The sequence below is a fragment of the Xenopus laevis genome, chromosome 5L, assembly GCF_017654675.1.
Source record: "Xenopus laevis strain J_2021 chromosome 5L, Xenopus_laevis_v10.1, whole genome shotgun sequence".
In the NCBI taxonomy this organism is placed as follows: domain Eukaryota; kingdom Metazoa; phylum Chordata; class Amphibia; order Anura; family Pipidae; genus Xenopus; species Xenopus laevis.
This window is the reverse complement of record NC_054379.1, coordinates 47878969-48998908: the sequence shown is the minus strand read 5'-3', so window position 1 is coordinate 48998908 and position 1119940 is coordinate 47878969. Positions and strand designations below refer to the sequence as shown.

General features: G+C 38.2%; 3 protein-coding genes across 5 annotated transcripts; 1 reads left to right on the top strand and 2 right to left on the bottom strand.

Moving 5' to 3' along the window:
* Positions 1–29651: 29651 nt before the first annotated feature.
* Positions 29652–34448, bottom strand: LOC108716686 (protein CEBPZOS). Its single transcript, XM_018263025.2, has 6 exons — positions 34313–34448; positions 34090–34115; positions 32113–32227; positions 31539–31583; positions 30358–30439; positions 29652–30274 (listed from the first exon to the last, which is right to left on the bottom strand). Coding segments are annotated over exons 1-6 (405 nt in total). The 3' UTR covers positions 29652–30273.
* On the top strand, positions 34393–53341 carry gpatch11.L (G-patch domain containing 11 L homeolog). The gene is made up of 8 exons (XM_018263023.2): positions 34393–34608; positions 35732–35958; positions 41385–41426; positions 41729–41849; positions 45815–45905; positions 47448–47561; positions 49765–49846; positions 51089–53341. Exons 1-8 carry the CDS (start codon positions 34559–34561, stop codon positions 51142–51144), a joined length of 783 nt encoding a protein of 260 aa, XP_018118512.1. The 5' UTR covers positions 34393–34558; the 3' UTR covers positions 51145–53341.
* Positions 53342–191072: 137731 nt separating this feature from the next.
* On the bottom strand, positions 191073–687299 carry crim1.L (cysteine rich transmembrane BMP regulator 1 (chordin-like) L homeolog). Of its 3 annotated transcripts, none has more exons than XM_041562044.1 (17): positions 686077–687299; positions 608002–608175; positions 448067–448309; positions 441984–442104; positions 416129–416250; positions 343593–343775; positions 337188–337385; positions 295013–295141; positions 279010–279166; positions 261827–261948; positions 253603–253812; positions 244916–245131; positions 232715–232936; positions 196733–196927; positions 195191–195313; positions 194833–195020; positions 191073–191342 (listed from the first exon to the last, which is right to left on the bottom strand). In XM_041562044.1, the coding sequence occupies exons 1-17, from the start codon at positions 686384–686386 to the stop codon at positions 191187–191189; spliced, it is 3069 nt and encodes a 1022-aa protein (XP_041417978.1). In that variant the 5' UTR covers positions 686387–687299; the 3' UTR covers positions 191073–191186. The 3 variants fall into 3 exon arrangements, with proteins under 3 accessions (XP_041417978.1, XP_018117077.1, NP_001163917.1); NM_001170446.1 differs by having other exon boundaries at positions 191187–191363; positions 686077–686386; XM_018261588.2 differs by lacking the exon at positions 343593–343775 and having other exon boundaries at positions 191073–191363; positions 686077–687296.
* Positions 687300–1119940: the final 432641 nt, after the last annotated feature.

The following is a 1119940-nucleotide window of genomic DNA, read 5'->3' as shown; positions in this document are numbered from 1 at the left end:
AGCATTTCTCTCCTGAAGTGCAGGCACAAGTCACATGACCAGGGGCAGCTGGGAAATTGACAAAATGTCTAGCCCCATGTCAGATTTCAAATTTGAAAATAAAAAAATCTGTTTGCTCTTTTGAGAAATGGATTTCAGTGCAGAATTCTGCTGGAGCAGCGCTATTAACCGATTCATTTTGAAAAAAATGTTTTTTTCCATGACAGTATCCCTTTAAGAAAAATCATATGATAGGTTGTAACTACAGAAGAAGCAGACCCTGTGGCTGCAGGGGGCCTAGGAGTGACAGCGGCCCCACCAGGCCCTAATTCATATACAATTTCAATAAGTATTGATAAAACAGGTCAACCTCTAGACATTTTGGGGGCCTGAATAATAATTTGCAGTTACCTAGTTACCTTCATGGAAACATTTGAAAAATGGGTAGTTCCTATCCTAGTTAAGGACCTGATGTCACAGTCATGTGATCCTACCATGTGACCGCTCCACTGTGTCTTACCTATTCGTGAGCGGCAAATTCAAACATGGGAAAGTGGTAATGGGTTCTATTGTCGGGCTGCGGACTCTTGACTGGACCTGCAACTAAATTCCCAGGGTTGCCAACTTGTATTGTAGGTTTAATACAGGTTGCAACCTCTACCTCGTGTTTCGGGGCAGTTAATTGTGTTGCTGGATGTTTGTAGGGATTGAAGGGATCACTGCCTCTGAATTTCTGTGGGGTGAGGGGGGATCACAGTGAATTAATGTCAGGTAGACTGTATTCAATATTTAGACACCCAAATGCAGCTACAAGATTGTTGTTGGAGCTGGGGTTTTTTACCATTACTCTCGCACAATTACGGTGCAAGATAAAAATGAAAGGCAAGACATACTGACACAGCTATAATAATATTATATTCATTAACCATAACCAGGTTTGCTTTTCTGCCATGCACTGAAAGTCTCCCTTAATGGAGAATAATGGACAACTTGGGAACAATAAATTGTATAGAAACGTTTGCCTTGGTGTTTCATGAGCTGACGGAAAATGTGGAGCGCCCAGTCAAGTAATAGAACATGGGATAACGGTTATGAGAGGGACTTCTATTTAAGGAGAGGATCATTGCCCCTAAACCTTTTTAAAGGACCAGTAGCACCAAGTTAGCTTAACACTTAATTCCCCCCAAACTTCTATATAAATCAGGCTTACTCTCCCCTTTGTTTTTCTTCTTAAATCTTGAGCTTCAATCTGACTTCCAAAGCGCTTCATAACAGAATGTGAAAAGGTGACGGTCGCTTGAATTCCTCTGTGTGCTGAACTAGAAGTCCACTTCACATGGATGACCTAAAGCACCTGAGCTTTTTTTTTTTTAAGCATCTGCAGTTCAAATGTCTTTTTCTTTTCCTTCAGACAGCTTTGGGGGTAATATTGTGAGCATATATATTAAAGGAACAGTTCAGTGTAAAATTAAAACACTGGGTAAATAGATAGACTGTACAAAATAAAAATATGTTTTCAATATAGTTATCCAAAAATGTAATTTATAAAGGCTGGAGTGATTGGATGTCGAACAGAATAGAACAGAATCCAACTTCCTGCTTTTCAGCTCTCCAACTCTGAGTTAAGGTGGCCAAACACGCCAGATTAAAGCTGCTGATACGGGTCCTTTAGACCGATTCGGTATTTTATCTGCCCGTGTGTGGGGACTCCCAACGGGTCCCCCCAATCAATATCAGGCCAAAAACCGGGCAGATATAGAGCAAGCAAGTTTGATTTTTCTCTTTGATCCAGGATCGCATCGGCTAGTTGATGCGGTCCTGTGACCCGTCGGCGCCCATTCATAGCATTGTAATCTGCTCGTTTGGCCCCAGGGCCGAATATTCGGATTAACCTATCGCCCAGCCCTTAGTTGGCATATCTGGTTAAGATTCGCTCATTTGGCGACCTCTAATAGTGTATGGCCACCTTTAGTCAGTGACTCTCTCTGGACATGAGTAACTAAGTGCTTCAGTGAGTACTTCAGAACAGACCCTTGCAGCTTTCACTGTGAGCAGAAAAACCTCTGTACCTATGTGTCTCTCAAAAGCTCACTGACAGCTGCTAACACTGGGGGGGGGGGTACGGCAGGGGCAGGGCCCTGAGACAGTAATCCCAGTGGGCCCTGAACCCCCAGCCCGACCCTGACAACATATGTAAGGGCACATCCTGCCGCTAGACATGTAAAGTCAAATGTGGTGATAACTAAGCTGGTATGCAAGAATATGATAGAAATGTTATTTCAGATACTGGAGCATACAACTACCAGCATCCTCCCTGCTAGTGCAGGAATATGTGGAAGTGGCACAACAGGATCAAACTTTTTGTTTTATATGTGACATTTGGTACTAAAGTTACACTTCCTATGCTAAATGCAGAACCCCCTGTGTCAGTGGGGGCCCCTGTTACTGCCTCAGAGATCTCTGTATGTCTCTAGCCATTGCTTAACTACCCAGCTGTCCCCGTGATAACTAGTAACTGAGCTGTAGTTCAGTTACAGACAGAGATCTAAGCAGGGCCGTCATTTAATGGGGACAGGGGGGGTCCAGTCAGGGGTCCCAGGAGATCTGATGGGGGCCCTGGTTCTAAAGCTGCTTATGTTTATAGTTTATTAGTGTTGTTTCAGAATGTGCAAGTTTGATATGTATGCGATTGGCTGTCAGTTACTGGGATATCATGCCTTATCTCTGTGGCATCACTCCCAGCTCAGCTCTGATTGGCTGAAAGCTGCAAGGAAGTTGATTTAAGGGCTCAGGTACAGATGACCGTTATTTCATTTCTGGATTCAGAGGAAAGTGCAGCAGATCCATACACGGGGAACAGGGGGGCATATTTAGATGATACAAAGGGCAATTTCGGGTGTTTTGTCACTCAACATTTATAGTAGCTTGGGTAGTGGGGCCATCGCTCTCAAAATTGCCCCCAGTCTAATTGCTTGGGGAGCTGCTTGTCATGAAACTGTTCCAAATGGCATGTGTGACAAGCAGGAATGAGGGGGGTAATTTAAAGCAACTTGGCATTACATTCCTGCAATAAATACATTATGATTGTATAAGATACATTGTGCTCTCTGGGTATTACTTTCTAAACATGTGACATTTCTGCAATTGTACACGGGAACTGCAGCCTGTTGAGAGGCACTGAATATATATTCAAATAGGGTTTCTGATGGCAGCCCTGAACCCCAATCAACACATGTGGGTGTCAAAGGGCCTAAAATCTCTCCATATGCCATCTCTAATGGGAGTGAGACCATAAAAACTTATAGTTCTAAGGCAATGGGTGTTTGGTTTACTTGTTGTTGCATTTGACGCATTAAAAAAAAATTCTGCCTCTGCTGTAAATGCCAATGGTCACTTGCCAACTGTCATTTTCCAATGGTCGCACTCATCCTAGCAACAGTCAGTGGCCTCAGCACTTGAGTGGGTGACAGTTCAGAGAGGCTTAAGTAGAAAGACAAGTAGCACAAATCAGAAGAATAAATGTCTGCCCTTAAGATTCCTGGCATTATGGGTGCAGGGGCACTGATCAAAACACTGCTGGTTATGGGAAGCATCCACACTAGGTACATTCAGGGGGAAAGGGAAACCAATAGAAATATGGAGATGACCCCTGTATTAATATAACCAAGGATTCATAGAGCATGATGGGATCTGTAGTGCTGTTACAAGCCCACCCTGATCATGACTTTATAAGCAATACAAATGCTACCTACCTCTTATGGTCAACCCTTATAGTGCATCGTGGGAGATGATAAAGGCCCTTTCCACATGCCAGTGATAAAAGCCTACATCCTGATTGCCCAACATTTTTGTTATCTAAATAGCACACGCAACAGCAGTCAGGCTCCCTCACTTCCAATTACAGTCTTATAGTGAGTGCATTATGGGATCTGTAGTTTATGCATTGGCATACTATTTTTAATCACAGTGTAGAAGGATAAAGAGCTGACTGTCATTTAGGGCATCTGGGGCTCTAGAAGTGTCAGAGTCCAACGAGCCCCATTATGCTCCTGCTAACAATCTCTTTATTTCTCCATAAAAAGTGAAATATTCTGAGCGATTTGCGAGAGACCGATTTGAGAGAGAAAGTGATTGTTAGAGACAGCAAAAGAAGAAGAGAGAGAGAAGCAAAGAGAAGAGAGAAGACAAAGAAGATAGAAGACCTTGAGTGACCCCCTGCCAGAGATTGATAACATCTTCTCATTTGGGATCCTCTGGACAAAGGTACTGGTCCTGAATTTCCCCCTCTATAATGTGCTTGCAACAGTAAGGTTAGCTTATCCCTTGACTGTTGGAGTTGCCATGCTGCTCATTATAGATATAGCTATAGCTGTTCTTCTTTAGTCTCACCTTTGTGAGTTGGGGGATTTATCTTTAGTCTGTCCCTGCATTCCCCCTTGGTTGGTCCCAACCCACTATTGTCCCTGAAATTCAATGTACAGTCCCCACCCCAGCAATGTACTTTATCCCACTAGTATAAACTGGACCGTATGCTTTTCTATTCCAGGGCACCCCTAACATGGCTCTCCCTTGGAAAATTTCCAGGATGGGGCAAATTATGTATTATGTAATTTAAGGCAGGTGGGAAGCTAATCGGAGCATTTGAATAGTTCCAGTTTAACAGGTTCAGTAGAAGCACAAAAAAAGGGGCATAATATCATGGCAGATAAATCATATAAGTAAACGTGCTTGTTCCTATGTGCTGTCCCTATACATATGGCACCTCTCCACATTAACTCTAACCTTCCCAAATCTCTATTTTATATTGCAGGGCTGTCGGAGATGGGCTTGTGTTCAAGCAAGTACCGCCTTTACATAAAAGGCTATCACCAGGTAAGGCTGCTCTCTAAAGTGGCTGCTGTCAAAGGAACCCAAGGGGTTAAAGGGAATACTAACCCAATTATTAACATTGTGTATCTTTCATGTAAATGTCATTAAATAGAAATATAACAGGGGTTTAGTGTTTGTCCTGAGCGTTACATTTCCCATATTTAGAGTTAGAATCTATTAGTGAGAGTTGCCATGTTATTTGCTCTATCTGTAGAGATCATAGTTACATAGTATACATAGTTACATAGTTAAATCTGGTTAAAAAAAGACAAAGTCCATCAAGTTCAACCCCTCCAAATGAAAACCCAGCATCCATAAACACACCTCCATACTTTCACATACATTATATATACCCATATCTATACTAACTATAGAGTTTAGTATCACAATAGCCTTTGATATTATGTCTGTCCAAAACATCATCCAAGCCACTCTTGGCATTAACTGAATCAGCCATCACATCACCCAGCAGTGCATTCCACAACCTCACTGTCCTGACTGTGAAGAACCACCTACGTTGCTTCAAATTAAAGTTCTTTTCTTCTAGTCTAAAGGGGTGGTGTAATAAAATCCACTTACCCTGGTGGTTTAGTGGTGTGCCCCTGGCATGCGGGGGCGTCCGCCGTGTCTCTGGCAGGGACGCCCGCCGCCTGTGTCCAGTCTGTTCCTGTGCCGGCTTCCCTTAGGGCGCGCACGCGGCGTGCGTACATTGTTTAAAGGCACATGCGCGCTGGCGTGTGGCGTCAGCACGCAGTGGTGCGAAATTCAAAAGTATAAGAAGGGAATTTAGTGAGCAACACACTGCCCATTGTTAGGTTCAATTTGCCTTGTTCCTGGGTGCTTTATTCTACTATTCTGATTGATCTATTGTGTTTTGACCCTTGCCTGCCTGAATTACTACTCTGAACACTCCAATCCTGATCCTGCCTGTCTGTGACTATTCTGACCTCTCCAATCCGACCTTAGCCTGTTCATCGACTATTCTACGCTCTCTATCCTGATTCAGGCCTGTCTGACCATTCTATCTGCTTGTGCTTGCCGGGCCCGCCTGTTCCTGGTGGTGTTCTTCCTTTCAGTATCCTGGTGAGACGATCGTGCCCCTTTGCTCGTCCAGAACCATTTGCTTTGCTCCTCTCTCTGTTAAGACCTGGTGGCATCCAATTACCCGAGGGCTCCGCCCGAGGTGAAAGGCGGTGGTTAAAAGCAGAAGTAAGAGCCAAGACCAGGGAGCTTAGCTTGGGTTCTGGATATAGGGTGCCGGACGTGACAGGTGGCCTCTGGTACGGTGATCCACTTAATGGGTAAAAAGGTCCCCTGCAATTTTTCTATATATATGTCCTCTAATGTACTTGTAAAGTGTAATCATGTCCCCTCGCAAGCACCTTTTTTTCGAGAGAAAACAACCCCAACCTTGACAGTCTACCTTCATAATTTAAGTCTTCCATCCCTCTAACCAATTTAGTTGCGTGTCTCTGCACTCTCTCCAGCTCATTTATATCTTTCTTAAGGACTGGAGTCCAAAACTGCACTGCATACTTCAGATGAGGCCTCACCAGGGACCTATAAAGAGGCATAATTATGTTTTCATCCATTGCGTTTTTTTGGCAAAACAGAACTTTTTTTGCTTTAGTAGACACAGAATGAAACTGCCCAGAATTAGAGAACTTGTTAGCTACAAAAACCCCTAGATCCTTCTCATTTATAGAAACTCCCAACATACTGCCATTTAGTGTATAACTTGCATTTATATTATTTTGCATAACCTTGCAATTATTAACATTGAACCTCATTTTCGAGTTTGCTGCCGAGTTTCACAACATAGACAAATCACTCTGCAAAGTGGCAGCATCCTGCATGGAACCTATAGTTCGGCACAATTTAGTATCATCAAAAATAAAAAAGTACTTTCAATGCCCACCTCCAGGTCATTAATAAACAAGTTGAAAAGCAAGGGACCTAGTACAGAGCCCTGCGGTACTCCACTAACAACACTGGTCCAATCAGAAAATGTTCCATTTACCACCACTCTTTGTAGTCTATCTTTTAGAAAGTTATCTATCCAGGTACAAATACTGTGTTCCAGGCCAACATTCCTTTATTTAACCAGTAACCTTTTGTGTGGCACTGTATCAAATGCTTTAGTAAAGCCTAAGTAAATCATATATATTGCCATCCCAGAATCGAGGTCCCTGCTTACCTTCTCACAAAAAGAAATTAAGTTAGTCTGGCAAGATCTATAATGCATAAAACCATGCTGGCACACACTCATAGTATTATGATTTGTTATAAAGTCCATCCTTTATTAAGCCTTCGAAAAGCTTTCCTACCACTGAGGTCAGTATAACTGGCCTATAGTTTTGAGGCTGATAACGGGATCCATTTTTGAATAGAGGCACCACATTAGCAATTCGCCAGTCTCTCAGCACTATGCCAGACCTCAATGAATCCTGAAAAATTATGTAGAGGTTTGGCAATCACAGAGCTAAGCTCGCTAAGTACCCTGGGATGAATACCATCTGGGCCCGGACCTTTGTTAATCTTAACATGTTCTAGTCTCTTTTGAATTTCCTCATGTGTGAACCATGCATCATTAGTTGTATTACTAAAATTGGGACTATTAAGAAGGAAACCTTCATTAACTAGTTCCTCATTTGTGTAGACAGATGAAAAATATGAGTTCAGAATCTGTGCATTTATTTTTTTTCATCAACCAGCTGACCACCCTCTGATACTAAAGGTCCCACCCCTTCCTGCTTCATTTTTTTACTATTAACATATTTAAAAAAAAATATCCCTTTCCATATCAATTTTAGCTTGCCTTATAGCATTCTTTGCATGATTTATTGGCCTCCTTGTACCTTATAAATGATTTGGGTGTCCCAGCTAACTTGAAAGACTCAAAAGCATGTATTTTCTTATCCACCTCAACACCAACACTTCTATTGAACTAAAAAGCTTTTGCTTTGCAACGACGATCAATGTAACAGCTCCCCTAGTGGTAATAAATACATATTGTTTTGCTTATGGGAAGAAATTGTCACTTTCATTTTACTGGGGATTAAACACAAACTGCTGGAAACCTTAATGTCTTCTTGTTTCGTACATTTCTCTAGGGCTCACAGTGGATCTACAGGAAGGAGGAGAGGATCTGTAAGATCACTGATTTGGAGAGCATGAGGAAGGACATCATTAGCAAAATAAAATGGACAAGCTATGATTATTGTATAGCTAGAGACAGCCTGGAATTAAGGAGGTGGTGGAAAATCAGATTTATGGCTGTGGTCCTGCAGGACAAGATGAAGGCCAAAGCCCAACTGAAATCCCTCTACAAACAACTAGAGGAGATAAACTGGGCAATTTTCAGGAAGTACATGGAAACATATCCAGGTACAGTATTTAATGAATATATTTGTTCAATTATTACTATTTTGTAATAGGGCTGATGTATTGAAAGCCATTGCAATGCTGTGATTTTGTGAAAAACTACCACAAAAAGAACATATAAATCCTGCGCAGCTGAAACCTATTGAGATGCCATAGAAAATAATAGGAAGTGTATCTTCATCATTTTGGGAAGGAATGGGGATTGGGATCAAATGGCTTTAAAATGCAGAGAAACCTGTGATTTGCAACTTGTCCCATAATCACAGAGGGAAATGGTACATTCACATTTAGTAATGTTAATGTCATATTTCTAATTAAAATCCCCCAAAATGTTATAGAATTTCTACAGAGATATCACTTGCTAAGGTAAAACCCTTGGGTACAAGTTTAATGTTATTTTGTTTGGTTTTGCAGCGAGCCCACCAGCCACCAGCACCATCGCAGTTTACACGGTACCATGTATCGATGCACCTCTGTGTAAGTGATCTTCATGACACAGAGGTGAGTGAGCCATTCTCAATTCCACCAGTGGTGCCTCCCCTCCAATACACCATGATTCCACCAGTGGTGCTCCCCCCTTACACCTAAAATATGGTTCTATAGACAGGAGCTCCCTTACGCCACTTGGTAGACCCTGCATTCCATTTCAAGCCATCCCTCGAACTACAGAAGCCGGGTCTGCAGGCTGCCTGGGGTCCAATGGAATGACGAAGAATGCGGGGTTCACTTTGTAGCTTAATGGTGCTCATGTATATGCAGCCATATTCCCTTCTATTTTAGTTCCCTCCACCGCAATTCCAACCACAGTGTCCCTTATTTCCCCAAATATTTCTACCGTAATTCCACCAGCGGTGCCGCACTTACACCTAAAATATGGTTCCATAAACAGGAGCACCCTCAAGCCACTCGGTAGACCCTGCATTCCTTTTCACTCCATCCCTCAGACTGCAGAAGCTGGGTCTGCAGGCTGCCTGGGGTCCAATGGAATGGAGAGGAATGCAGTGTTCACCTAGCAGTTTAAAGGCGCTCCCATGTATATGTAGCCATATTCCTCTGTTTCAATTCCCTCCACCGTAATTTCACCAGCGCTGCCCCCTTTACACATAAAATATGGTTTCATAGACAAGAGCATCCTTAAGCCACTCAGTAGACCCTGCATTCCTTTCCATTCCATCCCTCAAGACTGCTGAAGCTGGGTTCTGCAGGCTGCCTGGGGTATAATAGAATGGAGAGGAATGCAGTGTTCACCTTGTAGCTTAAAGGTGCTGCCATATTACCTTCTATTTCCATTCCCTCCATCGCAATTCCAACCACAGTGTCCCTTCTTTCCCCCTAAATATGGTTCCATAGACAGGAGCACCTTTAAGCCACTCGGTAGAACCTGCATTCCTGTCCACTCCATCCCTCAGACTGCAGAAGCCGGGTCTACAGGCTGCTTGGGGTCCAATAGAATGGAATGTAGTGTTCAACTTGTAGCTTAAAGGCACTCATATGTATGCTGCCATATTCCCTTCTGTTTCCCTCACCTTGCTTCCTTTGATTTAATTTGGGGCATTGATCCTGGGAGCAAATCCGATCGTCGTTAAGGCGTCAGGAAGGAATGTTTCCCTCTAGTAAGCAGATTTTCCCATGCTTGCCAGAGGTTTTTTGCCTTCCTCTGGATCAAATAGCGCAGTTTATCTAATCATAGCAATAAAACTGTGACTTACACAGATTTAACATCAAGTTGCTTTGTGTGTGTCTTTATTCTGGGTATTGGTCTCATTTGGGAGGGGAAACATATAGATGGGGTAGGTGGGTGAGAATGGAACAAATAAGAAACACTAAAAAGTTAAAGAAGAATGAAATTGAAATCTACTCATGTTCTTGTTTTATAAGAAACCCAATCAGTGGAAACCAAGTGAGCTTCAAAGCAGGAAGTAGTTTTCTGTTCTGTTAAACATGCAGTCACTCCAGTCTTTATACATTACATATATTTGGCTAACTAACCATATTAGAAACATGTTTTTTTGCACAGCTTATCTATTTACCCAGTTTTTATTTTTATACTGAACAATTCCTTTAAGCTCAGCATAGCAGAGGAATTCAAGCTGCCGTCACCTTTCTGCTATGGAGCACCTTGGAAGTCAGATTCAAGCTCAAGATTTTTTTTTAAAAAATAGAGTAAACCTGACCTAGTACTATAGCTATTTGAGGATGAATTAAGTGTTAAAAAATGTTGGTGTTACTGTTCCTTTAAAGCTAAGTTCTGTCATCCCAATGTCTTTACTATAGAGACTTGTCAGGGCTGGTAAACACTTGTAGGCTACATGTAGCTACATTTATATGCAAAATGTATTTCAATAAGTGGGGAGAAGTTATTGTGGAAAGGGTTATTACACAGGACAGGATATGGTTAAAACTTAGCTGCACAAGGGAGATGAAGGCAAATTATAGACTAAGAAAACTGAAGGGGAAAGGATAAAGTGAATGTATGTGTGCACTTTGTGGAGAACGTGAGATAACATGATATATTTCCCTCCTATAAGTGTAATGGAACACCAAAGGTTTTGTTGAGCAAAATGTTTGTCAATTCATTCTGATGGGAACAGCTTGCAAGTGCTAGCTAATGCAATAATGTATTTACATGCACAAGCAATTTGTCAGGCTCTTTTGGAGACTTAAGTAGCAAGAGCAGTTAGAACTGCTGTTAGTGTACAGCTCGCAGGACTTGACACGATGAGACGAGTGCAAGTTGCAAAAAGCGTGGTCGAATATCAGGCAGAGGGTCGGTAGGCAGGCAGCAAGTAATGCGTAGTCAGGGACAGTCCGAGGTCAGAGGCAGGCAGAAGATAATCGTATCGATAATCAGGCAGAGGGTTGGTAGGCAGGCAGAAGAGAATCGAAGTCCAAAGTCAGGCCGAGGTCGGTAACAAGAAAAGCAAATCCAAGAGTTATCAGGAAAACACAGGAACGAGTACTAGCAAGGGAAATCACCAAGCACTGTTTGCTCTTGCTGACGTCTATTTACAGGGACAAGTTTGGCGCCAAAACGTAACGACGCAGTGTCAACGCGCCCGCGTCCATCGCGACGCACGCGCGCCCGAATGAACGGACGCGCGCCCGCGCAAGTACGTGCGCGCGGACGGCAGACGCCGAGGACAAGCTGCAGCTACAGGTACCTTACATAATTTCTACACAAATGAATTGGGTGGGGGTGGCAATTTGGAGTGGTTTGGTGTATGTTCACAGCACTGAAAACACTCAAGTGGCAAAATGCTGGGTCCATAAAGAGGGTACACATCAATGACTGTTCCATTAAAAGAGGCTAGTATGTGTATAGGATATATTTCATTCTTTAGGCTAATCAAAAGGCTGAAGAATTTGTTGCAATTTCCCATTGACTTAAATTGGAAGCTTGTGGTCTAGGGCACTACCAGACGTGTTCTTCACACTGCTGCTACTTCATCTACTTACCTAAGAGAGCTGCAAAAATTGGAAAGTGGCTCATCTTTTAGGCCAAACTGCTTGGCAACTTCCTGCATTAGAAACTGATTGGTGGTCAAATTCTTCCCATTCCAACTGAGTTTGAGGGCATGGGAGCTGTAGTATGAAGGGATGTTACAGAGGGTTTACTCAGAGTCATGAGCAATTAGTCCATGAAATAGCTAGTATAGGTAAATCTAAAAAAAAAAAAAACAACTGGACTTGCTGAGTAATCAATGAAGACGTTTCACTACTCATCCGAGCAGCTTCTTCAGTTCAACTGACTGGTGTGGGAAATTCTCGTCATATAAACTCTTCCACTAATCCAATCACAATGGCACATTGTAACTCTTCAAAGGTGACATCTGAAGAAATTCACAGAGGTGTAGATTCTGTGTAGTTACTGTGATAGGATTATCCAATGTGTCATGCAACTCCTAGAAAGAGATGTTACTTGTGAGAGTTGCATGAATGGATGTGTGAAGTGTTCTGAAACCGCCGGGGTACAGATGTTAGAATAGCATTGTATGTAGCAGACAGGTGGTGTCGAAGGCCCCCGCCTCTGTTCAGGGATGGTTTCTCCACCTTGACATGAATCGCCTCTTTCACGCCTCGTTCAAACCACCTGTCTGCTACATACAATGCTGTTCTAACATCTGTACCCCGGCGACTAGAAAGTAGTCACTGACCCTCTCCCCACTCAAGACATAAGCCTTCATGCACATGATTGACACATTTTCCAGAAAGCACCAGCGGCCCTGTACAAGGGGAGAATGTGGAGCTCGGGTGGCACCAAGGAACCAAGGAAAAGGCGGGTCAAGATAAGACATATGGAGCTTCACAAGGAAACATGGGCCTTTACTGCATTAGGGCTGCTGTGTATCTGAACTGGTAACATCACCCCTAGCACAAGAAACATTATTTCTATTCCAACACAGCTTTAAAATGTATCAGTACTGAGATTAACTGGCCACTGCATAGATTACACTTCAAATTCAGATTGTAAAATCCTGTTTAGTTCACACCTCTAATCCCCCCTGCACTGCTCACACCTGTTACCCCTCTATTGTTCACACCCCTAAAGCCCTTTACTGTTTACATCTCAGACTGAAAGTGCCCACACTGCCCCTTCCTTTGTGTACATGCGGAAATTTTCAGCACCAGGTCTGGAGTACTGGTGATTGGTGCACATGGCATTTTAAAAACTATTGTATCTACTGCAAATTCCTAGTGCTTCCAAACCAATGTGGGCGTGGTTGGGCGGCATGCCCAAGCCTTTCTGGTCTTTCCACAAATCCGGACCTGTGAACTGCTCATATTAGGGTCCTCCTGATAGGTTTCCCTGTCTCCAGCGGTAGTCTACCTTCCCTATGCTCCCTGTATGTGCCATACTCTGCCTGCCCTATGCCTCCTGTGTGTGCAATTCTCTGCTTTCCCTGTGCTCCCTGTGTGTGCCATACACTGCCTGCCCTATGCTCCCTGTATGTGCCATACTCTGCCTGCCCTATGCTCCTTGTGTGTGCCATACTCTGCCCATATGTTCCCTGTGTGTGCCATACTTTGCCTGCTCTATGCCTCCTGTGTGTGCCATACTCTGCCTGCCCTATGCGTGTTGGAGCTGTGTGTCATACTCTTCTTGTAATGTTCCCACCATAAAACCCAACTACAACTGCCACAGATATGGAGAAATGTTTTGTGCAACAAAGTATGCCCTTGTATTTCAAACTCTTGTAAGTCTAGTGATTGTGAATCTCACTTGGGGTTGTTTGCCTTAAAGGGGTTGTTCACCTTTAAGTTAACTTTTAGTATATTATAGAATGGCTTATTCTAAGCAACTTTTCAACTGGCCTTTATTTTTTATAGTTTTTGAATTATTTGCCTTCTTCTTCTGACCCTTTACAGCTTTCAAATTTGGTCACTGACCCCACGTAAAAACAAATGCTCTGCAAGACTACACATTTATAGTTATTGCCACTTTTTATTACTCATCTTTCTTTTCAGGTCGCTCCTATGCATATTCCAGTCTCTTCTCTCCAGGACCGAGAGTTTTCCTGATAATTGATCTTTCTGTAATTTGGATCTTCATACCTTAAGTCTACTAGAAAATCATGTAAACATTGATTAAACACAATAGGCTGGTTTTGCTTCAAATAAGGATTCATTATATCTTTGTTTGGATCAAGTACAAGGTACTTTTATTATTACAGAGAAAAAGGAAATTATATTTAAAAATGTGGATTATTTGGATAAAATGGAGCCTATGGGAGAAAGTCATTCGAAATTTGGAACTTTCAGAATAATGGGTTCCCGGATAACGGATCCAATACCTGTACAAGTTTCTGCTATAGGTTGTTTCCCATCACCCAGTATATTTACATCCAATTAGTAGTTAGCCAATCATAGCCATGCAGTCACACAAGACTGGCCTTAGTCCCCTACCCCTCAGCCCAGCTGCTGATCCCCCAGTATCTGTCTATATTGCACTTGAATACTAGTATTATACTTGTAAAGAAGAATTATATCTTCTCGCAAATGTCTTTCCCCCCCCAAGATAAAACCGCCACCATAATAGTCTGCCCTCATAATTTAAATCTTCCACCAGTTTACTTACACATCTTTGCATTTTCTCCAATTATTTATATCCTTCTTTTAAGGGGTGGTTCATCTTTAACTTTTGGTGTGTTATAGAATGGCTAATTCTAAGCAACTTCTCAATGGGTTTTCATTGTTTTTTTGTTTTTTTTTTTTAACTTATTTGCCTTCTCACAGCTTTCAAATATGGGTCACTGACCCCATCTAAAATCAAATGCTCTGTAACGCTACAAATGTATTGTTATTGCTACTTTTTATTACGGGTATGGGATCCGTTATCTGGAAACCTATCATCTAGAAAGCTCTAAATTATGGAAAGGCCATCTCCCATAGACTCCATTTTATCCAAATAATCCAAATTTTTAAAATGATTTCCTTTTTCTCTGTAATAATAAAACAGTACCTTGTACTTGACCCCAACTAAGATATAATTAATCCTTATTGGACACAAAACAGCCTATTGGGTTTATTTAATGTTTACACGATTTTCTAGTAGACAAAATATTAAGTCTTATTAAAGCATAAGCTTATGCAGGGACGGAACTAGGGGTAGGCAGAGTAGGCACGTGCCTAGGGCGCAAAGCTGGGGGGGCGTCAGGCACGTACCGCCTCTGTCACCTACCTCTAGTCCGGTTCCCTTCTCTATCCGACTATCTGTGGCATTTTAGGATTTTTTCCCTTGTGCGCATGCGCAAGAACTCTAACCAGCGCATGCGCACGCGAGAGTGGTAATTTGCGCATGCGCACGCGAGATCGGTAATTCGCGCATGCCATCGGCCATTCGCGCATGCGCAGGCTAAGCCAGTGCCGCGACTGGCCGGCTTGCCTAGGGCGCCTGGCCAGCGCGGCCCGGCTCTGAGCTTATGGGAACATCAGACATTTATACTGCAGTTTTCATGGGGTTCCAGGTCACCTTGTGCAACAGAAAATTATAGCCACTTTAAATCAGGATGTACAGGTATGGGATCAGTTATCCAGAAACCCATTATCCAGAAAGCTATGAATTACAGAAAGGTTGTCTCCCACAGACTCCATTTTATCCAAATCACCCAAAAACTATTTCCTTTTTCTCTGTAGTAATAATAAAACAGTAAACGTATGGGATCCATTATCCAGAAACCCATGATCCAGAATGCTCCGAATAACAGAGAGGCCATCTATCATAGACTTCACTTTATCCAAATAATCCACGTTTTAAAAAGGGAGTTCCTTTTTTTCTGTAATAATAAAACAGTAGATTATACTTGATACAATTAATCCTTATTGGAAGCAAACCCAGTCTATTGAGTTTATTTAATGTTTACATGATTTTCTTCTAGACCTAATGTATGAAGATTCAAATTAAGAAAAGATCCGTTATCCGGAAAACATCAGGTCTCAACCTGTCACGGTCGGCACCCAACACCAGAACAAACACCAGGCACCCTGGTCTCGGCTCGTGCTTCACCAGTAGTGTTACATAGTTACATAGTTAGTTACATAGTTACATAGTTAAATTGGGTTGAAAAAAGACAAAGTCCATCAAGTTCAACCCCTCCAAATGAAAACCCAGCATCCATACACACACCCCTCCCTACTTTTAATTAAAATTCTATATACCCATACCTATATTAACTATAGAGTTTAGTATCACAATAGCCTTTAATATTATGTCTGTCCAAAAAATCATCCAAGCCATTCTTAAAGGCATTAACTGAATCAGCCATCACAACATCACCCGGCAGTGCATTCCACAACCTCACTGTCCTGACTGTGAAGAACCCTCTACGTTGCTTCAAATGAAAGTTCTTTTCTTCTAGTCTAAAGGGGTGGCCTCTGGTACGGTGATCCACTTTATGGGTAAAAAGGTCCCCTGCCATTTGTCTATAATGTCCTCTAATGTACTTGTAAAGTGTAATCATGTCCCCTCGCAAGCGCCTTTTTTCCAGAGAAAACAACCCCAACCTTGACAGTCTACCCTCATAATTTAAGTCTTCCGTCCCTCTAACCAATTTAGTTGCACGTCTCTGCACTCTCTCCAGCTCATTTATATCCCTCTTAAGGACTGGAGTCCAAAACTGAACTGCATACTCCAGATGAGGCCTTACCAGGGACCTATAAAGAGGCATAATTATGTTTTCATCCCTTGAGTTAATGCCCTTTTTTATGCAAGACAGAACTTTATTTGCTTTAGTAGCCACAGAATGACACTGCCCAGAATTAGACAACGTGTTATCTACAAAGACCCCTAGATCCTTTTCATTTAAGGAAACTCCCAACACATTGCCATTTAGTGTATAACTTGCATTTATATTATTTTTGCCAAAGTGCATAACCTTGCATTTATCAACATTGAACCTCATTTTCCAGTTTGCTGCCCAGTTTTCCAGTTTAGACAGATCACTTTGCAAAGTGGCAGCATCCTGCATGGAACCTATAGTTCTGCACAATTTAGTATCATCTGCAAAAATAGAAACAGTACTTTCAATGCCCACCTCCAGGTCATTAATAAACAAGTTGAAAAGCAAGGGACCTAGTACAGAGCCCTGCGGTACTCCACTAACAACACTGGTCCAATTAGAAAATGTTCCATTTACCACCACTCTTTGTAGTCTATCTTTTAGCCAGTTCGCTATCCAGGTACAAATACTATGTTCCAGGCCAACATTCCTTAATTTAACCAGTAACCTTTTGTGTGGCACTGTATCAAATGCTTTAGCAAAGTCTAAGTAAATCACATCCACTGCCATCCCAGAATCGAGGTCTCTACTTACATTCTCGTAAAAAGAAATTAAGTTAGTCTGGCAAGATCTATTACGCATAAAACCATGCTGGCACAAACTCATAGTATTATGATTTGCTATGAAGTCCAGTATCTTATCCTTTATTAACCCTTCGAAAAGCTTTCCTAATACTGACGTCAGACTAACTGGCCTATAGTTTTGAGGCTGAGAACGGGATCCTTTTTTGAATAGAGGCACCACATTAGCAATTCGCCAGTCTCTTGGCACAATACCAGATCTCGATGAATCCTGAAAAATTAAGTAAAGAGGTTTGGCAATCACAGAGCTAAGCTCGCTAATTACCCTGGGATGAATACCATCTGGCCCTGGACCTTTGTTAATCTTAACCTGTTCAAGTCTCTTTTGAATTTCTTCTTGTGTGAACCATGCATCATTAGTTGTATTACTAGAATTGGGAGTGTTAAGAAGGAAACCTTCACTTACTGGTTCTTCATTTGTGTAAACAGATGAAAAATACGAGTTCAGAATCTGCGCTTTTATTTTGTTTTCATCAACCAGCTGATCCCCCTCTGATAGTAAGGGTCCCACCCCTTCCTGCTTCATTTTTTTACTATTGACATATTTAAAAAATAATTTGGGATTTTTTTTACTGCTTGCTGCAATATCCTTTTCTATAGCAATTTTAGCTTGCCTTATAGCTTCTTTGCATGATTTATTGGCCTCCTTGTACCTTATAAATGTTTCGGCTGTACCAGCTAACTTGAAAGCCTTAAAAGCACGTCTTTTCTTACCCACCTCAACACCAACGCTTCTATTGAACCAAAAAGGTTTTGCTTTGCAACGACGTTCCTTGCTTACAAGTGGAATATACTGACAAGTATATTTATTAAGCAGCATTTTAAAGACTTCCCATTTTTGTTCTGTGTTTAACCCTGTGAAAAGCATTTCCCACTTAACAAACAAAGGAAAGTTGTGCTCACCACTATTTTTTAAAACCATTAGGCGGGGGTGCAATGAGGCTGTGACCACAAAATACATATAGTCAAACACAAGAGTCCTCTGCACTCAACCCATTATCAATATATTTAAGACAGCGTCATTTTGTCCATACTGCTACTAAAAAATGCCTTACCCTTTAAACAAAACAGGGATTGTTTGTCCATATATTGCAATTTATTTAAGCTGGCCAACTACGTCAAAGTCATCCCATATCTGGCACCAGTAGTGTGACCACCTTTGGGCCTCGGGAGGAGCCCTCGGCTAACTCGGATACTTGACTTAAACGAGAGGTGCAAGATGAGGGTTCTGGATAGGCAGAGGGGCACGACAGTAAAGCAAAGTCTTTGGACAGAAGATCGTAGTACAAGGCATTTAGGCAAAAGAGTAGTCAGATCAGGCCGGGTCGAGGCAGGCAGAGAATAAACGTTATCAGGCAGGCAAGGGTCAAACCAGGAAGTCAATCAGAGGGTTAATCAGAGGAGGTAGTCGGTAATCAGGCAAGGGTCAGAATCCAGAAGTCAGAATAGTCAAAATAGCCAGGCAGGGGTCAAAAACAGGAATCAAACAGGTTCAGAATATAGCACAAGGCTCAGAAGCACCAGGAAACAATATCCTATCACGGGCAAGGTCCCACAGCCCTAATGGGCTTTAAATAGGGTTTGAATTGCGCGCCATTGCGCGCTGACGTCGCTACATCAGCGCGCCTGCGCCTTTAAATTACACCAGAGCGTGCCGCGCGCGCCCTAAGACGCCGGCGCCAGCGGCCTACAGGAAGCTGCTCTTCGTGGCGGGCGTCCCCGCCGAGGGGAAGGCAGGCGTCCCCGCCGAGGGGAAGGCAGGCGTCCCTGCCGTCCCCCCACTAGACCACCAGGTACGTTCATTACAAAACCATTCTGGAAAACAGGTCCCATACCTGTACCTTGCACTTGATCCAAACTAAGATATAATTCATCCTTATTGGAAGCAACACCAGCCTACTGGGTTTATTTAATGTTTACGTGATTTTCTTGTAGACTTAAGGTATGAAGACCCAAATTAGGGAAAGATCCTAATCCGGAACACCCCAGGTCCTGAGCATTCTGGATAACAGGTCCCATACCTATACTTTCCCTTTAGAACACCAACACAATGAATTGTGAAACTATAAATATTGTATGTAGGGGGAACCACTCGCTCTGCGGGTATAGTTTTTAAAAAAAATATGCATAGGGCCCTGCAGGAATACAGAGGGTTGTACCGGGTATTCTACTCGGGAGGCCGTATTCATGGTTACAAGGGACAGCTGCTAGTGCCAGTCTGATAAGAGACTCATCAGAAAACTCATATGAAACAGAATATCTATATTTTACCTTTAGCACAAAGCAGCACTCAGGTGCGGGATTTGTGGTAGTCTCTGAGGCATGAAACTGGCCCATAAAACATGTATTATTGCCTAAATCTATAAGCTGGTCACAATAATGTGCTTTAAGGGGCAGAATTTCGAAGTGTAAAATACTTCGAAATTAGACCATCGAATTAAAATACTTCGAATATCGAAGTCGAAGTATTTTTCACCGAATTTGGCCATCAAACGATCGAACGATCCAAACAATTTCAGCGATCGATCGAAGGATTTTACTTCGACCTCTAAAAATGTTGTAGAAGGTTAACATAGCATTTCGGCAGGTTTAATTTAGTATTGAAGCCAAAGTTTTTTTAAAGAGACAGTACTTTGATTATCGAATGGTCGAATATTCGAACGATTTTTACTTCAAAACGAAGTCAAAGTAAATTCAAAGTCATAGTATCCTATTCGATGGTCGAAGTATCCAAAAAATTACTTCGAATTTCGAATCTTTTTACTTTGAAAATTCCCTCTAATTCACTTCAACCCTTGATAAATCTGCCCCTAATAGTTTTTTTATATGACCGATGTAGGATAAGTTGAGCTGCAGGGTGCTGGCCTGGTTAGAAAAAGCACTCAGCAGTGATTATGAAATGAATAAAGGGGGAATAAAATATAATATAAAATATGTGGAGCAGAGCACATTTCATTTCATTTGGGGGCTTATTGAAAAAATAAGTGTTAGCAAATAGATCCGCTACACAAGCCAAGGGCAACAGCACATACATAACAATGCCAAGTGCATATTGGTCACTAAGAGGTTAAATAAATAAATTTTAAAAAATTATGATTGCCACTCAGATTAACCCTTCCCCAATCAACTCTTACGGTACTACAACTCAAACTGAAGAGGGTTGCAACAAGGCTGACAGGCCCCAACTTTGAGTCTCTGCAGAGCATGAGGACAGCAACAACAGAATAAGAGGTTACCAGATCAATTACAAGCAGGCCTTACTAGCACCCAGTATGCCCTGCCGTGGTTATAATCGGTGCACAGAATTGATATGGCAGCCCATTTCTGGCTCCAGCATTTAAAGGTGTTGTTCACCTTTAAATGAATTATTAGTGTGATGAAGAGAGATATTCTGAGACAATTTGCATTTGGTTTTCATTTTTTATGATTTATGGGGTTTTTTATTTAGTTATTTTGATTTTTCAATTTTGATTGAAAAAAAAAAGATAGAGGCAAATAAATCAAAAACTATATAAAAGAATAAATGAAAGCCAAATGAAAAGTTGCTTAGAATTAGCCATTCTATTATATACTAAAAGTTAATTTAAAGGTGAACCACCCATTGGAAGACACCACTGTGCAGAAGTTGCTTGCTCCTCACAGATGATCCTGTGAGATTTGTCAATACAATATGACAGCCAGGGCCTGGCATCAGTCAGTCTCATGACAGGGGGCAGATCTAGGGATTTGTCCCATTCCCCTACAGACCTATTTCTTTCCCATGAGCCCCTACATGTTACCCAGCACGGCCTCCCTCTATAATGAAGGGCTAATGAGTCGTACTCCGGTAACATCCAGGGCTCATGGTTACCAGTAAAGGCACCTATGGGGAGGCTGGTGTTGGGTACTACAGAGTGAGGGCCCTGTGTGAGGGTGGGTTTGGGGCACTGTGTGAGGGCAAGTTTGGGGCCCTGTGTGAGGGCAGGTATTAGAGAGTGAGGGCCCTGTGTGAGGGCGGTACTAGAGAGTAAGGGCCCTGTGTGAGGGTGGGTTTGGGGCCCTGTGTGAGGGCAGGTTTGGCATCTTGTGTGAGGGCGGGGTTGGGGTCCTGTGTGAGTGGCGAGGCCACAAAGGCCCGGGCCTAGGGCAGCAGAATATTAGGGGCGGCAGTGCTCCAGGGGGCTTGCATGTGCGCTCGCACTAGAGGGGGGTATGTGGGCGCAAGGACTGCGCGGCCAGGCACCAGGACCGCCCGCCAACTAAATCCAGTGCTAGGGAACCCCTGGGCCCTGTGCTGTTGCCTGGCTATGGTACTGGCCAACTTCAACAAGTCCACGGGCACCACAGCCCCAGGGCAAAACTTCTCCAGGAACTCCTGGAAGCCCTGCACCCCCATGGTGCTGCTGGGCAGAACGGCGCTGAGGCGGTGGAGAGAAACACTGAGGCAGCTTGGGGGGGGGGACAAGAGGAAACCACTCCTCAAAGTGTCCCGGGCTGTCAGATGCAGATAATGTACGGAAGAGGCGAGGTTCTGCTATGGACTCGGGGATCCTTCCTCACAGTAGTCTGACAGTAGGTGAGGGTCCCTGCGCGTCATCTTAATCGCCTTCTTTTTCAGTAGCGGCTAGTTCCTATCCTCGGAAAGGACCTGACGTCACGGTCATGTGATCCTACCATGTGACCGCTCCACTGCTGATTACCTATTAGTGAGCGGCAAATTCAAACATGGGAAAGCGGTAATGGGGATCATTGTACCTCTGAATTTCTGTAGGGTGAGGGGGATCACTGTGCCTCTAAATTTCTGTGGGGTGAGGGGGGGGATCACTGTGCCTATGAATTTCTGTACATCATGGGTGTTCAGTAACCAAGCCTCGGCAGAATAACTGCGCAAAGCAAAATTTTACCACTTTGACACTTTTCGGCACTTGACTAATGCTTTGGCAGGAAGGTTTTACAAGCCGCAGTGATCTCTTCCACATAGGACCTCTTGCCCACCCTACGTTGGGGACAGCTTTGGTATTCCCCACTGTTTCCTGTGTCACTGAAACAGACAATGGAGATTTTGTGGACTGTTAAATCTCTTTCTCTTCAGTCGCTTGGGGGACACAGGATTTACCTCCCTGGTTGGAGGCCCATAGTTTTCATTAGACATGGTTTGGCATTAGCCAACAGGTTTGTTCATCAAGAAATGTCTCTACAGAAACTACATCAATCGTATCTAACACCACTTCGGAGACATCATATAGGTACTACTACTACAGAAAAATGCCTGAGATGCCAACAACCTAGAGCTGACCTCGTACACTGTCTATGGCTTCGCCCTAGTATCCAAAAATTATGGGGAGAAGTTCAGGGATATTGGAAATCTCTAACACAACAAACTGCACCCTTTAGATTAACATGAGCAATTTTTGGAATACCCCCCCCCCCACAATTAAAACTTACACGTTCTGAGAGACTCTTAGCAGAAAGATTAACTGCTGCAACCAGGAAAACTATTTTACATCACTGGCTTTCTTCATCTGCCCCCCCGCTCTCATTAGTCAAACAAAAACTCCATCACATTTTTTATGTGGATTGGCTATGACAAATAAAGAACAGCATACAGAAAAATTTTTCTTAACTTGGATGAGTTACATAGCCTTCCTTTCCACACACATTAAACACCTAACTATTTACTCATTTAGACACACTACCTGGTTTGACACAGAATTACTATCTAACAATCCCACTGTACAGGAAACAGATCTATACATCCAGAACCTTTCTCATTCACGGGAACAGAGCCATCGATCATCCCCCAGGAGTCGCCAGATAAACCGGATGTTACATTCAAATTTTTAATTATTTTCAGACTATGATGTAAGGAAATATTGTTGTTTTAATTCATCCCATATTCAAGCTATCTACATTAACTCACAATTTGACAGGTTTTCAGATAAATCGCTAAACTTGTATTGACAATGGAATCTTTTCTCTTTGTATAATTTATGTACCTCCAAATTTCCATTTTGTTACTTTGTTATTTATTTGATTTGGAAAATAATCTGAGGCAAATTGAAAGGCTTCGATCAAAAGGGTTTTTCGCCTTCCTCTGGATCAACTGGCAGTTAGGCAGGTTATATATTATTATTATATATATGTTATATATAGACTTAAAAGGTTGAACTTTATGGACGTGTGCCTTTATTCAGCCTAACTTACTATACTATATTATACCATGCTACTGTATCAAAGATTTGTTGTCTGATCCTGCTACATGTTTATTTTTCAATAAAATTATAAATGAAATTACCTTTTTCAGTTAATTTTTAGAAGTTTAAAGGTAACTTTACCTACTTGGCTTGAAATAGACTCTGCACAATGTTACACTTGTCAAAGTCAGCCTTAGTTGATAGTACAGGTATGGGACCTGGTATCCATGCTCTGAACCTGGGATTTTCTGGATAATGGATCTTTCTGTAATTTGGATCTTCATACCTTAAGTCTACTAGAAAATCATGTAAAAATTAAATAGCCAGACTAATGGCTTCCAGTGAGCACCTTTGGCCAGGTAAGGTACAGGGGAAACAGGCCATACCTACTTGCAAATTCAGGGATAGCAATATAAGTGAACCAGTACCATAGATGTCTGTTCATTTAGAGTAGCGTTTATGGAAACAACATAAAAACACCAGATCAATGTCAGGATGTTATGTTACCCCCAAAGGGCTGCCTCTGGACCCTATAGTTGGTGTCTTGGAGCAACTTAAAGAAATGTGAATCACAGTATTCATCCATTGGCAGCTCTAAACAAACCTTGACAGACTTGGAATTTCAAGGATTTTGTATGGACCAATACATTTAGGTCATAACTGGACAGAGGGAACCTGGAATTGGATATTTTTTAGTAAACTGCTAAACCTTGGTACCTAGGAGCAGTCCTATGATGTATGTCAATGGCTCTGTTAGAGAAGGTTCTTAGACAGGATAGGAATTACCTAGAATTACTCTAGTTTCTATCCCTTTCCTGGACCTGTCCGGTATTTGCCTAATACAAATGGTTCCTGTACTATTAGAGAAGGTCCTTAGACAGGATAGGAATTAGCTTGTTCTTATATGAACTGACTAGTTTCTATCTCTTTACTGGACCTTTCAGGTAATTTCCCATTACAGATGGTTCTTGTACTGTTAGAGAAGGTCAGACAGGATAGGCCTTAGACAGGATAGGAAAATCACGGTGGTAAGTAATCTGCGCATCTAGAGGGGTGGGGGAGGGGCCCGGGTGCACATTCTGCACCTTGGCCTGGAAGACTCTAGTTACGTTACTGCTAGTTTCTCTCCATTTGCTGGACCTGTCAGGTTTTTGCCTAATACAGATGGTCCCTGTACTGTTAGAGAAGGTCCTTAGACAGGATGGGAATTATCTTGTTCATATATGAGCTGACTAGTTTCTATCCATTTACTGGACCAAGTGTCAGGTAATTTCCTAATACAGATGGTCCTTGTACTGTTAGAGAAGGTCCTTACATAGGATAGGAATTAGCTTGTTCATATATAAACTGACTAGTTTCTATCCCTTTACTGGACCTGTCAGGTATTTGCCTAATACAGATGGTCCCTGTACTGCTATAGAAGGTCCATAGACAGGATGGGAATTAGCTTGTATGAACTGACTAGTTTCTATCCCTTTACTGGACCTCATATGAAATAGCAGTAAAACAGTCCAACACAGATGATGGATTTCACACATCTTATATATGAATAACTAAGTACTATCTCTAAAAATGGCAGAAATATGTCCTTTAATGAGTTGCAAATAGTCTATTTGACATACCATAAGGTTAATATATTGTGAGGGCCTTTATAAGGATGAGAAATAGCTAGCTCTATTAGAACAGACTAGAGTCTATCCTTATTTGGGACCTTACTTTGAAGGTCCTTGTACTGGATGGCATTTAGCTTTGTCATTATAGACTGGTCTAATTCCTATACTTTCTGGTACCTCACCACTAGAGGCATTAGGTCCTTTCTAGGGATAGAAACTAGCTCACTGCCATATGAATCATCTATTTCCTATCCACTAGAGCAGGGGTCCCCAACCTTTTTTACCCGCGAGCCACATTCAAATGTAAAAAGAGTTGGGGAGCAACACAAGCATGAAAGTCCCTTGGGTGCCAAAAAAAGGGCTGTGGTTGGCTATTTAGTAGCCCCTATGTGGACTGACAGTCTACAGGAGGCTCTACTTGGCACCATACTTAGTTTTATGCAATTAAAACTTGCTTCTAAGCCTGGAATTCAAATATAATCACCTATTTTTAGGACACTGGGAGCAACATCCAAAGGGTTGGAAAGTAACATGTTGCTCACGAGCTACTGGTTGGGGATCACTGCACTAGAGGGACGGTCCTTTCCAGGGATAGGAACTAGTCGCTACCTTGAAAAATGTGTGCACAAATATTTGAGGTTCTCCATTTTTATTTGGCTTGTGTGTAGGGTTGCCACCCAGCCGGTAAAACACCGGCCAAGGCCGGTAATGCAAATTTACCGGCACTTTAGCTGCCGGTAAACTTGTAATACCCATAACAAAAGCCCTTAGCCCACCCCCAATCTGCTCGAAACGTACTTTTTTGCCTCCTTCTGGCTATCGCACGCTGTGGCCCGCCCCTTTTTACATCACATCCCACCCCTTTTACGCCACAGCCCGCACTTTTTTTCCTGCCCCCACCACCGGCCTGTGAAAATTTTATTAAAATGTGGCAACCCTACTTGTGTGTAATTTGTTTTTTCATTTTCCAGTAAAGCGACATTTACAATTATCCCTCCTGTAACAAAAACACTTGTGTCAAGTGTCAGGCAGTTAAAGGGGTGGGTCTCTTTTGATTTAACCTTTAGTACATTATAGAATTGCTATTTATAAGCAACTTTCCAATTCATTCATTTTTTATAGTTTTTTTTATTTGCCTTCACTCTCTTTCCATCGTTCAGATTGGGTAACTGACCCCATCTAAAAAACAAATGTATTATACTTTTTTGCTCATATTTCTATTTAGGCCCTCTCCCATTCATATTCAAGTCTCTCCTTAAAATCAATGTTTAGTTGCCAGGGTAATTTGGAATCTAGCAACTGAAGAGCAGCTGCTTATGAAGCTAAATAACTCAAAATCCACAAATAATAAAAAAATGAAAACAAATTGCAAATTGATTCAAAATATTACACCCTTCATGATACTAAAAGTTAGCTCAAAGGCGAACAAACCCTGTAATGGCAGCCCAGACCTGATTGTTCAAGCAGGGACCTAAAGCTTGATAAGTGCATTATCTTTTAATTGTTCCTAACCCTTGTTGCTGGAAATAGTACTATCCTTATATGTAGGCACCCAGGGGCATGTGCATAGGGCAACAGCTTTGGGGGGGGGACCCACTGGTGCCTATAGAGATTACATTTTTAATAATGAAAATTTTACCAGCCACCGCTGAAGACTTGCTGTATTAATCAGGTCACGAAGCTGGGGGAGGCTGAGGAGTATTAGGCACATTGTAGGATGCTGCAGGGCAGAATTGACCATGTGTAAACGCAAGCTGGGGGTATTTATGGTGGTACCAGACCTAAATACATCAATGTCTGGAACCCTGCACAGGAGCCTAAAATGGAACTTCAGGCAGATTTGGGGAGTTCAGGAATAACTCGTACAGGTATAAAATCTATTATCCAGGCTGTTCAGTGTCCGAGTTTTTGCATAAGGGATCTATTCATAATTAGAATCACCAGACCTTTAGTCTGCTAGAAATCAAAGAACCAAATAGGATTGTTGTGCTGGCAATATGGATGCATACAGCTTTTGTTGGGATCAAATACAAGGTATTATTTTAATTCAGAGAAATAGGAAAGAATTTTTAGAAATTAGAATTATTTGCTTAAAATGTTTTCTATGGGAGAAGGCCTTCCTGAAATTTGGAGCTTTCTGCTTAATGTGTTTCCAGATAATGGATCAGGTGTGGGCCCCCCTTGAAAATTTGGAGTCATGTAGCTGTCTACTACATCCAAATGAATAGGCTTCTTTGGTAAGGTCATATAGTTTGCACTTACCTTAATACACAGCTCCAAAGAAACGCTATTAAAGCTAGAAGTATCTGCTTTGTACCTTGTATTTGTCATGATATCATAACAGCAGCATCTAATATTGCTCATTATAGAAGTATACATTGGCATCCCATTGAAGGAATTTGCAGTTAAAGTAGTGCACACTTCTCCTGTAGCTTGTACATGCACCACTGCTATTTGAGTTCATTTTCCGAAATGAAATGCCTTTTTTCTTTGCACTCATAGAATGGAACAAAGTAATTGCTTCTCACTTTCAATACAATGCATCCTATCTGGCCACACTGGGAGGCTGCATATGAGCATCGCAGATAACACATCATTCAGATGCACAAGTAGTGGAGCCATGTGCGTAAAGGAATTAAGTAGAACACTTCATTGCTGTGCATTGCACCTGAACCAACCACTTCCACAGGCTTCAAGCATGGTCACAACTTTGCACCCCTTATTACTCAAGTACTTGCACCAGTGGCAATGATAAATTGCTTAAAGACAAGGAAAGGCAAAAAAATAAAATCCCATTTTTACTTTCTTTAATGAAAGTATCGCAAGGCCCTTGACCAATTTTCATTTTTCTCAATGAAGAAATCCTACACAAAAATGTTGTTCTCTGTATTTATATATAAGCACAAATGTGTGTTTTTTTATGTAACTTTATGTGTTTAATCAAATTTACTATGTTATGTGTGTAAGTATTCAATCCTTGCCCCTTATAGGGTAACTCCAACCAGAAATTAATTAAAGACAAAAGAATTCTAAGGAACTTCCAGTACACATTGTTTAAAAATGTTCAGTGGTTTTAACGTTATTTTGTTACTGCAACTGAACAGTATTTGTTAATTCCATTCTGCAGAGCTAGTTCTAGATCTTGTAGCAGAAGCCAATTTGCATTCAGTCAAGACTCCAGTTCCCACAAAAAAAAGTAATCTTTCGCCCAAGATTTAGTACCAGACTGACATGTATTCCGCACAAGATCCCTGTATATAGCATCATTCATTCTTCTGTCTATATTATTAACATGGATAATTTCTGCTGCAGAAAAGAAGCCCCACAGCCTCATGTTTTACCAACATCAACATTCCTTCAGCTAAATAGATTTGGGTACTGAGACTATAGTGTTTATATAATACATAAAAACGTTGCTGTGCCAGGGAAAACCCTAATGGCAAACATTCTTCATTCTGCTTTTGCATGATATAATTGCTCTGTCTGGGAGTCATATTTTTTTCTTGCTGCTATTAAAAAAATCTAAGATCGAGGAAGAAGTCTATAAAAAAAAAAATAGGGGTCCAAATCTGTCCCACCTTCTCGAACAAGTAGATATTTGCCCAATTTTGGCACCCATGTGCAGTGGCAAAGCAGGCTCATCCAATTGGATGTCAGGAGATGGCAGGCTACTTGGGCTGATAAACTGCCGACAGTTTTGTTCTGCTCGTGTATGGCCAACTTACAGCACTAACTTACAACAGTAACGTTTTTGAAGTTGACGATCTTTCTGTGTGAGAAAAAAGTACCCATCACTTAGACACCATATGGTATAATTGAACCAGTTAAAGGGGTTGTTCACCTTCCATACACTTTTTTTCAATTCGGTTACTTTCAGAATGTTCACCATAAACAAAATATGTTTTCCCAAATTTTCAATTTAAAGTTTAATGTTCCTGTATGTAGTGTCTCAGTCTGGCAGCTCAGTGATCCAGGAGCATTCTGAACTGTTACAATTTGCTACATTTAGTTGATACAGATCTCAGCAGCATCTTTGGAATATTAGCAACTATTATATCAATTCTAACAGCTGCCTTTAATGAAGCTCAGGGATATATCAGCAGGAACAAAGATAAGAAATGTATCAATTAAACGTATCAATTTAGAAAAGTAAAAGAGTTGGCGGCCACCCCCCCCAGAGCAGTTTATTGAAATTTACACTTCAATATTAGAAAAACGGTCACAAATTGAAAGCACATGGGAAAAGTCTTTATTTCTGGTGAACTACCTGAAACCAACTAAACTGAAAAAAAGTGTCTGAAGGTGAAAAACCCTTTAAATAAAAAATGGGGTCATCTACGCAAAAACTATTTTCTGCATAGTGAAAGAAAATGTAATTCTAAGAAACTTTTTAATATACAGTGAAACAATTGAACATTTGTAAATGTTATTTCTTTTACAGGGAACCAGTCACCTTAAAACTGTTTCTCTGCTTGGGATAACAAAGTTTTCATTTAAAAAAATTCCCCCTCTGAGAGCAAGGCCACCCGTACCGGAAGGGAGCTCCTTTTGCAGGCGGCCATTTGTGTCTCTGAGAATTTTGCAATACTCAAAGCAGGAAGGCTCTAGGAAACCCTTGTTATATGGTACTTAGTATGCTTGTTAACAAAACATTGTCTGCTTCCGTTGTCTGGTGGTTAAAAATCATATTACATTAAAAACTCTGATTCAGTTTGCCTGAATATTTAAGGGGTGGTTTGCGATTTTTCAATGGTCAATTATTAGGCTTCCACTGAATAAAATAAACATTTTTTATTTATGATGTAGGGTTTCTCCTCACTGAGCCTAGACTGGCAAACACTCTTTCACATGCACACACATCATTGGAATCTTTGGCTAATGTGCATGCATGAAGAGTCTACAGAAGCTCTTTATACATCAGCTGCCTAAGATTACAACTGTGTATGCATATTGTGGAGCACTGCCCATGTTCATAAGCAAAGCTGCTCGCCTAGGCTCAGCAAAGAGCAGGAAAGCACATAAAATGAATATCCGATTATACACAAAAAAAAAAAAACACATATTAGAAAAAAAAAAATTATTCAGTAGAATCCCATGACATAATTCTATGAAGCAAACCACCTCTATATAAACCTTTGCAAATCTTGAGTTTTTAAACAGTTCTGGATTTCATCTGATTATTTAACCAAATCCTGGATTCTGTGCATAACAAATAGCCTAGAAATTGACAAAAACTTTTCAATGACGTATACATGTATACAAGAAACATATATTTTAATGCATCTGTCTCTTAACAGAATAGCTAGATACTAGCCAAATATTCCCAGTATATGTTTCTAAAGAGTAGATCTTGCAATTTGAAAGCAATCATGGAAGCACCAGCGTTGGAGGCTTTACATCTACAATAAAAGCAGATTCATATTTAGCTCTACAGCATATTCAAAAAAACATAATTGCAAATTGCCGGTTATAGGGCACTCACCAATCTTTCTTTATAGTCCATGCTTCAGCATCTTGTTCCCGAATGCCATATATGCCTGCCCATTCATTTGATTTATAGTATACTGTTAATAACAAATGGTTTTATGTATGAAAATGTATATTTTAGATTTATTATATCTATATATATATATATATATATAAATAAATCTACCAAGTCATCAGAGCCTTTTTTATTCTTTTACTCAGTGCAACATGCTGGGTAACAGTGTCTTGCTCTCAGGTCTGACCAGATGAAAAGTAGCATGCCTAAAACATCATAATTTCGAACCAATCATTTAATTTTGCTCAGTTCATATACTTTGGTACAGAGTGGTGGCCACAACAGTGCCTGGAAGTAACAAAGTAAAGGGATATACTTCTATATCAGTGACCAGTGGCTTGCGAGCATCATGTTGCTGACCAACCCCTTGGATGTTTCTCTGTGTATTCAAAGCAGGTGCTTATTTTTGAATTCCTGGCTTAGAGGCAAGCTTTAATTGCATAAAAACTAGGTGTACTGACATGTAGAGCCTCCTATAGGCTGCCAGTTCATATAGGGGCTACTAAATAGCCAATTACAGCCCTTATTTGGAATCTACAGGGACTTTTTCATGCTTGTATTCCCCCTGGCTTTTTTTACATTTCATGGGTTAAAAAAAGTTGGGGATCCCTGATCTATATTGTGTGCCACCCCTCTATTCACCTGTATCTCACATCGCCTGCATCAAGAATTGTAAATTAGCCCCCGCAGGACTTTTACTTTAGTAATATATAAAGTTACTTATGACACCCTGGAAAAAAATGCTTACTACATACAGTAGATATTTTATCTCCTACAGCAGGGATCCCCAACCTTTACAGCCATTGAGCAACATTCAGAAGTAAAAGGAGTTGGGGAGCAACACTAGCATGAAAAATGTTCTACGGATGCCAAATAAGTGCTGTGATTGGTCATTTGGTGGCCTCTATGTGGTTGACAACCTACATTGAGACTCCGTTTGGAAGTTCATCTGGTTTTTATACAACAAAAACTTGCCTCCAAGCCAGGAATTGAAAAATAAGCACCTGCTTTGAGGCCTCTGGGAGCAACACCCAAGGGGTTGGAGAGCAACATGTTGCTCATGAGCTACTGGTTGGGGATCACTGCCCTACAGGATAGGGCAGACATGATCGAATACTTACTTTCCAAAACTGAGGGGAATTTTCTATTCATTGTATGCCTGAAATCTTAAGAAAGATAAAGGGATCAATCAAATACAGACATATTGTAATTACAGTATGAACACATGAGGATGTTACTTTATTGGAAGTATTAATTGATGTCAAAAGATGCAAATTTCACACAAATATCTTTTATACAAGTCCATACAGGGTAGTGCAAATGTCGCAGAAAGGAGAAAGTCGATTATATTTATGGGGGTTCCCTTATATTATTAAAATTAGTAACTTTATCACTTTCCTGGTCACCCTGAAATACTAACCAATGCCATCTTAAGTCTCTGGTTGAATACCTAAAGATTTTATTTAGATTTTAAGTAAAAATCTGTTACTTCTATCCAGACACAAAAAAGTTCAGCAAGCAGCATTTAGCAGAATTCATAGATTGCCAATCTGGGCATGGCAATAATTTCTAGTATGAGATGACAGTCAGCTTTAACACTAATATGAGGTTTAAATGTAAGCTCTTATGTACTATTTTGAAGTGCTGCATGAAGAGAACATATACTATAAGAAAGAAAGCTTCCAAAAGACCTACCTTGGCTTGCATTCATTTTATGGAATAAAGTATAGGCTCCAAAAACACCGGCCACCTCCAGAAATATAACTCCCTTGAATATCTTTTTGGCAAGGGGTTCCATGATGGGAGACACCTGGGTAAAAGGAAAATATTTATCTTAAATTTAAAGATGTACTAAAACCGAAAAAGAATATGGCTAGAAACACTGTGTTTTATATAATGAACTTACTATAGAAGCCTTAAAGTTCAGCACCTTTTTAATAGTTATGATCCATGCTTCAAAATTGTCCCCATCGTGAAAGGCTATTTTTTAGCCAGTGAGACCTTTGGAAATCAGCAAGCACATGGGAACCACCACATGTCTGCTGTGACTCTGCTTACTGACCCCAAACCCTACCATCTGGGGTGACATTGCTTCCCTCTATCCATGCCTGTGGCCCTCCTGCATTTTCAGCCTGCCAGCACCCAATTAAATGACCCAAGTTACAAGTTCACACACATTTATTAAGAATTTTTTGCCATAAAGTATTTTATCACACTGTATGATCAATCATAAAAAATCACTGTATTTTTTATTTTTTCACGCTTTTATTGAATTCTCAGTTCTACATTGCTTCAGAGATTAGCTTTTTTTCAGCCAGCTTCATGTAGAATGAAGAAAGTACATATCTGATTAGTTGCTGTCCAGGAGCAAATTTGCCCAGTGTTTATAAATGACCCCCACACACTTGGATGTTTTGTCTTTTAAGAGAATATGAAATAGTAACAATGTCGTTGGTAGATATATATCCAAGATCTAAGTAAACTATGCATGAAGAATATATACTGGTAATAAAAACACAATGCTAAATGAGGACAATGGAACCCAATTATCAGTCATGACAAATAACTAAGGTAAGCCAATTAGTAGGCTGAGTGCTGACCCCATTTATTTTAATTACCTGGAGAGATATATATATATATAATACACAAAAGACATGAATATCTTGTAAATTATATCCTTATAAACGGTGAGTTCTGATGTCATCAGTTATAAACGGTGAGTTCTGATGTCATTTCTGTCACATGACTCACTGAAACTTGTGTATTATAATAAATAAAGTACCCCCAGTTGTAAAATATGAGGATATTAGAAGTTACCTCGGAGTTCCATGACCTGTATAAAAACAGAAACTCCTCGGTAACTTATAATATCCATATATTTTACAAGAGGGGGTACTTTATTCACTATATATTTCTGGTATGAGATGACAGTCCACTATATATATATATATATATATATATATATATATATATATATATATATTGTGGATAATGTACCCCCTACTGTAATTTATAAAGCTATTATATCACTGAGGCGTTATGTGACCATATAAAAGCACAAGTCCAAAGGCCGAGTGCTTTTATACAGGTCACATAACTCCGAGGTGACTTCTAATATCTTCATAAATTTCAGTAGGGTGTACATTATGCATTATAATCTACATTTTGTGTGAAATGTTGGGAGGGGGGGTCGGCATCCAATTCTGGTCACCAGCGTCCAATTTGGGAGCGCCTGCGTTCAATTCAAACGTGGGAGTGTCAAATTCCAACACACGGCGTCAAATTCAGCAGCCGGGGACCCGTTATAAACAGCGCATTCTGACTAATTTACAGTCTGGTCCCATAGGGAAATGACCAGACTGTAGATTATATATATATATATATATATATCTACTTATAGGTCATCTAAAGGCAAAGGCTTAATCAGAAGTTGAGGAGTTAAGTTTTATCATATACCTAGAGGTCATCTAAAGACAAAGGCGCAATCTGAAGGTGAGTCGTCGCGTCACGAATCACCCGAATGTGAGCGTGTATCTCTCTGCCCTTAGCAGAAAATACTCTCCTGCATATCGCTCACCTTTGCCTTTGTTTACTGAAAAGTATCCAACCGACCCTGCAGAAAGCTCTGTAAACCTCGCAATGCTAAACTCTTCATACAGTACTCATTCTTACCAAGCACAGAGCGCTCAAGCGTGGGACTGTTCAACGTCACGTGACCACTAAACGCCTATAGGATGCAAATCATCCACTGCAGCCATTCTTATTAATGGCATTCCGCAATACCAAACAGTTGTATAACCCATTACTATATTTATAGATGTGATTTTTCATAAAGTTTATTGCATAAGAAAGCTGAGTAATACGTAGTAAACCTAATTGAAATAGTCCAGGATACGTTTGCCCATAAGTAAAATGGCCGCATTTAGCGAGCTCAGTTTGTAATTGGTGCCTAGATGACGTCTTGCTGATGAGGTGCGAATGGGCGTGGCGGGAAGAGAACTCAGAGGAGACTTTGTGTTTGGTCGATGCATGTGCAGCCTGGATAAGTGTCCGTGTGACTTCCTGTGAGCTGGTATAGTATTGTGTTAGCGGGCAGCGCCAAGGCATTATCTATATAGCCGGGTAACAAGTACGCGCTGCCATGGCAGAAGAGGAGGACGACTATATGTCTGATGCTTTTATCAACTCTCTGTAAGATGTCATAATTCGTTATATAATGTCTTTCTATTTACGTAGTAAATGTCAGAGCTGGTATTATTGTAGGATAGTAGATAGAGAATTTCCCCCTGCCCACGAGTGTCAGAGGTAAAGGGGATGTGCAGCCTTCCAGTAGAACTGCAACTCTCTGAGGGATGATGGAGTTGCATAATGTTGTACACTCATTCTTTTTGTACATTTTGTATTTTTTATTATAATTAAAGTGTCACCATATTCCATAGCACAGTAACATAAATGGGTGAATAAATTGAAAGTACAGATTACATACAAAAAACTACAGATACAAGAGGTAGAGAAGGCCCTGCCAAAAATACCTGTTAATGTAAGAGTTGTTGACTAATGAATTTGTTTGTGCTTTATTTTGTTCATCTCCAACCAGTGGCTTGTGAGCAACATGTCGTTCAGTGTCGGGCTGGCCCACTGGGCTACCAGGAAAACTCCCGGTGGGCCCAGGTGTCAGTGGGCCCTCATGCTGCTAAACATTTGGCCTATTTTATGGCCATTCCCTATTTCTATAAGAACAAAGAAGCTAAATAGATGGAATAATAGATTGTAGTATGTAAAGAAAAGACACTAGGAGAATAGAGGTTGAGCGAGGAGAGAGGAAAAATAATAGTAATGAGAGTGGGCCCCTGGTGTCCCAGTCCGACACTTTGGATGTTGCTCCCAGTGGCCTCAAAGCAGGTGCTTATTTTTAAGTTCCTGGTTTGGAGGCAAGTTTTTATTGCATTTAAAACATTTGTACTGCCAAACAGACCCTCCTGTAGACTGCCAGTCCACATATGGGCTGCTAAATGGGCCAATCACAGCACTCATTTTGCTCCACTTGCTTGCATTGCTCCCCAACTCTATTTATATCTGAATGTGACATATATATATATATATATATATATATATATATATATATATATATATATATATATATATATATATATATATATATAAAATATATTTACATACTCCTTTAATTTAACCCAACTTAATGTCCTTTTTCTACAGGCCCCTTTGTAGTGCTCTGTTTGATCATAAGAAATCATATTTGTAAACAATTGTATGTATATATAATATTTTGTGTGTGTATCTATTTTTCTTTTAGACAGGATGTGAGGCCAGGCATGCCTATGCCAAGGAGGGTGAAAGACGACTATGAGAAAGAGGAAAAACACAAGGAAGCGAATATAAAAAACAGGCAACGAAAAATAAAAGAGGTGGAAAAAGAACAAAGAGATACAAAGCTTAATGAGGCTCTGGGAAATGAAAACAAGGGGTTTGCCTTACTTCAAAAAATGGGCTATAAAAAGGGCCAAGCACTTGGAAAAAAAGGTAGGGTAAAATACTATCTGTGTCCGTATATGTATTTTTACTGCTCATGTGGTAATATCAGATGGGACCTTTTCATCATGAGTGGTTATGTGACTGTTAAGGATCAGCAAGGAAGAATTTCCCCTCCAAATCATTGCAACTTTACAATGTATACCTCCAACTGCAGAACTTCACCTGGGTTGCTGTGGTAGTTCAAAAAACAATTTTTGGGGGCATAGTCACACAATTATCTACAGCACAAGAACAACAGCTGTGACAACTATGTCCTATATTTATCCCACATGCCATTTTTCATAATTGTTACATTAATCTCTGCTTTAAAAAATATTGAGATCTCTTATCCAGAAAGCTCCAAAATCTGGCAGTCGTGTCACTAGTAATTGCTCTTAGTCTGATTTTTCTTTGTAGTAAAAGACTTTGTATGAAAATTGCCTGACAAGCTATTGTAAGGTGATGGTAGCATGGAAATGCTCATTAAAGCTTTTTCATTATTGCCCGGCAAGTGCTGGCTTGAGCACTTGGCAGATGAGTTACATTAAAGTCTATGGCACCACCTTTTCAGGCTATAAAAAAAAAAAGTATTGCTGAAGTAGCTTGAACTGTGTGCCTTTGCCCTTAAGCAATACATTGACTCTTTAGATTTATTAAGTTTAGTTTCCATCATGTAATAGGGACCAGGAGCATACCTTTATGGGCCAGTACCCCCTACAAAAAAAATTCCAGGTCCCACCTCCATGAAATTGTGGATACCTTGTGATTTTGCTTGTGTTGCTGATCACCCACAACATCTCTCTCGTGGGTTATGTCACTAAAAGGAAATTTTATTTCAGAGAAAAAGAAAATTGGTCAAAAATTAAGAATTGCTTGTAAAAATAGAACTGCCCTATACATTGTAAACCTTTGATCCCATTTTATTTTACCTTTTTAAAATTTGTGTAAGACTCATATTCATTAATGTTATTTGCTTAACTTGCTGGTGCTTTATAAATAAATTATGATGATGTGCTGGTAAATTAAAATTGTCTGTGCCTGTAATGTTGCCTTCTGTGGAATCACTTATGGTATGTGGAATATACCCATTAATTATATATTCTGTCTTTTTTTTGTACATGTATAAACAGGATGATGTGAGAGCTTTTTAAATGAAAATGTTTCTTCTGCTATAGCCAATCTCAACCTACTTTGTTTTGAACATAGTTTACTCAATCTGTAAAACAAGAATTACAATTTACTAAATAATTGTTTGGGCTCAAATTCTATTATACAATTACAACTCTCAATTTTAAAGAAAGTTGTGTCTTTGAAACGGTTCCAATTTGATACATTTGTTGCATTATGTTGTTTGCTTGCACCGCTAAGCATGCTTCCTGAATTAAAAGCATTGCCAGTAACTACTGTATCTAAGGAGCTGATTTATCAAAGTTTGAATTAAAATTTTTTACCGCGGTTTGAATTTTTTGGAGCTTTTTTGTGCATTAAGAGCAAAATTTTTGAAAAAATGGCGAATGTAGAATTTCTACATCTAAAACATTTCAAGTTCATGTAAAAGTTTATGTGAGTTGTCTCAGAAATAGTAAATAATCTCCTATATGTGTTTTGGCAGAGGCAATTCTCAGTATTGTCTATGGCAGGGTATTTTGTAGCCACAAGAATAAAGAAAAAAACAGTGTGTTGGGTGCAAAAGAAGCTTACCACTGTATATGCTGGGCCCGGGTGCAGACACCCCAGACCTTTAGCAAAGGGAATAAACACCAGCAAACATCAAAAGGAGGCTGGCACAAAAGTAAAAAATAACATTTTATTTTCCATAATAAAAAACAAGGGCCTGACGTGTTTCGTGTCCCCAAGTGCACTAAATCATAGGCTGAACACAGAGTACAACATAGATCATATTTAAAAGGAAAGCAGCCAATGGGAAAAGTGTGGGTGGAGCTACCAATGGACCAATCATAAGATAGCCATTAAAGTCCAATGGAGCATATTAGAATATATTTGGGCACACCCCAAGGCTAACAAAGTGAAAAAAAGAAAAAGAGTGACTATTTAACATAACAATAAACATCAAAATTTAACCCTAGTGGCTGTCTCGTACCTAAATAGAATATCCATTTGGTTTCCATTTTTAGTAGTTCTGAATGAATGTTCCCACGCCTTATATTAGGGACTACTTTATCTATGCCTATAACTTTCAAAAAGGAGGGGGTCCTATTATTACATTCTTCAAAATGTCTGGCAATGGGTGTTTGGGTTTCCTTATTATTAATGCTAAGAATGTGCTCTCTAATCCTATCCTTTAACTTGTGACTTGTTTGACCCACATATTGTTTTTTACATTTTTCGCAAGTATGGAGATAAATTACATTCTTAGTATTACAGTTAATATCATGCTACTAGTAGAGCAGCTACTTATTGTGGCTACAAAATGCCAAAAATACCCTGCCATAGACAATACTGAGAATTGCTTCTGCCATTAACACACATAGTGTCTTAACAAAGCCAATTATCCCTACTGTCTATTTTGTAGCTGTGACAAGTAGCTGCTACTAGTAGCTCTGTGTGTCTTCACCCTAATGGTGCACATGGCAAGTATGGGAAAACACCACAAGTGCCAATAGTCTAAATGAAATGAGACTAAGGGCCGATTTCTTTTCTGGGTCGCATTTTTAAAATATTTTATATAACTGAAATATTGTTTGTTCTAGGTAAATGGCATTTGGATTTTAGAAAAACAGGTTTCCTATAAAAGCTTTCAGTTTGTTCTAAGCGAAGCTTTTAAGATATTATGAGTAACTTCAATAAATTGATAGTTCTGAGCCCAGGTTTTTACCTTTGTTAGGCTCATAAACACTTATCAAGGTTTTTGTTTGTGCCATTGGCAATCTATGACAATCTGTTAAAACACAGAGTGTACGAATATATTTCACCCTTAAAGAAAAACTGCTTTATAAACTACTAAAAGCCCAGCATACCTTTTTTTTTTGTACTAAGACATGGCAGTGTAGTGAAACACTTGTGTATGTGTAAGGTCTGACCATATATAATTTAAAAAAGTTGTTGAACACGCCCATTTATGCATGCACTTTGGGTATCTCCACACATGCACCTGCTTTTCTGGAGCAGAATGGGGGTTTGGATTCGGTTTCGTATTTGACCAAATCCATACCCCTGGATTCGTCCAAACCCTGAAAAGCAGAGTTTGGTGCATCCCTAATTGAAATTGCAAATGAGTTGCTTATCTAAGTTTCTGACAGATTTCATGTGTTCTGACTGGTTCATTGGAATGTGCCACTCACAAACTGCATTGTTGTTATTTACAAAAGGAAAAAACTTTTGGTTTGAGGAAGCATGCTAAGAAACTATTTATATCTCAAAACTATAAGAAGAAAAATCATGAAAAATAATTATAGGCATCCACTATAGTTGGGTTACATGAATATATTGGTTACCCTTTAAATATTAATATGTGACCGTAAGATAATGAGAGATTATTAGCAAAAATTCACACATTTAATAGACTCATGTGAAGCTTGTAATGCAAGTTTTTATTAATATAGGAAATCTAAATCATTTGGCTGCTAGTCTGAGCTCTAGAATCTATTGTGAAAAACATCAATAGGGTTAACAAATGCAGCATGCCAAATCTTCAGCCCATTTCAGTTGTTCTGCATATACTGTGTTGTTTAAAGCTGATTGTTTGTGCAAGTGTGTTTTTGATCATTACATGTGGTATATCTGCTTCTTCTTGATCAAAACACAATTGTCTGGACAAACTTGCTAACGTAACAGTTGCCGTTAAGACCCCGCAGACCCTGACTGCCAGTAGCTTCTTTGAGGGAGCCAAAGGGATTCTATTGTTTACAGTTTTGTGGTGAAATAAGGCCTTCAGAGATTTAATTAGTGGAGTTGTACAGCTACAAAAGTAAGGAAAGTGACAAGCAGAGGAGAAAAATACTGCAAAACTGAAAAATGTTGTCTCAATATTATTCATGTTTTGTTAAAAGTTGTACCGTAGTTTGAAAATTAAAGTTATGACCACAGTGAAATAAAGTCTTATTTATGGTCATTATAATAAACCTGCATCACTTCTGAGAGCTAGTTTGGGGAATTGCCAGACTTCTCAGTCCTCCGTTTTCCTAATTTTCATCTAAGATGTTTAAATTTAAAGGGGACATGTCACCCAAACATAAAAAGCTTTATAATAAAAGTCCTTTTCAAATTAAACATGAAACCCAAATTATTTTTTTTAATTAAAACTTGTTTAAAGGTCTCAGCTGTCAATCATATATCATCTGCTCCTCTTCTATGCCTTAGGCATAGATGTGGGGCAGGCAATTACTTTCACTTTCTATTTTGCACTTCCTAGATGTCAATGCACACTCGCATTCCCCTCCCGCCTCACCATCTATTTGTGAAGCCAGTGCATGGATATCCAATGCTCAGTTTTGGCGTATAAAAAAAACTTTGGCATAAAGCAAAGCTTGCCTTAATAACAGTGTTCACATAATGGCACCTGCCTGTTTGATGTGATTGTGAATTCCAAGACTAAAATAAATTGCATTTAATCACTTTATTTAGTTTAAGTGAAGTTTACTATGCTTGACTAACATCATAAAATAGGATTTTGAATGATTTCTTAGGGTGACAGGTCCCCTTTAAATCCATCTTAGTCATAGTAAAAAAAAAAATAACATGGCAATTAAAAGTCTTGGTGTCATGTGTAAAAACAAATTACTGTGATTGTCATAAGGGGTAATTCAGAATTATTAACATGTATTTGTAAGGCATCAACATACTCCAGGTCGCTGTACAAAAAATAAGCGAATATGCTGAACATACAGATTTACATGAAAATCAGCCAATAACTGATAAAAGAGCTAAATTGATCACTGCCCAAGAGCGCTTACAATCTAAAATAAAGATGAATACACCACTCACAATCCATCTCTTTCTGTTCACACCTTTTTATTCTATTCATCTTCCATTCTTTCATTTAAACTACTGACTGAATGCTATGGTACATTGTACCCTAAAAAACCCGATTGCTGAAATTCCAAACTGGAAAGCAGTCTTCATCATACTAAAAGTAAATTTAGAGGTGAATAACCCTTTTAAATGATGTAGAAACAGCCTTGACTTTGTAGAAATTGTCCTCCTCAAGATGCGTTAAGAATTTGTGATTAATCTGTATGTTTGTCTGCATGTTATCTATCAATGCATTTAATAATTTGCTTTTATCGTAGCAATAAAAACTCATTTATTCTTGATGGACATGGAGACTGTGATCTTTTTATCAGCATATTTGGAATATACAGCATTACATATTGTACATCGTTGAGTGTGCGTTTAGTAGTGTATTCTTATCATGTGATTCTTTATATTTTTGCAAATTTGTATTACAAAATAAGTATTTTTCTCTCTTTCTCCAGGTGATGGCATTGTTGAACCAATCCCTCTGAACATCAAAACAGGTGAGTTAATTACATTCCGTCAGCATGAAAATTCACGAACAAGTATTCTTTTGAAATCAATAAACCAAAACATTGTCACCAATTTAAAATGCAATGATACTACAGGTATGGGAAACCCATTATGCAGAAAGCTCTGAAATACAGGATGGCCATCTCCCATAGACTCAATTTTAATGAAATAATCCAAATATTTAAATGTGATTTCTTTTTTCTGTGTAATTTTAAACAGTACCTTTTTTACTTGATCCCACCTGGGATATAACTAACTCTAATGTTAAACTCTGTGCTATATTTACCCAAAGGCCGCAGTGGCATTGGCCATGAAGAAATGAAAAAAAGGAAAGCAGAGGAGAACCTTGAAAATTATAGGAGGAAAATACAGATGAGGAAACATGCTGAAGAACAGGCAACTGATGATTTCAGGTAATGAGCTCTTTATCCTTTCTAAATTGTGGTGCGAACCGTTATCCGGAAACCCGTTATCCAGAAAGCTCCAATAGACTAAATTTTTTCCAAATAATTGAAATTTTTAAAAATGATTTCATTTTTCTCTGTAATAATAAAACTGTACTTTGTACTTGATCCAAACTAAGATAACAATTAATCCTTATTGGAAGCAAAACCAGACTATTGGGTTATTTAATAGTTACATGATTTCTAGTAAAATTAAGATATAAACCGGTCCCATACCTGTATTAAGCATTTGCATTGTGTTTATTTTAATTTATCAGTTTCAGAGATATTCAAAACCCCTGTCAATGATACATTTTATCTTACAATTATGTACATTTTCTGTGTTATTTCATTACTTTTATTTGCACAGAAAGAAAAGCAAAATTGCCAATAAAACATTCTTGACTTTTTTTTTTTTTAACAGTATGTGCATTATTTATTTACAGAAGTGCCTCTTTAGTAAATTGTATTGCATGTCTGATCTCCGGACCGTTGAAGTCAAATGCCCTTGAAACTGTAGAAGTATTAGAAAAAGAGAGAGATCAAAATATTACATCTCCCTTGCCAGCAATATTGGGTTTTGACATAATGTCAGCATCTTCAATTTTAGGCAATGCAGACTATTCTTTAGTGCAGGTTAAAGGTAAAAACAGCCTTATTCTTTTTTACATGAAAGTGCTGAGATAATGGAAAGAGAAGACTGAGCCAATTGTTTGTCTTGCACATTACAGCTAACTATATTTTAACGGCAGGTTTTTAACTATTTATGAGCCTTGGCTCTCAGCAGTTTCACTATGGGAGCTGGAGGACTATTCTATTATTTATTAGCTTAGCTTTATTAGCTTACCTTTAGGCCACTCTAGGTGGTTCAGGTGCACCTGCTGTCCCCCTGTTACAATGGGGAGCAACAACCACAAAATGTAAGCGTTTTTGACAATCACAAAACTTAAATCACACACAGGTATGCCATTTGCTTCTGTGGAAAAAGTACACCCTTGCTTTCTTTGGCAGAAATAACCTCAGGAACTGTCTACCAGTCTCTGGCATTGTTTCTCGCTCCTTCAAGCATAATTTTTCCATCTGTAGCTTATTTTAGGAGTGCACAAATCCCCAGCAGCATCTCAATGCGACTTATATCTGGACTTTGTTTTGTCCCCATTTCTTTTTTTTGTTTTTTTGCCATTCCTTTCTGATTTACTGCATTGTTTAGGTTCATTGTCATGTTGCAAGGTTTACATTTGGTTGAGCTTCACTCTTCTTATACGAATAGTCAGCCAGCACTCACCACTTTGATTTTTGGTTATAACGACCGGGTGCACGTCTATTGACGTTCACCCGGTCGTTATAACCAAAAATCAAAGTGGTGAGTGCTGGCTGACTATTCGTATAAGAAGAGTGAAGCTCAACCAAATGTAAACCTTGCAACATGACAATGAACCTAAACAATGCAGTAAATCAGAAAGGTGTCCACTTCCACCAGCTTCAATATCCCACAATCACAATAGACAGCACCAGTCTTGAAGATTTGTTAAAAAAGCCTTTATTGGAACTTCATGGCTTTATTTGAACAAGCGCAACAACGTTTCAAGCCGCATGGCCCTTTATCAAGTTGATAAAGGGCCATGCGGCTTGAAACGTTGTTGCGCTTGTTCAGATAAAGCCATGAAGTTCCAATAAAGGCTTTTTTAACAAATCTTCAAGACTGGTGCTGTCTATTGTGATTGTGAGCTTCACTCTTCTGACAGATAGTTTCACATTATCCTCAAGCACCTTGTGGTACAATGAGGAGTGCAGCAAAACAACCCCCAAACCATAATATTTCCATCACCATGTTTAACAGTTGAAATCCAGTCTTTGGTTTTCATTAAATATTTGTTTAGATACTGTGGCCTAATAACTTTTTACCTGATCTGTCCAGAGTACATTATTCTAGAAGTCCTTGCCTTTGGTGAGCCAAGCTTGTTCTTTAGTCTTGCCCTGATGTTTTTTTTCTGGGCAGCAAATTTTTTCCTCCTGGCAAATCTCCCATGTAGATCTACGGTAAGTTATTTAGCCTCTTTGTAATACAGGTATGGGATCCAAATAATCCACATTTTTAAGAATGATTTCCTTTTTCTCTGTAATAATAAAACAGTACCTTGTACTTGATCCCAACTAAGATATAATTAATCCTTATACCAGCCTATTCGGTTTATTTAATGTTTACATGATTTTCTAGTAGACTTAAGGAAAGATCCTTTATCCTGAAAAACCCCAGGTCGCCAGCATTCTGGATAAGAGGTCCCATACCTGTAGTAGGCTTTGACACATTGACAGTGGTGGTGAGAGCTACCTGTAGGTTCCATGATGCAATTCTGCGGTTCTTAGAGACTTCTTTCAGTATCTTGCGTTGTGTGATTATTCTGAAATTCCATATGTTCATTTAAATTACATAATGGACTACAAAACAGTGGTGCATGCTATTTGTTCTATCATCTTTTTTAACAATATTGTTGAAATGTAGGTCAAATATCTGTATGGTAAAATATGATGGAAACAAATTGCAGCGGGGTTTAATTGCTTTAATTGATTTGCTTCACATAAGGATAGATTTATGGATCAGTTTTACCACATTAATGCCAACATATTCTGATTGATATAGCATCATACAACTAATTGGCAAAATCTGAACATTAACATGTGCCAAACGAATCTTGTGGCCTTAATTTTAGCTGTATTTATGTTAATCTGTCAGATCCAAATATATTCTTGCAGGATAACCTAAGCAGGGTGTCCATCACAAAGTGAAACATGAGGAAACTATTCTACTTCTTCATGATATGGGTTACACAAACTTCAGATAATGAAATACATGATCTAATAGTGTTTTGATTGCAATGGGCCTTAAGTTTTTGCAATCAAATGCTCGTTCTCTGCCATAATAAGCAAGGACCTTAATGTAAGTTATGTGTCAAGGAAGATTAAAAGAAAATACTACTTTATGGTATGCCAAATCTAACCATCATGGTAATCCTGTCTGCTTCTGTTTGTAAATATCATGAGCAAATATCGCTGTTTAAAACTATATGTATAGTAAACATTGGTAAGCTAATGAAGAAGAAATTTCTTTGACTTTTTTTGTTCATTTTCTTGTCTAAGAAAGAATGACCAAAGTTACTCAATAACAACAATTACTGCTAATGCCAATAAACGTTGTTATGTTGTTAATCAAATTATGTCTGTGAATCGGTTATCGACTGCATATTTTGTTACCAGTTGGGGGAAGTAGATTTATTCCCTGATCCCTCTTCTCTTTATGCAGCCTTCCCTGTCACAGAATAAATTTGCCTGTTGGAAATTAAGAATTTAAAATAAAATACTAATGAAATATTCAGGATATTTCTGGTGAAAATATTCAGGAAAATATTTCTGGTTAGATGTCAGATTTCATGTACAGTATTTCTATAGTACAGTGCATCTGGACCTTTGTTGTCCCTTTTCTAAGGGTAATGGCACAGAGGGCTTTCTGACTACTGTAGCTGTTTGGCAGAAAACATCCACAGGGGTGTACCTACAGTATAGAGAGAGCAGACCCTGCGAGTGCTGGGAGGCCCATAAATTATAGGGGACCAACTGAGGCACTGACTTGCTGTTTTTTGCAGTGGTCAAAACTCTGCCATTACACCAGATTCAACCCATACAAACATCAGTGTAGTAATTCTAGCAGTGAAAAAGCTGCATTGTAAGAAAAACAGTGAACTGCACTTATTTTTAACATTTAGACTTTTACTAACATGCTCCGTACAAACTGGTTCTTGCGTGATGTTTGGAGTGATATTCAGCAACTGCTTCAGAGCCACAAGGCAATTTATATATAAGCAGTTAGAATTTTGATTTAAAAACCTGAAAATGTTATTTCTAATGCTTTTATTTTTTTTACCTGTTTTGTTTGTTAGAATGAGGATGAAGAATAAAAAAGAAGAAATCAGACTGCGAGCTGATCTTAGCAAGAGCCAGAGAGCATGCGTGTTGTTAGATGGACAGAAGGTGAGCTACTTCCACTAATAATGTAACCATTGCTTAACTTAAAGGGGTTGTTCACCTTTAGGGCAGAGACGCACGAAGCAATTCGGGGAGATTAGTTGCCCGGCGACAAATCTCTTCTTTGGGATGACTAATCTCCCTGAACTGCCTTCCCGCCAGCTAGAATCTAAATCGTGGGCAGGGTGGCACTCGGAGCGATTCATTTTCCGAAGTTTCCATGTGAGGCCACTTCCGGCGACTTTGAAAAATGAATCGCTCCGAGTTCCACCCCGCCCGCGATTTTCATTCTAGCCAGCTAGAATTCAGGGGAGGCAGTTCTGGGAGATTAGTCACCCCAAAGAAGAGGAGATTTGTCACCGGGCGACTATTCTCCCGAATCGCCGCTTGTGTCTCTGCCCTTAAATGAGCTTTTAGTATGATGTAGAGAGTGATATCCTGAGACAATTTACAACTGGTTTTCATTTTTTATTATTTGTGGCTTTTGAGTTATTTATTTTTTTATTCAGCAGCTCTCCAGTTTGCAGTTTCAGCAATCTGGTTACTATGGTCCAAATTATCCTAGCAACCATGCACTGATTTAAATAAGAGGGTGTACTACGAATAGGAGAGGCATGAGTAAAAAGATGAGTAATAAAAAGTAGTACATTTGTAGCCTTACAGAGTATTTGTTTTTTAGATGGGTCAGTGACCCCCAATTCGAAAGCTGAAAAGAGTCAGAAGAAAAAGGCAAATAATTCAAAAACGATAAAAAAATTGAAAATGAAGACCAATTGAAAAGTTGCTTGGAACTGACCATTCTATAACATACTAAAAGTTAACTTAAAGGTGACCAACCCCTTTAAGATATGGGTGCCTAGTCCTGAAGGGAGTATGGCAGCAATAAAATTATCTTGTTTTTAAAGAGGTTGTTCACCTTCCAACCACTTTTTTTCAATTACTTTCCATTATTTATTTTTTACTGTTTTTCCATATATTAGAAAACCGGTGACAAAGAAAATAGAAAGTAATTGTAAAAAGTCGTTATTTCTGGTGCTCTATCTGAAAAAAACTAGTTGTTTGAAGGTGAACAACCCGTTTAAGAGAAATCTAGATCAAATCTAGAGAATAGATTGTTAGATCTGCTTATTATTGCTAGATGGTTGTAACTGTCATATTTCACAAGAGGTTTGCGGCAATTACTTTCACATAGTTAAAAAAAAGTGTAAGTTATGTAGATGGGCTTGTACAAAAACTGGCATGCTATAGGTGCCTATATTAATATTAACATGTATTTATAAAGCACCAACATATTGTCACAGCGCTATACAATGAATAGGTGCATGCATTGAGCATACAGCTTTACATACAAATCAGACAATAACTTGGGTAAAAAGGCCTTCACATTACTTTAAATGCCAGCTCATTTTTCAAATCTTTCTGCATATTGGAAGAGCCCTGCAATTAAAGGCAGTAACTACTGATCTACTAAGCTGTTCAAAAACTGAAAGCATCAACATATTTGATGTGAGAATGCTGTCTGAAGGAATAATGTTTGTTTGTTCTTAGAGTATAAGCACACCCAGAGAAGCTTGGTATTGGCCCAAACTGAATGAGCAGGAAGAAGAAGAAGAAGATGATGAAACGGAAGAGGATGAGGATTTGGTAAAAGAAGAGCTAAGCGTAAGTTCCGTCACTGTGCGCCTAATATACATTTACTGGAAAAAGAGGTGCATTTGCATTCAGATCTAAAAATGATTGTAAATTAGTTGGGGAGTCCTATTTATCAAAGGTTGAATTTAGAATTCATGTGAATTTTTGAACTGTAATAACTTTTTAATGAAAAATAGAATATCTAAAACTCGAACGAATGTTACGACCTGAAAACTCGAATCAAATTCAATTTGACTTAACTCGAATCGAGTGTTTTCTCTGAAAAAAAAAAAAACTCGAATGTCAGGAATAATGTCTTCAAATAGGTCACTGGACCTTAAACATTGATTTATACTTGAACTCGGCAGGTTTTAGTTGGCGAATAGTCAAATTAGAATTATTCCCAGGGTAAAGGTTTGATAAATTTAAAAATTCGAATACAGTTTGGATTATTTCCCATTCGAATTAGTGAGGTTTGATCAAAAAAAAAATTTCTAATTTCTTATTTGCCCTTGATAAATCTACCCCTTAGTATCCAATGTTTCTTATATCATCATTTAAAGGCAGACTCGTCCAGGATTATTCCAGTTTTTTTTTACAAAATTTTTTTTTAGTAATATGAGCTAAAAATTTTTACATTTTTTTATTTCGTTTTTTCAACTTAATCAACAGGGTTCACACAATACTTTTTTATATTGTGTATCCAACTGCCATAAACTTTCACATGCATAGCAAATCGACTTATAAACTAGAATTTACAGGTGTTGCCATTACCTTTAAATTATAGGAACAGTAACAACAAAAAATTAAAGTAATCCAAACTAATTAAAATATAATGTACTATTCCCTGCATTGGTAAAACTGGTGTGTTTGCTTCAGAAAGCCTATTATTCTTTAGATAAACACGGAGCTTTGTAGCCATGGTTGAAGCCATTAAAGGCTCAGGTTACATAGCAGATAACAGATGCACTCTGTACAATACCATTGTATTCTATTACAGAGCTCATCAGTTATCTGTTAAGTAACCTGTGCCTTTTCTAATTTTTCAGCTTAAATGGCTGCCCCATGGCTATACAGCAGCTTGTTTATATAAACTATAGTAGTCTTTCTTAAGCAAACACATAACTTTTACTAATGCAGGGCAACAGTAAATTATATTTTAATTATTTTAAAATGCTTTAATTATTTGGTGTTACTGTTCCTTTTTTATAGAATGGCCAATTCTAAGCAACTTTTCAAATAGTCTTCATTATATATATTTTGTATAGTTTTTGAATTATTTGCCTTCTTCTGACTCTTTCCAGCGTTCAATTGGTCAATGACCCCATCTAAAAATAAATGCTCTGTAAGGCTACAAATGTATTGTTGTTGCTACTTTTTATTCCTCATCTTTCTATTCAGACCCCTTTCTATTCATATTCCTGTCTCTTATTCTAACCAATGCATGGTTGCTAGGGGTATTTAGAACATAGCAACCAGGTTGCTGCAATTGCAAACTGGAGAGCTGCTGAATAAAAAGCTAAATAATTTGAAAAATTGAAAAAATGAAAACCAATTGCAAATTGTTTAAGAATATCACTCTCTACATCATACTAAAAGTTAACTCAAAGGTGAACAACCCCTTTAAGACAACTTTGCAAAGGGATTTTATTTTGAAACTTTTCAGTTAGAATTTTTGCCTGCTTCTCCTATTCTACAATGTAAAGTGTCATCTGGTAACAAGGGTCAATTACCCCCAGCAACTGGAAAGAGGATGGATGTAGAGGCAAGATTATTTTTTATTTTTGCATTGTCGTATTTATATTACTTCTGGTTTGACACTTTTTTTCTTTCATTGTTTAATTTACATTATTTCCGGTTAGACTCTTATGCGCTCAAGTCAGATTTCAGCACTTTGAATTAACTTGGAAAAGTTTCCAAAGGTACAGAGTGTATTTATTTACTTAGTTGGAGATTTACTTACTGTACATCAGCACATTTGGTGTTACTGTATGCAAGGCTGATGTTTAAAGTAGCTGTGCAAGGGTAGTTATAGATTTCATATTTGACAAATTCACTATAAAATGGAGTCCTAAATGTTACAAGAATTTTGTACTTTTGTGCATTTATATATTTTGTATGCCGGAGCCTTAAATCCTAGGAGTGCTATATGTATGTAATTATTATTAATGAATTAATTATGCAAGTGCAAAACTTTACAAATTGTCACCTAAAACACATTTTTATCTTCTAGACATTAGAAAAACTTCAAATCTTGACAAGCTATTTGAGAGGAAAACATCTATTTTGCATCTGGTGTGGGACAACGTATCAAGGTAAAAAGTTTTCGGTGTGCCTAACTATTTTCTAAATTAATAGTAAGGAACAGAAGGCTGCTTTTAACATATAGGGTATCTGCCATCACTACTTTAAAAATTCAACCACTATTAGTGGAACTCCACGATGCGTCCGGAGCCGACACGTCGCCATGTGACGAAACGCATGTGACGTGTCGAATGTTATGAAGAAACAGGAAGTGAAGGAAAAATCGCAGGTAAAAACTACATTTATCCGACTGTCGGATAAAAACACAGCTCGCTGCATTTCAGTCAGATAAATATAGTTTTTATATTGGCCCTTTATATTGGTGGGGGGGGGGGGCGCTCCACTGCAAAAGAAGCCTAGCTTCAATATAGCAGAAGATTTGTCAGTATTTAGTTTCAGCAAAACAGAATTGGCTTATAAAGAGCTTTCTCTTGGAGGTGGGAAGGATGTATAATCTGAGAGATATGCCTTCCATCGATTATGTTCCACCTTTGTGTTTAATAAAGTTTTCTTTGTGTATTGAATTTCTTCTTCAGATGAAAAGGTGAGGATGTATAGTGTTGTAACACGGAAACCTTCTCTTTAGCAGAACATCTTCACCTTCTATTTCTAAAAAATAAATTATACACATGCAATCTTCTTTGAAACATGGCACACAGTCTTTATAATTACAGTTAGGATAATTAGTTATCATTTGTATGTGGTTATGATACTTGCCTCAGGAAAGCAGGACAACTAAATTGAAATTAATAACACCTATTGGGTTTTATAGAACAGTCTACCTTGACCCCCAGTCCCTGTAGCTTGTAATTCTATGCTGAACTTCTGCTACATCTATGTTTAACAAAGCTGCCCTTGTTATAGGTTGGGTACAACTAAGGCCTGCAGTCCTAATGTGAACTCAATGAAGTGCTATATGCATGGTTTTCCCCCTAATGTGAATTAGGAATAAATGCATTCGGAGTACCTAGCCTTAAAACAGTGGCAGCATGGTTGGGTTCAGGAGGAGCAGCAGCAGTTGGATAGAAAATTAAAAGCAACATGGACTGTTGTGTAAAAAACATAACCTTATATGACCAATAGGGATTCCTAATTCTACTTTAAGCAACGTAAAAAAAACAGTTTTACTTTTTATTTTACATATTTTGGCATTTAAAGCTACAGCCTGCTGCTTAAAGTATTAATGTACTATATGAATTATTAATTTACTAAAAACGATATTATTATTAAATTCTGTTCTCACCGCATTGCAGATGAAGACGACATGGAATCAAACTGCCCAGGGGATACCGCAGACGATCACGACTGATTATGAGGCAACAATAAGAGAGATTTGGCAAATGTATAATCCAGGACTGTTGAGGAAAAAGCTTAATGACCATAAACATTGCTCACTTATGAAATAGATAAAGGTGTCCCATAGGCCACTGTTACTATTTTTATAGGAAATTGTTTTTTTTCCGGCTACACCGACAACAGATGCTAGGTTTGTTATGTATTAGAAAGAAAAAGTTCATACATAGCAAGACGTGGATACTGCTGTACAATGAATCTGTTGCACCAGTGTAACTTAAATTACTTAAAGAGCCACAACAAGCTATATGGTGCATGATGCTTTCAGAGACTCTCAGTGATGTTTACATACATTATATTCAAATGTGTATATATATATTTGCATACATACATACATACATACACAGCAGGGAAAATAATTATTGAACACGCCAACGGTTTACTCAGTAAATATATTTCTTCTTGTGCTATTGACATGAAATTTACACCAGACATCGGTAACAACCTAAGTTATCCACACATACAAAGAAATCAAAACAAAAAAATCCATAGATTAAGTTGTGGAATGACACAAAGGATAAGTATTCAACATGCTTACTGAAATGTATTTAATAGTTAGTATAAAAGTCTTTGTTGGTAATGACCGCTTTAAGTTGCCTCCTGTATGGCAAAACTAGTCGCATGCATTGCTCAGGTGTGATTTTGGCCTATTCTTCCACACAAACTGTCTTCAAATCTTGAAAGCTCCAGAGGCCTCTTCTATGAACTATGTCTACCCTTGTTTCATCTTCAACATTCTGGTAGATGACTGCAGATTCTTTTCAAGAATGTCCCTGGTACATTTGTCCATTCATCCTTCATTCAATTATAAGTCTGCCAGTACCATATGCAGAAAAACAGCCCCACACAATGATGTTCCCACCTCCAAACTTCACTGTTGTTTTTGGGGTGATGTGCAGTGTCATTTCTCCTCTAAACATGGTGTGCAGAGACATCCAAAGAGTTCAATTTTGGTCTCATCTGACCAGACTATATTCTCCCAGAATTTTTGGCTTGTCCATACGTTGTGTTTCTTCAGCAGTGGAGTCTTGTGCGGTGACCGTGCATAGAGTGCATTACTTATTGTTTTCTGTACTGAACTGCTACCTGCTAATTCAAGGTATTTCTGAAGCTCTCTGCAAGTGACCATTGGCTCTTAGACAACTCTTCTGATTATTCTTTTGACTCCTTAGTAAGAAATCTTGTGAGGAGCACCTGGTCATGGCCAATTTAGGGTGAAATGATGTTCCTTCCACTTCCAGATTATGGCCCCAACGGTGCGCACTTGAACATTCAGAAGCTTAGAAATACTTATGTAACCAATGCCATCAGTATTTTTGTAACAATAAGGTTGCAAATATCTTGAGAGAGCTCTTTGCGTTTACCCATCATGAGATGCTTCTCGTGTGATACCTTGGTAATGAGAGAACTTTTTACTAGGCCATCAATTAGGACTAAACCAGCTGATATTAATTTGCACTGATAGGGGCAGGATTGATAAATACTGACAGATTTCAGCAGGTTTCTTGGCTTTCCATGCATTTTCTTCATGTATTCAATACTTATTCCCTGTGTAATTCCACTTTATTACACACAACTTAATTTATTGATTTATTTGTTTGGATTTCTTTGTATGTGTGGATTATTTGGATTGTTACCGACATCTGGTGTAAATTGCAGATCAATAGCCCCATTAGAAATAGATTTACTGAGAAAAACATTGACGTGTTCAATAGTTATTTTCACTGCTGTATATAGTCACTGTAGATACCGGCTCTCACCATATCATGAACACTTTCCGGGTGCTTTCTCAAACCAAATCAAACAGTATCAAAAACTGGAAGCACCCACTGGCATAGAAAGATTAATGAATTTATTGAAACTTCACATAGTCCCCATATCAAAGCGTTTCGGTTCACCTTCAACTGTTTGGACCATTTGAAGTTTCAATAATGCATTAATCTTTCTGTGCGTGTGTATTTTTTAATTAAAATCTAAAGTGTGTAAGCCTTGTAGTAGTTTAGTACTTTTTCGTTCATTGGTTCTTTGCTACCACCAAATGTTTGTGTCAGCTACTGTAAAAATTATGTGTATTTGGGTCTTGTTATTCTGATTTATATATATTATACAAGAGTGCTACTTTTTGTTTCTTTTAAATTAAAAGTGCTTATGTACATGTTGTTTTTTATTTATAATTTTCATCTCTTTTTAACTAGAAGTCTTCTAGTTCAATCCTTCTTTTCTTTTGATAAATGTATCTATTACTATCTAATATATTAGATTTATGAATGCAGTGTAGTGTGCAAAGTGAAACTTTCAGAGCAGTTTCTCGTGTTTTATTTTATAAAAAATCTGCATATATATATATATAAATATATATGTCTGTGTACACAGTCATATGAAAAAGTTTGGGAACCCCTCTCAGCCTGCATAATTATTTACTCCACTTTCAACAAAAAGATAACAGTGGTATGTCTTTCATTTCCCAGGAACATCTGAGTACTGGGGTGTTTTCTGAACAAATAAGCTGTATTCAGTTGTATGAAATTAAATCAAATGTGGAAAACTGTGGGTACCCTTGTAATTTTGCTAATTTGAATGCATGTAACTGCTCAATACGGATTACTGGCAACACCAAATTGTTTGGATTAGCTATTTAAGCCTTGAACTTCATAGGCAGGTGTGTCCAATCATGAGAAAAGGTATTTAAGGTGGCCAATTGCAAGTTGTGCTTCTGTTTGACTCTCCTCTGAAGAGTGACAGCATGGGTTCCTCAAAGCAACTCTCAAAAGATCAGAAAACAAAGATTGTTCAGTATCATGGCTTAGGGGAAGGCTATAAAGAAGCTATCTCAGAGGTTTAAACTTTCAGTTTGAACTGTAAGGAATGTAATCAAGAAATGAAAGGCCACAGGGACAGTTGCAGAAAACCCAGGTCTGGCATGCCAAGAAAAATACATGAGCAGTTACAGACAACCCAAAGATCACCTCCAAAGACCTGCAAGAACATCTTGCTGCAGATGGTGTATCTGTACATCGTTCTACAATTCAGAGCAATTTGCACAAAGAACATCTGTATGGCAGGAGGATGAGACAGAAGCCCGTTCTGCACTCACGCCACAAACAGTAGCTTGTTGTATGCAAAAGCTCATTTAGACAAGCCAGTCACAAAGTGAATTGGACTGAAGAGACAAAAATTGAGTTATTTGGTCATAACAAAAACGCTTTGCATGGTGGAAGAAGAACACCACATTCCAAGTAAAAAACCTGCTACCTGATGTCAAATTTGGTGGAGGTTCCATCATGCTGTGGGGCTGTGTGGCAAGTTCAGGGACTGGGGCCCTTGGTAAAGTCGAGGGTCGGATCAATTCAACCCAATATCAACAAATTCTTCAGGATAATGTTTCAAGTATCAAAGTTGAAGTTACACAGGGGTTAGATATTCCAACAAGACCTTGATCCTAAGCAAACTTCAAAATCTACAAAGGCATTTATGCAGAGGGAGAAGTACAATATTCTTGAATGGCCATAACAGTCCCACGACTTGAAAATCTATGGGATGATTTGAAGCACGCTGTCCATGCTCACCAGCCATCAAATTTAACTAAACTGGAAAGATTTTGTATAGACGAATGGTCAAAATACCACCATCCTTAATCCAGACACTCATCAAAGGCTATAGGAGGCATCTAAAGGCTGTTACATTTGCAAAGGAGGCTCAACTAAGTATTGATACAATATCTCTCTTGGGGTGCCCACATTTATGCACCTGTCTAATTTTGTTATGATGCATATTTTTTCTTAATCCAATAAACTATATGTTTCCATAAGGCATGTTGTATATTAAAATGAAGTTGCTACTTTGAAAGCTCAACCGATGATAAACAAAACTCCAAAGAGGGGTTCGGAAGGTACCCCAATTTTGTCTCCAAAGTCCACTTAGCGGGTGGTTGATCAAGTAATCATATATCACTGTTTAAGAGGGACCAGCACATCATTTATTGCAACATCACTGTGCATCCAACGTGGAGGCATCCAACGTGGGGCTTTTATCAAGGATGTTTCATTTCAGCCCCAAAGTGAAGCGGCCCGAAATGTTAGATGTACAGATGCACATAATAAAAAAAATTGATTTGCAACAATTTGAAATGCGGGTCTTCTTTTGGTGTGTATATGTATATATGTATATATATATATATATATATATATATATATATATATATATATATATATATATATATATATATATATATATATATATATATATGTGGTTTTTTTTTTGCCAGAGCTATTTGAAATTTAACAAGGCCTCTACTATAAATATGTGATGTGATCTTGCAATTTTCTGTCCATTTTATATACCGTAACTGTACATTTTTGCTGAGCTTGCAGTAAAAAAAAGGACATGTTATTAATCTTTATGAATTTGTGATGTGTGGTTGCCAAGACACACTAAGATATTTATAAGGCTCATTATTATATAAGAGAAGATGAGCAGAACTGCCCGTTTGGTTCCCGTTTCCTCTTATTAGGAAAAGTTGGAGGTAAAAAACAGAAAAGACGAGATATACATTTATCCATATAAAGCTAGATTCAGCATTGCAATGTCTTGTACATTGTCCTGTTAGCCTGCACGTCCCTCATACTAAAATAGTTTTATAGACACAAGGTTGTTTGAATATGATATTCCTCCTGTATAACGAGCAGTAAAAACACAGCTGTACTCATAAAGTGAATGGCGAGTATTTTTATAGCTTTTTTTTTTTCTTAACAGGATTTACATTGATGAAGACCACAATATACGCACAATACTCATGCCAGGACTTTCAAAGCAGCCGCTTATCCAAGGTCACATATAGTTACCACTGGCCAGCCAGGACCAAAATACAATGTCATCTCCAGAACAGAACCTGCATGTCATTGGTTCTTAAAGGTTCTTAAAATTTGATTTCTAAAGTTTTCGAGTTTAAAACCACCAATTCGAATCCGAGATTTATCATTCCCCTACCCTAGAAGTAACTAAAATTCGATAGCAGAGGTCTACTGACCTATTTGAAGCAGTTAATAACCTTCCTGACATTAAAGTTTTTTTCAGAAAAAAACCTCAATTCGAATTGCGAATTTGGGTCGGTAACATTCAATCGAATTTTAGAGGTTTTAGTTGTTTCTTAAATAAGATACCATTTGAGTTTCTAGGTCATTCGTGTTCATTCATGGTAATAAAAAAACTCGACCTTTGATAAATATAACCCCCAATATTACTATTTGAGTCTAGAAGAATTATAAGATATATAAGTTTCTCTATTTAATACATTGAAACCTCTATTGTAAGTACCCTGATTTGTGGTCCCACCAATTTATAATGCATTTCAATGGGTGCATTTCCCTGATTTTAAGTAATGTTTTCCCAGATTTTACATCAAAATTTTGTCCTGATTTACCAAAAAACTGCTATGAATGTAATTATTTGTTAAGAGGTTTAAAATACTAACCAGAAGTTTATTTTGCCATGGTTCTGCCTGTAAATGGTCAATTCCAATTAGTCTGCCCATTATACAGTCCTGCACCAATCACTTATTGCTTTAAGTTGTGTATGTGACAGAGAGGCATTTCACATGCCCCCATAGTGTAACATTAAGGGGCATATTTATCAAGGGTCGAATTATGTAATTTGAAAAACTTCGAAATTCGAATTCAGAAAGACTAACCGAAAAAAAGTTTTTCTTTGGTCGAATAGGTCCATTTTCGATCAAATTAGATTCAAATTTTTTCCCAAAAAAAACTTCGTTTTTTTTTCATAGTCCACCAATTGACTCCAAATAGGTTCTAGGAGGTCCCCCATAGGCTAAAACAGCAATGCGGCAGGTTTTAGATGGCGAATGGTCAAAGTCCAATTTTTAAAGAGACAGTACATGATAAATTTTGATATTCAAATTTTTGAATATTTTTCAAGTTCGAATCGAATTAGGACTATTCCCAGCCTAGATGAAGTACACAAAAAATAGCTCAAAATTCGAATTTTTTGAATTCGAAAATTCACCTCGATCTTTGATAAATCTGCCCATAACACTGCAATACTTAACCCTTGTTATTAACACAGTAAATACTGTATTTCCTGTACTTATATCCTTTCAGTATTTGGAGGAAAAAGTTACTTTAAAGGGATACTGTCATGTGAAAACGTGTTTTTCAATGAATTCTGCTGTCAAAATCATTTTTAAAAAGAGCAGACAGATTTTTTTATGTTCAATTTTAAAATCTGACATGGGGTTAGACATATTGTCAGTTTCCCAGCTGCCCACAGTCATGTGACTTGTTCTCTGATAAACTTCAGTCACTATTAGCACTATTAACTGAAAAAAACTTGTTTTCCCATGACAGTATCACATTTCCCTGATTTTACATTTTCCCAGATTTTATATAATTTTTTCCTGGTCCCCTGTAAATGGGGGTTCTACTGTATGTTATAAACGCAGTACAATGCATTAAAAACACACACATTCCCCCCAAAAAAGGATTCTTCTCTCAGCAGATTTACAAAAAAGAAAGGCGAGTATTGCATTCATACAAGAGACGCACTTTAAAGAGGGGAGCACCCCTAAATGGAATAATAAACATTTTCCGGACATATATTGTAGCAGGCCTCAACCCACAAAGGTCAAGGGAGTCGCTATATTATTAGCTAGCAACTTTGAATTTACATTGACAGATAGAAAAAGCGACCCCAGTGGCCGCTATATCTTTATAAAAGGTACATTTCTCGGGAAAATGTATACACTGGCGAATATTTATCTTCCTAATTCAGATCAAGCAACGGAACTTTCTCGCATTACTGACCAACTCCTCTCCTTCGCTGAAGGCATTCTCATTCTAGGAGGTGATTTCAACCTCCCCATGGAACCAATACTAGACTGCTCAGCAAGTCATACCAGTTTCCCCAGGTCGCTTATAACTAAAGTCAAAAAACTCCTTCACCAACTGCAGTTAGCGGACCCTTGGCGCATACTCTTCCCAACCACAAAAGACTACACATTCTATTCCCATAGACACCACACTTATTCCAAGATCGATCATCTATTTCTCTCACATAATGCTTTACAGGACGTCGCATATCACGTTACTCATGAAACCGAGTAAAGACGCAACAGACCCAAGTAATTATCGACCCATCTCTCTGATAAACACAGATATAAAATTATAAGCGAAAATCCTGTCCCATAGACTACAATCCCTCCTTCCTAACCTAATACACCCAGACCAAGTGGGGTTTGTCCCTGGACGGGAAGGCAGAGATAATACGAACAAACTGATTAACCTGCAATTCTGGGCTAAAAAACATAAAATTGAGAACCTGCTTTTATCTACTGACGCGGAAAAAGCCTTCGACAGGGTTAGCTGGAAGTTCATGTTCTCGTGCCTAAAACACCTGGGAATAGGACCTAACATGCTGGCATGGATTATGTCTCTATACAACAAACCGACAGCACGCTTAAAAATTAATGGCTACCTGTCAGAATCCTTTGATATTTGTAATGGCACAAGACAAGGTTGCCCGTTATCCCCCACACTTTTCATCCTAGCTTTAGAGCCCCTACTTAGCCACATCAGACTTAATCCGCGTATATCTGGCATCCCCGTACGCAACACGCAACACAAAATAGCTGCATATGCTGATGATCTGCTGTTTTTCCTTACTAAGCCTGTCACATTCATACCAGCACTGAACAGAGAGTTTCAGACGTATGGAACTCTCAGTAACTTCGGGATTAACTTCTCCAAATCCACAGCACTGAACGTCTCCATTTCAGACCTAACCACTCCTGCCTTATCCACGGGTTTCCCCTACAAATGGGCGCAGAAATCGTTTACGTACCTAGGCCTTCAAATAACCAAGGACTTTTCAGATTGGGCCGAGCTTAATTTGAGACACGTTATATCGAAAATAAAGAAAGACCTGATCACTTGGAAGGACAAACCTATTTCGTGGTTTTGGAGAATGAACGTAGTAAAAATGAACATTATGCCCAGAATTTTATATGTCTTCCAAACTCTCCCACTGCAGGTAGGGGAGACGCAACTGACTCATCTGCAAAAAATAATAACAAACTTTGTGTGGCAAGACAAAAAAGCTAGAATCAGTTATAATATGCTGACCAAATCCAAGCGGCAAGGTGGCGTGGCCTTGCCAGATTGCCGTTTGTATTACTTCGCGTTGGTCTTGTTAAGAATAATCGACTGGTCCCATTATGCAAACACAAAGTTATGGGTGGAAATAGAGCAACAATCTGTTTATACATATATAATACACAAAAGCCATGAATATCCTGTAAATTATATCCTTATAAACGGTGAGTAGTGATGTCATCAGTTATAAACGGTGAGTAGTGATGTAATTTCTGTCACATGACTCACTAAAATTTGTGTATTATAATAAATAAAGTACCCCCAATTGTAAAATATGAGGATATTATAAGTTACCTCGGAGTTCCATGACCTGTATAAAAACACTCGGCCTTCGGCCTCGTGTTTTTATATGGTCATGAAACTCCTCGGTAACTTATAATATCCTTATATTTTACAAGAGGGGGTACTTTATTCACTATTTATTACATCTACCATGGATAGAACGCTCCTATAGACGGTTGAAACATGCAGACCATCCTCTCCTATCTAACACAATGATGATTTGGGATAAATGCCGTACAAAATATTCCCTCACTAGCTACCCATCGCCTCTGCTGCCGCTGATAAATAACCCTGCCTTCCCCCCAGGTTTACAACCTAATTACTTCCAGGACTGGTTAATAGAGGGAAATCTCCAATTAGTACATTTCATGGAGAATAAAACATTTATTCCCAAAGAAAAATTACAAAATGCGACACAATTTCAGAGAATGGACGACCTAAAATACGCACAAATTTCCCATTATTTCCATAGTTTGGGAGGAGCACAAACCTTAGGCTGAGACTTAACAAAATTTGAAACAGCTTGCTCACTTCAAGATCCACCGCGACATACTATTTCTCTTTTATATAAACTGCTGCTGCCGACCACCAACTGGGGCTCGGTCTCATATATAAATAGATGGTCCAGAGATTTAGCAGTCCAATTAGAAGAGGCACAGATTGAAAATATGTTATCCAAATTACTGAAATGCTCAAAATGCAGCCGGATACAAGAATTAAACTACAAGATAGTTACTAGATGGTATTATACACCATCCAAATTACAATATATATATAAAAATTCGAACGGCTTCTGCTGGCGATGTTCTAGAGAAAAAGGTACCTTGCTCCATGTTTTCTGGTCCTGCGACCTCCTGAGACCGTTCTGGGAAGAGATATGCTCACTGTCCAGCCAGATCCTCGGCGAGGCCGTACCGGCGGACCCCTCACGGGTACTGCTATTTCTTAATACACAACCAGTAGCTTCTTTCAATTCTGGCCTTGAACCACAATTGCTAAATGCAGCCAAACTTCTCATACCGCTACACTGGAAAACTACTTATATTCCTACCATAAAGGATTAAATTACTAAAATTTCTGAAATTTATAAATTTGAAGAAATGTCGTCTTACAACGCAGATCAGTTTGCTAAGTTTTCAGCGGTCTGGACGAGGTGGCTTATGTTTAAAGAAACAGACGTGTACAAATCTTACCTATAAGAGGAGCGAGTAATACATCTCCCTGCTGCACCCCCTTTCCCCCCCCTTTTTTTTTTTTTTTCTTTCGTATCTTCCTCCTTTCCTATCTTTTTCCTACTTTAACCACATTACACAAACTTCTTTTGGTGAGAGTAACAACAACATTAAAGCAGGTTATAGGATACGATTACGGTGTTATAATGTTTTATTGACTGAACTGTTATGCTGTTGGTCAATGTACATGTGGATGATACCGTGTAAGAAACTATGTGCTATACGTATTCATTCTTTTTGACTCTGTATTGATGGAAGTTCTTAATAAAGCTTTGAAAAAAAAAAAAAAAAAATTCCCCAAAATCTGTAAAAAAAAAAAAAAAAAAACCACACACATTTAAAGGGGTTGTTCACCTTCCAAACACTTTTTTCAATTTAGTTGTTTTTAGATTGTTCCCTAGAAATAATGACTTTTTCCAATTACTTTCCATTATTTATTTTTTACGTTTTTTCCAAAATCTAAGTTTAAAGTTGAATGTTCGTGTCTGTGGTGTTTCAGTCTGACAGCTCAGTAATCCAGGTGCAGACTCTAAACTGGTACAATTTTGCAACATTTAGTTGATACATTTCTCAGCAGCATCTCTGGAGTATTAGCAACTATTGTATCAATTCTAACAGCTGCCTGTAATGAAACCCAGAGATTCTGCTCAGCAGGGACAAAGATAAGAAATGTATCAACTAAATGTATCAATTTAGAACAGTTTACAGGATCGGCGACCCCCCCTCCCAGAGCTGCTTCAGAAGGAGAGAAATTACACTTTATACTTCAATATTAGAAAAACCGTGACACATAGAAAATACAAAGTCATTGGAAAAAGTCGTTATTTCTGGTGATCTATCTGATAACAACTAGTTGTTTGAAGGTGAACAACCCCTTTAACCACAGCTATGCTAAAATGCAGATGTGTATGCTCATGGCTACAATACCAGGCACATGAATCAATTAACTCACACAGTTAAAACTGTGCATGAGTATCCTTGTAGCAATATCTAAAGTTATACATACATATATTTAGGGGCACACCTGCTTCTACACATAAGACACAACAAAAACTCACCTTGTGTAAAGGCCTTGAGGATGAAATTTGGAGAAATTATGTTTCGGACTTCTGTACCAGACCAAGACATCCTGAGCCCTTTAGCAGGGGAAATCTGTGCATCTGAAGATGCCCCAGTGGCTCCCCATTTTATTTTCTTCTGATTCCCTGCACATGCTCTGTGCTGGTGTCAATTACTGAGCTTAGGGACCGACACAAAATATACAGTAACCAGAATATAAATGTTACAATATAAGGCTGATTAGTAATTAATACAGATAATTACTACTTGACAGCACAGACACCAGTGCAACTAGCATCAGACTTTAATAATCAGCCTTGTAGCATCATCTTATATTACAGACCAGCCTCATTTTCTGCTTGATAATTTGCAATTAGGGATGCACCGAATCCAGGATTCGGTTCGGGATTCGGCCAGGATTCGGCCTTTTTCAGCAGGATTCGGATTCGGCCGAATCCTTCTGCCCGGCCGAACCGAATCCGAATCCTAATTTGCATATGCAAATTAGGGGTGGGAGGGAAATTGCGTGACTTTTTGTCAGAAAACAAGGAAGTAAAAACTGTTTTCCCCTTCCCACCCCTAATTTGCATATGCAAATTAGGGTTCGGATTCGGTTCGGTATTCGGCCGAATCCTTCGTGAAGGATTCGGGGGTTCGGCCGAATCCAAAAAAGTGGATTCGGTGCATCCCTATTTGCAATGACCCCTAAATTTAGCTTCTCAACAGCTGCTCAGAGCCCACTGAGCATGTGAGTGTTGCAGACTTTCTTGCATCTTGTTTGAGTGGATTGATGTGCAGGTGTACCCACTGCCCTCCCTACAAGTAATGCTGTTAATTTTGGGATATTGAGTCCCTATATACATATATGTATAAAAGACTTCTAAAAGTCTTTTTAAGTGTGCTGTGGAAAAGAGCCCTGTTCTGCTTTATTGACTGCAGTCTGGTGATCCCACAAGCATTACTGTGCTGCTGAATTCTGTCTTTTTCATTGAGTAACAAAAGCAAAATCAATACCAGCTACCAGATAAGATAAAAAGAACATCACACCAAAATCGTCTTTCGAATATGTTATTTACAGGAGAAAAGCTTCTTTACAAAATCATAGCGATCAAAGCAATGTTAGCTGCATTTTTAAAATTACATCAACATTGACTTTTAAGGGATATTGTAAAAACTGTAGACATTACATTCATAATGCAAGATTGGTGGCTATCCTTTGTGGTGAGTTTAGCTTTTTCTCCAACAGAGGGCACTGCGTACAAGCTAAAGTCCTCCCTGTTCTTTAATGACACATTACAAATGTACATTAGTGCTAAAAGCATTGGTATATGGGTTTTTGTACAACTCTAGAGCTGAACAGACAAACAATGTTCCAAAAATGCTTCCATCATCCATTCATTTTATTTGATATAATAAGGTGATGCTTTTATGCAACCTGCTTTTATACAGGTAGAAAAGGATCTTTGATATTTGTCAGCTGTTTCATCATTCCTTTTATACAATCCACGGAGATGTTATTAAAAGAGGGTTATTTGTTTATTATTTCTATTGCAAATAAAATCTTACTACCTTTCAAACAGGGCTGTGCAACTGGAGGGACATAGGCTGTAGGGGGCCTTCCACCTGCCCTGCTTATGGGTGACATACACTGTACATGAAATTGACTATATATAAAATTATTTTGACATAATAAGGCCCAGTGCATGAAACAGTGCTTATTTAGAGCAATGCCACACTAGGCATTTTAATTTCTGCTACTTTTAGCAATGATCAAAATAGCTGCTACTTTCCATTTGTTTGCCTGAGACATCGACCTTCTGGCATGTATTTAATAATATTAGAATAACCATAAAACATTAAAAAGTTATACATAGAATACGTATTCAAATGCCCAGAGAAAAGTCTAATGCTTCCTGTAGGCTTTAGTTTATCAAATTGAATCTCTTTTAAGGTTGGTAAGGTAATTACACCAACAGTTGTCTCCAGCATAATAGCAGGATCTGTATCCAGCCTACTTTAGGTTTCAGGTTTCTCATTGTTGAGGCCTCCTGCTTCAGAAATACCTATTGGATCCTTTTTTTTTATATAGACTAAGGAATACCCATAACACCCCTAGGCAAATCCCTCCCACAGGGCACAGATTACTCTATAGAGCAGGGGTCCCCAACCTTTTTCAACCGTGAGCAACATTCAGATGTAAAAAGAGTTGGGGAGCAACACAAGCATGGAAAATGTTCCTGGGAGGTGTCAAATAAGGGCTGTGATTTAAGGGAGTTTCCATGTTTTTTTCCAAACATGTCACGCTAGATGTACATAAGCATTTATCGGACTCGAATGGCAGATATCAGGTGGTGATCTGCTCGCTCAATGGTCAGTTATATACCTTGCTAAATTTGTACGCCCCTAATGAACATCAAGACACATTTGTGCGTAAGGTGCTGAATTTGGTTCATGACATGAAAAGGGGACGCCTTGTGGTAGCAGGAGATTTCAACATGGCCTTAAACCAATCGCTTGATACCCAACGACCATTGGGGAAATCCCCCCCTCCGCTTTCCTTGCGTATAGCCCATAAACTGGAAGAATGTATCTCAGAAAATGCTCTGTTTGATGTCTGGAGGGCATACAATCATAATGCTAGAGACTATACATACTATTCTCCGAGGCATGACTCCTACTCTCGGATTGACCTGATTTTAGCTGACTCCCAAACCACTAACGCATTATTGAATGCATTCATTACGACTCGCTCCTGGTCAGACCACGCGCCTGTCATTGCCGATTTTACGGCTCACCAAGATCAGGTCCGATCCGGAGTTTGGAGAATCAATGACTCTCTGCTGGCCAATCTAGATCACAGACAAAAGATAACTGATCATCTGACTGACTACTTTAAACTTAATGAAGCCCCAGAACTGACTCCGCAAGCAGTGTGGCTGGCCCACAAAGCTGTACTTAGGGGTGACTTAATTAATCTTAGCAAACAAGTGAAGCGTTCTAGAGAAGCTCAACAGGTGATGCTAGAGGATCAATTAAAAAACGTTGAAAACTCCCGACTCTCTGCTTCCCCCCCTACTAAGCAAAAACTTTTGCAACAACAGGCAGATGATCTTAGGATACAACTCCATAAGGTGCAACTAGCTAGGACGGAATATAGGCTCAAACTTCTCAACTAAAATATTACACTAGAGGTAACAAAGCAAACAAATTGCTGACCCATAGACTCAAAGGTATGCAAGCCCAGGCCCGAATTAAATCTATTACTCATAAGGGGGTACTTCTAACTAGTCCAAAAGACATAGCTGAATCCTTTGTGGAATACTATAGGGGGCTCTATAACCTGACCCGAAACTCCCATGATCATATCCCCACGCGACAGGAGATTGCTTCCTTTTTAGATTCGGTCCCACTACCCTCGCTCACTAGTCAACAGATAGAGACCCTTAATGATCCCTTTACTGAAGAAGAAGTTTCGGCTACGATTAAGACCCTGAAAAACGGCAAGTCCCCTGGTCCAGATGGATACTCGAACGATTATTATAAGACATTCGCACATATTTTGGTACCTAAACTCACTAAACTTTTTAACTATTGGGTCGAAACCAACAACATTTGCTCGGAATTTCTCGCTGCCCATATTGTCACCATCCCGAAGCCGGGCAAAGCCCCAGATAAATGCACTAACTACAGGCCAATTGCACTTCTTAATACAGACATCAAGATTTACGCCAAAATTTTGGCATCGAGATTCGCGCCACTACTTCCAACCTTAATTGACAATGATCAAGTGGGATTTATTCTTGGTAGACAGGCCCCCGACAATACTAGGAAACTATTAAATCTGATCCATATTGCTGACCGGGAGTCTACTCCATTCCTGGCTCTGTCGTTGGATGCGGAGAAGGCATTTGACAGGGTAAATTGGTCTTACATGAATATGGTCCTGGAAAAAATTGGACTCCAAGGTAACTTCTTAAAAGCCATATTGCTTCTCTATACTAAGCCGTCTGCTAGGGTCAGAATTCCGGGTGCTCTGTCGGATGCCTTCGACATAACCAACGGCACGAGACAGGGATGTCCCCTGTCGCCCCTCATCTTTGCCTTAATGGTGGAGCCTTTAGCGGCCAAAATACGACTACACCCGGGGATAGAGGGACTTAGGGTGGCAGCTTCTCATCACAAGTTAGGGTTATTCGCGGACGATATTGTCTTGACCATCTCCAACCCGACTTCGTCATTGCCCTTCCTTATGACTGAACTCCAGACTTTCCAGCGCATTTCTTATTATAAGATCAATCAGGATAAAACGCAAGCCCTCTCCATAGGCCTGCCTCATTCAGTTGTAACCCAGGTTAAATTGCAATATCAGTTTGATTGGAGAACCACTTATTTTACCTACCTCGGTATTAAGATTCCTAAAACCCTGCACCAGGTGTTCAAGATAAACTACTTGCCCTTGCTGCAATCGATCAAGGCTGACTGCAGTAAATGGCAAAAGTTGGAAATTTCATGGTTAGGTAGAATTGTTACCACTAAAATGACTATTCTGCCACGCATTCTCTACCTATTTCGAACCTTACAAGTACAGATACCCCAGTCTTTTTTAGCAGATCTTCAGAAAACTATTAGGCACTTTATCTGGGATGGCAAGAAGCCCAGAATTGCTCTACGAACGCTTCAGCTCCCCTCATCCTCAGGAGGCCTGGGAATCCCCAATATCTCTCTCTATCACAAGGCGTCTCTCCTTGAAAATGTGGTTAGACTACACAGTGCTCTGGGCCGCAGGAAATGGGTGGACATCGAGCTATCTTATATAGCGGGGTATAGCATAGCAGAATTATTATGGATACCACTCAAGGCTAGGCCGCCCCTTCCTGACATACTTCGGACCACGGACCTTCTTTTGAAATGTTGGGATAGACTTCACAAACATTATGGCTTTGGGGAATTCCCGTCCACTCTTACACCAATCTCTGCAATTAGATTGCTGATTCCAGATATACATTTATCAGAGTTTACTACTAAGGGCATCACATCACTTGGGGACCTTTACTTTGCTAATACACAGCGGCCTTTTGAAGACCTCCAGAGAAAGTTTTTATTATCAGACAATGCGAGATTCCCACTGATGCAAATTAACCATCTACTGCAGTCGCATCTCAATAGCCCTAAATCCTTTAGGAGGTCTACGCTCATGGAACTTCTCTGTAGGGAGAGTGTTTACGGAAAAGGGGTGTTATCCGATTGTTATAAGTTGCTCCTGCAGAAAGATCCTGAACTTAAACTTCTTTACCAAATGAGATGGGAACAAGACCTCAATCTTCATCTCACCCCTCAACAATGGGACAGAGTATTTTTAGCATCCCAGGGGGCCACGAGATGCACTAATCATATAGAAATAAATAAAAAAGTGTTGTTCCGATGGCACCTTACTCCTGTGAAAATTCACAATATTAACCCTAGTTACAGCGACAAATGTTGGAGAGGCTGCGATACCCCTGGTACTTTCTACCATATGTGGTGGGAATGCCCTCAGGTATTGTTGTTCTGGCAATCGATATTTGCATTCCTGCAAGCTGAATTACACTGGACTTTACCTCTTGAGCCTCAAATAGCCTTACTCAATGCCCTTCCTTCTTCTGTGAAGCCGCCTCAACGGAAGTTATTGTTCCAAATTTTTACTGCTGCTGCCACAATCATTTCGAGAAAGTGGAAACTGAACTCTACCTATTCTCTTCAGGAGCTATTTACACTAATTTCCACTCATGAACAGATGGAGGAGATGGCGTCTACCAACGAGAACAAGAGGGAAGCTCATGAGGTCATTTGGTCACCTTGGAAGCTCTTTAGGGCGACTAACCCCACCGCACTGCAAACCCTACGTTAGACCCACTCTACGCCCCTATTCCAACTTAGTGCAACTGCTATATCACCTTGATAGAGAGAGTACCCCTTAGGTCCGCATATGTTTTCTCCTGGATCATTAAAAGAGCATAACAGTTCAGAGCATAACAGTTAACCGTTTTCTTTTTTCTGTTCTTTCCTCTGTTTTCTTTTATGTGTTTTCATGCTTATCCTTTATTGTGATTTCACTGTAACCGGAATAATGACTTATGATTCTGTGGTAAATTGCATTTTTCTATTTAATTGCACTCGGAGCATTGTGTTCCAGACATACAGCCTTTCTTTTGTTATCGCTGTTTGTGAAATTCAATAAAGCATTTCTCTGGTAAAAAAAAAAAATAAGGGCTGTGATTGGCTATTGGTAGCCCCCAAATGGACTGGCAGCCTACAGGAGGCCCCATTTGGCAGTACATCTGTTTTTTATGCAACCAAAACTTGCCTCAAGCCTGGAATTAAAAAATAATCACCTGCTTTGAGGCCACTGAGAGCAACATTCAAGGGGTTGGGGAGTAACATGTTTCTCACAAGCTACTGGTTGGGGACCACTGCTATAGAGAATGTTCCACGCAGTAATGGAGGTTATCTCTTTACATCCTATTTCATCCTCTACAGCAGTGCTGTTAAACTGTTTACATGTAGCAGGTTGATTATTTTTCATACAGCATGTTCAAATGCCCGGTTAAATAAAACTGAAATACAATGAAGTTTATAGAGCCTTTGTGCAGTATGGGGGCCATAAAAATTCTTTGGAGGACCACATCTGGCCTGTGCACCTCAAATTGGACAGCTCTGCTTTACAGTAATATGTTGGAAATGCTAGATTTGTAGTTTTCCAATATTTGGGTTTAGGTCCATTTTAGGTCCATTTCAATGCTTCCTGTACCGTTTGCAGGTAATCAGAAATCTGATTTATATCACTGTATTCTGATCATCTTTTATTTACCAGAGTACTAGTCAAAGTGAGCTGATGAAAACCTTTGCTTAAAAAGGGATTCTGTCATGAGATTTACGGTATAGTTTTTACTACAATATTACACTGTGTACATTAAATAATTCAATCTACCTTTCAAAATTTTATTCTTGAACCAATAAATGTATTTTTTGTATTGTAATATTGGTGCGTAGGTGGCCACCACAGGTCTTTGTGTCTGATCCCAAGCTTTTAGAAAGACCATGATTGAACTGCTTTCAGATATGCTATGGTTTCATGAATAACTGAAGGAGTCATGATTTAGGTGATCCAGATTTGGATTTTTGCTGTTGAGTGCTATTTTAACATCTACTACTAGATGGGGCATAGGAGCATTTTTTTTTAGCAATGTAGGTGTTTTCTTATTACCCTCCCTTTAGTCTGTTGATAGGCTGCTGGGAAGGGGGGTGATATTACTCCAACATGCATTACAGCAGTAAAGAGTGAAAGAAGTTTATCCAAACACAAGTCACATAGCTGAGGGCACCTGAGAAACTAAGAACATGTCTAGTTCCACATCAAATTTCAAAATTAAATATAAACAAATCTGTTTGCCCTTCAGTTTGTATGTAAGGATGTGAGAGATAAGATGCTATGAGGTGCATGCCTTGATAGGATATATATTTGACAATTTTAGATTCATCAAATTTGATGAGGTAAACTTACTGTTAGGGTCATAGCTGGCCTTAAAGTATGCTGGTTTCTGGTGCAGTTATTGGAAAATGTAGAATTGTTCTGCTGTGGACTTTTAGAGGCAGATTAATCAAGGTTCAAAGTAAAAATTAGAATTTTTGAATTCGAATTTTCAAGTTTTTTTATGGCCAAAACTGTCAAATTCGAATAGGGAACTATTAAAATTTGATTTGAGTTTTTAAAAATTCAAATTCGATTTTCGTAATTTACCATACACTGGCCCTTGAACTTGAATTAGACTATTTGCCACCTTAAACCTGGCGAATTGCTGTTTTAGCCTATGGAAGATGTCCTGGGATCAATTTGGAGTTGTCCTGACATTCAAGTTTTTTTTTCGGAGAAAAAACTCTAATCGAGTTTTTTAAAATTCGACTTCAATTTGAGTTTGCGGATCAATCCTATTTACTTGACTTTGAAAAATTTATTTTTTTTAATAAATTTCGATTGGTCGAATTTCAAGTTCATGGGAGTTTATGGGAGTCTTATAAATAACTATGGGAGTCTATAAATTCAACCCTTGATAAATCTGCCCCCAGGAATATTTATACATTTATATATATTTGATACTGGCATGCTTGCATCACATTATTTCATTACTAAGATGCATTCCTGATATATTACTTTGTATTATTAAAATATGTACTTTTATTAGGAATTTAGAGTTCTATTGTTACCAAGTGGAATTACACAAAAATCAGGAATAGTTAGAAAACATAGGTTGTCCTGAAAAAATAAAAATATAGTATACCTAAAAAATAAAATATCCCCATGGTAAAAGCTCTAAAAATAAACAGTACAAAATGTTCAAAAGGGTTATCTTACATAAATGCCCCATCATATAATATATTTCCCTCTTGCCAAAAATTAAGTTTAGTATTTTAAAACAACACAGTCAGAAAGCCTTTGGTTTTTAGAGGAAAGAATCCTTTAAATAAAATAAATTTTAAAACTTAGAGGAAACCTAAACCCTTCACACAATGAAGGTCTCTATAAAAATTTGTCTTGGTGGGTTTTTTTTCTATGTATACTAAAAAAAAATATTGCATAAAACAGCTCATATGTAAAAACCTGCTTCATGTAAATAAACCATTTTCATAATAATATACTTTTTTAGTAGTATGTGCCATTGGGTAATCCTAAATAGAAGACTGCCATTTTAAAAAATAAGGACAGCCCCCTGGGATTGTATGATTCACGGTGCACACAAACATACCAAACAAACTATACATGTTAGGTCACATGAGCTAATTAACAGACTAAGTTCTGTCTTTTGCTTCCAAACTTCTTCCAGTTAGAGCTGCAGTATTTCTGGTGAGGTGATCTCTAAGGCAGCACACAGACCATCACAAAATGGTGATTCAAGGCAAGAGATGTAAAAGGGCAATATTAACTTAAATATATATTCCAGTATGGTAAGATTCTTTAATATGCCACTTAATATCATATAAACTATCTGTTGTTCAAATATTCATTTTGGGGGTATAGTTTTCCTGTAACATTGTGAAGGTTATTCTTTGTACAGTTTTGGTTGTCATATAGTCTGTTTAACCTTTAAAAAAAAAAACTCCTCCTACAGTACATAGGAAATATGTATTAAATCTTAGGAAAGTCTGGAGAATGAATAATGATATTTTTTGGGGGGGAATAACATTACATAGACTTTTCTCTGTAGTTTTACAGTCCAGAAGTGTTGACATTACCTTCCATCTAAAATGGATATAGAGAATGGCACATAACATATAACAACAAATTGCTCTACTTTACACTGTCTCCTTTCTCTTGTCATTTATCTATGCCTGTGACACATTTACCAGTAGCAGAGCCTGACCCTTCATTTGTAAAGAATCTGCGAGACTGTAGAAAAGTTGGAATTCAGCAATATCTATAAAGCACAAACATGTGGGTGCAATAAAATCTATGACAGCTTGTCCAATGCACTCCTGACATCAATAATGACACACATTCTCTAAGCCTATTCTTCCCCACTCACCAGTCGCCACACCATCAATCTTCTCCTGCTCTCCACGCCCTATGACATTGCAGTAACTGCAGTTACAATGTCTGTAGGGGAGAACTAACTAGTCAGCTTGTCTGCAGCTCATCCTCTATCACGCATCCAATTTCTTTGTTTTTTACCAGTTTTTCTTTCTGCTAAAAGAAACTAGCTCTATTTATTCGAAAATGAATGAAGGATGCAAACTGATTCTTTGTTGAGAATCATCACTACCAATATAAGCTTCAGAAGTGTTGTACAGGTATTAAACATTTTTTTTTTTTTTTAAAGTTTCTTTTATTCAGCAAAAGGCAAAGTGACATATCAATACACATCAAACAGACACGTGTGATCAAACATGTACAATCCACACAATAGAAGACAGTAGGCATTACAATAAGACAGTACGGTCATCAAGGACAGGTTTAAAGACAAAGCAATCACTGAACATTAGGGTTAGGATATACCTCAAGCCATCTCTCCCAAATCTTCTCAAATTTAGTTGAGGAGCCACGCGCTTCATAAGTGAGTTTAATAAGTGGTAAGGTGCGGTTAACCAAGGCAATCCAATATTGGACTGAGGGAGGTGCAGGCTGAAGCCAATGAAGTATAATGGCCTTTTTAGCATAAAACAGCAAAGTACGGTACAAAAGTTTAACGTGATTCTGTGGAACCATATCTCCCACTACCCCCAAAAGACAGGCTTCAGGAGAGAGGACCTGAGGCAGCTCCAAGTCATCACTCATACATTTAACCACCGCACGCCAAAATCGAGCAATCTTGGGGCAGGACCACAAAATATGTAAGAAATCTGCGGATGGGTCTTGGCATCTGGGACATGCTGGAGATTTGTCGGGGAATATACTATGCAATCTGAGGGGTTAAAAGTAATAGAGGTGGAGAACTTTAAAATTAATTAACCTATCCCTAGTAGAAATAAGGAACCCATAGCTAGAAGCGGTGGCTTCATCCCAAATATCATCATCAATCACTGGTAGTATTGATTGCCATTTACGACGGGCAGAGTCAAATGGAGAAGGTCCTAGGTCTTGTAAAGCTCTGTATAAGTGAGTAACTAGCTGTCTCGTACTCTCCACTCTAAGAATATCTTCAAACCGAAAAGTATGATAAGTAATTGGACCCGGACCAAACTGGGCTCTACAAGCATGCTGCAACTGCAGAAATCGGAACACATTCAAACTCATAGGAGCCACAGAATCTTGCAGCTGCTGAAATGTTGGAAATGACCCATGTTGTAACAGGTCTCCAAGAGTTTTAATTTTACGAATGGGCCAGTATATAAAATCAGGCAGATGCCGAAGGTGGGGAAGATGGGAATTGCCCCACAAAGGGGTGTATGGAGTAAGCAAGGGATTCGACAGGCGCTGCAACCTCCTTGCAGTCTGCCAGGCATCATAGGGGGCCCTCAATACAGGAGGCAAAATAGCAGAGTCCTTTAACTTCCTTTTAGGGCAGTGGCAGAGGGATTCGACCGAACCTAGGATAAGGGAGTGAAATAACATATTGGGGTCGTCCGGATTAGGGACCAGCCATTCATGCACATGTGACAGTTGTGCTGCTACATAGTAAAACCAGAGATGCGGGAGTCCCAGGCCCCCATTCGGGACAGTAGCTGTAAGAGACTTCCAGGAGATCCTAGGGCGTTTATCCGCCCATATAAATGAGATCAAAGCACTATTGACTCTGCTAAAGAATGATTTAGGTATCTTCGCGGGAGCATTTCGAAAGAAATACAGAAATTTCGGTAGGAAAATCATTTTAAACAGATTAATTTTCCCCCCATAAAGTCAAAGGGAGACCCTTCCAGGAGGTTGCCGTTTTGAGGAAGGTACCAAGCAATGGCAGCAAATTATCCTCAAGGAAGGAGGAATCCTTGGCAGTTACAATAATTCCCAGATATTTAATTTGGTCAGACCACTGTGATTGAAGAGACGGGGGTCGAAGGACAACAGGGACAGGATCCACCGGCAAAATGGAGGATTTATCCCAGTTGACCTTCAAGCCCGAATACGTCCCATATTCTTGGATAAGGGAAAGGGCATTATGAAGGGAAGGGCCTGGGTCTGCAAGAAATAGCAAAATATCATCCGCATACAAAGCAATGCGCTCTTCACAGGTTTTGTAGCGGAGTCCAGAGATATTGGTAGCCTGTCGAATCATTATGGCCAGAGGTTCAATTGCCAATGCAAACAATAAAGGAGACAGTGGGCAGCCCTGGCGGGTGCCACGATGCAATGAGAAAGGTAGAGAATTGGAGTTATTAACCCTAATCTGAGCCTCTGTGCATAAAGTAACTGGACCCAAGCCATAAATTTAGGACCAAAGCCAAATGACCTGAGCGTCTCCCACAGAAAGGACCATTCTACCGTATCAAACGCCTTAGCAGAGTCAAGAGATACTATGATTCGGGAGCCAGAGTTGTCATGGAGCATTTGCAGATTGGTATAGAGACGTCTAAGATTAACAGAGGTGGACTTAGCGGGCATAAAACCGGATTGGTCCGGGTGAATGATAGAAGTGATAACCTTAATCAACCGGGTGGCCAAAATTTTCACCAATATCTTGGCATCCGTGTTAATAAGTGATATAGGGCGATAGGAATCACAGGATTCAGGGTGCTTGCCCGATTTATGTATCAAAATTATCAAGGCCGAATATAAAGAGGGAGGGAGACGGTGGTCAGCCAAGGAAGCATTGTACATAAGGAGTAACTTGGGAATTAGGTCTTTAGCTACGGTTTTATACCACTCAGCTGGGAGACCGTCAACTCCTGGTGTTTTATTATTCGGAAGGGAATGTATAGCCTCCGAAATTTCTTGGACAGTTATATCTGCTTCTAGGAATGCGACCTGAGGGAAATCCAAACTGGGGATAGGGAAGTGACTCAAGTAAAGACTAATGGACGCCGGGGATTTAGTTATATGAGATTGGTATAGAGAGGTATAATCGTGGAAACGATTTCTTCAGGAGAGGAAGTAACATCTCCATTCAGTTTCTTAATTCGAGGGATCATGGTAGTGGGCGTGGAAGTCTTAGCCAAATATGCGAGTGTTTTCCCACTCTTCTCACCTTGATCAAATAGACGCTGGGTAGCATATAATAATTTCTTTTGGGTTAAGGAGGTACGGGTGAGTTCCAGGGCTTTTTGGGCCTTACACAAATTATTGTGAAAGAACTCCGAAGGCCGATCTACAAATTCTCGCTCAGCAGCTTGAAGCTCCCTTTCGGCCAACTGAATCTCCTGTTTAGCGTGGTTTCTAGCCTGTTTAATTGCAAATGCTATGGACCCACGTGCTACCGCTTTAGAAGCCTCCCAAGTTACAGCAGGGGTGGACGAGTCCCCATTATTGGTCCAATACTCAGTATATTCCAATACCACTTTCTCTTGAACTATCGAGTTTTTCAACCACAGAGGGCTAAGGTGCCACAGCTTGTCAATGGGTTGACTATTAATACATATGGTTAAAAGAAGTGGGGCATGGTCAGAGAATGCCCTGGGAAGGTAGGAAATCTCAGATACCCAGGGTAGGAAGTCTTGTGAAGCCAGAGCCAAATCAATCCTAGAGAGTGACTGATGCGTGGCTGAATGACAGGAAAATTGTCTCGTCTGCGGATGTTTCCAACGCCACACTTCAGTCAATAACATTCCCTCTGCCCAATTCGCTAGAGGAGTAGAGGAGTGGGTAGTATGGGACAGCTTATCCAATTGGGGAATAAGGGGAGAATTGAAGTCGCCCAATAGGCAGAAGGGGGCCGGGGGAAATTCCAATACCTTCTTAAAAATTAAATCCAGGAGATCCATAGACATAGGAGGAGGGAGATATATATTACCCAATATCAATGGTGCAGAGTTGATGTTACAGTGTATTAGGATGAATCTCCCATACATATCAGTTTTTATCGATAACAATTCAAATAATAGGTGCTTCCGAACTAAAATAGCTACCCCTCTGGCGTACGTAGAGAACGTGGCATGATAATGGTGAGCCACCCAGGCCTTTTTGAGCGCCAAAATCTTTTGCCCAGTAAGATGGGTTTCTTGTAACAATAATAGCGAAGGAGAGTAGGATTTAAGGTATTGAAACAGTTGCGCCCGTTTAAACTTAGAGTTAAGGCCCCTTACATTCCATGAGCAAATATTAACCATAGCCATATGACCAGAATAAACATAGAGATGTGGAGTGACCATTCAACATGCATATATCACACAAATTGTCAACCATAGCCTTTGCAATAAAAAAATAAAAAGAGAAAAAATCAAAAATAACCCCAAAGACCCAACCAACCCCTTCCCACCCCTGCTCAGACATAAACATAGTTGAGCCTATACCCGTAACTTGTCAACACTGGAGGAAAAGGTAAGTATGCAACGTTCGTAGCGGGTAGTGTTCCAGTCCCTGGAGTGTACTAGCCATAAGTCATGAAAAAGTAAAAGTAAAAGTCACACCCAGTATAGCATAGCCATAGCGTCACAAAGTAGGCCCAATAACTAATAATGTAGACAAGGTGATAAAATTTGGGCTCAGATATTCCACAGACAGTAAACGCTGAAAGCTACAATCACCGCCCGTTAAAACAGGAAAATGAGAAATGTGGCCTTATTCCATGAGAGACATACTCACGACCAGCAGACATAGAAAACTGAAAACAGAAGGCCTCATGGATCAGCATTACCACGACGTGGAGAACGATGGCGCAAAGCATCAGGGATATTAGCCTCTATCCATTGCATGACGGCTTCAGGTTGGTCAAAAAATACAGAAGAGTCACCAGTGGTGATGCGGAGCTTCGCTGGGAACATCAGAGCATACTGAACCTTATGCTCACGGAGTATCCGACGAACTTCTGTGAAGGAGTTGCGCTTCTTCTGAACAATCGAGGAGAAGTCAGGAAACAGTAGAATCTTGGCATTGCCTTGCATAATATCACCCTTGGAGCGCGCCTCCCGAAGAACAGCATCTCTATCCTTAAAATTAAGCATTTTCAGGACAACCGCCCTGGCTGGGGCCCCTGGAGGAGGCTTGCGCGCTGGGACGCGGTGGGCCCTTTCAATAGCAAATTGCGGAGAGAATATGTTAGGGCCAAGCTTATCTTTGAACCACGACTCCAGGAACAGCTCCATATGCGCGCCCTCTGTTCCTTCTGGTAGGCCAATAATCCGGAGATTAGATCTGCGTTGTCTATTCTCCAAGTCGTCAACATGTGCTATCAGTAACTTCTGATCATGTTGAAGTCGTTGTATTTGGTGCTGGAGAGGATGGACCCCATCCTCTAAATCACTAATGCGACGTTCAGCCTCACCTGTGCGCTCACGCAGCTTCTGCATATCATGGCGGATAAGGGAGAGATCCACTCTGATCTCTTCGATCTTGGACGTAACCGTGGCCGTGTTTTCTGTAAGTTTAGCGGATAGAGAAGCTTTCGATTCGGATATCGCCAACATCAGCGAATGGAGAGAGGGCTCCGCCGACGGCCCCGCAGGGCACTCAGCCTCCGAGGGCTCAGTCGCGGCGTGTGACGCAGATTCTGGCACAGGATCCAAGGCCGCGTCGCCATCTTGAGAAACGGCTTTGGCAAAAAACTTCTGGACACTGTCCGCCTTAGGTTTCGTGGCACTTTTAGGAGGCATGATGCGGTGGCAATGCAGTAAACTTACAGTCCAGGTAAGTAGAAAGGTATATGGCAGCAAATAACAGCACAGGATCAGTGAAGGTACGAGAGCTCTTGCTACCCACGTCTGCTCTCGATCACATCCAAGCTCCGCCGGTATTAAACATTTTAATGCCTTCATTGAAATACATACAAAAGCGATAGTTGAAAGCAAAGCAGACATAATGACTTCAGGATGCCTTCGCATCGGTTGAGACACTGTCCTTGAAGGACCAGTGTTACCCATGTAGATGATAGGGGATTTTCACTCTCCACACTCGCCATACAGGTATGGAATCTGTTATGCAGAAAGGCTGTCTCCAGTAGACTCCATTTTAAACAAATAATCTACATTTTTAAAAATGTCCTTTTTCTCTGTGACAATAGAACAATACCTTGCACTTAAAGGAATTGTTCAGTGTGAAAATAAAAACTGGGTAAATAGATAGGCTGTGCAAAATAAAAAATGTTTTGAATATACTTAGTTAGCCAAAAATGTAATGTGTAAAGGCTGTCGTGATTTTATGTATAACAAGTCAGTCAGAGCACTACTTCCTGCTTTTCAGCTCTCTTGGATTACACAGACTGGTTACCCTGGTTACTAGACAGTAACCAATCAGAGACTTGGGGGGGGCCACATGGGTCATTTCTGTTGCTTTTGAATCTGAGCTGAATGCTGAGGATCAATTACAAACTCACTGAACAGAAATGTACCATGTGGCCCCCCTTCAAGTCGCTGACTAGCTCAGAGTTATAGAGCTGAAAAGCAGGAAGTTGGATTCTGGCTGTTTTATTAGACATCTGTTCACTCTAGCCTTTATACATTACATTTTTTCCTAACTAACTATATTAGAAACATTTTTTATTTTGCACAGCCTATTTATTTACCCAGTTTTTATTTTCACACTGAACTATTCCTTTAATCCAATATTGGGTTTATTTAATGTTTACATGATTTTCTAGTAGATTTAAGGTATAAAGATCCAAATTATGGAAAGATCTGTTATCTGGAAAAGAACTGGTGGATGTACTTGTGGACAACGTTAATTTTAAGCTCTGTTTTAAACATCTATTGAGTAGCCTGTATATATTTGCCTGTCTGCCTAGCTATCTATATTAAAGGAACAGTAATTTAGGAAACATTCACAGCAGCATATTTTATTTTAAAAATAAAAAAGCCCAGACACGTGTATCAAACTATTCACATACACCTGTATCCAACAGAGCTCACTTGCTATGTGAGCCTTTCCTCTTTTGAATGGCTCCTCCCATAGCTACACAGAAGCTTATGTATAGAAACTATAGTAGTGTTTCTAAAACAAACCAGTTTTACCAGTGCAGAGCAAAAATGCATTCTATTTTAGTTACATTTTTTGGTGTTACTATTCCTTTAAAGGCAGTGTACGCAGTTTTATACATGTTAAAGGACCAGTAACATCAAAAAATGTTTTTAAAAATAATTTGTTAGTATACATAGAAAAAAAACCCACCAAGACAAATTAAACTTTAAAATCGCAAAGCCTTTATTAAGAAATAACTTACCAAAACTCCGCTTCCGCTCCTCTTCAGAAAAGGCGACATGGCGACGATCCATAGTGCGGCGCACGATTTCTCCTCCCTCCCTATCTCCTATAAGGAAGGCAGGCAGGAGAAATCAAGCGCCGCATGATGGATTCGCTTTCTGAAGAGGAGCAAACGGAATTTCGGTAAGTTATTTCTTAATAAAGACTTTGCAATTTTAAAGTTTAATTTGTCTTGGTGGTTAAAAAATATGCTATTGTGTGAACATTTTCTAAAAATGATCTCTTTAAAGGAAAAATTAACCCCCCCATGTTTAAACTTTTAGACCCCCCAGCTTCAGCCAATAGGATCCGTTATATAGAAACTCATTATCCAGAAAGCTCTAAATTCTGGAAATATTCCACATTTTTAAAAATGATTTCCTTTTTCTCTGTAATAATAAAACACATCCTTGTACTTTTTGATAATTCATCCTTATTGATAGAAAAACCAGCCTATTGGGTTTATGTTAATGTTTACATGATTTTATAGTAGATACAAGGTATGACGATCCAAATTACGGAAAACCCCAGGTCCCAAGCATTCTGGATAAGAGGTTCCATACCCTGTATAAGTAATCAATTGCATACTTCATGATAGTTTAAATAATTTGGACTGCATCTCCCATTGTGAAAGAGTTGTTTGACATGGTAGCTGATTCTAAATAGGGTTTTTATAAAATGAAATTACATCTGTTAAAGCAATTGGCAGTAACAGTCACAGTATAAGCATCATGTGTTGGTTTAGTTAACAAGCCCTGTGACACCAAATGCATCCTGCACCCCCCCCCCCCCGACTCATTCCTTTCGTTATTTAGTGACAGTCATGTTCTGTGGTCAGCGAGGTCTATACAGGCCTCCAATGTGTTCCCAACATTTCTCAAGAGCCTAACCATAAAGTCTGCCGAATTTAAGTCACTACTTGGGTGCCTCAATTGGAAAAATATTGGATATTTTGGCAACCTGGCCAAACAAGCAAAAGTAGCAGTGTATGGGCAGCTTTGAAAAAAAAAAAAAAAAGCTTCTAATTGTGTTGAAATGCTTTTACAGTATCTTACATCAATGCCACATATATGTAGGTGCTTTGAAAGAGTTTCTCTACATTTAGCAAGTTATGTTGGGAGCCATCTGAGCTGCCAGTAACGGTACAGACTGCCAAAACTGTGCAGACTAACCTACATCATTGATAGACTGCACTATGTCTTTGAGGATTAATTAATAAATGGCAGGTTAACTTCATCATTTAAGTACAGCTTGATAAATGACTTCCCACTTTGCTCTTAATTGGGGTTGTAGTTTACTAAGTACAGCTGTCCAGCTAAATAATTCATATTTAGATACCTTGTCACTTATTCAGCAGGACCTGTCATGCTCAAATTTATAGTGGTGTTTCAGCAATGTTAAATGACTTTAACACATTTATATAAGCATAACCTCTCATTCTCACCCTTTATAATTTCACAAAGTATTTTTACGCAGATAATGAGTTTTACTAACCAGATCATTGCGTCTTAATGTTTTTTTTTTTTACAGATCCTTAGAGAAATGATGATGAAAGGATACATAAAGCATCCATATATACTGTAACTCCCTTTGATCCCCGTATATACCCTCTTGTCATTCCAAACTGGTGCGTATTATTGAGAAAGCAGACAAGTATTTTTTAGAGGGGCAGATTTATCAAGGGTCGAAAGGTAAAATAGAATTCAAACCTCGACCATGGAAAAAGTCCTAATTCGAATATTCACCACCTAAAACCTGCCGGGTTCATGTACAAGTCAATGGCAGAGGTCCGTTGAGCCATTTGGAGTTGTTAATAGCCTTCCTGCCATTCAAGTTTTTTTTTTCGGAGAAAAACTCGATTTGCACAAATTGAATACAAATTAAAAATGATTCGAATTTTCGGGTTGGAACCATTTGATCAAATATTAGACATTCTAATTTTTTTTTAAATAACCTCCCAGTCGAATTGCGAGTATATTCGAATGAAAAAAAAAATCACATGAAGTACATTTGAATTAAAAAAAATTCATATGAATTTGAAATTCAACCTTTAATAAATGGGCCTCCCCTATGGTGTTGAAGCAGTGGCGTAACTACCAGGGGTGCAGAAGGTGCGATGGCACCTGGGCCCGCACCCTCTTGGGGCCCACTGGAGCCACGATAATAGATATCGTGGGTGGTTGGGCAGGGGGAGATCTTACAGCGCACGTGATTCATAGGGGGGAGGGCCCGACAGGGTGGCCTAGGTGCTCATCCTATACCAGGGCCTGCCTGTGAGTAGTTACGCCACTGTGTTGAAGAAAATTGTCTTTAAAGGGGATATATACAGGACTACCAGAATAATCTAGCATATTATCAAGGTTAAGGTATGCTGGGATCTGCACAACAATATTGCCCAATAAACCACTTTTCCTCTAATTGACGAAACTATGTAAATATGTTTGTCTGACCAAACATGGCTGCCCTTACTGGGGGCTCCCTTCAAATGTAGGCAGAATAGAGCTTCCTAGAAGCACACAGCATCTTTGGAAGAAACAATTTAGACATGATAAGTGTCCTTTAAATAAGAATAAGTTCAGTGACAGTGGTTTAGCCCTTAACTATTTCTTTAATAAACCAAAAGGCATGCTCTACATGTTTTGGTGCATGCACCTTGATACTAGTTAAGTTGCTTCTCCACTCAGTATAAACCAATTATCACAGTGAAATGTATGTGTTTTTTAAGACACTTATAAGCACTATATGCTTATTCCTTCTGTATAACCCCCCAGAGTGCCTTTAAATTGTAAGCTCTAACTACAAAGCAAGGCCTCTTGCCATCAGTGTCACTGTTTGTAATTGTATTTCGCTGTTATTAAATACTCCTGTAGGAAAGTATTTCCATATAAATACCCGGCTCATTTCCTCTATAGAAACAGATAATTATTCTCTAATGTACCTGTAAATTCTCCAGACTATGTTAATGGAATGTAAGGCTTTGATTCGAAGGTTTCACTCTATCCCAATTTAAGCTGGTACGTTCCATTTTGTACTTTTGAACTTTCTGCTTCTATTGTACTGTACAAAAAGCCTTTCAATCAATGTAATAAAATATAGTTAATAATGAGAAATAATACATGCCACCATACTAATTTAGTAAAAAGCAAGCTGGCGACTGGGGAGCCTGTGGAAAAAGCATTTTCTGAAATGAATGGTTTAGCTGTGGAGTATGAAGGACATTTTGGTTTTCTTCCAAGAAACAGCAAAAATACATGTTAGAAGCTCAGCTAAAACAGAGCAATGGTCAGCGAACTTTAGCTGATCTGATAGAGAGTCTTATTGACAGTTTCCAGTTCTAGATACAAGTTAAAGGGATACTGTGATCACAAAATGATCTGCCTGTCCTGTTAGAAGTATACATAGCATGTATTTTTTATTATCACTAAATTAGAATGAAATATTTCTATTCAGAGTCAGGGATGCTATAATAAAAATAATTAAGCACTACCACTTTATAAAAACAACAGCTATACATAGTGTTCTATTGGATGAATGAATATATATATGTATTTTAGGTGGAAGTCATTCTTGATGGAGTCACACTATAGTACAACACTGTTGAAATGATTGTTTTTTTACACACTTCCTATTTTTGTTTTGAAATGGCAGGGGTGTCTTGATTGGCCCCCTATGCCCCCTGCATAGTTGGAGCTTACCTTTTATGTCAATAGAGAAAATGGTACAGTATGTGTGAAATCAGACAAAGCAGGCGAGTGATATATTATATTGATACATTCTCTGAAGTACTTTAACCTGGCCCTGTTACCCTTTTACTGTCACTACTGGTGACATCCATTGATTCAGTCCAAGAACTTGAGGTAAACCTTGACCCTTCCCTTTGCTTTTCTAGTCATAGCAACACCCTCTTATTTCACAAGTTTTCCAAACTGTCTTTCTCTTGCTCTCTATTTTAAGCAGGTGCTAAAACATCTATCAAGCCCAAATCCTGTACCACCTAAACTACCCCAAAACCCTAAAGCCTTTCCACCTTTTTTCAGACTATCTATAACAATCTCATTATTGGGAACCTTTCGTAGGGATGGCTACACTCCGAATGCACAGGGGATTCCTGCAAATTCCGGTGTTCACCGACGCCCTTTTGGGGCCCCTGGGCTTTCTGCTGCGGAAAACACAAGGGAAAGTGTGTAATAAAACAACCAGTCCATCAACAAGGTACTGGCAAGGATTTAGAAGAGACGTGGTCGAGAATCAGGCAAAAAGTTCAAGGCAGGCAGGAGAAATTGAAGTCAGAAGTCAAGCAGGAGTCAAAACCAGGAAAACAATCTCAGAATAAACTCTTCAGCTGGAACAGTAAACTGGAACCTATTTGGGCATTTTCAAAATGGAGACTTGGCCCTTTAAGGAGGATTTGGCGCCATGTCATGATGCTCTTGGAGAGCCTTCGAGAGAAGCGCCGGGAGGTAAGCAATCTCCCGGTGCATCTTACACTATCTTAAACTTCTGATTCTTCTGCTCTTACCTGCAAGAGAAATGGTTTCTTTACATTTGAGATCTTTAATGTGGCACTCCATTTAAGTAAAGAATCCCTCACAATTTTTTCTACTGTCTTTCAATCCCTTGTACTGTGCTGTACCTTAATATATTTTTTCACTTACATGTCTCTCTTTATTTCCCCATTTACATCAGAACCACTTTCTACTGTTTTTTCCTGCCTAAAGCTGGCCATAGAAGCAAAGATATTGTCGTACGAAAAGATTAGTGTGATTTCTGTACTGTATGGAGATTGTCCCAACATTTTTAGTACCATGCCAACCGGTTGTTTAGTATATTGGATAGGTTAGAAAATTTCTGTTGCTTATCTGATGATATCCATGGGTGCTGGACATAACTTTCGTACGATTGCTGTTGTCAATTAATGGCCAGAACATTGTCTGATTTGTTATTTTTAGTACTTTATTTAATCTGAATGGTTAGTAGCAGGTCGGTCCATTGGAACGAACGAGCATCCATCGTTCATGGAAACTAAATCTACACATCTATGGCTGCCAGACTCAGATTTGTGACGAGGCCACAAGGGTGGCAATATTTTAGAGGCGGCATGCCGCCCAACTGCATTCTAGTAAGCACTGGGGAGCCGCAGGTCCCCAGCGATTTGGCGCATGCATGCACGCTCGCATGGGGAGTGGAACGCTTGTAAAAACAAGCAGGCACTAGGTAGGACCTGGTGGCCTATGGGCGCCAATTACTGAAATCCGGCCCTGATGGCTGCCCTCTTTCCTTGCTGCACTTTATCTCAGGAGTTCCAGCCCTGAATAACTCAGATCTACTGATCTTGTTTTTACACTAATTATTCATGCCCCAAACATTGTTCATAACGGCACTTATTATCCTCCATTTTGTGTCTCTAAGTAAAGCTTCTAATTATTTCCCCCTCGTGTTTCATAACACTTAGCTATTAATTGTGTTCATGGTATTTTTTTGGATTTTCTATAGTTTTTGCTTCCCTGTTCTGTACATTAAGGGGCCTATTTATAATTCTGTGATATTTGCTTTTGTCTTCTAACTTGTAGGTGACTGTTGAAATCTAATTTCTGATTGGTTGCTATGGGCAACATCACCAGTGATGTTTGTCTCCAATGTTTTACACATATGATAAATAGGACCCTAAGGAAATGTGTAGTGTTACATATACATTATCTCCATATAAATATACATGAATATACAGGAATATACTCTGGAAACCCTTTACACAGAAAGCTGTGTTATGGGAAGGTGATTTCCCATAGACTATTTTAATCAAATAATTTAAAATGTTAAAAATTATTTCCTTTTTCTCTGCACCTTGTACTTTATCCTGATGAAAATAATTAATCCTCATTGGAGACAAAATCTTACTGGGTTTACTTGATGATTAAATGATTTATTAGTAGACTTACCGTTTTATGGAAAATTATGGAAAGACCTCTTATGCAGAATACCCCAAGCCCTAAGCATTCTGGTCATCAGACCCCATACCTGTATAGGTATATCTATAGGTTATAAAATGAAAAGATTTTCTCTGAATTAAGTAATCTTAAAGGAGAAGGAAAGGTTAAAACTAAGTAAGCCTTATCAGAAAGGTCCATCTAAATATACCAGTAAACCCCCAAAGTAATGTTGCTCTGAGTCCCCTGTCAAAAGAAACACTGCATTTCTTTCCTTCTATTGTGTACACATGGACTTCTGTATCAGACTTCCTGCCTTCAGCTTAAACCTCATTGCCCTGGGCAAGAGCATGCTCAGTTTGCTCCTCTCCCCCCACCCCTCCCTTCTCTGCTGTAATCTGAGCCCAGAGCAGGGAGAGACTCAGGCAGGAAGTGATGTCACACCCCATTAATACTGCAGCTCCTATTCTAAACAAACAGAGAGTTTCTAGAGCTTTTTACTGAGGTATGGTAAAACATTCTACAGAATAAATATAGCATTCTAGCTTGCACTATTGCAGCTAATCTATTGGCAATAAAATGCCTCCGTAGCTTTCCTTCTCCTTTAATATACTATGCCATGTGCTGAAAACAAGTCATTTATTTTCTGGAGAGGCATTTTACCCATTTCTTGTTTGATTTAGAATTTTTAGTACCTCTGCTGCTTTTGTTGGTATATATTCCCTTACTAGATCCAATCTGCCAACGATTAGTTTATATTCTCAAGAGAGTGTATACAGGCTGCACAATGACTGACAAGCCTTCTGTAGTTGACTGAATTCAATTCTTAGCATAGTAAGTTCTGTGCATTTATTTCTTCACCTAAAAAGAAGACACTACCCTATCAATTGAGAATTATGGTACAAGTATGGGACCTGTTATCCAGAATGCTTAGACCCTGAGGTTTTCCAGATAAGTTGTCTTTCTAGAAGTCTACTAGAAATTCATTTAAGCATTCATTTAACCCAATAAGATTGTTTTGCCTCCTGTGAGGAGTAATTATATCTTAACTGGGATCAACACAATGTACTGTTTTAGTATTATAGAGAGAAGGAAATAATTTTAAAAATGTTCATTATTTGATTAAAATGAGAGAATCAGAGCTTTCTGGATAAAGGGGTTACGGAATAATGGAGCACATACCTGTACCATTGTGGCTGGATGGCACTTCACAGCTCTGTGGGTTTCACACCAAACTTAATAGTTGAATGGAACCATTGTGATTGGACTGTATTCCCTAAAGGTTTTAATGCTGGCATATTCCGTACCACTCAGTTGAGCTGAAGAAGCTGCTTGGATGAGTGGTGAAACGTTTTCAAGATTACTCAGAAAGTCCAGTTGCTTATTTTAACTAAACGCTGTCATGACCTAGATGAATACAAATGTCCATAGTCATACCATATCAAAATTCAACCAAGCCTTTTCCCACAATAGAACAGATATATGTTGTTCAAGTGGAACATTCTCCTTGATGTACAGTATAGATGGCCAGATCCAAGCAATTACATACGGGCACCCAACACTGGTCATTGAATATGCTTAATAAAATAAATTGGCACATTTTAGAAAGATACCAAGACAGTGAAGAATAAATAGCTGCTCTAGACTGACGGCGCTAGTGAGGAAAGGATGCCTTCCATGAGGAAAGGGATGCCTTCCATCTGACAACACTGCTTGTCTTCCATCCAAAGAAGATAAACCTCCGGCTTAAGCTTTTCTTGGTCATGCTTCACATGTAATCCTCTCCTCGGAGCAGATGCAGCCTGACACATTATCCAATAATACGTTACAATCAATGATGTGCTAATGTAACAGAGCCTTTACGCATACTTTTTTTACATTAACTTCCTAAGTCTTAAGATCCTTCTGTTTGCTTCAATCAACTGTAAATATTTGGGTTGCCTAATTCAGCACTTTAAGTAGAGACAGAAATGGCTCAAGTGGTTATAATATATCCTATACAATGGTGATCACATATTCATACAAAATGTTTATCCTACAAGGATAATAGAAGTTTAAGGCCATGGGCTAAATAATTATTCATCAGGACCTGGAAGAATAAACACCTTCAGCGGCATATTTCTAATCTCAATTTTATTTACAGATAAATTTACAGTTACAAGTGATATTTAATCTCTTTTTACCAGTGTAATCTTACTAAAAATGTTATCTTGACATTGATTCTATGTAGTTGCTAGAAGGACCCTGAGGAAGTGCCTGGTATAGAGGCACGAAACGCATAGGATTTGTCTGCACACCCACTGCATGTAAAGCACTGTATGCTGTAATAAAGCCGAAATTCATAATATATAAGGTGTCCTTTGAAATCATTCGGTCAGCACTCAGAACATGAGTACATTGTCTTTCCTGATAGAAACTTCGGGCGAGTTGCTGAAATCTCGCGAGAGCTTGCGACCAGCATTGAGACGCCGCGCCGGAGTGGGCTCCGCCATCGGTGCCACGGATTACTGAGAACAGGGCCGGATTTACATAGTGGGCACGACTAGGCCCACTTCCGTTCGTCACCCCTGTCCCCTCCAGGGGGACAGGAGCAATGGGTATTGGCGCACTGGAAATTAAAAATATTAATGTATCTCCAGCGCATCCCCACTGTTTTTGAACCAATGTGGGTGTGGTTGGGCAGCATGCCGCCCCCCTAAAATCCTGCTGCCCTAGGCCCGGGCCTAGGTGGCCTTTCCACAAATCCGGGCCTGACTGAGAAGTGCAGCTAAGAAGGAAATAGAGTATTCAGGTAGAAAACTATTTCCTGATGGATTCACAGTGCTGAAGATTAAAGGACACTGGCTAGAGGAATCAATCTTTTACAATATAAAGTAAAACATATATACATTAGAACAAATTAATACATTGCAAACTTATTGGAACATGAATAATGAATTTTCAGCAAGTTTTGTTACATATGCTAAGCACTTGTAGAAATTAAATAGTGCACTATATTCTATGCTCTTCATATACCAACATTTTCTATGCGCCACAGGCCTTTTTAAATGCACTTCAATCTATACTTAGTTGTTAGTTAAAATGATACTGGACTCCTTTACTTTCCTAGAACAAGTTTGTATTATTTAGATATTCATTTTTCTTATTATTAATTTCTTACTCTTTGTTCAAACATTAAAGGGGAAAGAGATGAAATTCAGGCATATGGATTGTTAGTTGGTTGTGATTTAGACAGAGCACCGCTAGAGGCTGAACTGACACAGCTAATCCATTTCACTCAAAGGCAAAACCCCATGATCTATAGAAAAACAAAACATTTCTCTCAGCTAAGTTTGATTTAGCACTTTCTCTTTCCCTGTCATGCCTATACCCAGAAATGTGCGTGCAATCTGACATTGACAGGGGCACAATTTACTCTCACATTTCTTTTTACTGCTGCAATTTATTACAGAACTGCAAACAAAATTGCTTACACTTTTTTTTTTTTAAATATTTTTAGTGATGCCAAAACCAATTGAATCATTTTATAGATACTTTTAAAAGATACTTAACATAGCATACTAATGCATCCAAGGGTGCCTGAGAGACATACATTTTGGCTTGAATTGCATCTTGGTATTTCTTGCCTGGTGGATTCTTTTCACTGTCAGCCAAGGTGAGTATGAAAGGAATCAGTGTTTACACGAAAAGCAGCAAAGTATTTTTCCCTAATGAGAAATTGATTCTGCTGGCTTCATTTAAAAAAAAGACTTCATTAGCTTTAAGCTCTGTTTGTTATGTGCTATGCAGATTTCATGCAGGACTTGGCCTTTTTCCTTCCAAAGATAAATATAAAACGAGATTTAACTTAAGACATAGGTATGATATTGGCTGATTATTTTCTTTGCCAATCAAGAAAAACTATTGACTCACATAGATGATTATAGATTATTATTTTAAATTCTGTTAGAAAACCTCAGGCAATATCTGGAGATATTCTGCATCTAACAGACAGTGGCATAACTACTGGGGGAGCAGTGGGTGCAACTGCCAGGCCCATCTCCCCAGTTGGGCACCTGCCAGAGTCACCACAGTGCCGCAAAAACACAACAGGGAGGCAAGAAAGTAAGATTATGCTTCTGGCACACGTCTCATAGGCAGTGTTGGACTGGCCCACCGGGATACCAGGAAAACTCCCAGTGGACCCAGTTGTCAGTGGGCTTCTTGCTTCTAAAAATTTTGCCTATTTCATGGCCATTCCTTATTTCCTTAAAAGACAGGCTAAATAGATGGAATAATAGATTATTGTATGTAAAGAAAAGAGAGTAGTAGAATAGACGTTGAGTGAGGAGAGGAAGAAAATAGTACTAAGAGTGGGCCCCAGGTCTAAAGTTTTTTGGTGGGCCCTTGGTGTCCCAGTCCGACACTGCTCATAGGGGGAAGACTGGGGGGACCGGGTGCAGGTTTTGCACCCATACCCATGGTTTCTGCAACAGGAAAAGCAGTCCTCATGACCTCTGGGGGTGAGGCAGGAGGTACCCTGTTTGATGAAGAATCTCAGTATTTGTAAAGAAAGGTTTTAAGAGGTCAAAACCTCACTGTTTAAGAGCAAACAGCAAGGAATTACGATCTGGCTTAATTGCAGGAAAATGCAGAAGTTATTTTTCCCATAATCAAGCCAGATTGCATCAAAATGTACTTTTGGATATTTTTATCCATGGGGGTGATCTGTCACAGGTGACATAGAAGAATGAATGTCTAGTATAAAATACAGTAATAATGGAGAGGCCTCCCAAAACACACCAGTGCCACCCCTAATACTGCCCTGTTTGTCCTAACTGTTACCGAAATGCACAGTAGCATAGTAAGGCTGGTGGACACCGTCTTGTGCCACTTGTTTTTTACTCCAGTGACAGCTCATACTGAGAAACAGGGATTCGTCCACTTTTCTACCCCTAGGTCCAGTAAATTAATCTGTAAATCCATCAGCACAGCAAGCACACTCAGTTTAATCTACTCTGGACCTGACTTCAACTGTGTATGCTTAGTGTTGGTGATCACTTTAGGGCACAAAAAGGCTGAGATGGACATTGGTGCAGTATGGGATGAAGGCCTCAATAGACTTCCATCCAGGGCTAGTGCATGCTTTCATTCTCCTATTACTCTTGCTTTTTACTTCCTTCCTATGTTCAGTAAACATGTATTATTCATTTTATTTAAATTTTGGACCAGACCAGAGAGGGTGAATAAACCAAAAATTATTAAGGGCTTAAGGGGAAAAATGTGTGTTTCTGTCCTTTATGTGAGGTGACTCCTGTTCATAGGACCGTAGTTCTGTTTACAAGGTTGCTGATGCCACAAATCAGCGAGAGGAATAGAAAATGAGAGTGAAAGAGCTGACAGCACTATGATTTGCTTTGTCTGCATTTTGAATCCCAGAGCTTGGTATATTCTTGTACTGGTTTCCTTGCCTACATGCTATCATGTTTGTTACTAAATATTTTTCAGACATTCAGGTGAAGAGGACTGAAATAGATGAACAAGTTTAGATTTACTGACAGCCAGTGGAATGCCCCCTCTAAATATAATTTCTGGCATTCTCGATGCAATCCTTTGCATAGTGTGATTTTCTGCTTATGGAAAACACGCCTGATATTTGTTTACAGAGCAAAGTTAAATATAATATTAACCACTTTAAAGGAAGATATGTGGTGCCAGTTGAATCATACTTCTGTAATGTTTTTCTTGGATGCAAAAAGCAGGGCAGTTTTGATGGGAACATTGTAATTGCTCTATTTAACACAAATTGGAATTTTTCTTTGGCCAGTGTTTTATGTCTGCAAAATTTGATACATAATTTAGTGATGCTCAAATGTAAAATCCATTTATTTCCCATATTGATATCATGCCCAAAAGCACAGTGGTCTGTATGGAGTACTTAAAATTTCTTGAATACAGTGCATATCTAACTCCGTCCAATTATATCAGAGTTGCAGTTCATATGCATTTTATCAATGGGCTGCAGGAGCAGCTTATCAATAGCTTCCTATATTGTTTTTTTTAACAAATCAGTCCCTTCTGTTGCTTCAAGTCATCCTTCTCAGGAAAGAAGTATTACATTAACTCTATACTGAGAACCAAGGGGCACAGTTTGCTAATACATTTGTTGAGTAGCACTAGATCTGCTTATAATAAGCTGTACAACCACTGAAACACACATACTCTTCAAAGGCAGCATCTTCTACAAGTTGAGTTATGGTATAGGACCTGTTAACCAGAATGCTCAGGACCTCAAGGTTATCTATATAAGGGACCTGTCGGTAATTCTGAACACCATACCTTTTCTCACCAATAAGGATTAATTATATCTGAGTTAGCATCAAGTACAAGGTACTGTTTTGAGAAAATTGAAATAGGTTTTACATTTTTAAATTTTTTAATGATCATGGAGTGTATAGATGACAATGACAACCTTCTTGTAACACGGAGCTTTCTGCATAAGTAGTTTCCTGACAATGGTTCCTATACAGTATGACATTACATTTTAAATCTTGTCATAATCTATGAAAATATAATAAACCCAACCTATTTTTCAGTTATCAGTAAATATGGTTGAATTGGAATCTGTTCTTTGGGGTGCTTTCTCATTCATAGCTACACAATAATTATTTTTTACTCTGGGTACAGTTTTTCTCGCATCTGAGAGACGAATACCTTGATTGACCCTTTGCTCAATGTTTCCTGCTCTCTCCAACCATGAAAAGATTTCAAAACAATGTTTCTGATTGAAGGAAACAATGGCAGAGTCTATAAGGTTTCTATGGGCAGAGATGGTAGAAAAGGACTCCACGCTTGAGGTGCCACATACAGTAACATTAATAACTGCATAAAATAATATTACACAGTGCAGCAGATTCAGACAGGGCTTGTAACAGGCTGTAAATAGATATCATACTCCTAAAAAGGAAGTGTATTTGTCCTTACTTTGCAACGTGTCAAAGACTTGATTCTGACAATTTATTTGCCAAGTCAGGAAAATAAACAGCTAAAACAGTTACTTTTTACTATATATTGGAGATATATATATATATATATATATATATATATATATATATATATATATATATATATACATATACACTGTATGTGGAGACACATCATTTTGATTCTAAACTAACTATCTTGTTCTCATTCTCTGTTGTCCCCTGTCTTTGGGAAAAATTACCCATTCATTTGACCTTAAATGTAAAAAAAAAACATGTAAATATATATCCACCCCTTCATGGAACCCTAACATTCAGACTTGTATCTATGTCAACAAGTTATCTGCTCCTGGATGACTCAATCCCATATCAGACTGAACCTAACAAAAACTGATTACTAATTATCTTCCACCTAAGGGCTAGTCCACACGGGGAGATAGTGACGCGTTTGCGGTCGCGGCGACAAAGCGCCGCGACAGTCGCCGCGACCGGCGCAGGCGACAGTTTTGTATGGGCGCCTATGTAAAAACGCCTGTGCTAACCACACGAGGCGATGCGCTTTTCAACAGTCGCCTGAAAAAGCCTGGCGAGGCATTTTCAGGCGACTGTTGAAAAGCGCATCGCCTCGTGTGGTTAGCACAGGCGTTTTTACATAGGCGCCCATACAAAACTGTCACCTGCGCATGTCGCGGCGACTGTCGCGGCGCTTTGTCGCCGCGACCGCAAACGCGTCGCTATCTCCCCGTGTGGACTAGCCCTAAACCTGGGCCTGCTCCTGACCACTGATTCAGCATGTGGCCTTGGGGTAAAATATAAATCTTCTCTTTCTAGTTACATTAAAACCACAAGAAGTAGGGCTGGATAACAATTACTGTCACTGGAGTAATGAGGAACCCGTGCCCAACCCCCGTGATTCTCCCAGCCACAAAAACCCATGATTTTTTAAAACACCTTAATTGCAATCAATGAGCAATCATGATAGCCCACAATTTTTTCATCATCACATGATCTTTCAGCTTATGGTAGATGTTTCTTAGCATGAGGTAGCAATGAAGGTACAACTTCTAGTATGTCAGCTGTCAAAACTGAGCACAAATTATGTTTTACTCATAGGAATAGCTATTTTAATATATGTAAAAATGTGTTAATACATTTTTAAAGGGATTCTGGGTTTCTTTACAAAATACATCATTTGATAGTACTCCTCCAGCTGAATCATTGAAACCTGATTTCTAAAAAGAGCAAATAGATTTTTTTTTATTATTTAATTTTGAAATCTAACAAAAGCATATGCATGTTGTTAGTTTCTCAGGTGCCATTGGCCATGTGACTTGTGCTCTGGTAAACTTTAGTCACTCTTTATGGCTGCACTGCAAGTTGGAGTGATATCACCACTTTTTTTTACCCCTAGCAGCCCATCAGCAGAACTATAGGAAGATAACCAGATAACAGCTCCCTGACATCAACATTGTTAAAAATGCTCCCCCCTAGTTGTAGATATGAGAACAGCACTCAGTAGTAAAAATCCAACTTTGGGGTATATTTAGCAAAGAGTGAAGTTAAAACTGAAATTGCGCCAATCTCCATTTATTTCTATGGGATTTTTATAGGGGTATTTATCAAAGGGTGAACTTTCACTTTCACCCATTGATAAATACGCCTTTCAAAATCCCATAGAAATGAATTGAGAGCTGCGGAATTTCACTCTAGTGGCGGAACTTCACTCTTTGATAAATTTACCCCTATGTCTAACCCAAGTGGTGAATTCTTCAGTTACATTGAGCAGGAGAAACAGTAGCTTATCTGAAAGAAGTTTCATTGTGAAGTGTTGGCTCTTTCTGAAAGCAAAGGATCAGGCAAAATTACCTGAGATGGCTGATTAAACACCAATATTACAACTAATTAAAATCCATTTATTGGTTCAAGAAAATAAATTAAATGATAGAATGAATTACTTGCAATCTACACAGTGTAATTTAGTAGTAAAAACTATACCATAAAAATCATGACAGAATCCCTTTAAAATTACATATGTTTAGTCAAGGAGACTTGAATCAGTTTATAATATATTCCATTTTTCCCCCCCAACCCAATAAGTCAGCCTAAAATTTTAAGGATTACTAGGAACCTTGGAGGCAGATCTTACATCTGTGAAGGATAAATATGCTCAAAGGAATTACCTCTGACAGTCTTTGGCTAGGATTCATTCTCCGGTATGTAATACGTTTACACGGAAGCCAGTAGACAAGAGAATCTTGCTAACTTGCTAGATTTGTTAGGCAATACACCAATTTATCTGAGAAATGTAGCATATCATAAGTAAACAGTTCTACCTCTTAAAAGGGAATATCATAGCTGAGGCATTACAATCATCACCCTTGGCAACTTACTACAGTAAGCTGCTACATGATGAATCATTTTTTACTAAACCGAAGCAGAAATTTTTGGGACACCCAAAGAGGGGGGTTGTATCATACCAGTCTCCTCTGACAAGGGATTGCATTTACAGTAGAAGCAAATGGGGTTGATTTTGAGGCTTTTGTCAATTACCCAATGACTGTTATTCACCATGGTGGAAATTGTTCCATGTGATTTTGCTTATGTGTCCATTCCTCCAACATTGTATTGTAATATTGATTTGAAAGTTGTTAACAAAAATTCCTATATCATTTTCAACCTAAAACAGACACCTTCCAGGAAAACTGTGAGTATTTACAAGCGGAATCATTTTTTTATTGGCAAGTCATTAATTGTACATAATTCAGATTTCTATGTAACTAATTGGGATGCACCGAATCCACTATTTTGAATTTGGCTGAACCCCAGAATCCTTCGTGAAAGATTTGAACCCTTATTTGCCTATTCAAATTAGGGGCGGGGAAGGGAAATCACATGACTTTTTGTCACAAAACAAGGAAGTATTTTACTTTCTTGTTTTTTGACAAAAAATCACGCGATTTCCCTCCCGCCCCTAATTTGCATATGCAAATTCGGATTCGGTTCGGCCGGGCAGAAGAATTCGGCCGAATCCTGCTGAAAAAGGCTGAATCCTGGCAGAATCCCGAACCGAATCCTGGATTCGATGCATCCCTAGTAACTAATGCAGTAACAATTGCCAAAGTTATTAAATTGAACCATTGGTGCCTCTGCGAAACCCTCCTGCTGCTTTACATTTAATATGTTTTGATATGTATTATCTAACTAAACCTAAGTCTCTCACTTATCCATTATGTCTCCTGCTTAGCACTGTGATATCTGAATTATCAGGGATGCATGAACAATGAATTACCTAGAAATTATGCCAGCTAGCTGTAGGTTTGTGGTGCTGAAATTAAAGCACTGAAACAGTCCAGGGGGCAAATTAATAAAGGGTGAAGTGGCGAAAATTCGCCATCATGACGTCATTTCAGCACTTTGCCGATTTACTAATGGTCGCTGGCATAATTTCGCTAGCGAAGGAGATAGACTCTGGCGCAATTTTGCACTCTAGCGCCAGACGAATTTTCGCTTTGGCGAAAGAGCGTTACTATGCAAATTCACTTAGTTTTTGATTTTAATGAACGTTAGCTCTTGCGCCAGAATTTACTTCACCAGCTCAGACCAGGCGAAGTGCAATAGAGTAGATAGAAGTTTATCAAATAAAAGTTGAAATTTTTTCCAAGTCCCAAAAAAATCGCTGGCGTCTTTTACTTTTTACAGGATGATAGGCTGAAATAGATCAAAAATTTTTTTGGGGTACCCTCCGTCCCCCCTACATTTGATAACATATGGCACCTAAACTAAACTGTGGGCACATGTGTAGGGCATTATAACAACTCTATATAACTTTATTAAGGTTCCCTGGCCTTGTGTAGTGTAATATATTTGCTCCAGCATATACGGCCATTGTACTTTAACTGCACGCCGTATGCAAATTAGCCAACTCTAGCGTAACTTCGAGCTGCTGATCGTATTGTCGCTATCGTAACTTCGTCAGCATTCGGTACCCTGAAGCCTCTCCAATTTGCCTCAGAGGGGGAAAAAATTCCTTCCTGACTTCAAAATGGACTAGTCCCTGGATCTACTTGTACTATGTTCTATCTTCTGTACCCCTGTATTCCCTCACTTGCTAAAAAGCCAGCCAACCCCTTCTTAAAGCTATTTAATGTATCAACCAGTATGACTGATTCAGGGAAAGAATTCCACATCTTCACAACTCTCACTGTAAAAAAACCCTTCTGAATATTTAGGTGGAACTTCTTTTCTTCTAATCGGAATGTGTGACCTCGTGTCAGCTGGAAAGACCTACTGGTAAATAAAGCAGAGAGATTATTATATGATCCCCTTATATATTTATACATAGTTATCATATCACCCCTTAAGCGCGTGAACATCCCCAATTTGGCCAGTCTTTCCTCATAGCTAAGATTTTCCATACCTTTTACCAGCTTAGTTGCCATTCTCTGGACCCTCTCTAATTCAACAGTGCCCTGTTTGAGTGATGGAGTCCAAAACTGCAATGCATATTCTAGATGGGGCCTTACCAGTGCTCTATACAGTGGAAGAATGACTCCCTCCCCCCCTAGGCCCAGATTTGTGAAAAGGCCACCAAGGCCCTGGATTTTAGGCGGCTGCATGCTGCCCAACCACATTGGTTTAAAAACACTGGGGATGCACAGTAGATACAATCAGTATTTTAATTTCCTGCTCGTCAATCCCCATTGCTCCGGTACTGATGATGAAAATTTGCTTGAATATAGGGGAGGGGCCGGGGGCAACGAATGGCAGTGGGCCTAGGGGTGCCCACTATGTAAAACCGGCCCTGCCCCTCCCATGAATCAATGCCCCTTTTAATACAACTCAAGACCTTATTTGCCCTTGATGCTGCTGACTGGTATCGCTTGCTACAACCAAGTTTATCTACAAGGACTCCAAGTTTCTCTCACATTAATTAGTCAGCGCAAGCATTTCATAGCGAACTTTCCTTAATGTTTATTTCTGCCTAGCAAAACTTAGTTAGTACACTTGCACTTAAGTCAATTTAAATAAGGTGGGTACATATCGGCCGTATATATGTCTTTATTAGAGATGTTGGTGCAATTGCTTAAAGTGGCCACTTATTATTATAAATGTTCAAGGAAGCAAAATGAAGACAAAAAAGACCCTCTAATGCCCTAGACATGAGCCCACCCTAAAACAAATGTTAAAAAAAAAAGTTTTTAATAGTTACAACTTTTAAAGACAATCCCGCTTTAAAATATGTGTAAGCGCCCCGGGAGTCCGGCTGCATTCTTATCTTCAGACGCACCGGTCCCTGGGTTCCTCTAGCCACAATCGGTGCAAAGATGCGCATGTGCTCTGACGTCATTGGTGCACATGCACAATGATGCTGCGTTATGACGTCGGCGGATGTGCTGACTTCACGTATTGGCGCCAAATTCAAATTCAAATTTTCTTTTTGTTTGTATTCAGTTTGTATTCAGTTGCCCAAGCTGGTTTTCAGTATTCTGACACCGCTTAAGCTATTCCTGCAATCCTTATTGGTTTTTTGACTTCTGCCTGGTTATTGGCTCTTGCCACCTGCCATTGACCCTTCCCTGGACCTTGCCTGAAACTTTTGTACCGCACTTCTGACCACCTTGGCCATGGGTAGGACCGCTGCCTGCTCCGCAGCAGAAAGCCCGGGGCCCCAAAAGGGTGTCGGTGAACACCGGAGTTAGTAGGGCTCTCTTACTTCACCTAAGGTGTAGGTCCTGGCAGTTATGGGCTTGAAAAAACGTCAGCAGTTTTTTTTTTATAATTTTTATGACACTTCGGTATACAGGATATGATGTCACTGACATAAGAGTGAGGAGGATGTAGCTTCATTTTATCAGTTTGCCAGATCTAAGCTGGTGAAGGAAACACCGGCGAAAAAGGTAACGTCTTGTATAATTCGCACTTTAGTGAATTTGGGGAGTAATCTGAAATTCGCCTGCCAATAGGGCACAAAAATTTGCTAGTGATGTACTCTAATGCTAGCGAATTGTCCTCTACGCCTGTTAGAAAATTGGCAATTGCATTTTGGATTTCTGGGGAATTTACACTAGCGATGTCCATTTAGCCCTTTAGTAAATCTGCCCCTAAGACAAAAGAAGCAAGAACCTTTTTGGGAATTAAGTCAAATGGCATGTACAGTATCCAGGTTTGGGCTGCACACAATGTAATCTAACATAACAGCCAGAACACCACTTCCTGCTTTGCAGCTCTCTTGGTTTCCACTGATTGGTTACCAGGCAGTAACCAATCAGTGACTTGGGGGGGGGCACATGGGTCATAACTAGTGATGGGCGGGTAAATTCGGAAGGGGCAAATTCGCTGCAAATTTCTGCATTTTGCCAGCAAATTTGAACACGCGTCAGTATAGTGGCGCGGATAAAAATTGTCGCGCGTCAAAATGATTTGCATGCCCATTGACTTTAATGCATTTGGACAAAATAGGCATGTATAAAGATAATTGTGGGTGCTGAAATTTACGTGCGTCAAAATAATCTTTGACGCCCATTGACTTCAATGCGTTTCGCGAATTCCGCTGAAGCAAAACGAGACAAATTCGCCCATCACTAGTCATAACTATCTGGTTTTGAATCTGGCTTGCATGCTGAGGATCAATTGCAAACTCACTCAACATGTATGTCCCATTTGGCCCCCTTTATACTGTAGTCATTGACTAAAGGTGGCCATACACGGATAGATCCGCTCGTTTGGCGATGTCGCCAAACGAGCGGATCTCCCTCCGATATGCCCACCTTGAGGTGGGCAATATCGGCTGATCCGATCGTGGGCCTAGGGCCCAACGATCGGATCCTTCACGTTCGCAAACGGGCGGTCGGATCGCGGGGGCCGCATCAACGAACAGATGCGGCCGCGATCCGACGGGATTTTTAACCCCATCCGATCGAGATCTGGCCGACTTTCGGCCAGATCTCGATCGGGGAAGCCCGTCGGGGGCCCCCAAACACGGGCCAATAAGCTGCCGACTCGGTCTGTCGGCAGCTTTTATCGGCCTGTGTATGGCCACCTTTACTCAGCGTTAGAGATCTGAAAGCAAGCGAGCTGTGTCCTGTTCTGTTATGTTAGACATCCACTCACTCCAGTCTTTAAAAATTTAATTTTTGGCTAACTAACTATATTAGAAACATTTCTTTATGTTGCACATTTATTGAACCAATTTTTATTTTTACACTAAACTGTTCCTTTAAATACAAAAAGTAGAGGGTGTAGTATTTAATAGGGCTTGATAAAGGGCAAACATATTGCCGAAACGTCACAATTGTGATGTGATTCAATTAATACAATCTTTTGCATTCGATTGTGTGTGCTGCTTCTTATTTGAAAAAGATTGTGTCCAAGATTATGGGGATGAGGTGGTTTCCCTAAAGTAACTGAGCACCAGAACAATTATTGTTGGTGAGAGTTCTGAGGCGCTAATTTATATTAGAAATATTCAATATATGGAAAAAGGGACAATGATCATCTATTCAGCTTTAGATAACAAAGAGAAAGGATGAAGAGTGCATTATTGATACGCAGATGTTGATTTCTAAGGATACATTTCTAAGAGACAGTGTTCATTTAAAGCTTGTCACTGCTGCTGCTGCTGCCCGTGCAAATTATATCAAGTTCTCATAAAATCAATGACATCTAAAACACTGAGCTGCCAAATGTGTTACTTTTAAAATGCCTCTCACTTTAACCCTACTTATTTGTTGTACATATTTGACTTTTTATGAATTAATGAGGTGAACTTGCTAAGGTGCATTTATGTAATTGCATCCAGTGAAAGGCATGTTACTGACCTTTCTGCGCAACTAAATCTATACATATGCAGATGAATGCTATTACTTTAAATGCTTGCTTTACATTCAAGCTGACCTTTTCCTACTGTCAGCTCCTGCCATTATACAAGGGAAATAATTATATTTCTCCTTTTTTTATTAAAAACTAAATACAGAAAAAGTGCTGTTCACTTGGAAATTGTCAGAAAACATGTTTTGAACAATACGCTCTTTCCCCCTTTACTATGGAAACCAAATTCCATTTCCAGAGAATCACACACTATTGCTAGCATGTAGAGATAGCTGAAATAGCAAGACTAAAGTGGAGCACAAGATAAAAGGTTTCACTTCTTTCCCCCTACTAGCACTTATTGCACTACTCTATAATTGCTCGCTAAGGCAACATTTCCGCTTTATATGTAACAAAAGATGGGGGGGGTCATGCACTGGATCTTTTCTCATCCTATGCCTGGAGTTGGGATCCAGACTGTGCCCCTCCTTATTACGCTATGTAGTCTTGGTTGAGGGCTTAAAAAATTAAAACTGCCTAGGTGCTTCCTTTTGCCATCTTGTGCAGGGGATCTAGGAATTAGTGATGTGCGGGTTGGATAAAACCCAACCCTCACCCGACCCAAACCTGCCTTCTCTCCACCCGCACCCGACTTCCGGGTTCCTTTTATAGACCCGTGCCAAACTGTCCCACCAATGACATCACAAATGGGGCAGGGTGAGCAGACGCGAGTCTATAAAACCGGAGGCCGGAAGCCGGCAGTGCAAGGTGGCAGGCGGGGAGAGCAGGAAGAAGAGCTTTACCCATAAATGGGGGTACGAGGTTGGCCCGAACCTGACCGACCCGCAGGTAAACAGGCCGGCCCGCACATCACTACTAGGAATATAATATTTGGGGTGATTATGTTTATCTGACCTTTATTTTCCTCCCAGTCAAACATATTAGTGGAATAAGTCAAAGTTTGTGGGGGTCATTAAATATCCCCTGATGCCTTGCCATTAACTAGAAGGGCAGGGGTCAGTAGCCAGTACTACAGTACAACAATTTTTCAACCACACCAAATAAAGACTAGATTCCAGTAGGTCCCAAGTATGTCAGAATAGTAATTGACCATGTGCAACAAAAACATAAAATATAATATACATTTTATTTATACTCCACTTAAGTTACAATACCATATCCCATAAAAACAAACAACCGTAGCACAGCACTTTATGGGACCCGGCAGGTGAATAAATATATCATGTACTTATAGGTGCTTAGTTCTCTCTGGGGAAAACTACCATAAAACAGTTTAATAGTTGCAGCTAGCAGTTGCGTAACTATATATTACTGGGCCCCACAGGCCTCCAAAATGTCTACGGTTGACCTGTTTTACCAATGGTTATGGGAATATGAATTAGGGGATCATGTGACCCTTATACCTCCTGGGCCAGCCTGCAGCTGCAGGGTCTGCTTCCTGCCCTTGGTAGCTAGTAATGCAGAGTTATTAGTTGATGTTAGATCTCATGTTTTTTAGTATAATTAGGTCCTTTTAGGAGTAGTACCCAGGGGTACAGACAAATTGGCATCAAAGCCACACTGTATGATATGGTATTAAATACATTTTTAAAACTTTACAGTGTCTCTATACCCCAAGCTAAATTGTTAGGCACAAAAACATCCCAAGTTAGTGTTATTTAGCTAAATTTCATTATAGGGCGAATCTGCATCCACAGCTTGCTCCAATCATTGTAATACCAAGCTCAGTCCGTAGCAATGTGCAATCAAACATGTCCAGCACAAACAGACAGACACAGCTGTGTCTATGCCTTTTCCATTTCTGTGCCGGAAAAAAAATATTTTGGACTAGGATTGGCCTCTTCCTGAATCAGTGGGCACGTTGTGGTGTATTTATTCCAGCCTATTAGGTGTTAGGTACCATTTTATCTCAAATTTATGTACTTTTTGTTGTGTGCATGCCATTGTTTTCCTTGCATTGTCCTGTATTTTAGCCCAAACTGTTGGTGACATATCTAATTCCCATTATTGCATATAAGCACATTAGCTTATAAAACAGGGTGATCAGTGCCATATGTGGGTATGGGATTCCTAATTTGTTATAAAATATTTAATTTGGAGATGTTACTGTTTCTTATCTGTGTCCTGCTAACATGTCTTTGCATATTTTTTATCAGTGGGTCAATAAAGTTAATAGGGGTAATTTACAATGACCTGAGACAGAAATGCAAGTGCTCATGCAGAGAGCACCTCTATATAGGGGTTGGCTGCCCTCTGTGCACCAGATTTTTTTTGTCTTTACCATCAGATGGCAGTGTTCCCTAATTTGCAAATATAAATGATGTGTAAGTTAGTGGGTGAGAAGGGGAATATTCCCCATGAATCCAGGCAATGCTGCATTAATGGGAGCAGCTGAAGGTCTATGTGCTCCAAAACAGAGTGTAATTCAAGTAGAGCAGAAGGCAGGTACAAAAAAAAATGACGGAATTGCTGTTGTCGTACACACTGTGGTGTTTATACAAATGGCCTGCAGGTGTCACTGTGCACATGAGTTATACTGTGTATACATCGTACTATCAATACTGCTTAAGAGTGATAGCGTTGGAAGTTACTGTTGTGTAATGGCTGCATGAGTCTGCTTAATAAAGCACTGTTATACTCTACTAATCCTCGGCTACCAAAACATAACAAATTGCATATGGAATGCAAGTCGTCTTGCTCCTGTTAGGAATGATTTTGCAGAAGCTCCATTTGATGAAGGACATTTTCCTACCCTTGATGCCAACTGCAATAGGCCTGAAGAAAGTGAACCTATAAGGCGTACTGAGAGAATCAGAAAACTACCTGCATGGACCCAGGACTATGTGATGTGAATGATGCATAATATTGCTTTAAGATGCATACTGTTTAACTGTTGTTGTTTATTACATCTGCCCAAATGCTTTCCTACTATAGGGGGAATATGTGGTGTTTATACAAATGGCCTGCAGGTGTCACTGTGCACATGAGTTATACTTTGTATTCATAGTACTATCAATACTGCTTAGGAGTGATATAGTTGGATGTTACTGTTGTGTAATGGCTGCATGAGTCTGTTAATAAAGCACTGTTATACTCTACTCATCCTCGGCTACCAAAACATAACACACACCACACACACAATCACTTTGGTCAAAGGGGATATCATGTCATGAATCACTTTGGTCAAATGGGAAATCCTGTAACCTGACATTATTATTATGCAAGTTATGCATGTTGCTCCAGTCAGCCAAACAAAAGCTTTTTTTTTTTTTTTTAAATTATAACATACCCTATAATTATTCATCTTCCCCAAATAACTTCCATCTTCTATATTCAGCTTGTGACCCTAAAGCTTTTGCTAAAGTGCAATTTCTGTTCTATCTGGCTACTGTATGAGATGGAATGGAAGCTGACCCAAACAGGTCTTCTTATAATAGTAACACATTTTTGGAGAGTAATGTAATTAAAATTGCAAAGTTTGCTCCAGTTCTCTTAACCCATAGCATCAGCAGTTAGCATTTATTGGTCTGTTGTTGGTTGCTACGCATAGAACAAACTCCACTTCTTACTAATGTACCTCTATTTAGGGTTACAGCAGTGTGGGAACCATAAAACAAAAACAGTAATTAAAACCTTTATCTAGAATTTATTTTTTTTTTTCAAAAATGTTTAATTTTTTTTATTTTTATTATATTTATATGGGTAACAGAGTATGGGGCAGGTTTACCAAAGGGCTAAGTGAGTAACGCTGGCAACGAGGACGCTGGCATAACTTCGCTAGCGAAAGAGACAGACGCTAGTGGTCATTTGCACTCTATCGCTAGGCGAATTTTCAGTCTGGCAAATGGATGTTAGTCCGCAAATTCACTAATATGCAGATTTTATTGAATGTTAACTTTTTCGCCAGACTTGCCTTCGCCAGCTCAGACCAGGCGAAGTGCATTGGAGTACATAGATCTTCCTCATTCTTCTGTTACTTACGTAATATTTTTAGTTGAAAAAGTTTCTAAGTCCCAAAAAACGTTGGTGCTTTTCCTTTCTTCAGAGTGATAGCCTGCAAAAGTCCTTAAAATTATTTTTGGGTAACCGGGTTCCCCCCTCCATTATATATGGAGGGGTAACCCGTATATGGAACATAAACTATACAGTGGGCTCATGTGTAGGGCATTATAACAACTCTAGTGTCTTTATTAAGGTTCCCTGGACTTGTGTAATGTAATGTATTTGCTGCAACATATCCGTCCATTCTACTTCATAATTTCCCGCCGAATGCAAATTAGTGTAAAGCTTTCTTGGCCTATTCTGCCAATTAGGAGTTAAGGGTGACCAGCTACGTAGTGAGCATGGGTTACATTGCGAATCCTCACCCAGGGCAGGGCCTTCGCCAAATGGAAGCTTCCCCTTTAAACTGTAGTTGAACTACAACTCACAGGCATATAAATGTAAAAATAGAATAATGGACGCCAGGAGGTTCTTAAAATGTAAAACAGGAGCACAGATTTATTATGCCAGAGGCAAATGACCACAGGTTTACTTACAAAGATGTGTAGGACACAGCAGATGGAATCACTTTGGACAATACAAGGTTCACAGTCAGACAGAAGCGACTCCCAAAGGATATTGCAGATAGGTGTACATCAATTCCCATTTAACCGACGTTGCAAGTGAGGGGATCCGGATTGATCAGGTAGGGTACAGGTAGTCCTTTGCTAACCTAGATGCCTATCAACTGAGTTCCCTGCTCTAAAGGCAAACAGGCCTTATGGGAAGCTACTTCCTCCTACAATCCTCGTTGGAGCGACAACTGCTCTTTCTGCTACGCCTCTCTGTCTTACTCTCCTAGAGAGTCTATAACAAAATCTTACTATATTAGCTGTTCCTCGTTCACGGGGTTACCTGGTCCCCGACTTAGCACCAAAGGTGTCAGGTCCCTCTGGGGTAAATGCTTACTGGGGCCTATGGTGATCCCAGGCTCAATGGGGATTCACCTAGCAGCAGCACCAGGAGCCAAAGAGGAAGAGGACACTCCTTGCACAACACTATATAGCAGTGTGGCAGGGGAGTGTCATTGCACTCTTTGTCCAATAGGTGTGGGTGTTACACTTTACCAGTTAGAAGGGCTTGGCCCAATAACAAGGGAAAAGAGAACTACATACAAAAGGTAGGTGATTAACTCTATAGGGATAGGATATCCTGTAGGTCCCTACATTAGCCTGAGCGAAGACCTCTAACGAAGTTGTGCTAGGCATTATTAAACGCTATTGCATCTTTGCTTTGATTGCTGAAGTAACGCTAGCGAGTTTGACGCACTGGACGCAACTTCGCATTTTAGTAAATTAGTGTCGTCTGAGTGAATTTTCACCTGCCGCTTAGTAAATTTACCCCTAATGTGCTTATCGATATCAATGTATTTCTTATTACTTTCTGGCACTGAATACGCTCTTTTCTTGACTTGGAATGTAAACTTCACAGCCAAATTTAGGATATGTTCCGCTGAGAGCTTGTTAAACTGTGTACCGGTGCTGAGCACCAGGGATATCATTATGAAAAAGCTGAAGGAGCAGCAGTGAAATACAAACACACTGAATAATCATACTGGGTGGCATGTGCAAATGAAAGTCATGAGACTTTAGCACTCGGCTGCCCTGGAAGAGATTGGCTCAGTGATGTTCTGGCACCTTTTCCAGGCCTGAAATGCTGCACAGCACAATATCTAAAAGGAGTGCCTTTCTGCTTCAACTCTCCATAGGGAGTAAAACAAAACACTGTGGTCTTATACTTTAGTGGATTAATTTGTTATCACTTACACTTTGGATCAGTATGTGCTACATAAGCATTAAAAACAGATCAGGCCTTTGAGTTTAATTGCCGCCTGCTTGTATTTTTTCCCTCTGTAGAATTTCTGCAAGCCTATTTCAAAAGCTGGCTTCAAATGTCCTGTGGCAGCAGTTTTATTTAAACAAAATGAAAACATAAAATGTGTATCTGGAATGTATTTTAAATGGTAAGTTGCCGTTTAGAAAATAAAAAGTGAATTATCTTGCCAGTTTGTAATGTTCCTTTTTTTAACCCCGTGCGCCGGTTACAAAGCTGGCTACTGTTCTTGACAAAAAGCCTCTTGCAAAACACTAGTTAATTTTGGTAGATGGAGTGTGAAGGTCTAAGACTTACGATATTACACCTTGTGAAAAAAGGACATGATTTCAATTATTATCTTCACTTTCTGTTATCTGGATGAGAGTCTAGAATAGAACCAATCTATGTTAGTAACATGCACTTATTGCACCTTTTTCCCTTTGTGCTGTGTCCTTCCTAATGATGTTCTGTGACATCAACCAGAGGTGAAAGCCACTGATTTTTCTAGGTCGTTGCAAATAACATGTCTACAGAAGCACAGATCTGGAAATGACTAAGCTTAATATAGTTCTTTCCTATACCCTGCTTCCTATGTACCACCTGTGTTTTCTATGTAAATGGATCTAACTGAGCAATTATTCCAAACACAGAGGGGGGTATAATCAGTCCAAATTGATCTTGATGGCAGGGAAATTTTACTCATTTTATCAGTGTTCTAACGCTGAAAATTCAAGTTCAAGAATGTGTTTAATATTTCCAGTCTCATTCATTCTGGGGGTTTGCAAGACTGTTACCACAGCAACGCTTCTTTAACCCTTAGCCGCTAATATAACTCTAGAAATCATTATTGTAAAATGACCAAAGGCTATTTAATTTAAAGGAGAAGGAAAGCTACCGGAGCATTTTATTGTCAATAGATTAGCCACAATAGTGCAAGCTGTAAGACTATATTTAGCAGAATGCTTTATCATACCTAAGTAAACATCTCTAGAAGTTCTCTCTGTTTATTTAGGATAGCAGCTGCCATATTAGCTTGGTGTGACATCACTTCCTGCCTTAGTCTCTCCCTGCTCACTCATAGCTCTGGGCTCAGATTACAGCAGGGAGGGGGTAAAGGGGAGAGAGGAGCAAACTGAGCATGCTCAAGCCCTAGCCCTGGAGGTTTATGCTGAAAACAGGAAGTCTGATACAGAAGCCCATGTGTACACAATAGAAGGAAAGAAATGTTGTCTTTCTTTTGACAGAGGATGCATTACTTTGAGGGTTTACTGGTGTATTTATATAGACCGTTCTGATAAAGCTTACTTAATGTTAGCCTTTCCGTCTCCTTTAATTACCCTTACCCACATCTATAAATGTTCGTGCTTTTGTGCATCATCTATAAACTGTCACCAAACACAGTTGTAAACTCACCAACAAAAGTCATATAGAAAAATGCATGCTTGTATTCTATATAGTCAGATAATTAATTGCACTTTTCCATATGTGTTATGTTGCATATGCTTCTATAATTTCAGACACCTTAGGGTACCTGTACTACACAGGCTAATGCAAAGTAATTATAAATGTATTTAATTCAGTTGTGGAGCTACAGGTATGGGACCTGTTATCCAGAATGTTTGGGTCCTGGGGTTTTCCGAATAATGGATATTTCTGTAATTTGGAGCTTCATACCTTAAGTCTACTAACAAATCATATAAACATTAAATAAACCCAATAGGCTCTTAGTTTGAATCATGTGCAAGGGACTGTTTTATTATTACTATTATTGTTACAGAGAAAAAAATAATAATTTTTAAAATTTTTGAAAAAATAGAGTTCACGGGAGAATGCCTTTCCGTAACTCTGTACTTTCTGGATAATGGGGTTCCAGATAAAGGATCCCATACCTGTACCACAAACTCTTCCAGTAAAGTTACCCCAGGAAACTCTCATACTACAGCTCGATTTTTGGCTTTACTCATCCTTTAATGGGCACAAATAAAGGCACAAACTGAAACATTTTGAGGAATGTCACTATGTCAAACACTTACAAATATACACAATATACACAAAGGATCTTCTGGCAAATTATATTTAATCATGATTACCTGGAAACTTTTAGAAATTGGTACTGTACTACTTGCTTTTGGAATATGACATTTTGTGTTTAACCTTGCAAAGTTCGCTGCAACTTAGAAGACCATTAAAGATCATTCTTGGTGGGTGAATGACCTCTACATATAATGCAGGTAATAACATATTGTAAGTATATGCACCTCTTTTTATATAGCTCAACTATTTGCAGTTCTTCACATTGGCATAAAACAAGATGCTCAGCTCCAACTGACTTAACTACCTAGCACCTACTCAGTGTATCCAAGAGTAAGTTGATATGACACTGGTATTCTCTTCATGATCAAAGACCCTGGGAGAAAGGCTATTGTGGATAACATCCAATAAGGTGTTAATATATTGAAGTTCCCAATGGCCTTACAAGCCATATTTTTCTGCCTATATCTTTCAGGTGTCACAGAGAGCATACTTACATTCCCATTGTTCTGTTGATGGGCTGCTAGGGGGTGGGGAAGGGAGGGGTGAAATCACTCCTACTTGCAAAACAGCAATAAAGAGTGACTGAAGTTTATCAGAGCACAATCACATGACTGAGGGCACCTGGGAAACCAACAACATGTCTAGCCCCATGTCAGATTTCAAAATGAAATATGAAAAAAACTGTTTGCTCTTTTAAAAATGGATTTCAGTGCAGAAGTCTGTTGGAGCAGCACTATTAACTGATGCAAACACGTTTTCCTGTGACAATCCCTTTAAGTGCTCATCCATTAGATAAGGCATTACGCACCGTCAGCATATACTGAATCCTCCCCTAGCCCTTTGTCAGTACAACAAAATTCCTACCATCGCAAAACCTTTATTCTTTACTGATATGTTGAGGATGTTTTTAAAGAAGTTAGATCCCTCAATAGACAACAGAAAAGAATCTAGCAAGACTAGACTGGAATAGGAAGATTTAAATTTTATATTTAAATAAAACCTGCAATGGAGTCTAATGCCCCAAGCGCTTACACAGACGCCACTGTAGACTTCCAAGTAAAAATGTATGTAATATATTGTCCTAGCCTTTTTGTCCACCCTTTCTTAAACTTCGTTAGCCATTCACTCCTTAGCAGGATCTATTTCCTCTATTATGGAATGAAAAGGTTTTTACTTCTCTGTATTTTTCTTTTGATTAATACAGTACCTTTACTCACAGCCGTATCCAGACTTCCTGTTTATTAGATCATTTTTTGCATTCTTTCCCAGCTATGTTTCACACAGATTTATGAATGTGTGTGTATATAATCTGCCTACTTCTATATCTATCTAACATCCCACGGTGTACTAACAAGCGGCTTTTCAAAACGAAGGTATGCAAGGTCTGCCAGCACTGAGCTGCAGGATTAAGGAACTCATAAAATATAAAGAAAGCTGTGGCAAAGCATTCAAAAATGAATTTATACCATTGCTGTGTGTGTGGCAAAGAATTCCTTTATGAAGTCTATTTAACAGGCCTTTTTTTATTCTCATTAATAATGGCAGTTAAACTTTAATATACAATTTACAGATGTACATGATAAATTCTAAGAAGGTGTTAATCCATTGGGACTCGTTTTCGAAAGGTACTTCCTTTGTAAAAATATCAGCAATGAGCAAAATATTTCCCAGCTTGCCAAGTGCTTTACCCAGTGTACCTCAAATTTGCCATTCCTGTGCCAACTGCAACCGGTGTGGCATAACCTGGTGTGTATTTAGTAATTATATGACAGGTGGTGCAAGTGGAGAGGCTTAAGGAGCAAAGTGAGCCTAGAGATGGCACTGGGCTCAGCCAGAACTTTGTAATTACTGTACCTAATAAATATATGGATTTTTGCTGTGACGATTCCCCTTCTTATGTGTCTTTTTTTTAACTTTATTGACTACGTAATTATTTATCAATGATCACTAAACAGAATAAGTGCAGCCATTCACATAAACAGAGGTACTGAACCTTCAATAATGTTAATGCTCCAAGAGTTAAGATCTGATTTTAGTTACATATAGAGGAAGAGATATTTTACAGATGATGGCTGCCTGGGATTATAGCAAAGAAGTATTTTCATCTATGAGGTCAAAGGAAACATTCTGAACATTTGGAGAGCACATGAAGGTGCAGGAAGATGAAGGCTTTAAACATTGACTTCACAACTTTTTCACATAAAAGTTGTGAAAAGTTGTGATAAGTATATACATAAGTATAAAAGTACAAACAATGTTTTTTTTTTCATCTACTTGTCTTTAAAATGTGTTATGTGTTAATTGTTTTGCAAAATTATTGTGTTCTGCCCCCTTGCATGTAGTGTTGGGCTTGGCACCCAAACCCAATGTTTTTACTGGTGAGCACTCATAAGGGTATATTTATCAAAGAGTGAAGTTAATAGTGAAGTTCCGCCACTAGAGTGAAATTCCGCCACTTTCCATTCATTTCTATGGGATTTTTAAAGGCGTATTTATCAAAGGGTGAACTTTCACTTTCACCCATTGATAAATATGCCTTTCAAAATCCCATAGAAATGAATTGTGAGCTGCAGAATTTCACTCTGTCCTAGTGGGATACTAGGCCTGCTGCATTTCTTGTTGTAGGACCCTTAATCATAGGTTGTTCACCTTGTCAACTCCTGATTTTTTAGCTATGGATAGGCGCGTTTCAGCCCTAAATACCACCTGAGGCGACTTTGGAAACGCCGCCCCCCCCCCATCCCAGCATGCTTACCTTAATATTCGCTGACAGGGGTCCGGGGGGCGCATCGCTAGCGCAGGGAGCTAAATTGTGCTCTCTGCGCAAGAAAAGCTGAATTTCCGGTTTAAAAAACTGAAATTTGGCTCTTAAATTTACCAGGAGCAGCTTTTTGCCATCCCTGGTAACTTCTGGGCAGCTGCCGCCAGAGGCTCACCTTGCCTCATGGCAGAAACGCCCCTGGCTTTCTTTGGAGAATAGTCAATGGTTCTTGGGAATTGATGAAACATTTGGTAAAGATTACTAAATATTACAGGCGGATATCACAATCGCCCTTTCCTCCATACATGATTTTAGTTTAAGGTAAATTTGCTGTTGGTTCAGCCAGAATGACTTGATGCTAATTCATACTGTATTCTATGGGGCAAATTTATCAACATTCAAATTCAACTTTATACAGTTTGAATCTTAAATGTTCAAAATTTATTAAGCGCTAAAAAAGCTGGCAAGTTAATGTAGAAATCAATTGGAGTTGTATTAGCAAAATTCAAGCTATTTTACAATTTAGTTTTCAAGACTCATTGAAAATGATGGGTAGAATATGATTTTGCTGTTTTTTTAATGTTCTTTCACAATTAAGTTTTTGAGTTTTAAGGATTTTAATAAATAAGCTCACGTTCGAGTTTGGTGAGTTTAGGAGCTTTTGTTAATGAATAAAAAAATCTTAAAAATTCAAAATTGGATTTTTAGTAAATTGCTGGTTATTTGGTTGTTTAACTTTGAGTTAACTTTTAGTATGATGTAGAAAGTTATATTCGGAGGCAGTTTGCAATTGCTTTTAATTTTTTGATTATTTGAGCTTTTTATTCAGGCTTAGAAATCAGTTGTTTTTAGATGGTGGTCAGTGACCCCCATATAAAAGTCGAAAAGAGTCAGAAGAATAAGGCAAATAATTAATAACTATAATAAATAAATAATGATAACCAAATGTAAAGTTACTTTTATATTGGCCATTCTATAACATACTAATAGTTAACTTAAAGGTGAACCACCCCTTTATTGGCGTAGATGGCAACCACAGATTGAGATAAGAAACTGGTACCATTATGGTGCAGCAAGAAGGAATTATAGAAGATGATAGGTGCAAAACTGGTTTTCAATGCCAACTCAACGACCTTGTTGACAATAACAATGGGCCATACTATTGGAGCCCTGTATAGAATTATTCTAGCAATCAGTGCTCTGTTTGTGGTTATTTAGCTTGTTTTAATTATTGTGAGTGGAAAGACTTTTATACCAGTTTAGGACGCTATTTGGATAAATAAATGATGATGATATAGGGGAGAATGCAAGCATTAATAGTGCTATGTACTCGCATAAGGACCTAATTTATTTTGCACATTCATCTGGAATGGTGGTTGTTATAATGCATACACTTTACATGAACTTATGTGCATAGAGATCATCTTCTTTTCAAGTCTTGCTTTCATGTAACAGATTTAGATGTTTTTCTCTCTTTTTATACAGATACACATTGACACTTTATTTTTTCTTATTTTTTTGTGTCTCTTTTCTATTTTCTCGGATAGATGGAGCTGAATGTCCAAGCTTATTGACAGAACAGACCCAAGAGACTTTCTGCCCAATCCTGCTCTGAAAAATGTCCCTGGCCAGTGGCCAATGCAATCAGAGTCTTCCACAAACCAGTAAACAGCAGGAGGGAGACTTTAGGATGCACCACAGCCTAAAGTAGGCAAACAGGAGTAACATTACAGAACCATAATTATTCCGTATGTTGTTAACTTCACACTGTTCTATCTTTTGCTTTCTATATCCCCATAGAACAATTAGTATTGGTGTTTGTGGTCCAGATGTATACAGTGACTTACTCGTTTTTATTTAAGACCCCATTTTGCTTCCTCTTGTTTTCCCCGATGTTCTTTAATCATCACAAGGGCCAAGACACACTGGGGGTCATTTGTAAACACTTGGCAAATTTGCACCTGGGCAGTAACCCATGGCAAATAATTAAATGCTAGCTTTCATTGTTCTACCTGCAGCTGCCTGAAAAACAGCTAATCGCTGATTGGTTTCTATGGGTTACTGTTCAGGTGCAAAATTGTCCAGTGTTTATAAATAAGCTCCATTGTATTACTGTTGCCTTTAACCACCATTTTCAGATTTTTCTTTCCTTTCATCACATTATAAAATCCACCAGGACATTCATTAGTTGGTGCGCTCCAAGATTCAGTATTTGTGTTGCAGATGGTTCTATGTGCTTCTGTGTCATGTGCTCAGGGCATCACTTCCATTGTTCTCTAACGGATTTAGGAGAAGAGACAATTGCTTCATGTTGGCAGTTATCTCTGCGAGCGGTCTTTTGTTTTTCAGCTTGCTGTATCTGAAGTTACACAGATATATACTGAGATATCACCTTATAGGGAAACAATAGCTCTACATGGATACAAGAATTCTTTTCTTCAATTCACTTTTCTCTTGACTCCAATTTCACCCCAACATCTTTGAACTCTCGCTTACTATCTGTTACTAGCTCACTTTTTACAGGAGATGTCTTAGTTGTGTTGCTACTTGTTCTGAGTGACTTTAAAGAGCTGCTTTAATATGTTTCAAGGGTCAACATACACCTATGTTCAACAGATGCCAAGAAACTAGAATGTGTTCTGTTTTTAATAAAAAGTACTGAGTTTCTGTATTATTTTAAAAAAGGGAACATGGGTAACAGTTTTGATATTTTTTTTCCTTCCCACCCAGTAAGCAGATTTAGTTAAAAAGAGTAGGAGATTCTGAATACTTCATCATTGCAGAATATACATTGACCGCAGATCATAGTGATAATTAATTAATTTCTACAAAAAAAAAAATAATCATCATTTACCAAGAACCCAAACAGAAATGCAACAGCATTAAGGGGCATAAAAGCACTCCTCTTAATGCTTATTTGAGGAGCACTTCTGTCTTGGGTCTGACTGTGGTTTGCACCTCACAGCGGATAATCCATCACAAAGTGCAGAGCAAAGCATCGACAGTCACAGGCCTTCTGTGTTTGCACTATGGAAGTGAGTACAGTGCCATTTTGTAGCCTACTTCTGGCCCTGTAGAGGAGGCCAAACATAAACAGTGCTGTAATTAAAGGGGTGGCTATAGGTCTCTTTCTTCAAAACAGAGTGCAGAAACCGGTGTAAATTTAACTAGCATGAAAAGCACGGTGCAAAGTGCAAAAAAAGGTGGCTTTCCCCTTCCGTTTGCACTTTTCACCCTGCTGTCCACTTTGTAATTTAACTCTAATGTATTACTCCTGTAATTTGTAGTAGAAACCTTAAAGGGATACTGTCATGGGAAAAATGTATTTTTCAAAACATTCAATTAATAGTGCTGCTGCAGCAGAATTCTGCACTGAATCTGTTTCTAAATTTTTATATTTATTTTTGAATTTTGACATGGGGCTAGACATACTGTCACTTTCCCAGCTGCCCCAAGTCATGTGACTTGTGCTCTGATAAGCTTCAGTCACTCTTTACTGCTGTACTGCAAGTTGGAATGATATCACCCCCTCACTCCCCCCCAGCAGCCTAACAACAGAACGATAGGAAGGTAACCAGATAGCAGCTCTCTAACACAAGATAACAGCTGCCTGGTAGATCTAAGAACAGCACTCAGTAGTAAAATCCAGGTCCCACTGGGACACATTCAGTTACATTGCGTTGGAAAAACAACAGTCTGCCAGAAAGCAGTTCCATTCTAAAGTGTTGGCTCTGAAAGCACATGACCAGGCAAATTGACCTGAGATGGCTGCCTACACACCAATATAACAACTAAAAAAAGTTCACTTGCTGGTTCAGGAATTAAATGTTATATTGTAGAGTGAATTATTTGCAATGTAAACAGTGTAATTTGGAAATAAAAAAATAATATAATAATAATATAATAAAAAAATCATAATAATAATCATAAAAATCATAATAATAATAATAATAATAAAAATCATGATAGAATCCTTTTAATTACCCAGGATTCAAGGTCAGCAGGAGCTTACCTTGTGCTCAAGTGTTCCAATAGTGGCATATTTGCAGAATACTACTCTGTCTTATCTATGTGAACCAGGCAAAATCAGAGCTTATCACTAAGTGCATCAGCTGGCAAGAGCGTGTCCTTTGATATTCTGTTAAAACCAAAGAGTAGAGAACTAAGTGGAAAAAAAACCCCATTTCAATGGAAAAAGGAATTAGAATGAAAAAACAAAACAAAGAAGTTAAAATAAATGTAGATAAGTTTTTGTGGTATAGCATGTGACATAGGGCATAATAACATTTAAATAATAGTAAAAATAGTGTGCAAAGAAAGTCAGTGGCAGGTGTAAAGAAAATGGTTCAATGCACTACTTTCAGCTCCTGTGAAATAAGGCATTTTATAAGGAAGTATAAGGAAATAAACCATTGCCCACCCACAAGTATTCCCTCGAATGGCGTATGCAACTTGTATGCCACTTACAAATTGCACAAGTCTGTACCTATTTTGCTGACAGAGAAAATCACAATGAGCTTGGAACCGCCTGTATGTGCACTCACTGGGTGGGATTCAACCCAAAAATGCTTCTTTGTGTGCTGTCTAACAGGCGATGCAATTGATGTCGGTGTATAGTAACAACATGCGCTTCATAGTCAATTAACATTTTCTCCTCTGGTGGAGAAAAAGCCACATGTGACAGTAGCATGATGCTCACATTCTTGGAGGATTGCTGCATTGTGGGAAAAAAAATTGGTAAATCAGCTAATTTTTTTTGTGCCTAGAAGATTACCTACATTTTAAAGGCAAAATGCTGCATTTATGCAAAACTAGATTTTACGGATGCTTTAGTGCATTTTTTATAAAATATGCGTTTTGGTAAACAAATTAAATAAATCAACTTTGCAATATTATATCTTTCAAGATCTGTAACTTCAAAATTCTCAGTCAACTGCATTTGACTTGCTCTGCCTTGTATAATATCATATAGAGATTACATAGAGAAAAGCCGTCCATATGCAGTGGAGACAGGGCCAGAACTAGCGGTCGGCAGAAGTGCCACATCCCTAGGGTGCAATAGGAGTGGGCACGAGGACCCAGGGCATATATTATTTTGCCTTCTGTAACTTTGGCATTGGAAGCAAGCAAGTGGAGGTAGCAAAAGAGGGAGTGAAGAACAGAGGCAAGTGGGATTTAGGAGACTGAGCTGATTATGTAGCAAGCGGAGGAGCAGAGGTGGTCCAAATTAATATCATATGGGCCAACAATTGGATCATAAATGAAGCCTACAGAGATCTGTTGGCAGAGGACCATGTCAATGCTATTGTTCCCAAATGAAATTTTTCAGAGCTACTCAGGTATCCAGAGGGCTCCATACATGACCTGTTAAGTTGCTGAATTAGTCTGGAGGGGCTAAGAAGGCAGCTTTTATCACCCTGTGTATGGGTAACTTAAATCAGTTGGTGGCTGCACCAGGTCAGGTACACGCGGATACCTGCAAATTGGACGATTTCCTGGCGGAGAGGGCAGTGCATGTGTAACCTGTCTGGGTACCAGGCTAAGGTGTGGTACTGATCCTTCCCACCCTACACTGTGATTTTGACAATTTTGTGCTTCCCCTGCACTGCAGATTCGGTGCTGGAGTGACCTCACTCCAGTCTACAGCAATGTCACTTCTGGTTTTGTGGGTTCCAAGTCAGAAGGTAAGTTTACTCTTTGTGGTCTGAATTGGGTAGCGGATCTAGGTAGGGATCATATTGGGTGGCAGGCGTGGGTCAGGTTACAGGTCAGTGGGTCTGGGTCAGGCGTGGGTATGTCCGACTGGACTCGTGCAGGACTCTAGTTGGCATATATATATCACATTATATTTCAGTAATACATTTTTTACCTTGAGTCCTGGCAAAAAATCCTGTTATTCTGGGTTTATTTACTGGCAGAAGTCATGCACGTACATTTAAATGTATCATTATCATAGTCAAACAGGGCACACAAAAAAACATAACAAAGAAATCTCCATGTCTGTACAGAGAGATACCATGTAATTATGCCAGCTTTGTTATTCTGTAAGAACAATTTTGCATGCATCCTTAAGGCACATGGCACAAGGAGAAGGTACCATGAGCCTAAGGGCACACTGGCCCTTTGAAAAAGCTAATCTACAGCATCATAATAAATGGGAAGCTAACGGATGTGTTCTTTGAGCAAATGATAGGGTGACTCTTTATTAAATAGGCCCATTGTTGCCAAAATTTCATGGTCTGAGAGGTCAGCATCACATAATGGCAAAATATAAAAGAGATACAATACTTGAAAAATGTGCTCCACTAGAAACCACAGGAGTGCTCTACAGAATAAAATACATACTGAGGTTTTTTTTTATGAACTGATAAATTTAAAGTGAAGTCAGTTCTACTGAAAATTTCTAAAAAGGGCTTTTTACTTCAGTTTTCTTTTCTGAACATTTATGGCATCGCTGAATAGGGTAAAAGCAGAAAAGACTTCCTCAGCCAGACACCTTGATTTTTTTTCCTTTTTATAAGCCTTTCTATTCAGAAAGATAGGTCTGAAAATCATGTTCTTGTAGAAATGTAATTGGTCAGTGTATATACATAAAAGACAACAGCTTATAAACGAAGGATATTACTAGTCACCCCAGGTTGCTTGCAATGCAGGTTTGATTATACAGTAAATCAATCGATCAAAGGTCTCTTTACTACCCACAGTCCAAAATTTTGTGGCGCCTGACTGAATTAACCCTACTTTGCCTTTGGTAGGAAAATAAGAAGATGATGTAAATAACTAAACATTCTTGAAGCATTATATATTATCATATCAGAGCTGTGTTATAACAGTATCTTTGGCCCTAAATTAATAGATCACCAGGACCCAAGTTCAATGCCCACTTGTAGGTCTTATTTTGGTAAGATGCTTGTAACATGGTGTCACGTGGGAATATAGCTTTGATATGTGGAGTAAGGCTGAATTAACCCTTAAGCTCACATCATCATACAGTGAGGCTCTGGATAAACACTTAATAAAGAGTAAACTAGAGGTCCACACAGATTTTGCAGGTGACCTTATGAACATATTTTGATAACAGTCTAAGCTTTACAGTAGTCCTTTTGTTGTTCACAGTACGGGGTTCACTGGATGCTCCCACTACTGATCTTCCTTGGGGCCCTCTTGGAGCATAAATGTCTAGCCGAGGACAAAGCAAGTTACACGGGGTAGAAGTTTATTCAGGATCAAGTACCTTTTCCCTTTTTTACTGTGTCCCTGACTGGCAAAGTACCATCAGGTTACTTGATCCTTCCTTCTTGGTGGAGCCTCAGCTGCTGAGGTAGCTGTTCCATTCCTTAAGGTGGCCATAGACTTAAAGATCCGCTCGTTTGGCAACATCGCCAAACGAGCGGATCTTTCCCCGATATGCCACTAAACTGCGTGGCTATATCGGGGGTAATTGGAGCGTTCGGCCGTATGGCCGAACGATCGAATTACGATGCGCCAAGCGGCTCCGACGGGTCGGTCGGGTAAAAATCCAACCTTCCCGATCGATATCGTTGCCAGATATCGATCGGGATGACCCGTCGGAAGCCCCCATACACGGGCAGATAAGCTGTCAAATCGGTCCAAACGACCGATATCGGCAGCTTTATCTGCCCGTGTATGGCCACCTTAACTCTCACCGACTAAGGTGAGAACTACAGAAGCTGTCCAATTGTTCCCAAATCTGGTACTGGTTGTAAAGACTCTCACCATGGGGACTTCTTGGAGGAACTGTAATTGTGCTTAGACCATTGGTGTCATGTGTTGGTGTCATGTTCTCCCCATCATTATCAAAAGATTCATTTTTCTTCAGTCCCTTCTTCCTGAGGTCATTAGTGATCATATAAGGATCATTTATATATCAATAAAGACCTTACAAAGTTTGTAAGGTTCATTGCTACCTTTCAGTCTAAAGGTGGCCAAACAGAATCAGATACACTCATCTGGGTCACATATTGAGCAAACCAGGGCCTTATTAGGCCATCCATATGTTTGTTCAAATAAAGCTGATAGGCTGAATGGTCAGATGATACAGTGGTGTCTACTGCCTCCTGTTATACAAAGACCACCTGTACCCACCCATTCATTTCTCATCTGATGTAATTGTCAAGCCTGCCCGATTAATATCTGCCCAATGCTTGGCTAGATTTCAGAAGGACAGGCTGTTTGTGGGCCAGTAAGCTGCTGACTTGTTTTGGGGGGGACTGTAGCTTTTATTGTCCCTTGTATGGTCATCTTTACTTTAAAAACAATAGTTCCAGTCCAGGTGATTTTGGTAAGTTGTTTTTATTAATTGTAAATACAGGTCTTAGTTTTCAAAAGGTTGGATGGACTTGTCATTTCTGTGATGTTGATGTGATGCTTAGTTACTAAAATATCAAAAGACCAATTACATTAAAACATTAATTTAAATAGATTGCATCACTCCTTCAGCATTTGACCATTAGTATTGTCATCTTCCTTAGGTGTATATATATGTCAGGGTCTCAAGGCTGTCAGGACCAGCTCAGGCAGTATGGGCAGTCTGTCACAGAGCCTTTACAATCTACCTGCTGCTTTGGGTGTAATGTGTTTATGAGGAAAAAACCATACATTTCTTATGCTATACCTAAAGTATTGTGAGACTTGGCTATATTTATGTATGGGATCTGCCATCCAAAAACCCAATGTCCAGGATGCTCCCAATTAAGGGATGGCCATCTCCTATAGAGGACATTTTTAACAAATAATTATATTTTTCAAATAATGTAACAAAATCTGAATTTATCGAGTTTTCACTGCAAAAACTCAGCTTTTTCTAATTATCCCCTGAAACCCCTGGATTATCCAGCGCAGATCACAATGTCAAGAAACAACTTCTGCAATTGAATTCTACATGACCTCGACAGGTTGGAGTATTTTCGGATTCTGATTTTTAGCAGCTTTGGGGTATAATAAATCTCTAAAAATGTTAATGTTTTTTTTTCCACGAAAAATGCTAGTTTCTCCTCTAAAAACCTCTACCAGAAAAAATGAAGGTTTAATAAATGGGCCCTTTTTCTGGGCAGGGATTTTGGGATAAAATGTATTTTGGTGGAAAAAAAACTAGAATTTTTCAAGATTTATATAGATTTATTGATTTTCTCCCAAATCACATGATTTTTTCGTGTTTTTGCCTGAAAATCCCAAATTTATCGGATTATTGGGCTAAACCCAGCACAGACCACAATATCTTCAAATTGGGATAGGGACATCTCCCACTGACTTATATATGACCTCCACCGGTCTGAGATGGCAGATCTGCAAAAATTCTGAATGTGAAAATCTGCCATCTCAGACCGGTGGAGGTCATATATAAGTCAGTGGGAGATGTCCCTATCCCAATTTGAAAAAACACGAAAAAAAATGTTAATGTTTTTTTTTCCACGAAAAATGCTAGTTTCTCCCCTAAAAACCTCTACCAGAAAAAATGAAGGTTTAATAAATGGGCCCTTTTTCTGGGCAGGGATTTTGGGATAAAATGTATTTTGGTGGAAAAAAAAATAGAATTTTTCAAGATTTATATAGATTTATTGATTTTCTCCCAAATCACATGATTTTTTCGTGTTTTTGCCTGAAAATCCCAAATTTATCGGATTATTGGGCTAAACCCAGCACAGACCACAATATCTTCAAATTGGGATAGGGACATCTCCCACTGACTTATATATGACCTCCACCGGTCTGAGATGGCAGATTTTCACATTCAGAATTTTTGCAGATCTGCCATCTCAGACCGGTGGAGGTCATATATAAGTCAGTGGGAGATGTCCCTATCCCAATTTGAAGATATTGTGGTCTGTGCTGGGTTTAGCCCAATAATCCGATAAATTTGGGGTTTTCAGGCAAAAACACGAAAAAATCATGTGATTTGGGAGAAAAGTCAAATAAAACTGTACAATTTTGGGTTTCTCTTGATTTTAATTGAGTTTTAATTGATACAATGAATTCAAGTTATTTTATTAATAAATAGGATGTCAGGGATGGGAGTTTTGTCAAGCTTTTTTAACTGAAACAATGAGAAAAAATAGATTTTAGTAAATAACCCCCTTGAAGTATGGGTGATCCAAATTATGGAATAAAACTCCCAGGCCCTAAGCATTCTAGATAATATATCCCATATAGTGATGGGCGAATTTGCGTTTCGCGAAACGGCGCCGGCGTCTCGTTTTTGACGCCGGTGCCCGTTTTTTGACGCCGTTATTTCGGAAAAATTTATTCACTGCCGGCGAATCGCGCAAATTCGCCGCAAATTCGCGCCTGGCAAATAAATTCGCCCATCACTAATCCCATACCAATATGGCAGAGATCTCTTCTTACAACAATATTTGAAAAAACAAAACCCATGTGACTGCTATGTACTGCATGTTATTTTTAGTAAGTACAAGAACAACAGAATCGTAATGACAATGGCACTTTTAACATTATTCACATTCTTGGAAATTCAGCTCCAAACCATTTGAGATTCATCTAAATTAAGTGAAAATAACATAAAGATGCTATTTACGCCCTCAGTTTTATAAAAACACAAAATGCTTAATGAGACTTGCTCCCTGAGCCCCTAGGCACTTAAGCCTCACACTAGCAAATCCAAAATGCCTCACATGGGAGGAGAAATTGAAAGTGTGAAATTCTTCCTCTTTTGGGAACTGCTTCCAAGATCTGGATAAATAAGTGCATTTTCCAAAAAAGAAAGGTGGGGTCTGAAATTTGCTTCCCACATGACAAGGCATTCCTCTGCTCCAAATTCTCTTTTAGGGATATTTGGAAGCTTGAAAGTGTCTTGTGGTCCTAATAAAAAAATTTCATTTTTGTTGTCTGCCAACAATTAGGGGCACATTTATTTGCTCGAGTGAAGGAATAGAATAAAAAAACTTTGAATTTCAAATTTTTTTTTGGCTACTTCGACCTTCGACTATGACTTCGAATCGAACGATTCAAACTAAAAATTGTTCGAATATTCGACCATTCGATAGTCGAAGTACTGTCTCTTTAAATATAAACTTTGACCCCCTACTTCGCCACCTAAAACCTACCGAACCTCAATGTTAGCCTATGGGGAAGGTCCCCATAGGCTTTCTAAGGTTTATATGATCATAGAAAAATCGTTCGATCGATTGATTAAAATCCTTCGAATCGTTCGATTTGAAGGATTTAATCGTTCGATCAAACTAATTGCGGTAAATCCTTCAACTTCGATATTCGAAGTCGAAAGGATTTACATTCACCAGTCGAATATTGAGGGTTAATTAACCCTCGATATTCGACCATATGTAAATCTGCCCCTTAATCAGTTTGTAAAAATGAAAATGTGTATAATATTTAAATGTCTTTGTCGTTGTTGTGCATACCTTGTAGTATTATTTTTACACAGTTATTCAACAACACTGGCTTTTACTTTGGGAAATTTGGACTTCACAAACATGTGAAACATAAATGAGGGACTATTCAATCAATATAGAAAAGTAAAGAACTCATTTGCAGGGGGGTAAAAGGCTATGCTGAGATATTGTTTTTATATGCATTTATCTATAGCAAGCAAAGACTGTCTTTTAATATGGTGTAAAGCGTGATATTCTGAGACAATTTGCAATTGTTTTTCTTTTTTTTTTCTTTGTTTTTTATTCAGCTTTTTATTCAGCAGCTCTCCAGTTTGCAATTTCAGCAATCTGAAACTGGAACATGAATATGAGAGAACCTGAATAGAAAGGAGAGTAATAAAAAGTAGCACTAACATTACATTTAGGGGGTTATTTATTAAAGTCTAAATACCAAAAAAAAAATGTGTTTTTTTAACTGTAAGACCCAAATTTGTTTGGGTTTTTTCCCGCACAGAAAATTTTCGGGAAAATTGATTGATAAATACGGGGAAAAAACCCACGTGGATTGTTTTCAGAAAATAATGAGATGAATTCAGACTTTGATTAATGGGCCTCTCCTAGTCTTACAGAGCATTTGTTTTTTTAGATGACCCCAATTTAAAAGCTGGAAAGACTCAGAAGAACGTAAATTTTAAAAAAGTATACAAAATAAATAATGAAGATGAATTGAAAATTAGCTTAGAAGTGTCCATTATATATCATACTAAAAGTTAACTGAAATGTGAACCACCCCTTTAAAAGAATTCTGTCATGCTTTTTATGTTGTAGCTTTTATTTCTAAATTACACTGTTTGCATTACAAATAATTTACTGTACTATATACAATTTTACCAAGTGTTTTTTTTATATTCTTTATTTATTCAGTGTTTTGTAGGGGTACAGAAACGAAAAAAAAGATGGGGGGGGGGAGAACAGCATTTTAAGGTACAGTTTTATCCAACAATAACAGTAAAGGTGGGCTGACAGCAGATTGTATTCAACAAGTATATTTTTTTTTAGTTGTTATATTGGTGTGAAGGCAGCCATCTTAGGTCATTGTGCCTGGTGATGTGCCTACAGAAAGAGCCAGTGCTGCACTATGAAACTGCTTTCTGGTAGGCTATTGTTTTTACTATGTAACTGAATGGGGTCGCAGTGGGACTTGGATTTTTACTATTGAGTGCTATTCTCATGTCTACAAGGGAGCTGTTATCTGGTTACATTCCCATTGTTCTGTTGATAGGCTGCTGTGAGGGAAAGGGAGGGAGTGATACCACTCCAACTTGCAGTGCAGCAGTAATGAGTATCCAGGAAAATGAGGTTTGTACACTCCAAGTAAAAATCAACAAGATTTTATTAAGATTAAAACAATGGCCATTATTTTAATCTTTGTATTAAATAAAACCTTGTTCATTTTTTCTTGGAGAGTGCAAACCTCATTTTTCACAGATATTCATTATGTTTTGGTGATTCTGTTGGGGAGTCCCTGTGGGCTTGCACCTCATATTTATTTGCCTGGGTGTGCACCTTCTAACCCCTCTTGCAGCAGTAGAGTGACTGAAGTTTATCAGAGCAAAAGTCACATGACTGAGGGCACTGGGAAACTAACAACATGTCTAACCCCATGTCAAAATTATGCTTTTTAGCAGGCTTCAGGTATGGTAATCTAAATTACAGAAAGATCCCTTATCTGGAAAACCTCAGGTTCCAAGGGTTTCAGATTAGGCCAGTACTACACTGCTATCAGCACAATTTTGTGGTTCTTAGCACTCCTGCATTTTTGTGACCCCCTAAGAATCTGCAAGCAATTCCAGATGTGCAGCCAGCTTCATTAGTCATCCTGCCATCTCTAACAGCACTGGTGGCGTATTGGGGATACATTGTGACCAGCTAACAGGATAAATAGTTGTTGCCCACACTCAGGACACTAACGTGTTTAGGAATAATTAGTTGCAGAAGAACTAAATTACCAAACAGAAACATCTATAATCTTTATGTGGCAGGTGCTTATAAATTGCCAGATATCAACAAGTAGCTGTGACTCTAATCTATTTTTAGTCTGCCGAGAGATTTTATATGTGGAATCTAATATTTTTGATCTGTTTCTAGTCACTATCCATAACAAGACTGTAATCTCCTTCGAGTATGATTTAGCCCACACTGTGTTCCTTAAGCTTGTCAGGAAAGCCCATTAGAAAAGCCTCCAGGGGATCATTAGAAGCATACAGGTTTGCTAGGGTACATAGGATCTGATTAATTGTTACTGAATGGATGATATATGTGCTATGAGGGCTTTCTAAATCACTTTCTGCCGAAGGCAGTTTATATTGATAAAAATCACAGCTGAGGTCTTGGTTTTTTTTCCTCTAGAATTAATGATTTTATAGTGCTGATTTGGTGTAATAATTTTTTTTACTATGTCTGTGTTTATTTCATCATAAATGCATTTAGATGAAAATCAATAATAAGTTCAGCATCTGTGTGTAGGGGACCTCTTATCCAGAATGCTCGGGACCTGGGGTTTTTGGGATAAGGAATCTTTCTGTATTTTAGATATCCATACCTTAAAGTGATACTGACACTAAGGGGCAGATTTATCAAGGGTCGAATTTCGAAGTAAAAAATACTTCGACATTCGACCATCGAATGAAAATACTTCGACTTCGAACATCGAAGTCGAAAGATTTTTCAATGAATTTTTGCAATCGAACGATCAAAGTAAAATTGTTCGAAACGAACGATTCAAACGATTTTAGCATACCATCTAACGATTTCACTTCGATGTGTAAAGACTTATAAAATGATTGTAGAAGGTCCCCATAGGCTAACATAGTACTTTGGTAGGTTTAAGTTTAGAAGTATTGAAGTCGAAGTTTTTTTAAAGAGACAGTACATAGATTATCGAATATTCGAATATTCAAATTATTTTTACTTGAATTGAAGTTGAAGTAAATTCGAAGTCGTGGTCGAAGTATCCAAAAAATGACTTCGAATTTCAAATTTTTAAAATATAAAAATTCCATCGAATTCACTTCGACCCTTGATAAATCTGCCCCTTAAAAACTACTTTTTAAAATATAAATGTACATTAAAAGTTACCTATAGGTCAAAAAGGCAATGTTAAAGCATTGGGCAAATATTTTATGGCAACATTATAAGTAGCTTTCAAAGGCAATATTATGATAGATGTAAAAAAGAGTTTAATTTCTGGTGTCTGTATCTATTTAAGTCTACTAAAAAATCATGTAAACATTAAATAAACCCAATAGGCTGGTTTTGCTTTCAATAAGGATTCATTATATCTTGGTTTGGATCAAGTACAAGGTGCTGTTATATTATTACAGAGAAAAAGAAAATAATTTTAAAAAATTTGAATTAATTGCTTAAAATGAAGTCTATGGGAGACGGCCTTTCTGTAATTTGGAGCTTTCTGGATAATAGGTTTCCAGATAATGCATCCCATACCTGTACCAGGATACATGTATAAGCATTAATATGTCTGTCACTAAAAATAAAAAAATAAATAATTGCAAAAGAGTAATTAATTTTTACTATGAAGCAAGCAGCAAGGCTCCACAAAGCTACAGAAACATTTAGGTCATTAGTTGTGCATTTGTTAATGTTATCGGCCAGAGACAGAACTGAGAACAAAGAAGCAGCAGAACTCTGTAATGCCTAAACAGAAACTGTTTCTCTAGGGGAAGAAAAAGCCAAGCCATAATAGGCAAAGTATCCCTGCATACTTTCATGTAGAACAAGCTATTCCCATCTGTGTCTTGGGAAAAAATGAAAATGCCCTCGGATCTCGTCTCTGACAAGTACCCAGAGATAGAAAGTACACTTTCCTTCATTTCTCATTTCTTCGTTAACCTTAGAGCTCAAGCCTGAATGCAAAATTTCAATGCAACTACCAAGTCAAGTATATCTTACAATTATTAATAGCAAGAACGTATCCAGTTTAGCTGTGGGACAGCCTGTGGGAAAAACATGCTAGCGGTAGCTAAAACTGCACTTACTGATGTTCTATAAAGCATAGGCAAGCCACTTTATTTCACAGCACCCAAAAGGTGCAAGTCCCTTGGCATCCCTATATGAATAAATATTGTATATATGCAGTGTCAGACTGATCCACTTGGATACTAGGAAAACTCCTGATGGGCCCAGGTGGCAGTGGGCCTCTTGCTTCTAACCATTTGGCCTATTTCATGGTCATTCCCTAATTCTTTATGGGAACAAAGAGGTTTAATAATGAAAGAATAGAGTATAGTATGTAGAGAAAAAAGACTAAGGGGCAGATTTATCAAGGGTCGAATTTCGAGGGTTTAAATCCCTCGAAATTCGACTGGGGAATAGAATCGAATAGGGAATTTGGGCGAATATACGCGCTGGCGAATAGTCGAATGGGCGAATATTCGCCTGGTGAATAGTCGAGCGATCGGATATTTGATTGAAGGATTTTCATTCGATCATTTGATCGATCGAATGCCTTTTTATTCGATAAAAAACTTAGAAAAAAGCCCATGGGACTTTCCCATAGGCTTTTAAAGCAATTCGGTAGGTTTAATCTGGCGAAGTAGGCAGTCGAATGATTTTTAAAAGAGACAGTACTTCGACTATCGAATGGGCGAATAGTCGCAGTATTTTTTTGCTCGATCTATTCGAATCATTCTACTCAGACGAATTTACGCCAATTCGATAGTCGAGGAGCACAAAAAACTCCTCGAAATTCGAGTTTTTTTTCCCTCTATTCATTCACCCGAGCTTAGTAAATGTGCCCCTATGAGAATAAAGAGGTTGAGTGAGGAGAAGACGTATAATAGTTTGGAAAGTGGGCCCTCGGCCTAAGGTTTTCTGGTGGGCACCTGGAATCCCAGTCCGACACTGTATAAAGACTGGACACTTTCCCATGCATAAAGCTTGCATGCACCATATATGCTTTTCTGTATTTCACCTTCTGTTACATATTTACACCCTCTTCTCTGTGTCCTGTTTTATGGCTGCTGTTCCTGTTTTTGGTATGCAGGTTTTGATCATTTCTTACATACACACACCTTAGAATTATGTCTGAGATAATCATAATATATGAAAATGATGGCTTCAGCAATTACAAAAGGTGCATTGTTTTACACTCCACCCTTTGTTTCATATAGTTTAACATTTTGGTCTAATTAGCGGTGATGGGCAAATTTGCCGCCAGCGACAGTTTTGCCACCGGCAACAGTTGACGCACATTAAAGGCAATGGCAAAGGCAACTGTCGATGGCGTCAGAAAAAAATTCACGTCAATTTCAGGAATTTATTCACGGCGACGAAACACAGAAATTCACAGCGAAATCGTGCCTGGTGAATAAATTCGCCCATCACTACTCATTACACCACCACTACTCATTCTCTTTCACTACTGGAGAACTATTAAATTATACTTTACATTCCAGATAGTTTCTGGATGATTTCACAACCCACATGGTGAATGAGGTGAAAATTTGACTGCTATGTGAGGCTTTGAATTTCCATAAAACGACATTTGTGGTCCTTAGCAGTCTCAGATTTCTTATCAATATCTAACTGAGGCCCAATCAGATATTGGGCATTGGAAATAAAATAGGGCTAGTCAAGAATGACCAAACTGACTTCAATGAAGTACAGGTATGGGACCTGTTATCTAGAATGCTCGGGACCTGGGGATAACAGATCTTTCCATAATTTGGATCTTCAAACCTTAAATCTACTAGAAAATCATTAAATAAACCCAACAGTCTGGTTTTGTTTCCAATGGGGATTAATTATATCTTAGTTTATAGCAAATACAGGGTACTGTTTTATTATTACAGTAAGAAGGAGAAGGCCTTTCCATAATTCAGATCTTTCTGGATAACGGGCTTCCAGATAACTGATCCTATACCTGTACCAGTGAGGGATCCATTATGCCTGGGGATTTACACAGAAGAGGTATTTCTGTAATTTGGATCACCATACTTAAATTCTACTAAAATAAATGCAAACATTAAATAAAGCAAATAGGTTTGTTTTGCCACCAATATGGATTCATGCAGCTAAGTTATCAGGAAGTACAAGCTGCTGTTTTATTGTTATGATTATTATTATTATTGAGAAAAGGCAGTGATTAAAAAAACGTGTAACTATTTGCTTAAAATAGACTTTGTGGGAGATGGCCTATATTATATTATACAGTTGCCTGTAGTAGGATTACTGGTTTTGTGCTTTTTATTGATGGAGATTGTGTGTATTATGGTGTTCTGGTTATTATTTCTTGTGTTGTCTACCTGCATCTGGTAATTATTTTGCATACAGTAAATTATTCACACTGTTGAACTGCTGGTAGTGGACCTCTTCTTTGCTGTGCTTTTTGGGGTTCATACTTGATACATGTGCGTAGCATTTGAAAAAGGTCCCTTCTTGACATTTTTTTTCATAAAAAATATACTTGCAGCAATATTTATTTCCTGCCGGGCATTTGCATTTTCCATATAAAGCTCAAATATTGATTTTTTTTTATAAGGATCCTGTTATGCAGTTATTTAGGCTGCTAAGTAAATTGTTCTTTTCACTGGATTTTTTTTGCTTATAAGATTACTGTGATTGTGGGATAAGACAAACTGATAAACTGAAATGCTCACTTTGTAATTTACATAGTAATATAAATCATATTCACTAGAATAAATGCATGTTTGAACTGTAACTGCAAGTTTAATGGAAACATTGAAACAGAGATAATAGCATAGTCTATTTGCCAGTTGAAAGGCTTTGACCAACTACATAGATATAATGGTGCATAACCATATTTACTCTATAAGACAGGATAGAAAACCATCATATAGAATGCTCAAAAGATATAAGAGATTACAGTGAAACATGATAGATTTATTAAAGATGATTTTGTGTTTTGCTGTCCTCACCAGAAGCAATGAACATATAATTTTAGTAGCACAATAAATCCCTACCTGACTTCTCTCGCAGACATTTTATTATGACTTGAATGTGTTATAGGACACAAAGAAATAGGTACTTCTAGTTTTCTTTACATTTTAATAAATACATTAATATGCTTGTAAGGAGTGGGAACATTGTAATTATTGTTATGTTTGGTTCGGGAAGGGGAATACCCCAGGGGAAGCTATATAAGGGAAAGTATAGTGAGCCACCTCTTCTTGGGCATTTGGCCAATGATAGCATATGAGGCCAGGGAGCCTGAGGAAGGCATGTAAGTGGCAGAAAATAATAGGTGAGATAGTGACAGAGTAGATTTAGTTGGTGCTCAGTGCAACTGGTGGGAGTTGAACTTGTAGAGAGATGAGCAGCTGAGGCTTCAATGAGGAGGAAGTGAGGGACCAGTGTCCCAGTGGTTCTCATCCAGTTAGGCACCCAGAGATGAAGGGACTAGGGCAAGTAGGGCCTAGAGGACCTCTAACGTAAGGCAGAACCCTCTGCTGAAAGTCTGTAATACAACGCAGCGCCCCTGGTAGGCAAAGAAGGCCTGGTAAGTAAGCAGGAGCTTAACTTTCAAAGAGTGTGTGGTGAAGAGAATATATGTTTGATAATTGTGCTGAAACACATCCCCCATGCCCTCAAGTACAGGATTTAATGTTTTGATCCCTATTGCAATGCAGCAATACTAGGTAGAAACTGCCTGAGCTCCTCAGACTTGTTACTCCACCTTAAAATGTGAATTTGTCTTACATGGACTGTGAAACAAAGAAGAACTAGATAAAATGGTCTAAAGGCACTCAATAAAGGCAATCTTCCAACCAGGCAGTTGAATCAAAGTGAAATATTCTATTGTGTCCACAGTGTTACGCGTTTCATGTTACAAACACTTAGTCATAGGCTAAATAAAATGGTCCCCAAACTGTGGGCCTGTCCCCCTATGGTGGTCCAAAATGGAAGGTATGGGACCTGTTATCCATAATGCTCAGGACCTGGGCATTTCAGGATAAGGGATCTTTCCAAAATTTGAATCCTCATACCTTTAGTCTCCAATAAGAATTATTTATATCTTAGTTGGAATCAAGTTCAAACTACTGTTTTATTATTACAGAGAAAAAGGAAATCATTTTGAAAATTTTTAATTATTTCATTAAAATTGAGTCTATGGGGCAAATGTACTAAAGGGTTAAGTATGCAAATTCACTAAGATGCGGATTTTAATGAATGTTACCTGTTGCGCCAGACTTGCCTTCACCACCTCAGACCAGATGAAGTGCAATAGAGTAGATAGGAGTTCGTCAAGTCCCAAAAAACGCTGGCAACTTTTCAGTTTTTCAGGGTGATAGGCTGCAAAAGATCGTAAATTCTTTTTAGTGTACCCGGCTTCCCCCTACATTTCCTTACATGTGGCACATAAACTATACACTGGGCTCATGTGTAGGGCATTATAACAACTCTATTTTATTTTATTAAGGTTGCCTGGGCTTGTGTAGTGTAATGTATTTGCTGCAACATATACGTCCATTAAAATTTAACTTCCCGCCGTATGCAAATTTGCCAACTCTTGCGCAACTTCGCTTTGCTTGCCGAATTAACGATAGCGAAACTTCCCATCGTTCAGCACCCTGGACGCAACATCGCATTTAAGTGAATTAACAAATTTTCGCCTGGCGAAGTGTGGCGATGTGAGCAAAGCCGTTGCTGGTGAATTTCCGGTGGTAAGTGAATTTGCCCCTATGGGAGATGGCCTTCCTGTAATTCGGAGTTTCGGGTAACTGTTTCTGAATAGCGGATCCTTTATCTGTCCATGAAATCCAGTTAGAAAAAAAATCTGGGGATGAATGCTTATATGTTGTCTTGGAACTACAGAAGAACTAACAGCTACAAGATAATACTATTCTATTCGGTGAACAGTAGGTGTATTTGGTAGGCAAATGTTGGGAAAGTAACAATATTATTGAGATCATGTAATCACAGGCTAAACGTTTGCTCCAGCTTTAGTAACCCAAAGTAACAGGCAACATCTACAAAGTAAGGAGGGCAATTTGGTGTCGTTTAGGGTCCAGGCACTTGCGTCTATGGGACTGGTAAACAAGGCCTGTATTTGCTTTTGTCTCTATAGTATAAAGTGAGCTACAGCACTGAATAAAACCGTAGTTGCATTGTGAGACTATTTCATTAAAGAAATATAACTAGCACTTATAAATACCGACGTTCTTTCAAAGCTTGGGAGATTTAAATTATTATTTTTTTCTATTTAGGGATAAAAAGACAAACGTGCAAAGAACACAGTACATTGACTTCATTACATTTTTATTTTGTAGTGTAACATTTCCTTGAAGCCCAGTTCGGCAGAGGTTGCTACAGATAAATATATCTGAAAGCTGGTAAACTCATTTAACGTATTTCTTTTCCTAAAGAAATTTGAAACAATTCCAACGAATCCGTCAGTACTGTTTGTCTCACAGATGGAAATAGATGCAGAGCTTCTGAGATACTGCTCGGAGCTGCAGCTGTGGAGGCTCTCACTGAAAAAAACTCATAGATTTTCTACGATCCTTCTCTGGTCTTGGTGTTATGGATTCTTGCTTCAACCGAACAGAAAATCTTTGCAGAAAAAGGCTTTTCCACTTCATGGTATCAAGAATGCAACGCTTGAAAAAGCTGATTTGCTGTACTTTCTGATAGCAGAACCTATATCATAGGTGTTTCATGATCTTCAGCCACTCTCATTACAAATGTAATCATTTACAATGGGATTACCAGCCTATTTCATTATGTGTGTGGCCATATAATAGCTATGCAGGCTAAATCAATAACCACTATTTGTTCATTTAAGGCCAAAGTTAGGTCTGCCATTCTATACAAAATGAACAAATCATGGGGCAAATAGGCCAGATCTGTTCAATTTGGCCGCAATGACTTATGCAAAAAAAATTAATTCATTGGTTTCTTGTTTAAAAAAGTGCTCTTTGCATTGCCCATGGTGCCGTTGCCTGCCTTGTGCCTCCTACGAACAGAGGGGAACCCTGGAGCTGGTAGTTCTAGATTTGTAACAGAGATTCCCACATGCACACCCAGGTCTCTATAGCTTACAATTGTAACCTTGCTTGGGAGTGTTATCTGCGTTGTGAGTTCATTGGAATGATAAAGCATAGGGGCTATTCCGTGTTTGGATGAGCCTTGTGTGCCAGCTGCCTTTAATTCTGTTGTAGTTCCAGACTTTCCCAGTGTAGGCTTGGTCAATAGGCCATTGCACTTGCATCTAAGGAATTGTGTAGAGCTGTCATTTTGATGGCGAGCACCGGAAGTGTCACCATCCGGATGTAGACAATTATCACAATTGTGTCAGGCGCAACTCCTCTGGCAACTGTAATGACACTGGAAATATATATGGGGGATAACCTACATTGTGGGTAAAAACCATGACAATTACATTCCAAATTGCACTTTGAACCCCTTATGTATGGTAAAGTCATGGGTAATCGGATCAGATAAGGGATTTGGGTTAGTAAAGCTGATAATGCTATAGGTATGCTCCATTAACTCCAAACAAGTGTTGAACTATGTACCATAAGCCTGAAGTTTGGAGCTTTCACTCCAAAATAGTTAGGGTAAAAAAAATCAAAAAATCAAAAATCTCCTAGTAGACTGCTTCAAAAGTAAATCCTTTGTGAATATGGAAAATTAAGACCGAATACATAAGGCAAGAATATAAGTTATTGTAGTGTATGTATTAAGCCATAAAAATCATAAAATGCCCACCGTAAAAGTAACTGAAGTCTTGCTGGCAAATGTTAGCATGCACTTTTAGTGTACAAACAATAAGGAGCAGATTTATCAAGTTCTATTCATTCAAATTCAAATCCCATAGGAATGAATTGAACATGGGTGAGTTTTTATTTATTGAGCTCACATTTTGATAAATCTGCCCCTTAGCTTGCTCCCACTCCTAGATGCAGATCTGCTTCATAACCTGACCTCCATGGTCTCCAGTAGGCAGCATTTGTATATCTAAATCCATCCATTTTCCACACAGCACATCGCTAGAAGCCCACATACATTTAGACCTCAGGAGGATTAGCAGACACTCAAAGAGGATCCTCCATTCCCAACTGACACTGAGCTTCCTCTAGGTACATTTCATAATAAGCATGACTTTCTCAAGAAGTTGCTGTATTTTATTTATCTTAACATATTCGAGTCTCTGTTGAACTTCCTCATATGTAAACCATGCGTCATTAGTTGTATTACTAGAATTTGGACTATTAAGAAGGGAACCTTCATTAACTTGTTTTCCCATTTGTGTAGACTAAAAATATGATTTCAGAATCTCAGCTTTTTTTTGTTCTCATTAACCAGCTTACCCCCCTCTGATATTAAGGGTCCCATACATATTTAAAAAATAAATTCATGTAATAAAATAAAAAGTGTATGGACCCTGCGTGTTTAGCTGTATTTCGTTCAGGCAGTTTCCCCTATGGTTTGGACACTTACGGTGGTCCTCAGTAATCCCTGGGTACGTCCCTTGTCAGGGTCAAAGTCATGTAAAAAAACAAAAAAGACTGCTCAAGCTCACCGTTGTTTCCCCTGGCCAGGTGCTCAGTCCTCAGTGTCCCCACTGTTCCCAAAAGACAAAACTCAACAAATACACGGCACTTCTGGACAGAATTTATTTCAGCAAAACTGCTGGAAAAGGCCTAACGTGTTTCAGGATCAAATCCCTTTTTTGAAAGCAGTTTTGCTGAAATAAATTCTGTCCAGAAGTGCCGTGTATTTGTTGAGTTTTGTCGTCAAAGTCATGTACTACAATTCGGTGTTTTGCCCAGTAGGTGGTAGTGTTTAAAGAGAGCACACACATCTTGTCCTGTATCCTACCTAGTGGGGAGGTGGGTACAGGATTGGGTCTGGGCAGGATGCCAGCCCAGTTGGGAAAGTTAGTGATAGCTTTGCTATAATCACTCCAGAAACAAGATACAGGTAGGATTTCAGTTAACTGAGCAACTGAGCTCAAGGTTCCAATAGAAGAATAGCGAGATTAGTACCCTCAAGTGATCAGACCACCAGTTTTAATGATCCAAGTGGTTGATTTTCAGGGACAGTGTGGCTCTTTTATAAACACTGGGCACATTTGCCCATGGGCAGTAACCTGTAGCAACCAACAGCCAGCTGCAGTTGGAACAATGAAAGCAAACATTTGATTGGTTGCCATGGGTTATTGCTCAGATGCAAATTTGCCCACTGTTTATAAATGAAACCCAGTGTGTGAGATTTCTGGAGCAAGGAACCACACTGGGACCAGACTATACTGGGGACTGGCACTAAGGCTGGCACTACCACATCCAGAGAGGACAGATCATGAGTGTGAGTCAAGTTGTGAAGTTATATTCTTATTGAGAAGAAGATTTATGCTGTATTGATGTTCTATTCCTCTAAGATCAAAGTTCTGATGCCACCAGAAGTAACATACCTGGGATCAATATGTGCTAGTTTGTTAAGAGCACAGTTCTGATATCACCAGAAGTAATATAGTAATAAAGAAGTTTATTGGTTTTGAAGAATTCTCTAGCCCTCTACTTATTTGCCTAAACTGCTAGAGGACAGGTACTTAAAGGGGAACTAAAGTAGAATAATGCTAGAAATGCTGTATTTTGTATACTAAATATAAACAAGAACTTACTGCACCAGAAGCCTAATTAAACAAATCATTTATGCTTTCAAAGTTGGCCGCAGGGGGTCATCATCTTGTGACTTTGATAAACATCTTTGCAAGACTATGCACATGCTCAGTGTGGTCTGGGCTTCAGTTGGGAGGTTAAGCTTAGGGATTGTCATAAATTATCAAAACAGCACAAGTCAATAATATCTGCCATAGAAGCCAATACAGCAAGACTGATTAATAATCAGAATAAGCAGACTGCACTGGGCCTGTGGATACAAATCTCTACTACTGCCGGCTGCTGTACAGGGAAACAAACAAAGCTGCTCGAGGTCAGGGAAGTAAGGTGCCCCTGCCATTTGAAAGTATGATTGTTTCCCTGCAGGGCAGTAAGGGACTGTCTGAATTGTCCTATCTGCAGCAGTCAGAGCAAGTAAAATGAAGGGGGAATTTCACTGCATACAGTCAGGTTTCTTATAAAAACGGCAGACATTTGTTAATTGAAGTATAATGTAGAGAGATTTATTTTTCATTAAAGTAAAGTAAAAATGGCCTTTACATCCCCTTTAAGGTGGCTGGCCTTTCCAGAGGATAACCACCAGATTGAGAAATTCACCGCTGGCGAAATGTCGCCAACGCCCATTTATGTCTTTTTTTTGACACACTACGCCATACAAGTCCATGGGTGTCATTTTTGCTGCGAAACAAGGCGAAAAAATTTGCCCATCCATTGGGAGTTGTCTCTTAACTACAGGACTCAGAAGACCGACTGTAAGCAGTACACTTGTAACCTGCTTTTACAGCATACCCACAGGTGGGCTATATATATATTATAGACAGCTCCCCTCATTCCCCTAGCAATCCAAGAAGAAAAGAAGAGAAGCTAAGTTCAGTGCTTTATCTTGAACACATTTAAGTTAAGTACTTAATCATACACTTGCCTTCTAGGTTCTGAATCAGATGGAAATCTACCTGCAGACATTGCATTATTGATTATGCAAAAATGATGCCCTATAAAGGATAAAAAGGTAGAGAATTATAAATGTTTGCCTTCTTTATCTTCTGTGACAGATTTTATATTTTCTTTTGGCCTACTCTTTATGTTTTAATCCACCTAGCTGAACATACTGTAGCTTTTATAGACACTCATCCTGTTAACAAAGCCTTTGCAGCCCCAAAATCCGCAAATCATCAAATGTCATCTTTTACACAGTTAATTTCTGATGACCTTAAAATGTGTTGAAGAAAGCGCACATGCTTTCAAATTTGCACCTTTTAATTAGGCCCCAGCGCACCAAAGGGAAGCCGAGATAATGCAGAACTTGGCACATATAAACAAGCATGCTTTCTACAAAAATAAGGGTATAGCAGGAATGAACAGCTTAAAGGTGTTTGCCAAGTTTCGCTGATTAACTTTTTTTCTTAAGAAATAATCTTCTCCTGTTTGTGCAATTTAAATGTCATGCTGTTTTTATAGAATGAAAATTAACTGCCTGGAAGAAGGAAATAACGGAATATAATCGAATGTGTTAGATGCTAAGCTTTGTTAGGATAATTATATGAAGATGTATATGCTATCTTAACCACGTGAAACTCAGCACACCAAATTACAATTTCTCCTTGATGAACAGTTTTTTTTAATCATTTTGCCCTCTAGCTTCTGATGTTTCCAATATTTTTGCTATTCTTGTAGTGTGAACTAATAGTGTGAGTTATGTCTGGTACAGTGGATTCAAACCAGGTTTTTCTTCATCAGCAGCCACCCACTAAATACAATATGAAAACAAGGTTTAATTGGAAAATTATGCTAAAATGCAACTTGCTGCTCAGAAACACAACACATTTTTTAGTGTTAAGCATTCTATGCCCTAACTGCCCTGCAATGCCTTATTAACATGAATATATTATTTATAAAGAAAATGTACCACCTACTGTGACATAATAGAATATTAGTCACCAAAGGGGTTAATGCCCATTTAAAGGTACATGGCTTTTCTAAAGGTCACAAAATAAAGGGATTCTCCTTAATAATGCAATTTCACAGTAGAGTAAGATGACAGTTGATCCATTTGTGGCTCTGCTTATTAGTTCTTTATGAGTTTACACATGGTATGACTGCATGCAACGAAACCTTCCAGGGATCATGTTCTCATCCAGAAGGAGGCCAACAACAACTTTTTCTTCCACAAAAACATCCACCCTCCCAAAATTTACTGTGTCAAATGTCAGTCGGACTACAAGTCCGCCAATCTATTAAAATCACTCCAATCCAGAGTAGTGTAGAACGACTCAGCAAAGCATTATTGCAAATGAAAAACCATGTACCAAGGGGTTTTCAAAGGTGATGAACATTAATTTGCTGTCCGTTTACATCAAAATAACAGGGTTTTCTATTTGACCAGTGACATAAAATTTCACTGGCAATGGTGATTATCACAGTTTCTTCAGTTAACATTCATAATTTATTGTTTCCTGTTGTAGGATTTTTTTGGGAAAGAGAAGGACTGTAAGGACTGTTAGTAAAAGCAGGTGGACAGTGGCCCATAACATAGTACTGATTCACTCAATGTAAGAAATTCTTGTGATCTAGTGCAGGCATATGACATTTAGAGCCCATGTTGGTGCCATGTCACTAAATTCTCTGGCAACACATCATAGGGGCCCATTTATTAAACCTCAATTTTTTCCAGGCAAGGTTTTCAGGGGGGAAACTCAAATTTTTCTGGAAAAAAAACCTAAAATTTTTAGAGATTTATCAAACCCCAATCTGAAATCCAAAAATATGCCATCTCAAACCTGTCAAGGTCATTTAGAAGTCAATGGCAGAGGTCCCTGAAGTTGTTTCTTGACATGGGGATCTTCTCAGGGTTTTCTAAAAAAAACAGGGTTTTCTTTCGATAATCCGAAAAAGTTTTAGGAAAGTCAACCACATGATTCGAAACTGACGCTTGATTCTGTCGTGACGTTTTTGTCGTTCCAATTTTTCAGAGAAAACTATTAATAAATGAGTTAAAATCATGGAAGGGAGTTTGATTGAATTTCATAAATCAATGCGATTAATTGATGAATGGTAAATGTGCCCCATAATGTCACTGTAGCAAGTGAGCAGCTAGAGTAGCAAGTGTTTTTCCACCAAATTCCAAGGACTGCCTTATCCCTTGTTCAGTGTCTGATTGTTGTTTTTGCATTCCCATGTTCCTGGGTGCAGTCCTGATCTGCTTGATGTTCTAGTATACAGTATGTACAGAACTTCCAGTACTTGATAGGGCCCACCACCATCAGCTGCCAGATTTTACAATTCTATTTTGTAGGGTATTTTTATTTCTCTCAGCCATCTCCTATTGATGCTTAGTATCTATGTACATTTCACAGTTAAAATCCATTTCTAATATGTATTTCTAAAAGGTATTTGCTTGTGTACTCCACTAATATTAACTCTGTGGACTACATGTATAAATATTTAAGAAAATGGGGACAAAGCAAGCTATTTCAAATGGAAAAATCTCAAATCTTTCATTCATGTAGAGTACACTGGCACATAAAAACTGGCAAGTTTATAGAGAAGTCAATGGGAAGAAAAACTGCTGAATAAACCATGAAACATTTAAGAAAGTTGACATTTGATGGGAGAAGACACCAATATGCACAGTGTGCAGAAGGTTAAGGTTACTAGCTTTTCAGAGGATGGATAAATACATTTTATTTAGAATGCCCCCAAACATTTGTTGTATGTATTATTCCCCCAGAAGACAAACACGTTGCAGGCATAAAACAAGCAAGAGCACTGGCTCACACCCTGCAAATTACAAATGTAAATAAAATGCACTAACACCTACTCACCTTCTTTGTTTTTCTGTACTTCCTGCTCTTTCTTCTATTTTTTGTTCCCTTTCACTCTTGCTTTTCATATCCCTTTGTACCTTTTCTCCCTCTTACAGGAATTTCTACTTTTATGTGCTACTCTTGACAGTTTTAACTATACAGGAAGCATTCTTTGCAAATGCAAGAGGCCCAAGAGGTGTAGCGGCCCAATGGGGCACCAATAAATATGAATTTTCAATATATATTTATGAAAAATGTCTTATTTCAAAAGCTTAGGGCATCATAAAATGCTATTGGTGTGGGGCCCAGTAGCTTTTCTATTCTATTATTGTTGTTTTTATTATTTATAAACATATATTTGTAAAGTGTCATATAAAACATGTTCAGCAATGCTATACAATTTCCCAAATCACTGTTTTCTGTGATACTAAGCAAAATGTGCTGTACAACCAAAACAACTACATAGTAACTAAGCTATAACTGTGCAATATGAATCCAAAGCAGAAATAAAGACAATAATACCTGTAATTTTGCAGTAGGGTGTTACCAATAAAGACACAAAGGATAGGACCAAATGTTTCTGGGCAGTAGTATGCCCTTACTCATCAGAGTGTGGTAGAATGCAATCCCCTGGCAAGTAGTAATTCTTATCGGATTAGGGTTACCCATTCACTAAAATGCTTGATCAGGATGTCATTCTTTTGGAATTTTAATTGCTATTTAATTCTAAGGTTTAAATACCCCAGGAACAGTAGTGAAGGGAAAATGGAAGGATAGAAACCAAAGACAAGCAATAAGAATAAGAAAACAAATAATACTGAAGTCCTAGTTTCTTTTTTTTTTTTGGTTGTCAGGGTCAGTGTCTGTGAAGAAAAATAAAAAGGTTAATAACTCAAAATACTGTACATATAAAATAAATAATGAGTACCAAGCTGCTTAGGTCCATCTATAACATATTAAAAGTTCATTTTAAGGTGCCTGTCCCCTTTAACTATCTGCTAAACATTAAGAATCTGTATTAGCTCTGGCTAATGCAAATTTTCTTTGCCTCCTTCAAAGCATCCTGCCCACCATCCTGTGTAAGTAAATCTTACAAAGTGAAAAAAAAAAAACAGTTGGAAATGAGGGCTGAATGAGATGTTTCTATTGGGCCTTCTTGTGCAATGGTGTGGTTAATATAAACATGTGTAATGCACGTTTGCTCTGTTCATTCATTTCATGTCATCCTTTATCGGTTATAAAGCTTCCTTGGGGAACTTTTAGCATCTCTATTAAACAGAAGGAAAATATGCTCTAAGCAAGCAATGCAGTTCTTTTATACAGTCCTTATCCATTACAAATGCATAACAGATCACACGTGGTTTAGTTCAATCAAATAGTACTTTAAAAGTCCAGTTTATACATTCCTAGCAGAAGATAGAAATTCCCCTTTCAACTATATTATATATTCGTGCAGACAATTACAGGGGTGCATCCTCAAAATGTACCTGTCTGGATTCTTTTTTCTCAGTGTATTTGTTTCTTTGCAATCTCATCTTCACGTGGTGAGGATTTACGTTGCTTAGGGTGATCAGTGCTCCACCCAGAGATCCAGGGAGCTTCTTGATTTGTTTTCTTCAAGTTCAGTATATTATTATTATGTACCATAAATATATTTTGTGCAGCATCAGACCTAAACCAGAAAAAGAAGAGAAATTCCCAATTAAGTGTTGTTTTTTCGGTTTTCTGTTCCAAGGGAAGAGGCCCAAGAGAGTCTGGGAAAGTGGAGATGGCACTAGAAGAATGAGGATTTGGTTCACAGATTCAGCTTCCATGCCCATAGCCCTGCATTAACTCCTGGTCAGCAATTAGTGAAGTGGACGTTGTTGTCTGTAAATAGGTGCTAGACAGATTGCATATACAGCCATCTGCCATTTAGATGGAGTAAAGATTGAGAATCAGAGACCTTTTTGACTATATTGAGGTTACCAGGTAAACAGTCATGAGAGTTCAAAAATAATTACAGTCAAATTAAGAATAATTACTTTTCCTTTATATTATTAACAGCTGGCAATTACTACCTTTGCTGGCATCAGTGAAAAGAAGGACAACTAAATCCCCCAAATATTTTTTGTTAGGTGCATAAGGCATCTACCTATTTACATCAACCCTATGTACTCATATGGGTCCTCCAACATTAATGAAGCCCCACTCCTAACGGGATAATTGGAGATACAGAAGTGTGGTGCATTTACTGCATCTGCAGTTGTATGCAATTTTACAAGCACATCTACATCATTTTTCAATAGAAGTTTAGTTCCCAATTCATTTAAAATCCAAATGAGATTTTCAGCATGGATGGACACAAATAAACAAACTTTGAATATTTCTTGAGGATGGATATATAATTCACACGAAGACACAAGTATATTAATATATACTGTATATTAGCTCTTTTGAAAGAATATCAGTAGCTTTGCCTGTGAAGAATATTTATTATTCAGTTCAAATGAACTGGACTGAAGTCACACAGAGAACAAGATTGCATTTTTATTAAATAACTATTCCACTGTCATTTTGGTAAATTGATGCATATTGATTGTAAGGAATGGCAAAAGCATGCAGGATGCAGATGTTACACATTGTCATAGCATAACATAAAAACGAGGATTTATTTGAAAATAAAATGGCTGATTTGCAAATACAGAGAAGCTAACATGGATGCAAAGTTGCACATTGACGCTATTCATAAAGATACTTGCATCCATACATGTTCCTTAGCAATTTGCAAGGAGTACCAATACACCAGTCCAGCCTGTAAATTGATAAATTACCCATGAATTTCCAATATATGCTCACCCAACTTAGACTGCAACAGCAGAAGGGTTCTGTTAATGTGTTCTAGAAGAACTTATTTAAAGGGGACCTGTCACCCAGACATAAAAATCTGTATAATAAAAGTCCCTTTCAATTTAAACATGAAGCACAATTTCTATATTTTATAAAAAACCCCATTACTGTTATAAACTCATTTAAAAGTCTCAGATGTTCATTATATATTTCTGCCCCTTCTCTGTGCCTTAGGCACTGCCCTCCTCACATTCATCCTCCCTCCTCACCATCTAATTGTGCAGCCAGTGCATGGGCATCAAGTGCCCCATTCTGGCTCATAAACAAAAATGGCTGCTGATACTTGTTGTGATTGTGAATTCCAAGACCAAAAGAAACAAGATTTAAATAATTTATATAGTGTAAGTGAAGTTTATTTTGCTTGACTAACCCCATAAAATAAGATTTGGATTTCTTAGGGCGAAAGGTCCCCTTTAATGAAATGATCATATGAAATTAGGAAGAGATAATGAATTGTTTACAGAGCAGTTGGTATTCTAATTGGGGAATACCCTTCAATCAACTGGGGTGGTAGCCCTGGAGGACCTGTTATTTAAAGTAGTGCTCTAATATTTCTAAATTCCAAAAACTCTATGATTTCACATAAAAATAATTTTTTCAGTTCAATCAATAGAAGAAAATATAGGTATTCTCTTCCTGCTTTCTTGATCACAGCGGGGACACCCGCTGCACCGTGTTGCTTCTCCTAGGCCGCAGGTTCTAGAGCTGTACCTTAAAGGCACAGGCGCGCTGGTGTGATGATGTCAGCGCGCAAGGGCGCAAAGTTTAAATGTATAAATAGTTTGTTTTGGCGTTCTGACTTTGCCCGTTATAGGATTTGTTCCTGGTGCTGTTAGCTTTGCTATTCTGTTCTTGATCTTGATCCTGACTACCTGTTGTGACCCCTGCCTGTTCCTGACGATTCTGACCTTTGTTTCCTGATCCATTGCCTGAAATCCGACTATCTCTTCTGCTTTATCCATCTATTTGATCTCTCGGTTTTGACCCTTGCCTGCCTGACCACGCTTTGAACTCTGCCTGGCCAGACCCGCCCTGATTTGTTTATGCTCACTTTCTGCCTGCCTCGACCCGGCCTGTTCCGACTACGACTCTGTCTAAACACCTTGCACCACGACCTTCTGCCCAAAGACTTACAGTTGTGCCCCTTCGCTTGTTTATAACCTTTCGCCTTGCACCTCTTGTTTTAAGACCTGGTGGCATCTGAGTAGCTGAGGGCTCCTCCCGAGGCCAAAGGCGGCTGCTACAGGCGGAAGCACGAGCCAAGACCAGGGTGCTTGGCATTGGTTCTAAATTCTGGGTGCCAACCATTACAACTTCTTAAAAAGTAAACGTGTTGATACTGCCAAGACTAAAAGCTCCATGGAATGTGGAGCCTCCATTTGTGGAACACTCTATGCTTTGCAACCTCTGACTCTCCAGCTGTCACTGAAGTCAACAAATCCATAGACCCATGAGACCACTCTATGTGACACTTCCTTACTTGGTCAATAAGCAGCCCTTGAATGTGTTATTGCAGACATTTGCTTTATAAATGAGGCAGCATATGCAAATGTAGCCATTGCTATACAATAGTATAGACATCATGGGTAGACATTTAGTCTTCTATTTATAACAGAGACTGGTTTAAACAACATGGTTCCATCTCAAACCATGCTATATCAATATGCCATTCAATTCTTGCCCATTCAGATAACAAGATTTATAAATAAACTAAGATTGACACAACCTCCATATTTCAATTTGCCATGCAGTTCTTGCCCATTCAGATAACAAGATTTATAAATAAGCTAAGATTGACACAACCTCTATTTTCCTTGAAGCGTCAATTACTGGAATGATGACCTAATATAAGTGCAGACGAAGCAGGAGAAATTACAACTACAGCAGTCGAAAAATACAAAGCAACCTGTCATTTGGATATTCCTTTCATCAACATCATTTCCATTCCCTTTATGACTTCTGACCACACTCCTGTTTCTATTATTTCTCAATATAAAGATTTTTATAACCAACCAGCCAGCACACCCCAAAGCTACACAGGTCTAACATTTTTAACATCTTTTTTTCCAGTACATTAATGTTCAGGTTAATGGTGTGAAATCCTTATTAAGGTATATTTTGTAAGCCAAACTGACTCTTTAGATGCTTGGGAAGCGTTTAGTGCAATACTTCAAGAAGGTCCCACACTGCGTGTACTTCTGGCAAGCAGAGTTACATCTGTAAAAATTATTGACAAAACATTTTAAAAGATCTGTTTTCCCCTGTTCCTTGTTTTATAGACAGCTCACTCACAAGAGCATAGAATACTTTAATGCCAAGCCAGAAAATTAGTAAAAATGAGCCAGTAACCATAGAAAAACATCTTTTAGTAAAGTACAAGTTAATTCCAACTTAAATTCTTTTTCCAGCTGGATGTCGGCTTATGATATTCAATATACACATTCATTACTATATGAAGCTTTCTGTCTGTAACTTACTGGACCCTAGCTTTTTGCAGACACAGTACCAGAAGAGAGTCTGCATGCCAGATAGTTCTTAAGCAAAGCAAAAGGAGCTTGTTTCTGCGAAAGAAGAGTAATCACCAAATAGTTGTATTAAAAACATAATGGCATGATATATAAACATAAAAAAATTAAGCATATGGAACATTCACAAATAGATACAATATAAAGCAAAATATATAGTATGCCCAATTGGCGGAATTTGATGTAAAATGTAAATTGCAACCTCTATGGTTGAGTTATCTTACATGAGAAACAAACCCTTTACCAAAAAAATCCTACCCCCTACCCCACGTAGACCACCTCCCCCCCAACCTAGCTGCCCCCCCCCAGGGAAATGCCCCTAACTTTTTAGTTACCCCTTGGTGCAGAGTCACAGCATCAGAGTTCACAGCAGCCATCTTCCAGATCTTCAGTAAGCTGAAACGGAGACCGGCAAAGCAGCGCATGTGCAGTAGGAGCAATTTACCGGTTTGCGACAACTGCGCATGCGCCAAAATGGACGGTAATTGCCAAAGCGTCAGAAGAAGACGTGTAGACTCTGCACTGAGGGGTAAGTAAAAAGTTAGGGATATTTCCCCAGGGGGGCAGCTAGGCTGGGGGGGAGGAGGGAGGGGGTCTACGGGGGGGTGGGGTAGGGTTTTTTTTTTGTAAAGGTTTTGTTTCTCCTTTAAAGTGAAGACCAAAGGCTTATAGCCAAACGGTTATATAGTAATGGTATCGGTTGTTTAGTTTCTACCATGTACAAGTCCGAGCACTCCTTACTGCACTGCATACACAATGTTTCTCTTCTTATGCTTTATTATTGGGTCTTTTGGATGAACCAGTTGTTGTGTCAGTGTATTTCTGTTCAACTGGTTCAAATTAAAAAACAAATACCAAAGCAAAAGAAGAGTAACATTGTGTATGCAGTGCAGTGAGCAATGCTCAGACTTGTATATGGGAGAAACTAAACAACCGTTACACAAATGTATGGAGCAGCACAGATGAGCCATCTCCTCTGGGCAGGACTCAGCTGTGTACCTACATCTAAAGAAAAAAGGACACATATTTGAAGACTGTCAAGTTCTGGACAGGGAGGAGGATTGGTTCAAAAGAGGGGCCAAAGAAGGCATATATGTGAAAACAGAAAAAACAAGTTTGAAGGGGGGGGGGGGTAAACGGTGTGACACCAATCTGCCACATACAATGCTGAAACAGATTATGCTGATTGGAGTACGATTACAGGGAATATAACCACAGATATTTTTACAGGTCATTTTGAATTGAGAAAGCCAGTTGGAAACATCTTCAAGGAAAAAGGAAAATGCAGCAAGTCCATTTGATTTGACTTATTGCTATAGATACACCATGGCCCTGATAAATGAGAGCCTTCACAGACATTACTTGGATTAAGTATGTATTAACCTGATGTGCAGATACTATGTATGCAAGGGTAATTAGGCAATGGGTAATTTTCCCATATGGATCCCGTGGCCCTTTAAGGATGGACTTGCCACTTTTTTTTCAAAAGAAATGTAGGCACTGAAAGTCTGCATAGACAAAATAATTGTATAGCCCCCTAGATCACTTGAAACAGTGACACTTCTAAAAAAAAGCTGATGCATGTATATTTTACAATTGTTCTGAATTTTTCATCCTGTAACCTAAATAAGAAAAATATAAGCAAAATACGCCCCCCCCCTTACCCCAGTCCCTCTTCTAAATGGGGCACCACCAAAAAAAATGTCTTTGCTAAGGAAGGTGGCATTTAAGAAGAATCAATAATTGTTCCAATTAAAAGGAATAAATAAAGTAAAATAAAGCTATAGAACTTTTTGGGTTCATTGACATGAGGAGTCTTCTCTTTCTGGGGGAATGCTCAATTCAAAAGGTGTTGGAGTTGAAAGCTGTGGGGAAGCCCATTGTCTTTTTGGGAACTGCTCAACTACCCAATAAAATCCAGTTTTTACCTGACAAATATCTTTCTTACACTTGTTAACCCCAAAGCCTGGGAACAACTGGTTAGAAGCATGTGTAGCTTAAAACATGTCATACATTATTCAATATTCAATTATTCAATATTCATTTGGATTCATCTGAATTCATGCAACCAACGCTTTATCACATCTCTAAACACTGCCAGCACCATTTCTGCAGAAGTCTTCTAATTAGGAAATTTGCGGATACATTCCTCACCCCCATTTCTTGGCTTACGTTACAGGAAGAAGACAAAAAAAATCAGGAAACCAAATTGAAAGGAGAGAGAAACAAGCTTGGGAGAAATTACCTATAGGGTGCCATATACCCGACAAAATAGTGTTGGACTGAGATGCCAGGGGCCCACTGGAAAACTTTAGACCAAAGGCCCACTCTCTGCATTATTTTTCTTCTTCTCCTCACTTAGCATCTTTATGCTACTAGTCTCTTCTCCTTATCATACTTCTCTAGACTATCATCTAGCCTTCACTCGTTACTCCTCTTTGTTCTCATACTGAATGGAGGGATGAGCAAGGTGTAGGCATACAACGCACAATGGAGCAGGATGATCTATGGCATCTTGGCCCACCAGGAGTTTTCCTTGTATCCTGCTGGGCCAGTCCAACTTTGCAACAGAATCAAATAGTAAGACGTTTTGGCTGCATTTCAAAACAAATGTTTATTGTGACATAGTAAACTTTTTTTTTCATAAAAAGCAACCCTTTGACATTATGTTATTCAGTATTTTTGCAAAACTAAATACGTTTGTTCATATTTTGCACACACTTTTTTTCTAGATCTCTTACCCCACCCCTTGCTAATGAGGTTTTTTTTCTAATAAAATTCTTATCCAGTTCGTTAAGTCTGTAAGTAGTTAAATACAAGGAAAGACAAACTCTTCAGAATCTTGAATACTTGAACTTTCTTTCCAAGAAAACTCTCTGTTTCAGTTGGAATAACAGCTTGTATGAAAATGAAGGCTTAGAAGGCTGAGAGATCTGATTTCGGCTCATGTCCTGTGTCAGCGACTTTTTCCACAATTTCTCTTAAAAATGTCTGTGTGCTGCTGTGCTGCTGTTTTTATCAAGAACTAAACCTCAAGCATCTATTTAGAGTTTCTAATAGCTAATTGCTGCCTGTGGACTACTTACCACGCTCTATAAAACTTACCATGCCCTTTTCTCTTGGTACGATACTATAGGCAGCAATTTGGATTCCAGCAAGATCTGTAACTGTAATATCCTTCCTTCAATCAACAGCAAAGTTTGCTGGCAATTGTAGCTCTAGCTCTACAGTGTAAGCCAAGACAGCAGTACAAAGCAGTATTTTTGCTACTTCCTTCCTGACTTTGGATGACTTTGTATGAGTTGGTTTCCTCAGTCATAGCCCCGGCTACAATTACAGTTTGCGTATGTCTTCTGTTCTTGCATTCAGGAAAAGAGACTTGTTTTACAGCAGTGCTAATGATAAATCTAAGAACTTCCAAGAATTACATTCATGGAAGCGGAATCATAGAAAGCTATATTATCTTTCATCCCGTGCTCTCAAAAAGATTTTGAACTGAACAATTGAACACAAGTCTTAGTTCCAAACCTTCCATAAGGCTAACTACCTTAAACCCCATAGCTCTTTAAATTAGAAATCCTAAACATAACTACAGATAAAAGATGGTTCTCCAATGGGAATCATTCCTACTAGCATTAACGTCATTAAGTTGGTTGTACCTAACACAGTGCTGTCCAAATGTTCCATGCGGTGGGCCAGTTATCTAGTACTTCGCATATTTAAGTTCATACAAAGAGGTCTATCAAGATCTTGAGTTACGTGGGGGCCAAGAAATCTCTTGGAGGTCCACATCCATAACAGAAGGGATTGTTTAGTTGTATAAGATAGAAATAAATGTTTAATTCCAAACAAAACAAAACATGTGCAAACATGCAGGATTAGACAGAACAACACAGTTAGGAAAGATTTTTGCCACCTTTAAGCAATTGTTATATGTTATAAATTTACCATAAATTTCCTCCACATGTGGAGGCCTTTTTCTCAAAGGTCGGATTAATACATTTCGAATTTTTAGAGCTTTTGAAAAAAATGGGAAAACCACACATTTTTAGAGATTTGTGGAAACATTGAAATTCAATTAGTAAATGGCCCCATAGTTGCACCCTTTTGGCACAAAATTCCCTGTTCCATTTGAGCCAGCTTCACTTTTTATTTGTAATTGGTGATCTCAAATATCATAAGTGGGGGAAAATGTTACCATTGTTCATTTCTTTGTCTACAACCTCCTAGATTTTGTGAGATGGGTCACTCTAGAGAGTCCAAGTTAATAGGGGAGGACATGCTGAAGGCTGTCAGGGTGAGATATAAGGAGAATACTTGGTTGCAGTCCTACATTCTCCTGGAAAGCTAATTAGATTTGGAGTGAGTTCTTATTTACTTTTCTAGATATCCTTGAAACTATTGCAGGTAAGTAGGTGAATCCATGTGAAACATTAATATCCATTAGGCTTTCAAAGAACATACTGTAGGTTGATGAGCTTTATCTGGAAAATACTCAGTGTTACAGACAAACAGCCATTTCGGGTAATGTAATGAAAAAATAAGTCTTCTCAACATTAAAAAATGTTGATATGGTACACTGTGAGATAGATGATTAAATCAACAGAGCCGTGTTCTTTGCGTAAGGAAATTTGCACATTTTGGAAACTGTGTCTGGAATGGAACTTTCCTTTGACCAGCAGGTACTGTATATTTATTAGGTAGAGTATGTGGTTTATTTCAACAAAAACTGCTTGTTTAAATCCTTTTCACAGCTTGTTCTTTATTCCTGTAGTTTGGAATGAGTGTGCTAGTCCAGCAAAAGCTCATCTGAAATGTCCCACCTGGGTCAATATGTGGACGGAAAAACTAATATTTTACTGAGGAAAGATGACAGTTTTCCTGGATAAATTTGACTACAAAAATATTTCAAATACAATTTATTTTACAGTGGCAAGAAATAGTCCTTTTTACCTGTACTTTCCACTCATGTGAGGCTTGGTGTCAGGAGCCAAAACCAATACAGGCCCAGTAGATGGATAAATTTTATAATTCCCCCACAAACACCAGCCAATAGCGAGTAGATCACAAGGGAAGTGGGAGGAATGCGTGGCCCAACTACTTCTGGTTCTGAGTCTCTCTCAAAGGGCAACATATCTATTCTTATGCAGGATATCAGGATCATGTATTAAATCTGCTTCCATATAGTCGGTTATAGTTTTGAAAAAGATGGGACAAAATGCTGCATATTGCAGAGTTACAGCAGTGAATAGGGATTTATATACAGGAAAAAGGCATGGAGGGAAATGTAATAGAAAAAAATTTGAATAAAGAAGAACAAAATTTAGCATTTTGCAATGAAACAGTTATCACAATCAAATTTTTATTTTGCACAGTGCATTTTTAAGGGTTGGCATTTTAATGCCAAAATAGCATTTTCTGTAAGAAGATGTAGTATATACTCTACTCACTACTGACTCACTGGTGCAATCTGAGATTTGCAATCCTTCTTTTAGTGGTGGATCAGGTCACTAAATACCTTTGGGGTCTGCAAAAGCTATATTAAATTCACACAAAGGTAAAAAAGTTTGCTCAGATAATTATTCACAATTATTTGAATTGCAAATATTTTGGTAAAGACTCATATTTCATCTGGGTCTTGATTTGCTTTTGTTTCTCACTTTTTGCTAGATATTCAGATGCAAGTAAACATATTTATTATTGCTTATTGTGGGAGTTATAAACAAGAAATGTTTGTGAACTGAGTGTTTTGATCAATTTATAAAGAGCCCTGAAGTGAGGTCAACCAACAGTTGTAGTTGTATTTCAGTGAAATTTGTAGGGAAAATATCTAATTTATATCTAATCTAATAGCTAAAGGGAGCCACTAAATTCTATTTAGTGATATAAATAAGCAGATAGGGAATGAGTAAAGAAATGGCAAAACAGGGGGACTGGGGCCCTCATATGAGTGGGTTAATAACTATGTAAACTAGGGATGTTAACCCCGATCCTCCAACTGTTGTTGCATTACATATCCCCCGAACAGTCTAGGATACTTGCACATTGACATTCAACAGCTGGAGGACTTCAGAATGGACATCCCTGATATTCAGAAAATGTTATATTATTAGATAATTTAATACTGTTTGTGCCATTCTGTTTCTTCATGTGTCCCAGAGCAAATAGCCTTTTTTGTCAGACCCTAAAATGGATCCTTTTTTCCCATATAATTTACATGTAATGTATAGGTCACATTTATCTAGGTTTGTCAACCAATGATAAAAATAAGCAGTCAAATGTCAATACAGGTGAGATAATCCAAATCAAGTTAATTATACAGGATGTTGGAGCTAATTTGGAGCCTTTAGAATATCAGGTTTCTCACACATGCTATGCTGAATGTATAAGTCATGCTATTGTGGTGTTTATACAAATGGCCTGTAGATGTCCCTGTGCTCAATACTTATACTGTGCATACTTCCTATACAGCTTGTGGTGTTAGAGTTGCTTACTGTTGTGTAATGGCTGCATGAACCTGCTAATAAAGCTGTACTCTACTCATCCTCGGCTACCAAAACATAACACTATTTAACAGGTTAGTATTTTTCCTGCGGAAGCGTCACAGCTGAGTGGCAACTAGTGAGTGTAACCATTTTGTCATTGCTTATTCAGCATAATATATCTAAGCACTGCAACAATTGGGGTTTGTTATAATGATTTTAGAGTTCTCTTAAATCAGAAATGCTTAACCTATCGGTTGGGACTCAAAAATTGATCTCCATACTGTCTAGGGTATGTCCCCATGATTCCAGCAATAGAAAATCAGAATTGCAATAAGGTGCATGGTTGGTTCAAAAAGATGTTTTGGTTTGTAAAGCAGATTCAGTGGCCTTATCAATACTGTTTTAAACTGTGTCTTTGGTTTTAAGAGGTTGGAGGACATCACTTTTGCAGAATCTAACTGTTGCCGACCTGTGCTTGGGCTTAGCGTGTCTGCACAATATGCTCGGCCAGCACATGCACAGTTAACAAGAATTTTCACAATGTGGTTGGTTACCTTTGGGTGGTGCTAGACAGGCATGCAGCCAAGGTGAAGATCAGGGAAGGAGAGGAAAATAATATTGCAATTAAATTGCAAACACATTTTTTGTTGTTCCATTTATTTATTAATACCAATATATACACTGGTGCATACTGACACAAGCATTTCCATTAAGGTTTATTGTTTTAAACTGAGAAAAATGAACTCAACAAGTAAAAAAAAACACCTTTGTGGTTTTATTTCTGCTATTACGCTTTCTTCAAGACATTTCATCTTACAGCTATCTGTAATGTCTGTCACCAAAGAGCATTCTGACAGGTAATAATACTAGTTTTCTGAAATGTTGTTCTGGAAATAGCTTGTTTCGTAGAAAGGCACAATTTCCTTGTTCCACACCAGGAGAAGTTTCCTTTAACAGAAACTTATTCTTGTCCTTGCCTTGTATTACCCACATTTATGCAGTGGGAAGAGGTATATGGTCCCTGTGGGTTTCCGTAGCAATATTACACCCTCTACCCCATAACCCTTGACAGCTACAATGAATCTTTAGGAATTAAAGAAATGTCTTGAAAAAGAGAAGGGGCATTTATATACAGTAGCTAGTTATAGATTAATTCCTATCCTGACATTACAAGTAAATAACTAAGAAAATAAGAAATAAGAAAAAAAAGAGATGGATGAAAATACCTCTTAGTTAATAGGAAAAAATATGCAATACTATCATAAAAAGTACATTTTTTTTGTCTGTATTGATACAAATTGCACAATAAAAGAATTGTTAAAAAAAAAGAAAATTCCTCTTAGTGTTATAAAGATGTTGGTAACCATAAGCTTAAAATACCAGGAAATGGAATTACAGCCTGGGACATACTATAGAATGCCTGAAGCTAACAGGACAAAAGAATAGATATTATTAACATGGTGTTAGAAATGCATTATTTCTCCTCATTGATTGTTATTTTATGTCATAGGAAATTGTTCGTCCAGTCCGCTAAACCACAGAAAACAAATCATAAAGAAAATAAATACTGTTTATGGTGGTTGCTACAGATTCCTGTCAATGTTATTACAGAAGCACCAAGGTCTAATGCTTTGGTTTAAGCCACTTGAGCTGCCAGTGAGATAGTAAAATAACAAATAGGATAATAGATACACAGCAAGATGTACCCACAGACAGTTTAGTTCATGCAGGACTCTGCATAACTTTATATGCATAAAGAAAGCAAAATAACCTAGACACATCTAGTACAGGTATTGGTCCTAATATCCGGAATCATCGGGACACAGGGCTTTCTGTATAACGGTTCTTTCCGTAATTTGGATGTTCACACCTTAAGTCTACTAGAGATTCATGTAAACATTAAATAAACCCAATAGGCTGGTTTTACTTCCAATAAGGATTAATTATATCGTAGTTGGGATCAAGTACAAGCTACTGTTTTATTATTACAGAGAAAAAGGAAATGATTTTTAAAATTTTGGATTATTTGATTATAATGGAGTCTATGGGAGACGGCCTTTCCGTAATTCGGAACTTTCTGGATAACGGGTTTCCCGATAACGGATCCCATACCTGTATAGGTAAATCTAAAAACAACTGGACTTGCTGAGTAATCAATGAAGACGTTTCACTACTCATCCGAGCAGCTTCTTCAGTTCATCTGACTGGTGTGGGAAGTTCTCGGCATATAGACTCTTCCACTAACCCAATCACATTGTAACTCTTCAAAGAGGTGACATCTGAAATTTATAGAGGTGTTGATTCTGTGTAGTTACTGTGATAGGATTATCCAATGTGTCATGCAACTCCTAGAAACAGGTGTTACTTGCGAGAGTTGCATGAATGAACGTGTGAAGTGTTCTGAAACCCACCGGGGTACAGATGTTAGAACAGCATTGTATGTAGCAGACAGGTGGTATCGAAAGCCGCCGCCTCTGTTCACAGATGGTTTTGAAGAAGCTGCTCAGATGAGTAGTGAAACGTCTTCATTGATTACTCAGCAATGAGTAGTCAATGAGTTACTCGGATGAGTAGTGAAAAATGTCTTCATTGATTACTCAGCAAGTCCAGTTGTTTTTCGATTTACCTATACTAGATATACCATGACCTGGATGAATGAAAATCTTCATAGTCAACCTAGACACACTTGGGAAATGAAGCTTAATTATCTTTAAAATAAGTCACTCCTCTACAGCTTTTTTCTTAAGACTTTATGTTAAGAAAGAGACTGTAGACATCTTGATATGATAACTTATATTAGTAATAATTACAATAATTTCCAAAGGTGGAGTTGTTGTACTTTCAATATTTAAAGAACCAGATGTAGTGTTTGAAAGTGCAGAGGCTCCTATTCTCATATGAAAGCATACAATGGAATACTTAAATTAATTATTTCATATTATGAATATGAATTGGGCATTTCATACTTAAATTAATTAATTAACTCACAAATAATACATATCAGGGCCACAGTTACTCATTACACCAGCACTTAGTTGTTAATTATATTAAGAAAAGAAAACTCTGCACCAAACTTTATAGTTTTAAGATTGGCTCCTCAAATAATTTTTTATTTTTTTTTACAAATTAAATTATCTTTTTATTTGCATCACATTAAATTTGGCACTTTTGTGTCACAAGACACACTACAAGATGATCCCAGAAAACAAATTTAAAAGAAAATGTTTTGCTACTCCAAACTACCAAACTGAAAAATGTTCTTTAATGTGGCAGGTTAATGATGATATTTATGGAAATTGGATCAAGATTTGCAATTTACAGCATCGTGTGATTCATACACAGAAGGATAAAACATAATACATATAATGGCAAGGGTCTTCTGAACCAATATGCATGGAATTATAAAACTATGTGGGGGGATACAGAGGGTCAAAAAAGGAAATATTGCACACAGAATGTTTACAGGCAAACACAAGCAATTAAGAATAATGTAAAATGTGACTATATGACTAAATTCCAAAACAACTAGTCAAAACAATACATTTTTTTGTCTAGTGAGATAATTTAAAACAAACAATCAACAGCCATGCTGAACTGAAAAGGCAAAAAAAATGGCTAAAAATGCTATACAATCGCCCAAATAAAATACATATGTAATTAAACAGCGAGATTAGCACTGGAAAAACAAGAAGTAAAAAGAATTCAATAACTGTGTGGAAAAAACATGAGATAATTTTTGTGTGTGTGTGTTGACTGTGTCCCAAAAAGCCACTTGTTCCCCTGCCTACTCTTGTCTATTAACAGATAGTATATTTTCCCATCTGTAGTACTAACAGGGTTAAACCCCTAGGTGTGGTTAGGATTCCAATCTTTCTTTCCAAAAATTTCTGCCCAGTTTGCTAGGAGAGTAGGTGTGTCCATGATAGGGACGGATCGATGCTGCAAATGGGATGGGGTGATGACAAAAAAGGTTGTAGGACAGGACACATTGGGTCAAGGAGCAATTTGGTGAGTTTTATATATATATATATATATATATATATATATATATATATATATATATATATATATATATATATATATATATATATATATATATAATTATATATGATTTTGCCTTCATTTAAGAAAAACTGACTATACATTATCAACCTATTGCCTATATGTACATGTATGTGTATGTATATATTATATAGAAATATATATGTATATATATATATATATATACAGGTATATATATATATATATACAGTCTAAGAGAATGTGATTACAAAATCAGATAGAAACATAATGTTCTGCATTCCTTATATTTAAAGGGGGAGTATTATGTAGAGACTGATATTCTGAGATAGTTTGCAGTTGGATTTAATGTTTTATCATTTGTGGTTTTTGAGTTATTTAGCTTTTTATTCAGCAGCTCTCCAGTTTGTTGTTTCAGCAATCTGGTTTCTAGGGTCCAAATTACTCTACCAACCATGTATTAAGGGGCAGATTTATCAAGGGTCGAATTTCTAAGTGAAAAAAACTTTGAAATTCGACCATCGAATAGGGTAGTCGAAGGATTTTTAAGACCAGGGGCGATCCGTCAATGAGGCGAGCTGAGGCGCTCGCCTCAGGCGGCATCGCCAGCTAGGTTTCCAGGGGCGGCAAAAAGCCGCTCCTGGTGCCTTTAAAGGTTTTTGAACCGGAAATTCGGCTTTACTAGGGCGAGAGAGCGCAATTGCGCTCTCCGCACTAGCGTTGCTGCCTCCCCCCCGGAAATCGAATCGGGCTGGGGGGCCGGCATTACTGGAGCCGCCTCAGGCGGTAATGCATACAGAAACGGCGCTGTTTAAGACTGTTTGTTCGTACTTCGAAACGTTCGATTCGTACGATTTAATTGTACGATCATACTATTTTACAAAAAATCCTTCAACTTCTCAAAACTTAGCCAAATACTGGCTATAGGTTCTAGGAGGTCCCCATAGGCTAACGTAGCAATTCGGCAGGTTTAAGGTGGTGAAGTTTTTTTAAAGAGACAGTACTTCGATTTTGGAATGATCGAATATTCAAAGTATTTGAATCGAAGTTGAAGTCAAATTTGGCCTATTCGATGGTCGACGTACCCAAAAATTACTTCGAAATTCAAAGTTTTTTAATTCGAAAATGCAATTCGACCTTTGATAAATCTTCCCCTGTGACTGGAATATGAATAGGAGAGGCCTCAATAGAAAGATATTTATAAAAAGTAGCAATAACAATACATTTGTAGCTTTACAGGGCATTTTTTTTCTAGATGGGGTGATCCCCATTAGAAAGTTGGAAAGAGTCAGAACAGTAAGGCAATGAAAAGTTGCTTAGAATTGGCCATTCTATAACATACAAAAAGTTAACTTAAAGGTGAACTATCCCTTTAACAATATCTATTTGTTGCTCAGTTTTTGTATTTCACAGAACTCATATTTTAAAGTGAAGGATTAATTATATCTTATAATGTATACTATATACAATACATTAGAAAGCACTTACCATTAACTGATGACACTATGCACTGTTTCTGATGATATATTTTCTAATTTATTTCAGGGCCACTCCTGCCATGAGGCAGGGTGAGAACCTTCCCTCAGGTGGCAGTTACAAGGGGCGGCAAAAAGCTTGAAACTTTAAGAGCCGAATTTCGGCGATGCTGCACCCTTTTGACTCGCTCCGAAACAAATTTTTAAGTGCGGAGTGGGAAAAGGGGTGGCATCTGGGCTGCTGCAGCTTATATATATATATATATATCGGATTTCATTCCCCAGGATATTGTCACCAGAGGACTGAATTAATTCCACCAGGCAGTGCAACTATATAGTCCTGTAATATTTTCCAAAGTTATTCCTTTTTTACATTTCATTACTAAATAACCTCAAGTTAACAACCAAGTTGCAAGACATGAAATGAATATTGTGTTAGTTTTTAATGTCTCATGTTTGCACTGCAGGGATGTCTGAACATTTATCAAATAATAACAAAATAAAATTGCTCTTGGAAACGGTTTGGCTTATACAAAACAGTAGGTTCAGGAGCCCTGGTGAAAAAAAAGACGAGAAAGGCAGGACAAACACAGGCAGCGAGTATCAAGTAATGTATTTCAAAGGAAACATCAGGGTTTCAGAGTCTTGAAGAAAATGTATACAGAAATCACTGTCATTTCCCCGTGTTTCATGTATATCAGTGTGGGATTAACAAGAGCAGCATGGAGTTGCAAATGTGAACATATCCTCCAACCTAATATATGTCTCTATGCCTTACTTGCTGCTCAGGAAACCTTTTGTTTAAATTAGGATGAAAGGGTTAATAACTAGGGGGGCAATTTGTTAGGTACCCAACCAATGATTGATTATAATTACTTGTATGAGAACTTGACCTTGGCCATCACATTCAGTTTTATGGGCATTATTTTTTGCATATAGTTGCCACACTTTCCAGTTCATATTTGATGTGTTCATAATGTAATCATGCATATTTTAGTTTTCTTTGTATATGTCACAAATACGCTATGCACCTTGATCCATCATCTGCCCTTCTTCTATTATTAAAGAAGAAGGAAAGCTACCAAAGCAGTTTATTGCCAATAGATTAGCCACAATAGTACAGGCTATACCACTATGGTATATTTATTCTGTAGAATGTTTTACCATACTTGAGTAAACAGCTCTAGAAGTTCTCTGTTTGTTTAGGAGAGCAGCAGCCATATTAGTTTGGTGTGACATCACTTCTTGTCTGAGTCTCTTCCTGCTGCTCATAGCTCTGGGCTCAGATTACAGCAGGGAGGGGAGGAGTGAGAAGGGAGGTAGAAAGGTAGAGAGGAGCAAACTGAGCATGCTCAAGCCCAAGCCCTGGAGGTTTAAGCTGAAAGAAGGAAATCTGATACAGAAGCCCATGTGTACACAAAAGAAGGAAAGAAATGCAGTGTTTCTTTTGATATATGACTCAGAGCAGCATTACTTTGAGGGGTTACTAATGTATTTATATAGACCTGATAAAGCTGACTTAGTTTTAACTTTTCCTTCTCCTTTAATAATTTCAGTAAGCCAAATGAGTCTTGATTGGTGCAGGCATCCACGGTACATCGACAAAAAAAAATGGTGTCCTGAGGTGGAAAAATAATTATAATAATATTTATAGGCAAATAAGTTATGCATCATATACAGCATAATGTGAGAATGATTACTAATATACGTACTTACTGAGCCCTTCCTTTAATGAGGTCAATAGATACGATGTTGTCTAAACATCTGACTTCCCTTAATTTTTGGATGTTTTTATCATAGCTCTGATCCAACCCATGAATCACAGCCTTGACTAGATAGGGACATCTGGCACATAGGATATGTAGGGGAAGTGGAGGGCAAGTTAACTAGAAACAATTCCCTTTTACCCTTCCCATATGTCCTGCGGCATGATGGGTGGATTTTTAACATTGCAGAAATATAGTGTTTGTTTTACAAATAAGAGATATCATCCAGTATTGGAATTATGGCACAGGTTTTTTGTTTATTACCAAGGCCCCACTTACATATCATACACCCAAGCCTTATTTATCTGAAAGATTATACAGGTAAGGGACCTATTATTCAGAATGTTTAGAACCTGGAGTTTTCCAGATAAGGGATCTTTCCATAATTTAAAACTCAATACCTTTAGTCTACTAAAAGATCATTGAAACATTTATTAAACCCAATAGGACTAACTATCATTAGACCCCAATAATTAGATAGATAGATTATGAGAGGACCTCATAAGTAAGACTGGCCCCAGAGTTTGAGAAATTGTAGATCAGGGTAACTGATTTGTTGTCCAACACATGTCCCCCTAAGATTCAATACTGTATGGCAATTTATTACCCTTGGTGCTTTCTAGCTCCTTGTTTGTGTGACTGAGATATAAGCTCATATAAGTTCTATTGATAATACAATAATGTCACACCAAATACACACAAACACACAAATACATACACAAACATCAACACAAAAAAGAATGAAAAGCTCCATAATTCCTTGTGTTAAATAAGCAAGTCCTTTTATCAGGGTGTGACCACTTCTTTTTGGACAGTTTTCTAGATAAGGGGTTTTTCATAGAACAGTATTAAATCATTGGCAGAGCTAGTGAAATACTGCCAACTACATAATACTTACATTTCTGGGTTTATGGTTACACTACGGGTAAAGCAAACATTATAGAAAACTATTACAAGACAAAGCAAAGACTATGATCTGTATATGTCAGAACAGAGGGCTAAACTGGGGCAAAATGGCATGTTTTTACCCACAATGCATCATACTTATGCCCATCACTATCCAAAAAAAATGTTGCGCCTAATTTCATAAGTGCAAACGTTTGTACCAGATATTTACTTTTCAATTGGTCTTCATTGTTTATTTTGTATAGCTTTTTAATGATTTTCCTTCGTCTTCTGACTCTTTCCAGTTTTCAAATGATCTGTAAAAGCTACAAATGTATTGTTGTTGCTTTTTATTACTCATCTTTCTATTCAGGCCCTCTCCTATTCATATTCCAGTCCCTTCTTCACATCTTTGCATGGATGCTAAGTTACTTTGGACTCTAGCAAACAGATAGCTTAAATCAGTGGTGTCCAAACTTTTTACAACAAGGGCCAGATTTGGTGAGGTGAAAATGTGTAGGGGCTGACCATTCTAATTGTTCCATTATCTGGGAGCACAACAGAATGGGAGGCCCAAAAATGGACAGGGCAACTTTAATGTACAATAGTTTGTTCCAGGTTATACTTGAGGGGATAATATAGTGAATAAAGTACCCCCTCTTGTAAAATATAAGGATATTATTAGTTACCGAGGAGTTTCATGACCATATAAAAACACGAGGCCGAAGGCCGAGTGTTTTTATACAGGTCATGGAAATCCGAGGTAACTAATAATATCCTTATATTTTACAACTGGGGGTACTTTATTTATTATAATACACAAATTTTAGTGAGTCATGTGACAGAAATGACATCACTATTCACCGTTTATAACTGATGACATCACTACTCACCGTTTATTAGGATATAATTTACAGGATATTCATGGCTTTTGTGTATTATAAATAATTATTTACCACACTAATCAGCCCTGACAAGCTTCCTGCATCTCTTTCTCTCTAAGAGTCAACCCCTTAATTGCCTAGGGTCTCATTCTGGGCATATTAAATGAGTGTCACCTCCGCGGGCCAGGGATTTTCTGATAAGCCAAGAAGTGCTGTGTCTGGGTGGATAGGGGGTGCGAGTCTGCAGTGCTGAGGCAACATAAAGGGGTGTCAGTACCAGGTAAATGTGAGAAGCGCCGCTGTTGCCTGTGTAGGCAACTGTGGGTGGTCAAACTGGTCAAACTGGTCAAACCTGGACCAAAAGGGGTCTCTGCTGCTCCTCTGTAGCGGCTCTAGGATTTGGGGGGGGGGCTGCAGATCACCACCCAGCAGAACGCCCTGGTACCTTGTGATTTTGCCCCCCCCCCCAGGGATGATGCCATCGGGAAGTTGCCACAAATAATAAAAACTGAAAACCAATTGCAAATTGTCTCAGAATATCGCTCTCTACATAATACAAAAAGTAAAAATGTGAAAATCCCTTGAATGGGTTCAATAATGCACCAATGAATGTGCTTGGAATTTGTGCCTAGCAAATGAGCCCTCCCATTCCAACTTCATAAATGCCAGAGGAGTGAGCAAAGCTAATGTGTTCACTGGGTTTCATGCACCTCTGGCATATAAAGGGTTAGAGGGCTGGATGCAGTGAAAGCAATAAACCAGGAATGATAAACCATACCTCGCCTTTGCTGCCTTTCCTGTATATAATTTTTTTTTTTCGCTGACCTGTCTGTAAAGCTGTTTGAGGTTTTTTGAATCCGCTGGCTCTGCTCTTTCCGCACATCTTTATGGCCATGGCTCTGCAAAGGGAATGAAGCCAGCCTGCTATTCCTGGCATTATTTTTGTGGAAATTGGGGGATAAACATAAGATGCTGTTCACAGGCTTCCAGTGCCAGGAAAAAAATATAATTGTGTCAAAGGGTTTTTTTTTTATGGAGGAATTCAGGGAGCAGCAAATGTACATTCCTACCAAGATTGTCGTGAAGATTCCAAATCCCTTGTTTCCTACAGCTAGTTAACATTCCATCGCCACTTATTATTTGGTATGTAGGGACAATACAAACCAAAGCTCAAAAATATAATATTTATGTGTGTGTGTGTGTTTGTGTGAGCATGTGCATGTAGTGTATGGTGTACGTTTCACATGCATGTTCCTAAAAGATCCAAAATATTGCCATTAGAAAAGTTGTTCACCTTTGAGTTAACTTTTAGTACGATGTATAGTGTGATATTTGGAGACAATTCATAGTTGGTTTTCATTTTTTGTTACTATTTGCATTTTTTTATCCAGCAGCTCTCCAGGCTGCAATTGCAGCAATCTGATTGCTAGCGTCCAAATTACCCTAGCAACCATGCACTGATTTAAATACGGGACTGGAATATGAATAGGAGAGGTCCTGAATAGAAAGATGAGCAATAAAGAGTAGCAATAACAATACATTTGTAACGTTACAGAGCATTTGTTTTTTTGATGGGGTCAATGACCCCCATTTGAAAGTTGGAAAGTGTCAGAAGAAGGCAAATAATTAAAAACTATAGAAAATAAAAAATATAAGACCAATTGAAACATTGCTTGGAATTGGCCATTCTATAACATACTAAAAGTCAACTGAAAGATGAACCACCCCTTTAAAGAATGTACCTATGTTATATCGCATGTGCTTGTTTTATTAAGACTACATGCCTACGTTCTTTCTCCCCTGCTGACCTTCATGAATACAGCATTGTATTCACACATTTAATGAAGGTTTCAAAGCTCCACCTTGGATCAGAGAGACCTGCGGCCATTTTTCTTTGGGCAGGGCAAGATGCAAAGTGCAAAAAACATGGACCACTTTGCACCCTGCAAGTAGTAAATGAAACCTAAAGTCTCTTGTATAATACTGTAGATACTGTTATAATTTCTTTATATTCCCTTAAAGCTCATATATATGGTGTTGTGTGAGTTTGCATTTATTATTTTAAATCAGTTCCTTGAAATGCTATTTTTGTAATTTACATTTTCTATTTTTGCCTCCCATGCTGGTCATGTAATAACTAGTGGCAAGTGTTGGTGGGAGTATGTATTCATTGTCCCCGCAGGGACTGTATACACTTTGTGATGGGAAATCATAGGAAATGTTGTTATTTAATAGATGCAACAATAAATATAAAGGTCCTTAGTTGCTTACTTTTACAAAGCAGTGTTTAAAAAAACCCAAAAAAACCCCCTTAAAATATACATGCACTATTGAATAGATATATTTATAAGTGTATTTAACAACTAGATCAAAACAGAAACTAAGGGGAGATTTATCTAAGTGGGGAATTGTTCTGGATTCCCATCAGTTAGAATTTTATCATAGTTATTTACATGCTCCTATCAAAAAACTGTTTTATTACTGCTTGGTTAAAAATTTCAAAAGGAAGATAAATTTATTTTCGTCATAAGGTCTTACTCAGAGCTGTTGAATACTGTTATGATATAAAACCAGCTGTTGTCTCTTGCCATGGTTTCTTACTATGGGGGCATATTTATCAATGAGTGAAATGATTTTATTACAATGGTGAGGCTGTAGTGACACATTTCTGTCATTTCACCCTTGATATACCCCATGTGTTCTGCCCTGGCATTTTGTCAATGTGACAAGTGTTGCATCAGAAGAATGATTTCTTTCACCACTTAAAGGAATACTGTAATGGGAATTTTTTTTTTCAAAACATATCAGTTAATAGTGCTGCTCCAGCAGAATTCTGCACTGAAATCCGTTTCTCAAAAGAGCAAACTGATTTTTTTAATTTTGAAATCTGACATGGGGCTAGATATATTGTCAGTTTCCCAGCTGCCCCCAGTCATGTGGCCTGTTCTCTGATAACCTTTAGTCACTCTTTACTGCTGTAGTGCCTGTAAAGGTAAGCCCTGGAGCTATAAATGCATGACAAAGGATCCAAATGGACAGTAGCCAGATTACACTGGTTTATATTTAAAGATTGGAAGAATCAGATGCAGCTGTGATTGGATGAGAAGGAATACGTTAAGGCGTGGGTGGAGAAAGACAGGGATGTGATGTCAGGGGAAGAAGTAGTCACTTCCTTATCTTCTGAGCAGGTAGAAACATCCCACCCACCCTCCACTTTTTTGCGAGATTTCAGGAGTTTCTCTTTATGTTCTTATATTACATATTGATAAGCAAATGTGTATGTATTCCTGCATGTACTGTTATATTGTGTTTTCGGTATTGTTATTCATTATAAACAAGAGAGAGTTTGCATGTTATTATTCATATTAAATGAATGTCAAGTGCTTGATCCAGGGAATGTTTCCGATCGCCATTGGGGTCAGGAAGGATATGTTTCCCTCTTGAGGCATATTTGGCAGTGGCTTCAGGCTGGGGTTTTTGCCTTCCTCTTGATAAAAACAGTGGATATATGATAATGCATTTAAGTTTTTATTCATCACAGCAGCGGTAGGACCTTGCCAGAGTACTGCACAGGTAAATTTAGAAGAGGGAGAAGACAGGGAAAGGCGGTTCTCTCTGTGACTGCACAGTGGGTTGATTGATACCGATGCTACTACTGCTTGTGCTAGGTGACAGCCTGCTTGGATTTCCTATCATGGACACACAGCAGATTCCAGACTGACAGCAGGGCTGCTAAACTTTTCTCATGGTGGGAGATGCAGCTCCTGCTCGTAGCAGAGTTCGGGGTCATCCTCTCTGTAGGTAGAGGCAGCCTAATATAATGGATATAATGACATAGTGCTGATCTCAATTCAGGAGCGGCAGAACATAGTAGCAATCCCTTATGGAATTCTGGCTTTGAATATTGCCTTGGGGTGAGGCTGGCAATGTCCAATTTAAATAAAGTGTTACTAAATGCTGTAGCCATTTTACACCATTTCTGGCTCCTGGTGTTTTCATTACGGTATGTAACAATGGGGTTCAATGGCAAGGCTGAAGGCAAAGGTTTAATTGAGGAGTCCCCTTGTCAAGTAATATCACCCTAGCAGCCTAACAACAGAACAATGGGAAAGTAACCAGATAGCAGCTCACTAACACAAGATAACAGCTGCCTGGTAGATCTAAAAACAGTACTCAATAGAAAAATCCAGGCCACACTGCATCACATTCAGTTACATTGAGTAGGAGAAACAACAGCCTGCCAGAAAGCAGTTCCATCCTAAAGTGCTGGCTCTTTCTAAAAGCAAATCTCAGACTAAATGACCTGAGATGGCTGCCTACACACCAATATTACAACTAAAAAAATACTCTTGTTGGTTCAGGAATGAAATTTTATATTGTAGAGGGAATTATTATTATTATTTGCAGTGGTGTAATTTAGAGATAAAAACTACATCATAAAAATCATGAAAGAATCCCTTTAAACTGATAAACTGATACACCATGCTGCTTTTACCACCATTTGCACGTGCTTTGGCTAGGACTTCTATATACTCCCATAAAATTTGTGACACTTGATTCCAAATTAACATCTCTGCCTCCAATCAAAGCCACAGAGGGCAGGCGAATAGAAATAGTTTCTTATGCTAAACTAAAAATGCACATCTAGATAGCTTACTGCTGTTATACATAGTGCAACAATAGAAACCAACCAACCATAACCTATGATATGTTCTACTTCCTTTGATCCCAGTCTTGTGTCATAACAAGGGACCCCATACCTGTAATGTATGTATTGTGTGACATACAATCCCATAGCAGATATATTTACAATATGCCAACCCTCTTCTCCTTAGTATCATAATTCCAACTTTTACATTTTTCTCAGCACATCTCCCTTGTGAGAAATGCAGCAGAGCTTTTATTTTATTCCCCTGAGATATTTATCATTTTATTTTTCACTTTGACTTTTGATAAATCAACTCTTTAGAAGTCAATGGAAGATCTGACATTTTCCAGCAGATTCAAGACAGAGCATGTATCAGAAGTTATATAAATCTTTGGGGAGATCTCCACTACTTTAAAAGTGTATAAATGAAATGCTTTTTGTATGGAATCTATTATCCAGAAACCTGTTATCCAAACATCTCCAAATCACAAAAAGGCCATAGACTCCATTGTAATCAAATAATTCAAAATGTTAAAAACATTTTTAAGATACAATTAATCCTTATTGGAGACAAAACAATTCTATTGGATTTATTTTATGTTTAAATATTTTCAGTGGAGATGTGGAGATCCAAATTACAGAAATATCCCTTCTGTGAAACCCCAGGTTCCAAGCATTCTGGATAATAGATTCCATACCTATAACCATCATTCCATTCAATGATCCATACCACCACAACTATTTGTCCAGTAATATGTACCAACTAATCATTTAAAGGATACATAAAGCATATATATTCTGTATATATATTAGGATATTGTCACTTTTTCTAGTTTATATGGAAATTGGATTTTTATCATGAATATCTAGCTGTTTGTACAGCAGTAATTAGGTGTATTAGCGATTATCTACATCCCCAACAGTTGACTTAATGTCATTATTGATATTGACACACAGTAATATTAGAGCACAATCGACCACTCTTTTGAACTAAATATAGGCAAAATCAAACAATTTATATTTCCAGGATAGTCTCTTTTTAAATGGTAAACCTACTGAACTGTTCACAGCACATTTTCCCAACCTTGAGCAAATTCGAGTGGTAGTCTTCTTGTCCAGCTCAGACGCTAGGAAGACAAAACAATAAGATTATCCACACCAACCATCTCTTATACCAAGCTTTTGTTTGGACAAACTGTGCTAAATCATGCAGGAGAAATGTCCAGGCAGCCAGAGAAGTATTTTAATGAAGCATTGGCTTGTTTATATCTGAAATCCCCTTGTACTTTGCCATCACATGGATATTTCCATTCCCTGTGCCATCACTCAGAGCTTTCCAAGGGACACAGGAAATACCAAGGATGTTTGTGTCTGTCAGAAATTCATGCAGCATACTGTACTTTGTTACAACCAAAAGGAGCTCTGAGAAGAGAATTTCCAGGTTGACTGACTTGAAGAAGCTGTGTGAAACCACGATAAAGGTGCAGAGAACCAGAAAAAAATGGTTAAATTAGCAAAAATCTCTTGGTGAACTTGACCTTAAACAATTTCTAAATATATTACATCTAGAAAATGAAACAATATTTAGCCATTTCTCATTCTGTTTTAATATAATTCTAGGTCATATAGGAGATATGATTATCCTTCCAGCTCTTTGCAAACATTGAGGTGATGGTTAGAAGTGTTGCAGTCAGTGGGGCTCATTTATAACCATTGGGCAGTATCCCATAGCAACCAATCAGTGATTAGCTTCTTTCAGCCAGCTGTAGGTTAAACACTGAAAGCAATCATCTGATTGGTTTCCATGGGTTACTACCCAGGTGCAAATTTGCTCAGTGTTTATAAATAACCCCCACTGTGTTATAAAAAGAAACAATGTAAAAGTTAGAATATTTTTTTCATTGCATTCTGTGCAATACTCCATTAGTGAATCTTAAAGAAGACGGAAACCCTTTCGGCGCAAAACCCCTCCCCCCTTTAGGCCACCTCCCCCCCGGCCTACCTCCCCCGGGCAAATGCCCCTAAGTTGCTACTTATCCCTTGGCGCAGGTCCTCTCTCATGGAGTTCACAGGCGTCCATCTTCTTCCATGCGATCTTCGTCCTGGATTCCCCGGCGTTTGGCAGCACATGCGCAGTAGGAGCATTTGCTGAAAGTCACAAAGTTTTCTGATTTATTTTTTTCTGCAACTTCGTGACTTTCGGCGCATGCGCAGTAGAGCTGAACCGGCAAATGCTCCTACTGCGCATGCTGGGGAATTCAGGAAGAAAACCGCATGGGAGAAGATGGCACCTGTGAACTTCACGGGAAAGGAGCTGCGCCGAGGGATAAGTAGCAACTTAGGGGCATTTGCCCGGGGGATGGAAGGTAGGCCGGGGGGAGGAGGGAGGGGGGAAGGAGGGGGACCTACGGGGGGAGGGGTTTTGCGCCAAAAGGGTTTCCTTCTCCTTTAAAGGGATTGTGTCATGGAAAAACGTTTTTTTTTAAATCGCATCAGTTAATAGGGCTGCGCCAGCAGAATCCTGCACTGAAACAGATTTTTTTATATCCAATTTTGAAATCTGACATGGGGCTAGACACATTGCCAATTTCCCAGGTGCCCACAGTCATGTGACTTGTGCTTTGATAAAGTTCAGCCCATATTACATTATTACAGCTGCATTGTAATAGCTACAGCTATTACAACACTTGTTGGTTCAGGAATAAAATTTTATATGGTAGAGTAAATTATTTGCAGCTTGAACAATGTGATTTAGAATTAAAAAAAACACAATAAAAACCATGACAGTATGGTAAAATTTGTCACAGACAAAAACTGCACTATATTAAATTATAAACTGTCACCCACATTCTAGAAGTCTGGGGGGGGGGAAACCCCTTTAAATTGACGTGCATGGCTACAGACCAGGGCTTATGTGAGCTATTTTTGGCCCACCATCATGGCTTTGGAATATGAAGGTAATGATTAATTGATGGTTCAAATCCGTGTTGGGGCAAGCTGGCCATCGCTCTAGGCAACCCAGACAACTACGTCGCCCCCTCCTAAACAGCGTGAGCACACAAGCGCAGAAGTGCACGCCGAGGATACCAGAGTTGCTAGCAGTGGGGGGGGGGACACATAAGTCCAAGCACAAGAATGTGTGTGCGTGCATATGCGTGGAAGAACGCAAGCACCTGCTGAAGAGACAAGAGGAGTTGTCAGAGGTGGGAGACACAAGGGTCTGAGCTAGGGGAAGTTGGTAGAAGAGTTACCTGTCTGCAACCCCTCCACCTTTGCGCCCTAGGCATGTGCCTTTTCTGCCTACCCCTAGTTCTGGCCCTGGTTTTAGACAACAAAGGGGCCCATTGGTTTTCTATGTTCCTATGGCTTTAAACCCTACCATTTTTTTCTTTTCCTTAGTTACTAGGCAAAACCCTATGTATCCATTTATGTATTTACATCAGTGTTATTGGCCAAAGGGTGTAATGACCACTTCCTGCCAGACTTGCATATAGTGTTTGGAAAGGGGTGGATCTTCCTCTTTGGCTGCTGGTGTCCTAACCATCTGGATGTGCCCATTGAGCCTGGGTACACCAAGGACCAGTGAAGCCACCACCTTAAAGGGACCTGTACCTTTAAAGATTAAGTCTGGGACCAGGGAACCCCATGAATGAGGTCAGCTAGAATTAAGTTAGGTCTATAATAGACTCTCTAGGAGAGTGTATATAGAAAGAGCAGCTGAAGCTCCAACGAGGATCTGTAGCAGGGATTAGCTTCCCAAGGCTTCTTGATTGCCTTTAGTCAAGGGACCACAGTGGATAGGGATCAGGCTTAGACTTCTTCTTCCTGACCATTCCACTGGGTGGGATCCAGAACACTTTGAGTTATATCTGCCTGACAAAATCGATGTACTCTTTGACAACAATGCCTTATGGGAGTCACATTCTCTATGCTGTGTCATCTGCCTGTTCTGCCGTATGTGATGTACATCTGCTAATACCTCCTCATATGTGAGTAAAACCTGGGGTTATTGTCTTGGACTAACAAACCATCCTTTTTATTTTACTATAAGAACCTCCAGGCGTCCAATCATTCCTATTTTAATGTACAGTAGACTGAGTGTTGTAGTTCAACTACACCTTTATGGGAAACTTCCACTTAGCGAAGGCCCTGATCCTGATGTGTGAGTCGCAATGTAACCCATGCTCATATCACTAGCTGGACATTTAACTACCTGTGGTCTGGATAGCCCAGATTAGCGTTACACTTATGTCAAGAGAGGGGGTGGGCATAATATGAAAGAACCAATTTCTTTTTTTTTAACATGCATCCCTCCAATCAAGTTAATTACTATGATTCCGCAGGCTTGCCACTGTATCTGTATTTGAAAGTACTGTCCTTGTCCATTTGTAAAATTGCAAAGTGAAAAAGCATGGCACACGAGTCCACTCAAAATTGCTCTCCCAAGTAGTCTAGCTGGGAACTGCATCAGTATGTTAACGGTTCAGGATTATAGTTTTTACTCTTTTTTTGGGGATTCCCACAGGAATTGTTCCTCATTTCTCTTTCTGCCTTGATTATTTTGATCTTGATATCTCTACTCACAACATGTTCCTTCAAACGTATAACCTTTTTTATTATTCACTTATCAAGTCAGGAGCGCTCTGGCACAGAGAGGGGTTAAACCTACCTGAAGTCTTCCACCAATCAACTGCTAGAGGAAGTTTTTTAGAGCCCTTGCCTGTGTTCACTCTTTGCCTGAGAAAAACAGGTTTTGTGTGTTGAAGTGGGGTGGTGTGGAAAGCTTATTTAATTCCAGCTATTTGTTTGTGTTTGTCCTTAGCATGTCTGACTTTGAATTTGTGTTGATCCTTTGTTACCTTCTAATTTATTGGTTTTGACCCAGCTCTTATCTACTTTCTGCATTTATTTAACCCCAGGTAGTGCACTTATGATCCAGCTAGCTTCCTGACTATGCTCCTGTCTCACCCCTTAGTACTGTGCCTCCCCCCTTGTGTATGAACCAGCATGTCTGACCATTCCTTTGCTCCCAGTGTTCTCGGTTATGTCACTCACTCTTTGCTTCGGCATTTTTGTGAGTTATAGCTCAGCATCCAGCTATACTCGCATTCAAGAAGTTGGGGGCTAGTTAATATAATTCCTGGTAGTGTTGTGGGAATCTAGTTTAATAAGAACCCTGAGTCTCCCATTCTGTACTGGTATTACAGGCTTAGCTACTGGGACCTGGCTTATTCATCAAAAATTTAATTTGTGAGCTCAAAAAAACAAGGAAAACTAGAATTTTGTGAATTTTTTAAAAAACTGCAAAAATCTAAAATTAAAGAAATCGCTTGAATTTTGATAGGGCAACTCCCATTGGCTTCTCCATGAACTCGAAAGATTTTAGATGACAGTTTTACAATTCGAGTTTTTTGTGCTTAGTAAATACCAAACATTTGAGTTTCTAAAAATATTCTAATTTGAATCATGGCAAAAATTCAAATTTGAACATCACCCCCTTAGGGGCAGATTTACTAAGCTTGAGTGAATTTTTGAAGTTAAAAAAGTTAGAATTTCGAAGTAATTTTTGGGTACTTCGTCCATCGAATAGGCTACTACGACCTTTGACTTGGATTCGAACGATTCGAAGTAAAAATTGTTCGACTATTCGACCATTCGATAATCGAAGTACTGTCTCTTTAAAAAAACTTCGACTTCAATACTTCGCCAATCTAAACCTGCTGAAGTGCTATGTTAGCCTATGGGGACCTTCCAGAGCAATTTTCTGGTTTTGAAGGAAACTCGTAGGATAAAATCGTTCGAATCGTACGATTCGAAGTACGATCGGAGTACTGTTTTCACCCAAAAAATCCGGGGTATTACACGAAACCCAGCGCACATCAATAAATCCTTGGGACTTCTCCTATTGACTTATATGCAACCTCGACAGGTCTGAGATGCCGGATTTTCAGATTCTGACTTTTCCATCCTCAGGTTTAATAAATTCCAAAAAATTTGTTGATTTTATTAAACACTGAACACTTCACATATATTAACAAATATCAACATTAATGCTCACAGCTAGACTGCACATGGAGAGGGTTGGGGCATTTTCTAAGCCTATGGACACAAAGTGACACATGAGCACGCCTCTTAGTTCTCATACACAGAGCACTGTTGCCTGGGGTAATGAATAAACTCTGCACCTCATGTCAGATGAGCATTGGGGGGCAGTAAAGATACTGTATGTACCCATTATGGCCTGCATCTCTTGACGCTCCTTAACTTGTGCGCCTAAATGATACACAGATTAGAAGGCGGGTAGGGGCAGGAGGGGGGATGAGTTTTGTAGCTCCCCCTCCTGTTAATGATAAAAACAGAGCTGTGCAGCGCTGTATTCATTGGGGCAGCCTCAGGTCTCTGCAGCAGTTTTAGTAACAAGGGAGATAGTGTGCAAAGAAATATGGCGCCCATTTTTTTCCACTTTCACATTACCTTCAATCCTGTAAATGACGCCTACTGAAACTAAAGGAGAGCTAAATCCTAAAAGCAAATAGAAATTCCATATTTAATTTAATGAACTTACTGCAACAGCCTAAAGTTTCAGAATCACTACAACAGTGAGGATTTTTAAGTGTTGAAAAGCTAAGCTTAGGGGTCACTGCCAATCATCAAACAGAAAATATGGTTCACTTATTATGGAAGCTGCTGCTACAGGGCTGATTTTTACATTTTGATCCAGAATGCTCTGCTTTCTGTAATGTGAATCTGAATTAATTGCTACTAAGCATTGTGGCGTTTATATTTTCTTTATACATTATATTATTAGTCTGTACCGAAATTCAGGTAACTGACAGCAGCACAGAGCATGTGCAGTGAATCAGCAGTAGATGGGGAGCTACTGGGGGGAATCTTCAGGGGTACAGATCTTCACTACGCCTTAATTGCTTTGGTTTAGTACAGAAGACCAAAACATAATATGCAGCATTTCTAGCCTACTTCTTTGTTAAACTTTAGTTCTCATTTAATATGTAAGCTGTATGAATGTGAACTGAATTGTGTGTCTGTTATTTGCATTATATTTTCTCCACTAATATGCTAGCATACACTCTCACAAGAGTCTGTTTCAAGAAGCTAAAGTATTATTTTTGGCACTTTTTTGCAATTGGCTAAATCATGTTCTGACTCTTATGGTCCCTCTAACAGAACTGAGTAGATGGCCAAGTCATTTAGCAAGAAGAGGATAACGTCAATAACAGCATTAAAACACAGAAAACACATTGTATGATCTTAGATTAACATATTAAGTGTCCTTGCTGAAATTGTCTCGGTGACCTACATTTCCGTAATTATATCCCAGACCATTGCCGTATAACTTAACACCAAATATATTTTCCATAGCTACAATAAAGGGAAATTGTTATCCTATACATTTGCAAAAGTTTCATTATTTTAGATGCAGTAATTAATTTTGTGCCACAGACTCATTAGCCTGATGGATCACTCCCATTACCTTCATTTACGGTATGTAATCCTTCACTTGCAGAATTGCGTCTGGCTAAAATGTTTTGTAAAGGACAGAAATATATGAATTGTATTTGCTTAAATGCATTTTCAGAACTCTATACAAAGACAATGCCTTGCTCCACTAACTGTTTATTTAAATAGATATATACTTACTATTGATAACAGTGACCTTGATTTCATTGTTCTTTTTCATATTTATAGTCAAATTAATAAAAAGTAAATTGCTTTTGAGGAACAAAACTTGGCCCTCCTGTGAACTAACATTGTTCACTTTAAGTTTTTTAATTTTCTTTTTTATATACATAAGTATATATTATACAGTGCTACTTGTATATGCTCCACTGTACATTTATATAATACAATAATACAGATATGGGATTGTTATACGCCAGACACAAATTTGTGTTTAATTTCTGCGGTTGACTTTAATGCATTTGGACCAAATAGTCACACATAAAAAAATTGTCGATCGCGTCAAAATTATTTAGACATCCATTTACTTCAATGCGTTTCGCGAATTTTTTGTCTGCGAAGCAAAACGGCACAGATACGCCCTTCACTAACCAATATGGATTCATGCAGCTTAGTTTGGATCAAGTACAAGCTCCTGCTTTATTATTACAGAGAAAAAGGAAATCATTTTTAAAAATTTGAATTATTTGCTTAAAATGAACTTTGAAGGGAGAAATTTAAATATATATATTTTTCTACAGAAACCTGATTCCACAGATTGAAACAAAATCATGGTACTTGTACAATTTCCCAACATCCCTTGGACACACAATGCAATGTAATCCCACCCTTAACCTTGTTTTATTGTGAAGTGATGGATTTTGGGAATTGAAGTTCCTCTGTAGTGATGGGCGAATTTATTCGCCAGGCACAAATTCACGGCAAATTTCTGCGTTTTGATTTTAGTGGTGGCTTATAAATTGTCCCCAAATCTATAATAAACATATCTCACTTTTAATAGAACAACACGTGACAGGTTTTTTCCCTTAAAAAACTATAGAAGATGAGAAAGTTGGCTTTTGATTGTGTATGCTGAAAAAATGTCATCAATGATGGATTCAGTGAATTGGGCCATTATATCTCTTCCTACTCTAAATTCCATTTTATCCAACAGTTGGAAGAAAGATCTGGAAGTGATTTTGCTTTCTCATCGAATTAGTGTTTGAATCAAGGGTTCTTGGCCTCCAACGGTGAATAAATGCGAGTCTCCATCGTGAAATCTTTTAATTGTCTGAAATAATCTTTATATTTCTCTTTTACCTTAAAGAAAGAATCCTACAGATTATCATTCTCTGGAACAATGTACATTAGCTGCAGTGATGAGTACCCCTAATTTTAAACTGAAATGCCCTTTAAAAAATCAAAAATCTATATCCATATTTAGCAAGGATTTTTTTTATCTAGAGCCACATGCATTTTTGGGACTTTGGGACAGCCTGTATTTTCTTTGGCCAGATAACTCACTCAATTTTTTTCATACCCATGCCATAACTGTAATTTTTATCTGTTTCCTCTGGGGTTTAAAAAAAATCCTGCAGTTTAGTTCCTAGCTAATAAAACAAAACAGTCCCATGAAGACTGTAATATAAAATGTAAATCCTTCCCAATTTTGTGTTTTATGATCCCCAGATGCATCAACCGGTCCAGTTGCAGTGATGCTGAGAAATGTCATCAACCTATACTTGTAGATGACACAGTTCACAAAGCCCAGAATATTTTTGTCCCTTATTAATTTTATTTGTAGCCTGTAGAACAGGTGATCCAAAGGATTCTATTATTTAAAAAGAAACATATGGGAATGGGACATTGGAAAAGGTTTTGTGGACAGATGAGGACCAATACAGAACTTCTTGACCAAATCAAAAGCAATATTTGTGGTGCAAATCTAACACTGCCCACATCTTTAAAAATATACCTATAGGGGCCAATTTACAAAAATTCTGAGTTACTTTTTTTTCACGAATCATATTTTTCTCTAAAAATTCATGTTTTTTTATTTCTATAAAACCCTAAAAATTTGATATATATTAAATGTAAAAACCACAAAAACTCTAATACAAAATGTCACCAAGTAAAAGAAGTTGAGGTCCCATAGAAGTCAATGGGAGCTGCTCTGATCCTATTGGACCTTCTTCTTAACCATTTAGACTTTTAGAGCTTTTTAGATTTTTTTTGATAGTGATTGTCGTTGTCCTACACTTTTTTATATTCGGATCTTTAGATAACTTTCATGGCATTCGAGGTTTTTTTGAGATTTTTTTTTTCAGTTTAATCGTAGTTAAACCTAATACCACTCAAATTTGGCCTTTAATAAATGAACCTCATAGAGTGTAAAATGTGCATACTATGACATGATAAAATATAAAATGAATGTCCTACAATGTCCCAGTCAAAGAGCAGATCCCAGTCCACACTGACATTTCAGGCTGTAGAATTTGTTATTCAGTAAATTGAGAGACTTGTTCTAGGGTCTGAATACTTTTGTAAGGCATTGTATTTCCCAAACCCCTTCTTTTATGTCTGTTAATTCAAATGATTATCAAGCTATGCATGTTCGGGTGATCGAAGAGTTGTCTTGTAGCTGGTCAGAGTGTCTGGACATGATATGTGACAGCATAATGATAGTTGCAATCTTAAACTTTCACATCTAAACCCCTCAATGACAAAAATCTTCACTCCATTGTTTAGGGCAGTGATCGACAACTAGTGGCTTAAGAGCAACATGTTGTTCACCAACCTCTTGGATGTTGCTCCCAGTGGCCTCAAAGCAGATGCTTATTTTTTAATTCCTTGGAGGCAAGTTTTGGTTGAAGAAAAACCAGGTGTACTGCCTAACAGAACCTGTAGGCTGCCAGTCTACATAGGGACTGTCTTGTCACATGTATGTGGTGTTGGAGCAGCAGTTCCATGCAGTATTTACATGTGAGAGATGTCGGTGGGTTTTCATCTTGGAATCTGAACTGCAGACTCTAACGGGTGAACTTGCAGCACTGAGAGCAGCGGCAAACGAGGGGGAGGAAAGGAGGCTCGCAGATCAAACACTGGCAGGGGCTAGTGCAGTGGGGGAAGGAGAAGGGGCAGTGGAGGCTAATGAGGGAGGAAGGTTTGTGACAGTCAGGAGGGGAAGTAGGGGACAGAAGGGTAGGGGGGCTGGTCCACAGCTTGTCCAAAACAGCAAATTTGCCGTTTTGGCTGAAGATGCTGGGGAGGAAAATTCTGAACTGGCGTGTATGGAGCAGACTGACTCTCAGAGCACCCTGGGAGGCAGTGGTTCTAATACGGGTGGTGGGGGAAGTGCAAGGAAGGAAAGGCAGGTTTTAGTTATTGGGGATTCAATTATTAGAAAGGTGGATAGGGTAATCTGACTTAAGGCAGAGGGGCTGGGGAAGACCCAGTGGTCTTGGTACACAATGACAAAGTTAGAGGAGGTGGTGAAGTCCTCAAGAACAATTTTAAAAAACTAGGTGTAAAGTTGAGGGCGAGGACTTCCAAGATAATTTTCTCAGAGATATTACCTGAGCCACGAGCAACGCTAAAGAGACAGTGGGAGCGTAGGGAGATTAATGCGTGGCTGAGAGATTGGTGTAGGGAGGAGGGTTTTTGGAGAACTGGGCAGATTTCTCAGTTGGCTACAGGCTCTTTGCTAGGTATGGGCTGCACCTCAATGATGATGGTGCAGCTGTTTTGGGAGAGAAGATGGCTAAAGGGTTGGAGGAGATTTTAAATTAGGCATGGGGGCAGGGTTCAGTAAAAGATTCAGTGGAAAACAGGTTAGATGCGATAGTGGGCAAAGAAAGGGAAAATGGGGGAGAAGATTTGGCTGGGGGAACTGTTAAGGATAGGGATAGGGAGGAACACATGTCATATGTTCAATATGGTACCAGTATTAAATGCATGTTTGCAAATGCAAGGAGTCTGACTAGTAAAATGGGAGAGCTGGAGGGAAAATATGATGTGATTGGTGTGGCCGAAACATGGCTGAATGAGTCACATGACTGGGCAGTTAATATCAGTGGCTATACTTTGTTTCGGAGGAACAAAGGCAATAGAAAAGGAGGAGGGGTATGTCTGTTTGTTAGGCAGGATTTAAAAGCTTATATAAAGGAGGAGGTTATGTTAGAAAATGAGGGGGCAGAAGTCTTATGGGTGGAGTTCTTCACCAATTGTAAAGAGTCCAGCAAATTAATTGTAGGTGTATGCTATAGACCCCCTAATGTAAGTGACGAGGAGGAGGCTAAGCTCCTGTTGCAAATAGAAAAGGCTGCTAGTATGGGCAAAGTAATGATAATGGTGGATTTTTATTACCCAGATATTGACTGAAGCAACAGTACTAATTAGTTAATGAGAACAAGTTTATAAACTTCTTGCATGACAATTTTATGGCACAGGAAAAAATGCTATTCTGGATCTAGTGATCTCAAATGACTCAGAACTTATAGCAAATGTGCAAGTCATTGAACCCCTGGGTAATAATGACCATAATGTTATATCATTAGGGGGCTGATTCACTAAATTCGAGTGAAGGATTCGAAGTAAAAAAAGTTCGAATTTCGAAGTATTTTTTGGGCTACTTCGACCATCGAATGGGCTACTTCGACGTTCGACTATTCGACCATTCGATAGTCAAAGTACTGTCTCTTTAAAAAAAACTTCGACCCCCTACTTCGGCAGCTAAAAGCTACCGAAGTCAATGTTAGCCTATGGGGAAGGTCCCCATAGGCTTGCCTGACTTTTTTTGATCGAAGGATATTCCTTCGATCGTTGGATTTATATCCATCGAAGGATTTAATCGCTCGATCGAAGGAATAATCCTTCGATCGTACGATCGTAGCATTTGCGCTAAATTATTCGACCCATAGTGAATCAGCCCCTTAATGTCTGGTGCAAAAAACAAATATATACTGGGGCAACAAAAACCATGAATTTTGGAAAAGCTAATTTTAGTGCCTTGAGGGCTGCCCTACAGAGCATTGATTGGGGCATTAAGTTTTCAACTAAAAACACAGAACAGAAATGGTTGTCATTTAAAATGATATTAAATCATTACTGTTCTCAATTTATTCCCTTAAGGAGTAAATGTAGAAGTTCTAAGAATCATCCTATGTGGCTTAATACAGAAGTAAGAAGTTAATGGGAAAGAAGAGAAAGGCATTTAAAAACTACAAATCTGTTGGGACAGAAGCTGCATTTAATGAATAAAAACACTGTAATAAATGTTGTAAATCAGCAATCCCGAAGGCAAAATAAGGAAAGGAAGAGTTAATTGCGGTGGAGGTGAAAACTAACCCTTAAAAATTTTCAAATATATTAATAATAAAAAGATGCAGGATGAGAGTGTTGCTCCATTAAATAACGGTACCAGTATGGTTGTAACAGATACAGAAAAGGCAAATGTGCTAGTATCATCAGTATATACAATAGAGGAGTCTGAGTTCCCAGGCTCACTTTATAGCTGAAATAATGGCTCAGCTCAATCTAGTCAGTGGCTGACTCAGGATATGATTCATAAAGCTTTAATAAAAATTAATGTAAACAAGGCTCCAGGGCCTGAGGGCATACACCCCTGGGTTCTAAGAGAGCTTAGTTCAGTTAGTTCAGTTTTAGATCAGCCCTTATTTCTGATTTTCTCAGATTCACTTTCATCTGGTATGGTGCTTATGGATTGGAGAAAAGCTGATGTTATTCCAATATTTAAAAAGGGACTACGATCTCAGCCTGGCAATTATAGGCAAGTAAGTTTGACTGTGGTGGGTAAATTATTTGAAGGCTTGTTAAGGGATCACATTCAAAATTTTGTCCTAATGGCCTAATGCCAATTGTCAATGGCATTATGAGCAGCATGGCTTTATGAAGGATAGGTCATGTCATACAAATTAGATTGCTTTTTATGATGAGGTAAGTAAGATGCTGGACAGTGGGGGGGGGGGGCAGTAGATGTGATCTATTTGGATTTTGCCAAGGCGTTTGATACTGTGCCCCACAAACGACTGTCTGTTGGGCTTAATGAAGTCGTTTGCACATGGATAGGAAACTGGCTACAGGATTGGGTACAGAGGGTGTTTGTTAATTATACATTCTCTACTTGGAGTAAGGTTCTTAGCGTGGTCCCTCAGGGCTCGGTATTGGGTCCACTTTTATTTAACTTGTTCATTAATGACTTAGGGGAAGGTATTGTTAGTAATATATCAGTGTTTGCAGTTGAGACAAAATTATCCAGCCCAATTAATTCCATCCAGGATGTGGCATCCTTGCAACATGATCTTGACAAACTGGCAATCTGAGCAGCTAAGTGGCAAATGAGATTCAATGCTGATAAATGTAAAGTCATGCACCTGGGATGTAAGAATATCCAAGCCACTTATACCCTTAATGGGACTGCACTAGGCAAATCCATTATGGAAAAGGACCTTGGAGTCCTTGTAGATGATAAACTTGGCTGTAGCAAGCAATACCAGTCAGCAGCAACAAGGGCAAATAAGGTCTTGAGCTGTAGTAAAAGGGGCATCGAGTCACCGGAGGAGGGGGTCATTCTTGCACTGTATAGAGCACTTGTAAGGCCCCATCTAGAATATGCCGTACAGTTTTGGTCTCCATCACTCAAACAGGACATTATTGTATTAGAGAGAAGGGCAACTAAGCTGGTAAAAGGTATGGAAAATCTTAGCTATGAGGAAAGACTGGCCAAATTGGGGATGTTCATGCTGGAGAAGAGGCGCTTAAGGGGTGATATGATAACTATGTATAAATATATAAGGGGATCATATAATAATCTCTCTAATGCTTTATTTACCAGTAGGTCTTTCCAGCTGACACAAGGTCACCCATTCCGATTAGAAGAAAAGAGGTTCCACCTAAATATTCGGAAGGGGTTTTTTACAGTGAGAGCTGTGAAGATATGGAATTCTCTCCCTGAATCAGTTGTACATGCTGATACATTAGATAGCTTTAAAAAGGGGTTGGATGGCAAGTGAGGGAATACAGGGTTATGGGAGATAGCTCATAGTACAAGTTGATCCAGGGACTAGCCCGGAAGGAATTTTTCCCCATCTGAGGCAAATTGGAGAGGCTTCAGATGGGTTTTTTTGCCTTCCTCTGGATCAACTAGCAGTAAGGCAGATAAAAAAAAACTAAAAGGTTGAACTTGATGGACGTGTGTCTTTTTTCAACCTTACTTACTATGTTACTAAGTAGCCAATCACAACCCCTATTTGGTACACACAAAAAAACTTTTTTCATTCTTGTGCTGCTCCCCAACTCTTTTAACATTTGAATTTGGCTCACAAATAAAAAATGGTTGGGGACCCCGGGTTTAGGGTATCAGTACTGATATCTGCCTGATCCTGCTTTAGGCTGCCCCCCCCACATGGGACTGAATCAAGAGCACTTTCTAGCAGAGATGTAGAAAGCATTCATAGCAGATAGTATTTCTAGTGAAAATAATGTTTTTTTTTCATGGCAAAACTTTGGGCCTGGGTTGATTTAATCTGAGAGTAGTGGCCTGGTGGGAGCTTGCAAACAGAAACAAGATCTTTAACTTTCAAAAAAGACCACCAGGGAATGGTCATGATTAGCCCAGAATGAATTGAGCTCTGCTTGCAGATGCTTCATGTTTGTAATTTCTTTTAAAACTAAAATCAGCCAAGTATTAGTGTCAGATGATTTACACTAAAGACATACAAAGCAAAGTATTACACACATATTAGCTGCTTCTCACAAATGCTTTATATAACAGATGTAAATATTGACTCCGACTTTGTTGCCACCAACACAAGTTTTGATGCATTTCCCTAATTATCTCTTGTTGCTTTAAGTACCACAAATGAGCCTAAGGTTTGTGGGTGAGATAATATGCTCATGGCTCTGGGTTCATTCAGAGTTCTAGAGAAGAATGAAACATTATTAATAGACATCTGTACCACGAATATCAAGGGAACTGAGAAAAATGACAACAACACAGAATTATTACATTTAATGAGGTTGAATAGGATGAGCTCAGTGTGTTCAGGGAAGCTATCAGGAAGCATTATATTTTGTTCTAAAACTCATTTGTAACTATTCTAATATTAATAAATTACACTAATCTCTCTGCTGCTTTTGCCAAGACTGTAAAAAGAGCATAGCCGGTAAAATAAAAACGATTACATAGAGTACAAATTGATAACTGGATGATAGAACCTTAAGTTTAAAAAAAATTTTAATTTGCTCTAATGGCTGTTCAGTTTCTAACATTCGTTGTGTGCTGATATTTTTTTATTGTGGATGTCAAGTACTCCAGGGCTATTTTGGTTGCCTTTATCTTTCAGCTTCCGCTGACATAGATTTAACATCTTGCATTCAAGTACCCCCTCTGAGATCCACATTGTTTCCTTACACATCTTCTGCTCTACAAATATTGTCCATCAAAATCATTTCAGAGCTTCTTGTATCAGACTGGCTATACACATGCAGATAATGGCTGTGGCCACATTTATTCTTGAGCTAAAGAAGCTTTTTTAGCCATTGTAATGGGCAACAAAGACAAAATCTCCAACAGGTATTTGATGGGGCTCAGTAAGATGTCAATTAGGATGGCTGGAAAATCCTTTCATACAAAAACAACACTGAGCTATAGATATGGTCTTCTTTTGATGTGTCTGCATGAACTCCTCCCCCCATGCAATCCTATTCTTGTTCCAATAAAATTATTTCATACAAAAAAACTACACTGAGCTGTAGATATGGTCTTCTTTTGATATGTTTCTTGTTTATCCCCCATGTAGTCCTATTCTTATTACAAAAAAAAATCCTTTCATACAAAAACTACAAGCTGAAGATATGTTTTTTTTTTCATGTCTGCATGAACCCCCATGTAATCCTATTCTTGTTCTAGGGCCAACAATTGGATTGGCCCAATTTGGTACATTATTTGGTAGTGGTCACTTGGGCAAATATCTGTTCATCTGATCACCTCGTAGAAGGCTCTGCCTATGTGTGGTCAACTTAATTTTATAAAATAAGTATATTTGTATACACAGTATGCCAAAAACATGTACAGTCAAAGTCGATTTGTCCCTGACTTAAATTGCATATGTTCCTTGAATGGTGATCACTGGAAGAAAGTAGGAAGAAGAATATCAAGCATTCAGAGATGGCTGCCATCAACCCTTTCCTTTAAATTGCATTAAAAGGAAAACAGTTCAGGATTGGGTGTAATTTGAGTGGAAAGCCTCTGGGGGGAGGGGAGGTTATATAGATGATTTTTTTCCTTTTAGTATTGTTATAACTAAGCATGGCTGCTATTTGGAGGAATGGCACCAGTGAACAAATAAAAAATAATCTACAGAAATCTACAGACTGACTATGGTTTAATATGACATGGCCTACAACACGGCTCACCATATGCCATCAGCCACTTAAATAGAGTGACATAGTGACCCATTGACTACAAAGGTATATATAATGGTTGCTCCATCTATACACTGCAATTTTTGCTCAGAAAAAAAAAATGTGCAATGTAAATAAATCAGGAAGAAAATGTAAGACTGGGTTGAACATCTTTGAATTTTTTATTGTGCTGCAATGAGCCAAATTACAAGAAACCGCTTTACATTTTAAACAAGCAAATTGCAAATCTGCAGATAAATTCCCAGTGCTATGTAAGATCATATTTTATTTCTTCAGGAAATGAAATGTGTTTTCTTGTTGTTTCTTCTTCTTCGTCTTTTTTTTGTTTTAACAAGAGCACAACAGGAACCAGAGTAAAAGTGTGTTGTGGGTACAGCACAAAGCAGAGAATGGCATTTGCAAAAGAATGTTAAAAGTAAAATAAAAAAATCATTCCCCTATTACACGACTTGCCTAATGAAATACACAAAATATAGGATTTACATAGGTTTATTATGAGGAATGAATAATATTTCACTTGACAGAACTGAAATGGCAAAAAAAAGTCACATATAATGACAAAAAAATGCAATTACACAAGAGTTTTTACCCACTGTCAATGAAGGTGCTTGAAATCTCTATCGATATCTATGTCTTTTTAATTTCTGTAATAAAGTGGGTTTTTATTCAATCCAAACAAAAAGAATGTTATTATGTTTACATTTAGGATCAAAGGGATTTTTTCAGATTAATAAATTATGTTGAAACAATAAATTATATTTTTAATTTTTTTAAAAAAGATTTTTAGCAAGCAACATTCAAATATTTATAACAATACTTGAAGGCCCTTTTACAAAAAAAAATTTTTTTAGAATGATTCTTTCACATTAGGTATGTTGGGTATCTGTGTTGGCAAACCCTGATAATATGTGATCAGAAGAAAAAGTTCTGTGTTTTGAAATAGAGAGAAAAATATTTATACTTCAACACACAAACCTAACTTTATTGGTAAACTCCAAAACATTGTCATTAACAATCTACTACACATCATGCTTACTTTGAATGATCTGAAGAGTGATTTTATATGGAGGGAAACTATAAAATGACCACATGTTCAATTTAAATTTGTAGTATGTTGAAAAAGATCTATAGCGTAGGCCAGTTTAATAATGAAGACCGTCAATTGGAGGTTTAATCAAGCAGAAAATGAGCCTAACTACTTATGGGCTTATCACTTTAGTGGACAATCACTTCTACTCCAAGTATAGATTTCTTTCCATGCACGAGTGAAATTTAAAATAAAAAAACACACCCCAATGAAAAATATGCCCTCCTTATTAATGGTATTTACCCTTCTCTAAAACATTTCTTAAAGGTGGTCTAAAGTCTCAATCTAACAGCCCCCATACTGCCACTAGTTCTCTCCCTGATCTTGCTGAATAGTATGTTGGCATTGATGGGATTGGTAGTCCAGCAGCATTTGAACAATAGTGTTTAGTTTTAGAGAAAGTTATGGGAACTCAGAAAGATCATTTATTCTCTGCATATTTGCCTTCATAGATATGAGAGGCAGCTGGTAGAAATGATTAATTTTCCAGGCCAACGTGAAGCAAATCTCCTTCCCTTATCCATATAAAGTACATAGATGGAAGGGCCTCTGTAAAACAGTATTTTCTGGTTCAGCGTTGGTCATTACTTTCTTTGAGTCTTCCATTGTCCAGTGACATATCGTATGCCCAGGACTGCGCCTCAGCACACCAGTATTATAAATGAACCCCACTATGTGCATCTTCTGTTCAATTGCACTGAACATCTGAACATTCCATTTGGATAGGCTGGGAAAATGTGGAGGTGCAACTTTGCAACTACATCGTATGTGGCACCCAAAACATTTTATAAGGCTATTTTTCCATCCATTTTGCATCAAAGTATAATGAAAGACATTACACTGAGGCTTTCTGATCTTAAAATATAATGTTAGATAATAACTTGCCATGAAAGAATAAACTATCAGTTACATACAATGTGAAGCAACTGCTATCAAGGGCTGGATGGTTTTCATATTCGAGAACAAGCTAAGCAAAATGCATTTTTACAGGAATTTATATATTCGATTCTGACAATATTAAAGTAACAGGATTTATTTGGACATTTTACAATATAATCCAGCAGTAGAAACCTATACACTTCTAGATAATTCCAGGTGGAACACTTTATAGAAATATTTCAATTTACTGTAAGAGAATAAGGCTGTTTAGACATGTTAAAGTATACATACTTTTTTTTTTAGGAGAATCCTATATGTTATATACTACCCATAATTGGATTAGAACTTAACCTATACACGGGGCCCTGAACTTGCCCCTGTGCAAAAGAGACATCCTAGAATGGCAATGCTCCTCATTCCTGTCCATGGCTTTCTGACAGCAATCACCAATCAGAAGCATGAGCAGATTGGGTTCAAATACATAGGAAGTCAGCTCCATGTAGAGTAAGTGAAGCAGTGAAACATGGCAGCTGAGAACCCTGTTGCCATTTTGATCCAGGTATAGGGGAGGGGTATAATTAAATTAAAGACTTACTTCTCCTATATTTCAATTTCTGTTTTTTGCAATTCATTAATTATGCAAAACATGACCTCCCATGACACATCTATGAAACTATATGTCTTGGTTTAATAATTCCAAGAATGCATTTCAAGCAGTGTGCATTAGCTGTTATTCTTTCTTACTGTTAGGTTTGTAGCAGCTGGCTGAGAAACATGAATTACTGATTGGTTGATGTAGATCATTGTGTAGGTGCTAATTTGTCCAGTGTTGGTAAATGTGAGTATCTCTTTAGACAAAAATTGGCATCCAACTTTTTCCTGTAGGTTACAGTTCACCTTACATACTTACGAAAAGACCAAAGCTGCAGAGAGATGACAATAGACATGTAGCCAGAGCACTTCATTTATGAAAATGAAAATGGGCAAATTTAATGAAAATATAATAGGTTCTTTATACAGCAATGTATCCATCTAGCCTGTTATTTTTTAAACCTTATTTTAACATTATTTACACAAAATAAGCTAATAAGTGCAAACAATAATCTTAGTGTTTGTTTATTTGTGAAATGATGTTAGTTGGATCTTCATGAATATCTAGTCACCATGTATTTTTTTATTAGACATTTAGGGGGCTATTTATTAAAGGTTGAGTTGTTTTTCTTTTGAAGAATTTTAGTTTTTCTAGGGTAGTTTTGCTAAAATCGAAAATCTTTCTACAAAAAATAAAACGCAATTTTTTGAGATTTATTTTGCCCGAAGCTGCTAAAAGGCCGAATTTGAAAATACTCCAGCTAAAACCTGTTGAGCTCATGTAGAAGTCAATGGTGGAGGTCACTTTACACTGGTTTGTGCTCTAAAACTCAATGTTTGAGGTATTCAAGCTTTTTAAGCCTATAAACTCGATAATTTCGAGGTATTCAAGTTTTTCCCCAGAATCAATCGAGTTTTTTACATTTTAATTTTTTCATAAATAAGCAAACATTCGAGTTGTGAGTTTATTTGCGATAGAAAAAAAACTCACAAACTTGACCTTTGATAAATAACCCCCTTAAATGTGTTTTGCAAAGACATGAAACAGCTGTAATCAATTCATCTGGTTGTATCATATTATAAATCAATGAACGCAAAACATATATTGATCTTAGGAAATGCTTATTTTACCTGCTCATGTTCCCACATATTCATATTACACACTGTTACGATTTTTTTGTTGTTTTTCATTTTTTAAACTTGTGTTGATGATCAATTCTTTTGAAAGTAACAGAAGGGTAGTTGTGGTGGCTGAGATTCTATCTTAACTAATTGAACATTGATTCAGAGAAGCCTGCAAGCAAGCAATATGAACAAGGACATACCGTCTGAAAAATGTATGTAAAGCAATGCTTTTTATTAGTAGTAGTTAACAGCAAAATTATTTTGCCAGGTCTCAGATGAGGTGCCAGTCTAAAGCAATCCACCTATCTGGGCAGTAGCAGTATGGCATGTTGTTGGAGGATGATATTTGTGTGACAACAACACACTACAGGTATAGGACCTGTTATCCAGAATGCTCGGGACCTGGGGTTTTCCGGATAATGGATCTTTCCGTAATTTGGGTCTTCATGCCTTAAGTGTACTAGAAATTTATTTAAACATTAAATAACCCCAATAGGCTGGTTTTTCTTTCAATAAGGATTAATTATATCTTAGTTGGGATCAAGTACAAGCTACTGTTTTATTATTACAGAGAAAAAGGAAATAATTTTTAAAAATTTGGATTATTTGGATAAAATGGAGTCTATAGGAGACAGCCATTCCGTAATTCGGAGCTTTCTGGATATCAGGTTTCCAGATAAGGGATTCTATACCTGTACTAGCAAGTAAGAAAGGACTGCCAATCTACCTACAGTATGTATCTGCAACTGAATGGCTAATTACAACATCATTTATGATGTGGATGGAGCACTTGGGACACTTTACTGCTAATGACAATGTGTGGGAAATCAGGGTCAAACAGCAAATAGAATTCTGCAAAACCAACAACCTGCCTATTTCAAACACCTTTTTCTCAGCAGCACAAGCATTACCGAAACTTTACCCATTGGACAAAAAAAAATTAAAACATCTGTGTAGGTCATCAACTGAGATGCTTCAAAACATTGTGAATAAAGCCCAGAGTCAACCGTAGTAAAGTTCACCTGCTATCAGTACGCAAAATGAAATTACAGCTAAAAAGCTAGTAATAAGTCATAAGTCATAAGTGTACCAAAGTCTTATCTTGAAAATAAAATCACTGAAATAAAAGATTTTAGTTGTTCTGAAAACGAATATTAACAAGAGGACATCCATTTATGAGAAGTCATCAAGAAAGTTGTATTCAGGAAAGTAAACAGCTCCTGTAAAAGCTAAACTCCACTTCCAAAAGTGATCAAATATAGACAACTAAGAATTATACATAATGAATTACCCAAGAGGTTCTAAAAGCAGAGGAGAAATTTACAGGTATTCCCTGTGTGCCAAGGAGACGAGTCAGAAAATGTCATCCTTCATTGGAATACTTAAACATGCTCAATGAATAATATTAACTGGTCCTAAAAAGATCAAGAAAATGTGAAAAGCATGCTGTTTATTCTATAAGGTGGATCCTAAATGTGTCCCTTAAAATCAGAAACTGTGAGTGATGACTGAAGAATAGTGATGGGCGAATTTCCCGCAAAACGGACGAAAAATGCATGAAGCGTGAATTTTGCATTGAAGTCAATGGCCAGCCATCTTTCACTGGCAAATTTTTGTGGCAAATCTGCAAATTTCATGCCTGGCTAATAAATTCACCCTTCATTACTGAAGTATTCAAAGCAGACGTTGACGGTACATATTCATCTGTGGGCGTCATTAAGAATTGTGGGAATCTCATAACACTTATATATGAAAAAGGAGCAACCTAAACAGAACTAGGACAGCGAATCAGAACAGATTGATACAGACCAAATCATCCAAAAAAATCAGGACTGCATAAAAAAAATCAAGGTGCAAGAATTGGTGGAAGACTCCTCAACAGCCCTTGCTATGGTGATGATATCAAATCACTGCCGACGTGTGAAAATCAACCCAAGAGGCAAGACATGACTGTCTGCAGAAAGAACACATTTTAGAATATCTATCAGAGCTTAACTTGAAGTCACTGTCCAATATTACACAGGTCTCCTTACTGACCATCAATTAGTTGATTTATCCTTGCTTGCTGAATCCTTGCTTCCAAAGTGTATGGCAAGTGTATAATAAAGAAAGATACTACGATGTCAGTATCAATGTAGCCATTGATAGAAGTTTACAGAGCTGATTTATCAATGTTTAAATTTAAAATTTTGCCACAATTACATTTTTTTTGCACTGAATCTCACAAATTCGAATTATACTTTCAAAAACTCAAATGGTTGGTATTTATTAAGCACAAAATCTTTAAAAAAACTTGAATGCAAAACGTTGGCATTTACAAGCTTGCAAGTTTATGTAGAAGTCAAAAGGAGTCAGTTGGAGTTGATTTGATGCATTCTTTTTTTTAAGTTTTAGTCAATCGAGTTTTTTAAATTAGAATGTTTACATAAATAAGCAAACATTCAAGTTTGTACTCCCATTATTAAAAATAAAATCAAAATTAAATTTTGATAAAAATAGTTTCAGTCCAAAATTTGGTATTTGGAACCCAATTCTAACCTATTTTTCAACACAGGTTTTTTTTTATTGTATTCCAATTATTTTTATTCAACATGTTCCTCAAATCCTGTACATGGGATTTTGTGTTGGCCCCTCAAGCTGTAAGTTTATTTTCCCTCTGTGGAGTAGAATGGAATTCATTTGCGATGTGGACTTGGAGCCCCTTTGTATCGCAGAAATCTTTAATGGCCAGGACTCACATAAACAATTTTTCGTACACAACAGGGATGAATAGTGATTAGCCTTTGCTATGATCATAAGTCCTTACATGAAGTGCTTTCATTTTTGCACGCCATAACTCAACTAGAACTGAACCTTTCTTTTGTTTCTACTACAGTCCAAAAGGTTGTCATTTATGAATAAAACTTTATGCTTTTACAATAATTTTTATTAAATATGACAAGGGCAATTCCATTCACTTGACCACTCTTGAGCGATAAATAAATACTATTATCGTGTTTTGCAAAACAAGTCCCTTTCGCTATGCTTTGCACATGCCAATGCTTAATATCAATATGGCACTTCCTTTAGTTAAAAATGCAGTTTCTTAGAATGCTAAATAAAATAATTTCTATAGAATGAAGCCTTCAGATTACAACAAAATGTGTATCATGAATTAAGTCAGCAATTATTGTAGGTTACATACATTCAGTAGATCACTGTGAAAGTTACGGTGCTGGAGTGCTGTATTAAAGTACTTTGTGCAGGAAGTTAGCAAGTTGGCTGCATATTATAAGTTGACCAAATGAAAGCCAATAGCAAACAGGACAGGAAACTGCAATAATCCAACAAGGGTAACAATGATAGATTGCTTCCATGTTCTGTCAATAATTGATGCTTGATCTGTGTCTTATGGGATGAGGCAGATATCCATAATAACACATGCACTCATGTGAGCTACAAACCTACTGTCAACAACTGGAGGAGATCTGTGTGTTCTCTCTCCATGTGTGCCATTGACCTTATTTAGTGCCTTAAGGCAAACAACAAAGGCGATAAGGTATTAAGGGTTTATTCCTAAAATTATATAGTTAAAATATTATGATGAAATACACCTGAGAAAAAAGACACAGCCCCCCCCAAAGCATTTTGTGATATTACACTATAGAATAAACCAAGCATTCATTGCTGTTGTATGTATCAAAGATGCTTTGAATGGCCTACTGAATTCTCTGCAGCACTGGACGCCATTCAGCAACTGTTTATAAGGCGTTGTATTAACTTGCCGACATTTTCATGAACTACAAACCAAACAAAGGCAAACATGGCAACGATAGATTTGAACTGAAACAGAAAGAAAGCTCAGTTCTACCAGCACATGGAATCTGCTAGTATTATACATCCAGTTTGATCGATGTCTTAATATGACATTGACACACGTCTTATTCAGGAAAAACAATATAAAATGAAAATTGGTTGACATCAAAAGGATGCTAAGCTTAAAATAACACAGGGTTGATCGTGTTTACCAAATTTCGAAAGTTGCTCCTGTGGCTGATTTAATTGACCTTGTCAGCCATGCTTGACTCACCATGATATCAAACCAGACATTGCTTCCACTATGTCACCCCTCAACATTGGGTTCTTGAAAGGGATTTATGAGACAGAAGAGATTTAATATGAGATAATGATTATGGGAAGGAGAAACAGACACACAATTAAATAAGGCAAGGTAGAACTTGCAAGCAGTCAACAACACCATTAATAGGAGCTGTTCAATGTAAATATTATCATAAAGTGATTGCTTAAAATTTCCAATGGACAAATACTGGGGGAAATTTTACAAACAAAAAGATTTGGTATCCCTTTCATTAACAGAAATATCTGTAATACTTGTCCCCTCTTAGCATGTCCCCTTACACAATCTAATTATTGAACAAAACCTGCTTCATTGACCTGCTTGTAACATGACACATGATTTGTAGATATGATTTGCTATCCCCAGCTTCTGTAGTAGAATAAAGGGGCAATAATAATTACATAATGAGCTCTTAAAAACATATTACAGCTTTGCTTAGAAATCATATTAGCTGGCAAAAGCAACTGCGACCCAGTTCTAGATTTTAGGACACTTGAATAAAATATTTATTTGTATGTTTGAGAATATAACTCAAAAATAAAACTATCTTTGATTTACATTTGAACTGGATCCTCAAAGAATGTTTGCCTCCATCCTTTACAGGCATCCGTGCTGATGCTATAGGTGCCAAATTGCTCCATTTCAGTTACCCACAGCAACCAGTTCTTTACGTTTTATAACTTGTAGTGAATCAATCAAAACTATTTGTTGATTGCTTCCTATGGGCAACGACACTGGTGAAATTAAAGGACAAGGCTGGTCAAGACTGTTCACATGGGCAGTTGAGTAACATTGAAAATGTTACTATACTGCTCATTTGAAAGGTCCTGGAGCGCCAACAAGGGATCCCTGGGAAATCAATGAAGATCGCACTTCAAGAAAATTTTCCCAGGCCATTACATTTTTTTACAGAAAAGAAACACCAGCCTGGGGTAAAAAATAGACAGTTCTATTTACTGTGGGTAGCTAACAAGCATCTACCATCAATTTTTGTGAATAGCATCTATTTTAGTGAATAAGCCCCATCATCCTTAGAAAATGTATTTACCTTAACATGTATGGGACTAACATGACTAAATAATAATTGTCCTGTTTATTTTTTTTTTCCTTCCAAGATTCTTGTGTAGGAAAACACAAGACATCAGCCTGTTCCATGAGTCAAGCAAAAACAAAAAAAAAAAAAAATTAAATATTCCTCCCCCACTCAGTTTAGCAATTGCTGAAGTCACTGGGGTAGTCATCTTCACGCACCCTCCGCTCTAGACCCACATCGTTTCACGCACACATGAACCAAGGCAAAACATACAATGCAAATTAACTGTAGGTAGACTAAGAAATGTCTGCTTCCTTCTCTGACAAGCTGTTGAGCTCTTGATATGGAATGCTGGTTTTTAATGTTTCCATTGTGGGTAAAATTTCTCTTTCTTGGATAAAAATACATTCAACAAGAAAAAAAAAACAAACAAAATTATATATATATATATATATATATATATATATATATATATATATATATATATATATATATATATATATATATATATATATACACACACAGACACAAATACTTTTTGTTTTTTTTAGCATAATATACATTTACATAAATATTCCTATAATTATATGGTTTAAAGACGCGTAATCTCCTTTTTGACTTTTTTCTTATTTATTTATTTTTTTTAGCTCAGCTCAGAAAAAAAGGTGCTTGAATACTACAAATTTAAGCGGCTCCCTATCAGGGTAGCAGTTTTTTAATCTGCGCAACCAGTAAATGGAAAAAATATCAACCAAAAGAACAATAATGAACAAAACAGGAAAACATATGGGTCTCCACTGTCTCCTTTTCATTGAAGCATCAGCTTTCTCCAGCAAGCTAACCATGGTGACAGTGTCAGACATGTTGAACCTCTGCGTTTCATGCGAGCTAGCCTATCCGGTAGCAAAGAAGTTAACAGAATTATTGTTCTTTCTGGGTAGCGCAATAAAAAAAAAATAACAAAAGATCACGCACACACACACTCACAAAAAAGAAAGAAATACATATTCAACAATACCGCCATTATAAGAAAGCCTGTTGAACAGTAAGGTGATGATTTAAACATTTTCTACTTTAAATACTGCTCTCAGGGAAAAAAAAAATAAAAATCCAGTGCTCAGATATAGATATATATTCATATATGAAAAAAAAACTAAGCCCTCTGTATTTTTGCCTGAATCCAACAAGGACTGACCAATCAGCATTGAAGAAAAAAAAATCCAAATAAAAAGAAAAAAAAAAGCAGCACATTGTATATCATTCCAGAACCTTAACCAACATTCTCTGCTATTGCTATTTGTTTGCAGATGGTTATCACTAATGATATTATTTGCATTCTAAATGAAGATAGATCAGCTATGGATTTGGTAGCTTCTTTGCTAATTGATAAGTTGTAACAAGAGCTGTATGATCACACAGGAATTTGATTCCTCTTTCTGTGATGTATTCAGGATCGGAGATGCAGGAGAAGCCATTGTCTGTGATTCAGAAGCATTACGGGATTTGCATGGATGAGCCCATTTGACCAGCCTCTCTGAACCAATTTATTCACCCCAAACTTCTCCAATTTTATCATGTTTCGTCACTGCTTTCGCGACCTCTCCTTTGTCGAATCCCCCAATTTTCTCCCCAGCAACCGAAAAAAAAAGAAAAAATGTTTCTACAGCTATGTTACAAGCATATATGCATCAGCCAGTTCTCCATACTTTGGTTCTAAGAAAACACTTGGTCAGCTATTACAAAGGGAAAGTGGGAATGTTTGTTTTGGCACGTTGCATGAGACAGAGTTTGTCTCAATAAGGTCTCGATTGTACATGTCACACATCCAATATAATCCAATAAGCAAGTGCATGGTTCTATGTTTTTTAATAGCAGAATTTTGTCTTTCTCCAAACCTATCATCTTTTATTTCCCCCTTTTTTTCAGTTTAAAGGGAAATCCTTGTAACAGTCGCATGGGTACTCCTCACACAGTTTGGTAAAAATTATCTGCCTGGAGGTTATTTTGTTTTTGCATACTGTAGAATCCGCTGTATCTTGAGTCCGGGTCTGCCATTCTCAACATTCTCTGGGAGCTGTCCACTTGAACCATGGTTCCTTTTTTGCAGTCCACATACACAAGCTGATTGTTCAGACAGGTCGGCTGTTTGAAATATAAGTGTAGAAAATTTTAGTAAAAATTTGAGCATAAGGATCAATCTTTTTTGAATTGCAGGAATTACAGGGGAAAAATATCCCCCTTTTTAACATAAGCACTATTAGGTGGGTCTATGTAAAAATGGGTGAATAAACATTTTGTGAACTTCCAGAAATACATATAAAGGTATGAGACCTGAATGCTCCAGTCTGGAGTTTTCCAGCAAGGGAGGCATTCCGTAATTTGGATCTATATACCTTAAGTCTAATACAAAATTATTTAAACATCATTTAAATCCAATAAGACTGTTTGGCCTCCAATAAGGACAAGGGAGATGACTTTCCCATAATTTGGAGCTTTCTGGATAAAGGTATCCCATACCTGTATTATTTTATTTTACACACCCACATACATAATTTCTTAGATTGAGAGGACACCATAACAGTCTGCCTCTGACTCTACACCCTCTTTGTTTGGGTCATCAAAGTACTTCTTCATCTTGTTCCTTTTTGAAGTGAAGGATAATAGTTTTGAAGTCCCTCTGCTTTCCAGGGTGGGCAGTGCACAGATTCTCTGGAAAGATGAGCAACTTTAAGTCCCAGAATAATTCACTTCACCATGTAACAAGGCGAGCTTTCCTCAATCTGAGAAAGCTTGTATTTTTGTTAAAAGTAAAGCAGAATTTCTAAAGACACCCACATTCTTTTCCGAATGGTCATGCTGTGCTAATAATATAATGTAAAGTCAACTTTAACTTGAAGAAAACTTTTAATTATATAGTTCTAATTTTGGTAGAACCACTAAGTGTCCTGTATGTTAGTGTTTCCTTACTTAGTTTAATGAATAACAGAATTATTCTGCTTACTCACTAAAAGGAAATGTTAAAGCGGAGCAGTGTTATTGAGAAGGCATCTTACTGTATTTACAATTATGCTTTAAACAATGAACCTACATATGAATGCAATAAAATATATCCTTGACTGTAAAGTGTGTGTGTGTATATATATATATATATATATATATATATATATATATATATATATATATATATATATATATATATATCACGGTCCAATGAGTATCCGCACTCCAAGGCACACTGTTGTAGCTTATCCAGCTGGGGTGCACGGTTAGGATATATATATCGAAATTTTCAAAAAGAGCCAGCACTCTCGTATATAAAATATTTGCTTTTATTTCTGTTGCATCAATGTCCAACGTTTCGGTCCCTGTTGGGACCTTTCTCAAGGATGATACAAAAACATTTAGCCAGTCATAAATAGCCCTACAAATTCAATTCTCCAATCAGTGCTTGTTATCCAAACTTAGTTAATTTGGTGATTTAACCCATTGTGACTCTCTTTACCTTGGTGTCATAAAAAAAGAAAAAAAATTAAAAAATAAAAAAGGCCTTGGAGGAGGCCGAAACGTTGGTCATATATTTTTAAATAAATCAATTTTTTATTTTTTAAGTCCTGTGAGTGCGGCTCATCTTTTGTTCTATATATATAATATATATATATATCTATATCTATATATCTATCTATATATATATATATATATATATATATATATATATATATATATATATATATATATATATATATATATATATATATATATATATATATATATACACAAAAAATAAAGCCTTTGCTCTGAAATTCTTTTATTGCTTACATAAATGAATATCATAATCAAATAGAATCTATTTGAAATGATTGCTAATGAAGCATGGGTTCAGGGAAAGATGGTGTTGTGTTTTATACTATATTAGCATTAAACTTACGGTGAAACAGATGTTTCCAAGGAAGTAAGTACAGGGGGTAAATAAAGGAAACATTAGTGCATATTATGGATATAAAGAAATTTAAAAATAACGCCCAACAATATCGGTTTCTTTCCTGATAATAAAGTAATTAGCATTACATTGCTTACTAACTGTCAGACTTGCTTATGTAATAGGTTAGCAGTCCATAGAAACATTATTTAAGGGCTACCATGGAAAAAAGTGTAATTCTCATGAACAAGGGTTATCAAGCATTGATTGTATATACAAGGAGACAGCATATGATCCATTGTCTACATATACCCACTAGGGCATAGTAATGAAGTGGCATTATCTACAGTAAATCAAAAATCACTGGTGGTTTATATCAACAAAAGGGGGGACATTTCCAAAAGGTCATTCATATTGAATAATGTTTTACTCCTAGAAATGATAGGCCCTCATTTTTTTTTTTAACTTTAAAAAAATGCTGTCATGGATACTATCATGGGAAAAAAATTTAATAGTGCTACTCCAGCAGACTTCTGCACTGAAATCCGTTTTTTAAAAGAGCTAACATATTTTTTATATTTAATTTTGAAATCTGACATGGGGCTAGGCATATTGTCAATTTCCCAGCTGCCCCCAGTCATGTGATTTGTGCTCTGATAAACTTAAATCACTCTTTACTGCTGTACTGCAAGTTGCAGTGATATCACCCCCTCCCTTTCCCCCCAAGCAGCCCATCAGCAGAACAATGGGAAGGTAACAAGATAACAGCTGCCTGGTAGATCTAAGAACAGCACTCAATAATAAAAATACAGGTTACATTGGAGAAACAACCGCCTGCCAGAAAGCAGTTCCATCCGAAAGTGCTGGCTCTTTCTGAAAGCACATGACCAGGCAAAATGGCCTGAGATGGATGCCTACACGCTAATATAACAACTAAAAACAAATACACTTGCGGGCTCAGGAATGCAATTTTATATTGTTGAGTGGATTATTTGCAGTGTAAACTGTGTAACTTAGAAATAAAAACAACATCATAAAAATCATGACAGAATCCCTTTAACTTCTGCAGGAAAAAATCTAAAAACTGGATCTCCTGCCATATTCCTCTTTAGCACACAGCCCCTGCAGGCTAGAAAGCATTAATAAACTCTTAGCCATAGAAAATGCACATATAAGGCACATTTTGCGTATGCTCTTCTCACCATGCATGAACATGGTGGTTTGCAACTATGGGTGTAATGAAGGTACTAAAACAGTACTGATCCTAAAGGAATCATATTCCATTTAGTCATAAGAATAAAGAAGAGAGTTCTGGTGCCATTGCAATTCATTGTGGGTTATGTCGTTTAAGGATCACCGGAGTTAACGTTACAATTATTACTGCCACTGGTGTTTTTGAAAGTATTAGAATTTCACTGCCAAGATTTTCAGTGATGCCAAAAGAGGATAACTTTTTGCAGCTGCAATATAACATATGAAAAGCTTTTTATTTTTCTTAACAGATTGGTTACCATGGAAAAGTATTTTAGGGGTTTCTTAACTGAGTACAGTAGAACCCTAATTTTACATTTGCCAGGGGACTGCGTAAAACAATGAAAATTCTGAGAAAACATAAGATCTGACAGTACCAATAAACTCTGGGAAAAGTAATATCTGCTATACAGAATAAAACAACCTGTAGAATGTTTTTTTTACCTTGTTAGGCGTTCTATAACAGGGTACTGGTATCCACTGTTTTTTCTGATTAATCATAAAAAGAACAATTAGGATAACCAACGCAATCATGATAGGGACCGCAACCCATGCCACAGAATGAAGAGAGTCTTCTTCGGTCAAACGGGGTCTTTCCACTTCTCTGTAGTTTGCCTGAAGGTGACCCATGTCTGTAAAAGAACAGTTATCAACATTTTGTAACAAATCTCTCAGCAAACAAAGCCCAAGTCCCTAGATGTTTAACAGATTCAGGATGTCACCACATTTGTTCTAAAAAAGATATGACTGAAAATATACATCTTAACAAACAATACAGTAAGTGGAGGCAGAATGGACTCACCTCTGTGGTGATGAACGATGTCATTCTCGCTAGGAGTTGCCCAGTGAGGCATGTCTAGCTCATTCTTTCCTCTGTGGTTTGTCTTCTCAATAGGGATATTTGTGGGTTCCGGTATATACATTTCTACAGAACAATATGAGAACAATATAAAAACAGTTTTTCATGATGTGTCACTTCTACTCTGAAGACAAGCATAAGTTCTAACCAGTGTTGTCCAACTGGCGGCCATGCGCCACATGTGGCCCGTGACCACCCCCTGAATGGCCCCCACATGAAAGTCTGCCGGCTTTGTCTACTTACCTTGTGTAAGATTTAAAAGGTATCAGTACAGAGATCAACTGGCCACTGCATTGTTTACACTTTAAATTCAGACTATAACATCCCGCATTGTTTACACATGTAACATCTCTATTGTTCATTCCCCTAAAGCCATGTACTGTTCACACCTGAGACCCAGATTGAAACTGTCCACATGGTTCACCTGTTCACACCTCAAACAAAATGCTTATGGGGCACCAGTACTGTGACACTGCATGTAGTACATCTTAGATTGGTCCTGATCTCCTGCTCCCGTTTGTGCCAAACTATGTCTGTCCTATGCTCTCTGTGTGTGCCATACTCTGCCTGCCCTATGCTCCCTGTGTTTGTCATACTCTGCCTGCCCTTTGCTCTCTGTGTGTGCCATACTCTGCCTGCCCTGTGTGCCATACTCTGCCTGCCCTATGTACCCTATGTGCCATACTCTGCCTGCCCTATGTTCCTTGTGTGCATCATTCTCTGCCTGCCATATGCTCCCTGTGTGTGCCATACTCTGCCTGCCCTACTCTGCCTGCCCTACTCTACCTATGTGTGCCCTATTCTGCCTACCCTATGCTCCCTGTGTGTGCCCCGTTCTGCCTGTGGAATTTGAAAATTTTCCCTGTGTGTACCATACTCTGCCTGCCCCATGCTCCCTGTGTGTGCCATACTCTGCCTGCCCTATGCTCCCTGTGTGTGCCATACTCTACCTGCCCTATGCTCCCTGTGTGTGCCATACTCTGCCTGCTCTACTCTGCCTTTGTGTGCCCTACTCTTAATATGACAACTTTTTTCACATATGAGTGATACGTGATTTCCCTCATATCACTGCAGTGAGCACCAACCATTTGATTTTTGGTGTGCTACCACAATTATGTGGACATAATCTTGTGGTAACATGGGTGTGAGTTAAAGTGGGTGTGGTTTAAAAACAGGGAGTGGCTCACACTGGCTTCTATTATCAGCCCTCCACCATGTAGGCCAGAAAAATTCCGGCCCTCTGTACCACAGAAGTTGGACAGTACTGTTGCAGCTACATGCTAACCTTCCTATTAATACAACTTTGTGTTGTTAGATACTTGTTCTGTGTGGTGCCATGGTATATAAAAAAAAGACATTTAGGCAAAGTTGTCTACATTATATAAAAATTCTACTTGGAAAAAAAAATACTGGTCACCATTCCCATGGTGCAAATGATAGACTAAACTTTTAGGAACAAAGTCAACAGAAATAATTAAATGTTACCTGGACACATAGGACAACAGCTACTTTCAACATTCATTGGCTCCACACAGGGAAGAGGGGGGCAGCTCACAGTAGAGCAGAGGGTCTGTCCTTGAAGGCAATAGCAATGTGTGCAGCTGTCAATGTCCCACCGCTCCTCATCCGCATATGTTTTGCCATTGAAATGGCACACCACCTTCTTTGGAATTGTGTCTTCTGCAGAAAACAAGAAAGTACATATACAAACACATTCAAAAGACTTTTCTATTCATTAAAAACCTGCTCATATACCCCCTTTGTATTTGTCTTTATTTGAAGAAAGTGTATTTATTTGATTGAAAACAAAATGGATTTCATTCAGAATTCAATGTATTGTTACTTTTTTTTTTGTATGCAGTGGGCAAGTAATTCTTGATTGTCTTATGACTTTAGCTACCAGTCAAAAGTAACATTTTTTTAATGTATGCACCATTCTATACGGCAGAATATGTTGCCACTTAGTAAATATCTGATAATAATAGTATAGGACCTGTTATCCAGAATGCTCGGACCTGGGGTTTTCCATATAAGGGGTTGTTCCATAACTGGATCTCCATACTTTAAGTCTACTTAAACATGAAATAAATAAATAAATAAATAATTTAAACACTAAATAAACCCATTAAGCTGTTTTACCTTCAATAAAGATTAATTATATCTTAGTTTGGATCAATTACAAGGTACTGTATTATTACACCGAAAAAGGACATCGTGGGGGACGGCCTTCGCATAATTCAGAACTTTTTGGATAATGGGTTTCTGGATAATGGATAATAATCAGCAACAAATCTTCCCCAAATCATACACTCAGATCAGAATATACACTTACATGGACACAAACACACAGAGCTCCAAATTGCTTTGTTTTGCTTTATTTCCTTGAATGCTCTGTAACTATTCACCATTAAATTGTTATTACTGTACTTTCAACTTTCATTTCAGAACTGTAAAAGCACTGTAATTCTACTGTCAAGTTATGGAATTATAGGCAAATTCGTAGCAGGAGAATGCATATCTAAACCATACAGGTAAATGGCTAAATAAAACTGACTTGGAAGTGCCTTAATGCATTCCAAGCATTGGATTCCAATCCATGTAGTTATCAGTGGGTAATAACACTGTCTGCTCCCAGATCAGAGGCCAGACCCATATCTAGCAGAGAAGTTTTAAGTTTCTATTGCCAGACAAATAGCTATATATATATATATATATATATATATATATATATATATATATATATATATATATATATATATATATATATATATATATATATATATATTTGGATATGTTATTTGGTGAGGGTATGGGGGTACTATCCGCTGACAGTTTTCTTGTCAAGTTATCTAGAATGCTCAGGACCTGGGGTTTTTTTTAAGGATAAAGGGTCTTTTTGTAATTTAGATCTTCAGACCTTAAATCTACTAGAAAGTCAAGTAAACATTACATAATCCCAATTATGCTTTGCTTAAGTACAAGGAAATCATTTTTAAAAATTTGGATTATTTGGATAAAATAGAGTGTATGGGAGATGGTTTTCCGTAATTCAGAGCTTTCTGGATACGGTTTCCGGATCCCTATTCTGTACTTTCCATACAAATACTGTATAACAGTTGACTCTCACTGTGCATATTATACTTTCCGGTGATTTATTTTCAAAGTGGACTAAACTGATAATTGTATTCATTATAAAACATGTATTTTGTGGTGATTGTGTTAAGGGTAATGGTACAACGGGTGCTTTAAACACTGCTGGTCCCTCTCTCAGGAAGGAACAATGCAATCTAAATAGCATCATCATAGCCAATCATTTTACTGTTAGGTTGAACTGGAAGCCCCACTGTTTGTTAGACACCAATATCGCTCAAGACTGCCAATGTCTCATGCCACTGACTTCAATGGCATCAGTCTGTCACTGCACGCACAAGGTAGATTTCAGCCCAAAACTATCAAATGTGGATTTACGGGCCATTAACCTTAAATGTCTTGAAGCCTCATGTTTGACACCCGTGAAATAGATATTGCCCAGAACAAATTTACTGTTAGCGTTAACAAAGGGAAAGAGCATCAAATCTGCTCAAAAAAAAAAAACCCCCGATAACGTATTAAAGGAACTAAAAAGCTTTTAATATCCTAGGAAAGTCTGGAGAAAGTGATGTATGTGTATCAGTGTGGACAAATGACATATTTTTAAATTGACTGGGAAATTAGATATTGGCGGTTTAGAATATTCTACACTGCAGTTTCTTATTTACCTGACATTTATCAAAATAAAAAACAAAACACATCAATTTTGTTTAATAATATTTTGACATTGAATTATGTAGTAATTATTTGGCGTAAAAGAAAAGATGTACAGGAATACTGTAACTGTCACCCAGCCTTGGCAGACCGGAGCTGCACCACATTGTACATCAATAGGCTCTAAACAAGGGAAACAATGGGCACTTCTAGTGTTTATTCTTGATTGTGATAAACATTCCCTAGAAATTGTCCCGCTTTACTGATTGCTCCAATTAGCATATGTTTTATTCAGGAATTCGAAAAGTTTGTCTATTGCCCTTTGCAAATAACAGGACAGATTTAGTGATGGGCGAATTTATTTGCGCCGAATTTGCCCGTTTCATCACCAGCGCATACATTTGCGAATTTGCAAAAATTTGCCGGCATAGGAAAAACTTTAGCTTTCCCAACGAACTGCCGGCTGGCGGCAAAATCGACGTTTCGGGAATTTTTCGCCAGTTTCATGGCGAAGCGAAACGGGACAAATTCGCCCCTCACTAGACAGAATAGATCGGGCTTATCATTTTACAAATTTCAAAACAGTGAGACATATAATAAATTGTTCAGCACAGGTATGGGACCTGTTATGCAGAAAGCTCAGGACCTGGGGTTTTCCAAATAACGGATCTTTCCATCAGTTGGACCTTCAAACCTTAGGTATACTAGAAAATCATGTATTAAACCCAATAGGGTGGTTTTGCTTCCAATAAGGATTCATTATATTTTAATTTGGATCAAGTATAAAGTACTGTTTTAATATTACAGAGAAAAAGGAAATCATTTGTAAAAAAATTGAATTATTTCATTAAAATGGAGTCTATGGGAGATGGCCTTTCCGCAATTCGGAACTTTCTGGATAACAGGTTTCCGGATAATGGATCCTTTACAATAGTTATAGAGTGACAAGTCTGAACTAAGCAAAATGTGCAACATGTGGATGGAAATATGCGAGGAAGGCAATGGATGCAGCAGCCATTTTGGATTTCAAATCTAGCATACAGAGGATTCTACTTAATATAAAGGCTTGAATTTAAAAAAATGGGCAATGTCACATTGTCCTTATATTTCGTTCACTGAGAGGGAAAAATGTTATCACAGATGAGAGCTGCTTCAGTCAGGAAAATGCAGCCTAATGTGTTTTAATCCACGTGGATTTACTCACAGACCTTTATGCAATAATCCTGGTTAAATAAAACATGATAAACCCAAATTGAAAGGACTTCAATAAGCATATATATATATATATATATTAAATATGTTAGGACAGCCCTAATATGCACCTGAGGGATGAGACCTTACAGCCGTATTATGTTCTCAACACGCCAGTGAACATGTTTAATTAGTACAGATTACAAATGAAAAACATTAGCTCAGGTTTTTAATTTCCAGTGTCAGTAGGCATATTTTCCCTGTGAGCATTACCTTAAAATAGCCCCAGATTATGATAGCTAAATTGAGACATGCACGTGGGTGAAGTTTCAAAGTGTCCTGAAGTGATGACAGAGGATTGTTCCAATGGAAACAATGACCCAGAACAAAGCTCTCATACAGGTGATGATGTCAGGAATGGAGGTGGGCTCCTTGGAAAACAGCGCAGGGTATTCTGCAGGGACTGGAAATCTATACTTGGATACTTGTTAGACTAGGGATGTGATACAGAATGTCATATAGATGATTCGCACAGTGACAAGCCTGATAGTGTTAAGTACACAAGTTCAGTATTAGAAGAAAGGATTATGTTATTGAAAGTGTAGTAGATACCGCAACACACCAGTTCTCAGACATCCTCCCCACTCACTTTTCTATAATTCCTTTAAAGGCTTGTTGGTGCTCCCCAAGGTAATTGATAATTTAATCTGCAATTAAGGATTTCATATCACTAATATGATGGGACAGATTTACTAAAGGGCGAATTGTCGCCAGCAACTGCTTCACACCCATCGCTACAGTTCGCCAGGTGCAAATGTGCTCATACAACGCTAATTCACTTAAATGTGGAGTTTCGTTGTGGGCTCCGTACGTTGGCGACTTTCGCTAGCCTTACTTCGGCAATGTGAGCATTTGATAGTGAAGATGCACTAGCGTTCATTTCTGCCTACCGAAACTTCACTAGGGATCTTGCACTCAGGTTGATTTGTATAGGGCGGGAAATTTAAAGTTGTATGGACGTCTTTATGTTAAATGTTGGTGCATATACTTACAAATTACACTTTCAAAAACACATGTCCAGGGAACCTTACTAAAGACTAGTGATGGGCGAATTTATTCGCCAGGCGCAAATTCGCGGCGAATTTGTGCGGTTCGCCGCCAGCGAATAAATTCGCGAAACGCCCGCGAAAATTCGCGGCAAAAATTCGCCGGTGTCAAATTTTTTTTTCCGAAAAAACGGGCGCCGGCATCAAAAACAGGCTCCAGCATCGAAAAAACGGGCGCCGGCGTCAAAACGAGACGCCGGCGCAGTTTCGCGGATTTTTCGCTGTTTCGCGAATTTCGCGGCGAAGCGAAACGGCGCAAATTCGCCCATCACTACTGCGCCTGAGTTATTTTAATGCTCTACACTGTGCCCTCTGTAAAGTTAATGTTCCATATATTAGCAAATGTATGAGGAAAACAGGTTACCCGAAAAAAGTTTGTTAGGTCTTTTGCAGGCAATCAGGCTGAAAAAAGGAAAAGGCACCAGAGTTTTTTGGACTTTGGTGCATTTTTTGGCTCATAGAATATAATGTAAGTGACAGAAGATTGAGGAAGATCTAGCTACTTTATTGCACTTCATCTGGTCTGAGGGGGCCTAGGCAACTCTGGCGAAAAAGGTAACGTTCAGTAAAATCCGCATTTTAGTGAATTTGCATAGTAGTGTCCGTTCGCCAGAGTTAAAAGTCGCCTGCCAATAGAGTGTGAATGACTGCTAGCACCAGTCTCTTTTTGCTAGCGAATTGGCGCCTGCTCCCGTTAGTAAATCGGCGATGTCTTTGCGGGTGGCAATGCTGTTGAAAAGTCGCTTGCGTTAGCCACTTGGCCCTTTAGTAAATCTGTCCCCTTGTCTTAAACTCCCATTAACATAATGCTAATATTTTTATTTCATAACTATACCATCAGCAGGGGCTGAATCCAACCCTTCCTCCCCCTAATACAATATTTGTTCCAGTTGATAACTGTTTATTCATCACTAATTACTACCCTTTGCTATTTCCAAACATGCCCCAACCCTAAATACAGGTACGGAATCTTTTATCCGGACACCTGTTATCCAGAAAGCTTCAAATTACCGAAAGGACATCTCCCATAGACTCCATTTTGATCAAATAATTCATATTTTTCAAAATGATTTCCTTTTTCTCTGTAATAATAAAACAGTAGCTTGTACTTGATCCCAACTAAAATAAAATGAATCCTTATTAAAAGCAAAACAATCCAATTAAGTTTAATTAAAATGATTTTTAGCAGACTTAAGGTATGGAGATCCATATTCTGATTAATATCTATCATTTAATTTTGTACTTTTAACAACACTGGAATCAGCTATACAGATATACTGTAAACGAAGCAACGAAATGAATCCTGAAATGGCTCATCGGCTGTTGTGTAACAAAGCAAGCTCTGCTCACTCCTAATAGTATTAATATATCTGTATATCTAAAGTAATCTGATTCATTATAGCAGCCAACTATCCCAATTAATCACAGAGATGTAAGAGAAAACCATGCAGTGCTGCTTTAATAAATGAGCAAGATGGGCATTTGTCCAGGACCCAACACAACAGGGGGGAACCATGATCAGCCATTCCATCATCTGCAAGAACTACTGATTAAAGCATCATAGGACATGGCAGACCTCCTATTTTAATAAGTTGGTGGACCTCTACCATATTACAATTTCAATGTATTTGTTATTTAAGACATTCTGAATTGAGAAGACTTCTACAAGAATATATCTATTTTAAAGCATTAAACATTTCATTTTTCTAGCATTGAACAGCTAATCAGCAGTATGTCCATCCTCCTGTTTAATTAAAGTAGTCACTGTCTCTTCACAGGTAAGCATACATACTAGCTAGCAAATCCCCAAGCCTATTTGTCTTCTTCCTTAAAAATCTACAGCCACTGCTGGACCTTTGCTCATGTCTCACTGCTGTCATCTGTCGTGTCGTGTTGAGCCTCAAGCAGACTGTGTGACTTTCCTCTCCACCTTGTAATGAGAACAAGTGTTGAACTTTCTCTGTACTCTCTTCTGCTCTTATTGTCCTGAATCTAGCTGCAGAATACAGATAATGCGAAGGCATGTTGAATTGGAGTCTGTTGCACATCTGGATCTGTTATCCAGAATGCTTGGGACTTTCCCTGATAAGGGATCTTTCTGTAATCAGGATCTCCATACCATAAGTCTGCTACAAAATAATTTAAATATTAATTAAACCCAATAGGATTTTGCCTCCAGTAAGGATTAATTATCTCTCATTTGAGATCAAGTACAAGCTACTGTTATTACAGAAAAAATAATTATTATTGTAAAAATTGGAATTATTTGATTAAAGATGGAGTTTGATTAAAGATGGCCTTTCCGTAAAGTGCAGCATTCTGGATAAGGGGTTTCCGGGTAAAGGATCATATATATGCATGCTCTTGCATGTTTAACAGTAATGTTGTATCGAGTAGAGTTTTACTGTACAGTAGTTTCCTATCTTTAGGTCAGGATGGATGTCCATTTGCACTGCATATTCCAAATTTTACTAAAACCTTATATAGTAAACTTAACAGTACCCAGCTTTATCAATAAAAATCATGTCTAACTCATGTATAAGTCAATGGGAGATGTTCCTTTTACAATTTGAATACAGTATATTAACATCGGTGCTGGGTTTCATCCGATAATCCAAAAAATTCCGGGTTTTTGGGTGATAATCCAATAAAATTGGGCAATTGAGGCAAAAAATCTGTTCTGGGTTTTCACTCTATTTTATCAAATTGTTTCCCGAACTCACTTTTTCGAGTTTGTTTAGTGATAAATAAAATGAAATTGTGGATGGGAGTTTGGTCAAGCTTGGTTTAATGAAAATATGACATACATTTGCGTTTTAGTAAATAACCCCCTTAATGAAGAGAAAAAAGACCAGTTCCAAGAGCACAGGTAGCACATCTGTTCAAGTAGATTAAAAACTAAAGAATTTTATATTTTAGGCTTTGAGTATACTTTAAGGGGCATCTGTTTAATACAAGTAGATCTGAAGGGGGCAGTAGCATCATTTTAAGGTTATTAGCTTCCATTTATATTTTGGCAATGCATTGTAAAATGTTTATCCTAATACAATGATAACTTTGAGGCTGTTTTATTTGTGTTATCACTGGGGAGATGTTCTCGACATTGCACACACAGGCTCAATTTCCCTTGCATTATCTTAAGTCTTTTAAAGCTGAATTTAAAGTGCTTATAACCATCAATACCTTCCTCGGAAACTGGGCCTTTGGCCCCTCCGTATTACAGGTTTATCAGACTGTAGATTTAGGGACTGAAATGAATGATGTATAAGCTCTATAAATGCTGCCTAAATTTGCCAGCACTTCATGAATAACAGATAATGCTAATAATATATTTTACCTAAATGTTGGTAGGAATGATGCTACAGGGCTTCCCTCTAATGGAAGAAATCCATTTCATCATTATCATCCCCATTTATCTTATTGTAAATCCATATAAATGAACACTGGCTCACAGTTCACTATGATTTTTAATAGCATCTCAGTCATAGATAATGGTATTTAACAAAGTGAATGGCAAGGCCAGAGGCCATCAGGACTGGTTGGTAGGGAGTTGGATAGAAGGAAGCTAACACTTCTGAACAGCAGAACAACCAAGTCTGCTATGTGAGGGGCAAACAAGGCAGACAAATTCCAGTAGAAGTAGTAAAGAAGTAATATAGAATCAAAGTCCTCATTCTGATCCAGGTTATGGCACACTGAATTCAGGAATTGTCAGATGAATCAGTCCTAATATAGCAGCTCTTATAATCAATGCTGGAAGTGCATGTTAAACTACTGCACCTGGATTGGTGTTGGCAATCCAACAGGGGCAGGATGACAACAGCTTTATGGATTCATATTGGCCCCCAGTCCTGGCGCATGCCCTTTGTTGTAATCTCAACACTGTTGTGGATCCTTATAGCAAAAGGAAGCACAAATGAGAGGGGCCCAGAGAATGTAAAGGACAAAGCGCACATTGTAACAGTATATTAACACTTTGCACCAGCCAACGTCAGTATCAGTGCCTCGTTTCCAGCAAGGACACCACTAGATGGTGCTAATGGCATTTCAAAAAACCAGTTCAAATTAATTGCATCTTAAAATTTCTGGTATAACACCCGTAAGAACAGCCTTCATTGGAATCACTCACTATATGATACCTGATGTTTATAATAAACTGAATTGTATTGCTTATGGCTAACTGTCCATTAGCATCTGATTTGCAGCAACTACCCCTGGATAAGCTTCCACTGAATTAATATCTCTACTCCATACTATCAATACAGCTATGGCTGCAATCCTTGTCCTAGATTAAACGCATCTAATTCTTATGAAGCATAAAAGGACTAATGATTTCTGGCACTAATAAACCAAAAAGAAAATTATTCTTCAAAATACTTATGTTTAAATTGATCTTTGCTGTGCTCAAGCCAGCCTTGAGATTTTAAAGGTGCCAATAATATGCCATATTTACAGATAATTGATGTTTGTGTTATATTGTTGCTGATGAAGGAGCTGACATTAGTAAAACTCAACATAAAAAGTATTGATTCATAGGTTAGTAATTATAAAAGCTGATGTCCTAGAATCACCTCATAAACAATCTGCAGTAGATTCAGTTAACACATGAAATTCCTACTCCCATTTGTGTGCAAAGGGTTAGGATACACAAAACACAACCAAACATCTGTACTGCTTTATAATAAAGTGGCCAGATTGTGCAAGCTGAAAAAGCTACAAATACTTACAGGGGAATGTAATAAAAGTCGCAAAGAGCAAAACAATTCGCACCAATAAGACTAAAAATCCACATCTCGCAATGTAATATTGTTCCTTAAACTGTTATTGCATTGCGAATTTTAATTGCGCATTGCGAATTTTAATTGCGCACTCATAAGAAGTGCTTGAAGGTGTCGTAATCTTTTGGAGCAAACATAACGACTTTTTCAGTAAGAAGTTTTATTACATTGACAGCGCATTGGCGCAAACTATAAAATTCGCAAACGGTCTTTCACTGTTGGAAGTGGTTGCTAAACAGTTTCCGGGCTCGCAAAAGCTATATTAAATTCGCACAAAGCAAAATTTGTTCGCGCAAAGGCATAACTTTTCGCATTGCGAATATTTTTTCCGTTAGCGATTTTTATTACATTCCCCCGTAAGTGTCCTAGAATTTACTAGTGCACTGCACAATATTAAAGCTGCAGTCATCTGACTACAGGTATACTTTATTTTTTATTGTATTCTTCAAAACTGAATATATAATTCAAACTTGGTAAAATATTGCCATCATAAAACCTATGAGCCTAGTTTAGCATGTTCCACATTTCATTAAAGACTTATTCTAGTTTATCTAGATTTGCCCCACATTCATGCCCCTTGCCACCCATACTTAAACAGTGAACACTAGTATTATATTATTTGGCATACCAGTGCATGCTGACATATACATCAGTCTGTTATCGTACATGAATTGACATCACATACACAATCAGTGCAGAACTGGGTTGCTTGAGGCACACCCAAGGACCCAGGAAAGCGTGGGCCTGGAGCGGCAAGACCCTTCGGGATTTCTCCCAGTACCCCACTTGCAAAGTCTAACCCTGTACAAGATAATTGACTTTTTTTTTAAACAAAGATTTATGGCCGTGTTTATTAAAATTTGAGATATATAGCACCAGGGATGTTGCCCATAGCAATCAATAACTTGTAGGTGACTGTTCAAATCTGGTTGCTATGGAAAACATCACCACATCTAGACAAAATAAATGTTAAGACAACCATGGAACTAGGTGTAGGCAGAAGAGGCCTGTGCCTAGGGAGCAACGAAGTGTGGGCACCAAGCACGTACATCTTCTTTCACCTACCCCTGGTCCGGACCCTTGTTTGCCCACCTGCCCTTCTCAGTTTGCCTTGGGTGGCCGCATTGTCTTCGGTGCCCGACTGACTTGGCCCAGGTCTTTTCTAAGCTCACAGCTGCCTAAGGAAATCAGTATAAATTGGCCATCCTACTATATAAAGCAAAGCTTTTTGCCCATAACGTTCATGTGTCCAGCGTTATCAGATCAAGGAATATGTGCAAGAATGTAAAAACATGGAAAAATGGTATTTTAGAAGAAAGTACCCCAGTCTGCATCATTTTTTAAAAGAGGGGCAAACTGGTGGAGGTAAATCATGAACAATTTTAGATATTGGGGGTGTCAAATAAATTGGCATTCTCATTTATTATTTTATTTTATTTTACGCACATATGTAAGAATTTATTTGCTTGCTGTTCATCTGTACATATACAAATGTATTCCACAAATTCTCTTTTCCCCTTCACACTCATGAATATATTAAAATGTGTTCTTTTTGCCTTCCTTGAGGCTGAGAGTTAAGTATATCGTACTCCCCCTTCGTAGTTGCCACCTCATTATAACTCACAACTGTCAGCGTCCACTGATCCCAATGAATGACATTTCAGCCAAACAGCAATTAGCTTTCAGTGGATTAATTCTAAGTTCATTGCCTCAGAAACAATAGCACGCCATGAGATTGTTGCTGCCTTAAAGCAAGAAAATCAAGACTGCACTGAAAAATATGATTAATATTTTCTAACATATCTAGACATAAAGGTTAAAGCAGAATTTCAGGAGTAATGTTATAAAAGTCAGAAAGTCGAAAACCAAGTCTAAGTAACCCATAGCAACCAATAAGATGTTTGCATTTAAAGATGTGTCCAGTAAATGCTACCACTGACCAGTTGCTACAGGTTACTTTACCCGGTGCAAACATAAACAGGGAAAACAATTGTATAAATAAGAACTAAAATTGTAATATTTGTCAATTGACATTTATTACATTCCAAATTTTGGTCGATTTTCACCGATTACAGACCTCAACGACTTCCACGCAAAGTTTGCATTTAAATGGCTTTTGCGAACATTCGCAGTGTATGTAATAAAATTTCACAATCACAAATCGTATTTTGTGACAAAACTGCTGAGCAGATGTTTACGCTAACCTTTGCTCTACAGGTAATATTCGCCAGCTAATTTTTTACATTGCAAGCACAGCTAAAAATTTGCGTTTTAAACAACGCTTGTGATTTTACATTCCCCCTATAGATTGTAAACTCTACTGGGCAGTTCTCTGTATTTATTATTGTAATGACCCCCTGTTTTCCATTAATGTATTGTTCTGCTGCACAGCACTGCATATGGTAGGGCTATATAAATAAAAATATATAAAATTAATATATTACCGTATATACTCGAGTATAAGTCGAGTTTTTCAGCATCCAAAATGTTTTGTAAAAGTCTGCCTCAGCTTATATTCGAGATTGCAGTCACTTTTAATCATTCCTATACCAACAGTTCGCTTGGGGAGAGACTGCAATATCACACAGCGCCCTCTGTTGGTTATATGAAAGAATAACAGGGAATATGGTATGGCTATATAAATAAAAATATATTAAATTAATATATTACCGTATATACTCGAGTATAAGCCGAGTTTTTCAGCATCCAAAATGTGCTGAAAAAGTCTACCTTGGCTTATACTGAGATTGCAGTCACTTTTAATCATTCCTATACCAACAGTTCGCTTGGGGAGAGACTGCAATATCACACAGCGCCCTCTGTTGGTTATATGAAAGAATAACAGTGCGCCCTCTGTTGGTTATATGAAAGAATAACAGTGACTGCAATATCACACAGTGCCCTCTGTTGGTTATATGAAAGATTAACAGTGACTGCAATATCACACAGCGCCCTCTGTTGGTTATATGAAAGACTAACAGTGAGTCCTCTGTAGGTTATATGAAAGAATAACAGTGACTGCAATATCACACAGCGCCATCTGTTGGTTATATGAAAGAATAACAGTGACGGCAATATCACACAGCGCCCTCTGTTGGTTATACGAAAGATTAACAGTGATGGCAATATCACACACACCCTCTGCACATGGTAGTGGGACAATGCACACAGTAATCCGTTTGGCAATTCTCTGTCACCATCAACTTTGCAAAGAAGTCCGGTTGATCGCTGGGGGGGTCGATTTGGCGGAAGACAGGGCTGTAGTTGTGTCTAGGCTTATACTCGAGTTAATACGTTTTCCCAGTTTTCGTAGGTAAAATTAGGTACCTCGGCTTATACTCGGGTCGGCTTATACTCTAGTATATACTAGAATCCCAGCTACATTCCCATATACAACTGTAAGCTGAAATTTCTGCCAGTGTAACCGGGAAATGAAAGTTCATGTGGCACTAGTGTAAATGGAATATCCGGGCTACACTGGAAACTCAGTCTTACAGTTGCAGTCCTAGATAATGGAAACTGACAGTTACATTCACAGCTGGCAGATAATGAGTATATATAACTAAAGTTATATTTGTAGTCAGTATTAAATGAAAATTGCATGCATAATCACCATAATTCATGTGATAGAAGCAGGGATAAGGGTGAAATAATGGCGCATTTGGTACACAGTATAGTGGCACTCGAAGGGAACAAAACTGCATATTTTTTCATTAAATTGGCCAAATTCTTCATTTGCCTGTATATACCTCCTCCACAATCAGGGTCTCATTTTCTGAAATGAAAACCTATAAGACATGCTATATACCATATACTCTATAACAAAACCACAGCCTTATTCAGTAACTCTGAAAGATCTTGACAGGGTGGAGGAGGAAAAGGGGAGATAAGTTCAGATACCTACAGCAAGATGCACACTCCAGACATACACTGAGCATTATGAAATACTCCCGGGAGCTCCTGCGGCTCAAGAAGAAATAGGCCACAGCAGACCTCAGTAATCTGTGTGGATACTATTTTGGGATTCCTAGGCAGGAAGCAGAAGTGAATCCGTTTTCAAAAGAAAGCCACAGACCTGCATCGTCAAATTGTATTAATATACAATTAATGCAAATTCTAGTGATTTGTGCTAGTGATAGAATCCAAACGCAATATAATCAACTAAGAGCATCACTTACATGCAATTCACAAGTTTTTCTCTTTCATACAGTTCAGACAGTTGGTAATTGGAATATATATCTATCTCCATTTAACCTACTTGTCTCAGAACTCCTTTAGTCTTTTTCCTTGCTTCTTATTAGTTAGGGTTGATATAGTTTAGCTGAACCTCCTCTGATTTCTCTTATCAATTTAACTATTGCTTCATTGGGACCTAAGCAACCCCTTTGCCTTTATATGGCACTGAGATGGTTATTGATAACAATTGTATATGTTGTATTAACATGTTAGCCTCAAGAAGAACACAATCAATAAGACAGGCCAGTTCTGTTCAACATTTATAGTAGTGGGCTGATTAATCAATGTAAAAAATGTCTATGCTGGCGGATCGCTGAGTTGGCTGAGGGACACGAGCCCTGTGGAGGTCTGCATGCAACCTTCAAGTGTCTAGCTGCAGAGCCCAGAGACTTTGAAGCATCAATATAAATACTGGGCCTATATTTAATGTCTGTATTGAGGATACAAAGTCAACTTATGTGCTTCTGTTTATTTTCAGATGACAGTCGCAGATCTGGTTCTCCTTTGCTGTTAGGTGCATATGGCCTGCAGTGATCAACAGCATTTTTATAACTACTACAGGCATGGGATTTGTTATGCAAAATGCATCGGACCTGGGGTTTTCCGTATAATGGATCTTTCCTTAATTTGGATCTTCATACCTTAAGTCTACTAAAAAAAATCAGTTAAACATTAAACCCAATAGGCTTGTTGTGCCTCCAATAAGGACAAATTATGTGTTAGTTTTACTACAGATAAAAAGGAAATCATTTTTTAAAATTGAGTCTATGGAAGACTGCCTTCCCGTTATTCGGAGCTTTCTGGATAAGGGTTTTCAGGATAACAGATCCAATACCTAGCTAAATGTGCTATAGAATCAGTCATGTATACCTGGTTTCCTGAGCAGTGTAATGCGTGCTTGCTTAGCTCACCGCTGTCATTAAGGGCAGGTTTGCATTAATACCAAGAGGGCAGCTGCAAATTAATGTGGGTACTATGTAACCACATACGGGTTCCAGTCTCCCAAATTGTGCTTGTAAAACTTGCCCCATCTGCCCCTGCTGAGTTATTAAAATATATACACCATACGCTGTCAGGTCTGTATGAAATCTCTTCTAATGTAATTTCTTTTTTTTTTGGTGAAAGCAGAACTGCAAACCAATGGTTAATTGCTCTTTTAATATGTACATGCACAAATCTCTGGTCCTTTCAATAGGAAGCACACACGCCACATAAAGAGAGGATTTGCCATGGCTTTTCACACAAGACTGTGGGGAAAGAGTTTAATTATGCTGAAATATGCTGATAGTTTTTGCATGATAGCGGCTTCCCTTGTCTTTTACATAATAGATCGTCAATCTTGCTGTGATTCTTTCCTACTGAAGGCTGTCTTACAAACTTATCCAGAATTTTATTAAAGGAGACATATAGGATAAATGAAAAAAAACTAATTTTGTAGGCAGTTATGAGTAATATATGGTGATGCTTTTACATGGAAGTAAAAATTAATATTATCTTTAAAAATAGCCCCTTTATTGGGGCTATTTTATAGATGTTCATTGGTCCCTGTCCGTGTTTCAAATGAGGGTGGGTGTGTTCTAACAGTCCCTGCCAGAAGCACAGTAGGAGGATCAGCCAATCACAGCCCTGCAGTCACACAAGCGAAGACAGGCTTCAGTTCCCTATCAGGTCCTGCTAGCTGCTTGTCCTACAGTGCATTGAGCTAAGAGCCTCCGGCTCACCTGCCCAGCCTGGGAATTCAGGGAGCAGGAAGTGGAAGAGAAGGGAGAGATAATTAGGGTTTTTGCATAAATATTCAATAAATCAGCATGAAACACTACTTTTTTTGCACAATTCTATATCTAAATGAAAGCACTGGTATGTTCTTATTTTTTTAAACAAAATGTCTCCTTTAATAAGAAAATGAGATTTGTATTAGATAAAACAGGTTAGATGACTAACAGGAGATACAGGTAGACAGTAACGTAACTGGAGGGGGGCGGGCCCTGGTGCGGGACGTGACGCCGGGCCCCCGCCCCCCTCTGTACCAGATTATCTTCCCCGAAATCGGCCGATGCGGCTGGAAATCAGCAGTGTGCGAGCTGCCGGGGGCCCTGAGGGGGTGCGGACCCTGGCCCAATTGCACCCCCTGCTCCCCCGGTAGTTCCACCACTGCAGGTAGGTTTTTCTATGAGAGGAGTGAAAGTAGACTGGCAGACTTGTCTTTACTATATCAAAAGGTAAAAATGTGTAATTCAAGTCTAAAAAATCATCTATGATTTAAAATTCACCAAATCAGCAAACTCCCATAGGGATGCACAGAATCCAGGATTTGGTTCGGGATTCGCCCATGATTCTGCCTTTTTCAGCAGGATTCGGATTCAGCCGAATCCATCTGCCCGACCAAACTGAATCGGAATCCTAATTTGCATATGCAAATTAGGGACGGGGAGGGAAATTGCGTGCAAAAAAATTTTCACTTTCCCACCCCTAATTTGTATATACAAATTAGGATTCGGATTCAGTTTGGTATTTGTCCGAATCTTTTGTGAAAGATTTGTGGGTTCGGCTGAATCCAAAATAGTGGATTCGGTGCATCCCTAGCTATAAATGAGATCTTATGTTATTAAGAGTCACTGTAAGATCGCCAACAACTCTTTTTCTGTCTGTATGTGATTAATCAATAATAACACCCTTCTGCTAACTCTCCTATCATTGGATCAACTCCTCTGTATTCTCATGCTCAACACATTCATCTATTATTCCTTCTCTTGCACCTACCATCTTCTCTCTTTTTTAGATCTTCTCTCTTTTTAGATGCATAGGCATCATTCCCTCCTGCATCTCACCTTACAACAGCCTGTTTCCTACACTTTTAAGTATGGTCAGCCAGCACTTGGGGTTCAATCTGTCATTTCAAGCCTTGGTTTCAAGAGGTAGCCTGTGAGCAGACTGTCAAATGCCCTTGCTCTGGGAACATTTTTACAGAATTTATTTGAAGTTGTAGAGTTTTTTTTGACAAGCTTTAAAATCACAAACACAATATTCTTGCTGATGACAACGTGCAAATTCTGCCTGATGCCATCACAGACATCAAATAATGCTCTTTCTTGCTGGAACAACTAACTAGAAATAGAGAAAAAATCAATGCATTCAGAGCATTTCTAAAGAAGATAAAGCAGTTAATTAAGCATATTGATTTACCATTTCGATTCATACAGGATCATCTTCTACTAGCTCAAAGACAATCAAATATGTTTTAAATGTTCTACTAATATAACAAATGCACTATATTATATTCTTAATAAATGTAGCAAGTATCAACATGTAGTCGCCACACAATAGTAAGGCTGAAGTGTCCTGAATAACATGCAAACATATAGAGGGTTATTTACTAAAATCCAGATTTATCTCATAATTTAAAAAGAAAAAGCTTGACAAACTCCCATCCCTGAGTTTGCCTTATTTATTAATAAAATAACTTTGAAAAGTCGGATCTGGAAATAACCTGATAAAATCGACAAAAAACAGAATAGTACAATTCGATTTCTTTTCAGGTTTTTGGCCAAAAACCCCAAAAATATCGGATTATCGGGCTCAAACCAGAGCAAACCACAATAACTTCCAATTGGGATAGGGACAACTCCCATTGACTTATACAGGACCTTGACAGGTCTGAGATGGTTTTTCAGATTTTTGCAGCAAAAAAAAAGTTTTTGCCACAAACAGCCCAACCAGATAAGTTCTAGGTTTAGTAAATAGCCCCCTTAATGTACACTCAGAAAGGCCTTGCAAATGCAGATACAGGTGGAATTCTAACAAATGTCTTCCCCATTATCACTTAATTACAACAAGTTATAGATAGGCGGAACCTGTAATAGATAAGACCCTTGCCTCGGGCTACACTTTACTGGGAATGTGAAAGTCACCCCCAGTAAGAGCCACATTCAGATACATTCATGCATACATACATACAAGTAGATATTTAGACACCATAATAACAAACACAAATAATGCTGCTAGTGAAAAAATAAAATGAATTAAACATTTCCCATATAGCCTACAGTGAATAGAGAAGAAGAACAGATTTTTGGGATGCATTTGGCACCGTGTCTTGATTACAGGACAGTCTCACAAGCATCTCTCAAGGGCACATGCACTAGTTCCATTACAGATGCTGCCGACATCTGCCATGCTTCTGCATTCAAAATATCATTACATCTTACCCTGCTCTCAAGATCTGTGTGAAGTTTTGTTAAACCCTTAAGTGTCAAATGTTTTTCAAAAACTTGTATGACATCTAGGCAAGTTATCCAGGCTAAGTGAGCCTAAGGCACTTACATGTGGATTATAGGTATAGGATTGTTATCTGGAAACCCATAATCCAGAAAGCGCTGAATTATGGGAAGGCCATCTCCCATAGGGGTATATTTATCAAAGAGTGAAGTTAGAGATCTCCACAGTCCGCAGAATGAAATATTGCCTCTCTCCATTCATTTCTATGGGATTTTTAAAGGTGTATTCATCAAAGGGTGATCATTTGATAAATGCGCCATTAAAAATCCCATAGAAATGAATGGAGAGAGGGGGTATTTCACTCTGCGGACTGTGGAGATCTCTAACTTCACTCTTTGATAAATCTACCCCATAGACTCCATGTTAATCAAATAATTAAAAATGTTTTTACCTTGTACTTGATCCTAACTAAGATATTAATCCTTATTGGAGGTAAAACAATTCTATTGGGTTTATTAAATGTTTAAATTATTTTTTAGCCCACGTAAGGTATGGCGATCCAAGTTGTGGAAAGATCCCTTATCTGGAAAACCCCAGGTCCCAAGCATTCTGGATAACAGGTCCCATACCTGTACAGATGAAGCAACTTTGGTTTGTGTGTTTGATACAGAATAACTAAACCCAGATAATCCATGTATCCCATTTAAAGGGGTTGTTCACCTTTGAGATGCATTTTAGTATGATGTAGAGAGTGATATTCTCAAACAATTTGCAATTTGTTTTCATTTTTTATTATTGAAGGTTTTTGAGTTATTTAGCTTTTTACTCATCAGCTCTTCAATTTGCATTTTAAGCAATCTGGCAACTAGGGTCCAAATTACCCAAGCAACCATGCATTGATTTCAATAAAAGACTGGAATATGAATAGGAGAGGGCCTGAAAGAAGGATCAGTAATAAAAAGTAACAATAACAATACAGTTGTAGCCTTACAGAGCATTTGTTTTTTAGAAGCAAGTCAGCAACGCCCTTTTGAAAGCTGCAAAGAGTCAGAAGAAAAAGGCAAATAACTATAAAAAATAAATAATGAAAACCAATTGAAAAGTTGCTTAGAATTGCCCGTTCTATAACATAATAAAAGTTACCTTAAAGGTGAACCACCCCTTTAACACAGAAAAATGCGTCACAGCATCCCATCTAATTAAAGAGTTCACCATTTGTGAACAATGGTGCTTTTGTATGCTAATGCATCTGTATAAATTGCAACAGATTATATACTGTATTATATTGAGTTTGTGCAGTCATTGATTGAAAATGATTAGTGAAAAAATGGGTGGCTTGTGTATTACTATTTACTATTATTTAATTCCTAAATTGTGTACATTCATTTAACACTCCTCATACATTAACTGATTGTACCTCGGCCAACTTGCTCTAAAAGGTGCTGGTGGGCCAAGGGCAAAGATTCTATTGCTGGGCAACAACACTTTACCAACTACCCTAATGTGCCTTCATAGTGGACCTGTCGCCCAGACACAAAATTCTGTATAATAAAAGTCGTTTTCAAATTAAACATGAAATCCAATTTCTATTTTTTATTAAAGCATTCATAGCTGTTGCAAACTCATTTAAAAAATCTCAGCTGTCAATCAAATATTGTCTGCCCCTCCTCTATGCCTTAGGCATAGAGGCGGTGCAAGTAATTACTTTCACTTTCCATTCAGCACTTCCTAGATGTCACTGCTCTCCCAACATTCCCCCGTTTTCTTCACCATTTAATTGTGTAGCCAGGGCATGTGGATGAACATCAGTCCCCCATTCTGGAGCAAAACAAGATTCTGAGATGATGCAAGACTTGTCTTAATAACAATGTCCACAAAATGGCTCCTGCCTGCTTGCTATATTTATGAATTCCCAGACTGAAGGAAACAAGATTCAAATAATTTATATAGTGTAATTAAAGTTCATTTTACTTGACTAATGTGATAAAATAGGATTTTGACGGGTCCCCTTTTAGATTGATGACTTTACTGAATAAAACATCCAAATATCCTTTCAGAACCAGTTTTGTTTTTTTAGCACTTGTGTTATTATGAGACTTGTCAACTCACCTGTATTTTTGGTTGGCATCGCTGTATTATTAATGGGCCCCCTAATCACTATGCAAGAATATGTTAGTGGTGGAGAAAAGCGTAAATAAAGAAGTTAAAAATAAACCATCTCATTAAATCACTCCATTCTGCCTTGCAGGTACATTTTCTAGCACTAAGAATATATTAAAGTGACACTCACACTTTCCTATAAAAATTAGGATTTCTCCGTATTACTAGGACAGAGGGCTTATTTCTATAGCAAGTTACCTCCCAAGACACCAGTTGCCCAAATCTTTCTACAGGCTAGTAGACAAATGAAAACAGTCTTGGCTGCAGGACCGTTGGCATGGAGGAGGCTTAGGTAGGGTTTCTATAGAAATAAGTTTGCTTTGCTACTTTGTGACATAGTAAATAACTTTTAATGTGTACAGCTGCCCTTACTTTACTACTAGGCTTCTCATTTTTGTTATAGGAGACATTATTTTCTTCAGTTCATTTTTCATTCTATCCATTTCTTCCAAACTACTATTTAAAAATGCAAAGTCTAACTAGCATCTAGCACACAATTTGGCACATATCATTACGCAATATGAAATGACGAGCAAGCACATTTATGATATTTACTTATTTAACAAGGTCTCCAAGCACATTTGTTTAACATTACTGAGCATGTAAATGGTGTTATTTAATCTGCAGTTACAGTCATATGAAAAAGTTTGGGAACCCTCTTAATTCTTTGGAGTTGTGTTTATCATTGGCTGAGCTTTCAAAGTAGCAACTTCCTTTTAATATATAACATGCCTTATGGAAACAGTAGTATTTCAGCAGTGACATAAAGTTTATTGGATTAACAGAAAATATGCAATATGCATCATAACAAAATTAGACAGGTGCATAAATTTGGCCACCCCAACAGAGATATTACATCAGTACCTAGTTGAGCCTCCTTTTGCAAATGTTACAGCCTCTAGACGCCTCCTATAGCCTTCGAAGAGTGTCTGGATTCTGGATGGTGGTATTTTTGACCATTCTTCCATACAAAATTTGATGGCTGCCGAGCATGGACAGCCTGCTTCAAATCATCCCATAGATTTTCGATGATATTGCAGTCGGGGGACTGTGATGGCCATTCCAGAATATTGTACTTCTCCATCTGCATAAATGCCTTTGTAGATTTCAAAATGTGTTTAGGGTCATTGTCTTGTTGGAATATGCAACCCCTGCGTAACTTCAACTTTGTGGCTGATGCTTGAACATTATCTTGAAGAATTTGTTGACATTGGGTTGAATTCATCCGACCCTCAACTTTAACAAGGGCCCAGTCCCTGAACTAGCCACACAGCTCCACAGCATGATGGAACCTCCACCAAATTTGACAGTAGGTAGCAGGTGTTTTTCTTGGAATGTGGTTTTCTTCTTCCTCCATGCAAAGGGCTTTTTGTTATAACTTTGTCTCATCAGTCCATATCACTTTGTTCCAAAATGACTGTGGCTTGTCTTAATGAGCTTTTTCATAGAACAAACGACTCTGTTTGTGGCATGAGTGCAGAAATGGCTTCGTTCTCATCACCCTGCCATACAGATGTTCTTTTTGCAAATTGTGCTGAATTGTAGAACAATGTACAGATACACCATTTGCAGCAAGATGTTCTTGCAGGTCTTTGGAGGTGATCTTTGGGTTGTCTGTAACCATTCTCACAATCCTCCGCATATGCCGCTCCTGTATTTTTCTTGGCCTGCCAGCAAATGTGCCTGTGGCCTTTCATTTACTGATTACATTCCTTACAGTTGAAATTGACAGTTTAAACTTCTGAGATAGCTTTTTGTAGCCTTCCCTTAAGCTCCCCATAGACGCGACGATTTTTCTTGCCGAACGACTGATTTTAGGGAAGTCCGACCAATCCTTCGAAATTATCGTGCGGTTAGTGGGATTCGAACGATCGTACATCTTACGATTTTTAGGCCGACATCTGTCAGGAAATTGATTGGCCAGGTCAAAAAATCTTTGTTGGTCCCAGTGCAATCTATCTTTGTTTGCAGGGCCAAGCAGGCAGCTCCCCTTTGTTTTCCTGGCAAATTGGTCTTTTTAGTTGATGGTCAATTCGTACGATCGTTCCAAGAAAATCGTGGTCTCACGATGAGGATCGGATCTTTTAAAAATCTTAACATCTATGGCCATCTTAAAACCATGATACTGAGCAATCTTTGTTTTCAAATCTTTTGAGAGTTGCTTTGAGGATCCCATGCTGTCACTCTTCAGAGGAGAGTCAAACAGAATCACAACTTGCAATTGGCCACCTTAAATACCTTTTATCATGATTGGACACCCCTGCCTGTGGAGTTCAAGTCTTAACAAGCTAATCCAACCAATTTGGTGTTGCCAGTAATCAGTATTGAGCAGTCACATGCATTCATGTTAGCAAATCTTTTTACCTAAATTTTCGCACAGCCAGTTTTTTTACATTTGATTTAATATCATACAGTTGAATACTGCTTCACTAAAAATATTTGTTCAGAAAGCCCCCCAGTATTCAGATGTTCCTGGGAAATGAAAGACATACCACTGTTTTTTTTTTTGTTGAAAGTGGAGTCAATTATTATGCAGGCTGAGAGGGGTTCCCAAACTTTTTCATATGACTGTAACTGTTAGATTGTTAATATAAAAGGAGGGAGATAGTAATGTCAGGCACATGCTGCACAGGCTTAAATAAATACTGCAAAAGGGTGAATGCAGATCTGTGAACCCATTATTCAGAAAGGCACTGCAAATTCCCATAGTGTCCTATTTAAACAAACATCTTTTTCACTGATTTTTCTCTAATAACAAGACAGTACCAGGTGTACTTGATGTTAATGGAGCTAAGATAAATCCTTATTTATAGCAGTCCTGTAAAGGAGTCCTTTTGCAATATATATATATATATATATATATATATATATATATATATATATATATATATATATATATATATATATATATATATATACACAGTGGTGTGAAAAACTATTTGCCCCCTTCCTGATTTCTTATTCTTTTGCATGTTTGTCACACTTAAATGTTTCTGCTCATCAAAAACCGTTAACTATTAGTCAAAGATAACACAATTGAACACAAAATGCAGTTTTTAAATGAAGGTTTACGTTATTAAGGGAGAAAAAAAACTCCAAATCTACATGGGCCTGTGTGAAAAAGTGATTGTTAAAAAATAACTTAACTGTGGTTTATCACACCTGAGTTCAATTTCAAAGGTTATAAAGCCATTTCTAAAGCTTTGGGACTCCAGCGAACCACAGTGAGAGCCATTATCCACAAATGGCAAAAACATGGAACAGTGGTGAACCTTCCCAGGAGTGGCCGGCCGACCAAAATTACCCCAAGAGTGCAGAGACAACTCATCCGAGAGGCCACAAAAGACCCCAGGACAACATCTAAAGAACTGCAGGCCTCACTTGCCTCAATTAAGGTCAGTGTTCACGACTAGGGATGTAGCGAACGTCGGAAAAAAAGTTCGCGAACATATTCGCGAACTTGCGCAAAAACGCGAGCGGTTCGCGAACGGTTCGCGAACCCCATAGACTTCAATGGGAAGGCGAACTTTAACATCTAAAAAAGACATTTCTGGCCAGAAAAATGATTTTAAAGTTGTTTAAAGGGTGCAACGACCTGGACAGTGGCATGCCAGAGGGGGATCAAGGGCAAAAATGTATCTGAAAAATCTGCCTGTGTGTGCTTGGAAGAGATAGTGTAGGGGGAGAGCTGTTAGTGATTTCAGGGACAGATGATAGTAAGTTTGCTGGCTAGTAATCTGCTTGATACTGCTCTGTATTGGAGGGACAGAAGTCTGCAGGGATTTGAGGGACATTTTAGCTTAGGTAGCTTTGCTGGCTAGTAATCTACTGTTCTCTTTAAACAACTGCCATACGTTGACCTTGTAGGCATTGTTTGCCCAGTTTTTTTGGACGCAGCCACTGAAGCACAGTTGCCAGAAAAAATATGCCATATAAATGCTGAAAATAGTCATTTTTCGCCATTACGTAAAATATATTATGGCTGCTTGAAAAAAGTGACTCCGGTGTTTTTTCTGGAGACGGTAATATTATGGATATTTAGACAGAATGGGAACAAGGTCACACAGCTCGATGGCGGGTTGAAGAAAACAGTGTGCAAATAATGCCTACAAGGCCAACGTATACACTACTACAGCGGTGGATACGGATTACGTAAAATATATTATGGCTGCTTGAAAAAAGTGACTCCGGTGTTTTTTCTGGAGACGGTAATATTATGGATATTTAGACAGAATGTGAACAAGGTCACACAGCTCGATGGCGGGTTGAAGAAAACAGTGTGCAAATAATGCCTACAGGGCAAATAATGCCTAAAAGGTCAACTTATACACTACTACAGCGGTAGTAAAATAAAAAAAAGTAAAATAAAAAAAAAATGAATATTAAAAAAAAAAATTAAAGTTGGTGCTGCTGAACTACTAGGAGCAGCAGATTAGCACACCAGTCCCACTCCCCAACACTGCTAGACTAATAGCACTGGGCTCTTATAGTAGTAGTAGTAGTAGTAGTAGTAAAACAACAAAAAAATAAATAAAAGCAGTCCTTACAAGGACTACTGTTATTGCAGCAGTCAGCAGATGAGATCAGAAGCAGGACAGCTGCCCACTGCAGCTACATACAGAGCACTGCAGTAGAAGGTAGATTACTAGCCAGCAAAGCTACCTAAGCTTAAATGTCCCTCAAACCCCTGCAGACTTCTGTCCCTCCAATAACAGAGCAGTATCAAAACGATTACTAGCCAGCAAACTTTCAACTGTCCCTGAAATCACTAACAGGCAGCAGCTCTCTCCCTACACTATCTCTTCAGCACACACAGGCAGAGTGAAAAAACGCTGCAGGGCTTCGGTTTTTATAGGGAAGGGGAGTGGTCCAGGGGAGAGCTTCCTGATTGGCTGCCATGTACCTGCTGGTCTGGGGTGAGAGGGCAAAAAAAAGCGCCAACAATGGCGAACCCAAAATGGCGAACGTCGCGCGACGTTCGCGAACTTCCGGCGAGCGCGAACACCCGATGTTCGCGCGAACAAGTTCGCCGGCGAACAGTTCGCGACATCTCTATTCACGACTCCACCATAAGAAAGAGACTGGGCAAAAACGGCCTGCATGGCAGATTTCCAAGGCGCAAACCACTTTTAAGCAAAAAGAACATTAAGGCTCGTCTCAATTTTGCTAAAAAACATCTCAATGATTGCCAAGACTTTTGGGAAAATACCTTGTGGACCGACGAGACAAAAGTTGAACTTTTTGGAAGGTGCGCGTCCCGTTACATCTGGCGTAAAAGTAACACAGCATTTCAGAAAAAGAACATCATACCAACAGTAAAATATGGTGGTGGTAGTGTGATGGTCTGGGGTTGTTTTGCTGCTTCAGGACCTGGAAGACTTGCTGTGATAGATGGAACCATGAATTCTACTGTCTACCAAAAAATCCTGAAGGAGAATGTCCAGCCATCTGTTCGTCAACTCAAGCTGAAGCGATCTTGGGTGCTGCAGCAGGACAATGACCCAAAACACACCAGCAAATCCACCTCTGAATGGCTGAAGAAAAACAAAATGAAGACTTTGGAGTGGCCTAGTCAAAGTCCTGACCTGAATCCTATTGAGATGTTGTGGCATGACCTTAAAAAGGCGGTTCATGCTAGAAAACCCTCAAATAAAGCTGAATTACAACAATTCTGCAAAGATGAGTGGGCCAAAATTCCTCCAGAGCACTGTAAAAAGACTCGTTGCAAGTTATCGCAAACGCTTGATTGCAGTTATTGCTGCTATGGGTGGCCCAACCAGTTATTAGGTTCAGGGGGCAATTACTTTTTCACACAGGTTTGGATTTCTTATATCCCTAAATAATAAAAACCCTCATTTAAAAACTGCATTTTGTGTTTACTTGTGTTATCTTTGACTAATAGTTAAATGTGTTTGATGATCAGAAACATTTTGTGTGACAAACATGCAAAAGAATAAGAAATCAGGAAGGGGGCAAATAGTTTTTCACACCACTGTATATATATATATATATATATATATATATATATATATATATATATTGTATGTAACAATTACATACAATCTAACAATACAAGCTTTTTTTCACTATAAGATCCTTGGTGCTGTTTTTTTGTTCTCTTTGTATATGAATCCTATTCTGGGCACAAGGGCAGCTACAAGGTGCTGTCCATCTATGTATATATATATATATATATATATATATATATAGAATAGATAGATAGATATAGATATATATAGATATAGAATATATATATAATAGATATATATAGAATAACATGGAGGAGCACACCCTAAACAGTCCAGTGAAAGCACTCACGGCATTGACTCTTCAAATATATATCAAAGGGCTTTTATTAGTGCATGGTGCATCAACGCGTTTCGACTCACATGGAGCCATCATCAGAATGAATAAACAGGAAGTGAAGCAAACCATTAAATCAACCACATATCCAATCAACTTGTCAGTGTTTAAAACACCACACATGTGAACTAAAAGTTATCCGCCTATTAGCATATATTAATCTTAAAAGATCCACTCAGTTCTATTAAATATCTACTAAGACCAATATGCTAAAAAGTAACTATTAAAACCATTATGTTATAAGACCCTACATAGGCTATATACCAAACACAAATAGAATAAAAATAGGTATATTTTTTCAGAGTGTATGTAACTGTCAGTGAAACCCTTCAGTGAACATGTATCATTTTGGTGTATCAAATGTGACATCTAAAAACAGTTAAAACCAATGAGACTCGGAAAATATGTATCTATGAGGCAACAATTTCAAATAAACATCATTGTAACAACTTGGCCTATTTTCTAATTATTTATGTTAGAAGCAGCTATATCACATATATCTACTCAGAGATAGCTAGCTAGAGACTACATTTCATTTAGTCCTCTGGGTGCTACTGTATCAAGGGTCTGCATCCACTTGGCTTCTAGTTGCAATAGAAGTTTCGATCGATCACCCCCTCTATTTAGAGGTGGAATGTGGTCAATCAAAATTGCCCGTAAAGAGGGTAGTGGATGTTTGCACCCCAGAAAGTGTCTGGCTAAAGGAGTATCCACTTTACCTGTGGCTAAAGCCGCACGTATCGCTGAGCGATAATTGTTCATTCGCATCCGGAATGTCGTTACACACTTTCCAACATAGTAGAAGCCACATGGGCATACTATACAATATACAACAAACTCAGAAGTACAGGTCAACCTGTGACGAATTTCGTATCGTTTTCCACTGTGTGGGTGAGAAAAAGTTCCACCTGTTAATAAACAACCACATGTCTTACATCCCACGCATATATATATATGTGTGTGTGTGTGTAATGAGTGTTGCAGTTCAATAACTTTGACGATTTTACAGTACATGAGCTTGTTCTCTGCTGCTGGAGAGTCACTTTGATCCTTGCACTAGAGGGCTGGTGCAGGGGCATTTCTGGGGTTGTTAACACCCTGAGGTGGCCTTTCAGAAGCCACCCCCCTCGACCCACTCCGACGCTCGGAACAGTAAGCTCCGGATGCAAGCGGGGTGACATCTCAAAGGCCGCCTCAGGCCTACAAGGACCTCAGAAATGCTGACTGCCCCCACGCTTATCTTACATCGCCGGAGCGCAACGCAAGTGCAGAGAGTGATGTCTGCACTAGAAGAGCCAAAATTACAATTTTTAAATCAGAATTTAGATTCTTAAAAGTTACCAGGAGCAGCTTTTTGCCAACCCTCATAACTCACGGGCTGCTGCTGCCTGAAGCAAGTTTCTCAACAACCTCATGGCAGCAGTGGTCCCTGGGCTGGAGGTACTCTTGTTTACTAAGCACAACAGCAGCCAATGGGAAATGAGCAGATATCTGACAAAAAAAAACCAACACCTGCTCATTGCCAATTGGCTGCCACTATGCTCTCTAGACAGAAAGCTGCCTTCCTTCAAGCAGATAGATCAGTAGGGTGCTTTTGTTTATTGCCCAGCAGAAGAGAACAAGCTCTTGTATTTAAAACCAAAGGATCGATTTTTTTTCCTTTTCAACCCAAATTAACGAAGTTAATATAAAACAGTGCTGCTGCTGAGCATCAGGTTGTTTGAAAGTGTGGGGGCCTGACAACAACAACAACACCCCTATCTTCAAAAATATTTGTTCAATATGAATACCTCAAGAGGGGGATATTGTATTAATGATGGCAATAGTTTGCAAAAACAAACAGTACTTGATTATTTTTTTCATAGTAATGTTGTCAACGAAAGTGTTAGCTCCCATTGAAGCTGTGCCTTATGATATCATATTTTCCACAGCTAAGCATAAAACACCCTCTCTGGCATAAGTACGAAATTCTACCTCTGAGATTTCTTCATGCAAATTAGATTTAAGCCATTAGATATCTCAGCTTCGTTTGAACATTTACAACCAAATGTCTAAGGAGTTTGCTGTGTAACCACTTGCCAATTAAACCCTTAGTAAACTCTGCTTTATGTACCACTGAGAGTCACTGCAATCTGTATTGTGGATTATGGGATGAGCCTCATTATCTAACAACCTAATATACAGAATCGTGGGCAAAAACAAATCTCTCAACCTATTTCCAGCGAATTAGTGCAGCCAAAGGAGAGAATACAAATGACCATCAACTTTCTATGACTCCTCTTTCCAAATTAGAATTCTGTAAAATGAATTTTCTTCAGTAAAAATTACAATGTCAGCAAGCCGAAGAAAATGGGGACAAAATCTGGAATTTTAGACTCTCCAACGTCTGTGAGAATGCAAATACACAAAGACACATGGCTACATTTTCAAACTAATGGAACTCTTGGGTGGGCCATGCCTAAAAATACAATATATATATATATATATATATATATATATATATATATATATATATATATATATATATATATATATATATATATATATATATATATATATATATATATACATATATATATATATACATATATATATATATATACACATATATATATATATACACACATATATATATATATATACACACATATATATATATATATACACACATATATATATATATACACATATATATATATATACACATATATATATATATATATATATATATATATATATATATATATATATATATATATAGTATATCAACAATGCAGATTTCAGTCATTTTAAAGGTCCAGTAAAACCTGAACCTGGAATGAAAAGTGCCATAAAATAATTTACGAAATAGGGGGGAGAAAATTAGAAAGAACTGGCCCTCACAGTTGCACCTTCCCATATGTAACCTCCGAAGCATTTAGAAGTGTTGAAATTAAAACGTAACTTTTAATATATATGTGTTAAAATGTCCAGATCAAAGAAAATATTAAAAAACCAGCGAGAAACAGGACGTTGATTGACTGATAAAGGAGGGTTATCACTGATCGTGCTAAGCATCCATTTAACCCAGCGACGGTTGATCTTAATGGGTATTGGTATAGACTGAGGGCTTGATTAGACAAATAGCCAGCTTGCCTTGCTGATGAATATCAGTTCTAGCACTAATAATAAATTCTAGCCCACAGTTCAAAAGCCGTTTCCAACCCCTTCACCCTCCGATTCACCACCCGCTGCAAGAAGCCATTCAGTATTGTATAGGTGCTTAATTTCTACATAGAGTTAGAGTCCAGACCCGCGGATCCGTATGCCAAAGCCAACCCCTTCACCCTTGTAGCACCCCTCCCGATCCGTTTTACAAACAAAGGCGCCTTTGACAACTGTGAGGGCCAGTTCTTTCTAATTTTCTCCCCCCTATTTCGTATATAATTGCTATTTGGCCTTGCACACCATATACTGTGATTGATGGTTGGTGCTCCCTAACACCATATACTTTTCCCATAAAATAATTTGCATATAATATGCAATTTGTCTGCAGCTTTTTTTAAAAAGATTCTATTTATTTTTTAAATGTATTATAAAACCTGAACCTGGAATGAAAAATGCCATAAACTAATTTGCATATAATATGCAATATGTCTGCAGCTTTTTTAAAAAGCATTCTATTTATTTTTTAAATGTATTATAATTATTATTTAATTATATAATTATTTATTTTGAAATAGCCCTTTAATATCAATGACAAAGCACAATGGAGTAGGAGGGCCCTCTGACACTTAGGGGTATATTTATCAAAGAGTGAATTTAGAGATCACAACAGTCCGCTAGAGTGAAATACCACCTCTCTCTATTCATTTCTATGGGATTTTATAAAGGTGTATTAATCAAAGGGTGAAAATGAAAGTGATAAATACACCTTTAAAAAAACAATAGAAATAAGTGGAGAGAGGCAGTATTTCACTTTAGTGGACTGTTGTGATCTCTAACTTCACTCTTTGATAAATATACCCATTAGGCCCACCAGGTGTTTTCCTGGTATCCTGATGGGTCCTGTTTTGTACCTCTCATTTTGCTATAAGAAAGGTTTTAGTTTCAGTGGAATGTAAGCACCTTCTATAGCAGCACCGGTATTACAGCAATGTGCAGCCACAGAAAAGATACAAAATATATGTGAAAGGAATATGAAATCAAGTTGATAAACTGACAAAGTACATTCTGACTATTTTTTCATCTTATTGCATATGACAAACACATAATTTAGGTCAGAGGGTCTGGGTTTATTACTGCACTTTTGGGCCTGAGGCATGCCACACACTCTCCCTGAACCTCAGGCATAATGCTTAAATATTTCTGTACTGACAGCAGAGCTTTTGAATACAGTGTTGGTAAAATTAAACAGTGAGATGCTGACTTTAGATTATGGCATTCTATATTTGCAACTGCTTTATGTATGAATAAGGCTGTTGGTATACAGGCGCTTTGCTGCTTGTGGTGGCCTTCTGACCTCCATGAATTGCTTCTCATTAAAACTAATGGGAAGTACACTGGTTCACCTTGCACTTGTAATTATGGCTGGAAAGTAAGCACTGGCAGTAATCAAATTGCCTTAGTGTTAGACATGGCACAAGTGAAACTCAACCTGAATGCCTTCATGCAGCAGCCATTTCCAGCTCAATAGCTATTAAACAATGTACAACAAAGTACTGCGACCCAATAACTGTAAACTGTAGATTGTCTGCAAGTCTGTCCCAGTGCTGCTTTAACATTTCTATTTATGTTTGTATTCAGTCATTTAATAACCAAAGGCAAAATCCCCCCACAAATGTGATCTCTTCTTGCCCCATAAACAATCAAGCATTTTGTAGAGTAATTACTGATCAGTTAATTAGCGGAAGTGCCGTATAAATTTAGTACAAATACAATGGCCATAAACAGGTCATGCACAGGTTTTCCGCTCCTGGATGGAAGCTTTATCTGCCAAGATTCTCCCATTAAGTTGATGACTGAAACCTTTGTCAAAGCTCATGACATGCCTTGCCATCTCTTCATGGGCTCCTGTAATGTATTGGAAGCTGCTGTATGACCTCAAACATCCTGTTCTGCAAAAAAGAAAATCTACGGAAGGCATTTCCTTTGCAGAGCCATTTTATTGTATTCCTTTGTTTTCTCACATATCCCATTGTTGCCTTTTTATCCCCATGGAACCTTGAATATAAGATTCTTCCTCTTCGCTAACAATGTTTCTTTCACAGCCTCCGTGCATAGGATGTTTGCTGACGTACCAGGATAGCAGTTGCACACAAAGTAGTGCCACAAATGATATCCTGGAATTAAAGTATTGCCACCAAACTGTACACCCATACTGGTCTGATACTTATGTGTATATATATATATATATATATATATATATATATATATATATATATATATATATATATATATATATGTATATATATAGTGTACAGTGGACCAGCATCCAACGTTTCGGTCCTCGTTGGGGCCTTTATCAAGGATAAGGTGCAAGTGACAAAATTGTAATATATAGAGAGTGCGGGTACTTTTGGACTCATATATATATATATATATATATATATATATATATATATATATATATATATATATATATATATATATATATATATACACACACACACACATACATAAAATGCAGAAGGTTATTTTTCTCAATTGCCATCCAATTAAATATTCCTATTTGTCTTATATTACAATTTTATAGTGTTAAAATTGTCAGGGTTTAAGGCCAACAAAAAATAAATTAGATGAATTCGAGTTTTAGTAAATACCCTCCTAAAAGTCAATGCGAAAGTGAACTTCCTTTCTAGATATTTACTTTGATGAAACCAGAAGAAAATATTCTATAAAGCTATTTTTAGTTTATGAAAGGGAGAAAAAACTGAATGCAGTACGACTTGGAGAATCAACTGATGTCTGAGTTTTCAAGCAACTCAAACATATTTCTGACAGAATATTAAACAGGATGTTATGCTGCAAAAAATATATTGGTTCCACAATCTGCAGGTAATGAAATCACCTCAATTTCTGAGCCTGAGTCATTCCACTGTGCGATCTGCTGGATTGTAAATGTTCCCAGTTCTGTGCATCGTTCCATGCAATGGATTAAGAGCAATTTGCCATATCTATCCAGAAGTAAGCACAGAGCCGCTTAGGATATCTTGCTGATAATATAACAGCTAGAAACATTAGTACTTCTATTTTTCTGCTGCTGGGTTCTTATTGAGAAAAAAACAAGTCAGTTCAAAATACAAAAACTATTTAGTCTAATGTTGCCTTGACATATAGTGCTATATCGCATTACTAGAGCTTTCTCTCTTTCTAAAAGAATTTGTGCAATGGAAAAATGGAAACATAAAAAAAAACTGCTTTTTTCCTCTAGAACTGTGACCGAATTCTAATGCCAAAGATAGTTTCTTGTAATAAATGCTCTCAATGTTCCTTTATTGGAAAAATAGGTACATTTTAATAAAAAATGCTTTGCTCTAGAGGTGTCCAAAAAAAGGTAGATCGGCATCTATTAGTAGATCTTGAGCTGGTGATCATCTCTCAAAAAATGGTTTTTGACAAAGGGCGTTGTTAGCATGAAACTTTACACTATAGTGTTTAAGGAGCATATTTATTATGCTGTATAAACCGAAATTTGCCAGAAAAATGAATGATGTAAAAAGCTGTGTAAACTAAATGTCAAATTAATCAAGGTGTGTATAATTTTACGCCATGCAACGCCAGATTTGCTGCAGTTATTTTACATTGCTTCTGGAGGAAGTCACTCTAAAACGAGTAAAAATTTTACGCCGGTTTGTAGGCCGTTTTTTACATAGCGAAGTCTGCCGATGTTTGGTGTATTATCCAGCTGTTTTCTGCACAGCATAATAAATATGCCCCTTAGTGTAATGTAATTAGTGATATTAAGGACATTTTTTATAACAGTGAAACACATGAGGATGCCCTAAGTTCACTTAAAGTAGACCGGAGAATTGAATAGTCTGGACACCCCTTGCATTTCTTTGTACCTATACCAGTAATTAGTCTGAAAATATTAAAGTTTCATAACAAATAGCTATATAAACTCTGGCTCTAGTTGCTAGGAGTGGGCCGAGGAGGCTACCTATGTAACATTATTGCTGGTGATAGGAGCCTTTAAGAAGACCGTCTGATCCATGAAGTATGAAGTTACAGTCAAAAGTAGAAAATGCTGCCTGTTGGGCCCAGGTATGGTTTTCTGCAGACACAGCAGTCAGGCTGCAACCAGATGGAAGCACTGTGGGACATTTCTATCAATGCTCATCACATCTGCCTTCAGCCCAGTGCTGTATTTAGGTCAGGTGCTAACCCTAGCCACTTGACCTATGTGCACCCCAGAGTTTGCGTAAGTGACGTCACAGGCACGACTGCACGTGATATCACTTCCATCACATCTGACGTTAGATCCACACAAAACAAAAATCCCTGACGGCGGATGGGGAGATTTTTTATTCTTTTAAGAAGTAATATAGCTATTATATAGCCACCTGAGGGCCTCCCCTTTTAAAGCTGCCGCCCTAGGCATAGGGCCTCTGGTGGCTATATATAAATACGGCCCTACTTCAGCCTAAGCAATGCATGTGAAAAGAAAGAGAGTTAAATAAGGAAGTTGCATCCCATCATGCCTGGAATTGTGTAAAAAAAAGTGCACATTTCTGTGCAATACTGTTCTTTAAAAAACAAAAACACACTTTTCCATTTTTCTGGACTAAATTTGCTCAATTCCCCATTTTCTCAATACTGTAATCTTTCCATAACAAAATCAGTACCATAGCAGTCATTCTGATATAATTCCAATAGTACCCAGAAAGACAATAAGCATTCACTCAAAACTGGCTTCTAGTCTTTGCACCACACTCACTACTATTCACTACTATGTGTTGGATTGGATGTTCACACCTAAACAGATGTTTATAAGGACGTTACTCCCTTGATATAAATGAGGAATCTATGTTATATCAACATGCATCTGTTTTGGTTTACAAGGCATTTTGGTATGCTTTGCATAGGGATTTTTACCTGGATTTAAATGAACCAAAGTTGGCAATCTCTTTGCATAAACACATACAGAAATGCATGGATTTTGAGAAAATATATAAATAATATATAAACAAGTACAAAAAAAAGCACCAGGGCTAATGCATTGGATTGACACAAAGTTCACTGTAACTCTGATGCGATATATAGTGAATAAAATATCGGTATTGGATCCATTATCTGGATACCATTATCCAGAAAGCTCCAAATTCAGGAAAGGCCATTACTCATAGACTCCATTTTAATCAAATAATTAATTTTTTTTTCAAAATGATTTCCTTTTTCTCTGTAATAATAAAACAGTACCTTGTACTTCATTCAGACTAGAAGAAAATAACTTTCATTTGAAGCAACGTAGGTGGTTCTTCACAGTGAGGTCAGTGAGGTTGTGGAATGCACTGCCGGGTGATGATGTGATGGCTGATTCAGTTAATGCTTTTAAGAATGGTTTGGATGATTTCTTGGACAGACATAATATTAAACTCTATAGCAGGGGTCCCCAACCTTTTTTACCTGTGAGCCACATTCAAATGTAAAAAGAGTTGGGGAGCAACACAAGCATGAAAAAATCCCTTGGGGTACCAAATAAGGGCTGTGATTGGCTATTTGGTAGCCCCTATGCGGACTGGCAGCCTACAAGAGGCTTTACTTGGCACTATACTTCGTTTTTATGCAATTAAAACTTGCTTTCAAGCTCGGAATTCAAAAATAAGCACCTCCTTTGAGGACCCTGAGAGCAACATCCAAGTGGTTGGAGAGCAACATGTTGCTCGCGAGCTACTGGTTGGGGATCACTGCTCTATAGTTAGTATAGATATGGCTATATATAATTTATGTGAAAGTAGGGAGGGGTGTGTGTATGGATGCTGGGTTTTCATTTGGAGGAGTTGAATTTGATGGACTTTGTCTTTTGTCAACCCAATGTAACTATGTAACTATCCCAACTAAGATCATTAATATTCGTTGAAGGCAAAACAATCCTATTGGGTTTATTTAATGTTTCAATGTTTTTTTAGTTGACTTAAGATACAGAGATCCAAATTACAGAGAGATCCCTTATCCAGAAAATCCCAGGTCCCAAGCATTCTGGATAACAGGTCCCATATCTCTGCCTCCAATCATAACATATAATGGGCTCCTTGACATAACTCCTCAGTAACTTATAATATCTTTATAAATCACAGTAGGGGGCACATTATCCACTATATAAACACATTTGCAGTACTACTCATGTGGCCCATGTTTTTTGATTTTCGGAAGTGCTGGATATGAACACTTAATGAGAGAGCTGCTACTGTATCAAAATAGAATTGTGTGTTCCTCTGTGACTATCCTGCTTTGCTATTACAGCAGCAAGATAGCCGTGGAATATAAAATATCTATGCAGAAGAATCTCTTCATTCCTTCTCAGTACACTCCTCATAAACCCTGTACTATATTATTACTGTACCATCATATTAGGATGACCTCATCACTCAATATTGACCTGAAAGATATACTGCTGTCCTCCCATTTGGCAATCGCTGCCAATATGAACAGTGTTTACTGCTCAAAAATTTGTCACAGCCCATTGAACTCACCTATGCAATATGGACAGCACTGACCCTTCCTTAAAACCGGTCTCTCACAGGTTACAGGGGGGCAGGATTCAGAGTAGCAGCTGATAATCCCGTCCATGCAGACGCAGCTTGTACAGACATTAGGTTTCCAAGACTCAGCAGCCAGGAAAATGTCGCCCTCGTCATTTTTGCAGTAGCTGGGGACACTGTCGTTGCTTGGGACAGAAGGCTGCAGGGAATCATCTGGAAGAGCAAATGGAGACATTTATCAGCAGGAAGTCACAGCTCTCATTACCTGCATGTTGAAAGGCCAGGGATATGTTGTGTAATGTGTATTTTTCCTGGCATGATCTAATATCCTCTGTGATCACATTCTCTTTGGTGTACTGGATACCAAATATATTTTGATGTTACCGTTAATATAAGTAAACAATTGGCCTTCTAAAAAAAAGCAGATAGAGTGCTGTTTTTATCCAAAAAGCTCAGAATTACAGAAAGGCTGTTTCCTATAGTCTCAATTTTATCCACATAATCCACATTATTAAACATTATTTCCTTTTTCAAGTAATTACAAAATAGTACTTTGCACTTGATCCAAACTAAGATATACAGTACATAATCCTTATTGGAAGCAATTATTATTATTATTATTTAATATTTAAATGATTTTCTATTATAAAAAGATCCATTATCGGGAATACCCCAGGTCCCAAGCATTCTGGATAACAGGTCCCATACCTGTACTGTAATTTTTAGGGACACTAATAAAACATGTTCATTTAAAGGGGTAGTTAACTTTTATTATGTTATAGAATGGCTAATTCTAAGCACCTTTTGAAATAGTCTTTATTCTGGTTAGTTCTAGCATACAAATGGGGGTCAGTGACCCTATTTAAAAAACAAATGCTCTGTAAAGCTACAAATTGCTGCTTTTTATTATGCATCTTTCTATTGAGGCCGCTCCTATTCATATTCCAGTCTATTATTCAAATCAATGCATCACTACGCATATTTTGACCCTAGCAACCCCATTGCTGAAACTGCAAATACCTCCTATATATTTAATCACACACTAGTTCTGAGCCCTTTTTAACAATGACAAAAGCCATTTAGTCGAATTGTAATTCTCAGAAGTGTAGTTCTGCAGGCACAGAGATTGCAGATGGATAGTGATGATAATCTTGATCATTTCAGAAACAATGCAGATTATTTAACTGATTGTATTTATAAAGTTTCTCATTTCAGTATGATGAAGCTTGTATTAAATTTTCCTTTTCGCGATAGTTCCCATTTAAAGTTTAAAGGGTTGCCACCAGTTTGGACAGCATGTTTTTCAGAAGGACTGCCCAGACTGCTTAAAACTGCCTGCCTGGTTTTCGGGATTAGGAAATCCAGACTCCTTGATTGATGCAGTGATCAACTAATTAGCGATTGCAGCATTTTAGCTCAGAGCCCTGACATGGCCCATGGGTTTGGGTTGTGATCTTCTTCCACTCTCCCCACACGTGACCATGTCGGATTATGGCTCCATTTATAGGTGCATGCCTGCCCCGCACCTTTCGTATGTTAGAGATGGGTGGGTCCAGCGTACGTCTATAAATGGACAGACCAGCCTGGTTTAGGTCGGTTGCCTGTTGGCTACGCGCACGTTAGGGTCGAGTGCAGGTTGAATTTTTGTTGACCCGCACATCACCATGGCCCACTCCCAATGACACCCGGCCTGCCCCATTATGTCACTGTCCTGCCCTGTGACATCACCACTTGCCCCCAGCCCTGCCTGTAGTGGGGCAAGCAAACAGTGGTGAGCAGAGGGACCTAGAATTCATCACTTCACAATGGCACAAATGGAGGGAGAAGCTGTATCACTCTGCGACACTAAGGAGGGGGTAAAGCACAGGCAAGCTGACTTACTTTCCTTTCAGTGTCTGGATTCAGATATTCAATAGCAATTCCATATAAACATAACTTTAAAATCATTGCAAATGTAAATTTGTGTATACCAGAAAGTTGCGGTTTTTGGTGGCGGTGCACATTTGCAATTGCTGCTGTTAATAACTGGGGCCCAAAAGCTGCTTCGACATTGCACTGGCTCAGTTCTGCCCTATCCATTTCTGTCTAAATAAAACAGAACTCAGCTGGATGCCTCAGCCTCTCAATTTCCACTGACAATACTCCACAGCATCTGTCTCTCCATGTGTATGCTGGCTGCCATCAGCTAAGGACTGCAGTACATTGGGGAATCCAAACAGAAACAAGATAAACATGGCACTGTGGAAAGGCAGGGTCTGTCACTGATAGTCTCCCAATGCTTACTTACAAATCTGCTCTAATTATACGAAGAAATCTGCACAGAGAATACAGGAGGTAGCACCAATAAAACATAAACATAGGCAGCATCTCCCTTACAGGTCCTGACCTGCTCTGGCAGTTTTGCTATTATTTCAGGAATAAGCCACCACATAATTATTTCAGACGGGTACAAGGTCAAAACTGCCATCCACTGTGCATTCAATTACTAGACATCATATTCAGAACCTGCATGGTGCCAACGGTATCCCCCTCATTTGCTTGCACATGTCGGACCTAATGCAGCCTCCGTACAGTTTTGATGTTTCAAGATGAATGAAAATCACTGCTGTACAGAGACAGACAGAGAATGCACATTTAAAATAATACATATTCTCATAATAATGTGCCTTACCCAATTATTCAATGTCTGTGAAAATCAATGTTTAATCTGTTTTATGTTTGTACCATGAACAAAGATAATAATAAGCTGGGATATTAAATAGATATTAAGTAGTGGAAGGGATTGTAATTGAATCTGTATATTTTTCATTAAAACATCTTATAAAATTTTATTGCTATGTAAGCCTCTTGCCCCTTTTCATACACAAGATGTGTATGATGATAATGATGAGGATGAATATTCATTTATAATACAGGTATAGGATCCATTATCTGGAAACCCGTGGGGGAGGGGCATCTCCCATAGACTCCACTTTTATAAAATAATTCAAATTGTACTTGATCCCAACTGAGATATAATTAATCGTTATCAGAGGCAAAACAATCCTCTTGGGTTTAATTAATGCTTAAATAATTTTTTAGTAAAGTAGAGAGATCCAAAATTACAGGAAAATCCCTTATACAGAAAACCCCAGGTCCCAAGAATTCTGGACAAAAGGTCCCATACCTGTAATTATTATTGTGGCTATATATCACCATTAGATCCACATGTAATTTACTATTTAATTGTGATGACTATGGTGGTGCAATTGTTAGCCCTGCTGCCTTGCAGTTCTTGGGTGATGGGTTCAAACCCAGCTAGGGTGCTGTCTGCAAAGAGTTTATATTCATACTCAGGTTCTTCCCCACACTACAAATACATAGAGGAAAATTAACTTGCGCCTGATAAAACTGACCAGTATGGGGGCAGAATTATAGAAGGTTGAGGTGAATTTTCTAATGAAAAAAATTCTGATTTCAAGCTATTTTTTGTGTACTTCGACTAGGGAATAGTCCAAATTCAATTCGAATTTGAAAAAAAAATCGAATATCAAAATTGTACTGTCTCTTTAAAAATTTGACTTCGACTATTCGCCATCTAAAACCTGCCGAATTGCTGTTTTAGCCCATGGGGGACCTCCTAGAACCTATTTGGAGTCAAAAATTTCGAAAAACTTCTAATCGAATTTGATCGAATTCGCTATTCCTTTGATTCATACGATTCAAATTTGGCCGATTACGGACCTATTCGATTGAAAACTGAACTATTCGAACAAAAAAAACTTCAACTTAATTTCGGTTGGCCTTTTTGAATTCAAATTTAGACGTTTTTTCAATTCGAAATTCGACCCTTGATAAATATGCCCCTATGTGTTATAATTCGATAATGATTTACAATTCAAGCATCACTGGGGCAGGGTCTGATATAATGATGTATAATGTATGGAAATAGCTGTAGAATATGTCGGTTAGAAAAATAAATAAAACTCATATCCATGACAGCAGAATGGGTCAAACAGTGACACAAAAAGAACCAGAAGGGATTAGGGTCCCAGAAATAAAACTGAATTCATGTTTATTAAAAGGGAAGTTCACCTTTACGTTAACTTTTGGTATGTTATAGAATGGCCAATTCTAAGCAACTTTTTAAATAATCTTCCTTATTTATTTTTTTAATGTTTTTTTAATTATTAGCCTTTTTCTTCTGACTCTTTCCAGATTTCAAATGAAAAAAATACAAATTTTCCAATTTTTTCGAGATTTTCACCCGAAAACTCAGATTTTTGCCAGAAAACCCCAAAAACTTTGCATTATTGCACGAAACCTAGCGTAGATCAAAAAAACTTTGGGACATTTCCCATTGACTTATTTGCAACCTCGGCAGGTCTGAGATGCTAGATTCAGACTTTTTCCATTCTCGGGGTATAATAAATTCCAAAAAAAATCTTGATTTTTTTTTCCACTAAAAATTCTGATTTTATACTAAAAAAACTTTCGGAGTTTAGTAAATAATCCCCTAAATGTCTTGTGCCTACACTGATTCAGTTGTACTATGGAAGAATGTACTACATAAGTCTGCTGTACAAGAACCCATAGGCAACATGGTGGAACAACTGATCACAACAGGTGGTTTGGAAAATCTCTTCCGAAATGTACATGACATTTCATGATGGCATAGTATAGTGTTTGCAGTGTTCGAGCTTATAAACCAGAATGTCTTTGTCTGTTTTACTTGAATAAAGGCCAAGGTATCTCTGGCAGAGTGTGCCACACAATTTGGAAGAAGAAGCCATAAGTAATTGCCCCCTATGACCTTGGACTGCAAGACAGCTAATATAAAAGCAATGAGGCTCAGAATAAAATCATTAGTTCAGAAGTGTCCTTGGAAACATACAGCATGTTGCTCCATTTTGGCTGCGACAAGTAATTGTGCAGAGAGAAGGACTGCACAGTCATTGTGCCTCTGTAATCTATATATATATATATATATATATATATACATATATAAAAGTAAGCATCCCGCAACGCTCAGCTATCATGGGGAAATCCTTACATTGTTCCATTGCTTCCTCAGCTTTATGGATAAAGTATTCCAGGGAAGTGCTGCTTTAACACTAAAGGTGGCCATACACAGGCAGATAAAGCTGCCGATATCGGTCGTTTGGACCGATTTGACAGCTTATCTGCCCGTATATGGGGGCTTCCGACGGGTCTTCCCGATCGATATCTGGCCATGATATCGATCGGGAAGGTTGGATTTTTACCCGAAAGACCCGCCGGAGCCCCTTGGCGAACGTTCAAATTACCGCCGAAAGTTCGAATTACCCCCGATATAGCCATGCAGTTAGTGGCATATTGGGGAAAGATCCGCTCGTTTGGCGATGTCGCCAAACGAGCGGATCTTTGAGTCTATGGCCACCTTAATTTACAAATACAAATTGTCTATGATCTGTGGCTGTACCATCTCTACAACATGATTTCACACATGAAAGGCAACTAGCATTAAGGGTAGCTCTGAATATGTAAATCCGAGTCTCCAGAAATCAGGATTGTGTACAATTTTCTACCTTCCCCAGAATCATATTTGTGTCATGAACCAGAGCATGTATCAGCTTGAGACGGTATCTTGCAACATTGAGTACCCCTAGGCTACAAATTCAGTACAGATACTTGTCCATGCGTCTTTCCTTTCAGCATTTCTTCTGTTTGGCAACTTATATGTGTTGTTGTTTCAATAAAAAATGTAGAAAATGGGTAAAATGTTAAAGTATGCTTATTCTAACGCTTTATTAGCAGTTAATATACTTTGCAGTTTTATGAACCAGCTTCTCAGTGCATTCTGAGTATTTGAAAACAATGCTGATAGGCAGACATTCTGCTCCATTAATAACTAGTAAAAGTTACATTTATAAAGCTTTTACTTCAGTTGACATGTATCCAACTGCCAAGTAGGTATTATCTTCTTGAATAGATAGCAGTGTATTGTGTGTGGGTAAGGCTGAATACAATCTCTCTGTATTTTAATTTAAGGTCCATCAACAGAGACAGCACCACTAGAAGCCACAAAGGGATGAGATGTCATTTTGGCTATTAATATTTATTGCCATGTCCTCGGCTTGAGCAAGCAACTTACCGGCTCCTGTTTGTATGTATAAAGACAAGCACACAGAAAAGTAACATTCCATGTACACGACACAGTGCCTTGTGCAAAGTGCAATTTTTCTGACACATATTGCCATGTTTTGTCTCAACAGTTAAAGGGGTTGTTCACCTCTAAGTTAACTTTTAGTATGATATAGAGAGGTTTTTTTTTTGTGAGTTATTTAGTTTTGCATTCAGCAGCTCTCCAGTTTGTAAATTCATAAATTTGGTTGCTAAGGTCTGACTTACCCTAGCAGCCATGAACTGATTCGATTAATAGAATGGAATATGAATAGGAGAGGCCTGAATAAAAACATGAGTGATAAATAGTAGCAATAACAATTTCTTTTTAGATGGGGGTCAGTGACCCCCCCCCATTTGAAAACTGGGCCCTCTTGCAACTGCAGGGTCTGCTTCCTCTGCCATAGTATTTGTGTTAGAATGTTATTAACATCCACTGCACTTGGCACAAATCAGTTTCTACTACTGGCTGAAATTACTGATAGCTCCAGGTATCAATGAAACCAATTAAGCTTGGTGCTTAAATCCTTAAAGGAAAAGAAAAGGTAAAAAAATGATATATTATATTATTGTTATTATATTGCTATATGAAAGAATAGTGTAACTCAAATACCTTCAACTTAAAAAAAGTTCTATAGCTAGGAAAAAGCCTCAAAGAAACACTTGTTGACTTCAATGTGTTTCTAGAATTTTCATTGTTCCATGAATTTTTTTCGGCAAGGCTAAAGGGGACAGATTTGCCCATCACTAACAATAACTCAAGTCTAAGGGCTGTGGATGCCTTTTCCTTGTTGGTATTTGTTCTGCAATTATGCATGGGTTATGGGAATACCTGTGGGTCATTGCTATATTGTTAGTGGGAAAACCATAGATTTGCTAAAGGGCGAAGTGACTAACGCTTGCGAAAATTCGACAGCGTGACATCATTCGGGCACTTTGCCAATTTACTTACGGCTGCAGGAGTAGCTTCACTAGCGAAAGAGACAGGTGCTAGCGATCATTCGCACTCTATCGCTGACAAATTTTTGCAGGTTAGGGAATTTGCCCCATAATTACTACTTTAAAGGAGTATTTGTACCCAAAAGTACTTTCTATGGAGCGGCAATGTAGGCACAATTTTGCAACCCCAATATCGCTTGTGGTGGTAAATGAGGCTTATTTTCTGATATTTGTTATTTAGCTATCATTTCCCAAGGCAAAGAGAACATAATTACCATATTTATATACATTTTAAAATGTTTTGCTGTATTAACTAAAATATTAATATACAGTAAACTATAATATTAACATACAGTATTCTGTAATTTAAACATTTTGTGTCTATTTCCCATCACTGAAATAACTACTTTAGCACATTCCCCTCTAGAAGGATGTTCTGTTGTGTTCTAATGAAGACTGGGCTCAATGGAATGCAGATGAGGCATAAATCAATATTTTTATTTGCAAGATGTTTTATCTTTATTTGCTCATCTTCACTAGGAGGATCCATATATGGAAAGCACCTGCATACCACTTACATGCCGATTCCTTTCAACTTTCTAAATCAAGGTCTCTGCTGAAATGACCTTTTAAACATCTTGCAGAGAAAAATCATAGACTTAATCAAGACCAAGAACATGGGGGATGCAGGGCTTCTTTCTGATTCTTGACATTTGTCAAGGTTAACACAGTGATTTATTGACCCACTGGGAAAACATATCTTTGGAGCTACAACCAAGCCAGTGTTTCTTCATATGAAACAATAACTTCTTGTGTCTGGTTCTAGCAATGTCAGTTCAAGCCCGTTTGTCATAACTGTGCAGTTTGACTTAGAAGACTCAAATACAGACAGCTAGGACAAAGTGAAGATTAAAATTACATAGTAAATGATGTTGATCTTTTTTTTGTCTTGCTAAGATTTCTTAGAAGGGCTAAGGGTCAGGGCACCACGCTCAGATTCGGGGAGATTAGTCAACTGGTAACAAATCTCCTCTTCTTCAGGGGCGACTAATCTCCCCGAACTGCCTCCCGCCGGCTAGAATGTAAAACGCTGGCGGGATGGCACTTGGAGTGCTTTCTGTTTTCTGAAGTCATGTGGCAACTTCGGGGCGACTTTGGAAAATTAAGCGTTCTGAGTGCCATCCCGCCTGCAATTTACATTCTAGCCAGCGGGAGGCAGTTTGGGGATATTAGTTGCCCTGAAGAAGAGTAGATTTTTCACCGGGCGACTAATCTCCCGAATCTGAGCTTGTGCCCTGACCCTAAAACTGTTGCAGGGATGTAAACAATAGGTTTAAGATACACAGGCTAATTTATGACTGATTAATTTGCAAGTGCTAGAACACCTTAGGGGCCATGCTCAGAGCAGGGTGCGGCATGCAGCTCACACAGGCAAAGTGGAGCTCTGGTCTTATCACCTGCCATTAAATAGTCATTGTTCACCTTTGAGTAACTTTTAGGGGCACATTTACTAAGCTCGAGTGAAGGATTCGAAGTAAAAAAACTTTATAGTACTGTCTCTTTAAAAAAACTTTGACTACATACTTCGGTAGTTTAAACCTACCGCGGTACAATGTTAGCCTATGGGGACCTTCACCATTACTTTTTACTTTTCTAAGTGAAATCGATGAGATTTTAATCCATCGATCAAAGCATTTTCCTTCGATCGATGGATAAAATCTCATCGATTTCATCGTTCGATCTAACGATTTTTCCTTCGATCGTAGGATTTGCAGTAAATCCTACGAATTCGATATTCGAATTAGTAGGATTTTACCTCGAGGGTCGAATTCGAGGGTTTATTAACCCTCTATATTCGACCCTTAGTAAATGTGCCCCATAGTATGATGTAGAGAGTGATAGTTTAAGACAATTTGCAATTGGTTTTCATTTTTTATTTTTTGTGGATTTTGAGTTATTTAGCTTTTTATTCAGCAGCTCTCCAGTTTGCAGCTTCAGCAATCTGGGTGCTAGGGTCCAAATTACCCTAGCAACCATGCATTGATTTGAATAAGAGACTGGAATATAAATAGGAAAGGACCTGAATCGAAAGATGAGCAATAAAAAGTAGCAAAAACAATAAATTTTTAGCCTTACAGAGCATTTGTTTTTTTAGATGGGGGCAGTGACCTCCATTTGAAAGCTGACATGCAAATAATTAAAAATATAAAAAAATAAATAATGAAGACCAATTAAAAAGTTGCTTAGAATTGCCCATTCTATAACATAAGTTATAAGTAAAAGTTAAAGGGATTCTGTCGTGATTTTTAGGGTGTAGTTTTTATTTCTAAATTACACTGCTGACACTGCAAACAATTCACTCTACCATGTAAAAATTAATTTCTGAAACAAGTATATTTCTTTGTTAGTTGTTATATTGGGGTGTAGGCAGCCATCTCAGTTCATTTTGCCTGGTCATGTGCTTTCAGAAAGAGCCAGTCCTGCACTATGGAATGGCTTTCTTTTTCCTATTCAATGTAACTGAAGGAGTTGCAGTGGGACATGGATTTTTACTATTGCGTGCTGTTCTTATATCTACCAGCGAGCTGTTATCTGGTTACGTTCCCTTGCTGATACGCTGCTGGGGGAGAAGGGAGGGGGTGATATCATTCCAACTTGCAGTATAGAAGTGACTGAAGTTTATCAGAGTACAAGTCACATGACTGGGGGCACCTGGGAAACTGGCCCCATGTCAGATTTCAAAATTAAATATAAAAAAATCTGTTTGCTTTTTTGAAAAACAGATTTCAGTGCAGAATTCTGCTGGAGCAGCACTATTAACTGATGTATTTTGAAAAAAAACAGTATCCCTTTAAAGTTGAACCACCCCTTTAAATATAGAGCTCCAAAGCGGCTTGGATCCCTAGTAGATATGAGCATTTTCCTTCAGATGATACAGATCTGCAACTACATTTGTGTTTTCTCAGGTTGCAACATTTTCTTGAATCTGCATTAAAGATTTTTTTTGCATGGGAATAAATGCCCATTGACATTTGGCACAAGAACAAGCTCATTGACTCCAATACATTTTACATGCAAGAAAAAACAAGCCCATTGACTCCTATATGTTTGGCAAAATGTTGCCATGTTGTGTGTTTTTCTGTGGTTTTGCAGATTATCTGGAGAAACTGGCCAGTTTTGCTCATCACTAGCCCCCAGTGTCCCCCCCAGCTTTGTTCTTTCGAAATGAGGAGCAAGCTAGTGGAGTTCCAGGAGACACCCATGACCAGCTTCTGTGTGCTGTGCTGCATACTTTATATTCTATTACACGGGAAAGGAAATTTCCCTCCTTAACGTTAAAAATATCCATTTGATCCATCATTTTGTACATAGCTCAAGTGGAAATCAAGGGGCGTGTCTTTAGAGAAATGCCAGTGCATCTTTGAAATAACCAGAGAATCATACATGATACGAGTACCACCATCCATCAAGCCTAACACCTTACGGTTAAACTGAGGAGGTGCTGTAAGAGAAGAATAAATCAATATACATGGAAAAGAGACAAAATAAATCACAAGAAATCATTATAAAATAATCCATCTTTGTAGTAAAGCTCACAGCAATTACGTAACAGTGAATAGTGCATGTATGAGTGTGCTTAGACAGGGCTATTTATTAGATAACAATATACAATGAACTATAATACCATACACATACATACAGCTTCCACCCTAGACACAGACAGAAACTCTCAGCAAGTATCTTTTTTTAAACTGTGTACATTTTAGTAAATACCTCCAGAAGATGCTAATTTCGATTTATTAATATGTGATTCATTAAGGGGCAGATTTACAAAAATGTATTTTTCTCCCTATGAATTAACGGTGGTAACCACTGAACAGTAATTTGAGATCTAAGAATCTGTTTCCAGGGTTTTTTCACAATGGAGAAAAAAAATTAATTAAGGATTTTACTGATTTGTTCAGTCACTCATAGACTTGAATGGCATTCTTTTATTTCAAAGAGAAAAAGACTGATAACATTCTGCACAGCCTTTAAACATGTTTGCCAACAGAAAACAATAGAATTTGACTGCTTTAAAGGGGACTCGAAAATAAAACTTTGCCTACTGAAAGAAAATCGAATTCTTACAATACACATTTATAAAGAACTGTCATTGGTTTTAAGTGTAAAGCAGTGAACTTCTGTGGCTTTTTGCACTGCTGGTTCTGTCTCATGAAACAATGTACTAATAGTCAGCCTTACAGGCTTTTTCTTCCACTTGATAAAGGAGACCATCCCTGAGACAGTCGTATTGGAGAGTTCAAGTTACCTTTGATTTGTCAATAATTCTAGACCCAGGCAGCGGTTGCCTTTTGTAGTGATGAGCAAAGTTTTTTTTTCATGTTTTGCAGAGAACATGACGCCCATAGATTCCAATGGGTGAAAAAATGTGTTGCACAATTTGTCATGCGTCAAAAATTTTTTTGCCCCCCAGAGACTTCAATGCATTTTGGTGAATTTTTGCAGTATCACGGATTTATGGCAAAGTGAAACAGGTCAGATTCAACCATTACTAACAACACTTAGAGGCCCATTTATCCGAATTTATCTCAGTATTATCTGAAAAAAACTCAGACCAAATCCGTACGGGTTTTTTCTCTGTATTTATCAATAGACTTTCCCGAAAATGTTGTTTTTGGGAAAAAAATCCTAATTTTACGAATTTTTCAGAATTTCCACCCAAAAACTTTTTTAGAATTTTTGACAGAAAACCCAGAAAACTTCAGATTATTTCACGAAACCCAGCAGAGATCAAAAAATCTTTGGGACTTCTCCCATTGACTTATAGACTTATAAGCAGGTTGCCGGAATTTCGGATCGGACGTTTTCCATCCTCGGGGTATAATAAATTCCGAAATTTTTTTTTTTTTTTTAAAATTCTGATTTATACTAAAAAAACACAATTTTTTCAGATTTTTCTGCATTGGGAGTTTAGTAAATAACCCCCTTTGCTCTTCCACTCTATAAATTATGCAGTAAGATAGGGACGTTTGCATAGACTTTAGGGTTGTCGGACTGCTACATGTTTGATTTATACAGGTGAAAAGCATTGTATTCTACACAGCATACCTGGGCATTGAGGACAGCAAGAATCCTGGGAACGTGTTGGGTTCTGGCAAAGAAGAGGTGGGCAGACCTCAGTTTCACAAAGCACCCGCCCACTATGGCAAGTGCACTGGGTGCATGTGTCAATATTCCAGGTTTCCCCTTCAACAAAGTACTCCCCTCCAGGAGCATGGCAAATGGATGGGTCTGTAAGTTCTGGATTCTGTGCATTGGAATCATCTGCCAAAAGAATGATATTAATCAATACATTAATCAATACACAATACAAATACCTAAAGGGTTTAATACATTATACATGGCCTGGTAATCATAAATCAAAATCTTCCCATAACACAAGTCGACTCAGATCAAACAGTTGGGCGTTCTCCAAACTATCAGCTACTTGGTACAGACCAGCAATTTATTTGGCACCCCATTCATTTTAGTGGGAAAAGAGTAAAGGTTTGTGCTACATTTTTGAGTAAGTTCTGCTCTGTCTATAAGACTCCAGTGCAATGATCACTTTTGGAATAAGCAATATCCATTATCAATAATACAGTTCTGCCAACTTATGTCGCTGTCTTTATGTATACTGTTGGTAACTGTGCCACAGCACGTGTAATACAGCTGCCCGTGTCTTAGTCTGAGCAGTAGGTTGAAAAACATTTTTTCAGAGCCACAGCGCCTGAAATCTGTACAGCGTTTAATGGATGCCAGGTCAATGAACATTGGAAAGTATTAGCATCTCAAAATATATAATTGCAGGCTGTTATAGCAATCTCATATATTCCTGCAAAACAAGATTGTAATTAAAGCCATCTGGGATCTCTAACGCTACAATATTTGGAATATATACATGTATTTGCCTACACTTCTGCCTAGAAGAAGAACTTTATGTCCTATAAAAGAGCTACAAAGTAGTACTGAAACTCATATGGGGACATGACTAAGAGGGAAGATAAAAACATTGTGTTATCCTAGTTAAGCAATTCATCATCCAAGAAACATTGATTTCTAAGGCTGTCCTTGTGACCTTCCACCTGTATAGATTTGGATCCCTATGGTACTAATTATTCCAATTGTAATTTTGTTTAAATATTCCAAAAACCTGTATAGCTGGTGGGACCGTTGATCAGGTTTATTATTCAACTCCCCACAGACCGGCATGAAATAAAGGCATTTTTGGAACCAAGGCAGAAGTAAGCTGGCCATACATACTAGAATTTGGTCAGGCACATTGCTGATTGTGACCATTTGGCAATAGGCTGGGTAACCCAACAGCTGTCCTATATGGCCACCATAAGACCAGGTTTTTGTGGCTCTTCAGATACAATTTGTGTAAAACTGTGCTTATATACAATTTTTCTTGGTGTATTATGTCAAAACCTGTGCTTCAGTCTCCCCTTGTGTACTACCCTTGGCTCATGAGTTTTTCACCCTTCACTATAAAACATTTCGAACTCTATAGCACCATCTTATCTCTCATTATCAGGGTCAGACTGGGAAAAACCCGGTGGGTCCCGTCGGCCCAGACCCATTCCCTGCATGAAGCCTTTTTCTGCAGCTTCTGACCTCCATCCCTGGTCCACGGCAAGTCTACAAGAGGAAGAAGGTAGGTCCGGGGGGCTGGAGGGGGGTTGCGGCTCAGCTGGAGGGCGAGAGGGAGCTGAGGCAGGGTTCATCTGATGCTGCTCATTATCCTAAGGCCATGGGCACACACTGTTGGCTGAGAGCAGGGGAGCCAACACTCATCTACATATGTATGCGACCATTCTTCATTACCAATATTGCAATAAAAATACACCAGAATCAAGGGCTACTTGCTAAATATTTGGGGAAATTGTGTGGTCTTTTTTTGGGTATACAAATATTCAAATAGGGGACTTTATTTGTGCATGCTGTTTTACTTAACTGATATTTGAATTTTGTGAATTTTCAACATAATTTTAGTGTTCTGGTTTATGATATACTTGTTTTTTGTGAATGATGTTATCTGAACAGGTTTTTGAGCCATGTTCTCATGGGTCCTGCATCCTCCACATAAATACAATGCTCCCTGCATTCAGCAGAGTGGTGGGTGGTGGGAAGCATGTAGGTATCCCCTTCCAGCTCTTTCTCATCACTAAACTTTAGACACGCAAGTTAGGGATGGCGGCTAGTGATGGGCGAATTTATTCGCCAGGCGCGAATTCGCGAAACGCCCGCGAAAATTCGCTGAAAAAATTCGCCGGTGTCAAAAAATGTTTTTTCAGAAAAAACGGACGCTGGCGTCAAAAACGGGCGCCGGCGTCGAAAAAACGGGCGCCAGCGTCAAAAACGAGACGCCGGCGCCGTTTCGCGAATTATTCGCCGTTTCGCGAATTTCGCGCTAAATTTGCGAATTTTTCGGCGAAACGGCGCAAATTCGCCCATCACTAATGGCGGCCCCACCATCTGCTGACAATCTGCCCATCGTGCTCAATCTACAAGTGCTCTCTAAGGGGAACTTTGCACTTCTGCCCTGGGTTGTCATAAATTACCTCTAATGACAGTGCCCATGATTTAGTGTCTGATGACAATGTATGAGCCATGGCAATGCTTTATTATATAATATATAATATATAGAACATTTTCTGATTGCTTAAATATTACATTTCTTGTTTTCCATCTAACTTGGTTGATGCTGTGTATTATGTCTTGGTCATTTGGAGGAGTTCAGGCCAAGCATAACAGATAACACGACCTTCTGTTGTTTCAGACCTCAGTCTCTGCGTGAGATAACTATTAGCATTTGGTCCTGGAGTACAGAGCAGCATGCAAATCTAACAGCCCAATGGTAGTATAACAACAGCTTATTAATAATAATTAGGTCAAACGTTTATGTTGATGATTTTATTATGAAGCTACAGATGGTCTTTATTTATCTCTGTTAGGATGGGGGCCTGAAGACACAAACTACATTATATGCAATCTCACGCTGCATGATAATTCTGCAGGCATTCGCCTGTTATCTACCAATAAAGATTCCTTATGGTCCGAGCTTACTTATTTACAAGCAACGTACCCTCTCGTTTGAACAGACTATGTGCACAATCATTTTCTTTGTACTTTTTAAAAACAGAATTTAAAGTGTGTGCAGTGAGGTGAGCGGTACAATATTATAACTATAACTGTTATTGTGATACTTATATTTTAAAGATGAGGGCACATTATTTCTTACAATATTCAGGTTGCAGAAAGTCATAGGACACGTGATATCTCTAAGAACCATTAATAAGAATATATTTTGCATTACTCACTGTAAAAAATGTTTATGTATATATAGATATAGAGGGATTATAGACAGACTGTCAGGGACGCCCTGGTTTCAAGGCAAGGACCTGTTGTATTACTGCCACTGCTCCTCACACTTGAGCCACAGGAGACAGTGTGGAAGCAGCCTGACCCTGACATAATATCTTCTGTGACACTGCCTCCATCTTCCAGGATCCATGCCCCTTGTCCAGCTGGGGGCAATAACTCATTAAAGGGCTACTTAAGCCTGCTTCCCAGACTAACCCAAGCTGGATCATTTCTGCCGACTCCAAACCTAGTGTAGTGACGATCTAGCTTCAGTTATCTTTCTCCTGATCTGGTAATCCTGTTCCTGTCCTGTTCCTATCCTGTCCCTATTCTTTTTGGTATTTGACCTTCCAGTTTTGACCTCAGCCCATTAACTGACTCCGCAAGTCCTCTCCCTGTCCTAACATTTGGCCTGTTCCTGGTTATGGTTGTCTGCCGCCCGCCCTTGATCCTTGGCCTGAACTTGGACTTGTTTTTTGCCTGCCCTCATTTGTGCTTTCTGCAGAGGTCTGTACCTTTTTTTCTTTATAAAAACAGTTGTAACACAACACATGGACCCCTATCTGTTTAATTACCAGCAATATTCCTAACACAGATAAGTCAGTCCCTCCTCTCTTTAACTGCCAATGGATACCATGTTAATCTTATATAGTATACTTAAGAGGATGAATCAGATTTTATTTTTTGAAGTGTCTTTCTCAAGTATGTCTGTCTGTTACTTAGTCTCAGATATTAAATATTATTGTGGCATAACTACTGCAATCTCATTGTTTAAAGTTACAGTTTGTCCCTTTGCCAGGTTTATTCTTTATAAGGCAATCATAACTAAAAGCACTAGTTCAGATCGTGTTGAGCAGTCTGCCGCTAAAGAGGCTGTAAAAAGGTTTTTTTTCTTGCTGCCACAAGGATTAGGCTAAGATCTCCAAGGAATCAGACCACTCATTGACGTAGATAATGCTAAGTTAGGAAGGGTATCCAGTGAAGCAACATTAATCAGTCTATCATTGTTCTCATACTTGTGGTTTTTCCTGAAGTCAAACCACATTTTAACTGATCATCAACAGAGATGAATGTTAGGAGCAAACAAAACATTCTCTACCCCTTCCTCTTCTCTTTGGCAGCCGATCCAGGATATATCAGCACCATGCCCTTTAGAGAAAAGGGGAAATAGAATGCTTGCAGTATTGAATCTCAAATATAATCTCTTAAGGTCAACAATAAACAGGCTTAGTAAATTCAAAGGCACATTAAATAATCATCATATTCATCAAGCTTCTGGAATAAAATAGTGAGGATACAGGTGTTGATATCTACATCTTCTCATAGCAAATTATTTTGCTGCGAGAAAACGACATTGAAGGCTCATACCTGTACTAGGCTTGTAATATCATGGTTCTACACAGAAATTGTGGGTCAGTTATTTTATATAATATATGACTGTTTCTTATGTCTAGTTAAACTGCAGAAGCTACTAGTTTATATCAATGCAAGCAGGGTGAAAGAAGAAAGGGCCCAAACTGCAGTATGAGTGGCCTTTGAGTTTTCTCTGTGATACGGGGATAATGTTTGAAGGGTTGTTTACCTTTGAATTTACTTTTAATATTATGTAGAGAGTGATAATTTAAGACAATTTGCAATTAGTTTTCCTTTTTTTTTTTTAAATAATTTTTGGTATTTGAGTTATTTAGCAATTTAATTCAGCAGTTTCAGCAATCTGAGTGCTGAGTCCAAATTACCCCAGCAACCAGGTATTAATTTAAATAAGAGGAGAGGGCGTGAGTAGAAAGAGGGATGTTATATAAATTCCAGCTATTAGGCTGTGTTGGGAGTTTTAGGAGAAAAATAGGTAGAGGCTATGGGCTGGAACTCCTCATTGTAAACATATCATTTAAAAACATCATATAAATCAATAAAACAGTACATATAAATTATACGTTTCCCAATAACATTCTCTGGCCACTAACACCTCCCAAAGGGTAGAGGGCCAAGACAAATGCCTTCTCTGATAAGTCCAAAAACAATCTCTTTAGTGACAACAGTTTGGTGTCTGCTTAATGCCAGAGTAACTTGACATAATGAGCTATAATATGACATATTTCTACCAACGCAGATGGCTGAGAGAAACCTTGCTTAAAGCAACCAGTGATCCTTACAAGGAGACACATAAAACCTTTTCCACAGAAACTGTCGGAAAGAAGGTGATAGATACTTATACTAACAGTTATGTTTGATTTCACTTTCAGACATGTCATTCAAGGTAAGTCAACCTACCTCTTGGGCATTAAAATAAAACAGTTATCTCAGCTGGACAACTGGGTTTTAGGCAGGGAAAGTTTAGTAAGCAGCAATAAGCAAGAATGACATTATTATTTATTTATTTATTTTTTTTAAATAATTCTAGTCTTCATAGATCAAGTGAGTTAACATTCCTGCTAGGAAAACATCTGCTATCCAAGAAGGTTAAAAGATATTTTACTCCTTACCACCACCAGCTTGCCACTATCTGTAAAGCAATCATTATATGCAATTAAGGAGAAAAATAAAAGGCAATTACTAGCGCTGGAAACTTCCTGCTTCATCAAATTTATCTTCATCACTTCTCTGTATGCTGTTCGTATGCTGTACCATTCAGAGTAACATAACCCTCAACATTTGCCAAATACTCTAATGGGCAACAGTTCAGTACACTGTGAAAGTTAAATCAGTTTTCTCACTGCTTAGCAGATGCATGTTGACAATCCATTCATTTTCTAACCATTATTATGGTAAAGGTATGGGACGAAGTGATCCAGAATGCTCAGGACCTTGGATTTTCTACTAAAAAATTATTTGAACATTAAATAAACCCAAAAGGATTATTTTGCCTCAAATAAGGATTATTTAAATCTTAGTTTGGATCAAGTACAAGTATTTTAGAGAAAAATAATTTTTTAAAAATGTAATTATTTGGATAAAATGGAGTCTATGGGAAATGGCCTTCCTATAATTCAGAGCTTTCTGTATAATGGTTTTCTGGATAATGGATCCCATACCTATAATAGAATTTGCCTTCAAAGCTGGTCATACACTTAATGGGCACCAAAGTGCTGGGCCAAATTAGGATAATCTAATTATCAGGCCCCCTAGGCCAATAATCAGATCATAACTGAAACCTACGGCCATTCATGAGGAGAGGACCACTTCAATGGGATTTTTAAACCTGCCCAGTAGATATATTCCAGATATTTGTTGACAGGTTGTTGTAGGGGTCCCAATAAGATACTCTATTTTAAATGGCTATGGATATATAGGGGGTTATTTACTAAGCTCCGAAAGCCCAAAATTCCCTTGAAATCCAAAAAATTCCTGATTTTTTGTGTTATAATAGGCTTAAAAAATATCACACGTTTTTCAGAATTTATTTAACCCCGAGGGATAAAAAGCCCGAATATAAAACCACGGAATCTCAAACATGTTGAGGTTGCATAAAAGTCAATGGGAACAGTCCCATTGATTTTTGGTTGTGTCGGGAGTTTTGGGCACAATGTTTTCGGAGCTTGCGGAGGAAAACTCTGAAAAATTCTGAGTTTTCAGGGGAAAACTAACGAAAAAACTGTGAAATTCTGAGCTTTTCCGCAAAGGTAATTTTAGGGAAACGTAATGATATATAAGCGTGGAAAAGCCGAGCGGGTTAGAAGCCGATATTGATATAAATTCGGACCTTGATAAATAACCCTCCTACTGTGAATCAGCATAACATAATTAATAATTCTCACTGCACTATACAGGCTTCTAATGAGGCATCCTGAACATAAATACTGATACAACAGGATGCTCCAGTTAGACTTTTCGCTTCTAGCACAACATTGCTTATCTTGCTGTTATTTAACATAGGGAGATGAATGCACATTTACAGCTTGCAGTAGTCAAACATCTAGAGGGAAGAAGGATTGCTGTGTAGGAGTTCTGCTTTAACTATAAGGTTTTAAATAAAGAATAGGAAAACAAAAATGTATACTTTTTGTACATGCATATAAAAATGTCATGTGTTGGAAGTGACAGGCACACCCTGTTTGTAACATCACCCACGGGGTTGCATCAGGCAGAATTGGTCGTGCCTAGTGTGACATTAGTCAGCTTGGATAAATAAATAAATAAAATAACAAAACAATAATCAAGAAAAACTTTAAGTAACAGTGTCCCTCCACGATGGTATCAGTATGGAGCTCTCAGCATGCTATAACCACTGATATTATATTATTAAGTATAGTTGTAGTTCAGCAACATTTGGGTAGACCAACACTGTTTTGGAAGCCATTTTTTTTGCAGAGGACACAGACCGCAATGTGGATCCATAGGTCCCCCTGACTCTACATCTAGCCCTGGATTTTCAGTCTGGCACAAGATGCACAGTACAGTATTCCCCAGGGGTTGGTGGTGGGGTAATGCTTGTTAAGTGATCACTAGGTGCTCTAGCACATGCATCCCTGGGATGTGCTACAGTTATTCTAGGCATTAGTTATCTCTCACTAACCACACTGCTGAATAATATCACACTGACCCATTGGTCACTAGGCCCTTATTTTTTGAGAGTTTTTCTGGACAACAATATATTATAAGGACTATAGAAGGTTATAAGAAAGGCGGTGGCCAGCTATCATGGGTTGATAAGTGAAATATACCAGTAGGAAAACAATTATACATTAAACTCCTAATATTATCATCAGGCAAATACAAAAAAAATCAGGCTCTGAAGAAAGAGAGAGAGGAAGACGCTTGAAGAGCGAATTAATAACATGAGTAAGTAATTGCACAGTTCTATCAGACGTGAATTTAGCCCCAGTGTACATGAGGCTCGCCAGTTGGTATCTGTGCCTCCAGATGGAAAATGAGTAAGTTTAAATTAGGACTGGGAATTAAGCAGATAAATGACTTACTCCCACATCTCTACATAGATCATACTGTTCCTTATAAAATTTATGGAGATGACTGATGCTGCATAGATCTTGAACAGACATAAAGCTCTGTCCTACCCCAGTTCCCAATTTGATGCTGATATAACATTACTGCGGCAAAGAAATACATCATGCATCACTTCAGTCAGCATGGGGTGGGATATTTAAAGCTCCAATTCATGCCAATTTTTTTTTGAAGCTTTCTGAATTGAAGAGTGTTATGTCCTTTCTGGACTACACGGCTGATAAGTCAAAGCAAAAATGTGATTTAAAAAAAAAAACGCCTTCACTTATAGGTGCTCCCTTTACCAAATCTGTCATGAGAACAAGAAAGATGCCAACCAGGCAATGCAATCCAATATCTATTTAACATGCTTAGTAAATAAAAAGTTGTGTTTATGTACAGTTTACTAGTGAGAGAGAGGAGAATATATTTAGCAATATGTGGGTTTATACCTGGACATGAAGGGCAGCATTGTCCTGGGTATATAGTGGGGTTCACACAATCAGGAACAGGACATGTAATGAGTCCACACATTTCTTTGCCATTGTGACAATAGCACTCACGACATCCATCATGCCAACTCTCTTCATTTTCATGGCGTCGACCATCCATTGACAAGCATGAGCCTGTTTTGACTGGGGGTACCACAGATGTCATTGTTTCTGAAAATGAATCAGATTTTATGGTTACTATACTATAACAAAACAAACATTATTACTGTTTTATATTTCCCATACAATACACTGTAAAATATATAGAAGGTCCTTTACTCTTCATCTTCGATCTCTGTGTGTAAATAAATGGCCATTAACATAAAATATCGAAAAGACGCGTATGAGGGCTCATTTATTCAGCAGATGCTGCTTATAAATGGTGTAAATGCCATGCCCTTAATTCCTGCATAACTGAGCCCCCTGCAAACTAACAAATACTTTAGCATCTATTGTTCCGTAGTGCACAGATCACAGTTTGGACAAGTTGCAACTGTCATATATGGAGCTACATAGGGTGGGGACATGAGGCCCACTTGCCTGCCTCTCACATACATGCTATAGGTGTAAGCCATACTCAAGTAAAACACTCCCTTGTTCGGTGCCTTGCACTAAGTTATGGCTCAAGGAGCACAATGGTACAATATAAAGACCATCTGAATAAATTCATTGAGCGTTTTGTTCTTTATTTTTCATAAAAAGTCCATTTAAACAAAATAGAATTTATAATTTACTTACAATATGTTAAATCCAACCATTGAACATTAATGATTTTGTGAGGTTTACAAGATTTAAAGGGGCAATGTACATCCGTGTTCAATGTGAGCATAGGTATTTTCTTGGAAATATATTCTGCCTGTTGTTTTGATTGAAATAAAAAATGGTTTCATTCAGGGTTGGAGTAGGCCAGTGGTACACTAGGAAAAACCCGGTGGGCCCCACTGGCTCAGATCCACGCCTAGCCTGAAACTAACAACACGCCCCCCTGGCCTCCCTGATCATAGCCACTAAGGAATAAGTACAAGGTAAGGTACGCATGGGGAAGGGCAGTTGCAGTGTCAGCGCATGGAGGACCTCAACAAATGGGGCAGGGGGCCTGGTGGGTGTGTAGGGGGCTCTGAAATGGCAGCTCCGGTGGGCCCGGACCCTGTCCCCAGTCCAACACTGGTTTTAAAGAGAGAGTGGTGAAAGAGAGTGTGTGTGTATATATATATATGTATATATATATATATATATATATATATATATATATATATATATATATATATATATATATATATATATATGTATATATATATATATATATATGTGTATATATATATATATATATATATATATATAAACTACTTCTAAACTACTCCTTCTGATTGAGCTACAGGGAAATATTTATTAGAGGGTGAAGAGACAGTTCACAAGTGGAGAACGGTAATGTTAGCAAAGCTGGTGAATTCTCCTATGGAAAAGTGTGGAGAACTGTCTGTTCTTTGTTCTTTGCAAAATAGGCCTGTTAATAACAGGAGGTAGCAGCTCACAATGCAGACTACATTATTACTCCTTGTACAAGCTCTGATGATTCCATAGGTCGGCCTGGGGACTGAGTATGGATTAAAATTAAAGTTTTCCATGGGTCAAACTTTAGTTTTACACCAAGAGAACAGTTTTGAAAAAGAATTAGAACAAAATGTACATCATAACATTTCTGTACTTGGAATAAAGAGTTTGGCATTGCTTCTCTGGCTTTATAGTCTTTGCCCCAAATTTAAAATGCAAATCTTAATTAGAGCAGCAACTCTGCCACTATTATGGAACATCTTCTCTGCACGCATATCTGAATTCTGCCAAAATGAGATTTGGAAAGGTATGCTCTTCTGTCTTTCAGAACAGGGCAAGAAGGAGAAATCAGACGAAAAGAGCAGGTGCAAGAGGGGCTTTACCTGCTAAACAACAGGAGCAGATATATACAAACACATTGTCCATTGTCTGGCAAGTGTCTAACTGCTTTTAGTCTTTCTCTCTGTTTACTTGCCACAAGGACGTTTCAGAACTAATTGTAAATAATAACATTCCATCACTTGCACTTGTTCCCAGTGAGTCCTTGCCGCTATATAAATTATGGGCTGCAAAGCCAAGCTGAGCAGTCACATTTGTTTTTAAAATGCCTGCCTGTTTCTGGGTAGTGCTGTCATTTCAGTTAATAAGAATTATCTTCCGACCATTAAGATAATTCATTCCACAGGAAATCGATAGCCACCTAATTCTTCATAATGGACAATAGCACACAGTAATGAATTGATCCCCTTCTGTATATAAAATGATTATCATCCATTGTATAAAACACTTTTATTAATAAAGCCTGCGCAATGGATTTTAATATGGTCTGAATCTGTGTAGAGGAAAGAGAGACTGACTCTAATTTGGTTTGGGATAATATATTAGAATTCATTTTCTGTAATGTGATAATTCATTATTAAACGGAAAGCGCTGCATTATACAAGGTTCATTTACATTTAAAAATAAACTGCTTGCCATCCCTGTCACTCTGTTTTAAAAGGCGTGAGGCTGCAGACTCTTAATAACATGTCTTCTGTTTGCTCCTTCTTCCTGCAACAGTTTCTGAAAAATGCATCTTAAAACTAATATGATGGGGTTGTGGAAATATAAGCATTAGAGAAGTCCTTACACTTCCTTGTCAACCAAGCCAAGAGGTACTCCAGTTAACATGCTTAGTTCCTCAGTAGGAATGGGGGCTCAAACTAGAAATAGTAAGGGGGGAAGAACCCTATACTATATTCAGATGTGGAAGCCCACAGAGTGGAAGGATTAGGAGAGGCAATAGAGGCAAGGAACGAGCAGTATCACACTTGTTCTATAGTGATGAGTTATGTCTGGGCCAAGGTTGTTGGGAAGAAATTCTTGTCAAGGGTGGGGGTCTATGTCTCGTTTTTGAAGCACAAGTAAGCTAAGGTTGGTTGGTCTCTTAGGACAAGGGTCCCAGGCAGGATGTCATTTGGTTAATTGCTCTCACTTGCCAACCTATCACTCTTGTGGGAGGCGGCCGGAATGTCAGGTAGTGCTCTGTAAACAAGCACTACATGTGGGGATTTAGGTTATATGATATGACATGTTATACTGTATAGTTTCTTTAATTAGATCTTTGTTATTTAACTTAAAGGGATACTGTCATGGGGAAAACCTTTTCAAAACGCATCAGTTAATAGTGCTGCTCAAGCAGAATTCTGCACTGAAATCCATTTTTCAAAAGAGCAAACAGATTTTTTTACATTTCATTTTGAAATCTGACATGGGGCTAGACATATTGTCAGTTTCCCAGCTGCTACCAGTCATGTGACTTGTACTCTGATAAACTTCAGTCACTCATTACTGCTGTACTGCAAGTTAGAGTGATTTCACCCCTCCCCCCCCAGCAGCCTAACAACAGAGCAATGGGAAAGTAACCAGATAGCAGCTTCCTAATAAAAGAAAACAGCTCCCTTGTGGATCAAAGAACAGCACTCAATAGTAAAATCCAGGTCCCACTTAGACACATTCAGTTACAGTGATTTGGAGAAACAACAGCCTGCCAGAAAGCAGTTCCATCCTAAAGTGCTGGCTCTTTCTGAAAGCACATGAACAGGCAAAATGACTTGAGATGGCTGCCTACATACCAATATTACAACAAATACACTTGCCGGTTCAGGAATGAAATTTTATATTGTAGAGTGAATTATTTGCAGTGTAATTTAGAAATAAAAACTACATCATAAAAATCATGTCAGAATCCCTTTAATTTTTGTTTATTAACAGTCAATAAACTGTGGTGTTATGTATTGACTGTTCATGTAAGATCAGTAGATGGCGCTTTTACATGTTAAACTGATATGATAGTCTGTTCTGCTGGTAATTGATTTAAAAACCCCAATCCAGCGATCCTCGGTAAACTGACTGGGAGATCGGTATGTCGGCACATCCGCAGTTGGAGCAATTTGCCGGTTTTCGACGAAATTGACGGAGATTGACGATTTCCCAGTCAACTTACCGAGGACCCGGAAGATGGATGCCGCTGCAAGAATCTGCGATGAGGGGTCAGTATAAAGTATGGGGCATTTCCCCGGGGGGGAAGTTAGCCTGGGGGAGGAGGGAGGGGGATCTATATGGGGTGGAGGGTACAGGGTTTTTTTCTACAGAATTTCCTTCTCCTTTAATGCTGCACAATTAGGGAACTATGAAATGGTAAGCATGGCGTGTCCTGTGATTTGCTGCATGTTTTAAAACCCACTGGCATCCAGTTACAGACTGAGTATGTCGGTGGCTTTTTCATCTTTTAAACTGTAACCTAATAATACAGGATTAATTACTGTTTAAATCTGAACCCCTCTCCCCAACCATCATGATTTGTATTTATACTCCAACTTGGGATCTCCACAAACCTGTTATCCAGAAAGCTAAGAATTACAGAAAGGCCGTCTCCCATTTTATCCAAATAATCTGAATTTTTAAAAATTATTTTCTTTATACTCTGTATTAATAAAACTTAAAAATACTTGATCCTTATTGGACAAAACCAGCCTATTGGATGTATGTAATGTTTAGCACATTTTCTAGTACAATTAAGGTATGAAGATCCAAATTACGTTAAGATCCATTATCTGGAAAACCCCAGGTCCCGAGCATTCTGGAGAACACGTTTCATTCCTGTAACTTCTAACTCATTCCATTTCTGTGGTTGATGCAATATTGCTACTACATTTTGTCAATATTTGTTACAGGTTTTTCTACAGGCAACCTTGAAATATGAAAACATCCAAAACAACTGAGAAAAACACATTTTATTAGCAGTTTCTTTCAGAGAAACAAAATTTGTTTATGCCTAGCTCCTCATGTGTATAGTGCTCCCCAATGCATTTCAAGCACAATTTATGAATTTTTTTTTACTGCTTTGATAATAATCTTCTGACATTGTTCTCTATGGAGATATATTGATCTATGAGAATGCACATGATACTGATTATTATTTGAAAAAATAAATCTATTGCATAGTTATTAGAAAATGCATCTAAGCACCATTTCCCCTTAAGGAAACATTACTCTGCAGAAGACTTATTATACACTAATAAGAGTCGTGGCTTCTTAAAGGGCCACTTTACATTCATTTATTATTTGAGGATATAACCTAATGACCCCAAATGTCTTATTTGACATAACTGCCATCAGGTCAGCTAAACAGGGCCACAAATGGGTCCCCCAATAGTGCAGGAATTTACTAAAATTACAAAACTATGCCAGAGTTGAAACTTGCTTTACTAAGCACAATACAGCAGGACAATTTCAGGGTACAGTGGTCAGTGTATGGAAGAAATCAAATCTGACCGATCAAGCTGAAACTCCCCGATTTCTCAGACATCTCTAATAAAGGCAGTAAGTTGCAACATTTAAAGATTTTCAGTCTTTTAGATCAGTCTTTTAGATCAGTCTTAGTCTTTATTTAAAGACTTGCATACGAACAAATATGATTGGGTATGTTAGTATATAATAGTATGTGAACAGTATGCCATTTGTTGTGTTTCACCCCAGAAAACAATGAAATATGTTTACAAAGTCATAACAACTATAATGAGCATCATACAATTGTTTTGTGTTAAAACTGAATTATATGTTAGAGTCTACCATATATGATTTTGGGGGTTATGCAGTTTCTCAAGCCACTGTTAGATAATGACAAATTTGGACACTCTGTTGGAAGGGAATATTACACTAGTTGCCTGTTTGGGCCCTTGTATGATAAGTGGGAAGGAAATGTGGCTCCAGTGACAAGCTCTTCAATCCCTTAAATAAGAAGGAAAGCTACAGAGACAGTTTATTGCCAATAGATTAGCCACAATAATGCAAGCTATAACACTGTATTTATTCTGTAGAATGCTTTACCACACCCGAGTAAATATCTCTAAACACTGTATGTGTTTGTTTAGGATAGCAGCTGCAGTATTAGCTTGGTTGACATCAATTCCTGCCTGAGTCTCTCCCTGCTCACTTATAGCTCTGGGCTCAGATTACAGCAGAGAAGGGAGGGGGGAAGAGGAGCAAAGGAGATTTAAGCTTAAAGCAAGAAGTTTGATACAGAAGCCCATGTGTACACAATAGAAGGAAAGAAATGCAGTGTTTCTTTTGACAGAGGACTCTGAGCAGCATTACTTTGAGAATTTACTAGTGTATTTATATAGACCTTTCTGATAAAACTCACTGGGGGTCATTTATCAAAACTGGGCAAATTTGCCCATGGGCAGTAACCCATGTTAACCAATCAGATTTCTGCATTTATTGTTTTACTTGCAGCTGGCTTTAAAAAGCTAATCACTGATTGGTTGCTATAGGTAACTGCCCAAGTGCAAATTTGCCCAGATTTGATAAATGAGCCCCACTACTTAGTTTTAACCTTTCCTTCCCCTTTAAAACTAAAAATGGGGACATCATCAGATTTTCTGTCCAGACCAACTCACTGTGATACCACTGGCTATCGGGATTGCCTGTCATAACTGATTCTGAATAGGCCATGCATTGTCAGTCAGTGCTCCTGGATGGACTATTCATTTAGACTTCAATGAGAGTCACATTGAAAGCCTTATTCTTGTTTTGCAGCCAATTGCCTGAAACATGGTGTTACAAGTAGTATCCTGAAAAAAAAAATCACTTTCTCTGGAAAGTGCTAAGCTACACAGGAGAAGTTGGACAGATTTTGTAGGTTAGATTTTATCTGATCTTGCCACGCAACACCATGCAACAGCACCATATTGTGTTGGATTCTACAAAATCTGATCCCCCATAGCTACAAGATTAAGTCAGATCAGATGTAGGATGGTGTAGTTTAGTTTCTGACATTCCGTGTGTTTCAAAGAGACACCATCAGATTTTATCTTGACGGATGAAGGCACAGCAGGCTTTTCCCATCCAACAGGCGTGTTGGGTTGGATGGCAAATCTTCCATGTAGTTTACACATCAAATTTTTCTATCAGTCCCATTACATTTTAATCCATGTAAATCTGTCGATCCAACACCATCCTACAAAATCTCCCGTGTAGTTTAACCCTAATTCTGCCTCTCACTGATTAGTGTAACGGTGTAAAGTGCTAGAACACACACATTACCCCTGTTATTGCTCATTTAATAAGCATGTGTGTCCAGTGACCTACCTGCTTGGCCCACCTCTGCTCACCACCATCAGTAAATGATCTCTTAAGAGTTACTTCCTAGTTATGCATTGTTCTGAACATGGTTCTCTTTCATTGGGTAGAGGAAAAGTACATAGTTACATAGTTAGTTAGTTACATAGTTAAATTGGGTTGAAAAAAGACAAAGTCCATCAAGTTCAACCCCTCCAAATGAAAACCCAGCATCCATACACACACCCCTCTATACTTTCTCATAAATTCTATATACCTATACCTATACTAACTATAGAGCTTAGTATCACAATAGCCTTTGATATGATGTCTGTCCAAAAATCATCCAAGCCATTCTTAAAGGCATTAACTGAATCAGCCATCACAACATCACCCGGCAGTGCATTCCACAACCTCACTGTCCTGACTGTGAAGAACCAACTACGTTGCTTCAAATGAAAGTTCTTTTCTTCTAGTCTAAAGGGGTGGCCTCTGGTACGGTGATCCACTTTATGGGTATTAATTAAAATGTAAACACGCTTTCCCATTTAGATAAAAAAGAATTAGGCAATGTTTCTATGGCACTTCCCATTCAGACTTCTGAATGGATTTTTAACAATAGAGAAACTGATAGTGTACATGCAAAACAATGTATGCACGTTTTTTTTCTAATTGTGAGCAGTACAACCGCAAAGAGCCAAATGGCAAGAAAAACACACACAGAGACAATTCGTCCATCTGGCTACAGTGTCTGCTCATTAAAAAGTCATTCCCAGCTCCATGATGGGTTACTTCATTAGAATGTGGTAATTAAGAATGAAATTACTGCAAAAGTGAAACAAAGCTCTACTGAACAGAGGAACACTGTCAGAATATGACATTTATGTTCACTGAAGGAGCCATAATCATCAGGCAGCAACGTCTCAAGTTTATTATTTAACATTTAAAACATATTCATACGCTTTTTTTTTTCATTTTTTATAAAAGAAAGGATAGAGAGACGGCTCACTAAATATTGTGTGGCACTTACCCCTGCATTTGCAGATGCGGCATCCGTGATTGTCCTGTTCAAATCCCATTGGGCAGATTTTGCTGCAAGGGGCATCAGGGCACTTCTTACAGCGACATGTTTCACAGCCATGCTTGTTCTTCCTGCAATGCATAAATGAATATAGTGAGCAAGATTAGATCTAAATGGTTATTTAGACACAGGTCTGGACCCTCTAAACATTAGACAATTACAGTCTAGATTCAACAAGTCAGAATGAATCTGTTAATTACTTCTATCTGCACTTGGTGAGAATAATGCATGATAATTCCCCATATGTAACCAGTAGATACTAACTGCTGATCGGGTACTATAGGTTAGAGGAACTATAGCAAACTTTGCACCCCCATAGTGCTTAATCACCGCTTGTTACAACTTCAAGACCATTATTAATGTATAGTAAAGTTGATTGCTTTAAGTTAGGGATATTATATTGGTATGACTAGTGAGGGGTGGTTGAGGATATGTCGGTAAATACATGCTTATGAAAGAAAAAGGTATAGAAGTGATTGCAAATGGAGCAGGTTCCAACTAATCTCTACCGCAAAGCCACCTTTTACCAGGTGTTCAGGATGACATTTTTCTTGAATTTTCTTTATGAATATTTACAGGGAAAACACTCTGTGGGACATTCACTAAGATTCGTAGTTGCGCCAGGCGTAACTTCGCCGCACTTCACCAGGCGTAGTTTCGCCAGCACTCCGCAAATTCAGGGGTAGCGTAAGGTTGCGAAGTTGCGCTAGCGTTGATTCGCTAAGCAAATCGAAGTTACGCTAGCGATGGTTGATAAATAAATAAAAATTTTATTTTGCGCTACACATGTGCCCACTGTATAGTTAAGTTGCCATGAGTTAGGAAATGTAGGGGGGAAGGAGGGGAGCCCCAAAAAAATTTCGATCTTTTTCGGCCTATCACCCATAATATAGAAAAAACGCCAGCGTTTTTTGGGACTTAGAAAAAATTTTAACTTTTTTTGAAGAAATCCCTATCTACTCTATTGCGCTTCGCCTGGTCTGAGGTGGCTAAGGAAGTCTGGCGTAAAAGGTAGCGTTCAGTACACTGTGCGCATTAGTGAATTTGCGTAGTTACGTCCGTTGCGCAAATTCGCCAGGCGTAAGGGTGCGAAGTTACACTAGCAAAGTTACGCCAGTGTCCGTTAGTGAATTTGCGAAGTAACGGAAATGCCCAACGCTAGTGAATTGACGCTAGCGTTAGGCGCTTCGGCGCATAGTGAATTTGCCCCTCTCTCTCAACCTTCCTAAATTCTGAAACTTGACAATGAATAATTATTTTTTGCAATTTTTTCTTGCATCTTACAGTAAAGCAGTTTCCCTTCATACTAGAAAGGCCTGGGCATCTGGACCCTCCTGGCTAAACCAACAAGCAGATGCAGGGTTCTTAGCCCAAAATAATAGTCATCTTTGTTAAAAGAGAAGGAAAGCTACCAAGGCAGTTGCCAATAGATGAGCCACAACAGTGCAAGCTAGAACGCCATTTTTATTCTTTAGAATGTTTTTCCATACTTGAGTAAACAGCTCTAGACCCTGACTCTGTTTGTTAAGGATAGCGGCTGCCATATTAGCTTACTATGACATCACTTCCTGCCTGAGTCTCTCCCTGAATGCTCATAGCTCTGAGTTCAGATTACAGCAGGGAGGGGGAGAGGAGCAAACTGAGCATGCTCAAGCCCTAGCCCTGGAGGTTTAAGATGAAAAGAGGAAGTCTGATACAGAAGCCCATGTGTACACAATAGAAGGAAAGAAATACTTTGTTTCTCAGGTGCCCATTTAAACACATGAATTCCCTTACATTTTGGAGAGGAAAGAAAGGGTTACAGATGCTAGTGGACCAGATTCCTACATAATAATGATCCAAAGAAATCCTTTATGAAAGCAGTTAAGTAGCAATGGCAGCTTTTAATTCCTTGGTTCCAGGTTTAGAGGAAATTATCAGTATGGGAGTTTAGCAGCAAAACAACAACTACATTATTGTGGCAAGTTCCAGACAAGAGCTCCTTACATAAGCAATGCATGTTTTAACAAGTATAAAACATTTCTCTCATTTCTAAAAATACAGAAGAATCTGAAAACAGACATATTCAGTTTGTCTGCAGGCAACCTACAGCAGCTACTGTGGCAGTGCCACCAGCACCTTAGGCTTCAAGATAATGTGCCAGTAAACTTAATGTATATAAATATAACCCACAGTATACAAATCCTACTGTAAATGATATCCTTATAAAAGTTAAAAATATAATTTATAAGATATACCTGTAAATATATCCTTATAAATGGTGCATTCTGATGTCATAACACACTGTTTATAAATTAAACAGTAAATGCTGTTGTCTAACTAGAAACCATTGCAATGCTGACATGCCCTGGCATCATTCCTGCATAGATGAAATAGGAAGAGCCACAAGGAGATCCTTACAACATAGCAGAGAAGAGAACAGTAAAACGCATGCAACCTGTCTGGAATAGGTGCTATGCCATTTACACATACCCAAATGCAAGAGTAATATCGGTGCAATATCCCCTTAGTGATTATTTACCGAACCCTTATGTCTGGGAAGTAGCTGTGCTGTGCACCTTTCCCTGGATTAAATAAGAGGTGTGAGGTGTAGAGTGCAGCTCTGATGGGTGCATGGCTGCACTGTCCTTACCACCCTACCTTTCCCCTCATCTACACCTAATGAATAGACTGCTTCTGAACTGCAGATGTTGTATTCATTGAGGGAAAACAGGTTGTGCTCCATTCTTGAGCTCAAAAACATGTGAACTTCAGGACAGAGAGCGGCTGGACTGGGCCCTGGGGAAACCGGGGAAATACAAGGTGGGCCCGGCCAACCCAAACCCGTTTCATGCCCAATTGCTGCTTCTATGCTCTCCCTTATCTCTCCTCAATTGCAGCTGCAAGGGAACAGGTGCGCGCACGGGAAGGGGGGTTGCATCGCCAAAAGTAGGACTCTAGGACTCAGGCAGGTGACCCCAGGGGTAAGTGGGCCGCTTAGGTGGCAGCCCCAGTCGGCCCTAGTCCGACACTGGAGTAGAGTGCATTAGTACAAAAAACACAATTTCTGCCCATTTTTTTGCACTTTGTACCCTGCTCTGAACTTTGCTAATGCCTTCTCTTACCTTTCACAATAAATTGTGTGAAAGGCAAGATCTAACGGCCTACATTCAGCTGCTCCACTATCAAATATCATTTCTAATCAGATCACTGTGGCAGCCACAGGTATGCTGTGAGGTGCCAACATGAAAATAGCTTTTAATATCTGTATAACTTCAGATTTTACCGAGCTTATAAAACAGAAATTTAGTTTTTAGTATGAACCGCATAAAAATGTATTGCTAGTTATCGGGATTTCTGCTCTCATGTATTTCAAACATTTTGCATTTTACCTGATCGCCTAGTTTGTGTTCTGTACGTAAGCCTGTCACTTGTAAATAATAATTACAGTAATATAATGATCATTTTGACTCTATAACTGTAATCAGGTCTGGAAACACTAAAGCAAATGGTTTGTAATTAAGGTGAACGTGTCAGGCAGCAAAGTATTAAAGGGGTTAACACATTGTGACACTAAAACATCAGAACATTTTAGCAGCCCTTTCTTGGATAAGGTGCTGCCATAAAACCACTGGGATGTGACAGCCAGAAGAGTGATAAAGAACTTTACACTGCATTGAGCTGACAATATAACTCGATCATCCATGCCAGTTCTTGAACTGAAATATAGTACACAGCGCATTTGATTCATATAAATACTCACATTCCAAAGGAACACTCAATAAAAGACATCAAGACAACATCAAAGCATCATATCTTTCTTTGAGATCTCACCTTCTTCAAAATGATAGCTACTATCTCATCTTGGAAGTGCAGACCAAACTTGCTATAGAAATCCATATTACTAAAGCACAGCCTCCTTTCAGATATTCCCTGTGCATAATGCTTTATTTCTTCAAAAGTAAAAGAACATATTCTATTCTCAACGCTCTATCTCAAATTCATTCCCTATGGAAAACACATAAATGAAACTTATTAGTCATCTAATCAATTTTTCTAACTCAACACAAATAATGCAATATATAAACCACCTCTGAATACTCACTGAAACACCCTTTAAAAGCGTGTTCTGTTTTGCAAGGTTGTAATTATTACAGGTATGGGATCTATTGTCCAGAAATCAATTATCTAGAAATCTTCTACTAGAATGTCATTTACCATGCAGTCTGATTTAAGCAACCAATGCCTAATGTTTTCCTTTTTCTCTGTAATGAGGACCTTATAATTCATATCTAAGCCAGCAAATTAAATTCTTGTGGCAAAACAATTGCGTTTGGTATTTTCATTAGTGATAAATTTGCCTGGCATGTATTTGCAGCAAATTTCCGTGTTTCGCCACCGGCAAAAAAATTCACAAATCTCCAGCGAAAATTCGCCGGCATCAAATTTTTTTTTTTCGACGCGTGTCCAAAAAGTCGTTCACATCAAAATCGCCACGACAACACTATTCAGACGCCCATTGACTTTAACGCCAACATCAGCTTGGACGCGACCGTCAATTTCCAATTTTCACTATTTTTCATGAAAATGTCTGAATTTTTCGTGAAACTTTCCGGTTTCACAATTCGCCCATCACTAATTTTCATTTAAAAATGTCATAGTGTGGCAAAATACAGAAAAAGTCACATATTCAGAAAACCCAGGACCCAAGCATTTCAGATAAAAAAGATTCCTGGCCTTAAAGGGGGTTGTTCACCTTTAAATTAACTTGTAGTAACATATAGACAGCAATATTCTGAGACAATCTGCAATTGGTTTTCATTTTATTATTTGTGGTTTTTGAGTTAATGCGCTTTTTATTCAGCAGTTCTCCAGTTTGCAATTTCAGCAATCTGGTTGCTTGGCTCCAAAGTACCCTAGCAACCATGCGCTGATTTGAATAAGAGACAGGAATATGATTAGGAAAGGCCTGATTAAAAAGATGAATGATAAAAAGTAGCAATAATAATAATACATTTGTAGCCTTACAGAGTATGTGTTTTTTTAGATGGGTCGGTGACCCCCATTTGAAAGCTGGAAAGGGTCAGAAAAAGAAGGCAAATAATTCAATCTCTATAAGAAAAAAAAAATGAAAGTCAATTGAAAAAGTTTCTTAGAATTAGCCATTCTATAACATACTAAATGTTAACTTAAAAGTGAATAACCCCTATAAAGGCTACCATGAAGACTAGTTCAATGTTCCACCAGAACCATCTCCTATCAAAGTATTTTTTCTTGCCTCTAACTCCATAATTATATCCTGTATCTCTTAAGAAATACATTTAATGTATACATTGCTGGCTACAGAATCACTAGGGGATCTATCAATTTAAAATTTGAGATAAGATTTTCTTAATAAGCGGAAATCTTTTCAAATTCCAGCTTTCAAAACTTTTTTCAGATTTATCAATTGAAAAAAAAATATCAAAAATTCAAGTGAAAATATCTAGTGCCTTTTAAAGAAGCCAATAGTAGGTGTATTAGAAAAAAGTTCTGAATTACGTGAAGGCCATCTCCCACAGGGTTGATTTTAAGCATATCATTCTAGTTTTTCAAAATGATTTCCTTTTTTCTATGTAGTAATAAAACAGTACCTTGTACTTGGTAATAACTAAGATTAATGCGCCCATATTGGTGGCAAAACAATCATATTGGGTTTATAGCTATATATGTATTGGGTTTATAGTTATATTATGTATTGGGTTTATAGTTATATATGTATACCGTATATACTTGCCGACCCGATTATGAGCCAAGGTTAATAATTTTACCTACGAAAACTGGGAAAATGTATTGACTCGATTACAAGCCTAGGTGAGAGCTATTGACAAGGCTTTTGCTTTAGGGCCTCTGTTTCACTGTTGGCGACGCCGAGTCACAAAATGTCACCTAGCGCTGAAGCGCAAGCAGCATCGGGCAAACCTAGTCCCCGTGCAGGTGAGAGCACATAAGTGCTGGCTTCCTAGGCTGGGCTCACTCTGCCCAGGGCTGCCTGTTCCATGCACTTACAACATGTAGTGCGGAGGAGGAAGAGGGAGAACATTGCAGCACACGTTTTAAATCTCGTTCATTCTTCCGCACTATGGAGGAGCCAGACATGCAGCCACCCAGAGCATCCAGCTCCACAGCGCACACGCAAGAGCAAGCCAATCACCATAGGAAATCCTCCATCTTTCACCTATAGCTTCGTGAGTACCCCCTCCTGTTGCCACATGGTCCTAGCGCCAGGTCCCTTAGACGCGAAACCCCTATGCGCTCGCGAGCACCCGGCACTGACTCGAGTATAAGCTGACGTAGACTTTTTCAGCACATTTTGGGTGGTGAAAAACTCGGCTTATACTCGAGTATAGATTATGAAGTGACATCAGAGAGTGAAAACTAAGCAGTATGACCAGAAAGATATAGACATTCGTAGGTGCAGTTGGACAAAAAGATAAAACAACAGCCATTTCCTGGACAGTTGGGTAATTTAGAAATAGATGAAAAAAATCACAGAAGCTATTTTATGCAATCAACTGTTGAAGGGACAATGTCCCCCCAGAGATGAACTTAGTCTTGCCCTTTTCAACTGCATAGCTGAAGTTGGGTGTGCCTGCTGATAACATAATACTGTAAACAGAAGTGAAGTAACTGAACTGAGATTATGATGAAATGAACATATTAGAAGCAGATGGTGCTATGGGTGTTGCACTTGTTTACAATAACACGGAAACAAATCAGGTACAGGAAATGAGATGTGACAACTAGAAAACCGTGAGATAATTCCATTCAATTAAACGATCAGTAATTTCTGTAAGTACCCACATCCCTCAAAACATCTGCAGGATGTTCATACACAGGCTAGCAGTCCATAGTGATAGAATGCTTTACAAACAACTGAAAAGCATGTTTGCCTTTATATTTTGATGTCTGCTTATGGACAAACTTCATATTCCTTGATAAAAAGTAAAGCAATCAAACTCCAGGTGTTTATCTAGAAACTGGTCTCTACCAGTGGGTTACAACAAATTATTTACAAATGTCTTTGTATGTAAATGTTTATTTTTACAGTGTTAATATGCAATGATAAACCATCTCAATACAGAAAAGGAATTAAGTAATATCACCAAAAGGGTAATAAAATTACATTTCAGTTTCAAGGATTAACCAAAGACAACAAGTAGGAACAATCTTATAGGCTGATTTTTAGACACAATAATAGTACGACTAGATTTGCCATCTTTTCAAATATAACTTATCGGCCATGGAGGGCAGCCTAGTTATTAGGGGTAAGTCAGTGATGTCTGTGGGCAGAACAATTACATTAATATGTAGAGCAATGAAATCTGTAGGAGTGTTGCTGCCGTATTCTCCACCAATTGGCAGAGAAATGGGTAAGTATTTAGGCAGATCAGAGATTAACGGGTAGCCAGAGGTGGAATAAGATAATATTAATCCTTATCGAAAGCAAAATAAGCCTATTGGGTTTATTTAGGGGCACATTTACTAAAACTCAAATCAATCTCATTGTTTTATGAAAACAAATCCAAGCAAACTCCTTTCCACGATTTTAACTCATTTATCAATACTTTTTCTTGAAAAAATTGGAGCGTCAAAACGTCATGACAAAACCCAGCGTCAATTCAAATCGTGCATTTGACACTCCGAAATTTTTTTATGGTCATCAGACAAAAAACCCAAATTTTTCGGATTATCCAGCGCAAATCACAATGTCAAGAGACAACTTCAGGGACATCTGCCATTGACTTCTATATGACCTTGACAGTTTTGAGATTGAGTATTTTTGGATCCAGATTTTTAGCAGCTTTGGTGGCATAAGTAAATTCACCTAAGAGATTCAGATTGAGACTGTTTATAAAATAAAGCAATGAAGCACAAATGCCACAATACATGATCTTTGTCTTGTTTCATAGTTGTAATTTCCTCCACTTTCCTTATGTCCTTAATCTGGTTAAACCACTCACGTACTCTAGGAAAGTCTCTTAATTTCCATTTTCTGTAGCAAAATGTAGTATGACTAAAGGGATGGGATTGGCATTTACTTGAGACACTTGTCCAATAATTGAAAATACCTAATCCCACAAGTGTTTCAACCTTTGCAAAAAGAAGTACAAAAAATATAATTTGTGGTGAAAATGTATTCGGAATAATTTCATTATTTTTACATTATAAATACTTATAAAGGAACTTTGGTTTTTTACCAAAGTCATTCCTCCATCTCGCCCTATAAACAGCATAATTTGTTTAACGGGAAATAATGAGTTATATATAAACAATGCTTAAGATGCAGCCTTTGTTTTGACATAAGAAGCAGCTCATTATACAGAGTGTGGACTAGTAATTTATTTTACCAACTTCTCCTTTGCTCAGCAGAACTAGGACTTCTCAGAAACTGGTTGTCAAGATCGGTACCCTAAATCCAGAACCAATGCTAGGCTCCCTGGTCTCGGCTCTTGCTTCCTCCTTTAACAGCTGCCTTTCACCTCGGGAGGAGCCCTCGGCTAATGGGATGCCCCAGGTCTTATTAAGAGACGAACCAAGATAAGGGTTCTGGATGAGCAGAGGGACACGATCGTTAGCAAAGTCTTTTAGGGCAGAAGGTCAAGGAACAGACAAAAGCGTAGTCAAATCAGACCAGAATACAAGCAAAGTCGGACAGGCAAGGGTCAAAACCAGAAGACCAAATCAGAAGAGTCAAGCCAGGCACGGGTCGGATAACAGATTTCGGAATAGTCGATTACCGGGCAGGGTCAGGATCACGGAAGTCAGATTAGTCAGGCAGGGGTCAAAACAGGAATGAGAGAAACAGAATGCACACAGGAACTCAGAAATGGAACCTAACAAACGGGCAATAAGTTTGGATCAGAGGCCCCTTTAAATATTTGAATTTTGCACTGCTTGCGTGATGACGTCACAAGTGACCGGCCATAGTGACCTGGCACAGGAACTGGAAGGACTAGGGCTGAGGGCGTCCCCGCGGTGGGCGTCCCTGCTGGGCCCTAGTCCCCGCTAGACCACCGGGTTAAGCACTTACACTGGTTTTATTTTCTTAATTATAATTAAAAATACAAAACATTTATTGAGAACAAGCTTTAGCATTAAAGGGGTGATTAACCTTTAAAGGAACGGTTCAGTGTGAAAATAAAAACGGGGTATTTAGATAGGCTGTGCAAAATAAGGGGTTATTTATCAATGGTCGAATTGTTGTTGTTTTCCCAAAAATTTCTAGTTTTCGAGTGTAGTTTCAGTAAAATCTCGAATTTTTCTTGTTAAAAAAAAACCTTGATATTTATTATGTCCTGAACCTGGAAATAGACTGAATCTAAAAAATACTCCAGCTAAAACATTTTGAGGTCACATAGAAGTCAATGGCAGAGGTCTCTTCAACCATTTGAAGAAGTTTGTAGCCTTCATGATGTTCAGGCTTTCTTCCAGTGGTTTGAGCTTGAAAACTAAATTTGAGCGATTCAAGGGTTTTTTTTTAAAGAAAACTCGATAAATTTGAATATTCGGGTCCCCCTCAAAAGCACTGATTCAAGTTTTTTCATACGTTTTCATAAGTTTTTTATTCAATATATAAAAAAACCTCACAAACTTGACCTTTGATAAATAACACCCTTAGTATGTTATAGAATTAATATATAATTCCTCAGCAACTTTTCTATTGGTCTCCATTTTCTTCTTCTGACCCTTTCCAGCTTTCAAATGGGGGGGTCACTTACCCCATCTAAAAAACAAATGCTCTGCAAGGCTACAAATGTATTGTTATTGCTACTTTTAATTAGTTCTATCCAGATACTCTCCTATTTATATTCCAGTCTTTTATTCAAATTAATGCATGGTTGCTAGGGTAATTTGTACCCTAGCAGCCTAATTGCTGAACTTGAAAAGAGGAGAGCTACAGAATAAAAAGTTTAATAATGCAAAGACCACACATAAGAAATGAAAAACAATTGCAAATTGCCTTATATTAACACTCTGTACATCATACTTAAAGTTAATTTAAAGGTGAACAACCCTTTTAAGGTCCTGCTTAAAAAAAACTATTTTCCAAACTCAAATTCTTAAGATTTATCAATCACAAATGCTTCTATATAAGTCAACAGGAGGTGCATTTTAAATTTTTCTCGTGTCTGTAATTTTGTAAAAATTAATGGAACAATGCAAATTTGTTGTAATTTCTTTTTTCTGCAATAAACTTAATTAAGTTTAACCACTATTTTTGTCTGCAATCGAATATCAAAAAAACGTACATTACAAAAACAAATAAATCCGTATATAGGGTCAACCTATGGAGAAAAAAGATCTAGATCTCTTGGGTACAACTTAATTTAAAACAGTGATGACAACCGTGAAGAAAGAGCTTGGAACTCATTGAAAACCCAATTTTGAATTTCTGTTTCTAGGGTGGTGGCACAGGCTTTAATTTGCAGGGCCGGATTTACATATCAGGCGCCCCCTAGTCCTACTGTCATTCGTCTGCCCTTCCGCTCTCTTTTATTCAATCAAATTTTCATCATCGGGACCAGAGCAATAGGTATTGAAGTACAGTGTTTCAGTGTTTCTGAACCAATGTGGATGTGGTTGGGCAGTATGCAGCCCCCTACAATCCTGCCACCCTAGGCCCGGGCCTTGGTGGCCTCTCCACAAATCCGGGCCCGTCTACTTTGGAAGATTAGTAGCCCAGCGACTAATCAACTCTTCTTTGGGCAACTAATCTCCCCCAAATGCCATCCCGCCAGCTAGAATGTGAATCACTGGCGGGATGGCACTCGGATCGCTTCGGCTTTCAGAAGTCGCCCCAACTTTCCTCGTGAGGCAACTGCGGGCGACTTTGGAAAAACTAAGCGTTCTGAGTACCATCCCGCCGGCGATTTACATTCTAGCCAGCGGGAAGGCATTAGTCGCCCAAAGAAGAGGCAATTTGTTGCTGGGCAACTAATCTCCCCAAGTAACATTGTGTGCCACCACCCTCAGTGTGGAGTTATATACGTTGATTTGGCTGTTGTGTATTTGCCTACAGGTGACAACTGACCTTAACTACTGGATAATATTTTTCATTTTGCTCACAGGGAAGATGTCAACTAACTTAAAACATCTTATCTAAAACACTAAAAGTGGGGCATTTGTAGAAGCAAACAGCAGTATAATGATAATTTGAAACAGAGAGTAGAATATCAAGATCAGCAGTATTAATACATTGAATTATTAATCTCAGTGTGTAAGGGTGGTTATTTATGTGCATTATGCGCTCTATAAGTAGCTGATTCCAGCAACTCTCTAATTGCTCTTGAGTTGCCATCCCCAGCATCCTTATGTGCAAGTAAACAAAAGATAAAAGTGTAGTCAAGCAGGGCCCATCTGTGAAAAATGGCACGTGACACGGAGATGAAAGTTTAAGATGCACACATCTGTTTTTGAACACATGTGAAATAATCTGCATGCTTCATATATATTCCAAGCATCATTTTGCATGAAGGAACAAATAAAATGTAACCAAAATCACACTGCAAAACATGTCACCTAGTAGAAAATGGAGGAAGGAAGGATGCCTTATCATATCCTTGATTTGGTTATTGGCACACTAAATGCTTAATATACTGTACATTTCCATGGAATTCATTGATGGCATTGCCAGATGGAATAAGTAAATATTTTTTTTCCACATATATTTTAACTTTCTTCATCTGGTGAACAGAGGTGTGTCATTACAAAATACTGTTGTTGTTATTATTAACACATGTTTCTATATAGCACAAAGCATTGGAAAAAAAAACCTGTATACATCAAACATGGATTAAATACAAGAAAAAAAAACAGCTACCTATATAACAGGTCATGGGTCAAAAAGCTTACAATCTTATATTCATCTCATTGTTCGCTCTGCAAATCTCCTCTTAAGCTCAGACCTGTTTGTGATGGAACAGTCATTGGGCCAAATAGGGTTGTCTGGTTTTGCCCGGTTTTTCATGAGACTGCCTTGTTCAAAACATCCTGTCTGGGTCTTATTGTTGTGAAAAAAACACTTGACCGTGACTATGTAATGCCTTAGTCCTGCCCCCATTTCAATGGCCTGCCCCTCCTAATTGACCCTGGCAAAGATGGCAACCCTAGGGCCAAGTAGCATAATACTGCCAGACTTGGCTATTATTTCATGCTAGGAGGGAGAGGAAGCAAGATATGCCATTGAGTTATTCACAGAGATCAACGCATGATCATGTAGGAAAATATGAAAGTTCTGGTGATATTATTACATTTTAAAATGGTTATTTTTTTTTAATATATCCTTTTTATTTTTAAAGACAAATATTAATTACAAAATAAAAACAAGTTATTCTAACATTCCAGACCTGAGCAGTTATAGCCTAACGTTCTTGAATAAAAATCGCAATTAGTTGAACGGAAGGAAATGAGCTCTCCCTGGAAAGGCTACATTTTTTTTTTTATTTTCCTTTTTCCCCAAAGAAAATGAACACATAGCTTATAAAACAAGGAAGAAACAATGCTTGATCCTATTATAGAAAAAGAATGCTCTCGCAACATGAAACCACCAGGCAGCAAGGGAATTAATCACCAGCCTCTGGCATGTTAAAAAGTGAATAATTCATTAATTGCATAATTATTATAATCAACATTTCAGAACTCTTTAGGAAGTATTATACAAAAGGTTGCAAATAATTTGCTGTTAATTTGTCTTGATTTTCTTCCTCTTTGTAAATTGTAAGGATTATAATTTGGACCATATCACCAGTGTCCAACTCTGACTCCTATGGGAATATATCACGACAACATGTAAGCATTTAAGGATATGGAAAATCAGGATAATACTATTTTTCTGGCATGCTGAAGGAATTAAAACCTTGCTCAAAGTGCAATTCTTTTTATTTTACAGCAAACTAAACCACTGACGTACTTTGTTACATCATACTTTTTTTCAGGCATTATAAAACCAACACTAAAATATATTTTTTGTATGTAGGGTTGCCATCTTTCAGGGTCATGCAGCCTGGACGGAGGGGGTGGGCATATGTTGGTGATGTCATGGGCTGGACTGCTGACATCATGAGGCAGTCCTGTAGTGTGGCGAACAGCAATTGGTCCAGGTCAAACACATACAAGTGTCAACCCTATTAGTATGTATAATTTACTACAGGTATGGGATCCTGAAACCTATGGGGCCATCCTCATAAGCAAATTCTATTTTTTTAACTTTTTATTTTAATAAAAAAACAATATCTTGTACTTGATCCTAGCTGAGGTGCATTTTTATTTATTGCTTAAATGATATTAAAGGGATACTGTCATGGGAAAAAAAAAATTCAAAATTAATCAGTTAATAGTGCTGCTCCAGCAGAATTCTGCACTGAAATCCATTTCTCAAAAGAGCAAACAGATTTTTTTTATATTCAATTCTGAAATCTGACATGGGGCTAGACATTTTGTCAATTTCCCAGCTGCCCCAAGTCATGTGACTTGTGCTCTGATAAACTTCAATCACTCTTTACTGCTGTACTGCAAGTTGGAGTGATATCACCCCCTCCCTTTTCCCCCCCAGCAGCCAAACAAAAGAACAATGGGAAGGTAACCAGATAGCAGCTCCCTAACACAAGATAACAGCTGCCTGGTAGATCTAAGAACAACACTCAATAGTAAAAACCCATGTCTCACCGAGACACATTCAGTTACATTGAGAAGGAAAAACAGCAGCCTGCCAGAAAGCATTTGTCTCCTAAAGTGCAGGCACAAGTCACATGACCAGGGGCATCTGGGAAATTGACAAAATGTCTAGCCCGTGTCAGATTTCAAAATTGAATATAAAAAAATCTGTTTGCTCTTTTGAAAAATGGATTTCAGTGCAGAATTCTGCTGGAGTGTTTTAACTGATGTGTTTTGAAAAAAAACATGTTTTCCGATGACAGGATCCCTTTAAGCAGACTTAAGATCCCTTATAAGGAAAATCCCAGGTTTCAAGCATTGTGGATAAAACATCACATCCCTGTATTTGGAGGAGCAGTTGGAGCCAATACCTTTGCAAAATAGCATTACTGCAATGTTATTCCTTTGCATTATTTTATTATTTATAAAAAAGGGATAGCCTCCTCTTAAATCTGATTCTAAATCTGGACATTTACAGGTTTAGTGGCATATGATTTTTGTCATCGTAAATCAGTCCCATCAACAGAAACAAGGATAGCAATGATTGGTTATATAACAGGCATTTACTAGTGATTGTTTCACCTGTACTACAGCAGAATTATTTTTCAGCTCCATTAAATGATGGTCCTAGGGCAAATGGAACGGGCAAGTCCAACACTAAAGGATACTATAAAATTCAATACTATAAAATTCATACGCAACAACCCGTTGGATTTCCCCATTTTCTTCCTCTTCTTCATCATCTACTTTACAACCTTTTGTGTTGTATTTTCATAAAACCCTTATTTAACCAATATTCTCAAAAAGCTTGACACCAATTATTCCCAGAGGGCTAAACCATTTCTCAGAACACGCCTGACCTATTTCTGATTCCAGCTCCTTGCTCTTCAAAGATGAGTGAAACAATTTGGCTGTTTAAAAAGTCACAAAATGTTGATGTTTTAGCATGTTTGCATTCTTTTCTAAACCTGTGTTTTCCTAACAAGAAATAAGTATTTGCAAAACAGTGAAAGAGCTGTTTTCTCTGTCTAGCTGGTAAGTCTATTTCTATCTTTGTGTAATGGCATTCCTTGAAATAGTCTTCTGTCATTTAAAAAAAATGGAATTGTTTAAAAATATTATTCAGCTATATAAACTGACATATCTTAACCGCAGTTGAAACACAAGGCTTGTTTTTTTTTTTTTTTTTTACACATATAGGGACTCATTTACTAAGAGAGATAAATTGCCAATAGCAAACAATCAGCAGTTATGATCAGCGTGCTACAAATAAAATCTAATTCTATGCCTGATTGGTTTCTATGTGTAACTGTCCAGTAACATTGCAAGTCCCTGGACTATATCCAGCTTTTCCTATTCTTTCATAGGCATGCAGAAAAAAAGAATCAATCCTGAGAAGTGCAAGAAACACTTAAATTCAGCACGCTAATCTATCCTCAGCACAGAAAAACAAAGTTTATATAAGGACTAGTGTGCCCGTGCCAACTTTCTACCCTTTCACTATCTCTTGTTTCATTTTGCAATGCTAGATAAGTGTTTGACTGATAAAGCAAGTATTTACTTCTCATTAATCTATTCAGCTCAATCTTTTTCCTTGGTAATGACCCTGTTACCAAGACATAAACTCAATTATTTTCTAACTTTACAAGAATACTAACACTGAATTTTACATCCAATGCACACTGCATAAAATCCTTTATTTGACGGAATTAACAGCAAACAAACAAAGTTAAATGCATGCTAAGCAATTTGTATTCCTTTGGGAGGGGTAATTCGGCAGGTTCATGTGTGCAAATGTATTCACTAATTTGAGATATTTAAGAAGAAAGACTACAGGCACATATTTAATTCATATATACATGCAGCCTGTACAATGGATAGATAAACCATGGGCGATTTAGGACTAAATTAACTAATTGTAAGAGTTATCGCCTGATCAGTATAACTGCAAGGTGAATCTGAACCTCTAGAAATCAATATAAATGTTTTTATTTACATAGACATACCTGATTCCACATATAGAAAGGAAACCATGATCTTTGACTAAACCATTTCTCAACACCCCTTAGGCTGTAACACAATCCTTCCCTCAACTTGTTCCACTGTGATGAACGATGGGACTTGAGGTCCCTCTGCTTTCTAAAGTGGGTGATACACAGATTCTTCACAGAGATTTTTCCAGTCCCTGAATTTTACATTTAACAATGGAACAAGGTAAGGGAGGGTTGAATTACACTGTGAGTGTATGGGGTGGAAACTGCTTTTAAAGAGCACAGCGGCAGGGTATCATGGTTTCCTTAAATCTGAGGTATGTCTATATAGAAATTTGGCAATTCAGTAATTATGCTATTTTTTAGAAGCCCAACTGCATGAGTTAATGTAAAAAAAGGGGGTATATTTTCCCTTTAACAGTATTCATACTGCCAAACAAGATGTTGAGAGGACCCAAGCATGACCTGGACAAAGTAGACAAATGGGTCATGAGTTTTACATAATTAACTGATATGCAAATATTAAACATAATTGGTATGACATAAACAGATCAAGACCCTACTGCTATAAACTGTGAAGCCTGACCTTTATGTTTCCAGACTGGATATTGAAATTCCGTTATTTGTAAAGTAGACACGCCCTGAATCCACTATTTTGAGATTCGGATGAATCGTCAACTGAATCTGACTGCTAATTGAAATATGCAAATTAGCACCAGCAAGGGATAAAGAGAAGTGCAGGGTTAAAAAAAATGTTCACTTCTTTATTTGTGTTACAAAAAGTCACATTATTTTTAAGGATTCAGTTCTGTTGGGCCAAATCAGATTCCTGCTGAAAAAGGCTGAATTCTGGTTGAATCCCAAACCGAATCCTGTATTCAGTGTATCCCTACTGTAAAGTATATTTTTCTGTTGGCTAGGGGGTAAGTAGGGGCAAAAAGAATGCTTACCATTTTCACAGAGCTGGTTAGTTGAATTATAAAGCTTTGCAATGCATCAATTTACTTTTTATGTTTAGTGCTTCTTTAATAAATGGAAGGTAAATACCACTAATACACATAAGTGTACCTTTTCCTTCCTAAAAAACCTCCAACCACTTAGCGCTTCTGTTTATAATATAGCATCCACCTCAGTTAGATTGGATCCAATGTAAAAATGCTTAACATTTCATTTTTTATGCTTTTACGTTGTGATAAAAGGAATTAGATGTATTGCCAATATAATGCCTGTAACACAAAATAGCTTTTATCCCCTTTGCATTAGCCTACAGTGCCGGCAGTGGTTTAACGTTAATAAATGATGCTGTTCTAGCAAAAATATGCACCTAGTAAGGTTGCAGGTGATTCTCTCAGACTGCACATTTATTTCATGTTTTAAGGCATTGGGGAGATATAACCCAGAGTTTTATAGAAGGTTTTACTGAGAATAACATTTCCAGAACAATGATTTAGCACAGTGGATACTTACAGGTAGCCAAACGGACAGTATTTGTCACACACTAAAGGTTTGCACTTCTTGGGCCGAGGTCGACACTGGCAGATCTCACAGTTGTGTAGATGAGTCTGAAATCCAAAAGGGCAGTCCAATGCACAGCCTGATATGAGACCAGTACAGAGCTCCTCTCCTGCAAAAACATGCACAGTGTTGCTTAATACTGATTTATACACTAATGTTAACAAGAAACATTGCATCACAGGCAGCTGGTATACCGTGAAATTCATACAAATGGTGCATCTCTAAATTAGGCCTATAGTAGTACCTTCACATTGCTTTATTCTTAAATGTTAGTGAATGCTAAGGCTATACATATACTGCAATAAACAAGACCACTAACAACCTAAATAATGGTTAGCAGCCATACTGAATACTACATCCATTAGAAAATATATACACATCTGGGTTTGTTCTCGAATTGTTATAAAACGATGATGGCTCTGTTCTTATATTGTTTTGGAGCCCCTTTACTCCCAGATCATCTCTGCCAGCAATACCTTCAAGTTCCATTTTATTTGAGTAATGATTAGGCCCCAGTACCTGACTACTATACGTTTAGTATGTTATGGAATTGCTAATTCTAAGCAACTTTTTTTTATAGTTTCTGAGTTATTTGCCTTCTTTTTCTTCTTTTGTCTCTTTCCAGCTTTCAGATGGGGGACCCCATCTATAACAAGTGCTTTTCAAGGCTACAAAAGTATTGTTACTTGTTATTACCATCATCTTTCAATTAAGGTCCTCTCTTATGCATATTTCATTATGATATTTCCCTAGATTTCTATGGTAATTTGGACCCTGGCAATCAGATTACTGACATTGCAAACTGGAGAGCTGCAGAATAAAAAGCTAAATAACTAAAAAAACAGAAATACTGAAAACAAAAAACCAATTGCAAATTCTCTACATCATACTAAAAGTTAATTTAAAGGGGAACAACCCCTTTAAGTTTAGGATTTTAGTACCACAGTGGACTAAGGGTACAATATACCAAAAATATAATAAAGGTTTGAACAAGGTCTGGAAATCCATTATCAGCCAATAAGATGCTTGCTTTGTGGATTACTAGACTTGTTGCATATTTATTACTCTAGGCTCTAGGTCTTCACCTGGTCTGTATGCCTCTCTCCACACTAGTGACTAGTAACTCTGTGTACAATCTTTTGCTACAGACTATATAAAGTATCTGGGAAATATGAATGGTATGATCTACACTGTACAGGCAAACCGTAGTTGCTTTCATTATGCAACCCTCGGTTTTTGCCAGTTACGCAACTGATACATGAAGACATCTGTTGGCACCCAGATGACCTCCTTCTCTTCAACCGCAATTGCCGGAATGTTTAGGATTTCTATAATGACAAGTCTGAGTGCCTGTAAGATAATGCTCTTGTCAGGCACGTGGAAGCAACCAAAAATTTGTTGAGTGACTCTTGACAACACATATACCAGTAATCCATATGATGTATTATCTTCCCTGGAGATAACCTTCCTGACTGTATAGTGTCAGCTTCACTTTAGTACTCATATCTTTGTGTAACGCAATGTGGCATGCAGGATGAACACATTAAGGTGAAAAGCCTTGCACAATACAGTGGGAATCATGGTCACATTTTCAAAACATCTACAATCGTTCATGGAAGTTTTTACATATTTATATTTATTTATTTATTTATGCTATTTTATATCCTTTATATCCTGAGTGAGTACTGCTTGAAATGGGCAATATGGCAAAAATGAAATCACCAAGTACAAATAGATGTACAGGTATGGGATCTGTTATCCAGAATGCTCGGGTCTCACGTCTACTAAAAAAATAGTTTAAACATGAATTAAAACCAATTAGACTGTTTTGCCTCCAATAAGGATTAATTATATCTTTTTTTTTAAAGGTTATTATTTTGCATTTTAAACATAAACAAAACAACTATTCTTGTCACTTACTTAACTATTGTTTGCAATTATTTTGTGTGTACAGTAACAGTTTCAAGGTATAAATGAGCATGTCATATAATAAGTAATTATTATCGTATATTTCGGATCAAACCTACAGTTCAATCTTCTGGAAAAGATGCATGAGGGTTGGCATCCAACCAGGGTTCCCATATTTTCTCAAATTTCCCGGGTATTCCCCTAGCATTGTACGTCAGCTTAATTAGGGGTAATGTACCATTTATTAATTCAATCCATTGCTGGAGTGTAGGAGGACTGGGGCTCATCCATTTCATTATTAAGGATTAATTATATCTTAGTTAGGATCAAAACAAGGTATTGTTTTCTAAGTAAAGAGAAAAAGTAATTTGAAAAAAAATTGGATTATTTGGATAAAATGGAATCTATGGAAATGGCCTTTCTGTAATTCAGAGCTTTCTGGATAACAGGTTTCCGTATAATGGATCCCAAACCTGTACGTTATTCCTCCCTGTAACAGATAACATCATTCACATACAAGTCTCCCCATTTTTATTTCCATTTTAAAGTCATTTATCAAACCCACACTAGTCATGTCGGACAAAACTGGTGTATTTGCTGTGTTTTTCCCATTATTTGGGCCTTACAAAACATCCCAACTGGGATTTGACCTTTAACCCAGTAAAACACCATTAAAAAGAATCCGATGCCCAACCATGAAAACTGGATTTAGAGATTGGATTTATTATCTGCAGCTGTTAAACAACTAGAAGAAATCACAGCATACCACTACATTATGCATTGCCTCTTATAAGGTAATGTCAGCCAAGGTCATACACAGTACACAAGGCCCATGCAGGAACTGAACTCACAGACCTATATTTTAAAGCTTAACATTTTAACCGCTAATATATACATCTGAGTTAAAATTATGACCATACAATAAGACCTTTAGCCAATGTATAACCCATAAAGCATATCTTGTTTAGTACGTAAAGCTCTGAACATGGATGTGGACAAGCTTATTAGTAGTATTGGGTTTCAGGCAGCTTCTCCGTACAGGAGAAAAAAAAATTCTGCTTACTTAGCAATCCAATAGCAAGACACACCTACAAAATTCAAGCTCCAAAGTACTTAACCCTAATTATTGTTCTTATCTATACAACTGCCACCATGTTTATTATATTTATTATGTGTTAAGCTGCTAATGAAATTTACTATCCGTAGCTCTGATGTTTTCAACAAATAAAGATGTGACTCTTATACTCTAAATAATTATTATTATTAGTGAGAATATAACAGAAACAATATCTTTTCTGTAATTTTCCATAACGTTCCTTGCAGGCCCTGCGGCAGGAAGGGGGAGGAGGTGAGCAATATGGCAAGAAGTATTGCCATGGGCACCAGAAATCATTGCCCTGACTCTGTTATTATGTGTCTGGTCAAATCATATTCAATCAGAACATACAGGAATTGGCCTGTGTGTGCCCAGTTGCAACCACCTTTAAGCACAACACACAACTAATTTGGTGCCACAGACTTGTCAATTCCCCAATATTTGTCAGCAGTCTCCCTGATTTAAGTCACTCTCACCCGGTCACCTGCAGTAACATCTGTCTTCCTCTGCCAGTAATTTGCACACAGAACCTAATTTACCTGCCCAATTGAAATTTATAGAATCATCACATGAAGTCTTCCAATATTGTCGAAGGAGTGTGATGTGGAGAACAATGTGGGTGTGTAACAGGGCCATGGCCAGGGTTTGACTGTGTAGCCAATATCACCACTTCAGAACAGCGTTGGTATGTTTCGTGCTTTGTACATACATTACTCAAGGAATACCCCACAATATCAAATCTATATCTTACACAGAAGGAGAGAGAGAGAGAGATAGAGAGAGGCACTCTAGCCACTGTTCTCTTATGATTAAGGACGGAAGTGCCCGAAATGCGTCAAGCCAAGTATGCTGCGTGTCTTTCAACACTGACAAATAAAAATATTGGTTTATAAAGTTGCTGCAGAACTCTGTCTTTTTTTCCTCCATGTCATCTGCATAAAGAGCAGGGTTGCCACCTTTTCTGGAAAAAATACCGTCCTTCCTATATTTCTTAATGGTTTTTCCCTATTAATAACATTGGCATCAAGCAACATTTTTACCAGCTAGGCCAGTAAAATACTGGCCAGGTGGCAAGAGCAAGTTGCAGCATTTGCTCATTATATGCATACGTGTGCCTCAACATAGCTGTCTACACTGGGAGCTCCCTGTTAGTGTGTGCAGCCTATTGCTGGGGGGGGGGCAATTATTTGGAAAAAAGACTATTGTATCCCCCAGCTGGAGTGCGGGTACTATTAGCCAACACCTCTGGTGGGGTAAAAAAAGCCTGCCCTCCAGTTGGGGGATATAATAGTATAATTATAGCTTATAATAAAATAGTTTATTATGCACATGCGCACTATGCAAGATGGCAAAAGCCTATTGTAACCCCAACTGGGCTCTATTAGCCCACACCTTTGGCGGGGCAAAAAAAAAGGGGACTGGTGCCCTCTGTGGAGTAATAACTGTGGTTCACTTTACATAAAGGTATAGGGTACAGACTATAACGATGTCTCTACACACACAAAAAAAACCCCGTAATCTCTGACCGCATAGCTCACCTAAATGCATCAGATAATTGATACCATTATATTCTGCCTCTTTCTTTCTTCTAATGTGCACTTAGATTTCAGTTTTATTGCATCTGCATTTCATTATGTTTTTTAAATGTTACATTTTTGTCCCATAAAATACACAATGTATGAATTTTGACATGCTCAATGTGCAGTTTTAGTAAAAAAAAAATCCCTATGTAAGAGCCCCAAACAGTTTTATTGAGAATGCACCTACGAATACTGCAAACAACCTGGATTTAGAAAGATAAGAGAAAATAGATTTCAGTCTTTAGGTGAATGTAATAATTCCAACCCCCCCGTAAAGCAGAAGGAAAGAATTGCCTTGCAACAGCAGAATAATACGTGTAAAGTGTCAACATGCGCCGTATCCAAAAGTCACTGGCAAGCTTACTATCACAGATAAAAATGCACTTTAGCAGTAATGTTTTAAGACAATACTTAAACATCATGATCCTACTATTTTCTATCCTGAAATTTGATTGTAGTAAATGGAAGTGAATTCTACTATTTTTACCAAGGTGTGTGTGTGTGTGCACTAGTAATGGCACTAGAGGGAACAATAGTACATATCCTATGCACTAACCTGCACTCAATGCTTAATACATCTGTGTTACTCAGATTTCACCTGCTCTAAAGGCTAGTATACGTCCAGGGCACTACTGAAAATAGTCTATTTTAAAAGACAAGGAAAGACCCAAGATAAAACCTTAGCAAAACATTGTCCACTTGACTTCTACATTGCTTCATAACTATATACATTCCTCTAACTTTGTGGCCTCTATCTACCTCTGTTGATGTCTAGATTTTGTAGTAGACTTAATAAATGCAGATCCAAATTATGGAAAGATCCGTTATCTGGAAAATGGAAGGTCCCAAGCATTCTGGATAACAGGTCCCATACAAAACGACGACTAAACTCACTTTCTCTACAACTACAAATATCGTGACATTTATTAAAAGATCCAAATTAAAAAAGTATGAACAGAAAATAAAGCAGAATGATGCGCTAAAAAAATCCAAATACCTCTAAAACCTCTAAAGATTTAAGCTTTTCAGACAATTCCTAGTGGAAAAAATCCAAAAACGCAGCGCAGATCCTATTGACTTCTATAGGACCTTGACAACTTTTACTTGGTGAAGTTTTGTAGTAGTGGTTTTGTGGTTTTTACACTTGAAGGGGCTGTTCACCTTCCAAACACTTTTTTCATTGCAGTTGTTTTCAGATTGTTCCCCAGAAATAGACTTTTTTCAACTACTTTCCATTATTTATTTTTTACTGTTTTTCCAAAATCTAAGTTTAAAGTTGAATGTTCCTGTCTCTGGTGTTTGAGTCTGGCAGCTCAGTAATTCAGGTGCAGACTCTAAACTGCTACAATTTTGCAACATTTAGTTGATACATTTCTCAGCAGCATCTCTGGAGTATTAGCAACGATTGTATCAATTCTAACAGCTGCCTGTAATGAAACCCAGAGATTCTGCTCAGCTGGGACAAAACTAAGAAATGTATCAACTAAATGTATCCATTTAGAAAAGTTTAGGGGGTCGGTAACCCCTCCACTAAGACCTGCTTTAGAAGGTGAAAAATGACACTTGGAAAAAATTTCTGGTGATCTATTGCAAAACAAGTTGCTTGAAGGTGAACAAAAAAAAAATAGGAGAACCATGAACTTTTAGAGATTCATAGGAAAAAAACATAATTCCATTGTTAGTAAATGGGCCACATAGTTTATATCATATTAAGTGGCCTACTGAAGAATCTTACCACGCTGGAATATAGCTATCAGTAAATATTGTCCTTTTACATCTTTTCCCTTGAGCCACAATTTTAAATTATTCTCTGTGCTCCCTCGAAGATCACCTGACCAGATATACTGCAGCTCTAACTATACCAGGAAAAAGTTTGGATACATTTTACCATTTATTGGCTAATGTGACCTAACATGTATGTGTGCAATTGGTTTGCTTGGGTGCACTGTGAATGGCACAATCCCAGGAGGCGGACCTTAAAACATATAATATACGTAATATATTGTTATAGAGCCCTACATTGTTAGGGTTTATAGTTTTCCTTTAATAGGGGAGCACAGCAAGAAAAGGATATGACATAGACATGTTTACATTTAGATGTGATGAGTCTGGGATATTGGGCAACAATTGGGAGGTATAATAGGTGTGATTACACAGATTCACATTATTTTCTTCTTCTCTGTAAGGATAAGACAGTTCTTGATCCTAACTAAATTGCATGAAGCCTCATTGGTGGCAAAACAATGCTAATGGGTTTTTTAATGATTTAATGGTTTCAGGCAGACTTAAGCGGTGATCCAAATTGCAGAAAGACCCCTTATCTGGAAAAACTTCAGATACTAAACATTCCTGCATCCCATACCTGTATATTCATACCAATGACTGTTCCCCTATAAATGATCAGTGATCAATTCAATCCACGCTGTGCTTAATGCCATGCATATATGCTAGACAGAAATCAGTGTATTATGTATTCCATGACCTTACACTTCAGGAACTGCACTGATATGTTCAATGCACCTTTTCAGCCATTACATATTTAACTCGTCTAAAGATTCAGGGAAATAAAAGCACTTAACCTCCCCAGCAAAGGGCTCTAAGTGGCTGTGTTAATCTCACTGCGCTGAGTAGCATGTAAATGCTGGACTTGGTAACCTGCTGCTTATGTGCCATGTCTGCATGGATAACACCCTGTTAGATACGGCCGTAATCAGTGATTTATTTACACTCTGCTGTGCTTTGTCTAATGGGAGCAGCCCCCCGCCGATGCGGCACAGTGGTACAGGTGTTCTTGCTCGCTTCCCAGATAAGCCTTTAGCAGGCAAGGTCGTATTGATTGAAAGTTTTCCAATCGGAGAGACTTAGTACTTGTAAACCTAAAGGGATGTTCCTTATTCTGAGTCATTTAATATCCTTTAATTAAGATTCCCCTACAGTACATAGTGGTCCCCATTAATCTCTGTTTCAGACTAGCACAATGCTCATGAGATGTGTCAAAGGAGGGAACTGCTGATTAAATCAAATAATTCATCTGATTGCTAGCGAGCACCTTTAGCAGCAGCATCCATTTACATTTTCATCTCAAAATAGCCAGCGGCTAGAGGACTGATATTCAATATATAGTACAAATTACAGTGTGAAAGGTGCAAAGATCGAGACTGCATTTATTCTTTGCAGTGATGCCTGTTTAATTGCAAGCTTTTGTGAGCTACCATCCATCTGTGCCAGTTAACACATCCTTTTTTGAAATAACATAAGACGCTGCAAGAAGTCACTTTTCAAAAAAAAAAACAAAAACAAAATAAAACGAATGAGGGAATCTTATTGGACACCGGTTTTCCAGAATTCCACTGATTTATAAGTTTCCTCGTTTGTAATAACAGAATTTGCCTACTAAAATTTGGCAAAGCAAGAAGTGTGTTTCAGAGGTAGCTATGGCCTATGCCTAGCAACTTTGCAATTGGTTTTCATTATTTATCTTGTATAGTTTTTGAACTTTTTCCTTCCTCTTCTGACTCTTTCCAGATTTCATATGGGGGTCACTGACCCCGTCAGTCAAAAACTATTGCTCTTTGAGGCTACAATTTTATTTTATTTTTACATTTTTTTTATTACTTATCTTTCAGTGCAGGCCCTCTCCTATTCATACTCCCGTCTCTTGTTCATCATGTTCAAACCACTGCCAGGTTACTAGGGTAAATATGACCCTAGCAACCAAATAGCTGCTGAAATACCAAACTGGAGAGCTGCGTAACAAAAGGTTAAACAACTGAAAACCATAAAAAATAAAAAGCAATGTAGCTACATCCGCTAGATAAATATGAAGCATCAAGTAGGCAAAATGTTCATTGTTTTTGAATATTTCACAGAATTTGTAAGTGGTGCAAATATGAATATGTGTCATCTCCTTCAACACCTACTGGTAAACCACCATGAGTTTTTACACAATTTGTGAAAAGCAAGTCTAGCAACATTGCCTAATGGCGTTTCTTTGCATTTACATCCTCCTGTTTAATCAACATGCATGAAGAAGAGCAATGTTTCTTTTCACTTTCGGTTTACAGTTCCTCCATCAAAATGAGTGAAGCAGATGTGTAAATGCCCAAGGCAAATGATATTATGTAGCATGAATAACTGGTAAAATATATCCTTGCATACTGCGCTTAGGGATGTCATTGGTTATAATCTGTGCTGCTGAAGTCACATTATTAAGTTGTGTATCAGGCCAAACAATATTACAGGTATAGGACCTGTTATCCAGAATTTGGATCTCCATACCTTAAAGAAGAAGGAAAGGCTAAAATTAAGTAAGCTTTATCAGAAAGGTCTATATAAATACACCAGTAAATCCTCAAAGAAATGCTGCTCTGAGTCCTCTTTCAAAAGAAACATAGCATTTCTTTCCTTTTATTGTGTATACATGGACTTCCTGTTTTCAGCTTTAACCTCCAGGGCTAGGGCTTGAGCATGCTCAGTTTGCTCCTCTCTCCCTCTCCCCTTCCATTTCCCCCCTTCCCCTCCCTGCTGTAATCTGAGCCCAGAACTATGAGTGAGCAGGGAGAGACTAAGACAGGAAGTGATGTCACACCAAGCTAATATGGCAGCTGCTATCCCAAACAAACAGAGAGAGCTTCTAGAACTATTTACTCATGGCATGGTAAAGCATTCTGCAGAATAAATATAGTCTTATAGCTTGCACTATTGTGGCTAATCTATTGGCAATCAACTGCTTCGTTATCTTTCCTTCTCCTTCTCTATTTCAGCAAAAATGACGGCCATAGACTCCAATGAGAGAAAAAAAATGTTGCACGTCAAAATAAATTCACAGAGCGTCAAAAAAGTTCCACCATGACTAGTTATTCACCTTCCAGACACTTTTTAAATTAAGTTGGTTTCAGATAATACACCAGAAATAAAGATTTTTCCAACTACTTTCTATTTTTTATTTATGCCAGTTTTTTTTTTTTATATAAATGTAACATTTAGGGGGAAATGTAATAAAAATTTTAAAAACAAATTTGCGCACAAATAAGAATAAAAATGCGCATGTTGCAATGTAATAGTCTTCATTAGGCTTTTATTGCATTGCAAATCTTTATTGCCCATAGTAAACTTTCAAGACCTGCTTGAAGGTGGCATAGACTTTTGGAGCAAACAACTTTTTCATTAAGAAGTTTCATTACATACACTGTGACCTATCTCAAACTACAGTATATTACAATTATTGTATCAAGTATAACAGCTGCCTTTATTGAAAGTCAGCGATACTGCTCAGCAGGGCCCAAGACAAGAAATAAAAAGCAACTGAAAATGTTTTTATTTCTGGCAAACAGTCTGAAACCAACTAAACTGAAAAAAGTGTTTGGACACTGAACAACCCCTTTAAGTGTACTAAAATTAATTTAAACATTAAATAAACCCAATAGGATTGTTTTTCCTCCAATAAGGATTAATTATATCTTAATCTGGATCAAATACAAGATACTGTTTTATTAATAAAGAATTCAGAGCTTTCTGCATGACAGTTTCCTGATAATGGATCCCTTACCAGTACTGTCAAAATAGAAGTCTTCAGAGAGAGATTCATGATCTGCATACTAAGACTTGGTTGGGCAGCCTCGTACCTTTACATATAAATGGACCTCAGAGGGGACCAATGCTTCTTTTGAAATATAAAATCATTCTGTTGTGTTCAGCTTGCATTTCAATAGACGCCTATGTATAAGAGCCCTTACATGCATTTCTCGAATATATACCGGTATGTGACCTGTAATCCCGAATGCTTGAAACCTGAGGTTTTCCGGATAATGGATCTTTCCGTAATTTGGATCTTAATACCTTAAATCTACTGGAAAATCATGTAAAAATTAAATAAACCTGGTTTTGCTTCCAATAAGGATTAAAAGTAAATTATTTTAAAAAATTAGCATTATTTGGGTAATATGAAGTCTCTGGGACAAATTTACTAACATCCGAAAATTCACCAGCAACGGCTTCGCTCACAACGCAACACTTCGCCAGCCAGCAGATTCGCCAGGACAACGCTAATTCATTAAAATCCGAAGTTCCATCCAGGGCACCGAACGCTGGCGAAGTTGCGCTAGCATTTCTGCGCCAGGCAAAGCAAGGTTGCGCTAGCATTGCCAAATTTGCAAACGCCGGGAAGTTAAAGTTGAATGGACGTATATGTTGCAACAAATACATTACACTACACAAGCCCGGGAAACCTTAATAAAAGAAAATAGAGTTGCTATATTGCCCTACACATGAGCCCAGTGTATAGTTTATGTGCCATATGTTAGGAAATGTAGGGGGAAAACGGTTACCCCCAAAAAATGTTACGCTCTTTTGCAGCTTATCACCCTGAAAAAGGGAAAAGACGCCAGCGTTTTTTTGAGAACATTTTTCAACTAAATTTTGAGGAAGACCTATCTACTCTATTGCACTTCGCCTGGTCTGAGGTGGCGAAGGCAAGTCTGGCGCAAGAGATAAAGTTCAGTAAAATCCGCATCTTAGTGAATTTGCATAGTTACGTCCATTCACCAGATTGCAAATTCGCCAGGCGTTAGGGAACGAAGTACCACTAGAGTCTATATCCTTCGCTAGCGAAGTTACGTCAGCGTTAGTCACTTTGCCCTTTAGTAAATTTGCCCCTATGGGAGAAGGCCTTTCTGTAATTCAGAGCTTTCTTGAGCGATGGGTTTTCAGATAACGGATCCTATACCTGTACAATAAAAATGTACCAAAAACATAAAAATACAGAATGATGCATTTACAAATCACTAAAAATTGCAACTGTGCTAAAACACAGTTTTCAAACATTTTCAAAACTGTTGCGCCATCGTTCATCAAGGTTGGGCTAAGTCTCAGGGCAGCCTAGGCAATCCCGCCAACTGTCCATTTTTGCACGGCCACCAACTGTGGTTGCTGCCATAAATTAGACATAATATGTTAATAGCTTTTTCAATAAATATAACTCTATTTCTTTATTATGTGTCTATTACAGGGAAATATTTATTGCTTCTGTTATAATTAACAGCCTCTATTCATGCTCCATGCATATTCTGGGAAACATCAGAACTGCACTTGGAGACACAAGATTTGAAAAAGCAGATTTTCTACTGCACAACCAAGAGGCACCAAGCTGTGCACCTCAGAAAACAGGTTTCCGAGATTCCCATGGAAACAACCATGCATACTACATTCTAAGCATGTGTCTGTCCCTCTCACTACTAGTTGTGGAGAACAGAAAAGATGATGGCAATTAAATATAGCGTAAACTTTATTAGTTTGAATGAAACTGATAAAGAGACTTTCTGCCACAGACTACTGTATGACATCTTGACTGCAAGTGCAAGGCTGATGCCCTGGTAGTCTCATTTTGCCTAATAGCACACAGAATGATTTGTTCCCCTCATTTAAATCTGCACTGCCATGGGCAACACATCTCCCCCAAATGCTTTCCCTGAATGCTTTCCCAAACAAGTAAATTGCCAGTCGGTGAGGAAAACTTCAGGTGACTTCAGAAACCGAAGAGCTGTGTATGTTTTCCAGTGTCAATTTACTTTATTGTCATTGGGAAAGTATTTTGGGGAGATTTAAACAATCTATGTCTGCCATTAGCATTATACTTTTGGACTAGGGGCCCACTGGGACCCACACACACAGCCAGGCTTCCACCCCACTTCTGTCATCCCCATGGGCCCACCACCCCAGCAGCAACTCCTCTCTGCCCCCGCCAGCGCATACCTTCTCATCTCTCTTCATGTGATCAGGATGGGGGGGGGGTCAGGGAGCTCGCTCTCACAGACAACCATAAGGAGTAGATTTGGGCTGGTGGCACCCACCGGGCACCCAGTCCGACCCTGTTCTTTCCTGTTTACTTTGCTTTTGTTAAAAAAACAATTCAGCTGCAGAATTCTGCATGCCATGATGCAACTATCATAAGGTGGCTAGATGTTTTTCTCATTTTCTTCATTTTATATAATGAACTTATTGCACCGGCATAAAGTTTCAGCTTCTCAATAGCAGCAATGATCCAGGATTTCTGTGCAGTCATGTAGTAATTATCTGTATTAATTACTAATCAGCCTTATATTGTGACATTTCTATTCTATGTGTACTGTATATTGTGAGTTGGTCCCTAAGCTCAGTAAAGCTGGCCATAGACGCAAAGATCTGATCGTAAGAATCGAGGATGCGTACGATTTTCGAACCGTGTGAGGAGAGTCCCGTCAATTTTCGTCCGGCGGAAATCGGTCGTTTGGTCGATCGGACAGGTTAGAAAATTTCTGTCGGCTGCCGATAATATCTCTGCGTGTATTGCCGATCGTATGATTTTCAGTGGGAGACTGTCACTAGCTTTGGTTGGACATAGATATCGTACGATTGCTGTCAGGGGCAGAACATTGCTGATCTGTTCTTTAACTAATCTGACTGGTAAGACTTTGATCTGAATGGTTAGTGGCGGGTCGGGAGATGGGAAAGTCCGATCGTACGATGATTCGTACGATCGGATCTTTGCATCTATGGCCAGCTTTAGTGACAGCAGCACAGAGCATGTGCAGTGAATCAGCAGAAAAGTAGATGGGGAGCTACTGGGGCATCTTTGGAGACACAGATCTTCACTGCTAAAGGGCTGTGGTTGCCACAATATAATGTACAACATTTCTAACCAACTTCTTTAGTTAAGCTTTAGTTCTCCTTTAAATTAGTGGAGACTTAATATACTGATTATTCAACAATCTGTATATGTTCTTATGTGCAAGTTGTTCTACAACCACAAACCCAGTAATACCCTTTGACAACCAAAGCAGGAACATCCCAGGTAGGATCTCTGTAATCTTTTGACTTTGTACATAATGTAGCTACATTGTATTCTAGCTAGAAATGCATGAATGTTATATAAAAAAAAATTACATTTTATTGAAAAAGTGCATGTATTCAGTGGCAACAAACTAGTCAGCACTCATCAGAAACCTATAAGGGTCTCCTTCTTATTTCATTACAAAGACCTAAGATTTATTTTAGTGATAATGACTGGCCTCTGAATTGTATAACTGGCAAACCACTGCACAGCCCCAAATCAGGTGGCCCAGTATGTCTATGTCATTACTACAATAATACAAACATGCTGCATAGCAACACATTCTGCCTCGTGGTCCTTTGTTTCTTTGCTATGAGAGGTTTTCTGAACAGACTACACTCCAAAGCCTGTCATTGCTGGCTGTCTGTGTTTGCTTGCTCTGTCTTTAAGATAAACTACCTTTTCTATTCGTCGGCACATAACAGGGGCACATGTCCCCTAAGGAGCATTCTATCCTTTGCCTGGAGCTCCATATAAGAAATTAAATTGAGCTTTTTAAGTGCTTTCTGGAAAAACCTTTTTGGGAGGCTGGAGACTTCCCCTCAAACCCTTGGAAGTTTCAGATCTTATTAAAGGTGTTTTGAGATGTCATGTTTAATAGAAATGACAATAGTGATTGCTTTGTTCGTTTTAAAATCAACCAACACATTGGGAAAATGTTACTGAACACAGTCAGTGAGATTATGCTTAACAATTAAAGGATAACTTATGTACAACCACCCTAAAGTAAGGACCAAATTCCTCTTGTCCCCCCCCCCCTGGCAGCATGCTGAAATTTGGGCTCTGGCCTACGCTTTCTAAATGAGCTACTTAGTTGACGTTGCTAGATACTCCCCTTCTTTTTCTATCTCCTGGTCATCCATTAATAGTTTCTTATAAAGGATGCACTATGAGCCACCAATGATCTCTGTCTTTTCCCACAGCTGCCAATGCCGTATCTGAAAAGGTTATATTGCAAAATGGCTGCCAATTAGAACCCATTGCTGAATACTTTATATGCTTCCTCCGGTCTTCAGAATAATGTTTTGGTTCATTAAATATAGAGGTTCAGGTTGGGGTCATCTGGGATGTGGAATGTTAAATAGTTGACGTAGTGGCTTCCTTTCCCTTTAAATTAGCCATCAGCTAGTGCAGGATAGCACATTCTAAGGGTAAGGGTATTAAGACGATTTGTCAACTGCAAGAGATGTATGCTACCAGCAGCAACAAATCATGTGAAAATATCATAGTACTGGTGCTACAGTGAATCGCAGGGGCAAAACATTTGAATTGCTTAACCACTGATAATGGCCTTCTCTTCCTTTTTCAGTGGTTACACGATTCATATGTTTTCACAGTCAGCGATGCACAAATACTAAAATACTGAGATATTTTCAAGAGATCTGGCATCACAGGTAGTACAGATTCCTCAAGGGCAACAAATCTTCTTGTCTGCCATTTGCCTGATCTGTGATTTCATATTCCATTCCTCAACAGTATCAGAGCATGATAATTGTGAGAACAAAAATATGCTAAAAATATACCAAACTCAAAATGTTTATAAAGCTTTCCCAAAGTCACTCACAGTCCTCACCAGTTCTTTGTCACTTTGAGTTAAGGAACAATCAATTCCTCCGCTTGCAGGATGTGACCCTCCCAAAGATTTTTATGGCCCCCACACTGCTATAAAGCTCCAATGACCTCCACTACGGTTGACACAATCATTTTATAATGATCTGGCCTTTGCACATCTATAGTGAATAAACAGAGCAGCACATTGACAACTGTCTTTGGCTGATCCATATCTAGTTGGCTCTTTAGTAAGCATGTAGAACAAAGAGACCTTCACAACAAGCCTTTTTAGGTATAGCTAGGAGGCATACTCCCCAAATCTCACCCTAAATGGGCTTCAGATTGAGATCAATGCCATTGAATCAGGCCCTCCAAGGAGGCCAGCCCACCTGTGGGTTCCATTGCTCAAAATGTATTGTATTCCTCAGCTGTAAATATCTACTTGATTGCAGAACAATGATTGATTCTTTCTTGATATACGTTCTGCAATCCTTCTATAGATTAAATTCAAGGTGGTGATCTCCTGATCATTTAACCAAGAGGGTTTCATGTTACTTAAAGAGCAATATCTGTTGATTTTCCTTAATTAATTATCGAGGTTATGTAGAAACTGTGTCAAAATAATTTCTTAAGACATAATAGAAAGCGCTTTCAATTTTAAAATGTCTTGGTAGACCCATGTTTTATGTTTACGAATATATGCAAGAGTAACAAGCAATGCAATAAGTACCATAAAGCAATGAGGCAATAACTATGTAATGATATAGTAATATCATTATGTATTTTCGCATGTAAAACTGGGCAACTGGAAGTTAGGAAGCTTGAAATGGCCTTTTAAGATATTGCTATTGGTTACAGCCTTTATATATTTACATTTTTTTTTTTTGCATTTGGGGCCCTGAATATTGGAGAGTAAGTTAGTGATCTTCTAAAATCCTTTAAGTTAAGACTTACTTGTTTTGCATTGGCATGTGCGGCATCCATTTTGATCTAATCGGAAACCATAGCTGCAGTCCTTTTCAGTCAACGTGCAGTTGATCAGCAGGTCGCAGATGGGTGGAGCCATAGTGATATATGTAGGCTCTGTATGAAATAAAGACACAGTGGTAAATGTTTCATTATGACACATAATCATCGGGATAACTGCTGACATTTATTCCTGGTCCCATTAATGATTGGCTCAAATATACAGAAGGGAAAGGTGTATGTTTAGAAGCAAATATCTTAAGAATGGTGTTAAAAAGTACAATATTTGTATCTATTTTGCAGTGCAGCAGTGCAGCAGTGGCTACCAACAGTGCAACATGTACAGGAATACCGTTGGCTAGTAACATGTAGATGCAAAGTGAGTTTCCAGAAAGAACTGAGCAAAATAAAGGGGCCTCATTTACAAAGAGCAGGACAGGGTGCAAAAACAAAAAAACGTATTTTGCACTCTGCCCCAATGGTTGAGTGCTTAGGTGCAGGCCTCTGTTCTGCAGAATGGAATAAATAGATCTGTTAATTTTCCAAGAATACAGATGTACCTGTGTTTCTTAGTGCTGTATTCATTAGGGGTTTTCTGGGGGTGGTATAAAGATGCCCTCTTGGATGCCCCTGATTTGTTCTTCATTCAGATATTTTAATTCATAACTTTTTTAAATATTAATCATGCTGCTACCATCTGTTCTTCTCCACATTGTCTTAGTAATAGCCCAGTACACAGGACTTAGACATGAAAGGATAATTATTTAATATGTTTATTATAAAAATGAGCATACATGAAGGAATGATGGCAGAATACTCTCATTTACACTCAAGCCAGCCATGACCCTATGAAATCCATTTTGAGTTTCCGAGTGCAGTGTCTGCCTATTTAGCATTTTATTAGCATCCATGGTAACCATGACAATACCTGTTAGCCAAATAGTGAAGTGTAACATAAATAAGTGTGCATTTCTATGGGCGATCTACAGAAATCTCAACATGCAGAGAGATCAAAAGGCAGGAAATAATTTTGCAGCAGCATAATGTGAGAAAGGCGTTTTCTTAAGTTGAAAGGAAATTGATCTTTATCAGACAGTCTTAACCTGCATCCCTGAGTAGTGATCTTCAAGGCCTAGTAGTTACTGTAAGTGGCTGATTGTGAGAAAGGATCACGGCAGGGGCTCTAAGGCACAGAAGGGAGGCTTAAATAAACTGCTTGGTTTGCAGAGCTTGCAACATACTGCTTTAGCCTGCAATGCACAGAGGAACATCTTAGATAAGACACTGAATCCTGTGTGTACATATATTTATTGCTGTTATCTGCCGGGTATCCTAAAATATCAGGGTAACTAAATTTAGTAACAACAAATGTAACATTTATGATATGATATTATTAACAAAAATACCAAAATATTATACAGAGCAGGGACAGCAAACCTTAGTGAAAAATTGGTTCACTAAGATATGGTACTTAAGGCAGCACAGATACTATACCTTCAGTCAGGAGGAGCAATCTGCATTCAATATTGTTCTATTCTAATTAGACCATAGGTATGTAGATATAAAAGTCCCAGAATTTCAAAGGAACGCTCAGTGGCTGAACTATCGGGTAGTGAAATTGCACCAGGGCCTGCACAGCGGTTCGACCAAAGGCAAATCCACCGGAAAAAATCTCTTCTGGAGGGGGGGGAGGGCGGCTGCATGGTCTGCACCCGGGCTCCGCGCTCCCCTAGTTACATTACTGGGTACACTCATTCCAATAGGCTACTGTAATGGTCGGCACCCAACACCAGAACAAACACCAGGCACCCTGGTCTCTGCTTGTGCTTCACCAGTAGTGTGACCGCCTTTGGGCCTCGGGACGAGCCCTCGGCTTACTTGGATGCCACCTGGACTTAAACGAGAGGTGCAAGATGAGAGTTTTGGATAGGCAGAGGGGCACCACTGTAGAGCAAAGTCTTTGGACAGAAGGTCGTAGTACAAGGTGTAAGGCAATAGAGTAGTCAGATCAGGCCGGGTCGAGGCAGGCAGAAAATAAACGTAGTCAGGCAGGCAAGGGTCAAACCAGGAAGTCAATCAGAGGGTTAAGCAGAAGAGGTAGTCGGTATACAGGCAAAGGTCAGGATCCAGAAGTCAGAATAGTCAAAAGCCAGGCAGGGGTCACAACAGGTTCAGACAGAATAGCTTAAAGCTCAGAAGCACCAGGAAACAAATCCTATCACGGGCAAGGTCCTGTAGCTGTAAGGAGCCTTAAATACTTTCAAATTTGGCGCCACTGCGCCAGGGCACATGCGCCTTTAAATGACGAGGAGGCGCGCGCCCTAAGGATCCAAGATGCCGCTGGACAAGGAGCGGTGTGGCGGGCGTCCCCGCCGCACCACTGGACCACCAGGGCAAGTTTTATTTTTCATTACAGCTACATGCAAACACTTACATTGTTGCCCATTTTTCTATGAAGATTTTCATTCATCTAGGTCATGGTATATCTAGTAGAAGTAAATCTAGAGCAAGTAGACTCAGTTGCTCCAGATTTACTTCTACTAGATTCATTGTTGTCCCTTTGTTAGCTAATGTGCAGTGCTGCCTTTAAGCACAATTTCCAGTAAGGGCTTCAGCAAATACTTTTTCAGGGTCGGACTGGGTTGGCAGGACACTGGGGGAAAACATGGTGGGCCCCAGCCCTCATGGGCCCTGCCGACCCAGACCTGTTCCCCCATCAGAGTTTAGAAAGAAGCAGGTAAAAGCTGTTGTGCGTGACCATACTCTCTCTCTTTGGGGGGGCAGATGTCGGGAGGAGGGTCCGGGGCCCTTGAAATCGCACCCCTCTGATGCACAAGTCCGAGGCTGGTCTTTTTCCATTTGTCATCTGTATTTATAATATGTACATGAAACGTTGCAGAGAACATACTCATATGTGCAATGAAATAGTAGTTCAAATACTCATGATGTCTTGCATGCCCTGTCTCTAGTTCCTTTCATCTCCTAATGTTCTGATGCCCCCCCCCCTCTTCAACAAAGGCAGATTATCATATAGATGAGCACAAACCTTTGAGCTCCTGTCCAGGGAAGCAAAAGTAGGATTTGACAGAGGTAGATGCAACTCTCAGAATAAGGCTCAGTAAACCCCTAAATTTTCATAATCCACATAAATATAGTTGGTGGTGCATTATTACTTTTAACATACAAATGGTTATGTCATAACTTAAAATGATCTAGGAAATGTAGACTAATAAAATATGGATGTTGGAATTTACCAATAAACTCCTTGATGATAAACTGGTCATGTACTAATTGATGAGGTGAACCCCGGAGCCATGGCCAGAGATCCCACTAAAGCCAACTCAAAACACAAACTCAAACTGTTCTTAAAGAGTTGGGTTCAGATGCCATTTTGACACTAAACACTGGAAATGAAGAAATCCCAACTTCAAAAATGTTAAATGTTGATAGGTCAAAGCACACACTACACATGTTTGACACATTGGAGTCAACAATGACTACTTCTGGTGGATGCAATGATGCTGGAAAATGCATTGTACTTTGCACACTGCAGACTAGTAAAATCAGAGGTTCTTTCCTTAGCTAATCACCTACTAAAATAATATATATAGTGTCAGATTTCTTACAATCAGCAAACAGAACCCTTCAAATATCGGTGTAAATGTCCCAGCATGCCCTTCCACACAAAAAAAACTTTTATCTCGGCTATATTTAACTTTTAACAAACCTGAAATCATATGAAGCCAGCGATGTTTGAACAGAGCCCTCTAATTCTTATAGAAAAGGTCATTTCTTTTCTAGCGGCAGCGCCAATAAAAGACAGTCGGCAGCAGTGAGGATACAGGCCCGGTTTAATCACTTTATGCCAATTGCAGTGATTAACTCATTTCTTATAAGCAAAGGATTTCTTTCTGAGCAGGAAGAAAAGTTTTTCTAAGCCACCCAATTTTAATCAGATCTGACTCCATAATGAAATTGGATTTAATTCTTTCCTTCCAATTACAGATTGTAATCCTTTCCCTTTTTTCTACAAAGGTAATACCAGTGTTGTAGAAAGCACTGCCCTAATTTCACAGCACTTGCTGTCTTGGTTTAATGAATGGAATATCACCCAGGTGAAAGCCGGCGATAAGCAATGAGTCCAAAATACGTGGGTTAATGAATAATTCTCTGGTGTCGTCTGGGATTAACCTTTTACTTCCATTGCAAGATACCACCACACAAAGGACTAACAACAGGGCTTTAAAGAAGCTGAGGCATTTCAGTTTTCGCTGCAAGTTTAATATACTTTAATTAAAGCAGTATTAGTTACACAGCAAATTTGTGTTAGAACGGTTCTAGGTTTGCCAGCTCCATCTCTGGACTGGCAAACATTCATCTCAAGCTTGATGTTAAGCTCCCCATAGATGCGATGATTCTTCTTGCTGAACGACCGATTTTAGCAAAGTCCAACCAATCCTTTGAAATTATTGTGCGGTTAGTGGGATTCGAACGATCGGTCATCTTACAATTTTTCGGCCAACATCTGTCAGGAAATTGATCGGCCAGGTCAAAAAATCTTTGTCGGTCCCAGTGCAATCTATCTATGTTTGCAGGGCCAAGCAGGCAGCTCCCCTTTGTTTTTCTGGCAAATTGGTCTTTTTAGTTGATGGTCAATTCGAATGATCCTTCCGAGAAAATCGTCTCACGATGAGGATTGGATCTTTTAAAAATCTCAACATCTATGACCAGCTTTACTCAAGCAACCTCATTGCTCTCCAGCATCCAGAATTAGAATCATTTACAAACATCTCATCTGGTTAGACTTTCCATTTCCATTAACTAACAGACTAGAAAGAGGAGCACCTCCTGAACCATAGCACAAGTTCAAAACATCCCATTCCATTCTGTTTCACATATATTCTCACTCCCATATGGCAGCTTTAGACTCCTGCTAGATATCATTGCAAACACTTGAGCAAGTTTGGCAAAGTTGGTGCTACTTGCAGGATCTATGCGGGCTGCATCAGTAATAGGACTTCCCGTATAAACATGGTGGAGGGAGGAAAGCTTTGACCGGGTTAGACAGGCCTTAGTCTGTGAAAGGGGCAGGATTGGTGGAGGGAGAAAAAGGAGGGGTTACCAGGCAGGGTGAATCCAGCAGGAACCAGTGGCATCCATCTTAAAGGGAGCAGCAAGGTGGAAGCAGCATCCCACCCTCCACCACTTATGACAATTCTAATGGTGGTACATCAGCATGTGGGGGATTACTTGCCAGTGTGGGTAATGGGGCTGTAGTCCCCTATCTGTGGCTTGTTTGGTGCCTCTCCGGGTAAGGGCCCTGGGAGGTAAAGTCGCGTGAGGCCATTTGCTACTTGCCCATCCAGGGCAGCGCCTGGGTGGCCAGCATGGCAGTGGTCCAATCACTCTGTGGAGCAACCGGATAGGCAAGTATTCCAGTGGAATTACTGTTATGTTACAGTTATGTGTGGTTAATATATCTATATATTAATGTTTAATAAAGCTGCATCCTTTAAATTCCAGCCTGGGCTTCAAGTGTCCATGGGGTCCATATGATATAAAGGGGAAGAGGTCAAGTGGAATGAAGGTAAGACAGTGGCCTTAATGCTGCCTTGGTATAGAATCTGCATATCATTCAGGTGGCACAAGAAAGAAAGTCTATGGGCACAGAACACAAAACAAATCCCATAATAACCACTTACTCAAGGCTTGTGTAAAGTTTGGGTCTCCCCAAAATTGTAGAGTTAAGTCTAAAGAAACTGGACAGTAAAGTCACAGACATCCAATCACAATAGTTCCATTTAACTTGTTCAATTTGGTGTTGGTGATTAAGTTCAATGAAACCATTGTGATCGGATGTCTGTGACTTTAATATCCTGAAGGGTATAAATGGCAGGGAAATCTCTATCACATAGTTGAACTGAAAAAGCCTCGGATTAGTGAAGTTGCATTAGACTTAAAGTGATACTGACGCTAAAAAAACTAAGTTTTAAAATATGAATGTACATAAAGTTACCTATAAATCATGTTGATCGTTTTTTGCTGAGAGGTCTGTTTTTGTAAATCATTTTTAGTTGATGTTCCTAAACCTGACTGTTTTGCCAACCTGACTGTCCCTTCTCAGCCTGTCAGTTAAAGTTTCTAATTCTAACAGACTCCTGCTGCACAAATATGACAGCCCCCTCATAGACGAGCACGGGGAGTCAGATGAGTAATGTAAAAGCTTTGAGCAAATACTTTATGGCAAAATTATAAGTAGCAAAGAAAGCCAATACTATAATAGATGTAATAATGGTTTAATTTCTGGTGTCAGTATCTGTTTAACTCTACTAGGCACTGTATATTATGGCTAAATGAGAATCTCCATAGATTTAGGCCTGCCCTGTGCCAAAGTGTCACCTCTTGGCCAATCCCATTGTACATATGTGCATCATAATTAAACTTCAGTTCGCTCACACTTTGCTCACTAGACCAGGACCAAAATCGGCAACTTTATTTGTATTGCTATATAAGGTTTATGAGAACTACTAGGAAAATTATACAATGAACATGTATAGAGCAGATATTTTTTAGCACAGCTGGTGCACCTATTTTGGCAGGGGTTATTCATATTGAGGTGCACCAAGTCTTTCAATAAACTCAGTCCCAGAAGTTTTGGCAAAAAGTTTCCCTGCCTAATAAAAATTAATACCCTTTAGGCAATTGCAACATACTACAGGGCATCCAAGGATTGATTTAACTGGGTTTATTCATGCTTACATTCCTCTCTTTATGTGAAAGCTATTGGACATTGAACAAACACATCTAGCCTGGCTCTAGCTTAATCGGTTCAGACACCGTAAGCTGAAGTCTTCATCCTCTAAAGAAATAGTGCACAAAATGATAACTACGCAAGCCTCCTGTATTTACTGTCTGCAAAGATGAGACAAGGAGCGACAAACTGTACTTCACATGTTACTCAACAACCTGAATGGCCCATTTTAGATGCCATGACCTATTATGAGCTTGAAATTACTTTACAAGTCAAGGGGAAGGGAGGGTGCATTGTACATTCATCATCTAAAACATTTGTAGCCAGAGCAGGCAAAAATAGACTCCTGCCATGCTGGTTTTTAATGTCAATGCAATGATATTGTTTATTTGAGCATCAGATACACTTCTATATAAGAAGTTATATCAATCCCAAGTTTTAAAATAATTCTGTTTTTCCCCCACATCTTAGGATTCAATAAAAAGGCCAAGTGCACTTCTTAGTGATCCTGAAGAAGATGCATTTATGTTTTTTTTTTAAATAGAGAATGAAGCTAGATATTACTGGGCCTCACAGCAAATTACTTTTCAGGCCCCCAAAAAGTCTAAAGGTCGACTTGTTTTTACCAATATTCATTGAAATTGTGTATGAATTAGGGCCTCATGGGGCCCCTATACCTCCTGGACCCCCTGCAACTGCAGGGTCTGCTTCCTATGTAGTTATGCCCCTGTGTATACTGTATTATCCATAAAAATGGGGTTTATCAACAATGTATTCAGTGGTGTTTTGAGGACATAGATTTGTTTGACCATACTGTACTACACAGTTATATTCTAAAACCCATCTCCCATATATTTTAAAATGTTTCCCAACAAATAAATATTTAATCATAATTGGCTGCAAAACATTCCGATTAGGATTACTTAATATTTACATACTTTTTTAGTAGGCTTGAAGTAGGGAGATCCAAATTACTGAAAGATCCCTTATTAAGAAAACCATAGTTCCTAAGTATGCTATTGTTCTAGTACAATTTAAAAAGTGTACAATACACTGATGCCTCCTCTGCTGAGTTGTTTTTATCTGACATAATGTGGGTAAGAGTAGTGATGGGCGAATTTCTCCTGTTTCGCAGAAAAATTAGCAAAGTGGCAAAAAAAATTGTGAAACTCGAATACGCCCACGTCAATTCACGTCAATTTTGAAGCCGGCGTTAAAGTCAATAGGCGTCTGAATAGTGTCCTGCCACCGAATCTTCGCGGGAGTTTCACAAATTTATTTGCCTGCAACGAAATGCGGAAATTCGCCGCAAATTCACCGCCTGGCAAATTTATTCCCCATCACTAGGTAAGACTGGTTTTAATAGGTTGGAGGTACCCTTTACATGACCATTCCAGCCTACCAGAGCTGTACAAATGACCAGCAATGAGCAATAAGGTATGTGAGATTGGGAAGCAAGTAAAACAGTTTTATTAATATTCAGAGCATCATTTTAAAGTGCACAACCAGGCACAGAAATTTGTCAGTATCACTCACATAAATAAGGAGCAATTTATTATCTGAGGAAACTGTACAAGAAATTGCACAGGATAAAATCATTCTCCAACCTCCCACAGTGAGCAAGCGTACTAAAGAAACTTTAGAGTTCAAAAACACAAACTAATGAATTTTTAACCGCGACAATAAGTGGATATATTTTTCAACAATGCTCCTATTATTTTGTTGAACGAGAGTGTACTGCCCTTTTCAGTAAATGGTAAGTTTCATGAAAAATACAAGACAAAGATGAATCCATAAACTACCACTCACACACATATAAGAAGGTATAAAAATCATTTACAATTCTTCTGGTTTATGTTTCCTAGGATAATACATAATAGCCCTTAGATCTATTGAACATTTACAAGTGGTGGCTTGTTATATGGATGCAAGGAGCTAGGTGATCTACACTAAATTCCGTTCTCCAAATTGACCTTGAAGCTGGGCTTTTATTTCCTTGTGCGATGGTAAAATCCTACTTCTAGGGGCTCAGGATATTCTCTGCAGATTGTTTGTGATTTCCTTTTAAAACTTACACTTAAATGACGAAAATAGAAAACCGATGTTTGCCATTGCCCTTTTAATAGCAAATGTAGTTTCAGGTCATTACAAACATCTGTGATTGATGCCCTTCTCAACACATGAATTGCAAGCCCAAGCTGATAGATATAGTTAGTGCTCGCTTTATTGTGGAAAAGGAAATTTTATTATCCGACTGGCAGCTACAGATAAAGTCATCAATATGTCAAGCTGACATCCATGCAATCAAGGCTTCTGGATGGTCTGCTGACATGATGACACAATGACCTTGTTTATGGAATTCTTTATGAAGTGTTTTTGCATATGGAGTCAATTATGTCTGATTGTTTTAAATACTGGTTGGTAGACTTGTCCACTATCATATCTTCCCATCCAGTTGCAGGTCCAAATGATCTTTATGTGGAATACATACCCCCCAATATTTGAAAAGATCTGGCGCATGTAACAAGCCAGAATTTTTTTGACCATGCCCATTTTTTGGCCTAATTACCACATCCATTTTGCAAAATTTGTCAAGTCATAGAAAGTTTGAACACATTTGGTTTTATGTGTTATTACACATGAATTGCTCTGTAAGGGTCACAGTTTTCCCAAGAGACCTGCTTATATTAAATAGTTACAATTGCTTCTTTGCTTTGCTTAAATTGTTACAAATGCATCTAAGTGCAGCTGGCGAGTATTCTGGGCTTTCTACCAACAGCCTCTTATTTAATGACTTTTCTTTTTTCTGGCCGTTACAATCCAGGAACTGCGGGGTTTAGCTGTCAAAATCATGACTGTCCCGGGAAAAACAAGACAGTTGGCATATAATCTTAAAGGGGAACTCCACACAAATATAACTTCAGCTTTTTGAAAAGTAAACATAATTTCATGCAACTTTGCAATATACATTAATTAAAAAATGCAGACTTTTCATGATTTTTGATGGTTCCCTAAACCTAGCCCCCTGCTCTCCTGCTGATCTGTCTGACTACTTTGCTGAGCTGGCCGACTACTGTTACTTTGTATCAACAGCCAGCTGTCCTCAGCCTGCCTCCTCCAAACCCCATAATTCCCTGCACATGTGATTTCAATAATGAACAGAACATCACAGTGCAATGCATTGTGGGTTATGTAGTTCCATGCATGCTGTCTGTAAGCTGTGGAGAATTTGTAACATCAGTGTTTAGTCCCTCCTTCCCTGCCAAGATTTCAAATGATGCAGAAAGAGAAGAACTATTAAACAGCTGGATTTCAGCATAGAAAATGGCATCTATTGATACTTTTTGAAGAAACAGGTAACTGTGATGGGTATATTAGGGGTTTCTGTGTTGTGTGGGCCTCAAATTTTGGTTTGGAAGCCTGAGTTCCCCTTTAACTAGGTAAAATAAGTACAAGACTCCCAAAAATATCTTTGAGCTTTCAACAGGATAACATTATATTTCTGAGTGATAATGACATCAAGAAACCAGTCCACAGATAATTCCCCTGCATAATGGACACCCATTTACAAAACAACCACAACAAAGAGTGAAGGTAGTGAGGTGTATACTAATAATCGAATTATCTTCCTCCCAAGGACCAAACATGCTTCTTTATTCCCTGTTTGGCTTAAGGCTAATGGTCATTTTCTCAGCTGCCAGTGATTTATAATCCTAACATGGGTAGTAATAATAAAATGCAATCAAATAAATCATATGAATACATTTACTGTGTACATCTGATTATAATTAAGATCATTATTAAACATTTAAAACATGCCAAAATATGTAGCATTAATTAGTACTATAAAATACTTTGTTAGGTGGCATGTTCTCAAGACCTGAGTTTGCCATTGTGCTGTGTAACCATCAACAGCCATTCCTAACAGAACAGCTGATCATATATCCAAAACATCCCTTGCAACTTCCTTAACTAACTAGAAATTTGACCTTGTGCCCTTGAATTAACAGTTACAACAGAGGAAAACTATCTTATCCGGAACCCTATCCCTGCAGAAAGTGCTGACATTGGTATATCCTTCAGCTCCCATCTCTCACCTGCTGCTAACCAGCTTCAAGAGCCAAGAAGGCTGATTCGGTAGGGGAGCCCAAATCTGCCTAGCAGCAGGGGATTTCACTTGCATTACTGACCAAAATGGAAACTTGGAGTTATATGAGGCTTGTGTTTAACACATAGGCTCAACTTAAAAGGTCAGTAACACAAGACAATGACAACACTTTTAATTACATCTAAAGATTATATCTGTTTGTCCAGCATTTAAAAAAAAATGTTTTCTCAGCAGGAGTCCTATTTTATAAATGTACGGTTTTTATCCTATAGGTCTGCAGAGAGCTATGACATTTGACCATTATATTTTAGGGATCCCCATTTAGCAAAGGATAACACAATCTTCCTCTTAACTTTCAAAGTCCTATGTAGATCATTGCATTTCTTCACTAGTGTCTCATAATGTTCCTGGCTGTCTACTCTTTCCTCTAATAGTCAAATGCGTTTCACCCACTATTTACATTCACCTTCTACATGAAATCTTTCTCTTGCTCTTTCCACAGGGAAAATCATTACAACCTACCTCTTGGTGTACTAACTTGGTGAACTCACAGTTGCTTTCTATAAAGTACCACAAGAGATGTGGTGCTACAAAAAAAAAAAAAAAAAAAAAATATATATATATATATATATATATATACTGTATATATAAGTTATAATGGCATCAGTGCAGGAGATCAAAGGGAAACTCGGGACATTTCAGTAACAAGTCGGGACTGCAGGCTGAGCTGTCTAAATCGGGACAGTTGGGAGGTATGCAACAGGTTGAAGATGGCTTTATTTGAGGTAAGTAGGTTTTAATTTAGAAGGTTGCAGGTAACTGCTGAATGAATGTTCTGCAAAGCACAGTTGATTACTCTAGAAAAGGGGTCCTCAACCTTTTTTACCCCGTGAGCCACATTCAGAAATAAAAAGTTGGGGAGCAACACAGGCATGCAAAATGTTCTTGGGGTGCCAAAATGTGGACTATGTAGACTGGCAGACTACAGGAGGCTCTGTTTGGCAGTAAACCTGTTTTTTTTTATGCAACGAAAACTTGTACACAAGCCTGGAATTCAAAAATAAGCAGCTGCTTTGAGGCCACTGAGAGCAACATCCAAGGGGTTGGTGAGCAACATGTTGCTCACGAGCTACTGGTTGGGGATCACTGCTCTAGAACAAAGTAATAAAGGCATAGATGCGTAGACATGCTGTGATACACAGTGGGAAGCAATATGAGAAACATGACTTCCATAGCTGGGGCAATACTCTATGTGACTGCAGTCAGTGGGAATTCTGCTAATCCTCCATGTGTTGGTTTTAGTCATTCCGTCTCCCTTCCTCCACACACATACACACTTTTGTGTCTACTCTGAATGCATCCAGCCAGCATTGCAAATCTGCTTTTCTGTCTCTCCCTATACATAGAGAGTGAAATACAGTTATTTATTATGCATGCCTGACTTTCAATGAACTGAAAGGAGCGGATAAAGGAAATTATTACAGCCACATCCCAGAAAAATTTGTGAGCTGAAAAACAAAATGTATATGCTCTTTTCACTTCACTAGGCAAGACTCTACTAATAAAATCAGCAGCACTGTTCCCAGCCCTGTGCGTGTATAAGCAGGAATTCTGATAACTAAAGGTGCCGTGCCACTTAGCATCAGTCACTGAAACTTCAATTCAGATAAATGAACCGTCTCCAGGCCTATTTACCAGCTGCTCAGGCATTCTATTACTACTGTATTCTCTCACGTGTAGAATATATTCTACTGGTTAATATTAGATGAATATCACTGCAAAATGATGTGTGTAACACAAATACAGTCCTCCTGTGCTTTTTCTGTTCCATACACATTCACATATGAACACATACAGTATGTAAAATATCTTACTCTCTCCTAGCAATACAAGGCAATGAAGGACCTAGAACACTAGAACAGAAGCCCTTTGTAGTGGGTCCAGGACAGGTAGAGTGAAAAAAAGTCATGACTGAGGTATGGATAGGGACATTAAATGGGGTGGTAGATTGGGAAGTATGGGATTTATAGTTGTGGGGAAGAATAGGTAGGAGAAGGGCTTAGCCTTTAAATAGAGGGAAAATAGAAGAAAGTGTGGGGTCTCTTTTAAGACCAGGCAGCTTTCCCCCTCCTGTCGTAGATGGGAGATCTAGGAAATGACATGTTGCAGCTTATGATGTAGTGATGCTGCCCTACTGGGTAGCCGGCAAGGGGGCAGTGGATAGGCCTGGGGCTAAGCTTAGGGGTAATGAGACATGGTAGGTGATGAAGTTAGACGGCAGAGGCTTAGCTCATGCCTGAGACAATTTTGGACAATGGGGTTAATGCTTATTTATTGTAAGCTATTTTTAACTGTTTTTTGCACATATGTATATCACCATGCTATTCAAATGTTATAATAATGTAGAATTGTTTTTGGTTGGATAATGTATCATATTTTAGATGTATCCAATTTTAGATGTATTCATGTCAACTACTACCATTTTGGTGATGGTAGAAGGACAGTAGAAGAACATGAACAGACAAAAAAGTTCCTTCACTTTGGTTTCTTACCTTTCCTCCCTGCCAAAATAAGAAAACAATGAATGCTGAGGTCAGTTTTTGACTCATTCGTGCAACATGATTTAAGGTTAAGAAGATCCTTTTTTTAAAGGTTTTCTGATTCCTGCCACATAAGAGAGCCAATTTTTATACATTTATGTACTTTAAAAGTTGAGTGATCTTTCTGCACTAACCTTCCCCAATCACTTAAATCTTCAAAGGACACTCCAAGCTGCAATGGCAAAAATATCCATTCAGGTAAGATGATTATGGCCTTGCCATGGGTCTCGTGAGAATATTGCTGTGATTGTATATCTAGAATCCTTGCCATAAAGCAAGACAGGACTGCTTTTTCTGGGCCAGGAAACAAATAGTACTTTAGACAATGTTAAATACAGTTTTTGGAGTTGTTTTTATTGATGAGATTATCTCTTTAGGTGCTTTGACATTCATTGAAATGCTCAACAGAAGTGACAAAGCAAGCAATCGAATCCCATTTTCCCAGGGCACTCTGAATTTTTAGCTTCATCAGTTCATCTGCTTCAGACAGCCATGGAACATTCAGTGGCACAAATCCCTCATGACTCCTAAAATCCTATACAAATTCTGCTGAAGCTGGTGATGTCACAGTTTTTGTTCGCACAAGCTGTTATATTTGACCTTGCATACAGGACCACTAATCTGTCTTGGGAATTTCTCAGGACAAAAGCATTCAAGTGGATTTTCACTCAAAAAATAATAAGGAACCAACTGTTTGTTGCAATGGAAACTAAAATATAAGCATGCTTACAGTTTGTCAAGCATAAACCTTTTAAAATGTAAATGATACAGAGAATGGCAACATATAATCAAGCTTTGAGGCCTTGTCAAGACTGCTATTGTACATATTTTTTTGTGAAACTTTAGTGCCCTTTACACTTTATAAGGTTGTTAAGCCAATGCGATTTCTGGGTAGAATCCGCATTACACAGCATTGGGCAGGCACCAATCCGGAACATCCAACAAAAATTGAATCACTGAGCCAAAAATTAATTATAAAAATATGATACTTTATTTTACACTACATCTAAAAGGATAAAGCCTTTATCGCATTATCTTTATGCAGTTTGCATATGATTTATATCTCTTGGGTCTTGAAAAAGCCTGACTCACTAAAAGTCAACATGAATGATATATGACAGTCACCCACATCTGCTCTCCTCAGACTAGTCAGGTTTTGCCTTCCTTAAGGAGTGTAATACAGGGAAAGTGAAATGGCTATTAAAAGTGATTAAAATTAATATTGCAAGAAATGCCCTAATATATATATATTGAACTGACCGAACTAGCCTAAAGGTTGAGTATCTAGTAGTACTGATTCAGGCCATCAAAGTTGTCACAGGAGTTCCTTATCTCAAATTTTGTTAGGAGTATCAATGACACCAAGCACCAGGCCAGGCAGGTGCCCTAGGTAACCTTGCCGGTCACAGCACCCAATAGGCAAGAGCAGTGAGAGAGGACACCGGAGGACACTCACATGCTCAGTGGGCTCTGGGAAGTTATTGAGAAGCTAAGCTTAGGGGTCATCACAAATCATCAAGTAGAAAATGAGGTTTGCCTGTTCAATATGCTGATGTTACAGGGTTGATTATTTAATTATGATGCTAATTGTTCTGGTTTCTCAGCTGCCATGTATGTGATATCTCTATATTAATTACTAATCAGCCTTGTATTGTGACATTTATATTATATATTTTAAGTATATCGTACATTAGACAAAAGAAAAACCCAAAACATAAAGTACAACATTTCTGCGATTCTTTAGTTAAGCTCTAGATCTCCTTTAATCAACAACCTGGAAAACAATGGAGGAGGATCTGGAAGAAGATACATGTGCTATTCATGGGTTCTAAGATAAAAAGCTTATGAATTTTAGGCTGTTTTTTACACAGGGAAGTCTTGTGATATGGGGTGTATTATCCTGCTGTTTTTTTACACAGCATAATGAATACAACCCTTAGACTATGCTTGCTATCCCTGTGTAACCGCTAAGGTGACACCATTTGTTTTCATTCATTGTAGACCTTTCTTAATGGTTCAGAGGCCTCAGAAATACAAAGAACACCGTTCAGCACCAGATCTTTTAAAAATGGCAAAATAAATTCTACCTTTCACTGGTGCATTTCATTGTGAAATAGAATTACTTAACTTTCAAATACAGTGAAAGTTATTCATTTCTGCAATCATAGCCAGCTTGAAGGGTCAAGGCACCAGTCGTCCCAGTGCCTTTAAAATAAATCACAGCTCATATTCCATGTCAGTTTCTGACTTCTGTGTTCACAAAACAACCGCTATATATATATTTTTAGCTGTTCCGGCTGACATCCAGCAATGGGGTCATTTTGCCATTGTTAGGTTTTCAAATATTCAGCTCTTAACCTTATGTCACACTTGGCAGTTTTATTGCTGCTACTTTTTCCAGGAAAAGTCTTGGCATCACAGTGCCAAGGATAACCACCAATAACAGGCAATGGATATTGCAAGTTTCTTGGAATACACTGGCAACTATCTGCTGAAAATGTTGCCAGAACAACAAGATGCAGATCCAGAAACCTTACAGAATATAAGTTTTCATATGAAGTTGCGGCATCCGTCACTTTGACTGAGACATCTACAGTCAGGCATGTTTAGTCTGTCATGCAAAGTTTTAATAAGACATTTTTTGTTGAGTACTGTATATTTATGCAGTGCTTTAAGGACAATATATTCTCATTTAAGAATCATAATCTCACTTGCCCAGCGTCACAAGTAATTGAAGGATGATTTGAATCAAAATTTGAAGCCTGCATTGCATACTAGTACCCTAGTTCTTTGACTAAAGATTATTGAATGCCTAGTTGTGGCTTAAACTTGTCTAGGCACCCTAAAAGACTGCAGTCTACTAACATGTGGAATTAATTTCTTCCCAAGATGAAAACAGGACAAGTGATACAGTGTTCCACTTCTTCCCTTGATAAATATTCTTTATGTTAAAGGTATTCAATGATCTATATGGGTATCTTTTAAAGCAGTGATCATTGCCATGGGGAATAATATCAGGAACAAAAGCATATGCAAAAGAGAGGGGGAGAGGTGTTGCCAGAAATGAGACCATGTTGTTCCAAGGTTTAAAAAAGGTAATGGGCTCTGTTACCTGTTTAGATACCTTATTTGTGTTGTAATTACTGGTTATGTCTTGTTTAGTTATCCAAAAACTTATCAGGCTATGGGATAAAGTCTTGTAAAAAGATCTTTTATATAACTACAGTTAAAAAAGGGATTTAGTAATAGGAGTCACAACATGAAGTAAAGGAATGCCTCATACGATAGGAATAGCCTTGGGCTTACATAAAATGTAATTGCTATACTCTGATACCTAGTGAACTGTACAATGGAAATGATCCTTTAAATAAGACAATAAAGTAAATTGTTTACTTGGTCAAATGTACACAACCTGCCAAAATGTATTTTACATAAAATAATAATGGTTTGTACTCCACACAGTATATCCACAACCTAAAATGTGCAGTCTTTTTCTTTAATCTGTATAGTGAGCTAATATATAATGGTGCCAAATTTGGAATCAATTTACAAGTAAGTTTTGCGATGCGAAACTGGGTATTACTGGATTTTTTCCATCATTTTCAGCATCCGCCAAATGAAATCCCTTGCATACAAGTACTCAAATACAAAGCCTCATATTTATAAAGTCAGAGATTATTTGCTTCTGTCATTTGTCATATACCATTAAGAAACGCTATTTCACACATCTCATAAAAGGCCAAAAAACGAAAATGGAAAAACTATTTGCAAAAGATCTGATTACAAATGCCGTCTGGCCCAGTTCATAATGGATATCAGTGTAACTTTATATGGATAAAAAGCAAAATGGCATATGTGGTAGGCAAATGACCGGAAGAGAGAGAATGTGAGATCTATCTGAATCATCAGCTTGACTGGGCTAAGCCTTGTGATGTACTGTGTAGCTAATTAGCCTCACATCATAGGCGCATCCAGCTGGACAAGTCCAAACTTTTGTCAAATTCTGCTCATCGAAGTGAAATGCCCTAGCTGTCTGTAATGTCTGATCTTTTATGTATTCTTGCTGACAGTCTGTCTACCGTTCTTCCCTGCCTGGAACACACTGGAATCAGATTCTTTCATAATCTATTAATATTTTAGTTCTATTCAATATCTCTCTTGGGTGAATGAATGAATGAGGCAAAGGAGTAAAAATCCTTGTCACTGTTCCAAATTACTATATTCCTATTCAGAAACACCTTTTTCCCTGTCAATATCTCCTGCCTCATGTGTATAGCTTTTTTACAACTCCTTTTGATCATCTTTCCAAGAAACCACACACTAGGACTCTTTGACCTTGAAGACAGCAGAAATGTTTGTCTTTCTCCTTTTCAGATCTTTGTAATTGCCTTTGAGGGACAACCTAGGCATATGCTATCACCTGCTGTTAGTAAATGGGCTGTGACACTCCTGCGAGTGAGCTTTATGGAAGCCTCAGGGGCTGTGAGGATGTTGCTGACACTGTCCTCCTTCTTAGTTCTTTACCTTGAGTTTAAATGCTCCCTCAATAACCCTCAGTATCAAATTAACCTCAGTGTTAAAATAGCGTTAAAATAAGTAGTTAAGTGGCGAGTGCACAGACATAAATGAAATGATCCAGTGTCTCACTATAATGATAAAAACCTAATCATTTACTTTGATAGAATTGGATAAAAAAAGTTAGTACAAAACAATAAAGTGAATTTATTAGAAATTATTTTAAAATAATCATAAATTATCACAAAAATAATTACATACATTGTGCCATAGTTAATTTGGATTGATAAACCAAGTTCAAACAGTAGTCTACAAGTTCAACCAATCTGAATGGTCCCAATGCATATATATACACATATCTATACACTCACATGTATAAACTATATATAACAATATCTATACTAATTGTAGATTATAGTATCACAATAACCTTGGATATTATACAAGCCACTCTTAAAAGCATTAACAGAATCAGCCATCGCAAAATCATCCAGCAGGGCATTCTCCAACCACACTGGCCTCGCTGTGAAGAACCACCGACGTTGCTTCAAATGAAAGTTCTTTTCCTCTAGTCTAAAGGGGTCTGGCTCTCTATCAGGGGCGTAACTACAGAGGAAGCAGACCCTGCGGCTGCAGGGGGGCCCAGGAGGTACAGGGGGCCCCATGAGGCTCTCATTGATGAGCAATTTGAACATATATTGGTAAAACAGGACAAACACTTGATATGTTGGGGGCCCTAAAATTAATTTGCTGTGGGGCCCAGCAACATCTAGTTACGCCACTGCTCTCTATAACATCCTGTATTGTATTATACGTTCTACTGAATACGGAACCAAATCCTAAGGGAGGGGGGGGTTTACTGCACAGAAAAATTTTATTTCCTTAATCACATGACCTAACATTAAACACAGGAACTTGGACTCAGTTGAGTCCAAAACCTGCTAGAAAATCTAGGATCTAGCCAAATTATAAACTGAAACACTGATTTGGTGCATCCCTAACAGTTTCAGATAGACATGGCAGGGTAATTACTATTCTCTCTTCTTTCATTGCTAATTTGTTTGAATTGGTAAAGACGAAAGCATGTGGTGTGCAGTCAATAAGTGTACAAAATATTATGGAAGACTGTTGCAGGATATACAGTAACAGGCTAATTTCAAATCATTATATGTGTCAGGTTCCCATAAGTGAGGCCGCTATATTACCTAATTTACTGTGTAATGGGACTTTGCCAATGGCAACAAATGTAAAAGGCCTTTTTGAGTGTAATTGACTGTTGTTTTTGACAACTACAATTAAAACCAATGCTGTTTTTAAATGCATTGCTTGTGTTTTAATTACCTATCACGTCACATTGCTGTGCAATATGTTGGTGCTCTAAAAATAATATTAATAATAATAATAATTATACAGTATATGTCTCTTTTACCTATGAGAACAATGGTAATTCATAATGGTATTACTATTTTGCCTTGCTTTTCTTATCAGTATTAGATGAGTAGTAAGCCAGTGGGAGGCATAAGTCTGGGGAAGGGTGTAAGTTTCATTAAGTGAAATGAGAGGCATTCATATATAAATGTTATTTTTAAATGACTTCCCTAGAGTCACAAAGATCTGAATCTCAGGCCCTGGGAAGCATTCAGAGCAATTTAATAGCTATGAGTAGATCGCTTAGTCTTATAAAGTCTATACGCTTCAAAGTTAATGATAATGAACTTGGCTCTTGGAGTAGGAATTATAGTGGGAAGGCACAATAATAGCCACTAAAAAAGTTGGTTATCTTTTTTTACTAAGCTCATTTCCACTTTTTACTTGTATGCCATAAACCAGCACCAATAAACAGTTCAAAGATAAAGGCTATGTTTAGATACAGGGTTTAGATTGAGCCTTTTAATTCTTCTACATCCGTTTTTGGAAGGCTAACTGCTTGGCTAGCCAAGTGACTTGATGAAATATTTAAATTTTTTGAATTTAGCAAATAAACATTGTAATAATTAGGCCATAAATGCATTGTCATTCCAATAAAGTAATCCTAGAATGACCCAAAGTAATTTTGAAGTAAAACACTTGAACAGGATGGAAATCTAACCATATTTATAATTGCAGTTTATCCCTTCATTTCTTTTTTTTCTTTTCCATTTATTTTTATTTTTCTTGTACTCATTTTGCAATTTATAGCTACACTACATGATCAAAAATATCCAGGCACTCCTTCTAAAATGGCATGTCCTACGCTTTAACACTCACTGCTAAGTTCCAAAATGTTTCCAGAATGCCAGCAAAAGAGCAGTTTTTATTAAGTTAACTAACCCTCGATATTCGACCGTCGAAGTTAAATTCTTCGACTTCGAATATCGAAGTCGAACGATTTAGCGCTATTCGTTCGATCAAACAATTAAATCCTTCGATTCTAAGGATTTTAATCCATCGATCGAACGATTTTCTTTCGATCAGAAATTGGCTAGAAAGCCTATGTAGGTAGGTTTTAGGTGGCAAAGTAGGTGGTCGAAGTTTTTTTTAAAGAGACAGTACTGCAACTATTGAATGGTCGAATAGTCGAACGATTTTTAGTCGTAGTCGAAGGTCGAAGTAGCCAATTCGATGGTCGAAGTAGCCCAAAAAATACTTCGAAATTCAGAGTATTTTTTATTCTATTCCTTCACTCGAGCTAAGTAAATGTGCCCCTAAGTGTGGGGTTTCTATGGGTGATCATTTTGGCCATGGGTTGTATAGGAGTGGGCTGTTGTGGTTCTTGGTTCAACTCGGATGACGATGGCACCATTATTAGCACTGGGGGTGCTGTTAATGCAATCTGTGTTTTAAAAAAAAACTCAATTGGTCCAACCATTATGGCAGTTTCTGCAAAGCTATATAGAAAAGTAAACATACTGAAAAGGAGTGTTTGTAAATAGGCTAAAGCTTACATATATACTGTATAGTGGGTATGCAATTCCTTTACACACGATCAACACTAAAATACATAACGCTTGTCTATCCTGTCTTGTTTTATGCATAGCCCTGCTTAAAATCGGATTCTTTTTAAAGCTTCCATTGATTTTAGCATATGCCAGCTGTGGAATATAGTAATATAAATTGGTTTTGGCTTGTTTTAAACATCAAAATGTACCAATTAACATTACTTATCTTTACTATAATGAGTACTAAAGCACTGAAACGTTCATCATTTCTTTTGCCTTTGCTGAGCAGTTGATTTGCAGCATGCATGCACTTGTTCCAATAAATTCCCCATACTGGCACACAGTCCAGAGATGAAAGGATTACTGTTTATACGTGGAGGGGTGTCTGCGTTTGCAAAGCCCAGCGGAAAGGAGGGAGGAGAACAAGTTAATGATTAGCTGGAATAATGTTCATTCTGCATGGTCAAGACTACTGTAATAGCCGGAAAATTAGCCAACGAATAGGGCCCAGAGGTGTAATTTAAAGGCATTTCACAAAAGTACATCAATCTCTGCAGAGGTTTGTGCACATGAAGCTGGCTGCAATGTTCTCTCTAAGACAAGATGCTCCCAGCATACTGAGGTTTCAGCTAAATTGCCAACCTTCTACAGACAAAGACTCATTTCCAGATCACACAAGTGCTTACTTACACACCAGATTATTAGGCCTGAACAGTTAAAAGCCGCAACACAACATCATTTGAGAAGTCAGGCAGGAATGAGTTACCGATGGAGACAGATGAGATTTACCTAAAGCATAAATTTAATATAGAATATTCTCTTTATGCGGAAACGTAAGCATTCAACCTTTGAGATGCATTAAAATAAATGGGATAATATTTCTCCTTTTATGCATTAGTATAAACAAGTTGAGAATACATTTAGCAAAGAGAAAGCTATGGCTTTTAAGCATTGTGAGCACAGCCATAAATAAGCAGCAATCTCCTTTATAAGTGTCACAGACTGCATAAAGCACCATAAAGAGTCTGTAATCACTGTATCTGTCATTTGGTATGTTGTGATATTACTGTCTCAGCCATTAACAAAGTACAAATCACTGCAGATTTCTCCATGACAGCAGAACTGTGAATGTGCAACCGAGCACCTAAGAAGAAGAAAGATTGTTAATAATCTTATCGTTGTCAACTTAGGCCAAATTTACCCCTCTAAATCAAGTAGTCGAAGATGAAATTCATTTTGTTTTTCTAGGCAGGCACATAAAGTATAGTATGAAGAATATATGAAGTCAACTTTCTTACCCAAGAATTTGGGAGCCATTACCAATACTGGACCAAAACTGTCAGTGATGCTTTGCTGTCACTGGTTCTTTGAGCCATATGGGATTCACAATGAAACAGGAGCATGATGTGCCACGCCTTTCATAAAATACATGTTTAAAAGGGTTGTTCACCTTTGAGTTAGAGGGATACTGTCATGGGAAAAAAAGATTTTTTCAAAATGCATCAGTTAATAGTGCTGCTCCAACAGAATTCTGCATTGAAATCCATTTCTCAAAAGAGCAAACAGATTTTTTTATATTTAATTTTGAAATATGACATGGGGCTAGACATATTGTCAGTTTACCAGCTGCACCAAGTCACGTGACTTGTGCTCTGATAAACTGCAGTCACTTATAGAAAATCAGATGGCACACACAGAAGCATTCGTGCTAAATGGTTGAAGTTTTATAGAGATCCCCACAACGTTTCGGAGGCACAGCCTCCTTTCTCAAGTGCTCTCAAGAAACTTTGTGGGGATCTCAATAAAACTGATACCAAGGATTGCAGCAAGGTTCACAGATAGAGCACCACCCATAAATCTGAGCAGATTCTGCAATACTATATTCATTATATAAACTGCAGTCACTCTTTACTGCTGTACTGCTGTACACCCCCCAGCAGCCAATAGGAAGGTAACCAGATAGTAGCTCTCTAACACAAGATCACAGCTGCCTGATAGATCTAAGAACAGCAATCAATAGTAAAAATCCAGGTTCCACTGCGACACATTCAGTTACATTGAGTAGGAGAAACAACAGCCTGCCAGAAAGCAGTTCCATCCTAAAGTGCTGGCTCTATCTGAAAGCACATGACCAGGCAAAGAGACCTAAGATGGCTGTCTACACACCAATATTACAATAAAAAAATAATATATTTGTTGGTTCAGGAAAAGTTTTTATATTGTAGAGTGAATAATTTGCAGTGTAAACAGTGTAATTTAGAAATAAAAACGACACCATAAAAATCAAGACAGTATCCCTTTAACACTTAGTATGATGTAGATAGCGAAATTCTGGGACAATTTACAATTGGTTTTCATTTTTTATTATTTCTGGTTTGTGAATTTTTTAGCTTTTTATTCAGCAGCTCTCCAGTTTGCAGTTTCAACAATCTAGTTGCTAGGGTTCAAATTACCATAGCAACCATGCATTTATTTGAATAGGAGACTGGAATAAGACTGCATAATAAAGTACCAGTAACAGTAAATGTGTAGCCTTACAGACCATTTGTTTTTTAGATATTTGAAAATTGAAAAGAGTCATGAGAAAAAAGCAAAAAATTTAAAAAACTATACAAAACATGAAGACCAATTGAAAAGTTGCTTAGAATTGGTCATTCTATAACATATTAAAAGTGATGTAGACTATTATGGCTTCCTCGCAGGAGGAATAATGTATGGCTGTGTAAAAAACAAATATCCTGTATATTTATTCTAGACAGATCAGATGGTGTTTGTGCACCTATTTTCTGTAAGCCCAATTGAATGATTTCATGTCAAAAGAAGGCATTTTCCCCTTAAATATTCATACTTAGAAACACAGTAAATATAATGGTTCCTTTAAATTACCACTTAACACTGCAGTTACACACAAATATATAGATATAATCAATATAATACTATACTTCCCAGCTTGCTTGATTGACTCAATTACCAGCTTGTAACTTCAAAACTGCTATGGAGCTATTACATTATGGCCCATGATGCAGTCAAGTGTTGCCATTTTTACCAACACCCCTCCGAGAGAAATATGAAGAACGCCTGTCTCAATGCAATTTCAGCAACACACAGAACTACAAACAAACCTAGCTCATATCTGGGGGTCGACCAAAATAAAGTTTACAGGCATAAAGTAATATGAGTTTTGCTTTCACACATCTGACTAGTAAGCACTGCCTGCAGACTGGTTGCCAAGGGTTACAAGAACTGGAGTAAACACTGCCTGCAGACCTGTCACTATGGGTTACAAAAACGAAAGAAAACTTTTTATCCAATATTTCATTACCGCCAAATATCAAAGATCTCTAACCAACTTTGCATTTGTTCCTTAATGTTTACCCTTTTTTGTTTCAAATGAAATCATACATTTGTATTTTGTTTTTTAAGATCAGTGACCCTGGAAACCAAAAAGCTAATTTATTTGTAGAGTACATTGTTTTCATTTTTGCTTAGACTTAATGGGCAGGCCTGTTTGGATACAAACCCGACAACTGCAGGCTTTAGGAGCTTCTACACCTGCTCTAACCTCTGCCCTGTGTACTGAACTATTTCTCTATTTACTGCCTGCCCTGACCTCTGAACTTTGTACTGGACTCTTCCTCTATTTACTGCCTTCCTTGACCTCTGGCCTGACAACTGAACTCTGCTTCTGCCTGTGTCCATTTTGTCCATCATTGTTCATGGAACCATCTACTGGCTTTACCCAGCAATACATACCCCAGCTTGCGTACACTTAGCCTATCCTGACACTCCTGTTCACATTTCAGTGTACCCTCAGCTTAGCAAACATAAAGGAACTGCAATTCCAAGCTTGACACCCAAAACACAGACCTTCAAAAAACTGAAAATCGAATTGCAGTTTATTTTAGTATACTGCTACCTCACTTCAGTTCATTTTAATTTTCAATTTGACAAATTTTAGCAAAACATTACATTAATGTATGGCCTTTGCATCCTTGCTTGAATTGAAAAGCCTTTACATACGATTTGGCTAGGGGAGCACTCCAACATGCAACTGTTTGTCTTCATATCCCATGTTTATTACCTCTGTTTCAAATAGAAGTAATACAAGTTAGCCATACATATAGTATGGCAGTGGCAACAGATTAGATTTCGATTAAAATATGTGAAAAAAATTCCTTTGGAACATGCTTATCCAATAATAACCCCAAACACTTTGATTAGCAAGACTCACCCAATACATTTGTATTCCTACTTGGATATATATAAACATATGTTTATTTGTAGTGGCTTTTAGACCTATTAAAAAGCAATGTCAGTACTGTGAACTTTTAACGAGCCATTAAACAATTTGAATCTCGCTTGATTCCAATCTTAGACTAATAGATTGACTACAAGTCCCTTAGGCCTGACAAAATAATAAGGAGCCATTAACATAATTGGTACCTTCAAGGAAAAGGCTTCACAAACTGGTTACTGTTCGTTATGGCTCACTTTGCTTTAACACTCACAGAACAATCTTAAATTGTGAGGAAATGTTTCATTGGTATCCCTTTATACAGAGAATCATATATTGCAATTTAAAATAAATTATCTCTTGCTAGCAAAAGGATAAGCCAACTGTTGTAATAAGGTGAGAAGGACTAAAAGGCAGCAATCTCTCTTTATATGATTACAACTATAAGTTTGCCTTAGTTAACCCTTTCCATAGAAATTAAAGTGTGCAGAGTACGAGAATAGGAATAAGGAGGATTTTACAGGAAAACATGAAGGCCAAGGTTCAAGGCCTGCTCTGGGTGACACCGTATGACTCTATTTATCCCCTGGTGTCAGAGGTACCAGAATGAAAAGGCTTTTTCAGGGCATGGATTGTCTGTTCACAATGAATCTAATTCTGTATCAAAAGCACAGGGAGATAAAGCAGCTGGCTCCAGGTCACACGTCAAACAGAGCCATTACTTTTCCCTCTGTGATAAGAATAATGTCACAGTGGCTCTGCAGATACGCTCCACATTCCCTACAGTCCTAGCACCAACTCAATTATTTCAATGATTTCAAAGTGGCGAATAGAGGAATTTCCTAACTAGTGAGTGAAATTAACCCTCGTATTTCAGACAAAAGTGCAGCAAGTTATTGTTTTCATATATGTTACCTTTTACCTCGTATCGCCAGATGTCCAGATTGATCCCGATTAGGAATGCATTCAACTGTATAATGCTGGACAAACAATAAATCACACCAGGCAAGCTGTCAGAATAGTCATAGGCTACATCCTAATACTGTAAACCCCCCATTTTACGTTTTACAGGGGACCTTGAAAAAAGTTTGTAAAATTCGGGAAAATATAAAATCAGGGAAATGTGTTAAAGTAACTTTTTCTTCAAGTACTGAAAGGATATAAGCACAGCACAGGAGTCCCTTTACTTTGAGATACAATATTCACTATGTTAATAACAAGGGTTAAGCATTGCAGTGTTAATGTTACACTATTTGGGGCATGTGCAAGGCCTCTTTGTCAGTCAACTACACAACCTAAAGCAATAAGTGATTGGTGCAGGACTGTATAAGGGACAGACTAATTGGAATTGACCATTTACAGGAAGAACCATGGCAAAATATACATCTGGTTAGTATTTTAAACCTCTTTATTTCACAAATAATAACATTCATAGAGGAAAAAAATCAGGACCAAATTTTGATGTAAAATCCGAGAAAACATTACTTAAAATCAGGGAAATGTGCCCATTGAAATGCATTATAAATTGGTGGGACCACAAATAAAAAAATGTAAAATGCTGGAAAACTTTAAATCGGGGTAGTTAAAATCGAGGTTTCACCGTATTTCATATAAGAAAAGCAAAGGCCACCATGATGCAAAATAAGGTATAAAAAGCAATGCTACAAAGCATTTTATTATATTTAAGAGAAGTCCACACAATGACACAATAAGGTTTTTACTTTGTATAGTAGCTGGAGTTTACACATATATTGCTCAGAAAGTAAGTCGTAGGTTTAAGCATTTTATGAATTGACCACAGGATTATCAGTCTGAAGGGCCCCCCGACTGTCCATATAAATTGTACAGATTGTTGGGTGGTAAGGGTGAACTAGGGCAAATGGCCTATATATACAGCTTTAAATTTGTAACTGAATTGTGAGATACATTTTACTCATTCATTGGAATCTGGTTCTACTTGTTTATTATATACTACTGGTAGTCTTTTGCTATGTGACCTTTAACCTGTGGCTAAAACAGTTATATTTCCTGTTCTCTGATGCAAACCACTTTTTACCGCAGCAGCCAATCTCTTTCAGAATCTTTCCAAATTCATCTTGATAAAATACTGAAATAATAAAATACACCACCTTCCTATCAGCAACAAAATGTTAATATATATAATAATCAAAGATATATGGCTGTACCTTGACAGAACTTTAAGTGAGACTGACACCTGAAATATTGGCACCAACTATCAGCAGTTGGTGTGGTCCCCATATGAGTGGATCATTGGCTGATTTGTCCACCCACTCGGTAAGATAAATTGGTAAGATCAAATCCTATGAGGTTTATATGGAGGGTCAGATCATCTTGTTAATGTAGTCCTCGCCCAACTGGATTTTCAAACCTCCCGAAATATGTCTGGGTGATTTTCAACCTGACATTGGAAAAGCAGGAAGATGCACGGGCATCATACACAGACTGATAAGCTGCCATCTCAGTCTGGAGGGGCTGAGTCTGCAACTCTTATAGTCCAGTGTATCCCCAGCTTAATTTTTACCCTTAGCATCACAATTAATGGATATAAAGCACAGATTCCACAAATATGGGTGACCTACACAGAGCTTTGGGACCAATCTGAATGATATTTTGGGCTAAATTTGGAACCAAATAATGGAATAATATTTGCTTTCCTACACACCTAATCAACTGTAAAACTGTTATTTTAACATACATTAAGGGGCCAATTCACCAAGCTCGAGTGAAGGATTCGAAGTAAAAAAACTTCGAATTTTGAGTGTTTTTTTGTGCCCCTTGACTATCGAATTGGCGTAAATTCGCCTGAGTAGAATGATTCGAATAGATCGAGCGCAAATACGCTGTAACTATTCGCCATTCGATAGTCGAAGTACTGGATCGAGCGCAAAAACGCTGCGACTATTCGCCCATTCGATAGTCGAAGTACTGTCTCTTTTAAAAATACTTCGACTGCCTGTTCGATTCTATTCCCCAGTCGAATTTCGAGGGATTTAACCCTCGAAATTCGACCCTTGGTGAATTTGCCCCCAAAATACTTTATACTTTTACATACTTTTACAGTTAACAGTTCTGTGAATTGTGGGAGCCTGATCTAATTGATAATAAAAATCTATTTTTATAAAAATCTATTATCTATAATTCACAATAACTAGTGCCAGCTGTTGGTAGCCTGAATCCTGAAAGTGTAGAACTGACATTTTTGAACTACTGTTTGATCTACATCGTCAGTGTCCGACTGGCCCACTGGGATAACTGCAAAATTCCTGATGGGCCCAAGTGTCCGTGAACCTTCCTGCTTCTAAATATTTGGCATATTTCATGTCCATTCCTTATTTTTGTACCGGAACAAAGAGGCTAAAAGATGAAATAATGGATTAAAGAATGTAAAGAAAAGAGAATAAAAGACTAAAGAGATTGAGCTAGATGAGGAAGAAGTGTGTGTAAAGTTGGCCATAGACGGAACGATCCGATCGTACGTATCGTGGAGTTGTACGATTTTTGGACCGTGTGTGGAGAGTCCCGACATTTTTCGTCCGGCGGAGATCAGTCGTTTGGTCGATCGGACAGGTTAGAAAATTTCTGTCGCTTGCCGATAATATCTCTGCGAGTATTGCCGATCGTACGATTTTCAGTGGGAGACTGTCACTGGCTTTGTCAGACATAACTATCGTACGATTGCTGTCAGAGGTAGAACATTGGCTGATCTGTTCTTTTACTACTTTATTTGATCGGAATGGTAAGACTTTGATCTGAATGGTTAGTGGCGGGTCGGGAGATGGGAAAGTCCGATCGTATGTTGATTCGTACGATTCGATCTTTGCGTCTATGGCCAGCTTTAGTGTGTTTCAGGATTACACATAAGATGGAGTTCTGTATACAGTGTCTTTAACTGGGAGTATAAATTGATAGATTTCCAACTGCTCTGGAGAATAAGGAAGTTGGAAAATTTAAGTACTTTCAATTGCACTGTTTTGCACTGTTTTGTAAATGTTTGATTACAATAATTCTTTTAATTCATACTAATCAAGGTCAGGAGGGTACAGTATGTAGCCCCTTTAAGAGATGTAGCTTAAACATAGGTTGGTTGAAGCAAATAGGCCCTAAAACCTTAAGTCTAACCTGAGCTTCATTAATTAAACCTGATTACAGTGTCTGAAAAAATTCTAAATATTATCAATAGCAGTGTAGTGTACACTTTCTCTCTGCTTTATTTTATTTATTGTTTCAGCCTCAGCTTTAGTAGCTTTAGAAGCCGCTGATATCGTCCATGACCCAGTCAGGAACATTTCAGTCAGTGACTTGAAAAGTTCATCTCACCACATCAACTGCATTTAACAGCATCCAGCCAAGTCAACCAGAACGACAAATGTTAGGGTTGAGTGTGTGGGATGCATGGAGGATTAAAGAAGGGTATAATTGTGCTAAATCATGTGTGCCTGTGACACCAATGACCTTAAAGTTAACCGACACCCTCTTTAGCCAGACTCCATTGTCAAACAACTTCTGCTCAACTAGTTCAATGGCTTCACAATTGGAGATTGGCTTTCAGGCCAGGAAAGATCAAATCTTCTTGTGCTGTCATTTTGTTTCCTCTATTGTTGACTGATTCGTATTTCACATAAGGAATTTAAGAAATGAATAGAAAAAGGAAACATAGAAAACAATTTTGCCTGGAAGAACATTCTAAGCGACTTCTGGCTACTCCTGAAATGTCACTTGCATAAACAAGTGTACTCTTTACAGTAATATGCTGTTATAATTGCCTATTTTCTTTCTTATGTTGTGACATTTTTATGGAACAACTCTAGACTTAGTACCAAACTATAGCAAAAACTTAACTGCCATACTAAATACTGTATATAATTTTAAGTGTACATTTTACATAAGTACACTACAAAGTCTTAGCTACTGTATTAGAATAAATGCACACCAATTAATTTTTGGTGACTGTAATCTACATCTCCCAGGGCCAGAACTATGGGTAGGCAGAAGAAGCACTTGTTTACAATGCAACAACAGGGGGGCGCTGGGCAGGTACCTCTTAAATTGTCTTCTGCCTACCCCTAGTCTGTGTTTGCTCCCTTCTTTCATTCTCTCCTCCACTGCTCTCCCTTCCCTCCATCACTCTCCCAACCCTTCCCTCTATCACTCTCCCCTTGCTCCCCATCTGTTTGATAGGCGCATGCGCACACAGTCGTGGTCGGGTGGTTGGGTGCACGGGCACGGGGTTAGGAGACGGGTGGCCAGGTGGGTTGCCTAGGGAGCCCGACCGGCTTGGCCTAGCCCTGACATCTCCAATTCTAGACCATGTATAGCAAAATCACTTTTACAACAGAAAACTGTGTTCAGGGCAGAGAAATGCTGAGTATGCATTACATACATAGCATCTTAAACTTCCTAGGACCTCAGCAGTGGTATTCTGGTGGGTTTAGATAGCTGGCTGTGCCCTGTAGGGTTTGAAAAATTCTGAGCTTCTTATATCTATTATCTTTATATGCAATAACATTAGCATCAAGTATAATTTTTACCAGTTGCGCCAGTGAAATACCCCTAGTTCTGGCCCTGATGGGCAAATTCTACATTTAGACTAGAGCAACAATGAAGGATTATGGCACATCACTGCCACCTTGCAACTTACAGTAGGTTCTATTCCAGCCAGGGCACTATGTTCTTTCTGTGCCTGTATTTCCTTCCTACCCCAGTTTCTCCCTACTATCCAAAACCATAGGTTAGGTTGGTTAATTGGCTCCTACAAAAATTTACCATAATGTGTATAAATATGACTTCGACTGTAAGGCCCACTGGGGCAAGGATGGATGCCAAAGATATATAATCTATATAAAGAGCAGTAGAATACATCATCACTAAATCAACCAAACATAATAATGATAATAATTAAATTATACAAATAAATGACCGCTTGAGTAAATGAGTTTAGAAAGTATACTGAAATCAGGTGCATTTATATTATGTAGGTGCTGATAGATGTTTAGGTGTTACAGCTTCATAAATGCATTACTTGCAGAGGGGTGGTTCACCTTTACGTTAAATTTTAGTATTTTATAGATTGGCTAATTCTAAGAAAGTTTTCATTTGCCTTTCATTTTGTCTTTTTTTTATAGTTTTTAAATTATTTGCCTTCTTCTTCTTACTCTTTCCGGCTTTCAAATGAGGGTCACTGACCCCATCTAAAAAACAAATGTTCTATAAGGAACAATATGTATTGTTATCGCTAATTTTGATTATCATCCTTCTATTCAGGCCCTCTCCTATTCATATTCCAGTCTCTTATTCAAATCAGTGATAGGGTACTTTGGACCCAAGCAACCAGATTGCTGAAATTGCAAACTGGAGAACTGCTGAATAAAAAACCTACATAACTCAAAAACAACAAATAATAAAAAATGAAAGCCAACTGCAAATTGTTTCAGAATATCACTCTTCTCATCATAATAAAATTAATTTAAAGATGAACAACCTCTTTAAGATCATACTGACATAGAAACCTGAGAGAAAGACACTATGGGGGTTATCAAGGTCTGAATTTTTCCCGAAAATTACCTTTGCAGGAAAAGCTCAGAATTTCACATTTTTTCGTGAATTTTTCCCAAAAACTCCTCCGAAAGCTCAGAAAACATCATGAAATTGCCTGACACCCCCAAAAATCATTGGGACTGTTCCCATTGACTTTTATGCAACATCGACAGGTTTGAGATGCCGTGGTTTTATATTCGGACTTTTTAGCCCTCGGGGTTTAATAAAATCCGAACAATTCGTGATTTTTTTTAGCCAATTATAACACAAAAATTTACGAATTTTTCGGATTTCGGGGCATTTCGGGCATTCGGAGCTTAGTAAATAACCCCCTATATGTTCACATGCAAAGCTAACCAATAATTCTCAGTTGACTTGGATTTAGCAGGTCCCTCCATGAAAAATGATTGAGTTACAAAGCACCTGCCACCTTTTGTGAAAGCAAACGGTAATAGTTCCTACTTGATATCTTGCTAACGTTAAGTACATCACTCCAAAAGTCAATATTTCTTCTGTTTTAGTAGCTTTTTGTAGGTAAGAATTTTCCCATAGAGAATTTGTTTCAGGTATGGGACCTGTTATTCAGAATGCTTGGAACCTGGGGGTTTCCGGACAAGGGGCCTACTAAAAAAAATCATTTAAACATTAATCATTTTAAACCCAATATGATTGTTTTGCTTCCAATAAGGATTAATTATATCTCAGTTGGTATCAAGTGCAAGGTACTTTTTTATTATTACAGAGAAAAAGTAAATCATTTTTTAAAATGTGAATTATTTGTTTAAAATGGAGTCTATTGGAGATGGCTTTAAGTCAGAGCTTTCGAGATAACAGGGTTTCCGGATAACTGATCCAATATCTGTATCTATAAATGCACCATGTTAACCAATATATATTAATATGATTTTTTTTCAAGATTGTAAGCTCTCATGAGCAAGACCCTTTCTTCCATTTGGACCAGTTTGTGCTTCTGTGTTTTTGTATTTCCAAAATTGTACAGCCCTATTTGAAACAACATAAAAAAAAGTTAATAATACTATTATTTTCTCTTTGGAGGTATTGCGAAGCTCAATAACAGGATCATAACCTTGCATTCATTTTGTAAAGTACTTGGCTAAGTTCTGTCTGCTATCCAAAAAAATGTTAACCCTGCCCTCTAAGCCATTGAATGCATGTTTACTTAAGCTCCCTAGAAAAACATTCATATCATTCCAAGAGTGACTAAATGTTTTCCACCCTCATACTTCACATACTGTAGCTGGATTTCTTTCCTTCTCATTAAACAAAATACCACAAAAATAGATTATCATAAGTCTAATCGTTTTAAAGTCGATATAGCTTCTCCATTACACCTTGTACACTTTCAGATTAAAAACATACAAGATGTTCTAAAGGGTAAACATGGCCTTTTTATGTGCTTACTTACAGATTTAATTTATTTCCCTTTAAATGGACATTTAATTTGGAGGATATTGTTTATACTGTGTACATATTAGGACATATTATATCCAGAATGCTCCGAATTACGAAAAGGCTGTCTCCAATAGAATCCATTTTATCCAAATAATCCAAATTTTTAAAAAAACGATTTCCTTTCTCTCTGTAATAATAAAACAGTACCTTGTACTTGATCCCAACTAAGATATAGTTTATGTAGTGTTTAAATGATTCCCGAACATTCTGGATACTGGGTCCCATTCTTGTATATGATCTACTATTCATGCTTGGGACCAGTGGTGTTCCAAATGTTTTTTCTTTCATTTGGATCACCATATCTACTCAAAAACATTTACAGTTTCTGGATAATGGATGCCATACCTGTGTATCATAAAGTGTTAATGATCATGAGACTAGCGCTAGTATAGTTCACAAATACCATGCTTTAATTATTGGCTTTCTTTAAGTTCAGAATCCTGCAAACAATTTTGAGATTTGGGCTAATCCTCATCTAAAGCCTTTTAAAGCCCATTTATTGTGTAACCTGACAATTTCTGGCCTAATAGTTTACTTACTTTGCAAGGAAATACACAACATAAACTATTGTTATATGGTAGATAGATAAATAGTGCCAATTTGGCACTACCCAATGTTTTAATGTCTATGTTTCAATTTGACCAGGAGCACAAGTTCCCTGGGGCAAGTGAGAAGATGGGTGCTCAATGCTTGCAAGAATGATGCTCTGGGCTGTTATGGTTTCCAGCAAAGAGAAGAATTGGCCTTGGGTCTGAAGTGAGCAATTTTAATAACTGGAGAGTGCCTAGAAAACTGGAACCACCCCAATCAGTGGCAGGCTAAGCCAACTCAGCACCCTAGGGTGATGACCGAGGCAACTTGAGCAGGCGGTGGAAGGACACTAGCTAGAAAGAAGGGGTATGTGCCTAGCAAACCCACCTTTGCTCCCCAAGGTACATACCTCTTCTGCCTACTCCTCATTTCAGCCCTGCCCCCAACGATTAACCGTTAACATTACCTTTAACAGAGTTAAGGAAACACATCAAATGCAGGCCCAAGGTATTAAAAATAGCAGTTTCCTCTGGAAATCTGCAGGCTGATACAAAATGCACGCAGGTGAAATACATATTTAGTATATTTGCTAAAACAAGCACTGCTCGTAAGACCCAGTCACGGGGTTTCCATTTCTTGACAGAAGCTAAAATACAGAAAGCAGAGTGCTGTTTATCAGCAAGTCTGGGGAAATAGTTTTATCAGTGCTGATTTTTTTTCCTGCTGTCAGAGAATGTTAAAATGTGTGACTGTTACAATATGCTTCTGGAAATAAGTGTAAGTTTTTATTTCTATCTGCCAACAGTCACTGCTGCTTGTTAAAAAATAAAAACTGTTCTTCAAAGGCTTGCTGAACGTTGCACATTTATTAGTCTATCAACATCAGTTTAGCAACAAAGTTTTGCAGGCAGAATTGTTCACGGGTTTGCTGAAAGACAGCACAGGTTATTCTATACATATCTTAAAGAAGCAGTAACCCCCCCCCCCTCCCATAAACATACTTTTTATCTATGGTTTTAATAAAGAAATATCTATATCTTTTGTCATTTCAATATACAAGAAAAAAATTAAAACAAACCCAACTTAATTTATTGGCTCAGACAAGTAACTGTTTGCAAAGGACTGTGTATACAAATAACCAGTCTACCAATAAGACCTCTGCGGAAACATATCTCAAAACATAACGAAGGCTGCATCTCGGGGGTGATGATCAACCATAACCTGCTTACTTTGGGTAAGTCCGTCCATTTATGGCTGCAAATAAAAAAAAAGTCCCATTGAATGTTTCCAGTTGGGATTATACACTAGCTATTAAGGTCGGTTAATTAGGTACCAGCAAGGTTTAGTAGTCAGGTATAGCTATTTAATTGATTGATAATCTTGGTCCAAGAATGGGCAAAGAAAATGAAAAAGACATGTCAGAGATTATTTTCCATCCAAATATTTCATTTTATATCCATAAAATGTTATGACTTGTATAAGACATCTGTCTAAGAGACTAGGAAAATCAAACCCATGGTTGCCTATGAATATTGCTGAAGGATGCTGAGGTTTGTAGTTCAACAATAGCTGGATGGCCCCAAATTGGACACACTGACTCATGAGCCTGTGAGTAAGTGCTCCAATAGGCACAAAGCACATTAGCCCCCTTCTTTATGTCCTAATAAATGATGTTTTATTTTTAATATACTTTTGTTTGATTACTACATACTTTTATTTTTCAATTGATAGCACGCACCCATAGACTGAGGTAGACAGGGAAATTTACCCTTCATTCCTACTTAGGTGTGTGTAAAAAGTGGAGTGAAACATCACCAGTGATGTTGATTATATCAACCAATCAGACCTTTGCTTTTGTTTTCTAACTCTGAGCAACATCACCGGTAATCCTTCACTCCACTTTTTACACAGCATGATAAATAGACCCCTTAGTGTTTACATTTTTGAATATACTGTACTTGGTGCGGTGCCCCAATTCTTATTTTTAACGTGGGCACTGTACACTGCTAATTTTCTTTAGTTTCTATGCAAAAACAGGACAAAGGGTGCCCCAATGACATTGGGAGGGAAGGGCTGTAAATTCGGAGGTGGGTATTGGCCAGATTTTTTTTAGTGTTTTACAATGCTGAAACCTAAATATACAGTTTTAAACAAAACAGTCCCAATGTAAACCAAACTGTTTGGTTCAGATAGCAACCATATGCAGTGGCCTTAAAAACTATTAGCAGGCATATTGCTAGGGGCAAAACAAGTGCAAATTTGCCTGTCTTATACTACCAAATAGAAAGGGTTTCTGCTCTGTTTATTAATTGTGGCCTATGCATAAGATAACATGGCCAGTGTACAAGGGGACACTACTTTATACCTTCCATTGACTAGGCATAAAAACAAAGGCTTTGGTCCATTCAGACTCAGAGTCAGCAGCTTATTGGTCAGTCAGTCAAACCGATATCTACCAGACAGGTTAAAAAATCCCATTGGCTCAAGGCAACATCTGCATGTTAATGTCGTCATTGTTTAAAGGGTGTCAATGGGTACTCAGAAGAGACTAGAACTGAAATGGAAATATTGCTGAAACAATAGTATACCTATATTACTTGAAAAGGGATAGTTCCAAGCATATATATATATAGATTGATGTTTATGCGTTACGTCACAGTTAGAATCTAATACACAAAATTATATCCTTATAACTGGTGACTAGTGAAGTCATAAGTTAAAAATTGGGTATTATAATAAATAAAGTACCCCTTGTTGGAAAATATAAGAATATTAGAAGTAACCTTGAGTTCCATGACCTGTATATAAGCACTCGGCCTCCTGTTTTTATATGGTCATAGAGCTCCTTGGTGACTTATAATATCCTTATAGGCTACTTTATTCAATATATATAAAAATCCCTGAACCCCTGAATCCTTTGCAAAAGATTTGGGCAAATACAGATTCAAATCCAAATCCTAATTGGCATATGCAAATTAGGAGTTGGAAGGGGAAACATTTTTTACTTCCTTGTTTTGTGACAAAAAGTCACGCAATTTCCCTCCCGCCCCTAATTTGCATATGCAAATTAGGATTCAGAATCGGTTCGGCCGGCAGAAGGATTCGGCCGAATCTTGCTGAAAAAGGCCGAATCCCGAACCGAATCCTATATTTGGTGCATCCCGAATATATACAGTATATATAACCTTGGGCAATAGAATTACAAGTTTACCACCCCAGGGAAACATTATATGTCACCATTTAGAGACTCTACTGCTCAGCTAAAATGCACACAGAAATATGTGATGTTAGAAATAGTCTTCAGCCACATGAACTACTTGATTTATTTTACCTCCAGAGATGTTTAACTTTGTACTGTATATACAGCATGAAGTTAATATCCCTTACTATTTGTCAATTACAAAAGCTCTAAAATACTACTATTTTAATTTTAAACCCTGGTTTTATATTTCAGACTAAAATCTTAAAAATTTTCACAGATAGATAGATAGAGTTTATTCCCATCATCTCCAAAGAGTTATTGCCATATATAATGAAGATTTCTATATGCAATATGTTCTATCACAGCATTGAAACATGTATTTTGCCTGTTTTGATTCCAACATGCTTGCTTGGATATTGAAAGTGCTAAAATGTCATTTAATCCGTGCATGGCATATGTTAGCTTCTGTTTGTAATTACAATACATAACAACAGAGGTATACAAACACAAGTGCTTTAAAGGGAAAACATTCACATTTACTCTTTCCTTGCAGATTTCTAGCAAATTTGCCAATATCAACAGACCTATGTGCTTATTATTCTTCCATCCCTTTATCTGCCTATCTACAGTAAATTCCCTGGGCATAGCAAAATGAACACAATTACATTTGCAACAAAGAAAGAATGGCATTGCACTCTAATTAAAGCCAGAATCGACCCTGCCAGGCTTAATTTATTTGTTTCTTTTATTGTATTTGAACTAGAAGGTCTCTTGATAACATGCCATTACATCGGCCATTAAGAAGCTTTCATCCATGGGAAGTTTTCAAACCTTATTGTTTCAGTCTCTTTAACTGTTGTTATGTCTATTACTTGGTTTATTCCCATGGTCATTCTGCACAGCTCTACAGAATCTATTGGAACTACATAAATGAATTACAACAGAGTGATAGCAAGAATGGATAAAGAAATGCCTTCATCCTTAATATGTGCTTATTTAATGATAAATGACACTCATTTCATACTTGCACTCCATATGCCATAAAAAAAAACCCTTGAACAGTTATATTAAGAAAAGGTCAGTGCTAATTTCTAGACTAGAAGCTACCTTCTAGAAAGGGGATTAACCACAGTTTATTGGGATCATGAATGACTGTAATTTTAATTACAATGCTACATGTTCAAAAAGAACAGAATACCTATTAGGGTTAATTCACACGAGGAGATTTTGTAGCCTGGCGACTAATCGCTTCTTATTCTGGGCTACTATCTCCCCGAACTGCCTCCTTGTGTCTTCCCATCCGGTATAATGAAAAGTCGCCTGCGCTAAAGCACACGTGGCGCTGCGTTTTCCGAAATCGCCCAAAGTTTCCTTGTGAGGCAACTTCGGGCAACTTCTGAAAACGCAGCGCCATTATAATGGATGGGAAGACACGAGGAGGCAGTTCGGGGAGATTGTTGCCCAGAAGAAGTGGAAGAAATCTCCCCGAATCTCCTCGTGTGAACTAACCCTTAGGTGGGATAGGAACAGAGATATATGAAACTAACTGAGTTTTCTTGAAACTTGCCAAAAAGGTTCTTCTTTCCATTAAAGCAATGGTCCCCAACAAGTGGCTCGCAAGCAACATGTTGCTCACCAACCTCATGGATGTTGATCCCAGTGCCCTCAAAGCAGGTGCTTATATTTCAATTCCTAACTTGGAGGCAAGTTTTTGTTGCATAAAAAACATGCCAGTGCAAATAGGAGCAACCAATCATAGCCCTTATTTGGCACCTCCAGGAACTTTTTCATGCTTGTGTTTCCCCCAACTCTTTCTACATTTGAGTGTGGCTCAGGTAGAATAGGTTGGGGACCACTGCAATAGAGTGTTGAGTAGTAAGGAAAACCATATATATGCTACTATACATTTCCATTACTCAAGTAAGAAAACACCCAACAGCCCCGCACTGATGTATATAATTTCCAGAGGGGAGTTGCACAGGATTAGCCACCATAGTTAGCCTCTTTATTTATTTGTGGAGATTTACAAAACCAAAATTGAAAAAAAATATGTACAGTTTTTCACCAAAACAATTCATAGATCAATTATGGAGAAGTAGCAGTTCATCAATATAAAAAAGACGTACATACTGAGAGTGGACAACAGATGGTACTACACTGTGGAAACTAATCAGTGTCACCTATTTTTGTCGAAATTAGAATATGTTAAATTCTAAAGTCTGATACTGCATGAGAAGTTTTTGCCCTGCCACTCACAGCTCAGCTAATAGAACGTGGTCATGCAGAGGTGAGTTGGGGTAAACTGATGGAATGGAATTAATAAATTATCCTCACACGGTACACTGAGAGCAAACACATTTCAGCAGACAGTATGATGTATCTTACAGCCGTCATATAGTCTGAGTCAAAGATATAAATAGCTCTTAGCAACTTGTAAGATCTTCAATCATTGTTAAATGACTCTTTCAACACTTGGTATCTCCAATATCTTTCAGCAAGATTTGAGAAAGTCTAAGTAGTTTAGAAACATTGCTGTTTTAGCATAATGTATTATCATCTTAAGCAGACTTGATTAATGCCATGCAGCTCTCCAAAAGCTATTACATTTTATAAGATGTGTCATTCCCCCTTACTAAACGTGCAATGCAGGACCCGTTCAACAGTAATGCATTACTGATATTAACTTGTAGAAAAAAGAAACTTTCAGGGAGATATTTGTCTATATTATAAACAAATATCTGCTGATGATTTCCTAACACTATTAAGAGGTAGTAGAATGCTGGATTAAGAGTTACATCTACAGCCCTGCAGTCATGCTTTTATTTTCAAGTCCTTACTTTTCAGCAATGGCAAAACACAAAACAACATCATAAAGATGCTTGCAGCACTCTTTAAAAGACAGCATTAGCTGCACTGACTGGTCCAATGCAGTCCAATCTTTCTCTACATACAATATGTGTGCATATTTCTGTATTGGGGTTCTCCTTGTTGTCTACCCACAAGCTGACTTCCTGAATTTGAGACAGCCACATTGTATAAGGTGACTACTGAAGGACTGAAATCATTACTGCTTTAGCATTTAGTAAAATAGAAAGCAGAGAATTACAAACAAACTTCAGTGCAACCCCTCACCGGCTGCAGTTCTGAATTTATATGAAAAAGACGTTGTAGCTAAGTGAGTAGTTGAAAATAGGGTGGGAGCAGCTGAATACAACTCAATTAACAGAACAAAAAGTCAACACTGAACAGCTTGCTTGGCGGCAACATTCAACATTCTGCTAGACTTGCTTGCCAGGTATCTCTAACAGCCACTAGGCTATGAATGGAGAGCAATTCTAGAAACAGAAAAACTGCTGTGAGATGAAAGGTTTAAGATGTCTTGATCGCCATTTTTAAACTAGAACATACTGTATACTGTAACCAAACTCGCATCACATGTATTATTCCAGAACACAAGCAGTGTTTTAACTATGCAAATAATTATAGTACAGAAGGAAAGTTCACCTAAGCCATTATGAAATCCTTATTATTTAAGTACATAGATATTAAGAGTTTATTTTTAGGGAATGCCGCCTAGTTCCCTTCATCATTATCCCTCCATGAAATTTCACCAATGCACATCTTTCAATATAACAATATTTGCTTAGGAAACCCAATAAAAATTTGGAACTAATCTGAATATGAAAACTTTGAAATCCTCAGATTTTTTTTGTGCAAATGCAAAAAACTTGAAAACCTTCAAAAAGCTTGAAAATAAGATTTTACAATGGAAAAAAGGCAAATACCATTGAATCTACATGACCTCAATAGCTTTTAGATGGCAACATTTTGTATTAGTGTTTTGCATGTTTTTTCGTTTACTAAATTATTATATTTCCATGGTTTAAAGTAATTAATATAATCCACAATGTGATTATAAGAATAGAGTTTTTAGTAATAACCCTGGTCCGACCAGTTAAATTCTAACCTTTTGATAACAACATGGGTCTGACACACGTCAGTGCATAAATTACTTGAAAGTACTTTTAGAACAAAAGAACCCAAATTATATCAAACTACCACTTAATACAATAATCAACAATATTTAACTTTAAAAAATACAATTCGGGAAAAATAAAAAAAAATTTATTAAATTAGCCACTTAAATATACTCATTTAAAAGGGATTTCAAAGCAATTGTATGTAAAATTGTATGTTTTAAATTCTTGGCTTGTTTCCCCCCAAATGTCATGAACAATATTTCATAGCAAATCTTAAAATCTGCTAAAATATTGTATTTACAGTAACACAATGCTCCTACAGAGCACAGAAAAACACAAGCAACACTGGGTTAAAGGGTCGACATTCATTTCACACTTTGTTAAAGTATTTGCCACTTATGGTAACAGAGGACTTTTTTTTCTTCTTTCCCTCTCACAAAAGCCAATCTCTCCTTAATAAGGTGTGAAAATAAGAATTGTCATGTGTCATGTGCTTTCTAGTTGCAAACATATTATGGAATAAGGATGTTTTCCCATTCTAATAATTATATAGTCACAAGACTAATTAAGGGCACTATCATTCCCAAAAAAAGCAGACGTGACTTTGAATTGATTAATGCAATTTATTTTACACCAGTGGCTATCCTTACAAAATGTCAAATCTTTGCTATGGATGTCAAGAGAATTCCAACTGTGAAATGAAAAACACCACTTAATGGAATTAAGCATATCATCTGGTACCTTGTGCAATGTTCACATCAATGAAACTTGCTGTCCGTTAAATGAAATGAAAATTAATAGTTAGTAATTTACCAATTATTAAAAAATTAGAAAATATATGTGCATGTGGGTAAGTGTAACACACCAAGTCTGCACCAAGTGTTTCAGGTGTGTTAACAATATGTGCGTTACTTATTTCTGATTGGGTGACCGAGGTCCTTAAATAATAAAGAACTTGTATTTAACATATAGTAGAACCCCCACTTTTTAGGGGACCAGAAAAAAAATGGTGAAAAATCAAGGAAAATTTTAAATTAGGGAAATGAAGTGTGCCTGATATATAGCTGGGGGCCACAAAACAGATGTAAGATGAAAACTTGAAATCATGCAATGTAAAATTGTGGTTTCACTGTAATAAAAGGTGCAACAAATGCACTAGCACTAGGTTTCAATGGACCTGGGTGCAATTCTCCATCAAAGAATAGAAAATCTCAACATGAATATTCAACATAAGAAGACTTTGAACATTGCTTAAAAAAGTGATGTTTTGTTTAGTAAATATGGTATACATCATACCTTCACACACAGGACAACATTCTCCAGGCACTTTAACTGGTTTCAAGCAACTCTGGCCACAAGCTGTTGCAACACAGTGAGGCTCTCCATTGATACACTGGCAGAAGGTGCAGTCATCTTCTCTCCAGCGGTCCCCGTGACTTCTTATTTGTCCATTGGCGTAGCAACCTGCTGGGTCATGGACTGGGTACACAGGATCTATATGAAGAAGCAAATCAGAAGAGATGAGGGATATACCACTGGCTGAAGTTCACTGAGATGCCATATCCATCTTGCCTGTTGTCATTTCTAAAGGCTAATGGATATTTATAATACTTAGGACAGTTCTAATTCTAATGCTATGTAGGAACTCCACAAAAATACCATTTTGTAACACAAAGGATTGAAAAAATATACGTTTTGTAGACATCTATTTATTATCTGTACTTCTAAATATGTTCTATCTAGGTCAGGTACGAATTTCATTCTTTAATGCATTTTGCTCTTTATAAGGAAAATCATCTTCTAAACAGTAAAAATAATTTATTCTAAACAATAAAAAGGAACTATTGGACAATTTAACGCTCATTTAAATAGCACGCTGAGTGCCAGATGCTTGGAGTGGTATAAAGTTTAATAGATACAATATGTTGAAGCTTTTCAGTACATAAAGAAATGACAACCATCTTCCAAGAAGCATACACCTTTTATATTATACTTCATGTACTGCGTGGATATTTACTATTCACTTAATTTTTTAACTAGAGTCAATCGCTTTACACAATTAATGCTTTCATTTAGTCATTATAGAAATATCTGTGACTTAGACAAAAATGTATGAAATACACAGAAAAGTTGAATTAAACTTCCTGTTATGTTTGGATGCATCGGGCAAACACACCCTAACCATCTTCCTTTTGAAATGAAAAATATGTATTTTTAACTGTAACTCAGGGCCGGAACTAGGGGTAGGCAAAAGAGGCAACTGCCTAGGGCACAACGCTGTAGGGGCGCTGGACAGGTGCCTGTTCAAGATTCTTTTGCCTACCCCTAGTCCGGATTCACTCCCCTCTGCAGGTCTCACCTACCCCTTTTGTTGCTTGCTCCTCCCTCTCTCCCCTGTCCATCGTTCTCTCCCCTGTCCATCCCTCCCCTGTCCATCCCTCCCCTGTCCATCCCTCTCTCAACCGTCCATCCCTCTCTCCCCTGTCTGTTCCTCCCCTGCCCAAAACTGCCTCTCTGCTTCCCTGTTGCCTAGGGCGACCGGTTAGGTTGGCCCGGCCCTGGTGTGACTTCTAGACTTTCTTCTCATACTGGTCACAGTCTAACCCTAAATATATTATCCTGAGTGTGTCCGTGCCCCCTGCCAAGCAATTTGGCCAAACAGATTCATTCTCAGCCAAGCTGAACACCAATCTAACCAGTTACTCAATATGGTTCAGGCCACCAACTTATTATAAATATATATATAAAAATATAATTAAGCATTTTAGTATAACTAGGTTGGTGTGCTTCTGAATCCATATTTAAGGGTTTTCTTCTGCCTTTTCTATAGTGTTTAGGCAATGGAACCTGTTCATATTAATTACCTGTTCTGAGATATTAGGGGTCATTTATGAACCTTAGTGCAGTGAGCAAAGCAAATTTTGAGTGCAATCGCCATGTTTTTCCCCCAGAATTCCACTGTGCAGTCCCTAGAGGGCATTGAACCTGACACAATTTTGATTAAAACGTAATTGCTCTGGTTGACATCATTTGTGATGATCAGCGTGCAAGTGACCCTATACTTTAGGCACAAGTGCACTGTGCTCACTGACAGGGTGCTGAGGGAACCCTGGAGATACCACCTGGTCCCAACTGTGGTACCTCCAGGTTTTCTCTACTTTAATAGGTGCAACTGCGTTTGATTTCAAACAGGAAGTGCGAGGAACACATTTTGATGCAAATACCTTTAATTAATGGTGTTTTGCGAACAATTAACTGAAGGGAAATTTGCAGGGACACAATTGCGCTCAGAATTCTAAATGAGCCCTATTGTCTTGGTTGCTTAGTGGGAATAGGAAAAGATGTGCTCAGCAGGTGGGTGTTGCTCAACTCAAATAAAAAGAAGGAATCAGCAAACCAATTAACAACAAATTCTCCCTTAAAAATAAATAAATAAACAGAAGGAGGGTGGTGGTTTGCTGATTATGTTCAACCTGGTTGTCAGTAATATTTTGTACCTTTTTGAGTTTACAAAAGAAGTTATAGAGGAAGGAACCCCTAAAATAATCCAATAACCGGGCAGGCCAATATCTCTCTGGAAAGATATATATTTATTATTACTTTCAAGATCCTGTTATGTCATTTTCTAACTTGTGTTTGTCTAGATGTGCCCTGCCGTGAAGGACATATTCTGTGTTGCTTTTCAAGAGTAATACTTTTATTTTGGTTTTTCAAGTGACACACTTTTATTTTTGCTTCCTATTTGTAAAGCAGAGAGCCAAGCAAGCCCCCTCGCAAAGGCTTTATGTATTCCCTAAAGGTGTGAAGAATTCTCCTGTAACATTTACTTTCAACAATACTTCTTAATGACCTTTCAGTGATTTATTTTTATCCTCCAAGACATTCAGTCTCTCAGGCATCTATAACAATCACTGGAACTATTAATGCAGTGTAATGGTATAGATACCACTGTTGCAATGGTTTTTCTGGCCAGTATTGCTTTCACCTGTGCCAATATGTTAACAGATTGCAAACTCCTATTGAACCAAACACAATGGAAAATGGCCAGGCAAGATTGCAAAGGGTCATTTTTTTAGGTAGCCAACAGCCAGTAGTAAGCTAAGCACACACTGGTTAAACCCTTTGTTTCTGATTTATCCAATGGCACAGCTGGAGTAAATATGGTGTAATTTGTTATCTCTATAGGGAAACCTGAAGAAGACTTGGAGGCTGTTCGTTTTTTTAATTTTTAATTAACTTATAGTATCATTTAGACAGATGTAAATGTATATAGCATCTGCCAGATTGTTATCTCCTCATTACGATCATAAAAAACATTAAGGCTTGTATCAGCAGGAAAACCTAGTCATTGCAGTGCTGCGATTCTATATACATAGGATGAACAACACACTTCTTGTAATGACCCTTCCATTTTCATTTAAATGCGTGGTTCGCTTACTAAATGGTAGCGGGTTTATCAGATGTTGAAAGCAGCTGTTGCAGGCAGATGAGCAGCTTCTCCAGCTTGAGGAAGGAAGTGAGCTTCTATGTAATCAGACAGATATGCACACTGAAGGCAGATGTTAGAGGTGAATGAATAATGGAGCCAATTCCATCGCCCATGTGTTACAAAAGCCCATACAGTGTAATTAGCAATGACCATTTTTAGATTTCCCACTGGCTACTGCACTTGGCCCTCACTGGACCGAATATGTTTACTTGCTTCCCACTATTCTTTCTTGTTAATTTCTTTACTCTCTCAACTGTCTCATCCTTTATGTTGCTCCAACTGTTCAATTTTGTGGCGACAGATGGATGCCAGCCCTTTTTATTTCTCCCTCTATCCTACATCTATATTGGTTCATCTTAAAGGGAAACACATCCTATTTATAGGTAGTGTACCACCTCTATTAATAAACTGCAACATATGGGGTATAGCAGAATTATGGTAGGTTGCTCTGACACAGGAATTGATCAATAATTGATTGGGATTCAGCCAGGATTCAGACTTTTTCAGCAGGATTCGGCCAAATCCTTCTGCCTGGCCGAACCAAACCTGAATCCTTGCGTGACTTTTTTAGGAAGTAAAAAATGTTTTCCCTTCCCACCCCTAATTTGCATATGCAAATTAGGGTTCAGTATTCAGCCAAATCTTTCACAAAGGCTTCGGGGGTTTCGTCCGAATCCAAAATAGTGGATTCCTAATCCCTTATAAGAAGACGAGCACATTATGCATATAGGACCAAACAAGCAGAAAAGGCTATTTTAAACATATTTTCTTTAATGCCTAAAGTGGCTTTTTTAAAATTTATTATATAAAGAAGATGTAATTAAATATAAGATAACCACTATATAGGGGCTCATTTATCAACACTGGGCAATAGATTTTTTTTATGATTGACTGTATCAATTTATGTGCTCTCTTGCTCTATGATGTACATATATAATATAGGTGAACATAGAAGGACAATAACCATCAAATATGATAGGAGCCTAGTCTTTTGGTATACATACTGAGGTTGTCTAGTGGGACTTAAGCCTAAGGAACTGAGCACATTTAATACCCCAGCAAATTGATATTACAGAGAGAGACCAGGTGGATTACCACCATGGGATCTTGCTCCCCAGAGGGCCTTAATGATGGTATATAGATGTTCTTCTGCTTAGGAAATATTTGAGAAAGGTTTCTAATTGTTTTCCTAAGCAGAACATCAGAGCAGCCTCTTTCTTTCTCCTGACAACTTCCTTGACTACTTGGTAGTCAGACTGGTCACAAAATGACCAGCAGGTGGCACTGTTGGAACACAATTCATTCATATTAACAGTACATGTATCCCTTAATATCTTGGGGGAAAAAAATAAATAAATAATGAATGTAAATGACAAAAGTGCTTAGAATAACACTTTCATCAATAAAGGTTTACTTATCCTTTAAAGCTATTCTACAGTCAGTATGTGCAAAAGGGTGACATTTTTCTTCATGCAAGCATTATCTTTATTTAGCTGTCTCTTGCTTTAACATTTTTCCACATTGATGCAAAATAACACAAGGACATCGGCAAACAGCTCATTAAATCATTATTAAATTAACAACTATCTGTGGAGAATAGAACCCATTACATGTCATATACAAAGTACTAGGGTGTTCTTGCACTCTGTTGATACTATAATTTTTGCCAATTCTACTTTGATGCATGAGAACCAAGAGCTGCAGTGTCTTTGGCTTGACTAGTTGGTTTTATCATGGCCAGACATGCAGTAACTATCTTGGGTAAGAGTGATGAGAGTGCCTGTGCTTTGACTGGGCAATGTTTGTTGGGGTTAGATGTGCTGTGACAGTGTGACTGGAGTGTGGGGGGGGGGTGCGCCAAATGAAGCACTTACCTAGGGTGCCAAAATAACTTTGCCCAGCCCTTCAAATATTTGCAATCGTACTCTTGTGCTAAAATTTTGCCTGGCAAATACATCTATGTAAAGATTGCTGTGTTTCTGCAGACAGAGCTAAAAAATCTGTGTCTGAAATTGTCTTACATTTGTATTGTTGTTTGGGAAAATACTGATTTACTTTTTGAAAAAAATGTGTAACCCATTTTTGCTTGCATAGGGAAATGTAATCACTTGCCTCATAACTGATATTTTATTTTTATAACACAACATGTAGAGCATTGTTTTTTTCTGCAGCTTTCAGACATGACGTTTCCATTGCTGTCTGCTTGCTAGGGCATGTTAACCTTAGCAACAGGCACCAGTTGGGTTGTCAGAATGAAAGATATATAGATGAGTTAAGATACATAATTAGATTTACTCGTTAGGCTGCTTGTCAAACAAGCAGATCTTTACCTGATTTGGTCACCTACCCCAAGGTCAATGATCAGATCATGACATGCACTTATGCAGTACCATTTTTAATCTGAGCTGCATGCTAAGGATCAACTGCAAACTCACTGGCTAACGCAGAGTTAGAGAGCTGAAAACAGGAAGTTGAGCTCTGTTCTATAAACTATAATACCGAGATGCCAACCCATATCTAAAGGAATTTGGGTGTGCTGGCCACACCCACTCTGCCCCACCCATGTCCTAATCCACCCAGGCCACACTGCAAATGATGCACCCTGCTCTGGCACCCTGCTGCGGTTGCTTCTTTTATGCCTTTTAGAAAGTAAGGATTTGGATACAAATTACCGACAGTGACTGGGCTAATATTGTGGTTGACCAGGTGAGGGGTAGTTAAATCACCATTAACCATTTAAGTTTTAAAATTCACAGAAGTAGCCAGAGCAGGGGGCATCAATAGCAGCAGGGTAGTGTTGTGCTGGCCCGATACCTGCGGGATCCAGGGGTTGGGTGGGTTTGGGTCAAAAACTGCTGCTCCTCTTGCAAGTCTGTAATGGGTCACCTTATTCTGCCGGCTTCCTGTTTTATAGACTTGTGCCTGCCCCACCCCTTTTGTGATGTAATTGGTGGGGCGGGTCTATAAATTAAGGGGGGAAGGCAGGTACGAGTCAGACTCGCACATCACTACAGCATAGCTTGGGTGGATTTAGGGTGTGGCTTGAGTAAAGTGGGACTATTCCCCACTAAAGGAATCGTGTACAAAAATTTAAATCAATAAAAAAATAACTTGGAATTGGTACATCATGTAAAAATAAAGTTCCCCTTTCGAAATAGAAAATTTTGCTGCCTGTTTAGTGAACCTAAAGTCAATAGAATTTGACTGCTCACCTTCACACACTGGACAGCACTCCCCTTCTGGCACATAGTAGCGATCGCAGTGAAGCTCTCCACACTGGGCTGAGAAACAGATGGAAACGCCACCCTGACAGCGGCAAAATCGACACGCATCCATACGGAACATGTCCCCATCATAGTACTCCACGTTATTAAAAATGCACGCAGGCTTGGTTTCTACAACAAAAGAAAAGTTTTTTTTCTCCATTAAAAGGGGTATACGGCACATGATTTATTAGGCAGTTGTAAACATATCAGTAAAACATAAGTAGAGAAGGGAAATACTTGATGTTCTATTCTTTGTCCTCTAACAAGATTTCAGCATTCATAGACTACAGGGTCTAGTGAGCACTATGAGTGGGGTAATTTGTCCTTCTGGTTTTGCCACTGAAGGAAATGAAATATTGTATTTGATGCCACAATCAGTCTGAGGCAGTAGTGGAACCTGTAGTGCTACAGCAAATGGCAGCATCCCTTCATTCTATAACTGTGTAATCCTCTGCTGAAGGTGTGAAATTACAATGGCAGCTGTGGATGTCTCATTCAGAATTTATCATGATTATCGGGGACCAGGGTGCTTCAAAATGCAACTACTGGTGAAAGGCAAAGTGGCTTATTCAGTAAACAAATTTTTTTCTTTATTATAAAAATTATAACTGTAGCAGCAATGGTTAACTATTGATTGATGATTTGGTTATCATAGGGTCAAACTTTGGCAGTTATAACCCTAAATATATGGACGCAGGTAGGATCCTGTAAATATTCATCCAAAACTTAATGGTAACAAGGACTAAAAAAAGGCATGTGATGCAAATAGTGATGGGCGAATTTGCGCCGTTTCGCTTCGCCGAAAAATTCGCGAATTTCGCGCGAAATTCGCGAAACGGTGAAAAATTTGCGAAACGGCGCCGGCGTCTCGTTTTCGACGCCGGCGCCCGTTTTTGACGCCGGCGCCCGTTTTCCCGACGCCGGCGCCCGTTTTTGGCGCCGGCGTCCGTTTTTCTAAAAAAAAAATTTTTGACGCCGGCGAATTTTTACCGCGAATTTTCGCGGGCGTTTCGCGAATTTATTCGCTCGGCGCGAATCGCGCAAATTCGCCGCGAATTCGCGCCTGCCGAATAAATTCGCCCATCACTAGATGCAAACTGAATAACTTAGCATCATCTAAGAAATAAACGAGCGCCACCAGAAATTACAACCACAGCTTCTACATTGATATTTGAAAAGCATTGCTTGTTTTAACAATTACTGGTATTCTTTACATTAATCATTATAAGAAATACATCTAAAACTATTATGCTGAGCAGCACACTATTTTATAAAACAGGACTAGAACTATAACCCATTTTATACTTAGTATACTGAATTAAAGTAAGAATATAACACATGGAATGCATCAGGGGTCATTTACACCACGTGTGGTGGTCATTTCGACCACACATACCACTCTGTTCTCCCTTCTCATTTGTATTCTTCAAACAAGCTACTCTCTTCTTCTCTCTCCTGTCTACTTCAGCTACTCAATTATTAAGAAGACCCGCGACCCAACCGCGACGCGCAAACCAGGAGAACCACTGACCCGCGTCTATACCCGCTGCAGGACTCTAGGTACAGGTATAGGACAATTTATTCACAATGCTAGGGACCTGGGATTTTCCCCATTAGGGATCTTTCCTTAATTTGGATCAACCTACCTCAAGTTTACTAAAAAAATATTTAAATATTATTTAAATCCAATAGGAATGTTTTGCTATCAATACGGATTAATAATGTCTTAGTTGGGATCAAGTACAAGGTCCTGTTTTATTATTACAGAGAAAAAGGAGATCATTTTTAAATTATTTGATTATAATGGAGTCTATGAGAGATGGCTTTCCTGTAATTCTGAGCTATCTGGATAACAGATCCTATACCTGTATTTTCCTTTCACTTTTGAACTTTTCTCATGAGCCATTTACTTTTGCTTTTCCCTTTCTCCACTCAATACACTGTACAATCCCTTCCCCTTTCTACTTTCCCTATAAACTATTCTCTTTTTTTATTTCTCTTTCTCCTGTCCCCATACAAGGAAGGGATTGTAGAGATAACAAGAGATGGTTCTAAGAAGGGCAGAGAAGAATTGTCACCTTAGGTAAGACGATAAGAAAAGAAGCCATTTATTTGTTTAATGACCTGGAGGTGGACATTGTAAGAATTGTCTCTATTTTTGCTGATCATACTAAGTTGTACAAAAAAGTTTAATGCAGGTTGCTGCCACTTTGTAGAGTGATTTTACTAACTACCCATGCTACGTTGGCACAGAACAATGCACAATGAACTGAGATGGCTGTCTACACACCACTATTAATTTTATTAAGATTATTGGCTCAAGAATAACATATTAAATGGTAGAATGAATTATTTGCAAAGCGCACAGTGCAAATATAGTATTAACAACTACTCCTTAAAATCATGATTGATAGAGTTGAAGGGATGGTACAAAAAGGGCAAACTTAACCATGAAACATTATATAATGTTAGCAATGTCTATACCAAATCTAAACATAGTTTAACACACAATTCTTATGTAACACAGCATTTTTAAAAAGGAATAGTGAGCTTTAGCTAAGGTTCCCTATACATAGCATGTTGTATTGCCTATATACTGGTATTGGACCTGTTATCCAGAATTCTCGGGAGTTAGGGTTAGGGATGCCACCTGTCTGGATTTCACCTGGACAGCCTGGCTTTTGGAAGGGCTGCCTGGGTGAAAATTTCATTGACATTGAAGTGAATGACATGGTGATCAGCCAATTGTTCATCGGTACGTCATCAGTCCCGCCCCTGACGTTGCCCACTTTGCCAACCAATGTCATCCGTCCCACTTCTCTACATCACTGACCCACCCCCATACATTACCGGCCAGCCCCCATTTTCACACAAAGAAAAAGGTGGCAACTCTATCGGGAACTGAGTTTTTCCAGATAAGGGGTCTTTCTGTAATTTGGATCTCCGCACCTTAAGGTGGCCATAGATGCATCGATAATATAGTACACAACAATTTTTTGTATGCTATTCAGCGTGTGAGCGACTGATATTGGCAGAAGACTTGGAAATAGGGCTGCCACCTATCCTGCGATTGGCCAATTTAGAAAAATGTGCAGGCGGTTTAGACCCGGACAACCCGTCCCGGAATTAGTCGGGAGTAAAGGTGGCAACTCTACTTGGATATCGGTCAGCTCATCAATCCGGCAGGCCTAAACATTTGGCCACTGTTAGTGCTGAATCGTCAGGTACAGGTACCGTATATACTCGAGTATAAGCCGACCCGAGTATAAGCCGAGGTACCTAATTTTACCTACGAAAACTGGGAATACTTATTGACTCTAGTATAAGCCTAGACACAACTACAGCCCTGTCTTCCAGCAGCGCACATTCTGCCAAAGCGACCCCCCCCCAGCGATCAACCGGACTTCTTTGCAAAAATGATGGTGACAGAGAATTGCCAAACGGATTACTGTGTGCATTGTCCCACTGTCCCACTACCATGTGCAGAGGGTGCTGTGTGATATTGCCATCACTGTTGATCTTTCGTATAACCAACAGAGGGCGCTGTGTGATATTGACATCACTGTTAATCCTTCATATAACCAACAGAGGGCGCTGTGTGATATTGCAGTCACTGTTATTCTTTCATATAAACAACAGAGGGCGCTGTGTGATATTGCCATCACTGTTAATCCTTCATATAACCAACAGAGGGCGCTGTGTGATATTGCAGTCACTGTTATTCTTTAATATAACCAACAGAGGGTGCTGTGTGATATTGCAGTCACTGTTATTCTTTCATATAACCAACAGAGGGCATTGTGGGATTTTGCAGTCTCTCCCCAAGTGAACTGTTGGTATAGGAATGATTAAAAGTGACTGCAATCTCAGCTATTCGGGTCGGGTACCGCTGACCCGAGTATAAGCCGAGGTAGACTTTTTCATCACATTTTGGATGCTGAAAAACTCGGCTTATACTCGAGTATATACGGTAGTAGGAATGCACCAAATCCAGGATTCGGTTTGGATTTCGGCCAGGATTTGGCCTTTTTCAGCATGATTCGAATTCGGCCAAATCCTTCTGACCAGCTGAACCGAATCCAAATCACAATTTGCATATGCAAATTATGGGCAGGGAGGGAAATCTTGTGAATTTTTGTCACAAAACAAGGAAGTAAAAATGTTTTCCCCCTTCCCACCCCTAATTTGCATATGCAAATTCGGTGAATCCCTAACAGGTAGATTTCTATTGTTTCTACCTGTATATCTGACAATTCAGCTCAAACACGAAAAATCTTTCCTGCGGCTAGTGATGGACGAATCTGTGGCGCTTCGCTGAAAATTTATTTTGACGTGAGCGACAATTTTTATACGCGTGACTATTTTGTCCCAATGCATTAAAGTCAATGGGCGTCCAAATAATTTTGATGCGCAACAATTCTTTTGTTGCGGCGGATTTTTTGCCAGCGAATTTTCACAAATGTATTCACTGGCGGCGAAATATGGAAATTCACCGCAAATCCATGCCTGTCGAATTTATTCGCCCATCACGACCTGCAGCCAATGGCTGTTACATCTATGACCACCTTTACATTTTCTAAATTTAAACAATAAAAAACCAATAGGATTGTAATGTCTCCATTAAGGATTAATTATATCTTAGTTGGGATCAAGTACAAGCTACTGTTTTATTACTACAGAGAAAAATGTAATCATTTTTGACAATTTGAATTATTTGGATAGAGTCTATGGGAGACGGCCTTTACGTAATCCAGAGCTCTCTATATAATAGATCCCATATCTGTACCTTCAGTCACAGTTTGTCCATTGCACATGTCTAATGGGCTGTGTATGAATCCCCAAGCATTTGGCTACTGAATGGTAAAAGTGGATTGATATTTTTTAAATACAAGATTTTTCAGTGTTTCTTAAAATAGAAAAATCCAAGAAAAACTAATTAAACAGTTGATAAAGGGCGTGTGTGGCCTGAAACATGTTGTGTTTGTAGTTGCAAATAAATCACATTGTAGCAGGTATTCTGCTGTTTGGATTGCTCTCCTCATTCATCTGATTGAACCAAAAACTAATTAAAGTTGCAATTCAAATGAAAGAAGGAATCAGTGTGGCACAGTGTGTCCTATTTCTTCATCAAGTTTTATTTAAACTATTTTGATCTACTATACGCTGTGTTTGTCTTCCTGTTGCTAAGATTGTCACTCAGCTTTTGGCTCACTACATTCAGACTGCTATCAATTAGACCTCTTGCACAGGTAAAGGATCTGTTATCCGGAAACCCATTATCCAGAATGCTCCAAATTACGGGAGGGCCTTCACCCACAGATTGCATTTTAATCAAATCATTCAAAATGTTAAAACATACAGTATTTCCTTTTTATCTGTAATAATAAAACAGTACCTTGTACTTGATAAAAACTAAGATGTAATTAATCCTATTGGAAGTAGAACATGATTTCTAGGTTAAATGATATTTAATTAGATTTATAAAGTATGCAAATCCAAGATAACAGGTCTCTTACCTGTATATGTATTCCCAGTAATATCAATGGCACGCACACTGATTCCAGGCATTGTATGTACAGAGTTCTCTGCATATCTGCTGATTATTTTTATACCTATCAATGGGAGCTGCCATACCTAAGTCATTCTTCATATGCTTCAAGGGCAGCAGCATCCACTCAAATCATAAAAGGAGGACATCTCTTGCATGCCAATATACAAATAAGGGATTTTCTATGAATATCACAGTAAGTAACTCAAAGCAACAACTCTTTATATTTATATTAGATGGAACCTGCATATATACATAGCATTTTAAATATTATCACTGATTCTGATCGTATAAATGTATACCACTATTGTTTTTTAACTGTTTCTGTTATCAGTTCATAGGTAAAAGAAAATCCTTAATGTTTTCCTAATATCCTTTCCCAATAAAAATCTCCCGGGGATGACAAAATAAAGTAGGAAATGAGAAGGAACCATGGAGAATGAAGTCAATTTGTACAAGTGCAACATAGCTATCCCCCAGTGATGTGATTTGATACGATGAACAACAAAAGGAAGAAGAATTCAAGATAAAAAAAATGTTCCTTGCCTAGAACGATGCACATTAATTTAGATTTAAGGCTACGCAGAGACAAAGAGAAAACATAGTGCCAATAAATATATGCAGAATAAAAAGCTGCGTTTGTGCTGCCTTAAAGAACATCTTTAGCAAAACGCATTTATATATGATAACAAGCCAGCTCATGGGAGAATTCCAGGCTGCATTTCCCTACAGCTTTCATTGTGGTACTGCTTCATATGTATGTTTTTAACGAACCTTAATTAAAATTGTATTACAAAATTCTCCTAACATTACAATATTGGCTCGGTGGCTTATTTTATAGATCTTACTCAGACTCCTAAAGGCTTTTACACAACAAGCCTTGGAGCACTGGGGACTTTTTTTTCAAGAATGCTGGCAAATGTATTGTATCTTGCAGCTTTGGAAGTGGCACTTTCTAAAAAGGGGCAGGATGAGTAAAGACAATGCTATTAGATACTCTAGTCCAGCAGCATTTACAGTATAGGAGTTCCATATTGCAGCCACCACAGCGGTGAAGAGATCATGTACACTGGGATTCATAATCCAGAAACTGGTTATCCAGAAAGCTCCAAATTATGGAAAGGCCATGGGGCAGATTCACTAAGCACTGTATTTGCGCTAGCGTCAGGCGTAAATTCGTCAGGACAACGCTAATTCACTAAAATCCGAAGTTGCATCCAGGGCGCCGAACGCTGGCGAAGTAGCACTAGCGTTACTGTGGCAAGTGAAGTGAAGTTGTGCTAGTGTTGGCTAATTTGCATACAGTGGAAAGTTAAAGTTGAATGGACGTATATGTTGCAGCAAATACATTACACTCGGGAAACCTTAATAATATAAAATTGAGTTATTATATTGCCCTACACATGAGCCCAGTGTATAGTTTATGTGCCATATGTTAGGAAATGTAGGGGGGAAACCGGTTACCCCAAAAAAATTACGATCTTTTGCAGCCTATAACCCTGAAAAATGAAAAGTCGAAAGCGTTTTTGGGACATTTTCAACTATTTTTTGAGGAAGTCCTATCTATACTATTGCACTTCACCTGGTCTGAGGTGGCGAAGGCGAGTCTGGCGCAAGAGGTAACATTCAGTAAAATCAGCATCTTAGTATTTCCGTAGTTACGACCCTTAGCCAGAGCTCAACTTCACCGGTGTAAGGGAGCAAATTACCGCTAGCGAAGCTACGCCTGCGCCTGTTAGTAAATCTATGAAGTAATGAAATGACATCACGCTGGCGAATTTTCGCTAACGTTAGTCACTTTGTCCTTTAGTAAATCTGACCCATCTCCCATAGATTATTTTATTCAAATAATCCAAATCTTTAAGAATGATTACCCTTTTCTATGTAATAGTACCTTGTACTTGATCCAAACTAAGATATAATTAATCTCTATTTGAAGCAAAACCAGCCTATTGGGTTTATTTAATGTTTACATGATTTTCTAGTAGACTTAGGGGGTTATTTACTAAATTTCGAATTTATCTGGTCAGGCTTTTTGGGTCAAAAACTAATTTTTCGTGGAAAAAAATGTATTACACCCAATGCTGTAAAAAGCCTCAATCTAAAAATCCACCAATTCAGACCTCTCAAGGTCCTGTATAAGTCAATGGGTGCAGCATCTACCTTAATTTGAAGTTGTCATGGTCTGCTCTGAGTTTAGCCCGAAAACGTAACTTCTTCGCGGTTTTCAGGCAAAAAAATCGAGTGATTCGGGAAAAAAGACCAAAAAATTCAAGTGATTCAGTTTTCCGCACGATAGAGGCGGGGCAGACAATTACTTTTCCATTTCATTCCATTCATTTCCATTCAGAGCTTCCTAGATGTCACTGCTCTCCACACATTCCCCAGTTCTCTTCACCATTTAATTGTGTAACCAGGGCATGGGGATGGACACCGGGTCCCCCATTCTGGTGATTATGAGATGATGCAAGGCTTGTCTTAATAACAGTGTCCACAAAATGGCTCCTGCCTGCTTGCTATCATTATGAATTCCCAGACTGGTGGAAACAAAATTCAAATAATTTATATAGTGTAATTAAAGTTTCTTTGCTTGACTAATGTGATTAAATAGGATTTTGAATGATTTGTTTGGGTGATGGGTCCCCTTTATGGCATGAAGATCCAAATTGAGGAAAGATCTGTTATCTGGAAAACTCCATCATTCCTGATTATAGGTCCCATACCTGTAAAAGAATTCAGCTAAAAACCAAATCCGGTCATTCTTTGAGCTGGAGTGAAAAATTACAGTTCCATAAACTGAACCAATGAAATACTAACAGTTCCACAATGTCCATTTAAGGCGAGAGAAAAGTGTCTGAATCTTAAATCAATATCAATGATGGGCAAGAATCAGCAGAGAGAAACTATAGGCCTGGACCCTGGTCTGCAGCAACCAGCTGTAAAGAACTTGGAGTCACAACTGCAACCCCGAACTGACGAGCACCAGGGGAGACAAATAGAATACAAGTCACATTATTTACTCGTGAAACATATCCATTTCTGTAGACAGTTTTCAGTAACTGGGCCAATCAGTAAAATGAACTTGGCAGCCCACAGGAAGATTTAGGGAGTACAGAACAAAGTTATCCTGCTATGCTGCTTTCTAAAATCATTTGTCTAGCACTTGTTTCGCCATTAATCATGCGAGGAATCCAAGCACAGCCGCATCCAGTCAAAATGCAGCGAAATTACATTTTGAATGTACATTAAAATGACTGCAATTTGCTATGAGACAAATATGATAGCAACTGAAAGTCCCGCAAGCTGCAGTTAAGCACTTTTGTGCGCACCCCTCCAAAATAAAAAGCAGGCGCTTGAAAAGATTCAGCAGCAAAGACAAATTATATTTGTCAAGCTCATTTATCTTTCATTCTTTCCTACCTCGTGTACGGGACTAAGTAGCACTTGTCAACCACCCGTTCAATTCTACAGAATAAATGTAGCTCTGAGTTTAAAATATTCGGCCCCCATCTTTAAGTTTTAACATGTATCCTTTATTTTAAATTGTTTACATACCATGAATATCAATGCTTGAAGTGAGAGACATTTGTATTCATGAAATATGTTCTTATGCACTGAAATTGGCCCTTTTTCTGCAGCTGTTCGGGATCAAACTCCAATGAAAAGACTTGTCAGAGATAATACAGACAGCTAGAGGTTGGACCCGCTTATTCTAGATACTCTAATATTGGTTGGAAATGAGTAATACTGGTTACAGTATTAATAATTCAATATATGTTTATATAAAAAAAAAGAATAAACATATACAGGCATGAGACATGTTATTCAGAATGCTCTGGACCTTAAGTCTACCTTAATTCTACTAGAAAATCATGTAAACATTAAGGGGCAGATTAATCAAGGGTCGAAGTGAATTCGAGGGAATTTTCGAAGTAAAAAAATTCAAAATTCGAAGTAATTTTTTGGATACTTCGACCATCAAATAGGATACAACGACTTAGACTCCGAATCGAAGTAAAATCGTTCGAATATTCGCCCATTCAATAATCAAAGTACTGTCTCTTTAAAAAAACTTCGACTTCAATACTTAGCCAAATGAAACCTGCCGAAGCGCTATGTTAGTCTATGGGGACCGTCTAGTGCAGTTTTCTACGTTTTTTGAAGTCGAAGAAAAATCGTTCGATCAATGGACTTTAATTAGACCGCAAAACGGTAAAATTCTGTGAAAAAAAACTTTGACATCGATATTCGAAGTAAAGCCATTCGATGGTCGAATTTCGAAGTATTTATCACTTCGAAATTCGATCCTTGATAAATCTGCCCCTAAATAAACTTAATAGGGTTATTTAGCTTCCAATAAGGATTTGTTATATCTTAGTCTGGATTAATTTTATCTTAGTCTGGATCAAGTATAAAGTACTGTTTTATTATTGCAGAGAAAAAGGAAATTGTTTTAAAAAAAATTGGATTATTTGGGTAAAATGGAGTCTATGGGATATGGCCTTCCTGTTATTCAGAGCTTTCTGGATAATGGGTTTCCAGATAACGGATCCCATGCCTGTACTGTACAAATTTTCATGTTGATGTATGTTTCCTCACTGCATCACAAACAGTGCAGAATGTTATCAAAGACATAGCCTCCTGTTAACTTGAAAATAACTGTAAAAAGAGAAATTGTTTTACAGGTATGCACACGCATTATGGCATAATTGTCCTAGCCCTGTGCACTATAGCAACTAATATCTAATAGGAACTAATTATTATTCCAGTCGCACAAACAACAAAATCTAACGGCTGATTGGTTGCGATGGGTCACAACCACGAATGTTATAAATAAATTAAAAAACATCTAAAGGGTTATTCTAACACCAGGAACAGACAGCTTCACTACACACAGCACCATTCTGTTCCTTTATAGCTCTAGGCGGTATTTATTGAAGTCCGAATACCAAAAACTCGAAAAATTTTATTTATTTTTACTATAAAATCCGAATTGTTAGTGGGAAAAAAAAAAGAATTTTTCGGGAGAATGGAAAAAATCTGAATCTGAATATCCAGCATCTCAGGCCAGCTGAGGTTGTATATTAGTCAGTGGGAGAGGTCCCTATCCTATTTGGAAGTTTCAGTGGTCTGTGCTGGAATTAGCCCAAAAATCCAAAAAAAACTATTCCGGTTTTCGCTTAATTTTATCAAGTTTGCCCCTGAACGCAGAAAAATGGAACACAGGGGAGCTCAGCTACACCGCTCGTCAGTAAGAGCACTGCTAAAGCTTTCAGGTTCCTGCATTTAGCTAATAAAAACATGCAAAACGTTTCTAAACCTCACATGGATTTTTCATTCGAATACATTGGCTTTTTTCCCCCCTAAATGCATTTTTTAAAATAAATTAAAAGCTTGTCACCCAAAACCTGCCAAGCTTTTTATTTTTTTTTGGTCAGGGGAAAAAACTGTTTTTAACATTCTTTTTTTTTTTTAAAGTTTTTATTTTTGCATTTTAGGTTAACACAAAACAACAATTTAAAGAGAAGAAAGCAGGAAAAGAAAGAAAAGAGAAGAAGTGGAGCAGGGAGGGGAGAAGGATGTTCATACAATTATACATCACATGTCAAAGTTGGTTATGTTAAATGACAATTGTATTATTGTTCTCGTCATGAAATGATACCCAAGTGCCCCAAACTGCATCAAACTTCTGCGGGCAACCTCTGGCAAGATATGTCAGTTTTTGGTTACACAATGAGTTATTTATAAGACTTCGCCAGAAGGTTAATGATGGTGGGCCAGTAGCTTTCCAGTTTAGGAGAATGGCTTTCTTTGCGTAATAAAGAAGTTGAAGATAACACAGTCTAATGTGGTTATTGATGTCCATGTCTTCTTCAACTCCGAGAAGGCATATCAGGGGCGATAGTATTCTTGGTAAATCAAGGACATCAGATATATAGTGTACAACATTTCTCCAAAATGACTGGATTAGTGGGCAATGCCAAAACACATGCATATAGGAACCAATTTCTTGTTCACACTTAATACAAGTATCAGACGTCTGGGGGAATATTTTCGAGAGTCTATATGGGGTAAGGTACACCCGATTGAGGAATTTTATTTGAATATACCTGTCATTTAAAGATATTATTAAGTCTGGTATTTGTTTCAGAGCCTCCTCCCATAAATCCTCTGTCAGATTTGGAATATCTCTTTTCCATTTCGCAAAAGTTTTGGCAAGGGGGTCTTGGGAGGTCTGCCCTAGGATAGTATATAGGCGGGATAGGGGTTTGGTGAGATCCTCTCTCCTAAGGTAATTTTCTAGAGTGGTTTCTAGAGTAGCTATCGGCCTGTTCGGGAATTGTGCTCGAAAGGCATGTGATAGCTGGAGGTATCTGAAGAACATGGATTGGGGTAAATGGTGAGTATCTTTGAGGGCCTGAAATTGTTTTATCTCCCGTTCCCATACAATATCACACAACAGTTTGATACCTCGCGAGGCCCATACATTAATGTCAGGGAGAGAGGAAAAATGGGGCAGAGACTTGTTACCCCATAAGGGTTCCCATTTGGACCACACCAAAGCCCACCCTTGTGCAAGTTTAAGAGCCTTTTGAAAGGCTGCGATCACAGTTAACATTGGAGTAGTGCAGGCTTGGAGAGTTGGAGGTCCCCGGTATGGGAGGTTGGCCAAGGCTTCTAGTGATCCCATTATATTTGCCTCTAGAATAATTGAGGTATTGTCAAGGTGGGGGGATAACCACCAGTGTGCGTATGTCAATTGACTAGCTAGAAAATACATTTTTAGGTTTGGTAAGGCCAAACCCCCACGTGTAACTGGGGCTTGTAGAATCTTGAAATTTAGACGGGGATGTTCCCCAGCCCAAAGGAATCTTCTAATTATTCTGTCAATGTAATTGAACCAGTGGGATCGCGGGGTTATCGGAGAGTTGTGTAGGGCGTATAGAAACTTGGGGAGAAATACCATTTTAAAGAGATTTACTCTACCAGGTAAGGTGAGGGGAAGTTGTTCCCAGATATCAATCTTTGTGGATAGAGCTCTAACTATGGGTTTAAGATTAGTTTCCTAAAAATCTTTGCAGTTTCGTGTAACTATAATCCCCAAGTATTTGAAGGAGTGCACCACCTTTAATCGGCCTATATTAAGAGTCTGGTCAACAGGGAGTTGGTCAACAGGGAAAATTACCGACTTAGTTTGATTAACTCTCAATCCAGAGTAATTTCCAAATTCTTCCACCAAGTTTAGTGCTGAGTCTAGTGCCCCCCTGGAGTTGGCCAGATACAGTAACATGTCGTCGGCATATAGTGATACTTTTTCCATCAATTTACCAACCTGAAATCCTATTATGTTGGGTGAGTTACGGATTAGAATAGCCAAAGGTTCAATAGCTAGGGAGAAGAGAAGGGGAGATAAAGGGCAACCTTGCCTTGTGCCCCGGTGAAGTGTAAATGGGTCAGAGAGCATACCATTTACTGATATTCTAGCTGTGGGATGTCGGTACAAAGCCTTAACCCAGGTTACAAAGCGATACCCAAAGCCAAACAATCGAAGAACTTCCCAGAGATAAGGCCATGAAACAGTATCAAAGGCTTTGGTGGTGTCGAGTGATACTATAATTCTGTTACCTTTATTGTCATGATTAGTCTCCAGATTATTGAATAATCGTCTTATATTTATATCTGTGGCATTATTAGGCATGAAGCCCGTTTGATCTGGGTGAACCACTCCCCTCACAGTCCGCTTCAGTCTGTTTGCAAGTGTTTTTGCAAATAATTTAATATCACAGTTTAGGAGGGATATGGGGCGGTAAGAGTCACAACTGTGGGGGGGTTTACCATCTTTGTGTATTAGAGTAATATGTGCCATGAAGCATGATTCGGGTAGTAAGAAGTTGTTTTTAACATTCTTAAAGGGGCTGCTCACCTTCCAAACAATTTTTTCAGTTCAGTTGTTTTCAGATTGTTCACCAGTAATAAAGACTTTTTTCAATTACTTTTCATCTTTTATTTCTTGCCATTTTTCTAAAATCTAAGTTTAAAGGGAAACTCCACAAAAACAATTCTTAAGCTTTTTGAAAAGTAAACATAATTTTAAGCATCTTTGCAATATACATCAATTAAAAAATATGCAGACTTTTCATGATTTTTAATGGTTTCTGACAGTTCCCTAATCCTAGCCCCCTGCTTCTCTGCTGATCTTTCTGACTACTTTGCTGAGCTGACTGACTACTGTTAGTTTGTATCAACAGCCAGCTGTCCTTAGCCTGCATCCTCCAAACCCCACAATTCCCTGCGCATATGATTTCAATAAGGAATGGAACATCCCAGTGCAATGCATTGTGGGTTATGTAGTTCCTGCATGCTGTTTGTAAACTGTGGAGAAGTTGTTACAATTTGTAACATCAGTGTTTTAGTCCCTCCTTCCCTGCCAGGATTTTAAATGATGCAGAAAGAGAAGAACTGTTAACCAGCTAGATTGCAACATAGACAATTGCATTCATCATACTTTTTGAAGAAACTGTGATGGATACATTAGCGGTTTCTGTGTTATGTGGGTCTCTTTATCAAAGTTTGGAAGCCGGAGTTCCCCTTTAATGTTCCTGTCTGGTTTTTCAGTCTGGCAGCTCAGTAATTCAGGTGCAGATTCTGAACAGTTACAATTTGCTACATTAGTTGGTACATTTTTTTTTAGCACACTAGCAACTATTGAATCAATTCTAACAGCTGCCTTTAATGAAACTCTGTGAACTTGGAACTTTATACTTCAAGTTTGCTAAAAATCATTTACACGTTAAATAAACCCAATATGAATATAAATAATATAAATAACCCTTCCCGTAATTCTGAGCTTTCTGGGTAACAGGTTTCGGGATTATAAATCTACCTGTACTGCATAATACCTCAGTTTTGTACAGCATACGTATTTTATGTACTTGCGTGGCATAAGGGAAGTAATTGCCTTAAAAAAGAATGAAATGAAACTTTAATTGAATCTGGGTTTTGTGCATTATTGTTTGAGGAGCATAACTTGAGCTCCCCCCATAGTATTTCTGCTATGTCTCAACCACCCACTGGTACCACCCACCGGTACTTTTGGGATCCTTGCCAATGAGGAGGTAAAATCATACCTTGAAAAATCTAACATCAGATTTGAACAATTTCATTTAGAAAGTCAGGAAATTGGTCCCAAGCCCCAGCTGGTACCTAACAGCAGTTTAAGTTATCAGAATGAAATATAATATAGTAATCATGTCCCTTTTTTTACCTGAATGCCAAAGAAATGTCAAGCAAATAGTCTGGCACTGCTAAAATAACAAAAGCTGCCAAGCCTTTGAATTATATAAACTTTTTTATGAAGCCAGAAATTCCAATAACTTTTTACGCCATGTTTGTCAGCTGCACTCATAAATGTATATTTAATGGGGCCATTAGCAATCATCCACTGACATTAGCTTTCGTCCATTTCTGAACGGGACAATTTTAGCGATATTGCAGTGCATTAGCAAGTTATATGTCATTATACCCATTGATGGCTCTGAGTATAAAGCCACCGGAGATGTTGAAAAGTTAGAGGCCATTGTATTTAGCAGAAACTTTGCTTCTAGTAGCGTTTAATATGATTATAACATAAAAGTAATTGTTGCCAGACTATAGATCTTTAGAAATATAGTTATATGTTATAGATATAAGCCCATCATTTTTTCTTCCTTGCCTAGAAATGTAGGGCAATACTAAATTGCACACATGAAGTCATAGAAATCAGAAATCAGTCTGCTACAAGTTATGATTTCTGGTATAGTACCAACATATTCCCAATGCTTTATACATTATTTGCATTAGTCCCTCTGCTAGTGGAGCTTACTATCTAAGGTCTCTATCACACACACAAACACACTAGGGGGCCCATTTACTAAGAGTCAAAGTGAATTCGAAAATTTCAACTATCGAATTTCTACAATCCGATGGTCGAGTTTCGAAGTTTTACCACTTTGAAATTCGACCCTTAGTAAATGTGCCCCTAGGATGAGTTTTATCAGGAGCCAATTGTGTCACCTTTACATTAACTTTTAGTATGACGTAGAGAGTGATATTCTGAGATGATTTGTAATTGGTTTTTATTTTTTATTATTTGTGTTTGTTTTTAGTTATTTATCTTTTTATTCAGCTGCTGTCCAGTTTGCAACTTCAGCAATCTGGTTGCATCATACTTCTGATTTTAAGGTCAAACACTCCACTATGGGGCAGATTTACTAAGCTCGAATGAATAATTCGAATGGAAAAATATTCGAATTTCGAAGTATTTTTTTGGGTACTTCGACCATCGATCGAATTCGATCTAATCGAATCATACGAACGATTCGAAGTAAATCGTTCGACTATTCGACCATTCGATAATCTAAGTACTGTCTCTTTAAAAAATCCTTCGACTTCATACTTCGTCACTTTAAACCTACCGAGGTGCAATGTTAGCCTATGGGGACCTTCCCCAGCACTTTTCTACGTTTTTTTTTTATCGAATAAAAATCCTTCGATCGATCGATTAAAATCCTTCGAACATTTCGAACGATTTCATCGTTTGATCGAACGATTTTTATTAGATTGTTCGATCGAAGCTTTTGCTCAAACTCCTTCTAATTCGATATTCAAATTCGAAGGACTTTTAATTCGAGGGTCGAATTCGAGGGTTTTTTAACCCTCAAAATTCGACCCTTGATAAATCTGCCCCCAAAAGTAGGTTTACCCTAGAAAACTACCCATTATTAGAAAGAGCAGATTCTGGCAAATCGAAAATGGGTAAATATATCTATGTATGCCAAGTTACCAAGTTCGATTCTTTCCTAAATTTATAATTTTTTTATCGAAATTGGTGAATTTTTTGAAAAATACCTCAAATCTTCCAATCTACAGCATCATATCTCCCACACATCATTAGGTAATAATGTAAAACGCCCTAAATATGATTGCCAGGAGTCCATTGAACAGTTTGATGCCCAATATGTACAGGTTTACCTAAGCATGTGGCATATAGGGGCCCCAAAATGTAGACACCCCATCAGTTTTGTAATTCCAGAAAGCAAAATCAACACATTTACATAGTTTTATAGCCGCAAACCTTTCCTAAATTTGGCAATTTTGGTGACATTTCCAAAGATCACAATTTTGCAGCGTCGTATTTCCACACATACTTTAAGGTATAATGACAAATCACCCTAAATATGAAAGCCTGGGGTCCTCTAAACAGTTTTATGCCTAATATGTTTAGGTGTACCTAAGTACGTGGCATATAGGGGCCCCAAAATGAAGACCCCCCCATATGGTCTGTCATTTCAGGTACTGCAAAATCAACACATTTACATAGTTTTAGGGGGGGCAAAGGTAGAAAAGAGTACGTTCACCCCAGAAAACATATATTTTTGTAAAGTACAAGAATCCAAATTGGGTATGCATGTATTTCTTCTCCAAAGCACCAAGCCGAAAACCTTTCCAAAAATTGGCAACAAAGGCAATTTCTGAAAATCGCTTATAAATATTACAATTGGCCTCATTTATCTCACCTTATTTCTTATATACAACTGGAAAACACACAAAATATTGACGTCCAGGATCTACGGAACAGTTTGATGCCCAATATGCATAGATAAACGAAAGCAGCTGGCATGTACGGACCCCAAATTAAAATAGTGCATATGAATTGTCTCGGCTGCCGATTCGCCTTCTGTGAACAAAGACCCGTGACTGCGTATTTTGTTCTACAAGACCATCCTAACAGTACAAAGACCTCCCAAAACCATATCTTTTTGTAACGTACACATTCTGATGAATCCAACAAAGATAAAGATGTCTTTCTACTCCAACATATATTTTTGGAAAGTACATATTCTGACAGATCAAACAAGGTCAAATACATCTTTCTATACCAAAGCACCAAACAACAAAACTATACTAAAGATACATAAGGAACAATAATGCTGGGATAAAATTGCAAAAAAAACAACACAAAAATTGTGTAAATCAATGAAAAAACAATAACTGATCCGACAGCGTAATTAGTGGCCAAAATAGATTAAACAGTTTTTAGTGGTAAAAAAATCACAAATTTGTAAAAATAAAAAGTAAAAAAATAAAATGTGTATACATGTGTGTACACTTCCAAGAGTTGTGTGACAGTGTGTAAGTGTGTATATAAGTGCATATAAGTGTATAGAAGTGCAAAATAAAAAATACAAAAATATATATATACTAAAATATGTGTGTAAAGATGTATAAATGTACGTAAGTGTATGTAAGTGTGTAAATGAAGACGCGCAATCCAATGCGTCTGCTGCTTTTAGGTCGGCCCTGCGACAATCCTGTCCAGTCTCATTGCCCAGGGTGCTGTCAATGCTGCGAAGGCTCTGCAGAGTTGCTAAAGCCGCCAATGCAGTGTACAGCAGTGATTTTTTTACAGCGTACATGCTTGGCAGGCAAAGTGTTAAGGGGTTATACAGCCACCAACATCCAATCACAATGGTTCTCAATTTCAGTAAAGTCTATAATAAAAAGCCATAATAATGCTTTAACGTAGAATATACCTGTATGTGAAAAGCAGAACACATCAGTCTTTTTTCTCCCGCAGCTTTCATTTTGAGGTAAATTAGATTTGCGTTTTCATAAATATGCTTCAAATATATTATAGCGATTGGGAGTTCTGCCATTTGTTTAGGCAAAATGGCTCATTTTACCAATGCAAACATAACCATGTTTTCTACCCACACTGCAAAATGGCGTGTATTTTGAACACTTTGTTTGTTTGTAAATGAGCTTTCTAGTGTTAATATCATTTTCATTCCATATCCTAGCCAGCTATCAGATCTGAGTAAATATATCAAGATATATTCCCTTTTCTTGCACAGAGCTGTCTTTCAGGTGCAGAACATCTCTCAAACAATATGCCAATTACCACGATGCTACACAGAACCATGACTAACCTTTTTCAGTGCAACTCAATAAGCACATAACCACTTTACAGAACCTGAATATTATTAAGCCGCTGTCAGCAGCCATGAGCCAAAAGAAATGAGACAGGAGACCTGTTCCAGGGAGAACCATTTTAACTTCACTGATGCAAACAGGACCGTAACCACCGCTTTCAGCTGTAATCACCCCAGGCACAGTGCACATGGAGAGCACAATATTTTATTTCTGAGCCCCCTGTTTCTCATTTCCTGCTTTGGTTTCTGATTCTGATTCTATAATTATATAGAAAAGACCAAACCTTCCTATCTTCTTTTATTCTCTACTGTATTCTTCCCTCTAAACCTTGACTGACATGTGACATTATCATATTTTTTATTTTATATTTTATTTCTTTGCCCCCTCAACCACTCAGTTTTGTCCTCTAGTTTTGTCATCTATATCTAAAAATGCTGGGTACATGTGCACAATGACCTTTCCCCTAATACTATTTATATTCCACCTGACACCACTACTGTATGTCCTGCTTGTCACCCAGAGAACAAGAACAGCAAAGTGGCCAAGGTTAGGGATACCAACTTATTTCATAAGCAATGCCACTACCAAGATAATTTTGTAATGGACAGTTAGCAAATGTGATACTTTTTACCTACAGATGGCACAGGCTCCATGTTGAAAAATCAAATGTTTTCTAGTACAAGAGAGAGAGAGAGAATAACCACAGGGTTATTGCTATTCCCGAGCTCACAGCTGAGCACCTGGATGCCAGCTGCAATACTTCTCTAAAAATGAAAATGCTGCCTTTAGGTAAAAGCTGCTCTCAGACTAGCGAGAGTGCCCATTATTAGAGCTCTGTACAGATCTCCACTGAAGACAGCTCACACAGCAGGGGCAGGATTTTATACGACATGCAGCTACCATACGCTTAAATCACTTGTGTAAATATCTACAGGCAAAAACGCCTCACTCTGCCCACATCAAATTAGATGGCCTAGACAGTGAACAAAATAGGGAACCATATAGAACATTGGGAGGTGACAGATAGATGACGAGACTTTATTGAAACAAGGGAAACAGCATTCTGTAGGTTGGTTATAGACCTCTTCCATGTTCTTGTAGTGCCCTTTATTTCTTCTCCTAGTTGTTTTCTTCTTTTCTAATTTATTAACTGATTTCTTTTCTTCCTCCACTCTGGGCATGTTCCAACTTTCCTGTTACTTTGTAGTGTGAAAAAGAATTAGGTTTAATTCTGTGAAGCCTTTCTAATAACCATGGCAGTTACTCACTAAACTTTACACTGATCCCTGGAAGCAGAGTTTAATAACGGAGACTCCCAAACTCTCATCTGTTTCCTAGAATTAAATAGGAAAAATACCACTGCAAAATCTCTTTGTTGCAAAAAGTGAAACATTGAATTTGTCTGACTTGTGTCATTCTTTGCAACAAAGAGGTCAGCAGTGGTATTTTGTCTTATATGTCTATATAACCCTTGGCAAGGGTTCCCGGACTGCTTTGCACCCAACTCACAAGGTGATACAAGGTGGTTGAAGCACACACAATTTCGACTACTATAGAATTAAATAGGAGACTTTGTAGCTATAGAGAGTTTTATTATGGAATTCAGGAATTTTCTCTTGGAGCACAGTTTAATAATAGAAGGCCAAAGAGACATGGAATTCAGGACAAAATAAATTAGTGGGCAATGACTGGTGTACATGCTATCTTAATGGTTAGAAGGGGAAGAGAGTTGAAAGGACACCCTCAAACCCGCATTGTAATTTTACGAAATTATGCTTGAGAGAAATGGTAATGGTGTACTCTGTCTGCATCTTCCCACCCTCAAACCCCTTTTCTTTTCTCAATAGAGTTTCAGAAAAAAAAGTATATTAGTAGGGTATGCAGTCCCATAATATCAAACCTTAGTCCCTTTCCATTATTTATTCCCTTACTGCAATTATAAACTAAAGACTCATTGCTCCCCAACACTGCAATAACCTATTTCACTTAGAAATGATTGTCATATGTTAACTGTGCACTTTCCATGGCAATAATAAGAAAAAATTGCCCAGAATTTCATGTGCCACAACCCCTAAACCAAATTCATGTCTATTGTTTTTATCTACCATTAGTGACTCTCTTCAATTCTTCGGCACAAAGAAATTGCCACCTACATTACATAGAGTATATTGTCAATTGTCAACCTTTTTTCAATGACAAAGAATACAGGTGTACCTGGAATAAAAAACGCAAAAAGCTGTAACGAGTTATACTGGGTTCTGTTGGTGTAAATAATGTTATTGATAGATGTGTATATTTCTCTTCTGTCTTGAATTTATGTCATTGATCTTTTTTTCCGGTTTGGAAATTGAATGCCTGATTTACACATCAAGGCAAAAATCAATAGGATTATTTCTTTTTAACAAGCTGCAAAGCAGGGGTGATCAAGAGCCACCCTTCAGAACCTCACTCTAATTTAAAACAAAGCAATCATAAGTAATGATAATTAACAGAGATTAAGGAAATTTAACAAAAGTACTGAACTTTGTCCACCCCACTTTAACACAATTTAACTCTGATGAGAGTTTGAGCACAGACCTTCAATAAAGATACCTCTCTCTCTCTCTCTTTATCAGGGAAAAAAACCCAGAAAGAGCACAGGATAAAACTGTTCTCCAGTCGGCCTAATTAGAAGTGAAATGAACAGAGGAGACAGACAAAGGTGAAGCAGCTCCTGTATCTTTCACGTTCATTTTAAGGCCAATTACCTTTTTCTACAGCCTCTAAAAAACAGGAATTCGAATAATGATTCATTTTAAAGTCATTTTCATTTTTTGGTGTTAAGAGATTCTAAAGCAACTTCAAATGAACCCTTCTCGCCTGTTTGTGTTGATGAGGTATGTGACAAATTGCACTGATATAACCAATTTGTTTGAGTTCACAGATATTTTACTTAGTATGCATAAAGGAATATATCCACGTTTCAAAATCACAGGCTCACGAGGCGCAATGGAAAAAGACAAAATTAAAGACAGCTCAAACTCTGCTTCATCTGTTCTGGTATTATAGGTCTACAAATTATTATTGTATCACTTCTATATAAGAAAAAAGTTTGCCCACTTCAGTGGTTTTTAAACATAAATGCTACTAGCAGATTAGCTGCTATGTGTTCCTAGACAAGTAGAAAATTTTAGACCATTTATTACATACCCCCCATAATTTAGGAGACCACTTCAGGAAAATATCCATTCATAACGTACAAATGTTAAGCCTTTACCTAAGCAGAATGAATTTTCCACATGCATGCATTCTTCAAAAAGTGATATACTGTAATCAGTCTGGTAATTAAATTCTTATTAAATATTAATAAGCATTACATTAAATATTTATGAATGAGAGCGCATATACACAAAATTAGGATTTTATTCAGTCATGAGTCATGAGTATCATTTGCAGAGCAAGCTCTATATCACATACGGTATGTTAATAAAGGGAATATGGAGTAATATACAGCAATTAGGATACAAAATCAAAATAGGAAATTAATGTACAGTGGGGATTAAATAGTAAATAATCTATTAAGTAGGGAACAGCTGAAACCAGCCAACAACAGAAAAGTTGGGGCATGAAGCAATGAGGAACAGGGATGGATAGCAGAGGGTTATGGGAAAGATGCAATGCAGCTGAAAGATCTAAACTGTAGAAGCTGCTGTATTTGTGAGAGGCGTGGCAAACACATACACAAATCTCTTCCAAAAGAAAACTGTAATAAAGTACAGGTCCAATCCAAGGTTACTTGTTTGAAGAATAACAATACACAGTACATTTGCATTAATCATGGGTTATTAAAGATAGGAATAAGACAAACAAGTGCTAGGAACATTCAATGCTACACCTAATTAAAGGGCAGTATACCCCCTTGTGTAATGTGAGTATAATGAATACGAACTTTATAATATTGAACTATAAAAACATTTTGCCTATTGTTTTAATCATGAAAAATCTAGGGGGCAGATTCACTAAAGGACAAAGTGGCTAACGCTAGCAACAATTCACCAGCGTTGCCACCCGCAGGGACATCGTCAACTCACTAACAGGCACTGGTGCCTATTTGCTAGCAAAGAGACCGTCGCTAGCTTTAGTTCGCACTCTATTGCCAGGCGACTTTTCACTCTGGCGAAAGGTCGTAACTCCGCAAATTCAGTAAAGTGAAGATTTTACTGAACGTTATATTTTCGCCAGAGTAGACTTCGCCACCTCAGACCAAGCAAAGTGCTAAGAATAAGCTAGATCTAGCTCATCTTCGCTATGAAATGTTCGCACAGCTAGCAAAAAGTCGCCAGCATTTTATGTCCAGGACAAAACTTTGCATATTACTGAATTAGAGTATTCGTAGCGCATTTGCACCTGGCAAAGTGGTGTGGAAGGTGCGAAGCCGACGCTGGCGAAAATTCACCCATTAGTGAATCTGCCCTATGTTTTTTGCTATTTCTTGAGCAAAAGTCTTTGTTGAGACTATATTGTAAACAGAAGTCCATTATGCAGGACAATTATCTGTGCAAAGAAAATCTAACTATTTTCCTTGCAAGCACCAAACATGGAGTTGCTTCAGGTTTAATGTTTGCCCTGCATAGCTGAAGAAATTAAACTCATAAGACTTTTAGCGATTAAAGCAATAAGAAAAAACTGTACTCATGTTGAAAAATGGAGCATACTGCCTCTTTAAAGGAACACATACAGCAATTTAAATATTATCCAATTACAACTGGGAAACTGCAGAATCATCAGTGAAAAGCCATATAGTTAAGAAGGCAGTCTCCTAGGAACTAAGGTACGAAGGATTAAATGCTACTTTCCATGCAAAGCAGTTATGCTAATACCTCTCTTCTCTTCTGCAGTTTTGATCCAATCATTGTTATTCTCAACAGAATCTGAGGCCCTCCTCTGTGACAGAATCAAAGAAATATACAAAGTATCTATTCCTTCTTTTAGTTAGATCAAGAAGTGCAAGTGACTCAATTCCGCAGAGACAGGTACACTTTATAAAAATAGCAATTTTTCCTTAACCTGTTTACATATATTTACAATAGCTCACAGGGTTCGTTTTCGTAATGATCAACATAAGGGCCAGTTTAGGGAGATGAAGTAAAAACCGGATGGAATATTAGAATTGCATTAACCTACATGGTAGAAAAAAAGCCATTATTAATGAAGTCCCTTGAACGTAATGTATTTTATAGTGAAGAGAGGCTTTTGTAGTTAATGGTCTGGTAAAATGATGTATTAACATAAAAGATGAGCCCAATCTCTAGTCATATGACAATGTATATACAATGTTACTGTGAGGAGTGTAGCTGGGGTAATAGAGTAGTTGTGACCATGCACAGGCACTGACACCTGATTCCAGGGTATATTCAATTTTTCTGCATAGGCAAACATTAGTGTTAATGGGATAAAATAATATCCTAAATGAGCTGAGAGATTTGGGAAAAAAGATGTGATAAATAAATTGCAGTTTATTGAGAGATATTGAAGTCAGTGTCGTACTTGGGTTTCTGGACTCACCTGGAAGCCTCAATGCAAGGACCCCCACCCCCGCTGCCCCCCAAACCCAGAGCAGAGGCCCCTAACCAATCATAAACTCGCAGCCGAGGCCCAAGAACCCCACTAGGATGTGGGTCCACTGGTATTTCTCCCATTCTCCCGGTGGCTCAGTCCAATGCTGAACAAGGGGGCACCCAACAAAATTTTGGGGACCATGGGTTTCTTATCACACCTCTGGCAATTGTATTGATACTTTCATAATATATGCAGCATGACCTTGCCTGATGTTGTAATTTACCAGACCCAGACCCCAGAAGAATTGAAGCTTAGTTTAGGCAAGAATTCAACCAGATCTGGAACTTAATTCTGGACATACATACTGTACCAGTGCAGTTTTGGAATGCATCTACAGATCACTATTAGAATCTTCATGGTGTCTTATTAATTTAATCAAAGGTCCTAACTACTTCATTGTTCAAATGTTGATCCACTGTGATGCCAGGAAGCAGAGCAGAGTGATACAGACTGGGAGTGAAGCAAGTTTCATGCAGTAATGAATTGGAGTAGTGATTAAGCAGTGGTAATATCACTTAACTAAGAAACAAATGCTCATTAAATTTAGGCCACTGTGACATTGAAGGTACACATTTAAGAACATACATTTGTACAGCACTCAGATTTAATAACAGATAAAAGAAAAGAATGTATTTTATCAGAGGATCCTGATATTAAGTACAGAACAAATAAATGCTGGTCTTAATATTACAGGGAAGCATTACGACTGAATGACACCCAGAAGGACTACACAAAAAGCTGTTGCTAAGCTACAATGTAAAAAATAAATAAATAAAAGGTTTATATGGTCTTGAAAAAGTGAAATATATCCTTAAGAGCTTATGCTGAATTCAAGAAAATGACACATGATTAGGCGATGATAATAATAAGGTGAGACATTTTAAATAAGTTGGTAGCACAAATGACTTCATAATCAAGTGTCACAATGCAATTAATTTACAGGTACTTTTGGAGGAATTTACAGACATGCAACTGCCCAGATTTCTGTTTTTTCTAGATTAGTGTGCAAACAGTAAGGGGATTATTTATGTAAGTCCGAATGCAAAAAATCGAAAAATTCAAGTTTTTTTTTTAGAATCCAAATTTTTAGTGGAAAGAAGAACCTCAAATTTATTATACCCCAAGGATGTAAAAATCCTCCATCTCAGACCTGCCAAGGTTGTATATAAGCCAATGGGAGAGGTCCCTATTCTATTTGGATGTTTCTGTGGTCTGCACTGGAATTAGCCCAAAGATCTGACTATAAAAATTGAGCAATTCAGGAAAAAATCTAAAAAAACTTATTTGGATTTTCGCTCAATTGTATTGAGTTTTTCCCCAATCTGATTAAATTGTGATTTTTTAATAATAAATAAGGTCAAATTATGGATTCTAGTTTGCTCTGACCTTTTTTAATAAAATGATCAGAAATCAGAGGATTTTGATAAATAACCCCCTAAATAATACTGGAAGAATTGGATGTTGACTGTAGCCATACTTAGGAAATGTGTCGTTTGTATGTATCATAAGGTATTTCCATTTACTTTATTTCCCTAAAGTATTCACAGGTTATTCTATCAGTTGAGCCATCCATATTATTATCTCATCATCAGACACTATGGAAAAGAAACATCCATTAGAAAAATGCGCTGAAGTTGTGGAAAATCCATAGTGCCGAGTGGCGATATTTCCTGTAGCCTTTCAAGAATGATTAAATTTTACTGCTGTTCTGCATAATTTGGTCACTTAAGGGACATACAGTATAGTCTCTGCAACATCTCAAGATATATACAAAAGTAGGACTAAAGTAAAAGAACAACATTTTTTTTCATTCATGTCTCCATTCACCGGTGCAGGTGAACGTCGAATTCCTAACTCCCATTTTGATGGCTATCTTGCAGCAGAGAAAAATGCAACACAATATAAACACTTCTTTTTTTATGGCATGTAGCCTTCCCCCTGCACAGAGTGAAACTCAGGAATGAACACGTTAAAATCAGCCTCAAATACTTCAGAAGCGGAGATGAAACTAGTTATGCAACTTCTAATTAAACTAAGATTTTCAAGAGGAGGCACGCTTGTCACTTGAATACCAAACAGGTTAAACAACTGAGAAACAAAACTGTCAAATCGTAGCTTAATTCAGTCAAATACAGACACGCTTGTTCATTACAGCAGTTTAATTATACCTTGAATGGAAAGGCATTTCTCATTATTTTTAATGATTAATGCATTTATCATTTTTTGCATTCCAAGCAATTATTACCCTTTGAGTCTTCCCAAGCTGCTGTGCTTGTAATGACATATTCATCATAAACCGAGCAACTTTTGATGAAAGAGGACCCACCATTTATGAAAAATAAGAAAATTTTCACTTTATTTTTTTTCCCGTGTACTGTCTGGCCATGTGTATTTGAATATGTCAGCAGGATTTATAGTTGTCCTTGTAAAAAGATTGGGTGTAAAATGACACACGTAAACATTGATGTCACAAAACCAAATGCATGCTCTTAAAATAATCTCACGGACCAGCTTGTGCAGTGAAAGCTATAAAGTCTGTTGAGATGTCCATAAACCATAATAGCATAAAACTAAGGTTGACTTCCTTAGACTGCTGGCATTGAAAAGACACCATAATGAGCATCAAATGATATCACTGCCAGCTTCTGAGACAAAATAAAATGGCATGACACAGAGAATACTGGATTTTCAGAAAAGGTACCAAGGTGGCTTGGAAAAACAATCTATTATTAATTATTGCAAGCAAAAAACACCAGTGCTATATATAAATTTGAAGCTGGATCACTTTTCAATAAATATTGGGACATATTTCTTAAGATTTATAAAAACATTTTTAACAGCTAGGAATATGACAGATAAGATATGGTGTGATTTCCAACCATGTTGGATCAATTCAAACATATCAAGTCCAATTGTTCCATTTATTTTAGACTTACACATGGGCATAATCATCAAAAAACATCCTGTTTGTAGCATAGTTTTAATACACGACTGAACTAGATGGATTTGGACAGAACTACATATATTTAGATAAATATATATACTGTATATATATTTGTGTGCAAAAACATGGAGGACCAGTCATTCTTATGTATAATCACTGTAAGCAGTATTGCAACATTTCAACTTGCCTTCAAGATGCATTTAATATGGGGTTTGAAAGTTTGGGAGCATTAAAAGTGTTTATCCCATATTTTAACCTTAGGCTGGGCCACCACATTCAGTGCTTGGGAACCAGCCTCACTTATAAGGTATGATGATGTCCTGGCTAGTGCTAGTAAATATTCATATATTCAATATTTCATACCCTTCTGCTGAAAGAATTTGATGCATACTTGCTCCATATTGCTGAGGTACATCGATTATGATAATTTACTAAAACTTGACTTTTTCTCACTCTAATAAAAAAAAATTTGACCAAGCTCTCAAACCCGAATCCCCTAAATTTACCAATAATTCTTCACGAAAAAGTCGGTGTGAAAAAACGTCTTATCAAAAATGTGCATCAATGTGAATCATGCCACATTTTCAAATTGGCACTCTGAAAACTCGACTGTATTGAATTGTCGCTGTGACAACTCCAATATTATCGAATGAAAACCAGTTTAAATCGTGATGTCACAAAACATCTTCAGGGACATCTGCCATTGACTTCTACATGACCTCGACAGGTTTTAGCTGGAGTATTTTTGGATTCGGATTTTTAGCAGCTTTGGAGTATAATAAATCTCTAAAAATTAGTTTCCCCCTTGAAAAACTCGACCAGAAAAAAATTGAGGTTTAATAAATAGGCTCCTATGGGTCTAATATAACAACATGCTTTGCCTGGCGGAACAAATAAAGGCCCTATAGTAAATTACCTTCTTTTTACAACTTACTCAAAAGTGTTTTCTTATTTAAAAGGGTGGTTCTGGATTTAGTGTGTTATAGAACAGCCAGTTCTAAGCAACTTTTCAACTGGGCTTCATTATTTATATGTTTTATCTTTTTTATAGTTGTATTGTATTATTAGTTGAATTATTTCCCTTCTTCTTCTGACTCTTTCCAGCTTTCAAATGGGGGTCACTGACCCCATCTAAAAAACAAATGCTCTGTAAGGCATCACAATTATTGTTATTGCTACTTTTTATTACTCATCTTTCTGTTTAGGCCATCTCATATTCAAATCCATGCATGATTGCTAGAGTAATTTGGGCCTTAGCAACCAGACTGCTGAAATTACAAACTGGAGAGCTGCTGTTAACTCAAAAACCCCAAATAATAAAAAATGAAAACTAATTGCAAATTGGCTCAGAATATCATGCTCTACATCATACTGAAAGTCATACTCAAAGGTGAACAACCTCTTTAAATATGGATGATGTGGATAGTAGATGAATATCACATCAATATAAATGATTATAATTTAGGTGGAATTTAGCCATGGCTAAAATTATGACTCTCGTACATTTTGTGGAACCATTAGACAGATCCACATTGACCATGCTTGAAAGACAAAAATTTAGGAAATGAGTTATGAACAGTCACACAGATTAATTATTAATTCGTAAAATAACTTTAAATTAAAATGTGAATATTAGACACCCAATGGGGAGTCCAGTAAATTGATATAAAATGAATTTAAGACCCATATCTCTCTTGTTTTAGGGAGCAGATTCCAGTGCACCCTTTATTGCTATTAAACTAGGAAAAATATTTTACCTTTTTCTGAAGCTGCTTTCCAAGAGAAATTTGAGTGAATAGAGAATAGGGATGTAGCGAACTGTTCTGCTGCAAACTAGTTTGCGCGAACTTCGACCGTTCGCGTCCGCCGAATGTTCGCGAACGTTTGGGAACGTTCGCATTTTGAGTTCGCGTTCGATTCGAATACAAGTCGTTTGACCATTCGACCATTCGAATTCCTTCGACCGCTAAAAATCTAACGATTTCCATTCGTTCGAACGATTGTAAGCATTCGATCGAATGAAAAGCATTCGATCGAATGGCTTCGATCGTTCGATTAGAATGAAAATCCTTCGATCGAATGATTAAAATCCTTCGATCGTTCGAATCGAACGATTTTAGCGGGTGTTCGAAGTTCGCAAACTGTCCGCGAACGTTCGCATTTTTTGCCGGTGTTCGCGAACGGCGTTCGCGAACACCAAATCGGCAGTTCGCTACATCCCTAATAGAGAATATCCATATCTGAGGAACGGGACTTCACTGGCACCAGCATAAGCAGTCGGGATGAGGCTGAATTGACATGGAATGTATAACTGGCAGGGTTGATAGGAATCTCCAGTAACTGGTTAATAAGCACTTAATCTGGTAATAATGTCCTTACTGTCCTATGTACAGTATACTGTATATCTGGGCAAAAGCTATATACATGGAAATGATTGCAGTTTACCATACATAAATATAATTTCACTGGTTTATTATAAAAAGAAAAACATAGCAATTTGCCAGAGAGTTTCATTTGTGACACCAATTAATTTGTATAATATCTCTTACTTCTCTTAGTGAGCTGAAATAAAAAGAAGAGTAATGCAGAAGCAATGTATAAGATAAAAAACTGAACCCTCCCCATGCCATGATTCACGCATGGAAAATATGCAGGCTTTTTGGATTGAAGGTATCTCCTCTGTGCTCAATTACAAAACAATAATATTAATAATATTGCTTCTTCCAAAGGGAATCCAATTGTTTTCATATAACGGCAGAGTCCATCATCCCAAAATCAATTTCCCACTTACTTGCTTTATTGACATGATGCAGACCTCAAGCTGTTTTCACTTATGTGGATATGAAATGTTCCTATCCTGATGATGAATTTGTGTTTCATATCATAACTTATTCTAAAAAGGCACCATAAAAAACAACTGTATATTATATTCAGGGCTATTATTTCCCTGTGAATAGATATTAGATTCAATAAGCCCACAAACTCTAGGCTACAAATAGCCAATACTATTATTAATATGCATCATTTAAATTCTTCAGCATTACCATCAAAGTAATGCTGTTCTGAGTCATATTGTGTACACATGGGCTTCTGTTTTAAACTTTCTTAATTCAGCTGAAACCTCCAGGGCATGGCTTGAGCATGCTCAGTTTGCTCCTCTCTCCCTCTTTCCCTCCCTTTACTCTCCTCCCTCTTCCCCACCCTTTTTTCTCCTCCCTCCTCTCCTCCCTGCTGTAATCTGAGCTCAGAGCTATGAGTGAGCAGGAAGAGATGTCACACCAAGCTAATATGGCAGCTGCTATCCTAAACAAACAGAGAGAGCTTCTATGGTACGGTAAAGCATTCTACAAAATAAATCTATCATTCTAGCTTTCACTATTGTGGCTAATCTATTGGCAATAAACTGCCTCTGTAACTTTCCTTCTCCTTTATGGACCAAAATATGATTTTAGCTACTGATGACACTCTTACCTAAATACTTTACTTTGCTTAAGTGTGTCAAGTACAAAGGAAATCACAGTTATAGTTGGTATAGTAGGTACTTAAAGAAGATTCTGGGAGCACACTAAAGGGTGTTTACCTATGACTCTTCTTTCCCATTAGATCCTTTAATTCTTTCCCAATTCCAAACCACACATCCTGTAATCCATGCCCCCAAGACATTGCAAATTTCCCCAAGCCACACTAGAATTTCATATTCATTTGCTTTGCTTTCTTTATATTAAAGGGGTAATTCACCTTTAAATTAATGTTTCTTATGATTTAGAGAGTGATATTCTGAGACAATTTGCAATTGGTTGTCATTTTTTTTGTTTTTTTTTGTTTTTTATTCAGTGGCTCTCCAGTTTGCAATTTCAGGAATCTGGTTGCTACAGTCCAAATTACCCTAGGAACCATGCAAATTATATGATGGGCGTTATTTATTAAGGTTCTAGTTGTGTTTTCCACAAAAATTTGAGTTTTCAAGGTGATTTTCGGGCTAAAAAAAACCTCAATTGTTTTTAGATTTTTATTATACCCTGACCCTGGAAATAGCTTGAATCTGAAAATACATCATCTAAAAACCTGTTGAGGTCATGTAGGAGTCAACGGCAGAGGTCCCTTGAACCATTTGAAGATGTTAATAGCCTTCATGATGTTCGAGGGTTTTGGCACTTCAAGCGATTCTAGTTCATGTGTGAATGCTGTGTGTGCCACTGGCCTTACAGAAAATCAGAATAGTGAATTCAGTAGGGACAGCAGTCTCAGAAAGAAGCATTGACTATGCCTTTTGAGTAGAAGGGAAATCTCTCCAACAGCAAAATGTTTAAGCTTGGCTCTTTTCATTTTTCCTTTAGACAAAATAAAATAGGGGCATCAGTGCCATAGTTAAAATTAGCCCTGCTTCTTAACGTGGGCTCCATTGTGCTCATTTTACACTAAGGGTTACACTAAGAGGGTTATTTACTAAACTCTGTTAAGGCTTTTTGCGGCAAAACTCAATTATGATTTTTTTTTTACAAAAAAACTAGAATTTTTCGAGATTTATTAAAGCCCGATGCAGCAAAAGCCCGCATCCAAAAATCCCCCATCTCAGACCTGCCGAGGTTGCGTATAAGTCAATGGCAGATGTCCCTGTCCTATTTTTTTTTTCAGGCAAAAACCCCAAAAATTTGGGCTTTTAGGGAAAAAGCCAGAAAAAAATCAAGTGATTCGGGAAAAAAAATTGTACGATTCGTGTTTTCACTCGATTTTATCGAATTTTTATCCAAACTGATTACATTAAACTTTTATAATAAATAAATTTATAATAAAATCTGGTATGGGAGTTTGGACGTCGTTTTTTTATGTCAATAATGGGATCAATTCGGATTTTATTAAATAACCCTCTAAGTGTTCCAAATGTACACGCAAGATCCCTAATTTGGCTGCAAGTGCGTTAAAAGGATCAATGACCCTATGATAATGCCAGATTTCTCTACTCACGATTATTTTATTTTTTTTATATATATATAACACAGCAAGGCCTAACACCTATTTGGTACATTATTGCAGATACACTACAAATAATTACATACTGCTACAAATATGTTACATTTATTATTGTGGTTAATGGGTACCTTCAGCCGTCACTACGGCTGAAATAAATGTATACACCTGCAATTACAAACCTCTCTGTCACAGCTTGTAATTATGCAAATAGAGGATAATTATTTAATAATTATATTACAATTGCGCTGTTTATACACATATAAAACATTGCCTAATGGGCATATGAAAAATGAATGTTATGTTCCATGCCTGGGCCAGAGTGTGTTTAATTTGATCACAACTTTTTATCAGCAGGATCCTTAACCTTTGCATTTGTTGCATTCATCTTTGTCACCATTTGCTTGACATTTAGGGGGTTATTTATTAAAGTCCGATTTTATCTCAACATTTTCTGCTACAAACTACTATCAAATCCGCTCTGGTTTTTACGCTTATTTAATATTACATTTTACTGAAAATTTGCCTTGCGGGAAAAAAAATCAGATTTTCAAAAAAAAAATTCGGATTTTTTTACCCGACAAACTCAGATTTCTAATGCTTTGTGCACAAAAATGCAGAAAACTTCGGGGTATTGCACGAAACCCGGCGAACACCAAAAAATCATTGGGACTAGTTATGGGCGAATTTGTCCCGTTTTGATTGGCCACGAATTTCCCGCAAAATTCGTGAAACTGGCGAAAGATTTGCGAAACAACGATTTTGATGCAGTCGAATTGTCGCCGCTGTCAAAATTGCCATTTCATCCTTACCCTTTGCATTTGTTGCATTCATCTTTGTCACCATTTGCTTGACATTTAGGGGGTTATTTAATTAAGTCCGATTTTATCTCAACATTTTCTGCTAGAAACTACGATCAAATCCGCTCTGGTTTTTACGCTTATTTAATATTACATTTTACTGAAAATTTGCCTTGCGGGAAAAAAAATCTGATTTTCAAAAAAAAAATTTGGATTTTTTTACCCGACAAACTCAGATTTCTAATGCTTTTTGCACAAAAATGCAGAAAACTTCGGGGTATTGCACGAAACCCGGCGAACACCAAAAAATCATTGGGACTAGCTATGGGCGAATTTGTCCCGTTTTGATTGGCCACGAATTTCCCACAAAATTCGTGAAACTGGCGAAAGATTTGCGAAACAACGATTTTGATGCAGTCGAATTGTCGCCGCTGTCAAAATTGCCATTTCACAAATTTTTCACCATTTCGCAAATTCGCAAATTTGCCAAGAAAATTCACTGCTGTTGAAAAAATGTATCCTAAAACAAGGGGAGTGCCCCTACGTATGTCGCAAATTCAATTCAATATTCAGGGGGCATGCATATCTATATGCGTATCTACCTGTTTATTTTCTTCTTTTCCTGTGTTGATTTATACATTTGCTTGCATGTTTCAAGTCCTACCAGTTCACAAAAGCATGTCAAAAGAAAAGCTCATGACCCCACTAGAATCCTGTAGGTAGCACAAGCTAAACCTGTCATTTTCCCTATTCTTTACAGTATCCCAGTTGAATCCATAAGTGGATGAGTCATTCTGACAGATTGTCCTGTGAGGATTCCCTGAATATGTGCACTGTGGGGGGTTTTGAAGTTATGGTTGAAACCACTCATGTAGAGAGACAGCTAGAGCCTAGTAATAAGGCCACCTAAAGTAGCTAGAAATCTATGACTTGTATATTGCTAACCAAAACCAAAAATATATATTTATCCTTATAACAATTGTCTTAATAAAAAGTGTTTTTATATAAAGCATATACAGTAATTGGTACAACAAAATGTGATATCTATAATACAATATTATGTAATGTTATTCTGTTATGTAATGTATGCTGTGGAAGCTGTAGTTTTCTATTGCTGCTACTTTAAAACTCTTTCCTGTGTCCATTCCCCATCTTTTACTTTGTCTTATCTCAGAAAGCAGTCTCAAGGGAGCAGAAATGTGCAGGATCAAAATCAAGTGTACTAGAAGCCAAGTTTTAAGCCTCACAGACTAACGACCCCCAGTAGCGACTGTGATCCATGGCGTTTTTTGTTTCTTGGATTTGAAGACATTTTACAAAGGAGTTACTATGCATTTACTGGCATTGGATGCTCTGGCTGTAGTGGAATGATCCAGATGCATTTACTGGCATTGGATGCTCTGGCTGTAGTGGAATGATCCAATAAGGGCACAGGTACATCTATTTGGCTGAGGGATGTCAGGACAAATGCACAGTGTGTACATTTAATACTAGGGATATCTTCAAGAAGAGAAGCTTCAACATTTCATTAATTGCAACGTAGTAAAAAAGTTCTCTTTTAGCCATGCTTAATTTTATAAATGGGTGATCTTTCTAGATAAAGTCCCAGATAGATCCCAGACAGATCCCTCCATAATTGGGTGACCTAGCAAGATCAACTGTGCCTGTTCCAGCAGATATTCGTCATTTATTTGATTCTTTCCAGATATAGATAGAAGCACAATGTAGGACAGCGAACATGACATCTGTAGTTGGGTGCCTTCAGTGTGTTAAATAAATCACGTTATTTGGTCTGGTTTAATTAAGGGTCTGTATGTCCTGTTTATTCAGTATCAACAAATTCCACAGTGCTTTGCAAACAAAATAAACCACCTTTGCAATGAATTCAAGCCAGAAGGACGTGCCGGGGCCTGTGCTGTTATATTGCCGTGAGTTGTGTCTGTGTTTCAATATCCTGCTTAGTCTGGGCCTTTCTTATAATGTGGGTTTATGTTTACTGTTCTGCGATGTATGTGTTTATCTTTTTGACATTTGACATATCTGTTTTCCATATATAGCTAAACCAAAATATTAAAGACATTACACTGCCGTTAGTCCCACATGTGTTCTACTTTCAGCATGAATTACACAGGGGCTATTTATCTCTCTAACAACAGGATTGGGCAGCTACAGTCATTCTCAATAAAGCATTTTGACAAGTTAGATGTATGAGGCACATCTCACATAGAGGCCGTTCTCCTGATTGCCTGTCAGTCTTGCATGTTATTGACCAAAGGCTTCAAACCAGCTTAGTCTTAGTGACTGATAGCTTTAAGAACACAAAAGGAATGGACTACTTAAGGACATAAAAACACATAAAACAACGATAAACATTATTTGTACAATAGAAATATAATTTGCTTACATTATGCCTATGCATATTACAAAAAACTGAGAATGAACAAACATATGTTCATCACCAAGAGCACCCCTAGACTCCATATATGTGTGATTCACTCTAATTGTAGAGTCAGGCTAGCAACTCCATTGTTCATTGGCTCTCCTTTAATGCAATAAATTCTTTACAAGAAACCAGCATATAATTCACCAGTCTAATACACACCATCAAATTCAAGGATTAAGAATGGCTTGACTAGTGTGAAACACAAATCAACACAAATATTAACACAATTCTTAGAGGGATACTGTTGTTTTTTTCCAAAACGCATCAGCAGGATTCTGCACTGAAAGAGCTATCACATTTTTTTATATTAATTTTGAAATTTGGCATGGGGCTAGACACGATGTCCATTTCCACTGATAAACTTCAGACACTCTTTACTGCTACACTGCAAGTTGGAGTGATATCACCCCCCTCACTCCCCCCCCCCAGCAACCCATCAGCAGCCTATCAACAGAACAATGGGCAGCTAACCAAATAGCAGCTCCCTGACACCTTTTCCAAGGATTTGTTTGCATTGCTAAAAGAACCTTAGCTTCATCTATTGGTAGACAGGAGGATAGCACCTAAGCAGGAAAAACCCTGCTAGGGAGCACGACTTGGGTCGTATTGAGGTACAATGAGAAGGGGAGAAACAAGTAGAGGACTGCACCATTTTCTGATGTTGTTCTCACCTAATGGGATTTTCTATCCTTCCCAGTCAATATCAGTTAGAGAAGCCATCATTTTGGCACCGTAGAAAGGACAATAAGCTGTGAACTTAGTCATGACTGGCCAAGTCAACAACCAATATTGGCCTATGCATGTCTTATCTTACTATAGCTGTATCATTGCCTTCACCCTCCATGGTGAAGGCATAATATCTACTTAACAAGCCATTAAATTTTCATTAGCTTGCACCCTTGATTTAGTTAAATTAGAAAGTTGTAAATAATATAAAGTATTTTTAAGAATAGAAGTAGATTGTGACCACTGGGGAATCCATAAAATACATGATTTGGGTATCACTGATCCTATGTAACCCGATACACAAGATTTTTATGTAAAAATATTCTAAAAGTTTTAAAAAGCAAACAAATTGGTAATAGAAAGTCTGATGAATTAGTTCATTCTTCTTGTTTCTTATGAAGAAAAGTGCCCCTACATTCATATAATTTATAATACTGACTTCATTCCAAGGCTTTTTATAACAACACATGTGTACTCCTATTAACTTAATAAACATAAAATAACTTTCAGGGAATGTAAGGTATTAAACACTACTTGTCATGTGGGCCTCCTTTTAGGTCCCTCTAGCAATAAAAATGTTAATAAAGGCAATGAAAGGAAAGGTCCTTTATTTAATTTTACAACGTAATCTGATCTTGCACAGAGGAGCCCAGCCAACATCCTCATTCTCTCATCTAAACAAACCATGGAATATTAGCAAGAACAGGTTGAGAAACCACAAAAATGCAGAACTGTCTGCAACGCTCAGTCCAAAGCTATCCCTAGCACATAATTCCCTCTGGTTAATGTTCCCCCTTGCTTCTCTTTTGTGAATCTCTGACCTGTGACAAATTAAAGCAGCTTAAGAACCTACTCAAAATTTGATATAGCTATCCCAGTTGTACCTCTAAAGGTGACTTGTGGTTTGTAATATTTCCTGTGAGTAGATATTAGGTGTCTTCCTATCTTTAGCCTATAAAATATCTGGATTAACCTCCAGTCTTCTGATTTTGATTCAGACTCAAAGTGACCACTATAAAGAAAGGACATCTGTTTGCTGTTTGTTTGTTGCTTAGGTCATTTGGGCAATAATTATTCGTGAAAATAATATATATATTTTTTAGGCCTGGCACTTTAATTTTTAAGTTTGTTTTTGGAAACACTAGCCCCAAAACAGCATAAACTTTGTGAATCAACATTTGCACAAATGTGGCCATACAGGGCCGTGCCAAACTGACCGGGCGCCCTAGGCAACCCAGCCGGCAACCTCACTCCCCCCGTACGTTTATGTGCGTGAACATCCGCATCGTGACATTAAGGGAGGGCAGTAACAGAGGGGAGGGCCGGAGTGGGCCGAGTGTCAGCTGGTGAGGATTACAGGTGGATTAGGCCCTGCAAAATACCCAGGTGGTGCTACAGCCCCTTCCCTTTTATTACAATCAGCTGCTGCATTATTTTAGATACAGTATTCAAACCAATGGTACAAACAATGAATTACATTTTTAGATACAATAAAAAATTTGTAAAAAAAAAAAGACAACTTCCATGAGAACACAAAACCAAAACTCAGACTTTAACGTTTGTTTCCAGTGAGAATGCCATGTTCTTCTCAGTCCTTCTTCAGAGAAGCTCATTGGAGTGGAATAACAGGAAGTGATGGGTAGGGAATATTATTTGCAATATCATGCTGTTATCAAATTTCAGAAGGACAGAAGACAGTTTAAATAGTAAGAGCTATACAAATGCACTTACTGCCTTTGATGGTAGAAAACATCCTTTAGAATTAACTGGGTTGCTGGCCCAAAAAAACTTTTTCTGGACTAGAGCTTCCATCATGTTTTAACAGTTGTTGATATGGTGTGAGATGTATTTTAGCAACACTGCTTTAGAAGATGTATGTATCCTTTTAGGGAAAAATCCCTAGAATACAAACTCTGCTTCTAATTAGCTGATAAATAAAGGTAACACTCAGGATTATGTTGTTAAAGCAAGAAGCAGAAATTCTCACTTTTTGTTACACATCAATAAAAAGGTTAAATTAGGCTAAACCTCATAAGAATAAATGATAATATAATTGTGAAGTAAAAGAATGTTCATTGTCACAATGAGATATGGCTTCAAGGTTTCATAAAAAAAGAAAAAGGATATCAAAACACTTACAGGGGAATGTAATAAAAGTCGCAAAGAGCAAAACAATTCGCACCAATAAGACTAAAAATCCACATCTCGCAATGTAATATTGTTCCTTAAACTGTTACGGGGAATGTAATAAAAATCGATAACGGGAAAACTATTCGCAATGCGAAAAGTTATGCCTTTGCGCGAACAAATTTTGCTTTGTGCGAATTTAATATAGCTTTTGCGAGCCCGGAAACTGTTTAGCGACCACTTCCGACAGTGAAAGACCGTTTGCGAATTTTATAGTTTGCTCCAATGCGCAGTCGATTTAATAAAACTTCTTACTGAAAAAGTCATTATGTTTGCTCCAAAAGATTACGACACCTTCAAGCACTTATGAGTGCGCAATTAAAATTCGCAATATTACATTGCGAGATGTGGATTTTTAGTCTTATTGGTGCAAATTGTTTTGCTCTTTGCGACTTTTATTACATTCCCCTGTTATTGCATTGCAAATTTTAATTGCAAACATAACGACTTTTTCAGTAAGAAGTTTTATTACATTGACTGCGCATTGGCGCAAACTATAAAATTCGCAAACGGTCTTTCACTGTCGGAAGTGGTCGCTAAACAGTTTCCGGGCTCGCAAAAGCTATATTAAATTCGCACAAAGCAAAATTTGTTCGCGCAAAGGCATAACTTTTCGCATTGTGAATAGTTTTTCCGTTAGCGATTTTTATTACATTCCCCCGTTATAATGTAATTAGCAGATAATAAGTCATTTGATAACAGGTGAACCCACAATTCTGTTCTTTGAAATTATATTATTATATTGGACTCTCAAATTAATGTCTGCAACTGGACCAGCTAGGAAGCACTCATAGAGCCTGCATAAAGGCCAATATCTACAGAAGGAATGCTTTGCACACTACTAGTTATCATCATTTATTATAGTTATGACCTCCTACTGTTCAGGGGTTTCCTATGGTTATCTAAATACAAGGAGAGGTAACTCATTTTGAAGATAAGCTTCTCTGCCCAGCCGTGAGGGACTATGCGCCTATTTGTGTTCATGTGTGCGTGTGCATGCCTATTCCGCTCCGCAACTGGCCAGGTTGCCTATGGGACCTGCCGGGCTGGCTCTGCACTGATCTGACAACAATGAAAATCGCATAGGTGTTTAGTATCTGCAGCAAGTAAACATAAAAAGCCCTGACTTCTGAAGGTTCCAATAAATTCTTTTTTCTCAGTATTCCATAGCACCAATGTGGTTATTGCAGAAAGATTGAGAATGGAAATACACATTGTTCAAGGAATGGCTGGGGATCAATGTTATGTGCACTGCACTAAGAATATCCTATAAACTCCTCCTCATAACCTTTTATAGCCCTTCATTCCTCTGCACCTAACTACATCTCATCTCTTGTCTCTCTATATGTTCCAGCGATTTGCGAAACCGCTGCGAACAAAGCGTCTCGTTTCGTGAATTTTGAAACTCAAATAGTGTTTAATTCTAAATGCTGCATTGGTTCTTGAGAAAGTTTCTTTTGTTGAAGGCTGTGATTCAACCCCACGAGATCTCAGAATGTACACTGTAATTTCTTATAGGAGAAACCTTCATGTTGATCCTTTGAAAAGGTATCACAGCCTACGTTAAATTTATAGTTCAGATCCTATATAATTATGGTAAATTTTTAAACATAATGGTTGGATTGTAAGGAAGGGATTGTAATACGATCTATTATTTCATAAACTGTATGAGGAAGCCAAAATTACATTCTACATGTCCCAACTTTTGTTTTGTTGAAGAATGTGTTCTCTAAAAAAATGAAATTATATCACTTATCCGGGCAATAAAGATCATGGTTAGATTCACAGTGCATTAGTAAATCAAATTACTGTAATCTGAATAGTTGCAGATTTATATATTGTTCACGTAATAAGACTCATTTTGGAGGTCAATTGCTTAAGTAAATGTTCTAAAATGCATCATAGCTATATTCTTTTTAAAAAATACTAGTCACTATCTATTCTATAATCATAAATATAGGAAACTGCTCTAGTGAGGATTGCTATTAAAGTGAATTTGAGGTGGCAGTGGCTGCCCTGTGTTTTTTGATAGGTCCCCAGACAAGATCATCAATTAGCATTGTTCTGGGGAAAGCTTTGTGCTTTGTCATCAGTATAATAGAGGTGAATATAACAAAAAAGAACAGTCCCGTTGTCAGATCTGTTCCTGGATAACAAAACCTATTTGTGCTGACCTTTAGCTTTTATCTTGTTAAATTCAATGTTGATTCATTTTAATATTAAGAGAAATGTAGAAAAAATGTATACTGGAGTACGTTTTTTTACTCCTCTTCACAAAAGTAATAAGCAAAGGGTCAATTGTCTTTTACATTTAATCTCGGTAAAATGTGATCTTTGCATAGTTTTTAAGTGTCTCTTGAAAAAAGCATTTTTGTGAAATAAAGGTTTCAATGGCATTTTAAATGTCATTGATACTGTCAACCTTAAAAACTGCCTTGCCGTTAATTTTAGAAAGATTTAGAAGTTAAAGTTAAAACGACATAGGAAATAACTAACACTAAAAAAATATGCTGTTGCTGCAACAACTAAATCCAAATAAAAATTAGAAAAATAAGAGTCCCAAATCAGCGTTAGTCCCAGTTCCAATGAACACGTGCTATAGTGTAGCATTCTTTAAAATAACACACCTTGTATCACACATTCACACTTGGAGGCCTATTTATTAAAGGTAAAATTTTAGTCATATTAGAGCTATTTTTCTAAAACCACAAATGCCATGAAAGTTATTAAAGAAAAATAAAAAGCACACATGAAAAACATTCTGAACAATTCAAAAAAATATCTAAACCTCTAAAAATTCAGGTTTTTTGGATGATTAAAAGAAAAAAAAATCCAAAAACCTACAAAAGTCTGAATAGCTAAAAAAAATAGGTCCAATAGGGACACCACAGCTTCTATTGACTTTGACTGTTTTTACCTGTTTTAAATAAATTTTTTGTGGTTTTCAGATGATAAATCTTGAATATGGCCTATTTATCAAAGGTCGGATTTTCGTGGTTTTAGAGGTTTTTGAAACTACACCTAAACTCATAGGCGCTGTTCAACATAACTCAAGAATCGTATAGGCTAAGCCCTCTATGGGGCAACCCATATTTCCCCCCAGGGCTCAAGGGCTCATATGCACAGCCATGGCGACAGGCAAACTTAATCCAGCTAAAGGATTTATATCATCGGCCAACTCGTAAACTGTACTCTTTTCAGGAACTTCAGGCCAAATATGAGCTAAGCAATTCACTGTTCTACCAATACATCCAAATCAAACACTTTGCTCTGGAAATGGTGGGTTCCCAGGCCCCCTCAGAGCTCAAACTATTAGATACGATTATGGCTACCAGAGGGTTCAGGAAGGGACTTATATCTGATATTTATGGTATACTCAATACTTATTCTGAATCATCTTTCGCTAAGCATGGGTATATGCTGGCCTGGGAGCAAGCTCTTGGAGAAGAAATACCCCTCACAAAATGGAATCTTAAGAAGGCCTCAATATGTGTAACTCATAAAGAAACCAACTATAAGATCCTCATGCAATGGTACATGATACCAAGCAAGCTCCACTCAATCTACCCAGCAGTGTCACCAGAGTGCTGGAGGCAATGTTGGGAAATGGGGACTCTATACCACATTTTTTGGACATGCCCTCTCATGGAGAATTATTGGAAAGCAGTACTAGCTCTGTTGGAACCACTTTTTGGCATCAATCTACTGCTAAATCCACTTACCTTCTTGTGAGGATCCCCGCTTCCAAGACTTAAAAAACATAGTCAGAAATTGGCCAACCTGATATTGACCGCTTCCAAATGGGTGATTGCCCGCAACTGGAAAAAACTGCAACCTCCCACAGTGACTGAATTAAAGATGGCAATCCAAGATATACGACGAATGAAATATTTGGTAGCCTTGCACAGCTCTCATCTACCAAATTACGAGAAAGTTTAGTCTCCTTGGGACCTATTGCACCCCCTGACAACATGATCATTTGCTCCCAGATAGGGAACTTCCTTCAAAACATCCCCAAGCTCGGATAGTTCTGATGTCTTTATTTTGTTCTTTTCCTTTTTTCCTTTTTTTTTTTTACTTTCTCTGTCCTCCTTTTCCTTTCTATATACATCTATAGAATGTCGATAACATTGATAACTTCTCTGATGGGCCAACCCTTTGCTGGGGGTAGGCAAACCAAGGAGTACATGGTTTTTTTTTGTATAGCAGGTACCATGCTTTCTTATCTGTTTGTACATAATGAAACAATATGTTGATATGATTTGTAAAATGTCATTGAGCAGATGTTGTAAAAATGAAAACTCAACGTTAAATAGAGTTTTTCGGATAATTCCTAGCTCCCATTGACTTCTATAGGACCTTGACAACTTTCACCTAGCAAAGTTTTGTATTTGAGGTTTTCGTGGTTTTTAATTTTCAAATTTTTAGAGATTTGTCGATAAAATTTTTTAAATTCGATTGTTAGTAAATGGGCCCCTTGGAGTTTTAGAAAAATTATTTAAAAAACAAATTTTAAGAGAAAGAAATAAAATTTGTGGGGGGAAAAGGGAAATCTAAATTTTTGTAAATCAGTCCCTTGTTATCAGATCCAAAATGGGACAAATTTGCCCATCATTAGTGATAAAACATGATATAACTTTTTCTCACTGAATTGTATCTGGACCATTGTGTGCTGATATTATCATGGCACCTTTCAAGAAGAATCTCGTGTCATATCTTTCTGAAACTCTTATAAATGTTAAATATATATTTATTTCAGTATCTGGTTTTGGAAGAGTCACCAGCATGCCCCTATTGTAGAAACAAGCAATACGACATACCAAGTTTAAAGCACATTAGGCTTAAAAAGTGACATCTTGGATCTCCCTTTAAATCAGACTGAATGAAAATATTAGTCCCTAAACAGTCCACCTTCAAGATAAGCATGTAACACATCAACACTGTTTCCCCATTTTAAAAAATACTTGTAGTACACAGGGATATATTGTTTAGAGGGATAAAATAGTCTACTAACAATAATAACTAAAACAATTCAAATGGTGAAATAATGAATAGTAAATAAATCTGCAATGGCAATCAATATTTTTTTATTGCGAGCAAATTCTAAAATTGGCTCTCAAAAAGTTCCTTAATATTTGTAAACGCTAAGTAAAGGTCAATCTATGATGAAGATTAAGGTTTTTTTTTCATATTATACCAAAGCTGCTATAATGTTATTTGGCTTCTTTGAAAAATGCAAGAATAGTAGTTGAATCAAAACAGCTTCAGGCAGTAATTTTAAACTGCAGTGTGTTTATTTAGCAGTGAAAAATGATTGTAGTTAGTTTACCTTTAATAGAAATATGTTTCATTGTTAAACTGAACCTAGAGAAATTAAAGAACATTATAGTCAAATTATTTGCATCACTTTTGATGGCATTTGGGAGACCCTTTCGAAACTGAACATAACCCTGACATAACATAACCCTGACCATACGGCTTATTTGCAATTGCTAGTAACACTAGGCTAAAATATTTTCCCAAATATGTAATAAAAGATACTAAGTTTGGGCAGGAGCAGTAACCCATAGCAACAAATAAGAACTTTGCTTTTAAACAGGTGACCAGTAAATGCTACCTGCTGATTGGTTGCTGTGGTTTACTGCACCTGGGCAAACTTAGGGCAGATTTATCAAGGGTCGAACTTCGAAATTCAACCATCGAAAATAGGTTAGTTCGACATTTGAAGTCAAAGGATTTTTAAGTACGATCGTACTTCGATTGTACTTCCAATCGAACGATTCAACGATTTTACTTCAACTTCTAAAAACTTAGCCAAATGTTGGCTATATGTTCTAGGAGTTCCCCAAAGGCTAACATAGCAATTCGGCAGGTTTTAGGTGGCGAAGTGAAGAGACAGTATTTCGATTTTTGAATGGTCGAATTTGTGAAGTATTTTCACTTCGATTCGAAGTCTAATTTGGCCTATCCGATGGTCGAAGTACCCAAAAATTACTTCGAAATTCAAAGTTTTTTAATTCGAAAATTCACTTCGACCCTTGATAAATCTGCCCCTTAGTGTCTTTTATTACATAACCCCATTAGTGCTTGTATGTTTCATGGAGCAGGCCATCACATAATGTAATAAAAGTTGAACAGATGCTTATTTTTTAGTTCCTAGCTTGGAATCCAATTTTGGATAAATAAAACCAGATGTACTGCCAAACAGGGGCTACAAAATAGCCAATTACAGCCATTATTTGGCACCCACAGGATATTTTTTTTGACTGTGTTGCTCCCCAACTCATTTTAAAATTGAATGTGGCTCGTGGGTAAAAAAGGTTGGAGACCTCTGAAGGGTCACACAACAGAGAGAGTAAAAAGAAATAAAGAGAAAGTCCCCTAGAATTCCACTGGGTGCGATAAAAACAAAAAAATAAGGAATGAGAGCAGTGTTTAGTTTGATAGGATTGTTCAAAACTGGGTTTAAAGTTTTTACTGTGTTACTGTCTGGCTTAATATAATAAAAATTACTTTCTAGATAAGAACCACTGGAGCCCATCGTCTGTGTTAAGATTCTGCAAAAATCTAGATACTGTACTTCCACATAGATAATTTCATTTGGATCATGTTTTTCCTTTCTTCTTTTGTTGTTTCCCTTTCTGCTACATTCGCCTAGAGTGTATAAAACATCTCTTACTATCCTTATGCTCCTCATTGTGTGGTGACTAGGAAAGTTCTTGGCACCATTTAAGTGTTTGGGACAACTAAACAACTAAGGTGGCAACCTCCAGTCAAATCCAATGGAATCTTGACTGCTCTGTCAATACACAAATCAAGCATAGAAGACAGAGCTTGTTCTGACTGCCATATTATGCTTCTGAATGATCCCAGCAATCAATATCATGTCCAAAGTAGGCTTTGATTCTGAAAAAACACCCTAAGATCTACTATAAATATTTATGTAATGAGGCCAAATCACTTCCCAGGAAGTTACAAAAGCTTGTTTAGCTCTAGGGAAATTGCACAGTAAGAATAGCAAATCACTGACATTTGATGCAATGTTTCTTATTCAAGTCACCCTTTAACTGAAACTCGATTACAATTATACCCCTGGTGTAGACTTGGGTGATATTATCCTATTGATTTTTTTCACAAGTATTCCCATTGAGTGTGGTACTATGTCACTTTATTTACCTTATTTACCAGCACCCGGGCAAGTTGCTAAACAAGCTTAGGGTGTGCTCCTCCATGTTATATATATATACAGGTATGGGATCCGTTATCCGGAAACCCGTTATCCAGAAAGTTCCGAATTATGGAATGAACATCTCCCATAGACTCCATTATAATCAAATAATCCAAATTTTTAAAATGATTTCCTTTTTCTCTGTAATAATAAAACAGTAGCTTGTACTTGATCCAAACTAAGCACAACCAGCCTCTTGGGTTTATTTAATGTTTACATGATTTTCGAGTAGACTTAAGGTATGAAGATCAAAATTACGGAAAGATCCGTTATCTGGAAAACCCCAGGTCCCAAGCATTCTGGATAACAGGTCCCATACCTGTATATATATATATATATATATATATATATATATATATATATATATATATATATATATATATATATATATATATATATATATATATATATATATTTAAAAAAAGGATTTATATATATGCAAAGGTATTTTAAATATGGTCTGTTTTATGTCATTATAACTCTTTTAACTTTTACTCAGCCTATATACTTAAAATCAACATTTTCCCACTGGCGTGCTGGTTAACAGGGAAAATGTGACAAGAGTTAAAATAAAGATTAAAATAGCGAACACGAACAAAATGAACCAAAGAAATGATGAGGCATAGCTCAAGAGACCTGCAAAGAAAGCAATAGAAGAAAGAAAGCCCAAATCTAAAGACTTGTTTGCTGCAAAGAAACAATTGGTTGGAATCAATTGACTGGAGCCTTTTAACTTCAATTACCAGGCGCTACCGAACATTAATACCCAACAGACCTCGAAACTCATATCTTCTGCATCAGTACATTACGCTCTCTATTTGTTTTGGATTTTATATGAACAAAATGTGCTTCATAAATTTTACTATTGTTTTATTTCTGCTCATTATTATGTCTTGAATTTAACTGCAAATGGATCAACTAGCTATGTACAACATGGGGACAAGCCCGATGGAAGTACAGAATCATTCAACAACTATGGAATTCACCATACAACAAGCATATCTGCATTTCCAATGGTTGTTGGAGTTGCTTTAATGAAAGCTTTCATGACAAAGGTGCTTTAAATGATATAGTTTTAATAAAATGTTAAATAAGAACCTCTTTGTTACACAAAAGTATATATAAGTTGAATGTAGGACTGGCCAGACCAGGAATGACTTTGACGTAGTTGGCCAGCTTTAATATTGCAATTTTGTTTCAAGGGGAAGGCTTTCTAGTAATGCACATGTCTCAATGTCCTTAATATATTGGTAATTGGGTTGAGTGCAGAGGACCTCTTGTATTTGTCCACACTGTAAAGCAACCTCTCGTTCCACAATACGAATGGAACAACTGATTTTCCCCACAGAATATCTTAATATCAGTGACAATCTAGTTTATGTCATGCATTATGCATTACTTATTTAATATAAGATGCATAGAAAGGGATGTCACCAAAGAACTGCTAGAGAACTCCTGCCTTATTTATGCATTTAAATTCAGTCCTGAAAAAAACGGTATATTTTCAGTAATGGAAGGAATGAGAAGATTATTTCAGTGATCTTAGTTTATTGTTTTTGTTAACCAGTTGCTTTGCATATGATAGCAATTGCAATTATGTTTCAGTTTTCTCCATTACTCCATTGACATCATGTTGGCAGGTGCATGCTGTGCCTTCATATCTTGTCTCACTGCCAGAGTACAAGGAGCTAGAAAAAGTGTTTCCTTCTGACAACACAAAGAAGTAGAATAAAATCAATTAAGTGGGACTAAAGAAAGTTTACTGTATTTGTATTAAAATATTTGCTTTAAACTCAATGTAACATCCTAGTGTCTATATGTTACAAACGCCCTCTTGGTTGAGTGTGTTTTGGACTGTGACCTTGGTATCTTCAGCAAACTTGGTATGAAAGGCACCAGAAATGAAAGGTATGAAAATTGCATGGCTCTTGACATGTCTGAGTATAAGCAATATGCAGAAAGACCAGAAAGCACTATGAGTTCTGCACTACTTATTTTATAACTGCTGAGTTTCCGGCACCTCTTTCACATAATCTTTTTCATATGAGTGTTCTCATGTGGAGATGGGTTAATGCCACTAATATCTGATCCCACAGTGAATTGCTTTTAAAACCAATTTGATCAAAGGAGAACTAAAGCTTAACCAAAGATATAGGCTAGAAATGTTGTACATTATATTATGGGCTTCTGTAACAGCCCAAATAATCCACAGCATTTTAGCAGGGAAGATCTGTGTCTCCAAAGATGTCCCAGTAGCTTCCAATCTTCTTTCTGCTGATTCACATGCTCTGTGCTGCTGTCAAATGAGCTTAAAATATACAGTATACATAGAATATAAATTTCCCAATATTAATACAGAATATTCTGTATTATTCATCAGAATTTAATAATCATCTTTGTAGCATCAGCTTATATTACAGGCCAACCTCATTTTCTGCTGGATAATTTGTGATGATCCCTAAATTTAGCTTCTCAACAGCTGCTCAGAGCCCACTAAGCATGTGAGTGTCGCAGACACTTTCCAAGATGGTGACACCCTGTGACAAGTTTGAAGTCCTGAGTCATTGTTGCTATTGAGAAGCTGAAACGTTAGGCTGGTGAAATAAGTTCATTATATAAAATATGTCATTTTTAGCTATATTCATGTTTAGGGTTTAGGTCTCCTTTAAAGGAATTTGCGTCTAAATGCTCTACTTGCACTTCCGTCCAGTTATGCTTGGTGCCACTTACTGTAATTCCTCCTGCCTTACATTCCAAATTGGGTGCTGCTGTGCCTAATTGAGCCCTGGACCTACCAACACCTCCTGACCAGGTTGTAGCTCCAAGGTTCCCTCAGCGGCTTGTGTCAATAGATGCAGTCACTCTTATGCTGAACAGTGGAAATGTTACCAGACAGACTTCAAAAATATTCAGCACAACCAAGTTGTCATGAAGCACTCTCTAAGTTGTGTCCATTTTGACAAATCAGACTCAGTTGAGCTGGACACAGCACAACTGAGTCTGATTGTGCCTGAAATGACTCAAGAATTCTGGGAAAAAAACATTGGGAAAAACAGCAATTGCATCAAAATTGAACTTTGCTCACTGCCTCTGGGTAACTGAATGCACCCTAATATCTTTTTTTTTTTGCCATAATTAGAATGTTACCCATTATCGTACCTAGCTTTTTTATTCTCAGATAAATAATAACCTAATTTGTAAATACGAGAGACATAAAAAGTGCCAACAACCTCTCCAGCATTATCTATGACCAGGAGTGGGGCATGTTAACAGTTCCATTGTATTTTAGTGCATTTCTGTAATTTAAAGAAAGAACAGAATTTCCTATACAGTGGAATGATGTTGAACAATAAAACAATCATGGCCAAATTATTTAAGTAGAATATTACCTCTAAAACTATATTTGAATATAGAACATCCTTTATCAGTGGCGTTTAGCAGCATACGTGTTAAAATCTTCATAAATATTTTGATCTCCTTGACGTCAAAACCTTCTGTCAACCAGCTTCGTTAATGTTTCTGAACATGTGAAAGCTACTTAATAAGACCAAACTATCATGAGATATTTCTGTACTATTTGGGCTCTGCGCTGAATAAAACCAATCTCAACACACATGGAAAAAGAGAATCAGTTTTACAAATGGACAAAGGAACTGTACAGCCTTTTCTTTTGCAAGAGCAGAATATCATTAAGCTTAAACAGAGGGCTGGGAAAGCTCTGTCACATGTCCATCTCCCAGGGCAGAGGTGAACATAAAATACAAATTAAATACTTTAGTCTACGTGCTTCAAGTATTTTAGTTCTGTTGCAATTTATTTTTGCTCTATGCATAAGCTTTTAGCCACCTATGGCAGGTTTGGTAATTAGTAAATGCATAAGCTATTAACATCTATGGTAAATGCATCCCGAAGCTTTAAAATAATGCCAGGCTGAGAATCAGTCCCTACGCTGGAACCTGCCTTTCCCAGTGCCTGCACCTGGAACCATTGCATTGGCCCCGGTACAGGCCCCACCTGCCAAGACATGCACCAACTGCATGATCTACAGCAAGGCCTCCTTGCTGTGATTATAAAATTATAAAAACAGTAACAGATGTTTATGTGACTGATCCGTTTAAAAAAATACTTTAAATAGCGCTAAGATTAATAATTATTTTGCCCATATGTATTTAAAGATTGTTCTCTGAGTCTATAGGAATACTTTAATTCAAAGGGTACATCATTTCCCAACAAACTGCCTCTGCTGGAGTATGCAATTATTTTGTACTACTAGGTATTGTAATAATAACAAATAAGGAACTCATCTTCACAGCAATCACTTTCTAAAGTTCACTGTGACACTGGTAACTTTTCTATGGAGATAATAACCATTATATAAGATTACTCGCTTTTCACTCTGGTGAATAGAATGGAAACTTTCTAATGGAGTTAAAAATCTTTCATGAAAAATCTCCAGAAGTCTCCAGTAGGGTCTCCATAAGTTTTCCACCCTCTGAGGTCAGACATTTGATCAGGTCTCCGTTTAGCTCATAACAAAGTTACAGACCTATGAAAAAATAACTATTCTATTCTATTCAGCCATGGTTTAAAAGAATATCAAGGGAAGGTTTAGAAGGCAGATGTATAGCTCTTAAAACACGTGCACTTATGAAATCAGTTTTTTGCAAACGTGCACAGACACTAGTGGATCCGGGGAAGTGCCCCCTCCTCTCTTGGTACGACTGCTCCAAAAGATAAAGTATTCTTGCTAGAAGCAACTTTATTTTTGGCAAGTTAAACAAAATGTTGCTTTTCACTTTAGAAGTGATATTACACTTGTTTTATAGTATTTTGCCACTTCACAGCTGGTGTAAGGAAATAAGGCAAAATAAATGGATAAACTATCACACGGAAGTGAAGATTACACATATATAGCTGTGCCAGCGTGTTCATTTTCATCTTCTTCATTTGAATTTTGTTTTAAGAATTGAGTTAATTAACAGGCATATAACACGGCATGCTAGGTCTCTATTCAAGTGTCAGCTGCTTTCTCAAAAACAACTAAAAAAATAAACAAACAGAATATTTGTTAGGTTATTTCTAAATTTACTTTATTCTGTGCTTTACTTATCTACTGCGAATGCAGAAGTTTTCTTACACACGGGTTTCATAAACTATGAGAAAGGAGCCGGCCCCACTGTTTAGGTTGGGCAACCATTTAATACAGTAACATGTTCTCCTACAACTTTGCAATATATTTAATTTGTATGCAGCAGTAATTGCAATAGTAGTATTACCCTGTACAGCAACACATTACCCACACAACCAGATCCCTGGAAAATGTATTCAGGAAAAAAGAGTGCTTAATAATATTCTCATACATTTTAATAAAATTTACACCCAACTAAAAATCCTGCACCTTGTTTTTTTGTACTTTTTTTTTTCAAAAATTACTACTAACATATTAGCATGAATTTTAGATTCAATTGGATAATTCAATGATTAAATGGTAATGCTACGTTGATTTTTACATGAACTCACCAGCTTTTAGATGATTAATTTGTAGCTCTTAATTAATCCCAAAAATGTGGCCTTTGGGAACGAAATGATTATTGCCTCAGAAAAATCGAAAAAATCTAAAAATGTAGAATCTCGTACTTAAATGTTGACAAGAGTCAAGAGTGAGTTTATCGTCATTTGATCCATATACATTTGTACAATACACAGTGAAACGAAACAACGTTCCTCTAGGACCATGGTGCTACACCATGGTACCGGACAACAGACAAAAAGTGCAAGTGCAAAAATATGCAACTCCTGAAAGACAGGACAGCAAAATGCAGGGATAGGACAAGATAGTGCAGACTCAGCAGATGTAATATGTTAAGTAAATAATGCTAAATGTCAGACATGATGGCTGTATCATTGTGAGATAATAGTAGTAAGGACACGATAAAGAACATGATAAAGTTCAGATGTGCTCATAGAGAACAATTGTATCCAAAGCCTATTTATTTATACAATGGTGTACAGTGGCTGTGTAACGTTTTGGTAAATGACCCCCATAGGAAAAAATGTTGACTCTCTCCAAAATGGCAATAATTTAAATGGTTGAATATCTGTTTGATAAGCCAATCATTCCTCTTCTTGCTCATTGGTTCTTTTTCTTTGATTTGATTGAAGAAAACACTAATAAAAACTAGTGTAAACAAGTACAGATATTTGCCACGTGAGAAATGGAATCTATACCATTCAAAAAATTGTTATTGCAGAATTAATTGGACATTCTTTGCATATTTACAAAGGTCTTAATAATCATTAGAATTATACTGCAGAAGAGCAGACTGTAAAATCAGAAATGTACATGCATACTGTATATTAAAAACTGCAGGGGTCTTGAGGGTGGTGCAGTAGATCCTTGTCCAACTATTTGAGCTGTCTGATTTTAACAAGAAGGCACTTGCTTCTGTCTATTACTGTATTGGTTTCTACTTTGTATTTGTTCCTATAAAGAACAGGTACACTAATAAAGATCGTGGCTAAGCCATTTACACTATACTATATTGGCACTCATTTCCTCTCTCCTTAGATAAGCAGATAATCTGATTTTTTTTCATTTGCTTCTGTCTTCTAGTGTCAACAGTAAATTGGTTTAATCAAGGTAAATTTTCCGTTAATAGGGATGCAAAGAATCCAGGATTTGGCCTATTTCAGCAGGATTCGGATTGCCTGAATCCTTCTGCCAGGCCGAACAGAATCCAAATCTTAATTTGCATATGCAAATTAGGGACAGTGAGGGAAATCATGTGACTTTTTGTCACAAAACAAAGAAGCAAAATTAGGCAAATTTTGCAAATATGCAAATTCGGATTTGGTTCAGTATTTGGCCAAATCTTTCGCAAAGGATTCTTGGGTTCGGCAGAATCCAAAATAGTGGATTCGGTGAAGCCCTATCTATTAATATAGTAAAATCAGGTTTGCTGCTATATAAATTACTGAAATGTATATTTTCAAATAAATAACTAAAGATTTTAATACTTAAATATATAAATATACAGTAGGGTTGAAAAACACTGAGACGTGTTATTTATTTTTATTCTGTAACCCTTGGTAGAATTATTAAAGCATTGTAAGACCCCTGTTTGTCATAAATTATTGTAAAGTGCTGCCAAACTTGCTATATAAATACATAAATGATTATGAAGTTGAGTTAAAAGGCGCATAGATTAGTCTACAGAAGGGGGTGTGGCTTCCAGAAATATTTTAGAGAGAGAATTAATTTCCCAATATATTCATTATCATCCAACTGCAACTGGTAATTATTTTATCTGTGGATGGAAAGCCTGATTAGACATGGCAATCATTTCAACTGCGGTAACCTTGAGGTGACAGCTGCTTCAAGGAAAGACCTGTGTTGTTATTAAGATTGTTCTCTAGAAAAAAAGTTCTGATGAATAATAAAGATGAGCACTAAACCAAGATCCGCTGCTTGGACACCACGTAAGAGGGAATGATCTTTATGGACCATTTGTTGAGCAGCTTGTAAAAATAAAGGCTAAGTTGGACATGTGGTGGAAACTGAATGCAGCTGTTCCCAAGCACATATAAAAGAGACCTGTCACTCCAATAAAAAAAATAAAAAAAATTGAATGCTATTCTGTCATATTAGTCACAGAGAATAAACTTTACTTAAACTATGTAAATGTTTAAAATCTTGTTTCCTTTTTTATTATTTTGAAATTCACAATTAGGGCATACAGGCAGCTGCAATTTGTGGAAACAGTTACCAAGGCAAGCTTTGTGTCATCCCAAAATCGAATGTATGCCCCAAAATCATGGACCTGATGTACATGCATAGGCCAAGCAACTACAGACAATGAGGAGGGCGGGGCATATGAGGAGGACGGTGACATCAAAGAAGTGCAGGTAAATAAAGGTGAAAGTAATTGATAGAGGCAGGAAAGGCAAAGGTTACAGTACAGTTATATAGAAAAGCACTGCGTATCTTGACAGCGCTATATAAATAAATGATGATGATGATATAGAAAAGATATTACAGATATGGGATATGTTATCTGCTATCACAGAGATTTAACAAAAGTTTGAAAAATAAATACTTTCTTTGGAATGAGCAGTGAATAGACCTGCCAAACTGATGCTATTGAAATTGCAGAACCTCATGGCAAGACATATAATCATGCCGGAGAGACTTGTCACTTGTCATAATTAGGTCACCCTGAACTAGATGCACATTCGCTTATGTCGCTAGGCATAAAGCAGAAGTGAAAATTGGAACAAGTTGAAGAGGTCCATTACTGGCTAATTACCAAAAGGAAGAAAAAGAATCACTTTTTTTAAGGCAAGCTGTGAGGACTATTCCACCTTCAAATTTTCACACTAATATAGGTGTTAATACTCTCAGATCCACTCATGGATTATTCATGTGGCATGCTGAGAACTGTGATTATAACATCTGAAAGCCCCAATGCAAGAGAACATTAACTATAAGGATCTGAAATGCTGAATAACAAAAAATGGCTTGGGAAATCACAGTTGTAACCATTGACCCAAATAATCAATATCTCTGGTATCTAAAGGGGTCAACAGAGCTATTGAGCAGTTTGGGGGGCATAACAATCTTTTGAGGGACTACATCCAGCCTGTTGGCCTCCAGCTGGACAGCCCTTATCTACAAAGGAGTGGATATTCCAAACTCAGCTTATATAGAGAACACTCTCCAATATAGCAGAGACTACGTCTTGCTCTCCAAAAAATTCACACTAGCTCTGGATGAAACAGATCCTGGTATGTTTAGTAAATGTAATAGGAACTTTATATTGTAAGCTTCACTGAGGCTGGGGTGATGTGAATAATGAACAATTTCTCTATAATGTGCTACAAAAATTACCTACAGGTATATACATTTATGGATTAAAAAATAAAATACAAAAATACTAAACAGCCTTTGATTACTTTTAAAGATAGTATGCCTGCTAGACAAATTATCATTTTTGGGTTCCCTCTCCACCATACATGGGATCCTTATCCTCCTGTGTTTCCCCACAGTCACAGGGTTTACTCACTTTATTATAAAGCCAGGGTGAGGATAAAATTCCTGATAATACATTAAGAAGTAATTTTGCAATTCTGACTTTGTATGATTTGCTTTGAACAATGATATTTTCAGCAACACAGACCTTTAGATGTGAAATGTAAGAAGGGCTGCAACATCTTTTCCATTGCTAGTAACCCATAGCAACCCATCTACAAGTAGCGTTTACTGGCAAATTGTTTTAAAGAAAATATCTCAGAGGTTATTTATTAATGCTGCCAATGAGCATCAAGGAGTGCAAAATCATACTGGGCCAGTGGCTGATTTATCAAATATCAAACAAGGTAATTTCAAAAAAGGACCCCCAAAAGCATTGTCCCCATCTATTGGTAGGTAGAGTTCAGCGCTGCTCAGTACAGTGGCGTAACTACCGGGGGAGCAGGGTGTGCGATAGGGCCAGGGCCTGCACCCCCTCAGGGCCCCCCAGCAGCTCATGAGCCACTGACTATGGCGGAATTCTGGGCGGTTCCGGGCATACGGAGGGGGGCGGGGGCCCAGCTCCACGTCCCACGCCAGGGCCTGCCCTCAACTAGTTACGTTACTTGCTCAGTAGAAGCATTGAGCACTAGCACCTCTCTAAACACTCCTCAATTTTATTTGCATTATTGTTCACAACCAGAACAAATTGGTCTACCATGGAAAATAAACTGTTAAAAGTCTGAAACACTCGTTAAAATGATCAAGTGTTAATAAATTGACCCCTTGCAGGCTACTGAAATCATTTTAGGTAAAAATAAAGTCACAAAAGGTTATGCAATGCACTACTCCCTTTGTCATGCCAATTGCCTCAGCATGCCTAAAATGGCCTCTTTAAGAGTGACATGCCACAGAACAATAATTGATTTTTTTTTTTTTTGTACTTTTTGTTCGTTTTATAATAAATTCGACAATACATTTTTTTTTAAATGGATGGAAATCATGCAGAAAACCGTCTAAATTCAGTATACATCTGTATTTCAGAGTAAAATGTTCTGTTATACACAGAAAACACCTGCCAAAACCGCTAACGTTTCACTTGTTCCCGGGATATTTTTATTTTCAGCTTCTCTGGCCGTAATTGAAGGTATTGATTGGCACACAAAAAAAGAAACACATGAAGCATGTCACTGTAAGTACGTAAAAAGAAAACGGTCTGTACAATGGAAAATAGGATTTTGATGTGAATGTGAAAAAGAAACACTTACAAGGCTTTTTAGCATGAATATCAAGTCAATAATAAATAAATAAATATTAAAACAACTTCTACTATTTAAAAGCCTTGTTTTTAAAATTTGTAGTTATGTATGGTTTGAACACTTACAAATCAAAATGGCTGCCATATAGACAGCTACAAATGACACTGTACATCAGCAGCAACAAAAGCAGCTTATAACAGGCAAAGAGACCCCAAGTATAAAGTTTCTTGAACGTGGCCAGAATAAAAGACAAGAAAGTTTGATTAGAGGCTAAAAGTAGAAAGCGAAAGCAAAGATAAAGGCCCAGACCCGCTCCCCGCCTTAAGACGTGCTGCGGTGCCCCCTGACCTCGAGCCTGGTTGCGAGAGGAGGAAGGTGGGGGGGGGGATACAGGGGAGTTGTGTTTGGGGCAGAGGGACCGGGGGTGGATGTGGCCCCAATCCAACGCTGAATAAATACATTGTTAGGCTACTAATAGGATTCCTGAAATTCCCTGTGCTATCTGATACTAGCATATTAACAGCAAATGTTTGTTGTTTTAGAGACACACTCACATAAGGCACGCGTATGTAACGTTTGCCCTGGAGCAGTAACCAATAGCAATATTTGCTTTTAAAGAAGAAGGAAAGCTACAGAGGCCATTTATTGCCAATAGATAAGCCACAATAGTGCAAGCTATAATGCTGTATTTATTCTGCAGAACCTGAGAACAGATCTAGAATCTCTCTCTGTTTGTTTAGTATTCAGATGCCATGTTCGCTTGGGGTGACATCACTTCCTGAGGTGGAGGGAGAAAAGGAGGCAAGGGAGAGAGGAGCAAACTGAGCATGCTCATGCCGTGCCCTGGAGGTTTAAGCTGAAAACAGGAAGTCTTATACAGAAGCCCATGTGTACACAATAGAAGGGAAGAAATGAGGTGGTTGACTCAGAGCAGCATTACTTTGAGGGTTTACTGGTGTATTTATATAGACCTTTCTGATAAAGCTCACTTCATTTTAGCCTTTCCTTCTCCTTTAAACAAGTGGCCAGTGAATGTAAAATAGACTTTAATGGGCGTCGGTGACAATTCGCCCAATCCCTAATCCTGAGCAATTCATTATCCATGTTCAACAAGCAGCCAACAACTAGTATGTTAAATAGAATCAATGTGTTTATATTTACAAATGTTGGGTGCATTACTTGCATATTTTAACCATTTTCTTCAAATGTTGTGAAATGCAGCCTAAGCTTTGAAAGCAATTGACAATTTTTTTCATCCGTATAGATGTGTAAGGAATGGATGAGGTCAATGGCTGATTCACTTACTAATCATCCATCTGTCTATCTTTTGTGTTCCTCCGACTGTACATTACACGGTGAGTAGTGATGGGCGAATTTATTCGCCAGGCGCGAATTCGCAGCGAATTTACGTGAATCTGAATGTGGGTCTTGAGGAAAAAAGGCTGGGGACTCCTGTTTTAAGCCATTGTTTCTCAAACTGTGGAGCCTATTGCACACAGTGTCGGACTGGGACACCAGGGGCCCACCCACAAACCTTAGACCAGGGGCCCACCAAGAAAATTTAGACCAGGGGCCCACTGTCAGTACTATTATTCTTTATCTCCTAGCTCAACCTCTATTTATAGTTTTACATACTATAATCTATTATTCCATCTATTTAGCCTCTTTGTTCTCATAGAAATAGGGAATGGCCTTGAAATAGATCAAATGTTTAGCAGCACAAGGGCCCACTGACACCTTGGCCCACCGGGAGTTTTCCTGGTATCCCTGTGGGCCAGTCCGACACTGATTGCACATCTGGTGAGGTCCCCTTTACAAGCAGCAGCATATAATTTGCCCTATTTGAAACTTTTCTGTGTGCAGGGAATGTAAACATTTGTATTGAACACATCTGTAACCCAAGCTGTCATTATAATAGTTCTAGTGATGTTTCAAATTTAAAGACTTATCCCCATATGTAATAAAAGGTACTAAGTTGGCCAGGAGCAGTAACCCATATCAACCAATAAGATGTTAGTTTTTAAACAGGTGGCCAGTGAATTCTACCAGCTGATAGGCTGCTATGGGTACTGCTCCTGGGCAAATGTAGTGCCTTTTATTACATAACCTCCTTAATGCTGACTATGGTAGGTACACTGTGAGGTAAGGGGATAAAGGATTTGTGGTTTAAAAGCTGGTACTAAAGGTTTAGTTTAAAATAATGCCGTATGTTTCCAGTGCACCTTCTTCATGTTTCCTTTTCTATGCTAGGCAATGGAAATGATGCAATTAAGATCCACTTGGGCAGATATTTCTGTTAATGCCAAAGCATTTATATGAAGGTTAAACTATCCTGGTTATATCACCTGCACAGGGAATTTATCAGTAGGGTACTCAGTCAAGGTACTGCAATAAGGGGATCTATGGCAGAATGGGGTCCCAAGATTGAGAAATGAGGTTTGTGGTCAAGAATGGGGTTTAGCTTATGAAAGTATGGACATGGTTTGGTTGGATTGTGGGCAGAGTTTTAGGACAACTGTAGAGTGACTGGCTAGATCAGGGGCATCCCCATGCATAGGAGGGCCATTTTATTTTTATCGGGCCCCTATTAAACTTGTTGGCAGTGCCCAGCACACAGGGGGCATAGGTGACCAGTGGCCTATTAAAGCAGAATATTGATTTTTAGGGTTTAGATCTCCTTTAACTAGAACCCCACAGGCGATAACCTGAAAAAATCGAGTGATGGGGGTGTAAAATTTTAAAAATTCGTACAATTGAGGTTTTCATCCAATTTTATCAGGTTTTTTCTGGACCCGAATTTTTTGAGTTATTTTATTGATAAAATCGTGGATTGGAGTTAAAAAAATATGAGATAAATTTGAGTTCTAGTAAATAACCCCCTTAGTGTCATTTCAAGACAAGCTCCCATAGTTATGTATTTAAAGAATAACATTTCAAAGAAGACCCATGTATGAAGGAAAGAAAATCAGGCCAAGACAGCAATTTAAAAATTGTACATTTGTGGGGCTTTAGAAAAGGGCTAAAACATACAGATCAAATATTTCTGATAGAAGAGAAAAGGGAATGCTGACTGGTAAACGTAAGCTAAAAAATAAGATAGCAAATATATTGAAATCATCCATTATATTTTATAAAGGATATTCTAGAGCTTTATAGCTACGACAGTAAAATAATAACATCCCTAACCTTTCCAGCTAAACCCAACGCGACACTACAAAACAAGATAAACACTAACCAGATAAAGAAAAAATAAAACAATGTTGATAAATGAGTATTTGTTCACAACAGTGTGTAATATATCCTTCGGGAGGGTTTGCTTCTTAAATACCAAGGAACAAAATGTTACAGGGATCCTAAACCGAGGCCTTGGGCAAAACTCAGGGCATCAACACTAATCCTCTAACATGACACCCTGTTCAGTATTAAACATTCCTAGGAACTAAACTAGAAGCTAGCTGGAGACTTGCACAATACAGAAGCGCAAACAGGATCCATCAGCTGAGCCAGACCATATCCAAGCTAATGTCAGCAGAATACTAAAAAGTAACATTTTTATTTTATTACTGTGCTACATGGTATTGCTTGCTTTATATCATCTGTTTATTTCCCCCTATGGAGAAAACTTCTGCTTCAGTGAAAAAAAAAATGGAATGAAGTTTCTTCGTTAAAAAAAGTCTATAAAACAAAGCTGTATGGGAAATTGTCTAAAACTTACCCTGAAATCTTTTTTTTTTTTTTTGTACATTCAAAAGATACAAACTCTCAAAAATCATTATAAGGATATCACATGTTTATCAGGATTGAAAAGATTAATTCCACATTGACCTAATCAGGTATTTGAATTGTACAATTTAAGACATAGTGATTCTCCATATCAGAATATTGCTGGGACGACCAGGGAGCTGGTTATTATGCAGCAAAATAAACATCCTGATCAGGATTATTCTCAGTGGCAGTTTCTGTATCTCTACACCCTATCATGAAATCTTTATAAGTGTAGTTCTTTGAACTAATTTGTGGCTGAAAACAACTATATAAGGCTGTGCTATAATCTTGTCATGCTCTCTAGCTGTGAAGACATCTCCTACATCTGCTTTTTCCCTATTTCAATTCTTTATCCATGCTACCAGTAATATACGAAGCATAAGGGTCACACCGGAATTCTGTCAGCTCACAAAGCACATTCACAAACAGTACATTTTATACCTGCCTTTATTCGCAGATGGAAAATCTCTCTAGTCAAGCCAAGTTCATGCCAAGTTAGACAGAAGGCGTAATTTACAATACGTAGCTAAGTAGTGGTGAATACTGCAATGAATACAGAACTGCCTGTGTTTGGCTGAGTTATGGTACCTGTTATCCAGAATACTCAAGGCCTGGGGTTTTCCGGATAAGGGATCTTTCCATATTTTGGATCTCCATACTATAAGGGGCACATTTACTTAGTTCGAGTGAAGGAATAGAATACTGTCTCTTTAAAAAAAACTTTGACCCCCTACTTTGGCAAGTAAAACCTACCGAGGTGCAAGGTCCCCATAGGTTTCTAACAACTCAGCTCGTTTGATTCGAAGGATTTAATCGTTCGATCGAACAAACTATTTTTCATTCTATCGAACGAATTGCGGTAAATCCTTAGACTTCGATATTCGAAGTTGAAGGATTTAACTTCGACAGTCGAATATCGAGGGTTAATTAACCCTCGATATTCGACCCTAGGTAAATGTGCCCCTAAGTGTATTAAAAATAAACATTAAAGTAGAAGGAAAGTCATTTGGCACTTGGGAGTGTCAAATGTTAGGCACCCCAAGCACCACGGATCAATCTTCTTCCTGCTTCTTTCTTCTTGCAGCTGCTCATGTGCAGTAAAGCGGAAAGCCAAACTTTCACAAAAAAGCTGGTAATTTAATTCTACTACACATGCATCTGCCTCTGAAAATTTGAAGGGTGAAGAAGCAGGAAGAAGATTGCTCCGTGGTTCTTGCAAAGTTTTGTCTTGGCAAATGAACACTGGTGTACTTTCGCAAGCGAAACTGTGTCAGCACAAACGTTTCTAAGCAAATTTTCTCTAGCGTTACTTTCTTCCTAGCAAAACTTCATTAACATATTTAAGCTTACGTCAATTTAAATATGGCGGGTACATATAGGTAATTTATATGTCTTTATTAGTGGTTGTTGGTGAAATTGGTGGAAGTGGCCACTTCTTATTAAAAATGTCCAAAGAAGCAACATGAAGACAAAAGAGATCCTCTATTGTCCTAGACATGAGCCAACCCTAAAACAAATGTGGCATGAGCTTCAAATGGCTAAAAAGTGTAAATAATATATATTTAACAGTTACAACTTGGAAATATAATCCCACATTAAAATGCAAGTGCTTTTTGAATGACTTTTTTGAAGCAGGATATAATGTCACTGACATAATAATGTTTAGGATGTAGCTTCATCTTATCAATTCGGTAGAACCTGGCGAAACAGACTTTGGCAAGAAGGGCAACTGATTGGAAAGTTTGCTCTTTGATAATTTGCGGAGTAATAATTGTTCACCCGAGCATACATTTGCCAGCTGAAATGGCTCAAAACCTCTCTAACGCTGAGCGATGTCCCTGAAAATTGTTATTTTGGCAAATTTTCACAAAAAAAGCCCACTTCACCTTTTGGTAAATCTGCCCTCTGTCTCTATAGACTCAGATAGCAGCCAGTCCTCACTCACTTTTAGCCAATCTTTTTTGGGTTTGTAAACTGGAACTGACAGATTTAAATAAGGCCCACTGAAATGTATGGATTTTATCTTATATTTCCTGCCCTTACTTCAGTGGATTTCCTGTGGCATACAGAACTAGAATGAGGAGCCTCACACCCTGAAGTAACACAATTGTGCTGACACCACAGATTATAAGAAACAATAACCTTTTGGGGGGGACAAAAAAAAATAAGAAAACTTATTTCTTACATTTCTTAATGTAAGATTCTTCATTCGACAGTTATTTTGGCGGAGAATATACTAAATACCTTTGTTGGTTTACAAAGCCAGTATTTAATACCTACAAAGGAAAAATTCACACTGGGCATATTTTTTAAACAAATTTGATTACATGAAATGATTCCACTCCCCCACTGGGTGTACTTTGTCCTTTCCCCTTCATGTGATGCTGCCATACGTGAAACAAAAGCTGTGTCTTGTTAATTTACTTTTATTGAAAAAACACTAAACATGAGTATTGTTTGATTTCGATACAATCTTGTTGCCCATGAGGTCTACACTGCAGGACTTCTCAGATGCTTTGTGAGTTAATAAAGTGACACACGTCTCCAATTAATTCTCTTTTGTGCAACAGAACATTTCAGACTGTATTTCAAACCACTAATCCCACAAATGTTCTTGACCTGACATCACAAACCGACAACCACAAAACATTTGCCTCTTTTCAGTGAAAGATAGAATGACTAATTAAAAAAATGCAGGTCCCCTTTCTCACTAACCATGTTATGGACTGAAATGTAATCCTTTGATGCCCACTTGAACAAGGGGCTTTGCACACAATTAGGGGGATTACAGGGAGCCATAATTACTAGGTTCCATGCTTCATCAATTACAAAGAGGAAAATTACCAAGACAAGATATATAATGACAGAGTTTCAGCCAGGGTAGATTGGCATCTCACAAGAAAAAGGTCATGTCTGTCTGCTGAAATGTGCTTTTAAAACAATATACAGAATACAAAAATACAGACACAGTACAGGTCTAAGATATATTATCTGGAAGTTCTGGGAAATTTACGGGAAGACCATCTCCCATAAATTCCATCTTAATTGAATAATTAAAATTTTTAAAAATAATTAAAATAAAACAGTATCTTGTACTAGAACCTAACTAAGATATGATTGATTCTTATTGGATGCAAAGCAATCCCATTGGGTTTAATTAATATTTAAATAATTATTTTAGTAGGCATGGAGATTCAAATTACAGAAAGATCTCTTATCCAGAAAACCCCAGGTCCCAAGCATTCTGGATAACACATGCCATACCTGTACTTAATTACTTCTGCTAGATGTGAAACTTTAAGCAATGTAGGAGCAGTGAATAGTGATGGGCGAATTTGCGGCGCATTTTTTTTGACGCCGGCGCCCGTTTTTGACGCCGGCGAATTTTTTGCTGCGAATTTTTGCGGGCGTTTCGCAAATTTATTCCCTGGCGGCGAATCGTGCAAATTCGCCACGAATTCACGCCTGGCGAATAAATTCGCCCATCACTAGCAGTGAATATTTTTCATGACGTCATAGATTCCACACTTAGAATATCCAAAACAATTGGTTAAAGTTGGCATATGGTCAATGGGGGCCAGAATGATAATGGTATTCATTATTATTGCTCAGCGTCTGGTCAACTTTCAGTATTTTCATTATAGCAGGAACAGAATGGCAAAGTCAGCCTGTAGGCCTCCAGCTGTTCTAACCGCCATTCATATTCTTTTGTTTTTCCCTTCATTACACAGTTATTGGTTGCCATGGTGTCTAATTAAATACTGGATTTCCTTCATTTGTTATCTTTAATAAAATCGTATTAATAATCCACCAGAAAACCCCATTAAATAAACTTTAGGTACTGGGAAGATCACACATTTGTTACTGCTGCTGGAATTCAATTACCACCTTAAAACCACTGCTACAGTTACTATACTGTAGGCATCATTTCTGACCGGCAAATGCAGTTAGGCTTGTACAAAAAGTCTGTAGTATTTGTGGGGAAAAATGGCATTCATTAAAGATGCGTGTGTCTAATGCTGCTACTTGCACTTCTACATAGTTGCTCCTAACCGAGTTGCTTGTTTGTTATGAAAATTATGTGCAAGTGTGCATATTGACCCTGAAAGGTGGATATAGTGTTGGGGTTCCTAGAATGAATGTCCCTCAGAGTATTTGTGACCATACACACAGATAAAAAAATATTCAAAAGACGTAAGTCTATTAAAGGGGACCCGTCACCCAAAAAAAATTTATTCAAAATCCTATTTTATCACATTAGTCAAGCAAAAATTTAATTACACTATATAAATTATTTGAATCTTGTTTAATTCAGTCTGGGAATTCATAATTATAGCAAGCAGGCAGGAGCCATTTTGTGGACACTGTTATTAAGTCAAGCCTTGTATCATCTCAGAATCTTGTTTGTGCACCAGAATGGGGACCCAATGTCCATCCCCATGCCCTGGTTACACAATCATAGAGGAGGGACAGACACTATTTGATTGACAGCTGAGGTTTTTAAATGAGCTTACAACAGCTATGAATGCTTTAAAATATAGAAATTGGATTTAATGTTTAATTTGAAAAGGACTTTTATTACGTAGCTTTTTGTGTCTGGGTGACAGGTCCACTTTAAAGAATGAGAACAAAATCGGGTTTGTGCACAAAAGGAGTAGCCACTTACAGAATGAATTATGTGAAATAAATCAGTGGACAGAATATATAATGGTGTGACTAACTAGTGCATGAAAAGATAGATCTCAATGACAAAGTAGATACTTGCAGCAGAAAGCAAGATTTTATAGCACAGGATTCAAAATACAGAAAGATCCTTTGTACAAAAAAACTCAGGTTCCACACATTCTGGATTGCAGGTCCCACATCTGTACTACTCTAGTAAATCTGGGCATTGCACACAGTTTGCACCATCCTTGACAGCACTTTGGTCATTAACTTTACTTTAATTCAATGGTATATTAAAGTTATATACAGCAATTTTTGGTTAGTTAGAGGATGCGTTACCCTTAGCTTTGTGATTCTGTTTTTCAGATATAGAGGGAGTTTCCATAGCCTTGGAATATCGCAGATCAAATGCTGAACACTGAAGCAAGCACTCTCAGGAGCCCACATCAAGAAAACACCTGCTGCCATTCCTGGCAAGCAGCACCGGGTGTACATTATTTATTTGTTATGTATTTTATGCTTTATAACACAAGAACACAATTATCGAATGGAGTTTGTATAAGCTGTGTGATGTACTTTAGTATCTGGTGAAGGCAAGAGTATCAGTTACTAACTGGACAATGGCAGAGTAACATTATAGAAATGATGTGCCAGACTGAAAGCAATCATTGCTTGTTCCTGGGGCGTGTATATAGCTTGATTTAATTTTTTCAACGTAACGCTAGCAAGGTTTGTGCCCTTTGGTTAACAATGTAGATGGTGTATGGGGGTTGGGGGTTGTGAGTGGGTGATACCTCCTATGTACCTCTCCCCACCCATCTATGATGAATACAACTCTGCTAAATGCAAGAAGCACAGTTACATAGTTACAAGAAGCACAGTATTAATGAGTTTATTGCACCAGAAGCTCCTTTTTGTGTGTGAGTGGCATAGTCAACACTATCTTTGGTGCTGCCACTTGAGGCAGCGGCCCCAACGCTGTCCCCCTAGCAATTTCTCCCTCTGCACCAGAAAATTTTTCATTTTAGATAACAGATATTCAGCCTGTAAAGTTATCAGAGCTGGCTTTTTGCTGCCCTTGGTAACAATCCACTTGCTACTGGCTGAGGCAACAAGAGGTCCTGGGGATATTGCTCACCTGGGATGGGGGGGATTCTTCCCAATATACTGTTGCCCTGACTGGAGTGCAAGCTCTTTTTACCCAAACCTCTGAGACATTATTCTGTGTACTAGGGATATTTCTGTATACAGGATATATTTGGGACAAACGGCATGGATTAGCAGCAGGAAAACATCTAGGCTTGAGGAATCACACTAATAAACCAAATACCTCAAAAACTATAAGAAAATAAATCAGATCTGTGTTAAAGAAAAAGACAGATCTGAAACCAAATACTGCTGATAAAAAATGTACATAAATGTAAAACAAACTCCTTAATCCTCTTATACAGAGCAATTGCTTCCTGCGCTTCTTGACAGACAGTGTACGGCCCTGTGTGCTGTAAATTAGAGTCTATTAGCTTTTAAGGTAGAAAAGTGGTCCCATTGACATACAAGCAGCACTGATTTACTTGATTTTTTGTATTAGCACATATATATTTCCATTCCAGTAGATGTTATTGCATGCCAACTGTTGGGGTTACAGTGTAACACTTGTAGCACTGTAAACTGTCAATTGCAGAAACATTCGCTGACTTTCAATATACATTTTCAAACTGGTGAGGCGGGGGTGGTGACTATTATAAATATGTCTCCTACAGGATGAAAACAGGTTTAGCACTGGTCTATAGAATGGAACAAAAAAAAAATATACCTAGTTTAAGAATTTATTTTGAGATGTGCACTGACAGAGACTACATTCTTTATTCTTTAAAGCCTGCCTAATTAAATGTCAAGAATCATGCAGCATATCTTAGTAATACTCCTTATCACAGAAACATAGCATAACCTTTGGGATAACAGATAAAAGCAACAGGCAGGTTTAGCCAATTAGATTTGCCTAATTACTTACCCATGTTCAGAAAATGGTTACTTATTTTTTTTTCTATTTTATGGCCGTCCAAAACTTTTAATAATTGTTTACCATATAAGGGCACCCGTTTGATGACAGTAATGAGCAAAAGCAAAGTGCATAGTAGTCAAAAAAAAATGGAGCTTTCTGCTTAATTTTTTTGCACCCCCCCCTTTAGTAAATACTGTAAGCTATTTCACTTGTAATGCTTTTACCAGAAGTTACATTAGTTCCAAACATAAACCCTGCCGCATTTACAGAGCATGGATTCTAAGCCTGATAATACTACTCCTTAAAAATAGTTTCTTTGTTAACCTTTGCTATACTAACGCATCCGTTAGTAGCACTCCTCCAGCAGAATTCTGCATTGAAATCAGTTTTTCAAAAGAGCAAACATATTTTTTAATATTTAACTTTGAAATCTGACATATTGTTAGTTTCCCAGGTGCCGTCAGTCATGTGACGTGTGCTCTGATAAACTTCGGTCACTCTTTACTGCTGCACTGCAAGTTGAAGTGATATCACTCAGTCCCCTTCCCCCCAGTAGCCTTTTAACAGAACAATGGGAATGTAACAAGAAAACAGCTCCCCTGATGGGTGAGAAAAGCATCCCATTGTAAAAATCAAAGTCACACTGCAACTTCTTCAGTTACATAGAGTTGGAGAAACAATAGCCTATCTGCAAGCAGTTCCATCATGAAGTGCTCAAGAAGTGTGTGATGAACAATTAAGATGGCAGAATATGAGAGAGGCACACAATGAAACATCATTAGTGACATCATTACTCGTAGGAAGAAAGGTTCATTCAAAAGACACCCCTTGATATGTCACTGAAGGTGAAAACTTGCATTGGTCATACTGTTGCTTGCAGATCAAATGGAGATGGCCAGCTTACCCCTATAGTGGTGCAGAAGTACCATGCAATGATCGGGGAGGGGTAGGGTTCATTAAGAAGTTTCATAGACTGTCCCGATTAATCAGTTATGGTTATGGGAATTACAATGTCTTAGCCAGATGGGTGCTCTGTATATGTGCCCAAAGATATAGCTGGTTGTATCTGAACACTGTTTCTTCCCTCCTGGGCCTGGCTAGTGCCAAAACAAGAAATGATAGGGTCTTTAATATTGATATCTCAAGTCTCCTCTTTCTTCTTTCTTGTAAGCTCTCATTTACTTCAGTCTCTAACAGACCTGCAATTGTTTACTTTTTGTAAACTCTTAATAAACCAATGCCCTGCTGATCTCTGTGCTAGTATTGGTGCAATAAAACATAATGTGAGGCCATGGAAATCATAACCTGCATAAAGCCTTTTTTCTGACTGATTCGATACTAGTGTTACAACTATTTTAGAGAGCTATAAAATCCACCAATGAAATGGCAAGATGTAGAGGCACAAAATAAGAAGCTGATTAGGACAAAAATGGAAATGAAGCAATAAAAGTAAGATCAAAACGGCAGCAGCCAAGATTAACATGCAGTGATAATCCAGAAGCAATAAAGTGGCTGCACTGCTACACATTAGATGAGGCTTTGTGCAGATAAATGCAATTGTTTCCAAACCAGCACAGATCATAAAAATACAAAACCCCACCAAATGTTTGGAATTTAATGTTATTTAGCTCTATCCCTGCAAATCAACTCATGCAAACACAATCACAGGCAATGCAGCAAGATGGGTAAAAAGACCATAAAACTAAGTATCTCTTTGAAAGGCTTCATTTCCAGATATAGATGCTGTTGCCCAGACTAAAAAATAAAACAGGTCAGAGTGCCCTATCGTTGTGCCAGCCAACACTCGCTGTCCTCAAGTGATCTTGCAGTTGGAGGCGTTTACTTACAATGTGCTCATCCGCCAACCTTTCTCTGTCAAAAAGCGGCTTCGAAATTTGAAAATTACATTTCAAAAAGTGCCACCATAACCCTCAAGGATTTGCAGACCATGTTTTTTAAATTTATATGGGGAAAATCCAGGCACCGGGTTCCCAGAACGGTTATGTTGGCTAGTAAGAGACAGTGTGGGTTAGCAACTCCAAACATTGAAAGTTACTATATTGCTGTCCATCTCCGGCAAATTATAGGGTGGTCGACCTATACGCCAACTTCGAAATGGGCATATATAGAGACATTTTGGTTATCCCCCATACATCTAGCCTCATTTATATGGCCTACAGGACCAAACGTCAAATTGCCTCCTGGAGCCTTAAATCTCATAATATTTACATTACATATCTGGCGTCAGTGCAAGAAAAAATATAATTTGATTAGCACTCATCCACTTTTGACTCCAGTACTTGGTAATCCCTTATTCCCTCCGGGAATGTTAGAAGCTTTTAAATTATGTTGGGGCCCCAAACATTTTTTTACGGTCCATGACTTTATTAATACCCTTACAAATCGATTTTTCACATTTGCTGAACTACAGACTAAATACCACGTATCCCCAACGCAGTTCCTTGAATACATGCAACTCCTGCACTTCTGTCAAACAATTTTACCTAGCCAAGGGCAGCAGACCCCCCTCACGGGATTTGAACGGCTGTGTAAAATTGGACTCCCTCAAAGGGCTCTGATCTGTAGTGATGGGCGAATTTATTCGCCAGGCGCGAATTCGCCAGGCGCGAATTCGCGGCGAATTTGCGCGATTCGCCGCCAGCGAATAAATTCGCGAAACTCCCGCGAAAATTCGCGGAAAAAATTCGCCGGCGTCAAAATTTTTTTTTCGAAAAACGGACGCCGGCGTCAAAAACGGGCGCCAGCGTCGGAAAAACGGGCGCCGGCGTCAAAAACGAGACGCCGGCGCCGTTTCGCTAATTTTTCGCCATTTCGCGAATTTCGCGCGAAATTCGCGAATTTTTCGGCGAAGCGAAACGGCGCAAATTCGCTCATCACTACTGATCTCCATAATTTATAAATTATTATCAGATTTACCAATAGATCCCTTTCCTAAGCACAGATATATGCTGAAATGGGAGGAGTGTATGGCTCAAGAAATATCGATGGAAAACTGGGAGGATATATGGGAGAATGGCAGAAGAAACGTTTCATGTGTACGACAGCAGGAAAGCCTGCATAAAACGATGTTCTTTTGGTATCACACCCCAAGCAAACTGCATGGTTGGTTTCCCACAGCCACCCCACAATGCTGGAGAGCTTGAGGGATGGTTGGTACTCTACCACATATAATGTGGTACTGTCCTATAATAACTCCATTTTGGAAATCTGTAGAAAATCTTTTGGGTATTATATTCAGAAATCATATTAGATCCCCTTATCAAGTTAGTTGGAAAACCCTTAGAATACTTTACTAAAGCTGAACAAAGGTTGCTCAATTATATTCTAACAGCATGCAGATTAGCAATTACCCATCATTGGAAAAAAGTACAGCCCCCATCATTAAAGGATGTAATTCATAGGATAGCAGATATGAGGGAGATGGAATGCATGACGGCGAGAATTAGAGATACTCTCCCCCGATTCCAAAAAATCTGGTCTAGGTGGGATACCTTTACTACTACTGCAGATTTTAAGCGTATCTGTTTATAGTGTTTAACTATTCCCAGAACAAAGCTATACAGAACCCGCATATTTGCACTGAGCATTGATTGATAGATAGTTTATAATACCCAGGAAATACAGTTAAATTGTTTTTTTGTTTTTTTTTTGTATATCTGGTTTGATAAACCTGGCTGTCAATTATGTAAAACATGTGAATGGTGCCTTCTATTACTTCAATTGCATTGGACTTGTCTTACCCACTGAATCTACATGCATACCATGTAATCACCTTTTTTTTTTCTTTCTGTTAAAAAACTGTAAAAATCTTAATAAAAAATTAAGTTACAAAAAAAAAGTGCCACCATAGCTTTCTTGGAAACAAAGATTTGAGTCATTTGAGGCAAAACGGGGGGTTCTTAGAAAACTGCAGGATGCCAAGATATTTCACTTTTAAATTGCACTTCTCATCTTTGTAAGAATACATAACTCATTTATAAGAAAATAAGATTTTAGATTTGTTACTGGCACAACTAATTGCTTAGAAATTTAGCCCATAATTACAATCAACATTCTAAAAATGCTTAGCAGTTGTAATCAATGATAATTTCATAGCAATGTGATTATTACTTCGGTTTATAATACAAAATGTATCGCTTTGCTTGCCAGAATTATATAACCAGGCTTTTCTCCTCCTTAATCTCATGCAAGTATTGGACCTGTTATCCAGAATGCTTGAGACCTGGGGTCTTCTGGATAACGGATCTTTCTGTAATTTGGATCTTCAAACCTTAAGTCTACTAGAAAATAATGTAAACATTAAATAAACCCAATAGACTGGTTTTGCTTCCAATAAGGATTAATTATACCTTAGTTTGGTACAAGGTACTGTTTTATTATTTATTATTACAGAGAAAAGGGAAATCATTTTTAAAAATTTGGATTATTTGGATAATATGGAGTCTAGGGGGCAAATTCACTAAGATTCGTAGTTGCGCCAGGCGTAACTTCGTCGCACTTCGCCAGGCGTAGTTTCGCCAGCGCTTCGCAAATTCACTAAAATCCGAAGTTGCGCTCAGGGGTAGCGTAAGGTTGCAAAGTTGCGCTAGCGTTGATTTGCTAAGTAAAGCGAAGTTACGCTAGCGAAGGCTAATTTGCATACGGCGCCAAATTCAAATTTCAATGGAGGAATACGTATCAGCACTACAAATGCCTAGAAAACCTTCAAAACATCAAATAAAAATTTTATTTTGCCCTACACATGTGCCCACTATCTAGGTAAAAAAAAATTTCGATCTTTTTCAGCCTATCACCCATAATGTAGAAAACACGCCAGCGTTTTTTGGGACTTAGAAAAAATTTGGACTTTTTTTTAAGCAATCCCTATCTACTCTATTGCGCTTCGCCTGGTCTGAGGTGGCGAAGGAAGTCTAGCGTAAAAGGTAGCGTTCAGTACACTGCGCGCGTTAGTGAATTTGCGTAGTTACGTCGCTAGCTAAACTTCACCAGGCGTAAGGGTGCGAAGTAACACTAGCGAAACTACGCCAACGTTCGTTAGTGAATTTGCGCAGTAACGAAAATGCCAAACGCTAGCGAAGTAACGCTAGCGGTCGGCGCTTCGGCGCTTAGTGAATTTGCCCCTATGGGAGAGGGCCTATATGTAATTTGTAGCTTTCACCGCTAGCGTCTATCTCCCTCTCTAGCGAAGTGACGCCTGCGCCCATTAGAAAATTGGCGAAGTCCCTGAAAACAGTAACGCTGGTGAATCTTTGCCAGCGTTAGTCACTTTGCCCTTTCGTAAATCTGCCCCATACAGTGTTGCCTTCTTTTTAGTAAGCCAAGCAACTGCAAGTCTACTGCACCAATCCTATAGAACCATTATCAGCACATCAGACATCAGTATAGGTCAAACAGTTCTCTTTGGATCTTTTTGTTCCTATATGGAAAGGGCTGCACTGCAGCTGAGAGAATAATTAGGGGGTTTAGCAACTGTGAGAGATATTCTCTTCTGTGGTTCTGAGTTTACTGATGTCCGCAAAAGAGATATTCAACTCGCTTTTGTAAAATAGTCCCAAAGCATGCTTTGTTTATTCCATATTATAAAAGTCAAACATTCCCCCTATGGCGCCTAATGCATTTCACTTGTCTAATATAGTATGATATTTCCATATTGCTCATATTTACAAACAAAGCGTTAGACGGCAGTGCCTTCTGTGCATTCATTCACTATGAATGTGTATAAATTGCTCATTAGCTGCAGGTCTCTTCAATAGGTGTTTGAAAGGGGTGAGGTGACAAATTTAAATATAAACTAAGTGCAATAAATTCTATTCTTGGTTATTAAGAATATAAAGAAATCAGCTCTGATATACAGTACTGTGAATGGATTCTGAACACATTTAAATCCAGTCTTTATAATAACTTTTATCTTTTGAATCTGCAGCTTTGCAGGCTAACGATGGCGTTAGACAGAAATATGTGATAAATATGTGATTTGTTTAGTTAAAAGGTCTGCAATAAATAATGTAGCTAAATAAATGAACAGCCCAACACCCATATCTCATTAAAACCCATTGAATGCAGCTTCAGTGTTGTTTATGTGTTCTATTTTATTTAATAGCCAAATGCAAAGTATTATCTTTTTATCTAAACTATTAATTAAAATAACAACGGAGTGCTCATGCCTTTGAAAGGTGAAAAACAAAAAGCAAAGATGTCCTCCCTATAACCTCTAATTTAATGGCCCAGCCTCTTGTTTAATGTTTTCTGCTGACACGTAGAGTTCCCGGCCTATTATTTAGACATTCTTGATAGCATTGCTAATACATTTGCTAGGATGACGCCAAGGAAAAAAACAAAACTCACTTACCATTAACACATTCAAAGACGTCACAGCACTTTCCAGGTGTGCCATCTCCTCGAGAGACTATGCGGGGGATTGATCCAGCATCACATACAGGGAAAGTGCAGAGGCCCGAGAGACACTCACATCTGGGAATCAGTAAAAAAAAAAAAGGAGGATAAATGTCAACTGTGCAGCTGTGTATATCTCGTGCATCGTTTATTAACTCTATCAATTAAGCTTCGTATGGAGCTCTGAGCTAAAGCAGGCGCTGCCTAGTGCGGTGAAGAATTACAAAGTGAAAAGGAATTTGTCATAACAGTAATGTTTAATACATGGTACCAAGAATGACTTATTTACTTCTTTTCTAAAAAAGAATGTTCTGCGCAAATATCAGTACAAAGTATGGCATGAGGTCATTGTGGGTGTTTCCAAATGAAAACAAAAAATAATAGAAAATAGCAGGCGCAAAATAAGAAGGATTAAACCAATAAAACCTGTAAATGCTGGATTTACTAATGGAACCTTTGTGTTTATTAAAGTATAAATAATTCTAGCCCCATGTGATTATCTCCTGTATATCTATTAAAAAATACCTTGCTCGTTTAAAAATGTTCATATCAATCAAAAATAAATACTTTTTAAAATAACATTTATTGAACATGTCACACCTTAAGTCTACTAGAAAATCCTGTAAATATTAAATAAACCCAATAAACTGGTTTTGCTTCCAATTGGGATTAATTAGATCTTAGTTTGGATCAAGTGCAAGGTGCTATTTTATTATTACAGGAAAAAAGAAAGTTGTTCTCAAACATTTGGATTATATGCATAAAATGGAGTCTATTGGAGATGGATTTCCCATAATTTGGAGCTTTCTAGATAACAGGTTTCCAGATAACGGATCCCATAACTTTACATTATATTAGATATTTGATTCTAAGCAATGTTCTTTTTCTTTACACATTTCTGTTTAAGTTAGTTACACTAGAAAAATTTAGAGGGTTATTTATCAAAATCCGTTTTTTCTGACTTTTTAAGTAAAAAAAAGTCTGACCAAACTAGAATCCTCTATTTGAACTTATTTATTAGGGATGCACTGAATCCAGGATTCGGTTCAGGATTCGGCCAGGATTCTGCCTTTTTCAACAGTATTCGGATTCGGCCGAATTCTTCTGTCCGGCCGAATCTGAATCCTAATTTGCATATGCAAATTAGAGGCGGAGAGGGAAATCGCATTACTTTTTGTCACAAAACAAGGAAGTAAAAAATATTTTCTCCTTCCCACACCTAATTTGCATATGCAAATTAGGATTCGGTTCGGTATTCGGCCGAATCCTTCGTGATGGATTCGGGGGTTCAGTCGATTCCAAAATAGTGGATTCGGTGCATCCCTATTATTTATCATTGAAAAAACTCTAAAATCGGTTAGGGGAAGAAAAACCCAAATTTCTCGGGTATATGCCCGAAACGCCTGAATTATTCATGAAATCACTCGAAGCCCCTATATTTTTTGGACTTTTGCCCGAAACTCAGTGCTGATCATGATATCTTCAAATTTAAAATAGGACTTTTGCCATTGACTTCTACAGGACTTCTTTGGATTTTATAGTACAAAAAAAAACCCTCAAATTTTTCTAGTTTTTGGCATTGGGAGATTCCTGGTTTATTCAGGATCATCTGCATTTAACCATTAATGATAAAATAACAATATTAATAATATTTACAGTTGTGCTACCTGTTGTTAAAAACAATGTTTCCAGATTATAATACAGTTTTGATCAACATTTAAATCAGAATGATCATCATTTGAGGCCTTCACCCAGAGACAATATTATCTTATGATGAAAAGTATTCTATTCTGAGCAATCCAAGGAAAACAGATGCCCTCTTTATCCGCTAATAATAGACATTCATTTGGCAGGACTGAAGGCTTTGTATACAACACAAAACATACTTGAAAACACAGATGCACAATTACTTCTACTGCATTGAAAGGTGTGGAGTGTGCACCTTGTGCAGTAGCTGCATTCTGCCCCAAATGCAGTATCATTTCAATTCCAATTGCCAACATACTGTACCGGTATGGGTAGTATATTAAAGTGGACCTGTCACCCAGACACAAAAATCTGTATAATAAAAGTCCTTTTCAAATTAAACATGCAATCCAATTTCTATTTTTTATTAAAGCATTCATGGCCGTTGTAAGCTCATTTAAAAATCCCAGCTGTCAATCAAATATTGTCTGCCCCTCCTCTATGCCATGGGCATAGAGGCGGGGCAGACAATTACTTTCACTTTCCATTCAGCACTTCCTAGATGTCACTGTTCTCCCCGCATTCCCCTGTTCTCTTTATCATTTAATTGTGTAGCCAGTGCATGGAAATGGATAGCGGATCCCCCATTCTGGTGCACAAACAAGATTCTGAGATGATACAAGGCTTGTCTTAATAACAGTGTCCACAAAATGGCTCCTGCCTGCTTGCTATAATTTTGAATTCCCAGACTGAAGGAAACAAGATTCAAATAATTTATATAGTGTAATTAAAGTTAATTTTGCTTGACTAATGTGATAAAATAGGATTTTGAATAATTTTTTTGGGTGACGGGTCCCCTTTAAGCTAAACACTATTTACAAATCTTTTAAATCAAACTTACTTCATTTATGTATTGTTTTGCTCTCTGTCTCTCTCTGGGGCAGATTTACTAAAGGGCGAAGTGGCTAACGCTAATGTCAATTTGATAGCATTTTTGGTAACTGGTTTTCTCCATACATTTTCTAAAATATGGAACATTAACTTTACAGTGGGCACATGTGTAGGGCATAAATCTATTGTCTTTATAAAGGTTCCCTGGACATGTGTTTTAAAAAGTGTAATTTGTAAGTATATGCACCAACATTTAACATACAGACGTCCATACAACTTTAAATTTCCCACCCTATGCAAATTGACCTGGGCACAAGATCCCTAGCGAGGTTTTGCTAGTCAGAAATGAACGCTAGCGCATCTTCAGTAGCAAATGCTCGCATTGCTGAAGTAACACTATTGAAAAGTCGCATCGTTCGGCGCCCACAACGAAACTCCGCATTTTAATGAATTAGCGCAGTCTGAGCAAATTTTCTCCTGGCGACGTATTGTGCTGGGTGCGAAGTGGACGCTGGCGAATTTTCACCGGTTAGTAAATCCGCCCCTCTCTCTCTGTATATATATATATATATATATATTTATATATCTATCCACATACATCCAGATCACTGGGCTCTTTTTTTATTTCTTACCATACACATACACAGATCTATTCAACAGCAGTTTGAGTTAGTGAATTCCAGCCCTTGTGAGCTGGCCCTTCAGGTCATGCTATTTAAACTGACAGTTTGGTTAACAATACATGACACGCTGAACATACAAACTGGCTGCGCTCATCTCACCCCTTTCACAAAGCACAGTATGAAATCTTAACACAATATTTAAATAGCTTCATTATTTGAAGAATTTCATTTAACATTGTTTTGATTTTGTATACTTTTTCTAACACAACATCTGTGAACCATTTTTAACTTTTGCATTTTACATACGTTGTATTCATTTGGTTTGATTTGAGTTCTTTGACATTAAGAAGCAATCTTCACATTAGCACAAAGGGCAAGGCCTGACTAGTGAATACCTAGTAGCATTTAATTGCCACTGGAAAGTTGCCAGAAACGCTCTTGGTGGTCTTAAATGGGTTTCAACAGAGTCATTGACTTTTGTACTAGCAGAATGCGCATGTGTGATGTTTGGATGCATTTTTTCTAAAGGATGCCTGGACAAATCTTCGTTTCCTTGAATGATGTTTTGTTGCAGTTTCTAACCAGAGCAAATATCAGACAGGGTCCCAGCAGCTACATAGAAATAAACTGTGTAGTCCTAGTCCAAGTTCATTTCCACTGTAAATTCTCTAAAGGTGATATGCAGAACAACACATTGTGATACACACTAATGATGACGAAATTGATCTCATTTCTTTTTGTAACAATGGATCCCTCTGTATTTAACAGAAACATATGATAATACTTACAATGCAACAAAATAAAACTCTGGAATTGTATATGATATTTAAAGGGATACTGTCATGGGAAAAAAATTTTTTTCTAAGTGAATCAGTTAATAGTGCTGCTCCAGCAGAATTCTGCACTGAAATCCATTTCTCAAAAGAGAAAAGAGCAAACAGATTTTTTTATATTTAATTTTGAATCTGACATGGGGCTAAACATATTCTCAATTTCCCAGCTGTCCCAAGTCTTGTGACTTGTACTCTGATAAATTTCAATCACTCTTTACTGCTGTACTGCAAGTTGGAGTGATATCACCCCCCTCCCTTCCCCCCCCCCCAGCAGCCAAACAAAAGAACAATGGGAAGGTAACCAGATAACAGCTCCCTAACACAAGATAACAGCTGCCTGGTAGATCTACGAACAACAGTCAATAGTAAAAACCCATGTCTCACTGAGACACATTCAGTTACATTGAGAAGGAAAAACAGCAGCATGCCAGAAAGCATTTCTCTCCTAAAGTGCAGGCACAGGTCACATGACCTGGGGCAGCTGGGAAATTGACAAAATGTCTAGCCCCATGTCAGATTTCAAAATTGAATATAAAAAAATCTGTTTGCTCTTTTGAGAAATGGATTTCAGTGCAGAATTCTGCTGGAGTAGCACTATTAACTGATGCGTTTTGAAAAAAACATGTTTTCCGATGACAGGATCCCTTTAAATATACTCCAGCTAAAACCTGTAAAAATCATGTAGAAATCAAAGGCAAATGTCCCTTTTACAACTGGAAGATCTTGTGGTTTTTGAGGTTTTTGGTGTTTTTGATGCTGGCTGCAACATTACAAAAAAGCTGTTATCAAAGTGATCAGGGCCGGAACTAGGGGTAGGCAGAGTAGGTACGCATGCGCAATCGAGCGTGCTATTAGGCCGCACTGTGGTTGGCCAGGTTGTCTAGGGCGCCTGGCCAGGTTGGCCCAGCTCTGGAAGTTATCGTGTGCCGAGTTGAAAAAGTCACAGTTGTGACTTTTCTGAGACTTTTTCCCATTCATTCTTTTTCAGTTCGAATCTTTTGATAAATTAATGAAAATGAGTTTATTTATAATTTCATAAAGCTCTAATACCACTAAAAGTCAATCTTTAATAAGTGAGCTTCCTCACCTAACAAATACACAGGACCCCCCAAAAAATGACAATTATAAACTGACAAACAAGGATGAGCAATGTTTTTCGCCTAATTCAGATTTGAGATGGAATTTGTGTCAACATTTTTGAAAAAAAAAATTGCAATGTGTTTCATGACAGAATAAAATTTTATATTTTTTACTCCATAATAAAAGCCTGCTGACTTCAAATCATTTGGCATGAGAAAAACACCCACTGCGGAAATGTTGCCATTTTGCATATTTCTCTGTAGTTTCACAAATTTGAAACTGGGCCATTTCACACATCACTACTGACAGTTCTTACCAAATCTGAATTCTCAGACTCATAGAGTTTTTAAGGTTTATCATACCAAGGGGCAGATTCACTAACAGGCGAACTTTCGCCAGCGTTAGCTTCGCAAACATCCCACCACTTCACCAGGCGCAAATACGCTACAAATATGCTCATTCACTGAAATGCAAAGTTTTTTCCCGGGCATTGAACAATGTCGATTTTTCGCTATCGTTACTTCGACTGTGCGAGCATGTCATAGCAAAGATGCGCTAGCATTCATTTGTGCCTAGTGAAACTTCGCTAGTGCTCTTGCGCCTAGGTTGCATAGGGCGGGAATTTAAAGTTGTATGGACGGCTTTATTATAAATGTTGCTACAAATGGTTTAAGTTACCGGTTTATATTACACAAGTCCAGGGAACCTCAATAAAGACAATAGAGTTAATATAATGCCCTACACAGGAGCCCACTGTAAAATGAATGTTCCTTTATGTAATAAATTGTGTGGAGAAAACAGCTTACCCAAAAAAGTAGATAAGGACTTTTGCAGTCAATCCCACTTAAAAAAAGGAAAAGTCCCCATCGTTTTTTGAACTTTAATGCATTTTCAGCACACAGGATATGATGTAAGTGACAGAAGAATCGTAATTTTAGTGAATTTGTGGAGTAGCGTCAGTTCGCCAGAGCAAAATGTAGCCTGGCGATAGAGTGTGAATGACCACTAGCAAAGGTCTGTTTAGCTAGCGAATTTGAGCCTGTTAGTAAATTGGCGATGTCCCTGTGGGTGGCAACACTCGCAAAAAGTCCCTAGCGTTAGCCACTTCGCTCTACCCCCAAATGGGAAGTTATTTTGAGTTACATGACACGAAATGGCAAACAGTCCATTTGAGTTATACAAAAAAGTCCCACAATCCACTGCATTTGAAGGATAGTTCATTAACTTCTAAACAAACCTGCTGGACTGTCATAAAAACTTGGTTGTTGGGAGTTCATGTTGGAGGTCATCTTGAAGTTGCAGCAAACACCCAACATTAAATACAGAAATACTTCATATATTGTAAATTACACTTTAGCATTTTTTCCCTGTTGGTGTTAGAGCGGGTGTTCCTTTGACAGTGACAGAGTAATTCATTTTCAAAGGATGGCTTTTATTTAAAAATAAAATAATGAAAAAGTCCAGTCTACCACATGTCAAATATAAATATAAAACCCAACGTTGCTGAAACCCTTGATATTGTGTCGAATATTAGCAATCTGTGAAGAGAGCCGGATCAGCAGCCCCATGGGACATGAAAGAATAAAATTATTTTATCTTGCAGTAAGCCATGCTGTGTGTAAATACTGGACTCAAATAACTGATATTGCTTCCTCTTTTATTATAAGAAATAAATAAAGCTGGAGCTAAGACATAATGCTCTGGATTGCTGTATTGTTTGGGAATCCTGTATACCTTCTTTTGCTTTTATTTACTGTATTTTGTTTTGTAATAAAAAGGGGCAATGCACTGGTATTTTTGTGGCTAGCACAGTATTTACACTGGTTCATTATGATAGAAACCAGTTCTATTCAGTGATATTCCATAGAGCTGCTCTGCTCAACAGGCAGTTAGTAATAATGAAACATTTGCTGCCAGCAATAATAAAACAGCCACACCAAGAAGAGCCATGTGACTATGGTTAGAGATCTGTAAATGTTTGTTTGGAAAAAGTAGGGATTTTACATATTAGTTTTAAATTCTAAGAATCACAATTCAATTCATGGTTAGAAAAATCATGATTCATGACCCTGACAATTTCAGTTCACCGCAATGCCCAGACTATGTAGAACAACGAACCACAGTAAACAACTTGTGGATTGAGCTACATGTAAATAATTAAAAACGTGCCTGCTAAATTTGTGTTATCTGCCAACTTATCAAAATCAAATGAATCCTATTATCATTGCATCTGCCTTTGGTTAGTGCTAGCAAACAGTTATACACAAATTGAATGATGTAGGTAAGAAGGGAAACATATATCACTTTTTGATTAATTCAAAGAACAAAAGCCAATGCAGTTACAGAATGTATTGAATTGCCTTTTCAACATTGGTGCAATTAATAGGGCTTCTGCAGAAAATATATTTTGTCTATTCTTTTAGTTAAGAAACATCTTGTTTTTATTTCTTGCTCTAAACAGGGCAACATTTGAAAATGTTCTTTGGGATTAGGAAGCAGAATGTGTTTTAGGTTCAAAGTCAAAAATAAACCAGCAGCCTATTGAGAATCCTTTGTATTAACGGGCTGCTCTTTGTCTAAAAAGATAACAGGCTTAGTGGGCTACTAATTTGTTTGACTTTGCTCTTTGGGATCAGGAAGTAGAATGTGGTTTTAGTTTCATTCTCAAATTGTGCCTTGTTCACAGCAAGAAATAACAAAATACAAAGACATTTCCTAATTAATGGAATAGGCAAAAAGTATGTTCTGTATAAGCCCTGTTCATTGCACCAATGTTGTAAAAGGGGCAATACTGTTCCTCTAAAGGGGAATGCCACAAAACATAACAAACTTTTTGAAAATTAAACATAATTTCAAGCAACTTTGCAATATATATCAATTAAAAAATATGCAGACTTTTCATTATTTGTAATGGTTTCTGACAGTTCACTAAGCCTAGCCCCCTGCACTTCTGCTGATCTATCTGACTACTTTGCTGAGCTGGCTGACTATTGTTACTTTGTATCAGCAGCCAGCTGTCATTAGCCTGCATCCTCCAAACCCCACAATTCCCTGCACACATGATTTAAATAAGGAAAGGAACATCACAGTGCAATGCATTGTGGGGTTTGTAGTTCCTGCATGCTGTTTGTAAGCTGTGGAGAAGTTGTTACAATTTGTAACATCAGTGTTTAGTCCCTCCTTCCTTGCTAGGATTTTAAATGATGCAGAAAGAGAAGAACTGTTAAACAGTTGGATTTTAGCATAGAAATGGCATTTATTCATACTTTTTGAAGAAACAGGTAACTGTGATGGAAATATTAGGGGTATCTGTGTTATGTGGACCTCTTTATCAAATTTTCGTTTGGAAGCAGGAGCTCCCCTTTAAATTTACATGAATGAATGGCGTGTGAGTGTATATGTGTATTGTGACAGAATGCTTGGAATGTGCAACAGTATGGCCAAAAACATATACAAAGAGTCGCTTTCTGTTGCATGACAGGGATTGCTGTTTGTCTGGCTTTCGGTTTCCCTCTTGTGCTGTTGCACTTAAAAGGGGTGTGGAGTCACACCTGGGTGCTCTTCTCTGTGAATGTCTGGATTCTCCTGGGTAATGAGTGAGGAGAACATGGTAGAGCCCTGCACGGAAAAAATTTGTTAAACCCGAACCTGACCCGCAACCCGCATACTTACCCGGTACATGACCCGCAAGTACCTTATCCGCAACCAGATCCGTGACCCGCTGACCACCAAGAAACAGGAAGTTCTGTTATTGTAAACCAGAAGTGACATCATTAGAAGTAGGCGTGGTCAGAAAAAAATGAGTAAAACAGGAAGTGCTCAGAAAAAAAGGAGTAAAGCTCGCTATTGAGAAGACCCGCGACCCGACCCACGACCAGCAAACCCGGAGAACCGCCTACCCGCGTCTATACCTGCTCCCTACCTTTTTGCGGGTAACCTGCAGGTACCCGCGGGTACACGACCCACTGCAGGACTCTAGAACATGGCTAATGATGCCTATTTGAGAGGGAAGACTGGTTTTGCTAAAGGCCTTAACTTAAAGGTAATGCTTTGTGTCTTGTTAGTCTGTGTTTGTTTAAGGAGGACCAGCAGCTGGGAACCCTGTGTTAAAGGTATTTACTGTGACTTTAAGTGATGTGTTCCTGGTTGGAAACGGTGACAGTTATAATGTAGGATCAAAGACAAAAACACTGGCAACAGCAGGCAAGCAATTTCCTTGATGGCCCAACTTATACAAGAATTGTAATCAGATAACTTCCAGAATAAATCCATTAAGATTTTTCTTATAATACTCATTGCTCATCATCACTTGCCAATGTTCTTATACCATAAAAAAAAGAAGTTTTACTATATACCCTTCATCTCATGACAGTTAACAGGTGCGCAAGAAATATTCCCTTTCTGGCAAAAAGTGTATTCAGTTTAGTTATATAGTACTTTTATTTCACATTGCATTAAAAAGCAATACTTATTTTTTTGGAACGTCACAGAGATGAAGCATCGCTAATACAGTAGCTTCATCCCTGCCAGTTATGTATGATCACTGTCAACATTCTGGGGAACATTGCTGGATAGACATTTCACGCACAAGTAAAAACGAACGGCATATATGGTTTGAATGATGCTATCTGAAAAGCAATTTGGTTAAAGACCATCATACATTTTTATTCAAACTTGTGAATGATACAGGGGAATACGTTTGTTGATACAATTTTAAAGTATCATTCTGTACAGACTGTTAAAAGCGTTATAGAGTTGCCCTAGCCTTGTTGGGTTGCATTTATGAGCTTTATTTACTGACCATGTCCACTGGTTCACTGGGCTACACCAACTGATAAGGAGATAATGACACAATAATAGGACTAAGGGAGATAATAAGGAATATCAGCTCTGAATATTGATGCCGCTTTATATATGAAAACCAATTATTGGGTGCAATTTATAGGATTTAAAGTATGTAAAGAATGTTGAGTATAAAGATCTTACAAAAAGGGTTTGAAATAGAATTAAAACATTCTCTCCCATACATTCCAGGTACTGTGCTGATTTCTGTAGTCACTGCATTAACCTTCATACTGTTTATGCAACAAACCAACCAATGATAAAGAAGACACTGAGCCAATAGCTTCCTCTTGTGTGGAGTTTGGCCACAGCTTTATTGAACATACATTTTCCATGTGTGCGTGTAAATTAAACCAAGAAATCATATACCAATCACCAAGGATACAATTTATACCCACCCAATTGCTGTGAGAGTAACATCCATACCAAATACTTAACACATGAAAATAGATATAGTTGAAAGAAGAGAAAACAAGAATAATAATGACAATGCGGAAGTATAAAACCAGCAAAAACACCAAAACCAATTGGGGGGTGGGTGGGAAGGTCCACCGGAGCTCCAGGTTCCTGAGGGGAAAAGGAAGCTGGTAAGTTGTTCCCCTTCCTTATTAAATAACCACTCAATCCATCAAAGGACTCCAAACTCCAGAAATTCCTTCATCCTTAAAGGAAACCCCTCCCCACAGTACCTGGCACCTTCACTAAACCCTCTGGTGCCATTAAGTAAAGTGGCTCCATAGATACTTTATATAATAAAGAAATAAAGCCCAAAGATGCAGTAATCAGGATGCAGGATAGACATTACCAAAACAATGTAGGCTGGCACTTTAAAAAAACTTCCAGCAAAGTATCTTTATGAATTGACAAGTCTATAATCAGCCTACACAGACACTTTAAATGAGATGTACACTATAAAGATCAGATGGTTGGATATCTAGCAGATAGCAAAAAAGAGGGTTGCTACACAGGGGAAGTTGTCCTTTAAGGCACACCAACACTATATAAATGTAAATCAACCCCCAAACATTAGATCCAGAATTTTGACAAGATAGAATAGGCTTCACTTAGGATTTGGTGGGAGACAATTATATGGGCTTTGCCTCTGACAAATTTCCCCATGACAATTTACAATATGTCAAAGAGTATAAATATTGGTGGAGAACACGTCTTCTTGCTTGTTTTATGCCATATTGTCACTAAAGTAGATGGGAGTGCAGTAATAACCTTGCAGTCGTTTCTTCTGCTGAACTAACTTGCAGAATGTAAACTTATGGCAGAGATCTGAGGACAGCTAAACTTGAGCGATGGCAGTTATTTTGTTTAAACCCAGTGACAGCTGGAATGATATTAGTTCATATCAATTGCTATTAAAAATACTTGCAATGGATGAATACGCAGTGACAGCCTGTGTTCCCTCCCAAGGCCCACTGAAGTCACTGTAAGAACACGCGAGAGAAACATTTCAGATATGAAAAATGCTGTTAACTGTGTTAAGGACAAATTTCCCCTGACAATGTGTATTTAATAACATGTCTTGGAGCTAAAATAGAAAGCGTCTATGCCTTTATTAAACTGTGAAATAATGAAGAACAGCTTTCTTTTAATAAACCATAAAATAGCCTGTGTTATCAGTGTATTTCTTTTATCTAAGCACCAAGGGCTTTCTTTCAAAAAAGACAATACATAAAAAAATAAAGTTTATTACTTTTCTTTTACCATCAACTGCTTTGATTTTACTTTAGCTTAACATTTACCCATGTGCTGCGACCTGTAAGATTAAAATTTCAGAGTGAAATGTACTCAGCTAAGAACATTAGTCAAAGTATATTAGATTTGTTAGATGTAGTTTGGAATGAAAATAAGAAGCACACATTTATTAAATTCTGTCTTGTAATTACTAAACTCCCATACACATTATACATTGCATAATGTATAAATTGCATGCGCTTGTAGACCTGTATTGATGTTGCCATGATCTGATGCATGGCTAGCATTATAATTGGCTGGGTGCTGATATAACCTCCCAACAGTAAATGACAAGCTATCTTTAACAAAGCCTATGGTAGGATTCAAATCTAATCCTATAGGGCAGTAAAGCAAGAACTGATCAATTATTTCTATTGTACACCTTTCATAGGGAAAATAGAGAAAGATGACTCTAGATATGATGCAAGAATAATATAATTTGTTCTTCATGAGTCATGAAGTACCTCTAAGCGTGCTAGCGAATATTTAAGTTATTTGAAAATTTGGGAGTGTTGTCAAAAAAGAGTCCTTGAATGAAAGTAAACTATCAAGTACAAAGTTATAGTCTGTAACACTGTATTAGATTCTAAGTAAGATATCTTTAATCCTTCTTGGAGGCAAAGCTTTACTGGGTTTAATGTTAATAAATTATTTTTTAGTAGTTAAGGTATGTGATCCAATTTATCCAGAAAAACCCCAAGTCCCAAGCATTCTGCATACAAGGACCTGTCACCCAGACATAAAAAAAATGTATAACAAAAGTTCTTTTCAAATTAAACATGAAATCCAAAATGTATTTTCCATTAAAGCGTTCATAGCTGTTGTAAACTCATTTAAAAATCTTAGCTGTCAATCAAATATTGCCATCCCCTCCTCTATGCCTTAGGCCAGGAGTGCCCATACTTTACTGATGCAAGGTCTACTTTTAGTGATGTTGTCCCATTATGATCTACATCCATAAAAGCATTGTTCGCATCCTGTTCCATGGAAAATATTACTTCAGTTTTATGAGAAAATATATATTGTTATATTTGTTATTTCGTATGTATCCTTAACATAATAAATATCAGAATTAAAAGAATGACACAGGAGAGTGATTTAGAAGTTGAAGCTGTTTCAAGCTGTGTCTTGAGATCTACTGATCACCAGCTAAAGGTCTACTGGCAGATCCCGATCTACCTTTTCGGCACCCCTGCCTTAGGCATAGAGGCAGGTAGGCTGTTACTTTCACTTTCCATTCAGCGCTTCCTAGAGGTCACTGCTATCCCAACATTCCCCACCATTCTTTTAACCATTTATTTGTGTAGCCAGTGCATGTGTATGGTCATCAGGCAGGGTCGGACTGGCCCGCTGGGGCTCCAGGTAAAGACCTGGTGGGCCCTAGTCTTGGCGGGCCCCAGTCTTGGCGGGCCCCATTTGTCCTCTAGTAATATTGGTTGGATGCTGCAACACAATTGAGTGATTGGGAGGTGCCTATGAATAAGAACCAGTGGGTACGAAACGTGTAAGGTGGAACATCAATTGGTCTGTATGCCTACTTTTTAATATTTATGCTAAATAAAGAATAATTTTTAAAACTTTGACAGAATGTTTTGGAATATATTTTTGGACTTGATATATGTGTCCTTTTGAGCTGGGGACTATATTCCAATGTTTTTGGCCCTTTTTGACAGGCCCTTATAGACTGCAGCAGTTGGTCAGTAATTTTTGATTGGGAGGTGGGCCCACCTCCCCAGCATCACTAGATGAGTGAAGGAAGTTGAAGTCCAGCCAGCAGGTCCCACAAGCCCTGTCCAGACTGTACTTAATGAGCAAGGCAACGGACCAGTAGGGACCTGGAACAAGACGAATCATCTCTCATTGACACTGACGGCTGGCCTGGGAGTCTGCACATAACCTGTTGTCCCCAAGCGGATGCTGAGCGACTCAGTGGAAAGCGTACTGCCAGCAGGAAACACTGCATGCAAGTTGGGGCAGCCTACTTGACTTCTGGTATCCCTCCCTCTTTGGCACACATTCTAATCTAAAATTAAGAATCTCCAAAGCCCTATCCTTGAAGTCTCTTTTCTAGACTTATGTTTGTGGAGAGTTATTATGCTTTTTCATGCTTAAACCTATAAATCATTAAGGGAGGGACCTTCAGTCCAACACTGTCATCAGGTCCCCAATTCTGGTGCACAAACAAGATTCTGAGATGATGCAAGGCTTGCCCTAATAAAAGTGTCCACAAAATGGCTCCTGTCTACTTGCTATAACTAAGACATCCCAGACTGTAGGAAACAAAAGTCAAATAATTTATATAGTGTAATTAAAGTTCATTTTGCTTGACTAACGCAACAAAATAGGATTTGGAATATTTTGTTGGGGGTGACGGGTCCTCTTTAAAGGAACAGAGATCTGACCATGAAATTTCCAATTTAAATGTCAACAGAAGCAATATCTAACTATGGCACTTGTGCCACAAGGCTCACTTTACTGTCGCACGTCTAATGTCATGGGTGTTTGCCAAGCAAAAGAGTGAATATGTTATAAAGCCCTTTCATGTTCAGTGTTTCATATAGCTCAGTGTTATTCTCATTCCATTGTATTCATAAATATAAAGAATGTGGCATATTAAACTTTAGGGAGGGAGTCAGTCTTCCCTCACATTGAGCTTAACAAGGTAACACGCATGGTTGCTGACATCTGTTCCAAATGAAATATTTCAGCTGAATTTCTACTTGCTGTACAGGTGCTAAACAAGATGTATGTTTTAGAAAGCCAGTGCCTATTTAATAGTCGTGCTGGTAGAGATGCCTGCATGGAGCGTGGTGTCCTTTTTCACAACACTCTAAATCAGCAAAGATTAGTTTGACAGGAATAGGGCTATGCCTGTGTCTCACTAAGAATCCAATATGTTCTTTGAGAAGATTACAAGAAAGGACATAAATCTTAGGCAAATTATATTATGGTTGTAAAGAAATAGGGTTTTACAGTCAATGGCTACTCATTTGCTAGCTTTTCATTCAAGCATTCAGTTTTAGAAGACAGAATGCAGTTCTCTGTTGCATATGTACAGCATTTGTTTATTTTAGGCTGGATACAATAATAATCTATGAGAAGCATTATGTAAGCCAGTGAAATGAGTATTGTCCCGTGCTGTGCCACCCATCTTAATTATAATATGTATACACTGTATCTACAATCAGGGAATTAAACCAAATAATAATGTTTTGGGGTCATAATGAGTCAGATTACATTGCCATACTTTCTAGATTGTATGTTAAAGGGATTCTGTCATGATTTTTATGATGTAGTTTTTATTTCTAAATGTCATTGTTTACACTGCAAATAATTCACTCTACAATATAAAAGTTCCTTCTTGAACCAGCAAGTGTATTCTTTTTTTTATTTGTAATATTGGTGTGTCTGGAGCCATCTCAGGTCATTTTGCCTGGTCATGTGCTTTCAGAAAGAGCCAGCATTTTAGGATGGAGCCGCTTTCTGGCAGGCTGTTGTTTCTCCTACTTAATGTAACTGAAGGAGTTGCAGTGGGACTTGGGATTTTACTATTGAGTGCTGTTCTTTTATCTACCAGGCAGCTGTTATCTTGTGTTAGGGAGCTGCTATTTGTCACATGACTGGGGGCAGCTGAGAAACTGACAATATGTCAGATTTCAAAATTAAATATAAAAAAATATTTTTGCTCTTATGAGAAACGGATTCAGTGCAGAATTCTGCTGGAGCAGCACTATTAACTGATGTGTTTTGGAAAAAAGAAATCCATGACAGTATCCCTTTAATCTTTCACTTTTAAATGAAACATTTAATATGTTATAGAACGGCTAATTCTAAGCAACTTTTCAATTAGCATTCATTTTTTCTTTTTTATACAGTAGTTCTGACTCCATCCAGCTTTCACTGATGTCACTGACCCCATCTAAAAAAACAAATGCTCTGTAAAGCTACAAATGTATTGTTATTGCTATCTTTAATTACTTTTCTCCTATTCATATTCCAGTCTCTTATTCAAATCAATGCATGGTTGCTAGGGTAATGTGGACCCTAGCAATCAGGTTGTTGAAATGACAAACTGGAGAGCTGCTGAATAAAAAGCTAGATAATTTAAAAAAAACACCAAAAAAGGCGAACCACTGTAAATCCACTTATTTATCAAAGTGTGAAAATTTTAATTTGTTACCCTTTTCACCAAAGTGAAATCTGCCCCTTTGGAGTACATTTACTTACCTGCAGATTTTTGCTTCGGCAAACTCTGCTATACTTCATGCAGCTACGGCAGACGATATTTCGTGATCAATACGCGTAATCATCAAAATGCTAATTTTCATCTCAGCAAAAGAACGTTGACGTACTTTTGTCAGCGATGTTTGGTTGGCGTGAGAAATTGCTAATTTCCTTGGCATAATTTGAGGAAAAACCCAGACACAAAAAATATGACCAAGTATTATGTAAAACCACAAACAGTCAGGATTTAACAAAAAAAGTTTTAGAAAAAAAGCCTGGCAAGTAAAAGCTGGCATGGTTCAATAGAAGCCATTGGGAATTGTCTCTAACAACTTTATTTTCCCAGTTCATTAAAACATTCAAGTTTTTTTAAGGCTCATTAAAACATTTGAGTTTTGTAGCTTTATTAAAATGAATTGATCAATGTGATTTTCGGGTTGTGTGCAGTTTTTTTCTCTGAGAAAAAATGCGTGCAAATCAGTGATGGGTGAATTTATTCACCAGGCGCAAATTTGGGACGAATTGTCGCCGGCATCAAAATCAACGTTTTGCAAATTTTTCGCCAGTTTCTCGGCGAAGCGAAACGGGACAAATTCGCTCATCACTAGAGCAAATATTTAGTAACTTTTTTCTTAATTACTCTAGTGTTCGAGAAAAAAGGTTGGTGAGTTTTGTAGAATTTTAGCTTGGTAAACCAGAACTTTACAGTTGTATCCTGACTGGGGACACAGTTTTCTTGGCATCTGTACATGATATATCATTTTACCTAAATAAGTACCTTTAATACTGGAGGATAGATGCCAGGACTGTTTACCACAGCACAGATGATACCTCTCAATGCTCAGCTATAGCCATGGGCAAAGCCAGGCTGCTTTGCAATTAAAAAAAAATAATTATTTATTTATTTATAGAAGTTATCATTTTGGGATTAATTCCTTTAACAGTACCAAAGTCTTACCACACAATTATTCATCACATAATTTATGCGACAAGACAAATAACTGCCAGGAATTGGAAAGGTATCGATATCCCTTCAGTCCAACAGATAGTTAAAAATGTGGAGTTACATTACCAATATGAGAAATTAGCGGCACTAGCTAATAATAAGATTAGGACATTTTATATGTCCTGGGAAAAATGGTCTTTGGTCGGCACTAAATGTTAAAAAATTTGTAAGTACCACATACCTCACTCCCCCCCTTTATTTATTTATTTATTTTTTCCTTTTTTTTCTTTTGTATGTACTTTGATCATATTGCTCTTGTTGTCTATAAAACTTGCAAACGAATAAAGAGATATATTGCAAAAAAAAATTGATGAACAATCTGAACTTAATCGAACTGAAAAAAGGTGTTTTGAAGGTGAACAGCCCTTTTAAGTCCACTTTGTGGCATTCTGAACAGCACATGTTAATATGAATCAATAGATCCATATCATAAATAAACAATACATCAGTTGAGATTTCTTTTTAAGCAGGCCAGCAGGTGGAATACAAATATCAATCATGTAAACCAAAAAACCCTCATTAAATTTGTATCTAATGTACAATAAAACATTTTTTAATTTTCCTTTTTCCTTAATAAACAAACAAGTACTGAATGAACAGTAGGGATAGTTATCTCCTTCACATTAGCTATAATTCCCACTAAGAGGCACACTCAGGGAAATACAATGTATGTTGGCTCTACAAGTGTTTTTTATAAAAAATATTTCCCTTTTCTTTGTAATAATAAAACAGTACTCCTACTTGATCCAACCGATTGGGTTTATTTAATACTAAGATGCTTTTCTAGTTGATTTAAAGGGTAAGTCAACTCCAAAATAAAAATTTGCATAATAAAAAAAAACATTATTCTAAGCAACTTTGCAATATACATTCATTACATATTTTCTATTATTTCACATTATTTGTATATGTATTGCGATTGAAATCAGTGTTTGTCCCATTCTATTCTCTGCCCTGGTGACTCAGACTGTTGATACAAAGACAAGGCAGCTGATTAACAGACCTGTCTGCTGGGAAACCAAATGGTTACAACTTTGTTTAAAAAGTAACAAATGGGAGTTAAGCAAATACTGTTTTCAATCGCAATTTTTTTTACAAATAACTTTAAAAGCACTGAAAATTTGTAATGAACATATATTGGAAAGTTGCTCAGAATTATGTTTTCATTTATTAGGCAAATATTTATTTTGGGGTTGACTTGCCCTTTAAGGTATAAAGATCCAATTTAGGGAGAGACCCATTATCCGGAAAACGCCAGGTCTCAAGCATTCTGGATAACAGGTCAAACACTTGTACAAGCAGTTTAAATTAATAAAACATATATTGCTTACACATGCAACTCGGTAAAAAATGTCAATCTCTTAGGTATTTCTTGCCGATCCCTTCACAGTCCCTCAGCTGTAAATGAAAGTCCAGAGCAAGTATATATGTATCCCCTAGGGGATATATATAAGGAGATCAGCGCCTGTGGCAACAGAAATTAGAAACAAGCATAGCGTAATACGTTCAATTAAAGGGAATATCACCCTGTGCATATAAAAAAAAGATTTCTCAGAGGTGTGCTCCCCTTTTTTTTTTTTTTTGGGCAGCTATTGGTTCGAAAAAGAGAGAGAAAAAATGGATCCAAGTGAATATAAAAACAAGAGGTAACCTTCCTTGTATAAAAAAGGTGCAATCCGATAGTGAAGTGCCTCCACACTATGTATAAAATGCCTACTTACAATCCACTACTGTGGCGTTGTGCAAAGAATTCTTTTGATATGCACAACGCCACAGTAGTGGTTTGTAAGTAGGCATTTTATACATAGTGTGGAGGCACTTCACTATCGGATTGCACCTTTTTTGTACAAGGAAGGTTACCTCTTGTTTTTATATTCACTTGGATCCATTTTTTCTTTCTCTTTTTCGAACCAATAGCTGCCCAAAAAAAAAAGAAAAAAAAAAGGGGAGCACACCTCTGAGAAATCTTTTTTGTATACGCACAGGGTGATATTCCCTTTAATTGAACGTATTACGCTATGCTTGTTTCTAATTTCTGTTGCCACAGGCGCTGATCTCCTTATATATATCCCCTAGGGGATACATATATACTTGCTCCAGTTTAAATTAATCTTGCTTTAAAATTGGGGAGTTGGTTGTTAATATGTTAAAAATATTCGTTCCCATAGCAAAACATTGAAATATATATTAAATCATAATTTAAAATGTAATTACAACAATAAGAATTCACATGGGAAATCACTTCTGACAGTCAATGAGACAATTCATTCTGATATTAAGCTCCCCACCGTTAACAGACACTGCTACTTCTCCTAGATTGAGTTTAAAAGACATTATTGTTATCTACTGCTCTGGAATGGGGTACATCTATTCTCCTCTAGCTGGAGGTAAAGATGAAACTTCGCTGTTAGCGAGTACTAATTACTTTGATACAAGATTGTGAAATTGAATGCAGCATTTCAGATACATGTAATAAAGCAGTTTTTATGGTTTTCATATATATGTAATTACAGACAGCCCTTGCAAGCAGGTGCAAAGAAAGGAATTATAGCAAAATGCACCAATGATGTTTGTTAACAATTTCATACCTTAAGGGAACTATTCAGTGCAAAAATGAAATTAAATAGATAGTATGTGCGTCAATGCAGGGGCAGGGGAGACAAATTCCAGGAGGGGGGCCCTCTAAGGTCCTTCAGATTGCAGCCCCAGTGGCTCCAGGAGACCCCAGTTCAATTATGGGAAAAGATTAGGGAGCTGCAAAATAGGAAGTCGGGTCCTGGTAATTATGTTAGACATCCGTTCAGTCCAGCCTTTATAGATTACATTTTTGGCCAACTAGCCACACATTTTTATTTCAAGAGCCTATTTACCCAGTTTTATTTTCACACTGAATTGTTCCTTTAACCTCATGACTTTACTACAAAGGTTACAGCATACAATCTACAGTTTTGTTTAACATAATGTCTGCATAAGCTAAATTCCCAAATATATAGAATGATAAGGTTTTCCAATATTAGGTTAATGGCACACAGGCCGTATCTGGTGACAGTCAAAACATACTTGTGTGCATCATATACATCACTTTCTTTCATTGAACACAGTGGTGGTCAAAATGCTCCATGGGGCAAATTTACTTAGCTCCGAAGTTGCGCCAGTGACGGCTTTGCTCACTTCGTAACACTTTGCCTGGCGTAGATTCACCAGGGCAGCACAAATTCACTAAAATCCGAAGTTGCGTCCAGGGAGCCGAAAGGTAGCGAAGTTGCGTTAGTGTTAATTCGTCAAGCAAAGTGAAGTTACGCTAGCGATGCCTAATTTGCATAGGTCGCCAAGTTAAAGTACAATGGACGTATATGCTGCAGCAAATATATTATACTACACAAGCATGGGAAACCTTAAAGGAGAAGGAAAGGCTAAAATTAAGTAAGCTTTATCAGAAAGATGTATATAAATACACCAGTAAACCCTCAAAATAATGCTGCTCTGAGTCCTCTGTCAAAAGAAACACCACATTTCTTTCCTTCTATTGTGTATTCATGGGCTTCTGTATCAGACTTCCTGTTTTCAGCATAAACCTCCAGGGCAGGGCTTGAGCATGCTCAGTTTGCTCCTCTGCCCCTCCCTCATCCCCTCCCTGATGAAATCTGAGCCCAGAGCTATGAGTGAGCAGGGAAACTCAGGCAGGAAGTGATGTCACACCAAGAAAATATGGCAGCTGCTATCCTAAACAAACTGAGAGAGCTTCTAGAGCTGTTAAATCCAGTATGGTAAAGCATTCTACAGAATAAATAGTGTTATAGCTTGGACTATTGTGGCTAATCTATTGGCAATGAACTGCTTTGCTAGCTTTCCTTCTCCTTTAATAAAATAGAGTTGTTATATTGCCCTACAAATGTGCCCACTGTATAGTTTAGTTTCCATATGTTAGGAAATGTAGGGAGAAAGGAGGGTACCCCCAAAAAAAAATCATTAGACGCCACCGTTTTTTGGGACTTAGGAAAAATTTAAACTATTTTTAGAGAAAGTCCTATCTACTCTATTGCACTTCGCCTGGTCTGAGCTGGCGAAGTTAAGTCTGGCGCAAGAGGTAACGTTCAGTAATATCTGCAACTCAGTGAATTAGCATAGTTATGTCCCTGCGCCAGAGCGCAACTTCACCTGGCGTAAAGGTGCAAAGTACCACTAGAGTCTGTCTACTTCGCTAGCGAATTTACGCCAGGGACTGTAAATCGGCGAAGTGCCAAAATGACGTCACGCTGGCGAATTTTCGCTAGCATTAGCCACTTCGCCCTTCAGTAAATTTGCCCCATGTGTCAAAGGCTGCAGAACATAATTGTATTATCTGGGATTCTTTCTGTATAGATGTTAGGTGCCAGGAAGCTTTCTGGTTTTTTACTTTCCTTCATTTTGATTCAAGCTCAGACTTACAGATACAGCAACGACAAGCTTATGGGAAAGCAGTCACATTTTGCTTCACATTTTGTTTGCCATTTTGAGATGATGCTTAACCACTCAGGTAGGCCAAGTGCTTATCAGATTCCAGCAGTCAGCTGTCAAATTCTGCCATATACCTTATCATCTACATTTACTATAGAGCTACTAATTACATGTAGAAATGTACAATTCTATTCAAGTACAACAAAACCCTGACCTTCAGACTAAAGCTAATAGCACAAAACCCCTGACTTGAATGGCAATAGGGGCATTTTTCAAAGTAGAAAGGGAAGGTAATGGTAACATACAGTAAATAAGAATGATTAAACAACATTTTAAAGCCATGCATGTACAAGTCCCCTATACAATATTAAAGCCCAAGGGCACTGCTCTGTTAGGGAAACCTTAATGGGTTTAATCAATGATGCAATGTTCCACATTGTAAATTTTCTAGCTTTTATGACCTTATCCTCCATTGCTACAGCATCAATGTTTCATGCTAATGTGCCCATCATTTCATGTGCTATTATCTCAAGTGTGTGATATTCTAACCCTGTGTGAGGTAATAGCCTATAAAACAGCATGGCGTCATACCACATTAGTCACTACCACAATAAACTTCTGTCCAATGCCAGAAGCTGGAATTTCTTCCCTTGCTTTATTCAACAAATTCAATCTCTAGCAGGTTGTCCGCCACACATATTTATATATGCATATCATCATTTATATAGCACCACTTTTCGCACAATGCTTTACATTTTTAATACTGTGCCCTTTTCTTTGTTTTTCTGTGGTGCCATGTTTTAGGGGTCTCAAAACTGATGGGACAAGGCAAATGATTTGTATTAAGAGCTTATAACCAGCATCCTATCTAAAATATTTGATTGTGTCTTTGCAGAAGTTATACTTGGAGTTAAACCCAACTATAATACTGAGGCTTTAATTGCAAGCTTTTATAGGTATTTATCTGCTGTCTCTTTTCTTGTCCCTAGAGAGTGTCTTCTCTCTGTCTCGTTGCAATCGGGCTTAAGATTTACCTACCAGTGGGCCCTTAAACTCTCCCTAGAGCTTCTGTAGCAGCATGTTATAAAATTAGGCTATTAACAATCTGGTTATAAATCTGTCTGGGAGATGATCAATGGACTGAAAAATCTCTACACTTGATTATTTTGGATTATGTGTTTACTACAAGCAGCTTTTCTTTTCTGTGAACCAGAAAAAAGGCTATATATATATATATATATATATATATATATATATATATATATATACTGTTCCTTTTACTCCTTCGTGCCTGGATTGTACAATGTGGAAATTCAAAAGCCTGATTTACTTTCTCAGTGGTAGCAGTGGTTTGCCTATTCATTAAACCCTCACGGAGAACTCCCTTTTACTCTATTAGCAAACTGCTGCTGATTATTGTATGGGCATGAGCCAGTATCCTTTGTATCAGGGAGAGTACACTGCAGAGATAAATAAAACATTACTCATTATTTTTCCTTTTGTACATGTCATCTTTGTTCAAATTTATCCATATACTTTTCAAGGTTTCAAAGTTTGACTACACATTTTTAAAAGAACACTACAGTTCAGTTAGCTAGCTCAGCCCTATACAGTAACTATAAAGCAGCAGAATCAGTATCTACTCACATCTGACACTGAGATTCGAAATGGATAACTCATAATGCTAATAAGCTGCACAATTCTGCATTGCAAACAATGATTTCAGCATCATAAGCAATGGTTTCAGCTTCACAATTTAGTATCACAAACAATGGTCAACCCCAAATCAACTTTTGAGGTTGACAATTGTGGAAATGTCATTAGCAGTCCCTTAGCTAATACTAACACTTCTTCTTTCATATTAAAGAGGTGAGTAACTTTTAGTATATTATAGAAGGGCCAATTCTAAGCAACTTTTCAATTGGTTATCATTAATTATTTTTTATAGTTTTTCAATTATTTGCTTATGCTTTGTTAAGCTACAAAAGTATAGTTATTGCTCCTTTTTATTATTCATCTTTCTCCTTTTTTTATTATTCATCTTTCTCCTATTCATATTCCAGTCTCTTATTCAAATCATTGCAGGGTTGCTAGGATAACTTGGACCCTAGCAACCAGACTGCTGAAATCCACAACTAATAAAAAATCAAAACCAATTACAAATTGTCTCAGAATGTCACTTTTTAAATTATACTAAACATTAACTCAACTTTAAAGGGATACTGTCATGGGAAAAAACATTTTTCAAAATGAATCAGTTAATAGTGCTGCTCCAGCAGAATTTTGCACTGAAATCCATTTCTCAAAAGAGCATATTTTATATTCAATTTTGAAATCTGACATGGGGCTAGACATATTCTCAATTTCCCAGCTGCCCCAAGTCATGTGCTCTGATAAACTTCAATCACTCTTTACTGCTGTACTGCAAGTTGGAGTGATATCACCCCTCCCCCCCCAGCAGCCTAACAAAAGAACAATGGGAAGGTAACCAGATAACAGTTCCCTAAAACAAGATAACAGCTGCCTGGTAGATCTAAGAACAACACTCAATAGTAAAAACCCATGTCCCACTGAGACACATTCAGTTATATTGAGAAGGAAAAACAGCAGCCTGCCAGAAAGCATTTCTCTCCTAAAGTGCAGGCACAAGTCACATGACCAGGGGCCGCTGGGAAATTGACAAAATGTCTAGCCCCATGTCAGATTTCAAAATTGAATATAAAAAAATCTGTTTGCTCTTTTGAGAAATGGATTTCAGTGCAGAATTCTGCTGGAGTAGCACTATTAACTGATGCGTTTTGAAAAAAAACGTGTTTTCCGATGACAGGATCCCTTTAAATATACTAGAATAATACAAAGGATCAAAAATCCCCTGTACTGTGAGGATCTCTATACTAAAAATATTTGTTAAATAAGCGTTTAAGCAGAGCTGCCATTAATTTGTACCGAGATTGTCTGCTTCCCCAGACAGTGATAAAAACTCAATAACCTATTGAATCAGATAGTCTTGTAATGCTTGTAACCTGCAGACTTTTGCTAAAACATTTGCTTTTATTAGAACACTTGACTTGTGCCCAATGGGTTATAGCAGGAAACATTATAAGTTCATAATGTTCATTGTCATGCTCTGTGTTATCTCTATGATTTTGTAAGAGAGAGAAAAAATGCTTTGTTTATGTACTGTATTTCCCCACCATTTATTTTTCCTAAACAGGCAGTGAAGTATAATTATCATCATACAGCTCAACTAATTATACAGAGTGTTGCTCAGCAATGAGTCCTCCCTGCTCTGTAGAACTTATTTTATAAGTCTAGTGCCTGAGGTAGAGGAAAAACCAAGCAATTTACTCAAGGAGAAAGAATAATGAACAGTGCCAGAAATGGAACTCTGGACTCCCTAAGCTAAAGTCTGAGTTAACCCCTCAGCTATTTTTCTTTTTATATCAGCACCTATACAACTCATAGTTCCCCTAAAGAACCAAGACTTGGGGGTATTAAGGCTTTGGCCAAGGTCTTCTCTGATGTATATGAACATTTCTCAAATTGCTCTAACGGGAAATTTTCCATGAAGTCATCTTGTTTTTCAAGAAGAGAGAAAGAGTTATCAGGTTAAAAAATGTCATTCTACATAGCATCACGTGTATAGAAGACTTGTAGCCTAGGTTGATGTGGACAGCTACATTGCCTCTCCTAATTTCTCATGCAGGCCTCTAAACAGGAATGAAGAAGGCACAAGGGGAGTGTTGGCATTGTCTACTAGTGTCTATAGTTGAGTCACGTGTGATATGCCAGTTGCTCTTGCACTGCACAATAGGGTGGACGACTCACCACACTTTGGTGCAAGCGAGCATTATACTTTACACTTGAGCAGGTGGCAATGCCAGGGTTAATTTTGTCTGTTACACCAATAATACTTCTACTTGGCCAAATGCATCACATGCAAATGCAATTAATGATGCCATACATGCTGGCATGTGCACATTAACATTTCTGCTACTAGTGTCAGATTTAACATATGTGGGTGTGAATTCTGCATCTATATCCCGCCCATCTTTTGTCACAGCTTACTTCTACCTTGCAAGGACAAAATATGGAGAAGCTTTAGTTTCCTTTACAACAATTTAAAAACATTTTTTTTTTGTGATTAAGACAATAGGAAAACTGTGTTCACGCCATGCCCTTAAAGTGCAATAATTACAGATGATGACTCCTAAATGATCATAAGATAGTTGACTTTGCATAAAAGGTCCATCTCATGACAGATCTTTTCTACAATCATATTGGCAATATAGCTATCTTCATGTTAATGAATTATCATTCTGTAATCTGAACAACTGGGCTGTCCAGACTATAAGACTATCCAAAAGATGGACAGGTGCTGACAATGTGATTAAAAACACAGATTTAAATAATACCCACTACAATTTCACATTAAAGACAAACCTTGTAGGCAGCGTGCAGCATCCGTCAGCTGTAAGGCGGACTTGTGTCTCATAGCTATCCAATGGGCATATGGCCTGTTGAACTGGAGGGCACTCCACAGTACTGCAGTCCACACTGAAGACTTAAAAGAGAACAGTGGAATGTTAACAGCAATGTTGTTGTGAATTTCAGTCATTGAATGTGTTTAAAATGCATTCAGATTTAGCTTGAAAATGATCTCATGTTGCCATACCCCACATAAACAACATTACAACACGTCTTCCCTAACTTCTCAGACACAGCCTCCCCACAAGGAACCTCCTACCATTCTGTGTTTCTCACTAACTTCTAAGAGAGAATAAGGGGCACATTTACTAAGGGTCGAATATCGAGGGTTAATAAACCCTCGAATTCAACCCTCAAGGTAAAATCCTACGAATTCGAATATCGAATTCATAGGATTTACCGCAAATCATACGAACGAACGATCGAAGGAAAAATCGTTTGATCGAACGATAAAATCCTTCGAATCGAGCGATTCGAAGGATTTTATTCGATCAATCGAAGGATTTTCCTGCAATCAAAAACCTTAGAAAACTGATGGGGAAGGTCCCGATACACTAACATTTTAGCTCGGTAGGTTTAAAGTGGCGAAGTATATAGTCAAAGTTTTTTTTAAAGAGACAGTACTTCGACTATCGAATGGTCGAATAGTCAAACGATTTTTACTTCGAATCGTCCGAATCGAAGTCAAAGTCGTAGTCGAAGGTCGTAGTAGCCTATTCGATGGTCGAAGTACCCAAAAAAAACCTTCAAAACTCGAAGTTTTTTTACTTCTAATCCTTCACTCGAGCTTAGTAAATGTGCCCCTAAATGTCTGTACAAATTCCCCCTGGGAGCCCCCCTGATTTGGATGGATTCTGTTCTTAAGCTAGTCTTGGTCACTAATACCCTGGCCTTGAGGAAGGAGCCACCTGTTTGGCTTTAAGAGCAGTTCTCTGTTTTTCGGTGATATGGCGCAATATCTCTATTCTCTCCCACAAGCAACTCCCTTTTTACAAGGCTATAAAAACTCTGAGACTCCTTTGTTCAGGTTTCTGACTCATTGAGAGTTCAGAATCCACAGAGCTTGTGTCAAATAAACTTTGTCTTGCACCTCTAGTAGTCTCCAGTTCCTGAAGTTCCACAACACTATTGTGTGTGCATACATCATAGAGACCCCCAAAAGAGTTCTATCTCCACTTTGTATCACTCTTTTCTAACCACTCAGTTAACAGTTCCCAGAAATACATTTTTGGTGGATCCCCATTAAGTTGAAGAACTATCTTAATGAAAAAAAAAAATAGGAAGAAATATTTAAACTCGAGAAAAATATGTGATAATAATATACCTTTAAAGGAGAAGGAAAGCTACAGAGGCATTTTATTTATTATTAGCTGCAATAGTGCAAGCTAGAATGCTATATTTATTCTGTAGAATAACATGTAAAATTCTTTAGAAGCTCTATCTATTTGTTTAGGAAAGCAGCTGTCATATTAGCTCGGTGTGACATCTCTTCATGCCTCTGTCTCTCCCTGCTTACTTATAGCTCTGGGCTCAGATTACAGCAGAGAAGGGAGGGGGGGCAGGAGTAAACTGAGCATGCTCACGCCCGGGGCAAGGAGGTTGAAGCTGAAGGCAGGAAGTCTGATACAGAAGCCCATGTGTACACAATAGAAGAAAAGAAATGCAGTTTCTTTTGACAGAGGACTCAGAGCAGCATATTGTATAATACGGTGGACCTTTCTTGCTTAGTTTTAACCTTTCCTTCTCCTTTAATGGGTGTTGGGGAGGGAGACGGCAACTGTAACTCAAGGTTGAATTATTCAACCGTGGAAGAGGTGGTTTACCAAACCAGCATCTCATGTACTGTATGATAAAGTACCCCTACTAAACTTTCTAAGGATATTTGACAGGCACATGCACTTATAGGAGGATATTATATTATTAACATAACTCCAAACACCCTTTTAAACAAACAGTATAATTTTTTATTATTAAACAAAAAATCTAAACTGTACATCAATGAAGACAATTTTAAAGGAAAACAATACCCCTGAACATGTAGGGCTCTATAAATCCTTTATAACCTAAATATTGCCTTTTTATAAAACATGTAGTATGTGCCATATAGAATAACTATCATAATAAAGTATTAAAATCCATCACTCTGTATTGTATAAGGCACACAATTAAGGACAGACATACAAGGTTATATCAGCCAATGAATGAACAGAGGCCTACATTTTCTCCCATATTTTTCCTATATTGTATTCAGCGACCATTTCCTACTGGTCAACTATTTGATTTTTATTCAGCAGAAATATGCTTCTATTTCTACCTTTTTTTGCAGCGGGATGCACAGCTTCATTTCCCTAATTTCCCAAGTCCAACATTTTTACATTTGTGTCAATTTGCACTTTAATATTTTTGATGTGAGCCACGTTATGGCTTTCTAATGACAGATTAGTATTAAACTCATCACTTTATGAAGCCATAAAAAATATTGCTAAGTATAGATTTCTTTGAAACTCACATCTCATTTCTCCTTCGCAACTATGACATATTTTCAATAGAGAATGATATATGCTTTGGAAAGAGATGCCAGAATGTCAAGTTATCAATGGCTTTGGATAACAATGCTGAGCCTTGTAGCCTCACAGCCTTGCAATCTCAACATTTTTCTTTATAGTTCATAGTACGTGTCTCCATCAATGACATATTATCCTGTAAGCCCTTGACATACTGGGGAAAAACATAATGGCAAAAAGTCACTGAGTTACCAGTGTTTAAATATAGTAAGGGTTTGTATTTGTATGGTTTTACTCATCGTTGGTTTCTTGGCATTTAAGTTTTCTATTTGGAAAAAAATAAATAAAATTCAGCTTCATGGTCACATTTTACCAGAGGGGACTGTAAGGTTGGCACAATTTCTTTTTTTCCAGGGTTCTCCTGGGGCAATTTCTGCAAGTGAGCCAGCTTGGTGTTAGTTTCTGTCTTTTGCAGAACCCTTTTGCACCCTGACCCACACTGTGCATGTAATAGGCACAGGTCTTTGTGTAGTGTTCTTTGCAGCACTGTATTCATGAAATGCAGGGTATTAAGTACAGTACTGCCTTGTGCCCACAGTGATGCCATTTTCGCCATGCCGTGAATTTAGCATAAGTGCTTTGTTAAAGGGTCCTATGGGTTACAAGGTTATTGCCCTTTCACTTGTTCCACTGGGATTAATAGATGAGGCCTATGATGTATCAAAAAGCCCTGTACCAGAATGCTTTTTTTGAATTTAGCGATAACTTATATTATATACATGGTAAGGGCCTTGTTTTCAGTTAAAGTGATAGTGACACATTGACAAAATAGATAGGAATGCATCAGTATTAATATGTTAGGATGGTCACAGTACCTACACTGGCACTGGCTTAGATCTGTATTATTACTCACATTTGGCTTGAGGTAGTACCATTCTTAAATACAGGCCCCGGGAAAAAACAGGTGGCTCCAGGCCCTCGTAGGCCCCACAGACCAAGATCCAAGACCTGCCTGACTACTGACCTCCCCCCTGGCCCCAATAGCAGTGGCAAGGTACACGCTACATGGGTGGAGTTCCAGAGGGGTTGCGACTGGGACGGTGGTCCAAGTAGGAGCCCTGATGCAGAAGCCTGTTGGGCCTAGCCCCCCCAAATTGATGCTGCTTCTACAAGCTGGAATCCTTAACCCAGTGTGAATGAAGGCATACCTCCCAACATTTTGGAAGTAAAAAGAGGGACAAAAAATGTTTTCGCACATACAGTAGAATCGTTTTTGACCACACCCTTTCTGTGGCCACACCTCCTAATTACCATGTTAATTTTACAAAATTTGGCAGGTTATGAAAGTTTGAATATATTTCTCCTTATCTAAACAGTTTTTTTGTGTCTCAAAATTGTTACAAAGTATCTTATTTGCACCTTATTAGCTGTTCTGAGATCTCTTCTAAAAGCCAATTAAGTGCGAAACTTTGTTTCTTTTTCTGGCTGTTCAGTGCAGAGAAAATAGGGACTTTCCAGTACAATGAGGGACTGCGGGTTGAGCTGTCAAAAGAGAGACTGTCCCTTCGAAAAGGGACAGTTGGGAGGTATGTGGAGGAAGCGTCTCTACCACTGGGCTGGAGGTGGCTGAGGGGGCACATTTTTAGCCAATGAGTTTTGAGGTTGTGCTTGCTTACTAACAGTTGCCCCTATTGATGTTGATCAGAATCACTGTGAAGCCATAATGATTATGACATGTAAACAATATCATATACCATTTAAAGGATATACACAGCAAAGTAATAAAGTCATGTTTAAAAAGATGTCTAATGTATTTTACTGTAAAATGAAGACAATGCATCACAATAATACATTACAAAGACCAAAGTGGGGCGTTTATAAATATGTATATTTTTCTGTAACAGACTAATAGTGACGGGCGAATTTATTCGCCAGGCGCGAATTCGCGGCGAATTTGCGCGATTCGCCGCCAGCGAATAAATTTGCGAAACTCCCGCGAAAATTCCCGTCAAAAACGGGCGCTGGCGTCAAAAACGAGACGCCGGCGGTTTCACGCGAAATTCGCGAATTTTTCGGCGAAGCGAAACGGCGCAAATTCGCCCATCACTACAGACTAACTCTAAATCGGTGCTATTATTTTACACAACTCTAGACCTGGCATAATCTATTGAAGCCAAATGGGGAAAATGTAGGAGGCCAAGATTTGTATTGCCAGCAATATACACTTTTTATATACATTTGCATGTAAGGGATTAAACAGCATTACAAATGTGCATAAAATTAAAGAGAAAAACTGTGGCAGTAAAAGACAAATGTCTGTTGCTATTCAATACCATTTTCTTTGCACACCTATATGAATATGTGCCAAAATGTCAAAATGGAATTCCTAAAGATGCACCGTATGTTACTAATTGGCAGAACACAGAGGTAAACTAGTAAAGATTCCCCTTTTGGACTTCCAGTAGTCATATTTTTTCTCTATTACAGGCATTTATAGGTGTGCAACAATAAAACCGTAATGATCACACGAATATGAGAAACGAATATGTAAACGTAACACTGTTGTGTGTGAGTTTATACAACATGCCCCCATGTCTTTCCTGGCTTGTGCAACATGATGTATGAAGTTAACATTGATACACTTGGCATTCACTGAGATAGCATCTGCAACTGTAAATAAATGTGATAGCAATCTATACTGGAAGATCAGAGAATAAAACATCACACGTATTTCAGTGATTCAGAGAAACTGTGAACTTGAAGGCACGCTGAGAAGCTGCAATCAGATGTTCCCATGGAGCGAAGTTAACTTCTAGACGTTAGTTTGCGGTTTAGAAAACTATAGCATGCGATATACAAAGTGATAAGTCATTTAGAATATCCACCAATCACATTATTGACAACTGTTACATGTTTTTTTAACCGTGCAGCTTTGTCAGGAAAGGTGCAAAGTTTGCTCCAGATGTAGGAGCCCATAGCAACCAGATATTTAGTTTCAGTTGGCAGACAAGGAAATGCCATCTGCTGCTTGTTTGCTATGGATTACTAGAACTGAAGCAAATGTTGCAACTGCAGTGCCATCTTTGAATATAAAGCAGTTGAAAGAAGAAGTAAAAGGTATAATCACTGGGGGTGTCCAACATTTGTGTGTGCATACCTTTCTCTCTCTGCATTTAATTTGTGTCTCTGTTACAAGCAGCTGAACTGCAGCTCCTTTAGTTGCTCTATATTGATTTTGTTTATCAGATATGGCCTCCCTTTTAATTGGCAAAGGGTGCTTTTGGAACAAGCTAACCCACTTGATATGATGAATACAAATCAATGGTTATAAAGATTATTGTGCAGTAGAGTTCAGGCAATTTTCAATAGGAAAATTTCAATTTCAGGCAAGTTAAATTACTGCTGAAGGAAATGTGTCATAACAGAACTAGCTACAGTAGAATCTTAGCTATGAAATTCTAAGGTCTACAGATATTTATAACATAGAAAACTAGAGATTTATAACACCACTAATGAAAATCTGATTGATTTTACCTGGTTTGCATTCATAAAGGTCACAACATTCCCCAGGCTTGCCAGATGCTTTGGATACCAAAATATTTAAGTAACCAGGCTGGCAAACTTTCCTTAGACATCCGGCTGGGTTGCATACACATCGGCTTGGCAGCGGGCAGCATTCACCAGGTGGGGCATAGCCTTCTATCAAAACGGAGTCCTCGGCACAACGTGGAGAGAACTGTACCTCACATCGAGCTGATGAGCAGTCTGGTCTCTCTTCTGCAGGAAAAGAATAAGGGATTGGATCAGATGATAAGAAATTTACAGTGGCGCTCTTCTGACCAATAGTGAAGTAGCATTCTACAGTTAGACACTGCATAATAAAGATAATTGCAGTTCGATAAGCAAGACATTGTCACCAACTTCTTTCTAGATCCTGACTTGCCCTAAAGTGTGGGGGGATTAAAATGACCCAGGTCCCTCTGAAATTGATCAGATTATGTCGGTGAAAACGTGTTGATCGAAAAAAGAATAGATGAAATGAAAAATGAATTGTGTCAGCTTTTTCCTGTTGATTATAAGCCTTTTTTTCTCAGTGTTTCTCAGGATTTCTGGATTAAAAGCCTCACAAAACTCATTCTGGCTTCATCTGAGAAAATCTAAGATAGCAACTACAATGGCCAACTAATGACTTGGAACAGACACCAAGCAAGACAGAGACAGACTAGCTCACATGTTTGCTAGAATTAGATTCTACATTTCTATTGCTGCCCATGGTAAAATAGTACCTTGTACCATCCCAACTAAAGGTGGCCGTACACAGGGAGAGCCACTCGTTTGGAGATGTCAGGGCTCAACAATCGGATCAGAATGGAGGTGATATGGGCGGTTGGATCACTGGACCACACAGCGGCCACCCGTGTTTGGGTGTCTTAAGATATAATTATTTCATATTGGAGGATTATTCAGTAGACTTATGATCAAGATCAAAAGTACAGAAAGACCCCTTATCCGAAAGACCCAGGACCCAAGCATTCTGGATAACAGGTTCCATACCCGTATCTACTGTGGCATGATAACATATCATGTATAAAAAGATATATATATATATATATATATATAATATATACTGTATATATATATTGTATTTGGCAGTTCATATAGTGTTATGCACCTTTTTAACATAAGTCCAACTGAATGAGTTCATGTCAAAAAGATGTCATATGTTCTTTTAAGGGATTAGTAAAGTATATTATATAGCAGACGGTTGTGAACACCTTCTCCCCTTTTTCTATCTCTCTTTTTTTATTCTTAATGTTTCTTTATAAACCAAAGTTATTTTTACAATGATAAAGGGAAAACAATCGTAACATCTTTTAAATGAAGCATGATTGTTAAATATGATTAATCATAGTGGCTTGAGATGGTGCGTAAACTGTTTTTGGAGCAATTATAACCAAATCATTTGTCAAAAAGATAAGCTTGAGTTATGCCTGAAGTCGTTTGCACACAGTAAAATAAAAAGCCAAGAACATTGTGTTTTCCTAGAATACAAATAAGGACAGTGGATAGTTTAAGGTTACTGAATTTTTCTAAGTCAATTACACTAATAAGTAGTTGGCTTTCCTCTGACCTGCTACTCGAGAAAGGCTTATTAAACTGTAGTGGCTGCTGGTCATTGAAACAATCCAATTTTCTTACTCTCAAACTTATAACAAAGAAATCTTTTTATCAGCTCATTTATGACAAGCAGCACAGCCATGGCAAGCCCTGAACCTGCAATTAAGCTGACAAGCGCAAATGGTGATACCTGAAGTCATTAATATTAATAATGATGATCAGAGCAATATATATGCTAATAAGAACTACCTCTCAGGTTAACAGGTTCAGCATGGTTATATTTTGCCCTTGAGGGAAACGAGCCAAGTCAGCAGGACCGGTATCAAAGAATCACACTTAAGGAGGAAAAACATCCAAAAATATATTACTGTGGAGCTGAAAAAAAGTATATTTCATTCAGAAAAAGTAAAGTAGGTTGCAGGACCTGTGATTCCTTCAGGGAAAATATACTCAACTTTTAGAGATGTGGAACAGTAGATATTTTGACCAAAATATTTAATATTATTAAAGGAGAAGAAAAGACTGTTAGCACTTGGGGGTACCAAATGTTTGGCACCCCAAAGTTGTACTGACTTACCTGAAACCCAGGGCCTGTGCTCCTATTGGCAGAAAAGTGCACCAGCCCGGGGTTATACCAGTGAGCACCACTGAGAGATCTTCTTCCTGCTTCCTCTTTCTTTGTGCGGTTGCGCATGCGCAGTAGAACGAAGAGGCGAACTTTAACAAAAATTCGGCTATTTCGTTCTACTGGAAATTTGAAGAAAGGAGACGCCGGAAGATCTCTCCGTGGTGCTCCCTATAAAAACCCCAGGCAGGTGCAGTTTTCTGCTGATAGGAGCACCAGCCCGGGGTTTCAGGTAAGTAAATACAGTCACTTGGGAGTGCCTAACATTTGGCACCACCATGTGCTAACAGACTTTCCTTCTCCTTTAAGGGGAATATATACACTTTTATAGTAAATGTGTGTATGTATAAAACATTGCTTGCCTGCATTTTTGCACTTAAAAGCATAGAACAGGGAGCTCTCTGCCTGCCTCTGACTTGTGCAATATGGGAGCACAATACCTATAGTGCACAGGAACACATTGGGAGATGCCTTGATGGGATGAGAAAGGTGACAAGAGTTGCCAGGAGTTCAGTGGGCATTAGAGTGGGACATCATCCCTTCTGGATGGCAGATACAGAGAGCAGCATCCCTCCTGGCAGGTTCCTTCACGTCACAGCTAGGGTTGCCACCTTTTGGTCTGTCTAACTCAGGGCAGGGGGCGGGACAGTGATGTCAGGTGCAGGGTTATGACGTGGTGATCGGCGATTGGCTGATCGCCACGTCAATCATAGGGCATATGCCTTATTTTCTTAATTTTGTAATATTGGGCAGGCAGTTTTGACCTAGACAGCCCTTCAAAAAACCTGGCTGCCCGGGTCAAAACTGGACAGGTGGCAACCCTAGTCATAGCTAATGGGTTACAAGTAGAATGCTTGCCAAAAGCACGATAAGGCCTGGGTAATATGACAACCAGGCTTGGTTAAATTTGGGTTTGAATCCAAAGAGACAAGTCACCTGCCCTAAGTAGTTTTCCAATGTGACTGCAGAAGGTGGCTGGAACAGCAAGTAGTGCATCATGGTATTAAAGTTTGGCAAGCATTCCAGGAGTGTGGTGTACAGGTATGGCAGCTGTTATCTTGGATGCTCACGACATGGGGTTTTTCAGATAAGGGATCTTTCCATAATTTGGATCTCCATACCTTAAAGGGATATTGTCATGGGAAAATATGTTTTTTTTCAAAATGCATCAGTTAATAGTGTTGCTCCAGCAGAATTCTGCACTGAAATCCATTTCTCAAAAGAGCAAACAGATTTTTTTAATATTTAATTTTGAAATCTGACATGGGGCTAGACATATTGTCAATTTTCCAGCTGCCCCCAGTCATTTGACTTGTGCTCTAATATACTTCAGTCACTCTTTACTGCAAGTTTGAGTGATTTCAGCCCCCTCCCTCCCCCCCCAGCAGCCTAACAAGAGAACAATGGGGTAACCAGATAGCAGTTTCCTAACACAAGATAAGAGCTCACCGGTAGATCTAAGAGCAGCACTTAAAGGGATACTGTCACGGGAAACATTTATTTTTTTTCAAAATGAATCAGTTAATAGTGCTGCTCCAGCAGAATTCTGCACTGAAATCCATTTCTCAAAATCTGACATGGGGCTAGACACATTGTCAATTTCCCAGCTGCCCCAAGTCATGTGACTTGTGCTCTGATAAACTTCAATCACTCTTTACTGCTGTACTGCAAGTTGGATTGATATCACCCCTCCATTTCCCCCCAGCAGCCAAACAAAAGAACAATGGGAAGGTAACCAGATAACAGCTCCCTAACACAAGATAACAGCTTCCTGGTAGATCTAAGAACAGCACTCAATAGTAAAAACCCATGTCTCACTGAGACACATTCAGTTACATTGAGAAGGAAAAACAGCAGCCTGCCAGAAAGCATTTCTCTCCTAAAGTGCAGGCACAAGTCACATGACCAGGGGCAGCTGGGAAATTGACAAAATTTCTAGCCCCGTGTCAGATTTCAAATTTGAATATAAAAAAATCTGTTTGCTCCTTTGAGAAATGGATTTCAGTGCAGAATTCTGCTGGAGCAGCACTATTAACTGATTCATTTTGAAAAAAAAAATAAAAATTTCCCATGACAGTATCCCTTTAATAGTAAAATCCAGGACCCACTGCGACACATTCAGTTACATTGAGTAAGAGAAAGAACAGCCTGCCAGAAAGCAGTTCCATCCTAAAGTGCTAACTCTTCATAACCAGACAAAATGACCTGAGATGGCTGCCTACACACCAATATTACAACTAAAGGAAAATACACTTGCTGGTTTAGGAATGAGATTTCACATGGAAGAGTGAATTATTTGCAGTGTAAACAGTGTAATTTAGAAATAAAAACTACATCATAAAAATCTTGACAGAATCACTTTAAGTCTATAAAAAACAATTTAAACATTGCATAAACCCAATAGCTGTTTTTGCTTCCAATAAGGATTAATTATAGTTGGGATCAAGTACAAGGTACTGCTTTGTTATTACAGAGAAATAAAAGTTCTTAGCAGTAAATGTGTTTTATTAGGGGGCCAGGGTAGGTGGGAAAAGGTACAGGATAGGGGATTGGACAGTTTGACACTGATATTTGTACCTTTAGCCATCTACACCAAAGTAGGCACACAAATAAAACAAGCTTTATTAATAGCTTAACACACATTGACGATTGATATTGCCAGTTTTTTGACCACCCAGAAAAAGAGGCTTCCTGTTGGAACATTCTCAGTAGGCACCAGTGCAACTGTACCCTTAGAAGTCATCCATTGATTGCATTTTTATACTCATATGTAAATATAAACACACAGAAAATGTATGTTTTTGATGTATGACAATGATGAACATTATTCATAAATAAACCATATTCACCTATTTATTCCTCACAAATCTTAGCCAATCTTAAAGGCTGCTGTGAATTATAGAACATGAAAATACCTTTAGCAGTTGGCTGTACTTTTATAGTATGTTTTCTGCAAAGATAGTAAGCAGCAATAATATATGATATGCTTTTGACACAGACTTTGCTGTTTTATCAGTGCAACAAAGGCTTTACTTCTAGAATGGTAATTATCCATCAAACAAATATTTTCCAAAACATAAAGTCAATCATGGCAACAGGAAAATATCTATTATAGGCAGTGATTCATACACCAATAGCAGCATTGTTATTTTAGTTGAATGCTGGAAACTTGGGCAAAGACAGACGTCACTGGACCCTTTCACTAATGCTTTCTGAAATGAGTAGCAAATGAGATGGAAACAGGAGAACATCACAGATCAGGGACATAATGAAAACAAAATTGAATTCCAAACTGTTCATATTCCGGAGCGTGTTGTAAGAAGGGCATCAGAACCAGTTGTGGAGTGTTCCTCCACTTCGAAATAAAACATTCGGTCATGAAAGAGATACATTTTCTTTGAAAGCTCACAGAAGAAAAAGTTTAAAAGGCCCATTAAAAATATGGGTTGTGTGCAAAGAGTGGGCTTTTGTCTGACAAAACTGAAGTGCATTGTAAATGCAAAGAAAAGAAGCATACATCATGATTTATTGTGGGCTCTACCAATATATATTCAGCAGAAATACTGGCTTTATCAACAACAAAAGTGATCTATATTAAGCACAGTTTAACCGGGGTTAATTGTTATATTTATGCTTTTACTTTCTGAAAGTAGATTTAAGATGAAGATAGAAAGACAAAATGCACAGAATCTGTATCATGTATATAATAGTGCAGAGAGTAGAAAGATAAGAAGTATGAAGGAATAGCACAGTGCAGGCATTGCTGTGATATGATTTGCCTTATCTCATGCTTCCCAACATACCTGCTTTAAAAATATGGACTGTTAGCCTTGTTTTAAATATATAATGCCCAAGAAATATATTATCTAGGTTGCCTGTATATATGCAAATGTAGGTGCGAACCTTGTCCAAAATACACCCAGGCCACATCCTCTCATGCCCAATTCCCCCTCATAACCCACCTATTTTACAAACTAATTTCTCTCCCCATTCAAGTCATCTGAAAATGTTATTGCTATGGGGCCCATGCCTCTAATATTAGGCAACTGGTAGCCACCTTCCTTGTTGGTGATGCTAACATTATTGTCTATGTCTTCACCAGGTCCCGAGCACTCTAAATAACAGATCCAGTATCTGCACAACAATCCACATATATACTGTGTGTGTCTATATATATATATATATATATATATATATATATATATATATATATATATATATATATATATATATATATATATATATATATATATATATGTATATATATATATATATATAATATTTGCAAACCAATAAGTCCCTTTTTTAAAATCTGAAGTAACTATAATGTTGTATGGTCTCCCATAGCCTATGTTATATATTATATATATTATTTTGAATACAGGTATGGAACATGTTATGCAGAATGCTTGGAACCTGGGGTTTTCCGGATAACAGATTTTTCAGTAATTTGGATCTTCATACCTTAAATAAATCATGGAAACATTAAATAAATCAAATAGGCTGGTTTTGCTTCCAAATAAGGATGAATTATATCTTAATCAAGTACAAGGCACTGTTTTATTATTACAGAGAAAAAGGAAATTTTAAAAATTTTGATTATTTGGATAAAATGGAGTCTACGGGAGACAGCCTTTTTGTAATTAAGAGCTTTCTGGATAACGGATCCCATACCTGAAAATGCCAAACATAGGGCTGTTCAGCTCATGCACAGGATTCATGATTCAGAGTGGAGTATGAAAAATGGAGGAGGGTTGCGAAAGTGGTAGAAAATATTTGGAATGCTTTTTTAGGTTTGAAGGTGTCTGTGTCAACTTTTTATAGCAGCTTAAGGTAACACAAGCATGTGTTCAATGCCCTATACAGGGGAGTTAAATTATTATTTAAAATACTTAACTGTAAAAATATATACATATAAACCATTCTTCATAAAAACGATCAACCACATTTTAAGTTGCCTCCATAATTATGTTAAGCAAAGTGTTATTTTGATGTATAAAGGAGTAACTAGAGGGAAACACATGTGCCAGTAATGCAGTCGTCTGCCAGGAACATTGGCACACTGTGGCTTCATGTCATAAGATCCTTACACAGTTTGCAAAGGGAAGGCTAACTAGTTACAGGGCATAACTGGAGTGTTTAGAAAAGCAAACAGTTCTTCGGTTTCCCAATGCTATCCTAATGTTTGCTGTTCACTTCCTATATAAGGAGCCACTGCTGGCTGTGCATAATATTTATTGCTGTATCAAACAAGTAACTTAATCAGTGAGTCTAAACTTTCAGAAGCAGCAAGGGATAATATAAATAGAACTGCCAGACGGGCTATTGATCAAAATAAGGAAGTCTTCCCATCTCCCAATACAGTGATACTATACATTAGGTACATTACTAGCAGACTGGTGACATTCTTGAGGCTATAACCTCAGGAAAAGGCCTTCAAAAGTGCTTTACTAATAGACCTGAGACACTTGGTGGACAGCAATTCCATACTGCCCAAAATTTTGTAAATAAGAGGGCCAAAAAAAGTTGCCGTGCATAGCATGGCAAATTTTTGACCATGCCCATTTTTGTGGCCACACCCCCTATTTACCATGTTCATTTTACATTTTATTCAGTTATTACAGTTTTGTTAATGAAGGTGAATTCCCCTTTAAGGTGTGAATCTAACTTTTTCCAAGGGACCTCCTTATCTATTTACAATTAATTATTTACTTATCTCAAAATTGTTACAAAATTATCTTAGCTGCACATGGTGGCTGTCTTGGGCTCTCTGCCAAAAGCCAATTAAATTAGAAACTTTATATCTTTTTCTGGCTGTTCAGTGCAGAGAAAGTCGGGACTTCCAGTACAAATGCGGGACTGCGGTTTGAACTGTAAAAAGCGGGACTGTCCCGCTCAAAATGGGACTGTTGGGAGGTATGCAATTGTTCCTGCAGTTCCTAAACTTCACTTGCTAGTTGCTCACAAAATATTTTATATGTCCAATCAATTGGGCATATTCATTTATATTTATATTACATAGCAACATTTTGTTTTCTCACTTGTAGGTGACTGTTCAAATCTAACTGCTGATTAGTTGCTATGGGCAACATCATGGGTGATGTGTGTCTCCACTCTCAATAAATACACCCCAATAAGAGGCAACTTCACTGCATATGATATCATATTAAGCTTCTCTTTTCAGTACTGGTCACTTGGATGCATCCTTGTATGCCTATGGAAATATATTTAACACTGCCAATGTCGGACTCAGGATGCCAGGGGCCCACGAGAAGATCTTATACCATAGGACCACATCCCAGACTATTCTTTCTCCTCTCCCCACTCAACCTCTTTATTTTTTCTAGTCTGTTTTCTTTATATACTATAACCAATCCTTTCATATATGTTGCCCCTTTGTTCACATACAGAATTATGGAATGATCATAAAATAGGCCAGATGGTTAGGAGCAGGAGGTCCATTGACACCTGGGCCCACAGGGAATTATCCTGGTATCTCAGTGGGCCAGTCCAATACTGAACAGTGTTCTCTCCCTGTTGTAAGTAGCTAAACCACAGAGATGACTATATCTGCCAATGCTATGCTTAGCCCTTGGATGGGGCAGCCTTATAACCCCAAAGAAACCATGTAGCTTATATGATTTCTAAATGTTTGGGGAAAGTTGTATTGGCATTTTTATACAGACAAAGAATGAAAAAGGGTGATCATATTAACTGGCAGTCCAGAATTGGCATGGCCACATCTGGTGATGTCACAAAAGTGGGTAATAATAACATCATGTTGGCTTGGCATTCCATCAGTTTTACATGCATGTCTTTCAGTGTTGGATAACTCCAACTTGAAGAGCTACAACTACAAAAAACATCTTCTATTATGCATATTTTCCCTACTGTCCATAATGAAAAATATAAGGTAGGCCTAACTGGCTGTGCATAATGATTCCCAATAATTCATAATTTAGCAAAAAATGATTGTGATAATTAAAATTAATATATGGAATCAAATGTGTATGGTCAAGGAGGTGTATAGGTTATATCAAATTGTGTGGCATTGCTTGATCTCCGGAATGAAAAAAGAGAGATATTTTAATTATTAGGCCAAAATATATAACATTTTACTATGTCGGACTTCTTGAACTTCAAAGTTTAACATAAAAATAGGCTTTTCAATATTATTCTGGGAAATAGTCCTAATAAAAAATGTCTGTTCTACATTATCAGGGAAACAAAAATTCACTTGATCTTACTGGAAGGTTTTGGCAGAGAGAAGATATACAGCTTAATATCTCAGCGCTGGCCAGCTGCTCGGGTGTCTGCCAAACTGAGCAATGTATGAATCTGGTGAATTCAAGTAATTCCAGAAGGAAGTTCTTCTTCCTATCTCCGCTATGATGAAGTACAGTATCAAGGAAGGGAGGAAAGCGAGGAGAGACTATGAGAGCGATGTGAACCTCAGAGCAACTTGCCAGACTGTCAGATCTTTGCTTCTATAGAAAGTCTGATCAGTGTTAAGCCTTGGCAGGCAGAAGCAGAGACATTGCCTGCAGGTCAATTAACAAGGGACATTGGTAAACAGAAGCTCACAGAAGGTTAGGCATCACCTGCTAGCACCTCTATATCAAAGAAGCCATCTCAGCCTGTACAAACTCTCATGTTTTCTTTTAAGTATTCAGCGAACCACCTTCAGCAACTGCAAAGTTTTTGTTTCCACTGTATGAATCTGGTGAATTCAAGTAATTCCAGAAGGAAGTTCTTCTTCCTATCTCAGCTATGATGAAGTACAGTATCAAGGAAGGGACTATGGGAGCCATATGAACCTCAGAGCAACTTGCCAGACTGTCAGATCTTTGCTTCTATAGAAAGTCTGATCAGTGTTCAGCCTTGGCAGGCAGAAGCAGAGACATTGCCTGCAGGTCAATTAACAAGAGACATTGGTAAACAGAAGCTCACAGAAGGGTAGGCATCACCTGCTAGCACCTCTATATCCAAGAAGCCATCCCAGCCTGTACAAACTCTCATGTTTTCTTTTATGAAAAAAAAAGTATTCAGCGAACCACCTTCAGCAACTGCAAAGTTTTTGTTTCCACTGATTTTTTTTAAAAGATAAAACAGTAAATAATTTAAACAGCAGGTGAAAGCCTCTTTTGTAATGTCAACAGCTAGGTAGTGCTATGATGCAGGAAATCCAAGATGAAAGAAATAAACTGTAGCTAACTGTCGGTTATCAGATTTAAGGACTACCCTTTAAATGGAACCATAGTATAAAATATGTGCACTTCTATTTAAAGGCAATTAAGTCTAAGATAAACCGTTACTCACATACCAGCTACAAAGACCTTTGTGCACAGCAAAGTAATTAAGCCCCCACCCTGAAGGTGCTGATATGAAAAGATCTTGGCTTGCCTACCCCTAAAGTAGATAGTTGTGGGACCCTAATTAATGTCACTTTCTAGATTCAAAAATATCAAATCATTTTCAAGACCAGAGATGTTGTAATATCAATATCAATATCTTAAAGGTATTCCATCACGCAAAAACATGTTTTTTTTAAAAAATGCATCAGTAAAAAAGTGCTGCTGCAGCAGGATTCTCCACTGAAATCAGTTTTCCATAACAGATTTATTATATTTAATTTTGAAATCTGACATGGGGCTAAACATGTTGTTAGTTTCCCAGGTGCCCTCAGTCAAGTGACTTGTGTTCAGATAAATACTCTTTACTGCTCCACTGCAAGTTGAAGTGTTATCACCCCCTTCCCTTTCACCCTAGCTGTCTAACAACAGATCAATGGGAAGGTAACCGGATAACAGCTCCTGCATTACACCTGCATTACTAGGTGCAGATATGAGAATAGCACTCAATAGTAACAATCCAAATCCCGCTGGGACTTTAGAAATAATCTTAAAAAAACGACACCATAAAAATCACAACAGAATCCCTTTCACTTACTGATGATGAAGCATTAAAACAAAACACGTTATCATACATTCTAATTCAAATAACTTTTGTCCTGGAAAAGTTATTTAATTTGTAATTTGCAACCCTTGTACTATGTCAATTTAAAAGGGCATGTGTGAAATATATATTGAGATCAAAACACCTGGCTAATGTTGCATTTGTGTCTAAAGAGGTCCTGAACGAGAGTTTGTTGATATAATATTTTGCCTGGTTACTAAACCTATGTGCTGATCCAATAGTTAGCCATTGGATAATTCATAATTGCTTTACAAATTAAGAATATATATATAATTATATATATAATTTTTTTTTTTTTCGGTCTTATTCATGAAGTGAGCAATGTATCGGCACATGCACAGTTAGAGCAATCTTCCGGTTTGTGAAAACTGTGCATGCGTAGATAAAGACGGAAATTGCCGAAGGTAAAGAAGAAATCCGAAGATTACCGAAGATGGCGCCCGTGAGCTGCAAGGAGAGTTAAATAAAGAATTGGGGGCAATTACAGGAGTAATGTAGGATAGGGGGTACTGGTTTTCATTAATGGGGGGGTTGTCTCCCCTGTAAGAGGAAGCAGTACCATGGCCCACAGCCATGGGGGCTGCTTTCTCCTGTAGTTATGCCACTGTTTATACCCAACAGTTTAGAGGAATGTTGCTCTATATTTATTATTATGACCTCTGCCATTTCTGAAATTTAAAAAAGCCAGACGTATGATTTAGATTCTTACTTAGTAGTTTTTTCCCCCACAATTGAGTTCTTTTCACCAGAACTTTTCAAGGAAAAGGCTTGATTGTGTTTATTTTGTTACGATCTTCCCAAATTTCTGCAAAATACCAGTCTACAAAAGGTTTATGAACAGAAGGACCCATCAAAAATTTTCTTGGTGGCCCAGTGGGATAATCCAACCATGAGTGCAGCAGATTCCTGGGACTGGGTGTAAACTTCTCTATTGTTATTACATAACCCTAACTGGGGTATCTTTATTTATTTGGAGAGACAAAAGTAAAATGCAAAATGCAACAATAAAAGCATTTTGAAGCTGAAGTATCTGTAGCTTTTTGAAAAAAAATAATCATGCTTCTGTATGTAACCATACTGTGCATGAAATTCTGAAGTTCTATGCTTTCAAAAGGAAAGTGACATCTTTTAGCCCAGGTCCCCAAATGACTGGAAATCACTTAGAAATAAGTATTAGTAACAGATGGAGGAAATCACAGTACTTTGAGACCTTTTATGCTGGCAATGACTTTTTACACTGGTAAAGATGTATCTGCGAGTGAGCAATTTATGAGATTTGTTGTTATTTGGTAATTGCAGGTTAAAAGGTTTTGGTAGATCAACAGGTTGTTAAATAGAAAAGTTTATGAAAGGCTTTTCTGAAAGTATAAACTAATGAGTCTGTGTCAAAGGTTGTTGTTTCAAGTTATGTCTAGTCTGAACAGTAATTTCAGTCCATTTCCAACTCAACCAAAAGATGTCTATGTATTAACAGCTTTTATCATAAGTCAACAAAAAACAATGCACAGATGCAACCAAGTCAAATATTATTATTATTGTTATTAATATAATAATACATTATTATATTACTATTATTATGAAGCGTTACCTGGGTCATTTATGATTGTCTTCCTTTTTATAATAGCTACCTGTGTCTCAGGTTTACAGATAAGTAGGAAATCTTTATAGTAGAGACAAAACTTCACTAACTACCTTCACCCATCACCTCCCAAAATTGCTCTGGAGAATTAGGGAGATGACATCAAGAATACCTTAAAAAATAAGTCAAATACATTTTGCTATATTGCACTGTTTTGCACTTTAAAAATATATTCAGATGGCAGAAAGCATGTCTAGTAGTAAGTCCAATTAATCAATCCCAGTGAAAATATAAATGGGGTCCATATGTGCCCACATTTTTTTGATACCAATTGGCAGGAAAAATGGCAGATATTCTTAAATAATTTATATATAGTAAAAGACAATAAATACATTATTCAAAAACTTGCAATTTGCTTAACTTTGGGGGACTCCTATAACCTCATTTTTGTATATATCTACTTCAGTATTTTGCAGGAAGAATGGGTGTTTGCAGCAACCCCAAACCTGTCCCTTAAATGATGGTCGTATTCCTTTATAAATGGGTGTTGATCTTGAGATCTCTCTCTTATAAAAGCTACAGTGGAGCAGGATCAAGCTTGTGAGACCATTGCTTTGGTCAGAAATCACATTTTCCAAGAAATGCAACAGTGCATGGAGGTGGCAACCAATAAAAAGTATGGTCAAAGGTAAACCGTTAGGAGCATCATATGTTTCTTTTTTACCATAATGTGGTATCATCGTTTGGCCCTTATTTTGGAACCTTATGTAATTATACATACTACATCATGAATAAATCGGGGGGGGGGGGGAGTCAATGTTAATTAAGCAATACACTATCTTTTCTATGTTAATGCTCAAACTATAAACTTATTTATACATGTAAGGCACAACTGAGCCTAGCAGGTGAAATAGGAATCTAATTCTCACACGACAAAACATGAATTTCTTTTAATTTTATTCCCATTGGAGTTGCAGAAGAAAAAGGTGATTTATGTTAGTCAAAAACCTTTGCCGGATGGCTTAAAAGAAAATGGCATCCTTGAGAATATAGTGAATGATTCAAATGTTGATTTATAGAACTGACAAAGTCAGCATAACCCAAAGTTTAGAACTGCCCACGATATTGTCGTCTCAACAAGGTCCCCAGCTTAATTCAATTACCTCTGTACTCTGTGGGATTTATCAAAGGGAATAAATGTTTTTTTCCTCCCTAACTCTCATTTATCATTTTTAGAAAGGCCACCAGCTTAGCATGAGCTACGGAAGAAGAAAATAACTATATTGAACCAAAAGTCAAATAAATTCGCATGAAAGGGAAAAAGAAAAGAATAGCAGCTGTGACTAAAGAAGAAAAAGGAACTTTCTTTATAAGTTTTGTCTATTATTTATTTTATATCGTTTATCTATCTATCCGTCAAATAAGACCGATGTTTAATTAAGGTACATGAGCAGATGCATTCCACAGTTCATTGTCTTCCATTCCATTATCCGGAAAACCCCAGGTCCTGAGAATTCTGCATAACAGGTCCCATACCTGTAACTGATTTGAAAAGTATTCAAAGTGAACCCTAGGGGCAGATTTTTTAAGGGTCGAATAGAAAATTTGAATGTTCGAATTTTTTTTGGTGTCGTAAATTTGAATGTGAAATGTATCACACCTCAACCATGGAAATAGTTCTAATTCGAATATTCGCCACCTAAAACCTGCCGAGTTCATTTACAAGCTAATAGAAGAGGTCCGTGATGCTTATGATTAAGGGATTAATTCCCAAAACATGTAAAGTATACAAATTTTGCAGGTTACTGCAATCAACCTGCCTTTCCTTTACCGGATAAATCTGTCCATAGATTTTAGTTGTCTGATATTTGTCTTTTTCATTGGGACCTATGGTCTGGTACCAGAAATTTAAATATGCTGTTGGACATTGGCTGCAAAAGTTCTCAGAACACATCTCAAAATCACAGAAGCTGTTCAATATGACCAAGGTGTGTGTGTGTGTGTGTGTGTGTGTGTATGTATATATATATATATATATATATATATATATATATATATATATATATATATATATATATATATAATTTCAAAAACAACCAGCAACACTTGGTCATTCTTAGCAGTGAAGAAATATATTTAGTAAAGCATGTATAGCCAACATAAAGCCTTGAGACACGTGACACACAAATATGTATACATAAATTACTTGTTTTGCCCTTTCTTCAGAACAATCTTTAGGCATTGTTTATAGAGGTAAACTACATCACCAAAATCCTGGCAAACAGTTATCTTTCTTTCTTTGTTCTAGAACAACCAATAATGTTTCTATGCCATTTAAACTTGGTGACTTGACTAGATGTTCACATTTAGTTAGGGTCCCCATGGAGCATTCCTAGTAGTTTTCCCATACTCAAAGGATATTCCTGGGCACCCCCTCCCCAAACAACATATAAACAAAGAAGGAGAGATGTAAGGAAAAAAGGAGAGATGCTGAGATCCAAGAGAGAAATACAGATTTTCCCAAGAATGAAATGTAGCCCTAAAACCGTTTCTACAGTTGGATTGATTGTCCATTGGATCCTTACAATTCTATCATAGTGCTTAGTAACTTTGTGATACCTGCAGAACAAACGACTTTGCTCCTGGAATCCTGGTTTCCAGACCTGGGGGCCCATCTAAACCAGGCATGGCAATCGGTGGGTTCTGGCAAATGCCAGAGCGGCTTCTAGAAGGTGCCATAGAAAGTCAGTATTTAGTGGGCTGGTGGGCCTCTGTGTACCTGGGCCTATTTCAATTTTCATTCCGGATCTGATCGAAACTGACTTTTGTATTGACTTTTATACTTTCTCTTTACTCCTTGGCCCTTATGCCTCACAGAAGCTGATCATACTAAAAATCTAAAAAATTATCTATGATCTCTACTCTCTACTTTCTGCTATACCTTGGATAATTTCTTTTTTTTTAGCAAAAAGATGCAATTTTCAAATAAATTTCCCAGCTGGTGCACATATTAATGTTCTCCTAGCCCAGCAGAAAATCAAGCACCTGACTGTAGCACTTGTGTTACCTGGCAGAATAACACACCTGCCCATTGCTGGTACAGGTTAAAGATCCATTATCCAGAAAGCTCTGATTTACGTAAAGGCCATCTCCCATATATAATGAAATAATTCACATTTTTAAAAATGATTTACTTTTTTTAGTACCTTGTACTTGATCCTAACTAGGATATAATTAAAGGGGGCTGTCACCCAGACATAAATAGCTGTATAATAAAAGTCCTTTTAAAATGAAACATGAAACACATTATTTTTTTATTAAAAGATCCATACTGGTTATAAACTCCTTTAAAACTCTCAGCTGTCAATCATATATTGCCTGCCCCTCCTCTATGCCAAAGACATAGAGGCAGGGCAGGTAATTACTTTCATATTTCATTCAGCACTTTCTAGATGTCACTGCCCTCCCCACATTCCCCCTCCATCTTCAATATCTAATTATGCAGCCAGTGCATGGGCATCAAGATTTCAACATGATCTAAAGCTTGCCTTAATAACATGTCCACAAAATGGCTGCTGCCTGCTTGATGTGATTGTGATTTCCAAGACTAAAAGAAACAAGATGTTATATAATTTATATGGTAGAAGCGAAGTTTATTTTGTTTGACTAACATCATAAAATAGCATTTGGAAATTTACCGGTTCCCTTTAATCCTTATTGGAGGCAAAACAATCCTGTTGGGTTTAATATTTAAATGATTTTTAGTATACAAAGTATGGAGATCCCAGGTGCAGAGCATTCTGGATAACAGGTCCCATACCTGTAATATGCAACTTTCTTATATGTGTTGTTTCTTTGTGACAGTTATCCTCCATGTCGGATTAACCTTTAAAAAAAACAAGGCTCTCTGCTGTGTGGATCAAGTCAGAAGTGGAACAGCAGTCACAGACTTGCACTTTTAATTCCTGTACAATGCCAGAAGATCACAGCTTTGAGATACATAGAGATCAATATATTTATCTCATGCTAGGCAACTTTGCTGTGATCTCCTTCCTCACCTTCACGCAAATGCACTTCATGGATCTGCACAGCCAAACAAGCTGAACAAACGGCATTTAAAAGGTTCTAACCTTTAGAGCATCTTACGTAACCTTCTTGCTTAAGGTGAAATTTGCCTCGGAGCTATTTGTTCAATCCTAGCAAAATTCATACAGGTAACACGTTCCCTAATGGAGTGACAACTGGTTTAAATAAATGTTGGCTCCTACTCAAAACTGACTTAGTACAGCCAAGCAGATAAAAGGTAGTGCCTTCCCTAGGACCAAAAGGAACTGACAGCTGCACTGAGTGCCAACATGTTAAAATGCGCACACTGACCTGTTAAAAGAATCAAACAAGTATCTATAAATCTATTCTGAGACTTTATCTTGACAGCACTAGTATATTATGTAACCTTTCAGAATGGCTTTTCTCTTTCTTTTTATCTCCTGCTTATCATTGCCCTAACTGACTCTTGGATACGGTCTGAGTGTCAGTAGATGGGACATATAAATGGAAATGTTCTACCTCTACTTTAGCGATCAAAAATAAATAAATCAACGTTAAAAAAAAACCAAGAATTATGATATTTCGGAATATTGTTTAAGACGTTTTCAAATGTGCATTTGTTAAAACTTATTTAGGATTAAAAAACAGTACAAGAAAAATACTGTTATATGCCTACAGAGGGTACAATCTTGTTAACTGCTGAAGACGTGCTATAGACTATAAACATTTGTTTACTGTGTGTTATTTTTCTTCCAAAAGTTCCTTAACCAAAGTCCTATAGAATGAATTTTACACATTTCCAGTGGGAGCAACATCCAAGGGGTTGGTGAGCAACATTTTGTTCCCATAGCATTGGTCAGGGATAACTGTCATAGAGAGGATGGTTGTTTTTCTAAGAAAACGATGCACAGAAGCTTGAAGAATTTAGTCAGACCCCAATAGCAAAAATATACGTCTTAAAATTTAAGGAAAATTTTATTTAAATAGATGCACTACTTTTTTTGTGATTGGGAGTTTTTTTTCTGGATATGCATCTGCATAATTTACCCACTCTCCTAATAATAGCCATCAGCAAGATATGCCAAGAGTGTAACAGCTTAACAAGCTACCACTAATATGCAGAAATTCATATGTTGAGAAAGACCATTTCTTTGCAGTTTGTACACAATATGCTGTCCCCCTGATTTTTTGCAATTTAAAGGAAAAAAATTCCCCTTATGAATAGGGAATATAGGGTATGGAAAGTGAAACCCTAGGGGGCAGATTTATTAAGGGTCAAATTGAAAATTAGAATTTTTGATTTGTTTTTTTATGGTCAAAACTCTCAAATTTGAATTGTGAATTATCGAAACTTGATTCAAATTTAAGATTTATCACACTCTGGCCCTTTAAGAACTCAAATTCCACTATTCACCACCTAAAACCTGGCGAGTTCATGTATAAGTCAGTGGGAGAGGTCCAGAGACCAATTTGGACATGTTAGTTGCCTTCCTGACATTCAAGTTTTTTTCAGGGAAAAAACTCAAATTGAGTTTAGTTGAATTTGATTCGAGTTTTTGAGTGCAAGTTTTTATTAAATAACCCCCCATAACGAATTTCGAGTATATTCGAATTTAAAGGAGTTTAAAAAATTACATGAATTCAAAATTATACCTTTGATAAATTTGCCTCCCCGTATTGGGAACAAACTACCATGGGGTATATTTATCAAAGAGTGAAGTTAGAGATCGCCCAGTCCGCTTGAGTGAAATTCCGCCACTCTCCATTAATTTCTATGCGAATTTGAAAGGCGTATTTATCAAAGGTGAACTTTCACTTTCACCCATTGATAAATATTCTTTTAAGAATCCCATAGAAATGAATGGAGAGTGGTGGACTTTCACTCTAGCGGACTGGGCGATCTCTAACTTCACTCTTTGATAAATTTGCCCCTAAGTAACCTAACATTGGCCATATCCCTATCACTGAGGAGGGGTAAATAAATATGTGTCCTTAAATTTTTCAAAGATTGTACTTGCACTTTTGTTTTTACATTCACTTTCACTTCCTTTGTTCTGTGTTTAACATTTACTGACATATTGAACAGAATGTTTCCCTTTTATCCAATAATCCGCATTCCTGCTCTTCCTGGCAACATTTTATGGGACTGTGAGCAGAGGATTTTCTATGTTGCTCTCTTTCTTGTATTTTTGCATTTTCTCTATTTCAGCTCACTGTACACTACAGTTCATTTGCAGCATTTAATGCTCCTAGCTTTTGTGCTGATTCTAGCATATTGCTTTTTACTGGGGCACCTACTTGACTTCCAAAGGGAAAAAAAAAAAATCATTGCTAGTAGTTTATCCTGAACATAGAGAGGCGATAATGTAATGAAGACATTCCATTTTCCTGATAGTTCTGCTGCAGAACTGATGCCGCAGATTTATCAAAGTAAAGCACACAGCTGTGACAGTGGATTTTTTCCCGTATAATTAATCTAGGATTCTTTTGTGATTCCTTTTTTGCTGCTAAGAATGTTTCCCTCAAAAATCCTCATTATAAAGGTAAAATGAGAATATTGGACAGAAACCAAAAATATATAACTCGTCATGCAGCACTGGTTGAAAAACAAAATGCACCTTTAATGGCACCTTTAAAAAAATCTCAACATTTAAATTTAACCATTAAAGTTTGCATTCCTTAACATAATATTCTTTATAAGCTAGTCATTACATTGCAAATTTTAAGTATAGAGCATAATATAAGACATGCTTGACTCTCGAAGGAGGCTTTTTTTAAAGGTTTAATTGCAGTACTCGGGCAGTTCGGCAAACGAAACAATGTGAAATTTTATTTTCTAGCAGGCAGGTTCACAGGGATGGATTCGGCAATTTGGATTTCCATATTTCAAGTCTACTAAAAGAATCATTTAAACGTTAAATAAAACCAATAGGATTGTTTTTCCTCCAATAAGGATTAATTATAACTGTAGTTAGGATTAAGTACAAGGTTTCCTTTTATTATTCCAGAGAAAAAGGAAATCACTTCTAAAATTTTTAATTATTTGATTAAAATGGAGTCTACGAGCAGGGTCGGATTGGTGCATTGGGGGCCCACCAGGACTGCAAAGCAAAGGGCCCTCCTGGCAGTCACCGGGGGCCCCCTCCCGACCTCCAAAATCCCTCCCCTGAAAGACGTTCTGCATGCTTGCACAAACACGCAAAAGACGACGCATCACACACATGAACAAACACGCAGAAGACGCCAGATCCATCCAAACTACGCCGGGCCAGCAGATAAGGGAGCAGGTCTAGGTCTCCTGCTATCCCGCCAGCCCTCCCCGACCCTGTCTATGAGTGATGGCCTTCCTGTAATTCTGAGCTTTCTGCATAATGGGTTTCCAGATGATGGATACCATACCTGTACTGTACACTCTTCTAAAGTTATTTTGATTGCAATGCACTCAACTGGATATATGTGCACTTTGTTTTACTGTGCATATTTATATATATTCTTGCGGGGGGCCTGTTTAGGATTGCTGAATTGTACTTTGGGGTCCTGGGTTCAACACAGGGCTCTAACAGGGTCCATGCTCATTCATGAGAATACTAAAATGTGTTGGCACCAATTTGATAGCTAGTACCTGATTGTTAGATACAAATATGCTGGAATGCTGAAAAATGATGCATTATGGACAAAATGGTAAATTGAGATTATTTTTTTTACTGTGCACTTTTTTGCTTCCAAAATCTTATAAGCAGGATAACTGGCAGTTAATAATAATGTGTCTAGTGTGTGTATATGTGTATGTTGTATTACTGTGATAAGAAATTGAGACTGTAACCTTCACTGGATCAGGGACAGATGTGAATGATGAACAATTTCTGTAAAGCTCTGCAGAATGTGGTGGCACTGTTTAAATGATAATAGTAATGCCAGGGTTATATACCTACAACTCCAGTTGTTGGAATCGTTCTTTATTAAATGCTGTAAAAAAAAAGTGAATTTTCATGATCTTGACAATGTTACTCTTCATTTTCCTTTACATTATTACCCCAGTTTTCGGTTGTTGGGAATGTATCATTACATCTTTTACAGTTTTGGAAGCCTGGTCTAATCAAGTTATGTGAAAGTGCGATAAATGAGGGCCAGGTGCCGCTCGCAGAATAGGCTTTGCTTGTCGCCTCTCTGATTCACTGAACTGACAGAATACATAGTGTCCCTACCTACAGTGATTGATGTGAACAGCAACACAGAGAGAACAGCACTGACAGATTTGCCAATTAACTCATCAAATTTGTACTGCTAAAATACTAGTTGTGTCTCTGTTGGCAAAAAAGTAGACATAGTTGGTACAATTAAATTATTTTGTGTACACTTAGATGTATATATATTTAAATAGGTGTCTCGCTACATATTTATGTGAGGCAGAGGCTTGATTTCTAAAATGAAACATCAAAAAACTAAGGTTTACAGACAAGAAAGTCATTCTAGAAATAGTAATCTACAGAGGTATACAGTATGGGGCCAATTTAGGAATGATGGAGAACGTCCTTTTCTCTGATTCAGACTTTTTTGGGGCAAACCTTTCAAATTTTTCTCATAGTACCTTAATCCATTATTTTTTCAAGCGCCCAAGCCATAAAATCCACAAATGCAAAAGAACACCAAATAAAAACTGTTGACGTTATACAGAAGTCAGTGGAAGCTGACCTTCTTTTCTTGCAAAGATTTGTTTTCTTTCGTGGTTTTAAAGGTTTTTGGAGATGTTTGTTGGTTGCCATATGAATGTTCAGTAAAGAGGTTTTTGGATTTTGTTTTAGGATCGTTCAGTGGTTATTTTTGTTTGTGCTTTTTATAATCTTTTAATAACTTTCATGGAATTCATGAAAATGTGTTTAATTGTGGTTTCAAAAAGCTCTAATAGCACTAAAATTCGACCATGTTTAGAGGTGAAATGGGGACTCCTGTAAGCGTGGCAAATAGCTACAAGCCCAAGAATTCTATTGTGCTTCCATGAATGGGCAATATTTTCCAATGCAACTGACACAAGAAAACAAAATTGAGAAAAAAAACACCCACTGACTTTATTGCATTTGGCATGAGAAAAATGCCCACCCCTGATCAATCCTGGATGTTTAAAGTCATATAGTCTTACAGGTGCTGAGTGGTCAGATTATTTTCCTTGTCTGCTTGTTTGAAGTCCTGCTTACCCAGTTCTGTAGGGCTATTTACACACAAGCAGGAGTTTTAACAATCCTAATTAGATTTTGTTGCTATCACATCTAATAACAAGAAAAGCAAGAATATATGATCTAGAAATACTGGAGTTTATGATACACAAATTATTGTCTATGGTTTAAACCCCCTGTAGTCTATTAAGTGACACTAGGGAACCAGACAGCAAGCTGGGCTTCAGTATGTCAGAGTTAGCGACACCTTGGGAAAACACCAAGTTCAAAGTATTTTTTATGTCACTCTTCCTAAGTAGTTCAAACCAAACATATGTAGTGCAGGCACCCATATAAGGCAGTATTCCAACCAATATCAAATATCAATAATAATACCAAAATCAATAATAAAATCAACTTTATTTATGCACACATAGAAGCAGCCCAAGTAGTGTTCAACAGTTTCAAGCTAGGCAGGAAGACCACAAAACAATGAATGTATCAAACAGTGTACTGCACTCCCTATACAGAAATTTAAGATTTTCGACATATGTTTATGGGGGCTTTCTAAATAGCCTTACTAAAGCACCAGGGGATCATTCAGTTGGAGGAAAACAGAACAGCTCCAACGGCTGACTGAGAACATCTTAAAAATATATAAGGACGTGTAGCAGACAACGTGATCAGAAACCACTGTACTAAGCCAAGACCTTAGCAAAAACACGGTATCATTTGTCTTCCAAATGAAAAAAAAAATCTCTCTGTCACTTGTTATGTGTATCAATCAACGTTTTCACTAAAAGCTCTTTAGAGCTAGCAGTTCAGTACCTTCTCTGTTCTCTGTATTTGTTCTTATTGATTTTTGTGCTTGTGCTTTAAAGAATTGCCTTTCAAAATGATATTTATGTGGCCCAATTGACAGCAAACATTAAACAATGAGTGCTCATGGAACATGAAATAGTGGGAAATGAAATAGTGCCTATGGAAATTGTAAGAGAGAACTGTCATTAGGAGATGGTCTAAACCATAGTTCTAGGGCCACTGGTGAATTCAACTAGATAGCATTAGCTAGTTCAACTAAACGGTGTATAGGGCAAATAAGCAATCAAAATGTAAATAGGACAATCGGTGGCACCTTCACTGTTGCTATTTTAGAGACTGGTCAGAAAGTTGTTGGGATGGTCTGAACTGAGACCTGGCTCTACTAATGGGTAGAACTCAAACTTAAAAAAAAACACTTCTTTAACAAGTGCCCTAAGGACACTTTTATGTTCATTTCTTGTATTAAACGCTCACTTGTATCTTGAAATGAGCAACCTTCAGCCGCTCCAAGCAGAGGGAATGTGATAGTCATCAGATGATTGAGGGAATTTAACGCCATATATACTGTGTATGTAAATAGCTCTGCATGTAATTAGTCCAAACTATGCATATTTTATTGGCAATATGATCTTTTTATAGCGTTAATTTTTTTGCTGCCATCTGTTTCCACATGCCCAAGAATCTACTCCATAGAATACGCTTGCACTTACATTGCAACTAAATCTCCACAGAGGTTTCAGTTAGAAATGCTGTCTGCAGTTTATGGACTGGGTTCCTGCGCAAAGTTGACAGTATAAGGGGCACATTTAGCTAGGGTCGAATATCGAGGGTTGATTAACCCTCGATATTCGACTGTCAAAGTAAAATCCGATTTACCGCTATTCCTACGATTGAACGATCAAAGGAATTTAATCCATCGATCTAAGGATATTCCTTCGATCAGAAAATTGTTAGGAAGCCTATGGGGACCTTTCCCATATGCTAACATTGGCCTCAGTAGGTTTTAGATGGCGAACTAGGGAGTCGAAGAATTTTTTAAAGAGACAGTACTTCGACTATCGAATGGTCAAATAGTCGAACGATTTTTAGTTCGAATCGTTCGATTCAAAGTCGAAGGTTGTAGTCGATGGTCGAAGTAGCCATATTCGAAATTTGAAATTCAAACTATTTTTCCTCTATACCTTCACTCGAGCTAAGTTGATGGGCCCCTAAGAGTCCTCTAACAGTAGAGAGATCAATGATTCATATTGGGCCCCCAAAGTCCTTTATCTCAGACAAGGTCAGCACTGTACAGCATACATAGATCAACACATTAACATATACAGGCACATTTACTGGGACAGGGACTGATGTGAATTATGTCTAATCTCTGTAAAGCCAAGTAGAAATGTGTTGGTCCTGTATATACACCTGAAAATAAATAAATGCAATTCTTGGGAAAATTCTGCACGGTGGGTTAAAAAACCACATTCAAATTTTACACACTGCACTATATAAACAAGTCTTGGGCTCTGTACAACACACTCTATGCACAAGGTATTTTTAAACTAATTCCGTTTAATGCAATGTCATTTACATATAATTTTTTTTAGCTTTTAATCATAGGTAAGCAATTATTTATTTGGCTAAAAACTTCCAAACCTCCCCACTGTTGCCTACAAGAAGAATGAAAATAACATTCACTCTACTACATGTACCAATAACTGTCAGGATAAAATGCTGCCTACTTTTTTATAGAAACATCAGATTTGATGCTGTTTGTGGAATTACAAGCATGTCCAGGATATTCCATTACAGCTTAGCAGCACAGAAAATTGCAGGGCTCATGTGTATGCAAGTAAGGTCTAAATGGGTTCACCTACATATTTATACAGAGATGTCTCCTTGAGCAATTCTTTCAGGTCAGAACAGCGAAACAAGGCTCAGGGAGACAGTATTATCATTGGTAATGTACAAACTAGCAAAAACCAAAGGCAAAAAGGGATGTAAACGATACACTGTACAGTTTTAGAAAATATCTATGCTAATATTGTTCTATGCTATGTCTCTCTAGAAGCTATAAAAAGATCCCAAAGGGGACAATTATCTTTATTACTTTGAAATGTTGAGTAGGGGATACAAATAAAATATTAGATATGTTTTCACTGTCTAATATAGAGGGTGTAGCAAATAATATATAATATATATTATCTATAAATATAAGCTCATAGGTGCTTCATGATGCTATTAGTTACAGTCTTGACTTAAAAACTGTGTATTATAAAACATAATAAGACCCCCTACTGTAAAAAGGTAAAAGAATAAAACATTATTAGATTTAATATCCGTTATGTACTTTTCCCTATTTTGTCTCTATATTCTCTATGGCCTATGGAACACGTAACATTTCTTGCTTGATAGCTCTCATTGCTCTCTGGTATTCACATGAATGTTAAACAGCTGTTATTGATAAAAAGCAGTAACAAGTGTTTCTCTGCTAGATGCAATATGTATGGTGCAGGAAGCACTATTTGGCTCATTACCCTAAAGGTATTTTTAGCTTTGTTTGCAATTATAGCCCAGTTGCAAACATGGTTGCCATTCAAACTTTATGTTATTGGCCTAACTGGTAAAACTGGTAAACTGGTAAAATCAAGGTTAGACTGGATCGGTTGGACACTGGGAAAAAACCCAATTAGCTTGGTCCTTGTGAGCTCTCCAACCCATGATTGTTCCCTGCCGGACTTTGGGTGATCCACCCCATTCCGTATCTTGGCCGCAAGTTAATAGAACATGATGTGTGTGTGTGGCTTGCAGATTTCATGACTGGGGTTAAGGGCCCCTGATGTGGCAGCCCTAGTGGACCCTGGACACCCGAGTCGGCACTGCGTAAAATACAAACCAAGGCTAGGGCCAGTATTACAAATTTACCAGCAATGTACTTACTGGTAAATCTGTAACATCCTCTTGTTCAGACCCCAATCTGCCCCAATTCCTGTTTGTTTACCTTCTCTTTTGCAATTGTTCACAATCCTACTCCACAATCCACCAATTGCCCTGGCTCTTTACTTCATCGGCCCACCCCTTTAGGTAATTGGCCAATCCTCTTGAAAAAAGTAACAGGTAAATCGATAATTATTGACCTATTGCTTTATGGATCCATAGGACACACTGGGATATACCAGTGGGCCCAGGCCCATTAGTAGCACTCATAAGCACATTATTTTCTTTCTACCAATGGCATACAGAATAGCTATAATATTTAGCACTGTCCCCTTCTTAATAATTAGAGTGGACGGTAAGAGAGTTATTTACTAAACTCAGAATGCCAAAAAACCCAAAATATGTGTGTTTTTTAAAAATAAAAACAGATTTTTAGTGGGAAAAAATTTTTTTTGGGGGATTTATTATACCCCGAGGATGGAAAAAGTAAGAATCTGAAAATCCAGCATCTCAGACTTGCTGAAGTTGCATATAAGTTAAAGGGATACTGTCATGGGAAAACATGTTTTTTTCAAAACACATCAGTTAATAGTGCTGCTCCAGCACAATTCTGTACTGAATCCAATTCTCAAAAAAGCAAACAGATTTTTTAATATTCAATTTTGATATCTGACATGGGGCTAGACATATTGTCAGTTTCCCAGCTGCCCCAGTCATGTGACTTGTGCCAGCACTTTAGGATGGAACTACTTTCTGGCAGGCTGTTATTTCTCCTACTTAATGTAACTGAAGCAGTCTCAGTGGGACTTGGCTTTTACTATTGAGTGTTGTTTTTAGATCTCCCAGGTAGCTGATATCTTGTGTTAGGGAGCTGCTATCTGGTTACCTTCCCATTGTTCTTTTGTTAGGCTGCTGGGGGGGGGGGTGATATCACTCAAACTTGCAGTACAGCAGTAAAGAGTGATTGACGTTTATCAGAGCACAAGTCACATGGTGCTGGTAAACTGCCAATATGTCTAGTCCCCTGTCAGATTTCACAATTGAATATAAAAAAATCTGTTTGCTCTTTTGAAAAATTTATTTCAGTGCAGTATTCTGTAGGAGCAGCACTATTAACTGATGTGTTTTGGAAAAAAAAAACATATCTAGTATAGGTCAATCTAAAAAAACAAAAAAAAAAACAACTGGACTTGCTGAGTAATCAATGAAGACGTTTTTAGGCGAAACATAGTCATCCCATATGTAGCTGGAGTGTCAGAGAAACTCAGGAGGATTTTCAACAAACACCATGTCCCTGTGTTTTTCAAACCTAGCAACACACTGAGACAAAAACTGGTACACCCAAAGGATCAAACACCAAAAGAAAAACAAAGCAATGTGGTATACGGAGTCCAGTGTAGCGAGGAGTGCACAGATCTATACATCGGGGAGACAAAACAACTGCTCTCCAAGCGAATGGCTCAGCATAGGAGGGAGAACTCTACAGGGCAAAACTCAGCTGTCTTTCTACACTTAAAAGACAAGGGACACTCCTTTGAAGACAGCAAGGTCCAAATCTTGGATAAAGAAGACCGCTGGTTTGAACGAGGCGTGAAAGAGGCGATTCATGTCAAGGTGGAGAGACCATCTCTGAACAGAGGTGGGTGCCTTCAACACCACCTGTCTGCTACATACAATGCTGTTCTAACATCCCGGCGGATTCAGAACACTTCACACGTCCATTCATGCAACTCTCACAAGTAACACCTGTATCTAGGAGTTGCATGACACATTGGATAATCCTATCACAACTACACAGAATCAACACCTCTGTGAGTTTCTTCAGATGTCACCTCTTTGAAGAGTTACAATGTGCCATTGTAAATGGATTAGTGGAAGAGTTTATATGCCGAGAACTTCCCACACCAGTCAGTTGGAACTGAAGAAGCTGCTCGGATGAGTAGTGAAACATCTTCATTGATTACTCAGCAAGTCCAGTTGTTTTTAGATTGACCTATACTAGATATACTATGACCTGGATGAATGAAAATCTTCATAGTCATAAAAAAAAACATGTTTTCCCATGATAGTATCCCTTTAAAGGGGACCTGTCACCCAAAAAAATTATTCAAAATCCTATTTTATCACATTAGTCAAGCAAAATGAACTTTAATTACACTATATAAATTATTTGAATCTTGCTTCCTTCTGTCTGGGATATAAAAATTATAGCAAGCAGGCAGCAGCCATTTTGTGGACACTGTTATTAAGACAAGCCTTGTATCATCTCAGAATCTTGTTTGTGCACCAGAATGGGGGACCCAATGTTCATCCCCATGCACTGGCTACACAATTAAATGGTAAAGAGAATGGGGGAATATGTGGAGAGCAGTGACATCTAGGAAGTGCTGAATGGAAATTGAAAGTAATTGTCTGCCTAAGGCATAGAGGAGGGGCAGACAATATTTGATTGACAGCTGAGATGTTTACATGAGCTTACAACAGCTATGAATGCTTTAATAAAAAATAGAAATTGGATTTCATGTTTAATTTGAAAATGACTTTTATTATACAGATTTTTGTGTTTGGGTGACAGGTCCACTTTAATGGGAGACGTCCCAAAAATATTTTGATCTACGTACAATAATCCGATTATTTAGTGGTTTTCGAGTGGAAAAAAATTCATACAATTCGTTTTTTTCACGATTGTTTCGGGTTTTTTCCCGCAAACAGAATTTTCAAAAAAAGTGCATTAACAAATAAGGAGAAAAAAACTGTGCTGTCTGAGTTTTTTTTCCAGAAAATATTGAGTTAAATTCGGACTTTAATAAATGGGCCTCCCCATGTCAGATACCCTGGTGGGTCCAAGAGGCCAAGTCTGACACTATGGTTCTTCACAGATACTGTAAAAAAAAAAACCCAAAAGGTTATTACTGACTCCACCACATATTATCTCCTACAACCATTCTGTATTGTCACAATGCTGTTAGAAGAAGCCAGCAGAGTAGTGTGATCTAGCTGCAAGTAGTTTGCCACCAAGCCGGTATTTTTCCGGCCTAGCCGATAAAATACCAGCAGTGGCTAGTATTCCAAATATACCGATGATATAGTAGTTTGTGATACCCTCATATTCCACCCCTGGCCTGGCCATTTAACAGTGGTCCTCCCCAATACTTACCCATTTCTAGATCCTGGAAAATCTGCTATTAAAATGCTCAGCATGTCATTGGCCCACCCATATTGCGTCACAGACCCTCCTGCTTATGTCATTGCTCTTATACCATCACAGCACCCCCATGATGTCAGTGGACCACCAGAAGCGCCCCCACTGCTGGTAAGACTTATTTTAACAGGTGGCAACCCTAGTTGCAAGGGGAGAATAATGGGAAGTCATTTTTGACATACAGGCATAGCTCCAACAGCAACAATTTTCTTGGAAGACCTCCTCCCAGTGATTTTCTGATCTCAAGTTAGGTTTTACATCTAAATGTATTATCATAATTCTATAACTTTCTTACCTGTTATGTATTATAACTCAGCACCATACAACATTTCTATGGTTTTGTGGTGGGCTGATATACTGAGACCATTGGTTTGTGTCTTTTATATATACAGTATGTAGCAAATATTTTTCGGGCATGCAGTATATTTTATTACTAAAAAAATCCAAGAAGTGCATGAAGGTTCACAGCTGGAATAAACATTTGTCATTTTTTATCTTGTTTAGAGTAATTATAAGACATTTCTTCAACAAACCATAAGAAAAAAAATTATTAGATAATATTTGGATCAAATAAAGATCGTAGGTTTGTTCAGCTAAGATCCTAGTATATTTAACTATTATTTATACACCACTGGATGGTATCATGCTGACTATAGTTCATTTGTATAGATCAAACTTCATTAGTAAAATAATTTACCTTTGTAATAAGGACATCCCCACTAATATCTACAATATCATTTAAAACCCTTTCTGGGTGTGGTACCTAAAAGAGAATGGAATGTTCAATTTAAAGCTTAATTTCGAGTGGCATCTCTTCACTTGTTAATTAACAAGATAATTGAAAATAATAAGTGCGCTTACTCAGTCGTGTATTTTGCTTTGGTATAAACAATAATTCAGTCATGCTGTCAACACCTGTTAATGGCGCAGAGAGAAAAAAGCAAAGAAAGTGAGAGGCAGAGAATATTGTGGCTAAGTACTGCCCTTATACAAACTAGAATCATTTCAGTTAAAGAACAGAATATATCTGTGAGTTTGTTTATATACCAATAAACCACTGCAGAGCCCTTATGAACTGCATCATTCCCTTTGTCCTTGAGGTGGAAGTTGAATAAAATACGTGTTTAAATTATTGTTTAATAGTGTATCTTTAATTATGCAAATTAATCTAATAAATAGTGGGGCTGCATATACAGCAGCCCAAGCACACATTTCATTACGACATTACTATGTAAGTGCAGGAACCAGAATGCATAATTGTTGCACTGTGCCAGATAGTTTAAAGACAAAGGACTTGCCTGGGCATTAACCCTGACTGAAATATAATTAGCTGCATTTTGACCTTGTGTTTGCCACACTGGAATATTTATTATGAGCCATTTCTGCACATTTGCTTCCATTATGAAAAAAAAATCATATATATATGCAGCACAGAAAGTGATGTTGTAAAATGGGTTCTAAGGCTATGGACACACAGGCTGTTTTCAGCCTGCTTAATTGGGCTGACCTCAGCCTGTGTGTCACCACACACTGGGCACTGAACAGATCTGCTTCTCTCAGCCTGCAAAATTACTCAGACTGACAAAAGCCACTTATCAGCCGATGACAACAACCTGTGTGTCCATAGCAAAAAAGTTTTTTTTTTCCCATTTCTTGAGCCAAACATGGCAAACAAGAAACTGAGCTACTCAATATTTTCAACTTCCTGGTTCTTGCAAGGCAGTTAAAACAATGCATTGTGAATGAAACATTTTTAGATTAAAAGTTTAGGCAGAATGTACTGCCAGCAAAAGCTGTATTTTTTTGTAAAAAAAACTTTATATCGGTTGAGGGAATTTACTCAAATGGCAGTGGTTTCAATAGCTTTTTCAAAGGACAAGTCAGCAACACCCAGGGGCAGATTTATCAAGGGCCGAAGTGCATTCAGGGGAATTTTCGAAATTTGAAGTAATTTTTTGGATACTTCGACCATCGAATAGTGTACTACGACTTCGACTTCGAATTCCATTAGAAGTAAAATCGTTTGAATATTCGACCATTCGATAATCGAAGTACTGTCTCTTTAAAAAAACTTTGACTTCAATACTTTGCCAAATTAAATCTGCCAAAGTGCTGCGTTAGCCTATGGGGACCTTCTACAGCAGTTTTCTAAGTTTTTTGAAGTCGAAGAAAAATCGTTCGATCAAAGGACGAAATCCTTCGAATCGTTCGATTCGAAGGATTTCATGGTTCGATCGAACGATTTTACTTTGACCGCAAAACGGTCAAATTCAGTGAACAAAACTTCATCTTCGATATTCGAAGTCGAAGTAAAGCCATTCGATGGTCGAATTTCGAAGTATGTATCACTTCAAAATTCGACCCTTGATAAATCTGCCCCCCCCCAGTGTAACTTCAAGCATGTATCCCAATGTGTTTATTCACAGCAGGGTTTATCACAAAAGAAAGCCCCTTTTTCAGTTTTACATAGCAACAAATGTTCATCCTTCTAGTACCAGGAGCCTGGTCTATTGGCAGTCTGAATGTCTAAGAAACCTGCTTTTTTATAGTGCTACAGCAACTATTATGGCAAATTAATTTCAAATAAGTATTTCACTCTCGGAAATGTGACGTCTATTGACTTCAATATATTTCCCAAATTTTTTGCAGGTATGGCAAATTTTGGCAGTTTTTTTTGCATGGACAGGTTTGCTCATCACTAGGTCTTTTGCTTTCCATATGGGCAGAGCACAGATTTACTGGAAAGCAAAGGGACTTCAAGTACTAGAATCTATTAGTTTACAGTATAACAAGGTGAGGGAGGGGCTAGATCACTCTGTGAGAGTAAAGGGGTGGGGTGTGAGTTGTTTCCTTGCAGCATAGACAGACTGTCATGGTTTCTTTTTAATCTGTGCATACCTCCCAACTGTCCCTTTTTCGGAGGGACAGTCCCTCTTTTGACAACTCAACCGCAGTCCCTCATTTGTACTGGAAAGTCCCTCTTTTCTCTGCACTGAACAGCCAGAAAAAGAAACAGTTTCTCACTTAATTGGCTTTTAGCAGAGAGCCCAGAACAGGTAACAGGTGCAAATAAGATACTTTGTAACAATTTTGAGACAAAAAAACACAGTTTAGATAAGGAGAAATATTTTCAAACTTTCATATCCTGCCAAATTTTGTAAAACAAACATGGTAATTAGGGGGTGTGGCCGCAGAAAGGGGTGTGGTCAAAAAAATGTTGTCCCTCTTTTTACTTCCAAAATGTTGGGAGGTATGTCTGTGGAATCAGGAATGGCTGTAAAAAAATACATTTATATTTCTTTTTGGAAGTTCAGATGGTGTTTATTCACTTTTTCTACATAAGCCCAAATAAAGGAGCTCATGCCCAAAAAGGGGGTTACATCTTCCCTTAAAATAAATTTGGCTTTATTTTTCGTCAGCATGCTGGCATGTATCTTATTTCAGATGCCTTGGCCACAGATGTTTTGTTTGGGTTTGGCCACAGTCTCTACAAATTATTAATAATGGTGCCATTTATATATAAATATCAATGCAGGTTTATAAAAGAAAATTAAAAACAACAGAACATTTAGAGAAACTTTGTGTTACATGCTCTAAATAATTACATCACCGTTCCTTGGGGCATATTTATCAAAGAGTGGAGTTACTGATCGCCACAGTGCTCTACAGTGAAATTCCACCACTCTCCATTCATTTCCAATGGATTTTTAAAAGAGTATTTATCAATGTGTGAAAGTTCATTCTTTGAAAATCCCATAAAAATGAATTGAGTGTGGTGGAATTTCACTCTAGAGGACTGTGGCGATCTCTAACTTCACTCTGTGATAAATATACCCCCTTGTCTCTGCTGTGGGAAAACAGGTATAGGATCTGTTATCCGGACTCCCGTTTTCCAGATAGATCCGAATTATGGGATGGCCATCTCCCCTAAACTCCATTATAATCAAAGAGTTCAAATTTTTAAACATGATTTCCCTTTTCTCTTGTACCTTGTACTTGATCCAAATGAAGATAGAATTAATCCAATCCTTGCTAAAGGCAAAACAATCCTATTGGGTGTAATTAATATTTAAATATTTTTTAGTAGACATGTCTAGGTATGGTGATCCCAATTACAGAAATAGGTACAAAAAAATCTTGATAACAGGTCTCATACCTGTACAACACTTTTTTCCTCCTTAATCTCCATTGGCAAGATGAGAAGTGTAATTCATGATGAGAGTTAAGTGCAATATGTGTATTTGCAACACTATTTTCCTGTGATTTTATAATATCTGCTTCCAAATTCAAATCAGTATTTTATTCTCCTAAAAAGAGAAATAATCTATACCCCTTGAGATCTATCTTCGGAGCCATCATATTGTTGTGCCACAGACTCCAAAGTTTCATTTTTGATTAAATATTGTCCGACAAACAACAATACACTGGAATACTTCCTTTTTTCAGGCAATAATGAAACCCTTCCTGTACACAGGCCCAGTGTCCACTATGCAACTACTCTGCATAATCAGGCAATTAAGGATGCCTTAAGTAATGCTCCTAATGTATCAGTGGGCAAGGGCAGAGTTCCAATATCTGCCACATTGTTCAATAAACTGGTCACACATGGGCAGACTTAAGATGTATCAAGCACCCTGTCCCACAGCTCAACAAATTGTTTTAATCTATAATGAGCTTCATGCATCTGTGGGTCTATAAACATACAGTTTGCCATTGGCTCTCTGTTTCGACCATTCAATGTGAAAGGAAGTTAGTTCAGTTAAATGATTTAATAAGAAAGCCCAAACAAGGAGCAGTGGTCATCTATCTAGGAAATCACCCACATTGCATGATGTGTTTGAAACCTAGAATTAAGTTTAGGGTCTGCTACATCTGTTTGTGAGTGAACTGAAAACTATAAACAGAATCAGTTCCCATTCTAAAAGTCTTTAAACCATCTGTCCATTAGGTGATAAAACAAAGAGAAGTGCTTCTCTGACATGTATAGGTCAACAACAGAAGATAAATGGATCAGTCATGTCAACTTCACTCTACACTCCTACACAGAGGCAGCAGGAAATATCTTATCTTAACACTTATTGCACTGATGAGAGGGCACCACCGCCTTCCCAGTGACATACTACTTCTTGTGATTCAAGTCATAGAGATAAAGCAAGGGTTTTGAGATATCAACAGCAGTGCTCAGTCTTTCTATAGGCGTTAACTGGCTTGAGACGTTTCAGGAGTTAAGAATGAATATAACACACAAACATATCACACATTTCACACATATCATTTAACAGCCTTGGAATTCTTGGACCTTGATGATTTATTAAAGTCTAATTGCAATCATTTCTATGCAGAACAGAGATTTGTTATTTGAAATCTTTTTTTTTTTTTTTTAAATGTAAAAAATGTCCAAGTAACAAAATGACTGTAAAGTGCAAGGTGAATACACACTGCAACATCATAGTAGGTTTCATTTAAAGGCAATGAGAGATTATGAGATTAACCACTTTCTGTGCAGTCCTTTCTTAGGTGTTGTATGACATATTGGCATTGTACATGTGTTTTAAAGCCTTCTGCAGTTATTATGTCGAACTTTTATAATTATTATTATAATTATTTAGCATTTGTAGGTTATATACTTATCACTGGGGGGCACTATGATGTCTAATATCCATACCTTAAAACAGTGGTTCTTAACAAGTGGCTTTCCAGCAATAAGTTGCTCACCAACCCATTGCTCACCAACTCCCTGTGGCCTCAAAGCAGATGCTTATTTTTCAATGCCTGGCTTGGAGACACATTTTAGTTGCATAAAAACCAGGTTTACTGCCAAGAAGTACCTCCTGTAGGTTGCCAGTCCACATCAGGCTAGCAAATAGTCAATCACAGCCCTTATTTGGTACCCCCTTAGATGCTTTTTTTGTTGCTCCCAAATACTTTTAAACTTTAAGGGGCCGATTCACTAAAGTCGAGTGAAGGATTCGAAGTAAAAAAACTTCGAATTTCGAAGTATTTTTTGGGCTACTTTAACCATCGAATGGGCTACTGCGACCTTCGACTACGACTACGACTTCGAATCGAAGGATTCAAACTAAAAATCGTTCGACTATTCGACCATTCGATAGTCGAAGTACTGTCTCTTTAAAAAAAACTTTGACTCCCCTACTTCGGCAGCTAAAAGCTACCGAAGTCAATGTTAGCCTATGGGGAAGGTCCCCATAGGCTTTCCTAAGTTTTTTTGATCGAAGGATATTCCTTCGATCGTTGGATTTAAATCCTTCGAATCGTTCGATTCGAAGGATTTAATCGTTCGATTCGAAGGATTTAATCGTTCGATCGAAGGAATAATCCTTTGATCGCACGATCGCAGTATTTGCACTAAATGCTTCGAATTCGATATTCGAAGTCGAAGGATTTTAATTCCTAATCGAATATCGAGGGTTAATCAACCCTCGATATTCGACCCTTAGTGAATCAGCCCCTAAATGTGGCTCATGCGTAAATAAAAAGTTTGGGGACTTCTGCCTTAAAATATCCTTGCCTTCTTATTATAAAATTCTCCTAATCAAACTTGACCATGAACTACCTGTTTTGAAGCATTCCATCAGAAAATGCAATGCAAAACTGAGAACTTGATACAGAGCACACACCAAATTGGATTACTGTTTTAGTTTACTTTTTCTGGGACTCTGTCCCTGGAAATGTTCCTAGGTTTTAATAGCTACCCACCACCATTTCTGTGATCTTATTATAAGAAATCAGTTCTCAGCATCTGTCCTAATTCTTTAATCCAGGGGGTGCTTGGTATAGACATGCATTGTTAAGAACATCATGGTAAGATTTCTTTTGTTAACGTCTTCCATGGTACAAAGGCACAGTGACAATATGTCTATATGCTAATATGACTATTTATTGACTAAATATTTGCATAACATCATGCATCGATGTACAGTTACACACATTACACACACACTACCGTCTTTCTAATAAATACACTGCTGCTGTCCAAAAAAAAAAAATAGCAAACAACTGAAGCTGTAAATTAAGGGGCAGATTTACATAGGGTCGAATATCAAGGGTAAATTAACCCTCGATATTTGACTGCCGAATGTAAATCCTTCGACTTCGAATATCGAAGTCGAAGGATTTACCGCAAGTAGTTTGATCGAACGATCAAACGAAATATCGATTTCGAATCATTCGATGGATTTTAATCCATCAATCAAACTATTTTTCTTCAACCAAAAAAACATTAGAAAGCCTATGGGGACCTTCCCCCATAGGCTAACATTGTACTTCAGTAGGTTTTAGGTGGCGAAGTAGGAGGTCGAAGTTTTTTTTAAAGAGACAGTACTTCAACTATCGAATGGTTGAATAGTCGAACGATTTTTAGTTCGAATCGTTCGATTCGAAGTCGTAGACAAAGGCCGAAGTAGCCAATTCGATGGTCGAAGTAGCCAAAAAAACATTCGAAATTCAAAGTTTTTTTTATATTGAGCTAAGTAAATGGGCCCCAAAGTGTTAACAATTGGTCTTGAGATTTGAACAGATTCCCTTTGAAATTATGTAAAAGTTTCCCACATACTGAACAACAGAGATCACGTTCCTGGCTATCAAATGGATATTGCAGATATTTGTATAAAGTTCTGTCCCTTGTTAGAAATGTGTTTTCAAAAGGGTGAAGCTCCAGCTTTTTTTTCTATTCAAGAAGGGAGTTGGAAATAATAAATTATGAAAACCTTGTACTTATGTAATGCTTTTCATCCCCAGATATCAAAGCACTTTACAGACATGCTTTATACATCACTGCAATTATTCGTACAAAATTCTAATTGCAATTTCACAGAAAAGTCGGAGTTGTATTAACTCCTTTCTCGCAAGGAATTAGAGAATCGCCTGTTTCTTTAATCCCACATTAAATGAACGTGGTTTAAAAAGTAAATTGCTATTAATGAGTTGCTCTTAAATTTTTTTCAGGGGCTGAGAGACACAAAAATGTATTTCTTTTGAAAATGCCCAACCTGTGTGTTTGTACAAATCCATAAACCCAAAGAGACACCAAACCCAAATTCCAAAGAAGTTTATTTGGAACAAAATATCAGCTTAGGCAAGCTCGAGGCCCCAAAAGCCACAGCTATTATTCCTTCACTAGCTTCCATATCATTAGCAAAGCCAATAATAAAATCCCTTTTTGATTTATTTTCTGCAGGCAAGTATTAATGTTGATTAGAGTTAACGTATTAAAATCTGGGACAGTTTTCAAAGTAGAAGTAACAGTTCCTTAATATCAAATAAACTAAAGGCATTTCATTGCTTATTTCCTTCAAATGAAATTCCAACACACATCAATTTAGTTTGTATAGCACAAAGTATTACCAATGTTCTTTATGACCACCAAATACATTAGTGGAATTATATTATATTATAAATTCAAATATATTGTTTTCCAGCTATGAGGCACAATTAAAACTCATATGATGACCCAATGTATTGGGCCTCATTTGGAGATGGATACTATATTTCTTGTTAGGATATTAAAGCCACAAGACACTGGACATATTGCAGGTACAGGTATGGGATCCATTATCCGGAAACCTGCTATCCAGAGAGCTTTGAATTAAGGAGACGCCATCTCCCATAGGCTCCATTTTAATTAAGTAATTAACGTTTTTAAAAATTATTTCCTTTTCTCTGTAATAATAAAACAGTACCTTGTACTTGATTCCAACTAAGATATCATTGATCCTTATTTAAGTTAAAATAATAATATTGGGTTTAAAGTTTAAATGATTTTTAATAGAGAAAGGGCCAGTGAGAAAAGGGTTTATCATGTGAAAAGTCATGGTTGAGATTCAATTTGAGATGCAATTCAATTCAGAAAAATGTATCTCATTGTTTATCATGTGAAAACTCTATTAAAGTCTATGGGTAAAAACTGGAACTGAATTAGAAGAAATATTTTTCTCCTTGAATTGAATCTCGTCCATGACATTTCACGTGATAAACCATCAGAAAACATTTTCTCACTGAATTTAATCTGGCCCATAGTATGGTGATCCAAATAAGAGAAAAGTCCAATGCATTCTGGATAACAGACCCCATACTTCTACTACATACTGGTATATAGACAAATATTCATTAAGTTTAGCACAATATATGAAATATTTCTCTAGATATAAGGCAGTGATTGTGTTTACTATTCTTGGAAACAGGTAAACATTAGTTATTTGTATTTGTTTTTTGAAACTAGTGCAGCACCAACTTGCCATTTCCATTTACCAGTGTTTGTGTTGTTCAACTCTGGCTTTTGAATAAGATAATAATGTATAGTAAGTTGTGGTATAGCAGAGATGGAGCAGTGGATACAAATTCAAAATTAAAAAGGGCACAAAAGGGAAAAAGCAAATAAAGTGAGGGTGATCATGGATCTAAATTAATTCATCTGTTATTCAGACAGGAAAAGACATCTCCAGTTCAGTTAAATTTGATGGCTGCCAAGCATGGACAGTCTGCTTCAAATCATCCCATAGATTTTCAATGATTTTCAAGTCGGGGGACTGTGACGACCATTCCAGAATATTGTACTTCTCCCTCTGCATAAATGCCTTTGTAGATTTCGAAGTGCGTTTAGGGTCATTGTCTTGTTGGAATATCCAACCCCTGCGTAATTTCAACTTTGTGACTGACGCTTGAACATTATCCTGAAGAATTTGTGATTGGGTTGAATTCATCTGACCCTCAACTTTAACAAGTCCCTGAAACAGCCCCACAGCATGATGGAACCTCCACCAAATTTTACAGTATCGGGTGTTTTTCTTGGAATGCGGTGTTCCTCTTTCACCATGCAAAGCGCTTTTTGTTAATACCAAATAACTACATTTTTGTCTCATCAGTCCAAAGAACTTTGTTCCAAAATGACTGTGGCTTGACTAAACGAGCTTTTGCATACAACAAGTGACTCTGTTTGTGGCGTAAGTGCAGAAAGGGCTTCTTTCTCATCACCCTGCCATATAGATGTTCTTTGTGCAAGTTTCGTTAAATTGTATAACAGACATACCATCTGTGCATTGTAGATGTACAGATACACCATCTGCAGCAAGATGTTCTTGCAGGTCTTTGGAGGTGATCTTTGGGTTGTCTGTAACCATTGTCACAATCCTCCGCATATGCCGCTCCTGTATTTTTCTTGGCCTGCCAGACCTGACATTCGTTACAGTTGAAACTGACAGTTTAAACCTCTGAGATAGTTTTTTGTATCCTTTCCCTAAACCATGATAATGTAACAATTTTTGTTTTCAGATCTTTAAAAGTTGCTTTGAGGATCCCATGCTGTCACTCTTCAGAGGAGAGTCAAACAGAAGCACAACTTGCAATTGGCCACCTTAAATACATTTTCTCATGATTGGACATGCCTGCCTTTGAAGTACAAGGCTTAAAAAACTAATCCAACCAATTTGGTGTTGCCAGTTATCAGTCTTGAGCAGTTACATGCATTCAAATTAGCAAAATTACAAGGGTACCCACATTTTTGCACAGCCAGTTGTTCACATTTGATTTAATTACATACTGAATATTGCTTCACTAAAAATCTTTTTTCAGAAAACACCCCAGTTCTCAGATGTTCATAGGAAATTAAAGACATACCAATGTTATCTTTTTTTGTTGAAAATTTAGTAAATTATTATGCAGGCTGAGAGGGGTTCCCAAACTACCAAGAGGTAATGAGGGCTGTTGTTGGAACATTTAGTAAATATAAAATATTTAGACACATGCAAAATGAAGAATTTGGGATACTACAATTGTATTTTATTTCTTGCAGTGTGCCCCAGTACAGTACAGTGCAAGGTTTAACATATTTATTGTGATCTGTGAAATATGTCTCTACCTGTGGAAATCTGCTGTACACATTGTAATAGAAATTATCTAATTTAATAGTTCAGAGGTAAAAAGTTGGTTTTCTCTCTTCTCCACCTTAAATAACCAGTGCTCTTTTATGAATGGGAAAAAAAGAAATGTCAAGGCACGGAAGTCATTTAAGAAAACCCAGATGGAAGCCATTCAGCCCTACCAACCCATGCTGTCTTTAATTCATGGATACTTATGGCTGGTAACATTTAATACAAGACTCCTGTAAAAAAACAGATGTATAAAATAAAAAGCACAACATACAGTTAGTTCTCTATTATAGTGTATGTGCAGATATTAGAGTGGCTGTAACGATTCACTGAGACTCATTAACTGATGTGCTAAGATTCATTTTAAAGAGATTTGCAATGGCATGATAATGAACTGCTTGCTTCCCTGTCCAGTTGTTAATTAACTAGAGACTGTCCTTTTTAACCTGACCCATAGACATATTTTAGCAGATCAGCATAAAACATAATATTCTAGGAACCATTTTTACAGAAATATATTTGCACTGCTTACACATCAGAAGGTAGCCAGTAATGCAATTCCCAAGAGATCCAAACAAAAATCGCTGTAAGTTCTTATCTATTTACATTATCTGATTAGCATTCTATGTCTGGAAGTTATTGGATTTAGAATGCCCTTGTTATACACGGAGTTGAAGTTTGTCATCAGTTCCACCTATCTTGGATGCCAGAGAAAAGAGTTGCAGTTCGTTTGTATGGCCAAGAGATAAACATAAGTGGTTAGATATCATCGAACATTATAGAAAAATTAATTTAATGTGCTTCTATATTTGTATTTGTACAGGCATGGTATCAGTTATCCAGAAACACATTATCCAGAAAGCTTGAATTAAGGGAAGGACATCTCCTATAGACTCCATTTTAATAAAATCATTTCCTTTTTCTCTGGAATAATAAAATAGTACCTTGTACATGATCCCATCTAAGATATAATTCAGGTTAACAGGATTCCATACCTGTATACCAATATCTGAACCTGAATCATCTTTAATCTTCTTTAAGTATTACCATGTATTACTGTATTACTTTGGGTGACTTCCCCCGTGCAGCAATAGAAATAGCCTTGCAACTGCAAAATTCATCAGCACTTGCTGTCATTGGGAAAAAGTAAAAGGTGTGAGAATTCAGCAGTGAGAAATAAAAAGATCACACCTCCCTCTTACTGTCTGCATCTACTTATTGTGTACTTACTGGGGCATATAAGTCTACAACATCTAAAAATATAAATAATATAAAAAATATAAATAAACATTATCTATATAATCAATTACAAAGTTACCTTACTCTGTTTAATTCCTCTCCAAATGAATGCAGAAAATGACCTATTGCAAGGTTTGTTATGAGTAGAAACCTGGTTGGAAGTACTTAAATATTCCAAATGCATTTTGCCAGCACAGGGTACACGTTGTACAAATGTTATCATACCTCAGTAAGTAACTTTCCATTAGCTAGATCACTAAAAGCTGTAGATTGTGCTTTACATGGCAGAGCAGAATAATAGACAGGGACTCCTCTTGCTCCATAGGAGAGCTCCAAGCGGGTCTCCATCCCATACATTTTGATTAGTATTTCAGCAGCAGCTATTAAGTAACTGGCAAGAACATGCAAACAAATATACAGCCAAATTTGTCAGCAATTTTCACTTTTGCTATCCTAATGCTTTATTCAGCAGCCCAGAACAGCATGCACTGGCTGGAATGGGAAAAAATACATCATATTTTTGGCTTCGCTTTTGGGTAAAATGCTCATTTTGTAGGTAATGTGAAAATAGAATAGCATACACAAATCTGTAGTCTATTTACATTTGCCATAAAATGCAAGGTATTTTTTTTAGACTTCTGGGGAAGTTCATAACTAGAAGGATGTTATTTGTGGAAATGTAATCAGTTTTGATGAAATGAAGAGAAAATTGTTGAAAAGCTGGGTGGGGAGGTATCAAAGAGTGCTCTGTACTTTATCAGTAGGCAAGTACTTGTGCAGTAGGGATGAGTGGGCTGGCCTGAAACCCATGGGTTTACCCCGACTTCTGCATAAAACCTTTTGGCCGCAGGCAGGTTCGGATCCAGTGCTCCCCTCTCCCTGCCTGGGACCTCAAACTGCAGGCTTCCATTCCCTGAATTTATAGACTCGCTCCTCCCCCTTTTGTGATGTCAATGCTGGGTGGGGTGGGAGCGGGTCTATGAATAGAGGGGACAGAGTGGGCTAGGCCAGGTTCAGGCTGAGCCGGGTTCAGGTTATTGGTGCGGGTCGAGGGAAACTGATGCCCTGATTTGTAAATAGAACATCTTTTTTCATGCAGTTTTTTTAATCCAGAAAGCTATGAATTGCAGGAAGGTCATCTACCACAGACTCCATTATAAACAAACAATTCCCATTTTTAAAAATGATTTCCTTTTTCTCTGTAATAATAAAACAGTACCTTGCACTTGAGCCCAACCAAGATATAATTGATCCTTATTATGCTGTTGGGTTTATTTAGGGGGCTTATTTACTAAAACTTGAATTCCACAGATTGAATTTATTTATCAATATTTCTTCTCAAACAAATTGGAGCTACAAAACATCACAACAAAATCAAGCGTCAACTTGTATTGTGCGATTGAGACTCCAAAAACTACCTATACTGGCCGGTAACCATAAGAGATATCAAAACACCTCCAGTGCCAACTCTCTATCTCTCAACTGTACAATTAAATTAACATATCCAGCCATACAGGTATGGGACATGTTATCCAGAATGCTTGAGACCTCGGTTTTCTGTAATTTGGATCACCATTCCTTTTTTTTTTTGATTATAATAAATTAAAAATGAAGTAATGAATTGAAAATGAAATGAATATGAAATGGGAGCCATTGGGAGATAGGATTTATTATGTTTCTGGACAACAGGATTCTTGATAACGGATTCTATACCTATATAACCTTCAGTCACACTTGACTGATCTATATATAAAGGAAGAGAAGGGAAATGTAAACCCAGTACCTATGAGTAATGTATTGCAGCTTTAAGAAGATTTCTGGCTTGTAATTTGCCACACTATGAGTGATAGCCTTCCCGTTATTCAGAACTTTCCGAATAATGGATCTCATCCCGTATATATAAAATGAAACGACTCTAGCCTGAAAAATCCTGAGCAGCAGTCTGGTATATCTAAAACTGCAGGTATTCAGAGGAATTTAAGTTTTTATTCTTTACTACTCCTGTCTGTTTAGGAGACTAATAATCTGCCCACTTTGTCTCCATTCATTCCTCAGTTTAGCTACTTATGGTTTACAGAAATCCTTGGAAACTTCTAATTGCAATGATAAATTACAAGATCGCCAATAAACCAAATTATACGGCACACTGCTAAATTTTACAATTTTTTTCTTAGTTTACATTTTGATACTGATTAAAAAAAAGTAAGTTCAGTCTAGATAGCTAGAAAACTAATTCTGACCAAATTGGACTACAGTATTTCTGCAAATTGGCTCTTTTTATGAGAGCTTTCTCTAAACCACTACTAGCAGAAATGGATTAGCAAACCTATACAAGCTACAGCTGCACGTATCTCACTATTTATAGAAAGATTTGTGTATGATATGGTGTGGAATCAATAAAGACCCTTTTCATGTGCTCACAGCAGAAAAAAAGAGTGATTTCAGTTGAGGCAATGTATATTATGTTACCCTGAAACAAAAACACAGTTGCAACCAACATTTACATTCAGTAACCTTAGTTTTTAATCTATGGACCGCAGGGAACAAAATGTGCCGTTCCTAACAGTTTTGCTGTTGTTCATTTTCCAATTTATCATTTGTAGTTGGGAAAAGGAAACATATTTCATGTTTAAAGGGGATTTGGGACTTGAATTAAAATAAAATACACATGATAAAAGTGCTCTTCGGAGCATTTATTCAGTTTATTTATTCATTTTGCCAATCTTTTTGTTCTATATATACGTACTTTATATCTATCCCAGTTCCTTGTACCTTGCACTGAATATGTCAGAGTGGACTGCACAGCCGGACAAAACTTATCCAATCAGAGGCCTCATTCTTTACAGTGCACCCACATTTACTTTGTTCCTTGGCTACAAAAATAATAACAATGTACAGGTATGGGATCCGTTATCTGGAAACCCATTATCCAGAAAACTCCAAATTACGGCATGTCCATCTGCCATAGACTCCATTATAATGAAATAATTAAAAAAAATTTTTTTTTTTTTAATTTTCTCTGTAATAAAACAGTACCTTGTACAAACTAAGATATGATAAATCCTAATTGGAGGCAAAACCAGCCTAGTGGGTTTATTAAATGTTCAAATGATTTTCTAGTAGACAAAGTAAGGTTTGCAAATTCTGGAAAGATCCCTTATCTGGAAAACTCCAGGTTCCAAGCATTCTGGATAACAGGTCACATACCTGTATAATTATTGGAGTTTCCACCATACTTGATTATGATTATTTCCAAAGTAGCTGTATTTAGAGCCTATGTTTTCAATATTTATTCTAAAGAACTAATGTTATGATTAGAAATTTGCCATCAAAACTGTACGTAACATGTTGCATGACTCCTTCACTGAGTACATGAGCAATCAGAACAATGAATTGTTGGGAGCCAATTTCTTGGCCACTGGTTGGCCACTGATAGAAATCAATAAATTAAAAAATGTTCTGTTCTCTTAGTGTGAGATCATGAATGCAGGTCTGAAACTACAGGTATGGGACCTGTTATTCAGAATATTTGGGAACAGGGGTTTTTCCAGATAAGGGTAATTTAGATCCCCATACTTTAAATCTACAAAAATAATGTAAACATTAAATAACAGCAGGATTGCCTTGCCTCCATATATCTATAGCTTAGTTATTATCAAGTACAAGGTACTGTTTTATTACTACAGAGCAAAAGGAAATCATTTGTAAAAATTTGAATTATTTGATAAATGGAAGGTTGTGGGAGATGGGCTTCCCATAATTCCGAGTTTTCTGGATAATGGGTTTCCGGATAACAGATCCTATACCTGTATAGCCATCAATCACTCTTGGCTGATCTATAGTTAAAGGGGGGAAGGGAAATGTAAATTCAATACATATGAGAAATATATTGCTCCTTTAAGATTTCTGGGTTAGCGATAAACTAAAAGCAATGATTGCAGCTACTCATAAGAAAGACAGGCACACAGTAATGTTACATGGGGCTGACAGGGAGAATCTCTCTCTATTTCTGATTAGCTGATACACAAACATTACTGCAGACTGAAAACACATTTTACAGAATGCCTTGTTGTTGTGGAAGATAAAGAACACCAGCAATTTGTCCCGACTGAAGCAAAAATGTCTATATTTACACGGACGCATTAAAAGCGGCAGAAACATTTTGACAGCAGAAAAGTATGAATGTTCTGGTTGTGTTGCAGGGGGGGGGAGACCAGATTATAAAAATGGAGTCTTCTGTGCTCTCTTGTGAAAGTGTTTGACAAGTTGAATGACCTTAAAACCTACAGTAATACATTTATGTCAACTTTCAATGGCTGATTATGTGGAAAAAAAATACATTCCAGCCCAGAAGTGGAGCAAGGAAACAACAGCGCTTTGTTTGCAAAGTCTGACATGCTGCTTAAGATTAACCACAAAGTTGTGCTGACCAGGATACAAAGTAAATTTATGCCAGAAACACAGCTCACGCTTTATGTTCTTTTGCTCATAGGCTGCTGTGAACAACCAAGCATTGATATGCATGTTGTTTATGTGTGAGTGGCCTATGCCAAGGGAGAGGTGCCCCCGTGTTGCCTGTGTGTAAGTCTGGAAGCCAAGATGTAAATCGCTGGTCATTTACTTGTGTAGAAAGATGACCAACGCCAATGCCAGTGTATACACAGTCGCATGTTTATTTAGCATGAAAAAAACCCCAAAACCATCAGTCTATGAAGTTCAACCAGTTACAAAATACTATTTGTGAGTGTCGCTTGCCTCATGAGAAAAAAGAAAACAAATTCCTTTTCTAAATGGTAAATGTAGGCCTCCTCCATCAGCAGTCTGTGCCTGTTTCTAATAGCCTGAATATCAATTTGCACTTTATCTAAAAGGTATCTAACCCGCTTTAGAAGGCAGTAAGTGAATCTGAATAAATGGCTTCTCCCTGGAAGAGAAACTCATAGTTACGCTGCTATGACAGTGAAGTCATTTTCGGAGCAATATAATAAAAGTGTTGATAAATAGTTTCGCTTTTCTGCTTGCTGCTAGAAGTTTATTCCCTGGTCACATGACTTCTACTCAAAAACAGCAGCTCTGTCATTCTTTAGATATAGGGTTCTGTGCATCAGTTTGTCTTTCATGAGGACAGTAGTGGGGTAATGTAATAATCAGCATAACTATAGAGAAATCAGACCCTGCGTTTGGGGGGGCTGCGCCAAGAGGTGGGCTTCCTCTATAGTAAGAATAAAAAGCCCACCTTTCTACTTAAAATTTTTATATGCTCAGGCCCAAATATTTTTTATTTTTGGCCGGGGGGTCCAGCATGATTTGTTACACCACTGGTAATAATAGGAACTGGGGCTCATGTACAAAAAAAAATCAGGTGACTTATCAGGAAATAAACTAACAAGCAAGAAAGAAAGGAAATATTCATCAACACATTTTGCTTTCATTATTGCTTTTATTTTCTAAATTGCAGTTGCAGTTCAAAGCTATTTGCTGAGTAGTTGCCTTGGGTTACTGAACTGATGCAAAATTGCCCAGTGTTGATAAAAAAAGCCTTACAAAGTTTGCTCCATTCTTGAAACCCAGAGCAACAATTTAAATATTTTACATACAGTATAATTCATTTTTTCATATTTCAATACCTTAAATCATGTTATTAGTATCACCTTTTCAATTGTGTCCAAGCACATTCATGAGTGACAGGGATGAGATTGTAGAACTTGGGTAGAACTTGAGAATTTTTTTTTTTCTTCATTTTTAAAGCTACTGTTTTTTCAAAACCTGGTACATTTAGGAGTGAAGGCAAATTATATTCACAGCAGACATCTGCAACTTTAAGCCATGGACATGAGAAAGTGTTCAGAAGATAAAGTTAACGGAAAGACTAGCAGGGTACATAAATACAACCGCTCATAATTACACTGTAAATGTTCTCTGCGTTGTAAACGCCATGATAAGCGAACATTAAAATCGGATTTAATGAGAAGTTTACAGGGAACAGAATAAACTCAAGTTATATTTTCTGAGAGCTGCAACAGCTGGAAAATGTTAAATGAGGTTCTGTTTGTAGTGGTTGTTCATATGCCGTCTCTGCACTAATAATAGCAACTATGCGATGACTTATTAAAACTGCACTTTAAGCCAAAATTTTTATCTCTGTATTCAAAGGAGCCCCATCAGAAAGTCTATTGAGCAACCAAGCAGACTGTCTTGAGGTGGATCATGGTCACCAGCCCAATTAGAACCTGTTATAGGAACCTATAGCAAAATAGCACCAAAGTTAATGGTCTACAGGGTTTATGGTCTACACTGATTGAAACTGAAAGCTGAAGGAACATGTAAAAGCCTCTCCGTTTGTTTATTTTTCTAAAGTTCTATAAGCATAGGGCTGCTATAATATTCCTAATACGTTATTATAATTATTATGCTGAATTTAAGTGGCAACATATTCCACAGAACAAAATATTACTCTAAATTATGTTACACTTTGGCCTCTTATCAACGTCTCATTTACCTACCGATGACATGGTCATAACTGGATTTTGCTCTGGACTATGCACCAGAGATATAACAAGGGTTAAGGGCTGAACCAGTGGGCCCTTACACTAAATGGGATAGGGAATGGCAATCATATGAAGGTTTTCATGTATCCAGTTCATGACATACAAAATCTAGCAGTGATACCACTAAAGGGTCTGAACTAGCTGAGTAATCTTTAAAAAGTTGCCCCACTTATCAAAACAGCTTCATCAGGTGCACTGAAGAAGCTGCTCCAATAACAGATTACACATTTTTTAAGACTACGGATCAACTTGTATGGTTGTGAAACGTATTTAAGAGTTTTTGGCAACTCAAGTTGCTTTAGACTTACCACTAGATACTGCATTCTCCTATATGATCTAGAGGTATTCAGTACCCTTACCTAAACTAACAATTCTTATGCCAGGGGGTGGGGGGAAAATAGTAAAAACAAAATCTAAATTAAAATGTTACATTTACAAAAAAATTAGAACATATTTTAAGTCCATTTAAAAAATGATGGACATAAGGATATATTGCCTTTTTAACAATTCAACTGGCTCACAGATGGATCAGTATTAATGTTAAGATACCCTAAATACAACCCCAGGGCTGGCTGTCTCCCCTTCAAAATTGTGATAAATCACTTTTAAAATTCCACTGACGTTAAATGGGAACATGGACTCTTCGCTAGGAGCCACAATTGCTCATTTGCATGTCTAGAAATGCCAACAGTTCTTTCGAAAGTAAAACCCTAGGCGGTAAATTAATTAATCTTAATGTGAATATTTGTCATTGCATACAGCTGAGATCACACTGCTCCCACTATCTGAGGCAAAACCTGATTACCTTGAATTCAAATTAGACTTATGCCTAGAGGGGTTTTCTTTTCTTTTTTGCTTTGTCTTCTTTGGCAATGGTAACAGTTCTGTTTTGTTTTCCCATAGCTTCTGTGAAGGTGCTAATTGCTCAGCTCATTTGCCAGTGGAACCTGGTCAGTAGTACTCTGCCCAGATTCCACTGCACAAAGCAAAAATCTGGGGGCCATTTTTTTTTGGTTCAGTTGCCTTTAAGACATATGACCCATTGTGATCTATGATTATTGGCCTTGTGGCTCTCTGAAACAAAACTGTTAAATTATTGATCTAGGACCCTGCAAGTTTGCTTGTGCTAATTATGATGATTTCAAAAAGCGCTTGTGAGGAAAACTCAACCTGGTGGTCTAGTGGGGCGGCGCATTCTTCCCATGGTTTCCTATGTGCATTGACACTGGCGTGATGACGTCAGCACGCAATGGCGCCAAATTCAAATATTTAAAGGGACTTGCCCGTTGTTCATCTCCAAGAGTTCCTGGGTGTTATTCCTGTCTGTATCTTGTACCTGATTCCTGTTTTGACCCCTGCCTACCTGACTAAGCTGACTTCTGGGTTCCTGACCTCTGCCTGGTAAACTAACTATTCTGCTATCCGTATTTTGACCCGTGCCTGTCCTGACTCTTCTAGATTTATCTCCCGGCTTTGACCCCTGCCTGTTTGACTCCGTTTGTATTCTGCCTGGACCGACCCAGCCTGGTTTTGACTACGCTTTCTGTCTGCTCCCTGAACTGTGACCTTCTGGCCAAAAGACTTTGCAAAACGATCGTGCCCCTCTGCTCTTCATGAACCATTTGCTTGGCTCCTCTCTTTATAAGACCTGGAGGCATCCAATTAGCCGAGGGCTCCTCCCCAGGTGAAAGGCGGCTGTTAAAGGCGGAAGCAAGAGCCAAGACCAGGGAGCCTAGCATTGGTTCTGGATTTTGGGTGCCGATCGTGACAGTAATTAGTCAAAACTACATTTTTGTTCACATTTTCATATGAAATGTTTTTACAGAAAAATTTATTTTCATATAAAATGAACAGTAATATTCAATACACTGAGATTTCCTTTACCAAGGCATATTTACTGTATATGGACAATAATATAATGAAAAAACAATGCAGACATGGTTATACCTATGATTAAGGGATAGCTCCCGAAACGCGTAAGGTGTCATCAGCAGTTACTCCAATAAACCCCATTTCAGAAGTGCCGTCTGCCGTCTGCTTCTTCGTATCTTTGCTGCTTCCACAGTGGGGGCACTGTGAGACTGAGCACCTGAATCGTGGGAAAACGGTGAGCTAGTGCGGTCCTTATTCTTCTTTCTCACTCGTGGTTATAAACAACAATGTTTGGTATATGAGTCATTGATTTTCATTAGATGCATTTTATTTCCAAGCACCGGCATATTTTGCAGTGATATAAATAGGCACAGTCATCTCATTATGACATTTTCATATATTTTGCTTTGCAATAGGATTGTTTTGCAAACCCAGGCATAAACGTTGTTGGCCTATCAGAGCTGTTTTAGAGGCCTGATGCCACCCTAGGCACCAGACCTTAGAGCTCCCCCAGCTTGAGGAAGTGATGTCACACAAATGGCTGTGCATGACATCAATTATATAATGTGACTTCATGTCCATCGGAAATCGCCAGCTGACCCCTCATGCCCCCCAGCTCCTGTGCCAGATTTGGCTGGCACATTCAGTTTGATGCAGATTCAGTTTGGTATTCGGCAGAATCTTTCACGAAGGATTGGGGATTCGGGCAAATCCCAAATAGTGGATAACGGATTCGGTGCATCCCTAATAGAAATTAGTATATCTTATATATACAGTTTATATATATGTGTGGGTGAGTGTATAGAGGCATCGGTGTGAGTGTGTGTATGTATGTGTGCTGGGTTTCATTTGGTGGGGTTGAACTTAATGAGCTTTGGTCTTTTTTTCAACCCAACTTAACTATGTAACTATCTTCAGCAAGAGGAAACTAAACTTTCAGCTGTGGGGCTTTCTTTGAGTTGAATATAAAAGCTACAATAATCTGCTGCAAAAGTTCTAAAGAAGCAAATGCCATAATAATGCAAATATTGATCTGAAATATGCTGTATTAAAGGAGCAGTAACTACAAAAAATGCATGTAGTTTAAAGTAATTCCAATGTAAGGTACTATTGCCATAATATGCTATTGCTTTCTCTGTGTACACACTGATTCCTATTTTTTTATTCCAGCAAAAGCAATTAAAATGTCGCAGAAATCTTACTACGTTTGATAACTGCAAAATTAACAACGCTGCACTGGTGCAGATAATTCTTACAGGATAATACTGTTCACTTGTAACCTCTACTTTAGTCCATTAGCCTCACTTTGTTGTTCAGTTTGTATTGGTATAGTACCATTGTATTTTTCTCCTTCTTGTGTTGAGTACTTTGAAAAATTATCAACAATTAAAGGCACTAACGCTAATTATATTTAATCTTTCCGCTGACTCTTAGCTTGGCTCTCAGATGCCATTAAACTCAACAGAGAGATTAGTCATCACTGAAGTCATTTCTATTCATGAGAATACAATGTATCGGACAAGTCATCCAAAAACATGCTGCGACTGTGTAAATACATATGTGAAAGATCACAACATAACGCATAAGCCAATAAAGGAACCTTTAACAAATAATGATGAACCAAAAAACATTTCCTGTTTCAATTGGAAATTTTCATCCAAGATAGGGTGCTATATAGAAATGTGGAGTATCTTTAAAAAGGTCTTATTATAGCTTTAAGCCAGGGAACGTCCATGCTGATTCTGGGGGGGCTTAATTTTTCCCATCTTTTGGAAGTGTGTTCCTGATTCTTCCTAGGTAACTGCATGTTCTCAGAGTGTTCTGCAGATGAACTGACAATAGGGTTGGTGGTAAACATCATTATTAGAAGAAAGAGGAGGTAAGTATTTTATTCCACAATAATCTAGATTGCGCCTCAAAAAGAAAGCACCTTTTAAAATGTTATTGTTTTACTTTCTCCTATTTACAATAGGGATGCACCGAATCCATTATTTTGGATTCAAACAAACCCCCGAATCCTTCGCGACAGATTCGGCCGAATCCTTCGCGACAGATTCGGCCGAATCCTTCGCGACAGATTCGGCCCGAATCCTTCGCAGAAGATTCGGCTGAATCCTTCGCAGAAGATTCGGCTGAATACCGAACAGAATCTGAATCTTAATTTGCATATTCAAATTAGGGATGGGAAGGGGAAAACATTTTTTACTTCCTTGTTTTATGATTTCCCACCCCACCCCTAATTCAGATTTAGTTTGGCTGGGCAGAAAGATTTGGCCGAATCTGAATCCTGCTGACAAAGGACGGATCCTGGCCGACTCCCAAACCAAATTCTTTATTTGGTGCATTCCTAATTTACAAACTATTTATAGATCTCCTCAAGTCAGTCATTACCATGCAGTAAAATGGTATGATAGATTGAAAAAAAAAAGGTATGATTTCTGATGTCAGTATCTCTTTAAGTTGGGTTGTTACTACAGGTAGCTTGGGACCTTGGGTTTTCCGCACAACAGATCTTTCCATAATTCAACCCTTAAGTCTACTAGAAATGTAAGCATTTAATAAACCCAATAGGCTGGTTTTGCTTCCACTAAGGATTAATTATATCTTAGTTTGGATCAAGTATAAGGTACTGTTATTACAGAGAAAAAGGAAATTATTTTTACAAGTTTGGATTATTTGTATAAAATTGGGTCTATGGGAAACAGTCTTTCCATAATTCTGAGCTTTCTGGATAATGGGTTTCCAGATAAGGAATCCCATATCTGTACTGTACTTTAGTACTGTAGAACTTTACAGACAGGATTCAGGCATATCATTTTTTTTTTTTAAAGCTCTATTGGAGTTGAACACGTTGAACAAAATAAACCATTTGCACATGTAATTACATTTCAACAGCAGAAAGTTAGATTGGACAATCAAATATAATTCAAATATATCTGAAAATGGAAAATGTTATTCTGGACAAGTTTTAGATTTCTATTTTAGAATGTAAAACTTGCTCAAAACATCTAACATATTATCTAATATTTTCAATTATATTTGTTCTCTGATATGGGCTCTCATCTTAATTAATTCGTACCAAACGTCTATGTGCATGAGTGAATTTTGAAGAAATGAAGAACGAAGAGACTACAGAATATTACGGCTATTTAATCAAATTAGAAGTCATTATCTTCCAAGAATAAAACCCACTTGTGATTTTGTTCTGCAAAAAAATGAACATGAATTGAACAAAAAAAAAAAGAGGCAGTGGCAGCTTAAGGTCATTAGCATAGGGGCTACTGTAGGGGCTGTGAATGGAACACTGGTGTAAAGTAAAGTATTATGCAATCTTAGTTAATTCTAATGGTGCTCTCAAATGTAAAATAAAAGCATCCTAAAAGAAAAGAAGACTTGTTTACTAATGCATGGTGTAGTGAAAAGTACATGTAATTAGCATCATGCACATGTCTTCTGCTAGTTACTATATATGGGTCATCTTGGGCTGAGTAAGTTTAATATTTTTATTATTATTATTATTATTATTATTATATCAAACCTGCTTATGTATTTAAGTTTACTAATCTCTATGAGTAATGTGTTTTGCTTATCTTGCAAGCCTTCCATAAAACTCTGTATAGGGCAATTTTTTACTGATCTCCGTATTAGTATTGGGTTTAGTAGAAAAACATTTTCCTATATGTGCAGCTCAGTTTAACTGCTGTGGTGCTATCATGGAGAACATTGGCAGCAAAGACACCCTTTATCGCCTGAAGACACTTCCCATTCAAATGAGCTTGCAATCCTGTGTGTGAACACACTGTACTCACTTTGGCACTAAGGGCGTCTTGAAGTTTCTTTTTAGATAAATCAGCTTTCAAATTAGAAATAGTACATTTGCATAGTTGCAAGAGACATTCATTTATTTCCATATTAAATTTAAAAAAGTAAATTACAGGTGTGGGGTCTGTTATCCAGATACCCATTATCCAGAAAGCTCAGAAAGGCTCCCATTGACTCCATTTTAATCAAAAAATTTATATTTTTAAAAACGATTTCCCTTTTCTTTGTAGTAATAAACAGTAGATTCTACTTGATCCTATCTAATTTATAATTAATCCCTATTGGAGGCAAACCAATCCTGTTGGGTTTATTTAATGTAAATATATATTTTTTTAGTCGACTTTAGGGGAGATTAGTCACCAGCAGAAGAGGCGATTTGTTGCTGGGCGACTAATCTCCCCCAAATAGCAATGTGCCTCTACCCTTAGGTATGGAGATCCAAATTACAGAAAGACCCTTATCTGGAAAACCCCAGGTCCCAAGCATTATAGATAACAGGTCCCATACCTGTATAGTAGAACTGGCAAGTATGCAGCAGTACCAATACCAATGGGGCAAAAACACAACCCAAGTTTCTTACTATTTCACCTAGCAGGGAAATGGGATTAAAACTTTATGAATGTCTACTTAGTCTAATAAGCAGTTTCAAATTTTGGCCCTTTTTTGGCAATGATAATTAGTGATGGGCGAATAAATTCGCCAGACACAAATTCACGGCGGATTTCCAAGTTTCGCTGCAAGAGAATTAATTTGCAAAACAGCGCCAACATTTCTCCGGGGAAAAATCCATCATGTGAAAAAAAATAGACGCACGTCAATATTGACGTGCGCACAAAAATTGACGCAAGTCAAAATTATTTGGACGTCCGTTGACTTTAATGCATTTGGAATTTTTAAAAAAACGGCACACATTCGCCCATCACTAATGATAATTCCTGGGCCAATCCTAAATTCCAGCACAAATGTAAGGGATGGGGGTTTGTCTGAAAAGGCGTTGTATTTTGGTTGTCACCATTAGAATACTGCCAAGTATATCTTAAAACAGTTTGGCATAGGTGGCCAGACACAAATAGGGCATAGGGAAAGGGTTTGGTGTGATACAGCAGTACAAAGGTTAAGAAAAATCAGTCCTAAGATTATAATTAATATATTTTGGCACATTATGAATAAACTATTATAATAAGAAAAATGGTATTAAAAACATACCCCTCACTATTCTCTTGGGATCAATTCCAATTGTATTGACAATAAGCCAAGAAATGCAACACTTGGCATCTGTGAATAGCTTTAAATATTTCAAATATTTCAAATGTATTAAATGGTAAGTAGGAAGTAAGTTATTTGTGTTTTAATTTCCAATATGCTTTTTCTCAAAACAAATGTAAGCTCTCTGGTTGCTTCTCTCTACACTTTGCTTTCTCGCCACACACATTATTTATAGCTTGGGCTCCCCTTTGACATGAAAAATGATACTGGTTACAGGCAAGAGCTGAGCAATTTAGTATAGCCAGACACTTGTCAGTTACAGAACACTCTGCACATCTTTACAGTTATAGCTTAATAAATTATATATTTTTTTGCAGGGTGCTAATTTTCACACTGTACACTAAGAAAAATATATTTGTTTTTTTTTTCTCTTAGCAGAATAAAAGTATAGTGGTCTGAAAAGAGGAGACGAAAGAAACTCCTATCAAAACTTTCCCTTTTTCTTAGACCTACTGCAATCTGAAAACTGCAAGTAGAAAGGACTTTAGGCATCAGTATATAAGTGGATCTAAAGTATTTCATCCTAAATGTATTTCATTATATGAAACTGCTCCCCGGTCACTGGGTCTGCCCTCTGTAGTCATTTACTAAGTAATAATAGCCAATTAACGTTTTTCCCAAGTGCTAATGCTATGTCACACTTGGTCTAGATAACTTTACTTGACCTCCCACCTACAAATGACCCCTTATAAGAATATTCTGCATGCTCACTCTCTGCTGCCCCTTCACAGTCATCACCAAAAACACAACTGAATTTTCACTGAGTTCATATAAGCTGTCTGTTAGAGTAAGTTAACCCTCAATGTGCTTCACAATTTCTAAAGAAGTAGGGGATGCCTCAAATAACTGGCACTTAATAGTTTTTTTTTTTTTTTTTTAAATGCTTGATTTAGGGCCATAATCAAGGGTGGACTGACCTACTGGGATACTTTAATAAATCTGGTGGGCCCAGACCCTGTTGGACTCTGCCACCTGCTAGTGCGCAACTTTAGAAATTCAACCAAAAATAAAGATGACTGTGTATTCCACTGTGGAACAAAGAGCCATCTTTAATTTTTTACCATGAAGGTTCGGCCTTATTGACAGCAAGTATGTAAGTAGCATAGCTAAGTGGGGAGCTGCATTGGCTGGGTGGTGTGCCCTGGAGTTGGATACTTGGTGTGTCCCAGGTACCCCAGGCTGACTCTGGTCATGGTGCCATTAAAGTGGTTGTTCACCATCCTACAATTTTTTTCAGGTCAGTTGGTTTCAGATAACACACCAGAAATAAAGACATTTCCAATGACTTTTCATTTTCCATTTGTGACCGTTTTTCTAATATTGAAGTCTAAAGTTTAATATTTATGTCTTTCTGAAGCATTGGGAGGGGGGTCACTGACTCTGTAAACTGTTCTCAATTTATACATTAGCTGATACATTTCTTATCTTTGTCCCTGCTGGGCAGCTGTTGATACAATAGTTACTAATATTCCCCATAGATCCTACTGAGAAATGTATTAACTAAATGTTGCAAAATTGTAGCAGCTGGATCACTGAGCTGCCAGATTGAAACCCCAGAGACAGGAATATTAAACTTCAAATTTATATTTTGGAAAACAGTTAAACATTTAAAACGGAAAGTCTATTTCTGGTGAACAATTTGAAAATAATTGAACTAAAAAACCCCTTTAGGGTCGGGACACACGGGCAGATTCATGGAAATTATTAGCCAGGTGACAAATCTCCTCTTCTTCGCGGCGACTAATCTCCCCGATCTGCCTTCCATTGCCTTCCAGCAGCTAAAATCAAAATCGCCTGGGAGCAGGCACTCGGAGCTCTTCATTTTCCGAAGTCGCCCTTAATTGCCTAACGATGAAACTTGGGTTGACTTCGGAAAACGAAGCGCTCCGAGTGCCTGCAGCCGGGCGATTTTCATTTTAGCCGGCGGAAGGCAGGGGAAGTATGACTGGGGTGATTAGTCGACGTGAAGAAGAGGCGATTTGTCGCCTGGCGACTAATCTCCTCAAATCTGTCTGTGTGCCCAGACCCTTAAAGCCAGCTGTTATATAAAAGATACAATATTCCACAGATGCTGCTGAGAAATATATCAACTAATACAGAAATTGTAACTTTTTAAACTGAAACACCATAGACAGGAACATTAAACTTTACCTTTCAATTTTTGGAAAAACAGCAAAAAATAAAAGATGGAAAAATGAGAAAAAATCTTTATTTCTGGTGAACTGAAAACAACTGAACTGTTTGGAAGGTGAAGAATCCCTTTAAAAAGCAAATTTAGATGCTGATCTGAAATAACACAATACTTGCAATTTAACAAACCATGGAAATGATGATCCTAAAGAACACGGTTTGATGAAATGATGATCCTAAAGAACAAGGTTTCATTGGAAAAATGCATTTCACAGAACCACTTTATCATCTATTTTGATAGAGAGATGCCAGAAATAGAAGTTCTGCCATATTTGTAGCACGGAGGATTTCAGAATCTACTGTAAGTCAATTCAGAGAATTACACTCTATAAATCAACACAGCCATTCAGAAATGAGTGCACGCTAATTGCCTTTATTGTTTAAACTGCTTTGGCAAGATGAGGAAACTGGATGTTTGCATTTAAGTAATTAACTGATTGCTTTCCTGCTTTTGCATAATGAATTGCCCATGATTGTCTTTAAATAAGAACAGTTAATTGAGTAGAAAACACTGACCAGCTCAGCATTTTATAACCACTGCACAACATATTAATCCAGACCAGATCTGTACTTATTGTGATAGAAGACATCCATCTTTAATGTGACATCTTTGGAATTAATGTGAATTTAACTGTCAGCAAAATCATTGGCATTCCTGTGTTTGCTCCCTCTGCTGAGGAGTAAGTGATTTCTATGCTCTTTGTAGTGCCGGCACACACCTCTGGATGAAGACTATAGAGGTATGGGCATGCCAATAATAGCTGCTCACTAAATTAAGGCAAGAGGCTGATCACTCCTGATTTTATAGTACACTTAGGGGGTTATTTACTAAAACTCAATAAAAACAAAGGCGACCAAACTCCCTTCTACGAACTGAACTCATTTATCATTAATTTTTCTCGAAAAACAAAACGGCGCAACAAAATCGAACATCAATTCATATCATACCATTGAGGCTCCAAAAATTCGACTTTTTAAATTGTCACTGTGAAAACTCTACTTTTTCGGATAATCGGACAAAAACTCTGACATTATCGGATTATCCAACACATCACAATGTCAAAAAACAACTTCAGCCATTGACTTGGAAATAACTTGACAGGTTTGAGATGGAGTATTTTCAGATTTAGATTTTTAACAGCTTTGGGGTACAATAAATCTCTTTTTTTCGATGAAAAATTTGTGTTTTCCCCTAAAAAACATCGACCAGATAAATTCACGGTTTAAAATATGAAGATCCAAATTACATAAAACTCTGTTATTCAGTAAACCCAAGGTTCCAAGCATTCTGGATAACATATCCCACATGCTGTATATATCTTTTGACTACCTCTATTTCCAACATCAAAGACAAAAGTACAATATAGCTGTTTGTACGTTCCCATCTCTGCAACAATAGCAATGCACCTTGAAAAGTATCCAAATTGACCATCATCAGTAATTTAAGCATAATCTCTAAAAACGTTTAAGAACAATTCTGCATCATTGTTCATCAGCCTGGACTACACAACAGTAACAAACACAAAAGCAAGATATGATACAAAAAAGAAAGATATTTTATTTTTCTCCCCTTTCTGCGTATGGTTTTTTGATAATAGATTCCATGGCTGCAATAATTAAATACACACAATAATCTACATTTTATTCATGCTTGCGCAAGGCTATAAAGATCCATTCAATGCTGTATAAACATAATACGTATACTTTGGTTTTATTTTTGTGTCCATCAGTGTGAATTTCCTGCAGTTCAAAAATGCACCTGTTGCCCTTATAGGAAAGAAAGCAGGAAATTAAGCTTCTGGTAGGGCCTGAAACTTGAATATGGGAGCTTAATGTAACCTTGCAGAACTCACTTATCTGCCGTCAGGTATGAAAGGAAAATAGACTAGCCCGTGAGCTAAAAGAAACTAAACAATGTCTCTGCCCTCACCACTGTAACGCTACATAAACTGGCAGTGCTTGATTAAACAAGGATTTGTTTTCCTGTGTACATAACCTCTCCCGGTGTCAGGCTGATAATTACTGAGAGCTGTGCTCGCTACCGTAGGTGCTGCCCTGTTTATTTTAAAAAGGAATGTGAAATATGGTAATGAATCAAACGTGTGTGTGTGTTTTTTTTTTTTCCAAACTTTGAAAGCAATATCAACATATTTAAGAAAAGCAAGGGGCTGGATATTGCAAAGGGTAAAAATGTCCTCAGGTGAATTTATCCCCTGTTTGAGTTTATTTCCTTCTGAGTGTATATGGAACTATCCAGAATTGTAGTGAAAGAATAACGAATAATCTATAAACATTGGGGAAATTTGCACCTGGGCAGCAACTGTAACAATCAGTGACTGGCTTTTTGTCACCCACCTGCAGGCTGAACAATGAAAAAGGACCTTTGATTTGTTGCTATGGGTTACTGCCCAGCTCAAAATGTGCCCAGTGTTTATAAATGATCATCAATGTCTTTGAAAAACAGATATGCAAAAGCAAGTGGTCTTGGAGGGCGCTTACTTGATTGGCAAAATCCCTTCAATCACTGAACTATGATGCATCTATCAGGGATGTGCTCCGGTTAAACTACACAGTGAAGCATCAGACTGGGGGTCCAGGGCCTACTGGGGCTGTAACCTCAGGGCCCCTTCCCCCCCAGAGACCCGCGCCCTGGTCATGAGGTTCTTCACTGACACCACAAACCCCACTCCCTCCGCTGCATGTAACTTGTATACTTTGTTGTGGTTGGAAGGGGAGGGGGGGGCACATGGTTTCAGGCAATTATGGGATGGCTGGGCCCATCAGGCTTTTCCAAGTGTCCTGCCGGCCCAGCCTGACCCTCATACAGTATGCAGCTCTGACATCTTTTGCTTGGAGCCGAAACACATAGGGGCACATTTACTTAGCTTGAGTGAAGGAATAGAATAAAAAATACTTAAAGTTTCGAAGTATTTTTTTGGCTACTTCGACCTTCGACTACTACTTCGACTTCGAATCGAACGATTCCAACTAAAAATCGTTCGACTATTCGATAGTCAAAGTACTGTCTCTTTAAAAAAAACTTCGACCACCTACTTCGCCACCTAAAACCTACCGAGCATCAATGTTAACCAATGGGGAAGGTCCCAATAGGCTTTCTAGCCAATTTCTGATCGAAGGAAAATCGTTCGTTCGTTCGAATAGCGCTAAATCCTTCGACTTCGATATTCAAAGTCGAAGGATTTAACTTCGAAGGTCGAATATCGAGGGTTAATTAACCCTCGATATTTGACCCTAAGTAAATGTGCCCCATAATCCTATAAATTCTATATAAACATATTTTATGTTATGGTAGTTTATTCTAGTTTTATGGGAGCTTTCAGGTGGCTCCTTATAGTTAGCATAATAAAGGTTGTGAGGGAGTAATAAAGGGACGATTCAGTAAAAACAATTAAATTTAGAGCTGTGAGGAAACCTTGTTGTCACATGGGTGCAGTGATTTTACTATAGTCTCACACCCCCTCCACCCAACTGCCTGCACCCCATCACCAGGCATACACTCCTACATCCACCTAAAATATCCCTTCAAAATGGAGGACAGACCCAGGCACAGTCACACCTCCTGCACCCACAATGACTATGCTACTGCATATGTGCCAACAGATGAAGGAAAATTAGTAGAAAGTTTGGGAGAGATTGGTCACACAATGCAGAATTGAATTCTAGTAGAATGGGCCAGAACTAGGGGTAGGCAAAAGAGGCATGCACAATGGCCTGGGGTTAAGGAGGATGATCAGAATGGTAGTGGGGTAAAGGCAGAGGGTACTCTGTGGAACGAGCAGCAGCATGGTAGAGCTAGGCAGGCAGACCCAGCACTGATTGGTTGGATATAAAAAGATAAAAGTAAACACTATGGTTCCGAATCGTTCTATTTTACTGAACCTGAAGTTTGCAAAAGTGTCCAATACCATGCAAAACTATTCATGATACAGAATATAAAAATATCGAAAGCCATGTTGCTTTATTCACTACAACCGTATCAAAAACGATCACTTTAATTATGCAAATGTGATTAACATAACTTTCAAAAGAAATTCTCTGATCTATGTTGCAAGTAGAGGCGAGTGATTTTTTTTTTCTTAGTTCAAATTAATTAAGCTTGGTAGAAAGTCAAATGCGAGAGTTAGGTTGTAGCTGGTAATAGGCTAAGCCTACATTTGTACGTCGTAATCCAGTCACAAGAAGTGGGGACACGAGTTACAAACAGTAAAAATAAATGGCCAGTCAAATCAAAGCCAATAACCTACCGAAATTAGACCAAATTGAGCAGATTTAACCCAATCTGTTAATTAAATTACACCGACGGCAAAGAGAAATGACTTGGATTATGGCAATAACTGCTTAGTTAATATTAGCACAAACATGTCACCCAGTTAGAATGATGACTAATTAGTCATGCACTTTAAACAAATGATTTATGAATCGTTTACAGATAAACAGAGGATCCTATAGAAATTGTTACCGCACTTAGTACAATAGGTTCTTTTTAATCGGAAATGGCTAAGCTCCAAACATTTAAGTACATGTGAGAAGGAAGTATGCAGTTGAAAGTCTGAATTAGAAATAGCAATTAACCTGAAATGGAATGCACGGGGAGCCGGGGGTGGGGTGTTCCATAATGAAATACCACATAAATTAACAGAATCCCTCCAAAGATTGAACTGTCAAGAAAAGTTTAAACCTTGGCCTGTACATCGGAACAAACTTGACCCTTTGTAAACTCCCATGACCAAGCGCAAAAAACAGAGATTTTGTTTATGCTTCTTTATAAATTATACTTCCTTCCCATTTCAACACCCAAGTCACAGTCCAAAGATTTTTCTGCTGCAAAACAGGATACAGCAAGAGAATAGAAATTCACACGGTTATCATAGGCAGACAGAAGACCGAGTGAATATTCTGTCGGATTCCTTGGACGTGACCCAAGTTATCTGATAGGAGGTCAGCCCGGGTTCAGATCTTTTATGTTGTTTAAAAACTTTTATTTCATACAATTGGCTTTGATTGATTTGTAGGCCCCTGGTCACTAGACGTGTAACCAATACCCTGTCACAATCATGGGTACTTCTCTTTCACCCATGCTTTACTCTTCCGTAGGTCTCGGTACTGTTCTCTAGATTTGTAGCAAAAAAATACTTTAACTAGATGTTTTTTATTACTGTTAGTTCAGAAGAGCCTTTGAAATTTCCCCTGCTATCTTCAATGACCAAAAAGGGAGACATGAGAAGTAAAACTGCTTCCATCGCCCAAATCTTCTTGTCAAATATACATAACACGTCTATTAAAATGTCTCATGATACATCACGTTATAGCGTACATGTGTTACTCATCAAATAACATACTTCTTTTATACAAGGTCTAGCTCAATGTTTTGTGAGTTAATAGAATAATTGGCTCAATGGGAACATTTTGAGTTTAGAGCATCCATCTACTGTAGCATTTAAGGCCCTCTGGTATATCTCCTTCTGCAAGGAAGTTCTCTCTCTCTCGGTTTGACAAAATGCTAAATAGATTGTTGGATGAATAAAGCTTGACATACAGGTTATAGAGCTTCCTATGTCTTAATCGTTTCATTTTGGTTACTCATTCTTTTAAGGGATTTCTTTAAGTGGCTCGAAACCTGGAAAAAAAACTGTGGTAAAGTGTTGTCCCATGGCACTGCCTATTCTTCATTACAATATATTAATTTCAAGTAGAACCTATGCAATGAGTTTGTATCATTCCTATACAAGTCTAAGTATATTCCAGAGGCAAGCTGTATTCGTCTAGATTTACTCACCTACTTTCAGGACTAGCTTCAATTATTAAACACATAGATCAGTAAATCAATACCCCCGAGTACTACATTTTCTTTTGTGCACCATAAATATAAGCAGAATAACAGTGGCAGAGGAAGGTATTTGTTTTCCGATATTCTCAGCCCTTATGCCTCAGCATGCATTAACTGTTACATTTGGAATCCTTCAAAATCAAAATCTATATTTCTGGGTTTATAGTACTTTCATTAGGAAGGCTTGGACAATATTGTTAAAAGGCGAGAATATTTAGTCTAAATAGTACACTAGACCCCCATCCCCCAGACACACAAACAAACCAGCTTAAATGTACAGTTGAACCTAACTTTAACATCCTCAGACAGTTTTTTTTTGCTCACTAACTCTTTGGATGTTACTCCCAGTTGTCTCAAAGCAGATGCTTATTGTTTAATTACTGGATTGGGTGCAAGTTTTTTCCAATTACAGCACATACAGTATGTGCCACCCCAGGAACTCTTTTTATGCTTGTGTTGCTCACCAACTCTTGCCATATTTGAATGTGGCTCATGGTTTGGGGACCCCTGTCCTAGACCATGACTATTTATTGGACTTGTAGGGGTTTGCTTAGGCCTCTGTATGCTTAAAGGGGTGGTTCCCCTTAAAGTTAACTTTTAGTATGTTATAGAATAACTAATTCTAAGCAACTTTTCATTTTTTCTTCATTATTTATTTTTCATAGTTTTTGAATTGTCTTTTGAATTTGACTCTTTTCAGCTTTCAAATTGGGAGTCACTGATCACATCTAAAAACAAATGCTCTGTAAGGCTAGAAATGTATTGTAATTGCTACTTTCTATTACTCATCTTTCTATTCAGTCCTCTCCTATTCATATTTCAGCCTCTTATTCAAATCAATGCTTGGTTGCTAGGGTAATTTGGATCCTAGAATCTAGATTGCTGAAATTACAAACTGGAGATCTTCTGAATACAAATCTAAATAACTCAAAAACCACAAATAATAAAAAATGTAAACCAATTGCAAATTGTCTCATAATATCACTCTCTACATCAGTGGTCCCCAACCAGTGGCTTGTGAGCAACATGATGCTCACCAACCTCTTGGATGTTGCTCCCAGTGGCCTCAAAGCAGGTGCTTATTTTTGAATTGGAGGCAAGTTTGGTTGTAAAAACCAGGTGTACTGCCAAACAGAGCAGTAGGCTGCCAGTCTACATAGGTACCACCAATAGTCAACCATAGCCCATAATTGGCACCCCAGGAACTTTTTTCACACTTGTGTTGCTCTCAAACTTTTTCTAATATTTGAATGTGGCTCTATCTATGTCAGATATTTGGGACAGTGACCCCAATCTTGTTGAAAAAAGACTGAACTGTATGTTCATATGAGCTCAGCATCTCTTTACAGTGTAAGACGATACACAGAGCTGTAATAATCACATGCATGGTCATATTAGGGATTCGTTATCTTCAAATATCCCTGTTTACCTACAGGGAAGGTCACATGATTCAGAAATCTTGATTAAATTGTGAGTGCACTATTGACATTAACCTTATACCAGGAGTTTTAGAACCTCTGAGTCCTAAATCGACAGCAAAAAATGGAGTAATGCCGGGCATTTACAGACAATCGCCAATCAAAACAGGAGCTTAATCTTTTTTGAGAGCCTGTACCACTTCTACAGCTCATTAGCTTTCCAAGCCAGGGGGCAATTGGAAACAATCTTAAACTCGAATGTTGTTTAGCTGAAGTTTGCAAGCATTTGCTCAAATTATTTTTTTTCTGCCCTATAATTTATCGGCAGGAGTATTTACAGAGTTTGAAAACAAGAACATGACATAAGGGAGAGGAAGAAGAGGCAAACACATTTAATTATGGTTAAAGTCTAATAATTGCAAGCAGATGCTTGTAAAGAGAGGGCAAACAGAAGCTTTACACAAAGATGTAATAATGTCGTGGTTAGGGTGTTGGTTTCAATACATAAGCCTGTGGCTTACATTCTTGAGCTAAAAGCTCCTTCCAAGCAAATATTTGAAAACAAGATGTGTATCACTGCGTCTTAAGAAATACAGAAAAGCTACACCTCCCTACTAGCAATTTTCATTTCCTTAAAGAAGGGATTCATTATCTGTGGCTCACTGAAACTGCAGCTCGCAGCATTATCCAATAGGCAGTTGTAGCCTGGAGACCTGTAGTTTACACAGGTGAAAAGATAAACTAATTCCCCGTTCATGCAATATCATTAAAAACTGCTACTGGCAGTGAAAGCTCAGGTTTCTCACAATGGCACTGTAGAAGGGACGATACAGCTGTGACCCTTCAAGAAAACCAATTATAACAAAATATTTAGTAAATGCCATCACCTTCCTAGGTCAGATACTGGTTAAACACATGTGGCACTGAGAAGAGACATACAATTATGCTTATGGACTACTTTTACAGCCATTGAATTTTCAATATATAATTTATAGTACAGGTATGGGATCTGTTTTGCGGAAACCTGTTATCCAAAAAGCTCCGAATTACAGAATGGCAATCTCCCATAGACCCAATTTTATCCAAATCCAAATTTGTAAAAATTATTTATTTTTTCTCTGTAATCACAAAACAGTGCCTTGCATTTGATCCAAACTAAGCTATAATTAATCCTTATTGGAAGCAAAACCAGCCAATTGAGTTTATTTTATGTTTACATGATTTGCTAGTAGACTTAAGGTATGAAGATCCAAATTACAGAAAGATCCGTTATTCGGAAAATGCAAGGTCCCAAACAGATCCCATACCTGAACATTTCAAACCATACCTGAACATTTTTTATTTGAAAAAGAGCCAGGACGTGGCTCGAAACGTTACTGTATCTCTGGTTGTAGCCATGAAGAAATAAAGGCTTTTTAACTTTGAAAACGGTGCTGTTCTTCTTGGAATGTTCTGCATTAAGTGGAGTGTGGCCACTATCGGAACGTGCATTAAAAACCCTGAGGACTGTGTGCTGACTCAAAAACACTTTTTGTACAAATATAGGTAAACGAACAAATAGTTTCAATGAACTGCTCTGATTATACACAGAAGCTGTTACTTGTATAGTTGTTGTTAGTCTTCCATTGCTGTTTATCCATGTCATCCATGAAATTCAGAAGCCAAAAAATAAAAATGATATACTTGTTGACTGGAGTTTTGCACATTTAATGGCCATTACAACAATGCTACTGTCCTTAAAGCACTTCTCGCTCTGCAGCGAGAGCAGTGAGAACTGGTTCCTGGCCGTGACACCGACCTTCCTTGGTTCAATTTCATGGGCAGGAGATCAAAACCTGAACCAGGGGACAGTTGACAACAATTACATTTGCTCTAATGAAATACCAACTAAATTGGTTGTTTCTTTGAATTAAGGTGGCCATACACAGGCGAATTTAATTTGCCGATTTGAGTCTTTTAAAGGAAAAGGAAAGGTCTTCTAATTTGGGGGTTGATAGTCCTATCAGACAAAAAACTGCACCGGCCCGGGATTCTTCTAGTGAGCACCACGGAGTGACCATCTTCTAGTTTCTTCTATCCTCAAATTTCCCTGGGCAGACGCATGCCCAGAAGAGCGAAATAGCCGACTTTTTTGTTAAAGTTCAGCTGTGCATGCACAGTCAAGAGAAAAAAACGAAGAAACCAGAAGACGATTGCTCTTTGGTGCTCGATGCAGTTTTCTTCTGATAGGAGCACTGGCCTGGGGTTTCAGGTTACGTACATGCGATCACTTGGGAATGCCTAACTTTTGGCATCCCCAAGTTAGAAGACCTTTCCTTCTCCTTTAATGTGGCCATATACCCCATAGATGATAGCATTTGGTATGTATATGGCGGGAGACAAGCCAAACATTAGCAGAAGACTTGGATATCGGTTGGCTCATCGATTAGGCAGTTCGGAAAATTTTCATCATCACTCACTGTTACTGGTGAATTGTCAGATACAGGTAGAATGCTATTGTTTTGTAGGCCAGATGTAGATCTGGCGAGTTTAAAAATCCCGTTGGATCAAAGAATGCAGAGGTTCATGAATGCGGTCCTTGATCCAACTCCTGTATTCTGCTCATTGTGATCCGATCATTGGGCCTTAGGGACTACAATCAGATTAGCCCAATATCGCCCACCTGAAGGAGAGATCCGCTCGTTTGGCGACATCGCCAGCTTTAGACAAAATCGGTAGCTTATCTGCCTGTGTATGGGGCCATCCAACAGGGTTACCTGACCAATATCTGGCAAAAGATCGGACAGGTTTTATTTCCCTATTCTGGTCATTGTAATCCGATATCACCCATATTGGAGGCATATCAGGGGAAAGATCTTATAATGTATGGCCACCTTTATGTACAAGGTATGAGATCTTGAAACCTGTTATTCAAACAGCTCTCAGTTACTGCAATGCCATTTCCTATTATTCTTCATTTCACCTGACTTGCTTTTTCTTTGTAATAGAAGGGGCAATGGCTCGTGGTGTTATTATGGCATTTTATCACGAAAGTATTTAATATACGTATCTGTGGGCATTATCGCCCCTACTTGCTTTAAAAGGCGAACACTTAATTTACCTGTTGTTTTGTCACCCAGGCACTGAGATATTAAATGCTGGAGCCTGGAGACCAGAACCGCTCTGTGTGCATTGTAATGCAGTAGATGGGAAGAGCTGAGAGATGGTATGAAAACAAGGATAAGCTTCTCTGAAACAAATGGTGGACCATTGGAACATAGGTTGGTATGAAGGAGCAAATATAGGGAAATTTGGGTAAGGGCCTGTTATACAGAATGCTTGGGACCTGGGGTTTTCAGATAAGGGATCCCATACCTATGACTAAAAAAAGATATATTAATGAGAAAGCCTCGATGAGGCACAAAGGTTTGTGTCATTGTGTGAGAGAATTCCCCACCCCACCTTGTTACTGCATGGCCACATTATCATGTGTATTCCCCTTTTGGTATAATTCCATATCTCTATCAACATGTCTGCCAGCACCTCTCCCACTGGTCTCACAGTCTCATTCCTATGTTTTTCATTATCTCCTCAATTAGCATTCCTTAACTGCTCTGCAAACGTGTGTGCGTGTATGTGTGTGTCTGCATGCAGGTTGGAACAACAGCCTTTTCATTTTAGAACATCTTGTAAATAGGAATTAATGTAACATTTCAAAAGAAAACGCATCAATGGGAAAATTCAGAAAGAGGAATTTATGAAATGCAGTAAATGGGCTGTACAGCTACAAAACAAAATAATTTTTTTCCAATAGAAATGATGTAGAGGGGTTTTTTTTTTCTACCTCTTGAAAAGAGATGCCAGTCATTTCTGTGAGACACGAGGGTTCATTTACAAAAACAAGTTCAACTATAAAGAGCTAAAATGGATGCGAAATTGAGCACACATTAAGGCTATTCAGAAAGGGTACTTGAGTCTATACACGTGCTATACTTTCATTGAGTGCCAATGTGCCTGCCCAGCCTGGTCTGAATTGCATGCAGAAATGCAAAGGAACTACAGGCAGCCTTGACCTGGAGGTAATTAAATGGTTCACCTAATCTGCATTCATTGACTTGTGTCTATCTTGTACTACATCTGCTATACTTATATTTTTATTTTATAATGAAATTTATTCATGGGTATTATTTTAAAATTTTGAATCATAAGGAGCTGCTCTTTCAGAAAACAAAATAAACATAAAAACCAAGCAATGCTAAAGAAACATATCTAAAGTAACCATCACTAGCATTGCCCTTTGGAAAGAAAAGATATACTATAAAATATCACAGTGACCTTCCCCACACACTGGAGAGCAAATGCATTGAGAGGAAGTATTCATAAATTCCCATGCAAGTGAAAAAGTAAAAATTATCACATGTCCATCAGAAACAACATCTGAGCACACAACCTGTTATTCCAAGGCAATCAGTGTTCAAGTGTTGTGCAGCAAGTGTTCTCCAACAGGTTGCAGCAGCCAGGGGTTCCCAGACTTAGGGCTCTTACAGACAAGCGTTTTTAGCTGCACTCTCCCTGCGAGGGGAGCAGCCAGGGGAGCGCAGGAGTAGATGCACTCAATTCTTTTCAATGGGGCTGTACTCACACAGACGCATGTAAGCGCTGAACGCAGGTTGGGATGCAGCATGTTGCATTTTTCCTGCTTTCATCGCTTACATGTGTCTGTGTGAGTACAGCCCCATTGAAAAGAATTGAGTGTGTCTACACATTAAAGTTAATTTAAAACAATCCTTTAAGAGCCCAGATGTGCGTTTTAGCTACGCTCCCCTGCGTTCTGGTTTCATGCGTTCAGACGCAGGGGAGCGCAGCTAAAACGCACGTCTATAAGAGCTCTTAAAGGGTTGTTTTAAATTAACTTTAATGTGATGTAGAGGGTGACATTCTAAAACAATTTGCAATTGGTTTACAATTTTTATTATTCGTGGTTTTTGAGCTATTTTGCTTTTCATTCATCAGCTCTCCAGTTTGCATTTTAAAGCAATCTGGTTGCTAGGGCTAACCATGCATTGGTTTGAATAAGAGACTTGAATTTGAATAGGAGAGGCCTGAATAAAAAGATGAGTAATACAAAAGTAGCAATAACAATAAATGTGTTGCCTTACAGAGCATTTTTTTAGATGGGGTCAGTGGCCCCCATTTCAAAGCTGGAAAAAGTCAGAAGAAGGCGGCACATGATTAAACAAATAAACATGTAAATGACCAAATAAATAATGACCAAAATAATGACCAATGAAAAAGTTGATTAGAATTGATCATTCTGAAACATACTCAAATTTAATTTGAAGTTGAAGCACCCATTTAATGATGTGGCGATCTACTCTATCTACATTATCCCATTAGGCTCTACAGTGCCATAGAGGATGCAACTTATTTGAATTACACTTACAGAAAGTTCTGAAGAATAGCAAGCAAGATCATTTTATGTATCTGCTTTGGGCAATGGTCTCTGCAGTTATCTAATTGCCAGTGTCAAATGATGTTTCTCAATGTACCTGGGCACATCAAGCCGTAAGCTGGCCTTACATGTAAAGGTTTGTGACCATACCAACAAGTGGATTTTTTCCTACTGGGTCAATCACAACGCTGCCAATTTTCAGTAAGATATCAATTGGGCAGGCGGGTGAGCAGGTCCAATACACTCAACAGTTGCCAACTATGTCTGTAAAGATGGAGCCAGCGGCTTTAATTGGCCTGTTTATGGCCATCTTATTTAATTCCTGCACCTGGGTAATCTATAAATGATATATGAATATACTTATTACTAATGTTTGTGCAACTGGTTATTTTTAATCAGTGATATTTCAAGTCAAGTCATGTTGTTATTTATTGCCATTTGTACTAAGAGTACATAGAAATAACCCAGCCCATATTATTTTATCATATAACTTTTATCAGCCCTCCAACAATCAAACCTTCTAGCTTCCAGCATTGTTTTAACCTTTACTGGTATCAAAAAAATCTAATTTGTATATGTATCATATAACCAGGACAAGATACACTAGATCAAAGCTAGATAAAAAGGTACAGCAGCTTGTTAAACATTTTTAAAGAATAAAAAGGAATCTTAAATGACTGTAATTTAAATTGCAGTCTGTTCATTGCAAACGTCACTTAGTGTGAAATGGGTAGAAAGCTTTGCTTATATTGCCAACCAAATAAGATGAAACTATTTTATATCTGCTGCAAAATCTTTAGCAAATGCAAACAAAACTTTAGAGCATTAGAAGGATAATAAATGCTGCAAAGTGTTGACATTAAAATAAAGGCCTACATTGTCTGAAAGCTGCCTGGGATTTATCCTGTCTTGCTCGCTAGAAATTTAAGACTAGAAAGACAGTATATAGTTACAGTAAACTGACGGGACAAAAATAGCAGTGTATAATATCAGGCTTCATCTAACCGTCAATTTATAAACATTGTTTGGTGCCAGCAAGGACAGAAGTTCATTATGGACCGCTAACAGTGGAGGAGAGAGTGTGTGTGACTTCCTCCTAGTTCACAGCGGGAGATATTTTTCTTTCTTAATATATCAAAAGATTGTATAGAAACAACCAAAACAACCTGTTAACCTAAATTAGAGAAATTGGCAGATGCTTCACAAAGGTGCCAAGGTTTCATTTACTGTGCCTCATCTGTACTAATTACTTTCAGGGCAGGCCCCTTTATTTGGTATAGGTGTGGGATCCGTTATCCAGAAACCCATTATCTAGAAAGTACTGAATTCTGGGTTGGCCGTCTCCCAACTCCGTTTTATCCAAATAATCTAAAATTTAAAAAATGATTTGCTTTTTCTCTGTCATAATAAAACAATACCTTGTACTTGATCCAAACCAAGTTATAATTAATCCTTATTGGAAGCAAACCCATCCTATTGGGATTATTTTATGTTTAAATGATTTTCTAGTAAACTTGAGGTATAAAGATCCAAATTATGGAAAGATCCATTATCTGGAAAACTCCACGTCCTGAGCATTCTGGATAACAGGTCCCATACCTATACTTCTGACATACACAGCTAGTGATGGAATCATATGACTCATTGGTTTGACCTGAATGAAATATGGCAATGCCATGTTTTACACCTATCAAAGAAGAACAAGAAGTTCCGGTTGTGCAATAGAGGTTCCGGGGGGTTATTTACTAAACTCCAAATGCAAAAATCACCTAAAATTTGTGATTTTTTTTTTCTAAAATCTGACTTTTAAAAAAATCACAAATTTTGCAGAATTTATTAAACCCCCAGGATGGAAAAGTCTGAATCAGAAATCCCGGCATCTCAGACCTGTCGAGGTTGCATATAAGTCAATGGGAGAAGTCCCAATGATTTTTTGATGTGCGCTGGATTTTGTGCAATACCCATATGTTTTCGGAGTTTTGGGGCAAAAAGCATAAGTAATATGAGTTTTCGGGTGAAATATCATAAAATACCCTATCCGGAAAAAACAAGTGAAAAATCAGAAAAATCATGAAAATCTGATTTTTTTTTTCCCGTAAAGCGAATTTTTGGGAAAATGTAATAATAAATAACGGTAAAAACCCAAGTGGATTTGATTGGGGTTTGTAGCAGAAAATGTTGAGATAAAATCAGACTTTGATAAATAACCCCCTAGGTGTCAGTGGGGCAACTGTATCCTTGTTCTGAAGGATCATGAAAAAAGAGATTAAAAAAAAGTATTGGGTACACTAACCTGATAAACTGTCAGCAATGGGCACTGAGGGTCATACTAACTGCCACAATAATTGTAACATTTAGTATTTGCCTAAGTGCCATTGAGTTATTCAAGCACAACAAGCCCCTTGTTCTTTAGCTCCTAATGAATATTAAAGGACAATTCAATCCCCCAACTAATAAAAACCCCTACCCTACCTGCTCCTCCCCCCCGCACAGGTGATAACTCCACTGATTGCCCCTAATCCTTTAATTACCCCTTGGTGCAGAGTCAGCGCAGCGGAGCTGACGGGCGCCATCTTCCGATGCTTTGGTAATCTACGGGTCTTCTTCCTTCCCTTTAGCAATTTTCGTTACTTTCAGCGCATACGTAGTTACCATGAAGCGGAAGACTGCTCCAACTGCTCATGCGCTGATACAGAGCTTACTTACCAGAGGGCCGAAGATGGCCCCTGTGATCTCCGCTGCACTGATTCTGCAACAAGGGGTAATTACAGGCTTTACAAGTGTTTACACATGTGCGGGGGGAGCAGGGAGGCGAGACTATGTGGGGTAGGGGTTTTTATTAGTAGGGGATTTATATTCTCCTTTAAATTACTTGTCAAAGGCCACACCAACTGATGGAATCTAACATAACCCTCCCAAGCTGAATCAGTGTGAAGTTTAAAAAGTCATTAGATGTGCAAATCAATTTACACAAACCAAGTTAACAAGTTGTATTTAGACCTGAGACAAGTGATTTATTCATAGTTTTTTCGGAAACTCTTATTACTCTTTGGATAATCAAAATGTCATATTTGGGTTTTGCAGTATTTCAGACTCACAGTATCCAAAGTTTTCTGTTCATAACCATTCTTCCACTGCTCATTGTATCTTTGCCTAGACCTTAAATCATAAACTATGAAAGGACTACTGACAATCAGTGATGGGAAAATCTGACTCGTTTCGCTTAGTCGAAAATTCGCCGAAATGCATTGAAGTCAATGGGCAACAATTTTTTTTTTAATGTGCAACAATTTTTTTCCACTGGAATCTATGGGCGTCATTTTAACGACGAAACCTGGAGAAAAAAATACGCTCATCATTACTGACATTGACCTTAAAATCGCTGGCAAGAAACATCTCATAGGTGGGCAACTTGACCATCTTGTGTATATTATGTGCTACGCAATATGTTGGCGCTATATAAATACATGTTAATAATATTATATATATATATATAATTATAATTAGCACCTGGAAATATATAAAGGGAGAATTTAATAAGGTGTAACAGGTTAAAATAATGCTTCAGAAATCCTGAATAAAGCACTTTTAGGCAGCCACCTTAAAGGAACAGTAACACCAAAAAATGAAAGTGGTTTTAAAGTAATGAAAATATAAATATAATGTACTGTTGTACTGCACTAGTACAACTCTACAATAGTTTATAAAACAAGCTGCTATGTAGCCATGGGGGCAGCCATTCTAAGCTGAAATGGCATTTCTTTAAAATACTTAAATTCTTTTAGTGCTACTGTTCCTTTAATAAATTAGACATTATTTTTATGTTTTTTTCTAATTATACACTAACCTTTTTTAAAGTAGTGAGAGATTGGTCCACAGTTACTGTTTTAGCAACGAAGAAAAAACTCTAGGGAACATTTATGATCGGTCTGAATGACATGCTGTAATAGAATATCAGTTCAATATGTCTTGGCTCAATTAAATCACCGTTTTCCAAAAATGTAAACGTCAGGTATGCTTTACATGCTATATCAGAGGGTTGCATAGCTTTTTACCAGAGTAACAAATATCACGGCACCATCTGTCTGCTTCACATACACAGACACCCACAGAAAGAACATATGCTGAATTACGTCCGAGTGCTTCTTCCAGCTTTGGCAATAGAAATGTATAGTGGTAATGAGCTGATATTGGCAATAAATCAGTACCTGTCACACTTCACACTGGGGAAAGCCCCTATGGGAAAAAAAAAGCAAAGCTTTGGCCGGCAAAATTACTCGAATATGAAATTTTCACACACCGCTAATCATCCTAAAAATCTCATAAGACAAAATATATTCTCCCAGGCCATGCCGTTCATGAATTGACAACAAAGAGAGAGAGCATTTGAAGCTCAAACATGTTTGTTATCCTAACGTCCTAGAACACAGAAAACACAGACTGGAATTTTGCTGAGGTAGGCAGTATAGTTCAGCCCAATGTGGGAACTTCAAGGGTAAAATAGACAAACCTTTCAGAATCCAGCTAGGCCTGAGGCCTAAAACCAAACAATAGCCAAGTTCAGCAAGCTGAAATTCCATCAAAGCCTGTTTTGATCTTGAAAGCCTGGAGCCCAACATGTTTGTGCAGTCTCAGGCTGGGTTTAAAGCCTACTGTTTATACTGCATAACATGATGCACTGCCCATGGAAAATGACCAGTGAGCACTAAGTCAACTTTCCCACATGGATGTTTAATATTTAAAGGGGTCATTCACCTTTTTAATAGTTTACAAGTCCTATTTTTATTAACCAGTCATTGGTCTTCGTTATTTATGTTTTATAGTTTTTCTGCCTCTCTCTAGTTTTCAAATGAAAATTCTTAGAATATTATGTCTACAAAGATCAAAAATTAATTACCAAACAACTGCCATCTTTCTGTCATGATTTTTATATTGTTTTTATTTCTAAATTACACTGTTTACACTGCAAATAATTCACTATATCATATACAATTTTATTCCTGAACAAGTGTATTTTTTGTTGTTGTAATATTGCTGTGTAGGCAGTCATCTAAGTTCATTTTGCCTGGTCATGTTTTTTCAGAAAGAGCCAGTACTTTAGGATGGAACTGCTTTCTGGAAGGCTGTTGTTTCTCCTACTCAATGTAACTGTATGTGTCACAGTGGGACCTGGATTTTACTATTGAGAGCTGTTCTTAGGGTGGTGGCACATGTCATGATTCCAGGCAGATTAGTCGCCCAGCGACAAATCTCGTTTTTTTCTTGCGACTGATCTCCCCGAAATGCCTTTGCGCCGGCGAGAATGTGAAACGAGGAAACTTCGGGCAACTTCGGAAAACCAAAGCGATCCCAGTGCCATCCCACATTCTTGCCGGCGGGAAGGCATTTTATATAGTAGTAGTAGGTGCCAAGACAGCATTGTATGTGCCCGACAATAGATGTCGCACCCCCCCCCCCCCCGCTGCCTCTAGTCAAAATTGGTTTTTCAGTTTTTACATATATGGCTTCTTTAACACCTTTTTTGAACCAGTCACTCTCCCGGTCTAGAATCTGGACTTGGCAGTCTTCAAACGTGTGTCCTTTTTCTTTTGGATGACATAATTGTGATCAACAGATTCTGCTGATTGGAGCAACATTCCAGAGGATATATCCTGAAGAAAGATCCTATGTACAAGTTATTCTGAATTGAGAAAGCCTGTTGGATGACTGGTGAAACGTCATCAAGGAAAAAAAAGTCCAGTTGATTTGACTTATTTCCACAGATATCCAATAAGGATTGATTATCTTAGTTGTGATCAAGTACACAGTTCTGTTTGATTATTACAGAGGAAGAGGAAACCATTTTTAAATTTTTGATTTATTTGATTGAAATGGAGTGGGAGATGGCCGTCTTGTAATTCAGAGCTTTCTGGATAATGGGTTTCCAGATAACAGATCCCACACCTGTATTAGATTTTTTTCTTTTTGAATAGTATGCTAATCTAAGAAAATGTGCAGCTGTATATATTTATGGGGTCTGCCATTTTCACTTTCCATACTGCATTGCCCCAATCAACATGGGATTTTGGACCATCCTATCATTTCTCTTCAACCCTTGCCCATTAACAATAAATTACTGTTATCCTCAATATTTAATGGCATTTGTTTACATGGACAATTGTTTGGCTTGGCCTTATACAGAAAATAAATTTGTTTGTCAGTTTTGCACTATATTAATACTATAGTGTTCTGATACAGAGAATATTGGAATATTCTGTCGCGCTAAAATGAATAAAAAGGAGAACTCATAATTGGACACCTGGGCAAAGTGAAAAGGAATGCAGCAAAAGGATCCCTCATTACTGCCCTGACTTGCACATCTCATTATTAGCAACGTATGGATGCAGCACTTGGAGGCATCATTAAATCTAAACATGCATGTGGTGACCAGCAACCTATATGGCTGTGAGCAGAAGGAAATGATGAACAGGAGCACAAAGGGGATTTAACTTTCCTTCAACGTTGCTTGCTTGGGAATTGTCTAAAGTTTTACTTTTCAATTGTACTTTACAAAACTATTGGTTTGCAGTTCATTTTGGTCTTCCTTTGTATTTCTACCTGTCTATCCAGGAGCAATCTCGAAATGCAGAACAACCTCTGGATTTCCACGAGGCTATTTTACAATGGCCTGGAGCCACAGGCTCACTGAGGGCCACTGAAGGGCAGTGCCTGCTCCCCCCCCCCCTCCCCAAACATTCCAGACACATTACACAGACGCTAGAGATTAATAGCACAATGAGTGAAAAGCCTGTGGCAAGAACAATAACAAAAATAAAACAACCAGAGGAAAACATTAGCAAATAGAAAAAAAGAGAATGAAAAAGACGAACTTGATCCAGCAGGAAACAAGGGACACAATGCCAGGAAGAGACAGTCTGCGGTTACAGGGCAGAATATCACCAGAAATTAAGAAAGCTGCTTTGTCACTTTACTGTATATTTCTGACCTGGTGAGTGATAATTGGCCCCAAACCTTTACATTTAATAAATGTTTCAATGAGAATTCATTCTTTAGCACAGTGTTTTCTTCAACATAGGCCTTCCAGCTGCAGTGGAATTATGATTCTTAACTCTCACTGAAGGAGGTTCTGGGATTTGCAGTTTATTAAAACAACTGTTTAGGAATAAATTAATGGTAGCCTCTTGAATAGGGTTGTCATTTGGTGGTGGTGAAGCAAGGGTCAATGAGTTTATGTGGGCCTCCTTTAAAGGAGAACTAAAGCTTAACTAAAGAAGTAGGCTATAAATGTACATAATGTTTCAGGCCCAAGGTAACCACCAGGTGCGTAACTACAGAGGAAGCAGACCCTGGAGGTATGGGGCCCCATGAGGCCCTAATTCATATAAAAGTTAAATAAATATTGGTAAAACAGGTCAACCTTTAGACATTTTGTGCGCCTGAAAAATAATAAGTTTATAAAATATAAAGCATTTTTAGCCATATTCATTTTTTTAGTTCTCATTTAAAGGATATCTAAAGGTATAAAGACCAGTAGGTTAGGCACCCCCGATGATTATAATTTCTTACCTGCACAGGCCCTGTGTATTTCAATAGTAGCCAGGGTCAGACTGTGGCGTCTGGAACCCACCAGGGCTGTGACTAAGTTTGCCACCTTTTGATAACATTTCTACCGGCCGGTGGGGGGGGGGGCGGAAACAAAAGGGGACAGCCGTGATGTAAAAGGGGATGGAGCCACATCGCATAATGGCCAAAAGGGTGGGTACGGAGCCATCCTGGCAGAGAAAAGTTATGTTTTGAGTGGATTGGGGTGGGCCAAGGGCTTTTGTTAAGGGTATTACAAATTTACCGGCAACTACATTGCTGGTAAATTTGTAATACTGGCCCAGGCCTTGGCAGGTGTTTTACCAGCTAGGCTGGTAAAATACAGCCCTGGTGGCAACCCTAGCTGTAACTTCAAGGACCCTTCTTGTGAACTCAAGGGCTCTCTTCCAAGCATGTAACCCTCCATCCCCAACTTTCTGTTCTTTAGTTAGGAGATCAGGGGAGAGGGGTGGTGCACATGGGGGAGCCGGCCTGGGTCTGGGCAGGGGAGCATGCCTGGTCCAGCAGGTGCCATGTAGGTTGGGTACACCAGGTTTTTTCCCAGTGTCCCATTGGCCTAGTCTTACAATGGTAGAAGCATATTGTTGCCATTTTCATTGGCTACTTTAGTCTCCTCTTCATTCTGGCCCGGACAATTGCATGCATAGTAGAGCATAAGCCAAACTCAAAAAGCTTACTTTTTCACTTTGCTGCACTAGTGAAATTATAACAGAAGAGAAATAAGATAGTGGCAAATGAGCTTCTACAGAAATACCCAGGGCACTGCTAACAGTGCTGACCCATCGGCCCTGGGTATCAGGTCCCTCTATTTTAATTCCATCTATTCAATAGTTTATCCAACATCAAACTCAGATGAAAATATCTGACACAGCAAGAGGGTAGTTTTTGGATGCATGCCTGACAAACACTGGCATGCATAAAAATAAGGATACAGCAAATATGGTTTATTATGATAATGATGGGCATAGCACAGGCAATGGGTTTTATTTAGCATGACAGTATTTTGCATTATCCCGATTTTAAGCAAACACTTTAGTAGCTTATAAAATATGCTGACTTGAATGAGTTACAGAGGCGGAAAATGAGTTAAAGACACAGCTCCAAAAAGTTTAAGATACAGAAACTCTTTGACAGTACATCAGAGAGTCCTCATATTTATGTTTGACAGTTACAACTCTGCATGATAACAAGGCTCTCACAAAGGCTGTTACATTGCCTTGTCTTTGTAAGCGAGCAGAGATGTAAGCATCGCACTATAGTCACACTGTGCTTATACGGTATCTCTACAAGTAACAACTTTATTCAAGATCATAGTGACCAATCCTGACACACACACACATTTTGGCTGTGTAGGAAATCTGTAAAAAAGATCTCAAGCTTTGTCATTTGCAGACGTAGCACTGCATGCGAATTGGATGCAAAGCCTCTATTCATGATATGAATAATATTTCTTCTAGAGAATCAGCAAGATAAACCAAACCTGCTTGCAAACAGCTTGCCAACAAAACCCATTCACATTAGAATTAGTTCAACTATGTTCACTGGGCTGAATCCAGAGCTGTCCACTTGTAAAATCTTCTTATCTGCGGACCGCTGAAAATTTTCCGGCCCGGAAGTGACATCAGAGGAAGAGACATCATTCACATGCGCACAACCTATCCTGAAGCTACAGATTCCGTGCTGCACACTCTCTGTCGTCTCTGAAATATTCTGATTTATCAGATTTTTACCCGTAAATCGTCCAAAATCATGGGAAATCGCCAGAAATTGGGGGAATGCTTAAACGGATACTGTTGTGGGAAAATGCATCAGTTAATTCCTGCAGAATTCTGCACTAAAATCCATTTTTTTAAAGAGCAGACAGATTTTTTTAAGATTTAATTTAAAAATTTGGCATGTGGCTACACATGGGGACAGATTTATCAAGGGTCGAATTTTGAAGTGGAAAATACAAATTCGACCATCGAATAGAATCCTCCGTCAATCGAAGTCGGAGGATTTTATTCATCGTACGATCGTATTCCAATCGTACTTCGAATCATACGTTTCAAACGATTTTATCGTACCATCGTATGATTTTCCTTCGAGTATAAAAAAACTTAGAAAATTGCTCTGGAAGGTCCCCATAGGCTAATATAGCACTTCGGCAGGTTTAAGTTGGCGAAGTATTGAAGTCAAAATTTTTTTTAAAGAGACAGTACTTTGATTATCGAATGGTCAAATAGTCGAACGATTTTTACTTTGAATCGAAGTAAATTCGAAGTCGTAGTATCCTATTCGATGGTGGAAGTCTTCAAAAAATTACTTCAAATTTAGAATTTTTTAACTTCAAAAATTCCCTCGAATTCACCTCGACCCTTGATAAATCTGCCCCATGATGTCCATTTCCCAGGTAATTGGGAAAGGTCTGAAATGGACTATAAAATATTTTTAAAAAACAGATTCCTTTAAAACAGCTAAAGGAGTAACAGAACATGAATAGTAAATGTAGAATAGTCAGTTCTCTTCCGGCGAAGCCTCAATTTCCCACAATGCTTGTTTTTTGTTTTGGTTTTTTTTTCAGTCAGTTAACCAGCAGACTTCTACAAAATTGTTTCACTAGTCAAAGTCAGTGTAGAGAATAACCAGACAGATCCAGCTTTCAGTATTACAATTTCACTGAATGCATGTTATGAATATATACCGGAAAGTTTCTTAGAAAGTTTATATACATTTAGAAATGTATTTTAGGGGCTCAGCTCAATTAAGTACTATCCTCTACAGCTGGATGTGTGAATTTATTCCGTTTTGCTTTGCTGAAAAATATGCAAAACTGCTGGAAAAAAAAACGCTAAATGCATTCAAGTCAAAGAGTGTTTTAGCTGCCTTTTTTCCTGCACATTTTTTTAGAGGCACTTTAAACATTCCTATATTGTGGGATAAGGATGTGAGTTTGTATATATCTTTCCTATTATTCCACTTACTAATAGGCAATTCCAGAGAGGCAAAAGTTCACCCAGGTTACCTGTGCATATGTGTCTGTCTAATATGTTTTACTGCTTGTTCTGCTTGATGAATAGCTTTAGACATTCTTTTCTTTCCTGTGGTACAAACAGAATGCAGAATAAAGAATGTGCCCAGGCCTAACCTGTAATGGCTATTGCTTTCCTTCCTCAGTAGGAGTGGGTGGGTCAACTCTGTTGTATTTTCAACTGATAAAATCAGCTCTGCTTACAGTGCATTTACGCAATGTTAGTATTTTATACGGCACGACTCTAGCTTAGGGCTATACACAGCAAAAACACACATTTTTATTACCTGCATCTTATAAAGGCTTTAGTTCTTGGTTACTCCCATGTCTCTAAATCTGTGTTGTTATTAAAGGGGAACTTCGGCTTCCAAACCAACATTTGATAAAGAGGCCCACATAACACAGAAACCCCTAATATACTCGTCTCAGTTACCGATTTCTTCAAAAAGTATGAATAAATGCCATTTTCTATGCTGAAATCCAGCTGTTTAACAGTTCTTCTCTTTCTGCCTCATTTGAAATCCTGGCAGGGAAGAAGGGACTTAAACACTGATGTTACAAATTGTAACAACTTCTCCACAGCTTACAGACAGCATACAGGAACTACATAACCCACAATACTACATTGTGCTGTGATGTTCTGTTCATTATTGAACTCATGTGTACAGGGAATTGTGGGGTTTGGAGGATGCAGGCTAAGGACAGCTGGCTGCTGATAAAAAGTAACAGTTGTCAGCCAGCTCAGCAAAGTAGTCAGACAGATTAGCAGGGGGCTAGTTTAGGGAACTGTCAGAAACCATTAAAAATCATGAACAGTCTGCATATTTTTTAATTGAGGTATATTGCAAAGTTGCTTGAAATTATGTTTACTTTTCAAAAAGCTTAAGTTATTTTTGTGTGGAGTTCCCCTTTAAAGGGGATTTCCACCTTGAGCAAAATCTTGCCCATTTTTGCAAACATGATTCAATAATAGAGATTTCTGCACATTTCCATATTATTATTAATAAGCAATGAAAGCACTTTCCCAGGGAATGGTTTTAATGCTGATACAACATAAGGCAAATGACACTGCCAATGCCCTAAAATTGGAAGATGGCAGGGCTACTGTGCATGATGCTCTGTGTGATCTCGCTTTCCCTGCTTATTTGCATAGCAGTAAAGAGGATAAAAAGTAAATATTAGATTCCCTTTCAAAGTAGTTGTTTTGCAATACGGGTTCATTCGTTTGAGCATTTGAAGTCCTAAAGCAGCCCCAGCTCTGATGTTTCAAGGGTATGATAATTCCTCTAGGCACCAAACTCTCAATACTGTCTATAATATTGTGAAGCAAACACATCCGTTTTACCAGTGCAACACAAGAGTGCATTATATTTTCATTACATTAAAAACTTTAGTTTTTCTGTGTTACGGTTCCTTTACATTTCTGCACACCTTTCACATCTTTAGAGGGCTGTATGTATGCAAGCACTGACTCATACTGGGCCTTACCCTTGAGCCTGGGACACTGCAGGATGAAAAATAACCTACTAGTGTGGGAATTGTTCCATTTCCTTTTTTTTCTTTACACAGGATGTATGAAATGGCTCCGAATTTGTATTATCTCTGCTTCAAGAAATAAAAACACAGAAAATAGGAACTGTAACATCTGGGCCTCTGACATGTTAATGAGCTTTGGGGATTGATGCAGGGAAGTGTTTCACATAAGCATAATAATGCAAGATATGTAAATGTATTAACTGGATCAATGAGCAGCAATCACCTTCCACGTGCACCAGCCTGTTATTAAACACATGCAATTTGTCTCTAAAAAATGAGCAACAAAAGGTTCCACTTGTACAAGTTTTATACGTAATATTCATTGTGAAAATAAGCAAAAGTGGACACTTCTACTATTACCAGTTAATACACAATACTGTTCCTTGCCCAGATGTCAATCTTACTCTGGTTGCCATATTAAATATGCATGCGTCGGAATGCTAAACTACCCCATGCATTTTTTATAAGCTTTCAATCAGCCTTGCAGTATGGGAGGGCAGTGGTGAACCCTTAAATGTCAGATGATATTATATATTCATATTATATGTTGAATTACCATGGGATCAAACAAACAAATACAAGCCAGGATCTAATATCATTCATAGGATTTCATCAAGAGGTTTTCAGCATAATCGAGACGGACATACTCAACAGACAAGAATATACGGGCAAGAATATACAAAATATAATGGGCCAAAACCACGATTGCCACAACTCTACTGAATATAACATATACAAAGAGTATGTAGCAGTGAATGGATGTTCAAATAAGAGTTTCTTTCATTCGAAAAGCAATTTGTGTGTTCCAAATGTTCCTATAATACCTGACCAGAACTTTATTTTGGAAGTCAGTTATTACTAACAATAAATGCAAAGTCCCCTTGTTTCTCCAATATTAGGATTGAAGGTGAAGGTGAACCACCCCTTTAATTCTGGTGAGTTAGAAGTTTTTTGTGCCCCCCTTTCGGTCATTTCCATATTCAGCTATAAATTGTATTTTGCGTTTGATGGTGCCATTGCAAGAGTGTGCCTCTTAATATCAAAATGTGTGTGTGCTTGCACAAGTGCACCGTTTTAGAGGGACCACAGGTTTCCCTTTAGTAAATGGGTCAGTGAAATCAAGTAAACCAACTAGCCATAATCTCACCTGAATTTCTTTAATATTATAGATCAGTGGTTATTAGACTTTTTTTCAGTTCACACCTCCCTTACAAATCCAAACCAATGCCTGACTGACTGAAAATTCAGCATCCGGCATGATTATTCCATCCCCATATGTAATTGATTGGCTTCCAGCATCACTGACTCCACCCCTGATGTAATAACCTCTGCCCCCTGGGGCTAAGAGCTACACAGTTTTAAGGGGCAATATATATGGTTGAATTTCGAGGTGGTGGGAGTTTCTTTAAACTCCCATCACCTTGAAATTCGAATAAAAAAAGACCAACCGAAATGTATTAAAAAAAAAATCAAATTTTTTAAGTTCGGGTGAATAGACTGTATTTGATCGTTCGATTCGAATTCAGATCTTATTCGATCGAATTCAAATCAAAGTATTTTCCAAAAAAAATTAAAATTTTTCAAAGTCCACTAAATGACTCCAAATGGGTTCTAGGAGGTCCCCCATAGGCTAAAACCGCAATTCAGCAGGTTTTAGAGGGCGTGATAAATTTCGATATTCAAATTTTTAATTTTTTTTTCAAATTCGATTCAAATTTGGACTATTCCCTAGTCGAAGTACACTAAAATTACCTCGAAATTCTCTAAATTTTCACTTCGACCCTTGATAAATCTGCCCCTAAGTGTTCACATATACAGTATAAGGTTAACTGATATATAAAGGTATGGAACCTGTTATCCAGAAAGCTTGTGACCTAGGGGTTTCTAGATAATGGATCTTTCTGTAATTCATATCTTCAAACCTTAAGTCTGCTAAAAAATCATTTAAATATGAAATAAACCTGATAGGCCTTCAATAAGGATTAATTATATCTTATTTAGAATCAAGTAAAAGACGCCATTTTATTACAGAGAAAAAGGAAATCAATATTAAAAATGTAAATTATTTGGATAAAATGGAGTATGAGAGATAGTCTTCCCGTAACGCTCAGCATTTTGGATAACGGGTTTCTGAATAACTACAGCTGTATAGAGAGATTCAAATGAGAATCAAAGCTCTAATTTTTCTTTGATCACACACCAGCTGTTTAAATAAAGTAAAGGCCTATCAACACCTCTCCTGCTTTAACACAAGTTGGTATGAATTGGCGATGTAGACCTTTCACTGCTAAAAGAAAAGGTACTGGATTGCATTATATTCTGAAGCATGACATGGACTGTGTTCATCAAATGTGCAACAATGCTGGAATATTTTGGCACAACTGTCACACAACAACATACAGAGATGCACCGTAGCAAAATTTGCACTTAACAATTATGCAATTTAGAAAGCAGTGTAGTTCATTAAGCACAGCTATGTTTATAAAGCAGAGAATAATTAAGCCTGTACTATTCTGACCCTCATGAGTCAGCTCATTAGTCTATGCATTGCCTTCCAACCTGCAAATGATTTTTTTTTCTCTTGACACCTTCATATTCTTCTCCCAGCAGGGAGGCAATTTATCAAATAACAAACTCAGCACAGGGAAACTGAAGAACAGAAAGATGACATACAGTATTCCACCTATCTGTGTTACTAATGCTAAATGAAGAATGCGTATCAATACCGAGATGCCAATTTCACCAACGTATGAAAAATACAGAAATCCACCATGCACAAGAATTATTTGAAAATAAGCAAGTAAAGCTTTCAATTACCTGTGCACTTATGGTACAACTAAGTCTTCAGCGTAGGAAGCGCTGCCTTGCTATTTCTGCACTGTGCTGGATATAAACACAACACAATCTGTGCAGAAGAAAGATTCTTCCATTATTCCCTACACATTGTTTATTGTAAAAACATGGGTCCATTAACAGATCCAGAAGCTTACACAAATCTTTACCGACATGATTGGCAGCACCAGCAATTTAATCCACCCATTAAATCACACAGTTCAAGGTGAGACACTGGGGCAAATTCACTAAGATTCGAAGTTGCGCCAGGCGCAACTTCGCCGCACTTCGCCAGGCGTAGTTTCGCCAGCGCTCCGCAAATTCACTAAAATCCGAAGTTGCGCTCAGGGGTAGCGTAAGGTTGCGAAGTTGCGCTAGCGTTGATTCGCTATGTAAAGCGAAGTTACGCTAGCGAAGGCTAATTTGCATACGGCGCCAAATTCAAATTTCAATGGAGGAATACGTATCAGCACTACAAATGCCAAGAAAACCTTCAAATCATCAAATAAAATTTTTATTTTGCCCTACACATGTGCCCACTGTCTAGGTAAGTTGCCATGAGTCAGGAAATGTAGGGGGGAAGGAGGGGAGCCCCAAAAAAATTTTCGATCTTTTTCAGCCTATCACCCATAATGTAGAAAACACGCCAGCGTTTTTTGGGACTTAGAAAAAATTTTGACTTTTTTTTTTAACAATCCCTATCTACTCTATTGCGCTTCGCCAGGTCTGAGGTGGCGAAGGAAGTCTAGCGTAAAAGGTAGCGTTCAGTACACTGCGCAAGTTAGTGAATTTGCGTAGTTACGTCGCTAGCGAAAATTCGCCTGGCGTAAGGGTGCGAAGTAACACTAGCGAAACGACACCAGCGTTCGTTAGTGAATTTGCGCAGTAACGAAAATGACAAACGCTAGCGAATTAATGCTAGTGTTCGGCGCTTCGGCGCTTAGTGAATTTGCCCCTGTATACATACCTACAATTTGTTCCAGTTCACCTGTACTGTTTCCGTAGACTGACATTATCGCTAACGAATTTGCTAGGACAATCATAAGCGCATAAGAAAACAAGGTCCTTTCTATAACAGTTATATTTCTCATCACATAACCAGTATAAAGACTAATGGCAATTGGAGAATCTAAATGTTCTAAAATACTGAAGTTATTTAGTATACCTGTGATGCAGAAAAAAATTGCATACATTGCTACAGAATTGATTCTTTTAAAAACGTTTTTTTAAACAGCCGCTGAAACAAATTGTGGTTAAAATTGCACATCCTATTATCATTAGTGAATATGAGAAAATATAGAAATGTGTTCCAATTAAATTATTTTTGCCCATTATTTAGATCAAGTTGAGGGCGGTTTGCTCTCAGTTCAGGGCTGCTAAGATGTTACCTATATCCAGAAGCTAACAATTAAGGGCTAACAATTAAGGGCTAATAATTAAGGACTAATATTTAAGGCCTTAGTGGGCAGATGGAACAGCAGGGGCCTCATATACAAGTGCTAGAGCAAAATGGACCACATAAATTGTGTCCTTTAGTATTCATTCAGTAAACATTTAGGTTCAGGGCATACTTAAACTCTGCACCCATAGGGCAGGCAGTGAGGACAGAGCCAGGCCAAATAGTATAGGATCCAGTATCTGGAAACCTGTTATCAAAAAAGCTCTGAATTACGAGATGGCCATCTCCCACAGTCTAATTTAAACCAAATAAGTAAAAAAAAATTTAAAAAAGATATCCTTTAGCTTTGTAATAATAAAACAGTACCTTCTACTGACCCTCACTAAAATATAATTAATCCTTATTGGAGGCAAAATCAACCTATTGGGTTCAATTCATGCTTAAATGATTTTTAGCAGATATAAGTTGTGGAGATCCAAATTACAGAGAGATCCCTTATTTGTAAAAACCCCAGGACCCAAGCATTCAGGATAACAGGTCCCATACCTATACTATTTGGCTAGGCTCTAATCACCCAAATGTGAATGCAGGTAACATTGTATGCATGGTGATAGCAGAAACACAGTTTGAGATTTTTTATATGTTTGCAATATGTAAACTATACACACAAGGCTTGAAAATAGGCATATTTCAATTTAAAAATACAGGTATGGGATCTGTTATCTGGAAACCCATTATCCAGAAAGCTCCGAATTACGGAAAGCTTTAGCCAAATAATTTTTCTCTGTAATAATAAAACAGTATCATGTACTTGATCCAAACTAAGATATAATTAATTCTTATTGGAAGTAAAACCAGTCTACTAGGTTTATTTCATGTTTAAAGGATCTGCTAGTAGACAAGTTATGGAGGTCCAAATTACAGAAAGATCCATTATCCAGAAAGCTCCAGGTCCTGAGCATTCTGGATAACAGGTCCCATACCTGTACTGTACAAGCTTCCTGCAGAAGAACCACACCAACCTGTGTCTGTCCATAGGTATGTTAAAAAACAGGAAGAAGGTGGAAGAACTTGTGCATTGCCAGTAGCTTAAAAACATGGCAAGTTTAGGCATCTAATGAGATGAAGTTTATCTATGCAGTTTTTTGTGCTTGCACACTTTTATAATGCCTGCAGTCTTGCTTAATTAACCTTTGTTTAAAAGCCTTTCCTCTAGTGCTAACTGCATTTCTGGAAGGTGCATTGGTGACAGTGAAGAACAATTTGACTATGGAGAAATCAGATATAAGTCACAGGATTCATTTAAATAAAATAAAGTATTCATCACGTACTGAAATGTGCACAGAATTGTATTTAGCAACTCATTAATTTCCCAACTAGACCAAAATAGAACAAAAATCATAGGACATTTATCAAAACCCCTAAATAAACTCCGGTGACAATGCACCAACGTTCCTTCAATTCCTTCTCGGCTATGTGCACACAAAAAATTATTTTGTACGTGCATTTTTAAACACTGTGTGCAGAGGTCAGAATAAATGAAAAATTGTATGTTTTCACAGCTTAGAGGGAACATTGAAATGCACTGTCTATCCTTTTGCCTGTATATACAGAATATATATATATATACAGACAGACGATCAGCACACTCTGTTGATTGTGAATATATGCTAGGGTTGCCACCTGCCCAGTATTTTACTGGCCTTGTCGGTAAAAATTAAGCTGGATCCCACTGTTATTAATAGGGGATATACATTAAAATATAGAAAAGCTGGTATTTTTTTTTTTCAAGAAAAGGTGGCAAGCCTACGCAAAGTGTTAATACCATTTTTCCAGCCCAAGGTATGAAGTGAAAGGAAGGATCTGAACAGGGTTCAAAGCCAGTGACATTTCCTCCAAGCTATTATTCAGTAGTTAACTGTATATCACATTACCATTTCAAAGGCTTACAAGGCTGACACAATAAGGTGTGTGTGGGGGGGGGGTAGATCACAGTCTTTTTGGTCATCCAGGTCAGGGTCAAGGTTTAGCAGGAGTTACGGAATCATTATGCAAATGTTGGGTCTTTGTCCCCCTCCCTCTAGATATCCACATGAAAAGGAACTGATGAACAAACATACTCTGGCTCTAAAATCCCCAACAAGCCACTGCTTTTGTTGTAGTCAGCGGGAATCTTCACAGGTGTTTTGTCCTGTCTAGACAATTGCAGCCTATTTTTTCTCATTTTAGATTAATGCTCCATTTGCAGAATGCTCTGATCCAGCTCTGCTGCAATGCACATCGGATGGATTTCAAATGCTTTTTATTTAAGAACCTCTCTGTGCATTATTGTTGATCAGGAACATTCTTTGTTCGAGGTTTGATTTTCACTGTGTCAGAAAAACACCGAATTTTTAAATATGTTTTGCATTTAGATGGGCAATAGAAGCAATGGTCCAGTAACCAATGGCAACCATTACTCGTTTATTCTGGCATGCTGCAGTTACAATAATGAAAAACAAACTTTCTATTAGATGAAAGAGGTCAGTGCTCAGTCAGTGATCAGGTTACTATATAACATATTTTATAATTGTTATATTCAGGATATTAACATGCTAACACACAGCGTTCGAAGCGGAAATCTGGTCATGAGTCTGTAGACATGTAGAATTGAGTGAACACTAATTTATCAAGATGCTAGACATCCAAAATCAAATCAATCCTTAAGTCTTCAGAGTAACTGGAAATGACATTCTCATTTTTCATATATGCCTTTCACACTCACACAATAAAAAAATTGCAGTTTCAAGGTGCACTTCCTTCTAATACCTAGGAACTCATTGTGATGTCCATCATTGTTCTTAGGTATGGTAAGGTGATATACTGGAGAAGGTGCAATGACTGCAACTGACAGTAGGAATAAAGATGGTGATCATCAATATGGTAGACCTGCTTGAGTTGCTTCTTCCCTTAGCTGTCAGCCTTGGAACCTCAAAGCTATCACCTGATTGTAAAAAAATGTTTTTTATGGAAACGGTTGAGTTAATCCTTTATTGATTCTTTTTTTTTTTTCTTGGTTCTACCAGCTAATGGCCTGAAACCGATATCTCCCTTTATTCTCTTTCTGTTTTCTGTTCTTTTTGTAGCCAACTATATATCAGTTAGATTTCAATGTCTTTTAAGTTAAAAGTGCAAATTAAAATTATTAGAAAGAAGATGGTCATCATAGGGCTATAACTCTGCAGCAGCACACAAATATGCTTGCCTTAACACAAACCCACCGATGGCATTTTATGATGATACATGCAACAAACTGTCACTCTTTGCTATAGACAGCTTACCAGTGCATTCCAGCGATCCAAAGACGGCACAGTCTGGTGAAAAGGCATGCTGTGCATGTCCAGAGCCGATTCTAAGGAAAGCGCCGCCTGAGGCGGCTCCTGCAATGCTGCCCCCCTCGCCGGCTTACCTGTCGGGAGGGAAGGCAGGAACACTAATGCAGAGAGCGCAATTTCGCTCTCTCACATTAGTAAAGCTTAATTCCTGTTTTAAAATTAGGACATTCGGCTCTTAAAGGTACCAAGATCGGCTTTCTGCCGCCCCTGGAAACCTCTCCGGCGTGCCGCCTGAGGTGAGTTTCTCAACGCGCCTTATTGACGGCGTGCCCCTGTGCATGTCATGAATGTCATCTAATAGTGCTACTGTAATGACCACATTGTCTGGAACCTTGATTGGTGATTGTACCTTATGGATGCACAGGAATACCCTTTTGGGGCCCCGGGCTTTCTGCTGCGGAATCCAACAAGGAAGTGCGGATCATGAGCGAGGTACCGGCAAGGATGAAGAGAAGATATAGTCGAAGTCGGGCAATGGTTCAAGGCAGGCGGCAGGAAACAAAGTCAAGAGTCAGGCAAAAAGTCAAAAACCAGGAATTCAATAATAAAGAACGCTTTGGCAGAAAACTGGAACCAGCTTGGGCATCAGCAAAATGGTGGACAGGCCTTTTAAACAGTCTTTGACGCAGGCATCAATACGTTCAGCGTCGGACGCCAGCCTCACTTTGAAGATGAATTCGGCATCATTCGGGGAGAGATGTGCCGGGAGGTAAGGTGCTGAGGAAATCTCCCAGCGCATCTTACAGCTTCATTGGTTTATGCCCTTAAACCTGTCCTGCATGCTGCTAATAGTGTCTATTGCAGAACTGAAAGAGCTACCATAATCTTGCTGGAGTCTAGAAAGCATCTGAGGCTTTTAAGTCTTGATCCCTACTGAACATTGGAGTGTTGAGAGAAGATACTTACAGGTACTTTCTCATCGAAGAAGACTGAAGAAACATTTTAAAAAGGAAACCATTAATCTCTTTATATGTGTCATATTCATGCTCGGGATCAATGCATGGCTCAGCGAACAAAATGAATTCTGTTTTTCATATTATAGTGCCACCTGAACATATGAAGGATATCGCTGAATATCTACTATGAAAAGACTTTGGCTTGATATTAATCCCAGCAATGCAGTAATAATCACTGCAATGAGATTACAATTATTTAAGAATTATTTCTGAATCCTCTTGGTGCTGGAATGTCTTCTTTTGTGGTCAGATGACTGCTATGGCACATGGCCTCTTTCCACATTCATAATAGTATATAAAAGACTTTTACAATATTATTATCAAACAGCTCCAAATACAACCATTGATTTTAGAAATTATGCGTGCTCACTATATCTGCATGAGAGCATTTATTACAACAAACAACTTAGGTAAGAAACGTAGGTTTTTCAGTGTATTTGTGGAGTAAACAGAAGTGGAATTGTATGCCAGAGTTTTCTTATTGTTTAAAGGGATTGCTTAGCTTAGTTTATCCTTTTTTTATGATGCAGAAAAAGATATTCTGAGACCAATTGGTTTTTATTTTGTATTATTTGTGGTCTTTGAGTTATTTAGCTTTTTTTGATGCAGAGAGAGATATTCTGAGACCAATTGGTTTTTATTTTGTATTATTTGTGGGCTTTGAGTTATTTAGCTTTTTATTAAGCTCCCGTTTGCAATTCCAGCAATCTCATTATTAGGGGTTGAATTACCCTAGCAACCTTGCATTGGTTTGAATAAGAGACTGCAGCATGGATAGGAGAGGGCCTGCATAGCAAGATGAGTAATAGAAAATAGCAGTAACTATAAATTTGTAGCTATATGTCATTTGTTTTTAGATGGGGCCAGTGATCCCCATTTGAAGAGTCAGAAGAAAGCAGATCATTCAAAAACTATAAAAAAACGATCAATTGAAAAGTTGCTTAGAATTGGCCATTCTATAAGAAAAGTTAACTTATCGGTGAATTACCTCTTTAAGTTGTAGTTTCAACTAAGTGGAAACACTTGCCCCATATTCTGTCAATATCCATCTTATTTATTATCTATTTAAATTCCAAGAAGCCAATTGAGCAATAATAAGAAGCCCAAACAACCGTGTTTACACCCAGTGTCATAACAAAAATATTCTCATGCACAACACAGGTTCTAAAATTGTGAAGTGGTGTGGATTGTTAATTAGCACATAAGACATTTTAGTGTGTCATCAGGCCATGTACATTAAAATCTATATCTTTAAAAAGCATTGAAAAAAGAATGACTTGCAGAGTTAGTTACCCTACCCATAGCCATCTTTTGGGGTCTATAGATTAGTATTTGCCTCAGCGGTTAATGTATGTGTTTGCACCAATAGGATTCTCATATCAAATGTGCTCCTGACAATCTTATGCGGCTTTGTACCCCGTTTTTCTGCACCCCCTAATGTACGTCTTAAGGTGGCTATACACTATAAAATCTTCTCATTTAACGAGGTCATCAAACGAGTGGATCTTAACCCAATATGCCCACCAAAGGCATGGCAATATCGGGTTAATCCTATTGTTTGGCCCTAGGGCAATGATCGGATTACAATGCTGAGAATAGGAGCTGACGGGCCACATTGGCTCAATCGCAAAGAAAAATTTAACCTGCCCAATCGATATCTTGGTCAGATATCGAACGGGGAGACCTGTTGCAACGCCCTCCAAGTGGGCCCCAAAATATTGATGAATTGGCCTATTGTACCAAGATATGTAAAAATTGCTCATTAATTAGGTCCTCACTGGGCCCCTACACTCCTGGATCTGTAGTTACGCCCCTGCTTGCATGTTTTATCTAGAGGCCTTAGAAAACACATTTTTGCTTAATTTGAAACAATTAACAGAAAGAAATAAAGTCAAATATAAATTGCATGCAGTTTTGTTTTCTACACAGGTTTCTGTCTATTGTTTAGCCATACTGTGCTTTAATCCTGTTATTATGAAACTGTTCCAAAATAAAGCCACTAGTTACCTAGAAGTGATTCTAAGTTCAGCCAAAACACCTTTTTCTTTGTTCTCAGTTATTTTATTAGATCTCTTTTTCAGCCATAAAGCATTCCAGTTTGTCTCAAGATATATATAGGAAGGAGATTTAGCGCTGAATCAGACTCACATAACCAATTATGTTTGTAACAGTACAGTGAAAGTTACTAATTGCACTCAGGAAAATAAATCAGCAGCAAGCTTGATATCCCAAGCAAATTTATAGACTGGAGAAATAATGAATCTTGCTGCATTTTCACACAAGACGACTGGCTCCAGCCTCATTTAAATCACTGTTCACATTTGGAGAGATACCAGAGGGACGCATGTTCATTTCAAGTTTAATACTCTGCAGGTCCCCAAAGCAAAGAGGAATAAGCTGAATAGTAGCTAAAGATATGCCTATATATCTAGCCATAAAACTGTCTAAAACAGAAACAAAGCTGGTCTATGTGCAAAGGCAATCTTGAAATTGTGTTTTGACAGTAAAATAAGGGTTTGATTGATGAACAGGTGGTTAGCTAAATCAATTTGAAAGTCTATTATTTTCCTACTTTTAAAAGTCATTGTCGTAGGCATATTCTGCTGCAATTACTACTCTTCTTCACTTTCCTCAAATACAAATATTGAAATGTAGTACACAAAAAAGTTGACAACATTTTTTGATAACGCCCAACGTTGTGGCCACACCAAGTAATTACCATGTTCATTTCACAAAATTTGTCAGGTTATGAAAGTTTGAACATATTTCTGTGTTATTACAGTTTTGCTAATAAAGGTAAATTGCCCTTTAAGCTGTGAGTCTAACTTTTCCCAAGGGACCTGTTATCTTATATTGTTACAATTACTTATTTGCTTATCTGAAATTGTTACAAAAGTATCTTATATTCTGCTGTGGCTGTTCTGGACTCTCTGCCAAAAGCCAATTAAGTTAGAAACTTTATTTCTTTTTCTGGCTGTTCAGCAGGGCCGGAACTAGGGGTAGGCAGAAGAGGCAGCTGCCTAGGGCGCAATGATTGGGGGGCACTGGGCAGCTACCTTTTCTGCCTACCCCTAGACCGAACCCACCTGGAAATCTGTTTGCAATAAGCGCCGAACGCTTGGAACTGGAACGATTTTACTGCTCATGGGCGCCGGGAACATCTTTACTGCGCATGTGTGCTGGAACGTCTTTACTGCGCATGCACGCTGGGAATGTCTTTACTGCGCATGCGCGAGTGACGGGGGAAAGGAAGGGGCGAGCAGGCTGGCTGGGCTGCCTAGGGAGCCCGGCCTGCTTGGCCCGCCTCTGCTGTTCAGTGCAGCGAAAAACGGGACTTTCCAGTACAAATGAGGGACTGCGGGTTGAGCTGTCAAAAGAGGGCTGTCCTTCTAAAAACTGGACAGTTGGGAGGTATGGTATAGTTTTCATTTAAATCTACTTTTATTCAGTGAAAAATAGTTTTGCTAGAAGAGTAACTTACAACAATTTATAATAAAGTTACTGTATATATTTCTCCAGCCTCAAATATCAAAAAAGTCCCTTAAAGCATCACAAAATAAGCATTGTACTATATCTATACAGCAAAAGTATTCCATCTCTGCTTTTGTACCCAGTAATCCCCAACCAGTAGCTTGTGAGTAACATGTTGCTCACCAACCCCTTTGATGTTGCTCCCAGTGGCCTCAAAGCAGGTGCTTATTTATGAATTCCTGGCTTGGAGACACATTTTGGTTTCATCAAAACCAGATATACTGCCAAACAGAGCCTCCTATAGACATTCTACATAGGGGCTAATAAATGGCCAATCACAACATTTATTTTGCACCACTGTGGAACATTTTTCATGCTTGCATTGCTCCCCAACTCTTTTTAAATCTGAATGTTGCTCCCAGGTAAAAATGGTTGGGGCCCCTGGTCTAGCTCCATGCTCGTTCCCTTTTGAACCTGCAGTAGTTGTTAGAAGTAGGTGAACATAGTCAATTTGATTGGGGGTCATTTTTATTATTATTGGGTTAGGTGACTGTTGCCAAGCAGTCCTGTAGGTTGTGAGGGTGGCCACTGAGTAAAGGGTATGCTTAGCTGCCCAAAAGTTGATTCAACCACCACCTAAATGGCAAAATCAAGCAATAACTGCTCAGTAATCAGGACAAATTCATATATTATGCTACATAGGGCCAGTTTTTGTGGACAGTCCTAAGATACAGTATGTACCAATTATATTAACCAACGGTTTAAAAATAAGAAATATAATTTGTACTCTGGAAATCAGCCCGGTTAAATACAATGATTTTCTTTTGCCTCCTCTCTGTGTTCATGTAAAGGACTGTAATTCTGCCTCTTAATAATGATGTACTACTGTGCATTGCCATTAACTACTTGCCAAATATGGAAACATAATTACTTGAACAAGAGCAAATGGAAAAGACCTAGAGGATGGTGCTGACATATGGAAGAACAATTAGTAGCAAACTTGACCCTTAACTAAGCCGAAGAAAGCAGTGTAAAAAGATAAGTGCATAACCTTGTAAAAATGTTTGCTAAAAATGCCTATAAGTTGTTTTTTATTTGCACATAAATAAGACACATCTCAGTAAATACAATAATGGCTTAGACTAAAGTAAAAACATAAGTGTCAAAAGGGAAATATACAGTTTTGTATGATTTAAAAAAACAAGTAAAAACAAAATTACTGTATGAACTTTACTTGATGTAAAAGTGTTTGTCTATGGAGCTCAAGTGACATTTTTCCCATAATATGATCTTTATTGTGACTCTCTTATTTCCAGCAAATGTTTTATATTCTCTCTTTCTCTTGCAACTAACAGATGTAGGCTGAGGAATCTGCCATGCCTTCCTACAGTCACTGACATCCTCACATTTAGCTACCCATAACCTCCATCTACCCACAACCTGCTATATTAATAGTGTCCCTTCTGCCACAAGACTAGAACCTTGCCTCAGGCTGCATTTACCAGGGATATAAAAAAAAGTCACCCAGGATAAATTTAGTCAAATATAAGTTGTTTTTTTACTGAGAGCAGCATATATACAAAATGTTCAGCTATGCCCATGTATCAACCAAAGACAAGAATTCAAGGAATAGAATTAAAGTGACAGGTAGATCTATCAATAGGTATACTTGATTAATTAACTAAAGGGAACTGACTAGCGTCAGAGAATTATCAGTGTTGATCAAGATAGAAAGATATCCTTTTAATTAATTCTAATATATTGTTAATAAATTGACTTGAATTTTAACCAATATTTGGAACAAAAGTGATACGTGAAAATAAAGATTTAACTTCCCATAAAGTGCTTAATTGCTCAGACCACAGTCCCAGTGTCCCTGACTTCTCCTCCTTTGTGGGGTCCCGAAGATAGAAAAATAAAAGCTCTAATGGGACTTCTCCACCATCTATTTTTCCTATTCAATCTTATCCATGAAATCTGAGCATTTTGCAATTACTTAATCGAATGAATTGAGAATTGATTCATGTTAATGAATTTATTTAAGCTCTAGGGGAGTGGTTGTAAATAAATTTCTTTCATAACAGCAATTAAATTATTTCAGGGCAATTTTAGGCCTTATCCACCAGTTGTCCTTGCACTAAATCATATATTAGGAATAATATTAAAAATTATCAATTGAGCACCAGGTCACTTTAATCAGGTTCGATAAATAGAAGTATTTATTGCACTAGCACTTTACAACCTTAATGGGATTGAACAATTAAGCACTTTATTGGAAGTTAAATCTTAATTTTCACGTATCACTTTTGTTCCAAATATTAGTTAAATTCTCTATGTGTTCCTAAACAATTGTAACTTATTCAAGTCAATTTATTAACAATATATTAGAATTAATTAAAGGGATATCTTTCTATTTTGATCAACAAGAATTCAAAGAAGTAATGAAGACAGACAATGGATCAGGGAAATTAAAAAAAATCATAACTTTTAGACGTCAGGGGAAAGACATACTCACCTCGTTTTCTCACACCTTATTATCATCACTAGGCATCAAAAATCACTAGAACGGCACAAACGCATGTATTCAGAATCATATAGACTGTAACCAAACACTGTAACTAAAAATGCCATCTCCAAAAAGGCCGACACAAGTCAAAAAGCCATTCAATGAAAACTATATATATATATATATATATATATATATATAGTCAAATCCAAGAGTCCTCTGCACTCAACCCATTGGGTTGAGTGCAGAGGACTCTTGGATTTGACTATATGTATTTTGTGGTCACAGCCTCATTGCACCCCCGCCTAATGGTTTTAAAAAATAGTGGTGAGCACAACTTTCCCTTGTTATATATATATATATATATATATATATATATATATATATATATATATATATATATATATATATATATATATATATATATATATATATATATATATATATATATATATAAATATACCTGTATAGGAAAGTTTCTTAAAACAGAAAGTATTTATATACCACCTGCAATAGACTCAACCTTAAGCTGGCCATACAAAGTATGAAAAATTCCAACTTGGCTAGTCCAGACAAAGTCAGCATCTTATTGGCCCATGCATTGGACGCCCTGGACTACTTGTCGACTGATATTTGGGCAAAGATTGGGGAGTTTGAAAGTCCTATTTGGTGAGGTCCACACTGGTGCACTAATGTTGTTGGTGTCCGACAGGCCCCCTTGCACCTGCAGTAAGGTAGCTCCTGGGCCATAGATTGGATAAACCTGTTTTGGGCCCTATACAGGAGAGCCAAATAAGGCAAAGATCTGCTTGTTTGGTGACCTTCTGGCATGCTTTATACAAGAGCTATGGTAACCATTGTCTCGAAATTGTAGGGGGAGACATGTAAATATATTTTGACTGCAGTGTTTGCGTATAGCAGGTGCCTGTGAAAGTAAAAATTTGCTGTGTATATTTTTCAATGACAGCTATTTAAATTTTGCTCACCTCACCAATAACTTATTACATATCAAAATAGAGAACAAATATTGGGTAATAACAAAAATCCGTATGCTCTTTACCAGTAGCAAGCGGAAAATGCATTTACATTGTCAGACAAAGAATTGTCTTTTTAGTTGAAAGAAAATATGTCAACCAGCCAGACAGGAAATCTGAGAATAATTTGTACTTGTTAAATATTATCTCCTCAGCTCCAGATGTACACGTGATGTCAGGGTGGCCAGTTTGCAATAATAAAAAATATTTTGGACATTTTTAGTGCAGTCACATAACTGGAAGTACTGTCAGAGATAGTGGGAACTTTTATATTTGCACAAAATGGAAAATAATGGAAAAACATAATTAGAGAGAGGGAGAGATTAAAGCAATGTGTGGTCTTATTCTTTCTGACAAAAGATGAATCATTAGCCCCCATTTGCAAAGCAATCTATATGTCAATATCTACATGTACTATGTTTCTTTGTGACTTACTATAAATTATCTCAGGGACAAATCGTTTTACAATAATGCAGAGACATTAATTTAATAATTTTTTTTAAAAAGGAGCAAGTGATTCATGGTAGATTTGATATTTCATTATTATAGATGTAATTTAGGTTTTAAACCTGATATTTTCTGTCAATTACACGTGTGACTGGCTATTTACTGTATATATGATTATAGCTGCATTATTCCACACCAAAAAATATACCTTAAGCTATCACCTTAGTGAGTTGGACGTTGACCATAATGTATCAAAGCTTTATAAATTAAAGTCATATTACAGTCAACAAAATAAAACCTAATAAAAAAAAAACAATGATAAATATTCCCAATCAAATAGGCCAGTCCTATTTGTCCTGCCAACTGGGTGGCCTTTTGGGGCAAAGATTCCTTAATTTGTACTGCATACCTATTTGTATACCAGACAAACCAGTTTTCCCATATATAAACAGTGCAGGTATGGGACCTGTTATACAGAATGCTTGAGACCTGGAGATTTGCAGATTAAGGGGTCTTTCTGTAATTTGGAAAACTAGACATTTGGGGGGTTATTTATCAAGGTCCGAATTTATCTCAATATTGGCTGCTACAAACTCCAATCGAACCCGCTCCGGTTTTTAACGCTTATTTATTATTACATTTTCCCGAAAATTTGCTTTGCGGGAAAAGCTCAGATTTTCCTGATTTTTACATGAATTTTCCCCAAAATCTCTGAATTTTTCGGAGTTTCCACCCCAAAGCTCCGAAAACATTGTGAAATTGCCCAAAACCATTGACTTTTATGCAACCTCGACAGGTTTGAGATGCCGTGTTTTTATATTCTGGCTTTTTAGCCCTCGGGGTTTAATAAATTCCGAAAAATTCCAGATTTTTTAAAAAAATCAGATTTTATAAAAAAAATCATGAATTTTTCGGATTTCGGGGAATTTTGGGTATTCGGAGCTTATTAAGTAACCCCCCTAGTCTACCAAGTACAATGTACTGTTTTATTATTACAGAGAAAAATTAATTCATTTTTAAAAATGTGAATTATTTGATTAAAATGGAGATTATAGGAGATCCGGGTTTCCGCATAAAGGAACAAATACCTGTATATGTATGTTGTTATTGAGTCTTACATACTAAATTTAATATTCCAGTTGATCAGCCCATAAATATATTGGCTGAATACCATTAAACATGACCAGTCATATCAACAACTACCTGTACAAATTGAAAAAGTCTACTCTTTGCAGATACAGTCTTCTACATGAATGGGCAAATACCATATTTCCATTCAACAGAAGGTCTGAACAGAAGAGCGAGCGAGATATACAGTAGTATACCATAATATACAAAAACAGAATTAGTCTTGCACATAATACATTAAAATTCATCATACCCCATACCTCTTCCCTCTAAAATCTACCTGTGTTCACTTCACATTTGTATCATCATTATATTTCCCCACATCAATAATACATTAAATTGCTTTCCATGATTTTATATACATATGTGGAGGGTGCTTTTTCTATATGTAGATGTGCAGAAAGAAAAAGCTAAGATTTCATAACACATTTCCTAAAGCTCCTTTAACAAATTTGCTCTTGGCAAGGACAGTGACTGGAATATGTATTTCTGCCAAGCATAAGCTGAGACAGTAGATCGGAACATAATTTGTTGAAGCAACATGAGAATCTTAAGTAAAATAGGCAAACTGATCTAGGCTTTAAAGGCCAACTTTATACCATGCATGATACATAAACCAATCAAAACCAATAATGCCTTACCACTCTTCCTTCTAAAATAGTGTAAAAGCTGCACTCCCTTACAGCTGCGTGCCCAGAACCCAAAAAAATGTATATATACAATGAAGGTGGCCCACTCTCCAAATTGTATTTCTCAAAGTACTTTATTCCATAAATTACAACAACGTTTCAGCTTCTGCTTGGGGCCTTGAAAATACGGACATTGGGAGTGCGGACCACCTTCATTATATATATATATATATATATATATATATATATATATATATGTATATCTTTTTTTATTATTATTTATTTATTGTTTTCAAGTATTTAATCAAATAAAAAGATACCAAATGTTTATCTAATGGAGTTATCTGTACATTATATTCTGTTTGTGATCTACATCAGAAGAGCTATTGGTAGATTATAATCTATAGTTTTGGGTATCTCTTTCAAGCCTTGAGAAATGACAAGCCCAGTACAGCTTCATGAACTGCAGCTCCCCGCCAATGGTTTTGCACTGACATTATTCTGATCCATAAAGAGAATCTCCTTGCTCTAGATCTCAGCTTACTTCTTGGCTAGAAAATGAGTTTTACATATTCTATTTCTGATGGCAGTTACCCCACTGAATATGTGAATCCTACATGTTTAATATCACTTTCTGGCGGAATTAGAGTTCCAATTTTCCATATCTGTAATACTTTGATTCCTATGGCACACAGTACTGAAAGCATCAAAGTGGCCTTGAAGATTAAAATATAGTGGACTTACTACTACTGAACTAAGCTCCCTGAGTACATGTCTGAAGTCCATCTGGCCTGGTGTTTTATTTAACTGCAGTATATTTAGGTGTTTTTTGCTTTATCTAGAACCAGGCAAGCATAACAATATATGGTGCTATTTGCCACTGAATTATACAGTTCTTTCAAACAAAACCCGGCTGAAACGTCAGTTTATGTTTAATTGCAACCAATTTACGAATCTCTGTTTTCAACGCAATTGAAACAATCTAATTATCCGTAAATATTACAGATGGAATTGAAACATTTGTGGCATTTCTATTTCGTCATTGGATTTTAGTATATGTGCAGCTTTTCATAACTTGATAACACTGGAATATCTCCTTTCAGATCCTCCTCAAAAGTTTATGGTCTAAGTCTAAATGGTTATTCGACTACTTTTCCAAACTGATTTTTTATTCTGTTCAACAAGTTGTATTGATCTTCCGGTGTAGTTATAAAGCTATCCCTGGGCAGCAGCTGAGGGTAAAAAGTAAAGGTGCACTTAATTTTAAATAGAGGCATATTGGGCATTACTTCTGTGGCACCTGTGAGATTCCATTGGTTTCTGTTCAGGAGAGATAGCTTGCAAACGCAGAGCCTAGATTGGTATTAATCTAAGAATTAAAGAAAATAAACAGCATTTTATAACCACAGATTTCCCTGAAGAAAATGGATTTGACAGAACTGAGAGCTTCAACAAACATATAAGATTGTTCACCCAAACACACAATCCCCAGTCACCAATATTTTCTGGATTCCTACCGCTCTATCCAAATATATGCCCAAAGCTTAAGTATGGAGGGCTGTTCTTTAGACCTTCTATACTGCATGTATTCTGTGCTGAAAAAATGTGTTTTTAGCAGTTGCTGTAACTGGCACAATTGAAACCCTTGTGGTTACTCCCCAGTATGCAATAATAGCATTCCTTTTCAATTCCTTTCAATTAATACAGCACTTTCTATTACCTGACCGTAGATATCTCTGAGAAGCTTCTAACAAAATGAACACAGTAAATGGCTGCATTTCCAAAGTCATTTATCCAGTTGTTTTAATACTCAAGCTTACAGTTTTATTTCATTATTAAAACAATTAATCATTCCTTTCTGTGATACATTTCTTCTGTAAGAATAAATTACATAACAATCCACAAAAACTGGGGTTTTTGTGTGCAATTAGGTCTGAATAAATAGTGTGGCATGATGATATATTAGGAGGTGGATCCGTCGTCTTGTGTCAAAGAAAAATAATCAGGCAGATACCTGCTTACACAAATGTACCTATTAAAGGGGACCTGTCACTCTGACTTAAAAAGCTGTATAATTAAAGTCCTTCTCAGATTAAACATAAAACCAAAGTTTTTTTTCTATTTGCACAGCCATACCTGTATCTAAACATCTCAACTGTCAAACATTTCCTTGCTCACCTCTATACCTTAGGCATAGAGGTGGGCAGGCAATTACTTTCACTTTCATTTCTCCACTTCCTACATGTCACTGTTCTTCTCATTCCCTCTCCCTCCTCACTGTCTGTGTAGCGAAATGCATGAGCATGAGGTTCCCCGTTTTGGTGTATACACAAAATTTTTTGATGATGCGAAGCCTTGCCTTAATGATAGTGTTCACAATATGGCGCTCACCTGTATGTTCTATTTGCGGATTCAAAAAGAATAAAGGAAACAAAATGTAAATAATTTATATAGAGTAAGTAGAATTTATTTTGCTTGACAAACACAATAGAAACGAATTTGGAATTATTTCTAATGGTGACAGGTCCGCTTTTAACAAATGTTCAAAACTGCTCCAGTTCAATAGCCTAAAGTAACCAATCAGAAATTAGTACAGCTCTGTCTTGTATGGCTAAATAATGACTTATTGGTTTACTGCACTACAGTTATTGTGTGCTTAAATTGGCAATTCAGTCCATCTATAGACTTACAGATAATGTGTAAATATGCACTATGTCTCAAGACCTGATGCCAACCCCCTTCCCCAACTCCATTAGTCACCTCTACTCCAGTCCAGATTCCAATTCCCAGAATACCTGTGAAGATGTGCACAGGATGTAGTGGTAATTAGAGAGAACCTGACTACTGCAACATTGCTCTAATAGTCATAGCAATTACATTTAAAAATAAATGTAAAATTGTGTTAAAGACAAAAAAGTGGATGCAAGCAATCACACAAATTCTTTTAATTCATTGATGTAGTCTGGGATGGTAACCCACTGCTAGGAAGTACCAGATCTGCAACATGGGAACACAAACATAGAACTTGTCTCTAGACAATTTATATCATAAAATAGTTGAAAATAAATCATTGCTGTGCATATTTAAGAGAATACAAGAAAGATACTGCTTCATTTACAGGTTGATGCAAAAACAAAACAGGGCAGAAAAGAAAAGAAAGCACATACTTGTTATCATTTATAGGATCTACACATGTACATAAGAACCAGCACAATAACTGGCTTAGCCATAATTGCTTCCTGGATTCCAGGGAAATATGGATTGTTAACTGTCTGTCTGCTTCTTTGTCTTCACTTATGTACATGTAACGAGAAGGGTCAGGAAGGCCACAGAAACTGACAAAGGAAGAACAGGCAGCTGCACGGAGCAATGGGTGAAGTGAGAACAGACACAATGCCAGGTAATGAGTAATCTGGGGATTTCGGCTAAACCATTCCAGCACATAGCCACGCTCTGATGTAGTAAATGATTATTTTGAATATAGAATGTTAGATGATAGTAAATTGTCCAACATTTACATATATCTACATTAATTTTTTTGTTTTGATATGGAGATTGTGTCTGTATATACATATATATTTACATGTAGATGTAAATGTTAGACAATTATAGGTCATTGCGAAGACAGAAATGCTGAAGAAATTAGCAAATCAAGTATTCTTCTGTAAGGCTGATGGCATAAGGGGCATTTTCAGCCACTAGAGAAGAAACGGAAAACACCCCTGCTACATCCCATTCATGCTCACCATTAGCTCTGCATGGGGGGAATGGTGGGGGGTTGATGAGGCTGAGGAGTGGGGCCTGCACAGGGAACCCAGTGTGTTCAGAACTGTTTCTTTTTCCTTAATGTTCCCATTAAAATAAAAAAAAAACAGACCTAAATTGTATAACCCTGTCACAAAATTAGGCAGGAACAATGACAATATCTTTAATGATGGACCCCTGTGATGTTCAAAATAAATGCATTCTGTATTACAGCTGCAATGTATTCATAGTTTAAACCTTTGCAGAATATCTCCAAACATTTGAATGGTCTCTCTTTCCACACAGCTTTCTTTATTCATCATCATCATTGATTTACGGTATATAGCGCCAGCAAGTTACTCAGAACTTTACATTCATTATAATGAATATGGTTCTTTTAAAAAATAAGGGATACAGAGTAAAAAAAAAAGTACAGAAGAGTATGCAAAATATACTGTAAATGCAAGGACTAGGGTTGTCTTTCTCTGCTCTAAGCGGATAAACAGTTGCTAGGGCTAATAATAAAAATATAATATGGGTATGGGACCTGTTCTGAAGAATGCTTGGAACCTGGAGTTCTCTGGATAAGGGGTCTTTCCGTAATTTGGATCTTCAAGTCTACTACAAAATCATTTACAAATGAATTAAACCCAGTAGGGTTGTTTTGCCTCCAATAAGGATTAATTATATCTAAGTTGGGGTCATGTACCAGGTACTGTTTTCCTATTACAGAGAGATAGGAATTAGCAATTAAAAATGTCAATTGTCTGATTAAAATGGAGTCTATGGGAGATTGTCTTCCTGTAATATTGAGCATTCTGGATAACGGATTTCCAGATAACAGATCCCATACTTGTATAATGTCATTGCCAGTATACTGTATCCGAACCTGTATCCGAACCCCGCATCTAACAATGCCACCCAATCCCAGCCCACTAAATTCCCCCCTATTCTTATGCAATGCCCCCAATCTGCCCAAATACCCCCCAACATTGCTAACGCTAAGCCTCTTACAACACGTACATCCACCTGGATTCCCAAGCAAGATATATATATATATATATATATATATTTATATAGTTAGTCCAACAGATGTGATGCTCACGCTAAGCCTCTTACAACACGTACATCCACCTGGATTCCCAAGCAAGATATATATATATATATATATATATATATATATATATATATATATATATATATATATATATATATATATATATATATATATATATATATATATAAATAGTTAGTCCAACAGATGTGATGCTCACTTGTGATAATAATATTAATAATATTATAAATGGGTGTATATGTTCCTAAGAGATATTATATCTTTAGTTAAAACATGTTCACTGCACACTAATCATCATTCCAGTATTTCCAGTATATGAAGACCCTCCAATAAGGACACATACATAGAGACACAAGCAAATTATAACTAGACCCAGTGTCAGACTGGCCCACCGGGATACCAGGAAAACTGCCGGTGGGCCCAGGTGTCAGTGGGCCCTTATGCTGCTAAACATTTGGACTATTTCATGGACCTATTTTCTATGAGAAAAAAAAGTTAACACAAGTTCTTCACATTCCCTCTTCTCTTCCCCTATCTCTCATACAGACCAAGGAGCTAGTTGAATGTCATGCAGCTAGTAGTAGGTGATGAGGGTGTTAATACAGAGATTTAAACAGTGTTTAGTCTCATCTACACACTGTGCAGTTTCCCCAACCACACTGGCCTCTTTGCAATCAGGCTTGGGAAGTGAGTTCCTCTCATAGAAGACAGCTGCAATTGTCACGCAGCTCATTCAGCCGGTAGGACTTGGATTGGATTTCAATGGGTAGCAGAAAATAAAGAAAAAAACCTTCTTATATGTGAAGAATAAATAATATATCACCCAAAGACACATAGAGATATGATGACTAGAGGAAATATCACACGAGTTAAACCTAAGGTGGGCTAATGCTGACAATATAATTTTTTAAGACCTTTTAAAATTATGATTGTTGAGCTCAATATTTTTCCTGAGACAGATCAAGGTTTTTCATTTAAGTGCTGGCAAAAGGCTCAACTATAAAGATAACAGGCATCGTCTTGCAATGCTTTTCCACAGGATCCATATCTACTAGCAGACAAGGATCACTTTATAATTGTTTATATTTCCTAAAAATCTAATTGAAAATAGTCTTTATTACACTGTCTAGTAATAATTAAAGCAGTGACAATATATGTTCCTAGCTAACAACACCAAAAGGAGATTTTAAACCACCTAAAACAAAGCCACCAGTGGTGGACAGATAGCTGTACAAGTATGGAACCTATTATCCAGAATGCATGGGATCTGGGGTTTTCCAGATAAGGGGTCTTTCCATAATGCAGGAAGTCCGCTAAAAAATTATTTAAATATGAAATAAACCAAATAGGATCAGGGTCAGACAGATTGTTTGGGGGCCAATCTAGGACCTGGTCTGGGCCGGCGGCGGCCCAAGAGTGCCGGGGCCCACCGGGTTTTTTCCCATTTTCCTGCCGACCCAGTCCGACACTGAATAGGATTGTTTTGTCTCCAATAAAGGTTAATTACTGTATATCTTAGCTGGAATCAAGGCAGATACTGTTTTATTATTACAGAGAAAAAGAAAATATATGTTTTAACATATTTACATTTTTTTGATTACAATGGGAAACAACCTTCCCCAAATTTAGAGCTTTCTGGATAACAGGTTTACGGATAACGTTTATAAACGGCTTCTTTAAAATTCCTTTGGTGCTGACCAGATAAATTCCTTTGCTTGGAAACCAATTACAGGTATGGGATCTGTTATCCGGAAACCCGTTATTCAGAGAGCTATGAATTACGAGAAGGCTGTCTCCCATAGACTTCATTTTAATCATCTAATTCACATTTTTAGAAATGATTTCCTTTTTCTCTGTAGTAATATGACAGTACCTTATACTTGATCCAAACTAAGATATAATTATTCCTTCTTGGATACAGAACTATCCTATTGGGTTTCATTAATGGTTAAATTATTCCTTAGCAGACCCAAAAGTATGGAGATCCAAATTACAGAAAAGATCCCTTATCTGAAAAACCCCAGGTCCCAAGCATTTTGGATAACAGGTCCTAAACCTGTACCTTTAAAACTAGCTAACACACTACTCCTATTCCCTCGCTTCCAAGCTGCTGTGGGAAAGGTTAACTGAGAGACACTGAGCCTCTATGACGGCTTTACAGAAATGCACATATTCCCAATAATTTGATACAGTTGCTAGCATAAATGTTTATTAAGCATAGTTTGCCACCCAGAAGTATCAATGCTTTACATTGCTGAGATTGCGTAAACAAATCCTTAAATGACAACATTCTGTAGTATGTTTGGCTCTTAATAAGAAAAGCACAAACTAAATGAAGAAATAAGTACAAACAGGCGGGTTTAGTCTAAGCAGGATTTGTATAATAATATTTAACAGAAATGGTCAAAAAATAAACCAATTCTCTGGGGAGAAAAAGTACTCTTGCTAAAGCATGGGACCTAGAATTTCAGTATCGGAAAACTCTCAGAGAAAGCCACTTCTTTTCAAATGTTCCCATCGCTGCTGTTTCATGATAAGCCAAAATGCATTAAGTTTCAGTCACCGTGTTCTCTGTATTTTTCACCTCGGGCGCACTGAGCAGGAGCAATCTGCTATACTATATGTAATGTCACACAGTCCTCTGCCTTGAACTCATAGCAGTCCAAGAATTCGGCACAGGCTATCTGCGGTCAGGCTGTTCTTCTCCACAGCGGTGATTTTATTCCTCACACATTAGCACTCGCGTCTAAATGCCAGTATATTTTATAGGTGTTGCTACCTTCCTCTGCCTTCATTTTGCTGAGGTATGGTGTTTAAAAGTAGTGTTCACAATTTTTTTGCAATACTTTGTCCAATCTTATTCATGTTTTCATGAATTCATTTTCATGTTTTCAATCGCAATATCAAACACAGGCCTCCCAGCTGTGATGAACTTTAAAAAGGTGATTCACCTTTATGTTAAAGTTTGCTATGTTATAGAATGACCTATTCCTATAAACTTTGCAATTGGTCTTCATTATTTATTTCTTACCGTTTTTTTTAATTATTTGCCTTCCTCTTCTACATCTTTCCAGGTTTTATATGGCAGCTAAAAAACAATTTTATTATTATTGTTAATTTTTATTCCTTATCTTTCTTTTCAGACCCTATTCATGTTCCAGTCGCTCATTGAAACCACTGCCTGGTTGCCAAGGTGAGCAAGACCCTAGCAACCGGATAGCTGCTGAAATTCCAAACTGGAGAGCTGTTGTTGAACAAAAAGCTAAATAACTAAGAAAATGATAAAAAATTAAAACCAACTGCAAATTGTTAGGAAGGCCCATTTATCAAAATCCGAATTTATCTCAATATGTTCTGAAAAAAGCTCTGACCAAAGCCTCGCAGATTTTTTTCTCCTTATTTATTAATACACTTTCCAAAAAATTTTTTGCGGGAAAAAACCCTAAATATAGTGAAAAAAATGAAGGGGCAGATTTACTATTACTTTGAAATTCAAACTTTTTTAACTTCGAAAATTCACTCGAGTTTAGTAAAGGGAGGCCCCATTTATCAAAATCCGAATTTATCTCAATATGTTCTGAAAAAATCTCTGACCAAAGCCTTGCAGATTTTTTTCTCCTTATTTATTAATACACTTAAAATTTTGTTTGCGGGAAAAAATCCAAAAAAATAGTGAAAAAAAATTAATTGTACGAATATTTCGGATTTTCCACCCGTAGTTTTTTTTTCAGATTTTAGCTAGAAAACCAATAAATCTTCTGATTATTGCACAAAACCCAGAGCAGATTAAAAAATCTCTGGGACTTCTCCCATTGATTTATATGCAACTTTGGCAGGTGTGAGATTTTCGGATTCAGACTTTTTCCATCCTCAGGGTGTAATAAATCCCTGAAAAATTCGTGGGTTTTTTTTCCACTAAAAATTTGGAATTTATACTTAAAAAACACAAATTTTTCGGGTTTTACCATTCAGAATAACCCCCTTAGAATATTCTCATCATAAAGGTGAACAACCCCTTTAAACACCAAGCAAACTCTGGCAGAGGATCATGGAAGTTGTACAGCAGTTCACGTATGAGAGCTTAGCTTCCCAAATTCCTGTGTGATAGACTTTGGGGACAATTTTTTATAGTGTCATTTCATTATCAGTGAACAGTATCCTAGAAAGTTATGGTACTTCTATTTATTGGTCGTGCTTAGAAACAGGTTTTATAAAAATAATATACAGGCAATAGCAGTGCTTGCCAATTTCAGTAATGCCAATAAAGTCAGAGTAGACAATATTTCAGTACTCTTTTTAGTACTTCTGCTAGTTAGAAGTCATAAAATATATCTTCATTTAGGAAGATGGATCATTTCCAGTCTATGAAAAATGAATCGGAACTCGGGAATTCCGAGGCCTTTTGTTTGTGCTGAAGCCGGTGGCAAAAAGGGAACGTGTTAATAGATGCAAACCTCAATATTATCAATGACTGTATGAAGCACCCCTCAAAGTAATAAATGAAAAATACCCTCGAAATCTTTTTGTGGAAAAAAACAACTTGACCTTTAATAAATCTGCCCCTTAATGAACCAGGAAAATAAAATAGAGTTGTTAAAGACAATTCCCATTGACTTCTATTGCACCTCACCAGCTTTTACTTGGCAAGTTTTATTTTTCTTTAATAAATACCAAATATTCAAAGTTTCTAAGAATATTCTTGAGTATATCTGTGTTATATACTCAAACGTTTTGATAAATAGGCCCCTAAGTGTCTAAGGATTTGTCTAAATCTGAATGTTGCAAATGTTTCTGGAATCCCAAACTTTTAAAGAGACATAAACTGAATAAAGAAAGTTGGATTACCGGCTCTTTTTACCGTATATCAGGAACCTTGAACACAGACTTTCCAATCAAGGCACATTGCTCTATACGCTAACCTGGAGGCCCAAGAACACACTCTTAGTGCTCATCTAGGAAGCACTTGCAAACCCCAGTCTGCTGCTTTCTGCACCTAACACCAGATCAAAAATCTGTCACTTCGTGCAGAAAGCAGCATCAGGAGGCACAGCAGCTTAATGACTTGTGGCAAGCGGTAAGGACACAGCCCCAAAGCTGGCTGCGCCTCCAGATGCCCCCTAAATTGCACGTGTAAATGGTGCGTATATTAAGGGCGGGTATATCTACTCTGGTATACATATATCTGCCTTGCAACTCCCGGTCCCAAAAGAGGGAGCACAGTTGTATATGAACAGGATGCTTTTATATATGGGTGGGTGGGGGAAAGCCTACGTGCCTGCCCATCTTAGTCTGAGAGCTGCCTGACGCATCTGCCAATTGTCCCGTTCTTCACAGGACAGTCCTGATTTTGACAGCTCAACCTGCAGCCCTGAATTGTTATTGAAATGCCCCGACTTTCTCTTTGATCTCCTGCATTGAACAGCTAGAAAAAAAGATGCAAAGTTTCTAAATCTTAAAGGAGAAGCAAACCCTAAATTTAAAAAAACCCTACTCCCCCTACCCTACATAGACCCCCCCCCCCAGCCTAGCTGCTAACCTGGGAAAATGCCCCTAAGTCTTTACTTGCCCCTGCAGATTCTGTGCAGCGGAGTTCACGGGTTCATCTTCTTCTGTTCGGGAAGTAAGTGCCGTATCGGCGCATGCACAGTTGGAGCAATTTTCTGCTTCGCGACAACTACACATGCGCCGAAACTCATGGAAATTGCCGAAGCGCCGTGAGAAGACCCGGAGATTACCAAAGATGGTGCCCGTGAACTCCGCTGGACAGAATCTGCACCGAGGGGTATGTAAAAACTTAGGGGCATTTGCCCGGGGTAGCAGCTAGTCTGAGGGAGAGGAGGGAGGGGTTCTATGCAGGGTAGGGGGGTAAGGGTTTTTTAACTTTAGGGTTTGCTTCTTCTTTAAATGTAAAAATTTAAGATACTTGCTAACTTACTTGCAGCTTAAAGGGCAATTCACCTTCATTAGCAAAACTGTAATGTGTTCAAATCTCCATAACTTGCCAAACTTTGTAAAATGAACATAGTAATTAGGGGGTGTGGCTACAAAAATGGGCATGGTCAAAACATGTCGGTGCACTCTGAACACCAAATATTTTTGGCCCTCTTTCTATTTCTAAAATGTTGGGAGGTTTGTAATCCACAGGGCATGTCACAGGTCTCTGCACTCTGAAAAGGAGGCCAGAGACCTGCATCAAGTTACACAATGCAGGAGGCAATATGTAAAGTGCATAAAAATAGCCAATTGTGAGTTTTTTGCAAATTATCCTGCATTGTAAATGACCCCTCTTCTGAAAGGGCAAAGACAGGATACAAAAAGTGACAAATCCATAGCAAAAGTTGTGAGAGGAGCTGTTGCTAAAAGTCTAGCACAAATAAAAAAAAAAATCTTTATAATAAGTTTCTAAACTAAGGCATAGCAAAATACTAATGTGCTTAGCAATCTACTTAACATGCCCGAGATGTACAAATCTTTTATAATGCAAATGAAAAAGAGAAATGAAGTTTTTCATACACCATTTATTATGTACACAGCATAAATCTTCCATTACTTATATTCTCCAAACTACTGCAATTTTGCCAGCATGTATCAAGAAAGTAAACTAACTCAGCTAATTGACATGGAAAATAATTTTTTTCATGTATCTCTTAGAATATACTTAACCACCTGAAACATCCGTTGCAGAGCTCAATCAATCACCAGGCTCGCGAGTTCCTACTCTCAGTGAGTTATAATAACCAAGGCAAAGAGCTTGTGGGAATGAAATGCACTCATCTTCTTTTGTGTATAACACGTTATTATTAATACAGCCAAAACAGAATAAATTAAATATTTACTATATTAACTACCATAATATACTTTTCTTATGTAATATTCGGAAACATATGTCTTAAAGGTAATCGCGGGCAATCTGAAATTCATGTTGTGTAGGCTGTCATATTCGAACTCACAGCCCATGCTCTGGACGATAAGCAAAACTGGTACTAAGGGGCCCATTTACTTAGTTCGAGTGAAGGAATAGAATTAAAAAAACTTCGAATTTCGAATTATTTTTTTGGCTACTTCGACCTTCGACTACGACTTCGAATCGAACGATTCGAACTAAAAATCGTTCGACTATTCGCCTATTCGATAGTCGAAGTACTGTCTCTTTAAAAAAAACTTCCACCCCCTACTTTGCCAAGTAAAACCTACCAAACCTCAATGTTAGCCTATGGGGAAGGTCCCCATAGGCTTTCTAACAAATTTTTGGTTGAAGGAAAATCGTTCGATCGATGGATTAAAATCCTTTGAATCGTTCGATTCGAAGGATTTTAATCATTTGATCAAACAATTTTTCGTTCGATCGTACAAAATGCGGTAAATCCTTCGACTTCAATATTCGAAGTCGAACGATTTTACTTCGACGGTCGAATATCGAGGGAATCAGATTCTGATTTTATAAAAAAAAAATCATGAATTTTTCGTGATTTTTGCATTCAGAGTTTAGTAAATAACCCCCTTAGTATGATATAGAGAGTGCAGTAACCGAACTAGGTGGGGACGGGCCCTGGTGCGGGCCGTGCAGCCAGGCCCCCCCCCACACTCTCAGCTGTGCGCATTTACTTTACGGCTGCAGCCGACTCCAGCCGGATACAGCTCACGCGATATGCCGGGGGGCCCTGCGGGGGTGCGGGCCCTGGCCCAGTTGCACCCTCTGCTCCCCCGGTAGTTACGCCACTGAGAGAGTGATATTCTGAGACAATTTGCAATTTTTATTATTATTTGTTTTTGAACTATTTAGCTTCTTGTTCAACTCTCTAGTTTATTATTCCAGCACCTATCTGGTTGTTGGGTCGTAATTATCCTAGCAACCAGGCAATGGGTTGAGAGAGACTGGTATATGGAATAGGAATGGGCCTGAATATAAAGATAAGTTATTAAAAGTAACAATAGATTTTGTTTGCTGCCGTGGTCAGTGACACACTTTTGAAAGCTGGGCAGATTCAGAAGAAAACCCAATTGAAATGTTTCTAAAAACTGTCCATTCTATAACACACTAAAAGTGAACTGTAAGGTGCACTACCCTTTTAAGGTGGCCATCTACAGTGTAAATAATACTCATCAGTATCTGGTCAGATAAATACCATAGGAGTGGCCTTACTTGGTATGGACAGCTTTTTATTGTTAATATCATTTGGGCTGAAAGCCCAAACAATCAGGATTGAGGAAATGAAAAAAAGCTGTGACTCCTATAGGAAATGGGCTGGTCAGGTTGTGGGTATTGGCAGGCAGATCAGGAACAAATATTTCCGAAGACAGAGCGTCAAAACACAGACTATCCCAGGATCTTAGGTCAGCTCAGTATTATTCTTTACACAGTTTTACCACAATACTGTGGACAAGGTTCTTACTACTATTTAATTATCTGTCTGTTTCTGTAACATCCCTCTCCTTTTTGATGATATTTGGAAAATGTCTATTTTTTGGTGGTGTGCTGCTTGCTTTTTCCATTATTCAGGAGAAGACCTTGCTGGCTAGAACAAATACAATACCTTGTTCTGTACACTGCAGTTCTCATTAATGCTTTTAAACCTGTGATAGTCTTGGAAGCCTATTTAAACATTTTCAGGGTCGAGTAAAAAAAAAAGTGTGCATCGAAAACCCCCAAAACATTTTTCTCGAATGCTAGCATAATTAAGAAAAAAATCTGTAAGAATCACATTGTTCAATTCATTTTCAATCAGGCTAAAACAAACTTGAATGTTTTAATGAACTGGGAAAATAATTAAAGTTGCTAGAGACAATTCCCATTGACTTCTATTGAACCTTGTCAGCTTTTTCTTGCTGAGTTTTTTCTGACAACTTTTTGTGGGTTTTCTCTTTAATAAATACTATTTCTCTTTAATAAGACTATTTGAGGTACAGGATCTGTTTTTCGGAAACCTGATATCCAGAAAGCTCCGAATTACGGAATAGCTGTCTCCCATTTTTATATAAATAATCCAATTTTTTAAAAATGATTTCCTTTTTCTCTGTAACAATATAACAGTACCTTGTACTTGATCCAAACTAAGATATAATTGGAAGCAAAACCAGCCTATTGGGTTTATTTAAAAGACCAGTAACATAATTTTTTTTTTTAATTTGTTTCTACTTAATGGAAAAAAAAATATCAAGACAGTTTTTTTACCTTTTAATTTGCAAAGTTTTTATTAAGAAATTACTTACAGATACTCTGCTTGCGCTCCTCTTCGGAAACGGCGACAGGGCGTCAATTCATAGTGCGGCGCTCGATTTCTCCTCCCTACCTTTTATAGGAGATAGCCAGGGAGGAGAAACGAAGAAACGTAGAAACAAATTTAAAAAAAAATAAAAATGTTTATGTTACTTATCCTTTAATGTTTAAATGATTTTCTAGTAGACTTAAGGTATGGCGATCCAAATTACGGAAAGATCCATTATCCAGAAAACCACAGGTCCCGAGCATTCTGTATAACAGGCTCCATACCTGTACCAGGTATATTTGTGTAGATGTTTTTTGCTGTGTTACTTTTCGAATTGTAAAGATAACACACACTCGAATCTTATCTCAATATGGACAAGCCAGTGTGTTGAATCAGAATGCCATAAGTCCCAAATGTTACTGCCTTTTCAGGTGGTAATTAGGGTATATTTTGGCATTAGTCCCGTTTTTTTAAATGCACTGAATAATTTACATTTTTATTTGGCATTTTATAACACTGAGTAATTTATAACAACCAAGGGATGATCAGCAATATCTATACTTTCTCTCTTTGAAGTAAGTTGCTGTACAGAAAGATGTAGCAAATATACAATAGTATTCTGGACTTTTCTTAAAACTGCCTTTAAATTAATCAAAGTTTCAGCACTTAAAGACACCAGTGAGGGTTTCCCCTATGAGCGCATCAGCTTCTATCTGTCTGTCTGTCTATTTTTCAAGTAACTTTATATTTGTTTAGATATCATATTATCATGTTATCCATTATATTACAAGGCTGATGTCACAATGTGAGATAATATTTTAATCATTTTTAGCATCTAGACCAGCACAAGTCACCACTTGATGTTAAAGTGCACTATAGCATTGCTTATCTATAACAACATGATTTAAATAAGTGCACAATAACAGTTCCTTGGAGATCAAGGCTGCCTGGAATAAGGAACAGAGCCTAGCGTCACTGGCCTCCATTCAGTTTCAACGTCTGCAAATGACTATTAGTTGCTATTCACAACACAGGATGAATACATGTTAATCACGCAGTAATTACTTGAAATAATGTGCAGCCTTATAAATATTATGCTATCTTTAATTAATGTAAGTCTTTAATTAAAGATGTAATTACTCAGAGGAACAATGACAGTGATTCATTCAAAGGATAAATCTGTTTGGTGCATTATTTACAAATTCTCACATAAGCTAAGCTCTGAGATAGTAATTGGGTAGCACCACCTCTCTTTTGGGTAACAAGAATGGTAAAAGGCTCCGTGGCACCCTTAGGTGTCCAAAACAAATTAACTCCTACAAATCCAGTTAAAAATTAAAGGTGACTATGCACAGACAGCCACTAATTATTATTGTTATCCAGAATTCTTGGGGTTTTCCAAATTTCCCGGGATTTTTTCTTACTTTAAGGGGCAGATTTATCAAGGGTTGAATTTCGAGATTAAATATACTTCGAAATTCGACCATCGAATGGCTTTACTTCAACTTTGAATATCGAAGTCAAAGTTTTTTTCCCCGAATTCGTCCGTTTTGCGGTTCGATCAAATGATTAAATCCTTCTAATTGAACGATTCGAAGGATTTCATTCCATCAATCGAACGATTTTTCTTCGACTTGAAAAAAACTTAGAAAACTGCTCTAGAAGCTCCCCATAGGCTAACATAGGACTTCGGCAGGTTTAATTTGGTGAAGTATTAAAGTCGAAGTCGAAGTTGAAGAGACAGTACTTCGACTATCAAATGGTCGAATATTCAAATGCTTTTACTTCGAATCGAATTTGAAGTCAAAGTCGTAGTATCCTATTCGATGGTCGAAGTATCCAAAAAATTACTTCAAATTTTTTTACTTCGAATATTTCCTCGAATTCACTTCGACCCTTGATAAATCTGCCCCTAAGTCTCCTAAAAATAATATAAACATTAATTAAACCCAATAATATTGTTTTGCCTCTGATAAGGATAATTATATCTAAGTTAGAATCAAGTACAAGTTAGTTTTTATTATTAAAGAGAAAATGGAAATCATTTTTAAACATTTGAATTATTTGGTTAAAATGGAGTCTTATGGGAGATGGCCTTCCCTTTATTCAGAGCTTTCTGGACAACATGTTTCCGATTAACAGTAACATCCGATTTTTTTTCTCCCAGCATAGTTGAATTAATTGTAAAAAAAAATACATCTTATAATTAATAGTGAGGGAGTTATTTATTAAACCTCAAATTTTACTGGTGGGGCTTTTGGGGGCAAAAATTTTTCAAGGTTTATTATGCCCTGATGCTGCAAAAAGCCAGAATCAAAAAATCTGCCATCTCAAAAGGGTTGAGGTCCTGTATAAGTCAATGGGAGAGGCACCTATCCTACATTTAAGTTATTGTGGTCTTCGGTGGGTTTAGCCCAAAAATTTGAACTTTTTGGGTTTTCGTAAAATGTTATTGTGTTTTTCCAAGATCTGATTAATTTGAATTATTTTATTAATAAACACTGTCAAATCAAGCATGGGAGTTTGGTTGTGGTTTATTTAAATAAAATATGAGATCAATTTGGATTTTAATAAATAACCCCCTAAATGTTACAATAAATATTTAGTATCAAGGTCACCAGCAGGTATATTTAACAAAGTTACAATAAAGTTACAATACAAAGCACCCCTTTATTTGTGAATTTAAAAAAAATATATACCGTATTATTATTTTTCAAATCTCCTTTATAGTTAAACTATTTAAATACTGATTGAAAGTTTTCTGTTACTTAAAATATTCAGTGACATTATTTAAAGAGTCAGTGAATTGTTTCCTTTGTATTGGCAAGCTTTTCAAGTTGAAATATACACTGTTTTACCAAGTACCAACATGCCTTTAAATTTAACAACAGGATACATTCATATTGCTTTATTAACAACCGGATGTCTTTAGATTGTGTGGGACCCCTGCCCAATCAGACTACTGGATCCAAGTTTATCATTCACACTGAAAATCCCATATGTCAATAACCATTCACCTGCTGGAAGGTCATTGGCTGAAAAATGTATCATCCCTCCTCCCTGATGCTTATATGATTTCTGTTATCTCATAACTGTCTATTGCTATTGCTGTGATACTCAAATGTAACATCAATTAGATGTGCCACAAACTTTCTGATAAAAGAAATTAAAATACAATTCAGTTTTCCCACCAAAGAAAGCACAAACAGCGAGGCTTTAAATAATGCCAAGCAAATAATCTTTTGACAGCAGTAAAACTGTGTCGCAGTTAATTTCAGGCAAGTTAGCATGCATGTAATTTAATGGAGATACGATATGATCTAACATAGAAGAGATAAGGGCGTCCCAGCAGGTAGCGACAGGGCCGAAGTCAATAAGGGAAGCAAGATAAAAGTGAGAATCTTGGACATTTATGGAATTCTGAAGCTGAAGATGAAAGTGCAGCATTTATTGAGCACAACATAAATTAAGCAGTCAGATTGACTTTTGTGCCCTGAAGATCGATTGAGATAGAGCTCAGCAAACCTTTCCGTTCATTGTTTTCTATGGTTACTGCATGAAAAGAAAATTGAGATAAACTCTCTGAAATCAAAATTTTGCAAAAACACAAGTAAAGTCCTGAACACATTTAGATTTACTTTTCCGAAATAGCGCTATCAGCTCAAATAGGCAACACTGTAATTAATGGTCGTTGCATGAATCTTCATATAATACATTTACACAGAGTGGGTGACAAATTATATCTGCTTGCCTGCCAATATTATTATAAAGAAAATAATATACTTTATATCAAAGCCAAGTGATTCTCCCTGGATCAAGCAGCACTGTTTTCTGAACACATAACCCACATGTTATGAAACCCATATCTGTAGAGGGATGAGACCTGTTATCCAGAATGTGTTGTACCTGGTGATTTCCAGATGATAGATCTTTTTGTAATTTTGGATCTTCATAATTTAAGTCTATTAAAAAAATCATGTAAACATTCAATAAGCACATTAGGCTGATTTTGTTTCCAATAAGGATTAATTATATCCCAATTTGGATCAAGTACAAGGTACTGTTTTACAGAGAAAATTTGGATTATTTGAATAAAATGGACTCTATGGGACACATCCTTTCCATAATTCAGAGCTTTCTGGATAGGTTTCTGGGTAACAGATCCCTTATCAGAAAGACTGGGCTAGGAAATTCCTTTCTCTCTGTAATCCAAGGAAAGTTCCGTTTGAAATGATGGAGCTAAATCCTGGCAGAGTTGTGCAGTCTTACTTAGGAGGTGTGATTTACAAATTAAAAGACAGGTTGCTAAATACAGATAACAGGTGCAAATAAACCTTCTAGAACAGAGTTGTGCTTTAGTCCAAATACAACATTGACTGTGTTATTCACAGAGGAACATGTGGTGCCCCTTGAAAACCACAAAGCTTTCTTGTCTGAATACAAGTAATGGGTGTTCCAGGGGCCAACCAAATGCGGCTCAATTGTGTCTCTTAGTTCTCAAGTATAAAGATTTGTGTACATGGCAATGGCTGTGCTCTGAAGTGCCGGTGGCCATAAAGAACAAGAAATTTCCTTGGACACAAATGCTTGGGTCAACAATAATTGACCCCCCATCCCAAAACAAAAGACAAGGTCAGTGGTCTTGCTGAACTACAGTTTTCACAATTCTACCTCTATCTGCTCTTCTATTATTTCCAACAAAACAGAATATTAGGTTTCAGTTAAGCAGCAACTAAGAAGATGCAAATCCCCTTAATAATCTTAGTCTGTATTCAATACATTATTTAATGATCTTCATTCACAGCCTTTTAATAAATGATTTACGTATATTTCCAGACTGGTTCCTTGTACAGACAATTCATCATTTGAGCGTAGAAGCTTCAAGAATGAATCATTTGTCAACTTGCTACTCGCTCAGCTGTGTACACCTATAAATGATGGAGTGAAATAAATGTTCAACTGATATTTCTGCTTCATGAGTGGAGCTTCATCTCATGTTCCATTTAGATCAAACCTGAGGCCAATACTTTAAATTACAATGATTGATTTAGAGATCATTTATACAGGGGGTCAGAAGCACATAAAGAGCAAGGGCCAAGGAGGAAGCAAAGGAATTTTAAATACCCCCTCTTTCTGCCATGGCACTCACATTTAAGCTCTCTGACCCCACATTTAATAACAAGCAGCTAGCAATTCAGATCCTGATCCCCCCCATTTCCCACCCCGGTAATGTCAGTGCCATGCCTCATGATGCCACTGCCTTTTTCCCTCAATGCTGCCAAGTTTTTCCAATAAAGGTAACACCATTGGTGCTGCGCCAATGAGGCGAGTTGAAAAACTTGCCTCCAGGGGTGTTAAAAAGCCGCTCTTGGTAACTTTAAGATTAAGACTTAAATTTTTGTTTTTAAACCAGAAATGTGTCTATTTTAGTGCAAAAGTGTGCAATTGCACTCTCTGCACTAGCAATGCACCCCTTCTACCCATGCAGGAAGGGTAATAAGGGGCAAGGGGAGGCAGCTCCTGACTCATAAATGGCCCTGGGTAACACAGTTGTTAAACACCGCTGACTTGTAGCACTGGGGTCCTAGTTTTGATTCCAGTATAGCACCATCTGAGAGATATTTGTATATTCTCTCCCTGATTGTGTAGGTTCTTTCCCAGACTACAAAAACATACAGGAAGGTTAACGGGCTCCTAATAAAATTGACTATAGTGGGTGAATATGACTAAAGATTGTAAGCTCCAGTGAGGCGAGGAATGATGCATAAACTCTGCAAAGAACTGCAGAATAAGTCAGTGCTATATATAAATAAGACAATGACAATTTAATCCTATTGGGTTTATTTAATGTTTAAATTATTTTTTAGTTGATGATCCAAATAACAGAAAAAAACCTTATCCGGAAAACCCCAAGTCCCAAGCATTACAGATAATATGACCCATACCTGAACTGGGCTTTGCACCCTGAATTATGAGTTAATACTTCATTATAACAAAAGTTAATCAAGCAAACAGGCCATTTTATGGCTTCTGTTTGTAAAATAGCCATGCAAGTTATGTACTGATTTGTTCTTCCCCTACAATGAAGTATGTTTTTTTTTTCTACAGACAACTGCTATGGAAATCCATTTGAAATCCAGGATGAAAAGGTTTCAGTGTTTCCATACATTTACCTGTACCTCTTATTGCTTACATGTGTTGAACCCAATGATGATACTTTCAGTGCTCTACAAGGTTTGTCCATGACCCTAAAACTCTACTAATATGACATTAATATCCATAGTGTTGGGATTTTGTATTTTGCAACTTTCAGCAACTAATTGATAATCGTCTATGAAATAGATGGGTTTTATTTTCTTCTATTTATCTGACTGAATCCTGCTCTCCAGCTGGTATGAAAATATGTCAATGAGACAAGAAGAATGAATTCATATTGAATTAATACAAACCATGGCCCTGGGCTATGCATTATTGCTGTTGTTACATGGAAAAATATGAGCTGTTCTTCATTATCAACCGTTTCCTGGGTATTTATTTGAATTGGCTTAAACTAAAGTACCTGATGGTTTTCAGCATGGAAACAAGGACACAAACCATACCCTTAAATTATTTATAAAAAAAATAGACCAAGGATGATGCTAACAAGCATAGGGGGTTATTTATCAAGGTCTGAATTTATCTCAGTATTTCTAATATCCAACTCCGAGCAACTCAGAATTCCCAAATGGACCTTATATGAAAAAAAAAGCTGGAAAAATAGGGTCGGGCAAAACTCTGAAAACTTCAGAGCTTTCCCCGAAAACTCTGAATTGTTCAGAGCTTTCTGCAAAAACTACAGTTTTTTCTGAGTTTTCTGCGGTTTTTGCTCTGAGTCCCCGAAATCATCAGATATCGGCATGGACATCAGAGCAGACACTGGGAACCTCCCTGCTGACTTATACAGGACCTCAAGAGCTTTTAGATGCTGGGGTTTCTGAGTTTTTAGACCATTGGACTTAAATAAATCTCAAAAAAATCGTAGTTTTTTTGTTGTTCTTTTTGCTACGAATTAATCAAGGTTCAGATATTTGGAGCTTCATAAATAACCCCCATAATGTATAAACAGAGACCATCAGTGAGAAATGTTTTTGTTACTTGCTAAAGGTCCAAAAACAAGAGATGAAACCATATGTAATAAAAAGCACTGCTAAGGAGCAAAGACCCATAGTAACTAATAAGATGTTTGCTGTTAAACGGGTGACCCATTAATGCTACCTGCTGATTGGTTGCTATTGGTTACTGCTTCTGGGCAAATGTGCCTTTTATTACTAACCCCAGTAGTGATGAATGTATCTGCCCCGATCTGTGTCACCGTACATATTTGAGAAACTGCAGAAAAATTTGTGAAACACATTGAAGTCAATGGGTATTCTTTTGCAGCATTTTTATCCCCGCACAAAATACATTGATGTTAATGGGCCTTTTTCTCACTTCAAATGAATTGAATTTAATGGAAGTGTTTTCTTACTCCAAATGCACATCAGTAGGAGTTTTTTTTTCTCACTCATAATGCTCTAAAGTCAAAGGAAGTTTTTGCATCACTCAGTATCCTGGGTTAGCACACTAGTTACGCACCATGGCAAACTTTCCATCATCTAAATTGTAGCACAAATGAATAAGCTATATATATGTATGGCAAATAAACCGTTATACCACAAAATATAACATACAGAAAATGGAATCAAAGCTTTTAGGTCCAACTTGTACATTGATGAATAAAAAGCAATAAATATCAATTCCTGGGAAAAGTAAAGTCATTTGGTCCCAGTTTAACTGTGCAGCATTATTTAAAGTGGACCTGTTACCCAGACACAAAAATCTGTATAATAAAAGTCCTTTTCAAATTAAACATGAAATCCAATTTCTATTTTTTATTAAAGCATTCATAGCTGTTGTAAGCTCATTTAAACATCTCAGCTGTCAATCAAATATTGTCTTCCCCTCCTCTATGTCTTAGACATAGAGGCGGGGCAGACAATTACTTTCACTTTCCATTTAGCACTTCCTAGATGTCACTGCTTTTTCCACATTCCCCCATTCTCTTCAACATTTAATTGTGTAACCAGGGCATGGGGATGGACATCAGGTCCCCCATTCTGGTGCACAAACAAGATTTTGAGATGCTACAAGGCTTGCCTTAATTACAGTGCTTCCTGCTTGCTATAAATATGAATTCCCAGACTGAAGGAAATAAGATTCAGATAATCAATATAGTGTAATTAAAATTCATTTTGCTAATGTGACAATATAAGATTTTGAATAATTGTTTTGGGTGACAGGATCCCTTTAAGGCTCATGTAGTATTTTGCCCTTCAGTCATATACCATGCAATCAACAAGCGTTTAAATCACCATAAAAGAAAACGGAGCAACAAATGCAGCACTTTCATTCTGCATTGACTTTGAAGTATAGTACCATAAAGCGCTTATTATGGCGTAATAGCTTTCAACTCCTCGAATATATTTCTATTTCCATCTGGAGTTAGCAATGGAGATTTAACAAGCCTCTAACCTTTGTAACCATCTCACAACATGGCCATTACATTTCCCTGGTGGCCAAATTAACAGAATCGCTAGTGTGCAGTCAACTCTTCTGCTTATCGCCTTGCACAAGCAGTAAAATTGATTGAATATTCCACAAGCTATAAAGCATTGAAAAATATAAGAATCCGGTCAAAAGTGAACCAAAGGTTTACCACACTTAGAGAATGGTCAGTTACACACTTTGGAATAAATTCTGGTGGATCAAGAAGGCTCTACACCCATCCAATTACTGCCTGAGAATTCACAGCAGGCAAACATCGGGTTCCTTTTTATGGCCATTACAGGTTTTGAAAAGAAATGGCTGTTTATTAAGCAACGGCTTCATTTAGCAGTGAATATTCAGGGCGTAATGGGGCGTGCACAATTCTCCAAGTTTTGTAATCTTTGTTTCATTGCCTGACAGGACTGTCCCAGGTCTAATTAGTTCCTTTACAAATAGGTTTCTCTAAAGCAGAACCTCTGCGTAGGTTTCCTGTGAAAAGGACTGTTTTAGGCAGGATCAACATTCTTGCGTCTGATGCCAAGCTTGTGCATTTCAAATGCCAAACAAAAGCAAAACAGCGACACTTTCTAAAGCAAGCAGCCTTTTTTGTTGCACTACACTGTTACACTACAAAGGAGAAATGGAAATAATAACATTGTTATTCCAAGGTATTTATATAGTCTTTAATAGTATTAGGATAGGGAAAGCTATATCTAAAACAAGAATATGAGTTAACTGACACAGGTTTAACATGACTACTGAGAATACTGTCACGAAAATACTTGTTAACTTGGACCTGTATTAGGCAGGAGTCAAGTTTAGTATTTGTATGTGATCCAAGCAACCAGACGCCTGGTGCCAAGATGTACCTGGCATCTACATCGATCTCTTCAGGCATGAAAATATAAACATCCAACTAGCATTACCATTAGCTTGATGATTAAAAGGTCAACTTAAGTAAAGAAACACCTCCATCATTTTGAAGATCAGTTCACCTGGCTGATTGGCTAGAACAGGGGTGTCCAAGAGTTAGATCGGGATCTACCAGTAGACCTTTAGCTGGTGATCAGTAGATCTTAAGACACTGACATCAAACAGCTTGTTTAAATCACCCTCCTATGTCATGCTTTTGATTCAGATATTTATTATGTTACAGTTACGAGTTCCCCTTTAAGTCATATTTTCCATGGCACAGAATGCTAACAATGCTTTTATGGCTGTAGATCATACTGGAACAACATTACTAAAAGTAGACCTCCCATTAGTAAAGTATGGGCATCCCTGGGCTAGAACTTCTTATTACCTTCCCTGCACTCCAGCTACAGTAGTTGTAACCCCCTCATGCGTATCTCACTTCAACCTGCAAATCCAGACAGGTGGGGAGCAGGTCTGGGTCGGCGGGGTTTTTTTTCCGGTATCCCACCTGCCCTGTCCAACCCTGGCACCCAGGGTGGCACACAGACACGAGTATTTATATATTTATGTATGTCTTATAGGCAAGAGAAAAGCCATCTGCTTTATGGAACTGAACCCAGGGTGGCACACAGTTGTGAACAAATAAGTGATTGGTTGCAGATCAGCAAGTGTTTGGCCATATTAGTGCATCCATTTTAATGCAAAAACACAATAGATGTCTTATATCAGAAATATGATGCTTACGCCCAAGAGAAAAACCATCTGTTTTGAGAAACTGCAACCAGGGTGTTACAAAAACATGAGAATTTAAATAAATGCAACCACTAACACACACAAAAAACTAAAAGCACAATCTTTAGGCAATTTGTTAAGCCCGTGTATGATAGAAAATATCCTATAAACTGTACAAGCATGTAAGGCAATGTTAGCATTTATCAAACAAAATGAGGTTTTGATGTACTGCAGTTTTAAAGCATACTGGGGAAGCTGAATATTCAACACTCCTGAGAAGAAAGTAAATTGCATGTTGCAAAATGGATTTCCATTGGCTTCTACAAACAGAAATAGCAAGTTTATGTTGCCAAAATCATTACAATTTTGTTAAAAAAAACAGCACATGTAATAAAGCTATCCAGGAATACACATTTATATGTGAGTGTTATAATGTGCCCTTTTATACAAGAGCGTGTCAGTTTAGTGTCCCTTTCATTCTCTGTGACTGTGGGAGAAACCAGAGATTGATAGTACAGAAGCTTCCAGTCTTTCCAGATTATTTCCCCAGCGGTGGAATTTGCTAAAAATTTAATTACGTATATATCAAACACATGCATTAAAAGCAATAATGTGGTTCATAACATTCTACAAAACTTTTTAGATATCAGCTGTAACGACCTCTAGCTTTAGTGCAGTGGGATCTTAAATCGCACTGTATAGGCCTGACCAGTTTATAGCTGAAATCCACATACAGTCCCCAGAGTGGTACATGGGTAATAAATAATGTTAATATAAACTGTGCTGTTCTCCTTGGGAACATAAAGATAAATTTAAGCTTACTGCTGCAAGAGAAGTGTTGTGAAGTATTTCCAAGGAAACGCACAGCCTCAGCCATTTTAAAATAGCCACATGAATTTTATTTGACGCGCTCTTTTCCCCCAAAATGGCTAATTGCAAAAGTAAAATAAATAACAGTTTTGCCCTTAGGCTCCCATGATTGGATTTCAAGATAGACAATTTACACAGCCACTGCAATGCACTGCATTCGTAAAGACCCAATGAAATTCCCTACAGGGCATGTGCTATACTTAATAAATAGGAATTTGGTTTAAAAGATGAAATATTAAGATATTGTTGGCATTTCACGGGTAGACAACAGCCAGTAAGCCTTTCAGTTTCATTAATTTACACTAGGAATCATTCATTATCCATCATGCATTCACAGGGTAGATTTAAGCTTACCTGCCAGACTCACCAGGGACCCCCAACATTTTTTTACTTGTGAGACACATTTAAATGAAATAAGAGTTGGAGAGCAACACAAGCATAAAAAAAGTTCCTGAGGGTGCCAAATAAGTGCTGTGATTGGCTCTTTGATAGCCCTATGTGGACTGGCAGCCTACATGAGGCTCTGTTTGGGAGTACACCTGGTTTTTATGCAACCAAATGTGCCTCAAAAAAACAAGCCTGGAATTCAAAAATTAACACCTGTTTGAGACCATTGGGAGCAACATCCAAGGGGTTGGTGAGCAACATGTAGCTTGCAAGACACTGGTTGGGGAAGGGGATCACAGCTCAAGACAATAAGAAATAAAACCTGACACACTAAGGGATAGGCTAAACCAGCAAGCTTTAGGGCTGTATCCCTCAAGGGGCCTTGAGCAGTGACTGGGGGAGGGGGACTGTGATTTGGGGAGCATACCTATTTCCTCTTTTAGATACTCTATAATGTAAAATCCAGAAAGATTTAGGTGTGGACATAAATTTTTCATTTCTTGGCTAATACAGCAGTTTTTTTTTTTAATATATCAGTAAAATTGTGTTTTAATGGTGGCCCACATCACAGGGTGAATTTTCAGCTTGAACCAGCAATAGCCTAGAATTACTTATCAAACATGATTTCATTTCATTTGCATGAACATTTCCTCAGAGGTCAGATATTTTGGGAGAGAAGTTGCAACACAGATGTTTACACACTGACACTCAAAGTGGAGTCCAGGTCCATGACAGTTCTCATCCTGTTGACCACATTTCAGTCTCACAGTGAGACAATTCACAAGAATCTCAACTCAGCTCTCCTTACTATAACCATGTTCATGGCCTAGCTTAAATGTACCCTTACTGTAATGATTTTAAGCTTTAATTACTGTTATTTGGTCTCTTACTGTTATTTTACATCTCTAAAGGAGTGTGTATGTATGTATGTACAACAGTGTCATAGATATGTTTTGGGGATGATTTTTGAACCTAGGTGCTAAATTGCAGTTAAGAATTATTACAAGTCTGAAAATGAAAGCAAACAAATGATTTGTTGCAGAACAGCAAAACTTTTGGTCATATTAGTGCACCCATTTTAATGCCAAAGTCCGATAGATATCAGAAATGCAAACACAAACATCCGAGAAGGAAAAAACGATCTTACATGTTGAATGCTTAAGAGATGCTATTACAAGATGAGAAACAAACCCATTACCAAAACAAACCCTACTCTCCACCCCACATAGATCCACCTCCCTCCTCCCTCCAGCCTAGCTGCCCCCGGGGAAATGCCCCTAACTTTTTACTTCACCTTTTTCACCGCAGCCACCTTCCGGGTCTTCAGTACGGAGACGGAGACCGGCGAAGTGGCGCATGCGCAGTTGGAGTAATTTACCAGTTTGCGACAACTGTGCATGCGCTGAAATGGACAGAAATTGCTGAAGCGCCAGAAGAAGAAGAAAAAGACACGAAGACCCAGAAGATGGCTGCGGTGAACTCCGATGCTGCAACTCTGCACCAAGGGGTAAGTAAAAAGTTAGGGGCATTTCCCCGAAGGGGGGAGGGAGTGGGTCTACGTGGGGTGGGGGGTAGGGGTTATTTTGGTAAAGGGTTTGTTTCTCCTTTAAGGCAAAGCTAATTCATTGCCTTGAAAAATAAATATAGAGTAGATGGAGAAGTATCAGAGTAAGTTATTTGCATGAGATTTGCATCGTGTTATCGATTATGGCCTGCCAGGTTTCCAGGTATAACAGATTATGAATGATACCAAGCCCTGGGTAAAGAAATTGTTTTGAAAGATACTTCTATAACTCATGGGTAGCGAAGACATACGCTCTGATGGCTCTCAGAATATATATAACAGCACCATGGAAATGATATATAATAGGTGCATTCAGCTTTTGGTTACAAAACACACGTGTGATTTTGACAGACAGCTTTGCAATATCAAGGAAATATCTATCTTTCTTTCTATCTATCTATATACATACACACACACAGTATATAACAGATTGGTAGAAACTGCAATAGCATAAGACTTATCAGGTGGAGTAAATGCTTGTGTACGATGAAAAGCAAGTGGAGTATCTGTTCCATCGCTCCAGAAATAGCAAAGGAATGTTTGCGCAAGCCATTAAACAGCCTGTAAATTACGGGGTTTTATGAGCAACACTTTCCACCTATCTAGTGTTTTGCTGTAAATCCACCTTACACTTAAAAGTGAATGCATAACACATGCAACATGAACCTGACTGCAGCCACCAGGATTGTTTATGTGCATAAGGAATGATATCACGTCTTTATAAAACATTCCCTCCACCCAACCTTAATCTGCAGAGGAATTCTGTGCTGCTTAAAGAAAAGTGATTTCAAAGAGAAAAAGCTCAGAAAAGAAGCAAGTTGCCGGCGTCCTTGACTCCTCGAGCGATGCTGAATGAATAAGACAATGGGATGTGTGTAGCTCTGCTTATGGATTCCCAGCAGGTGCTTTCGCTAATGAAAAGCATGAACAAATGGCCTGATAGGGGTTTCACAGTAAAACCCAGCACGCTGGAGGTTGCTGCTGCATAATACACCATGTTCTCCGCTTTCTGGAGAGCTGAAACGTGGTGTTCTGAGAAGGGAAATAGATTTGTCTCTTGGGTGCGGATCATCAAATAAACAAGCAGAGTTACATAGTAGCTGAGGATGAACAAGGACAGGAATCCAACTGGTTCAACCATACAAACAATAGAGAGGAACGGCACAAGCCAAAGAGTCTGCGAAACGCCGCCAGCTAAGGGCCAGTGGATAACATGCTCCTTTCCACATCAATAATTTCCAAGAGATACATAAAACAACTGCAGTCTTTTAGAAACATTTAAAAACAGGCATGATTCCATGGTGACCACTGGTTGTTATAAATACTATATCACCCCTCTCTATATATATATATACAATATAGCCATATAGCCAATATATGTACACTTAGAAATAAGGATTGGTGTATTTTTGTCTACATGCTTCAACTGGATGCAGCTACTGGAAATTTTTTTTTTTAATAGTTGTACCTCCAATAAGAATTATTTATATTTTAGTTGAGATTAGGTACAAGCTATTTTTTTGTCACTACAGATACAAAAAGAATAAAAAAATGTTGAAATATTTAATTAAAATGTAGTCTATGGGAGATAACTCAGAGCTTTCTAGATAATGGGTTACCAGATAACGGATCCCATACCTGTATATGGAAACAACTGCTGTATTAGCCAAGACTATAAAGGAAAGTATTTAAGTGATCAGATTACTTCAAACTGGGCCTTCCAGGAACAGTATCACAAAATCGGGTTATACTGTTTAACAGTTTGGGAAGTAATACCTTAAGGGGATATTTAATAAAAGTCATAAATATTTGCATTAATCATTAGACATTTACTACACTGCAAATTGTAATTACTCATAGCACAAGGCTGGCTTCAAGGTATAGGTTTGAACTTTTATTAAATACAATATGCACAGGTGCAAACTATAACATTTTGCAATTTTTTCTTTCACTGGCGGATGAGGTCGCTAAATAGTTTCTCGGTTTGCAAGACCCATAACAAATTTATGTAAAATATGCTTTGTCGCATTGTGAATACGTTTTCTGTTAACAAATTACATTACCCCCTTGGGCTATTAAATATATTTTAACATGAAAACCCCAATATGGATTGTTTAATCAAGACCATGGAGTTACAGTCTTATTGTTACACAATGGTGGGGAAAATATATACTTTAGGTTTGTCTAACTCTAACCTATGACCTTTCAGAATATTTCTCAAAGATGTTACACTGTGCTGTTTAAAATGAAATTCGCTGAAAAAATGGTGTAAAAAGCTGTGTAAAAGAAAGGTGGTTTTATTTTACGCCATTCAAACGCTAGATTTGCTGCCATTATTTTACTGCTTCAGACCGTTGTAAGTAAGTAAGTACCGTATATACTCGAGTATAAGCCGAGTTTTTCAACTCTACCTCGGCTTATACTCGGGTCAAGCGCAAAAACGGTCACCGGCATCTAGAATAGTCACAGGCGCCTAAGAATAGTTGCCAGCGTTCAAGAATAGTCACCGGCATCCAAGAATAGTCTCCAAGAATATTCGCCGGCATCCAAAAACGAGACGCTGGCGCCTCCAATGGGAGCAGAAACCCTCAATTTTTTGATTGAAACTTACCAGAAGCTGCTGCATTTCTCACCCTTGGCTTATACTCGAGTCAATAAGCTTTCCCAGTTTTTGGAGGTAAAATTAGGTACCTCGGCTTATACTCGGGATGGCTTATACTCAAGTATATACGGTAAGTTGCTCAAAGAAAAAGTGCATAAAAAATTATGCAATTGTTGCATTTTTTTTAAGTGGCAAAGCCTGGCAATGTGTGGCAAATTATTTCGATGTTTATTAGACCACATAAGAAATCTACCCCTATATGTACTTTATCAATGTTCCTCCAAGGGGCCCATGATGCTGGAGTCCAAGGTAAAAAAAAGTGTCCTCTCTCATGTACCCTAAACCAGTACTTCTAAAATCAGAAACCATGAACTTTTATGTGACCACTGGACACAAGTCTCATTAAAACCTTAATTACTTTTTATACCTGCAACTAATCAAAGATCTTATGGACCAATTATCTGTATACAATGCAGTGTGGCAATATATGTGAGTAGCCCTCGACATCTGAACTTAAAATATGACAATTTATACCTTATCCCTAATCATATCCAGTTACACAGTTGCTGCTATGGCAGAGGCCACTCTATGGTAAAAAAAAAACAATCCAAATGCATAGTACAGGTATTAACAACCTTTTATCTATAATCGTTTTTATTGCCCTTTTTGAAACTGTAGGGTGCATCACAAAATGTTGCAATATCTCTGATGCAAGAATAAGTGTTGCGATTTTAATTGGCTGACATTATTACCCCCTTTTTTTACATGCAATTTATTTATCTGTAGTTGTTCAGTAAGATATGGCATTGTTTTTTTGCCTGGTGAGCCTTATTTGAGTAATACCAAAACCTTGCAAGGAAGATGACCTTATCAGAACAACCAGTAGAAGTATTCATGCAGAAAATTGTGGGATAGGAAGGAGCATTACAATCAGCAGTCTTAGCCGCAAAATTCCTTTATTGTCACAACCAGTAGAAGTATATGAGTGGGAGAGACTAATATTTACCAATGCAGCCTGTTGGTTAGAGGAATTAGGTGAGTATTACCTATTCCACTACATAATCATCATAATGAAAAACTGGTACAATTCATGGTTAGCCTTCCCAAGGGATTACTTAAGAAAGCATCATCTAAAGATGCACAAATAATATATAAAATGTTGCATTTGGGTATCACATCTGATCCATATGTATAGTATTTTGTCTTAATAGTGGAAGTAGCCATGATTGCTCTGAGGAGGAGCTTTGATCCAGTCGACTCTAATGAAGCCATACTTGACTTTACACTTCATTTTGAACTAAGTCTCTTCCAGGTATTCCATCTAACTTCATAATGGGTTATTAGAGAATTTCTTTAGATTATGTAAACGTTTATATCCCCCTTCATGTAATTTCATGCTTTATTCTTCAGTTGTTCATGGAGAGTATTATTTATTTATACAATTCCTTGAGGGGAAGGAGTGTAAGACATTGTTACCTGTTTAAAGCATACAGTTTACTGTTGGCGATAAGAAAAGGTTAGATAATGACAGAGGCAGCATAAATAGTTCCTTGTCTCAGCTGCTGAAATGCCATTTTGAAACTCTCTGTCTCAGACACTTGAGAACTTATTGCGAGTTTATCTCGGGTCACAGTTCGTTTTTTTCTCTCAGGAGGAAATGGGGCAGGTTTTGTTGAACACGTTAAGTAGACTTTACTATCAGTGTCTTCATAATTGACTACATAAATGGAAAATGACAAACTCTGTTAGAAATGCCACCAACTTTTACACAGACAGATTTAGGGAAAAGGACATTGGGAATTTCCCCTGAGTATTCCATGAGCAGTGTTGGACTGAATTGGCATCAGGATATTGACCCGCAAACTCAATTAGAATTCTAGTCTAATTTGATTCGAGTTTTTTCACCGAAAAAAGAATAGATTTTCAGGACCTCTCCAAACAACTCCAAATTTATTCCAGGATGTCCCCCATAATCTAAAACAGCTATTCGGCAGGTTTAAGGGGGCAAATAGTCAAATTTGAATTCTCAAAGTGCCGGTACACGATAAATTTCAAATTCTAATTCAATTTTTTTTAAAAGCTCAAATGGAATTTTAACTATTCCCTACTCAGATGAGACTAAAATAAACTTGAAAATTTCAGGAACCAGCGTCCTGAGGCCAGTGTCAGATGCTTCTCATGCTGTATATTATATTTTTGCACCCCTTTCAAAGAATTGATTAACTGCGTGTGTGTGTGTGTGTGTATATATATATAATACACAAAAGCCATGAATATCCTGTAAATTATATCCTTATAAACGGTGAGTAGTGATGTCATCAGTTATAAACGGTGAGTAGTGATGTCATTTCTGTCACATGACATACTAAAATTTGTGTATTATAATAAATAAAGTACCCCCAGTTGTAAAATATAAGGATATTAGAAGTTACCTCGGAGTTCCATGACCTGTATAAAAACACTCGGCCTTCGGCCTCGTGTTTTTATATGGTCATGAAACTCCTCGGTAACTTATAATATCCTTATATTTTACAAGAGGGGGTACTTTATTCACTATATATATATATATATATATATATATATATATACCTCCTCCACCGAGGTATATATAGAGAGAGAGAGAGAGAGAGAGAGAGAGAGAGAGAGAGAGAGAGAGAGAGAGAGAGAGAGAGAGAGAGAGAGAGAGAGAGAGAGAGAGAGAGAGAGAGAGAGTTTCAATGGGTGTATGTGCAACAAAGTTTTCATGAGTACTTTGGTTCTGTACTTCCCATGATTATACTGTTCACCCAATTTGTCTAATTTAAAAAACTGTTGCCTTTTCAGTAAGAGCCTATTCTCTATGTATGCATAAATAGACACAGACACATCAACATATACACACATATTCAGCTGCAGCTTCAGCACATTTAGTCATCCTTTTATATACCAGATGTTGAGATATTGTACATGTCAATGTGACAGGGCTAAAAAGTCATTTAACTACATACAATGGCATTTCCATAAAGTAAAGGCATTAAAAACCTTCTTAACCTTTCCCAACAGTTTGCATTTTATAATGAGTTATATGTTATAGCCTTGAAAATGTGTCTGAACAGATATGCCATCTGCCAAGGACTAACATCAGAGCAATCTCTGCCAAAAATGTCGTTTTAATGGAATTCTGAGTTTTTTTTAAGTCATTCCATACTCTATTTAGGTTCATGGCAGCAGTACAAATCATAGTAAAGGATCCTAAATCAGAAGCATGCAGATAAAAAAGAGTTAATCAATCTGTCCAACGGGGTAAGCAAAAATTCAAAAGCACTTCCTAATCCTTAAATATATATAGGTCAAAGAATGACATTAAACACAGAACAATGGAATGTCTACAATACTGGAGAAAAGTGTAATCAAGGTTATTCAGTGGGATATTATCAGCAGTTATTACCCTATTTTTTTCTCGGTGAGAAAACAATGGGAAACACTCTGTCTATATCAGATGCTGGCAGTGACAGGCAGGCACCACTAAGGAATTCTAAAGCTATGTGCTGCCAATTTTCCTAATAACACATTCTGTGTGCCAACATATTGGAGGTATGAATTAGGGCTCATCAAGTATATGTGTATATATATGTATATGTGTATATATATATATATATATATATATATATATATATATATATATATATAGATATAGATATAGATAGATATATATAGATATAGATATATATAGATATATATAGATATATATAGATATATATATAGATATATATATATATATATATATACACAATTAATTAACTTTTCTGTTGATTGACATGCCATTATTATTGCACTCTTATGGAAGGACAAACAGAATGGGCATGAGAGCAGCAGAGATTTTTAATACAATTCAATAGCAAGCTAATACACTACAGAATATTTCCTAATTATGAGCTGAGAGCATAATAAAGAAATCTCATTTCATGTCAGCAGGAAATTCTACATGTCCATATGTATGAGGCAAGTTAAGGACAAAGTGGTATTGTTGAAATGTTTTCATTGATATCTTTTTATTCTACTTAATTGTACTAGTGTTGCTGGTATTTAAGAAACACACAATGTTAGTCAAGATAAAGTAGTATCCGAGCATATCAGGGAGGAACTCCACGGGCGATTTCGGCCCGATCCGATGTGCTGCGCAAAAACACAGGCGTCGGGTGCGATGGAAATAAGGTAAGAGATGGAAATGTTGGATGAAGTTGCATCGTTCATCTGACGCGACACGACTGTGACGCAGCGTCGGCATCCGACAGTCGTGTCGCGTCGGACGAACGCTGCGACGCCATCCGACGTCCTGTTGCTTACCTTATTTCTGTCGCATCCAACTTGACGCCTGCGTTTTTTGTGCAGTGTGTCTGATCACGCCAAAATCGCCCGTTTTCAGTTAATTAAGCAAGATTTAAATTAGACACAGTAATAACAATGTGGTGAGGCAACAGTTGGCTGATTCTGGCCAAAACTGTAGCCGATTTCCATTTCTACCTGCCTAGTGTCATAATGTGAAAATCTGCACAAAATTATCTAGAGGGTAAGATGTGGTGCCAGTTTGTATCATGACCTGTTTCTATTATATAGTCTTGTAAGGGACGCATGATACGTATAAAAGCATAATTATTGAATCTGATAATATTGGAAAGTTAAAAACAAAGCATAACTGATATTAATTGTCCACAATCAATATGATAATATATTAATAACTCTATAAATACAAGTCACTGACAATTAATAAATGTTTCATTGATGTTGTCTTTTTTTAGATGGCAGACACTTGAGTTTGCCCTAAATTGACACTAATGAACATGCAATTTGCCAAACTTCTTACACTTTTGTGCATAACACAATCTATAACAAGATAAATTAGGTGCATTGCATTTCATTTGCATAACACATGCATGATTCTCGGCAATGGCAATCTTTGCAGTTTCTCACATTGCAGCCTGACATATACAAGGTTATCATAATCTCCTCAGCATGTGTGGCAACAAATGAGAGACTAACTAGAGCTAAGAGCAAATAAATTGTCACTGGCTAAGTGTTTTCAAGCTGCTGTCACTTGATGGGTATCTAAATTCATTGTCCATGAGCCATTCAAAAAGTCGATGACAGCTGGGCATGTTGTCAAATGAATTCTTGAAGCAAAGCTTCTTTTTTGAAGCAGCAGCAATTGCTGGAAAATTGTATTACCATTAGTTTTCTATATCCTTGACAAAACAGGCCTGACTCCTTTTTGTCTTTTTAACGTTTATGTCTTTGCAAATTTACTTTGGTTTGAAATACAAAGTATTATGAGCAACACAGAGTAAATGATCTGTAATGATTATGTAGTACATTTGTGGGATTACTGAATATCCACACGTGGCTTACAGGCTTGCAACTTAAATCAGATGTGTACTGGTTAATTATCTGTAGTTCACACATCACAATATTTCAAATATGCCGGGTCTGCAGAGATTTTTAAACCAGCCATAGTCCTAAATCTAAATGCATCTCTAGCTTTCAAACCCAAGCACCTTGTTTTGAATTAGGTAAGAACTTGATTTCAAATTAACTCTATCTCTCTTCTTGGATCCTCTATTTGGAAAACATGCACTGATTATTCTGACCTTCTTGGCTACTTTACATATCAGTTTCACTACAGAATGCACAGCAGAACTCTGCTTACATAGAGCAATTTACAGAGAAGCTTGTGTTGAGTTTTTCAGTGGATTCGGTCCAGATTGCAAAAATGGCATTGCAGCAAGACAAGAAAACCCCTCTGCCCTTTACATTTGGAAAGTAGAACTGGAGTAGCATGGTGTTTGTTCAACTTTGCTTTTGCTAAATCAGTGAACAATTGCCCAATTTATTCATCCTCTTGGTTGGCAAAACCCATCTGGTCTTATAATTTAGTCCCCAGGCAAAAATGATATCATAATAGGGGCCATTACACATGCATAGGAAGAGGATGACGTAACCTTTGCCCAGTTGCATTGCTCCCAACTGTCCCATTTTTCACTGGACAGTTTCAGTTTTGACAGCTCAGCCAACATTCCCGGATTGTTACTGAAATGTCCTGAGTTTCTCTTTGATCACCAGCACTGAACAGCCTGAAAAAGATACAATATTTGTGAAATGTAATTCAATAAGAGGCTTTTGGCAGAGAGCCCAGAATACTTGGCACCTGCAATTAGATACATTTCTAAAAATTTAGGATAAGCAAAGATACAATTGTATCTATTTAAGATAAGCAGGTCTCTTGGGGAAATGGTGACTTGCAGCTTAAAGGAGAAGTAAAGTCATCCTGCAAATGTTGACAAAATGCCAAATGTCAGTTATAAGTGATTGTATTGACTTACCTGAAACCCTGGGCCGTTGCTCCGATCAGCAGAAAACTGCATTGGCCTGGGCTTATACCAGTGGTTACCACAGAGTGCTTCTCTTCAGTCTTCCGCTTTCTTCGCACGGCTGCACATGTGCAGTAGAACAAAAATCCGAATTTTAACTAAAAAGTCGGCTATTCTGTTCAACTGCGCATGTGTTTGCCCCAGGAAATTCAATGGAGTAATTTGGATAATAAGTAATAAGGATGACTTTCCTACTCCTTTAAAGGGCAATTCACCTTTATTAGCAAAACACATAAAACCTGACCCTAAAACTCCCAGAAATAAGATCAAACTTTCCATAACCTGCCAAATTTTGTAAAATATATGTGGTATGTATGGGGTGAGTCCATCAAATGGATGTGGTTGAAAAAAGTCATTGGTTTGGCCCTATACACTATACACATTCAGAAAGTGTTTTAGAGATTGTCTACATTTAAGCTTCCATCTTGAACTTCAAACAAAATTTTTGAATCAGTAAAGCAAAATAAACACCTGAACCGGTCAAACTTGATAACCACTATTTTATAGAGCAAGAGGAAATTCCATTTCAATTTCTCATAGCATTGCACAGAATAAATTACTTTTAGAAGGACAAATAAATAAGGAAACAATGAAGACGGGGTGCTAGAAAGAAGCCAAAATGACCACAAGAAAGAGCAAGGCTACGGCACAATCCTCCAATTTTTGGGGACATGGGTTCAGGGAGGAATCTTGTCAAATGAGGTGCATCAATGTTCTGTGAACTGGAACCTTAGAGTGAATGCTAACTACACCAATAGTACAGTTAACAGCAAGTTGAATTTATATATAGAGATGAACGTAACCTTCTCCCAGTACCCTGACTGAAACCAGATGTGATGCACCTGGTGTGTTACCATATAACTGACTATTTTCTTATAGAATAGAATCTGAAAATGGGAGCTCATCATTCCAAGTGGTTGGAATAAGTAATTTTCATTTGTTAATATATTATACAAGACAATAACTCAACAGTAATTTTTTTACATACAAATGTCCTAAGACATTTTATAGAATTCAAGGTAATATTTTCCATAATACAGAGTTAAACTTAAAAATTTATATACCTTTACTAATGCTTCTGTAATTCACTCCTTCTGAGGACCTTAAAGGAACAGTAACGGCAAAAAATAGTGTTTTAAAATAATGAAAGTATAATGCAGTGTTGCCCTGCACTGGTAAAACTGCTGACTTTGCTTAAGAAACACTACTATTGTTTATATAAATAAGATGCTGTGTAGCAATGGGGGCAGCCATTTAAAGGAGACAAGGCTCAGGTTACACAGCAGATAGCAGATAAGCTCTGTCTGTCTAATGGTGTTATCTTTTATCCATTAGTTAACCTATGCCATATAGCCGTTTTTCAATTTCCACCATTGCTCCACAGCATCTTGTTTATATGAACTATAGTAATGTTTCTGAAGCAAACACATCAGTTTTACCAGTGCAGGGCAACACGACGTGATATTTTCATTACTTTAAAACACTTATATTTATTGGTGTTACTGTTCCTTTAAATATTGGAGTACAGGTATGAGACTTGTTACCTAGAATGCTCAGGACCTTGAGTTTCCAGATAAGGGATATTGCTGTAATTTAGATCTTCATAATTAAAGTCTACTAAAAATCATTTAAACATTAAATAAACCCAATAGGATTGTTTGTCCTTCAATAAGGATTAAATATATCTTAGTTGGGATCAAGTACAAGGAACTGTTATAATTTTAAAGAGAAAAAAAGCAATAATTCTAAAATTTTTTAAAATGGAGTCTATGGGAGAGGGCCTTCCCGTAATTCTGAGATTTCTGGATAACTGGTTTCCAGATAACAGATCCCATACCTGTATATACAACAAATGGAAATATTTCAATTGTGGCCTTTGCTTAACTGAGATGTTTCAAGGCTTAACCAAGCTACTCACAAATGCTATTAAAATATATCTGATTATGTTCTGAAACAATCTGGTCAAAAATGCTCTGAAGTAATTGAAAAAATATTACTATTTTTATTACTTTTGGTACATCAATAAAGAAAGATCATGTGACTGACCTTCAAGTGACCTATATACAGTTCTCTTAAATTTGGAAATATTGGAAGAACTCAAATTATGACAACTAAACGGCCCTGGTAAAAAACTGTGTAGAATAGCTAAGGTTTAACATAAGTAGAACTGCACTTAGGCCAGTGACCATTGTTATTTGACTAGAATTCTACAGTGATCATTTTTAATCTTCCCATAGCCATACAGGCCACCGTACAACAATAAAGTAACTTCACTGGAAAGTGACCATTCTGATAAAGGAAAATATCTTTGTAGTCTCAATCATGCTAACTTCAAGAGGCACAATTGTTTTTTCTTGAAAGCTGTATAGATTTTCCAACACATACATTTTTAATAGAAAATGAATTTGAGAGAAGGTCCAGCTACGTTTCTGAAGACTACATGAGAGAACTCCAGTTCCATTCTGAAAAGGAACTAGTGCCTCGGGCCATTGTCTACATTAGTGCAGCTCCTTCAACTTTCTTATTCTTGGTGACAGCAAAAAAAGATGACAAGATGTCACAACAATAAAGGCTTTAACAAGACTCATTTCTTGAAATCTTCTCGTACATCAAATTGGCAAGAAAAAAATGCATTCAAGGAAGAGGGCAATATGGAAACTGTTGATTAAAGAAAAAAAAGAGGTAATTGTTAAAAGTTATAGAAAGGGGATTCTTCTGTTTTCCACATCAAGAACCAAATCTAATCTGACAAAACTAAAATTCTTTAAGCTGTTGTACTGCAAAAAAACCCTCAAGTTACGCATAGAGAGATAAAAATCAGTACACATGAAACAATACTGAACCACAAGTTTGTACAGTAACACAAAATTACAAACTTTACTGCTACTCTACAATTTCTTCTAACAAGTTAAATCTGTTTTGTTTTGTAAAAGTCTGTCCTATTGATTTCTCAGAGTCTCATTCTTTTCCAACATTCTGTATCACCTTCTGGCCTCCAGTGTTTTTACTCAATGTACACAGAGAGATTCAACAATGAAAGCCTCAAGCTGCTGTACTACAACGTCCACCATTCATCAATATTCTTCTTCTGCCAGGGGGAGATGCTGGAAGTTGCAGTTCAATAAATGGAGGATCTCAGTTACTCTCAACGCATACAATCTTTAGTGGAACCACTAAAGTTTCCTCCAAATATCCACACATCCAGTCCACTTTCTCCTCTGATGATAATTTATTTTCCTTTCTTAATGATTCTTCCTTGTTCTTTACATAATAATAAATAACACAAGCCCACAACATTATCACTGTAAAAATGCTGTCCAAAATAGTAGAATGGTTAAGACAATATTCTAGCAAACCTGGGTGATCCTCCCTTGTTTTTTTCTTTTTATTTGGAGACTATCCAGTATATATATATATATATATATATATATATATATATAATCAATTCACTCTTAGATTTAATATATATATATATATATATATATATATATATATATATATATATATATATATATATATATATATATAAAATCTAAGAGTGAATTGATTATATATATATTGGCTATCCCCCTCTTACTGTGCTTCTGGCAGGGACCGTTAGGACACGCCCACCCCTCATTTGAAATAGGGACCAGAGAACATCTATAGGGAGCTCCAATAAAGGGGCTATTTTTAAAGATAATAATGTTTTGCACCATGTTAAAGCAACAACATATACTACTTATCATTGCCTATAAAATTAGGTTTTTTTTTTTCATTTATCCTATGTCTCCTTTAAAGTCAACTATATGATGTGCAGGAATCCATAAAATACAATTTACAAGCAGGCCATAGCTCTTATTAAATAATAAAAATAGTTCAAAGCATCCCTTACATACAGACAAAACAGTTTTCATGCAGCTACAAATTCGCAGGATGAATTTCAGCCATGCTGTCTATGTTTATTAGGGAGACATATTTAATAGTATCTTGGTTTATACAAAGACTGGGTTTTTTTCAGCATATTATCAGAGCATATGAGTATATCACATTTCCCTCTACCCACACAATCAAAATTGGCCTACGACAAAAAGATACATAGACAGCTAAACATCAAATGTTCTACCCCACGGTTTTTGTTGTCATCATCATCTGGAGTTTTCTCAACTTTCATTCACACTAGAAACACAAAATCTCCAGATGAGTAATGCCCAAATGAAAAAGAAGGAAACATCACAGAGACAGCTGTAGTTAAAGTAAGCCATAAAAACAGCAATTACTGTATATTTTTTTTTTCCTACAGCTCATTCTGGAACCTTAGCAATGACTCAACCTTTGAAATGACGAAACAAGCAAACTGCTATATTACCATTATTGTAAATTCCTGCAGACAGTAATTTAGATCTTACAGCAATACAACTACTACTACTTAAGCATTTCTCTGGACTCACTTTATTTTAATTATGATTACAGTAATCTGTTGTCAATGGATATACAGCTGCCTCCTCTGTTCTTAACTAGATTTAAGCCTATGAATTTATTTATGGGCCAAAAATACATAATATATAACATGAACATTCAGCATGGAAAATGTCATCTGACCCATATAAGATATTAAAACTATAAATCTTATGTTTTGATTTACCTTTAGAATCAGAACTTGTAAAACTACCAGTGGGTATATGAGCTGCAAGTTACCATCCACAGGGACCATCAACAGGCACATTTTTATATAATTTCTTGAGCACTGATATATCAATCAGAAAGACTGAGCCACTTATTACATTGCTTGTTTCAGCCCCTGAGGTTTAAAGTCAAGCAGTTTATTGTGGAGAATACATACATGAACAGAATTCCAAAAGATGTCAAGGTCGAGTACAAAAAAAAACAACAACTTTTAAAACTGCTTCTGTGAAAATGTATTACATTTTCTATGTCAAGGATGTGAGATAGGAATAACATTTTAGTGGATACAAATCTAGAATATAGTATTTACTTAATAGTTACAAAAGAAATGAAACAAAAAATCGGGTGAAATGAGGAAGGAGCAGCATATAGAGGGATGTTTTTTTATGGACAGAAATAGCACTGGGATTTTAATAAGGGATAAATAGACAATTAAGAGTGTGGTGAAGCACCAGTTGCATGTTATATTGTTAGGCTAATATCTATTACAGCTAAACATTTTTTAGGGTTATAACAGACAGAGCATTTTGCTGCCTGTATGATTTGTGGCTCAAGGGCAAGTGGCAAAGTACAGGGGTATTTTTGAACAGCCCCCCACATGCTAGAAATGCCAAAATGCTCCATCTGCTCCTATAGGTAAAACAAATAAACCAGAGTTTTAAGAATTAACTTTGATCCCATTGCCATTGAACAGATCTGAAGGTGAGATGAGTTGTAAATGCTACCATATCGTTGAGTAGAAGCACACCATATAAATACATTCAACCTCAGCAGAGTTGCCTTTAGGACATATAGGGGGAAATATAATAAAAGTTGTAAATAGAAACACAATTTCAACATATAAGAATAAACATTTTCATTGTGCAATGTAACATTCTTATTAGACTGTTATTGCATTGTGAATTTTAATTGCCCATTGTTTTTTCAAGCTTTTTTGAACTTTTTCAGTTAAAAGCTTTATAACATTTTAAATAAAATACAAAAAAGAGACCGTTCCGGCTCACCGCTTTTTCCTTCTTTTGCCAGGTGCTCAGTCTTCAGTGTCCCCACTGTATCCAATGACAAAACTCAACATAGGCGGCACTTCAGGACAAGATTTAATATAGCAGGTTGCTGGATCAAAATCCCTAAATAGGCACTATGATTAAGGGATTTGATCACAAAACGCATTAGGTCTTTGTCCAGCAACCTGCTATATCAGGAATGTAATAAAGTTCAGTAATGGGAAAATTATTTGCAATGCGAAAATACATGTCTTTGCGTGAACGAATTTGATATAGGTTTTGTGAACCCGGAAACTGTTTAGCGACCTCTTCCGACAGTGGAAGGAAGATTGCGAAATGTATGTATAAAATATTATAAAATGACAAAACTGGACAAGATATAATATAGCAGGTTGCTGGACAAAGACCTAACGCGTTTTGGGATCAAATCCCTTAATCATAGTGCCTATTAAGGGATTTTGATCCCGAAACGCGTTTGGTCTTTGTACAGCAACCTGCTATATTAAATCTTGTCCAGAAGTGCCGTCTATGTTGGGTTTTGTCATTTTATAACATTTTATACATACATTTCGCAATCTTCCTTCCACTGTCGGAAGAGGTCGCTAAACAGTTTCCGGGTTCGCAAAACCTATATCAAATTTGTTCACGCCATGTATTTTCGCATTGCAAATAGTTTTCCCATTACTGACTTTTATTACATTCCCAATTGAGAATTATTAACTTTCCATGTGGCTGATGTATTTTAAGATAAATCAACCAATCTCTGGTCAAAACCTGGAAGTCACATGCATTGTCACTAGCCCCATCCCAGTTGTCTGGGTCCATGTCCAGGCAGTCACTCAGAGATGTGAGCAAATAGAAATGTGACCCCCCCCACACACACACACAACTTGATAATTACTTTTCTGGTGTGGTGGTTTCTAAATGACAGTTAAAGGTTTATAAATTCTACTTCATCATACTAAAAGTATGTTTCATGTTTTATACTCCGAAGCTGCTAAAAGGGGCAGATGTTCCTTTTCCAATTTGAAGATACCGTGGTCTGCGCTTGGTTTCGTATGATAATCCGAACAATTCTGGATTTTCGGACGGAAACTCGAAAAAAAAAACGAGCGATTTGGGAGTCAAGTATGGAAAAATTTGTACGATTCAAGTTTTCGGCCGATTTTATCAAGACTTTTCCCAAACCAAAATGTTCCTGTTCTTTTATTAATAAATAAGGTAAAATCATGGATGGGAGTTTGGTTGAGTTTTTTTTCAACTGAAATTGAGTTTTAGTCAATAATGCCCTTAGAGGACCAGTATTCTCAAAAAAGTTGCTTTTAATTAGTACTTTAGCTAGAGAAACTGTTCACTGGATACAATAATCAGTCATCCACGTTGCCCATAATATCTATCAAGAAAGGTATGAAATTTATAATTGTTCCCACATTGTTTCCAACAGAAATTAATAGTGTTACTGAATCTTTTTGCTATTTTACTTAAATTATGTTCAAAGCATTTGATCAGAACACGACAGGCTTTGATGTCCTAAAAGCAGTTTCCAACAGCTACTCCTGTGACCTAGAACCCATACGCAGAGCAGTATCTTCACTTCTCCATTTGTGCAACATTTTACTTTTTAAACAAGGAGTCCTTTCAAATGCTTTCCCCACAGCTCCTAAGTTATTCATTACAAGGCTTCATTTCATTGTTGCATGTTGGGTCTCTACATAACTCATGCTTTTTATGGCCATGAATATTTCATACCATCTTATATTGAAGTATTATTCTCTGTTAAGTATTCATTGTGATCATATTAAATGCTTCTGTGGGAGCTCTGCAAACTTTTCAATGTGTGTGCTTGTCTGTTCTAGATGTATGTTGACATTATCTCATTTTTCTAAAACCCAAAGAAGCATATAACCCAAGAAGAGCCCATTGATGGAACATATTAATCCTAGCCACTGTGCTACCATGCCATCCAACGATAACTTTTAGAGAAAAAACTGAAAAAAACACCTTTCTCTGGTTTATTCCAAAGGGATGTTCATGCAAACCAATACAATAAAAATGTGGGTACCAAGATGCACTAATATGAATAAAAAGGCCCTGCCACACAGCACAAGCAAGAGAACCTGATGTAGGATGAAGGTATAATCTTGTACATTATGCTACATAGACTCCTAAACAAATTAGTGAGACAATACTAGGATTCAAAAGTTTTAGACAGGCAACTAGAAGAAGAATCAATGGATCAAGGTCAGTCATGGTCATTTAATCCAGGTGTCCTAAACCTAAGGATGAAATAAATATTAGCCAAACAAAAACTTGCATATTGATCTCTTTGAGTTTTTTAATAGGTTAGAGCAAAATGTGCTATGGTTCTTACCACCTTTAGCAACAAATCCACAGATAGCGTTTACAGGTCACCTGTTTAAAAGCAAACATCTCATTGGCTGCCATGGGTAACTAATCTTGGCAAGTTCTGTGCCTTTTGTTACATATAGGGGTTAATCTCTATATCTGTAGTTCATTTAACAAGTGAAGAACATTAAATGGATAAAGGAAAGTAGGATATTTTACACAACCCATGGAGCCCAGTTGAAAATGTATTACTATTAATCATCCTAGTCCGTTTCTCACTGATGAAAATAATCATCTATCCTATGACAGAGAAAAGCGGTGATTTGGGTACTGTCACTTTCACTGCTGGGAATCAATAACGGCTTTTCAGACAGTTTTATGATTAAGATGCCGATAAGTGAATAAGTCATCTGAAAAATTCTTGTCCAAAACCAGACAAAACTATTTTTTTTTGAAATGTGAAATATAGCTAGCTATTCTGTTGGGCGTATTTAAGATTACAAGAGACGTGCAATTTTGGACACAAGTTACCTTTTTTTTACCCATAATTCCAGCATACTTGCAGGTATGAGAGGCAAATGAGAAGAAAGCAATTGCGCTGGATTGGGATTTGGTGCTTGGCATTAAACTGACCCACTTAAAGGTAACTCCAGGGTTCTCCAGTGCAAACTTGTGCACAATTGAGGAAGAGGGAAAGTGGGAAAGACTCACAAAGTGCAACTGTGCAGAATTGCAACGACTGTGTTTGGACGCATGTACAATACATGTCATGAATGGGGACAATTCTAATAAATACATTTTTCAGCCATTCTGAGTTCTTTTAATAGAATCCACAAACATCTGTGCCTTTTCTCTTGGGGCAAGTAAATTTCTGGAATCGTGGGTGCACACATCAGGTGATAATTGCATGCCATCTCAGAACCTCTTTTGAGTTTTCACCTGATAACCCATTGGGCTTTTCTCATCTAGCCCAACAATGATTATCAGATTGTCCCATCCACTGACTGATTTCATCTTTTCATGACCAAAATGTTTAAACCTGTGCAATCGACTGTTGGAAACAATGTGGTGGTAACGATTATACATTTTACGATTGTTTGCACCCCATCAATATAAAGATAAGCAGACAATTTTATCGGATTATCCTAAAATCAGTCACATGAACAAAATCTCCCGGTGTATGGCCACCTGAAGTAACAATTCCACTCTTTACAATTGTATATGAATCAATAGGGATACAATAGAAGATATTTGAGTTGCATCCAAACACTTCTGGTTTGGATCAAGAAAACAAAAAAATAAAAATGAATTTTCTTGTTCTTGAACAGTAAAGGAAACATTCTTTCTCCAAACCATAAAGGCACAAGGCAATTCAAAGAGAGATGGGAAGCAAAGCCCAAATGGCAGAAGAGTAAATCTTTCTCAGGAAAACAGCATCACTGGAGAACACTATGGAACTACAGTCTGAGTGTAATGGAATTTTCAAGTACATTAGCATCACACACACACTGCATAATCTTCTGTGAAGTATTGTGTCTCACTTGACTGACCTGTAATTGTGGGAAAATAATATCATTATTCCTCTCTTCCTTCTCTTTTGAAGACTGCTGCACACAAAAAGGATAACGGAAAATGTGTTGCCAACTCTGTCAGCAAAAACTCTGAAGCTCGTATAAAGTGAAAAGTGAGTCAGTGCTACATTTACTAATCCAAACTGTAAATCTCCCAAAGCAATGTTGGTGGAAATGCCAGTTGTGGTCACTCAAGTAGTTGGTTACACCCTAAAGCTGTTAGAAACCCTGTCTTGCTGCTAACTACCAAGGTGATATAGAAAAACAAATACTGTATGCCTTTTTAAAGAGCGCAGTCATTTCTGAGATGTATTTTCTTGCCTTTTCGTTAATGTTTTCCCCTCTAACTCCCCTTTGGTGACATAACTTTCTGTCTCTCCATAGTGCAAACATCACACCAACGACAGTGTTTTCCCAAACAGCATCTACCCAATTATGTAATGAGGATTTTTACAGATGGATGAATTTTCTCCACGCTCACTACATATTACAATAAGAAGACTGTTACTTTCATGCAACGCAAGCAACACTATTTTAATGCATCATAAGTATCATTCTGAAAGCATAAAAAGTAAATAGTAAAATCCCAGGTGCATTTCGTTTGGACAGACAGATCTTATTACATTTTTTTACTTTAATTTTTAGTAATACAAACAATAACTCCATAAATTACTCACTGAAAGGTTGTAGCCCCAGTGTGATAGTGACATTGATATTTTGATACTGATTGTTTTCTGAAACGCTTTCACCTTGTCAAGCCAAATTCCGCCTTGGGCCAACAATCAGGCTAAAAACATTAATGGCAAGCAATATTCAATTAAAGTACAAATGAGTCTATAGATTTTGAAATAACATACAGAATATAAGGTAGTATAACTGGCTCATTGGTTAATTGAGTAGACTCTGATTTGGTGGCATGAGTTCAATCTTTGATGATGACTCCTGGGTCATTTGCTTGTGGCTTTGGGTAAGTCATAAATCAACCTGCCTTGTGCCCAAGGCACCAAAATTACATTTTCAGCTCTACATGGCAGAAACCCATTTAGCCTTAACAATTGACATAATAAGAGCAATAAAAATACAAGGAACATCTTTCGATCAAAGAAATATTTTTGAATGGCGAGTTTAAGAGAAAATCCTTGACTGTAACTATAAAAAGCACTAAACAGGCTAGCACTGAACGAAGAAGTTGCAAAAACCATAGATTGATGCTAAAAATACGATGATATAATGCTTATGATGATCAAATGGGACTGATTATATTCAGCATCCAGCTCCAACCAGATTTAATGATCATTGGGAGCAGTTTGGGTTCCCTAAAAATGCATTTCTGGTGATTGTACCACATTTTACTTGCCAAAAAAGATAAAACTAAGTTCACGGATTGACTCCACAGGGCATGTATATAGGGTACCTGAATATTGCACAGTTATTTTTTATTAATACTTGTAATTGTTTTTTCATTCAAGTGAGCTGCAAAAGCCTTTATGGAAGAATAACATTGTTATGTGTTCCATATGGTGGTATATTGTCTGGGCATTGGAAGGGTCAGCAAGAGCACACACCACTTTTTAATCTGTGATCATTCCATTCTGCTATCTGATAACCACACAGCCCACAGACTAGTACATTCATATCATATCATATGACTTTACTGGCTGCCTTGTAGCCACGTTATTTTTTTTCATGGTATTACCCTGCTTAGCTACTTAAAGCACAATTTGTGTTTCTTTCCAGTTTTGCTGCTGTTCTGAAGATACAAATAAAGAACTCCTTAGTTCAATTAAGCTGTTTCATAGAGCCTTCCCTGACTTTACAAATGCAAAACCCTTAATTTCATGTATGTATTACATGCATGTATGTTTACAATTATGTAAAACATTTGGGATCTAAACCTCTCTAGACATGGGCCAATAAAAGCTTGGGATGCAGGGCATTGACTGCCCAGACCAATATCTGGCTGAAAATCAGCCAGATATATATCTATCGGGGTTTGAAAATACCATAGGCAAAGACTGAATAGGCCTTTTTCTGCAGAGCTCAATGATGGGTCTTTTTAGGCCTGCAGAATGATATGATCCTTATCCACAGGGCCAACAAATGGATATGTATGATTCAGCCCCATACACGGATTGCCAAATTGGTCAGTGATCCAATCATATATGGAGCTGATAATTAAATGTATTGCTGGCTTTATGAGTCACCCCTTGGTAATTCTTGAAAACACAGTATGCGAACATCCACTTTTAGGTTATTCTATTCTATAAAATGGAATGCTCAAAATCAAAACTCGGATTCCATCGAAAGATTCATGTTGTTTTAAAAGGAATAGAAAGCCTAAGTTTTAGATAGGAGAGAAGGCAGTCCTGTCTGAACTGCATTGCTTCTGTTGATCTGCTTGTACCTTCTTCTCAACACAAAGCTGTAGCTGTGATTCAGGGAGATGTAAAGGAAAATGCAGACAGAGACTGAGAGACACGGATTGTGACCAGTTTTGTGGAAAATGAGCTACTCCATGTAATCTTGGCAGAATTGCTCATTAAAGTTTGGGAAAGGAGGGAAACAATATATTACCACCACCTACAGAGTTTTGTGACTTTACGTGTAACCATAAATGAGGGAATTCGAATACATTTATGGATCCTCTAAGGGCGTGTGGGAACACTGCATTCAAAGTAACTGTTTATCCATTTAAAAACTTTCCTCTCGGTACTGTTACTGAAATCAACTCACAGGCATCATTTTAAAGTGTCTATTCATATCTTTCACTTTGTGTATTCTTTCCCTTATTTGACGCCCTCTAAAATAATAAACCATAGTTCTGTGCCCGGCCCAAGAGCAGGGAGCAGAAACATGTTGCTTTTGGCACAGCTGCTGTCCTCCGTTCACTTTTCAGAACAGAAACAGGGAGAGAAATACAGTGAGCATGAGGAAAAAGTGAAAGAATAGGCCTTTAGCTGTAACCTTGCCAACAAAATATAAAGGCACAAACCCAGATGCAGGAATCTAAAGCATTTCCTTTGCTATGTGACTATGTCCTCTGCAAAAGGTCAAATGAACATAATAAAAATAAGTGGATATTTTTAATCCATTGCTGAGATTTGTTTTGTTTTTATTGAAGAGGTGTAAATCAAAATAAGAGGTGTACATCAAATGATGGTGAGGCCACCATTACCCCATTTGCATTTGTTGGTGGCATGTGGTATAATACCTTTGGGCTTTAATTCTGTAGTATCACTTCTGTAATGCAGCAGTAGATTTTTTTTTCTTATTTCCCTATAATATATATTTTTTTATGATGAGCATTTTTTCTTGGATTAAAGTAAAATGTGCAACCCCATCAAGGCATACAGGAGAAAGTGCAGAAAGATTTAAATACTGTGCATTTATTCAAAGGGTTGGTTTACCTTTAAGTTAATTTTAAGTATGTTATAAAATGGTCAGTTCTAAGCAACTTTTCAATTGGTCTTCATTATTTATTTTTTTGTAGTTTTTTTTATTTGCCATCTTCTTTTGACTCTTTCCAGCTTTCAAACGAGGGTCACTGGCCCATCTCAAAACAAATACCCTCTAAAGTTACACCTTTATTGCTACCTTATAACTCATCTTTCTATTCAGGCCCTGTCCTATTCATACTCCAGTCTCCTATTCATATCAATGCATGGTTGCTAGGGTAATTTGGACTGTAGTAACCAGTTTTCTGAAACTGGAGAACGCCTGAATAAAAAGCTAAATAATTCAAAATCCTACTGTGAATTATTTCAGAATATCATTCTCTACATCATACTAAAAGTGAATTTAAAGGTGGACAACATCTTTAAAACAATCATATTCTGAGGATGCTCTGGATCAACTAGAATTAGGCAGGTTAAACAAAAAGAGTTAAAAGGTTGAACTTGATGGACATGTGTCTTTTTTCAACCTAACTTACTATATACTATGTCACTATGTGATGATATATGGGATTTTCTAAGTGTCAATTAGTGCTGAAGGTGGGAAACAGATACCACAAGCGCAGAGAACTGCTGCTAAAGGTGCCTTTAATTAACACACAAGTGCTATCTGTTTCCCACCTTCAGTACTAATTGAAATTCTGCTTTGGATGGGAGCAAGGGATACGATACCGAAGAATTGCATAAAAAGTAAGGGCTTCTACCAGTTTTTACTTTGATTTTTTTTTTAAACTCTGGGCAAACCTTTACAACAAGTACACCACAATGTTTATCAGCTATAGTCTTTAGAAGCAGAATTCAAATGGCACAATAATATTCAGGCACATAAAGTAAAATGAGATTGTTCACCTTCCCCTTACAGCAGGGTCATTCTCTCTCACTGACCAAACAGACTCTCTCCCTCCCCTGCTCAGCTCATCAGGTCTAGGCCAGAAGTAATTAAGTGAACTTAAGGCAGAAGAAAGCTGCTAACATTTCCTTCCAGGCTGACTGTGCTGAGCTTGTTAGCCTGTTGCCCTGAGCATGTGGGCTATTTTGTTCCAAGGAAGAAGCCAACATTTGCAAATACACTAATATATTCAGAAGAAAGTAATAGTAATTAGTAATAAACTTACTGACCCCCAGTAAATAAAGCATATAACTAATACTACAGTTTAGCCTCCTTCCCCCATGGACGGATTTAATTAATCATTTCTGGCAGAATAGTTAAACATACCGGTGAATTAGTCAAGTGAATCAACACCATACTTAACTTAAAGGACCAGTAATGTCAAAAAGTGAAATTATTATTTTTAATTTTAACGTTTGGATCTGGTGAACTAGAACCGACATATAAACACTGTATCTGTTTATCAACCTGTGTAAGAACTCTTTGCATTATACAGAGCTGGTATCTGCTGTGTAATTTCTGCTTTTTCAGATAGCAGGCTATCTATATAAACTAAAGTAATGCCTCTTTGGCTACTGCCACACAATGTGAACCTGGAAACATTGCCTCTGCTTGGTTGCAGGCAGACGCAGAGGATTTTAGCACAAAATCTGACTGCACCCAAGCAGAAGCAATCTTTCTGGATGCAGGCACACTGATCAGCAGAGGAGCAGCGGAGGGGCAGATTCTCGGCCAAAATCTGCATTGCGTGGCACTAGCCTAAAGTTAAAACAATATTTTTACCAGTGCATTATATTTTAATTAGTTTAAAAATGTTTCTTTAAACTGATTGGACAAGGAAATAAAAAAGTAAATGTGTGTTTGGAGGTTAAATCCCTATAACAAAGCAGCTGCTATTACCTATTACTAGCCCTTCCAATGCAATAATTATTTTATCTGATGTAGGCAACCCCATGTTTTCCCACTCTACAGACCTGGGTGCACTAATTAAAACAAGTGTGACGACCAAAAAAAAGCTTTGCTGTATGTAGGAAGTTAGCAACTAAATTAAATATATAATAGAGAAAGAAATGAGACACTGCCCAATAAAGTAGATCCGAAGAAAACAGCAGCCTGGACCCAAATATACCCTCCTCGAATTGGTGTGAGGAAAGTACCATCCATTTGGAAAGAATGGTAAGTGAAATTGGTTACTAATGTATGTTAAGAAATAAGTTCACAATGTAAATTCCGAGCCTGGCAGTCAGCAAGGCTTGCTGGTAACAGATGCGTCCTAGACTGCTACAGACACAGTCTCATACAGTGTATTATGTAGCCCCCATGCTAAGCTCCAGTTCTGCTTGAAGCAGGGTAGCATTTTTTTTCTCAATAGAAAAACCGAAACCTTTGAAATCACCTGCATGTACAGCTATATATTTTCAACTTGCTGTGTTACGCAGTTTTCCTTGCATGCCCTAGTTTCTAGTAAGCAGGCTATATTTTGCTCTTACATCACAGTAGGAAAAGGAAGCTTCATGGAAAACAAATTCCCTCATTATCACGCATATACAGTACGTGTTTTTTTGTTTGCCAGATACATTGGGAAAACTGTATTTCTTTAAATAAGAGCCACGGTTTCATCTGTACAGTATTCTGCATTCTGGAAAAGGAATATGCTTGGAAGTCAGACAAGCTGGTGAAAAGGAATCTTGCTAATTGTTAGCTTTTAGGCATTTCTTCTCTCCACACCCGCAGAAAATATTTGGAATTTTGTTTCAGTAGCACAACTTCCCTTGGGTGCGGTGGTTTATTGTTAATGCCAGAAAAACTAGAAGGGGAAAAAAAAGAGATAAATCCAAAAACTACTAAGAATGAACTCTTGAATTTAAAAAAATGTCATCATTCTTTCCACTAATCCATCCCAGATGTCTCCTCTTGAAACACTTTTGTTCCATTAATGGAACGTCACACTCAAATGCTTCCAGGTCATGGCACCACACATCAACAAATCTAAATCCACTATCAACGTGCAACAAAGACATCCCATAGGATGACCACACATTATTGTCTTACAACAAACATAACCATATTCATGTCCTGTTAAATGTCAGCATCTTCTGCTTTCAGATGATAATATCACAGTATTTACTTGCTTATCTTCAGCACACTTTATTATTTCCCTGGATGGTGTTACAAAGAAGTGAGATGAAAGATCAAGCTGTAGGAGCATTTGGCAAACAGAGTTGTTGTACCTTCGGAATAGCTGTGTAAATGTAGACAGTCCTTGATCTTATTTCTGGCCTCTGCCTAAAGCAATTTCAAATGCTCTGATTACTTCTACTGTCCCTATTCCTGATTAAATATGTGCCCCATGGGATCACTATTCTTTTAGCAAAGGGTATCTAACTGTACAGTGGAAAATGTTATAGACACCAATTGAAGGAGAACTATTTATACTGTGCTTTTCCCAACTACTTTTATTGCTTTACAGAAATCAAGGCAGTCATTATAGGGACAATAAGTATGAGAAGATGAAGTGAATTGTCCAGGGTCACTAGGGTCTCTAGTATGAGATCATACACCTAAGGCTGATCAATCAACCTTTAGGCTAATGTTATATGACATGCCATGTCTATGACAAGATATGCCGCAATGAGGTTTAGGACATAGACAACTGATAGGTTATATGGGTTGAATCTAGTTCTCCAGTTCTGTTCTATGTTTATTTCCCCTTCTTACAAAAATGCACAAATGACATAAAAATGTTAACATAATCCAGCCCACAGCTATCTATGCAAGGGTCAAAAATGGGTTGACTTCATTGCCCCAACACACACAGTGGCACAGTCACAAAAAAAAATACTTACAGGTTCCAAGACAGAGGCTTAGTAGGTATAGAAGAACAAGGTGGCAATAGAGAGGCAGGATTTGGATATGATCAAGATTTTTATATTAATGTAACCAGAGCTCTTCAGTTGCATCCTTTATCCATTTACACATTGTTGGTAATGAAACATGGTGCATTGTTATGAACCAATTCCCAAAGTGTTGGTAGTGTAGCACATAGGTGTGGTTATTATCTCCGGTTTACACTTCAAGAATAATTATACCCATGCTGCTTGTGGTGCTTACTAGCTGGAGTTGCAGCAAGCCATGTTTGAAGTTGATCCACAATAATTTGCTGCATTTTGATACTATTACTGTTTCCCACAATAAGTAATGAGGTCAAAATACAGAGGAATATGTTTACAAACCAGCACCCCATGCCTAAACAGGTTATCTGTGGGTTCTGGCAAATGCCAGATTGGCTGCTGTAATATGTCATAGAAAGTCACTATTTAGTGGGCTGGTGGGGGCTTTTTAGGCCTCTGTGTACCAGGACCTATTTTGACTCCTTGTACAGACCCACAGTACCCCAAAGTTCTGCCTACTAAATATTGTGTCACTAATAATACCATTATTTTCAATGTCTGTTTATTGATTGCTCCAGCTAATCCTACTTCCATTAGTTAAATTGCAACAATATCCCACCTTTCGCCACCAGTTGTGTAATTTGATTTGTTTTTGGGTCCCACTGCAAATTCTTTCTTAGGCTCATCTTAAAAACTGTTGGGATGATGATGTCTTAATCTGGGTCCTAGCAGCCACCAGATCTACTTTCTCTGTTGATATATCTGTGACCCCCAGTTCAGAGGGATGTGTTCAATGTTGAAACCTGCACTGGTCCTGTCAACTAGTTTTAAGAGTAGAAACATGTTTGAACAAAAGGGTAGGAATCAAGATATCATTGATATGGAGAAGATTAAGCAATGTGAGGATAATAATGACCATGCAGAGAGCAATGAGGTGGAGCAGTCACTAAATAATCCCCAATATATGGGCCTCTTGGGAAAGAGTTTTGATAGATCATCCTGTTATCACTTGGGTTGGTTATGACAAAATGTGGTTTGAGTGAGATTTGCATAATTTTAAATAAAGAACTATCCAATAAAACCCACTAATTTGGATAAATGAGGGACTTATTCCCTTGATTTTGCAAAGGAGATATAATTATTTCAGTAATGGAACAACAACAAAACTGCAGAGCTTTACTTAATGGAACTTGCTCTATCCTGGCACCTGATTATAATAGTCAAGGTACTTGACAACAATTTTAAAACCAAGCATTTACAACATGCAAAGATATTTCAACACACTACTCTGTTGTGAATAGAAAGCATACAAATAAAGGTCAAGAGGTAGAAAGTTCCTATTCGTTGGAGCTTACATTTTATTTTGAATAACAATAAATCACAGCAAGATCTGACAAATTATAATATTCTGTGTTGTCTTTTGAACACCAACATTAGTTAAACATGGTTGATAGTGACCAGTTTAGGATTCCAGTTTAGGAGACCCACACCACAAGTTGAATAATCCGTCATGCCCCATCTTGTTATATTTTGCATGGGAAGGTTTGTTTTAAAGGGTTTATGTGAAAACTGAAGAAATGCGGCAATTATTGTAATCTGCATACTGTGTCCTGGAGCAAAGTTAGTCTGTTTAAAATGTAAAAAAAAATTATTGCTTTTTTTTTTTTACTATATAGTGTAATGCAATTTCTTTCCCCAGGAGTCTACAGCTCAGATACCAACACATGTTTATTGCTGATAGCAGGCGACAGGCAGCATCACGCACACAATATGACTTATGCATGATTTTCTTCGGATTAAGCTTACTTCCACAAAATCTGGAGCCCAGGGAGATGAGTAGAAAGAAAGACTGTGGTAGTCAGAAGTGAAAGCTGCCAAAATCTGAACTCGTATGTTCTAATGTAAAGTGGTGGAAATGTCAATTCAAAAGGAAATGCAAAAAACGGTGTATCTGATAGATACTCCTAAGGAATCGTAGACGTGTAAGCACTAAACCCATGAAATGTGGTATGAATTTGTTTTCTTGTGGTGTAAGGAAAGAAGTAAGTAATAAGGATAATTAAACATAACAAGTTAATTGTGGGAAAAAATATCACAACGCACTGTTAATTATATTTTGTCCATACTTTCATTGCCACATTATTTGCTCATTTTCTAGAAAAAATACTTTCTTCCCTATAACATACACCAGTAAAATACCTTTGTGAGGCAACCCTATCACCCTAATCATTGAACACTGAGACCGTGTGCTTGCAATCCTATATTTTACAAATTACTTTACATGCATCTACCCTCTTTCTGTCAAAATTCTGTAAATGAGTTATATTTATAACAATACTTCTGGGTTTTCCACTGGCATAATCCCCACTACACCTGTTTTGCATAAGCAAGTCTTGTAGCATATCTGAACACTGCTGAAAAAGTCGTTGTGCTTAAGGCAGACTGGGCAGAACATGGGCAGATAAAGAGCAACGTCTATTTAAAGTCCTCATTTTTTTTACTCAGACAGGAATATCAGAGATTATCAGGGAAAAGATCAAGGATGAATGGTTTCTTAAAGCAAGTTTAACAGATATATTTAACAATAAAACAAAATAAGGAAGTCTTGTCTTTGGTTTCCTTCCAACAATCTAGAACCTATTAGATCCCTTTATGCTTTGAATATCTACTTCATACTTCAGCTCCATCTTTCCACCACCTTACTGCCCTGCTGCTATGTCCCTAATTTATCACAGAAATGCTGGCAATTTAAGATGGCCATACACAGGCCCATAAAAGTTTGTGGGGCCCTCCGACGGGCTTCCCCGATCGATATCTGGGTGAAAGTCAGGGGCGTCGGATCGTGGACCGCAGCTGTTCGCTGATGCAATCCCACAACCTATATGCCATACATTATGATTCGATCGTTGGCCCTAGGGCCCACAATCAGATCAGCCCAATATTGCCCACCTCAAAGTGAGCATATCGGGGAGATAGCCACTCGTTTTGGAAATCGCCAAACGAGCGGATCTCTATGTGTATGGCTACGTATGGGTGACAAAAGGACAATTTACGACTTCCTGGGCAATGTGCAAACTTTGAACACTGCCTTCCGCTAGGGTACAATTGTTGAGGTCTCTCTGCTCTGTTTTGAGCACAGTTGTCTTGCAATTGTTGTTGATGAATACAGAGCTGGCTGCATGCTCTTGTGTCCCTACTGCTCTTTCACTTCCGCCTGGGCAATTTTAAATGATCCCTATTATCTGGCCATACATTGGCTGATAAAAGCTGCTGGCTTGTTCCACTCTAGACCAAGTCTATAGCTGTATGGCTATATGGGCCTTACTAATGGCCTGCTTGCTGATATAGAAAGTGTCAACTGTCTCAGACAGACATAAAGCACAAGGTTGACTAGCAGTCCTGGAACTAATCTGTTAGGAACCTGGGGATATGTAAACCCATCTTGGATTTCCCCAGGTAAACTAATGTTGACCTTGCCACACACCACAAATAGGGTTTGACATTTCTGAAAAACTGACAAATTGATCTGTGTGTCAATCAATTCCTTAAATGCTTTTTTGAATGTCAGGAAAACAGTCCTAACAGTTAGAACAGTATGAAAATATAGCATTGCTGTTAACACCTTGCTGATTCCACAGTTTGATATTTGGTGAATCTGCCCCTAAATATCATAATTTAATACACAGCCAACATCTATATTTTGGTATATCTGCTAGCCAACAGACTAATGCACTTATCTACTAGCAAGCATGATGCCTCAGAGGAAGACATGAATGGCTGTGAGGGATTGATTGTCATAGGTAATGTAGAATTAATGATTTAATGATGGAAATATTCCCTGAAAGTAGCAAAAGAACCTTACTTTCTTTCTTTTTGCAGTAAGCTCAAACTTATTTGTTAATGCCAGCATATACTGCATGTTGTATTTATCTAGTGAATTCACTAATAAGTCAGCTTTTCTATCTCCCTTTAAGGCCTTTTCCTTTTCACTGGAATGTACTTGGTAATAAGCACAAAAGGCCCTGCCGAGTCATTCTTTTTCTTCTATAACGTGTGTTAATAATTTATACAATATCTAACCAGCTGAAAATGAAAAGCAATAAAAGAAGAAACATGATATAGAGCACAAATCCTTGACATTACATTCTTTTTCAGTTAAATTTGAATATTAGTAATTTACTATGACTTTTTGATATAAGCCTAAACAATGAAAATGTTGAATCTGACAGCAGATAATCACCAACTGGCTTCTCTAGTACTTGAACTAGTGAACTAGTGATGGGCAAATGTTTGGTTTTCTTTTGCGGAGAAATTTGCAATACACTTTGATGTCAGTGGGTGTTTTTTCAAGGTGACTATTTTTTTTTAACATAACCCATCCTCACCTACTGCAGCCCAGATGACTGATGGGCTAATAACTGTGCCCCCCTGTGGGGAGAGCCCTGCTCACTTAGTAGCATGGTGCCCCATCATTACTGATTCTGGTGCTGTCATGAAGGACCACTATGGCAGCTATGGGCCCGAAATAGCTCTTTAAACACAAATTGTAAAGGGGAAGAGATGGGAGGGATGGGTCAGTATTAGAGCAAGAGGAGAGGGATGGAGAGTTGGACAGGAGGGAGGGAGGGAGTGGGAGAGAAAGAGTGAACAGAGGAGTAACCTATGAGTAATGTAACATGTAAACGTGCTTACTTGGCCTGCAGCCATGTGCTTTTATATTGTCACAAAACAGGTCACAAAACTCCTTGGATGCTTTTTTTAAATTGCACTAGGTTAGAAGGTTAAGAGCCTACTGGTATACATTGAAGGATTCCACTCATCTAGTAAAGCCCTTTTAATTTCACCCATATACAAAATTGCTATACCCTTTGTGAAATCATTACATACAAAATCTGTTATACAAAAATAATGCAATGAAGTCTGTCTCTAAAGTAAAAAAAGCATGAATTACATTAATAAATGATCATAGTCCACAGCATTACAGAACTGCCAACACAGGTAAAACCTTCGATCTGTCAAACCCTAGGAGAACACGGGACAGCTGCCAAGGCTAAGGGGCATATTAATTAAGGTTTGCAAATAAGGGGCAACAGAATATGCCATATAGTGCCAATTTAACACAACAATGTGTAATGCCATATATATTTTAATGAAATGTTGGCCATTGGAACTCAGTGTCCATTGTATAAATGGTGTAATAACAGGTTCTAGCTTGAAAAAACGGTGTAAAATTGCATTAAGCTATGGAACTCTATACACAGCATTTTAAACCGATTTTTCATTCAGAAATAATTACCTTACATAAATTTGTCCCATTAACATCAGTTGGTACCACCAAGGAGGTGTATAATAATGGCATTATAAAATACACATCTCTATACAAATACTCTAGGTAATGGATTATTTCCACAACTGCAATGCATAACATGTGCATAATTCTGCATTAGGACAACACGAACACATTTTTTTATTGTAACACTGTTTTTGATGTAAATTATAGTACACGTCTTTATAAATATGCTGCTGTAGTTCTGCTGCTGAAATCAATAATGAGGGAATAGTAATGCATTTGACATCTTTTCACTGTTATAAGGCTATATTATCGCTTTCAGGTCAGACTCTCATTTTGCTCTCATGTGTACATATTGGCAGCTGCTAATTATCCGCTTCACACAAGCTCAGTCCACAGACTGACACAAATCCTTGTTTACTTTGTTTTCTTTGAGGGATTGCGCTGTAACCAAATGTGGCTTTTCCATCTTTTTTAAGACAGCTAAATATTTATTCATATATACAGGTTCAGCCCTTGGCTGCATTAACCCTTCTAGGGACTACGGGGAGGCACATTTATCAAGGGTCGAATTTTCGAATTCATGTGAGTTTTTTTTTTTTTAAACTCCCTAAAATTCGAATGAATTCCAAATTCAACTTGGGGAAATTTATCAATAAAATTTAATTTTCAAAACAACCCCAAAACTCGAATCAAATTAGATTTGATTTTGGTCAAATTCGATGTTTTTTTCTCTGAAAAGGCTGCAAACATCTACAAATTGATCCCTGGACCTCTCCCATTGACTTAAACAGTAATTTGGCAGGTTTTAGGTGGCGAATAGGCCAATTTGAATTCTTAAAGGGCCAGAGTATGATATATTTCTAAATTCCAATTCAAATTTTTTTAAAAAAAACTCGGAATCGAGTTGCCGAATTTGACAGTTTTGACCATAAAAAAAATTCTAATTCTAATTTTCAATTCGATCATTAGTTAGGTAACCAAAACTATCAGCCTCCTACATATAGAATGCAGGCTTGTGTTTTTGGTAAATACCAAAACAATATAATCATATATGGCAAAGGAAATGTCAGTTTGAATGCAAAATAACTGCAGGTTGATTTTGATGTTTTAGGATATCAATTGTCAGTTCCCAGACCAAACCTTCCTGTTTGTTTTGATTGCAGAAGACAATAGCCATTCCTTTATTTTGTGCCAATAACATATAAATTTCAGAGGCCACAAGTCAGAATATACCAGCTGCATAAGTGACCCATTTTATGATCAGAATAAGCAGTAGACAGTGGACAAGACCCACTGGGGTCAGTATTACAGCAGTAGATAGAAAAATGGAAACAAAGAGCTTATGTACAGACACAGGGTGTGAAAACCTGTGCATGTGCTTCATTATATAAAAGAATATTATTCAACCTGCAGTGCTCATATCAGCATTCACCAGAAGTTCAGCAATGGCTTGTGAAGTTTGGACTGCCCTAAAACAGTGTTTTACAGACACCATCATGCTTTACTGTTAGACACTACCTTACATTTCAAGAAGCAACTATTCTCTTTAATATCATATCTTTTTAACAAAGAAACAGACAAACACTCAATGTCATTAGCACTGTATCTTAAATGAAAACATAAACAACAGACAATTGATATTTTAATAAGTGACCTGTTAAACAACTGGGCATATACATAAAATACATATAAATATTGTCCTTTTACATATTTTACATTGAAACACCATTTTGTGATATTTGTGTGTCACTCACTGATCACCTGACAGGAAATAACTGTACTGTAACTGTAACAGGAAGGAGTGCTGAAATAAAAGACACAGCAATTTGGCTGGAGTAACCAGGGGTGCTTCGCCAATGAGGCAAGTTGAGGCAGCGCCCCACTAGGTACCAGGGGCAGCAAAAATGCTGCTCCTGGTACTTTAAGAGCGAATTTCCGGGGGAGGGGGGGGGCAGCAGCAACTGCTGCTGCCTCAGGCAGCGGAGGGGCCAAGATCGCCCCTGGGAGTAACCTAGCATGTATGTGTGCCCCTGGTTTGTGTGTGAGCACAGTGCTTCAAACAAGACATTTGTACTAACAATGACTTACTAATTCAGAAAAGTCAATAGCCAAAGCCAAATCTGTTTAAGAACCAGTAAAAATCACAGCAAAAAGAATGAAGCAATATGGGAATTAACAAAGGAAATTTACATCGATAAATTGTATTAAAAGAATGGCACATTCACAAAAGCCTGCTCGTTGTCATTATGTGATTTTATTTTAATTAACTTTAACCAATTCTGGACTAATGCGGCATTCATGGATCCCCCCAATCTCTGATATCCCACAACTCCATCACCAAGCTCCAATTGAACATCTCAGTATTCACTATGGCTCCTGTATTCACTATAAAACGGAAATATGACTGCTTACCTTCAATCCGTCTCAGCGCAGTCAGGCAGGCATGCTGGCTGGGGAACTCAAAGGGAGTGTTACAGGTCCGTATGGTATCGCATTCACATTTCCCATTGATGATGTTGCAACCGGTTACAAAGTTTTCATTGCAAGGGACGAAGCCATGCAATTGGTCATCATCCCAGTTTTCATCTAAAACAAAAACACATGGCTCTAATTACTCATTAACTCCAACATGAGGGTATGTGCTTAGGTTTAGGAGAAAGCAGAACATACATTGTCTTTCACATGCTTTATGTTTACAAGTCATACCATAAAAAGCTTTAATGCTAAATCAAAGAAAATAATATGAGCGGCAATTTTGTTCTCTGTTATGGCTGTGCTTAATCCCGTACAGTCTGTATCTTTCCCAACAATATGTTATTTTCAGTCTGAACAAAAGGTTTTGTGCATTTTAATTAGTTGTAATGTTTTAGTTCAGAATGTGAAAGGACCTTAACGTGAATCAAATCTGTTTCCATGAGCATTTTTTTAGCAAGATTCCTGAGACACCATGGCTGAGTTCATAACCGAATATTCTTTAATTCTAACAAATCTGCAATGATTTTATACATGAATACATTTTCATTAACATTGATAGGAATGTGTCACTATTACTAAAACAACTTATGGGCACAATATTCTTTCTAAAGTAAATTGCTCCCAAGTTGCCCCAGCCCAGTGATATTAACCACAGACAACACTCTGACGTGGCTTTAGGTTCCTGAGAGCAACAAGTAGATTTGATCAGTCTGGAGGCAATACATTACAGCAGTACAGTTTTCATTTGTACCCTAGCCCATGGAAGTATCATGCCAACCCAAATTCACCATAACTGAAGGAAGCAGAAAAGTTTATGTAGCTTTTTTCAGACCATGATGACTACAGCCTGGGGTGCCTTAGCTGCAACTTTCTAAAGAAAGAAGATTGTGCCCATTCTTCATTCATGACACAGGCACATGTCTATTGAATGTAGGAACACATCAGTTATAGAGCAAAGTAGCAAAGCTTTCATTGCGTAAACAAGCACCAAACCTCATTTAAACATGTAGCAGGAACAACCTGCCAAAACATAGTGGAAAAGCTATAACATGCACATATTTCCATTTGACAGTCTTATATACACCCTAGGCAGTGGCAGATTACCATCAGCTCACTGCACTGTAATGACTGAAGGGAATTCACATAAGTGGCATTAGTGTGAAACTGGAATTCAAGTGGAGTAATATATGTATTTATACCACAAAAACAACGGCAAACGTTAACAGCAGTTTCAGACTTTCTTTTTTCAGGTTTTATGTCAACTTACTCCAATTTTTTCTTATGTCAAAAAGCTGGAGTAGGCAATGTTTCTGGCAATTCAACTCAATCTTTCTAATTTTAACATTACTAACATACTAACACAAGCAAAATGGTGTTAATCCCATGCATCAAAAGGGTAGGACTGGTCTACTGGGGAAAATTACAAAGTGACCCTACCACCCTCCATCGCTTCCACCAATTTCCCTGTAGTGTCTTTGAAGGGAGTGGTCTGTAGCAGCAGCTGCATGCAGTGGTGGTAGAGCTGGTTCCATGGGTCCTTGAGCTTTGTTTCCCTAGTGGGCTCACAGAACACCAGTCCAAAAATGTGCACAAACCTTAAATTGCCATGGAGCACAGAACAATGATTTACTGCTAATGTGTAAAACATGTTTTTCAAAGGAAAACTAAACCGTAATAATATACTGAGCTTAATACAACAGCCTGAAGGTTCAGCATCTCTACAACAGTAATAATAATGGCACTATTGTCATGAATATGAGAATCTGAATTCAGCCTTAAACTGTGTCTTTATAATATATATATGGAACTCTGAGGTAACTTCTAATATCCTCATATTTTACAACTGGGGGTACTTTATTTATTATAATACACAAGTTTCAGTGAGTCATGTGACAGAAATGACATCAGAACTCATCGTTTATAACTGATGACATCAGAACTCACCGTTTATAAGGATATAATTTACAAGATATTCATGGCTTTTGTGTATTATAGCAGTATTACACGCTTTGTCCAATAGAGGAGGTGGTTACACTTAAACTGTTGCAAGGGCTTTGCCCAATAACAAAGGATAAGAGAACTACATAGGAAGGTAGGGGATTAACTATACAGGGATAGGATATGCTATAGGTCCCTACACACACACACACACACACACACACACACACACACACACACACACATATATACACTCAATTCCGAACTGGTGCACTCAAAATCCAATATAACAAATGCCTGGGTGCTAGGTTATAGAGATCAGTATCCAAACCGCACTCCCAGGTCTTGTGAGTGTGTTTTTTTTGTTGTATGATATTTTTCAGAGGGGTTATATATTGAGAGTATGTAAATTAAGCCTTGCCCACGTGCACCCAATAAGAAAGGTGAGGAGCGGCATTTCAGCTTGTTTGTTTACATTTTTTTTTATTTTGGAGAGGTGGCTCTCTCCTTAAATGCTCACTCTCCCAACCCCCGCCTAATGGTGTCTTTGGAAGAGATCATGCTTAAAGTGGACCCGTCACCCAGACACAAAAATCTGTATAATAAAAGTCCTTTTCAAATTAAACATGAAATCCAATTTCAATTTTTTATTAAAGCATTCATAACTGTTGTAAACTCATTTAAAAATCTCAGCTGTCAATCAAATATTGTCTGCCCCGCCTCTATGCCTAGGCATAGAGGCGGGGCAGACAACTGCTTTCACTTTCCATTCAGCACTTCCTAGATGTAACTGCTCTCCCCACATTCCCCCGTTCTCTTCACCGTTTAATTGTGTAACCAGGGCATGGGAATGGACATCGGGTCCCCCATTCTGGTGCACAAACAAGATTCTGAGATGATGCAACACTTGCCTTAATAACAGTGTCCACAAAATGGCTCCTGCCTGCTTTTTATAATTGTGAATTCCCAGACTGAAGGAAACAAGATTCAAATAATTTATATAGTGTAATTAAAGTTCATTTTGCTTGACTAATGTGATAAAATAGGATTTTGAATAATTTTTTTGGGTGACGGGTCCACTTTAATAAAGAAATAGAGCAGGTATGGTCTTTCTCCCCCCAAAGATAATACTTTTTTCACTTAGATACGACTGACGCATGGACATGGCCTTGACTGGCACATACACATACATTTGCACCTGGGCAGTAACCAATGGCAACCAACCAAAAAAGAGCTAATCACTGAATATGGTTGCTATGGGTTACTACCCAGGTGCAAATTTACCCACTATTTATGAATGAGCCCCAATGCATTTCTACCCCAATTCTTTTTTGAACTTTAGTTCTTTTTTAAGGCACTATTATCCTTTATTCCAATTTTGCTTTACTCCACCTTTGTTAATAACAGCCGCTGTCTTAGAGGGAATTTTTTGCATGCAGCAATGCTGGTCTACCATAATCCGTATGAGAACAGAAAGCTAAAAGCAACAGAATAATAGACTGCATACAAAACAGAGTGGACAGCTCCACAAAAATACAACAGTTGTGGCTAGACAGTATGCATACATAAAGTCATTCATAATGCCCAATAATTGTTAGGTCTAAAAAAATGAAGACTCCAGACTGAGATGCGTTTTACTGCTGAAAGATATATTTCAGATATTTACAATCATTTCTGCTTACTGTTTGCAAAAATATATTATATACTACAAACCAACATAAGGGCTGCAGTAAGAGCGTAATAACCATAGCAAACATGACTATGTTTGTGCATTATATGTATAAAACTTTGTATCTATGGACACACATAAATGTGTCCACCAGCAGTCATTAACATCAATGATAGCCAACCTTTAGCCCTCCAGATATACATTGCTTCAAAACTCCCAGCATGTCCTTACAGCTTGTGTGCTTCAGCCTAAACTTCTAATCCAGCTCCAAATTTCTTATATGCTAAGGGGATTCTTTGATTTGATGTACAGTTATGGACCTGTTATCCATAATGCTCAGGATCTGTAGGTTTTCCGGATAACAGATCTTTCCGTAATTTTAATCGTCATGCCCTAAGCCAAATATAAAATCAAGTAAAGATGAAATAAACCCAATAGGTTTGCCTCCATCTTAGTTTGGATCAAGTACAATGTACTGTTTTATTATTACAGAGAAAAAGGAAATAATTTTTAAAATGTTGGATTATTTGGATAAAATGGAGTATATGGGAGATGGCCTTTCTGTAATTCAGAGTTTTCTGGATAATCGGTTTCCGTATAATAGATCCTATACCTGTCATACCATAACTTGAGGGACACAGATATTGAGGTTAGTTATGGTGAGTTTCTAATTTCCATAATATTTATGTCTCACCTTTATAAAATGATGCTTTAAATCACATTGAGAAGAAAATACTTCACATATCTTAAGGCAAACATAGTGTAAGTTAGGCAAGAAACACCCAAGATACATAACTAATCACAACCTGTACTAACAGAACAACAGATTTATTCCAAAGTCAAGTTGCACACGATTTACTTACTGGTTTATAGTATGGCTAAACAAGACTGAAACTGCGGGGCATGAGGGGGGATTCATAAAAGTAAAGCTGACCCAAAATTAAGTTATAGTGGAGTAAAACATTTGTTTAATACAGATCATTTAAAAACAAATACATTAATGTAACATGTTTTACAACACTATGCCAAAGTGTTTCTTTTTAGATGAAAAAAAGTTAGAGTAACAGTGTTTCGATCATCTATAAACTATGAACTATATAATGGAATTCTAAATTCCATTAAGTGGAACACTTAAAGGGTGATACACCTTTAAGTTATCTTTTAGTATGTCATAGAATGATCAATTCCAAGCAGCTTTTCAAGTGGTCTTCATTATTTATGTTTTGCAGTTTTTGGATTATTTGCCTTCTTCTTCTAACTCTTTCCATCTTTCAAATAGAGGTCACAGACCCCATGCAAAAAATGAACTGTAAAGCTACAAATTTATTGTTATTGCTACTTTTTATTATTCATCTTTGCAGTCAGACCCTCTCCTATCTATTCATAGTCCAGTTCTTTTTCAAATAAATACATTGTTTGGACCATATCAACCAGATTATGAAATTGTAAATTGGAGACGTGCTGAATAAAAAACAAAATAACTAAAAACAAACACGAATAATATGGAATGAGAGCTAATTGCAAATAGTCTCAGAATATTGCTCTCTACATCATACTATGAGTAAACACAAAGGTGAACAACCCATTTAAGAATAGCAGCCCATTAACTAGAATTTTCCATTTTCCGGAGTCCTGTTTAAGAAAACAATTTTTATTTCCTTTATCTTGATAATAAAAAAAAAAAACATTATTGGCACAATAAAACCCTATGTCCAGTTGTACCAGGCCCATTCTTTAAAATCAGTGCCCAACCTTGTTAATGCTATTAAAGGGATACTGTCATGGAAAAAATTTTTTTTTCAAAATGAATCAGTTAATAGTGCTGCTCCAGCAGAATTCTGCACTGAAATCCATTTCTCAAAAGAGCAAACAGATTTTTTCATATTCAATTTTGAAATCTGACATGGGGCTAGACATTTTGTCAATTTCCCAGCTGCCCCTGGTCATGTGACTTGTGCCTGCACTTTAGGAGAGAAATGCTTTCTGGCAGGCTGCTGTTTTTCCTTCTCAATGTAACTGAATGTGTCTCAGTGGGACATGGGTTTTTACTATTGAGTGTTGTTCTTAGATCTACCAGGCAGCTGTTATCTTGTGTTAGGGAGCTGTTATCTGGTTACCTTCCCATTGTTCTTTTGTTTGGCTGCTGGGGGGAAAAGGGAGGGGGTTGATATCACTCCGACTTGCAGTACAGCAGTAAAGAGTGATTGAAGTTTATCAGAGCACAAGTCACATGACTTGGGGCAGCTGGGAAATTGACAATATGTCTAGCCCCATGTCAGATTTCAAAACTGAATATGTAAAAATCTGTTTGCTCTTTTGAGAAATGGATTTCAGTGCAGAATTCTGCTGGAGCAGCACTATTAACTCTTTCATTTTGAAAAAATTTTTTTTTCCCATGACAGTATCCCTTTAAGGCTGAACGAAAGCAGATGCGGATATATAAGTAAAGACAGTAGCAACTTCATATCAAAACCCTTGGTTTTGGAAAGTTTATTTCGACAGTATGTAGCTACTAAAGGTATGGGATCAATTAGCCGGAAACCTGTTATCCACAAAGCTTCGAATTACTGATAGGCTGCCTCCCATAGACTCCATTTTATCCGAAAAATCCAAATTTTCAAACATGATTTCCTTTTTCTCTATAATAATAAACAATACCTTGTACTTGATCCAAACTAAGATATAATTAATCCTTATTGGAAGCAAAACCAGCCTATTGGGTTCATTTAATGTTTACATGATTTTCTAGTTGACTTGGGACATGAAAATCCAAATTACAGAAAGATCCCTTATACGGAAAGCGTCATGTCCCAAGCATTCTGGATAACAGGTCCCATTCCTATACTTCAGATGCCCTTTTAAATACCACAGTGATATTTTGTTATTAGGTAGATTTACTTAGGGGCAGATTTAGTAAGGGTAGAATAGTAAATTCGAATTGTATTCACATAAAATTCATATAAAATGAAATCTGCCCATAAATGTTTAGTGGTCTTATTTGCTCAATCATTGGTAACCTCTCTAATCTTACTGTCCTGGTTATAAATCTATTATAAATCTATCACAGGCCTCTCCAGCCAGCAATGTTTTAAGTCTTTCAGACAAAAGATCACTGATTTTGCCATGACTGCTCTGATTCCACATCTAGAATCCTATTCTGTAGAGCAAGATGAGACAGCTGTAGTTCTACTCTGCACAGTTCAAAATTGTATGCAGAGAAACAAACGCAGCCATAAGTAATACAATGTGCGCACACAAACTGAATTCATTTCCCAGGATAGTATAAATGAATATGGCTTCATTTATAAAGAAAGGAGAGTACAATGTCCTTCAGTTTACACCCAAGCTTCTCTCCCACGCACTTTTTCACGTCTCATCCTGCCTTTTGTTATCTTATCTGTTTTCATCCTCCTCTTTACTAGCTAGTTATCCATATACAAGTTCAAAGTAACACATACTTCCCCTTTTTTCCTTTCCACCTAATCTGCCTTCTCACATCTTTTTCCCTTTTATTTTATTCAAACCCACCGCTTCTGCTGAGTGGCTACTTCACTTATCCACCAGTTTTCAATTCAGTATTATTTTTTTCTGACCCACCCAACAGATTTTTCATTGAAATGAGCAAGTGTCTCATTAGAAAAGATGCATAACAGCTGCATTATAAGAGCTGCTCAATTGCGTGACATGAGTGTATGAATGCTTAGCACCTAAATATCCACCGTTACCCAGAGCACACATTCCAAACCAAGATCTCCGTGTCAAATTCCTGTGTTTCCACATGACTGGAATGTAAAAAAAAAATTCTACCTAACCAGTACTGGCTGCCATCCAAGCTTCTTCCCTTAGTATGAAAAGAGAGGCAGGAGAGGGATTCTTTTCCTCCATTAACTTTACTTTCTAGACCAACCTATTTACTCTTCTGTCATATCACTCCCAGAACTGAGCTTCAGAACAAAAACTGCTGGAAGGCCCTTTCCTTCAGGAATTTGGTACTTTGCAGTCTGCTTGCATCCTCTACATTTTATATAGTTCTTTGGGTTTCAAAACAAGCAAATCCAGTGAAAGAACATTTTAGTTGCCAAATCCCAGCTATTGGTATGATTTATCTCTCAGACCGAAGCTCCGTATGGAAAGCAGCAGATGTGATAGATGACAGGTGATAGAAGCACTTTACTGTACAATTTACGGAATTGGTAGATATACATTTAAAACTGCTTTTAGACCTTCTGTATTAGGTTTCAGCTGCAAAAACCAGGCCTCCCTCCCACAGCAAACTATGATTTTATTCAGTTATTCCGACTTGATGGATCCCATCACTACCACTGTATTTATTTTTATAGGTCACACTAAGAAAACCAATTGTCTGAAGAAGTTGCACTGAAACTTCCATGCATACCAATTAGTCTGTAAAGCTAGCAATATGTGCGGGACTTCTCATACACTCATTACATAGAAAAAGGAAAAATTTGGATTATTTAGTTAAATTTGGTCTGTGGAGATGGCCTTTCCGTAATTTAGAGCTTTCTGGATAATGGGTTTCCAGATAATGGATCCCATATCTGTATTCAAAAAAACTCCAAAATACAGAAATTCTATCTTCCTTGAAGTAAACTATTCTTCTATTTTTAATAATAAAACAGTGCCTTGTAGTTGATGGGTAGTAACCTGCATTTTTTGTACATTTTTGTTTTGCTTTTAGTAACCTTAAAGGGATATTGTCATGGGAAAACATGTTTTTTTTAGTGCTGCTCCAGCAGAATTCTGCACTGCAATCCATTTTTCAAAAGAGCAAACAGATTTTTTTATATTTAATTTTGAAATCTGACATGGGGCTAGACATATTGTCAGTTTCCCAGCTGCCCCAAGTCATGTGACTTGTGCTCTGATAACTCACTCTTTACTACTGCATTGGAGTGATCTCCCCCTCTCCCTTTCCCCCCATCAGACTAACAACAGAATAATGAGAAGGTAACAAGTTAAGAGCTCCCTAACACAAGATAACAGCTCACTGGTAGATATAAGAATAGCACTCAATAGTAAAAGCCAAGTCCCACTGAGACTGATTCAGTTACATTAAGTAGGAGAAATAACAGCCTGCCAGAAAGTAATTCCATCCTAAAGTGTTTGCACAAGTCACATGACTGGGGCAGCGGGGAAACTGACAATATGTCTAGCCCCATGTCAGATTTCAAAATTGAATATAAAAAAAAATCTGTTTCCTCTTTTGATAAATGGATTTCAGCGCAGAAGTCTGTTGGAGCAGCACTTATTAACTGATGAAAAAAACATATTTTCCCATGACAGCATCCCTTTAATTTATGGTTAACCAAATTACAATAACACCCCTCATGTCAAAAACGCCAAGATCCAGGCATTCCAGATAAAAGATCCTATAGCTACAAGTGAATGCATTTTCTGTGCATATCACACCACCAAAAAAAATCTTTTATGCAGATTATACGCTGCCAGCCTAAGGAGTCCTATGGAGCTGCAGACAGAGTAATGTCTAGGAGGGCTGTAAACAGGAACAAAATCATCATTGCCATTCAAGCCATACCCAAAAAAGTCACATAAAAATAATTTGTAGTTGTGTCTAGTTTGTAATTTCAGTAGTACTGTAGCTGGTAAATTGGCATGTAGCAGAATTTGGATAAACACATTCCAAGCTGTAATGTAAACAGACCTTTAGGCAAAAGGAAAAACAATGCATGATAATTTAATAAGTTTGTGGCCACTACCCAACTTTGCTTATATTCTGCTCAACAGAGAGCTAATACAGTGCAATCATATCAACAGGAGAGCAATACCTTGCTATCATGCCTGTGTAATCTGATCAATGAGGGTGATGGGGGAAACCTTGCTAACTATACATTGCAATCTAATCAATTGGGAACCAATATCTTGCTATCATTCCAGTGTAATCTGATCAATGAGGAACCAAAAATTTGCTATCCATAAAATGCAATCTAATCAATGGGGGACCAATACCTGATCTGATCAGGTATTGGTCCCCCAATATCTTGTTACTCTTCTAATGTACTCTAATAAAAGGGTTCTAGACCTTGCTATCTTTCCAGTGTAATCTGATCAATGGGGGCAATACCGTGCTATCTTTTGAAAGTAATCTAATCAATGAGAAACCAATATCTTGTTATTCTTCCACTGTGATCTCACAATGTACAGGTCAAAATGTTTATACAGTAAAGCCAGGTGTTTACCATACAATGCAATCTAATCAATGGGGGACCAATACCTTGCTATCCCTCCAGTGTAATCTGATCACGGGGGGGGGCAATACCTTACTACTCTTCCAATGTACTCTGAATACCCTGCTATCCTTCCGGTATAATCTGACCAATGGGGAGGGCAATAACTTGCTATCTATACAGTGCAATCTAATCAATTTGGAACCGATATCTTGCTATCATTACAGTGTAATCTGATCAATTGTAAACCTATATTTTGTTATTCTTCCACTGTAATCTCTGCTGAAAACGTCAAATGTAGACATTGGTGACATCATTTTTGTACAGTAAAACCAAGTACTGTGCCTGTAAATATACTTGGTGGTACAGAGTTTTCACAGATAAGGAACAAATATAATCCAATTATACGCGACACGCACATACATTTCTTTCTGTTCAACACATCGTTTTTTTTTATGTTTTACAAAATCAGGAAAAAGAAAATAAGTCATCCACATAGGCACCCACACACTTCTGCTGACTCAGTCACATTGTTCATACTGAAACCTTGACTTAACCTCGTATAAAAGCTGCACGGATAGATGTATGGATTGAATGACATTGTGAAACACGTTAAACAATTCTTTTGCTTCCCATGATTTACTTCCTGATTGGCAGTGTAATTAGCTGTTGGACAACACAGCACTATATTATGATTGACAGTTTCTGGAGTGTAGATATGCACATAATGATTACATTAAAAGGGGCAAAATGCAAGGAGTACTTTTTAAGTACTATAATATTCATCGCAATAATGATATATGTAATAAAAGGCTTAGAAGAGTGATTCCTTAACTTGTTCCATGCAGCCAACTGTGTATTGTAATGACTGACCTGCTGATTGGCAGATTTCTTTTAAAGTTTTAAAATATTATGAACTACAAAATAGCTTGGCAACCTGCCTGGGAGGACCATAATATGCCCTTTGGTGCTACACCCACATCCCTGTTTTTTCACTGGGCATCTGTTAGAAGTGCCACATACTGCAGAGCCATTTGGCAGGTATGCAGATGTATGGCTATATATATGGTGTCCCACTGTTGGCCAGTGGGCTCATCTGTTATATAGCATAGATCAATTAATATATCCCCACCTTAGGTCTCACAGACAACTACCCAAGAGACATCCGATATCCTACATTGTGCAAGGGTGCTGTAAAAATCGCAGTTCACCTTTAGGGCAGAGACACATGCTCAGATTCAAGGGGATTAGTCGCCCAGTGACAAAACTCCTCTTCTTCAGGCGATTAATCTCCCCAAACTGGCTCCCGCCAGCTAGAATGTAAATCACCGGCGTGATGGCAATCGGTGCACTTCATTTTCCGAAGTTGACCCAAGTTGCCTCACGAGGAAACTTCGGGTGACTTCAGAAAACGAATCGCTCCGAGTGCCATCCCATCGGAGAATTAGATTCTAGCCGTCAGGAGGCAGTTTGGGGAGATTAGTTGCCCCGAAGAAAAATCTAGTGTGTGCCTCTGCCCTTAAGTTAACTTTTGGAATGTTATATAATGATTAATTCTAAGCAACTTTTTAATTGTTCTTAACTTTTTTTTTAATCTTTTTTGAATTATTTGAATTCTTCTGCTGACTCTTTCCAGCTTTCAAATGGGGGTTCACTGACCCCATCTAAAAACAAATGTTCTGTAAGGCTACACATTTATTGTTATTGCTACTTTGTCCTACTTATCTTTCTATTCAGGCCCTCTCCTATTTATATTCCAGTATTATTCAAATCAATTCATGGTTGCAATGGTAATTTTGACCCTAGCAACCAGATTGCTGAAATGGCAAACTGGAGAGCTGCTGAATAAAAAGCTTAATACCTCAAAAACCACAAATAATAATAAATAAAATATCAATCTCTACATCATACTAAAAGATAATTTAAATGTCAACAACCCTTTGGACCAATCCAAAAATAAATCTTTGGGTTAGTGTGTCCACAAAGAACATTTGAGGACAAATATAAAAATATTATTACACATGGAAAGCAGTGTATATGATATTGTACAAACTGTTCTCCAGCAGGCAAGGAAAATATATGCCTAACCTAGAACTGAGCCATATATTTAACAGCAAAACAGGGTCTCCTTGCCATTAACTGCAAAGAGAATCTGCTTCCCACAGCCCGATAATATTACAGTATGCCTGTTCATGAAAGAGCAGAACTTCTCTGACATTCCTAGGAATTAGTATGAATTCATATAAAAAATGTGAAACTCCCTAAAGTAACAATAAGAGGTAAATTTACCAACCAACAGCCCAAGAGGCAATACAAAAGTATTTGCACATTCAAAAAAAGCATAACAATACAAATGTTTTGTCTTTGTGAGCACAGCAACCACTTCAAAGTATCTGACAAAACGAGTCCTCATGCAGATATACCGTTCATGTACTTATTCCAACAACACTCTGCCCCAAAGCTTTTAGGAGCTACAGAACACTTCATTTATTAGGACCGAAGTGAGAAGCTTAGAGCACATGTTTTATAGCTTCCTTCAAAACTATCATTTTAACCTTTTATTACTTAGTTCTGAGTCCATTCAACTTGGCAGTAAAAAAGTTCCATGAGGCTGCGTGTACTGGAGGTCTTAGATCCATAACTAAGTGAACTGATGTTCATACAGGCTAGAAACAGGCTTCTTCATGGACAGGTGGTTATAGGACAGGCAGGTTAGAGGACATAATAATGTTACTAAACCAGATACATACAGTATGTGTGCTTATACGTGACATATATAAACTAGTGATAAAAAATGAATTCAGTGAAAATTCCTACCAGGCTAAAGAATGTCCTAAAACAACTGCTTTACTACCCCTTCTGAAACCTTTCTAATTTGTCTCCGAGGGGGAAAAATTCCTTCCTGACCAAGAAAACAATTGGACCAGTATGAACTTTGTACTAAGAGCTATCTTCAATAATTTTGTGAAGACTAGGGCATGAAGGATACCTAGTCACAAAATTGGGGTAATTTAGGAAATCAAGTGCAGTGTGAATAGTGCAGTTAACTATGCACATAGCCATGTTTTTTTTTTTACCCACAATGCAGTGTTGTTTCCATAATTCTTGACTAATTGTAGGCATGGTCTGAACTGCGTCCACCTCAACTGCACTTGTGCACACCGCCATGGTTTTTTTTTTATACCCACAATGCAATGTTATTTCTGTAATTGTGGGCATGGTCTGAACTACGTCCACCTAAACTGCACTTGAATTTTAAAGCACAGCCCTGGCAAGTAGCATCTAGTATTTTCACAGTGAAGATTGTGTAATTTCCAGAGTGGGAACAGTATTAATTCTAACACACCTTATATATACATATATATATATATATATATATATATATATATATATATATATATATATATATATATATATATATATATATATATATATATATATATATATATAATATTACATAGTCATTTTACAATTCATGTCAGTTCAGTCGAAACAGTTACTCGGTTATACCCATTAATTTATAGAAGGTAATGGAAGTGCCACTGATTGAATAATTAGGGCCCCCATTAACCTGTCCATCAGACAACAGCTTCTGCATCAGGGGCCAGCTGCAACGCTCCCTCTTTCACCCCGGCCACCGTGGTTTGTGTACCATCTCTCGGCCGCAATCAGCCCAGAGATAGGGAGAGATCAGTAGGCATGCATGTCTCAGCCAGGCAGCGGATCTGGGTCAGCGTGCCCACCAGGTTTTTTCCCTTTGTCCCGCTGGCCTAGTCCAACCCTGAACCTGTCTGTTTGTTGCTTAAGTATACCAAGAATCAACAATACATGGGGGAAACCAATACAGGTACAGTCAGAACATGCACATTCTATGAAGATACTGCACTTTTAACCCTGTCTGCAATAGCATGAAGTGAATACCATCAATGTAAGCCAATACGTAACAGCTAATTGTGTATGGACAAATACAGGTGGAACAGAGTTTCATACTGACCCTTTCTAGCACTGGGGTCCTGGGTTCCAATAAGTAAAGTATTTGCATGAAATTGGTTTGCTTGGGTTTCCTCCAGTTATAGATTCCTTCCAAACACATACAAGCAGTTTGATTGGCAATTGATGAATTTAACCCTGGCATGTGTGTGCAACTGTGTGAAGGAAATTAAACTGTAAGCCCACTGGTGCACGAACTCTCAATGATTAATAATATCTAGCACTTTAGGATATGTGAACACTATATACATAAAGGATACTAATTATATCACTTTAGTAAAGTTATTAATTATTTCAAGAGCCCTGTTCGACACCAAAGGGAAAAGACAGCATATGTTTAGTAATAATGATGACGACGATGAAGAAGAATTTTCTTTTGGAATGTGCCTAAAAGTTTTTAGAAAGTCAGGGAATTTTATATCTCAATACAAGAGCCAGCAAGATAAACGCCACTCATCCCCTAATGTAGCCCAGTCCCTATGAACATTTTAATTAAATGGAGACTTAAAGCACAAGGCTGGATCTGTTTATCCATTGGAATCCCAATCAAGTGGGCAAAACACAGCAAAAAGAAAATATTGAAAGGTTTATATTGCAACATCCTAACTGTTCTATTTCCCGTGCAAACAGGAGACATGCTTATCTTTTCCATGACCAAGTCTAAATCTTAGTTTGCCGCATAAATACAAATGTCAGTTTAAGGTTCTTTACTTCTCAAAACCCACTATCAAATGCAGCAACAGGGGTAATTCACCTTAGTGAGAAAAGGGAGAACTCCTTAGCGTTATCTCAACTACCATGACAATCGCATCCCTCGCAAATGAATTACTATAAAAGTCTGACCAATGTGCTGTGAGTAATCAAATTGTCATGCCTTTTCTGAGCATTCTTCTATTGTAATCTAGACTTATTGCCGTGGAAATAAAACATTACAAGCTTTGCAATTTTCACAGGAGAGGTAGGATACACACCTGTTTCTTGCAGCACTTACTGCTATATAAATAGAACTTGCTCAAATTTCCCTAAGGAACTGCATATAAAGCTGACGACTTAAGTTATTTTTCACCCCCCCCCCGCCCAGTACAGAAAGGAATCTCTTAATTGAGCTCTTTTGTCTGGGGCTGGGAGGTCAACATCAAGCATATCCGCAACCATGAACTAGTCTTCCCAGCAACATCCATTAACTATAGGAAGTGGTTCTCTGATCTTTCTTTATACAAGCACCCATATCATCTTCTTTATAATAGTTATTGCATCATCTTCTTTATAAGTTTTTAAGTAGGCAATAGACTTGAGGTAGCACTGTAAGGGTATCCATACAGGGAGATTTGGTAGCCTGGCGACTAACTGCCTTGTTTTTGTGGCGTCCAATCTCCCCAAACGCCCTGAATCTGCGCCGGCTAAAATAAAAAAACGCCGGCGCTAATCACACGCGGAGGTTCATTTTCCGAAGTCGCCCTCTTCGCCAGGTGACCAAATCTCCCCAAAACACACTGAGGTTCATTTATAAACACTGGGCAAATTTGCACCTGGGCAGTTTCCCACAGCAACCAATCAGATGTTTGCTTTCATTGTTCTCCTTGTAGCTGGCTGGAAAAATCTAATCACTGATTGGTTGCTATGGGTTACTGCCCAGGTGCAAATTTGCCCAGTGTTTATAAATGAGCCCCACTGTGTGGCCTGACCCTTAGGCTAATGCCACACTAGGCTGGTATGAAGGCAGAGAATCAGCTGATCTGCTCATTGTGTGTGCAACTGAAACCACTGCATTTCGGAGCTATAATCCACTCCATGTGTTTGCACCTGGGCCAACACAGTGGCTCCGGGTACAGATAGTGTTGCCACCCGGCCGGTATTTAACCGGCCTAGCCGGTAAGACACCAGCAAAGGCCGGGGCCGGTATTACAAATTACCGGCAATGTAGCTGCCGGTAAATTTGTAATACACCTAAAAAAAGTCCGTGGCCTGACCCCAGCCTGCTCAAAACTAACCTTTTTTTCCCAGGGCTTCTTGCCAAATGTGTGTGTTTGGCTCCGCCCCCTTTGACGTCACGACCTGCCCAGCCAATAGCGCATCACGACCCTGCCCCCTTTAGTGGCACAACCCGCCCTTTTAACCCCGCCCCTCCACCTGCCAGTGAAGATTTTTTTAAAAGGTGGCAACCCTAGGTACAGATACAGAATGCTGCAAACATGAGCAGGGGGCTGTCTCTAAGCTAGGGTTTCCATCTTTCCCCGCTGGGACCTCAGGAGGGGGTGGACCTGTAGCAGAATATTTTGCAACTGGCCACTAGAGGACTCACTGTTTTGACCTGTGCGAGGGTTAGCTGGAAGAGACTTGTTGGTAGTTACAGACTGTGTGTACAGCAGCTAATGGTTTCTCTTGGGATCAGCTAATAGAGTTTGTGCTACTAGATCCTTAGTGTGTACCTCCTTGATGTCTCCCTTCATAACAGGACCAATGATGTCCTGGGGGTAGGGTGGCGACATTGAGGGTGGGGTGGCGATGTCACATGGGTGGGTCGGTGGCGGAGCAATGTCCGGCTTTCCTGATTTGGAAAACAGGGCAGGCAGTTTTGACCCAGATTTAGGGCTTTTATTGCAGAGAACGAAGGTGACACAACTATCATGGTCACTTCTCATTGATTTGAATTACCTGAAATGTGGGCCAATTCTGTGTGACTGCCATTCAGATCAATGGGGAGCAATTTCAAGTACTTTGTCCACCCACTAAGCAATTAATCACCTGGTTGAAAAAAATATACAGAATCACGGATGCCATTGCCATGAACTGTATGTAAAAGCTTTAATACACAGGGAAATGCATGATGGTCATGCTCATTTGGTGACACTGACCAAGGCTGCGCAGAAATTATTGAGATTCAGGCTCAAGTATTATCCATTTTGTGATCTAGAGAACCCAATGGACTTGTTATTTCTGTGCCACCAGAGTGACCCTTCGTAAATTCAGACACGCAAACAAGCTGTGAAACTGAGACGGTGAACAGAACGTTCTCTTTATAACAGGATAACAGGTCTGCGAGGTAAATTGCTTCCACCAGACAGCAGTTAAACATACAGTGGCAAATATACAAAAAATTAATTAAGGGCTTTGAGCGCCATACAATTTCAATTAATATACTACATTTTGAGCTTAGTAAAATAGAGCTCTAAATTAAATGCCTTCGAGATCTTTTTTTATGAATCAGTTAATGTGCACTAGTTCCAAATGAATTTATCTACCTGAATTTATATACCTTCTATACATATTTATCAGAAGGTTGAGATATTTGTGTATTGGTAACTACATACCCCAGAATAGTAGCAGAGGGTATTGCAAAAGCAAGAACCATGCCAGCAGTTTCTCTGATAACCTTCTGCGAGCAAGTCATTTTATATAATACTAAGGTATACTAATACTTTGGAAGCATGGATCATTTCTTTGGATTACACAACGGATTCGCAGAATCCAATTTTTCTGCACATTAATTGTGAAAATTGTGTTTTAGTAATCGCAACAAGAATTTCTGTGAGTCTCTAATCATTATATAATCATTATCATTAGCTTGTCAGCATTGCTATGCCTGCATATTGTAATAGAAATGCTTAAAAACATTATTTACAATGGACAGTTCAATGTCTATTACATAATAGTATGTGCTCACTCAAAGACATCTCCAATGTACATGCTGAATTTGGTGATGGAAAGCCACTTGCTCGGAGTGGTTTGTTTGCAATTGGAGGACAGAGACCAGGGTGGGCATGATGTTGCAGAAACCAGCATCAGACTGACCCGGTGGGATGCCAGGAAAAAACCCGGTGGGCCCCAGCCCTGCTCCACAGTGCCGGAACAGACCCTTTCCACAGTGTCTGACCTCCTCCCCAGGGTCTGACCTCCTCTATCTCCGCCGATTGCATCAAGATGAGCAGGAGCGCGCTGGAGAGCAGGGCTGGAGAAGGACAGAGGGGGGGTTTGCGACTGGGGAGGAGGGTTTGTGAATGGAGCCCTCGGGAGGGGCCCTGATGTGGCAGCGCCGGTGGGCTCTGACCTCCCCGACCCTGGCAGAGACTAAATATTACTAAAAAGGAATTTACCAGTGTGCATAGAGTAAATGCTGCCATGCATAGATACTAAGGGGGTTATTTATAAAAATCAGAATTTTTCTGATTTGAATAAAAAAAGTCTGACCAAACTAGAATCCACAATTTGCCCTTATTTATCAATAAAAAAAACTTGAAAAAAATCGGATTGGGAAAAAGCTTGACTTTTTAAGATTGTTTGATGCCCAAAAACCATAAACAATTCATGTTTTCATGGAAAAACCAGAGTCAAACCCTGCAAACATTTTGTGAGGGTTAAAACATGTTCAAATGGTTAAGGGGACATCTACCATTGACTTTTACATAAATCTGGCAGGTTTTAGATGGCGTATTTTCAGATTCTGACTGACAGCTTAGGGGCATAGTAAATCGGAAAAAAATTGCGGCTTTTTTTTTACCGCAACCTTTTTGGGTTTTCTGTATCAAAACAAAACGGACGACGTGGTAAAAATGCACATTAATAAATAACCCCCTAAAAGTATCTTTTTTTACTATACTGTCTGTTCAGACAGTAAAACTGCCATTTCACCTCAGATAAACAATAGTGAGCTGTATTTCTATTTATGTGTATTTTTTTTCTTTTTAGATCTGTCTCTGCATGCCTGGGATCTTGTTATGGATCCTTGCAATTTTACATATGCTCTTTTATTCATGCTGACGCCCCCACACTTTCCTTCCCCCCAAATTCCTTTCATCCATTTCTACCCCCCTTCAGTAACAGCATACCAGCAGATGAAATCATTCTCTATCAGGGGAACAAAATGAGCTTCTCCACCAGTATAAATGTCACTGGTAAATACAGGACGATCAGGAAGAACAAATAATTACACTTATTAAAAAAATATTCCTTTCTCTCTGTAATAATAAAACAATATATTGTACATGACCCCAACTAAGATATTATTAATCCTTATTGGAGGCAAAACAATCCTGCTATGTTTATTTAATCTTTAAATATTTTTTTTAGCAGATTTAAACTATGAAGATTCAAATTATGGAAAGACCCCTTCTCCGGAGAACCCCAGGTCCCGAGCATTCTGGATAACAGGTTCCATACCTGTACATGATTACAGAAGAATCTGAATTCATTGAAAAACATTGTATGTTTATACATACACATACATTTGTCTTCCCATATAGTTTTAAGCATTAAGGAACTTAATGTTGGCTTTCAGAACAAAACAACATCTTTACACCATCTACAGTGGTGACCATAAGTAAAGTGTCACTTTTATACTATTGACTAAAGCACAGAAATACTGTACATTGAAATTTGTATTTGGGCAGACAGACACTATTATATCATCCTTTACCCTTGCCATGAATTCTTTTTCTATACAGCACATTCTACAAATGGGACTCTTAACTCAGTTAAGTGGCCCCGCATGGTCCACAAATGTCTACCAACTTAAAAGCAATAACTTAACAAGAATGAAAATCTACATATTGTGCCATATTTATTTAAAGGAGTGGTTCACCTTTAAGTTAACTTTTCGTATGCTATATGTTTTTTTTCATTTGCTGCCCAGGCCTGGATTTGTGGTGAGGCCCGGGCCTAGGGTGACAAGTTTTTAGGGTCGACATGCTACCCAGCCACACAGAGCCTGGCCGGTTGTGGTGCCGACTGGGTGCTCGCATGCGCAAGTGTCCATTGGACATTCGGGCACATGCACAAATAAATGCGCATTCGCAAATAAACATGCTCCGACGCATGCACACTAGGACCCAGCGGCCTAGGAGCACCCAAGCCTGAAATCCGGGCCTGTTGCCACCTTCTTCTGACTCTTTCCACCTTTCAAATGGGGTCACTTATCCCATCCAAAAACAATAATTTCTGCAAGGCTACAAGTTTATTACTATTGCTACTTTGTATTACTCATCTTTCTATTCAGGCCTCTCCTGTTTGTATTCAATTCTCTAATTCAAATCAATGCATGGTTACTAGGTTAATTTGGACCCTATCAACCAGATGGAGAGCTACCGAATAAAAAAACTCAAATAACTAAACTAAATAATTCAAAAACCACAAATAGTAAGTAATGAAAATCAAGTGCAGAATATCACTCTCTACATCATACTAAAAGTTAATTTAAAGGTGAACAACCCCTTTAAAGCTCTGACATACTGCAGCGCACCGGCTTATTTCAATGCATAGAATCAAAGGCAATGCAATGTAAAAAATTGAACATGGAAATGAAGTTGCTATTTTATTCGAATGTAATTTACATACCAGCGAGAAAATACATCACAAGGATCGAAACGCATAAGGGATTTTAACATAACAAAGACGTTTCCGTAAGAGTTGATGACGAGTTGACGATGAATTATTTATCAGCTCTAGCTATCCTTAATAGTTCCTAAACTGCAGACTGCTGGTATTTTACCATCTCAATCTTTGCTTTCTTCAGATGTAGACAAGTATCCCTAAGATATGCTTAAGCTGTGCACACGAATGTAATGTTATGTTTTTGTAATGATCGTTTAATTGGTTTCTATGACGTTTTCAAAACATCCTATACTGTTTGATGCAAAAGCTTAAAAAGTATGATAAATTCCAGGGTTTGTACATAACATAGCAAACAAAAACACTGTCGTTTTTTTATCTTTTTCCCTGGCAACGATGAGCAACATTTTCCACCAAGTTTCGCCATGAAAATGATGCCCGTAGACTCTAATGGATGAAAAAATGTTGTTGTCCGAAGAGCTCAATGCATTTCGACGAATTTCCTCTGATTCGTGCATTTTTGCCAAAGCGACACGGGTCAGATTCGCCCATCACTATTCCTTGGTTTCTATTTTATTGTTCATATAATGCACTCCTTTTTGGAACTGCTAGTCTAAACTTGTTTCTTTAACTAGCAGGAGCAGGACCAAGAGTAAAGACTAAAAGCTCTTGTATTATAGACCTATAAGCAGCCTATTTTCCTGTAGAATATACATATTATTATTATTAATAACATGTATTTATATAGCGCCAACATATTGCATAGCACTGTAAAGTAGTGATGGGCGAATTTGGGGCGTTTCGCTTTGTTGAAAAATTTGTGAATTTCCAGCGAAATTCGCAAAACGGCAAAAAATTTGTGAAACCTTTTTTTTTTGATGCCGGCGTACGTTTTTTACACCGGCGTTTTCTGGTGAAATTACGCCAGCATCCAAAAAAAACGAATTTTCAATGGCGAATTTTCACGGCGGTTTTGAGAATTTATTTGCCAGCGGGAATTCGCCGCAAATTTGCACCTGGCAAATAAATTTGCCCTTCACTACTGTAAAGTAAATGTGATTATACAACTAAATCACATGAAATTATATACATAGAACATTTGGAGTTAAATACATCACAATCAATACCGGAACAAAGGTGAGGAAGGCCCTATGTAGCTTTAGAGCTTACACTCTAAAGGAAAGGGAGTAATACACAAGGTGTGGGAGTGGCAAGCAAGAATTAAGTGGGTGAGAAATGTGGTAATGTATGTGGTGTTGAATTTGGTAGTTAAGCAGAGTGAGGGTAGGCTTCTTGAAAGAAGTGCGTTTTAAGAGATTTCTTGAAAGCAGAAAGGTTGGGAGAAAGTCGGACAGACCATGGGAGAGAGTTCCAGAGGAGGGGTGTAGCCCTTGCAAAATCTTGAATGCGAGCATGTGAGGAGGTTGAAGAGTTGAGTAGCAGGTCAGTAGAGGAGTGTAGTAAGTGGTTAGTATATAAACATAGATGAGTTCAGAGATGTAGGGTGGGGCAGAGTTATGAAGTGCTTTGTCAGGGTCATTAATTTGAATTTAATTCTGAGAGGTGGTGGAAGTCAGTGCAGGGATTAACAGAATGGTGTGGCAGAGAAGGAGTGGTTGCTGAAGTGTATGAGCTTCGCAACAGTGTTCATTATGGACTGGAGAGGTGACAGTCTCTGGAGGGGAAGGCCAATTAAAAGAGAGTTACAGTAGTCTAGACGTGATATGACGAGAGAGTGAATAAGAATTTTGGCAGCATCTTGGGTGATAAATGATCGTATTTTTATATACTTAAAGCTATTATTATTTAATTTCCACATTCATCTTAATGAACGAATTCATTAATTCTACTCTAAACCGACCTGATCTTTAGCCAATACAGTCACACACAGATCCAAAATGACCTTTCAATGCACCAATATGTTTCTGTCAGCATTCCTTAAAAGGGGTTGTTCACCTTTGAGGTAACTTTACAGTGATCCCCAACCAGTAGCTCGCGAGCAACATGTTGCTCTCCAACCCCTTGGATGTTGCTCTTAGTGTCCTCAAAGCAGGTGCTTATTTTTGAAATCCAGGCTTGTAGGCAGGTTTTAGTTGCATAAAAACCAGGTGTACTGCTTAACAGAGCCTCAATGTAGGTTGACAATCCACATTGGGGCTACTAAATGGCCAATCACAGCCCTTATTTGGCATCCCAGGAACATTTTTCATCCTAATGTTGCTCCCCAACTCCTTTTACTTCTGAATGTTGCTCACGGGTTCTAAAGGTTGGGGATCCCTAATGTAGAGTGATATTCTGAGACAATTTGCAATTGGTTTTAGATTTTTATTATTTGTGGTTTTGGAGTTATTTAGCTTTTTTCAGCAGCTCTCCAGTTTATTTTCTTGTTGCTAGGGTCCAAAAGTTAACTGAAAGGGGTTGTTTCACCTTCCAAAACTGTTTAGTTGTTTTCAGATTGTTCACCATAATCAATGACTTTTTGCAATTGTTTTCCAGCTTTTAAGTTTAATGCTTCAGTCTGGCAGCTCAGTGATCTAAGTGCAGATTCTGAACTGTTACCATTTACTACATTTAGTTGATACAATTAGTTGATACATTTCTCAGCAGCATCGGTGTAATATTAGCAACTATTGTATCAATTCTAACAGCTGCCTTTAATTGAACTTGGATTCTGCTCAGCAGGGACAAAGATAAGAAATGTATCAACTAAATGTATCAATTTGGAACAGTTAAAGAGTCAGTGCCCCCCCCCCCGAGCTGCTTTAGGGTAAGGGTACACCTGGCGATTCGGCAGATTTAGTCGTCTGGCGACTAATCGCCTCTTCTTTGGGGCGACTAATCTCCCAGAACGGGGCAACTTCAGACGACTACGGAATACAAGGGCTGCGTGTGCCATGCCACAGGCAACTTTTCATTAAAGCCGGCACAAGACAGGGGGAAGCCGTTTGGGGAAATTAGTCGCCCCAAAGAAGAGGCGATTAGTCGCCAGGTGACTAAATCTGCCCGAATCACCAGGTGTGCCCTTACCCTTAGAAGATGAAAAATTCAAGTATGCACTTCAATATTAGAAAAATGGTCACAAATAGGAAATAGAAATGAAATGGAAAAAGTCATTATTTCTGGTGAACTGTCTAAAGCCAACTAAACTGAAAAAAGTGTTTGAAAGTAAACAACCTCTTTAAAGGTGAACCATCCCTTTAAGAGACTTACTTATCTTAAATAGTTACAATTGTATATTTGCTTATCTTAAATAGTTACAATTCTATATAAGTGCAGGTGCCAAGTACTCTGAGCTCACTGCCAATACACCTTATTTAATTAAGTTCTAGAAACAGTCTATCTTTTTCTGGTATAAGTATATAGTTATAAACTGTCCCATGGAAAGCCAAGCAAAATGCCCCCCACCTTCAGCTGCAGGTTCACGTTTCATATTTACTTATAATGAGCTATACAAATAGTTCTTAGAACACATTTAATCTTTCAATGTGATACAATAGCATTGTTTCACAAGAATTAGAACTCTTATAGAAGGGGGGGGGAACAAGATTTACTGCCCAGGGAACAAATAGCCAGTTCAATATTCCTAACAATACTCACGCAAAGCTAAGAATGAATTTGCTAGGGTTGGGAGGGGATATATCCTTAAGCACAAACAAAAGGAAAATGTAATCCTTTCTTTCATTAAAGAATGCTTGGGCATTGTGGCGTGGTAGTGGATACCCTACAGTATTCTTACTTGGCACATAGCACTGGTGCCTCAGGCCAGCTTTGAAAGTAATACTTTAAGAAAGGCTTTCCTTTAATGACAGCACAACCATTTAGTGATTCCTAGAAATATCCCAGGAAACATCATATTAGAGAAAGGTGAACTCTATGAGGACATACAGAACATACTTGAATGTACAATACAATTAATATGTTCAGCTTATCCAACCATACATTTATTTAGCTACACTGGAAAGCTATAAACTCAAATTAATTAAAGTTATCAAATTATTACATCATTTTTATTTTTCATTGTTTGGTGATTTATCAATCTTCTAGCTCAGAGGTCCACATCCTTTATTTTTTTATTTTTTTTTACCCGTGAGTCATATTTTAATGTAAAAAAAGTTGGAGAGCCACTTAATCATGCAAAAAGTTTCTAGGGGTTCAAAACATGGGATGTGATTCGCTATTGGTAGCCCCTATGTGGACCTGCAGCCTACAGGAGGGTCTGTTTGGCAGTATACATGGTTTTTATGCAACTAAAGTTTGTCTTCAAGCCAGGAATTAAAAAAGGTGCACCTGCTTTGAGGCCACTGGGAGCAACACCAAGGGGTTAGAGAGCAACATGTTGCTCATGAGTCACTGGTTATGGATCACTGTTCTAGCTGAATGATTCATTATTAGCTCCATCTTGCTCTTTAGCAATTTCAGTGTGACACATGATTTATAGGTGAACTGAATGTTACTTCTGATGCTCCAGCAGGTTCACTGTGACGTATTTCTTGCCAATGTACATTAAGGTAGCTAGACTTTGTATTTGGGAGGTACAAAGCCTAGAAGACCCATCTGGCAGTGTGCCTGCATTAATGTTTCTACTGACATTTGAGGTGAATAGTTCTAGAATCAAAATTAGTCCAAAATTATTAGGTCACCTACAAGCTACAATGGGACACCAATCTTGTCACCAATGTAGACAACAGGGGAGCATCTCCTGCAAGAACTCTGATCTGCAGAGCAACCACCTGTTGCCTTTCCTCCCTATTTACTCCTTTGCAGCTCTGGAACCTTTTATGCATTCTGCAGAAGACCTCCTGAATGTGTTGACAGCAGTTTAACTTGCTCCCAGAAGGTTTTATTCTATGAAGCAATGTGATTGTAACTGGCAGTTCAAAAAAAAAAGCCATCAGATTCTACAATAACAAGCCTGACCAGCAACCTCGTTCTTGTTCTACTTAAACAAATATTCATCTGCCTTTCATCATCCTCTGTCCCAACAACCCCGACCATGGTGGCTGTATGTGCTGTAAAAATAGCATATGCGAGAGATTATTTTTTATAATAAACAGACACTTTTTAACAGGACCTGTTTGTAAAAGTGTCTAAAACAAGACAGTCTGACAACAGTGTGAGTAAATGAATGAAGTGCAGAACTGAATTCTAACACTTTAAGGTAGACAGAACATTTTTGATATTCAACACACACAGTTCAGTTATGTCACATAAGTGACAACACTCGGCAACCAATACAATTCACTGACATCACTAGACACTAGTTAAAATCCAAGTGTTAAATTCTTGAAAAATTCAAGTTTTTTTCACTAGAAAACTCAAATTCTTAGGGGAAAAAAAAGACGATTTTTTTCAAGATTAATGAAAAAAGCCAGAATCTGAAAATTCGCCATCTCAGACCTGTCTTGCTCCTGTATAAGTCAATGGGAGAGGCACCTATCTCGATTTGAAGTTTTCATCACCTGCGATGGGTTCAGCCTGAAAATCCAACTTTTTCGGGTAAAAACTCAATTGATTCAGGAAAAAAGCCTGAAAAATTCAAGCAATTTTGGGAAAAAACAGAAAAAATTTGAGTGATTTAGGTTTTAATTGAATTTGAGTGATTTTTTCCAATTAAATTGGAATTATTTCCGATTAAATCAAGACTTTTTATTAATAAATAATAACAAAATCGGGCATGGGAGTTTGGTAGTGGTTTTTAATAATAAAATATGAGATAAATTCAGATTTTAGTAAATAACCGCTATAAGGAAATATTTTACAGGTTACCATGACAAATGTTCCAGTATGGCTTATTTATTTATAACATAACTACAGTTAAACCCCAATTTTACATTTTCCAGTGATCGGGGGAAAAAGTAAAATCTGGAAAAAACTTAAACTGGGGGAACGTATAATCAGGGTTTTCCGTAAAAACTTAAAATGTGAGAAAACTCAAATTTACAGGATTTTTTTTTTAAAACGGGGCAAAATTATTATTATAGTAATTAAATAATTAAAATCCAGGAAATGCTCCGAAAGAAATGCATAGAACATGAAGGGACTGTAAACGTAAAACAAGGGTTTTGTAAAATTGGGGTTTGACTGTATTACAGGTCAGGTGCTCACGTTATATGTTATAATTCCACAAAACATCTCATGGGCTATGTCTCTTCTTTCCTCGTAAAACATTACCACCACTAATTCTTATTATTTGACTCAATGCTTTCCTTCAGTCTTGTTATTTCAGTCTCTTATAACCCTGCTGGTATCATGCCCTGGACCTTCTCATTCTCATTTGCTCAGGGTCTTTTTGTTTCTTTTGTTGCAGCCTGCAAAAGAAAGTCTCTGACCAGATACAGGCAAGCACTATATGTTATTAATATTGCTATCAAGGTAAATGCATAGCAAGTGCTGGGACTATTTGCAATATATGCCTGTAACCTGCTCTGTAACATTCTCCTCCAGCTCCTATCTTATTTTTGCAGGCATGGATATAGTAAGTGCTGCAAGTGAAGTGGAAAGGCCAACAGTCTTTGCTGACAGCAATTATTTATATAGCATCCAAAAGTCGTCCACCATTCTAATTTGTGATCCCAGGAACTTCTTTATCTTTTGGTGTTTGCAAAAGGTTACACTGTTCACTGGCTATGTAGCAAGGTTGAAGGTTCCATTACAGTACAATCCATTTCATCTTTGGCTACAAGGACTATGGTTTGGAATTTATGAGACTTTTAAATTTCAATTAAATACAATGGGGTTTATCACCTAGAGCAGAAGTTATCAGCGGTAAAACCATTGGAAGCAGGGAAACAGGCTTAGAATTATAGCTATTCATGTCTGGCTAGAATATTTAACCAACTATTTAAATTGATATTAAACACTGCTTATTAATAGATTCTTTTTCATTGTATTCAGGCAGGCAAGTGACTAAATTTTTAGATTGTAAGCTCCAAATAATTCTTAAAAACAGGGACAGGTTTTAAGGCTCTCCTGTACCAGATGCCTTAAAGGTCAACTACCATTGGAATTCAGATCTCCTGTGGCAGCAGAATAAGCGATAAACCAGGAGAGGCTGCAATGCCTATGTGCCTACTAAACACCAATTTGTGGCATTTAGGAAGTACATGTGAGAAAACAAACCGCAACTCTAAGACCACAGCGAGAAAAACCTCTGCTTTCTGCACAATCATCCTATCGTAATGAGTAGGAAAGTCCCTTAAATGTACCTGCTCTGAAAGCTTCCCTTTGTGGCATTTAGCAAGTACACGTTAAAAATAAAATGCAATAAAATCAATAAACCAGTTTAAACAAACAACAACAAAAAAATAAAATGAAACTTGCAGTCCATAGCAAAGAAAAAAACAAACTTGCATATATATATATATATATATATATATATATATATATATATATATATATATATATATATACACAATATCTCTTTATATATATATATATATATATATATATATCTCTTTATATATATATATCTTTATATATATATATATATATATATATATATATATGTTGTAACAGCAGACTGTTTCTATATATTACAACACATTTTAAATATCCTTTTCCGCTCAGCAGAAAATACTTCATTGCAAGCTTTACCACTTGCAAGTATGTGTCACTAATGGGACTACTCATTCAAGTGAAATATTCAGGGCATATAAAAGCTTACTGTTCTCACTATAAGCATTCCACCTAATCTCACTGGTATAAGGATCACATTAAATGTAGCGTGCTTCAGTCTGTGTGTGGGTGTGTGTGAAACCTCTGCTTTCCCTCATATTTTCAAAAAGATCGACCTATCATATAACAAGGAGCAACAAAAGGCCTTCAAACGTGCATATTTGGAAAGCTTCGTGGATTTACTGAAAGGGGTCTGGCCTAACAATAACACATCAAAAACAAAAGACCTCCTTTTTACCAGCTCAACGAACATTTAAGTACCTCATATTTCACAGCTAAAGGTTACTACCAGGCATATAAAAAGAATCTAATGCAATAATATTAATCACTTTTATATCCCTCTAACAGTGTGTAAGGCACACCGTAGTTGCAATACATGTACAAGCAAATCCAGCTCAGATGAGTTTATATAATGTATCTGTTTGTTTCAGTATTTCAAGGCAAATACCAAGGAAACCTGCATCTAGATTCAGTAAGAAAGCTTTTTTTTTTTTATTAAAAAAAGGGTATACAATTCATAAAATTGATGGAATCCAAAAAAAACAAGCCAAATTGCAATGCAGTCCTGCTTGAATGTGGCTTTTATCGGTACAGGTATGGGACCTGTTAACCAGAATACTCAGAACCTAGGGGTTTCCGTAATGTAGTTCCCCATAACTTAAGCCTACTAAAAAATCATGTAAACATTAATTAAACCCAATAGGATTTTTTGCCTCCAATAAGGATTCGTTATATCTTAGTTGGGCACAAAAATATATCCCAAAAAAACTCCATAATTAAGTTAAAACGTTAGCTTTTATTTAACATAGAACCAACTGGTATTCCGCCTTACGCGTTTCATACCCTCTAGTACATCTGAATGTGATGTGGCAACTGACATCTGAATGTGATGTGGCAACATGTGATTGGTTTTAAACTATTATGGGAGGGGTTGTCTAGGGTTTAAAAACCGTGGTTAAATGGACGCAAATGTTGAGTGTACTGACGCCATTCACTAAAGGTGTTTACATATGAGGCCTTTGAACTTTCATATAAGATCATTGAGTTTCTCCAGCCTCGTCTGTTGAATCATGTGGAACCAGGCCTGGACTGGCAATCTGTGAATTCTGGCAAACGCCAGAGGGGCCAGTGCTGGGCCAAGTCGGGCGAGCACCCTAGGCAACCTGGCCGACTACGTTGCCTCCCACTGTTAGCGCATGCGCAGAAGAGTGCAAGAGGCAAGTAGGCAAGAGTGTAAGCGTCGAGGAAGCGCGAGTGCACATGTGGAAGGAACTGCAGCAACATCTTCTGGGTGCAATAGTCTGAACTAGGGGAAGGCATCAGAAGAGGTACGTGCCTGGTGCCCCTTTATCTTTGTGCCCTAGGCACAAGCCTCTTCTGCCTACCTCTAGTTCCGGCCCTGAGAGGAGCTGCTGTAAGATCCAACAACATATAGTCACTATTTATTGAGCTGGTGGGGGGCTGGTTGGGCCTCTGTGTACTTGAAATGCCAGGGCCTATTTTGAATCCCAATCAAGGCCTGTGCACAACTGTGCCAATTGATGCTGGGTAACCCTGGATGGTTTGCCCTGCTTCCTTGCAACACTGGGGGTCCTCGGTTTGATCCAGCTGGAGGAAAGGCCATGTCTGCCTGGATTTCTTCCTATGGTTTCCTCCCACACTGTAATACATACAGGAAGGTTAATTTGCCCAAGTATACATGAATTTGGTGGGGCCTTAGACTTTAAAATGGGGCAGAGATTAATGTGAATGATGTATAATCTCTGTAGAGTACTGGGGGCCTTGCCTGCACTATATAAATTAAGGATAAGAAAGAGCCAGGGAAGACACAACGGCATTCAACTCAACTATGCAGAAGTGCAAGGAGTGTGTTTGGATGCAAGTACCTTTAATACACTATTGGCGTCCAAGCACAACCACACTTGCTTTCATAAAGCAGATTTATTGTCTTTTGTGAGCAACTTATTCATAGAGTTCCCTCAGTAACAGTAAAAAAAAATCTGAAGATTGTTACATATACCTGTAACAGGATTGCTGCAACCCATTTTATATACCAAGAAATGAAGATGCCTGATTACAGCATCCAGAATAAAGAGCACAAGGCAAATCTAATATGTCACTGGTTTAATACATTCTACTTTGTAGCAATATAGGAAATTCGTAACACTTATGTTACTATGTTTTCAGATTAATGTTAGTACTACTGTCACTTTAATACTATCCACTTGTGGGGGGAAAAGCACTTAAGTGGTGAAACTATCCCTATACACTATTCCATTGTTCTTTATAAAATGCAATTATAATGCTATGATTAGGCACACAGCTAAGAGCAGAGGGCAGTGCGTGATTTATAAAGCAGATAATTGCAGTCTTCCTTTGAACAATAAAATGCAGCATTGCTATTAATATAATGAAATACAGACACGTTATTAGCCAGTGCATTTATGTACACATTTCCTGGCGAATCACATTATCATTGTGAAATATTTACTAAAAAAATAATTATTGTTTGTACACGTGGCGTTTGCATTCAAATGCTGAGAACAAAATATAATTTGCAACAGCCTCCCATGCGCTGTGCTTGTCACCAGCCCCAGGGCTGAGGTTAAATGGTGCAAAATGCTACAGGGTCGGTGGCAGTTTTTAATTAAAAGACACCACTTTTTTTTTCATTCAAATTATCCTGAAACAGTAAGCACAGTTACAAGTAGCCAATGCATCAATCATACAGGTAGTTCATCTGATATGCATGTACAGGTTTATTAAGAAATAGCACAAGCTGTGTCCAACAGCATTCTTGATTTAAACCAGCTCAGTATAAAACAATCCTGGGGCACGCTTGATTAAATGCATTTTCTTGTACCAACAAGAGAAAGGAGCACACAGGTGGGGTCACGGCACTCAAATTCCCAGGAGCACATATGAAGCACTGAAAAACTAATTATTTAATGAGATCTTAGTTGTAAAAGCCAGAGTTGGTAAGTGAGCTAAGATGTCTCTTAGGGCCTAATGAAAGGTTCCATTGCAAGTAGTATTGCTGGAGACAATAAAGACTAGGTGCAAGTAATATAGCTTTATAACACATATAAATGTGCACTGCAGTCAATAAAGTTCAATAAGTACAATTTCTAAAGGCAACATTAACAACCCCAAGCACATAAGTTCAATACCAGAAAAATAAATGCATACTCCTACACCAACAAACTGTTCATGGCATTCACCAAGCCCAAGCCCACCACTACATTGACCATTCTCCAAAACCATAAGCAACCTGGTCCATTCCACTTAATTAACCCATTGCTGAGGCCAGATCTGGTAATTAAGCCTACATTTGACCTAACAAACATAGGTCAATGGTGACATAAAAGCTATAGGCCTAAATAAATTGCAAATATCACACTTGCCTCTGGCTTAACACCAACCAATGATAATTCATAAATCCAATTGTTTTGCGGCACACTTACTGTATATTACAATAAGCCTCCCATTTTCCAATTCAATTAAAACTTGATAGCATAGAACTGTACCAAAGACCGACACATGAAACAATGAGCTAACTATTTGGCTGAAAATGATCAAAAATCAAAATCATTTGATCAAAAATCAAAATGATCAAAATCAATTTCAAATGTGCCCTTAGTTATGAAAAAACTTAAAATACTGAAAAAAATCTATTTTTACCTTTAATTTTCAATCAGTCTGCAAAATTTTAAATTAATCTCAGCAACCTAAATAGAAATAAAAATTGCTTAAATACAACTCTACATGAACTCACCAGCATTTAGATGCCAGATTTGTATATTCAAACAATACATCTTGAAAATCTGAGTTTTCCAAACTTGAATTTAAAGTTGCGATGTTTGCATCTATAAACTTGAATTGCGGTAAAAGCAAAAATTCTTAAAAAAAACGTTAATAAACCTGCCACTGATAACTTCAACAAAAAAAAATATTTAAAAATGTTTTGGGCTTCTGTTTCAGCCCATAGTCAACCCTCTAGCAGTAAATCTATGTGCCTCCAAATATGACCCCATTAGAAACCCATTTTCTTTTCTGCTGATTCGCTGCATGTTTTAGACTGATGCCAGTTACCCAAAGTGATTGAAAATATACTTTATATATACAATTAGCATTTAATACATGACAGAATAAAGACTAGAGAGTTTTGGATCAGAACTGATTATTATTGAGTCCTGAAGCATCAGCTTCTATAACAGATGTAGCCCCTGTTTCTTCTGATGGCATCCGTCATGCCCAAATCTTAGCTTTTCAACAGCAGCTGGTAGCTCAATGAGCATGTGCAATGCCACTGGAACTCAAAAGATGGCCTTAAAAGATCACATGATAGGAATCTTTTGTGGAAATAAGCATTTCTAGCAATATTTATTTATGGCTTTAATCCTTCTAACAAACCAACCAAAGGGGGAAGGGACTTCAACTGGCTTCTATGGTCTCACCTTCATAATTGGCAAGCCTTAAAGAGCAAGGAAAGGCAAAAAAATAAAATCCCATTTTTACTTTCTTTAATGAAAAAGAAACCTGTCTCCAATATACTTCAATTAAAAAATGTGTACCGTTTTTATAAGAAACCTGACTGTATGCAGTGAAATTCTCCCTTCATTTACTGCTGTGGATAGGAATTGTCACATGGTCCCTAACTGCTGAGCAGGGAAACAATCATACTTATGAACAGCAGGGGGAGCCCCCGCCTTACTTACCAGCCATGCAGAACTCAAGCAGCTTTGTTTATGACGATCCCTAAGCAGCCCAGACCACACTGAGCATGTGCAGGGTCAGGCAAAAATGTTTAACAAAGTTACAAGATGACAGCCCCCTGTGGCCAACTTTGAAAGCATAAACCATTTGTTTGATTAGGCTTTGTGGTGCAGTAACTTCATGCTTATGTTTAGTATACAAAATACAGCCTTTCTAGCCTTATTCTATTTTAGACTTTCCTTGTCCTTTAAGCTGGCCATAGACACAAAAATACCATCATACAAAACAACGGCTCTTACGATTTTCGGACCGTGTGTGGAGTGTCTGACATTTTTCGTACCATGGCGATCAGTCATTCAATCAATCAATCAATAACGATAAGATCTCTGCATGTATTGCCAATCTGACAATACGAATTGGAGATTGTCACTAATATTTATGCTGTCTGTCAATTAATGGCCTGAACATTGTGTGATTTGTTCTCTTTGCTACTTTATATTAATCTGAATGGTTAGTTGCAGGTCGGAAGATTGTACAAAATAAAAAAGTCCCAAACCAAGTGTAGTTCCCAGTTCAACAACGTGTAGGTTCTCTCCAACCTCCAGGTCGGAGGTCAGAAGTTTGGCATGGACCTGCTATAATCTCCACGTCTATGCACAGCTTTATTTGCATCCCACCATAAAAAGCCTACAGTTTAAAACAAAGAAGAAAATATCAGATCTAACACAAACCTAGGACAATCTCATCCCAAGGCCATGTCTTTCAGACCCTCCACTAGTTAGTGCTGGGCTTTTCAAAGATGTCAGTGTAGATTAGAGATTGCTCTGCTTCACAAAAACTGCATTTCACTTATATTTCATAGAAGAACCTTCAGAATATTAAGCTTTTTGCACCTGTGGTCATGAGGGAATAGATGGAATGAGTTAAGAGTAGCTTTTGGTTAAATGAATAACCATAGTTGCGTAATGATTCATGTCATTTGTGCTTGTTCCTTTGCCAGACATTGCTTGCTTAGCTCCTTGAAGAAAGCTGCCAAGTTGAATACATCATACAAGGACAGTCCTGTAAACTGGGGACTGTTTCAGGCACATAACATATTTGTCCACAGTTACACAAAGAATTCCCAGATGTCAAAATAAGTGATTGTTTTGGAAGATTTACGAAAAATTCAATATCACAAGTGCAAACATTGAGTCAATAGGGACTTTTACTTTGATTTATATAGAAGGGCCATGTCTATGATGTGCATACCTTTGTGTGAGCTGGGTAATGTGTAAAGCATTCCTGTAATGCTTGCCAAGATTCCCTATACCTAGCGCCAACCTAGAGTTTGTACAAAGCACAGAGTCCCAGCCAAGAAGAGCCATTTTGTTTATAAATTGGCTTGACTCGGTGAGAACAATAAGAACTGGGGCACCATCCTCTGAGACACAAGAAGCACTGCAGCTCTGGCTACCTACCATGAGACAAACAAAATAACCACACTGCCCTAAGGAAGATTCATGTTCTATCAAGAAACTTAAAAGGGAATACATATTTAGATTACAATGTTAGTTGTTGCTTATACATTGAACACCAGGTGTAAATTTGTACTTAATGGTTTTGTTCAAAATGAAACAGACCATGTAATTATCTTTGTACTGCATTATGGAGTCGCTTTATGGTAATGAAAGCACTGATACCACTTTTGGCCCAGCTGTATATCAGTCAGTCCTCTTGAGTTGAATAGAATGTAGACCGCAATAGCTGCTTTTCAACACAGTCTCTTCCAGAGGACAGCAGCACTCACAGTGACAGATTGCATGTTCTTCCCTCATTACACTGAGATTAGTCAGAAATGACCTTGTGACACTACAGTGACAAGTTTCCACCCATGACCATGTGACCACTGCAGCCTCTAGAACGCTTGTTATTTTAAGATGAAGCACTTTACAAGAGGAATTGGAACATATCTAACCATAGCTAACTGCATCAAATGTTTAAAGTACAAGGAAAGTTTATATATGTATAGATGATGGATAGATAGTAAATAGATAGATACTGTAGATATTCATAGGGCCCCTGTAGAGCCTCCCTACTGAACCACACAATCCATGTTCCCCAACACCTGCCCTCAATGTTCCCTCTAATTTTTTTAGGATGTGTGCGCAAAAAAAACATTTTTGTGCGACATTTAAGGACCATTATATAAATGCGCAACACTGCAATCTTGGTGAAAATTTGGCCACTCCCGCTTTGAAGGACTAGCCCCCAGCACCGCCAAACAAACTTGGCCCAGTCATATAACATGGAATGTTGCTCTATAATGTTAGTTCTAGCTTTCTAATGTTGCACCTCCAGTCTTTAAAACATCAGCAACTACAGACACTGCTGGGCCCACAATTATATCAGTCAAGATACACATATGCATGGAGCTCATCTACTGTTATACAGTGGCCCCTACTCCATTATTGTTTTTTTATCTTTTGGTCCTTTCCATCCTTTTTCACTACTGTTTTCAGTATTTGTTTTTTTGCACCTTTGCTTCAATCCACCTTTACCTTCACACTGTCCCTATTATTTGCCTTTTTGTTCTCTTTCCCCTCCGTCTTATTTTTCTTCCTCATTTCAAATTCTGCTTTCCACTGCTTTTCCATTTTCCTTCATGTATTTACATTTACCCTATTTTCTTTTCCCTCCATTCCTTTTTTCTTTTGTTTTTTAATACACCATACCAATTTTCTGCCACTTTCCATTTTCTCCATGTAACCAACCTGGTTGAGGCGCTTTCAGCGCACTCTCTTCCGGCGCTGAGGCACATGGTAAATATGTGCTCTGCACATTTGGTTCTGGTGCATCCTCGCCTAATGAACTGTCGCCCATCGCGTTCATGTTCGGCGGATACACGCCTGCCATATTCTTCTAAATTGAAACTGGCGCCTGCTTCCATTAAACGCTAATTGTTCTTCCCCTCTGCTGATTGGTCCCCTTCCTTGCTGTAAGGAAGACTTACCTGGCATTCCAAGATGGTGGCATTCAAGATGGTGGCGTCTCCCATGCGGTTCCTCCTGGGCGCAGCTCTGTGACATCACACCAGCGTCAGATGCATCAGCGTCGGATTGGACGCCAGCGTCGAAACTCCAGCGTCATGACGTCTCTGCATCCGTTTTTGTCGCCAAAGGAGGCCTATAAAAGACGCTGGAGCACTGTTGACTTTGCCCTACAATAGGTTCCACATTGTGAGTTCCTGGGGTCTTCTGATATTGATCCTGATCTTGACCTTGCCTGTTAAACCGTGTACCGACCTTATTGCCTGGATCTGACGTTGCCTTTCTCTTAACCCTTTGGATACCTCGATCTGGTTGGATTGTGCTTCCTCCTTGGTCCGCTGCCTCTGGCTGAGACTTCGGGCCCCTTACACTTGCCTATCTTGCTTACTCTTCTCCCATTGGTCCATTTGACTTTAAATAGCTCCTTCCCTTTACCCTTCTTGACCAAGCTGGCTTCTGTTCGTTCAGTTCCTGCCTAAGCCTTGTACGTATTGTTGTTCAGGTTTTTATCTACCGCCTGCCTTTTGACTCCGAATCTGCCTAAGCCCTTCTCATGTTCACTTCTCTGGTTTTTGACCCCAGCCTGGTTACCAACTCTGATCCGTGCTGCCTGTCCCGAACCTTGCCTGGCTTGAATTTGATTCCACTTTCCCTTGTCTGTACAATGAGTATCCTTGGGGTTCTCTGTTGACTCTGCAGCAGAAAGTCCGGGGCCCCAAAAGGGCGACAGTGAAGGCCAGGATCGTCAGGGGTGACCTTGTTCCAAATTTTGGTGCCAAATTCTCTCTTTTTAGAATGCAATATGATTAATGGTACAAAAGAGGTGTTTAAGCTTACCTTGGAATCTAAGCATTTGCATATAGTTGGATATCCAATATGCAAGCAATTAAGCTGCTAGATGCACTACTCAACCTAGGGTTACAGCTGGGTTGCAACTGCTGGGTTGCAACTATATAAAAGTTGTGCTTTATTTATATAAAGCCACAACAGAAGCCATCACCATGGGCAGCTTACTAACTATCTGGCCTCCCACAATCCACATTGCCAATAGTAGGGTCCTGTACTTCATGCCAGAGTGCCTTGGGGATAGATATAGGCTTTTAGAGATTCCAAGTACAGGTGTGGGATCTGTTATCTGGAAACCCATTATTCAGAATGCTCAGAATTACGGAAAGCTTTCCTCCCATAGACACCATTATAATCAAACAATCCAAATTTTTAAAAATGATTCCCTTTTTCTTTGTAATAATAAAAAAATACCTTGTACTTGATCCAAACTAAGATATAATTAATCCATATTGGAAGCAAAACAAGGATGTTTGGTTTAATTAATGTTCACATGGTTTTCTAGTAGACTTGAGGTATGAAGATCCATATTATGGAAAGATCCCTTATCTGGAAAACCCAAGCATTCTGGATAACAGATCTCATACCTGTACTGGGGCCTAAGGATACCATAAATAGCTATAAATCTTATTATTAAGGCAAGGTACAAAATAAATTAAATGTGAACAATTCATTGTTACTTACTACTCACAGTCTATAGATGGAAAATAATCTTGCGGTAGCTGGTGGGCCAAATTCCACTGTTCACTTATTTCAGTGGAGATGATGAGGGACAGGTGTAGTGCTCTAGACAGGGAAAGTAATTTTCAATCCACCCAGCTGCTGCTGGTCCTTCTGCAGGATTTACCCCAGACTTTATGATTTTAGAATGGATAGACAGTATCTGACTGAGCGAACTCCCACAGGCCGCCTGCCTTGCAGTTTCTCTTAAGGAAGCGGTGAGAGAGGTTATCTACACACCCCGCCCCCTCACTTGATCCACATTGGAAATGGTACACTATATTACCACAGTTGCCATGCCTTTGGCAGTCATTTTTGCCAAACACAAAAAAATATATTTTCCTCTGCATCATTTTTATGTTTTCCTAGGGACCCAAAAATTCTATATCAAAACCCAGGAAGATGTAAAATCCAGGAACAAAAGAACCTTACAAGACCCAGACCATGAAGATGTGACATCATTTCCCAGAATAAGTACAATACAGCACATAAAAAGAGGTCCTATATATACCTTATTTTCCTTGTCCTAGCCTTTACAGCCTTTAAATATCATGATATTGATTGATTACAATTTAAGGCCCCTATCACACAATAAACTCTACTGCACAAATGCCTTTCAGTGCCCAGGTCAGAATTGAACTTTGGCACCAGTGCTGCCGACAACAGTACTAACCATAGAACCTCCATACCACCAACATTAAAGGAGAAGGAAAGTCTCTAAGAGAACTGCACCAGCCCGGGATATTTTCAGCAAAACCATGGAGCATTCCTCTTCTTCCCCCTCTCAGCGAGCATCATGGAGCATTCCTCTTCTTCCTCCTTCTTTATTAAATGCCCATGGGCCAATGCATGCAGTAGAGAGAAAAATTCTATATTTTAGTTAATGGTCAGCTTTTGAATCTATTGCGCATATGCACCTGCCCAAAGGAAGAAAAAGTAGGACGTGGATCGCTCCAATCGTGCAGAAAAATACCCCAGCAATTTCCTGTTAACAGGAGCACCGGCCCTGAATTTCAGGAAAGTGATTACAATCACTGGGAGGGTGCCTAACATTTGCCATGCCCCAGTGATTGAGACTTTCCTTCTTCTTTAATGGTTACCTCTCGCAGAAGAAAGTGATTTGCAAAAAAAAAAACAGAAATGCAGATTGAAAATGCTTTTCCACGTCTAAATTTACAAGAACATCAGGGATTTGTCTGATTAGGATGCAATATTTTTATAGTTATTACTATTAAAACCCCATAAGAATCCACAACAAGAATGCATGATTCTGTTCAATCCTAATATATGTTAACCTGTTTGGAGAAATTCCTTTAAATCTCGTTAAAAGTGGAATTTTATTGAGTACTATTATTGTGCATGAAAATCAAGATGCTTAACATTTTTCTTTAACTGGTAACCATAATGCTAAAAGATTGTTCTAATAAAGGACCTCTAGTGAATATCATCATTAGAGAACGACTTTGTTTGTCGCTAGTTTTAACAACAGAATTCCTTATAATCTGGTGTAAAAAGCCAGGTGGATAATATGGCAATTTGCGGCGTTCCTTATGTTTTCTGTTTAACCTCCAAGGGACAAAGCCTCTAAATGTAATTCTCCTATTATCAGATAAAACTTCACTGAACAGATTGTGGGGAGTTTATTGCTTGTGATGAATTCAATATTTAAAATCAGTTACAAAAATTTACAACAGTCCCAAACCTCAAATCGGTTTTAGATTTCAGATGAACAGACATGTTCCAAATCAGACGGTATACTTCTACTACATGCTGCTTCAATAAATCTCTTGGTTCACAGCTTGCAATATGTTTTATGTCAATTACTAGGATTTGTTGAAGAGCAGAAAATGCTGGTGTGAAGGAAAAGGAAAATGAAGCAAAGAACCACATATCTACATAACACCTGAAGACTCTAGTATGTCATTAGTAACTGTGCCCACACATCGGCAAACCACCTACTTACATGTCTCTCTTGACTGAGTTGGAAGTCAGCTGGCCCATATTTTAATCTGAAATAAAATCATCTCAACCTGCGTTGTAACTATAGAGGAAGCAGATTACATGGCCATGTGGGGGCCCGAGCAACAGGGGGTCCTGAAAAGCAGTCTGCTTCCTAAATAGTTCTAAAGGATCCCTCTTCAGCCACTTGCATACATTTACATTGTTACATAGTTACATAGTTAAATTGAGCAGTTGAAAAAGACAAAGTTCATCAAGTTCAACCTCTCCAAATGAAAACCCAGCATCCATACACACACCCCTCCATACTTTCACATAAATTATATATACCCATATCTATACTAACTATAGAGTTTAGTATCACAATAGCGTTTGATTTTATGTCTATCTAAGAAATCATCCAAGCCACTCTTAAAGGCATTAACAGAATCAGCCATCACAACATCACCCGGCTGTCACGGTCGGCACCCTACACCAGAACAGATGCCAAGCACCCTGGTCTCGGCTCGACTTCACCAGTTAAGTGACCGCCTTTGGCCTCGGGAGGAGCCCTCGGCGTACTCAGATGCCACCTGGACTTAACGAGAGGTGCAAGGCATAAGTTCTGGCAGGCAATGGGGCACGACTGTTTTACAAGGATGCTGGAAGATAGGAAGCCACAGGAACAGGCAGGCCGGGCCAGCCTAAGCAGTAGAATAGTCAGACAGGCCAAAATCAGGATAGAGAAAGCGTAGAATGGTCAATGGACAGGCAGAGGTCAGGATTGGAGATGTCAGAATAGTCACAGACTAGCAGGATCAAGATTGGAGAGTTTGGAGTTAACAGACAGGCAAAGGTCAGGATTACAGAGATCAGCGTAGTAAATCAGGCAGGCAAGGGTCAAACACGGTAGATAAATCAGGAATCACAAGTAATAGCACCCAGGAACAAGCTAATTTGAACCTAACAACGGGCAATTACCTGAAAGCCAAATTCCCCTTTTATACATTTGAAATTCACGCCAATTGCGCACTGGCGTCATCACGCCAGCGCGACTGCGCCTTTAAATAATGTACGTGCGGGGCGCGCGCGCCCTACAGGAACCGGCATAGGAGGAAGAGGGAGCTGCGCAGCGGGCGTCCACGCCGAAGGAGCGGCAGTGGACCCCGCTGCCCACTAGACCACCAGGGTAAGTCCTGACATTGGCAGTGCATTCCACAACCTCACTGTCCTGACTGTGAAGAACCCCCTACGTTGCTTCAAATGAAAGTTCTTTTCTTCTTGTCTTAAGGGATGGCCTCTGGTGCAGTGATCCTCTTTATGGGTAAAAACGTCCCCTGTTATTTGGCTATAATGTCCTCTAATGTACTTGTAAAGTGTAAGTGGAATTTGAGCGTACCCCGGGGCCGGCTGGGGCTGAAGGGACCCACAAGGCGTGGGGAGTAGGCAGGCAGGGGGCATATAGGGATTGCTGTGCACCGGGCCCCTCGAAGAGTTTTATTATGTGAGAGGGGGCACCTGGCGCACACTAGTTACGCCACTGATGTCAACATTCAATATCAAATCTGAAATAAAATGCCTTTATCGAGGCTATTGATACATGTGTTAGACCCCATGTGTGATCCTTTTGCTATCCTAGTATCCCTTCAGATCTACCCCACTGGCAACCTTACCAAATGAAGAGCACTTTCCAGGGCCATAACTAGGGGTAAGCAGAAGAGGCACATACCTCATGTCACCTATCCTTGGTCAGGCCCTTGTCCCTCCACTGATGACTTGCCTTTTCTGAACCGCCCCTCCTTGGCCAACATCTAAACACTGTAACCTTGTTATGAGCTAAGGTAGTCTGTCTAACCTACTGTTTGTCTATTGTATTTAGTGATATTCTTTGGTGAGATAATTATGAGGTCCTTCAACAGCTCTTTAGCATAAAAACAAGTGATTTTTTATTGTTAGATTCGTCCACAGCAAACTAAGCGTTACTTAAATAGGCCTGAAAAAGTTGATCAGATACTGGCACAATGGCACTCCTGACTTGCCCACTTTCAAAAAACTTTGCTTACTTATTTGAAAACATAGTTTGATGCTGATGCATCTGTAGAAAGTGTATTAGCATATGCAATTACTTTTATAGATATATGAGAGCATATGCAAAGTAATATATTAATGATACATAAAAATGTATTCAAGGACATATGAGACTGAGCGAGGTTTGCCAACTCAAATGGAACAAAATACCAGTCTTTCTATCCTTTACAGACCTGGATTTGTGGAAAAGCCACCAAGGCCGGGGCCTAGGGCAACAGGATTTTAACCAACAATGGTTCAAAAACACTGGAGATGTGCAGGCGATACAATAGTTTTTTAAATTTCCCAATTGTCATTGGTCCAGTCCTGATGAAAATTTGCACAAATAAAGGGGAGGGGACAGGGGCGCGAATGGCAGAGGGCCTAGGGGTAGCTGCTATGTCAATCCGGCCCTGATCTCTCACCCTTCTTTCCTGTTAAAGAGGTGGTTTACATTTAAATTAACTTTTAGAATGTTATAGAACAGCTAATTCTAAGCAACTTTTCAATTGACTTTTTTTTATAGTTTTTTAATTATTTGCCTTTTTCTGACTCTTTCCAACTTGGAAATGGGGATCACTGACCCCATCTGAAAACAAATGCTCTGCAAGACTACACATTTATAGTTATATACTTTTTATCACTTGTCTTTCTCTTCAGGCACTCTCCTTCACATATTCCAACCTCTTATTCAAAGTATGGTTGCTAGGGTGATTATTTTGGACCACCAGATTGCTGAAATTGCAAACTGGAGAGCTGCTAAACAAAAAATAACTCAAAAACCACAAATAATAAAATATGAAAACCAACTGCAAAATGTCTCTCAATACATCATACTAAAAGTTAACTCAAAGGTTAACAAGCCCTTCAACGTCACAGCTCATTGTATGTACCCCGCTCATCTCCCATACAGTTATTTCGCCTAACTAACTTCAGTTCTTCTTTTATGTTTGGCACACAAGGTGCACAGGTTAAAGAGAGCCCTGGAATTAACACCTGCTTTGTGTGATGTAACTGAATTGAACCTAACGAATCCTACTTTAATGCTATTATTGGTCCCATGTACCTAAGTGCACTAGAAATTAAGCCACTTGTGAAAATATTGACTAAGAAATACTTGCACCACCATTTGCTAAGAATTAAAATTGCTAAAAGAAAATGCAGTTTTGTGCATTTAAAAACTGGAATTAAAGTACAATTTTTGCACCATGAATTTTGCACTTGCTTGCGTAAATTAGCTGTATAATTTATATCAAAAGTAAGGTTTTCTGCAAAGTTTCATTAATATAAATATGTAGACATGTGGGAACATTTTATCGACCAGGCTGCTACTAAATAATATAGTTCAAGTCAATGTTGCATAACTTATTTATGGAATCAGCTGGGTACTATGTAGCTGTAAAAACAGCAACCCAACAGAGTGACCACAAGGGAAACATCACTACATTAAATGTGTTTGGCGTGTTAACAATCAATCTCTTATTTTCCGCTCATTATTTCATTCCTACAAGACTGTGAATTTGGCATGTCAGAGACCCACTGTGATAACCTCAGCTTGTTATTTACTGCCTGTCAAACTGTGCTCACTATTTAACACCTTAATGCATGTCCAAAAATGACATGTTTACACCATTTTATTGCAGTGGTTGTAGTAACATAATTCCATCGAATGCAGTTTAAAAATAATTTTGCATAAAAGTAAAATGTATTGCCGATATGTAGACATCCGCATTCATTTTGCTATAGAACCAAAACAAGGTCAATTTACTGAATTCTGGCAACAGCTGCAACATACTTACTACAGCATTCAGGGTGTACCAAGACTTGAAGTACAAGTGAATTTAACTGTTTACAGATACATTCCCTTGTTCTTAAACTATGCAACTAGCATTTTTTGAACAGAACTTCTCACTAGTTAACTGTATTAATAAGGACAGGACAACAGGCAACGCAAAACTCCTCCATGTTTGGTCCTTGCACGGTAGATAAATAGATTACCCATACACAGATAATCCCCTTGTATAAAAGCATTGTATACTGGTATTATTATTATCTACCCCGCAAGGACCAAATATGGAGTAGCTTCAAAACACCTTTTTGTAAACCTTACTTCAAAAGCTTTAGATGCAAGCTACAAATATCCAATATTTAAGTAATGTTGCCACATTTTCAAAGGTGGAGGTGAATTTTACATATAATTATTTTACAGATTTTTCTTTTCCAGTATCAATGGCCTTTAATACTTTCATAATTCCAAATGTGCCTACATATCCAGTTTAGAAAAGGGCCCTGTCCATAAGGCCTGTTATTGAAAGTCCCCCTATTATTATTATGACTCTAGAAGTAAACACTCCAGTAAAGATAAATAATCCATTTGATTAGATCAACATTTCAGTATTGGATGACAGCCCCATAGGAATCTATGCTCAGATTAACAGGGTTTTAAGATTACAGACTGACCAGCTACATCTAACTCGCCTGCAAAAGATTATGGTCAACACAAGCAAGAACTCTTATTCATAGAGCCCATTCAGTCCGGGGTCAATCTGGCATGAGTTGCAAGTTAAAGGTAGCTATGCCATAGAGTATTCAGCAAGGACAGGGCCCTGTTGCAGCTTAAATGACACAATTTTGCACATTGCACCCTTCACTGCACATAGTAAATAAGCCATAAAAGATAATCACTACAATCACCGCACCTTGATCAACTGGTGCATCTTCTGCCTACCCTTAGTAGCCATCTTCTGCCTACTAGGGGTAGATAGAAGATGCACCTGCCTAGGGCATAATGATAGGGGGTGCTAGACAGGAACATGTTGAAATGTCTTCTCTATACCCCTAGTCCATGTTCTCTCTCCTCCCCTCTCTCCATCGTCTGACTGGGATGGCGGGACACCGGGAAAAAACCCGGTGGGCCCCAGCCCTCATGGGCCGATCCTGCCTCTATCACTCATGAGAATACATGAGTTGGCTGACCGGCCTGGTTGCCTAGGGCGCCCGGTATACTTGGCCTGGCCCTGTTTATTTCCAATCATAGAAACCCTTTTTGATCTGTAAAACTATTGTCACTGCTGTTATATATTGGCCATAGACAATAAGCACAATATATTATCTCTCTGGGTAATGAAGACTAAACTACTGACAAAACAGCACCAGCAAAAGATGCCTTTTGCCTCATTCCCTTTGCCTTCAAGAACTAAGCACACTGCAGGTATCAAGATGCTTTCAAAAAACATTTAGGATTCAGACACTTATCCCACAGCTACATCAAAAATTCACATTTTCACATGGAAACAGGCAAAAGGGAAATTTCAGTAATTCATGTATTATTATGTCGGATGAAAGCAAAGAATATTCTCACAAACATTATTATCTAGATGCAACCAGCTACCATCAATGGAAAGCAATCTCATTGAAGCCAATTCAATAAGTCTCGGTAAAACAGTTCAGCTGCTGAAAGAGACTCCATTGGTGCTATTCGGTTATATTCAGGATATTTGTAAGACTAGAAATATGTTCAAGCTCATTTTGATTTTCAAGACCTGTAGCTGTCAGAGATACGATGAATAAATAGCCAAAAATCTATTTAGGTGAGAACTACACTTTCTGGACTTGCAAATCACTCTGCATTTTAAATCTGACCCTGTTCCAGAGACGAAAGTAACATCTATTTTTAATGCAGGGTAATGTGTGTTCACACTGAACAAACTGTACTTACAGCAGCACTGCACATTCCAATTGGTTAGGTAATATCTGGGTGCTTCTGCTGTATGTAATGCTTTATACTACTAAGCCTGAGGCCTAATGACCTTTCAGAATGGGCACTTTACAAACCAGTTAAACAACCGACCCACACCTGTATATGATGAAACACAGCAGTTTTCAAAGTTGAGGGGTGGAATACTTATTTAAAGAAAAGTCATTTTGAATATTCAGTGCACATTCAGATAGAATCCTTTGCCTAAATTCAGAATGTCAATTTAATTCTTTATCTAGGCCAGGAATAGCCCATAAAAATCAGTGACATTTAGACAGCACCGACATAGCTAAAAACGACGCATTCAAGCTTAAAATCACTGTAATATGGGATAATAAAGGAAACTTTGTAAGAAAATTCCCAGTGGAGTAACTTTAGGGGCCTGAACTCCAGCACCCCTACAAAATATCCCAGAATGCTTGGGACATGGGGATTTCCAGAAGAGGGATATTTTGGTAATTTGGATCTTCCTACTTTAAGGGCAGAGACACACGGTGCTACTTCGGGAGATTAGTCGCCCAGCGACAAATCGTTTCTTCTTTGGGCGACTAATCTACATGAACTGCCATGTAAATCGCCAGCGGGATGGCACTCGGAACACATTTTGGCTTTCCGAAGTCACCCAAAGTTTCCTCGTTTATCGTTTTTTTAATTATTTGCCTTATTCGTCTGTCTCTTTCCAGCTTTCAAATGGGGGTCACTGACTCTATCTAAAAAACAAATGCTCTATAAGGCTACAAATGTATTGTTATTGCTACTTTTTCTTACTCGTCTTTATATTCAGTCCTCTCCTATTCATATTGTAGTCTCTTATTCAAATCAAAGCATGGTGAACAACTTTAAATAAACCCAATAGGAATGGTTTGCCAGTACAGGTACGAGACCTGTAATCCAGAAAGCTTGGGACCTGAGGTTTTCCAGATAACAGATCTTTCCATAATTTGGATCTTATTACCTTAAGTCTACTAGAAAGTCATATAAATATTAAATGAACCCAATAGGCCAGTTTTGCTTCCAATAAGGATTAATTATATCTTAGTTGGGATCAAGTACAAGCTACTGTTTTATTATTACAGAATTTTTTTTTTTTTAATAATTTGGATAAATGGGGCTATGTTTCTGTAATTTGGAGCTTTCTGGATAACGACTTTCTATATAACTAATCCCATACATGTACTATAGATTCATGCAGCTTAGTTACCATCAAGTACAGGGTACTGTTTTATTATTACACAGAAAAAGTTTTACAAATTTTATTTGTTTTCTTAAAACGGACTCTATTGAAAATGGCCTTCCTGTAATTCGGAGCTTTCTGGATAATGGATTTCTGGATAACACATACCATACCTACTACTAAAAATGGGGTTTGAGCATAAACATAATGCTAAATATTGTTTAAATAATTAATATTAGTTTAAATAAGTTAATTTTTTAAGTTAATATTAATTAATATAAGTTAAAAATGGTTCTTCTACTTTAACTCTATGGGCTCATAGCTGCCTTTATTGTAAGTAATGTGTTGAATATTCAAGGCCTGGTCCTTTGAATTATCAGTACGTAAATGGTTAGCAAGGATTCAAGATGCAAGGATAACCTGCATTGTAGGATTGACATTAATGATGGATGAGGAGGCAAAGGCTTGATTCTCTTTTTTAGCAAGAGCCCAAACAGGGTTACCTTGGGTATAAATGCATTTGTCAGCCAACTAGACATGACACATAGGATAGAGTTTTGTGTGGTTGCGTGGCCTTTACCCTGTATTCATCGGCAGGGATTAACTCATTCAGTGTCAGGGTAACAAACTATTGGTAGAATTGACAAGAGCCCAGTGCAGCCTTTACTCCAGTGTCATCCAGTCACTCACATGTAGAATCAGACAAATGAAGTCAATGATGCACAAAAAATGTCAAAGGCAAGGAGCGACACACTGGATTCAATGGAAACAAGCCTTAAAAGGGGTTGTTAACCTTTAGATTAACTTTTAGTATGATGTATAGAGTGATATTATACAATTGGTTTTAATTTTTTTGTGTTTTTTGAGTTATTTAGCTTTTTTTTCCAACAGCTCTCCAGTCTGCAATTTTAGCAATCATAGGGTCCAAATTACCCTAGCAACCATGCATTGATTCGAATAAGAGGCTGGAACATGAATAGGAGAGGCCTCAATAGAATAATAGATGAGTAATAAAAAGTAGCAATAACAATACATTTGTAACCTACAGAGCATTTGTTTTTTAGATGGGGTCAGTGAACCCCAATTGAAAGCTGGACAGAGTCAGAAGAAAAAAGAAGGAAAAAAAATAAGGCCATTTGAAAAGTTGCTTAGAATTAGCCATTCTATAACATACTAAAAGTTAACTTAAAGGTGAACCACCAAAAATAGGCATTTAAAAAAAATCATGACATATTCCAAATCAGTCCCTGCCCCAGTAGAGTTTACAGAGAGCAATGTCTTTCACAATAATACACTCATTTTCATCAAGAGCCAAGTAATCTTCCTGTATGATATTGGATGAAACCCACAGCAGCACAGGGAGAACATATAAGCCCCTTGCAAATAATGACCAGGCTGGAATTCAAACAAGGACCCAATCCAACAATACAGCAAGCAGTAAGAGCAGATATACACCTAGAACTCATCTTAATCTAGGATGAAATTAAAAAATTCTCATTTTACTGACATCAGTCATTCACAATCTGGAACTGGGGGGGGGGGGGTCACATTTGTTTGTATGTGATAAGCACACAGGATTCTACTTCTTGGAGAAGAATTTATAAATGGAGCTGGATTCGTAAATGTAAAGTGCCATGAAGCCATTTTTTAAGTTAAACGTAACAAGAGCAGCCAAGCAGATGTCATCCATCTACAGTATCCAAAACAGAAAAGTTGTATCCCCTCTCCAGCAGGGAAATACCACTGTCTTGAACACTAGCATTTATGAGTAAAAGAATGAGCCTCATTGATTAATGTTTGGTATTTTTAATGGAATTTGAAACTTTTCTATGCTGGAAAGATGAGTACCAGAATGGAAAAGATAGCAGTAGCACTGAGCTCTAACCCCCACTGGGCTTGAAGCACTCAATACATTCTGATGCAATGGGACATGCAGGTGTCATTTCATTAAACACTTTTCCGACAGTCAAGAAAATGCTCCTCAAATTCAGGAAAGCAATTTATATATATATTTTTTTTTTTGCATACCGTATATGTTTAAATTCTCCAGTTTGAATTCTTTTAAACCTGCCCCAATATGTTATTATATTTTCTCATGTTTTTCTTTTTTTTTTAACCTAAGTAATCTCTAACTTAAATGGGCCCATCGCTGAGCTGCTTACAGGAGTGGGACAATGTGCAGGCACCACAGATGTTTGCTTGGTGCACTAGCCATGTATTTGGCTGACCTCTGGCCTCAGATAAAAATAAAGCTGTCTGACACTGAGACGCTAGTTAATGCTTTATTCATGCTGCTACAGGGCAGACCCATGTGGACCGTTCATTGTCCTTTGCAGACTGAATTTCCAAATATCTCTATTATTGGGGGCAGATGCACATGAAGAAGTGAAACTGACATGTAGTGAATAGAGTTGCTCAGCCCAGTAACAAAAAAGGCAACAGATAGCCTCCCCTTGATAACTGGTGGCCATAAACTGACATATCAACTCCCCTGTACTTGTTGGGAGTCTCCCTGATTTAAGCCCCTCTCATAAATCTCACCCCAGTCTCCTGCAGCAACATATCTGTCTCCAGCTGTAAGTTATTTGCACCCAAAACTCGACTTAATCACTCCACTGAAATGCATAGGATCATCATCACCTGAAGTCCTCTAATAATGGAGTAGAGGGGCAGGGACAGAACGGCAGCAGAAACAGGGAGATAGAAGCAGCCAAGATGCCATACCTCCTTCATTTTGGAAATAGAAAGAGGGACAAAAAGATGTTTCTGTGAGCAGTGTGCCAACATTTTCTGGCCACATCCCCTAATTACCATGTCAATTTTACAAAATTTGGCAGGTTATGGAAAGTTTGAACACATTTCTGGAGGTTTTAGGGTGAGATGAATTGCCCTTTAAGCTGCAAGTCACAGTTTCCCCAAGAGACTTGCTTTTAATAGTTACAATTGTTTCTTTGCTTATCTTAAATTGTTACAAAAGTATCTAAGTGCACCTGCCCCTTTTCTGGGCTCTCTATCAAAGACCAATTAAGTTTTAGAAATATATCTTTTTTTGGCTGTTCAGTGCAGGAGATCAAAGAGAAAGTCAGGACATTTCAGTAACAATCCGGGACTGAGAGTTGAGGTATTAAAATCAGGACTGCCCCAAGGAAAACGGGACTATTGGGAAGTATGAAGATGCCCCAGATCAATTTAATCAGGGTTGGCATATCTACATAAAAAGCTTGATATTATTAGTCTCTTCAGGTATGTGTATACCCAAAATTATATAGAATTATAAAAGTAATCCATATAAAATCAAGGGGATTGCAAATGGACATTCTTTAATGATGTAAACAAGACTACCTGCATAGGCACATTTGTCATATCAAACAGATATGGTTTTTAAGAGCTACCCCCAATCACTTGTTAATACTTCTATTCATTTACAGGCCCTCAATCAAATAAACTGAAAATAGATTTTGTCTGCCCTGGCATGCGTCTGAATACTATAATTGCCTTTGATAGGTTTGCCACCTGGCCAGTGTGTTACCATCCCAGCTGGTAAAAATGAGACTTTCTGCCAATGTTATTAAAAAAGAAGAAAAATAACAGAGTTTGGATAGTGGCTACTTTCATTCCAGAAAATGTAGGAATGCCCAGTGCTGATACAGCCCATCACATTTCAGGGTTGGCAATTACAGTTGTAAAGACATTAAACATTATTCAGCCTTAAAGTGTTTTGTTATTGCACTGAACAGCGTTTTTTATTTCGATACTCTTGGCCTCTGACATGGCTCGGTGGAAAGAGAAATTGCTCCTCTCGGACCTAGATTAATTTGATGATCTCCTGGATGCCTTTTTTTGAGTAATGCTCTTTTAAATGGCAGTTCTCATTACCTTTCTGACTTATGCATTGACAAATAAAATATATTGGATTCTTTCTCTCTGATGCAGCACTGCAAAATACAACTAAACACTTTTCCTATTTTTTGAAATCACAAGCTTATCTATTAGATGATACGGATACAAGTGAAGAATTACGTCGTTATAAAAGTTTAAACCAATAGTAGAAATTTACTACAAGAAGAATAGGGGGCAATGTTTGTCAGGCTATTCAATGAAAAAACAATTCATAAAATGATCTTTTGTCGGCTGGTTAAAGGGCACTACATCAAACTGTTCATCGATAATTATGGTGGAAGCACATTAGTTTTATTATTGTAATCACGGTGTAAATGATCTATTAAGAAAGAGAAAGGCTCAAGATCAACATTCATAATGCAGGGAGACAGGGCAAAATTGGCAATAATATATACGCCTAAGAATTTTGGCACAAATATGTGTGTTGTATTGATTTTCAGATAATGTAAAATGTCAAATTGCTTCAAATAAATTGCTGTTTGTGAATAATTGCCTAAAGTTATTAGCTGGAAATCTATTTCCCCCAAATGCCATTTATACTCAAGCCTTTGTTTTATACACACAATATGAGGTTTTTTTTGGTGTTTTTTGTATGTTCAAAATGCATTGATGAGCATTTAGTCATTTATGGTGGTTTGGCAATACATAAACCTTTCTGAAAATTCCAAATGCACCACAGTAATGGAAAATTCTTATGCAAAGCAAAGGCTTACAGACAAAAAAGTCGTTTGCCATTAAATTAAACTTTAATATGTCATAGAGAGTGATATTGTAAGACTATTTGCAATTAGTCTCCCTTTATTTGTGGTTGTTGAGTTAATTGGCTTTTTGTCCAGAAGTTCTACAGTTCGGAATTTCAGTAGCCTTCTGGTTGCTAGGGTCCAATTTACTCTAGCAACCAGCCAGTGGTTTGGATGAGAGAGTGGACGATGAATAGGAGAGGGCCTGAACAGAAAGGTATGTAACCAAAATTAACGATAACGATAATATTGTAGCCCATATAGCAATACATATAGGTGGTTATTTACTAAAATCCGATTTTTCTTCTCATATTTTAAATTAAAAAAAAAAGCTCGACCAAACTCCCGTCCACAATTTTGCCTCATTTATCATTAAAATAATTAAAAGTAATCGGATCGGAAAAATCTATAAAATCGGATAAAAAATCCCAAAAACCCTGAATTTTTCGCATTATCAGGCTAAACCCTGCGCAAAATGGAGTAGGAACATCTCCCATTGACTTATACAGGATCTTGAAAGGTTTGAGAAGGTGGATTTTCAGATTAGGGCTTTTTGCAACATCGGGGTATACTAAATCTCAAAAAATTAATAAAAGATTTTTTTTTTTTTTTTTTTAAATTTAGGTTTTTGTCCAAATAGCCTGACCAGAAAAATGCAAGTTTTAGCAAATAACCCCCTTAAAATAAATATAAAAGAGCAATTGCCAATTGTCTTATCAATATCAAGTCCACATAATACTATAAGTTAATCTAAAAGTGAACAACCCATATTTATTTCTGTTTCACTTGATCCGTAGCTTATAAACAGATCCAATACTGCATCAATACTGCATACTACATACAACAATGACACATGTATATGCTCAGTCTAAAAGGGATACTGTCATGGGAAAAAAATATTTTTTCAAAATGAATCAGTTAATAGTGCTGCTCGAGCAGAATTCTGTACTGAAATCCATTTCTCAAAAGAGCAAACAGATTTTTTTATATTCAATTCTGAGATCTGACATGGGGCTAGACATATTGTCAATTTCCCAGCTGCCCCAAGTCATGTGACTTGTGCTCTGATAAACTTCAATCACTCTTTACTGCTGTACTGCAAATTAGAGTGATATCATCCCCCTCCCTTTCCCCCCCCCCCCCAGCAGCCAAACAAAAGAACAATGGGAAGGTAACCAGATAACAGCTCCCTAACACAAGATAACAGCTGCCTGGTAGATCTAAGAACAACACTCAATAGTAAAATCCCATGTCCCACTGAGACACATTCAGTTACATTGAGAAGGAAAAACAGCAGCCTGCCAGAAAGCATTTCTCTCCTAAAGTGCAGGCACATGACCAGGGGCAGCTGGGAAATTGACAAAATGTCTAGCCCCATGTCAGATTTCAAAATTGAATATAAAAATATCTGTTTGCTCTTTTGAGAAATTTCAGTGCAGAATTCTGCGGGAGCAGCACTATTAACTGATGCTTTTTGAAACAAACATGTTTTCCGATGACAGGATCCCTTAAACCATAACTTTCATGCTTCCCCAGCAGGGAAATTAAAAGAAAATCTGCAATGGGCTATATTCTGCATTTATTAAAAGAAAACATATTATCAAAGGCAACTTAAATTATTTTCAGGCTGGGCGAGAAGATACAATGTGACAAAGTTGAAACAAGAAAAATGTTAGCCTACATTATTTAATGTCACATCTAGCACCTACAGCAACACTCACTTGATTTTTTTCTTACATTTAATGACATTTTTGCTATATTTTCTTTAAGCGGACATAATTTGCAATGCAATGTAAGGAATATATAATTTAGCTAAAGTCCATCAATTAATATTTGTTTGTCTAGGTGGAGGTATTTACCAATTTGGTATTTGTTTGTCTAGGTGGAGGTATTTACCAATTTGGCTCAGGTAATGGTAGTGTAACGCCAACACTGAATAAAGTGACAACAGTCGTTTCTGGTATCCGAATCATAAAGTTAGAGGAATGGAGAATAATAACTCAGCACATTATTCAGTGAGAGCAATGGATAATAATAGCCATATGATAGAATACACGGAGAGAGCCATAGATAATAATATCCCCATCATATTATACAGAGAGAACAATGGATATAGGCATCCCCAGCACATGAATCATTCAAAGTGACGAGTAATCACATCCAGCCATAACACTGTGAGTACTTTAGTTAATATTATGCAAAACACACTGTAAAGTAAAAGCAATGTAATGAAATAGATAGAGTCCCCAGCACATTTACAGTATGGAAATAGGTTTCTCTAATCAAAAGCTCATTAAACAGTGAGTACTGGCACACCAAGTCCATTATACAGTGGAAGTCAATGAGTACTACCCCTTTAGGGCCTTTATACCAAAGGAGACCAGCAGGCACAAGCACACTATACAGTGGAAAGCAGTGCACAAGCTTTTAAACCCCAAGCACACCATGAAAACCTTTGTCACATTGGGGAAAAAAAGGCACTGGCTTCCTGACATTCCCCTGCCTGCCCACTAAAAAAGAGTATATTAGCAGTGTTACCTTCTAGCTAAACTATGAGGAGGTAACGTACATAGGGAACTGATATTTTTCTGTTTACAACTTATTACATTCCCTTTAACATAGTGAATTCCATACTGTTATCTGGGCCATGTACATGAACAGTACAGTAAAAGATCTGCACAGCCCAGACTAACTTCAGTGGCTGCATGAAGCTCACTTGACTACTATCCGACAATTATTTTCAGTAAATAGGAGCGTCGGCTTGGGTAGTAATCAATATAAATGGGAGTGCCTAACATATATGAACACCCCTAGAGAGTCAGTCTTATCTTCACCCTCCTGTTTATGCTTTACTGTCAGAATAAAAAGCTTTTACTTTTGACTGAAGCATTTTATGCTTGCTTTGAAGATTCCACTTAATGTTTCACATATTTTAGAGTAAAGATTCTTCAAGAACTCTCAGGATGAGAGCCCCTGTCCCACATGAAAAAGAAGGATCAATAAGCCTTTATCTGAATTGCTCATTGCATTTACTGCACCGCTGCTCACCTGCATCTGATTTAGCAATCGTAGTGAAGAAATAAAAACATTTTGCTAATGGAGATTAAACGAAAAATGCCTAAACACTTAAATTATACAGGGTCATGGCACATTTAGCAAAAATACTGTCAAAGAACCACCTGAACCCAACTGCGTTGGCCCTGCAAACATAGATAGATTGCACTGGGACCGACAAAGATTTTTTTAACCTTGCCGATCAATTTCCTGGCAGATGTCGGCCGAAAAATCGTAAGATGTACGATCGTTCGAATCCCACTAACCGCACGATAATTTCAAAGGATTGGTTGGACTTCCCTAAAATCGGTCGTTTGGCAAGAAGAATCATCGCGTCTATGGGGAGCTTTAGCCCTCCACACACTTAATGAACTGTGTTTCACTATTAGAACACACCTGTGTTTATTGAAAGTGACTGTCTGTTCTTACCTTTTTGAATCACTTGTATAAACAGCCTTGCAAGCACTAAAGAGAACTTTGATGAGCTACAGTGATAACAAGAATACACTTATCTTCGATCACCACAACGTACCATTTAGAATAGACCTACTTTGAGCTATAGCTCCGTTTTTGTTTCATTTCGCAAAGTTCCAAGTCTTCAGTTGAACCTGAATAGATGAGGACTAATTAGTTGGGTTTATTCCAGAGAATAATGGGCCCAGCTCACAAACTGAAGAAGATTTCACATTTTTAGTTGCCATGCTGTCATAATTGTTATTTTATCAACTAATGGACTGAATTGAGTTCCCACTTTTGTTCAAATGCATCTGCCACCAAAGAATTGCTTGCACAGCAATGGATAAAGGAACAATGAAAAGAATTCCTTTTATGATGCTGTCAGTCTGAAAAAAACCACAAAAAAAAGTCTAGTTCACCCGTATGAGAGGTGACTGTTGAAATGAATTACCCTTCGATCTGTCTCTTCTGATCATCACAATAGCCAAAAAATAAACTTCTCTGAGTCCCTGTCTACTACAATGTCACTGGGGTCTGGCTGCATTACAAAGACCTAGGATGCATTGTTCTGTAAATCATACCTTAATAACAGGACCTCAAATCCCACAAATTCTGACTCAGAAATTCCAAGAAAGCAATTTTTTGAACTGCACAAAATGAAAGCTCTAAAACGCAAAAATGAAGAGCATTAGACCTTCAGCCACCAAGCACCTCCTGGTATGTGGTCGTAGGAAAATGGATAATTAGCAGTATACACTATATGTGCCCATAAAAATAAAAAATATAACTAAAAAGATTGTATCAATATAAATACTTAATTAGAAAAAGCACTCACCATTAAGTTTCAGAGGAACGGTAGAAAACATACACTATATGGCCAAAGGTATGTTAACACCCCTTCTAATTACTGAAATTGACTACAGAGGTGTCCATTATGGGACCTGTTATCCAGAATACATGAGACCTGGGGTTTTCTGGATAACAGATTTTTCCTTAATTTGGATCTTTATACATTCGGCCTACTAGAAAATCATTTAAAATTATTTAATTAAACAAAATATGCTGGTTTTGCCTTAAACAAGGATTAATTATAGTTTAGTAATCTTAATTCAAGTACTGTTTTATTATTACAGAGAAAAGGGAAATCCTGCTCACTGTGTATGCACAGAGGACAGACTAAAACCTTTAAACCAAGTCTTACCTGCAATAGTTTGTACCTCATAAATATTTGCACAGCACACAAAGTAGCATCCAAATATATATTTACTGTGATCACACCAGGAATAGCACAGTTACTGATCTCATTGTTTATAATTGTGATGTTTGGCTAAAGCTATAAATTTGCAGTTATGTGCTTGTTTTAAATAGCGCAATTAATTGCATAGTTGGCAAATAACAAAGAAGGTGCCATATGACTCAGTCAAGTTATTTCTCCTTACAAGCTACTAGACAACAACCTGAAAACAGAGAATTTGAAGAAACCCACTTGCTGTTTAAGTGAAATTATTAGCATTATAATGCTATCCAACTGGAGGACTACATGAACCAAAACCTATTGGGTTTAGTAATGTTTAATTTATTTTTAGTACACTTAAGGCATGGAGATCCTATTTATGGAAAGATCCCTTATCTGGTCCCAAACAGGTCCCATACCTGTACATCTGTGCCATCAGTGGCCAGATAAAATTAATGGTTGCCTAATTTTATCAAGAAATATTTCCTGAACAAAATATATCTTAAGACAGACCTATATGGTATCTATATGCTGACCTGTTCCCAGCCAGGCCATCCTTTAAATATCTGAGTCCTTCCTAGCCCCTCTAGTGACATCAGAGATGGGTGTGGAGAGGCAGAGATGTAATAGAATGGATGGGATATGCATAGGGTTGCCATCTGCCAGGTTTTGACCCTTACAGTTCGCTTTTTTCGAGAAGGCTACATGGGTCAAAACTGCCTGCACATGCAGGATGCTATTAGATTGACAAGCTAGCTAATAGATTGCAATTGGCCGATCGTCACTTCATAACCCTGTCCCTGATGTTGCCAGCCTGCCTCCGACTCCACCCCTCCCCATGATGTCATCGCCTGGCCACCTGTCTGGTCTCAGTACAGCCCAAAGATGGCAACCCAAGATAAGCATGAAGGGGGAAGATGGATGATGATGCCAACATAGGGGGCAAATGCTGTCAAAATTATGCCTGTCTCACCTAGAGATGTTTGTTGGGCATAATATATGGGTCCCGTAGGTTTCAGACATCGCTACTATACAAGTCCCTAGGTTACTAAGTTTGTCCCAGTCTTACATAGCTGCAGTGTCAGCCTGGGGGTGTCTGGGCCCACTGGGCTGTCACTAGGGATGTAGCGAACGTCGGAAAAAAAGTTCGCGAACATATTCGCGAACTTGCGCAAAAATGCGAGCGGTTCGCGAACGGTTCGCGAACCCCATAGACTTCAATGGGAAGGCGAACTTTAACATCTAGAAAAGACATTTCTGGCCAGAAAAATGATTTTAAAGTTGTTTAAAGGGTGCAACGACCTGGACAGTGGCATGCCAGAGGGGGATCAAGGGCAAAAATGTATCTGAAAAATCTGCCTGTGTGTGCTTGGAAGAGATAGTGTAGGGGGAGAGCTGTTAGTGATTTCAGGGACAGATGATAGTAAGCTTGCTGGCTAGTAATCTGCTTGATACTGCTCTGTATTGGAGGGACAGAAGTCTGCAGGGATTTGAGGGACATTTTAGCTTAGGTAGCTTTGCTGGCTAGTAATCTACTGTTCTCTTTAAACAACTGCCATACGTTGACCTTGTAGGCATTGTTTGCCCAGTTTTTTTGGACGCAGCCACTGAAGCACAGTTGCCAGAAAAAATATGCCATATAAATGCTGAAAATAGTAATTTTTCGCCATACGTTGACCTTGTAGACATTGTTTGCCCAGTTTTTTTGGACGCAGCCACTGAAGCACAGTTGCCAGAAAAATTATGCCATATAAATGCTGAAAATATAAATTTTTTTGGTTGCAGCCACTGAAGCACAGAGGCCAGAAAAATTATGCCATATAAATGCAGAAAATATGCATTTTTTTGGTCGCAGCCACTGAAGCACAGTTGCCAGAATAATTATGCCATATAAATGCTGAAAATATAAATTTTTTTGGTTGCAGCCACTGAAGCACAGAGGCCAGAAAAATTATGCCATATAAATGCAGAAAATATGCATTTTTTTGGTCGCAGCCACTGAAGCACAGTTGCCAGAAAAAATATGCCATATAAATGCTGAAAATAGTCATTTTTTGCCATATACGTTGAGTCAACGTATGGCAAAAAATTACTATTTTCAGCATTTATATGGCATATTTTTTCTGGCCTCTGTGCTTCAGTGGCTGCGGCCAAAAAAAACTGGGCAAACAATGCCTACAAGGTCAACGTCGTTGACCTTGTAGGCATTGTTTGCCCAGTTTTTTTGGCCGCAGCCACTGAAGCACAGAGGCCAGAAAAAATATGCCATATAAATGCTGAAAATAGTAATTTTTTTGGTCGCAGCCACTGAAGCACAGTTGCCAGAAAAATTATGCCATATAAATGCTGAAAATATAAATTTTTTTGGTTGCAGCCACTGAAGCACAGAGGCCAGAAAAATTATGCCATATAAATGCTGAAAATATAAATTTTTTTGGTTGCAGCCACTGAAGCACAGAGGCCAGAAAAATTATGCCATATAAATGCAGAAAATATGCATTTTTTTGGTCGCAGCCACTGAAGCACAGTTGCCAGAAAAATTATGCCATATAAATGCAGAAAATATGCATTTTTTTGGACGCAGCCACTGAAGCACAGTTGCCAGAAAAAATATGCCATATAAATGCTGAAAATAGTCATTTTTTGCCATACGTTGACCTTGTAGACATTGTTTGCCCAGTTTTTTTGGTTGCAGCCACTGAAGCACAGAGGCCAGAAAAAATTAAACCAGTAGGGTTTGCACCCTAGTTTGTAACGGTGGCGGAGGGAGGAGGAGGACGCTAAAGGACAGCTGTGTGTGGAGTCATGAGGCTTGAAGAGAAGGACAGCTGCATAGAAGTCAGAACAAGTCTTCCGGCGTGCAGTAACCCTCCGAGATCCACCCCTCATTCATTTTAATAAAGGTCAGGTAATCGACACTTTTGTGACCTAGGCGAGTTCTCTTCTCAGTTACAATCCCTCCTGCTGCACTGAAGGTCCTTTCTGAGAGCACACTTGAGGCTGGGCAAGACAAGAGGTTCATGGCAAATTGTGACAGCTCTGGCCACAGATCAAGCCTGCGCACCCAGTAGTCCAGGGGTTCATCGCTCCTCAGAGTGTCGATATCTGCAGTTAATGCCAGGTAGTCCGCTACCTGCCGGTCGAGGCGTTCTTTGAGGGTGGATCCAGAAGGGTTGTGGCGCTGCCTTGGACAGAAAAACATTTGCATGTCTGACGTTACAGACTGGCCAAAGGGCTTTGTCCTTGCAGGTGTGCTCGTGGCAGGATTACTGGCACCTCTGCCCCTGGAATGTTGATGAGTTCCTGAAGTGACATCACCCTTAAAAGCATTGTACAACATGTTTTGCAGGCTGGTTTGTAAATGCCGCATCTTTTCGGACTTGTGGTATGTTGGTAACATTTCTGACACTTTATGCTTGTACCGAGGGTCTAGTAGCGTTGCGACCCAGTACAGGTCCTTCTCCTTAAGCCTCTTGATACGGGGGTCCTTCAACAGGCATGACAGCATGAAAGACCCCATTCTCACAAGGTTGGATGCAGAGCTATCCATCTCCGCTTCCTCATTATCAAGGACTGCATCATCCACGGTCTCCTCCCCCCAGCCACGTACAAGACCAGGGGTCCCCAAAAGGTCACCACTAGCCCCCTGGGAAGCCTGCTCCTGTTGGTCCTCCTCCTCCTCCTCCACAAAGCCACCTTCCTCCTCTGACTCCACTTCTGGCACCTCTCCCTGCGTTGCAGCAGGTGCCTGGGTTCGTTCTGGTGATTCCGACCAGAAATCGTGCGCTTCCAGCTCCTCGTCACGCTGGTCTACAGCCTCATCTGTCACTCGTCGCACGGCACGCTCCAGGAAGAAAGCGAAGGGTATTAGGTCGCTGATGGTGCCTTCGGTGCGACTGACCAATTTGTCACCTCTTCAAAAGGTCGCATGAGCCTGCAGGCATCGCGCATAAGCACCCAGTAACGGGGGAAAAAAATCCCCAGCTGTGCAGATCCAGTCCTACCACCCAGTTCAAAAAGGTACTCGTTGACGGCCCTTTGTTGTTGCAGCAGACGTTCCAACATAAGGAGCGTTGAATTCCAGCGAGTCTGGCTGTCAGAAATCAAACGCCTGACTGGCATGTTGTAGCGCTGCTGAATGTCAGCAAGGCGTGCCATGGCTGTGTAGGAACGTCTGAAATGGGCCGACACCTTTCTGGACTGGGTGAGAACGTCCTGGAATCCTGGGTACTTGGAGACAAAACGTTGGACTATTAAATTTAACACATGTGCCATGCAGGGCACATGTGTTAAATTGCCTAGTCTCAACGCTGCCAACAGATTGCTTCCATTGTCACACACCACTTTTCCGATCTGCAGTTGGTGTGGGGTCAGCCACCGATCGGCCTGTGACTGCAGAGATGACAGGAGTACAGATCCGGTATGGTTTTTGCTTTCCAGGCACGTCATCCCCAAGACAGCGTGACAACGGCGTACCTGGCACGTCGAATAGCCTAGGGGGAGCTGGGGGTGCACAGGTGTGGAGGAGGAGAAGGAGGACCCAGCAGCAGAGTAAGAAGAAGAAGAAGACGAGGTAGAGAGCGATGGAGGAGTAGAGGTGGTGGCAGAACCGCGTGCAATCCGTGGCGGTGACACCAACTCCACTGTTGTTGTTGAGCTACCCATTCCCTGCTTCCCAGCCATTACCAAGTTCACCCAGTGGGCAGTGTAGGTGACATACCTGCCCTGACCATGCTTGGAGGACCATGCGTCAGTAGTCATATGGACCTTTGGCCCAACACTAAGTGACAGAGATGCGGTAACTTGGCTCTGCACATGTTGGTACAGGTGTGGTATTCCCTTTTTAGAAAAAAAATTGCGGCTGGGTACCTTCCACTGCGGTGTCCCAATTGCTACAAATTTGCGGAAGGCCTCAGAGTCCACCAGCTGGTATGGTAAAAGCTGGCGGGCTAAGAGTGCAGACAAGCCAGCTGTCAGACGCCGGGCAAGGGGGTGACAGTCAGACATTGGCTTCTTACGCTCAAACATGGCCTTCACAGAAACTTGGCTGGTGGCAGATGACTGGGAATGGGAACAGGTGGTCAAGGTGGAAGGCGGAGTGGAGGGTGGTTCAGACGGGTCAAGGAGAGCAGAGGTAGAGCAGTAAGATGCTGGACCAGAAGGAGTGTGGCTTTTAGTTTGCCTGTTGCCTTTGAGGTGTTGCTCCCAAAGTGCTTTGTGCTTGCCGCTCATGTGCCTTCGCATAGAAGTTGTACCTATGTGGCTGTTGGGCTTACCAAGGCTCAGTTTCTGACTGCACTCATTGCAAATTACAATGCTTTTGTCAGAGGCACACACATTAAAAAAATCCCACACTGCTGACTTTTTGGAAGTGTGCGATCTGGCGGTAACAGTAGAAGTTGGCGGAGTTGGCGGTATTGGCGGCAATGGCGGGTGCGTTGGCCGGCTGAACACAGGTGCCGATACATGTTGTTGCCCTGCTGATCCCTGCGGGCTGTCCTCCCTGCTTCTTCTAAGTCTTATTCTCCTACTGCCTCTCTGACTCTCCGTCTCTCCATCTGAACTACCCTCCTCTTGCTCTCTTCTACTAGGCACCCACAAAACATCAATCTCCTCATCATCATTCTCCTCAGATGCATCAATTTCTTCTGACACATCACAGAAGGAAGCAGCAGCGGGGACCTCCTCCTCATCACTCATTATGTCCATCTCTATCGTGTTCTCTGCCAGAATTAAATCTGGTGTAAGGTCCTCATCTCCTTCATCTTCTTCTGGCAATAATGGTTGCGCATTACTCAGTTCAAGAAACTCATTGGAAAATAACTCCTCTGACCCCAGTGAAGAAGGGGCACCGGTGGTGGAGGAAGTGTTACGTGGGGTGGCCATAGCAGTGGAGGATGAGGAGGATGTTGTGGTAAAGTTAGAAACGGTAGAGGATGGGGTGTGCTGTGTAAGCCAGTCAACTACCTTTCAGCATTTTGGGAGTTCAGGGTCATTGGCTTTTTAAAACTGGGAAATTTGCTAGGGCCACAGGATTGCATAGCAGCACGGCCCTAGCACGGCCTCTGCGTGGCGGCCTGCCTTTGCCTGGCATTATTTTTAAAAAAACAACAACAACAACAACAAAAACTCAGTTGGTTTTCTGGAAACGATAATACACACAGCTAGATGGCGGGTTGAAGAAAACACTGTGCAAATAATGCCTACAAAGTCAACGTATACACTACTACAGCGGTGGATACGGATTACGTAAAATATATGAATGCTGCTTGAAAAAAAGTAACTCAAGTGGTTTTTCTAGAGACGATAATATTATCAATATTTAGACAAAATGTGAACAAGCTCACACAGCTCGATGGCGGGTTGAAGAAAACAGTGTGCAAATAATGCCTACAAGGTCAACGTATACACTACTACAGCGGTGGATACGGATTACGTAAAATATATGAATGCTGCTTGAAAAAAGTAACTCAAGTGGTTTTTCTAGAGACGATAATATTATCAATATTTAGACAAAATGTGAACAAGCTCACACAGCTCGATGGCGGGTTGAAGAAAACAGTGTGCAAATAATGCCTACAAGGTCAACGTATACACTACTACAGCGGTGGATACGGATTACGTAAAATATATGAATGCTGCTTGAAAAAAAGTAACTCAAGTGGTTTTTCTAGAGACGATAATATTATCAATATTTAGACAAAATGTGAACAAGCTCACACAGCTCGATGGCGGGTTGAAGAAAACAGTGTGCAAATAATGCCTACAAGGTCAACGTATACACTACTACAGCGGTGGATACGGATTACGTAAAATATATGAATGCTGCTTGAAAAAAAGTAACTCAAGTGGTTTTTCTAGAGACGATAATATTATCAATATTTAGACAAAATGTGAACAAGCTCACACAGCTCGATGGCGGGTTGAAGAAAACACTGTGCAAATAATGCCTACAAGGCCAACGTATACACTACTACAGCGGTGGATACGGATTACGTAAAATATATGAATGCTGCTTGAAAAAAGTGACTCCGGTGTTTTTTCTGGAGACGGTAATATTATGGATATTTAGACAGAATGGGAACAAGGTCACACAGCTCGATGGCGGGTTGAAGAAAACAGTGTGCAAATAATGCCTACAAGGCCAACGTATACACTACTACAGCGGTGGATACGGATTACGTAAAATATATGAATGCTGCTTGAAAAAAGTGACTCCGGTGTTTTTTCTGGAGACGGTAATATTATGGATATTTAGACAGAATGGGAACAAGGTCACACAGCTCGATGGCGGGTTGAAGAAAACAGTGTGCAAATAATGCCTACAAGGCCAACGTATACACTACTACAGCGGTGGATACGGATTACGTAAAATATATGAATGCTGCTTGAAAAAAGTGACTCCGGTGTTTTTTCTGGAGACGGTAATATTATGGATATTTAGACAGAATGGGAACAAGGTCACACAGCTCGATGGCGGGTTGAAGAAAACAGTGTGCAAATAATGCCTACAAGGCCAACGTATACACTACTACAGCGGTGGATACGGATTACGTAAAATATATTATGGCTGCTTGAAAAAAGTGACTCCGGTGTTTTTTCTGGAGACGGTAATATTATGGATATTTAGACAGAATGTGAACAAGGTCACACAGCTCGATGGCGGGTTGAAGAAAACAGTGTGCAAATAATGCCTACAGGGCAAATAATGCCTAAAAGGTCAACTTATACACTACTACAGCGGTAGTAAAATAAAAAAAAGTAAAATAAAAAAAAAAAGAATATTAAAAAAAAAAAATTAAAGTTGGTGCTGCTGAACTACTAGGAGCAGCAGATTAGCACACCAGTCCCACTCCCCAACACTGCTAGACTAATAGCACTGGGCTCTTATAGTAGTAGTAGTAGTAGTAGTAGTAAAACAACAAAAAAATAAATAAAAGCAGTCCTTACAAGGACTACTGTTATTGCAGCAGTCAGCAGATGAGATCAGAAGCAGGACAGCTGCCCACTGCAGCTACATACAGAGCACTGCAGTAGAAGGTAGATTACTAGCCAGCAAAGCTACCTAAGCTTAAATGTCCCTCAAACCCCTGCAGACTTCTGTCCCTCCAATAACAGAGCAGTATCAAAACGATTACTAGCCAGCAAACTTTCAACTGTCCCTGAAATCACTAACAGGCAGCAGCTCTCTCCCTACACTATCTCTTCAGCACACACAGGCAGAGTGAAAAAACGCTGCAGGGCTTCGGTTTTTATAGGGAAGGGGAGTGGTCCAGGGGAGAGCTTCCTGATTGGCTGCCATGTACCTGCTGGTCTGGGGTGAGAGGGCAAAAAAAAGCGCCAACAATGGCGAACCCAAAATGGCGAACGTCGCGCGACGTTCGCGAACTTCCGGCGAGCGCGAACACCCGATGTTCGCGCGAACAAGTTCGCCGGCGAACAGTTCGCGACATCTCTAGCTGTCACATCAGGGGCCGGCACACCCACCCCAGTCCCTCACCCCTGACCAGTGTGTACCTGCTTTTCTTCTACTGGTCGGGTGGGAAAGGTCAGGGAGCACAGAGTTTCAGGCAGGGGGAAGTGGATCTGGGCCGGCAGGGCCCACGAAGGGTGGTGTCCCGCAGGCCCATTCCGACCCTGTATAGTTGGCTAGAGCTAGCTATAATGATGCTACGTGCTATCATTGAGGTGGGATGTAGATATGAGCCCCTGCAATATAACTGCTGATATTGATGAAGCCCGTCAACAGCACCCTAAACCCTTGTTCTCTTGTTTTGCTCAGCAAGTTGTGCAAAGCTTCTAATGTACATTAACAGTTAGTGTGCACTGTTTTTGCTCAGTTTTCCTGTTAAAAAAGCAAAATATATATAAAGAATCATTTAAATTGACCTTTCTTTATTCTCTTGGAGGTCTGCTGGGTTTACAATATAACCCCCAACTGTGTTCATGAAATTCCGCATCCATTGACCTTAAAGAGAATCGTGGCCAAAATTCTGCCAGTGAATAAATCTGCGAAAACCTTTGGGAAAATTCACAAGCGCGCGTCAGAATAGTCGCACGCATAAAAATTTACGTCCGTCAAACAAAGCCCCCAGATTAAAACAACAAATCGTATTCACACACAGGAAAAGAGGGGGCCTAGGACTCCCAGATTTGCAAAATTTACTTCTAGGCTGCAAACTGCCAATGCATAATAGATTGCTTTCACTATAAAGGCCATAAACTATGGACCCAAATAGAACTGAGTCAAATACAACAGCCGGTGACGGCTCTACCTTGGGTGAAGGCCTCAGAGAGCCCGAATAAACAATCTCTGCCCTTAACCTTACAAGCAACATTTTCTATTTGGGACAAAATAATAATGACATACCCCCTCTCAGCACGACCAGGACCAATGACTCCACTCATAGAGAACCCCTCCTTCCCACCAGGAATATTAAATAAGGGCTTTCTCCATAAAAGGAAACAGGAAACGTTCCCTTTTATACTAGTGAAAACCGCTACTGGAATATCCCCATTCAACATTATAGTAGGTGAACAAGCAAATTTATGCACCATCAATTGGTACATTGGTTTTGAACGCATCCTGATAAACATAAACTACTTCCAGATACAACACCATTTGATGATTTGTGTCTAATTAACTATGATGTAAAAATTTTCCTTTTGTGGTTCCTTATTCTTTATTTGTTTTTATGTTTTGAAAAATAAAAAAACGAAAATAAAGAATGTATATATAAAAAAAATTGTTGTGCGTCAAAATGAATCGGACGCCCATTGACTTTAATGCATTTGGACAAAATAGTCGTGCATATAAAAATTGTTGCTTGCATCAAAATTGTCGCGCGTCAAAGTTATTTTGACTTCAATGCGTTTCGCAAATTTTTCACCGTTTCACAAATTTTTCGGTAAATTTGCGAATTTTGCAGCAAAGCGAATTACCACAGATTCGCCCATCACTAATAATAAAAATTGATACCTAAATTGCAGAATTAAAGATGCAATAAGAGCTGAACAAAATACAACATTGTATGTGAGGTTGACAGATTGTTTTATATAAATATTTTTCTCTCTGTAATTCTGCTTGTGGATTGTTATCATAACCAACATGGTACAAACACACCAGAGATGTTTTTATCTTTACTCTCAGGACACCACAGCACCATTTATATTACAAATATTTGATTACTGACTCCCCTGCACGTCTCCAGGGATGGCACACTGTCACCGACCTTTAAAATCAAGAAAAACAATATATTTTTCTTGTGTATTCATCTGGTCTCTAACAATCAATCTCTCTGTGAAAGAAGCAATAAAGGGCAGTGGCATTAGATTTGTTACAGTCATATGAACTACAAAGAAAGGAAGAGCTGTCTGTGAGCAAGTTCTCGCGCATGAGGTGCCATCAGATTTCTTTTATAAGCACAAACTTTCTATCAAAGCAACCAGATTAAGTCGCTATTGTGCTATTGTGTAACAGATAAAATGGATACTAATATTCTGCCACAGTGGTGGATGGACTCAGCCTCTATAAAATGCTCTCCCAGCATCCTCAGCTAGATAGTGCCAGCAAAACCTTTCATCTACTAACTCTCCTGCTGTTACTTTCCAGTTATTCAGCTATTAGTTGCAAACTTACAACATCCAGGGGGCTGTAATTCAACCTATGGTTTTCTCCAGTCCCTGTACCTTTCTTGCTATTTTAAGTAAGGTACACGTATAAGATTGGTTATCCGGAAACCCAGTATCAAGAAAGCTCAGAATTACAGAAAAGCTGTCTCCCATAAACTGCATTTTATACAATTTTTTTAAAATTATTTCCTTTTTCTCTATAATAATAAAACATTACCTTTTACTTGATCCAAACTAAGATATAATTAATCGTTATTAGAGGCAAAACCAGCCTATTTGGGTTTATTTAATGTTTACATGATTTTATAGTAGACTAAAATACGCAAAGATCCATTATCCAGAAAACCCAAGGTCCCAAACATTATGGATAACAGGTCCCATACCTGTACTACATTATTAATTTAAGGTCCCGTTAATCACAGAATTCTAAAATGATATGAAGCGTTAAACAGATAAATCATGGCTTAGAATTTTTTCAGGTGGTCAGTTGAATAATAGCTGAACTCTAAAAGGGATTGTTCACCTTTAAATTAGCTTTTAGTATGGTGTAGACACTGATATAGTGAGACAATTTGCAATTGGTCATCATTTTTAATTATTTGTAGTTTTTCATTCAACAGCTCCCCAGTTTGGAATTTCAGCAGCTATCTAGTTGTTAGGGTCTTGTTTACCTTAGTAACCGGGTCGTTTGAATGAGAGACTGGAATATGAATAGAAGAGTTTCTGAATAGAAAGATAAGGCATAATGAGTAACAATAACAATAAAATTGTAAGCTCAAAGAGCAATTGTTTTTTAGATGCCAGGGTCAGTGACCCCTATTTGAAAGCAGGAAAGATGTAGAAGAGAAAGGCAAATAATTCAAAACCCCTGTGTCTGCAGGGGGGGCCAGGAGGTAAAGGAGGTAAAGGGGCCCCATGATGCCCTAATTCAGATACAATATTGGTCAAGTCAACCTCTAATTTGCTGTGGGGCCCAGTAATATCTAGTTACACCGCAGTTCAAAATCCATAAGAAATAAATATACGTATATACTCAAGTATAAGCCGTCCCGAGTATAAGCCGAGTTACCTAATTTTACCTCCAAAAACTGGGAAAGCTTATTGACTCGAGTATAAGCCTAGGGTGAGAAATGCAGCAGCTTCTGGTAAGTTTCAATCAAAAAATTTAGGGTTTCTGCTCCCATTGGAGGTGCCGGTGTCTCGTTTTTGGATGCTGGCGACCATTCTTGGACGCCGACGACTATTCTTAGACGCCGGCGACCGTTTTTGCGCTTGACCCGAGTATAAGCCGAGGTAGAGTTTTTCAGCATATTTTGGAGGCTGAAAAACTTGGCTTATACTCGAGTATATACGGTAATGAAGACCAATTGCAAAGTTGCTAGGAATATGACACAGTAAAAGTTACCTCAAAGGTAAACCGCATCTTTAAATATGACTTTAAAGCTTTTATTATTATTAACTTATTAACAGAATGAATCGTATTCAGCTTGGGCTGTCTCTTATTAACTGGATCCAAATAAGACTTATGTAGTGGCTTCCTATTTTATAGTTGCAGTGCCCAAAATGTGACTCTTCAGCTGGATATTGGTGATGTTGGAAGTTGGATTTGAACAGCCGAAGGGTCATATGGTGGACAATTCTATGTCATATTAAGTAGGGATGCAATATGCAAATTAGGATTTGGTTCGGTATTTGGACGAATCTTTCAAGAAGGATTCAGGGGTTCGGCCGATTCCAAAATAGTGGATTCGGGGCATCCCTAATATTAAGAATGAGATCTTACAAAATTTGTATAAGAATGGCCCAGAGTACACCTCCTGCCATGACTGACAGTCACAGGAAATTCATTAATGTCTACGTTATAACTTACAGGGATAGCTGCACATTGATCTTTTATAAAATTAGACAAGATTTCAATTAGATTTAATTTAAACCTCCATATGTTCAGATTATACAAAGGGGTTATTTTGTTCTGTCATTGCAAGTGACATGCAAACATGATCAGGTAAAATTATTTGTATAAATGAAACCAAACAACCTCCTAACTGCAACAACAAACAGAAATTGGATTCTGAATAAAATACATTTTTAATAAGATCTGTTATTTCTCAGAGCCAGATGTCACAGGCTTAAAACTCTTGTGTAGCTGAGGCCTGTAAATTGAATACATTTCCCTATGTGATCTGTTTAGGTATAGATCTGTTCTTTTTAACATGAAACTCCGGTAAAATTCCATTTTAGAGCTCTTTATAGTTGCTGCATATTTGTATTTCAAAGGTTACAAAATTCACCTTGCACAAACAGACTCATAATGTTATAATGTGCAGCAGTTTGAATGAATGCTACTGTTCTCTATATATAATAATGGCCCCACCATATCTGCAGAACCTCTTCAACTAGAACTGAAGCTGAGCCTCAGTCAGGCCCCATCAATGCCCTATTTACTATTTGATTATTGGGTTGCCACCATTTAAATTTACTTACTGGGGACAGAGATAAGACATGATGGACTGGTTGAAGGGGGATTATGCAGAGTTATAACGAGATGGATAGATGGAGAGCAGATTATGCATATACCTGGGAAAAGAAAAGGTATGATTGGGGCAAATTGGGGTTACAGTGGCTGGGCCCAGTTGTAAAACTGGCCCTGGCAGTTGTTTTACTGACTAGGCTGGTAAATTGCCACCTGGGTGACAAACTTTGTTGCCTGCTAGGGATGTAGCGAACCGCCGATAATGTGTTCGCGAACGCCGTTCGCGAACACCGGCAAAAAATGCGAACAGTTCGCGAACAGTTCGCGAACTTCGAACATCCGAAAATCGTTCGATTCGAACGATCGAAGGATTTTAATCGTTCGATCGAACGATTTTCGTTCGAATCGAACGAAAATCGTTCGATTTTAGCGACCGAATGGTCGAATGGTCGAACGATTTTGACGCGAACGCCTATTGGCGAACGTCGCGCGACGTTCGCGAACTTGCGGCGGACGCAAACAGCCGATGTTCGCGCGAACAAATTCGCCGCAGAACAGTCCGCGACATCCCTATTGCCTGCAGCCACTAGGTCTGCTGGGTCTATTTTACAATTTATGACTCTAATTCAAAAACTTTGATTAACTGTTTTTCAACCAATGAAGTTGCCTCTAAGAGAGGGATTATGCAATAAAAGGCACTGTTTGCCCAGGAGCAGTAACCCATAGCAACCAATCAGCAGGAAGCATTTACTGGTCACCTGTTTAAAATCGAGCATTGTATTGGTTGCTATGCGTTAATGCTCCTGGGCAAACTTAGTGCAATTTATTACATTGGGGGGATATAGCTTATCCCACACTGAGATACAATGGTTAACTTGTCATTTTCAACCAAAATGTCCAAGCATTGTTGGGTTGCCACCTTTTCTGGGGGGGGGGGCGCCTTCCTATATTTTTATTTTTCTTCCCTACTAATTGGCATCAAGCTTTATTTTTTACCAGGCAAGATGGTAATATACTAGTCAGGTGGCATTTCTATTGGGTGAAGATACAAAGAGCCTTATTGGCCTACAACCTCCTTTATAGGGCACAGGCAGGGCCAGCAATTGATCAGAATAAAACAAAGGCTGTACCTCTCCAAAAGATCGTATCAACAAATTCCATGCAAAGTGAAGTGCTTTGGAATAATATAGTTTAGTGCCTGATTCCATTCAGATCACTGCACATTATACAAACATTATAAGATAAAGCAACCCAGCTGCACTTTCATTCCATATGTTCCGTTGAATACTATCCATATTTATAACACGGATCATATAGCCTTTCATGGGATAGCTCCAAGTCCCTACTACTACTACAGTGAAAGCTACCATCTGAAAGTTAATATATTCACACTCCAGTTGTTTATTGCATACCTGTGTTACTGTTTATATTCCCCATGGAAGGGTTAAACAGCTTTTCTTCATCCCTGACCAAATAAACACATTTAAGCCATTCTCCCTGTCTCTGTTTATTGGTTTACTGTGATGTGTAAAGTCTAGGATTTCTTTATTAGCATATATATATGTTTTTATTGTAGAATATATGCTCAAGTTCTGGGTGATCTAACACCCACTTAGAAGTTTAAGTAAATATATACTTTAGAGCATTTTATCAACTTGCTTTAGCATTATTTTTTTTTTCCAATTTTCAGAGCTGCACATACCCTACTCCTTGCCATTTTGATTATATACCTGGTGCAGGAATGGTTAAAAGTGTCCCTTAGTACAGTAATAATTATTTTCTAAAGAGCATTATTCACTACCAAGGAGAGCTTACAACCTATGATCCTTGTCACAGTCATACAACACACACAAGTTCCAGGAATGGCATCTTTACAGGGTGCAGCCCTTGGGTGTCCATATATTGAAAGAAAAATCCTCCCAACTGCCATTGGCAGAGCTGGGCCAACCTTAGGCAACCTGGACGGCCACCTCACTGTCTCCTTGTGCATGCTTGTTAGCGCACCAACGTCACATGTGTGCTCAGTCACACACCGACGGCAGGAGTGGGTGCCAGAGAGCGCACATAGAGTGCACAAGATGGCCCGGACTAGGGGTAAATGTTGGAAGAGGTACGTGCCCGGTGCCCCCTTTAACTTTGCACCCTATGCACATGCCTATCCCTAGTTCCGGGCAGGCCCGGACTTGCATGCCGACAAGCAATAATGAGCATGCGCGCTATCCTTTGAGAGGGAGGGGACAACCTGAGGACACCCTCAAGGCAAATCCGGCCCTGATTCCGGGCCTTACCACCGGGCACTTTTTGTTAAATTTCACAGTAAAGATGAAGAGGGTACCACTAGTTCTAGACATGCACTAATTTCACCAGAAACCATTTAACTTCTCTGTGCTCAGAGGCAACCCTAGCAGACAGAAAGAACATGCATGTTGGGTGTGCAAGTCAGAACTGACACACAACGAATTTTTTCACCCATTACAGTTTCAGGGCAGCATTTTTGTGGCGAACCATGGCAAAAAATTTTGCTAATCACTTGTTATGTTAGATTATTAATGGACAAGTCAATCCCAAAATAAAAATTTGCCTAATAAAAGAAAGCATAATTCTAAGCAACTTTGCAGTATACACTTATTAAAAAATGTTTAGTGGTTAGTTCAGTTATCTGTAAAAACAATTGCTTTTGAAAGCAGCATTTGCTTAACTCCTTGTTGTTACTTTTTAAACAATGTTGCAAAAGTCTTAGATCCCCAGCAAAGACAGGTCTGCTAATCAGCTGCCTTGTCTTACATTGTATCAACAGTCTGAGCAACCAGGTTAAATATAAGAGGATTTTGTATCTATACTGAAAAAATACTTAGAATTATGTTTTCTTTTATTAAACATATATATTAGGTTGACTTTAATTAACAAAATAAAGCCCCATGGCTTGCGTTAGTGCATGAATGCTATTTGAGCAACCATAAATGTTAAACCCCACTGTTAATTGTCTCACCAGCCCCAATCTGTCAGGTGGGAGGTATGCATACATTTGTTTACTTTAAAGAATGAAAACAACCCCAAGTTTTAAAGGGTTTCTACAGCTACAAAAACATTTGTGTAAATATTTTGTTAGTGAATCTTCAAACAGGTAGTTGCAACCCTGCTGCACCTTTATATAAACAGAAAAAAAGGTTCCAATAGTCCTTGTGTGGTAAGTCATACTGCTACAATATGTGCTTAAAAACAAATATACCCTCTAATAGCAATAGAATGTTCTATCAGATACTTTCCCATAACTTACTGTGTTCACAGAGCATTGCTTCTCTGCATGCTTGTATTTGGATTAAGGGTTACCATTTGGCTTTCCTTGTACCTTCTTTTGTAAGCTAGGGCCATTCTTTGTGCCTGATTCTGAGCTTTGAGAAAGAGCCAACACTTCAGGATGGAACTACTTTGAGACAGCTATTGTTTCTCCCCTTCTCATTGTACTTCAATACGACCCAAGTTGTGCTCCCTAGTGGCAGACATGAGAATAGCACCCAAGTAGGAAAAAAGGTTTTTCATGCTCGGGTGTTATTCTCATATTTACCACTAGGTAGGGAGCATGACTTGGGTCTTGGTAAAAGACAATGACAAGGCGTCATGGAGCTGCTACCTGGTTAGCTACGCATTGTTCTGTTGATAGACTGCTTATGGGCTGCTGGGGGGGGGAGAGGGGGTGATATTACTCCAACTTGCAGTACAGCAGTAAAGAGTGAGTGAAGTTTATCAGGGCACAAGTCACATGGTGTTGGCACCTGGGAAATTGACATCATGTCTAGCCCCCTGCCAAATTTCAAAATTAAATATCAATAAATCTGTTTGCTCTTTTAAAAAATGGATTCCAGTGCAGAATTCTGCTGGAGCAGCACTATCAACTGATGCTGTTTGGAAAACAGTATCCCTTTAAATAAACAGAATAGGCTGGTTTTGCTTCCAATAAGGATTAATTCTATCTTTTAGATTGAGTACATGGTGCTGTTTTATTATTACAGAGAAAAGGAAATCGGTTTTAAAAATTTGGATTATTTGGATAAAAAAGAGTCTATGAGAGACGTCCTTTCTGTAATTGGGAGCTTACTTGATAATGGGTTTCCAGATAACAGAACCCATACCTGTATAAGGACATTATGCAGAAATGCAATTTAGAAGAAGGCAAGCAAATTAGACACTGGGGCATGAAAGAAGCAGATAGGTAACCTATATAAAAGCAAATATGTATGTATCTAACCCCTTTTCTGTGTTGCCTGCAGATTTTGCAAAACTGAAGTTAAAGGAGAACTAACCCCTAAAAATGAATTTGGCTAAAAATGTCATATTTTATATAGTGAACTTATTGCACCAGCCTAAAGTTTCAGCTTCTCAATAGCAGCAATGATCCGGGACTTCAAACTTGTCACATCTTGGAAAGTGTCTGCGACACTCACATGCTCAGTGGAGTCTGAGCAGCTGTTGAGAAGCTAAGCTTAGGGGTCGTCACAAATTATCAAACAGAAAATGAGGTTGGCCTGTAATATAAGCTGATGCTACAGAGCCAATTATTAAATTCTGATGCTAGTTGCACTGGTTTCTGTGCTGCCATGTAGTAATTATCTGTATTAATAACTAATCAGCCTTATATTGTGACATTTCTATTCTATGTGTACTGTATATTGTGAGTGCGGGTCCCTAAACTCTGTAAGTGACAGCAGCACAGAGCATGTGAAGTGAATCAGCAGAAAAGAAGATGGAAAGCTACTGGGGGATCTTTGGAAGCACAGATCTTCACTGCTAAAGAGCTGTGTTTGCCTTGGGCTGGTACAGAAGCCCAAAACATAATGTACAACATTGCTAGCCTTCTTCTTTAGTTAAGCTTTAGTTCTCCTTTAAGCTCTATGGCAGCAGATGAGCTAACGATGGTTTGCTCCTAGGCAGACAGATTAATAATGCCCTGCTCCAGACAGACAGGTAACGTACGACGGCTGACGAGCAACAGGGCTTCACAGACAAATCTGAATTGCTGGGGGCAGGCAAGGTTTGCACTCCAAGGGCTGTACAGTGGCAGATGAGCTATCAGTGCCATGTCTCAGCACTTTCTTATACAGTAACAGCAACGCTTAATGGACAGTACCGTTCTACAAAGATAACACAGGAGGTAAACTTGCATTTGGGCACATGCAATATAACCAGATGCCTCGCAAAGGCCTACTGCATTTTGCTGCTTCTAATAAAGATTTTGTTATTGGATCAATGCAGGAAAGACGCTAAGCCGTGAGATCAGGGGAAAAGATGTATGTGCAAGACAAAACTAAATAGAAAATATGGGCTGCCCTTTTTTTCCTATAAATCCAGGAAGCTAAATGATATTCAGCAGTGGATGAAGAATGAGTCTTTCTCTGTCCACTGCACACTGAAATTGCCTTTAGCCTGAAAGATCAAGAGGGTGGAAAACTTGGAAAAGTGCAGTGAAAATCAGAATTAAACATCTGTCAGTGGAACCTCTGGAGACTGCACTTACTCAGATACAAAAAGCACCGTCCTCCATATGAATTCAGCTAGAAGATGCTATCAGACAGTTCCTACCTGAAGTAGTTATATTTACTGTCTGGGCATAAAAGCTCCTATTGCCTTTCACTCTGTTTAACCCTAGCGGTCCCTCCTGCACTTTAATTTAATAACAGATCAGAGTAGACACAGTTCAGGGATTAAAATATTATATACCTCCCACAGGGTTAAAATGTATTCTGATCTACAGAGTCATTTGTTATATTGGCATCAATCTGTATGCGTCAAGTGAAGTTCATCTTACTTGGATCAGTAGCCACAGGTATCAATCTGATTTAGTTTCTTTTCCAAAATGACTTATGCTGACTCTTTCTATTTTGTCCACAAAACAACCACAGGCAGTGCCCTGCTCAGAATAAAAACCCCAATGCACCTCGTGTTCAAAAATACAACTTTACCGACCAGCACAATGGTAAGCATTACAACCTTGGAGTGTTGGGGTCCCTAGTTTAATTCCAACCAGGGCAATACATTCTGAAGTTTGTATGTTCTACATGAACTACAAAAGTGTACAGGCAGGTTAATTGGTTCCTGATAAAGTGACCATAATGTATGTTGGTTGGGACATTAGAATGCAAGCTCCACTGGGACAGAGAAGGATATGAATGATAAAGCACTGTAGAATATTGTAGAATATGTCGATGCTATATAAATAAATGATAATCCTACTGAACTATTAAAAAGCTACCAGAACTCCTATTAGCTGTACAGAAGTTTCATGCAAAACTGTACAGGTATGGGATCCGTTATCCGGAAACCAGATATCCAGACAGCAATGAATTACAGGATAACCGTCCCCCACAAACTCCATTTTATCGAAATAATCCAAATTTGTAAAAAATGATTTCCTTTTTCTCTGTAATATTAAAATAGTACAGGTATGCCACCTATTATCCAAATTGCTCGGGATTTGAGGCTTTCCAGATAACAGATCTTTCCATAATTTGGATCGTCATACTTTAAGTCTGCTAGGAAATCAGGTAAACATTAAATAAACCCAATAGGCTGATTTTGCTTCCAATGAGGATTCCAATAAGGATTAACTATATCTTAGTTTGGATCAAGTAGAAGGTACTGTTTTATTGTTACAAAGAAAAAAAAAATTTCTTAAAAACCTGGATTATTTGGATAAAATGGGGTCTATGGGAGACGGCCTTTCTATAATTTGGAACTTTCTGCATAACGGGTTTCCGGATAATGGATCCTGCACTCGTACCTTGTACTTGATCCAAACTAAGATATAATTCATCCTCATTGGAATCAAAACCAGCCTATTGGGTTTATTATATGTGCAAATTATTTTCTAGTAGGTTTAAGGTATGACAGTGCTACGCAATATGTTGGTGCTATATAAATACATGTTAATAATAATAATGAAGATCCAAATTACGGAAAGATCCATTACCCAGTAAACCCCAGGTCCCAAGCATTCTGGATAAGAGGTCCCATACCTGTATTGCGTTTACCAGGAATAATGCTGGTTACAAATATAAAAAATAAAAGCTGCTGATGGGCAATTATTAGATCAGCCTCTACACATGAATGGGAAGCTTCAAACATCAGCCAGAAAGCATCCATATGACAGGAGTTTCACTACGTATTATTAGAAAATCCTAAAACACCTACATCCTAGAGCAAACACAACAGAGAGGAAATTGGCAACATTCTGCATATTGTACAATTTAGAAACAGAAAGGGAAACAGCTAGGTAACATTAGGCTGATGCACCGTTTATTACAGAGCTGCTACAATGTTTATAGAGTCGGATTCCTGCCGTGCTACATCATTTGTCAAAAGGCATGCTATCATTTCTTACATAAAACTACAGACTGGGGCAGGGAAGCCTCTGGGAGAAAGGAAGGCGGATGATACAGACATGGGTAAAGTGTAAAGGATCTGTGTGTTCTCAGATGAATTCTCTGCACAAGGCAAGCTAATTGAGAGTCACGGGATCCCGACTCAGCCAGTCATCACAGAACAAGATCACACAGACTGATTCGAGGAAACTTCAATACATTGCAGCTGCCCCCTCATTCAATGTGTTATTGCTCTGCTAACCTAAACTACCGGAAAGCGATCCTAATCCTCTTTGTAACGCACTGTATCTGTGTCACTGTCTGGAACGACTTTGGCAAATGCTCACATACCCTTTAGGGATTCACTTCAGCCTGTGCATGCTTCTGCCCTTTCATTGAGCACAGGCTCTCCCTCTGCTTGGATCTAATAGGGTTGTAGCAAATAAATGATATATATCGCCCTTCAATAACTAAAACTCCCTGCAGGACTATGTGTCACAGGCTATACAGGTATGGAATCTGTTATCCAGAAAGCTCTGAATTACAGAAAGATTTATTATCTGGAAAACCCCAAGCCCCGAGCATTCTGGATAACAGGTCTCATACCTGTATTGCAATGTGCTTTATATTCTCCATGGCAACTTCTATCAGGGATGAAACTTTCCTGCCATGCAAGCAATTTGTTTGTCCCTTTATCCCTCTGTACGGATACTGCAAGTCCATTGAATTGGAGGTACATTTTACTACCAAGTCAAGTTCTATTTGGCACCGCAACTGTGCCGGATCATTTAAAACACACATTACTTTAAATTAGGGATGCACCGAATCCAGGATTCGGTTCGGGATTCGGCTTTTTCAGCAGGATTCGGATTTGACCAAATCCATCTGCCCTGCCTGAACCGAATCCGAATATGCATATGCAAATTAGGGGCGGGGAGGGAAATCTTGTGACTTTTTGTCACAAAACAAGGAAGTAAAAAATGTTTTCCCCTTCCCCTTAGGATTCGGTTCGGTATTCGGCCGAATCTTTCGCAGATGATTCAGGGGTTCGGCTGAATCCAAAATAGTGGATTCGGTGCATCCCTAACGCCATAAACTGCAGACTTATAAACCATATACATGTTCTATTATCTAGAAAGCTCCAAAATAAAGGGAAGGCCCCTTATATAGAAAATTCCAGATATTAGATTCCATACCTGTATTACAAATCATATATTTGAATATGGGCAGGAATTAAACCCCTGTCTGGGATAAAATAGATGCTCTTCTTAAGCTTTATTCACACTAGTTGCTGTGCCCAGCCATGTGCTGTATCCAAGAAAAACTATGTACATTATATACAATCGGACAGACGGTGTGCTACATTGTTTTCCATGATCATGCCATAAATCATGCTGCACATGTCATACTGAACACCAGATGAAAACACTGGATGAGAGCGAGCCCTGTGCCATACTATTCATTAACTAAATAAGAGAGAGAGGGGTGGAAATTGTGGAATCACTGTACTTTTCATGGCATTTTGAGGCACTTTTATCAGGCCTTCTTCCCTGTCACGTGGAGAGACCTGTTCAGGCAAGTAACTGTATCTGAAACACGTAAGTGAACTCTCATAGCAGTTCTGTGCCATTTACATTGTATTTCAATAGAAACGACAAGACTGTTGGGATAAGAGCTTTTGATCACAGAAAGGCTTCGGTTTTGTTCTTAATCACATTGGAGACTCGTTTCATCATCCATTTTTGGAGATCCATGGAACTGGACTGATTGAAACAAACAATGAGCAAGCCTCCAGCTGTCACTAGAACACACTGCTGAAAAGTGACAAGTAAAACAGACCCCGTCACCCAGTAAAAACAACTTGTGCCAGACTCATGTTCTGCTACTTGACTGGCAAATGTTAGATAATATAAAGCATGAATTAATGACGTGACAGGCTCTTACATCCCCACATCTGTAGGAGAGCAGAGCCCAGGCAAAGCTATAAATCTTCTGCCACCTGCAGTTAGTGGAATAAAACAAAAAAAAACGAGATATGGTTAATTATGCATGCTGCCTGCAGTGACAACTCGAGGTTGTCGCATGGGTTAACCGTTTCAATGCCAGGGCAAGTGCCATACCTTCGCAAACCCCCACTTCATATTCTGTAATGGAGTCGCCATTAAGCGGGGGGCGGATGACACAGCGCAGACCCCTGTCGCAGGCTCCGTGTAGCCCATAGACTCCCCCGCAGCTCTCGTTCTTCTGCCTGGCGCACATGAAGCAGCAGCCGCAGATGCCTTGAACTATACTCCCCGGGCAACTCTTGGGTTCCTCGCATTTGGATTCGTCGCAGGGCAAGCAGACCAAAGCCCAGGCAGACGCTGGCAGCAGCGTCAAAACCAGCAGCAGCAGGAGCCACAGACGCAGTAACTTCCCCGGCAGGTACATCCTTCCTCCGCGATCAGCAGATTAACCAGAAATACAAGGGATCGCCCCCTGTTTATATTCCAACTGAGTGGCGAGTCCCCGATGCACAAATACCTGCAGCTGAAAGATCTGACCTACAGCCAAAGTTTCCTGAAATCAGATGTCCATCCCAAATCCAAACGGGCATCCAGAGGGGATGCGACAGTCGCACTAGACTGGGAAATTGCCCACGAGCAGCATGATTATTTTAGACGCGCAGAGCCCCCACCATTTACAATCTATACAGGGAAAAGTTTCACTGGAGCGGAGTTATGCGACAACTTCCAGCAGATGAAGACGCAATCCAGCGCTCCGGCGCGTCTCTCTCTCTCTTTATCGTGCGATCAAAGTTCTTTCCCTCCTTCCTCCTCTTTCATTGGGAGCGGAAAGAATTCCTCCCGGTGTTATTATTATCCCTGTGTACGAGCAGCAGGGCAAGCCGAGGATAATAGAAGCAATAAACAAATAAAAGACGCAACAGGGTCCGATAAAATCGCTGAAAGCTGAGATCAAGAAGATCGCACTCCCTGCGCCCTGCCTGTCAGGCTTCTTCTTCTCCTTCTTACTTTTCTCCTCTCTCTTGTTTATCGCTCTTGGAAAAAAAGCGCAGCCCCAAGCCGCTCACGCTTTCTCCTCCTTCGTCGCTGCATCACACGAGCAAGACAACTCCCCTCAGTCCAAATCGCAGTTCTAATTGGAACGTTCCCCGTCGCGACGATCCGCCCAGTCGCTCCACATATGGAACTGGACAAGTTCAGACTCCGCTCGCAGATCTCTGCCTTCAGTAGCCCAGTTAGCAGCAGGGCAGCGCGACGTCTACTTTCCAGGCTCCCTAGAGTCACACACGCAGCTTTCTCTCTCTCTCTCTCTCTCTCTCTCTCGTTTCTGATGCGTCTTGACGCTTTCTATTGCGTCACGCGATTGATCCACTCCATGGCAAAGCTGCCAGCGATTTTCCGCTAAGGGATCGAAATCTCATTTGTAGTTACAGGAAACTGCGATGTGATTCCTTTACAGGGGAAGAAAAGGATGCGACTCCTACACCGAAAAACCTACTCTGGCAATAGATACAATAACAATTCAGATAAAATCTGAAATAAATGATAAATAATTGGTGTGAGTGATACAAGCAATAGGGACAATATAAATATGGAATAGTTATGGCCTAGTAGAAAGTGTACTGTAAATGATGCAAAAATGTAAATTTTATTGAATTTATATAAAGGGGAAATGAATAAATACAAAGGCTCGCATTTTAATTTGGTTAAAATGTCTGTATGTTTCCAGTGGGAGCCAGACTGAAGCTCAATCCAGTGTCGGACTGGGACACCAGGGTCCCACCAAAAACCTTTAGACCAGGGGGCCACTCTAAGTATTATTTTCTTCCTTTCCTTACTCAACCTCTATTCACATTGTCTCTTTTTTACATATTATAATCTATTATTCCACCTATTTAGCTTCTTTATTCTCATAGAAATAGGGAATGGCCATGAAATAAGCCAAATGTTTAGAAGCAGGATTTCCCATTGACATCTTGGCCCACCGGGAGTTTTATCCTGGTGGGCCAGTCCGACACTGGCTCAAACTCTCATATCTCCACTTATATTCACAGGGCCGGATTTATAGTGGGCCCGCTAGGCCTGTTGCCTTTCATCACCCGTGTCCCCTCCCTTCATTAGTGCACCTGCACAAATTTTCATCATCATGGTCGGGAGCACTGGGGAATTTTAAAAAAATGACTGTATCTCATGAGCAGCTCTAGATCTTCCAAACAAATGTAGATGTGGTTGGGCAGCATGCCGCCCCCCTAAATTCCTGCCGCCCTAGGCCAGGGCCTTGGTGGCCTTTCCACAAATCCGGGCCTGAATATTCACTAATATTGCACTGCAACAGTGTCGGACTGGGATACCAGGGGCCCACCAGAAAACATTAGACAGTGGGCCCACTTTCCAAACTATTATTCCTCCTCTCCTCATTCAACCTCTTATTCTCCTTCTTCCATATTAAGCATTTTTCCCCATAAAGAAATAAGGAAGGACCATGAAATTGGCCACATAGTTAGAAGCAAAAGAGCCCACTGACATCTGGGCCTACCGAGAGTTTTCCTGGTATCTCAGTGGGCCAGTCCGACACTGCACTGCAATGTTTAGGGTCAGGGCACACAGGCAGATTCGGGGAGATTATTTGCGCGGTGACAAATCTCCTCTTCTTCGGGGAAACTAATCTTCCCGAACTGCCTTCCTGCTGGCTAAAATGTAAACCTCCGACCGGATGGTACTCGGAGCACTTGGTTTTTTGAAGTCGCCACACAAGGAAATTGGGGCAACTTAAGAAAATGAAGCGCTCCGAGTGCCATCCTGTCGGAGATTTACATTTTTGCTTGCAGGAAGGCAGTTTGGGGTTATTAGTCGCCCCCAAAGAAGAGGAGATTTGTCGCCAGGTGACTAATCTCTCCGAATCTGCCTGTGTGCCCTGACCCTTATATACAGCTCATTTAATAGTTGCTTAATGTTACTGAATTACTCAGCCGGTACATGTGTGCGGAGCCACCAAGTCTTATGCTAGGTTTTAAGGTTGATGACTTCTGACTGCAGAATAAAGGTGTTAGACAGTCAGAAAATACACGCCTAGTACCGATTTGGTTAAGAAATTGCTGTAACTGTAAAGGCGGTGGGTTCCCGTTGGAATAAAAGCTCAGTGTTGTGTTTTTAATTTAATCCAACCTAGTTGTGCTTCTGCCACCCACAGGACAATAGTGGAATGAAGGAAACAATGGCTGAGATTGAATCTGCTGCTGTTTAGATGGAATTGACATAAATTAACCCATTAACAACAGGAGGTGTGTTTACAGGATTTCTGAGATACAGGTCACTCAGTGTCAGGGATGCTGGAGGTGCGACAGAAGAAGAGTCGCAGTTTGCAAAGTCACTACTAGAATTATATCTTTATTATTATTATTAGAAGCACATAGATTTAAAGCGCAAATGTATTCTGCAGAGCTGTACAGTAGAAGGGTATATACATTAAACGTACACATTCCATATAGATACTGATCAATACAGATGGTAAAAAGCTACAAAAAACCCCCACAAATAATAGAACATGAAACTCAGTTGCAATTTTTTTTTTATTCAGCTGCTCTCCAGTTTGCAATTCCAGGAATCTGGTTGCTAAGGTCCAAATTACCCTAGCAATGATGCATTGATGTGAATAAGAGACTGAAATATGAACAGGAGAGGGCCTGAATAGAAAGATGAGTGATAAAAAGTAGCACTAACCATAAGGGGCCCATTTATTAAACCTCAATGTTTTCTGGTCGAGGTTTTTATCCCCCTACTCTACATAGACCCCCCTACCTGCTCCCCCCCAGCCTAGGTATTACCATCTGCAATTGCCCAAAAGTGGTTACTTACCCCTCGTTGCAGATTTAGCGCAGCGGAGCTCACAAGCGCCATCTTCTTCTCTTTGGTGTTCCTCGGGGTAGTAAGCACCGTAACGGCGGATGCGCAGTCGGATCAGTCTGCCGCATTTTTAACAACTGCGCATGCGCCGAAAGTCAAGGAAATTGCCGAAGTGAAGGAAGAAGATCGGAGAATACCGGAAGATGGCGCCTGTGAGCTCCACTGCACTGAATCTGCAATAAAGGGTAAGTAAAGATTTAGGGGAAATTATGGATGGTAACACCGAGGCTGGGGGGGAGCAGGTAGACAGTTTATCACATTAGTGTTTGATTTTTTTTTATACTCCATTGCACATTTAAGTGTCCCATTGATGTTTGAGTTATTATTGTTTGCAAAACATATATTAAAGGGGTTGCTCACCTTCCAACACTTTTTTCAATGAAGTTGGTTTCAGATAGTTCACCAGACATAAAGACTTTCTCCAATTACTATTGAAGTGTAAAGTTTCATTTTTCACCTTCTAAAGCAGTTCTGGGAGGGGGGGTCGCTGACCCTGTAAACTATAATAAATTGATACAAGTTGATACATTTCTTATCTTTGTCCCTGCTGAGCAGAATCCCTGAGTTTCATTAAGGGCAGAGACACACATGGACATTCGGGGAGATTAGTTGCCCGTCAGGCAACTTTGGGCGACTTTGGAAAACAAAGCAATCCGAGTGCCATCCCACTAGCGATTTAGATTCTAGCTGGCGGGAAGGCATTTCTGGGAGATTAGTCGCCTGAAGAAGAGGTGATTTGTCGCCGGGTGACTAAATCTTCCCAAATCTCCATGTGTGTCTCTTCCCTAAAGGCAGCTGTTAGAATTGATACAATAGTTGCTAATACTCCAGAGATGCTGCTGAGAAATGTATCAATTAAATGTTGCAAAATTGTAACAGTTTAGAGTCTGCACCTGAATTACTGAGCTGCCAGACTCAAACACCAGAAAAAATGGTAAAAAATAAAAAATGTAACGTAATTGAAAAAAGTTTTTCTGGGGAAAAAATTGAACTGAAAAAAGTGTTTGGAATGTGAGCAACCCCTTTAACCGTGCACATAGGAACACTTATAAGCCCAGAGTAAAAATGAATAACATTTTGCATATTTGTCAATTAATGATATTCATTACATTCTCCTATATAAGCCTGTACCTTTTTTCCCATAGTTACCTATTCTAGCTTCCACTGATGCCCCTTCTGTAATTCCAGCACCTTATTGTGCTTGTGGGTTTGTAGTCTTTTTACACAGTAATAACAGAGTACGGGAATGGCAGAATTTTGAAGGATATGATTGCAGCATCAATAAAAGCTGTCTGCCTGCTCTTCTGCACTCGTATAACCAGGGACCTTAAAATGCTTGATGAGATTTGTAGTCTTTTCAATCACGACCAATTTGTAACATGGGAACACAGCATTTCAGTGACACCGTGGCCCCAGCAGGAGCCAACTGTCTCTTATCACATTATATGGGGTCCTACCTCAGTGTCTCAGGAAAATTGTAGGATTTCTGCATGTTGCTAATGTTGCAGTCTTTCTTGGAATATGAAGCCTTCACACATTCCAATGCTAAAAGACTTTATTTTAACCTTGGAGCAAATTAATCCTAGCAATGCAATGGCTGTTTGTGAGGATGACAGAGATAGAAGAGGCGGATTTAAACAACACCTTGCTTATTCAGTGGGAACATGACTTTTGCATGGGAATATTTATATGTTCTGGAATAGTGGCTTGAATGTTAAAAAGGATTGTATTAACCATTTACAGAAACATGACCATATTGAATTGACCGTTAGGGCGAAGGTATATTCATCAGGATAGAATGGCTTTAAACTGCCCTTGTCCCTCCCTAAAGCATCTGTACTGACATTGAGTGGATGGCATCTGCTATGCTGGACAGTGATGGGCGAATTTATTCGCGGCAAAAATTCGCCGGCGTCAAAAAAAATTTCCTCGAAAAAATGGACGCCGGCGTAAAAAAACCAGGCGCCGGCGTAAAAAAACGGGCGCCAGTGTCAAAAACAAGATGCCGGCGCCGTTTCGTGAATTTTTCGACGAAACGGCGCTAATTCGCCCATCACTAATGCTGGACAAGATGCTCTCTGTGCCTTCAGCCTTGAGGCTGCAGCAAATGATTAAACTATAATTAAACTATTTTTAAACTAATTCACATAAACCGTTTTCATCAATACAAGGTTTAAACTTTTTCTTGGATAGGAAGAGGGAATTGAATAAGTAATTGAAATGTTGGATAATCAGTTAAATGTTATTAAAGTCCCATTATTGCAATATCATATCAGCGACTTCAACCAGGTTATCATTGGTGGGTAAAATATCTATGGTTTCTCACCAGTGTAGAAGAAATATAATTTTTTTCAGATCTGAGCTAGGAAAGTAATTTCAGGGTCATTGTGGCGGCATAAAGGAAAATAAAAGATATGTAGAAGTCACTCATTTTTCGAATTATGTTTCTTTATAAATCCCCTTATAAATAAATAAATGCCCTTCGTTTTAATGATCCAGAACTGTTTTTGTATGATAGGCTAATGGCAAAAAGCAACCTCTGTCCACTTCTGCAATTCAATGGAACACAATGGCAGACAAAATGGTCTTGTCCACCTGTCATTGCTCCTAATACTATTGATTGTAAAGTCACTTATTGGACACACATGGGTCAGCGACAGGCAGACCTCCTGCCAAAATGCTCAAGCAAACGTCCATCTATCACCACTTCATGTGTGTCAGGAAGGGCATTTAATAGTATTACGATCGATGGGCAGTAGCATTTTGTGTGCGGATGTTTTTATATTGAGTTAGAGGAGGTCATTTGAGGTTTTTCAATCAATTTTGCCAACCATGGATTTATCAGCAGATAAATTGAAAAGACTGTCCTTTGATCTAGATATTTTTACAGGTATGTGACATGTTATCCAGAATGCTTGGGACCTGGGGCTTTCCAGATAAGGGATCTTTCTGTAATTTGCATCTCCATATTTTAAGTCTACTAAAAAATCTTTTGAAAATTAATTATAATAATCTAAATAGGATTGTTCTGCTTCTAATAAGGATTATTTAAATATTAGTTGGGATCAAGTACAAGCTAATGTTTTATTATTACAGAGAAAAATGAAATCATCTATCTATCTATCTATCTATCTATCTATCTATCTATCATCTACTGTATCTACCTATCTCTTATCTATCTATCTATCTATCTATCTATCTATCTATCTATCTATCTATCTATCTATCTATCCATCCATCCTTCCATCCATCCATCCATCCATCCCTCTCTCTCTCTCTCTCTCTCTCTCTCTCTCTCTCTCTCTCTCTCTCTCTCTCTCTCTCTCTCTCCATATCTCTATGTATCTATGGAATAATATTATGATGGCATATCAAAAATCACAGAAAAGTCCCATAACCATAATAAGATTGTAAGCCAGTGGCTCACCTTGGAGGTGTCATTTTTTGCCAGGGCCCCCTTCACTCATAACAAGATTACACATACAAGAAAACATTTGCATATTAATTATTCAACCATCGTTCCAAGAAAATACGCAAATAAGTGTTCATCCAAAATCTCAAGTTACCTGCCTTCAAGCCAGGCTTACAGTTGTATTAAGCAGTGCAAATAGGCATTCTCTCCAAATCTCAGCTAAACCGACTATAACTGATATTTTGCACATGGTATTTAATTGTATATATAAATAGGCACACATTTAAATCCAACATCTATGTTTATATGTTCAAGTTGTCTCCTACACAATCTGATGTTGCACAAGTTGGGTACTATAATGCTAGGGCTACTAAAGCCAGATTTAACGGCAGATTTGTATAGGAAAGTGACTAGAATGGCATTTATTGTAAGATTCATTTTTTATTTTCAACAGAATTCTGACCAAAAAGAACATTTGAGTAAAAGAGGCTGCAAAGAATATATTTCATGCTATTTATCAGGAACTATGGATAAATCTGTACAAAAGGATAAGGGAACCTAGGCTAGGATCCACCCTATCTATTATATTTCAGCAGTTACTATGGGCATAGCATCAATTGTAACCATAAGTGATGTCCTTGGGAAAGCTTTCTGCAAATAATAAGAGTTTTTTTCCATCTTCTTTCATTGTAACTAGTCTGCCATCCATTTACACCCACACATAACAGCTATATAGGTCACAATTAAACAATCATATGTGTTTTCTGCATGAACACATCATCACACCCTGTTCTTAACCCACGGGAGGCTTCCAATGGTTAAGTGAGGTATTGCTCTCTATAGGATTATCCTTTCAACATCCTTTATAATGGTAATTGTAAAGCCGCCTGACTGTTAACGTTCGCTGCACTACTGGCTCTGACTCCTGAAACAATGTCAAATAAGCATTTACTAATAACGTTAAAACCATTGAAAATGTTTAACAACGGCATATGGGAAAGTTGCTTGGAATATTTTTTTATTTTATTGTACAAAATCAGTTATTGGGTGGAGATCCCTTTTAAAATGTTTTATGAAATAAAATCATTACATATTTGTATATAAATTGTATGTATATGTTTCAGTTCTCGGGATACTGTTTAAACCAGCCACTTTGTTCTACATTCTCACTTTATTTCTCCTGGATTTATTCTTTATGGATGGTCATTAAGATGCATTATTAATCTGGAACTAACACTGTAAAGCTTTAATTGAGTTCAGCCTTAAAATATGTTCTAATTGGAACATGCAGGAGAAATATTCTGACAGCTAGTCAGATGGAGGAGATATGGGGATGAGATCAGATGCTGGACAGATAACAAACTAATTAGGGAAAAGCAGAACCTATTGCATACTCATCTTTTCTCTGCCTTTCCCATATAAACCAATATATAAAGAGAATTAGAAATCACGTAAGCAACTGGGGGTGTATGAGTAGGATGTCCTAATATGCAATACATTTTGCATGAAATGACGGTTTTATAGGCATTTAGAATTTCAATAAATTATTCAAGTCAATAGGATTCTGATGAAAAACAAGCTCAGTCAAAATTCAGCAAATAGACATATATATTGAACTATAACCTCAGTGCATTAAGTTCCTTCTCACTTCTTTTGTTCTTCTAATGAAAAGAAAATACAATCAGCTCATTTGGGATTGTGTGAAAAAAAATCGAATATATTTGTAACTCCAGTATCCCATGTGCTAATAGTTGATTCTGATGTTAAAATATCAATTCGGCTTTGTAACAGAGGCTTCTAGTATGCACATTATGTGGACGAACAAAGATATGGACACAGACAACTAGTACTTAATTGTGTAGTCACTGATCTATACTGTATAAGGTCCCTTAAAAAGCAAACTCCAATGAAGTTGTGGGATGACCAAGGACATGACTGACCACTTTGGGTTCATTAGCCCACCTGAAACTGCTAGGGCTGCCATGTTTGTATAGTGCTCAAACTGAAAGATAATTGGTTTGATGACAGTTTCCATCTGTGTAACCTTACTGAACAAAATTTGACGAATAGCTACATTTCCAAAAAGTCAGACTGTGTATGCCCCCACATTAGTCTGAAGGCTTGGCTATTGTAGCATTTGGGAAACAATAGTAATAGCTTAGGTACAGTGACCCAAATATGTCATTTGCATATTGCAGACTGCTCAAATGTAGGACATAGCTCTGGGAAAAAATGAACAACATTAGAGGAGAGGCAAGAGAAGACATAATAAGTAGACAGGATGGCCAAATGGTGCAAAATACATCCTAAACTTTTAAAGGGACAATTTATCCCATTTCTACAAAGTGTTGCAGTATGTTCAGTATGTTACTATTTGTATTCCGTTTGCCACACAGTTCAATGGCCTTAAACGTAGAGCTGGTCTGTGTAAGCATGGTTAAGAAGGAGATGTACCTCTATCAAGTGTGGGTGAATTGGGGGAGTAGGGGTTAACGGTGTTTATTCTACAGTACCTTGAAAAAAGAAGGGACCTTTTAAGAGAGTACTAGCGCTGGTAGGCTAGATCTTAAGTTTAGTCACTGTAGGAGTAAAAGATTAACTTTCAGTGTGATATAGAGAGTGATATTCAGAGACCATTTGCAATAGGGTTTCATTTTTTATTATGTGTAGTCTTTGAGTGATTTAGCTTTTTATTTGGCAGTTCTCCAGTTTGTAATGTCAGCAATTTGGTTGCTATGACCCAAATAACCATGCACTGATTTGAATAAGAGACTGGAATATGAATAGGAAAGTACCTGAATAGAAAGATGAGTAATACGTAGCAATAACTATACATTTGTAGCCTTACAGAGTATTTGCTTTAAGATGGGGTCAGTGACCCCCATTTGAAAGCCAGAAAGAGTCAGAAGAAGAAGGCAAATAACTTGAAAACTATAAAAAATAAATAATGAAGACCAACCAAAAAGTTGCTTAGGAATAGCCATAATAGAACATACTAACATTAAACTGAAAGGTGAACCACACCTTTAATAGGGTAGCCTCAGAATAGTGGAGGATCACTTAGAATTCAGTCTAGAGTGTGCGTTTCTATAAGAAAGACATATATCAGCATATTTGAGGTTAATAATTTCATTTTGCATTTCAATTGCATTTTGCATCGCCATCGTCTACTAAAAATCTTTAAACCCAATAGGATAATTTTGTCTCCAGTATGGATTTATGCATTTTAGTTACCATCAACTACAAGCTTCTGTTTTATTATTACTGAGAACAAGGAAATCATTTTTAAAAATTAAAATTATTTGCTTTTTATTTTCGCATCTCTATGGGATATGTGAAAAAAAAAAATTGCACATAATAAACATTTGCACATCATTAACAGATGGTACATTGCCTTTAAATTCCAAATTGGAGAATTGCATAATAATAATAATAATAATAATATTAATAAAATTCAAGTAGAATATCACAGCATGTACTGTTGAATTTGAAGGTTATCATTGCCTATAAATTGTCTATATCATTGCTAATTGTTTTGCACCGTAACCCTTCCGCTCTCTATTGCTGCTCTATCCTACATAAAGCAGAGTCTTATAACCCAATGACTACGGTTGCATTACGTGACAGCTATAAATATGAATTGGAATTCCTATGTGAGTTGCTGCCACTGATATTGACGGAAAACCTCAGGCTATATTTGGTATATAAAGATACCTGTGAAGAAAAAAAAAAGCTGCTTGGGCTGGATCTGCAGTTGATAGCTAAATATGGGTCTATACCTAAAATAATATCTATTTTTCGCTTTTAAAATGGTGACCCCACCCTCAAAAAAATGCTAATGCAGTAAACTTGCATGGCCCCATTAAATGGGTTGTTCACCTTTGAGTTAACGTTAAGTATAATGTAGAGAGTGATATTCTGAGACAATTTGCAATTGGTTTTTTGAATGGCAATTCGCCGGAACATCACCAATTTACTAAAAGGCTCAGCGCTAGAAAAGTTTTGCGCTGTTTCACCAGGCAAATATTACTCTGCAAATATTCCTATTCGTCATCATTTTTGATACATGGCGAATTGATACGATGAAGCTACATAATTAAGTTACATTATTATGTCAGTGACATCATATCCTGTGTTCCAAAAAGTCATAAAAAAAGACAAAACTCTGGTGTTTCTCAAAATTTTAATGTAGGATTATTTTACAAGTTGTAAGTGTTAAATATATCATATTTATACTTTTTTTAACCATTTGAAGCCCATGCCACATTTGTTTTAGGGTGGGTTCATGTCTAGGACAATAGATCTCTTTTGTCTTTATTTGCTTCCTTGGTCATTTTTAATAGACTAAAGTCCGAATTTATCTCAATATTTTCAGCTACAAACTCCGATCAAATCCGCTCGGGTTTTTTAACGCTTATTTATTATTAGGTTAAACAAAAATATATACAAAATGGCAAATACGCGCTTCAGAGAAAGTAATGCTAGAGAAAATTTGCTAAGAACGTATGCCAACGTCATTTGCCAAGATGACACTTTGCATTTTGATTATATTTTTATATTTTGATTTTGAATATATATATATATATAAATATATTCGCTGCAAAATAACATCTGATGAAGTTGCTCAAAGTATGGTGGAGGCTTCTGAGGCAAACATTCACCCTTTAGTAAATTTGCCCCCTGCGCTATCAATATAAGAGTGCACTGATTCCCTTCTTCTTTTTGGAATATTCATAAACTTAGTACTGTCCCTGTCATTTGCTTTTCGGCACTGTATACATTAGTTTACTTCTGGTAAATAGAGCTCTGGGGAAAATATACAATGAGTGTGTTTGCTGTGAACTTTTCTGTCCTACTTTCCTCTGCCATGACAGTGAGGAGTTACTGTATGTAAATGTTAAGATATTTTCAAAACCTGCAAGAATTGGATTACTTCTTTTCATAGTTAATAACAGGTAAATGTGCACTGCATGGGTGGTTGTCAGTGGAGCTCTCATTATTTGCTTGATTTACACATTGACTTGCACAGTAGCACATCTGCACTTATCAGTGTACCTTAAGTAGTAGGGGTCTCTCTCTATTAACTCGGTCAGAAATTATTAATATCGGTGGGGGTGTTGGCAATGTAATCAGCACTCATAATAAAGGCATAGGAAAAATTAAACCATTTTATTTTGATTAAAAAACTACTGAAAAAGAAATCATGTCAGACTTTAAGGGGGTTATTTACTAAACTCCGAATGCAAAAATCACGAAAACATTCGTGATTTTTTTTATAAAATCGGACTTTTGAAAAATCACATATTTTTTGGAATTTATTAAACCCCGAGGATGGAAGAGTCAGAATCTGAAAATCCGGCATCTCAGACCTGTCGAGGTTGCATATAAGTCAAATGGCGAAGTCCCAATGATTTTTTGATGTGCGCTGGGTTTCGTGCAATACCCCGAAGTTTTCGGAGTTTTTGGTCAAAAATCCCCCAAAATCTTGAAAATCGGATGCAAAATCAGAAAAAAAAAACGATTTTTTCCGGGAAAATGTAATAATAAATAAGTGTAAAAAACCTGAGCAGATTTGATCGGAGTTTGTAGCAGAAAATATTGAGATAAATTCGGACTTTGATAAATAACCCACCTAAGTATATGCTAAGTTCTAACTTGGTGAGTTCAAAGTGTATCTATATGGCTTGACCAGCTCATCAGCTCTATAAATAGGAATAAAGGTGGCCATACAGGATTCTTAAAGAACTGCTTGTTTGGCAAGCTCCCCAAACTCTTCTTTTGCCATCAACACAATGTATATAGGAAAACAAGGATTCACTGTGTAGAGTAACTCGCCAAAAGTAACATGGAGGTCAAAACCGCAGACGTTTCAGCTTAACATAACCATTCTGCAACACAGCAGGCTAGCTCTTAAAGGATCCCATGAATACGTAACCCATTTCTGCTCTACTCCTTCTTCTTTAAAGGAGGTAGTGCTTTCAGCATAACTCTGTCACTTTTTTTTTAAAGAATGCTTTTTATTGAATTTTTAACAACACAAAAAAAAAGAAAGGGAAAGATGATAGGAAAGAAAAAAAACAATAGACAGCAATAACTTGGCTGGAGACACAAGTGACTGTTACAGCGAGGTTGCCAGAGATTCAGTCCACGGAGACCAGACATCTTCAAATTTCCCTGGACACCCTCTCGCCACATATGTAAGTTTGTAAAGTTCCAGGTGAGAGTTGACAAGGGCGATCCAGTGCCGCAAAGTCGGGGGTGATGGTCCCATCCAATGGAGAGCAATAGTCTTTTTACCGTAGAACAAGAGCAGCCTCATTAAGGTTCTAGTTCGGGCTCTGGGTACCATGGAATCTACTAATCCCAAAAAACAAGTGGCAGGGTTAAGTACCCGAGGTAAGGCAATGCCACATCATATGAGAAAAATCAGCCAGCTGTTCACTACACCTCGGGCACTTAGGTAGATCACGTTTACCCATAGCATGCAGTTTTTGAGGGGTAAGATAGGTCTGATGCACAATTTTAAACTGAACAAGTCTATCCCTAGTGCTAACAAGGGGTTTGTATAAAGAACCGATAATTTCGTCCCAGTCATCTGGAGCTAACTGAATCCCACTGGCTTCCCATTTATACTTAACTCTAGGGCGCGGATCATATTTCCGAGACAGAAGCAGTTTGTAAGTCTTTGAGAGGAGCTTCACCTTAAGTGGGCGAGAGATCAGGTCCTCAATGTCAGTAACCTGCACAGGTGGGGGCGTGGGGAATTGGGTAGTACACAAGTGTGCAATCTGCAGGTATCTAAACTCAGAGAGGTTAGGACGGGAGGTGACCTGTTGCAAGAGGGGAAGGGTAGTCAGAGCATTGTCAGTGTACAGGTGTCTAATATGCTTAACTCTAAGCCTAGCCCACGTCCCCGCCTCCGTAAAAGTAGAAAAGTGCACTATATTGCTATTGCCCCACAGTGGCATTTCAGGAGAAATGCTCCCCGTTTTGTCAGTTAGGTGTACCGTGGCATCCCAAGCTCTTTTAGTAGCATCAAGCACCGGTGGTAAAGGGCTTATATCCTTCCTGCTCCTATACAAGGCGTTCTTAAGGCTTTCTATGGAGGTAAAGTAAAGAGCTTCCAAGGTCGATGCAGGATTCTCAGTATCAAAATATCGCCAATTAGCTATGTGAGTACTCTGCGAAGCTAAGTAATACAACTCATAATTAGGGGATGTGAGGCCTAGATGTTCAGGTAAGGCATTCAGAGTTGCACGGGAGAGTGTCGGGGTTTTTTTCCCCCAGATAAATGCGGACTGGATACGATCGATCTCCAGTAGGGATTTTTTCGGGATATGACACGGTGTGTTGCCCAGAACGTACAAAAATTTTGGCAGGAAAACCATCTTGCAGATATTGATCCTGCCGATAAGAGTAAGGGGTAGGTTTGCCCAGTGATCCAGGGTCGTTTTGAATTTGTGTAGAAGTGGCTGGAGATTGTGTAAGAGAAACGAGGACGGATGCCTATGAATGTGTAATCCTAAGTATTTGAAAGAGTGGACAATTTGCAGTTCACATTGGGGGTCCAACATATCTGGGGATAGATTGTCTAAAGGAAAAATCATAGATTTATCCCAATTTATTTGGAGGCCTGAGAAGTTCCCAAAACGCTTGACAATACCCAATGAGGACTGCAAATAAATGTGGTGGTCGGCAAGATAGAGTAGTGTATCGTCAGCGTACATTGAAATCTTTTCCTCAACTGTTTTATAGAGAAGCCCTCTGACTAGGGGGGACTGCCGAATCTCAATGGCCATAGGCTCAATGGCCAGGGCGAAAAGGAGGGGGGAAAGAGGGCAACCCTGCCGGGTGCCCCGGGACAAGCGAAAGGCGGGTGAAAGAATCCCATTGACCCTAATAGCTGCTTGGGGCTCACTGTACAGTAGTTGGACCCACTTAATAAAAGCAGGGCCGAATCCCATTCTAAACAAAACTTCCCAGAGGTAAGGCCACTCAATAGAATCGAAGGCCTTGGCCGTATCAAGTGAAACCACCAATCTGGATCCTACATTCTCATGAGACAATTGTAAATTGAGGAAGAGCCTTCTAAGGTTAAATGAGGTAGATTTGGCAGGCATGAATCCAGATTGGTCAGGTTCCACCAAAGTCGACACTACCCTGTACAGTCGATTAGCTAACACTTTGGCAAGGATTTTAACCTCCATATTCAGAAGGGAGATTGGGTGATAGGAGGAGCATAGTAGCCCATCCTTCCCTGGCTTTGGAATAAGGACAATAGTCGCTTCAGCAAACGATTTTGGAAAGGAGAAGTCCCGAAAGGCAGAAGACAGTGTTTCATGTAGAATGGGGACAAGTTCCTTAACATGAATCTTGTACCAGTCTATAGGAAAACCGTCCGGTCCAGGGGCCTTCCCTGAGGGAAAGGATAAAATGGCTGCAGCCAACTCAAATTGGGAAATGGGGGCATCTATAAATGTAGCCTGGTCCAGAGAGAGTTTTGGTATGGGTATGGTCTCAAGATAATCGTGTAGTTCCGCTTCGGAGTAGTGGGCGGTAGAAGCATACAAAGCTTTATAAAACTCACTGAACGCCAAGGAAATATCTTTAGGAGAGGTAAGGATAGCCCCAGAGCACGTTCTAATTTTGGGAATGGCTGTAGAGGTTTCCTGGGCTTTGGCTAAAAACGCCAGGGGTTTCCCATTTTTATCCCCTAGGGCAAACATCGTGCTAGTGGCATGGAGCATCTTTTTCTTAGTTAGTTCTATCCTGTACAGATTAAGGCGTCGAAGAGCAGCCGCAAATTCAGTATGGTTGACCAAGGATGGGTCAAGTATGTAAGCAGATTCGGATTCCCTCACAGCCAGTTCCATAGACTCCAAAGTATCCTTACCATGGGCCCTCATCGCAGCAATAGATACTATTAAGTTACCTCTCAGAACAGCCTTGAGGGCATCCCACACTATTTGGGGGGAAGCAGAGAGTCGGTTATCCTGCCAATAATTAGTAATGGCAGTCGCGGAGTTGGTCACGACAGTCTTATTCTTTAACCAAAAGGGGCTAAGTCTCCACTGCCTAGAAGCGGGGTCTGGAAGCAAGTCTAGCGAAAGGAGTAAGGGGGCATGGTCGGAGATTGGGTAAGTATCTGACCTCACGTACTCTAGGCAAAAGGTCGGAGGAGAGGAGAGCCAAATCTATTCTAGAAAGAGAGTGGTGAGTGGCCGAATAGCAGGAGAACTCCTGCCGCTCCGGAAACCTCCACCTCCAAACATCAGTTAAGCCATAAGCCAATGCCCACTCTGCAAGTTTTGAGGTGGTGGGGGCAGCTGCAGATAGTCTGTCTATAGCAGGATTAAAGCAGGCATTAAAATCACCCATAAGGCAAAGGGGGGCCGGGGGCATTTGCACTATTCCCTGATAGATTTCCTTAAGCACCACATCAGTGAAAGGGGGAGGGATATATATAAATTCACCAGTAAAAGAGGGTTTCCAGCTATGTTACACGCCAATATCTGGTAACGGCCCAGCCTATCAGAGCGAATATCGAGAAAGTCTAAAGGGAGGCCCTTACGGACAATGAGGGACGTGCCTCTAGCATAGGAAGAGAACGTGGTATGGTATGTATGGGACGCCCAGGGTTTGCGCAAAGCCAGGACCCTATTCCCTGTCAGATGCGTTTCTTGGAGCAGAAGAATGTGGGGGTTGTACGTTTTGAGATAGTTAAAAACCAATGCACGTTTAACCTTATCGTTCAAACCCCTCACATTCCAAGATACAATAGTTACTACAGACATGGTAACCCATAAAGACAATATATACTCACAATCCCTGATTCGACTCCATGGTACCCAGGCGACACCCTGATCTTCAAGGTAAGGTGAGAGCAGTTATTCCAGCCAAAACCAAAAAAAAAAACTAAAAAGATAGAAGGACAGAGAGAAGAGAGGGAGAAAGAACATAACACAAACCCATACATACCCCAAAAACACCCCCCACCCTGCCCAGACCTGAAAGTTCGGCGGGCTTAATAACCCAAACGTCATTGAAACTGGAGAAAGTGGTTGCCCATAGCTCAGTCGCTACCAGCTGAGAGATCTGTGAAAGTGTGCCGTGGGCTGGAAATTAGCAGGACCAAAAGACAGCTAATGGACAAAAGTTTGTAGGACATCCGATCATGGCAGACACGTCTCCACTCTGAAGATACGGCCCAGGAGAGGGTCCCAAACTGAAGAGTACTCATGGAAGAAGGGTGATCAGTGCCTGTGAAGAGGAAGTAGCCCCCTGGTAAGTAGTAGGAGGTGTAGTTCGACGTCGACCTCCGTGTGGGTGGCTAAAACGGACAGGAAAAAGGCAACAGTCAAGCCGAAAAGGCGTGGAGGTATGGTTATCTTCAGACATGGCAGCAGGGTAGCCATAATTCGGTTCAATGCAGGGCATAGAGCCACGTTCAGCCACGTAAAGTGGGGAGGGAAATCCCCGCACAGAGGGAGGCAATCAGGGCACACAGCGCAGTCCAGGTATAGCCAATTGTAAACCGGGAAAAGTAACTCAACACAGAGGACGAGCCACAGGCACAAAATCTGTACAGCTGCATAGCGTCCGTGCAAAAAATTACAGTAACAGCGTGCTAGCCAATAAATGCTACAACAAGTAAGTACCTTTAGGCCCACAGGAGTCAGGCCAGGTGTGAGTGGCAGCACCCAAATAGCGAAGGAGCCAGAGGAGCCCCATACGAGTCCAAGTTAGGAAGGGACCCTGAAGCGACACTGCAGGTCATGGCCTGGGGCTTCTTCTGGGCCTTGCTTCTAGCCACTCCAGGGCGTCTTCCGGAACGGTAAAGAAATGAGCCTTGTTGCCTTCCACGACTTTGAGTCGCGCGGGGTACAGCATGGAATAAACAAGATTTCGATCCCGCAGTCGTTTCTTGACTTCAGTGAAAGTACTGCGTAGTTTCTGCAAGTGTGTGGAATAATCGGGGTACAAGGAGATCGTGGCGCCATTAAACTCAAGCTTCCCCATCGATCGAGCCGCGGTCAAAGCAGTGTCTCTGTTTCTAAAATGTAAAAGTCGGATGAGGAACGGGCGTGGTGGGGCTCCCGGTGGTCTGGGCCTCCCGGGGACACGGTGCGCCCTCTCCACAGTGAAATGCGCTGTGAAAGTGGCCTGTGGCAATAGAGTCTGAAGCCATGATTCGGCAAAGTCCACCGCATGCTCACCTTCCGAGCCCTCTGGGAGACCCACCACGCGAACATTGTACCTCCGCTGACGGTTTTCATAATCGTCTAGTTGCGCAGCCTGTTGCTTGAGTTGGTAGCGTAGGTCGTCCAACCGCTCTGGGAGTGGCTGATAGGAGTCTTCTAGATTGCTCACTCTAGCCTCAACCGCCGCTGTGCGTTCCCTCATAGTCTGTAGATCGACCTTAATGAGAGACAAATCAACCTTCACCTCGTCAATCCGGGCTGTTAAAGTTGCCTGACAGGCTGCAATGGCGGCCAAAACAGGAGCCATAGTCGTATCAGGCCCAGGCCCCTCTGACGACTCAGGTGGAGAAGGGCCGTCGGCGCCATCTTGGGCGGGTCGCCTCACGTATTGATCCATCTTTTGTGACGTATCAGCAGGTTTTTTCGGACCCTTACAGCCACCCATGTTCGCCAAGCAAGGCACAACGATAAAGGGGTAGAAAGTCCCAAAGAATTATTCGGTCAGGGTAGAATCAGGATCAATGTGCCCACGGAGCTCACAGCTGTGCGACCAGTTACTTCGGCATTCGGCCACGCCCCCCATAACTCTGTCACTTTAACATAAACTGAGCACTAGAGCAAACGCTAAAAATGTGTAATTTCCACACCCCCAAAAAGTTGGATGCATCAAGGGTTTGCCAAAGTTATATTAAAATCACAGAAAGGAAACATTGTACACATTGTACATATTATTCCTGTTAACAACTTTAATTACATTTCCCCATAATTATCACTTTTTCTATACTCAAAATGTAATACCCGTGGTTTGTTTCACATTCGCTTTCTATGTTTCCTTTATATGCAGCTTCTAAAGCATCCACTGATTTTCCTATATGCTTATATATCAAACACAATAAGCTGCTCAGGGGCCTTTATTTTCAGCTGCATCGGCCATGTTTAAAGAACAATTGCTATTTCTTCTTTTGGGATGCTTCCTGTAATTCTGTATTTCATACTTTTCTGACAAACATTTGTGAATACAGTTTATTATTATTAACACCAGTCTTTTATTCCACTGGAAGTATGAATTTGAAAAAGTGAATTTGTATTGCAAGTGGCAACCAATGTGATGGACAGATTTACAGTATAACATGACAAGGAGCCATCGGAACATTGCATGTGTGAGGATTTTCAATAGGCAGGGGTTTGATCTGAAACAAAGTATCTGTGAATCACTAACTTATTTTACAGATTTCCCAACAATATGTTAATGACATCATTATCATTGTCAAAACCAGAACCCCTTGCCAGAGCTGGAGTGCAGGGGCGTATTTACCATATAGGCACTCGAGGGCCTGTGCCTAGGGCATCAACTTTAAAGAGCTGGTGCTCGGATAGCTATATGGTAAATAAAATAAACAATAAAAAAACATCTTCCCTTGCCACCAGATAGCAGAGGTAATTTAGATCTCCATACCTTAAGTCTGCTAAAAATCATGCCTTAAAGGGGTTATTTAGTAAAATCCGAATCTATCTCATATTCTATTAAAAAAAACCACGAACAAACTCCCGTGCACGATTTTAGCTTATTTATTCATTTTAAAAAACCTGATTTAATCGGATCGCGGAAAAACTCAATAAAATTGAGCGAAAAAACCTGAATTGCAGGAAATTTTCGGCTTCTGCCCAAAAAACCACCCAAAAAGTCAGATTTTCAGGCTAAACCCAATGTAGACCACAAAAACTTCAAATTGAGATAGGTGCCTCTCCCATTGACTTATACAAGACCTCGACAGGTCTAAGATGGCGAATTTTCGGGTTCTGTTTTTTTGCAGCATTGGGGTATAATAAATCTCGAAATATTCAAGTTTTTTTTCCTGTAAAAATTTGAGTTTTCTAGTGAAAAAAAACAACTATTTTTTTTTTGAGATTTTAACATTCGGAAATAACCCCCTAAGTAAACCCAATAGGATTTATGCAGATAAGTTGGAATCAAGTTCAAAGTACTGTTTTATTATTATTATGCATAAATCCATACTGTAGACAAAACAATTCTATTGGGTTTACTGTTTAAATGATTTTATCAGACTTAAGGTATGGTGATCCAAATTACGGAAAGATCCCTTAACTGGAAAACCCCAGATTGCAAGCAATTATCTCATAGCAATATATGTTTTTCACCTTGTTCCTCGGTCATAACTCAGTGAGGCCGTATTTAATTGCAGTCTGTGGGCACCAGCAATCTCCGTATGCTATCTTGAGTTTTCCCATTTGTAATGTCATTTATCTAGAAGTGATGCTTATCTAAATTGTATCAGGAGCTAGAAAGGAGCTGGTTACATTGCTTATTGATTGTCTTTGGAAAGTCAGTAAGACACTGGCACAGTGACATGGCAGTTGCAAATGAAAGTTTAGCAGACATTTTACTGTACCCAAAACTCGCCAGCTGCAAGAGATCCACACAAAACTTGGTGTAGTAAAATCATACATATTGTATGGCCTCAAGAAGCAGAAATTATTGACTATCATATAAGCACATTTGTTTTTTCTATTTTAACCCCTTGCATGTTTTGTTGATGCTGTACTTACTGACATTACTGTATCATCAGAGAATACCTGCAGCCCTATTGCAATATTGACTCATACCTTCAAAGTTGTGCCCTGGAGCTCACCATCTTCCATCTTTCTTTTTTTTAAAAGGTATTATTTTATTCGTTTTATAAACAATAAACATTGACATAACAATAAACAACTCTGCTACATATATTTGTCACTGGATTTATTTTACGTTGCATCAAATTCTTTTTACTTCTTTTTGATACCCCCATTGTTAATTTGCAAAGGGACACCCTCATTCCCAAATCATGTCGCTTCTTGGTTGGGTACCAGGGCCTGACTCCCACCACAGGCTCCATATCTTATCAAATTTACGAGCTGTGCCTCTGACTTAGTGTGTAAGTTTAATCAGTGGTATTACTGCACTGACTAAGTTTATCCAGGAGCTTTTCGTGGGGGGGGGGGGCAGTTATCTTCCATCTTTTTACGCTATTTATGTCTCAGTGACACTACACATGCTTGGTATGCTCTGGGTGGCTGGTGATAAGCTAAGCGTAGGTCAAAATCATCAATCACGAGGTTAATTTGTCATATAGTGTGAATTTAAATTGATTATTTATTATCCTTGTATTGTGACTTATATATACTGCATATGGGGAGTCCGCCTCTAAGCTCAGGCAACTAAAGCTGGCCATAGACGCAAAGATCCGATCGTACGAATCAACGTACGATCGGACTTTCCCATCTCCCGACCCTCCACTAACCATTCAGATCAAAGTCTTTACCATTCCGATCAAATAAGAACAGATCACCCAATGTTCTGCCCCTGACAGCAATCGTACGATACTTATGTCTGTCAACACTAGTGACAGTCTCCCTCTGAAAATCGTACGATCGGCAATACACGCAGAGATATTATCGGCAGGCGACAGAAATTTTCTAACCTGTCCGATCGACCAAACGACCAATCTCCGACGGACGAAAAATGTCGGGACTCTCCACACATGGTCCGAAAATCGTACGAATCCACGATTCGTACGATCGGATCTTTGCGTCTATGGCCAGCTTAAAAGCAGCCCAGACCATGTAGCATGTGCTGTAAATCAGCAGAAAAGAAAATGGGGAGCTACTGGGGGCATTTTCTGGGGTGCTGATCTTCAATGCTAAATGACTATGATTGCACTGGACTAGTAAAGAACCCCAGAACACAAGAGGGGTCATTTACAACCGCAAGTACAGTTGTGTCGCTACAAATTTCCCGGCAGTCAGTTGTGCATAACATTTTTTCATTAAAGGTACTGGTGTCAAAATGCTTTCCTTGCATTCTGTATAGTTGTGATGACACGGCTTAATCCTTTCTGCCTACCGTTGTGAATTGAGCACTACTGTGCATAGTGTTGCAGAGGAAACCTGTTTTAGGGTTTTCTTTGTGCCTAGCATGAAAAGGAGCAACATACTTGAAGTACTGGGTGCAGACATCACTTGCACAACAAATACCAGAATAACTCCAGATCAACTTCTGCCCAATTGTGTCCAATTTGCAATAAAGTGTATATGCAGTTGCAGTGCAGTATTAAAAATAGCGATGCACCTAATCCATTATTTTTTGAATCCCGAATCTTTCATGAAGGATACTACTGAATCCCAAATCGAATCAGAATCTAAATTTGTAAAAAAATTTAAATATTATGTAAAGGGGTGGTTCACCTTTAAGTTAACTTTTAGTATGTTATAGAATGCCCAATTCTAAGCAACTTTTCATTTTGCCTTCATTATTTTTTTTAATTATTTTGCTCTTTCCAGCTTTCAAATGGTGGGGGTCACTGACCCCATCTAAAAAACAATTCTTCATGACATTTTTCACACCTTGGCACATGGATACTTTGCCTGAATACTATACGGCTACAAATGTATTTTTATTGCTACTATTCAGGCCCTCTTCTACTTATATTCCAGTCTCTTATTCAAATCAATTCATGGTTGCTAGGGTAATTTGGACCATAGCAACCAGAAATTGCAAACTAGAGAGCTGCTGAATAAAAAGCTAAATAAATCAAAAGTCAAATGAGCAATTAGATTAGACAGCACTCTGGATAAAAGTTAGGAGAAATTTATTGCAACAACAGGGTTAACAACATCGCCTTACACGTTTTGGGAAACAATCCCTTAATCATAGGCATGCAGAGAGATATTCATCACCTCCTTAAAGCGGACCTGTCACCCATGCATAAAAAGTTGTATAATAAAAGTCCTTTTCAAATTAAACATGAAATCCAAATTACATTTTTTTTAATTAAAGCATTCATAGCTGTTGTAAACTCATTTCAAAATCTCAGCTGTCAATCAATATTGCCAGCCTAAGGCATAGAGGCGGGGCAGACAATTACTTTCACTTTACATTCAGCACTTACAAGATGTCACTGCTCTCCACACATTCCCCATCTGTGTTTACCATTTAATTGTGTAACCAGTGCATAGGGATGGGCATCAGGTCCCCCATTCTGGTGCACAAACAAGATTCTGAGATGATGCAAGGCTTGCCACAATATGGCTCCTGCCTGCTTGCTATAATTATGCATTTCCAGATTGAAGGAAACAAGATGCAAATAATTTATATAGTGTAATTAAAGTTTATTTTGCTTAACTAACGTGATAAAATAGCAATTAGAGTATTTTTTTAGGTGACAGGTCCCCTTTAAATAGTTAACCACACAGTGACCTCTGCTGGGCACTACATAAATCAACAGCCCATACCGTTACAATTGCCAGTCACGTTGATATTACGTATCCAAATTTTAAAACCACCTTTTATTAGTATTTTAAAACCACTAATAAAAGGGGAAAGAGCTTCTAGTTAGCATAATTAAACAAATATAAATATTTTTTTACATTTACAATTTATAATTATCAATTATGTTGAAAAACTATGAGTGGGAAATATATATCCAAAAACAAACAGGCCTATGTGGTTATGTATAAAGCATCCTAGCAAGCTATAGGTCAGAGGATCTAACAGAGTAAATATATAAATAACTCAAAAATCACAAATAATAAAAAATGAAAACCAATTGTAAATAGTCTCAGAATATTGCTCTCTACATCATACTAAAACTTATTTTAAAGGTGAACAACCCCTTTATAACATTGGCATCAGGAATATTTTTTGCTGACCAGGCAGGTAAAATACTGGTCAGATGGGGACCCTATTTGTACCTCCTACTCAGTGCACAAGTACCCTGCTATAAATCACTGCATGGGTACTCTGTGCCATTTAAGCACACATCCCTGGAGCCACGTGGGAGCATGCAACAGACATTCCCAGGCTGGGTGGTATAGCTTCCATGTTTAAAGGTTAAGGGCTAGATCTCTGCCAGGGATATTACACCATAGATATCAGACTAAAGGCTACTCTGCCACCCAGGGTCCTGAAAGAAGTTCAATAAAGGTATGAAAAGCAAATCATCCCTTAATACATTTTGCAGTGGTTTGGCACACATCACGCCCTTTTAAAAGGAATGTATTGCGGTCAACTCAAGGTTATTATACTTGTGCCCATGTCAGGGGGAGATTAAACAAACGGAGCCTCTTTAATAAATGACCCTGAAATGTTTCACTGAATGTCCGTCTATGAAAAAAATCCTTGTTTGTTCACAGACAGAAAAAAAACAAATAGAATTCTTCAAGCTAAAGTGATGATAAACATGGCACGCAATGCTTCCTTTGTTGTAATGATGTAGCGACTAGAGTTAATAACCCTGTAGCAATCCAAATGCTGCCATTATTAAAACTTTTGTCTGGTTGCATCGATCAGTATTATATCAGCTAGAATATACATCAGGCAAGGTACCTGCTATTGTTGCTAAGTTAATATGGCTTCTTTCAGACACTGTACAGAGAAGGATATTTATTGATGTCTGCAAATCCTCTCACATACTTAAACTGCATGCACTGACACCCCGCTTCCTTCCTTGCTTGCCTCTGATTAAAACAATTATATTAAATTTTCTCCTTTGCAGATTAATTTTTTAGCTAGGATTTTTGTTCTGTGCATACAAGTAATACTCATTTCTGAGACATTTAATTTCTTGGTAGCATTTTAAAGGAGAAGCAAACCCAAAAATTAAAAAAACCCTACCCCCCTTCCCTACATAGACCTCCCTCCCTCCTCCCCCCAGCCTACGTGTTACCCTGGGCAAATGCCCTAAGTCTTTACTTACCCCTCTGTGCAGATTCTGTCCAGTGGAGTTCACGGCGCCTTCTACTTCTCTTTGTTAATCTTTGGAATAAGACCAGCGGAGCAGCGCATGCAATTTCCAATTCCGCGCATGCGCCAAAAGTCACGAAAATTTCAGAAGCGCCGGTCTCATTCCGAAGATTACCGAATATTCTGAAGATGATGCCCGTGAACTCCGATGCCTGAATCTGCACCGCGGGGTAAGTAAAGACTTATGGGCATTTGCCCTGGGTAACACTGGGGGAGGAGGTCTATGTAGGGTAAGGAGTAAGGGTTTTTTAACTTTTGTGTTTGCTTTTCCTTTAAAGGGGTTAAATGTCATAAATATAATTAATGAGTTAATATAGGATAAACAAACAATTTTGTAGGCAATTTTGAGTAACATATGGTTTTGCTTTTATATTATCTTTAAAAATAGCCCCTTTATTGGAGCTCCCTATAGATGTTCTCTGGTCCCTGTATGATTTTCAAATGAGGGGGTAGGCGTGTCCTAATGGTCCCTGCCAGAAACACAGTAGGAGGTGGACAGCCAATAAGAGCCCTGCAGTCACACAAGCACAGACAGGCGTCAGTTCCCTAGTAGGTCCTGCTAGATGCTGATTGGTTCCTGTCTTACAGTGCAGTGAGCTGAATGCCGGCTCCCCTGCACAGCTAGGGAATTCAGGGAGCAGGAAGTGGAAGAGAAGAAATATTCAATAAACCAGCATGAAACACTACTTTTTTAAGCACAATTCTTCTATATCTAAATGAGTAAAATGCACTGGTACATTCTTATTTTTACACACAATATCTCCTATAAATTTTAAAATGATGTTGATGATGATATTCTGAGACAATTTAATTTTTTTAATTTATTATTTGTGTTATTTGAGTTACTTAGCATTTTATTCAAGAGCAATCTCAGTAATTTCAGCAATGTGGTCCAAATTACCCTAACAACCATACATCTGTTTGAATAAAAGACTGGAATATGAATAGGAGAGGGTCTGAATAGAAAGATGAGTAATAAAAAGAAGTAATAACAATACATTTGTAGCCTTGCAGAGCATTCCATTTTAGACAGGGTCAGTGACCCTCATTTGAAAGCTGGAAAGAGTTAGAAGAAGAAGGCAAATAATTAAAAAACGTTGTTTAGAATTGGCCATTCTGTTACATACTAAAAGTTAACTTAAAGTAAGCCACCCCTTTAAAAGATCTTTTCCAGTTTGTTTAATCTCTCATTAGGTGGAACAGATCAAATGGGGTTTTGTTCTATATGTTTTAATGTTCAACCCCCCCCTCTTGACACATTTGCATTTAGGGTTGAGGTCACCTGGATGCTGCTCACTGGGACCATGAGTCAGGTAAAATTTATTGAAAGCCCTTTGGATAACCGCCAGTTGTTAACGTGATAAGGAAAATACATAGAATTGCAATGGCTATGAGTTTGAATCCACACAGACACTAGGAAACCCCCCTTTTTTTAAAAAAAAATGGATTACATCATCTTGAAATGATAAATTAGACATTCCTTGGACAAGGTCCAACCACAGCCAATTTGTATGTAAGTTGAAACATATACCATTTACTTATTAAATGCAACAAGACAGATGTTTGTCTTTATATAGTATTTATTTTTATCTTTCTGTGCATATGTATTTTTACCTGTGCTCTGCAGTAGACAACACAGTCCAGAGGGGATTGGGGCAGGTGGTTTATAAAAGCTAAATGTTAATAAAGGTCAAGCAAACTAAAGTACATTACTGTAATAGCCTCTGTTTGTAAGTATTAGTTGTATGTATGTCGGGTGTATGTAACTCGAGGACTCCCTGTAATGAAAAAAAAAAAAAAAACTTTATTCCATTGGAATCACTTGGATTTATGGTCCAACCTTCTTCCCACAGGGTAACTGTAGTTGTCAGAAACAATAAACTCCATCCTATGTCAGTGATAGAACTAGAACATCACATAGAAAACATACTGTAGCTTTGCTTAAAGCCTTATGGATCAGCAGAATGACCTGGGCTACACTAACCTCCTCTATTACTTGAACCTATAATTTGGATTCTTATGTAACATATTCTTATCAACCTCAGCATATTTCTCTTCTGACAAAGCATATGCTTATAAGAACCATTTTGGTGTACACAACTAGTAGGATGGCAGTGGCACAGAAGTTTTTGCACAGCCCATTAGACAAAGGGAGTGATTATGTGTTATGTAAAGAGAGTTCTTTACATGACATTGATTAAAAATCTGGGCAACATTATATCCTTCTATCATATGAAGTACAATTTTGATTCTAACCCCCATATGCAATAAAATACTTTATACAATACTAATAATATAATATAATACTTTAATAAAATAAAAGTTTACCTAGGCGTTGTGATGGGCGAATTTATTTGCCAGGCGCAAATTTGCGGAGAATTTGCACGGTTCGCAGGCGGCAAATAAATTCACGAATTTGCCTTGAAAATTTGCCAGCGGCAGAAGAATTTTGATGCTGGTGACGGTTCCAATGCCGGCGTCAAAGTTTTTTCAACGCCAGCGCCAATTATGCCGCCGGCGATGATTAACGGACGCAACATTGACTTTAATGGGTGCCAGCGTCAACTTTTGCCACAAATATTTTGCCAGTTTCGTTAATTTTTCACGAAATTCGTGGCGAAGCGAAATGGGACAAATTCACCTATCACTACCTAGGAGTAGTAACCCATAGCAACCAATAAGATGTTTGCTTTTAAACAGTTGACCAGTAAATGCTACCTGCTTAGTGAACTTAGTGCATTTTACATATTAAAATAGTAAGTTAGGTTGAAAAAACCTGCCTAACTGCTAGTTGATCCAGAGGAAGGCACAAAAAAACAACCCATTTAAAGCCTCATTTTTTCTCAGGGGGGAAATTCCTTCCTGACTCCAAAATGGCAATCAGATCAACTTGTACTATGAACTATCTTCCATAACAACTGATTCAGGGGGAGAATAATTAGAACATAATCCTATATATATATATATATATATATATATATATATATATATATATATATATATATATATATATATATATATATATATATATATATATATAAAATAAAAACACCTTTTCAATTCTAAGAAATACTATTAAGAATTTGTTTTCAAAGCAGCTCTTTTGTACAAACCTGGTATAAATCCAGTTGCATGGGAATTTATATGATGCCAATTAGGCATTGGGAAAAACTGTGACAGGTGGTTTATAGGCAAAACAATATGCTACATTCAGGGAACATGCAAAAACTCACAATTATAAATTAGTCTTGCATAAATCCTCCCTTAAGAAAACTGAGTTTAATAAATACGAGTCTATGAAATAGTTATGTATTTTTAGCATAACCACCATATGATAAAATTAGAGTCAAATAGTTTATGGAGTTATAATTAACTGTACAACCAAAATAAGCCTCAAAGTTTATGATGTCCAGTGTCATTAACTGATTTCCAAACTTTTGATATTTCACACTGGGCGATAGGATTTTGGTGACATTTAGAAGCTGTAGTGCAATCTGTGACATAAAGACAGTGCAAGTACTGCATATGTGTCTGCTCTTTACCAATTTTGATATGACATTTTCTCTTAGGATTTGTGTAATCTGCTACTGGATTCAGGATGACGTTTGGAGAGGGAAGTCCAAATTCACTGGACAAGCCAACTGTTTTATTAAAGAAACAGAGGTTATTTCTCTCCACCTCATATAACTGAAGAGCTGCTCTTATACTCATGGTTACTCCCTGTACTTATGAGATCTACAACTAAATTAAGAAAAACACAGAGGAACAAAAGTACAAACATTGTTTAGCAGTGAACTCGTATGCATGCTTAATATATTATATATATATATATATATATATATATATATATATATATATATATATATATATATATATATATTAATAATATATTATATAGGAAGTATACCAAGCACCACAACCAGCCTTAGATACCCTCATGCTACCTTAAATTGCATCATCATCATCATTTATTTATATAGCGCTGTCAAGATACGCAGTGCTTTACTGCAGTTATAGCAAACAGGGAATAAATGGTGGATAACAAACAAGGATTACAGAGTACAATAGGGTTAGAAGGACCTAGAGATTAGAGTTTACATACTAAAAGGTTAGGGTACAATTGAGACATTAGGATTATATAAACACTTGGTCATTTTTGATACAGCAATGATTAATTAAGGTATGGGTCTTTAAGGAGCACTTGAAAGTTTGGAAAGAAAGAGAAAGTCTGACAGCTTGTGGCAGAGAGTTCCAGAGAAAAGCAGAAGCCCGAGAGAAGTCTTGTAGACGAGAATGGGCAGAAGTGATCAGAGGAGAAGTGAGGCAAAGATCAGAAGCAGAGCGTAGATTTCGTGAAGGAGTGTATTTGGAGATTAGAGATGAAATATAGGGATGGGTTTCATTATAAAGGGCCTTGAATGAGAGTGTAAGTAATTTGAATTTGATTCTAGAAGAGATTGGGAGCCAGTGAAGGGACATGCATATGGGAGCAGCTGATGTTGAGCAGCGAGCTAGATGAATGAGTCTAGCGGCCGCATTTAGAACAGATTGGAGTTGTGAAAGGTGACTTGTTGGAATACCTGTGAGGAGTAAGTTGCAGTAATCAAGGCGGGAGATGATGAGAGACTGAATCAGTGTTTTCGTTGATTCTGAACTGAGATACGGTCGTATTCGAGCAATGTTGCGCAGTTGAATACGGCAAGATTTTGCAAGTGTTTGAATGTGTGGTGAAAAAGACAGATGTGAGTCCAGAATAACTCCTAGGCAGCGTGCCTGTGTGGTGGAATGAAAAGTGGTGTTGTTTATGTGAGTGATATCTGAGGGACAGGGGAAGATCTTGGAGGAAATATAAATTTGAATTTGTAAAAATGCTGACAAGTTTTTGAATGAATTGAAAGCATGTAATTAATCAAGCAGGAATCATTTGGGTGCCAGTGTTTTCATTGCAGAGGGGGGATTTCATGTGAGCTTTAGTATTGATTCTGCATATTGACTAATGAAAAGCAAGCCAAGGCTCTTAAAATCACAATAACTGGAATGAATTTGAACTGATTTCCTTTACATCTCTTAGGGTTAAGCCATGGAGTGTGTTTAGATTTTTACTACCAATGTTACATAAATGAACAAGTAAATTGTGGAGAATGCATTGGGGCAAATTCACTAAGCGCCAAAGCGCCGAACGCTAGCGTTACTTCGCTAGCGTTTGTCATTTTCGTTACTGCGCAAATTCACTAACGAACGCTGGCATAGTTTCGCTAGTGTTACTTCGCACCCTTACGCCTAGCGAAGTTTCGCTAGCGGCGTAACTACGCAAATTCACTAACGCGCGCAGTGTACTGAACGCTACCTTTTACGCTAGACTTCCTTCGCCACCTCAGACCTGGCGAAGCGCAATAGAGTAGATAAAAAAAAGTCAAAAATTTTTCTAAGTCCCAAAAAACGCCGGCGTGTTTTCTACATTATGGGTGATAGGCTGAAAATTTTTTAGGGGCTCCCCTCCTTCCCCCCTACATTTCCTGACTCATGGCAACTTACCTAGACAGTGGGCACATGTGTAGGGCAAAATAAAATTTTTATTTGATGATTTGAAGGTTTTCTAGGCATTTGTAATGCTGATACGTATTCCTCCATTGAAATTTGAATTTTGCGCCATATGCAAATTAGCCTTTGCTAGCGTAACTTCGCTTTACTTAGCGAATCAACGCTAGCGCAACTTCGCAACCTTACGCTACCCCTGAGCGCAACTTCGGATTTTAGTGAATGTGCGGAGCGCTGGCGAAACTACGCCTGGCGAAGTGCGGCGAAGTTGCACCTGGTGCAACTTCGAATCTTGGTGAATTTGCCCCAATAATTGTGTGCAAAGGCGTCCTATCTTAGAACTGGAGCATATGGATTTTTTAATCACCTACCCATGAAACCCATCCCTTTTATTCCCAGTAGAGAGATTCAAAGAGTTTTAATCCAGCCATGGTATTTTATATTCTTTGTGACGGAATGACTACTTTTATGTGGGAATTTCAAGTCATAAATGGAAAAAATAGCATATATAAGCATAAAAATTCAAAATTTTCTAGCTATTTTTTTTTTATTAGATAACAAAGTCAATTTTAAATATCAGAGCCAGACCAAGTAGCATTTGTGCCAATACTACTTGGCCAAGTGCCTCCTACTCACCCCTCCACTTTCACTCCTCAATAGATGCTCACTCTTGAACTCACTCCCCCACACCAATCATTTGCTAGTTCTCTCTCAATAGGTTTGCCCGGTTCTCTGCCTGGCTGCAGACAAGACCTTCCAGATACTTTCTTATGAACTTGTTCCCTCCCTGCGCTCTTGAACCCTAGACTAGGCTGCCTGTATTGCATGCCCCTTTAATTTAACTCTGTGTACATTCCTTTATTTATACCACTTACTAACTACATGAGTGTCAAATGCTTCATCTCTATCAAACAGCTTGAGTTTTAATAGAAAAAGAAAAGAACTGTCCAGCTTTGGTTTTTAGTGGTGGTGAAAACATCGCTGTCAGCTTGTCACTGCTGCTGGTAGCACTGAATGAAAAGTGCCCTATTTAAGTACATGGGGTGGTGACAGGCAGAGCTCGGCACCAAATTGCTCAAGCAAAGGTTTTGCAGACTAGATATACCATTCACTGCTCCATATGCATCCAATATGTCCCATTTCATTCGACATAATCAGGAGCAATGATAGAGGGCCAGGAGCATTTTAGTGAATGTTATGCGTGGTCATGCATGTTTGTATTTTCTGAGATCCACACAGTGTGTACAGTGACAGGCTGATCCCATTCATGCATGTCACTGCACGCATGATGAGATAGTGGGCCAAAAAGGCATTTTCTGTGCTGAAAATGCATGTGACTTAGTCTGCAACTGTTTTTGCAGTGGTGGACAAAGGCTGTGTCTGTGGAGACACAGATTTTCACTGCTAAAGGACTGTGGTTGCCTTGGACTTGTACAGAATGCCAAAACATAATGTACAACATTTGTGCCCTACTTCTTTAGTTCTCCTTTAATAGACTGTGTATTTAGGATTAAAAGTGGATTAATAGAAATTGTCCATTAACAATTTTTTTCTAATCTTGGATCAGGAATGGGAATCTAGCGAGGCTGCTTTCTCAACATAATGTTTGATCTGTTCTATAAGTGGGGTTATCGCTGAAGAATGCCATTGTTTTGACTTTATAGCAATAATTATTACAGTTAGAACATGATATTGATAGTCATAACTCAATATAATAACTCAATCTATTGGTTCAAAAAAGAATGTTTTAAAAAGCCATTTTTGGAGATCGGAGTTGGTAAAATGGCATTCCAAAAAATTACCTAAATATATTATATTCGCATATATATATATATATATATATATATATATATATATATATATATATATATATATATATATATATATATATATATATTATATAACTATCATCATTATTTTTTTACATTGTATATTATTATAAATTATACCATATGAAAGAACTTGGGGCTCATATATGAACACTTCTCAAATTTCAACCAGGGGCAATAACATATGGCAACAAATTCAATGTTTGTTTTCATTGATTTCTCTACAATAGCTGAAAATTACTGATTGATGCTATGGGTTACTGTCCAGGTGCAGAATTGTCCAAATACCTGAGCCCCACTAATTTTATTTACTCTGCTGTAACTATTTTTACTAGAAAATAATGGAATCTACTGGGTTGTCCAGATACAGAAATGCCTATTTTTTCCATTAAACTGGCAACACATGTAAAAATCCCAGAATTTAAATAGGTAACCAAACATACACTTGACAACAGACAGACACTTTATTATCAGACATTTCACATTTCACATTTCACATTTTTTAAGTCTCGCTAATTTGAAAAGGCAGATTAGCCATGGCGAAGATATGTAGGTAGGATTTTGTCTTCTTGGTGGTCACTTTATTGAAACAATAATTTCAGGTTAAAAAAAAAGATATATACAATGAAATAAATTTAATGAAAGTGAAAATACTGTACATGTTGTGGTAGTTTCGAGGGAATGTAATAAAAGTTGGTAACAGAAGAAATATTCGCAATGCGAAAAGTTATGCCTCTGTGCGAACAAATTTGCCTTTGTGCTATTTTAATATAGCTTTTGTGAACACGGTAACTGTTTAGCGACCGCTTCCGACAATAGAAGGAGGATGGCGAATTTTATAGTTAGCGCCAGTGCGCAGTGAATGTAATAAAACTTCTTACTGAAAAAGTTGTTATGGTTGCTCCAAAAGATTAGTACATCTTAAAAGTGGGCAATGCGCAATTAAAATATGCAATTAAAATTCGCAATGTAATAACAGTTGAAGGAAGAGTATTACATTGCAAAATGAGAACTTTTTATTCTTATTTGTGCTAAACGTTTTGCACTTTGTGACTTTTATTACATTCCCCTATAATCTATTAATTAAATGATTTGTATTGTAACACTGTAACAACACGGGAAATAATCTTCTTGCAATATTACTTATAGCTCATCTGGCTTGTCCTTTACAATGCATTTAGAAGGAGCTGCAAGGAAACTTTCTTCCCCAAAGAAAGTTCAAAAGAGGTCATGTCCTTTTAGCTAATTAAGCCTAATTATGGAAACCTTATCTTCAACTGTGCACTTATTTTCCCAGTTTTTGATTTAAACTGCTGCTTATCACTGCTATAATGGCCAAAGCAATCTTAGCTAACGTGCTGGGAAAGCAGAACAGCAGTAGATACGTCTGAAAAATAAAGAATCCTGACATTTCAGAATATTGCAAAAAAAGAGAATTGTCCTTGAATTTTTTTTTAAACAGAATTCTTTGTATGTTTTTCCTTCATTTAGAATTTCTCTGAATTTTTGTCATACTTGTATCTAACATCTGTGCACAGAATCCAGGATTCAGCCTTTTTGAGCAGGATTTGGGTTTAGCCAAATCCTTGTGCCAGGCGAATCGAATTCTAATTTGCATATGTAAATTAGGGGCGGGTAGGGGAATCGTGTGACTTTTTGTCACAAAAGAAGAATTTTTTCCACTCACATATGCAAATTAGGATCCATTTGGTATTTGGCCGATTCTTTCACCAAGGATTCAGGGATTCGGCCTAATCCCAAATACTGGATTCGGTGCACCCCTAATAACAATACACATTTTATTGCATAGATATTGAAATTTCAGTTTTTATGTATTTTAGTGGTACTAATAATACTATTAGTACTAGTAATGCTAAGACTGATATGGTACATCGGGCCAATGAATGGTCTACAATAGAACTTGACATACTGGAGTTCATTCATTATAGGATGTGCCCAGTGCAGTTTCATGGTGACCCTCGGTGCCTATATGTAAAAAAATAGTTTTCTGGACACTTCTGGCAGTAGGGGGTCTGGCACGGCGGGGGGCCCATGAAGGTCGGGCCTGCTGGGACAGTCGGACCCTGAAACCCACCAAAAAAACAGTGAACATCATGAAGGCTATTAATATCTTCATATGGTTTACAGGACCTCTGCAATTGACTCTTACATGTCCTTGACAGGTCTTAGATGGTGTATTTTCAGATTCAAGCTTTTTCCAGGGTTGGGATAATAAATCTCAAAAAAAATTGGTGTTTTTTTAACCCAAAAAATGTATTTTCTCTTATTTTTCTTGGAAAACACAACTCAACCCTTAATAAATCTGCCCCTTTGTGTGTATGAGTGTGAGTATGAGTGTGAGTAGAAGGGTAAGTGAATAGAGACAAATATTTCAATCTCCCCCTAGTCATGTGTACAGTTGAGTTTAAGATTTGGCTAAACAAATAAACCTTAGTAACATTTCCACTGGAAATTGTTAAAAAAAAGTATTTTATTGTACTTTTTCCAGCAATCACAAAAATGGCAATACATATGTTTTTGTAAGGTAAGTGTTGGAGGAGTTAAAGGCTGTCATGGATATGTTTAATGCTATTGAAAGGTACCAAAGTGGATCATGCAGCAGCATACAATGAGAACATATATCAAGCTAGGGGCTCCAAGAATAAAACCGTATTGTCATATAGAGTGAGGAAAGAAATCTGAATGAGCAGGATGTGTAAAGTGTAGTCAGTCATATAGCAAAGATTTTTTTCTTGGGTGCAATTGTCTTACTACACATTGCAGAAAAGGCTGTAATTTATGTAACATTACATAAAAATGAAAGTGTATATTTGGATTTGCTTTACAATACTCAATGTATTACAGCTTTATAGCAGCAAATTCTTTTTTGATTTGGCCAGGGTAATATCCAGTGGTGGCGAGGAAGGGGTATGCAAGTCGGGGGGAAGTGGGCGAAGTGGGGTGGGGAGTGTCTGGGATGTGGGTGGCGCGGAGGTGGGATGGGAAGTGGCAGGAGGATGGGGATCTGAGTGCGCTGGGCCCCTCTGAAGATTTTTTTGCAGGAGGGCACTGCACTCTAGTTACACCACTGGTAATATATTATTACTTATACTGACTAGAATCTCTATGCATTATGCTGTGCCACAAATGTAACCATTGTCACCCACCACCATGAAAGTACAAGGCTGTTAATGGATGTTAGCATCTCAGCATATACTGTGAACAGAGTAGGCGCAAGATTCTCCTAACACTGTTTGTGGCTGTAGGTTGGGGACAGCTAAGCAAGAGGATAGGGTAGTGGATTGCCAAGTATTTTAAAAACTGTAAGAGATGCTAAGCTTATCATCTGCCCCATATAGTTAAGATGGCCATAGACGCAAATATCCAATCGTTCGAATCCTCAAACGATTGGACTTCCCCATCTCCCGACCTGCCACTAACCATTCAGATCAAATAAAGTAGTAAAAGAACAGACCAGCCGATATTCTGCCCCTGACAGCAATCGTACAAAAGTTATGTCTGACAAAACTAGTGACAGTCTCTCACTGAAAATCGTACGATCAGCAATACATGCAGAGATATTATCGGCAGCCGACAGAAATCTTTTAACCTGTCCAATCGACCAAACGACCGATCTCCGCCGGAAGAAAATTGTAAGAATCCTCAATTCGTACAATTGGATCTTTGCTTCTATGGCCAGCTTAAGTCAAAAGGAAATGTGAACAAAGTCTTTTCTAATCATTGACTACTATTTCAATAAAACATTGCTTTATCATGTGTTTAGCTTCCCTTCAGTTTAGTTTACCACACCAACATTCTGTCCATATTTCATTTAATTATGAAGAATTGTCCCCTCATCTTCCTTACATTTAATGATGTTTACCCTTTTTTCCTCTTTATATTTACTAATGGCCAAAACAAAATATATTTTTATAAGGTTTCTACTTCCAAATGATGCATCAGATTCAAGGAACGCTATTAAAGCCAATGCCTGTATAAATCTCACTTAAAACTGGCTAAGAAGTTGTACTTTTTGTTAAAGTTCTAAATACAAGGAAAAAAGTTAGGTCCATATATATTTGGACAGAGACAACTCTTTTTTTCTAATTTTGGTTCTGTACATTACCACAATGAATTTTAAATGAAACAACTCAGATGCAGTTGAACTGCAGACTTTCAGCTTTAATTCAGTAGGGTTAACAAAAAGATTGCATAAAAATGTGAGGATTCGGAACTAAAGCCTTTTTTTAAAACAATCACTTCATTTCAGGGGCTCAAAATCAATGAAGCAGATAAAAGCCCTGGAGTTGATTTGAGGGGGGGGGGGGGGTGCTTGTATGTGGAAGATTTTGCTGTGAACAGACAACATGCAGTCAAAGGAGCTCTCCATGCAGGTGAAACAAACCATCCTTAAGCTGCAAAAACAGAAAAAATCCATCCGAGAAATTGCTACAATATTAGGAGTGGCAAAATCTACAGTTTGGTACATCCTGAGAGAGAAAGAAAGCACTGGTAAACTCAGCAACGCAAAAAGACCAGGATGTCCAGGGAAGACAACAGTGGTAGATGATCACAGAATCATTTCCATGGTGAAGAGAAACCCCTTCACAACAGTCAAACAAGTGAACAACACTCTCCAGGAGTTAGGCATATCCATATCCATGTCTACCATAGAAGACATACAAGAGAAGACTGCATGAAAGTAAATACAAGGTGCAAGGTGCAAGCCACTCATAAGCCTCAAGAATAGAAAGGCTAGATTGGACATTGCTAAAAAAAAACATCTAAAAAGGCAGCCTGTCTTTGGACAGATGAAACCAAGATCAACCTCTACCAGAATGATGGCAAGAAAAAATGATGGAGAAGGCGTGGAACAGCTCATGATCCAAAGCATACCACATCATCTATAAAACATGGCAGATGCAGTGTGATGGCTTGGGTGTGCATGGCTGCCAGTGGCACTGGGACACTAGTGTTTATTCATGATGTGACTGTCACGTTCAGCAGCCTATATCCAGAACCCAAGCTAGACTCCTTGGTCTCGGCTCTCGGTCTCACTTCTGCCTTTAGTGGATGCCGCCAGGTATTAACAGAGAGAGGAGCAAAGCTAACGGTTCTGGACGAGCAAAGGGGCACGATCGTCTCACCAGGATACTGGAATGGAAGAACACCGCAGGAGAGCAGGCCAGACAACACAGCGTGTAGCAGGCAGGCCGGGCCAGCACAAGCAGAGTAGAATCGTCAGACAGGCCGAGATCAGAATAAGAGAGCGTAGAATGGTCGATGAACAGGCAGAGGTCAGGATTGGAGAAGTCAGAATAGTCACAGACAGGCAGGATCAAGATTGGAGAGTTCAGAGTTAACAGACACGCAAAGGTCAGGATTAGAGAGATCAGCGTAGTAAATCAGGTAGGCAAGGGTCAAACACAGTAGATAAATCAGGAAACTCTAGGAATAAACACCCAGGAACAAGCTAATTTGAACCTAACAACGGGCAGTTAGCAGAACACAGAATTCCCCTTTTATACTGTTTGAATTTCGTGCCCCTGCGCGTGACGTCATCACGCCGGCGCATAAACCAGGAAGCGCGCCGGCGCGCGTGCCATAGAGGAACCGGCAGAGCAAGGGAAAGGAGCAGCAGGCGTCCATGCCGAAGGAGCGGCGTTGGACCAGGCTGCCCTCTAGACCACCTGGGTAAGGTTCCCTTACAGTGACACAGGACAGAAGCAGCCGAATTAATTCTGAGGTGTTCAGAGACACTATCTGCTCAAATCCAGCTAAATGCAGTCAAATTTATTGGGAGGCCTTTCATAATACAGATGGACAATGACCCAAAACATACAGCCAAAGGCCAAAGCAGCCCATGAGTTTATTAAAGCAAAGAAGTGGAATATTTTTGAATGGCCAAATCAGACACATGTTCTGTACCCAATTGAGCATGCATTTCACCTGTTGAAGACTAAACTTCGGACAGAAAGGCCCACAAACAAACAGCAACTGAAAGTCGCTGCAGGAAAGGTCTGGTAGAGCATTAACAAGGAGGAAACCCAGAATCTGGTGATGTCCATGAGTTCAAGACTTCAGGCTGTCATTGTCAGCAAATGGGTTTCAACCAAGCATTAGAAATGAACATTTTATTTTCAGTTTTTTCAATTTGTCCAATTGTTTTTGAGCCCCTGAAATGAAGTGATTGTGTAAAAAAAAGGTTTTAGTCCATCACATTTTTATGCAATCTTTTTGTTCAACCCACTGAATTAAAGCTGAAGGTCTGCAGTTTCAAGAGTTGTTTCATTTAAAATTCATAATGGTAATATACAGAACCAAAATTAGAAAAAAAGTTGTCTCTGTCCAAATATTTATGGACCTAACTGTATATATTGTGACAGGGCTGGCTGCCTATACACACAGTTTTTGGGGGAATTTAGCAGTGGTAGGCAGGTCAGCAGAGGATCAAGAGCTAAAAGAAACGGACACCACGTTTTAAGGCGAACGCTGGTTTATTTTCACCTATAGAAAATCCGGAAAGGATTGCACACTCAATTTAGAAAAATTAAATGATTTAAATTTATTACATAAGAAAAAACGAAAATATACAAAAATGAAAGTGAGCCCAATACGTTTTGACCATATTGGTCTTCCTCAGGGGCACAAATAACAAAAAAACTAAGAAAAAGGCAGAATGAGTCCTGCTGTCCAGCTTAGTTTTATACCCATAGACATTGATTCTCCTCAAAGATGAGTGCTGGGCGTCTGATGTCATTTCCGTTTCCTCCAAGACTGAAAGAACGGAGGAGTGCCTTGTGGGTATTTGTTTGGAGCGCAGATGCGTTCCAGCGTGTTGAAGAGCCACATGGTTAAGGAGATTTAGTCCCTATAAACATATGTAATGCTTTCTTAGGCTATCCTGCCAATGAGGAGTTAAGGGTGTCCAGCTAGTGGAGTGAGCATGGGTTACATGTGAATCTACACCCAGGGCAGAGCCTTGGCCAAATGGAAGCTTCCCCTTTAAGATGTTGTAAAACTATAATCCACAGGCTAATTAGTGCAAAAGTAGATGAATTGGACACCACGAGGTTCTTGGATTCTAAAATAGGTGAACAGGTTTATTATGCCAGAGGCAAATGTCATCAGGTTTACTTACAAGCACTTGTAGGATACAGCAGTATTACACGCTTTGTCCAATAGAGGAGGTGGTTACACTTAAACTGTTGCAAGGGCTTTGCCCAATAACAAAGGATAAGAGAACTACATAGGAAGGTAGGGGATTAACTATATAGGGATAGGATATCCTATAGGTCCCTACACACACACACACACACACACACACACACATATATATATATATATATATATATATATATATATATATATATATATATATATATATATATGTTACTAGTGTGTTATAATCACATAACAAGCAGCATCTGAATATAAAAGCCATTATGGTAGCGATGTATCTTCCAGTTTACAGTCTGTAACGAAAAAGAAAAGACGTCACATCCTCTACCCATATCATGTTCACTATGAAAACGGTCACCAAACTGAGGTTTGGAACACATATGCGTTATTTTCACAAGCAGGCCCGGATTTTTGGCAAGGCCTCAAAGGCCTGGGCCTAGGACGGCAACATTTGAAGGACGACATGCTGCCCAGCCTCATCTAGATGGAGCACTGGGGAGTGTGCGCTCAAGGGGGTAAGTTCACTGGCGGCACTAGGACCTAGTGGCCTAGGGGCCGGCGAGGCTCTAGGACCCATGCGGCCTAGGGGCACGTTAAGAGGAAATCTGGCCCTGTTGCAACAAATTGTTGTTGTGTTGCTGGTCTTTAAAAAAGGGGGGGGGAATAAATAAATAATAAATAAATATATATATATATATATATATATATATATATATATATATTAATAAAATAACATTCACATAAATACTATGGTCCCTATTTATCAGGAACCTGTAAACCGGCCTGCATATATTTACAAGATGTTTGGGACAGTTTTAGCAGGTCTCATACTGGCGTACATGTAACAACATGGTTGGGGTCTTTCTGACAATGATGCCCACTGGCGCGGCTAGTGTTGCTATTTTTTGGTTTGCCTTAGAGGTGGGATTGGGACAGAGAAGGAGCAGGGATATTAAATGATGAGAGCGGGGCTATGATGCCAGTGGGGCAAGGCTGGGGTGCTTGCGGCCAAAATTGATACAGAATCAGTGAAAAAAGGGATTGGAAGAGGTAATAGGTAGGATTGAGTGGGAGTAGGGAGCAAAATTAGGGCTGATCAGGGGCGTGCTAGAGGAAGAACAAATAGTGGTTTCAAATTTACCGGCAAGTACATAGTCTGTAAATATGTAATACTGGCCCTGGATGGCAACCTTTGGTACAGCTTGAATGGGTGCTAAATATTTACCCTCTAATGTGAGTAATGTGAGTTGCACCCCAATTTAGACATATAATCCTTTTTCAGCCAATAGAGTAAGACAGCAGAACTGATTATAGGTAACTGTACAAGTCTGGACCAGTTAGTTGGGTATCCCAAACATAGGCAGCCTTAATCTGGCAACGATCAATAAGATGTGCATGTTTGGTGAGATTGTTTGATCTACTGACTTTTTCTAGAGTTGGCAACCCGAGTGTTGTGCTAAATCTGTAATACAATTGTTTGTTATGTCAATGAACAGATCACATACTTTAGGTGGCCCAATCAGAATCAATGTCCCTGGATCCCAATTGAAATAGTGATTATAGAAGCGTTTATTCTGGGCCTATACATAGGTCAGTAAGTTACCGACTTGGTCAATAATGGTCGAGTTGGCAGCCATTGACTGCCTGTACACGAGTACTTTTTTGACATTTATTTGAAATTTTTTGAGATTTAAAATTAAATACATGGGTATATTTTGTTTTTTGAAGGATAGATGACTTGCAAATAAAAGATAAATCATGTTTTCAATTTGCCTATCTTACCTTTAAACAATGATCTTTGATACGTAAATGTCTTGGAAGACTTAACATTAAGCAGCAAATCATTGATCAATATATGTCTCCATGGCTACCAAAGACATTGCTGTTATTTTGTGCCTACTGTCTTCTATTCAGTCTTTGAAGATTTAATGAACTCAAAGAATAAATAAATAAAAACACATGCTATGTGGGTCTGTTTGTTCTCTTGGAGAGCAAAGGTCTTTTTCATATTACTGTATGTGGAATGCTAGCATTGGCAGATGAATGCTGATGCTTCTCCCATTGAAAAATGTGGCAGTCAAAATAAGTTGCACACATAGAAATTTGAAAGGAATTCCAGATACAGGAATGAGACCTGTTATCCATAATGCTTGGGACCTGGGGTATTCCGGATAACAAATCTTTCCTTAACCTGCTAGAAAATCATGTAAACATTAAATAAAACCAATAGGCTGGTTTTGCTTCCTATAAGGAATAATTATATATTAGTTTGGATCAAGAACAAGGTATTGTTTTATTACAGAGAAAAAGGCAATAATTTTTAAAAATGTAGGTTATTTAGATAAAATGGAGTCTATATTGTGATGAAACCTTGTTGCAAGTATAAGTTCTTAACCGTGGAAGACCTCTAGTGATAAAGTAAAGCTCTTCTGTTCACACATTAACATCAAGTTGTAACTTCACCTAATTGCACATATTAAATTTAAAACCTCTTTTTTTCAGTAATTTCCACTCTTTTTGCAGTAGGCATAGAAATGCTTTTTTGTGTCGCCTTTGAAAAAAATGATATTTATTTTTCTGATATACCCGAAAACACACCAATTTCATTGTCATCCAAAAATTATTTTAATTTCTATAGATTAGGGGGCTGCTTGTTGTCGCCATTGTAAACTTAGACGTGTGTCTTCTATCCCTCGTCTTCGTCTTTGTATAAATTATAGTGTTTCTGTATGTTTTTCCAGAAATGTACAGCACGACAAAAAACAGAACAGAAAACAAGATTAAATCTTGACACTTTTTTGTAATTTTATATTTGTATTTATTACAGTGTTTATGTACATTTCTCTGAAAAAAATTACAGCTGTAGAAAAGAAAAACAGATGTGATCAAAAGAAAGAACAAATATGAAAAACACAGATAAACATTGAGCAAGAAAGAAAGAGCAGAGCAAAAATGCTGAGTCCCCCCCCCCCCGAGCTACGGTAATATTGCTTATAATTCAAAATAGAAAATTAACCATTTCAAGGTAAAGAGGCTTATAACCATTTTGGGACATTTATTTCTAGTTTTTGAGGGTTTGGGACCCTGTCACTTTCTTGGGGTAGCCACTGTTTCCAAAGAAATTCTGCTATAAAAAGCATTGGGAAGTGAGACAAAAGTTGTAGGTGACTGTGTTGTTGTCAGTGAATATGTATTGGGTGCCAGTATACTTGTTTACAATGAATTTCACAAAATGACTATGTTGTTTTGGGGATTATATATTACATATAATCATTTCAAAATAACAACAGCATAATACATTTTATCTGAAGCAAATGACACTGGTCGACCTAGGAATTGCAACAGGGCCTTAGACATCTTTAATTCTGTAGCATGGTGTTGTGTAAATGATTCTCTGTAGGGGTTGCAACGTCACTCAGGCTTGGAAACCATAGAAACAAACATAATCTAACCTGTCGCCACATCAGAAAAATAAAGGTCACTCTGAAGTAGAGTAGAAGCGGGTACCCTGCGGAATGAGTAGGGTTGCCACCCGGCCGGCGTTTTACCAGACTAGCCGGTAAAACACCTGCCAAGACCGGGGCCGGTATTACAAATTTACCGGCAATGTAGCTGCTGGTAATTTGTAATACCGTTAACAAAAGCCCTTGGCCCTCTGGCAGAAACATACCTTTCCTTCATCTTCTGCCCCTCTCGCGATAGGGCCACGCCCATTTTGCATCATACTCCAGTGGCTCCACCCCTTTTTACATCACAGCCCGCCCATTTACCTATGCTCCACCACCTTTTACATCACGGTCCGCCCATTTAGTTACCACCCCCACAACTGGCCGGTACATTTTTAAAAAAAAGGTGGTAACCCTAGGAATGAGGGTAGGATTCTCAGGTGCAGGTACACATGCGGGTCTGCGGGTAGCGGGTCTGCAGGTTGTGGGTCTCAACTGAATTTCTTATCTTAGTTTATACTGTCTACATTTTAGTCCTCGTAAAATTTTACAAAACTTTTTTCTGTCTCTGCCCACGTCTGATGATGTCTCTTCCAGTTTGCAGCAAAGTGGCCACTGGGTTGCAGGTTGGGTTCTGAATAAGGCAGTTGTGGGTCCGAGTCGGGTAGCTGATCATAGTAGGTAAATATGCGGGTTCGGGTCGTGGGCTGCGGGTTCTGGTCTGGGTCTTAGAAATTGGTTCCGCACAGGACCCTACTCTGAAGGATCCAATTCACAATGGTGGGGCAATAAGGATGGGGCCACAAAAATCAGCGGTAATTGGTCTCTATCTATGTAATTACATGCTTGATGATATGCTTCCGAAGCTATATGAATAAAAGATATTTATAGGAACAATAGGAATTTCTCCTTGTTGTCCGATAGACAGAGCTTAAAGAAGCAGTAACATCATAGAAATTTGTTTTAAGAAAATTTTAATTTAATGTACTGTCGCCCTGCACTGGTAAAACTGGTGTGATTGCTTCAGAAACACTATAGTTTATATAAATAAGCTGCTGCTTAGTCATAGGTGTAGTCATTCTACAGAACTTATCTGTTATCCATTATGTAACCTGGGCATTTTTTCCTTTTCCAGATCGATTGGCTTCCCATCTTGGCTACACTGTGCAGTAGTTGCTGCAACTTGTGCTGAGTGGTGCATTGTCATACATATATACAATTACACTTGAAATCTGGAGAAAAATACTATACTTTACAAAAAAAATAAATGGTGAATTCTTCTTACTTTGGCACTTTCATTAATAAATGAGGTCAAATGCCTCTATTCCACTATAAATTTCTGTTCCAAATTTGTTTCAGCACAACTGTAGGACGGTTATAATTTACATAGATTACATAGATTACACATAGACTTTAGTTCATGTTAAGTTATTTCAAGATATACTATTTGGACTGAATTAAAATGCAGCTGCAACAAATAACTTTGTTATGACATAATCACTGGGGACAAGTAACAGGGGCCTAGTGTGGATCAGCAGCTGGGAGCAGAGATCCTGTAGAGGTTATTTCAATTCTCTGAGCTGCCACTTATACTTTCCCAAAAAAGAAATGTCGGCACTCCTTCACTAAATGAATTTACGTGACGTCCCATATGCTTCTAAATCTTAAAGGGGAATTCCACAAAAACATAACTTAAGCGTTTTGAAAAGTAAACATAATTTCAAGCAACTTTGCAATATACATCATTTAAAAAAAATATGCAGACTTTTAATAATTTTTAATGGTTTCTGACAGTTCCCTGGCCCCCTGCTCTCCTGCTGATCTCTCTGACTACTTTGCTGAGTTGACTGACTACTGTTACTTTGTATCAACAGCCAGCTATCATTAGCCTGCATCCTCCAAACCCCACAATTCCCTGCACATGTGATTTCAATAAGGAAAGGAACATTACAGTGTAATGCATTGTGGGTTATGTAGTTCCTGCATGCTGTCTGTAAGCTGTGGAGAAGTTGTTACAATTTGTAACATCAGTGTTCAGTCCCGCCTTCCCTGCCAGGATTTCAAATGAAACAAGCAAATGAGGAAACGGCACACAGAAATGAATGCAAAAGGGAATAGACCCCTATGGATTTATTGTGTCAAACAAGCACAACATTTCGGGGGCTGGCCCCTTCGTCAGGTGATGCCTGTATTGTATTTTGTATTTTGGCAAAATGTTCAAAAATGGTCTGGCAATAAAAGTACTGAATCAGCCAAATTGTCTGGCAGCGAAAAGGTTAAAAGGTGCACACGCATAAGTAACCCAACAAATGACAATTTCTAGTGAAAATCACTTTATAATGACTTTATCGACTGACAGTCTTTTGAATCTGTTGGAGGGATTTGTTGTCAAACACCACTACCCACTTTGGGTTTTACAGGGTTGCTTCACAATGTAATCAATGAAATGGAGAGCAGGTCACCCCAAAGTCCTGTCTTTCCTACCTAAAAACACATCAGGGTAGCAGGATTTTTTGCTGCTGCAAATTTCTCCAGTGCCATTGCCCTCAGAGTTTGTCATTTGTTGTCATCTTTTGCATTTACTTTTTCCTTTGTTCTGCAGAAAGTATGGGTGGCTATAAATAGAATATATTGTGTCTGAGTGGCAACATTATGTGAAATTCTGTTCTCCCATATTGTATACGCAAATACCAAAACCATTAAGTAGTGGACTTTATTACTGCACATAAAGAATGTATTTTGATGTTTCTTTTGCCTTTGAAAATGTACAGCTATAACAGTGATCCCCAACCAGTAGCTCGTGAGCAACATGTTGCTCTCCAACCCCTTGGATGTTGCTCCCAGTGGCCTCAATGTTGGTGCTTATTTTTGAATTCCAGGCTTGGAGGCAAGTTTTAGTTGTATAAAAACCAGATGTACTGCCAAACAGAGCCTCAATATAGGTTGACAATCCACATAGGGGCTACCAAATGGCCAATCCCAGCCCTTATTTGGCACCCCAAGAACATTTTTCATGCTAGTGTTGCTCCCCAACTCCTTTTACTTCTGAATGTTGCTCACGGGTTCAAAACGTTGGGGATCCCTGAGCTATAACATCAGGATTCATTTATAATGTCTTGCCAGCTTGTTTTCACTGTCAAAGAATGAAAATATATATTTTTTGTTTATCTTGTTTTTCCTTCCTAATTAATGGGGTATATAAATCTTGTCATTTTCTCCTCTCTGCAGTGTGGTCAAAAACACCTAATGCATTTACATCATCACGCACTATTGCACTGAACTGTTTTCCTCAAGCAAAACTGTGTGTTCTTTTCCTGTGAGCCACTAACATGTACACGTGTAGTAGGGTATTTTAGTTTTTAGTTTATATGGAGCCAATTAGCCAATTAACCTGCATGTATGTTTTTGGATTGTGGAAGAAAACAGAAGTATCCAGAGGAAACTTGCACAGATGGGGGCGCTCCTGCGATGCTGTCCCCCTTGCTTACCTTTTTGGCGCAGGATCGAGTCCAGGGGGGGCCACTTTGCTAGTGCAGAGAAGAGTATTTCTGGTTTAATGACCGGGAAAAAAAGGCTCTTAAAGTTACAACAAACGCATTTTTGCTGTCCCTGGTAACCGAGTAGCTGCTGCCACCAAAGGTCCCTGCGCTCAGATAAAGAGAGTAGATCCAAATTTCTTGCCAAAGCCAAGATTTTTTGGACAGGCCAGGATTAAACTCAGGTCTCAAGTGCTGCAAGACAGTACTCTCTGAGCCACCATCACATTCTTAAACTAGTTTGCTACATTTTGCAGAATCAATTACATGTATTTCCAAAATGGCAGCTATTTGTTGAATTAAAGTCTTATTGTACTGTGAAATGTAAAAAAACACAGCCAGTGTCAGACTGGGGTGTGCAGGGCCCAATGGGGCTGCCACCTCAGGGCCCCCACCCCATAGCTGCACCCCCACAGGTCTCTCACCCCAGATGCAAGCAACAACATAAATCAAACCCAACACAAACCTTCTTCCGCTCCCTAATACAGTATTTTGCAAGGAGCAAGCCTGGGTTAGCTTGACCCACCAGGTATTTTCCCTGTGTCCAATGGCCCAGTCCAACCCTGCACTAAAATACCAGTCAGTCACAGCAAAGTCAGATTGGGAAACCTTTGTAAGCAATATTAATGACTTGAAAAAATATTTTTACGCAATTATGAAACACATTTGTAACAACAACATTAGTATAGTTGATATGAGATGATAAAATTCCAGAAACCTGCATTATCAAGTGTAATGAGTTGGAGTGTTTCACTTACAAATAATATAGCATTTATGGTAAAATGATGGCAAACAAAAACAATACTGTAACTTTTATATATTTTGCAATGTATGACTGTCCCCACAGGAACTTATTACATATATCTTGAAGATCCTTATGAATATAATATGACTAGCTGAACTAAACTCTAAACATAATTAAGGTCATTAATCTGCTTAGTTCTTCCACAGCTCAACACTCCTCTGCATCTTAAAAAATGGATATGGCCAACACACCCACATTATAAAAAGAGAGAGAGAAATAAACAAATACTCTTATTTTCTATTCTACAGCTGGCAAAATTGGAATGTAGAGGAATGTAATAAAAATACAGTGATAACAAATCTCAAAGTTATTGTATAACAATTAAGCTGGTCTAGCAATAGCACAAAATGGGAAGAACAGCTCTTTATTTGCTCTTCATTATTGTGGCGCAGCATATGTGGCACTCTACTTACACCAAGTAAATAAACAAAGAGAACTAGATGAATGCTTCACACAACAGTTATAATCAAGAAGCTTGACCTTTAATCAGGAGTTTCAGTTTAAGCATCTTGCCTAGATTTGAAATATAGACCTGCAGTTTATGCTTTTGGTTCAGAGCTTTGTCATCCTTGAGTTTTCAGGTAGGAGATGTATGACTCTGGGCTCATTCACTGTCCATTGTAAGCTGAATCTGCTTGAACTTGGGTACTCTGAGTAGCTGAGGGCCAGGTCCAGAGCCCAAAGGGGCTGTTGTGGGCAGAACAGAACTCCTATATGGGAATCCAATTATTCTTCTGTGTTTTAGGTGACTTGTGGTATAACACAAACAGTCACACTGACCAGACTGCCCCCTCCAGAAGCACATCATCTACACACCTGGCATCTGCATTCTTCCTGTTTACCAGCTCAGGAGTTGTGCAGTGGGGTCGGTAGCATGCAGGTTCTGCCACATCAACACAGACACCTTGCCAGCCATCATCTAGCAGTGGAAGCCAATCTCATCCTGGCTTCTAAAGCGCATTCTCTTTATTGGTGATCACTGGAAGAGACACACCCAAACAGAACAGCCACCAACCCCTAATTTTGCATTCTCAAACAGGCATGGGGTGGAGGAGGTACATCTCTGGTGCAGATGATGCAGTTCTGGAAGGGGCAGGCTGACCTGTGCAAGGAGCTGACTGGTTGAAAATAGTTTGTGCTTAATTAAATACTTGTAAACTTAGTCATTGAATATTAGGTTCCAGCCAATTTGACCCTCCATGCATATTTAGATCTGTTTATGGGCAAACATTGGTTTTATCGTTTATCGGCAGTAGTCAAAAATGTGTACGTTAAAGAGAACAAAAACATCAATAGCTCCAGATATTGGAAATACCCAATAAATACTCAATACCTTATGTGTTCTTCAGCAATTTGTCACTGCTTTAAATTGAGGTAATACACAGGGGTTAGCCTAGAACAGTGGTCCCCAACCAGTGGCTTGCAAGCTACATGTTGCTGACCAACTCATTGGATGTTGCTCCCAGTGGTCCTTAAAGCAGTTGCTTATTTGGATTATATGGATTCCTGGTTTGAAGGCAAAATGTAATTGCATAAAAACCAGGCGTACTGCCATACAGAGCCTTCTGTAGGCTGCCAGTCCATGTAAGGACTATCAACAGTGAATCCCAGCTCATATTTGGCAACCCCAGGAACATTTTGCATGCTTGTGTTGCTCTCCACCTTTTTTTTTTTTTTTGCATCTGAATGTGGCTTACAGGTAATTAAGGTTGGGGATCCCTAGTCTAGAAGCACCCCACGGTACACCCCTGGCTTGAGGGTAAAAAGCCCCTTATGCTGTGAATTAAGGTGGCCATACATGGACCCATCTGGTACACCCTCCAAGCGATCCGCCTATGGGCCAAATGGACAGAAAGCATACAAAAGGCCACATGGTATGGCCATCTTCCTACTGTTCTAATAATTAGTGCAAAGTGCATAAACAATTGGAGGCTTACTTCCTCATGTGCAACAGTTTGAACACTGAAAAAAATGTTCTACATCCATAGTACAGTACATGGATATTTTTTTTAAAGGTTTTTATTTTGCATTTTTATAACAATAACAAATACTGTAAACACAACAATAAAGACATTCATGGTTCCTTCATCAAACCATATATGCGTAGTTTGACTTCCCATAAATTTCCCATAAATTGGTATAGCTGCCCTCTTGTCAAAGACTCCCAGTCAATAGCTTAGTTCCCCCCGTTGGTCTGGACTTAAATGCAGTTGTATATTCATTGTCCATGTAAAGTTAAAGCAATGTGCATTGTTGGCTATTGGCCAGGCATATCTGGAGGTATGAACTGTTCTGTGGCATCCAGCCAGCCTTGCCAAAAAATTGGATTCTTGTTTATATAATGAATATGTCATTTGTGCTCTTATCGATTTTGCATTCTTATAGTGTATGTTTTCTTTGCAATGTCCTTTAACAGCCCTCAGAGCCTATTTAGGAATTCAGCAGAGTAACTAGTTCATTGAGCTTTAGTATAATCAGAAATAAATGATAAATGAATGACAATTAAGCATTAGGTAGCCCATGCTTCATGCCTAGAGTATTGAGAGTAAAAAGCTATAGCTAAATGCTATTTTAGTCTGATATCATAATTGTTTTTACAGAAAATTATGCCATATTGGGATCTTAAAGATACAACTTGTGTTGGTTTTGACAATTCAAATAAATATGCCAAAGCTTGACCTCCAAGGGATATTAGGGTTCATTTGCGAATACATTTAGACCAATTTACCATATTTTTACCCATATTGACATGTTTTTCCTCACAATTCCAGTCATTGGATTTGCATGTGAAATTTCTCTTGGCACAATTGCATTCACTGCATTAAGACACACGCAATTGTGCTTGTGTGTAATTGCACTCATAGTTTAACCCAGAGTAAACAGACATCTGATCATGATTCTATGGGTGCCCAATAATGCAACCTGAAGTGTGATGATAGTTCCCCTGCGTCAATAGGTAAATGTGTGTATGGTTCATTAGAACAGACTGGGCGGGCACAATGGTGCTAGGCACAAATATGAGCAATCGCAAAACCCTTTAATGAAGATCGTTAATATGCAGGGGGTGTGAGCTTATGCCAAAATGTCCCTTTCTTAAGAGTTCAGATTTGGTTTGGCCTCATATTAGGAATCATATTGGATTTATTTAATATTTAAATGCATTTTAGTAGACTTAAGGCATGAGGTCCAAATGATAGAAAGACAATTATCTGCAAAACCCCAGGTCCCAAATCCCACACCTGTAGCTCAACAGTAGGTTGAAAAGCACCCCATTCGCATACCTTTTTTTTAATATTAAGGGGCATATTTATCAATGGTCGAATTTCGAATTGAAATAACTTTGAAATTCGAATTCAAAAAGACCAACAGAAACTAAGTCGAAGTTTTTTTTTTTTTGGTCGAACAGGTCAGTTTTCAATCAAATAGGTCCGTATTCAGCCGAAACCTAATTGAAGGAATAGCGAATTCGATCGAATTTGAAGTTTTTCCCAAAAAAAACATTGATTTTTTCAAAGTCCACCAATTGACTCCAAATTGGTTCTAGGAGGTCCCCCATAGACTAAAACAGCAATTTGGCAGGTTTTAAATGGAGAATGGTTGAAGTTGAATTTTTAAAGGGACAGTTTCAAAATTCAAATCAAATTTGGACTATTCCCTAATCGAATTACACAAAAAAATTGCTCGAAATTTGATTTTTTTTCATTCAAAAATTCACCTCAACCTTTGATAAATCTGTCCCTAAGTATCTATTTGGTAAGAATACATACAATTTATCTAGTGAATCTCTCCATAATATAGATCTTCATACTTTAGGTACTTTAAAATCATTTAAATATTAAATAAAACCAATAGGGTTGTTGTAAAAAATGTTATATCTTTTAAAAATGTAAGGGGCATGATTTTACCTGTGCGGCGGGGTCGGTCACCGCGCCGTCGGCGGGGATGCCCGCCGCATGGTCCATGAGCCGGCGCCATCTTTGATTCTAGGGCGCGCCTGCGCGCCCCTTAAAGATGCAGGCACGCTGGCGCATTTGCGCCAGCACGTTTTTGACGCCTGTTTGACGCGAAATTTTAACCTATATAAGGCCCATTCTGTCTCCCAGCCAGTGCCCGTGATAGAACTTGTTTCTAGTGGTTTGCTGAGCCTTGTGCATCTGATCTGTATCTTGTCTGTCTGATTACCCGTGTTTGACCAAGCCTGTTCCTGACTATTCTGCATTCTGTATCCTGACCCTTGCCTGCCTACGACAAGTCTTCCTGCTTAACTCCTTGATTGACAACCCGGTTTGACCCTTGTCTGCCTGACGATTCTTGATATCTGCCTGCCTCGACCCACCCAGCCTGTCTGACGATTCTCTTGCCTGTTCCATTTGTACCGTGACCTTCGGCCCAAAAGACTCTGCTAACAGCCGTGCCCCTTTGCCAGCCAGAACAGCTCGCCCTGCACCTCTCGTTAAGTCCAGGTGGCACCCAAGTAAGCTGAGGGCTCCTCCCGAAGCCCAACGGTGGTCACACTACTGGTGAAGCCGAGCTGAGACCAGGGTGCTTGGCATTTGTTCTGGTATTGGGTTTATTTGATTAAAATGGAATCTACGGGAGATTAGGGATGTAGCGAACTGTTCGCCGGCGAACTAGTTCGTGCGAACTTCGACTGTTCGCGTCCGCCGAATGTTCGCGAACGTCGCGCGACGTTCGCCAATTTGAGTTCGCGTTCCATTCGAATAAAAATCGTTCGACCATTCGATTCCTTCGACCGCTAAAATCGAACGATTTCCATTCGTTCGAACGATTGTAAGCATTCGATCGAATGAAAAGCATTCGATCGAATGTCTTCGATCGTTCGATTCGAACGAAAATCCTTCGATCGAACGATTAAAATCCTTCGATCGTTCGAATCGAACGATTTTGCGGGTGTTCGAACTGTTCGCATTTTTGCCGGTGTTCGCGAACGGCGTTCGCGAACACCAAAACGGCAGTTCGCTACATCCCTATGGGAGATGGCATTCCCATAATTCGAAGCTTTCTAAATAATGGGTTTCTGGAAAATGGATCAGATCTCTGTATAAGAATTGAGTAAGTAAGTATATTGTTTGTAGGAACGTGTAATCTGCATCACTGTTGCCCATGGGGTATTTTATGCCATTTGCAGGTCGTATTAGTCTAAACAGAACTAAAAGGCTGCACTAGTTGGAACAGGGCTGCAGAAATTCATGTATCAGTCCATGAATGTGTTCATAGAGATCCTTGATGTTGCTAATACATTTCATGGCAAACTCTGTTGAAATGTATAGTGGTAATATTTGCTTTTCTGCTTTTTCAAATTTAGCCTTAATCTACTCGTTGCAGTACTTGCCTTAAACACTTTTATTTTGCTGCTCTTAAAAATTACGTCGATTAGCAACTCTTCCCCCAAATTCTCTATTGTATTTGCTTATTTTTTACGTATGGCCCTTAACCCCAGTAACCATTTAACAGAAACATTGAAATGCTTAAAAAATATTTTTCATTCTATCTTTTCATTTCTCGCTGTTTCATATTAACAACGTTTTTACTTGTCCTTGGCCATTCTTTTAGTGCTTTTAAAAGGCATAATTGAATATTCAGTTCATTTTCTGCTCGCAAGACATGAAACATATGCTGCTGTTAAAGGGAGCTGACATGTAAAATGCTGTGATGTACACTCTAACCCCCAGGGGACTAATGGTTGCTTGTATTCTTCCTTGGATTGTAAGGAAAGGACTTCCAGTGACAATTAGGGGGCATTCACAGATTTATATTTAAACTTTCCTAAAGCTTAATAGAACCTGATGTAAATTCAATTACATTCTCTACATTTTGGCAGGCCTGGAAGTAAATTTTCTTGCATGTTCACATATGGATCTGTCTCAGCAGCGTGGAATATAATCTCACGAATTGACAAATGAGAATGAAAAATGGAGCATTGCTGTTTCAGCTTTCAATCATAACGCATGGAATACATTTCTGTCAAGATCTGGGCACTTGTACATATATGACTGCGGTTGCTAGAATATACTCTTTGACTTAATTTAATTCATTGTGTTCTAATTCATGAATTGAGGATTCAGATTACCGTATATACTCGAGTATAAACCGAGTTTTTCAGCCCCCAAAATATGCTGAAAAACTCTACCTCGGCTTATACTCGGGTCAAGTGCAAAAACGGTTGCCAGCGTCTAAGAATAGTCGGTGGCGTCTAAGAACAGTCGCCGGCGTCCAAGAATAGTCACCGGCGTCCAAGAATATGAAACTCATATGTATGTAACATATGTTCAATTTATTCCTATGTGGTTTTGTCTAGATGTACAGGTGACAAATGGGTCTACACCAAGTCAATGTGTAACATGCAGTCTATGAATTGTATAAAAACAGACTTATACAGGTATGGACCAATTATCCAAAAAAGTTTGCACCTGGGGTTTTCCAGATAACAGATATTTCTGTAATTTGGATCTTCACATTTTAAGTCTACTAAAAAAAAAAATCATTTTGCCTCCCATAAGGCTTAATTTTATCTTAGTTTGGATCAAATATAAGGTACTGTTTTATTATTACAGAGAAAAAGGAAATAGTTTTAAAAAATGTTGATTATTTAGATCAGTGCCGTGATGCCGTCCAACTTTTTTGGTACCAATGACCGGAATTTTTCTGGTCTACATGGTGGAGGATCCATAATGGAAGCCAGTGAATGTTGGGATTGATTTCTGAAGTATACACACTAATGTATGTAGTCTGGACTAGGTTTCAGAAAATCCAAGTAACTGACCTGCAGGACAGCGGATGTAATGGGCTCACGGGGATGCAGATTTATCATTTTCCGAGTTTAGTGAAAAAAAAAACCATGGTCACAGAAATAAATGACTACAAAACGATACCTTTTCCTATTATTGAGCACTGGCATATTTAAGAAAAATCACTTGGATAGAATAGTCATGGTGCCGTTTTGACATGGAAAGTAAGCTGAAACATAGATAAAATAAAGTCACTTGAAATCTTTACAGACAATTCCTATTGTCTATAGAAATTCGGCAGCTTGTACTTGACTATTTACACAAATAAGCTTTTTCACTGCCTTTTTTTATCGAACCATAGAAAGAAAGGCATTTTTGAATATTGATACATTTACCCCATAGCCTAGCCAAAGATTTTATTTCAAATATTTTTTATTAGACATAAGGATCAATGTATGGAAGAAAACAGGTTTATATAAGACAGCTGACATCTTTGTGCCAATGCCTTAAAGAATATTAAAGGTCAGATAAACCTCACTTACAAAAAAACCAGTGTATTTTACCTTTAACGTGTATCATTTTATTGGGATTACTGAGTTATTATTTTGGAAAACTGAGTTATTGATTATTTTCTCTCACAGAACAAAAGCACAAAGTAAACAGCAGAATACACAAACAAGGCAGGAAAAAAAAAAGACACAAGTGATATACTCTACGAAGGCAATCAATATACTTCATACCTAACAAGAACTGTGGGGGAAGAGGCACAGAAAAGACAAGGGAATAATTTCAATCCTTTATTCCCAGTCATCCCTAACCTCTCCGTTCAAACTCTCTAATTATATCCTTCAGCAGCTTCTGAATCAAATTCACTTTATTTTACATTTGTTAGAAATTCTTATAACCTAATAACAAGTCTCTAGTCTGCTTTTTCATTTGCATGCATCTTGCACAAGTTTAACATTTTTGGGGATGTATTTCAATTCAAAATGTTCAAATTCAAGACCTCTATTTTTTGATTGATTTTCAACAATACAATCATTATGTCAGCATATAATGTTCTTGATATTTGCAGCTATAGCATTGCCTATTGTGTTAACCAAAATAATATACATATAAATAAACAAAGAAAAGAAAAAAAAAAAGAGTAAACATATATTACATCTGTATATTTACCAGGGTAGTTACAATTCATAATTCAAAGAAATGACCTATAGACTGTGTATGGACTATATTTTGAGTTGATAAGCTTCCGAAATAAATTCCTCCCTCCTCCCAAATTTCTCGGCACTGCTTTTCATACTCTAGGTTGTTATTCACCTCTCTTTGTACTTGCATGTCTCCTATGTACTTGTTGCATTTCCAGCAGAAACGCGAAGCTCCAGGATACATTTTTGATATCTTTAAAGGGGTTAGGTAGCAGTTATATAAAATTTTGTAGTAGCACTCTTGATGCATCTAGTGAACTTCTGTGTTTTGGAGATAGCCTTTTGTCGTTTCTTCATCATGTCATTTTTCTTGAATCTTTGTTCCCAATTGATCACGTGTGGTATTTTCTCTATGTCCCTTGGTTCTCCTAAAAGTCAAAACCTCTATTAAGGCAAAACCCTGTGTTACTTTAAGAAAGCTAGAACATGTTGGCCACCATCAAAAGTTTGGTGTAAAAATCAGGGAGTGAGGGCACATTTCAGCCTCAACATCAGGGTCGTACTGGGCCGGTGGGACACCAGTAAATAAATCTGCTGGTCCCCTGCTCTCGTGGGCCGTGCCGACCCAGACCCGCTCCCTGCCCTTGTTGCCCCGACCACCCTCTTCAGCCCGGGTTGCGCAAAAGAAGGTAAACATATGCACACGCGGGTTAAAGGGTGGTTGCAGATACAGCAGAGGTCCAGAGGGGGCTTTGTGGCATGGGCTGCGGGCCCTGAGATGGCAGCCCTATCGGGCCCCGGGCCCCCCAGTCCGACTGTGCTCAATGGCACAAATAGATGTGTATCTAAGAGGTGTGTATCTTACAAATACGTGATTCCCTAATGCGCATAAATGATGGAGATATGGGCATCATTAAGTTTGTTTTGGGAGAGCCCCCCCCTATTAAACATGCACCAATATGGCAATTTGGATGGTATAAAAGTGCATGAGAGTGTCAGACGCATATACGCGATGTCACTCGCTCATTCGCAAGACTTGGGGGATGTCGCCATAGGCAATAATAAAGTACCTTTAAAAGGGGTGTAGAGAAAAAATTGTGTTTATGAATCATGTCCCTGAGGAAGCTTGGAGGCTAACCACGTGAAATGTGTTGGATTGTGATTTCTATGTGCTGCACCTATATTGGATATTTGTAAGTAGCCAATTTATAGTTTTATACGTTTATTAAAATTTGCTACACTATATACTGTTTGATTGCACAAGGGTGCATTCACTTACCTAAATGCAGTGTACAAAGTGTAATTTCAAGTGCATGTAGTCCAGCAACATCAGGGATGGATTCTAACAGGCTCTCTCCTGTTCATATTCCAGTCTCTCATTCAAATCAATGCATGGTTGCTAAGGTAATTTGGGCCATAGCAACCAGATTGCTGAAATTGCAAAGTGGAGAATTGCTAAATAAAAAGCTAAATAACTCAAAACCCCCAAATAATAAAAAATGAAAACCAATTGCAAATTGTCTCAGAATATCAATCTCTACACCTACTAAAAGTTAATTTGAAGGTGAACAACCTCTTTAAGGAAAACACTAAGCATAAAGAGTAAATATATTTCCAAACAATGAACTCCAACTGTTCATTTTAGTGATGTATACAGCCAAGAAAATAGTAGACTAAGGTCATTTACTTTTTTGTTGCAGTATAAATGCTGCATAATGTGGTATTGTCTTTGGCAGAGTTATTGCTAGTCCTTAATACCTACAGCAATGCTAGAGAATATGAGACAAATGTGTAGGGTGTGTTTCAAATGAGAAAAATTACATAAAAGAAAACATTTTGCTGTACAATATACTTCACTTCTACTACAACAGCTTTTTATTTTTTTCCCCCAAAAACATGTAACCACTCTGACGTTTTTCTGTGTTTCACCGCTTGCTTGTTTAGTTCGTTTTCTCGAAGACCATATTTATTTTGTACAGGAATTTACTGTGTGGGAAAAAATAATGAATATGTTATCTAAATGTAAATATTTTGCATTAACTGCCATTCCTTGGATTAATGTCCTAATACCACTCAGATATGTTTGTCTTGACTCATAGCACATAGAAAGAAAATGACTGTAATCCTTATACAGAGTATGAAATACTCCAGTACACCGTTTTTTAAGCACTCAAATATTGAATTTATTGGGTGAGAATTCCCTTACTATAATCTTAGTCCCTTTATGTTTAATGGTTGATATCTTTTTATGACAGAAACAGTGCAATTGAGACACTACGGATAAGCAAGTGCTGACTAGTTAAAAAATAAACGTCTTTGAAACTCTTGGGTTTATACCGTCAAGAACCTGGCACTTTTTTTATTAACATTATCCAGTTGTTCTTATACCTCTTCCAGTGTTAGCCAAGAATGAATTTAAGTATGTTTCACTTACAATCATATTTTAAACATTCTGTCCATTATACAAACAAGGAATGTAATATATTCCAAATATCTCATCTTTAGCTGAGCCTGTTTTAGCTTAGTACATATTTTTAGCTATAAATCATGAATATTTTATTTAGAAATGTGCTTTTCTATGTCTATTTTAGCCAGCTTGATTGTTTACTTGGTGCAGTTATCAAATGCTAGCCGTGACCTCTATGAATTAATACAAACTCCTTTATCTTTTTTCGATTCCCCAACCACTTATGATTGCAATTGTACTCAAGGTTGTGTGCTTACAAAACTTTAGACTGAATGAAAGAATCAAATGGTGATGTATTGAAAGGATGGAATAGAAACCAGTTTTTGTGTCCTCCCTTGATACGATTCTGTATTCATATATGCCAGTTGCTGTATCTTTGTCCCTGAATCAACATACAGGGTATCCGAGTAAGGCTTAAATCGATAGATGCATATTTCACGGTTTTCAGCTACTTTGCAATTGTGTTTTTTTTTATTGTATACAGTAAATATAAACAAGAACTGGTGATCACTATAATTCAGGATGAAGAAAGAAAGCAGAATAGCAGGAGAAAAGTAGGAGTAAGAGGTCATCTAGCGTGTCCCGTTTCATATTTCAAAGCATTAATGGCTTTCTGGTGTGTAGATTCAGGCAAGATGACTGTGCTGTCCCTAATGCCAGTTATTATATTCGTACGTGTTTGGTATATTCCTCACCTCCCCTGCTGTTTAATGTTTGTTAGTTCAACCCACTAGCTGGGGCCCTCACCTGCTGTTCCTTAGTTTCAGTTGCTTTCAGTCAGTTGGATAGAGCTGCAAAACTACCAGTTCTTACCTATAGAACCTGTTGATCGTTTGGTCTTTCTGAACTCCTGAATCTTTGTATTGTGCAATATCCCTGGATTAAAGAACCACCTGATTATCAAGCAGTGTTTTATTGAGTAAACTCTCTGCCATCAATATATCTCAGCAAATTTACGCCGTCCAAACGAGCGAGGGTCTCAGGAAGGGTATCTTCTGCATAAATCGTGTTGGTGACAGAATAGTAAGAACTGCGTATCATCCAGCAAGATCCATAATCCAATCTCTGCAGTCGGATTATAATCTCTGGAGAAACTTGTGAGCCCATCCACAATCTACTCAGAGGTAACTCAAACAGCCCTCAAGCCACGTGCCTGCTACACTACAAACTGTAAGTACAGCAGAAACTTCCAGAGAACTGTATCGTGTAGTGAAGAATCAGCATTTTCAGGATTGTGCAGCGTGAATCTGCTATCAAGTTTATTATCCCAGCAGCCTTGTGTCTATGCATTGTGGGCAATTAGCCGATCTGCTAGCAAGTTGTATTTCTGTGATATCTGGGTGCATGGTGAAGATCAGTACTGTCTGCTACCTGTTGTATCCCGGGATTTTACAAGTGTGTGTTGAACTGTACCGACATTAAGAGCAGCACATGTCTAAGATCCAGCATCACACATCTGAGGAATGTCTGGACTAGTCTCAGAGATCTCTCCAGCATAGATTGTGTTTCCCAATATCTGACTCTGCAATCAGCTTAACTGTTTAGCTACCAGCTCTATAGTCTGAATTGGACTGCTGAAGAGCATCTTGCTAATTCACTGAGTGATTTGTCAGAAATGGATCCCTCACCAGAAACAGAGGAATCTATACCCGTTACTGCTGAAGCAGCTGACATACTAGAATCGGAACTGATCGCTAAACGCAGAATCAAACCATCTGTTAAACGCATAGAAACGTATGAGGCACGAAAGGATGAAATTAATGATGGTCTGTCTAACCTATGGAATAAAACAGATCACTGCATAACCGTCGCTGATGAGACAGGCAATACTAGACTGCAACTCACTGATGCACTAATAAGACTAAAGACTGCTTATTCTAACTATAAGAGACTTGCAGAGAAATATTCTTCTTTCTTGTCCAATGCCCGTATGAAAGAAGCAATACAAGAGCTGAATGCCTTTACTATCATGGACCAGCAGAGACTAATTACTTTCCTGCAAACAACAACCAGGCTGGAGACCAGAATTGAACAGTTACAGGATAATGCATCCAAGGCCTCCACTTCCTCTAGAAGGTCTAAAGGACCATCTAGATCACTGCATTCCATTTCACAGAAATCATCCCTAAGCAGCCAGATAATAAGGGCCAGAGCAGAAGCGGAGGCAGCCAAGGTCCAAGCTCAATGCATCAAAAGGGAAGCGGCGCTCAAGGCACATATAGCAAACACTGAAGCAGAAGCAGCTCGCAATAAGGCGGAAGCAGAAGCACAGCTGGAAGTCCTCCAGAAGGAAAGAGAGGCAGCGGCAGCCATCGCAAAACTAAATGTTCTAGAACAAGCCTTTGAAGAGGAAGAGCTGGAAGTGGATCATCCTTGTCTGACAACCCCAGCAGACCCAGTCATGAGAACTTTACGGTTTGTCTTAGATCAAGAAGTCAGAGGAACGACCTTTCCTACAATCGTAGACCCTGCATACATTTCTCCAGGGCATCGAATCGAAGATCTTGTGTTTTGTTCCAGAGAAGCTCAAACAACTGAATTAGCCAACCCGCACACCCACCAAACTAAAGGGTCCAGTGAACCAGCTTATGCTACAGGACACACCCTTAGAGATGAAGCGGAAACAAAACCTACCCCTGGATCCTATACAAGGCAGCCTTCATCTTCTCCAAACACAAAATCTTTGTCCGGACTAAACCCATCTGCAGCACCTTTCCCCCCTCCATACCAACCGTGTATGCTTGCCACAACTCCTAAGGTTGAAGTACCAGAAGTAAGAGCTCATATAAAAACGGAAAGGACTGATATGTCTGAATTCGCCAAATACATGATTCGACGTGAGCTCCTCATCACTGGACTCACAGAATTCGACGATCGTCCAGAGCACTATAGAAGTTGGAGAGCCACGTTCAGAGCAGCAATAAAGAACCTGGACATCGAACCTATGGGAGAACTTGATTTGTTAATCAAATGGCTTGGGCCTAAATCAAAAGAACAAGCTCGGTTGCTCAAGTCTGTTAACATTGAGGCACCAGCCAGGGGACTTATTCAGTTGTGGGAAAGACTAGAGCGAGATTATGGCAGTCCCGAAGTCATTGAACGTACTTTGCTCAATAGATTCTACAACTTTCCAAGCTTTTCCAACAAAGATAACCGCAAACTCCAAGAGCTAAGTGACTTTCTCCTTGAATTGGAAACAGCAAAGTCAGACCCACATCTTCCAGGGCTCTGCTGCCTGGACACTGCTTATGGATTGTATCCAATCACAGAAAAACTGCCTCATTATCTTAAAGATAAATGGAATATGGTAGGCGCAGAGTACAAGTCACTTCATCAGGTTCTCTTTCCTCCCTTTTCCTTTTTCTGTGGGTTCATCAGGAAAATGGCTAGAGCCAAAAATGACCCAAGTTTCCTACCTCCAGACCAAACCCAATTTACTACAGAACCCGCTACGTGGGATATAGCAGGACGGCGCAAGGATCTCAGGAAAACCGTCTCTGTCAGGAAGACCGGGTTTTCCTCCAGTAAACCAATAGTCACTCCAGAACCAAGGAAGGGGAAACCTACTGATCTTGATCCTAATCTATCCTGCCCTATCCACAACAAACCACATCCACTAAGAAAGTGTCGTGTGTTCAGAGAAAAGCCCTTTGAGGAGCGAAAGACATTCTTGAAAGATCATAACATTTGCTATAGGTGTTGTGCGTCCAGTGAGCATTTTGCCAAGGACTGTAAAGCCGCTATTACGTGTTCTGAATGTAACAGTGACAAACACGTGACAGCCAACCATTCAAGGCCCAAAAGGCAGGCTCCTTCCAATGGTGACTTCCACAACTCCTCACGGAATTACGGCGGGGAGAATGCTGAGGAACAGACTAATCCTGTGGCCACCAAGTGTACTGAAGTCTGTGGCAAGGAATTGTGCGGAAGATCTTGTGCTAAGATATGTCTGGTCAAGGTCGCTCCCGTTGGGCATCCAGAAAAGGCCGTAAAAATGTACGCTATCTTAGATGACCAGAGCAACAGGTCACTAGCAAGTCCCAAGTTCTTCAAGTGCTTCAACATCCAAAGCAAAGCTCATCCCTACACCCTACGCACATGCGCTGGCCAAATGAGTGTATCAGGGAGAACAGCTTGTGGATTTCAGATAGCACCTATTGACAATGATGACTACAAACCTCTCCCCACGCTTATTGAATGTGCTCAACTGCCAGACAAGAGGGAAGAGATCCCCACTCCAAATGCTGCACATCATCAACCGCATCTTAAGGGCATAGCGGACAAGATACCTGCCCTAGATGAGAGTGCTGAAATTCTAATTCTTTTGGGAAGAGATATACCAAGCGTTCACAAGGTGCAAGAACAAACCAGTGGACCAAGTGATGCCCCTTATGCCCAGAAGCTTGAGTTGGGCTGGGTTCTAATTGGTGAAGTTTGCTTAGACAGGGTTAGAAAACCCTATAAAGTTAATACCTGCAAAACAAACCTGATGGAGAACAGAGGTGAGCTCTTTGGGAAATCATGCTCATGTCATTATCAGATAAAACCTAAACCCAACAAGAACCTACAGATCATATGTGGATCAGAAGAGGACATTTGTTACAAGTCCTTATCTCCTAACTTCAGTGGCGACGTGTACAACTTCTTGCAAATCGTTTCTGTAGAAGGTGGAGGAAAGAATATGTATGCCTATTGCAAGGACGTCGCAAATGGCAAGAACAGAAACCCAATTTACAAGAAGGTGATCTAGTCTTGTTAAAAGATCAGCAGACTAACCATATTGGGTGGCCTATGGCTGTGATCACCAAAGCTGTTCCGAGCGAAGATGGAAAGGTTCGAAAAGTAGAAGTAAAGACTGCCAGAGATGGAGTTATGAAGACCTTCTTCAGGCCAATAACAGAGACTGTCTTACTTCTGCCCCTAGAACATCTCCGATGACTTCAATGACAGAAACCAAGCTGATATGGACACTTAGAAAGACTTTTGAAAAGATTAAGTTCAATGTTTATTTTGTGTCTCTTCTCATTTTGTCTTTCAGGTCCCAAGGATAAGCCATCTTTAATATGGACGTTATTTTGTTGTCGCATAATATGCAATTATAATTATATAGTGGTATCTACAGATACCAGACGGGGAGTGTGCTGTCCCTAATGCCAGTTATTATATTCGTACGTGTTTGGTATATTCCTCACCTCCCCTGCTGTTTAATGTTTGTTAGTTCAACCCACTAGCTGGGGCCCTCACCTGCTGTTCCTTAGTTTCAGTTGCTTTCAGTCAGTTGGATAGAGCTGCAAAACTACCAGTTCTTACCTATAGAACCTGTTGATCGTTTGGTCTTTCTGAACTCCTGAATCTTTGTATTGTGCAATATCCCTGGATTAAAGAACCACCTGATTATCAAGCAGTGTTTTATTGAGTAAACTCTCTGCCATCAATATATCTCAGCAAATTTACGCCGTCCAAACGAGCGAGGGTCTCAGGAAGGGTATCTTCTGCATAAATCGTGTTGGTGACAGAATAATGACCATGAGGTGACCAATTCCACTGCTAAGAGTGATCTCCAGTAAGCCAGGCACTGAGATTTCCCCTGTGACTATGCCGCCATTGAAGGAAAATTGACCTCTGAGAACCCTTCAAAAAGGGATAAGTTCTGTGGGTGATGGCTCTTTCCCTGTGGGATGGAAAGCACTTTGAAGGAACTTAGTCAGATTTATTATAGAAACTGAGGAATCCAGAAGGATTCCTAGAAAATAGATCTGTATTACAAACAGTTCCCTGAAAGTTTTTGTATTGACACATTTATCAAACCTGTATTGGCATAAGTTCAGGCCCCATGATTCCCCATGGACTGCTAGCCTATTAATGTATTAGATGCCCATTGTACATTCTTTTTTTCTTAAATAAAGCTTACCATTATTACTATATCTGTGCATTACTATATTTTATTGGTACTCACCAAAAAAAAAAAAAAAGCCATTAGGCAAAATTATTGGGCAATCTAGTATTAGGGCTCTTACACATGAGCGTTTTTACCTGCGCTCCCCTGCGTTCTGTGAGCATGGCTGCTTTAGCAGGCCCGGATTTTTGGTGAGGCCACATAGGCCCGGGCCTAGGGCGGCACATTTTTGGGGGCGGCATGCCACCCAGCCGCTCTATGGGGGAGCACTGCTCTGGCGCTGTAGCTCTTGCGCCTGCGTGAGGTAGCGCTAGGACCGCACGGCCTAGGGGCACCCGCCCAGCAAATCTGGCAATGTGCTTCAGTAGAATATTTCAGCTTAAAGGAAATGCTGACAAAGAATCCCTTTCCTTCCGCACCCTAAACAGAGACTGCTTTTCTGACACTAGGGTTCCCCACTCTGGCTCATGTAACACCTATTTGGGCCATATGGGGTTAATTTACCAGCTAGTATAATAGAGCATCGGTTACATGCGACTCTAACACTTCAGGCTAGGGCCTTCGCTATATGGAAGATTAAAGGTGTGGTGTAGTGTAACTACAACTCCCACAGGCTATTGTGCAATAACAAAAGACTTGGGTGCCAGGAGGTTCTTAATAAAACAGGAACAAGGTTTATTGAACTATGCACGAGGCAAGTGACATCAGGTTTCTACTCACGCAGGAGTTGAGGCAACAGCATATAGAGAGAGTCACACAGATCTGCAGGCAGGCTCACCTAGAGCAGACACAGGCATTTCATGAGGAAGAGCCTCCATTAGGCATTTGCAGAATTCACACACATTCCCTCCTGAAAGTTGTCAGGAAAGCAGCTTCTACCCTACAGTCCCTCTTCACTGAGGTCCCTGACTGAAGGCAACACACAGAGCCTCTGGGAAGCTACTCCCTTTCTGCAAATCCTTGTTGGAGCTCAGCTGCTCTTTCTTTCTCTATCCTATCTGCCTTTCTCTCCTAGAGAGACTATGACAAGTCTGCCCTAGTATATCTATTCCTCATTCACGGGGTTTCCTGGTCCCTGACTTGGACACATGCCTTCTTCTGGGCCTTCTGTACTCAGCCCCTCTGAGCACACCCAGCTGGATCAGCATCCAGAGGTGGAAGAGGCCACTCCTTACACACACACTATAGTGCAGTGTAGCAGGAAGCTGTCACACCTCTTCTGGCAGATCACTTTAAGAAAAAGTGGGGGCCTTAAAGCTGCAGGGCAGATTAACCCGTAGGGGCCCCTACACTCATATTTATGGAAAGGCCAAGGCATGATGCCCAGTAGGGTTGCCAACTCATCCCTTTAAAACCGAACACATATGGAATACACAGCCTGCATGGCTAATTAGCAATCATGTAGATGCATGGCTGCACATAAATCAGATCAGTCTGCAGCTAATTAGCCACGCAGGCTGTGGATTCCACATGTGTTTGGTTTTAAATGGGTGAGGTAGGCCTTGTCCCCACTTTAAATATACAGTGATCTCTGGGTTCTTGTAGCACCTTTTTCTCACTGTGCTGCTTCTCTCTCAGCACTTCAGGGTTGCCAGGTCTAATTTTAAAAACCAGCCAAAGTCAGATACAGAACCAGCCTAAAACTAGCCAAGAAGCACTTAAAAAGTAGCTCAAAAATAGCACAATATGTGCACTGAAAAAAGTATATAAAAAAAAAAATGAATATATGTGATAATACGCCTTTTTCAAATTTTCACTGTTTCAAATATTTTTATATGCAGCAAAATGGACAGATTTGCCCATTACCAGGGGCGTAACTACAGAGAGGGGGCCAAGATGTATAGGGGCTTGATAAGGCCCTAATACATATACAATTTCAATAAATATTGGTAAAACAGGACAACCTCTAGACATTTTGGTGGCCAGCAGAATTTTGCCCAAAAATTGTGGAAAGTCAACAGAAAATGCAAGAATGCTTAAGAGTGACAGGAGACAGAGCCCAAAATCTGGTAACTCCCGATTTCTACAAAAGTTAATCCCATTGCATGCTGCGTATTGTAGTCTTACATTAAACTTGGCAGTTGGCAAAATGTTAAACAAAAACTACATTACCCAACATGCATTGCGAGACGCAGGCTTGCACATTAGGGCACGAAAAATCTTTGGCTGGTTTCCAAAGTACAAACAGCCAAAGGGACAAAAAGTAGCCCAAATCCGTACCTTGGCTAGTTTTTAAATTCGTAGCCCAATTTGGCTGGAAAACCACCAACCTGGCAACCCTTCCTTCCTGGAACCTCCCTGGGGAGGGAACGCCTCCCCTTACCTGCACACAGATGCCATGAGGGAGAGACAGCCATTTCACTGCCTCCATTACAGAAGAAAGTAGGGGAAACAAAAACAGGAAATGAAGGCATAGAACAATAGCAGGTGAGAGAATATCTATATGAAATAAAGTGGCGTAATATAGAAGAATATAGGGGACTAGTAATTTCTAGTTACGCCACTTCCTATAATCATTGAACAACATAAGGTTGGGGAAGCTGTAAAAGATTTTTTTTGCTGAGGTATTGGAGAATAGTGAACTAGATGTTATAAATGATTGTGTGATGTGATGTTATAGTCCATTTGTGTATATGACTTTTGGCTCTACTGCAGTTTATTATCTTACTGAGATAGATGATCATTTGCATTTTTTTGCACCTATTAATACCTGTTATCCAGAATGCTCGGTACCAGGGGTTTTCCAGATAACAGATCTTTCCATAATTTGGATCTTCATATCCTAAATCTACTATAAAATCATGTAAACATAAAATAAACTTAAAAAAAGGTTGGATTTGCTTCCAATAAGGATTAATTATATCTTAGTTGGGATCAAGTACAAGCTACTGTTTTATTATTACAGAGAAAAGGGAAATCATTTTTAAAAATTTGGATTATTTGATTATAATGGACTCTATGGGAGACATCCTTTCTGTAATTCAGAACTTTCTGGATAACGGGTTTCCGGATAACTGATCCCATACCTGTAATATAATTGTATGTGTAGGATCAGTTAGCTTGGAACTGCACTTGGTCACACATCTGCTGAGGGATCTGAAAAACAAAACCGTGTTTTTAAATTAAAGACGGCAAGCGTTAGACAGAAACCGGCAATTTTTCACAGCTTGTCTACAATGGCAGAGACGTTTTAATTATTTGATTAAAGGGGTGGTTCACCTTTAAGTTAACCTTTAGAATGTTAAAGTATGTCCAAATCTAAGCAACTTTTCAATTGGTCATTATTATTTATTTTTTCAATAGTTTTTTTTTTAATTATTCATGGCTGCTTGTGTCTTTTTCCAGCTTTCAAATTGGGGCCACTGACCCCATCTAAAAACAATATTCTGTAAGGCTATACATTTATTGTTTGTAGCCTTAATGCCTTGCTGCTTTTTTTACTCACCATTCTGTTCAGGCCCTCTCTGTATTAATATCCAGTCTATTATTCAAATCAATGCACAGTTGCTAGTTTCATCTATAGCTTGCAAAAATGTGAAAGCGTTCATTAAAGCTTTTATGGCCTAGTTCTACCCACTTCAGGGTGTATCTCTGTCGCTGTTAAAGTACGTGGAAGTTGTGATGGGCTTTATCATGTGTATCATGTGCTTGCTAGTGCATACGTTTGGCCCCGTGGGATCTGTATAACCTAATAACAGAACTTTCTGCACAAATTTAATCTAGGCCACACACTACAACAATATATATAAGCAGCAGATAATGTGCTTGCGTTGTTTTATGTTAAACAACTTTTCTCTCATGCCGCTGGTCTGTCTATGGATCCGGCTTCTGGTTACTCTTGGAAATCAAGAACTGGGTGGAGTACTGGTCATGTTGTGAGAGAAAAAGGCAGAGGGGGGATTAGAATAAGTCTCTATAGCCCACCCAGCATCAGACAACAATAAATCAGGGCCAAAACAATTATAGCATCAGATATTATCAGGATACTCGTGTAGCAATTCAATTAACTGCAAAGCTGTTTTATAATTACTGTATATTTACACCTGCTGGAATAAAAAAAATATGACTTTAGAAACGGATGTTACCATTTTGCCTCCCGTAACAATTGCTAGAAAGCAGTACAGGTATAGAATGCTCGGGACCTAGGGTTTTCCCGGATTATGGATCTTTCAACAGGGGTGTGTGCACGTTTGTTTCAGGTGAAATGCATTCAGGGACTTGCAGTCTTAGGGCTCTTACACATGAGCGTTCTGACCTGCGTTCCGTTTTTTGGCGTTCAGCCGCAGGGGAGCGCAGGAATAGACGCAAGTCATTATTTGAAATGGGGCTGTACTCACACAGGCGCATGTAGGCGCCGAACGCAGGAAAAATGCAGCATGTTGCGTCTCAACCTGCGTTCGGCGCCTACATGCGCCTGTGTGAGTACAGCCCCATTTGAAATAATTAAATGCGTCTATTCCTGCGCTCCCCTGCGGCTGAACGCCGAAAAACGGAACGCAGGGGAGCGCAGGTAAAAACGCTCATGTGTAAGAGCCCTAAGCCTTTCTACCAGCAAGAGACAACATGGAGAAGTTCTCAATGTAAAAATCTGAGTTCCACAATCAACCACAACTTCCTTTCTATTGATTGGAGACATGTGTCTAGTCGTGTGACTGAGGCCTGTTAATTCTATGTGCGCAGAAAGGCTAGCTAAGTGCCAAATCATAAACACTGGGCTCTGGGCAAGGGACCATGATTTTTAGTTAGTGGATGGTCAAAGGGGTGGTTCACCATTGTTAGCTTTTAGTATTTCATAGAGTGGCCTTTTCTTAGAAACTTTTCAAATGGTCTTCATAATTTCTTTTTTTCTTTTTAATGATTTCACTTCTCCTTCTGATTCTTTCCAGCTTTCAAATGGGGGTCACTGACCCCATCTAAAAACAAATGCTCTGTTAGGCTACAAATGTATTGTTACTACATTTTATTACTCCTCTTTCTATTCAGGCCCTCCCCTATTCATATTTCAGTCTCTTATTCAAATAAATGCACGATTGCTAAGGGGAAATGGGACCCTAGCAACCAGAAAGCCAAAATTGCAAACTGCTGAATAAAAAGCTAAATAGCTCCAAAAACGCCAAATAATAAAAAATTAAAACCAATTGCAAATTGTCTCAGAATTTCACTCTCTACATAACTAACTAACCAGTAGCGGAACTACCGGGGGAGCAGAGGGTGCAAGCGGGCCAGGGCCCACACCCCCTCAGGGCTCCCCGGCAGCACAGCGCGCCACTAAAATCCCTGATATTCAGGCCGTACGGAGGGGGGCGGGGGCCTGGATGCGCGTCACGCACCAGGGCCCGCCCCCCCCTCTAGTTACGGTACTGTAACTAACTAAAAGCTAACTCATAGGTGGACAACCCCTTAAATACACAAAATACTAAGGGGGTTAATTACTAAACTCTGAATGCAAAAATCACAAAATATGTATTTTATTTTTTTATAAAATCTGACTTTTAAAAAATCACGACTTTTTCGTAATTTATTAAACCTGAGGATGGAAAAGTCAGAATCTGAAAATCCGGCATCCCAGACCTGTCGAGGTTGCATATAAGTCAATGGGAAAAGTCCCAATGATTTTTTTTGATGTGCGCTGGGTTTCGTGCAATACCGCAAGTTTTCGGGTGAAAATTAAGAAAAAATCTTGAAAATCGGATGAAAAAAAATAAAATGTAATAATAAATAAGCGTTAAAAACCTGAGCGGATTTGATCGGAGTTTGTAGCAGAAAATTTTGAGATCAATTCTGACTTTGATAAATAACCCCCAAATAGTGCACAAACTGTGATGTGTTTATTAGAAAGAGAGGCTCAATGATGTTGCCTTGGTGTCTGTGGAGAGAGGTTCTGTGTAGTTATAGGACACTAGGGTCACCTTCTCGATCACTGACTGTACCCTGTTATAGAGACCTCTCATGTCTGGAGCTTCTACACAAGCGACCCATGCTGCACCAACAAGACAACCCCTATTCTGTTCTGTTTGTCGTCACCCGCCCCTCCCAACAGCACTCACCTTTCAGTGCCCCTGTGAGCGGCCCATAATGGACTCTGCCTCACTGCAGATGAAGGACAAGCAAGTGCTTGTGCAAACCAGAAATAATGTGGCATTTTCACAAACTGCCTCTTAACAAAGGTATTTGAGAGCAAATCCAATGGGAAATGCAAATACCATAGTCTCCATATCATGCTTCTACTTCAGTTGAATGTGATCCTCGTATCAGATTTATTTTGTGCATAGGGAGAAAGTGACTTTCCATTGGACACTAGGTAATGACAGCAGTTAACGTAGGAATCAATTATTTATATAAATATATATATAGCAAAGAAATCCGCACTCATAAATCTTTTTTGAAGAAAAAAATGGGTTTATTCAACATTTCGGCTCTTAGACTCGAACTGTCATCAGGACTCTTGTATTTATCTATTTGTATTTTGTGGTCACAGCCTCATTGCACCCCCGCCTAATGGTTTTAAAAATTAGTGGCGAGCACAACTTTCCCTTGTTTGTTATAGTTTATACAGAAGCAGTGACCAGCTCCATGTTGTAGCTCCCACCCTTTCCAACTAGTCAGGTGATCCCACTGGTGTCTAATAAAAGGGCAGAAAAGTTTGGGAGTTTTACTTTGAAAGCAGCTAGTAAGTTGCAGGTAAAACTTAGTCCCTTTGTAAAATGTATAATGAAGCAATAGAATTCTTAATGAATCAGATGAAAGAGTAGGACTCGCCAGATATGGGATGACTTTGACGTAGTTGGCCTCAATAGTCTGGTTTGCTTGTTCCAATGATGAGCATTTGCACGAATAAAAGGGAGGGGACAGGGGCAATGAACGGCAGTGGGCCTAGAGGCGCCCGCTATGTAAATCCGACCCTGTATATCTTAGTCGGGATCAAGTACAAGGTACTGTTTTATCAGAGAAAAGGGTAATCGTTTTTGACAATTTGGATAAAATAGAGTTTATGGAAGAAAAAAAGCAAACAGCTGATTGGTTGTTATTAGATCTTGTCCAGCCATTGTCCAGACATTTCAACTGTTATTACACTATAGAATTAGAATTGCTCACTTGAGTTGCAACATCTGTACGACATTCCACAGGATGTATTTGTCTTTACTACTTTTTATTTTACAGCCAAGTATTTTTACAAGCAAAGTGTTAATATTGTAAACTCTACTATCTCTTAGCAAGCAGATTGAAATTGTTTTGTTATAATAATAATAATAATGATAGCGGCAAAAGAATTGCACTAAAAACTGAAGAATCAGTGACCCCAGCACTCATGCACTTGTTTTTGCTTCAAGTTTCTGAACAAAAACAAAGATTACCTTGTTTAACCTTCATTTATTATAAGTATAAATTACTATCTATGTGTCTGGCTGATTGGTGCTTATTTGCTGCCGCTTTATTTTTTTTGTTTTTGTGCAGGACGTGAGTCATGGGCATTGTTTCATAATTTAATCAAAATAGAAGTTGATTTCTTAAAATAATAGTAATGTACGATGTGCCGACTCCCTGCTGTATGTATTCTCACTGTTTTTTGGTAATATGTTGGCGATGTGCCTAAATAAATGTGTTGATACCTACTGGTGTGTGTTTTTATTACAAATATGATTTTTATTCATCTCTGATTTTTAAGTAAACAACTGGTTTAGAAATAAGTATGACAATAAATGTATTTTTGTGGAAATGATCAGAAGCATAGCTTGGTTTGCACGCTTGGGCTGGCAATGTGGGAATCCTGGTAAATGTCAGAAAGGCTTCTGTAAGCTGCCATAGACCAATATTCATGTTGTAAACGTGTAGGGTTTGGTATGCCAGCGCCTATTTTGGATCCAGGCCCAGATTTGTGGTGAGACTGCAAAGGCCCTGGCATAGGGAACTAGGACCCAATGGCCTAGGGGTGCCCAAACCCGAAATCCAGGACTGTTTGTATCTTAGTCCAGACATAACTGCATATAACAGGGGCTCAGTGGTTAGCAGTATTGATATGTGGTCCTTTGGTTGATTCCAGCAAGGGAACAATCTTTTATGTTCACCCCATGTTTGTATGAGTTTCTCTACTTCTCTACAGTCTGGTTTTTTTTTCATCTCTGCTGGGTTTCAAGGGTAGGTGGGACATTAGATAGCGTTATATTTTCAACACTGGAGGCCTGCAAATTGTTGAATAATAAATAAAGAACACTGGCAACTTGCCATATCGCTGTCTACATCATCATTAACTTAATCTATAATCTTATGCCAAGCAGCCAAAAACAACCTTTTATGGCCAACTTTTCATGAGGTATTAAAATTTAGTTTTAGTATGACGTAGAGAGTGATATTCTGAGAAAGTTTGCAATTGGTTTTTGATTTTTTTTTATTCAGCAGCTCTCCAGTTTGCAATTTCAGCAATCTAGTTGCTAGGGTCCAAATTGCCCTAGCAACCATGCATTGATTTGAATGAGAGACTGGAATATGGATAGCGGAGGCCCAGAATTGAAAGATGAGTAATAAGAATTAGCAATACCAATACATTTGTAGCCTTGCAGAGCATTTGTTTTTCGATGGGGTCAGTGACACCCCATTTGAAAACTGGAAAGATTCAGAAGGCAAATAACTCAAAAAACTATTAAAGAAAAAATTAAGACCAAATGAAAAGTTGCTTAGAATTCACCATTCTATAACATACTAAAATATGTTGTAAAAAATGTTAAACATAGCATTTGCACCTTTTAGTACATTATTCTCCTTAGACCTGAATATTTTAAAGAGTAACTAAAAGCTTAGGCTAAAGGTAGCCATACACGGATTCAAGTGCACAATCACCTTTATACCAAACAAGCCCCGCCTTCTTCACCCATAATTCAACCCAATAGGTGCAACCTTCAACCCAGTGGTTGTTTTCAAAAAGTCCAATACATAATGCCAATTGACCAATTAAGATATTAGAACATCCCTGTGTGATCAAGTGTCCAGCAAAAGTCCATGAAAGATAAGTTTCATAAGAACATATATATTTATATATAATATGGAAAAATCAATATCTTTACTCACTGCCAATAGGGCTGTTACTTATAGCATAACACCTTATGAAATCTCCCCGGCATTTCTTATCTGCGAATAAAATGGAAAAAAGGGAGGGTCCAAAACATTGAAACTGTTGTTGGTAGGCAGGGCCACCGTTAGAAATCACGGGCCCCACCCCAGATCCCGGCCACTGCACATCACAGTTAAAAGACCACACAGACATCAGCGTTAAAAAAGGTAACCCCCCCCCACACACACAAGTTATAACAAGCTATTGAGGACCAGGGCCCCCCTATAAGTAAAAAAAAAACATGGGCGCCAGGGCCCCGCATACAAGTTTTTTTTAAAAAGCATTGGTGCCAGGACCCCACTTACAAGTTAAAAAAAAACTTCGGGACTTCGGCTATTTTCGTGGCTTTGGGTCTTTTCCGCAATTCGGGACTTCGGAACTTTTGGCAGTTCTGCATTTCGGCTGTCGGGACTTCGGAAGGAGGCACGGCTTCATCGCTGCCATGGGGGGCCCGGCTCTTTCAAAAAGTTCAGCACTGCCGGGCCCCCTGTCCGCGCCTTTATGCCACCTGACGCGGCCTTCCATTGACAGTGTTTAAAAGTGTATAAGAAAGGCTCATGCATTATACCCACCAATATATCGATTCTTATTTATGTTCTCCAGAAAAATGTTGCCAAAAACTCTGGCACAATGACTTATTTCCCATCCCTTATAAAGACAGGGGTATTAGTAATTTGATGCATTTGTATCACATCATTATTGCAAACGCTTGTTTATATAGCTTAAATATAAATACGTGCATTTGTTTGTGGTTCCGGGAACAGAAGTCCCTATGAAACCATTGCAAAGGTTTGAGCATCACGAGTGCCAAAAGGCATAAAGCAGTCTAGCAAGCTTTTATAACCCTTGAAGTGTTTAATATTGGGTTAATGCAGCAGTACAGCTGGTTCTTGAAAATGTTCCATTTGGGACTAAAACGTTCACCCAGTTAAATAACTAAGCTGCAAAGTGACACTTTGTTCAACTGACACAACAAACTTTGTTACTAGATATTTTATTTCTTTCCTGCTCAAGGGATTATGATCTTGATCATTAACACTACCAAATTATATTTTAATTTAGATCAAAAAGTGAAAGCTCAGCTGCCTGGGAGAGCTTACGTTTTTTTTCTCCTCCAGGATATACATGTGTGCTTAAGATATATACAACATGGTAATTAAGAATTGGGTTAACTAAACAGTTAAGATTGCACAAATTTCTAATGAAGTCTTGATGCATTCAGAATGAGATATTTTAGGGGTCATTTATGGACAGAGGCGCTAATGCCATTTTAATGGTGATGCAGTCCCAACTCTGAAAATGTTTGCTACCTCCCAGTGTGGTTGTAATATCTATTCCTTGCATCTAAAGGGGCCTCTTCTTGTTCTTTGTTCTTTTCTTTACAAAATAGTTCCCTCACAATCTGTCTATAATGTCCTCTAATGTACATGAAAAGAGTAATCAGGTCTCATCACAAGTGCCTTTGCTCTAAAGAAAACAACCCCAAACCTCATAGCCTTTCCTTAATTATTTTAGTTTACTTGTTCCATTCCTTTTACCAGCAGGTCTCTGCACATTTTCCAGCTCATTAATAACCTTATTAAGGACTGGGGGCCAAAACTGCACTACATACTCAAGTTGAGGCCTCTATAAAAAGGCAAAATGTTCATCCATTGAGCCATTGCCCTTTTCTATTTTTTCCTTTGCAAACCAAAAATCCTATGGTATGGGATCTGTTATCCAGAAAGCTCCAAATTACAGAAAGGCCATCTCCCATTGGGGCAAATTTACTAACGGGCAAAGTGACTAATGATGGCATGACGTCATTTTGGGACTTCGTCAATTTGCTAACGGGCGCTGGCGTAACTTCGCTAGCAAAGGAAATTGACTCTAGCGCTACTTCGCACTCTAACGCCAGGCAAATTTTCGCTCTGGCGAATGGACGTAACTACGCAAATTCACTAAGATTCACTAAGATGCGGATTTTTAATGAATGTTGCCTCTTGCGCCAGACTTGCCTTCGCCACGTCAGACCAGGGGAAGTGCAATAAAGTAGATAGGAGTTCCTTAAAAAAAATGTAAAATTTTTCTATGTCCCAAAAAGCGCTGGCAACTCTTCAATTTTTTTTTAGGGTACCCAGCTTCCCCCATACATTTCCTTACATATGGCACCTAAACTATACACTGGGCTCATGTGTAGGGCAATAACAACTCTATTTTATGTTATTAAGGTTTCCCTGGCTTGTGTAGTGTAATGTATTTGCTGCAATATATATGTCCAATCAACTTAACTTCCCGCCGTATGCAAATTAGCCAACGCTAGCGCAACTTCGCTTTGCTTGCCGAATTAATGCTAGCGAAACTTTGCCATTGTTCGGCGCCCTGGACGCAACTTCGCATTTTTGTGAATTAGCGTTGTCCTGGCGAATCTACGCCTGGCGAAGTGTTGCGATGTGAGCAAAGCCGTCACTGGCGAATTTTCGGAGGTTAGTAAATTTGCCCCATAGACTCTATTATAATCAAATAATTAAAATTTTTAAAAATTCCTTTTTCTCTGTAATAATAAAACCGTACCTTTTACTTGATCCCAACTAAGACATAATTAATCATTTTTAGAAGCAAAACCAGCCTATTGGGTTTAATTAATGTGGTTTTCTGTAGACTTAAAGGGGCGGTTCACCTTTAAGTTAACTTTTAGTATGTTATAGAATGGCAACTTTTCAATTGGTCTTCGTTTTTATTTTTGTATAGTTTATAGAGTTATATGACTTCTTCTTCTGACTCTTTCCAGCTTTCAAATAGGGGTCACTGTTCCCATCTACAAAACAAATGCTGTGTAAGGCTACAAATTCAATGTTGTTTCCACTTTTTATTACTTATCTTTCTCTTCCCTCTCCAATTCATTTTCCGGTCTCTTATTCAAACAAATGGTTGCTAAGGTGATTCTGACCCTAGTTACCAGACCCAACTACAAATTGTCTCAGAATATCACTCTCTACATCACACTAAAGTTAATTTAAAGGTGAGCAACCCCTTTAAGGTATGAAGATCCAAATTATGGAAAGATCCAAATTACAAAAAGATTCATTATCCGAAAAACTCCAGGTCCTGAGTATTCCAGATAACAGGTCCCATACCTGTATTATTTTGTCCACATTACGCTCCCTAATGAAAAGTCATGGCAGCTCCCTTTCATAGAAAATAAAAAAAAGGACAGGTATGGGACCTGTTATCCAGAATGCTAGAGTTTTCCAGATGACGGATATTTCCGTAATTTGGATCTTTATATATATATATATGTCTACTAGAAAATCTTGTAAATAAAATAACCACTAAATAAACTCAAAAGGCTGGTTTTGCTTCCAATATTATTACAGAGAAAAAGGAAATAATTTGAAAAAATTTGAATTATTTGGCTATAATGGAGTCTATAATTCCATAATTCTGAACTTTCTGGATAATGGATCTTAATACCTTATGGGGGTTAATTATCAAGGTCCGAATTTATCTCAGTTTTTTTAATATCCAACTCCGAGCAACTCCAAATTCCTGAATTGACCTTCTTTATGGACAAAAAGCCCAGAAAAATAGGGTCGGGCAAAACTCGGGAGTTTTCCGCAAAAAATATGTTTTTTTCGGAAAATGATCTTCCCCATTGACTTATATAGGACCTCAAGAGCGTTTAGATGCTGGGGTTTCGATTTCTGAGTTTTTAGACCATCGGACTAATAAATCTCGAGATATTCATAGTTTGTGTTTTTGCTCCGAAAACTAGGAATTATTTGAGGTTCAGATATTCGGAGCTTGATAAATAATCCCCTAAATCTACTAAAAGTCATATAAACATTAAATATACCAAATGGGCTGGTTTTGCTTCCAATAAGGATTAATTAAATCTCAGTTCAGATCAATACTGTTTTATAATTACAGAGAAAAAGGAAATCATGTTTAATTATTTGGATAAGATGGAGTCTATGGGAGACGTCCTTTCCGTAATTCGTAGTTTTCTGGATAATGGGTTTCCGGATAACAGATTGCATACCTATACTGTATAGTGATGCTGAATCCCACGTTAAAATAACATGCACCAATATAGTTTAATGAACATATATATATATATATATATATATATATATATATATATATATATATATATATATATTGCAGCTTATCTTTTTGTCAGTTTACATAAGAGTTCTGTATATTTCTACCAAATGCGAGAACCATTAGTTTCATATACCTGGTGGCTGTGAAATAACATGTAGCATAAAACTACCTGGTGGGTCATGCTTAAAATTCCCCATAGTTTCTGAGAGCAGGCAATCTTTCCTGCACTGTAATACTTGGCTCTAAATGCAATATTCTAATTTTTTTCTTCCTTAGTTGTAAGAAACTTTGTATGGGAGGGCCTTCCATCTTCATTCTTGTAAAAAACACAGGGAGTTGCCATTCCCTTCTGGTGTTCACTAAGTCTTCCATGATGTTTTGGCACAGAATATTTGCTCATTTGCAAAAGAATGTGGATTTTTTTTGGAGTGTGACTACAAAGTGGCTTCATGCAGCAACTTCAAAAGTCTTATTCCAAGGAGAGGTTGCCTTTCATTCTGGCTTTTAAACTGCAATGTCTTAACAACTTAGTGAAGTGTTCAAGTCTCCAAAGCAGAATAGAAGAGGATAGCTGCCAAGTAAATAAAGTAACTATAGCAAGAAATTGACTGAAAAAAACAAGGCATGTTTGCAGCTGTCAAACTGAAGGACAGCCTTTTGTGGGTACTGCATCCAGGATGAATTTGTCTTATACCTGCAAGTCTTAATCATAACATATGCAGAATTTCTTCATGTATTGCATGGAATATGGAATAAAAAAAGGAACCAGGCCCAGCAGCCTTTACAGCCTATATAAAGGGAACTAAACACCCTGAATCAAATTCATGTAAACTTGCTCTCCTGAGCAGTTTTGCAATTTAAGGGTTATTTCTAATACTTAACAAATGAGCAGTTTTTACACTGCCAATATAATGAATGTAAAACAGTAGCATCGGTAAGTTGCCACCAGTATGGGATCATGCAGCTTAGTTACCAACAAATACAATTATTTATTATTATATTATTATTACAGAGAAAAAGTAACTTTTTTTAAAAAATTACAATTATTTGCTTAAAGGAGAAGGAAAGCTACGGAGGAATTTTATTGCCAATAGATTAGCTGCAATAGTGCTAGAATGCTATATTTATTCTGTAGAATGTTTTACCATACCTGCTCAAGAAGCTCTCTGTTTTATTTAGGATAGCAGCTGCAGTATAAGCTTGGTGTGACATCACTTCCTGCCTGAGTCTTCCCCTGCCCACTTATAGCTCAGGGCTCAGATTACAGCAGAGAAGGGAGGGGGTGAGAAGAGGAACAAACTGAGCATGCTCACGCCCGGGGCAAGGAGGTTTAAGCTGAAAACAGGAAGTCTGATACAGAAACCCATGCGTACACACTAGAAGGAAAGAAATGCAGTGTTTCTTTTGACAGAGGACTCAGAGCAGCACTACTTTGATGGTTTACTGCTATATTTAGGTGGACCTTTCTGATTAAGGTTTCCTTAGTTTTTACCTTTCCTTCTCGTTTAAAATGGACTCTGTGGGAGAAGGCCTTTTAATCATTTGGATCATTCTTGATAACGGGTTTTCAGATAACAGAACCCACACCTATACTATGGGTCGATCTTGTTATGTTTGCAAGCAGGTGCTACAACTTAAAAGGACTACAAAACAGAGAACATGGGATTCTTTATTATAAGTCATGTTCTGGAATTTCCAACTAGCTGAAGTGTTACTGTAAGTGATCTCAGTTGATCTACTGAAAATTAAGGTTGACTTGTGTTATGCTGAAAATTTTGAGTTTCCGAGGGTAGTTTTCAGTAAAATCTCGAATTTTTGAGTAAAAAAAAAAACCTTTAGAATCTGAAAATATTCCAGCTAAAACCTGTTGAGGTCATGTAGAAGTCAATGGCAGAGGTCCCTTGAATCATTTGAAGATGTTTGTAGCCTTCATGATGTTCGCTTTTTTTCGGTGCTTTGCGTTTGAAAACTCTAAAAATTTGAGCGATTCGAGTTTTTCCGACGAAAACTCGATCAATTTAAGTATTCCAGTTTTCACCCCCATTACACTGATTCAAGTTTTTTGCATTCGAGTTTTTTCATAAATAAGAAAACATTCGACTTGTGAGTTTATTCAAGGTATAAAAAAAGCCTCACAAACGTGACCTTTAATAAATAACCCCTAACAGTCGAAGAATTTCTTAATAAACATAAGAATGCAGTCTAAATTACTTTTACAGTCTGTTCATATGACGGCAAAAAACATTATTGAAAGCAAGGTACTGAAAATAAATGGCAGCTGCAGGCACTCTTTAATGAAAGTGATATCTTATTGTGATACCTCCTCCACTGTAGTGAGTGAATGGCAGCATCACTGTCACACCACATTATGCTCTATTTGCTGACCTTACTTGAAAGAGTTAACTTGTGAAAGTGAGTTATTTTCCTTTTTTTTTTTTTTTTGCACTAAAAGCCAAAGCAAACCTCTTGGCGTGACTTCTATTAGAAAGTCTTTTTTTAAAGAATAGCTGTCAGCTCTCCAAATGTAAAAGAGGGAACTCCCAAATTTCCGTCCAGCCCTTTTCTCCCTATAGTATGCCCCCAGATATTACATATTACAGCCCTACATTTTTGAGGAGGGCTGTAACAACTGCTCTGTGGATTGGTTTCAAGGTCTCTTATTAAAGAACAAACAGCTCTATCTATATTATTTATTTTATATATATATATATATATATACATATATATATATATATATATATATATATATATATATATATATATATATATATATTATATATATATATATATATATATATATATTATATATATATATATATATAATGAATAGGGCTAAACATGCCATATTTTATGTAGTGAACTTATTGCACCAGCTTAAAGTTTCAGCTTGTCAATAGCAGCAATGATCCAGGACTTCAAACTTGTCACAGGGGGTCACCATCTTGGAAAGTGTCTCAGTGGGCTCTGAGCAGTTGTTGAGAAGTTAAGCTTAGGGGTCGTCATAAATTATCAAGCAGAAAAAGAGGCCTGTAATGTAAGCTGATGCTACAGGGCTGATTATTAAATTCTGATGCTAATTGCACTGGTTTCCGTGCTGCCATGTAGTAATTATCCATATTAATTACTAATCAGCCTTATATTGTGACATTTATATTCTATGTGTACTATATATTGTGAGTGGGTCCCTAAACAGCAGCACAGAGCATGTGTGCAATGAATTGGCAGAAAAGATGAGGAGCTACTGGGGCATCTTTAGAGACGCAGATCTTTACTGCTAGGGGGCTGTGGTTGCCTTGGGCTGGTATAGAATCACAAAACATCATGTACAACATTTCTACCTACTTCTTTAGTTAGGCTTTAGTTCTCCTTTAAAAGGAAAACATGTACATAAAAAAAAAAATCTATCTCACGGATGGATATGGTGTAGATACAAACACATGGTCAGCAGTTTTTATAAGGTGTGTTAATGTCCCCATTGCTGTTATACACAGTTTTTTCTGTTTAATTGTACCTGTAAGCCATGCGCCATATGTGCTTCAGGAAACATCCACTTTTAATTAAAAATTGAAGGACATAATTGACTTAGGAATGTGTTTATCTCCAACTTGTTTACTAGAAAATATAACCGGATGCTGCTGAAAGATATTCGTTGGCAAATTACTGGGCTGCAGAGGAATTCTAACCAAATACATACATACAGTATTTTGCTTAAGTGATCTCATGTATTACAATGATATATGTAATAAACTGTATAAATGGGAATTGTGCCCCTATATTATCATATGCTTACATTTAGCGATTGGCGAATTTGCGCAAAAAATTCAGCGAAAAATTTGCGAATTTCCCGCAAAATTCGCAAAACAGCGATTTGGCGTCGATTTATTTTACGCCAGCGACAAATTTTTTTGAAGCCGGTGAATTTTAGTGCGTTTTGCGAATTTATTCACCATCGGCGAATTGCGCAAATTCAAGCCTGGCAAATACATTCTCACATCACTACTTACATTAAATGGAGATATTCAATAGGAAACAAAGTTTCCTGTGCTGAAATTCTCCTGAGCATTGTTTTTCAACTCAATACTATATAATGCTTTTACATCATAACAGTAATACTGATAATACAGATACCGTTAAAAGTTTTGTTCACCTTTAAATTACCTTTTAGTATGATGTAGAGAAGGCTATTCTGGGATAATTTGCATTTGGTCTTCATTATTTGTGTTTTTTTGCAATGCTTCACTTTTTGTGCAACAGTTTTGGAATTTCAGCAGCTGTCTTGTTGCTAGGGTCCAATTTAACATTGCAACCAGGCATTAGTTTGAAAGAAAAACAGATATGAATAGATGAGATATTATCTTTCTAAATAAAAAGATAAGTAATAAAAAAATAACAATAACAAAATTGTAGCTTTACATAGCAATAGTGTTTTGCCTACTGGGGTCAGTGACACCCCCCCCCCCCTTGAAATCCGGAAAGAAGACAATGGCAAATAACTGAAAAAATATTTTAAAAAAAGACCAATTGAAAAGTTGCTAAGAATAGGCCATCTCATAACATACTGAAAGGTAACCTGAAAGGTAACCTCCCTTTAAGTCTAGTGATCTAATTTGAGAATCCTGTCAATTCTTAGGCTGGAGCCAGGGCTACTTTCCGGTAGTTCTAAAGGTCTCAAAGAATATCTAAAATTCCATTGTGAGGGCATCTATCTCATGTCTGGCCTGTAGCCATGTCAGGGATCTTTGCATAGTTAAGACACCCAAAGGTATAGACATTAATTTAAATACTGTAAGAAAGCAGAGTCGGAAGGTCAGTTTAACGAAGGTTCACAGGGCAGGGGTCGGCTTTGGTGGGGGCTGGCTTTTAGAAGAAAATATTTGGCGTACACTTTCCTATGATTTTTATAGGAACTTATATATATATATTGTTTCTATGCATACAAATTGTTAGGTTGCCACCTAGTGACCAAAGCCATGTTGCAAGGTAATTATTTCCTTGATTATAAACCATCCTATTCCTCTTCCATATGTGTGATGTCAGTTCCCCATCATCCTTTTCCTGTTCTTGGTTTCCAAAAGTGAGAAGCTGCTCATAGGTTAGGAAGGTAAATGTTCCTTTTGACCTCCAACATGTGTTTATCCAGCCTATATAAAGAACTTTTGTGTCTAGTTAGTCCAGCTATCTGGCAAAGATTGCCCGCAGTGATTGTTACCAGCTCCATTCAGGCCAGACCGATAGGTCTCAGGGGAAAGTCAGGCACTACTGCAGCAACACGAGTCAGAATAGTGCCCTTTAGTCAGTGGTGTAACTATGGAGGGTGGGGGGTGTGTGTGTTCGTACCCTACGGTTGTCCAGTTTTGACCCGGACAGCCCATTTTTTTGAAGGGCCAAAACTTCCAAATTAGGAAAACCAGGCAGGATTCGATATGATTGACGTGGCCGACCACCAATCGCCGATTGCCACACCATAGCCCTGTCCCGGATGTAACAACTCCACCCTCGTCGCGTTACGACCCCACCCCCTGCCTGGAATTAGAAAGGCCAAAAAGTGGCAACCCTTATCATATACCCCCTTGGGGCCTGCTGTAGATTTCTTGCTTTCATATTAAGGGTAATTTGCCTTTGTATGTTTAGCCCTCTTCTGCTACTGCATGAGATCTAGCACACATTTAGTTGCGTGTGGCGCTACAGGAGTTTGCTGCGAATTCACGCGATTTGCCGTCGGCAAATAAATTTGCGAAACCGGCGAAAAAATTTGGCGCAGTCGAATGTGTGCCGGCGTAAAAAAAAAGGACGCCGGTGTCAAAAACTAGACGCCGGCACCGTTTCGCAAATTTTTCGACGGTTCACAAATTTCACGAAAATTTTGCGATTTATTCGGCGAAGCAGAACGCCACAGATTCGCCCATCACTAGTCCTGTACCTCCACTATATGGGAGAGAAGGTACACTTTAAAATGGCGTGCCTCCACCAAAGGTCAGGACAGGTTGAACTGTAATACCCCTCCATGGGAACTTCTCTGATCCGCAATACCCATACACAGTAGCCCTTTCTCTCTCCCAGCAGCACTTCCTCTCTCCCTCTTCCTTCCTGTCAGCTCACAGAGGGTGGGGCTCATTCCCCTCCTTGCACAGAATCAATACAGAGGAGCGACAAGTGTACACAGCTCTCCAACATTTTGTGAGATAAATGGGACAAATTTTTAGGCAATTTTCAGGAATGACATAAAAATTGCTAAGTTTAGGAAAGCATTGCATTTTGGTGGTTTGATGTAAAGACTTCTTTACCCATGTTACATTTGTCAGAAATTGAATAAGTACTTTCCAAAAATATATGGTTTTCTGTAAATTTGTATCGGTGAAGCTGAGTTGGCAGTCAAGGGGATTCATATGCACTATTTTAATTTGGGATATGTACAAATCACATACTTTGCTATATCTATGCATATTGGACATCACACTATTCAGTAGACCATTGGCTTTAATATTTGGAGTGATTTGCCCAGGGGCGCTCCGCCAATGAGGCGAGCTGAGCCGCTCGCCTCAGGCGGCAGCGCCAGACAGGATTCCAGGGGCGGCAAAAAGCCGCTCCTGCACCTTTAAGAGCCGAATTTCCGGTTTTTAAACCGGAAATTCGGCTGCGCTATTGCGAGAGAGCGCAATTGCGCTCTCCGCAATCATGTTCCTGCCTCCCCTCGCCGACAGGTAAGTCGGTGCGGGGGGCGGCATTGCAGGAGCCGCCTCAGGCGGCTCCTTCCCCAGAAACGGCGCTGGATTTGCCTTTGTATATAAAAATTAGTGTGAAATAAATGCTGGAAAATGGCAGATTTTTAGAAATTTCATAAAAATTGCTTTAGCAAAGCTTTGCAGTTTTGGTAGTTTGGGGTAGAAAGACATCTTTACCCATTCCATTTTGCATTTGCCAGAATGTGTACTTTCCTAAAATATATGGTTTTTAGGAGGTCACCATACCTATTTGGAGCTTTTACCACACATAAAACCGGCAGTGTCTTTATGAATTTGTGTAAATGTAATTCACAAGGTAAATTTTGAGCCCTTATATGCCACATACTTGGGTAAACTTATACACATCTGGCATCAAACTGTTCAGTAAACCCCTGAGGGTTCATATTTAGGATGTCTTATCTTGGAACCTTATTATATGTGGCAAATTAAATGCTGCAAAATGGAAGCATTGGGGTAGTTTTTGCAAATGTGTACCCAATGTTAGAAAGATGTGTACCCATTTCAGATTTAGAGGAATGTGGGCTTTCCAAAAACATATGACTATCTGGCATTAGCATACTTTTTTATAGTTTTTGCAGTAACTGAAATGACAAACGATATATCATATGGGATGTTCTTTTTGGGGCCCTTAGTGTGCTGCTGGGAGTTGCAAGTCAGAAATAACCATAAAGCTATACTTATTTGGTAATGGCAAGTTCAGGAGACTTGGGACTGACAAATGCATGAAATAAAATGTTTCTGAAAAAAGTCCCCCGAGGAAAGGCCCCTAAATTGAAACCGAACAAAATGTTCAAAAACTGTCTGGCAATAAAAGTTTGCATATCAGCTGGCAGTGAAAAAGTTCATTTAAAGTAAATAGATATACAGTGTTTACATAATCTCTTTTCTACTGCTGCCATTAGTTCTGTGACCTGATAACCAGGATAGTAAAAAAATCACAGATACTTTGCATAATAATGGAACCTGGTGGCCTTGAACAACTTTAAGATAAAATAGATTCACTACAAAAAATCAGAATATGAAACCTATTCTGGGATTTTATAACCAGTCAATGCAAACATTATATAACATTAAAGAAACCCAGTACATAATGCTTTAGAAAAAAATGAATGGATATAATGAGAGAAATCAGGAAAACAGTTCAGCAGGCTTTCACATTTGTTATTTCATCATAGAATATACAGTAGAAAATGAACAAGTCAGCCCTTACTACCGGAGCCAAACTTGTTACGTTCTTTTGCAAAGAACGTCTCTGACAGGGTGAATTTGTCATTGAACTGGTAAAAGTAAAGAGTCTCTCAAGAATGTGAGTGACAAATAGACATAAAACTTCATATAGGACATTCCAGAATCCATATGAAAGCGATACACATAATTTAAGTCAGATAATTGCTACTGCTTGTTTTGATTACTGGAGTGACCTTAAATTAGGATTTTAAATATATAAGTCCACTTGCAGACATTTTGATCTGGCTTCCCTGGACTGTTGTACGCAAAACAGATTTTAAGTCTTCTAACAGAATATACAGATTGATCATGTAAAACATACATTATATATGAATACAAAACTAGCTGTATTTAGTGGTCTGTAATTTTGTACAATAAGAAATGTTAATTTAGAATACATTTATAGTGGCTGGTAACATTTAGGCTGTGTATATTAGCACTTAATGAAGTATGTCAGACATGGGCCGCCATGTATGCACAGGTAAAAGTGTGGAGGCCTGTTGATTCTGATCGATATTCTTTTATTATGGCTTTTTTTTTTATCGGTTGGCTTGAGGATCAGGTGTAAAAATATCAGCTAGTGCTGCTCCTCTTCAGTTGCTGTTCTAGTTGTTTGTGCACTTTTAACAAGTGAAAGGTCCATACTTTGTGTGACCCTCATAAGCTCTTTATTTGTTTGGCCCACAGGTAGGGTTGCCATCTTTTCTGCAAAACAAAACTGACCTTCCTATATATGTATCTTTCTTCCCTTTTAATAACATTGGGCTCAAGCATAATTTTTATTTAAACACGAGCCTGGAGGCAATGTTACACCTGGGATGATTGGTCTGCCGTAACCCTTTATGTTTTCTGGAGACAGTGATTTTATGAAATAAGTCCAAAAATAATTTTAGATCAGGATTATGTTTTTATTATTTCATGCTATAAGACTTGGCTGGATCTGCAGTGAATCAACCCACAGCTTGATTTGCATTGATATTAATTACACAGTCGATGGAGTCTCAAAACAAGCAAAACCTAACCTGCGTACTCCTCTTAGGTTGCTGCCATGTAGTTATTGGATTTATTTCATTAGAAGAGTTGTCAGTCAATAAGTGCACCGCTATTTCCAGTAACATATCAAGCTGGGAAGAATGCACAGCCCTGCTAAACACAATTCACACACCAATGCCCTCTTATATTTTGATCAAAATTTGCTGTGATGAGAGACTAGAATATTAATTTTAGAAAAGTAATGCATGTGTGTATGTACTTTGTATATATGGTACTCCTTCACCATGTGGTATGGGTAGCTATGCATGAAGACATATGATTAAATTGGATTTGACTCTCCAAACAATACATGTGCCAGGAAGTTTTTTATAAAATTCCCATTAAAAGTATTTGTTTTATTAAACCAAATTATCTTTGGTTTTTAAAACATTGCAATACAACAAGAAAATAAAAAGTTTATCCTTGGTACTGAATGCCCTCCAGTACCCTAGGTTTACATTGTGGGCATAAAGTAGGTCAGGTCAGTATCAGTCAGTGGTAGAGGGGGAGTAGAGAGGGAGGAGGGAAGAAAAGGAACAATAGGGAACCGGTCAAATCATTTTAGTTTGGCAAATTGGGAACACAGGGTTCGGAGGGTTATGAAAACTGACCGTTACAGTGATATTCATTCATAACAAGAGTTTACATTTCTAATTATTCAGAACAATGATAAGCTTGTATACTCCCAAGATGGTGGGTCATCATCTTACAGAAGTATTTTCCAGTGCCAACCGTAATGGAAGCCATAATGGAATAATGGAAGTGTAGCAGTATTAGTTTTTGGTATAGAATAGTAGCTGGATGGGTAGTAATCTGTCATGGGTTTTGAGAGGGAAATCCTCTGCTATGCCTAGAGGGCCTAACATTGGAGCAGCCAAATGGGGGAGTCCCAGTTGTGTATGAAGTATAAAGTTGTGTATGCCATATTTCAGTCCAGTATTGCTGTATGATGGTGCATTGCCAAAACTTGTGAAAAAAAGTACACACAGGCAAAGTATGGCACACACAGGGAGCATAGTGCAGGCAGAGTATGGCACACACAGGGAGCATAGGGCAGGCAAAGTATACACACAAAGGGAGCATAGGGTAGGCAAGATTATGGCACACACAGGGAGCATATGATAAGCAAAGTATGGCACACACAGGGAGTATAGGGCAGGCAGAGTATGGCACACATGGGGAGCATAGGGCAGGAAGAGTATGGCACACACAGGGCGCATAGGACAGACAGAGCATGGCACACACCAAGCATAGGACAGGCAGAGTTTGGCACACACCGAGCATAGGACAGGCAGAGTTTAGCACACACAGGGAGCATAGGACAGGCAGTGTATGGCACACATAGGGAGCATAGGACTAGTAGAGTATGGCACACACAGGGAGCATAGGACAGGCAGAGTATGGCGCAAACAAGGAGCATAGAGCAAGCAGAGTATGGCACACACAGGGAGCATAGGGATGCCATTCTACTGTATCGAAAGCCTTTTCCATGTCTAATGAGGCAATCGCTCTTTGTCTGGTGTTGTCATGTGTGATATATAGAGGTTGTGGAATAGTTGCCTTAAATTTGTGTATGTTGAGCCACCCTCCCCCCGTGAATACTCACTTTGCATACGCAATAAACATTCTGTTACACAAAAAAAATGCACATGCACATATTTTTACATGCCTGGGGATGTGACAGGGGATCCCCTTGAAGACCCTAAAATTTCTTCAGTGCACCCTATTTTTCAGTTTTAGCCACATAATCAAAATGTTTAAAAATTTCCTTTTTATTTGTAATAATACAACAGTACCTTGTTATTGATCCCAGCAAAGATATAATTAATACTTATTGGAAGCAAAACAACCCTATTGGGTTTATTTAATGTTTAAATGATTTTCTAGTCGACTAATTATGAAGATCCAAATCACAGAATGATCCCTTATCTGGAAAATCCCAGGTTCCAAGCATTCTGGATAACAGATATTTCCTAGTGTCTTCCTTGTATTTTGCTCCTAGTTACTGCAATAACAAGCAAATCTACAGAATTTATTTTATGTAAAAGTCAATCTTAAGATGCACTGGGGCTTGGTTTGGTTGAATCCTGTCTTTATCTGTTTAACAAAATACTATGCTTGAATGTGCTGTTACAGAGTAGGTTTATACAAGTGAACCTATTATTAAGTGGCCAAAGTAGTACTTAATAGAGACCTTTCAGATGAAGGGGCTAATAATATGTTGTGTAACTACAGTAAAAGGTTTTTTATAGATTATACTGCCTCACCGAAGATAGCAGCCACCATGTTGTTAGCTTTTCCCTGGGATTAATAATTGATAGCATATGTCACTCTAACAGGGAATTGCTAAAAGTATGTTAAAGATAACCATTACATCTGAAGTAGTGATGTGCGGGCCGATCCGATACCCACAGGACCCGCGTGTTGGACAGGTTCGGGTCAACCTAGCATTGCTCCTCGCTCCAGCTTCAAATGCCGGCATCCGACTTCTGGGTTCTGGTTTTCTGCTTGCCCCGCCCCTTTGTGACGTCATTGTGACGTCATAGGCGGGACGGCACGGGTCTATAAAAGGACCCTGGAAGCATGGGTACGGGTGGGCGCGGGCTGCAGCAGGGCAGGCTAGGGTCGGGTGCGGGTCAGGAAAACCCTGACCCGCACATCACTAATCCGAAGCTCAATTTAAAAACTAAAAGTGCTTTCTTCCAAAAACTAGAGTGAAATAAACATAGTACATAGAAAATCCCCAAATCACAAACATTTCTGGGTTTATTTATCAAAAGTCGAGTTTTTTTTATAACTTGTATGAACTCACAACTCGAATGGTATCTTATCTAAGGGGAACTCCGGCTTCCAAACCAAATTTTGATAAAGAGGTGCACATAACACAGAAACCCCTAATATACCCATCACAGTTACCTGTTTCTTCAAAAAGTATGAATAAAATGCCATTTCTATGCTGAAATCCAGCTGTTTTATCAGTTCTTCTCTTTCTGCATCATTTGTAACCCTGGCGGGGAAAGAGGGACTCGTTTATACAGGAGCCGAGGCCAGCTCCTTGTAGCTCCCACCCTTCAGAGCCATAGTCAGGTGATCCCACTGGTGGCTAATAAAAGGGCAACCAAGTTTGGGAGTTTTACTTTAGAAAGCAGCTAGTAAGTTGAGGTAAAACTTAGTCCCTTTGTAAAATGAAGCAATAGAATTCTTAATGAATCAGATGCAATTTGAGTATAGGACTGGCCAGATGTGGGATGACATGGACGTAGTTGGCCAGCTTAAATATATTGCAATATATGGATAAACAATCCCTGTTTTGTTTAAAGAGTAAGGCATTTTTTAGTAGCTGTATGCACAACATGTCTCAATGTCTTAAATATATTGATAATGGGTTGAGTGCAGAGGACTCTTGTATTTGTCTGCTGATACAAAGTAACAGAAGTCAGCCACCTCAGCAAAGTAGTCAGACAGATCAGCAAAGTAGTCAGACAGATCAGCAAAGTAGTCAGACAGATCAGCAGGAGTGCAGGGGGCTAGGTTTAGGGAACTGTTCCAAACCATTAAAAATCATGAAAAGTCATATTTTTCAATTGATGTTTATTGCAAAGTTGCTTGAAATTATGTTTACTTTTCAAAAAGCTTGCATTATGTTTGTGTGGAGTTCCCCTTGAACTTGAATGGAAAAAAATGGGATTCTGCGAGTTCGAGTTGTGAAACCCATAAAACTTGAATTGATAGAATCGCTCAAATAGATAGATAGAATTTTCGAGCGAAACCCGAACATCATGCAGGCTATTAACATCTTCAGAATGTTTCAAGGGCCTTTGACTCCTTGATAGGTTTTAGATGGTGTATTTTTGGATTTTAGCTATTTCCAGGGTCTTGACCAATTAATCACCTCTAAAACTTGAATTTTCATGGAAAACACAACTTGAACCTTCGTTTTCAATAATTTTATTGAGTTTTACATAAACACAATAGAATATACAACGCAGATTGAGTACAGCAAGATAACAAAAGAAAAGAATATAACTCGAACCTTGATAAATCACCCCCTTCATGAATAAACCGCAGCTATAGAGTAACTGCACAAAAATATTCTAAATAAAGGAAAAAATAGATGAAGGAAAATCAAAATGAGACTACAGTTGCTAATAAAATTGCAGAATCTGATACCAAAGGAAAATAACATAAGATTTTAAAAGAGAGAAAAAATGGATCCAAGAAACCAGTTGGTACAAAGATTAACTCTTGGTTGTACAGGTGTAGGATCTATTTTCCAAAATGCATTTCTGAATAAGGAATCCTTCTGTCATTTGGATCACCAATTTGAATTCATGCAGCTTGGTAAGGTCAAGTACAAGGTCCTGTTTTATTATGCCAGAGGAAAAAAAATCATTTTAAAAAGCTAGAATTATTTGAATAGAATAAACTCTACGGGAGATGGCCTTCATTTAGAACTTTTTGGATAATAGGTTTCTAAATAAAGGATCCCACATCTGTATTTTGTTAATGTGAAAGATGCCTTCTACTGCTCTACCAGTACTTGATTAATCAGGGGATTTATCTTGCCTCCCATACACTGCAAGTGGCATTTCACTATAGAGACGAGATGAAGACAGTCTCCCTGGGACATAAGAAAAGCTTTAATTTGACAGGGCTATTAAGCTTATATACTCTATGGGCATATGGTATAACTAAAAATCTCATCTATATATCAAATGCAGGCATTTCTGCAGCAAAAGAAATGTATAACATGCACGCACCCTTATGTGTAATGATTTACAGTACGTTTGGAAACTTCTAAAAGACTGGTGAAATGATGCACTGATTCTGTCATTTTAGAATGTGTATTAGTATGTAAACCTCTAAAAAAAGATTTGACAAGATGGCAAATTAAGCCAGAAACATAAACCATGCATTCAAATTTAAAAACCATGTCCCTAAATGTAGGAATGGCTTTATTCCAGCATCTAGTGTTCATCTGAACTGAATCCACACCTTTAAAGGGGTTGTTTACCATCAAACAACTAGTTGTTTTCAGATAGATCACCAGATATAAAGACTTTTTACAATTAACTTCTATTTTCTGTGTCACCGTTTTTGTAATATTGAAGTGTAAAGTGTAACTTTTCACCTTCTAAAGCAGCTCTGGGAAAGGGGTAGCCGACCCTGTACACTGTTCTAAACTGATACATTTAGATGATACATTTCTTATCTTTGTCCCTGCTGCCCAGAATCTTGAGTTTCATTACAGTCAGCTGTTAGAATTGATACAATAGTTGCTAATACTCCAGAGATGCTGCTGAGAAATGTATCAACTAAATGTTGCAAAATTGTAACAGTTTAGAGTCTGCACCTGAATTACTGAGCTGCCAGACTCAAACACCAGAGACACGAACATTCAAACATCATTTAAACATAGATTTTGGAAAAACAGTAAGAAATAAATAATGTAAAAGTAATTGAAAAAAGTATTTATTTCTGGGGAACAATCTGAAAACAACTGAACTGAAAAGGTGTTTGGAAGGTGAGGGCGGATCACCTTTTAAGTTAAAGGGATACTGTCATGGGAAAAATTTTTTTTTTTCAAAATGAATCAGTTAATAGTGCTGCTCCAGCAGAATTCTGCACTGAAATCCATTTCTCAAAAGAGCAAACAGATTTTTTTATATTAAATTTTGAAATCTGACATGGGGCTAGACATATTGTCAATTTCCCAGCTGCCCCAAGTCATGTGACTTGTGCTCTGATAAACTTCAATCACTCTTTACTGCTGTACTGCAAGTTGGAGTGATATCACCCCCTCTCCCTTTTCCCCCCCAGCAGCCAAACAAAAGAACAATGGGAAGGTAACCAGATAACAGCTCCCTAACACAAGATAACAGCTGCCTGGTAGATCTAAGAACAACACTCAATAGTAAAAACCCATGTCCCACTGAGACACATTCAGTTACATTGAGAAGGAAAAACAGCAGCCTGCCAGAAAGCATTTCTCTCCTAAAGTGCAGGCACAAGTCAGATTTCAAAATTGAATATAAAAAAAATCTGTTTGCTATTTTGAGAAATGGATTTCAGTGCAGAATTCTGCTGGAATAGCACTATTAACTGATGCGTTTTGAAAAAAACATGTTTTCCGATGACAGGATCCCTTTAACATTTAGTATGTTATAAAATGGCTAATTCTAAGCAACTTCAATTGGTCTTCATTATATATTTTTTTTTATAGTTTTTGAATTATTTACCTTCTTCTCCTGACGCTTTCCAGCTTTCAAATGGGGGTCCATGACCCCATATAAAAATAAATTGCTCTGTAAGGTTACACATGTATTTTTTACTGGTATACTGGTACTTTGTATTAATCAACTTTCTATTCAGGCCTTTTCTACTCCTATTTTTACTCTTATTCAAATCAATGCATGGTTGCTAGGGTAATTTGGACCACAGCAACCAGATTGCTGAAACTGGAGTAATAAAAAGCCAAATAACTTGAAAACCAATTGATGTAAAAGTTAACTGAACAGTGAACAGCCCCTTTAGGGCTCTTACAGACGAGCATTTTTACATGCGCTCCTCTGCATTCCATTTTTCTGCGTTCAGCCGCAGGGGAGCGCAGGGATAGACGCAATACATTTTTTCCAATGGGGCTGTACTCACACAGGCGCGTGTAGGCGCCGAACTCAGGTTGAGACGCAACATGCTGCATTTTTCTTGCGTTCGGCACCTACACGCGCCTGTGTGAGTACAGTCCCATTGGAAAAAATTTAATGCGTCTATCCCTGCACTCCCCTGCGCTCCCCTGCGGCTGAACGCAAAAAAACGGAACGCAGGGGAGCGCAGGTAAAAACGCTCATCTGTAAGAGTCCTTAATGTCATGCTACACTTTGTACAACCAAGGCAAAATATAATTGATGAAAGGTGATAAATTTTTCTAATTGAGTTCAGAGCTAAAAGTGCTAATTGGGGCATACCTCTCAACATTTTGGAAATGAAAAGAGGGATAAAATAGTTGCTGCATGTAGCGTGGCAATTTTTTTTGAACATGCCCTTTTTGTGGCCACACCCCCTAATTACTATGTTCTTTTTACAAAATTTCACAGGTTATAAAAGTTTGAACATATTTCTGTGTTTTTTTTTCATTTATTACAGTTTTGCTAATGAAGGTGAATTGCCCTAAGCTGTGAGTCTAACTTTTTTCAAGGGACCTGTTATCTTATTTTGTTACAATTACTTATTATACTTATATTTAGATTGCTTATCTAGATACATTTGAATTATTACAATTGTATCTTATCTTCTGTTGTGTCTGTTCTGGGCTCTCTGTCAAAAGCCAATTAAGTTAGAAACATTGTTTCTTTTTTTGGCTATTCAGTGCAGAGAAAAACGGGACTTTCCAGTACAAATGAGGGACTGCAGGTTGAGCTGTCAAAAGAGGGACTGTCCCTCTAAAAACGGGACAGTTGGGAGGTATGATTAGGGTTTTCATTGAATTTGCAATATCTCAGAGTTTTTCACTACCTAAATGATCAATGCTTATGGGTGAATTACAGAATCTAGTTCCTATGTGCAAACATTCTTTGGGTGCACAGAACTAGAACTGAAAAAATATCCTGAAGAAGCAAACTCCAGGGGAAAAAAATTGACAGAAAAACAAAAAACCTGAATCACTATACCGTCTCTCCTTTTTGCAATGAAGAAAAAAAACACTTGGCTACAGTCTAACCTCAAAACATAACACACCCCTTACTGTCTAAGGCCCCCACAGGCCTGTATTGAGGCTGTATAGAGATTATTGAATATGAATCCCATACCAAAAAATGGTATTGTATGTTCCTAACTGGAAAAGGGGATGTAGCTGAAGCCACATCTTGTTTAACCTGTTCTCAGATCTTTGGAAAGAATCTTGCTTATAGAGCTAGTTAGTAAAAAGCTATTCCTATGTACACATTTTTCCATGACTTGAAAAATTTACTGCCAGTTTTTTTTTAATTTTTGAGTTTTCTTTAAAGGGGTTGTTCACAATTTGCAATTGGTTTTCAGTTGTTTTGTATTTGTGGGTTTTGCATTCTTTAGCATTTTATTCAGCAGCTCTCCAGTTTGCACTTTAAGCAGTCTGGTTGCTATGGTCCAGATTATTTAAAAAAAATACTGTATTATGAATACGAGAGGGCCTGCATAGAAAAGATGAGTAAAGTGTAGGAATAACAATAAATGTGTAGTGTTACAGAACATTTGTTTTTTAAAAAAGCTGGAAAGACTGCAAACAACAAAAAAAAAATACAAGTAATGAAGACTGATTGAAAAGTCCCTTAAAATTGGCCTTTCTATAACATACTGAAAGTTGACTTAAACGAACAGTTCAGTGTGAAAATAAAAACTGGGTAAATAGATAGGCTGTGCAAAATAAAAAATGTTTCTAATATAGTTAGTTAGCCAAAAATGTAATATATAAAGGCTGGAGTGAACAAATGTCTAATAAAACAGCCAGAATCCAACTTCCTGCTTTTCAGCTCTATAACTCTGAGTTAGTCAGCAACTTGAAGGGGGGACACATGGTACATTTCTGTTCAGTGAGTTTGTAATTGATTCTCAGCATTCAGCTCAGATTCAAAAGCAACAGATATGACCCATGTGCCCCCCCCTCAAGTCTCTGATTGGTTACTGCCTGGTAGCCAGGGTAACCAGTCAGTGTAAACCAAGAGAGCTGATAAGCAGGAAGTAGTGTCCTGACTGACTTGTTATACATCAAATCACTCTAGCCTTTATACATTACATTTTTGGCTAACTAACTATATTAGAAACATTTTTTATTTTGCACAGCCTATCTATTTACCCAGTTTTTATTTTTACACTGAACAATTCCTTTAAAGGTGATTCACCCCTTTAGGCAATCAATTCGTAAAAATTAATTGAACATGATATTTGGTCGTCTTATTTTTCCCTGCAATTTAGCATGAACTCATTTTTCTGTTTTTTTCAGAAGTATGCAAGTAACTGTGAAACTACAGGCAATTGCTGAAAAGACTCAATAAGGTTTAATGGGGGTGAAAAAACTCTATCTACAACATAAATAATAAATCGGTCTCCCAGTATTTTTTGTGAATAAAGCATAATAGATGTGTGTGTCTGAGTGTGTGCATGCAAATTTCGGAAGGAGTTAAGTGTTTTAAGTCTGTTTTATGGATTGTGTGAAGAACTCTTCTGACAATCTATGCAATTAGACACCGTCTTAGTTTGCGTGGAAACAACCTTTTCAATAATTAAAACTCTAGAATGTACTGCTTTCTGTACCTACCTGCAGAGGGTCGGACTGGACCAGTGTGAAAAACTGGGAAAAAACCTGGTGGGCCCCTCCAGCCTAGACCCGATCCCTGCATAGCGCTGCTCCTGACCTGATGTTAAAAAAAAAATAGTGACAAAATACACCACCAGGCATCAATGAGAAAAAAAACTGCGTATTTATAAAGCTGTGTATTGATTTTCAGTGAATGTGTACTTCTGTATAGAAATCCAGTGTAAACAGCAGCAGCTAAGGGAAAATATGGCGTTCATCCATCACTTTTTTCATGCATTGTTTCCCTGTTCTTCCAGCGGAACTCACTTGCTACTTGAATTTGTTCCCATTGACTTTAATGGAATACAGTATGTGAGGTCTGAAGCGTTGTTAAACAATGACATCATAAACAGCACTCAGGTGGAGTAAAATAAAACACAAACCATTATAAATTTACCATTTATTTTACACAGCCTGTTTTCTAGCATTAAAGGAGAAGCAAACCCAAAGGTTAAAAGACCCTACCCCCCCTACCCTACATAGACCCTCCTCCACCCAGCCTAAGTGTTACCCCCGACAATTGCACCTAAGATGGGGGGGGGGGAGTCTATGTAGGGTAGGGGTGTAGGTTTTTTTTTAACTTTTGGGTTTGCTTCTCCTTTAATTGTTTTACACACTATGATAAATAGGCCCCTAAATGGTTTGGTGAGAACTGATCGATCTCATGTCTGATCTTATGTATTGCGTTTCACTGGGTTCCAGTCTATTTAAAAGTGATTGACTTATATTGCTCTGACCACACGATGTGTCCATGATAAGTATAATTTCCAGTTACTTTTTTACTCTGTTGTTCCCATACTGCAGCTGACCTTAAAGGGATCCTGTCTTCGGAAAACATGTTAGTCACATGACTTGGGGCAGCTGGGAAATTGACAATATATCTAGCCCCATGTCAGATTTCAAAATCGAATATAAAAAAATCTGTTTGCTCTTTTGAGAAATGGATTTCAGTGCAGAATTCTGCTGGAGCAACACTATTAACTGATTCATTTTGAAAAACTTTTTTTTTCCCCATGACAGTATCCCTTTAATACACTTTTCCCCAATTTACCCTTTTTTGGTGTATCCATCTTTTTTAAACATGTTGACTTGAGGTGAAATAAATAAAGTATATTTGCTAACCATGGTTTAGTGTAGATCCTTTTTGGGAGACTCTCTTGGTTTTTTGTTTTGATTGTGTTGAATTTCACAGGAAGCTTTCTATTTTAGAGTTTTAATTAGATCAGATTAATTTACAACTTTGTGGTGTATTTATTAACATTGACAAACAGACAAACATCACCGGTGATGTTGCCCATAGCAACCAATACGCAATTATATATGAACAGTCAGCTACAAGATAGAAATTAGATAGAGATCCAAATAAACTAATAATCCCACATACAAGTGATGCCTAATAAATACAATTATACATGTTGCAGACATAGAGAAAGCCATCCTTATATTTAGCATGAAAAGCTATTCTTATGAAATCTAGTTTTTCTCCATAATGGTAGAATACCTTTTAGTTAGGCTCTGTAATGAGATTTCTTGAAGAAACGGAACTGTAAAAGGCAGGCTGAGATAGTTAGGTGTCTAAATCTCTCTAGTAATAACAATAAGGTGTGCAATTAGCTTTTCAAAGTCGTCTCTTTTAACAAAACCTTTCAACAACACAAAATGTCATTTTAGAAAAATTGCTCAGCTGGCAAAAAGTCATAACTGCTTGAAGATAATTCAAAAAATGGAAATGCATTGAGGCAATCCAAACTGTGCAGATTCATTGGTGCTCTTAATAATGCAAGCCGCTAACTGTTAAATTAACTATTATTAACTAAACTGCAGAGCTATGACATTATCCAAGAAAAGTGCTTTCTGAATGCTGATTGTTTCTTTTTTTTTTTTAAAGCACAGATATAATAATACTGTTGGCTGCTTAATTGTCGGTATCCTGGCATCTTGTCAGAAAAAAGATGCATTGGTGAATTGTAAGTTAAAGTGATTCTGTCAAGATTTTTATGATGTAGTTTTTATTTCTAAATTACACTGTTTACACTGCAAATAATTCACTGTACAATATAAAATGTAATTCCTGAACCAGCACATTTTTTTTAGTTGTAATATTGGTGGGTAGGCAGCCATCTCAGGTCATTTTGCCTGGTCATGTGTTTTCAGAAAGAGCCAGCACTTTAGGATGGAACTGATTTCTGGCAGACTGTTGTTTCTCCTACTCAATGTAACTGAATGTGTCATGGGGGGGGGGGGTGATATCACTCCAACTTGCAGTAAAGAGTTTATCAGAGCACAAGTCACATGACTGAGGCAGCTAAGAAACTGACAATATGTTTAGCCCTTTGTCAGATTTCCAAAATAAATATAAAAAAAAATTGTTCCTCTGTGCTCTTTTGAGAAACGGATTTCAGTGCAGAATTCTGCTAGAGCAGCACTATTAACTGATTTGTTTTGGAAAAAACATGTTTTTTCATGACAGGCCAAACTCTTCAAACAGTTAAACAACCAGAACTCCAAGAGGGACGATTGGCACCATGCACTGCACAGACCTACCCGTCCTGGTTTGAATAGTCACTGGCACTGGCTTAATGAATAGGCATTGGCGATTTTACTTTCAATCTTACAGACCAGAAATAAGGTGACCAAGCAGGCTAGGAGAAGACCTGGCTTGGCTGAACATGGCAGAGACCATATTTAAGCTCTCTAAAGCCCCGATCGATTGGATCCAGTGTGCAACACTGAACTGAATTTATGGCTGGTAATGGGGTTTGGGGACCTATTGGTTGAGGATATCAAAAAAGGGGTTATAAGATAATAATTGCATCAAAGTCAATGGTCGTTTTTTTCACTGTGACCACACCACTTTGTTTTTCGCAGCGACTTTTTCTGCGCACAATATGTTCAAGTCTATGGGTGTTTTTTTTTTGTGGCGAAGACCATGTTCAATATACAAAAAGGGGGGTTGTGGGAGCACTCAAAAGGCTAAGTTAAAGTATATTTAAGTATAATGGAAGTGCTACTTTTCAATGCACATTCCCTGGTCCCCTGTAAGTAATTCAGTATAAATGCAAGTGCATGTGTTTACAAAACAGGGTTTTTAGTTACAAAGTTATGATCATAAAGTTGATAAGCCACCATACCACATCAAGGTAAACCCCATACTGTGGTCCCTAACTTGTTTACCTCTCGTCATAGTATAAAAAGTATTTTACTTCTCTGCATAGTAGCATTCCTTGTAGTCAGTGTATCCAGAACCTTGGTTTCAGTCTGAGGGCTAAATCCTCCCCTGCCAGTATGCGGCTTTTAAGAGAGAGAGAGAGAGAGATTGCCCAAACCAAAGCCCATTTTTAAAAGCATAGGACCACCATTAGTTTAAAGGGTGGGTGGGTACAGGATGCTACAAACCACATGAAGCTCAGCCACAGCTTCTAGGTATAATACAATATACAAAAATGGGTGTTGTGGGAGAACTCAAAAAGCTAAGTTAAAGTATATAAAAGTATAATGGAAGTGCTACTTTTCAGTGCAAATTCCCCAGTCCCCTGTCTCATAAGTAATTCAGCATAAATGCAAGTGCATATGTTTACAAAACAGGTGTTTTTTAGTTAAAAAGTTATTATCATAAAGTTAATAAGCCACCATACCATGTTCAACCCAACAGTTCTCTCTTGCTTGGATCCAGCCAGGGGTGTTTCTGCTATCAGGCAAGGTGAGAAGTATATTTAGGTAAGTGTGGGTGGTGAGGAGGGGCGGCATTGCAAACGCTGCTTCAGGTGATTTGACAAAATAATCACCCCTGAATCCAGCATGCAACAGGATATATGGCTGGTAACAAGTCTATGGTTGTTTTTTGTGGCCAAACCCTGAGCAATATTTCACTCATCACTAGTGACAGGCTCATTAAACTGAAGTTTATCTGTTTAAATAAATACATTTTATTTATTAAAATAAAGAGATAGAATAGAACTAAACACCTCAGGATTTGTGTACTGTTGATAGTTCCCTACATTCAATTGCAATTGACCATCCCAACCCTAAAGTGTATTTGCTATATCCAGTAGTCCGCCCCTGAATGAACCGAACCGCATTCCAAAAGCCAGCGCTGATGTGGAACAGCTCACCCCCCTCCCTTCACTTGCTCACAGGAGCTTCCATGCAAATTACCTTGCTTAAAGGAGAACCAAGCCTTTTTTCTTAAAACCCCCAGCCTAGGAGTAAACTTCAGTAATGAACCCTGACTCTTTACTAACCTCTTTTTGCAGATTCAGCGCAGCAGAGCTCAAGGGCATCTTCCAGCTCTTCGGTAATCTTCGGGTCTTCTTCTGGCAATTCAGCAATTTCTGTGACCTTTGGCGCATGCACAGTTGTCAGTAACAAGAAGACTGTTCCAACTGCACATGCACCGATACGGCACTTACTTCCTAAAGAAGACCGAAGAGCTCCGCTGAGCTGAATCTGCAAAGATAGAGTTAGGGTTAATTACTAATTTTACACCTAGGCTGGGGGGGGGGGGAGCAGAGTGGGTCTATGTAGGGTGGGGGGGTAGGGTGTTTTTTTTTAAAAAAAAAAGGAATTACAAGGGTGGTTGCTAAGGTACGAGGTTTCAGCGACAAGGCAAGCGGGCTAATGATGAATCTGTACAAATATGTGTGAAATCAGTCTAGAGATTCACATGGGGAATTAGTAAAGTATGCAGGTGTGGTAATTGGAAAGAATATTTGCAAAGGGTTTAGTTCTCCTTAGGGATGCAAAGAATCCAGGATGCCCTTTTTCAGGAGGAGTCGGATTCGGCCAAATTCTTCTGCCCGGCCGAACTGAATCCGAATCCTAATTGTCACAAAACAGAGACATAAAAAATGTTTTCCCCTTCCCTGCCCACCCGCATATGCAAATTAGGATTCGGTTCGGTATTCGGTTGAATCTTTTGTGAAGGATTCGGGGTTTCGGCCGAATCCAAAATAGTGGATTCGGTGCATCCCTAGTTCTCCTTTAAATGATTAAATAGGGCAAATATTAAATAATAAATATTTACTTTTATCTGGACTTCTGGTTTGAAATAGCAAAAGAATACAGGGCATTTTATGTATTTACCCAAATATTATAGTAGAATATATTAAGTATTTACTCAACACCAGGTCTAGCCTGGAATTCAAAATAGGCCTTGGTGTTTCAAATACACAGATGCCAAAACAGCCCCACACTAGCCCACTAAATAGTGACTTTCTATGGCATCAGCCCCTCTGCTGAACACAGGGAGGATGATTCATTCATATTGACATCTGTTTGGCATATTGATAGTCAAATGCTTACACTTTGGTTAGAGGTTTTGAATAATGATGAGACTAATTCGTAGTTAGAAATGACCTCGACTAGGATAGAGCTTGTCTGACCCATGACACTAGGGGAAAGAAATTCATAGCAGCAAGAGTACAGTTTTAAGGTGGAAAACCGCAGTGGAAGTGGGTGGCGAGGTGCAGCAGCGTGAAAAACAAGAGAAGGATTTTCTAAATTATTATTTGCTTAATAAGCATCCATAATTGCAAAAGTGGAGGAATAAGTTCTTTCTTAGGTAAGAGCAGTCAAGTAAATAAGAAGATTTAAATTGAATGAAATGTTTGCTATTGTCACTCTCTTTAGAGGGATAGAGGCAATAAGGAAATACAGAGGTAGCTATAGCGGGTACAGACATTTACTGAAAACATATTCAGGTATGGGATCTGTTTGTAATATGTTATCCAGAAGGCTCTAAATTATGGAAAGGCTGTCTCCCATAGACTTCATTTTATCGAAATAATCCAAATTTTTAAAACATTTCCTTTTTCTCTGCAAATATAAAACAGTACCTTGTACTTGATCCAAACTAAGATATAATTCATCTTTACTGAAGCAAAACCAGCCTATTGGATTTATTTAGTGTTTACATGATTTTATAGCAGAGTTAAGGTACAAAGCTCCAATCTATGGAAAGATCCGTTATCCGGCAAACCCCATGTTCTGAGCATTCTGGATAACCGGTCCCATACCTGTACCAAATGTACAGGACACGTTTCTCCCCAATTGGTTCATCTATTAACTCAGTAAACTTAACACTTGTTTGCTCTCTCTATTCATCCACCTTTCACCTGAATACATTGCCTTGGGTGCAGGCAGATGAGAGATTTTGCATTATCCATAACGTCTGACCTTACCCTTAGAAACACATTTATCAAAGGTCGAATTTCGAATTCATGTGAATTTTTTTTAAAAAAAATATACTCTACATTCGATTGGGGGAGTATTTGATAAAAAAAAATTGAATATCTAAAATGAGAACGAATATTACCGACCCGTAAACTCGAACCAAATTTGACTAAACTCGAATGTTAGGAAGGCTAGTAGCACCTTCAAATTGGGCACTGGACCTCTCCCATTGACTTATACATGAACTTGGCAGGTTTTAGGTGGCGAATAGTCGAATTCAAATTTTTAAAGTGGCATGGTTTGATAAATCTTGAAATTAAAATTCGAATATAATTTGGAGTAATTACAATTCCATTTTGACAGTTTTGACCATAAAAAAAATTTGAAAATTTGAATTTTCAATTTGACCCTTAATATATCTGCCCCATATTGTTTAGTCAGATGCAATGTTATACAGTACTGTACTGTGTTAGAAGACACAAAAATCCTAAAGTGAATAGAGCTTTCCTGGAAAAGCTTATATAAATAGGATTTAGGTACAGCACGAAATACATTTTTTTTCTTTTCACTAGTGTGACTGGGCTTTAGCGTAATAGTGCTAGTTAGAGTCTAAATATTAGGTAATGGCAGCCAGTCACGGCACACATCAGACCATGTTGGGTATACATAGCATTGTAGGCTTAATGACATATAAATTGCTTGACACATAAGTGAAAACCTGCACAGAGGAACTGTTAAGTTTGCTCATCTGTTAAGTGTCAACATGCTTCATATGGCCTTCTTTCAGCCAAAATGTGATTTTTTTCATATAATAATACTCTTTTCTGTTGACTTTTTTTTGCATATTATCACTGGGGGTTATTTATAAACACTGGGCAAATTTGCACCTGGGCAGTAACCCATAGCAACCAATCAGATGATTGCTTTTAGTGTTAACCCTACAGCTGGCTGAAAAAAAGCTCATCACTGATTGGTTGCTATGGGTTACTGCAAATTTGCCCAGTGTTTATAAATAACCCCTTTTGATTCTGGCGAGATTTTAGAATGATTAAACATGAACAAAAAGTAAACTAAGCATCTTGTTTCATTTCTGTAAAGTAATATAAATACATTTTTCCTTGTGGTTGACTGGCAAATATAGAAATACTTATGATTTTTAGACAGGGACATAAAAAAGACTTCAAGTTAAGTTGCCTTGAGAGTTTCTTCTTGCCAGGTCTGGCCTGGGATTCAAAATAGGCTGCGGGATTTCAAATACACAGAGGCCTAAAAAAGGCCTCTCTAGGTTCTTGCCATTCAGGAAAACGATCCACCAGAGTGAAACTTCGGGAAAGAGCATCAGCTTATGATTCTTGGAGCCAGGGCGATAGGTCAAAACAAAGTCAAAGCAAGAAAAGAAAAGGGCCCACCTTGCCTGTCGGGGATTCAACCTCTTGAGAGTTTGTATGAACTCTAAGTTTTTATGGTCAGTATAGATAGTCACCGGGATTGAAGATCCTTCAAGAAGGTGATGCCACTCCTCGAGAGCAAGCTTGACTGCCAAGAGTTCACAATTCCAAGAATTCATGAACGACATCTTCCGGTATCTTTTAGGGAGATTTGTGGTCGTGTACCTCGATGACAGCTTAATCTTCTCCAAGGACTTGGAGAGTCATCGCTCCCAAGTGAAGAAGGTACTCTCTCGTTTGAGGAAAAACTCCCTCTTTGCCAAGATTGAGAAATGTGGCTTTGAAGTGGCCAAGATCCCTTACCTCGGGTTTCGAGATGGATCCTGCTAAAGTGTCTGCGATCCAGGAGTGGCCCCTTCCTTTGAGCACCAAGGCAATACAAAGATTTATCGGGTTTGCAAAATACTACCGACAGTTCATCAAGGGGTTTTCCTCCCGCATTGCCCCAATCCTTTCTCTCATCCAAAAAGGGGGTAAACCTAGCTCATGGCCCCCTTCAGCTGTTGAAGCATTCCAGTCTCTGAAGGATGCTTTCATCTCTGCCTCTGTCCTTCGACATCCTGATCCTGGGTTACCCTTCTCCATTGAGGTGGCACATCCGAGGTTGGAGCCGGTGCTATCTTGTCCCAAATACATCCTGCTGATGGGAAATAACATCCTTGTGCCCTTCTATTACAAAATCCCAGCGCCATCGATGACGTCATCATGCAGCGACGCCGCACCCATGTGTTCAGTATGGGCGCCGCCATCACCGGGAAGGTAAGCAGTGCCGTCGAGTGCTTCCGGCAGTCCTGACAAACAGTACCTTGTACTTGATCCAAACTAAGATATAATTTGTTCTTATTGAAAGCAAAACCAGCCTATTGGGTTTATTTAATGTTTACATGATTTTCTAGTAGACTTAAGGTATGAAGATCCAAATTACAGAAAGATCCGTCATCCGGAAAACCCCAGGTCCAGAGCATTCTGGATAACATGTCCCTTACCTGTACATGTAAATAGCTGGAATGATATCCTCTTAAACTTTTCAGGCACTCTGTTCCTACCTTTGCTTGTAATAGTTCATCTAAGCTATTAGATCCAAGCTGTATCATTTCATAAAAAATATTATTGCATGCACCTGGGTTAAATGTGTTTGTTCATTTCTCTTTTAATAGTGAAATTATTTTTATGTTGACAATTAAATGTCCTTTCTTTTCATGAGAAGAAAGTGCCATGCTCAGTAGTACCATAAGAGTTGGGCCATTTCTATTGTGCCATGTACTTCTGAAACTTCAGGTGGAATCATTTGACTGTAGAAAGTTGTAAGAACACTAAATGAATTTATCTTATTACAATGCAGTGTTGAGACACAAGGAATTAGAGTGCCAACTGCTCAGTAACAATTAAAAAGAACTTGCTTAATATAGTGGCCAGTAGGAAATAATTTCCCTGCTCCTATTACCTCCCTGTCACCCTGTTTATATGAGGCATAGTTGAGTGTAGCAGCTGTTTTACTCATATAAAACCACATCTGGCTACTAGGCAATTTCTGGTGTCATTTATATTAGCATTTCAGTTTTATTGTGAGAAATAAACACTGTCTCAGTGAGTGTGCCTTGTGGAATTCAGCAGGTACTTTTAGATAAACTAGCCTCAGTTAAACTCTTGGGATCTACTGAGATGCTACAGAATTTTCATATCTAAATTAACACTTTTTGTTTCCACAAAGAGCTGCCTCAATAACAGTAAAATTATTTGTGTTATTAACGTTTGTTCTGCTAATTTACAAATTATGTTTGGTTGCCATGCAAATGTCTGCTGAGAATACTTCCGAAATGTTCTGATTTATCCCTTGGAATGAAGTGTTTTAGGTTTGAATAATGCTCACATTTTATTTTTTCTCCTTTTTTCTTCCAGGTACATACTGTACAATGAATTCCACGTCTCTTTGAAAAATCCCTTTTTTACATTTTATTACCTGATGACCTTCAGCTTCAGGATTATTGATGCCAGAAAATGTAAGAGATTACCTTAACTTCATATATGTTTGGTTTAAAAAAAGTAAGTTCAGTTGCTGAAGTCCTTTTTTGTGCAAAAAAATATCCCCCACTAGTACTCTCCACGCAATACTCGTGTCTCCTTGCACGTGCCTTTTCTCAACCCCTTGACAATGTCTCATTATGGTTTAATTTATCATTGCTTTTACCAGTTTAGTTGTATGTCTTTGCACTCTGTCCAACTCATTAAAATCATTCTTTAGTACTGGAGCCCAAAACTGCATACTCAAGGTGAGGCCTTACCAGAGACCTATAAAGAGGCAAAATGATGTTTTCCTCCCTCAAGTTAGTGCCATTTTTGGTGCAAGATAGCACTTTATTTGCAAATGACTGATACTGCCTAGAGTTAAACAATTTATCCACAAAAAATCTCCTGATCCTTCTCAATTAAGGACACCCAAAACACACTGTATAACTCACATTTATATTATTTCTTCCAAAATGCATAACCTTGCATTTATAAAGACTTAACCACATTTCCAGGCCAGTAACTCCATGTGTTTTATTTTTATATATAACCCCTCTCTCATATGAATAACACCGCAACCCCCCCCAAACATGATTCATTCGATTCAATTTCCAAGTGCTAACAAGCCCCAAGAACAAACCCTACCAGGCTCATGTCCCACAGGCATCATAGGGCAGGCAGAGTATGGTACACACAGGGAGCATAAGGCAGGCAGAGTATGGCATACACAGTGAGCATAGGGCAGGCAGAGTATGGTACTCACAAGGAGCATAGGGCAGGAAGAGTATGGCACATACAGGGAGCATAGGGCAGGCAGAGTATGGCACACAGGGAGCATAGGGCAGGCAGAGTATGGCGCACACACAGGGAGCATAGGGCAGGCAGAGTATGGTACACACAGAGAGCATCGGTCAGACAGCGTATGGCACACACAGGGAGCATAGGGAAGGTAGAGTATGGCACACACAGGGAACATAGGGCAGGCAGAGTATGGTATACACAGAAAGCATTGGTCAGGCAGAGTATGGCACACACTGGGAGCATAGGGCAGGCAGGGTATGGCACACACAATGAGCATAGGGAAGGCAGAATACAGCAGGAGACAGGGAAACCTATCAGGACCACTCTAAAATGAACATTTTATACTGTGCTAAATACAGTGACATAATCCTAGTGCCCCTTTGTCTGATGTGTGAACAGGTGAACAACGTGGACACTTTCAATCTGGATATAAAGTGTGAACAGTACAGGGCAGTAACAGAACAATAGAGGTGTTACAAGTGTGAACAATGAAGGGGAAATTACAGGTGTGAACAATATAGGGCATTACAGTCTGAATTTGAGGTTTAAAGGACATGGAAAGTTAAACTAAAGAAGTAAGGTAGAAATGTTGTACAGGATGTTTTGTGCTTCTGTACAGCCGAAGGTAACCACAGCCCTTTAGCAGTAAAGATCTGTGTCTCTAAAGATGCCCCAGTAGCTCCCCATTTTCTTTTCTGCTGATTCACTGCACATGCTCTGTACTTTACTGAGTTTAGGGACCGACTTACAATATACAGTACACATAGAATAGAAATGTCACAATATAAGGCTGATTAGTAATTAATACAGATAATTACTACATGGCAACACAGAAACCAGTGCAATTAACATCAGCATTTAATAATCAGCCCTGTAGCATCAGCTGATATTACAGACCAAGCTTATTTTCTTCTTGATGATTTGCAACAACCCCTAAGATTAGCTTCTCAACAGATGCTCAGAGTCCACTGAGCATGTGAGTGTCGCAGACACTTTCCAAGATGATGACCCTCTGTGAAGTTTAAAGTCCTGGATCATTGCTGCTATTAACAAGCTGAAACATTAGGCTAGTGCAATAAGTTCAGTATATAAAACATGCCATTTTTTGCACTATTCATTTTAGGGTTTGGTTCTCCTTTAAAAGATAGAGAACACTATATCTCATGACAGTTTTCCTTTAACTCATGAAGCATCTGCTGTAATCAAGAAGTTACTGCTGTAAACCTACTTGCAACACTCACATTTTAAAAAAAAAAAAACGCAAATGTCCCCTATTTATAAAAAAAAATTGTAATATTAAACGCACAAACAAGAAAATCGTGGAACGATGACGGACACGACATCGAAAACCTCAAAATCCTCATTTTTGGAAGAATTTTCATGCAATTACCTGTGAAAAAAATCCTAAAAAACCTCTAAAACCTTGAAGTAAATAAAGATTTTACAATTTGACATGTACAACTCCCATTGTGGGAAATTTAATAGAATTTGCAAAGACAACACTTTCGTGTGCAAATAAGAGTAAGGAATACACACATAAGAATACAAATTTGCATTGTTAAATTTCTCGTTGGCGACCTTCACTACATTCCCCCCCATAGACTTCTACATGACCTATCATATGACAAAGTTTTGTATTAAAGATTTTGCTCATACTCTTCATTTTTTTGGCTTCATGGTGCCGTCAGGTCATTAAGTTGTTGCTCTAGTACCAACTTATCCCAGACTTGCACTTCAAGAAGTTGTTCTTATGTTTGTCTTTTTCTGCCTTGCAATTTTTTCTAACAAGGACAAGTGTGTAGACTTCAGGGGTTCAAAAAGGCAGCAGGAAATACTATTGTAACTAGAGACCCACATCAGTCTTACACCAAGAGAAGGAAAAATAATATTATCCCCATTTAAACAAACATTTTGAGTGAAGACCAAGCATAACCATTCAGTTATTCCTATTAGAACTCATGTCCTTTGGAGTCATTAGCCTGCCTTTTATTGTTGTGGCTTTGTATGTATAAAATAACAAATATTTATATGATTTAACTGAATACAGAATATGAGCATAATTAGGAGACAAATAACAATTAGATCTCTATAAGAGAGGGGAGAGCTATAGGTAGGGTATCTATGTAAATGAGCCCAGTTTCATACTCAACAGCGCCATGCCCGAATTGTTAAAAGCTGGCATCTGTTACTATAGGCACCATATCTCCCTGGGAACAATATTTCCTTTAGGGCCACGGAATTACCCAAAAGTTGAATGATTTAGAACACCAATGTTTGCTTCATATTTCCACTAAGGGTTACATTTGGGGATTTGTCCACAGTACTGTACAGGCTAATCCTCTGTTAGTTTGAGGGGGATATTTTTTATGTATATTTTTATGGAAAGACTAAAATTTGGATTTTGTTTTGTGTCCCAGTTTTTGCACAGATTAGTGACCCAAATTTTTTTTGCAAAGTAAAAATACATTATTTTTGTTTTAGGGTTAATTGGAAGTCAAATTGCAATGGAAACCATTATTCTGCCTTCTTCTCTTTAATACTGAATCAATGCAGAAGCGCGCTGATTAATAGAAAAAAAAACATACAAAATATTGTGGAACCTTATCTGGAGTATATCTGTTATCTGCTACATTGCGTTAAGTGTCAGAACAAGCAGTGCAGAAAAACAAATGCAGCTTTCAACTGCAATTACACCTATATATCTCAGTATTTGTGGGAGAATTGTAGCATTCGGGAGCAAAGACTTGCTACCATAGGCACAAAGTACTGGGCAAAAAAAATCCCACACTGATTTCCCATTGTGAAATGAGGCTTTTTTGTTTATTTGATCCCCTCAGTGGAAAAAAAGTTGCTTAGAAATGGCCATTCTATAACATACGTAACGTACAGGTGAACTACTCCTTTATACTCAAGTGCTTGGGCTGACCTGTGCCATACTCCAACCAATCCACCTTATGTATCCTCTTCAGTATATTTACTTTTCTTCAGGACACATTATGCCACGTTATGCCTCACCCAGTTACACCCAACAACTTCCCTAGAAGCTTAGGACTGTTTAGGGAGGCACCTAGGTTAGTAAGTGGCAGGAGACGCAGGCCACAATCGAGCCCTGTACTTATTGATTGCCTAAGGGCAGGGCTGACCCGTAGCTCCTCACTGGGGATCGACTATCTGGCCTAAGTAGCAGAATACCAGGGATCGGGATTAGGCCAGGAATCGACCTTTTCAGCAGGATTCGGATTTGTCCGAATCCTATTGCCCGGCCAAACCGAATCCTAATTTGAATATGCAAATTAGGGGTGGCGAGGGAAATCAAGTGACTTTTCGTCACAAAACAAGGAAGTAACATTTTTTTCCCCTTCACACCCCTAATTTCAGCCGAAAGTGGATTCGATGCATCCTTACAGAATACACTATTCCTCGGGAGCAAGGGGGTGTGCCCTTGGGCCCTTGAGTGCTTTAGCACTTGCTTCCCAGGAAAAATGAAATAACCTCCACTGTATCTAGAATAAAAGTACTGTAACTTTTTCAGTTTTAAATAGGCTTATTTCTCAACATCACTTTATGTAAATATTACATGTCATTTGAGCCAGAAAGTTGCTACAAATTGGCCACTTGGTTGATTAAATTATTCAGATGCTAGAAAATCAACACATTTATAACTGGGAACAAGAGTTATTGCAAATAATTTTGTATCACCAGTCTCTGTTTAATGGGATGTGATGTGATTTTCTCCCTACGTTGCAGTTTATGACAGGAAATTACATGTTCAAGATTCTAAATAATTAAACTATACCCAAAACAAATTTGACAAGAAAAACACACTTTTTTTTCTCTAACAAGTACCTAAGCATCATGCTGAATAATATATTTACGACTAAAATGTTTTTATTGCTGATATGTTAACAACATAATGTATTTACATTTTATTATGCTTGGAAGATATTTGCAAACACTATTAATACTATGCTATGCATGCACAATGTACTGTGTGTTTACTATATGTTTATCACTGTCTTGTGCTATTTAAAAAAAGAAACTGGAACAAAGTGTTTGGAAATTGAACTACCCCTGTCATTTCAACTATTCTGATTGCCTAGAAATGTTTGGACTGATATTTGGTAAAACATCATTCACCAAAAAAATTGAGACCATTTTTGCTCATTTATGACCCTCAACCTCAGTTGCAGATGTGCACAAACATTTCATTAATTCATTAAAGGGGTGGTTCACCTTTAGATTAACTTTTAGTATGTTTTAAGCAACTTTTCAATTGGCCTTCATTTTTTTATTTTTGATAGATTTTGTAATTATTTACCTTTTTTTCTGACTCTTTCCAGCTTTTAAATTGGGCTCACTGACCCATCTAAAAACGAATGCTCTGTAGCGCTACAAATGTATTGCTACTGCTACTTTTTAATAATTTTTTCTATTCAGGCCCTCTCCTATTCATATTCCATGAATATTTTGGATAAATAAAAACCCAAGGTGGCTTGCACGTGAAATCGCATTTTGCACACTGCACTTGTGTAAATACACACTAAATACACTAAAAGTGTGTAAATACACACTATTAATTTGCTCCCCATATCTTTATCTTTAATCCTGCATGTACAGTATGTATTTGTATGTACTAGTAGCATCTTCCATTCCTTCGATTAAAGTTTTGTTCTGGGTCTTTCAAGGTCCATTGGGCAAAGTAATCTCAACAGTTGTGTTCAACCCCACTGAGTAAGCTTTGTGTAACCAGGTTATAAGACTCTGTGTTGCATACATTAAGTTCAAATGTCAGAGCATTAGAGTTCTTAAAGGAACTGGTTGTGCTAAAGGGGTGGTACACCTTTAAGTTAACTTTAAGTATGTTGTAGAATGGCCAGTTCTGAGCAATTTGTTTGATTGGTCTTCCTTATCTATTTTTTTTATAGTTTATTAATTGTTTGCCATCTTCTTTACAGCTTACAAAAGGGGGTCACTGAAGCTACAAACGTATTGTTATTGCAACTTTTTATTACTCCTCCTTCTATTCAGGCCTCTCCTATTTATATTCCAGTCTCTTATTCAATTCAGTGAACAGTTGCTAGGGTAATTTCGACCCTAGCAACAAGACTGCTCACTTTGTAAACTGGAGCGCTTCTGAATGAAAAACGAAACAACTCAAAAGCCTACTCTCTACATCATACTAAAAGTTATCGGAATGTGATCTTATTGGCGTGAGCCTGAAGATTTAGCAGCCTGCCCATAAGCTATTCGGCAGTCTAATGTCCCTGCTTTAGGGTAGGGACACACTGGGCGATTTGGGGAGTTTTAGTCGCCTGGCGACTAATCGCCGCGACTTTTCTCCCCGAATGCCTCCCCTCGCTCTGCGCCTGGCTAAAATGAAAAATCGCCTGCGCTAATCACACGCGGCGATTCGTTTTCCGAAGTCGCCCGAAGTTTCCTCGTGAGGCAACTTCGGGCGATTTCGGAAAACGAATCGCCGCGTGTGATTAGTGCAGGCGATTTTTCATTTTAGCCAGGCGCAGAGCCAGGGGAGGCATTCGGGGAGAAAAGTCGCGGCGATTAGTCGCCAGGCGACTAAAACTCCCCAAATCGCCCAGTGTGTGTCCCTACCCTTAGGGGCCAAACACAGCTGTCCTGACACTGAAGTGATAGTGGTAGAAACAGGTGCATATGTACAGGAAGTGTTAATGATAGTCCATAGTAATCGTGTGGCTGCTGCACATGAGAACTTCCAATCCTTGTCTGACTATATATATATATATATATATATATATATATATATATATATATATATATATATATATATATATATATATATCTCTCTATCTCTTTCAGCTATTCATTCTTTGTTTCGATTGTCTGTATCTTTTCAGAAACATTGAAAGAATATTTTATTACCCTATTATTATTACATTGTATCCTGCTTAATCGTATGTGCCATCATCTAAGATTGACAGCTAGGATTATCTGCTTACAATAGGCAGCTGTTTTTCTAGCACCGCATAAAGCATTTGTACTACGTCTCGCTCTGTGCTTTGTCGCACGTAGTATTCAATTTTTTTTTTCATTTATTCCACATCGCACGCATCCAGCTCCTCATTTCCACCCTGTCAAGTAATGACTTAAATATTCTTCCATCAATCATATCCAGCCTTTCTTAAAACCTAAAACACTTGCTTTGGTATGGTTACATTTATTTTCTGACTTTTTTTAAACTACACCAGATAGTTTTTCCAGTTTTCCTCTTTGAATGCTTATTATTCTAAAACTTTACCATGGGGGTTTAAACTATACAGTAAAGGCATATTTTTACCTGCTTTTCCTTCATGGCTGCATGAATCTGTGTCTGAGGCCTTCACACTAGAGATGATGCCCCGAATGCACAGAAATTGGGTCTGATGGAATTATTTTGATACTGTTCAGTTAAAACTATTTTTTTTTTTTTTTTCAAATAAAAAATGCTTGGCAATGCAATTCTTGGCAAAATAATAATAATGTTATTGTGGTGTAAGCATACAAGTCACTTGAAGCTACAAAGTATTTTCAAAATGGAAAATTCTTCCATTATGGTTGTAATAAAAGGAGTTTTTTTAATAATGGCTCATGATAATACTCTGATTAAACCCAATAGCTCATTGCAATACTTTGCTACAGAACTATATAAAACTATAAAACTATAAAACAAAGAGCTGTTCTACTGTTGAACCCAATGTCATATGTTGAGCCCAATATAATGTAAAAAAAACAGCTTTATGATGTGCAAAGCTTTGTATCATAGTATACAAGGCAGTTTTATAATCCATAATCCTGTATAATGAAGCTTTGTGTAAGAGAAATCATGGGAAGTAATCAACTCGATGAGCTAATACTTGTTCATTATTCTCATATGTATTATCTTATATGCTTATGGTTTCTGAGCCCTTATCAGACTCTTCTTTATTATAGATAGGGGCACAATTTGCTGTTCAGCTACCAGGTAGCTAAGATAAGATCTCTGTTTCAGATGTGCTTGTTGGGAGACTGGCCAGATCCTGGGAAGCAAGATCTGTTATTAACCAAATCTCTTATTATGCGTTATTGACTAGGCCTCTCAGTGAGCTTACTGTTTGAAAGCATATATAAATTGGGGGTCACCATTTGGTCAGTTGAGATTCGCCTGTGGGGTTTACGTGTGCGGCCGCAGGACCTTCCGTGAACCGTTTGAGCCTCGATCTGCAGACTGTTTAAGGTTGCTTGCATACTGTGCTCACTTGGTAATGTATATATTTTCCATTCTATGTATGTAATAAAAACCTTTGCTTATATGTAGCTGGTGTGTTTGAATTACTTCCGAGAGACTCATAGAACCAGAATTAAAACAATGGTTTTCTAAATGTTTTTCCTATAATGATTTAACGTTCTATATACCTCTTGCTACATTCATTCTACTAAGCACACATACAAGCTAACCACTGGAAATCATATCTGTCATCTTGCTATGAAATTGCAGTCTTGCTATTATGCTGCTCTATACACATTGCTGTATTGTTTTGGGTGGGACCACAAGCAAACTCTACGGTTTTCCTGAGCAGAATTGCTAAACACCTATGTTATACTACATCCAGTTGGAGATTACATAACTAGAGAGAATGCATGCTGTATGCACTGGGGTAACTACCATACATCAGACCCCGTGGGGGGGAGGGTGCAAGCCTGGGCAACGGGGTCTGCTATATGGAATTTCCTTCTCCTGGTCTCTTCTGCCTACTAATTTTTGGGGAATAGTGCACAAGCAGAGGGAATGGAGGTGCCAAGTACTCAACAAGTCGGCCCCTCACATTTTTTTATTGTTGGGGAGGTGCCGAGACCTCCATGTGCCAGGCCCTGGCCCTACGAATTTTTATTTTTGTGGGTGGACCCAGTCCATGGTTTTGTGGGTGGACCCAGTCCATGGTAGCCACTGGCTGTGTGTATAAGTAAATTAAGCTGTGTTAAGATGGTTACTTGTAACAAAAAATGAATCATTCAATATGGCTTTATACAATTGGTATACTATCAAGCAACGCCATTAGGTTAGGATGTCACATTTTGCATTCTCCAAACATTACCCTAAATCCAGTTGTGTAATAGATAAATCCAGGGAAGGAATACCATGTTAAGGTAAATGTAAAGCAAATATTGTATATGCAGTACTTGCACAAAAAACAGCCATGCGCCAAAGACTAGGACTGAGGATCCAATGACCCATGACCAACAGAGGGAAGCATGTGCATGATGGAGTTACTGGGAAGGCTATGTTTCCCCATGGCTGATAGGAAATTGCTAATGGGTATTTTTATAAGAATATAGCAGATAGCAGTTTGCCTGAAAACTGTGGTAGAATTTTTTTTGTGTGTGTGCCTTTGTTTATACAACACTAAATAGAAGTGTGTTTTTATATACCCTTGTGCACCAATATTTCAATTGTTTTTCATATTTTGTTTTTATTTATTTATTTTGCATTGTGCTTATTTTAATAGACATTAGTTAAAGTTCTGTTTTAATCTCTCCTGAATTATTCTGCAATTGAGTGACAGCTCACCATTAAAGCTACACACATAAATGAATTCACATTCACCAGTTTTGATCACTATGTGGGAATTAAAATCATGTCATACTACTTTGCAATACGTGATAATGAGACTGCGCGACTACATATACCTTTTGAGGAGCAGTTTTCTCCAATTGTTGTAATTTGTTATATATTCATAAATCCATGCCAAACAAAACTATAAGTGGTTTTAAATAAACACAGAATGCTTTCTAGAATTTATGCAGACAAGTGAACATTAGTGATGGGCGAATCTGTCCTGAGTAGTGATGGGCGAAAAAGTTACGAAACGCATTGAAGTCAATGGCCGTCAAAATAATTTTGACAATTTTTATACGTGCAACTATTTTGTCCAAATGCATTAAAGTTCTTGCATCAATAAATGTTAATCTTTGTGCCTTGCTGAATAATAATGCTTTGCATTAGGCAGTGTTGAATTGTTTCTAGCACTTCATGCACTATAGACCAGTGCTGGTAGGCTGGTAAGTCAATTTTAAGCCATGCCACTCTGCTCCTATACTTGCACCCAGCACTGTATTTTGCCAACATAAGTAAACCAAGAACAAGGGGCCAATTTATCAAAATACAAAAAAGAAAACTCATCCAACATCTTTAAATTGAACAGGTTCCTTTCCACACTGGAACAATTTGCCCCAATGCAGAAAGTAACTTCCTAAATCCTCTCTCCCTGCATATGGGATTAGGTAGCAAGAGTATTTGACACTAAGCACTATTGCCCCATTGACTAAAAACATTTTGACTCAAATGTTTAATAAAATTGTTTGTCAACTTCTTCTTATGGTTAGGTTTAGAAGTCATAATTTCCTCTTTTTAAAGTTAAAATTATTAGAGTAAAAATAAAAAAACTCTAAAAAAGTTTTTAAAGTCAGAATTTTGCGCTTAAGATTTAAAAATATTATAGGAGACCTCTGAGGCTAATTAAAGTATGATGAAATTACAAATCGTGAAATTATACTGAATATGCTTATTGTAAATGACCGCCAACTGAAATCAAGCCATGATGCAACAAAAGTCTCAAAAACAGCAGTACAGGTATGGGATTTGTTATCCAGAAACCCATTATCCACAACATAATGGGTCAACTCTCATAAACTCTATTTTAGCCAAATAATCCAGATTTTTCAAAAATAATTACCTTTTTCTCTGTAATAATAAAACCGTACCTTGTACTTGATCCAAACTAAGATATAATTAATCATTATTGTAGCAAAGCCAGCCTATTGGGAATATTTAATGTTTACATGATTTTTAGGTATGAAGATCCAAATTGCAAATTGTTATCCAGAAAACCCCTAGGTTCTAGGATTCTGGATAACAGGTCTTATACCTGTATTTAGAAAATGGCCACCAACTATTTGTAATTAGGCTTAAACTATATGTAAATTAGGCTTAAAGGAGAAACAAACCTTTAACCTAAAAAAACACTACCCCCTACCCTTTGTAGACCGTCTCCCCCAGCCTAGGTGGTACCTGGGGCAAATGCCCCTAACTTTTTACTTACCCCTCGGTGCAGATTCTGTCCCCCGCAGTTCACGGCAGCCCTCTTCTTTTCTTCGTTAAACTTCAGAAGCAGACCTTCGTTTTTCTCGCATCACTGTGCTAGTGCATAGTAAAAGTCAGAAATGCAACCCTAGTATCCTAGCAATAATATTACTGTTCATAAAACATTAACAGTTCGTTTATTAAGGGGGGTTTTCACCTTCCAACACTTTTTCAGTTAGGCTAGGGCCACACGGCGCGATTTTGCCGCGATTCTGCGCTGGGCGAGTTGCGAGTTACGAGTCGCTGCGGTTTTTAAGCCGAAATAGCTTTGTTAACTTTGGCGCTGGCGTCAATGCAAATCGCGGCGAAATCGCTGCGCTAATTCACACGCGGCGATTCTTTTTCTACTGTCGCCCGGAAACGCCCAGCGAGGCAACTTCGGGCGACAATAGAAAACGAATCGCCGCGTGTGAATTAGCGCAGCGATTTCGCCGCGATTTGCATTGACGCCAGCGCCAAAGTTAACAAAGCTATTTCGGCTTAAAAACCGCAGCAACTCGCCCAGCGCAGAATCGCGGCAAAATCGCGCCGTGTGGCCCTAGCCTTAAGTTGGTTTCAGATAGTTCACCAGAAATAAAGACTTTTTCCAATTACTTTCTATTTTTTACAGGTGACTGATTTTCAAAATTTGGAATTTAAAGTTTAATTTTTCACCTGCTAAAGCAGCTCTGGGAGGGGGGGTCGCAGAAGCTTTAAACTGTTCTAAATTGATTTGTTTGATACATTTCTTAACAATTTAGGGGCAAATTCACTAAGCGCCGAAGTGCCGAACACTAGTGTTAATTTGCTAGCGTTTGGCATTTTCGTTACTGCGCAAATTCACTAACGAACGCTGGTGTAGTTTCGCTAGTGTTACTTCGCACCCTTACGCCAGGCGAATTTTCGCTAGCGACGTAACTACGCAAATTCACTAACTTGTGCAGTGTACTGAACGCTACCTTTTACGCTAGACTTCCTTCGCCACCTCAGACCTGGCGAAGCGCAATAGAGTAGATAGGGATTGTTTCAAAAAAAGTCAAAAATTTTTCTAAGTCCCAAAAAAAGCTGGCGTGTTTTCTACATTATGGGTGATAGGCTGAAAAAGATCGAAATTTTTTTTGGGGCTCCCCTCCTTCCCCCCTACATTTCCTGACTCATGGCAACTTACCTAGACAGTGGGCACATGTGTAGGGCAAAATAAAATTTTTATTTGCTGATTTGAAGGTTTTCTAGGCATTTGTAGTGCTGATACGTATTCCTCCATTGAAATTTGAATTTGGCGCCGTATGCAAATTAGCCTTCGCTAGCGTAACTTCGCTTTACATAGCGAATCAACACTTGCGCAACTTCGCAACCTTACGCTACCCCTGACCGCAACTTCGGATTTTAGTGAATTTGCGGAGCGCTGGCGAAACTACGCCTGGCGAAGTGCGGCAAAGTGCGGCGAAGTTGCGCCTGGCGCAACTTCGAATCTTAGTGAATTTGCCCCTTAGAGTCAGGGCACACAGGCAGATTCTAGGGAGATTACTCAAGCGACAAATCTCCTCATCTTCGGGGGGACTAATCTCCCCAAACTGCCTCCCCTGCCTTCCCACCGGCTAAAATGTAAATCAACGGTGGGATGGCATTCAGCACGATTTGTTTTCCGAAGTCGCCCGAAGTTTCCTCATGAGGCAATTTAGGCTGATTCAGAAGACGAGTGCCATCCTGCCAGCGATTTACATTTTAGCCGGCAGGAATGCAGGGGAGGCAGTTTGGGGAGATTAGTCACCCCGAAGAAGAGGAGATTTGTTGCCTGTGTGCCTTGACCCTTAGGGGGTTATTTATCAAAGTCCGAATTTATCTCAATATTGTCTGCTACAAACTCTGATCAAATCCGCTCGGGTTTTTACACTTATTTATTATTATTATTCCCCAAAATTTGCTTTGCGTGCCAAAAAAAATCAGATTTTCACAAATTGTTTCAGACTCCTTTATCCGATTTTCACAATTTTTTCGTAATTTTCACCCGAAAACTTCGGGGTATTGCCCGAAACCCAGCGCACATCAAAAAATCATTGGAACTTCTCCCATTGACTTATATGCAACCTCGACAGGTCTGAGATGTCAGATTTTCAGATTCAGACCTTTCCATCCTCGGGGTTTAATACATTCCGAAAAATTTGTGATTTTTAAAAGTTTTTTTTTAAAAAAAATCACAAGTTTTTCGTGATTTTTGCATTCAGAGTTTAGTAAATAACCCCCTTAGAGTCTGCATCACAATTACTTATCTTTCAGACTCAAACACCAGAGACAGGAACATTGGAAAGTAGTTTGAATAAGTCTTTATTTCTGGTGAACAATTTGAAAACAATTGAATTGAAAAAAAAGTGATTCGGGAACATTTAGTCGTCCAGCCACAAAACTCCTCTTCTTTGGAGCAACTAATCTCCCCACAGTGTCTCCCGGTGGCTAGAATGTACTGTAAATCACTGGCGGGGTGGCAATCGGTGCACTTTGTTTTCCGAAGTCGCCCGAAGTTGCCTCACTGCCATCGATTTCGATTCTAGCCGGTGGGAGGCAGTTTGGGGAGACTAGTGTAATAAAATTACCTGCACGGCGGGGTCGGCCGCCGCTCCACCGACGGGGACGCCCGCCTCGTGTCTCCTAGGCGCCATCTTTGTTATTAGAGCGCGCGCGGCGCGCCTGCGCGCCTCTTAAAGGCGCAGGCGCGCTGGCGTGTTTGCGCCAGCGCGTTTTTGCACACGTTTTGGCGCGAATTTTGAATACTATTTAAGGCCCATTCAGTGTACTGTTACTTGCCCATGATAGAACTTGTTTCTTGTGGTTTCCTGAGCCTAGTGCATCTGAACTGAATCTTGTCTGTCTGATAACCTGTGTTTGACCCTGCCTGTATCCTGACTACTCTGAACTCTGTATCCTGACCTTAGCCTGCCTACGACAACTCTCCTGCTTAACCCCTTGATTGACAACACGGTTTGACCCTTGCCTGCCTGACGATTCTTGATATCTGCCTGCCTCGACCCAGCCTGTCTGACGATTCTCTTGCTTGCTCCATTTGTACCGTGACCTTCGGCCCAAAAGACTCTGCTAACAGCCGTGCCCCTTCGCCAGCCAGAACATCTCGCCTTGCACCTCTCGTTAAGTCCAGGTGGCACCCAAGTAAGCTGAGGGCTCCTCCCGAAGCCCAACGGTGGTCACACTACTAGTGAAGCCGAGCCGAGACCAGGGTGCTTGGCACTTGTTCTGGTAATGGGTGCCGGTCGTGACAATTAGTCACCCGAAGTAGAGGCGATTTATCACTGATCGACTAAATCTCCCCGCATCTGAGCGTGTGTCTCTGCCCTAAAAAGGCAACTTTAACTGCTATTACCATGATTACACACCAGAGTGGGTTCTTATATTTCTTGAGCTATAGATGCTTAATTGACTTTTTCTTACAGCAAACAGCTCAACCGTTTGCTGTAACGTTAACGTCTTTCAGTTATACCGTCAGCCAGTTAGAACAGGTGAAAATGACTTACAGCATGAGTGTGCCGTTTACAGACCGAAAATAGGATTAGTTGAATGGTTCTCTTTTTAGTATTCATAGTAAGCTTGCATGTAAAAGGAGGTGTGAGAATTAAATAGCTACAAATATGTATATTTCATACACAAAATAGCTTTATCACTAGGCAAGCACAAATGTATTTACAATGTAGCTACTGCAAAATAAAATAAAAACTTCACAAGTAGAGCGTATATTCTCCCAACAAATGTCAGGGCCTTGCAATACATAAATAATTTAGCTCAACAAGGTATTTTTTTGCTGTTTGTATAACAAGGTAATTGAAATAAATTAGCTTAGTTATGCACCTTAATATATGCAGAAAGTGCACCCGTTCCTCCATATTTTTCACACGGCATTAATATTTATTTACTATACTCGGCATAAAGTATAGTAAAATATGGTACAATCCAAGGACCTTTTTATGCTATCCGGATTTTTCCCACCTTTCCTCAATAGCAACAGCATTTTCGACTGAATTTCATGCTTTGTAGTAGTTAGATTGCCTAATAGGAGCACAATGCAGGCCATGCAGTTTAAAAGGAAAAAGATATATTGCATGTATTGCTGTTTAGAACTTTATCCTGCCACTCATACAAGCACATACCAACACTGCAAACCCAGGGTGTAAATATACAACTGACTTATGTTCTTTACTAAAAGTTATTCTTACTTGAATATATGTAATAATGAATTCCTTTAAAAGGGTTTGTTCACCTTCCAAACACTTTTTCTTGTTATTAGATTGTTCCCCAGAAATAAAGACTTTTTCATTACTTTTCCAAAATCTAAGTTTAAAGTTGAATGTTCCTGTCTCTGGTGTTTGAGTCTGGCAGCTCAGTAATTCAGGTGCAGACAATTTTGCAACATTTAGTCAATACATTGCTCAGCAGCATCTCTGGAGTATTAGCAACTATTGTATCTATTCTAACTGCCTGAAATGAAACCCAGAGATTCTGCTCAGCAGGGACAAAGATAAGAAATGTATCAACTAAATGTATCCATTTAAAACAGTTTACAGGGTCGGCGACCCCCCTCCCAGAGCTGCTTCAGAAGGTGAAAAATTACACTTTCTTTCTGTTCAAGTAGTGTAGAAAAAAATAAGTATTGCCCCCATGGCTAAACTGTTAAGCTTTAATCCTTTGATTTTAGTCTGTCAAAGGAATTTCTTGATACTTCTCGGCTCGGTGTATTGCGCTTGTCACAATAAACGAGAGACTTGAGCAGAGAAGCATCAGAAGACATCTCCTGTAACATAAGCTTCTGGCATTCTGCCCAGCCAGCCCAACAGAACAACATGGTTGTTCATCTATGAATAGTGATGGGCGAATTTGGGGTGTTTTGCCAAAAAATGAGAAACGGTGAAAAATTTGCTGGCGAAACTGCGCCGGCGCCCCAAAAATGGACGATGGCATCCATTTTTTTTGACACTGGCAAATTTTCGCAGCGGTTTTGCAAATTTATTTTCGCCGGCGGCGAATTCCGGGAATTCACCGCATATTCACGCCTGGCTAATAAATTCGCCCATCACTATCTATGAAATTAGCAGTGTATAATATAATAATGGAAAAAAACACTTAAGTTTACATTAATTTGTGTGGATGGCTACACAAAATCGATTTATTATTAAAATCTAATTTTTTTAACTCGACGAACAGAAACGACCTGAAATTTTTTATCAAATTCGATCGAACTTGATTCGAGTTTTTTCTCCAAAAAAACTTGAACGTCAGGAAGGCTGCAAAAATCTCCAAATTGATCCCTGGGCCTCTCTCATTGACTTAAACAGCAATTCAGCAGGTTTTAGGTGGTGAATAGTTGAATTTGAATTCTTAAAGGGCCAGAGTATGATAAATCTCGAAAATCAAATTCGATTTTTTAAAAAAAAAAAAAAAAACTCAAATCGAATTTGAATAACTCCCTAGTCGAATTTCACCATAAAAAAATTCGAAAATTCAAATTATTCAAATTCGATTTATCAATTAGACCCTTGATAAATCTGCCCCATCATGCCCAATGCTCATGCTTTCTTGCTTTATGACACTTTTGTGGTACATTTAGTGTGCATTAAATAAATGTCTCATCAGCATGGCACTGAGACTTAAACGGCTGGTTCACCATTAAGTTAATTTTTAGTATGTTATAGAATTACTAATTCTAAGCATCTATTCAATTACCCGTATTTTTTCCTTTTTGATAGTTTTCAGTGAATTTCCTTCTACTAATTATTTCCAGCTTTCAAATGGGGACCCCATCTAAAAAAACTAATTGCTCTGTAAGGCTACAAATGTATTGTTATTGCTACTTTTTAATACTCATCTTTCTATTCAGTCCTCTCCTATGCATATTCTAGTCTTTAATTCAAATAAATGCATGGTTGCCAAGTTAGCTTGGACCCTACCAATCAGAGAGCATTGCAACTAGACAGTTGCTGAATAAAAAGCTAAATAACTCAAAAAACACATATAAAAAAATGAAAACCAATTGCAAATTGTCTCAGACTATCACTTTCTACACCATACTAAAAGTTAACTTAAGCATGAACAACCCCCTTAAATTCTGCTACCTGGGCTTGATTTAGTTTCTGGTAGTTAGGAGTGCCTACATAATTTCACAGCACTTTTGCCACTCTTGCACCTAACCAGTCCTATTTCAACCTCAGGTTCTCTCCTAGGGAGGCACATGTTAGGCTTATCTTTGTCTCCGCTCCTGAAACTGTACCCAGCACAATAAATATTATAGGGGAAGATTTAAGGGCAAAGTGGCCGTCGCCAGAAATGCAATCCCCAGGGACATTGCCAATTTACTAACAGGTGTAGACAATAAGTCACTAGTGAAAGAGTACATCACTAATGAAGTTTTGCGCCTTATCTCCAGGCGAATTTTCGCTCAGGCAAACGATCGTTACTCCGCAAAATCACTAAATTGCGACATTTATAGAACGTTACCTCTTTCACCAGAGTTTCCTTCACCATCTTAAACCTGGCAAACTGATAAGATGAAGCTACATCCTCCTCAATCTTATGTCAGTGACATCATAAGCCAGAAACTCATAAAAGTTCTAAAAAAAAGCTGGCGTTTTTTCACATTTTAAAGCAGGATTGCCTTTAAAAATCCTAACTATTAAAAGATTTTTGTGCTAACATTTCCCCCCAACCATTTAATCATGGCACATTGGTTTTAAGGTGGGCTCATGTCTAGGACATTAGAGGATTTCTTTTGTATTTATTTTGCTTCCTTGGACATTTGAAATAATAGCTGACCATTTCAAGCATTTGCACCAACATCTCTAATCAAGACATTTAAATGACCTATACTGTATATGTACGCGCCCTATTTAAATTGACCTAAGCAAAAGAGTACAAAGTCGGTAGACAGAAATGAACGCTAGCGAAAGTTCGCTATGAAATGCTCGTGCCGATGAATTAATGCTAGCGAAACGTCGCCAGCATTTGGCTACAGAGATATGTCGCATTTTAGTGGATTAGCGTAGTGGTAACAAATTTACACCTGGTGATGCGACGCAAATTGTCTTCGTTGGCAAAAGATTTGCCTTTAAGTGAATTTGCTCCACTGTGAGGCCTTTCAGACTGGGGTCATGATTTACCAATACTGATAATGAGATGGCTATATACAGTAATAAGCAACACATATATAGTGTCTCTCTGCTGGAAAAATTATATATTCCTCCAGCACCCCAAAACTCATACATTCCACTCTGAAAAGTAAAAACATTTGTCATTTTTTTTAGTGGAGCAACAACATTTTCCCGTGCAAGTAAAGATGGCATCTTATGATACATGTTGTAACTGAAAAAAAAATCCTTAAGGTAAATGGAAAATAAAGAATTGTTCTCATTTTGCTTAAAATATGTTTTTCAGCATGGAAATACATTTGAGGTTTTACACTAATGGTGAAGCAATCTCTAGTTAGTAGACTCTCCAGCTGTTGTGTTATTTATCCAATACAATCGTTCTCGGTAGAAACCCTCCACCGCAGACTTATTTCCCAAATGATTTTATTTATTCCTTATTTATGGTTTTCATTATTATATATTTAGGGTTTACACTTTCACTTGGCATTGCGCCTACTTACAAGGATGCTATTTGCAGAAAAGGAAAACATCCTCAAATATACTATAGCACAATAATAAACCAATGGATCCATGCGATATGAAAAGCTTATTTTTGATTATAGTATAAAACCAATGAAAGAGAGAGTTAAAACGCTGTTATCTGGTGCAGGGTTTGGAGCTATTAAGTGGAATCATTGGGACCCAAAGAATGACAGTAGTGATAAGTGAAACTGACTCATTTTGTGAAACAGCAAAATATTGCATTGGAATCAATGGGAAGCCAGTGCACCATTTCTGCTTTTTTTATGGTACAAAAAAAACTTTTTTTCTGGCAAAACTAAACACCCTGGACCTGAAGAAATTCTAATGATGACATAGACAGGCATCAGGGCTGTGCCCTAAAAGCAATGGAACTCTAAAAGCTTCTCTCCAGGACCAGTGACCCAATGGGGCGGATTTACTAAAGGACGAACTAGCGATAATTCGCCAGAAATCTCATCCGCAGTGACATTGCCAATTTATTAACAGGCATAGAGGACAATTCAGTAGCAAAAGAGACTGTCCCTAGCGTAGTTTCGCTCTCTATCTCCAGGCGTATTTTCGCCCAGGTGAACGATTGTTACTTGGCAAATTCACTAAAGTGCAAATTTTACAGAACGTTACCTCTTTCTCCAGAGTTTCCTTCTCCACCTTAGACCTGGCGAACTGATAAGATGAAGCTACATCTTTCTCAATCAGTCAGTGACATCATATCCTGAATAGCTGATATGCTGAAAAGTCATAAAAGTTCTAAAAAATGCTGGCAAAACATTGGGATTGCTTTCAACAGTTCTAGCCAGCATTCGGCTAGAGATGCAACTTGGCTTTTTAGTGAATCAGCGTAGTGGTAGCAAATTTGCTCCTGGCATGCAAAGTGAGAGGAGCCTTCGCTAGAGAAAATGTTCTCTCTTTAGTGAATATGCCCCAATGAGCATTCCATAAAATCCCTGTCTACCTCTGCGTTCTTTATTCCTGCAATTGTAGCTGCAAGCACAGCTCAATATCCTCCAGTTTGCTCTCTGATCATTGTGTAATACTTATGAGACTGTTATAGGGATAGTGAGTAGTGATGGGCGAATTTATTCGGCAGGCACAAACTCGCAGCTAATTCCTGCGATTTGCCGCCGTTCCGCGAATTTTTCACCGTTTCGTGAATTTCATGGGAAATTCGCAAATTATTCGGCGAAGCGGAACGCCACAGATTCACCCATCACTAATAGTAAGAAGGATTGGGGTGGGGATTTTTGCATATTTAATTAAGATTGTCACCTGTTAAAGACCTATGGCACTAGTGATATACGGGTTGACAAAAAGTCAACCCTCACCTGACCCTAACCTGCTGCTCCACCACCTGAACCTAACCACCCTATGATGTCAGGAAAGGGGCAGGGCAATGCAGGTGAAAGCCATCAGAGTAAGGTGACCCAGCAATGAGTGCAGAAGTCGGCCAGCCCACACAACACTAACTGGCACATATTTATAGTGGCTTTATATCTCTTTTAAAGCAATAACATTTTCACTAGCTCTCCAGAGCCAGTTGCTCCATATTCAGTTTCCCTGCAACAGTTGTTGGAAGCGTAAAGCCCTTTATTTTATAACAGAACATTGGCTTTTCGGCAAAAATGTTTTTGAATTGACCGCAAAAATTTGAGAAACGCATTGAAGTCAATGGGCATCAAAATAATTTTGACAGGGGCGACAACGCGCGACATTTTGTCCAAATGCATTTAAGTGAATGGGTGTTCAAATAATTTTGACGCAAGACAATTCTATGCACGTGACAATTCTGATGTGTGACATTTTTTTATTTTTTTTTGGGTGGATTTTTTTTAAAGTGCAAATTCGCCACAAATCCATGCCAGCCACATTTATTCACCCAACACTATTCTATACATCATTTAAAGGTGTATAACCCCTTTAAGAGGGGGGCTATTATGTTGGTTGGGCACAGAAGCCCCTGTGCTGCTGAGCCGGCCCCCTGATTAGATGTTAGGAAGAATTTTGGGTCCATTTTATGTAGCACATATAAATTCCATTTACTCTCACTCTCCTTCCTTTTCTATGCACCTCTTCTCTACTTCACAATTTTTTCTTTCGCCTTTCTCCAGAATAGCTTTTTTTTTTTAAAAAAAAAATTCCTCTTCAATAACCATACAACCAGAATGCTCAGGACCTGGGGGTTCTAGTCTACTAGAAAATCGTGGAAACCTTAAATAAACCCAATAAACTGATTTTGTTTACAATAAGGATTAATTAAATCTTAGCTTGGCACAAGTACAAGGTACAGTTATATTATTATAGAGAAAAAGGAAATCCCTTTAAACAATTTTTTGATTAGGATAAAATGGTCTATGGGAGATGATTTTCGAGATCTGTCCATATCTGTCCATACTTCCTTAAACATTTACTAATTGTGGATCACCTTGGTTAAAAAATTTTCTGCAACATCTACAATATTTACACATTCCATAACTGAATATGACTTTAGGGTGAAGACCCAGTGGCACCTCAGCTTTGGTATTGAGGAATCATTAATGTTTGGTTTGTATTAAATGTAATTGAGGTGAAATTTTCATTTCTTTTGCACAACTATGATTTTCATGATTTGTACACAGCAGTTCCAAAAAGCAATAGAGACTAGTCATCTGCTAAATTAGTATTTTGTGCCTAGCTATTCAGTGGATATATGACAGAAGCTCTAACTGTGTTTTCTGGCAAATTAAACCTCTGCTCTCATTAATTGGTTTAATATATCAGCTGTATATAAAACAGTTATCAAAAGCTTTAGGGAACATATACTGTATATGTGTGCAATGCATTCTGAATGGTCATAGGGCATTGCCCCTCTAACCTCAGATATACAGTATCTAATGAATGATAAAACTAATATCCTACATCTTGGAAAGTAAATGTACAGATTCTGTAAAAAAAAAACAAAAAAACAAAAAAACCCTTGAGTTGCATCAAACAGACTGTTTATTTTCCAGTTTTATAAATAGCGTCATACACTTGTGAATATCTTTAACTGATTGGCATACTGTAAAGCTGATGTCTTATATCTCACTAGTAATTACAGTAAGCATAATGTGGTCCTTTTGAATCTATTTTCAGAAAATACAGATCAAAACAGAGAAATTAAAGATGTAGAGAATGCTAACATATGGTGCAGATAAATATAAACATCACTAAGAGAAGTCCGTAAACCGAAATGACTAATCTGCCATAACATTTTTGCTTACAATGTTGTTTAACGTCAATGTATGATAGAAACAGAGTTGTGCTGGCGTTGTATAAATAAATGCTGATGATGAGAGCAAGTATAAATTGCATAATGACAAGCTCAAATGTCAAGCTGTATGTAATGTATGAAATGTATGTTTGTATGTATGTCATTGACACTTTTTGTGATATACATTTGTGACTTCTCCAAATGAACCGACCTTTGTGTATATGGCCAGGGAACTTACTGCCTCCTTCGACTCACCTAACTCTGCTTAGCACTGATTATATGACCAGGTAGTGGTTTTTAGTGTTCCAAAGAAGTAACATTCTTGGTAATACACTCATGGGAAGACAATGATGGTGTATATAGTGAATAAAGTACCCCCTTTTGTAAAATATAAGGATATTATAAGTTACTGAGGAGTTTCATGACCATATAAAAACACGAGGCCAAAGGCCAAGTGTTTTTATACAGGTCATGGAACTCCGAGGTAACTTCTAATATCCTCATATTTTGCAACTGGGGGTACTTTATTTAATATAATACACAAGTTTCAGTGAGTCATGTGACAGAAATAACATCACTACTCACCGTTTATAACTGATGACATCAGAACTCACCGTTTATAAGGATATAATTTACAGGATATTCATGGCTTTTGTGTATTATAAAGCCATATTTGACATTATATGTGTCTACAATAAATACCCATGATAGTGTTATATAATCCTGCTTATGCCACATCTTTAACTCACTTCTTTGCTGGAGGAGTCCACTACTTAGCAACACAAGCTTTAGCCAACCTCTGTGTTCATGGAACTGGACATAATATATGATGAATAAAATAAACTAAACAGGTTCTTCCTATGAGGAGACTTGTAGAGCATCTGTAAAGTTGCTTCCCTGCCTGGTAGACACCCATTACAGTAAGAAGCATATAAATGGCCTTTGCTGCAAGAAGTAGATATGATACACAGCAATGATACACCCTTCTTTCAGGGGTAGAGGTTTCAGACCAGGTCTCTGGTTGTTGACTCAACAGATCTATGAAACAGTAAATACTAATTCCCAGAATTCTACTCCACAAACACATTTTTACTCTGACAAAGCCTCCAGTAACTCTTTCAAGTGGAAATAGATGAGCAGAGTGCCATTAGCCACTGAGGAGGCCTCTTCTCCCAAGAAAGGTTTCACCCTACTCCTCTGGTGGGTCCTACAGTGCACAAGCTTCCCTTGGACTGTCTAACTACAATTCCCTTAGGTTTCCTCTAGCCTATACCCGAATGCTCCAATTCCCTAACTGGCGCACACTTACATGAGGCTCTTCCTCAACATACGCCTCACTGGGACAACAAGTTGACCTTGCTTACTAACCTCTCACTGCTAAAGTGAGCTCACATCCTACTACTCTCCACTTGCGAGTCCTAAAGATCAGCCTTTTACCTGGTCTGGCCACAACGGTCTTCAGTCCTGCCTGCTTGGCCAATGAGGAAGTACCTGGCCAACTGCTGGGTGAATTGTAATATTGTCCAAACTATTTACACATGAAATAAATGCTTATTTCACCTCCTTACAAGCCTTTTTTTTAGCTTGTTTCCATTTAAAGCATGGGAGGCACTTACTACAAGTTCTGGTATGTGATAATTCCAAAATGCTGTGGAACAAGGATTGTGGGAAGTAATCCTACTCAGAATGTTGGAAAACACACACTGCATGCTAGTGAGCAGATTTTATGCTCAGATTGAAGCTCATAATCTTACATAGCAGCTACTTGACTGACATCTTACATGTTTCTTACTTTAGCATCTATAATTTAGCCTAAGATCTCTACTTTAGGGAGTAAGAAGGATATATAAGAATAGTTTTGCCCTTTAGTGGTTAAACTGTCTTTTACAGAATTCATACTGATACATTTTACAGGTATGTGTGCATGCATATAGATATATATTTATATACTCATGTGATTTTGCTGTGTCAGGTTATTTTCTAAATTCAATTCTGATAGTGTTCATTTTTAATTTTTGTTCCAGACAAAAGAGTTTTATATCCGCTGTAAAAATGAAATGTTCTGGAGAGTAAGAATGATAAGAAATCTGAAAGCATGTGTATAATTTCAGTAATGAATGCACCTATGCTGGAATGGCATAGCTGAAATGTGGCAAAATATCCAGTTATTTTAGACATGCAGAATTAATCATCTTCCATTTTCCATCCTTCCTGTCAATTTTGTAATTAACGTGGTATTTCAGCTGCGATAAACCAATAAGTTGTTGAATATTATTTTGAGCCAAATTAACCCTTTGTGCTAATTTTGACCAACATGAATTTGAGGCCACACTGATCAACCCATCATACTTTAACTATGACTGATGAAAAAGGTGTAAAAAGGGATAAAACAAATAGTATAATTTTGAAGAAGAAAGAGTAAAGAAGATTAAAGAGGTTGTTCACCTTCCAAACACTTTTTTCAGTTCAGTTGTTTTCAGAATGTTCCCCAGAAATAAAGACTTTTTTCAATCACTTTCCGTTATTTATTTTTCTCTGTTTTTCCACAATCTAAGTTTAAAGTTGCTGGTGTTTGAGTCTGGCAGCTCAATAATTCAGGCAGACTCTAAACTGTTACAATTTGCTACATTTAGTTGATACATTTCTCAGCAGCATCTCTGGTATTAGCAACGATTGTATCAATTCTAACAGCTGCCTATAATGAAACCCAGAGATTCTGCTCAGCAGGGACAAAGATAAGAAATGTACCAACTAAATGTATCCATTTAGAAAAGTTTATGACCCCTCCTCTCAGAGCTGCTTTAGAAGGTGAAAAATGACACTTTACACTTCAATATTAGAAAAACTGTGACACAGAAAATAGTAAATCTTGTGATCTATCTGAAAACAACTAGTTGTTTGAAGGTGAACAACCCCTTTAAAATTTTTTTTTTTTTTTACAATACTTCACATAACAGTTATTTTCAAGGGGTGATAAATTGCATCTCATGTACCTTTTATAAGGTACCATGTGCATACACATAGGCAGTTATTTATTAAAATACAAATGTTAAAATCTCCAAAAAATCAAGTTTTTTATTCATTAGAAAACTCAAATTTTAGAGGGAATAAAGACTCACAGGGCAGGGTGTCATGTGGTGTGAACTCTTGTCCCCTTTAAGCATATAAACATATGGATTTTTGTTCCCACTGGTGCTACACATAATGGTGAAGCTATATGTGTTTGACAGATGTACTGTACATCGTGATTTATAATCAAATTACTAGTGTCCACCATAATTATACTAGCTTGTTGCACCGCCTGTCATAAACAAATATGAGTACATAGAGAATCCTATTTTTCTTTCTTTTTTTTTTTTGTGATTGTATTCTTTATGCACAGTATACTTTTAGATTGTAAGCTCTTTTGAACAAGGCCCTTTTTACCTCTTTTATCAGTCATTGGGTGCTTTGTATGCAATTCTGTATGTTCAGTATATAGACCCATTTATTGTACACCACTGCTGAATATGTTGGTGCTTCATAAATAGTGATGGGCGAATTTGCGCCGTTTCGCTTCGCCGAAAAATTCGCGAAACGGCGCCGGCGTCTCGTTTTTGACGCAGGCGCCCGTTTTTGACGCCTGCGTCCGTTTTTTACGGAAAAAATTTTTTGACGCCGGCGAATTTTTTCCGCGAATTTTCGCGGGCGTTTCGCGAATTTATTTGCCGGCGGCAAATCGCGCAAATTCGCCGCGAATTCGCGCCTGGCGAATAAATTCGCCCATCACTATTCATAAATAAATGTTAATAATAATACTACTAATATTAACAGAACTGGCTCAGCAATTAGTTTATTTATCATGTCCTGCAGTATTGGTTATCCCAGATCAGTCAAAATGGACTGACCTCGAATGCCAAGTCCCATAGAACTTTTTTGACTATGATCATTTAAAAATATTTTCAAACAATTGCTGTAAATGTAATAATTCTAAATCACTTATCTATAACAATTTTAGATAAGACTAATTTGGTCAAACAAATGCAATAGATGAACTCTTAATTAAGAGTTAACAATTCAGTGCCACAAAGTGTCATTGCAATTGTACAGGTATATCGTCTGTTATCAGGAACCCCATTATCCAGAATGCTCCCAATTATGGAAAGCCATCTCCCAAAGACTCAATTTTAATGAAATAATTTAGATTTTTAAAATTGATTTTCTTTTTCTCTGTAATTATAAACCTTGTACTTGATCTAAACTAAGATACAGGCATGGGACCTGTTATTCAGAACGCTCGTGACCTGGGGTTTTTAGGATAAGGGATCTTTCCGTAATTTGGATCGCCATGCCTTAGATCTACTATAGAATAATTTAAACATTAATTAAACCCAATAGGATTGTTTTGACTCAAATAAGGATTAGTATACCTTAGTTGGGAACCACTAGAATGTTTTTCTCATTACAGAGGGAAAGGAATTTGGAGCTTTCTGAATACCTGGTTTCTGGATAACAGATCTTATACCTGTATAATTAATCCTTATCAGAAGCAAAACAATTCTGTTGGGCTTAATTAATGTTTAAATAAATTTTAAATATACTTTTTATATGTTGATTCAAATTACAGAAAGTTCCCATATCCAGAATACTTCTGGTTCAGAGCATTCTGGATAACAGGTCCCATACCTGAAAAAAAAATTGGCACAAACTACCTGAGCTGTAAACTACATGGAAACTTTGCAATCCAACACAACACACCTGTTGGAAAGGGACACTGCATGCTGCATTTGCATCTGATAAGATAAGACCGGATGGTGCCTGAAAGACATTTTCTTTTTATTAAAAAACATTGACTGTTGGATAAGAATGCATAAAGCAAAACATACCTTCTGACTTTATCTAATCTGACTTACATTAAACGGGTTGCTCACCTCTGAATTAACTTTTAGCATGAAGTAGAGAGTGATATTCTGAGACAATTTGCAATTGGGTTTCATTTTATTATTTTTGTTTTTTGTGTTATTTAGCTTTTTTATTCTACAGCTCTCCAGTTTACAATCTAGTTGCTAGGATCCAAATTATCCTTACATTATCCATACATTGATATGATTAAGAGACTAGAATATGGGGGTGACGTCATCAAGATGGCTGCAGGTACCTGAGCCTCTGCAGCCAGCCAGGGCAAAGTCATGCCAGAATAGTCAATAATAGTATTGAATATCCATTGGCGATAGAGAGTTGTGGCTAAGGGAAGGCGCTGCGGATCTGGACCGTGTTGAGAAGAGGGGGAGCGGCTGCGTGAGGGAGCAGCACTGCAGGTTGTGGAGTTGCCCCCGAGGCTGTTGCGAGGCTCCGTGTGCAGGAGGAGTCTGGTGTGCGGCGTCCAGCGGTGGCAGTGAGGGGAGTGGCTGAAATTAGCCTAATAGCAGAGGAGTCAAAAGACTGGAGGTGTAACCGGAAGTTTAGAGGTGCCGCAGGAGATAGCAGCTGTGCATCAGCTATTTGGCTGGGCCAAGACCAGGGGTTGGGGGCAACGTGGTGGAGCCGACTCCCAGGTACTCAGGAGGAGCGGTTGAGCAGTAAACAGAGGCCACATGGGGTAAGCAGGGATCGGAGGGGATCACGGGCGAGCAGAGGCAAGCCGATGCAAGGAGTGAGGTGCCGCTCAATAGAAGGAAATGTTGAGGGGGAGTATAGGCCCGATGGAGGTCAAAACAATGGCCCCATCCCTGCATTTGTTAAAGGGGTACATCAGCCGCGGACCTCTGCAACTCTCAGAGCTATGCCAAGGATCCTGGTAAGCATGAAGTACCCTATATGCGCTTCTATATATACAAAGTAATGTATGACTAAACACCCCAACCCCAAGGCCCCAGCCACAACCTGTATGTCTTTGCACATTTGCTGGGCTTTTGTTGGGCAAGCAGTGTGAGGAGAGGAGGATGGGTAAACCACAAAAAGCCAAAGGGGAGAAAGAGAAGGCCAAAGAGAAAAAGCAACTTTATGGGCAAACAGAAGTAGCTCCAGAATCTTGCCAGAGATAGTTGCCAACCAAAAAGATATTCATAAGTTGATTATATCCCATAACTCAATGCTGTCTGAAATGCAAAGACAGGTGGAAGACCAAGAGAACAGAGGGAGGAGAAACAACATAAGAGTTAGAGGGATGAAAGAACAAGATAAAGGAGAAAATATAAAAACAGTTTTCATCAGACTGTTTAATAGTATCTTGGAGAGAGACTCGGTTTTAGAAATGGACTTTGAGAGCATAGAGCCCAAAAATCAAAACCCTTAAATGCAACAAGGGATATTATATGCTGTATAAAAAGTTTCGCACTAAAGGAAGAAATATTAGCGAAGGAAAGAGAAAGAGGATCCATTACCTTTGAAGAATCATCATTGAAATTATTTCAAGACATCTCATGGAGTACCTTAAATAAACGCAGATTATTGAAACGTCTGACAGAGGCCCTGAAGGAAAAAGATATACAATATACAGTAGATGGGGATTTCCATTCTCCTTAAGTGCTAATAGAGAGAGGCAACGCGATGATCCGTTCCCCAAAGGATACAACGAACTTTCTAATAAAGATGCAACTGCCTGATTTAGATCTTCCAGGTTGGATGACAGAAGAACCATGCCCAATAGAATGGGGGACTGTACAGCAGGGAGTGTGGCAACAGAAGTCAACATCAAAAAAGATAACGAGTACTCCAAAACCTAGAGATCACAGAGAAAATCCTGATACTCCAAGTAGAAGATACTAAAAAGAGGCTTCCACCCTTCAGGATGGGTAACTATGACTGTCATTGAGAGACTGAGAGACCTGAACTGTATTTAACCTGCATAGCAAGAGCTGAAGAACTGCTAAATAAATTGCAGAGACTCGTTATTAAAAAAAAAAAAAATTTAAAAAAAGGGGGGGCGTACGCATTCTAAGATTAATGGGAATATTGTAAAAGGGTAAAAATTTAGGTTGTTAAAAATAAGAATTGTATTGTCGGGCAGGATAGAAGGTGCAAGGCACAGGAGATATATGCAAATTATGTGTACGTTCAGATGAGGATTTGCGCATATGGGCTTGTAAAATAATAAATTGAAAAAATAAGTGGAAGGCCTTTGTGGGATTAAATGGAGCATGCGCAAACTAATTAGGGATCTTTTTCTCTATGTTAAAAGTCAGGTCACCTGTGTTCAATGCAATGGTTAATTTGGTTGTAAGTATCTCTTTGTGGTCCAGCCGGTGATTGAGGGAACAAATGTAGTAAGGTCCACCGTAAGGCAAAAATTAAAAACAATCTAGAGGGAAAGGGCAAGTACAGACAGTAAATTCGAATAAATATTTTATACAGTAAAATGTCAAAAAGGAAGGCCCTGGCAAGCAGACTAAACTATCTTAGGTCAAATATGTATAACAACTTAGTTGTCTCCGGTAGAAGATAACAAATAGGCAACCATAATTCCCCACAGAAGTGTGCTTAGGCACACCCGGCCACCCATGGGGAACAGCCAGAGGAAATATCCTCTATAAGTCTGCGGCAGCATATTAATTCTCACCATGATGGTGAGTTTTTTTGCTACACTTTATTTTGTAGTCTGTTTCTTCTTCTCTTTTTCTTTTTTAAATTTTTTGTGCATTTTTTTATCGGCCTTAGGACGAACTTTTTTGTTTTTTGTTTTTTAATCTTAAAAATAGATAATATAGAACAAGAAGGCAAAGGTAACAATGGTGTACGCTATATAAAGAAACTTATAACCAAATATGTATAGTATTAAGCTATAATGTAAATGGGCTGAATGAACCTGTCAAAAGAAGTCAGATTTTAAATAGATGTAGGAAGCTTCAGGCATGTATAATACTGCTCCAAGAAACCCATTTTAAAGAAGGCCATAGGCCAATAATAAGGGATAAACTGTATACACAGATATATTATAGTAACAACCCACAGAAGAAAGCAACAGGTGTGCTAATATTGATCAATTAAGAATTGCCCTTTGTGCTACAAGATAGTAAAATAGATAAAGAAGATACATATGTCATAATATAAAATACGTATGTATATATGTGCCAAATCAAGCTCAAGTAAAATATATAAATAAGTTTTAGTAGAATTGAACCCTTTTAAGGAGGGTATAGTGATAATGGGAGGAGACCTCAATTTGATGTTGAACCCAACAATAGACTCTTCCAATGGGAAAAGTCATATCTCTTTCAAGGGGATAAAAAGGATAAAACAAAGCTGGAGAGTATTACATCCTAAAATCAGGGTTCATATAAGGCTTATATGTATAGTAAACAGAAGGGGTATGAATTTGGGGACAAATGTAACAAATACTTTGCTCAAAGACTGAAAAAAATTAATCAGGCCACTCATATAAGAACATATAATTATAACACCGAAAGAAGGGAAAGACCCCCAGTTATGTGCAAGCTAGAGGCCGATATCCCTAATAAATATAGATCTAAGAATTTATGTAAAATAATAGCAAATAGATTTAAAAAATACCAGACTTAATCCATGAAGACCAGGCAGGGTTTATAACTAAAAGGGAAGGAAGAGACAATATTTATAAAACTATAATTTTAATGAAATTGGGCAAACGGAAAAAAACCCGGCCGACAACCCTCATCAATATTAGTTACAACGGATGCTGAAAAAATATTTGATAGGGTTGCTTGGCCGTTCTTGGAAAAAGTTATGAGAGGTTTTGGCATAGGGAAAGTTACCATAAATCACATTTTAGCTCTATGCAATGATCCATATGTGACTGTTAAAGTGAACGACTCACTATCGGCTCCAGTGAACATTTATAATGGAACAAGACAGGGGTGTCCGCTATCGCCGTTGCTTTTTGTGATGGTAACAGAGACTTTACCTTCCAATATAAGACTTGAAGCAAAAATTGCTTTATCTGATTAAGATCAGAGATAAAGAATACAAGACAGTCGCCTTCGCAGACAATATGTTATTATTTATCTCCAGTCCAATGTCTTCCTTACCTTGTCTACTAACACTTATAAACCATTTTGGAATTTTATCTAATTTTAAGGTAAATGTAACAAAGTCCCAGATTCTAAATATTAATACCCCAAAGAATATAATGGTAAAATTAGAACAAAGCTTTCCCTTTAAATTGGCAAGTCAAAGTATCAGATACCTGGGAGTGAATATCACTCCCAATATGTCTGATCTTTATAATATTAATTTTGTATCTTTACTGGCATCAACTCAAGAAAAGGTAAATATATGGAACAAACTAAACTTATCATGGCTTGGAAGAATACAAGCAGTGAAAATGATTTTGATATCCAAATTGATTTACTATCTTGAAGCATTGCCAATAATGATGCCAGAAGTTTTCTTAAAAAAAATCAAAACACTGTTTATAAAATTTGTTTGGAAAGGCAAACCATCCAAGATACAATATAGACAATTAATATTACCAAAAGAAAGGGGAGGGTTAGTTTTACCAGATGCACAGCTATATTACACGTCAATTCATCTAACACAAATAAAACAATGGTCCCTAGTGGACAGGAAGAAGGAGTGGGCAGTCTTCGAACAACAGTGTGTTGAGAAACCATTGTTAAATTATCTTTGGGATGATCTTAATGGTTTACCTATAACAGCTAGTGACCACCCACTAATCACTCCCACATATAAGTCATGGTTTAGATACAGAATAAAGATGAATTTGTCTGAAACCCCCTTTATTTTACAACTTTAGTGCACAATATCTCGTTTATTCCCAGCCTAGAGCAAGGTGCTTTTAAAAAATGGCAAGAAATAGACGGTAGACCTACAAGAATTAGCGATTTTATAAAGAACAATAAAATAATATCATTACTAGAAATTCAAAAGAAATGTCATCCTAGAGATATATGGAACTATTGTCAATTACGACATTATATTTACAAAATTAAAGATGAAGATTGGAACAGAGAACCAACAAAGTGGGAAGCTATACTGGAGTGTAAAGAAACCATTGATAAAGCAATTTCAACTATATATGAATCATTAGTATCAAATATCTCCTTAGTGAAAGATATAGTGCGTAGGGAGTGGGAAAAGGACTTAAACATCATAATTACCCCTTTAATGTGGAACAAGATTCAGGCTTCAGTTCATAAATCTAGAGTGGCAAGATTGAGAGAAATGAACTATAAATTAGTAACAAGATGGCATCTTACTCCAGTTAAAATGAAAAGGATATTTCCAGTAAATTCAGACATTTGTTGGAGATGTGGCAAAGAAAAGGGGACTCAAGCCCACATATGGTACAAATGTATGGTTTTGAAAAATTATTGGGGTAAGATTTTGAAAGTAATAACTGAAGTAACGTCTACAAAAGTCAATGCGGAGGATCATTAATCCTGTTAAGCTTAGGAAGGTGTGACAGGGTGTTTGGGAAACACCACTGTCTTAGAGCAAAAGGCACATAAAAGAGTGCATTTAAACTGCATTGTATGTGCTGCAAAGGAAGATTTGGCTCAGGTAGGGTTAATATTCCCTCTCAGCCAGGTAATTAAGTGGCAGCTGAGAGAGGAGCTACCTGGCAATGTAAAAGGGCTGTGTGAGGACAGTTCAGGGCTCTCCAGGGAAGTGAGGGGCTGTGAGAGACAGAGCTGGGCAGAAGGAGCTTTTCTGCCAGCAAGAGAGTTCCAGAGCTTGGAGCCTAAATCCCTTGTGGGGAAAGAAAGAGGAAAGGACTGGCAGAGGCTAGTGAGTCTGAATCCCAGGAGGGTAAGCCAGCAGGGCTGAGTGTGAAGCCCAAATACTTCAAAGTGCAAGAGGGTGAGAGTTTCCCTTGATGGTGAGCGACCAGAGGGGGGAAACCCCTGAATGTATTTGCTGAACTGTACCCTGCATGTTCTACAGTGAAGGTGTTGAACTGTAAACTGAACATTTTTTCTGTTGCCTTTTCGTTGGGAATACCCAGTGCTTAATAAACCTGTGTTTTTGTCTGAAGCCTTGGTGTCCCTGTCTCTAAGCTCAAAAATCCTATGCTAACTGCCTACCAAATGCCAATTCCCCCATAAAAGTGCATGTGCAGGCCAGTGGCATGTCACAATGGGATAAAACTTAATGCTGGGTGATTCACTTTCCTTGCACTTATTAAATGCACAAATATAGTTACCAGCTTGCACACCCTGGCTCTCCAAAACGTGTATTGCCCGGTGCCTGGCCGAGAGGGCTTCGGAAACCCACAAACTTCCAGAACGAATAATTCCACCGGCACACAGGTCTTTAGTTGCAAGCAGGGATAACCCTTGCTAAATTTGTATGCTTCGGGGTGATCCCCTTTGTCAAGCATCTAATTAAATGCAGCCAGGTCAGTAATCCCAAGACATTGGAAAGAATCGGCTCCCCCGAGGAATATGGAATGGCAGCAGTTAGGTGAAGCAACTAGGAAGCTGGAAGAAATAACCCAAAATAAAAGTAAAAGATATTGGAAAATATGGGAACCTTGGGTACTGTTTTTGAATAGCTGGATTGATATAAATGGGAGGACAGGCTAAAAGAGGATCTAATGGAAGATCTAACTCCGTAAAATAGAAATCAGTTGGGGGTTTAGCAGTCAACATATTTATACCAGCAAGCACCTTGGGTTTATAACTAGATGCACTTTTTGCCAATTGTGTATATTGTATATCTTATACAAAGAGTATATTGCTGTACCTGTCTTATCTATTTTTTTATCTTTTTGTATCTGTAACTTTACTATTTATGGAAAATTTCTATTAAATAAAAAATTAAAAAAAGAGACTGGAATATGAATAGGAGAGGCCTGAATAGAAAGACGAGTAATAAAAAGTATCAATAACAATAAATTTGTAGCCTTACAGAGCATTTGCTTTTTAGATGACTCAGTGACATAATTAGAAACTATTTATACAAAAATAATAACGACCAATTGAAAAGTTTCTTAGAACTAGCCATTCTATAACATTCTAAATGTTAACTTAAAGGTTAACCACTCCTTTAAAAGAGAACTATTAACATTTACATATTGATACTAACCTCATTTAATTTAGATTAACTGTGCCCGTGTTTCAACCTTGCAAAGCACTTCATACACTTGTGATGCTAAATAAAATACAATGCAATACTGATCTTTATGCACCAGCTCAGAGGTTCTACATGCCTGTATCAGTATTGCTCCATGCCTTCTAATCTCTCCACATCAGCTGTCAACTTTTCAACTTGTTAATAGTGATGGGCAAATTTGGGGCTTTTCGCCAAAAAATTTGTGAATTTCCCGCAAAATTCGCGAAACGGCGGCAAATCGCGGGAATTCGATGCGGATTCACGCCTGGCGAATAAATTTGCCCATCACTTCTTGTTAAGACTAAACACAAGATTTTGTTGTATCCTAGAAAATCAAAACCCCCCTAAAGGAGTGGTTCATTTTTAATTAACTTTTAGTATGTTATATAATGGCTAATTCTAAGCAACTTTTCAATTGGCCTTAATTTTTTCTTTTTTTATTGTTTGTAAATTATTTGCCTTCTTCCACTCTTTCCAGCTGTCAAATGTGGGTCACTAAGCCCATCTGTAAACAAATGTATTGTTATTGCTACTTTTTATGACTTGTCTTTCTATCCAGGCCTCTCCTATTCATATTCCAGTCTCATATTCATAACAATACATGAGTGCTATAGTAATATGGACCCTAGCAACCAGATTGCTGAAAAAAATCAATGCTAAAAACACTCAAAACCCACAAATAATGGAAAAAAAAAAACAATTGCAGTTTCATAATATAATACAAACATTTAATTTAAAGGGTGTTTTTAAAAAAAAAAAAAAAAAATTGTTTGTGTATATATATATATATATATATGTATATATATATATATATATATATATATATATATATATAATTTATTAATAAAGACTTTGCAATTTTAAAGCTAAATATGTCTTGGTGGTTTTTTTTTTCATTATATGCAAACGAATTTTTGAAAAAAATGTTTTGATGTTACTGGTCCTTTAACTTTTAGTATGTTATAGAATGGCCAGTTCTAAGCAACTTTTCAATTGGACATTTATAGTTTTTGAATAATTTGCCTTTTTTCTTCGGACTCCTTCCAGCTTTCAAATGGGGGTCACTGACCTCATCTAAAAACAAATGCTCTGTAAGGCTACACATTTAGGGGCAGATTTATCAAAGGTCGAAGTGAATTTTCGAATTAAAAAATGTAGAATTTTAATGTAATTTTTGGGTACTTCGACCATCGAAAAAAATCCTTCAAATCGTTTGTACGATTCGCTGGAAAAAATACTTCGACTATCAAAGTACTCAAATTCGATGGTCGAATTTCGAAGTTTTTTTACTTCGAAATTCTATCCTTGATAAATATGTCCCCAATTGTTAGTGCTACTTTTTTTATTCATATTTCTACTCGGGCCCTCTCCTATTTATTCCCCAGTCTCTTCCCCAGTCAAATCAATGTATGGTTACTAGGGTAATTTGGACCCTAGCAACCAGATTGCTGAAATGGCAAATTGGAGAACTGCTAAATAACTCCAAAACCCCAAATAATAATAAAAAAATGAGAACCAACTGCAAATTGTATCAGAATATCACTCTCTACATCATACTACAACTTAACTCAAAGGTGAACAACCCCTTTAGTATACATGGAGCAGATGTAATTTATGAATCTGACACACACACAGCCTTTTATCAAATGAAAGAAATGGACTGTCTTGTATGTAAACCAATATAAGCCTCACAAAAATATTGAGACGGGTCCCAATATCTTCTGTATGCAGCCCGACATTAGGTACCATAAATGCTTTCCATATACCCGTTTGCTAGAGTAACCTGATTTCCAGCAAAATCAGAAATGATAAAATTAAATGCAATTTGTTTCTATCAAGTACATGGAAAAATGTACGGCAATGAAGCGGAGGCCTTGGGTTTATATTGCTGAGTGTTTGCTAACAAAGGCTGTGTCTAAACAACACCTAGAGTGGTCTATTTGGTTCAGTGACATTTTCGATAATACATATTCATGGCTTACCCTCGAAAAGCCATGCCAAACAAAGCTACATTCATATTTAAATAAAAACATCACGCTTTCTAGAAATTATCCATAGCATGTATTATTCACAGAGACACGTGTCCCCAGTAAAGTACCTTTCTACATATTTCATGATGCCTTGCAGATACTAGTCTCACAGGACACTATGCATGCTTCATAAGCATCGTTGGCTAAATGGAAATTCTGACCATGTATTAAAAAAAAAACAGTGTTTCTGGTCCAAGAAGAAATCTTATTATACTGTACATTTCTATACATTCTCCTCCAGTATCTGCTGTTTACAAGTGGAAATTTACTGTACAGGGATTATTATTTGATACATGTGAAAAATATCTCAAAAGTTGGTTAATTAGATTAATTGAAACTTGATTCGAATTGATATTATTGAAAATAATAATTATTATTAAGCATACTGTATTAGGCACTTTTTAATTCTTCCACTTAGAGGATTCCTTCCTTACAGGCATAGTGACGTTCATCTCAGTGTGATTTGCAATTGCTTATATGTTTTATGTTTTCTTTCATATCTGTCAAACCGAAATGTTGCACAGAGCAGGGATATGGCTGTGGTTCACCTTCAAGATAACTTTTAGTATGTTTGAGAATGGCTAATTCTTAGCAACTTTTCAACTGGTCTTTTTATTTTTTTTTTTATAGTTTTTGCATTATTTGTCTTCATCTTCTGACTCTTTCCAGCTTCCAAATAGAGATCACTGATCCCAGTAGCCCATAAACTGTTGCTCTGTGAGGCTACACAGTTTTTAATACTTATCTTTCCATTCCAAATCTTTTCTATTTATATTCCAATTTTGCATTCAACCCACTGCCTGGTTGCTAGGATAATTTAGACCTTTGTAATCAGCTGCTGAAATACCAAGCTGATGGAAGCTGAACAAAGAGCTACATAATTCAAATAAAAAATGAAGCCCAGATACAAATTATCTCAGAATATCACTCTCTACATCATACTGAAAATGATTTTAAAGGTGAACAACACCATTCACAATCCAGGCCATGTTATAACTCTGGATAGATTGCTGTTTTGCATAGATATGAAGTAGCAGCTGGTTGGTAGGATTTCCTTCCTCATGTTGAACCTACATGACCTAGGAACATGTGTCTAACGGATGTGGAAAGAATATAACAAAAACACACTTCTCTTTTTTTAAAAAAAAAAAAAAAAAATAATGGTAAAATAACAGTAGTGAAGTGCCCATAGCATTGCAATCTCATACTTTTTTTTGTAATGTCATTGAGTTATTTCCTTTAGCAAATGCAGCTTGTTGGCAGTGATATTATGTACTGAATTTCCAGATAAGGGGTTTGTTTCTGTAGTTTGGATCTGCATACTCTGTCTACAATGATCATTTCAACATTTAGGGGGTTATTTATCAAAGGTTGAATGTTAGAGTTTTTATACCTCAAATGAACGGACAACTTGATTGGTAAATGAGCCTCCCAATGTATTTCAATAATTAGATATCATCAGATTTTATCTTGTCAGATGAAGGAGCAGCATTCCCATACGACTGGCATGTTTTGTATCACTTATTATATTTTGACCCAAGTGACTGTATTCGACTTGAAGGATGTGATCTGTTTATCCAACAGCACCCAACAAAGGGGCAGATTCCCTAAAGGGCGAAGTGGCTAACGCTAGTGACTTTTCACCAGCGTTGCCACCCACAGGGACATTGCCAATTCCCTAACAGGTGCAGGCACCAATTCTCTAGCGAACGGGCCTGTCGCTAGTGTTCATTCGCACTCTATTGCCAGGCGACTTTTCACTCTGGCAAATGATCGTTACTCAGCAAATTCACTAAAGTGCGGATTTTACTGAACGTTACCTCTGTCGCCAGAGTTGACGTCACCATCTCAGACCAGGCGAAGTGCTACATCTTCCTCAATCTTCTGTCACATCATCATATTCCGTGTGCAGAAAATGCTTTTACTTTTTTTTTAAGCAGGATTGGCTGCAAAAGTCCTACTTTAGACTTTTTTTGGGTAACAGGTTTTCGCCACATATTTTATAACATATGGAACATTAATTTTACAGTGGGCTCATGTGTAGTGCATTATATTAACTCTCTTGTCTTTATTAAGGTTCCCTGGACATGTGTAATAAAAAGTGGTAACTTGAAGCATTTGCATCAACATTTATAATAAAGACGTCCATGCAACTTTAAATTACCCGCCCTATGCAAATTGAGCTAAGCGCAAGATCACTAGAGAATTTTCAGTAGGCACAAATGAATGCTAGCGCATCTTTGGTATGAAATGCTCACACAGCCGAGGTAAAGCTAGCTTAGAGTCGCCATCGTTAGACGCCTGTGATGAAACTTCGCATTTTAGTGAATTAACGTATTCATAGTGCATTTGCGCCTGCCAAAGTGATGCGAGGGGTGCGAAGCTGATGCTGGTGAAAATTCGCCCGTTAGTGAATCTGCCGCTACATCTCCCATGTAGATTAATCCTAAATCTTATCTTGTGACATAATTGTAGCCTGTTTTCCCAGATAGACAGCACCACACATCCAGTAAATTTTCTTAAAAAGCCATTACTGGCAAAAGGGCTTTAGTAGGACAGAAATACAGCGACGTTTCAGGCCGACAACAGCCTTTCCTCAAGCTGTTTTTTGAATTGTAGCCTGTCTCTAGTCCTGCTTCTTTTCCCTGTGGGCAAAAATGCAAGAAAAAAAAATGGAATGAACCCCTCCATACTCCTGAATTGCCCCCCATGGCTAATGCTGTCTTAGTCTATTTACCTCTACAGCAGTAAGCATAAGAGATGGGCAAAGTGTGAGAGGTCTGGAGTGTCATCTTACTTTTAAAAGCCCCACTTACAGATGTAGTGGGTCTCTAGGGATCTACAGGTAACTCGTTATCTAGTTAGTTCTGAATTATGGAAAGGCCATCTCCCTCCAAATAATCCAATTTTTTATTAAAAAAAAAAAAGTATCTCCTTTTTCTCTGTAATAATGAAACAGTACCTTGTACTTAATTCCAACTAAGATATAATTTTTATGCGATTTGCATATTCAGGAATGCTGACTTTTAGCATTACCTAGAAAGTTATAACTATGTCCTTGTAACTTTTGGTTACGTTTTTCAAATGTCTGATCTAATTATGCCTAAATATTAATTTACACGTTCCCATTGCTATTTAAAATATAAGAAAATATATTTACCCTTGACTGAGTAAGGAAAGTTCAGGGCTTTTTTAGTTAGTTACCATCTGGCATTTCCCAAAGCATTTCACTATCGCCAGTTTTTCATCAATTCATATGGTCTGATTGACAGATGTAGAGAGCCTGAATCCCTAGTGCCATGCAATGTTACTCTGTGTAAGGATTTAGCTCAAATCTTCCTGTCCCAGAGGAAAAAGTGGTCTCCTATAAGACCCTAAAGCTATGAAACATGCAAATGAAGCTCTACATTCAAAAACTATAGTATATCTCATTTATATTTTTGCATGACATAATATAGACGATCTTATAATGTTTTTTTTTTAATAATTTTATCTGGTCCTGTTGTTAGAGGTGGTCCACCTTTAAGTTAACTTTTACCATGTTAGAATGGCCAATTCTGAGCAACTTTTCAATTATTCTTCATTTTTTTTATAGTTTATCTAAAAAACAAATGGTCTGTAAGGGTATATGTATTATTACTAATTTTTCTTTTCAGGCCCTCTGTTATTCATATTCCAGTCTCTTATTCAAATCAATGCATGGTTGCTATGGTAATTTAGACCCTAGAAACCAGATTGCTGAAAATGCAAATTAAAGCGTTGCTGAACAAAAAGCTAAATAACTAGAATCAACTGAACTCAAATAATAAAAAAAATAATAAAAATGAAAACCAATTGCAAATTGTCTCAGAATATTGCACTCTTCATCATACTAAATGTTTATTTAAAGGTAAACAACCCCTTTAACCCCTGTTGTGTTTTACTTTGGACTTTACCTGGCCTTTTGTCTGCAGGTTTACCCTGTGTGTGACCATGCTACCTTCTGTCTTGCTTTTTCCAGGTCCAGAGTACAAGACCCACAAGGTCCCTGAACCAATCTTCTTGAGTCCTTACAATGGCAGGTACAGCCTCAAATACTAATTCTTTCTGCTCTCCTTGGGGAAACCTCTGGCTTTTCTAACTGCCCTAAACATATCTCGCATTTTAAGCAAAACATATCTCGCATTTTAAGCATAACATAAAACAGGAGCTAGCCCTAGCATTTGCATCCACCCCGTTTAGAAAGGAGAGTCCAAAGAGGCTTAACCTTGGGTTCATTATTTCAGTTAGTTTCAGATCAGATCAACTCGTTTTCTGCGCGCAACAATAGTTCTGCATGGCTGTTTTGTCAGTTTTATTTTAATAATATTTAGCTTTTAGAGCATTTACTACATCTGCTATAACTAGTTCCAGCCAGTCATTTTATCAGCTGTCCCCCAACCCCAAGCTGTCTGCTGCATTCCAACCACTACCACCAAAGTGAAGGAGACAAAGAGAATTACTTTTAAAGAACTGCAGCATCTTCTGACAGCTGTTGGTTGACTACAAGTAGTAGTAATGAATCCTGAAGGGATACAAGTATCACCATTGATTGGATTAACGATTCACTGGCAAAAATATATTAAAAGACTATACTAAATTACTGATTGTAAAGATAGAAACGGAGCAGAAGAAAATCTATGCTGCTTAGATCAGCCTCTTGTTTTTATGGGAAATTGTCAAACTCATTCAATCTAACTGTTTTACTCTGATTTGCATACGTTTGCTTGAAACAAGTTTGGTGAATGTTTTAGATTTTACATGTCTATCTTTTTAGAGTCTCTCTATCTCTATCTCTATTGTCCAAACTTTTGGCTTCCCTGGGCCACATTGGAAGAAGCAAAATGTTCTGGGGCCACACTCGAAATGCATACAAACACTAACGCTAACTTTTAATTTATTTTATTGTAAAAGTAAAAGAAAAGAGGGTTTCATAAACCTAGTGGGATTTTTGACATTGTGTTTGAGAAACTAATGTATCAATATCTGGTTGAATGGAAGTAGTTGCAATTCTCAGTGAATTCTCAAGGTGCTCATCAGTAAATTTGGTTCTAATTTTAAGTGTGATCATTCTTGAAAAAAGTTGCTCACAAATGTAGGCGCTGAATATATCCCTAGCATAGAGGGCGATCCTGCTGAAGAATGCTTACCTGCCTTTGTAAGTAACCGAACACAATTGTTAACTGCTTTTTCTATTCTAGGAAGCTACACACTGCACACCCCATGTTAAATTTAAAGCACACATGCACACAGTTAGCAACCACGTACATACGCTCTCTATGCATGACATTGCAACATGACGTTTCCTGGATTGGCGGAAGTTCAAGCTGGGCCGCATTCATATCCATCCTGGGCCGCATGTTAGACACCCCTGATCTCTCATCTCTCTCTCTACATTATCTAGATCTATTGATCTGTATCCATGTTTTATGAATATCTGAAATATTTTTTTTATGTAAGTCTTTGGGGCAAATTATCAAGGGTCGAATATTGAGGGTTAATTAACCCTCGATTTTCGACTGGGAATGAAAATCCTTTGACTTCGAATATTGAAGTCGAAGGATTTTGCGCAAATACTGCGATCGAACGATTAGAAGGATTTTAATCCAACGATCGAAAGGATTATCCTTCGACCAAAAAAACTTAGCCAAGCCTATGGGGACCTTCCTCATAGGCTAACATTGGGTTCAGTAGCTTTTAGGTGGCGAACTAGGGGGTCAAAGTTTTTTCTTAAAGAGACAGTACTTCGACTATCGAATGGTCGAATAGTCGAACGATTTTTAGTTCAAATCCTTCGATTCAAAGTCGTAGTCGAAGGTCGAAGTAGCCCATTCGATGGTCGAAGTAGCCAAAAAAACACTTCGAAATTCGAAGTTTTTTTTCTTCTATTCCTTCATTCGAAGTTAATGAATTGGCCCCTAAATGTGAGTTTTTTTTTTATGTATGTTTAAGAAGAGGCAAAAAGGGGGAGCCAAACTGGAGGGATAGAGGCGAGTTAGAAAGTAATTTACAATGTATAGTACTCCATCAGTTAGGACCACTCGTCTCTGCTTTATTTGGTACAAGTAACTTGCCTCCAGCCACATACCCCAAAAAGCCTCAGATTTATAGGGGCACCCGTGGGCTTGACACTCAAGTTAGACAGAGAGCCATTCATTAGCTTCTTCCAAAATGTGGGAGACACAGTGTAATAATATCACTTTTCTAGTATAGTAGAATAATTGTAGGCAGTCTGGCAGAAGGTTGTAGTATTAGAGTTACCATAAGTCCCAAAAGACATAGATTGAATGATAATTTATTGGGGAGTGCCAATGCAGTATAAGCATACTTCAGCAATTCATCCTAGAACCCCTGTATCCTAGGGGATTCACATAATACATCAAAGTATGTGCCGACAGTATTAAAACCTTTATGGGGTAAGATACACTGTATTGAGGAATTGGGTCTATATATACCTGGCCATAGTGGAAGCAAATATCTACAAATATCTAAACAACATATTAGCAGGGAGTTGTTTATATCTTATATTTGAGATAATGCCTCCTAGGGTTTGCACTCCTGCAGGCATCCACCCATCAGCCTGGGTAATTTTAATTTAGTAAAACAACTAGTTTATATTTTTAGTAAAAGTGACTTCAATCATAATACTATAATCATAAAAAGAACATCTATGCTAACGTTTTTATGATCTGGTGTCTGCCGTAAAGGTCTCAGCTCAGCATCTGCTTTTAATACGTAAATGTATGTTATTTTTATTTTATTTCTTTTTAAAAAACTGCGGTGCCATACAAGCTGTAATCTGCTACAGTCATTATGATATTAAGGGCACACAGTGAAATGGGAAATCTATAAACAGCAGCTATAACACCTGTAGGGAAAGGTCTGATCCCCACTTGACATTTAGATTACATTTTTTAAAACGAATATGGTATGTGAATGTGGCAATTACGTACAGCTTTAACATAAGAACTTGACTAGAGCTACAGTATCTATACCTATATTTCACTTAAATGAATTGTATATTAGCAGCTCACATCAAAGAATCAGCATTTGGGTATAAAAAAAATCCACTGCTGATATGCAGCCAAGGAATTGTACCTTGCCCTTATAGGACTTATTGTATGAAGTGAGTACAAGGTGAAATTTAGCATCTGTTTGACAAATCTGGTGGAGTTTTGACAACCATTTTAGAAAGCTGATAGTCCACTTTTGGCATCTTGATATACACGGTATTAATTGGAACTAGCGCCCGTTTTCACTTGTTAATAGTGGCTAGCACCAATGGGTACAACTAAAGGAACTGTAGAATTATCACCATCAGAGACCCATTGGCATTCTCTACACGGGTTGCTAGGAGCAAGTATGAGTATATAGAGTAACACCATGGGGCACATTTACTTTGCTTGAGTGAAGGAATAGAATAAAAAAAAATCGAATTTCGAATGTTTTTTTTGGCTACTTAGACCATCGAATTGGCTACTTCGACCTTCGACAACGACTTCGTATCGAACTAGAAATTCTCGAATATTCAATCATTCGATAGCCGAATTACTGTCTCTTTAAAAAAAACTTCGACCCCCTACTTCGCCACCTAAAACCTACCGAGGTGCAATGTTAGCCTACGGGGAAGGTCCCCATAGGCATTGTAACAATTTTTTGGTCAAAGAAAAATCGTTTGATCGATGGATTAAAATCCTTGGAATCGAACGATTCGAAGGATTTAATCGTTCAATCAAACGTTTTTTCGTTCGATCAAACTATTTGCGGTAAATCCTTCGACTTCGATATTCGAAGTCAAAGGATTTACATTCGGCAGTCGAATATCGAGGGTTAATTAACCCTCGATATTCAACCATATGTAAATCTGCCCCCATAACTTAGGTTGAAAAAAAGACACATGTCCATCAAGTTCAACATTTTGGTCTAATGAAACCAGCCTTACTGCTTGCTGATCCAAAAAAAGCGACAAACCCCATCTGAAGCCTTTATAATTTGCTCAGCCTTCCTTATTCCAACATTGCAACTAGACCAGTCCTTGGATCAACTTTCTACTGAAAGCTAATTTCATTAACTCTGTTTGTTCTCAGTTGCTAAAAAGCCATCTAACAAGTTCTTAAAACTATGAATCTGTCAGTATAGGTATAGGATCCATTATCTTGAAAACAATTATCCAGAAAGATCAGAATTACAGAAAGGCCATATCCTATGGACTCCATTTTATCCAAAAAATTCTGCAATAAAAAAAACATGACCTTGTTCTTTATCCCAATTAGGATAGAATTAATCCTTATTGGAGGCAAAATCAGCCTATTGGGCTTATTTAGCGCTTAAATGATTTCTTAGTAGACTTAATATATGGAGATCCAAATTATCCAGAAAACCCCAGTTCTCATAACAGGTATCATACCTGGACTGATTCAGGGAGAGAATTACACAATTTCACAGCTCTAACTGTAAAAAAACATTTTTTAAAGATTAAAATGTAACTTCCTTTCTTCAAATCTGAATGGGTGCCCACATTTTTGCTGGTAGAACCTGCAGTTAAATAAAGCAACAGATAATTGATTGCATTATTTCCCTTATATATATTTATACACAGTAGACATATCTTCCCTTAAATGCCAATTCTTCAGTGTAAACATTTCCTTGCCCAGCCTTCATCATAAATTCTATACTCAATACCATCATCCAGCCTAGTTGCCTTTCTTAGGACCCTTCTTATTCAATAGTTTCCCATATGAAAACGTGAGGGAAAAACTAAACAGCGTATACCAGGTGGGGCCTTATCAGTATTTTGTAAAAAGAAAAAAAAGGCCCTCTCCTCCCATGAATTAATTCCCCTTTTAACACAGCTCAAGACCTTATTTGCCCTTGATTGACATTGCTTGCTACAGCCATGTTTATCATCTGCAAGGACTCCAAGGTCCTTTTCCATAATGGATTTGCCTAGTGCAGTTCCATTAAGGGTATAACAGGGGAATGTAATAAAAGTCGCAAAGAGCAAAACAATTCGCACCAATAAGACTAATAAGACTAAAAATCCACATCTTGCAATGTAATATTGTTCCTTAAACTGTTATTGCATTGCGAATTTTAATTGTGCATTGCGAATTTTAATTGCGCACTCATAAGAAGTTCTTGAAGGTGTCGTAATTGGAGCAAACATAACAACTTTTTCAGTAAGAAGTTTTATTACATTGACTGCGCATTGGCGCAAACTATAAAATTCGCAAACGGTCTTTCACTGTCGGAAGTGGTCGCTAAACAGTTTCTGGGCTCGCAAAAGCTATATTAAATTCGCACAAAGCTAAATTTGTTCGCGCAAAGGCATAACTTTTCGCATTGCGAATAGTTTTTCCATTAGCGATTTTTATTACATTCCCCCGTAAGTGGCTTGGATATTTTTACATCCCAGGTGTATGACTTTACATTTATCAACATTGAATCGCATCTGCCACTTAGCCACCCAGATTGCCAGTTTGTTCAGATCCTGTTGCATGCAACTTTTGTGATTTAAATGACCTCTTTGCATGTACTATAGCACTTTACCGTTCGTAAATGAGACCTTATATCTTAGGGGCAGATTTATCAAAATGTGAGTTTAGAGCTTAATAAATAAAAACTCACCAGTGATGCCTAAACTCACATTTTGATAAATCTGCCCCCTTAGTACTGGGATAGCCAAGGTTACCTCTTCACAATTTCCTCTAAACACAAGCAGGTTTGCAGTTCCAATTCAGCAACTGAAGAGCCAAAAGTAGAACCACAATACACATCTTTATACACAGATTGAAAATCAATATCTGAACATTTATATAGCAACAAATATATTTATATCATTCTGTACTTCTGGAGTAGATATGCTTAAATGAAGGCATGTTTTCTAAGAAAACTCTGCTGATAATATTATTTTCTCCATTCTTCCTCTAATCTTGAAATTAAAAATAGAAAGAAGAAAACACCAACTCCGTCCTGTACATGGGATATGTCAGAGCTTTATAAATCAACAGCAGTCAGATGTGCAGACCTTTACAACGAAATCAGTCTTATCTTATGAAACAAAGGAAAATACATTCTGGTTAAATTATAGAAATATGAAAATAAGGCAGAGCATGTACATTTCCACATAATTTAATCCCGAGGATCTGCTAAGGTTATATTTCCAAGGAAACAAACCAGCATGGAACTGATACAACTTGACTGGAAGTCCCCAGTGTAGAACAAATAACACTGTTTATGCTGAGGGGAAATTAAACGTGACAGCGTAAAATCATTTCAAGTAAACCATCCTGGGGACAAAAATGCAAAATACAGCAGACACTTTATTAAACTGTGCTATGTTCTCCAAAGTTACTCAAATAAATCAGGAAGACACACACGCACACCTTTGAATACATTTTACTTGATAAGGATTTCATTTTGCAAAATTAGAAATAGAAAACTATTCTCATAGTAATTCTAAATGATTCTACCAGCAAGTCCTAAAACCAATACATTTGCAGGTGCAGTTGGAAGGAAAAGAGGAGTTGATAGGGCAGGTCCCATAACCTGGCCGGCCTCTTCGTCCCCTCCGAGTGCCTGGACTAGGTATTAGGAACGTGCCCACCGTCCCCCCAGCTGTTTTGCCCTATGTATGTGCCTCTTCTGCCTACCCTTAGTTCTGGCCATGGCAAGAGGTACACCTAGCTGGGTGTAAGGAAATCTTACCCTGGTGGTATAGTGGGGGGACGGCAGGGACGCCTGCCGCATCCGTCTGTTCCTCTGGTCTCTGCTGCTCTAGGGTGCGTGCGCGCACCTCTTCCTGGAATTTGTAGTATTAAAGGGAGCTTCAGTGTGTAGTCCAGTGCCCGTGATAGGATTCGTTTCCTGGTGCTGTTAGCAATTGCTATTCTGTTCTGACCTGCTTCTGCTTACCTGTTTGACCCCTGCCTGGCTGTTTTGACTACTCTGATCTCTGGAACCTGACCTTTGCCTGAAACCAACTCTGATTCTGCTTCACCCTCCTGTTTGAAGTTCTGGTTTGACCTCTGCCTGTTATTTGACTCCGATTCTGCCTCAACCCATCTGATTGATTACCTGGTTTTGACCCTTTGCCTTCCTGATGATTCTGATATCTGCCTGCCTCGATCCAGCCTGTCTGACCATCCGCTTGCCTAGACCTTTTGTACCGTGACCTTCGGCCTAAAGACTCTGCTAAACAGCCGTGCCCCTTCGCCAGCCAGAACATCTCGCCTTGCACCCCTCGTTTAGTCCAGGTGGCACCCAAGTAAGCTGAGGGCTCCTCCCCAAGCCCAACGGTGGTCACACTACTGGTGAAGCCGAGCCGAGACCAGGGTGCTTGCCATTTGTTCTGGTATCGGTTGCCGGCCGTGACACTGGGACTACAACAGGGTGGATACCATGGGAGATACGCATATCTCATATCTGAAATCTAGACCAGTAGAAGTCGGACAATGTCACATTAAATAAAGTAGAGAAGCTACTCAATACAAGCTGTGCTTATCCAGCATACTCTATTGCACCTACTTGTTAACATCAAACAGATTCTTTAGAACAGCTATCATAACCACATTGGGTCTGCACATCACACAGCTGTTTCTCCAGCAACCTGTGTGACTTGGAAAGGTCATCCAACATTAACTTCAATGTTGCTCTTTCTATACAGGCCATAGCTATGGAAGAGCTTCAGACCCAACTAACAGCTACATAACAGAAAGTATCTGAGGGATCAGAACTTTGAGTGTAAAGCTGAGAGAGATTCTCTGCAGCAAAGACTTTGCACGTTACAGGATCAGGTGTTGCATGAGACACAACACCAAATCACATTACTCAAACAGAGGGAGTGTTAAAAACTTAAAGTCCATCAGAAGGATGCGGAGATCCAATTGTTTAAGGGGAAGTTCTTACAGACCAAAATGTCTTGTTGGCGAACAAGAAATCTGAAAGTGGAGTTACCCCTGAGATGAAAGAAGTTGTAAGCTTTACTGACCAACTGCAAGGGAGCAGTTGCACAATATCCTAAGCTTGAGGAAACAGGTGTGCCTAATTGTAAAGCCTTACTTTCTGGTGAGCCAACAAAGTTATCTGCAGTTGGGTCCAGTACACACCAGGAAAAGAGCCTTGATGTCAAGCTTGCAGAAGTGAAAATACCCCAAAGGAAAGTAGGGAAGGACTTTGGGACAGAAAGTCCAGTTAGTCATGTGGAGCCAGTCAGTATGGCTGATGAGAATTGTATTGATGTTATAGTTCCGAACAGAACTGCTATTGAGAATTCAGCTGTTGATCCATGTTCTAGAACTAGATGTCGGAGAGTACTAAGGAAGTACCTCATGCAAAAGAACAGTTTAGAGACTGTAGTTATGATGTGCTGACTAACCATATTTCTCTACAGGTTTCGGATCCAGTTGTGCTACAACAGAAAAGTATGGTAAATCTGTTGCCTATGATGTTATTGCAAGGAGACTTTAAATTGCTGTGGGGGTCACTAAGTAGGAAAAAGGTACCCCTAGGACTGGTATCCGAATCGGTAGGGATTCCAACAATGCCCTTAAGTCTCCTAAGCCAAAATGGAAGTGCTGATGACCTAATGAGAAGTAAAAAGGTTTTCGCTCCAAGTTCCACTTTCAGTAAGCAAATGTGTGTGTGGAACTAAGTTCAAAAGGTCAGAAAACCCCCACGATGGTCAAGTCCCTAGAGCAAGAGAGCAATGGGATGGCTTAAGCTGGCCATAGATGCAAAGATCCGATCGTACGAATCATCGTACGATCGGACTTTCCCATCTCCCGACCCGCCACTAACCATTCAGATCAAAGTCTTACCAGTCAGATTAGTAAAAGAACAAATCAGCAATGTTCTGCCCCTGACAGCAATCGTACGATATCTATGTCCAACCAAAGCTAGTGACAGTCTCCCACTGAAAATCATACGATCGGCAATACACGCAGAGATATTATCGGCAGCCAACAGAAATTTTCTAACCTGTCTGATCGATCAAACGACCGATCTCCGCCAGGCAAAAATGGCGGGACTCTCCACACACGGTTCGAAAATCGTACGAATCCTCGATTCGTACGATCAGATCTTTGCGTCTATGGCCAACTTTATTGTGCTTACCCCTACGGGCTGAAGCAGAGGGGGAGGATATGTGGTAGAGTGACCAAAACAATGTGGAAAAATGTGGAAGAACTCCTAGAGGGGCTAGGGGTGCCATTTGCTACTGCAAGGTGCAGAGAGAGGAGACCAAGTGACAGAGGGTCTGTCTGACTGAGGAAAGCCAGGAGGCTGAGCAACCCCCCAGAAGATTTGTACAGGGGTGACCCCTACTTATGTGTTTCTTACTGGTAGTCTGCAAGGGGCCCAGTTTAGTAAGGGAATGCTTCATGTGTGAAGGTAGCACCCAGTGGGCAGGATTTTGTTTTTATGGTTTGTTTTGTATCCTGAAATGGTCACCCCTGTGTGTAGATAATCTGCCTTTAAAAAGAAAAAAAAGGGTCTGTTGTGGATCCCGCAGCTTACACTCCTTACAGCCTTACTGTCAGTCTTGTGTGTAATAATGCTCCAAAAATTAACAACCCTGACTGCACGTCCTAAAAATCCGACATAACAAGGTATAACTGAAAATGGCAGAGAAAGCAGACAAAAAGATAATGGGACCAGTTCCCTTACTTTGTTTATAGTCCCTATAGAAAGAAATATTGTCAGGTGAATGGATGTCCCTGCAGCAGGCACACTAATACAAGACAAATGTTTTGAGGGCAGTGTGTCATTAATGAGAACAGTGCTTTTTTCTTAGTGACAGCAGTGTTTCATGTGGAATCATAGGAAATAAATATATTTACATTATTATATGCGCTTTATGATTGCAGGGTCTGATAATCCCATTATATTATGCTGGAAACCATACAGTGACACTGGATAAGGACTAATATCTGTTACTAATAAGGTGAGGGAAAGTTTAGAAAATCTGTACCTTATGTTATAGCTCATTTCAGGAAAATGACATGCATACTGTATTTCTCTTACTCAACACAATATGCATTTGTGTAAACAATAACAGCAGTATACTGTATATAACATTTGCACTTTGAGCGTTGGCCCGGCCCCTCAGACACATGATTTAGAACTGTTACAGACCTTTAAATGCATGATGAATACAAATGTAATTCTCTGGACACATTTCTGTAATAAAGTGTCAGCCCAAGTTATTTGTATGGCCAGTTTCTAAGCAAAACATTAAGGGGCAGATTTATCAAAATGTGAGTTTAGAGCTTAATAAATAAAAACCCACCCATGTTCTATTCATTTCTATTGGATCTTTAAAACCGTATTTATTAAATAGTAAGTTCTAACTTTTACCCATTGATAAATACAATTCTAAAAATCCAATAGGAATGAATAGAACATGGATGCATTTTTATGTATTTAGCTCTAAAATCCCATTTTGATAAATCTGCCCCTTTCAATGTTACATTACAAAACATAGAAGTTGCTATATTTGGTTAGCACTAAGAGTAATGCAACCAAAGCAATCCATATTTATTCAGACTTGGCCGACAGGACACTGGGAAAAAACCTGGTGGGTCCCACTGCCCTGGCCGACCCAGGCCCGCTACCCCTGCTGCAACATGTGTTCCATACAATTAAACTCTCTTATACTTTATTCACCAGTAAGCAGGCATGGGGACATAGGGAGATTCCATCATAACATTCAAAAAACGTTGTTGCAGTAAGAGCTGTGAAGTTTTGGTTACACTGGCAAATGCATAAAGTTCATTATTTTATTTATTATTATTATTTTATTATGTTATTTATCAAAGGCCGAGTTTGTGAGGTTTTTTTCTACCTCACAACTCAAATGTTTGTTTATTTATGAAAAAACCCAAATATAAGAAACTCGATTGAATGCAATTAGGGGGATAAACACGAATACCTCAAATTTATCGAGTTATAGGCTAAAAACCCATGAAATACCTCGGATTTATTGGGTTTTTGAGTGCAAACTACAGTAAAAAACCCTGAAAATCATGAAGGCTAAAAACATCTTTCAATGGTTCCAAGGGACCTCTGCCTTTGACTTGTAAATGACCTTGACAGGCTTTATCTGAAGTATTTTTGGATTTGGACTTTTAGCAGCTTTGGGGCATCATAAATGTAGAAAAATTTTAGCTTTTTTTAACCCAACAAATTTGAGTTTTTTTTAATGAAACTACCCTCAAAAACTCAAATTTTTCGAGATAACTCAACTCGACCTTTGATAACCCCCTAAATAACTTGAAGATGGGATTTTAGTGAAAAACGTGCAAAAATATAGGTTCACTGAATTTAGATATTAGTATAAAATCGATTCAGGAACTGTTATTGGTGGTTCAGGAAGAAATTAAAAGGCTTCTTCTTTTCTTCTTCGGGATCAACTAGCAGGCATCTTTCATTTTGACCAGTTTAACTTTAAGGACATGTTTCTTCAAAGTAGGTAAGCGTTTTATGTATATGCCCTTTGATAATTTCTCTTTCTCAGATTTTGCCAAGAGTCTTGGCATGGTTATATGTTTCACATTATTTACTTCTAAAATGCATGACTAATCCTGAAGTCTGAAGCAAGTTCCACATTAGAGAAAAACAAACTGATGGTGATTAACAGACTCAGCATTCCTAATTATTGCTCTTGTGAGACTTGAGTAAATACTTGAATTTTCTAAGTATTCAAAGGAGGGCGTCAACAACAAAGGAATCAGAATTAGGCTATTTAATTCTGCTAATTTCATGCAGATAATTGGATCAAAAGGGAGCAAATTCCATACTGATTTTGGAATCCTTTATATCAGCATTTTAATACAGGAAATACAGACACAATGTTCTATATTTAGGACTTACTGGCCTACTGGTTGTATTTTAATTGTTCACCTAAAGTTCTGTCATACACTTTAGCTTTAATACTTTCACCCCTACTTATTAGATACTGTAAAGGGAAACAGAAAAGGCATAACAAGAGTTATGGCAAAAACAATCTTGGTGTAGCTGAGCCCATTGATAAATTTTTAAAGCATATGTAAACAAATTTAAAACTGTCCCAATGTCTCCCATACCTCTCTAACATATATAACCCGTGCTTTGCAGCATCTGATAGATTGACATTTTTTTGGCAACTGTGTTCAAATGGCTTGCAGTGATGTACAGTAGCGTTGAAGCATTTTCATAGTTACATAGTAACATAGTAAGTTAGGTTGAAAAAAGGCACGTGTCCATCAAGTTCAACTTTTTAACTTTTTTCAACCTGCCTAACTGCCATTTGATCCAGAGGAAGTGAAAAAAACCCATCTGAAGCCTCTCCAATTTGCCTCAGAGGGGGAAAATTTCCTTACTGACTCCAAAATAGCAATCAGACTAGTCCCTGGATCAACTTGTACTATGAGCTATCTCCCATAACCCTGTATTCCCTCACTTGCTAAAAAGCCATCCAAACCCTTCTTAAAGCTATCTAATGTATCAGCCTGTACAACTGATCTTCACAGCTCTCACTGTAAAAAAACCCTTCCGAATATTTAAGAAAGACCTACAGGTAAATAAAGCATTAGAGAGATTATTATATGTTCCCCTTATATGTTCAGCGTGATCACCAATTTGGCCAGTCTTTCCTCATAGCTAAGATTTTCCATACCGGCTTTTATTAGCTCAGTTGCCCTTCTCTGTACCCTCTCTAATACAATAATTTCCTGTTTGAGTGATGGAGACCAAAACTGTACTGTATATTCTAGATGGGGCCATACCAGAGCTCTATACAGTGGAAGAATGACCCCCTCCTCCCGTGACTCTATGCCCCTTTTAATACAGCTCAAGACCTTATTTGCCCTTGATGCTGCTGACTGGCATTGCTTGCTACAGCCAAGTTTATCATCTACAAGGACTCCAAGGTCCTTTTCCATAATGGATTTGCCTAGTGCAGTCCCATTAAGGGTATAATTGGCTTGGATATTCTTACATCCCAGGTGCATGACTTTACATTTATCAACATTGAATCTCATTTGCCACTTAGCTGCCCAGATTGCCAGTTTGTCAAGATCGTGTTGCAAGGATGCCACATCCTGGATGGAATTAATTGGGCTGGATAGTTTTGTTTCATCTGTAAACACTGATACATTACTTACAATACCCTCCCCTAAGTCATTAATGAACAAGTTAAATAAAAGTGGACCCAATACTGAGCCCTGAGGGACCCCACTAAGAACCTTACTCCAAGTAGAGAATTTACCATTAACAACCACCCTCTGTACCCAATCCTGAAGCCAGTTTCCTATCCATGTGCAAACGACTTCATTAAGCCCAACAGACCTTAGTTTAGAAAGCAGTCGTTTGTGGGGCACAGTATCAAACGCTTTGGCAAAATTCAAATAGATTCCAGTTGTGCAGAACAGAAAGTACAAAATATCAAGTAATAAACTTCCCATACTCTTAGGAAATTGCTTCATTAGCCTTATTATTATTATTACACTTCCTATCATGTATTTTCTTGATTTTAACAGTAAGATTTTTAGATTCTTATTTTATTGACATTTTATACAGTATATACAGATATGGGATCCGGTATCTGAAAAATCCATTATCCAGAAAAGCTCTGAATTACAGGATGGCCATCTCCCATTAACTCTATTTTAATCAAATAATTCTAATTCAAAACAGTACCTTGTACTTGATTCCAACTAAGATATAATTAATCCTTATTGGAAGCAAAACCAGCATATTCGGTTAAATTCATGATTTTTTTTTAGGGTTTTTAAAGAGATTCAAATTGTGCAAAGATCCGGAAAACCCCAGGTCCCCAGCATTCTGGATAATAAGTCCATTATAGTGCTTCAGTAATCAGTGACCATTTTTTTCAATAGCTAATTCTAAACTAAAATGTTATTGTCTGTGATATATTTATTCATTTCCAGAGTGGATTTAAACATTGTCGTTCAACCACTGGCTCAATACTCTGTGTTTTTGCAACTGGAATCGGACATTTTAAAGGAACAGTAACACCAAAAAATGAAAGTGTTTTAAAGGAATGCACTGATAAAACCGGTGTGTTTGCTTCAGAAAGACTATTATAGTTTATATAAAGAATCTGCAGACACGAGGACAGCCATTCAAGCACAGGATACATAGTAGATACCAGATAAGTATACTACAGAGCTTATCTGTTATCTTCTCTGTATCGTTTAACTTTTTTCCTTTTTCAGTTTTGAATGACTGCATGGCTAAACAGCAGTTTGTTGATATAAACTATAGTAGTGTTTCTGAAGCAAACACACCAGTTGTTCCAGTGCAGTTCAATCATTACATTATATTGTCATTACTTTAATACACTTCAGTTGTTTGGTGTTACTGTTCCTTTAAGTACAGTTTTCCCAGTACTGAATCATTTTCCTATACCTATGTCTGATTACAAACATTAAACATGACATAATAATCACCATATGTCAACAGTAAAATGTTTGATCTAGTAGGTAATCCGCATTCTCATTGGTAAATGCTTGCAGCTATAATACATTTTTTATAATTTTTCTTCAACCTCTTTAGAACTTATGGGATGCAGTGGGACAGCTATAAACAGTTGTGTTTAGTGTCCCTTTAATGTAAATATTTTCCATTTCCACCTGTAAAGCTTGTAGTCCTTGGACAGCATAGAACTGAGTTCTATAGAGGACAATACCCTTTTATTGCAGTTACTATGACGCACTATGGGGCCAATTTATTAAACCTCGAATTTATCTAGTCTAGTTTTTTAAGTGGAAAACTCGATTTTTTTTAGATATTTATTATACCCCAAAGCTGCTAAAAAAATCGGAATCTGAAAATACTCCCTTTCAAACCTGTCATGGTCAGGTAGAAGTCAGTGGGAGATGCCCGTGACGTTGTTTTTTGACCTCGTGATCTGCGCTGGATAATCTGATAAAGTCAGGGTTATCGTCTGATAGTCCAGAAAAGTTGAGTTTTCGAAGCGAAATTCGATAAAGTCAAGTTTTTGGAGAGTCAATCGTACAATATGAATTTTTGAGAAAAAATATTGATATATGAATTCAATACGTGGAAGGGAGTTTGGTTGACTTTGTTTTCATAAAAAACTTAGATTAATTGGCATTTTAGTAAATAATCCCCTATCTCTCAAAAGTTAAACAATTACAAATACAAAATCATCCATACTAGGTTTGGACTAGGAGTCAAAGTAGGCCCCGGCATTCCAAGTGCAACGAGGACCAAACAACCCCCACCAGCCCACTAAAGACTGACTTTCCATGGCATTTTACAGCAGCCCTTCTTGCATTTGCCAGAACCCACAGATTGCCAGTGCAGGCCTGAGCCCTACTAACACTATAGAGCTAATTTATAGCCACAAGCCCAGTGTGCAAAGTGTTATTTTTGTACACAAGTAGCCATGTTTTTTCCCATAATGCAGCATTTTTCCATAATTGCAGTGGTGCACACAGTTTCACCCAGTGCATAGGGTGCATCAATTCCATTATTTGGGATTCAACTGAATCCCTGAAACATTCATGAACTGAAGCCGAATCCTAATTTGCATATGCAAATTAGTGGAGGGAAAGTTAAAACTGTGAAAAAAGATTTTACTTGTTTTGTGACAAAAAGTCACGTGATTTCCCTTCCTGCTTCATTTGGTTCGGCCAGGCACAAGGATTCGGCCGAATCGGAATCATGCTGAAAAAGGCAGAATCCCTAATTAAAAATATTCTGTTACACGTTTGCTTGGTAGCAAATTGGATGCAAGTTACAGCTAACACTCCCGCTACTCAGTTTTTACATGTGGTCCTTTTAGCTGAAGTCAGCTTTGCCTATTAATGCTACCTGTATTGGGAAGCCTGGTATTACTGTCACGTTCAGGGTGGAGGTAGATTCAGAGTTCTACAGTGTCAATAGACACACTCCCCTCAGCACAATTCAAAAGAAGAAGCAGGACAGACACTATAGCGCTCAGTGCAACTATACGGGAGTGCAAGAAACATGTTTAAATGATTGTCAATATTATACTGTTATCAAATTTTAGGGATGGAATTATTTTATAGATCTTAATTTTATAGAATGTTCCTGTTTCTCCTATGCAATAAAGCAGTTGCTTCCGGTCTGCCCAGTCATGCTCCTTATGGAGGGTGTTTCTGATGTACAGTATATGTGATTGAAATCGTGATCATATTAGTTTATAAACAAAGTGCTTGTGAGACAGCAGCGAGGCATTTATGTCCTTAATAAAACAGAATAATCTAGGGTTATAATAATACAGGAGCTGGATGACTATTGTGGAATTAGAGGGCATTAGGGACCTTCGCTATGCCAGAAAACTCCAATTAGCTGCTGATTCAAGCCAGAACGTTACAGCAAACTATGGTTAAAGTTTATTTATTATTATTACCACCCCCAAAACCTTTCTTGGATCCAGTTATATTAATCAGTATAAATGGCACCATTTTTTTTGAAAATCCAATAGCGCGGATGGAATGTATTTGCTACTGTTTTCATTAGTGCACAATAATACATTCTGCTATAATCTAACTTCTAAAAGACACACTTCTAAACATAAAATATCCTAGCATTTTGGATCATTATCAGCATATATAACTGCAATCTCCAAATAAATGATTTCGAGAAGCGTGTCCCCTGAATCCGTAAAGAGGAGAGGTTGAACAAAAGGGCCGGAGAACACATTTGGCTTTTACCTTTTCCAGAAGTGAGTATATGTTGATGACGACTCTTTAAAGGACATTAAAATGCTCTTGGGATAAAAGGAGCCATATAAAAGCACTTATTATTTCAGTACAAATATATACATCTATAGTCACTACGCACCAGGAATGGTCCAGCAGATCCAGGATTTAGGGTTTTATGCCAACTGATTAACTTAACCAGAAAAAAATAGAATTTCCATTCATTAGTAATAAATCCATTAATTATCAGGCATTCAGCTTTACAGCTACCTTAGTTCTTCATTCATTCTGCAGATGAGCGCACCAATCATGCTTTGCTACAGCCACTCCTACCTCAAGGCTTAAACTTTTGCTGCTTTTAAGATTTAGGAACCCTGAAGAATGTCTTTGACATTTTAATTTGAATATTGTTTTGTTACACTTGCCAGTTCAGTGATATTATAGTGGCAGTTCACCTCTGGAGTATCAATTGATCTTGTCTTTTGCAGCACTGTTTTTGCAGGCAATATTAAATGAATACTGAGCTTCTCTAAGCTTGCTCTGTACTTATTCCACATGAACAGCAACGAGAGCAAAGTTCAACTGCAAGAGTAGCACAGCCATTCTGCCAAATGCTCAAAATGCTGAATGGGTTTTTATAATGAAAGGGCTTTTTGTGTAGTGATAGTTTCTGTGTAAATGAAAAAATGTGTATTGCATTTATAATCTTGTCATATTTTCTTCTACAACTATTTATATTACATATGAAGATTATTGTATTATGTTGCCATCAGTACACTGTAGTTAAACATAAGAATGAAAGTGATACTTGAAATTTTTTTGTGATTAATAAAAAAAATGTGTTTTTGCAGGAAGAAGGAATATGCCAGATTTATACATATCAGGATGGATTCTCATTGGAGTCTTCTTTGTATTTAAATGCACTTGAAGGGTGGTTCACCTTTAAGTTAACTTTTAGTATGTCATAGAATAGTCATTAGCAGGTTTTCATTTGGTCTTCATTATTTATTTTGTATAGGTTTTTGAATTAATTGCCTTCTTTGTCTGAGTCTGTCTTTTAAAAGGTACCCCATCTAAAAAACAGATGTACTGTAAGGGTACATATTTATTATTATTGCTACTTTTTATCATTTATTTAGGCCTTCTCCTATTTATTTTCTAGTCTATTGTTCAAATTGATGCATGGTTGCTAGGGTAATCTGGACCATAGCAACCAGATTGCTGAAATTTCAAACTGGAGAGTTGCTGAATAAAAAGCTAAATAACTCAACAACCACAAATTATAACAAATGAAAACCAATTGCAAATTTTCTCAGAATATTACTCTTTTCATCATATTAAAAGTTAACTCAAATGTGAACAACTCCTTTAGCCTACAGAATTGTGGAAGAGCCTTATTTAGCAATATTGCTTTACGAATGTATCACTAAGTTGTTGGACATCAGCTATTTCACATTATTCTTTAACCTTGATAACATATTAAAATTTGCTGGGAATTGCAGTCCAGTAAGGCTTGGTTACCTTTTTAAATACACCTTCATAAAATGTGTGTATGTATTTGTATCAATTAGTATTGTCAAACAAATTATATAAAGAATTTACAATGCAATTTGCAGATAAATATATAGCACTTCACTTACAAGGTGTGAGCACAAACAGCAGTATAGGTTTTATGGATTAACCAGTGTTTCAGTATACAGTTGGCATGAGGTCCCTTAGAATCTATTAGGAAGATGAAAAAAAAGTGGGGAAGGGAACAAGTGCATAGTTCAAAGTTGTGTTTCTGCAGAGGAAACCTAGGGAAGTGCTTTCACTAGAAAGTGATTTTTTAATGAGCTTTGAGAATGGTATTGATATGGGATCCGTAATCTTGAAACCTATTGTCCAGAAAGCTCCGAATGGCGGGAAGGCCTTCTCTCATAGACTCAATTTTATCCAAAAACAAACTCCTTGTCCTCTGTAATAATAAAAAAACTACTTGATCCAAACGAAGATATAATTAATCCTTATTGGAGGCAAAACAGTTCTACTGGGTATAATGTTTTTGTTTTTTTTTAACTTCTCTTTATTGCAAGCAACAACTTTGCATTTTTCAAAGTAATTATGAAACGTTATTCACATCTTTGTCATTAAACACATCCTTGTCTTGCATACATTAATCATACTCATCATAACGAAAAAACAAAGTTTGGCAAACACATAGGGGCACATTTACTTAGCTTGAGTGAAGGAATAGAATAAAAAATACTTTGAATTTCGAATGTTTTTTTTGGCTACTTCGACCTTCGACTACGACTTCGAATTGAACGATTCGAACTAAAAATCGAAGTACTGTCTCTTTAAAAAAAACTTCGACTCCCTACTTCGCCACCTAAAACCTACCGAACCTCAATGTTAGCCTATGGGAATGGTCCCCATAGGCTTTCTAAGCTTTTTTTGATCGAAGGAATTTTGTTCGATCGATGGATTAAAATCCTTTGAATCGTTCGATTCAAAGGATTTAATCGTTCGATTGATTGTTCCTTCGATCGTTCAATCGAACGGATTGCGTTAAATCCTTCGACTTTGATATATATATATTCGAATTCGAAGGATTTAACTTCGACAGTTGAATATCGAGGGTTAAATAACCCTCGCTATTCGACCCTAAGTAAATGTGCCCCATATTGTGTTATGCATTCATACTACAATGTAGGGATGGTCTATTTGGTCAATATGGTCAATGTGGTCAACTGGGTCCAGCCAGGTAACTAAGTTTGTCAATCCTTTTGAACATTCTTAAGCACAAATGCCTTACCACTTGCTTATACCTCCTGGAATCAAATGGAAGCCCCTGGGGCTGGGTCACAGAATGCATTCCAATCAGCCCAGACTTTATTAAACTTGGGTAGCCTACATTCATTGCTTGCTGGCATAAGCTCCATATTTGCTCTAGTATCAATAGAGCTTACTACTTGCTGTAATTCCAGCGGTCTACTTGTTTTCCAATTTTTAGCAATCAGCATTGTTGTGGCATTAAAAATGTGAAACAAAAGCTTCTTCCTAAATTTTGTTACAGAGTCCAGGAAATGAAGTAGATGAAGCAGATTCAGGAGTACTTGGAACATTTGATTGTAAATCTTTATTAACGAGAGTGAAGATCCCCTTCCATAATTCGGTAACCAAAGGACAGGCCCACCATAGGTGTAGTAGTGACCCTTGCTGTCCACATCCTCGCCAGCATAAATGGAATGTGTTGCCGACATTTTATTGAGCTTTATTGGCGTAAGGTGCCATCTGTAAAGCAGCTTTTTGTATGCTTCTATATGGTTAGTACATCTGGTTGCATCCACCATTGTTAACTGTATGTCTTGCCATTGCTCAGGGGTCAGATTGATGTTTAGGTCTTGTTCCCATTTAACCATATATGGATGCTTATAGTCCGGTGGCAAAGTTAGTAAAAATCTATAGCAATCTGATAATACTCCTCTTGTTTGACCTTCAGCTTTACATAAATACTCAATTTTAGTCTTATGCCGCATAGATTTGTATGTTGGTACGGTTTTACTGAGAAAATGTGTTAGTCTGAGGTAAGAATAGTATTCTGCTCTTTATATCTGATATTTCTCTGTCAGCTCTGCAAAAGTCCGGTATACATTTATTAGGTATAGGTCTGACAATATTTTGATACCGTTTTGTGTCCATTCCTGTAAATCAAAATCTGGCAGCAGGTAATTTACATTTGTTAATTGCATAATGGGAGATGGAAATCGACCTATTTCCCCTTTTTTATTCAGCATGTCCCATACAGAGATGATGAGTTTAGCAGTGGGCAATATGTGTAAGTTTTTTGGTCTATTTTTAGGAGGTAACCAAAGTAATTGAGGTTGCATCATGTTTGGCAACATACCATTTTCAATATCTAACCATTTCCTTTGGTCTGGAGGGCTGTGCATTCTTACACCAGTTTCTAACAGGGATGCTCTATAGTAGAAAGTGTTTTCCATTTTTGGTAATCTGCTAACAATGTTTGTTGTAGAGGTAGATAGTTCAGTTTAAAGAATTGGTTGGGATCTCTAGGTAGTTTGATCCCCAAGTAGGTGAGGGAGGTGATTCTCCAATCAACTAGGAAGTTATTCTTTAGGAGTGTAAGTATCTGAGTCAGGACATTAAACACCATTGCCTGTCTAAATCAAATTTATTTTATACCAAGACACGTGATAAAATTCGGCCAATTCTCTTAATATGCTAGGAAAAGTTATATGCGGGTTTAGTAGGGACATAATAATATCATCAGCAAATAGAGCCATCACCTGGGGTCCTCCATTGGTAGGGATACCTGTGATTTTACAGGCTAAGGGTTCTACTAAAAGTGCAAAAATCAATGGAGATATGGGGCACCCTTGTCTGGTACCATTACTAATCCGACAGGATCCCCGACGTGTTAACATTTGCTGTGGGGGCTGAATAATAAACAGAAAGTGCTTTAAAAATGTAGGGCCTAGATCATACTTCATACTTCATACTGTCAAACGCCTTCTCCGCGTCTAGGGACAACAATACTGCCGGGTATTTGTGTTGTTTCACTAAGTATAAGAGGTTATGAAGTTTTCTGGTATTGTCTGAAGCCTGCCGTCCCAAAACAAAACCTACTTGATCTGTATTTATAAGGGAGGGCAAGATCCTGTTTAATCTTAACGCTAATATTTTAGAATACAACTTTAGGTCAGAGTTGAGCAAGGATATTGGTCTTTAGTTCTGACAAACATCTGATGATTTACCAGGTTTAGGTATAGTAGAGATATGCGCTTGCAAAAATTCGTGGTTAATATACCCTGTATCGATTATGTTACGAAAAAGTTTTAAGAGATGTGGGGTAAGTAGATTTGCATATGTCTTATAATAGATGTTTGTAAAGCCTGGTTTAAGGTCTTAAATGCCTGGGATATTTTTGCAGAGGTGATTGGGGCATTTAGGGCCTCAATCTGCTCCGGTGTGGTAAATTACAAGAATGTGCTCTTTTGATGGATTTATTTCTGTGGAATTCACTGAGAGGTTATATAAAGAGTTATAGTATGCTGCAAACTTATCAGCTATTTTTTTAGGGTCTGTAATCTTTATATTAAGGTCCATTAAGTAAGCTATTTTAGATTGAGCTTGTCTGGCTCGAAGTTGAGCTGCTAAAAGTCTATTTGCTTTATTACTCTTAGAGGCAGATTTACTAAGGGTCGAATTTCGAGGGTTAAAAAACCCTCGAAGTAAAATCCTTTGAATTCAAATATCGAATTCAAAGGATTTTCCGCAAATACTTTGATCGAATAAAAATCGTTTTTAAAACCATTTGAATCAAACGGTTTGAACGATTTTAAGTGATCGATCGAAGGATTTTTATTCGACCACAAAAAACATAGAAAAGGAAGGTCCCCATATGCTAACATTGAACCTCGGTAAGTTTAAAGTGGCGAAGTATGTAGTCAAAGTATTTTTTAAAGGGACAGTACTTCGACTATCGAATGGTCGAATAGTCAAAAGATTTTTTCTTGGAATCGTTGGAATCCTTCGATTCGATCGAATTTGACCCATTCGATGGTCGAAGTACCCAAAAAATACTTTGAAATTCGTTTTTTTTTTTCATTCGAATCCTACACTCTTAGTAAATCTGCCCCTAAGTGTAGTAGAATTGCTTTAATAACTTCAGTCGATATTCCGTTTTAGCCATCAACATTTTGCTTAATTCTCTTTTACCATCTTGAATTTCAGCATGTAACTATGTAGTGGTGTTAGCATGATACTTGAGCTCAGCAGCTTGTATTTTAAGTTCTAGTTCCCTCTGTTGACTTTCCATTTTTTAGCGTATACCGACCGAAATTGCTATTAAATCTCCCCTAATAGTGGCTTTATGAGCTAACCAAATTTGTTGGGGGCATATATCTACATCCTGATTATGTTGAAAATATTCCTTGATCTTCAGCTCTATCTGTTTTTGTGTGTCCGGGTCCTGTATTATGGATTCATTAATCCTGTTGGTTGTGAGATAATCCCTTTGCCTATATGGCCCTAAATGTATACCAATTGGGGCATGATCAGACCATGACTGAATGCCTATGAAACTGCGTAAAATTTGCGAAACGGCGTAAAATTTGCGAAATGGCGAAAAATTTGCGAAACGGCGCAGGCGAATTTTCGCGGCGGTTTCACAAATTTATATCCACCTGGGGAATAAATTCACAATAAATAAGTGCTAAATTGTGAAATAAATCACTTAGTTTTTTAGCCGTTCTGATTTACTGTTGAGGAACTCGTGTGGCAGACTTACACGTATCCTGTATATGATCCATGACTGCGTTTATATTCCCAGCTACAATACATCTGCCCCTCCTATGCTCCAGTAAGTGTGTAAGGGTTTTTCAAAAGAAACTGTATTTGGTTATCATTGGGTGCATACAGATTGATCAATGTATAATATTGATTTTCTATAGAACATATAAGCATTACACATCTACCCAAAGGGTCAGCAAATAACCGATGTTCCTGAAAGGCAAGTTTAGCTCTCAGTAGAATGGAGACTATGCATGATAATTATGCTGGAATATTTTGTTGAAAAAATTAGGACCTTTTAAAATGGGTCTCTTGGTAGAAAATCACTTCCGCTTTAGCCCTAAGCTACATTTTGCTTCTGTGGGGTATTCAATTCCCTGGCATTAAGTGAGTAAAATCTGATCATCTTGACATGTAGTTATTTGCTGTACCTCTGGGCATTTACCTTCAATACAAAAAAAATTATTAGGCTGATTTATAGTGACCCAGTGACCATAGACCTGAAATATATTTTGAATAGCAACAATTTTAAGCATAAGACCATGTTCTTGTTATAACGCAACATATGGAAAACTTGCAAACAGCAAGAAATAGTACAGTGTGTACTCAAGATGGGTAAGGTTATTCAGTGTGCAAACATTAAATTGAATTACCATCCTGTGGCACAGAAAGAAGATGATGCTGAAACTGTGCCTAGTTACAGTCTTAAGGCCGACTGCCTTTAGACTAGTGGAGGGGGAGAAAGATAAAGTGAAATGTGGAGGATTGAACCTCCGCGTCCTGAGCCAGTATGAGTTGATAAGGACTTTCAATGAAAAAGGTACACCTGTCAGGCTGTATGCCATTCCACGATTAACTTTTTCTGTGAAAATGCTTGAGACAACATATTTTTAGGAGATGATGGCTGTTCCATCGGAGTATGGCTTTAGTAGCCTCTTCTTGCGTGGTGAGTTACCTTGGAAAATGCTCTCCGCTTAGCCTGGGTGGCTTGTGACAGATCTGCGTATATTTGTATATCTGCATATTTCGCCAGCCATTTGTCTCTCTTGCGAGCAGCTTGTAACACTCTCTCTTTAGACCAAAAAAAGTGGAACTTAGTAAGCACATTGAGGCTGCCTCCGGTGCCGTCCTAGGTTTTGGGATCCTATGTATCCTGTCAATGGTGAGTTCAATAGCAGGAGTGTCTGGTAGTATCACCTCCATTAGGCTCTTGAGGTAGGCCTCCAAGTCTTGTGACAAGATGGACTACAGAATACTTCTTAGTTTCAGGTTATTCCTGCTCGATCTGTCCTTTAGATCGGCCACTTTGTTGGACAGACGCTCAACCTCCTTCTCTAAGATGGCCTGATTATCGGCCATCTCGTTATGGGCGTCCGCATATTCCGCCATCTTGGTTTCCATATGCGCAGTTCGCTCACCTAAATCTTGTATCTCTTTCCTTATATTTCAAGAGAGCTGTTTAATATCTGGCTGTAATGTCTTCTGCAGATCAATCAGCATAGATTTAATTTCTTCTGCCGAGTTATCAGTTTCGGCTCGAGCTTCTCCCTCTTCTCCTTCATTCTGCTGTTCCAATATGGTGTTCTGCTGAGACAGACTGCGCAGCAGACTGCGAGTGAGATGAGCAGTACGCGGTCACCTGTTGGCGAGGCTTTACGCTGTTCTTGTTTTGAGCCCATTGTTCTTGCAATTAGCTTTGTATTTCCAGATGAATTTGCGGTCACTTAATAAGCTGTTAATGGCTCAGTATCGCAGAGCTCCCGGTTCAATCGTCCATCTTAGTTGCTGGGTAGCTCCACCCCCCAGGTATAATTAACGTTTAATAATTTTTTAGTAGACCAAAGGTATGGAGATCTAAATTACAGTAAAATCCCTTATCCGGAAAATTCCAGGTCCCGAGCATTCCAGATAACTGGTCCCATACTTGTATTATACTAGTAAGCCCTAACATGAAGCCCAAAGTAAAATCAGCACTATGAATTATTACATTTTGCCTACAATATAAGGATGGCTCTTAGTTATGCTAAAATACTGGCTAGGTGTAAACCGTATGTATGAATTAACATTTTCACCTGACTTTATCATATACACATTTTATACTATATCATACACCTATACGCATATGTACTGATGTTTTACTGGTGTTATTTCGAATGCATTTTACTCACTGTATATTCTATGTTCTGTCTGATATAATATGCATATGTAGTCCAGTGTAACCCAAAATTAATACCCTGCTGTACATAAGTGGGTTTTCTTTTTATATTATAAATCCTAGTAAATTGCTACATGACCTTAAAACTCCCCACATTGCAGTTCTAATTTTTTCATATTTCCATGATGAAACTTGGAATCAAATCAGGAAATGACAATTGTAAATAAAAGTCAGCTAATTGCCAGCAAATACATTGGGTATTGTTTATTAGGTCTCTAACTGTATTCTCATCAGGATTTGCTTTATTGTGACTTTAATATTCCAGTATGTAAAGCAAAACATACAATGGCTGCACAATATAAAAATAAGTTATTCTCGAGCTTCTTGCTTTCCTCGTGGGAGACATCTGCTTAATGCTTCGGAAATAAAAGTGCAGGAAATGTGTTTGCTTCATAAAAATGATTTAAAATTGTACTGTTTTGCATTAGAACAATACATGTTAATTGTGTACAAAGGAGTTTAACTTGCAGTGTGAGCAATAATGCATCTGTTGTGGTAAAGAGAACAAAAGCAAAACCATCAGATCTGTGAAATATTAGCTTGGTATGACAATCAAGTCAATATCTGCCTTCAAGCTAATATGGTTTCTTTTCCAAATGTTGTATGCCACTTAAGTACATGTATAAATACAAAATTATGTTGCATGACACAAGTTGTGTTTTTGAACCTCCTTCTCCTTGTTTTAGTTTTCCTCCCTTATAAAACTTCTATATCTATATATATATATATGCTGTTCTATCTGGTAGCACCATTTTTCATTTTGTTCATTTTTTCGTACCATTTTATGCCTGTTGATATGTAGTGGAACGCAGGGATTTCAGCAATCTTCACAAGCCCCCAATTCTTTTTGGACTGACTATGGAAAGTTCTACTACTATCATTGAAGTGGATACGATTGGAGAACACACTTTTTCTCTTGAGGACGCAGAAAGGATCTTATTCGGTGAACTTCCTGACACAGAGGCTTCTGGTAGGACCCCTCGGGACTTATATCACAATCTATTAAATCTAAAAAAGAGGGAGATAGATTTGTTTTGCATGGGACCTATTAATCCAACTATCATAGGCAAAAAATTATCCCCAGGGGTTTTAGAGTCAGGAATGTCCCTACATTAGGACGGTCCAACGCGGATTTTTGCAGTAAGTGGTGTAAGATCCTTAACAAATGCTCATTTGATCTATTGCTGCTAGTAATTGAATTCGTGGGTAATGACTTAAAACACACCCAGAATGAGAGAGCAGATTTTGAAATGCACCACTTGCTGCAGATATCACAAGACAAATCAGTGGATTGGATGAAAAACATTGAAACCAATCTCACCAAATACAAACAGGAGTTAATATCCTTCAAAGAAAGGAAACTGGTGACAGTGAAGAAGGATTATAAACAAAAAAGAGTTTACAGGTGGCTATTGGGGTTATCTGACGATAATAAGAAGAGACCTATCCGTAAATATAAACCAATCACACTGAACACAGTGGACAGTTCAGGGGACTCAACTGACTCTGACCAAGGTTTCCCCCCTACATCTACACAGTCTTTTTTAGGGGATACCCCATCTCCCTCCACTGGGCCAATAGCGACAGAGAGGGGTGGAGCAAAAAAAACAGGAGGGGAGGGAAGAAACATCGCAGGCAAACCACCGAGAAGGGGGAGGAGCAAGACATAGTGGTAAATTTATCCCAACATTCACTCACTATGGGGGGAATCCAGACTATTGAACAGGGGTTTGAAATTCGTGCCTACTAACCACTCCATACCTTTTGAAGTCCACAAGGACATCCATAGATTTAAAAGACAACTAAAGCTGCGGGAGTATTACAAGGACAGAGATCCGGGACCCCCCATACCCTTTAAGGGGAAAAGTACGTTCGAACCCCCCAATACAGCCCCCGCCATCTCGATTTTTACTCAATTGTTGACCAATGACTCTAAGGTCATACACCAGAAGAAGGGAACATTTTTTTCAAATTTGTCCAGTATTGAAAGAGAGGCCCTAAGATCCCTAAAGGAAGACAAGGAACTTATCATAAGACAGGCCGATAAGGGAGGGGCGATTGTTCTACTAGACAAAGCATATTACATACGTGAATTACGAGAGCAACTGTCCGATACTAATACTTATACCCCCCTAAGAGGTGACCCCACTACACTATACAAAAACGGATTAGATTCCCTGATTAAGGCGGGTGTAGCAGCAGGGTGGATCGATGTCAACACTAGTAATTTTCTAACCACTGATCATCCTAGGACACCGTTCATTTACACTTTGCCCAAAATACACAAATCCCTGTCTGAACCCCCTGGTCGACCAATCATTTCGGCTATAGACACTACACATTTAATATCCTTGTTGAAGGGGGTGAGGGTCCCAGCAGGTTGTATTCTGGTGACGATGGATGTCTCTAGCTTATACATGGTGATTCCTCACAACGATGGGATCAAGGTGTGTAGAGAGGCCTTACGTAGATCCCACCAAGGACCACCTCCCATTGAATTCCTGATATCCTTACTCGACCTAGTCCTGACACACAACTATTTTTCCTTCAACCATGCTTTTTTCTTGCAGGTGTCAGGGACTGCAATGGGATCAAATGTAGCTCCATCGTTTGCCAATCTATTTATGCAATCATATGAAGAACAATACTTACTTCCCTTGGGTGGAACAAAGATTACATTCTATAAACGTTATATTGACGATCTTCTATTGATATGGCAGGGGACGGAGGGAGAACTGATTGAGTTTCACAATTCTTTAAATGACATAGCTTCCCCTATCAGGTTGACAATGACTCACGACAGACAAAAGATAAACTATTTAGATTTAAGTATCTACGTAGAGGATAATCAGGCACTCACCACGTTGTATAGAAAGCCTACTGATAGAATTAGTTTGATCCAAGCTCAGTCCCACCATCCACCGCATATGTCCCGGGGGGTTCTACATTCACAATTCCTAAGAGTTATTAGGAACAATTCCAATCGGGAAACGGCTGAACTCCAGCTGATGGACTTAGCCAGGCAGTTTGCCTCCAGGGGCTATGACGATACCCTGATTAAGGATCAATTGGAGAGGGCACGCCAGCACACTCAGGAGGATCTTCTACAGAAACAGGTGAAAACGCCCAAAGAGGGCTTGGACTCTATTTTTGTTACAGAATGGACGGACGCCAGCCCACAGATTAAGAAAGCTCTGAGGGATCGATGGGAAATAGTCAAGACAGAAGCAGACCTACCATTCTATGGGAAGAAGGAACCTATGGTAGCTTACAGGAGGGGACGAAACTTAAGTGATATGCTGGTGGTAAAGAACCTGACCAAGACATCCAAAACAGGGGCCACTTGGCTGGATCGACCACTAAAGCCTGGATGCTATAAATGTGCCAGCTGTTTGACATGTGGAGGTATGTCCCAAGGCACTTATTTTACACACCCCAGGACTGGGGTAAAGTATAAGTTACAACATAGAGTGACTTGCACCACGGACCACATTGTATACATGGCTTGGTGTCCTTGTGGACAATATGGTTAGCATATATCTATTAGACATTGTGTGCCTTAAGGATACCATTGCTTGATAATATGTTGCAAATGTTTAAATGGGCTGTTAACATTTGGTTGCTTTTGTTTTTATTTTCACAGAATTACACCACATTCTGCCTACAAGGGCCTATGTCACTGCGTGGATAGGCCCTGATTACCTGGAGAGACCGAACGAGGAGCAGATTTGACAGGTAGGCCTCTGACAGGGAAGACGTGATCCAGATACTGCACACCCAAAATAAACCTTCTACTAATCAATATATGTAAATACAGGCGCTAGCTCTCTCCCCTACCTCCATTGCATATGAGCGGCTCTATAGGTGGAGCCATGGGGGCAGAAGTTGGTCTATTAGATGGCATTTAGAACAGCGCAAATAGGTGCGAGTGGGGTGGGCCTTTTGGTCTCGCTCCTTCTCTGGCACCTGGGCGCTGGAAGTGTACATGGGTATACATTGACGAAGCAAACCCTGTGGCTGCAGCACTCACGGTCCTGTGAGTGACACCTTCACCGTTTGGAGGCGGGGCCTACTAAGGGCAGGAACGGGGAGACCGGCACACACCGGTAGTAAGCTCACGCCTTGTATAAGTTGCGCATTGGAAGGATAGGCAAAGGGGTTGCAGCATCTCCTTATGGAACACGCCTCCTGTCTACAGAGGCGACATGACGAGCGCTCTTTTCCCTCTGTTCCTCGCGGTCCTCCTGGGTAAGTGGCGATTGATTTTAAAACAGCACCAGTATATGGGTCCCATCACAGCACGGCTGTAGCACACACAGCACCCTCACTGCCGCATAGTATGTTGCACATACACTTGGGACACTCACTTGTATAGGAATAGCGGCTGCTTAGTGCTACTGATTTATGCACCACTAATTAGTGACGCACCCAGGCTCTGATGACATCACAAGCTGATGTTTGGCGCCATTTTATGTTTAAATAGATTGTTATTTGCACTGTGTATCTCACCTGAGGAAGGCTCTAATATCAGAGCCGAAACGTCGTAATAAAATTTTGTTTTTTTCATTTATACAAGTCCTGTGTGTGCGGTTTTTCCAATACTTATATATATATATATATACTGTATATATATATATGTGTATATATATATATATATATATATATATATATATATATATATATATATATATATATATATACTGTGTATATATATATATGTGTGTGTGTGTGTATATATATATATATATATATATATATATATATACACCTCTTGAGAAAGGCTTCAGTATAGAAGCCGAAACGTCGAAATAAATATTTTCTTTTGTAGACCTTTGATAAGACCTGGTAGTGCGGCTTTTTGTACAGCAAATTGGTCATGAGACTACAGGAGCAAATATATATGATTAACATGTACTTAGCTATCAGACTTATCAGACTAATTAAAGTTAGAGGTGTCTAATACCAACATTTTCGCATTCTCATTTACAAACACCCCAGGTAGTACCCAACACCAAAACTCTTACCCCCCCTGCTCGTACCTTCTGTTTAAAGGAAAACTTTACCCCCAAAATTAATATTTAAGCAACAGAGGGAGCACATGCAGTATATTTTCATAGAGACATACATTGTTCGGGGGGTATAGTTTTCCTTTAACTTAGTGGCTGTGATTGGAAAAGGTCTGGGGAACATGGATAGTACACACACACACAGACTTTGTGAAGGTGCAGGTCTTGGTCTTCAGTGCCCATCAAGTTTTGTCACGGTGTCCTGCGGGCCAGTCTGACCCTGGCAGTAATTTCGGGATTCCCAGCATCAATAGGCATAGATGACCACCTTTTATTAGAAGTGGCAGGATGGACACATTGGCAAGCATGTGATAGTACAGGGTCATAAATTGGCAAAAATACCTTGAATTGCATCTGTATGGTGTCCATTGTATCCATTTTAGAGCAACTACACTCGGGTATGTTTGTAAATATCCCCTGTTGCCAGGAAAAGGAAAATGATAATGGAGTTATTCTAGGCCATCACATAATTATTTTATAATCAAAGGTGTAATTTAATGATACAGTATGTGATATTTACGTCAGTTCTACTTGTCAATAGCACTCAATTAGCAGGTCCCATTAGAAAATTAACATCTGGTTGGTTGTTATGAGTTACTAGGCCTGGAGTAAACTATCATCTATTATCCTCAGTGAATTTACAGGAATTTGGTCTCAAGGAGTTAATGAGTAAAGCAAACATTTGTTATCACCTGAAAATGTGTCCATCTTTTCAGCAATAATCATGCTCTGCTACATACCTGCTGGGATTTACATTAACTGTAATAGAAAGCATTTTTCTATTTTTTTTGTTTTTTTGTTTTATTGCCATGAAAAATTGACAGTGACCAGAAATTCTGTTGATGATTAGTGAAATTGAAAAGTGCCTGAACATCAATGGTGGAGGTCATATTTTTAACATAATTCACTTTTTTGAAGTACATGGAACTTCTTAAATTGTGTTTTTTTTTATTCTTAGTCTGCTATTAATGCCACCTTCAAATGAAAAGAGAGCAATAATGATAAACAGATATACTGACAGAGACTAACTGGCAGATAGTAAATAGAAAGACAAACAAACAGATAGATAGAGAAATAGATAGATAATAAACATAGAAACAAACATGCAAATTTCTGCATAAAATGCACCCGTTTCTGCAGTAACAGGTGGATTCTCCTGTGCACAGATACAGGGTAGTTTCAGCCCATATCTGCCTTTTTTCCATCAGTGGGGCAAACACAGCGTGTACCATAGGCCTTTGTATAGCGTATGACTCTATTCTCATGTATGGAAATTTCATAGACACGGTCACTATCCTTTTATCAATCCCCCTCTGCCTGCAAAGAATACCCAGAGCAATGCGCTTCACTTGGAAAGGTTTGTCATCATCGAAATTCACCATGGACCCCGAAATTACCTGTAAGTTTTCATTAAACGTCTTAAATAACTCTTGGGAGGAAATTCCTTTCAGGGTGGAAAAATTCATTAACAATATATTACTGGTGCATGGCAAATGTTTCTTAGGCATTCATTTTGCATGTTCCACTGTGATAATAGCAAAGAAAACGAATTGAGAAAATTTGTATCTAAGCAGATAATTATGCTTTTAAATGGGTATAGCAGAGTCAATGTTGGACATTAACTGAAAATATACGATGAATGAGAACGATGCTTTGTTTGCATGTATTTAATGTTGGTTTGGACATATTATTTCAGTGCAGAATTCTGCTGGAGCAGCACTATTAATTGATTAATTTTGAAAAAAAACTTTTTTTTCCCCATGACAGTATCCCTTTATTCCTTATTGGAAGCAAAACCAGGCTATTGTGTTTATTTAATGTTTACATGATTTTCTAGTAGACTTGAGGTATGATAATCCAAATTACGGAGATATGTGTTATCCGGAAAATCCCAGGTCCTGTGGCTATTTGCACACTTTGTGTAAATTGCTGCAGATCTCTGAGCTCTGCTTCAAATCGCAGAGACCTGTATAATATACTAGATCCATGATTATCCTGTAAATGATACCCTTATAAACGGTGCTTAGTGATGTCATTGGGTATAATCGGAGCTTAGTGATGTGATTTCTGTCACATAACTCACTGAAACTTGTGTATTAAAATAGATAAAGTACCTGTTGCCTTTGGCCTCGTGCTTTTATATATTCATAGAAGTCCTCGGTAAATTATAATATCCTTATAATACACAAAAGCCATGAATATCTTGTAAATTATATGCTTATAAACGGTGAGTTCTGATGTCATCAGTTATAGACGGTGTCACATGACTCACTAAAATTTGTGGATTATAATAAATAAAGTACCCCCTGTTACAATATGAGGATATTAGAAGTTACCTCGGAGTTCCATGACCTGTATAAAAACACTCAGTCTTCGGCCTCGTGCTTTTATATGGTCATGAAACTCCTTGGTAACTTATAATATCCTTATATTTTACAAGAGGGGGTACTTTATTCACTATATATTTTACAATTCATTATATTCACCGTGGATGCCTAGATGTCTAGAGCAGATAGGGTTATATTTCCCTCCCAGTCAGGTAATTAGGTGGCAACAATTAGGTACCAAAGAATTGACCCATGCTTGCAAGTATAGAACCACTGCAAATTTTTAACACTTTGTAGTAGGGATGCACCGAATCCACTTTTTTGGATTTGGTCGAACCCCCCGAATCCTTCGCGAAAGTTTGGCCACATACCGAACCGAATCCGAGCCCTAATTTGCATATGCAAATTAAGGGTGGGAAGGGGAACATATATTTTACTTCCTTGTTTTCTGACAAAAAGTCACACAATTTTCCTCCCCACCCCATATGCATATGCAAATTAGGATTCGGTTCGGCCGGGCTGAAGGATTTGCGAATCCTTCTGAAAAAGGCCAAATCCTGGCTGAATCCCGAACCGAATCCTGGATTCGGTGCATCCCTACTTTGTAGTGTTTGGAAACGGTTCAGCCAGAGTCAAAATGCAAAAATATGTTCTTTGTTAGCCTGATGCTTGTGTCATGTCCATTGGCTAATAAACATAAGCACTATGTATATTAAAGTGTCCTTCAAATTTTGCCCAATTAGTTCAGCTTGACAAAATTCTCCATTGTTCATAGAGTAGCTTTTAAAGTGTTAGTTTAAGTAACCATATGTTAAATTTAAATATGTTATAAAATGCCCCATTCTTAGAATATTTTAATTTTTTTTTAAAAATTTAAATTATCTTCTGCCTCCAAATGGAGGTCACAGACCAGGAAGCCAAAAAGCTATTGCTCATTGAGGGCACAATTTTATTGTTGTTCTTTGTATTACTTTTTCTTCCTGTTCAGGCCCTTTCCTGCTCTTGTTCAAATAATTAATTCAAACTATGCCTGGTTGTCAATGTAAATGCAATGATAGCAAACAGATTCCAAATGAGAGTCCAAATAAGACAACAAATTAAAAAATAAGAGCTGCTCAAATTCTAATAAGAGTCCCAATAAGATGCTGCTCAAATTGCAAATAAGAGTCCAAATAAGACAAAAACACAAAAGAGTTATGAATTTTGAAATCTGACATGGGGCTAAACATATTGTCAGTTTCCGAGCTGCCCCCAGGCATGTTACTTGTGCTCTGATAAAATTCAGTCACTCTTTACTGCTGTACTGCAAGTTGGAGTGATATCATCCCCCTCCCAGCAGCCTAACAACAGAACAATGTTAAGGTAACCAGATAACCGCTGCCTGGTAGATCAATCTAATAACAGCACTTAATAGTAAAATCCAAGTCCCACTGTGCCACATTCAGTTATATTGAGTAGGAGAAACAACAGTCTGCCAGAAAGCATTTCCATCCAAGTGTTGGCCCTTTCTAATAGCACATGATCAGGCAAAATGACCTGAGATGTCTGCCTACACACCAATATTACAACTAAAAAAATTCACTTGCTGGTTCAGGAATGAAATTTTTATATTGTAGAGTGAATTATTTGCAGTGTAAACAGTGTAATTTATAAATAAAAACGACATCATAAAAATCATGACAGAATCAATTTAATGTCTAGATCATACTAAAAGTTAATTTACTTGTGAACTAACCAATTAAAACTAAAATATGAGAATTGACTCTAAGCCTGTGTGTCGGAGACTGCCACTGCATTTAATGAAGCACTTTGTCATTAATAAACTTTTGCACCAATCACTCCGAGGCATTTATCAAACTCTTGTTCATATACAGACCAGTAATTAATGGCATTTTAAATACATTTTAAATACATTTTTCTCATTCATTGACTTTGCTCATATCATCAAGACTGCCAGAATCTGCTAATGGTCCTTCCAGTAACTGAAGCAATGTACAACCCAGACACATTTCATCATGTTAATTGAACTTTTGATAACTTATTTTATTTGCCCCCTAACACTGGCCTATTGTTTAATCAGTTTCAATAATTGAGCATCCATCACCTGTACAAAATAAGAGACATTTGTTGAAAAGTTTGGTAAATATGCAGAATAGTCACCCTGCTGCTTTATTCAGAAAAGGCACCTAATGAAGACCACAGTTCTGGCGGGACACTGGTGGGCATCATGGGCTCTGCCAACCAGACCTGCTTCCTGGGTGCTGCACCCTTACCATCCCTTGGCCCCGATCACAGCTGCAACAAGATAAGTTAAGATAGACCAGGGGCCATTGGGGGTTGTGCCTGGGATAAGGGGTGCAGGGGTTTGAGCTGGGGACCAGTGGGGGTGTGTGGGCCCGAGGCAGCAGCCGTGGTAGGTCCCAGACCCCACAGTCCGATGCTGTATGGTCTACCCAAGCAATTGTTAAATTGTAGGCATGCATCCCTAGGATGACCATAACTTTGACTTTGGGAACCAGCCTTAAGTCTTAAGACCAGTAAGTATGACATTTGAGAAGACCGCCTATTTGTACTGATGGATCAAATTTGAGACAATTTGCAATTGGTTTTAATTTATTTTATTATTTGTGGTTTTTGAATTATTTTGTTTTTTATTCAGCAGCTCTCCAGTTTGCAATTTCAGCAATCTGGTTGCTAGGGTCCAAATTACACAATCAACCATGCATTGATTTAAATAAGAGACTGGAATATGAACAGGAGAGGTCCAAATAGAAAGACGAGTAATACATAGTAGCAATAGCAATACACGTATAGCCTTACAGAGCATTCTTTTTAGATGGGGTCAGTGACCCCCATTTGAAAGCTGCAAATAAATAAAAAATTATAAAAAAAAATAAACAATGAAAACCAATTCAAAAAGCTGCTTTATAATGACCATTCTATGACATACTAAAAGGTGAACCACCTCTTTCATGTAGAGCACATACAGATATTTCCTATTTCAGCATGTAGCGTCAGTGTTCCTTTGTCCGCCATTAACACCGCCTCAATTAAATGTGATGTCATACCCAGGCAGATTATAAAGCACTGTCTTAAATTGTCTCCATTTTACTACTTTAATTCATTCAGTCCTAATATATGCAGACACACAGCCAACTTTTAAAGGGTTTGAGTTAGACGTCCTACAACTTGACCAGATTCATATGGCAAAATCACACTGATCTGATCGTTGTGTCAAAAAAATCACTACTTTTAGTTCTGGCTGATTAGTATTGGCGTGATTGCACAACAGTTTAATTAGTGACCGTGCTGTGTTTGTTTATGTGAGGTCAGCTATATACGATATACCCAGTATCATACTGGACCATTGGGGGCCCAACTGGGCTGTGATACCAAGGGCCCTCCTGGCAGCCACCAGGGACCCCATTATGACTTCCAAACCTATCCGACTCTACACACACATGCCCATGCTGTATCTCACCAATAATCTCCTTTTCTTTAGGGGGCAACCGGGGCCCACCAGGTTTTTTCCCGGTATCCCGCCAGCCCAATCCGACCCTTGAAATACCTCATTCTATATCATAAATGAGCACAGGCAACTGAGGTCTCTGTAAGGGTTACATGCTCTGTGAATAAATACTCTTACTATGTTACCACATTTAGGTGCATAATTATCCATTGCAGACACTACCATGCAGAAGGACTTTATAATATCGCTAAGTAGCAGCAAAGCGGATATAAATTCATTCCAAAGCTGATAAAAGAAGCTCAGCCTGATAGTGAAGGATTAGTTCAATTGTGTACAATTGCTTTTATAGAGAATTCAATTTGGATTTTAAATTACATTTAGATATAAGATAGTATCTATACTAAAACCAGGATTATGTGGTGACGTAGTGCCTGCAGAGTCAGTCTGGCCTCTGACATTATGCAAAGTGATGCATTTAATTCAGCGACCACTTGCGTTATCAGCTGATTTCCTAGAACATCTGTCCTTGTTCCATTCCCAAAGATATATTACACCTAAATACAGATCACATTAAAAAGCTAAACCTTTTGTATTTATCGGATCTAAAGGCTAGACATTCCTTTTGTGAACTCCTGCTTCATGGGCTTAATGCGAGAATTAGGTTAAGTCTGCATTATCTGCCATTTTTTCAAATCCACTTTCCAAGTGTTTCATGAATTTATGGCAGACCGAAAAGACTATGCTGTATTAACAGATTTGTTAGTACAGGTATGGGACCAGTTATCCAGAATGCTCGGGACATGGGGTTTTCAGAATAAGGGGTCTCTCCTTACCTTAAGTCTACTAAAAAACATTTTATCATTCGTTAAACCCAATAGGACTATTTTGCCTCCAGTAAGGATTAATTATATTTTAGTTTAGATCAAGTACAAGATACTGTTTTATTATTACAGAGAAATGGGAAATCGTTTTAAAAAAAATATTTAATAATTGTATTTAATTATTTGATTACAAGATAGGTGGGTTTCTCATAATTACGGAGATAAAAGGTTTCTGTATATCGGATCCCGTATTAACAGAAATACAGGTATGGGATTAGTTATCGGCAAACCTGTTATCCAGAAAGCTCCAAATTACAGAAATTCTGTCTCCCATATACTCCATTTTATCCAAATAATTGATTGTTTAAAAATGATTTCCTTTTTCTGTAATAATAAAACAGTACCTTGTACTTGATCCAAACTAAGATGTAATTAATCTTTATTGGAAGCAAAACCAGCCTATTGGGTTTATTTAATATTTACATTATTCTCTAGTAGACGTAAGGTATAAAGACCCAAATTATGGAAAGATCCATTATCCAGAAAACCTCAGGTCCCGAGCATTCTGGGTAACAAGTCCCATACCTGTAGAAACATGACAGCAGAGATACCTGGTCTGGTTCGGTAATTAAAAGTCTTTTTTAATATATTTCCATTCACTAAGAATACTGCAATATCAAAATGTTACTATTTAAATGGTTCTTAATTAAGCTGCAATACAAAACAACAAATGACCATTATACTGTGTTTGCTTCTGTACTAAGAGGCACTGCATGTGCCGATTTCATTACTTTCCAAAGAACAATATGTAGCGTACACCCAGACTATAGAGCAGCACTTCACAAAATCAATGTGGTTATAACAGGAATTTTTTTAATAGTATTTCCTCGCGGGTGAAACAATAAGCTGAGTAGACCCTGTGGCTGTCAAAGGGCCCAAGAGTGTGGAACTGGCAGAAAACAGAATACCTCCCTGGGGTTTTGGAGGCCATTCAAAGGATCTGCTGTGAGGCCAGTAACCTCTTACTACATTTATTCATAGGAAGAAATGTTTGGGAGATTTATAAATGTGTGTTGTGTAAATATGAGTGTTTTAAAGTTAATTCACACAATTAGAAATTAAGTCTTTATACTTTAACTCTTCAAGACTTCTTTTTAAGCAAATGTCATCCCATTTGACCGCTATGTACAGGTATGGGATCAGTTATCTGGAAACACATTATCCAGAAAGCTCTGAATTACAGAAAGGCATCTCCCATAGACTCTATTTTAGCCAAATAATCCAAATTTATAGAAATGATTTCCTTTTTCTCTGTAATAATAAAATAGTACCTTATGTAGAAAAACTCCAGGTCCTGAGCATTCTGGATAACAGGCCCCATACCTGTACAGGTATGGGACCTGTAATCCCGAATGCTCAGGCCTGGGGTTCTCTGGATAAGGGATCAATCCATAATTTGGATCTTTATACTAATTCTACTAGGAAATCATTGAAACATTAAATAAATGCAATTTTGCTTTCAATAAGGATTAATTATATTGTAGATTGGATCAAGTACAATGTACTGTTTTACTTTCTACAGAGAAAGCCTTTCCGTAATTCAGAGCTATCTACAAAACGGGTTTCCGGATCCCATACCTGTACCATATTTTCTGCAGTTAAGGCTACAGTAAGGAACTAAATGAACACAATTTATCACCATTTATCAAAATGCGAAAAATACATGCAAGTATTCTATGCATTGATTTGAAAAATAGACTGGAATATAAATAGGAGAGGGTCTGAATAGAGAGATGAATAATAAAAAGTAGCAATAACAATACATTTGTAGCCTTACAGAGCAGTTGTTTTCTAGATAGGGTCAGTGATCCCCATTTGAAACCTGGAAAGAGGCAGAAGAAAACAACTACTGAAAATAAATAATGAAGACCAACTGAAAAGCTGCTTAAAATTAGCCATTCTATAACATACTAAAAGTTTACTTAAACGGCAATACTCCTTTATATAACTAGTGTTCCAGAGAAAAAGTTTGGTGAGTTATGTTGCATTTTCTTTTTTCAGCGTTCTTGTTTTTGTTTTTTCTCGACCCCAAGAGAAAAAAACACCGCAAATCCTTTTAGTTAAAAAGCTGCTTACCCGAAGATTTGAATTGGGGTATTATGTGACAAATCCACAGCTTAATACACGACAGGCAGTTCAACCTGCAAGATTACAATTCAACCACTAAATGCCCCAATATTTTAGAAACGGTTTAGTATATGTCTGAACGAATAAAGATGAAACACACCAAGAAAAACAGACGTTCAGCATTCAGGGCACTGACAGACGCAATGCTGCCATCCCTGGTGCCTTAAGTGACATGTCGGTGTGCTCCGTTCGGGGCCGTTGGCTGTGTCACTCAGTTCAGCTCCCAAGCCATTTAGCTGGTTCACACTCTGATCAGCTGCTGAGCATCACACAACATGCCAAATGCCAGAAAGAATCAGTAGGGCGTGCAATAACAGGCAATTCTCCAAAGATCCCGGCCTTGCTGCATCCTGATTGTAAATCTAGAGTGAATACATTCACTACTTGGACTCGGAAAGTTCAGGAAAACCCCCATTGTCTGTAATTATAATTCCCCCAATCTCAAATGCTTTATAACTGTAATTCAGAGAAATCTCTCAGTGTCTTTGTAATGATAAATACACTGGACCTAATGAAAGAAGGTCAAGTCCTTTGTATTTATTCAAAAGGAAAAGAAATGCTGAAGATGTTGCTGCTGACGAACACCATCTGTTTAGCATTCGCATCTGTTTGCTCGGCTCAGTGATTGATTAGTGTGTATCCATATTCCTGCTAATAAACAAACTCATTCATTTTACTTCTGGTATCGCAGAGCAATATCAGCGAGCAAATAGCTGCACTTAAACGTGGGATGCTGATTTGGGTGTTTATGGGGATGAAGGCGAGAGCCACATGCACAAATATTTATTTAGATAGGTGCAATGCTATGACTCTTAAAGGCAGTGGTAAGGTAACATACATACACCCATGATAACACCCCTGCAAGGGTGTAATTTCAGGGACTCAGGCCCCCCTGAGAATACAAATTCTGGGCCCCCTCTGCACATAATCAGGTGACCCACAATCTCCCCTGCCACACATACCTTCAACTCACTCATGATCCTGCACCACGGATATCTGCAGGTACACATACTACTGAGAAAGCTGGGGCACACAGGAAACCCCCTAGCAGCCACAGGGTCTGCTTCCTCAGTATTTGCGCCACTGCACCCCTATGATAAAGAAAGATATACTGCATCACAGGTGCACATTATTTGCAGGAATAATGCCTCACTGATAAAACAGCTGATATAGACAACTGGAAAAGGCCATATTAATATACATATGGACTGATAAGCAGCACAAGCTGTTTAAATTATCAAACACTTAAAGGGAAAATACACCCTCCTTTCTGACATGAGCTCATTCTGTTCAACTTCTGCAGAAAAGATACATAAACACTCTTTGAACTGCCAAAAATAAATATTCTAGTGAGATCAGGAACTCAAAAGTTTTTTCGGCAATGAAATGCCCTGAAAACTGATGGGTAACATTAATAAATCTGCCCCTAAGTATCATTCACAGATATCCGCTTATATATTCTGTTGTTTCTATTTGTACCATTCTCCACTATTTCATTTCTCCCATTGACATATTCCTAAAAAACGAAATTGAAGAATAAAAAAACAATTATTTCTATTTTATCCTCTTTTATAGCCATGATCTCTAATCCCAAATATAGCTGGAAAACACTTTTCGAAAATGTTTAAATAACTATATATTACTTCCTGAAGTCTGAGGAGTGCTGTTGCAACATAAAATGCCACTTTAACATCCTTACCCTGACAGTTTCACAATAATTCACACTTTTATGTAACTGAACATTTTAACAGAGGCCTCAATGGTACCATTCAGGGAAGCTCATTACTCATGTTCTATACCTACATTGGGAGGCCCATTTATCAAAGGTCAAATTTCAAATTTATGGGAATTTTTTTTTTAAATTTGAATATACTCACAATTCGACTGGGTGGTTATTTAAGAAAACATTGGAACATCTAATATTCGATTGAATGGATCCGACCTGAAAAATTAAAATCATATTCTATTCTATTTGTACGAATCGAGTTTCTCCCAAAAAAAAACCTTCGAATGTCAGGAAGGCTAGTAACATCTCCAAATGGCTCAAATGACCTCTGTACATGAACTCTGCAGGTTTTAGTTGACGAATATTCAAATTTTCACCCGAAAACCCCCCACACAACCACAAATCAATGGGACTGTTCCCGTTGACTTTTATGCAACCTCGACAGGTTTGAGATGGCATGTTTTTATATTCGGGCTTTTTAGCCCTCGGGGTTAAATAAATTTCAAAAAAATCACAAATTTTTCGGATTTCGGGGAATTTCGGGTATTCGGAGCTTAGTAAATAGTCAAATTTGAGTTCCTAAAGGTCAGTGTATGATAAATCTCAGAAATCAAATTAGAATTTTTAAAAAAACTCGAATTAAATTTTAATAATTCCCTAGCTGCATTTGACAGTTTTGGCCATAAAAAAACTTGAAAATTCGAATTCAAAATTCTACCCATAAATTGACTATAAAGGGGAACCATCCCTTAAAGAAGAAAAACTGGCCAAGCTAGGAATGTTTACAGTGGAGTTAGAAGATGACAAATCATTAAAAAATAATTAATGAAGACCAATTGAAAAGCTGCTTAGAAATGGCTATTTTATAAAATATTAAAAGTTAACCCCTTTTAAAATCCTTTTTACTATTAAAATACTTTAATTGTTTAGCAGAGCATAAAAATGACACTAAAATTAATGTACTGCCTGTTATAATGTAACTCGGGGGCCATCACATGTGCAACATGGAGGTTTGTTGAGACAGAATAAGGAGCACTCCCACCAAAACTTTGTGAGTAGGTTCTTCCAACATAAGCACATTTCTGTGTGGAGCCTAAAAGATATCATTCACGACATGTGATAAGAAACATACCCTGGAAACAGCAGAATAAAATAACCAAGAAAATCATTTCCTTTCTTTACAGATTTGAGTCTGGAAATAATCATGGTATAACTAAAACATTTTTCCGTGAGATCCATGCTGTGTAATGAAGCTTTAGATTATTCTACATATCGCGCTTGATAAGTAATTGACACTATTCTAAGAAGTTAAATAACATTATACCACAGGGAATGGCACATGTTAAGGGATTTTCAGAGCTTTTCAGACACCATTTGAAATCATTTAAAAGACAGAGTGGCGTGTGTAATTGCAGCTTTAAAAACTCCAATAAGCAATAATCTTGAAATACTTTGCATAAAACATTTTTCACTTTATTAGTAATATTGCTTGCATTTAACGTTTGTATTTAGAGCACACACATTATACTCTTGAAGTATTTATAACAAACAAAGTAATATCTGCATGCTTTTCTCAAATGTCTTTATTCTTGTCTGAATGATTTTAAAAGCAATAGCTAATTATCACACAATTATACACAACAGGATTGTGTATTAAAAGCTAGCATGGGTTTCTCTACTTAAATATGCCAGCCATAAATAACACACCACCAGTTAAAGGGTGGTTCACCTTAAGTTAACTTTTAGTTATGAAGTAGCCAATTCTAAGCAACTTTTAGGGCTCTTACTCACGCGCGTTTTTACCTGCGCTCCCCTGCGTTCCGTTTTCCGGCGTTGAGCCGCAGGGGAGCACAGGAATAGACGCATTTCAAATGGGGCTGTACTCACACAGGCGCATGTAGGCGCCCGAACGCAGGTTGAGACGCAACATGCTGCATTTTGCCTGCGTTCGGCGCCTACACGCGCCTGTGTGAGTACAGCCCCATTTGAAAAAATGAAATGCGTCTATTCCTGCGCTTCCCTGCGGCTGAACGCCGAAAAACGGAACGCAGGGGAGCGCAGGTAAAAACGCGCGTGAGTAAGAGCCCTTAAATTGGTATTTATAATTTATTTTTTATAGTTTTTGAATTACTTGCCTTCTTCTTCTGTTTCCAGCTTTCAAATGAGGGTCACTGACCCCATCTAGAAAAAACAAATGCTCTGTAAGGCTACATATGTATTGTTATTGCTATTTTTTATTCTTATCTTTCTATTCAGGGCCTCACCAATTCATATTCCAGTCCCTTATTCAAGTCAGTGCATGGTTGCTGGGGTGATTTGGACCCTAGCAACCAGATTGCTGAAATTACGAACTGGAGAACTGCTGAATACAAAGCTAAATAACACAAAAACCACAAATGAAAACCAATTCCAAGAATTATCCCTCTCTACATCATACTAAAAGTTAACAACCCTTTAAAAATACAGTGAAGAGGATCCTGTACCTACTGGCTTCCATCTAGAAGGTGGTAATTCAATGGTTCCCTACACTTTTAACACAACTCTGTCCTTTTGCATTACAATATGGTGCAGAACTTTTGTGTTAAGCAGTCAGTGAGTATTGATACCAGTTGCCTTGTATTCTCCCACCTCCTAAACAAGATCCAATACTTTCTTGAACCTTTCTAATGCATCTACTAATACAACTACTTCTGGGACAGACTTCCATAATTTCATAGCTGACACTGAATTGTTTTTTTTATACAACAGCCTAAAACCTCTTTGTTTCATCACTCAATGGATGCCCTTATTTCCTTAGTAAATCTCTATTCGTCGATAAAACACTGGAGGGTTTAGTTTAGTCTGAAAAAATTGTCATGGAGGGTTACACCAAAACCTAATTATTTCTTATCAGGGCACCCACTGCAGACACATGTAAATAATATACAAACCACTCTATACTGTACATCTGTGTTGCCATTTATTGTGTGTGGACTGTCGTTGCCCATGTTGCTATAGCATTCCTTCAATTAATACTCAACTGAGATTCAAGAAAGAACCATGTCAGTTTTTTTCGATAGTAGAAATTAAACCTTTAATTACATTTACATTGCCATAAAGTATTTGCCCAATGCCTTTACATTACCTATCTGACTCCCTGTGATCGCCTATGAGGGGGCTGCCATATTTGTGCAGCAGGAGTCCATTAGTATTAGAAACTCTAACTGACAGGCTGAAATGGGACAGTCAGGTTGGCAAAATAGTCAGGTTTAGGAACTTCAACCAACAATTACTTACAAAAACAACCTATAGGTAACTTTTAGGGGCAGATTTACATAGGGTTGAATATCGAGGGTTAATTAACCCTCGATATTCGACTGCCGAATGTAAATCCTTTGACTTCGAATATCAAAGTATTTACCGCAAATAGTTTGATCGAATAATCGAACGAAAAATCGCTTGATCGAACGTTTAAATCCTTCGAATCGTTCGGTTCAAAGGATTTTAATCCATTGATCGAACGATTTTTCTTCGACCAAAAAATTGCCAGGAAACCTATGGGGACCTTCCCCATAGGCTAACATTGCAACTCGGTAGGTTTTAGGTGGAAGTAGGGGGTCGAAGTTTTTTTTTTAAAGAGACAGTACTTTGATTATCGAATGGTCGAATATTCAAACGATTTTTAGTTCGAATCGTTCGATTCAAAGTCGTAGTCGAAGTAGCCAATTCGATGGTCGAAGTAGCCAAAAAAAACCATTCGAAATTCAATTTTTTTTTATTCTGTTCCTTCATTCGGGCCCTTAATGGGCCCCTTAATGTTCTGTACATATTTTACATATTTTAAAAAGTAGTTTTTTTTTGTGTCAGTATCACTTTAAGTCACAGCTTAAAACACATAAAGGGGTGGTTCACCTTTTCGTTAACCTTTAGTATGTTATAGAATGGCCAATTCTAAACAACTTTTTATTTGAATTATTTGCCTTCTTCTTCAGACTCTCTCCAGCTCTCAAAAGGGAGTCACTGAACTCATCTTTTAAAAAACAAATACTCTGTAAGGCTACAAATGTTCTATTCAGGCCCTCTCCTATTCATATTCCAGTCTCTTTTTCAAATCAATGCATGGTTGCTAGAGTAATTAGGGACCCTAGCAACCAAATGGTTGAAAGTGCAAACTGTAGAGCTGCTGAATAAAAACTCAAAAACCCCAAATAATAAAAAAAGTTAAACAATTGCAAATGTTCTCAGTATATCACCCTGTACATCATACTAAAAGTTCAATCAAAGGTGAGCAACCCCTTTAAAAGGCATTTGTGTGGGTCTATTTGTGTGGGTCTATCACACAATAATTTAAGGAGAAGGAAACTGAACAATCACCAAGGGGGTGCCAAAAGTTAGACACTTGCCTGATACCCTGGGCCAGTGCTACTATCAGCAGGAAACTTTTCCAAACCTGGAGGTCTCCCAGTGAGCACCACGTAGCGATCATCTTCCTGCTTCTCCTTTCTTTGCATGGGTGCGTATGTACAGTAGGGTGAAAAGCCAAAATTTAAAAAAAAGTTCCGGGATTTTGGTGAGAAAAGAATCAAAAAGAAAAGTATTGATTTGTAGTGTTCGATGAGAGGAACCCTGTACCGGGGAAGTTTTCTGCTAACAGGAGCACCAGCTCAGGGTATCAGGTAAGTGATTGAATTCACTTGGGGGTGCCTAACTTTTTACAGCCCCAACTGATTTGTGATTTTTCTTTAATAAAAGCTTGCAGATTTTGAATACTTGATTTTGCCACAATCCCTACATATCACTTTAAGAGGCATATTTATCAAGGGTCGAATTTCGAGTTCATGGGAGTTTGGAAAAAACTCCCATGAACTCGAAATTCGAAAAAACCCTGACCAATCGAAATGTTAAAAAATCACTCGATTCAATTAAAAAAACTCGATTCAAATTCAAGTTTTTCTCCAAAAAAGGAAGGCTGCAAACAACTCCAAATTGTTCCCAGGACATCCTCCATAGGCTAAAAACAGCAATTCTGTAGGTTTAATGGGGGCGAATAGTCGAATTGAATTCTTAAATGGCCAGTACATGATAAATTTTGAAAAACTAATTCGAATGTTTAGTAAAAACTCAAATCGAAATTTTAACTATTCCCTAGTCAGATTCCACAAAAAACTCAAAAATTTGAATTCGAAAATCAAATTAGAAAATTAGATTTTTCTCTTCGACCCTTGATAAATCTGCCCCTAAATGTGGCCACCAACATAATTATTTTTACAATATTGTTGGAAACATCTCAAGGAGGTTTCTATATCAACTAAAAACTGTATACAAAACATTTTGAATAGTCATGCATTTATATGTATAAGGCTTTCATATATATGTATAAGGCTTTCATATAGTAACATCCATGGTGTGGAGGGAACAATGTTTGAAGACATGGATACAGAGCACATGGCAGTTAGAGGACTGAAAAAGTCATGCAGTTATTGCAGTCATAGACAGAATCTTATAGCTGGTCAATCATTCCTGATGCACTGCAAGGCAAATTCTCTAATAACAGAGAGAGACCATTGAAAGGTTTCAGCAAAGGTCAACGCTAAAGATTGCATCTTAGCAGAATTCAGGCAGCAGAAATAATTAAAAATTATTCTCTTCTGACCAGAGGTCTCTGTATATATGGAATATTTTCATTTTCAAATGACCTTAAGGCATTTATAAATAAAAAAAAAAATCTGAAGCCATATAACCCCCTGATAACTTTCAGCACAATGCATTTGCTAAATATTTTCACATAGAGACTGGTCTTTTCATGTGATAGTTGACTTTTAAGCCTCCCCTTGATCCTTGGTTTATATATTCAGTATGATTTACTGTAAGCTTTTATATCTAGCCTGTATTTGAAAACCTGAACAGTAGAGCCAGGGTCTAAAAACATAAGAGAATGCTAGATTAGACCAGAAATGCATTTTGATGCTTATCAACCATAATAAATCTAGAAAATTTGTATGAAACTAAAACAAAATCCTGGAAACCTTTTATTTCGGCACTACCCTATAATTGTTTTGGAAAGGGCTCTATAGATAGTCTCTATAGATTTTGTTAAATCCGAGTGCTTTTATACAGGTCACATAACTCTGAGGTGACTTCCAATATCTTTATAAATTTCGGGAGGGGGTGCATTATTCATTATAATCTGCAGTGTGCATGCAGTGTCTCCTAGGAGCTGTCTGCCTTGCTCTATTTTAATATGCACAATGTTCCCCCTGTAGTTGAAGTATTTTCCCTGTAGTCACTATAGTATGTACCTTTTTTTTGACTGGCTTCAGTGACATTCTGACCCTCCATGTCAAATTGCTGCAGACTGAGAGCAGTGGAAGAGTGAAAGGAAACACCGAGGGTGGGAGGCGCAGTACTGGTGGGTGGGAGGGAGAGAGAGAGAGAGAGAGAGAGAGAGGTAGACCGGAGAGGGACAGATGGTGAAAGGGGATAAGAAAGTCTTGCAGGCAGCGAGACTGGAGTGACTTATGGTGGGGGGTACAGAAACCACTGTATGAGAGGTGAGGGGTTAAGGATGAAGGAGGATGGCTGAGAGGGGAGGGGGAGATCGCTAAAGTAGGAATGCTGAGACGTGAAGTCTAAGTAACGCAAAGGCTAAGTAATTTGATAGGGGGAGATCTGAGCTAGATATGTGGCCAGGATGGAGGAGCAACTTGAGCCTGTTTGGATGGATTAGGAATATACCAGACGAAGCAAGACTGGAGAGAGAACAAGGGTGGGGGGCAGAAGGAGTGAAACTGGAGATTGATTGATGGATGGTGGGGGGCAGCAGGTGAAGTGAGGTCGGAGAGGCGCAGAGGGAGCGAGACGGATGGAGGTTGGGAGTGGAAGACAGAGCAGGACCGAAGAGGGACACAGGGTGGGTGAAAGACCAAGAACTGAGAGAGTAAGAGGGAGCAAGACTGGAGAAAGCATATAAAATGCATTTTAGGACATCCTCAGGGGAAATCACTCTCTTGCATGCGATCTCCTAAGTCAGAGGAATGTATCATTGCCTGCTTTTTCTCTCAACTGTCCTCAATGGCTGATGTCACACCTCCGTCCTGGGTCCTTGGTCTTCCCTCATCAGCCCTCCCTCCTCAGTCATCATCCCTCCCTCCTCAGCTCTCTGCCCTCACTCCTCAGCCATCAGCTGTCAGCCCTCCCTACTCAGGTTTCCGCCCCCCCTACTCAACTCATTAATCAGCGCTCATCTTCCCTATAGTCACTTGTTCTTGTCGCATTTTTTTTAACTTTCCGCTTTTACTCTTGTGGTGCCATTTCTCTCAGGGAAGATGCGCGCTGATTAATGAGGGCGGAGAGTTGAGTAGGGAGGGCTGAGAGCTGATGGCTGAGGAGGGAGAGCTGACAGCTGAGGAGGGAGGACCGATAAACCAGGACAGAGGTGTGACGTCAGCCTTTGAGGTAAGAGAAAAAGCAGGCAATGTTGCATTCCTCTAGCTTAGATCGCATGCAGGAGAGCGATTTCCCCTGAGGATGTCCTAAAATTGTGTGCATCATTTGAAATAAGGAAGTGGGGGGGAAGTCCGAGGCTAGGGCGACACTCTGGAGTGAAAGCTCCGGGGATAGTGCGCAATGACAATTGCTAGCTCTTTAGTTATAAATGGAGCATTCTAACGTAGGAATGCACCGTTTAAATAGTGAATAAAGTACACCTTACCCCTGACATGACCAAACTATAGATTATATAAAAATATTAAAATATTAAAAATAAAAGTTTAATTGCATTAATCAGCTAAAGGATAACGACCAGTTTCTATACTTTGGTCAATATCATTCTGCGGTGTTAAATAGCAAATTAATGGTGGAATGTAATAAAAGTCGGTAATGGAAAAAATATTCGCAATGCGAAAAGTTATGCCTCTGTGCGAACAAATTTGCCTTTGTGCGAATTTCATATAGCTGTTGCAAACCTGGAAACTGTTTAGCTACCACTTCCGACAGTGGAAGAAGGTTTGCGAGTTTTATAGTTAGCGCAAATGCTCAGTGAATGTAATAAAACTTCTTACTGAAAAGGTAATGCTTGCTCCAAAATATTACTACACCTTCAAGTACTTCTTAAAAGTGTGCAATTAAAATTCGCAATGCGCAATTAAAATTCGCAATGTAATAACAGTTTAAGGAAGAGTATTACATTAAGAAACAAGACTTTTTATTCTAATTTGTGCTAATAGTTTTGCTCTTTGCGACTTTTATTACATTCCCCCATTAAAATTTTTACACTTGTTTTCACACAATGTTTGAGATTTTTAAGTGAAAAAGAACTTGAATATAAAGATTCAGTAAATTATTTTTTCATGATAACATTTTTGAGTTTTGAGGTTTTTAATAAATAAGCAAATTTTTCAGCTTTTTATGGAAAAAATTCACAATTACATTTTTGATAAATCTAACTTTTTGTCTGTCTGTCTTACCACTCACCCCTGTCCTTAGTGACTATCTTTCTCAGCTTTTACCTGATTTCTCACCTCCTGAAACTATTTTCTATTTGAGTTTTGTAAAATGTTTAGTAATTACTCCACAGAAGAATGATTTATTAATAATAAACTTTGGGGAACAGGGTAATTTTTTATAATGATCTCACTTTTAAAAATCTGTTTAAACACGCATTCAAATGTGTGCTTTTAAAAAAAAAATGAATTACACAATCCCTCAGCTATTGATAAATCAGACCCATAATAAGCACCATTCTGCATTTAAGAGGATTTATCAAAAGTTTTATTGTTTTGAGTATATAAAGATTTAGGGGCACATTTCAGTCAAATTTTTCTGGTTGGGCTTTTTGCCTCAAAAAATGCGTTATTATGCAACAAAACTTTGATGAATCCAAAAATACTCCAGCTAAAATCTGTCTAAATTGTAAAAGGAAAATCTGCCCTTGACTTCTGCATGATTTTAAGATGTTTCTTGTCTTTATGATCTTCTAGGGTTTTGGGCCTGATTTTCGTTTAGGGCGTCAAATCGAAAAAGTTCAAAACCCACAAATTCAGATTTCAGAAACTCAGATTCAATTTCAAACTTTTGAGATAAATTTTTTTTAAGTAGAAAAAAAATGTGAAATTTCGATTTCTAATAAATCAGCCTCTAAAATGTCATTTTTTCGCCGTTTCGAATTCGCGAATTTTTCGGCGAAGCGAAACGGCGCAAATTCGCCCATCACTATTCCAGATAAAAATGCAGGCGGTTCTGATAAATATTATAGATAATTGGGGGAATGTAATATGTGTAATATGCAAAAACCATTTGCAAAGACCATTTGCATTAGTAACTCTGATTGACAGGTTAAAAAGGGACAGTCATGTTGGCAAAACAGTCAGGTTTAGGAACTTCAGGTAACAATTAAAGCAGACCTATCAGCGAAAATCAACATGACCCATAGGAAACTTTAGGAGCCCATTTATTAAACATCAAATTCATCTGGTTCAGGTTTTAAGGGGAAACCCCAGAATTTTTAGAGGAAAAAAAAGACTTGTTAAAGATTTATCCAATAAAGGGTCAGATTTAATTCAATGAGAGAACATTTTCTCATGGTTTATCACGTGAAAATTGAACGAGATTCAATTCGAGGACAACTTTTCTCCAAATTCAGTCTTAGTTTTTTCCCATAGACTTTAATGGAGTTGTCACGTTATAAAAAAGAAGATACCGTACGTTTTTCTGAATTGAATTGCATCTCGAATTATCTTGTCCATGAGATTTCCCCTGAAAAAGCTTCTACTCACTGAATTTGAAACTAACCCAAAGTGGAGGTTTCCGATAAAGTTGACTTTTCCCAGCGAGTCTATTCAAATTTTTTGCACCGACTTTTTTTGAGAAGAATTATATATAAATATCAACCTTGCATCATGTCAGGAGTGTCCCTGTTCTTGACATTATGATCTGCACTGTTTTCATAGTAACATAGTAAGTAAGGTTGAAAAAAGACACACGTCCATCAAGTTCAACCTTTCAGTTTTTTTTGTTTTGTTTTTTATCTGCCTAACTGCCAGTTGATCCAGAGGAAGGCAAAAAAAAACCATCTGAAGCCTCACCAATTTGCCTCAGATGGGGAAAAATTCCTTCCTGACTCCAAAATGGCAATCAAACTAGTCCCTGGATCAACTTGTACTATGAGCTATCTCCCATAACCCTGTATTCCCTTACTTGCTAAACGGCCATCCAACCCCTTCTTAAAGCTATCTAATGTATCAGCCTGTACAACTGATTCAGGGAGAGAATTCCACATCTTCAAAGCTCTTACTGTAAAAAAACCCTTCCGAATGTTTAGGCGGAACCTCCTTTCTTCTAATCGGAATGGATGACCTTGTGTCAGCTGGAAAGACCTACTGGTAAATTAAGCATTAAAGAGATTATTATATGATCCCCTTATATATTTATACATAGTTATCATATCTCTCCTTAAGTGCCTCTTCTCCAGTGTGAAGATCCCCAATTTGGCCAGTCTTTCCTCATAGCTAAGATTTTCCATAACTTTAACCAGTTTAGTTGCCCTTCTCTGTACCCTCTCTAATACAATAATGTCCTGTTTGAGTGATGGAGACCAAAACTGTACGGCATATTCTAGATGGGGCTCTATACAGTGGAAGAATGACCCCCTCCTCCCGTGACTCTATGCTCCTTTTAATACAGCTCAAGACCTTATTTGCCCTTGATGCTGCTGCTAATTTTTTTCAAATTTGACCAGTGATAAATCTGCCCCTTAGAGTTTTTGCCCCAAAAAGCCATCCAGATAAATTTAAGGATTAGCAAATAACCCCCTTAATGTTTAAAAGTTTTTTCAGTAGACTTAAGGTATAGTGATCCAAATTACGTTTAGACACCTTATCTGGAAAAGTCCAGAGCATTCTGGATAGCAGATACCATACGTACAGAGAAGCATAAAGTGAAGTCACTGAAGTCCCATTATTATAAAATCTACTAAGGCATGCAAAGAATATTAATGTTTAGGGTTATTACTTGGTTTAATGCTCCATGTGCTTACATATATAATATGGCAAATTTGCTGTTTGATTGGCTTGCAGTGCATTGCCAAGGAATGAATGTGAAACATGTCTAGCTGTGCTCGCTCATTTGACTTCAGGTTTGATCATCCTGGTCTAGGTCAAAATCCACATTGCAAAATAACATTGTACCTCATCTTCCATCTGTCTTATTATTCCCACTGTAAGTATATAACAAATAAAAGCTCATATAAAGTTATGGCATAATTTGCAACTTTATGTGGTGTAGAGTTCAACAAAGACAATTCTTCTTATGGTCCTCAGACTCCCTGTAGCTTAATGCAGGGCCAAACGGAATTGTCCAGCTGTCACATTTAGCCACTGTGAACGTTAACTGGGAAAGATTCGCAAAAAGTACGGTATTCAATTGAGCACTAATTGAAACATTTAATATCATAAATGCCAACATTTTGTCAGGCAACAATGAAAAATATAATCTTTGACTTCCGCAGTTATGGCGTGAAGCATTAATCTATTCCGAAGGTTGATTTTTTTTTTTAATAAGAGAATGTAATTTGAACTTCTGCGAAGATAGCAATATCACACAATGTCAAGAAAATCGCATTACAATGAATGTCACCTGAGGTAAACTTATTTTGCTCTGATCTCAGGGGGCCAGCGAGGAAATGACAGCATTGAGTTTAGCATCTGTTTCAACACCCTTAAATGAAAAACTAGCTATGCCCACTTTATGAAGCACCATAACAATGAATCTGGCAGGCCTGTACACTGAACATTCACATGACAGTTGGAATGCAAAGTGACATTTCTTTATTTAGGAAAACAAAAGTGCAGAGCATGTTGACCACAGCGCTTCAATGTCAGTGTTTTCCTGACTTTCAGGAGGAACACACAATTCCACATATTAACTCAGCAGTAGATATTTGTATTTAATGTCTTAATTTCCGTCACAGGAAATGATACATTCGTAATAGAAGGATAAGTAATAAATCAACATTTTAGGAGGCCCATTTATCAACATCATTCTCATTGCTTTAGAGCAGGGGTGTCCAAACTTTTGGCTCGCCGGGCCACATTGGAAAAAGATTAAATTGTCTGGGGCCACACATGACATACACAAAAACACATTTGATTTGTAAAAGTAAAGGAAATATACAGAAAAGAACTAAAATGCCAGTTGGATAACCAGATGGAGCTATACACTGGAATATGGGACACCTGGATATTAAATAGACTTATTATTATATTATTATTACTAACTGGGCAATGGGCAGAACCCCCCCCTCCTCCTATTTCCTCGGGAACCAAGCGTTTCAAACTGGGCCGCATTCATATGCATCCTGGGCCGCATGTGGCCCTCGGGCCGCAGTTTGGACAGCCCTGCTTTAGAGGTTTTGGAAACGACGAATAAACTAATTTTCTCTAAAACCACGAATGCCGTGTAATTTATTAAAATCCTAGTATAAAAAGTACAAATGAAAAAAAAAATCCAGACCATGCTCTAAAAAATGCAAAGACCTCTAAAACCTCTCAAAATTAGAGTGTTTCGGACAATTGCTAGCGAAAAAATCTAAAAGTCTGAATGGTTAAAAAACTGTTCAATAGGATCAGTGCAGCTGCCATTGACTTTTATAAGACCTTCACTGGCTTTACTCCGCAAAGTTTTGTATTAGAGTTTTTAGAGACATTGAAAAAAAAAAAATCTTTAATTAGTGAAAAAATAGAAATCCGAAATGTTAGTAAATCAGCCACTTACAGAGGATCATTTATCAACATTTTCATTTTAGTGGTTTTAAATAGTGATGAGCGAATCTTTACTGTTTTGCTTAGCCAAAACAATTTGTGAAACTGCTGAATAATTCACGAAAATTTTTAAAAAAACGTCATTAGCAGAGAATTTTTTTAGGCAACTTTTTTGTAACCGAGCAGTTTTTTTCAAGCCAATTTTGGCAGCAGTTTCGCAAAAAAAAATTACAGATTGCAAACGCCGAATTTACATTGTTAAAACTATGAATGAATAGTGATGGGTGAATAAATTTGGCAAGCGCAAATTTGCGATGAATTTCAACATTTCGCCAACGGCAAATTCACGAAACTTCCCGGGCGTCAAAAACTTTCTGGACCCGCATCTGAAAAGTCAATGCCGAATGTCCCTGAACTTGTTTCTAGGCTGGTTAATCCAAAAAAGTCTGGGCTTTCGTCCGATTATTCAATAAAGTTGCATTTTCGCAGCAAAATTTTGATAACATTTTGATAAAATTAAGCTTTCAGGGCATCAATTGTACGATTCAAATTGAAGCTCGATTTTAACAAAATTTTTCTGCTCTGACTTTTTTGAGGAAAATTATTGCTAAATGAGTTCAATTCGTGGAGGGGCATTAGGTTGACTTTGTTTTAACAAAAAACTGAGATAAACTCGAATTTCAGTAAATACCCCCTAAGGATTATGAACATGGAAATTGGGAAAACACAGCAGGATAAAGTTTAAAAGCCAACATTTACACTTATTTAATGTGAAATTAAAATAGCACTCTTGTTTCTTGTATGTTGCACATGATATTGTATGTTAAAGTAGAATGAAAGCTTTATAAAGTATGAGGCTAGATATTAAACACCTTTTCTTTGGCTTCTTTAACATCCCAAGGTCCCCACAGCCTGTGGGTTGTTGTCAATTGCCTGAGCTTAGGGACCGACCCATAATATACACTTCATACACAATCTAAGATGATTCAAGGCGGATTAATAACGCAATCAAATTTTCATTACATGGCTGTTCAAAAATCAGTACATCATTTTGCATCAGACGATCAGCTCATGTGGACAATTTTGAAGGTATGGATAATTAATATTAAAGGGCTGCTGATCCTCTGGGCTGGTACTGTAAGTTCAGTATATAAAATACAGCATTTTTAGCTATGTTCATTTTAAGACATGCATTCTCCTTTGAAGGGTGTCTCTCTAAATATTCTTCTGAGAGTTACATTTTCTGCCACAGTGAATGGTTTACTGACATACATCAGGAAGTTTGAATTACTATCCCAACATCTTATTTTTATATGGCATTGACATTTACTGAAAGAGTACATTTCTATAATGTAGATAAGCCAGGCTGTCTCTTGTTAAACTATGACCTTTTATAAATGCATGATGTTTCTATTAACATTGAACATAAAGGGGATATTTACATTTTGGGGGCACAAACTAAAGGGTTATGATCATCTTCATTCATGCTGCTCACCATTTTGCATTAGTGTAATATGCTGAAGGGCAGGTTTAAAGGCAAGAACACGTGGATGATATTCCGCTGGCAATGCAATTTCTCATACACTAGTATGATTCACATGTGAGAGCTGAGCTGCATCATTATTTTTTCTCACATCAAAGATTGTGGGTATTTTTACAGTAATGAAATGTATACTGAGAATACAGATGCAAAAGTCAAAGTCAGCACTATTTTACAGGTCCTGTAGTTTGACTTGAACCAATTTTCAAGTTGCACACCAACCCCAATGTCTATATCATACTCCATTACACTGTGACTACTTTCTAGGGGATATGAATGGATTGTAATCATTTGGACACACACCCAAATTACCAAATTCCTATGACCAAAATTGATTTTGAGCTTACAAGGCACGATTCAGGGGACCCATGCACAGAATGATTGTTGGACAAGCTGGTGTCTTTGATCAAATCCACCTGTAGGGATCATAGACTTAATATCCCCCTATGGCATTAAATCCCTACACTTATTCCCTAGTTACTGGGCAAAAACCCAGGTATGGAGTTCAGCTTATTAGTACATTTTATTATGATGTTTGGCAAGGGGTGGATCTTCCTCTTGGCCTGCATCTGTTGATCCAGGTGGATGTTTCAGGAAACCTGTAAACCAGTAAAGCTGTTAGAGGGACAACCCCTCTATAGAAAGTTGAGAACATGGACACCATGAGCAAGGCTTAGTCACTATCATAGCACATTCTAGGAAACACAAGAGAGAACAAGCTATAAAGAGCAGCCTGTGCTCCAACCAGGAGGGATAGAAGGGAGTAGCTCATCCCTAGACTCTGCTAGCCTAAGTGAACAACAGCAGTTCTGAAGAGGGAATCAGGTTATTGTTCTTTTCCCTGATCCATTGCTGCTGTAGGAAATCCATACAATTGGCTAGAAACTAGGGATGCACCGAATACACAATTTTGGATTCGGCCGAATCTTTCGCAAATCCTTCGCGAAAGATTCGGCTGAATACCAAACCGAATCCTAATTTGCATATGCAAATTAGGGGTGGGAAGAGGAAAACCTTTATTACTTCCGCGTTTTGTGACAAAAAGTCACACAATTTCCCTCCCTGCCCCTAATTTGCATATGTAAATTAGGATTTGGATTCGGTGCATCCCTACTAGAAACCATAGAAGGTGAAACTTAAACTCCCCAGACTATCTCCACAGTGGTGTCATAGGACCTGCCTCTGCTGTTACTGTGCAGACAATATTTCTTCACTGCTTCATTTGCTTTTGAGTATCAATCACTGAGGCTCATTTATCAACACTGGGCAAATTTGCACATGGACAGTTACCTATAGCAACCAATCAGTCATTGGCTTTTTAAAGCCAGCTGCAAGTAGAACAATGGAGGCAGGAATCTGATTGGATGCCATATGTTACTGCCAATGCGCCATTTTGACCCTCATTGTGGCGCTTTATCAATGAAACCTGCTCCTGTTTCGTTTTGCAAGAACTTGACATGACAGCACAAGTAAGGTGAAGTTGCACAATCCTTCCCCTTCATTCCATCCATTTAGAGCAGGCCCATCTTGTGGAAAGGGAGTCCAATGTAATCCAGGATCCTTCAAAGAGTATCGATAAAATCTGCCCATGTATGGTCAGCTTTAGACTTGGGGAGGATATCATTTGTAAACTTGTAACATCATTTTTAAAAACAAAGATCAATACGAATTGTCCACAAAATCTATACCACTTTCCATATCATTATCATACCAAACCATATCATTAATATCAAACATTTTCCATTTCTCACATTTAAATAAATCAACATGGCAATGAATTGAAATAATTAGAACCATAGTTGATTATGAACATGTTCCGTTGCCCACTAGTTCAGATAGAAGCTGCGTGTCCCTCATTTATTCCTGCAGGGATGATAAAAAAGATTTTTTGAATTCCTCGTGGACAGATTACAGAATGCTAGGCTTGTTAAGATGAAAAAAAGAAACTGCCTTTGGTAGAAAGCTATTACCACCTTTTCAGAATGCAAAAGGTTTGGCTCACTGTTCCTGACAATCTTCCCTGTCAGTTTGTCTACTTAAACCAAGATGATATACAGAAAACCTATAGCAAAAGTCAATAGCGTGATATTGTAACTTAAAAGTACTTTTTTCCTTTTCCCCATTGGATTGCTTCTGACATTGATTTTTTCAGTTTTTTTTTAATTTGCATACATTTATTACCCAGGTGTTTTTCAAGTTACAGACTTGAATGAAGAGAGAGATAATATTTTGAACAGTTTTATCGCCCAATAACTCAATATCAAACAGAATGAGGGACACACATGGCATCTCAGCAACATCAAAGTCTACTTTTCATTGGCATTCTCATTTGGAGGAAACAGAATTGTGGAAGAGTTGAGGGAGACAATATTAGCTGCTATTCACTAAAAGCAAGGAGAATTTATGTTATACAGTATGTCTCAGTGAAGTGACAAGTGTGGTAGTGACAAGGAAAAGAAGGAAAAAGGTCACTCTAGCCTTTACTTTCTCCCCAGGGACTGAGAGAGGCTCCAGGAAGGGATTTATGAAACAGAGAATCAGTGATCTGTTTAAAGACTTTAGTAGCCAGGAACTCCATTCCACAGATCCAGTCCAGACATTGGAGTTCACCTTCCAAAGGAAAGCTGTCCTGTGGAAAGGCTATTTAGAATGGAAGAGTGGGTCACTCAGAAGGATAAAAGCAGGTAGGAGACCTGGCTGTGTTAGGAACTCACAGAGGAGCTGGGAGTGCCGCCTGATGCATGAAGCAGAGGGAGCCTGTGACCCTGACAAAGTTGTGCCAGGAGGCTGAGCAATCACCACCAGCCAGGAGTCCCGTGAGTCCAGGGGTGAGTCACAATACTGTTTTGTTGTGCTGGTTGTCCACAAGTTGCCCAGTCTAGTCAGGGACTGCTTCAAACTGTGACGTTAGTGCCCAGTGGGCAAGGTTTTTATTTTATTATTTCTGTTTGTTTGCTACAATGTTCACCCCTGTGCAAAATTGACTGTTTGTTTAAAAGTGGGAAAATAAACCCATGTTTTCCTTGAAGAAGCTTGCGCCCCTGTCTTTCTGCTCCTTTTTCCTATGCTGCTTGCCCACCATTGACTAATTCCCCCCAAAAGTTACGTGTTCAAGCCGCCAGTTTGCCACACAAGGGATACTGGATGGGTCTCATCTTTCATCTGGCACATTTAATAAGACCTGTTTGGGAGTACATCTGTTGTTTTATGCAACCAAAACTACAATCCATGTATTAAAAAATAAGCACCTGCTTTGTGGCCACTGGAAGAAATATCCAAGGGGTTAGTGAGTGACATGTTGCTTACGAGACACTGGTTAGGGATCACTGCTCTAGGCCATCAGACCTAACAACTTTATTATTTACCTTGCAGTAACATGAGTTTACCTTTTGATTTTCAACATTTTCTTTTGGATCATAATTACAAACTAGTTCTTGGTATCTATGCATGCATCCAGAATAATCAGCTTGAGTTGGATGCAAATTACTTTTGCTTGTGTTCAATATTTTTCGATAAGTCATGGTATTGTAAAGCTTTCTTTCTAGACCTGGATATAATGAACAGTACAGGTAGTTCTCCAAACCCTTGTCTCTGAGCCAGGCAATTACCCCTGCAGGGATCATTACAAAATTTCTTGAAGGTTGACAAGCTGAAAGAGATACAGGTGAACTATAGATGTAGATCGGGGATGCCCACCCTTTTTCACCCATGATACACATTCAAATGTAAAAATAGTTCCAGGGGGGTGTTAAATAAGGGCTGTTATTGGTCATTTGGTAGCCCCCATATCAACTGTCAGCCTACAGGAGGCTCTGTTTGGCAGTACACCTGATTTTTATGTAACCGAAACTTGTCAGCAAGCTTGTATGTCAAATAAGCACCTGTTTTGAGGCCACCGAGGGGCAACATTCAAGGGGTTGATGAGAAACATGTTGTTCTTCATTTTCTGATGCTACTGGCACATAAAAATGCACATTATCTTCTGATGAAGCAGCAATTTCCAAATTATTTGTAAATGATGATTCAGTTGAGGCTGCTACACTGCTGAGTGTGTATTCAGTTATTGAAAATACAGAAAAGCAGACACCAGGAAATGGTGGGAATCAATCTCTTGTCTACTTGTTGAAGCCTACCTGCATCATTGACCTGAGCCACTGAGGCCTCTTACAGTAAGTGTGGGTTTGTTACTATGATGGACTTAGTCCATCTCTCTCTGCTACTCTCTTGCCCCTCTTTTCTTAGCTTCAACAGTTGTCAATTAGCAATCTAGCCCCTTTTATATGCCTGTTACAAGCAACTCCCCGTTGCTTGATCTTTGAGCTCCCTAGTCAGATCTTGCCTGCGCTTCCAAGTTCCAATTCCCAAGTTCCTGTCTCTGGCTCTCGCCCTGCTACTGTACCCTTGTCCTGGTTCCCTCCCTGCTTCGTGTGGATCTCCCGGTACAGACCTCTGCCTGTTCTCTGGACATTTCCACTGACTCCCTGCCTATTTTGTGTATCTCCCGGTACTGACATTGGCCTGTTCTCTGGACTTTCCCTCTGGACTTCTGCCTGTCTGGACCATGGATTGTTTATAGGATCTTCGTCGCTAGCTGCCAGTCCCGACGTTGGCCCATTGACTGGACTTTGCTTTGCCTGCCTGTAACATAGTTATTATGTTTATTTATTGGTTACTGTTTTGCACCTTTTTTCATCACCTCTTCATGGCTTTTGGGCTCCATTCTCCTATGTGGGGCTATATACTGGGTTATCCAGTATACAGGCTCCCTTCTTCCTACCTGTCCTCAGAGTAACAAGCAGGTTCTCTGAACCCAAGGACCAGCTTGATCTCTTCAAGGGTCTGAGACATTATAAAAGAAAAACAAGTAACTTTGGGTTGGATAATCCCGCTAAGTAAACATCAGTTTGAACAGGTGATTTAACAGAGCAATCTGAAAACCCAACAATGGGCAGGGAAAGAGAGATGGGATAGAACAGATGGGGAGGGGATTTTTGGGCTTGTTTTTTAACAGATCTTCACACATACAAATAACTAAAATGTTGAGATATCCTTAAAGGAGAAACAACCCCTTAATATAAAAACCCTACCCTACATAGACCTCCCCCCCCCGGCAAATGCCCCTAACATTTTACTTACCCCTCTGTGCAGATTCTGTCCAGCGGAGTTCACGGGCACCATCTCCTTCTGTTCTGTAATCTTCGGAATGAGACCGGCGAGGCGGTGCATGCGCAGTTGGAGCAATTTTCTGTTTAGCAACAACTGCGCATGTGCTGAAAGTCATGAACATTGCTGAACATTGCCGGTCTCATTCCAAAGATGGCGCACGTGACCTCCTCTGGTCAGAATCTGCATGGAGGGCTAAGTAAAGAGTTAGGGGCATTTGCCCGGGGTAGGGGTAGTTAGGCTGGGGGGGAGGAGGGAGGGGGTCTACGTAGGGTAGGGGGTAGGGTTTTTTTTAAAAAGGGGTTGTTTGTCCTTTAAAAGCCATGAGATAATATATATATATATAGTCATCACAACACTTTTACACTGTATCTACATAATCTAGCCTAAATAAATAAATATAATGCAAATAAGTGCAGTAAAAGAGACCTAAAAGTGAAGTATAGTGTAATTAAATGTGACTCTTTCTCTGTTTCATGGAATATATGTCTCCCTATTACTCTGTTACACTACTGTATTGAACAATATATCTGTAATTTCACAAAGAGGCAAAACTGTTCAAGGGAAATGATCACCCTTCTGCAGTTAGAACCATGGTAAAATAATAATAAAGAGATGTGCTGAATTTCTAATGTGAGACTTTTTCAATAAAAAAAAAAAAAGATAAAACTATGTTTATAGCTATAGTAGATCACATACTAGTTTCACTGTGCTTTCTTCTCTTTGGCAGTAATAGAAACAGTAAATCTGTGTCTGCTCAAGCAAATTCCAATTTTACAATACGAGTGATCACTGCCTGCGTATAACATTGTATTAAATCTGGTTGTTCCCGTCATCCTAGGAAAAGTACAGAAGTAAGTCAGAAGTAAGTACTGCACACCTTTTACAGAAATGATTGCTACATAAGTTACTACAATCAGTGGTCATTGCTTGAGGGGTTCAGTATAAAAGAACAGTAGTTTTATGATAGCTTTAACACTTTTAATTGAATTAGTACCTTACCTGGAAAGACACAATATAATACAATACAGACACAACACAGTAAATATAATCACTAACCTCAAACCCTGAGCTGGTGCTCCTTGCCAAAAACACACCAGCAGGAGGTTTTCATTCCCTGGGTGAAAAATACACAATAGAGCAAAACGTATCAGTTAAGCATAATACCCAAGGGCCAACATGGTTTTTAGCAAAGAGGAGCATCAGCTTCAGGTTCTAAGGCCATCAATTATAATCACTTGGGGGGGGTGCCTAAAAAATTGACTCTGCCTATCGATGACTTTCCATATCTTTAAAGCGGTTGCTCACCTTTGAGGTATCTCTTAGTATTTTATAGAATGTCCAATTCTTTTCAACTTTGCAACTTTGCAATTGTTCTTCATTGTTTATATTTTATCATTTTGGAGTTTTCTTCTGACCATCTCCAGCTTTCAAATGGGGGACAAATGCTCTGTAAGGCTACAGATTAATTGTTATTGCTACTTTTTATCACTCAACTTTCTATTCAGGCCTCTCCTATTCATATTCCAGTCTCTTATTCAAATAATTTTTTATTCAATTATTCAGGGCATGGAGCTAAATGCAGATATTGTTCAGAAAGGATTTAGTTTACTAAAGTGCGGTAAAAATATTCGCACAAAATATAGACAAATTTGTCGCCAAATATGTTTTCGCCAGTTTACTAACCTGCAGTAAATATAAATTTGCACATTTTCTTGCGCAAAAATATGTTTTTGCCATTTATCGTATTCGCTGAAAATAACGCTACATACACATTAACGCCTGGTTTACTAAACTGCGAAATGTGCAAAAGACTAAATTTACGCAAGAATATTCGCAACATTTTACCGCCACCTATGTAGTGGCTTAAAAGTTTTTTTTCACCAGAAAATTCTCAAGGGGCAGGAAATATCCCATAATACTTTTTTTTTTACCCATCATTCTTTGCTGACAGGCGACAGATCTGTGGCTATTGCTGACAGGATGTTTTGGCTTCTGCTTCTATCTGTTGCAACAGCAGCAGTTTCATCTCAGAGGCATCTCATTGGCAGCGGGCATCACAGTCCAAGGATTCATCAGCCTCTACGCTTTTTTGGTTTCATTGTGATTGGCTACATTAAACTGTGCATTTCTATGAAGCAAAGAGAATGATTGGTATGATTTCTTGTTCATATGATTCTCTTGGGTTTATATGATGCATAAATGTTTGATTGGTGTTATTCTGGTAATGTTGTTGGATGGTATAATCATCAGTCAATAGAGTTTATAAGTTTTGAAGATGCATTTCTGGCCATAAATGTCACATTAAAATTTGCCATAATAACCGCCATAAAACAAGACTATTTTATAGCATATATATCCGCAAAAACGTAATTTGTCGACAGAAAATTCGCAACTCGCTAAAATTACCGATAACGTAAGCTGGTTCTATAACGTAGTTACCGCAAGTGATCGCAATGACCTCTGAGCGCATCGCTGTTTAGTAAACTTAGTCGCTGCAAATATTCTGGCGGAAAAATATTCTCAGTGATAACATGCGGAAACTTAAAGTCAGATTTACCGCGCTTTAGTAAACGGACCCCATAGTTCTGGATCCATAAAAACACAGATAAGCTGTCAACTTTACAACCGTCTCTAAGTTAGCAATAGTGATCCCTTCCTTAAAGCACTGGTGCCCATGAAATGTACAATGTGTTAAAGGGGCACGTGAGACTGGAATAAAAGAAGTTCAGTCATGTGTATATATTAATGTGGCACCTGTCCTTAAATCATCTTAGAATAAACTATGAAAAACTATAAGAATTAAAAAAACAAAACAAAAAACAATATAATGTTATCGTTACTGTAAGTATATCAATGCCAGAACTTATTAACTGGTTGGCATCACGTGTCTTACATTATTGTATCTCAAGAACTAAAATAAACAGTATTACCAACAACTTGGTGAAGGCTAAAGAATATAGTCAGGTATGGGACCTGTTATCCAGAATGCTTGGGACCTGGGGTTCTCCGGATAATGGGTCTTTCTGTAATTTGAATCTTCATACCTTAACTCTACTAGAAAATCATGTAAACATTATATAAAACCAATAGTCTGGTTTTGCTTCCAATAAGGATTAATTATATCTTAGTTGGGATCAAGTATGAGCTACTGTTTTATTATTACAGAGAAAAAGGAAATAATTAAACTGGAGAAAGTTCACCTGGAGAAGAGAGGTGAATTTACACCAATGTGAAGATAATTTTCACCAATGCGAAGTTATTTCTCCAAAACTTGGGGGGTTATTTATCAAAGTCCAATTTTATTTCAACATTTTCTGTTACAAACTCCAATCAAATCCGCTCAGGGTTTTTGCACTTATTTATTATGACATTTTCCAGAAAATTTTCACAATTTTTCTGGATTTTTCACCTGAAAACTCAGATTTCTTATGCTTTTTTGCCCAAAAACATTGCACTAAACCCAGCACACATCAAAAAATCATTGGGACTTCTCCCATTGACTTATATGCAACCTCGACAGGTCTGAGATGCCGGATTTTCTGATTCAGACTTTTCCATCCTCAGAGTTTAATAAATTCTGAAAAATTTGTGATATTTTAAAAGTCTGATTCCATAAAAAAAACAAAAATTTTTTGGGGATTTTTGCATTCGGGGTTTAGTAAATAACCCTTGGTGTATTCTTCTTTTAGTAAATTGGAGATGTTGAGGGTAATCTTCATTTTTGGTGAAACTACTCCAAATGTACCCTTTAATAAATATGCCTCTATGTGTGAGATAATCTTTCTATAATAAGCAGCTTTCTGGATAACTGGTTTTAGGATAATGGATCGCATACCTGTACTCATTTTGATTATTGGTGCTACAGGTGTCCGTAGACTTCTGGTTCCTATAGTCTCTGGATAGTCCATGCCCACACAGCGCTACTGCACTGTTCAGCATACCAGGCAATGATGAAGCAGTAGACGCATTTGTTGATATTTTTCTACTGCTTTACTGCCAAGTATAGTAATCATGACCATTCTGAAAGCAAGGCAAACAGCAATTAGATTTAAGGAAACTTTTGAAAAGATTACTGTACTGGCACATTGCTAATTCTTTTGCAATAGATATACAGTGGAAAAATGGTTATTGCAGCGTGTAGAATTACAAATAATTTTTTTGGATTCAGGCCTTTTGCCGCATCAGGCTTTAATAAATCTCAAAAATTCTAGTTTTAAAAAAACCCTGAAAATTTAGAGTTTTTCCCCAAAAAGCTTGACCAGAGTTTAGTAAATAAACCACCCAAATGTACTGCTTCTAATGACTGCCTGTTTCAAATTTAATGTTTTTCATTATTTATTATCTATTTCAAAATCTATGGAATAAGAATAAAGCTCATTCCATATGCATGCCATTTGCTGTTTCCACGAAAAAAAAAATGTAATGAATAGAATCATCCATATAGTTTCACTTTCCTAGATCGTGATGCTCTGTACCGAGTTTTGTCAAAACATATTATTGTGCTCACTGGTGCATACTGTTACGTGATGTAGAATTTCTGACAAAGTATTTTACTGCTTTAGCAGAATATATATATAATTTTTTTTTGATATGTTGGTCCAGGAATGTAAAGCCTATAAAATGCATGATGTATTTGATTTCAGCATGATTTTATGAATACTAAAAAAAAAGAGCTTGGTTGGAGGTTAAATAGAAGCCTATATAACTACAGGTATGAGATCTGCTATCCAGAAACCTGTTATCCAGAAAGATTCAAATTACAGGATGGGCAATCTCCCATAGGCTCCTTTTTAATCAAATAATGATAGTTTTTATAAACGATTTCCCTTTTCTCTGTAATAATAAAACATTACCATGTAATAATATAATTAATCCATATTTGAGGCGAAATAATTGTATTGGAATTCATTTTTGTTTGATTTTGTACTTGAAATGATTGTACTTGTCTGGTGTTCTTTATTGTCCAAATGGCTATTCTGAATTTCTACCAGACTAGGCTCTGACAAAATACTAATTTGGGGTTGTAACTAATATGTATAAGTACAAAGTGATTAGCCTGTGTGAAGATTGATCTAGGCGTGTCTGTTTTTTGGGAATCTTATGCAGCTTCATCACTCCATGAGCTTTTCAAAGCCTTGGTGGTCCCCATGTTTAATTCATCTTAGAAAAACAAGTATGAAATACAAATTCCACATCAACACAATGGTTAGGCATTTATTATTAAGGAAGACATCAGACCGTTGTTCTGTTATGTTCAAATAATGGCAATCCTTTATTACACGGTTGCAAAATTGCCCTAGCAACCCTGCATTTGTTTGACTAAGAAACTGGAAGTAGAGGGCCTGACTAGAAATATGATAAATGTGTAGCCTTACAGAGCATTTCTTTGTTAGATGAGGTCAGTGACAACAAATAATTAAAATAAAAATGAAGGCCAAATGAAAGTTGCTTACAATTAGCCTTTCTATAACATAATAAAATGTAACGTAAAGATGTGAACCATCCCTTTAATCTTGAGCAAATGTAGACAGATATTTACTGTTGATGGAACTGGAAAAATGTAGTTCCTCAGGAGACTGAGAGCACAATTTTAGTTCCTACTGTATACCATTTTTAGGATCTGGGTTTAAAATGTAAGGGGTAGTGTAATACAGATTGAATCTATTATCCAGAATGCTTGGGATCTGGGGTATTCCAGATAAGAAGCACAATCACGTGCACACCCGAGCCCTATGAAGTGGTAGACCCGGTGCTCGGACCCTAGGAAGTCGGCACTTCCACAATACGACAGGAACGAAGAAAACAGGTACCGGCACACAGGTGCAATTCAAGTAGGGGAATTAACCCTTACGTGTTTATTAAGTCGACACAACGTTTCGGGGGCACCTCCCCCTTCGTCAGGTGACGAAGGGGGAGGTGCCCCCGAAACGTTGTGTCGACTTAATAAACACGTAAGGGTTAATTCCCCTACTTGAATTGCACCTGTGTGCCGGTACCTGTTTTCTTCGTTCCTGTCGTATTCCAGATAAGGGCTTTTTGTGTAATTTGGATCCCCCTACTTTGTCTGCTATATATCATTTCAACATCAATAATCCCAATAGAACTGTTTTACCACCAATATGGATCCATTCAGCTTAGTTACCATCAGTTCCAGTACAAGGTACAGTTTTATTATTACAGAGTAAAGGATAATAAAACTATTTTATGGGAGATGGCCTTCTAGTTATTCGGATCTTTCCAGATAACTTGTTTCCAGATAAGGGATCACATACCTGTAACATTTACCGCAACTGTTTTGAGACATTTGATTGGTTGCTATGGGTCACCAGACCTGGTGCAAACTTATTGCACTTTATTTATATTATGCAATTAGTTTTTTAGCATATGTAAAGTAATTTCTCAATTTTTTCGCAGTTTTTCCTACTCAACATCTTACTGAGATGTTAAGATGCTTCTTTGTTCTAGATGAACTCTGTCACATGATCAGTCCTGTTTTGTGCCATGAATGTTCAATGTGAGGCAGGAGTGCAATCTGTGGAGCGTCATGTTCTCATGGCAGGAAATTCACTGCACCCTGCAAAAAACAATAATTTTATCAGCAATACCATATGGTTGACTCCTTTCCTATGCATTCCACAAAGCTGTAACAATAGAAGTTCACAACAGATAACCATTAACTTATCATTCAGTGATTGAAACATTCTTAAAACACCATGAGAAGAGCGTCAGACATTTTTGTTCCCTCTGGTAAGGTTGATAATTAAACTTAGTACAGTTGGATGGTAGTAATGTAACTAAGTTTTGAGTTAGAATGTCTAATTGTGAGAAGAATCTGCATAACTAAGAGCTAAAGAACTGCATAGTTTTCCATTGGCTGCTTTAATTTATTGTGGCACATGTTGTTTATATTGTTTTTGAGCATTGTGAAGAATATTTTATTACATCATTCATCTACAGTATATACTTGTAAAAGTCTGAAAAAGGACCTAGGTTGGCCTGATATGTTATTAATTTCTTCAGTATTCCTTACTTACTTACAAACTCAGTCTGGAAAATCAGACCAGCCAAATTACTATTTGATTACACCATATACCATATAATTGAACTCTGACTCTAGGAGATCCATCTGTTGCAGTGGGGTTCATACTACTTAATAATTTTACATACAGAGCTACATATCATAGTTTTCCAACTTAAGTGTGAAAAATTCGACCTCTTCTACCTCAGAAGATGGTAATACATTGCAGATTCTCCGGTGCCCCTAGTCATGGGTGGATTTGGGTGCTAAATGCAGAATATCGAATTTTGGCTGCAAAATCCACCGTGTCTGACTGCACCTGAGTGGAAACAATGCTTCTGGGTGCAGGCAGACCAGGAGCAGAACCATAGGGCACTTGTGGAAATACGCAGGTGGATTTCCGCCTTTGTCTGACCCTGGACTAAGGGAAACCACTACGTGGTTGCTACGGTAAACAAGATCCTAGCAACCAGATAGCTGCTGAAATTCTGAACTGCAGAGCTGTTGGACAAAAAGCTAACTATAAAAACTACAAATAATAAAAAATGAAAACCAAGTGCAAATTGTCTCAGAATATCAGTGTCTACATCATACTATAAGTTCATTTATAGATGAGCAACCCCTTTAAGTCTGCTAAGAATCATATAAACATTAAATAAATCCTATGCCGTCATTTTGCACCAATATGCCATCATGTAGCTTAATTAGGATCAAGTAAAAGGTACATTTTATTATTACACTGGAAAAAATTCATTAAAAAAAATGAATGCTAAGGCCCTGTTTAGAATAAACGGGATATTATTGAATTAGAGAGAGTCCAGAGAAGGGCAATTAAGCTATTAAAGGGTATGTGAAATCTCAGCTATGAGAAAAGACTGACTTAGTTGGGGTTGTTCACTCTGGAGAAGAGGTGCTTAATGGGAGGGATATGATAACTATGTATAAATATATCAGGGGATCGTATAATAGTCTATCTAATGCTTTATTTACCAGTAGGTCCATCCAGATAAAACGAGGGCAGAAAGTTTTAAAGGAACAGTTCAGTGTAAAAATAAAAACTGGGTAAATAGATAGGCTGTGTAAAATAAAAAATGTTTCTAATATAGTTAGTTAGCCAAAAATGTAATATATAAAGGCTGGAGTGATTGGATGTATAACATAATAGCCAGAACACTACTGGTGACTTGTGGGGGGCCACATGGGTCATAACTGTTGCTTTTGAATCTGAGCTGAATGCTGAGGATCAATTGCAAACTAACTGAACAGTTATGTCCCATGTGGCCCCCCTTCAAGTCGCTGACTAACTCAGAGTTAGAGAGCTGAAAAGCAGGAAGTAGTGTTCTGGCTGTTATATTAGGCATTCAGTCTTTCCAGCCTTTTGCCTTCCTCTGGATCAACTAGCAGTGAGGCAGGTTATGTATAGACTTAAAAGATTGAACTTGATGGACGTGTGTCTTTTTTAAACTTAATTTACAGGGTCATTTATTAACACTGGGCAAATTTGCTCATGGGCATTAACCCAGGCAACCAATGAAATTGCTGCATTCATTGTTCTACTTGCAGCTGGCTTCAAAAAGCTAATCATTGATTGTTTGCTATAGGTAACTGTCCATGGGCAAATTAGCCCAGTGTTGATAAATGAGCCTCACTGTGTTACTATGTAGAATTATTTGCTTAAAATGGACTCTATGGAATATTTCCATACTGTAATTTGGAGCTTTCTAAATAACAGGTTTCTGGGTAAGGGATTCTATACCTGTTTTTTCCCCATCCCATATTTTCCAAAAAGCTACTCTTCACCTTGGGTTTGCTCTCCCTGCAGCTGGATTCTAAATAACATGGTGTGAAGAAAGCACAAACAACATTCTGCTTTTTAGCTCATTACTAGATGGTGAGAAAAGTCACACTTGTGGCTTGTGGCCCCACACAACTGATTACAGCAGTGAGCCCTGGGCAAAAAGCCAAAGCACCAGATCAGACAGATAGCCGTGTGGTTTGTAAGAATGCATGAATGCATAAGCAATAAAAGAACTGGACAGATAACGAGAAATTCTTAGTTCTAGTTTACAGCACAGCATATTAAAGGGATACTGTCATCGGAAGCCATGTTTTTTTTTTCAAACGCACCAGTTAATAGTGCTACTCCAGCAGACTTTTGCACTGAAATCCATTTCTCAAAAGAGCAAACAGATTTTTTTTATTTTCAATTTTAAAATCTGAAATGGGGTTAGACATTTTGTCAATTTCCCAGCTGCCCAGGTCATGTGACTTGTGCCTGCACTTTAGGAGAGAAATGCTTTCTGGCAGGCTGCTGTTTTTCCTTCTCAATATAACTGAAGAGTATCAGTGGGACATGAGTTTTTACTATTGAGTGTTGTTCTTAGATCTACCCGACAGCTGTTATCTTGTGTTACGAATAAGGAGCTGTTATCTGGTTACCTTCCCATTGTTCTTTCGTTTGCCTGCTGGGGGGGGGGGTGATATCACTCCAACTTGCAGTACAGCAGTAAAGAGTGATTGAAGTTTATCAGAGTACAAGTCCCATGACTTGGGGCAGCTGGAAAAATTGACAATATGTCTAGCCCCATGTCAGATTTCAAAATTGAATATAAAAAAAATCAGTTTGCTCTTTTGAGAAATGGATTTCAGGGCAGAATTCTGCTGGATCAGCACTATTAACTGATTCATTTTGGAAAAAAAAATTTTTTTCCCATGACAGTATCCCTTTAAACTTGAAAAAGTGACATTAAAATTAGATTTTTTTTTTGTATGACTTTATCATGCAATTTACCTCTTTAACTTCTTTGTTTAGCTGCTAGCTAAAACATTTCTTTCAGACAGATTATTTACAAACTCTGCAGTATTTGTGGCAAGGTATTCTTCACTGTATTATGTTGTTTTTAAATGTTATTTATTTATTGGTTACAGTAGCTATGGCAGCCCAGAAACATAACTTCTGATTACACATAGTGGAATGCAAAAATAATTAACTATCCCTTGATTTTTATTTCTGAGGCCCAAAAGCCAGCAAACATATTAGGAGCATTCTGAGCAGATGGACTGCAGACAGCTATAACATGCAGATTGGTTGTTGTATGAAAAATGATTTTGATATTTGTCTCATGTTTCCAAATTACAGTGAATTTACCCAAAGACTTAAAGGGAATGTCAACCCAAATTTTGTTTTGTTTGCCTCAGAAAAATAAAACCATAATTCTAGGCAACTTTGCAATATACATGCATTACATTTTTTATTATGGTTTTTAAGTTATTTGTATATGTATTGCTATTAAAAGTAGTGTTTGTTTGTCTCTTTTTATCCTCTATCTTAGTGGTTCAGACTGTTGATTAGTGATGGGCGAATTTGCGCCGTTTGAGAAACGGCGTCTCGTTTTTGATGCCGGCGCCCGTTTTTGACGCCGGCGCCTGTTTTTTTGACGCCGGCGCCTGTTTTTTGACGCCAGCGCCCGTTTTTGACGCTGGCGAATTTTTTCGGGCGTTTCGCAAATTTATTCACTGGCGGCGAATCGCGCGAATTCGCACCTGCCGAATAAATTCGCCCATCACTACTGTTGATACAATGTAAGACAAGGCTAGGCAGCTGATTAACAGACCTGTCTTTGCTGGGGAACTAAGACTTTTGCAACTTTGTTTAAAAAGTAACAACCAGGAGTTAAGCAAATGCTGCTTTCAATAGCGATTGTTTTAACAAATAACTTTCAAAGCACTGAAAATGTTTAATAAATGTAGACTGGAAAGTTGATCAGAATTATATTTTCTTTTATTAGACACATTTTTATATTGGGGTTGTCTTGCCCTTTAAAAAGTATTTAGACTACCTTTGTAGATGTAAATGTTTTCTGTGCTTCAAAATGATATTGAACAAGAACATTTATCTAATGTCCGAATTTATCTCAATATTTTCTGCTACAAACTCCGATCAAATCCGCTCGATTTTTTTACACTTATTTATTATAAAATTTGCTTTGCAGGAAAAAAAATCAGATTTTCACGATTTTTTCTGATTTTTCCATCCGATTTTCAAGATTTTTTTGAATTTTTGCCTGTATTGCACGAAACCCAGCGCACTTCTAAAAATCATTGGGACTTCTCCCATTGACTTATATGCAACCTCGACAGGCCTGTGATGCCGGATTTTCAGATTCAGATTTTTCCATCCTCAGGGTTTAATAAATTCTGAAAAATTCATGATTTTTTTAAAAGTCCGATTGTTATAAAAAAAAAAATCATGATTTTTTCGTGATTTTTGCATTCGGAATTTAGTAAATAACCCCCTAAAATTTGCTGATTCTGAAATGAAACTTGCAAATCATCACTGTAACAAATCTTTCTTTGAATAAAGAATCTCATGATTCATTACACCAATTGATTCAAAACTTTGCGCTGGGAATAACATGGCGAGGACTAGTTATCAAAATCAGAATTTGTGAAATTTTTTTTTTTTAAATTCCCATAAGGCATAGTGGGAAAATAATGACAATTCAATTATTTCAACAGGTTATAGTTAATGTCATCTGAGCATTTTCCAGCTTTGTGTAATGGCAACAAAATGTTATGATCCCCCATTTTATTTCTATGCAAATTGTCTACATCCATGAGATTATTTATAGGTTGGATGATTATTGCCCAAAAATGCAAGTTTGCGAAAATAAGAATTTGTGTCTTTTTATGATGTAGACTCTACATTGTAGAGAGTCATATTCTGAGACAATTTGCATTCATTCATTAATTTCTCATTATTTGTGGTTTTGAGTTATTTAGATTTTTATTCAGCAGCTCAACATTTTGCAATTTCAGCAACCTGTTTGCAAGGGTTCAAATTACTAGGGATGCACCGAATCCATTATTTTGAAAGATTCGCCGAACCCCCAAATCCTTCACGAAAGATTCAGCCGAATACCAAACCGAATCCTAGTTTGCATATGCAAATTTCCCTTCCAGTCCCTAATTTGCATATGTAAATTAGGATTTGGTACGGCCGGACAGAAGGATTCAGCTGAATATGAATCCTGCTGAAAAAGGCTGAATCCTGGATTCGGTGCATCCCTACAAATTACCCTAGCAACTATGCATTGATTTGAAAGAGAGACTGGAATATGAATAGGAGAGGGCCTGGACAGAAAGATGAGTAATAAAAAGTAGCAATAACAATAAATTTATAGTCTTACAGGGCATTTGATTTTTTAGATGGGGTCAATGAATCCCATATGAAAGCTGGAAAGAGTAAAAAAAGAAAGGCAAATAATTAAAAAAAATACATAAAAAAGAAAAAATTAAAAGCTGCTTTCAATTAGCCATTCTATAACACACTAAACATTAAAGGGATACTGTCATGGGAAAATTTTTTTTTTCCAAAATGAATCAGTTAATAGTGCTGCTCCAGCAGAATTCTGCACTGAAATCCATTTCTCAAAAGAGCAAACAGATTTTTATATATTCAATTTTGAAATCTGACATGGGGCTAGACATTTTGTCAATTTCCCAGCTGCCCCTGGTCATGTGACTTGTGCCTGCACTTTAGGAGAGAAATGCTTTCTGGCAGGCTGCTGTTTTTCCTTCTCAATGTAACTGAATGTGTCTCAGTGAGACATGGGTTTTTACTATTGAGTGTTGTTCTTAGATCTACCAGGCAGCTGTTATCTTGGGTTAGGAAGCTGCTATCTGGTTACCTTCCCATTGTTCTTTTGTTTGGCTGCTGGGGGGAAAAGGGAGGGGGTTGATATCACTCCAACTTGCAGTACAGCAGTAAAGAGTGATTGAAGTTTATGAGAGCACAAGTCACATGACTTGGGGCAGCTGGGAAACTGACAATATGTCTAGCCCCATGTCAGATTTCAAAATTGAATATAAAAAAATCTGTTTGCTCTTTTGAGAAATGGATTGCAGTACAGAATTATGCTGGAGCAGCGCTATTAACTGATTCATTTTGAAAAAAAATGTTTTTCCCATGACAGTATCCCTTTAAGGTAAAGGTGAACCTCCCCTTTAAAATGGTAGCAAAACACCTCTAGTGTTCTCCTACATCAGGCGTCCAACTGTAGACAGTGGGTTCCAATGTTCCTTCTAAACTGTATACTCTGTAAACTGTATACTATAAATTGAGGGCAATTTACACAACAAGTTGGGGTGCACAGATTTTTTGTATAAAAAGCAGGTTGTTTAATACTTATTTAAAGCCACTCACCTCTTTGTATACACAGTGTTTTTTAAAAGTCTGCTCATACAGCCAAGAAAAGTTACAGGTAGAATTGGCAGTATTGGACTTCCATAGGTTTGATGATGCGTCCTGTGTAAAATAATAGTGATACGGACCCCTGAACATGTGTATTTGATTGATTACATGTCAAAAGCTTTAATAGAATTGCCATAGATAAATGCCAAAAGGTGACAATAATGGTGATAAAGATGCCACAGTCCATTCAAATAAGAATACTGTTGCTATTAAATCATTTTACATTTTACTACAAACATAGCACGCATGGGATCCATTATCCAGAAAGCTCCAAATTACTGAAAGACCATTTCCTATAGACTTTAGTTTAATAGTCCAAAATTATAGTTTAAATAATCCACATTTTGAAAAATGATTTCCTTTTTCTCTGTACTGATAAAACAGGTTATTGTACTTGATCCAAACTAAGATATAGTTTATCAACATTGGAAATAAAACCAGCCTATTGGGTTTATTTAATGGCTAATGATTTTCTAGTAGACAAGGTACAAAGGTCAAAATTACAGAAAGATCTATTATGTGGAAAACATAGGTCCCAAGCATACTGCATAACAGGTCCCATATCTGTACATGGAAACAATTTGTCATAAACCAAAGGCTAGACCCTTTTTTGCAATCTTGGTTTGTGTTAAGGCTTGTTTTTTAATGATGAAAATTAAAAATTCAAAAGCTGTTTAATGTTCAAAGAACAGCACATACTGCACATTTCTACAGGCAGTTACAGTACTTGTTTGTAAAGTACGTGCAAGCACATTTAGCATGTTTGTTTTTTACTGGTTAAACTAATTATCATTTGACAATGGTAATTAATTGCAGGTGAACAGGATTTTCAGTCACTTCGTTTTGCGAAAGTATACTTTCCTAAAGTTAATTACACTTTATTTGCAACTGTAAAAGATCAAATCAAATTAGCTTTAGAAATTTCCGAGCAGGGCTCTCTGCTGGAATTTCTTTGCTGGAATATTTACCCCAGAGAATAAAACACCAAGGGGAACATTTAACAGTTGAATTTAATTCTTTTATTTTTTTGCCATAAAACCCACAAATTCAATTTAGGGTTTCAAAAATTAGAATTTTAAAGATTTACCACGCGGGTTATTTATTAAAGTCTGAATGCCGAAAACTTGAATCTAGTTTTTTCTGACCATAAAATCCAATTTTTTTGGTAAAAAAAACTCACGTTTTTAGGGATTTATTATACCCCGAGGATGGAAAAAGTTCCCAAAATTGGTATCTCAGGCCTGCCATAGTTGTATATAAGTCAATGGCAGAAGTCCCAAGATATCCTGATCTGCATTGGGTATCGCGCAAGAATCTGAAGATCTCGTGGTTTTTGGGCAAAAATCCACACAGGAAATTTTTGTTAAAATGTATTGATAAAATGATTTGATCGGAGTATATTTCAGAAAATAATGAGATATTTTCGGATTTTGATAAAACACCTCCTATGTGTAAAAAAAAAAAAACTCAAAAGAAAATCAAAATTCAAAGCAAATGTAAAAATTCTGAACAGCAATCCTGATTTCGGATACAATACAGTGGAATTATAGAGATCATATTTCAGACAAACTGGGCTATTGCGTGGCAGTCAAGGGCACAATTGGTAATAAGATGTACACATTTTCCTCTGTGTATTTGCCGAACTCCGGTCAACTGCGCATGTTAAAATCCATACTAAATATCTTGGAAGGTTTCGCAGAGGGAATCTTAATTATAGGAGGTGATCTAAACCTGGCATTGGAGCCGGCAATTGATTGTTCCCTACAGAAAACTAGCATTCCACATTCATATCTAGTGGCGGCAAAAAAACTGTTGCATACTTACAGAATGATAGATGTGTGGCGTTCTCTCAACCCCAATTCAAGAGATTACTCTTATTACTCAATGGTACACCACCTATATTCACGTATTGACTATTTTCTGATTGCACAAGACCATCTACCAATGGTTAAGAAAGCGCACATTGGTCCCATAACATCAGACCATGCTCCTTATGTTTGCTCACTGGATATATCAAGCACACAAAGCAGATCATGGCAGTGGAAACTGAATGAGTCTTTATTAGAAGATCCAGAAATCGAGATCAAGATCCAACACGCCATAGATCGCTACTTCAGTGAAAACACAGATAGGGGTTCCAACGACCTAATTGTTTGGGAAGCACATAAGTGCGTGGTGAGGGGAGATATTATAAAAATAGCAACGCAGAAGAAGAGGGAAAGAAAGCAAAGGTACGACAAGTTATATGCGGAGCTAATAGACCTTGAGAAGGTGCATAAGTCCTCTCTAACAGAGACAATCCTACAACGAATTACGTTAACCCGGAATAAAATAAAAGATCTACTAAATGTATATACAGAAAAAGCGATGTGGTACCAGCGACAATTGTATTACGAACATGGCAATAAGTGCGGACGCTTGTTGGCAGCTTCTCTCAGGCGTAAACAATGGAGAAATGTCATCGCTAAAATAAGAGATAATAAAGGGAATATATTATCAAGTACTGAAACAATGGCTGCGGCATTCAGAGAATACTATCAGGCATTATACAACTTGAAGAGAAATACCCTATCAGAAGAAGAACATTTAAAGGCCATGAAGCAGTATTTTTCTAATTTAGTGAAACCGGTAGTCTCGCAAGAATACATGGACATTCTGGAAACCCCTATCACTATCTCAGAAATTGAGTTAGCATTAAAAAATACTTCAGTTAATAAAGCCCCAGGACCGATGGATTCACGTGCTTTTATTATAAAAAGTTTGCTCCAAATTTGATTCCACACTATGTAAAAGCATTGAACAGCCTACTAAGCGGAGAGAACCTGCCAAAAGATGCTACTATGGCACATATTGCTCTCATACACAAAAAAGGAAAAGATCCCTCGGATGTGAAGGGATATAGACCAATTTCATTACTGAACGTGGATACAAAACTCTTTGCAAAAGTACTGGCAAATCGTCTTAAACCAATCATATCACAAGTGGTACATACGGATCAGGTAGGATTTGTGCCAAAAAGAGAGGCACGAGACAACTCACTGCGTTTATACAGCCTTCTGCACTTTAGTGAACAAAACAGAGTACCTTTGGCATTATTAACCACCGATGCCGAGAAGGCATTCGATAGAGTAGACTGGAATCTCATTTTTTATAGTTTATCGTGGATCGGATTGGGCCCTAATTACATTCAATATGTTAAAAATCTATATATTGGTCCACAAGCACGGCTTCGGATTAATGGGACACTCTCAGATTCGTTTAACATCAGAAATGGCACAAGACAGGGATGTCCACTCTCGCCACTCCTGTTTATAATAACCTTGGAACCGTTCCTTCAAAAAGTGAGAAATAACAGCAATATTACCGGTCTTACGGTCAAGCACCACCAACATAAAGTTGCAGCATACGCTGATGATATGCTTTTCTTTATAACAAATCCTATTTCTACAATTACTAATTTGGTGAAAGAATTAGAAGTCTTTAACCAAATTAGTAATTTGAAAATTAATTGTCAAAAATCCAGTATACTTAATATTTCATTAGTAGGGACACAGATGACACAAATCAGAGATTCATTTGATTTTGCTATAGAGAACAAATCTTTTACATATCTGGGGATTAAAGTTTCGGCCAAAACCAGTGACTGCTTAACAAATAATTTATATCCTCTGCTGAAGGAAGTGCAGAAGGAATTGAAAAATTGGGACAAACCGGGATTTTCCTGGTTTATAAGGATCAATATAATAAAAATGGATATCCTTCCTCGGTTCCTGTATCTGTTTCAGACTCTACCCTTAACTATCCCCAAATCCTTTTTTCACACTTTACGTACCGCCATATCCGTTTTTGTTTGGGGCAAAAAACCAGCATGGCAGAAAATGATACATCTGATACAACCAAGAGAAAGGGGAGGATTGGGTTTACCTGACCTATATTCCTATCATGCAGCAGCCGTTCTTCAGAGAATGTTTGATGTGTCGTTTTCAGGAGAATATAAATTATGGGTGGCAATGGAGCAACAGAACTCTCCAATCCCCCTAGACTCGCTCTTTTGGCTACCAAAATACAATCGTCCACGGGAAGTTGGAATAGGCCCGGTGATGTCTGGGATAATTAAAATCTGGGACGCTAAAAAATACAAAAGGCATCTATTGAGCCAAAAATCAAGAGTTCTCCCTATTTTTTATAACCCGGATTTTATACCTGGCCAAAGTCCTGAAAATTTTCGGAATTGGACTAATAAGAACTCTTTATTTGCTTACCAACTGATGACGGATAGAAAACTTAATACACTACAAAGTATATTAATGACAGAGCCCACGACCGGATTGGATGAGATACGTTTGATGCAGGTGCAAAATTTCTTACGCAAGTCCGGTGTTATGGATGCAGAGGGCCCGCCAGACACAACATTCGAATCATTGTTTATGGGTCTAAACAGGCCAACACGAGAAATATCAATATTATACAAAATAATGCTGGAGTCTGGAGAGTACCCTATTAGCAAATTTCGGCAAAAATGGGAAGGGGAATTAGGGGAAACTTTCACGGAAATAGAGTGGAACCGAATAAATGAGCGCACATATAAGATCACCCCTTGCTGTAAATTACAGGAAAATAACTATAAGATATTCTCATATTGGTACAAGGTCCCTACGGTTCTGGCAAGAATGAAGGGGAATATATCAGATAATTGCTGGAGATGCAACCAGCCGAGAGCAAACCTCAGTCATATCCTTTGGGACTGCATTAAGATACGTCCTTATTGGCTTGAAATACAACAACTACTAAATAAATTTACGGATATAGAGTTAGAAGATTCAGCGGCCTTTTTCCTTTTGCATAAAAATAAACTGTCTACAGCTCAATACAAAAAATCCTTGATATCTACTAATAAATGTGGCCAAATCTCTTATACCAAAGTACTGGAAATTGCATAAAGTACCAATGATAAAAGAATGGCTAGGAAAAGTTCAGGAAATGTATCAGTTTGAAAAACTTAAAAATAACAAAACGGGGAAAATTCAACAAGCACAGTTCACACGAAAATGGATGCACTGGCTTCTGTTTGTAGAATCTAGAGAATACCAAGAATTAATTACTCAGAATTGAAATAGAACATATATATGGTGGCGAACCTAGATGTAATAAGAATTTTAAATATCTGAGTCATGGTCCTCTCGTGTATGTATACTTGTATACTTGTATACTTGTGTGCTTGTATACTCGTACATATGCAGGTGTACACGTGCGTTTGAGCGGATGTGCATCCCTATTCACCTTTCTGTTTTTGCTTTTCTTTCCCTCTTTTTTTTTTGTTGTTGTGTTTGTTTCTCCTTATTTAAATACATGGCGTAACGGTCTAGACATACCTAAGGATAAAAGTGTTAGAACTACTTGAATTTTTAAGGTGATGATATGCCAGCCATTCAAGAATAGGCTTATGTAGATTGTTTGTTAAAATACGCCATGTAACTTATTTATTTATTTGTCTTGATTCTATGTCTGATTTTCCTTTTTTTTGTACTCTGGAAAATGATAAATAAAGAATTAAAAAAAAAAAAAAATTCTGAATTTTTCAAAAGTTGGTAGGCGCATTGAAAATGATAAAAATAAAATAAGAATTTCCTGCATTTGAGATTTAACATTTTTCTTCAATTCAAGGTCAAGGTACTAGTGACCAAGGCTAGCTGTCAGGGGGGCTCATGGTGGAATCTGTATGTATGTATAACCTTATTTGTAAAGCGATAAGTAGTATAAAGTAAAAGTATAAATGGGGGAGACAAATCACATAATAAATATATATACAGAATCATAGGACAAAGAGCTTAAGTGCTTTGTGGTAAGAGCCGTAGTGGGAAGGAGGTCCCTGCCCCGTAGAGCTTACAGTCTAAGGGGCAGATTTATCGAATTTCGAAGTGTAAAAAAATTCGAAATTCGACCATCGAATTAAAATACTTTATCGAAGTATTTTTCACCGAATTTAGCCATGGAACGATACATTTAGTCATACACTCCATAAATGGTCAAAGTATCCAAAAAATTACTTTGAATTTCGAATTCCCTCGAATTCACTTCGACCCTTGATAAATCTGCCCTTCAGTATACATATAATTTTATTCTCTCCCACTACAAATGTTTGTAAATGGAGTAATTTTAATTTATTACATTTGTTTTTTAAGATTTACACTAGAGACTAAGGGATTGCGCCCATCTTTTCTTATTTATATGCTAGCAAACAAGCCCCAACCTACTGATAGATTTCTAGTAGTCATTGCAAGGAATCCACCGAAAAGCTTTTTACCAGGGATGTAGCGAACTGTTCTGCGGTGAACTTGTTCGCGCGAACATCGGCTGTTCGCGTCCGCCGCAAGTTCGCGAACGTCGCGCGACGTTCGCCAATAGGCGTTCGCATCAAAATCGTTCGACCATTCGACCATTCGATCGCTAAAATCGAACGATTTTCGTTCGATTCGAACGAAAATCGTTCGATCGAACGATTAAAAATCCTACGATCGTTCGAATCGAACGATTTTCGGATGTTCGAAGTTCGCGAGCAGTTCGCGAACTGTTCGCATTTTTTGCCGGTGTTCGCGAACGGCGTTCGCGAACACATACTCGGCGGTTCGCTACATCCCTACTTTTTACTTTCAAAATGGCAGACTACCAGCTAGAGCAATAAATGACTACAATCAATTATGTTGCACATGTTCCCGATGGCAGATCAATTGCTTCTAGCAATATGTGTAACTGAGAAATTTTGAAAAACTGGACGTGTACAATATAGAGACTGCTGCTGAATAAACACAAATATTTGCCGTGAATTCTTAAGACCTTTCATTATACAATAAAAATGGAGAATTTGTCAATAAAGATAAAAAGATATATGTTGGATATAATCAAAAACTAAAAAAATTATGATTGCACAATGCACATTTCTTAAGGTAGCAAAGCTGCGGACATTATGCAGTCCGTTAGAATGAAGTGCATTTACTGAGCCTAAACAGCAGTTGTCTCTTCTTGTTAATATCATTTTATGTCCACGTAATTACTTTCTTTGTCATTGAGATTTGTCTTGTGACTGCTTGCAAATCAAATTTGCTCCTTCTCATTTATGCTGTAGCCAGTTTTCATTATTTAGGGTTATGACACATTAGTTGTTTTGATCGCCTCTATAAGAAGCAGCAATCAAATTGCCCAGGGCTCACTGAGACGTCCTTCCTATTGGAGAGTTTGATAAGTGGTCCAAGAGGGGACCAGAAAGTAGTCAGTTAAGACGCAATCCTATTTATCTTCCTATTTGCAGTAAATCTGTAGTGACTCAGTGGGTCTTTTTCAGCATATATGGTAGATATGTGCTATTATTATAACATTACATAACCCCATCATATTTTAAGACTGTTATCATTTAGTCCTCATTTCCACTGGCCACACTACATAAGCTCCCGCACTACTAATTAAATACAAGGCCATGCAGTAGTAATTAAAAATCCTACCCACCAATGTAAGAGGTGTGATGCCTATAATTTGATTTCTCAATATCAAATTCATTCAATCATAAATAATAAATACATGAAGATTTACAGCCCAAAGGGAGGCGAACATCACAGCGAATTGAATTTCGCATGTTAAAAGGTTAATGAGAACTGGAATGTTTTAAAATTGCTTTCTGTGTTCTCTACTGTAAACAACTACTTACTGCAATCTAAATCAATCAATCTAGAAAAGCATTAACATTTTTACCAAGAACATTTCAATTTTCTCTGAACCTACTAAGCTATTCATGTGTAAACCACTTAAAGGTTTTTTTCTCCCTGCGAGGAGACATTAGAAATAATGTACCAATCAGCTGAACAAGGTTTTAATCTACAACCATAACCATTTTTTTTCAAAAAAACCTGTCATTAGTTTAGTGGCCGCCGAAGGTGGGAGAATTTTTTAAACATTGCATATTGTTCATTCCCTTACTCACGTTTTAATTCAGATGTCAGATTTCAAAATATATGCATTGAATAAACAGGATGAAAACTTCCAACTTATAAAAGAAATATAATAATAATAATAATTTGCTTTTTGCAGAACCGCTGCCATAAAATGGCACCTGAAGATGTAGTCTTATTTACCGAACATTGTGTGTAATATAAGGTTATCTGGCACATTTCATTCTTACAAGTGATGCCCAGAATTCATGACTGGGAGCGAATGGTAGATTTGAATTAAGTACCATATTATTTTATATCATTTTAGATAATGAGGGTTGGGGGTCTAGATTAGTATTTGACACATAATGCAAAACACATACTTCAAATAATATTATTTTCAATTTTTTCTGATAGATCTATTATAGTACAATGCTATTTTTCTTAAAATATTAGATTACATTTCATGTATAGTCTGAGCAGGTGTTGAAATATCTCTAACTCTAAAAATTCTGATTTATGGAGTGTAAAAACCATGAAAAACTCAAATGCACATAAAAGCAGTTAAGGTCCTATAACAGTCATTGGGAACTGCTCTGATCCTATTGGACCTTTTATTAGTCATTCAAACTTTTAGGGTAGGACTAACAGATGTTTTCGGCGCGATCCGACAAAACACCTGCGACAAATCGCATGTGACAGAAATAAGGTAAGTGAATGCATTGTCGAATGAAGTCGCAGCATTGATCCGAGGCAACATGACTGTCGGATGCAGCGTGCAGCATCTGCATCTGACAGTCCTCTCGCTTCGGATCAACGTTGCGACTTCATTCAACAATGCATTCACTTACCTTATTTCTGTTGCATGTGATTTGTCGGATAGCTCCGAAACCGTCCGTGTATTCCTACCATTGGAGGCACATTTATCAAGGGTCAAATATTCGACTATTTATTAATAAAATCAAATTTCTAAAACCTGGACAAATTCTACCAACTCTAATTGAATTTGAATCCGACCAAACTCGATTCGAGTTTTTTCTCCGAAAAAACTGGAATGTCAGTGTTAGGAGATGTTGTCCAGCAAGTCGGGAGTTAACTGGCAATCGCAACTGGCCAATCAACAACAGTGGGAGGTTATAAAGTGGCTTTCCGTAGACGGGCCAGTTGCCAGTACAATTGGTTAATCAGTGCACTAAGTTGTACTAGTAAGCGCTCGTAATATTAAAATTTTTCCTCTGTATTCGACCCGGCTAATCCTTGACCCCTCTTGTTACATCCCTTCTGGTTTTTGGCGTTGGTACCTTGTTTACTCGGCGTTGACCTCGGTCCGGCTCAGACTTTCCTTCAGTTTCTCCCTTCCCGACCAGTACCGCGACCGCACCGCTCGGCACTCGCAGTCCTCCCCAGGGAGTTCAGCGTGGTGCCGACGCTTCCTGTGCACCCAGTGGCGGAACTACCGGGGGAGCAGGGGGTCCGAGCGGGCCAGGGCCCGCACCCCCTCAGGGTCCCCCGGCAGTCCGTGCGCCACAACAAATGCGGCCAAATGCGGCCGTAGGGAGGGGGTGGGGCCCGGCTGCGCGTCACGCACCAGGGCCCGCCCCCCTCTAGGATCGCTACTGTGCGCACCGCCCGCTCCTCACCTCTGTGGAGTTGCAGTTATTCCGGGTTCCCTTCCCGGGGTGCTCCCAGTGCAAGCTCACCAAGAAAACGGCTCCTAGCAAGTAACCCTAACAGTCAGGAAGGCTACAAACTACTCCAAATTGGTCACTGCACCTCTCCCATTGACTTATACAGTAATTTGGCAGGTTTGAGGTGGCGAATAGTCGAATTTGAATTCTAAAAGGGCCAGAGTATGATAAATCTCAAAAACATAATTAAATCCGACAAAACTCGATTCGAGTTTTTTCTCCGAAAAAAACTGGAATGTCAGGGAGGCTACAAACTACTCCAAATTGGTCACTGCACCTCTCCCATTGACTTATACGGTAATTTGGCAAGTTTGAGGTGGCGAATAGTCGAATTTGAATTCTAAAAGGGCCAGAGTATGATAAATCTCAAAAACATAATTAAATCCGACCAAACTCGATTCGAGTTTTTTCTCCGAAAAAACTGGCATGTCAGGGAGGCTACAAACTACTGCAAATTGGTCACTGCACCTCTCCCATTGACTTATACGGTAATTTGGCAAGTTTGAGGTGGCGAATAGTCGAATTTGAATTCTAAAAGGGCCAGAGTATGATAAATCTCAAAAACATAATTAAATCCGACCAAACTTGATTCGAGTTTTTTCTCCGAAAAAAACTGGAATGTCAGGGAGGCTACAAACTACTCCAAATTAGTCACTGCACCTCTCCCATTGACGTATACAGTAATTTGGCAGGTTTGAGGTGGCGAATATTCGAATTTGAATTCTAAAAGGGCCAGAGTATGATAAATCTCAAAAACATAATTAAATCCGACCAAACTCGATTCGAGTTTTTTCTCCGAAAAAACTGGCATGTCAGGGAGGCTACAAACTACTGCAAATTGTTCACTGCACCTCTCCCATTGACTTATACGGTAATTTGGCAAGTTTGAGGTGGCGAATAGTCGAATTTGAATTCTAAAAGGGCCAGAGTATGATAAATCTCAAAAACATAATTAAATCCGACCAAACTCGATTCGAGTTTTTTCTCCGAAAAAACTGGCATGTCAGGGAGGCTACAAACTACTGCAAATTGTTCACTGCACCTCTCCCATTGACTTATACGGTAATTTGGCAAGTTTGAGGTGGCGAATAGTCGAATTTGAATTCTAAAAGGGCCAGAGTATGATAAATCTCAAAAACATAATTAAATCCGACAAAACTCGATTCGAGTTTTTTCTCCGAAAAAAACTGGAATGTCAGGGAGGCTACAAACTACTCCAAATTGGTCACTGCACCTCTCCCATTGATTTATACGGTAATTTGGCAAGTTTGAGGTGGCGAATAGTCGAATTTGAATTCTAAAAGGGCCAGAGTATGATAAATCTCAAAAACATAATTAAATCCGACCAAACTCGATTCGAGTTTTTTCTCCGAAAAAACTGGCATGTCAGGGAGGCTACAAACTACTGCAAATTGGTCACTGCACCTCTCCCATTGACTTATACGGTAATTTGGCAAGTTTGAGGTGGCGAATAGTCGAATTTGAATTCTAAAAGGGCCAGAGTATGATAAATCTCAAAAACATAATTAAATCCGACCAAACTTGATTCGAGTTTTTTCTCCGAAAAAAACTGGAATGTCAGGGAGGCTACAAACTACTCCAAATTAGTCACTGCACCTCTCCCATTGACGTATACAGTAATTTGGCAGGTTTGAGGTGGCGAATATTCGAATTTGAATTCTAAAAGGGCCAGAGTATGATAAATCTCAAAAACATAATTAAATCCGACCAAACTCGATTCGAGTTTTTTCTCCGAAAAAACTGGCATGTCAGGGAGGCTACAAACTACTGCAAATTGTTCACTGCACCTCTCCCATTGACTTATACGGTAATTTGGCAAGTTTGAGGTGGCGAATAGTCGAATTTGAATTCTAAAAGGGCCAGAGTATGATAAATCTCAAAAACATAATTAAATCCGACCAAACTTGATTCGAGTTTTTTCTCCGAAAAAAACTGGAATGTCAGGGAGGCTACAAACTACTGCAAATTGGTAACTGCACCTCTCCCATTGACTTATACGGTAATTTGGCAAGTTTGAGGTGGCGAATAGTCGAATTTGAATTCTAAAAGGGCCAGAGTATGATAAATCTCAAAAACATAATTAAATCCGACCAAACTTGATTCGAGTTTTTTCTCCGAAAAAAACTGGAATGTCAGGGAGGCTACAAACTACTGCAAATTGGTCACTGCACCTCTCCCATTGACTTATACGGTAATTTGGCAAGTTTGAGGTGGCGAATAGTCGAATTTGAATTCTAAAAGGGCCAGAGTATGATACATCTCAAAAACATAATTAAAATTTTTAAAAAAACTCGAATCGAGTTTGATAATTCCCTAATCAAAATTGACAGTTTTGACCATGAAAAAATTCGGAAATCAATTTTCAATTTTCAATTTGACCCTTAATAAATCTGCCCCTTATTGTTTTTCAACAAAACACACTAAAAATTTTTGAGATTTTAGAGGTTTATGTATTTTTTAGCACATTATTCAGTGAAACCATTGGTATTCGAGCTTTTTGAAACCACTATTAAACTAATTTTCTCTGAAACCATGAATGCCATGAACGTAATTAAAAGATCAGATTATAAAAACTGAGAAGGAAAATAACTGCTGATCTGAAAACCTCTAATTTTTCATAAACAAACTAATGTTTGCATGACAATACATGAATGGATCTCTGAAAACTTCTAAAACCACAAACAAAAGACAGATCTTTGCAAAAAAAAAGAGTGGTAGTTTCCATTGACTTCTACATGACCTTGACAGATTTTATTTGGCCTACTTTTTTATATATTGTTTTTATGGCCTGGGCACAAATTACAAAATATCATGGATTAAGATACTATGAGAACAATGTGATTGTGTGAGCTAAAAAAGGCTGATTTGAAGAAGCGAACATTCTCTGAATGTTCTTAAATTGGCCCAAAGTGTTGTCGAGAAAAGTGCTCCATTCGGTGTCGGTGTGTAGCGCGTGAAACCCTATTGCATTAGAGTTTTGGCATTACAACTTGGCACAACAAAACGCTGTTTTTTTTGTGGTAATCTATTGGGGGAATGTAATAAAAGTCATTAAGAGCAAAACAATTCACACCAATAAGAATAAAAATCCACATCTCGCAATGTAATATTGTTCCTAAAACTGTTATTGCATTGTGAATTTTAATTGCGAATTTTAATTGCGCACTCTTAAGAAGTGCTTGAAGGTGTAATCTTTTGGAGCAAACATTACGACTTTTTTTTTGTAATGTTATTACATTAACTGCGCATTGGGGCAAACTATAAAGTTCGCAAACGGTCCTCCACTGTAGGAAGTGGTCGCTAAACAGGTTCCGGGTTTACAAAAGCTATATTAAATTCGTGCAAATTTGTTTGCACAAAGGCATATCTTTTCACATTGCGAATAGTTTTTCCGTTACCGACTTTTATTACATTCCCCCGTATATGTTCAAACTGGCTTCCTATACTTGCTTCTCTATCATCATCTGCAGTAGGTGAAAATCCACTAGACAATCCTAAAGACCAATAACAAGATCCTCTTTATGAATTATTATATTGCTAATATCAATAGTATATCATTGCATCAATGTCACAGGATACACCAATATTTCAAAAAACTGTGGCCTGTAAGATTTTTACAGGACCGATTTTTGCTCCTGCTGCGTCTATCGGCTAGGCCATTTCAGAAATGAATTGAGTCTTTTCTGAGACACCGTGACAAAGGATGCTCCTGCAAGCTTGTTAGCTCAATAATAAGACACATTATTAAATATCATCTGGCACATAAAGAACTAAAGTTTAAAGCAAAGAAAATAATACCAATAAATAAGTGCTCTGAAAATTAGGTGACTGCTGCTGGCAGGGGCCATCTCTGGTGAACTCCTGGGTATAACAAATAAGACAATTTAACTGAACTTTAATATAATGTAGTAAATAAATCTTTTATTTTATTACAATGTTCAGTAGAAGAAATCTGATGATAAATGTAGGCCTTGTGGCATTTTGTAGCAATGGCTGTGTGTAGTCATATGTACATTTATTATTATTGATAAAACATAAATATATTTTCAGCAGATTGAATTATTGACTTCTGCACTATAAACCACTGTACATTAATTGCATAGTGAAGAAAGTCATATTTAACCTTTCTTCAATTAAGCACAAAGGGTCATATTTATGTATCATTGATCATAGGCTAGTACGTACACAGTAGAAAAAGAAATTGTCATGACTTGTAAAAAGCACATAATAACACTGTTTTGAAAGTCTTTATTAAAGGAACAGTAATACTAAAAAATGAAAGTACTTAAAATAAAATGCACTGTTGTCCTGCATTGGTAAAAGTTATTCTTTAGAAAGACTATTGTAGTTTATATAAATAAGCTGCTGTGTAGACATGGAGGTAGCCATTAAAGCTGAAAAAGTAGAAAAGGCACAGATTACTTAACAGTATGGATGCACCGAATCCACTATTTGGGATTTAGCCGAATCCCCGAATCCTAGGTGAAAGATTCGGCCGAATACCGATCCGAATCCTAATTTGCATATGCAAATTAGGGGCAAGAAAGGAAAAAGTGGAAAAAAATCTTCTTTTGTGATAAAGTCATGTGATTTCCCCACCCGCCCCTAATTTACATATTAAATTAGAATTCGGATTCGGTTCTGCCAGGCACAAGGATTCGGCCAAATTTGAATCCTGCTGAAAAAGGCCGAATCCCGAACCGAATCCTGGATTCCGTGCATCCCTACTTAACAGATCGGCTATGTCATTGAATACAATTGTATCCTACAGAGTGCATCTGGTATCTACTATATAACCTGGGCCTCAAACGACTACCCTCATGCATACACAGCAGCTTGTTTATATAAACTATGGTAGCTGCTGTGTATGGGGTTAGTCATTTGAGGCCCAGGTTACATGGTAGAATTAGTTGAAGTGCGCTACACAGCAGGCTCTTTGCAGCCCCAGGTACAAGCTCAACCCTCTACCAGGGTAAGATAGTGCAAATCAGTACAAATCAGCAGCATTCCGGTAATGTTTACAAAAAGTGAAAAACAAGTGCCACAGGCAACGTTTCGGAGTAAATGTTACATAGTAGATACCAGATGTAGTCTGTAGGTTACCATTGTATTCTATTACAGCACTTATTTGTTATCTGTTTAATAACATGTGTCTTTTCTACTTTTTCAGCTTTAATGGCTGCTTTTACCAATACAAGGCAACAGTACGTTATATTTTAGTAACTTGAAAACACATTCATTTTTGGGTGTTACTGTTTGGGTCCACTGTTCAAGTGTGTGGACATACAGTAGGGTGACTAAATGCAGAATGACAAATTGCATCCTAATATACGATTGTCTCTATTGATTTAATAACCTTTTGTACAGCTCAATGAAGAATGTTTCACTTTGTAAATAAATGTGATAAAATAAATGAATCATGATAGAAACTGTCTGTTTGTTTGTGCATAACTAATGTGTGCATGTTTTATTGGTTGTATCAATTAGCTAAAATGTCCTTGTCATTCTCCTTTGAATTTTTCATTTATTAATCTTCATTAATATGCAAAAGCGTTATATTTTGGTGATAAACCTTTTATGCCTTTAAATTCCCTAGCCAGCAATGGTATTGTTGCTGTTGGGTGATCAAGTGGTATGGGTGTTGAGTATATGCCTTAAAAGGACAGTATACACCTAAAAACACCTTTGCTAAAAATACACACATTAATTTAGCATGTGCTGAAATGACATTCTGCCTATTGTTTTAAAGTAATAACATCCATATTTTCCTATATTTTGCCATTATTAAGCATTCATTTGAAAGTTAGGCTATGTTCACTGATCTCACCTCCCATTTCCTTTATACACAATTTGTTCAAAGTTCCCTTTCTACCTTTGAACAAGCAAACCTCTCCCTTATCTAAGCATTTGAGCATTTATTTGAGCAACTTATTATTAGGGGCTTCAAAGTGGACTGGTAATTAGCTTTATCAGCTCATTCTTTAGTCTTTTGGACCAGAAGTGACAGGAAGTGCTAAATTGAAACTTGCCTCATAGGACAGGACTATACGCACGATTCTGCCGTAAACCGACGCACTGCGCAAAATCGCAGACATCATGTCAGATGCGACGGAAACAAGGTAAGTAATGGCAGTGTCGCATTGTTGTTGCGACACGATACGACTCTTGGATGCAGATGCAGCGAATGCATCCGACAGTCGTGTCGCGACGCATCAATGCTGCGACACAATGCGACAATTGAATTACTTACCTTATTTCCGTCGCATCCGACATGACGCCTGCGATTTTGTGCAGCGCGACGGATCGCAGCGGAATCGGCCATGTAGTCCTGCCCATATACTGAGATAACAGAAATAACAGAAACTATAGATATAGCTTGATTAAATCAATGTGTAAAAAGTATGTTCAGCACAAGCTCTATTCACTCAACTCATGTTGAAAGGGGGTGCATACTGTTCCTTTAAGAAAGAAGACTAACTGGGTAATTTAATAAAAAGTCTTTAGTCTGCAAACAATTAAATGTTTGTTTTCAAACAGCTGGCCAGTAAATGCTACATGCTGATTGGTTGGTTTTGGCTTTTCATTAGTCCCCTCAAGACTTTTAAATGATGCAGCTTTATAGCCCTTCGGGTGGATTTTGTTAGAAATCCCAGTAAAGTCCCAAGTTCTATTAGGGTTGAAGACCAGAGCAAGGAACATGAACAATGGGCTGGGAAGCAGGGGCGTAACTACCGGGGGTGCAGGGAGTGAGATCACACCAGGGACCGGACCCCCTTGGGGCCCTCCGGACGATTGCGCCGATGCGATGGCGCACATAAAACTGTGTCCAGAGGGGGATGGGGGGGCCTGGCTGCACAGCCTGCACCCAGGCCCGACCCTTAAGACTTGAGTGCAGGTAAATTGTGCAAAGTTCAATATCTTTTTTTAACCACAATGCAAAATTATACCCACCATGCAGAAATGTTATACTACATCTTGTTATATAATTATTGTTACGCAATTACGTATCAGTCATTAAAGTGATATATGACATAGTTGTTCCTATGATCTGACAGTGTGCAGTAAGCTATGAAGCATATGCCCTACCACAAAACCGGGTTGAGACACATGTCTATGATCATTTTTTTATTATGATGAACAAACCTGCATATGATCCCTTCAACTGTGAATGTGTTCTCTATGACTCTATCATTCCTATACCATTTACTCTGAAAAAATTCTTCTCTCTAACTTTTAAAATAATTTTTCTATTCCTGTATTCATATAGCTTTTACATTTTGCGCAACACTGTATGAAGAACATGTTCAAATACTCAATGTAGTCGCTGGTCCAGTGTAGCTTACAACCTAAATTTCCAGCCCCCCTCACCAAACAATATGGTCATTTCAATTGCCCTTGATATATCTCAATTATTACCTTCCGCCTTACATTTATAAGGCCTTAGATATATTGTTTTTTTCATTATGTGTTTTATTTAGGAACAATACAATGCAATGAATCCTATATAGTGATGAGTAAAACGTCCCTTTTTCACTTGGTTGAAAACTTTACAAAAACATTGGAAAATTTTGCAAAAAACTTTAATTGTTACCAAATCCATTTGAGTCAATGGGCATTTTTTCCTGATATTTTTAGACAAAAAAAGCATGGCAGAATTCTAGCACATTTTTCATCACTAAGGAAAATCTTAATTTTGCCGCAATTTCAGTGGAAAAAAGTAGATCAACCTTAGCCCTGTATTAAAACAAAGCTCAGTGCAAATCAAGTGCAGGCTGATGGGGTTGTAGCACACTGGATAATACCATGCATTGCTCTTACATTAATAAATGATAGTATCTAATGTAAAAATGACATTATTTTTCATTCTTGCATGACTCACCGTTCCTCTGTAGTGATAAAGCAATTGCTTTTGCTTGATGTTAACTAACCCAGCATAAATTCATGGCGATCATATAATATTTATATAATAAGAATATTGAGTCCAGATAATGGATACCATACAGTGTTCCAAGATAATCACAAGTATTCAGGCTGCAAGGCAACTATAATTTTTCTTTTTGTTTGGTTTTGCTTAGCATTTCCTGGATCCAGAGATAATGCTAATATGAACACCATATACTACATGATATAAATGTTCCAGGGCTTAACTCACTGTAATTCCTTATCTTTAAGATTGCTTCACTAATACCATTACACCATATTAAGCCCAAAACCAGACACAGTAGATTATTCTGTTGAATGATGTGACCCTGATCTTTGAATTACTTTTTCATGCTGTTTTAACGTAAGGGAACTATTAAGGTAGCACTTGTCATGTATTTTAATCAGACCATTTATGCAAGTCTAATCTTTTATTTCAGAAGTAAGGTGAACCACAGGAACCTCGATTTAGTACCTTTGTGTAAAATTTCATGTTACTATAAATACATGATGTCGATATTTTGCACAACAGCTTCGGTGTACTAAGATTTACTGAACCCTAGATGCAGCTGCAATAACTATTAGCTGGTGAGGTTGGTTATTTTTCTAGATGTCAACAGAAGGTCTTATTTCTCATACACAATTCATACATTTTTCTAGACTGTATTTGCTAAAATGAAAAGGAAAATATATTTAAAGTCAGTCTATTACATTCTGTAGTTGGCCTCATTAAGGATTTTGATGTTCCTGGAAAATACAGAGGAAGAACATATTTAGTATTTCAAGCAACTCTTCTCTATGGATATACTTGGCAAGGCTATTAAATTCAGTTCAGTGGGGATAGGTTATATCTTATGTGATTTATAATATGGTCGTAAAGCATTGGGTTATACATAGTGATGGGAGAATAAATTCAGCAGGCATGGATTCACGAAAAAATCTGCAAAGACAAAAAAAAAATTGTTGGTCAAAAGTTGTCGTGCATCAAAAGTATTTTGAATCCCATTGATATCAATGAGTTTGAGAATTTTCGCCGTTTCAAGGAATAGATTTGCCCCTCACTAGTTATACATTCTATTTGAAAAAAATTCATATTTCTTCATTCTCAACCTATCCATGTTTCTGGTGGATTGGTGCAGGTATGAATTCCATTAACTTGAAACCCATTATCCAGAAAACCCCTAATTATTGGCCATCTTCCATGGACTCCATTTTAATCAATCAATTCAAATTTTTAAAACTTATTTCCCTTTTTCCTGTGACTATAAAACAGAACCTTGTACTTGATGCTAACTAAGATATAATTAATCCTTATTGGAGCCAAAACAATCCTATTGGGTTTAATTAACGCTTAAATAATTTTTTAGTAGACTTAAAGGAGAAGGAAAGCTAAGGAGGCATTTTATTGCCAACAGATTAGCTGCAATAGTGCAAGCTACTGTAGAATGCCGGGCCAACCCAGCCAGGCGCCCTAGGCAGCATGGCAGGGCAAAGCGCCCAATATGCAAGTGCAAAAACAAGAGTGCGCTAAACAAAGATACGGCCTAGCGTGAGAGATCGCACGCATCGGCCAGCACAGGGACCTGAATAGGGGGTAGGAGAGGCAGAGAAGAAGGTGTGTGCCTGGCACCCCTCCAGCTTTGCACCCTAGGCATGTGCCTATTCTGCATACCCCTAGTTCTGGCCCTGCTAGAATGCTATATTTATTCTGTAGAATGTTTTACCATACCTGAGTAAAAAGGTTCTAGAAGCTCTCTGTTTGTTTAGGATAGCAGCTGCAGTATTAGTTGGTGTGACATCACTTACTGCCTGAGTCTCTCCCTGCTCACTTACAGCTCTAGGCTCAGATTACAGCAGAGAAGGGAGGGGGGAGGAAAAGGAGCAAACTGAGCATGCTCTTGCCCGTGGCAAAGAGGTTTAAGCTGAAGGCAGGAAGTCTGATACAGAAGCCCATGTGTACACAATAGAAGGAAAGAAATGCAGTGTTTCTGTTGACAGGGGACTCAGAGCAGCACTACTTTGAGAGTTTACTGGTATATTTAGGTGGACCTTTCTGATAAGGATTATTTTTTTTAACCTTTCCTCCTCCTTTAAAGGAGAAGGAAAGGCTAAAACTATGTAAGCTTTATCAGAAAGGTCACCCAGTTGCACTCACTTTGCCACCATTCTGTGTCCTCCGTGAAAAGAAATACCAATCTAATCATACCAAACTAATATGGCAGCTGTTATATTAAACAAACAGAGAGGTGTTCTATGGCTGTTGTGTTCTATCTTATTCTATTGTGGCTAATCTATTGGGAATGAACTGTATCAGTAGCTTTCCTCCTTATTTAAGGTTTGGATATCTAAACAACGAAAGAACCCTTATTCTGAAAACTCAAGATCCCAAGCATTCTGGAGAACAGGTACCACATCTGTAGTTTATAAGATACTTTTCAAAAGAATGCAGGTTGACGAGAGTAAAATGGCTTAGGATATACAGGAGCTTTTTAATTTAATTAATCTGACTTTTTTTTTATTTCTGTTTTTGTATTTTAGTCACTTAGTTTGTTGTGGTGGTAGGGGCTAAAAATATTTTATTTACATAAAACAGGCCTACACTTCTTAATAAACCCAAATTGCGCTTTTAGCAATATGTGTCTCATGCTGTGAGAATAACAAGGCTAGTTCCTTGCCAAAAAGTAATTTCAATACAAGATAACACCAACTAGAGTGCATCTAAGCAACAACCAGACAATAAAGTCCAACTTTACTTGAAATCAGTTCCAGACAAAGAAGAGAAAAAGAAATGCTTGAAAAAAGTAAATTTATAACAGGCACCTTTCAACTTGTGCTATTGCAATAGCAGATTGAGAACATATAGGTTACAACTTAACCATTAGGCTTTGTTATTTCAAAAATAAAAGCAGAGAAAGACTCAGGTGACCTTGAATATATTGGGGAACCCTTCTAACAGTCTGATCAGAAAAGAAGGTTATGAATGATTAAATACTGTGGTCTACCAACACGCAAAAGAGCATCTACTGTTACCTCAGTGATTACTATAGGGTTCTCAGATTGCAGTATTGTATAAACCACCTACTATTACTATTTCAATAACAACATTCTCTGATGATATTGAAATCGATTTATGTGGTTTCAAGTATTAAGTAAATTGAGGTCTCTTTGGCAGATGCCAGAGTATCCTCAGGGGAAACATAGCAAAGATATCATAATTGCTGTCTTACAGCCTTCCTATGATACAAATTGAGAAAATTACCTGTTAAATTAATATCATAGTTCTAGATAGAATAAAAATGTTTACTTACGCAAAAAACAATTTCACTTAAATCACTTCCCACAACTGCTGCCTTCATTGTCAAGGGATCACATTGGCTCTTGAACCATTTCTTTCTGAGACTACAAAGCCTGGTTAAAAGTTTACAATTGTGATATGGCTAAAGAAAGCCTTTGGAGTATAGCTATTAAAAAGATAATATCACTTTAATGTTAATCCTTTCATTGACGTAGGGAATAAGTAAAGTTGTGTTGAGTGGTGTTTTTTCTCATATTAAAGAGCATGTTAGAGGGGTGGTTCACTTTCAGGTTACTTTTAGAATGTTATGGAATGGTGAATTCTAAGCACATTTTCAATTGTTTTTAAGTTATTTGACTTTTTCTTCTGAATCCTTCCAGTTGTCAAATGGTCCCATGTAAAGACAAATGCTCTGTTAGGGTACACATGTTGTTATAGATACTTTTTAGTACTCATCTTTCCCCTATCTATATTCCAGTCTCTCATTCAAGTCAATGCATGGTTCCTTATGTGGACCCTGGCAACCAGCTTGTTGAACAAAAAACTGAATAACACAAAAACCGCAACTAATAAAAAATTAAAACCAATTGCAAATTGTCTCAGAATATCACTATCTACATCATACTAAAACTTTATTTAAAGGTAAACAACCCATTTAATGGCAAATTGCCTATTTAGACAATAATCTTTTGTTTCTAATAAAGCAAAACAGAAATAATAGACAAATAAGTTTTGGGACAGGAACCCCTTTCAACAAATGCAGTTACATTTGAGCAGATTCACCTGTTTTATTCTTTTGCCAGCAGTAATGGCACAAATCCAAACTTAATCACTCATCCAAATAACTAGATCATGCATGTCATCTAGGAACTGTATTACCCATTTGGCTAAAGACAGTATAGGAAAAAACATGAGCTAATTGACTGAAGATCTGAACTGATTTGTCTGCTACTCTGCTATTATCAACCAATTTTGCTAAATTAAGCACAAATTTTAGTAATCCTATTGCCGTATCCTTACTTCATAAGCTCTGTGTGTATGCTTCAATTAGCTACTGTATTATTCTGCCCCTGTGAATGTCAGGGGACCTGTGCTTTTTTTGTATTTGGGGCTTTTAATAGCCATAGATCATAGCCAACTACTATCAAAGCAATTAACTAGCTGAGAGGTTGGTAATCATGTGACTGTATACAGTATGTGATTACCATAGACTCAAAATATACCAACTCAAATCATTAATGATAATTGTTGAATAATTCATTATTACAAATCTGATCACAAACAAAAATATAGTTCACTTGTAATTAATGTTCACTCACTAACGTACCACACGTTATCATGGTTATATACAATAAAATATAATGTATCCAAATATAATTTACAATAGGACTGCATGTACCACTCTTTAAAACAACTGGAACTTAGAAAGAATCATTATAAGGATGGAGTTTAGGATCAAAAAACACTAGTTATTACAAAACAACTTGTATCGCCCCTTGACCAAATAAAGTGTCTATTTCAACAGCACTCTCCACTCAGGAGTTGTTCATCTTTGAGTTAACTTTCAGTATGACGTAGAGAGTGATATTCTGAGACAGTTTGCAATTGGTTTTCTTTTTTTATTATTTGTGGTTGTGGAGTTATTTAGCTTTTTATTCAGCAGCTCTCCAGGTTGCAGTTTCAGGAGTCTGGTTGGTAGGGTCCAAATTACTCAACCATGTACTGAACTGAATCGAATAAGACTGGAATATGATTAGAAAGATGAGTAATAAAAAGTAGCACTAACAATACATTTGTAGTCTTTCAGAGTACTTGTTTTTAGATGGGGTCAGTATTAAAAAAAAACTATAAAAAATATAGTTAAAATAAATAATGAAGACCATTCTATAATATACTAAAAAAAAACTTAAATTTGACTCACCCCTGTAAACCCACATTCTTCTAACTGGAAACCCCATTTAGAATTCATCCATTTGCTATTCTGACTTCCCCTTCTAAAGCAAAAACCCACTTTTGGTAATCACAGTTCTATAAAAAAAAAACTTGCCAATGCTTAAAGGTGTTGTTTACCTTTTAAATTAACTTTTAGTATGCTGTAGTGAGTGATATTCTGAGATGATTGGTTTTAATGTTTTATTTGTGGCTTTTTATTCAGCACCTCTCCTGTTTGCAATTTCAGCAATCTGGTTGTTAGGGTCCAAATTACCCTAGCAACCATGCATTAATTTGAATAAGAGACAACATTATAAGTAGGGGAAGGTTTGATTAGTAATATAGAAATAAATATACAACAATAAATTTGTAGCCTTATAGAGCATTTGTTTTTTTAGATGGGGCCAGTGACCCCTGTTTGAAGACTGGTAAAAGTCAGCAGAAGAAGGCAAATATGAAGACCAATTGAAAAGTTGCTTAGAATTGGCATGCTGAACATACTGAAAGGTGAACCACCCCTTTAATACATCAGCGGCAGCCTCTTCCAATGGAGTTTTAAAATTACAGAATGGGGATCTGCAGGCACATTTATTTCCCCATCAATGCAGCTGGTGTCCTCGATCTGCATGCACCAATTAATCTCAACTGGCTGGTGCATGTTTCACCCACATACATGGCTGGCTTATTGCAATTGGTTTTAATTTTTTATTATTTGTGTTTTTTCAGTAATTTGCTTTTTATTCAGCAGCTCTCCAGTTGCAATTTTCATAATCTGGTTGCTAGGATCCAAACTACCCTAGCAACCATGCCTTGATTTGAATAAGAGACTGGAATATGATATATGATATAATGATATGATAGGAGAGGGCCTGAATAGAAAGACAAATAATAAAAAGTAGCAATAACAATAGATACAGCATGTCACCTTGCAGGACATTTGTTTTTAGATGGGGTCAGCGACCCCCATTTAAAAGCTGGAAAGATTCAATTATCAATATATTTTAGACATAGACATTTTGTGCATACTGCTACTAAAAAATGCCTTACCCTTTAAACAAAACAGGGATTATTTGTCCATATATTGCAATATATCTAAGCTGGCCAACTACATCAAAGTCATCCCATATCTGGCCAGTCTTACTCTCAAATTGCATCTGATTCATTAAGAATTATAATGTTTCATTATACATTTTTTATTGATAATCGATTGAGTGCAGAGGACCTCTTGTATTTTTCTATATGTATTTTGTGGTCACAGCCTCATCAAGTTTCTCTTGTTTGTTATAGTTATACAGGAGCAGTGACCAGCTCCATGTTGTAGCTCCCACCCCTCCCAGCTATAGTCAGGTGATCCCACTGGTGTCTAATAAAAGGGCAGCCAAGTTTGGGAGTTTAACTTTGAAAGCAGCTAGTAAGTTGCAGGTAAAACCTAGTCCCTTTGCAAAATGTATAAGCAAATTGAATTCTTAATGAATCAGATGAAAATTAAGCGTAGGACTGGCCAGATATGGGATGACTTTGACCTAGTTGGCCAGCTTAAATATATTTCAATATATGGACAAACAATCCCTGTTTTGTTTAAAGGGTAAGGCATTTTTTAGTAGCAGTATGGACAAAATGTCTCGGTCTTAAATATATTGATAATGGGTTGAGTGCAGAGGACTCTTGTATTTGTCTATATGTATTTTGTGGTCACAGCCTCATTGCACCCCCGCCTAATGGTTTTAAAAAATAGTGGTGAGCACAACTTTCCCTTGTTTGTTACAGTTATACAGGAGCAGTGACCAGCTCCAAGTTGTAGCTCCCACCCTTCCCAACTATAGTCAGGTGCTCCCACTGGTGTCAAACAAAAGGGCAGCCAAGTATGGAGGTTTACTTTGAAAGCAGCAAGTAAGTTGCAGGTAAAACGTAGTCCCTTTGTAAAATGTATAATGAAGCAATAGAATTCTTAATAAATCAGATGTAAATTGAGCATAGGACTGGCCAGATATGGGATGACTTTGACGTAGTTGGCCAGCTTAAATATATTGCAATATATGGATAAACAATGTTTGTGTTTAAAGTTTAAGGCATTTTTTAGTAGCTGTATGCACAAAATGTCTTAAATATATTAATAATGGGTTAAGTGAAGATGACCTCTTGCATTTGTCTATATTTATTAAAAAAGATTCAGCGACAAAACACTAAATTCCACTTCATTTTTTACACCTGTGCTAAAAAACAAAAATCTGATTGCACATAGGTGAATAAACATTTAGTACAAGTGTGTCCCTTTTGCTGATTACAGCATGTAAAGAGGCAGCAAATGAATGTACAAAATTAGTGCTATGGCTGCCTTTTAATGATAACCCTAAGCTAGTACTTCAGGGAATTAAAAGAGTTTAGTTCACAGTAGAAGGAATGCTCTCAGACTTAAGTACTAACTTTCTTGCATATGTCAAGTATCCAGACTATTGAAAGGGACAAGAGCAAATGCAGAGAATATTTATGAGCAGAAGTGGCCTTGGGTGTAGACTCACAAGGCCTACTAAATCAGTTAAATGTCATGATGTGAGCACCTTTTTTTCAGGCAGCTTATTATTGTTATAATCTTTTGCATGAAATGCTAATGTATTTCACTGTATTGAACATTCAATATGAATAACAATAGAAGCAAATGGCACAAAGGAATGAGATTGATAGGAACTGATGTAAAAGTTTAAGGCTGATTAAATCAGGTAAGTTTAAAAAGAGGAATGCAATAAATACATCTCCTTTAAGGTCCCATTAAACTGCTTTGCAAAAATGAAATGCTTTACTATTCTCATAGATGAGTTCCAAAGGAGGTACCACAGCAACAACAATTAGTATCCGATACATCACATTCTGTGCCTTTATTATAAATCCACTGCTTTCCATTGCAGTTTTCCCAAGTCGTGTATTGTGTATCATCTCCTAGTCCTTTGTGCCCACAAGCTTCCATTTTTTTATATATTAGCATATATTTATGCATTACTCAGTGCATGTGATACTAGGAAAGTAAATATTGTCCACTAAAAACATAACAGTTTATTTAAACAGTTAAAATACTATGCACAAATACTGTGTCGAAGTACATCAAAATAGCTTGAAATTCAAATTTTTTTACTTTGAATTTTCACTTCAACCCTTGATAAAACTGCCCCCATATATTATCATTTTCCTTTAAACTTTTATCTAATTTCACCAAAGGTATATTGATTAGTTATAGTTATAGCACGGGGCTGCTGTGACATGTCCCACAGCCAGAAGCTCTAAGCCTGTTTATAGCGCTCTCCCTAAGGATCATATTATCTAACTGTATGTTCTGGCTCTGCTCTGGGGCAGGGTAAAGGTGTACATGTAGATCAAGTGATATGCCAATCTCAGCATCGGAGATCCATTCAGTTGGGCTTAATCTATGGAGAAAAGGTGCACTATCCGTTCTTCCAGAAATAAACATTTTTTAGATAGACATACCTGACTCCACAGATTGGAAAGGAACCATGATGATCTGAATGTGTATCAGGGAGGGACCGGTCCTCCATTCATTTGAGTGATCAAACCCCTGCCTCCTATTGCTCCTTTCTGGGACCTGAAGCCCCTTTGCTGTACAGAGAATCTGTGTTAACACCCACTATAAAATGAAGAAGGTCATCAAGGCCCAGAATTCATCACTTTAGAATGGAACAAGGTGACTGAGGTGTTGGATCACTTTGTCAGTCCATGCTGGATAGATTGGGAATGGCTAATCAGAGTATCATAGTTTTCTTTCAGTCTGTGGAAGTTCAGATTCAGGGTTCATGCACCATTTCTACATTCGCCAAACTGAATGAGCTCATGTCAAAAAGGTCACATTTTCCTTTGAAGTCATGTATGTATGCAGCAGAGTAAAAAACAAAAGATAATGAAATGTAGGGCAAAAGGGCATTTTAATTAAAAGGCAAACTGACAATATTTCCCTAAAATGCAAATGAGATGTAACTTTTGACATCACATGAACAATTAAAAAACGCGGCACAAAGCAACAAGATCTAAAAAAAACTAAAACCTGTAAACATTTTAGTTTTTTGGACATAATTAGCAAAAAAAATTCCAAAAAACACACTTTCACCCATTTCTAAAAATTCCATAGGACTTAATAGAAAGTGGATGAGGCGAATTCTAGGCTCACATTTTGATAAATCTTCTTAAAGTTTGAATGGATAAAGAAGGTATCCTATAGAACCTCAACTGCTTTTACTTTTACTAAGTGATTTTGTTGTGGTTTTTACATTTGATAAATCTAAAATTTTAAGAGTTTTAGAGAAATAAAGAAACAAGAAAAATAAGAAATCCAAATCGTAGTAAATGTGCCCCACAGAGCTTATTAATGTGGCCATGGGAATACATTTATTCTGTTGCAAACACCAAAACATTCTAAAACATCTTATAATTTTGTTAGTAAGTAGTAATGGACGAATAAATTCGCCTGGCATGAATTCGCCGGCGAATAAATTTGCAAATCTCCCGCAATTTTTTTCCTAAAACCGTTTGAATTGCTTGATTTTTTTTTTTTGTGTGAAAATGTTCGAATTGCTAGATTTTAAATGAAAACGTTTGAATTTCTCGATTTTTCCGTGAAACCGTTCAAATTTCTCTTTTTTTTGTGAAAACGTTCGAATTTCACGATTTTTCTGTGAACTTTCCGCTTTCACGATTTCGCGAATTTTGAGAGAAACGGGTGAAATTCGCCCATCACTACTAGCAAGAATTATAATTTGTACAAAAACAGTTCTCAGAAGAGAAAATATATTTCTTCCAAATTTTGTCATTTTCTCGTTGTAAAATATATTACAGACCTTTTGGCAAGTCTGCAATAACTATCGCAGGTTCAGCTCTTAGTTTGGCTTGTTTTTTACAGGACATTAATTAAAAGCATCCTTTTAGGCAAACACTCAGTTGGAATTCTTCTTTTTTCTTTTATTGAATTTTCATGCAATCACTAACTCTAAAGCACAACATGATATTCAGCTTTCTGTCTTCCAAATCCACAGATCTCACAACGTTGAATTCTAGATTCTGTTACACTGGATTTGCTTCAGCAGGAATTTCTGTTTGATCGGGACTCAGATGGCTTACAAAAGATTTTATTCTCTTCATATCGAAGACCAAGGTAGAGAATGTTCTTACAGAAAAGACAAAGTTATATTTTCTTATACACAAATTTGGATTGGCTTGCAGGACGTTTTAGTAGTCTCACTAGCCAAACTTTTCCTGACCGTCATGGTTAGGGAGAAAAGGACTAAAAGGAAGGCATATTCTGTTTAAGAAGGCTTTTACTACAGTTAAATCAGGCCGGGAACAGAGACACGGGGCGGTACTTAAGGAGGGTGCAAGGAGACATGACTTGTCACTCACTGACATCACCGGGTTATGCTTATGAGAATGAGCCTTAGACAGTGAGGACATGAGTGAAAGGGAGACTCAGAACATCAGACCAGCCCTCTTTCTTTCTCTTGACAACTTCCTTGACTATTTGATGGTCAGAATGGTCAGAAATTGACCAGCAGGTGGCACTGTTGCAACAAAATGTATTCAAATAAACAGTACATGAATCCTGTAAAGGGGGGTTGTTCACCTTTAAGTTAACTTATAGTATGTAATAGAATGGCTAATTCAAAGCAAGTTTTCAACTGGTCTTCATTTTTTTTAAATATTTGCCTTCTCACTGTTTTCAGCCTTCAAATGGGGGTCACTGACTCCATCTAAAAAACAAATGCTCTGTAAAGCTCCCCATAGACGCGACGATTCTTCTTGCCGAACGACCCATTTTAGGGAAGTCCGACCAATCCTTCAAAATTATCGTGCGGTTAGCGGGATTCGAACAATCGTACATCTTACGATTTTTCGGCCGACATCTGTCAGGAAATTGATCGGCCAGGTCAAAAAATCTTTGTCGGTCCCAGTGCAATCTATCTATGCTTGCAGGGCCAAGCAGGCAGCTCCCCTTTGTTTTCCTGGCTAATTAGTCTTTTTAGTTGATGGTCAATTCTTATGATCGCGGTCTCACGATGAGGATCGGATCTTTTAAAAATCTCAACATCTATAGCCAGCTTAAGTCCAGTCTTTTATTTAAATTAGTGCATGATTGCTAGGGTAATTTGGGTCCTAACAACCAGGCTGCTGAAATTGCAATCTGTAGAGCTGTGCTAAGAATACACTTTCATCAATTAATAGGCAGCTATGATCAAATGACTTTTGAATGTTACCACTTTGCATGGGTTTCATGAATGCCTACTATTTCTATTCGCATAGTGATTAATGTACTGACTAAGATTTGCAGGAATGGCTTTATACAAATTGCATTGCCTAATACTGCACAAGAATTTGCACTTAGAAATAAAAATAATTATGTTTATAACTATAATGATAATCTGGAGTAATTTCTACTAAAAATTTTTTTTTCTCTATTGAGCATAAAAAAATGACCGCAAGAGAGAGAGAGCATGGGCTGTTAAAGGGATACTATCATGGGAAAAAAATTTTTTTTTCAAAATGAATCAGTTAATAGTGCTGCTCCAGCAGAATTCTGCACTGAAATCCATTTCTCAAAAGAGCAAACAGATTTTTTTATATTCAATTTTGAAATCTGACATGGGGCTAGACACAGGGCTGATCCTATCAAATGTGGGGCCCAATTGGGACCATGTTGGTGGGGCCCCTAGACAAAGTGTTGCTGGCTACTGACACACCAAGTATTTAGGAAAATAAGGGCATACAGGCACAAAATAGAAAGGAAAGGGGCAGACAAGGTAAGAGAGTGAGAGGGATGAAATAGGGGCACATAATAGGGGCACACAGGGTAAGAGAGAGAGGGAGGAAATAGGAGAGTGGACTGGGCCAATTAGTTTGGGGCAGAATGGGCAGATTCAGCTTGGGAGCAGGCTTGGTTGGATTGGGGGCAGGAAGGGCCTATCAAGGTTGGAGGAAAGCTGGACCTATGAGAGTTGGGGGCAGGCTAGACCTATGGAGTTGGGGGATAGGCTGGCTTATCAGAGTTGGGGGTGGGCTGGACCTATGGATTTTGGGATGGGCTGGACTCTCAAAGTTGGGGGCAGGCCAGGCAGCATCATGTGCTGAGGGAAATATTATCTGTGCTGCCCTGTGGTACGGGGCCCCCAGAGGTGCGGGGCCCTAATGGGCCCAATTGGTCCAATAGGCCTAAGGCCGGCCCTGGCTAGACATATTGTCAATTTCTCAGCTGCCCCAAGTCATGTGACTTGGGGCAGCACTATTAACTGATGCGTTTTGAAAAAATTATGTTTTCCGATGACAGGAACCCTTTGGGGCAAATTCACTAAGATTCGAAGTTGCGCCAAGCGCAACTTCACCGCGCTTCGCCGCACTTCGCCAGGCGTAGTTTCGCCAGCGCTCCGCAAATTCACTAAAATCCGAAGTTGCGCACAGGGGTAGCGTAAGTTTGCGAAGTTGCGCTAGCGTTGATTCGCAAAGCGAAGCGAAGTTGCGCTAGCGATGGTTCATTTGCATTCGGCACCAAATTCAAATTTCAATGAAGGAATACGTATCAGCACTACAAATGCCTAGAAAACCTTCAAAACATCAAATAAAATTTTTATTTTGCCCTACACATGTGCCCACTGTCTAGGTAAGTTGCCATGAGTCAGGAAATGTAGGGGGGAAGGAGGGGAGCCCCCAAAAAATTTTCGATCTTTTTCAGCCTATCACCCGTAATGTAGAAAACACGCCAGCGTTTTTTGGGACTTAGAAAATTTTGACTTTTTTTTAAGCAATCCCTATCTACTCTATTGCGCTTCGCCTGGTCTGAGGTGGCGAAGGAAGTCTAGCGTAAAAGGTAGCGTTCAGTACACTGCGCAAGTTAGTGAATTTGCGTAGTTACGTCCGTAGCGAAAATTCGCCAGGCGTTTAGGGTGCGAAGTAACACTAGCGAATCTATGCCAGCGTAGATTTGCGAAGTAACGAAAATGCCCAACGCTAGAGAATTGACGCTAGCGTTCGGCACTTCGGCACTTAGTGAATTTGCCCCTTTAAGTTCAGACAGGCAGAGCCGAGCCAGACCAGCCAGGTGCCCTAGGCAACCTGGCCAGTTGCTGCGCTGGCTGTGAACATGCATGCATGAATTGCCGCTAGCGTGCATGCACGAATTGACGCTAACGCGCATCCACCCGTGTGCATTGATGCTCGTGCACGGAAGCGCGAATTGGCTAGAGAGAGGGGACTGGATTAGGGGTAGAAGGCAGGTAAGGTACATGTCTGTCACCCCCACAGCTTTGCGCCCTAGGCATGTGCCTACTCTGCCTACTTCTAGTTCCGGCCCTGCAGAGAGGTACCCTTAAGGCTTGATAGAAGGAAGGGTGGAACTGGCAGATGTTTCCATCCATTGTAGGTTAATTAATATGTACCTACTGCTGATAAGCATAAGAATAATTACATTAAATTCCACAAAATCACAAGATAAGATCTACTGCATTTTAGGTTTTTTTAACCCTGGTAAATTGGCACTACAAGATTGAGCACCATTAAAAGTAGAGAACAATGAATGAATCCTTTAATCTAAAATGTAATAATTCATGATTCACCAAGGACAATATCTGGTTGAATGGATGACACAGAGAGTGAATACCATGGGTAAATGTCCTCTTTGTTAAAATCGCCCCTGATAGCAATCACCTTTAAGTTAAAGGGATATGTTACATCTTTAAGGTGAACGTGTCATTGGGTCTACATAAAGCTGATTAGCACTAATAGTTTTTTTAAAAGTTGCCTCATTTTCACATCTGCGCCATTTACTAACTTCAATACCGCTCCACGTAGAGTGAAGTTGTGGGTTGGGTCAAGAGGACATAAAAATGTACTGACAATCCATGGTACTATTTACATTCGTCCTGCAGCCTATTGTGTCTGATGTCACATACAATTTAAGTCTGCCTGATTCTGTGTTGCAGTTCAACAAAGTTGACCTGGGGTTTTCTTGATAAGGGGTCTTTGAATCATCATTTCTTAAGTCTACTAAAAAATCATTTAAACATTAACGGGGGAATGTAATAAAAGTCTCAAAGAGCAAAACAATTTGCACCAATAAGAATAAAAATCCACATCTCACAATGTAATATTGTTCCTTAAACTGTTATTACATTGCAAATTTTAATTGTGCATTGCGAATTTTATTTGCGTACTCTTAAGAAGTGCTTGAAGGTGTCGTAATCTTTTGGAGCAAACATAACGACTTTTTCAGTAAAAAGTTTTATTACGGTGACTGTGCACTGGTACAAACTATAAAATCCGCAAACTGTCTTCCACTGTCTGAAGTGGTCGCTTGATGTGTAGGCAGCCATCTCAGGTCATTGTGCTTGGTCATGTGCTTTCAGAAAGAGACAACACTTTACAATGGAACTACTTTCAGATATGATATTGTTTCTCCTACTCAACGTAACTGAAGGAGTTACGACTTGGGTTTGTCAGACTTGGTTTTTTACTATTGAGTCCTCTTCTCATATCTACCACTAGGTGGGACATGGGAGCTTTTTTTTTTTAAGCAATGCAGGTATCAGGGAGACTTTTATCTGGTTACTTCCCAATTGTTCTGTTTATAGGCTGCTGGGGGAAAGGGAGAGGGGGATATTACTCCAACTTGCAGTGCAGCAGTAAAGACTGAATTTTACCAGAGCACAAGTCAGATGGCTGAGGGCACCTGGGAAACTAACAGCATGTCTAGCTAGCCCCATGTCAGATTTCAAAATTAGATATTAAAAAATGGATTTTGCTGGAGGAGCACCATTAACTGATGCATTTAAAATAAAAAAAAACATATTTCCCTATTTCAGAATCCCATTTAATTAACCTCATAGGACTGATTTTCCTTGATCTTAGTTGGGATCAAGTATAAGGTGCCATTTTATCATTATTACAGAGGAAATCATTTTTAAACATTTTAAACATTTCATAACAATTTAGTCTGTGGCAGATGACCTTCCCATAATTCCCATAATCTAGACAAGTGTCCCTCTCAATATAACGAAAGATCCGACCGCTCCAGCTCCCCGATACTCCCCTCGTCCAGGTGCTCAGTCGACAGTGTCCCCACTGTAAGTATAACAAAAACTCCGCAGACAGATGGCACTTCTGGATAGATTTATTGGGAAAAAGCTGCTGTGTTCCGCCTGCTTTTTCCCAAAAAATCTATCCAGAAGTGCCGTCTGTCTGCAGAGTTTTTGTTGTCCCTCTCAATATAGAAATGCATCAGTGTTCATCCATAAGACACTTCATCTGGTTCACACAAATGCAGTGAGTGTTAAAAAAAAAAAGCAAATGAACCATAGGATAAAAATCATTTTTAAAAAATCTAGTGATATTGCTGCAGGATTATATAACACAATTATTATATATTATTTATATTGTAAGCCATGTACTGAACCCAATACAATGATATACAGTAAATATACAGCACAGACAATTAAAACAGTTTCCCCATAGAAATGTTACTTTTCTGTATTGTGTTAGCTCAAACTGGATGAATATGCGTTACTAAACATTGTTGTGCAAATCCTATTTTATATGAAGGGATTCTGTCGGTAATGCAGAAATGAGATTGGCCTTAATGACCCAATATATGTTAGCAACACATTATTCTGTTTGGCAGTCTTCCAGCTACTTTTTACTTTTCCTTATTATCCAATAAAATATTGTTCAGCTGAATAAAAACCTAATGTTATTTACATGCAGATTTTTTCTTTTTTTTTTTTTTGCTTGGCTATATGATTGTTAGGGAAAGATTTTAATACTTAACTTTGCTGGGTATTTGCTATTTCTATCACTCTGCCTGGTGTAAAATTAGTCAAAATGCAGAAAAGGCTCTGCAGATTGTTGAATATAACAATTTTATTTTAGCATTTCAGAAAAAGCTCTGTAGATTGTTGAATATAACAATTTTATTTTAGCATTTAAGGTGCCAAAATGTTTAACGTTTAATTTTTAAACTGTCACTTGGGATGTTCTAGCACTATTTATATTTCTCTTGTATTCTCTGAGTGACAGTTTATTTTGGGGAAAGGGTTCCTTCCATATATTTAGCTCCTTCTAGCTTGATGGATTTAAATAGATTACATGAAGTACATTTGATTTCCTTTGGCAATGTTTAGTTTGTTCTTTATGTTGCACTTCTTCTATGTATTATTTAGCATAGAGTGCAATAGAAAATATTTTTAAAAATACATATCCTAATCATAACCACTTTATAGTTTTTAACAATTTTATAATAATTTAAAGATGTGTTTACGTTTACTGTTTTAATCTTGAATACAAAAAATGCTGGGGGAAAAATGGTACAGCTATGGGATCCATTATCCAGAATGCGTTATCCAGAAAGCTACAAATTATGGAAAGGCTGTCTCCCACAGACTCCATTTTACCCAAATAATCCAAATTTTTTCTCTGTAATAATAATAAAACAGTACTTTATATTTGATCCAAACTAAGATACAATTAATCCTTATTGGACGTAAAACTCGTTTATTGGGTTTATTTAATGTTTAAATGATTTTCTCAAAATTTTGCTAAATTCAAATGGAAACATTTTAATTTTGCCTAGGACAATGCCTATAGACTTCTACATGAACTCACAAGTTTTATACTCAAGTTTTAAATTTGTTTGTGCTTAATACATTTAAGTTTTGGAAACTATAATTTCAATTCATGAAGTTTAGCTCAAATTTTTTTTGTAAAAATATGATTTTGAATATCAGTCCCTTTAGTGTGGAGCATATCTAAATACACCACCTTCCAAGTTATTAAGCATATTGTGTGCTTAGAGTATTTAATAAAGTAAGATTTTAGCTTCAGTAGTGATGTGGGGGTTGACCTGAAACCTGCAGTGACCTGCGTGTTGACCACTGGTTGGGTAGGTTCGGGTTGAAATTTGGCCAACCATTGCGGGTTAGGGTTGGGTGTGGGTCAGACTAGGGAAGTACACTACTCCACTGCTCCAGAAGATTGCCTGTCTTGGAATGAGAGGCATACACAGAAGTAGTGTATAGAGCTAGAAGGCTAGAGTATGGGCCTAGTGCATGTCCTATAATGGCAATATTTTAAGATGTAGGGTTTGGTGTGGGTTAAGGCTTTGCGGGTTAGTGTCTGGTGTGGGTTGAGTTTTTCCTGACATGCACATCAATACCCTACAGATAATGCAGACAAATACAGATAGCAGCAACATTACATAGTGAAACCATACTTACCAAGATATTTTTATTGGAACCTCCTGGTAATTACAACTGTTACTGAAAAGGTGGAGAAAAAGTAACAGCTGAGATTTAGTATATTTTAAAATGTTTTAAGTATGAAAACGTAGGGGACTGAAGGTTTATTTTCCCTTTATTGAGAAAGCTAAGTTGATCCTAATTTACAGTTGGGAGAAGAAGCTGTATCCCAATCCTGGGTTAATATTTTCCTGTCAGTTCAAAAATGGGCCAGGTGGTGTAATTTTTCTACTTTTTAAGAATAGGAAGCCAACATGTGCTTGGTCTCTTTATATCGTACCTGCTGCAGAAGGATGAATGGTACTCTGAGAGTGAGGTAGACCCAGTAGGTGTAGATAGTTTGAGGATGGTTCTGTAAAAGCTCACTCCAAGTTACGATTAGGATAGCTAACCTTAGCAATCCTATGTGTAAAACCTGTAGATTAGTGACTCAAGTGTACAAACCTAGGGGCAGAAGTGTTCTTACCTAGGTTCCACTTGGAGGGACTGCACTTGGGGTTGAACACTTCTGAATAGGCTCAATCCATGCAACAAGTATTGACCCCTGACTGGTAAACACTCTGGAAGCTTTGAATGTAAGTAATTTCTGAATATTTGTACTGTGTCATATATATATATATATATATATATATATATATATATATATATATATATATATATATATATACACATATATAAACTTTAAGAGCATTTGTAGATATCTTCCTGGAGGTTGTTCAACCTTCCTGTAAATAAAGAGTTTTCATTTAAGAGCTACTGGCATCCAATTGATTTAATCAACCTGAGAAATGCATTTCTGAAAACCCGTCTTCTACTAAGTCCATGAGGGCCCATCCCAAAGATCAAGAGTCACATGTTTATTTGTAATTTTTACAGATAGTTCCTGGAACATAGCTCTTCAATTTATACGTAAGTATTACATATATTGTTGGACTGGAATATAGTTCAATATATTTTGTTAACAGTCTCATTTTCAAAACTGACCTCAATAGCTCAATAATATGACAATCTTGCAACTTTACTGATCATGACAGATACTGGGCTTTGCCCTTTTTCTTCAAAGCAATGACTGATAGCATTGGACTTTTGTATCTCTTACTGAAAAAATAGTAGAACCATTGGGCACATTTATGCCTTTTAAAATATATTGCTCCCAGGACACTACATATTATTTTCTATCTATTTAAATGTTAGAACCAGGGGCTAAGGCTGTAGCCTTTTCCAGGTATTGACCAGATATAAATTTCTATTCTATTTCTATTACTAATTATTCCCATCTCATCAATTTGGCAACAATTCCATAAGTAAACACTATAAGGAAAGTCCTACTATGAGTAAAAAAAAAACAAAACTTTATATTCTCTTCACTCCTAACCTATAAGGACACCACAGCACAGTTATTATCTAAGATTTAGAAAATATATTTCAGCAAGTTTAACCTACCTACTTAACTTCTAATTGATACAGAAGTGAGACATTTCTATTTTAGCATTTATATACAATCCATTCCCCTCCGCTCTCATATTTTCACATATTATATTCCTGCACAAATCCAGTTTTTACGTAGAGAGTTATACATGCTTACTTACTCCCATAAGAATCTGCTGGCTCAAGTCTCAATGACTTTGTGTAAAATGTTCTTGAAATCACTTTTGAAATGTTTAAATCAATATTTCAGAGATATTATTATTATATTATATACTAAAATAAATAGAAAATTGTTGTGGTCTTAAAACTGCCTATTTCTACAGTAACCCATAAAGCTTCTGTTTTCAGGCAATCTTAGAGCATATTTCTTTTTTTAAATTTTTCTTTATTTTCATTTTCTCATCAAGAAGGATAAGCAAATAGGGTGTAAATTAAAGGGTACAGAAAGAAGAAATGGGAAGGGGGATGGGTAATACATCTTCATATAACAGGCATATTTCATTTCCAGTGCATTTAACATTTCATATCAACATCATAATTAACATTGCTATTCTACCTCTTATACCTCTTCCTTTAATATTCTCTGGGCTTTTGATCCTATCTTATTTTACTTTCTAAGTTTAGTGATTCTCTAAATTTGTACCAAGGGGTCCAAATCTTCCAGTATGTTAAACTGTTATTATGGTATATGTGTGTTAGTTCCTCTAACTGTCTGGTTTCCTATGTCATATTTCTTACTTAGCAAGTACTTAGCAAGAAAATTATAATGCAGGGAAAGTTATTTTGTTATTTGTTGTTATTTTTATTGATGTATGTATGCATATATACTGTAAAAGTAAAACTGAACATTGTTAAAGGGGTTGTTCACCTTTGAGTTCACTTTTATTATGATGTAGAGAGCGATTTTCTGAGACAATTTGCAATTTGTAGTTTTTGAGTTACCGTATTTAGGGGCGGATTTATCAAAGGTCAAGGTGAATTTTCGATTGAAAAAAATTCTAATTTTGAGCTATTTTTCGAGTACTTCAACTAGGGAATAGTCCAAATTCAATTCGAATTTGAAAAAGAATTCAAACATCTGAATATCGAAATTCATCAAGTACTGAGTCTTTAAAAATTCGACTGGATGGTGGACTTTGAAAAATCAACGTTTTTTTGGGGAAAAACTTTCGATCAAATGCATTATTCCTTCGATTTGTATGATTCGTATTTGGCCGAAAATGGACCTATTCGATCAAAAACTGACCTATTCGACCAAAAAAAACCCTTCAACTTCATTTCGGTTGGTCTTTTTGAATTGAAGTTTTTTTCAATTCAAAATTCGACCCTTCATAAATTTGCCCCTTTGCGTTCAGCTCTCCAGTTTGCAATTTCAGCAATCTGGTTTACTAGGGTCCAAATTACCCTAAGAACCATGCACTGAATACCACCATGAAACATCATTTGAATAAGAGACTGGAATATGAATAGGAGGGTCTGAATAGAACGACGAGTAATAAAAAGTAGGAATAACAATGCATTTAAAGCCTTACAGAGCATTTGTTTTCATAATGGGATCAGCATATGCGGAGGGTGATTTTTTTATGCGGAGGGTGATTTTTATTTTTTTGTTTGGGCTAGCCAATGCTTTATCTTCCACTGCTTGTCATAGGTTACTTCCCAAGTGCTGCCCAAGTGCAAATTTGCCCACTGTTTATAAATGAGCCAGTGTCACCTTGATTCATATTGTCCCAGAATACAGTATACAGAATATATTTCCAAATAGCAAAATAATATTAACTGACCAAACACTAGGGGGTTATTTATTAAAGTCGGAATACAAAAAACATGAACATTTCGTTTACTATAAAATCAGAATTTTTAGAGGAATAAAAACCTCAAATTTTTCGAGATTTATTATACCCTGATGATGGAAAAAGTTTGAATCCCCACCAGCCCAATAAATAGTGACAGTCTATGGTATCTTGCAGCAGAGCCTCTATTAAAGCCAAGTATTTTTCCCAGGGAGAAAGTCTAGAAATGGGCACTGCAGGTCTGTGCCACAAAAAAGAAAATTATAGCATTTTAAGTCTACCCTTTAAGTTTCAACAGAAAGTCGACCTAACTCCCTTTCACAAGTTAACTAATTTATCAATAATTTTTTGTGACAAAACGTTGCTACAAAATAGAGCATCGATGCTCTGAAAACTCAATTTTCTCAAATTTTTGCTGCTAAAACTTGACATTTTAAGATTATTGGACAAAAACCCTGACTTTTTTGGATTTTCCAGCACAGATCACAATGTCAAGAAACGGCTTCAGGGACTTCTGCATGACCTCTACAGGTTTGAGGCAGTGTATTTTCGGATTTTTAGCAGCTTCGGGGCATAATAAATCTTAAAAAATAAAATTTTTCTTCCACAAACAATTCGAGTCTTCCCCCTAAAAAACTTGACCAGAAAAAAAATCGATGTTTTATAGATGGGCCCCTAGGTATATTTTACTTTTTTCTTTTTTTTTACTGCTTGACCAACCTATTTATATTAGTCTGCTACAGTTTATAAGAGATGTTTGCCATTAATGACATGTAATCTTTGGCTGTCTTTGCAGTTTTAGTAAGTAAAGTACTTGGAATTAACTCTCATGACATGCACTTTTATATCTTCGGCTTTTTCAAAAATTGGAAAACAAATTATCATAAAAATGTGAAATAAAAATAGCTTTGCAGTTAATTAGAAAAGTTCTCTGTGAATTATGACTGACATTTAGCAATTTCTTAAGGGCAGATTAAGCACTCAAGTTGCTTTAATGATTATGGCCTGACCACACTTGTGGTAACATTGAAATGTTTTGATAAATTAACGAGGAGAACTTTAATCTCTTTCATTTTTACACAGGCCATTAAATGAAGCCTCATCTCATCTATCTAAAATACTCTATATAAATGTGTTCTAAATGCAGATTCTGCCAGCCAAGTTCCATGCATCCATCTTCCTGGTCCTCGGTAAGCTGACTGGGAGATGGGCAATTTCCGTGTAATACCGCACATGCGCAGTTGTCGCAAACTGCTCCAACTGCCCATGCGCAGAAATACCGATCTCCAAGTCAGCTTACCGAGGACACGGAAGATGGATGCGTGGAACTCTGCTGGCAGAATCTGCACTGTGGGGCAAGTATAAAGTATGCAGCATATCCCTTGGAAAATTTTTTTACATTTTACTCCCACGCTAAAACAGTGTATACGAGAATTGACTATATCTTGATTTCCAAACACCACCTGGGATGGCTGACAGCCGCATTGATACAAGATATATTGTGGTCTGACCATGGAGCTACTCAAGTGACTTTGCCGCATAAACATACTTATGATTGGAGATAGAAACTTAATGAATACCTATTAGAGGTTTCAAGACTGCATGAAGGAGCTGACAGAGACATTTTCGGCCTGTAGGGAAGCCATACAACATCTTCCCCTAAAGCCAAATGGCAAGCCTTTAAGTGCTTGGCCAGAATAATTTTTATTAAGCATGGTTCACGACTAAAAAAATTAAGGACTCAACAACACATTTATTAGAACAGATACATAAGCTAGAAGAGAAACATAAAAAAAAGTCATGACATAGAACATCTTCTGAACTTAACGGAATGTAAGCTCAAACTTCACACTTTATTAAAACACAATATTCAAAGTACTTTTGCCAAAACTATACAGAAATACTTTGCATATGGAAATAAAGTAGGGAAAATGTTAGCTCGGGCTTTGAAACAGAAACACACTATCTCACATATTCACAAAATAAAGATGACAAGATTAAAGTACATCTCATTTCAAAGCAAAAAGCGGAAGCGTTTCATACATACTATACGAAGCTTTATAATATTACCCCATCTATCTCCACTCAGGCAAGAGAAGACCTTAAAAATCGTATTAAGACTTGTTTACGGAATAATAAACTTCCGCCAATACCTTCTAAATATTTAGAAGCTTTGGAATCCCCTATTACTCACAGAAATTTTTAGACTCTATTAAACAACTCCCACTCCATAAAGCACCAGGCCCAGATGGCTTTTCGACTAGATTTTATAAACACTGCACCATGTATGTAACACCTCTTTTGGAAATGCTGTTTAATACTCTAGATAAAGATAACCCCCCGAATCAAGAGTTCTTACTGGCGCACATTGGTGTCATTCCTAAACAAGGCAAAGATGGAGTGTAACTGTAATAGCTATAGGCCTATTTCTCTTCTTAATATTGACCTGAAATAATTTACTAAAATTTTGGCCCAGCGTTTAAGACCTATTCTTCTTTTGATTATACATAGAGACAAAGTAGGCTTTGTTATGGGTCGAGAAGCAAAGGGAAATACCTATAAAGTCTTGAAACTTGATCGAATGGGCGCAGAAGCAGGGAAGGCCTTCTCTGCTTCTCTCAACGGATGACCTTCGATAGAGTGTGTTGGGACTTTCTAGACCTAGAGTTGGAAAGTTTGGAAATAGGTCCTAAGTTTAGAGGCAAAATTATGGCTTCCTATACAGTCCGGTCAGCACAAGTGCGAATTAATGGGCTCCTCTCCTTACCATTTGATATAAGGAATGGGACGAGACAATTATCCAATTACAAAATCAATATGGATAAGTCGGAAGCCTTGTTCATAAATGTAACTCCCCAATTGAAACACCTATTGAGAATTAACTTTACCTTCAAGTGTCAACCCTTATGTATAAAATATCTGGGTGCCCGAATCTCGTCTGACAGCCAACAATTATACAACTTAAACTATAAGCCTCTATTGGAAGAGACCCGGAATGTCTTGAAAGTTTGGTGCACTAAACATTTCACATGGTTAGGGAGAATCAATACTGTAAAAATGACTATTCTTCCTAAATTTTTGTAACTCTCCCAGACTCTTCCCGTTCATCTTCCCATTACCCTCTTCAAAGAGTTTAATACTATGATCAGAGACTATGTTAACAGAGGAAAAAGAGGTAGAGTGAAGACTATAACGATCTATAAATCAAAGCAAAAAAGGAGGGCCTGGATACCCAGACCTAGAATCATATTATTTTTTCCCACTTTTTCCTTGCCTGCCCCTAATTTGCATATGCAAATTAGGATTCGATTTGGTTCGATATTCGGCCAAATCTTTCATCAAGGATTCGGGGATTCGGCTGAAACCCAAATAGTGGATTCGGTGCATACCTAGAATCTGGAGCACCATATTAAGGAATTTTGCTCTCACATACTACTGACTCCCTCCCTCTTGATATGGAAAAGGATTAGCCGTAAACTAGACTTTACTCATTTTCCTTCGCCACTTTTGCCATTGTATAGAAATCCTGAGTTTCCGCCTAGTTAACAAGATGATGGGTATAAGCAGGCCTTTGGTATATTAAAACCGAGATTACTACACCTTTTATCAACCCACTCAGGGGTACTATCTCAAATATTGCAGCAAAAAGAGCAGTGGTCTCCACAGGACCAGTGGAGATATATGCAACTCTCTCATTGGAGGAGAAAATTAAACGTATAAGGAACGAGCAGCAGAGACCTGACTATTTTTTAATCTCTGTGTGTTAATGAAAGCATCACCCCACATCAGATTTCAGTATTAAACAAGTTAATACATGTCTTAAAATGTAGAAATCGGCCATCCTATGTGAGCCAATGGGAGGTTGAATTGGGTATAACATTTTCTGACTCTGAATGGGACCACATCTTTCAAACAAATTCTCGCTGCTATATTAGTAATAAATACCAAGAATACTCCTTTAAATTATTATCCCGGTGGTATAGAACTCCAGTGAGGTTAAAACCAATGGGTCTGATTGCTGATGATTTGTGTTGGAGGTGTAATACATGAAAGGGGACTTTGTCACATCTGTGGCTTAGCTGCCCGGTTCTAGACTCATTTTGGTTGAATGGATTATCAGATTGTAAAGACATTAAAGGGGTCCAACTACCCAAATCACCTTCGACCATACTGTTGTTACATCAGATTAGGTTTTATGACTCCTCGAAGACTAAATTATTGATACAGCTGCTGATGGCAGCAAAGTCATTAATACCAATACATTGGAATGATATAAAGTGGTGAATGAGATTTATCGAATGGAAGAGTTGACAGCGTATATGAATAATATCCATGAGAAATTTACGACTATATTGTTTCTTTGGATGCAATTTATAGAAAATAAAAGGGATACACTCGCCCATTGAATAGTCACATCTAAAGAACTCTACTCTACATATTAGACTACACTGTATGGATATATATGCCTTGCCTTATCATTTTATCAGATTATTTTATTGTATTATTCTGATTTCAGTTTTGCTTTATCCCTTCCCCATTTTTATTTGTTGCACATTTTTATTGTATATTGATGAAATATATATTAGAATTGTGTATTGATGAGTATTACTGCAAATATTGGAACAATGTTTATTTGTGAAATGTGATACATGTAACAACTGGTCATTTACAGAATTGTCAGATATTTTGTTTCAATAAACATATATTTGAATATGAAAAAAAAAAAGTATGGGGCATTTCCCCGGGCGGGGGGGGGGCAGTTAGCCTGGGGGAGGAGGGAGGGAGGTCTACCTGGTGTGGGGGATACTCAGTTTTTTTACAAATGGGTTGAATTCTCCTTTAAGATGGCCATACATGGGCCAACATCAGCTGGCCCATGTACTAGAACTATTTTTTTTTTGAGAAAATAGTTCTTAATCTTAAACATAATTTTCTTTTTCTCTGTAATAATAAAAAAGTACCTATAACTTGATGGTAACTAAGCTGCAGGAATCTGTATTGGGTGCAAAATGGCAAAAAAAATCCTATTGAGCTTATTTAGGGGCAGATTTATCAAAGGTCGAGGTGAATTTTCTAATGAAAAAAAAAAATAGAATTTCAAGCTATTTTGTTGTGTACTTTGACTAGGGAATAGTCCAAAGTCGATTCTAATTTGAAAAAAAATCGAAATTTATCAGGTACTGTCTCTTTAAAAATTCGACTTCGACCATTTGCCATCTAAAACCTGCCGAATTGCTGCTTTAGCCTATGGGTGACCCCCTAGAACCTATTTGGAGTCAATTTGAAAAATAAAAGTTTTTTTTGGGAAAAACTTTGAATCGAATTCAATCAAATGCACTATTCCTCATTTCGAACTTCAACTTAATTTCTGTTTGTCTTTTTGAAAGAGAATTTCAAAGTTTTTTCAATTCGAAATTAATTAATTAATTAATTAATTAATGTAGCATTTGCACACTTTATGGTATGGTGATACAAATTACGTAAAGATCTGGCAAACCATAGGTCCCAAGCAGTTCAGATAATAGATCCTATTGGGCAAGGGCCATATCGGTACTTTGATGTGGTTCTTGTTCAAAGGTTTATTTATTGCACCAACAGAAGCACACTATCTTGCTTGGTAGCCACTAACTCAGATGACAGGTTAAACAGATAACAGACTAAATGGAAAGTTGAAGGTTATCAGAAAAGGGCAAACAGCTAAAAAATATTTTAAAAAAGGCCATATGCTATTAGTTAGGTTGCTGCCACGTAGAATATATGAAAATTTGCCTTTATAATATTAAGTTTGGATTTTTCTTTTCATGTTGAATCTTGTTTGCATGATGTTTATTGTCTTTTTGTAAATAAAATCAAAAAGGCAATAAAAGAAAAAAAAATGATGAACAGTGGAGCGGTTCTTGTGCTAAACTGTTGTTCGCTTAGCAGGATGAAACATATTGTTCATTTGCCAAAATACATTTGGAAGGTCGCCTTGCATAATCAAATAATTATTCAAGAGATTGTTCTGAGTTGTAAAAAGAAACAAATGAAAAATAAATTCTAAATGCTAATATTTTTTATATAAGATAAAACAGAAACAGTATTTTGTATACTTGATACAGACAATATTTTACTGCTCCTTTCTCACCACTGTTTTTTTATTAATTATAAGTGGTTAAGGATTCTACAATTCATTGCAGTGTAAAATGCCAAGTATACAGTGCATGATTCTAGGTCAATAGCCCAGTGCCACAGATTTGATTAGATGCTTGAAATAGATAATTTTAGTTTTTCATTTCTCCGAATGCTGGTGCCAATTAAAGGCTATTATATGAATAACAGAAATGTGCCAGTGAATTATACTCTTTTAAAGGAAAAGGAAAGGCTAAAACTAAGTAAGCTTTATCAGAAAGGTCTATATAAATACACCAGTAAACCCACAAAGTAATGCTGCTCTGAGTCCTCTGTCAAAAGAAACACTGCATTTCTTTTCTTCTATTGTGTACACATGGGATTCTGTATCAGAATTCCTGTTTTCAGCATAAACATTCAGGGCAGGGCTTGAGCATGCTCAGTTTGCTCCTCTTCCACTCCCCTCCCTGCTGTAATCTGAGCCCAGAGCTATGACTGAGCAGGGAAATGCAGGCAGGAAGTGATGTCACACAAAGTGAATATGGTAGCTGCTATCCTAAACAAACAAGAGGGTTTCTAGAGCTGTTACTCAGGTATGGTAAAACATTCTACACAATGTTATAGCTTGCATTATTGACAATAAACTGCTTCGGTACCTTTCCTTCTCCTTTAAATATAGAAAGAATAGTCGTTTCAGGTGGATTTATTGAAAATTTCTGCAAAAATCCTAATAACCCCGCCCATCTTTTCCACTTTCTGCTGCCTCCTGTCCCAGGCTATGCAGGGAAACCACTGGTACTAGGCACACTGCACTGTAGGATGACCTGATAGGGAACTGAAACCTGTCTTCGCTTTTGTGACTGCCGGGCTGTAATTAGCTGGTCCCCCCTCCTATTGTGCTTCTTGCAGGGATTGTTAGGACATACCCACCCCTCATTTGAGCTCCAAAAAATGGTCAATTCTTGAAGATAATATACAATTTTTAACCCAGAGTAAAACCAGCACCATATATTACTTATTAATGCCTACAAGGTTCCTTAACCTGATGCTGCAAGCAATTCAATTTAGTCACAGACCCCCACCTCCAGTTAACTTTTCTAACAAGATGATTCCAGCATGCGCCATGTATTTGCAATGCACAACTGTCATACAGCATGATGAAGTTGTTTGTAGCAAAAAAATAATGCCTGATTGAAGGATGAGTCCTATTTGCAAATGTTTAAATAAAAAAATGTGCACAATTTCATATTATAATGGTGTTTCCTATTCAGGTGTTTTCCTATTACAGAAAAACTTTGTCTGAATCTTTTCAAGGTTTTTTTTCCAAATCTGCTTTTCCAAACTGTTTTTACCACATTTCTGGTTGAGTTGTGCTTTCTCAAAAAAATTTCGTTTTTCGAGGCCAGTTTCACTAAAAAACTGTTTTGGGAAAAAACTCCCGTAGCTGCTAAAAACTGAAAATACTCCAGCTAAAACCTGTTGAGGTCATGCAGAAGTCAATGGCAGAGGTCATTCTAACCATGTGAAGATGTTTTTTGCCTTCATGATTTTTGGGTGGTTTACTGTGGTTTGTGCATGAAAACTTGATAATGGAGGTATTTAAAGTTTTTAGCATATAAACTCTATAAATTGGAGGTATTCAAGTTTTATCCCCGATTGCATTCAGTCGAGTTTTTTATATTCAGGTTCATAAATAAGCAAACATACGAGTTTATTTGAGGTAAAAAAAACTCACAAACTTCAGAAAGTAGACCTTTGATAAATAACCCCCTAATATAAATCATTCATTGCTGTATAAGTCATACAATCAACTATTGTATGCAGCAAAATGAAGGATAAGACTACTTCCCAGGAATAGTTTGTAATTCCTTCTCCTCTCTGGTAGACATTTTACAATAGGGATGCACTTTGTAGGTAATGATGTGCAAGTTTTTTCGCCAGCCATGGATTTGCAGCAAAATTCAGCATCTGCAATTTTTTTTCAAGAAACTGGCGCAAATATTAGCTGCGGAAAAATTTGCCAATAAGAAAAACACCCATTGACTTTGCATTTGGACAAAAATTCTGACATTCAGATCCTCTTCGTGCAGCCTTGTGCATTCTTGTTTCTAATACCCTGCTTTTGTCTAGTAAGTCCTGTTCCTGTTCCTTTTGGTTCTGACTACTCTGGTTTGACCTCAGCCTGTTTCCTTAATGTTTAAGTTGTCCCTGTTCCCTCTGGTTCTGACTCCCTGTTTTGACCTCTTCCTGACACTCCTCTGCCTGTCCTGACCTTCGGCCTGTGTCCTGGTTACATGTGTAACCTGCCCTTGACCTGTTTCAAAGATTTTTTTTCCTCTGTCTTCCCCTGATTTTTTTCAGCACATAGTTACTCAGCACGTATTCTCCACACAAACCAGCATTTATTCCTTAAATTGTATGCCCATATCCTTACCGCAAATAAAAACATTTCTTTCAAAATATTATTGCAATTTAAAAAAAAGAATGGCTTATATTATATATATTTATAATATATTGTATTAACCATTAGCATGCTCCACATGGTAAGGGAACTCGTGATGGAAAATAAACATGAGAGAATACCATTTAGACTTTTTTCTACAATACTATATAAAACTGCTATTGCATTAAATTCATTATATTGTTCAATAGGTCTCCAATAAAATAAAATATAAATGCCTTCTCTCTATGTTTAATGTAGTCCCAAGGAGGAAAGAGTGTAAAGCAAGGAAATCTATTAAGATTATTTCTGATAATTTCCTGAACCCTTCCCAGAAAAAAAAATCATAAATGGTTTATATTGCAAAGAATTAAGAGCCAATGTACATGGAATTGTTGGAACTGTTTTAAGTAATATCTCTAGGCATGTTATTAATAATAAATAAATGGCACAATTGTAATGAAATTACCTGTGCGGCAGGGTCGCCCGCCGCCTGGTTCTTAGGCGCCATCTTTGTTTCCTAGGGCGCGCTCCTGCGCACCTCTTAAAGGTACAGGCCCATTCTGACCCGAAGCCAGTGCCCGTGATAGTTCTAGTGGTTTCCTGAGCCTTGTGCGTCTGTCTTTGAAATTCTGATCTGATTATCCGTGTTTGACCCTGCCTGCTTCCTGACAATCCTACAATCTGTATCCTGACCTTTGCCGGCCTACAACAACTCTTCTGCTTAACCCTTTGTTTGATCACCCAGTTTGTCCCTTTGCCTGTTTGATGATTCTGATATCTGCCTGCCTCGACCCAGCCTGTCTGACCATCCTTCTGCCTAATCCTTTGTACCGTGACCTTCGGCCCAAAAGACTTTGCAAACAGCCGTGCTGCTTTGCCAGCCAGAACATCTCGCCTTGCACCCCTCGTTTAGTCCAGATGGCACCCAAGTAAGCTGAGGGCTCCTCCCGAAGCCCAACGGTGGTCACACTACTGGTAAAGCCGAGCCGAGACCAGGGTGCTTTGCACTTGTTCTGGTATTGGGTGCCAGTCGTGACAGCAATGCTCTGCTTGACTGTTATTTATTTTTATTAGGGATACACCGAATCCAGGATTCTGTTCGGGATATGGCCAGGATTCTGCCTTTTTCAGCAGGATTCGGCTGAATCCTTCTGCCTGGCCAGACCGAATCCAAATTTGCATATGCAAATTAGGGACAGGAGGAAATCGCTTGACTTTTTGTCACAAAACATGGAAGTAAAAAAGGTTTTTCCCTTTCCACCCCTAATATGCATATGCAAATCAGGATTTGGTTCGGTATTCTGGCAAATCTTTCGCGAAAGATTCAGGGGTTTGGCCAAATGCAAAAAAATGGATTCGGTGCATCCCTAATTTATATTGCAAAATGTATATAAAGAACAAGATACAGCATATGGGGGGTTATTTATTGAGGTTTGAGGTTTTCAACAAAGATTTTAGTATTCAAGTTGATTTTGTTGGTCAAAACTCACATTTCCGGGTTACAAAAATACCTAGAATTTTTCAAGATTTATTATACCCTGAATCTGGAAATAGAATGAATCCGAAAATACACCATCAAGAACCTGTCAAGGTCATGTAGGAGTCAATGGCAGAGGTACAGTATGGCATTTGAAGATGTTAAAGGGATACTGTCATCGGAAAACATGTTTTTTTCTAAATGAATCAGTTAATAGTGCTACTCCAGCAGAATTCTGCACTGAAATCCATTTCTCAAAAGAGCAAACAGATTTTTTTATATTCAATTTCGAAATCTGACATGGGGCTAGACATTTTGTCAAATTCCCAGCTGCCCCTGGTCATGTGACTTGTGCCTGCACTTTAGGAGAGAAATGCTTTCTGGCAGGCTGCTGTTTTTCCTTCTCAATGTAACTGAAGGAGTCTCGGTGGGACATGGGTTTTTACTCTTGAGTGTTGTTCTTAGATCTACCAGGCAGATGTTATCTTGTGTTAAGGTGCTGTTATCTGGTTACCTTCCCATTGTTCTTTTGTTTGGCTGCTGGGGGGGTGGAAAGGGAGGGGTGATATCATTCCAACTTGCAGTAAAGAGTGATTTAAGTTTATCAGAGCACAAGTCACATGACCAGGGGCAGCTGGGAAATTGACAATATGTCTAGCCCCATTTCAGATTTCAAAATTGAATATCAAAAAATCTGTTTGCTTTTTTGAGAAATGGATTTCAGTGAAGAATTCTGCTGGAGCAGGACTTTTAACTGATTCATTTTGAAAAAAATGTTTTTTCCCATGACAGTATCCCTTTAATAGCCTGCACGATGTTCAAGTTTTTTTTTTTTCGAGGGTCTTGCCCGAAAATTCAAATAATTCGATCGATTTGAGTTTTTTTCCAGTGGAAATTTCCATTCTAGTTTTTTCTTAAATAAGAAACCATTCAAGTTGTGAGTTCATTGGAGTTCATTTGAGGTATAAAAAATTCTAACAATTGATCTTGGATAAATAACCAACATAAAGAATTACAATAAATAACTACAATGAATAAAATAATTAATATCAAACACATTTTGTTCCTACACGTGTATAGGTATCTTATTGTTGTATCCTTCTTCGTCTTTTGGTATTTGGATGCATTGCTTTTGACCAGTAAGGGCGTTATTTTTTTTAAAATGAGGATTCAAGTGGTTTTAGGTTAACGTTTCTTAAAAAAAGCACAAATGTTTTTGTATACAAACTTTTTGAATAAAAACTTGGAACGAACATGAAAACCTAAAAAAACTCTAAAACCTTGCAGATAATAAAGATTTTAGAATTTGATAAGGACAGCACCCATTGACTTCTACTTGACCTCACCAGCTATTTGATAGCAATGTTTTGTATTGGAGTTTTTTTGTGCTTTTTACACTTAACAAATATCACAATTTTCAAGGTGTGCAGTAAATATTCTAATACACGATTTTAGCTTTAAAAAGTTTGAAACAGGAAAAGAAAAAAAACTACGAATGTTAATACATTGGTCCCTTAAAGTTAGAAAACCTTTTCAAGGGAGTTGGGATTTTATTATCAGATGATTTATTTTTCCTGAAGTCATGGTAATAAGTGATAAAAATGAAAGAAGTCACTTACATGTGACCAAGTATTAGGCAAGAGCTACATCAGCCGAAAAAGAAGATTCAAATTTCTTCAAGCCTGGGACCATGGTACAATTACTGAGCATACTCCGGTTAGGACATTATTTATATCTACATTTGTGTAACTGGTGGAGGCTGGACAACTTCAGCATAGAGAGTTTCAAGGTTCAGGGTGTCTTTGCCTCCAAGCTGACAATCAACCCTGTGCTCATGGTACAGCAGATGTAGCCTAATTCTTTAAATTATTTGTTTTCCTTTGCATTTACTATGTTTTCTTTGTTGCATTTCTAATTTATCAATTCAAATGAGTATTTTCTTACTTGGATACATATACAGTATCAACTTTCATTAGTCTTGTCTCAGATTCATATTGGGTTAAAGAACATAACTAGATTTCCATTTTATTGAAGTACATTTTACAACTACAAGCTGGGACTCTCGTAAATCCACACAGGAATGTCAGAAAATTTAATTGAAGACATATCTCGGTGGCCCGACATTGATTGAATAGTTGTAGTCATTGGGGAGGCAATGAATACATGATACGCAGGTTATTTAACAAAGGAAAACAAATTTTCAAAAGCATTTAACAAAATTAAAGCATTGCTTGTCTCTTTATGTTTAACATATAAAACCTGGTGAATTTTTCACTTTTTGTGTGCTTTGCCCCTTCTTCTAGAGATGTGTTCACACAAGGAAGCACTTCTGTTGATAGGGACAGCAGCCATTGCATCCTCAACTATATTGGGTTGATATTGTGTGTATATATATTTTTTGTTTTACTGCAAGGACACTGTCCACATTATTTGCATCTTTATCTATTAGTTCAGGGCAGATGTGGGGGTCCACAAAAGCATGGAAAAAATCTGAGCTCTAATCCTAATTACCCAACCATTTTCAGGCTTGACAACGTAGGTTCTCTTCAAGAACAATTACATAAATTGGAAACTTATTTCAAGCAATCCTAAAGGAGAATTCAACCCCCCACTAATAAAAACCTCTACCCTACATAGTCCCTGCTCCCCATGCACAGGTGATAACACCTGTAAGTGCCTCTAATCCTTTAATTACCTCTGGTTGCAGAGTCAGCGCAGCGGAGCACACAGGCTACATCTTCAGCTCTTCGATATTCTCGACAAGTGAGTGCCGTATTGACGCATGCAAAGTTGGAGCAGTCTTCCGGTTTGTGACCACTGCACATGCAGCGCAAGTCACGCAAATTGCTGAAGGGAAGGATACAAAGAGCCAGAAGATGGAGCCCCTGAGCTCCACTGTGCTGAATCTGCAAGGAGAGGTAATTAAAGGATATGGGGCACTTACAGGTGTTATCACCTGTGCGGGGTGGAGCAGGGAGGGGGTCTATGTAAGGTAGGGGTTTTTATTAGAGGGCGTTTGAATTCTCCTTTAAATTGGCCCCTTACTGTAGGTTGATGGAATTTATACTACACTTCACAGCAAGTAAACCATCTCTCTCTGGATCAGGTTCCATAAAAACGACCCATTTCACATACATGTGTGAAATGGAGAGAAAGCGTAGAAAGCTTTAGATCTATCCAACCATGCCAGTCAATACACTTTCCAGTATTTTCACTAATAAAAGAATAGAAAAAGGTACATTTGATTGAAAAAAGTACATTTGATTTTCAAGTAGTCTTTGGAGATTTTTACCCTAACTTTGCCCTCTAACCTATACTTTAGTAATGGCTTTACCCTTTACAAGGGGTAATTGGTAGCTCCAGTGATAAACAACACAACAAATATACACTAGTAAGAAAAGCATTTAATATAAAACTATGAGAGGATGAAATAATTATTCCAAACTTTGTTCAGTACTTCATAGGAACCTTAACCTTTTCTTATAAATGATCGAATAGTTAAAAAATGCATTAAATTGCAAATTGCTTATTTTATTAACTGCTTATGAAAGTGAGTTATTTTTGAAAACATACACTAAGATTTAACAGTTTTTTCACTAATAATTTGTCATCTTTTATCACTGATACTACAGGCAGCTTGCCAAGTAAAGGGAAATGATTTTGAGAAAAGCTGTAACTTGAGTGCAAATTAAGTGGCAAATGTGATATATGTTTTTTTATTCAGCAGCTCTTCAATTTGCATCTTAAGCAATCTGGTAACTAGGGTCCAAATTACCCTAGCAACCATGCATTGATTTGATTAAAAGACTGGAATATGAATAGGAGAGGGCCTGAATAGAAGGATCATTAATACAAAGTAACTATTAGAATACTTCTGCAGCCTTACAGAGCATTTGTTTTTTAGAAGGGAGTCAGCGACGCCCATTTGAAAGCTGCAAAGTGTCAGAAGAAAAAGGCAAATAACTATATGACTATAAAAAATAAACAATGAAAGCCAATTGAAAAGTTGCTTAGAATTGGCCGTTCTACAACATAATAAACATTAGCTTAAAGGTGAACCAACCCTTTAACCCATAAAGACAATATAGCTATAAATGCTGTTTTTTATATATTGGACTTACTCTGCCAACCCAAAGCTTCAGCAGCCTTGTAATAATAAAGATTCATGGCTTTAAAGTTGGCCATCTTCACTCCATCTTCTAATCTTGGCAGACCATTTTTGAGTGACACCATACATGCTCAATGTGGTGTGGGTTGCTATTGAGAAGCTAGGCTTAGGGTTTATGGGAAACACTTGTAGAAAGCAAGGCTTCGTCTGTAATGGTAGCTGAATACTGGTCACAGTTAGGGCCTTATTTATCAAAGTCTGACTTTATCGAATTATTTTAATCAAAAAAAATCCAACCAAACTAGAATCCACAATTGGAAGTTATTTGTTATTAAAAAAAATCACAGTTTAATTGGATCGAGGACAAACACAAAAAAAATCGGGAGAAAATCCAAATTGTACCATTTTTTCAGAGCTTTTTCCCAAAAAGCCAGAATTTTGGATTTTTACCCGAAAAGTCTGAAATAGTCGGATTTTTTTTTGCCTAATTCCAGTTCAGACCACAAAAAATTCCAAATAGGATAAGGTCCTTTTCCATTGATTTATATACAACATTAGTAGGTCTGACATGCTGGATTTTTGATTCCCTACTTTTCCATCACCGGGGTTTAATAAATCTCGAAAAATGTGATTGTTTTTTTCCCACTAAAAATATAAAAAAAAACTATAAAGTACACACTATTTGGCTGTTCCTTCCTGTGCCTTATAAGTTCAAGTGTAGGGATTTTTTAAACTAACTGATGAACACACAAAGCTAAGCTGCATTGTGGAATAATGGATGCTGGAATGGTGGCCAATATTTTAGCATCAAAATTTATAAGTGCTATTGGGCGGTATGAAGAGCATTGCACCATATCTTTACCCTTTTTGGTATCATAGAAATGTATGCCTTTATCTCTGAGCATCTTCTTTGAATCCAGAAATGTGCGACATAGCCGTTGTACTTCTGCCGTGAAGTCAGGAATCAGGATAAAATTGTAAAGTAGCGTTAGGGTACTTAACTTCCCCTTTTTTCTGAGCTGCTAGAAGAATGGCGTCTCTATCACGATAGTTTAGAAGACGAAGGATAAACGGCCGAGGTGTGGCCTCAGGTACTTTCCTTGTGGGGATTCAGTGGGCCCGTTCAACTGTATAAGCCATTGAGAGGGAAATGGGTGCGAGCAGTTCCTTTAGCAGATTCTCAGGGAAATCCGCCGGAGCCAATCCCTCAGCCCCTTCTAATGCGCACATTATTTCTTCATGTTCTGTTTTCGGCATCCTCCGATATTTAAAAGAGCATCTTAACTTGGCGCCGTAGGTCTGCTATAGCCGGCTGTTGCTGGTGTAGAGAGTCCTCAGCCTCGCTTATACGGTGCTCAGTCTCAGTCAGTTGGCCCCTCATCTTTTCCATATAGGCTGCATGCTGCATCTGCATCTGACAGTCGTGTCGCGTCGGATCAACGATGCAACTTCATCTGACATTTCCATTACTTACCTTATTTCTGTCGCATCCGACGTGACGCCTGTGTTTTTGCGCAGCGTGTCGTATCGAGCGGAAATCGTCCATGTAGTCCTACCCTAAATCTTTGTTAAAGTTTAGTTCTTTTTTAATAAAAGCAAAGGTAGCACAATAGAACATCAATTGCAATCATTAATTTATTCAAAGTACATTCTTTATTACGCAGCCTAATAAGGTAACTATCCCAGCTCTCAACAGCTCAACAATTAATATAAAACCCTGCTGTGCACATATAAGCTTCTTCTTATTAGATATGTCTATGGATAATGCTCTAGCAAGACGACCCTCCAAGACAGTGTCAGACTGGGGGAGCTTGGCCCCACCAGGGCTGCCGCAGTAGGAGCCTGCACACACCCCCTCCCAGCCCAGCCTTAACCCCATTCAGGGTCAGGGAGTAGCGTCTCAGGAGGTTGTGGAGTAGCGTCTCAGGAGGTTGTGGGGAGTGGGTCTGGGCCGGGTTTTTTCCCGATGTCCTTCTGGCCCAGTCTGACCCTGCTCCAAGTACAAGCCAGGATTCTATAGCATGTTTTGAACACCGTGGTCCTCTCGGGCACAATATGGTTGTCATTATGCTCTTGCCTACCTTCAGCCACCTCCTATGTTCATGAATGAAAAATGTGCTGCCCATGGCTGATGCTGGGATTGTGGAAGTGACCCCGTCTGACAGCATCTTCCATATCCAGGGCCATAATCATAAGCATTACAATTATTACCTTTAAAGTTATGAATAAAGTTATGAATAAGAAAGAAAGTCACCAGAAGCTCGAAATCATTTTATTAAGTTGAAATGTAATATTCTTGTGATGCACCTTTTTTTAATATAGGCATTACATCACACTGTGCAATGACAATCTTGCTTCTGACACCGCTGTAATTTTCATAATCTATTTAAGACTGTTTTATTGCTAAATTATATAGTGCATTATTAACAATCTTATGGGACTTTAATTGGCTGTTGTAATTTTGCGATGTCATCTGTGCATGTCTTTAATTTACTTTTTTTTAATTCATTTCAATATGAATCAAACATGTTAGATTTGAAATTACAGTATAATATGGCATATAAAGTCTCTATTTTCTAAGTATGTTTTTTTTTATCAAACACTTTCTAAGCTTTATATGTTATTCTAATACAACAAAGAGACAAAATGATATGAGCATTACAAAAACTTCAACAAAAAATATGCAGATGTTGGCTCTGCACCAACACCAAATCCAATTAACCTTGAAAAGTGCATAGAACTAGTAATATAGGCAAAGTCATTCCAACACGTATAAAAGAAAACCTATTGGGCTAAAACACTCAGTATGTGTTTAATATATTGAACATAAGGGTCAGTCTAATGCAGAGCAGAGAGGGCATTGCCCGGGGTCCCACAACCTAAAAGAGGGTGTTCACCTTAAAGTTAACTTTTAGTATGATGTAGAGAGTGATATTCTTAGACAAGCTGCAATTGGTTTTAATTTTTCTGTATTTATGGTCTTTGAGTTTTTCAGCTTTTTATTCAGCAGCTCTGCAGTTTGCAATTTCCAAGTCTTTAAAGTTGTGGACAAACAGGAACATAAAACCGCAGAAACTGTGCTGCAAGGTTCTTTTAAATAAATTGAATAAAAAAACCTTGCAGCACAGTTTCTGCGGTTTTATGTTCCTGTTTGTCCACAACTTTAAAGACTTGGCATTTGCATGATCGCTTCTATTTTGGGACTGAAGCTGTGGCGCAGGAGCCCTATCGTGATACTGATACAAACTACTTCTTCTTTCAGTTTGCAATTTCAGTAATCTGGTTGCTAGAGTGCAACATACCCTAGCAACCATGCATTTATTTGAATAAGGAAAATGAATAGGAGAGGGTCTGAATAGAAAGATGATTAATAAAAAAAATGCTATAGTAATAAACATGTAGCTTTAAAGTTTATTAGATGGGGTCAGTGAGTCAGAAGACGAAGGCCAATAATGCAAAAATGATGAAAAATAATTAGAATATTAAATGTTAACTTAAAGGTAAACCACATCTTTAAATGGGCCCCTTTGGCTGAAGATATTATCCACTTTATACAACTGTATCTACTGATACATTTTGTAACAACTGATTCATATTCCTGCAAGGTAATGTTATAAAAGCTTCTAATACATTTTCGTAACCAATCAGTAGTATTAAAGTGTATTTTTAAAGCACTGCGTATCTTGACAGCGCTATATAAATAAATGATGATGAAAATTATGATCTTTTAGTATGTTATAGAATGGCTAATTCTAAGCAACTTTTTAATTGGCCTTCATTTTTTCCGTTTTTTTTGTAGTTTTTGAATTATTTGCCCTTTCCTTCTGACTCTGTCCAGCTTTCAAAAGGGGGTCACTGACCTCATCTAAAAAAACAAATGCTCTTTAAGACTACATTTTTATTGTTATTGCTACTTTTTTTTTTTATTCCATGCTCTTATTCAAATCAATGCATGGTTGCTAGATTTTTGAAATTTCAAACTGGAGATGAATAAGAAGCTAAATAACTCAAAAAACACAAATAGTTTTAAATGAAATCCAGTTGAAAATTATCTCAAAACATCACTTTCTAAAAGTTAACTTAAATTTGAATAATCGATTTAACTGGAAAGATCTAATAGGCTGCTGTGGGTTACTAGGCCATCTGCCTCATTCTTTACTTTTATTACATTATCTACATTATCCCATTAGTGTTTATGCAAGGGATTTCCAATTCTGTGGCTCAGCAACCATTGAAGTCATTCTCAATGGCATTTCACCAATAGCTAAAGACTGGAAGTTGTAGTTCAACAACAGATTGAGGGTCACACAACACAACATTTACATATTTCTGTTTCTCAAACAGTGAGTGTTAAATATAATCAAACAAATTGTTGTTCACATTGTCAAAAACTAGCACTGAGCTTCAATGTGTATAGGAAAGAGATTGAATGAATCATGAGCTGCAGAATGACTAATAGCATGAAGCCTGCAATGGCATTTCATTCAGCTAGAGTGTAACAAGCATTTAGCTGTATAAGATTAAGGGGTTTACTAAACGCCGGTCAGGCTTTTTGGGGCGAAACTCAACTCTTTTTTAAATTTTTAGAGATTTATTAAAGCCTGATGCAGCAAAAAGCCTGATACCGAAAATCTGCCTTCTCAGACCTGCTGAGGTTGTTTATAAGTCAATGGCAGAGTCCCTTATCCTATTTGGAAGTTTGTGGTCTGGAATTTGCCAAATAATCCAACCTTTTTTGGGCAAAAATCTGAAGAATTCAGGCATTTTGGGAAAAAGCCCTAAAAAAATGAGCGATTTGGGGGAAAAACTCCAGAAGATTCAGGTTTTCGTTTGATTTTCTTTCGTTTTTACCCGAACCAATTAAATGGAGCTTTTTTAACAATAAATAAGGTCTTTGGTTAGAGTTTGCTTGTGGTTTTTTTATTTAAAAAATGAGATAAATTTGGATTTCGGCAAATAACCCTCTAAATATGTATTCTGTATTTGTATATAGCTACAGACAGGGGCGTTTCTTCCATGAGGCAAGGTGAGCACCTTGCTTCAGGTGGAAGCTCCCCAGAAGTTACAAGGGGCGGCAAAAAGCCGCTCCTGGTAACTTTAAGAGCCAATTTCTGGTTATTAAACCGGAAATTCGGCTTTTCTATCGCAGAGAGAGCAAATTCGCTCTCTGCGCTAGCGATGTGGCCCCCCCGAACCCCCCATCGGCTATCGTAAGGTAAGCGCAACAAGGGGGGGGGGCAGCATTTCGGACCTTTGTGCTTTATATACATAAACAACACAGGAACACAGATAGCTCTGTTACTGTACATGACTTCTAATGTATTCTAATAAAAGCAATGACAAATAAAAGGAAAACATATAGGCAAGAATTCAGGTCTGGGACTCTGCACCAATCAGAATCTCTGCATCAGCCACCTTGCTTGTAGCTAAAATTGGCTAATGCAAACATACAATGACAATTGTTATACTCTTCAAAAATAGCCATTCATTTTATTGCTTTCAAAATCCCTAATTGGCCCTCATTACTTCCCTTTTTAGCCATACATGCACCAAAACAAATTTCTTTATGATTTTTAGTATATGTATGAAGGGCAACACCTTGATTGGCTTTTCAATCAGACATGTCATACCATTTCTCATATAACAGGGAGTAACCAGGCATCTGTCATTTATTTATACATAAACTCACCTTTATGGTGGTGGCATCCATTATATTCTTTATTGCAAAAATACAGTTGTGAACATGTACTCTGACCCAGGGCATCAGGTGGTTGTTCAACCAAACTAATCTGTAATCAACATAATGCATGTACTAGTTTATTGTTTAGACCAATTCTGATAACATTGCAAATTAATGCTACAGACACAATTTTCTACTTATAGATCCAGCCCTGTGAGATGTAACTGTATTGTCCAGATGCAATGGATAAATAAAATACCATAATATACTATGTCAGCAATGCCACTTGCACACCAGTAAACCTTACATTTACAGTTATATAAATAGTATAGAGTATATCTCACAATTTTATCCAGAGTCCAAGGATCTGTGGCAGGACTACAATATTGTTATGGGGTAAAAAAGACATTTCTGTTTTCATCCAAATACATTTCACTAAGTTCTATGCCATCAATGTAGATATGGATACACAGTAACAAAGGCAATCACCTTCTACCCTAAAATATTTTCTCCTACCAAATGTACAGGCTAACACTCTGGTTGGGGGTAACAGTAGTTTTTTTTTTAAAAAAAAAAAATTGGCCCAGCCAGCTCTAGGACACTTGCACCAGAGGGTAGCTCCCCGTTTGAGCAGCCATGTTGGGGCACACATATGCGCAAATAATGAGCAAACGCCGCAACCTGCCCATTATACACATGACTTCAGCCATTCATTATGTGCAAGCGCACTGCACAACATGGCCGCTCACATCGGAGCTACCTCCCATTGTGAGTGTCCTAGCACTGGCGGGACAATTTTTATTTATTTATTATTTTTTTAAAAGAAACTACTGTTACCCTCAACCGAAGTGTGGGCCCTATTAGCCCGTACCTTTGTTGGGGAATATATTTTAGGGCAACAGGCGCCCTTAAAGTCTTTTTATTAATCATCCTGAAAGTCTATAACTGTGACTAAGATTCCCTATAAACATTTATCCTAATATTAAGGGGGTGAGAGTTTCATGCCTGTGTAAGATTGGCAGAAGAACTGGTACTCCCCAAAAGTACCTCTGCCTGCAAGTTAGCAGCCGCTCCCACGTAGCAGGTAAATGCACAAGACCTGTCCTCAAACTGGGGCCCCACGTTTGTATCCTTTCCAGTATCCTCCCTTGGGTGGCTCACTCACCAGAGGCAGTCACACTGGAGATTACAGGCAGCTGGATCAATTTCACCATTAGCACCTTTCTCCTCTTGAGTCTCTAGCAGCTTGCCAGGGAACAGGATGGGCTCTCTCTCTGTACTTCTAGAGATGCAGCAGCTTCTTTGCACTCTTGGACAGTCTCCCAAAAACTGGTTCTGGCTGGATGATGCAGCATAAAACCCCTGTTAAGCTCTGTTGGAGACCCTGTACCTCCAAAGTCAGGCACACCCTCTCTCCCAAGGATGCACTGAGGCGCCCAGTCGATCGGATGGCTCTCCAGCCTGTTACTGGTCTGGATGATGTCACAGACAGAAAAATAGGGGAAGGATTTTTCTGATCCCCTACACCTCTGATAGCACTAAAATTCAGCCTCTAATAAATGGGCCTTCACATGTCTGCACATACATTGGCACTTGAGTGATCAAGGGTTCTGTTGTATGTGTTAGGCAAGGGGTGCCTGTATTATCCTGCTGTATTGGTTTATTTTTTATGTTATTGTATTTAACATTATTTCCTCTGAGGATTCTCGAGACATGAAAAAAGTTTTGGAAACAAGGTTAACTTCTATTACCACTGTGTTCTCTTTTTTTCCTGAACAAGCTACTGTAGATCCAATGTTCTAATGTTAACGTAAAATGTAACATTACAGATTCAGTTAGTCATATTATTTCCAACTCTTTTTTCCCTTTCTATTTTTTTCAAATGTAAATCAGAAAAGCTCCATCGCTGCTCATTTAGATGATGATTTTCTGTAAACTGAACCAAATGACAATTTAATTATATAGTGCCTTGTAAAACTGATGTAATGATATTTATCAGGACAGTGGCATGTGTTGATGAATTCCAACAGCTTCTGTCTGCTTTGCATATCAAATCTCTTTCACAAAATAAATGTAGAAAAAGATTTGATGTATTTTGAAAACTATACGATTTTGGGACATGAGATTACTGACTGCCAGGGGAGCGAAGCTCACTGCAAAACTCTAAGGTAATAAAACCAGCATAACGCAAGAAAGCGTAATACTTTAGACATATCTTGTACTTATAATAATAATAATAATAATAATAATAATAAATGTATGCTATAATATAATGCAATGCATACACAGTAGCACTCCAGCTGTATTTAGAAATGTGCTTAGTAAAATCTGGAAAAATGCTTTCTTCATGGAATGTGAGTAATGAGTGAAATGCTGACCCGTACCAGTAATTGATCCCAGGAATTTTCCAATGTTCAGCATTCCCCTCACATATTTTACATTCCTCTCTACATGGGGTTGAAATTAGGATTTACTTAAAGCCGTATAATGAAGTATTATTTAAAAGTTACTAGTTAATTTGGCTTTACTGAAATGGATAATATTTGGCATGACTGAATTAATTATTAATGGCCCTTTAAGCAAAAAACTGATTCCAAAATGGGAGACGCACGCACACACGCACACCCCCATTATGTAGTCCATTTCACAGAAGTCATAATGGTGAATGTATTAGTTCCCTCAGGGCTGCCATCAGTACTATGTTAGACGCAACCTCCACCCAAGGGGCCCTCAATATTGGCCCACTAGTCACCTGGGCTTCTGAGTTGGTTGCCCCCCCCCAATGAAAACAAATGGTTCCACAATAACATGACCACTTCCCTAATCTGTCCTGGTCATTATAAATATCAAACACCACCACAATCCACCCAAACACCACCCATTCACCTGAAAGCCATACCTAGTTTGTGATATGTAAATGACTTTTTTGCATCTTGAGGCCCTTCTCTGCATAACTGCAGTACACTCTCACGGGTAATATGGAATGGAATTCGACTATGAGCATAGGTTTTTCCCTGAAACAGAAAAGTGGGATTGCAACAACGGACCCACTAGCAAGTTGTATATTAGTTAAACCCCTGGTTACCTAAAAAATTTAAAAAGAACTGAGAAATAATCTTTCTCATGGATGTTTTTCAAGAAGGAAAGAATACGCTGAAGTAGGGGACCTCAGAGACTAGGGGCTATGTGAATGCTGCAAAATATGTTGTAGGTTTATAAATGTATATACTACTACTATTAATATATTACAGTGGTTCTTGATGTATAGTTGCTCCCCAGCAGGTGCTGAAGCAGTGGTCGGGGAGCATCAGCCTGAAGACCACTGTGAGGATTTGGAAGAATATCTATTTGTTCTCCTAGCTATACCTGAAAGACCAGCATGAAGGTAAAATAAAGTAAGAACATGAATTAGCTGTCCTATATAGTACTAGATACAACTATGGCTGAATGGCTGTTACACCAATAATTTCCTGTATCTGTCACCGTGTTATGAGCTAAGGAGATGGAGATCCTCAACTGAAGTTGAACCTACAAGAGGGTCTCTAACTGAAAACATCAAATAATAGCTATAAATATTAGATTTTATGTGATAGCCTACATGAAAATGAAACCTAGTGGTTCTGCAATTTGTTAGAACACATAAACAAGTTGTCAGGTAGTGCTCTTTTTCGACCTCTGGACTTTGTGCTAACTTACCGGTGCACATGCCGGTCATGCCACTGGAGGTCTTATGTCTTGTTTTGTTTATTTGTATTCCTGATATACCTCAGTTTTCCGCTTTACCTCTCCACCCATCTCAGTATCCCCATCTGTCCTTGACCTCTGCCCGGTGCTTGTTCATTAAGCTGTTTTCTGTGACCTTGCTGTTCCTGAATTCATCTGATCCTGTTTCTAGTTCCAAGTTCCTGTGACCCACCTTGTTCCTAGTTCCTTCCTGCCTTGTTCCCGTTCCCTAGTACCCATCCTTGCTCTGCTTGTGGATTTCCCAGTTCTGACTCCTGGCCTGTCCATCGACTTTATCTGCCGTCTGTCTTTACTGTTTGGCCTGTTTATGGACTGTATCCCTGCCTGCCACTTTCTACTACAAGTTTGTAAATACTTTGTAAACACTGTGAGTTGTAATCACTTCTAAGTTTATTAAATATTATTTCATTGTGATCATGGATTTGGATCTCTGTAAAGCTGTGTATGGTTACACGCCGGGTTACCCAGCCTTCAGGCTCCCAACTTCCTGGTACGCCATGACTTCTCCCCAGGGACGAAGTGACACAAGTATGGAATCTCAAGGGCATGGAGAGTTCACACCAATCTCTAATAAATATGAAGGGCTGCCTTTGAATATGAGGGCTAAGAATGTAGCCTATGGAGTAAGCCACAAGGAGCACTTGGTAACATAAAATTGTTACATTTTTAATAGTACAGAGAGAGAGAGGAGAATTACATGTACAGGTGCAACAGGAGTTCCTAAATTACATAATGTGAAAGCTGGTTTCACTCTAATAGTGTTTTCTTTTTTCTGGGTAGTAAACACCTTTCTCATATAAATGAAGACTATGAATGTAACATTCCAAAAATATTAGTAGGTAGTTAGTAGGTACTGAAAACCCATAAACGGCATGGTAATAGCATACTAAATATATTAAAGCATGAAAAGTTCAATCAGCTTAAAGGGATCCTGTCATCGGAAAACATGTTTTTTTCAAAACACATCAGTTAATAGTGCTACTCCAGCAGACTTCTGCACTGAAATACATTTCTCAAAAGAGCAAACAGATATTTATATTCAATTTTGAAATCTGACATGGGGCTACACATTTTGTCAGTTTCCCAGAGTTTGCTCTTTTGAGAAATGGATTTCAGTGCAGCATTCTGCTGGATCAGCACTATTAACTGATTCATTTTGAAATTTTTTTTTCCCATGACAGTATCCCTTTAAGACTAAATACAAAGAATGGAAAGGTTGGTACCCTACTTAAGCTAGCTAGAAAATATAGCCACTATTTAGACATTACCTCATTCAGTTGAGCTTATGTTTGTGAACTTACAGAAATAAATATAATTGTATTTTTTGTGCTTTCCAAAAATCATTGCACCACCAACTATAGAAAACAGAGGGATGTCAAATCCCAGAATCCATCACTTCACAATGGAACAAGGTTATGAGGTTGCATTACACTGTGAGCCTAAGCCTATTTAGATGTCCTTAACATAGGAAAAAAAACTAAAACCATAAATGTGGTATGTAACAAAATGTGTAAAGTTTGCTACAAGTTTCATAATTGCGGTGGATATAAAATGCGATTCCATGAATGTATGTTACAGGCATTACAGGAGAACTAAATCCTAAAAATATCTATAGAAATAAGTCAAATCAACTGGCCTTGCTGTGTTTTTTTTTTCCTTGAAGACGTTTCATAGTCATCCAACTGGCATTCTCAAATCAGAATAACTTGTAAATCTTCCTTCAAGAATAAATATCCTGTGGAATGTTGCTCCAATAAGCATAATCTGTTTATTATAATCCACAATGATGTCATTAAATTAGGTGTTGTATCAGCAAGATTGGATCTTTGATGTGTTATTAAACCTTCCAGGGAAAGGTGGCAAAACAGCATTGTATGTGGCAGACAATAGATGTCACCCCCCCGCCTCTATAACTTGGTTTTTCAGTTTTTACATATATGGCTTCTTTAACACCTCTTTTGAACCAGTCGCTCTCCTGGTCTAGAATCTGAACTTGCCAGTCTTCAAACGTGTGTCCTTTTTCTTTTGGCTGTAGGTACACGGCTGAGTTCTGACCAGAAGAGCTGGCTCTTCTGTGCTGTGTCATACGCTGGTGTAACTGTTGTTTGGTTTCCCCCACATGCAAATCAGAGCATTCCTCACTGCACTGCATACACAATGTTACTCTTCTTGTGCTTTGGGGTGGGGTCTTTTGGGTGAACTAGTTGCTGCCTCAGTGTGTTGCTGGGTTTAAAGCAGATAGGGATGTGGTGTTTATTTAAAATCCTTCTACGTTTTTCCTACACCCCAGCTACATACGGGAGGACCAAGTTCTTTCTCCTATCCTGTTTTCCAATTTCACTGGTAGTCTTGGTGTTATTGCTTCTTTTTCCACTGGTTTTCACATGTCTTCAGGGCCCCTCTGAGATGTTTTATCTCTTTCAACTTACCCTCTGTGCTGGGGGATCTTGTCTGCTCTGTGATGTAGAGTTTTGATGAGCCCCCAGTTTGTGATCTAGTGGATGGTGGGTGTCAAACAGCAGGTACTGGTCTGTGTGGGTTTCCTGTAGACCTCTATTTCCAGCTTTCCACCCTCTCTGACTCTTACCAAACTGTCCAAAAAAAACAGTGTGTTATCTTGCACATTTTCTCGGGTAAACTTGATGTTGTGGTCCAATGTGTTCAGTGAATGTCTGCACCTCCTGTGTGTGTGTATTTTTACCCATGAATCGTCCACATAATGGAACCAATGACTGGGAGTGATTGAAATCTTTACTATCTTTTCATTTGTCATTTATTTTATCTGTTAGTTCTCCTTATGTATTTCTGAGGCCACCACCAACCTCATTTTTCATCTTTTTGATGCTGCAAAAATCAACTGCTCATTGCCGTTATTTGGTAAAATTATTGACACCAATTAAAAATGAATATTTATTTTATCATTTAAACTTTCATAACGAAAAATCATTACTCTAGGCATTGTACCAGCAATCTGATACCGGAAGGAGTAGATTCAACAAGGAGTTTTTAATGAGACAGCTCACATGTCTAGCAATATTTGAATTATATTGTGTTTTGGATCTAGAGCTTTGTAGGTTTTGTGCAGTGGTATCAAACCTTTTTAGATTTTGAAAACATATGGATTCTTGGACGTATTTATGACTTGAGTTCATGGTGTTATTGTTTACCTCGCTTAGATGTATTTTCCTGTTTGACATTTATGTTATTGGTAATGTTTAACCTAGGGACTTGCTTGAATGCTAGCACTGTGGAATGCTTTGTTAGCTAGTCTTAATCTGCAATTAAATGCTACAATATGCATGCCAAACTAATATTATGAGTAATAAATCCATGCTTTGAAGATAAATAGAAGCCTGCAACATAATTAACGTATTATATAAAGATGAAAATATTTAGATTTTTTCATTATATTAATTTCATCACTGGAGATCTAAATGTTCCTTGTGGTTTAATCAGCTACAGTTGGCATTATCAAGAACTAAGGGGTCATATACTATGTGTTTGGTTCCAGTGCTAAAACAATATGAAGTGCAAAAGCCTGTTGTATGAATTAAGTGGTGCTGAATTAAGGCAGCACTAAATTCATGGGGGAAAACAGGTCCTTGCGATTCAGAATGGAGCATAACAGCTTGCAGTTTGAGGCCTTCATAGTGGGGCAGTGTATAAAGTGCAATAAACATTTCTTTTTGCACTTTAAACACTGCCCACAATAAGTAAATGCCCCCTATAATCTTTAGTAAGTGTATCCATCTGAAAAAAAGATCTCTTTTTATTAACAAGCTATGCAAAAATTAAAACTGTGCAATGTGTGACCATTGCAATCTGAAATTATTTATGATGCAGCGGAGGAACAGTAAGAGAGTTTATTAAAGAGATACTGACACCAGAAATGAAAGGGCATGTAAAAGCAAAAAAATAAAATCACATTTCTACTTTCTTTAATGAAAAAGAAACCTATCTCCAATATACTTGAATAAAAAATGTGTACAGGTTTTTCTAAGAAACCTGACTGAGAATGGACAGTCAGGTTGGCAAAACAGTCAGGTTTAGAAACTTCAACTAACAATAACAAGATAAATAAACCTCTCCACAAAAAACAATCAACATGACCTATAGATAACTTTTAATGTAAATTCATATTTTAAAAAGTAGTTTTTTAGTGTCAGTATCACTTTAAGGAGTCCCAACTTCATGTAAATACACTTGAGGGGTCATTTACAACCTACAGCACATTTGCAGAGCTGCATAACTGTCCAGAGTAAATTGTACAAACATTTCCATGCATTAAGGGGGTTATTTATTAAGGCTTGAGTTGTGTTTTCCCAAAAAAATTGAGTTCTCAAGGTGATTTTTTTGGTCAAACACATTTTTTGGTTAAAAACTTGATTTTTACAAGATTAATTATACCCGGACGCTGGAAATAGCTCCAATATGAAAATACACCTTCTAAAACATGTGGAGGTCATGTAGGAGTCAATGGCAGAGGTCCCTTGAACCATTTGAAGATGTTTGTAGCCTTCATGATGATTCAAGTTTTTTCGGAGAGTTTTGCCAGAGAACTCAATCAATCTGAGCAATTCAAGGTTTTTTTTCAGCGAGTTCGAGTTGTGAAACCCAAAAAAACTCGAGTACATCGAGTTTTTTGGGTTTTACAACTCGAACTCGCTGAATTGAGTTTTTTCAATTCGAGTTTTTTCTTAAATAAGAAAACATTTCAGTTGTGAGTTCATTCGAGGTATAAAAAACCCTAGTAAATGTATAAATCAACATGAGCTACATGCACTTCTACATAGTTGCCTGATCACTGATACATCCAGGCTCTGATTTTCTTTCAATTGTGAAACATTTTATAAATTTTGATGCATTGGACTATTTTTCCTTAGGCACCTCAACTCCCCTGATGACCATTACTATGCTGGAATCATGGAAAAAAAATGCTAAAATGCAATGTGGTAAAAAAAATGCACTTTGCACACATCACTATAGGTTTTCTTAGTCTTTCTTAGTCTTATCATGCATTTAAAGTCATAAAGATCTAAATGTTCCTTTTGCTATGTTCTGATTTAGGCTGGTAAAGACACATTTTATTGTCCCCTGTTAAAGGGGATATAAACAGTTGTTTGTACTTACATATTCCGCTGCACTATAGTTGATTAAATCTTGGGGAACTCCACCATATTATCAAGGGATAAAGCATATTGGAAGCTGTAGTTCAGCAAAATTAGAGTTGTAATCGTCAAGTAAAATAGAACAATAAAGCATCGTCCCTTCCCTCTGTGACTAGTAACCCAATTAATGTAATAGAATCCTCCAATGAGAATTCTAACTTTGTAAATCTAGGGGCATATCTTTCTTACATTAAACACTGTATAACAGAACATCTAAAGAGAAGTAGGTCATCCCTTCTGATGTTTGATTACAGTGTCAAAAATGGAACATTTGCACAGTAATCGCCATTTAAGATATTCCAGCAGGATAGCTGACCTTGGGATGCAGCATTTTCATTAGTGATGGTGAATTCTCTTACATCCATAATTTAACATACTTTGGAGACCTAAGAAAACAATGCAACATTTCTACTTTTTGCTTTAAAGGTGTAAATATGTGCCCATATTTTTCAGTCATTTAAACCTGGATGTGTTTAACACAGACAATTCACTAGCATTATTGAACATACAAAATCACTATGATCATCTTTTACAACATAGTAAGTAAAAACCATTTAACATTTATCAGAATAACAGATTTTATGCAATACATAGTTCAGTGACTATATAATTATCATCAGCATTAACAATATTGTATTGCAATGTATTTTAAAATAATTCTACTAAGTAATACAACATTAAAGATACATGACAGTTCTATTGTCAATTAAGATCGGTCATTTCATTGTTCAGCTTCTTCAACGGTTTTTAAGAGCATATTCGATAACTGTGCCGTACAGTGTATTTACTTTTTTCTCATTTAATAGTCTTGTCTCTTTTGATGAGTTATTTGGCTGTAAAGAAACATTTATTGAGCTATTAAAATTAATTTAGAAAAAATACTTGATTGAATCTAGTGAAAAGCAAGCAATATAATAATTTGTCTTCATTTACAAGGGATTATCTTTTATTTATGTTAGCATAATAGCAAGCTTCTTTGGAATTCCAGATTACAGAGTTCATATGACTGTAAAAGCTTGATCATGCTCACCGTTTTTGTGAAATTGCCCCTTATGAAAATTTGCAAGCCAATTTCAGTTATCAGTTTACATATATATATATATATATATATATATATATATATATATATATATATATATATATATATATATAACAGTCCATGGATAATTAGCAGCGCACACTGGAATTTTAAAAAAAAAAATTTTTATTTAAATTTTAAAAAAGAGCATAATACATGCATCGACGTTTCGGTCCTGGTCTTGGACCGTTATCAAGATACAACATGTGATTAAAACAAAAACTTTATACTCTTCTATGAGCCTAAACAGGAAATGAGGTCAATGAAAAACTCACTAACACATAGAACCGGCCGGTTGTCATAGTATCAATAATCATTTAAATGTAACAACTCTCGAACATATTTCCTGTATCAAATACATGGTTATAATCTAGGATACACTGTAACAATTCAAAACATTATGTAACAACCTCGGCACTTAGCAATATACTGAAACAGGTATAGCACATTAAATTAAACCTTTATCTCTGTTCCAAAAAGCACGACAAGGAGAACTGCTCATTTAGACCGTGGGGCGCCAATGTGTTAAGTTTCTTAATCCAAAAACATTCCCTCTGAAGGAGCATTTTAGACCTATCACCCCCTCTCCTAAGTGGAGGAATATGGTCTATGCCAATATATTTAAACGTTGGAAGGTGATGACCTTTCTCCAGGTAATGTTTGGCAACGGGCTTTGAGGTGAAATTGTCCCTAAATGCTGTACTTATAGCCGAACGATGGGCATCCATCCTAAGACGTAATGTCAGATCAGTCTTTCCAACGTATGAAAGACCGCATGGGCAAGTTATTAAATAAATCACATGTGTAGTGGTACATGTGATGTGTGATCGAATAGCAAACCTTTTTCCATTGTGGGGATGACTAAAACTCTGACTTGGGCACATATATCTGCATGAAGTGCAGGAGGGACATCTGAAACATCCCATTTTTCGATTAGCCAGCCAACTGGTCTGTGGTTTTTGATAACATTCTACCGGATCTGTCTTAACCAAAAGATTCCGGAGGCTGACTCCCCTCTTATAGGCTATAATAGGTGGATTGGGCAATACTGTTTTCAAATTACTATCAGCTTTTAGAATGTTCCAATTCTTGTGGACGACCTTTTTGATTTGTCCTGAAATTCCTCCAAATTGTGTAGCAAACACTAAATTATTTGGTGTTCGTTCTATCCTGTCACCACCTAATACCCTATTTTTAGCAATATATAGAGCCCGTGTTAGTACCCTTTTCGGATACCCCCTTGCCAAGAATCTGTCCTCCATCTCCTTGAGCTGTATAGCCCTAGTATTCTCTGAGGAGTTATTTCGCAACACTCGAGAGAAATGGGGAGAGAAGATTTCATAGACTCTGAATGCTGACTCTTAAATTGCAATAATGTGTTGCGGTCAGTGGTTTTTCGGTATAATGAATAATCAAATCTGGTGCCGTTACGAACAATTTCAACATCAAGAAATTGCACACTTTTACTGCTCACTGTGGCAGTGAACTTCACTGGACCATCAAGGCTATTAAGGTGGGATACCATAGCCAAAAAGGACTCCTCACTACCCCTCCAGATAATTAGTATGTCGTCTATAAAGCGTTTGAAAAATAATAGACTCATTCCAAACTTTGGCATAATGTTGTGGAGTTCGAATTGATGCATGAATAGATTTGCATATGCAGGTGCCATGGCCGCTCCCATTTTTTAAAATTCCAGTGTGCGCTGCTAATTATCCATGGACTGTTAAATATTCGACACTGTGGCAGCACCTGGTATATTGCTATCTATTGGTGTGCGAACAGCTCATTTTTTGTTGTTTGTATATATATAAAACATGATATTCAAGAGCACCAACACTCCCATATAAAAAATTCTCATTTATTTCTGTTGCATCAATATCCAACGTTATGGTCCCTGCTAGGACCGAAATATTGGATATTGATGCAACAGAAATAAATGAGAATTTTTTATATGGGAGTGCTGGTTCTCTTGAATATCATGTTATATATATCTTAAACCTTGTACCCCGGCTATATAAGTTCTAGGCTGGTTGAGGGCTTAGGTTGGTGGGCCAATGGCTACATTAAAGGGCATTAGAGATTTACCGGCAACTACATTGCCAGTAAATTTGTAATACCAGCTCTGGCCTGGGTGGATGTTTTACTGGCCAGGTCGGTAAAATACCAGTGGCAACCCTCGGTTGGCCCATGGCATCCTGGTCTGACACTGTAAAGAGATTAGCATCTGCAATTTCCGAACTTATAGTAAAACAAACAAACTGTGTAAGCACTTAGACAATCAGTGCCCACATACAGTAAAGTTGCCCTATCTGTCCAATTGTCAACAAAATGTTAATGTTATTCAAATTTCATATGAGCATCCACATTCACTTTTTTTTTTTTTAAAAAAAAGAAAGCATAAGTTGGTAAATGATCATCCAAACCAAGAAAACAGTCCTGTGTCTCAGGCTCCCGGTTTGCTTCCTAGGTTTTTCCCATTGACCAAAGAAGACCATGCCGCTCTTGCCCATCTTCTTATATCCTATGGGCCCCTCCCTCTTTTCTAGAAGTTTCTGATTGTTCCTTTTCTCCAGCTTTGGTGGTGTAATTACATCCTGGGATGTTTCTGCCTGAGACGGCTCTTTCAATGCCCCCCTTCACCTCCCCCCAGCACTTGCCTTTTCTGCATTGGTAGTGCAGAGAGTGCAATTGAGCTCCAGTTTAAAAAATGGAAATTTGTTTCTTAAAGGTACCAGGAGCAGCTTTCTGCTGCCCCTGGTAATCTGAGGGGTGCGGCCAACTGAGTGGAGTTTTTAAACTAGTCTCATTGGCCTCACACACCTGATTACACCCTATATTATTAGCCACAACAGTTTTCTACCATCAATTGATGAATAATATAGGCTACACATAAATAACATTTTACACTTTTTGTTACAAGCGTGTTTATTTCAGAATTGCAGTTTGTTTTACTATAAGTCCTGAGAGTAGTGAGTTCCCCCCTTGGATGCTGATCATTATACTACATTGAACTGAACACAGAACACAGATCACAGAATCTGCAATAACATGTACATTCAAGCAAGGTCAGACTGGCATACTGGTAGGCCCACGTACTGTTTGGCCCCACCACCCTGGAGCACATGGACAGGGGGGGCGCAGTGGGGCTGAGGTACCATCAGACTGGAATCAACACTGGTGGTAGGGTGTAGAGTAGTGGTGACTTAGTGGGTCCTCGATTTAGGTCTTCTTGTGGTCCCTAGCTACACCAGTCTGGCACTGAGTTCAGGCTTATTTTCATTATTCTATATTATTATACTCTGTGTGTATATGTACTGTATATATGACAAAATGGTACATTTGCTAATGCATCATTATTATTTTGTGCTGTGATTATTTGCATGTCATTATATTTCACAATCACAAATCATGTCTTCTAAACCATAAATGGTGCTTAATCCTGTGCTCAGTACTCAAAGCTTCAATCTGTTGAGCACGCCCAAAAGCACCTTGTAATGAAAACTTTTGTTAAACATTGTTTGTGCTTTCTTCTTTCATAAAAAAAACATACACCGCCTTTAAGCAGGTCTAAAAAAATATTCTATTGTGACTTTTAACTTTCAGCTTTTTTGCACATTGCACCTGGTTAGTAAAGGAGAAGTAGTCTCATAATCTAAAGGGTTGGCATCAAATAAAAAAAACTTTTTCATCATATGCCTAGAACAGAGCTAAATTCTCTCCTGCATCAAAGTGCACCACAATTCACAGCACAAAAGAGAAGCTGCAAATGAATAAATTCATGTACAAATTACAAAAATTTCCCACAAAAAGTATTCAGTTCACTAAGTATTTCTTCCAATCAATGGTTCTATAAAATATTAAACACACAAACACTGCAGAAAAAGATCTGACTTTTCAAAAGCTAAATACCAAACTTTGATTTTTTTTTTTTACTGTAGCTGATCTTTTGAAAATAAATTTAAATAAATGTAGTGAGTCACTCTTGGACAGGGAGGATAATCTAATGAAGGCTTTCTGTGACCCAGATCTGCAGAGGCTGTTCTACTTGACCTCATCAAGCAAATAGTAAAAGAGCAGTCAAAAGTGTTTAACAAAGTGAATAATAAAGCAATTACATTTATGTAATCTTTTGAATTCTTTTTGCACAGTGTCATTTAAGGCAAAAAAGCTCCTGAATTTTCTGTTACAAAGTTACCTTGGGCTGCAGAACATACACTGTACTTCGTCATGTAATATGAAAGTTGTGGCACAGCAGATGTTCATAATGATACACTGTTTTATTCACACGACTTGGAGAAAAGTGATTATTACCTTGCATAAATTCAAAGGAAGACTAGCAACATCTTATATTTTGGAGGAAGGGGAAAACATTATTTTGATAGGGAAATATATTGTTTACAGGGTTGACACTTTCTCTACATAAAAAAATAGATCAAGGCACAGTTTAGCATATAGGGACTGTGTTAGATGGAGAGAGTAATTGGGAGTAAAGTGTATTTACCAGCAATGTAATCGATAACCAATGTCTCTTAATTTGTAATTGGGAGTAGATTGTATTTACCTGCAATGTAATTGAGCCAATGTCCTTTAATTGACTGGCCTTCAGCAGTATTTTTCAGCCTAATCCAGTGAAACTCTATTTCCATCTCTGAGTATCACAAAATACACACACGTTAGGGTATTTTCATCAGTATCTAATTTACCCATGTTTGAAAAAGTAGAAGGAAACCATGGGGGAACCTACATACTACCTTTAGATAATGGTACTTTTGGAATCAAACTCCCCAGTGCTGCACAGATTTTCTCTATCCTGTTACCAGTCAATAACCAACATATTGAACCTACTGTTCGGTAAGTTACTTTAGAATCTGACCTATGTGCTAAGGATCAAACACAAACTAATGACACAGTTGTGTCACTTTGCCTCTGTGGAGAATTATCTGCAGACACCCATAACTCCAACCTTTATAGATTACATTTGTGGCAACTATATTGAAAACACATTTAACATTTTTTATGTCCCACATCTATTTACCCATAGTTACATAGTTAAATCGGGTTGAAAATAGACCAAAGTCCATCAAGTTCAACCTCTTCAAATGAAACCCAGCATCAATACACACACACACTCACACCGACCCTTCTGTACACTTACATAAATTCTATATACCCATATCTATACTAAGCTATAGATTTTAGTATCACAATAGACTATGACATTATGCTTGTCCCAGAAATCAGCCAAGCCACTCTTAAAAGCATTAACAGAATCAGCCATCACAATATCACCCGGCAGTGCATTCCACAACCTCACTGTCCTCACTGCGAAGAACCACCTACATTTCTTCAAATGAAAGTTCTTTTCTTCTAGTCTAAAGGGGTGGCCTCTGGTTCGGTGATCCACTTTATGGGTAAAAAGGTGCCCTGCTATTTGTCTATAATGTCCTCTAATTTACTTGTAAAGTGTAATCATGTCCCCTCGCAAGCATCTTTTTCCAGAGAAAACAACCCCAACCCTGAAAGTCTACCATCATAATTATGTCTTCCATCACTCTAACCAGTTTAGTTACACATCTGCACTCTCTCCAGCTCATTTGTATCCCTCTTAAATGAGAACTAACCCCCCCACTGTGATGTCCCCACTGGCCCCCTCTGCTGCCCCACCTTCCTCCCGCTAAGTGTTAACCCTAGCTGACCGCACATTCATAGTGAGCGCACCAGAGCTCATGGGCGCCATCCTCTGCACTTCGGTAATCTTAATAAAGTGAGAGCCATATTGGTGCATACGCAGTTGGAGCAGTTTTCCGGTTATGAGGGAAACCTTAATTAACTTTTTCCTAATTTGTGTGGACAGACGAAAAATAACAGCTCTCTTTTTTTATCTCTGTTCTCATCAACCAGCTGGCCCCCTCTGATATCAAGTGTCCAATCCCTTTCTGCTTCATTATTTTACTATGCACATATTTAAAAAAGTGTTTTTGATTATTTTTATTGCATGCTGCAATACCCTTTTCCATATTGATTTTAGCTTGCATGATTTATTGGCTTCCTTGTACCTGCCAAATTGCAGTAACAAGCCTTAAAAGCACATCTTTTCTTACCCACTCAACATCAACTCTTCTAATGAACCACAAAGGTTTTGTTTTGCAACAACGTTCCTACTATATACTGACATATATATTTATGAAGCAGCATTTTAAAGATGTCCCATTTTTCCCTGTTTAACCTTGTGAAAAGCATTTCCCACTCAAAGAAATACTGACAACAGAAAATAACTTTTTTATATCTATCATAACATTGTCTTTGAAAGCTATTTATAATTTTGCCATAAAATTATTTGCCTAATGCTTTTACATTACCTTTCTTACCGCCATGTTCCTCTATGAGTGGGCTGCCATATTTGTGCAGCAGTAGTCCGTTAACATTAGAAACTCTAACTGACAGATTAAGAAGGGATAGTCAGGTTGGCAAAACAGTCAGGTTTAGGAACTTCAAGTAACAATTACTTATAAAAGTAGAACTGTTAGTGAAAAAACTATCAACGTGACCTATAGGTAACTTTTAAAGTAGATTAATATTTTAAAATTTTTTTTTAGTGTCAGTATCACTTTAATATGTTGCAGAGATGCCCTTATACTGTCACGTAGAAGTTCACACATCTAAAATGTAGTGTTTTAGTTACTTCCTTATAGAGTTGTCTCTGCAACAGAATCTCAAAGGAGACCATGTTATGATCACTATTCCCTAAATGCTCACCCACATAAATACTAGACATAAGGTATATTGTATTTGTAAAACCTACATACAATAACTGGGTAGCCAAAGTGGGTCAGCTTTAGTGAAGTTTTTGGGTCTTCTCTCTCTTCTCCCAAGTATCAGTAGGGATCATTGTCCTTTGAGAATTCTTTTGAATACGTAATTCAGTTTGGGATATCTACGAAGGAGAACTGGGAAGCTAAAGCAGGTCAGCTTTTGGACCTTCTCTGTTCAACTAATAGTAACTCTCCTTTGAGAATTTTGAATATGTAATTTAGTTTGGGATGCCCACATTGGAGAGCTGGGAAGACAACCAAAATTGGTCAACTTTAGGAAAGTTTTTAGTCTTTTTGTAACAATGTAGTTTACTTTTTACACTGAACTGTTCCTTTAAAACACACTGAACCTATGGGGTATCTATCATAATTAAAGACTGCTCAAAGCAGTTAAGTGCTAAAGCACTGTACTCTGCTTAACAATTGACCCTGGCAATAAGGAAACTGTTAGTAACTGCTAAAAAATCCCTCTGTAATTTATAAATCCACGTTTCAACAACCAGGTGGTACCTCCAGGGTTCCCCCGCGCCCAGTGGCAATAGATGCAGCACACTTCTACCTACTTGCAAATATGTCACTTGCACACAGAGATGAATTCCAGGCATTTTTTGGTGCAACTGCTCCCAATTTGCAACAAAGCACACTCACAGTTGCACCCATTATAAAAATCTGATGTTGTTACCCCAGACACAGTGCAATTGAGTAACAGGCAGGAAAACTATGTAAGTTTCAATGCATGTGATAATTACAATACAATCAGATACAATGATAATAGTGGGGGGAAAATAGTCAAACAAAAATCACTGTATGATAACAATTGAATAATTTTTTTGTTTTTGATTAATGAGGAAATAGCTTCTAGTATAATCGCCATACTAAAATAATGAATGAGTATAAGAGCAAACATGTTTGAGCTGAGTTGTGTGACTCTTTCCAGTAATTAGCAGAGGAAACTTGCAGCTTTCAAGAGACACTGGGCTTATTGGAGAGGACCCTATCCAAATTCCTCTTTAACTGTTCCTGTTAAAACATAATTATATTTTGTAAATTAGAGTGAGTTGCAGCACTTCATAAGAAATATTACTTACTTTTTTTTATTACCCTTTTTTATTCATTCCTGTTTTTAGGACATCTTTATACATAAGGATTATGAAATGGAACCTTGCCACTGCAGAAAATCCTTTATATTCTTACAGCCGGTAAGATGAGATTTTTTTTGAAAGCCAAATAATATTACTTTGCTTTTCGCTGGACAGGCTTTAAAGAAATACCCTTCCATTTCCCACTCAAAGAATTAGCACAGCAAAGACGGCAGCCTTAATAAAAAATACAAGTTTGACATGTTTTTTTTGCTTTGCTTTCACCACAGGCGCACTGACTCACAGAGAAGGCTATGTGCTTATTCTCAATAATTGATTTTTGGACTGCTGCTCTTCCTTACACTGCACTTACACTTTAAATATTGTTTAACACTTTTTCCATTTTTTTCCCACTATTTTCTAATGGCAGGATTATGTCCAACCTGCACAGAGTGCCCATCTGTGTGTGATTAGGAAAACCATGGATATTTCACAGTAATGTGTAAGAGACTAAAAACTTGCTACTTAAATGGTGTCTCCACCTCATGGGTTCAAAGAGTACACTTTTCACTAGGAATAGAAACAAAACACAGATACAGCAATAATGATAAATTTCATGTAAGAAAATCTAAATATGGAACAAGAATCAAATTCATCAAAACAATACATGCATAGCAAATGCTTTCTTCTTATTCGTCCACCAGGCACATCTTCTTGGCTATTCTGATAGGACCCTAGCAGGGACATTGCCTGATGATATAACTAGTATGTGGGTGTCCTCAGCAGGCACAGGATAGCTGGAGGACTGCTAGAAACATATAAACACAGTGACAGCTATACATGTTTAAATCTAGAACAAATCTATAGATAACATTTGGCTTACACCTTGGGTTAGCCAGATTTGTCCAAGTGTCTTTTTCCTTCATTTACCTCTCTTTGGATTGTTTCATCCCTTTCTCTTCTTTGTGCCTGTTCTTAATTCCCTCCTTATTGTTCTTTATCTCTCTCTCGGTCATTATTCCCCATTTCTTTTGTCCTCTACCCTTGATCCATTTTAAGTAACTAACTGTTGCCTGCTGTTCTATTGCAGTGGTCCCCAACTTTTTTTTTTTTTACCCATGAGCCACACATATAAAAATAGTTCAGGAGCAACACAAGCATGAAAAAAGTTCAAAGTAAGGGCCATGATTGGCTATTTGAAGAGATTTATGTGGACTGGCAGAATATAGTAGGCTCTGTGTGGCAGTACACATGGTTTTTATGCAACCAATACTTGCCTCCAAACCAGGAATCCAAAAGTATTCACCTTCTTTGATGCCACTGGGAGCAACAGCCAAAGGGCTGCTCAGCAACATATAGCTCACAAACCGCTGATTGGGGATCACTGTTCTATTGTAACCCATAATTTGGGATCAATGTGGTGGGATCAGTTGGCAATTTGCCAAGAGCAGAAACATAGTAATAAAATGGTCAGTCAGGTAAGGCAACTCCTCCTTGGGTCTTATCTCTCAATAACATTTTATGGCTAAGTCTAGGTTTTTTGCCTTGCCATTTAAATCATGAAATTTCAGCTTGGAGAGAGTCTAATAAGGACTCGTAATGCAGTGATTTTGTGATAGTTATAGTTAAGTTATCGACTGAATATCAGGGTTCAATTGAATATGGCACCCCTTGAATAAAGGGGTGGTTCATGCATTATTATGAATTGAGTAGGGGATAAAGGGCATCCTTGTAAAAATCACACACTTGACAGGGTCAGATTCCTAGACAAAGTCTGCATAATTATGGAATTTTATACTTTTTCTGGCCTTGTTCTGTGTTTAATAAACAAAGCCAGCTGCATGGTCAGTGGTCCGATTTGTTTTGTGTGTCCAAAACTTTCATCCATGCCAGCATTACTTTGGTTTGGGACACCTGACATAAATATATTTAGGTGGGTATTTATTCATTTGTAGAATAATTGGATTCTAACCACAAGATGTGAATATGTGAAGATGAACTGGTTAACTCCTATAACAATTTATTTGGGTTTAATGTAAATTAGCATTCAATGTGAGCCGCGCTACAATTTATCTTTTAATATTTGCATATCCTTCTGACAGCACGTTAACAATAGTCTTTGCCTTCTAGTTATTTAATTTTCTTTTCAGCATGACTGGTTCTTTTCATTGTTACTTGTGCATATCCACATTAAAAGAATGCCTTTACTTTTATGTTTATTATAAAATGTGCGTTGAGACATTTCGCAGCTCTTTCAAAGCCGTACAAATGTATACACTGGATTTTATGAAAATTATATTGCGTGATATAGAAATGTTAATGTATGCATTTTATCATAACCTGCTGTTTTAAATGAAACGCTGATTGGTACAGCACCAGCTGCATTCCCTTCAAGTCCACTTTAGCAGTAGAAAGTGCCTGACAGAAAAGAAACATTCAGAAGAGCCTCAGCCCATTTCCTAAACATTAACTTAACATCATATGATTAAACACTGATAAAAGATGCATGCAATTACCCTCACAAAAGCTTTAGGCTTATGACACACATGCCATTTTCAATGCTGCATTGCTTTCAAAGGGAGAAATGTTGTGGTTAAAAAGCCCTTGAGCGCCTGCCGCTGCTTCCCAATAATAACGAAGGGAAATGCCGGTGGCAGACATTGGTAGCAACAGGTAGAAGTGGATTTTGGTTCATGTGTTTCAAAACATATATTATTCTTATATGAAATAATATGTTAGTGTGGATTTCATTGTAAAGGTATAAGTATGGAATCTGTCATATGTAATGACTTTCACTTGAGGGATCTGTCTTAAAGAGATACTGACACCAGAAATTAAAGGGGAACTCCACACAAACATATTTAAAAGCTTTTTGAAAAGTAAACATAATTTCAAGCAGCTTTGCAATATACATCACTTGAAAAATATGCAGACTTTTCATTATTTTTAATGGTTTCTGACAGTTCCCTAAGCCTAGCCCCATGCTCTCCTGTTGATCTTTCTGACTACTTTGCTGAGCTGGCTGACTACTGTTACTTTGTATCAATAGCCAGCTGTCCTTAGCCTGCATCCTTCAAACCCCACAATTCCCTGTGCATGTGATTTCAATAAGGAACAGAACAGTGCAATGCATTGTGGATTATGTAGTTCCTGCATGCTGTCTGCAAGCTGTGGAGAAGTTGTTACAATTTGTAACATCAGTGTTTAGTCCCTCCTTCCCTGCCAGGATTTCAAATGATGCAGAAAGAGAAGAATTTTTAAACAGCTGGATTGCAGCATAGAAAATGGCATTTATTCATTCATTCAAGCAGGCAACTGTGATAGTTATATTAGGGGTTTCTGTTTTATGTGGGCTTCTTTATCAAATTTTGCTTTGGAAGCCGGAGTTCCCCTTTAAAATCTTTTTTAAATCCATCATAAAACTGTCTTTGCACACTATCTATAAATTTGCCATGAAAGTATTCGCAGATGCTTTTACATTACCCATCTGATCCCCCATGTCCCTCTATGAGGGCGCTGCCATATTTGAGCTTCAGTAGTCCGTTAGCGTTAGAATCTCTAACTGACAGGCTGAGAAGGGACAGTCAGGTTAACAAAACAGTCAAGTTTATTAACGTCAAGTAACAATTACTTACAAAAGCAGACCTATCGGTGAAAAACGGTCAACATGAGTGTTATGTCCTCAATATGTGTTACCCTGAGATAGTATGCAATGATGCTACTACAAGGCTGGATGGGGTAGGATTACTGCAGATAGTGACATGCTAGCTGTGTACAGTGTAAAGATGGCAGCTAGAATGATCATTTCCTGGTATTACACAGGGTCACATTGTAAGGGTATGGTGGCCTAAGAAGAACATTTCTATAACAATGCATAAACCATACAAGTGAATGACAAGGTGATGCAATACAAACAATAAAACAATGCTGGAGGCATAACACTCCCCTTCTTATATTAAAAGATATCACCCTTTTTCTGGTTCTCTAGAAGAGAGTCCTAAGACCAGTTCAGATATGAGTCTGAAGTAAAGTTCAGTCTCATGTTGCCTTGTGACCTTGACTTCCACTTTTAAAAGTCAAGCTTCCTCAGGACGGTGTCTTTGGAGACAAGTTGTTTGCATTGGATGTGCTCAAGCTCTTTTGTACCTGTTCCATGCTGTACATTGAGAATAATGGTATTTCTTGCGTGTTCATTTTATGTATATGTTTTTTTAGCAGTGGTGCCAACCTTTACAGTTGTTGGACGTTTAAGGAAGATCTTTCTTAAGGACTTTGCTATATGAAGTAGGCAGGTAATGGACCTGAGTAGAGACCTCCAAGTAGAAAATCTTTTGAAACTATGTGACTCGAGTTCTGTGCTCGAGGTGTTAGTGGAGCTAGTTTTGCTTTGCCAATAATAAATCCTACATGGCATTGACTTTGGTAGTCAACAGTCTTAAGGTAAGCTACAGCAGCTATTGCCTTGGTTGAAACATCACAGAATACACAGAGTTTCCTCTTCTTTATTCCTGAAGGAGGAGTAGAAGCGTATTGTCTCGGAATGTATATGGTAGACAGTGTCTCTAAAGAGTCTCTCCACTCTATCCACACTTGTTCTTTCTCTGATGGAAGTGGTGAATCCCAGTCACAAGATTCTTTTAGCTCTCGAAGTAAAGCTTTGCCTTGAATGGTCACTGGAGCTGCAAACCCTAGAGGGTCATACAAACTATTTACTGTGAAAGTTACTCCTCTGCATGTAAAGGGTTTCTCATCTTTGTTCACTTGAAATGTAAATGTGATGGGAAGGCTTTTATTACCTATATGCTGTTGTAGGCTGTTTTGTGAAGTCTGAGGTTGGAGCAGGCCCAGACTGGCAATCTGTGGGTTCTGGCAAATGCCAGAGGGGCTGCTATAAGTTGCCATAGAAATTCACTATTTAGTGGGCTGGTGGGGGCTGCTGGGGCCTCTATGTGGGCTGATTGGGCCTCTGTGTACCTGAAATACCAGGGCCTATTTTAATTCTCAGTCCAGACCTGGGTTGGAGCATATGAGTACTCCCAAGAGTAACTCCCAACCACCTACGTTACTTCAAAAGAAAGTTCTGTTCCTCTAGTCTGAAGGGGTGGCCTCTGGTATGGTGAAACTCTTTATGGGAAAAAAGGTCCCCTTCTATTTGTCTATAATGCCCTCTAATGTACAGAGTTATCATGTCCCATTGCAAGCATCTTTTTTTCTAGAGAAAACAACCCTAACCATGACAATCTACCCTCTACCCTTCCATTCCTTTGACAAGTTTAGTTGCACATCTCTCCACTCTCTCCAGCTTATTTGCATACTCCAGGTGATTCACAACTCTACAGTGGAAAGTCATAATACTTGATTTTCTGAAAGGGTTTTGGTCCTGAAGAGAGATTGTGGGAACATGCTAACAATGTCCATGTTGACCATCATATATTGAGGCTAAATTTATTATACAGTAATGACGCTGCAGGCACAGTAGATGAACTATGAAAATACGGTAGTTAGTAAAATTATACAGGTGCCATTATCAAACAAATGTGCAAAAAAAAAAGACAATGATACAGACATAGGATCTGTTTTTATTTAAAAAAATATTTCCTTGTACTTTTTACTTGGTCCCAATTAAGATATAATTAATCCTTATTGGTGGCAAATCCATCCTATTGGGTTTATTTAATGTTTAAATGACTTTTATGGGGAAAAAAACCCTTATCTTGAAAACCCCAAGTTCCAAGCATTCTGGATAACAGGTCCCATACCTGTAATGTGAAAGGCAACAGTAATAGTAACAGCTGTTTCCATTTAGAGAGACGATAAATAAACTATAAAGCAGACCTATGTATGTATGACATCTAAATGGCCTTCAGAAGTGGCTAGTTATCCGCAATACATTTTACTGTTTTCGGTATGGAGAAACAGGATCAAGAACAAAAAAATCTCCCGAGAAAGATTCCTCTCACAGATTTATTAAAATTTGAACAGCAGTTCCAATTAATTTTAACAGTTTGTAAACACTTTCCACACTGTCAGGAAAGTGTTTTAACTAATTGGCACATTTATCAAAGCCTTTTGCCTTTTTTTAAAAGTGCCAATTCATCAGAATTGATTCAACTGCTCTAAGCTCTGCATTAGAGTTAAGTGGCCGCACTGAACTATAACAACCGATCAACTGTGTCCCAATTTAAGGGGGCAGCGTACACCTTTTTTCAACACCAGTAAAATAAATAGAACTTTCACTTAAAATACATTTTGTAATGTAAAAGGAACATCAACATTCTTTTTGTTTCACACTAGCTGTCTTGCCATTAAAGGGGTTGTTTACATTTAAATAAACTTTTAGTATTATGTAGAGAGTGATATTCTGAGACAATTTGCATTTGGGGTTTATATTTTTTTTTTATTTGTGGTTTTTTGAGTTATTAAGCTTTTTATTCAGCAGCTCCCTAGCAATCATGCACTGATTTGAATAAGAGACTGGAATATAAATAGGTGAGGGTCTGAATAGAAAGACGAGTAATAACAAGTAGCAAAAAATCTATGGCCATTGTAGCCTGATTGTAGAACATTTGTGCTTTAGATTGGGTCAGTGACCCCAATTTGAAAGCTGACAAATAATTCGAAAAAGACAAATAATTTGAAAACTATAAAAAAAAATTAAAAAAAATGAAGGCCAATTGAAAAGTTGTTTACAACTAGCCATTCTATAACATAGTAAAAGTTAACTTAAAGATGAACCACCCCTTTAATTAGCTGGGTTAATTCAACTACTGAGCTCTGTATAATCCATACTCATCATTCATGCTTTGTTGTGACTGTTTTGGCTAACCGATAAACAGAAGTCAACTATGCTGGTGGATTATCTGGGGGATCACAGCAGGGTTTTTTTTCTTCCACCCCCTTCTCCTGCTGCTCACCTCCATTAAACACCCCTTGGATGTCCAGCCCACCTCTGTCTGGTTAACCCCATGGTGTCTCTTAAAGAGTTGGTTTTAAAACCTAAAGAATGGGGATATATACCGGTCATCTACAATATATCCCACCCAGTTTGTACACTGTGCACTGATAATCTGCCTCACAAGAACCAAACATGGAGTTGCTTCAGTTTCCTTGTTTGCCCTGTTTAGCTCAAGAAACACTATAGATTAAAAAAAGAGGCAAAAAGTATGTGCAGTACTAGTCCTATTCATTAAACTCATGTTGGGAATACTGCCTCTTAAAATGCAATAAAAGTCTAAGGGTAATTAAAGGATTAGCAGAACTTTTTTTCTGTGTTTTACCAATAACCCATAGTAACAAGGAAAACAATTTGCAAAAAAAAGAACTACAAATAGAAAATACTGAAGATATGTTTATCTGCCGATTATTTTTTTTCGTGAAAAGGTAAAAGTGAGAGATTGAGTTCTTTTAAATGCAAAAATCTGTTTCCTTGCGACTATTTTGTTTCCCATCTGAAAAAAAAAAAAAGACTTTGCAACAATTTTTTATAACATTTTACCAGGGCACTGAGAGCTGGCAGAAAGCAATGGAAAAGCGTGCATTTTCTCAGAGGGTCTATAAAAAGTTATGTAAACCTTTTATGTATATTTCTGGGAATATTACATAATACTTTTAAAAAATCTGTATAAGACTGCTAAGCATAATCAGTGTTATGAAACTGAAGGAAGTATTATAAAGTGGGCAAATGAAAAACAGAAATAGAGAAGTGTTCAAAACAGACATGTCATGCAGCTCTGATTCTGTAATGAGTCCATTAGAAATGCTGGTGGTACAACATACAAAAAGAATAATGTGTTCATGCTAGGGCGAATGTTGCCAAAGAGTGTCCAATGGGTTAGCGAACAAAACATAACAATATCACTGACATTCTGTTCTGTGTTCCCTATATCAGCGCTGTCTTCTGGAGGTCTGTGGATTGTGAGTGACCTTCCAAGATATTTCTATGACCCCCTAGCTTGTCCAACATCTTCACTGACCTCTTTGTGTAAAACCGCTATACAATAATTATCTGTCCCCCAAACATATAAAATATCTGATAACTGGCCCACAACAGCAGAAATCTTGGGACAACACTGCCCTAACCAATACCTCCCAGTTTGCCAACCAAGGCTCAAATTGAATTCAGGTGTCCCTTCAAATATTTGACTGGGGGTTTGGGGCCCACTTGGCTGGAGGGTCAGGGGCCCACCAGGTTTCTGTAAGGCCAAACTCGCCCGCACATCTTGGCCTCCTTAGTAGCTGTTGCTAGGTGCTCGGTCCTTATGGAATACGGTTGTCCCCATGAGTATAGGATTCTTCAAACAAAGTACTGGCACACAATAGCTATGCAAAGGGGTAATTCCCCTACGTGTTTATTAAGTCAAACAAAAGGCTCACAACGTTTCGGGGCTGGCCCCTTTTGTCAGGCCACTTTGTCACCTAAAACGTTGGGAACCTTTTGTTTGACTTAATGAACACGTAGGGGAATTACCCCTTTGCATAGCTATTGTGTGCCAGTACTTTGTTTGAAGAATCCACCAGGTTTCTGTGTCTGGGACGCAGTGTCAGGGACCTCCACCCCCCTAGTCCTCCACCATAGCCGCAACCCCCCTCTTTTTTTTGTCCTTTTGAGATGCAAGGCAATTGGGGCCAGTACAGGAGGTCAGGGAGTGTCACAGGGAGGGGGTCTGGACTGGCGGGCCCACAAGGGCTGGGCCAGTCCAATACAATCCTGTTCTGCTCTTTTCCTCAGTCATATTATGACAAAAGATTTTGCTGCCTGGAACCTTCAATGTGTTATCTGGAACATTCTGGAAATTTGCCTTAGTGCAGTTACCTGGAGTTACAGTATTTCTGCAGCAAACCGATTAAAGCTAATTGCTGATTGGTTACTATGCACTACTGCACTTGAGAAAATGTGCCCAGTGTTAGTAAATGAGCCCCTGTGAACTAAGGAGGATCATGTCTTCAGTGGCATATTTAAGGCCCCCGCAGACCCCTAAAAGCGGGGGGGGGGGGGGCAGAGTCCAGAAGGGCCTGGCCGTCTCGAAGCCGCCAGCATCCTGCCACAGCCACTGCTTCTGGGTACCGATGCACCTTGCAAATCCGACACGCACAGCCTGGAGGGAGTGAACTCCTCCTGGGTGGCCGGGCTGAGAGAAACTTTCCCCAGATCTGGTTTGCACCGTACACAGCTGCTGAGAATGGCACTTACCTGCGCTGAGCACTCACAGGAAGCAAAACTGCTAAACTGTAATAACACATAAAAATGTGTTCAAACTTTCATAACCTGGCAAATTTTATAAAATGGACATGGGAATTAGGGGGTGTGGCCACAAAAATGGGCATGGCTAAAAAAAATCGCAGCGCTCCATGGAGCAAATCTTTTAGTCCCTCTTTCTGTTTCCAAAATGTTTTGAGGTTTGTGCTGGCTAGCATGTGCTTCATTAGTTCTCCGAGGGGGAGAGGGCCCCCCATGTTTGTCTGCGGCCCCCAAACTCTAGTTACGCCACTGCATGTCTTAGCTACACTGGCACGAGTGATAATAATCATAATAATAACATGATTAAGAACCTCAGAATTTCGTACAGTCATTTTTTTAACTTTCTCTTTCATGTCTGGCTTATTGATGGTACATTGCTATTCCTATAATGCATTGCAGAACATTTCAGTAGCTGCTAATAGATGCAAACTGCCAGAAACAATCACAGCAAATAATAAAGTGAAGGTAATATTATTAAAATGTGCTTACTGACAGTACTGAAAAATTTAGTACAAACAATAAAACAAAATATTCCTGAATAAAAGCTTAGAGGAGACATATCACACCAGCGTAATACACATAACTGTGGTTAGTAAAGACGTTGCTTGTTGTTATATCTCCTCATTAATGCCTAATTCTGTTGAATTCTTCACTTGCAGTTGGAGGAACTTATTTAGGAAGCATACTGTATATCAATGCATAGCCAATCAAAGAGTTGTGCTGGATATGCAGAAAACTGCTTAAATGGCAAGTTAATCATTATTATACATTATAATATATTACTGCACTGCTTTCACAATGTTTAGGTGTCTGTTTGCTAAAGTTTGTTAAAATAGCCAATAACTTATCACTAGGTAGGGATGTTCAAAATAAATCTGCACGCACTCCTGCAACCATGGCCATGGAGGTTAAAAACGCGTTTCGTATCAACAGATACGTAGTCATAGGCACTAAGTGCCTATGACTACGTATCTGTTGATACGAAACGCGTTAGGACGCATACCTTTTAACTAATATGGAATAAAGTTACATTTTTAACCTCCATGGCCATGGTTGCAGGAGTGCGTGCAGATTTATTTTGAAGATTGATTTTGCCTAAGCTACGGGTTCGGGGCACGGCACCCGGACCACTCGGCTAACTTGGTGAGTGAAAAGCTCTTTGGCTGTTTTCTACTACCTAAAGTAATTAGAGTGATGGGCCTGGGGTTTGGACACCCAGGTCAGATATTTCTGCTTGGTAAGGATTGCCTAGTGGTTTATATCGACACATAACTTTGCTCTACGTATATAAAATAATTAGTCCAGAAGAGATTGGAGCCGGCATTTTCTTTTTGTTCATATGTATTCTAGGTAGGGATGGGCAAACTTTTTTGCCCATTACAAGTTCATCGGCAGCTGAATTTTTCATGAATCTGTACTAGAATTTTGCCATGTGGTCTTATTTGTCAGAAAAAAAGGCAGTCGGTTGTGCCGGGAAGGTAAATTCCAGAGATTGTTATAGTCCATCTCTTGTCTTCCATATCAACAAATGTGAACTCACAGCCCTCCCCATGGTCGGAACTACTAGGCTAAGCAGAAAGGGCATGTGCCTAAGGCATGGGGGTGAGGACATGTGGCCATCTGGGTTGCTTAGGGGCAGTGCCGATTTTGACTAAGGAGCCGCCTGAGCCCTGCAATGCCACCCCCCCTCACCGGCTTACCTGTCGGGAGGGGAGGCAGGAACACTATTGCAGAGAGCGCAATTGCGCTCTTTCGCAATAGTACAGCCGAATTTCCGGTTTAAAAACTGGAAATTTCGGCTCTTAAAGGTGCAGGAGCGGCTTTTTGCAGCCCCTGGAATCCTCTCTGGCGCTGCCGCCTGAGGTGAGCGGCTCAGCTCGTCTCATTGGCGGAGTGCCCCTGCTTAGGGGGCTGACTAACGTGGCCCAGCACTGGCATTTTTTCCTATAAAGAACAATTGTAGCTTAGTAGAAAGTAACACCTCAAACAAGATAGGGCAATGTACTGTATATGCTATTGCAGAGCTAAAAACTCATTCAAATTTTCTGCACTTTCATGGAGAGAAAGAACAAAGAATGAAGCTAGATAAGAAAGAAGATGAAAAAGGAAAAGTAAATGCCAATACCTGTATGGTATCCATTATCTGGAGAAGGAAAGAATGAGGCTAGGAAAGAAAGAAGAAGAAAAAGGAAAAGAAAATGCCAATACATGTATGGTATCCATTATCCAGGAAACCCATAGACTCAATTTTAATCAAATAATTCAAAATGTTAAAACATATTTTTTCTTTTCTCTGTAATAATAAACAGTACCTTGTACTTGATACCAACTAAGATATAACTGATCCTAAAAAAAATCCTATTGGTTTAATGCTTAAATCATTTTGGAAAGACATCATATCCGGAAAACCCCAGGTCTCAAGCATGCTGGATAACAGCTCCCATACCTGTATAAATAAAACCTTTAATTGTTTTTTAATCTTTTTGAATCCTACTTCCTTCCTTCATTATGTATCTGAAAATGGGGTGTTTTTTTGATTCTCTGCAGAAATTCCTAGAAGAAAACAGCCAAAATCAAAACTCAACACTACTAAATTATAAAGAGCATCCTTATAAGGGCCATGCTAAATAAAGCACAGAATTCATATTTAACGTACGTGGGCCTTCAAGCATCTTTTTTTTCATAGAAAGTGCCATATTTCTACTTATCCCAATACATTTCAACCAGTGATGCCAGTCGTACAGGTATGGGACCTGTTATCCAGAATGCTCAGAACCTGGGGTTTTCTGAATAACAGATCTTTCTGTAATTTTGATCTTCATACATTAAGTCTACTAAAAGATCATGTAAACATTAATAAAAACAATAAGATGGTTTTATTTCCAATAAGGATTAATTATATCTTAGTTGGGATCATGTACAAGGTACTATTTTATTATTTCAGAGAAAAAGAAAATCCTTTTTAAAAATGTGGATTATTTGGATATAATGGAGTCTATGGAAAAAGGCCTTTCAAGGCCTTTGCAATCTGGATAACGGGTTTCCGGATAACAGATCCCATACTTGTATATAATTGCAGATATGGTGAAATAAATATATTTACAGTATTATTGAACTAAAACTTCAAATGTAAAGGTTAGAAAAGCAAAAATGGTTGACCTGGAAATACACTTTACTTTTTTAATGCTATATCTATAGATTTTTTTTCTCCTGATTGGAGGCAGGCACGTTTATTAAGTCTGAGCTCAATTGCACTGAAATATCTCACAATCAGAGCACAATCAGAGCTTCTTAACTGTTCTGCTGACCTGGGGTCACTATTATTAAGACTTAGCACAGCAAATTCTACCGGCAGCAACCTGCCTCCTATCAGCAACATTTTAGCTTCACATTAAAAGAAAGCTGACCAGCAATGATTTCATTAGACACTTTATAAAAATTAAATTGGAACTGACTGTAAAATGTGTTTGTACAGCTTGCTCAGTGCCTTATCTGTTTGTTCACATACAGGTTGCAAATATATTATCATGACTGAATTGTAATTTCTTATACCCTTTTTATAATAATGTTCTAAAACATGAATTAATATTACAGCTGTGAAAGTAACATTCATCAATACTACCTGTGAGCCACGGAAGGGCTGTCATATAAATATTAAGATATGATTAATTGGGGGGGCGGAGCTACGATGTGATCCGTGATAGACGTGCAGTGCCAGAGCTCCCGTACTAATACATATCCTGACCCGATTCCTGCCTATATTTTGGTGCCGGACAGCATCCAGCAGAGACCTAACAACCCACAGCATTATATAATGCCTTCCAAGGGCCCTGGGAAGTCCAAATCCGAGAACATCCCAAAGATGTTTGCTAGGCCGCATCGACAAGATGGCGGCGGCGGCGCTAGGGAGAAAGACGCTGACGAATTAATCAACAGCAGACCCGTCTCCCCACAATCTGAATGCGCCGATGAGCACAACCCGGAACCAACGCTGCAAACGCTCATGCTAGCGATTACCGAATCCAGAGCCTCACTTGCGATGCAGATCTCCGACACGACTTCCACGATGACATCCAAAATGGAGGAGATCAAAGTGGATCTCTCGTTGTTGCGGCAGGATGTGCACAAGCTCCGGGAGCGCACTACTGAGGCCGAAAGACGCATTGGGGCGTTGGAGGATGATATGCCAATTCAGAGACAAGTTCAGCAACTACAACGAGATCAGCGCTTGCTCATTGAGCATGTTGACGACCTAGAAAACAGACAACGTAGGTCGAATCTGCGCGTAATTGGCCTACCCGAAGGATGTGAAAGCCCTCAGATGGAGGCCTTCATGGAGGATTGGCTTAAGACTAAGCTGGGGTCAGATACCTTTTCGGCACAATTTGCAGTGGAACGGGCCCATCGTGTACCGGCTCGCCGACCTCCTCCAGGGGCTCCCCCCCGTCCAGTGGTCATGAAGTTGCTGAACTTTAAGGACAGAGATGCGGCCTTGCGCGCAGCGAGGATTAAAGGGGAAATCATCCACGAGAATGCCAGAGTCTCCCTGTATCCCGACTTTTCCTCAATGGTTCAGAGGAAACGCAGCTCATTCACAGAGGCGCGGCGCAGACTGCGTACACTAAAGATCCAATACGCTATGCTATTCCCTGCGAAGCTGCGCATCTCTACTGGGGACTCCACTCTGTTTTTTGACCACCCAGAGGATGTTATTCAGTGGATTGAATCGAAGCACCCCACGGGGCGACGACAACATCCCCCAGATCACGACGGCGACGTCGTCTAATTCGGAGGCCCAGATCTCTACGCAAGCAATAGTGGGCATGCGGCTCACAAGATAAGTTATTTTTGCTGTCTCTCCACACAAGATATTGGGGTGTTACTCTGGCACCTTGACTCCATACTCACCGGCAGGTAACACTCCTATACTATACTATACCATTGGGATATTGGACTGTGGACTTTGCATTTTCAGTGACTGTCGGAGTTTGGATTGGTCCATTCCTATCTGCATGGACTGTTAACCCTACATAATGGGGACTGTAATGGCACCTACGTAAGCTATCTTTACCTCATTTATCGAAAGTTTGGGGGTCATAGGCTTGCTAAGTTGCATAAGCGGGCAGGGGAGGGAAGGGACAAGTTGGGAAGTTATGAAGCTGGAAAGGTTTCTATGCTGTGTATATAGTTCTACAGGTATACAGTTGGTTGGCAGCCGGCCGAATTTACACATTCCAATCCTACGTAGCTCCACATCGGGTGTAACATAATGGCTTCCATCAAAATTTGCTCCTGGAATGTACGGGGCCTAAACTCAAAGTTTAAGCGGGCACAGTTATTCCAATACATTAAAACCCACTCACCGGCGCTCCTTTTATTACAGGAAACCCACTTAGTAGGTCAGAAAATCCTGGCTCTTAAAAAAGCGTGGGTAGCGCACCATTACCATGCGACCTTCTCTACTTATGCCCGGGGAGTGGCAATATTGGTCAGGAAACACATAATGTTTGAGCTAATTAAGATTCACCTGGATATTTATGGAAGGTATATTGTCCTCTACTGCAAACTGAACTCTACTCCCTTAATCTTAGCGAATATATATCTTCCTCCTCCTATGTCTATGGACACGCTAGACAAAGTCTTTAATAAGATATTGGAGTTTCCCCCTGCTCCTGTTTGTTTAATGGGTGACTTCAACTCCCCGCTGAATCCCGCACTTGATAGATTAATATCCCAAACAACAGCACTAACACCACTAGCCAACTGGGCTGATACGATGGGTCTGAGGGACATATGGAGGTGGAAAAACCCAGCAACCAGACAGTATTCCTGTCATTCCGCTACCCATAATACGCTTTCCCGAATAGACCTGGCACTGGCATCCCCCGAATTTCTCCTACTAGTTTCGGAAGTTCAATACCTCCCTAGGGCCTTTTCTGACCACTCCCCTCTAATGATATCACTTCAGGCGGGCGATGTGTCATCTGATAGAATGTGGAGGCTTAGTCCATTGTGGTTGCAAAACACAGAGGTACAGGAGACAGTTACCCAGGAATATGCGGAATACTGGGACATCAATAGGGATACAGTCTCCCCTAATATATCTTGGGACGCATCCAAGGCAGTTGCTCGGGATTCCCTCTCCAGGGCCATAAAGGGTGCGAGAAATCATACCAAACAATTGGTAGCTGACGCCACAGAGGTGGTACGACAGGCCGAAGCAGCATATGCTGTAGACCCCTCAGACGCTAATCACACTCTAATGTGTCAGGCGCAACAGGCCCTAGAACTAGCTATTACCTCCCTCACGAAAAAGAAGGAGCTGTACACAACACAAAGACTATTTGATAAAGGGGAAAAGGGCGGAGCAACTCTGGCATACCTATCAAAAAGCGTTACACCTAGCACATTAATTCCAAGAATCATAACAAACAACGGCACTATTACCTCATCCCCAAAGGTAATTACCGAGACTTTTAGGGACTTTTATGCCGATTTATATACATCGAAACTTACCTGCTCACAAATTGATATTGCTAACTATCTTGGGAGAATCAATTGTCCTCAATTAGATGAACAACAGAGAGCATACTTAGATAACCCTATTACTCCGACTGAAGTTGCAGTGGCACTCCACTCCCTCCCTAGTAACAAAACACCAGGCCCTGATGGTCTACCGGCTGAGTGGTACAAGCAGGTGGCTAAAGAGATGATTCCACAATTTGTACACATGGTGGGGGCTGCATCTGAGGTTAAGCAGTTACCACCGTCTTTGTACTCTGCATTGATAGTGCTAATCCATAAACCCGGCAAAAATCCTGATCTGTGCGACTCGTATCGCCCAATTTCGTTGATAAATACAGATGCCAAATTGTTGGCCAAAATTTTGGCTTCCAGACTAATAAAAGTCATAACATCAATAATTCACCCGGATCAGTCAGGATTTATGCCTAACAAGTCCACTACTGTTAACTTGCGGAGACTCTATACCAACTTGCAGGTCGTGCATGAGAATGCGGGTTCGAGGGTGGTGGTGTCTCTGGATTCAGCCAAGGCCTTTGACTCCATTGAGTGGCCATACTTATGGGAAACGTTGAGGGCTTTTGGCTTTGGCCCCAGATTCATCTCCTGGGTTCAATTACTTTATGCAGCGCCCATCGCTCAAGTTCGTGTAAATAACTCCCTGTCTTTACCTCTTCAATTACATAGAGGCACCAGGCAAGGGTGCCCACTCTCCCCTCTCCTGTTTGCAGTAGCAATAGAGCCTCTGGCCATAAGTATAAGAAATGCCCCTAATATAGTTGGACTTCGCTACAAGACATCCGAAGAACGCATAGCCCTCTATGCTGATGATATTCTGCTATTTTTGGCAGATCCGGGTCGTACACTTCAGTCGGCCTTAGATATAATACAGGACTTCGGTATGTACTCTGGTCTGAAGATAAATTGGGGTAAATCGCTCATAATGCCCATAGATGACATCCCCCCACATCAACAAACCCCGGTCCACCAACTGGTCTGGGCAGCCCAAATAAAATACCTGGGTGTAACTGTGACATCAAAGGCTACCGATTTCCCTGAGCTTAATTTAGGTCCACTGGTGGCTAAGTTTACAGCGACTTCTGCTCAATGGCAGAACTTGCCTCTGACATTATGGGGGAAGATTAATATCTTTAAGATGGTTTTTCTCCCAAAATTCCTATACTTTTTCAGAAACACTCCGATCAAATTGTCAAAGGAATTTTTTCGGAAAGTCAACACGGTGTTAATATCATTTATATGGGCAGGGAAGCAGGCCAGAATTTCCTGGGAATCCCTCACGGCTCCACCTTCGTGTGGGGGTCTAGGTCTACCAAACCTTTGGCTGTATTATTTAGCGGCTCAACTATCACATATTCATGAATGGTTTAATCCTGATCCTGAAAACCCCAATATGCTATTACATGGCCTGCTCTTGGGCTCTTTGGAAGCTTTGGCACTTTGTCCCATGCGTAAATTGAAAGATCTACCCCAGCTTCCCCCAGTTCTATATGCCCCATATATGGCCTGGCAGCTGGCTCTCCGACTGTGCAAGGTGTCTCCAACTTTGTTCTCCCACCACACTCCACTGTGGGGAAATTCCAATCTCCCGCATCTCCGCTACCTCACTGATTTTTTGTACTGGCCCACTAGACGGATCAAAAAACTCGGAGACATCCTGAAAGATGGGGTCTTTGTCACTCTCCCCCAATTGCAAGAGTTATGTCCTGACACAATAATCAACCCCTTCAGATACTTGCAATTAAAGCATGCCTTTAAAGCTCAGTTTGATGGGTATATACCCTCCTTTCACAAATTTGATGTTTCCAGTACATTACATGAGGAGAACCCGCGCAAATTGGTATCATGCCTTTACAGGAATTTAATGGAGGCGGGGAGTACTCCCTTCCAAGTAGCCCAGCGGAAATGGCAGAGAGTTCTACCTACGATAACTGATGATGTGTGGGATGAGGCTACTGACAAAGCCTATAATTACCTTATCTCAACGAAAGACAGGCTGATTAGTTTTAAAATATTGCATTTCTATTACTATTCCCCTCTTAGGCTGAGTAGGATCTTTCCTGATAAGTCTTCGGCATGTCCCCGATGTGCTCAGGCTAATGCAGATTTTATTCATATGTTGTGGGAGTGCCCAAGAATACTCCAGTTCTGGAAAAGAGTGGTTGGTTTGCTTAGTGATACTTTAGCCCTTCCCCAAGTAGTCTCCCCTGAAGCCTGCCTTCTGGGGGCAATAGATGAGCTAGTTCCTAAAAGCGGTACTAGAATAATGTATAGATCCCTGTTATTTTATGCAAGGAAGGTCATTATTATGCACTGGATTCAACCTATGCCTCCCTCAATTAACCAATGGCTTAACATGGTGAATCATATGCTTCCGGTAATAAAGCTTACGTATGAAGCCCGTGGTCACCCTGAGAAGTTTGACAAAGTATGGGGTCAATGGATAGACATATACCCTATGGTTCCCGGAAATGTGTGAGCATTGTACATTACAAGGAATGTGGTAACTTATGCTGTATAGTGTCACGTGTGATATTGTGTCGCTGTGCAACCTTTGTACTTTTCTGTTACTTGTCATTTGATGTACTGCCAACTGTTCTTAATAAATAAAAACTTTTAAAAAAAGATATGATTAATTGTTTTTACCTCCCAAGGTCTGCAAATTATTATTGGCTCAATCTCCAGTTTAAGCCCTGTCTAAACCTGCAGCCATAGGTCCTTCCCATAGGTTAAACCCCAAAAATGATGCCTCCTCTTTCTCATTTTGGAACATGTAGTTCAAAAGTATATTTATAAGCTAGCAATACATGGGCAATGTCTGAGAAAGATGCAGAGCTATGGATTGTGCCAGATGTGCATGGTGAATCTGGTGCAAGGAACAAAGCACAAAATTATTATGGGAAGGCCATCTTCCACAAATTCCATTTTATCCAAATAATTCAAACTTTTAAAAATAATTTACTTTTTCTACATAATAATAAAACAGTACCCTGGACCTTGTGCCACCCTGAGTCAGCTTGTGCCCCCCCTCATTTTTTGGGTTCCTGGGGGGTCCTGATGCTAGCGCAGAAAAAGTGCAATTGTTGGAATCTGGAAATTTGGCTCTTAGTTACCAGGAGCATCATTTTTGCCGCCACTGGTAACCAGTGGGGCACTGCCTCATTGGCACACGTCTCCTGACAGTACCTTGTACTTGATCCAAACTAAGATATAATTAATCCTTACTGGAGGCAAATGGTATGGAGATCCAAATTATGGAAGAGCCGTTTTTCTGGATAACAGGTCCTATGCCTGTTTGGGACTTTATGCCCAAGTAAGGGGCTTGCATTGTGCTTACATGTGATGTGAACATCCATTGGACACCCTTTAAATGGCTAGGGAATGTTGTGCCAATTTGCACAACTCTTTGTGTTTCATGCTGGAGGCACTAATATTTACATCTCTTAGCTGGAAGGTGGTGGGAAGAAGGTGAAGATGTATTGTGATAAACCAAAATTTCACGAAAAGCATGAATCTAATGTATCATTCGGATAATCTTACCGCTTTCCCAGTTGGGTCCGGGTGCTCATGCCCCAGACCTTCAGCATAGGGGAGTAACTCACGAAAAAACAGCATTAGGCAGGCACCATTAGGCATTATACTTTTAGATGTAATTTAAAATAAAGTATTAATGCTGTTTTTTCGAAGATTTATTGTGGGAAAAAAAAAAAATATACTGTGCAATTTTTAAAAATTTTCCACCCCTTCATCATAAATGAGCATTTATGTCTTGCGCAGTTCATTTTAACTTTTATCTTTCCGTGTGATATTCAACTGGACCTCTTTTAGATTAATAATGAAATAAAGTATAGGCCCATGTGCCAATTTCTGCATTTTGACTCTCAGTCCTTATAGCATCTACACATACAAGAGGCGACTGTACTCGAAGTGTGGGTTGTATATATATATATATATATATATATATATATATATATATATATATATATATATATATATATATATATATATATATATATATATATATATATATATATATATATACTGTATATACAGTACTTCAAACACAAATCTTCACATATGAGTTCTATAATATAAGAGAGATTGCTGCATTCCTGAATCAAAGAACCACTATAACAACAGATGTTGACAGGGATTAATGTATTTTTAATGTAACTGTTTTAGTCACTGGTCTACTGATGCTTTTCAAGCATAAAAGCACTTAAAACCTGACTAATAAAAGAAATGAGATACTATTGTAGTTGTCACTGTTAATGTAATGGCAATTATATGAAAGTAATGGCAATGATATAAAATGTGTAAGGGTAATGGATGGGGTGGTATGGACAGCAGAATGGGATCAAGAAGAATGTGCATTGGTGTGCAGTTGCGAATATACAGCATACTGTATAAAGAAAATGACTGTATGAAAATGCAATTTATTCTGTCAGTTGACTCTTAATATTAAGTGAAATACTGATGGGCATGTGGATACTTTACATTGAATACTTAAGTACTCTGAAGTAATTTATCTCCCCAATATTTAACCTTTAAATGGGGAAAGGTGCATGCCTTGACCACGCATCCATTGTAAAATGAAGACGATTAGCTGATCATTGGATAGGAATAAATGAACTTCTTTAGAAAATACATATATTAGGGGGAGTGTATGCATGTGTTGGGGGGTGAATAAATATATGAATGTACAATACAATATAGTAAAATATTAATATATTAATATATGTACTTGTACCAATGCATGAAACTTTACTACAGAAGCAAATGAAGGAGTACACTTATACTACTTTACTTACTGAACCATAGCATATGGAAGTATGCTGCAATATGCATGAGCATTCTGCACTTCAATTCATACAATGCAGATTTTGGTATCCAAACATGTACAGATATTGCATTTTTTTTATTAATGTATATGCTCATAGGGACATGCATACCTGTGGTGGTCACGGACCACTAAACGAATGGCTGTTATGCCATGTTTTAATGACAGCCTTTTCAATCCTCATAAACAATATTTAATGAAGCACACTGAGAACTAAACCACTAAGTTCAAACCATTGAAGGAAATCTTTAGAGGTATTAGGGATCAGTATACTCCCTCAAACTCAGTGGACAACTTGCACTTTTCCTGCAGTGAGTTGCATCTAAAACCACTTTCATTAAAGATACATGCATGAATGCAAGCGCAATGTCGCTAGAATTCTGGGAAAAAAGCTGCATTGTACTTTGCAAAGAAAGTAAATGTGCCTTTTATCTATGTACAAAACGTTGTGTTACATTTGAAACCTTTGTGTTTTTTCAAAATAAATATCACATTGCAAAGAACATATGACTACACAATATATTGAATATTGCACCAGCAAACTGCAAGTCTTTGGAACTATCTAACACTCATAAGTAGTTTTCTAGTTGTGTTGCTGAAGAGCAATGTTTTTTAGCATTGTATTAACCCAGTCCTACAATTACTCACTCTCAACAGAATAATGTGAGTAGTTGAAGAGCAATGCTTCTTCTTGTGGGTTTATGAGTTTTCCTAAACAAATGAGAAAATATTGATTGCTAAACATGATCCTTCTAAAATTAACAATGGCACACATGGGGAATTTGAGCCTTTTGTTATCCGAGTGACTTGCAGCTTGATGCTGTTGGATAAAATGCCCAAAATCACCATCCATTGATTTGGATAAAATAGCCTGGTACTATGCAGTACCTTTTCATGACAAGTGATCACAGCAGTAATATGCTGGTCAGGAAAAACTCAACCTGGAAAACATTAAGCTGCACAAGACCCTAACTGACAAAATGTTGCCATTGTAGGACCCATATCCCCTATTATATTGCTTGTACTCTACTCTATTTCCAATACACAGAATCTTCAGGAGCAGTGGAGGAGTGTATTTCCCCTGTCTGATCCACACTCAACCCTAACTCGCAATAGTTGGCCAAATTTCAACCCAAGAATGCCCAAGAAAAACTGACTGGAGTGGGGTTGGTAGAACTGAATTTAAGCTTCAGGCAGCCAATTAAATAAATCTTATTATAAAAAATTAAGATTCTGTTTATGCACCAACAGCAACACAGTAGTAATGTGCTCCATTTTTCTTTGTGTAAAAGTCTGCATAACTGTGGAAAGTTTGCAGAACTCAAGTCAAAGGAAAGCAAATTGAAGATGTTCTTAGCTATGCAATAGCATAAACATTGTCCTAACTTGATAGAGAAGCTCATTTCCACCAACTGTTCTTCCTAGAAAACAATTGTACCATCTAGAAATCCTTTCTCCCAAGTTGCACAGGACTGAAATTCTCCAAATCAGTCTCCAATGCCATTGGTTGATGTGGAAGGCAAGAAGAGAATGCAAACGATGTCTGCATTTTTTTTTTTTTTTTTGGCAAAACAGACCACATGGCAAAATTCTAGTACAGATTCATGAAAAAAATTGCTGCTGGCATAATTGAGAATTACACAAACTGTACCGACCGAAAAAGTTTGTTTACATCACACCCTATAATGAACTAGATTTCCCATCTTGCAACTAATTATGATGTCACACCTCTTAATTTCATGTAAACTACAATTATAGTGTGTTAACTTGAAATGATGTACAACTAAAGCATAATGAATACAGATGATTTCAAAACAATATTTTATATTCATCACAAAAATCAAAACTGCCTTACACATTATTTTGTAGGATACTATGTTGTACATCTCTAAACTAAATCTAAAATCACTATTAAATAAAATAAAAAAAAATACCCCAAACAATTAACTCAAATTAAGTGTAATAATTGACTGAGTATATCATTTTCTTGAGTATTGGTATTTTTTTTATTATATTTGGAATGTCATAACAATTTAAGCAATATGAGCTAATGCAGCCTGGAAACACTACAGTGTTTTATTGACATACCAGAAAATGACATACTTGGAGCCTTTGGGTCTGAACCATTGAATATGTTTAATGAAGCTGGGAACTCAGTGATAAACTTTTTTCTTTAATCCAAGTGGAATGTTGTCATATGCAGCACTCGTATAGTTTACATAAAAATTTTCCTTTTAATGTTTGCAGCCTGTCTATGGAGACATTCAGATGAATTTGCCAGAATTGCTAACGGCAGAATTACTATAGTAAGTTGGCACAGCAATAGAAGCTCACAAGTATATAAACACACATATTACTGTAAAATGGTCGCCAGCATTTACACAATAAAAGCTGGGTGTCTACAATATTAAGTGTTGACACAGACCATGCAAAATTTTAAGAAAGTAATGTTGAATTCCAAAAATAAAATAATAATCTAAAATGTGGACAACAATCATTTTAATTTGACATATGAATATTATGTTCATGAAATGTGCCCAAAGAGACATCAGAAATTGCATATAAGATTTGTAAAATTGGAGAAAAATCATAGCATCAAATTGTCTAACGTAAATAGTTCAAATCTATCTGCATTTCTCAGTTACTGTTAGGATCTGCCGTATCCGAACTCTAGACTGTGTAATAACATGGCAGTGCATTATTTTGTACACTTAGAGGCCTATTTATTAAGCCTCGATTTTTTTCTGGTTGAGGAAAACGCAATTTTTTTGAGGAAAAGTCAGATGTCCCTGAAGATGTTTCTTGACATTATGATCCACTCTGTTTTTCGTCCGATAATTTGATAAGTGACAATTCAATGAAGTCGAGTTTTAGTAGTGTCAATTTGAAAAAATGTTTTTGCACTGACTTTTTAGAGCAGATTTTTTGATAAATGAGTTTAATTTGTGGATGGGCGTTAGGTCAGCTTTGTTTTAATAAAAAAGAATGAGAAATACCCCCCATAATGTTAAAAAGTATGCATTTGCTATGCTATGTTCACTTCCTCCTTCCTTGTTAAGTGTGGCAGTAATCTAGCAATTAGTGATGGGCGAATTTGCGCCGGTTTTCTCGCGAAATGGCGAAAAAAATCACAAAACGGCCCCTGCATCTAGTTTTTGACGCTGGCATCAGTTTTTTTGACGCCGACGCCCATTTTTCACGCCGACACCCGTTTTTCACGCCAGCGTTTTTTTGATACCGGCGAACTTTTGCCAGCGAATTTTCGCTGTCATTTCGAGAATTTTCGCGCAAATTTGCCGCGAATTTGCGCCTGTCGAATAAATTCGCCCATCACTAATAGCAATTAAGAGGCTATATAAGCTTGCTTCATACTACAGGGAGTTGCTTCATTATTGAAGCCTCATAGCCTGATCCAACCTGTGTTGTTTTGTATTCCTGTGATTCCTCATCTGGTTACTACCTTTGTTCCTGAGCCCCTGCCTAATTCCCGTTCCATGCCTTTGTTCTTGTGCTCCAGTTCCCATCCTTGCCCAATTCCTGTTGGGTCTCCTGGTATTGACTTTGGCCTGTTTACTGGACTACCCTTTGTCTTCCGCCTGCCATTGAGCTCAGCCTGCCTATTGGACCATCCTTGTTTTCTGCCTTGCTTTTGTTAGCTGCCTGCCTTGGACCACTGGTATAAGGACTTGTATTTTTTAAATACATCTTGCTCTGTACCTGCTGTTTTAATCGTCTTCATCATTAAATCATCTTATTTCATAAGAACATGTTATACAGCTCAGAATACATGAGGGGCAAGTGAAGGCAGAAAGTGTCCCCCTTCCCATCATCTACCTGTCTCCTAACTACCCCACAACAAAGTAGGGAGTGTCAATGGATGCCAGCTGCAACAGAGACCTTTACTTGCCTCCTGCCTTATGATCTGTGGTAGGGACAAGGCTGTCCTCTGCTAAACAAGAACATGTGCTTCAATGGATGACAATAAATCAAAAGCCCAAATGATAGGAGGGGATGTTTAAGGAGAGAAACAGGAGATTACCAACAGAGGATATTTGGTGGGTATTTGTCAATAAGGAAAGGTCAGGGGATTATACAGAATTAAAAAGGTATTTTAGTTGTATGCTCGGGAGAATAGCCAGACGTATAAGGCAACTTGGATGATAAGTCCATGGTTAAATTGTTAGCTGTTTCTGTGTAAAAATTATCTATTCTAGGGGCAATGATGTGGTAAAGTGCTGGATGTCAAAAGTGAAGTGAAGGTAGACTGAGATGTTTTCAGAGACTGGAAGGCTATTGTGGTTTTATAGTGAGGGTGATAACATAACAGCAACACTTCCACTGTTGTGTCATGAAGAGACATTCTTGGGAAGACAAATACAAGAAAAATACTGAAAAAGAATAGATCACATTCAATAATATATTTCTGAAATATGTTTTATGGAGGTACACATTTTGTAAAATACATTTGCTTTCGTTTAATTGATTTGCTTTTCTTTTTTGTTAAAAAAATAATACCCCACAATAATACCAAATCCAACTCTGCTTTTGCTGTCAAAGTGTTCTATTTACATATTGCAAAGACTGCTGACAGAGAGGCACAAATGATTTCTGCATAAAGTCCATTAAATTCAGGGACTTGACATATACAGTTCACAGATTTCACACTGGGGATGCTTTTATGTAATTTGTATATTAATAATGTAAAAACAGTATTTAAAGCAATGTTTTAATGGTATACTGTACTTGTCATAAAAAAAGAACACTAAACCAAAGTAAATGTACATGGTTATGTAGTATTTTGTAATGGTTTCTAATGAGAATTTTCTCTTTTACTCTTTAATTATAAAAAAAAATCCCTTTGCACTGGGTTGAAAAAAAAAAATCAAGAGCAATAATTATATAAAATACTCCATCTTTATAGAGGTTTCTGTGGGTTTGGAAAACAATAGGAATGAAATGTTTGCATGGTGAAGCTTTCTGTTTTAAGAGTATCTGTATTAGTAATAGGGATGTAGCGAACTGCCGATTTGGTGTTCGCGAACGCCGTTCGCGAACACCGGCAAAAAATGCGAACGTTCGCGAACAGTTCGCGAACTTCGAACACCCGCTAGAATCGATTTTAATCGTTCGATCGAAGGATTTTCATTCGAATCGAACGATCGAAGCCATTCGATCGAATGCTTTTCATTGGATCGAATGCTTACAATCGTTCGAACGAATGGAAATCGTTCGATTTTTAGCGGTCGAAGGAATTCGAATGGTCGAATGGTCGAACGATCGAACGCGAACTCAAACTGCGAACGTTCCCAAACGTTCGCGAACATTCGGCGGACGCGAACGGTCGAAGTTCGCGCGAACTAGTTCGCGGGCGAACAGTTCGCTACATCCCTAATTAGTAACAGTAATATCAAACCGATTTCCTAATTTTGGACTTCACTTATTCATTTGATTCTCTGCCTTTAAATGAAAGAAAGCAATGTCACAATAAATGATCCCAATACGCAATGCAAGAAAAGCAGGAGAAAAGTTGTGGAGTATATAAAATGTAAGGAAATAAAAATTATTCTAACACATATTAGATTGCTTTAAAAATACTAGCAACATTAGTTTACACTGTTTCTGTTACGCCTTATTTACTCACCATTTACTCACCTTATAAATTGTCCAAGTTGACCGTTAAAGGCATCTGCTTTGCTCAGGTGACATTCAGAGGAAGAAATCCATCAAATAAACACAGTAAAAGTCATGATGGGCAATCCTTTTGAAATGTGTTCTTGTAAGTATTATTGACATCAGCTATTCATCAAGAAAGAAAGAAAACCAGTCCATTAAAAAAATATCGATCAGGATATTTGAACCTGTACTGATTGATGATAACGTTTTGGTCTGAAGTTAGGAAAGACAAATTCACAAAAAATATATAAATAATACACTTTTTAAGACTTTATATTTTTAAATATATATCTTTCACAGAAAAAACAATGTGCTCTCAATGGCAATATGAAGAATGTAGAATGATCCCTGTAATAAAAGGTGCAAAGTTTATTACTAGTCTAATTACCTATCACCACCAATCAGAAGGTGGTATTGGCCATTGTTTCAAATCAAACACCTTATAGGTTGATATGTTATTGCTCCAAGGAGGAGCACTACCATTTGAGAGAGGGTGTGATGGGATTCTAGCATAGTGCTTCCCAAACTGTGGGGGAGGGGGAAGAGCAGAGGCTGGAGGGGCCATTAAGGACATTTAGGGATGCCTCTCCTAAAAAGTCCAGACCAGAAGGTCAGATACGGTAATATATGGAAAGAATACCCATTTCCTTTTTTTCAATATGCTTGGATCTATGGCTGAACTAAGGTAGAACTTGGAATATTTCTATACATATCTGTAACTTTGTGATGAGCCATGGGGGCTTGCACCAAATGTTGGACCATGTATGAAACCCACTTTCCTAGTGTGAGATGCAGTGCACAACCCAGAAGAAAGAAGGGGGAGAAAGAGAGGGTTGTAATTTGCTTTGTTGAATCATACCTGAAAATGAACAAGTGATTCTGAAGATTGTTGTTTGCTAAATGTTACCTGTTGCCAAGGAAGCTATGACTAGTACCTGGTATATTAGAAGCTGGCTTTGGTTTTCAATTTATTATGTTGTTGGATCTTTAGAACAGGTATTGGATATATTATGTGGCAGGCCCTGTATCTGGAACACTCAAAATACTAGGAAGTTTTGGAGGCCTGCCCTTAAATTTATCAAAACACAGTTAAAAGCCTGGATTTTTAAGAATTTGGGAGGGGGTTGTGTTGTCTAACTTCCAGCTCCCCCCTTCATTTTAAGTTTGGAATAGAGAAAAAAGCAGATGAGTTGGGAGTCAAGTTCTTCTCCCTTCTACTATTAGGTCAATGCCACACTTACATTTTATTTAGTACTGCACATTCAGGGGAAAAAAAACATGGATAGGGGACTCCTTTACTTCAGCTATCCCACTAAACTCCATTATTACATACCTTAATGAAACACCGGGAACCAGAAATGGAGTAAAATGGCAGCAGCATTTATTCACATTTCCTCAAATAAGTAGGTGTCAGCGGGGGCCTGCGGCACCCACGGGGGGGTGTAGTAAGGATCAAGGAGGAAGTCCTTTTCCAGTGAGTCCAGGCAAAGTACAATTCAAGGGAAATCCAATAGAGAGGTCAAGTCCAGGCAAGGGTTCGAGATGGCAGGCAGCAAGGTTCAAATGTCAGGAACAGGCAGAAGATCAATAACAGGAAAAACAGGCAAGCAGGGAGACCCAGGAACACAATATAATATTGAGCTATACTCGGGCATCGAACTCTGGTTTCCGGCGTCCTTTTAAGTTTGAATTTGGCGCCACAGCGCGTGACGTCACAGCGCTGGCGTCCTTACGCCCACGTGTAGTCCTGGGCGCAACCATCTTGGATCCACTGCGCCGGGAGTAAGGTAGGGAGCGCCGAGCGCTCATCGTGACAGTACCCCCTCCCCCATGGGGGGCCACCGGACCACCAGGACGAGGCTTCTGGGGAAACCGACTATGAAAGATATTCACAAGGCGGGGAGCATGCACATCCAAGTCCTTCTCCCAGGAGCATTCCTCAGGACCAAAGCCCTTCCATTGGATGAGGTACTGGAGAGATCCCCTGGAGAGTCTAGAATCCAGAATCTTCTCAACTTCGTACTCTTGCTGGCCGTCCACGAGGATGGCAGAAGGAGGGGACTGACCAGAGGAGAAGTGATTGGACACCACAGGTTTCAACAAGGAAACATCGAACACGCTGGGAATCTGCATCTCAGGAGGTAGTTGCAGACGGACAGCCACAGGATTGATCACCTCAGAGATGGAGAAAGGACCCACGAATTTAGGACCCAACTTAGGAGATGGAACCTTCAGGCGGATAGGGGAAGGCTTTCTCCTACGATCAGCAAAGGTCTTGTGCACCAGGGAGCTCTTCTCCAAATTAGACTAAGTGGCAGTCCAGATGGCAGACATGTGAGCTGCATGATCTTCAGCAGCGGGAACGTCGGAGAGAAGAAAGTCCTGAGGAAAGGCTAGAGGATGCTGACCGTATACAGACAGGAAAGGAGATCTTCCAGTAGAAGAGTGATTGGCATTGTTGTGAGCGAATTCCGCCCTCCCAAAATCTGGAGACAAACTGGGATCCCCTATCGGAGACAATTTCCACAGGGAAGCCATGTAGACAGAATATATGCTGTATGAAGAGAAGAGACAGTTCCAAAGCAGAGGGGAGTTTCTTTAAGGGAATGAAGTGTACCATCTTGCTGAAGCGGTCTATTACCACCCAAATGACAGTGTTCCCACAAGAGGACGGCAACTCCACAATGTAGTCCATACCCAAATGAGTCCATGGACGAGAGGGTACTGGTAGTGGTTGTAGAAGACCGCAGGGTCGAGAGTGGCTAGCCTTAGTGGTGGCACAAACAGTACAAGCTGCGACAAAGTCTCTGACATCCTTGCGGATGGTCGGCCACCAAACTAGGCGCCGAAGGAGCTCAAGAGTCTTTTCTGAACCAGGGTGACCAGCTTGTTTGGAGCTATGAGTCTGCTGGAGGATGGGAAGGCGTAACTCAGGGGACACAAACGCCATTCCAATGGGGGTATCTGGAGGAGTGGCAGACTGGCAAGACATGATTTGTTCAGCGAATTGGGGTAATACAGCAGCGATGATCCTGGATGGAGGGATGATAGGATCTTGCTCTATAGGAAGGCGGTCCTCTGGGGAGAAACTTCGAGACAGGGCATCTGCCTTCCGGTTCTTGGTCCCAGGACGATACGTCAGGACAAAATTGAAACGAGAGAAGAAGAGAGACCATCTCGCCTGACGGGGGTTTAGTCTCTTGAGGGATTGTATAAACTCTAAGTTCTTATGGTCAGTGTAAATCGTGACTGGATGAGGTGCACCCTCCAAGAGATGACGCCATTCCACAAGGGCGAGTTTGATAGCCAGAAGCTCACGATTCCCAATGTCTTAATTCTGCTCGGCGGAGGAAAAGTTCTTGGAGAAGTATGCACACGGATGGAGCTTACCATCTGCAGAATGTCTCTGGGAAAGGATAGCACCTGCCCCGACATCAGAGGCGTCAACTTCAATGAAGAAGGGTAGGTGAGGCTCAGGGTGCCGAAGAACTGAGGCAGAAATGAAGGCATCCTTCAGGGACTGAAAGGCTTCAAGAGCCACAGGAGGCCAACAATTGAGCTTCCCTCCTTTGCGGATGAGGGAGAGGATAGGAGCAATGCGGGAAGAAAAGCCTTTAATGAATTGGCGGTAATAGTTCGCAAAGCCTATGAACCTCTGGATCGCCTTGGTACTCTGGGGGAGTGGCCATTTCTGGATAGCTGATACCTTGGCAGGATCCATCTCGAAGCACTCAGACGAAATGATGTAGCTAATGAAGGAGATCTTAGGAACTTCGAAGGTACACTTCTCCAGTTTGGCAAAGAGGGAATTCTCCCTAAGACGAGAAAGAGCCTCTTTGACTTGGGAGGGATGGGTTTCCAAATCTTGAGAGAAGATGAGGATGTCATCCAGATACACAACAACCGACTTCCCCAGGAGGTCCCGAAAGACATCATTAACGAACTCCTGGAAGACGGCAGGGGCGTTGCAGAGGCCGAAGGGCATCACGAGGTACTCGTAATGCCCATCACGAGTATTGAAAGCAGTCTTCCACTCATCGCCCTCTCGGATCCTGATGAGGTTGTAAGCCCCGCGGAGATCCAACTTGGAGAAAACCTTGGCCCCTTTAAGCTGGTCGAAAAGTTCAGAAATAAGGGGTAAGGGGTATCTGTTCTTGACAGTTATCTTATTGAGACCCCTATAGTCAATACAGGGGCGGAGACCACCGTCCTTCTTTTCCATGAAGAAGAAACCAGCTCCGGCTGGGGATGTGGAAGGACGAATGAAACCTCGCTGGAGATTCTCTGAGATATATTCCTTCATGGCAGTAGTTTCCGCAGGAGACAAAGGGTAAGTCCGCCCACGGGGAGGCATGGTTCCAGGAAGGAGGTCAATGGGGCAGTCTTACTGCCGATGCGGGGGAAGGAATTCTGCTGATTTTTTGCAGAAAACATCTGAGTAGTCCCTGTAGACAGAGGGCAAGGAAGATAAGTTTGTTGAAGAAACTGTAACCCATTGGATGGGCTGAGAAATTAAACAATGTCCTTGGCAATGTAGACTCCAACGGGAGATTTGACCGGAGGACCAGTCTATGGAAGGGTTATGTAGTCGTAGCCATGGTAAACCCAGCACGACCGGAGTGGAGGGACAAGGGATGATTAGGAAGGACATCTTCTCCCGATGTAGTGCTCCAGTCTGAACAGATACTTCACCAGTAGACAGAGTGATGGTGTCAGTGGAGATACTTCACCAGTAGACAGAGTGATGGTGTCAGTGGAGAGGGGTCTGCCATCAATGGCAAAAACTCGTATGGGAGGACACACGGAGGATAGAGGAACTCCAATCTTTTTAGCAAAAGCCAAGTACATAAAGTTTCCTGCAGCTCCGGAGTCAAGGAAGGCCGAAACAGGAATTGACTTGGAGGTTAGCAGGATCTGCAAAGGAACACGAAACTGATGAGAGTTTTCAGAGGACTTGGAACAAACACCACTGATAAAAGAAATTTCAGTCTTGCCCTGAGTAGGAACATTCTTCAACTTTACAGGACAGGAGACAGCTAAGTGGGATAGCCCACCACAGTAGAGACAAAGTCCAGCCGTACGTCTACGGAGCCTTTCTTGTTCAGAGAGACGAGCCCTTCCAACTTGCATCGGTTCCTCCGGAGGAGAAGTAGAAGCTTGAGAAGCTGGAGTATACAAGAGAGGCCTTTGGAAGCGGGGTGCCAACAAGGGTTGAAATCTTTTACAATGCTCCTTCTCTACTTGATGCTCTCTGAGACGAGTGTCCACCTTAATGGATAGTGCAATCAGATCTTCTAGCAGGTCAGGGAACTCCCTGGAGACAAGATCATCTTTAATGCGAATAGACAGTCCTTGATAGAATACGGCCTTATAGGCATCGTCATTCCAGGAAGTCTCAGCCATCAAAGTTCTAAAGTCAATAGCATAGTCACTGACACTGCGGTTTCCCTGCCAGAGTTGCAGAAGACGAGAAGGGGCATTAGTGACCCGACCCGGGGCATCAAACACAGTACGAAATGCTTGAAGAAAAGCCTTAGCATCAAAAGACAATGGAGAATTCTTCTCCCAAAGAGATGTTGCCCACTCAAGCGGTTTGCCCATCAAACGAGATATTACATAGCCCACCTTGGAATGTTCATTGGGGAAGTGCGAGGGTTGAAACTCGAACTGGATCTGGCACTGTGTAGCGAAACCTCTGCAGGCCTGTGGGTCCCCACTGAAGCGAGGAGGAGGTGGAATACGAGGCTCACCAGACGAGAAACCTGCGTTGGACGAGGCGACCGCCATGGGAGGATTTACAACAGCTTGGGAAGCAGGGGGCGCTGGAGGCACACGAGAGAGAAGGGTATCGAGGGCCTGCCCTATGCGATACTGCTGGGCTTCATATTCCTCCATGCGGGATGCCGGTCCGCGGAGCGCACGTCCGACATCAGGCGTAGCTTCCTCAGTAGGATCCATGGCCCGAGTATAATGTCAGCGGGGGCCTGCGGCATCCACAGGGGGGGGGTGTAGTAAGGATCAAGGAGGAAGTCCTTTTCCAGTGAGTCCAGGCAAAGTACAATTCAAGGGAAATCCAATAGAGAGGTCAAGTCCAGGCAAGGGTTCGAGATGGCAGGCAGCAAGGTTCAAATGTCAGGAACAGGCAGAAGATCAATAACAGGAAAAACCGGCAAGCAGGGAGACCCAGGAACACAATATAATATTGAGCTATACTCGGGCATCGAACTCGGGTTTCCGGCGTCCTTTTAAGTTTGAATTTGGCGCCACAGCGCGTGACGTCACCGCGCCGGCGTCCTTACCCCCACGTGTAGTCCTGGGCGCCGCCATCTTGGATCCGCCGCGCCGGGAGTAAGGTAGGGAGCGCAGAGCACTCATCGTGACAGTAGGACCTTGCCGGCCTAACCAAAGGCAATAATCTAAAGCCAGAATTCCATAAGAGATTTCTACTATGCTCTGCTGTTCTTTACTGATTTGAGATCAGCACTATGTTATTATATCAACCACTGAGTATTAAGCTGCCTCTACCTACAAAGAGGATGGTTACCAGCAGGAGCTACATCTCCCATCATGAAAGAAGTTCAGCAACCCTGCTGGCGGCTCTGAATCTGCAGTGTGTCAATGATAGGAAATCCAAGCAGGCTGTCACCTAGCACAATCCGTAGTAGCATCGGTATCAATCAACCCACCTCTCTCCCGCTGTTGTGACAAATAACACTTAAAATACATTATCATATATCCACTGTTTTGATCCAGAGGAAGGCATAAAAACCAATGTGAAGCCAGTTTATGGAGGGGAAAAAAATACTCCCTGACCCCAATGGTGATCTAAAACATTCCCTGAATCAAGCATTCAGAATTAACATGAATGAATAGAATGTGGAGTCTCATGTTTAAAGGTACAGAAACCACAATATGGCTTGTAAAGCACAGCTATTCTTAATTTCACAAGAATAGCTCACATACAGGTCCACATCCTTTATAAACAGCATGGAAGAGTGTGACTGTCAGATGAAGCCACAGGAGAGTGACTGGCAGGTAGGTGCTTATGTGCTGCATAGGGTTGCCACCCATCCGTTTTTGACCCAGACAGAGCAGTTTTCAGAAGGGCTGCCTGGGTCAAGACTGTTTGCTCGATTTTCCAAATAAGGAAAACTGGGCAGAATGCCCTTGATTGACATGGCGATCAGCCAATCGATGATTGACACGTCATAACCTTGCCCCTGTGATGGCACTTGCCCGGCAGGCAAGGCCGGCAGAAACTAACAACAAGTCTGTATGGTAGGCAAGAGGTCTTGTCAGGCAGCAACCAAGAGTGAGTCTAAATAGCAGGCCAAAAGACAAATTCAGAAGACAAAAACAAGGGCAAGGCAGGAACACAGGAATGCACCAGATCATGAAATAGGGTTCAGTGATCCAGCATTCCTACAACTGCAACTAATTAAATTGCAGTTGAGTGCAAACATAGGCATAGAGGGGAAGAATAGTAACATAGCAGGTACAAGGTGGAACCCCCAAAGCCTCCTCTTACTTAGCCAGAAGAAGCACAGATCTATAAGTATAATCTTTAAAATGAAAGAAAACTTTAAAATGCAGGAAAAGTGATTTTCTATAGAGTTAATAAACAAGCCTTAAAAAGTGGTGTTCAAAATTTCAAAAATACCCTTTACCCAGATATCCCCAGGCAGGGCCGCCATCAGAAACCGCAGGGCCCCATACGAAAAACAAAAACATTGGTGGCTATGGTTCCCACATGTTAATAAAAAATAAAAATATTGGTGGTCAGGGCCCCCCATTGAAAAAAACATTTGTGGTCAGGGCCCCCCATTAAAAAAAACATTTGGGTCAGGGCCCCCCATTAAAAAATATTGGTTGCTAGGACCCCACATGGTGAAAAAAATTGGTGACCAGGGCCACATTATAAGAAAATTGGTGGCCAGGGCCCCCCTTAAACGTCCATGTAAAAAAACTTGCCCCCCCCAGAAGTTTTAAAAAAAATTGGTGCCCAGGGCCCCACCACACAACAGGGACCCCCCTGATGGCTGCCCTGTCCCCAGGTCCTATTCTAAGTAATCTTTTCTAATGTATGGGTTCATGCTATTAAAGGACTACCACCACTTATGAAGAGTCTGTGTTTCACTTTGGTCATGTCTAAGGGGCTCATCAAGTTTTAGGTGAAACTAGTGAGTTATTAAATGTTAATTTATTTCTGATAATGTATATATTCGTTTTCACAAGTGAATAATTAATGGTGAATTTTTATAGCACAAAAGACAAATTCAATTCATTTTCTAGTATAATATTAAAGGCGGGGATTTACTTGTAGCTACTGTATGTATGTATTAATAATTCATGAGCTCTTGAAAGACACAGCCAATTAGCTGCAGTAATTTGCATTTTTATATTTGCATGGTCTGCTTTACAGTCCAAGAAAGGAAAATTCCATCTTCTATAAATGACCAACCAAGCGATAATTCTTCTCTAGAATACAAAAAAATTAAATCCAAAATTGTCTCATCTGTTTATTTGGATGTCTGATTTACTTTCCAATGTATAAATTTCATTTTATGGGATTGCATATTAAAAACTGCCTGCTTGTGTATGAAGATCTATTTAATAATTAAAAATGAGATGTGTAATCTGCTGCAAAATATTGCAGTCTTTTATTAATATTTAAAAGCCCTAGTTTGTTACTTTTATACATACGGAACAATCTGAGTGTTATATGTTTACATTCATTAATATGAAGGAATTGCTTAATCTTGCAAAATATATTAATATATACAGCCAGTTAACCAGAAAGATCAAAATTACAGAATAACAGGAAGGTCATCACCCATAGACTCCATTTTAATCAAATAATTCAAATAATTTAAATTAAAAAAAAAATATATAGATATACAGTATATACTATATATATATATATATATATATATATATATATATATATATATATATATATATCCAAGTCCAAAGGTGCACTCCGTAGACAAAGGCAGTACCTGGGTGCTCAGCAATGAGGGTAGATAAAGCTTTGCAAAATAGCGGCACTCACAGGGTCTTTTTAATGCAAATAAAAGGTTTTTATTGAACTCGACGTTTCTAGCCCACACAGGGCTCTTCGTCAGGAGAAAACAAATGAACAGTTCCCACAAACCCATACATTTTAAACCCTATTTGGCGCCAAACATGGTTGCCATGGCAACCCAAAAGCTCACCAGTGCTCAGTACACGTAGTGCAAACATATATGTGGTAAAAACAACAGAACCCATTGGCATATATAGGCTAAGGCAGCCCTAGTGTTTTAGTACGCCAAAAGATCAGGTAGGAAAGAGAGAGAACGGCTCATCGTGTCAAATTAAATCCACCAATACAGCCCATAATGAACCGGCCAATCAGAGGGGCGAGTCGGGTCTGCCTACCCAATCCATATGCGGTATAGAGGTGGGTGTGTCCAGGGACGGCACCGGACTTCAGTACATGGTCTCCTAGGCCAGGGTGTCCTAGCAACAGTGGGGCACAGCGGCGAAAATGTACACCGCAATCCAAACACCATAGGTAAGTGTGTTCACGGGCAGCTGTCTCCTGTGCTAGGAGAAACATATTCGATTGCTGAAAAACGCCCGGAAGTCTGGTACGCGCTGTTAGACAGCCGTGTTAGCTTGCCACAGAAAGTGGGTTACAGGCGACTCGCCCACGTACAATTTTTGGAGCGATAAGCAAAGACAGTGATGTACTTCTATGGGGTGAAGGCTGCGCTCAGTCCGATAGGGGGGGAAGAGCTGCACCAAAGTTCAATCAATGGATCTACTTATCCACATGTGAAATAATTCGGAAAAAGAAAATAAGAGGTGCACTGGGAATACCTATAGAAAAGGGAGACAAAGCCTATATGGCGTAGTATCCTCTGTATACCGGAGCAGGTATTATGTAATTAAACCTACTCACATTCGTGAAGGGATCGTATCACAAAAGAGATCTGATCGCGTCTGTCATCAGTCAGTTTTATGCCTGTTGGATAAGAATGCCGGATAGTGTAGTACCGTCACTTTAGATAGGGCTATTAGCCGGTAATGCGCTTACCTGAAGTTTGTGTGAGGCTAGCGTATAAGTCAGGGCACCTACTGTCAGGAACCTAACCACGTCTGTCACCAGTCGGTCTTGCGCCTGTTGGATAGGAATGCCGGATAGTGTAGTACCACCACTTTAGATAAGGCTGTAAGCCGGTATTGCGCTTACCTGAAGTATGTGTAAAGCTGGCGTATAGATCACTGTCGGGGCGTCCGCTATCAGGAACGGTTACATTCGGGTCCACCTCTTCTGAGCTGGCTGAGCAGCACTTTCGGCCGTGATGTACGGATTTCTGTCAGACTGCGGTCAGATGTTTCTGCGCTGGAAGGAATGCGATCGTTTCTTGCAGACACTGATCAGGTGTTTCCAGCAGTCTCTAATGTCGGCGTTCTCTTACACGCAGTCTCTGATCTCGCCTGGGTATGTTTCGGCGATGCCTTCCACTTCTCCACAAGATAGTTTAGCTCAGGGGTTTTTTTTCAAAAAGAAAATTCACGGCACCGTATTTGCCTTAGAAGAATTTATTACAATCGGATATTTTAAATACACAGTAAAAGGCCCAATGCGTTTCGTATCCAATGATACTTCCTCAGGGGCTGATTTCCCATGTTGCTTTACGGAGGTATTTTTATCCCCTCCGTGGGTGGTTCCCTCAATTAAAAATGCAAATCACATTTATTTAATTGTACAAACTAAAATATATAATATATAATAAAATAGATTAATACGTTCAATCTTTTAAGAAGCATTTTATATCAATATCGATATTAAGACCATTAGGGGTCAAAGTCTTTAATTTATGTATCCAGAAAGTTTCTTCTTGTGATATTATTTTCGTCATATCGCTCCCACGCCAATGGTTCTTTTTTAGGGATATTCCCATAAAGGTGAGCAGTGTGGGATCTGAATTGTGATGTGTTTTAAAATGGGCAGGGACGCTATGAGTGATCATTCCTTTTTGTATGTTATTTACATGTTCGCGTATTCTGGTTTTTAAATTTCTAGTGGTTCTCCCTACGTATTGTAACATACATGGACATTGTAACAGATATATTACATTTTTATTGTTGCAAGTAATTGTATCTTTTATGTCAAATTCTTCTTTTGATACATTTGACTTGAAATTAAACGATTTTCTTGTATTGTTTTTCCAGGTATTGCATGCTTTGCAACTTCCGCATGAGTAAAACCCTTTTTTCCCACTGCTAAGAAATATATTGTTTCTTGCTTCATTAAAGGGTAAACAACTTGGTACTAGCATTTGTCTTATGGTTTGCGGTCTCCTGTATATTACCTTAGGTTTTTCAGTTAGGAATCCAGACAAATCTTTATCATTTTTTAAAATGTGCCAATCTTTCTTTATTATTTGTTCCAGATTTTTATTAGAATTATTAAATGTTGTAATAAACGGAATAGAGTTGTCTTGTGTGGTTTTTTGTTTTTTATAATTCTGTTTTAGCATTTCCTTTCGGTCTTTCATATCACAAATCTTCTTGGCATTATCCACAATTTCTTTTTTATATCCTTTTTCTTTGAATTGATTATATAATATGTTGCATTCTTTTTCGTAATCACTTGTTTTACTGCAATTTTTTCACTCTATTAAATTGGCTGAGAGGAATGTTCTCTAACCATTTCCTATGGTGACAACAGGAATTCAGGATGAAGCCATTACAGTCGGTGGGTTTACGGTATAGACTGGTCACAAACATATTATTGTCTATTGATATTGTCAAATCAAGAAAATGTACATTTTGAGTACTATTTTTGAGTACTATATTCACTAGTGAAATTCAGATTAAATTCATTTTGATCTATGGTATTCAGAAAGGTTTTTAAAGATTGTTCAGGACCTTTCCAGATAAAAAGACAATCATCTATATAGCGTTTCCACGCTATTAGTCCGATATTTGGATTGAGAAGGGGAGTAATATTAAATTGTTCCCAATAGCCCATGAATAAATTGGCATAGCTAGGAGCGAACCGAGTTCCCAAAGCTGTCCCCTTGATTTGTAGGTAATAATTCCCTTCAAACCAGAAATAGTTTTTCTCAAGGATAAAATTGATTCCTTTTAGTAAAAATTCTTTTTGTTCACTAGTAATAGTCAAAACTTCATCTAAGAAGTATCGTATTGCTTAATCCCTGATTATGATTTATAACAGTGTACAAGGAGGTCACGTCGCAGGTCCCTATGATATAACCATCTGAGCATGGTGTATTATTAATAAAATCAATTGTTTGAACGGTATCTCTAAGATAGGAAGGAAGTTTTGTCACATACTTTTGTAGAAAAATATCTATGTACTCAGATAGATTGGAGGTTATAGCGTCACATCCAGATATTATTGGACGACCAGGTGGGTTGGTCTGATTTTTATGTATTTTTGGTAAGGTGTAAATTTCCAGAATTTTGGGATGAAGAACGCTAAGATAGGTAAATTCATTTTTAGATAGAATGCCAGTTGATCTAGCGGTTTCTAACATTCTCATTAGATCAAGTTTATATTCGTTAGTGGGGTTGATAACTTCTTATAAGTGGTTATATCAGATAATTGTCTATGAATTTCTCCTATGTAGTTATCTCTGGTCATAATTACTATTCCGCCTCCTTTATCGGCAGGTTTGATTACTATGGTTTTATCATTCTTTAAATCTTTAAGCGCTGTGCGTTCAGCCCAGGTAAGATTTTGTCTTTTTGACTTTTTTTCTTCCAGATTATCCAAATCTTTAAGTACTAGTTCTCTAAACGTATTGATAAAATAGCTATTAGCAAATGTCGGATTGAAGTCTGATTTTGGTTTCAATGTTGTATGTATATAATTGGAGCCGGTAGGTTCGACACTGGATGAATTTTTTGCTTCTTAAAAGATTGAACGTTTTAATCTATTTTATTATATATTATATATTTTAGTTTGTACAATTAAATAAATGTGATTTGCATTTTTAATTGAGGGAACCACCCACGGAGGGGATAAAAATACCTCCGTGAAGCAACATGGGAAATCAGCCCCTGAGGAAGTATCATTGGATACGAAATGCGTTGGGCCTTTTACTGTGTTTTTAAAATATCCGATTGTAATAAATTCTTCTAAGGCAAATACGGTGCCGTGAATTTTCTTTTTGAAAAAAACCCCCTGAGCTAAACTATCTTGTGGAGAAGTGGAAGGCATCGCCGAAACATACCCAGGCGAGATCAGAGACTGCGTGTAAGAGAACGCTGTCATTAGAGACTGCGGGAAACACCTGATCAGTGTCTGCAAGAAACGATCGCATTCCTTCCAGCGCAGAAACATCTGACTGCAGTCTGACAGAAATCCGTACATCACGGCCGAAAGTGCTGCTCAGCCAGCTCAGAAGAGGTGGACCCAAATGTAACCGTTCCTGATAGCGGACGCCCTGACAGTGATTTATACGCTAGCCTCACACAAACTTCAGGTAAGCGCATTACCGGCTAATAGCCCTATCTAAAGTGACGGTACTACACTATCCGGCATTCTTATCCAACAGGCATAAAACTGACTGATGACAGATGCGATCAGTTCTCTTTTGTGATACGATCCCTTCACGAATGTGAGTAGGTTTAATTACATAATACCTGCTCCGGTGTACAGAGGATACTACGCCATATAGGCTTTGTCTCCCTTTTCTATAGGTATTCCCAGCGCACCTCTTATTTTCTTTTTCCGAGTAATGTACTTCTGTCCACCCCCACATATAGCCGTCAACAGGGTAATTCTAGCCTGTCATGCCAGGGCTAGTGGTAATTGACATGGTCGATGAGCCATATGAGAAATAGAGATTAGGTAAGTCAGGAAAAGAGGAGCATAAAGGGAAGGAGACACAATCTATGCCAAAGGATAAATTACATTGCATCGTGGCACCATGAGCTGTGTGCAACTAGTATGTTATGCATCAGTGACATTTTAAGCGTCCATAGACATATGAGCATGACAGAGCACAGTGATCACAATGTTCATAAACATATATGTCCATTAGAATTGAGAATGATTATAAGAAACAACCCAGGGGAAGGGTCTCATTCAGGCCACGGGGGGCAACAGTGTCTAGACGATATATCATCTTGGACTCACGTTTCAGGAGTGCCAGGTCTCTGTTGCCAGCCCTAGACAGGGGTGGTTGAAAATCAATCGCCATGCATTTGAAGGTCGGTAGTCCATGTCCCTTTTCCAAGAAATGCCTTGCCACCGGCTGTTTAGCTGTCTTTTCTTTAAGGGCCTTACTGATAGCCAACCGATGGTTCGCAATCCTGTCCCCCAGTTGTGTGGTGGCTTTGCCCACATAGTACAAACCACATGGGCACGTTATGATGTAAACCACGAATGATGAAGTGCAAGAAAGTCTGTGTAATATCTTGTATCTTTTACCCGTATGTGGGTGAGGGAAGTCCTTGCCAGTTAGCATGGACCTACATGTAGTGCAGTCTGGACAGAGGTAGCAACCAAGTTTCTGTTGTGTGGTTAGCCAATTAGTTGCTTTGGTTGTCTTACTGAAAAAATCAGTCTTCATCAGGACATCCTTTAGATTCTGATTTCGGCCATGGCCGAACATAGGAGAAGGGGCTTGGTGTAATGATAAAGTATTATCCATAGCAATAATTGGCCAGTTCTAATTGGCCGGGCGTTTTGCAGCAATCGAATATGTTTCTCCTAGCACAGGAGACAGCTGCCCATGAACACACTTACCTATGGCGTTTGGATTGCGGTGTACATTTTCGCCGCTGTGCCCCACTGTTGCTAGGACACCCTGGCGAAGGAGACCATGTACTGAAGTCCGGTGCCGTCCCTGGACACACCCACCTCTATACCGCATATGGATTGGGTAGGCGGACCCGACTCGCCCCTCTGATTGGCCGGTTCATTATGGGCTGTATTGGTGGATTTAATTTGACACGATGAGCCGTTCTTTCTCTTTTCTACCTGATCTTTTGGCGTACTAAAACACTAGGGCTGCCTTAGCCTATATATGCCAATGGGTTCTGTTGTTTTTACCACATATATGTTTGCACTACGTGTACTGAGCACTGGGGAGCGTTTGGGTTGCCAAATAGGGTTTAAAATGTATGGGTTTGTGGGAACTCTGTTTGTTCATTTGTTTTCTCCTGACGAAGAGCCCTGTGTGGGCTTGAAACGTCGAGTTCAATAAAAAACCTTTTATTTGCATTAAAAAGACCCTATGAGTGCCGCTATTTTGCAAAGCTATATATATATTTTTTTTTTCGCTCTGCAATAATAAAAAATTACTTACACTTGTTTGCAACTAAGATATAATTAAGATATAATAAATCAGTCCTATTGAGTTTATTTAATGTTTAAATTATTTTTTAGTAGATTTAAAATAGAGATCCAAATTACAGACCCCTCAACTACAAAGACCCCTTATCCGCAAGTCTCTGGATAACAGGTCCCATACCTGTATATGTAATATAATATATGAAATAAATGAATCTGTCCTGAAAATTTGCAAAATGAATGGATTTTTTTCTCAGGGTTTTTTTTCTTGCAAAAAATGCATTTTCTGCAGTTTTATTTAATGCAAAATGTATTGAAATCAATGTGCATGTTTTTTCTCGCTGTGAACATTTTCACATGAAACTTTGGTTTATTGTTTTTTTTGGTTTCCTGAAAAAAGTAACGGGATTTAGCTGCAAATTCTAACTATTGTAACTAGGAGGTGTATGTAGGGTTTAAGCAGGGTGTTAGTACCGCTACTCCATTCTGGAGTTTGCAGTTCACCCTCCTGTCCTTCTTAGGGGATGCGGATGTGCCGTGCAATCCAGTTATACTTAACGTTCCCGGAAGCGTTGCATTACAAATCTTCGGCTCTAATCTCGGCTTTCGTATTCGGACGAGCGATCGGTAGCTCACTCAGCTGGACAGATTTCAAGGCTTCACTCTGTGTGTTCTCAGACTTTGGATTATTCCATTCCTTGTTGGCTCAGTTGCTTGGACACACTTCCTTGGCATCGACTTGGCTTTCCCCTGTTCATTGTAAGTTCTCTGATCCTGATTGATTGTTGTTGTCGCCTAGTTCAATACTGAGCACTGGTGTTAGTTCTGCTAAAAGACTGTGCTACAATCCTTGCTGAACTGTTATTCCTGCAACACTACTCTTGCTAACAGCTTGTGCTATTACAAGCCTTGCGGGACTATGTGCCATGCAGCAATTCTCCTGCTAAATGACTGTGCTATAATCCTTGCTGAACTGTGTATCTTGCAACACTCCTCCTGCTAACAGATTGTGCTATTAACCCTTGCGGGACAGTATGTCATGCTGCACTACTCCTGCTTAAAGACTGTGCCATAATCCTTGCTGTGTATTCCTGCAACTCTATTCCTGCTTAAAAACACACAGACGGGGGTAGCGGGCTGGCCGACCAAGTTGCCTAGGGCGCCCGGTCGGCTTGGCCCGGCCCTGCATTTGTATCTACCATAATTTTTACCGGCCAGTCCTAGCTCTGTGTGATCCCCAGTGGTAACTACTCACTTATTTTGGTCTGGTCAGCCATTCCCGACTTGGTTGGTCGGTCTCCCTCTCATCCTCGTTCTGTTCATACTTACCTCTGAAAAGGATGTCTGCCTCAATTACCTGAGGGAAGAGGTTATCATTAAGATCACACTATTCCTACAGAGAATATTGCCCGCCTACAGGTGTGCCTACTTTCCTGGGTGTGTCCGCTGTTCTATAAGGATTCTTCGCTCATCCGGTGAAACACCTAGAAACCAGAGGTTAATCATATTGCACACAATACTGGAAGCCAAGTCAAAGGAAGAAGGATCAATTTGAAAGTGTTGGTCTCACAATTTCATCCTGGCTTCTGACATTGACTCCTAATAGAAAGGAGAAACCTCAGCCTCTTTGTTACTAATGAGCCAGTAGTGCTAATGCCAATATACGTTTCCAGGCTGTGTCTTTTCTAGACTATGGCTCCCATCAGCCCTGGCAGCTAGTTGTAACCCGAAGATCAAGAGTTGAAATAATGTGAATATTTCTGCTTGATTCTGTCAGCTACTGCCTTTTAAGATGTGTAATTTGGATCACCATACTTTGTCTACTTAAAAAAATGTATTATCATTTAAACCTTAAATTAACCCAATAAGATTGTTTAGAATAAGAATTAATCATACCTCAGTTTGGGAACAAGTACATGGTGCTATTTTATTATAACATAAAAAGAGGAAATGATTTTTAAAAATGTAAATAATTTGAATAATTTGATTAAAATTGAGTCTATGGGAGATGACCTTCCCACAATTTGGAGCTTTCTGGATAACAGGTTTCCGGATAATGGATAATATACCTGTATAAAATGTTCATAACTTTGTTCAGATTTAATAAACATCTCAATAAATACATCACAGAAAAAAAAACGCAAACCAAATTTTTACATCCAATTTCAAGCAAGTTGACTAGTCATTAATTGCATAATAAAATGTGATCATCAGTTTGCTTGAATGGTGAAGAAACACTTCCCATTGACTTCTATGGTATCTGGTTCTGTTCATACTTACCTCTGGAAAGGATGTCTGCATCAATTACCTGAGGGAAGAGGTTATCATTAAGATCACACTTTTTCTACAGAGAATATTGCCCGCCTACAGGGGTACTTTCCTGGGTGCATCTGCTGTTCTCTTCAAGTTCCCTAAGGATTCTTCTCTCATCCTGTGAACACCTAGAAACCAGAGGTTAGGAAATTGGAATGAGTTTGATTGTCAAGGATGGTGAAATCTTGGAAAATTGCTCTGGTCTTGCATGTACATGAGAGAGCTTTTTGTGTGATGATACTATATTTTATTATGCTTTGTCAAAAACTGTGGGATAAAACAACACACATCACCAGGCTTCACTGTGTAAAAAATGGCGTAAAAATATTACTGTAATGTAAAATAAAGGCGGCAAATCTGGTGTTTGCATGGTGTAATATTGCACACACCATGAGAAATCTTACACAGCTGTTGGTGAATTTAATTTTACACAGCATAATAAATATGCTCCTTGGGATTTGTGTTTCCATACATGCAATGATACCTGCTAATTTTCCTATATGTGCACTTGCTCTTTTAGTACTTTAAAAAGTTAACAAGTTACTTGGTTATCTCTGCTTACCCCCTGGGGGGCATAATCTGCACTATTTGTGATCTTGACTATGCCTGTCTATTTCCTGAATACCTGCTTTGATCTGTTCAAATTCATTTCTCCATGACCCATTGCTATTGTGCTTTGGAAAGTATAAAAAAAATGTACCGTATATACTCGAGTATAAGCCGAGTTTTTCAGCATCCAAAATGTGCTGAAAAAGGCTACCTCGCTTATACTCAAGTCAGTGGGCAGTAGCTGAGATTGTAGTCACTTTTAATCATTCCTATACCAACAGTTCGCTTGGGGAGAGACTGCAATATCACATAGCGCCCTCTGTTGGTTATATGAAAGAATAACAGTGTGCCCTCTGTTGGTTATATGAAAGAATAACAGTGACTGCAATATCACACAGCACCATCTGTTGGTTATATGAAAGAATAATAGTGACTGCAATATCACACAGCGCCCTCTGTTGATTATATGAAAGAATAACAGTGACTGCAATATCACACAGTGCCCTCTGTTGGTTATATGAAAGAATAACAGTGACTGCAATATCACACAGTGCCCTCTGTTGGTTATATGAAAGAATAACAGTGACTGCAATATCACACAGCGCCATCTGTTGGTTATATGAAAGAATAACAGTGCGCCCTCTGTTGGTTATATGAAAGAATAACAATGACTGCAATATCACACAGAGCCATCTGTTGGTTAAATGAAAGAATAACAGTGACTGCAATATCACACAGCACCCTCTGTTGATTATATGAAAGAATAACAGTGACTGCAATATCACACAGCACCCTCTGTTGGTTATATGAAAGAATAACAGTGACTGCAATATCACACAGCGCCATCTGTTGGTTATATGAAAGAATAACAGTGACTGCAATATCACACAGTGCCCTCTGTTGGTTATATGAAAGAATAACAATGACTGCAATATCACACAGCGCCATCTGTTGGTTATATGAAAGAATAACAGTGCGCCCTCTGTTGGTTATATGAAAGAATAACAATGACTGCAATATCACACAGAGCCATCTGTTGGTTAAATGAAAGAATAACAGTGACTGCAATATCACACAGCACCCTCTGTTGGTTATATGAAAGAATAACAGTGACTGCAATATCACACAGTGCCCTCTGTTGGTTATATGAGGGATTAACAGTGATGGCAATATCACACAGCACCCTCTGCACATGGTAGTGGGACAGTGGGACAATGCACACAGTAATCCGTTTGACAATTTTCTGTCACCATCAACTTTGCAAAGAAATCCGGTTGATTGCTGGGAGGGTCGCTTTGGTGGAATGTGCGCTGCTGGGAGACAGGGCTGTAGTTGTGTCTAGGCTTATACTAGAGTCAATAAGTTTTCCCAGTTTTCATAGGTAAAATTAGGTACCTCGGTTTATACTCGGTCGGCTTATACTCAAGTATATACGGTAAATGTATATAGATTTAGAGAAGTCCTTTCCTTCTTCTGTTACTCAATGGTCCTTTCAAGCTTTTCAAGCTTGGGGCATTGTGTAAGATAAGATGGTCACATTTCCAAGGGATGATAAGAGCAAATATACACAGGAGTCCTAGAATCAACAGGGTTCCATACAGGATTGGACTGGAACACTTAGCGCCCACTGGGTTCCAAACCTCGGATGCAAAAAATCCGCGTGTCATTCATATGCGCCGGGCTACCATACGCATGCGTGAATGTTCACATGTGCAAAATCCTGCGTATCGCACAGCACATATTTGTTTTTCCGTTTCTCCCTATCGTGGAGCGGGTCTGGACTGGCGGCAGCCCATGAGGGCCGGGGCCCACCAGGTTTTTTCCTGGTGTCCCGCCTGGCCCAGCCCGACCCTGGTTCCATAAGGCAAACATAGAAATTAATTTTGCACTCCAAAAATCTCATGTAAAAAATAGCCTAACACCATAGACTGTGGGGTATTATTTTTTAAATTAAGTTCTGATAAAGACTTTTGCCATTTTTTATGAGTTTTTTTGGACTGCAGAACATATGGCTGTATTTGAATTAATGCTGATACTTTTTGTGTAATTCACACTAGGATTGCAGACTTATTTAAAAGAACCTGTACATCTCTGGCCATAATTTCAATATTAATGTGCCTGCATTCTTGATAATCATTACTAGGATGAAGACACATTATTTATATGGATGTGATTGTTTGGCTTGTTGCACTAGTGATTGAAGAAAAAATTATCATATACTGTAGTCGCCTGACTGACAGTTGTTGAGAACAACATTCTCTTTTGATTGACCATATTTATAGTGACCAATGTTACTCCATTTCTGGTGCCTTTTATGGTTTTTATGTTATAATATTATCTTAAGTATTCTGAGCAATAGCCGGAACCATATGTCCGTTATTTGATGCTGTTGCCAACAAAATGTTGTTATTGTCTTTTTAATAAATATCTTAATGTTGCATGCGTTCTACATGTTGCAGGTGTCAATTTAATACACCGTTGCTTAGATATAAATGACACAGATTCTGTTTTTTGTCCAGCTGTGCATTGACTTTTCTTGCCAAGGGAGGAATAGACAGTAAATATGAAAATATGCAGGTAGATCATTCAGAGATCACAGTTAAAGAGACTCTTATGTTTGAGAACTTCTTATTTTTCTTTTAAAGCAGCCTGTTAAGAGAAAACGTATCAGTCTTAAAAGATAGCAGGTATAACTGTAATACTGCTCTTACAGCAATTGCCTTCATCACCTATATCATGGGTCCCAACCTTTTTTACCCCTAAGTCACATCTAGTTGTGTAGTCAGTGCCTGGGCATTAAGTTACCCATTCTGGCACATTAACAAGATTTTGTCAGGATGCAATGTGTGTACCTTTAATATGTGTCCACAAAATGGTGCTTGCCTGCTTTCTGTGATTGTGTAATTCCAAGACTAAATGATACATGGTTTTAATAAGTTATATAGTTATTATTTCTTAGGGTGACAGGTCCCTTTTATTAGTTAAAAATTCTATATAAGAGATTATTCAGAACGTACCTTCACATTTCTTCTATAACACTAACTTCAAAGGAGGAAACCGAAAGTTAAAAGAAAACTAAAGGCAAAGGCCACTGCTTCTATCAGCAGAAAACTGCTTCCAGCGAGCACAACGGAGTGATCCTGCTTTTCTCCTACTTTTCTTGTGCGGACGTGAATGTGCAGTCGAGTGAAAATTCGAACTTCAACAATAAAAAGACGTCTTTTTCACTCTACATCTCATGCACTGGCCCTGGGATTTTGATTAGAGATGGGCGAATTTATTCGCCAGACACAAAACTCCAGCGAAAATGTGCTGGCGAAAATTCGCCAGCGTCAAAAAAAATTATTGCCGGTGCCGAAAAAAACGGACGCCGGCATAAAAAATCGCTGCAGTTGTAAAAAAAAAGTAGTTTCGAAATTTTTTCGCCATTTAGCGAATTTCGCAGGAAATTCGCAAATTTTTTGGCGAAGCGAAACGGCGCAATTCGCCCATCACTAGTTTTGATAAAAGGAGCAGAAGGGGATCACTCCGTGGTTGCTCGCTGAGATGACAGATGCCAGTTTTCTGCTGATAGTAGCAACAGGGTATCAGGTAAGTGATTACAATCACTTGGGGGTGCCTAACTTTTGGCACCCCCAAGTGATTTTGACTTCCCTTCTCCTTTAATTTAAATAGTTGGACAAATGTTAGCAGTGACTGCTAGAGAGAGGTTAGCACCAATAAAATAATCATATGTTTCAGCACTTTCCAACTGGCGGGCCGAAGTCCATGGGGCAGATTTACCAAAGGGCGAAGTGTCAATTCACTAGCGTTCCCTGACTGTGTCATGTTGGTGGCGGGCTGAGGAGTGAAGCAGCAACATGAAGTGATGATACGGAGGCTAGCATAATAAGGCATGGGAGGAAATAATGCAATTGCAGTAAGGTAAATAAATAATAAAATAAAAATGCATAGAAAAATAGAAATTGAAAAGGAGAGTATAAAAGAGATGAGAGGAAGAGATAGGATTAATAAAGTAGACAAAATAACAGGAAGCAGGAGAGAAAGCAGGAGGAGAAGGTAGTATCAGTGCAAGTACTGGTATGTTTTCTAAACTTTATATATTCTTAAGATCGACCAGCACTAAGTTGTGTGGCAATTAAATTAGTTTATTGGGGTATGCACAGAAAACTAACCAAGCTCAGTGGGGCCTGCTTACTAACTGAAAATGCCCTCTAGGCCCTAGTTTGGTTGGGTTTTTCCCAATTTCTGCAGCACAGAGTAATAACTCTTCACTTTTCTGCAGCACAGAGTAATAACTATTCACTAACACTTCCAGGTTAATTTATTCCCAGCATGGTATTCCCAGCATGGTTTTTTTGCCAAAATGAAAGTGTGAAGTTGTATGGGAATGGTTTAACCTTTGGGGGGGTTCACATTCTTGTTTCTCCAAAAATAAATAATCAAATAACAAAAGCAAATATCAAATAATTGATACATGGTGCCTGGGGGAAGTCGCATCATGAAAGAAAACTTTTAGAAAAGATAGGAAAGGGTTCATTTAGGTCAAGAAAGAAGCCAAATGTATTTCCACAGATAAGGAGAGAATCATGGAGGCTGTTACTTATGCAGTACTGCCTGGGTAAGTGTCTCAGGAAGAATTTACACAGTGTAAATGGGAGACCTAGAGCTAATACGTTAGGTAGGAAACATCAGCCAAAAGCAACCATATAATCTAGGCCATATCACAAGTAAAGAGCGATTTGGAGAGATGCACAGCTTGCTAATGGTTGGTGAATCCTTTGTCTTTGGAGTAGACAATGGATCAAAACTCCACATCCTTCTGGCAAATAAATTTACATAGTTAAATTGGGTTGAAAAAGACAAAGTCATCAAGTTGAACACCTCCAAATGAAAACCCAGCATCCATACACACACCCCTTCCTACTTTCACATAAATTATATATACCCATACCTATAATAACTATAGAATTTAGTATCACAATAGCCTTTGATATTCTGTCTGTCCAAAAAATCATCCAAGCCATTCTTAAAGGCATTAACTGAATCAGCCATCACAACATCACCCGGCAATGCATTCCACAACTTCACTGTCCTGACTGTGAAGAACCCCCTACGTTGCTTGAAATGAAAGTTCTTTTCTTCTAGTCTAAAGGAGTGGCCTCTGGTATGGTGATCCTCTTTATGGGAAGAAAGGTCCCCTGCTATTTGTCTATAATGTCCTCTAATGTACTTGTAAAGTGTAATCATGTCCCCTCGCAAGTACCTTTTTTCTAGAGTAAACAACCCCAACCTTGACAGTCTACCCTCATATTTTAAGTCTTCCATCCCTCTAACCAATTTAGTTGCACGTCTCTGCACTCTCTCCAGCTCATTTATATCCCTCTTAAGGACTGGAATGCAAAACTGAACTGCATACTCCAGATGAGGCCTTACCAGGGACCTATAAAGAGGCATAATTATGTTTTCATCCCTTGAGTTAATTCCCTTTTTTATGCAAGACAGAACTTTATTGGCTTTAGAAGCCACAGAGTGACACTGCCCAAAATCAGACAACTTGTTAGCTACAAAAACCCCTAGATCTTTCTCATTTAAGGAAACTCCCAACACACTGCCATTTAGTGTATAACTTGCATTTATATTATTTTTGCCAAAGTGCATAACCTGTATTTATCAACATTGAACCTCATTTTCCAGTTTGCTGCCCAGTTTCCCAACTTAGACAAATCATTCTGCAAAGTGGCAGCATCCTGCATGGAACCTATAGTTTTGCATAATTTAGTCTCGTCTGCAAAAATAGAAACACTACTTTCAATGCCCACCTCCAGGTCATTAATAAACAAGTTGAAAAGCAAAGGACCTAGTACAGAGCCCTTTGGTACTCCACTAACAACACTGGTCCAATTAAAAAATGTTCCATTTACCACCACTCTTTGTAGTCTATCTTTTAGCCAGTTCTCTATCCAGGTACAAATACTATGTTCCAGGCCAACATTCCTTAATTTAACCAGTAAACCTTCTGTGTGACACTGTATCAAATGCTTTAGCAAAGTGTCAAATGCTTTAGCAAAGTGCACTGCTTACTCTGTGTTCTTCTTTTTTTTTTTTTTTTTTTTTCACAAATGTTTTTATTTGTTTTTCCAGAATACAAGTAAAAGAAATTAAAACAAAATTGTGACCAAAAAAGTAAATAAGATAACAATGTTTTTGTCAAGGGTAGAACAAAGGAGTAGAAGGCAAGAGCTATAATTAGCATTCCCTGCCGTTGTCAAGTGACCAGGAAAGAATGGACCAGGGAAATATACTGCTATCTATATGTGGTGAAGAACGACCCAGCATATCATTAACTACTAACAGTAGGGAGAAGTATAAAAAGGTTCGTACTCACAGAGTGCTTGTTAATATTCGATTAAGGGAGTGGCTCCTGGGGGGTCCCGTTAAAGTTGATTGTTGTAGATCACCTCTATTCATCAGCTGTTGTTCCGCCTCACAGACAAGATCGGTCCCCAGCAGCAGCTCCCTTTCATACCATGTAGTATATTGAAAAGTTTGAATGGTCAGTAGTTTAATATGCGGTGGGAGTGTGTTAATATACGTCAGCCAGGTATCGAAAAATGTGTACGTATGGCTTTCCTTATTCGTTAAGGTTTCTATCCAATCTAAGTGAAATATGTATTGCAGTTTCTGGAGTACCAAGGACATTGGTGGAGGAAGGTGGGACAACCAGGTATGTAAAATGGCTTTCCTGGCCGCTGCTGCCAGCCTTTCAGCCAGAGCCCGTTCTGGTTTGGAGATATATGAGGTAAGCTCCAGTTTGCTAAAGATGGCCCAAGTAGCGTGAATGTTTAGAGTTTTCCCCCGACTCGTTTTCCCAGTAACTGGCGACTTCCCTCCAGAACTGTTGCATGAGTGGGCATGACCAGAGGCAGTGTATTATATCGGCTCTCAAATCCCTGCATTTTAAACAACTATCTGAGACTGCCGTGCCAATATGGAATCTCTTCAAAGGAGTCAAATAGGTATGATGCAATATTTGTAGGGACATTTCTTGGTGTGTGCTAGCCGGTAGTAGTTTCATCATTCAGGTGTGATAACGGAGGATATCTACATTATCTGAATGTGGGATAACTGTTTTCCATCTCGTAAAGCTTATGGTGGTGTTGTCTACTTCGATGGTTGTCCTGATTAGATTGTAAATATGTGCAGTTGATCTAATTGTGTCATGTTTTGGCCATATCGAGTCAATTGGGTTGGTCTTGTCTACATCCGTTAATTTAGCTAATTGAGTCGCGATGAAGTGTGTGAGTTGTAATAATGAGAATAGGTGAAGTTGCAAAAATGGGTATGTTTGGACCAGGGTCGCAATTGGTTGAATTGTGTTGGTAATCGTAATCACATCCTTCATGTTTTTTAGACCTTTCGTCTGCCATGATTTAAAAGGAATACTGTTTAGGCCTGGGGGGAACGCTTTGTTATTTAGCCAGGTAAGATTTATCGAATTAAGGGGGAAAGGTTAGCTTTTTTGCGGATGGAGTGCCAGGTTCTGTATGTGTGAATAAATAAAGGATTATCCTGTGTATCTTTGGGGATCTCCTGAAGTGGCGTATGCAAAAGCGAATTAAGTGAATTCCCCTCTGTTAAAGTTTCGTCTAAAAGGGCCGTGGTATATGTGTTTCTATGGTGGAGCCAATCTCCCGCGTATCTAAGGAGAGCTGCGTCGTTATATTCCATTACGTTTGGAAGATTGAGTCCACCATCCTGCTTTTGTAGGTGGAGGGTTGCGACTCTTATTCTTGGACGTTTGTTGTTCCAGATAAAGGTTCTGAAAATGTGTTGCAGTCGCTTGTTGTCTGCGGAGGATATGCGATATGGTAACATTTGTAATTTGTAAAGTAATTTGGGGAAAATCACCATTTGAATAAAGTGAATTCTACCTGAGAATGTAAGATTTGTATTTATCCATTTGCGGGAGTCTTTTTCAATTTGATCTATGGTAAATCTAATGTTGGATTTATACATGTCTTTGTGATGTTGTGTCAATCGGATTCCGAGAAATTTTATATGTGTTGTAGCTTTCTGAAAGGGAAATGGGTTCGCCCAATCTGACGGGGAGGTTTGTTGCAGACGTAGGGCTTCAGATTTCCCTAGATTGATTTTAAATCCCGCTATGGTTCCGAAAGTCTCTATTTTGTGTAGGATTGCGGGGAGTTCTGTTCGAGGTTTGTTTAGAAAAAGGAGGATGTCATCTGCATATGCTACTAGCTTCACTTGTTGTGTGCCAACTCGGATACCTGCAAAGGTGTCATCGTTAAGTAAATGATGTAGTAAAGGATCCAAAGCAAGATTAAAAAGTAGCGGTGAAAGAGGACATCCTTGTCTCGTGCCTCTCTGTATCAAAAATCTAGGGGAGTTCAGTCCGTTAGCTGTAACATGGGTATAGGAATGCGAGTATAGGGTCCTAAATAAGTTGAGCATCTGTATACCAAAGTGTTGAAATTTAAGTAGTCTTTTTATGTGAGTATGCATTATTCTGTCAAAGGCTTTATCAGCGTCCAAGTTAATTAGTATACCGTGTTTTCTTTTCTCCAGATTACATTGATACAGGGTAGCTATTGCCGTTCTGTGTTCTTCTTTAAGTGACTAGTCTTTAATGTTGTTTTAAGTGCATGTAAAGGGGCGGTTCACTTTTAACTCAACTTTTAATCTGTTAGAGAATGGCTAATTCTAAGAAACTTTTCAATTGGCCTTCATCAAATTATCTGCCTTCTTCTTTTGACTCTTTACAGCTTTGAAATAGAGGTCATTAATCCCATCTGATCCCAAATTCTGGTCCTTGGTACCACTGAAGCTGGACAGCACTGCTATGGATAATTGCTTTCCACTGATGCATGTAACTGTTTAATTTGTAGCTAACTGCACTTACACGGATCATTGAAAAATCAGGACTTAACTCCCTCTAGCGTTTTCCTTTCAGCAATGTCAGTTAACAATTTGTCAGTTTAGTGGGACAGTAGGAAAGCCTGAGGTTGCAGAAACTATGTCAGTCCTGCCTGTCTGAAGTTGCAGGTCCTACAGCAGTTACTCTGCCAGAGCAGTCGGGGGCTGTTTCCACAGCTTACAGGAAGATCCGGGCTACTTCCCCTCAGTATGGGGATGAAAGGATTGATGAGGAGGATTCGGATGAGCATTTTTCTTCATTTGACTTTACACTGTACCCCGATTGATTAAGCTAGCACTTGATCTACAGGAGAAGGCAGACCTAGCCACACCGTTTTTACCCTCTTCTAAGAAGAAGGGCAAAGTATTTCCTTTTCACCAGGAAATGGCAGAACTGGTCAAATCTGAGTGGGAAGTTCTCCCCAAGAAAACTTAAGCCAGCAGAGATTTAGTAAGATTTATCTTTTTAGGATAGAGGACATTGTTCATAAAGACTTTTGTTCAGTTCCAGGGTTGATGCCCAGGTCCTTAACAAATCCAAAAATACACTTTTAAGAATTGATGATCAAGCTTTGCTTTGTGATTCAATGGATTATCAAACAGAGACAGACCTGAAAATAGCCTTTCTAAATTCAAGTTAAACAATAAAGCCAGCAGCTGCTATTCTCTTGGTGGCAAAGGCTTTGGAGTCTTGGTTGTCCAGTGTGGCGTTGGCTCTTTGAGAGGGGTACAGATCAGAATGACATCCTTGAAGGTATGGCAGAGCTGAAGCTTGGAGCTTCCTTCTTGACCAGTGCCATGGTGGACCTTGTTAAGCTTGCCTCTAGGTCTCTTGCTATCTGGGTTCAGTGGCTCAGGCTGTTTTGAAGATAGCCCTGTGTTTGTTTCCTTTTCAAAACCAGTTTCTATTTGGCAAAAAGATGGAAGAGTTGATTTCTAAGGTCTCAGGGGCAAAAGCCAGTCACTATCTCAGAAGAGGAAGCACAGGAATTCGGATACACAGTCGTCCAAAAGCAAGTTATACCAGTACATACAAGTCCTAATCACTGAATTTTAACCCAGCAGTGAGCAATAAAAGAGCTCTGGTTCTGAATCCTTATTTTACTTTCCTTCGGCCTCTCACCCCAGCATAAACAGCCGTTCAGTTGTTGCACATAGACATATAAAGAGTATACAAAGCCAGCTATAGTGAAGTATGCTTATTGTAATGCAGAAATAAAATCCAAATTGGCTACTTACAAGTGTACCATCAATCCAGTAAATGAAGAATAAGAGCTTGTGCAGATTAATGGATCAGCAGTTCAATGCATTTTGTGTGCTCTGTCTGCACGCTTTCTCAGGAACCAAATGTTCTCTGAGGTTCCTGTGCAAGTGTGCTGATGGAGCACGAGAAATAAGTATACTCAGTCGTCTTTATAGCCAGGAAAGCGTCAGGAACTTGGTACCCGATTTTGGACCTGAAGATGGTCAACAAGTTCCTGAGGGTGAGATGATTTTGGATGGAGTCTTTGGATTCCGTGAAAGAAGCATAAATCCAAGGGACTGGATGTGCGCTCTGGACATTCAGTTTGCATATCACCATGTTCCAATTATAGATCAGGCACGGAAGTTCCTCAGGTTTTCCATGAGGAAGAATCAGTCCCACTTCCAAGAGTTCCCATTTGGCTTGTCTACAGCCCCAAGGGTCTTTTCGAATATACAAAGGCAGCTATAGTGAAGTATGCTTATTGTAATGCAGAAATAAAATCCAAATTGGCTACTTACAAGTGTACCATCAAATCCCCAAGGGTCTTTTCGAAGGTCCCACTGACACTGCTAGCTCAGTTGCGGTGGCAGAAGATCAGGGCGTTTCACTATCTGGATGACCTGATTGTCCTTGTATCATCCAATGATCAGCTGCTGGATCATCGGGAGCAATTAATCCACTTGCTGCAGTCCCATGGGTGGGGTATGAAAGCTGGCATGAAGAGCCAGCTTTGCCAATCCCAGAGACTGGTGTATATCAGAACTTCGTTGGATTCCGTCGAGGCTCGAATCTCCCTCTCAGACCACATGCAGGATGTGATTCTTGGGGTCATATGGGAGGTGGTTTCAACCTCTTCTGTGCCAGCTTAAAAGATGTTAAGCCTGTTGGGGATGATGGTTTCTGCCATCAGCTTGGTCCCTTGGGCACACTTTAAGATTTAGAGCAGTCCAAGTTATCTGTCTTTGCAGCAGGGACAGGCTAGATATAAATCAAAACATGTCAGTATTGCCAAGCCAAGCTCTATGATGGTGGAGCTTCAAATGTGGCAAGAGGCTCTAATCTGTTTCCAGAACCAAGGTCTATATTGACCACAGATGCATCTGGCATAGGTTGGGGTGCAGAGTTCAATGGGCAAGCGGCCCAAGGCCTGTGGCCCGAGCCATCCTCGGGTGTGCATCAAATGTTCTGTCAGATCTTGCAGCTGTATACTTTCTGGGCAGGGGTGCTTCGCCAATGAGGCGAATTGAGGCTGTCGCCTCAGGCGGCAGCGCCCCAGTAGGTACCAGGGGCAGCAAAAATGCTTCTCCTGGTACTTTAACAGCGAATTTCCGGGGGAGGGGGGGCAGCAGCAACTGCTGCTGCCTCAGGCGGCAGAGGTGCAAGGATCGCCCCTGTTTCTGGGCCACAAGAACAATCAAGCAGATTTCCTGAGCAGGCACAGTCTTCAGAAACGTGAGTGGGGTTTGCATCTGTGAATTTTTAGCATGCTGGTCTGGAGATGGGGTTGGCTGACTGTGCTGTTTTACTCAAGGGAGCAGGATCCAGCAGTGCTGGCATTGGATGCTTTCTGCCAGAAGTGGAACCAGACTTTAGCCTACATATTTCTGCCTCTGTTCTCCAGAGTGATGCAGAGGATCAGCAGGACAGAGCTGAGGTAATATGCATAGTCCCAGTCTGGACAAGATTTCCATGGTTTCCTCAGTTGCTGCAGTTTTCAATGGAGCCCCCATGTAAACTTCAGTCAGGTCCCATGCTGGTTCAGGGTTCGTCCATCCAGAACCAGGTCCATTGGCCTTAATGGCATGGAGACTGAGCAGTAAAATCTAGAGGCTCAAGGTCTTTTGGAAACTGTAGTTGAACCTCTCTTGAGGTCCAGAAAAGATTTCGCCATTCCACATCATCAGAAACGCCCCAACATCACCACTCCACCCTCTGACACCATGGGACCTCTGATGTCACTTACCCACCCCTTTCTCTGGATTTCTATACCAACTAAGGTAACCCAGCCTGAAGCCACTGCCAATTATGGCAGTGGAAAAAATGCCTTCCTGACCCCAATGACGATTGGAAACCTTCCCGGGATCAAGCTTTTGACATTCATTTAACATGAATAATAACATGCAGACGTTCTCATGATTATATGGTATAACAGTACCAAAACCACAATATAACAGTACATGCAGGAATGCATCCAAATTTGCTTATTAATATATAATGTAAGAATATAAAGAGAAACTCCAGGCATTTCACAAAATATGCAAAGGTTTCTACCTGCTCAGAAGATAAGGAAGTGAATTGCTTCTTCCCCAGACATCACATCCCTGCCTTTCTCCGCCTCCCCCCCCCCCCGCTTTTCCCTGCTTTTTCCCTGCCTTAACTCATTCCTTCTCACCCAATCACAGCTGGATCTGATTCTAGCAATCATTAAATATAAACCAGTGTAATCTGGCTGCTGGTCATTCGGATCCCTTGTCATGTAGCCCCTGCACTTGCAATTTGTTTTCCAAACCCTTTTGTACCACCTTTGATTCCAGGTAGGGATCCAGTGTCGGACTGGCCCACAGGGATTCCAGGTAAAGTCCCGGTGGGCCAAGATGTCAGTGGGCCCTCATGCTGCTATACATTTGGCATATTTCATGGCTATTCCCTATTTCTATGAAGACAAAGTGGCTAAATAGATGAAATAATAGATTATAGTATATAAAGAAAAGGAGAATAGATGAGTGAGGAAAGGAACAATAATAGTACTAAGAGTGGGCCCCTGGTCTAAGATTAATTGGTGGGCCCCTAGTCAAAGGTTTTTGGGCAGGCCCCTGGTGTCCCAGTCCGACACTGTAGGGATCCCAAACTTGATTACAAAAGGATTCTCAGAATCATTCCTACTAATGCAGATCTTGCTTGCCAAAACGACACAGAAAACAAACTTCAAAAGGGCAAATATATTGGTGTTTAGGTGTTTAGAGCTAGTAACATTAGTTTAATGTCTTTGGTGACAATAATATTAAGTTATTAAGAGAGAGTTATGTGTAAACAGAGCAGGGCAGGATACTTAGTTTTGGAATCTACTGCAACTATTGTGTTGCTCACACTAGAGGAATTAGAGATTTGAGAGTGGGTAGCTTTGTAAGTCACACTATTTCCCTACATACTAAATCCTTTTTCAGGTACTGAACTCTATTTAACAGTATGTATGGCACCAAAATGGCTAATAAAGAGCGCCCAGGACTGTGGGGAGATGCTGGTAAAGGAGGGAACTCTGGAACTGGCTATGTGGGGGGTGGGTGTGGATTCAGGCATCGGAGTTCACAGGCACCATCCTCTTCTCTTTGGAAAATTTTGGAATGAGACCGGCGTGGCGGCACATGCGCAGTTGGAGCAATTCTCTGCTTTGCAACAACTGCGCATGCGCCGAAACTCGTTATTAAGATTACCGAAGCGACTGAAGATGGTGTCCGTGAATGCCAATGCCTGAATCTGCACTGAGGGGTAAGTAAAACGTTAGGGGCATTTGTCCAGGGTAATGCTTAGGCTGGGGGGGGCGGTGGTCTATGTAGGGTAGGAGGGTAGGGTTTTTTTAACATTAGTTCGGAGATTATAGTTTGGCGTTAGTTCAGGAGATTGAAGAGAAACTCTGGTCATTTTAATAAGAATCTGGGACTGCGGGCTGAGCTGTCAAATTTGGGACTGACAGTTGGGAATAAGCGGTCTGTTGATTAGACATGAACACATTTTTTTTTACCTCATACAGAAATGCGACGAAACTCATTACGAAGATTACCAAAGAGGCTGAAGTTGGCGCCTGTGAATTCCGATGCCTGAATCTGCACCGAGGGGTAAGTAAAATGTTAGGGGCATTTGCCCGGGGTAACAGGCTGGGGGGGAGGAGGGAGGGGGGTCTATGTAGGGTAGGAGGGTAGGGTTTTTTTAAAGGAGATTATAGTTTGGCGTTAGTTCAGGAGATTAAAGAGAAACTCTGGTCATTTTAATAAGAATCTGGGACTGCGGGGTGAGCTGTCAAATTTGGGACTGACAGTTGGGCGTAAGCTGTCTGTTGATTAGACATGAAAACATTTTATTTACCTCATACAGAAATGCAACAAAATGAACATTTTCGCAAATGACAAGATTTTTTGTTAATCTGCTCTAGAATTTTGCTGAAAGCATGTCAAATTCTATCTTACAATAGCACAAACTGACTGCAAAACGCCCATTGACTCCAATGCATTTGGCTCAAGAAAAAATACAGTGAAAAAAATGCCCATTGACTCTGATGCATTTGGTGCAAAAAAAAGGACAAGATAAATGCTCATTTATTTCACTGTATTTGGTGAAATGAAGTTCACCACATATTTCTGTAGTTTCCCAAATTTTTTAGCAAATCCAAACTGGGCAGTTTTGATCATACTAGTGTCAAGTTTAACCCCAAGTAAAAATCCTTGTTTATCATTGTTCACACTGTTCCATACACTGTAATTTCCTTGCGTCTGAATTTGTCCCATTGACTTGGGTTACCCAATGTCTAAGGTAATGTACAATAATGGTGTCAATTAAAGTGATTAGTACACATCTAAAAAAATATATAAAATATATGCGAGTAAATGGAGTAAAATCACAGTAATCGGAAATTTGTTAATATTACACCACATTTTACTAGTTAAATGCTTTAATTGCGGGTGTTGGATAAACAGATCAAAACTATGAAAAAGGAACAAAAATTCCACTTAATGTTGTTACAGTTCCTTTAAGAGTAGTAAAATGTTGGCCTCGTCTACACTAAATTGTTTGTGTTTTTTGTGATTACGATCAGTGTTTTTGGATGAAGGTTGTTATTTTTTATGCCATTAACTCGTGTCTTTTTCACATGCTGATATTATTATAAACATATCATATTGAATCTGAAAATTGCTCAGCCATCCGTTTAATAACTTTGCTCCTGACTGCAAGTAACAGGAAGGTTTTGCCTGAACTGCTTCATCAGTCTACGGACAGAGAATTTAAACTAAATGACTCTGGATGAAGGTGTTAAAGAGGCACTAAAGGCCTTTTTAAATTATATTTTTAATTTTAGACAAAATGGAAGATTTCCTAATGCATTATCTTTATTTATTTGTTTTAGTTTTGATGACTAAGGGCAGAGACAGACGAGAAGATTCGGGAGATTAGTCACCCGGACGACAAATCTCTTCTTTGGGCGATTATGCCCTCCAGCCGGACACTCAGGGTGCTTTGTTTTTCAAAGTCACCCGAAGTTACTTCATGAGGAAACTTCGGGCAAAATCGGAAAACAAAACACTCCATTCAGCAGCCGATTAAGGTTCTAGCCAACGGGAGGGCATAATCGCCCAAAGAAGAGGTGATTTCTCGCTGGGTGACTAATCTCCCCCAAATAGCATTGTGTGCCTCTACCCTAAAACTTCATTATACCTAATAATTATACCATGTATAACCATCAGATTTTTTTTTTTTTTTTTTGCAAAACTATGGCAATATTTTGCAGTGAAAAAAACGTGCAAGAAAAAAGGGCTTCAATGTATTTTGCGTGGAAGAAAATGCCATGAAAAAAAGCCCATTTACTCCAGTGCATTCTGTGCAAAGTAGGTGAAAAATGGCCATTGTTTTTGCACAAAAAAACACAGACTGACTTCAGTGCATTCTGAAAATGTTTGCAGTTTCACAAATTTTTTAGGGAATTTGGACAAATGTTCTGATCACTAACATGCAATTTAACTAATCACAATCCTGTCTTCCTCCTCCCTATTAAACTATATGTGTCAGTTCATCTGTACCAATGATAAACTATAGATCAGGACTCTGAGGTTATTACATGTTGGCACACAAGTTATTTGAGAGATCAAGTTCTGTGTGATACAGTGTGGTTGCCCCTGCCTCCACCAATACAGTGAGGGTCGACCTGAGTAAAAGAGTAACAAGTAACACATACTCTACCTGGAGTTGAAGGGTGTTGCAACTGGTTAAAACGAGTCTGCATAAAACCAAATAAGGAACAAAGTACTAATAAGCAGGCCATTTCCAAATAGGTGCCACAGGTGAAAAAAAGTGTATTCACCAGCCTTTACATTGTTAAAAAGCTCAATACTGCATGTGAAACTAGATAGAAACATGTATGGGTTACCTGGATTAGAGCTCACAGGCACAGTATACTAGCACTGAAAGTACCTAGAATTAGACAGGCCAGTCATGCAGTGATAAGAGGCTGGAGAGTAGCAGGCTGTATTCAGACAGTTCCAGGGCTCTGAATGTTCTGAGTTCCTTTAAAGAACTGGCATCAACATTAATGCATGTATCATGCACAAACTAGCTTGTGCACTGAGACTGATAGATGTGTGTAGACGACGCTCTTGAATGTAACCATGGCAGCATCAATCTAGGCACCTACACAAGGGCAACACACCAGTGAGCAACTCTTTAGCCAAAAGCTTAGTATCGGCATTCTAAAACTGATTTTTTTTTTCTCAGAAACCATTGAAGAGCACTTACGTAATTTTCTCTTTGGACTTACATCACTTTCAATCAGTTCCTTCTACAGATTGTTCAACTGAAATGATTGGCTCATTTAGAAATCTTATTTTGACAAAGTGACCTAGCGCCCCACCCGAGTTTATCTTCGACTGCACTAGAACCTCATTTACTGTAGCTGGAAGAACAAATATTAACTAGTGATGGGCAAATTTATTCGTCAGATGTGAATTTGCGGCTAATTCACGTGATTTGCCACCCTGGCGAATAAATTTGCGAAACCGCCGTGAAAAATCGCCAGTGAATTTGCGCCGGCATAAAAAAAAACGGATGCTGGCATCAAAAACGGACGCTGGCGTCAAAAAGGAGGCACCATTTCGCAAATATTTCGCCGTTTTGCGAATGAAAATTCGCACATTTTTGGGCAAAACGCCCCAAATTCGCCCATCACTAATATTAACATAACCCTGTAAATATAAATGTCATCTGGAAAGTTGCAGCTTTATGGACAGAGCTTCTAAAAACCCTTTTCCCAGAATGGATCACATGGCTCTGCAGAGCGATCGATATTGGGGTGAATATTCCAGCAGCGGCAGACACCCTCTAAATAGCAATTCCTTACTACAGAACATTAGGTGAATATTATAATAGAGAACTCTTTGTTGATTGTGTATGTAAAGTTTTTTAATAGCATCATAGCAGATTTGCTTCCTGTTTCTTTAAAAAATGCCAATAGCTCCTTATATATTTAACCAATAAAAGTTTAATTTTTATATCAAAACATTTGAATCAAAGTATCAGATAATGCTGTCTCTCATTTGAATTCATATGATTCATACACATCTTAACATTTACCTCTTCCCAAGGTTTCAGCCTCTATGATCTGATTAATAACTATAGCTCCAGAAATAAGGTCATTAATATACGTTGTAGCGTCACCTAAATTGAACTAACAAAGATAAGTACTGCAGTTACACTTATTAACTTTCTGCAGCGGTAACAAGGCTGGGATGTTTGCCAAGGATTCAAAAATAATTGTTCTATACTTCAGTAGTGTCATTTAGAATTCAGCTGGCATTATCTTACTTTATGCAATGCGGCTGCAAGAATAGGGCCTTTTGCACTTGATAAGGCTGACAAAAAACTTTTTATGTTTGAGGTTTGAGAGCCTGTTAATTAAACCTAGCTCCTAGTTACTATTATTCTCTAATGTGAATGTGTCATGTACAAAACTATAATTAAGAGGATTAAAAAACTCATGTGGACTTTATTCCCCCTTCCATGCCCTAATATGTACATATGGTTTGAGATTCGGTCAAATTCTTTCTGAAAAATCAGGGATTTGGCTGAATCCTGAAAATATGGATTCAGTGCATAATGTGCATGTGTTTAAAATAGGCTTTTACAGTACAGGTATGGTATCCGTTATCCAGAAACCCTTCCTCAGAATTACAGGAAGGTCATCTCCTATAAATTCCATTGTAAAAAATAATTACGTTTTTTAAAAATGATTTGCTTTTTCTCTGTAATAATATAACAGTACATGTATGGGACCTGTTATTCAGAATGGTTGGGACCTGGGGTTTTTCCAGATAACAGATTTTTCTGTAATTTGGATCTTAATACCTTAAGTCTACTAGAAAATCATGTCTGGTTTTACTTCCAACAAGGGTCAGCTGTATCTTAGTTTGGATCAAGTACAAGGTACTGTTTTATTATTACAGAGAATATTTTTTTTAAATTTGGATTATTTGGATAAAATGGAGTCTATGGCAGATGGACTTTCTGTAATTCAGAGATTTCTGGATAACAGGTTTCTGGATAACGGATCCCATACCTGTACCTTGTGCTTGATCCAAACAAAGATATAATTACAGTGCTGGGCCACGCTGGACAGGCGCCCTAGGCAGGCCGGGCAGTCGCGGCGCCTGTTTAGCGTGCGCATGCGCGCATTTGCGATATAGTGCGCATGCATGAATTGAAGTTTACTGTATAATTAATCCTTATTGGAGGCAAAACAATCCCATCAGGTTTAATTAATGTTTACGATTTTTTAATATAAATGGAATGGTGATCTAAGTTAAGGAAAACCCCCTTATCTGGAAAACCTCAGGCCCTGAGCATTCTGGGTAACAGGTTGCATACATGTATTTCATTTGCAGGGAAGTGCTTGTTGGTAGGGATTGACCCGTTTCATTTAGCCAAATATTTGCCGCTGATGCCGATTAAAGTCTATGGGCGCCAACATTTTTTTTTTGACGCACGATGCCATACAAATCTATGGGTGTCATTTTTGTGGCGAAACAAGGCGAAAAAATTCTCCCATCCCTACTTGTTGGTTCAATTTCCTCCACAGCACTAAAAACCTACTGGTTGGTCTATAATTTAAATCTACTGTAAAACAAATTTGCAAAGGCTGATGATACATAGTGTAATGTTCTTCTTGGAAAGAAATATATATTATTATGGATCCCGCCTGTGCCTACAGAGATAACAGAGCAGAACTAGAATATAGTAAACCATACATTTCTTCTGTTCATGCACTGTGACTTTTACTCTGTAAAGTAGCAATGAAGCAACTGATCTGATTTTAGACAATTTTTTTCTGCTGATTCACCAGAAAGTTTCATTTATTTATTGCTAAAAATCAATTTGTATACTACAAATCACAAATGGATTTGTAATTTAATGCCACTCAATGATTTGCAACGCTGCAAATTCCCAGTTAATTTTAAGAAATGTGGTTACTAAATGACACATGATTAGCCAGTCATTAGTTTGCCAAGATTTCCTTTCCCAAATAACCAAAATACATGTAATATATTTATATAAGTGGCATAACATCCATGCGCTTGATTTGTATTATATAAGGTTTGAAACTTTGAGACAAATATTAATTTAGCTTAGTTATAAATTTGATTCTACATGAAAATGTTTGACAAATGAATGGCCTTCTTGTATTAAATAACCATGATTGTAGGACAGTTATAAGTTAAAAAAAGGAACTATACCTTATATATAGGTTGTAGTGAGCAATACATTGTTTTAAGCCTTTAAAGCGGTTGTAAATCCAATAGTAATGGCATCCCACAGTGCTACCCTAGTTTTCTATAGAAGTTGCTAAAAAACATAATTATAGATGCAAGAAAATTCTCCTATAATAATTCTACTGATCACGTTGGCAACAGCTAAGGAATTCATATTAATCGTGGGGAGATTTGTGTTGTAATTCCCAACAAAGTAACCATAAATAAATTGTTTCTGAGTTCAAGGTCAAGTCTGTGTGAACCTCCAGCTTATTTGCTCCTAAAGTCCCCTGTGTTGTGATGTGACTATACAAGTTGGCTAAAGATTGTAAAGTTCAGTACTATGGAAAAGGCAGGGAAAGACAGAGGAATCAGGATACAGGAATCAGCACCCATGTTTAAGCAGAACTGATCTACAAAGGGAAGTGAAAGGATTTTGAGCAGGGGGTTTATAGAGGGAGTTGATGGGGAAATTACAGAATAGCTGTGACCAATGTAGGAGCAGCTGAAGCAGACCACACCTACTCAAAAACTTAAAGAGGTGACTATCGGGGGAATGTAATAAAAATCGCTAATGGAAATACTATTCGCAATGCGAAAAGTTATGCCTTTGCGCAAACAAATTTTGCTTTGTGCGAATTTAATATAGCTTTTGCGAGCCCGGAAACTGTTTAGCGACCACTTCCGACAGTGAAAGACCGTTTGCGAATTTTATAGTTTGCGCCAATGCGCAGTCAATGTAATAAAACTTCTTACTGAAAAAGTCGTTATGTTTGCTCCAAAAGATTACGACACCTTCAAGCACCCCTTATGAGTGCGCAATTAAAATTTGCAATGCGCAATTAAAATTCGCAATGCAATAATAGTTTAAGGAACAATATTACATTGCGAGATGGGGATTTTTAGTCTTATTGGTGCGAATTGTTTTGCTCTTTGCGACTTTTATTACATTCCCCTGAAAGTATTTAACCCAAGAACCAGCCATCTGCTCAGTTAAAGCACAGGTATTGCAGACTGCATAACAAACTGTAGGTTCCAGCTTTGAATCTAGGTACAAATATGTCATAATTAATCCATTATGCTGCACAGACTTACAGTTAAGCAGACACAAAGTTTATTATGCATGCTATAAAGGGGCAGCTTTAAATAAATTATAGCCTGTTGTTGACAATAATATTCTGAAACAGTTTACATTTTTTCCATGTTTTCTCTCACCCTTTTATTGACCCTTGCAATCAGAAAGCAAATTCATCCTGAGGTTATATTTTTATTAAAAATGTTTACACCTCTTTATTCAAATATTTATCAAACCACATTGCAGTATTGCCTAAGGCATAGAGGAGGGGCAGACAATATTTGATTGACAGCTGAGATTTTTTAAAAGAGCTTACAACAGCTATGAATGCTTTAATAAAAAATAGAAATTGGATTTCATGTTTAATTTAAAAAGGACAGCTTTTTGTGTCTGGATGACAGGTCCATTTTAAACCTCGTTTTTTTCTGGTCAAAGGTTTTTAAGGGAAAAATGTAATTTTTGGAGGGAAAAAAAATAGAATTTTTAGCGATTTATCATACCCCAAACTGCTAAAAATCGTAAACCGAAAATATGCCATTTCAAACCTTTCAAGGTCACGTTTTCATAGCGAAAATACTATAAAGCAGCGTCGGACTGGGGTGCCTGGGGCCCACCAGGAAACCTCATCTCAAGGGCCCACACCCCGGTACAAAATAGTGTCCACAAATATCAAAATTAACATTTTTATTTTTAAAACAACTGAAATGCCCGTAACAATAATAAATTAAAATAGCAGTTTCATAGTGCAGTACTTGCTCTGTCTGAAAGCACATGACCAGGTAAAATTGTTGGGTTAGGAATTAAATTAGACAGAATTATCTGCAGTGTAAATAATGTAATTTAGAAATATAGAGGAGAGGGAAGAAGGATTGAGCTGCCACCACTAGCTGTGAATGTTATCTCTTAACTGCCACTAACAAATGGCGATCTGCTGACCAGACACTGTCACAACCGGCACCCAATACCAGAACAAGTGCCAAGTACCCTGGTCTCGGCTTGGCTTCACTAGTAGTGTGACCACCGTTGGGATTCGGGAGGAGCCCTCAGCTTACTTGGGTGCCACCTGGACTTAACGAGGGGTACAAGGCAAGATGTTCTGGCTGGCAAAGGGGCACGGCTGTTAGAGTCTTTTGGGCCGAAGGTCACGGTACAAAAGGATTAGGCAGGCGGATGGTCAGACAGGCTGGGTTGAGGCAGGCGGATATCAGAATCGTCAGGCAGGCAAGGGTCAAAACCGGATCATCAATCAAGGGTTTAAACTAGAAGAGTTGTCGTAGGCAGGCAAGGGTCAGGATACAGAATGCAGAATAGTCAGGAAGCAGGCAGGAGTCAAAACCGGATAATCAGATCAGAATACAAGCAGACGCACAATGCTCAGGAAAAACCACAAGAACTATGTTCTATTATGCGCATCTGTCAGCAGTCAGAATGGGCCTTTTATAGGGGAAGAATTTGCGCCAAAGAACGTGTGTTTTCACGCCAAAGCGTGCTGGCTTTAAGAGGTGCGCAGGCGTGTCGCGTGTCCTAAGAACCACTCGGGGGGCGACCCCGCCACACAGGTAATTTTATTACAGACACTCTGCAGAGGGGAGAGAGGAAGACAGTCGGGAAGAAGGAGGGAGGCGACAGGGGGTCACAGGGCAACACAGCAGATGCTTGGGAATGCCAATTTCATGGTCGCATGCAGTGGTTTAAGGGGGGCCATCAGAGGGGAGAAAAAAAAGGGGGGAGGCAAAATGAAAAACCTGAGTGTGCTGAAGATGGAGGGTATGTGCTGACTTAGAAACTGAGGCTGTGCTGAGTGTGGAGCTGCTTTGCTGGAGCGGGGAATAGGATGGGCCATGTGGAATGTAGAATTTACGTGCAGGTCCTCAGCAGGCAGACAGCTCAGGGCGGAAGTGATTGAAGCGGGCGGGCCCACTGCCAAGTACTTACAAGTAATAGTTGTGATTTCATTTTAGTGGGGCCCACGTCGCCCACCGCCTGCAAATGTGTCACCAGGACCACACGGTCAGGGGCCCACCGGGTATTTTCCCGGGGCCCCAGCAGGCCAGTCCGACCCTGCTATAAAGTCACGTTTTCGGATCGTCAATCGTTTTTTTTTAGAGAAAAATTATTGTTCATTTTGTTCAATTCGTGGAAGGGAGTTAGGTCGATTTTGTTTTCATAAAAAACTGAGATTAATTTGACTTTTAGTACATCAGCCTGTTGTTTCAGTGTCTTTCACATTAACAGAATCACAGAAATCTGCTCTGTTATACTTGCTGCAGTTTGTTCTTGCTTTTGTGCAATGGTATGAGGCACTAGGGTGTAATGCACCAATTTAGATTCAGTCTCTTTTTACCCACATTAATGTACACGTAATTGCAGGGAATTTACTGGGAAATACAGGACATTTACATTTGATTTTTATCTTTGTTGTTGCTGCTAGAAAATAATGAATACTCTGCCGCAGGCACTGCCTGTGACTGATTTTTGCACAATGGTCTTTTTTGTGTGATGCATATAGAGTGTCGAATATAGATTTTTGCCTTCAACATACACTGATTACATTAAGGATTCACATAGTCAAACTGGACCAGACATGCAGTTTTCTTTAGCTTTTAGCAGGAGTACCACATCCAATTGTTCTCCATATTTATAGCATAATTACTTTAAATCACGATACAAAGATGGTGACATGCTTTAGAGTGAAATCAATAATAAATACCTATCATTTTCATCATGTGAAGAATTGCAGGCAATGCATTTGAAATAACCTTTTCACACCACTGCATGGTATTTAAAAAAAAAAAAAATAGCCGTGACATTAACTGTAAAAAACATGTTCACTCACAGCCAAATTTGAACATATCAATTCCTGATATCCTGAGATTCTGTTATTTTCTAGATTAAAAAATTCATCAAAATATTTGCAAATTTTGAGACGAGCTAAATATTGGTGCCTATTCATTCGAAATTTTGCTGTTTTATTTTTTTAACTTTGAAGAACCAATGACACTGAAATATGTAAGGGTCTTGTTTGCACTTATATGTTATATACTAAAGTTTATTCATATAAACCACTGTATAGACATGGGGCAGCCATTCAAGTTGAAATTGGGCTGTAGGGCATATGTTTTTATATGGTAATATAACAGATGATCTGTAATTAAGGACATAAGGATCTGGGTTAGGATTACCACCTCTCTCTATTAGATTGATACCATGATCAGCCAATAGCCAATCACGACAATCCAACCCCCTGACATCACCCACCCCCTCCGTGACATCACCACCCACCTCCCTGCCTTATCTGGGTTCAATCTGGTTACAGACAGAGTCAAATCAGACCCAATATTTGGCCCTTGGGTCAACAATTGGATCAAGATGTTTCTTGCCTTCATGATCTTCGAGGGTTTTTGCCATTTTGACACTGGTTTTCATTCAAAAACCTGAAAAATTTGTGGCTTTCTGGCCACAATTCAAAAAAGTTGTACGATTCGAATTGTCACATGGCTTTGTCAAGACTTTTTCTGCATACACAATTTTTGTTCAGATCTTTTAGCAAATTAAGACAAATCATGGTTGGGAGTTAGGTCGAGATAAATTTGAGTTTTAACAAATACTGTCCTAAATGTACAAAATACACGTTATGATGTTTAAAAAAAGAGGGTAATTTATGAATATAAAATATTATTTATTAAATATTTGTAAATGGCACAGTGCATGAGAAAAATGCAGGCTCTGGCATCCAAATAGAATATCATTTCTCTTTATTGAAATCCAGCAGATGCAGCACTTATTACTGCAACTATTTGGCGTGGACCAACATATGCAATCATGGACAGCCCAGTCCCTTTTCACTACTAATATTTTGTTAAATATGTCTCTCCGGGTAATGCTTTTTTTTGCATTTCCCACAACAACGGGCCAAAGGGATTAATAAAATGTGTTACATTTGTAGCTTACTGAGTTTTAGACATCTGTAACATATAGTGCTTATGTATTATCTCCCATGATTTAACTAGCAAAGCATTGGAAATATCTGTAGCACTTTGACTACGGGGCATTTTATTCCCTATGCCCACAATATGCTAGAAATTTCTAGTTGGATTTATGTACTTTTATTTAGCAATACATATAAAGATGAAGTCAGCTGAACCAAATAAGTTTTATAATGGCTGTCAACGTTTTTTTTTTTTCATAAGTATCTCAATGATACTTTCATAAAAAGAAATAATAATAATAGCACACAATTAAAAATAAGCAAGCCACATGCCTTTGTGTTTCCACAGCAGTGTTATGGTCAACAATGAAGTAAGCCTTTTTTATTGGGTGGGTGTAGACTGTAATACTTCACTATAAATAAAGGATACAGTTTACATTATACCATTTTAGATTCATCATTGCGAGAACCAAGAAGATTGATTTAATTAGTGTTACAGTTCTTTTTAAAAAAATCAACTATGATGGTATAAAATAAAGGGCAAGTTGTGCTGTATTAACTGTCGACATGCCTGGATAGAACAGGCACGGAATAATGTAAGTCACAAAGTTTGCACAAGGTAGAGAAACCCATACAAAGAAATAGATGTTTGTTTTCAGACAGTTATACAGTAAATATTGCCTGCTAGTTAGAATGGGTTACTCGACTTGGAAATAGACACCAAATAATATGTGTCAGGCCACAGTGAAAGGGTGTCCTAGGAAAAGCTTGCCAACTCACACCTTGTGCATGCACACTTGTGTAGTGATAAGTGGGGGATGGGTTTTAGAGACGAGTGGGGGCGGGGTGAGTGACCAACTTGTCCCCGTTCGTCACCATTGTTTGAAGAAATTGCTGATGTGGCTAGGGACTAAACCCTCTCTCCTGTCACCCAGGGCCTAGACAGAGGGTTGGCAGGTAGAATAGATACTTGCCTAGCATCCTCCCAACACCATTGAGTAGAGTGAAGTAGTACTTGCCAAATATTGCTCTTAAATATCAGTTCAGTTTCTGGTGACTGAATTCACTTTGTCAGCTATTTGACATCTTGCTTGTAGGTGCCACAGTATAATCAGTTACTATATGCAAAACCCCCTTTCTGTGCAAAGTTAAAAAACATACCAACATTGTCTACTGAGTGAAATAATTCCAAGAGGAATTCTCTCTTAGTTCTTAACCAGTTTATGACCCACACCTACCAGGAATGGGTTAGAACCTACTTAGTGCCAGTAGGATTGCTGAAGAACCCAAAGCTCCAAATGGAGGTTATTGGGTTAATATCTTGTTTGTAAATTTCTGGTAATCCAGTATAGAGGCTTCAATAATAAGGATGATCCCCATTTTACAAACAGTGCCCATAAGCAGACATGGTTGGTTGAGGCCTCGGAGCATGGCTTAGTCTTTTGTTAAAGTTATACTGGATTATTGTTTTATGGTAATTTCAATTAGTCCTCATTTTATTGTAGCAATTGTACCCAAATTATGATCAAGGGGTACTACACTTGTACATCCACTTTTGTGGTGTATACTATTAAATGTTCCTGTGGGCAACTATATGTGGGACAGATTACCCTGAAATTTCAGGTGATCGATAGTGTCCCGAAACTTTGCCACGGTGGCAAAAGGGTAAAGGAACTATTAAAAAAAGAATTTGTGCCTGGCGAATAAATTCGCCCATCACTACCTATGAGATTTTTAAGAAGCGTATTTATCTAATGGTGAACTCTAACTTTCACCCATTGAAAATACGATTGTAACAATGCTATACTATGCTATTTAAACAGTGTCTATATTTCTGCTGAAATAAAGGGAAAAAAACACCCATTTAGTCAATGTTATCAGACATAGTTCATTTAACCCAAAGTCCTTTAGATTTCCTTCTATATTCAAAATATTTAACATGCATAATGAAATACAGATGTACTAGATATAATAAAAAGTTACACCTAAAAATAAAAAGTTACAGCTACACACCACACGGTTATTCTTATACTCATATTCTAGGTAGCCCATTCCTGAAACATTCTTTTCAATAGTTTTTAACACTCTCTTGTTGACTTTGAGCAATCTGCCATGTTTTGCTTTGTGTCAAAAAGCAAACTGGCGATAAAATTTGCTGAACTGCATTGGAGTCAATGGGAAGGCAAAATGAGGCAAAATAAAGGACCTCCTATCCACTAGGCTACAACTACTTTTTCAATAGGAAAAAAAGGCTCCCATGGTGCCAATTTCTTAAAAACATGTCTGTGATTTTTGACAATACTTCTGGTATTTACTGCTACACGATGCTGCTATTTAAGCAAAAAGCACCACCTAGTTAATATATTACTACTAATTTACAAACTCAGGCACAACTAATAATAAATCTGACCATCAAAGATAACATCTGGGTGCTTTATATGCCACAATAAAATGAATAAATCATATGTTTATTTGTATGGCCTTATATAGACAGTGGGACAGCTCAGATCTCATTGATTGATGGGGAAGGAGAGGCATTTGTTGCACGCACCTTTTTTTGTGTCTCATGAAATGAGCCGCTTTGCAGCCTATCTGCATATGGCAGTTTTTTCTCTCATCACTACCACTAACCTTTGGAATGCCATTTGTCTGTGAAACTGCTTATTAATTAGTATCCCACTGGGCTACCCATACCTCCTGAGTTCCCCAGCAGTCTCCAGGGTCGGACCCCTACTGTGATGCGCCAAGCTCGGCATGCATGAACGCCGGCATGCGCATGTTCGAGTGGCGTTGCTCGACGCGCATTACCGAGCGGTGATGCGCATCGACGAAAACTTATTTTTTTCTAAAATTTAAATATTGGGAGAGGGGGTCTGGCCTGGCCAGTCTGACACTGGCAGTCTCTGTTTCCTCTTTAAGGAGGTCCCTGAATCAATCTGAACATTTATGTGGCAACTGCCAAGCAGACTCATTGCCTTACATTTGGTACACAGTAAATTTGACTTTGTCCTTTAACCTACAAACACCACATTATCAAGGCCATATTTATATATAGACACCTTAGGGCCTGTGTCTTGGGAGTCAGCTTTAGAGGGGCAGCCCTCAAGTGCCTATATGATAGATTTATTTTTTGAAATAGAAATAAAAAAACTCCCTGCTATATACATCCGGCAGCAGAGCTGTGAGGGGTACGAGGCTTGTTGCAATGCAATGTGTGGCAGAAGTGGCATCATATGTAACAGGAAGTGATGTCACATGCAGCCACTCATGTCATGTCACTTCCACAAGCTGGGATGTGCTTAGATCCAGTGCCTTATGTGGCACTGAACCTAAATACAATGCTGCACATTAGATAAGTTTGGTTTACACCTTGCACAAACAGCTGATGCGCAAAAAACACAATGGGGATTCGACCCCAAATAGAAGTCAGTCAGTATGAATTATATGCTTTTTCTATAATAAACGTTATCCCACCATCAGATTGCTATAACCCCAAACGGTTTGTTTAACTTAATGTCCCGTAAATATCTTAAAGGACGCAGTGTCAGAAACCGGTAATCAGTGTCAGAAACAAATAAGCTGCTACGATCCTCCTTGTGAGCGCACCAAATCCTCGCCGTATTTCACCTCAATAGGAGACAAAAGGGGGAGAAAGACCAATGTGCGCTCCTACAAAACTAACACCGGGTCTTTGCTTGGTTTGTACTTACAGGATCCTCGGTGTATGTCCGCTTGGGGCTATCTCACCCTGTTGTTGTTAGCGGTCTTATTTCTCTTCGCCGGTATTCGCTCGTAGTCGAGTTCTGTTTCTGTGATACCGTCAGCTTCCTCATGTTCCGCTGCTTGTATGCCCTCACCTCACTTCATAGAATCTCCCGTCTTCTCATTCCGGGTCACGCTGGGAGCTACTAGTGCAGAGTTGGCGCTTCAGGCTGGGAAATCGGTCGAGCAACAAGAGGGAAAGCTCAAATGATAGGATTTTTTTATTTATTACAAATATAGTATACACTTACATTAAAATTCAGGATATTCGGGCGCGTTTCGTGATTCAATCACTTCATCAGAGGCAATGATTTTTTCATCAAGTTTGCTCCTTTTCTAATTAGCATAATTAGATTGTTGTTTTTTAATTGGTCAACTATGCAAGGTAAAAGGTACTCTGGTTCCGACAGTTAGGTTAAAGGTTAACCAACCAAATGAATTTGGACATTGCCAATAATTTTTACTTTTTACCCAAAATCAGATATGGATTATTAATGATTGGTTCATTTTGCATGGATTTTTAATAATCTCAATCAGTTAATCTCATGAAATACGAATTCATTAAACAAAATATATAAATATATAAATAGATGAATGAAAAAAATTGTACTTATTGAATTCAGTTAACAGTAAATCATTCTAGTGAGAAAAAATACATATAAATTAGCAGACATACAGACCTATAAAATTATTTTTTTTAGAAAACTCTAAAATTAAATTATGATGATAATCCCTAGATAAAACAATTAATATCCAGGTTTATATTTAGACCACGCGGTTGTAATGTTTTTAGTGTTATAATCCAGTGTGTTTCCTCCTGGGAAATATTTGGACATTATCACCACCTCTCCAGTTTTTTTACTTTGTTTGAAATTCCAATTACTTTTAATCCACTGGGGTCACTATTATGACACCGGAGAAAGTGTTCTAAGACACTGTGCGTTTTTGATCCATTTTTAATATTCCTTATATGTTCCCCTAGTCTTAATTTTAGTTTTCTGGTGGTTCTGCCCACATATTGTTTTTTACATGGGCATTCTAGCAAGTAGACCCCATTCACTGTTTCACAGGTTATTAATTGATTCATTTTATATTGTTTATTTGTTTGATTAGATTTAAAATTCTGTACTTGTCTCATTATGTTTGAGTGTTTTACAAGCAATACATTGCATGCACCTGAAAAAGCCCTTACAGTTCCCCAGCCAAGTCGGTTTATTCCTCTCCATTTTTAAACAACTTGGTACTAAAGATTGTTGTAGCGAATTGGGACGATTAAAAATAATTGACGGATGGTCTCCTATTACACCCTGCAGATCTTTATCCATTTGTAATACATGGCAATGTTTTTTTATTAGATTGCTTAACTTGTAACCACCTTTGCTGAATTTGATAATAAAGGGAACAAATTTTAATTATTTTTTCTTTGTTCTTGTTGCTAGTAGTTCTGTTCTATCCATTTCATCTACCTTCTTTTTTGAATCTTGTAACAGTTGTAAATTGTATCCCTTTTCTCTAAACTCCCTTCCCATAATTTCGCAATTGTGTTGATAGTCTTTAGCATCTGAACAATTTCTTTTGATTCTTTCAAACTGGCCCTTAGGTATATTATTTAGCCATCTCTTATGATGACCACTACTGTAAGGTATTTATCCGTTACAATCAGTTTCCTTCTTGAAAAGGAGTGTCCGTAGGCCACTATCTGTGGCATATATATTAAGATCTACAAAGTTTACACATGCTCTACTATATTCATATGTAAATTTGAGATTAAAATTATTATTATTTAAATCTTGTATTAATTCCTTTAATGGGGTCTCACTCCCCCTCCAAATAATGATGCAATCATCAATATAGCGCCGCCATGTGGCCAGGTTGGTTTCCACATCTAAGAATGGTTTTATTAAAATATTCTCCCAAAATCCCATAAACAGGTTGGCATAGCTAAGGGCAAATTTACTTCCCATAGCTGTGCCATTAATCTGGAGATAATAGTCTCCTTCATACCAAAAATAATTATTATTAAGTATGAATTCGATACCTTCTAAAATAAATTTCTTTTGCAAGGGTAAAACAGAAGTATCTTTTTTCCAAAAAATGTGTGATGGCCTCTATACCATGTTTGTGACTAATGCAGGTATATAGTGACGAAAAATCACAAGTGGGCAGTATTTAGTCATCACACCATGTTTGTTTCTCTATGAAATTGATGGTGTCCTTAGTGTCTTTGATAAATGACATATTTCTGCAGGAAGCAATCAATGTATTTCGATAGGTTACTTGTTAGTGACCCAATCCCACATATAATTGGTCTCCCCACAGGGTTTTCTAAATTTAGAATGTATTTTTGGCAACACATATATAACTGGAATTCTAGGATTTTTATTTTTAAAAGTTCTTTCTCTTTCTTATTTATGATCCCTATAAATGCACAATCTATCATCTTGAAAAACTCTTGTTTTATTTTTGTAGTGGGGTCTCCTTTAAGAAAACCCTCAGTGTCCAAATAATTTACCAGGAGGAAACACGCTGGATTACAACACTAAAAACATTACAACCGTGTGGTCTAAATATAGACCTGGATATTAATTGTTTTATCTAGAAATTATCATCATAATTACATTTTAGAATTTTCTAAAAAAACAAATTTTATAGGTCTGTATGTCTGCTAATTTAAACGTATTTTTTCTCGCTAGAATGATTTACTGTTAACTGAATTTAATAAGTACAATTTTTTTCATTCATCTATTTATATATTTTGTTTAATTCGTATTTCATGAGATTAACTGATTGAGATTACTAAAAATCCATGCAAAGTGAACCAATCCTTAATGTGTGATTTTGCTTAAAAAGAAAAAGTTATTGGCAATGTCCAAATTCATTTGGTTGGTTAACCTTTAACCTAAATGTCGGAACCAGAGTACCTTTAACCTTGCATGGTCGACCAATTAAAAAACAACAATCTAATTATGCTAATTGGAAAAGGAGCAAACTTGATGAAAAAATCATTGCCTCTGATGAAGTGATTGAATCACGAAACGCGTTAGGCCGAATATCCTGAATTTTAATGTAAGTGTGTACTATATTTGTAATAGATAAAAAAATCCTATCATTTGAGCTTTCCCTTTTGTTGCTCGACCGATTTCCCAGCCTGAAGCGCCAACTCTGCATTAGTAGCTCCCAGCGTGACCCAGAATGGGAAGACGGGAGATTCTATGAAGTGAGGTGAGGGCATACAAGCAGCGGAACACAAGGAAGCTGACGCTTTCACAGAAACAGAACTCCACTATGAGCGAATACCGGCCAAGAGAAATAAGACCATTAACAACAGCCGGGTGAGATAGCCCCACGCGGACATACACCGTACAAAGCAAGCAGGGACCCGGTGTTAGTTTTGTAGGAGCGCACATTGGTCTTTCTCCCCTTTTGTCTCCTATTGAGGTGAAATACGGCGAGTATTTGGTGCGCTCACAAAGAGGTAGCAGCTTATTTGTTTCTGACACTGCGTCCTTTGAGATATCTTCGGGACATTAAGTTAAACAAACCGTTTGGGGGTTATAGCAATCTGATGGTGGGATAACGTTTATTATAGGAAGCGCATATAATCCATACTGACTGAGTGCTGCACATTAGGCACATTAGAAACAGGAAATGCATAATGACTTTTAGTTGCTGAGTATCTTAAGACATGGATACTAGCAGTTAAACCAAACAAGGAAAGCCCAGAAATGGTCCATTTTGGAGTCATGAAGGACATTTTTCACTTCTGCAGCAAAGGGGAGATTCCCCCAGGTGACAGATGCGATTTATTTTTCATCAATGACCAATTATACTAGCCATAACTGAACACTAGTGATGGGCGAATCTGTAAATTTACTGCAAAATTTGCGAATGGTGAAACATTTGCGAAATGCGTTGAAGTCAATGAGCATCAAAATAATTTTGACATGCAACAATTTTGATGAGAGTGACAATTTTTATATGTGCTACTATTTTGTCCAAATGCATTAAAGTCAATGGGCACCTGAATAATTTTTCGTTGGCAGTTTTGCAAATTTATTCGCTGGCGGCAAAATGTGGAAATTCGCCGCAAATCCATGCCTGGTGAATTTATTTGCCCATCACTACTGAACACGCTAGAGCCTCTGCCATATTTCATAATTCAGTCTTCAAAGTAAGCCTTACTTCAAAGGGAGAGGCATGGTAACATTGTGGATATCTTCTAATAGAGAGAGCTGGAATGTCTTCAGATGACTTCAATGTCTTTGAGAATTGGGTATAGCTATATTTAGAATTTACAGTATATGGAAGTGATACTTTCCATAGCATATTGGCTGTGTGATGTTGGAAACAATACTTAAACTATATCTTTTCATTAGGGATATATGATTATTCTACTTAAGAAGACATCAATGACACAGGCAGTGCTTTTACAGCTGCAATATTATACTGCTAATTACTGTACTTGCAGCTGAGTAGAATCCAACTGGAACTAGGTTTTACTTTTTCATTTTGAAAAATACAGCCACCACCTGGAAACATGTCCTGCAAAGAAAAGCAAATGACAAGAAATATCAATATTTCCCCCTTCAGCATATTAGTTTTATAGTCTTCAAACATTTTATAGTTTTACTTGATGAACAGATCAAGGCATACTAGACACAGAAGCTATCTCCCCTGCCAAGAGCCGCTATTTTTTATGTATTATTAAGCTGGGGTTTTGATGTCACAGTGTTACTATACTCTTGTAAATCACTAAATCCTACAGAAACAAAGCTGGGATAGGAAATACTTTAAATGCTCTTCATATTTACTCTGCAAAATATATTTCATATAACTGGTCCATTTTCTTGTGGTCTTGTGTGTTTAATATTTCCAAAGAATTCATAAGAGCCTTTAGTAAATGCAGTAATTGTTTGAACTATGATGGAAAAGGACTTTACCTTTTAGGAAATATTTATTTTTACATATAAAATATCTTTTTTTATGACACTTGAAAAAAGGCAAATACATATTTCAGCATTGCAAGAGACATTTTATTAATGTGTATATTATGTATACAAATACACATGAATATTTAAGGCCATATATCCTCTAGAATAATTATTTTGACCATTAGGTAGCCATTTAGGCACAAAATCTGCAGATTTTGTAGGCCTGGGTGTGGCCACTCATGAGAGCAAAGTCAAGAGGTCATAAAAGCAGTCTCAGGTATCTTAGGTATCTACTGTATCCACATACTATTGCCCCATTGTTTTTGGTTGCCAAACAAGTAACATAACCCTAAAGCAAGTATCTTGCTTGGTACATTGCTTTAATATAGTTGGTTCTTCATCTCTGGCAGCGTCGGACTAGGCCTGCGGGACACCAGAAAAAGCCCAGACCTTCTGACCCAGCCACATGACTCCCATTGACACGGTACGCTACTTCCTGACTTCCCCCCATCTCCGATTGTGGCGGCATAGGGGTGTGTGCAGGCCCCTGATATGGCAGTCTTGGTGCCCCTGGACCCCCCCAGTCTGATGCTGTTGGGCCAAAGTTTAGTATTTTGTTCGAAATAAGCCTATTCTAAACAACTTTTCACTTAATTTTCTGCCTCTTTCTGACCTGTAACTGAAAACACAATTTATTACAAGGGGTCTCTGAACCCAGCATCCAAAACAACATCTTGTCAGTAAGGCTATAGTTTTATTGTTATTATTTATGGTCCATATATTCCATTTTGACGTCCAAACTGCTGAATGTTTGCTTGAGTGATTAATCTCATTATCATTATCAAGGCAAGGATGCTCTACCTATTTGGTAGCTCCAGGTGGATTGGCAGCCTAAAGAAAGATTTTTTTTCAGAGTAAATTTGAAAACTCCAAAACTTTATTTCAAGACAGTTATTTAAAAAAAAATGAGCCCCTGCTTTGAAAACACAGGAAGGAACATCACTGAGGGTGGTAAGCAATAAGTTGCTCACAAGTCACTGGTTGGGGATTGCTGTACAGAGGTGCTGTATATGGCAGGACTAAACTTAAATAAAAATGTAACAGAATAAAAGTTTAAAAATTTACAGTTTGGACTTTTTGCTTTATTTTAGCTGCAAGTAAATTTTAACTTATATATAAGCCTCTTATCTATCGTGTTTGTATTTGCAACCTTTAAAGGGGTTGTTTACCTTTAAATTAGCTTTTAGTATGACAGAGACTTCGAAATTCTGAGACAGTTTGCAACTGGTTTCCATTTTTTTATTTTTTGCATTTTTTCAGTTATTTAGCTTTTTGTTCAGCTCAGCATTTATTTGATTGCTAGGGTCTTGTTTACTTTAGCAACTAGATAGTGGTATCAATGAAAGACTGGGATATGAATAGGAGAGGGTATGGATAGAAAAATAAGGAATAAAAAGTAAAAAATAAATAAACAAAATTTTAAGGTCACAGAGCAATATTTTTTTGGCTGCTGGAATCAGTGATCCCCATTTGAATGCTAGAAAGATGTAGAAGAAAACAAGTAAAAACTATAAATAAAATCAAGTTGCTAACAATAGAATCATTCTATAACCTACTGGCTATAAGTAAACAAAAGTTCAATTTACAAATTTCACAAAATGAAAGACACAGTCAACACAGCCTGTATTAAATCTAAAATATTTTTACAGGTGTCCTGTAACGTTAAGTGAAAATCTAAAACATATCCAATATTACTTTTACTTTAAACATAAAAGGCATAAACTTTAAAAGGAAAGTGCAAATCACTATTTGATTACTTTCATTAAAGGTATTTCAGATAAAGAGGAAGCAAAATAACATTTGCAGGTGACCAGAATATGTGAATATTTTTAGATTGGTTTTAATCACACCGAGATCAAATTAACACAGCTGAACATTGTAAGATTTGCTTCACAAAAAAGAGGCAGACATACCGCCCGCTGTCCTAATGTTATTAAAGTCTGGTAATCACACACTCATTTATTTTAATCTTGAACTGAAATCTAGGTCAGAAACCTTTTTTTTTTTTACAAATGATATTAGAACAGCAGATTACTGACAAGATTTGGCAGGAAAAAGTATATGTATAAGGGGTTCTTCTGGTTATTACTATACAGGCCATAATGCAAAGTGCTATGTGTTTATAAGTTTTGTTTGCAGGAGAAGTGATTAAATAAATGGAAGTAATAAGTGTAGTTCAGAAGTGGGTAGAATGGGAGAGAAATCATGAGTGGGAGAGTTTAGGAGAAAAGGATAAAGAGAAAATAAAGGTTTGGAGTTTGGTGAAAATGAGTGTAATCGCTGTAAATAAAGAGAGATCCTGGTTAAGTCATGCAGCCTGGAGCCATGGCTAATTATTAGAACAATGTGGGCACTTGTGCTGAGCACACTTTTTTTTACCAGCCACGGATTTGAGGCGAAATTCTGCATTTCGCTATCTGCAAATGTTTTTGTGAAACTGCAGCAAAAAAGTCGCTGAAAAATTGGTCACAACAAAAAAGTCACTAAGACAAAAAATTTGCTGTAAGGAAAAACACCCATTGACTTTAAAGCTTTTGGACAAAAAAAAAGACGCCATAAGAAAAAACGCCCATTGACTTAAATGCATTTGGACAAAAAAATTGCAGGGACAAAAAAATTGCAGAGACAAAAAAAGTTGATACAAGAAAAAACTTCTATCGACTTTAATGCATTTAGAGTGAGAAAAATTGTCGCCAGTGTAAAAAAAATTGTTGCGGGTATAAAAAATGTTGACGCCCATTGATTTTTATGTGTTTTGCTAATTTTTTCACATTTTCGGAACAGAGGACAGATTTGTTCATCACTACTGGCCACACATATTGCACTGCCCACAGGCCAAAAGTCAAACTGGGCCATCTGAAATTTACCTAGAGTTTAATATTTCCATTACAGGTATAGGATCCGTTATCTGGAAACCATCTCCCATAGACTCCATTTTAATAAAATAATTTAAATCTTTACAAATTATTTTCTTTTTTCTCTGTAATAATAAAACATAGTTACATAGTTACATAGTTAATTTGGGTTGAAAAAAGACAAAGTCCATCAAGTTCAACCCCTCCAAATGAAAACCCAGCATCCATACACACACCCCTCCCTACTGTTACATAAATTCTATATACCAATAGCTGTACTAACTATAGAGCTTAGTATCACAATAGCCTTTGATATTATGTCTGTCCAAAAAATCATCCAAGCCATTCTTAAAGGCATTAACTGAATCGGCCATCACAGCATCAACCGGCAGTGCATTCCACAACCTCCCTGTTCTGACTGTGAAGAACCCTCTACGTTGCTTCAAATGAAAGTTCTTTTCTTCTAGTCTAAAGGGGTGGCCTCTGCAATTTAGTTGCACGTCTCTGCACTCTCTACAGCTCATTTATATCCCTCTTAAGCACTGGATTCCAAAACTGCACTGCATACTCCAGATGAGGCCTTACCAGGGACCTATAAAGAGGCATTATTATGTTTTCATCCCTTGAGTTAATGCCCTTTTTTATGCCCTTTTTTATTTGCTTTAGTAGCCACAGAATGACACTGCCCAGTATTAGACAACTTGTTATCTACAAAGACCCCTAGATCCTTCTCATTTAAGGAAACTCCCAACACACTGCCATTTAGTGTATAACTTGCATTTATATTATTTTTGCCAAAGTGTATAACCTTGCATTTATCAACATTGAACCTCATTTTCCAGTTTGCTGCCCAGTTTTCCAACTTAGACAAATCACTCTGCAAAGTAGCAGCATCCTGCATGGAACCTATAGTTCTGCACAATTTAGTATCATTATGTAAATAATTCTTACTGGTGGCAAAACAATCATATTAGTTTATTTCATGTTTAAATAATGTTTTAGTAAACTTAAGGTATGGTGATCCAAATTATCCAAACAATATCACAATGTTCCAATGTACAGTTATATTAATGATTCATTGGTATTTCAATTCTATTAATTTCTATTTCCTTTTGTTATTATCTACAACATGTGTTGGAGAACAATTCTCACATCAATCTACACTGTAATTATAAAAGAGTTGCAGATGGTTCACTGTGTGAATATCAATTAGAACTACTGGATTTTTTTGTAGAATTCGCAATTGACACAGAATCTCCATATAAATAATCCAATTTAGTGGAATTAAAACAATTGTAATATCTTTACTTAAAAAGAAAACAGTTACATAACATCCTGTATACTCAGTGACTGACCAGTCTGCTAATTCATGAAAACAATAAATATATAATTAAATAAATATATGAGACCAATAAAATTCATATTAGTTAGCAGACAGAAGCTTGTACATCTCAGGGAAGCTTGTAGATTAAACCTGCCATCACAGGTATAAAATATAGGGATCTCCTTGAGAAAATGTGCTTGCAAAATGTTTGCAATCCAAAATTGTGCAGAATTGTAGACTGTATAAATATAATCCTATATTTCATCTGCATCATGCAAAATACTTTTGCCTCGTTTGGTAAATATGCCCACTTTGTTTAAATAAATGCTTTGAAATTAAAGTAATTGGAATAATTTACAAATTGCGACAATTTGCTGCAAATTTCCACTTTGCGCCGCCAGCAAATAAATTGGCGATAATTAATCATGCCCATTGACTTTAATGTGTGTCAAATTGTCGCCAGCATCAATTTTGACACCCCCGAATTGACACCGGCGACATTTGTGAGAAATTCACCCATCACTATTTACAAATATAAAGTAGGTGCACACTTGCCAATATCAACGAATAGCGGGGGAATAAACACAAGTGGCCTAAACTAAAAGCCAAAGAAAAAGTATGATTGAGTTAAACTGCTGTTCAGAGAATGTAAAATTCTACTTTGTATTGGTAGTCTTAGAAAAAAAAGATCTTTATATAAGATAACATCAGCAACATTCTACTATCTTTCTAAGCAACAGCAAAAAGGCAAATAAGCCTGATCAACACTTCTTAAAATAAACATGAAACTTAAAGGGGATTATTTATCAAAGATTGAGTTTGTGAGGTTTTTTTTTATAAACACACAACTCAAAATGTTTTCTTATTTATGAAAAAAGCCGAATGGGAAAAAAATTGTAACCGTGAATTCGGGGGGGAAAAACCCGAATACTCTAATTTATCTTGTTTATCGCTCTAATTTATAACGTTTTGGAGTGCAAACCACTGAAAAAAACCAGAACATCATGAAGACTATAAACATCTTACAATGGTTAAAGGGATCTCTGCCACTGACTTCTACATGACCGCGACAGGTTTTAGATGGTGTATTCGGATTTGAGCTATTTCCATATAATAAATCTTGAAAAATTCAATTTTTTTTTAACTGAAAACTACCCTAGAAAATTCAGATTTTTCGGGGAGAAAAATTTGACCTTTGATAAACAACCCCCTTAATATTATTTACTACCCGTTCTTAATTTTTCTCCTCCATCTAATTTGCTTCCCCTTCCTCTATTTTTGCCTTACTGACAAGCCCTGTTGAGCCAAGGTCTGTATTTCCTCCTAAGTATTGTTAAAGGGAATGTCACCCTCCAAAAAAATGTTTTGCTTAATAAAAGCCTAATTCTAAGTAACTTTGCAAAAAACATTCATTGCAGATTTTCTATGTACTAATATTGAAATCAGTGCTTGTCTGTCCCTTTCTAGTCTCTGCTCTGGTGGCTCAGACTGTTGATATAATGTAAGAGAAAGCAGCTGATTAACAGACCTGTGTTTGCTGGGAAACTAAAACTTTTGCAACATTGTTTAAAAAGTAACATCCTGGAGTTAAGCAAATGCTGCTTTCAGTAGCAATTGATTTAAAAATAACTTAAAAAGCACTGAAGATATTTAATAAATGTACCCTGGAAAGTTGCTTAGAGTTATGTTTTCTTTTATAGGCAATTTTTTTATTTTGGGGTTGACTTGCCCATTTAATATAAGATTGCAAGACAGTGAAAAGAAAACTTGTCAGGCATGGCGAAACATAATATTGTCGTCAATGTGGAGACAAAAAACCCAATGTATTCTGAACAGAAAAAGTAGTCATGGAAAAAGTTAGTATAACACTTTTTTACAAAAAGCTTATTTATCAAAGTCCGAATTGATCTCAATATTTTATGCTACAAACTCTGATCAAATCTTCTTACTTTTTTTTACGCTTATTTATCATTACATTTTCCCAAAAAATTGCTTTTTTTTGGAATTTTCACCCGAAAACTCCAAAAACTTTGGGGTATTTCAGAAAACCAAGCGCACATCAAAAAATCATTCGGACTTCTCCCATTGACTTATATGCAACCTCGACAGGTCTGAGTTTCCAGATTTTCAGATTCAGACTTTTCCATCCTCGGGGTTTAATAAATTCCCGAAAAAATTCTTTCTTTTTTAAAAGTCTGATTTTATAAAAAAAAAATCACAAATGTTTCATGATTTTTGCATTCAGAGTTTAGTAAATAACCCCCTAAATGCAGCTTTTCTGTACCGAAAATTGCACTGCAAGTTCCTGCATACCTAGATAAGGTAAATGTGAAATGTAACCTCCCAGCAGAGATTGACTTTGGGAGGTGAAATTATTCATTTGATACATACTACTTTAAAAATCCCATAGAAATGAATGTAGAGATATGGGAGAAAACTTGATCACAATGGGGCAGATTTACTAACCGGCGAAAATTCACCAGCGTCCGTTTCACACCCATCACCAGGCAAAAATTTGCTCAGACATTGCAAATATACTAAAATGTGAGTTTCGTCCTGGGCCCCCGAATGCTGGCAAATTTTTGCTGGCGTTACTTTGGCAATGCGAGCAAATCAAAGCGAAGATGCGCTAGTGTTCAATTCTGCCTAGCACAAATTCATTAGAGGTCTTGCGATCAGGCTAATTTGCATACGGCGGGAAATTTAAAGTTGAATGGACGTCTTTATGTTACATGTTGCATCTAATAAATGATATTGACACTGATAACGAGACATGCCCAGGGAACCTTAATAAAGTCAATAGAGTTGTTATAATGCCCTACAAATGAGCACACTGTAAAATGAATAAAATATATGGGGGAAACCGGTTACACAAAAATATTTTTTTAGGATTTTTGCAGCCTATCACCCTGAAAAAAGGAAAAGACGCCAGAGTTTTTTGAACTTAGATGTTATACCACTTAGAACATACAGTATGATGTAAGTAACTGAAGATTGAGGAAGATCTATGCACTACATTGCACTTCGCCTGCTCTGAGCTGGAGAAAGCAAGTCCGGCAAAAGAGGTAACATTCAGTAAAATCCGAATTTCAGTGAATTTGTGGAGTAATGTCCATTCACCAGAGTAAAAAGTCACCTTGTGATAGAGTGTGAATCACTGCTAGCGTCTATATCTTTCGCTAGCAAAGTGACACATTAGTAAATCAGTTAAGTCCTGTCATCATTAGTCACTTCGCCCTTTACTATATCTTTAGTAAATCAGCTCCAATGAAAATCACATTGTTCCAGGATCTGTTATCCAGGAACCCATTATCCAGAAAGCTCTAAAGTTTATCTCCCATGGACTCAATTTTAATCAAATAATTCAAACTGATTTCCATTTTCTCTGTAATAATAAACAGGACCTTGTACTTGATCCAAATTAAGATACAATTAATCCTTATTGGATTTAAAACAACCCTATTGGGTTTAATTACTGTTTAAATGTTTTTGTTTTTTTTTTACAAGACTTAACATGTGAGGATCCAAAGAGTAGTAATGAAGATCTTTTATCCAGAAAGCCCCAGGTCCCAAGCATTCTGGATATCAGGTCCCATACACTTCATATTGAATTCTATTGACACATGAGAGGTTTTAGTTTCTGGATTTTATCATTTGAATTTTTACTTTTCAAAAGTTTTTGTTGAAATAAATCAAATGTAGATTTTTATAAAATCTAGGCACAAAAATTAAATTTTTATCCAATTGTAATTTTTTTTTAAAAATTGACCTGTAGTATTGGTATCCCTTTAAAATATTCATCTATAATATCCTTCTAAAGTGCCTGAAATGCTCCAGAAAAATAAACAAAGGCAAACATATGACCAAATACATGATGGTTTCCATGACAGATACTGGCATGCTCGGTGTGCTCCTATATGGCATGTGTTTCTTCTAATCCAAGTCACAATTAAGTAAGGCTTTTGGCATTTTGGTGCTCTATCAGTTTTATAATTATATCACAGAGAAACAGACTTTTCCGAATGCCAGTGTGGTATCATTATCAATAAGCATGACATACTTTGGGTCTGAGTGTTTAATCTAATAAAAGCATTCTTTTGAAAATGGAATGTGACTATGCCATCTTGTTTATGGTAACCGTGCACCTATCAGCATTCCCGTCTACAGTTTTGTTTTACATAGTTGAAGATTTTAAGAGGAACAAAGATAATACTGGCAAACATTCCATTGCTTACTGGTATTCAAAGATAATAATGCTAATGCTATTTTATTCACCCCAGGTCAGGATTAAGTTAGAAAATGAGAACAAAATCGTGCATCTATGTAAAAGAATCTCCTCTTAAATCCTTAGGATAAAATAAACAAAATTGGAGTAAAATCATAGGTTGCTTCATCCTTACAACAATATAAAAAGATATAGTATTTGTATTATATAGAATTTTTCTCTTATTGTTACATTATCATACAGGGATTTAACAAAATAATGTGAACACCATCCCATTTGCTCTCAAAACTGATTTTAGTCTTTAACAAATGAACTTTTCTTGTTTCTAAAACAAATAGGATTGAACTGTTTTCAAAATGGGAATTGTGCACCTCATTTTCATTTTACTTAAACGAACACTGACCCAGTGACATCATTATTGATGGGCAAATTTGGGATGTTTTGCTTCACCGAAAAATTTGCAAATTTCCCACGAAATTCGCAAAACATCGAAAAATTCACGAAACGGTGCCGGCGTCTCATTTTTGACACCGGCGTCCATTTTTAAAAAAGTAAGTACTGTATGTATATCCTGGAAATGGTATCTGCAGAACCAGTGGCTACATCAAAATGATAAATAATCTGCATACATCTGGCTCCATGTTTTTTACTCCTGTAAATGGAGTCTAAGGGGGGGAATGTGATAAAATTCGCAAAAAGGAAAACTTTGCGAACAAAAATTTGCATGTTACAATGTAATATTCTTTAGGCTTTTATTGCATTGAATCTTTATTGTAGATGCGAACCTTTAACATCTGCTCTGGAGTTTCGGTAAATATTTTGTCGCAAAAAATGGTTAGAGATTACGAAATTTTATTATATACACTATGAACGTTTGCAAAAGCAGTATGGTCGCAAACTTTGCGAGGAAGTCATTGAGGTCTTAATCAGTCAAAAATGATGCATGGTCGTTAACGGGCGCAAGTGTCCTTGCAATGTTTCTTGAAATAGCAAAGCATATTAAAACCCACCTTTAAAGTACAAGTCAACCTGTACGGGGAAAAAACCCTCCCCTGTGTAGGGCCTCCTCCCTCCTTATTTATTTGTTATAGTTTTTCTAATTATTTCAGCTTTCAAATCAGGGTCACTGACCCAGGGGCGATCCTGGCCCCTCCGCCGCCTGAGGCAGCAGCAGTTTTTCAAGGTCCCAGAGAGGACCGAAACGTTGGAAATGACCCTGTGAATAAAGACACATTTATTTCACTGAATATGAATGAGTGCGGGTCCATTCATTGGATTATATATATATATATATATATATATATATATGTTTGTGTGTATATTTGTATATTTGTATATATATATATATATATATATATATATATATATATATATATATATATATATATTTATTTTTTCCTATATAAGTCATATCTCAATAGAACCACTGCTAGCTGATCTAATCATGCTGTTACAAACTACTTTACTGGTATGTGGGCAGGACCAAATCTAAATGCAAATGTGATAGAAGGGGAATGTAATCAAGCGTTAAAAAGAGCTGTAGATGCCTTCCCTCCCTTTGACCAGTTCCACCAATGGGCACATACAGTACACCTGAGTAGTTTAAATCTATAATTTAAAATTGTCCAGTCATTAAGAAGTCATTTAATTTAGTATTTCAGCCTATTTTTATTGGCATTATATAAATATTCTTTTTTTAATATAAAAACTTTTGAATGCTCAGAAAAGAGATTAGGCCTGAGGAAAGTACAAAGTATAAATAAAGGAATTAAAAGTGAATGAATATATGAAGTTGAATGTAATACTCTGCTTGGAATGCAAATTTTTAAAGAAATATAATATTGTAAGAGTTACCTTGGCAACACTATTTGGTTCACACCAGTGGGCCATTGTCTGCAAGGTAATCGCTGGCTCGCTAACATCATCTAATCAATCAACATGCTGGGCCCTGTTTAGAATAGTTGGAAAAAATCCCACAATACAAAACATCGTACTAGAGGCAAAAAAGACACTTATTTATTTACCCTTAAATGAACCTGCTTAAAAAAATATGACAGTTTAGCCAAAAAGGTATTTACTTTATATTCCATTTAATATTTAATATTATAAGACATTTAATATTTATTATTTCATGCAGAGTTACCAATTACCCTTACTTGATCTCTTATTGCTTACAGCTAGGGATGCCAAAAATGAAATAAGGGGAGAAAGCTTTTTCCCCCAGTGTTATGACCATACTAATCCTAATTTTGTGGTTTGGTATGCCATTAGCCTAAAGATTTACCTAAACTATTGTGTTGTTATGTGTTGTATGCTTTATTTCTCACACATTCCCTATTCTTTGACATACTACAGATAAATATACCACAAATTAAACTAATTCCAAAAACTTTCTACTTTGATGCTGTGGAAAGTGTCCTAACACAGAACATTACATCCTGGTTTGGAAACAGCTGTGTCCAGGACTGCAAAGCCCTTCAGAGAGTGATACGTGCAGCAGAACGCTGCTGCAGGTCAGCTTTTCCATCTTTGCCGAACATTTACACCAAGATGGACCAAAGCCCTCAGGATTCTTAAGGACCCATCACATCCCAATAATGGACTGTTTTACCTACTTAAATCAGGGAAAAGGTTTTGCGGTATCCTGGCTAGAACTGAGAGACTTAAAAGAAGTTTCTATCCCTGGCCATTAGACTGCTGAACCAGGACATGCCACCTTATCCATAATCTCCCATATCCCTCCCCCCTCTTCTTTTTCTCACTTGCACCTATTTGATCTATGTGACACACTACGTCACAACAATACAGTATTTTACTGCTGTTTTTTTATATTGTCATATATTGCACTGCTGTTTTTTATATTTCTATAATACACAAAAGCCATGAATATCTTGTAAATATCTTTATAAATGGTGAGTTCTGATGTCATCAGTTATAAATGGTGAGTTCTGATGTCATGTCCCATGACTCACTAAAACTTGCGTATTACAATAAATAAAGTACCCCCAGTTGCAAAATATGAGGATATTAGAAGTTACCTCGGAGTCTCATGTTTTTATGTGGTCATGAAACTCCTCGGTAACTTATAATATCCTTATATTTTACAAGAGGGGGTACTTTATTTACTATATATTTTTTATATAATTTTCACTCACTTATATTAATAACATGGTTCATGCCACCTTACCCATAATCTCCCCCCCCCTTTCTTTTTCTTGCTTGCATCTACTTGACCTACGATATGAGACACACTACGTCACCACAATACAGTACTATACAATTCACATACTATGCACTTTAATACTGTGTACTGCTCCTGCACTGTTCCTTAGTTTCCAGTGTACCATTAGCATTCTGCAGTGTACAAGAGTTTAGAATCAGAGTGGAATCTGAAGTGGCCAATCAGCATTGCCCATGTATTGTGAAACAACATTTTAAAAGCCATTAGAAAATGATTTCAGTATTAACTGACTTCTAGGGGTATAAAATCACAGCAGGTGCATTGCTTTTCCAAGTTGATTTTAAGACATTTGCTTTAACAATCATGGCTCTGCATGTGTGTATAGGTTTATTTTAAGAAACATCACATCTTAAGAAAGAAGATAGCCTCATCATTTATGTCAAGTAGTACATAAGTATCTGAAGATATTAACCAAGCAGAAATAATACATTTTTTATGTAAGGCAGTCCCAATTTATTACATATTCATATTTGTTAAGTATTCATCTTCTATAGGAAAACTTTTCTGGTTTTTGCTGCAGGGTCTCTCATTATTATTAATTAACACATCAACATACACTGTATTCTGCAGATCTTTAAAGAGATTATAGGGGTGATTTACTAATGCTAGTGCAGTGTTGAAAGTGCAATTTTGGATGTAAATCACTATGTTTTCTACCCTTAAAGCTGTGCTGTTTTTTGCAATTCCCAATATGTAAAAACAGACACAATTGCACTTGCATCTTAACAAATCAAGTGCAAATTGCACCTAGCATTTTAAGAGTGGTGTTTCTTCACTTCCAGAACACGTGCATGACTTTTTTTTCCCTTCAAATTCATAAAAGTCAATGTGTGTTTTTTTCTTGCAATTACTTTTTGGCTCAGCGACTTCTTTTAGTCCTGGCGACTTTTTGTCCGAATGCTTGAAGTCAATGGGTATTTTTTCTCAAGTTATTTCGCAATCAAAAAGCATTAAAGTTAAATACTTTTTTGGCTCAGCAACTTTTTGTTTTGGCGTGAAAAAATTTGAAGATGATGAAATGTGGCCTTGCGAAAAAATTTGCTCATCGCTATTGCTCACCATTTATCAGAATATAGGATTGATGCATTAGGGTTCATTTAGGGGCAAATTGTGAGAACTTGGTTGCATTGGAGAGTGAATATTGACTTGTATGCTATTCATGCCAATATGATGTGCAAATATGCTCATCCTGGCAGTAGCTCCAGGGTTCCACAGCAGGTTGTGCTGTCTATGGTAACAGACTTACACCCAGTGAATCGCATGCAATGGTAGTTTTGATACCAATGGCGGGCCAAGCCAACCAGGCCACCCACCCTGGTGTGCACACATGCACGAATGAGTGCACACATGCAGGCATGCTGACAATTGGAGAACACAGTAAAAGAAGAGCGGTAGTGGGGGGACACAAAGTACCGGACTAGGGGTAGACGTCAGAAGACGTACATGCCTGATGCCCATCAACAATTGCGCCCTGCCTGCCTACCCCTAGTTCTTGCCCTGTGTAACAAAACCCCCATTCTGACAATGCTAGTGCACCCAATTTCATGACATAAGTGGAATTGACACAAAGGGCCATATTTATCAAGGGTCGAATTTCGAATTGAAAAAACTTCAAAATTCAAAAAGACCAACCGAAATTAAGTTGAAGTCTTTTTTTGGTCAAATAGGCCAGTTTTTGATAGAATATGTCCGTATTCGGCCAAATTCGAATCATATGAATCAAAGGAATAGCTCATTTGATCGATTCTGATTCAAAGTTTTTCCCAAAAAAAACCTTTGATTTTTCACAGTGCACCAATTGACTCCTAAAAGGTTCTAGGGGGTCCCACATAGGCTTAAACAGCAATTCGGCAGGTTTTAGATGGTGAATGGTGAATTTTTAAAGAGACAGTAAATGATAAATTTTGATATTCAAATTTTCGGGGTTTTTTTTCAAAATTCAAATGGAATTTGAACTATTCCCTAGTCAAAGTACACAAAAAATAGCTCGAAAATTCACCTCAACCATTGTAGTTGCACTATTAGTAGTGAATTAACCTGTCTGTATGTTGTTGAAGTGTGGGGGAAATGGGAGTACATGGAGAAAACCCAATCAAACATGGTAGAACTTGTTGTAGATTGTGTCCTAGGTGAAACTGAAGCAAAGACCCCAGCCGTCAAGCAGCAATGCAATCTTAGAGTCACTGTGCTGCCTCTTATTTACACATTCCCATTTCTACAAAGAAAAATCATACATTTCAAGAATTTGTGCAAAATGCAATACAAAAAAGTATAATGTTAGAGGTGTGTGCAAGTTTTTAGGGAAAGGTGCAGGCTGAAGCATCTGGACCAAATGAGATGACACAAAAATGTCCTGTTATCAAGAGGGTTAAGACTAAATTGTGTTACAGTTCAATATTTCATCCATTATGCATCATTTTGTTATTACATAATACAAAAAAAATGAACAAGACCCCTGTGGCAAGATCAATATGATACCTTTTGACAAATCAGAGGCTGAACAGGGGCTTAACAAAAGAATTTTAATTGCATTTTGATCGTGGGTTTTTGAGATCCGCCGCTCTGCAATTATAGTAGCATTGTGCTGAGATAACAGTGGGCGAATTTGAATGTTTCTAAGATAAGAGATTTGACTGCATAAATATCCTAGAGCTAAGATTTCAGATATTGTGTTTCTCATCTCATTGAATAAGGGTTTATTTATAACACCACAGGACATATCCATCTGAACAGCTTTATCTACAAAACACCTGAAATTATGAAAATGGAACATTGTTAGAGATACTCAGTGTTTTCCCTCTCTCCCAAACGGCACTTTAACTTCACACATACTCCCTTTTAATTGTAAATAAGGAAATAAATTGTGAAATTGTGGCATGTCTCTTGTTGATAGCTATTTAGCTATATGGCACTTTTGTGGGCATTAATCTGCAGGTCTGAATTTTGTTGAACAAAACAGCCTGTCAAATAAAGTGTTATTTATACTGCATTCAGCAAAGTTGAATGTGACATAAAATTCTGAAATATATTTGCTCAAAGTCCATTTAGCTGCCAGGCTCAGATTGCTCTGAAAATCACTACAGCAGCTGCAAACCACCTGGTAAACACAGAGATTAGGGAAAGCAATCATATGCATGTTATACATTTTTATTTGATTTGTTCAATGTATTTTAATAAGGAGTAGAAACATACCTGAACGGCAGGTAACACAAAAGATATTCTTATGGGGTACTCAACCTATTTATTGGGTGCCACTGATCATGACTAAAAAAGGGATATTTTGGGAACATAATGATATCAATCTAGGCATTTAAGGATCTTTTGTACCACACCCAGATGCCTGAATTTAGTGCGCAGGAATCACATATTTTTTGTTGTATTCCAGATCCATGTGGTCCCCATCCCCACATACCGTAGGTTTGCTGGACCTGAAAACTTCCTTGGAAAAATAACAAATTGAGCATTATTACAATGTGCAACAAGTGTATATATATATATATATATATATATATATAGACTATTGCAAAAATAAAAATCTAATATGAGCTTTATCTCGTGGGAATCAAGAACTTGCTAATTATAATCATTTCTGCACCATTATAAGGATATTCTTTAGTAACAACTCACAGCTATCTTTATTCTCTCTTCATGAAGTATTTTGATTGATAGCAGGCCTGTTGTACATAGCACATCACAATACTATGAGTTTGTGCCAGCTTGGTTTTATGCAAAAGAGATCCGCCACACATTTAATTGCCTTTATCAGAAGATGTTCAAAGTTGTCAAGAAGATCCCTTGGTCAATCAGAAGCCGGTAGTAGAAAAGACTGCACAGTAGAGTACTGAGCAGGTGAGTGTTACTCTTTTATAACTACTCCAAATGACTACTAGTGCATATATAAGTATATGGTCACATAACTCCTCGTGACATAATATCTTTATAAATTACAGTAGGGGGTACATTTTCCACTATATATACTTATATATGCACTAGTAGTCATTTGGAGGGGTAGAACTTGATAGAACTAGCTGGGTAGACTAAATGCTTAGGAGCCATATTCTGTTGTCTTTTTTTTTTTTAAACCCAATTTATTTTTCAAAATAATATATTTAAATAAGCAGAGTAAGAGGGAACATGCCGTAATGTTCTAAGGACTCTGCTCTCAATGCCTTAAAGTTTTACATTTTTGTAAATTGTGATGTATTAAAACGGATAGAAAATGGTAAGCAAGCAGTTTTACAACAAAAGTTATGTGTAAGTGTTAGCCTGACAAATACTTAAAGCAGACCTGTCCCCCAGACATAAAAATCTTTTTTTTTATTAAAGCATTGATAGCTGTTGTTAACTCATTTGAAAATGAAATATTGCCAACCCCTCCTCTATGCCTTAGGCAATTACTTTCACTTTCCATTCAGCACTTCCTAGATGTCACTGCTCTCCCCACATTCCCCCATTCTCTTTTCCATTTAATTGTGTAGCCAGGGCATGGGGATGGTCATTGTGTCCCCCATTCTGATGCACAAACAAGATTCTGAGATGATGCAAGGCTTGTCTTAATAACAGTGTCCACACAATGGCTTCTGCCTGATTGCAATAATTATGAATTCCCAGACTAAAGGAAACATGATTCAAATGATTTCTATAGTGTAATTAAAGTTTATTTTGCTTGACTTACGTGATAATAGTATTTGGAATATTTTTTCAGGTGAAAGATGGAAACTGCATGTAATAATTCAGACATGCACCTTTCACATAAAAAAAGGCTGCTGCACTTACTTTCTGGTACAGTAAGCACTATACATAAAGATGTAGGGTGTACTGTACACCCTATTACTTTGTCCCATTGTAGGTCTTTTCTAGCAAAACAGTGTGATTTTATTCCTAAAGAGCCCCTTGTACAGGAAATGTTGCTTTTCGAAAAAGGAAACAAAAGAGGTGCCACAATGTGTTTTTCAATTTTATTGGACAGCAAAATACACTTGAGGCCACAAATGGAACGAGTCCTTTGCCTTTTTTTGTTTCAATCTTCATAAAGAGTTTCTGTCTCTCTTCATAATTTTTTCATAAGCTGTATTAAGGGGGGTTATTCATCAATGTCCAAATTTATCTCTGTATTTCTAATATCCAACTCCGAGCTACTCCGAATTCCCGAATGCACCTTATTTATGAAGATAAAAGTCAGAAAAAATTGATTCGGGCGAAACTCCTGAGCTTTCCCCAGAAGTCTTCTGTATTTTTTGCTCCAAATCCCCGATATCATTGGATATCGGTATGTACATCACCACAGACACTGGGACCTTCCCCATTGACTTATCCAGAACCTCTGCTGGGGTTTCGGGTTCTGAGATTTTAGACCATCAGACTTAAATAAATGTCAAATAATTTGTAGGCTCTGAAAACTACATATTATTCGAGGTTCGGATATTCTGAGCTTGATAGATAACCCCCAAAGACTTTTTTATGGTATCCCTTTTCTTCAAACCTCTCTGTAATTACTGCCGACTGACTTAACTCAATAACTGTCTGTTTTGAAAAACATATCTTTTTAGTATATGCTGAATGTGAAAAATAATTTGTTTTTCCACTGAAAGCTTTTAGATTTACTTTTTATGCTAAACAAGGAACTATCAAGTGGGACAAATGAATAAATTGACCATATGCAATTGAATTAAGAAGAGTTTAATTTGGCTTTTACATATAAAGAGCCAGAATAATTGCAATTCTGCTTTGTACATAAAAGGAAACAAGAAAATAGTACTTGTGCGTCAAATTCACTGATTTTGTTGATAGGATCTTGTTATGTATATTTACAAATTGCATTTTCCCAGTAAGATGTTTCTGAGCTGACAAATATCTTAATAAAATTAATTTTGTATCTTTCAATTAAATAGAGACTACTACCTACAGATATAAATAAGCATTCCTTACCAAATGTACACCATTAAGTGAAAAGGGGAAAATTGCTCTTAGTATCTAAATAATTCACCTAATTTTTAATATTCACTACCAGTTATTAACAGGCACAGATATGCAATTTAATCTAGCTGGAAAAATGTAGTCTTTAGTCCACCATTTAAAAAATGTCTGCTTATACAGATATGGGACCTGTTTTCTGGGCCTGGGGTTTTCCAGATAATGGATCTTTTCATAATTTGGAACTTCATACCTGGTCTACTAGAACATGATGTAAACATTAAATAAACCCAATATTCTGATGTTGCTTCCAATAAGGATTAATTATATCTTAGTTGGGATCAAGTACAAGGTACTGTTTTATTTCTACAAAGAAAAAGGAAATCATTTTTTATAAATTGGATTATTTTGATAAAATGGAGTCTATGGGAGACAGCCTTTACATAATTTGGTGCCTCCTGGATAACAGATTTCCGGATAATGTATCCCATACCTGTACAGTGCTTATACATGTATGGAATCCCTTATCAGGAAACTCATTGTACATAAACCTCCTAATTACAGAATTTCCTAATTACAGAACCTCCTAATTCAATTTGTTCTAAAAAATTTTTTATAAAACAGTAGCTTGCACTTGATGGTAACTAAGCTGCATGAATCTATATTGGTGGCAAATATCATTATTGTGTTTACTTAGGGGCAGATTTATCAAGGGTCGAAGTGAATTCGAGGGAATTTTGGAACTAAAAAAATTCGAAATTCAAAGTATTTTTGGATACTCCGACCATCGAATAGGATACTACGACTTCAAATTTACTTCGAATTCGATTTGAAGTAAAATTGTTAGAATATTCGATAATTGAAGTACTGTCTCTTTAAAAAAAACTTAAACTTCAATAGTTCGCCAAATTAAACCTGCCGAAGTGCTATGTTAGCCTATGGGGACCTTCTAATGCATTTTTCTAAGCCTTTACACATCAAAGTAAAATCGTTCGATCGTATGCTAAAATCGTTTGATTCTAATTATTTAATCGCTCAATCGAACAATTTTACTTTGATCGTTCGATCGAATTCGGTGAAAAATCCTTCAACTTTGATATTCGAAGTCGAAGTATTTTAATTCGATGGTCGAATTTCGAAATATTTTTTACTTCGAAATTCGACCCTTGATAAATCTGCCCCTTAATGTTTAAATAATTGTTAGCAGGCTTAAGATATGGTGATCCAAATTACAAAAATAATCCTTATCTGGAGAACCCCAGGTTGGAAGCATTCCGGATAATAGATTTTACACCTGTACACTATTCTGAAATTCTGACTACGAGAAAAAGGAATTACTATTCTGTTGTCAGTTGAAAGTTTTTGTTTTATAGCTCAAGTTTCTTTAAAGTATCTTTTGATCAAGTTTAAAAGGAGAGAAAATGGGAAGGAAGGAGGGAATTTGGGAATAGGGAGGGGTATGGGGAAAAGGGACAAAGTAAACCTAATATTTAATATCACAATGTTGTCGGTTGCCTATACCCCAAACATGAGTTATCAACAATGCACAGAAGTCAAAAACGTATTAAAGTTCACGCAAATATCACTGTAACAAGTACATTTATCAACATTCAGGGTGTAGGTCCAACCAGGGGGACCAGATTGCTTCAAATTTAGTTGGGCAGCCTCTGGCCACAAACATGAATTTTATTTTAGGTAGAACACTATTTACTAGGGTTAACCAATTAGAGATTATGGGGCATTGAGAAAAATCAACTTTTTTTTCTTGTTAAGACTTCTGGTCTTAATAAAAGGAAGGATGACCCAACTATTCCTAGTTAGCAAATTGTTGGTGTGCAGGTTCTGGGGAAGGTTAGATGTTTTATCAAAGGGGCTAGGTGGGCACACGATCAGGAATTTATATTGCCTAAAAACTAGTTTATCACTTCTTGGATTCCATATGATCTGCTTTAACCTAGGGGTAACATACACAGTCTTTAATGAAGAAAATTGTGTTTGGAATGCTTCTCTAAGATGGAAGCATCTAACCGTTGGATAGATTGTTGGATGTTCAGCTGCTTTATAGCTGAAAACAACATACAAGATTTTCTGGTTATATTTGGACAAAGTTCTCACCCACACAGGGCACCACACTTATTTGCCAGGTGGAGGACTGGGCCCCTAACTAGGTGAGCATTGACAAGTGTTTAGGGGGCCCAGGGCCCAGTGTATAATCTTGCCCTGGAAGTATACTATTATAACTAAGGGTGTTTTTATTCCACATCTAAGCCAAACTATGAATCTATATTATACATGGACAATGGAACTGAACTTTCTTCAAATATGAAGTTGGAACTAAAATAAGTTTGTACTTAAATGAGTAACTAGAATTATCCAATTTGATGTGTGATTCATGGGTTATTTCCTTAAGTGGGTCTATCTAAGTGTTCACTGCATTATCATACTTTTGTAAACCTGCAAAAAATGCTATTGAATAAAGTTGTTTTTTGTTTTGTTTTTTTATAAAGTCCTGGTATTTTCTTGCTTGATAATGATTCATCAAAACTAGTTTCTTCTGTAAACTGAAATGTCAACTCAGTTGGTTCTTATCACATTAATAAATAGAATGAACACACAGTACCTCATCTGCTATTTCAATTTCTATCTCAGAGATCATCTACAAAATGCACCTTCTCATAACTTTCAGGACAGTAGTCAGGCTTTGGCAATTAACATCTGATGTAGTCTAGCATGAAAGAGCTTGTAACCTACATATTGCAATTAAATGATCTAATCATAATTACATCTGTCACTGTGAAGTAAAGGCAAAGTAAAATAAGGACAGGAGAAAGATGAGCACAGATGATGTTGATTTGCACATAGCTGATAAGGGAAAAATGAGAGAAAGGCTACATGAAAAGAAAATTTCAACCAAACTAATTACATTTTCCTTAAACAGTAGCTTGCTGTGATCAGGAGACATTAACACCTTCTTTTGTGAATATTTAACTTTTCAAATAGGCAATTACTATACATTTTGGATGTGGTAGCCTATTAATTACGAAACTGACTGTGGATAGGAATATGCAATAAAAAATATTTCAACTGGTTTTTATAATTTTATGATTTGTTCTATCAATTGCTAGGGTCCTTATTATGTGTGAGTTACACATTCAACAGTACAGTAATATTGTTATAATGTTTGTCGTATCAACGATATTAAGGGCAATGGCACAATGGCATCAGCAATATTAAGGACAATGACACATAAAACGGCAGGGCTCATTTATAAACAATGGGCAAATTTGCACCTGGGCAGTAACTCATAGCAACCAATTACTGATTAGCTTTTTTGAGTCAGCTGCAGGTTGAACACCGAAAGCAATAATCTGATTGATTGCCATGGGTTACTGCCCAGGAGCAAATTTGCCCCGTGTTTATAAATGAGCCCCCAGTGTGTTGTCCATGGGAAACCATGCTTCCCAAAGGCAATACATTTTCCAAAAATACAGTGCATGTGAAATGTCGAGTGCAGAATTTGAATCAAGTAATCATGCATCAAAATAATTTTTTTATGAGTATAAATCCAACCAAACTCCCTTCCAGACATTGAACTCATTTATCAAGAATTTTTCTAGAAAAAATTGGAGCGAGAAAACGTCATTAAAAAATCGAGTGTCAATTCGTATTGTACGATTGAAGCTCCCAAAACACAATTTTATCAAGTTTTCGCTGTAAAAACTTGACTTTTTTGTATTATCGGACAAAAACCCACACATTTTTATCAGTGTGGCCCTTGCAGCTGCTAGATGAAAATTGTGATAGCGCTACCGTCAAGTGAAATTGAATATAATAAGGCAAGCAATAGACAAATGGCCTGTATTTAACAAAGGTGAATGGTGTCCAGTTGAACCACCCTGGACCAACAGCTTTGGGGAAGATAAAACATATGATTATGTTTTAGAGCTCTACCAGTGAATTAAAATGAGGTGTCTGCTATTTGGGGGGGTGCTTCAGTCAAAATTAATAGCAGATGTAAGGTCTGCTGATTCAGATTTGTGAAGTTTTTATGTGTTTGTACATAAGGGAAGTCTAGTGTCAGATTAAAAAAGTCTCATATGATGATCATATAATAGGAGGTACAGCAAAAGGAAAACAGTCACTGGATTTTAACTCGAGTCCATGTTGGTGCTTTCCTTTGCATTTTATTCAACATGAATTTCACCATCTTCACTAAGTAATAGTATTACTATACACTGTATTACCAGTCATTTGTCAATACTCAAATCAAGTTGAATTCATGAAGATATTTCTTGTGTTTTTTTTTTCTTGCATGTTCCATGGAGTCTCACAGGAACCATATGCTTATTTGCATTAGAGCAAGATTAATTTTTGCCGGTTTGCTTATGAGTTAAAATAAGTTCACTTCTTAGTTTATTTTTCTCTCTACATTGAATGGTGTATTCTTTTTAATAAGACAATTTAAGCCACAGAATAAGACTCTTTTCTTCCATCTAGGAGGAGGCTAAAAACTTGAACTTTTTCTTATAAAAAGCTTTGGTGCCATTGCAAACTATACCATCCCGCATTCTAAGTTGTGAATGCACATTTCCATTGCATCAAAGGACAGCACATGTACCCTAGGGGTTTTGATGCTGATCATCACTCTGGAGGAAAAAATATTTAATGTATTTATTTACAGTGATGGGCGAATTTATTCGCCAGGCGCAAATTTGCGCGTTTCGCCGCCAGCGAATAAATTCACGAAACGCCAGCGAAAATTCGCCGCAAAAATTCGCCGGCGTCAAAAAAAATTTTCAGAAAAAACGGGCGCCGGCGTCGAAAACGGGCGCCGGCGTCGAAAAAACGGGCGCCGGCGTAAATTCGCGAAATTTGCTAATTTTTCGGCGAAACGGCGCAAATTCGCCCATCACTATTTATTTATATCAAGAACCAATCCATAAAAAGTGGCATTATTTTTGCAACCCTAGTAAGCTGAATTGCTGTTTAAAAGCATTGACATGTGCTGCAGTTTGTACTGATATTTATTGCTTTACAGTGTCAGACTGGGATGTAAGGGACCTACAGAGGCTCCCACTTCAAGGCACCCCCCCCCATTCTCAGTCCTCTAAGCTTTTTGAAAAGTAAACATAATTTAAAGAAACTTTGCAATATACATCATTTAAAAATGTGCAGACTTTTCATGATTTTTATGGTTTCTGACTGTTCCCTAAGCCTAGCCCCCTTCTCTCCTTCTGTTTTCTCTGACTACTTTGCTGAGCTGACTGACTACTGTTACTTTGTATCAACAGCCAGCTGTCCTCAGCCTGCATCCTCCAAACCCCACAATGCCCTGCACACATGATTTCAATAATGAACAGAACATCACCACGCAATGCATTGTGGGTTATGTAGTTCCTGCATGCTGTCTGTAAAGAAGCTGTGGAGAAGTTGTTACAATTTGTAACATCAGTGTTTAGTCCCTCCTTCCCTGCCAGGATTTCACATGATGCAGAAAGAGAAGAACTGTTAAACAGCTGGATTTCAGCATAGAAAATGGCATTTATTCATACTTTTTGAAGAAACAGGTAACTGTGATTGGTATATTAGGGGTTTCTGTGTTATGTAGGCCTCTTTATCAAATTTTGGTTTGGAAGCCAGAGTTCCCCTTTAAAGATTCTTTAGTGAAAAGTCATGGAATAACCTGGAAAAATCAGGCACTTCTTAGAAAGAGTTTAACAAACATGCAACATGTACAAATATGCAGGCAAAGCTATGCAATAAGCATAAACGAAACATGCTCAGCACCAGAGCTCAACCTGAAGTTATTAATTTCCTAAATGTGTTTTTCTACTTTAAATATTGAAGACATAGTGTTACTGTGCACTAAAGCAAAAGCTTTACCTTCTGATCATGACAATGGCACATTCAAGGTCACCATTAAATTTCAGCATTTAGCTTGTGACTAATGCAACAGGTCAATCCCTAGAGACGCAGCAATGATTTAAACTTGCCATGTTGTTACCACATAATTGAAAAACACTGTGACAGGTGGTAGAGCTAATCTTGATCGGCTCATATGGTGAATCACTCTTCCCAACATCTGTTACTGGAATTAGTACAATAAAAGTATAAAGAACAATAACAATAAATCTAGAAAATGTTTGAACCTTCTTGCCAACACAATATTCCTGTGTCCAGTCATAAGCTATCTTTCTATAGAATAACAACCCAAAAAGTAGTTGTTCTTTTATGAAAGATCATGCTTTAACAACATCAAACCTATTTTTACAACTTCCAAAGTGCTGTTGCCTTTATTTTATGGTAAACATTCCAGTGTATACTATTGGTGTTGGAGAGGCTATATAGATATTTTTCTTTTTGACTGTATTGTTTTCTTATCTAATTTAAGGGTTTGGAAAATATAATCCTTGTATACTGGCGCCAAGGGAGCAAAGGAGGAGTGAAACTTTTGTCAAGAGAAATACACAAGGACTAATGGTAAGCTCATGTGAAAAGCATGGTCAGGACACAGTATATAACATAGTCAGTGGAAGGGGTTGGGGCAAGGGGGTTGACAGTTAAATTATAGGGCTATCCACAATTAATCATACTGCTCAGGACTACTAGATGCAGGAAGTGCACAAAGAGTATTAGAAATACAGAGAGGGCTTCAAGACCCAGCTGCAGCTTCAGCAAGACAATAATGAGGTGTAACCCTTTCTTGGCAGGAATATCCAGGGCTACACTGTGGCGCTAACAGTATAGATCCCAAGCCTCCGCTAAGTGGGAGATTTGCGGGGTTTGGATAAGTTAAGTGCCTCCACCCAGGGCTAAAACCAGATATTGGTGGCATACAACTCCCTGGGAACTGCAATAGCAGTGATTTCGGTACCAATTGTAGCAGACAATAAACCACACAATAGGCAGATATGCAGTAATATGTAATATTAGGAATGCAATATATGCAATGCAATAAGAACAGTAAAATAACAATAATACAATGAATATTAGACAATATAAGTATCACCCTTTTGTATGAAAATGTCTACTGTCACTTTAAGAATGGTGAGTGTGCACACTAGGGGTCTGAGGGGATATACCAAAGTAGTAATAGAAGAGGTATGTGTTGCAACACTAGATTGATGCACCCCGGGGTGTGTAGAGTGAAGGTCTCACCAACTCCCAGTGATCATGAAAGAAGAAAGAGATCCTGTGAGGCAGATACAGGGAAGCAGTCTGGCAGCTTTAATCCACACTGAGCTGTGGATGCTGGTGTAGGGAAAGGCTTCCTGAATTCCTGAGGAGATCCACTGTCACGGAGGCTGGTGGGAAATCCACAGTCCAGATCCGATGTACACGCTGGCAACTCACTACAGGGCTGAAGTCCTATCTATCCTACAGGGATTACTTCCCTAGCAATAGCTCAGGCAGCTGCACTAGTTCCAGTCACTATGATGGCTGACTGGAAAGGGTTAACTAACTCCCTGTGCTCTGACTATGGGATTCCCTATATGGGTAAATATTCTATAGGTGAAATCCCTAGCTTCCTACTCAGATAAATCAGCAGGAACACTCACAAGAGAGAAGGAGAGATTGCAGGCTGCTCTCAGTGTATTAGTCCATGCTTTCCTCTTCTCTTCTTCCTGGTTAACCTAAGCCTCACTTTCATTTTGGCTCCAAACTTCTTTCAGAGAGGTCACAAGGTCAGAAGCAAATCCTTCTTGCTGATTGGCTAGGCTGTGGCTGAAAACTGTCTCACTGCAGTGCAAGCAGCAGCCATGCTTTTGGTGGATCCAGATTTAAAGTCACAGGGTTATGCAGTTAGGGAAAGGGCAAATAACACTTCCCTACATTGGCATTATAGTAGGGTATAATATTGGACTTGTACGGTGGTTCAACCAATTGGCTAAACAGATGGATACTGTACAAATAGCGATACACATGTATTGCCACAATTGAATTGTTCTGTTCATTTAGGTAGACTCATTCAGATCCAAACAAATGGCAGGAAGCGAAGAGGAGTTTCAGAGCTACAAGGATCACTGGGCTATCAGTATAAATATCCCTCTGACTGGTCATATATGGCCAAATGCGTGAGCATTATGATTTTGCTAAATCTAGGCAATTCGTCCTTTAAACATGAGCGATTTACTTTTACTTTCTACACTGTGTTGCCTCAATTCAGCCATTCAACCTTTGATGTTTATTTGATTACTTTCTAAACCCTAAAAGGATTCAGGAGATATTCAAGGCTCCCAGAAGTCTGCAGAGGAACAATATGCAGCACTGGCAGTGGGACGTCATTCAGTCACCCAGACTCTTGCTGGGAGACTGGGTCAGTAGGGGCATCTCCACCAGGAGAGACTTGGAGACAGATTTACTAAAGGGCAAAAATTTACTAGAAATTTAATCCACAAGGATATCGTTAATTTACTAACAGGCCTGAACGACAATTGGCTAGCGAAAGAGACCAATTCGCTCCCTGTCGCAAGCATTTTCTCTCAAGCGAACGGTCATACTCCGCAAATTTACTAGAGTGTGAATTTTATAGAATGTTACCTCTTTTGCCACAGATGATAAGATTCAGCTACATCCTCCCCAATCTTATGTCAGTGACATCATATCCTGAATACCGGAAAGTCATAAAAGTTGTAAAAAAAATGCTGGCGTTTTTAATTTTTTAAAGCGGGATTGCCTTCAAAAGTCCTAACTATTAAAGATTGTTGTGTTTACATTTTTTTCCAACCATTTGAGGGGCATGGCACATTTGTTTTAGGGTGGACTCATGTCTAGGGCATTAGAGGATCTCTTTTGTCTTTATTTAGCTTTCTTGGACATTTGTGATAAGTGGTCTCTTCAAGCATTTGCATCATCTCTAATAAAGACGTCTATATGACCTATATGTACCCGCCCTATTCAAATTGACCTAAGCGTAAGAGTACTAAGGAAGTTTTGCTAGGCAGAATTTAACGCTATTGAAAGTTTGCTAAAAAATGCTCGCACTGACGAATTAACGGTAGCGAAACTTCAGACGCAACTTCGCATTTTTGTGAATTAGCGTAGTGGTGATTTATGCCTGGCAAAGTGGTGGGAAGTGTGGCGTAGAGTTTGCTGGTCAAAATTTGCCCCTTAGAGAGGTGGCCATAGACGTTACAATTACGATCTTTCTTGGAAAAGATCTTTCACGTGTAGAGCTGAATCGTCAGATATACAGGTAGAAACAATAGAATTCTACCTGTATCTGACGATTCAGCAATAACAATGGACAATGTTTGGGTACATTCAAAGGTGCCTGATCAAAATTTTCCATCCAGCCCGTTCGAAGAGCCAACAGATATCCAAGTCATCTGCCGACATCGGTCGGCTCTTTTTCCACCATACACACACCGAATATTGTACGAAAATTAGTTTCATACAATATTATCTGTGCGTCTATGGCCAAACTTAGACTTCAGAGATAGAGGAAAGGACTTGTATGATGCGCCAGGAGATTTCCTCAGTGCCTTACCTTCCAGTGCGTCTCTCCCCGAATGATGGCGCGCATGCGCTCACTTCCGCATTTGTCTTCAAAGTGACACTGGCCTCCGTCGCTGAGCGTATTGACACCTGTGTCCAGTCGCAGGCATCATGGCATCATCAGGATGCGTCTAATTGGAAGTTTTGGAGCCAAAGACTATTTAAAATGCCTGTCCACCATTTTGCTGATGCCCAAGCTGGTTCCAGTTTTTCTGATCCTGCCGAAGCGTTTTTTATTATTGAATTCCTGGTTTTCGACTTTTTGCCTGACTCTTGACTTCGAACCTTTGCCCGACTTCGACTACATCTTCTCTTCATCCTTGCCGGTACCTTGCTCATGATTATTGCTCCACTATTCCTTGTTGGATTCCGCAGCAGAAAGCTCGAGCCCCAAAAGGGTGTCGTGAACACCTGTGTGTCCATAAGGTACAATCACCAATCAAGGTTCCAGACAACGAGGTTACAAGACTACTGCACATCGGATATTCTGCTTCATTTACTCTTATCAGATTAATTCCTGCAATCACCTTTGTACAGTTTCCCATGTAAGCAGTTGGATGGCCATCAAAATCCTGGAATGTTAGATGGAGATAACATTTCTTTTTTTTTTAATTAAAAAAATGTAATCAGACTTTACAAACACTTTTTATAAAATTATTCTGCTGCAGTACAGAAAAGCCGCAAGCAAAAAACAAAATGATAATTACATTTTCCAATCAGAAGCCTTTTTGCAGGACCTGATTGATACCCAGCACTTTCCTTAGGCATGTTTGTTCTTCACATGTCCCAAATCTGCTTAGTGGAGAAGAAGACACTCCCAGTGTTCATCATTAGTCAGTTGACCTATTAATGCAGTCTGCTGTGGGAACCCTGGAATTGCAAGCATGTTCCGGATGGCAAAAACTTAGGGTTTCCCTTAATATATGCACAATTTTCATTAACAAATGGGCACTCAGTTCAACAATGCAGATATTTACAGAAACTGTTTGGGCCATCTTGCCAGAGTAATTTAATTGCCTTCTATGAGGAGGTAAGCAAGAAATTAGATTCTGAGATTGCAGTGGATGTGATCTTTGATAAACATGTGATTCAGTATCAGACAGAAGGTTACTGATTAAACTAAAGAGTACTGGGCTGGAACAGGAAAGCCCTGGAGTTCTAAACGCACGGGTTTACACCGTTTACAGATTACACTGGTTTATATTTAAAGATTGGCAGAATCAGATGTAGCTGTGAGTGAGTGAGAAGGAATGAGTTAAGGCAGGGGAAAGCTGGGGGTGGAGAAAGAGAGGGATGTGATGTCAGGGGAAGAAGCTGTTCACTTCCTTATCTTCTGAGGAGGTAGAAACATCCCACCCCCCTTTTTTTTGCATATTTTTTGAAATGTCAGGCGTTTCTTTTTATGTTCCCATATTATCTATTAATAAGCAAATGTGGGGGTATTACTGCATGTACTGTTATATTGTGGTTTATACAGTATAAACATGAGAGTGTTTGCATGTTATTATTCATGTTAAATGAATGTCAAGTGCTTGATCCAGGGAATGTTTCCGATCACCATTGGGGTCAGGAAGGAATTTTTTTCCCTCTTGAGGCATAATTGGCATTGGCTTCAGGCTGGGTTTTTTGCCTCCCTCTGGATCAAAACAGTGGATATATGATAATGTATTTAAGTTTGTATTTGTCACAGCAATGGTAGGACCTTGCCAGAGTACTGCACAGGGAAATTTAGAAGAGGGAGAAAGGAGGTTCTCTCCTGTGACTGCACAGTGGGTTGATTGATACAGACACTACTACTGCTTGTGCTAGGTGACAGCCTGCTTGGCTTTCCTATCATCGACACACTGCAGATTCCAGACCGACAGCAGGGCTGCTGAACTTCTCTCATGGTGGGAGATGCAGCTCCTGCTCGTAGCAGAGTTTGGGTCATCCTCTCTGTAGGTAGAGGAAGCCTAATACTCAGTGGTGGATATAATGACATAGTGCTGATCTCAAGTGAGGAGCGGCAGAGCATAGTAGCAACTTCTTCTGGAATTCTGGCTTTGAATATTGCCTTGGGGTGAAGCTGGCAAGGTCCTATTTATTTGATAAAATTTTAATAAATGCTGTGGCCATTTTCACCATTTCGGGCTCCTTGTGTTTCATTACTGTGTGTAACTAAGGGGTTCAATGGGATAGCTGAAGGCGAAGGGTCAATTGAGAAGTCCCATTGTCAATAATACTTCCACTTTGATAGAGAATTGGTTGAATAGTTACAGGCAGTAGTGATGAATAGAACATTTTCTAATTGGACTAGCGTTGTTAGTGGAGTACCACAGGGGTCTGTTCTTGTTCCTTTGATTTTTAACTTGTTTATAAATGACCATTGAGTGAGAATATAAAATACTGTCTCTATATTTGATGATGATTATAAATTGTGCAAAACTATGCAGGGTACTGTTACTTTGCAGAGCAATTTTATTAATTTGGAGAAATAGACAGCAAACTGGAAAACAAAGTTCATTGTTGATAAATGCAAGATCATGAACTTTGTAGAAATAACATAAATGCAAGTTATACACAAAATGGTAGATTGCTGGGGGTATCCTTAATTGAAAAAAATAAGTAATTAGGTATGGAAGATTCAGACTTTACAGAGTAGACTGACAAGTTTGGGTTTGTTTCCTCAAGATAAAAGGTGCTTATGAGGGGAGATGATTACTCTTTACAATAACATTAGAAGACATTATAGACAGATTGGGTGGTCTTTTTTTTCCATGGAAAGGATCAATGCAACAGAAGTCACCACTTTAGACTAGAGGGACAGGAGCTTCCATTTGAAGCAGCGTAGGCAGTTCCTAATGGTGAGGGCAGAGAGGTTGTGAAATGCACTGCCAGGTGATGTTGTGTTGGCAGAATCTATTAATGCTAAAGGCATTATCTATTAATGTTAAAGGGGGGCTTGGATGATTTATTGAACAAGCAAAATATCCAAGGCTATTGTGAAACTACTATTAATATATTGGTATATATCGTTTATACATGTGAGTTTATAGGAATGTGTATATATGTGCACTGGGGTTCATTTGGGGCGGGTGAATTTAATGGACGTTGGTCTTTTTACAACCTAACTTAACTATGTCACAATAAATCTACCTTTAACGCTTTGCCTGCCAAGCACTTTTGCAATGTATTAGATACGTTCTGCTCTTTTAGAGCAAAACCATCTGCATTGGTGACTTTTGCTGCTAACACAGAGGGTTAGGCAGTGACACAAACCCCTAGGCAAAGAGCCAAGGGGGCTGCCACATCGGTCCTGCAACGTGATTGTCGCAGGATCTGACTTCTTAATGGCACCCCCTGCGCCCTCCACTCACCTCCTGCTGTGTAGGATCTACAGGGACCCCACTGCACACAGAAACCATAGGTGGCCTTTCTTTACACATTTACATACATTTACACACACCCATACATGCATTTACTCACACACACACACACTACAAACTGGGTAAACTAAAAGACCTTCCCAGGAAAGGCCCCTAAAGTGAAAGCGCAAAATGTTTAAAAAGTACCAAATCAGCTGGCAGTGAAAGGATTAAGCTTTAGCATCAATACATGCACAACCTTACGAGTTCAGGTAGACAAAAAACAAGGAAAGCCCGTCCTATTAGATATCAGCAAAAAACACAATTAAGGCAAAGTGGGACCCTCTGGCACCTTTCTTTCATGTTCTTGGGATTTAATGCACCATTAGAAGATATTAAGTACCATGGTGCTATTACATAATATTGATTGGTATAAATTCATTGTGTTCGGAAAACAAACTCTATTGCAAAATTGATAAAACCTGGAATTTATTCACTCCGCATCAAAATGTTATTAGTGCCGTTATTTTGTACAGGTCAGGTAAGAGATAAGTTTAACTCATAGGAAGCATTTTTCTCTGTTGATAGATGATAAACCAGTGGAGACATTTCCTTTTTGCTAGATCAATAACTTGTATGAGCAAGGGCATTCTGCCTTATAAGACTGTCAACATGTTATACTGTACTAAACCACTGAAATAGGAAAAGAAGCCTTTTTTTAAAGGACAAGGAAAACCACACAACACAATGTGGCCATTCTTACGGAAGTTACAGATCAATTGAATGGCACCTACCAGATCATCTACCTTATGCTGATGGCAGCTATGTCTCCCCCTTTTTAAAAATATATATTGATCACTGGAGCCAAGATGTAGGGAGTTGAAGGACCAAGTTGAAAGAAATTAGCTAGGCTTTTCAGAACACTTGGTTGGACTTGGATAAGTAATTTAAAGGGATCCTGTCATCGGAAAACATGTTTTTTTCAAAACACATCAGTTAATTGTGCTACTCCAGCAGAATTCTGCACTGAAATCCATTTCTCAAAAGAGCAAACAGATTTTTTAATATTCAATTTTGAAATCTGACATGGGGCTATACATTTTCTCAATTTCCCAGCTGCCCCTGGTCATGTGACTTGTGCCTGCTTTCTGGCAGGCTGCTGTTTTTCCTTCTCAATGTAACTGAATGTGTCTCAGTAAGATATGGGTTTTTACTATTGAGTGTTGTTCTTAGATCTACCAGGCATCTGTTATCTTGTGTTAGGGAGCTGTTATCTGGTTACCTTCCCATTGTTCTTTTGTTTGGCTGCTGGGGGGGGGAGGGGGGTGATATCACTCCAACTTGCAGTACAGCAGTAAAGAGTGATTGAAGTTTATCAGAGCACAAGTCACATGACTTGGGGCAGCTGGGAAATTGACAATATGTCTAGCCCCATGTCAGATTTCAAAATTAAATATAAAAAAATCTGGTTGCTCTTTTGAGAAATGAATTTCAGTGCAGAATTCAGCTGGAGCAGCACTATTCACGATTCATTTTGAAAAAAATTTTTTTTCCCATGACAGTATCTCTTTAAGCACAACAAATGGTGTTTATTTAAAGAAAACTCTGAGGACATCTGCCATTTATATTAATTTTATATTTTAATGGGGGAATGTAATATGTTTCATTAGCACAAAAAACGTTTGCAAAGACCATTGCAAATGCTAGCGACCTTGTTTGTTACCTTTTTGACCGATTACAGACCTCCTTGTGACCATATGGCTTTTGCAAACATTTGTTGTTATAAAATTACGTGTAATAAAATTTAGCAATTGCAAAGCGTATTTTGCAACTAAATATTTAACGAAACTCCAGAGTAGGTGATAATGTTAACCTTTGCCTAGCAATGTAATATGCGCCAGCAAATGATTTTACAATGGGTGCAGCACTAAAGCTTTGCAATAGTGATGGGCGAATAAATTTGCCTGGAAGGAATTTCTGCGTTTCGCCAGCGGCGAATAAATTTGCTAATCGCGGAGTCAAAATTTTTTGGATGCACGTCCGAAAAGACGCTCGCGTCAAAATAGGCAAAAACGATATTTAAACTTTGCTTGGAATTTTTAATTACATTCCCCCTAAAGTGATTTCTGAGATACTAGAAGTTTTGGACAGGTTGCTACTATTAAATAGTTTTCAGCTCAACAGCCTTTTGAAGGCCCAGAGTGTAAGTGACCATAATTGCCTATGCACTTTATATGCACTCATATTCAGTAACTCTTGGGTTGCTGCTGACAACATAGACAATTAATGTAAGAAGTGCCCAGAGACGTACCCTGAGTATATATTTATATATACATATTACATTTTCATTTTTTGGGTTTAGATCCCCTTTAACGACTGGTGTTGTACACGTTGGTGTTGGTACATGTAGCATGACAATCTTGGCTACCTTGGGTGCTCTAAAATATTGTATGCTCTGTCCCTCCAGACATACTGTATGTGCCACTACAAAGTAGGGTAAATTGATCGACAGGCTTTAGTCATTCCAGGAGGATGAAGTGCTAAGCAACCAAATTATTTTTGAAAGCCTTTCTCGTATTTTTGATGCTTCTTTGATGATTCTTGAGGCTACACATAACCTATGATATTCACACAATATATTATTTCATTTTACTGTGTCTATTGGTAGCAGTAGCATAACTAGTTGATACTGGGCCCCACACCAATATAATTTTAGGGCCCCCAAAATATCCAGAGGTTGTGCTGTTTTACCAATATATATTAAAATTACTTATTAATTAGGACCTCGTGGGGCCCCCTATACTTCCTGGGGCCCTCTGCAGCCAGAGGGTCTGCTTCCACTTTAGTTACGCCCATGATTTATAGCATTAAGGGTAAGGGCACACCTTGTCGCCTCGTGAGGCAACTTCGGAATACAAAGAGTTGCGTGTGCCATGCCGCAGGTGATTTTTCATTATAGCCAGCGGAATAGAGGGGAAAGCCATTTGGGGAGATTAGTTGCCCCAAAGAAGAGGTGATTAGTTGCCAGGCGACTAAATCTCCCTGAATCGCCAGGTGTGTCCTTACCCATATGCATATTAAAAAGTAAAGTTAGACAATTTTATTGACCTGTAAGCTGCATCCTTGTGCATTTATACTGGACAATTTTCAGGACAGGACAAGTTTTACTTTTTTAATGTAAATAATTGACCCAGTGAGACACTAAAAACATATGAAGTCCAGTTGCCATATGCACCGTGTAAAATAAAGCCAACAATGAGCTTGGTTCACTTGTTCGAGATTCCTAGCTGATGGGGCTTAATTGTCTTTTCTGGTCCAATTACTTTATCAAGGCTTACTTTATCAGGGAACCTTATTTTATAATTCATTCTTTTTAAAAGCATTACCCATTGGAAGCTATAAACAATGCATCTGCATCTTCTTCTGTTGCAATTTGTTGTGACAAATTCTGCATTTCATTCAGCTAATACTTGTTAGACTGTAATAATCTTTTCATTGAGTAAGGAAGGATTTTTAATCAAAGCTTCTATGTGGATAAGCTGTACAAATGTTTATTCAGCAACAATTTTCATAGCAACCTCTATAACCCTGGATAAGTCACATAAGGGGTGAGAAAAAGACAATAGAGATTTTACAAAAGGTTTGTGGTTTAACTATTTTGCTAAAACTGTAGATTCTTTATTACTGAAATCATAGTCAAACATTATATCGTTTTTATACAACTGTATACTGTGTATCAGTTTTTATAAATGTCTTATTGAAATAACTATATTAGAAATATTGTGCAATTACTGTACATTTGTAAGTAACTAGAATTCTACAGGATGGCCCCCAAGGCTTTATTAGTCTTACTGCCTTTATCTAACCGGGAGTGGAATTAACATTTTGAGTTGAGTTAAAGTGAAGTAAAATGAATTTATGCAAAATAAAGTCCACAAGCATCTACTCCAATATTGTTTCTGCCAGTGCAAAGAAATCTTTCTTACTGTCATTACGAAGTCATTAATCTTGTCAAGAAACCAAATTTGAAGTCAAATTTTTATGCTAATTACTGAAATGTATTGCCATATTTTAATACACTGCCAGGTCACACATTCCCACAATATTGTTCTATGATCACGTGTATTGTGGGATTTCTTAAAAAAAATTGATTAAAAAAATTTGACATTAAAATCAATACAGTTTTTAAAAAACTCAGTTATTTTTTTCACAGGATTATTCATTGTGTTTTTTTGTTCTGAAACAACTGAAACAAAACTTTGTAAGAAAAGAGTTTTATAAACGGAATTGCATGAAATACCTATTCAGCAAATTACATATATTTTCTTTTATCATACATTTCAATGATTTCCTTATTATTTCCCATATCTTCCTCATCATGCCTTACTAATAATTTGTCAAAGGCCTTTAAAATGCAAATTTTTTTATCTAGACATTATATTTTTTAATTTAATTTCACAGTATTACATGAAGCTAGGTTCTACCACCTGTAACAAGCTAAGCTCTTTTCTTCTTTTGCAATGTGATTTTCAATATCAATGAAATCATCATTGTTCTCTGTATCTTCTCCTTTTGCAAAAGTTTTATACTGTACAAAGGGATCAGAATTAATTTCAGCAAGAAGACTTTTTTTTTTAAACACATAGGGGCAGATTTAAGAAGGGTCGAATATCGAGGGTTAATTAACCCTCGATATTCGACCAGGAACTAGCGCAAATCCTGCGTTCAAATCGTTCGATTCGAAGTCGAAGTAGTAGTCGAAGGTCGAATTAGCCCATTCGATGGTCGAAGTAGCCCAAAAAAACACTTCGAAATTCGAAGTTTTTTTAATTCGAATCCTTCACTCGAGCTTTGTAAATCTGCCCCATAATGAATATCTGTCTGACCCTACATATAGGCAAAGTTTAATGGTATTTAACTTCTCAAACACATCATCTGAAACATTAAGGATCATCTTAGAAGAAAATCATATTCTTAACATTTAAGGTGCAGATTTATCAAAGGTCGAAGTGAATTTTCGAATGAAATTTTTTTAATTTGTACTTCAACTAGGGAATAGTCCAAATTTGATTCGAATTTGAAAAAAATGTGAAAATTCGAACATCGAAATTTATCATGTACTGTCTCTTTAAAAATTCGACTTCGACTATTTGCCATCTAAAGCCTGACGAATTGCTGTTTTAGCCTATGTGGGACCTCCTAGAACCAACTTGGTTGGTGGACAGTTGGTGGAAAAACTTCAAATTGAATTCAATCGAATGTGCTACTCCTTCAATTCGTACGATTCTAATTTGGCCGAATACGGACCTATTCGATCGAAAACTGACCTATTCGACCAAAAAAAACCTTTGACTTAATTTTGGTTGGTCTTTTTGAATTCGAATTTCGAGGTTTTTTCAATTCAAAATTTGACCCTTGATAAATATGCCCCTTAAATGAAGCCATATTTTGATATAATTTAAGACAGTATTGTAAAGTTAGATTATTAGATAAATATAGAAACATTTAACATATGGTCAGTTTTGTTTTGCTTATTACCGTATATACCCGAGTATAAGCCGAGTTTTTCAGCATCCAAAATGTGCTGAAAAAGTCTACCTCAGCTTATACTTGGGTCAGCGGTAGCCGACCCGAGTAGCTGAGATTGCAGTCACTTTTAATCATTCCTATACCAACAGTACACTTGGGGAGAGACTGCAATATCCCACAATGCCCTCTGTTGGTTATATGAAAGAATAACATTGCGCCCTCTGTTGGTTGTATGAAAGAATAACAGTGACTGCAATATCACACAGCGCCATCTGTTGGTTGTATGAAAGAATAACAGTGAGCCCTCTGTTGGTTATATGAAAGATTAACAGTCAGGGGCGTAACTACAGAGGAAGCAGACCCTGCGGCTGCAGGGGGGCCCAGGTGGTATAGGGGGCCCCATGCGGCCCTACTTAATGAGCAATTTCAATATATATTGGTAAAACAGGACAACCTCTGAGTGTTTTGGGGGCCCAATATAAATTTGCTGTGGGGCCCAGTAACATCTAGTTACGCCACTGTTAACAGTGACTGCAATATCACACAGCGCCCTCTGTTGGTTATATGAAAGAATAACAGTGACTGCAATATCACACAGCGCCCTCTGTTGGTTATACGAAAGATTAACAGTGATGGCAATATCAAATAGCACCCTCTGCACATGGTAGTGGGATAGTGGGACAATGCACACAGTAATCCGTTTGGCAATTCTCTGTCACCATCAACTTTGCAAAGAAGTCCGGCTGATCGCTGGGGGGGTCGCTTTGGCAGAATGTGCGCTGCTGGGAGACAGAGCTGTAGTTGTGTCTAGGCTTATACTAGAGTCAATAAGTTTTCCCAGTTTTTGTAGGTAAAATTAGGTACCTCGGCTTATACTCGGGTCGGCTTATACTCGAGTATATACGGTATCCAGATTTGGCCTTATGGTATTTCAAATTTTGAGCTCACTGTCCTTTTGCTTAATTATGGGGTTATTTACAAAACTCCGGTTTGGATTCTTGGGGCAGAACTCAAATTTTTCAGGTTTTTTTTTTTTTTAAACTCCATTTTTTTGAGATTTATTAAAGCCAAATGCAGCAACAAGTCTGAATCTGAAATCCGCCATCTCAGACCTGCCGAGGTCGTGTATAAGTCAATGGCAGAGGTCCCTATTGTGGATTCTTTTTTTATTTAAATAATTAAATAAAAAATTGGATTTTAGTAAATAACCCTCTTAATATTTGATCTATCATGTTTTTCTTATCTTTAGACGTTACTCATACTGTAAGAGGGTTATTTACTAAAATCCAAATTTTTCTAATTATTTAAATACAAAAAGTCGAACAAAACTAGAATCAACGATTTGATCTTATTTATTATTTAAAAAGCTTGATTTAATCGGATTGGGTTAAAGCACGATACAATTTTGGGAAAACTGGAATCGTGCGATTTTTTTTCCCTGAAAAGCCAGAATTTTTAGGATTTTTGCTCAAAAACTCAGAAAAGGTCGGATTTTTGGGTTAATTCCAGCGAAGACCACAGAAACTTCAAAATAGGATAGGGACCTCTGCCACTGACTTATACAATTTTTCATTTTACATTTACTGACCTGTTTATTCTTTGAATTTTCTAAATTTTTTTATTTTATCATAAATAATTGAAAAGTGGGATTTCTTGTATTTAAGGTGCACCTTTTTGAATTGTTATAGAACTTTTGGAATGTATCAAAGGTTATCTATAAACCTGTACCCCATGCTCTCTAAAGAACATAACTAAAAAGCCTAATTAAAGATGCAAGAATATGCATAAATTATAATTATGTCAGTCCGGTTGCTATCTTACTTTAGATATTATCATCTCATTTTAGTTTTATTACTCTAATCAAACATCAGATGGGAGAACATATTTCGGTCCCACTCTGCTGTCCGTACTTCTGCTCTGCCCATCCCTCTGCTCCAAGCCATCTGTCCATTCACCCTAGTATCTGATCAATGAGAAAGGGCAGTAGTGGTGGAGCAAGCAGGTAAAACAGTAGCAAGTAGGGAATAATGTTCCATAATGTACTATATCTAGTTCAATGGCTATATAAAGGCATTGTGTTCTTTTATACAGGCCAATATAACTCTGAGGCTATTTCTTATATCCTTACGTTTTTTGTAATACACAAGTTTCAGCGAGTCAAGTCTCGTAAATTGCATCACTATGCACAGAATATTAATGATGGCAAGCAACTCAGAGCACCACTATAGGATATATGCACTGTTTGTACACTGTTTGTATAGACACTTTTGTGTGCACTGTTTGACCCCCAATGAAAGTCCTTTTGCAGAGCCGAATTCAGCATATCCTGTGAGTATATTGTTTATATATAAATATATAATTGTAGGGGACATGAGGAATCCTTCACCTGTTTGTCTGCCTGTGACATCATCCAGCCCAGTTGCATGCTGGATAGCGACCCGATTGGCTGGGAACTCCAGTGCATCCTTGGGAGAAAGGGTGTGCCTGACTTTGGAGCCAAAAGCACGGGGTCTCCCAGAGAGAGAGCAGAGAGAGCCAGCATGAGTAGCTGTAAGACTGTAAGGAACAGAGAAGAAGCTGCTGAATCTGGGGAGATTGAGCCCAGCCTGTCCCCTGCCAAGTTGCTACAAACTCAGAAGGAGAAAGGTGCCACTAGTGAGATTGATTCTGCTGCAGAGCTGTGTGTGATCTCCAGTGTGAATTCCTCTGAGAGCACCCCGGTGAGTGAGCCACCCAAGGGAGGATAATGGCACGGATACAAGCGTGGGGCCCCATATTGAAGACAGCTTTTAACCATTTACCTGCTACGAGGGAGCTGCTGCCAATTTCAAAAGGGAGAGGTACTTTTGGGGAATAAGGTAGCACTACCTGGGGAATAAGAGCTCTGGGGAAGGGACAATCATTTGAACTGTTTGGTTATTAACCCCTTCCGGAGGATTGGACTGTGATATTTACCAAGGACTGTGTAAAGCAACAGTTAAGCACCTAATAGTGGTTTAGGTAGAGTCCCACGTGTCCCCAGTGTAGGGGTGAAGTGTGTATTAGTTTTCCCTATTGTTAAAATGTTTATATAAAGTTTATATTTGTTCATTTGCAAACTGTGTGTTTTATTATTCCTAGTGGAACCCCCTGAGGTGTTTTCCTCAGTGTTCACTAGGTGGAGGCACTGCGCTGTAATTCCCAGTTCCCAGTACTTTTCATATGCAAAAGGGACTTAGGGCCCCTGGATTGCCAAGGGTAAGTTGCTATTTAAAGAGTCCGTAACCAAATTAGTGTTATATTTGGAGGCACTGCTGAGATGTCGACTGGGAAGCTGGATATGTTTGATGAAAATATGTCTTCATTTGAAACTCCATAAACTGTTCGCCAGTGGTGTACTAAATTGGGACTTTACCCCCAAAAGGTTGCCGCTATGGGGCGTATGGTGCCCAGAGTGACAGAAGAATTTATTTACCAAGTTCTAAATGGGGAACAGACTTTTTACCGCCCAAGAGTGGCTGCGTCATGGCGAGATTCTGCTGGGGTCCTGCTGAATGTTCTTATAGAGAGCCCTAGAGAGATAGAGTGTGACCGGTTCCCCCTGATATTGATGCTGAAAGTGAAGGGCCCTGGAAGATTGTTCTGCCTGACATGTCTGATGACGCAGATGAGTTAACAACAGGGTGAAGCCCTGTATGCAGTGAAGGCACCTGAGGGTGTTCCGCTGAACAAGACATTGCTTGATTCGCCAGCTGAAAAGAGTCAAATAAAGAGATGTCCATCCTGTGAGAGCATGGTCTCCATGGGGAGTCGGCATAGCTCTGGTGGCCAGCTGGATGCCCCAGAGATTGTGAGCGCGCTGGGACAACTGACTGACCAACTGACACAGCTGGCCTGGAATGGTAATTTTAAGAGACTTAAATTGTTTTCCGGCACAGATCCTGTACCCACAGGTGAAGAGTCCTTTGAGAGTTAGAGAGACTCCACTGTTGTGTCCGTGAGAGATTGGACTGGCCCAGAGACGACTATGAGAAGGAAGATCCTTGAGAGTCTCTGCAGTCCTGCCGTGGATGTTGTAAAATCCTATATGGTTGGTCACCCTGATGCTACTTCAGGTGATCTGATTGAAGTCCTGGTGGTGACATTTGGCCCTGTAGAGAGTGCTACAGAGATGCTCTATCATTTCCACTCTACCTTCCAGAAAGAGAAGGAAGATTTGTCTGTTTATCTTGTGCTGCTATAACAAGGCCTGAGACTGCTAGTGAGCCGTGGTGCCATTACAGACGATGAAATGTATTCTCTGAGAATTCGCCAACGGAAAAGAGGGACCTTGAATAGTGACCCTGTTGCTGTGACAATTAGAGCACACTACCAGGATAAGTTACCCCCTGGGTATGTTGCTCTGATGGACAGAGTTCGGCGAGAGGAGGCGGACGCCTATGTGAGGGTCAGACGAAGTCCCACTTCAGGGTAAACAGAGAAATCCCCTGCTGATGCTAAACTGTTGGAAGAAAACAAGAAAATTCACAAAGAGCTGGAGGAGTTAAAAGCTCAACTGTCTGAAAGAGCCAAACCCCCGGCTGAGGCTAAGAAAGTTCCTAAGTTTTACCGGTGTGGCAAGCTTGGCCACATCCAGCCAAACTGTCCAGTTCCTGATGAAGGTGAAACCCAATCTGCACTGTGTAAAGTACGCCGCAGGTGTAGAAGATTCTATGTAAGATGTTATAAGTGCCGAGTGATGGGTCATCAGGCCCGGAGTTGTAAGAAAAATTTTTACAGTACAGAAGTCTTATTATGAGCCTTCCATCTGTGAGAGTGACTCCCCTGAAGAGGAAAAGGTGTTGAGTCGAGAGAAGACTACTGTGGAAACCCTGTTGGTATGAAGGTGGTCCCTGAAACCTCTGATACCCCCCATAGATCTAAAGGACTGGGTCTGGGTAAGCGCAGGTCTTCAGGTAGGGCAAATGTTAGGGTCTCAGGTAACAGTACTAATACCAACATTAGTGACTGTTTTACTGTTCAGGCATGCCAGGGCGTACAGCAAGCGAGGTCGTTGCTGGTTTGTCCAAGGGGAGAATGTAGGGGACATGAGGAATCCTTCACCCATTTGTCTGCCTGTGACATCATCCAGCCCAGTTGCATGCTGGATAGCGACCCGATTGGGTGGGAACCCCAGTGCATCCTTGGGAGAAATGGTGTAACTGACTTTGGAGCCAAAAGCACGGGGTCTCCCAGAGAGAGAGCAGAGAGAGCCAGCGTGAGTAGCTGTAAGACTGTAAGGTACAGAGAAGAAGCTGCTGAATCTGGGGAGAAGGAGAAAGGTGCCACTAGTGAGATTGTTTCTGCTGAAGAGCTGTGTGTGATCTCCAGTGTGAATTCCTCTGAGAGCACCCCAGTGAGTGAGCCATCCAAGGGAGGATACTGGCACGGGTACAAGCGTGGGGCCCCATACTGAAGATAACTTTTAACCATTTACCTGCTACGAGGGAGCTGCTGCCAACTTCAAAAGGGAGAGGTACTTTTGGGGAATAAGGTAGTGCTACCTGGGGAGTAAGAGCTCTGGGGAAGGGACAATCATTTGAACTGTGTGGTTATTAACCCCTTCCGGAGGATTGGACTGTGATATTTACCCAGGACTGTGTAAAGCAACAGTTAAGCACCTAATAGTGGTTTAGGTAGAGTCCCACTTGTCCCCAGTGTAGGAGTGAAGTGTGTATTAGTTTGCCCTAGTGTTAAACTGTTTATATAAAGTTTATATTTGTTCATTTGCAAACTGTGTGTTTTATTATTCCTAGTGGAACCCCCTGAGGTGTTTTCTAGGGATGTAGCGAACGGCGGAAAAAATGTTCGCGAACATATTCGCGAACTTGCGACAAAACATGCGAATAGTTCGCGAACGTCGCGAACCCCATAGACTTCAATGGGAAGGCGAATTTTAAAAGCTAGAAAAGACATTTCTGGCCAGAAAAATGATTTTAAAGTTGTTTAAAGGGTGCAACGACCTGGACAGTGGCATGCCAGAGGGGGATCAAGGGCAAAAATGTATCTGAAAAATCCATTGTTGACACAGCGCTGCGTTTTGTGCTGTAAAGGGCAGAAATCACACTACGTCACTCAGGTGATGTTTCTGGACACGGAATGTGAAAAAGCTCACACAGCTAGGTGGCACTTGGTTAAAGACTGGGCAAACAATGCCTGCAAGGGCAACGTATACACTACAGCAGTGGATACGGAATATATTATTGCTGCTTTGAAAACGTCACTCAGGTGGTGTTTCTGGAGACGGTATTATTATTGATATTTAGACAGAATGTGAAAAAGCTCACACAGCTAGGTGGCAGTTGTTTGAAGAACACACTGGGCAAACAAATTGAAACAATGCCTGCAAGGTCAACGTATACACTACAGCAGTGGATACGGAATATATTATTGCTGCTTGGAAAACGTCACTCAGGTGGTGTTTCTGGAGACGGTATTAGTATTGATATTTAGACAGAATGTGAACAAGCTCACACAGCTAGGTGGCACTTGGTTAAAGACTGGGCAAATAATGCCTGCAAGGTCAACGTATACACTACAGCCGTTGGATACGGAATATATTATTGCTGCTTGAAAAACGTCACTCGGGTGCTGTTTCTGGAGACGGTATTATTATTGATATTTAGACAGCTAGGTGGCAGTTGTTTGAAGAACAGATGCAGATGAGAGATCAGCAGCAGGACAGCTGAACACAGCAGCTACATACAGAGCACTGCAGTAGAAGGTAGATTACTAGCCAGCAAAGCTACCTAACCTAAAATGTCCCTCAAATCCCTGCAGAGTTCTGTCCCTACAATACAGAGCAGTATCAAGTAGATTACTAGCCAGCAAAGTTACTATCAACTGTCCCTCAAATCACTAACAGCTCTCTCCCTACACTAGCTCTTCCAAGCACACACAGGCAGAATGAAAAAACGCTGCAGGGCTTCAGTTTATATATGGAAGGGGAGTGGTCCAGGGGGTGTGGGGGTGGTCCAGGAGGGAGAGCTTCCTGATTGGCTGCCATGTATCTGCTGGTCTGGGGTGAGAGGGCAAAAATAAGCGCCAGCTAAGGCGAACCCAAATTGGCGAACGTCGCGCGACGTTCGCGAACATTCGCCGAACGCGAATAGTCGATGTTCGCGCGAATTAGTTCGCGGGCGAACAGTCCGCGACATCCCTAGTGTTTTCCTCAGTGTTCACTAGATGGAGGCACTGTGATGTAATTCCCAGTTCCCAGTAGCTTTCATATACAAAAGGGACTCAGGGCCCCTGGATTGCCAAGGGTAAATTGCTATTTAAAGAGACAGTAACCAAATTAGTGTTAAGCCTGGAATAACTTCCATTCAAGTAGGCAACCAGTGGTCCTTTTTAAAGATAACCTGAAAACCCTGAAAAGTAGTTTAACATTTTGTAATACCCTGATTGGAGTTGTTTGTTATAGTTATACAGGAGCAGTGACCAGCTCTATGTTGTAGCTCCCACCCTTCCCAGCTATAGTCAGGTGATCCCACTGGTGTCTAATAAAAGGGCAGCCAAGTTTGGGTGTTTTACTTTGAAAGCAGCAAGTAAGTTGCAGGTAAAACTTAGTCCCTTTGTAAAATGTATAATAAAGCAATAGAATTCTTAATGAATCAGATGAAAATTGAGCATAGGACTGGCCAGATACGGGATGACTTTGACGTAGTTGACCATCTTAAATATATTGCAATATGTGGACAAAAAAAACCCTGTTTTGTTTAAAGGGTAAGGCATTTTTCAGTAGCAGTATGCACAAAATGTCTCTGTCTTAAATATGTTGATAATGGGTTGAGTGCAACGGACCTCTTGTTTTTTTCTATATGTATTTTGTGGTCACATCCTCATTGCACCCCCACCTAATGGTTTTAAAAATTTGTGGTGAGCACAACTTTCCCTTGTTTGTTATAGTTATACAGGAGCAGTGACCAGCTCCATGTTGTAGTTCCCACCCTTCCCAACTATAGTCAGGTGATCCCACTGGTGTCTAATAAAAGGGCAGCCAAGTTTTGGAGTTCTACTTTGAAAGCAGCAAGTAAGTTGCAGGTAAAACTTAGTCCCTTTGTAAAATGTATAATGAAGCAATAGAATTCTTAATGAATCAGATGAAAATGAAGTGTAGGACTGGCCAGATATGGTATGACTTTGACGTAGTTGGTCAGCTTAAATATTTTGCAATATATGGACAAACAATCCCTGTTTTGTTTAAAGGGTAAGGCATTTTTCAGTAGCAGTATGCACAAAATGTCTCAATGTTGAGTGCAGAGGACCTCTTGTATTTGTTGAACCAGGTATTTCTGGGCTGTCTGAGTTACCACTGCTCTACGTGAACATACAGCTAAGGCCCTGGTTTATTCCCATTTCTATAATTGTAATTGCAAGTAGGCATGACTTGATTCAGCTGTTATCAATCTGGCCCCAGGTGATCAGTGTAAGCTATAAGGCTGGCTATAAAGACCCCTGCTCTGCATTGAATTGCCCAATATAGGTCTATCTACATAGTTCCTGGGTGCGCTTACATATTGTCTGATCGTTGTTCTTGACCCTTGCCTGTTATTTGACTACTCTGATAATTTGAATTCTGATTGTGTACTGCATTCCTATTTGGTTTGACCCTTGCCTGTGACCTCGACTATGCTTCTGCTCCAATTGCTTTGGTACTGTATTGTCTGTTCCTTGTTATTGACCCGGCCTTTCCCTTGACCACGCTCCTTGATCCCTGTCCTTTCTATACTACGTGTGGTTCCCTTGCCTCCTCAGAACTCTCTCCTTGGTCCTCTCACTATAAGACCTGGAGGCAACCGAGTAGTAGAGGGACCTTGGGGATTGTTCTGGGTTTGGGATACCTATCGTAACACATGTATTATTACAAACATACCAGAAAAAGCATAAAATATGTGCAATAAACATGCATTATATAAAAACACACGTAAAATGGGCATGGACTTGGCACATGAGCTTACATATTTTGGCCAAAGTTTGGTACACTTAATTTTTTGTAATAATTATTTTTAAAGGCAAACCGTACGCTGGCAAATTTTCTCTTTGTGTATAAAAAAAGGAAAATGTATAGCTCACTATACCTTAAAGGCGTATTTCACCTTTAATTTAATTTTTAGTATGTAATAGAATGACCAATGCTAAGCAACTTTAAAAGTTAATGCTCTGTAAGGCTACAAATGTAGTGTTATTGCTACTTTTTAATATTCATCTTTCTATTCAGCCCCTTCTAAATCGGCGCATGGTTGCTAGGGTATTTTGGACCCTAACAGCCAGATTGCTGAAATTGCAAACTGGAGGGCTGCTGAATAAAAAGCTAAATAACTTAAAAAACAAAAAAAAAATTACAAAAAATGAAAAACAAATGCAAATTGTCTCAGAATATCATTTCCTACATCATAGTAAAAAGTTAACTAAGTACAATGTAACACTTTATTATTACAGTTCAAAAGGAAATCATTTTTAAAAAAAACTACAATTATTTGCTTGAAATGGACTTTATGGGAGATGGCCTTCCCAGGTTTTTGGATAATGTGTTTCCAGATAGGGATCCCATACTGGTATTACAAATTATTGTCATTGGAAAGGACATTTAGCAGCTAACGCAATTGAAAAAAGTAGTCTAAATACTATACATAATGAATATAGAGAGAAAAACTGCCATTTTTATGAATCCCATGCTAAATGGCTCACCCTAAAATACTTTATTCTGCTCTTAGTTCAAATACATCAGCTTTGGGGGAACTGCAAAATTGTTAGAAGTCTGTGACTGAAAATAAATCATATGTGCATTATTAATTCATAGTTTAAAATGAAATTGAATATTGTATATCAGTATTTGAGAAACCTCTAAGAACACTTATTCATTTGACATTCTGATTAAACATGCTTTATATAACTTGTCATTCTAATTAAATGGTGGATAATTCAAATTAAAATCCCCATGAATACTAAAATATATAGTATTCTCCTTACTAGAATAGAAGGATAATCTTGAAGAGAACAATCTTAAATTCCTAATTACAAATGTTTTGTTCCTCTGACATCCAATTTCAGCAGAATGCTGCTTTGGATTGAGCTAAGAATTTACAAAGCCACAAAATGTATTCTTAGTTCTAGTGTTTTTTTGTGTTTGTGACAGCTGTGAAAGGTGAGTTTTGAAAGAGACCCAGTTATAGATCAAGAGCAATTTAAAACAATGATTAAAAGTCATCCTCTACATTTATATTTACTTTCAGAATGATTCTCTCTCTCTCTCTCTCTCTCTCTCTCTCTCTCTCTCTCTCGCGCTCTCTCTCTCTATGGGGCAAATTCACTAAGCGACGAAAATGCGCTAGCGATGCCGCACTTCACCAGGCTAAGTTTGAGTTGTGCTCAGGGAGGCGAAGGGTAGCGAAGTTGCACTACCATTAATTCGTCAAGCAAAGTTACGCTAGCGATGCCTAATTTGCATATGGCGCCCAGTTAAAGTACAATATATATATATGTCGTGCCCTACGCGTTTCGCCGACTCAGCGGCTTCTTCAGGGGCATAGGTGGCACGTGGTCGTGGTCCACAAGTTTAAATAGCCATAATCGGTACCGCGCGGCCGCGTAGGGCAGCATAGGTGGACGGTGGTGAGAGTAGCTCCGACCGCTCCCTATGTAGATAGGCAGGTACTCCTGGAAAAATGGAAGGGAGGGGGTTACAGTCCTGATTGGGGCATACTTTCCTATTAGGAACACTTTGGTGAATCTGGTCACGCTGCAAGTTGGCACAAGACCATCCACTCGTCCACCTGGGCAATTTTATTGAATGTTTTTAAGGACACAGTCCAGCACTGACGTAGTTAACGCAGTGGGTTTTGTTTGGTCGTGGGAAGTGTGGCACACTAAGGGTGTGTGTGGTTTTTAACCAATAAGTTATTAAAAGTTATGTTTTAAACTATGGGGAACTAGTGTTAAGCTATCACCAGCACTGTTGATGGCGGTCTGAACTGGGTTGCTGGGAGTTGTAGGACAGGTATTCTGGCTATCAGGACACCTGACTCACACTTCAGTTGTTTTTTGATTGTGATATATTGTATTCAACCTTGCAGACCAGCTATCAAGTAAACATTGTTGCGCAGTGGATGCTAAATTGAACAATTTATTTAATGTTTACCTGATTTTCTAGTAGAGTTAAGGTATGAAGATCCAAATTACAGAAAGATCCATTATCTGGAACACCCCAGGTCCCGGGCATTCTGGATAACAGGTCCCACGTCTGTACTGGAAAATATCTTCTGAATTCCCGGTTTGCCTGTTTTATTGTTTGTTCAAACTGTAAGTTCAGTCACAAAGCATTAATCTTCTCAACAAAAAGAAGAGGATTCTAAAGGAAAGGCAATTAAAAGACTTGGGGAATTGTTATTTCTATCTCAAATGATAGTTATAATTATAATGCTTTTCATGTTCACTGTGGGATATCATACATTTAGTTCCATCTCCTGAATCTTAATTTTGTTCTCTGTTTTTTTTCCCTACAAACCTTAGAATAATGGCATTTGTCAGGGCGTTAACAATGTTGCAAACATTGAAAAGCTAAAATAATTTCCTAATAATATTCCAACTTAATATTTCCTTAAATTACAACTCCAGTTGAGTATGTCTGGAAATGTTAGCTGTAACTTGCACTTAATAGGCCATTTTAGTTTTAAAGTGCTTTACGATTAGATTTTCAAAAGTAGTCACTCAGAATAGCTTTCATCAAATATTTAGAGGCTTAATTTAACATTTTATGCCGTGATGTAGGCTTATTGGTTATATTAAATTTTGCAGAAACCCATTAGAAATGCGCAGGATTCTGTGCACTGTGTTTTAATTTAGTGATAAAAACAAACACAGTGGGTACCATTTACTAACACAATGTAACCAATCAGAGATTTGCCTTTAGTATTCTACCTGCAGCAGACTTATAGGGGGCAAATTTACTAACCTCCGAAAATTCGCCAGCGACGTCTTTGATCACAGTGCAACACTTTGCTAGGCGTGGATTCTTCAGGACAACACTAATTCGCTAAAACCCGAAGTTGTATCCAGGGAGCCGAACGCTGGTGAAGTTGCGCTAGCGATACTGCACCAAGCAAAGCGAAGTTGCGCTAGCGTTGCCTAATTTGCATACATCGGGAAGTTAAAGTTCAATGGACGTATATGTTGCAGTAACTACATTACACTACACAAGCCCAGGAAACCTTAATAAAAGAAAATAGAGTTGCTATATTGCCCAACATATGAGCCCAGTGTATAGTTTATGTGCCATATGTTAGGAAATGTAGGGGGGAAGCCGGTTACCCCCAAAGAAATTTACACTCTTTTGCAGCCTATCACCCTGAAAAAAGGAAAAGACGCTACCGTTTTATGGGGAAAATTTTCAACTATTTTTTGAGGAACTCCTATCTACTCTTTTGCACTTTGCCTGGTCTGAGGTGGCGCAGGCAAGTGCGCAAGAGGTAACGTTGAGTAAAATCCATTCGCCATTCGCCAGAGTGAAAAATTGTCTGGCGTTAGGGAGCGAAGTACCGCTAGAGTCTATCTCCTTCGCTAGCGCCAGCGACCATTAGTAAACTGGCGAAGTTCTGAAATGACGTCACGCTGGCAAATTTTCACCAGAGTTAGTCACTTCGCCCTTTAGTAACTTTGCCCCATAGTGCAGGTATGGGATCTGTTATCCGGAAACCCATTATCCAAAAAGCTCTGAGTTTTGAAAAGGCCATCTCCCGTCTCCCATTCTATGCAAACAATCCAAATTTTTAAAAATGATTTCCTTTTTCTCTGTAATAATAAAACCGTACCTTGTACTTGATCCAAACTAGATATATTGAATCCTTACTGGAAAAGCAGTCTATTGGGTTTATTTTAATGTTTACATTTTTTTTTTTAGCAGAGTTAAGGTATGAAGATCCGAATTACAGAATATAATTAATCCTTAATGGAAGCAGAACAGGCCTATTGGTTTTATTTAACTTAAACATGATTTTCTAGTAGACTTAAAGGGGACCTGTCACCCTAAGAAATAATTTCAAATTCTTTTCGATCATGTTAGTTGAGCAAAATAAACTTTACTTACACTGTATTTATTATTTAAATTTTGTTTCCCTCTGTCTTGGAATTATACAATCACAGCAAGCAGGCAGCAGCCATTTTGTGGACGCGGTTATTAAGGGGAATTGTGTATCACCCCAAAATCTTGTGTATGCACCAGAATGGGGGACCTAATGTCCATGTGCAGTGCCCTACACAAATATAGAGCCTGAGGAGGGAAGGGGGAATGGGAGGAGAGCAGTGACATGTAGGAAGTGCTGAATGGAAAGTGAAAGTAATTGACTGCCCCGCCTCTATGCCACGGGCATAGAGGCGGGGCAGGTAATATTTGATTGACAGTTTAGATATTTAAACACCTACATAAAAGGTATGGATGTTTTATTGAAAAAAAATTTTGGGGTTTCATATTTAATTTGCAAAGGACTTTCATTATGCAGCTTTTTATGTGTAGGTGACAGGTCCACTTTAAGGTATGGTGATCTAAATTATGGAAAGATCCATTATCTGGAAGACCCCAGTTCCTGAGCATTCAAAATAACAGGTCCCATACCTGTATCTAAATCTTAATTTGTGGCTATGGGTAAATGAGCTGGGGCAAATTTACTTAGTGTTAACTCAGGTATGGGATCCATTATCCATAAATCTATTATCCAGGAAGCTCTCCCATAGTGTCTGATTTATACACACAATTCTTAATTTTCCTTGATTTGCATTTCCTCTGTATTTATAAGAATGTAGGACCCATATGTCTGCAGCCACACCATGGTCAGACAAAAATGGAGGCAAATTGTTGCGCATATTAAACCTCTTCATCAAAGCTACTTACACACAGATTCCCACTCGACAACCTGACACCAGCCTGCCTTCTCTTCTGAATGGCACGCAACCTATTGATGCAGCAGAAACTTAAAGTTATCTCCCCCTTCAAGCTGGCTGTAATTCCAGTGTTTCCTCTTCAGACTATGGGCAAATTTACTAAAGGGCAAAGTGGCAAACGCTATCAAAAATTCACCAGCGTGACATCATTTTGCCACTTCACCGATTTACTGATGGGTGCTGGCGTAAATTCGATAGCGAAGGAGACATACTCTAGCGCTACTTCGCACCATAACGCAAGGCGAAGTTGCGCCCGGGCGAAGGGACATAACTACGCTAATTCACTAACTTGTGGATTATACTGAACGTTACATCTTGCGCCAGACTTGACTTTGCCAGCTCAGACCAGGCGAAGTGCAATAGAGTAGATAGGACATAAGAGTTTCTTCAAAAATAGTTAAGAATTTTTCTAAGTCCCAAAAAACGTATTTTACTTTTTACTGGGTGATAGGCTGAAAAAGATGGAATTTTTTTTTGGGGTACCCTCCTTCCCCCTTACATTTGGCACCTAAACTATACAGTGGGCACATGTTTAGGGCAATATAAGACCTCTATATAATTTTATTAAGGTTCCCTGGCCTTGTGTAGTGTAATGTAGAAGCTACAGCATACATGTCCATTGTACTTTAAATGCACGCCGTATGCTAATTAGGCATCGCTAGTGTAACTTCGGACTGCTTATCGTATTATCACAAGCGTTCGGTAACCTGTGTGCAACTTCGGATCTCCGTGAATTTCCACAGCCCTGGCGAGACTACGCCTGGCAAAGTGTGACGAAGCCGTAGCTAGCGCATTTTCGGTGCATGGTGGATTTGCCCCTATGTCAATAAGCACAGCAGACTTGCGCCCAGTGAATCACATCATAATAAATGAGACACAAGCCCCATTCTGATACACTTGAAATTTCATCTGATACATCAAAACACCTGTACGTTAATGTATTTTGATGCATCAGATGAAATTATAGTGGATGCAACTTTGGGCTCAGCTGGAAGTGTGGGTAAAAAACATACATTGTAGGTAAAGATCATGGTGATTTGCATACAAAATTGCATTGTTGATTGCAAAAACAATGCAAATGATTTGCTTTTACAATTATGTTTTTAGTATTGTTATAAAAATAATTGGCATAAATATGAACAGAAATTTGCACTTTGCAATGTAATATTCTTCATTTTATATTTATTACATCTGCATGTATTTTATTGCATCTGCATTTTACATTTCTAATTAAAGGTGTACTAGACCTTTGGAGCAAAAATAACTTTTTCAGTAGGAAGTTTTATTACATAAAATGTACACTGGTGCAAACTATAAAATGTTTTATCTTTCTTCTGTCGGAAGGGAGCACTAAATACTTTCCAGGTTCGCAAAAGCTCTATTGAATTTGAACAATGGTGCAATTGTTTACAAGAAGCAATACTTTTTTTGTTACTTTTTTTTTTGGGACTTTTATTACATCCCCCATTAATGTTCCACATATTAGAACTTTAAAGCTTATCCAAAAACTCCCCAAACTATCCATATAATGCACCCCATCTAAAGCAGCCCTATTCGTTTGAGCAGTAAATATTTAATGTAATTATTTCCCAATTAAAAGACCATTTACAAAGAACAGAAAAGTCACCCCTATAGTAGTATATGTTACCATAGAAGATGTCATTCCATTCTTCCAATTTCAAATTCCAGTTTCACAGGCACAGTAGCTCCAACTGAACTAAAGGATTAAAGCAAAGTATATTCATTCTGATGAAAGGGTCTTTGCATAACACTGAAATATCAATTTGAAACAATAACCTGGAGGATGGAATACATCTCACTGGCTATGCCATTTTCCATGGGTTGGAGAGTACAAAAATAATTAAGGTAACAGGGGTTCATAAAATGGAGAAAGCTGTTAATTAATAGGTAATGTTGAATAGCAGGAGGCTACATAGTATTTGTTCTTATCATCAGTGTTTTTTTAACAGTGTTAAGTGAGAACAGCAGGGTGTCTGAATGGAACTAGCAAACCTAGAAAAAGTAGATAAGTATAATAAAACAGTAGCACAACATGAATTACTATTAGAAAGTAACTGCAATAAGGATATAACACAAATAATGGATTGTTATATTGAAGGGCAAGAGTTTTATATTGATCTTCACTCGGGGGGACCAATGTGTTATGCACCAACCAGTAGTGATGGGTGAATTTGTCCCGTTTCGCTTCTCCCAGAAATTCGCGAATTTCCCACAAAATTTGAGAAACTGGCGAAAAACTTGCAAAATGGCGATTTTGGCTCTGGCGTCAAAGTTGACACCGGCATCCATTAAAGTCAATGGCGTCTGTTTATTGTGCAAATTCGCCATGAATTTGTGCCTGGTGAATAAATTCGCCCATCACTACCCACCAGTTATTGTTAACCTGAAGCCAGCATGATTTCCCAATACCACAGCAATCCTCCGGTGTCCTGGACTGTGAGCAGGTGCAGTAGAGTAAAGTCAGAAATTGTGCACTTTAAAGGAACAGTAAAGCCAAAAAATAAAAGCATTGGAAAGTAATTAAAATGTAATATATTGTTGCTAGGCATTAGTTAAAGTGATGCGCTTGCTTTAGAAAGACAACTTTAGTTTAGGTAAATAGGCTATTGTGTAGTCATTCAATCTAAAAAAAGGAGAAAAGGCACTGGTTACACAACAGATAACAGATAAGCGTTGTAATAGAATATAATGGGATTCTACAGGGTGCATCTGCCCCCATGGCAGCTTGTTTATATAAACTATATAGAAGTGTTTTTAAAGCAAACACACTAGTTGTACAAGTGCATGGAAACAGTTCATTATATTTTAATTACTTTAACACTTTAAATGTTTGTGTTACTGTTACTGTACAGCACAAAACAGCCCCTTTGCATATCACTTTACTTGTCCTTTACATCATAGGAAGTAAACCCAAGTGTTTTGTGAATGTTGGGTGCCCTTATCAAGTTCAAACACAAAAATATATCACAAAAACTCTGTAATTAAGTTAAAAATTTAGATTTTATTTAACATAGAATTAAAAAAGTAAAAAAAAAGGTATTCCGCCTTACGCATTTCATACCCTCTGGTACTTATTCATAGGCACTTATACTTGTAAAGTTTCTCTAAATTATTAGCTATTGTTGCTGTTAGCATTTTAACATGTATCCTGACAGTGTCGGACTGGCCCACCGGGATACCAGGAAAACTACCGGTGGGCCCAGGTGTCAGTGGGCCCTCAGGCTGCTAAACTTTTGGCTTATATCATGGCCATTCCCTATTTCTATGAGAACAAAGTGTCTAATTAGGTGGAATACTAGATTATAGTATGTAAAGAAAAGAGACTAGGTGAATAGAGGTTGAGTGAGGAGAGGAAGAAAATAGTACTGAGAGTGGGCCCCTGGTCTAAGGTTTTTTGGTCGGCCCCTGGTGTCCCAGTCCGACACTGTATCCTGAATACTCCGGAATATCCTGAATGCTCAATTTTAGTTCCAATTTTAGTCAATGGGCTGGCCAGTGTTACTGAGGTTTAATTGCTTAAAGGGATACTGTCATAGGAAAAAAACATGTTTCCAAACAAATCAGTTAATAGTGCTGCTCCAGCAGAATTCTGCACTGAAATCCATTTCTCAAAAGAGCAAACAGATTTTTTTATATTCAATTTTGAAATCTGACATGGGGCTAGACATTTTGTCAATTTCCCAGCTGCCTCAAGTCATGTGACTTGTGCTCTGATAAACTTCAATCACTCTTTACTGCTGTACTGCAAGTTGGAGTGATATCACCCCCTCCCTTCCCCCCCCAGCAGCCAAACAAAAGAACAATGGGAAGGTAACCAGATAACAGCTCCCTAACACAAGATAACAGCTGCCCGGTAGATCTAAGAACAACACTCAATAGTAAAAACCCATGTCCCACTGAGACACATTCAGATAAATTGAGAAGGAAAAACAGAAGCCTGCCAGAAAGCATTCCTCTCCTAAAGTGCAGGCACAAGTCACATGACCAGGAGCAGCTGGGAAATTGACAAAATATCTACCCCCGTGTCAGATTTCAAAATTGAATATAAAAAAATCTGTTTGATCTTTTGAGAAATGGATTTCAGTGCAGAATTCTGCTGGAGCAGCACTATTAACTGATTCATTTTGAAAAAAAAAAAAAATTTCCCATGACAGTATCCCTTTAATAAGAAGAAAGTAGTCTCAGCGTTCATGTATCTGGAATTGCACCAGCCATATGCCCCATACACTGCCCTCCTTTTACCAATTTTAAACTTTCTTTAAAATCGCTTTTTAAAAAGCAAGAATACTATGGCTGATGCAGTAGGTTCCTGGCTGTGCAGACATACACTTACTATATAATAGAATACCTCTACCGGTTTTCTGCTTCCTTTATGTATCCAGTGTTTTTCTCATGAACAAACCCTTGGCTATGCTAATAACATTCATTACATTACATATCGTAGTCAGAAACGATTTATGAAAACCTTGAAAAATAAGCGCTTAATTATAAAGCAGTTCATGCTGAGATATTGGTTTAAGTTTTTTGCTTATGGTTACTATTAAAAACAATGTAATATGCTCTGCCTATCTGCTATGCAAATGAACAAGCTCAGCTATGTTCAAAAGGATCTTCCCTTTTAGTTTTCAGGGAGATATCTCATCGTTGAACAATGCAGCAGATGAAAGAATCTATAATGTATTAGCTGGAATGGTTATATTAAAATGTAATTTGTCAAGCAGGAATTAGGCTGAGGTGTACAAAATCCCTTGGAAAAGAGCAGATAAACACAATGTTAATGTGATCATAGCCAAGGGAAAATTCTTTGTATTTACAGAGAAAAAGAATACATTATAATTTCTTAGAAATTACTGCTGATATGAAGTTTAGTACAGTCATTAATGGTGCTATCCCATAAGAGATTACATTGAAAGATGATTTTGCAAATAGACCTGAGTTAAACTAAAACGCATTTATTAATGTTAGAATATCATCAAGCACAGGCAGGAATCTTGTAGAAGGAGAGAGAAGTCAAACAAAACACCAAGGCAATGTCTGAAAGTGTCTGAATAGTGAAATACATTTTTATTAGATGATATATAGATGTTTGGAAATGTATTGAATCTTTCCTCTGAAAGAACTGAGCTTTAGTAAAATACGCAATATTTTCAAGGTTCATACTCATAGTTTTGAACCTCGCCAAGACCTCTTCCACTGCACCTTTATTTTCTCCATGTTAGTTATGCCAAACTTTATTGTAGGTGTAGATCCTGCCTACCAGCATTGTGTCAGTCCTCTTGTTGTTATCTTTCATAGGGCGATTACTGTAATGTTTAGGATTGCTGATATATAGAAATAGTGCTGTTACCTGTTAAATCCCTTAATGTGCAGCATCAATCTGGCTGGCCTCCCTACTCAACTCCCATATATTTCCAGCTCCCTGTAACCATTGTAGAGGTACTTCCCATTCCCAATAAAGATGTCCAGGATGGGATGTAAATAGGCCACAGCTTTTATTAAACAGACAGTAAGGTAAGATAAACAGCTATGAATAGTAAGTTAAAGGGATACTGTCATGGGAAAAAATCTAAGAACAAGACTCAATAGTAAAAACCCATGTCCCACTGAGACACATTCAGTTACATTGAGACGGAAAAACAGCAGCCTGCCAGAAAGCATTTCTCTCCTAAAGTGCAGGCACAAGTCACATGACATGGGGCAGCTGGGAAATTGACAAAATGTCTAGCCCCATGTCAGATTTCAAAATTGAATATAAAAAAATCTTTTTGCTCTTTTGAGAAATGGATTTCAGTGCACAATTCTGCTGGAGTAGCACTATTAACTGATGTGTTTTGAAAAAAACACGTTTTCCAATGACAGGATCCCTTTAAAGTCGTGTTACACCTTTAAATTAACTTTTAATATTTTGCAGAATGGCCCATTCTAAACAACTTTTCAATTGGTCTTTATTATTTTTTCGTTATTTGCCTTTTTCTTTGGATTCTTCTCAGCTTATCTAAAAACAAATGCTCTGTAAAGCTTTACATTTATTGTTATTGCTACTTTTTATTACTCCTTACTTTACAGCCTGCCCTTCCAAGTGCAGTCAAAGCTCCTTCCCTTTGAAGGTACTGAGCACGCCTGCAGCAATAGCTTCATTAACAATATTGGAAGCAAGGGGGAACAGTAAGAAAGATGTGCTACAGCTTTAAGCCATGATGATATGTTTGAGTGTGCTGAGAGTTGTAGTCCAAGTCCAAGTAATAAAAGGGGGGGGCATGTGATATCACCCAATGACTAAAAAATTAGAATAGAAAAGTACCCCGTTGGTAACACCTAATTTTTTATCTAGTAGTAAATTACTTCACTTCTGTATAATTAGTAATAGTAATACTTAAATTAAAGTGCAGTCAGTGCCGATCTTTTAATTCATCAACAATTTTATATAAACCCAATCAATTCCTAGATCAATTACCAGGCCAATTCTTAAATCAATTATATATAATTATAAAGTGCTGTTTAGTGCGCATATCAAATGAAAAGTAGCCAAATTAAAAAGTTAAAAAATTAACAATCAATTCATTTGAAATTCATGATTAGGCTCAGGTGTGATAAAGGATGTCAACAATTCATTGGTACCGTTTATTCTCAGTATAACCCGAGTTTTTCAGCATCCAAAATTTGCTGAAAAAGTCTACCTCGGCTTATACTCGGGTCAGCGGGCAGTAGCTGAGATTGCAGTCACTTTTAATCATTCCTATACCAACAGTTCGCTTGGGGAGAGACTGCAATATCACACAGCGCCCTCTGTTGGTTATATGAAAAAATAGCAGTGCGCCCTCTGTTGGTTATATGAAAGAATAACAGTGACTGCAATATCACACAGCGCCATCTGTTGGTTATATCAAAGAATAACAGTGACTGCAATATCACACAGCACCATCTGTTGGTTATATCAAAGAATAACAGTGCGCCCTCTGTTGGTTATATGAAAGAATAACAGTGACTGCAATATCACACAGTGCCATCTGTTGGTTATATGAAAGAATAACAGTGCGCCCTCTGTTGGTTATATGAAAGAATAACAATGACTGCAATATCACACAGAGCCATCTGTTGGTTATATCATCATCATCATCATCATTTATTTATATAGCGCTGTCAAGATACGCAGTGCTTTACTGCAGTTATAGCAAACAGGGAATAAATGGTGGATAACAGACAAGGATTACAGAGTACAATAGGGTTAGAAGGACCTAGAGATTAGAGTTTACAAAGTAAAAGGTTAGGGTACAATTGAGACATTAGGATTGTATAAACACTTTGTCATTTTTGATACAGCAATGATTAATTAAGGTACATCGAATAGGCCTCTTTAAACAGATGGGTCTTTAAGGAGCGCTTGAAAGTTTGGAAGGAAGGAGAAAGTCTGACAGCTTGTGGCAGAGAGTTCCAGAGAAAAGCAGAAGCCCGAGAGAAGTCTTGTAGACGAGAATGGGCAGAAGTGACCAGAGGAGAAGTGAGGCGAAGATCAGAAGCAGAGCGTAGGTTTCGTGAAGGAGTGTATTTGGAGATTAGAGATGAAATATAGGGAGGGGTTTCATTATTAAGGGCCTTGAATGTGAGTGTAAGTAATTTGAATTTGATTCTAGAAGAGATTGGGAGCCAGTGAAGGGACATACATATGGGAGCAGCTGATGTTGAGCGGCGAGCTAGATGAATGAGTCTAGCGGCCGCGTTTAGAACAGATTGGAGTTGTGAAAGGTGACTTGTTGGAATACCTGTGAGGAGTAAGTTGCAGTAATCAAGGCGGGAGATGATGAGAGACTGAATCAGTGTTTTAGTTGATTCTGAACTGAGATAGGGTCGTATTCGAGCAATGTTGCACAGTTGAACACGGCAAGATTTTGCAAGTGTTTGAATGTGTGGTGAAAAAGACAGATGAGAGTCTAAGATGACTCCTAGGCAGCGTGCCTGTGTGGTGGAATGAAAGGTGGTGTTGTTTATGGTGAGTGATATCTGAGGGACAGGGGAAGATCTTGGAGGAAATATAATGAGTTCTGTTTTAGAAAGGTTCAGTTTCAGGTGGCGCTGTGACATCCAGGAGGAGACAGCAGAGAGACAGTCTGTGACTTGGGAAAGGACAGAATTAGAAAGATCAGGAGTAGACAAGTAGAGTTGGGTGTCATCAGCATAAAGGTGATACTGAAGTCCAAATGACTGAATGAGTTTTCCTAGTGAAGTTGTATAGAGCGAGAACAGCAGGGGGCCAAGAACAGAGCCTTGAGGAACTCCAACAGAGAGTGGGAAAGTAGTAGAAGTAGAGTTAGAGAAGGAAACTTTAAAGGAACGGTTAGACAGATAAGATGTAAACCATGAAAGAGCAGTGTCACAAATGCCAGATGAGTGTAGAATGTCTAGGAGGAGTGTGTGGTCAACTGTGTCAAAGGCTGTAGAGAGATCTAGAAGGATTAGAATGGAATAATGACCTTTAGACTTTGCCAATAGAAGATCATTGGTTACTTTGGTGAGTGCAGTTTCAGTGGAGTGTGATGGGCGGAAGCCAGATTGCAAGGGGTCGAGGAGGGAGTTGTGAGTGAAATGCTGGATCAGGCGTTTGTAAACAAGCCTTTCTAGTAATTTGGATGCGAATGGAAGAAGGGAGACCGGTCGATAGTTAGTGGGAGAGCTGGGATCAAGGGAAGTTTTTTTGAGGATAGGAGTGATTAGTGCTTGTTTGTATAATGATGGAAAGGTACCAGTAGAGAGTGAAAGATTGAATAGGTGGGTAAGTGCAGGAGAGAGTGTATCAGAGATTGGGTGGAGAAGGCGAGAGGGTATGGGGTCAAGGGAGCAGGTGGTGGGTTTTGAGCTGGCTAGAAGTTTGCTAACTTCATCTAGAGTTGCAGGGGTGAAGGAGTGCAAAGTAGATGTGAGTGGACTGCACGTTGGTCTGAGATTGTTGTCAGACAGTATGCTCAGCCTAATGAGATCGATTTTTTCATTAAAGAAATGAGCAAGGTCTTGGGCGGTAACATTGATAGGTGGAGGAGGTGGAGGAGGGCATAGGAGTGAGTTAAATGTGGCAAACAGCTGCTGTGGTTTGGAGGACATAGTAGATATTAGATAAGAGAAGTATTGTTCTTTGGCTAATGATAGAGCTCGGTTATAGCAGGAGAGCATGAATTTGAAGTGGATGAAGTCAGGATCAGTTCGTGACTTTCTCCACCGTCGCTCAGCTGATCTACTACATCTTCTGAGGTACCGTGTTACACTAGTGCGCCAAGGTTGGGGTTTAGCTGGCCGGCTGTGACGGGTGGTAGAAGGTGCAAGGGAGTCGAGTGCTGTTGAAAGGGCATCGTTGTAGAGAGAAGCTGCCATATTGGGACAGGAGAGAGTATTAATATGAGATATGGATTGTGCTGATACTGTTGATAATTGTTGTGGTTCAAAGGCATTAAGGTTTCTGTACGTGTGGGTAGAGAGAGATGGTTGTGAAGGTGCAGGTGAAAGCAGTATCTGAAAGGAGAGTAGATGATGGTCAGACAGAGGGTAGGGAGAGTTAATTAAGAATATGAAAGAATAACAGTGACTGCAATATCACACAGCACCCTCTGTTGGTTATATGAAAGAATAACAGTGCGCCCTCTGTTGGTTATATGAAAGAATAACAGTGACTGCAATATCACACAGCGCCATCTGTTGGTTATATGAAAGAATAACAGTGTGCCCTCTGTTGGTTATATGAAAGAATAACAGTGACTGCAATATCACACAGCGCCATCTGTTGGTTATATGAAAGAATAACAGTGCGCCCTCTGTTGGTTATATGAAAGATTAACAGCGACTGCAATATCATACAGCGCCCTCTGTTGGTTATATGAAAGAATAACAGTGACTGCAATATCACACAGCACCCTCTGTTGGTTATACGAAAGATTAACAGTGACTGCAATATCACACAGCACCCTCTGCACATGGTAGTGGGACAGTGGGACAATGCACACAGTAATCCGTTTGGCAATTCTCTTCTCACCATCAACTTTGCAAAGAAGTCCGGTTGATCACTACGGGGGTCGCTTTGGCGGAATGTGCGCTGCTGGAAAACAGGGCTGTAGTTATGTCTAGGCTTATACTAGAGTTAATACGTTTTCCCAGTTTTCGCAGGTAAAATTAGGTACCTCGGCTTATACTCGGGTCGGCTTATACTCGAGTATATAAGGTAAGTGCCAATTAATTATACAAAATAGGGTGCGTTTGCGTAGTTGATGTTTTCAAAAAATTGATTCAGATAGAATAAATATAAAGTGCAGTGCAATGAGTCAATTATTAAATAGATAATTGCGTAAAAATGAGATCTAAATTAAATTAAATTATGACCAGGAGTTAGGATCGGGATCAAACAGAGTGCCACTATCATACAGTAAAGTAGAAGGATCTAATGAAAAAATTAGAGGGTGGAGCTGTCCCAAAACTAGCTGCCTGCTCATTTTTCTAAGACTGGGACACCACAAAGATGAAGGCAGGACAGGGTAACCGAGACTGTGGCCTTGTAATTAACTCACCCTGTTCTTGTAGGAGGCTATGCTATACCTAAAAAGCCACAAATCATCGGCCCCTTAGAATGTAAGGAAGAGTATTGAAAGATATAAGATAGATAGTAGCAAAAATGGATGACCCAAACCACTCGTAGTAACCCAAAGAGATACATTTTAAAACAAAAGAAGATAGTGACTCGCCAACGCGTGTTTCGCTGAATAGCTTTATCAAGGCGAAATGGTGAGTCTTTTCGGATGCGCTCCTGAAATAGCTTCCGTGTTTGGCGTCAGGATGCGTCATTCTAGGAATCTCGCGTGAGCCTGACCAGGAAGTCTAATTCAATTGGTTACTGCAGCCGACATGTCAAAAGTGTCATCAGGACGTTCCTTCAAGCTCTGCCTGTCACGGATTCCCCTCCACTTACCGAAGGTGGAGGTAGAATCTATTTGAGAATATCCTATATGTCATTATTATGTCACGTGCTTTTAAGGCTTTCAAGTTAGCTGGGACAGCCGAATCATTAATAAGGTACAAGGAGGCCAATAAATCATACAAAGAAGCTATAAGGCAAGCTAAAACTGCTATAGAAAAGTATATTGCAGCAAGCAGTAAAAAAAATCCAAAATTATTTTTTAAATATGTTAATAGTAAAAAAATGAAGCAGGAAGGGGTGGGACCCTTACTATCATAGGGAGGTCAGCTGGTTGATGAAAACAAAATAAAAGCACAGATTCTGAACTCATATTTTTCATCTGTCTACACAAATGAGGAACCAGTAAGTGAAGGTTTCCTTCTTAACAGTCCCAATTCTAGTAATACAACTAATGATGCATGGTTCACACATGAAGAAATTCAAAAGAGACTAGAACATGTTAAGATTAACAAAGGTCCGGGGCCAGATGGTATTCATCCCAGGGTAATTAGCGAGCTTAGCTCTGTGATTGCCAAACCTCTTTACTAAATTTTTCAGGATTCATTGAGATCTGGCATAGTGCCGAGAGACTGGCGAATTGCTAATGTGGTGCCTCTATTCAAAAAAGGATCCCGTTCTCAGCCTCAAAACTATAGGCCAGTTAGTCTGACGTCAGTGGTAGGAAAGCTTTTCGAAGGGTTAATAAAGGATAAGATACTGGACTTCATAGCAAATCATAATACTATGAGTTTGTGCCAGCATGGTTTTATGCGTAATAGATCTTGCCAGACTAACTTAATTTCTTTTTATGA

Bases quoted from the DNA above. Each gene is read 5' to 3' on its own strand.
- LOC108716686 (XM_018263025.2), bottom strand. From the start codon at position 34,448: ATGCATCGACCAAACACAAAGTCTCCTCTGAGTTCTCTTCCCGCCACG. The intron at 32,228-34,089 runs GTAAGAATGAGT...CCTTTTACCCAG, and splicing joins GCTTGAGCGCTCTGTGCTTG to GTGTCTCCCATCATGGAACC. The intron at 31,584-32,112 runs GTAGGTCTTTTG...ATCTTTCTTAAG, and splicing joins TAAAATGAATGCAAGCCAAG to ATTTCAGGCATACAATGAAT.
- gpatch11.L (XM_018263023.2), top strand. From the start codon at position 34,559: ATGGCAGAAGAGGAGGACGACTATATGTCTGATGCTTTTATCAACTCT. The intron at 45,906-47,447 runs GTGAGCTACTTC...GTTTGTTCTTAG, and splicing joins TGTTGTTAGATGGACAGAAG to AGTATAAGCACACCCAGAGA. The intron at 47,562-49,764 runs GTAAGTTCCGTC...TTTATCTTCTAG, and splicing joins TGGTAAAAGAAGAGCTAAGC to ACATTAGAAAAACTTCAAAT.
- crim1.L (NM_001170446.1), bottom strand. From the start codon at position 686,386: ATGTACCTGCCGGGGAAGTTACTGCGTCTGTGGCTCCTGCTGCTGCTG. The intron at 261,949-279,009 runs GTAAGTATCCAC...TATGCATTGCAG, and splicing joins TACTGTCCGTTTGGCTACCT to GAAGAACAAGCATGGCTGTG. The intron at 195,021-195,190 runs GTGAGTCCATTC...GTTCTTTTACAG, and splicing joins CATCGTTCATCACCACAGAG to ACATGGGTCACCTTCAGGCA.